The following is a 1,153,433-nucleotide window of genomic DNA, read 5'->3' as shown; positions in this document are numbered from 1 at the left end:
ATGTGTCTTGGGAGGACAGGTGTCCCCATATAAAATTAACGGCAGTACGAAGTTGAAGGTACGGTCCCGAATACCGTGTGGTCCCGACCAATATAAAGCAGATCTTAGTGGTTCATAACGGGATTTAACATATGTGACTAAATTCTAAAGAGTGGAAATTAAAATATCATCTTTCCATTTTTAATAATAATAATAACAATAATCATACTCCAAGTGAATCTTGTCTTAAATCGAGTGCTTAGTGCCAAGATACATCGAAATTGTAAAAGGGGTTATGCGTTAAACATATTAAGAGTGAACTACCGTGTAACAGGCGAAATTAAGTTTTTTTAAAAATAATAATAATAATAAATAAAAACTAAGCTACTTTTTTTTGTTGTTTTTGAAGAATTTACTTTTTTTATATTTTGGACATAATAATGATGTTGGGAGATGAAATGAAAGATTTGAGATTTTTAACTAATAATAATAATAAATAAAATATTTGAAAAAGGAGAAGAAGAATAACCAATGAAGGTACTTTTTTTTATTTTATTTTTTTGATGAAAATAATAAGAGCGAGAAGTTGAAGTATTATAGAAAGGATGATTACGGGTTACGATAATCACGATTTCCACTATTAACACTAATAATAATAATAATAATAATAATAATAATAATAATAATAATAATAATAATATTTATGAGGAAGCTGATCATTATATTGTGCGGATAATTTAGGAGGAAGAACTAACCTTCGTTTGAAACGTCGGCAAGGGTTGGCATATAATCATCCCGGATGACAAATGATAATAATCAAATACCGGATTATAATCGAAATTAATGATATAATAAAATTAATTGATGGTAGTCAAAGTTTATGCTAATGATCAGATAAAGAATGGTAATGATATTATTTGATAATCATAGGAGGGTATGCTAGGGACAGTCATCCTGTGTCGAACTGCTCCGAACCACATGTTGGGTTTTCACGGGGAGATAGCGGTAGATACGTAAATAACCCACGGACGGCACATGTTTGCAGGGTCAGAGCAGAGTAAAGGTCGATTCACACATCTCCGGGACGTGACGGCGCTCTCCGTTTCCGTATCCGTCCTTTCCGACATGAATATTTCACGTCTGTTCTCACACTTCAGTTCCGTGCAGTTATAAGTCGGCAATCAAGTGTTCCATGATGAGTTTTCTTAGTGATGATGAACTGTTAATGATAGCTATAATCTTGGATGAAGAGGAGAAAGAGAGGAAGGAACAAGTGATTCCACAAACCAAGAGTTTGTCAATCCACAGCTCCAAAACTTACCCCCTCGTGGTGGGAATTCGACCAGAGAAGCTTTCTGCATAAGGGATAAGTTAAAAGATTATTTCTGCTCAGAAGCTGGTTCAGTACCGTGGCAAGAACACATATGAAAGATGTCGATAACGTCACTCAGTGAGTGGCTGATGACCTTTCCGATATGCTAGTATATTAAGTTCTGAGAATGTCAATTTTTAGTAACATAATTTGTATATTATGATTATTATATTATTTTATATAGGCCTACTGTATATGATTATACTCGTATAATTGTTATAACAATTGTTTATAATGTTATGTTTATAACTATATTAAATTTGGATTGAAATTCACATTGTCACAGGTACATAGGCGTCGACTTGTTAAACATTTAGAAGGTGGTGGTGGTGGTGGGGTTGTGCAATAAAGTGATGTATTAGTAAATTATTTACTACAACTACTAGAGAAGAAGGTATTAATGGTATTAGTACACTACATTTGCTTTTAATTACTTGAAAAATTAAATAAATGAAATTGTTGATTAATTTTTAATGCCTCTGACTTTGTAGCAGAAAAAATTGGTTACCTACCTTCAGCTTCCATTTTCTCGCCAATTTCCTCCCATACACGCTTCTTCAAACCACTATCCATATATTTCGAATCAGCTAAATTATATAGAAAAGAGTGTGCCTTCACTAATTCAATCAGCAGTTCGTCCTTCATTTTGGGAGATAAAGTTCAAACGTACACAGATAACCTCAGTACTCTACGAAAGCAGAGAAGCAGGAAGGCGCGATGAGAGAAATCACGTCCGTGAAAACAAGAAAATATCGTTGGCGAGCGAATACGTATTGCCGGCACGGATCACGGAGAAGCACTGAAGGTCACGGCGAATGACGTCAACGGAAGTGTATGAACTCATCCCTTCGTTTACATGGCGACGATATTTTATTTTCACGGAAGATGCCGTCACGGCACGGAAAGCGCCGTCACGTCCCGGAGATGTGTGAATCGACCTTAATGAACCTTTCCGTACGTCTTGTCGTATTGACAAGTGTAAATATTAAAGTAGCTTTTGAGTTAATGAACTCTACCTGGTGTGTTTGTGAATCTGGAAATAATAGGCTAGAGTTTGTCCGTATTATAAATTCCCGTTTTTTCGAGGCGATAACATTTTCTACGGTGGGTGTCCGGCTCACCAGAATGTATATACCGGAAGTGTCTCATGTCCAAACGGAACGAGGAGACGACAGTAAAAAGTTACTGTCGTGCCTTCGTCGCCGAAAGAATATCTCCAGCGGTGAAACGTCCAATCATACGGATGTGAATTCGATCCCCAGTAACCAATTGGGACGAATTCACCAGATGTTTTACACTACCAGAGTGGTGAGGTAAAATCCAAATATTATGTCATTTATTTTTCAGGATTAAAAGTGTCCCAATGTAAATTTGTCATCATGTGTAGTATGCAAAATAAGTGAATAAATTGCTCCTCATTGCAATTTCAATAGGAAACAGCTTCCATATCTTTTCATTGTAGTTAGTCCAGTATGCCCATGGAATTTAAGTTGTCACTTCCCAGTCCTATTGTGGAGTCAGAATTTTGTATCCATGAATGAGTCGTCCCCCGTAACCTTAAATTTTCATGCCCCGTTCATCCCTGTGTTCATTTGATGCGCCGATATATATATTTTTTTGATATAAAATTTTTTTTTAATTCGTTTTCGAACTGATCACCCCTGAGATAAATGCTAGTCTGGGACTCAGGAGGTGGGCGGGTGCAATACATACATACTTACTTACTCACTTACATACATACATACATACATACATGCATACATACATTATCATTATATATTATGCCTTTCAGCGTTCAGTCTGCAAGACACTGTGAATTTACTAAACGTCGCCACATTCCTCTATTTGCAGCTAGTGCTGTGGCCTCATTTAGTTCTATAACTCTTATCTTTAAATCGTCAGAAACTGAGCCTAACCTCCGTCGTCTTGATCTCCCTCTAATTCTCTTACCCTCCATAACAGTGTCCATTATTCTTCTAGGTAACCTAGCACCTTCCATTCGCCTCACATGACCGCACCACCGACGAAGTTTTATGCGTACAGCTGCACCCTTCGGGTTCATTCCTAACTTAGCCTTTACCTCCTCATTCTCAATACCCTCCTGCAATTGTTCCCACCTGTTTGTACCAGCATTATTTATTTACGTATTTAAATGTATGCTTAACTTCATCCTCTCATTTATCAATAGTATTTTACTACTTAAATACATTTTCTTAAGTTTGTTATCAGGTAACATATATTTCTTTGTTTTGCAAATGTATATCTTTTACTAATAATTTTTTCATAACCCAGACTTGTAAAATGTTGAAGGTTTCATATTCTCGAAGCATTTATAGACGATGATATCTTATTTCAGCTTACTAATTTATATGGATTTTGCTTAACGAAAACAAGACCAACAATAATAATTTACTTAAAGTTATTGTCCCCGAAAATTAATGGTGATCTTATGAAATATATCTCATTTACTATAGTTTATTATCGACTAAGAATGTTATTTAGAAAACGAAGAAATAAAGACGTAATATTTAATAAAAACTAGCAGAGACAAACCAATATGTACACAGGAACACACATTGGTGAAGGTCGAGAGCACAAGCAGTGAGTGAGCCAAGCGAAACAAACTCGGGTAGACCCCATCTATCCGAGAGGTACAATGATCTCTGCAGAACAAATACGGCAGGTTAACGACCACGAAAGCAGGTAACGGGCACGATTGAACTCATTTCTAACAAACGGCAGAAGTAGTCGGTGTTAACCATCAATGGAAATGTGTTGTCAAATGGGTAAAGGATCATCAGTTGTGAACTTAAACAATTAAGCTCCTATCTTAAGAAATAAAACTATAAACTTGTTCCTACCCTTCAAATTTTCCCTTCGTAGTTCGTTTTTGTCCTGGAGTAGTTATACAGAACTCGAAAGTAGGCTGACTTCAAGTTTTTCTCTCTTGTGTTCCTTTGTTTGTTACGAAGTCTAGGGAAAACGAGTCAATGTAATTTCTGGAAACTTGGTATTTAATTTTAGTGACGGCTGGTTTGTGCACTAGGCCATACATCACACCGCTGCAAGAAGGCTGCCTCAAGTAAAAAACAATGATGTTTCAGGCTAAGCTCTCAAAGTTTTGAATCAATGCAGGAAAATATTGAATACTATTTTAGGATAATGATACTTGTATACAATAGTCCTCTGATATTCGACATTAGAATAGCACAATGCGCTATGAACATGCATGGAATTCGATAAGGAATATCCACATTTTAAAACAGTACTGCATTAAGGATCATCAACGTATTGAGGCGATTATGGTCTTAAACTGAAGAGGAAAGATATGGTATATATATTAACAAAATTTTTATATGTGCCCCATTAGTGAGATGGCAGACATCGAATTGATAATCCGTTTCTTGCCACGTACGCTGGAGTATGTCTGGTGTTAGTTGCGATGGTTGCAGTGTTCCTTTCTCTGAAATGCACTAAGTCATAAATAATAGTATTCATGTATCCAAAGTAGAAGTCCATTGGAATAAGAATGGGGCTTCTAAGCGGCCAGGGTATAGGGTCACATCTACTCATCCAACCATTCGGAAAATGAACATTCAAAGCGTAGCGTAATTTAATTTTAAAATAAGATGGCGTCAAATGTTAAATGAAAATAGCATGGACACCGGTTTCTTGTTTTATTTATTCTATCTGAGAAAAACAAACTTAGCTTTCTGATGGATGGTCCACATCCAAGTGCCCCGGCTACACAGCACAAATGCCGACGCCCTGTTCATAGGGAGGGTTACATTAACCCGTCAAGGACAGACAACGTTTACTAGCAGCGGTTTCATAAAACACTTCTTTCCTCTTCAGATTGAGACCACAATCGCCTCCACCATGGGTATCCAACTTGAAGTAGTAAGTTTTAAAAATATGAGTATTCATTTTCGATGACCCCCTGTTATAGTAGAAGTTCACAAATTTTAAGTCATACGTGGAAAATTCCACTAAAGGCAGTTTCCTAGTAAGTGGTCATAGGAATGCCAACACTTACGCTTAAAGCCATAATTTTAATCAATAATTTAAGTACATTTGTATTTGAACGATCTATTCCACAGCTCTAGCAATACCCTGGTACAGGCAATAATGTTTACAAATTACTTTTACAGAATTTGTCACAGCTGCATTGTTAATATTCTGATAATAACATTGATTCTACCTAGTTTATTTGAAAGAGATGTATTGGGCCTTGTAATAAAGATTATAGTCCAATTTATTAGGAACAGCACTTAATGTAAATCTGCCACAGCTTTACGGTCGTATGCCCTTTCTGATGTTAACTCAATAAATATTCACTTATTAATGGTGGTGATTATTGTTCTAAGAGGAAGAACAACTGGGTAACCATCCTCTATTTCACTTATTGAGCTTTTGTGTGATGATTTATAGTGTGGAGTGTTTTAGAGCTGTGTATTACGAAGAACACGAAAACTCAATCCCAGAACTACAGGAAAAAAAACATACACAGTTAAAATTCTCTGTCCGTACAGAATTCGAACCTGGGGCCCTTTGAAGCGAAGACCAATACGCTGACCATTCAGCCTATCAGCTAGATTATAAGCAGACCTTAGAAAGTTGATCATAATTATCAGCCTTTCATACAATGGTCTCAAAAGAAAACTGCCATTAGTGGAATATGGTAGTCTTCTAGCAGTTAATTTGTAACTCTCCTGTGATCATAAAACTGAACCATAGGCTGTAAGAACGTTAGAGACACATTTCCCGCGACAGAGAATGTTCTAAGCAGATAAAACTAATCAAAAATGACTTTACATTTATTGACTATTTTTGATGAAGTGTATCCTTTCCCTGCTATTGCTACTCATCTATGATCGATGGAAAAACACGGTAACTGCAAACATTAACCCCTCAACGACGGATACAAAACCTCTAGTAATCATTTCAAATGCAAAATCGTGTGTTATACTCTTATTCTAAGAAGTTTGGTTAACGTAGGATATACCTCTCTATGGACACTGAAAGATTCACGAATTTCATACACGTCATTTTCAGTACACTACGCAGCTGTAAGCAACAAACGACTGATTCTAAGGTGAATGGTGCATTACGTTCGCTCATATATAATGTACATATCTTGCCTCCCTATATATGAGACAATTCGAAGTAGTTCTTTCGTTACTCGAACTTGAATTTGTCCTCAAGGAGCCTGTTGCGAAAATAGCAGAGATGGTATGGGTTTCGTTTTAATGAGCCATCCGGTTTCCACTTGCACTTGAGTCAAAGTTTTCCTCCATAACCATTATAAACACGAACAAGGAGAAGAATATGTGTGCAACCACCAGTAAAGTGCTAAGTTTTGTTCTGTTTTTACTTCAGAAATCTGTATTCTTAATGCTAATGAAATCTGTAAAGTTGTTAAGTTAGTACATGTGCGTGTATTTGTGATTAATTGGGATTGTAAATGGCCCAAGTAGTCTAATTATTCTTTTTACATTGCATGGACGCCGAGCCAATGTCATCCAATCGTTTAGAGATCCAATGAAGGGGGAATGAGAGTGTGATTAACGCACTGGCCTACCTGCTAGATTTCTACCTGGACGGCTTAAGTTCGAATTTAGGTCGATACCGGATTAGAATTTTCACCTGGAGGTGATCTTCAGGGCCCATTGATCAGGAAAAAACGAGGATGACTATCGAAATCAGAAAGCTAATTACGCGAATAATTGCACGAACACGAGGGGAACGAATCATAAATGGGATAGGGTGTGTGTTGAAAGTCCTAAACCTGGGCCAAAACCGAAAGTAAGCTCGAGTGTCTTCAGCGACTCGAGAAATGTCTGGGATAAGATGAAGAAAGTTCTGTGCAGCTTCTTGGTTAAATGGTCAGCGTTGTTGTCTCGGTTTTGATGGTTCCGAATTTGATTCTCGGCCGGGTTGAGAATTTTAGCCTCGTCTGGTTAATTCCCCTGCTCAGGGTTTTCGGCGTTACTATTTGTCTCAATACACACCTCTTAATTTACATACAGAACATCACACTATCAAGTACCATACGAACACACAATAGTGAATAATTCCCTCTACATCCACAAGGTCATCGCTCTGCAAAACAAGGTCAAGTCCACATGTGTGACAGAGGTCGCGCCCACAAAACCACAACAGTGTGGGCAAATTGACCGGAGATTGTCACGATTCGTTGAAACAATTTTCAGCATACGGAGGGTATCGAAATTCGATCATCCCTGCAATGAATATGGAAAGATTGGGCAATTATTATCACAAATAGTTATTAGCTGGTATCTCTGACTGAATTAATGTGTACAATGAGTTGGTAATGGTAATTAGAATTCTTTTGCCTTATGGATGCAGCTGTCGGCAAGGATAACATACTCTTTGTTTACAATGGAAGTAATAATAATAAAAATATAATAATATTTGTGACATCGATAAGGACACTCCTTATTGCTAGGCAACACTTCGAATATCTGAATATGGTGAAGCCTTGTGTAGACACGCAGAATATTAAGAACTATACGTAATTCTGAAGCTTGTCAACATATATCACAATTTTCGTTTGGGGTACCACCTAGGGAATTGAAATGAACTCTCTTCGATAGAGAATTGTAGTGGTTATGAGTTGGCACTGCCTGGTTTATCACTCCAGTTTTTGAAATGCACCTAAAGAACCTTCAAATTTAAATCAGCCAATCATAGCCCAGCTTGCCATTATAGGTAAGTTAAATCTTGGCCTCTCAGAATCTACAGTATCTTGACTGGTGCATCGATGCATTAGGGCCTCCCTCACTCAAGGGGCCAGGGAAGTGTGCAACTCTCATAAATGTATACCTTTGTTCAACATTAAATTTCTCTAGAATTTATGAATGTATTAGATTAAATTTAACCTGTTGTTTATCGGAAACTGACAGATAAGCACACAATGTATCGATGATCTAGTTCAATTTTCTTCTTAGCTATTAAGTTACAAATATTAGTCGGATTTACAAATTCACAGAAAAAAGTTTCAAATTCATGCTCCTTTTTCTCAGAATGTATACACGTTCCTAATTTTAATTTTCTTTCACTTAATTGTGACAGTATTATTTAGCTATGGTTGTAGAATAGTTGCTTCAATTGTAACGGATGTTTTTTTTAAGTTTGTATACTTGCCCATGGTATTTTATTACCAAAAATAGGCTTCAAACTCAATAAGAAAAAAATATTTTCCAAACTACTTAACTTACATTCTCAATTCTACTTCAGTACATAAAGTAGCATGTATGCAGTATGTGAGTTAAGTTTCCGTGTGTTATCTTTAACAGGTTCTGAGGAAAAGGAACATTTGATGATAAAAATATTATACTGAGAAAAATGCATTTAATGAAAACTCCTTCATTTTACAACTTACATTAGTGCATTCCTGGAGAATAATCATCATCATCTGCTTCTAGCGCCTCCTAGGTCTTGATTCTCTTCCTTTTTTCCACTCTTTGGTCATTTGACACACGTTCCTTGTCAACTTTTCGCAAGGCAGTTGTGGTGTTGAAACCAGATTTTATGCCCATCCCTTCCAGAAGTTTTAGCCTACCAACTGCTCCTTAATTAAAATTCACCACAGCATCACAGACACCTATTACCACGATGTCATCCTCTACAAACACAGTTTTTGGCAGTATTTTCGAAATGCAGTAATTAAAACTTTCATTCAAATTCTATGTGGCTCCATGTGAACATCTTTTCAACAGTTTGTTATCTGTCAAGTCCCTTTATACTGGTCTGATAGCTTCTGTTACTGTATCTGGTAGTGAATGTTTGTGTTGATACGTTGCTCCTAATAATAAAGCTTTCTGAAATCCACATCAAGAATCTGCACCTTTGGGGCACAGCACATGCAGCGGATGGGTGTCAGTTGATGCCTTATGTAAGAATGATGCCCATATTGCAGTCTTCATTGCTTTCAAAGAGTGTGTATTACGCCTAATAGCTGGACCTTAATACCTCTATAGCAAATCTATTTCACCAACTGTCAATCTGCCTGCACCACCTACAACCTACACTTGGAAAGAAAACACCACCAGCAATGTAAGTTACAAAAGTAAAACCAAAAAACTGTTGCTGTTTATAAACAAGCATTTCCGCTAAACAAAACTGAGACAAAAGAAAAGCAAAATGCGGACAAAGGACACGTCGCCAACATAACTACGTGTGTTAACAAAACTTCCCAAGGAGTTTCAACACCACACTTTCAGAGAAAAGCAAAGACTGTAAGGAGGGGCGTGGCACTACTGAACGGAATGGAGCATGCTCTCTTTAAATATTTTTATACAGCGTAAATGATGCAGCAATATACTTGATATATATATATACCATTTTATTCAGGAAACTCCCAGAAATATTTTGCAATTAAAAAAATTGCAATTTTTTACATTTTCACACTTCCCAGGCCCCTTAAGGCAGTGAGCGGGCTGGAGCAACATGTAAGGTAGGTGGCTTTCTTGATCATGATCATGTGAAATTACTTATTTACCGTACTTACTTACTTGCATGTGGCGACTGAGATTTACGACCTTTCGCCTGTAAATTATGACGGTTAATGCTGTGCCGCGTTTACTAAATTTTAATGTCTGGTTTTCTAAATTAATTTAGCTTTGTCAAATGTAAGCTTTCTAGGTACGAATGTAACCACCCTAGTGGATAATGACTTAACGAAGCGCGAGTGCAGACACTCGTTTCCCTTGTTCATTTTGATTTCGAAATTAGAAATTTCCCTTCTAGCATTTTCGATTGCTAATCTTCCTGCCTTGTCATACAATTTATCCACTGTGTCACTGGGCCTTCTGCACCGCTAGATTTTATTTTGTAATTATGTTTTGGGGTCGCTTGAGTGGGATAAGCATCCCTTTTTTCTTATGTTTGACCTATTTTCTCATTGAACGTTTAGCTAAGTGACTTTAGGCCTGCTCCTACATGTTTCACATTTTTCTGATCCAAATTTAGATTTTGTTGCGTCCCTAAGAAGTAAGGTTAGCACGCGACAAGGGTGTAAAAGCTTGTGTGCTACGAAGATTTATTTTTCCCTTTTGGAATAAATTAAATATGTGCCTTAAATTTAATGTCAGACTCTTAATATCTGGAATGCTGGGATTTCGTTTTCCCTGTGATGTGTTAATTTTACTATGTATGTCAAATAGGAAGCTGACTCTTCTTGGTTGTGCAATATACCAAAGATTGGTCTTAACTTGGTAAAGGCTAATAAGCCTTGAGAACTGGGAGCTAATTCTCATCAGTTGTTAATGGAGCGCTGTAAACTAAGTTCGAAAAATTGCAGCTAGTTGCCGTTGTTATAAAAACTTTCAAAAATATTTTGTTATTCGTTGTTGTTGTTGTTATCGTTGTATAAGAAAGCGTTGAGTTATTATTCAAATAATAATAATAATAATAATAATAATAATAATAATAATAATAATAATAATAATAATAATAATAATAATAATGAAGTGCATCCTCCGGAGAGGCCTGGTGAAGATATTCCGAAGCGACGTCCTATAGGCGACCTGAGCGTCTGTGAGGATGGGCCCAACCTAAGATGAATTCTAATGTTGAAGACGGAACAAGCACCTATACTCCAAGCCAGAGAAATTAACCAATGAAGTTGTTTTCAACGGCCCGGATGGGAAATGAACTCGGGACCCATTGAACCAAACGTATTGGAGCCAGAAACTATTCAAATTGACGTGAACTTTTATTTTACCTATGTACAGTACTACCAAGCATATTTTTGACAAAGGGTGTGGGTATGTAAACAATTCAAAATTCTGCTCAACAACACATGCGTTGGGAGGCTTCAATACTTCCACAATCCATACATTCTCGGTTTTGTATTTCACTGAGTTGTTCTTCATTTTTACGAAGATAAGACTGAGAGAGGACATATTTCCAGTCCTGGAGGACATTGTCTCCAGCAAATGTACTTTTACTTCCTCTCAGACTCTAACACTACGCTGATTATTAGTTTATGAAACTATCCAGTGCCTGTGCATATTAACTTTATCTTATCCGTCGAAATATGTATTCAGTTAACCTGCCGTAAATGTTTGGTTATATGACAACATCAATGTGTAATTCAAGGTGATTTCGTTTGACGACTACAAATCGTCTTCATTGTAATTCAATGAAGTTTTAGAGTATTTTCTTGTTCTTAATCTCTCGGCTTCGGAGAATTTTCAGTTCTCTCTTCCGAGGTCCCCAAAATCCTATTCTTTACTTCACATTTAAATTACTTGACATGTAAAATACATTAATAAGAACAATTGAACAATAGGGTTTCAGCGCGAATAAACTCAAAAGAGACGTCTGAACAGCATCAATCGTTCTAAATCCCTCTTGCCACCCCACTTGATCCTCACCAGCCATTGAAACCGCTTTCCGTGGCGGTTGACAATTATTTCGAGAGTTGTATAGGGCAGAATGGAGAGGAGTGAAAAGCAGTGGAGTTGGAAGCTATGATAAGTGGTGTGTAAAGAATGGAAGGGCAGTGCTTAAGCATTGGGGGAGGGAGAATAAGGAAAGGTAATGTAACTCGATACCACATTGTGCTGGTGTATACACGAACGATTTTATTTACTCCATAGAGTTGGAGAGGGTTCACCTCCTATTCATACCAAGAAGAATGGAGGATTTGCAAAACTTCAGAAGTTACGCTTTAGCTGAAGGACTCCTTCATCTCAAGAGTACTTCATTAAATGTTCAGACATGAAATCTTAAAAGCAATTCGGAATGAAGTTAAGTAATACTTGTAATAAAACGTACTTAAAGAACCATTTTCTGCCATCAATCCAAGTGGCCGTTCTGAAAATCTAGAAAACGGTACCTAAATACAATAATACAATAATTCAAAACTGAACATTCATCATGAAAATATAACGTGATTTTGTTTGAAAGTATAATTCCAAGTTTAGTGAAGAATGTGGACGTTCTCTCGAAGACGCACTGAAAGAAATGGTTAAGGCTTTAACATTCTCTCGAAGTTATCAACATAATCCGAAATCGTATGAAATACATGAGATGATATCAAATAATGCGATTCTCAGCCTTTCAGAGACCATATCGTGGGCAATTCTGTGTTTATAAGACTAGTGCCCGGTACTAGCAAATTTACTCATAAACACGATTCCATTATTATTATTATTATTATTATTACTATTATTTGATTTCAGACGTTTAACTCAAGTATAAAGAACTAAATCTGTAACGATTGTGAAAAACCGGGTAAGTTACAATGAACTTCCTAACAATTACTTTCCTTAAGATTGATCATGCCTCTCAGCCACGTACGGATATGCAGACTATCAGAACAATTGTCGCTGTGTTCATTTTCATATGCTTATGTGTACAGGAAAATGAACCGTACATACATTGTAGCATGGAGCTGCTGCAGAAATGTACGCATGATTTCCTTCTACAGTACAATGCAAGTAAGTTTCATATTCCTGTACACATAGGCATAGGAATATGAACACAAGGACAATTGTTCTGATGGACAGCATATCCGTACGTGGGTGAGACGCGTGACCAGTCTTAAGGAAAATAATGGTTAGGAGGTACATTGACATTTACCCGGTTTTCCACAATCGTTACAGAAATATGGCGTATTATTATGTGTGAGGTAGTTTTCAACTCGTTTTGATTATGTTGGAGATAATTTCGTGGGAATTAGGTCGATGCATCACTAGTTGATTCGTCACAAACACGCTCACTACGGCATTTATTCATACCATAATTAATAACAATCGTCTGTCTTTTATTCATATTAATATTTATGCTTGTACGTTGACTACTTAAAAAGTATGACACTCACGTTTTTAAACTAGCACATAAACACTGCAGTATGAACCTGTGGAATGACTATTCTGTATTGAGAACCAAATACGAACTACTTAATTTTAACTAGCAAGATACCCCTGCTTCGCTACGGTATTATACTGAAATTTATAATTGAATGCTTATTTTTTTAGATATATAATCCGCCGAAATTCACGATCTGACTCGTTTTCTGCGAGAATCCACCAAAATTCCCGATCCGACTCGTTTTCTATTAGATTACGGCACGTTTCCTTCCATTTTCAATCTTCCTTTCCAGCAATCGATTTCGTACTTCCCGGGCTAGGCTCGGGTATTCCTCCCGGTCAGTAGGGTCCGTAAATCTTCGCCATCTTTTCCTATAATCATTTTTAATATGGATAAAATCCTTCAGGAGATCCGGCGTGGTGTCATATTGGGTGCCTTGGTAGCACCAAACCCCCGGCCGGACTGCATTCATAGTTATTACCCGTCCAGGAGCCGTTTCCAGAGCGGACCGCACATTTGACGACGGTCCGGAACATTATTATTATTATTATTATTATTATTATTATTATTATTATTATTATTATTATTACTATTATTATTATTATTATTATTATTATTATGTTTTGCTGGAATGGCTGATGACCGGGAAAACCGGAGTATCCGGAGAAAAACCTGTCCCGCCTCCATTTTGTCCAGCACGAATGTCACATGGACTGACCGAAATTTGAACCACGGAACCCAGCTGTGAGAGGCCGGCGCGCTGCCGCCTGAGCAACGGAGGATCCTTATAAGTACATTAAGAACAGTAAAATCAATTGGTCTAACCTCCTTCTACACCCCAACGCCGTTAAGTTTACTTACCGCCACGCCCCCCCCCAAAAAAAAATTAAAGGAAGGCTTGTTTCTTTACGTTTAAAGGAGATTCCAAACACCAATGTCCACGTCTATTACCTTCAGTTTTTAGATATAAGTATCACCATAAAAATAATTTATTTTTATTCACTTCATTTCACACTACTCCCTCCCCCTTCCCCTGAGTGAACTTTCCCCACAAAAAATACTTGTTTCTTTAATAGTAAAGGATCTTCTTAATACCAAGTATCACGACTCTAACTTCCTGAGTTTTCGATTTATGTGTCCACATGAAAGGAATTCAACTCCTTTACACTCCCGCCCTTCAAGATGGTTTCCCCCCAAAAACGCGTTTTCCTTTGTTTTTAAAGGAGATCCAAATACGAATTTTCACGTCTGGAACAACTTTAGTTTTTATTAGATGTATGTATTCTCATACAATTAAGTCAATTAATTTTTCAATTCTTTCACCCCCCGCCCTTCATTGGATTTTCCGAGAATACGTGTTTCATTACTTTTAAAGCAGATTGCAAATATCAAATTTCACGTCTGTAACATCTTCATTTTTGAGATATCATTAGCCTAATTAAAAGAATTCAACACCATTTTCAGTCACTTTTACCCCCCACCACCACCGCCCAAGTGGTATTTGCGAAAACTAAAAATATACGCTTCTTTATGTTTAATAGAGATAACAAATACCATTTTTCACTTCTGTAACTAGTTAAGTTTTTTAGATATACTGTAAAAATTCTCATTTTAAAATTTCACCCCTTTTGAGTTCCCCTTAAGTGGAGTTTCCAAAAGCAAATCACCTATGTTTCTTTACATTTACAGGAGATTCCAAACACCCGCTTTTTACGTCTGTAACCTTTTTGCGTTTCCAAGATATTCTGTAGATATAGTCTTTCAAAAAATTCACCCCAATTTGTCACTCCTGTTTGACCGCCATTAATTGGATTTTCCAAAAAATAAAAAAATACGTGTTTCTTTATTTTTAAAGGAGATTCCATGTACAAATTTTCAGTTCTGTAACATCTTTCGTTTCTGAGATATGTGTATTCTCATTAAAGGTATTCAACTCATTTTTCACCCTTTTACACCCTTCCTATTATGATTTACAGGAAACAAAAAAATACGTGTGTTCCTTTATTTTTAGAGGAGATTCTAACTACCAATTTTTATATCTGTAAATTTTAAAGTTTTAAGATGTAGATACACTCATTTTAAAAAATTCACCCCTTTTTTAACCCCCCAATATTTGGATTTTCCAAAAAAGGAAAAAATACGTGTTTCTTTACTTTTAAAGTAGATCCAAAATGCCAATTTTCAGGTCTGTAATATCTTCAGGTTCTGAAATATAAGTATCCTCATTAAAGGCATTCAACCCATTTTTCACCCTTTTACACCCTTCCTATTGGGATTTTCCGAAAACAAATAATAGATGTTTCTTTATTTTTAAAGGAGATTCTAAATACCAATTTTTACATCTATAAACTTTAAAAGTTTTGAGATATAGATACACTCATTTTAAAAAATCACCCCATTTCCCCTCCCCCATTAATTGGATTTTCCACAAAAAAAATACGTGTTTCTTTATTTTTAAAGGAGATCCCAAGCACCAATTTTCAGGTCTGTAATATCTTCGGGTTCAGAAATATAAGTAGACTCATGTAATGCATTCGACCCATTTTTCAACCTTTTCCACCCTTCCTATTAGGATTTTCCGAAAACGAAACATACGTGTTTCTTTATTTTTAAAGGTGATTCTAAGTACCAATTTTTACATCTATAACCTTTAAACGTTTTGAGATATAGATACACTCATTTTAAAATATTACCCCCTTTTCACCCCCCCTTAATTGGGTTTTCCAGAAACAAAAATTACGCGTTTCTTTATTTTTAAAGGAAATCCCAAACACCAATTTTCAGGTCTGTAATATCTTCAGTTTCTGAGATATAAGTAGCCTCTTTAACGGCATTCCACCCCTTTTTCACCCCTTTTCACTCCTCCTATTGCGATTTTCCGAAAACAAAAAATACACGTTTCTTTATTTTTAATGAAGATTCTAAATACCAACTTTTACATCTGCAAACTTTAAAAGTTTGGAGATATAGATTCACTCATTTTAAAAATTCACCCCCTTTTCACCCTCCCATTAACTGGATATTCCAAAAACAAAAAATACGTGTTTCTTTATTTTTAAGAGATCAAAAGTACCAATTTTCAGGTCTGTAATATCTTCAGTTTCTGAGATATAAGTACCGGTATCCTGATTAAAGGCATTCAACCCATTTTCTCCCATTTTCACCCTTTTTCACCCCTCCTATTGGGATTTTCTGAAAACAAAAAAAATACGTGTTTCCTTATTTTTAAAGAAGATTCTAAATACCAATTTTTACATCTGTAAACGTTTAAAGTTTTGAGATATAGATACACTCATTTTAAAATTTCACCCCCCTTTTTCACCCCCTTAGCGACGGAATATCCAAAAATCCTCTCTTAGCGAGCACCTACATCTAAATATAAATGTATCTCCAAAGTTTCATTTCTTTATGTCCAGTAGTTTTGGCTCGGCGATGATGAATCAGTCAGTCAGTCAGTCAGGACAAGTTATTTTATACTAGCAAGATACCCGTGCTTCGCTACGGTATTATACTGAAATTTATAATTGAATGCTTATTGTTTTAGATATATAATCCGCCGAAATCCGCGATCTGACTCGTTTTCTGCGAGAATCCACCAAAATTCCCGATCTGACTGGTTTTCTATTATTTTACGGCACGTTTCCTCCCACTTTTCAATCTTCCTTTCCAGCAATCGATATCGTACTTCCCGGGCTAGTCTCAGGTATTCCTCCCGGTCAGTTGGGTCCGTAAATCTTTGCCATCTTTTCCTATAATCATTTTTAATATGGATAAAATCCTTCAGGAGATCCGGCGTGGTGTCATATTGGGTGCTTTGGCGGCACTGAATCCGCGGCCGGACTACATTCTTAGTCATTACCCGTCCAGGAGCCGTTTCCAGCGCGGTCAGCACATTTGACGACGGTCCGGATTGTTATTATTAGCCTATTATTATTATTGTTATTATTATTATGATTATTATTATTATTATTATTATTATGTGTTGCTGGAATGGCTGATGACAGGGAAAACCGGACTATCCGGAGAAAAACCTGTCCCGCCTCCGTTTTGTCCAGCACGAATGTCACATGGAGTGACCGGGATTTGAACCACGGAACTCAGCTTTGAGAGGCCGGCGTGCTGCCGCCTGAGCAACGGAGGATCCTTATTAGTATATTAATAACAGTAAAATCAATTGGTCTCACCTCCTTCAACACCCCACCGCCGTTAAGTTTATTTACCGCCACCCCGCGCCGCCAAAACAATTAAAAGAAGGCTTGTTTCTTAATGTTTAAAGGAGATTCCAAACATCAATGTTCACGTCTATTACCTTTAGTTTTGAGATATAAGTATCCCCATAAAAATAATTTACTTTTTTCACTTCATTTCACAATACTCCCCCCCACCCCCCACTAAGTGAATTTTCCCGCAAAACATACTTGTTTCTTTAATAGTAAAGGATCTTCTAAATACCAATTTTATCACGACTCTAACTTCTTCAGATTTTGATTTATGTGTCCTCATGAAAGGAATTCAACTCCTTTACACTCCCGCCCTCCAAGATAGTTTCCCCACCAAAACGCGTTTTTTTGTTTTTGTTTTTAAAGGAGATCCAAAAACGAATTTTCACATCAGTAACAACTTTAGTTTTTATTAGATGTATGTATTCACATACAATTAAGTCAATTAATTTTTCAATTCTTTCACCCCCCTCCCCCCTTCATTGGATTTTCCGAGAATACGTGTTTCTTTACTTTTAAAGCAGATTGCAAATATCAAATTTCACGTCTGTAACATCTTCATTTTTGAGATATCAGTAGCCTAATTAAAAGAATTCAACACCATTTTCAGTCACTTTAACCCCCCCCCCTTCCGAGTGGTATATCCGAAAACTAAAAATACACGTTTCTTTATGTTTAATAGAGAAAAAATACCATTTTTCACTTCTGTAACATGTTACGCTTTTTAGATATACTGTAAACATTCTCATTTTAAAATTTCACCCCTTTTGAGTTCCCCTTAAGTGGAATTTCCAAAAACAAACCACCTATGTTTCTTTACATTTACAGGAGATTCCAAACACCCACTTTTTACGTCTGTAACATTTTACGTTTCCAAGATATTCTGTAGATATAGTCTTTCAAAAAATTCACCCCAGTTTTTCACTCCTGTTTAACCGCCATTAATTGGATTTTCCAAAAACTAAAAAATACGTGTTTCTTTATTTTTAAAGGAGATCCCATATGCAAATTTTCAGTTCTGTAATATCTTCCGTTCCTGAGATATATGTATCCTCATTAAAGGCATTCAACCCATATTTCACCCTTTTACACCCCTCCTATTGGGATTTACAGGAAACAAAAAAATACGTGTTCCTTTATTTTTAGAGGAGTTTCTAACTACCAATTTTTATATCTGTAAATTTTAAAGTTTTAAGATGTAGACACACTCATTTCAAAAAATTCACCCCCCTTTTCACCCCCCAATATTTGGATTTCCAAAAACGAAAAAATATGTGTTTCTTTATTTTTAACGGCATTCCACCCCTTTTTCACCCCTTTTCACTCCTCCTATTGCGATTTTCCGAAAACAAAAAATACACGTTTCTTTATTTTTAATGAAGATTCTAAATACCAACTTTTACATCTGCAAACTTTAAAAGTTTGGAGATATAGATTCACTCATTTTAAAATTCACCCCCTTTTCACCCTCCCATTAACTGGATATTCCAAAAACAAAAAATACGTGTTTCTTTATTTTTAAGAGATCAAAAGTACCAATTTTCAGGTCTGTAATATCTTCAGTTTCTGAGATATAAGTACCGGTATCCTGATTAAAGGCATTCAACCCATTTTTCCCCCATTTTCACCCTTTTTCACCCCTCCTATTGGGATTTTCTAAAAACAAAAAATACGTGTTTCCTTATTTTTAAAGAAGATTCTAAATACCAATTTTTACATCTGTAAACTTTTAAAGTTTTGAGATATAGAAACACTCATTTTAAAATTTCATCCCTCCTTTTCACCCCCTTAGCGAAGGAATATCCAAAAATCCTCTCTTAGCGAGCACCTACATCTTAATATCAATATATCCCCAAAATTTTATTTCTTTATGTCCGGTAGTTTTGGCTCGGCGATGATGAATCAGTGAGTCATTCAGTCAGTCAGTCAGTCAGGACAAGTTATTGTATATATATAGATATATAGATTGTAAATAAAATAGAATCTTTTTATTCTTCCCTACAATAGTAATTAGTCTCTAACATCTGCAGCACAAATATTGTTTCTTTCAGTTTCCAGAACAGCGGTTTGCCACACAAATTTGTAATCTGCTTGAATCAATTTTTATTCCGGTCATAAACTGTGGTAATCTCTTTCCAATTTTTTGAAAGGTTTCTATGCACAGTACGCAAATTTGCAGATCATTAGAAATACGACGATTAATCACTGAAAAGTGATACGCAGATGTTATCCACGTAGATATTAGAAATTAAGATCTGCGCTTTACGGCAAAACTAGAAAATTATTCTCCTAAGAATATTTCCACTATAATATTTGGTCGTAAAAATGCTTAGAAAATTAAAATGAAACATCGTCGCTGCCGGGCCAAAACCTCCTACGTAAAATATTTTAGCTTATAACTTTGGCCCGTAAGGTTCTGTCATCTAAGGTGCAATATTGTGTGAATATTTTCAAGGCATTCTCGCTCTTCATAATGTATGTGCTGCGGGTCAGTATACCTCCAAAAATATCATCACATAGGAGGTTTTGTTCCGGCAACGACGATATACTAAGGGAAGATATCGCGGCCCTGAATAATTAATAGAAGGGCCTGGTGGTTGAGAAACACTGAGCTAATATGTGATGTTTTGACGTAACGTTGATATTTCACTGAAATTCCACCACCGTGAGACCGCAAGGATGGTTTGTGTTGTGGATTACTGAGGCCTTGTCCTGGTTCGTCAACTAAGGACAACGACTGACTGGCCTAGTAAGCGATAGTAAGTGGTCTTGAGAGAGACGCTATAGCTTTCCACGGAATGGAACTGGATACCTCGAATATGTTCTGACTCACGGAGAAATTCTCACAGGTACTAGGCCTACGTGTAAGCACTGTAGCATCTCACTTCACAAACATTTACAAAACTCAGAATGTTTAAAGCTAGCCTTGGATCCATAGGAGTCTCGAAGTCCCATTTCTATTTGACAGATCAGGGATTCCGTGGTAACAACTTGCTGAATGAAATGGAATTCTACAGGGGGCTGTGCATGTTAATGGTAATAATGAAATAAGGAAATGTGAACTGATTGAGTCAGAATGTACGTTTCTTCTAGAAGTGTTAGTAAATAATGAATTTTGGGTAGGGACATACCTAGAAAGAGAGGAGATTAAAAAATATTCTTAACTGGTGTTTAAAGGGGATGAGCAGAGTGAGGGATAAGACTTTTCCTCAGGAGAATATGAAGGTGACAAGTTTTATGACGCACAGACTGACATCGTGGCCAGGATCAAGAGCAACGAGAAGGTGGTGTTAATGGGCGATTTCAATGCAAGGAATGGGAATAAAACGGAAGGATATTAGAAGATGGTGGGTACATCAGTGGAAGATATGAAAGGAAAAAGAGATTTGAACCATATGCCGAAATTTTGTTCTCGTGTGGTATTAAGACTTACGAAATAATTAATTAAGCGTTAGGCTAAAATTTACTGTTATACGTGGGAGGGTAGAAGATCGAAACAATAATCTCTCTATATAAAATAACATGTCCTGACTGACTGACTGACTGACTGACTGACTGACTGACTGACTGACTGACTGACTGACTGACTGACTGATTCATCATCGCCGAGCCTAAACTACTGGACGTAAAGAAATGAAATTTTCAAGATACATTGATATCACAATGTACTGTAGGTGCTCGCTAAGGGAGGATTTTTGGATATTCCGTCCGTATGGAGCTGAAAATGGGGCTGAATTTTTAAAATGTGTGTATATCTCAAAACTTTAAAAGATTACAGATGTAAAATTGGTATTTGGGGTCTTCTTTAAAGTTAAAGAAACATGATTTTTATTTTATTTTGGGGAAATCCCATTAATGGGAGTTAAACAGGAGTGACAATTGGGGCTAATTTTTAGAAATGTTTAAAATTAGTGTATACAGTATCTATATATATAAAGTAGCTTGTCCTGACTGACTGACTGACTGACTGATTCATCATCGCCGAGCCAAAACTACTGGACATAAAGAAATGAAATTTTGGGCATAGATTCATATTAAGATGTAGGTGCTCGCTAAGAGAGGATTTTTGGATATTCCGTCGCTAAGGGGGTGAAAAGGGGGGTGAAATTTTAAAATGAGTGTGTCTATATCTCAAAACTTTAAAAGTTTACAGATGTGAAAATTGGTATATAGAATCTTCTTTAAAAATAAGGAAACACGTATTTTTTTGTTTTCAGACAATCCCAATAGGAGGGGTGAAAAACGGTGAAAAAGGGGTTGAATGCCTTTAATCCGGATACGCTACTTATATCTCAGAAACTGAAGATATTACAGACCTCAAAATTGGTACTTTTGATCGCTTTCAAAAATAAAGAAACACATATTTTTTTTGTTTTTGGAAAATGCAATTAATGCGAGGGTGAAAAGCGGGGGTGAATTTTTAAAATGAGTGCATCTATATCTCAAAAGTTTTAAAGTTTAGAGATGTAAAAATTGGTATTTAGAATCTTCATTAAAAATAAAGGAACACGTATTTTTTTGTTTTCGGGAAATCCCAATAGGAGGGGTGAAAAGGGGTGAAAAATGGATTGAATGCCTTTAAAGAGAATACATATATCTCAGAAACTGAAGATATTACAGACCTGAAAATTGGTACCTTTGATCTCTTTTAAAAAGAAAGAAACACGTATTTTTTTGTTTTTGGAAAATCCAAATAATGGGGGTGAAAAGGGGGGTGAATTTTTAAAATTAGTGTATCTATATCTCAAAACGTTTAAAGTTTATAGATGTAAAATATGGTATTTAGAATCTCCTTTAAAAATAAAGAAACACGTTTTTTTGGTTTCGGAAAATCCCGATAAGAAGGGTGGAAAAGCGTGAAAAAGAGGTTGAATGCCTTTAACGAGCCTACTTATATTTCAGAACCTGAAGATATTACAGACCTGAAAATTGGTATTGGGGATCCACTTTAAAAATAAGGAAACACGTACATTTTCGTTTTAGAAAAATCCGGATAATGGGGGGTGAAAAAGGGGGTGAATTTTTAAAATGAATGTGTCTATATCTTAAAACTTTAAAAGTTTACAGATGTAAAAATTGGTATTTAGAATCTCCTTTAAAAGTAAAGGAATAAGTATTTTTTCGTTTTCTGTAAATCCCAATAGGAGGGGTGTAAAAGGGTGAATAGTGGGTTGAATGCCTTTAATGAGGATACATATATCTCAGAAACTGAATATATTACAGAACTAAAAATTTGTATACGGGATCTCCTTTAAAAATAAAGAAACGCGTATTCTCGGAAAATCCAATGAAAGGGGGTGGGGGGAAAGAATTCTAAAATTAATTGACTTAATTGTATGAGAATACATACATCTAATAAAAACTAAAGTTGTTACGGACGTGAAAATTGGTATTTTGATCTCCTTTAAAAACAAAGAAATACGCGTTTTATGGGGGAAACCATCTTGGGGGGGGGGCGGGAGTGGAAAGGAGTTGAATTCCTTTCATGAGGACACATAAATAAAAAACTGAAGAAGTTAGAGTCGTGATAATTGCTATTTAGAAGATCCTTTACTATTAAAGAAACAAGTATTTTTTGCCGGAAAATTCACTAAAAGGGGGGGGGGGAGAAGTGTGAAAGGAAGTAAAAAAAGCGAATTATTTTTATGGGGATACTTATATCTCAAAACTCAAGGTAATAGACGTGAACACTGGGGTTTGGAATCTCCTTTAAACATAAAGAAACACTCCTTCTTTTAATTTTTTTTTTGGGGGGGGGGGGTAAATAAACTTAACGGCGGTGGGGTGTAAAAGGAGGTGAGACCAATTGATTTTGCTGTTCATAATGTACTTATAAGGAGCCTCCGTTGCTCAGGCGGCAGCGCGCCGGCCTCTCACAGCTGGGTTCCGTGGTTCAAATCCCGGTCACTCCATGTGACATTCGTGCTGGACAAAACGGAGGCGGGACAGGTTTTTCTCGGGATACTTCGCTTTTCCCTGTCATCATTCATTCCAGCAACACTGTCCAATATTTCATTTCATTTGTCATTCATCGATCATTGCCCCAGAGGAGTGCTTCGGCAGCCGGCACAATTCCTACTGTCGCCGCTAGATGGGGCTTTATTCATTCCATTCCTGACCCTGTCGAATGACTGGAAACAGGCTGTATATTTTCGATGTACTTATTCTGATCATAAACCGATCTTTTTAATCTTTCCTGGGTTCGTTTTCAACAGCCAACTTTTCCTTCGGAGAACGTTCTTATATTACAGTAGATTCTCCTGGCATATGAATAAAAATTTAAACACATTTGAAATAAACGATAGGAATGAGATTGACCGTCCAATTGTTCACCTCTATAATAAGGTCAATAATGCACGGAAGTATGTCATTCGTATCGCCAGAAATCCCGCACACTTGCCTACGCGCGACATTGGTGCTGATCACATTCTCAACAATAACAATGGCAGCAGATGTAATTTACCGCCAAGTAGCGGTCTTGCATCTTGCTGTGGGGTCCAGAACATCTATAATAATAATAATAATAATAATAATAATAATAATAATAATAATAATAATAATAATAATAATAATAATAATAATAATAATAATGTTCTGGACCGTCGTCAAATGTGCGGACCGCGGTGGAAACGGGTCCTGGACGGGTAATGACTAAGAATCCAGTCGGGCCGCGGGTTCAGTACCGCCAAGGCACCCAAGACGACACCACGCCGGATCTCCTGAAGGATTTGTTCCATATTACAAATGCTTATAAGAAAAGATGGCAAAGATTTAGGGACCCAACTGACAGGGTGGAATACCTGGACCTAGCCTGGGAAGTACGAAATCGATTGCTGGAAATAAAGATTGAAAAATGGGAGGAAACTTGCCATAATCTATTAGAAAACGAGTCAGATCGCGAATTTTGACGGATTCCCGCAGAAAACGATTCAGATCGCGAATTTCGGCTGATTATATATCTAAAACAATAAGCATTCAATTATAAATTTCAGTATAATACCGTAGCGAAGCACGGGTATCTTGCTAGTATATATATATATATATATATATCTCAAAACTTTGAAAGTTTAGAGATGTAAAACTTGGTACTTAGATACTCGCTTAAAATAAAGAAAGGCGTATTTTTGGTTGCGAAGGGGGTGTAAAGGGGTATGAAATTTTTAAATGAACATTTCTATATCTCAAAACTTAAAAGTTTACAGATGTAAAACTTGGTATTTGGAATCTCATTTAAACACGTGGGGATTGGAATTTCATAAAGAAATGCATATTTTTTGTTTTCGGAAAATATACTTATTTAGGGGTGAAAAAATTGAAAAGTTAGCTAAATTATTGTTGTGAGTTTACTTATATCTTAAAAACTATAGATTTTGCAGACATGAAAATTGGTATCTGGAATCCCCGTTAAAAGTAAAGTAACATATCGACGGCTTACTTCTAAAACCTCGTGTGTTCCATTGCTCTTCCTATCCATTATATTCCTTAAGACTGGTCACGCCTCCCAGCCACATATGGATATGCAGCCCATCAGAACAATGTTCGTTGTGTTCATTTTGGTATTGGTGTGTGTAAAGGAAAATGAACCTTCAATATATTATGCTGTAGGAGTGCACAAATTCGCTTGCAGACAACATCTCTACAATACGGTATAGTAAGATCTAGTTTCCTTTACACATCAGCAGAGGAAAATGAACACTACGAAAATTATTCTGATGGACTGCATACAAATGAGAGGTTGGTAGGCGTGACCAGTCTTAAGGAATATAGTGGGTAGGAAGAGCATAGGGACATACGAGGTTTTAGAAGTAAGCCGTCGATATATTCCTTTGATTGCGGAAAACCCAACTAAGGGGGATGAAAGAACTGAAAAGTTTATTGAGTTATTTCTATGAGGATACTTATACCTTATGAAAACTGAAGCTGATGCAGACTTCAATATCGGTATTTGGAATCTCCTTTAAATTAAATAAACGGGCATTTTAAGGGGAAAATATACTTGGGACGATGGGGTAAAAAGGAATTGAATTCCTGCCATAGGACACATATCCCTAAAACTGAAGATGTTACAGTTATGATAATGGTATTTAGAATCTCCTTTATAATTTGTTTTCGGAATATTCACTTAAGGAGGGAGTGTGAAAGGAAGTGGAAAAATTGGATTGTTTTTATGTGGATACTTATATCTCAAAAACTGATGGTTACAGCCGTGAAAATTGGTGTGTAGAATCTTCTTTAAAAATAAAGAAACACGCATTTGGGGGAGGTGGGAATCTATATAACGGGGATGGGGTGAAGAAAGGAGTTGAATTATTTTTGTGAAGATAGTTATAGCTCAAAGAAAAGAGGCTACAATAGTGACAATTGCTAACTGGAATCTCCTTTAAAAATAAATAAGCACGTCTTCTTTTGTTTTCGAAAATCCACGTATGGGCGGAAAGAATTGAAATATACGTTCAAGTATTTGTATGAAGATACTTATACCTCTAAAAGATAAGATGTTACAGACGTGAAACTTGGTATTTGGAATCCTCTTTAAAAACAAACACGTACTTCTTTGTTTCCGGAAAATCGACTTGGAGGGGGAGGGGTGAAAGTAAGTAAAGAAGGAGTTGAATTCTGTTTAAGAGAATATTTATATCTCAGAAACTGAAGATGTTACAGACGTGAAAGTTGGTATACTGCATCGCCTTAAAAAAGATACATATTTTTTGTTTTCGGAAAGTCCACTTAAAGGGAGAGGGATTGGAAAAAAGGAACAAAGAAATTGAATTCATTTTATGAGGATACTTATATCTCAAAAACTGAAGATATTATTGACGTGAAAGTTGGTAATGTATTTTGAATCGCCTTAAAAATAAAGAAACACGTACTTTCTTGGTTTCCTAAAATGTAATTAAGGGGTTGGAAAGAAAGTGGGTGAATTTTGAGAATGAGTACCGGTATATCTATAGTATATGTCAAAAATTTAACATGTTACATACATGAAACAAGGTATTTGAAAAATATTTTAAAAATATAGGAACACGTATTTTAGTTTTCGGGAAAGGCACCTAACGGGGGATGAGTAGAAGTGAAAAAAAGAAGTGAATAATTTTTAAGATGATGCTTATATCTCACAAACTGATGACGTTGCAGACCCGAAAGTTAGTATTTGGAATCTCCTTTAAAATGAAAGGAACTTGTATTTCTTTTTCTTTTCGGATAATGGGAAGGACTGATGAAGGGGTTGAGTTCTTTTGATGGGGATTGTTATTGCCTATCTCAAAACTGGAAAATGTTACGACTTGGGGATAGATATTTGGAATCTCCTTTAAATATAAATATTTCTTTTTCGATTTGATAGAAGACTGTTTCTCATAGGTGCAGTTCTATTTTGCACAGTCACCATAGCAAAAAAGGCAATAACACAAACATGGTTTACAAAGAGTTTCCGGGTTAAATGAAACACAATTTGTCGGTGAATGTTTATCCTTTATGTATTTTCAGATAGTGTCTTAGTACATTACCAAGGAATGATTTCTTTTATTATTTTACGAAATCCACGCGAGCGAAGCCGTGGGTAGCTGCTAAAAACAGTATATAAAAGATCATGTCCTGAGTGACTGATTGACTGACTGACTCATTCATCATCGCCGAGCAAAACTACTGGACTTAAAGAAATGAAATGTTGAAGATTAATTTATATTACAATGTAAGTGCTCGCTAAGGTAGGATTTTTGGATATTCCGTCGTTAAGGGGGGGGGGGGTGAATTTTTGAAACGTGTGTATCAATATCTCAAAACTTTAAAATTTTTCAGATGTAAAATTGGTTCATAAAATCTCCATTAAAATCAATGAAAGACGTATACATTTTTTCCGGAAAATCCCACTAGGAGGAGTGAAAAGGGGCTGAATGCTGAATCTCCTCTAAAAGTAAAAAACACCTATTTTGTTGTTTTTGGAAAATCAATTTAATAGGGGTTAAACAAGAGTGATAAATGGGGGTGAATTTTACAAACTTTTAAAATGAGTGTATTTATGTCTCAAGCTTAAAAAGTTAACAGATGTAAAAATTTCTATTTAGAATCTCCTTTGAGAATGAAGAAACACGTATATTTTGTTTTAGGAAGATTCCACTAGGAGGGGTGGAAAAGGGTGAAAAATTGATTGAATGCCTTTGATGAGGATACTCATATTTCAGAAAGTGAACATATTGCAGACCTGAAAATTGGTATTTGGAATCTCCTATAAAAATGAAGAAACACGTATTTGATTGTTTTTGGAAAATCCAATCAATTGGGGTTACACAAGAGTGACAAGTGGGGTGATTTTTTAGAAATATTTTTACAGTGTATCTGTGAAAAGTAAAACGTTACAGACGTAAAAAGTTGATATTTGGAATCTCCTGTAAAAGGAAAGAAGCATGGGTGATTTGTTTCCGGAAACTCCGGTTAAGGGGACTAAAAAAGAGGTGAAATTTTAAAATGAGCATGTCTACAGATATCTCAAAAAGTTAAAATGTTACAGAAGTTTAAAATGGTATTTTTAATCTCTATTAAAAATAAACGTGCATTTTTTGTTTTCGGAAAAACCTCTTACGTGTGGGTAAATATGAATGGGGTTGGATTCCTTCTACTTGTATACTGTTATCTCAAAAACTGAAGATGTTACAGACGAGAAAATTTGTATTCGGAATCTCCTTTAAAAATAAAGAAATGTGTATTTTTTTCGGAAATCCACTTAGGGTAGGGGGAGACCTGAAATTTTGTTGAATTATTTGTATGACGATACTATCATCTCAAAAACGAAAGATGTTGCAGACGTGAAAATTGGTATTTGGAATCTGCTTTAAAAGTAAAGAAACACATATTCCTTCGATTTCAGAAAATCCAATGAAGAGGGGGGTGAAAGAATTGAAAAATTAACTGAATTAATTGTATGAGGATACTTACATCTAATAAAAACTAAACATTTTACAGACGTGAAACTTGGTACTTGGATCTTCTTTAATAAGAAAGAAAAATCCATTTTTGGGAGATAATCATCTTGGAGGGTGGGGTGAAAAAGAGTTGATTACCTTTTATGATGACACATATCTCAAAAACAGAAGATGTTTCAGTCGTGATAATCGGTATATAGAAGATCCTTTACTAATAAAGAAAAAATACTTTTTACCGGAAAATTCAAGATGTGAAAGGAAGTGAAAGAAAGTGAATTTTTTTATGGGGATACTTATATCTCAAAACTGAAGGTAACAGACGTGAACATTGGTATTCGGAATCCCATTTCAACATAAAGAAACACCCCTTTATTTTTAGAGGGGGTGGGGGTAAATCAACTTAACGACGGTGGGGAGAAAAAGGAGTTGAGACCAATTTATTTTACTGTTCATGATGTACTTGATTCTGATCATAAACAGATCACTTTTTATCTTTCCTAGGTTCGTTTTCAAGAGCCATCTTTTCCTTTGGAGAACTTAAAGTTAGATTGCAGTAAATTCTAGTGGCATATAAAAAAAAATTTAAACACATTTGAATAATAATAATTTCGTGTGGCTATTTCTAGCCGAGTGCAGCCCTTGTAAGGCAGACCCTCCGATGAGGGTGGGCGGCATCTGCCATGTGTAGGTAACTGCGTGTTATTGTGGTGGAGGATAGTGTTAAGTGTGGTGTGTGAGTTGCAGGAATGTTGGGGACAGCACAAACACCCAGTCCCCGGGCCATTGGAGTGAACCAATTAAGGTTAAAATCCCCGACCCGGCCGGGAATCGAACCCGGGACCCTCTGAACCGAAGGCCAGTACGCTGACCATTCAGCCAACGAGTCGGACAACACATTTGAATTAAACAATAGGAATGGTATTGACCGTTAAATTGTTCACCTCTATAATAAGGCCAATAATGCACGCAAGTACACCCGCATCGATAGAAATCCCGCTCACTTGCCCACGCGCGACAATGGTGCTGGTCACACTGTCAGTAATGACAATGGGAGCAGATGTAATTTACCGCCAAGTAGCGACCTTGCATCTTGCTACGGGGTCCAGAACATCACTAATAATAATAATAATAATAATAATAATAATAATAATAATAATAATAATAATAATAATAATAATAATAATAATAATAATAATAATAATAATAATAATAATCATAGTAATAAAATTATAATAATAATAATAATAATAATAATAATAATAATAATAATAATAATAATAATCGTTTGTACCGTCGTCAAAATATGCGGACACGCTGGAAACGGGTCCTGGCCGGGTAATTATTAAGAATGCATTCCGGCCGCGGGTTCAGTACTGCCAAGGCACCCAAGACGACACCACGCCGGATCTCCTCAAGGATTTGATCCATATTAAAAATGCTTATAGCAAAAGATGGCAGTGATTTAGGGACCAAACTGACCGGGCGGAATACCTGGATCTAGCCCGGGAAGTACGAAATTGGTTGCAGGAAAGAAAGATTGAAAAATAGGAGGAATTTCGCCGTGATCTCTCATAAAACGAGTCAAATGGCAAATTTTTGGCGGATTCTCTCAGACAATGAGTAAGATCACGAATTTGGGCGGATTATATATAAAACGTTAAGCATTCAGTTACAAATTTTAGTATAATACTGTAGACAAACACGGGTATCTTGCTAGTAGACTATAAATAATGACTGACTTCGCATTCAGATGGTCTATTAGGAATGTACGGATATTCTAGGGATCTGATAAGCGTTGTGTTAAGTATCGCTAGGTTTAGGTTAGGGAAAGTGAAGTCTGTCTGCTGCCGGATAAGTGTAGAAAATCTCCAGGAAGAGCAATTAGACCGAAGTACTTGGATATGTTTATTGAAGTGTTCCAAATGGTTCAATACACGGAAAGAGAATAGAGCATAATGGGACTATAGATGATACACCATTATATCATTGTTAAATTGTCTTATCTAAAGCTTGCACGATCACGAAGGGAAAATGAGAAATTTATTTTGCATTTGTGAATTCATAAGGAACAGTTTTCCTCCACAATGTATGACGTTTTAAGACAGAAAGTATTGCTTTCAATTAAAACTGAAATGTAGTCATTCTGTCGTGTACGATGATTTCACGTAAGCTACTAAATCTGAAAATGAATAGACTGTATCGACAACATGTTATTATACACTGAATGACAGAGCAAATGCAACACCAAGAAGGAGTGGTCAGAACTTTATGCCAATTGCAGGGTAGACTGACGTCACTGAGGTATGCTCATGATGTGAAATGCGCCGCCGTGCTGCGCACGTAGCGAACGATAAATGGGACACGGCGTTGACGAATGGCCCACTTCGTACCGTGATTTCTCAGCCGACAGTCATTGTAGAACGTGTTGTCGTGTGCCACAGGACACGTGTATAGCTAAGAATGCCAGGCCGCCGTCAACGGAGGTATTTCCAGCAGACAGACGACTTTACGAGGGGTATGGTAATCGGGCTGAGAAGGGCAGGTTGGTCGCTTCGTCAAATCGCAGCCGATACCCATAGGGATGTGTCCACGGTGCAGCGCCTGTGGCGAAGATGGTTGGCGCAGGGACATGTGGCACGTGCGAGGGCTCCAGGCGCAGCCCGAGTGACGTCAGCACGCGAGGATCGGCGCATCCGCCGCCAAGCGGTGGCAGCCCCGCACGCCAAGTCAACCGCCATTCTTCAGCATGTGCAAGACACCCTGGCTGTTCCAATATCGACCAGAACAATTTCCCGTCGATTGGTTGAAGGAGGCCTGCACTCCCGGCGCCCGCTCAGAAGACTACCATTGACTCCACAGCATAGACGTGCACGCCTGGCATGGTGCCGGGCTAGAGCGACTTGGATGAGGGAATGGCGGAACGTCGTGTTCTCCGATGAGTCACGCTTCTGTTCTGTCAGTGATAGTCACCGCAGACGGCAGTAACTGTGGAGCGCCCTACCGCTAAACAACGCGGCATCATGGTTTGGGGCGCTATTGCGTATGATTCCACGTCACCTCTAGTGCGTATTCAAGGCACGTTAAATGCCCACCGCTACGTGCAGCATGTGCTGCGGCCGGTGGCACTCCCGTACCTTCAGGGGCTGCCCAATGCTCTGTTTCAGCAGGATAATGCCCGCCCACACACTGCTCGCATCTCCCAACAGGCTCTACGAGGTGTACAGATGCTTCCGTGGCCAGCGTACTCTCCGGATCTCTCACCAATCGAACACGTGTGGGATCTCATTGGACGCCGTTTGCAAACTCTGCCCCAGCCTCGTACGGACGACCAACTGTGGCAAATGGTTGACAGAGAATGGAGAACCATCCCTCAGGACACCATCCGCACTCTTATTGACTCTGTATCTCGACGTGTTTCTGCGTGCATCGCCGCTCGCGGTGGTCCTACATCCTACTGAGTCGATGCCGTGCGCATTGTGTAACCTGCATATCGGTTTGAAATAAACATCACTTATTCGTCCGTGCCGTCTCTGTTTTTTCCCCAACTTTCATCCGTTTCGAACCACTCCTTCTTGGTGTTGCATTTGCTCTGTCAGTCAGTGTAGAACGAATGTTGTTGGAGTTGATGTTCTTCTTATATTGATCTTCCAATTCTTTGAACAATGCTCCACTATTTATCGCGGTATTTTACTGCGTGCATTATTTTTAACGTGGCAGATTCATCAAATACTTTATGTAATCAACGTACTTGTTTGAAGCATGTCCCCTCTGTTGATTTTCATCAACATTGCCCGGCATGAGATGTTTCTCAATGTCATCTCGAAGTATAGCATGGACAATATATGTCAAGATTTACCTTAGGATGTTTGGAAGTAGGTGAGCGTTATGGGCAATCCTTGGGTCCTTCAAAATGGAGTCTTGGATTTTCTTGCTGTAAATGATATTCGTAGATTTCTTAGATAGCACGATATCTCAAAGGTCTCGATTCTCCAACGGCATGCCACATTGGTAGTCTAGGACTCGAAGCCTTGCCCAGCAGTAGAAGTTACCAAGGCTTGAACCAGTCACTTCTTTGTTTTATTGATAACTTGTTGTTAATTACATATTTATGTCCGACCAGACAGTGCATTCTCAACTATTCTTCTATTAATTTCACCTAAACTATTTCCTCTACTGGAAATATGAACTTCTGGGTAGAGAATTTCTTGTTCTAGAACTTGCATAAAGATTTTGGGGCACTTGTTGAGAAATCTAGGAATTTGAACTGCAGCTACCACACTACTACGCCCATAGATGGCCTATGAAAATTTCCTAGACAATTCTTGGTGCCACCGATGCAGGTTGGTACTGCGTGCTTTGTTCAAATCATATCCAATCACATTAACTTCCCAACGACTGTGGGTTACGCTCTCGTAAAACAACACATGAAGAAAGGGGTACTGTTTCCCACATTTTAATGAAATCTTTGAGGCTTAATGGACGGATTTCTTGGAACACGAGCACCAGTGACATCATTTACATTTTTATTGGCTTCTGCTGGCATATCAAAAAGGAAATAAAAATTCTCAGTATTCAAGCTCTAAGGACAAGAATGCTTACCGAATATTTCAGACATGTTATCTCTGCTAGCAATGTGGTTCTGAAAACTACAGAGATCATTTCCGTAATAAGTACTGTCCCCTTTGCTGGGGTCGCTCAGTCGGCGGAGCGAGAGTCCCACGGGTGGAACGTTCGCAGGGCTGATTTTGCTATATCAGGACAGTTCTTCTAAAATTTATTTTTCGCAGGGCATAGGTGATTGGATAGGTAGCACTGGTACAATGAAATGCATACAAAACAACAACGAATATTTATTAACAACAACAGTCTGGACATCAAGAAAAAATACACAATATGAGTAAACCTCTGGACTCATTCCAATGGATATTGAAACTTATTTAAAAATGTGCTTTTGATTTCCTTAAATTACATTTGAATATCTCTGGTATTAATTATTCTTAAATGCTTCTTCTGGTATCAATTTCGATTCAATATGACTGTAAACAAATTAAACTGACATTATTGTAAATGCGTATCACATTTGATAATAGGGTATCCAAATAATATCTATTTGCCCATAACACATCACATTGGAACTGAGCATTCAACCTTTCTGGTAGTTCATTTCACCAAGTATAATCTCCTCTCAATCACTGTGCTGTTAATTAATTTATTCAAATTTAGTAATTTGTTTATTTAATTGAATTTGTTGAATTACTCTCTTAATTTCTATTACAATCTATGCTGATGATTATTATTAGTGTACAGTATTACAAAATTTGTTAACTCAGCAGGATTTAATATTTAGAGTTCATGTAAGCTTCTTAATTATGCTCATTCTTATATACTAGCTTAGCCTCTCTCTTGTTCCTGGTTAGTTGTTGGTAACATTTTGCCCCTATTCTCATATTTACGTTACAATTTAACCCTACTCTGTATTCTGTTAAATGGTTTACGAAAATGTCATTTTTTTCATTTCAATAAATTAAGATTGTAATTCATTATTCTTAGAGCTCCATTTATATAAAGATGGGCTCAAAAACGAACTCTTGTATTCTATATTTTACTCATGAATTAATAATTATTCATTTAGGTTTCTTAATAGCTCTTCGATTCCTCCGTCTCCAGGTCGTTATATTTACTTTAATTTTAATGGACAAATCCTTATATAACAAGTTGGCCTAATTTTGCTTTCACTCAAATTCTTTCATATAAGGTTTTTATAAATAAATTTTGTTCAAAATCATACAGATAAGGTTTCTATAAATTATAAATTTATTCTCATTTTTTGGCTTATTCTCCTCCATCTTAGAACTCGGTTGATTGTATTTCTCGATTTAAATACCAATAGTCTTTCCATTAACTGAATTGATCATTAACTGAGAAATAGAGTATAAACATAATCAACCAAAAATCCTAAATTCTTCCATATCAGAATCATTACAGTGCGAATATGCATAGAATTCAACCGAAAGGAATCATAAAAACATAGAGTACACTGGTGCAAAATATCTCACGCGTCCATACAATCCCCTCATGTTTACGGAAATAGATTTATCACCTTATGGGTTTATACGATTATTCTTATTATTATTTGACTATATCGAACCCCAGGATCCTGTTGAAGACCCTACAGTAATAACATACACGACTCATAGCAATAGAATGCGAACACAAATGACCACAATAAGATGAACTTTAACCATGACAACCACCTACCATCACGTATACTTCGGAGAATACATATACTCAAACTCACAGAATCAGTTCTATATCATAACAAATTATATTTGTTGTTGAGATATCAGATTATTATTATTATCATCCCCTAAAGATAATAACTATGGCTATAACCATGACTATCACCGAGACCAACGTGTACCCCAGCGGTCACTACACTGTCAATACTCCCATTATTATAATAAACCATCATGCAACTATCACTCACACCAAATTTATGTCTCAACAGAATTATTAAATCCTCCGTCCTAATTATTATTTTTACTTCCATGATTATTATTCTCAATTACAACATTCCCAAGGAATAAACGGCGTGGCTAATAAATGAATGAGATACACTTATGGTCAGATTTTATATTCAGAATACATCTCAATCTCTACAAATCTTCTAGTTAGATCATTGCTTTAAGGTCGGCTACTAAAATTTATTATTATCATCTTCATTATTAACAAGATACTTCATTAATATTTTTTTGGTTATTATTATGGCCTCAATATACCATTGATAAATCTTCGAAGATCTTAAACAATTCATGTACACCATCAGTGAATCAATGAAATACAGGCTTTACTCTACCAATACCATAATGAAATAAATACAACTCTAAATAATATCATAAATTAATTATTCAAGAATACAATCTTACGAAGACTCTACAGAAAGGAAGCATATTGTTAAATGGATAGTTATGGTTTCGATGTAGACCAATGCGTCTGGAACGTAGACGTAAATACAGGTCCCCTCTCGATTACGTGGGATCGTAGACGTACAGGTTCATTGTGCTGGCTCACACAGTTTTGGCTTAGAAGTTCATGACGTGGGTGCAGTCAGATGATATGGAGTTGCGGCGATAATCCCTTGAAGTTTCCTTGGAAATTCTCTCTCGTTGATCCATGACTAAAGGTTGGGCTCTTGTAGTCGGGCTGAAATTAAAATGTATATTAGACATTTGCTCCACATACTGTGTATATTTCAATAATTTGTGCACTATCATACTTAACTGGTGCAACGATGTACAACATTTGCTGTCCTAATTCTCTCGTAGTATTAAATAATGTACTGCATCTATTTCTTGTCGACCTTAGCTTAGGTGGTCACCAGTGGCTCAACACTTTGTTAAATACTCGAAGTGCCACTCGCTCACACCATGTTGTAAACTCTAGCATACGTCTTTACACTCTCACTTGAAGAAATATTCCCTTCTCGACGACTTAACTGTTGCGTAGTAGAAATCAGTGTTTACCAGTAGATTTCATTTCTTACGTTTGGTAAAATTATAGAGTAAGTGGATACTGCATATTCCTCTGGTATTCGTACACTTCTGAAGCTTCTACCAAATGACTCTAAAATTGTCTCAAAAACTTGGCGTGGATAAATAAGCTTCAAATGAGATTTTTAAAAGGATATAGGATACCAATTTCACAAACCAAATCTCAATAGCTGAAACGTCATTCAGTTCTAAGAATGAAACATTTTATCAATCAAGCTCATCACATTTTTAAATGATTGCTCGTTCGTATAGTACTAGTCACATCGTATATACTGCATAAATCCTATCAAGTGAGAGTTTGTGTTCTTTCGTCCAGAATGCTATTAGTTATTGATCAAATTTTATATATTTATTGCCGGGCTCATGAGAGACGTATTTCACTTCACAAGATGTATAAACCAAACTTAAATCAACATTCTCTGTGACAGCACGTTATACAAAACAGTGGGATTCAATTAACGAGACCTTCAACTCAGGTCTGGAAATGACGTCCACATCGTATTCTGCGACTACCTGTGGAGGGAATATCATGGGGTGGTTCATTATTTAGTCTTTTGAATTTCACTGCGGTTTATTCCAGAGCATATCATTTGGTAGAATGCTCCTCTTCAGGGCATATGAAAGGTTTCTATTTGACAGGTAATTCGAATCTTGTAAAAAGGACGTTATATTAATCGATATTTTTTTACGATGCTGAGAAGCGAAATGTGTAACAGAATACCGCTGAGAAGAAAATGAACATGTAAACTATGTAATCATCGGATAACGTGGCTATTTTTATGAACATTCCTCCATCAATTGCCTTTTTTCGTTCTCTATATCTACAAAACGACTTGATATACAATGTCCCAGATACATCAAGAGTTTGTAACAGTTGTAATTACTGCGTTAATGTTTGTTGGATTTATTTAGGGCACGTCAAAAGATTGTATCATTGTATGATTGAAACAACCACTCACTGTAGTTAAACTCTTGTTCTGTTTCTTCTTTGTAGTCTTATTCCCAGTCGACAAGCAAATATAATTCACTTAAAATGATAAAATGTAGAGCTCCTTAATGTTATACTATGGTTGAAATTGTATGTTCTTTTATATTACTCCTCATAATCATTGTTTGGAGTTGATGTTGCTGCATGTAAGATCATGGAACGTAGTGGTCAACAGACCTGTTCAGATTCAACAGTGGAAGAAAGTTGTCGAGGCATTGATTCAGGTATTATCTCGGCAATTTTGTTTGAGGAGATGCGGAGAATCCTGAGAAGTAATTTCTAAAATTTTCGATTCAAACTGACTCTTCCGGCCATTAATGCTCTGGATTCTTGAGTGGACCACATTCTAGATCCTCAAATCAGCCTTAAACTCGGAAAGAAACCTGTAAACGAATCTGGGAGAACTGTATAAGCAGCCAAAATGCCTAGCCCCAGACAACGTCATGTTTTCAAGAATAGCTGCAATACGGTATTGTAATCGATCAGGAACATGAATCACTTCTACGATGGGTAAATGATCAAAGGTACGCTTGAACACTACTGACAGATTTTCTCAGCGAAAAAAGCCCCGATATTTGCTGAATGAGCTATTTCAGTAACTCGCAATATTAGGAGACTATTTAGTAATCGGAAGACGGATACATGGTAGAGTATGGGAAGTTAAAATTGTTTACGAGGGTTACGAATGCTATGATCAGCCCTTCGGTCGAGGAATAGTGAGCTCGCATATTATCAGGGACCAGGATTCGGTTCCCGTGAAAGTAGTGAATTCTTACCTGAATCTGTGCACTGGTTCGATGTCCACGCAACCTACGTGTGAGAACCTGAGGAGCTATCTGACGTTGAGATGGCGATCCCGGTCTAGAAAGTCAAGAATAATGACCGGAAGGATTCATCACTCTGACCACGCATCATCTCGTAATCTGAAGGTTTTCGGGACGTAGAGCATTCGCTTGGTAGACCAAACCCTGTATTGATTCTTACGCCACTGGCTTTGTTTATTTATTGAAAATGAAAATGAAAACCTACAACCTGTTTTCCAGTCATTGACGGGTCAGGGATGTGATGAATGAAGCAGATATAGGCCATTAGTACGATGGGGTCACCACTCCTAAAGTGATTTATTAGTGACTGATAAATGCTATGAAATGAGAATGGAGAGTGTTGCTGGAATGAAAGATGACAGGGAAAACCGGAGTACCCGGAGACAAACCTGTCACGACTCCGCTTTGTCCAGCACAAATCTCACATGGGGTGACCGGGATTTGAACCACGGTATCCAGCGGTGAGAGGCCGACGCGCTGACGTCTGAGCCACGGAGTTTTTTGTTTATTATGATAATGAAATCGAACTACAAATCGGTATTTAATAACATTTCAGGTATGAACATCTAACCGGATTAGGGGACTGGCGAGTAACGTTTGAAAGTCGTCCTTAAATTTGTTCATTTACGACAATTCCTACACAGGAGGAAGCACAATAAAGACAGGAAAATAAAGTTAAATTTTTGGCTTACGATATAGTGTACTCACTATTTGGTGTGACCCATAAATCTTGAAGGGGTAAAAGAAAATATGGTTCACCACTAACATTCGGTGATCGAGTACGAACTCCGGCCACCTTAGTGGGAAACCAACGACAGTGCCACTCGACTCTTAAGCTACATAAACAAGTAACAAAACCTGGATACAAGTAAGAACGAAAGCTTGCAGTGATGGGGAGGGACCAATTACCAGATGAAGATGAAACAATCCTTATCACAGCCAGGATAACATTTGTGAAGAACACAACAGTATAAAGCGAACTGAATCACGAAAGAAATGAACAAATATCTGAAGGAATTAAATGAGCTTCGATAAGAGACCCCATACAACAGAAACAGAGAACGGGCTATAATTTCCTTGTCAAATAGAAGAGCTCAGTTAACCAAGCCAGATCTTTTGCTACATACTACGAAAAAAGTGATCCATGGGAAGATCTAAGAAGATATGCAAGAGCCCACCGACCTAATACCACTGATGAGGATCCTGCGTAATTAATAATTTTTTGAATACATCAGGTGACTGAACGGAGGATGTACGCGCTAACAGTAGTAGAAAACTATAAAAACACTCGAACATAATGACACGAAGACATCTCAAAAGCTTCCAGGATAAACATTGACGATTATGGGAACCATTCATGGATATGTTATTATTATTATTATTATTTTTATTATTATTCTCTCTCTTTGCGTTTAGGCCATCTGTGGACCACGGTGCTTATGTTCTAGCTGTGTTTTTGTCTTCGTCTGCCCCTTTTAGCATTGTGTTCTTAGTGGCCTCTTGAGTCTTCCTGTTGGCCCAGTATTCCTTCATTTTCTCGCTGAATTCTTTCCTGCGCTCCTCTGACCAATTCCCGGCTCCTTTGTGGCTAGCTGATGTAAGGGATGTTAGGAAAGGTTTAGTTTTGACCATTAAACGGTATGCATTTCTGTCAGTAATGGAGGCTTGATTAATATTAAGCTCTGCAAGATCTTTGTCCACTTGTTTGGTCCAGGGGAATCCAGTAGCTTTGCCTTTGTTAGCAACCTTGAAGATCTTATGGGATAATCTATTAGGATCCATTCTGTATATGTGTCCATAGAAAGTCAGACGTTTTCTCCTGATGGCATCTATGAGGTTTTCTTGATGCTGGTAGAGCTCATTGTTGGGTTTGTACCATCGCCTTCCATCTGGTAGGATCCTTGGCCCTATTATTCTTCTCAGGAATTCCCGTTCTTGCACTTCCAGGGCTCTCAGTGGGGTTTTTTAGTTAGGAATAGGCATTCTGCTGCATAGAGGACTGATGGTCTGACTACTGCATTATAGTGTCTCAGTTTTACATACTTTGATAAATGCTTTGAGGCATACAGTTTTCTGCAGGCATGGTAGGCCTTGTCTAATTTGACTCTCCTTTGTTCAAGAGCCATCGTTTCACTTAGGTCCTCCGATACCCACTCTCCGAGGTACTTCACATTTTTGGCTCTCTTGATGTGTTTTGTATCACTGACTCCCATTGTTGTAGGGGCATCTTTGATGTTGGTCATAAACTTGGTCTTTCCATTGTTGATCATGAGGCCCGCTTTAGCTGCAATAGAGTGCAGTGTTTGAAGCTGCACAGTGGCCTCATGCATGTCGTTTGCTAATAAAGTAAGGTCATCAGCAAAGGCCAGGCATGGAATCCTCAGGTTGTCTGCTTTAAACCCCATTCTTAATCCGGTGTACTCGGGTAATGACCTGGTCCATTCTCTTATGATCTTTTCCAGAACACAGTTAAATAATATGCATGAGATACCATCTCCTTGCCTCACCCCTGTTTTGATTGTGAAGCTCTCTGATAATTGACCTCTAAACTTAACTTTGGAAGTGGTGCTGTGCAGGGTGGCTTGCACCAACCTATTATTTTTTTCGTTTAGTCCCAGTTCTCTTAAGGTGTTGAAGAGTGTGATCCTGTCCACGGAGTCGTATGCCTTCTGGAAGTCGACAAAGATAGCTACCCACTGTCGGCATCTTTTCTTGCTATATTGAAGGATGGTCTTCAGATTTTGTATCTGTTCAGCACAAGACCTTGCAGTTCTGAACCCTGCTTGATATTCTCCTAATTCTTTATCCAGTTGTCTTGTTATGTGCTGTTCCAGAACCTTGGAAAAGACTTTATACGATACTGAAAGGAGTGATATTCCTCTATAGTTGCTGGGATCTGTTTTGCTTCCCTTCTTGTGGATTGGATGGATAACAGCTGATGTCCAATCATCTGGGAGCCTTTCCTTAGACCATATGTACATGATTACTTTGTGTATGTGCCTGAATGTTTGCTCACCAGCTTGTTTCAACATTTCTGCCACTATTCCGTCTTCTCCAGGAGCTTTGTTGTTCTTGAGAAGTTGAATGGTCTCTCTTACTTCTTCATAGGTGGGAGGAGGGATGTCTTTGGTGTCCGGGTTAGCTGGTTCTCTAACTGGGAGGCGCTGCGAAGGTTCTTCAGCATTCAAAAGTCCTTGGAAATAATCAGCTAGGGTCTTGATGCAGTCATCATCATTGAGGCACAATGATCCGTCTGTTCTCTGGAAGTGTAAAGTTTGGGGTGTGAACTGGGTCGTCTGTTGTTTTAGACCTTTGTATAAGTCTCTGGAGTTGTTTTTTCCAAAATCCTCCTCGGCTTGCTTAATCAGTTCTTTGTTGTATTTTCTTTTCGTCCCTCTTATGATGCTGGAGGTGTTCTTTCTTTGTGTAATAAAGGCTCGTAGGTTGGTTTCGTTTTTATGATGGTTCCATTTGAGCCATGCTAGTCGCCTGGATTCTATAGCCTCATCGCATTCGTTTGACCACCATAGGTGCTTGTTTCCTTTAGGTCTGTTGGGGATCGTCTTCTGAGCCGCGTCTGTTATAGCATCCCGAAGTGGGTCCCAATTTGTAGTGGTGGTAATCCTATTGATGTGTTGGTTCAGACTCTCTTGGTAACTTGCATTGTCTTCTTTAAGTTTGGTGATATCAAACCTAGGAATCTTCTTCTTCTTCTTTATTTTTATTATTATTATTATTATTATTATTATCATTATCATTATTATTATTATTATTTGCATTTCTTTCTTCTCTCATTGCCAAGTGTGGAGTATGAGAAGAAACTTTATGATTTTCTTCTTTCTCCTGGAACCCTCCAAATTCCTTAAACCTTTTTATGAAAATGGCCCTAACTTATCTCGTTTCCCGTGATACCGAGCTCAGCCGTATCCCCTTTAAAACTTCGATGAAGGATCGGATCTGAGTTTTGGGGTTATTATTATTAATATTATAAGAATATTATCGAACAATTTTTCTTCAGAGTGTTGCTGTAGAGCCAGTTATGGTTGATATTTCTATGATCGGCTCGAGAGACAACACCCCAACGGCCATCCTCGAAATGGTTCTCCGACATATTCGATTTCAACTCGTTTCTCAAGGCCACAGCTGCTTCCACAATTACACGTACACACACACATCACACACTCTCACAGCGTATAAGTATTTAGCCCCCGTGAGGTGTACTGGGAAAAGCAGCTAGGACACTCCCGGCATAAAAGGAAATCAAACGCCGCCAGAATTGCACAGTGCCTTTGCTTTGGCTGTGTTGTTGTCGATGCCACTTCTGGTGTTCTTAAAGGTGGGTTTGGCTGATGCTTTCTACATGGTACGTTGAGCTTTCCTGTTGGCATAGTAATATTTCACTTCCTTGCTGAACTATATCTTGTGTTCCTCGGACCATTTCCTGGTCTCATTGTGGTTTGCTTCTGTAAGGGACGTTAGGAAGGGTCTGGTTTTGATAGTTGAACGGTAGCTTCATCTGTTCATTATTATGGCATGGTTAATATTATTCTCTCCGAGATACTTCTCATCCTGCTTGATCCATAGGGATCCAGTAGTTTTACCATTGGTGGCTATTTTGGAGATATTATAGGACAGCCTGTGGGAGTCCATTCTATAAAATGTCCATAGAAATCCAGCCTCCTTCTTCTGATGGCATCTGTGAACGTTCCTTGGTGTTGGTAGGTTTCACGGGTTGGTGTGTATAATCGCCTACCATCTCATAGGATACTTGGTCCTATCATCCTCCTCAGAAATTTCCTTTCTTATACTTCGATGGCTCTTAGTGGGGTATTCTTAGTCAGAGATTAGTACTCTGCTGCACGGAGGATTGACGGTGTGACTATTGAATTGTAGTGTCGTAGACTGACATTCATTGATAGATCTTTTGAGACGTACAGTTGCCTATAGGCATTGTATTCCATGTCTAATTTTATTCTCATTTGCTCGAGAGCAACCACTTTACCTTGATCTTCTGACATTCACTCTCCAAGGTACTTTACAGTTTTAGCTCTCTTGATATGCTTGGTATCACTAACTCTCATCGTTATAGGACCATCTTTGATATTGGTAATAATCTCGGTGTTTCTGGTGCTGATCAGGAGACCTGTTTGAGCCGCTATTGAGTGTAGAATTCCCTAGCAACCTCTTGCCTGTAGTTTGCTAATAAGGTCAGATCATCGACAAAGGCCAGGAATGGGATCCTCATGTAGTCTGCTTTCATTTGCATTCTTAATCCTGTGTTCACTGGTAGGAATCGGGTCCATTCCAAGACGTATTTTTCCAGGGCACAGATAAATAAAATGTATGAGATCCCGTCTCCTTGCCTCAGCCCTGGTTTGTCTGTGAAGATGCCTGAGAGCTGTCCTCTAAACTTTACCTTGGATGTGGTGTTTCGCAGGGGATCTTACAAAAAACATATTGATTTTGTCATCCAGTCCTAGCTCCAATGGGGTTTTGAAGGGTGTTGTTCTATCCACGGAGTCGTATCCATTATGGAAGTCGACGGAGGTAACTACCCACTGTCTGGCTCGTTTCTTGTTGTAATGGAGGATGGTCTTGCTGTTTTGTAACTTTTCGGTTCTGGATCTCGATGCTGTGAACCCCTGCTTGGTATTCCCTCAATTCATTTTTTTTCAACTTTCTTTACATCGCACCGACACAGATAGTTCTTTTGGTGAGGATAGGGCAGAAAAAGCCTAGGAGTGGGAAGGAATTGGCCGTGGAGTTAATTGAGGTACAGCCCCAACATTTACCTGGTGTGAAAATGGGAAAACACGGAACACCATCTTAAGGGCTGCCGACAATGGGGCTCGAAACCACTATCTACCGAATGCGAGCTCACATCTACGTGCCCAAAAACGCACGGCAAACATGCCTGGTCCCCTAATTCGCAGTCCAGCTGCCCCGTTACATGCCGTTCTAGCGTCTTGGAAAAGATTTTATATGTGACCGCAAGGAATGATATTCCTCAATAGTTTCCGGAGTGTTTTGTTGACTTTCTTGTGGACGGGTTTATTACGGATGAAGTTCCCTCACCTGGGAGCCTCTCACTAGCCCACTCTGTGCACGTGCCTGAAGGAGTGTTCTGCAGCCTTTTTCAACATTTCTGGTACTATCCCGTCTTTTTCATGGGCTTTGTTCTTCTTGAGATGTTTTGTGATCTCTATAAATTCCTCGTATGTTGGAGGAGTGATGTGCTCGGTATTTTTATTAGTAGGTTATCTAATTGGAAGTCGTTCTGCAGGTTCTTCGGCATTTTGGAGCGCTTCAAATTTGTCAAGTAGTGTTTTAGTGCATTCATTGTCCTTGAGGCACAGTGATCCGTCTACTACATGGAGATGTAAAGTATGGTGAACACACTGATTTTTCTGTTGTATGAGGCCCTTGTATAGGTCTCTCTAGCTGCCTCTGTGGATCGGCCTCCGAATCCCAAGACAGCGGGTTCAAACCCGGCAGAGGTAGTCGGATTTTTGAAGGGCGGAAAAAAGTCCATTCGACACTCCATGTCGTTCGATGGCGGCATGTTAAAGATCTCTGGTGACACATTTGGTGTTAACCCGACAAAATTCATTAAATCTCAGCCATAGACGCCCAAGAGAGTTTCGGTATACTCGGTCTGCCATCTAGTGGGAGCCTAGAGTAAAACGGAACGTCGAAATTGACGAGCAGACAGCCAGATGGCGTCAAATTGAAATGTCTGCACACGGTAGCTGAGGCCATACGATTATTATTATTATTATTATTATTATTATTATAGGTCTCTCTCTATAGTTGTTCCTCCAAAATCATTCCTCTGCTTGGTTTATCAGTTTTTTTGTGCTTCCCCTTTGCCCCTCTAATGATACTGGAATTAGTCTTCGTTCGTGTAACAAAGGCTTATATTTTGGCTTCTTGTTGGTTCCATTTGATCCATGCCAGTCACCTGGCCTCTATAGCCTCATCGCATTCCCTGGACCACGTGGGTGCTTATTTCCCATAGGTCTATAGGGGATCATCTCCTGAGTCGCTGCGATTATGGCATCCCTAAGTGGGTTCAACGTTGTAGTGGTGTTAATCCTCCTATCATTATGGTTCAGTCTCGCTTGGTAACCTGTGCTGCAATTTTCAAGTTTGGTGATATCAAATCTAGGGATCTTCTTATTTTTAACCACAGGATATTACTTTATATGTTTCAGGTTCGTTTTTACCAGGGACTCCTCAGAGTCGATGTTGACTCCTTTCAGCACCTTGACGTTCATAATGTCGTAGCGGTCCAACCTGTGCATTGCTACAAGGTGAATTGGGTATTCGCTCATCATGATATTTCGACTGCGCCATGCCATGAACTTCCTGCATATGTGTTCAAAGGCTATAGACATCAAGAGTATTCCATACTTAGTGCAGAGGCTGATTAAGCGTTACCCGTTCTTTTTGGTTCTCGTATGGGCAAGGATCTTCTAACAATATGTTGTTATTTCCCTTACACTCCGACCTGGGCGTACAGTATTAGTAATGTGGTGACGTGGGACTTCGTCTAAGGCTTCCTCGAGTTTGACCCAGTACTGATCAGTGGTCTCAGGGTTTTTATTGCTGGAGTCATTGGTAAGAGCACGGATAACCTCTATAATTGTATCTGAAGGGTAGTGTGTGATGTCCTGTTTATGGTTTCCTTTAGTTCCAACTGAGTCACATGAAGTGGTAGATCCCCCAGTATCCGACGACTTAGCTACCGCATCATGAGTGGAGGTAGATTGATTACCTCCTAAGGTTGTAACTTTACTAAGTCTATACTTCATGCTGGACACAGTCTATAACACAAGTGTGTAGATTTTGGTCACCGGAAGGTAACGAGTTTTAACTATCAGGGAAATAAACCTTGAATCACCCAGCGCTAATCGTTTCACTGACCGGATTCTCACTGGAATTGGTCACCCAACCTTCCACTAGATTCTTCGGCTTACCACGGGCACCACTTGCATGTTATGTGTTCGAGCTGGAGTGAAAGAAGCTAGTAGAACTCTTGACGAAACCAGCATTTTCATGTTGCAGATGAATAGTGACAACGCATTTTACTCCAATTTGCCAGGGTCTTAAATACTCCTCCCAGGTGATTCCCAGAACATTATATTATTATTATTATTATTATTATTATTATTATTATTATTATTATTATTATTGCCATCGATTAGTGCAGAGGTGGCCAGGACTTCAGAACAGACCTTCCGTGCTAACACGTCTCAGGAACGTGACCACGTCTGGTCGGCGCTCCTCAATCTTCCACTACTACAATTTTCGGTGAAAATATCTGAAAGAGTCGGATTTGTGCTTACAGTCGCGGCAGGTGGAGGTAATGGAATGGAATGGAACGGAATTGAATGGGTATGTGGGAAATGTGGAGTGAGATTTGTAGATCCTAATAGGTGGGTAGGAGGTAAAGATCTACGCTCAGATGGCTTTCACTTGAACCGCAATGGTACATATAAGTTAGGAGTTTTGTTTGGAAGAGTTCTAGGGAGGTACATTCAGAGAACTGGGTGGGGGAGGGAGCGGTGATGACAGTGTAGGAAGCGTGAATTCGAGTAAGTTAGTGTCAAACTCTAGAAGTGTTCTAAAGAAAGGAATATAATTACGTAATTTCATAGATACATATTTACCAGATATTGTAATAGGAAAAATCATGGCTGAAAGGTGATTTTATGTATGCGGATATTTACTTACGAAACTGGAGTGTTTATCGTAGAGACAGGCCACGAACGATCGGAGGGGGGAGTGTTTATACTGGCGAAAGAAGAATTTGTAAGCTACAAAAACGTTAAGGATGAGGAACGTGAAATTCTAGGTGTAACACTCATCTCTAAAGACAATAGGCAATTTGATGTGTTTGGGTTGTACAGGCTTGGCAATAATGGCACTGAGCCTGATGCAAGATTATTTGATAAGGTAATCAGATATGTGAGGAATGATGCAGAGAAGAAAGTTATTGTAGCGGGTGACTGAACTTGCCAAGTGTTCACTGGGAAGGGAATGCAAATAACAGAAAGCATGACAACAAATAGTGAATAAGTTATTATGGGAAGGACAACTGAATCAGAAAGTGATGGAACCAACGAGAGGGAAATTATTCTGGACGTGGTACTGATAAAACCAGATGAGCTCTATAGGAAAACTGAAGTGATCGAAGGTGTAACTGATCATGAAGCTGTTTTTGTCAAAGTTAAAAACAAATGTGTTAGAATTTTGAAAAGTAGGAGCATTATGCAATACCATGTGGGTGATAAAAGGGGACTGGGGACATAAAAATAATTACGATCAATGGGAAATGGTAAATAAAAATGGAAACACTCTATGGGGTAGCATTAAACCAATTGTTGAGGAGTGTGAAAACAGATATGTACCTCTCAAAGTGGTAAGGAATAGTAACGACCCATTATGCTATAATAATGATACATACACACATACATTATCATTATAGACTGTTATGCCTTTCAGCGTTCAGTCTGCAAGCCTCTGAGAATTTACTAAACGTCGCCACAATCCTCGATTTGCAACTAGTGTTGTGGCCTCATTTAGTTCTATACCTCTTATCTTTAAATCGTTAGAAACCGAGTCCAACCATCGTCGTCTTGGTATACCTCTACTTCTCTTACCCTCCATAACAGAGTCCATTATTCTCCTAGGCAACCTATCCTCCTCAATTCGCCTCACATGACCCCACTACCGAAGCCGGTTTATGCGTACAGCTTCATCCATCGAGTTCATTCCTAAATTAGCCTTTATCTCCTCATTCCGAGTACCCTCCTGCCATTGTTCCCACCTGTTCGTACCAACAATCATTCTTGCTACTTTCATGTCTGTTACTTCTAACTTATGAATAAGATATCCTGAGTCCACACAGCTTTCGCTCCCGTAAAGCAAAGTTGGTCTGAAAACAGACCGATGTAAAGATAGTTTCGTCTGGGAGCTGACCTCCGTCTTACAGAATACCGCTGATCGCAACTGCGAGCTCACTGCATTAGCTTTACTACACCTTGATTCAATCTCACTTACTGTATTACCATCCTGGGAGAACACACAACCTAAATACTAGAAATTATCGACCTGTACTAGCTTTGTATCACCAATCTGACATTCAATTCTGTAGAATTTCTTACCTACTGACATCAATTTAGTCTTCGAGAGGCTAATTTTCATACCATACTCATTGAACCTATTTTCAATTTCCAAGATATTAGACTGCAGGCTTTCGGCACAGTCTGCCATTAAAACCAAGTCGTCAGCATAGGCCAAACTGCTTACTACATTTCCACCTAACTGAATCCCTCCCTGCCATTTTATACCTTTCAGCAGATGATCCATGTAAACTACGAACAGCAAAGGTGACAGATTACAGCCTTGTCTAACTCCTGTAAGTACCCTGAATCAAGAACTCATTCTACCATCAATTCTCACTGAAGCCCAATTGTCAACACAAATGCCTTTGATTGATTTTAATAATCTACTTTTAATTCCATAGTCCCCCAGTATGGCGAACATCTTTTCCCTCGGTACCCTGTCATATGCTTTCTCTAGATCTACGAAACATAAACACAACTGCCTATTCCTCTCGTAGCATTTTTCAATTACCTGGCGCATACTGAAAATCTGATCCTGACAGCCTCTCTGTGGTCTGAAACCACACTGCTTTTCATCCAACTTCCTCTCAACGACTGATCGCACCCTCCCTTCCAAGATGCCAGTGAATACTTTGCCTGGTATACTAATCAATGAGATACCTCGATAGTTGTTGCAATCCTCCCTGTTCCCTTGCTTATAGATAGGTGCAATTACTGCTTTTGTCCAATCTGAAGGTACCTTACCAACGCTCCACGCTAATTTTACTACTCTATGAAGCCATTTCATCCCTGCCTTCCCACTACACTTCACCATTTCAGGTCTAATTTCATCTATTCCTGCTGCCTTATGACAATGGAGTTTATTTACTATCCTTTCCACTTCCTCAAGCATAATTTCACCAACAACATTTTCCTCCTCCCAATGAGCTTGGCTGTTTGCAACACCACCATGATGATTTCCTTTTACATTGAGAATTTGTTCAAAATATTCCCTTAACCTCTCCAGTGATTCCCTAGGATCTATTATGAGTTCACCTGAATTACTCAAAACACTGTTCATTTCCTTTTTCCCTCCCTTCCTAAGATTCTTTATTACTGTCCAGAAAGGTTTCCCTGCTGCTTGACCTAGCCTTTCCAGGTTATTACCAAAATCTTCCCATGACTTCTTTTTGGATTCAACAACTATTTGTTTCGCTCTGTTTCTTTCATCTACGTACAAATCCCTGTCTGCCTCGGCCCTTGTTTGGAGCCATTTCTGATAAGCCTTCTTTTTACGTTTACAGGCTGCTCTCACTTCATCATTCCACCAAGATGTTCGCCTTTTCCCATCTTTACACACAGTTGTTCCTAGGCATTCCCTTGCTGTTTCTACTACAGCATCCCTGTATGCCACCCATTCACTTTCTATATCCTGAACCTGCTTACTGTCTACTGTTCGAAACTTCTCACTAATCATATCCATGTACATCTGTCTAATTTCCTCGTCCTGGAGATTTTCTACCCTTATTCGTTTACAGATAGATTTCACTTTCTCTACCCTAGGCCTGGAGTTACTTAGTTCACTACAGATCAGATAGTGGTCTGTATCATAGAAAAATCCGCGAAAAACTCGTACATTCCTAACAGACTTCCTGAATTCAAAGTCTATTAAGATATAGTCTATTATGGATCTGGTACCTCTAGCCTCCCATGTGTAGCGGTGAATAGCGTTTTGCTTGAAGGATGTATTCGTAACAGCTAAACCCATACTAGCACAGAAGTCCAGCAAACGCTTCCCATTCCCATTAGCTTCCATATCTTCCCCCATTTTCCAATCACCCTTTCGTATCCTTCAGTTCTATTCCCAACTCTCGCATTGAAATCGCCCAATAGCACTATTCTATCCTTGGTGTTGACCCTGACCACGATGTCACTCAATGCTTCATAAAACTTGTGAACTTCATCTTCATCTGCACCCTCACATGGTGAATACACGGACACAATTCTTGTCCTAATTCCTTTCACTGACAAATCTACCCACGTCATTCGCTCATTTATGCGCCTAACAGAAACTATGTTGCGTGCAATCGTATTCCTGATAAAGAGCCCTACCCCAGACTCTGCCCTTCCCTTTCTAACGCCCGTCAAGTACACTTTATAATCTCCTATCTCTTCCTCATTTTCTCCCCTTACCCGAATATCGCTTACTCCTAGCACATCCAGATGCATCCTCTCTGCTGACTCAGCCAGTTCTACCTTCTTTCTTCCATAAGCCCCATTAATATTGATAGCTCCCCATCGAATTCCATTTCGTTCGCCAAGTTGTTTCCAAGGAGTCCCTCGCCTGTCAAATGGGAGTGGGACTCCATTACTCCCATAGGTCCGAGGCTTGCTTAAAGTGTTCTGAGCTCGGTAAATTCATGAAGCAGGATGCTTCCCTTCCTGCACAGAGTCCAAGTGAGGATCTCTCCTCTAACGGGTTATGGACCACCGGTGAATTGTATAGTCCTAGCCGCCTGAGCACAAGGAGGGCCACGACTCAGAATATGTCCAAGATGCCCACTCCCATTCCATAGCAACTGGTATCCCGACTCTCAGGACCACTTACTAGGCCACTCAGCCGTTGCCCATGGTTCACGAACTAGAACTTGGCTACAGTAACCCACAAACATGAACCATAATAATGATATATAGAGATTAATTAGGAAGTACAGATTAGAACGAAATAGAGTTAGGAATGGTTGCGGGAGTAAGGAGAGACTGAAGGAGTTGGCTAGGAAATTGAATTTAGTGAAAAAATCAGCGAAGGGTAACATGACGTCAAACATTATTTGAAGCCAGAGGAATTTTTGGGATCAATAGGACACGTATAGATACTTTCAGACAGAAAACGATTCAAGAAAGAACATTCCTGTAATCATTAATTAACGAGGGGAGAGTACAGGCGAGGACTTAGAGAAGGCAGAAGTATTCAGTTAGCAATATGTAAAGGTAAAGTTAAAGGTAGTTGGATATAGAGGAGGTGACTAATAATGGAGAAATACTGAGATTTACCTGTGATACTGTAATAAAGACATTTATAGAAAGATGCAAAAAACTGAAAGTAGAAAAACAGCTGGAGATAGCAAGATTTCTGGGGATATATTAAAGGCTATGTGTTGGGATATAGTGCCATACCTGAAATATTTATTTGGTTACTCTTTTCATGAAGGAGCTATACCAAATAAATGGAGAGTTGCAATAGTAACTCCAGTGTACAACGGAAAGGGCGACAAACATAAATCGGAAAATTACAGGCCAGTCAGCTTGGCATGTGTAGTTTGTAAGCTCTGAGAAAGCATTCTTCCTGATTATATTAGACACGTTTGCGAGATTACTATCTGTTTTGAGAGAAGGCAGTTCGTGTTTAGGAAAGATTATTTCAGTGAAGGTTACTTTGTAGGATTTCAGCAAGATAGGACAGATATTTTAAATTCAGGAGGTCAAATGTACTGTATCGCCATTGACCTATCCAAGAGATTTGACAAGGTTTATCTTAAAAGATTACTGAAAAAAATTCGGGCAATTCGACTAGACAAAGGAGTGGTTGAATGGGTTGCTAAATTTCTAGAAAATATGACTCAGATAATTAGAATAGGTAGAGCTTTCTTAATCATGTAATGATTAAGTGGGGGGGTCCAAAAGGGCAGTATTATAGGACCTTTATTTTTCTTATATATATATGATATGAGTAAAGATGTGGAATAACATATAGGAATATTTTCGGATGATGATGTACTGTATAGAGAAGCAAATGAGTTACACGATTTTGAGCACAAGTAGGGAGGCTTAAGCAATATAATGAGATGGTCAGCAGACAATATTATGATTGTAAATGTGATGAAAAGTCAAGTTGTAAGTTTCACCAAGAGGAAAAGTCCTGTCACTTTGCCAAAATATTCTTTTTTTTTGCTAGGGGCTTTACGTCGCACCGACACAGATAGGTCTTATGGCGACGATGGGATAGAAAAGGCCTAGGAGTTGGAAGGAAGCGGCCGTGGCCTTAATTAAGGTACAGCCCCAGCATTTGCCTGGTGTGAAAATGGGAAACCACGGAAAACCATCTTCAGGGCTGCCGATAGTGGGATTCGAACCTACTATCTCCCGGATGCAAGCTCACAGCCGCGCGCCTCTACGCGCACGGCCAACTCGCCCGGTCAAAATATTCTAATCTTCATCTTACTATCCATTTGAAAAATGTAGTTAAGAACACCTAAAACAAGTGGCCAAATTTCTTTCTGAAGAGTGTAGTACACCGAGAATCATTGGACAGATGGAAGGAATATTTTTATTTTCTTCTCAATGAGGAAGGAAATATTTCTCTTGAAGTCAAACGAATGAAGTTTCGTAGGCAGAACTACAACGATGGCATAGAAATTATGCTCCAGGAAGTGAAGTGGTAGGCAAATAAACTACATTGCCATAAAGCAGTAGGAATAGATTAGATCCGAAATTGTGAGATGTACTGGAAAGCATGGTTTCATGGAATAATAGGATGAGCATGGATTTTCACCTTCTTGTTGAACAATGACAGTAAGTGCACTTATTTATAAGCAAGGACACAGATCACATTTCAACATTTATTGAGGTATTTAACTGATCAGTACACCAGGCAAGCTGCTTACAAGCATTTTTAAAGAGGGTGCGGTGTGTGGTAGAGGGTAAGTTGGTTGAAATCTAGTGTGGTTTCAGACAACAGAGTGGTTGTCACGGCCAGAATTTCATTATGCTTGAAGTAACTGAGAAGTGCTATGGGATTTAGAGACAGCTATATTTATGATTCGCACACCTACAGAAGGCATATAACACACTACGAAGGTAAAATACGTTATTCCTAATTGAGGATTATGGTATGAGGTGTTGGTTATTACAACCAATCGTAGGCATTTATATTGGCACGTAGCTATCAGGTTGCATCCCGAAAAGAGTGGATTCCCACTGTCTGAAACCATGAGGATGGTTTTCCGTGGTTTCCCGTTTTCACACCAGATAAACAATGGGGCTGTACCTTCCCACTCCTAGCCCTTTCCTATACTATCGTAGAAATAAGACCTTTCTGTGTCGTTGCGACGTAAAGCAGACTGTAATATATATACACTACCGCTCATTAATTTCAATACACCCTGGTATTTCAAATTTACAACACAAATCAAACGTTATTTCTCACAAAAGATAATTATATTAACTTACACATATATAATACAATCACAATAATTATAATTTACTTTCATCAAAGTATCGTCCTTTGGGTTTAATGAGGGCCTCACAAACTCGAGGCATGCGGTCAATCAGTTTTTGTAGGTATCGTGAATCTGTGTGATTCCACACATCCTTAACAATATTCCAGAGATGTTCCTTGCTGGATATATTGACTTCCCTGATACGTCTGTCCACTTAATCCCAGGCCATTTCAATGGGATTACAATTGCGTCTCTGGGACGACCATACCATATATTTCAGTATTTTCTGTTTTTCCTTTAATTCAATGTAGTTCGTACAGTATGCCGACCGATCTTTTGTAAGGTGAACCCATTCCCTATTAAGCGCAATCCACTTGGTACTGCATTATACTGAAGTACGCGGTAGTACTGCTTCTGATCCGTACACTCTTCTATTTTCACAATGTCGCCAACTCTATCTCCGGCAAAACATCCCCAAACCATCATAGAACCTCCACCGTGTTTAACTGTTTTTAGAACACACTGCTGGGCTACCCTTTCCCCTACAAATCGGCGAAAAAATATTCTCCTTCTAGTTCCAAAAATTCTCGATCTTTGACCCATCGGTGAATAACACCTTCCTCCACTGTTCCGATGTCCAATTACGATGTTTTCTAGCCAATTCAAGTCTCTTCTGTTTATTTATCGGCCTTATAAGGGGTTTTTCTTGCTGTGATACATCCTTTCAAGCCGGCTTCAATCAGTCTCCTTTTCACCGTTGCAACAGATATTGTTTTCGTGTTCATTTCTACCAATTCTGCAAAAATTTAGGGCGCTATTTTGAATCTATTTCTCTTACTGGTAATTCTGATATATTTATCATCACTTTTAGTTGCTTTACGTGGTCGTCCTGGTCGTGGTATGTCCCCATTGCAACCTGTTATCTTCTGGCGGTGAAGGGTGTATTAAACTCCCACTATAGACACACTACTACACTGTTGGCGAGTAGGTAAACCTTCTTGGCTAAGTGCTACAACTGCAGCACGTTTATCTATGGATATCTCCACTCGTGGGAGTCATACTAGCGATGTGCACACTTCAACTGTCACGACGGAACTGACACGCAGGAACATCTTAGCAATGCTTGCCGTTCGCTGCAGATATCATATCACTACAGGGAACAACACAGGTGCACCAATTGCGGCGTTCGGCGGCAAATAGGTAAACAAACATATCCGATAGGTACATAACGTTTATCTACACAACATTGTTTGTTGGATGGTAACCATCTCAGTCTGAGTCTCAGAACTCACGAGTCTCAAAACTCATGTAACAAATAGTATCAAAACTCACGACTACACACTGGTAGCTAAAGTAAACATTCTAATGAGTCTCAAAATTCACGAATCCTGACAGCAGGTGCTTGCGATGACTGCAGGAGGGATGAGGTGCGCGGTGACTCACGCTTTCCTTCAACCCATGTTTTTCCATCGACTTAGGGTAGTCACCCTGGTAGCAGATTGCCTATCAGTTGTTTATCTAGTCTTTTCTTAAATAATTTAAGAGCCCCTAGGGTCCCTTTTTAGTCGCTTCTCACGACAGGCAGGGTATACTGTGAATGTTATTCTGCCACCCCAACCCAGGGGGAAAAATAATGGTTAGAGAATGAAAGAGACCGAGGTGTATTATTATCATTATTTTAAAAATATTTTGCTGTTGTCTTAATGTTAATATAATGCATTTCTTGCCTTTCACATTAATTTATAATACTGGCATGTGGCCTCCGGGGTGGTCTGGTGTAGGTCTTTAGAGTTGACGCTGTATAGGTGACCTGCACGTCTGTGAGGTTGAGGCCCTACCTAAGATGAAGTCTAATGCTGAAGACGGCACGAAAACCAGTCCCCGAGCCATAGGAATTAACTGATGAAAGTTAAAATCTCCCACCCGACCGGAAACCGAACTCGGGACCACCTGGACCCCTTGGACCAAACGCCAGCATGCTAACCATTTATGCATGCAGCTGGACGACGTAAAATTAAAGAAGGTATATTTCCCGCTACTATTTAAAAGAAACTGTCAGTTGTTAGTACAGGGGCTTCGCTCCATAATGCTCCAGAAGGCGGCATTTACTTGAATACGGAATTTTATTTAGAGATATTAGATGTCAAGCCAGTTAATTCACTCATTTAGTTTCAACATTTGGAGATCCGTTTGGAAAAAGGCGTATTTCTAATTTTCGTAAGCGTTCATCTACTCGCTTACTTCAGTCGGTTATCTACCAGACACATTTAAACCGAAAAAATATCCGTGTCGCATCCTATTATTCCGCGCGCTATAACTGAATGATATTTGAAACTCGTTCGATTATTTGATTATTTATTCGATTATTTAAATAATCGGGTGGAAGTTATTTGATTATTAAAAGTATTCGATTAACCCATCACTAATAGGGTGGACATTTAACCATTCAAAGAAGGATTGGCCTTGCTTGTGAGTTTTGAGACTGGCCTAGGTAGAGAAACTTGTTCTCACTAATCCTCTTCCTCGAATTCGTGAGTTTTGAGACGACACGTGTTGGGTGCTATTGTATCTCGATGACCACAAACAAAAATCCTGACATGTGTACAACTGTTGTACTATTCCTTTACTTCCTCAATCGTACCCACGGTATTAGACCTTATCTACAGAGAACGAGATGTCAGTTATTCGGTGTATTGAAATTAATGAGCGGTAGTGTATATAATGACAACCGGGCCACAGTGAGTACTTAAAGTGGAATAAGTTCTTGGTTCAAAATACTTACATGGAATAGAAAAGCCTGCACTATTTCACGCTGGGCGTTCATTGCATACATGGATGATTTACTGAAACGTGGAAAATGGCAGGGAGTGATTGACTTAGTTGGGGGGAAGTGCGGTAAGCAGATTGGCCTATGCGGATAACAGCCTGAAAGACAGCCTCTGTACAAGTTAATACCTTTCAGCATGAAAATTGGTGTAGTTAATATTAAACGAAAGTTATCATTTATAAATGCTAGCCTCCGTGACTCAGGCGGCAGCTCGCCGGCCTCTTAACGCTGGTTTCCGTGGTTCAAATCCCCATCACTCCATTTGAGATTTGTACTGGAAAAGGAGGAGGCGGGACTGATTTCTCTTCGGGTACTGCTGTTTTACCTGCCATCTCTCATTGCAGAAAAATTCTCCAATATCATCTCATTCCATCTCTCAGTTATTAATCATTGTCCCAGGGGAGTGCTAGAGGCTTCGGCAGCCAGCACAATTCCTACACTCGCCGCTAGATTGTGGCTTCATTCATTCAATTCCTGACCCGGTTGAATGACTTGAACGAGGCTGTGCATTTTCAGTATTTATAAATATGAAGTGATATCAGTAACAAAGGCACCTAGGAGGATTAGATGCCATGTAGAAAAAGTGAAATTGGACAGGGGGATCATTTCAAGTACTTACGATGTGTGTTCTTCCACGAGTAAAGCTTTTTAAGTGGAACTGAATTAAATAGCAGAAATGCTACATCTGTGAGTTCACATCCGAGCGAGTTGGCCGTGCTGCTAGGGGCGCGCAACTATGACCTTGCTTTCGGGAGGTAGTGGGTTCGAACCCCACTGAAGATGATTTTCCGTGGTTTCCGTTTTCACACCACGTAAATGCTGGGGATGGACTTTAATTAAGGCCACTGCCATTTCCTTTCCACTTCTAGCCTTTTCTTTTCCCATCGTCGCCATAACACCAATCTGTGCCGGTTCGACGTTCAGGAAAGTTGAAAAAAATTGTGAGTTCACAATTTGTTATCAGCGGTATTATTCAACACTTATGTGTCCAACTCGTTGGCTGAATGGTCAGCGTACTGGCCTTGGTTCAGAGGGCTCGGTGGCTGGATGTTTGTGTTGTCCCCAACATCACTGCAACTCACACTCCACACATAACACTATCCTTCACCACAATAACACGCAGTTACCTACACATTGGAGATGCCGCGCACCCTCATCGGACGGTCTGCCGTTCAACGGCTGCACGCGGCTAGAAAAAAAACAACACAAAATTATTATTAACATTGAAATAATCTCCTTAACGGAACTATAATTGCATCGATCAGTTTTAAGACTGATTTTGCAGTACGAATGTGGATACTGGGCGGACTCACCTTATCTTATTCGTACTTTGGAATTGACGGACATGAAAATAGTGAGAATTACTTGGAGTACAGACGGGTTGGAAACATGGCAAGTGGCTTCTCGGAATGAGGAAATGATGGCTGAGTTAGGAATAAACTAGTTGATGAACCTTAACGTATAAATTGTCATTGAGTTGGGGAGGGGTCAGGGCCATGTGAGGTGAATGGTGTACTTGGTATGCGGGGTAACAGAAAATAAGGGAGACAAATGTGACGATGGTTAGAGTAACTTTTTAATTACTTGAAACTGAAAGGTACATAACTACACGAGGCCACGGAGATACTTTTAAATAAATTATTACGAAGGTGGTTTGTTAAGTAACAGTCGCTTGCAGACTGAGAGCTAACAGACGATGACATCTATTCTCCTTGTGCTTCCCTGTACGCTGTTTCCTCCTAACGTGCTAACTTTTGCAAAGTTTCGCAAAGCGCTGAAGCTTCGAAGAAGTCATAATTTAGAAAAGAGGATAATATTCTGAGTCTGTATATTTTGATGTGAAGTTTCGAATTATCGAAACGTCCGTACCAGCGGCCGGACTTCATCCTCCGAGTCAAGTGGGAAATTTATTATGAACACCAGGATTCAAGAGGCTTTTGCCACATCACACTGTGTTTTATACGAAATTATGCTCTAAAGAATCTTAATGGAATTGACGAAAGATTGCGATTTTTTTCTTGTCGATGCACTGTATTCCTGAAAAACTGCATACAAAATGTTGCAGCAATGTTTCTCCACGTACGTGCTCTTGTACTAATTTGCTTAAAGATTTGCGAAATGTGCTCTGAGATTTACGGAACCCTATCCATATATTATTCCCAACACGTGTGAAACCTGGGTTAACACTGACTTTCCAGTGCTGTTGTAGTGATTAAAGAAGACAGTCTCAGTAAATCTTCATACTGTAAAAGTTGATGTAACATAATTCATCCTTTGACGTGTCTTTTGAAGGACAAAGTATCTCTGTCCTCTGACGAATAACATCAACGTGAAAGTAATAACAATAATGTTAGTGAATACTGCCAGTTTCCTGCTCATGAATATCATCTTCACATTTTTAAAGAGCGTAGACTAATTTTCGTCTTATATTTCACCAGTTGTATGTAGCCAAGAATTCGATGTCTGAAAGGCGGGTTTGTAACGAAATAACTCTGTGTAGGTAATAAGGAGCTCTTGTGTACGGTTTTTTGCTAAGTTCACCTTTCACTTAATGGTCTATATTAGTGAGGAGTTTCGAATTAAATTGGATGAATATGAGTTTATGTATTTCCAGGGCTACCTAATATAAAAATGATAATCATCAGGAATTATCGTCAGTTATCCTCAAGGAATGGAATTATATGTCTTACGAAATCATGAGCTCCTCATCAGTTGCCTGTTTTAACATATCAACCCATGTCTAACAATATACCACTGAACTCGGTACCAGTAGTTGCTTAATTGCTGCCAGTATCAATTATTCGGGAGACAGTGGGTTAGAACCCCACTGCCAGCAGCCCTGAAGGTGGTTTACCGTAGTTTCACATTTTCACACCAGGCAAAATCCAATGAAGTGGGGGGAGGGGGGTTGTGTGAAAGGATTGAAAAAATTGACTTAATTGTATGAGAATAAAAACTAAAGTTGTTACAGTCGTGATAATTGGTATTTTGATCTACTTTAAAAACAAAGAAAAGCGCGTTTTGGCGGGGAAAACATCTTGGGGGCGGGAGTGAAAAGAAGTTGAATTCCTTTCATGAGGACACATAAATCAAAAACTGAAGAAGTTAGAGCCGTGATAATTGGTATTTAGAAGATCCTTTACTATTAAAGGATCAAGTACTTTTTGCTGGAAAATTTACTTGGGGGTGGGGGGAGGAGTGTGAAAGGAAGTGAAAAAAGTTAATTATTTTTATGGGGATACTTATATCTCAAAACTGAAGGTAATAGACGTGAACATTGGTGTTTGTAATTCCTTTAAACATAAAGAAACGCCCTCTTGTAATTTTTTTGGGAGGGGAGATAGATAAACTTAACAGTGGTGGGGTGTAAAAAGAGGTGAGACCAGTTGATTTTACTGTTCATAATGTACTTATAGGGAGAAACCGTTGCTCAGGTGCCAGCGCGCCGGCCTCTCACAGCTGGGTTCCGTGGTTCAAATCCCGGTCACTCCATGTGACATTCGTGCTGGACAAAACGCAGGCGGGACAGGCCTTTGTCCGGATACTCCGCTTTTCCCTGTCATAATTCATTCCAGCAACACTGTCCAATATTTCATTTCATTTGTCGTTCGTCGATCATTGCCCCAGAGGTGTGCTTTGGCAGCCGGAAAAATTCTTATTGTCGCCGCTAGATGGGGCTTTATTCGGTCCATTCCTAACCCTATCGAATGACTGGAAACAGGCTGTAGATTTTCGATGTACTTATCCTGATCATAAACCGATCATTTTTAATCCTTCCTTGGTTCGTTATCAAGAGCCATCTTTTCCTTCGGAGAACGTTCTTAGATTACAGTAGATTTTCCTGGCATATAAATAAAAATGTAAACACATTTGAAATACATGATATGAATGAGATTGACCGTCATATTGTTCACCTCTATAATAAGGTCAATAATGCACGGAAGTATGTCATTCTTATCGCCAGAAATCCCGCACACTTGCCTACGCGCGACAATGGTGCTGGTCACATTGTCAACAATGACAATGCCAGCAGATGAAATTTACCGCCAAGTAGCGGACTTGCATCTTGCTGTGGGGTCCAGACCATCTCATAATAATAATAATAATAATAATAATAATAATAATAATAATAATAATAATAATAATAATAATAATAATAATAATAATAATAATGTTCTGGACCGTCGTGAAATATGCGACTGCGCTGGAAACGGGTCCTGGAAGGGTAATGACTACTATTGCAGTCCGGCCGCGGGTTCAGTACCGCCAAGGCACCCAAGATATCCTCAAGGATTTGATCCATATTAAAAATGCTTATAGGAAAAGATGGCAAAGATTTAGGGAGCCAACTGACTGGTGGAATATCTCGACCTAGCCCGGGAAGTATGAAATGGATTGCTGGAAATAAAAATTGAATATGGGTGGAACTTGGCCGTAATCTCTCAGAAAACGATTCAGATCGTGAATTTCGGCGGATTATATATAAAACGTTAAGGATTCAATTATAAATTTCAGTATAATACCGTAGCGAAGCACGGGTATCTTGCTAGTTTCATATATACTGTAGCTTCGTGAATACCAGTTATGTTCGTGTGAGCATAGACCTGCAAATCATCAGCGTATAGATGATATTCCAACTTTTCAATACATGATGAAATATCGTTAATATAACGGAAAAAGAGAAGAGTATATTTTATAAAACCTAGAAGCGAACGTGCCTCAACCTGCTTCTATGTGGATGTTCTTTCCGCCTTTATTTTCGTACTTCTGAGTCTGGGAATGGCCTTTTGTAAATAGGCTGACTTAGGTAAGGGTTTTACAAGTACAATTCCTCTAAGAACATTTCGAAATGATGAAATATTTTTCGAAATACTGACTGATATTTTTGACTAAATTGTTCTTATCTACGTACGTCATAATCTGCTTATCAACAATTTTTAAGGAATATTTGTTCATAAAAACTAATCGCTTATTCGAATTCTTTACTATCGACTGTGGAAAATGGTATATTTTGTTTACAAAACTTAATCATTTATTTGAATTCTTTGCTAACGGCTATTCAAAATGTTTTAAGTCCACCTCCTTGGCTGAATTGTCAGTGTAGTGGGCTTACATTCATAGGGCCCCGAGTTCAATTTTTGGCCGGGCCTCCAGCTCGACGAGCGGGTATTTGTGACCGCCTTAATTCGTCACCTGCTCACAAAATACCATGCTGCTAACAACTACATAAACACGCAATCGTGAATACCGGCACAGCTCTCGACATAGGGCTGCTATTATGTAGAGCATCCTAGCATAAAACAGGCCTTAACCCACCGCCGACTCGAGGTATATCCGGAACCATGGAACCATTTTGATCTTCTTGTTTTTGTTGTTATACTTGCTGTCAACGTTGACATATCCTTTAGCTGTTGGGGGTTAAGCCCATGTTACACTGTATATATGGGTGGTATTTCTCTCAGCGGAGAAAGTCAGTGACATTACTAGAAGCAAGACAGTGCTCGTGAAAATGAACTTATCGCATGGGGACGGTTAGACCATTGTTGCAACAATCACCTCAAGTAATTCAACAGAAGACAAAATGGCGATCTGTATGTTTGGGAACCCATTCCAATGGTTATTTTCTTCAAATAACTCCTACTTTAGCTGAGAAATTTCGGAAACATAACAATTATAAGTGACAAATTTACATCTCATCAAACTGTTATAATATTTTCACCCAGGCATGAAGTTTTTTCTACGTAAAAGAAAAGTTAAGAATATTTCGTACACAAATGACGGCAGGCAACTCAACTCTCAAGATTACTTATTGGGAGCTTAACATCTACGGGGAGGGCTAACTCAGTGTCGTAGGCCTAGTGAGTCTGTCTCTAATTGAGGCAAAGATCAAGGTCCTTGTGAGGCCGAGATCTTTCATGAACTGTACATGCATGGACAAATGGAAATCTCTGATCCCGTTTAGGGACAAAGATACAATGACGCAAGACAGACATATTCCAGATGATCTCTGTGCAACTAAGCAATCTGTTTAAATATGTACTAGTCGTGCAGGCATAGATGTAGTGTGTACAACATGCCCCTAATATTTTTTCCTTTCTACTATCTGCTTTTACGTCGCGGCGAAACATATAGGGCTATAGGTTAATAAAGGGCTAGGAAAGGGAAGTATGCTACCGTGGCCTTAATTAAGGTACAGCCCCAGCATTTGCCTGGTGTAAAAATGAGAATACCCAAATATCATCTTCAGGGCTGCCGACAGCGTGGTTCTAACCCACTATCTTCCGAATGCAAGCTGATAGCTACGTGACCCAAACCTCACACCCACTTGCTCCGTGTTCGTCTTATTGAATAGTAGTGAAGAATGGGGTATATCGTAGGTATATTTCTATCAGTGGCTAATACTAGGTCTTTAGGGGTAATTAATTTACATTTTGCAGGCATTCCAATAATTGGGAAAACTTTCTATAAATAATTCCATTATAATTTCTAAATAATGTATTGATTAAAGTTTTGTAACCTCTACGTTCAATGATAATTTAAGTAAAAATTTATTAGCCAGTATACCTTAAAAGGTATGTAATTTGACATAGATAGGCGTCCTCATAGTTCGCAAGCGAAAAGGTGAAATTCTGTACAGAAATCTTTCAAATCTTTGAAAGTAGTACTTTTCACATGTATGCTGATGACTTACAAGCTTACTTCCACTTCAGTCCCACTAACGCACCTTCTTGTATAATGCATTTCAACCATGATATCTCTCCATTGATCGAATGGAGCGAAAATCATAACCTCGAATTAAATGTGGCCAAGACCCAGTTTATTTGCATAGGTTATTCAAAACTCCTGAAAACTGTTGACCTCAAATCCCTCCCAGCAATAAAAATTCTAGATTCAGATATCCATTATAGTGACACCGTTAACAATCTAGGACTCATTTTCGACAGAAACCTATCCTGGTCTGATCATACGTCAAATGTGATCAGAAAAGTTGTGTCATCCATGCATATTTTGAAACGTAACGTGTCATGTACACCACCTTTTATGCGGAAACTACTTGTTCAAAGTCTTATATTCCCCATAATTGACCACAGATCAGTCGTATACAACGACTTACCTGAAACTTTGAACATACAACTACAGAGGGTGCAAAACGCATGTGTTCGTTACGTGACAAATGCCAGGCGTGATGAACACATAACTTCCTATTACACACAGCTGCAATGGTTGAAACTCCATGAACGACGAGAAATCTCAGTAGCCGTTGCTACGCACAAAATTCTCAAACTGAAGACCCCACCCTACCTATGTAATGCATTTAAATCTATGGAGTCAGTACATAACAGAGATAATAGGTTTACAAAAGCTACCCTTCAAATTCCCCTTCATCGTACCACTAAATTTAACAAATCTTTTGTTTGCACTGCATCCCGTATCTTCAATGTCTTTAATCTTCACCGCTTCGCAAATGACAGAAACTGCACCCAGCTAAAGCAGTCCTTAACATCTATCTTCCTGGAGGAGTACGCAAGGGGCTGAGATCAGGTATTCTTGTGTCTAATAATAAGAAATATGCATATTTCTAAGAAAATTGTTTCTGTTTTTATATTCCTGAGATTCTTGTAGCCTAAAATATTAAAAAATCGAATGATATACTTTATTACTTCTTATATGATTTATGTTTTAATTTTATTGTAATTGGTAACTGTATTTTAACTTTTAAGTTTAATGTTTAATTTAATATTTTAATATTATAAAATGTAGTTAGTATATTCATAAACTTGTAGTGTGTTATAAGTAGACGCTACATAAAGTGGCTTTTCAGCCTGAGTGGCATGTATATCATCATTATCAATAAATTCAATAAATTCAATTCAATGAATTGGGAATAATTTCTATAAACATTTTCATAACCATATCTTAGTATTCTGTTGATTACAGTGAGGTAACCTTCACGTCCAAAGTTATGTTTCGTGTTGTAAGCTAAACAGCAATGCATCTAACACAATACGCAACACCACTCATATCTCTCACACTCACATGCGCAGTTTTATATGGATCTGATAAGCAAACATGTTCCAAGCCCCAGCGATTGAGGCGTTGACGTGCGAAAAGTAGCTTTAAAAATCGAAATTTTAGTTTTTTTCCTGGGTAACGTGGAAAACCCTCATGCCAGTGGCGTGGAGAGGTCCCAAGTCAACTGGTACCTTGTTCACTGGTTCACCCGGCTAGCACTTCTCAGCTGCTGAACTGGCGAGCAACAACTTGCTCCGGGCCGCCTGCGACGTCATGTCACCACGTCACACCTGCCAATCTACACCTCGTGATACTTCCAGTATTTTCCACACGCCAACTCTCTCTGATATATGAACTCGCATTTTTTCCCTACTCATCAGTCCCGAGTCGACTGTGCTGGTGTGTGGAGGGCCCTAATTGCTTTCTTCGCAGCGTGCTGGTCACGCTGGCTTTAACTGGAACTCTTTCTACAAGACAGATGGTGAGCTAAGAATGTTACTCAAATTTTAATATCTTCTGGGCAGCCCTTTAGGCAATTTTCGTATTTTTTTCCTGGCCATTTAGAAACTTTGTATTCATTCCCCTGTGCCATGGCAACAGTGTTTAATCATGAAGAATTTGAGTGGATGAAAACACAGTGACTGACTCGGTGGAACGCTCTATCCGCCCTTAGTGTTTCCCCCTTAGTTACTTCTTTGTGATTTATTCTCTTCCCTTTTCTTTTGCCGGTTGAGATGCTTGTCCCTTTTTCGCCCTCCTAATCCCTATCCGTTTCCAGTCCGGGTTCACTTTCTTTTTTGGTTATTAATCTCTATTTTGGTGTCATTTGTAGTCGATGTTGCATTTATCTTCTGAATCCATGTTCAAAACATAACTTTGGTGGCTCTAAACAAAAGAAAACATAACTAGTTGTGTACTGACTTCTCTTTTATTGGTGTTTCAACCTCTTCTTTTTTGGTCATACTTCTTTGTAAGTGATTTTTGAAATATTACAATATATTCATTTATTAAAACTTGACAAATGTTTTTTCTTGGTTTGTAACTTCCACGATTCTATGATTTCTTTCACACACGTCTCTGGCATCTTTTAGTAAGATTAAGATCCTTTATAATCACAAATATCAAATTATATCAACAGTTTATATGATTGGCGCAAGACGGTACCTGTAATAAGTCCGCGACGTTTGGCATGGAGGAGGTAGTAATTCAGCCCGTGCCTCTGGTGGAATTATGTACAACCTTTGCCATCGTTAAGGTCGACAGCGTGTAAACCTTGTTCAAAGCAATTATAGTTAGTCATACTGATACTTAAGTTGCCAGAATGTCTCCGAAATCTATTCCATTCAAAATGGTAAGTCGTTATTGCCAGCATCTTGACGTGACGTTCATACTAGTTCTGTGTTATAAAAAATTTGTATTATATGTGGCCAACAATGGTTCCAGATGCTCAAGGCATTAATATTAGCACTGTGAGCGGGGCCGATGACCTTCGATGTTAGGCCCCTTAAAACAACAAGCATCATCATCAGCAGCACTGTGAGCTTGATACGGATTTCATAAGCCGAACTTCCCTCTGTCAAGGCAAGGCAATCATTCAACTAGTTAGAACGGTGGAAGGAGCACAGTATTCTCTAAAGAGGGCGGTATAATTACGAGATCAGCATCATACAAGCCTTACAACCACTTAGAAGTAGACTAACCATCAGTGAACCGTAAGAAAAAAAGACTTACTGGCTATGCTGGATTTCTTGGATGAAAAATATCCTTAGTTTTCTCGTGAAATTTTCGCTTCAAACATATACCTCAGCTGACAAACTGATTACACAATGATTTTACAAAGTATTTTATCGCACAATTTGTACCTGAATCATAATTAGCATAACTTTGTGTGTTCAACTGATAAATTTATTACTCCTTGATTTTACATTATATATTTTCAGTAACATTTGCTTTAGAATGTTGGGAAAACTATTGTCTTCTTCTCACGTAAAATTCACGTTTTATGACTTACTACCTTTCCCATGATAATGCCTCAATTCATCACCGACCTACTCATTTCTGTACTAAAATTTATTCAATTTCGATAAGGAGTATTGCAGTTTACGACCGGGTAAAGGGTATTATTTTCACTTCACAAAATTGTTTAGTATTTCGTCCACATGCATTGCAGTAGTTGAATACTATCGAATGTCTTGAGCAATCCAGACCATAATGATTCAGTTCTTTGAAGAAAGTTCCATACGCAATCATGGATACGTTCCTATTACAGAACAACTAACAACGACGTAATCGCCAGTAAACTTTCAGGATTAAAGTAATAGTCAACGCATACTCTGTGATTTAATTTTCGATCAAATTTATCACAAATAACAAACATTTGGGAAAGTCTATATTATTTTGGCGTTAGTTAATTCGTATCAACGTGCAGACTTCGTCATGTTGGAGTGTTAGTACAACAGGAGCTAAGTAATTATGCTGTCTTAGGCCACAATTCCACATTATTGCAGTAACTGTATTATAGCAGTTGACACCCCGTTCGTCACAGGGTAAGTACCACCCTCATGTTTGTTTTCAAATACCTGTAGTTTCAACAGTCATCGAGGTAATAAATAGAACCCCTCCCTGCCTTCCCATTGCACCTTTGTGAGCTAACAGATAGAGATACTCAGGGAACAAATGCGGAACAATGGCTTCCGACAGCCGCTTTCAGTGTTATATCCTTTGGAACATCGCATCCTCATCCACGACGAAATGCGTTTTTAACGCGAACGCGACCAATGATGGACAGTCTATAGTGCAGTAATTGAGGAGAGTCTGTTCAAAAGGTTCTATTTCCACTTCACAAAAATTTCTTTCATATGCATTACAGTAGTTGCATACTATCGAATGTCATGACCAATTCAGACCATAAAGATGTTATTCTTTAAAGAGGTTTTCATACCCGATCGTGGATACGTTCCATATACCTATGATTATACGTCTCTTTGCAGTTCTCCAAAAACTTTTTACGGTGAAAATAGCCCCTGAATTATAGTAACAGTGAAGCATGTATTGACAAATTATGAAGTATTTCAAACGATAACTACACGATTGTAGCGCTAAGTATTAATCGAATTTTGAGAAGTGAAATAGGACTAATTTACATGTGTCTAGGTGGGTAAAGAAACATTACAGTCAAAGGAACCATATACAATTTTAAGGATTTATTTTTATGATGAGCTCGCTATCGCACCTCTCTTTGACTGGTCGTCCATATGGGTGGTTGAGGTAAATGGAGAAAGCAATATGATTTTCAGCTGGAGGAAAAGCAGTAATATGGCAGTATATCCGTAAAAGGAGAAACTATTTAGTGCGTAAGCTATTAACCTAAAAGTGAGAGTAATTTTGAAGGGGCAAAATGCATTATGGATGCTAAGAATAACTTTAAGATACTCGTTCTGTTAGCGAAAAACTGCCATTCTATTAGAGAGCCTAGGTATAAACGACGCTTTAGGTCGTACTGCCGAGCGCATATATATGAATGGTTGGAGAACCTGAATCGAGAACAAGCAATGTACAGTAGCCGTTCGCGAAATATTCTGGACTTCCAAGCAATGAGCGTTTAGCCAAGCGACTCATTTATATACATGACAAAGAAGTTCATTCTTTTGATTAAATGAAGTCGTTATTTGGAAGGGATAATTGCTAAGAATTGGAGGAATGAGTGGTATGAACACAGTTTCATCCCTTCCAGTATCCCTTAAAAAATCGACATTAATGATATTTCTGTCTCATGTTCTCGCTCTTAGGTGAGCACTGTCTCACTATTTTGGTGCATTTAGGTACCTCTAAAGCGTTGTCAGATGCATAATGAACCTCATAGTTTCTCACGACTGAGTTTAATGGCACGTATTTTACTTCTTCACCCGGAATTCGCACAATGATATCCCCGTATCTCTCTACGACGCCTCGGAGCCGAAATTGCTCGTTCATAAAGCCACATATTTCGAACACCATGGAAATTGTGAACGCCTTGGAAGACATTAAGACTGAATGATGTTAACCAATGGTGCTGGAATAGTAGTATTATCAAGTGACATATTAATTTTCTGTTGCAAATTTGCAATTCCTCTTCTCTCTCACCACCAAGAAGCGGATTGTACAAAATGCTGGTGACTACTTTGAAGGACTGTAAAACTTGGTAACATGCATCTTTTTGTATCAGTTATAATTAAATAGTTGCCACTATTAAAGTTCTAACCCTCGTATTTGAGAATAATTACTGAAGTAACAATCTCTTCTGAATTAATCATGTGCAGAAAAAAAAAATAGCGACTAATTCTTGTTTTGAGCTGAACAGTTGTCAAAGCCGGGAGTAATGTGCTTCGTGTCTCCCTTTGACTACAAGAACTGGTACAAAGTGCGTATTAACACTAGAACCGCCGCAGCGGTCAATTTGACCGACGGGGAACTTTAATACTTTGCCATGGCCATGATTTTTATTCCTGTGATCGGAGGTTTACGAAATGCTCATGTGGTGAGCTGTTCTTCTCGTTAACGTTTTATTTAGACTGAAAACTTCATGCAGTGGCGTAAAAATCATCGACCTACCTAGAACGGCCGGAGCGGTCAAACTGACCGGGAATATTTTATAGATCGATGGATTCGTGTTTGAGCTACGATATTGTTATAGAGTAATACAGATTTATACACAATAATGGAGCACTGCACTTTGTTAGAACTGTACAAATAAATAAGTCTGTTACGACAATGGTCTTGATCCTGCTCAAGATAAACAAATCCAACCCATTCTTTTCGCGCACTGGTGGTTGTGTACTGGGAGTTGTATGTCTCGCCGTTCACGTGGGCTCAGTGAGCAGGAGATACTCCGTAGACTGCAAAATATTGCAGAAAATGAGTCTGGTCCTGAAGAATCTGATGATTCAGCAGACAGTGATGATCTGGAATACATTCCACGTACAGTTTACGGTGATTCTGAGAGTGAAAGTGCGGATAGTGATGATGTCATGGAGTGTGATAATGAATGAAATTTATGCACCCCAAAATACAGGAAAATCAGGTTAGTAAAAATCATGATGTAATATGACGTGATTTATTGTTAGTGCACTTATATGATTATTTTGTTCTAGTTGTAGGGTTTCACATACGGCTTTCGTTGTTCTGTTAGTTATAGAACCTTACTTTCAGTAATATCAGGGAATTATCAAATTGCTAAAATAGTTATTTCCCTTTTTCCAGTTGAAAGTGCACTTCAGCAGTTGTCAGCTCTTTCTGAAGCTAATAGTGCACTCCCTGTGAACATTGTCAACAATCAGTTGATTGCTCGCGATGGTTCACCATGGGATGTTGTTGAAGTTGGTGCTTCTTCAACATCAAAACGTACAGAGCAGAACATCTTACGTGAAGCTAGTGGTCCAACCGCATTTGCTAAACGCAGTGTTCGTGATAATGTAGCGAGTGCTTTTCGGCTGTTGATTGACGAATCAATTCTTCGTCATATAAAAATATGTACTGAGGCAGAGGCTAAGAGGAGACTTCAAGAGAATATCTGGACCATTTCACTGGAAGAGTTGGATGCATTTATTGCATTACTTTACGCTCGTGGTGTATATCGTGTGAAGGGAAAATCTGTCGACTTTCTTTGGTCGAAAGACTGGGGCCCAGCTTTATTTAGTGAGACAATGTCACGGCAGAAGTTCAAAAGTATTATGCGTTACCTGCGTTTCGACATGAAATCTACAAGGTCAGAGCGTCTGCAGTATGATAAGTTTGGGCTTATGTCAGAGGTCTGGAATAAGTTCATAGATAACTGTCAACTATGCTAAAAGCCAGATGCAAACATGTGCATTGATGAACAACTATTTCCTACGAAAAGCAGATGTAGATTCATACAATTCATGGCAAAGAAACCTGACACGTTTGGCATCAAATTCTGGGTCAACGTGGATGTAAATTCGAAATATATCTTGAATGCGTTTCCTTACCTCGGAAAGGACGAATTACTACCAGTTGGCCAGACATTATCTGAGAATGTAGTTCTACGTCTTGTTGCCCCATTCATGGACAAGGGAAGAAATGTAATAACTGACAGTTTTTTTCCATCGGTGAGTCTTGCGGAAAAACTGAAGGAGAGGAGAACAAGTATTGTGGGTACAGTGAATAAATCGCGGCGAGAAGTTCCTGAGGCAGTGCGAAATTCGAATGCAGATTTATATAGCACCTTAGTGTTGAAGAGTGGCGACACTACACTCACTGTGTATCAGGGGAAGAAACGAAAGAATGTTATCATTTTGAGTACGGTGCATCCAAATGTAAGTATAGACAGCAGTCACAAAAAAGAAATTGACTGAAACAAATAATATTACAATGCAACAAAATACGGAGTGGACGTAGTAGATCAAATGGCGCGCTTTTACACAACGAAAGCACTATCCCGACGTTGGCCGGTTCAGGTTATCTACAATATGCTAGATTTTGCAGGGATAAATGCCCGAGCAATCCACACTTGGGAAGAATTGAGAGAAAGAAGAAGAGCTGCTCGACTAAGTGGTATGTTCCGAGCTGTCAGCGGAGAGATGGCGTGGAATGACATTAGTAGACGAATAGGTTTGAATGGCGTTTATAAAAGTAGGAAAGATCACGATATGAAGATAAAGTTGGAATTCAAGAGGACAAACTGGGGCAAATATTCATTTATAGGAAGGGGAGTTAGGGATTGGAATAACTTACCAAGGGAGATGTTCAATAAATTTCCAATTTCTTTGAAATCATTTCGGAAAAGGCTAGGAAAGCAACAGATAGGGAATCTGCCACCTGGGCGACTGCCCTAAATGCAGATCAGTATTGATTGATTGATTGATTGATTGATTGATTGATTGATTGATTGATTGGTTGATTGATTGATTGATTGATTGATTGATTGATTGATTGGTGTCACTGGAAAGAAAATTAGTCGAAGAACATTTTTGCTTCAGTTGGCTCAGAAACTAAGAGACTTGTACGTAAGGAAGAAACCACAAAAGGCAGCAATCCATGATCCAGAAATGTCACGAGGCAACACAGAAGAACCTACTACAATGAAAAGGCGTCAGTGTCAAATAGCACGTTGTAATGGCACCAAAACAATGGATGTGTGCTCATTGTGTAACAAAGCTGTGTGCGGAAAATGCACAGACAAGGTCAAGAAAGAGTTTTGCGTGAATTATAATGTCAAGTAGCTAATCACAGCAAGAAAGACGTGTAGGTCTACCCTGTAGAATGAAAGGATTAATTCATACCAATAATGTTAAGTTATATATTGTTGTATAATAACAGTAGACAAAGCATAGTGATGACATAGTTTGGAAATATATACTGAGAAATTGTGCTATTAAGATATGCCGTATAATCTTTCCAAACACTAAATTTCAATACAGCGGTCAAATTGACCGCCGCGGCCGTTTTAGGAGTGCCAGAGTGTCGGCCGTTCTAGTGTTAACCCGTCTTTGTCTCTGCCAGAAATACCCTCACGATATAAAGCAGAAAAGCTCGAAGAATACTACTGTTTCTTTCCTACCGGATCATCATACGCAGGTAACAATGTGATGGGCAAATATTGCTGTTTTGAACATATCAAAACGTGGTAATATAACTATTTTCTCCGCATGTGTACAAATATTACATCTTTGTTTACCTCTTTATCTTTGTCTGCCAAATACATAACACGAGACTTATATGCCCTCCCTTTTTGATTTATCCATAATTTAATTACTTCACACGAGTCATCAATGGTTTAGAATATAAAACAATCAAATACAACACTTCATAAGTAACAAACTTTCACAATGAAAACAACCATTAGGTGGCGAGAAACAGCTGGGTTTCCTTAGAATAGTAACCACACATTTTAGTTACGGACTTTTTGCTTACGTAGAAGACATTCCCTCTGTTATTCGGTGTAAGCTGAGTTCTGATATTTTGGTCAAGGAAACAGAGATACAGCCAAATTCCTTACGATATTAACAGTTTGTGATATACATCTAACTTCTTAAGCAATTTTCTACCATACGCCTTTTAGGCTTCGGAGGGCAGTATACCACCTGTTAAGTCGTTACATAATTTATCACAGTACATGGACATTAGTACAGGACTCTTCCATCCAGCGCCACGCGCAAGTGCCGAGCTGCAAAGAGCTGCCTTGTGAGCTGGCAGTCTAAGTGAGTGGGGCCACTATGGTTTCGAAAGGGGAACAGTAGGGCCTATGGAAAAATAAATATTGAAGGGTGTGTTAATTACTGGTCCCAACGAAAATCAATAGTTAACCAAAACGACAGCAGTGTGAAGAAGATGTTGATCCGGATGTGTGACTGTGGTGGCATTATCATAATGCGCATCATACCCCAAGGGCAGACCATGAATGTGCAGTATTACTCTTCATTGTTTGAATATAACCTGTGATCAGCGTTGTGAAAGATGGAGTGACGTTCCCGCAAACACCTCTCATAAAAGTCCAGAATAATGTTCGGGCCCAAGTCGCGATAGTGTTTGCCGAATTATACGCACGATCTTGTTGGGAAATGCTCTACCATCTCGCATACTGCCCGGATTCAAGATCCTGTGGTTTTGATTAGATTCCGACTAGCAACGAATCTCATCGTGTCATCCACTTTCGAGCTATTCTTGACATTCTTGAGGTGGTAGACCTCTCCATTCGCATCAACCGCTAGGAATACTACTGCATATCGAGGAGAGCAACGGATTGCACACAATACTGGTGACTACATCGACTGACTGCAGTAGATTCACGGAGGTATCCCTGTCGTATCGGTTGTAACATAATAGTTGAAGCTATGTTATACATATACAAGTTTTGAAAAGTTCAAAGCACGGAGTGTTCTCTCAAACGCAAGGAAAAACGTTACATTTATCCTAGGTATATCTACATACTGCAGATTTTGAAGCTTAAAATAATGTTTAGTTTCAGCACAAACTTTTGCAATGGATGGATCTTATCAAAGCTAATTATTGTATCTATACATGTGTCTAACAGTCAACAAGGGAAAATTTAATCCTTCGTATCCATAGATTGTTCTTTAGGAATGCGTGAAATGCTTACAGAAGTGTGAAACGTTCATTTGTAGGGAGACATTGTTTAAAATGAAAGCCAGGCCGTTTTCAGTATTTTAGTAGATGTCGAAGAATGACTTCTACCAGTATGTTGTTAAAACTGCGGTCACTATTTATGTTATTACCACCATGATACGCATAGATTTAACAATGAGCAACTAGGGATCCATTGAAAATGATCAGAGGATTGGTTTTTGTGCCTGGCCACACCACAATAGATTCACCTCCATAAGCAACGCTGGATTTTACACGTGTCGGTTTAAATCGTTCCCCGTTCTTCTACAGGCTCGCAAACGATCATATGAACTATTGAACACTAAACAGCATTCATGTTAGAAGATTACAGGACGCATGTGCTTTAGCTGCCAGTGCAGATGACTTCTAGCAAACTGCCACGATGTCGCATATCTGGTGCAAGTACATGTACGTGTTATCAGAATCTTAAATTGGCCGCTAGAAGTCTGTTTATGACTGTTTGGTTATTAAACCGACCCCAGAAGCCCGCTGTAGGTCCTCCTGTAGTACCCGTGCTCTAATGTGACGGTTTTTGAGAGCCTGTTTACACACAAATCGGCCCGTGCTAAGCCACCTGGCGACCCTATCAGTATCGTTTCCAGAGATACCAAAAAATATTCTAAGCAACTCTTAACATTCTGGCAACGCATCTCTGCGAGTAGTTTCCTTGAAGCAGTGTTAGAGGACGAGTACTTCAATCGACAACAACTGCTTCCCCCGTTACCTACCTCCGTCTACAGGAGCAGGTAGTCTATGACTTGTAAACAGTACACTCGACGCAGACCAACTTTTCCATTCTCTTCGATTTAAGGAACTAGTACCATTTTACTTACAGTGACACCTCCCAATCATACAGTTGCCTGTGCATTCGTCGGTTACGTAAACAAGACATATTATTGCTGCAGTAGGCCAAATCGCATCCCACTACTACAGTGTAGTTGGGAACATCTGAGGACTTGATCAAAGTTATTTTGTCAGCAGTGTAGTTATTATTGCTATTACTAAGAGTAACAACAATTATATAAATGTTAATTATCCAATAATTGCGAATGTCTGTAGAAACATTATTAAGGATTTGGTTCTTCCATTAAAGAGTGAAATTACTTTTAAATTGGTTTCTTGTTCTGCCAATATCACCTGCGTAAACTGAATATGTATGTCTGTAATGATACAGCTCAACCACAAATGCAGACTTTCCATGTGTTCAACAGATTATTTTAACAGTTCTTGCCAATTCAAAATTGACAACAGCTTGTAAGCTGGTTCATTATTGATGAAGTCGTTAAATAACAGCATTTTTTCTCACTAGTGTTACTTTGAAATAAAAAATGGGCTTAAGTTTTGTGAGGAGGATAGTTTTACATTTATCGTATTTCATACCATCTATATGACATAGTTTAAAAATACGCCTTCTCATCGTTGATAACTTTGATAAAATAGTTGAAAACATTTTTAGAACCAATCGTAGAAAACAATTTTCCTTGATAAATCTGTACATGCATGATTTAACAATGATCAATTCAGTGCTCAAGAAGTCACATACCTGACTGCTATGTTGTAAGAATTGTACCATGGTTAAAGAATGGCACAATTCATGAAAGCTTGTGTGGACCAAATATGAAAACTCCAAAAAGTACAGATGAGATGTAAGGCTTTTCAGGCGTTTGCTCTATTAACCAGCGTTTCGTCTTAGATCTGACACTAGACTCATCAGAGTGGGATGTGTCAGACCCTACCCGCTGTCGCTGGGGTGTATGCAGGGTAACTTATCAGAAGCTCTATATAAGAGGCACAGTCTGATAACTTCATACGGGAGATAAATCTCCACAATGGAATGATTTTCCGCCTAGCAATTCCGAATGGAAATTCTAAGTTCCTAAGGAGGGAACTAGATATTTTTCACCAATAGAGCATGTCAAAAAACAGATCAGATGTAAGGCTTTTCAGGCGTTCGTTTGCTCTATTAACCAGCGTTTCATCAGAGTATTTATCTAACTTCGACCCAGCAAACGAACCTGTAGTTTTGCTTGAATGATGAAATCGTAATCATAGTTAAGGGACATAGCTGTGTACAGTACATGGAATTTTAACCATATTAGCTTAAATACCCGCTTCAGATATCTCACGTGCTTTGGCCAGAATTCGAACCGCGGCTGCAGCAGTGAGAAGCCTGTGACGATCTCAATAGGATATCGCTATTTCCATACCGAACTTTGTTATTATTTACGGTAAAATTGAGCATTATGACAATGCTGAAGTACGTAATGCACTTCAAGAGGTTCACCGACGGTTCAAATAACCTGCAATGTGAGGTATAAATAGAGTGGGTGAACAAATTTATATGTAATTCCTTGTTCCTTATTGGATTCCACGTATCTTCTTACACATTTGTGAAACTGTTTTATTATCATTGTTATTACTATTATAAAGACACCCTTTCTGGAGAAGACTAGGTAGCGTATTGGCCTGGAGGTAAATTTCAGTGAAATGTTTATTTATGTTTGTGAATAAGTTATGTCTTGGAAAAGGAAATCATGATGGTGTGCGTAATTTCTTGATTAAAAACTTTGGATGAGTTATGCAGTTCTCAAAGTAATATCAAGGTGAACCTGAACATTTCTATCCCATTACACAATGTGTTGATTGGGCACTGTTCTTATGTAAGTTCTATAACAGTAACGAATATTAATGTGCGCTGTAATAATTGTTAAGAAAAAAATCAGTTCGCATTTCTTGGAGATTCCTTAAATTATTCGTTTTTCACTTGATTCCACAGTACCCCTCTGCATAACTGAGTAATTTAGAAGGTATGCCGTCGATGTGTCAGAAAGGTTCTGACGAGTACAGTAAAATTTATGGGAAGCGTTTACATTTATTATGTACAATAATAAATAACTATCCTATGGAAACACAGAAGATTATTTCAATAACTACTATGGCTGTTATGTTCCGTAGAATAAGTTCCCAACATATACTCCATAATTCTTTCTGTTTTAAAGTAAAATATTCAACTTTATATAATATATAATTTATAATGTTCTTAGCCTTGGATGATGACATTCGTTGTCTACTCTCGTGATATAAATTATTCGTCAGCAGAAAGTGAGACTCCCCAAGTGATAATAAAAGCTTACATACAGAAACTTGAATAATATACCTGCAGACAAATCTTCGGATATTAATCAAGAATCTTCATAATTGTCTACTCTCTTGCCTTGCCATGCCTCCACCTTCTACACCTCTTATGTAAAAAACGCTAAATATCGGGTCGAACTATCGTCTCTTATATCTCCCTTTCTTTCTGTTATCCTCTATGGACAAGTCCATTACTCCTTCAAGTAACTGACACTACAGAATATTCTCCATATTATCCCACCACCGAAGCCAGTTCACACACAAATTTTATGCAGTGTATTCAATCCTAATATGGATTTACATAATAATTATGATTACCCTCCTACTACTTTCCACACCTGTATCCACCAGAAATATTTATCCTTACATAAATATCTACTACTTCCCGCATATGCGTTGGATTTCCTAATACCACCCAACTGTCGCGACCATGTATCGAATCCAAACTGTAAGCAAAACGATGTATTGAACCCATCATTCACAGTCATCCACGGGACGCCTAAATCTACCAGCCACTTTAGCCAAGAGCTACGTCTTTGGAAACCGTACTTCCATAACTGTACAATCACTTGAGGAACACCCTGTGTCTTCTTCATATTTTATCTCCACCCGATGAGAGCTTTGAGACCGTATTACAATCTCGTCCAGATTTGCGAGGTTCTAGGGGAAAGTATTCGGAAGGACTTGAGGATACCAGTGGACATTTTCAAATTATGATGACGATTCAGACCGCAATTAGAACTTCAGTCGGGAAAGTGGAATATCTAATCATTTATAAGTAATTAGAAAGTAGTCATGATCCTCAGGTTCAAGGCAGAATGATATAGTGTTTCCGTGGGAAAGTTTCAAGCAGAGAAAGAAATGTTTAGATATCTATCAGGAGTGTTAGATATTTATTCAACCCACCAATTAGCATTTTACCGGGCGTGTTAGCCGTGCGGTTAGGAGCGCGCAGCTGTGAGCTTGCATCCGGGAGAAAGTGGGTTCAAACCCTAGGCCTTTCCTATCCCATTGTCGCCATAAGACCTATCTCTGTCGGTGCGACGTAAAGCAAAATAGCAATAAAAATAGCATTTAAGATATCAATCAATCAATCAATCAATCAATCAATCAATCAATCAATCAATCAATCAATCAATCAATCAATCAATCAATCAATCAATCAATCAATCAATCAATCAATCAATCAATCAATCAATCAATCAATCAATCAATCAATCAATCAATCAATCAATCAATCAATCAATCAATCAATCAATCAATCAATCAATCAATCAATCAATCAATCAATCAATCAATCAATCAATCAATCAATCAATCAGGCGAATGTAACTGATTTCAACTATATTATACATGATTTGGTTTGTTTTACATAACGAGAGAGTATGTTCGCTTTATTAATGGACTAGCAAGATACCCGTGCTTCGCTACGGTATTATACTGAATTTATAATTGAATGCTTATTGTTTTAGATATATAATCCGCCTAAATTCGCGGTCTGACTCGTTTTCTGCGAGAACCCACCAAAATTCCCGATCTCACTCGTTTTCTATTAGATTACGGCATGTTTCCTCCCATTTTTCAATCTTCTTTTCCAGCAATCGATTTCGTACTTCCCGGGCTAGGCTCAGGTATTCCTCCCGGTCAGTTGGGTCCGTAAATCTTTGCCATCTTTTCCTATAATCATTTTTAATATGGATAAAATCCTTCAGGAGATCCGGCGTGGTGTCATATTGGGTGCCGAGAAGGCACTGAACCCGCGGCCGGACTGCATTCTTAGTCATTACCCGTCCAGGAGCCGTTTCCAGCGCGGTCCGCACATTTGACGACGGTCCGGAACATTATTATTATTATTATTATTATTATTATTATTATTATTATTATTATTATTATTATTATTATTATTATTATTATTATTATTATTATTATTATGTGTTGCTGGAATGGATGATGACAGGAAAACCGGAGTATCCGGAGAAAAACCTGTCCCGCCTCCGTTTTGTCCAGCACGAATGTCACATGGAGTGAACGGGATTTGAACCACGGAACCCAGCTGTGAGAGGCCGGCGCGCTGCCGAGGATCCTTATAAGTACATTAAGAACAGTAAAATAAATTGGTCTCACCTCCTTCTACACCCCACCGCCGTTAAGTTTATTTACCGGCACCCCCCCCCCCCCCCCGCAAAAAAATTAAAAGAAGGCTTGTTTCTTATGTTTAAAGAAGATTTCAAACACCAATGTTCACGTCTATTACCTTCAGTTTTGAGATATAAGTATCCCCATAAAAATAATTTACTTTTTTCACTTCATTTCACACTACTCCCCCCCCCCCCCCCTAAGTGAATTTTCCCGCAAAAAATACTTGTTTCTTTAATAGTAAAGGATCTTCAAAATACCAATTTTCACGACTCTAACTTCTTCAGTTTTTGATTTATGTGTCCTCATGAAAGGAATTCAACTCCTTTACACTCCCGCCCTCCAAGATAGTTTCCCCCCAAAACGCGTTTTTCTTTGTTTTTAAAGGAGATCCAAATACGAATTTTCACGTCTGTAACAACTTTAGTTTTTATTAGATGTATGTATTCTCATTCAATTAATTCAATTAATTTTTTGAATTCTTTCACCCCCCCCCTTCATTGGATTTTCCGAGAATACGTGTTTCTTTATTTTTAAAGCAGATTGCAAATATCAAATTTCACGTCTGTAACATCTTCATTTTTGAGATATCAGTAGCCTAATTAAAAGAATTCAACACCATTTTCAGTCACTTTTACCCCCCCCCCCTCCACCCAAGTTTTATTTCCGAAAGCTAAAAATGCACGTTTCTTTATGTTTAATAGAGATAAAAAACCATTTTTCACTTCTGTAACATGTTAAGTTTTTGAGATAAACTGTAAAAATTCTCATTTTAAAATTTCACCCTTTTTGAGTTCCCCTTAAGTGGAGTTTCCAAACACAAATCACCGATGTTTCTTTAGATTTACAGGAGATTACAAACACCCACTTTTTACGTCTGTAACATTTAACGTTTCCAAGATATTCTGTAGATATAGTCTTTCAAAAATTCACCGAATTTGTCACTCCTGTTTAACCGCCATTAATTGGATTTTCCAAAACTAAAAAATACGTGTTTCTTTATTTTTAAAGGAGATCCCATATACAAATTTTCAGTTCTGTAATATCTTTCGTTTCTGAGATATATGTATCCTCATTAAAGGCATTCAACCCATTTTTCACCCTTTTACACCCCTCCTATTGGGATTTACAGGAAACAAAAAATACGTTTTCCTTTATTTTTAGAGGACATTCTAACTACCAATTTTTACATCTGTAAATTTTAAAGTTTTAGGATGTATACACACTCATTTTAAAAAATTTACCCACCCCCTTTTTACCCCCCAATATTTGGATTTTCCAAAAACGAAAAAATACGTGTGTTTATTTATTTTTAAAGGAGATTCTAAATACCAATTTTCACATATATAACCTTTAAACATTTTGAGATAGATACACTCATTTTAAAATATTACTCCCTTTTCACCCCCCCCTAAATTGGATTTTCCAGAAACAAAAAAAATACGTGTTTCTTTATTTTTAACGGAGATCCCAAACACCAATTTTCAGGTCTGTAATATCTTCAGTTTCTGATATATAAGTAGCCTCATTAAAGGCATTCAACCACTTTTTAGCCCCTTTTCACTCCTCCTATTGCGATTTTCCGAAAACAAAAAAATACGTGTTCCTTTATTTTTAATGAAGGTTCTAAATACCAATTTTTACATCTGTAAACTTTAAAGGTTTGGAGATATAGATTCACTCATTTTAAAAATTCACCCCCTTTTCACCCTCCCATTAATTGGATTTTCCAAAAACAAAAAAATACGTGTTTCTTTATTTTTAAAAGAGGTCAAAAGTACCAATTTTCAGGTCTGTAATATCTTCAGTTTCTGAGATATAGGTACCGGTATCCTGATTAAAGGCATTCAACCCATTTTTCCCCATTTTCACCCTTTTTCACCCCTCCTATTGGGATTTTCTGAAAACAAAAAAATACGTGTTTCCTTATTTTTAAAGAAGATTCTAAATACCAATTTTTACATCTGTAAACTTTTAAAGTTTTGAGATATAGAGCAACTCATTTTAAAATTTCACCCCCGTTTTCACCCCCTTATCGAAGGAATATCCAAAAATCCTCTCTTAGCGAGCACCTACGTCATAATATGAATATATCCCCAAAATTTCATCTCTTTATGTCCAGTAGTTTAAGCTCGGCGATGATGAATCAGTCAGTCAGTCAGGACAAGCTACTTTATATATATACTAGCAAGATACCCGTGCTTCGCTACGGTATTATACTGAAATTTATAATTGAATGCTTATTGTTTTAGATTTATAATCCGCCGAAATTCGCGATCTGACTCGTTTTCTGCGAGAATCCACCAAAATTCCCGATCTGACTCGTTTTCTATTAGATTACGGCACTTTTCCTCCCATTTTGCAATCTTCCTTTCCAGGAATCGATTTCGTACTTCCCGGGCTAGGCTCAGGTATTCCTCCCGGTCAGTTGGGTCCGTAAATCTTTGCCATCTTTTCCTATAATCATTTTAATATGTATAAAATCCTTCAGAAGATCCGGCGTGGTGTCATATTGGGTGCTTTGGCGGAACTGAACCCGCGGCCGGACTGCATTCTTAGTCATTACACGTCCAGGAGCCGTTTCCAGCGCGGTCCGCACATTTGACGACGGTCCGGAACATTATTATTATTATTATTATTACTATTATGTGTTGCTGGAATGGCTGATGACAGGGAAAACCGGAGTATCCGGAGAAAAAACCTGTCCCGCCTCCGTTTTTTCCAGCACGAATGTCACATGGAGTGACCGGGATTTGAACCACGGAACCCAGCTGTGAAAGGCCGGCGCGCTGCCGCCTGAGCAACGGAGGATACTTATAAGTACATTAAGAACAGTAAAATCAATAGGTCTCACCTCCTTCTACACACCCACCGCCGTTAAGTTTATTTACCGCCCCCCCCCAAAAAAAAATTAAAAGAAGGCTTGTTTCTTTATGTTTAAAGGTGATTCCAAACACCAATGTTCACGTCTATTGCCTTCAGTTTTGAGATATAAGTATCCCCATAAAAATAATTTACTTTTTTCACTTCATTTCACACTACCCCCCCCCCAAGTGAATTTTCCCGCAAAAAATACTTGTTTCTTTAATAGTAAAAGATCTTCTAAATACCAATTATCACGACTCTAACTTCTTCAGTTTTTGACTTATGTGTCCTCATGAAAGGAATTCAACTCCTTTACACTCCCACCCTCCAAGATGGTTTCCCCACCAAAACGCGTTTTTCTTTGTTTTTAAAGGAGATAGAAATACGAATTTTCACATCTGTAACAACTTTAGTTTTTATTAGATGTATGCATTCTCATACAATTAAGTCAATTAAATTTTCAATTCTTTCACCCCCCACCCCCCATCCCTTTCATTGGATTTTCCGAGAATACGCCTTTCTTTACTTTTAAAGCAGATTGCAAATATCAAATTTCACGTCTGTAATATCTTCATTTTTGAGATATCAGTAGAATAATTAAAAGAATTCAACACCATTTTCAGTCACTTTTACCCACCCCCCACCACCCAAGTGGTATTTCCGAAAACTAAAAATACACGATTCGTTATGTTTAATAGGGATAAAAAAATACCATTTTTCACTTCTGTAACATGTTAAGTTTTTTTAGATATACTGTAAAAATTCTCATTTTAAAATTTCACCCCTTTTGAGTTCCCCTTAAGTGGAGTTTCCAAAAACAAATCACCTATGTTTCCTTACATTTACAGGAGATTCCAAACATCCACTTTTTACGTCTGTAACATTTTACGTTTCCAAGATATTCTGTAGATATAGTCTTTCAAAAAATTCACCCCAACTTGTCACTCCTGTTTAACAGCCATTAATTGGATTTTCCAAAAACTAAAAAATACGTGTTTTTTTATTTTTAAAGGAGGTCCCATATACAAATTTTCAGTTCTGTAATATCTTCAGGTTCTGAAATATAAGTATCCTCATTAAAGGCATTCAACCCATATTTTACCCTTTTACACCCCTCCTATTAGGATTTACAGGAAACAAAAAAATACGTGTTCCTTTATTTTTAGAGGAGATTCTAACTACCAATTTTTACATCTGTAAATTTCAAAGTTTTAAGATGTAGACACACTCATTTTAAAAAATTCACCCCCCTTTTCACCCCCCAATATTTGGATTTTACAAAAACGAAAAAATACGTGTTTCTTTACTTTTAAAGTAGATACAAAATACCAATTTTCAGGTCTGTAATATCTTCAGGTTCTGAAATATAAGTAGCCTCATTAAAGCCATTCAACCCATTATTTACCCTTTTACACCCTTCCTATTGGGATTTTCGGAAAACAAAAGAATACGTGTTTCTTTATTTTTAAAGGAGATTCTAAATACCAATTTTTACATCCATACATTTTAAAAGTTTTGAGATATAGATACACTCATTTTAAAAAAATCACCCCCTTTTCACCCCCCATTAATTGGATTTTCCAAAAACAAAAAAACACGTGTTTCTTTATTTTTAAAAGAGATCAAAAGTACCAATTTTCAGGTCTGTAATATCTTCAGTTTCTGAGATATAAGTACCGGTATCCTGATTAAAGGCATTCAACCCATTTTTCCCCATTTTCACCCTTTTTCACCCCTCCAATTGGGATTTTCTGAAAACAAAAAAATACGTGTTTCCTTATTTTTAAAGAAGATTCTAAATACCAATTTTCACATCTGTAAACGTTTAAAGTTTTGAGATATAGATACACTCATTTTAAAATTTCACCCCCCTTTTCACCCCCTTAGCGAAGGAATATCCAAAAATCCTCTCTTAGCGAGCACCTACATCTCAATATGAATATATCCCCAAAATTTCATTTCTTTATGTCCAGTAGTTTTGGCTCGGCGATGATGAATCAGTCAGTCAGTCAGGACAAGTTATTTTATATATATAGATAGATTATGTTATGAGGTTTTACAATAAAATTTCCTTGGTTGTGGCATGATCACTAATGTGCTGAGACACATTGTTTAAAAATGTTATTGAGGGAAATTAGTCATTATGTAATCAAAAATTCCTCTATATATTGTTGAAGTATTTCAAACTCAAAATACGCGCTGCGCTCTACCAGAGCAGTCAGCTACTGCAACTATGTTGCGAGTGACGTAGGGCGAGTGACGTAGGAGCCAGCTCCAGCTCGCCAAGGCTAAGTTGAGTCATCCATAGAACCTTCCAAACATTTTACCATAAATAACTCATATATGAGTTATGGTACTAATATAAGAATAACATCACCGTACACACCACTTTAATATCGCCAATACCAACAAGTTTTTTTAAAATCCACCACGGATTAGGGAAAATATTGATAGAAATGAAATAGCTTCAATCTCCGCGACTTAAGTATATAAGAGAAGATTTCGACACCACGCAGCCTTGTCCTACAGTCGAACCACGACGGTTGGCTGATGGAAATTGGCGCTGTGATGTGACATTACGAAGTCTACAGTCAACTCTACAAAATTATGGTGAGAAAAACTTCGGAACAAATTTCAATAGTCTTGCGAACTTAGTGTTAGGATCTTAAACAGTCCATTACTACTTCTATTTTCCCAAATGTTAAATATCTCAATGTGATTGAAATATTTCTGCAGGTAGCGAACTTAGAATCTTGAACAGTGCATTAAGGACTTTTATTTTTTCAAGCGGAATTGAATGTTAGGAAATCATTAAAACTTCACGTATGAATTAACTTGTAGATTCAAGATATATTTAAGGGAACTTCGAACCATCAATGAACGGAACTAAATTTCAGAGATTATTACAAAATCTTACCAGTATTATTATTCGTGCTTGAACATAAACAGGATAGTGTTGAGTCAATGGGACTAATATTTCACTCCTGCATTAATAGTCTGAGAGTGCTACTTCTTGTCATATTCCTACAAACCAGTGAGTGTGAACGAAACTATTTTCACATGTAAGGCATTTGATTTCTTGTACGAAAGTGAAGTGTTGAGTAATGTGTGTAAATACATGTCAACAATCGTAAAGTAGTAGAACTCTACAAATCCTTGCGTTACCTTGTTCGAACATTAAAAGCACAATTAAACTATTTGTTTCGTGTGAACAATATCATAAACTGTGTCAAGTGTTCCTTATGATCAGAAGAATGCCGGTTAGATTCTATTGACATTCGGATGCATGAAAGTTAACTTTTTCATTTTCTCAAGTGACTGGTTTATTTGCCTTAAAGAAATATTTATTTTCGATTTCACTGACGGTCGACAAGGCAACTTTGCATTTATTTCTTTACCCTTTCATGGGAATGATTAAAGTGAGATGGGAAATTACATCTGAGACTAATACGTCCAAAAAGTCCAAGAGCTTAAATGCATGTGTTCGCACTACCCTCCCGTGTGAATGATCTCGGTGAACCAAACTCTCAGACCTTCAAGATCTTCAAGAACTTCAAGAATTTATGGAATTCAAGAATTTCTAACGCTTTCCTCGTGGTCCCATGGTGCCGAGAGCTGATCCATGGTAAGGACAAGAGGAATAGCAGAGCAACGCGGGATATCGCCAGCCGCAGGTCGGAGAAAGGTCGCGCCCAATCCATCTTCTACTCTACTGAGCTAATTCACAATAAAACAAACAGTTTAAAAAATTCAGAACTTCATTCAAAGCAGTCCTCTCACTCACAGTATACACTCCAATTTAATGTCCCGTATACGCCCTGCGTACCTACTCAAGCTCTTCAAGCTTAAAGTACGGGCATTTGCTGGTACAATATCTGATCGTGATACAATTTAGAATTACATTTTGAATTACTACTTCTCTGACGATTCGGGCGAAGCTTTGAAGAAGAATGGTAGGCGGTAACATATTATTTCCAAAGAAAGAGTGCTCCAGATCTTCTGCAGTCTCAGATGTAATAACAATAACATCAGCAAATCTCATGGTTTTGATTTATTGTCATTTTATTCTGGCTCCCTTCCCGAATTCCTTTTTGATTTCTCTTACCGTCTGTTGTGTAAAACCATAGAAAAGGATGTAGGACAAACTACATTTTTAAAAGCCAAACTACCTTATATTGGTAATTCTATACCAGTAGGAAATTGCAGCAATGATTATAATACTTGTTGTTGTTTGAGTCATCAGTCCATAGACTGGTTTGATCCAGCCTTCCATGCCACCCTATCCTATGTTAACCTTTTCATTTCTAACCTTCAACTATACCTTGCCTGATACTGGGTCGCACCATAAGTTCTTGGTCCTTAGTGCCTCATAAATCGTTCATACATCATTCCCTTTCCTACTTCCCACGTGAATACACACGGACAACTGTAGGCTCATTCCCAAAATCTTCATATATATATATTGGACCATTCGCAAGACTGAAGATAATTATGTTATTCTGCACACTCTATTTTCGTGGTGGGTTTTCGTACTCTATATTATTCTCTCAACATGTTTTGATACCCTTTAGAAACAACTGCAATTCTCCACACGTCGTTCCAATTAACGTCTCTCTTTCCCTTAACAATCAGTCCAAACCTCAATAAATAATTTTTCATTCAATGATTTGCCAATAATGATATTTAGAAGGAGATTGGTAATAAGAAGGAACAGAAGAAAAACAATTTACAACTAACGTCGTTTTTTTATGGATGATTTTGGTAAACATCATACTGATGGAATTAGAACAACTGATTGTTTAATATATTTATCGTTAGAGTGTCTGACTTTTCATCATTCCATAAATGTTAGTCTGTTATGCTAAATTCATTCCCGATCATTTTCGCACTCACGATAAGCACTGAAAGAATAGCAACGCAGAGAACCACTAAATTCAAGAGCACACATATTACTCTAAAACTACGCTTGACAAATATATACTGTATAATTCTGTGAAATATGTCCGACATTATCAGCATTTCCAGCTGGTGACTTTTAATGTCATTTTAGTTTAATGAGAAGCTAAACTATCAGTACTTGTGATGTTTTAACCTTGTGTGAAGTTAGCAACCAATGTAGCACCAGTTACTCAAGAAATTTTCGTACAAGACGGATTACAGTAAAAAATCATGTAACAATATATTTTGCGTTGCTATGAATCCTCATGCCTGATTCTATGATTAGGCCTGGGAATACTCAGTTTTCTTTCTTGAAAACTAGTTACGCGAATGTTGTGGAAGTGTCCTCGACCCGAGATAAGGCAACTTCTTTCCAGGCACACCCCCAGTGGAGGTGAGTTGCGTGTACCAATTTAGCCGCATACCAGCTCTCCTGCCATTCTTACATATCTTGCAGTACTGGGAATCGAACCAGCGACCCTCTCTGGCACCCATTACTGCTAACTGTTACGCTACGGGGACGGGTATTGTGGAAGTGTAAGACACTACAGTCATTAGTATTTCTACTAAATATAGAGCTGGGCTTGGTAAAGTTAACACGCTCCTTACGATAAAAGTCAGAACTAATAAGCAAAAGTAAGTTAGAATGGAAAATATTATCATGTGTCTTTTTGTTCGCACGAGAGTGCATGACTTTAGAAGTAACGAGAAATTTAAAGAACTTACTAGGAAACTGAATCTAGCAAAGAAGTCAGCTAAGGAAAACATGACGGCAAGCATAATTGGCATTCATACACATGTTAGTCCGTGCAACCAGCGGAGGGTGAGGTCGTGTGTAATAGTGCTGCGTCTTACATCCGCCTATACAGAAAACCTTTGATCTTCTTTCGTAGCTTCTGAGGATTATTTGTGGCTTATTTTGGGTGCTGTGTTTGTGTTAGTGTTGTCCAAAGAATATATTCTATTTAATAGTGCTTTAGCAGTAATTGTCAGCCATCTTGTTAACTGCTACAATATTTCCATAGATAGCACTCCCTAGATAGCCACTCGTTATGTTCGGCTAACATCTTTGCCCTCACTTTCACACATATTGTTTCTTTTGCCTTTACTCAAATAAGCACCCGCGGATCAAATGAGGCTAGAAAGAAAATGGTCAACAGTCTCTAAGGCTGAAGAGGAAGTCTCCCAATGGCTTGCAGTACGGAAGAACTAACTCCAAGTCTTACCAAGTTGGTTTTATTCTTGGATAGAAGATATGGACCGAATACCCCCCTGGATAAGGAGGCCCCCTTTACCAAGTTCCAACGGCCTCCAAGGAGGGCGGATGAGCGAGTATAGAGCAGGGCACTCTCTTGCCCTTGGAGTGGGAAGCTGCTCCTAAAGAAGGATGAACCGGTATGGTAAACGGCACAGGATGGAGAAGGCCAGAGGGAAACCACTCCATTAAAAATCCACCGGATATCCCTTGTTATGCAGCAATGATGGTGGGCTTTGGAACTAAATGTAATCCCGGAGGAAAAATAGTCCCCAATTCGGATTTCCGGCTGGGGCCAGGGACAAAGCGTGGAAGAAACACAAGAAATATTACCTTAGGAACTTGGAATATACGATCTCTCAACATTTGTGGTAAACTATAGAACTTAAAAAAGGAGATGTCTAAACATGACATGGACATATTAGGAGTGAGTGAAATAAAGTGGCCTGAGAAGGGGGACTTTTGGAGTGATAACTTTAGAGTTATATACTCTGGGGAAAGAGAAAGCCATGTAGGTGTAGGAATAGTATTAATTAAAAACGTAGGTGTACGAGCTCAGAGCTATGTACAATACAGTGATAGAATAATTATGGTGAGAATAGAAAATGAACCAGTTGACATGATAATAATACATGTGTACATGCCAACAACGAATCATTGAGATGAAGAAGTAGACCAGGTACATGATCAGTTAGAGGAGTTGATGGATACGATTGAGGACAACGAGAACATCATTCTTCTTGGAGACTGGAACGCTTCTGTTGGTGAAGGAGAATACGGAAGACTGTAGGTCATTAAGGTCTTGGAGTAAGAAATGACAGATGGCAACAACTAATAAACTTTTGTAAAGCAAAAGAACTAATAATTACAAACACCTCGTTCAAACAGCCCAAGAGAGGAAGGTACACCTGGACTGCACCTGGAGATAAAGCGAAGCGAGATATCAAATAGATTATATTATGGTAAGGGAAAGGTACCGTAACCAAGTCAAACAATGCCAAAATTATCCAGGGGCTGATGTAGCGAGTGACCACAACCTAGTATTGTTAAAATCTGATTTTAGACTAAGAAAGAAGAGGAAGAACGTGGAAAATATTGCAGATATAATGTCAAGAAACTAAAACAAGACAGAATCAAGGAAAACTATCAAACACTGGTAAAACGTAATGTCGCAGAAATACCCAATGTTACAATAAATGAGAAATGGATGGGCCTTAAACACTCTATCATAGAAGCTGCAAATCAGGTAATAGGGAAAAAGACGAAACAAGCACGAGAACCATGGGTTACAGATTACGTGCTTGAACTTAGAGAGGAAAGGAGGAAATTAAAAAACTCGAAGAGTGAAGAAGGAATCAGAAACTACCGGTATAAAAGACTCCGAAACCTAGTCAACAGAGAAGCAAAGAATGCTAAGGAAGACTGTATAATGAGACAATGCAAAGAAATAGAAGGAAGAATGGAGAAAGGAAACATGGAAACTGTTCATGAATTGATCAAGAAACAATTCAGAACAGTCACTGGCCGTAGTAACAGCATATTAAGTCAAAATGGGGAACTGTTGTCTGAGAGCAAAGAAGTGGGAGAAAGATGGAAGCATATAGAAACATTATATGAAGATCCTACTGACATTAATGACCTTGAAAATGAAGACAGCATTACAAATGATCAACTGGGACCCTCTTTAACAAAAGAAGAATACCTTAGGGCTGTGAAAGAACTGAAACCTAATAAAGCGCCAGGATGCGATGAACTAACTGGAGAAATGATACAGAGACTGGATGGGGAAACACACGGCTATATTTTTAAACTGATCACGGAAATATATGAAACCGGAGAAATTCCAGAAGATTTTAAAAAGTCTCTCATAATCCCTTTACCAGAGAAACCTGGAACTCTAAAATGTGAAGAAAATCGCACCTTGAGTCTGTTGTCGCACATGTCAAAAATATTGACAAGAATAATATATAACTGAATAAGCAATAAAATGGAACCACATTTGGTTGAAGATCAGTTTGGATTCAGACGAAATAGAGGCACACGAGAAGCTATTCTAACATTACGACAGGTTATAGACAAAATGCTAGACGTAAGAAAACCTTTCTTTATTGCATTCGTGGAGTTAGAAAATGCTTTTAATAATGTGAACTGGAATATGTTAATGAAGATTACGACTAGTGTTGGTCTAAATTTTAGAGATAGACGAATAGTGTATGAACTCTGTAACAAACAAAGAGGCATCAGAAACATAAATGGTGAAGTGTGGGAGGCTTATATAAAGAAAAGGTACGACAGGGATGTAAGTTGTCAGCAGTGCTGTTCAACCTGTATATTGAGAAAGGCATTTGGGAATGTAAAGAGGATATGGAAGGGATAAAGATAAATGGAGTAGAAATTAAAATGATAAGATTTTCTTATGACATATCTGTCATAGAGGAGAACGAAGAGAAACTACAAAGCGCATTAATAAAAATGAATAAGATATTGAGAGTTAAATATAACATGAAAATTAATACAAAAAGACCGAAATTATGGTATGTAACTGCCAACATATTGCAGTCGATATCAGAATTAGTGATATACCACTACTTAGGAAGTAAAGTCACTCCAGATGGCACACGTTCAGTCGACATAAAGGGCAGAATTGCCCAATCAAAGATTGCTTATTGCAAGGAAAGGATACTACTTATATCAAGGAATTTACAAGAGTAGACTAAGAAGACAATTGTTAAGTGCTATGTCTGGAGTGTGTCCTTGTATGGCTCAGAAACGTGGACTATTAGTGCATGTGATAAGAAACGTCTGGAAGCATTTGAGATGCGGTGCTGGAGGAAGATTGAAAAGATCTCATGGACAGCAAAACTCACAAATAAAGAAGTTCTTCGACGAATAGGTGAAAAAAGATCCTTTTTGCAACAATAAGAAAGAGAAGGGGCCAATTAATTGGCCATCTCTATAGGCACAATGGTTTCAGAGTTAATGTCATGGAAGGAATGATTCAAGGCAAAAGAGGAAGACTTAGACTGCAATATTCAAGACAGATCAGAGATGACGTAGGAACAGGCTGATGTGTGGAAAATTAAGAGATTAGCGGTTTACAGAGAAGAGTGCAGAAGGTGAGTTGCTGCCAACCAATCTTAGGATTGAGAATTAAGAAGAGACACATTGTAGTGAACAGTGGGAGGGTATATTCGCAAAAAAATGGCGTAGATACTGTATTTTGAGTACGACGTATTGTGACTACTACCATTTATACACCTGTTCTTACACAATTACAGAGACCGGGCGAGTTGGCCGTGCGCGTAGAGGCGCGCGGCTGTGAGCTTGCATCCGGGAGATACTAGGTTCGAATCCCACTATCGGCAGCCCTGAAGATGGTTTTCCGTGGTTTCCCATTTTCACACCAGACAAATGCTGGGGCTGTACCTTAATTAAGGCCACGGCCGCTTCCTTCCAACTCCTAGGCCTTTCCTCTCCCATCGTCGCCATAAGACCTATCTGTGTCGGTGCGACGTAAAGCCCCTAGCAAAAAATAAAATAAAAATAAAAAGACAATTACAGAGCGAACCCCAGGATACCGGAAATACAGATTTATTGCATGGAATTCCTGATCCCACTGCGGCTATAGGTAATTCACCGAAATTTACCATTAAAATGGACTATTCAGAAATGAAGGGAAAAGTGGTTGGATTTATTACATTAAAATCGTAACGTAGTGCCTAATAATGTATTTATTGATGACGATGCTTGTTTTTAAAAATGGGCCAAACATACAAGCCATAGGCCCCAAATTATTTCATTATTATTGTCTTCCCGTACATGGTGTTGTTCAGGCTATGAAGACTGCTATTATGCCAAACCATGTAACTATACGCATATATAAACTAAATATAATATTTTCCTCTACATTGGCGCGTCACAAGGGCTACCATTGAGCTGTGCGGTAAATACAAGGATAGTGTCTAAATTCAGACCCCCATCTGCTCCCCAAATAATGCTTCCCTGCTTCTTATCCGAAACTGAACCTTTGTAACATTGCAAGTTTGACGGATTTAAAGATCATCAGTGAAAAATTCCATCGTTCCTAAAAATGTTGTACTGACAATACATCCATTACAGGAAGCAACAGTGTGGAATCTGTTACTTAAATTGCTAGCTGCTGTTTTTGTCGTAGCTGAAAATAAATGTGATAGTAAGGAAGGCCTTAAAAGTAGGACTCTTAATGCAGTATCATATGGCTGACAAAACAGGCATGAAGGAGTTTTTAAAACGTAGCTCTGACCGGTAAAAATCGGTAAATAAAACTGTAAACAGACTCTGGATCGGTTTAAAGCAACTGTTGAGAAATTTGAAGACAGGTTTGTACATTTCAAATTGCTAAGGAATGGTAAAGGCCCACTATATTATACCAGAGACGTAAAGAGATTAAGAACGTGGTGCAGGTTTGAAAGAAAGTGATTTGAAATGACTGTAGAATTAAGGCTAAACTGAAGGAAGTTACTAGGAAATTAAATCTAGAAAAGAAGTCACTTAACGATAACATGATGGCAAGTATAATTATTGGGATTCATACAAATTTTAGTGAACAATGTGAGGGTATGTATAGGTATTTTTAGGAAGAATCAGGTTCCAAGAAGGACATTCCAGGAACCATTTATGAACAAGGATTATGTGTACGCGAGGAACTTCGTAAGGAAGAAGTACTCAGTCAGCAGTATGTAAAGATTGTTAATTACAAGGATAATGTACAGATAAAGGAGGTGACTAATTATAAAGTAGTACTAAAACTTACCTGTGATAACAATGACATTTTAATAAGAACCAGAAGTTGAAAAATAGCGTAGCATCTGGAATTGACAAGATATTCAGAGATATACTAAAGACAATGGACTGGGATATTGTACCATATCTGAAGTACTTATTTAATTATTGTTTGAATGAAGGAGCTATAACAAATTAATGGAGTGTTGCTCTAGTGGCCGCTGTGTATAAAGGAAAGGGCGATAGACGTAAAGCTTAAAATTACAGGCCTGTCGGTTTGGCATTCATTGAATATAAGTTTTTGGAAATCATTCTTTTTGATTATATTATATATGTTGGCAAAACTAATAACTGATTCCGTAGGAAGCAGTTCGGGTTTAAAGAAATGTTATTCCGTTCAAGCTCAACTTATAGGATTACAGCAAGATATAGCAGATATCTTGGATTCAGTAGGTCAAATGGACCGTATCGCGATTGACCTACCTGAGGCATTTGATACGGTAGATCATGAGAGACTACTGACAAAAATGGGTGCAATTGGACCTGACAAACGAGTGACTGAATGGGTGGCTATGTTTCTAGAAAAAGTTCTCAAAATATTAGTGTAGGCGAAACCGTATCTTACCCTGTAATAATTAACAGGGGAATTATTCAAGACAGTATTATGTTTTCTTATATATCTATGAATGATATGAGTAAAGAAGTGGAATTAGATAAAAGGCCTTTTGCGGATGGTGTAATTCTTTATAGAGTAATAAATCAATCACAAGATTGTGAGAAACTGCATAGTGACTTCTATAATGTTGTGAGATGGACAGAAGGCTATGGTATGATGACAAACGGTGTTGAAGGCCTGGTTGTGAGTTTCACAAATAGGAAAAGTCCTCTCAGTTTTAATTACTGCGTTGATGGGGTGAACGTTCCTTTTGGTGATCACTGTAAATACCAAACCAAAACCAAACCAAACCAAACCACATGGCACTACAGCCCTTGAAGGGACTTGGCCTACCAAGCGACCGCTGCTCAGCCCGAAGGCCTGCAGATTACGAGGTGTCGTGTGGTCAGCACGACGAATCCTCTCGGCCGGTATTGTTGGCTTTCTAGACCAGGACCGCTATCTCACCGTCAGTTAGCTCCTCAATTCTAATCACGTAAGCTGAGTGGACCTCGAACCAGCCCTCAGGTCCAGGTAAAAATCCCTGGAGTGGCTGGAAATCGAACCCGGGGCCTCCGCGAAAGAGGAGCGCATGCTACCCCTACACCGCGGGGCCGGCACGGTCACTGTAAATACCTAGTAGTTAATATGAGGATATATCTCCATTCTGCTAATCACATAAATGGGATTTTAAGTAAAGGGTACAGATCTCTACACATGGTTATGAGGGTCTTTAGGGATTGTAGTAAGGATGTAAAGGAGAGGGCATATAACTAGAGTATCGTTCCAGTGTAAGGGACTCTCACCAGGATTTCCTGATTGAAAACGGGAAAAAATTGAAAGGAAAGCAGCTCGGTTAGTTCTGGGTGATTTCCGACAAAAGATTAGCGTTACAAAAATGTTGCAAAGTTTGGGCTGGGGAAACTTGGGAGAAAGGAGACGAGATGCTCCACTAAGTGGTATGTTCCGAGCTGTCAGTGGAGATATGACGTGGAATGACATTAGTAGACGAATCAATTTGCGTGATGTCTTTAAAAGTAGGAAAGATCACAATATGAAGAAAAATTTGTAATTCAAGGGGAAAAATTGGGGCAAATATTCGTTTATATGAAGGGGAGTAAGGGATTGTAATACTTTACCAAGTGAGATGTTCAATAAATTTCCTATTTCTTTGTAATTATTTAAGAAAAGGCTAGGAAAACAACATATGCCGAATCTGCCACCTGGGTGATTGCCCTAAATGCACTCTCTTTCTCCTTCGTGATCTACACCACCAGTATATATAAATTTTCAGGCAAATTTACACGATGTTTACATGACCATTTATTCCTATTTTCGAAATCACTGTTCGATGAATCGCATTCTGAGTATGACCACACAGGACGTCTCTTGCACTGGATTTCGTTTGTTATTGCACATATGTTACCACTGAGTCCGACTCCATAGCTAAACGGTTAGCGTGCTGGCCTTTAGTCACAGGGATCCCGGGTTCGAGTCCCGGCAGGATAGGGAATTTTAACCATCAACGGTAAATTTCGCTGGCACGGGGACTGGGTGTAAGTGTCGTCTTCATCGTCATTTCATCCTCATCGCGACGCGCAGGTCGCCTACGAGAGTCAAATCTAAAGACCTGCATCTGGCGAGCCAAACTTGTCATCGGAAACTCCCAGCACTAAAAGTCATACGCCATTTCATTTTATTACCACTGAATTTGCAAGAGAAAACTCAAACATTGTTCTATACGTGCCACTTCATATGCCTCCGTCCTTCTTCAGTGTCTCCCATCCAATGAGATATTTTATATTGGTTCATACATACTATCATATCTTCTCTATTCGTACAATCTTTCAATTTTACTTTCACCTGATAAACGGATGTTGGCCGGTAATATTGCGGTATGATTGGGATTGTCGTCTGTCTTGACAAAATAAGTCCATTCACTATGAGTTCTTGTATATTAACAAGCGTGTATCCCTCGAATACCTCGGGCTAGTTTTTCGGTTTGAAATGGAGTTTCTAATCGCCGACTTCTAATTTGGGGCAGGTTTGTCAGTCTATGCTTCCTAATTTTAGCATCTGTATGAATTGTAGTCCTTCGATTTGTCACAGTAAACTTCAGATCATTATTGCTCCCTTTAAATTAGTAATACCTTTGTACTTCCATTTTACAAGTTTTTCTCGTCTGTGATATTTAGGTCCTCCGATTGCAATAGGCAACGTTTGTTGCTGTGAAATGCAGTTTCTTAAAGCGAACTTATAACTGTTTATACTATTTTGTATCTCTCTTTGTATGTACGCGTCTAAATAATAAGCTATAGTTGCGTCCTCTGACATTTTGGAAACTGAACATATCGTCGTTGCCGGGACAAAACCTCCTATGTGATAATACCTTTGGAGAAATACTGACCCTCAGTACGTACATTATGAAGAGCGAGAAACAATATTGCACCTTAGATGACAGAACATTACTGACCAAAGTTCTAAGCTAAAATATTTCACATAGGAAGTTTTGTCCCGGCAGCGACGATATAATGGAACGGAATTTATGTTGTGACGAGAATTTATTTGCGTACACAAATCTCGTTTCAACGAAATATGTCGATCGCTAATTGATTTTTGTGTTAATTCGCTTTTGTGTAGAGTATTTATACACCAAGTGTGTATTAATTAAAGGAAGTAATAGAGCTACGGTATTCATGAACGTATTCTTTTAGTTGTATACTTACCGAGCTCGATAGCAGCAATCGCTTAAGTATGGCCAGTATCCGGTATTCGGGAGACAGTTGGTTCGAACCCCATTCTCGGCAGCCCTGAAGATGGTTTTCCGTAGTTTTACATTTTTACACAAGGCAAATGCTGGGGCTGTACCTTAATTAAGGCCACGGCCGCTCTCTTCCCATTCCTAGCTCTTTCCCGTCCCATCGTCGCCATAAGACCTATCTGTGTCGGAGCAACGTAAAGAAAATAGTAAAAAAAGTAGTTGTATACTTTGAACTGTGATTAGTTAACAAACTGATGAATTCCAAATTCATTGAAATTTATCTTACATTCTTGATGGCGATCATAATCAAATATTTTAAAATGATGAAGTGTATGAACAATTGAATTGCTCTGACATGATTCGTAGTATATATCAGATTTCTTCTGCAAACTGACACAAAACGTATCGTGGACAGCCGATAGGTGTTCCTCAATCGCATGTTTCTATGTATACACAATTTTCTTGGTATTAATAACACAACGAAATATTCAAATGTACTTGTCGAGTTATATTCCACTCCCACTGACTGAGGTTATCAGACGTTAATTTTTCACTCAAAGTCTTTATAAAATAATTAATATCAATCAATTATAATTAGCAATACTCTCATTTGATTTAGTTTCTTAATGAATGAATGAATGAATAGCGCAACAAATATAATTTTCTTCCCTCCCAGTCCTTGGGAATGAGTATTAAATTATTGTAATCATTATTAATACTTGTAACTAATCGTTCAAATAAGGAATATTTTGATCCTTGGCTGAATGGTCAGAGTAGTGGCCTTCGGTTCCGAGGAACCCCAATTAGATTCCCGATAAGGTCGGGAATTGTAGCCAGTTTTGGTTAATTTCTCTAACTTGTGTTAAGGATAATCGCAATTTTCATAATGCACACCTTCCTTGACATGCAAGACACCACACTGCCAAACACTAAGAAACATACCATAGCGAATAGATCCCTCCACACCTGGTTTGAGTCAGGAAAGGCATTCGGCTGTATAATTGGACTAAATCCACATTAGTGTTGATTCCAGATACTTTAGAAATCTGTCAGTAGAAGGAAGAAGAAAATGTAGAATTTGTTAATAATATAAAATACTCTTTTAAAGATATTGCAAATATCAAGAAAATAGTAAACTGTGATTTACTTACCTTACTTATGTCATCGTGAATTTGGCAAATATCTGTATATGCATAATAAGCAGTTAGTTTTAAAAAGTAACCGACATAAGAGGTTAATATTATAAAAGATGTTCAATTAATTGATTTTACCGTTTATTTTACATAATATCCAAACCCATTTGACTGAAGAAGTAACTTATGATACTGATGAAGCACGGCATTATTATTACGACTTGTGAAATTAAAAAATGCGAAACTTTATTCAATAATGAATACTGTTAAACAAACAACCTTATACTATATAAAATATGACAAACTACCATGATATTTCGAATTACAGAGTAACTCATGCCTCTTGAATCCACAATTTCTCGAAATACATTTTTTCCTTTTTTCTCTTGATCTCTTGACTTGACAGCCTGTGACTGATGTTTTCGTGACATACTCACGAATATGCACAATAACGTCTAGAAATTCCCCTTCCGAAAAAGAAGTCTCTTCACAAATGAAAAATTAGTTCCTTGAGTAATTGTGGGCCAATTGTCGTTCCTGAGTGCCAGTCACATGCAGTTCGCCATCAACGTCCAACTCCAGAATGATCCCAAGATTGGTCTTGGAGTCACCTCTATTTTTCTGGACATCAGAAACTCGTACTTTTATTGTATCTCTTGGAAATGTTGATTCAGACATTAGTCTAGCTTTCTTTGACTGACGCTGCAATGCACTTGCAGATTCTTCTTAATATTGTCAATTTTATCATAAAAAACCTCTACTACACTTTCTTCATTCCCTGTTGTCCATTTTCCCCTCTGCGTTTCCGATGACAACCGTAGAAATTGATGCTATTATAACATAAATTATAATAATATTTGAAGTCGAAACATATGTATCGTCTTTGATAATTACTTAATTTCAAGTCATCAATGAACCATTTCCCATAGACTAGTTGTGTTGTAATGAAATAACCTTCGCTAGCAAATTTGAAAAGAATAATCTGGAAGAGGTTCATAGAAAACGCCTTTTCCATTCATTTCTTATGAGTACGCTTGAAGAAAGGAGGTAGCGAACAAAAAATTGAAATGAAGGAAGCATAACAAAAGGTCGCTTAATTAGTTTCGCTCAGGTGGGCCTGTGGGATTGTTTCCCCAACCCCATGCAACATACCGTTTAGGAGATATAATTAAACACTACGTAAATTGGGTTTGTTTTGTTAACGTTAGGGTTGCGATATGCAGTTTAATGAAAGAGCCCCTCAAGCTTCATGAGTGTCTAGAGGGGTAGGAAGGGGAGAGTGGTTTGCACTTTTCTTTATCAAGTAGATGTCATTTTCAGTTGTGAATATAAGTATTCATATTCAACGCTCGTCTGCTGTCGTCTCAATCTTCATTCTTCGCCCCATTCTCATATTCAGCACCCCCAAACACTGATTCTAAACAAAGAACAAACAGGATCATTTAATGCATATTTTCATTTCTATCAAGGCAATTCAGATATTAATTTGAAACTAACGAAGCATAATACTGTTTTACTCATTGGAATGCTGTACTCCGACATTCATAAAATTTACTTGTAGACAAATAAATGTATTTTAGTGAATTCCTTTATAGTTAGTCATTAAATGTTGTTAAACTAATAATACAGAGAGCCTGTTTTGTGAAGATTCCCGAATACAAGTATGTACGGTACTAAATACTCTGAATATTTATGTATGAAAATTGAAGGAAGAAAATACAGCGGGAGAACGAAATGAATAAGTAGCATGATTTCCAAGAACAAATTGAACTGTCGGAACCGAAATTATGTTTCCATAATACGACATGCTATTCCCTATGTTTGCTTAGATAATAGCTAACATTATGTTATTTATAACTAGCAGTTGTAAGTACACTACTGATAGACCAACAGTTTTCGCTTACTGTTATTTTGTGACTGAGATTTGAATATAGATGTTTGAACTGAGAGAAAGTGATAGGAGAAATCACTTGGCATGGACGTTACGGAATAAAGGATTGCAATTCTGGCTTCTAGAATACTTACCCACTTGGACTCTCTGTCATATCCACATAGTGAAGCCTACTTATTGAGATATAACCAGGCAGCTGCATGCGTTTCCTAATATGAGTACTTCACCGAATATTGATATAAGTTTTCATATTCATACTTCTGTAGAATAGAATAGAATAGAATAGAATAGAATAGAATAGAATAGAATAAAGTTAACTCAAGAAATGAGGAAAGTATCCTTCCGCGTGTGATCACTTCCCCCTTTTACCCTTCATAATTTCCATTCTGCCCATCACAACCAGCTTATTTTTTGACGTCGAATAATAATGCTTCATTCCCAAATCGTGCAGCATCAAGAGCAATTTCTTCCTTTCAGATCGCTGCACTTTGATAACGTAACGTATACATTCATTCTTTTATTGCTTGTACCAATTAAAAGTCAATATCATGTAATCAACAAATTACTGACAAATACCGAGGCGTCGAGATTAAGAAATATAAGTATTATTTCCACAAGAGAAGCAAGGTTTTTCCCTATTTCATAATGAGTTTTGTGTGGGACGCACGGGAACTTACAGCGAAAAGTACGATGACATTGTAAGATGCCGTTCTCGAGAAACAACGGTCAGTGGCATTATCTCACCGTTCAACAAGTTGTAAATCCACATGCGAGTGCTATTGCATAATACAGTGCGTTTCCAGGAAAGTTATAAATTGTAGTCTCGTCGTTTGAATGTGAAAACGAACACAAAATGACAAATGTTCAGCACGTAGAGGGCTGCTATGAATATTAAGTAAATTAAATTGTATTTTATTATTATTATTATTATTATTATTATTATTATTATTATTATTATTATTATTATTATTATTATTATTATTATTATATGGCAAAAAACCCATTAAGACTACGCAAAGTACATAGAGGCGTGCAACTGCCTTCCTCTGTGAACATATTTCTTTCAATCATTCACTGTGTGCTTCCTTTCCTTTATCAGACCAGGTTGTTCCAGTCTTCTTCTTTGGTCTTTCCTCGTGGTCAACTTGACATTTATGAATTTTGAATCTGTAGATTACCCTGTTTTGGACATCCGCTGGTGTAATTCCTGCCTGTTTCGAAGGGCTTTTTATTTCGCCGATCCTTTTCATTGTGTCTGTTTTAGCTTTACTCCTGTTTTCATAGAATTCGACTATTTGTTTGGTAAGTCTGTCTTCATGCATTATTTAATATTACCATATCATCTTACCCTAAGTTTTCTAATTTAACAGTGAATATTTGTGTATTGTTTTATTTCCTGTCTACCTCTAAGTTGGTATTGTCCGTTGATGAGTTTTGGGCCTACGATATTTCTTATGATTTTGCGTTCTTCTCACAGTTTCCAATGTCTGCCTTTCTGTTAAAAATTAGCGTCTCTGATCCATAAGAACATTCTGGTTTCATGACTGTATTGTAATGTCTCAGTTTTGTATGCTTGGAGATACATTGTTGTTAGCTAATTTCATTAGCTTTAATTTCGAGTACATTCTCCTGAATTGTTTCACCAAGGTACACCGGGCGAGTTGGCCGTGCGTGTAGAGGCGCGCGGCTGTGAGCTTGCATCCGGGAGATAGTAGGTTCGAATCCTATTATCGGCAGCCCTGAAAATGGTTTTCCGTGGTTTCCCATTTTCACACCAGGCAAATGTTAGGGCTGTACCTTAATTAAGGTCACGGCCGCTTCCTTCCAACTTCTAGGCTTTTCCTATCCCATCGTCGACATAAGACCTATCTGTGTCGGTGCGACGTAAAGCCCATAGCAAAGAAAAAAATCACCAAGGTACTTAAATTGTGATACTGGTTTAATTTTGCCATATTCTGTTTTCATGAATTTTGGTGAATGATTGTTTTAGGTCTGTACTCTGTCTTTTAAGAATATATTTCAAGGCCGGCTTTTTCCGAAATTTCTTTAGGAGTTCAATCTGACTTGGGGCCGTACAAATTTCTCGGGTTAATATTGCTAGGTCGTCTGCAAATGCTAAGCAATTAAAGAAATTAAATTAAATAACAATCTATCGCTAGTTTTCCTCTGCCTAAAGGGATTGGTTGGAGAATTTCGAGGACCACTTTCGGTTGGCGCCATTCTCGTATCGCATTTGCAAGGACTCAGTTGAAGAGTAAAGGTGAGACTCCATCTCCTTGTCTTACTCCCATTTGGACTTCAAAGGGATTTGAGGTTTCCCACATGAATTTAACCTTGGACTTCTTATTCTTATTCTTATTCTTATTCTTATTCTTATTCTTATTCTTATTCTTATTCTTATTCTTATTCTTATTCTTATTCTTATTCTTATTCTTATTCTTATTCTTATTCTTATTCTTATTCTTATTCTTATTCTTATTCTTATTCTTATTCTTATTCTTATTCTTATTCTTATTCTTATTCTTATTCTTATTCTTATTCTTATTATTAGTATTAGTATTAGTATTATTATAACATTTTTCGTACAACGCTAAAGATTTTTGTCAAGCGGGTGCGTCCTATACCCATACCGTGATAAGGCACCCCTGTGTTATTTACGGCGAGTGCGTAGTTCCTATTGAACTGGCACATATTGACGAGAAGATAAAACTTTTAGTTTCATTTTCCTTATCGCTTTTATTGCTTCTTTACATAATTTAGGCACTTTCGTAAAACTAAAACTAAAGTTTTTGTGACTTTTAGGGGGCGTTATCTGAAACACTCACGACACATACGGTATATATAAACAGCAACTCCGCTATTGTACTGTACTAAATCCAGAATGAGAAAGGAGTAGGGTGAACTGGTCAGGCACCCAGCTGTAAAACTGCTAACAACGACTGTTTGGCGGCTATAAATAACCTGACTCCCTAATGGGACCAACTGCTTCGGGTGACGAGCTCCCTTAGGCGAGGTGGTGGTCCTCTCAGTGGAGGAAATGATATTGGAATCCATCACTTGAAGACCCAACGGCAAACAAGCGGACGAGGAACCTCTCACTACGGTTCCCAACGGTTTTGGAAGCGGATGAGGTCATGCTGGACGGACTGGCTGTGAAGGCGCTACTCAATAGCTGGTAGCGGTTAGGGCAATCTATCCTGCCCTTTGGGTGGGAAACATTTGTCCAAAAGGTGGATGAACCACACGTGGTCAACGGCACAGTCCTCAACGGCGGACCAGTCGTTCAGACAGGGGGTCCTTACTTGACTTAAATGGCAGATGAAGGCTGCAGTGATTAGGAATCCCTCAATCGTCATGAATCTGCTTGCCATTGAACATACTTCCTAGTCATCAAGTAAGGTACGTTTGTTGATGTGCAGCAACATTCTCACTCTAAAAATATTCACGCAGAGCAGTCTTCCAACAACGTATGACTTCTTCCAAAGGTCCTGCGGTGATCAAGAAGTTGGGACGGGGGCAGGATTGTGATGCCTGGAAGCCTCTAGTGATAACATGCCACGTAGGTGGTTAGATGCGTGAACGGTCGTCTAGCATAGGACTGTGGCCGTAGAGCAATTCGGTTGCTGCATCTATGTCTGAGCAGTCCTATTTAGGGTCCACTCTTCTCAATGCGCATGGACAAGGGGCTATGAAAGTTACCCTATACATGGTCAGCCACTAATATTACCGATCGGATAGCTACGTCCGATGGTAACAGCTGTATGAGGTCGAACAAATAAGAAATTATATTTTGCAACATGTAATGTCAGAACACTCAATGATGACCCCGCAACTGAGAGAACCGAAAGGATAACAGCTATACTGAGTAGGGAATTAAGAAGATATAACATCGAAATAGCAGTACTCCAGGAAAACCGTCTTGCTGATGAAGGTCAGTTAAATGAAGAAGGTGCAGGTTAAAGCAACTTTTGGAAGGGGAAAGCTAGTAGTGAGCACCAATCACGTGGAGTAGGCTTTGCTATCAAGAATAATCTTCTCAAGGAATTGTCAGAACATCCCACTGGACATAATGAACGCCTTATGACACTAAGTCTTCGGATAAACAACAACCAACATGCCACGGTGATCTACGCATATGCCCTAACACTACATTCTGATGATCACACCAATGAATAATTTTATTCAGAACTGGATGGTATACTGTCAAACGTTAATCAACAGACAAAGTAATCTTACTAGGCGATTTTAATGCCAGAGTGGGCAAGGACAACGTGAATTGGCAGTGAAAACTCTAACGGTATTCGACTCCTCTCAAAATGTGCTGAACATGATTTAACAATCATTAACGCCATTTTTCGCCAAAGGAATCGCATTAAAACTGCATGGCAGCATCCTACATCGAAGTACTGGTACCTCATTGATTATATAATTGTCCGCAGTAAAGATCTTCGAGACAATTTTATCACCAAAGCAATGACAGGAGCAGATGGCTGTTGGACAAATCACCGACTTATCAGATCAGTTATTAATTTGTCACTATCCCCTCAGAGGAGAAACAACGGAAGAGCTGCAATCACGCGTTTTATACCGTGAAATTTTGGACTTCAGAATATGCCTCATAATATAGAGCACTGCTTCATCAGACACTGTCGGAGGAGTATCATCAGGATGTAACACAACACTGGCAGAGCCTGAATACCACTATTCGGGATACTTGCAAAGAAACCATGGGTTTTAGGACCAAGAAACGTCAAGATTGGTTTGATGAAAATGATGAAGAGAATGAAGTATTGATATCAGAGAAGAGCATTGCAAACATGGTGAAAGTGCATGAACTGCCTCGCAAGAAAAACTCCTTTGGTCTTGCCAAGGAAAACGTCCAAAGAAGAACCCGTGTTCTCAAGAATGTGTGGTGGACAGCCAAGGCAAAAGTGCTGCAATAACTAGCAGACAAAGATACGCTACAATTCTTCCAAGCCACGAAAACAGTTTATGGTCCCACCATCTTTGGCAGAAATCCACTCTGGTCCAAAGATATGAGTACACTTCTAAGAGAAGAGTTCTCTATTATTAATAGATTGAAAGATCATTTTGAATCTCTCCTGAATCAGGAACCAACTGTTGATAAATAGGTGTGTGACTCAATAGAACAAACACCCATCAGATAAGTACTTGGCTCCCTACAACACTGAATGAAGTTAATCGTGCTGTTAATCAAGCAAGGAAACACAAGTCCACCGATCTTGATGGTATACCTGCGGAAGCTCACATAGAAGGTGTTGAGGAACTCATAAGACACTTACTCGAACTGATTGTTAAAATTTGGAACACTGAAGAAATGCCTCCAGATTCCAGAGATAGTCTTATAGTTCCAATATTTAAGAAAGGTGATCGGACAGTCTGTAATAACTATCGGGGAGTATCATTACTGTCTTCCCTGGGAAAGCTTATCGCTCGAATTTTAGGAAATCGTATACTGCCCTTAGTGGAGGAAATATTACCAGAGAAACAGTATGGATTCAGGCCTCGTAAAGGAACTACGGATATGATATTCGCAGCTCGTCAGCTTCAGGAAAAATGCATAAAACAAAATAGACCTCTTTATATTGCCTTCATTGATCTCACAAAGGCATTTGATTCTGTAAACCGTGATGCATTGTGAAAGATCTTTGATTAGTATGGTTTTCCATAGAAATTTATTTCCATCTTGAAAATGCCCTACACTGATATGATGGCAGCTGTTATCGGTACCAGCTCAGTTGGAGTGCCATTTGTTATCAGTACCGGTATTAAGAAAGGCTGTGTGATTGCCCCCACTTTGTTCTCATTAGATATAGCCGCTATTATGCAGCTAGTTGAGGACGTTCTTCCTCCAGGAATACAGAAAAATCATAGACTGGATGGGAAACAGTTTAATTTGAGCCGTTTAAGGGCGAAGACTCGTACACTTTCTACAAAATTACTCGAGTTACAGTATGCTGATGATAATGCAGTTGTAAGTCAGTCTGAAGAAGAACTAGTGTTAATCCTGAATGCCTCTTTAACTGCATACAGAAAGGTTGGTATCAGACTGAATATCAGTAATACACAGAATTTATATCAACCAAATCCTGGAGAAAGACGTAGAGAGATCAATATCTCGAAGACGGAGTGAGCATTCAAGTATTAAACTCCTCCTCTTAGTTTGGCAGCATCTTCTCATCAAGCTCAAATATAGATTCTGAAATCCAATTTATAATCAAACGTGCCGGAGCATCTTTTGCCAAACTACGACCCCGAGTATTTGGCAATCATGATGTCAATGTTGCAATAAATATCCTCGTATATAATTCAGTTGTAGTTCCCAGCTTACTATATGATCTGAATCCCGGACATGCTACAGGCGGCATATTAATAAGTTGGAACAATATCACAGCGCGATATGTAAGATAATTTTGAGTATAACCTTGCAAGATAGACGCACAAATGTAAGCGTACTTGAAGAGGCACAGAACACCAGTATAGAAGCCATGATTTTAAGACATCAGCTACGATGGACAGGGCATTTAATACGCATGCTCGAAAAACGCATTCCGAAGCAAGTGTTATACATTGAGATAACAGTGCCTAAACGTTGTTTGGATGGGCAAAGGAAGCGATTTAAGCATGTAATTAAGGCTAACATAAAGATGTGGCACATTTATGTCAACAACTGGGAGACCTTAGCCCTCAACCGTTCGTCCTAGAGATCTTTAGTTCATCCCGGTACACTACTTTTCGAAGAAAACCGTAGGTGAATAGCGAACGATAAGAGGCAACGAAGAAAGGAAAGAGAACGAAAAAGGATAACAATGGCTGCTCCACCTGGGACCATCTGCCATATCTGCGGAAAATACGAGTGCCGCCGCTAATATCCAAACATTTCTTCTATTCCACTTAAACTACCGCTCGCCCACTTTACTGAATGTTGGAAGTTCGTTCCTAAGGACATAGATATTAACGTTCCTACGAAAACCACTTAGAATGAAATCGAAGTATTTTGACACACGAACACACTTCTCTTTGTACGCCGTTCGATAATTCACTGGAGCCTTGGTTTTAACGCGGAGTTTAAATTCTTGTCGAGCCGTGTAAACACTCTACGAAGAAAAGCCGGTCAGGTGCGCGATCTTTTTACCAATTCCTCCACCGTCCACTCCTGATTCCCTTCCCGCAAGCTACTGTACACTTTCAAAATAATATCTTACAACTTTCTACTTAATGCAACCCCACTTTTATTTGGTTTAAAGTAGTTTACAGGTGATTCAATCATTACAGTTACCACATGTTACTCAGAACTGGCAACCATTGTGAATACTAATAGGCTACAGCCGCATTGCCATACGTCTGAGAACAATAATAATTCGCAGCCATCTGCGTATGAACAGTAAGAATTGGTAAGGAACCCGATTAAATTGAAACTTGTTCAGTACTTCCCACATTATTACAGATGAATATTTTTAATTGGTCAATTCAATACACAAGAATATCTAACGAAACTGAGTAACGCTCCCGAGTTCAAAAACATGTAACAAACACATGAACACTTTACCCATGCGGAAGCCTCATTACTGACCAGCAGCTCCCCTATTTCTATCCTCTTAATTCTCTCTAACATGTCGTCTGAGCTAATTACTATGTCTATAACACATCCACCCTGTGATGTAATATACATCAGCTTCTCTTCCCCATCCCCTTCCCACCAGCCATTCAAAATATAAACTTTGCCTGCCACAGATAATTCTAAGAGTTTTGACCCATAATTATTCCTTTCTTTACCTTCGCTACATCTTCCTCTCATCATTAGCTTATCCCCTTTACTGTATGTTAGACAAAGATCACCTATCCTAGCGTTACAATCACCGAATAGCAACATCCCATATTCTTCATATTTCCCCGCCCTATGACACTTATTTCTAATAATAACTCCTGAAAAAAATTCATTGGTGTATGTGGAGCCCTTGGGGTGACAATATAGAAAAGACAAGCAAACCTTCTTTTCTCTCCCTTTTTCATTCCCCATATTGAACCTGACCCAGACCACCTCCTCCATATCATTTTCAATGTCCAATTATTTAACTAATTCATTCCTTTATTGAAACAACTATACCCCCTGGCGTCCTGCCCTTGCTCCGCTCCTTTCTTTTTTATTTTTTCTTGACCACAAACCCCCTCCAAGTTAACACCTCCTCTACTTCTAATCACGTCTCTAGAAGTGACACAATATCGAAGCTTTCTACTACTATAATGTCATTACTTCTTCATTACCAACCTTACATAACAATCCTATCGTCGCCATAAGACCTGTCTGTGTCGGTGCGACGTGCAAATAGCAACTACACTTAACAATCCTTCAATATTTAAAAATCTTATCTTCCAATCTAGGTATAACCTATCCTCCCCTGCATCACCACTTCCTCTATAATTTTTACTCCCCTCTGCCACATTATTTTATTTACTTCTCGTTATTATGGCTCTCTCATTTTCCACTTCCATTCCACCTTTTTTGGACATTTTGAGACTCATTTTGCCCGTCTTATCCTCTACACCTTGAGTTTTCTTTCCCCGCAGGCCCCTTAAACAGAGTCTTCTCCCTTTGCTCAAAGCCTATGTTCCTTTTGTTTCTTCTCGCGAACCTTCACCTTTTCCATGCACGGGCACACTCTTGACGGAACTTGCAGATCCTTCAGTTTCTCTCTCCACCAACACCTGCTGAATTCTCGTTTCCATTCCGAAGCTGCACTGGACACTGACCTCTGCCAAGCGTGCACCTCTTGCCTCGTCGTGTCCCTCCGTTCGCTCTGAGACCTTTCTATCACCTTGCCTCGTCACCATGCACTCTTCCTGATTAAGATTCTCATACATTTCCTGAAGCTTAGCAACCGACTACGTTGTCACCCATCTACCATTTGCCGCACCAGCTGTTGGCCAGTGATATGCGCTTTCAGTCCTTGGTGCTAGGCTTTCACTAGATGTCTGCTTCAACTTTACAATCTTTGCTACCTTCACTTCTCTAGTCCCTTTTCCCCCCATACTTTCTCGCCTTGTAAATTCTCGGCGTTATATACCACAATATCGGCCATTAAGGTAGATAACAACCTGACCTTAATTGGCCGATGCCCTCTCACTTTGCCTACACTTTCTACATCGTCAATGTCAACTTCACTGAAGTTAACCTCCATTTCGTTTTGTATCACTTTCACCATTTTGTATACTATGTCTACTTTATTCTCCTTCGCTCCTTCCTGGACTCCATATATAAATATACATTTCCTCGCACGTTCCTGGCTACTGATTGCTTCCTCTTTCTTCAATTTAACCACATCCTCTTCCCGATTTTTTACCTTCTTCCTTAATAGAACGATTTCTTTCTCATTACTTCCCACCTTGGATATTGTCTCACCCATTTTTTCTTGGATCCACCTCTTCATGTCATCAAACTCTTTTGATTGATACTGTATCATTTCTTTGATTTGGTCCATTTGACACGCTTCTTTAACGTCCTCCTTAATTACCTCCTTAATGACTTCGATGTCATCTCAACTGATATTTCCACTTGTATTCTGGCTGGGATTCAATTCCACGCCTACAATAACTAGTAACGCTGCCACCACAACTGCCACCAAAACACCTTCTCTCCTACTTCATAAATCATCCTTCCATTCCATTCTCCTTGTTGCTTTTCTGTTCAAACTACTCTGCCATCTTCCAATTGCGTTTCGATATTGCTCCACTGAAATCATATCTCGGCACTCACCACTCAGCACCTCCGTCTTCATTGCTTGCTTAAGCTAGACTGATATCATGGACTATCCCTGTTACACTAATATCCATAAGGCGGATATCAGTCCTGATAAATTCGACACCGTGGGTACCAAGAAGTGGAGTGAATCCTAAGTCTGAATTGTCGGAATTCTTCCGAAGGAAACATATAGACTTCGAGATATAGAGCTGTAACTAAACAGGATTAAGACTGAATAAGTCTTCTGTCCATTGTGGACAGGAATAATTGACTACGAGTAGATTGAAGATGTAACTCGACATGAATTAAAATATGAATTAGCAATAGCCTTGTGGCTCTGACTTAAAGTGGAAGTAATTCAGCTCTGCCGCTGTATTACTCCGAGTGATGTCAACCACCAATCTAATAAGAGTGGAGTGAGAAGCCTTCGTCTATCGTATACATCTAGCATCTACTTTCTTATTTAGATACATTGCATAATTACAACGTTAGGCGTTTTATAGGCTTTTGAAGTAATCACCACCTTTGTGTAGCACTTGTTTTCAGCGATACGGATGCCATTGAGAGCGCCTGATGCCTGGAGGACGCGGACGGAGCGGTCATTGGCATGGAAAATGTCATCCACTGAGCGGAAGCAGACCCCTCTAAGGGGTACTTTCACTTTAGGACTGAGATCGTAGTCGCAGGGTCTGAGATCGGGAAAAAAGTGGTAAAACACTTCCCAGCCCCAGCGATTGAACAATTCAATCACAGCTTCTGCTGCATGCGGCCTTGCATTGTCATGCAAAAGGATGGGTGGGTTATTCAGGCAGTGTCCTATTTTTCTCATTCTGCACACGTTTGCAAATATGCACAGTAACACTCCGCATCAATGGTGAGTCCTCGGAGAATGGTATTCTTTATGAAAACACCATCCCAGCCGTAAGCAATGATCAGCGTGTCCTTCACATTGGTTTTGGTCAGCCGAACCGTTACTTTTTGGGGTCCTGTCATGACGCCGCTCACTTAATTGCCGTTTCAGTTGCAGTTCATAAGCTCTGGCTCAGGTCTTGTATAGTGATTATATCCTCCGTAAGAAGGCCTCAGCTTCGTGTTCATAGCATCGCAGCCATTTTTGATGTTCGGTCAAATAATGCGGAAACCATTTGGAGGCTCTTTTCCGCATTCCCAGCCGCTTAATAAGGATTTCCAGCACAGTCGAAGGCGCAAGCCCTGTGTGGTTGGCCAATTCATGAATTGAGGTGTTCCGATCCTTCGCACTAACTCGTTCACATTGTGCACATTGTCATCACTTACTTCAGGATGACCAGGCCTTGGCAAGTATGTCATGTTTTGTCGTTCGTCTCTGAAGGCCTTGACGCACCGTTCTACAGTAATCTTCACCGCAAGCTTCTTGCGGTTCTTCATAACACTGCCTTGGATTGAGTCTTCCAGCGCATTCAACTTTCAACAAGTTCTTATGCTCTTGCTTCCAAATCGTTACAGCAGTACTCCACGAGCGCGCGCTCAAAACTGCGTTCTTGTTGTCGCTGCACACGTGCATGCTGTATGGAGGACGAGTTCATTTACGCTGAGAGAAGATGGGTATCCAAGCTACCTCAGGTATACATTATAATTCCTGACAACGTTTCACGGTGTAATTTATCTGAATACCAATAATAATTCATAATTATTAATATGAATACAATAATCAAATATGAATAAAATAAAATAATCGCCTCACGCTTGAGCGTAAATTGTAACCTGATTCAAAATATATGAATAAATAACTGGATAAATTACTAACATAATTAAAATAAAATAAATTATTAAACATAATTAATCGAAATATCCGTCGTGTGGCCGCCAGAGTTCACCAGAATGGATTATTCGAATTTTGATAGAGCAGGATAAATCTTTCTTTTCCAGGGCATGTACGTAATGCTGCGTACTGGTACATCAGCTTCAGGCCTTATCTAACCTTCTTAAAACGAATAATAGGTAGGAACTGCCCCAAAGTTCATCAATAACTCCACTGATTGGAAAATAACTAACTATATTCTAAATAACATCCGTGCATGAGCACCTCATTAACACACAAAAATAGACATAAAGTAACTCACCAACTACCGCTGGAAGACTGCATATTTTCAACAACAATAACAACAGAGCGAAATCAAAAGCGAGGGCCAAACTACCATTTGTAGTTAGTCCGTTGAACAATGCACATGTATGGAGATAAGTTCCCTTCATTGTCTTTGTGTATAAACACTACTTGCAGATTCTCATAATTGGCACTTATTATATCACATCGATACTGTACCTTATAATACAGTGTTTACTGACTCTAACACTTGGCTTAGAGATACATTCACCTGAGCAACACACGTTTGTCGTTCTAAAACGTATGTTCTGGAAAGTCTGAGATATAGCATCCCACACCTTTCAGCGGCGGCGACCTGGGGAGAGTTCCCATTCTTTCCATGTTTCGGAGACGCACAGCGGTGTTACTCCTGGTCGAATTGCTAGGCTTTCAATAACTCCATTGTGGAGATTTATCTCCCATATGCAGTTATCAGACTGTGCCTCTTATATAGGGCTTCTGATAAGTTCATCTGCATACACCCCAGCGTCAGTGGGTAGGGTCTGACACATCCCACTCTGATGAGTCTAGTGTCAGACCTAAGACGAAACGCTGGTTAATAGAGCAAACGCCTGAAAAGCCTTACATCTGATCACATACCTTATCAACATGTGAACTCTCATTTCATTTCCTCCTCCCCTTCTTGGTGATTCATTTTCTTTTTCAGGCTGTGTAATAATGATTATAGTAATAACGTTTGTAATATTCTAGTGATTATGCGGCTCATTTAGAGCGGAATAGGAGAGAAGCATGCTTAAACATATTACTCTATGCTTGCCATTGGCCTATGTAAAGGTTCTTGCTCTTAATTGGTACTGATAGTGAGTCCACAAGTTGCGACATATTAGGTTCAGTTACGTGGCTCTTTTTATAGTGTTGAAGCATGACGGCACCCTTTGCATTTTTCTTATTTCATCTATGAAATACACACGTGTAATCCAAATACTTAACAGGATCAAATCAAGCTCGAAAGTGTTTAGAAATATTCTTATCATATTTTCTCTACGTCAAAATTTGATGAGTTAAGAAGTGCCATCATCACTGTGAAATCATTGCTGTAATTGTTAGGCCATCAGCCATGGTGAAGTTAAGGCTATTCCAGAAAATACAACATCAAGCAGGAAGTGGAAGGATATTAATGATTAATTCAGTGCTGTTATTTATTTTTACAATGATTTTACAATGTTTTTGCTTAATTAATGTCAATTAGGTTATGAGAACAGCCGCACATATGACCAATGGAAACTGATTTCTTTCAAATAACTTAGAACCTATTGTTAACTTATACCTTCTTTATTTCAATTTTCTTTTATTTTTTACCCATTTCATCACCCTAAAATTAACTTCATTCGAATAGGCCACCTCTTCGGCATGACATGTAAGGACGTAATGCTCAGCGATTTGCAACTAGCTGGTAAGTACCGCCACATGGGTATAGTATGTCTTATTTTACATATGAATGTATGAAAGTAATTACTGAAACACATCCATTTTCATTCTGTGTTTCTCTGGAATGGTTTCTCTTCCTCCAGAGAAACACGGAATGGCCCGTCCACCGCATCGTAAATGTTCATTAAGAAACGTGGAAATCTTGATTAGGTGATGAGAGGACAGGATATCATTAATCCTAATCATTTCACACTCTTAAGTAGCGCCAGTAATATAACATATCACACGACAGGGCAGTGGTTTCGAATCGTAGGTCACGGTGACTCAAAAGAATTTTCAATCTCAGGAAAACTACTTACAACGCCGAGTCTTGGTTTGATTTCTACATTTGGATCTCAAAAGAATTTTCAGTCTCAGGAAAACTTCTTACAACGCCGAGTCTTGGTTTTTATTTCTACATTTGGATCTCTTCTTGATTTTAGGTAGCATTATCGGTAATTAAATATATTCACTTCCATGCTGATAACAATATAGTTGATTAATTCAAGAATATCCGTCTGCGTGGATTTTGTGACATTTAAGAGCCTATTCCCTTCTAAATGACTAAGACCTGTACTTTCCCAGATAATGTTTCTCTTCGCTTAGTAAACACAAGAGGAGGGAACAACATAATTACTCGTAATTATTCTCGACAAAAGGTACATATCATAACGTTGAGAATTTCAATACTTTCCAGAGATGGATTTTCTACTCTTAATAAACACGAGAGGAGGGGAATACAACCAAAATTACTCGTGATTCTTTTCGGTTACACCTACGTATCGTAACATTGAGTATTTTAGAGAGACACGATGAAAATGTTAAAAGGTGGAAACGTATATACAGTATATGTATTAGTGTCGGTTCTTTAAGAATCAGGGCCAACACTTCCTTCAGTCAATAATGGAGGCGTTCAGCTATAGTGATGTATATATCTCTTTATGATTTTCCCTTTCAACAGTGTAGCGAATATGTAAGTGAAGAGCCGTGTATGAATCATATTTCAATAAAAACCCATACTTCAAAATATAAATACATTTTCTGAACAATCATTGAAGTAGATCAGCAAACAAATACATACCATAGTAAGGAAAATATGGTTATTCTTCGCACATCATCAAAAGAAATTCGGAGGGGCGTGACTATCTAAATGTTACAACTACAGTCCAAAAACTGGAAAACTAAAATTGTACTCAGTCTGAAAGAGATTTTTATGTATGCACGCAGAGTATGTTTCTGCTGTGGTGTTTTCGTTCAGCTAATAAAGTATTTTATTACCCTATCAAACATCTAATTTCCGAATGCAGCTGACTGACAGAGGCGCTTGAATACATAAACCTATCACAGGTTTTACGACTTGTCCGCCACTTACTTCACACGGCATCAACTATATTCTGCAATAAATGAGGCTGATGGTATGCGTCATTCCAGCATTGACAGCTAAAATAATGGATGTTGAAAACACGCACAAAACAAGAAATTTAGTACACATCGTAACTACCGAAGTAAGTGGTAATAGCGTTATATTGACTTCATTCTTCCTCCAGGTGATATCCGAAAACCCGGTCTTTATGTTACAAATTGACATAATATAACGAAACCACGTAAATAAAAATCACGTTTTATAATTGTACACGTTTGTATGACTATTCGAAGATATGGGTAGAACAGTAACATCAGTTCAACTCACTCTTACAAGCATTGCAAGAGTTGCAATGCTATCCACATGAATCAAATTCTTACATCAAATTTACATTTAAGTTTGGTCAATAATAAGCTTAAACATTTTTCACTATTATTTACGATTTATAACTATCTTGGAAGTTCGGAAACGTACGTATTCATCAAATAATTGACAGAAATAATGTCGCAAATACCACCCATAGTTGATACCGTAGTATAAATGGCTATATACATCAATCTACAAATGTAATAAGTTTATGTTCTTCAAGCTGTAAGAGTGTTGAATCTAGAAACTGGCGTATAACGTCAGAATAAAACGCATAATTTTCAATTTCATTGTCTTTTTTAGAGTTTAAGCTTCCATAGCCTGTTTAACATATTTTACGTTTTTGGTTCAGATTGGATCGTGCCATTGCTTTTTGCATAGGTTGCCGACTTTCAGAACAATTTATCAAGATGACTGTTATGGGTATCTCTGCTATATTCAATGTCCACAATCATTTCACATGGCTGAAGTCATAAATTGAAACTGATCCTTACGCCGCACCTAATGATATATTTTCCTCCCTTGGCTTACGTGAATTTCGATTATGTCTTTGGAACACATAAAATATGTGGCTTCAGATGGGAATTAGCGGTGATTATGTTGCACGCAACAGAGTCTACCTTCGGAACGAAAATGAGCGAACGATGTGGGTAGATTCAGCAGTTAGGGAAATTAGGACGAGAATTGTCTTACCCTATTCACCATGCGAGGGTGAAAATGAGGATGAAGTTGACAAGTTACATGCAGTATATACTGACATCGTTGTTAGGGTACACATCAAGGACAGAATAGTGAAAATGGGCGATATCAATGCAGGGGTTGGAAAGAGAACTGAAGGATATGACAAGGTGATGGGTAAATGTGGGGAAGATGTGGAAGCTAATGGAAATGGGAACCGTTTACTGGAATTTTGCGCCAGTATGAGATTAGCAGTAGTTACAAAATTAATCACCCAAACAAATGGGAGGGTAGGAGCACCGGATCCAAAAGCGACTATATCACAATTCAAGATATCTGTTAGAAATGTGCGGGATTTTCGGAGATGTTTTCTGTTGTGAACCAATTGTCTCCAAATCTGGGAAATCTGTCTGCAGACGAATAAGGGAAGATAACATCCAGGACGAGAAAACCACATAAAAGTACATAGTTATGATTAGTGAAAAGTTCCAAAAAATAGACCGAAAGCAGGTTCAGGAAATAGAAACAGAATGGGTGGCATACAGGGATACCGTAGTATAGATAGCAAGGCAATGCCTTGTGTGTTACTGTGGGTAAATCGAAAATCATAGCGGAATGATGAAGTTAGGCTAGTTTGTAAATGCAAAAGGAAGGCGTATCTGAGAAGGCTCTACAGAAATGCAAGGAAATGTACGTAGATGAAAGACAGAGAGCTAAATATATGATTGTGGAATCCAAGGAGGAGTCATGAGAAGATTTCAGTAATAACCGAAAAGGCTTGGTCAATCGACAGGGATAACTTTCTGGACAGTAAAAATGAATGAATGGAAAAAGGAAATGAACAGTGTATTGGGTAAATCAGACGAACTCATAGTCGATCCCAGGAAATCACTGGGCAGACGGAAGGAATATTTTCAAAATATTCTTAACGTGAAGATATATTTTTCTGTTGAAGTCACCAACAACCGAGCTCACGGGAAGAAAAAAATGATGCCAATGAAATTACTGTTGAGGTAGTAAAAAATATGGAAAATATACTCAGTTTTCATAAAGCAGCAAGATAGGTGAAATTAGACCATTAATTGTGAAATATACTGATTGGACGACAATAGTAATTGCATCTATCTATAAGAACAGGAATTATTACAACATCTATCGTGGTATTTCATTGATCACTTTACCAGGCACAGACATAGATTTAGACTGGCAATGAGCAGCAGGATTCTGAAGCCGGAAGCGTGCAGCCGCCTCCATCTTACGTGACTACACTTACTCGATGCATTAATGTAAAATAGTAGCCGTTACGGGAATATTGGGTAGGAGATAATTAAAATAATTAAAAGCACGTCGAAATAATAACAATAACATTGAATAATGAGACCTATTAACAAAAGAAAGACTGGTATATCAATTTACCAATGCTTGAAAATAACCAACCTCTTTCAGACCGATGTTTGGTCAAATCTGTTTCCATTGAACTCTCTTACAGCAAGATTCATACGCATTTCAAGTTTTTTTGTCCAATCCTCGTCCCGTTTCTTTATGGGGTTGGGTATGAGGTGAGTTTTATGACCGGATGCCCTTCCTGACATCAATGTCATCGGAGAAGGTCATGAGATGTAACGAATGATGTGATATATGATACCAGGAAACGATAGGGCGAAACCCCGTGCTGGCACATAGACCACTACTGTCGAATAGCACGTGCATGCTAAAGGCTTAATGTCACCATCCGATGGACGAACCTCCATCAACAACGTCATATGCCCTCATTCCATATGAGTACTGCGGAAAGATTTGGAATTTAACCCAGGCTTTTGGCACGCAATCTAATGATTAGAAATTGTATACCGCCACCTCCCATACCCTGCCGGCAAACATTCTGATGGTGAAATTTTTTCGACCAACGGGACTCGAATCGAATAACCACAGTGTCAAACCGTTTAGACTTCAACGCCTTAGCGATCATCGCTACCAGAAGAGCTCCCCAGGTATATTCATGTACAGTGATGAAATTACACTCATAAGGCGATAAAAATGCCAGTGCTTTGAGTTTAGATCTAAAGCATGTGAGATTTAACATGAAAAAGAAAGTTACGTACAACTGAATTGTGACTTCATTAGATATGTTCCCTTTCATGACTGAGCTTAAACCATTACATGTATTCTCTCCGAAATACATCTCAGGAAGTTTGCACACATGGACAACATCTATCGTACGAACCTACAGATTATTTCTGTTCTGGAAAGAAATGAATGGATAAGGATTTTCTAATAATAATGTTTAATGTTCAGTACTTTAAGTCCCACTAACTACTTTTACGGTTTTCGGAGACGCCGAGGCACCGGAACTACTCCCGCAGGAGATTTGCGCGACAGTAAATCTACCGACACGAGACTACCGTACATATTTGAATACCGGTACCTTTAACTACCACACCTGCTAAGATGGGTCCAGATGTCAGCGCTTCAACTGTCGGAGCCACTCAGCCCTGCTAATGATATTCTTTTGTACAGCAGCTTCCCTATAAGTATTACATTCTATAGAATCATCTACTGTTGTATTGAAACTCCTATTCCTTCCTTATTCTTTCTTTGTGAATAGGAAAAACGACTCCCAAACGCTACACGGATATTCATCATCATTCATCATTCTGTCACACAGCAGTTTTCCGAGGAATTAATGTGAAATGTGCATAAAAACAACATAAAACCAAACTGCACGTAACACAGTAATATGCAGTAATGTTCGCAGAGAATCTGTAGTGATGTAAAATGGCGGCGGCCGCATGTTTCGGGCTTCACTAGCGCCAATGCTACGAGATACGGCTCTGCCAGTCTACTTACTATATGCCTGTCGTACCAGGTAAGGTGTTCACTGGCATTTTGGAAGGGAGAATGCGATGAGTGGTTGAGAGTAATTTGAATGAAAACCAGTACGGATTAAGACCACAGACGAAATGTCAGAATCAGATTGTCAGTATGCGCCAAGTAATTGAAAAATGCTGCAAGAAGAATAAACGTTTGTTATTTATGTTTCCTAAATCTACGAAAGTCAATGATAGAGTACCGAGGGAAAAGATGATCACTGTACTGGGAGAATGTGGAATTAAGCATAGATTATTAAAATAATTACAAGGCATTTTTGTTGCCAATCGGGATGCAGTGAGAGATGATGGCAGAGCTAGTTCTTGGTTCAAGGACCTTGCAGGGGTTATAGAAGGCTGCAATCTTTCACCTCCGCTGCTCATATATTGCACTGATCATATGCTGAAATGTATAAAGTGGCAGGGAGGGATTTTTTAATCGAAATGTAGTAAGCTAAGGCAGGTTCTGGAACGCAAGTCAGAATTTTTTCTGTTAACTTAGCACCCGAGGTCATTGACCTCTAGTAGTCTAACTATGCAGGTTGTGGACCATGGTCATTGGCCCCTAGTGTACTAATTGTACAATGCTGATTTGCGAATTTTGCGTAAGAGAGGAAGCGTAACCTCACAGACGCCATTTTGGAAGGGCCTAACCTCACTTTTACGGCCAGATGCCCATACTAACGCGGATTTTGCTCAAGAGAGCAAGGCTAAACTCTCAGTCGCAACTTCGAGGAGCCTAACCTGACAGGGCATTGTTTTTCGCGCAGATACCCTTCCCCACATGGACAGTCGCCATCCTGGATGGGCCTAAACTCACCTAAAGAGCAGGATGCCCTTCCTGACGCCATTTTGAGTAGTAGGGTAATGGGTATTTTCACGTCGCCATTTTGAGTACTAAGGCAATCTAGATTCGCATAAGAGAGCAAGCCTAAACTCATGGAGGAGAGTAACCTCACATTAAGGGCTAGATGCCCTCCCCGACGCCATCTTGATTAGTAACGCAATGGGAATTCTCGCGACGCTATCTTAAGTATCAGGACTATGTGGATTCGCGTAGGAGAGCAAGCCTAGCCTCATGGAGGAGCCTAACCCCACTTCTATGGCTGAGCCGGCCTAGCGGCGATTGCGCAAGATGGCGGGTATACACAGACTCTTATAGAGAAAGCTAGCCCAGAGGCTACTGCGCAAGATGGCGGCTAAATATAGGCTCTTATGGAGAAAGTTGCCTCAGGGGAGACATAGGACTTAAGGAGCCGGCTAAGTGGCGATTGCGCAAGATGGCGCCTATACACAGGCTGTTATGGAGAAAGCTAGCCCACCGGGCTACTGCGCAAGATGGCGGCTATACATAGGCTCTTATGGAGAATGCTGGATCAGGGCAGACATAGGAATTAAGGAGACAGCCTAAGGGCGATTGAGCAAGATGGGAGCCGCGTACAATTTCCTAGTGCTAGGGCCTCCGAGTCAAGATGGATGCTATACATTTTTGTATGAGAATAAAATTAAGGAGATGGACCACGACCTAATCGCGGTACAGTGTTCACATAGGCCTATCTCTACAGACCTGGCTCAGGGACTTACAAATTGTATTAGCATGATCAGCCTGACATTCGAGAACTGAGGCAAGGGTTACCATGCAAGATGACTGCTATACTGTATTCGTATATACCTTAAATAGAGGGCTACCTCAATGGATCACAACTTGTAACTTATGACCCATTAGTTGTATTATCTAACTTTGGGGAAATGAGGCAGGTGCTACTAGGCGAGGTAGCCGCTGTACACTGGTTATGTTAGGCTAACTTTAAGGAACTGGGCTGTCGCTCATCCTTCTCAAAAGCTGCCCTTCATAACTTGAGTCTAGCAGTGGAGATAGTGGTAATGCATGAGCTTTATGGCACTAATTTGGGTAGAGCTGTCCTGGAGCTTTTCGAGTATTGGTCCGATGCGGGGGTATCATATTCCTAACCGAATACCCTCCCGTACATCAGTCTAGCGCAGGGAGTCTTGCGTATACATAGGCTGTTATGGGACTAATCATCGTTGAGAGCTGCACTAGGGTTCTCGAGGAAGGATAGTCGCTTAAAGCTAAAAGCATAATCAGAATGATGAGATGTAGATAAACATAGAATGTTGTTATAACCTAACTTTGTAATCTGTTAGAAGTGACAAAGTTCATTGAGTGTAGGGTTGGAAAGTGCTGAACCGAAAAATATTCGTGCTACACACATGATAGGGAATGGAAGCTAGTGGCCACGTCTTATCAAAAGGGCAAAAGGACGAAAAGACTCTTCTTCCTACTCCTCACCGCGTCCTCCTCCCCCGCCTTGGGATAATATGCTAATGCGCAAAAGGGCTAATGAGTTGAAGGAATAAAGGGTTAAAGGGCTAAAGTGCAAATGGGCAAATGGGCTAATGGGCTAAAGGATAACATGGCAAAAAGGCTAAAAGGAAAAGGGGCTCACATATTTGTGGTATTTAGGGTGCCGCTCCTCTCTTTATCCGGGCTTGAGACTGGATCTACATCTAGAGGCGACGTTAACACCGTAAGGATGGGAGAATGTTGCAAAATGATCTGTACGAATATAGCTACTCGTTCCACTATATACTACAGAAGATGACTTAGGTGAGGGTAAGCGCTGGTATTGTAGGAAGGTGTTTAGGCTGTTGTACTGTCGAGAGAGAGCTTACAGGTAATGTTGTCACATTGAAGAGCTCTTACTCAATAATACCCACACGACGTATTTCTTGCTCTATTTCAAAAATATCTGCTTTATACTCTGTGTAAACAGCATCTTGAAAGGCTCTTAGCAGTTGTAAGCGTCTTACAAGGACGTTGGGGTCTTTACAGTTTCTTACGTCTACAGTGGGTAACAGGGGCTTGTTGTGAACATTGACCCTATATGCAGCCAGTTGATGTGTAGTCACTCACTTGTTTTGATGTAATACGTGGTTCCGCAGTGGCGTTCTTAGGTACAAACCTAACTTGTTTCGATAGCAAGGAAGCGTTGAAATCTTCTTCTACTTCATCTTGCATCTCTTCTTGAGATGTTTTCACGACGATAGAACGTGTAATAGGCTTAGAAAATGAAGTATAATCATAAAGCTCTAATAGCAAAGAAACATTGAGATCTTCTTTCTCTTCTACTTCTCCTGTTCCTTTATTATCACTGTTATTATCAGCATCCTGATCATCATCATCATCATCATCATCATCTTGCTTCTCTCCATCTCGAAATTTGTGCTTAGTAACGTGTAGCAGGTCTAGAGAACAAGGGAGAATAGAAAATCTCTCGCGGAGGTGCACGTTTTAAAAATAAATCAGTATTTGCTTGAAAACGGTTGAGCTCGTTGTATTTTCTTCTCGATGAATGTATATTACCCACAGCTTCGTGACGTTGAGCGTTGTAAGCGTTCTTGAACTCTCTTCTACAATGTTTGCATTGAAAAATTGTCCTACAAGATCTCATGACGTCTCTTGTAATAGCCCGGGAAAATGTTTTTCCGCACTCTTTGCAAATATAGCTAGAAATTGGTTATTCCATGACGGACTTTATCTTCTGCTAACCGGTTCTTCTTTAAAAGATATGAGTTAAATCTACTAGAGAGTTGCTACTTGCTACTTCCACGATGTGAACAGCTTAACGATTTAAAGTAAGATAACACAAAAGCGTATAACCTATCTCTTACACCTTAGGCCGGGTAGGTGTGGAGAAGGGATAGTTAGGGAAGAATGAAGGAAGCGGCCGAAGCTTGATTCATATGATCAATGTGCTGACAAGATGGCAGCTGTCATCTTGATAGCTGTCTAAATTACGCGCGCTCTACCTCGACAAGATGGCAGCAGTGAGGTTAGGTCCTGCCAAGGTTCCAGCAGTGAAGTTAGCGACGTTCTCTAGTCCAAAAATATGAGATTGGGGTCCGACAAGTTATCCGCTCTCATCTTGTCAGTTTTCAAAAGCACATCTTGACAGACTCTAACCTAACTGCTACCATTATAACTACGTGGGTGCGGAATTTAAGCAGCTCTTGAGATGACATGAAATAAAATGGCGTGTCAATTTTAGTGCCGGGATCCCTTTATATATAATTTTTCTATTTGTACCAATGCACCAAGTCCAAAGATTAATTAATGTTTGGCACCGCTGAAGAAGAGAGTAGTTGGCTCTCAAAACATGTACGGTAATTACATGTAATAAAATATGTAAGGTATTGACAAGGCGGGAAAGTGTTCTATAGAGAGCTGTCATATTGACAGGTCCCAACCACGTGGGCGTGGAATTTAAACAGTGAACATAGCCAACCACGCTGCTACCATCTTAACAGCGCCTAACCTCGCTGCTGCAAACTTAACGACGTAGAGGGCGCGGAATTTTAACAGCTCTTAAGATGACAGCGGATATATTGTCGGATCCTAACCACATTTTTCGGACAAGAGAACGTCGCTAACCTCACTGCTGGCATCTTGACAGGGCCTAACCTCACTATTGCCATCTTAACGACGTGGAGCACGCGGAATTTAAACAGCTGTCAAGATGACAACTGCCATCTTGTCAGCACATAGTTCATATGAACCATGCCTCGGCCGCTTCGTTCCCTCTTCTAATCTCCACATCTACCCTGCACAAGGTGTATAAGATAGGTTATAAGCTTTTGTGTTAGTTCACTGTAAATCTTTATGCTGTTCACATCGTGGAAGTAGAGAGTAGCAACTGTCTAGTTGATTTAACTTGTATCATTTAAAGAAAAATCTTTAGCAGAGGAAAGAGTCCGTCATGGAACCACCCCTTTCTAGCTATATTTACAAAGAGTGCAGAAAACACTTTCCCGACGCTATCAATAGAGATGTAATAAGATATCTTGTAGGACACATTTTTAATGCAAACATTGTTGAAGAGAGTTCAAGTACGCTTACAACGCTCAACGTCACGAAGCCGCCTGTAATTTAGCTTCATTGAAAAGGAAATACAAAGAGCTCAACCGTATTCAAGCAAATACGGATTTATTTTTAAAGAGTACACCTCCGAGGGATATTCTTAATTCTCCCTTGTTGTCTAGGCCTGCTACAAGTTCTGTTACTAAGCAAAAATTTCGAGATAAAGAGAAGTAAGATGATGATGAGGATGATGATGTTGATGATAAGGATCAGGATGCTCATAATAGTGACAATAAAGGATAAAGAGAAGAAGAAGAAGAAGAAAAACAAGATCTCAATGCTCGTTTTCCATTAAACCTACTACACGTTCTGTCGCCGTGTAAACATCTCAAGAAGAGATGCAAGATGAAGTAGAAGAAGATTTCACGCTTCATTCCTATCGAAACAAGTTAAGTTTGTACATAGAAACGCTACTGGGAAAGCACGTATTACATCAAAACAAGTCCCTACACTTCAACTGTCTGCATATAGGGTCAAGGTTCACAACACGCCTCTGTTACCCCCTGTAGACGTAAAATACTGTAAAGGCGCCAACGTACCCGTAATACGTTTTCAACTGCTAAAAGCCTATCAAGATGCTGGCTACACGGAGTATAAAGCAGATATTTCTGAACTAGAGCAAGAATTACGTCAGCTGAGTATTATTGAGTAATATCTCGTCAAAGTGAAGACCTTACCTGTCAGCTCCCTCTCGGCAGTACAACAGCCTATACACCTTCCTACATTCCAAGCCCTCACCCTCAACGTTCCCTAAGTCTTCCCTCTGTAGTAGTATACAGTGGATCGAGTATATTTGTACAGATAATTTTTCCAATATTCCCGCTTCCATAGGGTTTTAACTCCGCCTCTAGAAGCAGAGCCGGTCTCATGCTCGGATAAAGAGAGGATAGGCACCCTAAATACAACAAAAATGCAAGCCCTTTTGCCATTTAGAGCTTTTGCTCCTCCAACCTTTAGCCCATATTCCCTTTAGCCCTTTATCCCTTTAACCCATTACACCTTTAGCCATTTAGCCCATTATCCTTTTATCCCTAGGAGGAGTAGGAGGGCACGATGAGGAGGAGGAGAAAGGGTCCTATCCTTTTTCCCTTTTGATAAGACGTGACCACTGGCTTCCATTCCCTATCATGTGTGTAGCGCGAATATTTTTCGGTTCAGCATTTTATAATCCGACACTTAATGAACTTTATCACTTCTAACAGATTACAAATTTAGGTTATAACAACATTCTATGCTTATGTACATCTCATCATTCTGATTATGCTTTTAGCTTTAAGCGACTATCCTTCCTCGAGAGCCCTAGTTGAGCTCTCCCCCAGGATTAGTCCCATAAGAGCCTATGTATACGCAAGAGTCCCTGCGCTAGACTGATGTTAGGATGGGTATCCTGTTGGCAGGATGAAACCCCCCGCATAGCCCAATACTCCAAAAGCTCTAGCAAGCTCTCCCCAAGTTAGTGCCATAATGCTCATGTATCACCACTATCTCCTGTGCTAAAGTTATGAAGTGCGGCTGGTGAGAGGAACGAGCGATAGTCCAGCTCCTGAATGTTATCCTAATAAAACTAATGTACAGCAACTGTCCTGCCTAGCAGCCCCTGCCTCATTTCCCCAAAGTAAGGTGTTAAAACCAATGAGTCATAACTTGCAAGTTGTGATCCCTGAGGTAGTTCTGTAGTTAGGTCTACACGAATAGAGTATGCTAGCTATCTTGCATGGCGGCCCTTGCCTCAGTTCTCTAATGTTAGGCTGATAAATCTAATAGGTCTTAAGTTAGCTGTTGTGAGCCCCTAAGGCGTCCCTCTATTTAATTACTATACGAATACAGTATAGCAGTCATCTTGCACAGTAGCCCTTACCTCAGTTCTCGTATGTCGGTCTGATCAAAATAATAGGTCTTAAGTTACAAGTTATATGCCCCTGAGGCAGCTCTGTAGAGATAGGCCTATAAAAAGAATGTATCGCAATTAGCTCCTGGTCCATCTCCTTAAAGTGAGTCTCATATAAATAATGTATAGCCCCCATCTTGTCTCGGCGGCCCTAGCACTAGGAAGTTATACGCAACCACCATCTTGAGCAATTACCCCTAGGCTGTCTCCTTAATCCTATGTCTGCCTTGAGCCAACTGTCTTCATAAGAGCCTATGTAAAGCCGCCATTTTGTGCGGTGGCCTCTGGGCTACCTTTCTCCGTAAGAGCGTGTGTATTGCTGCCATCTTGTGCAACCGCTCCTACGCCGTCTCCTTAAATCCTACGTATCCCCTAGACCAGCTTTCTCCATAAGAGCCTATGTATAGCCGCCATCTTGCGCAGCAGCCTCTGGGGCACATTTTCTCCATACGAGCCCGTGTATAGCCGTCATCTCCCGGAATCGCCCTTAGGCCATCTCCTTATGTCCTATGTCTCCCCTGAGCCAGCTTTCTAATAAAAGAGCGTATGTATAGCAGCCATCTTGCGCAGTAGCCTCTGGGCTAGCTTTCTCCGTAAGGGCCCATCAAGAGCCTCCATCTTGCGCAATCGCCCCTAGGCCGGCTCCTTAAGTCCTATGTCTCCCCTGAGGCAGCTTTCTCCACACGAGCCTATATATAGCCGCCATCTTCCGCTGTAGCCTCAGGGATTCCTTTCTCCATAAGAGCCTGTGTATAGCCGCCATCTTGCGCACAATCGCCCCTAGGCTGACTCAGCCGTAAAAGTGAGGTTAGCCTCCACCATGTGGTTAGGCTTGCTCTCTTACGCGAATCCACATTCCCTACTACTTAAGATAGGTTCGCGAGAATCCGCAATGCCCTACTACTCAAAATGGCGTCGGGAAGGGCATCTAGCCATAAAAGCGAGTTTAGGCTCCTCTATGGAGTTATGCTTACTCTCTTACGCGAATCCACATCGCCCTAGTACTCAAAATGGTGACGTGAGAATACCCAATGCCGTACTACTCAAGATGGCGTCGGGAAGGGCATCTTGCTGTTAAGTTGAGGCTAGGCCATCCAACATGTTTACTGTCCACGTCGGGAAGGGTATCTGTCCGTACAATTACGCCCTGTAAGGTTACGCCACTCCAAGGTGGCGACTGCCCTCGTCGGGAAGGGCATCTTCCCGTAAAACTATATCCTGTGGTGTTAGGCCTCTCCAAGATGGCGACTGCCCACGTCGGAAAGTACATCTGCCCGTAAAAATTAGGTTAGGCCCCTCCAAGTTGGCCACTGTGGTTTTAAGCTTGCTCTGTTATGAAAACTCCGCGAATCGGCATTTTACAACTATTATACTAGGGGTCAATGACCTTGGTCCACAACCGGCATAGTTACTCAACTAGGGGTCCATGAGCTCGGGTGCTGACTCAGTAGATAAATGCTAGCTAATGATCCAGAAGCGGCCTTGCTTTCCTGCTATTTTGACCTACGCCGACGATTTGGTCTTAATGGCAGACTATACTCAAAGCCTGCAATCTAATATCATGGAACTTGATAATATGTGCAATGAATTTGACAGCCTTCCCAGAACTAAAGTGATGTCGGAGGGAAGAGACTTGAGAGCATTCTATGTCCTTTTCTTAATTAGAATTTGTTTTACGTCGCACCGACACGGAGAGTTCTTATCGCTACGATGGGACAGGGAAGGGCTAGATGTGGGAAGGAAGCGTCCGTGGCCTCAATAAGGTACAGCCCCAGCATTTACCTGGTGTGAAACTAGGAAACCACGGAAATCCACCTTCAGGACAGCCGACTTTGGGGTTCGAACCCGCTGTCTCTCAGATGGAGTCTCACACCTGCTTGCCCCTAACCACACTGCCAAATCGCCCGGTCGAAGTATTTGTCAGATTGGCAAAAGACATATATAGCAGGTAGACCATTTCAACTATTTAGGATTTGTCTTCTCGCAGGATGGTAGTATAGTAAGTGAGATTGGATGAAGGTGGAGAAAAGCTAATCAGAAAGGTCTTAGTTGCAATCAACGGTATTGTGTAAGAAAATAGTCACCTCTCGGACGAAATTACCTTTACGCTGCTTTGTTTTCAGACCAACGGGAGTGAAAGCTGGGTGGTCTCCGGGAATCTTATTCACAAGTTAGAAGTAACTGACATGAGAGTAGCGAGAACTTTCGCTTGTGCAAACAGGTGGAAACAATGACAGAAGGCTACTCGAAATGAGGAGATAAAAGCTAAGTTAAGAACGGACCCGAATGATGGTGCTATGAGCATAAAACGGCTTCAATGTTTGGGTCATGTGAGCGAATGGAGGAATAGAGGTTACCTAGGATAATAATGGACTTGGACCTGGAGGGTAAAGGAAGTAGAGTGAGACGAAGACGAGACGGTTTGTCTCAGTTTCTAATGATTTAGAGGTGGGATATTATGGAACGAAACGTGGCGATCCGGCTAGTTAAGAATACAGAATTGAGGAGGCATTTAGTGAACGTACAGAGGCCTTCAGACTGAACGCCGCTGTATGTATTGCACCCATATCCTAAATAGGCGAATCAAAAATTGAATCAATGTGTTCTTATGTAAATCATATACGTTATTCGGAATGTCTTCCAGTGTGGAACAAATCCAATAAAATCACTCTCAGACACGATATGTTTGTTGTTCTTGCTGATAAGTGTTTTCGCAAATGCAGGGACAAAGAACCAAGGACGCAGTAAGTGTGGCAGAGAATTGAAAGTATTCGTGAGAGGAAGACGTACAGATTCCCCAGCAGAAGCATGAAGTGTTCCAGAAAATTCGAATGTTAACCAGTCAGAACATTTCGATACTCTCTCCTCTAATGGCAAAGTCTTATGTTATATATTTTAACTACTGACAACAGTTAATGGTAAATTCGAATTCTCTAGAGGCGCTTCTAATTATGAGAAATCCTACACCACGCAGGAAGGCTACTAATAATATGCTTAGGTTAATTTCAACAAGTGAAATGTACTATACTTTTGTGCCTCAGCTACGACCACGTGAAATTTAATGATGGAAATATGGCGTTTCTCCGTCGGAAGATATAGCACTAGGGACTAAGATTTTTTGCTATAGTAATTGGATGAAGATAGAAAATGTAATTAACTGTGATGTTTGTGTGGATATTTAGGATGTGAAACATGCCTAAACGTAGACCTCGAACCAATTCTCTGCCAATAAGGACGCCTTGGAGCCTCTCCCCTTGCGAAAAAGAGTAATTCTAGCCAAAATGCTTAAATACAAGAGGTACGTCTATTCAGTGTTTATTTCCAGGGTGATCCTTAAGTGATATTCACGGGACGACTGTTCGCGCAAGGTTGTGTTAAAAACCTGTAACGAAGGAGCTCCAGTGAATAGCACAGTGTAGTCTCCATAAACATTTTTCCCCTGCTTCGGTGGAGTAGAGAAGTAAGCTATTGTAATAATTCAACGTGTGGAACAATATTTACAGCCGCTTATATGTATGTTTCGTTAGGAAGCAGAAGGTGATAACGAGCACGTTAATTCGTGATGCTTAAAGAATGAGTAACGGGGTGTAGAACGCATCAAATATTGAAAAGTGCGACGTAAATACACAGTTAGGTGGACTTAGACACGAAATATTTAAGTACCCGACACAGTTGAGTGTTATAAATGCACATGCCCAGTGACCTACTGGCAGGAACAGAACAGAATACGATCGGTAAATTAAAAAGCAGCCGCAATTCTGACTTCCAGCCGGTCGACTTGTAGATTATGAGAGACGAGTGCTGCAGTGAATTGATTGATTATATCGTGTGCAAATTAGTATAGGTATAATATATTGATCTGTGTTACATTTATATTTTCATCTACTGTGAGGGTTTCTAGTGTGTTGTGCATGTGCCCATTTGATTATCCTGAGGATGGCCTCTGTTGAAATGGACTAAGTTCCATCTGAGTGCAGCGATGAGTGAATGATAGCTGACAATGGACGCCATCATCAATATACAAGTCCAGTATTGTAAGATGCACTTTTAAATATCGAAGAATATAATTGTCATCTGTTTGGGAATAATAATAATAATAATAATAATAATAATAATAATAATAATAATAATAATAATAATAATAATGATAATAATAATAACAATAATAATAATAATAATAATAATAAGAAGAAGAAGAAGAAGAAGAAGAAGAAGAATAACGTTTCTTTGTAGAAATACAGTCAAGATACACAATATTAGAGGATTTCACATCAATTTGATTTGTCATTTGATCTGTTCAAATATATGATAGAAATGAGTCAATAACATTATAATTAAAATTTAATTCAGATGAGTTCCATTATCTTTATGGTCAGTTCCATTTCTTTGTTTCATGATTCAACAGTGATGTCAAGTATCCAACGTTGTTAGATATTTAATAATAATAATAATAATAATAATAATAATAATAATAATAATAATAATGATAATAATAATAATAATAATAATAATAATAATAATTTTTGCTGTGCCCGAATAATAATCGTGATTTTCCCGTGGTAACGGATGCATAGAATTTGGTACTGGTAATAGTAACGATGTGTTTACTAAAATAATTAAGAAATTGATTGGGGTCGAATTTTAAGTTAGGAAATATTTGTGAGCTATTGTAAATAGCGAATTTGGGACAGAATTTGCGGATGTTGTATATTAGAATATTCTTATGGAGATAGAATGATCTAATTATTGGAGAAGGAGTTTCAGAAGAGTGATGTGAGTCCCCAGATGATAATAAGAGATGACGAGTCGTATGATAGACTTCCAGCGACGATATGTGTCCCTGTATGTAAGAGTGGATTGATATGTATTTTCCTCCAGAAGAGAGTGTGATATTCTACCTGTATTAATTATAGAGAGAGACAAGAATTCCTCAGTATAGAGTTGATTTTTAGAGCGACAAATGCATGGAAACAATGACAGAAAAAATGTCACTGTTCTAAAGTAAAAATGCTCTCCGTTAGAATGAACTTACGTTGTATGATGGTCGTCACAACATGTGCACAATTTCCATTCGCAAGACAACGATATTTACTCGGCTCTGTTAATAACATGTGCTCATTATGATAGCAGGAATTATATCAGGATAGTTTAATGCATAATTTTAATTCCAGGGAAATTTAAGTGAATATTTAGGGAATAACTTGGATATGCTTGCGTACTTATGACTTAGAATGATGTTTAAATATTTATGGAAATATCAGTTAATGAGGAGTAGGAATCAGTTTATTACTAGTATTCATGATATTGTGCTTCGCCGAGCTAATTCAATTAATTCCCGGAAACTTCGTTGAATGCGGAATTTAAATGAAAATTCAAATTTTGACTCTGACCATAACAACAGCATGCTACGCCACTGTCAATGGATGCTTTGTGTGAAACGATTTCACAGTCATCGAGGCTTGTTGAAAATATAATTCAAGGGATAGTAATCATAGTTTTAGTGAGCATATTTCTATGTACATTCTTATAGGGTTCGCGGATATTGCACGTGATTTATGGGTTTCCCGTCTTTTGTATGTGAGTGTATTTTAATCGCGCGTTGATATATAAATTTTTTGCTGCTCTTGCGTTAAGGAAAAATTGTGCACAGTTTACATAACTGATCAACAATGCTCGTTCGACAGTGAAAGAATAGGAATAGGATGACCACTAATGTAGGTTAAGTATAGACAACATTATTAAAATAAGAGCCTATTCGAAAAGGTAATCGGTGAAAATAACGCGCATTTTATTGTGATTATTTTATTATGTGCGATCATACTTTCAGGTAGCAAATTTGAATGAAAATACATGTTTAAATTAATGCGTGATTGATGGTTCATTAATAAACTGACTAAGCATAAATTGCGCTAACGTCTGTTCAGTTTAATAGCACCTTTTAATAAAAGAACGTAAATGGCCTAAGAACACTCTAAGTATGTGTAATTACTACAAAAACGTAAAATTCATGAATTAGGATGATAAAGGAACGTATACTCATAGCCAAAGTTTATAAGTTCATTGGTATCTAAGAATAATAACTCCTGAGGAGAATTTAAAGTCATAAGAGTCCAAAAGGGACCAATTTAGTATTCAGTATCCAAAGCGACATAAGAGTGTACTTCTAATCTCGCAGATTATGAAGAATATGTGCGCTTCATTAGGAGAGTTTGACATTTCACATTTAGGTATTTAATAACTATAGTGGTTATTAAGTCCAAGCAATGTTATTCTGATTAAAACAATCAAAGCTTAATTGAATGTAATTCATTACTAATTCAAAAAATTCCAGTCTAAATTCAATTCTGAGTTAATAGGTTAATATGAGTGTAATTAAATCAACTAACTGTTTCTACTAAGATTTTTTGCTAGTGACTTTACGTCGCACCGACACAGATAGGTCTTATGGGGACGATGAGATAGGAAAGAGCTAGGAGTTGAATGGAAGTTGCCGTGGCCTTAATTAAGGTACAGCCCCAGTATTTGCCTGGTGTGAAAATGGGAAACCACGGAAAACCATGTTCAGGACTGCCGACAGTGGGATTCGAACCCACTATCTCCCGGATGCAAGTTCACAGGTGCGGGCCTTTAACCGCACAACCAACTCGTCCGTGTACTATGATTAAAGTAAGATATTTTTTGATTCAAGTTCAGTGTCATGTAACGATAATCAAATTGACACAATAAATGTAATTTTAGGTTAATGTTCTGATTCACATTTTTATGAAATTTTATACTTAGTTCAAGTTTTAATTCCGTTTATTTCATTATAATTTCATTTTATTCAGCTACATGGTTAACATTATTTTATTTGCTGAAATTTCGCATGATATTTTTAACTATTATAGTTGCATAGAATTCAGTTCAAATTTAATTTATTTAAACTTTTATTTTATTAATAAATTCATATTAAGTAGAATCAGTGTCATCTCCTTATTTAATAATTCAAACAATAAATAGGTTCCTTTTTGTAACCCAAGCGAAGACGAAGTGACGGGCGGTCACTGGGATAGAGAAAAGATGGTAAGTATCTGAGGAGAGCCGAGAATAAACCCACAAGACAACCAACTCATGCATGATCAGGATCGTTATCAGAGTACAGTATGTATGTATGTATGTATGTATGCATGCATGTATGTATGTATGTATGTATGTATGAATGTATGTATGCATGCATGTTGTATTTAGTAACAAGTTAATTTGTAAATAAAAGGTATTTATGGACTTCAAATATGTAACTGTACTCTGTATTCAAAATGTTCAGCAATTACTTAATTTTTGTGGCCCAGTGGATTTTTCTTTCTTGCGATTCTAAGACAGAGTTACTAAAATGTTTGTCTGTAAAGAATAAATTTCTAGACTGCACACAGAGGTATGCTTACCGTGGTTGAAATTTCTGGGTCTTGGTTGCTGGTGTAATCAATGTGTTATTTTTGTTTGCTGGAATTCAGCAAGTAGTTTCACCTATGTAACTTGTACCGCAGCTACATTCAGTCTGGTGGACTTCAGAAGGATATTATACAATGATGTATTTAAATGGATGTAGATAGCGAATATCTTCTTGAATGGCTTAAAAATTATGCTTGTGTTATATTTACTTAGTATCTTCTGAGTCTTCAGGATATTATCAAAGTATTCGGACAGTACTTCGCATCCGAGTTTCTTCCCCCCTGGGTGGTGCTAGTAGAGAACAAGTTATAACATGTGATCGAAATGTGTGAAAGGCCTCCCGGTTACTAATTGCACAGGAATTATAAAACACGTCATTTTAAGAACCCTGAATTTCAAGTCATAGGGCCCAATACTCATATCTTCCAACTCAACATTGAAGGCATCAGCAGGGCACAATTGTTTACCCGCCGAGAATTCAGCAAGGTCGTAAGTTGATGTCGCTGAACCATCAGAGACCCATGTAGAAGATAAAGAACAAATGCTGGCCAAAGACAAGGTCCAAGCTTTAAATTAACGACATATAACAACTCCGAGAAACGTGGATACCAACTTACGTGGGATGAATAGCAATATTAGTCATCCTGAAGCAGTTTAACTCAAATCATTTGGTGGTATATTTGCCCCCACAATTGAAGTCAACGATCTGACAATTCTAATTTAATTCATGAAATCCGTGAAGGGTTTACAAGTTTATATATGGAAGACTATTATAGGCATTAAATGGTTTGTGGATGTCAATAAAATAGTCTGGGGTGAAGTGATCTCCGACTGGATGGCCATTGAAGGTTTAAAGTTAATGTATTGAATTTGGAGATGGCTGTCTGGGATGAATTTGCATGAAAAATTGACGCAAGTATAACTGGTTCAAATGAATGACAAGTTTATTGGAGTTATAGAAGGTGCTGCTGAAACAGTATATTCCGGAGGCTACCATACAGTATATGCACCAGGTTGGAACGCAGACATTAGGAGAGTCCTTAAAATTTCGGGAAAACGGCAACATAAATTCTGCCACCACTGAACAACGGGGAGATAATTAGACAATGTATGGTGAAATCTCTTTATTCAATTGGCCAGAAAGTCTTGGTCTGTCATAAGGAAAGTTGATTCTGCGAAATCCACCAACTGACAGAAAACAGTCATAAATTTCGATGAAATAGGAAATAATATGAAATTTTTGCCAAAAAAGGTAGAGATTTAAGGGAATTTCCAACAGAACTGGACTGAAAAAGCGCTCAGTGCAATATTCTCAACATTTTTCCTGTGCATTGTCACGAGAATAAACCTTTCCAAGTGTCAGCAGCATGAACTCTGGGAAGGCTGATGGTATGAATAACGTCCAACCGGATTTTCCAACTTGATACGGTTAGTTGCTCATTTATTTATTCTATAACAACTTGGTGACCGGCATTCTGGCTTATTTACTCAACAAAACCAAGATAATATTAGTTCTGGAACTTAACAAACATTCTTTGAAAATAGAAAACTAACGTTCATTCATATAGCACTCCTAAGTGTCACATTCATGCAGGGAAAGCTAATGTACAGTAGAATCCCAGAAACAGTTAGCAGTCATCTCCCCATGGAACAGCTTGGTTTTAGTCCATAATGAGCCGGTGATAAATGTTTTTTACCCTGGTCACTCACATAGAAAATGTATCAGTGATTACATAATATGCTAGTAAATTTTTAGATCTCGCAAATGGCTATGTGCCTTTTCGACGAGAAACAACTCTGCTGGAAGTCATCAACGTAATTCTCTGCCTCAAACTCGCAAGCCATATTAGCGATATGCTTAACAACAAATACTTCCATTTCTCCTCGGAAGATGCAAAACGTGGAACACCGAAACGAACTGTTGGACATCCAGAGTGTTCTGTATTTTCTCTTCTAATCTCGTGTATCTATGAGAAGTGTTTTAAAATCTGAAGCCATACTTACATCAGATCTGAAAGCCCTTGATGCGTATATTCAATGTAGGTCTCTTCATCTAAATCCCGGAAGGACTGTAGTGCGTGGTTTTCATGTCAGACAAAAAAATATGCTCGTTGCAGACATTGAATAAGTTCGGAAATCGGGCATTAAAATACTGCGGTTTTCCTAAGTGTATAGGAGTGACTATAGCTACTCATCTAATGGGCTGACTAGTGCTCACTCCACCAAGATCGATGATCACTTAACACATTGCTGTCCGGCCCATCTGACCTATAACTGGCCCCTGTGGCCGGAAGGTTATGGCAGAGACATGGAGTTATTGCAGGGTATCATAATTTAATAATTTTAAGTTCATTCACAGTTATATCTGTCCACTTTAAAGTTTTGGTGAGATTTTATATTTCGGTTCATTCTAGTATTGATATCCGTTTGATTCCTCCACCATATACGCCAACAAATCATTACAAATGAACAACTTGACATCACAGCCTATATTTTCAGGTTCACTCGGCGAAATTTTAACTCCAGGCGTCCACGAGAAAGACTCCAAAAACAGTATAATATCCTGTTAGGCCATTCACTGCCAGAAATAGGGAGAATATTATCAACAGTACTTACATATAGACCATCTTTGCTATCTGAAGCATCAGGTCATTGCTCACATGGTGCAATAAACGTGTCATTCAACGCATCACTTTCACATAAATGCATGACACTAGCACTAGAATTATCATTAGACAATTCATCTTCACTCTCCTGACAATCACGGGAAACATATGACAAATTATCAGCGTATAATTCATGTATAATATCACCAGGAGTCAGTCCACTGTTTTTGTTTACCGGGGCTGCCATTTTTGTTTACTAGCATTGATGGATACATGGAAGATATTCGAAGGCAAAAACAAATGCAACTGACGCACTAAAACGGGCAAAACCAGTACTAAAAGAAGCGTAGTTTTTCTACCATTTAGGCACATCAACGATAATCTCCAAATAGTTCCTCAATAACCGTTAGATGGCATCAGAAGACAGACTTGCACAAACACGTATTTATACGTGATCGGCTGCAGAGCACCGTGCTTGGAAACACGTATTGATACGTGAGGGGACAGCATTGTGTTAAGCCAAGAAATTCAGTACACTTCACTACTGGGTGTATTCTCTCCGCTAACACATCTTGGCTGTCTTGCAATAAGCAATATAGGCGTACCACCAATAATTATTTCATTAAGAAATTTTGCGCAATTCTGAAGTTCTGGAGGAAAGTATGTCAGAACTCTATTTAGTCAGTCCATTCAGATATTTTTGAACCTGCAATGCAGCGACATCTGGTAAAACGACAATCATGACGCATTGTTGCTGTGCTGGAGAAGTCCCACTTTCATCTCGGACGCTTGAATGGCTCACTGATATCACCTTCTCTCACATAATAAACACCATTTTATGATACATCGTGAAAGATCAGCATCATTCCAAGTAACCAGACGCCAGTGATGGATCTTGAACCGTATAATAACTGACAAAAGAAGATGTGTTTTATTATTTATCAATGGGGATGGCTGATATCACCAAACTTTGACTGTGCGGCTAGACTACAAGCCAATCAACACGTTGTCGCTGACTGAATGTCCTAATCAAGCTTTTTAAGTTCCTTAGTGAACATTCATGATGTGGTGGATGGGGCATAGGAGTAAGTTGCTAGAATTGACGATTAAAAATTATCAATCCAGTCTTCCATTAAGGCCAAATTCCAGGTATAAATAAAACAGCGTAATGCATTTTCTCCCAAATCGATCCCATTATACCACGGTATGCCGTTCAGGAAGTGGCCCGTATCCGTTCATACTCCACCTAAAAGTACTTGGATATAAAAGCAGTTAACAGTCTTACAAGAATGAAATTGTACATCGGAAGATTCTGAAACAACTGATTGACTTAAATACCAGAATGTAATTGTACATCGGAAGATTCTCAAATAACTGATTGACTTAAAGCTTCAAAGGACTCGACGACCATCCTTTAAAAGGTTTCGATCATCAACGAACTGGTCAGAATTTACGGCTTCGAGGATATGGACTAGATACTCACTACCTTGTCGTTCATCTTTCTCGTTAAATAGCAACATCAAAAACAGATCTCTTATTTTTTTGAATAATAATTTTTGTTTAAAAACGTGGATGTGTAATTATATTCTTCCATGTCTACATATGTTATGTACTGATAAAAATTTACGATAGTATACCGGACTTCACTCTTTTTACGAAAGAAAATAAATTTATCACTCGTTGAGGTGTTTCGACCAGTTATGCCACATTTTAAAACCAATATAAATTACGAAAGAAGGCACATACGAGGTTTGTCCGGAAAATACGTATAAATCCGTCGGGGTGACGTATCACGTATCGTGGAGGCGCCGCCAGGTGGCACTGCTGTTGTCGCCAATCTTCTCAACGCTCAGTTCGAGTCGGAGAGCTCTGCGTGTCAGTAGCAGTGTGCGGCTGCTTGTTGAAAGTTACCCGTTTTCACCTGCCGTCGGTATGGAGCTCTCTCTGATTGAGGAACAGCGCATCAACATCAAGTTTCTTGCCAAACTAGGTAAGAATGGCCGTGAGATTTTTGAGTGTTTGCAACAAGTTTACGGAGACAATCCTTCATCACGACAATGCGCCCGCTCACACGTCGCTCGTTGTGCGTGAGTTTTTGGCCCGAAGCTCAATCACCGTGACAGACCACCCGCCTTATTCACCCGATTTAGCCCCTTGTGACTTCTTCCTGTTCCCGAAATGCAAAATGGTGCTTCGGGGGCGGCACTAGGGTGATGTGGAAGCCATCAAGGGAGAAACGACACGGCAACTGAACAGCATCACAACTGAAGACTTTCAACAATGTTATCAACAGTGGAAACGGCGTTGGCAGAAGTGCATCATGTCTCAGGGAGAGTACTTTGAAGGAGACCATATTGTAATACCTGAATAACTGTCAAATAAAGTTATTATTCAACTTTTATACGTATTTTCTGGACAAACCTCGTACAGCACATGAGAGACCCAAATATTACGCATAATCTGAATTGAGCAACCAATTCACAGGTACAGGTCACAGATACGTAGACGTCACCAAGCGTGGTGATTCTAAACATCAGGCCAAGATGACACTATAGTATAGAACTGTAGAAAAGTATAAAATGTACACTCTCGCTATACCTCAATTCCCAGGTTCCCCCCTTTCATTAGAGGCAAATGCTGGAGCTGTACCTTAATTAAGGCCACTGCCGCTTACTTCCCACTCCTCTCACTTTCCTGTCCCATCGTCGCTAAAGACCTACCTGTGTCGGTGCGACGTAAAGCAATTTTGAAACAATAAAAAACTATACCTTAAAGAACCAACATATCTCACCGATGAGACCCAACTCAAATCGCATACACTTTACGATTACATCATGAAACATTGCCTTTAAAGTACATTTTGGTAATGGGGAGATAATATTACATATTCCTATATCGGAAGTTTATTGCTGAAGACAACCATGTGCCGAGTGGATAGAGTTTTGCTACAAAGTTAATAATGAAAGTCGTTTTAATTCCGTTTATAAATAGTTTACACTTTTTAAAAATCTTACATACAATGCTTTGAACCTCTTGATTAGAGACATTACATACACTTTCAAAGAGAATTTGTAAACATGTATTTTAATAAAATCGTAATTTAGAGCTTTTCATAGCTGTTCCATATTCAGCTCATCTAATCAGAATCGTGCATTACCCGCTGCGCTCACAACGCTTCGAAATACAGGTGATAATTAAGGAAAGGAAGGAAGTTCTTGTAGTTTTACGTGACTCTTAACATCTTGATCATAGCCAAGGGATCTCCATTTCTATGAGGAATCCGGAACACAGGTTCAAAGTACCCAAACGCTTTGGGTGAAATTCGAACCACGACCTCCTTTGTTGGAAGTCAATGACGATTTCACACGGTTATCATGCCTATAGATAATATTATGATGTATCCAATTGTACCTAAGCTTTATATGCGTGCAAAATTTAAGGTTGAAGTGTAAAATAACATAACGACGTTGATGACACTTTCAAAAGAACTGAAGTTCGTGTGTGGACTTGTCAGGGGAGGGGTTAAAATCATATAAAATTGAACTTATTTTTATGGCATGATGGCCTGTATGAGCTGTACATTTCGAATCCGTTGCAAATATATCACTTCAAGGGATTTCTCAGGTGGAGGTCATCCTTGATGAGGGAGTTTCACCTCTTTTCATCGTGATTAAATGGCTCACAGGGAACATCAGGATAGCCTTATTTATATAAAGTACACAGCGAAATCCACATCGAATGCTGACTGCTACGTGCTCCTAACGTGCAAGAGATACGGACGGCAGACAATGAGTAACATTGCACAACAGGTGCAAAGGCGCACAGGACTCAGATTGCTGCGATTATCCATAGACAGAAAATTACACAGAGATGGAGTGTTTGCTTGACGTGCAGTATGGTATGTGCCATTAAAATTTACCCGTCAGATGAGCCATTTAAGTGGTATTTGGCACACAAGGATTAGACAGCAGAACGATGGGGTGAAATTTTCTTTACCTACGAGCGCTGATTTTTACCTCTGCAGTAATTCTGGACGATAGCTCAATCTGGTAAGAGGATGGAACACGGTACTGCGTCGCAAACTTTTCTGAACCGGATGGATATGGTGGTACAAGATTTATCGTTTAGGGAGGCTTGTTAGATCGACGTATGGAGGTTCTGCTTTTGTAACGCGGTACTGTAACTAGCAAACGCTACTTAAATTTAATTATTCATCCCCACATATTCAGAGGTGCTGTTGGCCCCGAGTACGTTTCTTGTACGAAAATACTTGGCAAAACCGCAATGTAGCTACTGGAAAGCGGATATATGCGAAAAATTGTTTGGCCTGATTGATTTGCTCGTGGAAATATGCCTTACGGCACCCGAAAATTTACAACAGCTGAAGACGGCGTTGAAGGAATAGCCGTTACAGATGTTAATGTCGCCTATGGATGATCACGACCACAACTGCCTTTCATTGCATATTTTCTATATAGGGGTTGTATTATGTTAGTCGATGGTTTACAATAACGCGATCGGCTTTTACGTCCCAATAACCATTTTTACGGTTTTCGGAGAGTCAGTGTCTTGTACACATCTCCGAATTAAATATTAATGTATACTATTCTATGTACTACTATTTTGTATTCATTATTGTTTACCAATTCAGAAAATTATGACGAATGTCCATTGTTGGTTGATCACAGATATACGCTTACTATCAAGTACTATATAAGAAATCCAGTTTCGCCTCTAAGTTTTGTGCTCCAGTGTGTTAATGAATACTTATTCTGCGGAGCAGATGATATGGTGGAGCGGAATAATCTATATAATGTACTACAGCGTCACGTATGTTGCATCATTCCAATTATAGTATACGCAATGTCAAAGTGCAGTTAAAAATACAGCACTACACAGCATAGCATTCCCATTAATGAACGATGAAGTTAAAGTAAAGGGGCCATATTGTAAATACAGGAAAATAAAAAAGACCTTAGTGTATAATCTACGGTAAGGTATAGATGATCTTTCCACACATTCTGGTAGCTAGGTGAACAGAAGAAAAGAGGTACTAGTAAGAGATTTTTATGCCAATACGACATCGTAGACGGGGACAGAAGAACATGTAATCTATTGGGTCAAACTCATCTTTAGCATCAAGGGAGCGTGGTATCTAAAGAGCATAGTCCCTTATTTCTCACAAGCCATCTGCGTTGGGATTTTTGATTTTAATATCCGCCTCCCTGTGATTTCGATTATATATAAAAGGGGATTTCAGCTGCACATTAACATAACATCAATAACAAAAGTAAATATAATGGAATCCATCTTTTCAATACATAACTGTTGCTCATAGATTATGTTACAACATTTTAATTATAATGGTACCGGTTTCGACACGTATACAATGTCATCATCAGCCATATATATAAAACCAAGCAAGTGAATAGATTTACATGTACCAACAAGACACATAGAATATAACTTTAGATAACATCAATAGTCACATAAAACTAGAAGCCTGATTTTACATTTAGTAAAAGCCAGTCCCGCGGAATCATACCCGGTGTCTCCGGGTTCGATTCCCGGCCAGGAAAGGGTTATTACCTGGATCTGAGATCTGGTTAGAGGTCCACTCAGCTTACAATTGAGGACCTACCTGACGGTGAGATGGCGATGCGGTCTAGAAAGCTAAGAATAACGGCCGATAGGATACGTTGTGACTGCACGACACATCATTATCTGCTGGCCTTCGGGTTGAACAGTAGTTGCTTGGTAGGCCATGGCCCTTCGGGGCTTGTGCGCCACGGGATTTGTTTCTTTGGCTTTGGTTCATACCATTTCCCAATCTCACAACATTATCGAAGTCATTTTGTAGTTGCTCACAATCTTGTAACTTATTTATTACGCTGTATAGAATAACATCATCTGCAAAAGTATTGTCCCTACCTAAATTAAATTTGCGAATGAGAATGGAAGTTGAAATCATGTCTGCTTTTGTGAGTATTACCGAAATTCCGTATTCCTCTAAGAATGTGCTAACTGGTTTCACTTGATAGGTCATCTAACGGGGAAATAATTGGATCAACTCTCTGATATTTAGTAGCTCCTCACAGAGTAATGTTCAGAACAAGTTCTCGTACCAAGGATATCTGTATTCCCACATACAAATGAAACAATAGTAACGACTTAAAAATCATGCAGATTTGGAAGGAATTCATTTCACGTTTGAGTCAGAATTACAAAGTATTTCAAATAACAATCTGCTGAACACAGGAGCATGTTTAATGGTAGATACTGAAATGTTCATTGTCACCCAACAATTATCATATTTACTGACCTAGTAACAATAAACAGGGGAGTATTCTCTCATATTTCATTGCTTGTCCGTTGTAACAGTTTAAGCACTCCTATTCGTAAATTGCTAACGAAATCGTGAACTTAAGTAGTGTTCCTAGTAATTTAGAAAAATAAGCTATTGACAAAAACAGTAGTTTATTTCCCGTCGGGGAAGTAAATGAAACGTAAAATTGATTTTATACGGGGAGCTGTCGTCTACCATAGTACTCTTCATATTGAATTGAACTTATGTGTCGTAAATGTCATGAACAATATCAATATTGAATGGTATACCTACTCTTCGGCTACTGAGCGATTGCCTCTCAAATAAATGGCGTGGAAATAAATGAAGCTATGAGACTGTACTTAACCTAATACTGTTTGTCATATAACGAACAAAATACTGTACTAATGAGTACGGTATACCAGGTTCGATATGAAACTAGTGTTTAAGAGGATATCACTTTATTAAAATTCTAATAGTTTTACCATTCATAAAAATTTACAGTGCAATCCATTTTCGTAACAAAGTGCAACGACAAAAATAAACCGCACCATTGTATAACAGGAGAATTAAAATTGATTAATGATGAAACTTCATTTCATGAAGATGTAATTAAAAATCCAATTTCAATAAATCATTGGATAAATGAAAGAGTTAAGTACCAGATAAAATGTATACCACATGGCTAACAGCGTTTGTTATTGTGTTTTAAAACGTAATTAAACGTGGTAAACCATTTTATCATGGACATGTCTTCGTATCTTTCGTCGGTGGCAAAATGTCCAAATTCTCATCATGAAATGAGAAATATAGTTTCTTCTCTCCTACATTTTTTTTTGTGATGACATGGATATAATTTGCTGCAGCAATATATGCTTCCAAGCATTACCCTGAGTAAGTTTAGCATTCACTTACATGAAATTTACTCGGAATGAAATAGATCCAGATCATTATTGACCTCAGGATATTACGCTAAAGTAAGTTTTGAACCAACTAGTGATTACGACGTAATGTATTTGTTGCCAAGTATTTGACAATCGAAGTCCGACTTAATAAAATTAATTTAAATAAACGGATATGGTTACATACGAGGGCTGTAAATAAAATAGTTGGTTGTAAGGTAGTTCACACACTCTCAGGTGATCGGGCATGCGCAAATAGGATATGGGAGTGGTCAGTTGGCGCTGTTACCGATGTGTAGTGCGCATTTGACGGGCATCGACTTGGAAATGTTGTTGCTGTGTGGTTGAAATGAAGAGTGTCGGTAGAGTAGGTTTTCAAAAGATGATCAGCGTTCGTGGATAAAAAACGAGGTTTCCGTGGCAAGAATGCATCAGAATGTTATCGAGGATTACATGAAGCCTGTGGCGAGAATGTATGACCGTATAGGGCGGTTGAACAATGGGTAAAGGCGTTTCGTGCGGGTCGGAATGAGTCTGTGGATTTGCACCACACAGGTGGGCCTTATACTCCTCAAGATAATATTGACATCATGAGTAGTCTCGTTTCCGTAGACCATCCATGGATTGTTCGCGAATTATCCGTAGAGTTTGGTGTTAGGCATCACACGGTATGGACCATACTGACGAAATGTCTTAAAATGAGGAAAATTTTCGTCCCCTTGGGTTCCACACTAACTGACCGCATACAGAGGTGGCACTGCTATGCATTCTGCTGGCATCCAACTGGACAGGTACCGCACCGAATGAGACACATTTCTGCAGAGCATTGTCTCCACTGATGAGACGTAGGCACGAGCCTACCGGTTTCACTAAGAGATGGCGCCAGCGAACATTACACAGCGTGTGAATTTGACACATACGTCAGTTTGTTCGTCTGACATTAACTTACCACAACACGCTTAGGTTGAGTCCGCCAAACACTAGAGTCTGTGTTGTATAGTTCAGTGATCATGTCGACGTTTGTGCCTGAAAAAGGACATTTTCTGCACGCATTGCTTTTCTCATTTAATCAAAAGGAAAAAGCTGTGCAAAGTCATCGTTTGTTGGTAGGAATATATTGTGAACTCGCTCCATTGGTTAGAACATGTGAGGTATGGTTTCGACAATTTCAACGTGGTGATTTAAATGTGAAAGACAGTGAGCGCTCTGGAGGATAACACAACACAAACTTAACAGCACTTGGCACAAGCATTAAATGTGTCACAAGAAACAGTCAGCAGACGTTTGCGAGCAATGGTGAAGATCAATAAACTCGGCAAATGGGTCCCACACGACTTGAATGAACTGCAAAGGGAAAATCGCAAAGTCACTTGTGAAATGCTGCTTCAACGCCATGAAAGAAAATCATTTCTGCACCAAATTGTGACGGGTGACGAAAAATGGATTTATTTTGAAACCTCGCAGTGGAGGAGATCGTGGCTGTCACCCCACGAAGCCGTTCCTTCAAACCAAGGCCAAATCGCTTCGGGAAACAGACTATGCTTTGCGTCTGGTGGGACCAGAACGCTTTTGTATTATGAACTCTTGAAGCCCGGCGAAACCGTTAAAGCACAACGCCTTAGCTAAAAAAAATGATTAACTATAATCAGGCATTGATCGAAAGACGATCTAAGTGGGCCAGAAGACATGGTAAAGTGATTTTGTTATATGACAATGCGCCGTCTCTCTCAGCAAAACCAGTGAAAGACACCTTCAAATCGCTTGGAAGATACATCCATCCACACCCGCCGTATTACCCTGACCTGGTACCATCTGACTATCACGCCGTGGTCTTAATTAAGGTAGAGCCCCAGCATTTGCTTGGTGTGGAAATAGAAAACCACAGAAAAACATCTTCAGGGCTGCCGACAGTGGGGATCGAACCCGCTATCCCCCGGATGTCAATGCACAGCTGTGCGACCCTAACCGCATGGTCAACTCGCCCGGTTATTGCGGTATTACGTTCAACGATATTTATTGACGGCGACAGCACAACCAGAGGAATATTTAGCATTTCCAGAGTGTGGCTTATTGATGCTTCTGTATGACAGTAGTGTGGAGACTGCACTCCTCACTACCAGACAGCGCGACCAGGAAAACTGCACTGTCACCGTCAATATATATTCTTGAAGGAAATATGTCAGTATATTAATATGATACTACTCCATTGATTGGGCATATGAAATTACACTTTCAACCATATTCAGTTCGCTATGAGTATCTAAACGTCGTTTTCCTTTAATACTGTACGTCGCAAGACGTACAGCGTGTGTAGTTCTAGCCTTGTCTAACTCTACATATACATTAAAAAACGAAATATAAAATATCTTTCAAAACACCGGAGAAAAGGCATCTCGCGACTTTAGGTGAATCACCATGTATAAGCAAGGAAACAGCGTCGACTTTCGAGGTATTTCAATAATCGGTATAGTTCAATGGCATTTTGGGAGGGGCGGTGCTATCAGGGGTTGAGAATATGTTTTGACGAAACAGACCACAGGGGGGCTGTCAGGATCAAGTTTTAGGTACGCATCACGTAATTGAATAGTGCTACGTAGATCGAGAGAAGGCATTTGACAGAGTATCGAGGGTAAAGATTTTAGGCAAACTGGTGGATATGCGATTAAAAGGGTAGGTTACTGAAAAGCAATCACATGTATTTATGGTGAAAATAGGACTGCAGTGAGAACAGCTGGTTAACAACCGAGCCTCGCTCAGAGGCTATAGAGAGTTTCACAAAATTTGATGACCTCGCCTTTTTTAAAAGGAATATTCATAATATTTAAGCCATGAATATGGTAGTCATGCAGCGCTGATCTTTGCCCTTACGACAGGCTAACTCAAAAGGCTTCAGATTTCTTCTAACAGAATAGCTTAATTTAGAAAAAAATTTCCATACGAGTTAAAGTTTTTAAATGTTCTGTTGCGGATTTGGTCCCAATCCTTTTCCGAGGCCAGACTTTCAATCTCTCAGTCAACTCACTGAAACTACCAGATACCAACACTGCTTGTAACATTTTCAAGTAAGGTCGTTCAAATTGAACATTGAAGAAAGATTGTTTGCAAGAAATGTTAAACTACTTTATTAAACAATGTGTATATTTTGTCTTTAGCATTTTCTCAACCTTTTATAAAGGTATTACTAGACAGCACAATGCACATTGCATTCCGTTACGAGAGGTTATGGCTGGCATGTCGTATTTCAAGTTATATTTCAAATTTTAATATAGAAGATAACACATTCTTTTTGAAGTGAGGACAATTTTGTGTAAATAATGTGTATATATTTAGCGTATCTCAAATAGTTCTGAAAATGCCCTGTGTTCTTCCATTCTTTCAATTTATGAATAAAGAGTTTTGTATTCTACCACGTGATTTTATGACTGAAGAAGTCTCAAATAGAGACGAAACACTGCAGCAGCTGCAATGAGTATGATATCAAAATTAGCACTTTCAGCACATAATTAATACCAGTGGGGAAGGAACTTAAGGAACTTAGTGTCACGTTAGGAACACAAAACCGGAACACGTAGATCATTTCCAGTGCTTAGGATGTGTATTCACTCACGATGCTGGTATTGAGATTGAATCAATGTGCAGCACAGCTAATCAGTGAGCTCGCGGTTGCGATCAATAGTTGTCAGCTACCGGTCGAAACTGCACTTCCTTCACACCTGTCTGTCTTGTCTTCAGACCAGTTTTGCTTTGAGGGAGTGAAAGCTAGGTGGACTCAGAATATCGTATTCATTAATTTAGAGGTAACAGACATGAATGTAGCGAGAATGATCATTGGTACAAGCAGGAGGGAGCAATGACAGGATGATACTTTGCAATGAGGAGATAAGTCTAAGAGATAAATGACTCAGTTGATGAATCTGTACGCTTGAGTGGTGGGGTCATTTGAGCCGAATGGATGATAGGTTACCTAGGAGAATTACAGATTCGGCCATGGAGGGTCAGAGAAATAGAGGGAGACTAAGGAGAGGATGATTAGACTGAGTTTCTAATAGTTTAATGACAGGAGTTAGAGTACTAAAGGAGGCCACAGGGCTAGTTTGTAATAGAGGATTGTGGCGTCATTTAGTACCAGGGGCGTACTATATTGTTTTACACTTTATTTTTTGTACGTCCGGGTATGGTTCATATTTCACTTTTGAAGGTGGAGACTTGAAACTAGTGTCATGTTTCACCGTTTGGTAGCAGCACACGTACAGGGGCCAAGTAATACACTCGTCATACCCATTTCATAACTGCACTGTCAGCGTAGGAGCAGATAACATGAAAAGCAGCAGTCAAGGACAGCGCTATACGACTTGGCTCCTATGGAAAGAAGGCGTGACCACTTCAGAAATTCATCGGCGCTTGGTGGTAGTCTGTGGAGAACATGCCCCGTCAGGGAAAACAGTTTAAAACTGGGTGGAAGTTTGGGAAAAAAAGCGCACACCGATGGACAATGGAACCATTTCTGAAAGGATCGTGACAGTGTCAACACCAGCCAACATTGCCTGGGTCGAAACAATTGCATAACCTTTACGGAAATGGAGACAGCCACGGCAATTAGCCGAAGCACCCTGCAGTGGATCGTGCAAGACCACTTACAGCTAGGGAAAGTGGCAAGCACGTGGGTGTCTAGACTCTTGTCTGCACACGAAAAGCAGAGGGGTGATGGCGCCATGATCAAGATCCAGCCGACTTCATGACTAGGCTTGTGAATGGTGATGAGACATGGCTCCATTACCATGAGCCACAAACGAAACAACAATCGATGCAATGAAAGCATAGAGGCAGTCCACCACCAAAGAAATGTCGAACAGTGTTTATCACCTGTGTGGAAACATGAAGAAGCATCTGCGTGGTCTCCGTTTTGCGGATTTTTCAGAACTGGACACAGCTGTCAAGGCACGGGTACGCAGCACTCGAAAGAATGATTTTAGGAAGGTCTGGAAAGACTGACACATCGATGGCAAAATGCATACAATCACAAGGAGATTATGTTGAGAAGTTGGACGTAACAAGTGAGATGTGTAATGTACATCATTGGGACAAAACAATAAAGTGAAAAAATATAGTACACCCTAAGTATATTCGTAGAAAATTTCAGACTGCACGTTGAAAGATATAACAGTCTATAATGAAGATGTACTACCATATATGTATGTATGTATGTATGTATGTATGTATGTATGTATGTATGTATGTATGTATGTATGTATGTATGTATGTATGTATGTATGTATGTATGTATGTATTGAAACCGTACAGTGTCCTGTACAGCTCATTGGAATCATAGGTGCCTTTCTACCTTATTAAAATCACTTCTAAAGATCGCGTCATTGGTAGGATCATGGGCGATGGGGATCGAGCAGCGTCCGGCCAGAACGGAACCCGCGAAAGAGCGCCTGGAAAACAAAGGGAAGGTTGAAGAGGAGCCAAGCCCCTGCGAAAAGGCCCTCTCAACTCGCAGACAGAGTTGGAGATATAACGCGACGCTGCCGTGGTCAAACACGCCCCGAGGTGTGGCCTGTTTCCCAGGGATCCAAACTAACAGAAGGAACTTCCGGTTTGATATGCACGTTTCACGGGTGCCAACGTAGAATTTTGGCGTGTAAAAGTTATAGGATATTTTGATCCAGACGTGGGAAAATTATGGGAGGCACACCAATGAATAGAGCTGAATTTTCTGCGTATCCCAGACTAAAAATACGGAATACTTTATTCAGGGGACGAAAGGAGGTCACAAGATGTCCAGATTTAACAGATGGCAAACACGTGTGGATATGAGGCGTCCCCCAAGCTAAGAATCACGCTCAAAGATGACTCCACCCCCCCAGATGACGCTAATGGAATAATTAAAAGCGGGAAGCCAATTACGTGAAAACTGCCGATCGTTGGTAGACCACACCTGGTTCAAATAAGATAGGAGAGAGGGGGTTACAATATGCACCATTTAAATGTTTTGAATTCCTGGGATGAAAGGAGCTGCTGTCCTTAATGAACTGTGAATCGTTTACGCCCATTATCTTCCGGTGTGTAGACCATAAAAGCTGAGCTGGCCCCCCGCTGGACACAGTTCTTGGCGGGTCGCTGAGAAGGGACAGTGTGTCCCGTTGTGCTCCAGTTTTACAGTCCGAAACCTATTGACCGCATATACTAAGACAGTGTTATTGTTTCCATCGCGGCCGTGAAATACGAAGCACTTGTGAAATGTAGACGGGAAGCCATGCGAGCCTTGACGAATGTCTCTGTGCCGCATGTCAATTAAATAAGCTGCGAGCATAATTTATGAACGAGTAGCGGTATTCGGCTATGGACAATGCCGACCTAAATGAGTCCGTGATATTAATAAATTGGTATCACCCGAATTGCTACTCTAAGTCAGGGTTCTCAAATGTCGTGAGCCACCCTATTCCTGCTGTGAACGCGCCCGCTGTGATTAGAATGATCTGCTTATTCATGCTATATACTCTGTGAGTGTGTCGCGGTAAACAGAGGACCGTGTGACGAGTGGTGGAGTGTTACCCCTTTGGATTAGTCTAAGATTTCAGCAGTGGACCAGCTATCCAGGATGTCGGACTTGTGTGAATCAGGGTTGAAGGACAGCACGCCGGTTTCCAGCGCCGAGGCCATGCAGTCGTAAGCACCGCCATGGGTCTCCCGTGGAAGGAAAAACCACGACCACCAAACAGATGAGTGATGTCAAATACAATTTTCTTAGCACGGTAATGTAGAGCCGGTTGTAGGATGAGCTTTCCTTTGTAATACCAAAATTTTGTAAAATAATGCATGTCCTAATATGGAAACTTTATTGTTCTTTATCATGTTAACGTAATATTCAAGGGGGCTAATTCCCCGGACGACCCATTTGTTTTTTCTTAATGATTGGTTTATCGTGACGGGTTATTCTTAGTAATATGTAGAATATCCTAGCATGTAAGGGAAACAAGGATAGGAGAATATTTGAGTTCGCAAGGTGTGGCTGGAACAATAGTGGAAGAGCAGGGAAAACCATGTCCAAAGGTTGTTCGTTAATGTCCAAGATGGCTAACGTATACGCTGCGGAAACTCATGGGTTAGTCAGACGATGCATGCGTAACTTACTCATATAACAATTGCATGTGCAACAAGAGAGAAGAGATCCTGACCGAGAGAGGTACATAAAGGTCTTATTTAGGTATAATTGTGAGAGACAGTTCGCGAGTTCCCCGTAATTCTCGGTTATTTTATCCAGAAATGTATGGAGATTTTGTTTGTCTGCAACCGGCTGAGATGCAGAGAAGCCAGAGTCTTATGTATGGTAAAAATATGAATATATGCATAACCTTGAGCGGTGAGCGAAGAGGAAGCGTGGAATTAAGGAATCATGGGAGTCCTATGCCTAAGGAAAGAAGATACGCGATATGAGACGTAATGAGAGGGCCGAATGCTCAGATAGTTTTGCGATGAGATGATTTGGAAGTGATGGTGCCCACAGCCGGTGCTCTACGAGAAGAATGAGAAGGTATAGCATAAATGAGTATTTCTTGGGAATTCTGCGGTAAGATGAATAAACGAATGAAGTGGGCCATAGATATGTGTCTCCGAGAAAGGAGGGCTGGACGTTGTGAGTGAGAGAAGAATCCGGCGTGGCCAATGAATGAGGAATGGTAGTACGATGCGAATGACCTTCCCTTTTTTGTGAGTGTTTGCTCCTCGCCCTTCGCGACAGAGCGGTCCCGCTGTGCTATTATAGTTAGGGCTTGAGGCTCTGGATCTCCACCGTGACTGCTTCGTTGTTTTGAATGGTTCAGCTAAGACACTTCTGTCAAAGATAATATCACGGTGATTTATAAGGTAATTCTTAAATGATTATGGATCTCCCCCAATATCTGGTAATATGAGACCGTACCTAGTATAGGGATTTTCAGGAATGTACTTCTCAGTCGGGATTCGTCCAGCTCGGGCCCCGTGGTCAGAATGGGCCGCTTCCATTAAGCTTGAGCAGGGGGCAGAAGACAGTGATAACCATTTTTTTCTTACAGGAAGGGCCCCTTTTATGCATGATGTTTATATACGTGTGTATTTAGTATTTAATGTGCATTTATTTTGAGTACAAACAGAACCGATGTTCAACGTTGTTTGTCTTGGTGACAGGTAAGGGAAGTCCGGGGGTTTTATCTAAATGGTATGTGTAGTTTGTCTATGTATTATGTAAATATCTCTTTTAATATGGTAATAAGGTAGTGCGGGAACAGGTTAATTACGTGCTAAGAACAGTAGGTACTATGTAGAGGGACATCAGCTCATCTCACGGTGTGATCGACTGAATATTAAAATGTAATGAAACGGTTTGAACTAATGAGGGAAAGATGGACGAGAGTGGTCGCAAAACCTCAGTTATACCGTTGTGCAGACGACGCCCTTAGGCGAGTCATATTCAGAGTGTTAATTAATTTCTACTCCTCCCGTATGCGGAGAATTCATTGTATGGGGTTGTATATTTTTTATTATGTCATATTTTGAATAAATTAGTCTTCGTTACCCCCATTATATGATTCTTGTCATTTGCAGCAGTGCTAAGCAGTATCCAGTAGACAATTGAACCCAGAGAATCCTACTTTCAGATTTCATAAGGCTCCATCCTAAATATTTGTTTTTTTTCTTTCTTTCGAACGCACCACCCCCAAAGTGCTCGAGCTGCCGAGGCCAGCACAGAAAGTAGGAGGGGAACGGTTCGAAGCTCGTTAGGCAATTCGAGCCGCTCTTCACTCTAGTCTCATCCGTGGGTGATTACCCTGTTATGAGGAGGCATTCTATGCGCGGGTCATCCATTCGAGGCCCGGAAGGGTGTATACTTGGCGTGCACCGTGGCAGGCATTGTTTATATTTAACGCTGCAGCATTTTTGGTAAGAGGTAGGCCGCCTACGGGAAGGATAGTGTGCTATGATGGAGTCAAACTGCCAGGTTCGTGCCACTATCTGATTAATTTGGTATCGAACGGGTTGGAAGTTATTTGAAGTGGAGTACAAGCTACGTAACCGAACGGATGGAGGCGTTAAGCACATGTCCGAAGTGCTAAGATTCATAATAATAGATTGGATACTGCAGTAGTTGTTCAGATTGTGTGATACTCAGCATGACTGTCAAGGTTATCGTACGGGTGTGCGAAAGTCAACACTCGTGATGATAATTCACACAAGATGAGCCATGAAAGGGAGCGACGTGAATAATAAATAGGATAGGAAAATGACAAGAACAACAAAAGCATGTGTCCAGTTTAAGTGGAAAACCACATGAGTGTCGCTCATAAATTAAATTTGATACCTGGGACAGACTATGAAGTTGTCAGTTCGTTGGGGTACAATGTTATGATTCTCTCATTGTGAGGTCAGAACGGCCGGCAAAATTCTTCAAATTTCGCCAGCTACGGGTATCAGCCAAAGATTGTGCCCTGAGGTGCAAAATTTGGCAGAAGTAAATATTTCTTTCGAGAGGGCTTTAGATGCCGCGTACGAAAGACGGTTACCTCAACCCATGCACTAACTTTTGCGCAGTGACGGATGCGATCTTGCCTGTTTGAGATGGGTAATTATCTGCTAACGTTATATTATCAATCTCAAGGTGATAACATCCATTTGTGACTTGAGTAGGCCCTGTTTCCGGCATTCGTAGGATCCAGCCCACGGTAGGTCGCGCGCGAGACCGGAAAATTTATTCCAGGTTAAGGGCTAAAGTAGAATTATTATTATTATTATTATCATCATTATTATTGCCGTGTGATATGATGAAATTTTCCGTACAATGAATTGTGACGTTTATGTGATAGGGGGCGTGACATCAGCCGTTTGTAGGCTCAGTTTGGATTGATTTGTTGAAATTTCAAGTAAAGATAGGTCACGCTGGAAATTATATTAAATCGTATATGTATCTACGCTTTCTGTAGATCACCGGTGGTGACATTTCTGCCCACGGGAGATCCGGTTTCTCCAAGATTGAATTTAATATGGACGTGGAGGCCATGAAGGAGACGATGCGTCAATTATTGGCGGAACAATTAGACCGGCAAGCAGCAGACGTTAAAGCGCACTTCGAGAAGCAGGCAGAGCAGGGGAAACTTTTAAGGGAACAATTCGACCGGCAGGCGACGGATGTTAAAGCGCAGCTAGACAGGCAGGCAGAGCTTAGCCAGGCTTAGGCGGCTATGAATAAGGCTTCTTTACACGAGCTCGCAGAGGATATGAGGTTAGGTCGAGAACGTAGCGACGAGAACGCCGCGAGATTAGAGGCAAAATTTACCGAGGCGTTAGAGGGGAAGTTAGAAGACGTCATCCAGCAATTAAAGCAAGTGGAGATTAGGGTGACAAATAGAATCGACCTGACGGACAGCAGGGTGGGCGCGTGCGAGGAAGAGATGGAGAAGGTGAGCACCCGTGTAGAAGACGTTGCGAGAGACGTGCAGGAGGCCAAAGCGGAGGTCCGAGAACAAAGGACGCAGACGACGGAGTCCCTCCACAAGGTGGCGAATGAGTTCAGTGACCGCCTGACCCATGTGCAGGATATTGCGACCGCCAAGCTCAATCAAGTCAAGACTCAGGCCCATGTGGAAGTCATGGAGCGCCGGAAGGAGGTGACCGAAGAGATGGAAGCGGAACAAGAAGAAATCCGAGGGAAGATCCAAGGCCTGAACCGGCAAGTGGAAGAGTGGGGCAATAAGACTCACAAGGCTGCCGTCCAAGTAGAAGTCCACAGGGAGCTTATTAAGGAAATCCGATAGGAGGTCGAGTTGTTAAAGTTCCAAGAGGCGAGAGGTGAGATCGTGATGCGATCGATCCTCAAGAAGCAGGATAGCGTTGACAGAGTGAGTCCGCCCAGTAGTATTGGCCACAAGGCGAACGCTGACATTTCGCAGGGAAATGAAAATGCACCATTGCATAATGCACCTCGGGGAAGTTCGACCCCGCAAAAGAGTGGAGCAATTCCCGTATATAATCTCATCCGGATGACGAATGGCGAGCCGAAAAAGTTCGGGTCAAACACCCATCTTACCCCGAAAGTTTTCCCTGCTGAGGTAGACAAATACTTCAATGATCATCGAGATCCAGCGGACCGGAAACTCAGAGTAGTCGAACGGCACCTAACGGATCAGCCTTTGGTCTGGTACCGGGCGTTCAAATATTGTTTCGATGGGTATGAGGAGTTCCTAGAGAAGTATTGGGCGATTGAGACGCAACAAAATTGGAGACTGGAATTGTATTCGCGAAGGTACTCTGGCGCAGGGCAGACCCGTTTCTGCGAGTACTTCATGGGCATGTTGTTAAAGTTTAAGGAGTTGGATATTCCTCCCTCAGAGTTAGAATTGATTTCCGCCATCGCTAAGCAGCTCCCACCGGTAGTACAGAAGGTGCTCATAGCGGGGAATGTCCGAAATGCGGTCGATGATGAACAAATATTGAGGCAGCTCGATCAAACGAGTGGATTACAGTCTCGACAGCGCCATAGCGAAGCGGTCCACGTTGTCGACTTAGCCGAAGATGAGAGTCCACCTAAAAGGAAGAGTCAGGGGACCAGTACGAATGCAGTTCGGGAGAATCAGGAATGTTTGGGGACCTCCGACATGGAATGGACCGAAACGAGATTACCAGCATAGTTGGAACGCCCGCGATCCAGGACCCCGGGAGAGGATGTATCAGGGGCCAAGACTCCGGTATCGCCAGTATGGACAGCGGAGGAGACCGTACCAGATTTGGGGACCGAGCGGACAACGGACAACGGGTCAGCGACCAGGAAGGAGAGAAGAGTATATACGGGACCGCCGTAATGAGTCACGACAGTACGTAGAACAACTGCGAAACATGCCGCCCGGGATTGACAAGGGGCAGAGACCCATACAGGACATGGCCGGCACGGGTCTATGCGAAGGGGCAGAAAGCCTACAACTGCAAGCCCACAGGAAAGAAGGGCGTGGAAGAGAATTGAACCCCCAGGCTCCGGAGTATGCCAGTAGCTCCGCGGCGCAAAAATATTTCGCATGACCGGTGAGGAGATAGCCTGCGGTTCGGGGAGCAACCATTTTCGAGTCGCAGTGGACGTCAGTTACCAAAGCTGCGTGGGTGATCCAACCCGAAGATTTGATCGAAGACGCACACCTACAGCGTGTTAAAATGTAATGAAGCGGTTTGAACTAATGAGGGAAAGATGGACAAGAGTGGTCGCAAAACCTCAATTATACCGTTGTGCAGACGACGCCCTTAGGCGAGTCATATTCAGAGTGTCCATTAATTTCTTCTCCTCCCGTATGCGGAGAATTCAATGTATAGGGTTGTATATTATTTATTATGTCATATTTTGAATAAATTAGTCTTCGTAACCCCCATTATATGATTCTTGTCATTTGTAGCAGTGCTAAGCAGTATCCAGTAGACAATTGGACCCAGAGAATCCTACTTTCAGATTACATAAGGCTCCATCTTAAATTTTTGTTTTTTTCTTTCGTACGTACCCCCCCGCCAAAGTGCTCGAGCTGCCGAGGCCAGCACAGAAAGTAGGAGGGGAGCGGTTCGAAGCTCGTTAGGCAATTCGAGCCGCTCTTCACACCGGTCTCATACGTGGGTGTTTACCCTGTTATGCGGAGGCATTCTTATGCCCGGGTCATCCACCCGGAAGGGTGTAGTATGTATGTATGTATGTATGTATGTATGTATGTATGTATGTATGTATGTATGTATGTATGCATGTATGTATGCATACATATATACGTGTATGTATGTAGGTATTGCACCCATAACGCGAATGGGCTCATGGGAAAAAATAATCAATTTAATAGATTTGGATACGTGAATACTACATACAGTGAATTCAGAACAGGCATTTCATTGGAAGGAAAAAGGAGGCCTCCCATTGCTCAAGAAAATCCCCTGTACTTGGTTACAGTCACATTTCGGTTATAAATTTAAGCCATAAAAGCCTCCGATAAAAATTGATGAGCCGACTGGTGACATCTCCCAATTGAAAGGTTCCCACGGAAATCGGAACCAAAGGGCCACACCTAGGAGAAAGGCGAGGATAGAAGATTGCAAACAAGGATAGAAAGACACCCTAGGTCCCTTGCTACAGTGGTATGGTCCACCTTGCACTACGTCAAAATGACCGTAGGCAATATCCAACCAATCATAACATCGAGAATTGCTACCGCCAAACGGAAGCAATAATATCAGTTAGTTCGTTTTCGCGACTTGGAGGTGAATGAAAGACGACGTACAGTTAATTCTCTTGTCTTCATATAATAATTTTTGTGATGATTTAAGTGCAAAATTATAAGCCGGACAATTAATTATAAGCAACTACGTTGTAAACAAGTGTGAAATGGGTTCGCCCAAGAGGAAGAGGCGATCTTCGGTTAAGTCGTTACAAATCTGCTAGGAGAAATTACACCAGTGACGCTTATAATTTTATTTAAATGTTCACGATCGATTTTCATAATTCTTCGCAGTAATGCATTATAACGTATATTTGGAGTCTTAGACAACATTTAGTTGATTAATTTATCCACAGACGTCAGAGATATCAACGTGTATTAAGTGTTTCAATCCGTCACCCCCATCAAAAACTAGTTCAGGGGAGTGGTCTGGAAAACTTTACAAAACAAGCCGAAGACGCCGTGAAGCTCTGAGTCTTACGTCTTACAGTCAGTCTTACGGTATATTCTTAAAGTCACTCAGTTACGATCTTTCTATCAGCGGGACTTGTCCGTCATTTAGTATCAGCCGCGTGGTTGTGATGTTAACTTTTGTGTATCAAGAGAGTTAGAAATATGTCAAGATTTCCGCGGAGCATTGCCGTACGACGTGTCCGACTCAACAAATACTTGTAAGTTGCAATTCAAAAACTTTGATCAGACTTGCAACGTTAGAAATGTAAAGTGGGATGAAGTCGTATAATTACATTCACAAGCTTAAATGCTGAACATTTTAGGTAGCTTATTATCAGGGAAGAGGCTAATAATCCAGCGATTGATGAAAATAAGTAGAGGAGGAGGAAAATGTAAAGAGAGTAGATGTAAGAGACTCGTTAAAACCATAGTTTGTACAAGCAGGAGGGCAGACGGTACGCAGCAATTCACGTAGATGAAAGGGAAGATGGTCAAGGGCACATTCCTAAAGATATTCCAGTTCGGGAAAAAGGGGTAATGACTACTAAACTCTGTTTACACACAGTTAACGGGATCTGGTATATGCAGAATTAGACAAGTTCTGAACAGCTGATCAGTAAATGATTATTTCGGTTATTTGAATCGTCTATTCCAAATACAAACGTGGTTTATAATCTAATTGTAAAAATTTTGTGTAATTAGTGTGTAATATAGAATAACCTTCTAGAATAACGTGTGATAAATTGATGCTTGTGATCAGTGAAATAAAGATGCATTCTATCGGTGTATTCTACGGTTCCTATACCATAATTACGGCCTTTGTCATGGAGTATCTTTGTCATGGATACGGGGACTGACTGAATGCAGTAATCAACAACTGATCCAGTAAAGAGGCAAAGAAAATGTTGAATTTACGTTTTTGTAGTTAAAATGACGATGAGCAAAGCTTTGTCCATGTAGGTTAGAATAACATAGGATCGCCACATGGAGGATTATGTGATTAGTTACAAGTAGTATAAATTTAAGTCACGTACCTAATAATAATAATAAAAATAATAATAATAATAATAGGATCCCCACATGGAGGATTTATGTGATTAGTTAGAAGTAGTATAAATTTAAGTCACGTACCTAATAATAATAATAATAATAATAATAATAATAATAATAATAATAATAATAATAATAATAATAATAGTCCGTATGGGAGTTCGGAGTAGTCAGGTTTAACGAACGGGATTTTAATGTTTTTTTGCTAGGGGCTTTACGTCGCACCGACACAGATAGGTCTTATGGCGACGATGGGATAGGAAAGGCCTAGGAGTTGGAAGGAAGCGGCCGTGGCCTTAATTAAGGTACAGCCCCAGCATTTGCCTGGTGTGAAAATGGGAAACCACGGAAAACCATTTTCAGGGCTGCCGATAGTGGGATTCGAACCTACTATCTCCCGGATGCAAGCTCACAGCCGCGCGCCTCTACACGCACGGCCAACTCGCCCGGTTTTTAATGTTTTATTCTGGCATGATGGATAAGATAAGTTTCAGTGTAACAGTGTGATTTTTATATTTGTTCTAATAATCTGAGATATCCGACGAATATCGGAGTAAATATGACGGTCACTGTATCTGAAGGAGAGTTACCACCGTGATAATAGTAAAAACAACAATAATATATTAATGATAAGAAGAAGAAGAAGAAGAAGATTACACGTAAAGTTTGTCAAAAATAGAAATATTTGCAGTTGGTAATAATTGGCAATAACTAGTCACCCTGATAATTTATGTCCATATTAAATAAATAACAGACTAGTAGTGCAAAATAATAATAATGAAAAATTTATCATGAAGGTATAATAACAGTAGCTGTGGTAGCGTATGATTGTCGAGTAGTAAAAGTATCAAACAGTGAAATGAATGTAAATGAAGTGAGAATAATAATAATAATAATCCTATGTCAGTATTTATAGGGAAAGGTTTGTAATTATCCGCGAGTTATAGAGGCAGAAGCAAAAACCTATTGTTTAGGCAATCATAGTTTGATTATAGAAATAGTAATGCCGTAGTGGTAAATATGGACTCCATTGCTAACATGCAAGGAACGAAATCATTGACATGTATACCATAAAGAGTTCCAAGTGAGAGATGGCAAATACGATCATGATTATAAAATGATATCCCTAGTGTAATTAATAGGTGAGAAGAGGCCGGAAGGGCCATGTAGTGAAGAAAATAAGCGATAATCCTCTTTAAGAGAGTAGAAGACATGTTCAAAAAAATTAGCGCGATGATTCGGACCTGAAATCTGCGTGAATAAATATGAAATAAAATAATAAGAGGTGCTGAATACGCCAGTAACTAACGGACATAACAAGACATAATAAGAAATGACAGAGACTACGGTATTCGTCGACATCGTGGAAACAAATGGACAAATGAGGTTATGAGATCAATAAGCAAGATAACAAAGAGACAGGAATAATAGGATGTTGATTAAATGATTACATTCTGAGACGAATATAGTAATATTATAGGGGCAAAATAATGCATGGTTTGATTGCTGACTGTAGAACCTCAGTGTGAATAAATATGTAAAAGTAAATTGTAACCAGGCGAGTGACAACATTACAAGCTGCGATTTAATTCGTGTTGTATTTGACAGAGTAAATTGTGCTATTTATCATTGACCATAGAGTAAATATTCAATTAGGCGACCGAGTTTAAAATACTTATGAAATAATGGTGGAGAAATGAGATACTGGCTTTGTACCGGGAAACGATCAGGGATCTGGACAGGAGAATCTTCACGTGGGGGTGGACGGCTCTTATGGAGCAAACAGAGAGGCGCACGCAGAGCAAAATAATAGTTGGGTTTAAAACTCAATTTATTCACCACCATGTATTTATGGACAATGTTTCCTACTGTATTATTCCTGCTCCTTTTCACGGAATATTTGTTTCGTTGGCAAATTATTTGAACATTAAAGCAAGTTATTTTACGAAAAAGGTTACCTTTACCTTGATGTTTTGAAAATAATTTGTTTTTGCGTAAGTCACCATAAATTAATTGAAATGAATGTCTTTCGCCAGAAGATCAAACTCAAAATTCCAAATACTGAATTGTTTTCCCTACAGTCTTTTTAAATAATAAATTTCACTTGTTTCCTACAGTCTTTTTAAATAATAAATTTCACTTGTTCCCTACAGTCTTTTTAAATAATAATAAATATTCCTTCACTCTAAAATAAATACTCTTTCACTTTCAAAGTTTGTGAAGTTCTCCCTAAAAGTTTTTATACATATAAAAAATGTAATACTTCGAAAATAACGCTAACCAGAATTTAGTAAAAGTCTAGTTTACAATGAGCGTTGTAATAATTGTTCGTAAAGCTGCTAAACAATGTCACTGATTTTACTATTCCACTTGGCAAGAAAAATGTTAGTTTTTCTAGAGTTTTATGCACTTGTTTTAAAAGTGGTTTAAAATGCACTTCATATCACCTGGTTTTATTGGAACTAAGGACTGGAATGTAGACAGCTGCTGCTCAGCGAACAGCAAGTTGTTACCATAGGCAGAATATGTCGTGAAGTCATCACCATAGCACCACGCTCCATATCCCATGTTGATACCGCAGTTCCATTCCCTTGTTGACACGTCCCACGTCGATTCGAGATTCAGCTTGTGTAGCGGCAGGCATATCATGATTACGAGAAATAGGCTCGTGTCACGATTTCACGCGTCACTGTGTAGTGTTAGCGAACACGTGAAAGTTCAACTGACTATGATTGCTTAGTAGTGTCCTATTCAAATAACTCTTATTTGCACTTCATAAATGTATGCACAGTATTTTATAATGCGCACTTGTTCACTGTTCTTAACACTCCAGTGGTCGCGCGAAGAAAAGTCACGTCAGTGTTCGCGCGGATCACAATTGTGATCCAGTTTTCTTTGTGATATAAGACTATTCTGTACCATTTATTCAATGAATATGATTATGCATTCTGAAAAGAACTTTATCTTCTGTACAATATAATATAATTATGCATGCATTTATAAATAACCTGAAAATTAAAGGACATTTTGTTTTGTCTCACTTACTCCCTCCATAATGTTTTTGAGGTACCTCACTGTCTGGTTCATTCCGCCATCGATTTATATACTCTTAGTCATCCATTTTGTACTTATACACCAATAATTAAAATAAGCTCATAAAACGGAGCAGATATATGCACATGAACTGAGATTAGACACCGTAATTAGAAAACAAAGTCAAAATAAGTCACGCTAGTGGTCGCACGGATCACAGTTGTGATCCACAAGAAATAAATTGTTCTATAACGCAATAACCACCAGTCAAGGTTAGCAGATTACTGCATTATCAGAGAGGGGATGGGGCACGAGGAAGGTACACAGATGCTCAAGGTCAACAATCATACCGAAAAACATAAGCGAAAGGAACTAAACGGCTGGATCACTATTGTGATCCGCGCGACCACTGGAGTGTTAACACTGGCAGCAAAATTATGAAAGCTCATTTATCGGAAGGACTGTTCAGAGGAAAAACACAGTTCCAATATAATCATTGGTATGACACAAGAAGGAAAGTTCTATTTACAACAGTAGAAGTGTTTTAAACTCATGAATGCTTGTACGTTAAAATATATTGGAGTGTTACAAAGAAGAGATCGTCTAATGCGGCACTGCCTTGTTCACCCGCGACGAATGTTTTGATGCTGTTTAGAGTTAATCACACATTAATTAAATACCAATCTTTAAGCACTTTTATTGTGTTATTGTTTTCAACAGACTAAGTATTTAAGTATTCCACTGGACAATTGCGTTAATAAATATGCACACGCCTTTAAATTACAAATGTTTCAAGTTAAAAATAAATCTGGTGTGAGTACATGTTCTGCAGAATCGCTTTCAACTGAATTGAAGTTCAAAGGCATTATTCCACAGTTTAAGTTATTGTCACACATTCTCGAAATAGTCCTACTAGTACGTGAAAACTAAGTCCGTATTTTAATTTTCGAAAAATTGTAAGTCCATAAGTAGCACTTTGAATACAAGTCTTTTGACGACAATTACGGCAGAGTTCCTACCGGCGAACCTCACTCATGGCGGCTATGTTCAAACTTTGGCGCAGTCACTCGCGTACAACATTGTGTTGTTCCTTCAGCTGCTAGTTATGAACTGACTTTTACTTGGCGAATGCCTGTCCTTTTATGTCATTCTGCCGAGGCAGGATTGATCTCCTTGGAGCTGGAAATACTCATTAATCCGTGGGACGATTCACTTGAAATTTAGTTATGTTTGCTTTCAAATGATGGGCTACAATTACATATTCCATTATTTGATAGCGTATCCGGATCAAGATATCGTAAAGAGAAGTTCCATTCCTTTCCATGCAATTACGCGCTGTACACGTGATCGGCGCGTCACAGCAATATCACTTCCTTGCGTGGAGCTAGTGACGTAGTTACTCGCTCTCTCACTAAAAGTTCCAGCTGTGACTTTGTTTACTTCGCTGTACCTTGCGCTGAAATAAATTACGTTCCCGACCGCTGGCGGTTCCTGGTACAGTATATTAAGTGAGACAAAGGACAGAGTCAATAAAGATGCAGTTAACAAACCGACATGATTGTATCTGACAAGGTGATAGTAAAGTTATGGCACTGATATTTGTGCTTGAATCAATGTAGGAAGGTGCTTGGATGACAAAATATGTTGTACATTCAGTGCAGATATTGTATTTCAGGATTATGTGCCTTTGTTTAATCTCTTTTTATGAACACTAAGTTTGACAGTGTTGTGTATATTTGTATATAACATTTTAAGGGGTATTTGATCCTTTAATTTACCAATAGTAAGGAAGGACAACGCGGCAGTCATCGTTATTAAATTGCAATATTTCTCTTTATCTTAGTGAAAAATCGCAAAATGAATCATAACAATCATTAAAACTAACTGAGGAATTATGTTATGCCAATGAATCAACCTTGATAAATTAACTTAATGTCAAAATACATGGCGCAAAGTTGTTGATTAAGAGTGCGGAGACCTGCCGCAACAGTACATAATGTAATAGGTTGTATTGAACCCATAATACTACGATGATAAATATTGGAGGTAAATATTCCAGCTGCAAGTAACTTTTGTGCGCAGCCATGCTTTTATTGCATGATTACCTCACCCCTTACGACCGTGGGACAGAAATCACCGTAGCAATCAAGCCACCCGCTCGTGAAATGCAGTGATACTTCGGTTGATTGCAAGTACTGACTAATTTACCAATTTATAGAAAACCTTCATAACGAGAGATTTTGGCAACGTAGTTAATCCAGGAGTAAAGAATTGAAATTATTAAGATATATTAAATGAAGGTAGAATCCACAGGATGAAAATGAATGTAATTAAGTCTGGAGAGAAGTTGGCGTCCGTATGGGCAGATTACCGACACGTGCGAAGGTCAAATCCTAATAAACGCGCGAAGTTACATGTCAGAAATTAATTTAATACGCCCGCTGCAAGTATGGGTAAAACACCAAAACAACACCATTGTGAATTGAAATTATGGCGCAATTTTTGGAAGAAATTTCAGGAAGATCGGTCCAGAGGTTGTGAAATTAGAGAATTGCACCATAAGATTTCATGACCCGGGGCAGCGTCACCTCAGACATTATAAGTAGACTCCCCATCAATATTCACTCACTCGATCTGAAAATTTGGGCGGCGGAACCCAGGTCGCTTGTCTCCGAGAAAAGTGCGGTAGTTGTTTTCTCAGAATAACTTGTGTTATACATTCATGTAGGTAGCTCGAATTAGAGTATTTAGTTGAAAGTAATATAAAATTTCCTGAACTTCCGCCGACGAAAACCGTGAAGGCATAGATATTGAACTAAAATACGTAGCTGGTTTCATCTATTCTATTGTGCGTTGGAAACTATCAAAAGAAGTTTGGAGACTATTCAGAGACAGGACGAGTCTGATATCTCTAGAACACCTGGCCTAACAGGGTGGGTGAGAATAGAACTGCCGTAAACTGTTTGCTGCCCTATAGCACGGAGAAGATACGTTTGCTTGATAACGGGCGAGAATAGTGCATCATTTGTGTTTTTTTAATAAAGAGTGTGGAAGAAAATGTATTCTTCAGTCATGTGCCGCTGAATCTGAGGCAAGCTGGCTAATATGTAACCAGGACTCCAAGACGACTCCATCAACAGGTCTGTCTATTTTTTATTAATGTTTAGATATAATGTAATTTGATTGTGCCAATGATATTTTCACTGCGTGTGCCGAATAACTATTTTTAAAATGTGCAAGCGAAATGTCTCTTGTTCTTTTCGGCGTGCGAAACTCTTCAGTGCGGCAAAAATCACGTTAAGAAACTGTGAAAATGCGAAGTTCAAAAATCGTGCTAAAATCGAAGAAACATTGTTCGAACTGATAACAGTTAGAAATGTGATAACGCTTATACAGTCGTGGTGTACATGATAAATTCAAATATCTGATGAGTTAAAAATTTAAATAATAATAATAATAATAATAATAATAATAATGATAATATTAGTAATAATAATAATAATAATAACATTTACATCAAGACTATTTTTTATGTTAAAACATATATTTAATATTAATGTCGAGTGAGATTTGCGCTTTTACCGAAATCCAGTGAAGTCTGATAAAGTTATATTTATTTGTGGGAAGCATAAGTTTTGTAACACCGTGTGGTTTGTGATACAGAAAATCACGGTATGTTATCTTTGTTTTTGAGGTCGGAAAGGTGTAACTAAGTAAGTTAAAAGATTCTTTAACATTGTTCTTCATGGGAATATTCGTATTTGAAAGTGTTGGACAGGAAGAAAGGGATTGTTTTGGAAATGAAATGTTATGAGTATAGTTATGAGAATGTTGAAGGCAGAGGAAGCCTGTATTTTGTGAGTAATGAATGCATAGCCCCTATGACGGCTATGATATATCGATGGAGAAGAATTTTTCGAGACAGGCTGTATGTAAAAAATGTCGTATATCATGTCCTGTTAGCATAACGGTACCGCTGACTGATTTATTGGTGGAGAGATTCTGAGTGAGCGCGTCGTAACGCCTATCATGATTTAAGTCGAGAATTTCCCATGGCAAACAATTTCTGTACAAGATCGTAGCTCTTGGCAGTTAAGCCCAAATGACGATTCAATGTAAAACCAGCATAGTACATTTTACGATAAGAGACCTCACGAGAAAATGACATTCTGAAACAAGGTCGAGATATTGTTTAATTATTAAAGCAAAATTCCATTCAGTATATTTTTTATTACGAGTCGAAATTATCATTTAACTGAAAACATTGGGGGATGGAATATTGGACGTCATAAAAGTGATAGTTTTGCTGTGTTGATAGATGAAAATTCGATTCAAGGGGTAGTTTCGTGGATATGAATGTTTTAAAGGTTGAGAATGGTAGACCTTTCGGAAATCTCATGTCTGGATTGCACTGAACGTCGATACTTTATTTTCCCGACTTCATGGCGTGTGTTGAGATTGTGTTTTTGAGTCATAGATTAAAGTAGCCGCGCGTTATTTTCAATTTCACCTTTTTATTGGAAGGAATGGACCTAGTTATATTTCCAGACTTGAGTTAATTCTGTGGCAAGATTCATTTCATTCTGCTATAGTTTCGACATGGTTCAAAGGTGAAATATCAGCGATTGTGTTTGAAGCTACGATTTCGCCAGACATTGTAGAGGATGAGTAGACATCCCAGTTACCGCTCAACCAACGATAGATTTAGGACGTTGCGCGTATCATAGGAATACACGGATGAGTAGAAGTCACAGTTTCCGCTCAACGATAGATTTAGGATGCTGCGTGTGTTATAGAATTTATTGTTGGGGTGTGTAGACACTGCGTAGGCTCGACGACAGGATTAGGGTGTCGTCTGTATACAGTCAAGTCTTAGGTTAGGTGTTTTGCAAATTAACTTGAACGATGGTAGTGTCTGCAGTAGTGAATGTAAATGCGAAGAGTGTTAGCAAAGTATTATTGAGACCATGTTTCGGCTCAATCCGTACTAGCCAGAAGGTGTTTACATAGTAGCATGGAACCACTAGCGGCATAGATGTGAGGTTTGTCCAACTTGGATACTGAGCTAACGGAGTTTGATTATCGCTGTTTGCCACGCACGTTCCGGTTCAACGAACTTTAGTTTTTTATTTTATTTCTCGAATTACTTATTTTATCATTCAGACGTCCGATATACGTTGATAAGGCTCTGTTTTGACACTTATCTGATTTATGTACGACTTGCTCTACGAATGCGGTTTCGATTCGTCAGCTATTAATATGTTTTATTTTCAACTTTCGTTCTTCACTTTATGTTATGTGAGACGTTGGTCTACCAACTACTTGTAGTTAGTTTATTGGGACAAACATAGGTAGACAGATTTGTAATGGTAGTCATAGATGAAAATAGAAAGATTTCCTCTTATTTTTTATTGTTTATAACCTGAAAGTTGGTTTCATAAGAATATTTTCAAGTGAAATACCACTTTTATTTTATTTCAGTGGTTAGCATTTCTTCTAAATGCGTAACGAATAAGTGTTTTCTGTATTTCGCAGTTTTGTTCCTTCAGAACGACGTACCATAAGATCTTCTCGGATCGAGTTGTTGTTGGTTCCTTCTGAACAGCTGTTTGGGTGATGCATATTTCAGCGTCGGGATTATTCTGTAACTTAAGGGTGTCACGAGATGACAATACATGGTGGAATTTTATTTTTAATTCTGGCTATTGCTGTTAACTTGTAGTGAACACCATGCTTTCCAGTAATATTTCGCAAACTATCCATAGCAACTGATAGTCAGTTTGGTTCGATTAAGGTCCTATTCGGCGGTGTTCCCATATCCGAGAGGGTATTAGAGTGGTGGATAACCTTAATTAAATGTAAATCTGGAATTCTACATGTTGAAGGTCAGATTTTCCACGGATCGTGTGGATTAATTCTCAGTTATAGCTTGGATCAAATGGTGCTAGATTTTCAGGATCTATTTTCGTTTTTCTAGTTTTTGCTGTCCACTAATTCTATGATACACTGAATGACAGAGCAATTGCAACACCAAGGCGGAGTGGTTCGAAAGGGATGAAAGTTGGGGAAAAACAGAGACGGCACGGACGAATAATTGATGTTTATTTCAAACCGATATGCAGGTTACACAATGCGCACGGCATCGACTCAGTAGGATGTAGGACCACCGCGAGCGGCGATGCACGCAGAAACACGTCGAGGTACAGAGTCAATAAGAGTGCGGATGGTGTCCTGAGGGATGGTTCTCCATTCTCTGTCAACCATTTGCCACAGTTGGTCGTCCTTACGAGGCTGGAGCAGAGTTTGCAAACGGCGTCCAATGAGATCCCACACGTGTTCGATTGGTGAGAGATCCGGAGAGTATGCTGGCCACGGAAGCATCTGTACACCTCGTAGAGCCTGTTGGGAGATGCGAGCAGTGTGTGGGCGGGCATTATCCTGCTGAAACAGAGCATTGGGCAGCCCCTGTGGGTACGGGAGTGCCACCGGCCGCAGCACATGCTGCACGTAGCGGTGGGCATTTAACGTGCCTTGAATACGCACTAGAGGTGACGTGGAATCATACGCAATAGCGCCCCAAACCATGATGCCGCGTTGTCTAGCGGTAGGGCGCTCCACAGCTACTGCCGGATTTGACCTTTCTCCACGCCGACGCCACACTCGTCTGCGGTGACTATCACTGACAGAACAGAAGCGTGACTCATCGGAGAACACGACGTTCCGCCATTCCCTCATCCAAGTCGCTCTAGCCCGGCACCATGCCAGGCGTGCACGTCTATGCTGTGGAGTCAATGGTAGTCTTCTGAGCGGACGCCGGCCGGGAGTGCAGGCCTCCTTCAACCAATCGACGGGAAATTGTTCTGGTCGATATTGGAACAGCCAGGGTGTCTTGCACATGCTGAAGAATGGCGGTTGACGTGGCATGCGGGGCTGCCACCGCTTGGCGGCGGATGCGCCGATCCTCGCGTGCTGACGTCACTCGGGCTGCGCCTGGACCCCTCGCACGTGCCACATGTCCCTGCGCCAACCTTCTTCGCCACAGGCGCTGCACCGTGGACACATCCCTATGGGTATCGGCTGCGATTTGACGAAGCGACCAACCTGCCCTTCTTAGCCCGATCACCATACCCCTCGTAAAGTCGTCTGTCTGCTGGAAATGCCTCCGTTGACGGCGGCCTGGCATTCTTAGCTATACACGTGTCCTGTGGCACACGACAACACCTTCTACAATGACTGTCGGCTGAGAAATCACGGTACGAATTGGGCCGTTCCCCAACGCCGTGTCCCATTTATCGTTCGCTACGTGCGCAGCACAGCGGCGCATTTCACATCATGAGCATACCTCAGTGACGTCAGTCTACCCTGCAATTGGCATAAAGTTCTGACCACTCCTTCTTGGTGTTGCATTTGCTCTGTCAGTCGGTGTATTTTACTTTCCTCTGAAAAAAGTCTCAAACAATAATCAAAAGCTAACATTCACGCATTGCAATGTGACTGCCTTCAAATATTAAATAATGAAATTATTTGATGGATGATTTTTATAAACATTTTTTGCATTGATAGTTTAATAAAATTTATTAAGCACATTTTGGCTCCTCATTTAAAGTAGTTAGGCTCTCTCCTGGACCCCATCGTTTGGTCAATATCGTGACCGAAATATACCCCATACCACTCCAAGATCTAAGAGTACGATATTGCTCTATTGCAGCAGCTGTGGCCGACGAATGATGGAACGGTAAGTTCGAGGGTTCAGTATATCAAAAGGGTTGCTAAGAGTAACAGCAGTATAATTTCTGTACGTGTAGCAAGGCGAGTTCAATTGATCAATGGCATAAAAATATGTACCTGTAAATTCCAAAGTATCCAATGACTGTCACAATGAGTAACTTTATGTTTTCATGGATGATAAATTGTATTAATTTCTCATTGTATTACTGTAAATTTAAAGGCAGCCACGAAAGTGAACAACAAGCCATTTGATAATAGTGTTAGTAAAATAACACTAAAGTTAATTACGTGTAAAGGTAAGAGTGTGTGATCATGGGCGAAATGGTTTCGCACAGTTAACAGTCTGAAATGGTAGGTTACCTAACTATTTCGAATAAGTCTATTGTCGCTGTATTGAACTAATTTCATTGATGATGTTTGGACTTATGAATTAATGGTGCTGGACTCTTGTGACAGCTTAATATCATCTTTTTATCATATTTTTCAGTATATTTAATTAGATAATTTAAGTTGATTTTGAGTCATTCTTGAATACAGTTAGGTGATGGATTTTGGTTCAGATTTCAGGATACTTTTTATTTCAGAATCGTTATTATTCTGTAGTACTTGCGCTTTTTGAGCGGGAGTAAATTTATTCCAATATTTTCCAAATTTTTAAAAGTTAATGTTGTTTCATTTCACTTCTTTATTGACATTAAATTGTATTATTTGGTTTTAAATCAGTCTGGGATACGTTATTGTAGATTAACTTGAACAATTGTAGTTGTTTGGATCCCCCATTGGCCCTATAATTTGAGGAACATGGACGTACCATCCGTGAGGTATGTTTATACGTGTGAGTGAGTGTGGTGAGTACTATTCCTTTTCTGCAGCCGAGGCAAATCTACAGGACGACCACCGCCACACATGCCACCAAAAGGATGCAGTATGTATGTATGTATGTATGTATGTATGTATGTATGTATGTATGTATGTATGTATGTATGTATGTATGTATGTATGTATGTATGTATGTATGTATGTATGTATGTATTGAACCCATGACCTTTGTGCCCTAAGAACATTATGCATAAATCGACAATCATTTAAAAGTTGGGTTCTTGATAGCATGGATTTGACACGTGACGAGGAGGTGATTACCTTCGGTCCCACGCTCTGGGGTACGTGACGTCAGCCACACGTGTCAACGGCGGAAGAATCTCAAGTCATTTTTGTGAACTATTTCAAAGCGCGTGTACATGGCGTGACCCAAGCCAAGTCAAAAAAATATAGTGCCTATCAAAGGGGGTCAATCATCTCGCAAATCGAACCCGTGAAAATTTTAAATGTCCATGAACACTACCGCCAGAAATGTAGCAAGCATGTAGTCACTTTCAAAACTCTTGAAATTACAGTTTAGGTAAGTCAGAAAATTTATAGAAATTTTCTTGGCGTCAAAGGGAGAGATCCGAAGAGAGGGGGTAACTGCTATAAATACGAAGGCACGCCATGACGAAGTCTCCTTCTCCGGCATTTGTGATACAAAGCGGACGAAAAATTGTTGAGCTGCTCTGCGAAATCAAACAACGAAAGTAGACTGAGTTCAACTGCAGATTTCAGCCAGTGTGGCTAGGTCTTGACTCCGTGAGTGAAATAATTGTACCAGATAGGACGGTCAAAGTACTGAATGAATTCTAATGTGATTAAGTAATTCGTGTGCGGAAATAATTATAATCCATCGTGTGCACTCAGCAAACAAGTGAAGGGTATTTTCTTTTTTTTTTATGCTTTATTGCAGGAAACCTGAAGAAACATAATGGTTTGTAAAGCCATGAATGTAAAAATGGCTAAATAAAATGCCAGGGTCGCAGATGAGCCCTATGACTACATGAGGTAGGTGACTTTCCATCCTACTGCCTCTTATATCTTGTCTCATGATCTCAAAAGGTGTATTTGAATGGGGATATACGACGCAGTGGTCACCCTACTAAGTTTTGTAAATATGAGAGTACGACTAAAGGAGTCATTTGTTTTATTTTCCACTTGGATAAATTTTTGAAGTCTTGCGAGTGCCGTATAATGTTGTAAAAAGTTATTGAATAGGGTTCCGAAGTGATATCACGTCCAATGTGGATCGTCATCCGTGTGAAGTGTACTGCCTGTATTTTGTGATGTCAAATTAAGATGTTCATTCGACGTAAAATTTTCTGTCTGCAATTTGACGTTAATAATAATAATCCATGGTCACTCATTTTCAATCGAGTGGAAGCGCGCTGTCGGGTGAGAACCTAGGGTGATGAATTTGGTCTCGGAGAGAAACGTTTTTCTAGGCTCATTTTAAACTGTGTCTGACTGACAATAAAAAGATCTAGTAGAATGTTTCAGTCATTTTGTTCATAAAAATCAAGTTATTAAATACGATCTCATTTATGCGAATTTATTCATGAGTAATGCATTGTGCCATATTAGACGTCGAGATTTCTAGTAAGGATTTTATTCCAGTTCTTTGTCGATGATAATTGTGGAGTTGGGAAACAGAGGTTAGTTTTGTTGATATGAGATTTGCGAATCAGGTTGGACCTGTCATTGAAGCCGGGACATTGAGGCCCGAGGAATGTTTTATATGAATTGAGATGAGATGTGCGAATCAGGTTAGAGTCCTGTCATTGAAGCCGGGACATGATAGCCCGAGGAATATTTTATAATGTTGAGAATAAAAAGAAATTCATAGAAATCCATAGCGGTATCAATTGGCGAAGCATATAATTAGTGTGGGCATCTTGAAGCATAATCTGTGCATTTTGTTGGTTAGAATATCGTATGTGTTTAATTATGTCGGCAGAGTTTAAAGGGAGCATTTTGAGAAGTCAGTCAGATAGAACGAACCGGGTGTTTCATGTAACTGCCAAGCGAACTTGGGGGGTGAGAGGCCTCAACTGTGATAACGGGACAGGCGTGGAATTGAGATTGTACTGTATTCTCGGCCAGGGAAACGTTAAAATGCTGGATTTAGTTGAAATTCATAGCCGGTAATGATCTGAGTATTGTGAAATACTGTAATTGGGGACGTAATGAACATTTGAAAACACGAACTTTGAGTATAAGGAGCAGAGTAACCAAAGTCAGGGTTGTCCAAAATATAGAGCGATGGTTGTGATGATCGGTTTGTCTGTGAGGGGTGTGCAAATTTCATAATGGTATGACGAGATATGACATCGTAATTATATGGCGGGTTGTTTGGTTTGTACGTAGATTATTAGGATATCCAAGTGTTAATAACGGTTAGGACTAGATTAGATTTTAAAAGTGTGAGATCACGAGACAAGATATATATCTGGACATGAATTATATAACAATTCTTTTCCAGCCAGATAAACATCGCAATATTGAATTCACATCACAGCTGCGCAGAAATTTGTGAAGAAACCAGAGTCCGCGGAGATAAAATTTGTTGTTCGTTAATATTTCATCAAATCATTCAAAATGTATTTAATTCTTAAATCCAGTGAAACCGCATTTTGAAATAGCTTTAATCAAGCGAATAACTTGGAGATGCATTCTGAAAAAATTTTAGATTGTTTTTCTGGGGGAATATTAAAATATAAAGTAACGTTTAAGGGGACATATCCGAAGGAAATGGATTGTACTGCCACAAAGTTTGTGTATGCATTGCTATTGTTGTAATTATTGAACTTTGATTGATTGAGCAGTGAATGTGCTGGGGATAGTAAAGTGGAACTTCGGTCATCAACCGATGTAACTTAATTGTGTTTAGCCTTCAGCCTAGAAACTTGGATGGTCATGGGGTCATCAACCTCAGTGACTTAGATTAGGGCCATATGCCATTGTAGCATCATTTTCCTTGCGGTCATCATCCACAATGACTTTAAAGTAACTTAGGAAATTAGATGTCGTTCCATGACATAGACGCAGGTCACATCGATTCAATTAAGGGTCCATGCCGTAGAACCACTGTGTGGCACACACCGATTGGACGGCCTTAATTATACCCAGAGTCCAGAGTTCGTGTTACGAGGGCTGGACCATAACGAATCACTATGATGGTACATGTGGTCTCACATGGAAGCCGAATTTAAGGATTTCCAAACTTTCCTTTCTTAAATGATTAATAATTGAGACAATGGTTTCTAGTATGAATGCCCGTCAGGCAGTTACGTTAAAGTCTCACACCAGTGTTCTGACGTTTATGTAAAAATGATTGTGGTGTCCAGTGGACACAATTGACTTCTATGATACCATTGACATATCAAATGCTTCAAAATTTCCTGAATAAATAGGAATCTTTTAAACAGACCTTTCATTCCAGTAGATAGATTAGAATTACTGAACCCTACCTTTACCTCAGCAAGTGACGAAGAACCCGATACGACCCAAGATACATATCTCATGAGCTTTGCTGATAGGTAAGAAAGGTAGGTATCCCTCATTATGGACCTAAAGGGTTCAGTATGTATGTATGTATGTATGTATGTATGTATGTATGTATGTATGTATGTATGTATGTATGTATGTATGTGTGTATGTATATATGTATGTATGTATTCCAAATATCTAGCGGACTGCGCGGTGCTTACTGTGGGGAAATCATTTACAATTTTGGGAAAAGCAGGAAGGTATGTCCACGGTGATAAGAAGAAGTAAAACAAAGGTCAGGATTTCACTGAGAGCTCCGCCTCTCAGGCATAAAACTGCATCTCTCCTTGGGGCTGAACATGAGTTGTACATTATTAAGATTTGCCCATTCAACAAGCTGCTCATACGATGGAAGATTTACATTCAGCGTTGTAGCTCTTAACGCCTCCAGCCTATATTGTAAGATGAAAGGACTCTGGCAGTAAAATGTTTGTCAGCTTGTAGACGTTAATTAGGCCTATCGTGATAGAGTAATCTTGTAGTTGAACGAAATGAACATTTTAAATGGATGTCCGGATATAACTTCTAATAGCATACACCTGATGAAAATTAACACCCAGTATATTGTAAGAAGGAAAATTTCCTCTTGAATGTAATTGGGACCAATCAATACGTGCTTCTTGTAAAAATAATTGATCAACATTGCTTAAAGGCATTCGCTCTTAGTTGAGTTTATTTCCTCAATATAATTTGTAAATGTCTGAGGACAGGTCGTAATATCCTCGATGCTTGGTTCTGAGAATATGTGTTTTTCGGATGCATCAATGTGTGTAATATCCACCAGGAGATTTCACGACAGAATAATGCAACCTCTACTGTTACACACTGACAACAACCTGTTGTCAAGTTTAGGGTACTTTAATGCTAAACTTACGGACGTGAAGCATCGTTGATCCGTTCTGCACTACAATTATAAGATCATTTACAAATATACAGCCATAGGAACTTTTTTATCGAATTGCACGAGGCTTCAGCTCAGAATTCGATTATCGTCAGGACACTGCACCCAGCATCAAATGATTGCTACACCAATCCTCTTTTCAGGTAAAATAAATTGTTTACTAGAAGCATTATCTGCCATCTTCTCCAATGGAAAGTGTAGTTGTTTAATTTAGGGTTAATATCGACAAAATTAACAGCTGATTGTGCTAGCATGCAATAAATGAACCATACATTGTGGCATTTGATTGCGTTAACACAGGTAGATTTATTGGCATGTTAAGAGTTCCAAGACCCTAAATTATACACTATGTTAGATGTACCTTTGCCTCTCAGTTCTCCAGCAGTTTTATTCAGCAAGGCACAACACCTGTTCATGCCATTGTCTTGAAGACAATGCACAGCATGAAACAGTGCTTGGACCCGTTCAATTCCCTTCAACGTAAAATTAGGTTTGCTAATGAATAAACACCCGAGTTGATATGATCATATTTTTCATGCATGGTGAAGGTTATTTTTTCCTTACATTCGACGGAAAATACTCAGAGAATAATTTTCTGAGATTATAATAGATCTCCTCTTGTAAAGTGTAATAACTCTCACTTTGATAGTTGTGAGGCCATTTAAAATAGCCATAACACGTCATTTTCCTCTTAGCTCAATGAACCTGTATTAAATGTGTTGAATTTATTCTTCATGCACTCACGTTTGATCATAGTTTTCCTCCTTTCTTGACATTCACTTGACTCCATTTAAATTAATGTTTAAATCTACACTGCACACTGAACCCAAACATTCTAAATTACTCGTCTGTTAGGTCTATTACCTGCCATCCTCTACTGACCTGCCAATGAAATTTTTATGTAGTTTTGTACTACGGTACCTGTAATTATACCCATTTACTTATTTAGTGCCAACATTGATTTATTTGGTTTAATTCCCAATGTTCCTGCATTTTGCTTAACCGATGAAATTAGGAGCATATTTAACACTTAATTTTAATAAGAAGCCTCACTGACGTATTGCGCCCTGGTGGGGGTGGGATAAGCGTCATGCAATTGTAATTATTTATGGAGGAATATATATTTCATTTTCAGAAGCGAGAAGATCGTACTTTGTATATTATAAGTATAGACCAGGTCGAGAGGATGTTGTGAAACCTAAACAGACTATTGTCTCCATTGATATTAACAAACACAATGAACGGCAGAATTAGAATTCTCAGAAATTGTGACGACGAGGAAAGAGAGAGGATAATTTGTTGCCAAAGTGTTCATAGCCCCAGGCAGAATTGGTAGCGGCAACAACGCATCGAGGCGAGCGGAAAATTCCGAGAAATGACATAGAGGTATCTCCATGTACTAGCGGGAGTTGAACGCGGGGTTGGCACTGGAAGAAAAATTATGAGCTTTCCCGGTCCCGTGGTTTATGTGGACCAATAGAAAATTTCATCGACCAGTCGCAGGTACGCCAACTTCGTATTGTAAGAAGCACTAGCGAGGCTAACTCCGCGGATTAAATTGATAGAAGGAGGTGAGATATCAATTTAGAATAAGGTGGAATTTAGGAGCCTTACTATATTATAAAACTTTTAAAAAGTTAATAATTGCGGGAGATTGCATGGTGTAATTCTGAGAATTAATGAATGCTATCCGATGATTGGCTGGAGGCAAAGGACGCCACAATATAGAGCGAAACCCCGAGCTGGGATACGGCAGCTAAATTCGCAAATATAACGATTACCAGCGAACGATAATAGTTGAGAATTGGTATATAGCATTTGAGAACATAATTACATCATTGGATCATATATTAAAGCCACGGGCCAAACCGCAAAGTGTCGCATGAAGAGATCGGGACTGCGCGTCCCAAGATGACCTCCTCTGAACTCGGAAGAGCGGGGATACAAGTATAAATATGAGGTCGTGGACAAGGACTGACAACTACTTCTGACAAAGTGCTCGGGCTGATACCACGCCTGGGGTGCGTGACAACTTCTGATATTTTGTTCGAGCCGTGATTACGCTAGGGTGCATGTGTATATGTACTCGTGGAGAAGTGTTCGAAGTATTAGAATGTTACGTAGCACAGTAATTCGTGACGTGTAGTGGTTCATATTACAGTCTTGAACAGTCTACTAGCAGGTAGTGTTCCAATATTCAGAACTCGTTAAATTAAAACCTACGAATAGGAGTGTGAGATTCTACAAAATAAATTAGGGAGTACGTGGTGTGAGAACGATCACGAGTGTTTGATGTACTTCACCTAGTAAACAGTCGATTCTAAACTGATACCTGGTCAGCTGTGTGAACGCGTGACGGAAATTCAAGTGGGCGCACGGGCCGTTGTAAAGGGGATCCCGAGGTATTCCATGTTCCTAGTGTCCGGGAAAGAAATGAAGAATGTATATCTACATTAAGTGGGCTAGATACAAGGCCGAGAGTGTAAAATGTGTGAGTAGAATCTAGCGTGGAAATTATTCCAGAGTGCAACAGTTAATTTATTTGTTTTTATTCAAAATGTGTAAAGTTGAAAAGGGTCAAGGATTAACTCTTAAGCTGGCATGAATACCAGTGGAATGCAGTGCTAAAAACCGGAGGGGCTAGGCTCCATGTCCGGTTTTAGCAGACTACAAGGGCAGAGATGAGTAACCTTTTAAAATATTTGTAGATTGCTATCGTTAGGGGGAGGAAATCATATAAATTTATCATGTAACTTAATTGTGAAACGAGCCGTTTCCGGCTCGTATAAATTCAAACATAGATAGACAAAGGGACAAATTAATATGTACATAATTAGATCAAGAACTCATCATAATTTTGATTATTAAATAGAGTAGTGTTTATTTGTTCATTCAAGTGCTTGAGTTGTTTGATATGATATGGAGCACGTTTCACGTATAAAGATAATGTTAATATTCATTTAGAAGTGCTTCCAAAGTGTTTTTCCGTTATCGGAAATTTAATAGATATTAAGGCATGTTGTTAAGATAATCCAGAGGTAGGGTTGCCAAGTGATATAAATTGTTGTGGGACGGAATGAAGTCCATTGATTTGTTTGTAAATATCGCGAAGTTCGCCAGTGGACAAAATAATAATAATCGGTAGAAGCGTCGGAGTACTAAATTAATATTGGGTAATGCGTAAAGGCGTGTTTAATAATAATAATCTTTGAGAATAAAGGCACGGGCCTAGTTGGATAGAATGACTGCAAGTTAAAGTAATTTAAATGTGGAGATAATACGTGGCATGAATATTAATTTGGTCATTGAATCCGATTTTAACACTAATTGTTGATTTAACGTTTTTGGGCTCCATAATAATCATAAAATTTGGTAGAAACGATATAGGTATTTTGATAATATGGTCACGCTATGTTTGAGGCATAGAGTGATTTGAGCCAAAAGTTGGGATTTGGAGTTTGTGGGACAGAAATCTGGCCCGAAATGAAAGTGAATTGTACTGATGTTGATGAAGAAATAGATGGATCTTAAGGCCTACATAGACGTTGTATTTCTATACCGGTGTATTGAGTGGCAGAATAGTGTCCACCACCGAGGGTTAATTAGTGAAAATGTTTTGAAGACTTCCGATGGATAAATGGACTTCAAAATGGAAAAGGAAGGAATAATTTAACACTTGCAGAGATTGGAGGTATTTGCCCAACTGCGAGGTGTTATGGGATTTGAGAATTGTCTTAGGAGCATATGGTATCCATGAATTAACGACAGTACGAAAGTAAGGGTACGGGTTCGAATACTATTATGTCCCGACCGATGTGAATTCGGATCTTGGTGATTTCTGTTTGGGAGAGAACGTATGTGACTAAATTATAAAGATGGGAAATAAAAATAAAGATTCTCAAAAAAATAATAATATTAATAATAATAATAGTCCAAGTAAATCATGTCTGGATTTATTAGTGCCAAAATAAATCAAAATTGTAAAAGGGGTTATGCGTTAAACATATATAGAGTGGACTACCGTGTAACAAGCGAAATTAATTTTTAAAAATTAATAATAGTAATAATAATAATAATAATAATAATAATAATAATAATAATAATAATAATAAATATTTGAAAAAGAAGAAGAATTTACTTTTTTATATTTTGGACATAATAATGATGTTGGGAGTTGAAATGAAAAATTTGAGATTTTTAACTAATAATAGTAATAATGAGAATATTTGAAGAAGGAGAAGAAGAATAAAAAAGGAAGCTACTTTTTTATTTTTATTTTTTATGAGAATAATAAGAGCGAGAAGTTGAAGTATTATAGCGAGGATGATTACGGGTGACGATAATCACGATTTCCACTATTAATAATAATGTTGATAATAATAATAATACTAATAATAATATTTTTATAATTTTTTATTTTATTTTATTATTTCGGATGCTGATGATGAATGATACTAGGGAAGTCAGCTGGCGAATTAACGTAATAATGTCAAGTGTTGTGAATAATAAGTTAAGATAATAGTTGTAAAATGAAGGCAAATCCCTACATCTGGACCATTAGGTTATAGTCGCTTTGTCGTTTCCTTCAACTAACGATTAGCATATCTTGGTTAGGAACCCGGGGAGAGTTTGTAGTTTCCCGGGTTGGTCTCATCTCAATCAAAGTGGAGGCGATAACATAGTTAATGTGATCGCGCCCACTTAGCCAACAGGTAATTGGTCCATGACCAATTATGGTCATGGTGTTAACGAAGGTAAATCTGATACCTTCAGATATCAACGGTTCCACCACCCAAATGGAAGGGTGGTCAAGAGTGATAAATATTATGTAATCATTTTTCAGGAATAATTTGACAAATTACCAGCAAATCAAGGGTCAACAGATTTTGATTTTGTGTAAAAATTAATTTGTTTACTTAAATAAAATGCTCCTTTAGCATTTGCAAGGAAACAGTTCCAGGTTCTTGTTCTTGTAGAATAGTAAACCCTTGGTGACCGTTTAAATATCCGTCCCCGTCCCTAGGATGGAGCCTTCATAATTTCTAGTTTATCTTAATATATATATTTGTGTGTTTTATGATGTCCTGTTCAACCCTGTAGTACTGATTGGATGGCGCCCTTACATATAGTTTGAGATCTTATGTCTCCAAATATAATTTTTTATTGTTTATTAGTTGCGATAGATTCGGACCGTAACACTCCCTGAGATAAATGCTGGTTGGGACTCAGGCTTTGAGCGGGTACAGTATGTTTCAATATTTATTTTGAAGCAAAGATGAAATGAAATGGCTTATGGCTTTTAGAGTCGGGAGTGTCCGAGGACAAGTTCGCCTCGCCAGATGCAGGTCTTTCGGTTTGACACCCGTAGGCGACCTGCACGTCATGGGATAGGAACGGCGTAGGAATTGGAAGGAAGCGGCCGTTGCCTTAATTAAGGTACAGCCCCAGCATTTACCCGGTGTGAAAATGGGAAACTACGGAAAAACATCTTCAGGGCTGCCGACAGTGGGGCTCGAACCCACTATATCCCGATTTCTGGTTACTGGCCGCACTTAAGAGACTGCAGCTATCGAGCTCCGTATTTTTGAAAACAGTAGTCTCGTCCTTGTGATTCGGATTCGATAAGAAATTCAAGGTTTCGTTGTTGTGATAGTGATTTCAACTTGAAGGTAAAACAACATGACTTCTCCTCTTCAGAACTTCCACGGTCATCTGCGCACACTGATGAATTAGAGAATTATAAGCCTTTCCTGCCTCAACATCCTTCAATGTGTACTTATTTAATGAAATCTTGCAGCTAAAGTGTCATAAATTCCCTCTTCAAGTACATACGAAAATCAGTGGGGAGCATGCAGCCAGTGGATGCCCTTGGAGGAGTAGGCGTAAAATGCTTTCAATATTTCTAACCTCGCCACTAATTGAATTAGAGTGTTGAGCTCCATACCCGGCCTATTTTTCTCCAAATAATTAACATGGTACTCATTTGTGATGTAGGATGAATGAACTAAACCTTTGTGAACCTCTTCAGAAGTGGAAAATGCATTTATAAATTAGTTGAATTCCTTTTTTTTTGGCTAGCGGCTATACGTCGCACCGACACAGATAGGTCTTATGGCGACGATGGGATAGGAAAGGCCTAGGAGTTGGAAGGAAGCGGCCGTGGCCTTAAATAAGGTACAGCCCCAGCATTTGCCTGGTGTGAAAATGGGAAACCACGGAAAACCATCTTCAGGGCTGCCGACAGTGGGATTCGAACCTACTATCTCCCGGATGCAAGCTCACAGTCGCGTGCCTCTACGTGCACGGCCAACTCGCCCGGTAGTTGAATTCCTGACAAGGCTTCGATTTAATGCCTCTCTAGGCGAACTGGGAGTACGCCTTTACCAGTGCATATTATTATTATTATTATTATTATTATTATTATTATTATTATTATTATTATTATTATTATTATTATTAAGGATAATCATCATGGCGGTTAGATGAGCACTCGTGTGTCGAAGGTCCCGAAAACACTGAAAGTGAATGTGTTACAGGTGATAAATGACTAGTTTACATACTTAGGAAGTGCCTGTTAACACTAGAGAAGAAATGTGATGGAAGGAAACAACCGAAATATCCCGTAAGAGTGGGCAAATCGAGAAGATAATTACTCGTAAGACTGGCGGAATTCTAACCTCAAGAAGGTAAGTGGCACTTTGGAGCTACATGCCGGCCTGTCAAACAGCGAAACAACGCACGCAACGGAGAAGAGAAACTCTCAGTTCATGCTACAAGTGCGACAAGACATTCTAGCACCACAAAGAAGGGAAAATATCCATGCATACTACAAGTGAGTCAAGACTTTCTAGCACCACTGTAGCCAGTCTTTCTAGCAACATACAGTAAAGGGAGGAAACACAAATATCATGAATGCAACAAGACGTTTAATTAAATGTGTAGACCTGACATACACCTGTTAATTCATTCGGGTGAAAGGCCATACTTGTGCAATCAATGCTTTAGAACATTGAAGTATGTATTAGTCCGCAATTACAGTATTACTGCCATTTGTTTACTTTTTCTCCCTCTGGCTTTCTGTAGCAGCTAGAACGGAAGTAACACTCAAGATAAATCACGACGGAAAATTTATATACATTTTCTTCCTCTCCTCTTATTTTAGTTAGTGATTATTCTTATGTCGAATGTGTTGGTTCCCAGGAAAGTTACGTCCGTCTGTATATTTGCCGACGAAGGTACTTTAATTCTCTGCAATAAGTACGTCTATTAAACAGAGCTGAGCTGATGACATTCAAACTCTTTACTATATAATATTTGGTGGATCTTTAAGTGGTACTTCTTCTTCTTCTTCTTCTTCTTATTATTATTATTACGGGGATACCTGTAGAGAAGAAATAAGTTAAAGAAGGTGCCGGGGTGAATGAGTCTATTTACAATATCAAAATTAATTTAAAACTTGAACTAAAATTTATATTTCATTCAGAACTTCAAACATAACAATTTTTCATAACAATTAAACATCAGGTACAATGACAATTTCATAAATTGGAAAATTCAAGATTCAGACTTTGACAATTCTGGGCTACAAGCCCCTAGGTTACAAATTTACAATTGGAAGTGGTATAATTTATTTAAGGGCAGAAATCCCCTAATTCAAGAGCACCTGCCCCCAAAATCACAATATCTAGCCTCCCAAAGGCACACTTTACTGTTACAAAACTTTGAAAACGTGCTAACAGGCTCTCAGTTTTCCCAGCCTACTCAAGGCAACATTACGTGAAAATCAGACAATCTCTGGCCTCTCACGGCACTATTTACAAAATGAAATATAATTACACAGAGGTATCTCGTACCCAACCTACAGGTACTTTGTGAAAAAAGAACAAGATAAATAAACGGCTCGAACACAAACTGAATGGAGGTGAGCACTGCGCTCCAGGTAATGAAATATTAAAAACTATGGGGATCTCGGCCGATGAAACAGGGGCTATTCCCAAACTACTGAGGTGGCTCGCGTGGAAATTACTTTAGCACATTACAGGAGAACACAGTTACGAAAACGTAGTCTCCTCAAACCAAGATGAAGCGGAGCTCGAGAGGGTAACTCACTCTCTATCCCCGATTTACAGATAAAGACTTTATGAAGTTTTACAGTAGCCGAAAGAAAATTTGCATTTTAGAAAAGTAGGTTACATAGTTAAAGACTCGTACCTTCCCCTGGAATAAATCTGCGGAGGTAGCAAGAAAGATATACACTGACTGACAGAGCAAATGCAACACCAAGAAGGAGTGGTCAGAACTTTATGCCAATTGCAGGGTAGACTGACGTCACTGAGGTATGCTCATGATGTGAAATGCGCCGCTGTGCTGCGCACGTAGCGAACGATAAATGGGACACGGCGTTGGTGAATGGCCCACTTCGTACCGTGATTTCTCAGCCGACAGTCATTGTAGAACGTGTTGTCGTGTGCCACAGGACACGTGTAAAGCTAAGAATGCCAGGCCGCCGTCAACGGAGGCATTTCCAGCAGACAAACGACTTTACGAGGGGTATGGTGATCGGGCTGAGAAGGGCAGGTTGGTCGCTTCGTCAAATCGCAGCCGATACCCATAGGGACGTGTCCACGGTGCAGCGCCTGTGGCGAAGATGGTTGGCGCAGGGACATGTGGCACGTGCGAGGGGTCCAGGCGCAGCCCGAGTGACGTCAGCACGCGAGGATCGGCGCATCCGCCGCCAAGTGGTGGCAGCCCCGCACGCCACGTCAACCGCCATTCTTCAGCATGTGCAAGACACCCTGGCTGTTCCAATATCGACCAGAACAATTTCCCGTCGATTGGTTGAAGGAGGCCTGCACTCCCGGCCGGCGTCCGCTCAGAAGACTACCATTGACTCCACAGCATAGACGTGCACGCCTGGCATGGTGCTGAGCTAGAGCTACTTGGATGAGGGAATGACGGAACGTCGTGTTCTCCGATGAGTCACGCTTCTGTTCTGTCAATGATAGTCACCGCAGGCGAGTGTGGCGTCGGCGTGGAGAAAGGTCAAATCCGGCAGTAACTGTGGAGCGCCCTACCGCTAGACAACGCGGCATCATGGTTTGGGGCGCTATTGCGTATGATTCCACGTCACCTCTAGTGCGTATTCAAGGCACGTTAAATGCCCACCGCTACGTGCAGCATGTGCTGCGGCCGGTGGCACTCCCGTACCTTCAGGGGCTGCCCAATGCTCTGTTTCAGCAGGATAATGCCCGCCCACACACTGCTCGCATCTCCCAACAGGCTCTACGAGGGTACAGATGCTTCCGTGGCCAGCGTACTCTCCGGATCTCTCACCAATCGAACACGTGTGGGATCGCATTGGATGCCGTTTGCAAACTCTGCCCCAGCCTCGTACGGACGACCAACTGTGGCAAATGGTTGACAGAGAATGGAGAACCATCCCTCAGGACACCATCCGCACTCTTATTGACTCTGTACCTCGACGTGTTTCTGCGTGCATCGCCGCTCGCGGTGGTCCTACATCCTACTGAGTCGATGCCGTGCGCATTGTGTAACCTGCACATCGGTTTGAAATAAACATCAATTATTCGTCCGTGCCGTCTCTGTTTTTTCCCCAACTTTCATCCCTTTCGAACCATTCCTTCTTGGTGTTGCATTTGCTCTGTCAGTCAGTGTATATTCCGTGGCCATTACCTTATAGATGTTCTGCTGACCGAAGAAAAAGTCGGCCTCGCCTCCTGTCTTAACGCGCACACAGAAAGACGATCACCAATTGACAAGGAAACATGAAAAGCCGCAGTTTATTTAACCTCAGGGAAGGTTCGATAGGATTCTGGGAGTATTTAGAAGTCGTCCAGAAGCAGTACATATAAAGCCTAGGAATGGTAAGACCTACTCGGATGTTTTGAAAGAAATCCGGAGTGTGGAAATGCCGGCCGTTAGTGGGACGGGCAATCGATCATTTCGGAAAGCTGCAGCTCGAGCTGATTTTGGAGATGACGGTGATGTGGAGGCTTTAATTTCTCATACTGCACTAGAAATTCGGGATATGGGCTGTATCACCACAGTAATTAATGTAGAGGAAGCTGTACGGCGAGATCTTGGGAATGCTAACGTAGAATTGAATGTCTCAATATTAAACCCAAACAGCAGGATGCAGGAACTTGCCATTGTAGATATAGCAGACAGAGATGCTCGGAAAATCTTGGACGTAGGACGTAATAAAGTAGGATGTCTACACTCTAGATTGCGGAGAAGAAATGTAGTTTCCCGTTGTTTTCGAAATTTATCATATAGAAATTATGCGCGAACTTTTAAAGGTGCGGACAGAAGTAAGCTTTGCTTTAGGTGTGGAGAAGCTGGACACAAGGCAGTAGGCTGTGAAGTAAATCCACGATGCATACCTTGTGCAGACATGGAGGCTGAATAAGCGAAACGAAAACATTCCCCTGGCTTGGGCGAGTGCATTGTGTTTCGTGAAGCTCTTGAAGAGGTCAAAAACATCAGTAAACCATGAATATCATTCAGGCAAATGTGCACAGGGGTCAAACTGCCAATGACCTAATGACGCAGATGACCTACGAGTTGAAAACAGATATTCGTCTGATCAGGGAACAGTATCATGATAAAGATCACGTGGGTAGTTTGTGACAATTTTCGGACAGCTAAAATTTGCATAATATATCTGAGAAAATGTCCAGTTATAGATCAAGCATGTGGAGGTCGATTTGTTTGGGTTAAGATTGGTAAGGTCATCTTTGTGAGCTGTTACATTACCCCGGATGAAACCATATTTGACTTTCAATGAAATAACTTAGTTGCTGCTGACGATTTGAACGCTCAGGCAGTGGAATGAGGCATGCCTCGACCAAACTCCAGAGGGCAGCGTATAGTGGAGATGGCTGTCAGGCTGGGTTTAATTGCAATGCACATTGGCATTGTGCCAAATTTTCGACGACCATGCTGCTGTTGAACTATACCTGATGTTAATTTTGACACAGATGGCATTGCGTCCAGATTTACTGCATGGCATGTGGTTGAAAATTATACTGGAAGTGCCCATCAATATTATTGTTTTCCGTGCGTGTAGGGAAACAGCAATGAAGGATCACATCGTGCAAGCCAGTCAGGTGGAGCACTGCCCGTACGGACACAGATACCTTCCTTGATGTTTTGCGAAATGGTACGCAGAGCATTGGTACAAGGGAAAAATAGCAGCTAACAAGAGTTTTGAACTCACTATGTGGCTAATTCAGCAGGCATGGGATGCGTCCATGACTAGACATGAACAGCGACACAATAAGCGTCCAGCATATAGGTGCACTGAAGAAATTGCTGAGCTGAGAAGACAGTGTCTGCGACCTAGACGAAGTGCACGAAGAGCACGAGACAGTAGAAAAAATAACTCACTTTTAGCGGAATACAAGCCTACGAAGAAAGAACTTCGAAATGTAATTAAAAGTAATAAAATTCATAAGCGGTAGGAATTATCTAATGAAGTTGATGACGACCCAGGTGGATTTGGTTATAAGATAGTCATGAAGAAATTAGGAACACTCTCGAGTCCGATGATGAAGTCACAAACTATCAAAGAAATAGTGGGTAAGTTATTTCCTGATAATTCAGAAAGGATTGATGGTGATGATGGAGAAAAGTATCCAGAAAATATGCCACTCTTTACATCCGAAGAAGTGATGTCAGCTGTTAACACTCTTAGAAACAGGAAGGCTCCTACACTAGATGGTATCCCAACAGAAATACTAAAGGTGATATCTGAATTCTGCCCTGATCTCCTGCTGAGATTGTGCAATCACTGCATGAAAGCGGGTGCTTTCTGTAATCGCTGGAAAACAGACCGATTGGTTTTGATCAGCTAAGGTAAAACTGGGAGTTATAGACCTCTTTGTATGTTGGATACTGCTGGGAACGGACTAGAGAAGTTTCTACTACACAGAATACTTTCAGCAGTTCACTTAGCTAGGGATGTATCTGATAGTCAGCATGGATTTTGCAAGGGTCACTCAACGATTGATGCGGTCAGAGAAGTAGTGAACACAGAAGAAAGAGCACAATCGGGCAGTAATTGTTGTAGAAAAGTCACGCTTCTTGTGACCTCAGATGTAGAAAAACGCGTTCAATTCGGGAAGATCGAGTGATATGTCTGAAACGCTCCAAGAAACTTTTAATTTGCCAGAGTATCTTATGTACGTATTGAAAGATTATTTCAAAGATCATACCGTAGTATATGATAGGGAAAATGGTCCGAAAAGAAAACGGCTCACAGCTGGGGTAGCGCAAGTGTCTGATCTTCGTTCAAATATTAGAATATTATGTATGGTGGACTATTACGACTGAAGATGACAGAATATGCCGGACTTGTGGGCTATGCTGATGATGTGGCTGCTCTGATACTAGCCCGCAAATTGGAGATGGCTCAACTTAAACTGAACCAGGTAATGCGGCGGATAAAAGAAAGGATGATGTATCACAGTTAGAAATTAGCAGAGCATAAAACGGAAAGAGTTCTTCTAACAAGGAAAAGGATTAATACTCTTGTGCGTATGCAAGTTGGGCAGACAGTCATTGAAACATCTAGAAGTAAAAAGTACTTTGGTGTAATGCTTGATACCAGCTCATTTTCTGGGACCATATTCAGCTGGTAACGGATATGGCAGGGAAATCAACGACTGCGCTGAGTAGATTGATAATATTAAAGGTCCGAAATCTAGCAATCAGCTTCTTCTTATGTTGACTGTACAATCTATTATTTTATATGGCTCAGAAATGTGGGATGAATCTTTGAAGTATCGGAAAATAATGGCGGCAGTGCATCGGTGAGCGGCTTTACGAATTGCATGTGCATATGGTCCGGTGTCCGAACCTTCAGTTATCACAGTAGCAGCAGTAGCTCCTATTGATTTATTAGCCTTAGAACGGAACGACTGGAGGTTTGGCGTACTCAATGAGAGCTGGGAAGGAAGCTAGTTCTTAGTCACAGAATGGAGTGGTGGCTTCAGTGATGGGGAGGCGATTTACGAGGCAAATGAACCAAACAGCTGATATCACCCTTGGTTGAATGGGTCGACAGGAATCTCGGTGTAGTAAATTATTACTTTACACAATTCTTGATAGGACACGGATACATTCGGAGTTTCCTTCGCAGAATAGGGCGAGTGCGTAGCTCAGTGTGTATTTTCTGTGGTGACATTGATGATGTATTACATAATTTTTCTGTATGTGACCGTTGGTTATCACAACGAAGATGTTTGGATGGTAAGCAGGAATATCTGACACCAGGTAACATTGTAAATGTTATCCTGCAAAATCAGGAATCTTGGAATCAAGCAGCAGTATATATGGAAAGTATATTGTGTCAAAAGAAGAGAGATTTAGATGATTATGAGCTACATTAAAGGAGTGATGAAGATAGAGGAAGAAGAAGCATAAGAGGTTTCATACACGACACAGTCTTGAAGTAATGCGAGAGCGGTTCCGAGTCGGAGATATACGTCGTGAGGGAAGGGTGTGTGGTTTTTAGCGGGTAAGAGTCCCACATACCTGCGAAATTGGAACCATAACAAGCGTCTTATTGAATGTTTTCCACATTCCCTCGTAAAGAAAGAAAAAGTAAATATATTATTATTATTATTATTATTATTATTATTATTATTATTATATTCATTATCATCAGTTAACGCATGCACCAATTTCAATATTCCACCTGCATACATGTGTTGACATGCAGAGTGGTATCGTCATTTTTTTCTCACTAATTTGGCTGCGGTTCCAATCCCGGACAATTTTTAAATCAAAAGTCTCGTCATCATGCTTTGGATTCCGCGGGAAATAGAAGGTCCCACGGTGATGATCATGATATCAGGAGTAATGTAAAACAACATGCTTTCCCCACTTTGTATGTATTCACACACTAAGTACCTCCACGCCTATCATTTCCTATAGATGAATTAGAGCATTATGAGCGTTCCATTTCTCAACGTCTTAACCCCGAATCACTTCACATGCCAACAAATATGTACATACCTATATCTATGTACATCATCACCCGCTGCCACGCTTTTCAGCGTTCAGTCTTCAGGAATTAACTAAGTGCCTCCACAATCTTCTATTTTGAATAAGCATTGTGTCTCCGTTTAATTCTACATCTTTTTTCTAGAGAACAATCAAAACCGAGTCTAACCAGCGTCGCCTTAGTCTCCCTGTACTTCTTTTATCTTCAATAGCCGAGTTCTTCATTCATCTAGGTAGCCTGTCCTCCTCTGTTCACCTCATATGACTCCACAAGTAGGCAAGTTGACGTGTACAGCTTCATTCGTTGTGTTACTCTCTAACTTAATCTTACTCGCCTCATACCGAAAACCCTACTGTCATTGTTCCCATTTATATTTACTAACAATTATCATCGCGGCTTTCATGTACTTTACTTTCAACTTATGAATAAGGCATCCTGAGTTCACCTAGTTTTCATTCTCGCGCAAAAACGTCGGTCATATAACAGTCATATAACAATTAACAGTCATCCTAACTTATAAAGGTTATTTCTGTACATACTTTAACTTGTGAGTGTGACGGGAAAACGACATACAAATAGAAACATCATTTGAAACATGATTTCATTATCAGAGTTCTTGAGATGGTGTCCGAGTATATTGTTGAACGGCTACCAGGGCAGAGTTCTTAGTATAGGAGCTTGATTCTTTGCAGCTTTACATCTTATTATGTATCGGAATCTGCTAGTAGAATACCAGTCGCTGAAATGTATCTTCATTGTCTTCGTACATGGCCTTCCCACAGAAACCGTTTTATTTTCAAGCTCTTCCCATTATTCTTGTTTTATTGATGAGGCAAAGAAACCTATCCTTAAATAAATACTGGGACTTGCAAACCCAGACAAATTTATCTTACGACATGTCGTGTAGGTAGAATTACGTAGCTACAATCTTAGTCTGAATGAAAATGTACGATATTTTAAATGAGGTTCCCTTTGCTTTCTCGAATGAATGTCATGCTTACTGTACAAGCATAGGCAGTTTAACTGTGACAGCACGACCTTCTTCAATACTTCCGTTTCAAACGTCCCAATGATTGCTTTGTGAATTGATGAAGATAATGATGGTGGTTCAGATGTTCAAACGAAGAGTGGGAAAGAGAACATCACTGAACTTCTAAAAACCCAAGATCAGTCGAAGCGAAAAGAATATTATTGTACCTTAAATATATATATAGTCAGGTACATTCAGGGAAACGTGGTCTCCTAGGGAGCGGTGTTAAGCGAACAGGGAACTGGAAATCAAGTAGGGACAACATAAAAATGTTAGTGCTCAATTGTAGAAGCATTATAAACAAAGGAATCGAATTAAGTAATTGAATATATATATATACACTTACCAGATATTGTAATAGGAGATGAATCATGACTGAGAAATGATATAATGGATGCAGAAATATTCTCACGGAACTGGAGTGTGTATCGTAGAGATAGGATAGGAATGGTAGGACGGGGAGTGTTCATTCTGGTGAAAGAAGAATGTGTAAGCTACGAAAACGTTAAGGATGAAAAACATGAAATTCTGGGTGTAAGACTCATCTCTAAAGATAATAGGCAACTTGATATCTTTGGAGTGTACACACCGGGAAAGGGTAGCGCTGACGCTGATTCAGAATTATTTCATAAGATAATAAGCTATGTGGGAAACGACAAGGAAATGAACGTGATTGTAGCGGGTGATCTCAATTAACCAAATGTTATTGGGAAGGAAATGCGAACGACAGGAAGCATGAACAACAAATGGCAAATACGTTAATATGAGAAGGGAACCTGATTCAGACAGTGATGGAACCAACCAGAGGGAAGAATATTTTGGACGTGGTGCTGATAAAACCAGATGAGCTCTATAGAGAAACCGAAGTAATACATGGTATTAGTGATCACGAAGCTGTTTTTGTGGTACTTAAAAGTAAATGTGAAAGAAAGGAAGGTATTAAAATTAGGACTATTAGGCAGTACCATATGGCTGATGAAACAGGCATGAGGGAGGTTTTAAAAAGTAACTATGATCGCTGGAAAATGGTAAATAAAAATGAAAACAGACTCTGGGATTGACTTAAATCAATTGTTGAGGAATGTGAAAATAGGTTTGTACCTTTAAATTTTTTTTTTTTTCTACTTGTTTTACGTCGCACCGACACAGATAGGTCTTATGGCGACGATGGGATGGGAAAGGCCTAGGAGTTGGAAGGAAGCGGCCGTGGCCTTAATTAAGGTACAGCCCCAGCATTTGCCTGGTGTGAAAATGGGAAACCACGGAAAACCATTTCAGGGCTGCCGACAGTGGGGCTCGAACCCACGATCTCCCGGATGCAAGCTCACTGCCGCGCGCCTCTACGCGCACGGCCAACTCGCCCGGTGTGTACCTTTAAAGGTGGTAAGGAATGGTAAAGATTCACTACATTATAACAGAGAAGTAAAGAGGCTAAGAAGGAGGTGCAGGTTGGAACGAAATAGAGTTAGAAATAGTTATGCTTGAGGAGTCACATGAGGTGAACACAGGAGGACAGGCTACCTAGATGAATCTAGCAAAGAAGTCAGCTAAGGATAACATGATGGCATGCATAATTGGTGGTCATATAAATTTTTGTGAAAAATGGAAGGGTATGTATAGATACTTTAAGGCAGAAACAGGTTCAAAGACTGACATTCCAGGAACCATTAATGAACAAGGGGAGTGTATATGCAAGGATCTTCAAAAGGCAGAAGTATTCAGTCAGCAGTACAGTATGTAAAGATTGTTGGTTACAAGGATAATGTCCAGATAGGGGATGTGAGTAATACTAAAGAAGTATTAAAATTTACCTATGATAACAATGACATTGACAGTAAGATACAAAAGTTGAAAACTAGAAAAGCAGCTGAAATTGTTAAGATTTCTGGGGATATACTAAAGGCAATGGGTTGGGATATAACACCATATCTGAAATACTTATTTGATTATTGTTTGGTTGAAGGATCTATACCAAATGATTGGAGAGTTGTTATAGCAGCCCATGTGTATAAAGGAAAGGGTGATAGATATAACGCTGAAAATTACGGGCCAGTCAGTTTGACATGCATTGCATGTAAGCTTTGGGAAAGCATTCTTTCTGATTATATTAGACATGTTTGCGAAATTAATAACTGGTTTGACAGAAGGCAGTTTGGGTTTAGAAAAGGTTATTCCACTGAAGCTCAGCTTGTTGGATTTCAGCAAGATATATCAGATATCCTGGATTCAGGAGGCCAAATGGACTATATTGCGATTGACCTATTAAGGCATTTGATAGGGTATCATGGAAGACTACTGGCAAAAATGAGTGCTATTGGACTAAAAAAAGAGTGACTGAATAGGTGGCTATATTTCTATAAAATAGAACTCTGAGAATTTGAGTGGGCGAAGCTTTATCTGTCCCTGTAATAATTAAGAGGGGAATTCCCCAAGGCAGTTTATTGGACCTTTTGTTTTCTTATGTTTATCAATGATATGTGTAAAGAAGTGGAATCAGAGATAAGGCTGTTTGCAGATGATGTTATTTTGTACAGAGTAATAAATAAATTACAAGATTGTGAGCGGCTGCAGGGTGACCTCGATAGCGTTGTGAGATGGACGGTGGGCAATGCTATGATGATAAACGGGGTTAAAAGTCAGGTTGTGAGTTTCACAAAGAGGAAAGATCCTATCAGTTTTAATTACTGAGTTGATGAGGTGAAAGTTCCTTTTGGGGATCATTGTAAGTACCTAGGTGTTAATATAAGAAAAGATCTTCTTTGGGGTAATCACATAAATATGATTAATAAAGGGTACATATCTCTTCAAATGGCTATGCGGGTATTTAGGAGTTGTAGTAAGGAAGTAAAGGAGAGGGTATATAAGTCGCTGGTAAGACCCCAACTAGAGTATGGTTCCAGTGTATGGGACCCTCACCAGGATTACTTGATTAAAGACCTGGAAAAAATCCAAAGAAAAGCTGCTCGATTTGTTCTGGGTGATTTTCGACAAAAGAGTAGCTTTACAAGAATTTTGCAAAGTTTGGGCTGGGAAGACTTGGGAGAAAGGAGACGCTGCTCGAGTAAGAGGTATGTTCCGAGCTGTCAGCGGAGAGATGGCGTGGAATGACATTAGTAGAGGAATAAGTTTGAGTGGCGTTTATAAAAGCAGGAAATATCACAATATGAAGATAAAGTTGGAATTCAAGAGGACAAATTTAGGCAAATATTCGTTTATAGGAAGAGGAGTTAGGGATTGGAATAAATTACCAAGGGAAATGTTCATTCCAATTTCTTTGCGATCATTTAAGAAAAGGCTAGGAAACAACAGATAGGGAATCTGCCTCCTGGGCGACTGCCCTAAATGCAGATAGTAGTGATTGATTGATCACAACACACGGTAGTCTAAATAACTCAGTTTTAGCATTAGAAACGGCATTCACTTAAAAGAAACATTATAGCCTAATATATGTTTCCAAATACGTGTGCTGCAATATCTACGCTGAATTTCAGTATTTTAGGTTGTATTATTGAAGCAATTGTGTGATGTACTCAAGCATCAAGGAGGAAGATATGAAAATTATATTTACAGGTCAACAACAAAAACAAGGAACAAGGACCACTAAAATATAAACTCATGGTAGCACATTTTGTGTCTGTCCGCTATCTTGTTCATACTGTTTTCCTTCCAGCATGGGCTTTCTGTGGTGTGAGGCACCACTGCTGTAAATTTCACGAATCTAGAAGTTCGCACATGTGCTCTTGTTGTCATAATCGACGTAACATAGTTAGTTACTCCATAAATAACTGCACATGTGCGTACATGGGGATTGAGTAACTTAACTACTGAGGCCTATTAAAAACACTAGAACTTCTGCAAAGACGTATATAGGACGAAACTGGAGGCATAATAGTATAATACAATACATTGGACAAATATTTAGGGAAGTCTGAATGTCCTATCTTTTCAGTGTTAGAATGAAGGGAAATCGTAAGGTTCAAATCGTAACATTTAGATTTTTTCACTTTTTTAGAATTATTTATTAATGCTTGAATATTCTGTTTAATCTGGCATTTATCTCAGTCAAATATTCGACTATTTACTATTTTAAACAATTTATTTAACATATTGGTGCAATTCTCTTTCAGGACATGTTTTGTGTAATATATCACTGATTTACACATATCTCGGGGACTATTCACTCTAGACGGCTGTGGTTTGGCGTGTTTTGAAGATAAATACCGTGCTTGAGCTAAAATCGCAAGATGCAGTGTTGTTTTGTCAGAGGATTTTAAAGCTTCTATTCTGCAGCAGGTGAGCTTTAACGAAACATTTACTTTCAAATGAAATTTACTCAAAATCGGGTGTTTTTTCGAAACAAATGCTCCCTTTTCTCAGAAAATACTAGGTGCATTTCCATGAAATGTTTGTGAATTGATAGTGAAACTGCTGTGGTTATACGGATCTACTTTGGTTGACATTTATTGTATAGTTTATATTTTATAATAAAATATTTAAAAAATGAAAAATTCGGGAATATTAAAAAATCATAACTTTTCGTAGCACATATTTTAAATCTATTCTAGATCAGTGTATGAATACGACATGAATTAACCTAATATTTTTTTCTAGTGGGTTTGCGTCGCATCGACACAGATATGTTTTATGGTGACGATGGGATAGGAAAGGCCTAGGAGTTGCAAGGAAGCGGCCATGGCCTTAATTAAGGTACAGCCCCAGCATTTGCCTGGTGTGAAAATGGGAAACCACCGAAAACCATCTTCAGGGCTGTCGAAAGTGGGATTCGAGCCCATTATCTCCCGGATGCAAGTTCACAGCCTCGCTCCCCCAACCGCACGGCAAACTCGCCCGTAACATAATATTAAAAATCATCTTTCTACATTCAATGGCTACTGAGAAAAATGTTCATATATTCAGCTATTTTAAAATTGACGAGATACAGCATTAATAAACTATATCCTTGTGTCATTGGCAGCACCGAAGTTGGAATATGTTAATTTGTAGAGCTGGTTTTAGAAACTCTTGAGAGTTCACTGCACTAGAATTAAGTAATATTCTTGTAGAATGAAAGGAAGTCATTTTTTAAGGAAACAAATATTCACTACGATTTTCGTTCAGTGGCTGTTCATAACTGTTTGAAGAATTTTATGAAAATTTGAATAGTATAATTCCTGAGGTTTGTATGATAGAGGTAAAAATTACATTGGAAACATGAAATAAATGAAAGAGCCTTTTAAGGTATGTGTCATGAAAACTCACATAATGGAGCTTTTATTTACTAGCCAATTACTGCATTACAGATTGTCATATCCGTTATAATTAAATAGCCGAGATGGATAATTAAGTTTTCTCCGCAAATTCGTAGAAATCAAAGCCTTCTGCATTAGGCGGTTTAATAAATGGATAAATTTCAATAGAGATACGTGAAGGTGGACTAGATTTTACTATAAATTAATAAACGTCAGGAAATGGTATTGAGTTTCTTAACAAGTGATACCCCAAATTTACAATAAAAATTAATTTTAATTTATAGGCAAAGAATTGTATAATTGTCTAAATTTCCCATTCATTTAGGGTTCCGTCTCGCCTTAACGAAACAACCGTTCATTAACGTACCCTTAGATGCAATGTTATTAATGTTACCTAGAATCAGAAATTGAAATAAAAGTTGTGCCTAAGTATAAGAGTACAAACTATCTTTAATGTAATCGATAGTTGGCAGCTCAATACGGGACATAAAGCTGCAAGCTTCCAAAAAGTCGATGGTGTGTTCGGATTTCCTTAATGTTCTGTATTATCAAATTTTCACAACAGGAAGTTTCCAGGCTCCAGCTGGTTATATCCCTTTCTTATACCACCATCGTCGAAGTAGTGTCTTGCTGCAATGTTAAACCACTACCAAATACTACATCTTTGATGTCCAAGTAACGGTCTCGTTTTATCGAGCGCGATACCTGCAGTCGCTTAAGTGCGGCCAGTATCCAGTATTCGGCAGATAGTAGGTTCGAATCCCACTGTCGGCAGCCCTGAACATGCTTTCCCGTAGTTTCCCATTTTCACACCAGGCAAATGTACCTTAATTAAGGCCACGGCCGTTTCCTTTCCAGTCCTAGCCCTTTCCTGTTATATCGTCGCCATAAGACATATCTGTGTCGGTGCGACGTAAAGCCAATAGCAAAAATACGGTCTGGTTTTAAGGTACATTTATTTTTAATTTTAGTGAATATTTATAGCGACTTTCGTGGGAAATGTCAGAATTAGCTTCCTACTACGCAAGATCTGAATAAACAATTTTACTTTGAATCAAAATTGCTTCACTTGTACCTAGTGATTGTTTGGAATGTATTCCGAAAATTGATTAAGTTAGAAATCAGATATATCTTAGGTACACTACAAGACATCTGTGTTTCTTCACATTCGCTCCCAGTAAGAAGAAAGAAGTTTTTATAAAACTGGAATACAGTTAATGTTTTCAAAATAATGTTAACTTTAATTATGGTCGAATGGTAAATAAACCTGATTTTTTCTTGCATTTCTAGACCACTTATCACAAATCTTGCATGCGAGTTAGTGTGTGAATCATGTCTAAACTTATTTCTACTGAATATTTTTTTGTTTGCTAGTTGCTTTACGTCGCACCGACGCAGATAGGTCTTTAGGCGACGATGGGACAGGGAAGGGCTAGGAGTGCGAAGGAAGCAGACGTGACCTTAATTAAGGTACAGCCACAGCATTTGCCTGGTGTGAAAATGGGAAACCACGGAAAACCCTTTTCAGGGCTGCCGACAGTGGGGTTCGAACCTGCTATCTCCCGAATACTGGATTCTGGCCGCACTTAAGCGACTGCAGCTATCGAGCTCGGTCTACTGAAGATTATTTATAACTGAGAAGTAATTCATTTTAAATTTACTTACATTCATACCCTCTACATCGTCATAAGTTTGCTTCCAAAACTTCGCACGTCCATACCAAATTTGCTGTAATTTTTAATTTTGTCTTAGAAACATTCTTCTTACTTACGTTTCATTACTGTCCATTATGTCTTGATGACTGGCCCGTATTTATTATGAGGGTTGTAAATTACTTCATATTATTATAAGGAAACTACTGAAATTTGAACATTGTCAAGGGTTATAAAGTATCAGTTTTGTCAATAGTATAGGCCTATGTCAAGTTATGTTCATTACGCCAGAAATACTGGAACTGCGAAAGAATAGCTGAGGGGGAAGAGGGGAATTAAGAAAGAAAATGGAAGAAATAGCGAGTTTGATGGGGATAATTAGTCTTGAAAATAAAGACAGGAATATAGGTAGGTCTCCCTCACTCAATGTAAAGGATACGGCAGGTAGGCAAGAGGGAGGGGAAGGAAGGGAATACGTTGTGGAAGACAGGTGGGCTAATGGGAGCTAGATGAATTTAAGGGAACAATGGAGGGATATGTATAGGTACTTTAAGGCAGAAGCAGATTCAAGGAAAGGCATTCCAGGGATCATTAATGAACAATGCAAGTGAATATACGTCAGCATTATGTAAAAGTTTGGTGTAAGGATAATGTTAGCGTAGTGGAGGCGACGAATACTGGCGAACTACTAACATTTACCAATAGTGATAAAGACATTTACAAAAATACGAGTATTGAAAGCTGGAAAAGCCGCTGGGATTGATAACATTTCCAGCGATAATCAATCAATCAATCAATCAATCAATCAATCAATCAATCAATCAATCAATCAATCAATCAATCAATCAATCAATCAATCAATCAATCAATCAATCAATCAATCAATCAATCAATCAATCAATCAATCAATCAATCAATCAATCAATCAATCAATCAAACAAACAATAAATCAATCAATCAATCAATCAATCAATCAATCTATCAATCAATCAATCAATACTGATCTGCACTTAGCGCAGTCGCCGAGGTAGCAGACTCCCTATCTGTTGCTTCCTAACTTTTCTTAAATGATTGCAAAGAAATTGGGAATTTATTGAACATTTTCCTTGGTAAATTATTCCAATCCCTTATTCCCCTTCCTATAAACGAATATTTGCCCCAATTTGTCCTCTTGAACTCCAACTTTATCTTCATATTGCGGTCTTTCCTACTTTTAAAGACACCACTCAAAATTTTTCTTCTACTGATGACATTCCACCCCATATCTCCGCTGACAGCTCGGAACATACCACTTAGTCGATCAGCTCGTCTTCTTGCTCCCAATTCTTCCCAGCCAAAACTCTGCAACATTTTTGTAACGCTACTCTTTTGTCTGAAATCACGCAGAAAATATCGAGCTGTTTTCTTTGCATTTTTTCCAGTTCTTGAATCAAGTAATCCTGGTGAGGGTCCCATACACTGGAACCATACTTTAGTTGGGGTCTTACAAGAGACTTACAGTATATGCCCTCTGCTTTACATCCATACTACAACCCCTAAATACCCTCATAACCATGTGAAGAGGTATGTACCCTTTATTAACAATCATATTTATGTGATTACCCAAATGAAGGTCTTTTCTTATATTAACACATATGTACTTACAATGATCCTCAAAAGGAACTTTCACCCCATCAACACAATAATTAAAAGTGAGAGAACTTTTCTTATTTGTGAAACCTACAAACTGACTTTTAACCCCGTTTATCATCATACCATTGCCCACCGTATATCTCACAACACTATCGAGGTCACCCTGCAGCCGCTCATAATCTTGTAACTTATTTATTACTTTGTACAAAATAACATCATCTGCAAAGAGCCTTATCTCTGATTACACTTCTTTACATATATCATTGATATATATAAGAAAACATAAAGGTCAAATAATACTACCTTCAGGAATTCCCCTCTTATTTATTACAGGGTCAGATAAAGCTTCACCTACTCTAATTGTCTGAGATCTATTTTCTAGAAATATAGCCACCCATTCAGTCACTCTTTTGTCTAGTCCAATTGCACTCATTTTTGCCAGTAGTCTCCCATGATCCACCCTATCAAATGCTTTAGACAGGTCAATCGCGATACAGTCCATTTGACCTCCAGAATCCAAGATATCTGCTATATCTTGCTGGAATCCTACAAGTTGAGCTTCAGTGGAATAACCTTTCCTAAAACCGAATTGCCTTCTATCGAACCAGTTATTAATTTCACAAACATGTCTAATATAATCAGAAAGAATGCCTTCCCAAAGCTTACATACAATGCATGTCAAACTTACTGGCCTGTAATTTTCAGCTTTATATCTATCACCCTTTCCTTTATACACAGGGGCTACTATAGCAACTCTCCGTTCATCTGGTATAGCTCCTCCGACCAAACAATAATCAAATAAGTACTTCAGATATGGTATTATATCCCAACCCATTGCTTTTATTATATCCCCAGAAATCTTATCAATTCCAGCTGCTTTTCTAGCTTTCAAATTTTGTATCTTACTGTAAATGTGATTGTTGTCATAGGTAAATTTTAGCAGTTCTTTTGTATTAGTCACCTCCTCTGTCTTGACGTTATCCATATAACCAACAATCTTTACATACTTCTGACTGAATACTTCTGCCTTTTTAAGATCCTCGCATACATACTCCCCTTGTTCATTAATGATTCCTGGAATGTCCTTCTTAGAACCATTTTCTGCCTTAAAGTAACTATACATACTCTATACCTATACATAACTATACATACTAAAGGCTTGGGTTGGGATATAGTGCCTTATCTGAAATACTTATTTGATTACTGTTTACCGAGCAATTGGGCGCGCGGTTTGGTCACGTAACCATCACCTTGCATTCAGGAGATTGTGAAATCGAGTCTGAAGATGGTTTTCCATGGTTTAACATTTCCACACCAGGCTGTACTTTAATTAAGGCCTCGGCCACTTCCTTCAACTCCTGGCCCTTTCCTATCCCATCGTCACCATAAGACCTAAATATGTGGGTGCGAATTAAAGGAAATTGTATAAAGCCAGGATTGCTGTTTGCATGGAGGAGTGTTACCAAGTGAATGGAGCATTGTAATAGAAGCCCCTCTGTACAATGTAAATGTTCATGAAGATTAAGCGTATAATTACATGCCAGTCAGGTTGGCATATGTTGTTTGTAGGCTCTGGTAAGGCATTATTTCTGATTATATTACACGCGTTAGCGAAATTACACACTGGTTTGATAGAAGTTAGTTCGGGTTTAGGAATGATCAATCCAGTGACCTTTAAGTGAAGGATTCCATAATTGATTAACGTCATACCGATTCCGTATTGATTTTGGACAGTAAGAAAGTAATTCCTTTAAAATAAAAAGTGCATACCGTAGCTAAGCCTCAAAATACCGCTATGTGACAATAATGAGAAGAAAAATATTGATGCGCAGCGCATGTGCCAAATATAACGATAATTAGTTGATACAGTTCATGAAATACTGAATCTAAGATGACAGAAAATTTCTGGTCAGAGTTCTCTCAAATATTAATATTTAGGAGATTTTCTGGACGCAATTGCGATATTTTCCACCTTTCAATATTTAATAAGTTATAAGTGATTCATCAGATTAAAACCTACTAACTATTGAAAGGTGGACTACTCCATGTTAAGGAATAATTAATTTATTGCAGGATTCCATCAGTATATAGCAGGTGTTTTATATTCAGAAGTTGAAATTATCTGTATGGCTATTGACTCACCTAATGCATTTGATAGTGTTGATTATAGGAGACTCCAGATGAAAATGAGGGCTATTGGGTTAGACAAAAGAGTGGTTGAATGGGTGGCTAAATTTCTAGAAGTCGCCATAAGACCTATCTGTGTCGGTGCGACGTAAAGCCACTAACAAAAGAAATCTAGAAAATATAACCCAGAAAATTAGAGTAGGTAAAGCTTAATCTAATCCTGAAGTGATTAGGTGTGGGTCACACAGTGCAGAATTACTGGACCTTGATGTTTCCTTATATACAAATTGTATGAGTAAAGACCTGGAATGACAGATAAGGCTATTTGCGATGATGGTTTACCCAGTATGGAGTAATAAATAGATTACAGGATTGTGAGGGCCTACAAAATTACCTCAACAACGTCGTGAGGTGGAGCAGACAAAAGTATGATGATAAACGGGGTGAGAAGTCATGTTGTAAATTCCACCAAGGGGGAAATGTCCTGAATTACTACTTAATTACTGTGCTGATGGGGTATAGTGCCTCATGGTGAATACTGTAAGTACCTAGGTGTTAACATTAGGAATGATCTTCGTTTGGGTAATCATATTAACGTGATTGTAAAGAAAGGATGCAGATATTTTCGCATGGTTACGAGGATATGAGAATAATCGGCACCACGTACAAATACACCGGGGCTTTCAGTCAGTGTCGACGTAGCGTACTTGATATGGCGTGATCCTTTCGACACGACCGTCCGAGATCAAATCTCTAGTCTGGAGAAGTTTATTACTTCAATTAGTCCTTAGAAGTCGGTCTTAAACCAGTTGCAGATTCAGCAACATCGCCTCGCAAAGCCCATTGTAATACGCCCGCGAAGCGATCTGATTGGCTAAATTCAGCAACTGACAAAATGACAAGAGCGCGAGATATCTAACTATTTCCTTAATGTTATTTATCAGTATGACCAACCCTCTAATACTCACTAATATACACGGTTCACGTTGTTTCAGACCACCCTGTATGAATTTCCTCAAGAGCTCATATTTAACACATTATTAATTGTGAAACCGCATGCAGGACATATAATAAATGACTGACGTAGACGAGTGGGATATCTTACATCGTTAAAGTGTAAATGAATGACATGTGGTGAAGTGGAACATCTTCCGCTATAAAATTTTGTAACTGACTGGAGGGTGATCTCACACCCAGAGACCGTATTACTACAGAAAATATTGGTAAAATACCGATATTATTTCGGTATTTGACAGTACCTCTAGGGGAAACCGTACATCGTTAATAAGGGTAGGGGAAGTCCTTGTAATTTTGAGCTGCGTGTAATTTGTACAGATAATATTTTGGTATTTGGAAGTTTGGACACTCCCTGTCTGATGTGAGGTCAGTAAGACAGCCGAGGGTAGCTTTCTTCCTGGAAATTGTTTGCTAATGGAAGGGGGAAGAGGAAAACTATCAATATACTCACATTCCTCGTAAACGTACATGGTGACAAAATAAGTTTACTATGAACTAGTTATTTCAGCCAAGAGGGTGTTTATGTTTTACAAGTACATACGAAATACATAGGTTAGTTTCAATATAGTACCATTCATACATTACAAGTATTTTGCACATTATTGTTTTTTATCAGATCGTTGCATGTCGTGTAATTTGGACTGCCCGAATCTAATTTGGACTGCTGAAACAATTGTAATAATTACGTTCCTTCCTAGATTCGTTGGTGATTCTAAGAAGATTTGTCCCATAATATGAGGACGGCCATGCGGTGTACGGGTGGCGTGAATGCCTCATACCAGGAGGACTATGGTTCAAATCTCGGCCAGATTAGGGATTCTTACCCGGATCTGAGGACTGGTTCGATGACCTCTCAGCCTATATGATTATAATCGAGGAGCTATCTGACTATGAGATGGCGGCCGTGACGATTCGTTCTGACCACACGACACCTCGCAACCTGCAGGCATCCAGAAATCTGCGGTAGAGGAACGGTTCACTACAGGCGCAATAAAATGTAAAAAAAAAGCAGTATGTGACAAGTATTATGATGATGATTGGATTCAGTGCAATAGTTGCAAAAATTAGGCTCATGAAAACTACGCCAAAATTCAGGATGAGTTGTTTTATCATTCCCCCGTATGCCCAAAGTGACAATCACAATTCATAGTGTCATATTTTATTGCTTAGAAATTAATAATAAATAAATTAAATAACTTTATACTTACCAGTCAAATGGCACGACTACCTGATCCAAGTTACACGCTATCGGTCCAAATTACACGATAACAAATTTTAAAATTAATGTTACTATTGAAAAGTCTTAAATATAACATTAATATTTATTTTCACCAAATCATTTGCACATTGTACCAATTATCGCGTATAAAATTAGATAAATTTTCATTAGAGCCAATAATGGCTAAGGAGCGCGAGTGTACTTACTGTGGGCGTGGCGAGGCATTGAGGGGTATGCGGGAGGAGTTGGAAAGTTTGAGGGAGATAATTAGGATTCTCATAGAAGACAGGAAGGAAGATAGGACTCCCTCAAACAATGTACAGGTTACAGTAGGTTTACAAGAGGGAGGGGAAGGAAAGGGAAGAGTTGTAGAAGACAGGTGGTCTAATGTTCTAAGGGGAAGGAGATTGCAGGCTAAGGGCTCTATTCAGGATCAGAATTCAGGACAGGTGTCTGTGCGAAATCGGTACGAGTCACTCCAGGTAGAACAACAGAGGGAAGATGAGGGACAGGGAAATGTTGCTGAGATGTGTGGAAGTAGGAGGAATGGAAAAGGTAGGAAAGGGAAATGTAGAGTAGAGGATAGGAAAAGACAGGTGGAACAGGGTCATGGGAAGGAGAAAAGGGAGGAGGAAGTAGCTTCTGCAGCTATCAGGAAAGATATGGCTGACACGGAGGGGAGGGGATAAAATGAGGTGGGTAGGGATGCGGCTCTGGTCATGGGGGATTCCATCGTTAGACACGTGGGGAAAGTGTGTGGAGGAAAGGGAACCAGGGTAGAATGTTATCCAGGAATTAGGTTGAGGCAGATGTTGAGGAAAGTAGAAGAGAGGGGGGAGGAGGGGAAGGATAAGGTGGTAGTGTTTCACGTTGGTGCCAACAACGTAAGGCAAGCTGATATAAGTACCAACATAGTTGGAGATGTGTGGGATCTGGTAAATGCAGCACGGGTGAAGTTTAAGAAAGCGGAGATTGTTAATAGTGGAATACTGTGTAGGAGAGATACTGACTGGAGGGTGATTGGGGATTTAAATGAGACTATGGAGGGGGTATGTGGGAAACTTGGAGTGAAATTTCTAGATCCCTAAGGGGTGGGTAGGAGATAGGGATCTGCGCTCGGATGGCCTTCATTTAAACCGCAGTGGTACGTATAAGTTAGGAAATTTGTTTGGAAGAGTAATAGGGAGGTATATTCAAGGAAACGGGATGGCCTAGGGAGCGGTGATAAAGGAACAGGGAAATAAAAATCAAGTAGGGATGACATAAAATTGTTAGTGTTGAACTGTAGAAGTATTGTAAAGAAAGGAATAGAATTAAGTAATTTAATAGATATATATTTACCAGATATTGTAATAGGAGTTGAATCATGCCTGAGAAATAATATAATGGATGCAGAAATTTTCTCAAGGCACTGGAGTGTGTATCGTAGAGATAGGATAGGAATGGTGGGAGGGGGAGTGTTCATTCTGGTGAAAGATGAATTTGTAAGCTACGAAAAAGTTAAAGATGAGACACATGAAATTCTAGGTGTAAGGCTCATTTCTAAAGATAATAGGCAACTTGATATATTTGGAGTGTATAGATCGGGAAACGGTAACACTGACGCGGATTCGGAATTATTTGATAGGATAGTCAGCTATGTGGGAAACGACATGGAGAGAAATGTGATTGTAGCGGGAGATCTGAATTTGCCAGATGTCAATTGGGAAGGAAATGCGAACGGCAGGAAGCATGTCCAACAAATGGCAAATAAGTTAATATGGGAAGGACAGCTGATTCATAAAGTGATGGAATCAACCAGAGGGAAAAATATCCTGGATGTCGTGCTGATAAATCCAGATGAGCTCTGTAGGGAAACTGAAGTAATAGATGGTATTCGTGATCATGAAGCTGCTTTTGTCGTAGTTCAAAATAAATGTGATAGAAAGGAAGGTCTTAAAAGTAGGACTGTTGGGCAGTACCATATGGCTGATAAAGCAGGAATGAGGCAGTTTCTAAAAAGTAACTGTGATGGGTGGAAAACGGTAAATAAAAATGTAAACAGACTCTGGGATGGGTTTAAAGAAATTGTTGAGGAATGCGAAAACAGGTTTCTACCTTTAAGGGTGGTAAGGAATGGTAAAGACCCACCTTATTATAATAGAGAAATAAAGAGACTAAGAAGGAGGTGCAGACTGGAAAGAAATATAGTTAGAAATGGCTGTGGAAGTAAGGTGAAATTGAAGGAACTTACTAGAAAATTGAATCTAGCAAAGAAGGCAGCTAAGGATGACATGATGGCAAGCATAATTGGCAGTCATACACATTTTAGTGAAAAATGGAAGGGTATGTATAGGTATTTCAAGGCAGAAACAGGTTCCAAGAAGGACATTCCAGGAATAATTAATGAACAAGGGGAGTGTGTATGTGAGGATCTTCAAAAGTCAGAAGTATTCAGTCAGCAGTATGTAAATAATGTTGCTTACAAGGATGATGTCGAGATAGAGGAGGAGACTAAGGCCAAAGAATTAATAAAATTTATATATGATAACAATGACATTTACAATAAGATACAAAAGTTAAAAACTAGAAAAGCGGCTGGAATTGATCAGATTTCTGGGGATATACTAATGACAATGAGTTGGGATATAGTACCATATCTGAAGTACTTATTTGATTATTGTTTGGTCGGAGGAGCTATACCAGATGAATGGAGAGTTGTTATAGTAGCCCCTGTGTATAAAGGAAAGGGTGATAGACATAAAGCTGAAAATTACTGGCCAGTAAGTTTGACATGCATTGTATGTAAGCGTTGGGAAGGCATTCTTTCTGATTATATTAGACATGCTTGTGAAATTAATAACTGGTTCGATAGAAGGCAATTCGGTTTTAGGAAAGGTTACCACTGAAGCTCAACTTGTAGGATTCCAGCAAGATATAGCAGATATCCTGGATTCTGGAGGTCAAATGGACTGTATCGCGATTGACCTGTCTAAAGCATTTGATAGGGTTGATCATGGGAGACTACTGGCAAAAATGAGTGCAATTGGACTAGACAAAAGGGTGACTGAATGGGTTGCTATATTTCTAGAAAATAGATCTCAGAGAATTAGAGTAGGTGAAGCTTTATCTGACCCTGTATTAATTAAGAGGGGAATTCCTCAAAGCAGTATTATCGGACTTTTATGTTTTCTTATATATATAAATGATATGAGTAAAAGAGTGGAATCGGAGGTAAGGCTTTTTGCGGATGATGTTATTCTCTATAGAGTGATAAATAAGTTACAAGATTGTGAGCAACTGCAACGTGACCTCGAAAATATTGTGAGATGGACGGCAGGCAATTGTATGTTGATAAACGGGGTTAAAGGTCAGGTTGTGAGTTTCACAAATAGGAAAAGTCCTCTCAGTTTTAATTACTGCGTTGATGGGGTGAAAGTACCTTTTGGGGATCATTGTAAGTATCTAGGTGTTAATATAGGGAAAGATCTTCATTGGGGTAGTCACATAAATGGGATTGTAAATAAAAGGTACAGATCTCTGCACATGGTTATGAGGGTGTTTAGGGGTTGTAGTAAGGATGTAAAGCAGAGGGCATATAAGTCTCTGGTAAGACCCCAACTAGAGTATGGTTCCAGTGCATGGGACCCTCACCAGGATTACGTGATTCAAGAACTGGAAAAAATGCAAAGAAAAGCAGCTCGATTTGTTCTGGGTGATTTTCGACAAAAGGGTAGCGTTACAAAAATGTTGCAATGTTTGGGTTGGGAAGAATTGAGAGAAAGAAGAAGAGCTGCTCGAGTAAGTGGTATGTTCCGAGCTGTCAGCGGAGAGATGGAGTGGAATGACATTAGTAGACGAATAAGTTTGAATGGCGGTTATAAAAGTAGGAAAGATCACAATATGAAGATAAAGTTGGAATTCAAGAGGACAAACTGGGGCAATTATTCATTTATAGGAAGGGGAGTTAGGGATTGGAATAACTTACCAAGGAAAATGTTCAATAAATTTCCAATTTCTTTGAAATCATTTAGGAAAAGGCTAGGAAAGCAACAGATAGGGAATCTGCCACCTTGGCGACTGTCCTAAATGCAGATCAGTATTGATTGATTGATTGATTGATTGATTGATTGATTGATTGATTGATTGATTGATTGATTGATTGATTGATTGATTGATTGATTGATTGATTGATTGATTGATTGATTGATTGATTGAGTCATGGATGTTTCAAGTTAAGTGGTTCAAATTATACGAACTTCCACACTTACTGTATGTCGTAAGGGGAAGTGTATACCGGTACAGATGTACATCAACGATTTACCAGTATAATACCGGTAAAAGCATCCTAGCATCCTAGAGAAAAACCTGAACACTTAAGAACGGATTGTTCTGATAGTCTAATTCATTACTTTTAAATGGCAAAGAAGTAACCCTCCTGATCGTATGCATTTTGTTTCCTTGAGGTAAGCACTGCTGTTTAGTTACGTAGTGGGAGCATGCAGCAACCGTTAGTTGAGCTGCAGTCGTAACACCTGTTGTGTTGTCTGCAAGTTAAAATGGGTAGAAAACAAAATAATCCCCTACACAAGTATTTTGAATGTCACCGAATATCGAACTTACCCCAAATGCATGATAAATAGTTGCATGCATGTTGTGAAAGTTTGTACGTTACATTATTACTACTACTGCTACTACTACTACTACTACTACTACTACTACTACTACTACTACTACTACTACTACTACTACTACTAATAATAATAATAATAATAATAATAATAATAATAATAATAATAATAATAATAATAATAATAATTGAATTCGTGCACATCGCAGGATTACTGTGCTATACTTTAGGCGAATCTAGGCTCTGTTGTATCTACAATGGATAATGGCTGAAAATGATTAATTTAATTCCAGGGTAATCGTAGGAGAAATTTGGAGGCACATTTGTGCAACATTCATACAGGCCAGTTCCCGACAATTCCAGCTACTGAAGCAAGTGTTGAAAAAGTTTCGTCATTATAGTACATAATTTCTCCTCATCGTTGCAATTTACGCAGTGATATAATAATTATAAGAGCTTTTGTTAATCGGAACTAACCACAGTAAGCGTTGTTGTCTGATTATCATTGCACTACAGAATACATGCACACGACACGTCCTGGCCTCAGTTGAAAGTAGGGCGCTGTAACAATCGAATTTCTGGGCGAGAATAACTGGCTTATGGACAGTGTTGCTGTTATGTTTGGCGGTTTGGAGGCAGGAGCAGTAATGGCAGAAAGGAAAAGAAATTATTGAAGGGAAGGTTTTCAAATAAATTACTTGAACAAAAATTGAAATTAGCAATAACTTAAATACCTACAGTTTTTACAACCCACAGGGGCAGAAGGCCGCCTTATTAAAACTTGCTTACCCAAAACTGAAGCTAATAAGATGCTAAGGAAAGAAATTCAATTAAATCGCCAAAGCCATCACTTGGTGCCCTATAATGAAAGACAACAATGTTTACACAGGCTCTAGTTGAAACAAATGAACACGAAAAATTCGTTCTGTTTCAGGGTTGTTCACCAAGAAAGTGAAAGGAGTAAGGAAATCAAGTATAATACAAGGTCGATAAAATTTGAGGGCGAGCTTGCCTGCTGGAACAAAATTTTAAACCATGACTTGATATCCGACTTTTAAATTGGTGGGTCTCCGTCCACGATTACACCTCCTTTTTACTTTCACACGAGATGCTTTAAGATTATTTTTGGCTTTTTCCACAGATCCCTGAAATTATCTGGGTCTACTTTTTTCTGGTAAAAGCTCATTGATTGACAACAAATTGGAGAATGGAGTATTGCGAACAAACTTAAACATAAAAGATGTGGGGAAAAACTTGTGTGACTCTTGAGCGGCCGAGTTAAAGGATAACTCTAAGCAGTGTAAGGAAGTGTCTCAACGAGAATGATCTTCGTAGTGGAACGCAATCAGGACAGATCGAAGATTACGAGTAACCCTCTCAGCGAGAGATGGTTGTGGGTAGTATGCTGACGTCGTGACATATTAGATAGAGAGGTCAAAACAGCATTTACGAAATACATTAAATGTGAACGCCTTAGAGCTATCAGAAACAATATAATGGCAGGGTCCAAAAGATGCAAAAATAGTATAGAGACAAGAAATATTTGACTGAGCCATGAGAACCGTGTGAAACCATCCACACACACACAAGAATGAATTTGTCCCCATTTCCTTTAGATTGAGGGCTGCCGCGACATAATCCATGCAAAATCGCTTCATAGGGCGAGATTCTTGGTGTGATGATAATAGTCCTAACTTAGTAGACAATGTGGCCTTGCTAACCAAACAAGATTTACATGCTTTAATCAGCTCTCTAATCTCGCCGTCCATATTTTTCCAGGTAAACATTTCTCTTATCTTCTCTCTTGTTCTGGAAATGCCCAAATCTCCCCCAATGGGGTCTCATGGTAATACTTGAAAACCATACGCACTAGAACAGCTAGAACCACAATTTTCATCTTCTGGTCGTGCCTCGAAGGGAAACACAAAAACCCATTCCTCAAAACATAAGGGACAGCATGTTCCCCAGAAGACAGGGTTTCCATAACAGAAGCTAGCACCGGATCTTCTCGTTGATATTTCGCTATATCATGAAATAGCATAGGGGCATCACTCAAAATGGGATTTATACTGGGAGGTACGTAAATAGGGCTTGCCTCCGGGTCAACGGAATTGAAATCTCCAGGAAACATTCGGCTTAATCAATGTGCTACCACATTCTCGAATCCCCGAATGTCTCGTACGTCAAACTGAAATGCAGAAATTCGAATAGCCGAATGGGCGATTTGCCCTGTACGACGGGACCTGGACAAAACCCAGCTCAGAGCCTGATTGCTGGTCTCTAATTCAAATTTAAAATCTTCAAGATAAAGACGGGTTTTTTCCAAAGCAAATAGCAAGCCCAGTCCTTCTAATTCGTATATAAGATACTTTGCTTCTTAACATGATAAGGTCCTAGACGCATAGGTAATTGGCCGCCTTCCGAATTCAGATTCCTGGAGATTAACCGCAGCGTTCCCAGGTGACAGGCGTCTGTCTGTACAATGAACTTCTTGGAGAAATCGGGCATTGCCCATACTGGGGCGTTACAGAGCGGTAATTTGAAATCGTCGGACGCAGCTTGCTGCGACTGCCCCCATTCAAACTTGACACCTTTACTATGGAGGAGGTTTAAGGGTGCCGCCCTATTAGCAATGATGGGGATGAATTTCCTAAATTCACCATGCCCATGTATCTATCAGACGCTTTAACATCTTTGGGAGGCTTAACGTTACGGATTGCATGCGTTCTGGAATGATGGACTAAAATTCCTTCAGGCGACACAATATACTACAAAAGCGACGCATGGTTTGGCAAGCGATAACTTTGACAACTTGACCGTCAATCCTCTTTTACGAAGGCGTTTTTGAGTTTCCTCTAGGTGAGCTAATTGTTCCTTAAATGTCTCAGAGGAAATAACAACATAATCCAGTTAGATGTAAATTTTCGAATTTAATATCGAATAAGACCGTATCTAGCAGCCTAGTAAGAACCGCCACGCCCGTAGGGAGTCCCACAGGCACGCGGTTGTATTCATACAAATTCCAGTCGGTAGCGAAATAAGTCAGGTGTTTTGATTCTTCCGCCAGAGGTATCTGATTATAGGCTTGGTTAAGATCTAAGATGGTGAAGAACTTAGCCTTCCGAAACCAAGAAAAGCATGAATGCAAGTCGGGAAGGGGTACTGATTGTAATGCAAACTTACGATTTAATGCCCTATAATCGTTTGCTGACCTTAAGCCGCCCTGAGTCTCGACACCAGAAAAATGTTATATAATTCCCTTGAGGGCCTTCATTTTATTTGGAGATAACCTGTATGGAAGAAATGTTACGGGAGTCGAACCCGATATATTGTATTCAATTTATTCAGTCATACCATGATTTTATGAAAACATCGGAAAATGACTGATGTAATTTACGAATCTAACAGGGCCGTAAACGGTTCGTTATTTATTTCAATTTTGAGGAAGGGAACGAATCCTGGAATCCCGGAGGCAATTTTGTGACAGTCTTCAGGACCGTCAAAATATGTTTTAGAGGGTCTTCACTCCTCAAAAAATACGATGCCAGAGTTAAAGTGGGCTGAGCCTCGAGAAGCTGATAGTAGTTACTCAGCCGGGCACGCTAGCGATATCCTATTGCTTGAGTTAGTAGAGGTAGATCCAGCAGTTCAACACGAATGTGTACCATTTTATGAGTTACAGTTTTTAGCGAGGTGTGTGAACGACCCGCATTCAAAACATCCCTGAGAAGACGCTACCCCGTTTCTAGGTCCATTAGTTTTCGATAGGGGACACTTATTCCTTAGATGGTCCGCTGAATTTCACGCATGACATTTGCTGGGAGAGAAGGTTTGGCGAGGTGGAGGCCGAGAAATATTAGAAGACCGTGGTGGTTTCCAAGCGACTTGCAGGCTATCTGCATATCTTAATCCGTCCGCTTACACGGACATAGCCTCAAGTTCAGCAAACGTTTGCAACACTATACGATGGCGAAATCCCTTCAATGATGGCTTGTACTATTTTACATTCAGAATAATGCAAGGAAAACACTCTGGTGTAATATTTGACGCATTGTATGAAGTCCGCTAGATTTTCGTCTGGCCTTTAGACTCGGAGGTCATATTTTTGAATCTAAGATAACAACGGTTTGCAGAGATAAAATTCGCCAACAAGTGAGCATGGAGAGTTTCGATGGAACTACTTTCTGATATTGCCGTAGCGATCTTATCTGAGGGAACACCAAGAGAGGAGGGGCAAATAATCTGTAAGATTTGTGAATGCGAGGGAGCAAACACTAAGGCATGGTCCTGAAACTCGACTAGAAATATTAAGAATGCTATTACATAATTACTTTAATTAACTGAGAATTTCAAAATCCCCTTAAGCAACATAGCTAGAGGATGTGGTAAGCAACTAAAGCCCGTTGATATGACCAGAGATGGCATCGGAGGTTGAGGAGGTTCGAAAGCGGCGTTAGTGATAAAAAAGAAGGATGATGTGGATTATCAGTGGGGTTGACAACTTGATATGGAGCAGAAGCTTGTTGTGATTCAACCGATTCCTCACTATCACAAGACTTATTAGGGTCCACTTATGTATGGACATCTAATAGGGCAGCGTAGTCACTCTTCCCACTCGCACACCCGGGCAACAATTGATTTATTATATAACTCAGAAATGTGTTGAGGCAGGGAGTCAGCCATACTAGAATGCTCATCATTGAAGTTGAGAGAAAATGTATCCCCGAATTTATTTTAAAAGCGAAATAACCTAGCTTGAACCCGCTTAAGTTGGTTACCGGAGTGTTCATCTCCTTCAAGAAACTTAGAACAGAAGCAAGTTCAGTAATGTTAGTTGTGATCGTGGACAAAGCCTCCCCAATTTCTTTCTCTCCATACACCGGAATACCAATAGGCAACTCCAAAGAATCTTTAAGTCTAGATGCGTCTGTTGCAAACGTGCCGCCTGACTCGACTTCGCTATTAATGGTTCATAAAAAAGTCCTTCCTTGCGCATATACCAATGGGCAAGAACCTCTCTAGGACCAGACATAATGAACGAAAATTCTCACAAACTTTAGAAAAATCAGAAAACAGAAAAATCTAGTGCTCAATTTCAAATTTTAAGTAAAGCCGTCAAAAGGTGCTTTGTAGAGGCCCATTCAACCACGCTCTGCTACCACTTGTTCCAGCGATTTCATGGACCGCAAGGTGTAAGAATGTGCCGGGGTGAATGGGTGGACGGGGAAAAATGACCAGAGCGTAAGTTGAAGCTTGGAATTTTGAAATTTCTTTCTTTCCTTCTTTCCTTTTTGATTTTAAAATGTGATAGATAATCTGAATGAGCAACAACAATACAATGATGAGCTCGTCAGATCCCATAACAGCAATGACTTTAAATCAAAAATCAGATACAAAACTAGAGAGAATTATCCATGTGATAATTTACAACGGATGAGCAATATAGCTCTAAATAGGTACACTTTTACAAGAGCACGTTTGCTCCACTCATTTTCATTCTAGGAGACTAAGCTCCAAAATGTTACTGTAGTCTAGCCTCGGAGAGTCACAAGCTTCTTACTTAAAATTTCAACATGCTGTGTTAACAGTCACTTCTGCTCAACAGTCTGTTACACACTCGTCTACAGACCATTACCAAATAAACAGGTGCAATGAGTGTCCATTCTTAACGCCTTAAAGTAGAAATAAATAATTAACACGAACATCCATGGGAAAAATGCTAGGAGGTGAAACACTTGCACTCCGTTTAGAAAATATCTTAAAACCCTAAATGGGCTAATGGCCCGAAGTTGCAGAGGCTAGCCTATACTATAAAGGGCGACTAAACGAGAAATATTAAATATCAGAAATATGTTAAGAATTTAAATGTTTAGAAAATTTTAATCACCCCATACCAAATTGAATGGGAATCAACGGAGGGTGAACACTATTTGTTCCCTTAATTTACATGTTTCCCAGCAGGGATTTGAAAGAGTCCTCATATTTGCAGAAAACTTACATGTAAACAATGACTTGAGAACTTTACATTAATAAAAGAACTTTGGAACCCTCCCCTCAAGTTATCTGCTGAAGCTATCACATGTTAAGAAATTTCTGTCATTACCTTGAGTAGTTGGATTTTCCGAACAACGGCAGGCAGCCCCTGCCCCCTAATCGCGCTGTACTCACTAGACCAGAGCGATGAAGATGACAATACGGCACAAGAAGTGCCCACCTTTTATAGCAACTCGGAGGAAAAAGTTCTGGAACTCCTTATAGATAGGCTGGATGCCTGTACACACCCCCAATTTAATTGGCTAGAGAAATATACACAACATTCCTGATTGGTTAATAACTTAGGAAGAAGCCATAGGAGTGTTGACAACGTAGACACATAAAACGAAACAATCTACAAAGACTTAGGTTAACAAACTTTGAAAATAGAAATTTCTTCAAGAATTAATTGTCCTTAATCTCGTCAGAGGGGGCACGTAGGTCGATGGTAGGTACATCTAATAGTTGAATGTCCAAGTATCTTGAGTTACATTAGTTCGAGATGGCCTTCTACAAGGCGTGCCTTTGAACGTAACGGAGAAGGTGTACCCCCGGTACAAATATTATTGAAGTTATACTGTGTTGAGTACCATCGAGCCAATTCTCATTCGTTATTATTATCACTATTATTATTATTATTATTATTATTATTATTATTATTATTATTATTATTATTATTATTCCTCTTTTCTTTCTTTCTTTCTTTCTTTCTTTCTTTCTTTCTTTCGTTCTTTCTTCCTTTCTTTCTTAATCCGCTTACACTCCAGGGTTGGTTTTTCCCTGGGACTCAGCGAGAGATCTCACTCCTCTACTCAGTTTACCTCCGGAGCCTGAGCGGACCCTGTTCCAGCCCTAGAAACACTTTTCAAATTTCGTGGCAGAGCCGAGAATCGAATCCAGGCCTCCGGAGTGGCAGCTAGTCACACTAACCACTACACCACAGAGGCGGACATTATTACACATATATACATTATCATTATAAACCTTTATGCCTTTCAGCGTTCAGTCTGCAATCTTCTGTGAATTTACTAAACGTCGCCACAATCCTATATTTGCAAGTAGTGCTGTGGCCTCATTTAGTTCTATACTGCAACCATGCCACCCACACCACTGCTCCATAGAACCACACGACAGCATCATTGTCCCAAAAATTTCGGGCTACCGCCATTTAGCACCATACGCCAAGGCGTTCGATGGTATAGGACCTTTTAATTCTAGAGTGAAATACCACGTCATTTAGAAAGCGAAAAAAATAAACTTCAAAGTGATGGGTGACCAAAAGTTCTTTCGACCGTGCAAGAATCAACTATACTCCTCCGTTCCATAGAATCAAACCAACGGCCTCGCAGGGCCACGGTGCTTTCGCGGCATAAGATCTAAATACAACACTAAACTAACTTAAAAGCATTGATAAACGGAGGTAAATTTAGGATGTACTTTTACGGCAAATGGATAAGCAAAGAAAAGCTTCAAAAAACCTATTTATTATACCTTGATAAAACCAAGCTTAATTGAAAGCAACCCTGAATAATTCTACCATAACGAAAACAAAATATACACTGTCCGATGTACTAAATATAAATTAGGAGATGTCACTCCTTTCATTGAGAATTTAACAGTTCATTATATTTTATCGTTTATATAGTTTATTATCCTTTCCTTTTTGACATGACAATTAGCACGCCAATATCATTATTGATTTGAATCCATGTTAAGAACATAAATCTATATATATAAAATAACTTGTCCTGACTGACTGACTGACTGACTGACTGACTGACTGACTGACTGACTGACTGACTGACTGATTCATCATCGCCGAGCCCAAACTACTGGACATAAAGAAATGAAATTTTGGGGATACATTCATATTAACATGTAGGTGCTCACGAAGGGAGGATTTTTGGATATTCCATTGTTAAAGGGATTTCTATATCTCAAAAACTTAAAAAATACAGATAGAAGGTATTTGGAATCTCCTTTAAAAATAATAAAGACTTTTTTTTTGTTTTCGGAAAATCCAATTAAGGGGGTGAAAATTGGGGAAAAGTGGTTGAACACCTTTTATGAAGACACTTATATCTCAAAAACTGAAGAGGTTACAGACGTGGAAATTGAAATTTGTAATCTCCTTTGAAAATAAAGGGACAAGTATTTTTTGTTTTCTGATAATCCCATTAAGGGGGGTGAAAAATGGGGGGAAAATGGGTTGAACACCTTTTATGAGGAGACATATCTAAAAAACTGAAGATGTTGCATACGTGAAAATTTGAAATCTCTTTTAAAACTAAGGAAACACGTATTCTTTGTTTTCGGATAAAACTTTAGCGGGGAGGGGGTGAAAGAATTGAAAAATTACTTGAATTAGGCTATTTGTATGAAGAGATAGGTATATAAAATATCTAAATATGTTACAAACGCGAAAACTGGTATTTGGAATCTCCTTTAAAAATAAGGAAACACGCATTTGTTTGGTCGGTGGCCTGGAATCAACTTGGTAGGGGGACGAGAAAGGAGGTGAGTTCCTTTTACGAGGATACATATATCTCAAAACTGAAGATGTTACAGAAGTGATACAGTAATTCGTATTTGGGAGTTCTTTTAAGGAAATGAGTACTTTTTGTTTTTTGAAAATTCACTTGAGTGGGGAGTGTGAAAGGAAGTAAAAAAAATGAATACTTGTTCTGAGAAACTTACACCTCAAAACCGAAGGTTACAGACGTGGAAATAGGTATTTGGAATCTCCTTTAAAATAAAGAAACATGAATTTTTTGGGTGGGGGTAACCAACTTAACCGGCGGGGGTGGAGTGTTAAAGGAGATGAATTCTTTGCATGAGGGTACTTATATCTCAAAAATTGAAGATGTTACAGACATGAAAATTTGCATTTGGAGTTTTCTTTCAAACTAAAGAAGTCCGTAATATTTTGTCTTTGGAAAATCTACTTAAGGGGGTGAATTAATTGAAAAATTTGTGGAATACTTTGTACGAGGATACTTATATCTCAAAAACTAAAGATGGTGTGGACGTGAAAATTAGTAATTGGAATCTCCTTTAAAAATGAAGGAATACGCATTTGGGGGGGGGGGGACGGAATCAACCTGGGGGCAGGGGCGTTGAAAAAGGAGTTTAATTCCTTTTTCTGAGGACAAAAATATCTCAAAACTGAAGATGTTACAGTCGTGATAACTGGATTTGGATGCTCCTTTATAAACTAAGAAACTTAATTCACTTAAGGGGAAGGGTGAAAGGAAGTGAAAAAATTTAATTATTTTTATGGTGGAACTTACATCTCAAGAACTTAAGGTTGCACACTTGAACATTTTTACTTGAAATCACCTTAAAAATAAAGTAACACGTATGTTTGGAGAGGGGGGAATCAACTTAACGGGCTGGGGTGAAAAAGGAGTTGAATTACTTTTATGAGGATACTTATACCTCAAAAATTTTAGCCGCCTGGTGGCCATGATCGTTAAGGCGCTGAAGTCTAAACGGTCTGACACCGAGGTTAGCCGGTTCGAGTCCCATTGGTTGAGAAAATTTTCACCTTCAGAATGTTGGCCGGCAGGGTAGGGGAGTTGGTGGTATACAATTTCTAATCACTAGATTGCGTGCCAAAAGCCTGGATTAAATTACAAACCTCTCAGCAGTGCTCATATGGAGTGAGGGAATATGAGGCTGTTGATGGTGATGCATCCGTCGGATGGAGACTTTAAGCCTTGAGCAGACCCCTTGGTGTTCTTCGACAGGAGTAGTCTATGTGCCGGCACCGGGTTTCACCCTCTCCCTACTATCATATATCACGTCATTCATTACATCTCATTAACTCCTCTGATGAGGTTGACGTCAGTAAGGGCATCCGGTCATAAAAACCCGCCACGACAGATTCATCTCACCTCATACCCGACCCCGCAGGGAAACGGGGCAAGGGTTGGACAAACAACAACAAATTATATCTCAAAAACTGAAGATGTTAGACGCACGAACATTTATATTTGGAATCTTCTTTCAAAGTAAAGAAACACGCGTTCTTTTGTCTATGGAAAATACACTTAAGGGGGTGAATAAATTTAAAAATTGGTTGAATTCTTTGTGCGAGGATACTTATATCTCAAAAAATTAAGAAAGTTTTCCGGTTCCCTGGCTAAATAGTTAGCGTGCTGGCCTTTGGTCACAGCGGTCCGGGGTTCGATTCCCAGCAGCGTCTGGAATTTTAACCATCATTGGTTAATTTCCCTAACACGGGGGCTGGGTGTATGTGTTATCTTCATCATTTCATCCTTATCACGACATGCAAGTCGCCTACGGGCGCCAAATCAAAAGACCTGCACGTGGCGAGCCGAACCCGTCCTGGGATCTCCCGGCACTAAAAGCCATACGCCATTTCATTTTACATTACATATCCAAAACTTAACATGCTAGAGACAAGAAACTTGGTATTTGGAAAGTCCTTTAAAAATACAGGAACCTGTACCTTTTTGTTTTCGGAGAGTGCACTTAGCAGTGGTGAAGGGTAGTGAAAAATAGTTGAATAATTTTTTATGAGGATACTCATATGTTACAAACTGAAAATGATACAGACGTGTAAATTGATATTTGGAATCGCCTTTAAAAATAAGGAAACGTGTACTTTTGTTTTCGGAAAATACACTTAGATGGGGGTAGGGGAAGGACTGATCAAGGGGCTGAATTCTTTTTAGGGGGATACTTATATATATCTCAAAAAGTGGATATGTTACAGGCGTGGGAATCGGTATTTGGAATCACCTTTAAAAATATAGAAACATGTATTTATTTTTGGCTTCAGAGGAGACTGTTTCTCGCATGTAAAGTTCTGTGTCGCATGGTCTTCTTAACCCCAGAAGGTAATAGCACAAACATTGTTTACAAAGAATTTCTGGGGTAAATGAAACTCAATTTTCGGGTGTGTTTTTATACCTTAGGAATTTTCACATAATGTCCTAGTACAATGCCGAGGAACGATTACTCTGATCAAATTACGAAATCGACGTGAGCGAAGCCGCAGGTAATTGCTAGTATCCTTGCAAGTGCGACGGTTCCCATTACAAGCTCTCTTCACTATTACAAGTAACACATTATCTATGCTATAATCGGAGACAACTTGGAGCGAGCGCCTAACTAATTAACAATACTACTAATTAATAAACAAAAGAATAAATTAACACTAGTGGGCAAAATCACAACCACCAAATAAAATTAGACAGATATCGGGTCCAGAATAAAACCCACATCGCAATAACCCGATGACAAAATGACGAGACAGAACCCGTTTTCGGGTTCAAACAAATAAATTAAGCACATCTCAAGGAGCATATTCAAAATTATGTACGCATATTATAAACAGAAGTATAAACAATAAACACATACAACTGGCTGTACAACCAAAAAATATTAACTTCTATGTGACGAAAATTCCTTTTAACTCGTAATTGATTTGTCAATGTTCATGATTTTGAAGAAAGGAAAAAAATCGTTCATAGTAGTTAACTCTTCTGCAAACTATATATAAATATCGCAATGAAAATCAAATGGCGTATGGTTCTTAGTCCTGGGAGTGTCCGAGGACAAATTCGGCTCGCCAGGTGCAGGTCTCTTTCGATTTGACTCCCGTAGGCGCCCTGCGCGTCGTGATGAGGATGAAGTGATGATGAAGACGACATATACACTCATACCCCATGCCAGCGAAATTAACCAATAATGGTTAAAATTCCCGACCCTGCCGAGAATCGAACCCTGGACTCCTGTGACCAAAGGTCAGCACGCTAACTATGTAGCCATGAAGGCGTACAATATCGCAAAAACTTGCATTAATACTGCATTAAGCAGTGCTATATTATAATTGCAGCCTGTATGGATGCAACTCCCTCTTCTTCTTTGCTACTTGTTTACATCTTCTCAGCATTAATTCTCGATGTGTTACTTTTATATATTAATTCTATATTCATTCCGTATTTTGCGTCAGTACTAATTACCAGTTCCGTTTGATATGGTGATTAAACTTTAGAACTAAAAAAATATCAGTGATAGAAGTATGGGAAGTGACGTAATTAACAAAGGCTTGAAGAAGATGCGAATCCAGTGCATTTGAAATTAAGGTACGAAGAAGCTTCTCTGAACTCCTCCATACTTTACGGTTTATAACGAACGCTTGAAAAATGAAACGCTAAATTCGAGAGAATTTACAATTAAGCATTGATTTTGTACAAACCTCGCGGAAACTGGTCATAATCGGTGTCCGCCACTTTATAGACTGCCACTGTTAGTTCCGAAATTCCGCGCAACATACACTTAGAAGCATAGTGTGTAGCAATGCACGGCGCAAACTAGTGAGCTTCGAGTGAGTCACCATAACTGGAGCGACAAGCGTGTGTGAGCAGCTGAGTATTTCAGTACAGAGTAAGATGCAGGCCAAGGCTAGGACTGTAAAGGAAGCGATCGCGGACTGAATTAAGATGCAGTTTGGTGTGAAAATTGAAAGCCAATTAAAAGAATTTTCAGGGCTAATCAAAAAGAGGTTCAAACCTACTATCTCCAGAAAGCAAGCTCAAAGTTCCTGGACCGAAACCGCGTGGTCAAGTCGCTCTGTTTATTGCTCATTTTCCGTAACTTTCTTTTTTACACATAGTTAACATCACAACTCAGTGTATTTTATACATTTCACTGAAATATTGCATAGTATTGTATTTTATTTACATAAACAACGTGCTTTGGGTTTATATTTTTACAGAAGTAGTTACAATCATTAGTAGAGGAAATATTAGAAAAATGCATACAAAAGGTAATAATTATTGGAGAACATAAATATTTTCTTAATGAATATATTATACAGTGTAGAATATGGTACTGATTTCAGAAAAATCTATTGATTATAGTATTTATACCGCAAACGATGTTTAGCTGGGAAATATATGCAAATTTTTTTTTTAATTACAAGTTATTATTAAGCTTCTTATAAAATTGTCCGTATTTAGTGAATTATAAAATATACCCGGTCCCTCGTCTGAATGATCAGCACAGTGACCTTTTGGTTCAGAGTGGTCTGTTTTGGAGATTTTAATTATAATGTTTAAATCCCTTGCCTTTGAGGCTGATTGTTTGTGCTGTTCCCAACAATCTGCAACTCAAACACCTTACTCAATACTACTCTCCACCACAATGACAGGCAATTTGCCACATACGGCAGATGCCGTCCAATCTGTTTGGAGGGCTGCACCAGGCTAGCAGGATGGTAATAGCTATAAGGTTTTCTAAAATAAATGACTTGTGTACATAAATAATGAAAAATATATTTAATCACCACTCGTATTTGTTTACCTACAAAGCAAAGAATTTTAGAAAATTCAACGTAGAGGTCGGTGTACCCTCCCATTTATGCAGAAGAACAACGACAAACGTATTGAATTTTATCATAATACCAATTTTGTGCAGTTGCTTACTATGTTTGTCTTTATTTCTTTCTCTGATTATCATTTGTTTACCTAGTGAATAAAACGCTGCTCTAGTAATATATTACCCTAATTTAATTACTATTATTAATTACTCAAGGTACTTTCACAGTCGTTACAGAGTATTTAGGTAGTAGTAAAGATAGTTGCGAGTGAGGTTAATATTCATGTAGAGGAGGTAACAAATTCTTACGCAGTTCTTAAATGTACGTATGTTGAACATATTTACAAAAAGAGGTATACGAGTTGAAAACATGAAAGGGAGCAGGAATTAATGTTATTTATGGGGTTATATAAAAGGCTATGGGTTGGGATAAAATACAATGCCTGAAGTACATATTTGATGACTGTTTGCATGAAGGAGCTATACCACCCCAATGGGGAGTTGCTATAGTAGCTTCAGTGAACAAAAGAAGCGGTGATAACCACAAAGCGGATACTTACAGGCCAGTCAGGCTTTACCAGTGTTACATGTAAGCTCTGGGAGACGATTATTTCCGATTATATTAGACACGATTACTAATTATTGGTTTGATAGATGTTGGTTCGGTTTTATGAAAGTTTATTCCTGTGAGGTTCAACTGGTAGGATTATAGGCAAGCTAAAGCATATATTTTAATTCCAAGGGGTCAAATGGACAGCATTGGTTTCGACCTTTCCAAGGCTTTGCCAGGGTACATCGTGGAAGTTTATTGACGGAAATGAGTGCTTTTGAATATATGAAAATGTGACTGAAAGGGTGACTTAATTTCAAAAAAATAGAACTCAGAAATTTAGAGTAAGTAAAGCCTTATCTGATCCTTCTCATAATTAAGTGGAATGTCTCGCAAGGTCTCTGCGTTTTATCTATTTTTATAAAATAGCCTGTCCTGACTGAATGATTCATCATCGCCGAGCCGAAATTACTGGACATAAAAATTTTGGGGATACAATTATTTCAGAGTGTAGGTGCTCACTAAGGGAGGACTTTTGGATATTTCATCGTTAAGGGGGTGAAAAGGGGCGTGAATTGTTTAAACGAGTATATCCATATCTCAAAACTTAAAAGTATACAGACATATAAATTGGTATTTGGTATCTCCTTTAAAAATAAATAGACACGTAATTCCTTTGTTTCAGCAAAATCCCCTTAAGGAGATGATAAAATGTGAAAAAGTGAAGATGTTACAGACATGAAAATTGGTGTTTGGAATCTCCTTTAAAAATAAAGACTCACTCATTTTTATTGTTTTTGGTAACTGAAATTAATTGAGGGTGAACAGGAGTGAGAAATGGGGTGAATTTAAAAAAGAATATATCCACAAAATATCTCAGAAACGTAACATATTACAGATGTGAAAATTGATATTTGGAATCTCCCGTAAAAATAAGAACAACACACATGATTTTTTTCGGAATATCCACTGAAGGGGAAATGAAAAGGGGGTGAATTTTTACAATGAGCATATCTGCAGTACATCTCAAAGAACTTAATATGTTACAGACGTAAACATTATTGTATTTTAATCTCTTTGATAAATAAAGAAGCATGCATATTTTGTGTTTGGAAGATCCACTTAAGAGGGGGTGAAGGAATTGAAAAAAAATAGTTGAATTCTTTGTATGAGCATAGGCCTACTTATATCTCAAAAAGTGAAGATGTTATGGACGTCAAAATTGGTATTTGGAGTCTCCTTTAAAAATAAAGAAATACGATTATTTTGTTTTCGGCAAATCCACTGAACGCGGGAGACAGAATTGAAAACTCGCTCTGTGAGGAAACTTATAACCAAAAAAGGAAGATTGTTACGGACGTGAACGTTGGTATTTGGAATCTCCTTTAAAAATAAAGAAACACGTATTGTTACAGGCAAATCAACTTGGTTATGGGGATGAAAAAGTCGAATTCATGTTGTGAGGGTACATACAATTAAAAAACTGAATATATTATTACATTCGTGATAATTGGTATTTCTAAGCTCCCTTAGGATATACAAATGTGTATTTTTTGTTTTCGGAAAATTCACTTAAAATGGGAATGTGAAAGGAAGTGAAAAACGTTGAATTCTTTTTATGGGGATACTTATTTCTCATAAACTAAAGGTTAAGGACGTGATAGCTGACATTTGGAACCTTCCTTGAAAATAAAGAAACACGGTTTTTTGGGGGGAGGGGAATCAACTTACCGTTGGGGGCGGTGAAAAGGAGTTAAATTATTTGTATGAGAATAGTTATTTCTCAAAACTGAAGATGTTAGAGACATGAACATTTGTAGTTGAAATCTCCTATAAAATGAAGAAGCACGTATATTTTGTTTTCGAAAAATCCATTTAGGAGGAGAGGGGGGGGGGCTGATAAAGGAGTTGGTATTTTTTTATGTCACTACTTATATCTCATAAACTGAAGATGTTACAGACGTAGAAATATGTATTTGGAATCTCCTTTAAAAATGAAGGAACATGTTTCTTTTTGTTGTTTTTCGGCTTGAGTAAAGACTGTTTCTCACATGTACAGTTCTATGTCGCATGGCCATTTTAGCTCCAAAAGGCAATACCACAATACCACAAAGAATTTCTGGGGTATATGAAACTGAATTTTGAGAAATAAGTATCCCCATGTCTTAGTACAGTAGGTACTGAGGAATGATTACTTTTCTCAAATTACGAAATCCACGCGAGCGAAGCCGCGAGTAACTTCTAGTTATATTTATAAATCAAATGATGTTATACTGTATGGAGTAATGAAACAATACTGGGCAAGTTGGGCGTGCGGTTAGGCGCGCAGCCGTGAACTTGCATCCGGGAGATAGTGGGTTCGAACCCCACTGTCGACAGCCCTGAAGATGGTTTTCCGTGGTTTCCCACTTTCACACCAGACAAATGCTGGGTTTGTACCTTAATAAAGGACACGGCTGATTCCTTTCCACTCCTAGGCCTTTCATATCCCATCGTCGCGTTAAGATCTATCTGTGTCGGTGCGACGTAAAGCAAATAGCTATTGGTTTTACGTCGCACCGACACAGATAGGTCTTATGGCGATTATGGGATAGTAAAGGGCTAGGAGTGAGAAGGAAGCGGCCGTGGCCTTAATTGAGGTACAGCCCCAGCATTTACCTGGTGTGAAAATGGGAAACAACGGAAAACCATCTTCAAGGCAGCCGACAGTGGGGCTCGAACCCACTATCTCCCGGATGCAAGCTCACAGCTGCTCTCCCCTAACCGCACGGCAAACTCTCCCGGTAAAGCAAATAGCAAAAAAATCCAGTTATATTATATATTTTCATGTTATTAGGTTTACATCCTTCTACCTAATTTTACGGTTTTTGGAGACGCTGAGGTGCCGGAATTTCGTACCTCAGTAGTTCTTCTAGGTGCCAGTAAATCTATCAACACGAGGCTGGCGTATTTGTGCACCTTCAAATAACACCGGACTGACCCAGGATCGAACCTGCCAAGTTAGAGTCAGAAAGCCAGCGCCTCAACCGCCTGAGAGACACAGCTCGGCAGTAAAATTGTAACAGGATTATGAATGACAAAAAAATTCCTCGACAAAGTTGTGAGATGGTATGATGGTAAACGTGGTTGAAAATCAGGTTATATGTATCATAAAGAGGAGAAGTCCTTCAAATACCACCGGACTGAGCCAGGATAAAACTTGTCAATTTGTCGTCAGAAGGCCAGCGGCTCAACCGTCTGAGCCACTCAGCTCGGCTGAAAGATCTTCACTGGGGTAGTAATATAAACGGGACGGTAAAGAAAGGTTATAGATCTCTTCATAAAATTTTGAGGGTATTTAAGTTTCGAAGTAAACATGTAAAGGAGAGGGCGTATAAGTCACTGGCAAGACCCCAGTTAGAATGTGGTTCTACTTGATACGAGAACTGAAAAAAATGATTCGCAGGAAAGGAGCACACTTTGTTCTGGGCGATTTCCGACGAAAGAAAAGTGTTACGAAAAAGTTGCAAACTTTGAACCGGGAAGACTTGGAAGGAAGGAGACAAACAGCTCGGCTAAATGGAATGTTTCTAGCTGTCAGTGAGGGATGGCTTGGAATGACGTTAGTAGACGATTAATATTGAATGGAGTTTTAAGAGTAGAAATGATAACAAGAAAGTAAAGGTTGAATTCGAGAGGACATTTTTGGACAAACACTCGTTCATAGAAAGATACATTAAGAACTGGAATAATTTGTCAACGGCGATGTTTTATATATTTCCAAAAGCAAAGTCACCTCCGTACAGACAATGAAGGCCCTGGGAGGGGTGGAAGGAAAAGGCTTCCACTATCCGTAGCCTCGGCACTTGCATGTGTTTGGTGGGGTAGAGTGGTTAGCCCGGCCGTCTTTGCCCCAAGGAATTAACCCGGTATTAATTTTTCGGTAAAGGCTAAGTGAACCTCAGGCCATGCACACCTCCTGAAGAGGAAATCTCGTTTCTTAAATTTTTCGACTTCGTGACGGCGAATCGAACCCACGTCCTTCCGGGTGAATTGAGCACGCCTTTACTGTCTCGGCCACGCACTGATAAATTTCCGACTTCTTTGAAATATAGGAAACGACTAGGTAAGCAATTGGTAAGGAATCTGCCACTTGCCCTACAGCCGCCTTAAATGGAATACAGTGGTGATTGATTGACCCTCCGTTGTTGGATACTGTCCCTTCATCTTCTAGTGTATTTGATTTCTTTATCGGAAGCTATCGTCTTCAAATCACTTGAGATGCAGAACTCTCTACTGGATATAAATGTAAAGTGAGCACTTGAGCTCCAGTCTGTGTCCTGCTGACACCACAGCACCTGCCGTCATGACCGTGTAACATGTGATAGCACAAACCTGTTTTTCTACACCATAACATGCTACCACAACACAAACCAACCATTGTGTCTTCTCTCTCTCTCAGGGGTCTTTCCAATAACCCGACCTTCATCCCCTATTGCCATTAATGTCACGTACCCTCAATATCACATGAAATACAGCGCAATACGAGTTGTGACGCCAATCTTGCCCCCCTACTTTATTTCTATTTCAGCCAACCCCGCCCCCTTACACCCCCGCACCTATTCCTCATCCTGGTATACCAGCTGTGACCTCTCAAGGAAGGGATTTTTCCCTCCTGCTGCTGTGCACTACCCTACATGACCAAGATTTTGATTTATATCCCCAAGTAAAAGAATTTGTGGAACATTCTCATGAAAGAAGACCGATGCTCTCAGGAAATAATTTCATTTAATTTGCTAGAATACCTGATGGTTTTCGTAATAGAGCAAATTTAAGTAGGTAAGCGAACAGAAATAATTTACTATTATACGTGTTTGAGAGGTATATTAGCCCAGTAGCATAGTCATTTTCTCACCAAGGAGGCCTCGGTTCAAATCCCCGCCAAGGCGCATGAGAATTTAATGTTGAAAACGTTGCATAGCAAAGTACCAAAAACTCTTTACTAGAAAAAAACGTAAAATAAAGCAATTTCCTAAGTTGCGTCTAAAGTTGAAGGGCTAAAGGGCACAGAAAGGTTTCAAATTGTGAATCATTAATATACCTGTCCTACTCCATGGCTAAATGGTTAGCGTGCTGGCCTTTGGCCACAGGGGTCCCGGGTTCGATTCCCGGCAGGGTCGGGAATTTTAACCTTAATTGGTTAATTTCGCTGACACGGGGGCTGGGTGTATGTGTCGTCTTCATCATCATTTCATCCTCAGGTCGCCTACGGGTGTCAAATCAAAAGACCTGCATCTGGCGAGCAGAACTTGTCCTCGGACACTCCCGGCACTAAAAGCCATACGCCATGAATATACCTATCAAACTAAGAATAAAATTAGGTAAATCTCTTCCGGCCTAAGTGCAGCTACGGAAAAAAAGACCTAAAATCGCTTGTATCTTTAATCGTTTTTTTTTAAATTCAGATCCTAGCCAAAATAAGTAATTTACATAAATCTTTCTGTAATATGTTCCTTGGTTCATTACCCTCAGGTATTTTACGATTTTCTGAAAAATGTCCACACCGGATGTAGTTACAAGGGCTTATGTGAAACTCTGCATTGACTCACATTAGCGCTCGTAGTGGTAGAAAAAGGCAAACAGCTAATTTAATCGACCAGATAACGTTGATTAGGAAAAGGACTGTAATTTTTATGAATAAATAAATTATTTATTCTCAAACTTTATTACATTTTATATACCTAAAATTCATAGCTCATATCCCTAGGGTGTTTTCAATATTGAGTTGCTTGCCTTAATAACTAGAACTGTGGATTTTTGAAACGAGAAATCATGTGGCTAAGATTCCTCGTAAAACTGGAGATTGCGTGACTATGATCGCATTTTAGCTTACACGTGGACCTACAAGCTTGCTTCCTTTTGATTTCGTATTTAACATTCACTGATGAAGAGCATCTGAGCTGCACTTTGAAGAAGCTGAAAATATATACTGCAATTGGTTGTCTTAGTGGCTTGCTGCTATTCTGGCTGCAAGATTTCTGGTTCGATTGCGAGTAAGATCGATGGCATTTAAGGGTGTTTAAGCCCTACGTCTACATGTAATAGGTTGATGCCACGTTGATAAATTTGCGCAGGATAAAATTCCAGTACCTGGGCGTCCTCTAAAACTGTCAGTAGTTAATATAGAATATATTTAAATTATTATTATTATTATTATTATTATTATTATTATTATTATTATTATTATTATTATTATTATTATTATTATTATTATTATTATTATTATTACCGAGTGAATTCCTCGTTTGGTTAGGGTCGCTTAGCTGTGAGCTTTCATTCCGGATATACAGGGTTCGAAACCTACTGTGGTCAGCCCTGAATGTTTTTCCGCGGTTTCCCATTTTTTCACACCATGCAAATGCTGGGGCTGTATCTTAAGTAAGGCCATGGTTGATTTCCACCTACCCCTAGGCCAGTCCCATTTCATCGTAAAGAAAAATTGTAAAACAATATATTATTATTAGGTCGCTAGCGGTCTGTCTCTTACCCACGGACTCCAAATTTCTGGACTGAGTGCTGGAATGTGGTTCAGTCGCCCTCCTGACATCAACTGAGTGGCTGAGTGGTAAGAGACAGTCAAGAAAGGCAAGTAATACGACTGAAAATGTTGCCACGCTAACCGTAGGACATCCGAGCAGCAGTCGCCTTCTCAAGGTAATTCCATAAATGGACTGTAGGGAGAGAGTAATTCATTAAATTCTGTGCCCGGCTAAGTCACTTAGACAGTAGAGCGAAGTTAGCGGGTTCGTTCCTGGCTCTTTCAGGCAGTATTAGAAGGTGTTCATACAGGCAAGCCTCGGTCAGTAGATCCACATGCACATAAAGAACTCCTCCGGAACAAAATTTCGTCACCTTGGGTTCGCCAAAATCCGGAAACCTAGTTAGTAGGACGTAAAACCAGTACCATCTTTATTATTAACGTTCGCGATTTTTATAAGAGAACTATGAGATGAAGTGGCGTATGGCTTTTAGTGCCGGGAGATCCCAGGACGGGTTGGGCTCGCCGGGTCCATGTCTCTTGATTTGACTCCCGTAGGCGACTTGCGCATCGTGATGAGGATGCAATGATGATGAAGACAACACACACACCCAGCCCCCGTGCCAGGGAAATTAACCAATGATGGTTAAAATTCCCGACCCTGCCTGGAATCGAACCCTGGACCCCTGTAACCAAAGGCCACCACACTAACCATTTAGCCATGGAGCCGGACAGAGGAATATGAACCATTATCGCAGGCATTTTGAGTTTAATGTATTTTTAAGTAGGTGATTCAGGGGTGGCAACCTTGATAATGATGTTCTTATTTCTGCTGCTTCTTTCAGTGTGTATTAACACCGGGTTTCTTAACTCTATATTTACTGTTAGTGAAATTATGTCACGTGTGCAATTGAAATACATGTGCGATTTGAGTTACACCTACCGACTTCGAAATTGTAACCCCATAAGACATCAGTCATCTTTGTCATCATAAGCAATTTTCACCACTCACAAATTTGTCTTGAATTAAAGTGATATCCTCAGTTAAGACGGTATCTGATTGACAGAAAGCCGCGAATTGTGTTAGGGCTGGTGTATTCTGGTTAATAATGAACGTACAGCAGGCTCATCTTCTCATCTGCCTTCCCATTATGAACAATGAGCTCTCGAATGATACCGAGCAAGAGTGTTCGTACTACCTCATTATCCTTCAAGTATCAATTAGTGGGACCTCTACAAAGTCATCACCTTTATGTTGAGCAGAGCCTCACCGGAACAAGAAACTACACTTCACAATCCATCGTGCCTCCAGAGTCATACGGTGCTAATTCTGATACGATCTACATTTTATCCTTCAAAAACAGTTGTATGAATGATATTCATGAACACCAAATACAAGGTAATTGTTTTTTATTTTGTTGAATAATTTTACTTAGATTCTCTTTTTCTTCTACCAAAATATATGATAGGTCCGGTTATATATAATTAGCATTACTTAACACTCAAACCGAGACCAAATCTGAAGGAACAATGAAAGAAGTATGTTCAGAGCTTCAATACAGTTGTCCAAAAAATGAGAAAAGTCCAACATCTTCAATCATCTGTATTGAGGAGTGTAGATATTTTAATAATATATATGTAGGGGATCTTTTGTTCACACTAAGATACCTAGTTATTTATTAACAAAGTAACGAACGTTTGTACTAGGACTTTTAGGGAGGAGATAACGTGTGTATCTGTAATTCGTATTACCCATTTTTGATACCCGCCTCATCCACAATTCTTTATCCTGGAATGGGTTTCACTCAGGAGTCGCGAGGTCAACTAAGGAGCTGTTTGAATGAAAGACAGCAAACCCCGTCAAGAAAGACAAACAAGACGGTTATGAAGCTAGACGTGCAATCAAGAAACAAAAAAATATTATGAACATTTTGAAAATATTCGGCACCGTCTCCACAAAATTAAAGTCTCGTTAGATGTTCTGAAAAATTATTTCGCAATAACATACAAATATTTGCATACTCGCCAGGCTGAGTGGCTCAGATGATTGAGGCGCTGGCCTTTTGACCCCAGCTTCTCTTGTTCGATTTTGGCTCAGTCCAGTGGTATTTGAAGGTGATCAAATACGCCAGCCTCTTGTCGGTACATATACTGGCATGTATAAGATCTCCTGTGGGACAATTCCGGCACCTCGGCGCCTCCAAAGACCGTAAAAGTAGTTAGTGGTACATAAAGCAATAACGTTATTATTATTATTATTATTATTATTATTATTATTATTATTATTATTATTATTATTATTATTATTATTATTAGTATTATTATTATTATTATTATTTGCATAAACTTTGGTGATGAAATCCTCCGAAAAGCATAGTTCTTAGGCGGTACGGCACCACACTTGTATACGCTTTTTTCAGACTTATTCTCTCTCCTTGACCTATTTTCCCTTTGTGAAGATTTTTAATTCATCTTAATTGATCGTAATCTCTACCTCAACAGTAAATCTCGGCCAAGGGTATGAGTCCCTTCCTAGTATTTCTCCAGTTGTATCAGATAAAAATATTACAAAAATGATGTGAGATTTGAACAGGTGGTAGCAAAGACAGAGGAGTAGTTCTATTCATAAGAAGAGATAAATTATCTTAGAACTCAGCACTGGATGCATAAATTAGGAGTAAGTAAAGGATGATTTAATCAGAATTATTAATAAACTGTGGCGTGGAGGTTAAAAACACTTAGACGATTGTTAGACATAGTAATTAACTTTTAAAATTAAGAAGCCTGTAGAGAGTAAAGACCTCACCATCAGTTCCTTCATCCTCATGGGTGGCTGGCCATAACCGTTCATCTCTTCGTTTTGCTAGCCTCACTGTTCATTATTTTTACACGCACTCTCGCCTTGGAATGCCCTGAAGTCTCCCCCTGTTAAACATCCCTCAGGAATAGTCAGAATGATAGATTCAAGTCCATTATACAGTATATCTTTATTACCTTCCACAGCAACTGCGTGTGATTAATTCATCCAGCTCGGGGACTGGTGTTTACGTTCGTGTCAATACACTTCTTTTCATTTACACACTGCTCACTATATAACTCATCACTACAAAAACACGCAATAGTGAACATATCCCACGGCGCCTGGCCATAAAACTGCTACAAATCAACCTCAAATTCCTGCTACAATAAATTGAGAAAATTCATCAGAAAAAGAAGAAGATAGGAGAATATTCTGATCCTAAACAAAATCACATTCTTATTTCCAAAAATTGATTTCGGTTATTTGTGTCCTACCGTAGATGTCTCATTTCGGTAACTTGACTGTTAATGTTTTACCTCCTCTATCCTTCCTATTACTTAATTCTCAGTTTTTATTCTCCCTTTACCTTTACATCTTTATCTATAGCATGGATGTATGCTTTCCCACCCTCCCCATCGTCGACTTTCCAGATGTTTTCTATTATTTATCATTCTCACACCAGGCCTTGTCTGTACTTAAATAAAAGCGAAGGTCGGCACCTTTCCATTATTACCACTTTCACGTCCCATCATTGTCCAAAATATACCTGTGTTAGAGTGACGTTCAGCAGTTTGTAAATAGCAAGGTTGCTGGAAATGAATCCATTAGGTCTTAATTTGTATATTACTATTCCAAGATATTATCAGTTAAATACTCCTAAAGCAATCAGCCTGTGCCAAATGTGTGTAAATGACTAACTCTCGACAATTTCGACACATTGGCTAAACACAATATTCCTTGACATCTATGTGGAAACACGCCGCAAAGAATACAAACCCTGATTTTGAGATAAATAGACACAATGTTGGATTGATATTTCGTTCATATTAGACGAAAAACTGTACTGGAGGAAGCTTTATAAATTCGATCGAAAGGAAACCTTTTCCTGGCATCTCAGAATTAACAGATTGACAAGAAACTTATTGACACCTTAAATCGCGATTGTTGCAAATATTTAGAACATTAACATTGCAAGTGTGTTCATAAGCGAAAGTGTTAATTTCTCATTCTGTGGTAGATGTTGAAGGTAATGTGATCTTTAGAGTGATGTGTTGTTATTAACCCATTTCCTTGTATGAGTTTTCAGTCTTTTTGATTGCCTGCTCAGGCCGAGGGTACTAATTCGCTTATTAGTCAGCTGGTGAGTGAGTTACGGTTAATTTTAATTAAATATTTACGAGGCTATATGCGCTAATGTATTCTGTCGAATTAAACAGCGCGAGTGGCGTTAATATGCGGATATGAGCTTACCCAGCTACTGATCAACGAAATGGTGGCATTATTTATTCATGTTTGAGTCAAGAACAATGAAATTCTACAGGGACTGCACTTCAAAAATAAAAACACGATATGCTTGAGGCTTTCAGGGTGCGGTTACCGTGCATGATTGTTCTCGTTACATTGCACGGTCGTCGTACGCCCGCCCTCCCTTGCCCTATTTAATTATGGATAGGAGCTCCCTAAATATCTGTATGCATGCGTACATATGATAAATAACGTTGAATGGGAAGTACGATTGGTTGGGAGCTGGAGCAGAAGGGGAGGTTGTGACGATGTTTGGAAACTCAGGACGTTGATTATTACACGGTATAGAAAGCATAGTACTAGTATTGTGATGTTAGTACAAGGTATGCCGAGACCTAACGTATTTACGCTACCTTGAGTACAGTTCGGTGGCGTATGGTATCTTGGTGTTCAGAATAATATCATAATCACTTCAAGGACTGGAATGTGTTTCCCATTACGAGCTATAAGGTACCAAATTCCAGCATTTAACTTAATAGAAAAATTAGTAACTTAGGAATATTAAACACGCTTTCATATCTGAAAATCACGATAGTCTGGGATCGGGCCACTCAAAATCAACATTTCTCCACTGACAAACGCACAGTAAGTTAATACAGATGTGACTTGTGAAATTAAGATGCTACTGATATAATGACACTCTAGTTTCTGAAATACCTTTTTAATATAGGGCCTAGTAATGGTAACTGAAATTTGATCCATGCTTAACATAGCCATGTTAACTGAGGTTAGACTGCACCTTCCGTAAATGCAGCCGTGGTTACTATAAGTAACATACATATTGTGTAATATAGTCATGGTTACTGAAATTAACTACATCCCGTTTTAATTTAGCCATGATTACCAAATCTAGGGTACACTTTAGTTGATGTAATCATGGTCACTGAAATTGCTTAGAAATTTGTTAACGTGGTCATGATTACAGAAACAGCGATACAACTTAGAAATTGCACCAATGGTTAATATATCTGGCATACGTCTTAGTGAATATATCCTTAATTTATGAAGTATGGATGCAATGAAACGTGCACACATATTTGTTAATGATTCCATTATTCCTGAAAATAGGGCACACCCTCCTTTACACATTTGGTAAAACAGCCATGGTTAATGAAATTAACTAAATTTTCTTTTAGTTTATGCACGATAAAAGAATTTGGAATACAAGTTTTTTAATATAGTCAACGTTACTGAAATTGGTCAGAATTTTTTTAAAAGTAGACATGATTACAGAAAGATAGAAATATAGGTTACTGAAACTGGCATAAAAGTAAATTTTCCACAATTGCTACAAGTAGAATACACACTTGTTAACACACCCAGGATTTGTGAAAGTAGCAAACACGTTTCTTACTACAGCTAGGGTAACTGGACGTACGTTTATTTGGTAAAGTGGTCATCCTTAATGAAAATGACAACACATTAGTATGACCACGAAAATTGAAAGAAGCGAACACATTTTTAATGTAGTCATGGTTACTGAAATTCGCAAACCGTTGCCACTAGACCAATCTGTGTCGGTGGGACGTACAGGGTGAACAAAAAATGCCGCACTTGGTGGTTTCCTCATCCCATTGCTAGACAAAAGTTTCTATAGCCAAATCGGACCTGGTGTTGTTGGAAAACAAGTCCAAAACTAGAAGCTGGGAACACTGTCACATCCTGCAGCGTATCGGAATGTAATAGAGAAACGTGCATCATCCCGCTCTACCGTACCTGCCGTCGCAGCTCCCAGAGTAGACTGCTGGGTTATCAAACCCACATGCACCATGGAACTACGGCTTGAATCTACGTCAGTTTTTTTCTTTTGTGTGTGTGACGTCAAGTCCCCAGTTCTCGTCGTGTAACTCCGTTTGTAAGCATGTCATCCTGTTTTCAAATGACAATAGTCGAACACATGACATTGCGATCCATTCAACTGAATGTATGAGTCGACTAACCACGCAGTGCACAACCATAACTGTTCGTGTGAAGTGCATGTAGGGCGGCTTCCTGATGGAGTAAACAAACGGCGAATACGTCGACATGCTTTTATTGTTGGGTGCCTAGAAGAATTATAAATACTGTGATATGGGGTGACGAATGTAGCTTCACTAGGGAAGGTATTTTCAACCATTACAATAGCCATTATTGGTGTGACCACACTCCACATGTCACCCATGAACGTGGCTTTCAGGCACGCTTTGGCATAAACCTGTGGGCTGGAATCGTGAGAGGAATTATTTTAGGCCCTTACCTATTGCCGGATAAGTTGAATGCGCCCCGCTATCGTACGTTTCTGGGAAATACATTGCCTGACGCTTTAGAAAACGTTCCACTTGGTGTTAAGCGATAGCTATGGTTTCAGCATAATGGTGCACCGCCACACTTTGGAATGCCTGTGCGTAACTGATTAATTGAAGCGTCTCCAGTGAAATGGATTGGTCGTGGAGGTCCAATGTTCTGGCCTCCACGTTTCCCGGAACTTAATCCACTAGATTTTTATTTGTGGGATCACTTAAAAGAACATGTTTATAGTACTCCACTCATGGACTTACAAGCCCTAATAGCTTGCATGCATGCTGCATCGGCAATGGTGGATGCAGGTGTGTTGCGTAGGGTCCGGCAAAGTATGCTCCAGCGAGTGCCGAAGTGTTTGCAAATGCAAGGTGATCGCTTTCAATATCAGCTGTGAGGTGAACGTTGCTCGTAAGTGTACGTACCGGCTCTGTGAAGATAGGACTGGAGTCACACTACACTATGGAATTATTGTGCGTAGCATAATGGGCAATCCAGTGGAGGTGTACATTGGATACAATTTGATACATGAACTGAATTAAATGGACGCGAACGCGACTCGAACATCGGCGCGTTCGCTTAACCGGCATTTGTAGCATTACCTCGTCTCACTGAGCTAATGAGACAGCTCAGGCGGAGCGGCGACTTCGTGCGAACTGTGCTTGGCCGCGCTGCACGCCGTTACAGCGTTGCCAACGCCTCGTTTATTAACTCGCATTTCTATTAAACCTGTTAGTGGGACCAGGTTTTGCAAGATAAACCTTTGTCGTGAATTTTGACGAGGAACCGAATGCCGAACTCCACGTGCGGCGTTTTTTATTCATCCTGTATAGCAGATTAGAAAAGAAAACTCCCATATAACTTTGTTAATGTATTCCTATTTGCTGAAAGTAGAATGCACATTTGTTGATGCAGCCATAATTACCAAAACTGCCCATACATATGTAAAAATAACAATATCACTGAAATTGCCATACACCTTCCTTTATGTATCCATTATTATCGAATGTAGTGCCATCAGCTGCTAGGATTTTTAGTCGCGCTGAATCAGCTGATGATGAGCACGCCATGCTATACCCGTACGCATGCTATGGTGACAGCGTGATAGCGTCCATATCGAAAATATTGCCTACGATGACCAGGAGCGTTAGTACTCTGAAATTACAAGTTTGTATCATATATATTTTACTATAGTGTACACAGGACCGTACCCAATACATGAGATTCTACGAGACTTCCAATATAGAGTGGATAATATAATAGATTAGATTTTTTTCTTGCAAGGCCATTTGGCCTTCTCTTCCATCTAACCAGATTACGAGATACAATCTGCGATAATAATTACATATAAAAATTACTTACATGTAAAAACTTTATGGAATACCAAAACAGGTAATAATAATAATTTCGTGTGGCTGTTTCTAGCCGAGTGCAGTCCTTGTAAGGCAGACCCTCCGATGAGGGTGGGCGGCACCTCTCGTGAGTAGGTAACTGTGTGTTATTGTGGTTGAGGATAGTGTTATGTGTGGTGTCTGAGTTGCAGGGATGTTCGGGACAGCACAAACACCCAGACTCCGGGCCATTGGATTTAACCAAGGAAGATTAAAATCCCCGACCCGGCCGGGAATCGAACCCGGGACCCTCTGAACCGAAGGCAGTACGCTGACCATTCAGCCAACGAGTCGGACACTAATACAGGTAACGATAGTAATGAAGTGATGGACGATAGCGATGACACTGAAGTAGTAAAACTACAAAATGTAATAGTACATGATCAACAAATATATCAAAGTATACAATATTTAATCCTTACTCTTTAATAGCAATAAACAATCAAATAACGACTTAGAATCGTTACTGCTAACAACTTAGAATTATTTAGGATATTCAGTCGTTATTAACGAGATATTGTTGGCACTTCTTTCTGAATCTAGCACGGGTGGCTTCTCTGACAGAACTGACAGTTGTGCTGTAGAAACAACGAAAGAGTTTATGTATCAAGTTTTACGATGAGCTGTTTTTGATAAGGGTATGCCTACTTTTGACCGCGATACAATATTGTGGTCGGATGATAACTCGTTAAACTGCGAATTAGTATAAGGTGGATATCAAATAGAGAGAATTCGGTGAAGAAGCCATAGGGCATGAAGGTTGATATTGTGTTAGTCTTAACCGTGAAAGTTTCGTCGTAGGTCAAGGTGACACGGTCATAATACTAAAAGTCAGTTTTGTAGCGCACACACAAGCGTCTTGAGTGCGTAGTAGCACGTAGAAGCACGTGGCAGAATATCAACTGCACATTTGACGATACAAGCGGTACTGTTATGGATAAAAGAAACTCTACAGGACAATAACAATTCTATATGACGTAATCCAACCCTGCCGTCTGCCGTAACGTACTGTATGGCTTCATTTGTCACATCAAGTAATTTCGCAGGTGAAAATTCTGCTGTTACGTCGTGTTCTCAAATCACATGTTGGCTGTCCTTATCCGGGCAGAATATAATCTCTCATGAAAATTTCCTCTTTCGTTTATTTTTAGGAGAGTATTTGATGATACAGGTCATTCTTCCACATGTCTCATTAGAGTGGGAACCTTTGATATCTAGCCACGTAATTATCTCCTTCTTCAGTGAAGAGCGTGTTGGTGGTTTTGTCGAGTTGGATACAGTGTACGGAGCATTGCTTAAACAAATGAAGGGCCATGAAGGTAGAAAGGGTGGAGATTTTCGTCAGCCATTTCTAAAAAGAAAATGGCCGCTGATTTCACCATGGTAATCAGCTGTTGCCCATCCAGCCTTGTAGATAAGTTCAGCTTCTGAATGGAAACAGTTTTACGTCACTCCAAGAAGTATTCTGAGTATGTTGGCAGAGTTAACATTTTCCTGGACTCCCATAACGTCATTACTTTGCCAGAATTTCCAGGATGTGAGACTGCTGCCTACCAACGTGTCCGTCTCATCAGTGTAAATAATACATCATCTGTATTTACGATGCTGCTTTATTTGAACAAAATACTTACTCCGTCACTTCACAATGCCCGGCCTTTCGATTAATATCTTGCGTTCTGACTGGAATTGTCGCCATGAAACTCGCATTCTTTTGATAGCCTCTTGCAAAGACTTTTAATCTTAATTATTGCCAAAAGCGTGGGATTAGTGGACACTCTCTTCACCCTATACATATAGAGAAGAACGTGGCAAAATGATTCCCCGGGGCAAAACGATCATCGTTAATATCTGCTCCATTGGTGGTGCCAGGATGTGCAGAATTTGAAGGATAAGTCTTCAGTATAGGTAACATCTGTGCTGTGAGTTAGATTTGATCACCTCTATTTTTGAAAATTTGTTTCAAGTCTTATTGATCGTAGGTAAGTAATTATTTTGTACTTTGTATGTCCCACAGGGTATAATTGAATTTATTCACGAGTATGTAAGTGTCTTGAACATTAAATGCAGCTGCCTCCTGACGCTTCATTCCATCCATATGAGATGGCATTTAGGCGTTTCATTGTGTTTTCTGAGATAGGAGCAAATGGGTCAGAACGAACAGTGCGAGGGATCATTATACCCCGGAGGGATCATAATGCCCCATTATTATTATTATTATTATTATTATTATTATTATTATTATTATTATTATTATTATTATTGCTATGGATTTTCCGTGGTTTCCAGAGTTATAAGAAGGGGAATGAATGGGGGATGAGAAAAGATCAAATCTTAATTTAAAACTCTGAAAAGTTTTGAAATTTTATATATTTCATTTAATCTTTTAAGATTTTAAACTTTGTTAAACAACAAAAAAGTAACAGTTAGATAGACAGAAGGGGAGCTCTTCAGATCTTATAACAATACTTATTTGAAACCTAAAAACGATCAGGTACAATAGACATAATGATTTTTAAAGAGATGAGTTAGATAGCTCAAACGTTAAGCTATTACAAAGAACACTACTGCTCCAATCAATTACAAGTAAGGAGACGGAGCTCTAGAATTTACCACATTCTATAGAGCGTCTTTACTCCGCACAATTAACTAGGAGACTACTCTCAAAATTTACAAGATTCAAGCCCCTCCAAGGCACTATCTAACTTTTACGTTATATCAAATACAAACGATTTCCACTGTCTTATTCGCTCGACAGTGTAAGTTAATTTTAAATAAGAATAGTTAAACATTTACCAGGGGTAATAAGTGCCCATTTTACATGGCCTTAGTGGAAAAAGAAAAGGATTAAATATCGGCCGTAAACCAAAATATTAAGAGTCGAACATTTGTACTCCTTTGAAATTCACTTGAAAACCTATGTGGGCTCATGGCCCGAAGTTACAGAGGCTAAGCCTATACTACAGAGGTGAATAGACTGATAGAAAATTTTAAATTACAAAAGGAAGAGATAAATTTAAAGTTTACCAAATCATAGTCACCCCAATACCAAGTTGAATGGGAATTGAAAGAGGGTTCACACTATTTATTCCCTAATTAAGACTTGTTTGAAAATTTACATTGATAGGCTGATAGATTTACATTATGAAATAAGTTTGTAATCTTCACTTCAAGCTAGCTTTCTGAGGCTATTACAAGATTACAAGATGTCTGCCATTACCTTGAGCTGGTGGACCTTCCTACGATGGGCGCGGATTGCCTCCTGCCTCCGACCCACTCTAAACATCTTGACTGGATCGATGTAAAAGACAACAAGGTCCTAAAGATCCTAGCTTTTATAGCGGAGGGGAAGGTTCCAGAACTCTCTGGGCCGTAGCCCTGTACACACCCACAATGTACACTGACTGACAGAGCAAATGCAACACCAAGAAGGAGTGGTCAGAACTTTATGCCAATTGCAGGGTAGACTGACGTCACTGAGGTATGCTCATGATGTAAAATGCGCCGCTGTGCTGCGCACGTAGCGAGCGATAAATGGGACACGGCGTTGGCGAATGGCCCACTTCGTACCGTGATTTCTCAGCCGACAGTCATTGTAGAACGTGTTGTCGTGTGCCACAGGACACGTGTATAGCTAAGAATGCCAGGCCGCCGTCAACAGAGGCATTTCCAGCAGACAGACGACTTTACGAGGGGTATGGTGATCGGGCTGAGAAGGGCAGGTTGGTCGCTTCGTCAAATCGCAGCCGATACCCATAGGGATGTGTCCACGGTGCAGCGCCTGTGGCGAAGATGGTTGGCGCAGGGACATGTGGCACGTGCGAGGGGTCCAGGCGCAGCCCGAGTGACGTCAGCACGCGAGGATCGGCGCATCCGCCGCCAAGCGGTGGCAGCCCCGCACGCCACGTCAACCGCCATTCTTCAGCATGTGCAAGACACCCTGGCTGTTCCAATATCGACCAGAACAATTTCCCGTCGATTGGTTGAAGGAGGCCTGCACTCCCGGCGTCCGCTCAGAAGACTACCATTGACTCCACAACATAGACGTGCACGCCTGGCATGGTGCCGGGCTAGAGCGACTTGGATGAGGGAATGGCGGAACGTCGTGTTCTCCGATGAGTCACGCTTCTGTTCTGTCAGTGATAGTCACCGCAGACGAGTGTGGCGTCGGCGTGGAGAAAGGTCAAATCCGGCAGTAACTGTGGAGCGCCCTACCGCTAGACAACGCGGCATCATGGTTTAGGGCGCTATTGAGTATGATTCCACGTCACCTCTAGTGCGTATTCAAGGCACGTTAAATGCCCACCGCTACGTGCAGCATGTGCTGCGGCCGGTGGCACTCCCGAACCTTCAGGGGCTGCCCAATGCTCTGTTTCAGCAGGATAATGCCCGCCCACACACTGCTCGCATCTCCCAACAGGCTCTACGAGGTGTACAGATGCTTCCGTGGCCAGCGTACTCTCCGGATCCCTCACCAATCGAACACGTGTGGGATCTCATTGGACGCCGTTTGCAAACTCTTCCCTAGCCTCGTACGGACGACCAACTGTGGCAAATGGTTGACAGAGAATGGAGAACCATCCCTCAGGACACCATCCGCACTCTTATTGACTCTGTACCTCGACGTGTTTCTGCGTGCATCGCCGCTCGCGGTGGTCCTACATCCTACTGAGTCGATGCCGTGCGCATTGTGTAACCTGCATATCGGTTTGAAATAAACATCAATTATTCGTCCGTGCCGTCTCTGTTTTTTCCCCAACTTTCATCCTTTTCGAACCACTCCTTCTTGGTGTTGCATTTGCTCTGTCAGTCAGTGTATATTGGTTGATTTCATAAATGAAAAAAATTCTGATTGGTCGAAAATTTTGTAGAAGGACGAGATGGCAGTGCTGGTAAGCTAAGAACACATAAAAGAATCTACAAATATCACAGTTTTGCAAACTTAGAAACTACAAATTTCCTTGAAAATTAATTGTTCAACTGCGCAGCAGAGGGGCACATAAGTCGATAGTAGAGACATCTGAAGGCAAAGTTTCAACCTTCTTCGGAAATAAGTTTCACGGTTCATATAACAGATGGCTCTTATAAGGCGTTCACTTTAAATGAACGGAGTAGGTGTACCTCCGGTACAGTTATGATTATTATTATTATTATTATTATTATTATTATTATTATTATTATTATTATTATTATTATTTGAGTAGATTCCAGGAACATGGCCTGATGGCACAGCGCTGAGGCTGCTTTGCCTCTCACCAAGACGGATCGGGTTCGATTCCCGATTAATTCATTTGAGATTGTCGACGTAAATGTCACGTCTGTTAGTTCGGTTTGCACTTAAGGGATAAGTACAGTTGATTATAATGGCCCGATTAACAGTCACGTAAAACTGCAAGCTTCCTCCTTTCCACATTCAGCACCGGATACTCGACCTAACGAAGTCAGGTGAGGGGCTGTCGGGTTATGAAAATGAGTTTTACGGACTCACTTCTGGTTTCATTCCCATAGTAACATTGTTTTGTTTCCACGATCAGATTAATTAAAAGAAATTCGTGCAGGTAGTGCATGTCATTCGTTCTTGGCAGTCTATCCTCTGTAGAAAAAACACGCCATGTGGTGTGATGACCGGGAGCAACAGACAGATAAGCAGCGTGCGACGCGTAATTGGCGCCAACTGTGTCAGTTTCAAAACGTCACCTGCGGGACAGGTAGAAATTTCCCCGTACACGTAACTTTTTACCATCTAGCGTGCGAAGTTTGGATTATGTGTCAAATTTGCAAACAATGGGCTCATGAACAATGTACTGGAGTGGATGATGATGATTACATTTTTGAAAGGTCTAATTGTAGGTATAACAGAAAAGGATACCCTCTAAGCCGTAGGAAGTTAAAATGTCCAAAATGATTCATCAGTTTTTATTATTTTATATGTACTTGAAAACAATATTTTAACATTATATTTTCGCACTTTGTATGAATAAACAAACTGAACAAACAATTTCTGAATCATTTCATACATACATTATCATTATAGACTGTTATGCCTTTCAGCGTTCAGTCTGCAAGCTTCTATGAATTTACTAAACGTCGCCACAATCCTCGATTTGCAACTAGTGTTGTGGCCTCATTTAGTTCTATACCTCTTATCTTTAAATAGTTAGAAACTGAGTCTAACCATCGTCACCTTGGTCTACCTCCACTTCTCTTACCCTCCATAGCAGAGTCTATTATTCTCCTAGGTAACCTATCCTCCTCCATCCGCCTCACATGACCCCACAACCGAAGCCGGTTTATGCGTACAGCTTCATCAATCGAGTTCATTCCTAAATTAGCCTTTATCTCCTAATTCCGAGTACCCTCCTGTCATTGTTCCCACCTGTTTGCACCAGCAATTATTCTTGCTACTTTCATGTCTATTACTTCTAACTTATGAATAAGATATCCTGAGTCCACACAGCTTTCTCTCCCGTAAAGCAAAACACACCGATGTAAATATAGTTTCGTCTGGGAGCTGACTTCCATCTTACAGAATACTGTTGATCGCAACTGCGAGCACACTGCATTAGCTTTACGATAACTTGATTCATTCTCACTTAATATGTTACAATCCTGGGAGAACACACAACCTAAATACTTGAAATTAACGACCGGTTCTAGCTTTGTGTTACCAATCTGACGTTCAATTCTGTTGAATTTCTTACCTACTGACACCAATTTAGTCTTCGAGAGGCTAATTTTCATACCATACTCATTGCACCTATTTTCAAGTTCCACGATATTAGACTGCAGGCTTTCGGCACAATCTGCCATTAAGACCAGGTCGTCAGCATAGGCCAGACTGTTTACTACATTTCCACCTAACTGAATCCCTCCCTGCCATTTTGTACCTTTTAGCAGATGATCCATGTAAAATACGAACAGCAAAGGTGAAAGATTACAGCCTTGTCTAACCCCTGTAACTACCCTGAACCAAGAACTCATTCTACCCTCAATTCTCACCGAAGCACAATTATCAACATAAATGCCTTTGATAGATTTTAATAATCTACATTTAAGTCCATAGTCCCACAGTATAGCGAACATCTTTTCCCTAGGTACCCTGGCATATGCTTTCTCTAGATCTACGAAACATAAACACAACTGCCTATTCCTCTCGTAGCATTTTTCAATTATCTGGCGCGTACTGAAAATCTGATCCTGACAGCCTCTGTGTGGTCTGAAACCCCACTGGTTTTCATCCAACTTCCTCACAACGACTGATCGCACCCTCCCTTCTAAAATGCCAATGAATACTTTGCCTGGTATACTAATCAACGAGATACTTCGGTAGTAGTTGCAATCCCTCCTGTTCCCTTGCTTATAGATAGGTGCAATTACTGCTATTGTCCTATCTGAAGGTTCCTTACCAACACTCCATGCTAATCTTACTACTCTATGAAGCCATTTCATCCCTGCCTTCCCATTATTCTTCACCATTTCAGGTCTAATTTCATCTATTCCTGCTGCTTTATGACAATGGAGTTTATTTACCATCCTTTCCACTTCCACAAGCTTAATTTCACCAACATCATTTCCTCCTCCTTATGAGCTGGGCTGTTCGCAACACCACCAGGATGATTTCCTTTTACATTGAGAGGATGTTCAAAATATTCCCTCCACCTCTCCCGTGATTCCCTGGGATCTATTATGAGTTCATCTGAATTACTCAAAACACCGTTCATTTCCTCCCCCCCCCCACCTTCCTAAGATTCTTTATTACTGTCCAGAAAGTTTTCCCTGCTGCTTGACTTAGCCTTTCCAGGTTATTTCCAAAATCTTCCCATGACTTCTTTTTGGATTCAACAACTATTTGTTTCGCTCTGTTTCATTTATTTACGTACAAATCCCTGTCTGCCTCGGCACTTGTTTGGAGCCATTTCTGATAAGCCTTCTTTTTACGTTTACAAGCTGCTCTCACTTCATCATTCCACCAAGATGTTCGCCTTTTCCCATCTTTACACACAGGCACTCCCTTGCTGTTTCTACTACAGCATCCCTGTAAGCCTGCCAATCACTTTCTACATCCTGAACTTGCTTAATGTCTACTGTTCGAAATTTCTCGCTAATCATATCCATGTACTTCTGTCTAATTTCCTCGTCCTGGAGATTTTCTACCCTTATTCGTATACAGACAGATTACACTTTCTCTACCCTAGGCCTAGGTATACTTAGTTCACTACAGATCACATAGTGGTCTGTATCATCGAAAAATCCCCGGAAAACTCGTACATTCCTAACAAATTTCCTGAATTCGAAGTCGTTAAGACATAGTCTATTATGGATCTGGTACCTCTAGCCTCCCATGTGTAGCGGTGAATGGCCTTATGCTTGAAGAATGTATTCGTAACTGCTAAACCCATACTAGCACAGAAGTCCAGCAAACGCTTCCCAATCCCATTAGCTTCCATATATTCCCCACACTTACCAATCACCCTTTCGTATCCTTCCGTCCTATTCCCAACTCTCGCATTGAAATTGCCCATTAGCACTATTCTATCTTTGATGTTGACCTTGACCACGATGTCACTCAATGCTTCATAAAGCTTGTCAACTCTATCCTCATCTGCACCCTCACATGGTGAATACACGTAGACAATTCTAGTCCTAATTCCCCCAAATGACAAATCTCCCCCCATCATTCGCTCATTTACGTGCCTAACAGAAACTCTGTTGCGTGCAATGTTATTCTTGATAAAGAGCCCTACCCCAGACTCTGCCCTTCCCTTTCTAACACCCGTCAAGTACACTTTATAATGTCCTGTCTCTTCCTCCTTATCTCCGCTTACCCGAATATCACTTACTCCTAGCACATCCAGTTGCATCCTCTTTGCAGACTCAGGCAGTTCCACTTACTTTCTTCCATCATATAATTTTATGATCCTCTCCTACTCCCATATATTTAGTAAATTGTTCCAAACATATGGCAAACATATGTAGTAATTATTGTTATTGAACTATCTAAGAATAAGAGGGATCATACTGCCCCAGAACCCGGGACAAAATGATCCTCTGGACTACATTTGTATGTGGGTATATTCTGTGTTGTATTTACGTTATAAGATTCAAAAAATTGCAATCTCGCTAATATGTGGACTTAAACATATATAATTGACATTAACGTACTGTGATGTACATGCATTATACGCACACACTTGCCTTGGAGGGATAGTTTTGTCCTGGTCTCCCCCAAAATTTCCTATCGCATTTACAGAAATCGTCTACTATCAAAATATAGAAAGAAATACATCTTACATTCTTGTCTGGGAACTGTAGACAGTTATTGGGATCGATTTCCAATTGTTTCGTCCTCTTTTCACACAGTAGCGTAGCGTAAGATACCCTAGCATATACAGGAGCAAGTTCCGAAATTTTCGGAAGCGGCACTAACAAGTAATTACATCGCTTCCCAATAATATCATTGGCTGACTTCTCTAGCCTCACTATGAATCCTTCCGAGCGATTTTCGGTGAGCCAAGACACATCACACGCATGAGAGCACTGTACGAATAAAAATAATAATTTCGTATGGATATTCCTAGCCTGGTGCAGCCCTTATAAAGCAGACACAGCGTGTTATTGTAGTGGCAGATAGTACTGTGTTTGGAGTGTGAATTTCAGAAATGTTGGGGATAATACAAAAACACTCTGTCTCCGATCCCGGGGAATTAACCATTTAACGTTAAAATGTCCGACCGGGACATGAATCGAACCCGGGGCCCTCCGAACCGAAGGTGACTACGTTGATCATTCAGAAAAGGTGCCGGACACTGCACGAATAACCATACTTAACACAACCTCTACGAGAGAGTATTCTCAAGCAACACAGCACGATGACTTTCGAACTGAGCATATCGATGGCCTAGAATGAAAACCTCGTATCTCACAAAGTCCTTCCTATCCATTACTTCCCTTAAGACTGGTTACGCCTCCCAGCCACACATGAATACGCAGTCCATCAGAACAATGTTCGTTGTGTTCTTTATTCCTATGCCAAAGTGTGAAGGAAAATGAACCTTATCGTACCGTACTATAGGAAAGTATGTCTGCGTGACGTATTTACTGACTCCTACAGTATAATTTTACAAGGTTCATTTTCCTTTACGCACCAACATAGGAAAATAAACCCAATGAACATTGTTCTGATGGATTGCATATTCATGTGTGGCTGGGAGGCGTGACCAGTCTTAAGGGAAATAATGAATAGGAAGAACGTTTTTAGATACGAGGTATTCAATCTAGGCCATCGATATTTCCTGAGCGTAACCGATACCGGCGCGCTCCTGGCGTTTCTCTGTCGGTCTGTAAATGAATTAATGTCGTTTTTGGATTTTGAACAAATGAATAATTTAAGTTTATGTGGAGAATGCTAGTTTAATATTTAGTTTATTATAACAAGGTTAAGTTAATGAAGAATTACCAGGAATCCGACCTGTTATCTAATTCGATACAGGGCCTAGACAGATATTCTTTGGAATACGGCATGTGGTTGGACCTGTATGATCAACAACCCAAGTACCAACCATGTCGGTTGTTGCTTTTGGGAGTGCAATGGCTCATGCCGTATAAAAAGCTCTAATTTATACACGGATACATTTTATGCTGATGTTAGGTGTTTTCGAAATGAGCAACTTGGCTTTCGGCTTCTAGTTGGCGCAAGCATGCAGATTTACCCTGGTTTTCCGCGCGAGATGGCGCTACCCCACTAGCATGGCTGCGGAAAGCAGCAACTGAGAGCACTTATTTTTGTTAATGTAGCCATTGCTACAGACATTTGGACTCACCTATGGTGATATAGCCATTGTTACAAAGAATGACATACACCTGTGTTCATGTATCCATGATCACTGAAAATTTGATGCGCTATTGCTTATGTAACTGTTGACGCTGAATTTGGGATTCACCAATGCTGATGTAGCCTAGTCATAGTTACCGAAACAGGGTGCGCCCTCCTTAGCATAGCCGCTCTTTTAGAATTCACCTCCTCAGCGATATTTATAGTGTTATATGATTACCCCTTTAAATATATTTTTTATATTTTTATTTAAAAATGCTATTTATTCGGGGCGTCGACCTAGAAAGATCTTTTGCCCTACTTTGCACCATGTGTTATGAACCTGCTTGTATATGGAAATTGCGGAAGTGTAAAGTGTTGAATGTGAGGAAAGGAACACATTAAGGACGACACAAACAACCAGTGTCCAGGCTAAAGGTGTTAATCGTTTAAAATTAAAAATCCCTGACCCGGCCGGGAATCGAACCAGCGGCCGTCGGGTGACAGGCGGACTCGTCGCCTCCTACACCGCTGGGCCGAACTCCTTAAATATATAGACATCAACTAAAATGTAGCCTGGTTTAATCAGCTACGAAGGAGGATTTGTGAGTATATCATCTGCCTGCTTACACAGGCTACACCACAAGAGATTATCTGTGTAATAATGCGTACGTCACTTAATATAACATAATTTATAGCGGAATATAAAACAGGGTCCGCCTCTGTGGTGTAGTGGTTTGTATGATTAGCTGCCACGCCCGGAAGCCCTTGTTCGATTCCCGGCTCTGCCACGAAATTTGAAAAGAGGCACGAGGGCTGGAACGGGGTCCACTCAGCCTCGGGAGGTCAACTGAGTAGAGGTGGGTTCGATTCCCACATCATCCATCCTGGAAGTGGTTTACCGTGGTTTCCCACTTCTCCTCCAGGCAAATACCGAAATGGTACCTAACGTAAGGCCACGGCCGCTTCCTTCCCACTTCCTTGTCTATCCCTCCCAATTTTCCCATCCCCCGCAAGGCCCCTGTTCAGCTTAGCTTGTGAGGCCGCCTGAGCGAGGTACTGGTCACCCTCCTCAGTTGTATCCCCCGACCCAGAGTCTGAAGCTCCAGGAGACTTCCCTTGAGGCGGTAGAGGTGGGATCCCTCGCTGAGTCCGAGGTAAAAGCCAACCCAGGATGGTAAGCAGATTAAGAAAGAAAGAAAGAAAGAAAGAAAGAAAGAAAGATATAAAACAGGAATGAGTGGACTATTTCAAGTACTTTGGACGTGTATTCTTTTGTTTCTTATTCGTTTCACGTCGCACTAACACATCGAAGGCTTTGGGCAAGGAAAGGGTTAGAAAGGGCTAGGATTGGGAAGCCGACGGTGTAATTCATTTTTGTTATTTGCTTTACGTCGCACCGGCAAAGATAGGTCTTATGGCGACGAAAGCGAATGGTGTAATTCAAACCCACCATATTCCAAAAGCAAGCTCACTGCTGCGCGACTCTAACCGCACGGCCAACTCGCTCGGTGATGTGTATTCTCCAAGGATGGTAGTACACTAAGAGAAACTTAGTCAAGGAGCTGCACAGCTAATGTAAAAACTTGCAGATTACATCAGCGGTATTCTGTGGGAAGTGACTTCTCGAAGGAAATCGTGTTCATATCGGGCGTTTTCCGGCCAACTTTGATTTACAGGAGTGAAAGCTGCGTGGGTTAAACATATTCTATTTATGAGTGACAACTAACATACATGAAAAGGTGAGATTGACACATTTAAAAACAGTATGGCGCAATGAAATGGCGTATGGCTTTTAGTAACGGGATGTGTCCGAGGACTACGGCGCGCAAGGTGCAGGTCTTTTGATTTGACTCCCTTAGGCGACCTGCGCGCCGTGATCAGGATGAAATGATGATGAATACGATACATACACCCAGTCCCCGTGCCAGAGGAATTAACCATTTATGGTGAGAATTCCTGACCTTGCCGGGAATCGAGCCAGGGACCCCTGTGACCAAAGGCCAGCACTCTAACCATTAAGCCATGGAGCAGGACATATGGCGCAATGGCAGAAGGATAGTCGAAATAAGGATGTAAAAGCTAAGTTAGGAGTAAACTCTATGGATAAAGCTATACGCATAAACTGGTTTCGGTGATGGCGTCATGTCAGGCAAATGGAGGATAGATTACCTAGGATAATAATAGACTCGTCACTAGAGGTAAGAAAATTAGTGGGAGATCAGATCGAGGTTTGTTTGACTCAATTTTTAAGGATTTAATGATATGACGTATAGAGCTAAAAAAGGCCACAGAGCTAGTTACAAATGGAGGCTGGTGTAGCGTTTAGTGAATTCACATTGGACTGCAGTCTGAACGCGAAAGGCATAACAGTCTATAATGCAGACGTATGTGCAGTGTATTTATTTGCTTTTCTTTCTTACTTCGGATATATTTGAATGTTTATTTCTAATTTTCAGTGTATGGATGTTATTGTGACCTGAACAAGTCCTTTGTATAACAGTGCTCAATTATGAAAGGTTTTCTGGTAGAGAAGTAAGTTTCTGAACCTGAGGTGGACTGCGGCTTGAACGGACTGACCTTACGTTTAAAATACAGATTAAGATTAGGTTAGCTGACCATGTAACACTTATAATCTCATATTTTTTGAACGTTTAACTACTACAAAATTAATATACACTGACTGACAGAGCAAATGCAACACCAAGAAGGAGTGGTCAGAACTCTATGCCAATTGCAGGGTAGACTGACGTCACTGAGGTATGCTCATGATGTGAAATGCGCCGCTGTGCTGCGCACGTAGCGAACGATAAATGGGACACGGCGTTGGCGAATGGCCCACTTCGTACCGTGATTTCTCATCCGACAGTCATTGTAGAACGTGTTGTCGTGTGCCACAGGACACGTGTATAGCTAAGAATGCCAGGCCGCCGTCAACGGAGGCATTTCCAGCAGACAGACGACTTTACGAGGGGTATGGTGATCGGACTGAGAAGGGCAGGTTGGTCGCTTCGTCAAATCGCAGCCGATACCCATAGGGATGTGTCCACGGTGCAGCGCCTGTGGCGAAGATGGTTGGCGCAGGGACATGTGGCACGTGCGAGGGGTCCAGGCGCAGCCCGAGTGATGTCAGCACGCCACGTCAACCGCCATTCTTCAGCATGTGCAAGACACCCTGGCTGTTCCAATATCGACCAGAACAATTTCCCGTCGATTGGTTGAAGGAGGCCTGCACTCCCGGCGTCCGCTCAGAAGACTACCATTGACTCCACAGCATAGACGTGCACGCCTGGCATGGTGCCGGGCTAGAGCGACTTGGATGAGGGAATGGCGGAACGTCGTGTTCTCCGATGAGTCACGCTTCTGTTCTGTCAGTGATAGTCACCGCAGACGAGTGTGGCGTCGGCGTGGAGAAAGGTCAAATCCGGCAGTAACTGTGGAGCGCCCTACCGCTAGACAATGCGGCATCATGGTTTGGGGCGCTATTGCGTATGATTCCACGTCACCTCTAGTGCGTATTCAAGGCACGTTAAATGCCCACCGCTACGTGCAGCATGTGCTGCGGCCGGTGGCACTCCCGTACCTTCAGGGGCTGCCCAATACTCTGTTTCAGCAGGATAATGCCCGCCCACACACTGCTCGCATCTCCCAACAGGCTCTACGAGGTGTACAGATGCTTCCGTGGCCAGCGTACTCTCCGGATCTCTCACCAATCGAACACGTGTGGGATCTCATTGGACGCCGTTTGCAAACTCTGCCCCAGCCTCGTACGGACGACCAACTGTGGCAAATGGTTGACAGAGAATGGAGAACCATCCTTCAGGACACCATCCGCACTATTATTGACTCTGTACCTCGACGTGTTTCTGCGTGCATCGCCGCTCGCGGTGGTCCTACATCCTACTGAGTCGATGCCGTGCGCATTGTGTAACCTGCATATCGGTTTGAAATAAACATCAATTATTCGTCCTTGCCGTCTCTGTTTTTTCCCCAACTTTCATCCCTTTCGAACCACTCCTTCTTGGTGTTGCATTTGCTCTGTCAGTCAGTGTATATTGAACCCTACAAATTCGTCACAAAATTTACAGGACACGGTGGCATAATGAAACTAATATTTTATGAAAGGGGTAAGTCACATTATCTTGTGTACACATCAGAATCAATCGCCGAGTTAGTCATCAGCGTTCTCTATGCCTTAGCCGGCCATCATAAACACATTTCTTGATTTGTTATCCATTTTTATTCCCGTATTTGGGATTTACCTCTTGGCACAAGGGGTTATACATTTTTCTGAACTTGTAAGTAATTACACAAAAAAAATAACCTCACACCAAAATTGGCATTTACAAATACGCCCTGTTTTCTAGGAATGTTTTCTCGCACACGCTTTAATTGTACGTACAAGAACACCTTCTATTAGAATTCAATTCGGAACTCCAGCGTAAATACGGCCGTCTATTTTACCGTCCATGAATTTTAACATTATTCCACATATGGAATACCGGGAATACATTTAATTGTTATAACTGACAATCTGATTTGCCATTCGAAGTGTTTAACGAATTCCTTTGCTACTGTCAAATGCAATCTGACTAACTAGCAATTATCGATGACAAGTACGGCTCCACGGCTAAATGGTCAGCGTGTTGGCCTTTGGCCACAGGGGTCCCGGGTTCGATTCCCGGCAGGGTCGGGAATATTAACCATAATTGGTTAATTCCCCTGGCACTGGGACTGGGTGTCTGTGTCGACTTCATCATCATTTCATCCTCATCACGACGCGTCATTAACAATCAGTTACATAAACTTGTAGTCCTTGAAACTTTTCCTTCGTCAATTTCGTTCCAGTTTCTCTGTAGATTTGAAAACGGCTAGCATAAACCCTCGCAGACATCCTGTATTCTTACACCCTGTCCACATATGGGAATAACGTCATTTCTTCATTAGTGGGAAACAAAACACTTCCTTTCCTTTCCACGTGTTAGGCTGACAATAGAAAAATATGAGTGAGCTAATCACGCTGTTTGCCCGCCTGATTCAAACTTCTCGAACTTCTCACTTACGGACTCTAGTTCACCCCCCGGGTTCAAGACTCTGGTTCTACCTAGCTCTAAGGTTATGGGGTCAATACATACTATAACTACGACTTTAATTTCAAACCTTAGTTCAGGATCCATTTCGCCTCTTCACTCTAATGGCACCCCTGACCCTCATCAGAAAATGGTATTTTCAGCGGAGTGAATGCTCGAAGGAACGCCCTTGTTGAATAACGAAAACACATTGAACGTTTTCGTACGAAATCGTCTTATGAATACACAGTGAAGATCCGGATGGAAATAAGCATGGAAAACTTATCAATTGCGGATTCTGAAATCACAACTGAGGGACAGTGTACCCCAAGGAGCCACACGGATAAGATTTTTTCCTCCTTTCTGTAAAACTTACTGAAGGTACACTTGCCCCCGATTAAACTAGCACTTCTCGTTTTATATCCCTATGTAATCATCTGCAGCGTTAAATTCATATCTGGTTTCCCCATTTTCACACCATGCAAAATGCTGGAACTGTACCTAAATTAAGGCCACGGCCGCTTCCTTCCAATTCCTAGGACTTTCTTGTCCTATCGTCGCCATAAGACTTATCTGCGTCGGTGCGACGTAAAGCAAATAACATTCATATCTCACTATATCATATCGTTTGGCTGGAGCTCTTAACCTTATATTATGACATATCGATGTATGATTTAACTACCAAATCATTAAAACTGTCTTGCTGTTGAGAAGCGACCTGTTGCAAGGTACTATTTTGTTCTGGAAGGTACACATGCAAGGCCTTGGTACAATATCAGGGGCAAAGGACTATCGTTAGTGATGTTCTTGGCATTAGAAGCGAGGCCAAACATATAGAAAAGTAACTAATAGGAGACTCACGCTATATACATTTTTGATGTGCACACACAAGCTCATTAAATAATGTGGACTATGAAAGGGTCGCACGAGTACAACGTAAGTTGCCACACGTTATCTTCATAGGCTGACAAGTGCCCCAGTTGCATTTATTGCTGATTGCTTGCGTAGAAATGCCACCACGGTGCCCGCACGTCTACCATAACAACCTGAGCATCGCCGAGCACGTTTGAAATTCTGCAGGAACGGGCAACATGGCGGATTACGGATTGACAACGAGTGATATTTAGTGACGAATTATGGATCTGTATGGACACGGACGACCACCGAACTCGAGTGTGGAGACTTCTTCACCAGTCAGAGATCTGTGCTTCATAGTAGCGTGGCACACCACCCCAACATCAGATGGCAGTTTGTGTAGTGCCGCTTCCTACGCTTCCTGCTCCCAACCAGTGGTGACTGAAAGAAACGTGATTGCGTGGCGTGATGTTCAGGAAATTCTGTGACCGTATGTACTTTCCTATCTGGCGCAAACTGATAACTCAATTTTCCAGCAAGTAGAGAGTATTTCTGGCACTTTTCTTCTCGACTGCAGTAAGCAACTTTTTATATGACCAACATTATCAGTGGAAACAATTCCCTATCATCTCTGAAAATATTATTTTAATAGGGAGGCATTCTTCCAATGCAAATGCGCGTCATTGAATCATACCTTATTGAAACCGAAGCTGCATATTTCAGCATTAATGCATTGCTGTTCTGTCAAAAGGTATATCTCACAATGCTCTTCCTATCCATTGTTTTATTCAAGAACGGTCGCACCTCACAACCATATATTGAAGCCCCATTCCATTGTGATGAGGAGCTTGAACATTTCTTGATATCACGGGAGTGACACATGGCAAGGAGGTGGCTACCTTCGTTCCCACGCGATGATACGTGACGTCATCCGGACGTTCGGCAGTGGAAGGATACAGAAGAAAGTTTATGTTGAATAAATATAATTAAATAAAAGTAATTAGTGGTGAACGCAATATAATGAGAGTCCTGTATTTATCTACAAGACAATTGGTCTTTAGTAAGACGGATTTGAGACTGCTAAGCCATTTCTGGGGATTATTTCAGATGGACGCGCGTGTCTAGCTTACCCACGCTATGTCGACAAAAATAGTGCCTATCAAACGATGTCATTAAATCAGTTAATTTAATAAGTATAAAATTTAAATGTTCAGGAACACTACCGCTAGCAACGTAGCAAGTATGTGGTTACATCCAGAACTCTTTTAAATACAGCTCATTTAAGTCAAAAATGTTACTCAAATTTTCTTGGCGGCAAAGGGAAAGTGCCTGGAGAGCGGGGGTAATGTCTATAAATATAGAAGGGACGCCATGTTGAAACCCCTGCAGTTGCATCGTTGAGGCTGAAGACAGAGGGTTGAACTGTTCTAAAATCGATCGACAAAGGTAGACTAAGTTCAACCAACAGACTCCATGTGGAGATAGTTTTTCTTTGAGCAGAAGTAATTGTGTAAAAAAGGACGGTCAAGGTTCCGAAGAAGTATTTATAAATTTGTGTGTGGTAAGGAATAAATTCCTGTGCGGGTAATAAATACTATCAGTCGTGTGCGATCAACAAAAACGACAAGTGAAGGGCATTTCTCTTTTTTATGATTTATTTCCAGGAAACAGAAATAATAAAAATGCTATGGAGAGCCAAAAATGTAAAAATGGCTAAATAAATGACAGAGGGTCGCCAGTGAGACCCAAAGATGAACGCTGACGTGACCTAAGGTAGGTGACATGCCTTCTTACCGCCTACTATATCTTGTTTCATGATGTCAAACTAATATGTAATTGAAGTGGGTATTTATGACGCAGTTGGTCACCTATATGTTTTATTTTCTGCTTGGATAAATTCTTAAAGTGTTGCGAGTGCCGTGAAATGTTCTAAAAAGTTATTAATGAGGGTTTCGAAGTGATATCACGTCCAAAGTAGATCGTCATTTCCGGATGTTTATTGCCTATACTTTGTGATGTCAAATTAAGATGCATATTCGTCGTAAAATTTTCAGTTGGAATATTGTTGGAATTGGTGCAAAAGGGATCCGTGGTAACCCACTTTCAATCGGATGGAAGCGCTGTACGTAATGTTGAGTAATGCAGATCGGTGAATTTGTCACGAAGTGTAACGTATTCTATGTCCGTTTAAACCGTGTCAGAGTGACAATAATAACAGTAAAATTTGTCAGTCATTTTCGTGAAAATCCAGTTTTAAAAATACGAGATAATTTTATGTGAATTTGTTCATTATTAAAGTATTGTGCGTTATTAGGCGTCGTAGATTCTGCAAAATATCGATAGATGATAAACATTAAACATGAAATGAATATAACTGCATCAAACGTTGAGTAGGGACTTGTGAAAGAAACCATTCGTCCGTGGAGATAGAATTTGTTGTTCATTAAGATTTCATTAAATCATTTTTAATTTATGTAATTATTAAATTCAGTTGAACCGTATTTGTGAGATAACTTTAAAAGAAAGCGAATAACTTGGAGGTGCATTCTGGAAATCTTAGTTTATTTTTCTGGGAATATTTAAGTGTTAACGCAACGATTAAGGGAACATATCCGAAGGTAATGGATTTTACTGCCACAAAGTATTGTGAGCGTTGGTGTTGTTGCATTATTTGACTTTGATTGATTGAGCAGTAAATGTGCTGGGGTTAGTAAAGTGGAACCTTTGGTCATCAACCGATGTAACTTAATTGTGCTTAGCCTTCAGCTTAGAAACTTGGATGGTCATGGGGTCATCAACATCAGGGACTTGGATTAGGGTCATATACCACTGTAGCATCATTTTCCTTGCGGTCATCATCCACAATGACTTTAAAGTAACTTAGAAGTTTAGAGGTCGGTCCATGACATAGTCGCAGGTCACATCGATTCAATTAAGGGTCCATGCCGTATAACGACTGTGTGGCACACACCGATTGGACAGCCTTAATTATACCCAGAGTCCAGAGTTCGTGTTACGAGGGCTGGACCATCAAGAATCATCATGATGGTACATGTAGTCTCACATGGAAGCCGAATTTAAGGATTTCCAGACTTTCTTTCTTTACTGTATTTAACCCGCCATCGGTATCGTTGTTAGGTAGCCCCTAACAAAAACATTCCTTATTAAGAAAAGTTTTTTGGTTTAAGACTCAAACTTTTCAAACTCCAGGTATTCTCAAATGAGTTTATGAGTCACATGTTTTCCTTCGTTACTCGATGATTCAAACCAAAAAACTTTTCTTAATAAGGAATGTTTTTGTTAGGGGCTACCTAACAACGATACCGATGGCGGGTTAATAATTGAGACAATGGTTTCTAGTAACGATGCCCATCAGGCAGTTAAGTCAAAGGCTCAAACCAGCGTTCGGCCCCTCTGTGTACAAATTATTGTGGTGGAGTGGAGAAGATATAAGTCCGAATTATACCTGGATTACAAATTATTAAATTCTTCAGAAAAATTTTCCAAATTAAAATACAAATGTTTCATGAATAGAACTTTCATTTGAGTAGATAGATTAGGATTACTGAACCCTACCTTTACCTCAGCAAGTGACCAAGCACCCGAAACAACCCAAGAGACAGATCTCATGAAAATTGCTGACAGGTAAGGAAGGTAGGTATCCTTCATCGTGGACCAAAGGGTACAATATGGATACTTAGTCCACCTGAGCAATATTCGTTGTGTTCCTTTTCCTACTGCAACGAATAAAGGAAATTGACCTTACCGTTCCGCACTCTAGGAATGTACGTTTGCATATTTTATTTACGCACTCCTACAGTATAATGTACTTAAGGTTAATTTTCCCTTACACGCTCGCATTCGGAAATGAATACAACGAAAATTGTTCTGACGGACTAAATATTCATATATGCCAGGGAGGCGTGGCAAGTCTTAAGGAAAATAATTGATGGGAAGAGCACTGTGAGATATAATCTTTTGCCCGAACAGCGACGAATTTTTCTTTCCTTCTGGTACTGAACAAATGCTCTTTGCAGCTATCTTGGTCCTGACTGACTTGGCCAGACTTTTGACGGATATCCCGTAGATATACAGCTCGTCTGGGATGTACTGGAATTCTGATATCGCTCCTTAGTCTTCAGGAAGAGTATGCTTTCGATCTTCTAGGGGTGTTCAAAAACCTGTTAGAAAGAATCCTCAGGAAATTTAAGTTAGAGTTCTCGTAAAGGGCATTCATGGATCCCCTCCAAATTACTCATTAAATACTGGGACGTTTGTAACAGACATACTAATAATAATAATAATAATAATAATAATAATAATAATAATAATAATAATAATAATAATAATAATATCAACTATAATAGCTCCCTCTGAGGGTCAGTGATAGAGTGCCTGCCTGCTAATTCCAAGATGGCAAGTTCAAATCCAGTAGAGGGAAACGGATTTTTGAAGGGCGAGAAAATGTCCATTCAACATTCCACGTCGATGTACGCATGAACATTTCTCTGGTGATACATGTTGTGTTTACTTAGCAAAATTAATTAAAACTCAGCCTTAGATCACTCATCAGAGACCTGCCATCCGCTTAGGAAAATCGGGCAGTCGAAGTTGATGCGCAGGCAATTTAAATGCTGGCAAAGGGATATGAAAGCTGCTACATTAAGGTACTAAAACAACTACTACTAATAATAACAATAATATTCCATTAGACTGTCAGGTACTAAAGGAAGGGAAGTTGAATCCTTCACGGTGAACTGGTACGGATTACTAAACTCTAACAATTAATTGCTTTAAATGTCTCGAAATTCATCGGCATTACAAATTATTTACAGGCTATATAGGCCTATTTCGGAAATGATATCAATATACTATAGATGTGCATCATAGAATGTTTATGTCGTAATTTCAAGAGAGAGAATATAAACACGATTTTTATTGCCTTCCTTCAAGCAATAAGAACGCCGTATTTTATCTAAGGAAGTGCATCTTGTTAGTATGATTTTAAATCGAAGTTCGTGAAGGAGTATGAGTTTAACGTAAACATCTAAATAAAATATATTTAAGTTACCACTTAACCAATGTGGATATTTCAAATGCGTTTCAGTGCGAATGAATAATTTGAAGCATACGGCTTGTATTGTGGATTGAAAATAAAGAATGCTAACTATCTCCAACCTGTCAATATTTTTGTTTACTATTTACTCTGTTTTATCATCGAAACTCCCCGAAATCATATCAGTTCAGACGAAATACTCACGCGTTTCATTGCATAACCACGCTGTATTGCTTTTGAATACGGCTGTGCGCCCGAGGCAACAGAAATTAATCGTTTCGAACATTAATTTAACACATCTGATGAATGGAAATGATAGCATTGGAGCCAAACCTACACGATGAAGTGGAACAGTGTGCGTTATTAGGACACCCATATGGGTTTCGTGGAGTTTGTGACAGTTAATTCCTTGTTTTCTCAACTCTTGCAGGATTCACATAAATTCAATCGTGCCGTGCCCGTCACCGCGGTGTACGGGGAAACGCGTCCGCCTGTTACTCGGTGGCCCAGGGTTCGATTCCCAGCTGGGTCAGGGTTTTAAAATTGTAAATGATTAATATCCCTGGCCTGGGGACTGGATGTTTCTGTCGTCCTTAACGTTCCTTTACTCACACTCAACACTTTCAACACTTTACTCACTCTCCACTTCCTCCATTCCAATTACACGCAGGTTTTTATCACATGATGCAAGTAGGGGCAGGAGATCTCTATAGGTCGACGCCACGAACAAATAGCATTAATTAAAATATATATATATATAATTTCATTTACAGGCTTGTGGTTTTTTCTGATTATTTAGTTCCATTAAAAAGAAACAGGAAAGTAAACATTCGTAGTAGTAGTTATACTAATACTAATACTAATACTAATACTAATACTAATAATAATAATAATAATAATAATAATAATAATAATAATAATAATAATAATAATAATAATAATAATAATAATAATAATAATAATAATATCAAACATTAACCTATGGCACAAAAGCCCTGATGGGCTTCGGCCCACCAGGTAACCGCTGCTCAGATCGAAGCCTGAAGATTACGAGATTACGTGTGGTCAACGTGATGAATCATCCGGCTGTTATTCTTGGCTTTGTCGACCGGACTGCTATACCACCCTCAGATAGCTCGTGAATACTATTGTTCAATACTGTCACGTTGGCTGAGTAGACGTCATATGCACCTAGATTCAGATAATAACTGGCCTGGCTGGGAATTGCACTCGAGGTCTGTGGCTAAATAATAATAATAATAATAATAATAATAATAATAATAATAATAATAATAATAATAATAATAATAATAATAATAATAATAATAATAACAGAACCCTTGTAAGGTAGAAATTCCTACGAAAGTGTGTGGCATCTGCAGAAAATATAAAACAGGGTGTTAGTTTTGGGGAGGGAAGTGTTGCGTTTGAATTGTTATTGTTATGTTATTAGCAGCACAAGCGCTCAGTTTCGGAGGCATGGGAATGAACCGATCACGAATAAAAGCCCGCGACCCAGCCGGATATCTGTCCCCGGACACAGAGGACGGAAGACAAAGATTCTGACATGATAACACGGAGCGAGACATTTAATCAGATAAGAAATTAATTATAAGTAGACACTTAAGACAAAATTTTAATCAATATCGATCGCTTATTTCTATAACCTCATATGTCCCAATGCTCTTCCTATCCATTATTTTGCTTAAGACTGTTCACGCCTCCCAGTCACATAAAGATATGCAGCCCATCAGAACAATGTTCATTGTGTTGATTTTTCTATGATCGTGTGTAAAGGAAGATGGACTTTAAACACATTATACTGTAGGAGTGCGCAAATTCGCTGGCAAAAAACATATCTACAATACGGTATGGTAAGGTCTAGTTTCACTTATGCCTTAGCACAGGAAAATGAAGACTACGAAAATTATTCTGATGAACTGCGTATAAAGGTGTGCTTGGTAGGCATGACCAGTCTTAAGGAATATAATGTGTAGGAAGAGCGTTGGGACGTACGAGGTCTTAGAAGCACCGAGCTCGATAGCTGCAGTCGCTTAAGTGCGGCCAGTATCCAGTATTCGGGAGATAGTAGGTTCAAATCCCGCTATCGGCAGCCCTGAAGATGGTTTTCCGTGGTTTCCCATTTTCATACCAGGCAAATGCTGGGACTGTACCTTAATTAAGGCCACGGCCGCTTCCTTCCAACTCCTAGGCCTTTCCTATCCCATCGTCGCCATAAGACCTATCTGTGTCGGTGCGACGTAAAACTCCTAGCAAAAAAATGGTTTTCCGTGGTTTCCCATTTTCACACCAGGCAAATGCTGGGGCTGTACTTTAATTAAGGCCACGGCCGCTTCCTTCCCACTCCTAGCCCTTTCCTGTCCCATCGTCGCCATAAGACCTATCTGTGTCGGTGCGACGTAAAGCAACTAGCAAAAAAAAAGGTCTTAGAAGTAAGCCATCGATGTATTGACTTACATTCTCCATTTGTATTCACAGTCACTCTGCGAAATGCAGGCGTGAATGTTAATTTTAATCTTGCAGTTACTTAGCAACTTACCCAATAATTAGTGAAAATGAAAACCTACAACCTGTTTTCCAGTCTTTGACCGGGTCAGGGATGTAATGAATGAACCATATAGGCTGTTATTACAATGGGGTCGCCACTCCCAAGGTGATATTAATGAGTGATAAATGCTATGAAATGATAATGGAGAGTTTCGCTGGAATGAATGATGACAGAGAAAACCGGAGTACCAGGAGAAAAACCTGTCCCGCCTCCCTTTGGTCCAGCACAAATCTCACATGGAGTGACCGGGATTTCAACCACGGTATCCAGCGGTGAGAGGCCGACGCGCTGCCGTCTGAGCCATGGAGGCTCTCCAAAATGTAGTATGCTGTAAAAATCTGAAAGACTTTGTATCATGCTAAGGAAATGGATCTGCATCTCAGGCTAATTGGTAGTTATATTTTGAATATAAACGCGTAATCAATACACACCGGATTTTTCACATCAGAAACATACTGTCGTTGCCAGGACGAAACCTCCTATGTAATAATATTTTTGGAGATACACTGACCCGAAGCACATACATTATGAAGAGCGAGAATGCCTGGACAATATTCACACAATATTGCACCTTAGATGACAGAACCTTACCGGCCAATGTTCTAAGCTAAAATATTTCACATAGGAGGTTTTGTCCCGGCAACGACGATACATTAATTTCATTGATCAATGCACATACGTTACCCCTATTAATTCTTCAGTTGTGAACACAACTGAATGTTAGCAAAAAATGATATCATCCTTATACTCAAATACTACCGTATTATCCACCAGGGCTGAATGGCGCGGACGGTTGATGCACTGCCCTTCTAACCCCAAAATGGCATTCTCTACCGTAGATCAGTCTGGTGTCATTTGAAGGTGCTCAAATACGTCAGCCTCATGTCGGCAGATTATCTGTCACTCAAAAGAACTAATGGAGGACTCAATTCCGGCAAATAGGCATCTCAGAAAATCGTAAAAGTAGTTAGTGGGGTGTAAAAACTTTCCATTCACTGGAATCTGCACGTTATTAAAATATATACCGTGAATTAGTTCTTTTCACCGGGCGAGTTGGCCGTGCTGTTAGGAGCGCGCAGCTGTGAGCTCGCATCCGGGAGATAGTGGGTTCGAACCCCACTGTCGGCAGTCCTGAAGATGGTTTTCCGTGGTTTCCCATTTTCACACAGGGCCACGGCCGCTTTCTTCCCATTCCTAGGCCTTTCCTATCCCATCGTCGCCGTAACCTATCTGTTTCGGTGCGACGTAAAGCAAATAGCAAGAGAAAACTTCTTTTCAATCCTGTATATCAATGTTGATGGCCATGTTTGAAGTATAAGAAATGCCAGGACATTCAGCACTAAAATATTCTCCTTGCCTGTTAGAAATGAGAACTATCGTAAACGTAATTTGACGAAAACGCGATTTAGTTCCTTTACGCAGTGACCTATTCAAATACTTATCAAAATAAGTGTCTTAATTACGCTATATTTATGTTTTACTTTTTTGTTGTATTATCGTCATTAACTCTATACGTCTCGTCGAAGTAATTAGATGACATATTTGACAGGGAGACACCACGGTTAAATGGTTAGTGTGCTGGCCTTTGGTCACATGGGTCCCGGGTTCGATTCCCTGCAGGGTCGGGAATTTTAACCATTATTAGTTAATTTCGCTTTCATGGGGACTGGGTGTATGTGCCGTGTTCATCATCATTTCATCCTCATCACGACACGCAGGTCGCCTACGGGCTTTAAATCGAAAGACCTGCATCTGGCGATCCGAACTTGTCCTCGGACACTCGCGGCACTAAAAGCCATACGCCATTTCATTTCATTTACAGGGAGACTGACTAGAAATGAGAAGTTAGTTAGAAACCTACGTTGTGAGACTCCCCATAAAATCGATGGTGTCGAACCCAGGACACTTATCTTGGGAAACATTCATTACCTACTTCCTTTCAATGCCATTGCCTGTGAGGAAATGTTTAATGTTATTTCTGAGAACACTTTTTATTTAGTTTCTGAAGCTATAAGTGACTTTATCTGAATCTTAAAAAGTATCCTCTTAATTATTCTTACATGGTCACCAGGCAAATGCTGGGGCTGTACCTTAATTAAGGCCACGGTCGCTTCCTTTCCAGTCCTAGTTCCTTCCTGTCCCATCGTCGCCATAAGACCTATCTGTGTCAGTGCGACGTAAAGCCGCTAGCAAAAAAATAAAAAATAAAAAAACGTACATGGTCATGTAAGCAGTATGGTGGAATGGCACTTACAAATTGAGTTTGTTGAAAAACTAGAGGCATTTATATAATCTTAATACACTTCACTGGCACTGTAGATGGATGTTCTAATCGGGATTGAAATTCTTCAGTAGTTCATAAGGTATTTAAATGTGGCAGGGAAATTACATGGTAAAGAATATAATCCTAACTAGAGAGCATTTCCCTTGACTGTAGAAGAAGACGAGATTAAATTTTGTTGAATTATACAAAATATTAAGGGGCGGACCAACACTTTTCACAGACCAAAAATGCGACTTTTCAATTAATTTTCTTAATTTAAAATTGAACTTTTATCTTTAAATAGTGCCATTTTTTGTTAATATCTCCAATACTTTCGGAGTTATGACCAAAAATGTGAAGCCCTGTCACCTAATCAAGCCCTTCATTGGTAAGTTTGTGGCCCGTTTCCCGTAGCTTTTCTTTTTCAGAATCGTTTCCCTGATAAATATGAAAGTTTCAAGATAATAAGATAAAATTCTGCACGCATATATATTTCTTAGAGAAGCAGAGGCAATACTAGAATTATTGACATAGAGTCGTTGGTTAAGTTAAAAAATCAAGTGAAAATAATGAAAAATTGACTACTTGAAAATAACTTTATGAAATAATGTATAATTTACGGGCTTAACTGATTCTAGTACATGTTTTAGCTAAAATATTACTAATTATAATAAAAAAAGAATCATAGAGCAGCATTCATTTGTTTGGAAATTATCAGGGAAACGGCAAAATACTGGGCATAATACTCCGCCATTTTAAACAATTAATTATATAACATATAATGGCATATATATATAGGATTTCTAAATATGTAGGCATATTATTAAGGAATAATGTGTTTATGAAACTAAGTTTCCTTTTAGTAATCATTTCCATTGCTGCGGGAAAAAATTAACACACTCCATTTTTTCTATGTTCATTGGTGTTGGTGCCCCTTTAAGTCCAGCTCCCTGGCTTAATAGTCAGCGTCGAGACTTCCAGTTCAGATGGTACCAGATTCTATTTCCGTTTTTTTGAGTCTGGAATTATAACTGCGTGTGGTTAACGCTTCTGACTCGGGGTCAAGGTGTTTGTGTTTGTTCCAATGCATTTCCTTTCATATACATACAAAACACCTTGCTACCCTATCGATCACTACAGAAATAAGCAATAGAGGATACTCCCCTCCACACACATTTTGGGTTCGCAGCATGAAGGGTATACGCCCATAACACAGTGCTAAATCCAGATGTACGACACAGCTTGCTCCCGCAACACCATTATGGTGTAGAAAAGACGGTGGAACAAGTAAAACAGGAAGAGGGCGAAGGAGAAGAATAATTGTAACATTAGTTTGGTTGCTATTTATTTTATATTGCAGCGGCACAGATAGGTCTTGTGGCGACTATGGCGCAGGAAAGCTCTAGGAGTGGGAATGAAGCGGGCATGGCCTTAATTAAGGTACATCCCCAGCATTTGCCTGCTATGAAAATGTAAAACTATGGAAAACCGTCTTCAGGGCTGCCGACAATGGGGCTCGAACCCAATATCTCCCGGATGCAAGCTCGCAGCTGCGCGCCACTAACCGCACGCCCAACTTGCCGGGTATGTAAAAATGGGAATGGACGGGAAAAGATCTTCAGCGCTGCAAACAGTGGGTTTCGAATCCACCATCTCCCGAATGCAAGCCAATAGCTACGTGAACTGACCGCATAGCCAGCTCACTTGGTACTTTAGAAAATATACTGCACAAATACTTCATGATATAAGGTAATTCCGGTAGAGTTGCCGCACTTTTTATGTCTTTTGTTATATCTCGGTATATTTACTTTAAAAATTGTTGCAAATTCATCGAGCATAATTTGAAAACATGTACATTTGATCAGAGATGAACAAAATATTGGTAATTGAAAGTAAGTGGGAGAAAGGAGGGAACAAAGGTATTGTTGCATCAGCGGCGTCTCTCCCTGGATCCCGGTATAGATGCCGATTTTGCTCGGGAGAGATGCCGCAAGTAAAATAATTAATGAAAAATCAAATTTAAGCCAATTTCTTCAACTTTAATATAACCGAACACTAGAACGTACTACAAGACAATTATATCCATATAATATAATCATTCATTGGTAAAAGAATCTATCTGATAATTTACAACATTAAATTAATCATATTTTAATTTCGATTTACTATGAATGTGCATGTGCAATGGATTCTTCACTGTATAAAACCCCACGGCACTTAACACCCTTGAAAGGGCTCTGGCCTGCCCAGCGCCCGCTGCTCAGCCCGAAGGCCTGCAGATTACGAGGGGCCGTGTGGTCAGCACGACGCATCCTCTCAGCCGTTATTCTGGGCTTCCGAGACCGGGGCCGCCATCTCACCGTCAGATAGCTCCTCAATTCTAATCACATAGGCTGAGTGGACCTCGAACTAGCCCTCAGGTCGAGAGAAAAATCCCGCACATTGCCATCAAGCTGTAACGATAGGAACCTTCAGCTATAGTGTATGCGGCATCTTTACCGGAGCGGCATCTGTCCCGGATTTACCTTATGTGAAATGTAGAGTCGAAAAGCTAATAGAGCTAATTGGAAAAATTTAAGGAAATTAGTTACACCTGGCTAACTAAGTTCTGTTCCAAAGCCAGTTGGCAGCTACTCACTTTAAGTGACTCCTTCAGTCCTGATACGTTTTACAGCTGGCAAAATATAGCACTGGATGTATGTTCCAGCAACTGTTACAATGTTAATAGAGCTAAGTTCCTGCTTGATGTTACCGCGCCATTTCTGTTGCTTTGTGCGTCATCTCTATTTCGTTCTGTTTGTAATAATGGATATGGAAATAAGTAATGAAAACACTAGTGCCTTTGCTAATGAAAGTACATCTACATCTTTTAGAGGAAAGCAACATCACCATGGACATGCAAAAAGGTGCTCCACATCCCGAAGATAACCCACTCTGCTACTGTATATACTATTCTCGGCAATTAGAATGTTATATCTTGGACATTGACATTTCTGATACATCTCATGCAATAACCTGTCTATAGAACGAAGTTCAATCGTCACGTGAAGGTAATCAAATGAATTCTTCTCTCATTCATGTTATTAAGAATATCTCTGTATATATTTGGAGTGCTAATTGCTGCGGCGGGATGAAGAACAAGATGCTCCTGTTTTTGTACATTTTTCATGTTTCTACTAGATTCTTTGAAAGAATAGAACACAATTTCCTTATGGTGGGACATAGTTTTACACTATCTTACAGGGATTTCGCACTAATTGAAAAAGGTAGAAGGGTGCAAATATTCAGGTGCTCCAAGATGTAAAGAAGGTGATAACAACTGCAAAACCTTCAAAACCATTGCATGGAAAGTCTCATGACATTGAAAAGTCAACAAGCAAAACCGTAGACACCATAGACAAGAAATCACAAACATCATGGCTAAGGGCGACAAATACAATCCTGGTGTTACGTTCAAAAAAACCTTCAGTGAACTTCTGGGGTTGGAAACATGCAGTTTTTCAAAAGTGGTACTACACTGGAAAATATTTCATCAAGAAAACTGAAAGCCTTGCCAGACACCGTTCAACTTCCGAAGGAAAAAGAAACCCTGCGGCCTGTGGTTAACTTTGCCGATCATGAAAATCAATACTTTTACCACATAATCAGAGCTTGATTAAACTGATCCAGAATGTACTGCACTTAGCTCAATGAATAAGTTCACTTTCACTTTTTCATACTTTGCGAAAGTGTAAATTTCCTTCCTCAGATATAGTCAGATATCGAAATTCAGGCATATAATACTTATGTAAAGCAAATCAAACTTTATGTATACTTATTTTTGGAACAAAATATCTCTTTAGTTTTAAGTTTATACAGTTTTTGTTGAATAGAACTATATACAAGCTACTTTTGTGGCACTTAAATCCATTAGCTTTTCCACTCTACAAATAATAGCACTTAAAATCGGTGTATTGTGCCCTATAATGCCATAAACGGAACGGTTCAGTATAACAGTTTACATTAATGACTTAAATGCCCCGTTTCATGACTAAATAATTAGCGTGTTGGCGTTTGGCCCAGAGGGTACCGGATTCGATTCCCGACCGTGTTGGGGATTTAAACCTTCATCGGTTAAATTCATAGGTAGGGCTCCATCCTTCATGGCGTCAATTCGAAAAACCTGCAGCAGTTCTCTTTGGAGGCCATACGCCATTACAAAGAAAAATAAATTCACTTATCGGAAATATGGCTGATGAGTTTAAGATATTCTCTACAATCTAAAACATCGTGATAGAACTATATCATAGACAAATATCTTCTCATTAAAATTGAATTAATATAATAGAATGACTATTATATCAATCGTACGGTGGAGTGGGAGATTAATTCAGTGGCTTTCTATCGAATCTTCGTCCAGAGGACTGAGGTTTGAATCCTGGTCAATCCTGGGTTGATATATTTACTGAAAAATCATGTGGCACAGGAAAGGCATCCGGTGAAAATCAAATTGAATCGCGGTAGCTCCGTACAGGGGGTGATTACTTTCTTTTGTCGGGGTAAACATCCATGTCGTGGGTCATAAAGAGTCAAATACAGTGGCATCAGTTACACGTAATTGAACGTAATGATGATCACAATAACAGGTAAATTCTGTTCTCCTCTTTTAGTTCGTCTCCACCATCAACGAAATTAGTTTTGTGAAAAAATAGGAATTCTTTTATGTTGAAATTTTTTATAGTCTTCCTCTTTGTTTCCTACATTATATCTAAGTCATCCAATACCATTCTTCAGATTGTACGAACATCTATGAACGAAATTTTAGAATTTAGTGATTAAAATTTCAGTCTTGTCAGTGGATAGTAGATGTTCTTCTTTCGTTTGAAATCTCAACCTCAGTAATTTTTCAAAAAAACCTTGTGCATCATAAAAATACATCTCGATAGCACAGTCTCACCCGATATGTAGCATTTCGTAAATGAATTTCACTCTTGACTACGTTCTTTCTTTCGTATGTGGCGCTGCGAGTTAGGAACAATGAATATCGTTTTTAAGGAGCGATATAACAGTGAGTTTATTCTCAAATCAGATTAATATAATTTAGAATAGTACTTTAGCCGACATAGGCTGGCATCCTGTCGATAAGACACACCTACGTTCTCATTCGTTCCATGTTATTAGAGTGGGGAAATTGGATTTCGAACCGAGTTTATCACATTTTTCCGGGATATGTTTTCTCTATTCTGAAGAACCATTATCCACTCATATTTTAAATTTCCAGTCGATTGCTAAGCTCACCATTTTTAGGGTATCCGAGGTACATGTGATGCTACACAGTTAAATGCATGTCAGAAGAAATGGAACGTGAAGATGTGTGTTAACTACACAAATCATTAATTTATGGAATACTACAGGCTTAATTCTAAATGAAAGGATCAGGTTTATTATTTAATGAAGTGTACGATAGGGTGGAGAATATTTGTGAGTTTGAGCGCCGGCTAAACGCCTGGATGTTTCGCATTCCTGACCACTATAGTTGGCGTTTATCCCCCACGCTGTGGCTCACCCCTCAACCCTCCTTGCCGCCTCGCCGAAGGAACCATCCATCACCTAGTGAGTGTGAGGGAAGGGTATTCAAAGTTGCCGAGCACGACGATAAAAGTAATTTCAGGGTAAGAATTAGGAGTGAGTCACGCAGATGAGACTTGTGCAATAAGGTGCAACTATAACGCCCCTTGATTCAGTCAGGAAGAAGAAGGGGAGATTGAATTCCAGTACTAAAACACGTCCCTAATGGGATGTTTTGTCTATACTCATTGCAGGCCTTATTAGGGAAAGGAGAGAGGGATGTTCGGATAACATACGCCTTTAGATCTGCCAGCTATTTTGGCTACTGATTAAACAGTTCATGTTTTATGAAAGGAAGCACTGCGGGCTTTCCTGAACAGAAAATAAGAAATCTTAGCAAAGACTGTGTTACTAATACATTGCATAGGAAGTTTGTTTCGCAGGCAAGGCGCTCAGTTTAAGTTTTCTTACTCTACTGTATGTTTCAGAGATTTTTCATCCTACCAGTTCATTGATGGACGTTCGAACTATACAGACGAGAACATACCTGCAGTAGCAACTCCTATGCTGAAGTGAGCTCTGCAGACTTGCAAATTTTCCTGTATGAACTTAAGTGCCGAAATCAAACATTAAGGAAACCAGGGTGGCTTTAGTTGACCATTCTACGGTAAAGATTTTCGGTCATTCCACAAATACTGCACTCGTGAAAAGCTGGCTTTGTTCACATACCGTTTCCTAGTGCAGTTTCATATTATTACCTGTCATAAATAATAAATAATATAGTATGGCTACTTCTAGCCAAGTGCAGCTCTTGTATGGCAGACCCTCCGACGAGGTGGGCGACATCTGCCATATGTAGATAAGTGCGCGTTATTATGGTGGAGGATAGTGTTATGTGTGGTGTGTGAGTAGCAGGGATATTGGAGACGACACAAACACCCAGCCCCTGTGCCATTGGAATTAACCAATAAATGTTAAAATCCCCCACCTCTCCGGGAATAGAACCCGGGACCTTCTGAACCGAAGGCCACTACGCTGACAATTCAGCCAACGAGTCGGACAAACTCGTATCCCCATACCGAGGTAGTGCAGCTGTTTTCACGCACACCCCCATTGGAGGTGAGCTGTATGAATCATTTGAACCACATACCAGCCCTCCATTCGTAAATTCCTGGAAGTCTCGGGAATGTTTTTTTTTTTTTTTGCTAGGGGCTTTACGTCGCACCGACACAGATAGGTCTTATGGCGACGAGTCGGGAATCGTACCTGGGCCTCCGAGGATGGCAGCTAATAACACTAACCGTTACGATAGGGAAGCTGACACCTGCCATAAATGATAACACATATATTAACTGTTACCTATATCTATATCCGCCTCTGTGGTGTAGTGGTTAGTGTGATTACCTACCACCCCTGGAGGCCAGGGTTCGATTCCCGGCTCTGCCACGAAATTTGAAAAGTGGTACGAGGGCTGGAACGGGGTCAACTCAGCCTCGGGAGGTCAACTGAGTAGAGATGGGTTCGATTCCCATTTCAGCCATCCTGGAAGTGGTTTTCCGTGGTTTTCGCACTTCTCCTCCAGGAAAATGCCGGAAGGGTACCAAACTTAAGGCCAGGGCCGCATCCTTCCCTCTTCCTTGTCTATCCCTTCCAGTCTTCCCACCCCACCGCAAGACCGCCTGGGCGAGGCACTGGTCGTCCTCCGCAGTTGTATACCCCGACCCGGAGTCTGAAGCTCCAGGACACTGCCCTTGAGGCGGTAGAGGTGGGATCCCTCGCTGGGTCCGAGCGAAAAGCCAAACCTGGAGGGTAAACAGATTAAGAAAGAAAGAAGAAGAAGACCTATATCTATTGTCATATTAATGTCTGGGTCCATGTGTGTTGTGCCTGCATCCCGGTCTTTGCATTTCGGGGTCCCAGCTTCGACTCCTGGCCGGATTATGCTATTTTAATCCCTTACCTCTTTGACTGGGTGTTTATGCTCTCCCCAGTATTCTTGAAACTCACACACCTCATAACTACTTCTTCCTCCATCAAAGTAAAACGTAGTTTCCTACACACAACAGAAGCCGCCCACTCTAGCCAGATGGTTTACCTTACAAGTGATAGCCCCTCGATATTTATTTTGCATGTATATGTACATTTTATATGCATTAGTCCATTTCATGGCGTTACTTACATGATGAAAAGTAAGAATGCATTACTGTGTACACCTTTATAATTTCGAGATTTAAAAACAAATGCTTAATAATTTATTAGGGATATTTCTCTTGATATTATGCATGTATATTGATAAGTTGTATATCTCATGTACAATTTGTGACATTTTCTTAATTAGCACCCCGCGTTTATTCTTGCATTTTTGGTCTCTTCTCTATATTTCACATTTTTTAAAATATTCAATTCAGTGACATAAACATTTCCTAAAATGTCATTGATTTTGACCAGAATAATGTTGGTAAGAGACTGTAAGTATGAAATTATAAGCCATTTGGAGACGTCTTATAAACTACACACAATGGGTTTTCCTTACAAATGAGTCATTTTTGAGTGGATTATTAGTTATCATTGCGAAATTCCCTGAAAATTAAAGAATAGGTGGTTGGTAACGATAATAAGAAAATGACTAAAAAAAGGGGTGTGAGATTTATTTAATCAATTGAATGAAAACAAAAACATGACCCAGTCGTCAATATCACAATTTATAAAGTAGTACAATTGCACGAGAAGTGTGAAGAATATGACAAAATCCGGCAGACTAAAGTAGGCTATGACTGAAACGAATGTCCCCGATATGTTCTTTCCAGTCAAAGAAAATGATTACACATCCACGAGGCAATCAGCAAGAGATTATGGCAACAGCCACTTATTTGTTTGTAATTTAATTAAACCAATGAAACGGTATCCATATAAGACACAACTGTTACAGGAGTTAAACCAAAATCCAGAATTTGTAAGGCACATAATATTATCAGACCAGGCCAGTTTTTCTCTTAATAGCACATGGTAACGTCATAATTGTCCTTAATGGGAGACATGGCATGATACAATAACATATCAGGACCATTTTTAGTACGGAAAATGTACGTCCTGATACATATCTACATGTTGCAAAGCAGTATCATTCCACCTAGCCAAATTTTGCTTCATGGTGGGGATACCTAACTTTAAGACGTAATCTGATATGCCGCTCTTGCACGTTTTGGAAGATGCGCCGCTGTCTTCCTAAATACAACATTCCCTGGTAGATGAATTAGGAGAAGAGGATATATTGAGTCAAATGTCAAATCGGAAGCGTTTTATCCTTGCAAGTTTACTCATAATTGTCCAACGCAACGGATGATATGTTGTCGCGTTATCACATCCATTGATGCGTTGCTTTCCGCAGAAAATTTCACTGCGTTAAATATAATTTGAGCCAGGCCGAACTACTTTTACTTCACAAACAAGACTGCAGTATACTGTTTCCAATTTTTTTCTAGTAGCTCTACGTCGCACCGACTTAGATAGGTCTTATGGCGACGATGGGAGAGGAAAGGGCTAGGAGTTGGAAGGAAACGGCTGTGGCCTTAATGAATGTACAGGCCCAGCTTTTGCCTGGTGTGAAAATGGGAAACCACGGAAAACTATCTTCAGAGCTATATATTTCTAGATCTGAGTAGATTAGATTACTATTTGAGGAGCTACATGAAATTCAGTGTGTACTGCAATAAACCTAAGATTCTATATGACTGAAATCAAAGGACCAGAACTGAAATGTACCTGAGCAGCCCAAGTACTAAGCGAAAGGCAATACTACATTTCTATGACAGACTTGGTCATTGGTTGGCAGTAAATGGTCCTCCCTCAGGCCATTTGTTGTAAAACTAAGAGTACAAATAAGTAGATAATTTCCGAATATTAAATTCTGTTGGTTGTCTAATACACAGTTTAATGAAACAATCAAAGCAGAGTTGAACAATGTAAGAATCAAGACTGCTTTCCATTTAAGAAAGCTGTATTTTGCGTCACACCTCTATACGTGAAGACACATTTTAACAAAACTTCATGCAAAAATAACCAAAGGAATATCTCCTATACTGTAATGTATTTATTGAATAAGGAAAACGTTATATACAATATTCCTTACTTATTATTTACTTTAACCAACATTGTCGTCTATTAAATAAAGACAAAAACACAGTCATCGTTGTACAGGCTATGAAGGCCCTTGGAGGGGTTAGAGGTAATGTACTCCGTTCCCACTCCTAGCCCTTTCGTATCCCATCGTCGTCAAAAGACCTTTCTTTCCTTCTTAAAATATTTACCCTCCAGGGTCGGCTTTTCCCTCGGACTCAGCGAGGGATCCCACCTCTACCGCCTCAAGGGCAGTGTTCTGGAGCTTCAGACGCTGGTTCGGGGGATACAACTGGTGAGAATGACCATTACCTCGCCCAGGCAGCCTCACCTGATATGCTGAACAAGGGCCTTTGGAGGGGGGGATGGGAAGATTGGAAGGGATAGACAAGGAAGAGGGAAGGAAGCGGTCGTGGCCTTAAGTTAGGTACCATCCCGGCATTTGCCTGGAGGAGAAGTGGGTAACCACAAAGAAACACTTCCAGGATAGCTGATGAGGGAATCGAATTCCCCTTTTACTCCGTTGACCTCCCGAGGCTGAGTGGACCCGTTCCAGCCCTCGTACCACTTTTCTAATTTCGTGGCAGAGCCGGGAATCAAACCTGGGCCTCCGGGGGTGACAGCTAATCACACTAACCTCTACACAACAGACGCAGACGCCATAAGTCTTATCAGACATAAATATGTGAAATGTAGAAGAATTCCTAAAAATTTGCATAACGTCAGGAAATCGAGTAGAACAATAAAAAATTAATATTTTGAGAAAATATCATACCTCTGGGTGCAACATGTGGAACATTTCAGAATGAGATAATAATTTGTCAGTGTTTTTTTTAAAATTTATTTAGCGTCTGCCTGACTGGTAAAGGCGCGCTCAGTTCACTTGGAAGAACGTGTTTTCGAAGCCCCGTCAGGAAGTCGAAAAATTGAAGAAACGGGATTTCCATTTCCAAACGTACTCAGTACTATGCATGACCTCGGCGCTTGGTGAGATAAAGTGCCTAGCTCTACGCCCGGCCACATTTGCCATCAGCAGTTAACCTAGTACCCATTTTTGGTGTAGGCTGAGTGAACCGCAGGACAATATGCATGTTTGGAAATGGAAATCCCGTTTCTTCAATTTTTCGACTTCTTGATGGGGCTTCGAAAACACGTACTTCCAAGTGAACTGAGCGCGCCTTTACCACGCAGGCAGACGCTAAATAAATTAAAAAACACTGACAAATTATTATCTCATTCTGAAATTCTCTACATGTTGCACCCAGAGGTATGATATTTTCTCAAAATATTAATTTTTTATTGTTCCACTCGATTTCCTGACGTTATGCAAATTTTTAGGAATTCTTCTACATTTCACATATTTATGTCTGATAGGACTTATGGCGTCTGCGTCTGTTGTGTAGAGGTTAGTGTGATTAGCTGTCACCCCCGGAGGCCCAGGTTCGATTCCCGGCTCTGCCACGAAATTTGAAAAGTGGTACGAGGGCTGGAACGGGTCCACTCAGCCTCGGGAGGTCAACGGAGTAAAAGTGGAATTCGATTCCCTCTTCAGCTATCCTCGAAGTGTTTTTTTGTGGTTACCCACTTCTCCTCCAGGCAAATGCCGGGATGGTACCTAACTGAAGGCCACGACCGCTTCCTTCCCTCTTCCTTGTCTATCCCTTCCAATCTTCCCATCCCCCCCTCCAAAGGCCCTTGTTCAGCATATCAGGTGAGGCTGCCTGGGCGAGGTAATGGTTATTCTCACCAGTTGTATCCCCCGAACCAGCGTCTGAAGCTCCAGAACACTGCCCTTGAGGCGGTAGAGGTGGGATCCCTCGCTGAGTCCGAGGGAAAAACCGACCCTGGAGGGTAAATAGTTTAAGGAGGAAAGAAAGGTCTTTTGACGACGATGGGATACGAAAGGGCTAGGAGTGGGAACGGAGCGGCCTTAATTAAGGTACAGCCTCAGAGTCTGCCCGGTATGAAAATGGGAAATCACACAAAAACCATCTTCAGGGCTGCTGACAATGGGGTTCGAACCCACAATCTCCCAAACTCAAGGTCACAGCTGTGCGCCCCTGACCACACGGCTAACTCGCTCGGTCTTCTTAGCTTCGACGTGATGCAGCCCTTATCATGCATGCTGTTGTTTGAGTCATCAGTCCATAGACTGGTTTGATACAGCCCTCCATGCTACCCTACCCAGTGCTAAACTTGTCATTTCTGCATAATTACTACGTCCTATATCTGCTCTAATCTGCTTGTCATATTCGTACCTTGCCGTTCTTACCACCTACACTTCCCTCCAAAACCAACTGAACAAGACTTGGGTGTCTTAAGACATGTCCTATCATTCCATCCCTTCTTCTCGTCAAATTTAGCCAAATCGATCTCCTTTCACCTCTTCGATTCACTATACCTTTATTCGTGATTCTATCTACCCATCTCAACTTCTGCATTCTTCTGAAACATCACCTTCGAAAAGCTTCTATTCTCTTTCTTTCTGAGCTAGTTATTGTCCAAGTTTCACTTCCATACAATGTCACGCTCCAGACGAAAGTCTTCAAAAACATTTTTCTAATTCCTATATCAATGTTCGAGGTGAACAAATTTATTTTCTTAAGAAGGGCCTTCCTTGCTTGTGCTAGTCTGCATTTTATGTCCTCTTTACTTCTGCCATCATTAGTTATTTTGCTACCCAAGTAACAATAGTCATCTACTTCCTTTAGTACACCATTTCTTTATGTAATATTTCCTGCATCAGCTGACTTTGTTCCAACGCACTGCGGTACTTTTATTTTGGCCTTATTTATTTTCATCTTGTGTTCCTTCCCCAACGCTGTCCGTACCATTCGGCAATTTTTCCAGAGCTTTTGCAGAATCAGATAAAATATCAGTATCGTCGTCAAATCTCAGGGTTTTGATTTCCTCTCCTTGAACTTGGATACCATTTCCAAATTCCTGTTTGATTATCTTTAATGCCTGTTCTATGTAAACGTTGAAAAGGACAAGGGATAAATCGCAACTTTGCCTCACTCCTTTCTGGATTGCTGCCTCTCTTTCATAGCCCTCAAATCTTATCACTGCAGACACTGATTTTGGTATAACTAATAGATAATCCTCTTTCTCGGTATCTGATCTAGATCACCTTCAGAATCTCAGACAGCTTGGTCCAATCAACATTATCGAATGCCTTTTATAGTTCAATGTGGGCTTGTCTTTCTTAATTCAGTCCTCTAAGATCAGACATAAAGTCAGAATTGCTTCACGTGCTCCCACATTTCTTCTAAGGGGCCGATGACCTAGATGTTAGGCCCCTATCAACAACAAGCATCATCATCATCATCATCATCATCATCATCATCATCATCATCATCATCTTGCTATATACTTGCTATTTTCGTTACGTCGCACCGACACAGATAGGTCTTATGGCGACGATGAGACAGGAAAGGGCTAGGACTGGGAAGGAAGCGGCCGTGGCCTTAATTAAGGTACAGCCCCAGCATTTGCCTGGTGTGAAAACGGGAAACCACGGAAAACCATCTTCAGGGCTGCCGACAGTGGGGTTCGAACCCACTATCTCCCGAATACCGGATACTGGCCGCAATTAACCAACTGCAGCTATCGAGCTCGGTATCATCACCATCATCATCATCAGCAGCAGCAGCAGCAGCATCATCATCATCATCATCATCATCACATTTCTTCTGAATCCCAACTGATCTTCTCCGAACTCAGTTTCAGCTTGTCTTTCCATTCTTCTGTGAATAATACGTGTTAAAAGTTTGCTGGCGTGAGATACTAAACTAATGGTGTGGTAGTTTTCACACTTTCAGCACCAGCTTTCTTGGGAATAGGTATAGCAACATTCTGCCAAAATCAGATACTACTTCTCCTGTATCATATATCTTACACACTAAACGGAACAACCTCTCCATGCTGGTTTCTCCTGAGGCAGTCAGTAATTCTGAGGGTATGTCATCAGTTCCCGGGTGCTTTTTTTCCTAGTTAGGTCTCTCAAAGCTCTGTCGAATTCTGACCTCAAAATTGGGTCTCCCACGTCATCAGCAACAACAGCTGCTTCTTGTTCCAGAACACTGTCATATACTTCCTTACGTTGATACAACTGTTCATATGTTCCTGCCACCTTCCTGTCTTGTCTTCTTTCCCTAGAAGTGCTTTTCCCTACTTTTCCTTTCTCCAAATTTTCATCATCATCATCATCATCATCTGTTTACCCTCCAGGTTCGGTTTTTCCCTCGGACTGAGCGAGGGATCCCACCTCTACCGCCTCAAGGGCAGTGTCCTGGAGCTTCAGACTCGTGGTCGGGGGATACAACTGGGGAGTATGACCAGTACCTCGCCCAGGCGGCCTCACCTGCAATGCTGAACAGGGGCCTTGTGGAGGGATGGGAAGATTGGAAGGGATAGGCAAGGAAGAGGGAAGGAAGCGGCCGTGGCCTTAAGTTAGGTACCATCCCGGCATTCGCCTGGAGGAGAAGTGGGAAACCACGGAAAACCACTTCCAGGATGGCTGAGGTGGGAATCGAACCCACCTCTACTCAGTTGACCTCCCGAGGCTGAGTGGACCCCGTTCCAGCCCTCGTACCACTTTTCAAATTTCGTGGCAGAGCCGGGAATCGAACCCGGACCTCCGGGGGTGGCAGCTAATCACGCTAACCACTACACCACAGAGGCGGACTCTCCAAATTTTCATTAAAATAAATTCCCGGTACTGCCAGGAATTTAAGAATGGCAGAAGGGCTGGTATGTGGTTGAAATGGTACATGCAGCTCACCTCCAGTGGGGGTGTGCCTGAAAAGAGCTGCACCACCTCGGGATGAGGACACGAGTTTTTTTTACATTAAAATAAATGGCACGTAGCCTCCGGATAGGCCTGGTGCAGGTCTTTTTCTAGTAGACGGCCTATTAGGCGACCTGCATGTCTGTGAAAATGGGGGCCCTATCTAGGATGATATCTAATGTGAATACGCCACATATACCCAGCCCCCAAGCCATTGGAATTAACCAATTGAGGTTAAAATCTCCTACCCGGCCGGGAATCGAACCCGGAACCCTCTGAACCGAAGGCCAGTACTCTGACCATTCAGCCAACAAGTCGGACAAAGGTTTCATTGGTCTTCCTGTATGCAGGATCTATCTTTCCTAGGCGCACACAGCCTTCAACATCCTTGTAATCCTCTTTCAGCCATTCTTCCTTAGCTGTCCTGCACTTCCTATCCACTTCATGTCCGACTCGTTGGCTGAACGGTCAGCGTACTGGCCTTCGGTTCAGAAAGTTCCGGGTTCGATTCCCGACCGGGTCGGGGTTTTTAACTTTAATTGGTTAATTCCTACGGCACGGGGGCTGGGTGTATGTGTTGTATTCATCATCATTTCATTGTCATCACGACGCGCAGGTCGCCTACGGGAGTTAAATAGAAAGACCTGCAGCTGGCGAGCCGCACCCGTCCTGGGATATCCCGGCACTAAAAGCCATACGACATCTCATTTTATCCATTTCATTATTTAATCGCCTGTATTTTCTGCCCTCCTCATTTATCGCATTCTTGTACTTTCTTCGTTCGTCAGTCAGGTCTATTATCTCTTCCATTATCCATTGTTTCTTAGTGATTTTTCCTTTCTTCCTAGCTTTTCTTCAGCATTCTTACTGATCTCATTCTTCATGACTGTCCATTCTTCCAGTACTGTCCATCTCCGGCAATTTCTTTCTTTAATTTCTTCAACTTCAGATGGCATTTGATGACCATCAGGTTGTGGTCAGAGTCAACGTCTGCTCCTGGGAAATGTTTGCAATCCGACATCTGGATTCTAAATCTCTGCCTAATCATAATGCAGTCTATTTGACACCTTCCAGTGTCTTCAGGTCCCATCCTTGTATACAGCCTCATTTGTGGTTTTTGAACCAAGTGTTAGCCAGGACTAAATTGTGATCGGTGGAAAATCAACCAGCCGGCTTCCTCTTTAATTCCTTTGTCCCTATCCGAATTCTCCTACTGTATTACCTTCTCTTCCTGGTCCTACCACTGAATTCCAGTCTCTCATCACAATTAGATCCTCACCACCTGCTGCATATTGTATTAAATCTTCCATCTCTTCATATATTCTTTCGTTTTCTTCATCATCCGCTGAACTAGTAGGCATAATGACCAGCGCTATTGTGGTGGGCATATGATTGGTGTCTATCTTGACCACAATAATCCTTTCACTATGCTGGTCGTAGTAGCTTGGTCGCTGCCCTATTTTCTTATTCATTATTAAACATACTCCTGCATTTCCCCTGTTTGGTTTTGTGTTGAAAATTCTGTAATCCCCTGACCAGAAACGTAGCTCTTCCTGCCAACGTATTTCACTTATACCAACTACATCTAACTCGATTCTATCCATCTCCCTTTTTTAGATTCTCTAACCTACAACAGGGATTCAAACCTCTAACATTCCACGCTCCAGCTCCGGAATATTTTACCATGTGACCTTGCCTTGGTGGGGAGGCTTGCGTGTCCCAATGAAGCAGGTAGCCGAGCCGAAGGGGCAACCATATCGGATGGGTATCTGTCGTGAGACTAGACTAACGAATGGTTCGTCGAAACAGGGGTAGCAGCCCTTCGGAATCTGCAAGGGCGGCAGTCTAGATGATTGGCTGAGATGGTCTCGTAATAATACTTAAATGGCTTAGCTGTGTCGATACTGCTACAATCATCCATTATAGGTTAGTTTAGGCAAGCATCATTCATTACTTGATAATAAACGTACCTGTTTACCTAAGGTACCATTAATTGCTATAGATGTTCAGAAGACTCTATGTTGTCATAATTTCCCGTCCAGGCGTTCCTCAGTTTGTTGGAAGCCAACGAAACGAAAACGTCGCCTGTGTGCAAAAGAGCTTAATAACTAAATATTTCACTGTTACGGTAGATCATTTGAAAAAAAAAAAGTATTGTTTCATGTTATCTTAGAGGTGAAGCTTCCACGGTGTGGAGAATTATTTAGTTTGATTTCCGGGTTGAACCGTGTTGTATTTGTCTATACATCACATACAGTTTGCCGACGTTTCGAATACATTGCAGTATTGTTTGTCAAGGCGACTGAAATACCCCTGCTCGATCCGAGGTAATCAGTCTCCCAGGCAGCATACCTTCCAGAACGCTCACGAGACAGCCAGGGCTTACGTCAGCCAGAAAGACTAGGATATTGTCCCCGACTAGGCCTGCCAGCGAGCTAGAGACACCCCAGGGGTGCTCAGTTCGATGGCCGTAGGCTCAGAAAAATATATGAAAAGTGGCAGGATTTACATAGGGTTCAGAAAATAAGCATGTTCAAAATGTAGAACAAATATTACACATTTATTGATGAAAATGAAATATCAGCCATCTTGACAGCTACGATAATGGAAATGATCGCTACTTTACGTAATTACTGTGGCTCTTGATGTAACAAAGAAAAATCAAACAAATGGAATGGTACACGTAACTTATATTCCCTACCATTCTAACAGAGTGTTTTAACATAACATTGTATTTCTTAGTGTAAAAATTATTAATTTAGTAATTTAAAGTCGAATTAAATTTTTAATGAAAATTTAAAAAATGAGGTCTTCACTATCATTCCACGAACAATCTGAAAAATGGAATTAATTTTAATAAAATGTATGATAAGGTTAATTAATTTTACTACCATGACAATAAGAATGAAATTCTGTCTATCAAACATTTTGTTGACATAAAAAATGAAAAGTTGAATTTGCCTTTATTTTCTACAAGTTAACTCGAGACGTCTGATATATCTGTTCACGTCTTCCCACATATCTCCTCGTGAGAACTAATAATAAACTTATAATCAATTGGTCATTAACTGGACAAAAATAATTAACATCATGACCTACGAAAATCGACAAATGGAGCAAATATCCTCAACGTGGACATCCCGTCCGCAATCAATCAACACTATCAAAGTGTCGCATATCAGCACACAATAAATACATAGAAAATAAGTGTCTCACAACTAGAAAATCTCCACATCTACTACTAGCTACTGAAAATATCAAAGAAGAAATATCTACAATATTTACACATCATAAAGTGTCAATCAAACTTTCCACTCTCTTATAACACGTTCCACCGGGCGAGTTGGCCGTGCTCGTAGAGGCGCGCGGCTGTGAGCTTGCATCCGGGAGATAGTAGGTTCGAATCCCACTATCGGCAGCCCTGAAGATGGTTTTCCGTGGTTTCCCATTTTCACACCAGGCAAATGCTGGGGCTGTACCTTAATTAAGGCCACGGCCGCTTCCTTCCAACTCCTAGGCCTTTCCTCTCCCATCGTCGCCATAAGACCTATCTGTGTCGGTGCGACGTAAAGCCCCTAGCAAAAAAAAAAAAAAAATAATAACACGTTCCATTGTGTTCAGAAGATAAAGTCACCACGTGAGTACGAAATAATGCCTTGAAGAATGAGCATGCCTGGTTTCGAACTGAATATTACTGTATTAGAATATTTAACTGAGGATCTGTTCGCAAGACCTAAGGTCTTCCAATAAATTTCCACGTACCTTAACTCGGAATTATTGACTTTCACGAACACTATTAGGATATTATCTCGAAATATGGAGTACATCGATTAACATGGACTTGTCTTTATCATCAGAAGACACTATCATATTAACTAACCCTCATAACGTCTCGAAGATTCCATATTTTCCTCATATCCTGATCAACATCAGGTATAACAATATTACAACATTAACATGTGAAAAACTCAGTTTCACGAAGATTCATATCGTACGTATAAGATCCTCATAAATTACACGCACATGTGAGTTACGTCCAGTTTATAAAAAAAAGATACTAGGAGCCTACCCAGCTTTCACTACTGTACTACAAAATCGACCTCAATCTATTCGTTTTTGGGAAGAGGATTTAGGGATTGGAATAATTTACCAAGGGAGTTGTTCAATGAGTTTCTAAAAAATCTTTGCAATTATGTAAGAAAAGACTAAGTAAACAACAGATAGGGAATCTGCCACCTGGGCGACTGCCCTAAATTCATATCAGTGGTGATTGATTGATAATAAAGCATGTTTCGTTATTTAACTTGCTTAATTTTTCAGCGAGATACTTTCGATCGAATCTGAGGACTTTTTCTAGTAGCTTCAATTTGAATTCACCTGCTATATTACCATCGGAAGAGAATATTTATTTTCCTGAGAGGAACGTGAAATGGAACAACAGATTTCTGAAAAAGAAATGTCCTAACTACTCTATGACACGGACATGTTTCGCGTGTATTTTTCGAGATTTGAACCCGTGTTGACGCGGTGAAGGGACGAGTGAAGACAGCCAGGTCGAGGTAGGGGTTTGCCAGACAATGAGTAATATAGTCATTTATATTGAATATGGTTCTTGTTCAGTTTCCCTCTCATTCCTTCAAGTCTACAGCCCAATAGTGGCGCCGTACGTCAAGTTTGACACGCTGGATTACATTGCTGTGTTATTACACCACAACACCGGAGTACGTGGCATGAACTAAGCCAGAAAATCCCCATGTATAGGCGCGGTATTGAAGTAAACCCCGTTGTCAGACTGCATTTTGATGAACGAGGGAAGGGGAAGGGAAAGAGGGGGGGAGGCGTTCGTTATTGCCCGCATACGGGGAGTAACATGTGTTAGAATCCAAGACGCCGTGATGTCCTCCTCACAAACATTATTGTATCTTGGTATTGGACTTGCTACTTTACATGCAGCGGCCTAAATCGGCCTTCCTTGTATTGGAGATGTGTATGGTGATTTGAACGATTTTCAATGAAATCTTGGAATGGAGTTGTGTTTCTTTAATACCTATAAGTCGAGTCGTTATTACCAAGAAATATAATAGGAAATAACTTTCTTTTAAATACTCGTCACAGTACGCTCGACAACAAGCTTTTATCTTAACGTTATAGCCATATCCTCCGAGAAGGAGAGTTCTAATTTTACTTAAATGCTCACATACCGACCACAGTCACGTGACCTCCAGTTTTACGTGGATTCTGAACCACAGAGACATGACTAACTATTTCGAACTTCGCACATGTATTGTGTGTGAGTCAAACCCCTTCCGTCTTGAAGTGAATCCAGCGACAATGCCATTTGGCTATCACGCCATCAATCCCGGCTTCTGACAGCTAATGTCCAATGTGGTATTCCTCAAACCCACCCTCAACATCACATAATACTTCCCGTTCGGCCGTTCTGAGTAGTTCAGAAATCAGAACGCTGACTTTCTAAGCCCATATTCGCGGGTTCCATTCCGACGCAATCCAGTTATTCTTGAGGAAGCACAAATACGTCAGCCGTGTTTCAGTAGATTTACTGGCTGTTAAAAGAACTCATCTAGGATTATTATTATTATTATTATTATTATTATTATTATTATTATTATTATTATTATTATTATTATTATTATTATTGTAGCACATACGCTCCAGGAAAGTACAGCGGTAGTACCTGTTTTAAGACCTGGAGCGTCAGGCTCAATACTGGCTCTACGTAATTGTCCCTACATTCATCATCAAGGATCCTATAGTAACAGATATATTCAAGAACTTTTCGACTGGCTAATGAACAGGACCTATGATTATAGATTCCCAAGGTGAAAATTGATTTATAAATAATTCAATAAGAAACAAGGAAAAATGCATTAAATGAATTAAATGTAGTTAAATTAATTCTTCGTCCTAGCTCTGTTCCCGCGTTGTAGAAATATTATTATAATAATCTGCCTAAGTATTAAGTACGCCTATTTAAGTTTAACTTCAGTTCTATTGGTTCAGTTTGCCTGCAGTTAGGATAGGCCTAAGTGCAGTTATGACATCTAGTGTAGTTATTTTCTTGCGTACTATCTTGTTCGTTTGTTTGTTTGTTTTTTGTTTGTTTGTTTGCTGTCGTGTAATCCTTGTGTAGTATAGAGTATTTGTTTTCTTTGGATCTCATTCACAGAGCACGTCATTTTATTTTTATTGACTTTTCATATTTCATCATTCCGTGAAGAAAATGAAATAATGGCTGATCAATGTAGGTGTACAGACTGCGGATATGAGCGGGCGTTAAGGAGTACGGGGTAACATGAGAGAGTTTGAGGGCGATAATTATATACATAACAGTGGACAGGAATGAAGGTAGGTCACCCGATGTCTGTAGGGGCCATACATCTGAACGCATATTTAATGCAGGTGAGACTGGATTCTTTTAGGGTACCGGATATTGCCACTTAAATTTTGGTGAAAAAAGTGAATAAAAATATAAAGGGGTAAAGCGTTCGAAGGAAAGACTTAGCGTGGTTTTGTCTTGCACTATGTCTGGTTAGTTATTTATGCCCTGGTTTTGGGCAATGTTGCTCGACCTTTGTGTCTAGAAATGTTGAGCCTTTTCCGATAGAGTTAAAATTAACTAGGAAAGTTTGGATGACTCTTCTTTTATTTGAGGAGTGGGTTAATAACGTGAATCTGTCCATGCAGAAACAAAATGAAAATTTTTATCAAATAACTTATCTTATTGTTCGTAGACAATGAAATAAGTCACAACATAGGCAACAAAATGTTAAACAATGGGTAAATAGAATTTAGCCTCTTGATCAGGGAATTATTCTTACGATGAAATCACTTTATCACCAGCATTTACTGCAGTTTATTATTTCAGTTGGGGAGAGCAGTGCCTTCTTGCAAAATTTCTCGATATATGAGACGGTGCTTCATGCGGTACCGTAGCTTAGTAATGCCTATTACCCGGTGTCAAAAGAAATCGCCGTAAGATATTTTCGGAAGGAAGGATTTCAACGAAGTGGTAATTCTAACAATGAGAATGCCACGGACGATGCCTCTCACAGTGAAGTTACTGATAATCTTCCCGATAGCCTTATGGGAGACTATGGGAGACTTACCATCTGTGTCAGAACTGATAACATTGGACGATTAATGTACACTTTATGAAGATGTGTTCTTTGCTCTGGATGAAGTTCTGAAAAACGTTCTTGGCAAAAGTGAAGAGAAGGAAGAATCTGCAGATAACACTGAAATCTCTGATTCAGAATAAAAATTAAAAAACAGAGAATTCGACTGCAACACACAATCAAAACAGTGGATCGGTTATTTAAATATTGTAGTATAAATAGACAAAATGTTCTTGAAGACCTATTTCAATTATATACGGGTACTGAAACGAGAATGCTTAAATCCAAAATGATGATGTTGGATTTTTCTCCAAGTGAGGAGTAAATTGTCAAATTTTGTGTTCTACAGTGCTGTTTCTTAGTTCAAGCTGTGACAGAAACTGGCATGCCCATAAAGTCCGAATTGGACTGTGATAAGATAATAAAAACACGCACATGATATAGGTAAGGTAAGGGTTATTCTGCCCGAAGGCAGGTCCTAACCTCCGCGGAGGTGTTCCTGAGCCGGAGTTTACGTGCGGTAGGGTGCCCAGTTCCTTTCCGCTCCTTCATTTCCTTACCCCCCCACCAACAGCGCGTGACAACCCATCCAACTCCTGACCACGCCTAATGTTGCTTAACTTCGGAGATCTCACGGGATTCGGTGTTTCAACACGGCTACGGCCGTTGGCACATGATGTAGTACAAATATATTATTATTATTATTATTATTATTATTATTATTATTATTATTATTATTATTATTATTATTATTATATCCTAATTTGCTATCAAATATACTATACATTATTGTAGTGCAACATGGCCGCCTCTATATCTTGGCCACATTTGACCGGAACCGAACGCAGTCAACTTACACAGGTTTTAGGTAGAGTGACAGTTTACAGACCACCTGGGTGGACAAGAGTTGTCTTGGCAGGCTTTAGGTCCTTTATAAACCGTATAGGCAACAAGTTACTTTTATAGGACCTTATTAGGTAGATTTAAGAATATGTTTTTCTTTTATCTGCGGAAGATAATCTCCATGGGCGTCGACCGTGTGGTTCGAACGCTCCATATCCCTAAGCCAAATTTACAGCTAATGATTCCTCACGTGTAAGTCATGTAATGACATTCAAGAGTATTAAATGACAACTAACTTCATCCCGTTTTGATGTCGCAATCTTGAACATACAAATGAAGCGTTTAACAACCGTAATTACATTACATAGTCGGTGTTTCATGAAGGAAACTCGCAGATTGTTTCATAAGGTTGTGTACAACATTATCTTTGTTGAAGGCATGCATAAAAATGTTTAGAGATAATTACAAATAAATTAATATTGGTTAACTCGTTGTGCAATATAATACTGTGAATATAGATTTCGGGATGACAAAATAGGAATACATGAACATTGACGTCAGTTTTTACGAAAGTTGCGATGTGAGTAAATCGGGCATCACGAGGTTGCGATCAGATATGCTGTAAGAAGAATTATCATCGTTGTATGCCATGAAAACTGCATATTTGCTCCATATATATTACACGTTTTGGTGAACTGTGGATGTGTTCTTGAGTATGGAAATTTTCTTAAGTAAAATAATCACAAATGAACGTGAGGCAAGTTGGTCTACTTTTCATGTTTCGAAATTACTTCTTCCTTAGATTATATTTACAGTTCTGTCAGCTTAATGACAGGAAAACCGTAACTGAGTTTCCGTATTAGCATTTCCAACACCTACTATGTAAATTTGTTTTGTCAGTAGATTGATGCACCATAGGTGATGCTTAGCCTTATTAATGTCCAAAACTGAAGTATAAAAAGTGTAGCCAATCTGTATGCCAACACGAAGATATAAATATACGAAAGAGGAGTGATTTGAATGGTAAAGATTACACAAATATCTTACATATGACTGATGTAAAATATTAGTTTTGCGATAGTGAAGTAGGGCCTATCTGTGCGTAACGATCCTTCAATCGCTAGCGATGTGGGAATTCCAGAAGTTTTGTCCGGACGGTGGATTCCTCACTGTGTAAGTCAATATAATGACATTCAAGAGTCCTAAATGACAACCAACTACACCCGGCTTTGATGTGATCCTAAACATACAAATGAAGCGTTTAACTACTTTAATTACATAGGCGGTGTTTCATTAAGGAAACTCGGAGATTGTTTCAGAAGGCTGTATACAACGTTACCTTCCTTGAAGGCATGCGTACAAATGTTTAGAGACAATTACAAGTAAATTAGTACTGAAGATTCATTAATGTTCATTTCTTTCACCGTGGAAGGCTTAGTTCTTCCCTGAATATATTTGTTCTTTCATCAATACAGGAGGTATTTTTTTATTTACTTGGAATACACATAAAGAGTATGAAAAATATGGTTTTCCTCAGTAGTGATAGAAATTGTACACGTATATTTCCAATTTACGGTTTAGAGATAACTTTTCAAGCTGAAAATAACTAGTATCTATTTTTCTTCACTTATATAACGCATTTGAAGTTATAATACCACAACAATAAGTCACTGTTCATATCCATGAGGTAACTCTTCTTCAAATTCCTCTAGCAGGCATATTCCCACTTATTTGATACAAATTCTATATTTTAATATACAAATGTATGCAAATTAAAGGGTGACTTTGGGTGACAATATTTCGGATTGTTTATTCTCCTGAAGCATATAACTTATGTTCAGCTCCTTCACCTGTGCCAGATACTCAACAGGTAAATTTGAGAGCGTCCTTTTAATTTATCAACAAGTACAGCGAGCTTATTTGGATGCGAGGTGGTTCGTTGACTCACTGTTCCCTGCCTTTCGACAAGACATTCGGCTAGCGTTCCTCACTGTTTGTGTCTCATCCCACCTGCTGTCTGGCAAAATAATCCCTTGTTTTCCTGGGCTGTGGTAGCTGAGTGACGGGCGAGTGGTTCTTTCTAAGCTGGGTGTCTGTGGCCATATCACATCCAGTTGCTCATCCTATCTGCTTCCACAGCGGTACTGCACCCGTCCACCTCCCGAGTCCCAGACTAGCATTTATCTCAGGGGTGTCGGTTCATTATTTAAATCATCAAATATAAATATAACGGCATAATAGAACACGGGGATGAACGGAGCAACTTAAAATTAAAAGGGGGAAGGCTCGACTGTAAACTGAATTTAAGGACTCCATGATAGGACTAGGAAGTGACTATTAACTTTAAAAAGGGCATAATCTAACTACAATAAAAAGATTATGAGAGTGGTTTCCTTTGAAATAATTTGCCAGAAGGAGCGGTTTATTACGCCATTTGACGTATAAAACTTTGATACACGTGGCAACAATATTTGAATTTACACACATGTTACATATATAAATCACTTGCCATACCGCAAGTGGTATCAATATCTTGCTGTGTTGCTTCTGAAATAAAATGACATTTTGGAGGTATAATTTACGGATCGATTCCATTTGAATCGAACCGTTGTTCAAAGATATAGCTTCCTTCTATCGGGAGCCCGAGCATAACCCATGTTACGGTCGGCTTCCCGATTTAACTAAGATGACGTACTCCGGCTATGTACATTTTTCCGAGACCGGTACTCGGACTGGGTAATGTTTCTCGTGAAGTGCGAAAACTGGATTCCACGGACAGTTCCTATCTTACGATATCCAGCTGATGCCATACCAATGAATTAGCATTTACATATTATTTACATGTGATCTGAATTGTTTCCAGTTAGCCTCAGTAGACTACTGCCACAGATGAGATAACGAGAAGCGGTGGGAAAATACCGTGGCCATGGCCCCCCCTCGCATCGCGAGCGAAGTAAACAAACACGCAAGTATGACATCGTCCCATACGGAAACCGTACAATAACGCGGTAAAAAAAAATGATTCTAATATTATCATTCTCATTGTTCAAACATACGAATAGAGGGATGTTGTCACCAAACAATTTAATCCACGAAATTATCATCCTCGAAATTATTATTATTATTATTATTATTATTATTATTATTATTATTCAACGGTTCCTGGCACTGTCACGTTTGATTAATATCATCATTATTATGCGGGATGCAAACACAAATGGTTATTACTGTTATTATTATTATATCCCTCTCGTGATTATTATTATTATTAATGAATAGGTGACTCAAGATATTATTATTATTCACGTCACTTAAAAGGTTATTATTATTAATGGACCGGTCACTTCCGCCAAATATATATTAAGATATCGGTCGCAATTACAAATTAATTCACTGATCAACCAACGACATCATTACAGTTATTATTATGACAATTATTATTAATCCGACCGCGGTGATTTAACATCGTCCTTACATTGTTATTATTATCGGTTGCATATTCTCAATTAGATTCCCGTTTAACATCCTTATCAACGCTCATTTAATTAAGGCGGTCCAATCCTTTATCTGCAATATTTATTATTATTATTATCACGACATCATGATTGTCCTCACTCGTTATTACAATGAATACAATATACGACCATTTCTGTGGAATCTGAACTCTCATTATCCTTAGATCCGTTGTATCTCAACGAATAGCTGTGCAGTCTATTTATTTCGTACATGCTGTCACGGGTTCGAATTCTACCCGCTGCGTAACTCAGTATTTCTCTGTGACACTGCCCGTACATTTTACACTCATATCAATATCCTAAGTGTCTCTCGTACGGAATTTATTTTCCTCTCTATCTCAATATTCCTCGATTCATTTATTTATTCCTCACAGAATTATCAACTGACTTATTTATTCATTTCGGACATCGTACGACCTTTTATTATCTGACTGCAAATTCTTTCACATTTTCTATCTCATTTGGATCTATGCCTTAGTTCATTCTCCACAAATAATCGTAACATCTTGAAATTATATTTACCAAAATTTGACAATCATGGTCTCGTAATATTAGCACTACATGTTCCGGCTAATGAATCGCAACTTCAAAACGCGACATTTATACGTAAAAAAAATTGGACCGTAATTTAAACCACACGTTCATTAACATGTACGGATTATTAACACCGATCTACATTTCAATATTATTAATCGATCAAATTAAATTATCACGCACTTTAATTCCAAATTAAAACGACCTCCCGTCATTAAATGATTCCCAATAAACTCAACACTTGATCACATGAATTACATGAATTATTATTATCTCCAAATCGTATTAAAAAAAATATCTTCACAATAAAAGTAGTTATATTATTTATTTATTATTATTATTATTTTAAAAAAATAATATTTTCGCCTGTAACTCGGTAGTCCCCTCGTAATATGTTTAACGCATAACCCCTTTTACAAATTCAATTTATTCTGGCACTAATCACTCCAGATATGATTTACTTGGAAATTATTATATTAATCGAATCTCACAAATTTAACAACTTCACTTTGAAAATATGACCATATTAATTTCAACCAAAACACACTTGGTATGGCGAAGCTGGATTTTCCTTCCATGTCATTAAATGGCTCGTTAAAATGACAAAACATAAAAGCACATATCGGGTCTTATTTAACTAGCATAATCAAAATCAAATGTAAAGAAAATTATCGACTACAAAGAAAATATGAATGCATGCATGACTTAACGTACTACACTATATATACAAATTTACATCTCCAACAAACTGAATACATAAAAGACCCGATTATTTACATTATTATGATTTACTACTGTCCGTGCTACAAATTTAGGATGGGGTCGTTAAGCGACCCATCTTGTTACAGAAGGTAACCAAGTATAATCAAGTTATTCCCATTTTTCCCATCACGATAACATTTCCCAAATATATTTTACAGTTTAGTACTCATCTTAGTTATCGGTATTCCATTGCAGCTTTGCAGACGAGAGGCTTCATCCAGCCCCTCTCTGCGTTTTACTCCTCCATCCTTGATGGCGTAGTTTCACAAAAGATTTCCTGGCACATTATTATTTTACACTCATATCTTGATTACCACAAACCTTCACCATTTACTACGTTAACACTGTATACTTTAATTTGGATACAACAAATTTCTATCCTAGACCCAAGAATTTAATATATTTACACTATTTAATCTTCGTCCACCTACCGCACAATGGACCTGGACACGTACGACGAGGTGTCAACTATTTCGCCCGTCGCGATACGCCCGATTTATACGGCATTCTTGACGTGTTCATTACATCGGTTCGGTATAGCTAAGTACAGGCTACTACTTCCTTAAAGTACTGTTCGTCACACAGTCTATTATGTACGTACTTATGGTGATATATTTTATACTACTCTCTTGCAGGATAATTACTTTACGTCACTGATTATTCATAAATAAAAAAAACACTATCCTGCGTTAACTATTTCCAGATTTAACATGTTGCTTGAGCGCGATCACACTTTACAAACACTGGCGGATGCTCGCGCCATTAAATGACTGTACGTCCGTAGAATTCTAAGTTACCGGCGACCAACAGTTCAACTCCCGATATTCAATTCACGTGTGCTGGCGACCGTCAATTCAGCTCCAACGATTCAAGACAAGTGTGCTGGCGACCGTCAATTCAGCTCCGTATATATGGATGAAGCCTTTTTCCCGCGGATTCGTTGACGTCATGCCCCTTAGGGAGGGGGTGGATTTTTAATATCGGTACTTGCACTCCGAATTGGAAGTTAAAATTTACATCAAATTAATCCACTCCGCTAGCATATCTGCTGGATAAAATATGAACTCCAGGTGATCACAGATTTAGGAGATATGGATGGATTTAGCTCCTCACATTTCGCGCCTTTGTAAGCGTCCCTGACAACGTGGTCTTCTTTCAGCCAATGAGATTCAAGCTGTCCGGTTTCCAAGAAATCCAGCCTTCAATTTAATTAATTTGCCAATAAGTATTGATTATTTTTCCATGCGTGACATCTAATAAATTCATTACATCCATCCGCGTACTCATATTAATTTATTACTGAATACTTTTGTAATTACGAAAATATCTCATCCATCATTCCTTAAGATGGTATCACTGAGTCTCCCATCAAATTTTTACTATTGGCCGGCAAGCGGTCACGTGATTTAAATCTCCACCTGCTCGAACTTAGGCTAGCGAACGTACACTCAGCCGCTGTAATTTTCCATGAGGTCATGGAATTTCCGTCCTACCAAAAATATCCCAAGGTCTTACTTATGTGGTGAGTTTTCTTTGTATGATTCTCCCCCTTCCTCTTTCTGACCAAGACTTATTTGTGGACTCTGTATTTCCTTGTACGCCAACTAATGATATTCCCTGCTGTGAAGTAGCTAAAAGTTGACGGGTTGAGCTAATCCGTCATGCTCCAGTCTGTCGTCCTTCCTTCGCTCTGATTTCAACATTACATAAACGAAATATTTTCAAATACACTCCTCTGTATTTCAATAAATGTCTCATATTATTTTACCGATCAAATCATGATTGATTATGGGCCTAAGTCACTCGGGTTCATCTTCCTCTTGCCCAGGTAAAAAAAAAATCTAGTGAGTATCATGAGATTTTTTTTATGATGTGTCCATATCATCACTATCATGATTTGACATCGGATCCTCTGTTCTGCGACGGCTATTGATTTCGTCTCTCAACATCTGGTTCCTGACCCTTAACTCCTCGTTCTGTCTTTCGATATCATGGATCGCATTGACAAATTCCTGCACGTCTCTGTCTATCTCTCCACACTCTGGACATGGCCTTGCTTCAATTGGTGTATGGATTACTTGGACTTCTTCTTCCCTTCCGTCATCTTCTTCATCCTCTTCTTCGACATCATCTTCTTCCGGGTCGTCATCTGCTTCCTCTCGTTCATCCTCTGCTTCTAGTCACATCTCTTTGTTTCCTTGTCCCGAATCGAACGTCGGTGCATTTGGGTTCAAGTTGCTGCCCCCTTTCCTTGCTCTTTGGAACTGCAAGCTCTCCGCTCCTGTCGCTTCCTCATCACGGCCCCGATCATGGATCGCCTCCTTCCATTTTCTCTTGTTCAGCTCTTCTATATACCGCCTAGACTCTTGGTATCTGTCATCCTTCTCCTGACGAGATCCTCCCGGGTAATATCTCGGGTTCCCTTGATTCCTAGCTGGATACGGCCTATAATTACTTCTCTGGAATCCACGGTATCCCCTGTCAGCTCGAAAGTTCCCTTGGTTGGTTTGCCGGTTGCCTTCCGCAAAATTCCTTGGTCTCGTCCATTGTCGCGGCTTCCACTCCGTATTATATGCTCGACGAGGTTCCGGATCAGTACTAGTTCCCTGGTTCTTCGTACTAGTGGTCTTCGGTTCGATTGTCCGTTCGATATTATTCACCTGTTGGTCCCTGCTCCTAATTTGTCTTGGGTTCGAATGATGCGTTGTGAGGTCTAATTGACGTAATAAAGCCTCCGCATCGACAGCTGTCTGGACATTTGACGCTATCATCATTCGTTGGACCTCGAATGGCAATTGCTTTCCAATGGCGCTAATCAATTCTGTTTCGCTCATTGGATTATCAAGCTCCCGTAGCTTGTGAAATTGTGCCACAAAGTAATCAGAGAATTTCGTGGGTGAAGATGTCGAATATCGTCTGGAGTATACTTCCAGCCTTAACTCCTGCTGTTCCTGAATACTCCAGAACTTTTGGAGAAAAGCCCGCCGAAATCCTTCAAAATCTTCAAAAGTATACAAGAAAGCCCTGAACCATACCGCTGGTGCTCCGTCTAGGAATTTCTCGACTGTTCGCAGTTGTCGCTCTACTGGTATTTTATTCTCATTTATATAACCGGCGATTTCCCGGATGAAACCTTTCGGGGTGACATGCCCACGGGCATCGAACTTTGGTGGCTTGTCATCAGACATCTTAATGACGTGTACCACCGATGTCGGGATAGCATTTGATGACGTAGATGACCCATCTCTGTTTTCAAACTTGAAACCGTGTGTATCAGCATGGGATAGGCCTCCTTTCTTATGAATCCCCTGGTTATCATGGGGTTCGTATTCGCGATATTGGAGGTTAAAATCTTGGCTAGACGCTGATGGTTCCAACCTAGCCTTCAACATATCCAAGTCTTTTCGCATGTCATCCATTCCGTCGGGATTACAACTTGACATTTCTTTTGTGCCGGAATTTTGCCCATTATACGCCTTGCATTGTTCTAACAAGCGAACTTCCGTGTCGGCGAATGATTGGCCCTGTTCAATTAAGTCTTCCGTCCGCTGGAATAACGCTAGGTTTGCGTCTTCGCACTTGGTTATTCTCTGGCTACGGTCTTCTAAATTTATAGTTAGTTCTTCGACTTTGTTTTTCAGTCCTGCTACGATGACAAGTGTACGTGCGGCTTCCCCACGTAACTCGTTCATGCCCTTGTCATGCTTGTCCAAGGTGCCAGCTATCTGCGCGCATTTTTCTTCTACTTGTCCCCGGACGATGTCATTCTCCTTCCTACACTCATCCCGAATTTCCTCTATGTGTGATTCTATGTCTTTTTTATCAGTTAATCGCAGAGCGGCGAGTTCCTTGACACTAGCGTTCAGTTTTTCCTTAATTTCTGCGCGTTCCATTTGAGCCTCATCTCTAACGCGGTCAACCTTTTCATTAACGATGGTAATGTACGCATCCATGTGCACTTTTAATTCGTCTTTCGCGAAGTGACATGCTTCCTGGACTTGAGTTAATTGGTCCCTAAGTTCCTGTCCCATCGCTACGCTCGCGGCCTGAATTGCATCTATTTGTGCCTTGAGTTCTGATTTATTTATTTCACACGCAGCCTGTACTCGGTCGATCTTATTCTCTAGTGAAACACTCGCAGCCTGTACTTGATCTATTTTGTTTTCTAATGAAACACTATTAGCCTGTACTTGATCTATTTTGTTTTCTAATGAAACACTATTAGCCTGTACTTGATCAACTTTATTTATGATTTTGTCATTTGTCTGCTTAAATGACACGCTATCGGCCTGTAATTGATCTAACCTACGTTCCATTGCAACATTATTCAAAGCCAACGCTTGCATTAAGTCCTCTAACGTGAGAGCTTTCACCTCTCCCTGTCCTTCTACCAATATGTCCTGGGATTGCTCCCCACCGTCGTCAGACATTATAACTTTTCTTGAGAAAGCAAAAGGGCCGATCGGCCTCTCGCCTTGCTGCACACGAAGGAATACGCTATTGGGTCTAGGCCCTATCCTATGACATTATACCCCTACACTAACTTTCATTTAACAAAAAAAAAATTTGACTATAAAACTTGTTTACATTTGCAGGTCATTCAACTTGAATGCTGGCTTGCGCCTAAGATTTCACAATAAACCGCTCCAATATAACAACAACAACAACATAAAAAAACGATGAAGTTGGAAATCTCCTGCCCTGAAATACGTTAATTTTAATTTATACCATCTCAACCTCTTTTTAACTAATAACTTGAACTGGTGCTCAGTAATATTTTTACCATTTCAAGCCTTCCTAAACAGCTGTTTATAATATTCATCTCATGTCCAATGACATTTAAATGGAGTCCTGAATTACCAAAATAATATTAAATTTCATATGGGAAAAGGAGAAACATCAAATCTTCGAGCTTATTGAATTTTGAATCATTGCCAAACTTGAAGAGATTAGCAATGGATTATATTAATAAACTAGTCAAATCTAGCTCCGTTCGAAACTAACCTTACTCTAGCATGATACTACGTTACAAGTGAACACACACTTGACCGTGATGCGGTCATCAATTAATAAAAATCAAAAATTTAAAAATATAAAATTTGGAAAAAAAAGTATAAAAATATAAAAATTTTACAATTGATTAGCAATGATATTGGCCTCTCTGCCGTTCTTAAAGCAACACGTTGCCGTTCTTAAAGCCCCACTTTGGGCCAGCCATTTTGCACCCGTCCACCTCCCGAGTCCCAGACTAGCATTTATCTCAGGGGTGTCGGTTCATTATTTAAATCATCAAATATAAATATAACGGCATAATAGAACACGGGGATGAACGGAGCAACTTAAAATTAAAAGGGGGAAGGCTCGACTGTAAACTGAATTTAAGGACTCCATGATAGGACTAGGAAGTGACTATTAACTTTAAAAAGGGCATAATCTAACTACAATAAAAAGATTATGAGAGTGGTTTCCTTTGAAATAATTTGCCAGAAGGAGCGGTTTATTACGCCATTTGACGTATAAAACTTTGATACACGTGGCAACAATATTTGAATTTACACACATGTTACATATATAAATCACTTGCCATACCGCAAGTGGTATCAATATCTTGCTGTGTTGCTTCTGAAATAAAATGACATTTTGGAGGTATAATTTACGGATCGATTCCATTTGAATCGAACCGTTGTTCAAAGATATAGCTTCCTTCTATCGGGAGCCCGAGCATAACCCATGTTACGGTCGGCTTCCCGATTTAACTAAGATGACGTACTCCGGCTATGTACATTTTTCCGAGACCGGTACTCGGACTGGGTAATGTTTCTCGTGAAGTGCGAAAACTGGATTCCACGGACAGTTCCTATCTTACGATATCCAGCTGATGCCATACCAATGAATTAGCATTTACATATTATTTACATGTGATCTGAATTGTTTCCAGTTAGCCTCAGTAGACTACTGCCACAGATGAGATAACGAGAAGCGGTGGGAAAATACCGTGGCCATGGCCCCCCCTCGCATCGCGAGCGAAGTAAACAAACACGCAAGTATGACATCGTCCCATACGGAAACCGTACAATAAAGCGGTAAAAAAAAATGATTCTAATATTATCATTCTCATTGTTCAAACATACGAATAGAGGGATGTTGTCACCAAACAATTTAATCCACGAAATTATCATCCTCGAAATTATTATTATTATTATTATTATTATTATTATTATTATTATTCAACGGTTCCTGGCACTGTCACGTTTGATTAATATCATCATTATTATGCGGGATGCAAACACAAATGGTTATTACTGTTATTATTATTATATCCCTCTCGTGATTATTATTATTATTAATGAATAGGTGACTCAAGATATTATTATTATTCACGTCACTTAAAAGGTTATTATTATTAATGGACCGGTCACTTCCGCCAAATATATATTAAGATATCGGTCGCAATTACAAATTAATTCACTGATCAACCAACGACATCATTACAGTTATTATTATGACAATTATTATTAATCCGACCGCGGTGATTTAACATCGTCCTTACATTGTTATTATTATCGGTTGCATATTCTCAATTAGATTCCCGTTTAACATCCTTATCAACGCTCATTTAATTAAGGCGGTCCAATCCTTTATCTGCAATATTTATTATTATTATTATCACGACATCATGATTGTCCTCACTCGTTATTACAATGAATACAATATACGACCATTTCTGTGGAATCTGAACTCTCATTATCCTTAGATCCGTTGTATCTCAACGAATAGCTGTGCAGTCTATTTATTTCGTACATGCTGTCACGGGTTCGAATTCTACCCGCTGCGTAACTCAGTATTTCTCTGTGACACTGCCCGTACATTTTACACTCATATCAATATCCTAAGTGTCTCTCGTACGGAATTTATTTTCCTCTCTATCTCAATATTCCTCGATTCATTTATTTATTCCTCACAGAATTATCAACTGACTTATTTATTCATTTCGGACATCGTACGACCTTTTATTATCTGACTGCAAATTCTTTCACATTTTCTATCTCATTTGGATCTATGCCTTAGTTCATTCTCCACAAATAATCGTAACATCTTGAAATTATATTTACCAAAATTTGACAATCATGGTCTCGTAATATTAGCACTACATGTTCCGGCTAATGAATCGCAACTTCAAAACGCGACATTTATACGTAAAAAAAATTGGACCGTAATTTAAACCACACGTTCATTAACATGTACGGATTATTAACACCGATCTACATTTCAATATTATTAATCGATCAAATTAAATTATCACGCACTTTAATTCCAAATTAAAACGACCTCCCGTCATTAAATGATTCCCAATAAACTCAACACTTGATCACATGAATTACATGAATTATTATTATCTCCAAATCGTATTAAAAAAAATATCTTCACAATAAAAGTAGTTATATTATTTATTTATTATTATTATTATTTAAAAAAATAATATTTTCGCCTGTAACTCGGTAGTCCCCTCGTAATATGTTTAACGCATAACCCCTTTTACAAATTCAATTTATTCTGGCACTAATCACTCCAGATATGATTTACTTGGAAATTATTATATTAATCGAATCTCACAAATTTAACAACTTCACTTTGAAAATATGACCATATTAATTTCAACCAAAACACACTTGGTATGGCGAAGCTGGATTTTCCTTCCATGTCATTAAATGGCTCGTTAAAATGACAAAACATAAAAGCACATATCGGGTCTTATTTAACTAGCATAATCAAAATCAAATGTAAAGAAAATTATCGACTACAAAGAAAATATGAATGCATGCATGACTTAACGTACTACACTATATATACAAATTTACATCTCCAACAAACTGAATACATAAAAGACCCGATTATTTACATTATTATGATTTACTACTGTCCGTGCTACAAATTTAGGATGGGGTCGTTAAGCGACCCATCTTGTTACAGAAGGTAACCAAGTATAATCAAGTTATTCCCATTTTTCCCATCACGATAACATTTCCCAAATATATTTTACAGTTTAGTACTCATCTTAGTTATCGGTATTCCATTGCAGCTTTGCAGACGAGAGGCTTCATCCAGCCCCTCTCTGCGTTTTACTCCTCCATCCTTGATGGCGTAGTTTCACAAAAGATTTCCTGGCACATTATTATTTTACACTCATATCTTGATTACCACAAACCTTCACCATTTACTACGTTAACACTGTATACTTTAATTTGGATACAACAAATTTCTACCCTAGACCCAAGAATTTAATATATTTACACTATTTAATCTTCGTCCACCTACCGCACAATGGACCTGGACACGTACGACGAGGTGTCAACTATTTCGCCCGTCGCGATACGCCCGATTTATACGGCATTCTTGACGTGTTCATTACATCGGTTCGGTATAGCTAAGTACAGGCTACTACTTCCTTAAAGTACTGTTCGTCACACAGTCTATTATGTACGTACTTATGGTGATATATTTTATACTACTCTCTTGCAGGATAATTACTTTACGTCACTGATTATTCATAAATAAAAAAACACTATCCTGCGTTAACTATTTCCAGATTTAACATGTTGCTTGAGCGCGATCACACTTTACAAACACTGGCGGATGCTCGCGCCATTAAATGACTGTACGTCCGTAGAATTCTAAGTTACCGGCGACCAACAGTTCAACTCCCGATATTCAATTCACGTGTGCTGGCGACCGTCAATTCAGCTCCAACGATTCAAGACAAGTGTGCTGGCGACCGTCAATTCAGCTCCGTATATATGGATGAAGCCTTTTTCCCGCGGATTCGTTGACGTCATGCCCCTTAGGGAGGGGGTGGATTTTTAATATCGGTACTTGCACTCCGAATTGGAAGTTAAAATTTACATCAAATTAATCCACTCCGCTAGCATATCTGCTGGATAAAATATGAACTCCAGGTGATCACAGATTTAGGAGATATGGATGGATTTAGCTCCTCACATTTCGCGCCTTTGTAAGCGTCCCTGACAACGTGGTCTTCTTTCAGCCAATGAGATTCAAGCTGTCCGGTTTCCAAGAAATCCAGCCTTCAATTTAATTAATTTGCCAATAAGTATTGATTATTTTTCCATGCGTGACATCTAATAAATTCATTACATCCATCCGCGTACTCATATTAATTTATTACTGAATACTTTTGTAATTACGAAAATATCTCATCCATCATTCCTTAAGATGGTATCACTGAGTCTCCCATCAAATTTTTACTATTGGCCGGCAAGCGGTCACGTGATTTAAATCTCCACCTGCTCGAACTTAGGCTAGCGAACGTACACTCAGCCGCTGTAATTTTCCATGAGGTCATGGAATTTCCGTCCTACCAAAAATATCCCAAGGTCTTACTTATGTGGTGAGTTTTCTTTGTATGATTCTCCCCCTTCCTCTTTCTGACCAAGACTTATTTGTGGACTCTGTATTTCCTTGTACGCCAACTAATGATATTCCCTGCTGTGAAGTAGCTAAAAGTTGACGGGTTGAGCTAATCCGTCAGGCTCCAGTCTGTCGTCCTTCCTTCGCTCTGATTTCAACATTACATAAACGAAATATTTTCAAATACACTCCTCTGTATTTCAATAAATGTCTCATATTATTTTACCGATCAAATCATGATTGATTATGGGCCTAAGTCACTCGGGTTCATCTATTATTATTATTATTATTATTATTATTATTATTATTATTATTATTAATCTTATGTGCAACAAGGTATTAATAGAATGAATATCACCATTATAAGAATAACGTTATTGCGTTTTATGAACTAGATTCTCAATGAACCACGACATAAAAACATATTACATATGCCTTAATTGGATTATAAATATGAATAGCCATTTCTTCACATACCTCACAAAAATCTTCAAAAAGATAATAACAAGAATATGCCTCTGTACCGCTGTGGAAGCAGATAGGATGAGCAACTGGATGTGATATGGCCACAGACACCCAGCTTAGAAAGAACCACTCGCCCGTCACTCAGCTACCACAGCCCAGGAAAACAAGGGATTATTTTGCCAGACAGCAGGTGGGATGAGACACAAACAGTGAGGAACGCTAGCCGAATGTCTTGTCGAAAGGCAGGGAACAGTGAGTCAACGAACCACCTCGCATCCAAATAAGCTCGCTGTACTTGTTGATAAATTAAAAGGACGCTCTCAAATTTACCTGTTGAGTATCTGGCACAGGTGAAGGAGCTGAACATAAGTTATATGCTTCAGGAGAATAAACAATCCGAAATATTGTCACCCAAAGTCACCCTTTAATTTGCATACATTTGTATATTAAAATATAGAATTTGTATCAAATAAGTGGGAATATGCCTGCTAGAGGAATTTGAAGAAGAGTTACCTCATGGATATGAACAGTGACTTATTGTTGTGGTATTATAACTTCAAATGCGTTATATAAGTGAAGAAAAATAGATACTAGTTATTTTCAGCTTGAAAAGTTATCTCTAAACCGTAAATTGGAAATATACGTGTACAATTTCTATCACTACTGAGGAAAACCATATTTTTCATACTCTTTATGTGTATTCCAAGTAAATAAAAAAATACCTCCTGTATTGATGAAAGAACAAATATATTCAGGGAAGAACTAAGCCTTCCACGGTGAAAGAAATGAACATTAATGAATCTTCAGTACTAATTTACTTGTAATTGTCTCTAAATCACGAGGTTGCGATCAGATATGCTGTAAGAAGAATTATCATCGTTGTATGCCATGAAAACTGCATATTTGCTCCATATATATTACACGTTTTGGTGAACTGTGGATGTGTTCTTGAGTATGGAAATTTTCTTAAGTAAAATAATCACAAATGAACGTGAGGCAAGTTGGTCTACTTTTCATGTTTCGAAATTACTTCTTCCTTAGATTATATTTACAGTTCTGTCAGCTTAATGACAGGAAAACCGTAACTGAGTTTCCGTATTAGCATTTCCAACACCTACTATGTAAATTTGTTTTGTCAGTAGATTGATGCACCATAGGTGATGCTTAGCCTTATTAATGTCCAAAACTGAAGTATAAAAAGTGTAGCCAATCTGTATGCCAACACGAAGATATAAATATACGAAAGAGGAGTGATTTGAATGGTAAAGATTACACAAATATCTTACATATGACTGATGTAAAATATTAGTTTTGCGATAGTGAAGTAGGGCCTATCTGTGCGTAACGATCCTTCAATCGCTAGCGATGTGGGAATTCCAGAAGTTTTGTCCGGACGGTGGATTCCTCACTGTGTAAGTCAATATAATGACATTCAAGAGTCCTAAATGACAACCAACTACACCCGGCTTTGATGTGATCCTAAACATACAAATGAAGCGTTTAACTACTTTAATTACATAGGCGGTGTTTCATTAAGGAAACTCGGAGATTGTTTCAGAAGGCTGTATACAACGTTACCTTCCTTGAAGGCATGCGTACAAATGTTTAGAGACAATTACAAGTAAATTAGTACTGAAGATTCATTAATGTTCATTTCTTTCACCGTGGAAGGCTTAGTTCTTCCCTGAATATATTTGTTCTTTCATCAATACAGGAGGTATTTTTTTATTTACTTGGAATACACATAAAGAGTATGAAAAATATGGTTTTCCTCAGTAGTGATAGAAATTGTACACGTATATTTCCAATTTACGGTTTAGAGATAACTTTTCAAGCTGAAAATAACTAGTATCTATTTTTCTTCACTTATATAACGCATTTGAAGTTATAATACCACAACAATAAGTCACTGTTCATATCCATGAGGTAACTCTTCTTCAAATTCCTCTAGCAGGCATATTCCCACTTATTTGATACAAATTCTATATTTTAATATACAAATGTATGCAAATTAAAGGGTGACTTTGGGTGACAATATTTCGGATTGTTTATTCTCCTGAAGCATATAACTTATGTTCAGCTCCTTCACCTGTGCCAGATACTCAACAGGTAAATTTGAGAGCGTCCTTTTAATTTATCAACAAGTACAGCGAGCTTATTTGGATGCGAGGTGGTTCGTTGACTCACTGTTCCCTGCCTTTCGACAAGACATTCGGCTAGCGTTCCTCACTGTTTGTGTCTCATCCCACCTGCTGTCTGGCAAAATAATCCCTTGTTTTCCTGGGCTGTGGTAGCTGAGTGACGGGCGAGTGGTTCTTTCTAAGCTGGGTGTCTGTGGCCATATCACATCCAGTTGCTCATCCTATCTGCTTCCACAGCGGTACAGAGGCATATTCTTGTTATTATCTTTTTGAAGATTTTTGTGAGGTATGTGAAGAAATGGCTATTCATATTTATAATCCAATTAAGGCATATGTAATATGTTTTTATGTCGTGGTTCATTGAGAATCTAGTTCATAAAACGCAATAACGTTATTCTTATAATGGTGATATTCATTCTATTAATACCTTGTTGCACATAAGATTAATAATAATAATAATAATAATAATAATAATAATAATAATAATAATAATAATAATAATAATAATAATAATAATAATAATAATAATAATAATAATAATACGAGTATTTTATATTTTATATTATTATTATTATTATTATTATTATTATTATTATTATTATTATTATTATTATTATTATACTATGGTGTATGTTATTGATCTAATTCGTAACCATTAACATCAGAATTGGCCCGAAAATTATCCTGAGAATCCGGATTCCAGTTACAATAGAACATAGGCTAACTAAGAATCCTAGACAGCCGGGCTGAGTGGCTCGGACGGTTGAGGCGCTGGCCTTCGTAACTTAACTTGGCAGGTTCGATCCTGGCTCAATCCAGTGGTACTTGAAGGTTCTCAAATACGTCGGCCTTGTTTCGGTAGATATACTGTCAAGTAAAAAAAAACTCATGCGGAACTTTATTCCGGCACCTCAGCGTCTCCGGAAACCGTAAAAGTAGTTAGTGGGACGTAAAGCCAATAGCGTTATTAGTAACTTATTATTTTATTATTATTATTGTCCTAGGCACGCTGTACGGTACGAATTAGCTCTTCATATGCTCTGGTAGCTCGAGATATTCGTTCCACCACTGACTCCTAACAAATCTGAGTTAAACGTACTCTGGGCCTATGAGAAAGTTGCTTACAATGTTTCAAACAAATATCGGATGTAGATGTGACGAAATCCCAGTCCCACTGAAAATATCAGTGCCTAATTGGAATAAGTCAGTAAAGGTCAGGATACATAATGCACTAAAAGTTAGTAAAATGATGGCGAGGAGTGAATAGGAAGAGCATTTAGATTATTAGTTATCTGCAGAATTGTGCAAAGGGATATGAAACTGTGCTAAGCGAAGATATTTATTACAGAAACGATAACACATATTCCAGTTTGTAATAGACACGCGAATTATCGACTGACACGGATAGATTTGAAGTATGGTCTAGGATTCTCTCAGTAATTCGACCATATCAAGGAGTAAATAACGTTGAAGTAGATAAATTTTATGAATATGCGTACATACATAAATACGTACAACGCATAAGAATATTCTAGGTATTTTTTGCTTAGTATACCAGTGACAGTTTTAAAAAAGAATTTGGATTGACAATGTAAATGCATGGACCCTGATGCTGCGGCAAAAGCACATCTCGGTATTGAAACGAATTCAGCGTAGTTCTCCCCTGATACTGGCAAAGAATGTATTCAAGCTGCTTGGGTTTCTCCTCTTATCAGCCATCTCCATCCGCTTTTGCCGCAGTCCGGCTCCTCGCTGCATCCTCTCCGGAATATGGTGCGTGGCTCCAAGCATTAGCTTCACATTCTCCTGTTCTCCACCTTTCAAATGAATCTTTCCCTATTGCTGTCTTTTTACGTTTGGGAGCGGCCTTCTGCGAGCCCCACCGATGCTCGGCTTGCAGAGCTTACGTTGATCGATGTGGCCTCCATGTAAAACGTAAAGGCAGATACATCCATCACTCCAATACTAATGATGTCATCTTTAGGGCTCTCGCTTCGGCAGAAGTTTCATCTACACGAAAGCCACCTGACTGTTGCCACTCGGACGGTAAAAGGCCAGTCGGAATGAAACTTGTGCCATGGAGAACGGCGAGACGCCTGCTGTGGGATTTTACCTGTGCCGGCACTGTCGCCAAGTCCAGTCTTCCACTTTCATCAATGTGTGCTCGAGGTAAAGCCAACAGTAGGTAAAATGTTAAAAGAATAAAATGCAGTAGACTGTTGGACGAATTCTTCTTTGTACAAAAAGCCGCTGAATCCAGTGGTACACGGGATAATGATAGCCTCAATTTTATCGAAGTGGTTGGTCAAAGGATTACTGTTTTCTTCTTCGGTGAAGCAAGGTCAACAATGTTCCTTATTAATCACATCTGCGTATCTTTACAGCGTGGACATGTCACATCTATTCCCGAGACACTACCACATGGAGGAGAGCTGGGTGAAATTTTCCTTCTCTAAGACATGAAATCAAATTTCATGTAAATTGTATTTCTTGTAACAAAATATTTAAATAAATATTTAAAAATCTCGAATTTATGATATGGAAAGGACAAAGGTACACACACTTCTTAAAAATTCCCCAGATGAAAAAGCATACAACTCTTAATCTTCTGGAAACTATTTTCCAATTAACTGCATAATATTTTACTTGTAATGTTTCTTTACAAGTAATTTAAAATAATCATTTTGAATAATAAATGCACAGGATACGGTTGATCAATTCGGTACTTTTAAGCCCATTGGAGGTCCCTCTCAATGTTTTCAAGCACATATTTTAGAAACCAAAACAATTATGCCTTGTACACTCGTAGTTTTCTCAAATACAACGAGGAGTGTTCCGGTTCCTACAAAAAAGTTTCATGAGCATATATCGCAGCATGCAACGAACTATCTATCGTGTATGACATCTCAAATCACTCATGAAATTAAACTTTAATTCCCTCTCTCGACTTTGATTACCAAGCTTCCAAACGAATGTAATTAGCACAGTTCACCCATTGAAATTCACAACTGAAATTAGTTCTTAATTTCATTGCCTGTGAGTCACTGTGCTCTACTCTCATGGTAGACTATATTTGATTTTGCAATTAACGCATTTGAATTTCAAGTTTTTTGACGTGTTATCAGGTAACATAAAGGACAAAGTAATTAAAACTAATAATTGCATCTCATTCTGACATTGACAGTGTTTGTCCCCTATAGATCCGGTCTGTAATCATCACTCCTATAACTCTGTGAGGAATATTGAGCCAGGAAAGGCCATATTACGGATATTAGTTTGAAATATAAGTTTTAGTTATATATGTAAATATTTTATTCAACAGTTGTTGCGTATGCAATGTTCGTTTCTAAGAGGTGCAAATCAAGTTCATCAGGTTAAGGGTTCAGTGATATTATACGCATCACTTCATTCATCGTATACAAAGAACATCGCTCTTCGATCGAGTTCCTAAGGGGTTTGATTAATTAGCAAGGATGTGGGTTCGAATCGCCAGCAGGAAGTCGTAAAATTTAAGAATCGAGATTTCCACTACGGAGGTGCACATGGCCCTGAGGTTCACTCAGCCTACACCAAAAATGAGTACCAGGTAAATTCCTTGAGGCAAAGGCGGTCGGGCGAAGAGCTAACCACTCTACCTCACCAAGTGCTGATGTTACGATTAGTGGAAGCATTCCGCCCCTCCAAGGGTTTTCATAGCCTGTGCGGAGATGACTTTGCTATTTTTTGTTTAATTAGCATATGGTTTTAAGTGCCGGGAGTTTCTGAGGACATGCTTGGCTTATCTGGTACAGATTTGTCTATTTGACACTTGTGGGCGACCTTCGCGTCTAGGTGTGTGACTATGATTGCGAAGTAGGGGAGAAAATTTCAGGGTGATAGAAAAGAAATAAGACAAGCGCTCGGCGGAGAGCTACACACATAGCATATCGATGGCTTTCTTTAAAAACCTCGTAAGTCCGAATACTCTTCCTATCCATTATATTCCTTAAGACTGGTCACGCCTCCCAAACCATATTTATATGCAGTCCAAAAGAATAATTTTCGTTATGGTCATTTTCCTCTGCCAACCTGTAAAGGAAAATGAACCTTAAATACATTATACTGTAGGAGTGTGTAAATTCGCCGTGCAATCAACGTCCGTACAATACGGTACGGTAAGGTCCATTTTCCTTTAGACGTTGGCAAAGGAACATGAACACAGGGAAAATTATTCTGATGGACTGCATACAAATATATGACCGGGAGGCGTGACCAGTCTTAAGGAATATAATGGGTAGGAAGAACATTTGGACATACGAGGTTTTAAAAGAAAGCCATCGATATATGTATCAGTGCCGGTCCCGATTTCTCAAAATTAGAATAGCCATTTTCTCACTTAAGAGTAGTAACTACCATTTAAGCAAAAGTAAGTAGTTTTCTATGTAAACGTAAATGGCAAACAAATATACTTCTTTCAAAATTAAACCAAGTTACAATGTACGTATTACTACCTCTGTTATGTTGATCATCGTCAAAGTGGTTAGGGTTCAGAGCACCTGACAAAAGGTAAGAAAGAAAGGCCTGGGCGAAGTCAAGGGTAAGTTATAGTCGTCAACAGGACCTGCTGGATGTGCCTTGTTGATGCGCAATGTCTCACAAGGGAAACCAACATTAAGTCAACTAAGTCAATTATACTTTCTTGATCTTCACCTAACACTGCAACAATATTGAAGTCAACAGTGTCCCTTTGAATCGTTTTTTTTTTTCCAAAGGAACGATCCCATGCTCATGTAAGCAGTTAAGAATGCCTTTATTTCAGGCAGTTGGAAAATATCACCTTCTGTTCTTTGCCCGATTATTTATAGATTTTCTTCAAATTAGCATCTACTCCCCTACTTCCTTGTGGATGAAACAATAAACTGGTCAGAATGTCTTAGAATGTACAACGCTGGTTTTCCACGAAAAAGGAATTCCAGTTCTTCTTTGCCATGTCCCAGCTCAGTCCAGTAGTATCCGATGGTGCTCAAATTAGTCAGCTTCGAAGCGGTGGGTTTACTCCTGTGGTAGTAAATTTTTGCATCTCCATATCTCCCAAACACCGAAAAAGTAAATGGTAAAATCTATACCATTAGTATTATGAAACATCACTTCGCAAGCTCATCCATGTAAAGTGGCACATAGCCTTCAACTGAAAACACATATTACCTGAACGTTGATTATATTTCGTCGCCTCACCGGTAAAAGGTTGTAATCCACAAAGCTCGTCCTATCCATTATTCTCCTTAAGACTGGTCACGCCTCCCAGCCACATATGGATATGCAGTCCATCAGAACAATGTCCGTTGTGTTCGTTTTCCTATGCCGGCGAGTAACCGAAAATGAACCTAACATGCATTATACAATAGGAGTGCGTAAATGCGTAATGCAAGCATACATTCGTATAGTACGGTACAGTAAGGTTAATTTTCCCTTACACAACAAAATTTGTTCTGATGGACTGCATAACCATATGTGGCAGGGAGGCGTGACCAGTCTTAAGGAGAATAATCGATAGGAAGAGCTTTGTGGATTACAACCTTTTACCGGTGAAGCGACGATTTATCCTGAACCCTCGATGCTATAAGATGAACTGTTATGTCGCTGTTTGTCCTGAGGTTTTGAATTCATTTTCTTAAAACCAATATTTTAAATAATTTGTCCTTTTTATCCGAAGGGAGACAGAAATGCTATTATGTCGAGTGTTCTGGAAAGCTCAAGTATTTTTCAGAGTTGTAATACAATTTCTGGCATCTCGATGTCTCCCAAAAACCGTAAAAACAGTTGGTGGGACGTAAAACCAGTAACATTAATTTCATAATACAAATAACTTCCGTGAAATATGTTATCACCTTCAGAAAATGTGAATGATTTATTAGTAAAATGCAAGATAAAAGTAGACGATTAATTTAGCTAATTCAAGTTTCAGGTTGCAAAGGATTTTCTCACTGACTGAAGCGAAGAAGTATTGTAGAGAATAAATTTGGAACGAACACTGTCAGTGTGGGGACTCATTATTTCGATTTTGATATTATGCAACTTAAATTAATCTTCGAAGTGTGGAAATGGAGAATGATCTTGGAATCAACTCTGTGAGTGTGGGAATTAAATATATCGATTTTGATATTATGCAACTTCCTACTCCGTAGGCTTCAATGTAAATGTTAGTGTGCATGTATAGATACATGGCCTCATACATATTTAAATTAAAACATGCTTCTGCAAATTACAACTAACCATATCTGAAAAAAAAAACCAGCTAAAATGAAAAATGGTTGCCTATATACAAATACTGCACTATTGTGAGGCGTTGGACATTGGCTTTAATGTGAATGTGTGTATATACGCGTATGTGTGTGTGTTTATAAAAACGTGATATGTAAATTCATACATGTTCATTCAAATTAAAATTAGCCAAATCTGAAAGAAAGAGACTGAAATAAAATATAGCCGTCTTTCCACAAATATTGCGCAGTATAAGAATACGAAGTGATCGACGGAACATATGTACATTATAACTTGGTTTAAATTTGAAAGATGAATATTTATTTGTCATTTATGTTTACCAAAAAAAACTACTTACCTGTGTTTAGATAGTAGTTACCACTCTTGAAGTGAAAAATTTCAATGGGAATTTTGAGAAATCGGGACCGGCACTGATAAAAGCCTGTGGTGCCTGTAGTGCGTTTCTAATCAGCTTTCGCCGAGAACTTGCCTTATCCCTTTTCAATTACCCTGAACTTTTCCAATATCGTGGACAGCTTATTTGTTGTGGTCCATCTGTGCTGTTAAATGCAGTCTCAATATTGATGTTATTTTCAGTACTTAACGGTTCACAGTAGAAGAGACTCCTGATATTTTAAGGGAAATGCTTCAGGTACTGTCCACTTTTTAACATCTAACCATGTAACGTAAGCTACATGTGACAGTTGTCAATGATACATATTGTGGGTTTTCCCAGATATGAATAAAGAGCACAGGAAAAGTTTAACTCCACGATCATTCATTACATTCCTCAATTGACGAAATAATATAATTTGTAAGCTAATACGAAGGAAAGTACCTTTTCTACAATTTCTATAAAATTGGGATTATTGACTTTAATTAAAAACCATATGTCCATTGATGCATGAGCTTAGATGTAATGTGAATCAATAGAGAAATCACTTCTTCTGTGGAAAAGTAGTTAACATAAAATTTGATGAAAATGAACATCCACAGCATGTTCCCAGTCATTCGACCGGGTCAGAAATGGAATGAATGAAGCCCCCATCTAGCGGCGAGGATAGGAAATGTGCCGGCTGCCGAAGTCTGTCGCACACCTCTTGGGCAATGATTAATGAATGACAGATGAAATGAAAGGTTAGTGGAGAGTGGTGCTGGAATGAAAGATGACAGGCAAACCGGAGTACCCGGAGAAATGCCTGTCCCCCCTCCGCTTTGTCCAGCACAATTCTCAAAGGGAGTGACCGGGATTTGAAACACGGTATCCAGCGGTGAGAGGCCGGCGCGCTGCCGCCTGAGCCACGGAGGTTCTACATGGAATTTGATATTCACACATATTTATTGTACTGTACTGTGTAATTTACCGAGCCAGTGTCAGGATTCTAAAATTAACAGTACCGGGCAAGTTGGCCGTGCTGTTAGAGGCGCAGCTGTGAGTTTGCATCCGGAAGATAGTGGCTTCGAACCCCACTGTCGGCGGCCCTGAAGATGGTTTTCCGTGGTTTCCCATTTTCACACCAGGCAAATGCTGGGGCTGAACCTAATTAAGGCCACGGCCGCTTCCTTCCCACTCCTAGCCCTTTCCTATCCCATCGTCGCAATAAGACCTGTCTGTGTCGGTGCGACGTAGAGCAAGTAGCAAACAAAAAAAAATTAACAGTGCGTGTTACCGGTAAGCGAAAGGAAGAAAATGGTAATGTGTTCACAGCTGTACAGCTCACACGAAAATCTAAGATACGCAACAGATGGTCCTGAATTCGATTCCCGGTAGAGTCGGGGATCTTTTTACAATTTGCTTTACGTAGCACCAACACAGATACGTCTTACAGCGACGAGGGTACAGGAAAGGGCCAATAGTGGGAGAGAAGCGAGAGTGACCTCATCTTCAGGACTGCCGACGGTGAAGTTCGAACACACTATCTCCCGAACGTAAGGTGATAGCTAGGTAGCCATAATCACGATTGGTTAATGTCACTGCCTCGGGCACTGGGTGCTTGTGGTTGTCTATTCACACAACACACCACACTATATTAGCCATCACAGATACGTGCAATTGTGAATGCATCGCTCCGTAAAATTATGTCAGAGCACAATTGATTGGGAAAGGGACAGATAGAGTAAGAAGCAGATAATGGAGATTTGCCAATACAAGGGCAGGCAGGCGACTTTTTACTATCAAGTAAGTTGTGGAGAACAACATTTATGGCATCTTGTAGCGATCGTTCTCAAAGTCACTTAAAAAATTAGTTTTGAAGGGAATCAACCAATAATTTTTAAAATGCGGTTGTTCGAACAACTCTGCTGTACCGTCCTCTCAATTGTCTACAGGGAAAAATGAAGTAACTAAAAACGTCGTACCATCATCTCATAAATCACTGAATAGTTTGTAAGAAAAGGCCTTTTTCCAAACGAGCTTTCAACATAGGATGTGAATGAAAACTACGATGCTTTCTTTCCTTCTTTCTTTCTTTCTTTCTTTCTTTCTTTCTTTCTTTCTTTGTTTCTTTTTGACAATACTACCAAGAGCAGCAGGAGACACTCTTCTGCCTGATAACTTATTATGAAAGCTGGCACTAGGCTGGGGAAGGCGGCAAGACGGAATTCACCTGAGTTACTCAGCAGCCGATTCCGGCCGCCGATTCCTGTTGCCCAGTGTGAAGCGGCTCTAGGGTACCTGGAAGTAAGCTGTTAGGTTTTTTATGACGGCTAATATCGTAGTCGTAGCCACGGAACTCCTTGGCTTACATGGAATAAAAGCCGTAATTTTGTGACTTATTCATCTCAAGAATCCCACGAGCATTGGACCCGATTCGAACAGTGATTGCCTTCATGAGAATCCTGTGACGATACCCTTCGATTATCACAACCCATAGGACCTGGAATGCCTTCCGAAAGGACTAAAATTGAAGAGGCCACTGATGCAGAACTCTCCAGAAGTTGAAATCCAGTTGCGTAAGTAGATGTCAGTGTTGGTGCAATTTAGTAGAGCTCAGTAAAATATAACGGGCGTTGCTCGTGAGAAGCTCCCCACTGAGTGAAGTTATGATGAGTGCAAAACGTTCTCACGAGAAACATTCTTCTAATTGAACATGTGGTATCACTCTATGATCATCACTTGTCTTGTTGTGGGAAATGAATTTTAGTGTAAAGTATATCTTAATCGACTAACCTAGGTTGACACGCGCCTCAGTGAATGGCCTTAGTAACGCGTATGTTCTGAATGTTTGTAATTGGTGCTGCTATTAAATTGTGACGAAGCATCGGATTGTGACATCCGATTCGTTTTCGATGGGCAGAGGTTATGTGCACACCATTAATACGAACATATCCCCCTAAAAAGTAAAGAAATATATACCGTATTTTTATCTCATTCAAATAACTCTGTAGTTTACTTATATACGTTGCTATCACAATGACGGGGAAATTGTTACGTAAAGATCTACACACTATTTTTTCCACCAACACAATATAATAATTACATTCTTTGTGAGCCTTCAGACTGACACAGGTATTTTGACCGCAGAGTCTTAACTGAGCTCAGTCTGGCATGATTACAACTTGCATCTCAAAAGCTTCCTCTTTCACTTATTCTGTTCAGCCTAATTTTGTCTGTTATTATATTCTTCCGACAGCCGTCATAATAAATATGCAATGTCCATTGAACCTTAAATGGTTATTTAATTTTGTTTTCCTCACAACTCACTGATAAACAAGGTGTTTCGCAAAGAACTACTCGGGGATGGTGGGTTTGCATCCAACGTCGGCAGCCATGAAGATTTCTTCATTATCATAGTTCTTCCTTATCTCACCTTCGCCGAAAATCTACCTGGGTTAATGCAATGTGAATTTACTCTTAAAGTGTTAAATAATACTAACAACCAAAAACTTTCAACTTCGCAGGTTTCGATCTCTTCATCTTACTCTTCCCTCCAAATATGGTTAACACATGTCCTCCAACTTGACACAGTATCATGTTGTTGAATGACAGACTTATGTTAATGACAACTGCTGGAGTACTGTGATTTTTCAAGTATAACCATATACAATAGAAAATATTTAACTAAAACCAGACAAGAGGCAAGCATGTCACGAAAAACTCAAGAAATATTCCAAGGTTTTTCAATTTGTGATTACAAAATCACTTTCTGTGTACGTTCATCTTCTGATAAATCAGCATCACCATTTTTAACAGTTCTTGGTCAGTTAAAACCATATTGCCTGAAAGAAAACACATAACTTATAAATAAAACACAATCGCAATTGAGACCTGAGGTCCACATATGCAGTCAGTGGGCCATATATTTTTGATGTTGTACTGAACACAGTGCAACAATAATAATACTACATACATTATCACAGCTATCCTTCAAGCTTTCTTTGCAAATAAAAAAATTCTGAATCCAAGTACTAAGCCATAACTAAATTTATTTCCACTTACTTGAAAGGCAGCCACCTATCGGTGCCATTTTACCATTTTTGCACAGCACGAGTGGGCAAAGAATAACACAACTTGATATAGATTCACAGTGGTGCCTTCTGGAGCTGAAAATAGATACTAGGAAGTCCACATAAGAGGACTCTGGGTCTCAATTGTTGAAATCTTGCGCCAAGGAAGTAAAACATCATTATAAAATGTGGTCCTCATATGTGGACCCAGGGAATGAGGAGGATAATGTACATTGTGCTGTGTTAGGAATCGTGGCGGTGGTACCCGTTGCTAGCTGATCACTGATATCTAAATAAATAAATAAATAAATAAATAAACCTATATAAATAAAGTTGTAGGGGGTCCGCTGTCTGTAATTTCGTTTGTTTTGCCTTCTTTCCAGATATTTATCCGTTTTAGGTCAACTCAAGACCGAATCGGTGGTTTTTATTTTCCGTGTCTGTTTGTTTGTCTGTCTGTTCCACCATCACGGCGAAACGGCTGGATAGATCTCAACCAAACTTCATATTTAGATTATACTCATCCCGAGGAAGGTTTTGATATGCATATCATGTTATAATCTTTGAAGAGACGGGAGTTTTATAGGTTTTCCTGCATTTTCTCTTATACTATTATCCATTTTCTTTTACACTATTGATTTTCTGTAAACTCCGTGGACCGTATGTGAAACGCATCTTCATTATAAACCACTTTCGTTATGTTCATAATTTACCTTACTCTTCAAATGGCGGAGAAATTTACTATTTTCTGCGGGTCTCATGCTCTGCGTTGAGTGACCGACAGACCGACAACGAACCTACAGGTTACCGTGGCTACGTCTCTGACTGCATGCCAGCAGGGAAGTAACGTATTGCCATTTTCCTCATCATGCCTTTAAATTCGTGGTTGTTCCTTGGGTAGAAGGCAAGAGAGGCGTCAATCGGCCATTCTGCGGGATATTGGTGGAATATCGTTGAAGGTTATAACCGTCCTCCAATAGCTCAAGTAATACTTACCTTCTTATCTGTTTACCTAAGTATCCCTGCGCCTAAATTTCTCCTCTGTTACCGTTTTCTTATATCCATAACTCACACCAGCATAATTTATTGAGGGGCATTTGATTTTCCAATACATTCACTTGGTATTTACATATTTGTCGTCATCCGGCTATCCTCAGTTATAATCCATTTTCTATTAATGTCAGCTTTCTTAGATGAATTATTTTGCTTCATTAATTACTCCATATGTATGCGAGTGCTAATCCCGAAAGCTGGACACTCTCTTCTTTGAAGAAATATTCTAGCTATGCAAATGTATAACTTTTGGCCCCGGAAAATATCGAAATATGGATGCAATTTTAACAACGGTGCAGACCTTCCTTTCGGAATAATTGGTGGCTAAACCGTAAGTTGTATCAAAAAAGATCGCGTTTCAATTTGGAGAGATCTACAACTTTCGGCCTATGACATTTTGTCGTATCTCTATCCCAGCATTTCTTGAGTTCAAGGTAATGTTGTACTTTTTACACGTGTATTTTATTGTTTGGCACACTCATAGGAAGGATGCAATCATGACATTGGGCAGGCACATTGACATGACCAGTGGCCATATGTTCGCAAACTTTTGTGATTCCAGGTTCACATGAGTGTCAAAAAAATAAAGTAGTATGTGAAAACTGTATCAAATTTTACCCCATTCAATGAAAAACTAAATCAAACCGATAAATATAGGAGATACGGGAAAATGTCACAGGACCAACCATGTAGAACACTGAACGAGTCGTCTGATGGTGAAGTCCGTTTGTGGGTGCAATTTAATATAGTCTTACTAACTGCATTTACAGTAATTTACGGAGAAATCCGTATACACTGTAGAATACCGTAGCGAAGCACGGGTACATTTGCTAGTAAAAATAAATAAATAAATAAATAAATAAATAATTTTTTTGCTAGTTGCTTTACGTCGCACCGACACAGATAGGTCTTATGGCGACGATGGGACAGGGAAGGCCTAGGAGTGGGAAGGAAGCGGCTGTGACCTTCATTAAGGTACAGCCCCAGTATTTGCCTGGTGTGAAAATGGAAAACCACGGAAAACCATTTTCAGGGCTGCTGACAGTGGGGTTCGAACCTACTATCTCCCGAATACTGGATACTAAATAAATAAATAAATAAATAAATACATAAATAAATAAATAAATAAATAAATAAATAAATAAATAAATAAATAAGCATATCGCGTTATCTGCGTACAAGGTAAATAGGTTTAAAAGGAATTAAATGTGCATTCTAAACATTCTCCGTTGCTTCGAAAGAGTATTGAATCCAAAATATATCATATAGACTAGTGAAGGAGCATACTTTGATATTCTTGTTACGGAAAGCACAATAAACATATCTTCCCGGAGTTAAAATTTTGTGTAGTTTTCAAATTTGTTATATTTGATTTTTGTAAATACACTGAAAGCGTGAGACTGCAGAAGATGAGAACAATCGGAACTATACTTGTCGTACAGAGTCTTACGGTACAAACGTGAAAATATTTCGCTAAACAGAAGAGTTCGACGTGCGTACCGAACCTAGATCTGTATTTCGCAGCGCCGCCATGAGTGACAAAAGAATGCGGAGAAGTATGGAGTGTGTCTAGGATTTTCCACTTAATGTGGATTATAAAGTTTCCATCACTAATCTACTATGCCAAGGGGGGGTTGTTGTGTGCAATCCTTTTCCTAAAATCCAGCACACCCAATTTTGGGTGAATTTTTGTGATATGACTAATAGCCATAATAGCACAGACAACATCTGTCCACTCATTCGGTGGTTTGACGCGGTCGTTGGGATCCCTTTCGTCAGCATATTTGTACCTTCACAATCCACATCGCATTTTTATTTCTGTGACCAAATCAAATTGGGAAGACTAATGATATGGTAGACTCTATTCGTATGTGAAGAAAATGGTGAGGAAGCACATTGTTGTATGCAGAAGTAGGTCTGGTTTTGTCCTTAACCCTTGTATTACTTCCCATCTATGTCCCCCTCTAATCCATTCATTCCGCACATTTCAAGTCGATTCGATGCATCTTTCCTGTTGTATTAAATTAAATATTAGCTGTGTACTTAACTAGTTTGGATCACAATAGCCTAGTTAACCAGTGTAACTGAGGAGGCAACGTCATTTTTGTTGGTTTTATTGACCAGGACCACTTTTTTCCAGATCAAATGCGACTGAATGTGTCCCTTAAACACGGTCGTATATCATAACTATGGGAGGAGTCCAATAGATTAATTAATACTGGCTTCCAAGTACATTGTAGCCTTCTGTAATAACATACCCTTGACACATAAGGCACTGCACATAGAACACGCTAGTAAAGAAAATTAGTCGAGATAATATTTTTTTTGCTAGTTGTTTTACGTCGCACTGACACAGATAGGTCCTATGGCGACGATGGGACAGGAAAGGGCTAGGAGTGGGAAGGAAGCGGCCGTGGCCTTAATTAAGGTACAGCCCCAGCATTTGCCTGGTGTGAAAATGGGAAACCACGGAAAATCATCTTCGGGGCTGCCGACAGTGGGGTTCGAACCTACTATCTCCCGAATACTGGATACTGGCGAGATAATATTATCCAACACAATTTTTCCTTTTGAATAAATTCTCTGACAAAAATAAAATTAATAAATCAGTTTTCTACTTAGTTACATAGTTCATTAACTCTTGCAGTAAGTAATATACTTTCATCTCGCTCTTTCATTCATGGTAATTTTATCACTGGAGGAAAGCTATCGTCCAGTGAGTGATAACTGGAACAACAAATTTAGAAGCAAAAGAACGGACGAGCTAATTTAAAACGTTGGGAAGATATATTCATTGTGACTAGGGAGATACGCAGCTCAGCATTAATTTCCCCCTATGACAAGGACATGTTTTTGTGTCTTGATACAAGAGCCCCCGGAGATAGATTAATTAATACTAGCTTCCAAGTACATTGTAGTACTTGAATGATAAGAATATTTCAACATTAAACTTGTTATTTGTTAATGGTACCGGCGTTTACTTTCCGGACGAAAAAAAAGGATGTGTCACGTGTAAAAGTATACCAATCACGACAATTTATACGTATAAGTTAATTCATTCGTGAAAAAGTAAATCAGGAATGTAAATTGGTTCCAACAGTTGTTGGTTCTTTCTGCTATTTAATTAAGAGTAAAGAGTGAAAGATGGTGGGGCGGGACAGGTACACAGATACGGTCTTGACTACACTATTTCAGGAAAAAATATTCTTTAGTTTACCGAACTCTTATACTACCGAGCAATTAATTTTAAGACTTTGTTCAATTAAAGTAAAGGCTATATCCAAGATAATATAATAACCTTTCGATTCCCATATGTCAACTTATGGACATATCCTCCCAAGGGTTGGGGGAGGTATCCTGCTTGACATATTAAGTTAGTATTTACTCACAGAGTACAGCGAAATTCTGGAATGATACCTTAAACGCTCTGTTCTGGGACACCTATCCCAGTTGTTCCAGACAGTTACAGAAAAGGCATTGCATGATAGCTGAGTGGTGCAGTCACTAGATTCTCTCCAAGGTGGCTGCGGTTCGAACCCAGATCAACTCATGTGGAATTTCTGCTATGAAATTTCATGTACGTGTGGTTTGGATTCCAAGTAAAATTGTAAATCCCGAGGAATGCTGGCGAAACCACAATCTTACATTTATATGTGCATCAACCCGTCAACTGAAATTAAGTGTGCTTAGTATAAATTCCTCATTAATAATATCTTTAAGAGAAAGTACTAAATATTTCGTAGTGTTCTTTTACATTTTTCTATAAAAGTGAGTTGGAAGTAGGTTTATGAGTTCACTTCACCTGTGTAATGTTTGTCATTCCTCATTACATTCCACAAGATTAGTTAATTTGGACCTTATCGGGTGAAACTGATGAAGCACTCTCATGCACTTTGAACTTTTAATTTGCTACAGCACTGCCAACAGCAGAGGATAAATTATGGAATTACTTCAGTACACTTATAAAGGAAGCGGCCGTGGCCTTAATAAGGCACAGCCCCATAATTTTTCTGGTGTGATAATGGGAAACCACGGAAACCCATCTTCACTATCTCCCGAAGGCAACAGTACGTTAGTTAAGCTTCAGCGTAGAATTTGTAAAAATAATGAGTACTCAGGTTTGCAACTCTCCTAACCTTTAGGATAGACAGCAGACTTTAAAGATCGTAACAGAATGAAACCCACCACTCTTACAAATTAGCTTCGAACTGCAATCAAGCATTCATTGAATCCTCTCATACTTGTTGTAAAAATTGTTACGGATTGAATTGCCTTAATAGTAGTTAATATATACTTAATATCAATCGTTCACTTTCAAAATCGATATGACAAAGAGTTTCTCATACATACATACATACATACATACATACATACATACATTCACATATGTTAACTCATACACATATCCTCCCAAGGGCTGGGAGGACGTATCCTGCTTGAGATATTAAGCTGGCGTTTACTCACAGAATACGGTGAAATTATGGAATGATGCCTTACTCGCTCTGTTTTTGAACTGTTAAGAATTCCAGAGTTCAGTCTGCAAGCCTTTGTGAATTTACAAACAGCCGCCACAATCCTCTGTTTATAAACTAGTCCTCTGGCATCGTTTACTTGTACATGTTTTGCAAGTTGCTTTACGTCGCACCGACACAGACAGGTCTTATGGCGACGATGGGACAGGAAGGAGCTAGGAGTGGGGCGGAAGCGGCCGTGGTCTTAATTGGGTACAGCCCCATAATTTGCCTGGTGTGAATATGGGAAACCACGCAAAACATCTTCAGGGCTGCTGACAGTGGGGCTCGAACCCACTATCTCACGAATACTGGATACTGGCCGCAATTAAGCGACTGCTGCTATCGAGCTCGGTTTTAGTTGCATATCTCTTACCATTATATCGTTAGAAACTTTGTATAACCATTGTCCTCTCGGTCACACTCTACTTCTCTTACCCTCCATAACAGAGTCAATTCGTTTCCTAGGTAACCTGTCCTTATTCATTTGCCTAACATTACCCCAACACCGGAGCCGATTTATGCGTGCAGCTTAGTCCATCGAGTTAGTATCCTACTTTGCCTTTATCTTCTTATTCTGAGTACCTTGATGCCGTTGATCCCAGCTATTGATACCAGCAATCCTTCTTCCTACCTTCATTTCTCTTACCTCTAACTTATTAATATGATATCTTGAGTCTATCCAGCTTTCACGCCAGTAAAACAAAGTTAATCTGAAAACACACCGATGAAAACATAGTTCCGTCAGGGAACTGACTTCCTTCTTACAGAACACTATTCAATGCAACTGCGAGCTCACTGCATTAACTTTGTTGCACCTTGATTCATTCTCATTTACTATACTACCAACCTGGAAGAATATACATCGTAAATACCTGAAATAATCTACCTGTTCCAGATCTGGATTCCCAAAGTGACATTCAGTTCTCTTAGATTTCCTACCTATTGACGTCAATTTAGTCTTGGAAATGATAATTTTTGTTCTGTACTCATTGCAACTATTTTCAAGTTTTAAGATTAGTCTGCAGACTTTCGTCCCAATCTGCCATAAAGACCAAGTCGTCGCACAGGACAAGCTGCTTACTACATTTTCACCTAACTGAATCCCACCCTGGCACTTAATACCTTTCAGCAGATGAACCACATAAACTATGAACGTACTGTATAAAGGTGAAAGATTATAACCTTGTATAAACCTTGTAAATACCTTGAAAAGAGGAATTCATTCTAACATCAATTCTCACTGCAGCCGAATTTTCAACATAACGATGGCTTTCTTTTAAAACCTCGTATGTCCAAATGTTCTTCCTACCCATTATATTCCTTAAGAATGGTCACGCCTCCCGGTCATATATTTGTATGCAGTCCGTCAGAATAATTTTCGCTGTGTTCATTTTCCTTTGCCAATGTCTAAAGGAAAATGGACCTTACCGTACCGTATTTTAGGGATGTTGATTGCACGACGAATTTACACACTCCTACAGTATAATGTATTTAAGGTTCATTTTCCTTTATAGATTGGCAGAGGAAATTGATCATAACGAAAATTATTCTTTTGGACTGCATATAAATATGAGACTGGGAGGCGTGATCAGTCTTAAGGAATATAGTGGAAGAGTATTCGGACTTACGAGGTTTTTAAGGAAAGCCATCGATAAATACCATTCATTGATTTTTACAATGTAGCCTTAATCCCATAGGCCCCAAAACGACGAACATATTTTTCCTTGGAACTCTGTCATATATCTTCTCTAGATCTACTAAAAATAAACGTAACTGTTTATTTCTCTTGCAGAAGTTTTCCATTACCTCGTGCAAAGTGAACAGCTGGTCTTGACAGCCCCTCTGTGGTCTGAAATCACATTGGTTTTCATCCAACTTACTCTCAACCACTGATCGCACTCTAAATTTCAGTGAACACCTTGCCTAGTATACTGATCAGTTAGGCACCTCGGTAGTTGTTACAATCCTTCATGTTCCCTTGCTTATAGACAAGTGCAATTGCTGCTTTTTTCCAATCAGAATGTACCTTTCTAACACTCCATGTTAATCTAATTACTCTATGAAGCCATATTATCCCTGTTTTACCACTATCCCACCTATTTCACCATTTAACGTATAATTCATCTGTTTTTCCTGTTTTGTGAAAATTGAATTTAATAACCATTCTTTCCACTTCCTCAAGAGTATGATTGCCGCAGTTTGTCCTCTTGAATTACAAACTTACCTTCATATTGTGATCCTTTGCATTTTAAAATCTAAATTCATATTTATTCGCCTACTAATATCATTCTAGGCAATACCTCCACTAACAACTCAGAATATACCGATTAGTCGAGAAGCTCATATTCATAATCCTAAGTCTTCCCAGCCTATGCTTTACAACATTTTCCTAATACAATTTGTTTTCGCAAATAGTCCAGAAAAAAAGGTGCTGCTTTCCCTTCAATATTTTCCAGTTCTCGAATCAAGTACGGTTATCATGGTGAGGGTCCGCCGGGCTGAGTGGCTCAGACGGTTGAGGAGTTGGCCTTCTGATCCCAACTTGGCAGGTTCGATCCTGGCTCAGTCCGGTGGTATTTGAATGTGCTCAAATACGTCAGCCTCGTGTCGGTAGATTTACTGGCACGTAAAAGAACTCCTGCGGGACAAAATTCCGGCACCTCGGAGTCTCCGAAAACCGTAAAAGTAGTTAGTGAGACATAAAGCAAATAGCATTATTATTATTATCCTGGTGAGGGTCCAATGCTCAGGAACCATACGGTAATTGGGATCTTATCATTGACATACGGCATTAATCATCAGTCAAATGATCATCATTTATCTGCTTGCTGTCGCCCAAGAGAAAGATTCCCTAATCACTTGTTTACTTATATATTTTAAAACGATTTCAAAGAACTTGGAACTTTAGCAAACATCTTTCTTAATAAATTTTTCCAATCCCGTATCCCTCTTCCTCTAATTGAATAATTTGTCCTCTTGAATGTCAACTTCATCTTCATTTTATCATGAACTGTCTTGCCTTTAAAAGTCGCAGTCAAGTATATAGAAGGTCGTTCGGGATTTCTGGGGACCATGTTTGAAGGGTAATTAGCTTATGAAAAACCATGTCTCCACCAACGATCATGCTCAGTTGGAATCCAGCATTTCTTACTATAGCCCGACAGCGTAACTTCCATTACAGCTGACATTTTCACCGGGCTAGCATGTCTATCTTATCACACTCCTCCTGACAGGCTTTCCAGAGACCATTCATAGTGCGTGGACATCTATAACCTAAGGCCCGTTTTAGGAGTCCAAATGCACAGAAGTCCATGGGTGACCCATTGAATGGATTCCAGTTTCCATCTCAATTCACCCTAAGAAGAGACGAGTCGAACGAGAGGTATGGCTGGATGCTTGATCTTGATATCGCCATGCCTGATTTTTCGCTCTCTCATACAGTGCTGGGTTAGCCTACACCAAAAATGAGTACCAGGATAATTCCTGGGGGCAAAGGCGGCCGGGCGTAGAGCTAACCACTCTACCCCATCAAGTGCCGCGGTTACGAATAGTGGAAGCCTTTACCTTCCACCACTCCAAGGGGCTTCATGGCTTGTACGGAGAAGACTTTGCTTTGCTTTTAAAGTGCTGGGTTATGTGAGTTGTAAATGGGTATTAAAACTTCTGGCCGAGAGTATGTAGAGTTCATCTTCACATTATTAGAGAATGGTTAACTTGCCATTGTAGGAGTATCCAGTGGTGATCATGAAACCCCTTGGAAAATATTCCTGGCACTATTTATACAATGTTTGATCATTTTTGTGTGTCTAGGATGGTAGTAAATCGAGCAGTGTTTATTACGTTCACTAAGGTACACATATGGGTCGTCTAAAGTCACCACATTTTTCCCTCTCTCCCCTGCCAGAGAGCCCTCACACAGCTTCCTCACGTTAGTGCGACGTTCCGAAATGCGACAAGTCAACAGCTTGTGTACTCATGCCGCTTTTCTAATTGTATGTCCTTGTTGATTGTGGTGTTGACTCTTGAATGAGACATCCCCAACTTAGTTCTTGGGGGTGAGGGTTGGTGGGCAGGGTTACCACCTGGGACAAGGGCCTTCACTTTCCTCAGCACATCTGGTGTATGGCTGGTGGCTGGTCGAGGATTTGCGTGATTTTTCCCCCTCTGGAATTAAGCTCAGTCGGCCTTTGCGTTTCTATTCAATACAAAAATATTCTCGTTCTTTGATACCAAGAAAGCACGCTTTTTGCGCAATCCTTCGGCATCGTTGCAGCTAATGTCACGACAATCTACACACACGTTCTTAGTAGTAACGTGAATCATGTATCCCCGTTTCGATGTCCTCAAGTTGATAACAGCGCGGCCACGGGCCTTCAATTTCGTCACCAGAGGTCCAGAACGACCTTCTGTATTCGTCTATGTATGTCATTCCACGCCATCTCTCTAATGACAGCTAGGAAGCTACCGCTTAGGCGAGCAACTTGTCTCCTTATTCACAAGTCTTCCCAGAACAGGGTTTCCAAGATTTTCCTTACACTATCGTCTTGTCGGAAATCACTCAGCACAAATTGTGCTGCTTTCCTTAGGATCTTTACCAGTTTCCGTATCAAGCAATCCTGGTGCCATTCCCAAACACTTAAACCATACTCTATCTGGCGTCTTACCAGAGATGGATAATCCTCTCATTTACATTTTTACTATAACAGCTAAATAATCTCCTGGACATATCTATGAACTCTATTGACAGCCTCGTTATTGTGAATAACCCAATGAATATCTTTCCTAATATTAAAACCTAAAGACTTACACTGATGCTCGTGAGATACTTTCAGTCTGTCAACATTGTCTGTGATTCAAGTTTATTAATTATATCATTTATTTGCATAATAAAATATACAGTTTTAATAAAACTGCCTTGCGGGATGGCCCACTCAATCGACACAGGATCAGATAAAGCTTCGCCTACACCAATTCTCTATTTTCTAGAAATTAAGCCACCTATTCAACATCACATCTGAGTAGTCCAGTCTCATAACATCGACCATATGTTAGGCCTTGAAATTTGCAATAGTGAAACATTCCATTTGACCCCTTAAACCAATAATATGCTCTCTATGTTGCTGGAGTCCTACCAGTTGAACCTGAGTGGAATGATCTTCAAGTAAAACTAGAAAGTATCTTCGCAAGAGCTTCTGATACAGTCTAATCAGAAAGAATCCTTTCCCACAACTTACAAACAACACGCCATATAAAGCTGACTGGCCTGTATTTTCCGCTTTATGTACAAGACTTCCTTTGTAAACTGAGCCTACTATAGCAACTCTTTAGTATATCCTCCGAGAATCTTATCAATCCCATCAGCATTTCTAGCTTTAATTGTGTAACTATTTATATATGTCTATATTATTAACGATAATTTTCAGTAATTCAATGGTATTAACCATCTCCTCTACCTGGACGTTTTATTTATATCCAAATACCTTTACATATTGCTGATTGAATACTTATGCCTTCTGTAAGCCCCCACATATATCCTCCCAATTTTCAGTAATGATCCCCGGAATTTCATTTCTGGAAGCTGTTTTGCCTTTAGGTTCCACGCCATCTCTCTAATGATAGGTCGGAAGGTGCCGCTTAGGCGAGCAACTTGTCTCCTTAATCACTACTCTTCCTAGAACAAGGTTTCCAAGATTTTTCTTACACTATCCTTTTGCCGGACATCACTCAGCACAAACTGTGCTGACTATTTCTTTTTAACCTCCACCTCCTTCGTAATACTTTTATTTCTCTGTTGTAGGATTCAGGTGCTTTGCGCTTACCACCACGTAAATTTGTTCACACTCCTTAACAATAGCTATCACCCCATAACATAGGCTTCTTACACTTCTATTTATCATTTTGCACTGAGCATAATTACATATTAAGAACTCCTCCATGCCCCTATTATCAACTATATGGTATTGCCAAACAGTACTACACTTACAACTTTCCTATCACATTTTTTCAACTACGAGAAAATCAGCTTCATGATTACTTAGACCACCTATCACTTCAGTTCCTCTGTATAGCTCCTCTGGTGTTATCAGCACCACGTCCAGATTGTTCTTCTCTGTAGTTTGTTCCACCACACTTTGATTCAACAGTCCTTCCCAGATTAACTAATTTACAATCTGTTGGTCATGCTTCCTGTCATTCGCATTGAAATCGTCCGCTGCAATAACGTTTCTTCCTGCCTCGTTCCCCACATATCTGATTATCTTAAAAAACAATTCTGAATCGGTATAAGTGCCTCCCTTTCTATGTGTGTATAACCCAAAAACATGAAGTCGCCTATTATCTGAGCCTTACGCATAGAATTGCACGTTTCTCGTCCTTAAAATGTTCGTAACTTTTACATTCATTGTTCACTAGTATGAATACTCATTCTCTTGCCTTTTCTGTTCTGTCACTATGATAAACTCTCACGTTCCGGGAGAAAATTTCCGCATCCATGTTATCACATCCCATACGTGATTCAACTCCAATTACATTGCTGGTATATACATATTTATTCCGGAAAGCAGTTCTATTGGACCTTTATATATGTAACTGCTGTGAAAGAAAAGGAATACAGTAACACATAAGGACTTTTGTGGATGACGTTTTATACAAAGTAATAAATTAGCCACAGGATCGTGAGTGACTACTGAAAGACCTAGATAAAGTTGTGATGGAAATGCCGTTATATGCTGAAATACTAAATGGATTATACAACTATTACATAACAATAAGAAACCAAGTTACTTTCTATCAAAATAACTATACCACTATTTCAAAATGCACTTAGACGGAACCTAACTACAAATTAATGGGAATAACAGGTTATGATTCTAATTAAATCAAAACTTTCTAAGCTTACAGAGTACAGTGTCAAGGTTATGAAAAAATGGAGTCTTTGAACGGTCATCTAAACTTGTGCCAAAAGAGAAAACGTTTTATATTTAAATGTAACAACCTCATAAATGACAAAACTGATACTTCACATGTGGTGTAATTATAATAATATGCGGACGTCAATGGTGCAACGCACAGTGACAACTGTTTGAAAATTCACGTCTGGTCGTTGTATTATAACCTGGAAACCATTACAGAGAAACATAACAAATGCACAGTTGTTTTTGCTACTACATTTTGAAGCGGAGTGCTATCATCCACTTTAAAAATGGCCTTTGCTGTGGACTGTCCCCAACGACGTAATTTATTTATTGTAAGAACAATAATGTAGTCGACCTGAATGTGTGTTTAGTTTTATCACGTCTACGTAATTGAAGAAATTAAAACTATACCTTAATTCGACGGTGCTTCTGATTCCCCACCGACCGACCCCAACCCGGTTATCTAGATGCAATTCCCCTTAAAACAATAATCACCACCTCCCCCAACCAACGAATTGAAAGCAACGAGAGAATAAAGTGCAGAGAAACATTTGCAGTATTTCTCGGACTACACACAACTGAAATCAGTTTGGATGGCGTGTTATTAAACCAAATGCAAACAAACTTCATATTCATAATATCCATAAATTTGTTACTGTACGTGAAGAAAACCGAGATTTGTCAAATACTGAGAGAAATAGCAATATCTTCTATAAACTAATGTCAACGTCATTTGCTGAATTTTGCTATAAATACATTGCTGTTTCATATTACAAACAAAACAGAACAAAATGAACAGTACGACATTTACTGTCATTTATTATATTCAATATTCAATATTCAGAATATATTATATTCTTTTATAGTTTGTAATTACAAACTGAAATTGAATGCAACATGCACAAATAAGAAATAGGAAATGTAGACGTAAAGAAATTTGTGTTAATGTGGATTGTGGGGGATTAAACATTTCGCGGCGAGGGAAGCGGAAAGAGGTACGCTACGCTAAGTTGTGACTGGTAGATGTTAAAATGAGTGGAAATTAATGTACAGTAGGCTTTTTCATGGGATGTCCACACCACACAACATCGTTTTCTTGTGTATATAAATCAATGTGTGGTGTGAGAGTATGTTACGGATTAAAAATATGATTGGTGTCTGTGTAGTCAGCATGTGATTAAACAGATGACGATAGGTATACAATTTATAAGGTACGTTGACTGATGTAGTCTTAAAGTGGAGATATTGTTATAGTGACTTGAATGCAAAAGTTGTAAATGAACGAAGGAGTATGAGGAAGTGAAATATTTGTGGCTAGGTGCGGATGCTTATGGGAATGGAATCTGTAGATTTCAATGAATTTATACGATAAGAATAGATTGGCCGATTTCGTAATTAGAAAAAAAAAAGAATGTGGATATATCAGAAGGACATTCTAACAGTAACGACTACTATCTTTGCTTCACTGAACTAAGTGTTTCTAGACTTAAGATACAGAAATAGAGGGGCGTGCACAAGCAGTTAAGAATGGAAATGTTTTAAATTAATGTATATTGTCAGAATTATACTGATGTGGTCAGAAAATATTAATTCCATAAGCTTCTAGTAACAGTAATAGTTTTCTGCAATAAGCTAACATCAAGGCTAAAGTCGTCCATATCCAGTTTAACGCGATTCTGAAAACCCTGTTTTGGTGCGTGATTTTCATGACAATGTGTATATATTAAACGTACCACCAAAACTGCATGGAGTTTCCTCCTGGAGACTTAATAAAGTCAGCGTAAGTCGCTATTATGTTCAAAGACAGAACACCGAAATTCACATCACATATTATATCCTAAATATATCGGGAGTCACTGCTGATAAAAAATGCGCTATTATCGTGAAGAAGCCACACAAGCAAAATGAAATGCCCTCTACATGTACGTCCCCGTACTCAGTTCCATTTACGAAAGTAGAGGTCGGCAGGGCTCTACAAGATATGGAATTAAAAGAAGTAGCAGGCTTTCCACCAAACTAGAGACTCTAACACAAGTAAGTGGCTGGCAAGATTATATTCTGACATCATAAACATGAATAATTTTCCATCTAAACTTCAGGAATCAGCAGTCAGTGTCATGCCAAGCTTGACAAACTTGACCGTCCAATTGACTTTCCGTGAATTTTCTCCAAACTGCGTGAGGGAATCACACAAGAGAATAAACAATTAATGACAAGATTCTTTTGAGAAAGTAGGTAATTTTGTTGATCAAGTCTTATTTATCACTACATACGGCATGTCGGCGGAGGTTTCCTCGCACACCCAAGAATGTCTGCAGCATCTCTACGTCTCGCTGCAGTATACAGTACGTTATCTTGTGCTGATAAAAATTATTATTTACTCTTTTGTAGGACGTAACGTGTCTTGCTCTAGTCAATCTAAAAAACTATATGCTGGCAAATAGGAATACGCAGTGGTGCCCTTTCCAACATAGGCGTGTGTATAGGCGTTATGATACTTGATTGCATTCTCTCATATAGAATTTACCTTAGAAAGTAGCAGTCAAAGTAAGCGTTAGAAAAACACTTTCTATATTTTTACCCAGTTTTTTCTGAGGTCTATGGAGTCATCCAGGCACATTCCGGTTTTGACCGGAGTTAACGAACGGATGCCCTTCCCGACGCCACATGATTTTGAGACGAAAATTTCGATCCATGATTGACTGAGTTTCGAACCTCCGGGTGAGAAGCCAGCAGTTAAGGCAGTGAACTAATCACGCCCAACAGGTTGCGTTCAGGAGTTGGAAGAACAAATACTAACATGAGAAAGTGGGGTTTTGTCTGTGACTCCACTCCATGTGAATGTGGTGAAGAACAAACAATGAGCCATCTTCTTGTCTGTAACTTGTGTCCAACTACTTGCTCTCTCCAGAATTTGATTGACGCTACCAAAGAAGCATGTGAATTAGCCGCATATTGGTCACACCACATACAATTAAATTTATGTTTATGTAGAGCTTATTCACATCGTTTTCTGCCATCATCAGAAATAATTAATGGTTATAGTACCAGATTTACTATTGTCCTGATATTATTGTAAGATATAATGCATGTTTCTGACACGATTAAATAAAATTAAACACCAGAAACTGTATGTACAAGAACTGAGCGAAATTCCGTGAGATGCTTTTATTGCCTGAGTGAGATATTCTTGGAGTTTTATGTTCAACAACCGGGTTCTGCTCAACCACATTCTTAATGATGCGCAAAAGAAGGGCGTATAACATGTATACTTAAACTCCATGCGGATTATACTTACTCCAAGGTACTGGCTGCCATTCCTTTCGCAATTTGGCCCTACAGATTTGCCCTGATATTACGCACTATTTCCAAGGGATAGTTGAGGCACTCTCCTAACAATCTACAACCATGTGAAGGACCTTTCAATGGAAGGAAGTAAATTTGTTCTTCCCTGAATACGAAAAGCAATAGAGCTCACAGAGACCGGCTTCAACCTGAGTGTGAATGAAAACATCGCTGGCCTCAGGCGGCTCCAGGGTGATATAGCCTGTCCAATCCTAATTATATTCCAGGAGGTTTTAATCTCCCACGTTGGACACGGACATCATGTTCTAACAAGACGAGTGCTGACGGTAGTGAAGTTGCCGAGAACTCCTTCGTGCACGATCATACCGGAATATTTCAAGTTTTGGCCAAGTTAGAAAGGATGTTGTAATATCTGGCATTCATTAGGGTTTCAGTGAGAGTGCGTTGACCTAAGATGTGCGGGATTGTTTCAGTCCCGTTGTGAACATGTCGAAAACGGTTATAGTTATGTGTCCTACCAAGAATACCCTCTACCGGGCGAGTTGGCCGTGCGCGTAGAGGCGCGCGGCTGTGAGCTTGCATCCGGGAGATAGTAGGTTCGAATCCCACTATCGGCAGCCCTGAAAATGGTTTTGCCGTGGTTTCCCATTTTCACACCAGGCAAATGCTGGGGCTGTACCTTAATTAAGGCCACGGCCGCTTCCTTCCAACTCCTAGGCCTTTCCTATCCCATCGTCGCCATAAGACCTATCCGTGTCGGTGCGACGTAAAGCCCCTAGAAAAAAAAGAAAAAAATACCCTCGTCTGTTGCTAATGTTTCAATCTTGGTAGGCCATCATGCCATTCGCTGCTAGTGAGACATTGGTGGTTCGAACTCGGAATTTGGATATATTCCTGGAAAACGGATAACCTATGAGGGAGATGACACTATTTGCCTACATCTCTCAGAGCTTTGTGTAAATTCCAAGCATTGGGAAAGCTTAATTTTCTATGGTAGGAAATTTCGTAGTGTTGCACATTCAGTACTTGAAGAGTATGATTAAATTCCTGGTGAAGATGTTTTGATCTATTGATGTACAGGTTGTTGGGTGTATTTAAAATCCCGAGCGAATTGATTTGCTGTATAGAAGATTCCCGCGAAAGTCGGAAAATTCCAAGACATTTGAATAGTCTCACTGTAGAACATTACGTTACCATGCGAGTGTTTCTGATGGTATGCGAAGAATTCCTTTCCGCGTACCTTTAATATATGCTCTCTATGTATTTTGGTGGTGTTGTTTTGGCTGGGTAATATTTATAAGAACCCTCGGTGAATCAATTTCATATGTTATCATATTTTTCTTGAATTTTATAACAGTCACCAGCCTACATCTATTTATGTCGTGTGGTAAATAAATAAATAAAGAAAGAAAGAATGAAAGAAAAAAGAAAGAAAGAACAGGTGAAATATTTAAAGTATTAAGTACTTCTCCCGAAATCAAACTGCAGGTAGAGAAATGGATCAATTTGGAAAATTGATATTTAATTAGTTTTCTATTCATACAATTGGTATTACAAATAAAGGAAGTCATTTCTCACACAATATCGTCCCTGTTCTTCCGAAAAGACCAATGTGACAATGCTCTTCCTATCGATTATTTCCCTTAAGACTGGTCACGCCTTCCAGCCACATATTGATATGAGGTCCATCAGAACAATTTCCGTTGAGTTTATTTTCTTATGAGGGGGTGTAAAGGAAAATGAACCTTACTGTACCATACTGAAGGAATGTATGTTTGCATGACATTTACCCACTCCTAGAGTGTGATGTATTTAAGGTCCATTTTCCTGTACACACGTGCATAGGAAAATGAACTCAACGCAAATTGTTCTGATGTACCGCATATCAATATGTGGCCTGAAGGCGTGGCCAGTCTTAAGGGAAATAATGAATAAGAAGATCACTGTCATGTTCGCCGTTTTGGCAGAACAGGGACGATATTATCTTTACATTGATGTGATATCTCTTCAGTTAACTCCGAATGAAAAGGACAAACCTGAAAGGTACGCATGTTATTCTGGGAGGTGAAAGCAATAATCAATCTTCACATCTCTGTCTGTGTGATCAAGCCGAATTTCATGTACGACAGTGAATGTACACTTATATATCCTACATAACTTCTCAGGCTTTGAACAGGTCGATCAAAATCAAAAATGATTGATAAGAGAGATACAATGCTTTAGAATTGACTAAATTTAATAAACTACTAATTAAATTCATTCACAAGTTCACTCGCGTTTTAGTTTTTCTAATCTCATAGTTTGTAATCACGAAGTTAGTCGAGCAGGCATCCCTCCGGTACATCACACTCCTGCTCTCCAACACAGCCTCTCTCAGTGTGATATCGTCCTCAGAGTAGCTCACTGCACAACTCTACTCTCACACCACACTTCGTGTAATAGAGAAAAGCTTACTCCTCGCTAACTCACTCCTGAATGCTCGTGACTCGCTGAGATTCTCGTGACTGCCTCACGCAAATTCGTGACTGATTCAAGACTGACTGTCACTCTCTACCTTTGCGGAAGTTTCTCAGAGTTTCATTTCAGATCATTTCTGGATCCTTCACTGATTTGTACCACTCCACCGGCATAGTAGGCTTCAACCTGCCCCCGGACAGTCAGCCTTAATGGTCCAAATATCAATCACGGTGTGGATTCCTTAAGGCACGTCAAGCAATAATTCGTGATTCAACAATTAGAGCAAACCATACACCATACTTCAGTCAAATTGTAAGATTTATTTTCATTCACCTGAAGCTAGCTGGCATAGAAAACGAGCAGCAGCAGTTGGGGGAGGGAGACTATTCTCGCACACCCACTACTCCTTGCTACGGTTTACTATAATTTGATAGGACTTAACTGGATGATTATTTACGCACATAAATAAAATTAAATATGACGTAATTAGAGCCTCCGTGGCTCAGGCCACAGCGCACCGGCCTCTCGCCGCTGGGTTCCGTGGTTCAAATCCCGATCACTCCAAGTGATATTTGTGCTGGACATCCGGAGGCGAGACAGGTTTTTCTCCGGGTACTCCGGTTTTTCCTGTCATATTTCGTTCCAGCAACACTCTCCAATATCATTTCATTTCATCTGTCATTCACTAATCATTGCCTCTGAGGAGTGCGACAGGCTTCGGTGGCCGGCACAATTCCTATCCTCGCCACTAGATGGGGGCTACATTTATTTCATTCCTGACCCGGTCAAATGACTGGAAACAGGATGTGGATTTTCATTTTCATGACGTAATAATTGCAGCTATGATAAAGGAAACATTGATTTCACAAAATAGCAGTAAAATAATGTGGAAAATGTGATGTTAAAATTTTACACAGTTCAAATGTTGATTATATAATTTGATATTTCCACAATCTACTGAATCAATAGGACGTTATTTCTTGGTTTATTTAATCACTAGGGATGTATACTGGAATATAACTGTGACTGTGAAACATACATGGTGATGCCATCTGTAATAATGGCTATAACATCAGGAAACTGGCTAACTTCACTGTGGACAGGTATCAAACAGGAACATCAGTTTCCTAATTTTCTTAACGCAAACGTGTATGCATTCGTGTTTTTCTGGGGTTTTATTCAATTTAGACAAGTTTCTTTCACCAGTGAACTGATCGGACGAACCAATCGTGTATGCGTGCGTCTGTGTCTATCTGGAAAGGGCTGACGAATGATTTTACATAAGTACGGTAAAGCACTTTGTCCCCTCGTGCTGCCGTGTATTTCACAAACATGCAACAGCTGCCCTCGCACAATTTAATATGGATAACTGTGTGTACTCAGCGGAAAGAGAGGTATAATTGTAAATGTTGTTACATTCTGCGAGGAAGAGGAGGAGGTGCAGGAGAGGGTAGAACGTTTGATGGAACGCAGGAACAAGTTGTTTGACAGAGCAAGCCAAAATTGTTATGATCGATCGATACGGATTGAATGTGGATAGGAACACTGTCGTAAGCATAGACAGCTTACCAGGAAAGTCTTCACAGCACAGAAGCTCGACTTCCATAATTTCTCACCGGATATTAATGTTGTAGAAGGAAGATATTATAGGCTAAATACGACCTACGATTTATGGTATACAAAGAAACATTGATGCATACTTTAGACAAGAGGTAGATAATAAAATAATATGCACGTCATGTAAGCCGTACCATTCTGAAATAACAGGGCAGGGTAATTCCCCCAAGTACGAAAGTCTGTTGGAGTCTCTCATAACAAAAAAATCTGTTCCAATCATTTATGAAGTAGTCATACTTAATAAAAGAAGTCTATTTAGTTTTAGTCTTTATTCCTATTCCTATTTTAGCTTGTGCGATAATATCGCTCCGTAATTTTGAAATTTCAGCTTAACCCTCATGACGACATTCTGAAGGTAAATTAAAGAACTGACTACCGAGTATTATGTGTATGAACATTATTTCGAAAACTGTACAGTGAAGTTTTCAGATATGGGTGTTGTAACGGTTCAAATCCCGTTACAGGCTTTCATCTGTTATCTTCTTCTTCTTCTTCTTCTTCTTCTTCTTCTTCTTCTTCTATTTGTATTACTATTATCGTTATTTGTATTATTATTATTTTATCTTTGTTTTTATTATTATTATTATTATTATTATTATTATTATTATTATTATTATTATTGTGTCTGTAATATTATTATTACTACTATTATTATTGTAACTATTATTATTATCATTTGATTCTATTCTGTAATCTGATTTCACTATGTATTAATTAATTATCACTTGCTTCATTGTAGTTAATTTATTGTGTATATATGTGTGTATGTATATTAGCATTAAATCATGTGGAGTGAGAGTTGCTGCCCAATATCAGATATGGATATGTTTTGTGAAACCTTTTGACATTGCAACATATGGTGTAACACTGTTACAGTAACTGTCGAGTCATCGCTGTGTCATTGTATGCTTTTAGCGATGAGATAATACTTAGGGAGTTCCTTACTTGCCTGAGGCTATTTCATCACAGTCTGTAACATTTGAAGCTGGCTGGGAGTGATGTCATATACTCTTTGAGAGATGACGTGGGTGTGGAAACTTGTGTTTATATGTAGGGCTGTATCCTATAGCGGGAGTTCAGTTGGATGATTCAGTTGTTTGGAAGGAGTTGAATGGAAATACTTGTCATGAAGTCAATTGGAAGGAGACGGATGGCGAACAGTGATATGGGTACGTAATCATCAGTGACCCAATGGGTTATATGTTCGGAGTGTGTTTCGTGTATGTGTTCGGTCGAGTTCCTGTGTCAGTTCGGTGACAGCCTAATACTGAGTCATCGTAATACAGACTAACAGTTATCAGTGAATTACTTTATAATTTGATTGTGAAGTGTGAATAGAATTTCAAGTCATGCTATATCTCGCTTGTGAAACTGAAAGGATACATCACTAAATTAGGTTTGAAATACCTACAGCTGATACCAACTCAAAGGAATACGTCGTACGAAGTAATAACACTCAGAGTGTTTAAGGTACTGTTACGTGAACCAGTGAGGGATAAAATTTCTTGTACAACTTTTAAATGTCCGGTCAGGTGGATTTCAAATTTAATGCCTAGAGTTTCTTACAGTTGTAATTTCAGAATTTTATATCATATCTATATTATCGCAACACGTTTTGACATTTCAATTATCAATTTAGAGAATACATGTTTAGTATAAAATATAATTTATGGTTTTATTTCAATCGTAGAATGTGCTAACCTCAAATTTTAATGGGGAAACCATGCTTCACTGTCCTTTACCCAGAACCTATACGTTGTGCTGTGAAAGTAAGCTTATTTTTTATTTTTTTATTTTTGCTAGGGGCTTTACGTCGCACCGACACAGATAGGTCTTATAGCGACGATGGGATAGGAGAGGCCTAGGAGTTGGAAGGAAGCGGCCGTGGCCTTAATTAAGGTACAGCCCCCAGCATTTGCCTGGTGTGAAAATGGGAAACCACGGAAAACCATTTTCAGGGCTGCCGATAGTGGGATTCGAACCTACTATCTCCCAGATGTAAGCTCACAGCCGCGGGCCTTATTACCTTATTACCTCACACCCTAGAGATATTCAAGACTCTTGATCTACTATCGTTTCATTTATTTGTAGCTGGCGCCCATCAACAATTGTATGTGTAAGTAATCAGGTAAGTACTAAGTGTGAGTACACAGTCCGACGATTGAGTATTTTATTTCATGAATATTTTAATACGTTTTCGTTTTGAAATCAATCAGTAATCACGGTGTCTCACACAAATTAACGGAACATCAGAGATAACGGTGGTTGGGTACCTTACACCCCCTAACTACACGGAATTAAATCATTATGTAGTGAGCCTTTAACTTATAAGCTTGTTGGAAAATGTTTAATGCCAGATATCTTGCATCATTTAGTGTGAATTAGTCAGCGGATTACCCGGTTAAATTCTAGGTGCGTTTCTGGGTGAGTGATTCCTTACAGAATGACAGTGAATTTGTAAACCACTGAGAGAAGCTTGTTGCTGGGGAAAGTATGAACTGACCGGGCGAGTTGGCCGTGCGCGTAGAGGCGTGCGGCTGTGAGCTTGCATCCGGGAGATAGTAGGTTCGAATCCCACTATCGGCAGCCCTGAAGATGGTTTTCCGTAGTTTCCCATTTTCACACCAGGCAAATGCTGGGGCTGTACCCTAATTAAGGCCACGGCCGCTTCCTTCCAACTCCTAGGCCTTTCCTATCCCATCGTCGCCATAAGAAGTATCAGTGTCGGTGCGACGTAAAGCCCCTAGCAAAAAAAAAGTATGAACTGCGAATGAAGCACCGATATGTATAATACTGTGTAACCCACACTTGTTTAATCACCAAATCAGTCATTGTGATCTTACAACCATTTTAGGTTAATATTTAAATAGAAGAGTCTCTGTGGCTCAGACGGTAGCGCGTCGGCCTCTCACCGCTGGATACCGTGGTTCAAATCCCGGTCACTCCATGTGAGATTTGTCTGGACAAATCGGAGGCGGTACAGGATTTCTCCGAGTACTCCGGTTTTCCCTGTCACCTTTCATTCCAGCAACACTCTACATTATCATTTCATAGCACCTATCAGTCGTTAATAAATCACTTTGGGAGTGGCGACCCCATCGTACTAATAGCCCATATCTGCTTCATTCATTACATCCCTGACCCGGTCAATGACTGGAAAACAGGTTGTAGGTTTTCATTAAAAGAGAATTTCTGAGCAATATTATCAATATACGTATTTATTAGGGATTGTCATTTAGCATCGTATGATGGTATGTGTTTGAACGTGCTGTCTGCTCTGAATAAATGCAATATTTTTCCCATTTTCACTGGAATATCTGGAATATTCTGAGTGTTCTTTGAGCAGCAGTTGATTTTAAACACTTGAGAGGAGATTGTTCACTGCGTCTCCCAGTGAAGTCAGGTGTTTTATTTGGATTCGTTAATGAAAAATTGAATATTACATTTTTGAGTATATTCTGAAATTCTTAAACGTGAAGAAGGAATATGGAATGCAGTCTTCTGAAAACATTCGTAAGTTATGCGGAGGACATGTTGATCAACTGATGATTCGATGATTATTTGCCTCTATGTTCCTTACTAATATCTACACACAAGCCACCACGATGTTGTTTATGACGTCCTTTTAGATCATTTAGAAAACTAACGACAATCAATTACATATCGTCGTTGCCGGGACAAAACCTCCTGTGTGTTAATATTTTTGGAGATATACCGACCCGCAGCACATACATTATGAAGAGCAAGAATGCCTTGACCACATTCACACAATATTGCACCTTAGAAGACAGAACCTTACCGGCCAAAGTTCTGAGCTAAAATATTTCACATAGGAGGTTTTGTCCCGGCAGCGACGATATATAATGCTAGAGCTATCACTTAGGTATTTTGCTGTGTTCAAGTAACGATTTGTTGATAGTTATTCTACGATCAGTACGTTAACTGAACATTGAGCTAATCGATTTGCTATTAGTTGACTGTTGAAGTAGTGACCCTCAGTTACAGTAGAATCCAAATAACAGGGATGTGACTTTTCATTTCAAAAATCTCCCGTGCTTTGGCTGGGATTAGAAACACAGTCGCCTTTATGAGAAGGCACAGGCGATGTTTCTCGGCTATATACTTCCTTCGACATTCCTCCCCTTCCGTCTGCTGCAGAGTTATTTAATTAAGAAATCATGACGTGACGATATAAATATGTCTAAATGTGGACGGATGAAACATTTTCTTTTATATCGAACAAGACTATAGAAAAAGGATTGATGAATAGGGATTTCTTCTTAGGTGTTCATTAGTAGGTAACCAAATGTGCGACCCCATTGTAATAAGTAAATATATTTCTAGGGTTATAGATAATTCACTCATTTTGCAATAGTCCGGAAAACCTGTTGGTGCATCGACGTGGACAGAAGATGGATACTATTTGAGTTACAAGCCGAAGCAGGCATCGGAAAACGAACCGTCTACAGAAAAGCACAGAGTCAACTTGAGCGGTGGTGGGTAGAAAACATTTCGACAACCTCCATACTCACCGGACCTGTCTCCGTGCGGTTTTAACCTCATCCTCAAACTGAAATAACCATGGCGGGTGGGGTATTGGACATGAGAGGACATTGCCAACGCTGTAAAATATGAGATGCAAAAGTCACACATTTTGAGCTGAGTGGTATCTGACGTCTCCAGGCAACGTCTTGTCGACAACCTAGGGGACTATTTTGATGGTTTAATATAAAGGTTACGGTATTCGCAATATACAGTCCCTTAATGCTAACACACACACATACATACATACATACGGTACATAACAAATGAAATAAAATGGAACTAGCGGTAATAACTAATAAACAGCGAAATTAGATGATAGAATTGAATACAAAAAATAGTGAAAATGATGACAATAAATAATAATAATAATAATAATAATAATAATAATAATAATAATAATAATAATAATAATAATAATAAATACAGAGTAATATTTGTAACGGGATTTCAACCGTTACAACTTGTACCTTTCCGACCCCGACGGCATTAGGTTTGCGAAGCCGATACGTTCATTCTTCGAGGCATCGGTTACCTTTACCTCCATTACTAAATAGCTCTATTCAAGACCAATTAAATATAAACAATTCCTTCACAGACAGAATATGCTTCAACTGTTCCTGGAATTTGAAAGCTCTTAGTCTAGACGGTATAAATATAGAACCCTTCATATGCAGACGAGCAACTCTCTCAACAAGATTACACGTGTTCTTCAGCAGTTACTGGAAAGCATTTTCAATTCCTAAATTATAGAACAGCGCACGTACTAATCCTCTTGAAGAAAATCGATGGAAATGACTGAATCAATGACAAGGGAATTAGTAACCTGAATAGTGAGCCCAGGATGTTTTTAACTGACTCAATTCCCTTGGAAAGAGAATGAGGTATTAGAAGTGAAACACCAAAACACTGAACATGCAATTGTCATGACGGAAACAAGAGCAGAATATTACGAATTCCATCTTGAAACATGTTTAGCATTTAGTATTGTGAAAACGCACTTAAGATAGAACCAGTATTTAAATTGTCGAAATTCACTTCGGGTGATATTTTCAATCTTCGGTTACATACAGACAACTGCTGAAGAGATAGTTTACAAGAATGAGAATGCCACCTCCAAACTGTTGTATATGCACTCGAAAACCGCGCAAAAAAGGCATTCAGAAGAATTCAGAAATGTAAACTAAATGATACTGAAAGGTAGACATTTCATCCTTAAGAAAACTGTGGGTAATAAAAGATGATTGACCACGTATTTATTTCTTCTACTGAAGTTCCATTGCCATTTACTATATAGAGCAACATATTAAATCATATCTGTGACGGTAAGAGGATCTACACATCTTAGGATGAATTTCAATTGTAAAACTTATGAGATTCTATCTATTTCACTACTGAGTGGCTTATATTGACTAACATGAACTTATCCGTAATTGTCGGTACTAAATATAAACAACTCATGGATAAATTTTAAACAGTTCAAAATTGAAACTGATTTCATAACGACTGCATTTATTTCTGTACGTCAATGACATTTCACGGGCGAAAATTCGGTATGACCTTTAAATACTATTACAAGGTAATATAATTTCAAGGAAATACATATTTCATCGTGATACTGATTCAATACAAGCACCGTTATTTTTTTACTTGAAAATAAAAACTAGCGTAACCAGCAAACCAACCGATCAACCAGCCAACAAACCAACCACCCAGCCAACCAACCATCCACCAAACCCACCAGCACACCTACCCACCCACCAATCCATCAAACATCCAAACCCCCTACGCACTCACCAATCAATCAATCAATCAATCAATCAATCAATCAATCAATCAATCAATCAATCAATCAATCAATCAATCAATCAATCAATCAATCAATCAATCAATCAATCAATCAATCAATCAATCAATCAATCAATCAATCAATCAATCAATCAATCAATCAATCAATCAATCAATCAATCAATCAATCAATCAATCAATCAATCAATCAATCAATCAATCAATCAATCCCTCTTGTGGTTTTATAGGTAGATTTGCAACGTGCGTGCTTTTGTATTCGTTTTCCGGTCCCCAATTTCACTTCTTCATTTCCTTTCTTCAATCTCCTCTGACAATTTTTTGTTCTGTTAGGACCAGTACTCTATCAGCATATAATCTCAAGCAATTGATCGTTTTCCCAACTTTAAGGCTTTTCTCCTTGTACAGAATGTATTCCACCGGACGAGGTGGCTGTACGGTCAGGGGCACGCGGCTGTGAGCTTGCAACCGAGAGATAGTGGGTTCGAATCCCACTGTCGGCAGCCCTGAAGATGGTTTTGCGTGGTTTCCCATTTTCACACCCGGCAAATGCTGGGGCTGTACCTTAATTAAGGCCACGGCCGCTTCCTTCCAACTCCTATGCCTTTCCTATCCCATCGTCGCCATAAGACCTATCTGTGTCGGTGCGATGTAAAGTAACTAGCAAAAAAAAAAGAATGTATTCCCATAACTATATTAAATTTTGCTTTTTCCTCAGTGAGACATGATATGGGCTGAAGTGTTTCTGAATTTGGGAGGTATGTACGGCATTCACAGGGACTCAGCGTCCATCTCCTTGATGATCGATCAGATCAGAGCAGTTTGGATTCAGAGGACAACGGGTTCGTTTCCCGATCACGCCGGGAATTTTAATTGTAAGTAATTAATTCCCTTGGCTGAGGGACTGCGAATTTGCCTTCTTTCCAACATCCCCAACTCATACACCACACGCAACAGTATCCTCCACCAGAATAACACTCAGGTTTCCATACACGACGGATGTCTCCCATCCTCATCGGAGGGTCTGTCTTACAAGGGATACTCCAGACTTGTGATATCTACAGGCAATTATATTATAAAATTATTCGGCATAGTCTGTTACAATTTAATTTCTTTGCGTAAGCCTTCTCCTATCATGTGTCCCGTAGAGTTTCTTAGTTTGTCTCGCTTCCAGCAACATTCTGCTTCCGAGTAATAAAGCACGGAAGAAAAATATACACGCTGCACGTGTAGGACGTACGGATCGTGTGTCTACTAAGACGGCTGCTGCGAACTGACCTACAGGTTTGTTGGGGTTTGATGTGGTCTGCATGATGAATTCCTGAATCATAACACTTGGTCATTCCTGCCCAGGATCGTTTGCTCTCATATCAAGCAGATCGCCGCATTTCATCTAAAGACTAATTAAAGCCTATCCTGACCTTAGACCTGGATTAACATCACTGAAAGATCTCAGAATCGAATTCGGAATCCGCATGTGTAGGAGATTAAGGTATAACCCTTACATTACGGGACTGGCTGTTAGGGACAAAAAAGCAGTTTTACTACTCACGGCGCATTTAGTACTTGCTCTACGAATGGTTGTGTGCACTCTTTTCATTCTTGAATCATTGACTTGTTGATCTTCAGGGGTGATGTTTCTGAAGTTGAATCACCGTTTAAGAGACATGACCTCAGACCTGTTATATATTCATGATTAGCCAGTCTGCGCTACAAAAGATATTTTGGTATTGTAACCTGTGAAATAGAAGCACGGCATTGGTTAGTGTTATCTCTAAATACATGAAATTTTCATGTAAAGTGTTGCACGTTATGAACTAAAATTATGGCACTCATTTCAGTAACTGACAACAACAGCATACGGTGCTAAACATCCTTTATAAATACAATATTTGTGATATTAACTAGATACGCAGTGCATTATTACAACACAGTGCATGTCTGCATAGCCTTTGTAGTGTTAATTTGTGTAGTGTTAACAATATACTAAAGTAATAGCTAGACATTTCTTCAACGACTTCACAAGACGTCGAAGTATCAGGACGTTCCAAAAACTAGGTTCTTTAACTGACTAGAAACACATGTCTTCCACATATAAGCAGTTTTGAATGTCATCTTATAAAAGGATACCTAATTAATATACGCGATACCGTCCCCTATTCCCTTATTTTGGATTAACACTCCCTTAAGCGAACACTACTAGATGCTCTGCTACTATTGTATTGTTAAAAGTATATAATACACAACAATATTCGAATGAATATAAATGTAATCAATAATGCAATCGATGAGATGTTATTATTTAAAAAAGGAAAAATGACTGTTTCTTAATGAACTTGATTTCTCTCATTCAGCATGAAATAAATTTTGAACATTGCATTATTTACTTCACTTTAATATAATAATATATTCACAGCAAGATCACTCATCAAATCTAAATGCAACAAAATGTACACATATCGATTGGCGATAATTTTGTTACAATGCTTGGAATTTAATAGTGCTGTAAATAACTTTCCTACTGAAGTATAATATAATCATTAGTCACTTGCACTGATATTTAATAATACTACCGAAGAATGTTACGACTTTCAAGAGACTTTGTTAAACGAACGACGCATAAGTAAATGTAACCATATTTATGTCACTCTGTGTGCGAGTGGCTTTCCATATCCGTCATAGATCGACGTTTCGCTATAAACCATTGACTTCCTGGACATATCAGAGCGTGTAAGTAAACGCTCGTTAATGCCTGAGGTGACAGTAGCGAATTATAGAAGATTGTCTGTGATAAGAGGACTTCGCTGAGATCACAGGAAATCTCAGCCATCAAAGTACGCTGTGATTGATGTCTAATTATGACGTTCAAAGCGAGGACGGATGAAGTTACTAAGTGTCTTCCATAAGGCAGTGATTCGTATGGGAGTGACATGCCGTAACGAGGTCTAGACGCAGTACATATGGCTCTGTGTTTGGCAAGTCACACCTAATGGCCCTTTTGGGCTTGGTTAATGGATTGCGGTTGTCTACACAGCCACACTGAATCAGCGGAGTTCGGCAGCACATGTTCTCCTAGAATCGTGTAGGTTCTTATGTCACTCAGGAGCACCACGATCAATCTTGGGAGAGTCTTGATTGCTTTGAGTGTTGGTTTAATCCTAATGGTGAGTAAGTTTTCATAAGTAAAGTAAATACGTTAACAGATTCTTAATATCAGCTTGAAGTTACTGGTTCCGTATCACACGTTGCTCATCGCGTAATAATAGGGAGTAAATTTCTTCTTCCCACTTCCTCTTCACTTTTTCTCAATTACTTCGGAGAGGAACTGCATGTGTATAAAGCCCAGTTACAGGGACGAATTCCGTTTCCGTAGCCAAACACATTTGGAGGGATTTCTTATAACGTACAGTACCTAAAAAGAATTTAAGACCACTAGCAAAATCCAGTTAATGAACTCCTATTGCTACATTTATGGTGTAAAGTCACGAAGATAAAATATCACAGTGTCCTTTTTCTGGATTTTTGCGTCACACACTTTGCAGTTCAGACGGTGACTGTAACCTCAAAGATAAGACGCCAGTCAGCGATAATTCTCCATCTGAAATATGTATCGACCTCTGCGATCTGTAGAGCGAAGCCTGTGCAAGTCTGTGACGGTAGCTCATTCCAAATATTTTTCTAGCATTTCTAAACACACTGTTAGTTTATATTATTTAAATGCAAAATTTCAAAAAGAACAGCATCACGAAAACACCCTGTGATACCTTGATCTTTCAGCTTTTATGCCAATATACACTCTATTGGACAGTTATTTAGAATAAATAAGGTAGCCATATACCCTCTGTAGCTTAGTAAAAAAGACGGTCTTTACACCCAAAAGTGGGGTACTTTTATAGGTTTTCAAAATGTTTGGAAAATTATAACTCTTAAACCGTATTCGATGTTTCATTTATTGTTTTCTATAACGTGCATATGACCTGAAATAAGACACAAAGTATTTTTCAGACCAATTCATACAATAAATGTTGGACCAGGAGTTCATTAACTGATTAACGCTGGTGGTCTTAAAATTTGTTAGGTTCTGTATTTCTGACGTGGTTTGTGGTATTCTGCGCAGCCTGTAGGTGAAAAACCTGTATTAAAACGAGTACAGACATCCAGCCTAGAGCTTGGATAATTAACCAAGCTTGCCGTAAATAGATGGGAAGACCACTACTCTGATTATATGGCCATCAAGCCGGTCATGAGGATAATTGACTATACACTTAAAGTAAAAGAAGAGAGTATTTACTTCATTATTTGACAATAATTTAACAATTTTATATTATTTAATAATTCAGTACTGGTATACCACGAGAGTAAAGTAAACTCGTGTCCTCAACCCGAGGTGGTGAAGATATTTTCAGCACTTCGCCAATGGAGGTGAGCTGCATGTACCATTTCAACCACATACCAGCCCTCCTGTTATTCTTAAATTTCAGGCAGTACCGGGAATCAAACCCGGGCCCCCGAGAATGGCAGCTAATAACACTAAACCCTATGGAGTAGGACGATATAACAACTGAACCTATTTCATTATTATATGCGGATATCTTCTGAGGCCTATATTACCTAATACCATACACGTGAGGTCCTCTAGCGGTTGCGTTTACCTAAGGTGCAGTGATTAACTAACTTATTTCCATCTTACACCTCATAGTGAAGAGAACCATTATGAGCAGAGATTGATAGTTCAGCCCGCCTCCGTCGTATAGTGGTTAGTGTGATTAGCTGCCATACCCGGATGTACGGGTTCGATTCCCTACTCAACCACGAAATTTAAAAATCTGTACGAGGGCTGGAACGGGGTCCACTCAGCCTTCGGAGATCAACTGAGTAGAGGGGAATTGGATTTCCACTTCAGCAATAATCGAAATGGTTTTTCGTGGTTTCTGACTTCTCCTCCGAGGAAATGCCAGGATGTTACAGACCTTAAGGACACGGACGATTCCTTGTCTATGTGTTCCAATCTATTATTATTATTATTATTATTATTATTATTATTATTATTATTTTATCGATTTTGGCCAGCTGTGGACCACATAAATAAGTCCTCATGATTTAAATTTTCTTTGGCGCCAGTACTCCTTCATCTTCCTGCTTCCTGCTTCTTTTCTTTCAGCTGTCCATTGTTGTTTCTTCTTGGTCGCTGTTTCTGGCTCTAGGAAACCCTTAAATAGTGTAACTTTTTCTGAAGGTGGTTCTATTGTGGATGTATTTATGTGTGATGTTCATTTCTTGCAAATTTTTCTTCGTGTTAACAAACCATTTTTCCTAAGAGCTGCCTTTCTATTGGGCTTATTGAAGTTGTTAAAGATTTTCTTGGCATGTCTGTCATCAGGCATTCTTGAAATATGTCCAAAGAGTTTAACTCTTCGCTTTCGAATGACATCTGAAATCCTACCGCATGTTTTATATATTTATTTCTTACTGCGTAATCGATGTGTGTCTGTACATTTCTTTGGACCGATGATTTTTCTTACAATCATTCTTTCCTTCTTCTCAATTTCTTCAATGTCTTTCCTGGTTGTTAATCCCAGGCATTCTGAAGCATGCAAGCACTCTGGTTGAATTACTGCCTGATAGTGGCGTAGTTTTGTCCTAATAGATATCGCTTTCTTGTTGTATGTGTTTTTTGTAAGGTGAAATGCAAGCTCCATTTTTCTGGCTCTCTCGCGGTTTGCTTCTTTATCAAGCCCATTAGGTTTATAATCTCACCAAGGTATTTGAATTTAACAAGTTTATCTGTCGTATGATTGTTTGTTGTTACTACGTATCTTGGGGCTTCTTTAATGTTGGTCATGAAATGTGTCTTTTCAAATCGTCGCTGGAAAGGTAAAAGGTTGTATTCCACAAAGCTCTTCCTATCAATTATTCTCCTTAAGACTGGTCACGCCTCCAAGCCACGTATGGATATGCAGTCCATCAGAACAAATTTTGTTGTGTTCATTTTCCTATGCCCATGTGTAAAGGAAAATGAACCTTACAGTACCGTACTGTAGGAATGTACGTTTGCATTACGTATTTACGCACTCCTAGTGTACAATGCATGTAAGGTTCATTTTCGTTTAATCGTTGACATAGGAAAACGAACACAACGGACATTGTTCTGATGGACTGCGTATCCATATGTAGCTGGGAGGCGTGACCAGCCTTAAGGAGAATAATTGATAGGAAGAGCTTTGTGGAATACAACCTTTTACCTTTCAAGCGACGAAATGATATCTGCAGGCTAGTTTCCATTGCTACCTCTTTTAAAGTGTTAACTTTTATAATCGCCGATTCAATATTTTCTGATAACAGTACAAGATCGTCATCAAATGCTAAGCAGTTGATAGTGATGTTCTCTTTCTTGTATCCTATCCTTATTTGGTCTTTAATGCCTTTTTCTGTGAGTTCTTTTTCCCATTCTTTGATGACTTTATCCAGGACACAATTGAACAGCAGTGGACACAGGCAATCTCCTTGCCTTACGCCTGTCTTGATTCCAAAGGGTTCAGATATCTCTCCCATAAACTTAACCTTTGAGTATTTGTTTATTAAGGTCTCCTTTATTATCTGTAAAGTCTTGTTATCTGTACCCATTTCTCTAAGGATGTTCAACAATTTGCTCCTATCAACTGAATCATATGATTTTCGAAAGTTAACAAAAACTGCTACATACTTCTGGCCCCTGGCAACTCTGTCCTTCAGTATTGTCTTGAGGTTCCAAATTTGTTCCACACATGATCGTCCCTTACGAAAGCCTCCCTGGTATTCGCCGATTTTGTGTTCAACTTGTTCTTCTAATCTTGATAGCAATGCCATAGATAGTAAGTATCTTGTATGTCTCTTGAAGGAGTGAGATGCCTCTGTAATTGCTGACATCTGTTCTGTCCCCTTTCTTGTGTAGTGGGTATATTAAGTATAATTTCCAATCATCATGAATCTTACAAGTGTTCCAGATTTCTTGCATTAACTGGCACAGGTTCTTGATCATTTGGGGGCTCACATGTTTCCATAGTTTACTCGTTATTGAGTCTTCACCAGCTGCTTTGTTGTTCTTAAGCTTCTTCATTAGATTTGTGATTTCTGCTTCATCTGGCGGTGTTGAGTCAGGATTCTGTTGCGTATGTTCTGTGGCGAGTTTCTCCTATTATTATTATTATTATTATTATTATTATTATTATTATTATTATTATTATTATTATGCCGGTCTCGGAAGCCAAGAACAACAGCCGAGAGGATTCGTCGTGCTGACCACACGAAACCTCGCAACCTGCAGGCCTTAGGCTGAGCAGCGGTCACTTGGTAGACCAAGGCCCTTCAAGGGATATACTGCCATGGGGTTTGGTTGTTTGATTATTATTATTATTATTATTATTATTATTATTATTATTATTATTATTATTATTATTATTATTATTATTATTATTATTATTATTATTATTGTTACGGAGTTATCCGTGGAAGTCAGAGGTGACAGAAGGTGTGGGCTGGAATGGGTCTAACTACAAGTTCGAAAGATGAATTAAAATTTCAACAAAGGTTATATTTTCAAAACTTAACAATGGTGACATACAATTTAGAGCGTACAACAAATAACAACCAGTTAAATCAGGTACAAGGCAACTTTACACATTCTGGGCTACGAGCCCCAAAGTCTGAGCTCACAGCTCCCACCCACAAATTACCAAAGGGCAGAAAACCCCTTCATTACATGGAGCTCTTGCTCCCGCTTAGTAATACCAAGCCTCCTAGAGGCACCTTCCAAAATACCAGAAAGAGCTGGCCTGCTCTCAATTTTACAAGCCTATCAAAGGCCACAACAAACTTTACTTCTAACTGCCCTCAAAGCACACAAAGAAACAGGGGTATTTAATACCCAACCTACAGGGCCTTCGCATGAAGAAAACAAAACATCAGGTTAAGTTACTGGCCCAAAGGACAGAAAGGACTGGAGGCGTGAGCTTGCACTCCTAAATACACATTTTAAAACCTAAGTGGCTCTAGGCCGATACACGGGGGCTAATCCCAAGCTAGGGAGGTGACTCGTATGAGAAAACTTTAATACATTAAGGAAGAGAAGAAACGGTTGCGAAAGCGTAGTCACCTCAATTTCAAATGAAGGGGAGCTCGAGAGGGTAAGGCACTTTCTATCCCCGAATTAAATTTCAAGAAAACTGAAGTTTACCAGGAAAAGGGTTTACATTGTTTAATAGTTTACATATGAAAGGTTTCGAACCCTCCCCGAAACTTAAACTGCTGAGCTAGCACGAAATAAAGATGTTAAAAGGCCATTACCTTCCTGGAGATCTGTTGCCCGAAGAAGGAGGCGCTTCCCGCCCCCTGCTACATATCCACACACTATGCTAGATGTTACTGAAGTGGCCCGGAGACAACAAAATCAGCAGTTTTTATACCCTCGTGGAAAGTTCGAGACCTTTCATGAATGATAACAACCCGCCCGTAAACTTTTATTGGCTACAGTACACGGTTACATACAAAATTGGAGAAGAAAGCCCCGATTGGCCGAAAATTAATTACAGAAATTCCTGATTGGCTACATTCAAAACTGGCGGAAAGAAAGGATTAATATTGCCAACCCACAAATGACAGAACAAAATTTAGTAAAGAGAAAACTTATGAATACAAAATTTCTCAAATAAGGTTCATTCCTTCACACCAGAGCGCATTATCATAGTTTTTGGTCGAGACATCTGTTAGAGAATGTCCACACTTCTTGATCAATGAAAAACAAAAGCAAATCAAAAACACACAGTGACATCTTCTGATAACCAGTAGAGTTAGTTCAGTTTTTACAGTTCAGAGCTTCTCCTGTAGAGGAGTTTCAATTGGCGCAAGATTTGAACTTGCCTCGTAGAGGTGTACCGCCCGGTACAATTATTATTATTATTATTATTATTATTATTATTATTATTATTATTATTATTATGGGTACTTGGTTGTATATTTCTTGCTTTACTTTATTATCCTTTATTGTTCATTTTATATTGTGTCTTAATATTATGTGAGTTGTCCATGTGAACATGTATCGGAGCAAATTTGCCTGTTATGTTCAATATCTATCTCTCTATCTATCTATCTATCTATCTATCTATCTATCTATCTATCTATCTATCTATCTATCTATCTATCTATCTATCTATCTATCTAATCTACGCATCCCGTCATAAGGCTTCTGTTCAGCATAGCAGGTGAGGACACCTGGGCGAGGTACTGGTCCTCCTTTCCAGTTGTATCCCCGACCCAAATTGTCAAGCTCCGGGACACTGCCATTCAGACGATAGTGGTGGTGTCCCTCCCTGAGTACGAGGGAAAGGTCAACCCTGGATGGTGAACGGATTAAGAAAGAAAGAACGAGAAAGAAAGGCTGATTGTTCAGTGCCGTCGTCAATTGGATCTCATGAAGGCGGTCATGGCTTGATATAAGATCATGCACATTGAAATTTCTAACGAAAATTCTCGTCCCCGGTATTGAAATTAAACTGTATAGTCCTCGTCAGTGATAAATGCGCGTTGTCTAAGAATATGTACAAGGTGGTCGGAAATAATGTGATCGGGGTATATGAGCTTTAGAGGGTTGGCCATACTGATAAATAAGTGGAATAACATAATTAAATATATCACGCCGTTATCATTTTATCAGCTGCTGAAATTACCCAATCAGATCGCTTCGCGGGTGACTTCAGATGAGCTTTGCGAGGCGATGTTCCTAAATCTGCACGTGGCTTATGACCGGCTTGAGAGTACCATTATAAGAATTAAATTTTTCCATGGGAAGGACTTGAACAAGGACTTCTCTGCTGATTGGCTCAGCCCACAGCAAGCACGCTACGGTGGCATTGGCTGAAACGCACGGTCCATGAGCTTTGATGCTCATTTCTCGGCTTGACTTTCAAGCTCGACCGAGCCACGTGCAGAATTAGCAACACTGTCCGGCTCCATGGCTAAATGGTTAGTGTCCTGGCCTTTGGCCACAGGGGGCCCGGGTTTGATTCCCGGCAGGGTCGGAAAATTTAACCATAAGTGGTTAATTCCGCTGGCTCGGGGGCTGGGGGTATGTGTCGTCTTCATCATCATTTCATCCTCATTACGACGCGCAGGTCGCCTACGGGTGTCAAATCGAAAGACCTGCATCTGGCGAGCCGAACTTGTCCTCGGACACTCCCAGCACTAAAAGCCATACGCTATTTCATTTCAATTAACAACACTGCCTCGTACAGGCCATTGAAATTCGCCCGCGAAGTCATCTGTTTGTCTAACTTCAGCAGCTGATAAAATGCCACGGCGCGAGATAACGACGTAATTTTTTTCAAATTAGATGTAATTAAAACCGACGCTGTAACGTCCATATACTCGGTTCACGTTGTTTCCGACCAACCTATATATAGGCTACAAGTGCCCTTGAAGTCATCTCGTGTAAGGTAACATTGACACTAATCGACAGTACATTGAATATAACTTTGCAGGATTAGTCACAAAGACAGGCGAGACTGGGTGTTATTATGTAATTCAAATTATTTACTGAGTATACTACTTCTCTGTTGCTTACTGCAACAACTCTTACTCTATACACGCACGGAACTACATCGCACTGCCCTTTACAAGGTGAACAAGGTGATAATACAGGACGGTATTGTACCAGTAAAGCATAGGCCCTGGCACATACATTGCATAACAGTCTTGTTTGTACACACCACTTAGCAGATATAATGTCTTTATAATTTCTAAATAACCGAGCTCGATAGCTGCAGTCGCTTAAGTGCGGCCAGTATCCAGTATTCGGGAGATAGTAGGTTCGAATCCCACTGTCGGCAGCCCTGAAAATGGTTTTCCGTGGTTTCCCATTTTCACACCAGCAAATGCTGGGGCTATACCTTAATTAAGGCCACGGCCGCTTCCTTCCCACTCCTAGCCCTTCCTTGTCCCATCGTCGCCATAAGACCTATCTGTGTCGGTGCGACGTAAAGGAACTAGCAAAAAAAAAAACTAAATAGTACATAACCAATGCACGAGACTTGCATAAGTTATTGCATAAGGTGTTGATAACTTGATGTTAGCTATCAAAAGTCTCGGTACACCATTTTAAAAGAATATGGGTGATATATCTTGTGTAGGGGCCCATTTGCTTGCAACAGTCTTGCTTGCACGTGAACTGCCTAGTATTCGCTCGGGAACACTGCTAGTTAGCTAGTGTGTATCTGTGCAGTGCTAGTGTGTATAGTTTCGCAGTTAGTGCACCAGGCTGTGTGTTACATAATAGGTAAAAGAACGGAGTTAAGTGACGAACTAAAAAAGTGTAGTTGTATCTCACAGATTGCTAGTGTTATTCTTTGTGTGAAGTTGGACGCAAAATAAATAAACCGCATTCCACAATACACTATGTGTTTAACAAATTCAGATATAGAGGAACCACAAATAATTTGCCAAGAAAAGCAAAAGAAAACATACTGAATAGGAAAGATGAACGTTTTATTGTGAAACAAGTAAAAGAGAATCCACAATTGAGTGCGCCTAAGATTCGCGTAATGCTGGAAGGAAGTACGAAGAAGAAAATGTCAAGTCAGACTATTCATAGGGTATTGTGGAAATATGATTATCACGGCAGACGACCACGGAAAAGGTTGTTTGTTACAAAAGGAAATTCGACAAGACAGAATGAAATTTTGCAGAGAGTATGAAAACATGAATTGTACGTTCTGTAACAAAGTTATTTGGTCCGATGAGACCAAAATATCTCTATACGGTTCGGTTGGAAACAGTTTATGCATGGAGAAAAGTAAAGACAGGCAATAAACCTGCAAATACGCTACCCACCATAAAACATGAAGGTAGATCAATTATGAATTGGAGGTGCATGTCGCCTTGTGGAGTGGGAAATGTCGAAATCGTCAATGACATCAAGGGCAGATGAGGTTATTTAAACATTTTAAAGAACAATGTCAAACAGAGTGCAGTAAAAATGGGGTTGGGATTTCGCCGCACCTTTCAGCAAGACAATGACCCCAAGCTCACAGCTGATATTTGCAAGCAGTGGCAACTGCGAACTCCTGCCCAATACCCTTACTTGAGCCCCATAAAGCATTTGTGCGTCGATCTAAAAATAAGGGTTTATGCAAGGAAACCTCAATCACTAGAACAGTTAAGAAGTATAGTCAACGAAGAATGCGGTAAAACCGACCCAAAAACTGGCTCATTCCATTATCGAAGGTGCAAGGCAGTTCTCAAGGCCAGAGAATACTCATAGGGTTATTAAATCCAAGCTAACAAGTGTTTTTCAGTGAACTTTTCATTTTCTTCTGTAAGTGTATAAACTAGATTGTTGCACGATGAAACACCCGGTTTTGGTACATTGTTTGTATTTGTGTTAAATTGTAAGTTCACAGATCTGTTATTTATTACTTACATTGTTTATTAGTGTATATATTACGATATGAGCCATAAAAGACAACACAATAATTGTATACAAAAGTTGAACCGTTATTTCGATGCTCTAAGTTGGTATACAAACAAGACCGTTATGCACTGTATGAGTTGTAAAACCTTTATTCATGAGAGAACGGCTATGTTACGATGTCCGAACAGCTGTACGAGAGAACTTTCTCTTCCATACTGCTCTGCGTGAGGAAGATAGCATGAGAGGGGCAAGGTCGTGTGACGTCAGCACCGCATGCATCTCACCTCCCCGCAGAAACGTCTCGTTACAATTTTTAAACTTCTCAACATCTTGACCAATAAATATGGTACTAACACCAAATTGTTGCTTATATTTTAAAAGGACAATTTTTCAAATTTGAGATTAATCCGCCTAGTGGTTTCAAAGATATAACGAGTTGAAATTTGGCAAGTATATCCACCCCTCTGTCACCCGACTCAGAGAGCTGCTTCCAGCCGGATATAAATAGGTCGACGACCCGAGTGTATAATCAGTGTATCTTAAACTCTACGACTCATGACTAGATGTCACTATGCTCCGTCTTGCTTCGCGAGAGACATGAAAGTTTGGAATTGTGCGAGGTCGTCGCAGGTGAAGTTTCAACCGCATCGTGACATGTAAAATATTGTAAAATTTTCTCAGACTGAATCTTCATTGTATAAAATGTACGAGTGTCTTAACCAAGTGAATTTTTGATAAAGACTGTGCATTGAAGTATAATTGAGAATTCAAGTGTTTAATTTACCAGTTGACGGTATTGTGGACTTTGTCAATCTCTCTTAATTTTGAACTTTGTCATTGACAGTGTCAGCATACAAGGACATTGTGCGTGCTAAATTTAACTTTCAATTTATGACAATTTAATTAATTCTGAGACGCATTTGTCGTATACTATTACGATTGTGAACTGTTTGAAATACCATTCCACTAGAATATTCAATAATTGACAGGACTAAATGTGACTACTTTCCACGCATTTTCTCGAAAGTTCAATTATTACTATGAGAAACTAACTAAATGTTAATGACATTTTATGGCAATATTAGGTCGTACGAACTCGTGTGATGCAAATTCAGTCATAAAAACCTCTTAATCTATGAACATTAATATTCAAGAGACTGTTCTAGGAACGATATTAATTGCATTTTCTCGAGGGTTTCGTGGACTGTGATGGTTACTCTACGAGTGAATTTAAGACATAATCAGTGACTGTTATGAACTATGACAGTGTTCAATTCATGTTTTATAAACTGTGAGTGAAAGACTGTGCTTTCCATTTTGAAAACGACTGTGGGTCATTACTGCATTAACTTGACTTTTGGATCACACTGTAGTATAGAATGTGATATTCTGAGTCACGTATTCAACATCGTAAAACAAAAGTGAGAATACTAACTGTGCATTAAGACTTATGTCAGTGTATAATACAATTCTTTAACGATAATTAAGAGTTCTACAACCCATTATATTGTGTCAATTGAACTTTCCATGTTTCAACATTTTCCTTTAAAAGAACATCGGAAATCTTGGCGAAGTGTCGTGATATTACACTGCGTAGAACGTCATCCCCAGCGTGGGATTAATCGTGGTTTCATCGAGCGTGTTTTCGACGAGGGATTGGTTATGATTTCGACGAGGGATAATAACGTGGTGTCTTCACTGGATGAAACGTGTCACGCTGCTGGTGTCGAGTTCGAGTCTTGGCTGTACGCTGCAGAAAGTTCCAGTCGCCAAGCCGCAGGACAGTACTTAATCAATTTTCATTTATTTTTTTGAGTGAGTAATTCCACTTAGATACTAACTGACTTTTAACAAAGCACTCAATCATTCATTGTGCTACATTCGTCAAAAGAAAAGTGCTTCGTTTGGATTCAAATCCTACTGTTCCTAATAATTGTAGGAGCCTATTCAAGAAGACTTCAGGTCCTATTTTGCACTATAGGTTTTTCTTTAAAATTAGTGTAAATTGAAGCAATTTCACTTAGATGAACTATAGGGCTTGCCATAAAACACGTGCACTATATTATTTATGTTAAAAAATCTTAGAAAAGCTGTATGTATCACAACTGATGGACTTAATTTCTACGCAATCTAGAAATTTGGTTGACTGGTTCTATGTGCAAAGTGTTATTTTGGAATTTAAATCTATATAAGAGATCCTAGATGAACTGTAGTGTGTTTAAGATCTCGAAAAATTGATATTAATTTTGATATACATTCTTAACATCAAGTGGATGTCTCAGAATATAACAGCACCTATATTTCATTTTTGCATTCTGGAGAGGTTGATTGAAAATTTAATCTTGATTAATAAACCGCAGGGTGATTTACGTGAAAATATCAATAAATATTGTCAGAAAAATTAGTTACCATCTATTATTCGGCCTGAGAAAATATCCTTCTCTGTACATGCTCCAATAAGTAACCGCACACTACCTGAGATCCTTCCCATGCTCTGGCCACATAATATTTTCCTGGTACAGTGCACTAAGATTATTTCATTCTTTAAGCAATGGCCAATGAGGCATCATAATAAGAACTTTCTGTAACGATACAGGTAAGTGCATAGTGATATTTCTTGGAAATTGTGAGCACTGTTCTAAATAAATTCCGGGAGACAGCGTGAAGGTAAATTATCGCTCATTAAATGCAATGATGTCTTATCCAAAAAATCAGTCATTTACAGTTGTTCAAAAGGGTTCGTTTGTTGTATTGTGTTCTTTGAGCTGCAGGAACGTCACAATATAAGGTCCAGAGGTCTGCATTATCTCTGATTTTTACCGGCGAGTACCGCTCGCCTCTCTGGCTCTCGGGAGTATGCGGCCGAGCGTCCTGTGCAGCCGGTTGCGGGCTACCGATCATCAGCGACTGGCCGAGTGCGCCAAGCGCTCGGTCGGTCGCCAGTAACCGGCGGATTCAGTGCTAGCCAGCCAGCGAGCTGCGCTTCGCCGGACTCGAGATCATAGGCCACTACTTTACATCAACCCTCACCTATTTCTTTTACAAATGTCTTTCGTTTTTTACTATCAGTTCTATAACCTAAATATTACACTTGAATACCGGTATGTTACATTTGAAGTGTGTTAATATGTTGCAGACTATTGTATTTTCGTCTTTGAGGTGATCATGTATTCCAACAATTATAATGTTATGAACTGTAATGTCTTCATATTGTAACAGTAAATGTGGTACTTCGGTAGAGATGAAACGCAGGGCGTGTACCATTCGTTGAAGTGCATACAGAGAGAGAGGGTTTGTTTAAATAAATCTTAAAATTTTTTTTCCAGAGTTTATTAAGAAATTGAAAGTAATTTCACCTCTGTACAGCGGATACAGTAGAAAATGTTCCTCGTCCTATGGCTGGCGATGTCCTTGGATTCCGGCAGCTCCATTTTCCATATCAGCGAACCACCATTCGTCCCCCGATGGAAGTTCTAGAAAATCCATTCGATGTCTTGAAGATCCATGCGACGTTAATGAATGGCGTTGAGATAGTCCTTGTGAATGGTGAACATGAATGAACATCGTTAAGCCCTGGGGCGAGTTAATGTAAAGGCTGCTTCTGCACAGATGAGAGGAACGTTTATAAATGGTTTTAACAAAGTTCAAACACAAAATGTATCTTTATCACACGGTGAAATGTCACTCAATTTTGTCCCGTGTTAAGTGAAAGAATGCCACTAGACTCGAATAAGCATGTGAGTTAATACTCATAAAATAAAAGTCCACTAGAAACTTATCGTCGAGTTTAACAGAGTCACTTAAAGTTTGTGGCACCTGGTACAACGTAAGGTAATGCCGCATGACTTAGTTCTTTGAAGCACTGTTCAACATAATTAATTGAAAATAAAGATGTTCCACTCGTAAATTAGAACTCATTCACGTATTGAAAATAACATGAAATCAAAAGACGAAATTAATTGAGTATTGACAGTCCATGGTTCGACTGTTCGTAAACTGAATGTTCGTAAAATTGAAATGTGTTGTTTATTAGAATTGAGATGCACTGTTCACACATGCACAGTTCACAGTTCATGACCTAAAATCTTAACACAGTTCATGGAATGGTAAATTAAATTTGGATTCAAGCACAGTCTTATAACTCGAAGTATTTAGTACTCGGTAAGGAGCAATCAGTTCTAAGTCCTGTCCATAACATAAAACTTCAATTTCGAGCACTCGAAAACGTTTACGAGTCTTAGACACTCGTATAGAGTAACAGTCAATAGATAATGTCCAGACGATACACAATTCATCTCACGTCCTATCGGAGTAAAAAGTTGTCACAGTATAAAGAAATCTGCATAAGTCCATATTCAACACGATTAGGTTAAAGTCCACGGACTTGAAACTTAATAGCGGCTTCACGCTCGATCACGGTGCCCGCGAACCGACTGTGCGAACACTACAGTCTAACGTGCACATAGATACTCCGGCCACACACTGGCATCACACTCTAGCAACATGCTGTAACACACTACAGCGCACTGCAGCACACTCTAACATGCTGGAACACACCCTGGTCTGCTGAGCGAAGCAGTACGTATTTATATCTGATCCGGGCCTCCACCCCTTGTTCCATAAATTAATCGTCCCAAGTCAGATTCACGTGAAATTCGGCAGGAACATAGCTAAGGGATCAAGTTATATGGTGATGTTGTTCAATTTGTTCAATTATTATCGTGGGAAAAGTTATTACCTGTAGAACCTCGAAGAACATTCTACATCAGTCTAGGCTCTGTAGTGCGGCGAGGCATGCTGTGACGTCACCCGCTCACTACGTCACACGCGCACAGCTGTTGCTCGCCGTCCAGTCAGTCCTTCGTAAGCGGCCTGGAGCGTAACACGTTAAGTTTTAAAATTTCTATGACGGGGACTTAGTTTGTACCACCGTTACCGGTACAATATAGTATTTTGTTCCGTTCGCTAGATAAACGGGGACTCAGTAATAGTGGGCTATGTGAAGCCTATCTCCAGACTCGGCCACATATACACTGTACTAATATCAAATCCAGGATCAAGAAGGAATGCAGGATTGTTTTTAAACAAATAGTAATCAATTTTCTTTTTACAAGCGTTAATTTATAAACAAATTCTGACCTGTAAATAAAATTACATGTGAATCATAACTATACAATTCGTTTTTCGTCATTGGTGCTGCCTGATGCACAGGAGTCATTTGTGTTCCTGGAGCTATTACTACAGTTGGCGGTTTACACTTCTTCCTGTGAAGTAAATGAAAGCGGAATCATACATTTATATAGCTTGAGGAATGTTTCCTTTCTTGTGATTACGTGCTATGTTCAGAATACTTACGAAATGTTGATGGATCAATAAGAGATCATCCACCTTGTCTGATTCCAAGCACGACCTTTTCCTGGACAGCAGGTGACCGGCCTGGCTAAAATTTCTCTCGCTGGCAGCATTAGTGGCAGGACTGCAGAGAACTCTTCTGGCTACTACTGACAGCCTTGGAAATAACTCCGCATGCGTTTTCCACGACTTCAAAATGTGTCCTTTGGCACAGCTACAGTCGGATATGTAGAGCGAAAGGTACCTATCGAGAACATTAGTAGAATTTGTGTGTCCATCTTCGTCGTCCTCATCCGAACTCCAGTCCACCTTGGAAATTTTCATGGGAAGAACTTGGTCACTGTTTGCTTGAATGGGCTATAAAAATGAACAAAAACATCCGTAATGCATTCCTGCCACCTTGAAATATGTATAAACTTAGTTAGGATTACTGGCTACTAAAAAGCTGTATTTCCAGTGAATTCTATATATATCGTAAAAATTACATCTAAGTGCATTGTGGAATTTTTAGGCCGCGAAACCCTTCCCAAATATTGTACGTTTTAGACGGCATAATTGTTGATCTAACAAAAGGTGGAAGATTAGATAAACAAACATTCGTTTACTAATTTGTTTCAGTGATTCATCCTTACCATTTACATGCAGTTCCGAGCACAATCGTCGAATTTCGGCATACGCGACTTGCTTTTCTTCTGGTGGGACTTTCTTCAAATGACGTCGTGATGACCATAGAACCGTTGCAACGTAATGGACAGCCTCCAATTTTTCACTTCTCTCTGATGAAGTATGCTGCTCTCGTTTTTATTTTCGTCATGCACTGAAAAGGATAAACAATATATACATAATTACATTCCGATAGTTCAACAGGTTTATAAACGATCGTAACTTATAAAAATATTTCTTACTTCGTTGTCACTCTCTTCTGGTTCACAATGATGTAACAGACGAATGTACCAAGGCAGCACACGTTCCAGCGTTGTTACTTTTCCACTTTCCAAATCCAAACTCGCTTCTTTATAGGGGGTTAAAAAGCGATAACTTCTCGTACGCACTCTTCATGGAAAGTTTCTAAGAGTTTTGATTCTAGTAGATCTCGAATATCGTCAATTTGACTTAGGATGGAATTGAGCATTAACAGTATACTGTTCCACCGCGTTACAGCTTCTTGCTTCACAGAATGCTGCAGACGCCCCGAGTGACAAGATCTCTTCAAATAGCCTACTATAGCTCTTGCTGATAACAAGCACTACAGGATTTCAGGAGCTTCGTCTTCTAAAAACGTCTCTTGAAATGTGTGACGAAGCGCAGTCATCAGGCAGTGATCAAAGCAAGGCAAACGGTCGTAAGATTCAAGTGCGTTCTTCATATTAGCTACTTGGTCGGTGACAAAGTAACATTTTTTTTTGCTAGTTGCTTTACGTCGCACCGACACAGATAGGTCTTATGGCGACGATGGGACAGGGAATGGCTAGGAGTGGGAAGGAAGCGGCCGTGGCCTTAATTAAGGTACAGCCCCAGCATTTGCCTGGTGTGAACATGGGAAACCACGGAAAACCATTTTCAGGGCTGCCGATAGTGGGGTTCGAACCTACTATCTCCCGAATACTGGATACTGGCCGCACTTAAGCGACTGCAAAAGTAACATTTTGTAAGATCATTCTTGTTAATTGCTACCTCAAGCAACCGCTCTTCGATTTCGTAACGAATGTTCTCTGCTGTCTTAGGTATGTCCGGAAATGAAATGAAATGGCGTATGGCTTTTAGTGCCGGGAGTGTCGGAGGACAAGTTCTGCTCGCCAGATGCAGGTCTTTTTGATTTGACTACCGTAGGCGACCTGCGCGTCATGATGAGGATGAAATGATGATGAAGACGACACATACACCCAGCCCCCGTGTCAGCGAAATTAACCAATTAAGGTTAAAATTCCCGACCATGCCGGGAATCGAACCCGGGACCCCTGTGGGCAAAGGCCAGCATGCTAGCCATTTAGCCATGGAGCCGGACGGTATGTCCGGAAACTCAGTTGTTAGCAAAACAAGCGTTTCTAGCTGCCACTCATCGTTAACATAATGCGATGTCACAGTCAAAACATTTCTCTTCTTGTAGTTATCAGACCACAGATCAGCATCTAAAGCGCACATTTTGTTCTTTAGGGCACATATTAGCTTGGGCACCATTGTCACCCGTATTTTGTCGGCCTTTTCTTTAACATGCCGTGATACAGTGGTAGGGTGCGGAAGAACATCTTCTATATTGACTTTGTCATAAGTCGCGCCAACATTGATGAGCTCCTGCGAATAGTTCTTGAAGCCAACCTTACTACAAGTATTTAACGGTAGCAAATCTATTCCGCTCATATCGACCAACTTATCAACAACAACTTTCTTGACGCTGCTTGGTACTGCACGTGTTCGGTGGAATTCTGATCCGCAGTTACTTTTGCAGCGCCGAATCATACCTGTTGTGCTTGACTGGTAAGAAAGTACAGTATCATATGTGGTACACTGCACGAACCCAGAAGAAGCCTGCGTGACAGGATCCACTACAAGTGCAAACGATTTCCATGCTTCACTCTTCGCCTCCTCTTCCGACATATCTTTCTTCTTCAGGACTAACGAGCCGCTCCTAATTCTCTCCAGAATACTTCTCTTCGTTTCTTGAACGCAGCGTTTACGACCTATACTTGGTTGATCCATAACGCTGTCTGCACTGCTCAAATCCCAGTCACCAACTGATTTTATACACGATTTCTGATGGAAATCCGTACCGTTGAGCGCGCGGCGGGTTTACTATCACCGGCCGGAATTATGATTTCGCTCGAGCGCCCGGCAGTGCTCGACACTTCCACTGATCACCGAGAGGTGAAGGACGACCGGCCACATGGTCCATTAGATGGCCACAGCCTTATCGCAGCGTGGGCTTTTCCCAGCCGTCGAGCAGCGGCACAAAATGGGCAATGCTCGAGCGGTTGTTTTCTTCCAAATGCAGAGCTCTAATAAGGACACCGGACAAAAACATTTTCACCTCTGCAGAAATCATTACAAGCACCATTTAATGCCGTGTAACTCCGCCTCTGTACTTGATAACCGCCTGGATTCGATTAAGAAGTGAGTCCACGAGGTTGTGCATTTGCATCGCATCTAGGTTAAGCTATTCGCTGAGGATTTGATCGCGTAATTTCACCAAATTGCTGGGATGCTGATGTAGGCGTTTTACCCGCTGTTGCAAATTTTATTATCATTATGATAAACATATGCATCGCAATTGGGAAATATCCCAGTGGCGGTGATCACTTACAGTAGAGTGATAATAAAGTACAATTAAAAACAACAACAACAAGAGTGCAAAAAGAAATTCTATGGAAAGAATATATTACAATAAATACTAATAGTTTAACATTAATAATAATGTTACTGGCTCTATGTCGCACTAACTACTTTTACGGTTTTCGGAGGCGCCGAGGTGCCGGAATTTAGCCCCGCAGGAGTTCTGCGTGGCAATAAATCTACCGGCATGAGGCTGGCATATTTGAGCACCTTGAGATACCACCGAACTGAGCCAGGATCGAACCTGTCATGTTGTGGCCAGATGGCCAGCGCCTCAACTGTCTGAGCCACTCAGCTCGACAAGTTTAACATTCTAAATGCAGCATCATCATATACAAATGCACACACTACTTAATTATTCCCAGTGCTTAACACTAGGCCTTACAGTACTATAGGTTGAGCTTACTACTAGCTTAACATTACAACACCGTCATATACAAATTCACACGTACCTTAAGTATTTCAAAATGTTACACTATGACTTACAGTAAATTGAGCGGTCCAGTTACTACCTATTGTCGTAGCGTTTTAAATACAGCACTTAATATAAAAATTCACAGATGTTTTAATACTACAATTTACAGTCGGTTGAGCATTGCATTAAAATATGACGTACCGGGCGAGTTAGCCGTGCGGTTAGGGCCGCGCATCCGGGAGATAGTGGTTTCAAACTCCACTGTCGGCGGCCCTGAAGATGGTTTTCAGTTGTTTCCCATTTTCACACCAGGCAAATGCTGGGGCTGTAGCTTAGTTAAGGGCATGGCAGCTTCTTTCCCATCCCCAAGCCTTTCCTCTCCCATCGTCGCCATAAGACCTATCTGCGTCGGTGCGACGTAAAGCAAATAGCGAAAAAAAAAAAGATGGATATATGATGCCTTCACACAGAAATGTACACACAGTTTACAGAATGCTGAAGCATATTACAGTTTTGGGAAAATACACTAATTCAGTTGCAGGTAATGCATTTCAATCATCAATTCCTCGATTTGAAAACGAATATTTACCATAGTTAGTTTTCTGCGATCTACCTTTTACTTTATATGGATGATCTGTCCTGCTTATGTAACAGGACTTTTCTAATGAACTGTTCTGCTCTACCCAAGCTGGCTTATTCGTGTTAGCATTATACATGGCGCACAACCGTGTTCGTTTCCTCCTAGATTCTAGTGATTCCCACCCAAGTTTTTCTATCTTCCTTGTCGCACTACTTCTAGGATTGAAATAGTTAAGCACGAATCTTGCAGACTTTCGCTGTGCCATCTCAAGATCCTCAATGTGTCATGTTTGGTCTGGATCCCATACGGCTGCTCCATATTCTATGACTCGCCTTATGAGTGATATATAGCCCTGAGTCTTCACTTGGGAACTGTTTCCCTTTAGCACCGGCATCACGAAGTGTAAGGCCTTGTACGTTTTAGTACTTACACTTCCTACTTGGCTCTCTCTTTACAGTGCATTCCTAGGCATTTGCATGAGTCACTCTGTACAAGAGCGTCGAACCAAGACAATACTGGAAGTCCCCTTGCCTATGTTTCTTTGCCATTCTTGTGAGACTGCATTTCGAGAATTTACCATTTTGTAACCAAGTGCCCACTTATGGAGCATATTTATATCGGGCACAATCCATGATAATAAAAGCACCCCCAGAACATCATAGACGAACCTCCGGCTTGAACCTGACCTTGCACACATCCAGGATGAAATGCTTCATTTCTGGGCGAGTTGGCTGCGCGGTTAGGGGCGTACAGCTGTAAGCATTCATCCGAAAGATAGTGGGTTCGAACCCCCACTGTCGGCAGCCCTGAAGATGGTTTTCAATGGTTTCCTACTTTCACACTAGGCAAATGCTGGGACTGTACCTTAATGAAGGCCACGGGTGCTTCCTTTCCACTCCTAGACCTAATTCTTTGTCCGGCGAGAATACGTTTCAGTAAATAAAGTCCCAAAAATTAAATCGTGAAAGATTACCTTGTTTCGCTCTAATGTGGGCTCATCAGTTAGATACCGCACTTTCCTAAGACACTCGAGGCTAGAATCCCGGTAGCGACACTACTACTACTATTAATATTACCGAAAAGTTTCAGGGACGGCAGGCCTTCTAAAGGGTAACACTGAAACTCACGCCAAGGAGGTTTTATACGGTGAAGGAGATGCACGGAGAAGGTGAGGGGTTGGCGGCCATGACTTATCCTAGGAACTGTCCCGGCATTCCCCTTAGTTCAGGAGAATGGAAAACCATGGGAAACCATTCTCAGGACAGCCGACGGTCGGGACCAGTCCCATCCCGTCTCCCGAATTGCTAAGCGTATAGCTACGGCGTAGCCTTGGCCACGAATCTTCTGCCAGGTTAGTGGGTGGGAATGTAGAGTTGTCGGACCACTGACCTGCCTTGCCCACTTGTACGCCGAAACCTACTCTGTAACCGCCGATGGACTACTACTACTATTATTACTACTACTACTCCTAAACAAAATTTCGCTCCGTACGTGAAGGGGACGGTGGGCCTCCTAGTGGGTAACGCCCTCTCTAGCACCAGGGAGATTTGCTACGGATTAGGAGATGTGCTGAGAAGGTAGGTGTCCGTGGCCTGTACCAGGAACTGCCTCTGCATTCGGCTTTGTGCAGGAGAATGGAAAACCACGGAAAACCATTCTCACGGCAGCCGACGGTGGAGACCAGCCCCGGAGGTCACCACTTTCCTTTTGTTCTTCGGAGGGGGCCAGGAGAAGACCGCTCCCCTTGCGTGGCGATCAGCACAATCTACATGACCTCCGACATGCTGTTAATCCTAAGAAGAGAAAGAGGTAGCCGGAAGTATTGAGAGTAATTGATGTTAAAATAGGGATCTGCCTGTCCCTTATGCCCTGAATTCTAACAGGCCAGATGAGGTGATGAGGTATCATAGCGGTGTAATCTGGTAGTACCACGAGGTAGAAATAGAAAGATGCCTACATGTAAAATCTGACAAACTGTAAATAACACATGCAAGGATGAGGGCTGGTAAAGCCCAGGTGATATTCTTAATCTGGAAAAGGTAATGGACACCACTGTAAACATGTGATAACATGTGATAAGCGCAAATGCAGTGCCGACGTACAAGGTGAGAATTAAATCTCCACTTGCTATGAATGTCCTCCCGTGCAAACATGACCAAAAGTATGGCTTCCGATTGAGATAGCTAAATAAAGTTCAGGAAACTCACTGACCCCAATCCCCACTGAATTACTTCATTTGAATTGTAATTATCTGCAAAACGTACCGCAATGAAAATTATAACTTCTGATTGAGTTTCCTGAACTTAATTTAGCTACCTCTATCGGAAACCGTATTTTTCGTCATACGTTTCATTATTTCCCCGTACGAGATCTGCAGTGATGTTACTGTTTTACGAGAGATCTCTTCACTTCTTATGCAGCATCACTGAATTTTCTGAGTTGTGCATAGGATACAGTACAAGAACACGGTGGTTTCGAAATTTAAAATTCACATAGTATGCAGTATCTACTTGAAAGAAGCAAATATGTGATTTATACAGGAATAATGCATTAATAAAACTTATGAGTCAAATATAGGCTATGTACCTAACATACGATGCTATTACCTAGGTATTTATAAACATGATATTAATGATCTATGTTTCGTATTTGATCTTACGATACTTTTGAGGAAATCCCACTGTATACTACACCCGTTATTCTTAATCGCGAAGTACTACGTCGCACGGAAACTGAGCGTCCATTAACGTCACAACTTGACAAACACCCTGTTGTCAGCCGATCGATAAAGATCCATTTCTTTTTCATTTGATGTCCACTAGGTGAGAAATGAGGCAATATGATAATCTCCTTGGGTAATGATTGGCTCCCAATTTGCAAGATCCTAGGACAGAGTTCGGGAAAGTTTCAATCGTGCCCGGAATTATTATTGAAATTAATCTCACATAAAGAAAAATTAGCAAAGTTAGAGGCCTAATATTTCATAAATGATTGTCAAGACAAGAAATTACTTTAAATACAAGGGGATAAATTTTCAGTAAGGCCGTGGGAATCTTGCCGGGAAACTTGTCACAAGCATTGCATCAGGGAAGAGTGAGGATCTTTTCATCAAAAGGACGCTTAGACATTTAGAACCTATAGAGTGGTAGCAAAATTATGAGACCAGGATATTCCTGTTGTCCGAATCTTTCTAAACAATGTACACCTCAAGAATTTTTGCAAAACCAGTCATAGGGTATTTTTGGCACTTTTTGTACGATCCATCCCTAGCGTGTTCACGCCAAAGCAAAGGTTTTATCAGAGCGAACCGGCAGGGGATGTTTCAATTTTTCATACTCGAGACGCGAATTTGGACTTGTGTCACTCGTGGACCAGAATTTGTGTGTGCGTTTGGTGATACTCTGAAATATTCAGCAAGAGACGTTAAAGTATTAACCTGGATTTGGGCTAAGGATTCGTTAGAGTTGTAAATCAAATTATGTTGGATTGTGTGTGTAACGGTGGGCTAGCATAATTCTGCATATCGGAGGAAAAACACGTAATAATTAGGTATATCTCAGACAACGAGCAGAATCGTATTTTGTCTGTCTGAATTGTGTTCTTGTGTTCTTCGGAGACCAGGCATACAATTATACGGGTGAAGGCTGTAAGCTTCATTTCCGGCGAAAAAAGAAGTTATATTGGACGCAAGTGCAAACTTGCAAGAGATTACATATATAATTTGTGTTTGTAAGAAATAAGAATTCCACTGTTAAATTAATATTAAGCAGTGTATAAGTGTAATTCAGGTTGTATTAGGAAATATGTAAAGAGCAAAAGGATTCATCTGATTAATCACGCAGAATTAACTTGTTAACCATGCTCTGAAAATTGGAGGACTAAAACCATGAGATGTTCGGCGCGATGCTACGCCCCAAAGCATCACTACCATCACCTACGAACAGTGTCTGCTTATGAGTTTCATCATTATTTGAGGGTATATTACATTGCCGTTTTAATTTTCACATATCGGCTCAAATTTCTTCCGTAGATTTTTATGTGAAAATCTAACAGTTTTTGTAGGTAGGTCTAGATGTTGCCTGTGGGCGTCCAGTAAATGTTTACGTTTAATAATAAATAATAACAAAGTATAACATGAATGTCATGAAATCTCCTGTGGGTAGCTTTCAAGTCAAAGTTTTAGTCGTTAGAAAAGTAGTAGGCTAAATTCCGCGCCGAATAATAGTACAAAATTATAAAATTTAATATCATAATTTTTTGAGGGTATGGGTAAATTTCCGTTATGCCTATGTCTAAACCGAGACCAGTGTAGCAATTAAAAATTTCGAATTATTGAGATTTAATAATACTAATTTTTGTACTTTACCCGTTAAAACACAAGATATTTGAGACTTTTCAACAAGTCATGAGATTTAAATAACATTTTGGAAATACAACAATTTGTTTCACGACGCACCGACACAGGTAGGTCTTATGGCGACGATGGGATAGGAAGGGCCACAGAGTGGGAAGGAAGCAGCCGTGGCCTTAATTGAGGTACAACCCCAGCATTTGTCTGGTGTTAAAATGGGAAACCAAAGAAAACCATCTCTAGGGCTGCCGACAGTTGGGTTCGAACCCACTATCCCCAGAATGCAAGCTGACAGCTGCGCGCCCCTAACCGCAAAGCCAACTCATCTGGTATTTTGGAAATAAAAAAGGCCATTGTAATACCTTCTGCAAAATATTTTCGTATAAGATAGTAGATAATTTTCAGTCAACAGAAGTGAATTATGATGCGAGAACGAACCATGAAATATGGGAAGTCATGCGGAGTCATACTAAAGTACTTATCCAGGAAGTGCGATGATTAGACCTCTGGGAAGCTGTTGGTGGTTGAATATGTGTCCAGGAAGTCCTGTAATGCACCGTCTATTTCGCGAATTAATTATCCGGGAAGTGCGAAGGACGCTGGGATTATAAAAGTTGTGTACGGGAAGAGATGTAATGCCCCGTGGATTTAGTTAAAAGCCTGAGACGCCATTTTTAAAATGGGTCCGTAACTACAATAGCACTTCAATCAATCAATCAATCAATCAATCAATCAATCAATCAATCAATCAATCAATCAATCAATCAATCAATCAATCAATCAATCAATCAATCAATCAATCAATCAATCAATCAATCAATCAATCAATCAATCAATCAATCAATCAATCAATCAATCAATCAATCAATCCTGATCGGCATTTAGGGCAGTCACCCAGGTGGCAGATTCCCTATCTGTTGTTTTCCTAGCCTTTTCTTAAATGATTTCAAAGAAATTGGAAATTTACTGAACATCTCCCTTGGTAAGCTATTCCAATCCCGAACTCCCCTTCGTATAAATGAATATTTGCCCCAATTTGTCCTCTTGAATTCCAACTTTATCTTCATATTGTGATCTTTCCTACTTTTAAAGACGCCACTCAAACTAATTTGTCTACTAATGTCATTCCACGCCATCTCTCCGCTGACAGCTCGGAACATACCACTTAGTCGAGCAGCTCGTCTTCTTTCTCCCAATTCTTCCCAGTCCAAACTTTTCAACATTTTTGTACCGCTACTCTTTTGTCGGAAATCAACCAGAACAAATCGAACTGCTTTTCTTTGGATTTTTTTCCAGTTCTTGAATCGGGTAATCCTGGTGAGTGTCCCATACACTGGAACCATACTCTAGTTGGGGTCTTACCAGAGACTTATATGCCCTCTCCTTTACATCCATATTATAACTCCTAAACACCCTCATAACGATGTGCAGAGATCTGTACCCTTTATTTACAATCACATTTATGTGATTACCCCAACGAAGATCTTTCAGTCAAAGCTCTCCGAGTCCAGAATAATATGTGATCTCAAGCAATTTGATATTGTGAATCCTCTGTGAATAAGGACGTTGCAAGTGTCAATGTAGAAATCATGCTTAAATAATCTCCACGTATAATTTACTACTCCAAGTAGCGAAGTAGGTGGCTTATATGACGTGTCTCCAGAGAGCGAGTGAACATTAATATCATCGTTGCCGGGACAAAACCTCGTATGTGATAACATTTTTGGAGATATAGTGACCCGCAGCACATACATTATGAAGAGCGAGAATGCTTAGACTATAATCACACGATATTGCATCTTACAAGGAAACATCGGCAATGGTTAAATCGCCGATCGCGATGAAACTTGGAAAACACATTGAGGTGCACGTAAAGACGATGTCGGCATCAATTTTGGGTGCCAACATTTATTAGGGCGTTAACTACGGAGCATAAAAGTTGCAACATTTCAAATTCCGCGCGATCAGCGATGAATACCTGCTGGCCAATGCTAAGCCTGCACACTGCATGCTTGGAGACACGCCTCTGTACCTCCTCCCCTCCACTCTCCAATTGGTTCGCCACCGCACGTTTCCCTTCAACTCTCGCCAGTCCTTTTTCTTAGTTGTCGAAGAGAACCGGTGCTACACTTTGGGTAATCTGTCAGCCTTCCTCATATCTCTCCTTTGTAATTTCCACATTGTATTAGTTTATGTTTTCTGAAATGTTTATGAAAACGTTTGCACCTGGCGAGTTGGCCGTGCGGTTAGAGGCGCACGACTGTGAGCTTGCATCCGGGAGATTGTGGATTCGAATCCCACTGTCGGCAGCCCTGAAGATGGTTTTGTGTGGTTTACCATTTTCACACCAGGCAAAAGCTGGGGTTGTACCTTAATTAAGGCCACGGCCGCTTCCTTCCGACTCCTAGGCCATTCCTATCCCATCGTCGCCATAAAACATATCTGTGTCGGTGCGACGTAAAGCAAATAGCAAAAAAAAATGTATGGTGCCTGTTGTGTTTTGTTTCGGTTTCCTCTTCACTATTTTTTAATGTTTCGAATAGACCAAAGATTGTTTTTGTTTACTATCAGTTACTGGCGGGGAGTTTGTCGGATGTAATGTATACGGAGTCATTTATTGTGTTGCCTTGTAATTGTTTGTTTTTGTACCAGTTCGTACAATAGCCATTTAACTTTTTGCGTATATAACTGCCATTATACCCAGAAGACTGTAGTGTGATACTTTAATATCGATACTTGTTGAATACATAGGCCTTCGTCAGCTATAACGCAAAAATCCCGATACAGTAGGACTACAGGCTTGTCTGTGATTACTGTATATCTACTGCATATATAAATGCACGTCTTTTTTTTTTTTTTTTTCAAGGCTTTTCTTATTACGTCAAACTTTACTACATTCCATGTCATACTCATATCGAAGTTGCCTATGCATTAAATTTATTTGTATTCGACAATCATTGCCGCAATTGAAATGTGTTGTGCCTGTCACTGCAAAACATACATAAATCGTTCAGTACAAGCACAAATGAAAACATTCTACTTATAGGCCTATTCCTTATACCAAAGTACGCAATACGGAAAGTACCAGTAGTTTCAAACTCGGAGTTTATAATTGTTATTGTTGTCGTCCGCGATGTCGTTTCGTTATGACACAACTGATAGCGTACACAAAATGGGTGGGGGGGGGAGGGGACATAAAAAGAAGATCAGGACTTATAACCAAGTTTTGATATCCCGAAGTACCGAATCTCATTACATTCAATGAGATCCTCTACCCGGGCATGTAATTTATTTACATAAAAAGGTATTTAACGTTGATTAAATGTGGGAGATTTATTTAGTGGTGGGCGATTTAATTTAATTAATTCCATATGTATGTCAAATCTAAAGGACACTACCGACAGCTTTAAGGCGTTTTAGAAGTAAATAATAATTTAAGCGTAGGTAGGACGCATTACCCCATCCCACGTTTGACCACGCCGGTGGTACTTAACTCGAAGTCGTACCCACGAATGTGACAACTCACCGGAAATAGCAGGAATGAAAATATTGCTTTTGAATAAAATACGGGTATATCAGTGTAGGTTATTTATTATCATCATGTGTGAAACGGAACGTTATTGAAAGGATTTCAATAATATTATAGTACGAAAAGAAGCAAAGTATAGAGCCGGTCCCATTGAACAGCTAAGCAGCCGGCAAGCGCGAGGAAAAAGGGAAACGTACGGTGGCGAACCAATTGGAGCGTGGAGGGGAGGAGGTGCAGAGGCGTGTCTCCAAGCATGCAGTGTGCAGGCTTAGCATTGGCCAGCAGGTATTCATCGCTGATCGCGCGGAATTTGAAATGTTACAAATTTAGGTCCCGTAGTTAACGCCGTAATGAATGTTGGCACCCAAAATTGATGCCGACATCGTTTTTACATGTACCTCAATGTGTTTTCCAAGTTTCATCGCGATCGGCGACTTGACCATTGCCGATGTTACCTTGTTAGATGACAGATACCTTACCGGCCAATGTTCTAAGCTAAAATATTTCGCATAGGAGGTTTTGTCCCGGCGGCGACGATATACAACCCTGAGGGGTGATGCATTTGTAGACTGCATTCAAAGAAACTGTTGTCATTTCATAGTCTGGGTTTTGTTAATAATCATGATTTTTAATCTTCATTAGTAACCATGAACTTGAAAGTATTTGGAAGCCCCGAACTTAGGTCTGTTTAAGATGCAGATGGACTTGTTTATGGTGATTGTTAAATAACTTTCTTTTTTAAATTAGATGTCTTTAAACTTAGTTTTGTTTCATATTTACAGGACCCACGATAAGAAACTGACGGTACCTCGTGCGTTGTTAATGATTAGGGATTGTCATTTGAGTTAGATAAAAGGGATCATAAAGTGATTTGCTTTTAATTGGTATTTAGTAGGGTCTGTGATAAGATTATTGTAGTTTTTGTTTTATAAAAATGGTATGGATTTGATAATTTATATTTGTCTAGTTTGGGATATTAAGGGTAGTGTGTTAGAAATGAGTCTCTGGCGATAATGTAGGCCATGGTGGTACGCTTTATAGAGTCGACTATGGCATGCTTTCGTTATTTAGTACTGCGTTATCAAGTCAGATTAAGACGACATCCCATGAAAGCTCAGATGATGGTGTCTAGTTCAACAACTATTCTATTACTTCGGAGTTGATAGTTTTCTGTTTAGTAATTAAATGTTATGATTGCTTTCGTTTTCCACTGCTTTACTTTATTAGTGTGATGGTAGAACATTGGTCATATTAGTGGCGTTGTTTATCGTGCGTTATCGTGAGTGCGGTTAGACTCATTTTTGCTATGATGATGTTCATTAAAATTAGGGACCACAGGTGGTTTTTCATTTAACTGTGCATTGCATCATTATAGGTTTCATGAACACGACAATGTATATATTTTATATGCCATTTTATGTCAGACTTTGCGAGTTGCTGATTATTAATATTTAGCATACAAAAGAAAGGAGACATCGTTAGTTCGTTCTTATTAAATGCATTTACATTTTATCTTGCCTTAAATGATGGTAATGTTTACTAAAGTCAGTTACATTTTATTTTACCGTAGTAATGGTAATGATTACTAAGGTCAGTTACATTTTATTTTACCATAAGTGAGGCAATGCTTAGTAAAATCAGTTAAATTTTATTTTACCATGAGTGCAGGTAACGGTTACTATTCAGTTATGTTTTATTTCACCATAGCTGATGGTAATAATTACTAAAATCAATTACATTTTATTATTCCATAGTGATGATAATGATTAGTATATTCACTTCGTTATATTTTACCACGACGATGGTAATGATAATTAAATTCCTTTTACGTTATTTGCTACCATCCACAGATGGTTGAGTTTGTTTAATTCATTACATTTATCGACACCGTTCAAAAAAGATTGGGTTGAATTAATTTAGTTACTACTCGGAGAGATGACAATGATTACATGAAATTTAAGTGCTTATTGGATTAGCAATTCAAGATTTTATTTTCAACATGACCTGAAAATTATCTGCCATTGATGCTTTCATGGCAAGTACTTATAGTAGACATGATACAGGCTTTTGGGCTTATGCCTTGTCAAGAATATAAGCACTGTACTGCGTCCGGGGGGCATCTAGTGACGAATGAACATACCATTTTCACTTCTATTACCTGTATAACGTCTAAATTCAAAGTTCATTGTTAAATTTTTCTTTCCTTTCCTTTCCTGTCCAGCAATGGCACTTCAGTTCAAATAATATAGGAAATGAGATAAACATTGATTATAAGGAATTCCAAGATTTAATTCACATTTCAGGCTACTTAATTGCCATCTGCCCTGTACATTTTTCGTTTTGATCTTTAATGTTTCACATCATTCATTATCTTCACTAGTCCATTTTCATGTTAATGAATTTAATCCTTCCTCGAGGACAGTCGAGATTTTTCTTCTGATGATGCAGAGCAAAGTTCTCTGCGAAACGTAAGGAATTTCACCTTATTTTCTTGACACGGCATAAGCCCCAAAACCTATATCATGTCTATATGAATATTCACATATAAACATTTTGGTGCATATTATTTATTTTCTAGGTCGATGACTTTGTTGTTCTGTTCTTCTAAACGTATTTTAGAAAAATATTATTTCATATTTCATATGATGTGATCGTCGTAGGTAATAACATAAGACCATTTGTCACAGTTAAGGTCTACAGTATTCTGATTTTAGATCAAACAAACTGTGTAAGAATAACCTACTAATAGTTAAAAAGGGTTTCTTTTAATTATACCGACCGAGCTCGATAGCTGCAGTCGCTTAAGTGCGGGAAGTATCCAGTATTCGGGAGATAGTAGGTTTGAACCCCACTGTCGGCAGCCCTGAAAATGGTTTTCCGTGGTTTCCCATTTTCACACCAGGCAAATGCTGGGGCTGTACCTTAATTAAGGCCACGGCCGCTTCCTTCCAACTCCTAGCCCTTTCCCGTCCCATCGTCGCCATAAGACCTATCTGTGTCGGTGCGACGAAAAGCAACTAGCAAAGAAAATTATACCCAAGAATACTGCAAACAAACATGCCAAAACAACATCTCATAGGACGAAAATTATGCGCATTTTTAGCCCCGGATGTTACTACAGTGCGCGACTAGTAACGTAATAACGACTAAAGAATGGTAAATCTTCCTTCGTTTATTTTAATGTTAATGAATTAATCTTGGCCTACTTGTTGGATTTTATTTCACGTAATACAGATTCCCTTCCATAACCCGTCTCTCTATGTCACCAAATGACATAAGAGCCCACGATCCCCTGAGACCAAAATAATCTACTACTACAAAAGCCGAGGATATCAGCTGACCATCGACAACCAACGGTTCAGTACCTTCACCAGGAGTAATGATTTAAATGCATCGTAGTTTAAGAGTGTAAAGAGGCTATAGCACTGTTGTCAGAAAATTATTGGGAATGTTTCACTATGTTTCCTCACGGTACTCAGTCCCCACTGAATTACTTCCTCCCTCTTATCTAGGTGATGCCGTTTTCTTGAGGAAAAGTGTTAGTTTCATTATTTGTGGCAGAAAAACAACGAGATGTTAGAAATACGATTATCATGGTTTCATCTACGTCAAGTTTTTTGGGAAATGACTGTATGGACCATGTTCCCTTGCACAAAGGGACAAAATTTTCCATTTCTCTCACGCAAGACATTAAGAGCTAGAAAAGGAATTTTATCTTCCAGGGATACAATGGGCTAAATTGTATAGGAATATGATATTTCAGACCCTGATGTCACTCCGACAATTATGTCTCTTTCACCGATGTTACATATTTTGCGGTCTCTGTGAATATAATTAAATCCGTGCTGGTAGGTATTCATAATATCTGCTGATAAATATCCTGAAACGTTCTTGTCAGTATATTCAATACCAAATACAGTCGTAGAAATCTCGTTCTCTCCTTGCGATTGAGCATGTTTGTAAGTTACAAAATGCGTATCTTTGGGACAACAAATACAGTAGATTGTTCGTTCCCACCTACTTTGTTTTCTTTTCACCAGCGGTCGTTCTCACGAATTTCATCTCTGGCATTTCCAACAAATGAATATATTATACTGATTTTTTATAGCGGACGCCATTTATTTTAGCTTTGACTCAGTTAATTTGTAATTGTTACACTATTTATTCTGTTCAATACATTGTATGAATAAATATTTAGAAATTACATGAGAAACAAAATGTATAATAACGGATTACAACTGAAAAAGAACTCTCTGATACCGGGGTTAGCCTCTGTGGGTCCCCTTCGTCGAAAAATATTTCACCATCGGAATATTTGCCGGCATGCATTTCAAAAGCCCGAATTCAATTCCAAACCTCTCCGCACGGTTCGTATAGAGTAAGCGTATAAGGCTTTGTTGATGATGATTCATCTATCGGAAGAGGACGTTTTGCCTTGAACAGACTCCTTGATGCAATTCGACAAGAGAAAGCTATGTGTCGTCACCGGGTTTCACACTCCCCCTTCCTACCATAATATATCACATTGTTCATTTTATCTCATTAACTCATGTGATGAGGTTGATGTCAGGAAGAACATCCGATCATTAATAATGGCTAAGAAATTTCATCTCACTTCATACCGAATCCCGTTGAGAAACGGGACAAGTGATGCAGACACACACACACACACACACACACACACACACACACACACACACACACCATTAATAGCAACTTCGAACTCACTGCGTTACAATATCTGAACCTTGATTCAGTTTCATTTATTATACCACCATCCTGGGATAATACACGTCCTAAATAATTGAAACGATCTAGCTGATCCAATTTTGTTATCCTGAAATGATATTCAACCCTCTAGGGTTTCTTCGCTACCATATCATTTCGGTTTTGGAAATAAATATTTTGGTGCATCTAGCTCCAGGCTCCAAGATAAAAGATTTCTGGCTTTCAGTACAGTCTGCCATTAATACCACATCGTGGGCATAGGCCAAACTACTTACTTAATTTCGACCCGACTGAATCCCTCCCAGTCATTTTATACCTTTCAGTAAATGCATGTAAACCATTATCAACTAAGGCGAGAGATTACAGCCTTATTTAACCCCTGAAAGAAAACTGAATCAAGAACTCATTTTTTCTTCAGTTCTTATGGCTCCCGAATTTTCTAATGAAATATCTTTTATTGCTTGTAATAACTAACCTCTAATCCTGCAACTCCTCGGTACGACTAACACCTTTCCCTGGGTACTCTGCCATACGCCTTTCCTAGACAACCGCTCTGTAGTCTGAAACCACAGTGGGTACAATTATTGCTTTCGTACAATCAGAAGGTACCTTAATAATATTCCATGCTCACATTATTATTCAGTGCAGCTATTCCATTACTGAATTCCTGCTATCGTTCACCATTTTAGGCCTAATTTCATCTATTCCTGCTCCTTTATGACACTGTAGTTTAATTTACCATACTTTACACTTCCTTGAGCGTAATTTCACCAACATCCTTTTTCTCCGCATTAACTCGTCTGTTCGTGAATTCAATAGAACTTCCTTTTACGATGAGAAGATTTCCTCTCATATGTCCAGTGGTTCCCTGGGATCTTCTATTAGTTCTTCACATTTACCCAAAACACTAACCATTTCATTTGTCTCCCCCTTTCTAGGATTCCGTTTTACCGTCCAGACAGGATTCCAAGCTGCTTGACCAAATCTTTATTGGTTATTACCGAAATCTTCTCATAATTTGTTCTTCGATTCTAAAAGGATTTGATTCACTTTGTTTCATTCGTATGCATAGAATTCCTTATCTGGAACACTTCTTGTTTCGTGCCATTTTTGAATGGCCAACTTTTTACGTTAGCTTCTATGGCTTGGCCAATCCAACAAAATATTAACTGTTTAACATCTTTACACACAGTTGTTCCTAGATACTCTGTGTATCATCGAAAAATCCCCGGAATACCCGCGCATTTACACTGAAGCATTCCAGTATATCACCTACTCCCTTTCCCTATTCTGAACCTGCTGACTGTCAGTTCATCGGAACGTTTCATTGCTCATATCCATGTCTTCTCTCTATCTGTACGCTTATCGTCCTGTTCCATGGCTAAATGGATAGCGTGCTGGCCTTTGATCACAGGGGTCCCGGGTTTTATTCCCGGCAGGGTCGGGAATTTTAACCGTAATTGGTTAATTTCGCTGGCACGGGGGCTGGGTGTATGTGCCGTTTTATCATCATTTGATCCTCATCACAACACGCAGGTCGCCTACGTTCGTCAAATCAGAAGACCTGCATCTGGCGAGCCGAACTTGTCCTCGGACACTCCCAGCACTAAAAATAGCCATACGCCATTTCATGTACGCTTATCCATATTCAAGCTGATGTCACTTTCTTTTCGTAGGCCTAGTGACACAAATTTGATAGTGGTCTGTATCATGGAAACATTACCGGAATGCCCGCATATTCCTAACACATTCTCTGAATTGAAAGTCAGTTATGATATAGTCTATAATTTATCTGGTGCCGCTCCCTTTCTCTTTGTCATGATGAATACCCTGATGCTCGAGGAATGAATTCGGAACTGTTCATTCAATACTAGCACTGAAGTCCAGAAAATGTTTCCTAATAGCATCCTCATCTCTCCGACATTTACTCATCATTGCCTCATACCCTGCAGTTCTATTTTAAGTTATCTCAATGAAATCACCTTTTAGCACTATCATATCTTTGCTGCTGGTGCTGACTTGGATGTCACTCATTTCTTCGTAAAACTTGCCCACCTCATTCTCATCTGCACCCTCGCATCGTGAATACATTGAAGTAATTTCCGTCCAAATTCCTCCAACTGCTAAATCTAACACAACATTCGCTTATTTACGTGCCTAACAGAAAATATGTTGCACAGTTTCGTGTTCCCGATCATATATTCTATCTCAAATTCTAAGGTTCCTCATTTCAAATCTGTTAAGAACACATCATAACGACCTATCTTTTCCTCGGTATCCCCTTACCCAAATACCATTAACTTCAGCACATCCAGACGCATCCCCTTTACTGATTCATCCAGTTCTCTCTTTCCTTCTTCCGTAACTCCCGTTAATATTGATAGCCCACCATCGAATTCCATTTGGTTCACTTTTTGTTTCTAAGTACTCCCTGGGCTGTCAAATGCAAGTGGGATTCCGTCCGTCTCATAGGTCGTGCTTAAAATATTATGAGATTTATTTATCAGGAAATTATTAGAAAGTCATAGTATGTGAAATAACTTTGAAAAATACTCTATGCACTACTGATTAACCATTCCGGACTGTCAGAACAACTGGCACTGTAGCTGAAACTCTCGATCCAGCTGTAGGTGAAGTGATTCTAAAGCAAGTGGAATCGATTTCAAAATAGTGTCCTTATTCTCAAGCACATACGAACGGAACTATTAATTGATTTTAGTTAGTTGTAACTGGCATACACGTGTACTACAACGCTTTCCATGAACCTAAAGTAAAGTAAACTCATGTCCTCATCCTGAGGTGGTGCACGTCTTTTCAGGCACACTTTTTTTTTGCTAGGGGCTTTACGTCGCACCGACACAGACAGGTCTTATGGCGACGATGGGATAGGAAAGGCCTAGGAGTTGGAAGGAATCGGCCGTGGCCTTAATTAAGGTACAGCCCCAGCATTTGCCTGGTGTGAAAATGGGAAACCACGGAAAACCATCTTCAGGGCTGCCGATAGTGGGATTCGAACCTACTATCTCCCGGATGCAAGCTCACAGCCGCACGCCTCTACGCGCACAGCCAACTCGCCCGGTCAGGCACACTTCGGATGGAGGTGAGCTGCATGTACCTTTTCAAGCACATACCAGCCGTCCTGCCATTCTTAAATTTCTGGCAGTACCGGGAATCAAACCCTGGCCCCTAATAGGCTAACCGTTGCGCTAAGGAGGCGGACTCCATGAACATAGTACGGAACCACACGCAAGCTGAATGATACTTATAGGAACGTATGATGCTTATAGGAAAGTACGATATTTCAATTTTTACTCCTATGAAATTTACGTGTGTAACTTTAGTAACTTTAGTAGCCTATATAAAATGCAAGCGAGGTCTAAATGGATCTCCTGAAAATGAAATACGATGAACATTTGCAGATTATTCATCATAAAGTGTTAATATAATTGAAAACTTCACAGATGTATTGACAGAATATGACCAACAGGCTGTAATGCGAATGCTAAAACCGTATATTTCCCACTTTTACTATGCATAGTTGTCTTGTTTGCATGTGTTCAATGTCACACCAGTTTTGTAAGGATTTTGGACTATGGTATGGAAGGAAGCAGCCGTAGCCTTAATTAAGGTTAAGCCCAAGCGTTTCACTAGTCCGAAAACGGACACAGCTGAAAACCATACACAGAGCCATCGTCCGATGATGTTCAAACCCACTTTCTCCAGAATTTTAACTCACGGCTACATGTCTCGAACTCCGTAGCCAACTCACTCGGTATATGCATAGTTCTGGTTAGCTTTCCAGTATTATTTGAAGGTTTACTCCAATCTTGTACATTAGTATTTTCTTTCTCTTTTAATCTGTTTACCCTCCAGGGTTGGATTTCTCTCGGACTCAGCGAGGGATCCCACCTCTACCGCGTCAAGGGCATTGTCCTGAAACGTGAGATATTGGGTCTGGGATACAACTGGGGAGAATTACTAGTACCCCGCCCAGGCGGCCTAACCTGCTATGCTGAACAGGGGCCTTTTGGGGGATAGGAAGATTTGAAGTGATAAACAAGGAAGAGGGAAGGAAGCGGCCGTGGTCTTAAGTTAGTTACCATCTCGGCATGTCCGACTCGTTGGCTGAACGGTCAGCGTACTGGCCTTCGGTTCAAAGGGTCACGGGTTCGATTCCCGGCCGGGTCGGGGATTTTAACCTTATTTGGTTAATTCCAATGGCACGGAATCTGGGTGTATGTGTTGTCTTCATCATAATTTCATTCTCATCACGACGCGCAGGTCGCCTACGGGTGTCAAATTGAAAGACCTGCACCTGGCGAGCCGAACCCGTCCTGGGATATCCCGGCACTAAAAGCCATACGACATTTCATTTTATTTCATCCCGGCATTTGCCTGGAGGATAAGTCGTAAACCACGGAAAACCACATTCAGGATGGCTGAGGAGGGAATCGAACCCACCTCTACTCATTTGACCTCCAGAGGCTGAGTGGACCCCGTTCCACCCCTCGTGCCACTTTCCAAATTTCATGGCAGAGCCAGGAATCGTACCCGGGCCTCCCGGGGTGGCAGCTAATCATACTAACCACTATACCACAGAGGCGGACTACATGAGGGTTTTACTTTGCCTTAATTGTCCACTGGTTGTTTAATTTTCTTATTTATTCTGAAGTAAAGAAATGTTTTATAGCCCATCTGTAACTGAGTACCACCTCTCTAATCACTGATAAGACATAGGTACATACGTTCAATTATATCACAAATTTAATTATTAAACATGTCTTGTTTTTATTGCAAGAATGTCATAATTGAAGTTACGCAGCTGTGTGAAATAACTAGTGTCTTACAAGTTGAAACTTTAATGAATGGATGTCCCTAAATATGGCTTAATTTAAACACTGGATCCTATATTACTATTTTCAGGACTATAAGTATCTTCGCCATAATATATGGAGGTCACATTTTCAAATACTCCTTATTGGACTAACAGAAAAGTACATCTCAAATTTAATTCCTGCAAAGAAAGTGTTTTTGTAATATAATCCTGTTGTTTTATTCAGAGATATTCTATATTATACAAAAGTTCGTAGCGTAATTTGTTCACAATCTCCTCCATATTGCTCTGCTCAAACGGAGCTTATTTCTGCTCTCGGAAGAATTACTGCTGATTGGAGGCTGAAATCAATTCGCTAAGAGTTTGGTTGGTATACAGTCGATGTAGTTTAATACCACATGTCCAGATCAACTAATTCGTACTCAATTTCGTCGCTATAAACTCTTTGAAACAGTATGCTTCACTTGAAGTATGCATGGGATGTACCAAAACTGAGAAAGCGTTGTCTATATTACTGTGAAATCACTACTGAAATTACGTGAAGGGGAAAAAAACAACACCCCTCTTTTGAATATCTATGAATGAAGAGATCATTTTCGTGAGGAGAATAAATTTTCCGTCAATAAAGCCGTATTTGAAGGAATGAGTGTAATTACAATATATTAACGTAGGATATCCTGCTCCATGGCTAAATGGTTGACGTGCTGCTCTTGGTCCGAAGGGTACCGGGTTCGATTCCCAGCTGGGACGGTGATTTTAATCTTAATTGGTAGGTTCCTCTGGCTCGAAGACTGGGTATGAGCTCCGTCCTGAATATTAGAAATCATCATAGGTAAGGCCTCATCCTCTACATGGAGCAGGTTTCTCCGGAGGCCATACTCAGTTAATATTATAATCTAAGATCCAACATATTGACTGTGCATTATCATTTATATTCGGGCAGCTCTTTTAACCTGGCAGCTGGGATAACAATGATTTCTTAATTAGGAGATGTGGATTACATTTCCATCTAGCAGAGTTACTTTGGATTCTTTAGTGTCTTTCGTGATTTACTTTCCTACACCCTGAAATATCCATTAACGTCATTATTACACTTCAAAAAAACATTGTCTCAAAAGTAAAATAGTCTCACACGAATTGCCGCCCAAATTTGTCTGCGTCATTAATGAGATAAATCAGTCAAGATTAAGTGAATAATAATTGTTCGAAAAATGTTGTGAATGTCACGCATTAAGACTCCTTAATCATTGCAAGAACTTTCTTGGATAGAACTGTCAATTCTTATACTTGCTGTGAAACAAAAAGGTGATACACTGCCCAACTACTGTGCAACAATATACATCCTAGAGGAAGTGCTGACAATATATTGCTTATTTGTGGGCCGAGCCTAACGTTAATCCTTATTCACGAACTCCTGAAAGGAAATATTTAAATCTATGCAGTCATTTTACGGAATTATGACCAAGGAATACACTCCTTATCTCTCCCTTTCAACGTATGAATCTGAGAATGGCACTCTGGAAGCTGTGATGAAATTATAACGCTCACCAATGGGGTAGTTCACCCTAAGCAGTAAAAATGAAAAGGGGGCATCTTTCCGAGATTGCCACTACCAGTACTAAGGAGGACTTATGTGCTTGTTGCACGCTACGATTCTTCATGTATAACAGAAACCTTTGTCATTCTGTCAGCCAGCGCTAAGTGTTAGTAAACATTCTCCGGCCTCCTACATAGGGAAGGGAATAGCGGGAAAGAGGAAGTGAACGGATAAAGTAGCTACAGTGTGTTATTAACAAGTGCAATGTAATCAAAAGGCTGGGGTTGTGTTTAGAGACAATGTAAATACTAAGGAACGTAATTAGTTCTTATTTCAGGTAAAATGAACACTGTGTTACTTGGGAAATACTTGAAGACCCACCTCAAGGCAAAATGAGCAACAAAGTCTTAGTAAACTTATGTGGACAGGTCAGATAGCGCAATCTCTTGACAATCATTTCCCTATAATCGGATTCATTAATTTTTAGAAATAAAGAAGCTCGTACTGAGATTCACGCCTCTCTGTGTTTAAATATTACTAATATTAAATTAATAAACTCAACTGCAAATCTATTGACTAACGATCTAGATCTATACGGCAAGAAAAGGGACAATATAATACAATCTAAAAATAACAGAGTAGATGATATAGAATTTCACTATAAATTCCGTTGTTGTTGCGCCTCTCTTATAACCTATATACCTATCAAGTATATTCAAGTAGGCCCTACATATATTCTTCAGAGAACAGCCTAAGATGTAGGCTTACAGCAGCGAGTACAGAAAAACCCCATCGCATGTACGAAATTTTACATGACTAACGGATCTGTGTATGGTGCGCAGTGAATAGATACATAATTAGAGGAGCTATCTTTTTTTCAGGTCACAATTAGTGCAGAAAGGTACAGAGATAATATACTCGAACCACTTTTTAACTAACTGACTGACACTGATTGTAGAAATTGATATTTTCAGCAGGACTCTGCCACCGCGCATACAGCTAATGACACCTTAAACTTATTTGAGGAATTTTTTAAGACGGATTTATGGACGTCACCATCCCCAAATTTAAATGTCTGTGAATTTTATTTATGGGGAGCTTAAAAAGGAAGTGTATGCAAGAAACCCTCACACGACAGACGGACTGAATGAACAAATTCGGAGAAAAATAGCCTCAGTTCATAAGACAATGCCAGAAAAGTGTGGGTGCAGGAGGAGAACATTTCCAACATCTCCTGTCATGAAGTACGATCTTATTTTGTTAATTCTTATTTTCTTGATTTTAATTGTTATCTCGTGTTGCACAGATAAAGTGAGCGAAGTGCTGTCCTTTTTGCTACGCCGTGGAGCAGGGAGTGATGAGTCAAAGGTAGGCAGATAAGTTGGGCGCGCCTGCCGGCCAACCGGTGAGAGAAACACGCTGTAAATGCTGAAGTGTACAAACACATTTTTATCACTTACGTTCTGTCCACAGAAGACAAGTTCGGTAATGACAATTGCCTTCATTAGCATGCTAATGTTTCCTACTTAAGTCTATAACGCTCCAGAAATGGACTGTCCTACCCTGACCCCTCACCTGAATCTCATGGAACACATTTGAAATGTGCTATCATGAGAGCATCGCTCCAGTTCTCTATGATTAAAATGCTTAACTGTTCTGGTTACAGATGTAAGGATGAGTACGTCAATATTTTCTATAGAGTTCTTAGCACTACATAGAAAGATCCTCGGATGATTTTTTTGCTAGAGGATTTACGTCGCACGGACACAGATAAGTCTTATGGCGACGATGGGATAGAAAAGGACTAGGAGTTCGCAGGAAGTGGCCGTCGCCTTAATTAAGGTACAGCCTCAGCATTTGCCTGGTGTGAAAATCGGAAACCACGGAAAATCATCTTCAGGGCTGCCGACAGTGGGATTCGAACCCACAATCTCCCGGATGCAAGCTCACAGCCGCGCGCCCCCTCGGAAGATTTATACCTGCCATGAATGTAAACGATGTGTCCACCTAGTATTAAGGCGGAATGCTGGATTGGGTACTAAAAACAGAGCCTAATTCGATTGACATGCCCAGTATCTGTCAAGATACTTTCTGCAGATATAAATCGCTAAAATAAACCATAATTTCTGACAAATACTGGAAAACTTTATTTTATCATCATTGGAATGGCGCGAGGTTTGGAGAAATATACTCACTATATATATATATATATATAAAACTAGCAAGATACCCGTGCTTCGCTACGGTAATATACTGAAATTTATAATTGAATGCTTATCGTTTTATATACAACCCGCCGATATTCGTGATCTGACTCGTTTACTGAGAGTCTAATCTAAGAACGTTCTCCGAAGGAAAATATGGCTGTTGAAAAAGAACCCAGGAAAGATTAAAAATGATCGGTTTATGATCAGAATAAGTACATCGCAAGTCTACAGCCTGTTTCCTATCATTCGACAGGATCAGGGATGGAATGAATAAAGCCCCATCTAGCGGCGACAATAGGAATTGTGCCGGCTGCCAAAGCTCCCCTCTGGGGCAATGATCGATGAGTGACAAATTAAATGAAATATTGGACAGTATTGCTGGAATGAATGATGACAGGGGAAGCCGGAGTATCCGGAGAAAAACCTGTCCCGCCTCCATTTTGTCCAGCACGAATGTTACATGGAGTGGCCGGGATTTGAAACACGGAACCCAGCTCTGAGAGGCCGGCACGCTGCCGACTGAGCAACGGAGGCTCCTTATAAGTACATTACGAACAGTAAAATCAATTGGTCTCACCTCCTTTTACACCCCACCGCCGTTAAGTTTATTTACCCCCACCCTCCAAAAAATTAAAAGAAGGCGTGTTTCTTTATGTTTAAAGGAGATTCCAAATACCAATGTTCACGTTTATAACCTTCAGTTTTGAGATATAAGTATCCCCTTAAAAGTAATTCACGTTTTTAACTTCCTTCCACACTCCCTCCCCCCCTCCCGCACAAAGTGATATTAAAACAAAAAATACTTGCTCCTTTAATAGTAAAGGATCTTCTAAATACCAATTATCACCACTCTAACCTCTTCAGGTTTTATGTGTCCTCATGAAAGGAATTCAACTCCTTTTCACTCCCGCCACCCCCCCCCCCCAAGATTTCCCCCCCCCCCAAAACGCGCTGTTCTTTGTTTTTAAAGGAGATCAAAATACCAATTTTCACGTCTGTAACAACTTTAGTTTTTATTAGATGTATGTATTCTCATACAATTAAGTCAATTAATTGTTTCTATCCTTTAACACTCCAAATCCCCTTCATTGGATTTTCCGAGAATACAGGTACATGTTTGTTTACTTTTAAAGCAGATTCCAAAAATAAAATTTCACGTGTGTAACATCTTCATTCTTGAGATATCAGTAGCCTAATTAAAAGAATTCAGCACCATTTTCAGTCACTTTTACTCCCCACCCCCCACTACCCAAGTTGTATTTCCGAAAACTAAAAATACACTTTTCTTTATTTTTAATAGGATAAAAAAATGACCATTTTTCACTTCTGTACATGTTAAGTTTTTTGAGATATACTGTAGAAATTCTCATTTTAAAATTTCACCCCATTTTAGTTCCCCTTAAGTGGAGTTTCCAAAGACAAATCACCTATGTTTCTTTACACTTACAGGAGATTCCAAATACCCACCATTTACGTCTGTAACATTTTACGCTTCTCAGATATTCTGTAGATATAGTCTTCCAAAAAATTCACCCCAATTTGCCACTCCTGTTTAACCGACATTAATTGAATTTTCCAAAAGCAAAAATATACGTGTTTCTATATTTTTAAAGGAGATCCCATTTACAAATTTTCAGTTCTGTAATATCTTCAGTTTCTGGGATATATGTATCCTCATTAAAGGCATTCAACCCATTATTCACCCTTTTACACCCCTCCTATTGGGATTTAGAGAAAACAAAGAAATACGTGTTCCTTTATTTTTAAGGGAGATTCTAAACACCAATTTTTACGTCTGTAAACGTTTAAAGTTTTAAGATGTAGACACACTCATTTTAAAAATTCACCCCCCTTTTCACCCTCCATTATTTGGATTTTCCAAAAACGAAAAAATACCTGTTTCTTTATTTTTAAAGTAGATCCCAAATACCAATTTTCAGGTCTGTAATATCTTCAGGTTCTGAAATATAAGTAGCCTCATTAAAGGCATTCAACCTGTTTTTCACCCTTTTTCACCCTTCCTATTAAGATTTTCCGAAAACAAAAAAGTACGTGTTTCTTTATTTTAAAGGAGATTTCTAAATACCAAATTTTACATCTATAAACTTTAAAAGTTTTGAGATATAGATACACTCATTTTAAAATTTTCATCCCCCTTTTCACCCCCCATTATTTGGATTTTCCCAAAACGAAAAAATACCGGTTTCTTTATTTTTAAAGTAGATCCCAAATACCAATTTTCAGGTCTGTAATGTATTCAGTTTCTAAGATATAAGTATTCTCTTTAAAGGCATCCGAACCCATTTTTCACCCCTTTTCACCCCTCCTATTGGGATTGTCCGAAAACAAAAAAATACGTGTTCCTTTATTTTTAATGAAGATTCTAAATACTAATTTTTACACCTCTAAACTTTAAAACTTTTGAGATATAGATGCACTCATTTTAAAAATTCATCCCCCCTTCCACTCTCGCATTAATTGGATTTTCCAAAAACAAAAAAATATGTGTTTCTTTATTTTTCACAGCGATCAAAAGTACCAATTTTGAGGTCTGTAATATCTTCAGTTTCTGAGATATGAGTAGCGTATCCGGATTAAAGGCATTCAACCACTTTTTCACCCTTTTCACCCCTCCTATTGGGATTGCCTGAAAACAAAAAAAATACGTGTTTCCTTATTTTTAAAGAAGATTCTAAATACCAATTTTCACATCTGTAAACTTTGAAAGTTTTGAGATATAGACACACTCATTTTAAAATGTCACCCCCCTTTTCACCCCCTTAGCGACGGAATATCCAAAAATCCTCTCTTAGCGAGCACCTACATCTTAATATGAATCTATGCCCAAAATTTCATTTCTTTATGTCCAGTAGTTTTGGCTCGGCGATGATGAATCAGTCAGTCAGTCAGTCAGGACAAGCTACTTTATATATATACTAGCAAGATACCCGTGCTTCGCTACGGTATTATACTGAAATTTATAATTGAATGCTTATTGTTTTAGATATATAATCCGCCGAAATTCGCGATCTGACTCATTCTCTGCGAGAATCCACCAAAATTCCCGATCTATTATTTTACGGCACGTTTCCTCCCATTTTTAAATCTTCCTTTCCAGCAATCGATTTCGTACTTCCCGGGTTAGGCTCAGGTATTCCTCCAGGTCAGTTGGGTCCGTAAATCTTTGCCATCTTTTCCTATAATATTTTTAATACGGATATAATCCTTCAGGAGATCCGGCGTGCTGTCATACTGGGTGCCTTGGCGGCACTGAACCCGCGACCGGACTGCATTCTTAGTCATTACCCGTCCAGGAGCCGTTTCCATCGCGGTCCGCAATTTGACGACGGTCCGGAATATTATTATTATTATTATTATTACTATTATGTGTTGCTGGAATGGCTGATGACAGGGAAAACCGGAGTATCCGGAGAAAAACCTGTCCCGCCTCCGTTTTGTCCACCACGAATGCCACATGGAGTGACCGGGATTTGAACCACGGAACCCAGCTGTGAGAGGCCGGCGCGCTGCCGCCTGAGCAACGGAGGATCCTTATAAGTACACTAATAACAGTAAAATCAATTGGTCTCACCTCCTTCTACACCCCACCCCTGTTAAGTTTATTTACAGCCCGCCCCCCCCGAAAAAGAATTAAAAGGATGCTTGTTTCTTTATGTTTAAGGGAGATTCTAAACACCAATGTTCACGTCTATTACCTTCAGTTTTGAGATATAAGTATCCACATAAAAATAATTTACTTTTTTTCACTTCATTTCACAATAATCTCTCCTCCCCCTAAATGAATCTTCCAGCAAAAAAATACTTGTTTCTTTAATAGTAAAGGATCTTCTAAATACCAATTATCACGACTCTAACTTCTTCAGTTTTTGATTTATGTGTCCTCATGAAAGGAATTCAACTCCTTTACACTCCCGCCCTCCAAGATGGTTTCCCCACCAAAACGCCTTTTTCTTTGTTTTTAAAGGAGATCCAAATACGAATTTTCACGTCTGTAACAACTTTAGTATTAGATGTATGTATTCTCATACAATTGTCAACTAATGTTTCAATTCTTTCACCCCCCCCCCCCTTCATTGGATTTTCCGTGAATACGTGTTTCTTTACTTTTAAAGCAGATTGCAAATATCAAATTTCACGTCTGTAACATCTTCATTTTTGAGATATCAGTAGCCTAATTAAAAGAATTCATCACCATTTTCAGTCACTTTACCCCCCCCCCCCCCGCCTTTCACCCAAGTGGTATTTCCAAAAACTAAAAATACACTTTTCTTTATGTTTAATAGAGATAAAAAATACTATTTTTCACTTCTGTAACATGTTAAGTTTTTTAGATATCCGTAAAAATTATCATTTTAAAATTTCACCCCTTTTGGGTTCCCCTTAAGTAGAGTTTCCAAAAACAAATAACCTATATTTCTTTACATTTACAGGAGATTTACACCCACTGTTTACGTCTGTAACATTTTACGATTCCAAGATATTCTGTAGATATAGTCTTTCAAAAAATTCACCCCAATTTGTCACTCCTGTTTAACCGCCATTAATTGGCTTTTCCAAAAACTAAAAAATACGTCTTTCTTTATTTTTAAAGGAGATCCCGTATGCGAATTATCAGTTCTGTAATATCTTTCGTTTCTGAGATATGTGTATCCTCATTAAAGGCATTCAACCCATTTTTCACCCTTTTACACCCCTCCTATTAGGACTTACTGGAAACAAAAAAATACGTGTTCCTTTATTTTTAGAGGAGATTCTAACCACCAATTTTTACATCTGTAAATTTTAAAGTTTTAAGATGTAGACACACTCATTTTAAAAAATTCACCCCCGTTTTCACCCCCCAATATTTGGATTTTCCAAAAACGAAAAAAATACCTGTTTCTTTACTTTTAAAGTAGATCCAAAATACCAATTTTCAGGTCTGTAATATCTTCAGGTTCTGAAATATAAGTATCCTCATGAAAGGCATTCAACCCATTATTCACCCTTTTACACCCTTCCTATTGGGATTTTCCGAAAACAAAAGAATACGTGTTTCTTTATTTTTAAAGGAGATTCTAAATACCAATTTTTACATCTATAAACTTAAAAAGTTTTGAGATATAGATACACTCATTTTAAAAAATCACCCCCTTTTCACCCCCCCCCCATTAATTGTATTTTCCACAAACAAAAAATACGTGTTTATTTATTTTTAAAGGAGATCCCAAACACCAATTTTCAGGTCTGTAATATCTTCAGGTTCTGAAATATAAGTAGACTCATGAAATGCATTCGACCCCTTTTTCAACCTTTTCCACCCCTCCTATTAGGATTTTCCGAAAACAAAATATACGTGTTTCTTTATCTTTAATGGAGATTCTAAATACCTATTTTTACACCTATAACCTTTAAAAGTTTTGAGATATAGATACACTCATTTTAAAATATTACCCCTTTTTTACCCCCTTAATTGGGTTTTCCAGAAACAAAAAAATACGTGTTTCTTTATTTTTAAAGGAGATCCCAAACACCAATTTTCAGGTCTATAATATCTTCAGTTTCTGAGATATAAGTAGCCTCATTAAAGGCATTCAACCCCTTTTTCACCCCTTTTCACACCTCCTATTGCGATTTTCCGAAAACAAAAAAATACGTGTTTCTTTATTTTTAATGAAGATTCTAAATACCAATTTTTACATCTGCAAACTTTAAAAGTTTGGAGATATAGATTCACTAATTTTAAAAATTCACCCCCTTTTCACCCTCCCATTAATTAGATTTTCCAAAAACAAAAAAATACGTGTTTCTTTATTTTTAAAAGAGATCAAAAGTACCAATTTTCAGGTCTGTAATATCTTCAGTTTCTGAGATATAAGTACCGGTATCCTGATTAAAGGCATTCAACACATTTTCCCCCATTTTCACCCTTTTTCACCCCTCCTATTGGGATTTTCTGAAAACAATTTTTACATCTATAAACTTAAAAAGTTTTGAGATATAGATACACTCATTTTAAAAAATCACCCCCTTTTCACCCCCCCCCCATTAATTGTATTTTCCACAAACAAAAAATACGTGTTTATTTATTTTTAAAGGAGATCCCAAACACCAATTTTCAGGTCTGTAATATCTTCAGGTTCTGAAATATAAGTAGACTCATGAAATGCATTCGACCCCTTTTTCAACCTTTTCCACCCCTCCTATTAGGATTTTCCGAAAACAAAATATACGTGTTTCCTTATTTTCAAAGAAGATTCTAAATACCAATTTTTACATTTGTAAACTTTTAAAGTTTTGAGATATAGGTGCACTCATTTTAAAACTTCACCCCCCCTTTTCACCCCCTTAGCAACGGAATATCCAAAAATCCTCTCTTAGCGAGCACCTACATCTTAATATGAATGTATCCCCAAAATTTCATTTCATTGTGTCTAGTAGTTTTGGCTCGGCGATGATGAATCAGTCAGTCAGTCAGGACAAGCTATTTTATATATATACTAGCAAGATACCCGTGCTTCGCTACGGTATTATACTGAAATGTATAATTGAATGCTTATTGTTTTAGATATATAATTTACCGGGCGAGTTGGCCGTGCGCGTAGAGGCGTGCGGCTGTGAGCTTGCATCCGGGAGATAGTAGGTTCGAATCCCACTATCGGCAGCCCTGAAGATGGTTTTCCGTGGTTTCCCATTTTCACACCAGGCAAATGCTGGGGCTGTACCTTAATTAAGGCCACGGCCGATTCCTTCCAACTCCTAGGCCTTTCCTATCCCATCGTCGCCATAAGACCTATCTGTGTCGGTGCGACGTAAAGCCCCTAGCAAAAAAAAAAAAAAAAGATATATAATCCGACGAAATTCGCGATCTGACTCGTTTTCTGCGAGAATCCACCAAAATTCCCGATCTAACTGGTTTTCTATTATTTTACGGCACGTTTCCTCCCATTTCTCAATCTTCCTTTCCAGCAATCGATTTCGTACTTCCCCGGCTAGGCTCAGATATTCCTCCCGGTCAGATGGGTCCGTAAATCTTTGCCATCTTTCCTTATAATCATTTTTAATATCGATAAAATCCTTCAGGAGATCCGGCGTGGTGTCATATTGGGTGCCTTGGCGGCACTGAACCCGCGGCCGGACTGCATTCTTAGTCATTTCCCGTCCAGGAGCCGTTTCCAGTGCGGTCCGCACATTTGACGACGGTCCGGAATATTATTATTATTATTATTATTATTATTATTATTATTATTATTATTATTATTATTATTATTATTATTATTATTATTATTATTATGTGTTGCTGGAATGGCTGATGACAGGGAAAACCGGAGTATCCGGAGATAAACCTGTCACGCCACCGTTTTGTCCAGCACGAATGTCACATGGAGTGACCGGGATTTGAACCACCCCAGCTGTGAGAGGCCGGCGCGCTGCCGCCTGAGCAACGGAGGATCCTTATAAGTACATTAATAACATCTAAAATCAATTGGTCTCACCTACTTCTACACCCCACCGCCGTTAAGTTTATTTACCACCACCCCCCACCCCCAAAATTAAAAGAATGCTTGTTTCTTTATGTTTAAGGGAGATTCCAAACAACAATGTTCACGTCTATTACCTTCAGTTTTGAGATATAAGTATCCCAATAAAAATAATTTACTTTCTGCACTTCATATCACAACACTCCCCCCCCCCCCCCCCAAGTGAATTTTCCCGCAAAAAATACTTGTTTCTTTAATAGTAAAGGATCTTCTTAAATACCAATGATCACGACTCGAACTTCTTCAGTTTTTGTTTTATGTGTCCTCATGAAAGGAATTCAACTCCTTTACACTCCCGCCCTCCGAGATGGTTTCCCCACCAAAACGCGCTTTTCTTTGTTTTTAAAGGGGATCCAAATACGAATGTTCACGTCTGTAACAACTTTAGTTTTTATTAGATGTATGTATTCTCATACAATTAAGCCAATTAATTTTTCAATTCTTCTCCCCCTCCCCCTTCATTGGATTTTCCTAGAATACGTGTTTCTTTACTTTTAAAGCAGATTGCAAATATCAAATTTCACGTCTGTAACGTCTTCATTTTTGTGATATCAGTAGCCTAATTAAAAGAATTCAACACCATTTACAGTCACTTTTACCACCCCCCTCCACCCAAGTGGTATTTCCGAAAACTAAATCACACGTTTCTTTATGTTTAATGGAGATAAAAAATACCTTCACTTCTGTAACATGTTAAGTTTTTTTTAGATATACTGTAAAAATTCTCATTTTAAAATTTCACCCCTTTTGAGTTCCCCTTAAGTGGAGTTTCCAAAAACAAATCACCTCTGTTTCTTTACATTTACAGGAGATTCCAAACACCCACTTTTTACGTCTGTAACATTTTACGTTTCCAGGATATTCTGTAGATATAGTCTTTCAAAAAATTCACCCCAATTTGTCACTCCTGTTTAACCGCCATTAATTGGATTTCCCAAAAACTAAGAATTACGTGTTTCTTTTTTTTTAAAGGAGATCCCATATACAAATTTTCAGTTCTGTAATATCTTTCGTTTCTGAGATATATGTATCCCCATTAAAGGCATTCAACCCATTTTTCACCCCTTTTACACCCGTCCTATTAGGATTTACAGGAAACAAAAAATACCTGTTCCTTTATTTTTAGAGGAGATTCTAACTACCAGTGTTTACATCTGTAAATTTTACAGTTTTAAGATGTAGACGCACTCATTTTAGAAAATTCACCCCACCTTTTCACCCCCCAATATTTGGATTTTCCAAAAACGAAAATATAGTGTTTCTTTACTTTTAAAGTAGATCCAAAATACCAATTTTCAGGTCTGTAGTATCTTCAGGTTCTGAAATATAAGTAGCCTCATTAAAGGCATTCAACCCATTATTCACCCTTTTACACCCTTCCTATTGGGATTTTCCGAAAACTAAAGAATACGTGTTTCTTTATTTTTAAAGGAGATTCTAAATACCAATGTTTACATCTATAAACTTTAAAAGTTTTGAGATATAGACACTAATTTTAAAAAAATCATCCCCTTTTCACCCCCCCCCCCCATTAATTGGATTTTCCACAAACAAAAAAATACGTGTTTCTTTATTTTTAAAGGAGATCCCAAACACCAATTTTCAGGTCTGTAATATCTTCAGGTTCTGAAATATAAGTAGCCTCATTAATGGCATTCAACCCATTTTTCACCACTTTTCACTCCTCCTATTGCGATTTTCCGAAAACAAAAAATACGTGTTTCTTTATTTTTAATGAAGATTCTAAATACCAATTTTTACATCTATAACCTTTAAAAGTTTTGAGATATAGATACACTCATTTTAAAATATTACCCCCCTTTTCACCCCCCCTTAATTGGGTTTTCCAGAAACAAAAAAATAAGTGCTTCTTTATTTTTAACGGAGATCCCAAACACCAATTTTCAGGTCTGTAATATCTTCATTTTCTGAGATATAAGTAGCCTCATTAAAGGCATTCAACCCATTTTCACCCCCCTTTTCACTCCTCCTATTGCGATTTTCCGAAAACAAAAAAATACGTGTTTCTTTATTTTTAATGAAGATTCTAAATACCAATTTTTACATCAGCAAACTTTAATAGTTTCGAGATATAGATTCACTCATTTTAAAAATTCACCCCCTTTTTTCCCTCCCATTAATTGGATTTTCCAAAAACAAAAAAATACGTGTATCTTTATTTTTAAAAGAGATCAAAAGTACCAATTTTGAGGTCTGTAATATCTTCAGTTTCTGATATATAAGTACCGGTATCCTGATTAAAGGTATTCAACCCATTTTTCCCCATTTTCACCCTTTTTCACCCCTCCTATTGGGATTTGCTGAAAACAAAAAAATACGTGTTTCCTTATTTTTAAAGAAGATTCTAAATACCAATTTTCACATCTATAAACGTTTAAAGTTTTGAGATATAGGTACACTCATTTTAAAATTTCACCCCCCCTTTTCACCCCCTTACCGAAGGAATATCCAAAAATCCTCTCTTAGCGAGCACCTACATCATAATGTGAATTTATCCCCAAAATTTCATTTCTTTATGTCCAGTAGTTTTGGCTCGGCGATGATGAATCAGTCAGTCAGTCAGTCAGTCAGTCAGGACAAGCTATTTTATATATATATATAGATAGATAAGAGTTTTGTTTGTACATTACTCAGAATTAGAAAAGAATGGTATTTCTGTATCGGTCATGTCCACAGTAACAACGAAATCCATTTTTTACTTTTCCGTAATTTCTGTCTGTCTGTCTGTCTGTCTGTCTGTCTGTCTGTCTGTCTGTCTGTCTGTCTGTCCGTCTGTACACGCATCACGAGAAAGCGGCTGAAGAGGATTTAATTAAAATCGGAATGTAAAGTCGGGTGATGAACCACTACAATCTAGGCTATAAAGTATTTTATTCACGCTGAGTGAAATGGTAGTTTAGGGGAAGGCCTAAAATTTAATTTTCAAATATTTATTATATTAGTGGTCTATCTTCACGAAAATTGGTATGAAAAGTCGGGGAATAAGTCGCTATAATCTAGGCCTTCAATATTTTTATTCACACTGAGTGAAACTGTAGTTTAGGGGAAGGCCTGAAATGTGTAATCTATGTATAAAATAAGAGTTTTGTCTGCACATTACTCAGAATTTTAAAAGAATGGTATTTCTGTATTGGTCATGTCCACAGTAACAAGGAAATGAATTTTTTACTTTTCTGTAATTTCTGTCTGTCTGTCTGTCTGTATGTACACGCATCACGAGAAAACGGTTGAAGATAATTTAATGAAAATCGGTATGTAAAGTCGGGTGATGAACCACTACAATCTAGGCTATAAATTATTTTATTCACGCTGAGTGAAATTGTAGTTTAGGGGAAGGCCTGAAATGTAATTCTCAAATAAGTTATTTATTTCATTAGTGGTCATATAGATAAATACTACATAACTAACATAACTTTAGTGAAGTTGTAAGTTAGTAGTAGTTATATAAGAAATTAAATTTCCGATCACTTATGTCTTATACATTGTTTCCATACCGCATAAAACCACAGAGATATTCATGAATTTATATTTTTGTTACTAAGTCGAAAGAAAACTAATGTGAAGGCCTGTAATATAGAAAGCTCATAAACTTTATCAACAATAACATTACATTGATCATTGCTTGTTGTGATGTGCTTTTTGTTTTCTGTTTCCACTCATCCCCGATAGATAGGATTACTGCAGCGTACCGAGGTTTTTTTAATTTGTTTTACGTCGCACCGACACAGGTCCTATGGCGACGATGGGATAGGAAAGGAATAGGGGTGTGAAGGAAGCGGCCTAGGCTTTATTTAATTAAGGTACAGTCTGGTGTGACTGCTGTGAAAATGGGAAACCACGGAATACCATCTTGAGGGATGCCGGCAGTGGCGTTCGAATCCACTATCTCCCGGATGCAAGCTCACAGCTGCGCGCCTCTAACCACACGGCCACCTCGCCTGGTCGTACCGAGTGCAACAGCCTGCCTGTATATTGGCAGGAAGTAGCTGGAGAGTTAGATAACTTTCTTCTTTAGTATGCCATTCCTCTGGTTCATACATCTTCTGATATTACTGGTAAGTAACACACTGGTTCATCATAGCATTCGAGCTATTCAATCCCTACTCTGAGGCACTGATTGGAATGAGTAGTGTGAATATTTAACGGAATAATGACAGAGGAGTGTTCACGGCAGTCTGCGACCTGGTTATTCCAGCTCTGGAACTTTAGACATTTAGATCGGCACCGTAGTACTGTTCGTTGAAAGTGAGAAAGTGTTCGGTTTTTCATTTGATCGAGTATTTTATATGATAACTTTGCTTTCAATCGCTACATTCCTACTGACGTTTTTGTAATGACCTATGTTGAATTCAGTTAGAAAAACCACCAAATTAATCTTTCTGAGAATCCCGTAGCTAAGCACGGTTACATCAGCTAGTATACTATATAGCCGTTCAAGAAAGAAATCATGGGAGCATGGAACGTGATTCAGTTGATCAGGATATATCTGAGGAGGAGTACCAATACCATGCCCAGGCGGTCTCACCTGCAATACTGAACAATGGTAAGCTTGGAAGGGACAAACAAGGAAGAGGGAATGAAGCGGCCGTGGCCGTAAGTTAGGTACCATTTGCCTGGAGAAGAAGTGGAAAACGATGGAAAACCACTTCGAGGATATCTGAGGCGTTGAAATGAAATGGCGTATGGCTTTTAGTGCCGGGAGTGTCCGAGGACAAGTTAGGCTCGCCAGATGCAGGTCTTTCGATTTGACACCCGTAGGTGACCTGCGCGTCGTGATGAGAATGAAATGATGATGAAGACAACACATACACCCAGCCCCCGGGCCAGCGAAATTAACCAATTAAGGTTAAAATTCCCGACCCTGCCGGGAATCGAACCCGGGACCCCTATGACCAAAGGTCAGCGCGCTAACCATTTAGCCATGGAGCCGGACATCTGAGGCGTTGCAGAGCCGGGAAGCGAACTCGGGCCTGACGTACAGATCAAGACTTCCTGCTGCATGATACCAACTCAAATTAGTCACAATTTCCCGTACAGCCGCCAGAACGGGAAATATCCCATGAATTGAGTATTTTGACCTGTTTATTATGAGTCTCAATTGATTTGCATGCAGTAACAAATGTTTCAACTATTTTCTGCGTGATTAAACGACGACCTACAGCACATACCTTTAGGAATTAGAAAACGTTTGGTTTGAATAATTTACATAATAGGCCTATTCACAAGACCTGTTCAAAATTCAAGTAATTCGACTCACACACTCACACACACACACATACTTGAATTCCCACATAAACATCAGCTTGAGCGGCTCATTCATACTCACATACAGTCTCACTCACTGGGGATCACACACTTTCTTCCGTCCTCCCACGCGTACTGAACATTCACCGAGTAGAAAATTATATTATGTACAGAAGGTTTCGTCATTAAAATATTATTTTTACCTCATTACAAAGTATTTCAGCGTATAATTCTCTTGTCTGTTGTGAGAGTTCATTCCATAGCCGAGGAGAACGAATAAAAAGCCACATTCTTCTTCTTTCTCGCGTTCCCAGCGTAGCGGATTCGATTCCATGTTAGTTCGGTTTCACTGAAGTTCTTAATGTAACAACTTCGTGTATCGACATTGAACAGGATAAAGAATTCCTGGGAGGACATACATCTAACAACGCCCCGTCTTCGTCTGATTTCGAGAAGTGAGCTTCAGAAATATTTCTGAATGAGGAACTGCTTACTTATTACGTCACCGGTAAGAGGCAGGCACGCTACCCGTAAACCGCGGAGCCGGTCATGTAAATAATACCTCTATACAAATATGGTAACTGTATATAAGCACATTCTGTATACTATAATTGTATTTTTAAAATTGTAATTTTAATTGGGGATTGAAGCACATTCATATACTGTATGTGGGGCTATGCCCTTTCTCCATTCACCATCCCTGAATTTTATCTACAATTTGTGGAAAATAAATAAATAAATAAATAAATAAATAAATAAATAATAATCACTGCGAGAAATGAGGAATGAAGTAAACAGACATGTCCAAATCCGGCACAGGATCATTAGAATCAAACACTTATAATGCATCCATCAGCCACGAAGAAAAATCACATTGAAAAGTTACCAAATTCAGCATTCGAAGTACAATTTTTCAGAACACGGAGTTTATGACATAAGCTCATTAAATTTCTACGTTTGTACATAAGAATGTAAAACAGTCCTTTCCGATGATCAATAACAATTGCATTAAAGACATTAATTTCGAAACTAGTAGCAATATACTAAAATACTATATATGAAGTTATATGTCGTTCTAAATTAATTGTGAGTGCTTTCTCCCTTTTTCCGGTTGCATGGTCTAGTGGTAGCCTGTTTGTCTTTCACTCGGTGGTCCCGGATTTGATTCCCGGCCAAATTAGGTTTTTTAACCTGCATCTGAGGGCTGGTTCGAGGTCTGCACAGCCTTCGTAATTACAATTGAACGGATACATTACGATGAAATTGCGACCCTTGTCTAGAGAGTCTAGACAAACGTCGTAATCTGTAGGCCTTCAGGCTGAGCAGTGGTTACTTGTAAGTTCCTGCTGCATGTCACTAACTCCAATTAGTCACAATTCTCCGTACAGTCGCTGCAACCAGAAATATACCCATGAGTTAAGTATATTGACTTGTTTATCATGAGTCTCAAATGATGTGCAAGCAGGAACAAAAATATTTGAACTACTTTCTGCGTGATTAAACGACGACCTGCAACATACAGGTGAAACTATATTTCAACGACGAAGTTAATGAATGCATAATTGTAAGTGGAAACCTGTGGTGTAAGGGTAGTGAGTCTATCTCTTACCTAGAGGCTGCATGTTCGATTTCTGGCTCATGAAAGAAATTTAGTTCGAAGCTAAGGGCTAAACAGAAATCTCGTGAGTTCCGCTGAATGAGATTCTGCGGGCTGAGGAAGTGATGACGTCATACCTAATATCTCCAAATTATCATGCTGCGAAGCAGGTATCTTCTTAGAACAATGCCCCTTAGCAGCTGTATGTACCGTACATGAATTTAAAACATATCATACAACATATGCATCCTCATATGTGTCAATGTACAGAAAATCATACCGAAAGTGGTTATTTGCGATTTTATAAGACAGAGAAAAGAAGAGATTTTTGTAAGTATTATCAATGTTTGGTTTCAGGGAAATGTGTTAGCTAGGTTTTTGAAGCTGGTTGTAGATGTGACGGAAAATTTACTCGCGTACAGCAAAACCATGGAAAACTTTGTGGAAAGGATGGCAGTGTATAAATTACAGATTGCATCTAAAATAGGCCTAAGCATAAAAATGTATTTTTAATCGAGGTCTTGATTTCTGTCTCTGTTTAGTCAGAGTGATTTGTTTCATCTCTAATTCCGTGCTAAGAGGAAGGAAATATATCTGCATTTCCAACTTTTGATATAGTTTCTTGTGCACGGACATATCGATGGCCCGATTAGAAAACCTCGTACTTCCAATGTTTCTCCTATCCATTATTTCCCTTAAGATTGGTCACGCCTGATATAGACATATGGAATATGTAGTCCATCAGAATGTTTTTCGTTGTGTTCATTTTCCTATGCTAATGTGTACTGATTAGTGATTACGTTTTTCATTAAGGTTATGGCTGTTGTCAATGTGTCTCGCTGTCAGTCATATTTATGAAGTTTGTGAAAAGTGTTAGTACACATTATTTCATTGTGCCAGTAGCTACGAACTGTTGTAAGAAAGTCATGTTGCCAGTGTGTTTATCCATGGGATAAGTGGAGGCTGGACTGCGGTAAATAGGTCGCAGTACTGACATTATCATACACGAACTATTGTCAGTTCATTGGGACTGTGAGTGCATATGGCTATTTGATATTATCCTCACAAGAATCATCAAGTGCTTGAAGTTGAACGGCACTTTACTTCAGCAATTACATCAGGCATGGGAAGTTGGTACCCTCCACTAAACATGACAGGATTGTGATATACGCACTAGCTTAACCCAGTACGAGTCTGGGACATCTTCACAAGGATGACGCGCCAAGGATAGCTACGGAGTTTCAGTACATGACATCCAAAGCCGTCCGCCTCTGTGGTGTAGTGGTTAGTGTGATTAGCTGCCACGCACAGAGGCCTGCGTTCGATTCCCGGCTCTGACACGAAACTTGAAAAGTGGTACTAGGACTGGAACGGGGTCCACTCAGCCTCGGGAGGTCAACTGACTAGAGAAGGGTCCAATTCCCACTTCACACATCCTCAAAGTGCTTTTCCGTGGTTTCCCACTTCCTCTGCATGCAAAAGTTTGTGGCAGCTAAACAAACTATCCACTACTCCACACAGGCGAACCCTGGCAGAATATTAATGGTCATATCAGTTGTAAGCAAATCCATATGACTAATTATAACAATAGGGGCAAAAGTACTTCTTAGGTTGACGCCCTCAATAAATTGCATTTAAAAAAATTATAACAATTTTAATGAACATTTATAGTAATTAGTTTGTGTAAGACGTGGTTACGAGACTGTATGGAATGAATATTACCTGAAGTACCTAGAAACTATATAAATTAAAAACGGGGTGCTAGGGAAATATAGAAGTAAGTGGGAATATTGTGAGAAAATCATCAGCCATTGAAGCGGAGGAAGTAATATTGTTAGTTTTATCTAAGTAGTATGAGAACGTTAGTGTACCTTTCTATATAGTCGTATCTTCCTCCAATCTGCTGTTGGTTTCTTACATTCATCAACAGTACCTACTTAACTTGAGCTACCGATAGTAATAGGTCTACGATAATAAATACTTTAGGGTCACCATGGCCATAAGGATGATGTTTGAATTCAAACCTCGTTTTCATATTTGATGTGTCTTTATTCCTATTTTCAAATTTGCCCCGTAATCAAAATAAAATAAATTCATACTCCATACTCTTCACTAGCATGGCTAAACGCTGAGCGTGCTGGGCTTTGGTTGATGGTGCCCTGGGTTTGATGCCCGGCCGAGTCATGGATTTTAACATTAATTCGTTCGTTTCTCTGGCTCGGGGACTGAGGGTGTGTGTCGTCTTCGATATTAGACTTCATCATAGGTGTGACCAAATTCTTGCAGATGCGCAGATCGCCTATGAGAGTCAATTAGAACGAACTAGGCCAGATAACTCCGGATATCGTACGCCATTATTATTTGTACTACCATATGCAATATAAGACTCGTTTCACAAATACATAGCAAAAATGAAGGATGAAGTCCACTTCCCCGAGCTCGGTGTGATACAACAGTAAAGAGTAAATTACGCTTGGTTTTACTACTACTACTACTACTACTACTACTACTAATTTCAATAGTTTTACGTTCCGCTAGATATTTTCTTACGCAGACGGCGAGGTGCAAGAATTTCGTCCCGCAGCGCAGTAGTTCTTGTATGTAACACCAATCCGAAACATTTCAGTACCTGGAAACCAAGGGATTGAGATGGTACTGAACGGGCCATCTTCAGCTCAGAAGGCCAGCGCTCTTCCTGTTACGATAGTAATATATCTTTCTACGCAAAATAATTGAATCTTATCGTGCAAGTGGCTATGTGGTTTGCGTTACGTAGCTATCAGCTTGCATTCTGGAGATAGTGGGTTAGAACCCCACTGTCGCCAGACCTGAAGGTGGTTTTCCATGGTTAACCATTTTCACAGCAGGCAAATGTTGGGGATGTACCTTAATTAAGGTTACGATCGCCTCCTTTCCACTCCTAAATCGTTCCTATTCCATCTCCCCAAAACATCCATCTGCGTCTGTGTGATATAGGAAGATTAATTGAGTCTTTTGGTTGTTTCACGTCATCTTGCCCTTTATTTGATCAAAAGTTTCCCGTTTGGAATGTGTATATATGAATCGAAATTTTGAAGGGGTGTGTGCCCTATCCTTTTGGAAAATGCATAAACTCACAATGTATGTATTTTCGTATTTTTATCTGATTGCTAAATTACAAAAGTAATGTTATATCAAACAAATTTCCTCCTTCAAGTAAACATCCTATTTCTTAGTTAATTATAAATTTTACTGTCCTACGACCTAAAAAAGAATACAAGTTCTACCTTGAGAAATTGGATTAGAAGTAACTGGAATTAAACGAATTTAATTTATTTTATGTAATTTCATATGAGGAGTATTGTCAAAAAGGAGCTATTTCCAGCCTAAGACAGTTGTGAAAAAACACAAGGAACGTACAATAAAAGACACATGGAACGTTCCCATGATCGGGTATAGTAGGCCTACTACTTTTAAGAAATTAAATTTTTCAGGTCTGGAACGATCATAGCATTCGATAATATTCAGGTATTATAATGCATGAAAGTTGTTTGAAGTGGAAATAGCACCTTTTGAACAGACACTCTGTGATAATTACTCATATCCCATTAAAATGTACATGAAATATAATACTTAATCATCGCAATATGTGGTCACACTTTTTACTTACCTTCGGGTTTTCACATAAAATGTGCCCTGAACTTGGGCCTTCACCTTGTAATTACCTGATTAATTACACATACAGTAAACAGAAATACTCACGTTAATTGATGATGGGCGCCAGCTACGAATAAATGTAACAAAAAGTAGAATGAGCGTCTTGAATATCTCTAGGGTGTAGGGTAATAAGCTTACTTTGACAGAATAACATATAGTTTCTGGGAAAAGGATATTGATGTTTGGATTCCCAACTAAAATTTGAGGTTACCTGATCTACCATGAAGTAAAACAATTAACTGTACTTGATACTAAACAAAATATATATTTAAATTTTGAAACTCAAATAGCGAGATTTGCAGCGATAATGAAATTACAATAAATTAAAGTGGAATGAAGCTCTAGGCATTAAATTTAAAATACTCTTGACCGGATATTTGAAATCTGTACAGGAAATGTTCCCATTACAGTATCTTGGACAATTTGAGTGTTATTGTGACGTATTCCTTGGAATAGGCAACAGCTGCAGGTATATCAAACCTAATTTGGTGACTTATTATTTTAGCTTAACAAACGAGATACCATGGCCGAAAAATATAACCACACAGCACAATCAACTTTACACGAACTGTTAGTCCCCATAACGAAGATACAATCTTCGGCTCTCACCAAAGCGACACAAGAACTCGGCCAAACACATACACGGAATCCACTCCGAGCATCCAATATATCTGATAACTGAAGAGTCCGCTTCCAACTGACAGATTCTTCACCATCCAACTGAGCGAACGGCTGAGACTTCATCATCCAAATGACTCACTGCTATAGGGTACCAGCCCTTTTATAGATGCTAATTGTCACATGGTTTACGCCTATGTCATGGTTGAAACAGACCATGACGTGTCTCAAACCAAGCTTCAAAGTATTACACATTGTGTGGAAATCGCCTTAGGCAGGCTAAAATTCCCTCCGAGCACTTCCTGTTTCTGAATGAACGCAGAGACGTATGGGGTAGAACCATGACTCGACACTAAATGTGACAGTATTACACCACCTAATGCAACTTCTTAAACGTAGGTTCGCATAATTAATTAATATCTTATGTTAAGCAGCAAATCTCACAGTATATACATACCCTTAATGCTAACGCACACACATACATATAGTACATAACAGATGAAATAAAATGGAGCGAGCGATAAATAATTAATAAATAGTGAAATCAGATGATAGACTTGAATACAAAATAATAATAATAATAATATTAATAATAATAATAATAATAATAATAACAATAAATACAGAGGAATGTTTGTAAAGGAATTTGAATCGTTACAACTTCTCATATGATAATTACTCTAACTAATACATACATATTATTCACCCTCATATTTCATTACTTAGGAATATACATTTTTTGGTCAGAAAATTTCTGAAAAGTTGTCTCAATTATATTTCAGTTCAGCAAACAAAAACGAATACAGTACTTTGATATCATTGCTGCTTCTTACTGTATAGATTAAATTAGACAAGCAAATTAAAGTCATTAATATCAATAATTTTATCCAAATTGCTCTTTTTAGTGTTCTTATTCTGTGTCATTTTCATGTTCAGTTGGCCAAAAAGAAAGGTTCCTCGATATAATCCTTCTGCTCATAAGGAATATAGGTCCGGATTTTCATCAGGTCTTGTACCTTTGCTGTTTAATGCGAACGTTCCCAGTTGGTATAAAGGGGATGATGGTGGTAGTTGTGTCCTTGAACTGAGACCTATGAAGAATATTTTGTTGATGATACGGCTTAGTGTAGGATACCGCTGGATGTAACCTGTTCATTCATGGGAGTAAGTAAATGGTAACTGAGAAGTTAACTCTTTCGTTCTTGAGTTTTTGTTTTGTGTCAGTGAGATACGCCCGTTTAAAACCAACTGCCATCGTTGATCCCGAGTCCTCACTCAACCTGAGGTATGAGAAATGCCCATTTAAAAGTTATGGATCGGGCCTATGTTTAAAGTTTACGAAATGCGAAAATCAGAAAATAGAATAAATAGGGAGATACGCTCGTTTAAAAATGATAAATCCAGTGTCGTTGCTGCCTACAGTACCAGCGCAAAAAAGAGAAACATATTATATATACAACCAATACATCACTGAGTCTATGGGACGTATTATGGCACTAAAAACGATTATAGGGTCGTAATGGGTAACACAGTGTACCGTAGTTAGAAGAGATGGAACCGTTTAGAAAGCCTAGACTGGACTTGAAACTGGCGTTATATGGTCCAATAAGTCTCCAAGAAAACATAACTCGTATGCTAGGCGAAGACCGAACCACTGGAAACAGGAAAAAATTATGACCATCCAATGGAGCACGTACATGGCGTGCCATATCCAGTGTCTGGTAGAAGGCTGATGTGATATTTTTTTAAAATATCTAAGAATGGATTCGTGAGCTAAATAGACTCTGTGTAATAATCTTTAGGGCTGAAACTACGAATTAACTGGTATTACTCCCAATGTGTTAACATGACTGTAACAAGCATATTTCAGGTATTTTTATAAAATTTTGATAAAAATCCTTCTGTAGATGTAAATGTTTTCGCAGGAATTCCGAGGTAATTGACGGGAACATTATTCTCTGTAGTGATAATGCTTGCATACACGTATGAACACACGCACTTACGTACCTATATACACATATACAGTACAGCAAACAGATGTTCCTGCATATGTACCAAACATATTATTTATATTAATTCGTATTTAGGCTTAAGATGTTTACGGAAGAGACATAACTAATGCGAAAATTCATGCTATTCATTTCAAATCAATTACGAATACACTACTTCCCTAATTTCAGGAGGAATTATTATTTATAAATATTTTAGTATTCATTAAATATCCGGAAGTATTATCTGTCCATCTATGATATATCAGCTCTTCGAGTATTGTATTGATTTTGTTATCCTTGTATTCATTGTTCCATGAGAACGTAACTTGCGCACGCGGAACTTTTCTAAAAGATAGTGTGTCCTGATAGGTAATCACTGGAATAAGATAGTCTCCTTGTATTGTCCCTCAGCGTTAGATAAGAGAGTAAGGCAGACTGTCCGAGTTGTTACGTCATCGAGATAGGTGATAATAGAATTTGCCTGTGGAGTATACCGTGGATAGCATATCATAATTATGATACAAACTTTGCATTAGGATCAGTCCTTTCACAACCTCCATACAATTGTACATGAGCTAATGGCATTGTGATTTACAATCCTGTGTTACTGTGATGTGATGTGAATTCTGGAAAAAATATCAGTTAGTGCTACGTTTGGGCTGTAAATGCAAATGTTATTAATAAAAAACGTACGGAAAAATCTCACAAGGAGAATAAATTTTACCGGGCGAGTTGGCCGTGCGCGTAGAGGCGCGCGGCTGTGAGCTTGCATCCGGGAGATAGTAGGTTCGAATCCCACTATCGGCAGCCCTGCAGAGGGTTTTCCGTGGTTTCCCATTTTCACACCAGGCAAATGCTGGGGCTGTACCTTAATTAAGGCCACGGCCGCTTCCTTTCAACTCCTAGGCTTTCCTATCCCATCGTCGCCATAAGACCTATCTGTGTCGGTGCGACGTAAAGCCCCTAGCAAGAAAAAAAGAGAATAAATTTGAATCGAAGCAAGAATTTCCCATGGAAGGTCCAACGTTGAATTGAAGCAAACTTTTTTCCTGCATCTTTGGCACTTGTGACTGTGGCCAATATTTAAATACCACACGCTGTTGGGCCCGGAGAAAAGCTGATCTCGCGTAACCTTTAGAGTGCCAGGAATGATATATCGCTGCTTAAACAGTGCTCCTTACTGCATGCTTCTCGCGTGGTTATATACAATGTATGGCAGCATCTTGCGTGTCGTTTCCGTAGAGAAGTGAATCTAGTTTTTAACTGTGTTACCAGGGTGCACATTCATTCCCTCATTTCCACGCAAGGAGTTTTTCAATTTCGTGTTGTATTGACGTTCAACGTTCAGTAACCTCTTAACTGGTAAACATTTGTGCGTGATACCGTATTTACGCGAATAATACCCACATATTTTAAAATTTGAGGCACGAAATTGGGTTGTGGGTTTTATTTGCATCAATGTTGGCATTTTTTTCAAAATCAGCCTTACTAAAGTTAGGGTGCGGGTGGTATTCGGTGGTATTCGCGTAAATACGGTACTCTCCATGTTTACCCCTTGAATCATCAGCATTGCAGAGAATCTGGAATATCTCATAGAGAAATTGAATATTGATATAAATTCTTTGTTTATTTTTGAAATTGCCTATGACCTTATATGTTAAGCCCATTTAAACAACAAGCACTATTTTTGAAATTACGTTTCTCATGTCGTCTGTTGTCATACCTGAGTGTGCAGGGTCTTGACCATCTGTACTTGCAGCGCTGGGTTGGCTACATGTTTGGGTCGAGATATTTTAATCTCAAGATGGTAAATTCCCTTGCTCAGATAGTAGGCAATAATTCAGCCCCAACATTGCACCGCACACAACATTTTCCCGCAGCACAAAACACGTCGTTTTTCAGTATACGACAGATGCCTTACGCTCTCGTCGGTAGGTGTCTCTTACATGTCTATCAGACTTTCAAAAACCACACGAATATTTTGTATGAATATTTCTTATGTCAACTAATGGTTGTGAATATTTGGGAGTGTCCCTGTACATAAATTTATATCAGTAGTAAATTCATACTTTTATTAACTTGTGGAGAATGTTACAGATCAATGTACTGCTCATTTTACACAATATCGTCTTTCAAATTGGAAACTGGATAGCGTTGCAAATTGGTCTGGCATTATCGGCATATTATGAGGATCTGAGCCTGGTACCGAGACGGTTTATCGCTTAGGAGCATATGTATGTATCTAACAAGTGACATATTGTAGCGTGCGTTCACTACTCATTCTAGAACATGAGATTATTTACGTACGGGTGGTCTAGCAGTCAATGCGCGCTGGACATTTTACGCGACCCTGGTATCAGTGATGAGAAATATCATAGATCTAAAGAAACGAAGCTAAACGCACATGGGATTTGATTTGCTCATACTAATAAAGTCAGCCTACAACACAATGCGGTCAGATAATATTATATGTTATATCAATTGTACAAGAGGGTAAACCATTGTCAAATAAATATTAAATTAGCCCTCATGGGCGGTCAAATGTATATTTAGTTGAGAAATATCCCCTCCGTAAATGTGAGAGTGTACAGTGTCCAATAATACCGTTTTTTGGGACCTACTCTTAAACACTAGAGGATAAAATAATTCTTCATCTACCCTATTTTTCTGATTTTAGTTCCTAAAAATTTAGTTAGCCATTAAATCACTCCTTTGCCTAGAACAATAGCCCTCATTTTCGTTAGCAGTTTCCCATGATTTGACTCTCAAAAGCCTCGGATAGGTCAACAGAATTGCACAAAAATCGGTAAAATAACACCAAGACAACTTACATTTTGAGTGATCAGTTTTAAATATGGTATTAATACCAACAATTCACATTTGAACAATATCCGAACGAGGTTCATTATGAGTATTCAAGTATTTCAACCTTGTGATATTTATAAAGCTGTGTGAAGAGTACAGTAGAATCATGAGATGGAATGTATGCGAGTAACACGAAAAGGTTATAAATATCAGGGCAGTAAAGGAGCACTGTGCCTTCTCACATATATATCCCAGGCTACCAAGAGAGGAAAAATTCACACGCAACTAAGGAACAATTATTCAGGGTGCCATGTATCACCTCACACGGAACGTGCTACATTGTCTCGAAGCATGAGATCATGTTAATGGTACTGCCAAAATTCTTTCACTGTGTACGCACTTTTTCATCTCGAGTTCCTAAAGGAAACTGAGCATGCTATTGTATCACCAACGAGGACCTTCAAAAGGGGTAGATTGATATGGTGAAATTATGTGCAGAGTTCCGTGTGAAATATAGCTATGTTTCTAAAAAATATATCAACCAATTCCAGATGAGAACTTGTCGGAAAGGCTCTCTAAACTGTAAATTGATATACTGTTATTAAACTAACACATTTGTACCAGAACCAGAGAACAATATATGAGCTAAATATTCGTTCGAAAATTTTGGATCGATAATTACAATTATCGGCATTCTTAGAGCCTTTTCAAGAAACATTGAATGTTTCAAGGAAAGACTCCAGTATCCAGTGAACCTCATGTAAAATTCTATGTTTAAGGTGGTGAAAATATAATATAAAGCTAGTAGTTACTAACTGTACCATTCTACGAGACCTGTAAATAAAGTAGTGGCAATGTTGAACTATTTAATGAACTAACAAGAACACTTGCATTTCATTGCTTCAATGCGGTTCACCCGCGAAGTCTATTGTTGTTGTTGTTCGAGTCATCAGTCCATAGACTGGTTTGATGCCGCCCTATCCTGTGCTAACTTTTTCATTCCTGCGTAACTATTGCATCCTATATCTGTTTGAATCTGCTTATCATATTCATACTTTGGTCTACTCCTATCGCCTATACCGCCAACATTTCTTTCAAAAACCAACTAAACAAGTCCTGGGTGTCTTAAGATGTTTCCTATCATTCTATCTCTTCCTCTCGTCAAATTTAGCTAAATCGATCCCCTCTCACCAATTCGATTCGGTATCTCTTCATTCGTGACTCGATCTGTCCATCTCACCTTCAGCATTCTTCTGTAACACCACATTTCCAAAGCTTCTATTCTCTTTATTTCTGAGCTAGTTATCGTCCATGTTTCACTTCTATACAATGCCACGCTCGAGATGAAAGTCTCCAGAAACACCTTTCCAATTCCTATATCAATGTTTAAAGTGAGCAAATTCCTTTTCTTAAGAAAGCTCTTCCTTGCTTGTGCTAGTCTGCATTTCATGTCCTCCTTACATCTGCCATCGTTAGTTATTTTACTACCCAAGTAACAATGTACATCTACTTCCTTTAAGACTTCATTTGCTAATCTAATATTTCCTGCATCACCTGCCTTCATTCGACTGCACTCCATTACTTTTGTTTTCGACATATTTATTTTCATCTTGTACTCCTACACAAGACTTCGTCCATATCATTCAGCAGCTTCTTGAGATCTTCTGCAGTCTCAAATAAAATAACAATATCATCGGCAAACCTAAAGGTCTTGATTTCCTCTCCTTGAATTGCGATTCCCTTTCCAAATTCCTCTTTGATTTCCTTTACTGCCAGTTCTATATAAACATTGAAAAGGGAGGGGGAACTGCATCTTTGCCTCACTCCTTTGTGGATTGCTGCTTCTTTTTCAAAGCCCTCGATTCTTATCACTGCAGACTGATTTTTGTACAGATTGTAGATAATTCTTCGTTCTCCGTATCTGATCGCAATCACCTTCAGAATGTTAAACAGCTTGGTTCAATCAACATTATGCTTTTTCTAGATCTACGCCATATACGTGGACTTGTCCTTCTTAATTCGATCCTCTAGGATCACACACAAAGTTAGGATTGCTTCACGTGTTCCTACATTTCTTCTGAAGCCAAATTGATCTTCTCCCAACTCAGCTTCAACTTGTGTTTCCATTATTCTGTAAATAACACGTGTTAAAATCTTGTAGGCATGAGATACTAAAGTAATGGTGCGGTAGTTTTCACACTTGTCACCACCGGCTTTCTTGGGAATAGGTTTAACAACATTCTGCCTAAAATCGTATGGCACTTCTCCTGTCCCATACATCTTACACACTAAATGGAATAACTTTGCCATGCTGGTTTCTCCTAAGGCAGTCAGTAATTCAGAGGGAATGTCATCAATTCCAGGTGCCTTGTTTCTATTTAGGTCTCTCACAGCTCTGTCAAACTCTGACCTCAAAATTGGGTCTCGCATTTCATCAGCATCATAAGCCTCTTCTTGTTCCAGAACCAAATCTAGAACCAAGAAGCATGAACTAGAACCAAGTCTATTACATATGTCAAAAGTCGGGAAGCCGTCGGGAACCATTGGAAATAACTTTTCTCTTGATATGACAGCGAAAGAGTACCCTACTGCCCGGAGTACAGATACCACGTCAGTAAATCGGCGACCTCGGCAGGGTTACTTCAACTTTGGAAACAGATCGAAGTCACAAGCACTCTTGTCTAGTGAGTATGAAGGGTGTTCCACGACCTCCCAGTACCGCCGTTGCAATAAAAGCTTGACATTGTTTGCGACATGACTACATGCGCTAACGTGCAACACTATAGGGCGATCGTGTCGCAATAAACACGGGCGTTTGCTCCGCAAAAATCGGCAATAATAGTCATTGTTGATGGTTTGTCCCTCAGGATGTCCCTCAGCATGCGTAACAATAACACTCTCGTATTTGTATGACGAAATCAGCATAACCTTAACCCGACTGGGTTCCGAGGCGAACCTGGGTGACGCCTTTCATTCGAGTAACGCTTTAATTCAGGCTTGTAGCTGCAGTCGCTTACGTGCGGCCAGTGTCCAGTATTCGGGAGATAGTGGGTTCGATCCCCACTGTCGGCAGCCTGAAGATGGTTTCCGTGGTTTCCCATCTTCACACCAGGCAAATGCTGGGGCTGTAACTTAAATAAGGCCACGGCCGCTTACTTTCCACTCCTAGACCCTTCCTCTCCCATCGTCGCCGTAAGACCTATCTGTGTCAGTGCGACGTAAAGCAACTGGCATCTCCTTCGTTGGGTATCTGTCGAGATGGATGCCAGCCGGTACATGCCGGTGCCATTTCCGTACGTCGGAGAGTTGATGTGGAATCCAACGAGACGCATGTTAATACATTTAGTGAGTATGTGCCACACCGTTTGATGACTGAGAACAAACCTCTACGCATATATCCCGGAGAGTCCATCGATGGTCTGCGGAAACGAGACAATTCACGATGTCAATTTGACCTTGAGGAATGGACGGCCAATCTGAGCAGTGTAAATCTGCATTCTCATTCAAACCCGCACGAAACGCCTTGACCCATCCTGCAACCATCCTATACACCACAGTCTTCACGTAATCCTCGATAACACTCTTGTGCATTTTTGCCACGGGCAACCTCGATTTTTATCCACGAACGCTGATCACCTTTTGAAAACATGCTTTAGAGCGCTGAAATCGATACTCTTCACTTCAATACCACACAGCAATAATACTCCCAACTGGATTCCCGTCAAATATACACAATACAGCGACAACTGCGCCTCCTGGTCGCTCCCATATCCTATTTGCGCATGCCCTATCTCCTTCGAGTGTGTAGACTTTATTCACAGACCTCGTGTCTAAGATAACAAGTACTGTTACAGTACAGTAAATGCCTCCCCATGTGGATCAGTGGTAGAACTTTGACGTCTGCATTCCGAGAATACGGGTTCAAATCTTCAAACATCGTAGAGTTCTTCGGATTTTTGATGGTAGAAAGAAAGTCCGTTCTACACTCTCTCTCGTAAGATGTCGGTATATGAAAGATATCTAGTGACGTTTGACGTTCAACCGACAGTATTAATTGAAAATGACGCCAACCATTGATTCGGTTTACTCTGCAATCAAGTATGTAGAGTAATATATATTCTCTTGCTAGTGGCTTTACGTCGCGCCGACACAGACAGGTTTATGGCGGCGATCTGATTGGAAAAGCCTAGGAGTTGGAGGGAAGTGGCCGTAGCCTTAATTAGCGTACAGTGCCAGCATTTGCCTGGTGTGAAAATGGGAAACCACAGAAAACTATCTTCCGAGCTGCCGACAGTGAGATTCGAACCCACTATTAGTATACTAAAAAGCGTCATTATATCCGAGTAGGCAGCCGAAATGATATCATATTAAAATGCCGGCATATGACATCTGAGAGAATAAGATTTTTATTAGTATAGAAATTTTTTAACAATTCAGTGGATTTAATAAGTAGCACTACATGTAATGATCACTGCAACTTAGAATCATTGTGTGAATTGTTCAGTAGCCGCGTTGTGATTATTAAGTTTTAAAGGAATAACTTATGTTATATTTCGTACTTTTCAGTTAATACCTTGGTTATGTAACCCTATTTTTTAAGAAATTCTTCATTTTCTTGAGTTTAAAAAATTAATCCATAGTACTTTAATTTTAAATTCTTTATCTAATATTTATGTTTTTAAAGTTTTGATTTAATTTCATATTTGGTTTCATGAAACAGAATCATGAATCAGATATCGCCACCAGCATATCTCTGAAATGCAATGTATTTGTTAACAATAATGATAATGATAATCATAACAATGAAGATGACATAAGACAAGATGTTTCACTCATCCTGGCAAAGTTAGGGACGTATTGCCTTTCTTGTACCACGACATTTGCGAATATCACTGATCTATGCTAGTAGGGAAGTATAAAATAGGCCCCATCTAGTAGCGGGCGTTCATTTTAATCGGTCAGTAGAATGTACAAAAATTTCACAAGAATGCATCCCATGCGTCCTGTTTTTAATTTTTTTCATTTTATTATATGTTCTGTGTTTTAGGGTTTGCATATCACGTCACTCTATTTTCGTGCTCATCAATTAGCTTTATCAGGCACACCTAACTTCAATTAATTACGAATATAAATACCGAATCGAAAATAAGACTAACGCTCACTGCCGATGACTGTGCGTTGTCCTTTTTTGTGGAACAAACAAGGAAACTCCTTCAACTGTAAGTTTCCGATGTGACTGAGATTTGGTTCAACGACTTCAGTGGGCATGCTTTATTCAGCTATATCAAAATTAAATGCCCAGCCGCAAATATTTAGCTCCTGTTTTGGGGTCACTCTTTGCTCATTTAAGCACTGCGTAGGCAGCGGGAAGCAGACAGAGGTGGGTAGGTAATGAGCGTGCGAGAGAGAAGGAATGAGAGCGTAACACATGAACTGGCAAGTCTCTACGTGCTTTCCGCCGCTCACTCCTGCCTATACGAAGCTTAAATGAGCAAATTTTGTCACCCTAAATCAGATGCTAAATTTCCGACTGGACATCTAATGTTGATATGGCCGAAAAAAGCATTCCTACTGAAGTCGTTGTACCAAACCTCAGTTTATTGCAGACATAGAGATGGAAGGGTTTCCTTGTGAGTAGCAACGGTGTGATGCAACGCGTGCATGTCCAGAGTAACACGTAAGCACTGCGTGTGTCCCATTGACGCGTAAAACGGCCAAATAAGCGAATAAGCCGTTGCACATCGCCGTATCAACATATTGCAACGGAATTATGACACGGTGAACCGTCCGCACTGACCCGCAATGAGGATACAATCCAACAGGTCTTGACCCGCCTTTTGTGTAGGTTGTGTTTCTGTATGTGGGAAGGGAAAACTCAAGGTGCTGCAGCATATAGAGCTTTTGTTATGGTCTGTGGAGAGGGGCATGAGGCTTTCATGGATACAGGCTTGCTGAGTTGTTTTAGAACATATCTTAATGCAAAAAGCGAACAGCGTGAAACATACGGTGTTCCTGCAAGCGAAGCCAAACAAACCGTTTATACGATGGTGTAACATGGTCGGCGTAGAGTAAGTAGGCTACATAGGCTGGAAAAATGATAATAGAATCAGAAATCATTAGCACTGATAATCACTACTACTGATCTGCATTTAGGGCAATCGCCCAGGTGGCAGATTCCCTTTCTGTTGTTTTCCTCGCTTTTTCTTAAAGGATTGCAAAGAAATTGGAAATTTATTGAACAGCTCCCTTGGTAAGTTATTCCAATCCCTAACTCCCCTTCCTATAAACGAATATTTGCCCCAATTTCTCCTCTTGAATTCCAACTTTATCTTCATATTGTGATCTTTCCTATTTTAAAAGACACCATCCAAACTTATTTGTCTACTGATATCCTCCCACGCCATCTCTCCACTCACAGCTCGGAACATACCACTTAGTCGAGCAGCTCGTCTCCTTTCTCCCAAGTTTTCCCAGCCCAAACTTTGTAACATATTTGTAACGCTACTCTTTTGTCGGAAATCGCCCAGAACAAATCGAGCTGCTTTTCTTTGGATTTTTTCCAGTTCCTGATTCAAGTAATCCTGGTAAGGGTCCCATACACTGGAACCATACTCAAGTTGAGGTCTCACCAGAGACAAATATGCTCTCTCCTTTACATCCTTACTACAACCCCTAAATACTCTCATAACAATGTGCAGAGATCTGTACCCTTTATTTACAATCATGTTTATGTGATTACCCCAATGAAGATCTTTCCTTATATTTATACCTAGGTATTTACAATGATCCCCAACGGGAACTTTCACCCCATCAACGCAGTAATTAAAACTGAGAGGACTTTTCCTATTTGTGAAACTCACAACCTGACTTTTATCCCCGTTTATCATTATACCATTGCCTACTGCCCATCTCACAACATTATCGAGGTCATTTTGCAGTTGCTCACAATCTTGTAATCTATTTATTACTCTGTACAGAATAACATCATCTGCAAAAAGCCTTATCTCTGATTCCACTTCTTTACACATATTGGTATACACTGACTGACAGAGCAAATGCAACACCAAGAAGGAGTGGTTCGAAAGAGATGAAAGTTGGGGAAAAAACAGCGACGGCACGGACGAATAATTGATGTTTATTTCAAACCGATATGCAGGTTACACAATGCGCACGGCATCGACTCAGTAGGATGTAGGACCACCGCGAGCGGCGATGCACGCAGAAACACGTCGAGGTACAGAGTCAATAAGAGTGCGGATGGTGTCTTGAGGGATAGTTCTCCATTCTCTCTCAACCATTTGCCACAGTTGGTCGTCCGTACGAGGCTGGGGCAGAGTTTGCAAACGGCGTCCAATGAGATCCCACACGTGTTCGATTGGTGAGAGATCTGGAGAGCACGCTGGCCACGGAAGCATATGTACACCTCGTAGAGCTTGTTGGGAGATGCGAGCAGTGTGTGGGCGGGCATTATGCTGCTGAAACAGAGCATTGGGCAGCCCCTGAAGGTACGGGAGTGCCACCGGCCGCAGCACATGCTGCACGTAGCGGTGGGCATTTAACGTGCCTTGAATACGCACTAGAGGTGACGTGGAATCATACGCAATAGCGCCCCAAACCATGATGCCGCGTTGTCTAGCGGTAGGGCGCTCCACAGTTACTGCCGGATTTGACCTTTCTCCACGCCGACGCCACACTCGTCTGCGGTGACTATCACTGACAGAACAGAAGTGTGACTCATCGGAGAACACGACGTTCCGCCATTCCCTCATCCAAGTCGCTCTAGGCCGGCACCATGCCAGGCGTGCACGTCTATGCTGTGGAGTCAATGGTAGTCTTCTGAGCGGACGCCGGAAGTGCAGGCCTCCTTCAACCAATCGACGGGAAATTGTTCTGGTCGATATTGGAACAGCCAGGGTGTCTTGCACATGCTGAAGAATGGCGGTTGACGTGGCGTGCGGGGCTGCCACCGCTTGGCGGCGGATGCGCCGATCCTCGCGTGCTGACGTCACTCGGGCTGCGCCTGGACCCCTCGCACGTGCCACATGTCCCTGCGCCAACCATCTTCGCCACAGGCGCTGCACCGTGGACACATCCCTATGGGTATCGGCTGCGATTTGACGAAGCGACCAACCTGCCCTTCTCAGCCCGATCACCATACCCCTCGTAAAGTCGTCTGTCTACTGGAAATGCCTCCGTTGACGGCAGCCTGGCATTCCTAGCTATACACGTGTCCTGTGGCACACGACAACACGTTCTACAATGACTGTCGGCTGAGACATCACGGTACGAAGTGGGCCATTCGCCAACGCCGTGTCCCATTTATCGTTCGCTACGTGCGCAGCACAACGGCGCATTTCACATCATGAGCATACCTCAGTGACGTCAGTCTACCCTGCAATTGGCATAAAGTTCTGACCACTCCTTCTTGGTGTTGCATTTGCCCTGTCAGTCAGTGTATATAAAAAACATAAACGTCCAATAATACTGCCTTGAAGAATTCCCCTCTTAATTTTTGCAGGGACAGATAAAGCTTCACCTACTCCAATTCTCTGAGTTCTATTTTCTAGAAACAGAGCCACCCATTCAGTCACTCTTTTGTCAAGTCCAATTGCACTCATTTTTGCCAGTAGTCTCCCATGATCTACCCTATCAAATGCCTTAGATAAGTCAATCGCAATACAGTCCAATTGACCTCCTAAATCCAGGATATCTGCTATATATCTTGCTGGAATCCTACAAGTTGGGCTTCAGTGGAATAACCTTTCCTAAACACAAACTGCCTTCTGTCAAACCAGTTATTAATATATATTGCACAGATACTGTATTAACAGGAATAATTACATAGCAAACAAAATATTAAGAGTCACATTAATGTTTTCATTAGTTTACGTCTTACTAACTACTATTTAAGTTTTGGCTGACATAGATGTGCCAGAATTTAGTCCTTTATTTCACTGTAAATCTACATATTAGATCTTGACAGGGGTGAGTGGCATTTCGGGGTGTATAAATGCGACTATTTTGTGTCTTTCACTTCCAGCAATTTAAGGGACTGACTTGGAACAAAATTCAGACATGCTGACGTCTGCTATTCTGTGGTAATTCCAGGGGCACTAAGCAAGGAGGGCCCCAACTCACTTGTGAACCAAGAGCTCAGTACATATTAAGTGTAGAAAATGCTTATGAACCTGTGTTATTTTGGGGTATACGGTTCTGAACCTAATTACTGGACAATAAGTTTGAGAGAGCGTCCTGAACAGTCGATAAGTTACTTTTTCATTCACCTCTAGGTGGATAAAAACAGTACACCAAACGAGCTGCAATCACGCCACGATTGGAAGGTGCGAAAGGAGTTTTCCGTACCTGCATGGCTGTAGATGACAGGTATTAAGGATGAAAAGATTGTTTGTTTCTCGGCACATGCACTATAAATGCTCTTGGAATATACTGGAGTCCAAACTGCGCTATATAATTATTGAGTCAACGATTAAGAATGAGATTTTATGAATTTCGATTTCGGTTGACGTCTCCTGAATTATTTTTCTGTTTAATTTAGAGTTGGTGTTCAACCTAACCATTCGCACACCATGGTTAATAAATTGGAGAGTGTCGCTATTTATGCACGTTCCCGATTTAGTTACTAACAATATAACGAATTGAAAGTTTGAAAGCTTTCTTTTTAGATTCGCCAGTTTGTAGTAATCTTATTGATTTTCCGTCACAATAACTACTTTCATAGTTTTCGGAGGTGCCGTGGTGCCAGAGTTTTGTTCCGTAGGACTTCGTTTACCTGCAGATAAATCTACCAACACGAGGCTCGATTATTCGAGCTCCTTCAAGTACGTTTGTTAGCCTGAATCGAAACTGCCAACTTGGAGTCAGAAGGCAGCAATTCTACCGTTTGAGCCATCAGACTGACGTTTCATCAATTCGCAGGATGATCAGAATAAACTGATGTGGGATAGGCGTACTGAGCAACATTTAGAGACCAGCATGAAATCAATATAACTAATTTGGCCAAAATTTTCACCGAAATAAGTTTCTTAATTGTTCCTTTTCTTCATACACTGAATCTCCTCTATGACCATCATGCAGTTCTCAACCAAGGATCATTGAGAAAGTGATTAATGTTCCGTATTATCTACGTGAAATTTGATCCGAATCTTTATTTCCTAGTGAGTAAGTGTGGTCGATTCCAACAACTCTGTACACTATGCGGTTTAGGATTAGCATCTCTACCTTCAACTTTAATTTCAGTACTAGCCTAATTGAAGGGATGGAATTGACTCAGCCTTGCGACATCTAATGAGGAAGATTCTAACTTGAGAAGCAGCATACCCGACCAATGTTAGTCAATTACTTTCGCGAAACTAATCAAGCTGACCACGTGGCAGTCCAATATCTGCTGGCCATCTGTCTAGGCAACAATTGTCATTGTAAGCTTAGGCTATTAAGTTCCTTTATACACCATGAGATTTGCATCAGAGGCTTTATTAAGAGAAATATCAATGATTGCGTTAAGACAGGCATTGCTTCGATTACGATTATTTCCTTTATTTACTTCAATACCTTTTATTGTTATTAAATAATTTCCCAATTATATTTGATAAAAAATTATTTATGCACATTATTTCATTATCTGTTTGTGATTACTTACATTTTAATGTTTGGGCTATAACCCATTCTATTCAAAGTAATTTTTATAAAACACTTCAACTAGCTAAATTATTATTTTTAATGATATTAAGATTGAAACTGAAAAAAAATAAATGAAAATGAAAGTAATATATTTACATTCTTCTTTTCCTAGCATTTTTCCAGTTTCCTGGTGTTGTCACTTTGTATGGATTCAGCAGAATTTCACGGCTGGATGCCGTTGATGACGACAGTCCTGTGTGTGAAGGGATGAATTCACTATTGCGTGTTTCTTAGTGGTTTGCAGTGTGACATGTTGTGTGTAATGAAGGTATGTGTTGTCACAAACAAAAGTACCCAGTCCCCGTAGTAGAGGATTTAACTAAACGTATTTAAAGACCCCGACCCGGCCGGGAATCAAACCCATTGCCCTCTTAACCCAAGGTAAGCACACAGATCGTTCCGTCAAGGAGCCGGAGAAAGTGAAAATAATATATCCCTTTTATAAATTTAATGTTTATTCTGTTTAATAATAGTTCTTCATGGTTCAGTGTATCGTTATATCTTTGTTGATAGCAGAATGGTTTGCCACAATCAAGAATGCGTAATAACGCAATTGCATCATGATGCCATTGGTATATGCCATTCTTGAGAGTCACATGAAGGTGCACATAACACTGCCAACAGCTAGGACGTGACTATCAGTGCTAGGCCTTTCGTCTAATGGATGACTGTGAAGGGAAACCACATACTACGAACCATTTTAATAGAGACAATATGGTTTTGACCAGGAGTGCAACGGGAAGTTAATGCAGAAATACAAAACTTTTCATATCACCTCACCATATGTTATGTCCGACTCGTTGGCTGAACGGTCAGCGTACTGGCCTTCGGTTTAGAGGGTCCCGGGTTCGATTCCCGGCCGGGTCGGGGATTCTAACCTTAATTGGTTAATTCCAATGGCACGGGGGCTGGGTGTATGTGTTGTCTTGATCATCATTTCATCCTCATCACGACGCGCAGGTCACCTACGGGTGTCAAATAGAAAGACCTGCACCTGGCGAGCCGAACCCGTCTTGGGATATCCCGGCACTAAAAGCCATACGACATTTCATACCATATGTTATCTAGTATTCCTAAGAATTGTATAAGATATATATGAAAAATTACTCCCAATAATCACTGGCAGTAAATGAAACGTAAATTCCTGTCATCGTTCCGAGGTGGTGCAACTCTTCCAAGGCATATCCCGAATGGAGACGAGCTGCGTGTACCATTTTAATCACATGTCAGCGCTCATGCCACTGTTAAATTATTAGCAGTACCAAGAATGCAACCCCAGTCTCAGAGGACGGCAGCTAATAATGCTCACTAATATATTAGGGAGTTGGACAATGGTGGTGATGAACGGGATCAGAAAAAATGAAATGAGGAGAGGGTCCATTGCTCTAATTCGCAATTTTCATCGAGAGAAAACTGGAGGAACTAAGATAATGCAGCACTTAACATTTTTTTATGAGGTGGAAGTCTTCGCGATCGTTATGCTCGGCCTCAGTTCGATTTTTTCTTTCACATTACAGGGTGAGTGAGGGGAGTAAAATATTGACTTCGTGCGAAAAATGGACTTCGGTTCTGTGAGGGCTAGAGAATTTGCATGGCCACTAAACACGGAAAAAGAGAGTTTCGCAACATGTCTGTGGCTGGGAATATCATGGAGGGACATCTTTCGAGGCATATTTTGTTTCCACAGATCTCGCCTAAAGCGACAATAATTTGCTTGCCCTCCTTCAGTCTGGGTAAAAATTGTAAGCCAGAGGGTTTGTTGCTATCCACATTTTGGTTGTCCAAATTTCCTTTTTCACGGCCTGTTATTATTGGATAGCACTTTTTCTTACAGCCTGTAAAACTAGAGCATACCTTTCCTGCAGTTTGACCTTTCCGAGAGGGAGAATCTTACGCCGATGCACGTAACAAAGACTCCTATTTCCCAGCACAGCGAACATTTCAATTGATAAGCAATAACAGAAACGTTAACCGACAGGACAATCGTTACTCGTAGATATATTTTCGCAATTGAACCTGATTGCCTATGGATTCTTTCAGAACAGGTTGTCCATGTAACAATGCATTACAGCAAGAGTGGACAAATTACTTCATCAAAAAATAATCATGATGTCCTGCTTTGTAGTTTATTATGAGCGACCATAACATCATAATATAATGAGCTTTTCCTTATATAAGATTCCTGCAGAACATTTGCCACCTAAGAACGTTAATCATCTCCGGAACTGCCTGAAGATGGACTCAAACACTTTTTTCTTCTTCTTTCATTACTTTGCTACCATTCCGTAGAAGTGGTTCGTGAAATCGTTACGAAGGACTAGCCATGTAGTCGTTAACATCGAGCGAGTGCAGAAGGGTGGGGCCTCCAACAAGGTGGCCAGGTGTATACATAGGTCGAGCGGCTGATTCTTCTGGCTACAGGCATCACAGTAACCATGGTAACGAGCAGGGAAAGGTTACCCTTGCGCACGCGCTCGCACGCAACTTTCCTTCCATCTACGTCGTTTATTACCTTTTTATGTAATACACTCTCACGGAATTTGAAAGTTAGGTTGATTCCCATAAAGGCCTGTTTCTGGTCCACTCTGGTACATTCGGTATATCTTTCTGATATTTCACAAAACGGAGAAGATCCGTCTGTCGTTCAGAAAAATAACCCCGTATTGCTGTGTGTGACATGTTTTTCATGGAAGTTATTGTAATTTTCAGGTGGCCTAAATCATGACGTTGTCTTCCTACCCACTATGATACATTTCTCGCAGAGGTTTTACACTAAAGGGAAGCAAGTGACATTGGCATGATTTCCAGAAAAAAACGTAGACTTTTTTGAGATATTCCTATAATTTATACACTGAGTTTGTATCTGTTGCACGGCTTTACATGTAGCAAAACGAATTACTTTCTTTTGCACACAACAGAACTTATAGAGTGCTTTTCTAATTAGTTTAAAATATTGTTAGATTTTTATGATTTTTTGAATAATCTTGAACTTTAGCATTTTACACCTTATTATACAACAAGGTAAGATAACATGTACGACACTTCTCAGTAGACAATGTGCATTAGAATGTCCATATTTGAATGGGTGAAAACCATAACGGTATAAGTAACATTTTGGTCATTCAGAGAAAAAGACATTTAAACATCTTCAACACTCATATAAAGCATGGTATTTGTAGTTACACCACCCATCACTAGAGCGCAGAATATTGCCGCTATCACTTGTATTTCCTGGTTGGTGAAAGGATACATCCTCCTGGAGTTACATCCTGCACTTAACTCATTTTTTAAAGAAATGTCACTTATACCGTTATGGTTTTCACCCATTCATTTGCCATCATCGCAAAGATTGCGTATGCGGCCCCGCAATCTAGGAGTAGCGTGCATGTCTCTTATTCGGAGGCTCCGGGTTCATATCCCGGCCAGGTCAGGGAATTTTTTCCTGGATATAAAGGCTGGGTTGAGGTCAACTTAACTTAGGCGAGAAAAATTAATTGAGTAACAGTCTGAAAATGACATATTGGCCCTATTGTAGAAAGCCGTGAATAACGGCCGAGAGGATTCGTCGCATTGACCACGCGTCACCTCGCTATCTACAGGACTTCGGTCTGAGCAGCGGTCACTTACTAGGCCAATTCCCATCGGGGATGTAGCGCCATAAATGTTTCATTCTTTTGTATGAGTTAAATATTGATACGTAGTAGTATGAATGGGGGGGGGGTAATAACTCAAATACTGATCAAACAGGGAAAAAAAATGAAACGATTTACAAGAACAATGAATTCAATTTTGTAATGTCCCTGAACACTGTGAACGAAATTTTATTACGCCACTGAATCTTAGCTTTATCTATATTTGCGTCATAATAATCTTCTCTCTGTGATTAACTTCTTTCTGATCTTACATTTAATTCCTTATACAACGAGTGCTGCGCAGGTTGAGGAAAATATTTGCAGAATTTCGAGATCCTTCAATTTTACTGGAATGATACTACGCCCCGAAAATACAACACTGGCAAAAATAAAAAGGAGAAGCCATCGTTACATAGCTTACATTAGAATGTGAAAAAATGATGTTACCAACGTTATGCCACAAAAAAAAACATCAAGTTAGCAAAAGTAGAAATACCGCATGGTTCTCTCTGGCATAAGAAAAAGCGTAATTTAAGCTTTCGTTTGGTGTAATTAATTTCGTTTACTTAAAGTATAATAACATCAGCAAATTATAAACAGTTTCTTGTGAAAATTATATAAATCTGATCAGAGTAATTCGCTCCTAATTTCTTGATTTATATGTTGCATTTGATGCGAATAGTTTGGTATCTCTGAGAATTAGATATTGTTTGAAAATGCACCTGAATAGATAATTGAAAAGATTACATTTATACAATTAAAGCGTAAGCTCTGTACGGGCCATGGAGGGCTCTTGGAGGACTGAAACGTAAAAGCTTTCGCATTTCAGGGCTGCCGATAGTGGGATTCGAACCTGCTATCTCCTGGATGCAAGCTCACAGTGAAGATTTTTGTTCGATTTGGTGCTCTCAGGCTGATCATAAGCCACACGCAGGTTTAGCAACCCCACCCCGCAAGAACTCAACAGATTTCGCCCGCAAAAGGGTCTGATTGGCTAACTTCAGCAGCAGATAAAGTGACAATTCTGCGGGGTGTAGAATAATGTTCTCAAATTATTTACCAGCATGACTAACCCTCTAATGGCTATATAACCGGTTCACGTTGTTTCTGACAACCCTGGATAGAATCATAAAATGGGGAATACAATTCAAGAAGTTTAAATTGAGCGTAAACGAGTATGCTTCTAGTCGGTAGCAGTCATGATAAAAATAGTTTTGACAAACCATAACTATTTTGGGCATTATGGGAATAGACGTACAGTGCTTGTACAGTTGCTGCTTAATGCTTTAATACTTTACTCTGCTTTAAATGCTGGATGTATGAAAATATCTCTCCGTTTGTAGTCTTTGAACTTTCGGCCAATACTTCATATTTATCACCAGTTAATACCACGTTCAGTTGAAATTTTGTACCTAAATGTTTGCCTATGAAAGTACAGTATCACATCAGTTCTAGGGGATTTATTTGCATGAAAGCTAATATTTGAAAGACACGTTATTACGACGTTCGTAAGCAGATAGAGACTTAAGGAAGGCTCCTATTTGACGTAGACCTAAGTGCGCAGAATAGTAACAGTTATTTCTTCCAAAGAAAAGTTTTAGGGAAATATATCTTGAACATATTTACTCATTTTCTAGTGAGACGAGAGATTAATGGTAAATGTTACTTTAATAGTAATAATAATAAATTTTATTTTAACAGTGGTTCATGCTGTATGTTACTCTAGTAGTCGGGATTAGCAGTTGGTATGGAATGGGAGTGGGATTCTCGGACATATTCTTGTGCTCAGGGGCCTAGGGCTATAAAATCCAAAATCCAGCGGTGGTCTCTAACGAGCTAAGGGAGAGATCCTCACTGGGACTAGATATAGGTAAGGGTAGCATCCTGCTTCACAGAATTTTCACCGAGCACGCTCAGAACGTTGTAAGCAAGCCTCGGACTTACGGGTGAAAAGGAGTCCCACTCACATTTGAGAGGCGATGGACTGCTTGGAAACAACTTAGCGAACGAAGTGGAATTCTTTATTAATGGGACTAATGGACGAAATATGGTAGAACTGGCTGAGTCAGCAGATAGAATGAGTCTGGATACGTTGGGAGTTGATGATATTCGCGTAAGGGGAAATAACGAAGACGAGATAGCAGATTATAAAATGTTCTTCACGTGTGTCAAAATGGAAAGTGTAGAATGTGGGGAAGGACTGTTGAACAGGAATAATATTGTACGGAGCATAGTTCCCGTTAGGAATGTAAATGAGCGAATTATGAGGGTAGATTTGAAAGTTTGAGGAATTAGGAGGAGAATTGTCTCAGTGTGAGGGTGCAGATGATTATGAAGTTAACAGGTCTTATCAACAGCAAGGGTAGGATAATGCTGACGGATGATTTCAGCGCAAGAAAAGGAAATATAACTTTTTTTACAGTTTGCTTTACCTCGCACCAACATAGATAAGTTTTATGGAGACGATGGGATAGGAAAGGGATAGCAGTGGGAAGGAAGCGACCGTGGATTTATTAGAGATATAGCTCTCGATTTTGCTTGATGTAAAAATGGGTAACCACGACAAACAATCTGCAGATCTATCGACAGTGGTGTTAGAAACCACTATCTCCCGAATGCAAGCTAATAGCTACGTGACCAAAGCGTACAGCCCCTTGCTCGGCAATAGAAATGAAGGATACGAAAGGTGATGGGTAATGTGGTAAATATATGGAAGCTGACAGGAATGGAAAGTGTTTGCTGGACTTCAGTTCTAGTACAGGATTAGCAGTTACAAATAAATTATTCAGACATAAGGAGTAAAGGGGCACCCTGTCGACAATAGACTATATGCTAACCGACTTTGGATTCAGGAAATCAGTTAGGAACGTGCGGATTTTCCGGGGAGATTTCGATTATACAGACCACAGTCTGATCTGTAGTGAACTCGGTACATCTAGGTCTAGGATACAGAAAGTGAAATCTAACTGCAGACGAATAAGTGTAATAATCACCAGGACGAGGAAAATAGACAGAAGTATTACATGGACGTGATTAGTTTATAGTTCCAATCAACGGACAGTAAGCAGGTTCAGTATATAGAAAGGGAATGGGTGTATATAGTGTACCAGTAAAAGAGCCCGACTCTCAGATTAAATTTTAAAGTAGCATGACTATAGTTCTCAGGGCGAAAAACTGGATTAATTGTAGCTAGGGCTCGGTACAGGAGGTAGGGTCCTATCTACAGAAAACTTTGACTCTGATTGCACAGGAGTTTATGCAAATAAGTCATGAATTTGCACATCACCTCTAAGTAGAAATGGATTGTCTTCCTCGTATTCCAATAGTATGGCTAGGGTTCTCCAGCTCACCAAGCCAAGCTGGTTGAAACACGTTCCAGAAGACTCCAAGGATTCTAGGGACTCCAGATACTCCAGACAGAGGCAGCTGGACTGTCTGGATTGACGGCAAGTAGAGATGTCTCTAACTCTGAGGCCCGGGTTGAACCCCGGTGATCCAGGCGATGTTGTAGATAGTCATGTACAACCTCAGCCCAATGAGACTGAGAGGATTGATGTTCCCAAGGTCACTAGTAGCACTGAGTCCATGAAAACCTTGGATGTTCAACTTATAAGCAGAGTTCTTGATAATTGTACATCAAGACTTCCAACACTCCTAAAACGATATGAGTGGTATTAATAATTTAGAGTTCATCACTAGGAAAATCCTCGTCCCTGAATAACTTTTGGCAACGGAAAATACAAGTCCCTTCTTGTGAAATTATAGTTAAACTCAAAGTTCATTACTGGCGAAGGTGCAAGTCTTTGCCTAAACTCGAATGAAAACACAAGTCCATTCACTTGGAAGTTTGAATATATTTAAAGTTAATCACTGGTGAAATTCATAAAGTCTTTGAGTGACCACTGACGAAAACACAAGTCCTTCCACATAAATAAATTCACTGACGAAATTTATAAGTCTTTTAAACCAACACTGGCAAATGTACAAGTCTTTGAGTAAATGTAAGTGAAATACTAACTTCGTTTAAAGCCGTTGGAAAGTTAAAGTTCATACCTAGCAATGTTAATCAATCACTGTCTATTCGAAGGATGAGTTCCTCAACAGTCGCAAATATTCCCGTAAATAATACAAGTCCATTTCACGAACACTTAGAAAAATTCCAATCTCGAATACTCGTAAATAATACAAGTCCATTCAATGATCACGTAGAAAAGTTCTGGTCTCGAACACATGAAAATAATACAAGTCCATTCAGTGAACACGTACAAAAATTCCAGCTTCGAAGACGCGTAAATAATACAAGTCCATTTAGTGAACACTTAGAAAAGTTTCAGTCTCGAAGGCACGTAAATAATACAAGTCCATTCAATGAACACTTAGAAGAATTCTGGTCTCGAACCCATGTAAATAATACAAGTCCATTTCACGAACACTTAGAAGAATTCCAATCTCGAAGGCACGTAAATAATACAAGTCCAAACACTTAGAAAAGTTTCAGTCTCGAAGGCACGTAAATACTACAAGTCCATTTAATTTACACTTAGAAGAATTCTGGTCTCGAACCCATGTAAATAATACAAGTCCATTTCACGAACACTTGGAAAAATTCCAGCTTCGAAGGCACGTAAATAATACAAGTCCATTCAATGAACACTTGAAAAATTCCAATCTCGAAGGCACGTAAATAATACAAGTCCATTTATTTAACACTTGTAAATATTCTAAGTTCAATTACGAAGACTTAGAAAATTTTCTACAACACTCGAAGTCTTATGAGTCCACTTTATAGTACTTGGAAGAATCGTCTTCCCACACTTGTATAATGACAGAGTTCCACGATGATAGTAGCAGCAAGAGTGTCCCCGCTGACTACTCTGCTGAGACTGTGTGAATAGGCTACAGTAGGTCCTCCTTTTATTCAATCCGGGATGTCTACGTCATATTACGGTTTGATTGAATATCTCCCAAATTCCTCGATGGATTTGCTTGAAACTCGAGCATTGGGACGTTTAGGTGATCCCAAACAAGATGACATATCGCTCGATTCGCTAGCATCATTATTATCGAAATTTCTAAATTTTCTCCATCGAACTCTCTAGAACAAGTGACGTGGAATCCAGAAAATACCAGTCAAGGTTGGTAACACGTGTTCAGACGAGCGGGCGGTCTAGCTAGCCCCTGTGGCTACGTCACAGCTCACAGTCGTCATACACTCGCTAGCTGGTCCTCGCTGCTGGTAAACAAACCAGGCGCGCTCGGAACATTACGCGTGGTAAATAAACGTAACTTATGCTCAAAAAATACTTATGTACAGGTCGTAACCGGTACTATAGGGATGCTGTAGTAGAAACAGCAAAGGAATGCTTAAGAACAACTGTGCGTAAAGATTTAAATAAGCGAACATTTGGTGGGCTGATGAAGTGGGGGCAGCTTGTAAACTTATAAAGACTGCATGTCAGCAATGGCTCCAAGCAAGGACTGATGCAGACAGGGAATTGTACATACATAAAGGAAACAGAGTGAAACAAAATAGTGATTCAATCAAAGAAGAAGTCTTGGAAAAGTTGTTGGTAATAACCTAGAAAGGCTAGTTCAAGCAGCAGGGAAACCTTTCTGGACAGTAAGGTAGTAAGGTAGGGAAAAGGAAATTAATAGTGTTTTAGATAAATCTTGTTAACTCATAATAGATCCCAGGGAATAACCGGACAGGTGGAAGGAATATTTTGAAAATCTTCTCAACGTAAAAGGTTACATTCCCGGTGACGTCGCCATGTCGGTTAAATTATGCTTGAAGCCCTGGAAGGATGTAAACAAAATCCGTTGTCATAAAGCGGAATTAATAGATTACGTTAATCCTGAAATATTGAAACATTGTGGGAAGGTAGGGCTGTAAAGGCTTCATAGGGTATAAAGATTAGCATGGAGTGTTAGTAAGGTACCTTGTGATTGTTCAGAAACGGTATCTATAAGCAAAAGAGGAAGGATTGCAACAAATATCGAGATATCGAGATATATTCACTGGTGTTTTGGAAGGAGTGATTGAGAAGAAGGTGGATGAAAACCATTGCGATTTCAGACCACACAGGAACTGTTATGATCAGATTTTAAGTATGTCCTAGATAATTAAGAAATGTTACGAGAGGAATAGAGAGTTATATTTTTGTTTCGTGAATCTAGAGAAGGGAAATGAAAAAGATGTTCGACGTACTGGGGAACTATTGGATTAATATGGACCATCTGATGAACGGTATTAAGTGACAGCGAGGGATTCAGTCAGATGTAAATGTAGTGAGAGCTTTGGCCCCTTTTCACGACTTGGTCTTAATGGCAGATCTTGCCGAAAGCCTGCAGTCTAATATCTTGGAACTTGAAAATTCGTGCAATGAGTATGGTATGAAAATTAGCCTTTTTAAGACTAAACTGATGTCAACAGGTAGGAAATCCAAGAGAAATGAATGTCAGATTAGGGATACGAATCTGGAACTGGTAGATGATTTCATGTATTTAGAATGTGTGTTCTCCCAGAATGGTAGTATGGTAATAGAGCTTAAAACAAATTGCAGTGAGCTCGCAGTTGCGATCAACAGTATTCTGTAAGAAGGAATTCAGCTCTCGGAAAAAACTATCTTCACATCGCTCTGTTCTCAGACCAACTTTGCTTTACGCGAGTGAAAGTTGGATCTCTCTGGTGACCGTCACCATCTTCAGTGGCTTAACGTTAGGACCTGCAAGGCCTTCAATGGTAGTGGGCCTGAGGGTAAAGGGGCCCCCAGACTTCCCCAGAAGAAAATTAAATATATGAATAAATAAATCTACCCGAATGCCACTCTGAACGAAAAAGGTGACATCGTCATGTGTTTGTAGAAGGGACGGAAAAGTGTTTTCAATGCGTATAGAGTAATAGTCAGATGGTTGCATCTGTCTACAAATTTTAGTGTTGAGTCTAAGAGAGCTGTCTCTCGTAATACGCTCTCTCATAAATATCTGCGCCAAGTTATGTTAAGGAAACAGTGACAATTCTTACCAAATATATAATTTTAGACTTAATTATTCGTGTTGCTCTTTCTTCCGCAAAACGATCATTTTAGAAACTGAAACTTATGAACAACTACCTGCGAAACGTTATAATCCAAGACAGACTGTGAACTTATCCTCCTCATTATCGAATGTGCCATCCATGGATATCAATGAAATGTTGTTCCCCTCCTGGTGGCCACGATCCTTAAGGTGCCTGACCCATGGTTTACCGAATCTAGTCCCATTGATCGTAAAAATGTTCACCATCAGAATGTTGGCCGGCAGAGTAGGATAGATGGTGGTATATAATTTATAATCACTAGATTGCTTGCCAAAAGCCCGGATTAAATTCCAAAACCTCTCCGCAGAGCGCATGTAGTGTGAGGGCATATAACGCTGCTGGTAGTGATTCGTCCATTTGATGGACACGTAAAGCTTTGATCAGACCCCTTCATGTTATTGGATAGGATTAGGCCACGTGCAAATACCGGGTTTCGCCCTCTCCCTACCTCATCATTATCTTCCCACATTCAGGCGCGCAGGTTGCCTATGGGAGAAGTAAGAAGACGTGTATCAGGCGGGACGAACATGTCCTCCGATACTCCGGGCACTAAAAGACTTGACTTAATTCCTGTATCTCGTAAGTGGAGCACAGGGCATCAATGAACATCCACCACCGGACTCTGTTCTGCGTCATCGTCCTGATCTCTATCAATGTCTTCCCTCCTTTCTCCATCACTTCCGCTACTACACTCCTTCTCCATGTGTTCATTAGTCTACCTCTTATCATGCTACCTAGTGGGTTCCATTGCAGGGCTTATTTTGCTGTGTTGTCTTTATCTTACCGCTATGTATGTCGAACCCACTTCCATTTCGTACACGCGTCTCAGTGTCAGTGGTTCTTTGATGTATTCTTCTCCACATCCCTTCATTGGAGATTACTCGTTGCCACCATATCTTCAGGATATTCCTAGAATTTCTATTCACAAATATTTGGAATCTGCTAATCAATTGTTCGTTAGTCTTCCAAATTTCACACCCACAGAGCAGTACTGACTTGTCATTTGTATTGAAGATGCGTCGGCACTAAAAGCCGTAAGATAAATAAATAAAATAAATGAGAACATCGATGACTTTGCACCCAAGAAAGTTCGTTGCATGGTCCAGTTTCTTTCATTCAAATGTGAATATAATAAAGTTTTAAAAATATTAAGACATACGAAAGAAACATGCATTTACTTACGTTGCATTTCAATCCCTACAAAATATTTAACTTTCAATACAAAGTATATTAATAAATTCATTAGATTTTCTATATTGTACCAAATCCTTTGTACACAGTATATTAAATGAGTACAGATTGTATTAAAGTATCGGCCGTAGTTAAATTTATATCTGTTATTGATAGATAACGGGGCCAAAATTTGTTTCGTGCAGGCAGACACGTATCATAGGCCTATTCGTTACGACCCTGACCATCTTCCTCATATTAATGACGGTATTCACGAACCGCTGTAATTGCTTTCGACTGCCGGTTGAGACGTGCGAATTGAGCCTTGCGTACTGCGGGACGCTGGAGAACTTCCTTCACAAGCGTCGATTAGAAGTTCCCACCCCGGTAACTACCAAGCTATCTCAGGACATCTAAGTAAGAAATGAAATTCTTCGCCACGGAATTCCCTACATTGGATGCTTCGTGATTGAAGATGACGTGTATCTCAGACCACTTGGTAAAATAGTCAATGGCTGGAAGCAAGTAATTAATTTCCTGCTTTCGTTTCCGAAAATGGTCCTTCGGTATCTATGTCTATATTCTCGAAGGCCCCTACGACGTTTTACTGCTGCATCTGGCTCCTAATCTGGGTGCCAGGGACTCGTCTGTGTCACACATTTGGAAGTATGGTTTGAAGTCCATCTTCGGGTGTACAGAGTTCTGTCTTTACCGGATCCTATCTAAGTTCACATTGACTCCATGTTTGCCTGATGTAGTGCCTTCGTGTGGCCCAACAACTATTTGCAGCCTTTTTTCCTGAGAAATACCAGCTGGATGACCTTTTTTCTTGCTGTCAGCATACCCCCATTAGCGCGACAAGTGACCATTGTTGACCTATAGGGACTTCCACTGATCCAATTATGCCATATACGTTGGGCTAGTTTCGAAGATACCTGTCCATGGTGGTCACGCTCCCGACTCGGCTTCCCACAGAATCTGTCCAACTTCTCAATTCACGAATTTCTACCTCTTCATGCTAGTCATATCCAAGATTTCCGCTGCCACTGTTCTCATGACTCAGACATCCACTGCCAGTGAGTGCATTTCTCAGGGCACGGCCTCCTAGGGACGGCATCAAATTTTAGTGTTTCCTTCCCTGTCGGTGTTCGGCGGGGAAGTTGTATTCCTGTAAGCATTGCACCCTACAAATGTCTGTCACTTGAAATTTTAATATTCAGGAGCAACTTTAAAGCACAATGGACAGTGCTTAGAAGGAACTACTGACCATATCGACTTCCTGTGGAAGTGCTCCAGCTTCTTCACGATGGCCAGCAGTTCATACCGTGTGACGCAGTAGTTCCTCTCGGACTTGGATAACGTCTTGCTGTAGCACGCTATCACCTTTCTGTGTCCACCCTGGATCTGTGGGGGCACCCAACCAATCACCCCTTTGCTGGAGCTGATGTTAATAAAACATTTCTACTCAGGATTGGGATAAAACAAAACGGGAGCTGAGCACAGGGACTCCTTGAGTTACTGGCATGGGGCGTCTGTATCTGGTGACCACTGGAACAGTTTCTTCTCATCTGTTAGCTGTAGGATTGGCTTCGAATTATTGGCAAAGCGGCAATGAAATTTCTCTAATAGGAACGCAGGCCTGGAAAACACCTCAACTGTGGTTTTACGTTCGGCACAGGCCAGTCTCTAACAGCTTCTGGATATTCCTGGACGGTGGCTAGAGTGTGACCTAGGTAAGCGTACCACTTGCTGGATTTTCTGGCATTTACCAGAGTTCAGTTATAGACGATCACCTTATAGTCTCCGAAACAGTTTACGGAGGTTGACAGGTGTTCCTACAACATGCGTCCTACATCAAACCTGTCATCTTGGTAGACTACACAGGCCTCTCATATACGAGCCCATTCTTAATAGACTCCAGCAGTCTTGCAAAAGTCGCACGTGCGTAAAATATTCAGAAGGGCATATATATGAAGATATAACATTTCTGGCGGTATAGAACGCAGTTTTATCCTTATCCACCAAATGCGACGCCACCTAACAATTTCCTGACTTCTGGCCCAGAGTTGAGGACCAATTGGCTACAGATAAGTTGTCCAAATTTTCGTCAATCTGATATGAAGGAAATCAGTCTTCCATTGCGATGTCATTCAGTTCCCATAATCGACACTCACTCTTCTTCATCTCTATAGTCACTGGAAGGGAAGACCATGGTTTGTCAGGCTTTTCGATCACTCCACGCTGTTTCGTTTCACTCAAATCTGATCAATCTCTATCTTTTCAACCAGAGGTACCCGATGGGGTGACTGAAGGATGGAGATTGTGCCGCCGGTGTTAATGCTATGAAATATCTTATCGTTTATCGTGTAGTAACCAATTTTTGTCGTGAAGATGTTCCGAAACTGCGTGATCAGCGTCTTGAGCTACTCAAACTTGTCTGCTCCTAGGTGTCTTCCGGCGTAAGATATCAATCTCTTGAGCTTACCATCCCCCTTATAGTTTCAGAAACGTGTCTCTCCTCGTCATCTGCTGGTACCATGCAATTGTCCGAGATCTCCACATTGACAAGGAGATCCCACCACTCATGCTACAACCACAATCTTACTACGGAAAGGTATAACTCCATTGTTGTGTAGCGCTACACTCGCTAGGCCGGGTTGTGTTTTGGAGCCTCGGAACGTAAAATCTTGACGACTCACCCAGGAGGTCGTAAAATTTGTGAAACGAGATTTTCACTTACAGAGGTGCATATGGACCTGAGGTTCACTCAGCCTACACCAAAGATGAGTACCACTTTAATTCTTGGGGGCAAAGACGCCCGAGCGTAGAGCTAACCACTCCATCCCATCAAGTGCCGAGGTTACGGAAATTGGAAGCCTTTTCCTTCCACCACTCCAAGGGCCTTCATGGCCTGTGCGGAGATGACTGACTTTTTGATACCCAAAACACACTTCGTCTCACGGCAACAGTATCTTCGTAGGCCTGAAATGCGTGAAGCCCCAGGCTGATAGCATCTGTGACGTCCACGACGAAAGCTCAAGCACGTAGAATTCTCCGTCCTATCGTCAAGTCCAGTAGTACCTCCTATAGGACAGGAATCGCTTCCCCTGAATTCATTCGTGGCACGTTGTGCTTCAGGTCCCGCTCTATGTTCCCGTTGGCGATATTAGGCTCAGAGACACCCCTGTGTCTACCTTGGAGCGGTATGGCCTATCACTGTCGTCGCTCCTCGCGGTGATTACTATCAGTGTAAAGTGAGGGGAAGGCCAAGACGTCGCAGAAGATTCATTAAGTAAGTTTAGAATGTATGTCTTAGGTAACAAATTCGAGATATGGACTGACCATCAGGCCTTGGTATTCTTAAATACTTGCAAACTAACTAGTAATCGTATGACTCGTTGGATTTTAGCCATAAGTGAATATGTTTTTAAGATACGTCATATGAAAGGTAAAGATAATGTTATGGCTGACTTTCTCAGCAGGTGTCTCCCTAACGAGGAAAATACTATCTCCTTAGATTTGAAAGAAGGTATTTTGATTTGTGTCGGCTGTATGACTGAAAACACAGCAGAAAGGGATAGACTTCGTTATCTGTTGGCCGAGCAGGAAGGAGAAGAAGAGTTGGCGGGACTGTTGACCTCGCTTAGAGATAAGGAACTAGGTACAGTTCTAGAGAACGGTAAACTTACGTATACGTTATATAACGGTTTACTCACTAGGGAATGTTATTCCGGCCAGTTTAAAGTCTGTGTACCCAAAGCCCTGCAAGAGGATATGATTTGGTTTTATCATTTTGGAGCAAATAAGGCCTCATATGCTATTCAGGGTAACTTTGTGTGGAGAAATATTGGAAAGCACGTGAGGAAAATACTCGTTACGTGTGATCTCTGCCAACGCTCTAAGCAGCCGACTAGAATTTTAGAGGGGCCAAGGCAGGCTGTTATTGCTGAGAGACCTGGGAAGCTTATTAGTGCTGATCTGCTTGGACCTTTAGTTAAGTCCCAATATGGTTACCAATTTGTATTTGTCTTGATTGATGTCTTCAGCAAATATGTCAAGATGTACTCATTGAGGAAAGCTACAGGGAGGGGTTGTCTCAAACAGGTCGTGGACAGATATATTCCTGAGTTCGGATGTCCCCTCAGAATATTATCTCATCATGGCAGCAAGTTTATTTCGAAGATCTGGAATACCAAACTAAATGAACCGGGGATTAAACCTATATTTTCATCGGTACGTTGCCCGCAAAGCAATATGGTTGAAAGAACGATGCGTGAAATAGGACGTATATTTAAGGCACATGTGCATGACAAACACAACTCGTGGTTTTCACAGTTGTGTTATGTCGAACGTTGGTGAAACATCACGTTGCACGATTCCATTGGATTTAGGCCCTATGAAATTCATAACGGCAGGAAACCTAATGATGAAACTGCGAGTGTGTTAGGCTTGGACTTGGGAGAGGAGAAAACTAAGGATTTTATATCCAGCTGGCTAGGGAGAATTTAACGAAAGGAGATAAACGAATTCGCCATCAGAAGAAGACTGAAATTGGATAAATTTGAGCTTGGTGACAAGGTTTTACTCAGAGTGCCACTCCCGTCATCAGCAGAAGCTGGTCAATTTTTTAAGTTTTTCTTGTTATATCAGGGATACTTCACCGTAGTGAAATGGATTGCGAAATGTGCTTTTTCATTAGAAGACAAAGAAGGAAAGATCGTAGGCACGTACAATATAACAAATCTTAAGAAATATATCATGTGAGTTTGTTGATTAAATCTCATTACTATGTTAATTCGCCTTGTTGTATGAAGCTGGCATTGCGAGCAGGACTTCAGTGAAATTAGCGTGTGTTGTGATATTAAGTGAAGCACGGCAGTGCAATAAACTCCAGTATTTGGAAAAAGTTTATATAATGAAATGTCTACGAGAATTACTATTGGTCACTAAATGAACGTTTGGAATGACTAAAGTTAGAAAGGAATGTAATCTCTATATGTAAATAATACTGTATAATCAAAGTGAAAATGATGTTTGATCTATGTTTTATATGTGTTATAATGAATATCCAGATGGATGATATTATGTATCCAATTTGTAAAGGGAGTTTTTATACATGTATTAAGAGTATGTACCCGATTTCAGGTGAGAAAGAAAATATTTCATGAATCAATCGATTCATTTAATCAATTATTTCATGAGAGAGGCGTTCTGTAACTGGACAACAGAGTTACAGATTTCATTCATCATTTATTATTATTATTATTATTATTATTATTAGTAATTGACCCGATTCATTAGATTTGATATTCTATTTATCATCATTTAGACTGTAATAATTAGGTATCATACATATTATATTATTTAATCACTGGATAAGCGAATTTTATTTGTAATTATTCTGTATATTAATAAGTGAGATTTGTTGATTTCAAATAGTCATACTGTAACTTGCAACTCTGGCCAAGATGAGCTGGCATATTATTTTGCAATCGAGGCTATGTTTAACCGAGACTGTATTGAGCTAGTAGGTTTTCCTCTGATACATGCAGATTAGTCATCCGTAGTCCGCGTGGGCAAGCTAATACGACACATAACTGATGACATCAGTGCGTGGGCACGTGATTTCGACCGGGTGTCTGTATTCGCCAGCTACCGTATGTTGAGGTGGAAGGGATGACCAGATAGTAGGAAGATGTGTGGTCATTACTAGTTAATAAGAGTGGTGGTCGGTGGTCGAAGAGTGTTGATCACATGGAATAGTGATGGTCGGTGGTCTAAGAGTGATGGTCTGTGGTCTGAGAGTGGTGGTCAGAGCTAAGAAGTGGTCTAAGTGTTCTAAGGGGTGTTTGAGGAGGTCTTAGAATCATCGAAGAAGTCTACGAGTGGTGGTTTGACCTGAGTAGAGACAGGTACTGTGCTGACAGTGAACATCATTTACTTGTGAGGATGGACTTCTCAATGTGTTTCAATAAAACTTTCCAATTTTCTACAATCTATTGAGTGGACGTAACTACTTTGGAGCTTACGACACTCGTACAGGGAATGTAGGTCAACTCTAGGTTACATAAGAAGATAACAGCAGACTGCTCCCGACTTCAGCTCCTTGGTTTTTCCAGGAATTTCAAGTTCAACAGCGGTGTGTACAGACATCAGGTAATTACAGCATCAGACATGTTATGCATTAATAACATGAAGAAGAATGTAATCAGCGGCGATATCATATTTCATTTCAAGTTCATGCCAATAGTTTTTTTAGATTAAATTTTCTGCTTTTGTAACAGCAAATCTCACAAGGTATATTTTTTGTGTTAAATTAAAGTAAGGTAATGCTAGTTCATTGGGACGTAAGGTATAGTCATAAATTCAGTTTTCCGTTCATAATAATAAGTTATTCTTTTCCAAATACAATCCTCAATTGTGGAAATGCAACCGTAATCTACTATTGTCCTGATCCATATTCCTGTATATTGCCAGATGTGTGAGTTTTCACCTCACCCTTGGGATAATTGAGATAATAGGCATGCTCTCCGAATTTTTGATGTTTTCCTACAGAAAATGGTGCTCAACGAATGTAATGTATATTGTGTCAAAGAGATTATGATGTGAGAGTTGTGGTAGGAGTAGACACAATGCAGACCACAACATTAACGCGCAGCCCGAACCTTCAATTACGTAACAGCGCGGGCAAGCCCCACTGCCTGGCTGTGACACATACCTTCCAGAATTCTCACGAGACAGCTGGGGGCTTACGCCAGCCGAAAAGTCTAGGATATAAAAGACCAAGGTCAGGAACCACCGTTATAGTGTGATTGCTACCTGGGAACTGATTACCTCGGATTGAGTAGGGGTATTTCAGTCGCCTTGAAAAAGAATACTGCAATGTATTATAAATGTCGGTAAACTGTACGTAATGTAGAAATAACAACAACACGGTTCAGCCCGGAAAAGAAACTGAATAATTCTACACACCATGGAAGCTTCACCTCTAAGAATCTCAATGCAGAACTTAGATCATCAGCCTGTATTGGCCATAATTCAAATGCAAATTTGAGTAAGTAACCAAAGCTTCATTGAACGTGAATACATGAAACTTAAATTATTCTGCTGCTAATTGCTCCGATGTAATAGTAACCCAATTCACTTTGGGTCATTGACTTCCAAAATAAGCCAAGTTGTAATCTTCTTGAACATCTCATCCACTGGACTGTGTAATGTAAACATGAATTCAATGTGTTTGCTTATTGAGCGTGTGAAGGGATTATGAAATGTTTACAGGCTTGTTGAAGATCTGCTTTCGCTTTGAATGCTTTGGTAGAATGCTAACTCGTCCTTTTAAAGGATGAGTTCTAAAGGATGGCAAATTCAAAACGTACAATACATTTATAATGAGGTGAGAGAGTTATTTTTCATACTTCCCTTTCTGGGAAATGGTAGAATGTATTAAATTCCCTTAAAGTGTTCAGTATGTTCCTCAGAGGGATGAGTAAAATTATCTATGATCAAAATAGTTAAGAATGGAGGAAAGTGTTTCTAGATTACTTCCCAATATGCCTACCAAAATTATGGATTAGATATGGAGTACAATTGAAATATACATTAAGGTAAACTGGATAAATTTGAGCGTTTCACGTAATAACCGCATACTATTCACAAATACTAAAGTAAATGGTAAATATGGTTACTGTATTTCATCATATTTCATCATATGTGATGAATAATACGACAAATCGTCACCTGTTGATTTTAAAAATATTATTGACTATTCCTAGATGTTGACAACGGAAAGGTGTCACGCTCAGCAACGAGTCAGGTGAAGAACAGCTCATTTAATTTCTCTTAGTGAGTGTGAAAATAAACCTTCCATTTCAGGTGGTCAACAGTATTAGGGGCTGCACGCACTAAGGAAAATTCAGTTCTAACAAAATGTAAAGGAAATGACAAACTGTGTAATTTGAGGTGCCATGATAGCCTTCCATGAGTAAATAAGACTTAGAATTTTGTAAACATATATATTGTAAGTTAATCATTTAGTTTTTGCTAAATGATTTGTAAGAATATACATTTATATGTTTTAAGTGTTAGTTAAACTAAAGCCTTAAACATCCATTTCCTAACGTACATTTTAGGTATTACAAGGATAATTCATATGATATAATCCTTCTCTGTAATTCGGACAATTTTAGATTTCTTTCACATTTATTCTATCCGAAAGAGTAGAATGTACCAACCTACTTTGAAAATGATAAAACATGACCGGTAAAATGAAATATATATCTGCATTTATCAAATTCAGAAATAGAATTGGTGGTTATACGTAACAAAACCTTAAAACGTGCAATTGCCCATTGAGTATATTTATTACAACATATATACTATTACACTAAAAATTTGTTTGTTCCGCTATAGCAGATTGGGACATCCTGATTATCTTCTAATCAGTAATAATTCATGTATGATTGATAGCTGCTTTCGTTCTGTATCGTGGAAACAGAAAGTAAAAAGAAGCATCTGAAAAACAATGAAATATGTATGTTATAAAAAGCGCACTTTTCTAAGTAAGAAAAGGAATATCTCAGGTTCTTAGTATTGTTTCATCAGAGCTAATGATTCTACGAAAAAATAAATTGAACTTTACTCTTACAAAATATTATTAACCAACGTTTTGATAACCACTTTCCGCTAGAATGCACAGGAATCGTTATATTTGGACAAATACTCATTCTTGGCGTAATTTACAAAGATAGCAGAGGACACGAAAATCTGACTGGGTTGTAAAATTAGTATAACCCTGGAATCATCCGTAAGTACATTTCCAAGCTTTTGAATCTACCTTGCTTAATGCAAGCAGCATGCACACTTGTCATGCTATTGACTAGACTTGTTAGGTGGAATTAAAACACAGAGTTAAAACAAAAATATATAAGAGGATATCCAACGTAATTTTAACTCACAAATTACTTTTTAACATAAGATTTCAGTGTACATCATCCAATATAAAACTCACTCGCTCTCATTTTCTGGCAGTTGTTTAACTTTTCCCATCCTTTTCATTCATGTCAAATCACTGTTCTACGCAAATGATACTACTATTTTTTTAAATTAAGTTTATTTATTGTCGCTTTAACCTAGAAAGTCATATCGCGACATTCACAATTGTACATACAGGATTATTACATTGATTACATACAGTTACAATTGTAAAAAAAAACAGTACATATTGATCAGATAGTAATTATATGTCATTGAATAGATTTGTTTGTCTAAAAAACTTAATTATGTTTTTACACTGAGTATCTCTGTTGAAGATGTCACATACTCTATTATTCTGGTTTAAATTACACAACTGTCTTTGTTGATCGTATAGATGACATTCTAGTAAAATGTGGTCAACAGTCTTTCTTTTTTGACAGGTGTCACATATTGGTGGAGGTTTCTTAGAGAAGATATGAGCATGAGTCAGTTTGCTATGGCCTATACGTATTCTAGTAATGAGCACTTGTTCTCGACGCTGAAGGAATGAAACATCAAATTTGTCTGTAGATCCACGCCTGATATCATGGAGTCTTGTGGGTTGTTCCCTTGTCCACTCAGTTAACCACTGTTTTCGGATCTTTGTAGTAAGAAAAGGAGCAACGTCGGTGTAGGGGATTAGAAAGTTTTGATCATGTACAGGAAGACGAGTTGCTTCTTTAGCTGATATATCAGCTTGTTCATTGCCTTTTATTCCCTTATGTGAGGGAATCCATATTATGGTAACTTGCTGTCCTTTATTTTTCACGATATTGTAAGTTTGCAGTATGTCTTGTGCTAATGTATTTGAGGATGATGCATTTTGAATGAGTTTTACTGTTGATAAAGAATCACGAAGGATTAGAAAAGGTTCTTTTTTGGGGGAACTCTTTATGGATTCCATAGCTTTTAGGATAGCATACAGTTCACATGTGAATATGGAGCATGTAGCTGGTAGTGCATACTTCATTGTATGATCGGGGTGGACAACAGCACAGCCGCTACCATATTCGGTTTTTGAGCCATCAATGTATATAGGAGTGTGTCTGGGCAGACTTTCACACTTTTCAGATAACATATGTTTAAATACGGTACTATCTGTTGTTTCTTTATTGAATTCACTTAAATCTAATATTGTTGGTGGTGGTTCAGCTTTCCATGGGGGGAATGTGATGTCTTTTTTAGTTCTTGAAGCAATCGGGGGAACTGAAGAATTAATTTCCTGTAAGTATTGCGTAAACCTAACGTGGAAGGGTAAATGTCTCTTTTGTTGCAAGGAATAGCGTTGAGGCTGATAGCGTGGGAAAACATACTCGTGTGCTCTGGAGTGAGGAGAGGCCGCTATCTTCACTGCGTAGTTGATAGTCAGTTGTTTTCTACGAGTCCGAAGCGGGGGTTCATTAGCTTCTATTAATAAACTTGAGATCGGGCTAGTTTTGAATGCTCCCAGGACAATCCTGAGAGACGTGTTTTGAATCGGGTCAAGCATTTTCAATGAGGATGCTGTAGCTGAATTATATATAATAGAACCATAATCCAGTTTGGTGCGAATTATAGATTTGTAAGTGCACATTAATACATGAAGATCTGCTCCCCAGTTGTTAGCTGCCAATGATTTTAGTACATTAATTCGATGTAGGCAATCTTTTTTTACAGTTTTTAGATGGGAGTTCCATGTTAATTTTCTGTCAAAGGTCATTCCTAGTATTTTAATTTCATTTACTATCTCAATTTTATTTCCCTTGAGGTACAATTCTGGGCAGTTACTATCACTCTTTTGTTCGGAAAATAAGATGCATTTGGTTTTGGTTGAAGAAAAGGTAAAGCCTGTGTGTTTTCCCCATTTGGCAACATCTTCAAGGAAATTCTGTATTATTGTTTGGGTGGTTGACAAGTTGCGACCTCTGCAAAAAATAGTCATGTCATCAGCAAAGAGGCAAGTTTTTACAGGAGGGTTAACGCATGACGTGATGCCATTTATAGCTACTAAGAATAGTGTTACACTCAGAACTGAGCCTTGTGGGACACCATTTTCTAAACTGACTTCTTGGGACAGGACACCATTAGCTCGAACTTGAATGCGTCGGTCTTGCAGGAAGTTATAGATAAAACTGATCATATTTCCCTTAATATTATGTTGCAGTAGAGTTTTAATAACGTGAGTTTTGCACACCATATCATATGCTTTATGAATATCCAGGCAGACAGCAAGGAGATGTTGTCCATAATGAAAGGCATCCAGGATTTCTGACTCTAATACTACTAAGGTGTCAGCTGTTGAGTGAAACTGTCGGAAGCCACACTGTTCTGCAGTGAAGAAATTCTGTTGTTCTAGAACCCATTTTAGCCTTTTATTTATTATTTTTTCCATTAATTTGCACATAGTGCAGGTTAGAGCTATTGGTCGATAGTTATCGGGTAACATGTGGTCGCAGCCAGGTTTAGGTATTGGAATTACTATAGCTTTCCTCCAAGCTACAGGAAAGACTTTCTGTGCCCAAATGAAATTAAATATTTCAGTGAGGAATGCTAGGCCTTCAGGAGGAAGTTCTTTCAAGAAGTCATATATAATATCGTCAGGACCTGGGCTTGTAGTTCGGCAGCTACTAAGTTCAAATGGTACTTCATTAATACTGATATTATCGTTGTAGCATTGGTCAGCACTTAAGTGGATGTGTGACTGTAAATCAGGACAATCTTCACGAGAGGATAAAAATTCTTGTTCATAGTTGGAATCACTTGAAATTTTTGCAAAGTTCTCTGCTAATGCATTTGCAATATCGTGATGTGTAGTTGTAACTGGTCCAGTCGTTTTATTGAGGGCTATGATACGTGAGGGGTTTTTTAAGCCCTCTTATTTTTCGTAGGTGTTCCCAAATTGTGTTTTGTGGGGTCTGATGAGAAAGAGATGACACATACTTCAGCCAAGATGCTCGTTTACTCTCTTTTATGACTTTTCGGGCTGCAGCGCGACTTTCTTGGAACCGTAATTTGTTTTGTAAAGTGGGATGGCGTTTATACTTGTAGAATGCTTGGTTTTTCTTTTTAATTGCAACTTTACAGGAATCATTCCACCAAGGAACTGATTTTCTGTAAGTTGTATTGTTGGTCCTTGGAACAGAATTTTCTGCGGCTTTAAGTATGATATTTTTTTTTTTTGCTAGGGGCTTTACGTCGCACCGACACAGATAGGTCTTATGGCGACGATGGGATAGGAAAGGCCTAGGAGTTGGAAGGAAGCGGCCGTGGCCTTAATTAAGGTACAGCCCCAGCATTTGCCTGGTGTGAAAATGGGAAACCACGGAAAACCATTTTCAGGGCTGCCGATAGTGGGATTCGAACCTACTATCTCCCGGATGCAAGCTCACAGCCGCGCGCCTCTACGCGCACGGCCAACTCGCCCGGTGAGTATGATATTGGTGAATTCTCTTACTATATAGTCAATCTTGTAATTTTTGAAATGGGTAGGTGGTGGTAATCTATATAACTCTGCCTTAATATTTTCTTTATATTCTTGCCAATTAGCATGTTTAGTATTCCATTTATTTGGGTATACACTTGGGTGGGGCTTGTTGTTTCCATTTATTATGATAGGAAAGTGATCACTTCCAAAAAGGGTTTTGCTCGCTGATGATGTATATATCGTTGCTGCATCTGGAGTGCTCAGACACAGATCTATAGTACTAAAAGTACCGTGCTGGATATCATAATGTGTAGGAACATTCGAGTCTATTAGAATCAAATTTTCAGAATCTAGCAACGATTCAATTGTTCTTCCTCGTGTGTTAGTGTAGAGACAGTTCCATAGGGTGTTATGGGAGTTGAAGTCTCCTAAGAGGAGGAATGGTTTAGGAAGTTGATTTATCAGATCTACTAATTCATTTAAATCCATTTTCTGGCTGCTGGGCAAATAAATATTACAGATGCATAGGGAAAATGTTAGAACGACTGTAACTGCTACTGCTTCCAAATGGGTTTTTAGTGGTATTTCTTTTTGAGGAACATTGTCACGGATGTAAGTGGCAACCCCTCCACTTGCATGAATGGGATTGTTGCGGTTTTTGTGATATGCTGTGAATTGTCTCATATTAGCTACGTAGTTATCTCGAAAATTGGTTTCTTGTAAACAAATGATTTCGGGTTGGTGTTCATTAATAAGTTGTTGTAGATATTCGTATTGAGAGTAAAATCCGTTCATATTCCACTGCAGTATCCAAGAATTCATGATGGCTTTTTAAAGATGTATTTACTAGATTTGATCCTTATCAGTTATTGGGATTGTCTGATCTGGGGCAGGCCTATTGCTTTCTCCGTTTATGGCTGTAGGTAGTTTATTAACAAGTCTGGTACTCTGGTTTTTAATTTTTTTGTCCTGATAGTAGGGGTATAGTTTATTCAGGGTCTCTATGAGATCTTCAACATGGGAAGTGTAAGATAATGCAATAGGTACGATATTAGTTGCTGATGTTCCTTTAGTATTTTCAAATAAACTTTTGAGTTGTATGAAATTAAGAATAAAATTTGAGGGATTAGCTTCTATTACTTCCTTAACAGGAAGTAGTTGTTCTTCAAGACTGAGGGGATTTAATACCATTAGTTTCTTCTTAGGCTGTTTAATGTCTTGGGTTTAATGAGACCCTAGAACAGGAAATTCATCATCTGTTTTATCATCTCCCGAGATAGAAGAATTATCTAAGAGGGAATTATCAGCCTTGGAAGTGTTATTAGAAGAGTCACTTGAAAGGAAGGGTCGTTTTATTCCTTGAGGCTTAGTTATGAGTGATTCTTTATTTACTTCATATATTGGGACTGAAGTGTTCAATTTCAAGGAGATGTCCTGTTCAGAGAGGTTTTTAGAGGAAGATGATGTGTCATTAGAATATTCAATGATTTGCTGAGGGTCAGTAGTTGGCTCAGGATTCATAGTGGCATTTGCTGGGTTGGAGGTGTCCTCCTTGGAAGAAATTGAATGTTGATCAGGTGGCTGGTTGTTTTCTTCTAGAGTCTCAGGTAGTGAGGGACATGCTCGGGCCAGGTGGCCTTCTTCTTTGCAAATAAAGCAGGTGGGAACGTCTGACGAAGTGTAGATCCAATAACTGGTTCCTTCGAAACATATTTGTAGTGCATTCGGTAGTTTATTGAAATCGTCGGGTTTAACATATAGTTGTCGGCGGAAGCTAAGAATGTGTGTGAATCCCGGAATATTAATTCCAGCCTTTAAGTTGGATATAGATGACATTGGTTTAATACCCAGTTGTTGTAAATGTTCTTCAATGACTGTGTTTGGTAAAATAGGACATACATTGGATAATATCACTCTCTTGTTTGCTACAATTAACGGTCTGAGAGTGAGATCAATATTATTGATTTTAATTACGGGGTGACTGAGTGACAATTCCTGAACAATTTTTGTGTTCGATAGGAATATGCAAATTCTTGAGTTTGAAATAAGAGATATATAACATATGTTAGCTGGATCTGTTATTTTTCCTACAGCAAGGACGTAGTCTCTTATTGGGATTCCGTCGTGAGCATCAATAATAATAGCCTGTTCTTTTTTTGGTGTTAACTGCATTACAGAAGCATAACTTTTTTGAGATTGTTTTGGAACATTATGGGTAGAGCTGTCGGTAAGGTTATGTACGGTCTGATTTCCTTGGTAAGAAGCCATTTCTTTGAGGGTGGAAGGCTTTGAAGCCTCCCTGAGTTACGATGTTCAACTGTTGGTTATTGATATCCTAACGGTTTTCTACACGTAGAACAGAAAAGAATCAATTTCACTCTAATTAAATAAGATTATGTCGAGTCCAGTCCTCGAAGTTTACACTGAGTCGTAATACTCACATTTAGTCCAGTATTTGCATTGAGAAAGAACTTGAAGTATGTTTATTTACGTAAAAACTGGCACACATCAATAACACGTTTGTACACATTCACTGCCACCTCGATCATCACTACTATTTTGTTATTATAGTTTAAGCTAAACTAAATTGCCCACACGCTCAATTATTATACAAATTAGCAAATTCACCAAATTAATATTATTTAGCAAATTCATCCTAAAGGCAGAATGTATCTTTAATATTTTAAGGCCCGACAATAATTGTCCGGTGAAATTATCATCCAAGAGGAAATTGCACAAGTACACACCGCACGCTTTTCCGAGTAATACCTTGCATGATCCTCAGTCCTGCTCCCCCATCAAGTACATAACCCTGGAATCATCGGAAGGTACACTTCCAAGCTTTTAAATCTACCGTGCTTAATGTAAACAGCATGCAAACTTTTCATGGTATTGACTAGACTTCTTAGGTGGAAATAAGGCACAGAATTATTTTTTTCATATAACCCTATGAATATTTTAATGATAGAATATTTCTAATAAAATAGATGTCACTCATATTTAATGAGTCAAAATAAATCAGACGACGACATAATGGCCTTCAGACAACAGAAGCAACTTTCAACGCGTCCTCAGCTCAAATGTGCCTGAATCCGATAACTTCCATGAGCTCTCAGTTTGTTGCCAGACTTCTGCCAGATATTTTACTATATTTTCATAAAGTTACATGGAGTAATTTAATCATAATAACAACGCTGGTATTTTTGAACAGGATTGTTGTTCTCTATCAAACTTTCAATGAATACAATTGATCATTTTCCGTGTTGTAGTAGAAATTTTTTGTAATTCATATGTTTTATTGTTATGAATTTATAAGGTCTATTGTACATTTTTACTACAGTGTGCTTATTTATCTTGCTTAAGAAGTGGGACACATTCAATTGCTGGTCCATTATTGAATTTATCCATACATTACTCAGTGATGGATTCCATGTATCATAGCCAATGAGATGAAGTGAACGCACCTTTCGTGGATAAAAGAGAATGTTAGTTGTTAATTAAGTAGACAGAGTGATTTTTCGACAAATACCATATGAATATATCATGAATATTTTAATGACGGGACATTTCTAATAAAATATATGTCACACATCTTTAATGAAGAAATTTAAGCCTCTCAGCCTTCAGTTTGCAAGCCTCCGTGAATTAACTTTAGGTCTCCACAGTCCTCTATTGTGACTAGCCCTGTGACTTAGTTTATAAGTCTAATATTTAAACCACTACAAACTGAAATTATCCACCGACGTCTTCGATATCCTCTACTTCTTTTACCCTTTATGACCGAGTCCCGAACCCTCCCTGCCATCCTTTATCTTTCAGCAAGTGACCCATGTAAATAATTAACAACAAGAGTAAAAGATTTTGGCCTATTCTATCCCCTGTATATCCCTTGAACCAAGAAATTATTGCAACATTGAATCTCATTGTGGCCCAATTGTCAACGTGCATGCCTGTAGTAAACGACTGTAGTGCATGTAACAATCTAACTTAACCCCGTAAGCCTTCATTACGGCTAATATACACTCCCCTGGCATTCTCACTCTACTAAACATAAATATGAATGTCTATACCATCACTTGCGTTCTTCAATTACTTAGTGTACACTGAAAATGTAGTCTGTGGTCTAAAACAACACATTTCCTTCAACGTACTCTCCACCACTGAACGCACTCACCAAAATATCAATGAAATACCTCGGTAGTTTTTACAATCCTTCCTCTACCCTTGCTTATAGATAGGTGTAAATACCACAAACCCTCAAACAGAAGAAAACTTACTAACATTCCATGCAAATTTTATAAATGTATGAGGCTATTTCATTCACTCATTTCCACTATATTTCACGTTCGTCTCATTGGCTGAATGGTCAGCGTACTGGCCTTCGGTTCACAGGGTCCCGGGTTCGATTCCCTGCCGGGTCAGGGATTTTAACCTTCATTAGTTAATTCCAATGGCCCGGGGGCTGGGTGTTAGTGCTGTCCCCAACATCCCTGCAACTCACACACCACACATAACACTATTCTCCACCACAATAACACGCAGTTACCTACACATGGCAGATGCCGCCCACCCTCATCGGAGGGTCTGCCTTACAAGGGCTGCACTCGGCTAGAAATAGCCATAAGAAATTATTTATTTATACTATATTTCTCCATTTCGTGTCTACTCTCATTCATTCCTGCATCTTTATGAGAGTACAATTTATTTACCTTCCTTTCCACTCCCACAAGCGTAATTTCACTGTCATCATTGTTTCCCCCTACGAACACGGTTGCTTGCGAATTCAAGAGAAAGATTTCTTTCCACGCTGAGATGATTTTGAAAACATTCTTTCCATCTGTCCATTGATACCCAGATCTATTACGAGTTCAACTGATTTACCCAATATAACTTTAAAAAGTCTTCCCAGGTTACTACATACATTTTTCATGACTTCTTGCATTATACAATGATCTTTTTCTCTGTTACATTCATCTACGAACAGTTTCTCATAGGGATCACATCTCGATTGGAGCCATTTATAATATGGCACTATCTCCTTTTTACATGTACCAGCTGCCCTCTTTCACCCATATTTACACATAGTTGTCCCTAGTCATTCCCTTGCTGTTTCTACTACAGCTTCCAAATATGCATTCCATTCTTTTCCTACATCGTGAACCTGCTGACTGTCCATTCCTTGGAACTTTACGATAATCATATCCACAAACTTCTGTTTAATTTCCTCGTTCTGGGGATCTTCTATCTTTATTAGTCTGCGGACAAAATTTTAATTTTTCGGCCTAGTCGTAGTTCACTGCAGATCACGTACAGGTCTGTATCATCGAAAAACTCCCAGAACACCCGCGAAATATTAACAGATTTCCTGAACTGAAAATCGGTCAAGATATAGTCTATTATGATCTGGTCCTCCAACCCTCTTACGTATGCTAATGAATTGTCTTACGCGTTAAGATTATATTCGTAACTGCTAATCCAATAATAGAACAGAAGTTCAGTAAATGCTTCTCATACCTATTAGCTGCAAATCCTTCCCCACGTTTACCCATTATCTTGTCATTTCCTTCAGTTATATTATCGATTATCACATTAACATCGCCCAACATTTTCCTTATCCACGTCCCTATCCTTGCTGTTCATCCTAACTGCGATGCCACTCAGTGCTTCATAAAACTTGTCAACATTTTTCTCATCCACGTCCTCTGGTCGTGGATACACTGAGACGATTCTTTTAAATTTTCCAAATGGCAAATATGCCCACAGTACTCACTCATGTACGTACCCGCCGGAAATTACTTTGCGTGCTATGAAGTTCCTGATGAAATTACCTCCTATATCTTTCTTCTTCCCTTACCTGAAAATTATTAACACTTAATACACTTTACTGACTAAGCCAGGTCTACATTAATTCTTCCGTAAGACAGTTTAATATGGATAGCTACACAGTTAATTCATTTTGTTCGCAAGACATTTTTCCAAGGAGTCCCTGGCCTGCCAAATTCAATGGGGACCCCCTTACTCCTATAGTTCCGAAGTGTGCTTAAAACATAAAAGATGTCAGAGAACATAACTACCTGCATGTGTGTATAGTTATAAAATGTAAACTAATCTACTGTATGCTGCACTTATTCGTAGGTATAATCAGTAAATATTTTATTCAAGAACTTCATCACCATAGTAATACTGTGTTTCTAAGGAAATGTATATATTACCGGTAATGTTAAAAAAATGAGTGCTATATGCAAGGACTAGAAGTTTAGAATACAAAATAACGAACGGGAACGTAATAAATAAAAATTCTTCAACACATTTCGGAAGGATTTTATTTAACGACAGAATCAAAACAGGTTACGGGTTAAAAACGTTCTCGCTTCCGTAAAAAATAGACCAGTCCTGTATTTCACTTCTATTCCAAACAACCACCACTCCTCAAAATAGAAGAAATCAGTGAATTTCGCTTCATTTGTTCGTGTTTTCAAAGTCGATTTTTTAAAATATGGGATTTTTATGGATTTAATCGCTTTCCTATACAAGTGAATACATATTTTAAATATGCTTTCAAGTTAGTTAGTACACCGAATGTTTTTATCATCTATCCAGAGTGAAGATTGTATCTCCTTAATATACTTCTTTCACTTTTATATTTTACAGTAACAGCCTTGGAAATTCTTTATAGCGCCTGGGAAAAGTATTAAACACACAGAAGGGAAAACGAATTATTCACGTCACCATTCATCGCCATATATTCCATACATTTGCAGTAACTCTCCCGTTTTCGTATTTTGCTGGCAACATTCTCGCTATGAATCTGTAAAGACTTTGCATGTGGAAATAAAGGTCATAGTATTCGATATTGATGAAATACTTATGTGTTCCATAAACGGTGCTGCTCGTTCAAGGATTAATACGGCCAATATTTGATTATGGTGATGTAGTCTATAAAAGCATAAGTTGTTCACTAGGTTCTAAACTTCAACAGGCGCATAATGCCTGCTTTCAATTCATTCTAAATGTTCCGCTCCATTCCCACATCAGCCCATTCCTCCTTCAGCTGTCCTGATTAAGATTATTTGATAGACGTAAGTACAATGCTCAAAATACTACGAACAGGCAAACCAGATTACCTCAGAAGAGATTTCATCTACCCCTCTCCTTCAGGTAGAACACCCTCAAGGTCATCAATACGATCCCTGCTGTCCATCCCCACTCACCACAATAGTACGTATAACAACTCATCAGGATGCTTGTGCTGTCCCCAACATCTTGTAACTCACACACCACACATAACACTATTCTCCACCACAATAACACGCACTTACCTACACATGGCAAATGCCGCCCACCAGCATCGGAGGGTCTGCCCTACAAGGACTGCACTCGGCTAGAAATGGCCACACAAAATTATTATTAGCAAATGATCCATATAAACAATGAACGAGAATGGTGAAAATTTACAGCCATGTCTAACCCCTGTAAGTATTTTGTACCAAGAACTCATTCTACTGGTAAAAATTGTCCCACAAAATAATTCGAATGTGAAAAATTTAAGGGTATTGAAGTTATTGGCCTCTTAAACGAAATCAAAGTTTGTTTTCTACCCATGAGCGGGGCAACCTCAATTTTGAACGCATTGCCAGTCACTACCGCTACCGTTCTACGGTCCTTCAGTACGCTTCGAAGAGTGGAGGACTGTCTGAGTGTCACTGTAGGAGAGGACAGAATAACTGGATTATGCCTGATGATAGTGCATCGAGATTTTGTTCAAAATGTCGGGAGAAAGTGAAGTCTTAGGAAACATTTAAGAAACGCGAGACAAATATTATTATCATAAGAATAAAACTCTGTTTGGACAAGAAATAAAAAGAAAATAATAGCGTTTGTGGACACTGATAAGGGGTATTTTCAATCGTTTTATCTCTTCTTAAGTGATTATTTTGTAAGAAAAAAATTTCGTCGTGTTACACCTTTCCGCAACCTATCCCCCACGCACGATACGGTATAAGCTGCAACCCTATCCCCAAATTTGAGATCCTCTGTATACCCTTGACTGAAGAAAATTCTAAACTCACATGGTAACGCAGGTAGTTGAAGCAATTACTAAGCGGACTTAATATGCACGATAATGAACGGTTCTCGGTATCAGTTATATTAGGAACGGTCGTAACTACGATCAGGGAATAAGAGGGGATAATTTTACAAACTAAAGTTTCAACTAAACTATATAAAATGCAAATTTACATCACAGACTGGAATTTGACATTAATATATTATTTATCTAAACTGCACAAATTTGAAGGATATCAACTTTCCTATACCAGAAAATAGTGCACAGCCACGGGTGATAATTCCATTCAATAACATATCACCCGGCTATGAAATTTATGACCATGTTCCGCGAAAATCTTTGTGAGCTGAACTTTAATAAATCATCTCTTGACAGAAATTGTTATACAATTGTAAGATAATAAAACAAATCTATAAATTAATGATGATGATGATGCTTGTTGTTTAAAGGGGCATAACATCGAAGGTCATCGGCCCCTAAATCTATAAATTAAATTTAAATGTTTTGTTGAGAAAATACATATAATACGATTTTCATGACCGCATAGTTTTCAGTTAATGGTAAAATATTCTTCAACTAGTAATTCGCCTGATATAGACCGTCGCCATACCATCATTGAAGTGCTTTCCGTTCAATTTATTTTACAAACGTTGCGATGTTATCGATCTAACAACCGGTTATTTAGAAATTTCTGGTATAATTTGTTACAAATTCCTTCCAATATGGACTTCACAATAATACAGGTAATCATGTACATTACATTCAGGTATAAAGAATAAGAGGGTAATGACCACCATAGTACAAGAGAAGCCTATAAATGAAGAAACAACAGTAAACATAAAGAACGAATACGAGGATTTCTACAGCAAAATCTGGAGGTGTACATGCAACAATAGCTGGCAATTTAGCTTTGACACCAAAATGCACTCTCCGTAATTGGAAGGGATGAAGTCATTGTGGCGTGAAGCACTTACACATGCCAACTGTTTCACGCTCTTTTGATGAATATAACTTCTTATGTAAATGATCTTCATTCCTTCCGTGTCACACATCCTCTCTGTTTTTGTTTCCAAATGAAAGGTTAATGAATTCGGGGACGGTGATGCCATAATATATTCGTTTACCTTCAAACAATTGAACGGGGTATGGATAACTGGAATCAAAAGTGTGCTCTAAGGGATGGATTATTGTTCTAGAGACAATGGATTAAATTATTCAATCTATAGCATTTGGAATTTCGTTCTTACCAGGGGTTATTATAGAGGTGTCACATGATCCTTTCCAGGATGAGAATCCCGGATCTTTCATGGGGTATTTTTTATCTTGATATGAAATTTTAATGAGTCCTTCCGATGGCAACCAACTAGACGTGTGAACTGAAAGCCTAGCTGTTAGTAACTGTAGAAATAGGATTTTAATTCATGGTGAAATCTAGGGTGTAACCATATATTTATTTCCATACACCAGCCCCAGATGATACAGCTACACCAGGTATCAGGCATGGGTCATACTTATCACATTAACAGGAATGTTGTGTATGATTACCTACGGCCATAAAACAAGAACGTAACCCATTTTTACTTGTAACATTCTGATTACAGGGAGTTAGAATAAATCGCATTATCTCCAGCGTTGTTTATTTCTCCACTATCAAGATTTAATTTTCTCGTACTCCAAATAAGAGGTGTGCAAATAACATTATCTCCTATTATGAGGCATGATATGTTTCATTCTTAAACTAATGTATGTCGCAATTTAGGGCATAATACTCCGAGAGGGTTTTGATTTTAATTTGACGTTTCTATGAGTATTCCCACGAAAGTAATATTTGTCATGAAAGTAATAAATTATTAGTTATAAACCATTATGTATTATTAGTTCACTTTCTAAATGATTTGCAGGATGACTCAACAGTCCGGTACCACAGTATAACTCTGCTTCTAGAGCAGGCAGCTAAACTTAGAAACAAGGGAATTTGTTGGAAGTATGTGGTTATTCGTTCTGCTAATGTACTTGAAAACACGCTGAAAGTAAAATCTGGCTACGTCCGCAGGTCCCCAATTCAATCCCACAAAAAGCAAAATGCCAACGAAAGAAAATATGGGTACATTACAGGGCGTACACTTTACCACGTAGGTGGGTGTGTTAAAAACCTGCTTCTGTACCACAGGGAAATAGAAAAGTTAATGAGTTCATGATGCGGTGCAGTGTGTATGTTTTGGGAAACTGTTAGGGTCACCTGTTAATTGGGCTGCTATACAAAATCTACCCAATTTGGGGAAATTTACGTATAGTTCTCATCCACGTGGAAAGCATGAGTCAACGGGAAGTGGCAGAAGAGTACCACATGGAACATGCAGATGAACTTAAGGTAAAATGCGCGAATATTGACGTTTACCGAGAGGTTTAAAGGCCCACAGACCGCTTTCAAGGCAGCCAAATGCAGCAGCAGAGGATTCAAAATCCACTGACGTACTTTCGAAACTGGAAGCCAGTCCATCACAATCAACAAGAAAGATCGCAGAGCAGGGTGGCATCAGTCCAGCTTCCATCTCCATGACACTACCTTCCAATGCTTCCCATGTATTTTCAGGAAGAGCTTGCTTGCTTGTGCTCGTTGTTTAAAGGGGCCTAACATCGAAGGTCATCGTCCCAAGAAGAACTTAACATTGATGATATTAATAGACTGATGCAAAAATGTGAGTGGTTTGAAGAACGGCATTGACACCAGCGGATCTGTGGAGCTGCTATTGTGTTCAAGGACGAACCCGTTTCCCATTGAAACTGACAGTGAACAGAAATTACGCTGTGTATTTTGAGACAGAAACCTCCATATAACTATGGAGGCACATCAAGGAAGGATCCGACTTTGAATGTTTAGTGAGGCACGTACAGGATGTTCTCATGATCTCCGTATTTCTGACTACCAGGCTCATTGCTAAGATACCAACAGCGTCTCGAAGTTTCACTTTGGTCCCATTTGGAATTCATGACGCTGTCATTCATTTCAGGAGGATGAAGTTTGCCTGTACTTCGTACGGACAGTCCACCAGTGGCAGGATGAGGTTATTCCTGGGCATTGAACTGGTCTACGAGGTCCAATGAAATGGACGCTTAGATCGTCAGATCTAACGCCACAACGTTACTTCCTCTGGAGTCACCTTATGTATACTGAGTGCAGAAAGAGGCCGCCGGACTAAAGACACTGCAGGAAAACAGTTTGGAGAGCCTGTGAAGAAATAAGAGCTGTGATGTTTAGGTAAGTTCACCGCAGTTTTCTTCACCGCGTTCGGGTGTGCCTTTCGTAGGGAGGAAGCCAATGTGATCACCTTCCCTTTAGTGAGCTTGCTGTACAAATTTTGGGGCATGGCCGGTGGAATATTGTATGTGTTTCAGTTCACCATTTTACGCATATCCGTACTGCTAACTAGTGCTTTTTCAGTGCTACATGAGGTATGCTTGTCGTTCTCTGCGATATATGCCAGTGACCGGTACGTTGATACAGTCTCATTTGAGCGAGTTTTCAATGACATTAGAGTACCATAAATAATCATTTTTCCAACAAATTTACTAGCTTTACATTTTTCAGTGATAGCAACGGAGTAGTATTTTAATGCGTAACTTTTGAATCATCCTGTATAATGTCTTACAGAAATGGCTAAAGCATTAGCAGATTTTGGCCAATCAGAGTCAACTCAAAACGAAGGGTTTCTTCATTCTAAATGTTCATGAAATTACTTTAAATTAGTGAGAATTCAAATTATTGGTAACCTGTAAATATTACTTGTAAATATATTTGTTACTGGAAATTCAGTACGTGAGGTTACAAATCGAGCACTGAACTTTATCTTAATGTTATTTGAAGAACATCTCAAAAATGACATGGATGGGATAATTCCATGTCATGTGCATCATATCACTCGAAGACTTATAAATCAGTCTTTACGGTCCCATAACATTGCATCGTAGCACTACCATATTATCTGGTATGAATGCAATAGCTACTGCGGGGAGATATTAACGTGATTATTGGAAGTACTCTTAATAGTTTTGCTTCTTTATGGCGTTTAATAAATGACAGGAAACTGTGATTAAACCACAACATATTCCCACACCCAACAATATTATTATACGAGGGGCATGATAGACAAAAGGCATCATCACTGGCTTCACAGCAAGGGGACCACTAATCGAATCCCGACCGATGCACGTGGGATTTTTGAAGCGAACATCCGAATCCTTGCGATTCAGATTCCACGGAAGTACTGGAGGTCTCGTGGCTACGAGCACGATATCATCGGTCACGTAAAACTGCAGACTTCCTTATTTTATTATTATTACCGAGCGAATTGGCTACGCGGTAGCTCTCTGCGTACATAGGAGAACAGTATATTCAAACGCCACTGGGTTTGTTTCTTTCCAACTACTAGCCATTCCTTACTTCATTTTCGCCGTAATACCTGTCTGCATCGGTGCGACACAGAAAAGTATATTTTTAACCGATGGCCTGTAATAGGAATATAATTTTTTAAATTGTATTCTTCCGTTGTCTGTGTTAAAAACTTTCGATTACTTGTTATTCAATGGTTTGATCCATCTATCTCTAAAATACTCCTCAACACCTTTATTAATAACGAGTTCACCATACAAGAAAAAATCACCAAAGTACGGAATATTCTCTTTGGGAATCATATAGCAAGCTTTGGGTTGAGGTCAGGAGAACATGGATAATCTCTTAATACATTTCACGCTCCATGTCGTGAGTGTTCCCAAACATCATTTTCTGTGTGAGCTGTGGTGCGATAGTCATTACTGGACACATACCTAAATAGAAAAACTGGTACTTATAAAGTCTTTCTCCACATGGTGAGGTGTGGAGGAAATGTTTAACCTTACGTTATAATATCATATATCATATAATATCATATCAGATCATTCATTTAAGTGTTCACTAAGCTCACGTTAGTATTCTCATGGTAGTCTGGCTCATTTAGGTTGGTTTATCAGTTAATAACCGTGGCAAATTAAAACTCATTACTTCCCGTTATATTAATTCTTAAAGTTGGTTTATTTAGACTTCAACTTCTTCTGTCAAATTGATCAGGATATTCCGATCTCATTTTGTACAGAGCTATGTTTGACTATAAAGAGAATTTGTAAAAGAAAAATTAAAATTAGTCATTTTACTTCACATGTTCACATGGCGACCATCCGTTATATTCGGACACAGAATGGTTCAAGGAAGTATAATGACATGATAGGACAATTAACATGTCCCATATGTTTATATTATCTTGGCTTAAGACAGTTAAGATCGCAACAACCTGAAGGGCGTAGGCCAGTACATCCAGATTGATTGGACAGAATACTCATCACACACAGGTGAGATAATTACTCTCAAAAATCGGTGCGACGTCCAGGGTAATGGGATATCAGTACGTTGTGGACCCATCACGACAGGCAATAACAGCTACACGACGTGGCATTGTGAGTATGAACTCACCCGATACCTGTCCCCATGATCTTTGGTCTGACTAGGCCGTTGGTTTCCTGCACGTCGCTCAACCAGTTCCTCCGTGACCAAGCGATCACATATCCGCTTCACTAAAGTTGCATTTCTTCAAATACGAGAACCAATTTCACGACAGGATAATCCAAATGCCCGATAGGCCACGATTTTCATGCGTTCAAATGCGGAAGCCTGTTCGTATCGTTGATGTGTTCTTCGAAGCGACATGCTACCTCCGTTCGTGATGACGAACACTATGTTACTATTTCAGGGTGACTTTCCAACAACCTCCTACACACCACTTATCAGTACTGTTACTGATTCAGGGCTGCACCACTCGGCTTTACAATTAATCACGTTATTGTCCTTACCTGCTTTAAGAATTGCCCTAATGTGCGATTCGTCCAGCACGTCTCTCATGGTGTTGCACTTTTAACGGCAAAGGATTTTCATTCCTGAAAATCGAATATTTGTTATATTATATTATTTTAATTTTCGTTAAAATGTAGTGAAGTTCATTAGCCAGATACCTTGCTAAGGATAAAGAAGGAATTATAAACTAAAAGCAACCTCATGGTTTTGAATATAGCTCCTTTCCGGAAGTATACTTTAAGCTGATTAGGTTGAGTCGAGTACAATAAAAACGTTCAAGCATTTCAAATTTCATTTAATACTTTCCTTATGCTTTGGCGCCATTTTTAACTTTATTTCTAAGTTCGCTGATGGTGTTTTGCCTACAAAGTGAAATGAATACATAATTTTTTTTACTGAAATGTAATAATTTGGGCGCCAGATTACATCAAAACGGATCCGTCGAATTTAGATTGAGCACGATAAGTTTCTCTTGTCTCCAGGCATCTATATTAGGCTGCATATTGGTACACCCACTGTGGGCCGTGCCTAACCCTCTCAAAACGATTAAACGTGTTGGAACTGCACCTATGTTCTCCAATAAGTTTTCCATCGATTAACTTAGCTGATCCACTTTAGCTGATTGTCGTGGCATTGAAGATTATTATCACTGTTTTCTAACTGATGTCTATCACCGAGCTCGATAGCTGCAGTCGCTTAAGTGCGGCCAGTATCCAGTAATCGGGAGATAGTTGGTTCGAGCCCCACTGTCGGCAGCCCTGAAGATGGTTTTCCGTGGTTTCCCATTTTCACACCAGGCAAATGCCGGGGCTGTACCTTAATTAAGGCCACGGCCGCTTCCTTCCTATTCCTACGTAATTCCTATCCCATCGTCCCAAAAGTCCTATCTGTGTCGGTAAAATGTTAAGCAAAAAGAAAAAAAAACTGATGTCTTATCACCAGAGCTTCCTCACTACCCGTAGAAGCGTTGAAAGCTATCGCATTCCGGTGGAACGTGTTCAATAGTCATTTTAATTGTTTTACATACCTACTGATATCGTGAAGCATTTGTTGTTGTTGCTTGATTATTTTCTCCCTAATGTGGGATAGTTAGAATACCTTAGACGCGTTTCCTTTTCATCTTCACCAAAAAAATAATAATAATAAAAAATAATAATTGTAAACTCTGAACGTTCTCTTCTGAATCCTGCAGCAAGCTTCCATGCAAATTATAAACCTCACCTTATTTCAATAGTTGGCACCAAACCGTCTGCTACAATCAGATTAGAACCTAAAGTTGTCATCTGGAAACTGTCGTTGTATTGTCGAATCGGATTGTTTTACTGGTGATGCTCTGGATGGTCTATCAGCAAATTATATAAATAGGTTTGGGCGGAGGTCGCATAGGAGTGGGCTGTTCTTTGCCAGTAGCACATATCAGGCGTATCGGCCTTCCATTTCAGGGCATTTGAGTGCATTTAAGTACTGACCCAATGCAGTCTTTGTTAGGCACATCACAATCGTATGCCAATCCTGGAAGAGACATTCCATCCATGAACGTAAGTAATGCTCTATCTCGCTTCAGGTTAATTTCTCTCGTATTATTGCTGCTCAGGATGGTTTCGTTGATAAGCATTTTCTGCTGCTCGGTGATCTTGAATGACTGTGCTGGTAAGCGGCTGATGCAATTTGATGTACACCGTCTTCCCGTATTTATCAGTATATGATCTGCTCACATCAAGATGTTTCTGTTGATATCAAATCATTAATGTTCGATTAACCGTAAGATTATTTTGAGCGTAAGTTTTCGAAACTTATTGAAGTAGTTATTTGCGCGTATAATCGTTGTATCAATCACGGCTGTTTTTTTAGCATTTCTTTTGCTGATGGATGGTGCGTACTGTCGCGATACATTGACTTCCTGGAAAGAAAAATACACGTTAAAATGTTCCTTGTAAAGATCCCCAGTAAACTTAATGGTTTTAACTGAAAAGTCACAGTACCGAATTTAGCGTTACAGCACATTGTTGCGATAAACTTCGAATTAAGAAAGAAAACAGTTCCGCCGTGGCCATTAATTCTCAAGATTCAACATAAATTGAAGGACGGGACATATCCCGGATATACTGATTGGAACTTGGAGAGTTATCGCAATTTGCACCATTATACATATAAAGGCAGTTTTCAGTGAAGTACTTTACTGCTCTTTCGTGTATCTCTCTCTGCACAGTACTTAAGTAGCGTATATCAGATAAGAGAGTGGCCTAAATTGTCAGGCCCCATCACCGATGTTCGGCGTACCATAATCCCACCAACGTTAACGCTCTCCACCGATATTTGGGTTATTACGAGCATAACGCCATTAAGGTTAACGTTCTTGACCGACATTATTAACGTACCAAATATAAACGTTCATGGAATTAAAATTCCGTTAATTTTATTTGCTGCGGTATTAAATCTCCTTTGAACATTCTGGGTGCAGCGTCAAAAATGTCATTTATTTCCACATTCAATATTTAAATCAGACCTTCACTTTCGAAAACACATTTTTTATTTAATAAGTTCATGAAATTATTTACCAACATAGACCATTTTTATCATCGACCTTTACAATCAACTATGCATGTCGACTTGCCATTAGGCCACATTTCTCCAAAACCATATATGTCCACTTAAAAATTCTGTAACGATTGTGAAAAACCAGCTAAGTCAAAATGCACTTCCTAACCATTATTTTCCTTAAGATTGGTCACGCCTATCAGCTATGTACGGATATACAGTCCATCAGAACAATTGCCGTTGTGTTCATTTTCATATGCTGAAGTGTACAGGAAAATGAGCCTTACATACCTTGTAGCATAGGCCTGCTGCAGAAATGTATGCATGATTCCCTCCTACAATGTAATGCATGTAAGTTTCATTTTCCTGTACACATAGGCATAGGAATATGAACACAAGGACAATTGTTCTGATGGACTGCATATCCGTACGTGCCTGAGAGGCGTGGCCAGTCTTAAGGAAAATCATGTTTAGGAGGTACATGGACAGTTACCCAGTTTTTCGCAATCGTTACAGAATTAAGGCACATTTCCCCAAATACAAACTTTTCACATGGCATTATTTAAAGATTAACGACCAAGCAGCGTCATAATGGTATGCAAATTTCATTATCCAATATTCGGCCATTAAATTGTATACCCATTTCCATTTTACACAGATAGAATGTGGTTCCCGTTTTTTCATCTTGCCTAGTACGCCTCATTTTGCTGCTACCATTGGTTTTTGCGATTTCCTTATAACAGCATAACCGTTGGTGTTGCTGTTTGAGGATCCAACCAGTCTCTGGGCTGATGACGTAAAAGATTGTTCACATTACCCTCTTGCAATTATATCGATTAAGTCGCCTTTTAAGAGATTGTCCTACGTACAAATACCAATTTCTTTGCAATAATGATGTAGATATATCATTCCTTTTTGAATTATTTGCTACATTTCTGATTTTGTGATAAAAATTCTTGTTTAACCTTTAGTACATATTTTTATTCGAATTTCAAAAACTGCAGAAATTTGATTTTACGCTTTTGTATGAATAACGTTTTAGCTCAAAAACGAAGTTGCATTTTACTACGCAGCCGAGAAAATCTTTTAAAAAATTAGGAATGTTTCCCGTTTTAACCTTTCAAATACAAAATTTTGCAAAACAGTTTCTTAACCTTCTTCTACACACTACACGAACACATCGTTTAAATATAATGACTCTAAATTCAACAGTTTCAGCTGGGCATTGATAAGTGAATGGATTAGTCAGTATATTTCGTACCAGGGAGTAAGAGTATATGCCATGTTATATCCTTATAGTTCAAGTTACTGATTTAATCTGCAGCAGCACAAGCAAACAATTATTGAAAAATGAAAATACAGTATTCTAAAATCTGTTAATATTATTGTTGTTATTTGAGTCATCAGTCCATAGACTGGTTTGATGCAGCCCTCCATGCCACCCTATCCTCTGCTAACCTTTTCATTTCTACGTAGCTATTGCATCCTACATCTGCTCTAATCTACACTTCCTACAAAAACCAACTGAACAAGTTCTGGGTGTCTTAAGATGTGTCCTATCATTCTATCTCTTCTTCTCTTCAAATTTAGCCAAATCGATCTTCTCTCACCAATTCGATTCAGTAACTCTTCATTCGTGATTCGATCTATCCATATCACCTTCAGCATTCTTCTGTAATACCATATTTCAAAAGCTTCTATTATCCTTTTTTCTGAGCTAGTTATCGTCCATGTTTCACTTCCATACAATGCCACGCTCCACACGAAAGCCTTCAAAAAATTTTCTAATTCCGATATCAATGTTTGAAGTTAACAAATTCCTTTTCTTAAGAAAGCTCTTCCTTGCTTGTGCTAGTCTGCATTTTACGTCCTCCTTACTTCTGCCATTGTTAGTTATTTTACTACCCAAGTAACAATATTCTACAGACGTCAGTTCCTAATGTAATATTTCCTACATCACCTGCCTTCGTTCGACTGCACTCCATTACTTTTGTTTTGGACTTATTTATTTCCATCTTGTACTCCTTACCCAAGACTTCATCCATACCATTCAGCAACTTCTCGAGATCTACAGTCTCAGATAAAATAACAATATCATCGGCAAATCTCAATGTTTTGATTTCCTCTCCTTGGACTGTGATTCCCTTTCCAAATTTCTCTTTGATTTTCTTTACGGCCTATTCTATGTAAACATTGAAAAGGAGAGAGGACAAACTGCAGCCTTGCCTCACTCCTTTCTGGAATGCTGCTTCTTTTTCAAGCCCTCGATCCTTATCACTGCAGATTGATTTTTTTTGCTAGGGGCTTTACGTCGCACCTACACAGATAGGTCTTATGGCGACGATGGGATAGGAAAGGCCTAGGAGTTGGAAGGAAGCGGCCGTGGCCTTAATTAAGGTACAGCCCCAGCATTTGCCTGGTGTGAAAATGGGAAACCACGGAAAACCATCTTCAGGGCTGCCGATAGTGGGATTCGAACCTACTATCTCCCGGATGCAAGCTCACAGCCGCGCGCCTCTACGCCCACGGCCAACTCGCCCGGTAGTTTGATTTTTATACAGATTGTAGATAATTCTCCGTTCTCGGTATCTGAACCATATCATCTTCAGAATCATAAATAGCTTGGTCCAATCAACATTATCGAATGCCTTTTCTAGATCTACGAATGCCATGTAAGTGGGCTTGTCCTTCTTGATTCGATCCTCTAAGATCAGACGTAAAGTCAGGATTGCTTCACGTGTTCCTACATTTCTTCTGAAGCCAAATTGATCTTCTCCCAACTCAGCTTCAACTTGTTTTTCCGTCCTTCTGTAAATAATACGTGTTAAAATTTTGCAGGCATGAGATACTAAACTAATGATGCGGTAGTTTTCACACCTGTCAGCACCGGCTTTCTTGGGAATAGGTATAACAACATTCTTCCGAAAATCGGATGGGACTTCTCCTCTCTCATACATCTTGCACACTAAATGAAATAACCTTGCCATGCTGGTTTCTCCTAAGGCAGTCAGGAATTAAGAGGGAATGTCATCAATTCCAGGTACCTTGTTCCTATTTAGGTCACTCACAGCTCTGTCAAACTCTGACTTCAAAATTGGGCCTCCCATTTCGTCAGAACAAACAGCCTCTTCATGTTCCAGATCCAAATTATCTAAATCCTTACCTTGATACAACTGTTGGATATTCTCCTGCCATTTTTCTGCCTTGTCTTCTTTACCTAGAAGTGGCTTTCCATCTGAGCTCTTAATATTCATACACCTAGATTCCCTTTCTCCAAAGGTTTCCTTGATTTTCCTGTAAGCAGCATCTACCTTTCCTACAACCATACAACCTTCGACATCCTTGCACTTCTCCTTCAGCAATTCTTCCTTAGCTACCTCGCACTTTCTATCCACTTGATTCTTTAATCGCCTGTATTCTTTTCTGCCCTCTTCATTTCTAGCATTCTTGTACTTTCGTCGTTCATCAATCAGGTCTAGTATCTCCTGAGTTATCCACTGATTCTTAGTTGATCTTTTCTTCCTTCCTAACATTTCTTCAGCAGCCCTACTGACTTCATTTTTCATGTCTTTCCACTCTTCCTCTATAGTGTTTCTTTCAGCCTTTTCATTTAGTCCTTGTGTAACATGTTCCTTGAAATAATCCCTCACACTCTTTTCTTTCAACTTGTCTATATCCCATCTTTTTGCATTCTTTCCTTTCTTCAATTTCTTCAACTTCAGATGGCATTTCATGACCAACAAGTTGTAGTCAGAGTCCACTCTGCTCCTGGGAAAGTTTTGCAATCCAACACCTGGTTTCTGAATCTCTGCCTACTGTCGGATTTTTTATTATGGACACTCGAGTTTAGGCTTTAATTACAAACGAACCAATAGGCCTATTGCAATGCGAGTTATACCGATGTTTTCCTTGTTTAATTCTACATTAGCGTATATAAGACACATTGTTTTCGACGTTCATTAAATATTTTTTATTTGTGGTTATAATAAATATTGCCCGGGTTTTTGGCTTCTCCTCTAGGAAGCGCTCACTTAGGAATATATACAAGGAAAACTACTTGTCTGATGGTAATGAAATTTTTATATGTTATAACCACATGTATTTGTAGTGTAATACTCCAGTTGCAATTTTTTTCAACCACCCCGAAAAAAGTTCTTATCATTTTTCTAAAACAACTCTTTCTCAGCCCCGGATAAACGTACAACAGCAAACATGGACTTGTTTTGAAGCACTCAGTCATGGTTATCAGAAACTACAACAACTGTAACCGTACAGTTTGGTACCGAATTTATGAAGAGTAATATTGGAAGGAGGTTTTGTGTACGCCGAACCGTGCGATTAAAACAGCAGGCCGGGTGGTGAAAACGGGCGCAGTGTTGCCGCGTTCAGTAGTAATCACGCGCGCAACGAACACAGCTTTTCGTTTACTTTCAACCTTTAATTTTATTTCCTCTTATAAATTCCACTTCCCATCACCTTTTCTCATAAGGGCTTTGGACCTTCAAAGGCAGGTTTAAAAATGGTTGACTTATTTAGAAATATCACACTGTACAATTTTTACAAGAGTTATTTGCATTATTATTTACATATATTTACAATATTTAATTCTATCAATTTTCTTCGTCTGAAAAATCACTGTATTCCAATGAATCGGTGCTGCTGTCATTCATGTTGATTATGACTGGCTCGAAATAAGGGACGTTTTCAGACAGTCCATCTTTTTCCCAGTAGTGGTCTTCAATTTCCTTAGCGTGTTTAATGCATTGTTTCCAGAGTTCAGGGGTGACGGTACGTAAGAAGCCAAAAACCCGGGCAATATTTATTACAACCACAAATAAAAAATATTTAATGAACGTCGAAAACAATGTGTCTTATATACGCTAATGTAGAATTAAACAAGGAAAATATTGGTATAACTCGCATTGCAATAGGCCTATTGGTTCGTTTGTAATTAAAGCCTAAACTCGAGTGTCCATAATAAAAAATCCGACAGTAATCATAATGAAGTCTATTTGATACCTTCCAGTGTCTCCAGGTCTCGTCCACGTATACAGCCGTCGTTTGTGGTGTTTGAACCAAGTATTGGCAAGGACTAAATTATGATCAGTGCAGAATTCTACCAGCCGACTTCCTGTTTCGTTCCTTTGTCCCAATCCAAATTCTCCTACTGTACTACCTTCTCTGCCTTGGCCTACCACTGCATTCCAATCTCCCATGACAATTAGATTCTAGTCACCTTTTACATATTGTATTGAATCTTCTATCTCCTCATATATTCTTTCGATTCCTTCATCATCCGCTGAACTAGTAGGCATATAGACCTTCACTATTGTGGTGGGCATTGGTTTGGTGTCTATCTTGACGACAATAATTCTTTCACTATGCTGGTCGTAGTTGCTTACCCTCTGCCCTATTTTCTTATTCATTATTAAACCAACTCTTGCATTTCCCATGTTTGATTTTGTGTTGATAATTCGGTAGTCGCCTGACCAAAAATCTTGTTCTTCCTGCCAACGTACTTCACTTGTACCAACTACATCTAACTTTAGCCTATCCATCTCCCTCTTCAGATTCTCTATTCTACCACAACGATTCAAACTTCTAACATTCCACGCTCCGACTCGCAGAATATCAGTATCCATCTTCCTGATGATCGCCCCCTCTCGTGCAGTCCCCACCCGGAGATCCGAATGGGGTCTAGTTTACCTCTGGAATATTTTACCCGGGAGGAAGCCATCATCAGTACATCATTCATACAGAGAGAGCTGCATGTCCTCGGGAGTTAGTTACGGCTGTAGTTTCCCGTTGCTTTCATCCGTGTAGCAGTATCAACACAGCTAAGCTATGCTGAGTATGATTACAAGGCCGTGTCAGTCACTCATCTAGACTGCCGCCCTTGCAACTACCGAAAGTCTGTTACGCCCCTTTCGATGAACCATTCGTTAGTCTGGTCTCTCAACAGATACCCATCCGATATGGTTTCACCTGCGGCTCGGCTATCTGCATCATTGGGACACGCAAGCCTCCCCACCGCGGCAAGGTCACATGGTTCGCAGAGGAGGTATGTTAATATAGACCTATTAATTTATATCTTCTGTTTCTGTTTTTAAAAATGTAAACTTATGTCCGGAATTGAAGTTACTTTTTACTTACACTCTTTATCCCTGGCACGAAATATGTAGGTGACCATGACAACAGAATACATTGGTACTTTGCAATCGTTATGATAAACCCTGTTATGGAATCTTCAGTAGCTGTCATGCATCTATAACAACTAATGACATGTTATCATAATCAGCAATCATTTAATCTCTGCTTTACTGACGATAGGACAGATGTACACAATGGATTTGAATAGCTTTCAAAAATATTACTAATATAACATCCTATGTAAATGAGTAGTAAAAGAGGGTCAAAAAATTAAATATATTTACTGGAGTTTGTGTTCTGTTTAACGGAGACTGCATAGGACTGTAAGTACACAGTCATCTCCTCCGTACTCGTGTAACGAGAGAACATTACAACTTAGCATCCCCGCATTATACCAAGTTCCGCTGCTTATAGAGGAAGTAATAAAACCACTATAGATAATACTGTTAATGATTTACCAACTATCTGCATAATACCCATTCGAAGAGGTAGAAAGTTGCATGTACAAGCACTAGTTTCAGGAGACCATTGACGATTGACTTCTGGTCCACATCGGCCTTCGTATCTCGATAACGTATGTTAACAAGTTTCCACGGTACGAAGGCCAGACTGTACTGAAAATAGGGAGTTAATACGAAAACCAATAAAGGGAAAAATATGAATAACATTCAAATTATAGTAACATAGGGACCAATAATTTTGATATCTAGACCACTGAAGCAAAAATCATAACCATTATCATCATATAGTCAACTATCCAAAATAATGCTATAAATATATTTCTTTGTAAGATTTCACATAATTATCTTTCCATGTGAATCGATTGCACTGAATCCAGTATTTAGTTGGCTTACTTCTAAAACCTCGTATGTCCCAATGCTCTTCCTATCCATTACCTTCCTTAAGACTGGTCACGCCTTCCAGCCACGTATGGATATACAGCCCATCAGAACAATGTTCGTTGTGTTCATTTTCCTATGGCTGTTAGTAAAGGAAAATGAACCTTAAATACATTATACTCTAGGAGTGCACAAATTCGCTTGCAAACAACATCTCTACAGTACGGTATGTTAAGGTCTAGTTTCCTTTACTCTGTCGCACAGAAAAATGGACACTACTAAATTCTGATAGACTGCATATAAATGTGTGGTTGATAGGCGTGACCAGTCTTAAGAAATATAACGATTAAGAAGACCGTTGGGACATACGATGTCTTAGAAGTAAGCCGTCTGTATTATAGTATAGAAAAACATGTTCTAATACATAAATAAACAGCCATACTGAGTAGGCATGACACTTGTTTTATCCGCCCCCTAGTATTATGTTAAAGACGAGAAAGCAAAAAGCTTGTAGGCTGGCCACCTACCAGGTTTCTCTTCAAAATTTGGACGCGTCCTCCATCAGCTGCATCCTGTGACTCTGTGAGAGTGATTTATCAATTGAAATTGTAATCGTCCTATAAATGAATATTTGCCCCAATTTGTCCTATTGAATTCCAACTTTAAGCTTCATATTAGCATCTTTCCCACATTTTAAAGCTCCGTTCAACTTATTCATCTCTTAATATCAGTACACGCCATCTTTCCACTGACAGCTCGGCACGTATTACTTAGTCGAACATTTCGTCTTCTTACTCACTAGTCTTCCCAGCCCAAAGTCTGCAACATTTTGGTAACAGTACTCCTTTGTCAGAAATCATCCTGAACAAATTGTGTTTTTCTTCCCTTGGGTCTTTATCAGTTCTCGTATCATGTAGTCCTCGTGTGGGTCGCATACACTGAAACCATACTCTAATTCGTGGCTAGCAGAGACTTAAACGCTCTCTCCTTTACGTCCTTACTACAACCCCTAAAATCCCTGAAAACCATGTGAAGAGATATGTAACTTTACTTTACAACCTCCTAAATGTCTTTACCCCACTTAAGAGCATTCCTTATATTAAAATAACACCTAGGTACTTATAGTAACCCCCATGACGTACTATCACCCCATCAATATAGTAATTAAAGCGATGAGGACTTTTCTTCTTGGTGAAACTTACAACCCGTTTACCAACATACAATTGCCTGCTTTCCATCTCGCAACATAGTCTACGTCATTTTTCAGACTTCCCATCAATGGCCTCTTAAAACACGCTTTGCGCTTGCAGCTAGAAGGAAATGAGCTGTTTATCGATAGAAAAATCTTATGAAACAAACAAATCCTAAAATAGGGATAAAATTAAGGAACTAAGGCCTCTATAGGTGCACATTCCTGAATAATTAAAATATCCTCTGCATCGGAATTCTGGCATGCCCAACTGTTCATGCTAATAAAGACTCTGAATGAATATCATTGTCTTAATGGTGATTTGTATTTTATTGCAATTTGTTTCAAAAGGCGTTGTGTAATGAGTCTGCATTGAGTGGAATTTTATTGTGTTGCAAAGTGGCACTCCTCTTACACACTGATCAAAGCTTCTTTTTTAGAAAGGACAAATGTCTAATTTATTTATTTATCGTATGATGAAAGGAGGAATATCAGCTATTTACAAAATATGTACAAAAATACACACATATACACACACTCTCAAGTTCATAAAATTATTCACAATACTATGTCCAGATGGTTAATCCACTCAACGGCTCCTTGTGTTAGGTTGTGGAGATCCTTCAGTGAGCCTCTAAACGCTCTGAGGGGACATTCGAGCACTATGTGATCCATGGTTTGCTGTTCTTCACCTCAGTCGCAGTGAGGAGAGGACTTCCATCCCCACCTGTACAGTATTGCTCCGCATCTTCCTTGGCCAGTCCTAATCCTATTCAGTACACACCACTGTCCTCGAGGTGAATGAAAGCCTGCGGGCTGCTCCCAAGGAGTTTTAATAAAGTAATGATGCGTCAGGGAATTTTGGCTCTGCCACTAATTGTTCCATGCATCTAGTATTTTGAAGTTATTGTCTTGCAGGTTGATTGCTGTTCGCCACGATTGTTGTCTGGACTTTAATCGCTGCGGTAATGATACTGGACAATCTGAATGTATTGGTAGCAGTGGGTTGTTTTCAATTTTCTTCCATGTGTTCAGCAATGACCGAGATCTTCTTAGGGGTGGGGGTGGAATGTTACTTAGAACCGATAGCCAGTGCGTGTTAGTAGATTGAATACATCCTGTGATGAGGCGCATTGCTTGATTGAGCTGCGTGTCAATAATTTTGGTGTGAGCACTGTTTAACTATGTAGAACAGCAGTATTCTGCAAATGAGTACGAAAGAGCCAGAGCTGTGGATCTAAGGACTGATGCATTGGCACCCCAGGTGGTCCCTGTTAACTTGTGTAATATGTTGTTCCGGGTTTTAATTTTAGCTGCTACATTCTTGAGATGCATTTTGTATGTCAGTGATCTGTCCAGGGTCACCCCTAGGTATTTAGGCTTACTGCAGTATTAGAGAATCTCATCTCTGAAACTGACTGTAGGATTGTAATTTGCATGTTGGTTCCGCAGATGGAAAGTTGATACAACTCTCTTTTGAGGATTCGGTCGAGGAGAATTATGTTTGAAGTATTCATCCAATATCCTCAGATCTGCTGTTAATGTTACTTCAGCTTCGGGGAAGCTTTGATCCTGGGCTATCAAGGCAATATCATCAGCGTAAATAAATTTCTTGGACTTGGTATTTGGAAGATCGAATGTGTACAAATTAAAAAGGAGTGGAGCCCTTCATTTATTTCGTGCACCTTACTTGTAGTTTTTTCTGAAAACACTTGGAAATACCTATTGCTTAGCATATTGCCTATTAGAGTGGTTAGTTTCCGACAAGGGATCACACTAATGAATTTGAGCAGCAGTTTGTCATGCCAAACGGTATCATAAGCAGCAGTTAGATCTAAGAAGACACCCATGCTTATCAGCTTCTTCTCAAAGCCATTTTCGATATGAGTTGCTACTGCTAGCACCTGTTCCTCACATCCTCTTCCTGGTCTAAATCCAGCTTGTTCTATAGGGACAACCTTGTTGATGTCCGAGGAGATTCTATTGTAGAATTCTAGAATTCTAGCAGCTTGAATGTGACAGTAAGGAGTGCAATACGGCGGTGGTTTTCAACTTTTGAAGGGTCTTTGTTTGTCTTTAGTATAGCTATGATATTGGTTTTCTTGAATAGTGGAGGCAGATGACCTGTTTCTACAATGTTGGAAAAGAAGGTGTTCAACCATCTGACAGTAGCTGGACCACAGTGTAACAGAAATTCGTGGTAAATGCCATCAACACCTTTTGCCTTTCCTGGTTACATGCATTTTATAGCTTCTATAGTCTCTTCTGGTTTAAATGGGGCAGAGAACTCAGATTATTGTGGAACTGAACTTTTCCTTTTATACAATTGATGACTGACTTCTCTTATGATATGTTTCTCCTTTCTTGACTAGGAGGTAGTGATCATGTGTTTGGCCATATCATCTAAGTTTATGTTACATTTTTGCCTGATAGTATTTTTTGCTGTATCCAGTTTCCGGATTAAGGACCAGGCCTTTCTGCTGGAGTGAGTATGGTCCAAGGATTCTACAGTTTGTTGCCATTTATTTCGTCTGTTTTCATTTAGTGATTTTTGAAGGACAGAGGCAGTTGCAGGATCACCATTGTCTTCATATTCCTTGAGAAGCTTTTCGCTGTCTTCATTCCATCCAGGGATGTACTCCTTGCGGTAACCTCTTGGTATGCATCGTTTTGCTGCACCTTTTAGTATACCAATAAATCTGCTGTGGTTGTTGAAGGTGGGTTTTATCCATCTTATATTAGAGTCAGTCAGCTTTGAAAATTCTGTCCAATTTGCTTTGTTTAAGTTCCATCGTGGTCTTGGGTAGGACAGGATAATGGGTATGAACAGACCTGTCTGGAGAATTACTGGCCGGTGCTGGCTGTGAGGGATCCTGACTAGTACTGTGCGATGTACCTCATTGTGAACGTTTAGAGACTGTGTAGTGAGAGATAAAAGTTGCCTTGTTTTTAGCATCATAAACGAGTTTGAGGTTTTCTGTATCCATCCAATCAACAAGCTTTTGTCCTTCTCATCACACTCCTGGTATCCCCAGAGAGTGTGATGGCTATTGAAGTCTCCAGCGATGATGCTTGGATGTTGCAGCGAGGGTAGGGGTGGAGAAGGCCAGATGAATCCTGGCGGTTTGTATCAGTTGATTATCGTCAGCTTACCCACCTTAACTGTTGCTGTAAAGACATTGTCATCTGAAGTTGATGGCAGGACTTCGTAGTTGCTGATGTTATTTCTTATATAGGTTGCTAATCCATATTTGGGATAATTGTTCGTAGCCACAAGCTTAAACCCTGGAATCCATCCTCTGCTGTAAAGCTGTAAGTCATCTTTAGCATGGGTTTCTTGGAGTAAGATGACGTCAATTTGATGATTCTTCAAGCTTTTGGATAAATACTCACATTTTGCTCTGTTTATACCCTCTACGTTGAGTTGGTAAATTTGTATTGATGGTTCAATCTTACGAACTTGAGGGTCCTGAGAAGGACCTATTCGGGTATTTTTTCTCCTTATTCCTTGACCGAGAGGTCGTTTAAGACAGTTCGGTCTCATCGTGATTATTGTTGCTCGCTTAGCACCACCCCGGGGACACGTGCAGATTAATGAAGAGGTAAATTCTGCGGACGTGAGCAACAGTGGACCCCCCAATGTCTAATTACATTACAAGTTGGTTATATTAGGATCTTCGATAATCCGTCCTCACTCTAACCTCTAAGAAGTTACCTAATTAAAGTCACTTGAACTAATAATTTCAATGAGGTAATTCCAGCTTAAGAATAATTTTAACTTTGTTCCTGAAAAGTTTAACATTTGTACAAGTACCCTTAAATGACTGAATCATCTACATTCAAAATCAAACTATTGAAGGGAACAGGGAACTGTAAATCAAGTAGGGATGACATAAAACTGTTAGTGCTCAACTGTAGAAGTATTGTAAGAAAAGAAATATAATTAAGTAATTTAACAGATATATACTTACCAGATACTGTAATAGGAGTTGAATCACGGCTGAGAAATGCTATAATGAATGCAGAAATTTTCTCGCGGTACTGGAGGGTGTATCATAGAGATAGGATAGGAATGGTAGGAGGAGGAGTATTAATTCTGGTGAAAGAAGAATTTCTAAGCTACGAAAAAGTTAAAGATGACAAACACGAAATTCTAGGGGTAAGGCTCATCTCTAAAGAGAATAGGCAACTTGATGTCTTTGGAGTGTACAGACCAGGAAAGGGTAGCACAGATGCTGATTCAGAATTATTTGGTAAGATAATCAGCTATGTGGGAAACGATAAGGAAAGGAACGTGATTGTAGCGGGTGATCCCAATTTACCAAATGTCAATTGGGAAGGAAATGCGAACGAAAGGAAGCATGACCAACAAATGGCAAATACGTTAATATGGGAAGGGCACCTGATTCATAAAGTGATGGCACCACCTAGAGGGAAGACTATTCTGTATGTGGTGCTGATAAAACCAGATGAGCTCTATAGAGAAACCGAAGTAATAGATGATATTAGTGATCACGAAGCTGTTTTTTGTCGTAGTTAAAAAAATGTGAAAGAAAGGAAGGTATTAAAATTAGGAGAATGAGGCAGTACCATATGGCTGATAAAACAGGCACGAGGGAGGTTTTAATTAGTAACTATGATCGGTGGAAAACGGTAAATAAAAATGTAAACAGACTCTGGGCTGGGTTTAAATCAATTGTTGAGGAATGTGAAAATAGGGTTGTACCTTTAAAGGTGGTAAGGAATGGTAAAGATCCACTATGTTATAACAGGGAAGTAAAGAGACTAAGAAGGAGGTACTGGTTGGAAAGAAATAGAGATAGAAATGGCTGTGGAAGTAAGGAGAAATTGAAGGAACTTACTAGGAAATTGAATCTAGCGAAGAAGTCAACTGAGGATAACACGATGGCAAGCATAATTGGTGGCCATACTAAGTATTCAGCCAGCAGTATGTAAAGATTGTTGGTTACATGGATAATGTACAGATAGGGGAGGTGACTAATACTAAAGAAGTATTAAAATTTACCTATGTCAGCAATGACATTTACAGTAAGATACGAAAGTTGAAAACTAGAAAAGCAGCTGGGATTGATAAGGTTTAGGGGGATATACTAAAGACAATGGGTTGGGATATAGTGCCATATCTGAAGTACTTACTTGGTTATTGTTTGCATGAAGGAACTTTACCAAATGAATGGAGCGTTGCTATAGTAGACCCTGTATATAAAGGAAAGGGTGATAGACATAAAGCTGAAAATTACAGGCCAGTCAGTTTGACATGCATTGTATGTAAGCTTTGGGAAAGCATTCTTTCTGATTATATTAGACATGTTTGCAAAATTAATAACTGGTATGATAAAAGGCAGTTTATGTTTAGGAAAGGTTATTCCACTGAAGCCCTACTTGTAGGATTCCAGCACGATATAGCAGATATCCTGGATTAAGGAGGTCAAATGGACTGTATCGCGATTGACCTGTCTAAGGCATTTTGTAGAGTAGATCATGGGAGACTACTGGCAAAAAAGAGTGCAATTGGACTTTACAAAAGTGTGACTGAATGGGTTGCTCTGTTTCTAGAAAATAGAACTCAGAGAATTATCGTAGGTGAAGCTTTATCTGTCCCTGTAAAAATTAAGAGGGGAATTTCTCAAGGCAGTATATTGGACCTTTATGTTTTCTTATATATATCAATGATATGTGTAAAGAAGTGGAATCAGAGATAAGGCTTTTCGCAAATGATGTTATTCTGTACAGAGTAATAAATAAGTTACAAAATTGTGAGCAACTGCAAAATGACCTCGATATTGTTGTGAGATGGACAGTAGGCAATGGTATGATGATACACGCGGATAAAAGTCAGGTAGTGAGTTTCACAAATAGGAAAAGTCCTCTCAGTTCTAATTACTGCGTTGATGGGGTTAAAGTTCCCTTTGGGGATCATATTAAATACCTAGGTATTAATATAAGGAAAGATCTTCCTTGGGGTAATCACGTAAATGGAAATGTAAATAAAAGTTACAGATCTCTGCACATGGTTATGGGAATATTTAGGGGTTGTAGTAAGGATGTAAAGGAGAGAGCATATTTGTCTCTGGTGAGACCCCAACTAGAGTATGGTTCCAGTGTATGGGACCCTTACCAGGATTACTGTACAACTCGTTGGCTGAATGGTCAGCGTACTGGCCTTCGGTTCAGAGGGTCCCGGGTTCGATTCCCGGCCGACTCGGGGATTTTAACCTTCATTGGTTAATGCCAATGGCTCGGGGGCTGGGTGTTTGTGCTGTCCCAAAGATCCCTGCAACTCACACACCACACAAAACACTATCCTCCACCACAAGAACACGCAGTTACCTACACATGGCAGATGCCGCCCACCCTCATCGGAGGGTCTGCCTTACAAGGGCTGCACTCAACTGGAAATAGCCACACGAAATTATTATACCAGGATTACTTGATTCAGGAACTTGAAAAAATCCAAAGAAAAGCAGCTCGATTTATTCTGGGCGATTTTCGACCAAAAAGTTGCGTTACGAAAATTTTGCAAAGTTTGGGCTGGGAAGACTTGGGAGACAGGTGGCGAGCTGCTAGACTAAGTGGTATGTTCCGAGCTGTCAGTGGAGAGATGGCGTGGGAGGACATCAGTAGACGAATAAGTTTGGATGGTGTCTTTAAAAGTTGGAAAGATCACAATATGAAGATAAAGTTGGAATTCAAGAGGACAAATTGGAGCAAATATTCGTTTATAGGAAGGGGAGTTAGGGAGTGGAATAACTTACCAAGGGAAATGTTCAATAATTTTCCAATTTCTTTGCAATCATTTAAGAAAAGGCTAGGAAAACAACAGATAGGGAATCTGCCACCTGGGCGACTGCCCTAAATGCAGATCAGTAGTGACTGATGATGATGATGATTATGAATAAAAACACATGTCTTGAAATGCTTGTTTTGTAATTTAGCTTTTTAATTACTATGTGTTTCTTAAATGCAATAGTAATGCTGCGTAGAATTTAACATAAAATAATAATAATAATAATAATAATAATAATAATAATAATAATAATAATAATAATAATAATAATAATAATAATAACCTTGATGATAACCATGTCTGTCAGTCTGTTAGGTCATCAGCCCAAAGGCTGGTTGGATCCTCAAATAGCACCACCAAAGATTATGCAGTTATAAGGAAACCCCAAAAACCAATGGCAGCACCAAAATGAGGCTTACTAGGCAAGATGAGGAGTGAGGTAGTTTGCCATTGTTTTCCTCACTGGGTCAGAAAGTGCTATTGCAGCACGACGGACCCTATGTGCAGCACCTTTCATAACACTTAGATGCACTGGTCTGAATGTCATTACTCAGCACTACCCATACCCCAGCAGCTTCCATATTGTCACAGCCATGGATGTTGACTGGGACTTCGGTGGAAGCTACACTTTACTCTGGCCTAAGCCAAGAGATGGATGCAAAAGTACTGTATCCATCAAGAAACGACCGCAGGCAGATGATAACCATAACCGTAGTATAATATTATCATCTAATGTTAAAAACTTGGGATAAGGATTACTTAATTGGGTAATCACATATGTATAGCACTGTGCTCGTATATTTGGGCATATTACAAATCAAACCAAAACCAAACTCCATGGCAGAAGAGCACCGAAGGGCCATGGCCTATCAAGCGACCACTGCTCAGCAGGAAGGCCTGCAGATTACGAGGTGTCGAGTGGTCAGCACGACGGATCCTCTCGGTCGTTATTCTTGGCTTTCTAACCCTAGGCCGCCATCTCACAGTCAGATAGCTCCTCAATTGTAATCACGTAGGCTGAGTGTACCTCAAACCAGCCCTCAGATGCAAGTAAAATCCCTGATCTGACCGGGAATCGAACCCAGGGCCTCCGGGTAAGAGGCAGGCAGGCACGCTAACCGTACACCGTGGGGCCGGCTTGGGTATATTATGGCATATTTTGTTTATTTCCTGCTCGGCGAGATAAATTTATGTGTTACTGAATCGATCTAGTCAGCTGGGTTGCTAGTGGGGAGATAACCTTGAAGCTTGTCTTTAACACGTTGGCATTGCTTGCAGCAAATAGATGTTCGTCAATGAGCGCTATCGATCAAGTCCATGTCAGGTGACTCGCTATGCTTTTGAGTGTATAAAAAATTATAATCTACAGTCAGGATTCGAACCAATAAAGGAAAATTTTAGGCCAGGAAGTATGTCACGATTGGTCGATATCTCATCCAACCAGTGAAACGCGAGGATGAAATAATCCTGTAATTATTGCACTCACTCCGATTATGATTCCTTAAAAGTGGGGTCGACAAGTAAAGACACTTCTTCATGTATGTTCTGTCATGGAGAATTAGTCGCAATTCTGATACTCATGTCGCCGAGACAAGAGTTAAATTATTTTCATTCCGTCGAGGGAAATAGCAGCATTCGATTCAAACTATCAAGTGGCTTGTGATCATGGTATTTCAAGAACTCTACTGAAGTGAAGTGAGCCATCAAGAAGTTCAAGTGGTAAGTCAAGATAATTTAACTGTGGAAACTGTCCATATTCAAGGCAATTATTAATGTCCTAATAGTCCGGCGGCGATGTTTATATTCAGGGATTTTTAGTCTTAATTTCTAAAATTCAGCTCAAGGCCCAATATTTGACAAATAAGGGCCGAATTTGGATTTTCGTTATCTGAAATGAAATGTCGTATGGCTTTTAGTGTCGGGATATCCCAGGACGAGTTCGGCTCGCCAGGTGCAGTTCTTTCTATTTGACCCCCGTAGGCGACCTGCGCGTCGTGCTGAGGATGAAATGTTGAAGAAGACAACACATACACCCAGCCCCCGTGCCATTTGAATTAACCAATTATGGTTAAAATCCCCGACCCGGCCGGGAATCGAACCCGGGACCCTCTGAAGCGAAGGCCAGTACGCTGACCGTTCAGCCAACGAGTCGGACTTTCGTTATCTCATAATTAGGTATTGCTCTCGAGTCGAACTGTAGCCATAATTTGGTTCGAGTGAACACTAATATACTTCTTAATAATAATGTTATTGGCTTTACGTCCCACTAACTACATTCTAGGTTTTTGGAGACGCCGAGGTGCCGGAATTTAGTCCCGCGGGAGTTCTTTTACGTGCCAGTAAATCTACCGACACGAGGCTAACGTATTTGAGCACCTTCAAGTCCATGTTCGGGTCAGAAGGCCAGCGCCTCAACTGTCTGAGCCACTGTGTGTGTAAGAGGAATATCGGGATCTGCAGTCCGATGCCTTGGCTAAATGGTTAGCGGGCTGGCCTTTGGTCACAAGGGTCCCGGATTCGATTCCCGACCGGGCAGGGAATTTTAACCCTCATTGATTAAATTCTCTGGCACGGGGGTTGGGTGTGTGTTGCCATCATCATCATTTCATCCTCATCACGACGCGCAGGTCGCCTACGGGCGTCAAATCTAAAAGACCGTCACCTGGCGAGACGAACATGACCTCAGACTCTCCCGGCACTAAAAGCCATAATGCTATTTCATTTCATCAGGATCTGCACCTTTAATACCTACCAGGAAGAGGATCAGTGGAATCCACATCGGTATAGCCCACGCGGGACTTCGTCACCAAAATGTTCCTCTACTAAAACCCACCATGAGGCCGCCCGACTTAAAGGGGAAACAAATATGACCTGACCGTCAGCCAGCGATATCCAGATTCATCGCGGCAAATTTAAGTTGTTGTATTCCTATCCAATTTCCAGTAGTGTTTAATATGAAACCCTTCTTTGATATGGAATTCCGATTAGCTTAATGTGTTTTTGGATATCTTTTCATCTTCACCCTTTAATGGTGTTGGTCAAATGATAGTGTGTGAGAATTTGAACTATCCTTTGAATTTGAGCGAATTTGTATATTTAAAGTTTCTTTAAGGTTTAATTACTGTGTTTGGAATAATAATCGCCATGTTAAATTTGAATGTCCGCTATGTTAAAAGGTTCTGATAATGTATTTCATATTTAAAGGTTTTCTAACTGTATACTCGAGTTTCTGAAGTGATCGTACAAGTGGTAGGTGATCATCCAGATTCCTTTTTTGAGTTTAGGGTTAAATGATTATAATCAAAATGATAATAATAAATGTACTCCCACGGGATCTTAAAGGTCTGTTGTAAACATGATTGTGTGTTAATTCGGCTGCTAATTATTTACAGCGAAGTGTGCTCAGAGATTCAATCTAATTCTAGTAAATAATAATTCCGTGTGGCTATTCCTATTCCTAGCCGAGTGCAGACCCTCCGATGTGGGTGGGCTACATCTGCCATGTATAGGTAACTGCGTGTTATTGTGGTGGAGAATAGTGTTATGAGTGGTGTGTGAGTTACAGGGATGTTGGGGACAGCACAAACACCCAGCCCTCGGCCATTGGAATTAACCAATGAAGGTTAAAATCCCCGACCCGGCTGGGAATCGAACCCGGAATCCTCTGAACCGAAGGCCAGTACGCTGACCATTCAGCTAGCGAGTCGGACATCTAATTCTTGTTAGCGTGTGCAACATACGTTCTCCCGTGACGGTGGTGATTAGAGAATTGATATTGAGATAGTGAAATGGGTGAAATTTTTTATGTGAGCACGCATTCTTTGCGGTGAAGTAACAAGTGCAATTATATATTAATTAGCAGCATCATCATCATCATGAAATACATACCCATTCAGTATAAAATAATGCCCAAATGTGATAAATTTTGTGAATCTGGTAAATCACGTGTTGGTGCGAAGAACTAGATAAATAGGTATCATTAAATATAACCCATGCTGCAACTCACAGGAATATTTTCTTTGTAATTGAATGATATCCTCTATTCCGATCAGTGAGCTGATAGCTTTGGACATTAGTGGAATAATATTAGAAATATAGCCTTCTAATTTCAGAAACCGCCGTAGATTTAAACCTGAATTTGAACATAATGAAACCCGACAACGTGTTAAATTTTTACCTAAATTCTCCGTACTTGTATTCATGTGGCTGTGTGTAAATGCAGTGTAGTTTGTTGTATTACGGTTTATTCTTACTAATTTTGCGATATGTATTGGACAGATTTTTCATGTTCTGCCATGATTGATTACTATGCTTCTTTGGATAGGAATTATTTTGGAAAGATACCTGTAATTAATATTTGAGTGGAATCTAAATTCGGTTTATTAAAAGTTAATGAATGTGAGATAGGAATTTCATATTGGACTTACTGGAAGAAGCGAAACCAATGGATTCCCGAATTGAATTTGATAAATTATGTGAAGTAACTGTCAATTTAAAAGCTGTTAAAGGCTGGAATTTTGTTATAATGGTGTATTACAATGATTTGAATTCCCAAACCCCATGCCAAATGAAAGTAGTAAAGTTCATGAATGAAGAGGAAGTAAATAACTAAATGAATGCATTTGATAATTTCTTGTAAATAGCTAGTGTTGATATTTGAATTAAATTTTGTCTTAGTTAAGTGTGTAATTTATAACAGTGTAAACAGCAGTGAATTTAAATGTGTGTAATGAAGATAACTCATATCGTTGGCTTACCTCGTATGTCCTAATGCACTTCCTATCTATTATAGGCCCTATTCCTTAAGACTGGTCACGCCTCCCAGCTACATATGAATATGCAGCCCATCAGAACAATGTTCTTAGTTTTCATTTTCCTATGGTTGTTTGTGAAGGAAAATGAACCTCAAATACATTATACTGTAGGAGTGCGCATATTCGCTTGCAAACAATATATCTACAAGGTCTAGTTTCCTTTACACCTTCGCACAGGAAAATGGGCACTATGAAAATTATTCTGATGGACTGCATATAAATGTGTGGTTGAGAGGCGTGACCAGCCTTAAGAAATATAATTGGTAGGAAGAGCGTTGGGACATACGATGCCTTAGAAGTAAACCGTCGATATAATAGCTGTGAAGAATCGCAAAACGATTTATATACAGTAAGCTGTTAAGAAGCTAAAGCATATCTTCGTGTGTGAGAATTTGAGTTTCAAGAATTATTAAGTTAATGTACTGCACCCATCAGATGAGTCTGATTGGCTAAATTTTAATAGTTGTATTTAATAAATAATAGTAATAGTCCGGCAGGTTGAAACAAAGGACAGCATTAGAAATTTCTAGTAGCCAATGCGTGAGAACGAAGTCTTGACAGAAGCCCACGCTTCTTTTCTCTGCTAAAAATAAATTGATATCTCTGGAACACCTGTTATTGCGTCATCTTTCGGAATTACGCAGCAGTAGTGGAAAAGTACTGGAGTGAGTGAGTGAGATAGAGAATCGAGGTCTTAGCTACCTAAATTCCCTTAATTTGGAATGGACTAGTCCATACAGATGAATTACGGAGTGTGTGCTCCAATCTGATCACTGCATTCAAATATTTTCAAAATTAGCGCGACAAAATGGTATGTGGCTCATAATTAATCCCGGTCAGTAATTAATGAAGATTATGTCAAGAGGAGATGTCAATAATTATTGTAATAATTCTTGACCAACTTACTGGTTTGTTGGAAACGGATTGAAGTATTTGTGTACCCAGGTGTTCGATAGCAACAGCAGTAGAAATCCCTTGCCAGCGCGGAGAGTGGTTCAGCAGCGCAGGACGAGATATAGTCCAACTGACGCCTACTATATTGTGAGAGAAATTATGAACAGTTCAATAATCACGATGCACCATGGTGGTAACATGCAATTATGGAAATTTTGTGTGCAAGACATTTCATTTTTTTAGTAACTTTATTTTGGAGCTACCAAGCACTATTTTAATTGGGATTTTAGGTGTCAAAAATTAGTGTTCTTACGCCGATAAGTGCGCCAAACATCCCCGAGCAGTAGCTTCCCACTGGCCTGTCATCACCCAGAGTCTCCTTGCGTTCAGACGTGTTTTAATTTCGCTCCGTTCTCAAGTACAATTGTATTGAGTTATGTGTTTTACTATTATATTGGAGGTGGAATCAAGTTTTATAAACATAAACTGAGTTGGTAAATTGTTTGAAGCCACATTAGTGAGTGGATTAACAGATTAACAGATTTTATAAGTGTTCAATCCACGCAGGGTTGAAATGAAACTTTGAATTGTGCAATAGTTGCGTCTTATATGACACAGTTTGGATATGTAGCCCGCAGAAGAACTTAGACATTCTAACATGTATTGTAAGCCGTAGTTGAGTGGAGAATATTTTGCTTGCTACTCTGAGCTGTTAGTTGATATTTGGAATGTTGAGCGGAGAAGGCACTTTCACTATCTACAGATATTTAGGTCGAGGGAGGCTAGACCCTTCCCCAGCTGCTTTGTGTATACAAAGGGGAGTGCAGATACCACGAAAGACTTCGCTACATTAGAAGCAAATGTGAGCTAGAGCATAGTACGTTAATTCATGCTTAAGTTACAAGATATCTGAGTACTGCGTGTGTTGTATATATATTATAGTGTTTAATGTTGAGTGTTATAACAAGTTGTCAAATTTAATATTATGAGCAAGAAAAAAACGTGTGTAAAAGTGTTAACACGGGTGAAAATTAGTATGTAAGCCAATGTCGGATACAGGAAGAATGATCAATGGTATTAATATGTTTGTCATGAGTCTGTAAAACAACATGGCTGCCTCAAGTCCTGGTGATCCCGAAATGTCATCAATGTGAGTACAAATCTCATATTTCTAATAGAATCTAAAGTTTTTCTTTGATAATGATATCTTGATGTAAATATGTATGCGAGTGACGGTGGTATAACTAGAAAACCCGAGTACAGATAATTAGGATAATTCAGTTCATGATTAGTGTAAATATTTATTATTATTATTAATCGGGTGTGATATAGTTTTGAAGTATAATTTTATCTGTCAATATCGACTAAATTATATTTTTTTGAGGCAATTATAATAAGCTATTTTTGTACACTTGCGCTATTATTATTATTATTATTATTATTATTATTATTATTATTATTATTATTATTATTATTATTATTATTATTATTATTGTCAGTACTTCATTTATGCAGATATTTTATTTGTTTGACGCAAACATAGACACCGTGGTAGATGAGTGATGAAGTGAATTAACGATGAAACCACATATGTATGATAGTTACTGTCGAAAATTCTGGTTGGGCGACAGTAACACAGATACATCCATATTTTGTTGCTATGGCAAGTACCATAATTAAACAGTTGGGTGGACAGTGCTAAAAAAAAAAAAATTTGTTCAGGTAAATCCAAGTGTTGTTGAGCAATAAGAACGATATTGAGTGACGGTAATAATGTTTGAGATGTTTGGAGGTCCATAGTTATGAGCATATAGTAATACATGATGCTATTTGATGAAGAAAAGTATATAGAACAAAGAGTAAGGTGAACATATTCTCTAATATGACTGGAAATGAAGGTATCCAGCGTGATAGCTGAGACGTAATAGAATTTATGGAGAATGAAATGGAAATGACTCCGTAAATGAAAAATGTAGTGGGAAAATAAGCCAGTCAAAGATGATGTATGATTTAGAAGGACCAAATGATACTTATGATATTTCAACTGTGACACAATATCGCTTACTCAGAGAAAAGTTATCGTACGCATTTGAGTGCCATTTTAATATTATGTTGGCAACATTGAACACCCAACTGAGCTGTTGTGAATGCTCGCTAGTAGGAACTACTTTCGTTGGTTACAACAGATGATTATTATTATATATATTGCGAATGAGCCCATTAGGACTACGCAAAGTACTTAGAGGCAGGCATTTGCCTTTCTTTGTGCCCACACTTCCTTCATTCGTTTGCTGTGTGCTTCTTTTCTCTCTTGAGACCATGTTGTTCCGGTCTTCTTCTTTGGTTTTCCCTCTTGGTCAACTTCCCACTTATGAACTTTGGTTCTGAAGATAACCCGGCTTTGGATGTCTTCAGGTGTAATTCCTGCCAGTTTGAGATCTGTTTTAATTCGCCAATCCATTTTATTGTGTCCGTTTTAGCTTTACTTCGGTTTTCATAAAATTCAACTATTTGCTTGGTAAGTCTATCTGGGTTCATCCTTTTTATATGTCCAAAGAATCTTAATCTGCGTTTTCTGATGTCGCTGTGAATGTTAGAAAATTGTTTGATTTCCTGTTTCCCTCTAAGGCGGTACTGTTCATCTGCGAGTTTCGGGCCTAAAATTTTTCTAATGATCTTGCGTTCCTTTTTCTGAATATTTTCTAGATCAGTTTTCCTGTTCAAAATTAGTGTTTCTGATCCATAGAGGCATTCTGGTTTTATAACTGTATTATAGTGTCTTAGTTTAGCATGCTTGGAGAGACACTTTTTGTTATAGATATTTTGGGTGAGTCTATACGCAGTTTCCATTTTTTGGCATCTAACTTCATTGGCTTTTGTTTCCATTCCATTCTCCTGAATTATTTCACCGAGATATTTGAATTGCTGGACCCGTTTTATTTTGCCATATTTTGTCTCCATGAATTTAGGGGCTTCTTTGCTGCAGGTCATGTATTCAGTTTTTTTAAACGATAATCGGAGGCCGACTTGTTCCGCTGTTTCTTTCAGGAGTTCGATCTGGTTTATGGCTGTTGAAACGTCACGAGTTAAGATTGCCAGATCGTCCGCAAATGCCAGGCAGTCTACTGCTAATTTGCCCCTACCAAGAGTGATTGGTTGGTCAATCTTGAGGGCAGACTTCTGTTTGCGCCATTCCTGTATTACCTTTTCAAGGACGCAGTTGAAGAGTAGTGGAGAGAGCCCATCTCCCTGTCTTACTCCTGTTTTGATCAGAAAAGTGTCTGAGATTTCCCCCATGAATTTAACCTTAGATTTTGTGTCTGTCAGATGATTATTATTATTATTATTATTATTATTATTATTATTATTATTATTATGTATATACATATTTTTTATTTTTATTTGCCTCTTATTAGCAATATTTAGGTGCATTCTTTTTATTGTCTTTACATTGTCAGTGTATTCTATTGTGTGGGGACCACAGTAATTTTGTACTGGGTTGTGGTCAGGTTTCAGCGAATTCAAATATACTTGGACGCTGAAATAAACCAATAATTTGATATGAGCATATGTCAATGTACATTTATGTATATATTAGCGCAAATTTAGGCATTAGGTTATGGTTTCTGGCTGTGTTATCTCGCTTGGTGTATATAGTAGAATAATTTAGAGTATATTTTATTTTTAAGTGGGAGAATATGTCTTCTCCGGATTAATTTATGGTATCTAAGAAAGGGACACTCGCATATATGAAAAGCAAAGTTTTAGATTCTTATACAGCAACAACCAAGGTCCATTATGTGAGTCAAAGGTTACTGAATTCTCAGGTTAAAAAATTTTTGTTTAGTGTACCTGGAAAGAGGATATTTAAAATTATAAATTCCACATGGGAAGTCAGTAACAGTTTTATTCAGAGAAATGTTACTATTATTATTATTATTATTAATATTGTAAAATCTATTATGAGAAATTTACGTTTACCCCTTTACACAGTGAATCAGGTATTTCATTGAATTATAATCTATCCTGGCAAATATTGTTTTATAGATAAAGAAAATTCAGTAAGCACTGTTAATAAAGTTTATATTTCAATGGTATTAATTATGGTAAATGAATGTTCTAGGTAACAGACACAAACACGTTATGGTTTATCAGGATGGTGGATCAATAGTACCGTAATTCCAGGTCAGGTTAAAATTATTATTATTATTATTATTATTATTATTATTATTATTATTATTATTATTATTAATATTGGTTCTTATTATTTAATATTTTACCAGTGCAATTCACAGGCTATTAGGGAGTCCTGATGTGTATAATATTAATCACTTGAGTCAGTCAATTGTGGATTTATTAACTAATTTAATATTAACATTTTATATATTTTTTAAAAATCCAATTTATCTACGATTTGGTTATCAATAGTATTGGATTTTGGTATGCAAATATTAATTCTTAAGGATTTATTTAATTATATCCAATATAGAAATAATATTCATTAAATATTATTATTATTATTATTATTATTATTATTATTATTATTATTATTATTATTATTATTTCAATGCATTGCTAATTCATTTGATATCACTATATTGGAAGATTTGAGTCATAAGATAAAATGGTTTACAGTGGACAGCTAGGTAATTAATTAATTAATAAAAATTTGATTGCAATTTAATTAGTAAAAATTAATTAATATTTTTTTCAGTAACTTCTTGTATGTTTGTTTGTAAACTTATTTTACATATTTGAAGAGTTATTAATATTATTTATGGACTATAATTTACGCAGAATCTTCGTATTATTTCAGTTATTATTATTATTATTATTATTATTATTATTATTATTATTATTATTATTATTATTATTATTATTACTATTGTATTACATTTTCAGGTTGGTTTCCCAAACTTTATATACGCATTTATGATGCATTGTGGAGACATTTCTGAATTTCTTTTAAATAGTTTGCAATGCATTTCAGTGATAGCAAAATAAATTTTATTAATTAATTAGTATCAACATTTTATTTATTTTAATATCTTAGAAGTATCTATTATTATTATTATTCTGACTGATGGCAAATAGTATTCCGACGATTAACTTGGGTTAGCCACATTAAATTTTATTCACATTGATATTATTATTATTATTGTTATTATTATTATTATTATTATTATTATTATTATTAAATATTCTTATTATTATTATTACTGTCATTTATTGATCCACATGTTATATAAACGCTACTATCCTAGTAAATGTGTACAGTTACACTGATATCAAGTAATTGGACGAACAAATATGGAAATTATTATTTGATATAAAAATTAATAATTAATTATAAATATTTTTCATTGATAAACGAGGTGGTCATGTGTGTTATTATGAGAATTTTAGTTTGTACAGTCTCATAAGGTAATGATATAATATTAACAAAATTTTATTTCACATTTTATAACAATTATCTTCACTTTTTTTTTACCAATAAAATTTTCATATACACATTTTAAATTGAAATCAGTCTATGTCATAAATTATTATAGTGAGTAGTTTTCCAAATGCACTATCCCTATGCATCCCGATTCGACGACGGGGACTGATCGCGAATGAGAAGAGGATCTCACAGACCTTCGGTAAGTATTTTTTTTTAGGGCAGCCGAGGCAACATTTTGACATCCATTCAATACCGAAGGAGCTCTGCAAGGGTGCAGTACGAATAATTAATTAACGGTTTCTCGTAAACGAGACTGGTAGGAGTGCATATTACCTTGTGGGTAATCTGATGGATGATTATTACCTTGTGGGTAATCTGATCGATGAGTTTAACTGTTATTCGTGAAATAAATTTATTCGGATTGACAACAATTAGGAGTTCAAATCACTGTAGGAATTAGCCGTGAAGCGTGGGGCTAACCAGATGGAAGTGTACTAGGACATGTAGATGTCGAAGAGTTCTGTAAATAAGTGTATTAATATTATAAAGAAGAATTGGACTCTAGACCTGTTAATTTTTAAATAAAGTGGTAGGATTTGTCTAGAATTAATTTTGACAGGTTAACAGGGGCGTGATTTTTCTGGCAGAAGCGTGGAAATTTTTATTTACATTTATTTATATCTATTGGCAGTTGGCAAATATAATTTTGTTCTATTTTTGAGCATTTTTACAATTCTACCATCCTCATCATGACTGAAAATAAAAACCTACAGCGTGTTTTCCAGTCAGTGACCGGGTCAGGGATGTAATGAATGAATCATATATATAGGCTATTATTACGATGGGGCCGCCACTCCCAAAGTGATATATTAAAGAATGATAGATGCTACGAAATGAGAATGGAGAATGTTGCTGGAATGAAAGATGACAGGGAAAACCGGAGTACCCGGAAAAGACTTGTCCCGCCTCCACTTTGTCCAGCACAAATCTCAAATGGAATGGCCGGAATTTGAACCACGGTATCCAGCGGTGAGAGGCCGACGCGCTGCCGTCTGAGCCACGGAGGCTGACCCTCATCATGACTCTCAAATAAAATTCATACATAATATTCTTGTATAAATTTTAAAGTGAGTGGAAGAACTATAATTAAACTGAATATTTATAAACATTCTATCAAGAAAATTGACCAATTTTGTGAATGTGATTTTATTTCGATTTATATTAATAAATGTTTATTTTTTCCTGTAATTCCTTGTCATTTTTCTGACAATTTTCGAATCCCGCCATATCCTTAAATGCCCTAATTTGTTTATATGCTGCTGACGTCACTGTAGTCGAATATTGCAAGAACGAGGTTTCGACTAGTTTGTTCTTTAGACTGAGCGGAAAATTGAATATGTAATAACTGAACGTATATAACGTGGCAACAGCTTATCTGCAGACAAGGATTGTCTGCTTCGACCAACGTAGGTACTGGTCAAAGATTAACCCAGATCTTTTACGCTCTGGCGGAAAAGGCACAATTTGTATTTGAAGTTGTCAGAGAAAGACACGCGGTCATTATTAAGAATTCGACTTAGAAGTTGGTTGGCAATTACTATGACGCTTTTATACCACATGGCTATTTCATAAACGAATGTGTCCTTTTTATTGCGAACTGAATCCTGTATCCGTGCCTACATTCTAGTGAATGGCTCTACACAAAAGCTTGAGAAGATCGTGTTAGAGGCGCATGGCACGGTAGATACTCAAATGACTTAATGATGTTAAGTACGCCAGACCGTGAAATTCTCAATCAGATCACCAGGTTGTTTGGATATTAATGGCTGATTTTGCGTGTAAACATGAAAGGGAAATACGGCGGAATACACAACACAGTTTAATTGGAGCTCGAATTTCATCTAGGTTCTATACAACGTGACCGGCGGTTGACAAGGCTGGCGTATCTGAGCACTTTCAGCTATCATCGGACCGAGCCTGCTTCAAACCCGCAATCATTTGCTTATGCCATCTGAGCCAGTCATCCCGACAGTATGGTTCTATCATTAAAGATATTACGCAGTTAATATCCCTTGTCGAATGCACTTTGGTCTTTAACATTTCAACTCTGTGGAAGAACTAGTAGCACGATTCATGATGTGTATTGTCGCCACTACAGCTAGGTCCTCACCCCTGTTTTTAATGAACATATCGACGGCTTACTTCTAAGACCTCGTAGGTCCCAACGCTCTTCCTACCCATTATATTACACCAAACACACAGTTATATGCAGTCCATCAGAATAATTTTCGTAGTGTTCATTTTCCTGTGTTGTTGTGTAAAGGAAACTAGACCTTACCATACCGCATTGTAGAGATGCTCTTTGCAAGCGAATTTGCGCAATCCTACTGTTGGTATAATATATGTAAGGTTCGTATTCCTTTACACACAACCATAGGAATATGAACACAATGAACATTGTTCTGATGGGCTGCATATCGATATGTCCCTGGAAGGCGTGATACGTCTTAAGGTATACAATGGATAGAAAGAGCATTGGGACTTACAAAGTTTTAGAAGTAAGACATCGATATACAATAGATTGTATGAAAAAGCTTCAGAATTAATTTTCAGTTTCAAAAGTGGCCATATTAATTTTTATTCGAAGAAAACATGCATACACACTTATATATTCATTAGACATTTATGCCTTTTATCATTAGGTCTGCAGGTGTCTATGTAAAAGAAACATTAATCGGAAAAATAATAACATAACGATGGCCTAGAATGAAAACCTCGTATCTCACAAAGTTCTTTCCATCCATTACTTCCCTTAAGACCAGTTACGCCTCCCATCCACACATGATACGCAGTCCATCAGAACAATGTTCGTTGTGTTCTTTATTCCTATGCCGTCGTGTGAAGGAAAATGAACCTTATGGTACAGTACTATAGAAAAGTCTGTCTGTGAGACGTATTTACTGCCTCCTACAGTATAATTCTATAAGGTTCATTTTCCTTTACGCATCCGCATAGGAAAATAAATCCAATGAACATCGTTCAGATGGACTGCATATTCATGTGTGGCTGGGAGGCGTGACCAGTCTTAAGGGAAATAATGGATAGGAAGAACTTTTCGAGATGCGAGGTATTCAATGTAGGCCATCGATAAGTATTTTAGTCATCCTTTAACCCCATTTTAGAATGGCATGAACAGCACAATATGACCTACAATTAAATGCAAAATGTCTAAATATGATGTATGGCTGAAATATCATCATCAACTTTGGGTTCTGAGAATTCTATTATTATTATTATTATTATTATTATTATTATTATTATTATTATTCTTGAATTACTATCGCCTGAAATAGGTAAACAAATATTATGTTGAAATAATTCACATTTATTTACATTGACGTAATTAAGAGCACTTCCAAGCAGAAAGGAAGTGGACGTTGTAGTTTCACACGGTATATCTTGTACGTCCTTTTACTGTGACATTCTGAACTCGCGCTCCATGAGGCTCGTACATGATTTACATTGTACTTTATGTCCGACTCGTTGGCTGAATGGTCAGTGTCCTGGTCTTCGGTTCAGAGGGTCCCGGCTTCGATTCCCTGCCGGGTCGGGGATTTTAACCTTCATTGGTTTATTCCAAAGGCCCGGGGACTTGTGTTTGTGCTGTCCCCAACATCCCTGCAACTCACACACCACACATAACACTATCCTCCACCACAATTAACACGGCAGATGCCGCCCACCTTAACCGAAGGGTCTGCCTTACAAGGGCTGCACTCGGCTAAGGAATGGCCACACGAAATCATTATTATTATTGTACTTTGGAAAGTCAGATGAAGTATTAATTAAGAGTGTCAACGCAATCAACAGTTACTTCGTGAAACGACGCTATGCACCTTTCGTTTATTGAACATTCACCATTGTAGTAGAATAATATTGTCTCGAGATGTAGAATTACATATTCAGTTACGTCTAATAAAGAATATAATGATTATAATTGGCACTACGCATGTGACTCACCATAAATGTTGTTGGAGGTTTGGTGGGAGCTGTAAAGTTGCACTTAACACTTAGTTGCTGCGGCTTATGAACCACCTGCGTGACAGTACAGTTAATTACGTGTGTTTAGGTAGATCTAGATGTAGGTCCAACTGTTTATCTAAGACAAATAGGGACCAGGCAGCAATCAATAGTACACAATCGAACACAATATACCGTAGCATGCCAGATACAGCTTCTGTTAACAAGGGTACAAGGATATCCGTTTCACAGAATAGACGACAAGTCTGTCACTATTTACATATACGTATTTTCCCAAACGTCTGTTGAATGTTAAAACAATGTGGCATATAACATTACATATCAAGGGATACATAGCACGAAACTGTGCGTAACCGAATTTTCTGAAGTAAACGGGGCATCAATTCCCACGTATATTGTACATATAATTCATAATTCTCGGCAATCTAAAGGACTGCTGTAACTGCTCTACAGTTCGCCTCCGTAGCGTAACGGTTAGTGTTATTAGCTGCCGTACTGGGAGTCCCGGGTTCCATTCCTGGTACTGCAAGAAATTTAAGAATGCCAGGAGGGCTGGCATGTTGTTGAAATGGTACGCGCAGTTTACCTCCACTGGGAGTGTGCCTGAAAAAAGCAGCACCAACTCGCGATAAAGATACGAGTTTACTTTTTACTGCTCTACAATAATTGAATCTACAAATTTATATCAGCTTCAATATAAAATATTGATCAGAGAAGGAACGGTGTAAATGAAAGCGGAAAAATTCCAGAATTGACACAGAAATTACAATGACCAGTAATCACAATAATCACATACTATTCATATCATTTCGTCTTTAGGAATTCCTTCGTGGAGGGGAGTAGTGTAAAATGGACTGTTCAGCCGCCTCCTCACTCCTTGCGCTCAGGAGGAGGCCTTCTCCTCACGAAATGCGCTAAGAGTGCATGATTAACCTTACATGACCTCTCTAGGCGGGCGATATGAAAAGTGGAGATGCTGAATACGTGTGCAAGCTTAACTTAACAGGCTTAGATTCGGTCCCAGGGTTAACGTAGCTGCTATGCTAGGCTAGATGGCAACTATACCCGTGGTACCGGACTACCTCAGGGTCCTGGATTTGAGCTACTGCTCTTGAGCAAGATGTCCGCTTCACATTGTTCTTATGGGACTAGGGGTGTGGTGTAGGGGCTAATACGTATTCATTGCTTATATAGGACTAACTCCGGAGGGTTATCACGGTGTCTTCGAACTGATCTACTACTTCTGATCAAGATGGCGGCCACACATTGTTCTTCTGGGACTAGGGAGGGGGGTGTAAGTAGACCGCAGATTCAATTGTGCTAGCATCTGAGCTGATGCGTAACTTTCGGTTCGTTAGCGTCTTAAGCATTCAATTTCTGTTTTAACTATTCGAGCTTGCAGATTCGAAATCTTAAGACTTCTAGTAGCCTACCATATTGCATACTTCACATAGAAATTTACAATTCTTGTTTAAAACCGAAAATTGTCCGCGCTAGAACTGTACGGGCTGTAGATTTTTGACTCATGATCTATCTTCTACTGCTGAGCTGAGTGGCTTAGACGGTATAGCGCTTGTCTGGCCTGTAGCCTATGGAGAGACCTTGTGCTGGTCTCTTGAGCTGAAGCTGTATATGCGACCTGCGCCTTTGGAGATCGTACATAAGATGCAATCTAATTCTAACGCCCAACACTCTTCCGAGTTTGAAAGCGGCCTAGTTGACGGGTCAACCTCTTGACATCTGCACGGTAACATAAAGACAGGCAGAGGTGACGTTGAAACCAAGCAGCATATCAAGTCTATATAGACTAGGCTGTGTAGCCCCGGCGGCAAAGCCGCACCTCAGTCCGGCGGTATTAGAAAGCGCCAGCGTCGTGTCGGTTAATCCACAGAAGGAGACTCTTGCCGGACAAAATTCATGCACCTCGGGAGCTTAAGTGCAATTCAAAAACCCAACCCCCGAGCTAGAGGAATTAAAATGTAAAATTTCCGACACGACCTGGAATCGAACACTGGATTCCTTTAGACCGAAGACTAGCGTAAGCTAAGAGCTCAAACCGAGTTAACTTGCTACGGAACGGGACTGTTGCAAGTGCTATGTACTTCAAGTTAAGTCTTAAGTCCTACAGGGTGAAACATGGAAGCTGTGTTTTTGGAACGTTGTGACAGTACGTATTACTTCTTAGCAAAATCCTCTTACTTTAAACTTCCCTATTCGAAGTAACGTACGTACGCGCGCGCGCGCGCGTGTGCGTGTGTGTGTGTGACATGCGTATGCATGAGAGAGAGAGAAAGAAAGAGAGCCTGATAACAGGCAACGTTAAACATGCTACACGCTATAAGGAATCAGTTTACTCTTGCATACTACAGCTGGTTGGAAGTCAGTGAAGACGGGGCTGGCTGTGCATGCAGAATAAGTAGTATTACGTTGTTATTTAGACATCGATTTTTACTTACTGTATCGAAGCAAGGTTCGGCAGTTCTGCATCAGCATTTTTAGTTCGATTATGAGTAACAGGTTAGGATAGGAGAGGGTAAATAAGGGTAACTATAAAAAGTAAGTAAACAAGTGTAGATTAGACATGTCTTTAAATCAGCGTCAGCTACAAGGTACATTGCTCTAGATTAATATTTACGTACATAATTTACCCAAAAATGCACTATATTTACAAAAAAGTATTAAACATTTCACACTAAGATCAACAGGCTGCACACTATATTAATAAACGTCTATTGCAAAGTACATAACACTAACTTAATGTTTACAAAGATCGTTTATACGAGTACAATATCACGGTATATTTACAAAAATTCGGCAGTACACACTAAGATAACCTGACTCTTGTTAAGTATTAAATATTTTTACGGATAAAACAATAACGTCTACTACAAAGTACATAGACCAAGTTTTATTCTTACAAAGATCATTAACACATATAATACATGCTTTATATATACACCTCACTCACTATTATTAACTGACTTATGCGAAGTAATATCTATCAGTACTGCTGTTTCCCCAAACTGAAGTGCCGGTAGAATTCAGAATGACTAAACATTTATAATATTTATTCCTTAGAGCTATTTTATTCAATAATATATATACAGCTGCTGTCTCATACTTACAATAACAGCCATTTGCTTATGTGAAATGTGCGAATAATCAAATACAATTTTATTGTATACTAGCAAGATACCCGTGCTTCGCCACGGTATTATAATGAAGTTTAAAATTGAATGCTTAACGTTTTATACATAATCCGCCGAAATTCGAGATCTAACTCGTTTTCTGAGAGAATCCGCTAAAATTCGTAATCTGACTCGCTTTCTGAGAGATTACGGCAAAGTTCCTCCCGTTTTTCAATCTTTCTTTCCAGCAACCGATTTCGTACTTCCCGGGCTAGGTCCAGGTACTCCACCCGGTCAGTTGGGTCCCTAAATCTTTGCCATATTTTCCTATAAGCATTTTTAATATGGATCAAATCCTTCAAGAGATCCTGCGTGGTGTCGTCTTGGGTGCCTTGGCGGCATTGAACCCGCGGCCGGACTGCATTCTTAGTCATTACTCGGCCAGGACCCGTCTCAAGCGCGGTCCGCACATTTGACGACGGTCCAGAACAATATTATTATTATTATTATTATTATTATTATTATTATTATTATTATTATTATTATTATTATTATTGATGGGCTGGAACCCACAGCAAAATGCAAGACGGCTACTTGGCGGTAAATTACATCTGCATTACATGTGAACAGCACCATCGTCACGCGTAGGCAAGTGCACGAATGATATACTTCAGCGCATTATTGACCTTAATTACAGAGCTGAACAATTGCACGGTCAATTTCATTCCTATCGCTTATTTCAAATGTGTATAAATTTTTATTTATATGCCAGGAGAATCTACTCTAATCTAACTTTAAGTTCTCCAAACGAAATGATATTTCTTGGAAACGAACCCAGGAAAGATTAATGACCAGAATAAGTACATTATGAACAGTAAAATCAATTGGTATCAACTCCCTTTTTCACCCCACTGCCGTAAATACATTTACCCCCACAAAAAATGAAGGCGTGTTTCATTATGTTCCTTTCACACTCCCCCCCTTAAGTGAATTTCCTGTTAAAATACTTATTTCTTTAATAGTAAAGGAATCTTATAAATACCAATTATCACGACTCTAACATCTTCAGTTTTGAGATATGTGTCATCACAAAAGGAATTCATCCCATTTTCACCCCCGCCCCCCAAGATGATTTCGCCCAAAAAGCTTTTTTCTTTGATTATAAAGGAGATCCAAATACCAGTTTTCACATCTGTAACATCTTTAGTTTTTAATAGAGGGAAGTATCCTCACACAATTAATTCAATTAATTGTTCAATTCTTTCACCTCCCCACCCCTCTTCATTGGTATTTCCGAAAACACGTCTTTCTTCAATTTTAAACTAGATTCCAAATACCAATTTTCACGTCTGAAAGATCCTTCATTTCTGAGATAATAGTAACCTCATACAAATAATTCAACTAATTTTTCAATTTCCCTCCCCGCCTTTAGGTGGATTTCCGAAAACCAAAAAATACACTGACTGACAGAGCAAATGCAACACCAAGAAGGAGTGGTCAGAACTTTATGCCAATTGCAGGGTAGACTGACGTCACTGAGGTATGCTCATGATGTGAAATGCGCCGCTGTGCTGCGCACGTAGCGAACGATAAATGGGACACGGCGTTGGCGAATGGCCCACTTCGTAAAGTGATTTCTCAGCCGACAGTCATTGTAGAACGTGTTGTCGTGTGCCACAGGACACGTGTATAGCTAAGAATGCCAGGCCTCCGTCAACGGAGGCATTTCCAGCAGACAGACGACTTTACGAGGGGTATGGTGATCGGGCTGAGAAGGGCAGGTTGGTCGCTTCGTCAAATCGCAGCTGATACCCATAGGGATGTGTCCACGGTGCAGCGCCTGTGGCGAAGGTGGTTGGCGCAGGGACATGTGGCACGTGCGAGGGGTCCAGGCGCAGCCCGAGTGACGTCAGCACGCGAGGATCGGTGCATCCGCCGCCATGCGGTGGCAGCCCCGCACGCCACGTCAACCGCCATTCTTCAGCATGTGCAAGACACCCTGGCTGTTCCAATATCGACCAGAACAATTTCCCGTCGATTGGTTGAAGGAGGCCTGCTCTCCCGGCGTCCGCTCAGAAGACTACCATTGACTCCACAGCATAGACGTGAACGCCTGGCATGGTGCCGGGCTAGAGCGACTTGGATGAGGGAATGGCGGAACGTCGTGTTCTCCGATGAGTCACGCTTCTGTTCTGTCAGTGATAGTCACCGCAGACGAGTGTGGCGTCGGCGTGGAGAAAGGTCAAATCCGGCAGTAACTGTGGAGCGCCCTACCGCTAGACAACGCGGCATCATGGTTTTGGGCGCTATTGCGTATGATTCCACGTCACCTCTAGTGCGTATTAAAGGCACGTTAAATGCCCACCGCTACGTGCAGCATGTGCTGCGGCCGGTGGCTCTCCCGTACCTTCAGGGGCTGCCCAATGCTCTGTTTCAGCAGGATAATGCCCGCCCACACACTGCTCGCATCTCCCAACAGGCTCTACGAGGTGTACAGATGCTTCCGTGGCCAGCGTACTCTCCGGATCTCTCACCAATCGAACACGTGTGGGATCTCATTGGACGCCGTTTGCAAACTCTGTCCCAGCCTCGTACGGACGACCAACTGTGGCAAATGGTTGACAGAGAATGGAGAACCACCCCTCAGGACACCATCCGCACTCTTATTGACTCTGTACCTCGACGTGTTTCTGCGTGCATCGCCGCTCGCGGTGGTCCTACATCCTACTGAGTCGATGCCGTGCGCATTGTGTAACCTGCATATCGGTTTGAAATAAACATCAATTATTCGTCCGTGCCGACTCTGTTTTTTCCCCAACTTTCATCCCTTTCGAACCACTCCTCCTTGGTGTTGCATTTGCTCTGTCAGTCAGTGTACGTATTCCTTTGTTTTTAAATTTTTAAAATGGGTGTATCTATATCTCAAAACTTATAAATTTTACACATGTAAAAATTGGTATTTAGAATCTCCTTGAAAAATAAAGACACACGTATTTTTTTGTTTTTTGGACAATCCCAATAGGAAGGGTAAAAAGGGTGAAAAAGTGTTGAATGCCTTTAATGAGGATACTTTTATCTCAGAAACTGAAGATGTTACAGACCTGAAAATTGGTATTTGGGATCCCCTTTAAAAATAAAGAAACACCTATTTTTTGTTTTTTTAAAGTCCAATTAATGGGGGATGACAACCGGGGGGGGGGGGTGAATTTGCAAAACGAGTGTATCTATATCTCAAAACTTTTAAAGTGTACCGATGTAAAAATTGGTATTTAGAGCCCATTTAAAATATAGAAACACATATTTTTTGTTTTCGGAAAATCCCAATAGGTGGGGTTAACAAAGGAGTGAAAAGGGGTTGAATACCTTAAATGGGGAAACGTATATCTCAGAAACAGAGTATATTATAGACCTGAAAGTTGGTATTTGGGATCTCCTTTAAAAATAAAGGAATACGTATTTTTTGGTTTTCGGAAATCCACCTAAAGGCGGGGAGGGAAATTGAAAAATTAGTTGAATTATTTGTATGAGGTTACTATTATCTCAAAAATGAAAGATTTTTCAGACGTGAAAATTGGTATTTGGAATCTGGTTTAAAATTGAAGAAACACGTATTCTCGGAAATACCAATGAAGAGGGGTGGAGAGGTGAAAGAATTGAAAAATTAATTGAATTCATTGTATGGGGATACATACCTCTAATAAAAACTAAAGATGTTACAGACGTGAAAATTGGTATTTGGATCTCCTTTATAAAAAAAAAAAAGCGTTTTGGGGAAATCATCTTGGGGGCGGGGGTGAAAATGAGTTGAATTCCTTTTATGAGGACACATATCTCAAAAACTGAAGATGTTAGAGTCGTGATAACTGGTATTTATAAGATCCCTTTACTATTAAAGAAATACGTATTTTAACAGGAAATTCACTTAAGGGGGGGGGGGGGGAGTGTGAAAGGAACATAATGAAACACGCCTTCATTTTTTGTGGGGATAAGTGTATTTACGGCGGTGGGGTGAAAAAAGGAGTTGATACCAATTGATTTTACTGTTCATAATGTACTTATTCTGGTCATTAATCTTTCCTGGGTTCGTTTTCAAGAAATATATTTTCCTTTGGAGAACATAAAGTTAGATTACAGTAGATTCTCCTGGCATATAAATAAAAATTTATACACATCAGAAATAAACGACAGGAATGAAATTGACCGTGAAGTTGTTCACCTGTGTAATAAGGTCAATAATGCGCGGAAGTATATCATTCGTGCACTTGCCTATGCGTGACGATGGTGCTGGTCACACGTAATGCAGATGTAATTTACCGCCAAGTAGCGGTCTTGTATTTTGCTGTGGGTTCCAGCCCATCAATAATAATAATAATAATAATAATAATAATAATAATAATAATAATAATAATAATAATAATGTCTGCACCGTCGTCAAAATGTGCGGACCGCGCTGGAAACGGGTCCTGGCCGTGTGATGCAGTCCGGCCGCGGGTTCAGTACCGCCAAGGCACCCAAGACGACACCACGCCGGATCTCCTCAAGGATTTGATCCATATTAAAAATGCTTATCGGAAAAGATGGCAAAGATTTAATTACCCATCTGACCGGGTGGAGTACCTGGACCTAGCCCGCGAAGGACGAAATCCATTGCTGGAAGGAAAGATTGAAAAATGGGAGAAACTTTGCCGTAATCTCTCAGAAAGCGAGTCAGATTACGAATTTTAGCGGATTCTCTCAGAAAACGACTTAGATCTCGAATTTCGGCGGATTATGTATAAAAGGTTAAGCATTCAAATACAAGCTTCATTATAATACCGTGGCGAAGCACGGGTACCTTGCTAGTCCGTTATAAAAGCCTTATGTAACTATCAGTCATTATGAGGCAACCCTGAAAAGGATGACTTCAAAAGAATAGACAGATATCAAACTAATATCCCTTGAAAGAGTAAAGGTGTACTTTCTCAGCGGATCAGATGATTATGGATGTATTGAAAGAATGCATGAAGGGACAGGCCTATAACACAATATGTCAAAGGATATAAAGACTTACATGTGATGAGGTAAAGAATGCAGAGGTAGATTAAGAAAGCAAAGAATTTCTACCAGGGTGAGATAACCTGAGGCAGGCAGAGGAATGGAACAATTGGTTGACAGAATTCGGGACTGTTCACAATACTGGTCCTCACCAACGCTCGGTAAGGTCACCACGTGGATAGCTGAAGTCAGGTTCTACTTCGTGAACATGGGCAACTATTTAATGAGCTAGGAGGTAGTCCTGCGAGAAGAGATACCAGTTATTGTAGAATTATTAAGCACGTGTGCTACAGATACTGCGTTGTGACCCGCTTTATTCTCAGCACATGGCTACGTCCCTCTAATCTACCGATGACCTCAGAACCGAGCGTGAGATAAGGTTTAAGTAGGAACTAAGATTGTGAGTGACGCTCACAATACTTCTTAGAAATTTCACGATTATGTTCGCAATATTTGACCAATCCTCGGACGAATGGCCGTGTCGTAGCTCAACTTCCCCTTCACATGTCAGACTACCCTTAGAGGCAACTCCGTGAAGATTAAATTTGATGGGGAGCTAGAAATATCAATCTTGTTAATAGAAGAAAGACAGAAAGAAAGAAAGATAGATAGAAAGAAAGAAAGAAAGAAAGAAAGAAAGAAAGAAAGAAAGAAAGTAGAATTTGCTAATTTGACAAACCTGATGCTTCTGGACATGTTGGTAGTAAGCGTTGCTAGGATTTTCTTAACATGTGATAAAGGAGGAGAGGCAGTGTGTGGTGGGTAATTTATAATTAGGAAAACTACAACATGAATAAGAGTTTCTGGCAGAATTGTTAATTATTGGCAAGAGGAACATTGGATTTGGTGGCTCTAGAAATTAGATCTGGGAATGCCTGAGTGTAGGCTTCTTAAACTTTATCAGACGATCGGTTCTGAGGTCATCGGTGGATTAGCGGGACGTAGCTTACTTGAAAGAACCGATTCGTTTTAGGTGAATAAATTTTATGAAGCATTAAATTGTGTTATGGCGTCGTAGTGAATGTAATCATGAAATATAGTGCGGCGCTCATTGGTTAACAAAATGTAAGACGTAAATTTAAAATGAAGAACAAGAGAAAAAATGAGGGAATGTTGGATAGTTACGTAGATAGGAGTGCAAAGGGATAAAGTAGTAGACCTTCAGAAGGATAATAGGATCGAGGGAAGTTTATTACTGGCAATCAGTCAAAATTATTTATATTAAGTGTCCGGCCGCTATGAGAATTGTTTGTAGAATGAGTTCTGTTTTGGAAATGGGATCAAGGACTGGACAGGGCTGTGATCTTTCCCTCTTTTTGTTCATAATTTACAGGTATTACGCCTATTTACTGAAAGCTGTGCACAAGGAGTATTCGTTTGTTTGGAAATATTATGAGAAGTTTAGTCTACGAGTAAAACACGTTGTCTGTATGGCAAACTGTCTTAAAATATCATAGTCTAAAATCATGAAAAATAAAAATAAATGCAACTACTTTAACATTAAGAATACGATTTCCAAGACTAAAGCTATGACGAGCAGAAAAAGAAAACAATGAGAGTGTATTATCATGTACTGGAACAAGAGAATCATTTGAAGCACTTACAGTGTGTATCCCTTATTCCTTTTCGCTGTTTTAACTATGCACTAACAATTGGAAAGTTTCGGTGACACAAGGATAATAATAATAATAATAATAATAATAATAATAATAATAATAATAATAATAATAATAATAATAATAATAATAATAATAATTACAATAATAATAAGTATATTGTTCCTCTTTCTAGCCTGGTTCAGCCTTTATAAGGCAGACCCTCCAATGAGGGATTGCGACGCCTGCTGTTTATGAGGAACTGCGTATTAGTGAGGTGCAGACTATTGTTTAGAGAGGTTTTTGAGTTGCTGGAATGTTGGAGACAGCACAAATACCCAGCATACGAACCAAGGGAATCATCCGTTTACAAATAAATTCCTCGACTCAGGCGGTAATCCAACCCACAGCACCGGGGAACAAATGCCGAGACAGTGATCACTCAGCCATACAACCGGACTACACGAGTAAGGAAAAGGGCTGAATATAGGAGGGTTGCGAGTGTGCACTTAATTAAGGTACTGCCTGGTGTGAAAATGGGAAACAACTGAAAAATACTTTCAGGAACACCGACGATCGGATTCGAACCAACCATCTTCCGAATGCAAAGTTAAAAAAACATACGATCCTAACCCCATAGCCAACTCGCTCGGTGTATAAAAATCCGGTTAGTTGTGCTACGGTTAATACCTTTTCTTAAATTCATATATGATTTGACCTTCGTTGAACAACTTACACATTTTCCGGTGCTTTCCTAATATTTAGGACTGCGGCCGATGACCTATATGTTAGACCCCATTAAACAACAAGCATCAACATCATCATCATTATTTATGATCACCCCGATCTTTAGAATCCCAGAAGCTTCTTTCATCTCTCTTGTACATCCAAACTGTAGCTCTCCCATCTAGCTACATAAAATGGACTATTGTCAATTGAGTCAAAATATAATCTTTAGTTAAACTGGAACCTGCGATAAAGCTTCGAGGTCAAGATATGACGGCCCAGGAAGTCATAATTTGAAATCCTAACACTATGCAGAGGAAACTGCATTTTAAGGCTTCAAAACTGATTTTGAAAACAGATTAAAACAAAGGCTTATTTTAATGACAAGATACGGATTAAAAGAGGAGATTATACAATTTTCCTGAAGAATATGGAGAGATCGATTATTACCTTAGTTTATACATTCAGGATCCAAAATATTCCTGACCTGTCAATTTATTCACAATTATGTACTCTAATGTCTTGCTCCATGGCTAAATGGTTAGCCTGCTAGCCTTTTGGTCACAAGGGGTCCCGGTTTCGATTCCCGGCAGGGTCGGAAATGTTAACCACAATTGGTTAATTTCGCTGATACGGGGGCTGGATGTATGTGTCGTCTTCATCATCAATTCATCCTCATCACAATGCGCCGGTCACCTAACTGCATCTGGCGAGCCAAACTTGTCCTCGGACACTCCCGGCACTAAAAGCCATACGCCATTTCATTTTTATGTACTTGAATTAACACATTTCTGACTTTCTGCACATGGCCGTACATGATGTACATAGGAGATCAAGTAGGCCTGATCTTTATTATACGACAGTTAATGTTCAGGCTTCCATAGATAAGAATTAGCAGCAAAATTATATCTTAGAGTTCGTATGATAGTAATATGGAAATATCATCTGTGAGGAAACATATTGTTGATTACTTGCTTAATGTCACACTAACATCCTAAAATTTTAGGCGATGTTGCAAAAGAGTACGGTCAGCACTGAGAATATAGCAGTCGTGCCCATAATAATGGTACAGCGCCAGTCTTTGGATAGTATTAGGATAAGGAACCACGGTAAATTTTGTTCAGGGCTGATGATTACAGGTCTGGATGTTGTTTTTGATTACTGAAATGAAACAAGAGTCGAATCTATAGAAACACTTAGAAATTTCGAGTTACTGCCTGTGCCCAGAACTTGATCCCAGCGATGTTTCCGGTTGATGAGAATTAATTCTCATACATTGTTTTCAAACTGGAAAAACGGTAACTGCTGCATTCCACGAAGAAGTTCCTTCCATGGAGCAAAGACATTCAGGAAATCTGCAGGTGCACTTTTCAGTTCAAACAATATTCCTGCCCCTCAGGCGGCCTTTCTTTCAGGTTACCTTACGGAAATATCTTCAATTCCTTACGATCGTCAATCACTTGAACTTGCACCTGGATATTTTTAGCTGTTTCCAATGCTGAACGACTTTGTTCGACCTTTTCAGTAGTATTGATACTCATGTTCAATATTGCGGTGAACAAACAGACCCCCAAAAGAAGCATTCGTTGCTGACATGCGATCATGGTATCGTTGCGAAAAATGAGTCTCGCCGAAAGGGAGACTACGTAAGGAAGTGACCGAAGTTTCATACCTTTGGGGCAAGTACCCCTTTTTAAGAAAATAAGAGACAATGGAAATTGATTATACCTTGTAATCTCGTAATGTCCAAGGCTTCAGTATATAAATAAATTGTCGTGGCACATAAATATGATATCAGAATGGAGCACCTTTGATGAAAGCTTCGAACTCAGCCCGGCGTCGAAGTCCCATCTCCCCTACATGAGTAACATCTGAGCTGATTCGTAGAGCATACGGGTCAATGGTGCGTTTGCTGGACAAATACTTATTATCTCTATAGTAGGGGAATCTTAATTGTGAGAGGAATTCATCCTGGACTAAGAAATTAGAAGAATGAATCTAATTTTGTGAACACAAGTTTAATAGACAAAGGAGACACACATTAATCTCTGCACCGATATGCCATTTCACTATGAATTTCAAAAATACACATATACTCAAATTTATCTCGAGTGTTTTAAATGTTCATGAGTCCATTTCTCAATTTCTTTTTACCTCGGTAACCTTTAAATCTCGAGAAGGCGTCCCTTCACTGATCATTTAATTATTGAATAAATAGTTGTCACACAAAGCACAATAATACTATACACAGGTATTATTAAATATGGACATATCCTACGGCGGTTCATTCTATTATGACTTTAATTAACACATTCCAAATAACAAGTTACGATGTCTAATATAATGTGAAATGAGGTAAACTTTTAAGTTATGTTGAATACACTTTCAAACACATGAAGGTCGTATCACGTCATTTACCTAGCAAGCTAATTTAATCATCCATGAATCTACTGTATCATCGGGAATTTACTAACACAAACAACACGACATGATTTAAACAACGTTGATTCCTATAAACAGCACATATAGCGACCTAAATATCCAATACATCAAGTAACATAACATTTTAGCACTCTCTGAAATAAAAGGACAACGAAAGATGCACTTCTCATTCACAAGATGAAACACTGGTGGCACAACCAATCTGCAGTTGGCAACAATGAGAAATAGGCTCTCACTGTCTTCTGGGAATGAACCCAAGGTCTTCGGGCACATGAGGTATATTTTACCTGAAATTTTTTACGCGATTTAAATAATTATGAAAAGGAAATTTGTGGGATTCTTCCTCTAATGAATACTGGAATCTATGCGACGGCGGTAGTATTTAAATTGTGGCATGTGATCGTTGTATCGAGAATAAAATAGGCTAGCTGCCTGCATTCTGTTACCAGTACGGGGGAGTAAATTTTGCCCAGGTCCTACCTTCTCGGAGGCCATAAATCAAGGATCAGCTGCTAGCCATTCTTGCTTTCACTCTCTCTGGGCGTAACGGAACACCTCGCTCACTCTTAGTATTCATACTCTCGCGGCAAATCATTTCATCCCTCTGTTTCTCCTGCTACTATCAATAGCAATATCTCATGTCGGCTCAAATCTACCCTTAATCATGACATTTATAACGCAGTATTCCACTTCGCGTTTGCCAATTAAACACTGGGAAAAATTCACATTTCATCTCCCAGTACAATCTCAGGACTACAGCCTGCATAATAAGCTTCGCCTTTCCCCTCGGTACCATGAACAGGTGCCATATCTTCATCCTTTGGTCCAGCAGGTAGGGGGACATTCCTACCTCATGTGTGAAGTGCACAAATAAACTAATGGAGAATCCTTGATGACTCGTATTAATTTATGAAACGGTGATGATTGGAGTCACTTAATGAATATTTAAAACCCCTTTACTGTACAGCACTTCACACTTAATTAATCTAAGGCCGTTAAAATTACGTCATGCACTACAAAATCGTATTTCAATGGAAATAACACTGGTTATCACAAACCACGAAGAAAATATCCCAAAAAAACCCATTAAATAAAATACTATCATCCCTCCGAAACAGCGTATTAACAATCTATATTCTGAACTACTTACATGCATAATTACTGATTTATGTGATACTTGTTTTATGCCAAGAATATATTAAAGTGTACTCAACGCTTGTGCATCACGATACAGCTCCTCAGGTGGGCACAAGCATGGATTTACACCGACATCATGATGGCTTCAGTGGCGTGGAATCCCCAGTTTATCTGCTGGTGAGTCACCTGCGTGGTGGCTGGATCCTCGTTCGATGTTCGACATTCGGCAGTCTGGAAGTTCTCCGCCGTGCACGATGAATGTCAGGCAAACAGCTCGATGTCTCGTTGAACACGACGTCCTCGCTGGTTCAATTTATGCAGATGAGAAGATTTGATTTGGGGAAAATAAGATAGTCTAATGCAACCTTTTCACCCCGCGCCATTTGCCGCATAGAACCAAATGACTGAATGATAATCCCAAAAAAATCGGGATATCGCCATATAACACCATACGCCAAAGCGCCTGATGGAAAGGGACCTTTTTAGTCTATAGTCAAATGTCACCTCATCAGGAAGGAACAAAAAAATTCAGAATGATGGGTGAGCAAATGCTCTACCGACCGTGCAAGGGTCTACTGCACCCTTCCGTTCCAAGGAATCAAACCACCGACCTCCCAAGGCCATGGTACGTTCGCGGCAGAAGATCAAAGAAAATAACACATAACTAGCTTAAAGGCATAAATGAACGGAAGGAAACCTGGGATACAATGTTATTCGGCAAAATGACAGGCAAACAAAAGTTTAAATACCTATTTATTGAGCCTTGATAAATCAAATTAATTAAAAGGTGATCCTGAATATTTATAGTATATCAATGTTGAATATGCAATGTCCAATGGACTAAATACAAATTGTAAAGTGTCAAAAAAAATTTATTTCTCCTTTACTTCTATCTTCTTCCCGACATGATGATAAATATTACATCATAATTTGTATAACATACTTTTCAAATAAAAAAAATCAGAAATATCCTTATAAATGCGACGGTTATCATTACGAACTTTCTTCACTATCAGAAGAAGCAATTATTTATACAACAAAATAAATTGAAGATAACTTGAAGTGGTCACCTAGCTAAATTAATTATATTACAAAAATAAACAAAGAATAAATGAATGCTAGTCGCTATAATCCTAATCAAAATAAAATGACTGATGTCGGGTTCAGAAATCGAACCCACATCCCAATGGATCCAATGACAATAATTACGAAAATAAAACTCGATTTGTCATCCACATAAAGAGTGAAACACGACTAAAAGAATGTATAAAAAAGGAAAATATGTACACAATATGAAAAATAATCAATAACAATATACACATGCAATTGGCTGTATATAAAAAAAAATGTGACAACAAAAATCCATGGTTGCCTCAAAACTCGAACCAATGATATCGAAGATGGCGTCGACAAACGGGACTAATAAAACTGCCTTTCTTAATTAATCATATGGTCAACAAATAAATGATAATACTGGCGTTCCAGTTAGTTAAATATTATTATAAGATCATACATGAAAAAGTCAAAGAACCCTTTAAACAATAATCGGTGTTGTACAGCTTTCATTCTAAGTGGAATAGCTCGAACAATACAGCATACGGTAACCCTCTACAAGAGCCAAACCCTTTTCACTCTCCCCTCATCGTAAATCTCTGGACGTCAAAGCGCTCGCTAATAATGGCCCAGTGTGGCAGAAATATCCTTTCAACATCTCAAGGTGAAAGCAAATCGTTTCCCTTGGAACACATATTTGTTAAATAATCTTATTTCATTATATATTCTCATATCATATTTCCAAAGCTCCACTGGCTTATAAATTCACTGTCCTGCCACAATTATATAATACAATATCAATTCACTGTTCATTGTCTCATATTCACATCCATCATCTCAGAATGACCAGCTTCGATTCCATCCGATTACAGAATACAGCCTAGGTTTTTCCTACATTTTAAAATCAAATCAATAAAATCAAATATGGATTTTAAACATATCCATAAGGATATTCTCATATTCAGAAAGGGAAATTATTCGACATTAAAGGAAAACGCTAATCTCAATAGGAAGGCGTCTGTTCGATGTCTAAGCATGTCACAAGTTACGCATATAATTAATACAGCCATCTACAAATATATCATCATGCGAATTACATGAAAATAAGAGTGCCTTGCTATCCTAATGTTAACAGTCGATAGTCCATTTTTACAAGCATAATCACCATGCATTATCATAATAAGCTTGGATATCACGTAAATAAATTATACAAAATTACGGCTCGGCTCAGTGCCAAAAACAAATCCACTATCTATTACATTTACCTAATCTAAGCACTCTGACTAACTAATATTTTATCATCACATGCATTACGTTAATTATATATATATTTAAGCCCATGGAGTAGACTATTAATTCCATGAAATGAACATAAATGAATATGAAGACCACTCACAAGTTCTCTTACTAATTAAAAAAAATACATGCAATTTACATGTCTAACCTAATTTACGTGATCTGCATAATGAATAACCGCGCATTTATTAAAAAAATTATTTCATTTTAGTACTTATCATCATGTCGTAACAATCCAAGGTTCGGGTCCCGGGTAAGACCCTAATTCTTTCCTTTTAAGCTTCCATGGTGTTGACGTTGGTCACGGGTTCATGTCCGTTGCTACTCCCGCTGAGCACGTTCATATTCCAATGGTTATCTTCTACACTTATATAACAGTTTTATGAGATTAAGACTTGTTGCGTCACTTTAACACACACAATACAATTAATAGCACTATAATGAAATTAATACTTGTTGCATCACTTAAAAAGTTACAATTATACCGTTCTTGCGATCACATTATTTCAACCTGTTTTTAAATACTATTGTTTGTAGACAATTACAATATTCTCGAAGATATAAACTGTACATTTACAGTCTGAAACACTGAATAAATCAGAACACCATCAAACCGTGGTTCTGCTTTGGATCCTTCGCGTAAAGTGGATGGGTTGTCATCATCGCGGTTCCTTTTATAAACTTTCCCCCTTCCATGCAAGAGACAATGGATAGTCCCCACTACTTTTTTTTAATTAATAGTTCCACGTGTCGTATGACATCGGTAATACACTCAAACGTGTGACTCAGATTCTTAAGTAGTCTGGTTATGTGCGGAACCTGAAATGTTCGGCCATTTATTTAAAATTAATTATCAAAATAATGCCCCTACAATGTCTTCCATGAGGGTGCTGCGTACAAGGGACGCTTAGCTTGTTATATAATGCAACGATTGCGTATTCTTCCACACGTTAATATATTATAAAGAATTAGAATTTTGGCAGATGTCTATAATTAAATCATATAACATCCCGAGGTTTCTCATATTAAATACTATGCATGTCTCGAAATCTCATCATAATAATGCGATTCGCGAGCTGGCAACATCGTGTTCGGCCATTTTTTCAACGGGTGACGGTATCATTATCGATTTTTCTGGCTTGAGATTTTCTTCCCTCTCTCTCTATCTGTGTATCCTTTTAGTTAAGACGGAGTGGTGTTTAGCAGGTTACAAAGGTTGTGTAAGCATGTGCAACCAAATGCAACTTTTTGTAACAAGTACGAGGGAGCTTTACAAAGGTTTTTCACTGCCAAATAATTAATAAATAAATATGTACATGACCGATAAGGTCACACTATGTTATTCATTTTAAATCACCTTGATCATAACTACTCATTAGTTCGAGTATTCTAACCTAGCAACGGTATTGTCCAGTCGCCCCTTACCAAACCATATCATTTGCCTATCTTCTTTCTTTCACATCAGATTTAGGCCCTGAAGCTCCACTCGTTCGTCCGGTTAACGTCACAGGATATACACTGTAGATAATTTCAGCACTTCGCATGTCAATAACAGTAACTTGGCCTACATCACTGCACTAGTCATCGGCAAGACAATCAATTCACTGCGTTTTGGCATTACGTAGCAGACGCTGCCCATTTATGATACCGACAATAAGCCGTCCAGTATTTCGCCAGGTCTACCTCCTGACTAATATTGATTCACAGTTAATAATTTCATAAATCACTCCCTTACCGTCTTTGTCTGCGCAATAAGTTAGACGATATGCATAATTCATGGTAATTAAGCGCACTCGTTTCGGTTATTTACGAGGTCTCTTATGACCTCTTATGACACAGACAACTGTCCTCAAAATTTCGTGCCATTTTATGAATTCTTTAGCCGCAAACTTTAGATGCACTGTATATGCAAATTACTTCCTTATACTGTGATCGATTTCACAGGAAACCATTAATAATCATTATATCACGGTCCTACACTATCCACAATTAGAATTTCAACTTTAACAAAGAACTCGGTCAACGCGCATAACCAGTAGCAAATGGACGTAGGCACAGGGAATAGAGAGAAGAGTGAGGTCTGTTTCAAGTCTCTTTCATATATGGAGAAGGAGACTTGGTGCGAAACATTGCTCCGCTAATCCTGGGCCCTCGACATTAATTTATGTATCAAATTAAAGCTTATGTGCTCCCATTTTCACCCATCGAATTTAATTACGATCACATAGTGGGTTTTCGCCTAATCTTAAAAACATTATCAGGCATTTTCCAGTAGGCGGTGATAATCTCGTGGGATTCCTTGAGCTTGCTCGCGATGTCAGAATCCAACATCTGTTTTTTATTAAGTCACCCTCTTGTTTACTGCGTATTTATTGATAATTCAATTATGTATCGCGCATCATCTGAACTTTGTCGCACCAGAGAGAGAAGTTTTTCAATTGCAGGCTGTTGTACTTGCTCTCCCCTCTAATTACGCGTAATGAGCCTCCGGTCGCGCGAGCCAGCAGAGAGTCACTCGTGTCCCGGAATGGGTGAAAAGTGCTAGTTTGGACACTATTTGTCGTAGAACCGCGCGGTAAACGGCATATTTCATTTCCTGAACATCATGACATGTTCTTGGTGATGTTGTGAACGGTCAAAATACGTACAACTATGAAACATGTAGCAGACATAGACCTACTCTTCGTTTATTATCTGAACGACTGATTTTTTCTCCATACCCTTATTCACTTTGAAAAGTCCAAAATAAAATAAAAACAACATTTGTAATTTAAAGTCACTGAATTGCTGTGAATGAATTAACGAAGCAATAGGGGAAGTTAATGGACTTTAGTTAACACATCGATAACCAACTATGTAGTGTTGTTGGTTAATGCAGCAGTCTTCTATGCCAAGGGTTGCGAGACATCGTATCTGGGATGCCGTTGTAACCGTGAGAGCTGACGTCGAGGTGTTTAGGTGGATGAGGGAGGGATTCATGCTTGTCACATCATCGAGGTTTGGCGTCGAGCTAACGGACGATATATTCAGCTCTTCCTATAAAGTAACAGGTCAGTAACTTAGAGCCTTCAAGTACATGTTGCAGTTATTTCGAAAACACATACAGAGTTATCAGGTTAATAATTCGGACTTGGTGACAGTTCATTATTTTCTTTTCGCGAATTCCGATAGACAAAATGCTGCATATTATGTGGTATTATAGCGTAATTATTCGAGCGTAGGTTTGGATAGGCACTCCACGATGTAACGCTTAAGTTTTATAATAATAATAATAATAATAACAATAATAATAATAATAATAATAATAATAATAATAATAATAATAATATCCTTTTACATCCCACTAACTTCTATACGGTTTCCGGAGACGCCGAGAAGCCTGAGTTTTGTCCCGCAGGTGTTCTTTAAAGTGTCAGTAAATCTAACGATATCACCTCCAAATAGACCGGACTGAGCCAGTATCGAGCCTACATAGTCGGTTCCAAGAGGCAATTACTTTAACCGTCTGAACCATTCAGTCCGGAAATATTTATTTCGATACGTTTAATAAGTGCTGTAAATACAGAAGTAAGTTATAATGCCTTATTTTCACGGACGCGTCGCTCCCTCACACGCAATCTTACTAGGAATGGCGGCGTATCACTGAGCAGCATCTGACCATCATGCCCGGATATTTTAGCTTCTTTATCCTTTAATTACATTTAATTTATTTAATTTTATAACATGTCCATTATTCATTTGAAACACAACGTTCGAAGTGCTTCGACAATTCGCTTCCGATACCATACATTTGGACATCCTGTCTGATGTATTCTTTCGTTGACGTAAGGAATTTGTTCGCATAAAAGTAAACACGACTTTGCCTTGTTCCTTTGCCCTTCGTGCAATGCAAAATATTGATGGTAGCATATTTCACATCCCAGAGACCCCATCAAACCCTGCGCTCGAATAATGTTAATACCGCATACTCGCACAGACGCGGCATCGACACAAAATTTTAGGCCATTACCTACTCACTAGATCATGGGTCTGATGATCATAGTTGTCCCAAACGCATAAAGGACGTAACAACTAAAGAACAAGAATCAATACAGTCTGTTGATACATCACCAGTACCCGAGACAAATAGTCGATGGCCAAGCGTGTCTGAACCTCATAGAATTCAAATCTGCAAATCAAAATACTAACGAACACAAAACAAGTCCGTGAAGAATATTACGTAACATGTCGTGGCCTAGTGTCCACAGCCTTCAGCTGTTAACCTAGTACAGATGCCCTTAAATATAAATAACACCGGTTTGGCTAGAACTGTGCGTAATATGGCTGTTATCGAACATAGCTGCCCATTCAAAACAATAAGGCGTACAACCTACTCTAAAATTATCGTATTCCTTCGCTCACGAAAGTAACTTCCGAGGATTGCAAAATGGTTTATATATATTGGTTCGTCACAATGTTCTCGATGCTACATTGTATATCTGCACTCATACCCGCAAAACCCTACATATCTCATCCTCTCTACATTCCATTTTAATTGATTGTGCCTAAGCTTCATATCATATCATATCATATCATATCATATCATATCATATCATATCATATCATATCATATCATATCATATCATATCATATCATATCATATCATATCATATCATATCATATCATATCATATCATATCATATCATATCATATCATATCATATCATATCATATCATATCATATCATATCATATCATATCATATCATATCATATCATATCATATCATATCATATCATATCATATCATATCATATCATATCATATCATATCATATCATATCATATATCATATATCATATCATATCATATCATATCATATCATATCATATCATATCATATCATATCATATCATATCATATCATATCATATCATATCATATCATATCACATCGATAGAAGGCAATTCGGTTTTAGGAAAGGTTATTCCACTGAAGCTCAACTTGTAGGATTTCAGCAAGATATAGCAGATATCTTGGATTGAGGAGGTCAAATGGACTGTACCGCGATTGACCTGTCTAAAGCATTTGATAGGGTGGATCATGGGAGACTACCGGCAAAAATGAGTGCAATTGGACTAGACAAAAGAGTGACTGAATGGGTTGCTATATTTCTAGAAAATAGATCTCAGAGGACTAGAGTAGGTGAAGCTTTATCTGACCCTGTAATAATTAAGAGGGGAATTCCTCAAGGCAGTATTATCGGACCTTTATGTTTTCTCATATATATAAATGATATGAGGAAAGGAGTGGAATCGGAGGTAAGGCTTTTTGCGGATGATGTTATTCTCTATAGAGTGATAAATAAGTTACAAGATTGTGAGCAACTGCAACGTGACCTCGAAAATGTTGTGAGATGGACAGCAGGCAATGGTATGTTGATAAACGGGGTTAAAAGTCAGGTTGTGAGTTTCACAAGTAGGAAAAGTCCTCTCAGTTTTAATTACTGCGTTGATGGGGTGAAAGTTCCTTTTGGGGATCATTGTAAGTATCTAGGTGTTAATATAAGGAAAGATCCTCATTGGGGTAATCACATAAATGGGATTGTAAATAAAGGGTACAGATTTCTGCACATGGTTATGAGGGTGTTTAGGGGTTGTAGTAAGGATGTAAATCAGAGTGCATATATGTCTCTGGTAAGACCCCAACTAGAGTATGGTTCCAGTGTATGGGACCCTCACCAGGATTAGGCCTACCTGATTCAAGAACTGGAAAAAATCCAAAGAAAAGCAGCTCGATTTGTTCTGGGTGATTTCCGACAAAAGAGTAGCGTTACAAAAATGTTGCAATGTTTGGGTTGGGAAGAATTGAGAGAAAGAAGAAGAGCTGCTCGACTAAGTGGTATGTTCCGAGCTGTCAGCGGAGAGATGGCGTGGAATGACATTAGTAGACGAATAAGTTTGAATGGCGTTTATAAAAGTAGGAAAGATCACAATATGAAGATAAAGTTGGAATTCAAGAGGACAAACTGGGACAAATATTCATTTATAGGAAGGTGAGTTAGGGATTGGAATAACTTACCAAGGGAGATGTTCAGTAAATTCCAATTTCTTTGAAATCATTTAGGAAAAGGCTAGGAAAGCAACAGATAGGGAATCTGCCACCTGGGCGACTGCCCTAAATGCAGATCAGTATTGATTGATTGATTAATTGGTTGATCATATCATATCATATCATATCATATCATATCATATCATATCATATCATATCATATCATATCATATCATATCATATCATATCATATCATATCATATCTGGTTGTTTCTAATAGTTTCAATTACACAATTATTGACAGCCTAGTGCCTAAAATAAGAAACAAGTGACGTAGTGTAATGAAGAGGAACATTTGCAAGAGACATATATCTCACTAACATATTCCGCTGCAAGCACACTTAAAACTGCCCCCAAAATTCAATTCCTTAAAATAATCTCAAGCGAATTCCACCCAGTAATCAGAATACTTACCTGGCGTTTCAAACTCAAATGTAGTGATATCCTCTAATTCTGTATCGGAAATGAAATGTATAACTTACTGCATATTGAAATATTGAATAGTGGTGCACAGAAAACACAGAACACCTAATTTTAAACCGGAAACATGGGAATTTTTCACATAAATCTTAATGCAGACGTCCATAACCCTCAACGAAATACGACAAATACACTCCTACAATACATCTCAATGTATCAGAATTATCTATGAACATAAGAAATCAAATCCCATACACTATGCAAAAAATCGATTCAACAAAATCGCTCTAACCATCATGTTGGCAACTAAATTAAGTCAAAATGTCTTCCTGTCCCCTAATCGAATTATCAAAGGTGACCATTCCCAAATATCTGAAAGCACTACATTTAGGTATTGTGTTTACCGTTTAGACAGTAGGGAGGTGGACATAATTGGCTCCAAAAGAATTGCTTTATGCAACATTCAACCTGAAAGGAATGAAGGAGGGATATAAGAGAAACCGGTTTCTGCTTTGGTCAAATTGTCACCTCGTATCTTCTTAACAACCAAAGATAACAGAACATAAACCCATGGTTGAGTCACTGAGAATTCCAAGGAACATATTGACCGGCGCATCGAATAATCGACCGACAGACTGGTATGTGAACTGTATGGGGATATATTAAATATTCAAAAACTATTGCACTTGGGTGATGTGGAGTTAGGGTTTGTTTATTTCAGTTCGTATAAGTCAGCGAGAGAGAAGTGGACACATCAGTGGACCGAGTATAGTCATCATATATATCTCGCATTACCGACCAAACATGACGAATTTTAAATAAGTATATGCTATTAAAAATGTAAAACTAACAGGGTGAATTCGGAATGGAATTAGTGTTGATCGTTCGGGGGCTGATGACGACGGAGTGAATGGAACCACTGCTTCACCAAAGACTGGCCGACTAACTAACCAGTCATAGATTTAAAGTCTATTGTAGGTACTTGTGACATGACCGGATGATTGAGCACCGAGAGATGGCCAAGGCAAGTGTACAGCAAAGTGAAGACATTTTAAAATCACAGAATACAATTCCATTCATATTAAAACAAAGGTGAGAATGTGGAATATATTTCATTAGGTCTGACACAATTTAAATGTACTTTATAGGAAAATTTAATATATAGAACAGGAGACGGAAACTTAATTATGCCGTTGACAACGTTGTGTATCGGTTAAGGAGCAGTCACCAACAGGGTCAATAAGCATTAAACATAAAATTACTTATAAAATGAGTTGGCAAATTCTCATTTATTTATTTATTTATTTATTTATTTATTTATTTATTTATTTATTTATTTATTTATTTATTTATTTATTTATTTATTTATTTATTTATTTATTTGAATTTAGCAATGGCGAATTAAGGCCTCGTGGCCCTGTCTTACACTTAATCACGTGAATTACAATTTAATATATATATAAGAGATGTACTATTCAATTCTAAAATGAAGGATAACTAACCTAAATAACACATATGGAGAACATATAAAGAAGAAGGAAAGCAAAGCTCAGCAAATTAAACAAGATAACGAGTAATCGGGAGCATTAAAGAAAGAAAGAGTGAGGTATGTCATAATGAAAAGTTACATTCTAACTGAAAATCAAAAGCAGTGCATGAACAGAACACAATGATTAACAAATTAACATAAATATAAGTGTGGCAATAAACAGCGATCTATGTACACAAGTTAAAAGCTAAATATCACGTAGATTAACTCTATAACTATAGAAACATAATAACTACCTAATAATAATTAGAAAAACAACAGTGTTATTCAGCTGTACAATAAAATGCCAATGTTACTAACCTACGTAGCAGAATCACACAACCTACCAGACGTCACCAATCACACGAAACAATCAGCGGTATTGAACAGGAAAGCTCTGCATGCTATCTTCAATTTTGTTGTTGAGTTAGAGCTTCCAAAATCGTGATCCACCCACAACGAAGCATCTAGTGTTACAATTATGGAAGAGGATAATAAATGGAATTTTAAGAAACGTATTTGGGTAGATTTTCCTTCAGAATTCGATAAATCAACGTAAGTATGTGAACCGTCGCTTTTCGGGTTTCAGCCAGGAAAGTTCTGTATACCTAGGGGTTATGTGAGCATCATAACTTAAGTTAAAGGCAAATCGAAGACCAGAGTTCAATGCTCGTTTAAGTTCCGCAACTTTGTTCACGTATCGCATCTATGAGGACAATGTCGCAATAGTCAAGTATTGGTAGCATCAATGCTTGGAGAAGTTTTTTCTTTACGTCTTAAGGCAAAATGTTCTTATGTCATTTCAGAGGGTCAGCGTCGCGTAGAACTTTCTACATGTATTTCTTACGTGTGCAAACCAGTCAAGTGGGATTACTGTTGCATGTAATGTCACCGGAGGAATGGTGTAATATGTATACATGGCGTTGAATAAATTCTGAGAACTGATTATCATTGTTTGAGTTTTTTATTAAGGAGGAGAGAGTTTTCACTGGCGTACACACTGGGTTGTTGAAGGTCGGAGTTAATATCTCTTATTTCGTGCGAAATATATTTTGTATTAACGTGGCAGTATATTTTGCAGGTCGTTGGCAAAGAGGTCATATCTCTTATGCATTATTTTAGAGGATATGTCATTAATATAGAGGGCAAACAGGAGCGAATCAAGGACAGATCCCTGTGTAGCTCCAGCCTTCCTGACCCGCCACTGTGAAGTAATATCGTGAGCTATAACACGTTCCTTAAGATCTGTAAGGTAAGAGAGGAAATATTTTGAAGTTTAAGTACCAAAAATTGATTGAAGTTTTTATAAGAATATCTGAATATTGATCGTGTCACAAGCACTGCTGAAGTCGAGGAGTGTGAGTATTCCATTGCTTGTCTGATGTCGTCGGTTACTTTCAGTAAGGCAGTTGTTGTATTATGGCCCTTCTTGAATCCAGACTGCAGCGGATCCAGAAGGGAGTAAGCGTGCTGGCATTCCTGTATTTGAACATGTACCAGGGCAGGAAGAATAGAAATTTGACGGTAATCGGGTAAAAGTTTCGAACCTGGGTTCTTATCGCCATAATGTGCCAACTGATAAACCATATACCTTTCTTTCTTTAACGCATAAACAAACATACAATATTACAATATTATGAACCTGTATGTGATAGGCAATTTGCCAACCTCACTGACATTTATCGAAGTCACGTGAAAACCGTCTAATGATTGACAGATTTCTTCCATTCTCCAGTTTTATATCGAAAACAACATTCTGCATTTCACCGCCATACTAAATACATCTACTTGATTTTTTCAGCCAGTCTTTGAAATATTTGCCCTTTGTCATCTAATTTATTTCCAGCGCCAATCGCCATATCCATTTTAACGTCCTATTTTTCAGTTTGATTTTTCAGTACCCATTTCCTCCAAAAATAACACCAAGATACTTTGTTTGATTTATTTTCTGATTATGTTTTCCTTGAATCATAAACATTGTTTCTGAGTAGATAGCTATTTTTCTTACGAACCGCCGTTTATAAATATCAGAAAAAGTCAGATTTCACACCACTGATTTTATGCTAACTTCAATTAAATGTTCCCAACCAGTACTCGGGCCGATGACCTTCGATGTTAGGCCCCTTAAAACAACAAGCATCATCAGCATCATCAAGCCACCAGTACTTCCCCTCGTATTACTTATGATCAAAAGGCATCTGGATATATTTCTTCAAGAGTAAATTGCAATTTGTTTTTAATTCCCCTGTAATAAATCGCTAGGCCATGTCATTTTCTACCACTCTACCGAAACCTTTTATAAGTCAATAGCTAATATGTATCATACTTGTGTATTTCTTGCCTATTTGCTTTTTTAATGTTGAATTACTCTCCTAGTCGGACGGATTCAACTTAGAAGGTACGAAGAAGGAATCCAAAACGAAATGTGTTATTTCTGAACAGCCAATAAATACTTCTATATACAAGTGTGTTTACAAATTACTTTTATTTGATCTGATTTCAAGAAATCTAAACAGGCCTACACATGATTAGACTAAGCATTTTATTATGTGTTAAATATTGATAACGTGTTTGCTTCTGATTGTGTACATTTGCATTTATTTAATTCTTAAATTGTGTACCACCAATTGGAGTACTCTTCCCGAATTTTCACTGTTAAGAATTGGACATTGGAAGGCATGGATCATGTCCATTTATTTCCTGGGCAAGGGACCTGTACAGATATTTGCTCAAATAGTCCATGAATGTTGCAATATATGTCAGGACGAATTTTATCCACCTTTGACGTTTGTATCAGAGAGATTACTTCTGTCTGCCATGTGCTTCGAGACTCATCCTTATTTTTTTTTCTTTTTCCCCTCTTATTTGTTTTATGTTACACCGGCACGAACAGGTCTTACGGTGAAGATGGGATAGATCAGGGCTAGGATTAAGGATGAAGTGAAAGTTGCAATAATTAAGGTACAGCCTAGTGTGAAAATAGGAAACTAAGGAAAACCATCTGCAGGCCTAATGACAGTTGGTTTCGAACTCACAATATCCCCGATGCAAGCTAACAGCCAAGTGACAAGAACCGTAGGAAAGGGAAATGTAGAGTAGAGGATAGGAAAAGACAGGTGGAACGGGGTTGTGGGAAAGAGAGCAGGGAGGGGGAAGTAGCTTCTGCAGCTGTCAGGAAAGACAGGGCATACCAGGAAGGGAGACTCTGGTCACTGGGGATTCCATCGTTAGACATGTGGGGAAAGTGTGTGGAGAAAAGGGAAACAAGGTAGAGTGTTATCCAGGAATTAGGTTGAGGCAGAAGTTGAGGAAAGTAGGAGAGAGGGAGGAGGGAAAGGAGAAGGTGGTAGTGTTTCACGTTTGCACCAACAACGTAAGGCAAGCAACATAGTTGGGGATGTGAGGGATCTGGTAAATGCAGCACGGGTGTAGTTTAAAGAAGCGGAGAATTTTATCAGTGGAATACTGTGTAGGAGGGATAGTGACTGGAGGGTGATTGCGGATTTAAATGAGACTATGGAGTGGGTTTGTGGGAAACTGGGAGTGAAATTTCTAGATCCTAATGGGTGGGTAGGAGATAGGGGCCTGCCGTCAGATGGCCTTCATTTAAACTGCAGTCGTACGTATAAGTTATGAAATGTGTTTGGAAGGGTAATACGGAGGTGCATTCAGGGAAGACGAGGTTTTCTAGGGAGCGGTGATAAGGGTACAGAGATCTGGAAGTCAAGTAGGAATGGCATAAGAATGTTAGTGTTGAACTGTAGAAGTATTATAAATAAAGGAATAAAATTAATTTAATAGATATATATTTACCAGATATGGTAATAACAGTTGAATCGGCTGAGAAATGATATAATTAATGCAGAAATTTTCTCACGGAACTTGAGAGTGTATCGTAGATACAGGATAGGAATGGTGGGAGGGGGAGTATTCATTCTGGTGATAGAAGAATTCGTAAGCTACGAAAAAGCTAAAGATGAGAAACATGAAATTCTATGTGCAAGGCTCATTTCTAAGGATAATAGGCAACTTGATGTCTTTGGACTATACAGACCTGGAAAGGGTAGTGCTGACACGGATTCAGAATTATTTGATAAGATAATCAGCTATGTGGGAAACGACATTGAAAGAAATGTGATTTTAGCGGGAGATCTGAATTTACCAAATGTCAAATGGGAAGGAAATGCGAACGACAGGAAGCGTGACCAACAAGTGGCAAATTAGCTCATGTGGGAAGGACAGCTCATTCAGAATGTGGTGGAACCAACTAGAGGTAAAAATATCCTGGATGTGGTGCTGGTAGAACCAGATGAGGTCTAAAGAGAAATCGAAGTATATAGATGGCATTAGTGACCATGAAGCTGTTTTCGTCGTAGTTAAAAATAAATGTAGTAGAAAGGAAGATCTTAAAATTGGGACTATTAGGCAGTACCATATGGGTGATAAAGTAGGAATGAGGCAGTTTCTAAAAAGTAACCCTGATCGGTGGAAAACAGTAAATAAAAATGTAAACAGACTCTGGGGTGGGTTTAATGCAATTATTGAGGAATGTGAAAACAGGTTTGTACCTTTAAAGGTGGTAAGGAATGGTAAAGACCCACCTAATTATAGTAGATAAATAACGAGACTAAGATGGAGGTGCAGATTGGAAAGAAATAGAGTTAGAAATGGCTGTGGAAGTAAGGAGAAATTGGAGGAACTTACTAGGAAATTGAATCTAGCAAAGGAGGTAGCAAAGGATAACATGACGCAAAGCATATTTGGCAGTCATACACTTATTAGTGAAAAATGGAAGGGTATGTATAGGTATTTTAAGGCAGAAACAGGTTCCAAGAAGGACATTCCAGGTATAATTAATGAACAAGGGGAGTGTGTATGTGAGGATCTTCAAAAGGCAGAAGTATTCAGTCAGCAGTATGTAAAGATTGTTTGTTACAAGGATAATGTCCAGATAGAGGAGGAGACTAATGTTAAAGGAGTACTAAAATTTGCATATAATAACTATGATATTTACAATAAGGTACAAATTTGAAAACTTGGAAAGCGGCTGGAATTGGTAAGATTTCTGGGTATATACTAAAGACAATGGTTTGGGATATAGTACCATATCAGAAGAACTTATTTGATTATTGTTTGGTTTAAGGAGCTATGCCAAATTAATGGAGAGTTACTATAGTAGCCCCTGTGTATAAAGGAAAGGGTGATAGACATAAAGCCGAAAATTACAGGGCAGTAAGTATGACATGCGTTTCATGTAAGCTTTGGGAAGGCATTCTTTTTGTTTATATTAGAAATGTTTGCGAAATTAATAACTGGTTCGATGGAAGGCAGTTCGGTTTTAGGAAAGGTCACTCCACTGAAGCTCAAGTTGTAGGATTCCAGCAAGCTATAGCAGATATCTTGAATTCAGGAGGTCGAATGGGCTGTATCGCGATTGACTTGTCTAAAGCATTTGATAGGGTTGATCGAGAGAGACTACTGGCAAAAATGAGGACAATTATACTAGACAAAAGAGTGACTGAATGGGTTGCTGTATTTCTAGAAAGTAGATGTCAGAGAATTCGAGTAGGCGAAGCTTTATCTGGCCCTATAATAATTAAGAGGGGAATTCCTCTAGGCAGTATTATTGGACCTTTATGCTTTCTTACATATGTAGATGATATGAGTAAACAAGTGGAATCGAAGGTAAGGCTTTTTGCGGATGATGTTATTCTGTACAGAGTAACAAATAAGTTACAAGATTGTGAGCAACTACAACCTGACCTCGATAATGTTGTGAGATGGACAGCAGGCAATGGTATTTTAATAAACCAGGTTAAAAACGTCAGGTTGTGAGTTTCACAAATAGGAAAAGTACTCTCAGTTTTAATTACTGCGTTGATGGGTTGAAAGTTCCTTTTGGGAATCATTGTAAGTACTTAGGTGTTAATATCAGGAATGATTTACATTGGGGAAATCACATAAATGGGATTGTAAATAAAGGGTACAGATCTCTGCACATGGTTATGAGGGTGTTTAGGGTTTGTAGTAAGGATGTAAAAGAAAGGGCATATAAGTCTCTGGTAGGACCCCAACTAGAGTATAGTTCCAGTGTATTGGACCCTCACCAGGATCACTTGATTCAAGAACTGGAAAACATCCAAAGGAATGCAGCTGGATTTGTTCTGGGTGATTTCCTACAAAAGAGTAGCGTTGCAAAAATGTTGCAAAGTTTGGGCTGGGAAGAACTGAGAGAAAGAAGTGTGCTGCTCGAGTAATTGGGTATGTTCCGAGCTGTCAGCGTAAAGATGGCGTGGAATGACATTAGTAGACGAATACGTTTGAGTGGTGTCTTTCAATGTAGGGAAGATCACAATATGAAGGTAAAGTTTGAATTGAAGAGGACAAATTGGGGCAAACATTCATTTATAAGAAGGGGACTTAGGGACTGTAGTAACTTACGAAGGGAGATGCTCAGTAAATTTCAAATTTCTTTGAAATCAATTAAGAAAAGGCTAGGAAAACAACAGATAGATAATCTGCCACATGGGCGACAGCCGTAAATGCAGATCTGTACTGACTGATTGACCGTACTCTCAAATTGCTCGGTCTCAGCCTTACTGAATATTTTATTAATTTAGCAGTTATAGCTAATATCTCAGGTTACTTTACTGCGTCTTAACAATACTCAATTCATTATATTCGAAAAAAATATCATCAAATTTTCCTAGCGTGAAGAGAGGCATCCGGCTGACGTGACCACCCGGATGATTAAAATAAGGCAACTAACCTTACCGTCCATTCGACTCGTATAAGTTTCTTTGCTTATTTTAAACAATGTGTGCAATTTTTCTTGTTTTGTTAATTATGTCTCACTTCCAGTTAAGTAATTAGAAATATTTTTATTATTATGATTATGATTATTATTATTATCATAACGGTGGTTGATTACTAAGGTACATAAGTGTTTTATCACATTATAGTTATGATCAATTGCTTTCACCGGTGCCTGACTATGGAATTCCATGTCAGATCATGTCAGAGAAACTAGCCCTTTGTCACGATTTAAGTCACCTAGACTACCTGCTAAGGACAGCTGACTGAATGGTTTAAGTATGAATGTGTGCGTGCCTGAGGATTAGTAACTTTGAAGAGTTTTTAATATTAATTAGTTTTGATATTAATTTAGTAAATAATTTATTTAGTAATTTATTTAATTCATTTCTATTTACATTATATTTTTAGTTTTAACTATATTAAATATCTTAAAGTTTTCGTAAGATTTTCAGTAGAATGTAGTTAAGTGTAAGAGAGGGCCTCGAGACCTAACTTTGCTACTGTAAAAAGGCACTAAAAATAAATAAATAATTTAATTAATTATTTTTCATTATTTACGCATTAAGTTGGAGAAACTACGGATGACTATCTAGAGGGCTGCTGATGGTGTGGCTCCGACCCACAATATGCAAGCTTATTGCCACTCGAACCGTACAGCTTAGCCAATTCACTCGGCTCAGTCATGACAAACCGATATCGTTTATAATTAACCAACGTCGTTTTCTTCAGTGTGTGCTACACGTTTATCGCAATAGCTGAATTGTTCAAATGTGTTCATTGAAATGGGCAAATGTTACTTACATATTTCACTTTTTACATTTGTTATTTATGTGGTTGCTTTTACTTCAAAGATTATTTATAGTTTTCAGATTAGAGTTATCATCGTGGACCAGTTTATGGTATCCAGCACGTCTCCCAACAATTCCATTATTTATGGAACTTAATATTAAAAACTGTCACCGTAGCCTAGACTTTAATGTCCAGCGTCAAAATGAATATGGGAGAACTTTTCTGGAATTGTACGCCATGGTTTACTAGCTAGTTCGGATAACGTATTACAGTATATACACAACAGAAAATTGGATTTTATAAAGTGAATTCATGCTTTATATTGTTATGATCCAAAACGGTAGTCACAGAATCATCACATGAATCAGGAGCCTCTATATTCCCAAGCTCATTAACCAAGAGGTGTGTTTGCAATATTAGGCGCGAACGTAATTGTATGAAATGGGTGATAGTTAGACATACATTTGTATGACCACCAACCACCACTTATACTTTTATGAATAGTCCTACGTCGAAAAAATCGGAGGAGAGACATATCCTTGCGATTCTACAGTTCATTAATTTCCTTCAAAAGTATTCGATAGTGATGGGCTTTTCATATCCAGATTACCGTAAAACATTACTGCTCTGTATTCTTTGTCCAATAAATGATTTACCGCATCTCTAAGCTAAGGACTTTCAGTAAAATCATAGAGGAGCGCAACAAGAAGTGTGCGGATTAAATTTAACTCTGCCCCTTTTCATTTAAATATTTGTAATATTTATGGAGTAACCTAATGGTGCGGAGACATTTCTATCTGCCCCATTAACTGAATTAAAAGTATTGAAAGAAGGCAGATTCTTAAGTATTAAATTTAAAAGCATTAGACGACACTCAGATTTGAGCAGTGCAATTTCGCTTCCTTTAACTAATACGAATACATTTCTTGCAGCACCTCAACGAATTGCACTGTTTTATTGTTAGTTTATAATACGTTTTATTCTTTCGCCGAGCTTTTCCGAACTGTAGTTGTTATTTACTGGCCATTCATCCTTTTTAGTGCCACGTAGATTGGGCTCCATCGCTCTTCCAAACAGTGCTTAAATGGCCAGTAATAATAGTTAACCACCCAGCATGATAACACTGTACGGTTTCTACATGATCAGTTTCAGATATTCACATTTGAGGTCCACTACCATACTCAACTCCCGCACCATTCACATCACTCCCCCTGAGTTGCGTTTTTATGGTCGTCGTGTATTTCAATTTCAACACGGACCACGTATATGCAGATCTAATTAGAGTGACACCCTTTTATGATAGAGAGGGGTGAGGGAGAGAAACAGAGTGTGAGAGTGAGCTAGCTAGAGGGGCGGTACCAAAATCTCCAGGGCGTGTATGGTGCGTTATTGTGTCCTATGTCATTTGCTAGAACATAAAATTTGATGTTTTGTGTCTATGTTCCATGAAGCAATAGCTGATATACAATGTAGAGGGGATAACGAACAAGTGCAGTTGTTAAACAATTCAATGCACGACTATAAAAGAGGTATAATGTAACTGAACAAACTTGATATTCAAGAAAGTGTTGTAATATTTCGAAAGAATATGTTTTTTTATGCTTCACTGACCAAAGGATTTCTTTACTTTGTCAAGAATCATGTCTGGAATATCTGTAGATAATTTCAAGACATATTTATTGTATAGAGAAACATCACATGACCTCATTTCTAACCTAACTTTAATCGTATGTTTCACGTAAGTTACGCAAGGTGAGTTTCCTTTCTCTTGCCGTACTGATTTCCTGTACTGCGGTTATTATTACCTAATCCTGGTGGTACTTGAAGGAAATGGTCAATGTTTTATTAGCTGCGTTTTCTGCTTTTTAAACATGGTTCACAAATCATGCTCACAAAGAAGAAACATGATGCAACTTAGTTTTGAGATTCTCAGAAAGACTTCAGGATATTTTAAAAGCGAAGTGGTAAATAACTTCTGACATAACAAAGGTATAATAAAATGTGATAAATAATTTCTAGAATGATATCCTTAAATGTTGAGACGACATAACTTATGACAAGGGTCCGGAAATGCTTAATTAACGAATTCTCTGTCTTTCGGGTGTGATCCAAGTGAATATCAATTCTGTAACTTTCTAGAATTATAACAAAATTTATTGCTAAGTAATAGGTCCTAAGACCCACTCTCCCCACGTATTGTCTGCATACAGGCCTTAGTTCGTTCCCTCACTCGGTACTAGGCATCGCCAGCATTCTTGCATGATCGGCTGCATAGTTAATTAAAGAACCGTTCTGTAGTTACATACAAGTTGAAATTAAACAATGTATCGAATTTATCTTTTAAGAATTAAATCATTTGTCGTACATTAAGCCATTCCTTGGTAAGTGTGATGACTCAGAAATGTTAAGATAAACTACGTAAGTGAGGAAACTAATCCGAAAACTTTGCTCTAAATTTTGTTACACATCGTGTGGTTTGAAACGTAAAATTGGATTCAGTCACGGTACATTTATCACAGAGAAATATGAAGGTTATCAATTCTGACTCTTCGAAAATCCTAATAGAGTAATGAAGGAAATGTATACAGCTAATCTTAATGATACTGTAATGTTCTCTAAAGGTGAAAATCTCTCGAGTAAGCATTTTTACAACTGATGTAATTGATTCAATAGGCAATTAGTTGCCCAGGCGAAATTTTCCTCGTTTCCCTGAAACATTAAAAATCATCAAATTTTATCTGGAAATTACCTGCTTGTTTTGATGTTAGCTACCGTACTTCTGGAGATACGTTTTAGGTGTCTGCTACAGATAATCACGCCACTCGATTGACAAAAATATAGTGCACGCAAATTAATTTATTAATTTTATTTAATTTGACATATTTTGCTATGCGGCATTTCACCTTTTTGCTTATCCATTTTAAATATGGTTGTATGCTTGAATTCCACAGCACGTTCCAGGCTCTTAAATCCTTTTGACAGGCTCTTCATTCCTTTTGAAGATTGGATCATTGTATTTACCAGCATGTTGCAGTTCACTTTTCATTTCGAATGAAGAAAGCTCAAAACATCTTAAGATAAGATAATTTATGATATTGTTGATAAAAATCATAATCATCATAAAATTTAGGTGCATGCTTTATCTTTATTTCCCTAACAAGATCTTTGACGAGCAAGCAACGCTGGTCTGGAAACAGACCGGTGTAAAGATAGTTTCGTCTGGGAAAGGATTCTTTCTTACAGACTAATGTTGATCGCAACTGCAAGCTCAATGCATCAGCTTTGCTGCACATTGATTCAATCTCACTTACTATGCTGGCATCTCGGGAGAATACAAAACCCAAATAGTTGAAATGATCTACTCGTTCTAGTTTAGTATTCCCAACCTGACATTCAATTATCGCAGGTTTCATTACGTCTTTGTCTAACCCTACAAATATCTTGAATCAAAAACTATTCTAGCATCAGTTCACACTGCAGCCCAATTGCCAAATTGTCAACATATTCGACTGCTACCGCTTGTGAATTTAAACATTCTGATCATTGCACAATATTCAAATAGTGATTTCTCACATTTTAGGCCTGCTGAATCTGGATCTAAAGTCAACTTTTCTTCAACACGTCAAGTTTCTTTACGTTTTTGCTAATGGTTTAACGTCGCACGAATACATCGAATGATTTCGGTGACGCAAATATGGAAAAGGACTGGAATTGGGAAGGTAGCGGCCGTTTACGGCACAGCCACAGCGTTTGCATGGTGTTAAAACGTGCTGCCAACGGTGGGATTCGAACCCACAATCTCCCGACTGCAAGCTGACAAGCTACGCGACCCTTATAGCACGGCCAATTCGTTTCTTCAAAATGAATATAGAAGACCCTAACGTATATTTAGGATTAATACTCTGTATTATCACATGCAAGGAATGATTTTCCTTGTTATTTTCATTCATCTGAACACTCCATGCTGTTACATTCATGAAATGAACATAAAAATAAGTAATGTATTGTGTAAATAGGTTTGAGGAAAAACACTGATTGAGAGCATTTGTAAACACCGCTTTACCCTTGCTGTTTTATTGGTAACATGTTCTAGAATTACGATGTACTAGTTCAGTTTTGTGATATCTTGATTTATTAAAAAAATCTTTGCGTTGCTTTTCGTTTGTGAGCTGTTGTTGGATTTTCACCCTTCAGTAGCAAGCAGCAGTCTGCCCTCATGATCTTGTTCCATTTCTTTTGCTCCCTGAGTTCCATTTCCCTCAGATCCCGGTGGAACCTTTTCCCTTGCTCTTCCCTCAGTCTTAATCCAGATATGATTGAACGTGGGCACCTTTAAGATCTTACTGCGGCCGAAATCTTGGATGGGAAGAAAACATTCTCTTCAACATTTGCTTGTAATCTTGATCCTTTTTATTGGCAAGAAAGTTGTTTTTACTGCATCCTGAAATGCTTTCCCTGCCGATCGTTCTGCTGCGCATATAAAGATTTCAGAATTAACATTAGAAGTATTTTTTCTGATATCTGTACATGTGAGGAAACCCTCGTTCATTTTAGCAATACTGATGCCTGAAAATAGACGACACAGGTACTGCAAGTATCCACCTTTATTGCTTACAGCCTTAACGAATTGTCTTACAAGCCCTAGTTTGATATGAAGCGGACGTAACAGTATGATAATAGACTCGTCAACATGACTTCCTTGTTTTGTTTATTGAGTCTTCACTTTTCTGTCTACGTGGCCATTTCTCCTGGGTCCAATTATGTCACCTTGCTGGACTGTCCCACTCACAAAGAAAGCAGGGGTTCTTTATGTAACGCGCTTGTAGACCTAAAAGTATACCTATCACTTTAAAGTCACCAAATACTTGCCATTTGTATTACTGGTGATTTATTTTATACAATATCGTCTCAAAATCCCCGCATGTTTTCTCGCATAATAACTGAGAGTTAAACGGAAACTGCTGGAAGTTTGTTTTCGTTTTGAAGATGGACGCACTTCAGACTACGATTGAAGGCAGCAATAAAAAGTCTCCAGAGGTTAGAGTCATACTGTAGTACTCCTACTTTCAGTATGAACTCCGCAAAGCTGTTGCAGTAAACCAAATTTCCCATTTTATAAATGAAGGGTGCAAATTCTTCTTCGCGTTATCTGCAAGAATAGTACGCCGTCCGTGGTGCCAACATGTTCCTCTCACGGAATCTAGACCCAAGTATCTCAGCAGATTCCTTTGTAAGACCGAGATCTCTTACAAAGTTATTTAACGAACTTCTCTCGAAATTGTTGGGTTGATTTTAAATCGTTTTTGGAGAGAAGTCAGTCAGAGGTACCGCTGGATATTGGGATATCCCAATTGTATCGTCCTATGATATAGCTAACATAAACTATGTTGAATGCAATAGCAATCCTACCCACACTCTGCCCTACTCTTCATAACACCTGCTAAAAACACTTTATAATCGCCTATTTTTTCGTTGTTATCTTCCCATACCCGAACATCATTAACTCCAAACTTATCCAGAATCATCATTTTTATTTTCTTTCCTTGCAATTTTCGCTACGTCGCACCGACATATATCGGTCTTGCGGTGACGATGGGTTAGGTAAAGTTTAGGATTGGGAAGGAAGCTACCGTGACTTGATTGAAGATATAGCCCCAGCATTTGCCTGATGTGAAAATGGAAAACTACTTCTTCAGGTCTGCTGACAGCTGGGATGGAACACACTGTCTCCCGAATGCAAGCTGTTAGCTACGTGACCCAAACAGCTCAGCCACTTGTTCCGTGCATCCCCTTTGTTGAGTCAACAACTGCTATTTCCTTCCGTAAGCCACATTAGTATTGATAGCTCCCTTTCGAATTCCATTTCGTTCGCAAAGTTGTTTCCAAGGAGTCGCTATCCTGTCAAATGGAAGTGGGACTCTGTTACTCCCATAGGTCCGAGGCTTGCTTACAACTTTCCCAGCGTTTTCTGTAAAAGTTCTGTGAAGCAGGATGCTATCCTACTGAAATGTCGTATGACTTTTAGTGCCGGGATATCCCAGGACGGGTTCGGCTCGCCAGGTGCAGGTCTTTCTATTTGACTCCCATAGGCGACCTGCGCGTCGTGATGAGGATGAAATGATGATGAAGACAACACATACACCCAGCCCCCGTGCCATTTGAATTAACCAATTAAGGTTAAAATCCCCGACCCGGCCGGGAATCGAACCCGGGACCCTCTGAACCGAAGGCCAGTACGCTGACCGTTCAGCCAACGAGTCGGACGCTATCCTACTTACACGTAGTCTCAGTGAGAATCTCTCCTAGACCCAGCTTCCTAAGCCCAAGGAAGGCCATGACTCAGAATGTAGAATGCTATCCTACTTACACGTAGTCTCAGTGAGAATCTCTCCTAGACCCAGCTTCCTAAGCCCAAGGAAGGCCATGACTCAGAATATGATCTATATGGCCAGTCCTGTTCCATAGCAACTGGTACCCCAAATCTCAGGACTTACTAGGCCACACAACCGTTGCTCATGTTTCACGACCTAGGACGTTACTACAGTACTTCACGCCACGAACACTCACAAAACGAGGAAATTTCATATTTCGCCATGAATATTAGAATTATTGAAACAATTGAATTAGCGGTGTCGGGTAAAATATTTCCTCCTATCGTTTATGTTTTATGCACTTGTAACTTGTAAACAGCAACGGAGATAATAATATTATTAGCTCATTTTTCACGTATTTCCAAAAACCTGCGACAATTTTAATACTACCTAAACAAAGTAACTTACAGAGCAACAAGTACAGAAATCTATTTCTCACTCTTTTGTGTTTTACTTTTACCGTCCAAGCTAAAATGATGGAGATTTTAATTATTTCATATTTAATTCAAGGCCGTCAATAGCGGGCATCACTGATTTGGAAATGTTATCAATCGGCGTATTAAAGTACTAGCCGGCGATAGTGTTGCTGTGATTGTATTTTATAAGCTGCACACTGCGATGTTATTATCCCTTAGTAATCTTGAAGGTAACGATGAGAAAAACATGAAGGTACGATCAGCCGAGGAATCAGAGGGGAGAAAAGGAATAATATGGACGGGGTTAGAAGTCTAGGCCTTAAATGCTTTAAATATCACTGAAACACCAATCCATACTGCACGGCAGCTCCGAAGGTTACGCCGTCATTCTTGGCTTTCTAGAGCGGGCCCACTATCCCCACTGTTAATTAGCTCCTCAGTGCAATCACTCAGGCTCAATGGACCTCGAAACAGCACTCAGATCAATAACAGTTCATCAGAAGAATAATGGAGATATTCGTGATTATTATATTTTTCGCAAACTTCCAAATATCCCGGAAATATTTGTTTCATCCAATTATTTTTTCTCAAACATATGTTCTGCTGTGATAACAGAGGTATTCACGAATTTTGAATTTCAGTGCGAAGTCTGTCAATGGCAAACATAACTGACATGAAAATGTTCTTCAATCAATCAATCAATCAATCAATCAATCAATCAATCAATCAATCAATCAATCAATCAATCAATCAATCAATCAATCAATCAATCAATCAATCAATCAATCAATCACAACGGATCTGCATGTACGGCAGTCACCTAGGAGGCAGATTCCGTGTCAGTTGTTTGCCTAATCTTTCCTTTCAGAGAAGTTGGAAATCTATCCTCGCAGATCTGTACAATCCTTAATTTCCCTTCCTATAACGGAATATGGAATATTTTTCCCTATTTTTGCTCGTCAGTTCCAAATATAAGTTCATGTTATGACCCTTCCTGCATTTTAAAACTCCGTTGAAGCTTATTCGTCTACTAATATTCTACGCTATTTCTCCTCTGACTGCTGGAAGATACCTCTGAGTCGATCAGCTCATCTGCTTACCCTCAAGTCTGCCCACCCCAAAGTTAGAATTATTTTCGTAAAATTCCTTCTTTGTAGAAATATAAATCGTGCTGCTTTCCTATGGCATTTTTACTTCTTGAATCAAGTAATCCTGGTAAATGAATAAGTTAAATGATGATGATGGTCGTTATTGTCGTACTTTCTTTTATAAGTGTGTGATTATCAGATCGTATTGTCCTTCTTTTGGACACAAATAGTGCACTGGATTTTCATCAGTGGACAATTTATGAAAATAAATTGACCATACAATTCGTTTCATTGCCTTTAATTTGTTAGTATTTTCTCTTATGGCTTTCCCATAATACAGTTGAATAGTATATTTTTTAGTGTAAGTCTGCTTCTTCATCCTCAAGATTTTCCATCCACTTACCCTTCTTTCTGGATGTGACCAAGACATTCCAACTTTTCAACTCCAACTTCATACGGTTTGCTATCTACAACAGTTTTGAAAGCAGAAACGTTCCCATCTCCAAGATACTTTGTATATCTCACTCCATATTTGCTCTACAGATCTGCCAAACACCTTCACTACAGCTGCAGACTCCATAGCCCCACTTGAGCCAGTGTAATTGTTAGAACAATATGCTGCATGCTTTTCTTGCCACAATCTTTCATCTATTTCATTTTCACATTTCACTCTAGTTGCACAACTGTGGCAGTACTTAGGCATTATATTTACATCCATAACTTTACAAGAATCAACGCTGATTATTGATGCATCACCATATAAAGAGGTGTGTCCCCTCTTCATCCAAGTCCCATCTACAGAAACGCATATATCAGTGGCCATTTCAGTACGGTACTTGTACCAGCCTGCATTTCCATTCCAGCATCAATTTCCATCTGCCTTTCTTCTACAACTTGTTCTACTGCTTTAGCCATTGATTCTTTAGCAATGTCACACACAGAATCTGAAAGTTCTTGGTTTAACTTATCAAACCTTACACATCTTTGTGGCATATTGAGGAAACCACACAAGAGATTACGTCCTTCCCTACCCTGTCCTATGCTTCTCAGACCATATGCATATCTAAAATTACTTTCATAAGAACCAGAATCAGTTTTCTTTGAAGATAAAACTGAAAATTCATAGTCGCATAACCTACAAACAAATTTGAACTTACTGGCTATACCCACTTGTGTATCTTCCAACATATCTAAACACTCAATGTTTTTACATTTAGAACATGCACATGAACACTTTATAGCATAACACAAAAGTTCTAAGTCAATAAGGAGCATTTTTTGTATTTATTGTTCTGTATTTAATGTACAATTGTCTATACTCTTCTCCATAAGATCCAAGTCCCGTCCGATTTTTGATGCAGAGGCAGAGAAGTTAGATTCTTCAACCATTGCTGCTTGCCCTTCATTCTTCTTAAAACGATTTCCATGAATTTTTCGTTGCTTAAAAGCACGTTTACTACCACCCATGACATATTTCTGCTCATTTACACAACTTTCTTACTATTACACAGAAATCCTTCAGAAGGCCTACTAAATTAAAAGCAAGTGAGTTTGACTGACACCTAGCGGATTTTAGAGCAGTTAGTAGCATGGAGGAAGAAAAAATGACTACCACATTCATGGAGATAACAAGAAAGAATTAGTTCTAATCACAGAAATTCAATTGAGAAAATGCCAGAAAAAGGGGCGTGGTGAAATAGGTGAAAAATTTAACATTTAATATTTTAATGAGTGTCCATGCCTCCGATAACTATAAAAGTTATATAAAATGTGAATTACTCTATGTAGATTACAAATAACACATTTCCAAAAATCGATTTTTGACACAAAATTCATTTCATCCCCCCTTAAAGCTACAGAAACTCTCCTAGAAAACTGTTCCTCCAGTACAGCATCAGTTTATTGAAATGACTGTACGCTTTTGGTCGTGGAGAAGGCTTCAAAAGTTCCATATTATTTTTGTACGAATGTCCAACAGTATTAACAATTTTAACCTAATTTTGAGCTAAGGATTTCAAATAAAACCTACCTTTGTTTTTTAGATTTACGGTATTCAGTACTATAAGCTTAGACTGAAAAATTAGTTTAACTTTTAGTGGCTTTCTCTAAATACTTTCGAATGGTAATATTTTAAGTTCCTATCTTTTTCTCCACCGATCCCGTGGTCTAATGGTAGTGAGGCCGCCTCTTTCTCGGAGGCCCCGGGATTGATTTACGACCACGCCTGCCAAGCGACCACTGCTGAGCCCTATGATATGCAGATTACGAGGTGATCCGTACTCAGCTCAACGAATCATCTTGCTTTTACAGACCAGAACAGCTATCTCACCGTCAGATAGCTCCTCAGTTGTTCTGTCGTGGTCTAAGTTGACATCAATGCAGCGCTCTGATCAATGGTCTTGATCTACTTCTATTTCTCTTACTCTCCATGATCGAGCCCTTTATTTTCCTAGGTAAACTATCCTCCTCCATTCGTCGCACATATCCCCACCACCGAAGCCAGTTTATGCGTACAGATTCGTCAATCGAGTTCTACCCTACATTAGCCTTTATCTCCTCATTCTGCGTACCCTGCTGCTGTGTTATGCAGTTTAAAAATCATAAATATTGTTAAAATGATGACACTAGGAATCTTAGTGCTAGATATGGTGAAAGAGAAGTTCAGTAATTACATTAATTCTGAAGATTGACGAATCAAACAGCGGTACTACCACATTAAAGTCTGCGTAGTCTAAGACTGAGTTACAGAGTTACACACCTTTAGACCCCCATCCTATACTGGAGCTTGTTTCAGCATACTGATAATTAATTATTCTACTTTATCTCCAGGTCTTCCATATAATATGCTTAGCAAGGATAATACACTGACTGACAGAGAAAATGCAACACCAAGAAGGAGTGGTCAGAACTTTATGCCAATTGCAGGGTAGACTGACGTCACTGAGGTATGCTCATGATGTGAAATGCCCCGCTGTGCTGCGCACGTAGCGAACGATAAATGGGACACGGCGTTGGCGAATGGCCCACTTCGTACCGTGATTTCTCAGTCGACAGTCATTGTAGAACGTGTTGTCGTGTGCCGCAGGACACGTGTATAGCTAAGAATGCCAGGCCGCCGTCAACGGAGGCATTTCCAGCAGACAGACGACTTTACGAGGGGTATGGTGATCGGGCTGAGAAGGGCAGGTTGGTCGCTTCGTCAAATCGCAGCCGATAGTCATAGGGATGTGTCCACGGTGCAGCGCCTGTGGCGAAGATGGTTGGCGCAGGGACATGTGGCACGTGCGAGGGGTCCAGGCGCAGCCCGAGTGACGTCAGCACGCGAGGATCGGCGCATCCGCCGCCAAGCGGTGGCAGCCCCGCACGCCACGTCAACCGCCATTCTTCAGCATGTGCAAGACACCCTGGCTGTTCCAATATCGACCAGAACAATTTCCCGTCGATTGGTTGAAGGAGGCCTGCACTCCCGGCGTCCGCTCAGAAGACTACCATTGACTCCACAGCATAGACGTGCACGCCTGGCATGGTGCCGGGCTAGAGCGACTTGGATGAGGGAATGGCGGAACGTCGTGTTCTCCGATGAGTCACGCTTCTGTTCTGTCAGTGATAGTCACCGCAGACGAGTGTGGCGTCGGCGTGGGGAAAGGTCAAATCCGGCAGTAACTGTGGAGCGCCCTACCGCTAGACAACGCGGCATCATGGTTTGGGGCGCTATTGCGTATGATTCCACGTCACCTCTAGTGCGTATTCAAGGCACGTTAAATGCCCACCGCGACGTGCAGCATGTGCTGCGGCCGGTGGCACTCCCGTACCTTCAGGGGTTGCCCAATGCTCTGTTTCAGCAGGATAACGCCCGCCCACACACTGCTCGCATCTCCCAACAGGCTCTACGAGGTGTACAGATGCTTCCGTGGCCAGCGTACTCTCCGGATCTCTCACCAATCGAACACGTGTGGGATCTCATTGGACGCCGTTTGCAAACTCTGCCCCAGCCTCGTACGGACGACCAACTGTGGCAAATGGTTGACAGAGAATGGAGAACCATCCCTCAGGACACCATCAGCACTCTTATTGACTCTGTACCTCGACGTGTTTCTGCGTGCATCGCCGCTCGCGGTGGTCCTACATCCTACTGAGTCGATGCCGTGCGCATTGTGTAACCTGCATATCGGTTTGAAATAAACATCAATTATTCATCCGTGCCGTCTCTGTTTTTTCCCCAACTTTCATCCCTTTCGAACCACTCCTCCGTGGTGTTGCATTGTCACTGTCAGTCAGTGTATTTCCACTAAATGTTGCTTCCTTACACAATTCTCTGCTCAGTTCAGCTGCTTTACGTCATCGTATATGTCGAGGAAAGATCCTAGAAACTTCGGTTTCCTTTTGAACCGACGGGCTTTGTTACTCATAGTTACGGTGTGATAAGCGTTCTTACGAGTTTGTTCTTGTAATTAATTTTCTTTGTTATGCTCGAAAATGCTTGTTCTATTGTTCATTTATCCACTCCACTGATAACTCTTCAATATTCCACACGATGACACTCTACAGTGAAGGTCTTGAAACATCGCAAACTATCTTTCTGTGTTTCTGATAAACATTGAAGTGTTATGTAGGTGTCATTGATGCTTTCACGGCCCGTACTCATAGACATGATATAGTCTTTTGGGATTATGCCGTGTCCATAAAATAAGGTGAAATTTCTATTATGTAGGTGATTTTTATTGTTAAAAGTTATATGACCTGTGATTTATCCCAAAGTTGAAGCAAGGATCAAATCTTAATAGTGAAAGTTAATTTTGAATTCTCAACATATTTTCTTGTATCTCATAGTAAGAATATACTTTGATAAGTTGAGTTCCGTTGTATAGCATAGTTCAATGTTGTGGTATCGAAGCCCAGCACAGTCCGATGGTATTTGAGGGGACTTAAATTGGGATACATAAGCAAATAAATACCTATGTCTTAATTTCGCTTTTGAGCGTTGAGTCTGCAAAACCCCCGTGAATTAACATTGCACCTCTAGAAACCTCTATGTGCAACTAGCTCCGAGGCCTAAACCTCATCACTTAATCACTAAAAACTGAATTTAACTATCATAGTCTTGATGTTCTCTCTTACCCTCCATAGTTCAGTTCTCTTTTCCCGTAGGTAACCTAAATTCCTCCGGTCGTCTGGCATGACCTTACCAGTGAAAACGATGTATAAGTACAGCTTCATTCAAAGAATTCTTCATAATCCAGCCAAGAACAATCCTACCATTGTTTCCACCTGTTGACGTCAGTAATTACTTTCACTACCTTCACTCCTATTACCTGGAGATTATCAGTGAGGTATGTCGAGTCCATCAAGTTTTCCTTTCCATGCAACATAATCAGTCCGAAAACAGGCTGATGTAAAGATAATGTCATCCAAGAGCGCACTTCTTTCTTACAGAAAACTGTTGACCGCAACTGCGAATGCACTCTACTGCCTTTATTAATACTTTTTTTCGATTTTACTCACTACACTGTATTCATGGGAGAACGTAGACGGTAAATACCTCGAGTGATGCACCGTCCTTTACTGATTTTTTAAGGAATTTATTGTCAGGGAAAATTTTTGGCCGTATAATTAAACGACACCAAACTGTAAAATCGTTGTTTGAAGAGGGTGAAAGCTTTCAAAATTTACTGAGAACTTCTTCAAAAGAATGGCACGAACACTTTAAAAATTACAGTGATTTATATTCATGGTAATGAAGGATTCGTTAGCAATAGCACACAGCCCAGGCTAAATTTTTATCTGGTTAAGTACATGACTGTATACAGTATTTACAGTGAACTTTGTCCACTAATATTTCCGGAACAGGTCGACCTCAGTTGGTTTTTGATAACATGAAAGTGACTGAGGTATGAGCAGTAATTTTAAAACCATTTCCAATGATATCAGAAACTGTGTCGAAGAGTCTGAAGGTATAACTTCTATGACCGATTGTCGCGATAACTCTTAATGTTCATTGTAAGCTGATACGTACCAGCATCTATGTTGGAACTAGCTCATTCATTCACTTCTCTGGTCCAGCCCTTTAGTATATCCAGGCTTTCTATGACTGATGATCCTGGCACTGCTGCGAAAGGATCTGCCTTCGAGTTCAGAATTAATAATAATAATGTTATTTGCATTACTTCCCACTAACTACTTTAACGGTTTTTGGAGACGCCTAGGTGCCAGAATTTAGTCCCGAAGGTGTTCTTTAACCTACCAGTAGATCTACCGACACGAGGCTGACATATGTGATCACCTTCAAGTACCACTGGACTGAGCCAGGATCGAAACGGCCGACTTGGGATGAGGAGGCCAGCGCCTCAAGAGTCTGACTCACTCAGCCCGGCAGGTTGAGAATTCGAAGTACTGTAAGCACACATACAATGCACAACCATGTGCACAATTTTTCTGCACTAATAACTCGAGCTACAGTATGTGAATGAGCATAAGGAATGTATTCGTCTTTGCTAACAACGTCTACAGTTTTGCCAGAAAGTTTAGGGACACGCTATAATTTGTAACATAGGTAACTCTGCCGCTGTATTGTTAGGTTAAATAACAATGTTTTTAGCAGTTAATTAACAACGGGAAACGAGTATTTATTTTTCCCGAACTAGAAATTTCTACGACATTGGGTACTCCTTCTAGAAAATGTTATATATTTGTAAGCAAGCACAATTTTTCACGTCTTTGACAATAAAATTCAAAATTATTGAATAATTAATTGTGATTAAATTTTGATTTACTGATGGATTGTTTCTAACACAATGTATTTTAAAATATGATGGATGAAATATGCCTTGAAAAATGATTTTGCAAATGGCCGAGCATTTTCTGTGTTTTGTTTTTTATAGGCAAGGGTGGGGTATATCATGGTTGTTGTTTGATATAACGTTTGAATGGAAGCATCTAGCGCGCTGTGGTTTACACAGTAGTGTTTCTTGACATCCGCTCTGTAGGAGAGACATATTCTACGTGCGCTAGGTGCTTCCATTCGAAAGTTATGTCAAACAACTTACACCATGGTTTCCCCCATTCTTGTCTGGAAAAACAAAACTGAGAAAATGCTTTGCTTTTTGCGAAATAATTTTTCAAGGCATATTTCATACTTCATATTTCATCCATAGTGTGTTAGAAATAATCCAACAATAAATCAAAATTGCATCACAAATAGTTATTCAGTTATTTTGCGTCTTATTGAGAAAATGTCAAAATTTTTCGCTTGTTTAAAAGTCTATAAACTTTTTAGGTGTAACCATCGTCATAGAAACACCTTGTTTAGGTGAAACAAATACTCGGTTCCCTTTGTTAATTACCTGCTAAAACATTGTTACTTAACCTAACAACACAGCGACAGGGTCACTTATGTTCAAATTATACCGTGTCCCTAAACTTTCTGGCAAAACTGTACTAGGCCTTAGAGATAGGGATACATCTTTTGCTCAATCTAGTCAAATTATTTATCTGCCTCGCAATACACAGCTGCTTTAGTAAACATTTTTTGGAACAGAGAGGGAAGTTGTACAAAGAGAACCTAGAGGTCTAGAAACTCAACACTTTCGTAAGAAATTAGTTTCATAGATGATAATGTAAAGCAAACCATAAAAACTGAATGCATTTTATCAATCGTCTTCCATGCCATTGCCTTTATTAAATTCAGAGAAATAACATTCAATGTGCCGTACTGCATTAGAGGCTGCCTAGCTGAGAATGTGAAGATCCACTCGGTTCAAGAGAAAGAGTCAGGAAATCGAAAAAAGTACAAAACTCTCGCAGGGCATGTATTGTAGCCCCTAGGTTCATTCACGATACACCAAAACGAGTATCGTGTTAATTCAAGTTATAAAGATAGCCGGACGTATCACACTTAGAGCCGAGGTTACGAAAAGTCGAAACCTTTACTTTCAGCTCCTCCATGGACCGTCGTAGCATGGCTAGAGACAGCTTTGCTTTCTTCCTACTACACTATTTTAAAATGTTCTTAGGTAACAAATCAAGTGGATGTAAAGTTATTTGCAGATCTTTGTTTTGCAGTCGTGAGGGAAAGAGTACTTCTGGAAACTGATGGAGTCTACTGAAGAACTGAGATTGAGGATTGATTTAGTTCCGGATGATATTAAAAACACCTTCTGTACCCAGGGAAGTGAGCTCGTCGCACTAAACTTCCCTCGTGGAGCACGTAACATTTTGGTGAAGACAAGAACATTTGCAGAATTATCTCCTTTGCCGTAGATGTGGCTTACTAGGGAACGAAGACCTGCATGCTATTGATAAGCTTGTAATTGGCCTACCAGTTCATCCCTTTCGTATCCTGCCTTCCGTCGAAACAGCACCCGTTAGTAGTTACTGTTTTGAGGACAAAATTATAATGCCCCCTGTTTATGCAAGTTTACCTCCCTTGTTTGACTTAAGCTGTGTAGTTAGACTGTTAGTATTAGGATTATACCAGCTCCTGTCAAAATTCAAATCCCCTTACTCTGGGGTCTTGACTGACAAAACGAAGAGAATGGATAAACTCAGTCGACCAATTTTAGATGGATCAATCTGCATACAGAGAAGACGTAGCACGGGAGGGGAGCGTTATTGAATCATTTAAAATTACGTAGAGCGCAAGGTTTCAATCACATTTACTACCTGCTCCCACAACTCGTAATGAGATTAGAAAGTGAAACACAAGTTCCAATATACAACTTGTTATCTCTCAAACGTTGTGGGGTATGTTGTGTGTTAGAATATCATACATGAAAAACGTATATTAAGTCGTAAGTATACTGTAATATACACTCATTTCAACTGCAGTAATTGAAAATTTAATTTAGGTTTTTCATGATTTAGAACATAAAGGTCATATCAAAATAATACATTATCTATATATCTTGGTGTCGGCCCCCCGCTGTTGGAATAGCCTGTCTGCCTCTTACCCGGAGGCCCCGGGTTGGATTCTAGGCCAATTCAGGGATTTTTAACTGGATCTGAGGGTGGTTCGAGGTCGAATCAGTCTACGTGATTGCAATTGAGGAGACATCCGGCGATGAGATGGCGACGCCGGTCTAGAGAGCCAAGTATAACTGCTGAGACGACACAAAGATCAGACCACACGACATCCTATAACCGAGATCGATAGCTGTAGTCGCTTAAGTGCGGCCCGTATCCATTATTCGGGAGATAGTAGGTTCGAACCCCACTGTCGGCACCTCTGAAAATGGTTTTCCGTGGTTTCCCATTTTCACACCAGGCAAATGCTGGAGCTGTACCTTCATTAAGGCCACGGCCGCTTCCTTCCCACTCCTAGCCCTTCCCTGTCCCACCGTCGCCATAAGACCTATCAGTGTCGGTGCGACGTAAAGCAACTAGCAAAAAAAGAGACATCCTATAATCTTCAGGTCCTCGGGCTGAGCAGCGGTGGCTTGGTAGGCCATGGCCCTTCGGGTCTATTGCTCCATGTGGTTGTTTGTGGTTATTTATGTCATACTAACCAATTTTACGGTTTGCTGAAACGCGGTGTACAGAAATCGTTTCCCTTAGAAGTGCCGGTAAATTCATAGACAGGAAGCTGATGTATTTGAGCCCCTTTAAATACCACCGGACTGAACCGGGTTCGAATTTGCAAGCCTGAGCTCAAAAGGCCAATGCTCTACCATCTGAGCTACTCAGTACAACACAATAAAATTAACAATCCTATGTACAATGGTAACTTGCACTGCTGTCCGAGCTTTAAAATTATGTGTATTTGTGATTAACTGCAGCTGGAACTGGTAAAGGAGGGGCCCTGATTGATACATTAGAAACATTCCCAACATTCGTCTGGAGATTGTATATTGATGGCTTCCTTTCGAATCGTCGTATGTTTCAATGTTCTTAATATCCATTATATTTCTCAAGACTGGTTACGCCTCCCAGCGACAACTTTATACCGATGGTTTACTTCTATAACTTCGTATCTCCCAATGCACTTCCTATCCATTTTTTTCCTTAAGACTGGTCACGCCTCCCAGCCACATATGGATGTACACTCCATCGAAACAATTTTCGTTGTCTTCATTTTCCTATGGTTATGTGTAAGGGAAAATGAACATTAAATACATTAAACTGTAGGAGTGCTTAAATTCGCCATGAAAACAACATGCCTACGATACTGTATGGTAAGGTTCATTTTCCAACACTTTAGCATGGGAAAATGAACAGTACCAAAAAGGATCTGATGGATTGCATATAAATATGTGGCTGGGAGGCGTGACCAGTGTTAAGGAATATAATGGGTAAGAAGAACATTGTCACATACGAGGTATTAGAAGTAAACCGACGATATGCCGTCCATCAGAATAATTATTGTTGTATTCATGTTCCTATGCTAATGTGTAAAGGAAAATGAAACTTAAAAACGTTATGCTGTAGGAGTGGGTAAATTCACCATGAAAACAACATCCCTACAATACGATATTGCGCCGTTCCTGCGTCCAGGTAAGGACGCACAAGATCCAGGCTAGCTCAAATTATTATAATAATAATTGTCATTTCATCTTTTACGGACTATGAGTTCCGACTGAGAGGAAAGAACACCGATTTATACTCGTGGAAATGTCTAACTCACGCAGAAGGACGTCTCCTACTCGTTTTCTTAGCTAGAATTCCCTATACCTTATCAGATCGCCAAACATATAAGTGCCTACAGCTAAGGAAACACTTTAAAAGCCATTAAAAGAAGGGTTGATTTTTTACATATTTCATTTGTTATAAACTAAGTTCAATCAGTAGTAAGATCATCATAGTCTCTTTTTGGAATAAAAGGTAACGAGTGTCGAACTATGCATTTATCTTAGAGTTCATTTCTGGTAACATTAAGTTAAAGTCTTTAAAAAGAAATGAAATATCTAATTAGGATGCTCGAAAAACAAATAATCATGAACTTAAAAGATCTTAATTGAAGAATTATTTGTCTGGAAAATATCTAGTTGAAAAGAAAAGAAATAAGTTAAATAAAGGTATCAGATAATAAAAGTATTGGATAATAACAATATCAGATAATTAGAATATTAGATAACTAGAATATTAGATAATTAGATTATTAGATGCATCTAATGAAAGAAAATGAAAATTTGCATCACAACATACTATGTACAGTATTGTAGATTGAGGATTGTCCTAGAAAATTGTAGAACGCAGTTTCATATTTGGTAATAAATCTATTTTAAAAAATTGGAATCAAATCTTTCCTAACGGAAATCTCAAAACATTAAATTCAAATGTTCTGTTTCTCTCGTCTCATTTACGTTAATTTATGGACATGCTTTAACTTCTCTTGACCCACAATCTTTGTGTCACGATACACAACCAAATTAACCTGGGAAAATATCCTCATAACATTAATAATATTTGACAGATGTCGTATTTTCAAGTTATGCTCATGTTTCTTCACGCTTCTTCTTGCATCAGCATCGATAACCCCCTCTAAGCCAATGTATACTCTTGAAAAGATCATGATCAAACATTACATCTAGAAAATTAGGCAAATTATTCTCTTAACTTGAGATCATTCATAAATTCAAGTGCGTATCCGTGCTATGACACTGTATTATCAAGTGTATGTAATCATAATTCCATCAAAATATACGATAATTATGTGGTCTACCTTGTGAAAAGACTCTACTTCAAATTAATGACTCCTATTTGTGCAGTTAAGTCACCAGTGATATTGGGTACTGCCTTAGAATAAACTTCAAAGTCTGCCTAACATGTGAGAAAAATCTCATAATTAGAAGATATACACGGATGTCAGCTAATTTAATTTCATCCTCCTCATTGTGAATCATTTGGTGATCTTTAATATATAAATGTCAACATACGGACGGCATTTAGATCGCATTCTATCCTACTCATAGCTTACTCGTGGATAAATAGTCGACTGAAGACAGAATAAATTCACTAATTACTTCAAAAATACATAACTTGGAACATTATTTCCATAACAACACAACCATGACCATATTCACGAAGAACAATACCTATCACCAACATTAATTACCATATCTCATATCATTACTCACATTAAATAACCCTCACTTCAAATTTCAAATCAATATCACATTTCACTTTACAGTATATGCATTATCACATTCTAACTCGACGTATTTCTTACCGTCATCATGGTTCGTGAACTTATCTATTCCAAAAGATCTTACCACATCCTTATATATAGTAAGCACTTCCTACATACGATCTCCTTTCTACGATCATTCGGTAACATAAGTTCTCACGTATGCCTAACTTCTATCTCACCGTCGTATGAAACTCACCAATAAATTAAAAATTAACCTCCTCTCACATTACACTGACTGCGTTACGAACGAAGGCTTTATTATCACTGCACCCTATATGTGGATTTGACGTCTAGGCTCAATGAATACCTAACATCCTTCAACCTAACTTTGGTAACTATCTACTCGTATATAATTATCGCACTGACACTAACTAGAATAGCACTTTAATAAAAAGAGAATGAATAAATTCTTACTTGTACATTGGACTTAAAGTGAACTTATCTTTGCTCTGCAACTCCCATAGTCGTCTCATGTCCGGGTGGCTGGACATGCGGACATAGCTCCTTGCATTTCCCTTAGGTGTTTTGGAACATTCGGGCCGTCTCATCTGGTTACTGGTCATCATGGGCCGGCAACGTCATCCTGCGCTACTTTCATCTGGGCAGTCTCGCCTTCATCTTCTTACTGCATCATGGTAGTAGCTTGAGCAATTGGAACCGAATAATACATCGTTTCAGTCAATGTCGTCATCTTATGGCTATTTTCTGTTACTATTTGCCTATGATAAATAAACGTCCTTCTTCTATCAAAAATATTTTAACAGCCTGGGATAGGCAAAGGTAATTATTCCACTCAGAATGTGAGGATTGCTTCTTTATATATATTTCCTTTTCTCAATGTTCTTGCCGATTATACAATCCTTTAGCCGTTCTAAATTGGTGATATCGGCTAAAATACGTCGTCTAAGGAGTGTAGCGTGACGTATCACGGTGGAATCTTTTATATTTTCCAGAGCAATTTAATTTCGCGGAGTGAAATAATTTATACCGCTAATACTGTGGAGAACAGCCGCGAACAAATATTTCTTTCGGTCTTGGGAATAGAATTCCTACGTGATGATAATTTCTCCTTCTGGTAGTCGACTGTGACGTTCTTCTTATAAGCAAGTTCAGTGAATGTTAAAAATTTTCTATAATAATAACTCGTAACAATCTTCATACGTCATTCTTTTTATCACCGCCTTCCATGTTCCGTTCTTTCGCCGAGCGCTTGACAAAAATATTACTACCTCAGTTTGTGATAGTGTCAGACGTTTAAAAAAAATCGTCGTTTTGATAATTTAGACTCCATTTTTGTTCCGGTTGTATCTTTTGGAGAACAGTGAAATGGCACAATATGGGAAGGTCCATATTCACTTACACATTAGCATAGGAAAATGTACACCGGGCTCGATAGCTGCACTCGCTTAAGTGCGGCCAGTATCCAGTATTCGGGGGATAGTGGGTTCGAACCCCAATGTTGGCAGCCCTGAAGATGGTTTTCCGTGGTTTCCCACATACAGAACCAAACCAAACCAAACCCCTTGGCACGACAGCCCGTGAAGGGCCTTAGCCTGCCAAGCGACCGCTGCTCAGCCAGAAGGCCTGCAGATTACGCGGTAACGTGTGGTTAGCACGACGAATCCTCTCGGCCGTTATTCTTGGCTTTCTAGACCGGGGCCGCTATCTCACCATCAGATAGCTCCTCAATTATAATCACGTAGGCTGAGTGGACCTCGAACCAGCCCTCAGGTCCAGGTAAAAATCCCTGACCTGGCCGGGAATCGAACCCAGGGCCTCCGGGTAAGAGGCAGGCACGCTACCCCTACAGCCCGGTGCCGGCTCCCACATACAGAACGTTAAGGTATTACGAGGAGCCAACATAGACTCTGATCACTACCTTTCACTTGTCAAGATTAATATGCAACCCTTTAGGAAAGCACCAAATCTCCAAAGTAGTCATAAGATACCCAGGTTCAACACTCTGCGACTGCGCGATGAGGATTGTGATTTTCAGGATACCCTCAGGAAGAATACAGAGAAAGAAGGATGGCCTGCCTTACAAAAGGCCTTGCTGGATGCCGCTCAAGAAACTATCCCTGCCTCATCAACTAAAGGCAAACGTCCATGGTGTGATCAGGTTATAGAGGAAAAGCGTAAAGCCTGGACTAGGTGGAACCAACATAAAATTGAAGCCAATTATGAAGCCTTCCTCATGCAAAGAAAAGCTACAGCTAACACCATCCGCAGTGCCAAGAGAAATTACCTCAGGAGCCTAATGCAACAGACAGAAAATAATGTTCAGTGAAACAACTCAAGATACCTGTACAAAGGACTAAAGAAGCATACGACCCAGTACACAGCTCCTACCCTCATCCTCCACGGACCAGGTGGAAAACTTCGACTGAACACTAAAGACTGCATCAAAACTCTTGCAGATTATTTCCAGAAACTACTAAACGCGGAGGAACGTAAAGAAAAGATTATTTTCCACGAGCCTTCACACAGGAATCCTGATTCTCAACCACCTACGAGAGGAGAAATAATGGACATCATCGGTGGTCTCAAGAACAACAAGGCTCTAGGTGAAGACGGTATAGTTGCCAAGATGTGGAAACATGCGGATGATCAGTCCTTGCAGAGCATCCATCAAATCATAAAGGACATATGGATAACAGAGTGCCTATCCGAAGGATGGACGTCTGCCATAATTCATCCCCTCCACAAGAAGGGAAGTAAGACAGACCTCAAAAATTATATAGATATTTCCTTGTTACAAATTACCTACAAAATCCTCTCTGTAGCCCTACTCAATGGAGTCACCACACAGCTGAACAGATACACAATCTTAAGACAGTTCTCAATTACAAAAGCCGAGGTGGACATCTCTGGGTGGTGGTTCTAGTAGATTTTCAGAAAGCTTATGACTCCCTTTTCTCCATACTGTGGGACCTTGGTATGGATGAGAAGACCCTACGATTAGTTCAAGCCACTCTGAGGAACACGACGTCCAAGGTCAGGTTCAGAGGTGAACTGTCCGAAAACTTTCCAATCAGAACAGGAGTTAGACAGGGTCAACTCTGTCCTGGAAAGGATCATTAGGGAATGGAGAACGATGCTACCACCGGGAGCTGGACTGAAGCTTGACTACAAGAGAGACAACCTCATTGTCCCGTGCCTAGCCTTCGCCGATGACCTTATTCTACTGGCAAAGAATATAGAAGGGGCCTTCTACAACTTACAGAGTGTTTATAGCGTAGCGGTAAAGACTCTTCTGAAGAACAGCATCCAGAAGACTGAATTTACGACCAATATCAAGGAGGCCCCTTCTACAATTCCTCTCACAGACGCCACCATACGAAAAGTACCTGCAGTTAAGTACTTGGGAGAATGGATCTCTGCGAATCAGAGCGAGAACCTAGTCATAAGTGCCGGATGTACAAAGTTTGAAAGGGCTTCTCACTCGTGTCGTGGTATCTATTCATCTAAGTGTCTCTCCAAGAACCTCAAACTCAGACACTACAATTCGGTCGTCAAACAATCTGTTCTGTATGCTTCCGAGTGCCTTGTAATGGCCAGGAAGGGCCCACTCAGAAAGCTGGAGTTAAAAGAAAGGAAGATCCTGAGGAGGATATTAGGACCAATCGGAGAGGAAGGAGGCATTTACAGAATCCGCCATATTGATGAACTGTATGAACACCAGGAGGACATCGTCACGTCGATAAGGAAAAAGCCCATGACCTTTTAAGGACACATGGCCCGTCTGGATTCCGAAAGACTCACCAACACAATATTCACAGTAACAGGAAGAGGCAAGGCTTCTAAGAACAAATGGATCATGTCAGTTAAGTCGGATATGGAACAACTAGATATCCCACTGGGACAAACCCATGACCGAATACTGTTCCGTCAAGCCATCGGACACGGAGTTTTCCCAACGTCCCTTACAAGTAGGAAGACTACTGGAACTAAGTGGACAGAGGAGAGAAAGCTGGCTCATAGTCAGCAAATGAAAGGGTATTGGAAGAAGAAGAAAGCAACAACTTTACTAAAGTATAGATACGAGCCACGTGGTCCTCCGTAGGCCTAAACGACAAAGAAGAAGAAGAATTAAGGCCACGGCCGCTTCCTTCCCACCCCTACCCATCTCCTGTCCCATCGTCGTCATAAGACCTATCTGTGTCGGTGCGACGTAAAGCAACTTGTAAAGGAAGAAATGATCACAATGAAAATTATTCTGATATACTGCATATAAATATTTGGCTAAGAGGCGTGACCAGTCTTGAGAAATGTAATGGGTAGGAAGAGCAATGGTATTAAAGAAATCCATCGAAATGGAAATCACGAAAAAACACTTGTGGAAGGGTCTCAATTGTACTCCGAAGACTGAGTTAACCTCATTCAAGATCCTCAGTTGATTCTTAATTTATAACAAACATGATATGAATGTAGGAAATATCCCTCCTGATCCACATATAATTTTGCAATATCTTTTGAGGTAATGGTTTCTGCTTTCATGTGACAGTAAGTATCATTTGTGAGTATCCACAGCATTTCAGAACATAAGATTTATTCAGTAGGATAATGTGCTAATTATTGCTTAAATGTAAAACGCCAGGATACTCAATTGTACAAGTACTAGATCTTCGCCCCACAGAGTCCTCGGACTCAGTTCGAATATTACACGTCTCCAAGAGAGTGACTGCCTACTAAACCTTTGTGATACCAATGCAAGCCATCCTGTGATAAGCACAATGCAGTATGGAAGTATCTCCCCTTGCTATGTATGCTCTCCGTGGCTTTCATTATATATATTGTGTGGGGTACTTCAAAGACCATAATTCCAACCGTCATTCTTGAGCTATTTCTCCTTCTTTCTCACATCCCAATCTTAAACGTGAACTCCTCCGGGACAAAAATGACACCAGTCACTCATTTCGTACACATTTTCAAGAAAAATATAATGAAACACATTTGTGATGTCCAGTCTGACTTGCATAATTTGTTGCATGCAATACGTTATGGAACTAGCAACAATGGTGTCTATGTATTATCCCGTCCGTACACAGTTATCGTAGAACCTGAAGAGAGTCTTTCGAAAAGGTTTGATTAATTATATGAAAGCAGAAACCATTACCCCAAAATGTATTGTAAAATTATCTGTGGATCAGGAGAGTTATTACCTACATTCATATCATGGTTTGTTATAAATTAAGAATCAACTAAGGATCTTTTAATGCTTCGTTCTGGCGTTAATGACATTAGTAGACGAATAAGTTTGAGTGGCGCCTTTAGAAGTAGGAAATATCACAATGTGAAGATAAAGTTGGAATACAAGAAGACAAATTGGGGCAAACATTAATTTATGGGAAGGGGAGTTAGGGACTGGAATAACTTACCAAGGGAGATGTTCAATAAATTTCCAATATCATTTTAGAAAAGGCTAGAAAACAACAGATAGGGAATCTGCCACCTGGGCGACAGACCTAAATGCAGATCAGTATTGATTGATTGATTGATTGATTGATTGATTGATTGATTGATTGATTGATTGATTGATTGATTGATTGATTGATTGATTGATTGATTGATTGATTGATTGATTGATTGATTGATAATAAATAACAGTTCTTTACAGAATTTTAATAGCTGCAAAGGTACCGCCCACAGGAAGCGCAGTAGTAGTGTTCACGCGTGCATTTCGTGCATATGGCCTTGTCGTGCAGCAATACGAAGCCTGTTGAGAAAAGTCCACATCGTTTTCCGTGAATTTTTACTCGCAAAAATTTCTATGTATCAGAGTAACTGCCAGCATTAACTGTCGCTCACCTGATGATGAAATCAGCCATCTAGACTATACTCCATACAGCCACGACCAGGCACTCAAGTGATTTAAATCTCTTCGAAGCGTTGAAGAATCGCCTGGCTGGTAAGCGATTCAACGACAATACGGCCGTTCAGCATATCGCCATGACGTTGATTCAAGGACTGGACGCAGATTTATGCTACGCCTTGGTGTACCATCGGAACACTAATGTATAACAGTTCTTCACTGCCGCGTTCCCACATTTATGCCTGTAAAATAAAATTTACCCGTGTGAGCTCTACTTATCTTATATCTTGGAGGGCATTTTTATATTTCTGACATTCTACTACGACGATGGGAATGTAAGACGGCATATAAATTAATTGAATTCAGTAGATTAGAGATCTATATAATAATTTTCTTGTCCTTACAATTTTATGTTCTCTGGAGTAACATCTACATTAATTTCGTCATTCAAAACATACGTACATACATACTTACATACATACATACATACATACATACATACATACATACATACATACATACATACATACATACATACATACATACATACATACATACATACGTACATACATACATACATACATACTGCAACCATACCACCCACGCCATTTACCCGTAGAACCACATGACAGCATCATAGTCCTCACAATTTCTGGCTACCGCCGTATAGCACCATACGCTAAGGCGTTCGATGGTATGGGACCTTTTTAGTCTAGAGTTAAATACCACCTCATCTAGGAAAACGAAGAAAAAACTTCAAAGTGATGGGTGAGCAAACGCTCTTTCGACCGTGCAAGGATGAACTGCACTCCTCCGCTCCATAGAACCAAACTCACGGCCTCCCAGGGCCATGGTGCGTTCGCGACAAAAGATCATAATATAACACTTAACTAAGATAAAGGCATAAATAAACGGAGGGAAACTTAGGATGCAATGTTTTCCGGCAAAATGACAAGCAAAGGAAAGTTTAAAAACCAATTTATTATTCCTTGATAAAATCACGATTAATTGAAATTAAGCCAGAAAAATTCTACTATAATGAAAATAAAATATACAACGTCCAATGGACTAAATACAAATTTAGAGATGTCACTCCTTTCATAACAAAATTTTAATAATTCATATTGGTTAATATTTATCGATTAAATGTCGAAGTTGTTTGTTCCATTCCCTTTTTGACATGACAATAAGTATTGCATTAAATAATCGGTATAAAATCGTTTTTAAGAACAGAAATATCCTTATAAATGCGACGGTTCTCATTACACGGCTTCTTCACTATTAGAAGAAAAATTATCTATGCGAAAAATAGGAGAAAACTTGGAGCGGTCGCCTAATTAATTATACTACTAAATAAATAAAAAATAAGCGAACACTAGTGCATAAAATCATAATCATCAAAATAATATTTGACTGATGTTCGGTCAAGAAATCGAACCCACAACACAATGAATCCGATGACGAATAACGAGACGGAACCCGTTTTGGAATCCAAGAAATATTAAACACAACTCAAGGAACATATTTAAAAATATGTACACGTATTTTAAAACAACCTATAAACAAATATACGCATGCAACTGGCTGTGTAACGTAAAAGAAATATTTTGTGACACAGGAAATCCATGGTCTGCCTTGGAGTTCTAACCGATGATCAGCAAGATGCCATCGACAAACGGGTCTCCAAAAACTGCCTATCTCAATTATTCATCAGGTCAACAAATCAATAATAATACTGGCGTTCCAGTCATTTAATTTCCTTATAGAAATAAAGATGAACGAGTTAAAAGAATCCTTTAAATGTAATCGGGTGTATGTGAAACTCCTAGCATTCAGTCTTAGTAGACCGGCTTGAACAATAATATTGGCAGTGACCTTACTCACAAGGGAAGTGCTAACGCACGCTTTCTAAAATCATAAATCATACAACGTATAACCACACCAAATAACGGTCGGTCGCAGAATATTTCTTGCCAACAACTCAAGGTGAGACCAATCGTCTCCCTGAAAATACATCATGGTAAATAATATCATTTCAACTGATATCCTCATATCATATTCCAAAGCTCCACGGGCTTATTAATTCTCTGCCCTGTTACATTTCTTTAATTCAATATCAAGCCACTATTTATCTTTTCAATATCACATCCATGGGCTTAGAATGTCCAGGTTCCCATCCATCCGACTACATAGAATATCTCAGCCTACGTTTTCCAACAGTCTTAACTCAGACAAAAATCAAATATGGATTGAAACGTATCCATAATGTTATTCTCGTATTACAGAAAAGCAAATAGGCTATTTGATATAAAAGGAAAACATTTATCTAAAATGGTAGGACGTTTATTCATTGTCCAGGCTTCTCACAAGTTGCGCATATAATTAATACAGCCATATACATATTCTTATCATGCAAAATTACATTAAAACAAGAGTGTCTTCCTATCTTCATGATTATTATGCCGATAGTGCATTTTGAAGACACTGTCACAATGCATTACCAAAATAGGCTTGAATATTCCATAAAATAAAGTATACATATCAAAATGCAAAGCCAGGCCATGAAGACCCTTGGAGGAGTGGAAGGTAAATGCTTCCACCATTGTTAACCTCAGCACGTGATGGGGTAGAGTGGTTAGCTCTACGCCCGGCCACCTTTACCCCCAGGAATTAACCTGGTACTCATTTTTGGTGTAGGCTGAGTGAACCTCAGGGCCATATGCACCTCCGGAAGTGGAAATCTCGTTTCCTAAATTTTACGACTTCGTGACGGGGATTCGTACCCTCGTCCTTCCGGGCGAATCGAGCACAACTTTACCGCCTCGGCCAGGCAGCCCCTAAAAATATCCATATCACGGTTTGAAATCATCAATAATACAAATCTACGTTTTTCCCATCTAATCCAAAGCACTCTCAGACATATTTTTCCATTAAATCACGTACATGCATTACATTAAAATTATATTTTTCAGGCCCGAAATTTTAGCCCATATAATAGAATTTCAATTCCCATCTAGATGAATACATAAACAATATGAAGACCACGCACAAGTTCTCTCTCTCTCTAATTCAAGAATACATGCCATTTACATTACTAACCTAATTTATGTGATCGACATATTACATAACCATGCATCTATTTAGATAAATATTAATATTTTTAGTACTTATCATCATGTCGTGAAATCCATGGTTTTGGCCCAGAAAAAGGACTTTATCGTCGCTTAGCCTCTCATGGCGCTGACGTGGATCACAGGTTTGAATCCACTTCTATTCCTGCTGAGCACGATCATAATCCTAGGGTCCTCTTCTTAACTGTAACAACTCTAATGACGTTGGAATAAGTTGCGTCACTCAAAACACAATGTTTCAAAACTGGAACACAGTTCTCGCGGTCACGTTACTCAAATACTTTCAATACTATCACTTGGGCAAGGTTTTTCACACCGCGTATTTGAGAACTGTATATTATCACCCCTGAATATAGGTAAGGTCAGAACATCAGCGGACCGTGGTTCTCCCGTCAATCTTTCGCGTCAAGTGGATCTTGTGTCATCATGGCTGCCCCTTTTATAGCATTACCCCTACACACACAATAGACGGTGGTCAGTCACCAATTTATTTTTTTAAATTAGTGGCTCTACGTGTTGTATGACATCGGTAATGAGCTCAAATGTGTAACTCGGACTCTTAAGTACTCTTGTTATGTGCGGAAGACGCATCGATCGGTGGTTTATTTAAAATTTATTATCAAAATGTTGCCTTAACGGGGATCCTCCATACGGAGTCTGCGTACGCTACTAGTGGTTATATAATCAGATGGTAGCGTATATTTCCACATGTTAACATTTTATAAACAACTCGAATTTTGGCAGAGGTCCATTAAGAAACCATATGACATGCCGTCGTTTCCCTTACTAATTGTTATGCATATCTCGAAATCTTACCATACAAATCAAGCTTGCACGTTGGCATTGCCGTGTTTCGGCCATTTTTACTGGGCGGAGTTATTAGTATTGTTTTTCCTTCGTTGTCATTTTTCATATCTCTCTCTCTTTCTCTCTCTATCTGGAGATTCCTCGAGCTATGACGGACTCGTGTTTACCAAGTTAGAGGCGTTTTGCGAACAAATCCAACCTAGTGCAACTTTCTGTAATATGTACAAGGGAGTTTAACAAAAGTTTTCACCGCCTAAAATATCTATTAAATAAATATGTACATAACCGATACGGTCACAATACACTCCTTTGTTTTTTGCTAGTTGCTTTACGTCGCACCGACACATATAGGTCTTATGGCGACCATGGGACAGGGAAGGGCTAGGAGTGGGAAGGAAGCGGCCGTGGCCTTAATTAAGGTACAGCCCCAGCATTTGCCTGGTGTGAAAATGGGAAACCACGGAAAACCATTTTCAGGGCTGCCGACAGTGGGGTTCGAACCTACTATCTCCCGAATACTGGATACTGGCCGCACTTAAGCGACTGCAGCTATCGAGCTCGGTCAATACACTCTTATACTTTTCAGCATTTAATCTGCAAGCCTCCGTGAATTAGCTAAGTGCCTCCAAAACCCTATATTTGTAACTATTGTAGCTTAATGCCCTCGTTTATTTCAAAATCTCTTAACTTTACATCACTAAACATGGTGTCTATCTTGGCCTTAATCTCTCTCTGCTTATGTTACCTTGTGCGTCCAAGTCCACTATTATCCATTCATTTCACAAGACTCCACCACTGAATCCCCTTCAAATGCACTGCTTCACACGACAATTTTATACCTAACATGGACTTTATACCCTTAATCTGACTTTCGTCCTTCCATTGTTCCCATCTGTTTCTACCAGCAATCAATTTTGCTATCCTCATATCCTGCCTTGCTGGCCAGACCTAGTGTTTAGAGTGAACGCGTGAACTGTGTCTTCTAGTATGGGCCAGAATAAGTTTGTTGCTTTCATTGTCGTGTGCCATTCTCATATCTGGCTTTGACAATATGAAAGTGACCGAGGTATGAGCTATTCTAGTAATGTAATTCCTTACGCAGTCAGTTCCAGTAACAAACGGTGTGAGAGCGTTACTCGTATAGTCAGTTAGTGCATGCTTTTCAGTGGACTAGGCAGACTGATAAGTAATAGCAACTGCTGGCTTGGTGAGGAAACAAAAGAAACTACCTCGCCTGTCATTTCCCTTGCAGGAATATTCAGTGACTCCAAAGTTATCTGTAACAGCTGATGATGCAGTCGTTGAGGACAAAACCAGCCTTCGGGCTGAATACTTGGCAACTTTGTGTCTGTTATTTCCAGTTAATGAATAAGATGTCCTGAACCTTCCTGGTTATAACTCATAGCAAATATTATACGAAATGGGTTCAATGGGTTCCTTCGAGGTGGTCATCATTTTATATTTTTAAATGGTAATTTTGATGTCATAATCAAGTTAACCCTTTCATTTTCTAAGATATTTGTTTGCATGTTTCCAGCAAAATCTGGCATAAAGGACAAGTCGCTGGCAGAGGCCAATCTGATTATTACGTTTCCACCAAACTGAAATCATCCTCGCAATTGTATATCTCAGTAAATGCTCCAGATATACTATTACTCTATAGAGCCGTAAACGTTCAACGAAATAAGTGATGGCTGACAGTTGAGTGGTTAACGTGCTAGCTTCTGGCCTCATTGTACGCAAGATCGTCGGCCAGTTCTTGATCAGAATAATGGTTGATGGAAGATGAGACATTTCATACCATACTTAGATTTTCATGTCGTCCTGCAAAGGAACCCTGACTGTACCTCATAGCGAAAAGGGAATGATGAATTGGACACCCAGGCCACCTAGATTTTCTCAATCAAATTAACTGAGTTTCGGAAGTCGAGAACTTTAAAAATAATCCCGATAATTTTAAATATTTTTATATTGGTACTACAAGATAATTATTAGAAAAATGTTGTCACGTGCCCATGCAACTGCCAGCCCCCTTGAATCCCACTATGGTATTTCCGGGAAGGGTACCGATTAGGTCTCGAATCACAAGTGGCTACGACTGGTCCGTAGTCCGACAGCTCTTCATTCTGACTGGCCAAACCAGCAGAGGGCGTGGAGGGGGGCGGCTGGCCAGGGCCCAACCGTAGCTCTACGCCTCTGAATTTGTGAGAAGGTGAGGGGCTTGTCCGTATCCTTGGCTGTCCTGAGAATGATTTTCTGTAGTTTTCTATTTTCCTGTTCTAAGGACAGTTCCTAGCATAGGCCACGGCCGCCAAACCTCTCACTTTCTCCGTACATCTCCTTCTCCAATATGAATCACCTAGACTGAGAGACGAAGTCGCCGTCTAGGAGACCCGTCCCCCTTTCAGTGGAGGAGTGAAAACATATAACTTAGTAATAGTAGTAGTGGTCGTAGTAGGAATGAGTGAGGCCAGAGAACTCCCAGCGGGTCCGAGGGCATGTCATGGCCTCTCCGTGTATTGTGCCTTTCACCTGGTGTCTCCGTGGACTTTGTGGAAGGCGAAATTAAAATGTTAGTCTTTCGGCCGCACTTCGAACCTTCTAGTTCTTCATCACCAGGGATATAAAATCAGGTACGCCTCGAATGGGAGTAGTGTTGTTGGAGCAGAGCTGTGAGCGTTGAGATAGTGTCGTCATGTTGAAGTGTTGCAGAATTTGTGGTTGTTGTTGTTGTTGTTGAGTGTGTCGTAGTGTTGTTGAAGAGTAGTATTGGAGAGTAGCTGAACTGGTGTCTTGTTTTTGTCGAGTGATACGCATTGTGTAGAGCAGTTGTCGGACTGGTCTGGAGTCGAGCCAAGTGTACAGCCGTCATTTTCAACAGACTTGTGTTCGAACCTATGTGCATGTAGTTGCGGTGCGTGCCAAATAAAAGATGAGAGCTGTCACTGAAGATTGCGGAAGGTCGCCGTTCCAGTTACATATCAGCAACCTATGGAATTACTGTGAGGACTATACACTTTGCAAATAGCAACGAATTAAAGAACTGCTGTCATTCGTTCTTCAAGTGCAATTGCGTGCCTTTATACGTGTGTGCGTTGATTGGGTAATACCGAAATAAATTTGATCACGAAATCAGTAAGTGTTTTATTCTTAATAAGACTGTATAAGGAAATTAAGAGGAAATTGGGCTTGATACTGTGTGAAACTTTCATTGGCTTCTAACCAAAGTGGCCAAAATTCTTCAGTTCATCGAAGTTCTTCCCTACGTTCGGGTTCGACGAAGAAGAGCAAACTCGTGGCTAATGATCAAAAGATTGTTAACTTATAGCATGACATTTCAACCTTACTTGCTTCTATGATTATACCTCTCTATTATTTCAGTTTTGATTGAAATATAATGGTGTAGAGGAGCATGGCTCTCTCTTACCTCGAAAATTCGGATTCTATTCCCAGCCAGTCAGAGCATTTTAATTATAGATTGATGTCTGAAATGGGGTTCTATCATCATATTAGACCAACTTAGGAGCTGTTTGATACAGCAAGCAGCGGACTCAGTCATGAAATCCAAGCAATACGGCTGAGGACGTCGTCACACTGAACAGCGGTACTCCCGTATCTGAAGGTCAAATTGTTGTGCAACAGTCGTTTTGGCAGGCTTGGCCCTGATGGGCTATTGCAACACGGCTTTTTGTTTTTTATATGAAAGTGTAAAGAAGCATGGTCGATAATTATGTCGAAATTTTAATTACAGTCATACACTTCAGCGCACCCAATCTTGCTTAACTCGGACATCTCAATGCATCCGTGTTTCTACATGCCGTTGGCCACATGTCAATACGGATAAATTTGTCACTGGTCATCACACGGAAAACACAGGTGTAATATTCAAACGAGATTGTGGATTCTACATTGAAACAACAACGCAGGGGATAAAATGCTTCATCTGCTCATGTCTCTGTTCGAAATGGCTTAATCAGACCTCATATAAATTTTCAAGGCAGATTTATACTAGTGCAGCGTGCAGAATAGTTTATGTTTTGTTGCTGAAATTGTCAGATACTCAAGAAAATATCGTGGTTTACAATATAATCCATAGTTTGATACCATATAGACGTGATTTTTAAAATTGTGAATGAGTTTTGTTTTCTAAAATGAGTAATTTCCGGTCTTGGATCATGTGCCAAGCGAGAACTACAAAGTCTTCAAAATTTCATATTAATGTAGACAAACTTGTAGTTTAACGTGACGCTTCATATCATGATCAGGATGTTCCATTGTATGTGGATTTTGAAACACAAGGACGTGGCATTATTTGTATGATATCCCAACTGAATTGAACGGGATTAGAACCACTGCCAAATTGGTAAAAGACCAGTGTTTGTGCCATTCACATATTGTACTTCACAAATTTCCTATTTATGTTAATTAAATGTTCATGATAATGTTACGTTTCTCTAGGTCTGTACACCCTTTCCTCCGTTCTGAAGCCTTGCTGTTATAGGAAGTTCGTGAACAGAGTACAAAATATGTAAACGTACATTTTGTTTGAAATTGCAAGGATGATGACATAGAAGGACTACTGAACCGCAGATTACGTTTATAGACGAATTTTCACTTAGAATACCGCTCCTTGTACATAAACTGTTTAAAGTGACGGGAGATTTTAAACTCACAAAAGCCATTCAACATCTTTTGCAGAATAAAACATTCCAGGTGATATTTAAAGATAAAGAGATTCGTTGGAAGGTCAGACATGTAGCCTCCCGCAGGGCAGTGTCCTTGCATCAATCCTTATCAATCGTTTTCAAAGTGTACATGAACGACCAATCCAACGGTGAGGACAAAAAACAATTTTTGCATGCTGATGATCTTTGTGTTGGAGCACAGTTCAAGTAATTTCAGGAAATAGAATCCATGCTACAGACCTGCCTCAGCGATCTGTTCAAGTAAGACAAGGACACATTTGTAAAACGAATCCTAACAAAGCACAGGTCACATTGTTCCATCTTTGCAGTCGTGCTCTAAATCATAACATGTTGGAAGGAAGACAACTTGAGTTCTCCTCAGCCATCAAGTACCTTGCAGGTCATCTTGATCGTTCGCTCACATATTAAGAAGACTGCCATTCTGTTAGGATGAAGGTTTTTTGTTTTTTCAATTATGCATTACGTCGCACCGACACAGATAGGTCTTATGGCGACGCTTGGATAGGAGATGCCTAAGATTGGGGAAAAGTGGCCGTGGCCTTAATTGAGGTACAGCCCTAGCATTTACCTGGTGTGAAAATGGGAAACCACGGAAAACTATCTTCAGGGCTTCAAGCTCACAGTTGCGCGCCCCTAACCGCACGACCAACTCTCCCGGTGATTAAGGTTGGAGCAAGGATGTTAGGATGTTAACAGGGTCTACTTAGGGAACACATCCAGCAAGTATGAGAGATACATCTTTGACACTCTGTTTATGTGCAGCTGAGTATGATTTTTATGTACAGGCCAACTCTGTGCATCCCAAGAAAGTTGATCCTGCCTTACGTGAAGCGTGTCATATCGTATCTGGATGCCTCAGACCAATAATATCGGTATAGCACTACTCCGTGTTCGACGGCAAGTAGCTGCTGAAACTGAGAAACTGAAAGTGGAGGTGGGCAATCGCCCCCTCTTCACGGTCACCTAGCAGTAAAACGTCTCAGACATCTCATGAACAGCATCAAGGCTGTAACAGATTAACCAAGCTCTCTGAGAAACCAGTAACAGTCGACACTAGCGGACTCGAACAATGCAACAGAGGATATGCCAACGTTTGCCCTACAACCATGGCTGGTAAATGGCCGGGAATGGTCAATCGTCGTTGCCGGGACAAAACCTCGTTTGTGATAATATTTATGGAGTTATACTGACCCTCAGCACCAACATAATGAAGAGCGAGAATGCCTTGCCTACATCCACAAAATATTGCACCTTACCGGCCAAAGTCCTAAGTTGAATTATTTCACATAGGAGGCCTTGTCCCGGCAGCGACGAAATGCCAAATGCTATTTGACACCCCATACCTTTCTATGCCAGAATATAAAAGATCTCTGGTGACACATTTGGCATTTAACAAAAAAGAAAAGCAAACAAATATGGCTTAGATCGCCCAAAAGAGATCCGCTTCTTAGTCATCTCGTAGAGTAAAACGGATCGTCAAAATTAACGTGAAGGTAGCATATATGGTGCCAAATCATAATGCTCGCACGCGGCAGTAGTAGTATTAGTAGAAGTGGTAACAATGCAAGATAATGCCATTATGTAACTGTCGTATCCGCTTGAAGAAACATTCAGTGGATGATTTCTCGATCTTGTTCTTACTTTCTTTGAAGCCATACTCTTCAGGTTCTTATAGAAGATGGAAGGTGTTCGTTACACCATTATATTATTGTACAGTATGCATAATTCTAATGTCAGTCCGGTGGTATTTGAGGGTGCTCAAATACGTTAGTCTCCTGTCGGTAGACGTACTGGCAGGTTAATGAACTACTGTGGGACTAAATTTCGGCACTCCAGGCTCTCCGGGAGCCGTAAAAGTAGTTAGTGGAACGTAATAATTTTTTTTTGCTATTTGGTTTACGTCGCACCGACACAGATATGTCCTATGGCGACGATGGGATGGGAAAGGCCTAGGAAGTGGAAGGAAGTGGCCGTGGCCTTAATTAAGGTACAGCCCCGGCATTTGCCTGGTGTGAAAAATTATTATTATTATTATTATTATTATTATTATTATTATTCCAATGTATAGTGATTTCAAACTGGATAAATAGTTCACGGAAAAAGAGTCAAGGTGAAATTTAAGCATTTTTTCTGGAAATAGAATATACCGAATACATTTGCAATTGCTTGCATTTGGCGTACATTGTTCGTTTTTGTACATTTAACCAGTTCGTTTCAGTCAGGGAATAGCTGGTATGACAAAGGACAGATTGTGGTAGAAGAGTTAATTTAAACGCTGTTCGTTTTGTTTCTATTCAGGCAGGTATTAAAGTAGTAAAATAATAGGCTAATGTGGAGTTGAAAATGATTGCACCGAAAATCATGCAATGATAGGCAGCTTAGTTATATTTTACAAGCGCATCAATTAAATCCTAACCATTCACTCCACTCAGGATATCCTATCCTAGTATTGTAATTTTTAGGAAAACTTGGTAAAACGTGAAATTTATTATAAGATTGAATGATTACGTTCGTAAGGAAAGTAGTTTCTCCCTGATTCAAGTATGGAGAAAGAACGTGAGATTGAGTGCAAGTATGGGTGGTCTTATTATGATAAGTTTAAGAGAATCTCTACCTCAACCGAGTACGTGGCTGCGTGGTTTGGGTCACGTACCTGTCAGCTTGCATTCGGGAGATAGTGGTTCCGAACCCCACTGTCGGCAGCTATGAAAACGCTTTTCCGTGGTTTCCCATTTTCACAACAGGCAAATGCGGGGCTATACCTCAGTTAAGGCCGGAGTCGCTTCCTTTAAACTCTAAACAATTTCCTTCCCCATCGTTTCTATGAAATCTTATCCGTATAAAAATAGTATGTATCCATTTTTACAATACTGTTTTGTAGCTGCGTTAATAATATCACTTTAAGCAATTACAACTCTGAAAATTTGTTGTGTGGTGAAATGAAAACGCGAAGGCACATACGTGACTTCTATGTGCAGCTTATACTTGTCCATTGCATATAAACGTACAATGTCACATATAACACTAAAACAATGCAGGGTTCTGGAGAATTGAAAGATAATGGCTTCACTAATCTCAATCCTCGGCACTACGTAGGAATATTGATTAGCGCTGCGGTAAGTCACTATTGTCCCTAAGATTTAATTTGATAAGGACCGTATGCCTCCTAAGGTTTTGTAGATTTGTTCATACATTTCTTGAATTCGAAGTAAGGATTTGTATTCACATTCCCCTAGGTAAATCAAGTCCTTATTGCCTGCCTCGACAATAAACAATCTCATGTGCAGTATTTCTGACTGATAAATGTTTGTTTTGATGTGTCAAGTCATGAAGATTCAATTTTTACATAATTAATTAATTCTAGTTTATATCGGCTTCCAGAATGTAATTTCCCTTTGAAATTTTCAAAATTGTTCAAAAAGAGAATTTTAATACAGCAGTACTGCGTGTCACGGTACCATTGACAATTAATGTCAGTGCACAAATAAGTTTAAATTCAGAATCATTGAGATTAAGTTTTCCTTCACTCATATCGTCGTTGCCGGGACAAAACCTCCTATGTGAAATATTTTAGCTTAGAACTTTGTCCGGGAAGGTTCTGTCATTTAAGGGCCAATATTGTGTGACAATTGTCAAGGCATTCTCGCTCTTCACAATGTATGTGCTGCGGGTCAGTATATCTCCAAAAATATTAACACATAGGATGTTTCGTCCCGGCAACGACGATATGCAGAAAGTGCCAGAGATGATTACATTAGATGGCAGAGGTAATTTTAACTACTCAGGATATATTACATCAATGAACTCTTTTGCTTTCGAATCGCAGTACACGGTCAGTTGCGCTGTAAAACTTCATTACTCATACTGTAAACAACGTACCCGTATACCGTGCTGTTTACTGTACAAAATCCACGACAAGCGTTCGCCCTCTAATGGAAAAATGTGCTTAGTTTGTTCTTGGCTGGGTAAAGCAGCGGGAGAGTGTGCATAGGCACGGTTCTCTAATAAAATCACTTTCCCGTTGCCATGCATCTCATTTAGAAAGTAAATAATACAAACTTTTTTAACAACCACACTTACACGTTTTCAAACATTTTTGTACAAATTGTAAATAAACCAAGAAAATATGTTTGAAAAATTTGAGTGTCCTGATGAATAGTTGTTTATCTTGCACAAGATAGAGTAGCTCCGCTCGCCCCAGCTTCCGAACCTAATTAACGTAATTAATTAAGCGAAAGTAACCCAAAATGCCGATTTAGTGAGCATGTTGATTGGATAACTTGGAAGCTCGGTAAACACTCATTTATAATTTTTCTCCATTTGCCTGTGCGTGCGTACGCGTGTGATGGGCTGTATAGTTCATAAAACAGTGGTAATTACTACACCAATTAAAAAGGCTTCTATAACATCACCATAGTGATATATGCCACATACGAAAAGTTCCAAAAACCTCCATGTCGGTTTAGTTTCACGCTAGACGTGCAGGAAATCATCATCACAGGAAGTTACGGACGCCTGCAAAGCGTCCCCCCAAAATGTATATACATCCGCGATGACTTTTTATTGGTCTGATTCACATGCACGGATATGTCCAATGTACCATAATAATGCCGCAATACGTGGATAGTAATTCAGATTATCCGTCAGAGCATTAAACCTCGGTGGCTTACCTCACTCGTTCCAAGTGAATATTGAAGCGATCTCCGGCGCAAAGGCAATGCAGAGGGTGGCACAGGATTCGGTTTGAAAAACTTCGTGAGGTACAGTAGGATGGATCTATATTTCATGTCTTGAAAAATAGGCTACTTCACAGAAAAATGCGTACATATGTTCAATCACTTATTTTGAAATTTAAGTTTCCTTTAATGCGTTTCTTACATCTTCTCTAAAAATTTTGAAAATCCACTGAAATTATTTAAATGAGTGTAGTATTTAAGTGCCAACTACCCAGATATTTCACCAAGACGACCACAGTTCGAACCCTAGGCAAAACATGTGGGACTTTTGAGATGAAATATCGCGTAGCAGTCGTTAGAATGCTACGTAAATCTGAAGTTTTCGTGGTCATAATTTCAACAGTAACGTAAAGTACGAGCTAACCTGCTTTTTATATATTAGTTTACTTGTAGTTTATTCATGAGTAGACAGTGGACTTGTATGCAAATATATATTTTGTTTGCCGATTTGTAGACCTCCGAAACAGGCAAGAAAGTGCGTTGAAAGTTAAACTGGACGAATTATTAGGTTTGATAGTGCATATATATCTGCATGTATTTGAGATTATTGCATACATATCAAATTTATGATTTACTAGCTGACGTGTCCGTGCTTCGCTACGAAATGAGCAGGCCGCAGACAGCCGTGAACACTCCTCTGCCGTATTCAGTTATGTTTGCACACTGCTCATTCCAATCAGCGTCTCAGGGTGTGGAAAAATAGCTGGAATACTCTGATGAACCCGTGTGTTACGTAGGGGTATTTAACAGACAATTAATGAACCAGAGGAATGGCATGCTAGAATAAAACCAAAAAAAATATCTAACTCCCCAGCTACTTCCCGCCAAACCGGGCGAGTTTAGCCATGCGGTTAGGAGCGTGCAGCTATGAGTTTGCATCCGAGAGATAGTGCGTTCGAGCCCCACTCTCGGAAGCCCTGAAAATGGTATTCCGTGGTTTCCCATTTTCACACCAGACAAATGCTAGGGATGTACCTTAATTGAGGCCACGGCCGCTTCCTTCCCATTGCTAGGCCTCTCCTACCCCTCGTCACCACAAGACCTATCTGTGTCGGTGCGACGTAAAGCCAATTAAGAAAACTTCCCGCCAATATTCAGGCAGGCTGTTTTACTCGGCACGCAGCAGTAACCCCATCTATCGGAGATGATTGGCAGCGGAAGAGACAAAGCTCATCACAACATATAATGGTCAATGCAATGTTATTTTTGATTAATTTTAAGAGCTTTCCATATTGTACGTCTTCATATTTAGCTTTCCTCCGACTCTGATATTAGAGTATTTAATGTAAAGAGATTTCTTCCTTATTTCATGACTCCCTCTTGTGTTATTATCCAAGCGATCGTTATTCTTACAGCTTTACAACTTTTTCTCATTTTTAGAAATCATCTTCACAATTTTTCTTGTCGATGTGGACCAATGACCACGCAGTTCTACAACTCAAGACAATCATGACATAAATCACCGCCAGTTAACACAATTGGACAATTATTTCCATTTTAGCTATGCTCGGCATTGATATGGATTAAGCAACAAAAGTGTAAATTTATGAATTTTCTTATCAAAGTAGGTACGGTAAAATGACCGGAAGTTGTGTTCTTTATAACTTTCCTTATGTCGTGCTTTTCGATAGGACCTATGTTAGGTATTTAAAATTAAAGTTTAGGCCTCTTCCCCTAAACTACCATTTATGCAGCTTGTATAAAATTATTCATAACCTAGGCTGTAGAGCCTTATTCCCCGACTTATATAGATTTTCATTAAATTCTGTTCACCCATTTCTTCGTGCCTGGGCGGTGATAAGGACTTAGCAACTGGCATTGAAATGTATGAATTTCTCAGTTACCATAGCCTCTGCGGTAAAATGTATAAGGCATAAATGATCGGAAATTTAATTATATATAACTTTCGTTATGTTTCAATTTTCAATAGGACCACTAATCATATAGATAGACCTATTTGATAATAAACTTTAAGGCCTTCCCCTAAACTACAGTTTCACTGAGTGGGAATACAATTATTTATAGCCTAGATTGTAGTGGCTTCACATACCGATTTTCATAAAATTCTGTTCGGTAATTTTTTCTTGATGCCCGTACATCAATACATAACAGACAGAGACACAGAAATTACGGAAGATTAAAAAGTGCATTTCCCTGTTACCGTGGGCACGACCGATACAAAAATACCACCTTTTTTAAATTCTGGGCAATGTACAGACAAAGCTCTTATTATATACATAGAGAGAGGGAGAGAGGGAGAGAGAGCTTTTGCAAGTTTTCGACTTTCATTATGCATACTTTTATATATTTCTAGATCAATCTTTAACAACGTTTTTAGCAATTAATGCCGTGAACACTTTCGGCAATGAAACGGTTGAAAGGAGAGTGGCATATGTTAAAACACACCTCCAATCATAACAAAAAACTTTCAGAGAACTGTTGTAGTGCACTGAAAAGCAAATTATGGACAGGAAAAGAAGGGTCTGCAGTGAAAAATGACAGAGGAATGTGTATTAAAATGTGTATCTTCACGTTTATGGTTTTGAAACGGTTTTCATGTAAGCTTATTAAGTGATTTATCACTGTGTCTTATCTAGGAGACGTGTGCATATTGTTTTACAATGGACACTGATAGATTGATAAGTCACACAAACTATGCACGGATTGTTAGTACTAGTGAAACAGCAGTAGTTATAAGTACGGTGATTTTTTTGTTTTCATTCACTTGTTCATTCATGATCACGACTTTATGTATTGGTGTTGGTGAATCGCGTGTCTCTAGTAAAGGAATGTTACGTTTGCATTCCATACACATAATTTAATAGCATGAAAAGAAGAGCATACTTAAATGCATATTTCACTACAATATGCAGCATAGTTTCATGCTTTTATTGGTGGTTTATACATCATGTGTATGTGGTGTCTATTCCTGAGTATTATTTTAAGGCTCCCATACAGAATATGGCTCATGGATAGCAACGACAAAGGAAGCGTACTAATTATACTTAGTGGTACGATCTTCCCAATCATTAATGAGACTCATTTTACAATTTCATTCACAACTATTTTACTATCTTCATCCTCCAGATATAACCTCCTAGAATCAGTACTTCCATTACATCGATGGGTTACTTCTAAAACCTGGTATGTCCCAATGCTCTTCCCATGCATTACATTCCTTAAGACTGGTCACGCCTCCCAGCCACGTATGGATATGCAGCCTATCAGATCGTTGTTCGTTGTGATCATTTGCCTATGGATACGTGTAAAGGAAAATGCACCTTAAATACATTAAACTTCAGGAGTGCGCAAATTCACTTGCAAACATGATCTCTACAATACTGTACGGTAAGGTCTAGTTTCCTTTACACACTAGCACAGGCAAAGTAACACTACGAAAATTATTCTGAATGACTGCATATGAATATGTGGCTGGCAGGTGTGACCAGACTTAAGGAATATAATGGGTAGGAAGAGCACTCCGACATGCGAGGTCTTAGAAGTAAGCCGTCGATATTGAATTGGCTGAAGCCTGTTCAGAGCAATGTTTATATTCGAAATAAGATCAGTAGCTTGAGCATTGGCAAAATGAGGCCTTATCAGCCGTCAAGAGGAACGCCATTATTTTATCAGGAATATATTAAAACAGTTACTAAATTTTGAGCCTGCAAATACTTGATCAGGTGATACAGAAAATTCTTTACTTTGAGATAACAATGGCGCCCATGTTTATGAACTAAAACAGGTAAAAATATCAATCACTTACTGTGTGATCTCGTATAGTGTGGACATATTACGATAATATGGCCTAACAACTGATTTATCTGAAACATATTTCCTTGAAAGTTGTAAACTTGTTCAAAGGTTCCCCTTCATTTAAAATGAAAATCTGTTCAATAATTAATATTTAAATTTACAGTTATTGAAAATAGCTGTTTGATGCATACAGGGATGAAATGAAGTATGTTGACTTCGAAATCATGCAGAAAAAAGAAGGCTCAAATACGTAAAATAGTACAATTGAGCATATAGACACATCAATAGGTACTTACAATGTATTTTTCCAAGTATAAAAAAATAGTGAGGGAAACATAATTAAATAGTGTACAAGATATACACAGTGAATCACCAATGGTGATTTGTAAGAACACATCGTTCTTGAGGATCAAATCAGAGTCCCTATATGGGTCAAAGTTTATTTGACATGGATGGCTAGGTTCTTCTCACTACTCCAGCAGCCAATAGCATGTGGTTTTATATCCAAGTATTACCCTATCTAATATCCCTTAATGTATAAATTCAGCGTTAAGGCAAATGCAGTTAGGCTAGAAACAAATGGTAATATCCAATGAACTTATTTGCAATAATCATGTCAACTCATTGTACTGCAAATCTCGGAGGAGTGCTGGATAGATCTAGACGATAAGTTCGAAACATCACTTATCAACGCCAGCAGTGAAAAGGATTTTTTTTAAATTATTGATATGAATATGGCGCCAATGTTCTTGATCTAAAAAGTTAGAAAAGTCAAGCACATACTGTACGGCCTCAAATACTGTTGAAATATAACCATAATATGGCCTAAAAATAATTTTTCTGAAACGCTTTCGTTTATAGCCCTTCACTTTAAAATTAAATTTTACTCAATACTTAAGGTTTTTAAAGTTAATCTGCACATTTAATGTGCAGATATCTAACTCACGATATAACAGGTAAAAAAAAATCGCTGTACAAATTAAAGAAATGTCGCAGATAATTGCAGCGGCAAATTACATAAATTTCAAGGTTTTCAAATAAAATAATATTCTATTCTTACTCTTCATAGCTTCATAACTTTAAAAGATTAGCTCAACATTGCAGGATGTTATTAGGACATACTTGAAAATAGTCAAATCATTGATGATGAATTCAGACTCACCTTCATTATTTCGGTAATTTTTATTACATAAAGTGACTAATATTAATTTTCATTTAACATTTTAAACGTATTCAGTTATTAAATGAACGCTCATTACAAAGTTAGCTCTGGGTAATTTATACAACACAAAATTCGTACAAATTTAAAGTCATATCGATACAAATTAAGAAAAGATTCGTTAAAGTATGTATTACAATCATCGTAGACTTTTTAAGTATCAAAACATTTATTCACCTCTTTATGCACTCACATTTGTGTCAAAGTTCTTAACGGTGTTTTTCTTTTCTTAACTTAAAAGTCAACACTTTAAATAACTGGAAGCTATCTAAGTGCCACACAATTTACATTCCAGAAAATGTGAACTGAACATGCTTGATTATGTTGAAAGAACTTCCATATATATTAACAGAAATGTAAAAAGAAAAAAAGAACATCGGCGTGATCCATATTAGTACTAATAAATTGTCCAAAATAAACAGCCGTGAGCTAGTGGGGTCGTTCCTGGTCAACACCATGTTGCTTCCTTCACTCGTTTCACACGCTTAAGAGCTCGTGAAGATCAAAACATTGACAGCCATGTCTGTACAATGCCCCTTAGCTTTTAATTCATTTACCGGAAGGGAATGCACTGCGAATGCCTTTAGGATTGCTGTAGAAGTTTGCACGCTGCATATGGATATTTCACGTATTTTCGTGCAGGTTGTATATCTGTTGTGCTGCATACCACTCTTCCACATATCGTCCATAGGGCTGATTGCAAGATGTCGTGGAGACGTTTCTTTTGTTCTGTCACCATTATCTCGTTGACTAATATATAGGCACTTACTTTCCATTCCATAAGTGCGAATGGTGTCTTCAACAGATTCCTAATGTTATTACAGTTTCTATTCGGAAACCTTGCCATTTTATAGAATATACATGGATTTCTTTCTTTTAGTATATCCTACTACATATGGCTTTGGTTGCTTGCTGAGACTGTGGGCCTGAATAATGGATCTGATCGACTGAATGAAGTGGTACCACCCCCTACTGCGAAAGTTGCTCCAGATGAAAGTGCCTTGTTCGTCAATTAATCCGTTTAAGGCCAATAGGATTGACTTGATGAGAAGGTCTTTACACTTTTCGGATACTACGATTAGACCTAGCTCTCCTTGTTCCTGCGGTCCATGGACTACATTCTTTATGACACGCTGTGCAATGACGTTGTGTATTGAGGGTCCAAACAACGTTTTCCGTTTCCATTCGTATTTGTAGCAAAGAAGAAACGTCGTTTTCGTTGCGTGTTTTTAATTGAATATGTAGGCGCATCATAGAGGAATAAGGCTATTGTGGTGGGTTCCACCATTTTATCGTAGGACCGTGGAAGGAGCAAGTCATCCTAGATTTGGCTGCGAGTGACATAACTGAGTTAGAGCCTGGCCACTCACCACACAGCGAACCAAACAGGTGAGAGAGCTGGGCTAAAAAGGCCAGACTTTCAGCCGTGACTGTGGTCGTCGCCTTGTTAGCCATTGGAGGTCTCCCGGCCTCCTGAGAGGGATCTGGACGGTGCACCCGAGCATTCACTTTCAAGAGGATTTTGGGGGCTTCTTCTTTCTCGAAGAATCTGAAAAGATTGGCCCACTGTGTAAAGGCAGGTCGGACTGGCTTCAGCAGTTACGAGGAGCAAGTTAGCAGAGATAGCGGACGGAGGGATGTGCTTTCCGCTTAGTCACTCTCCTCACCAGGCTTTCCCGTACTTCTGTACTGTACTTACCAGTACTTTTCCAAAAGAGCTCTTGTTAGCGAAGATCGGCGTGGACGGCGACATCCCCGAGCGTCGAGCCGGAGCGACACAGGTCGTTCTGCCCTGCTTCTCGAAGTGGACGCAGACACCCAAGCCTCAAGGCGTGATCGCCAGCATCCAACGCGCGTCAGCCAGGGCTGGCCCACCACCAGGTCGTAAACCATGAACGCGCCCAGGCTGCGGACAGCAGAACGGCAGTGGAGAACGAAGCCCCCTGGCGTTCCAAGGCTGCTACCCAGGCTTTACGGCCCGAAAGCACCCGCTTTACGATGCGAACATCCTTGTGTGCCCCACAGGACAGGGCAAATATTAAAGTGCCAGCATCCACCGAAGCTGAAGCTGCCGACAACCAGGAAGGAGAAGCCGGCATTGCAGCTTGGCCACTAGCTACACCACGGTCCACAGCCAGAACGAGGTCTCCTCCCCCACCGAGAAGAGACCGACGCCGGCCATGAAGTATAGGGCCAAAGAGCTGTAACCCACGACTGCACGCCGATTGCACCTTCTTCCATATCTTCCGGACCCATATTCTCCCTACTGTCTCTTTTTGTTCTTAGAATTAATAGCATGTTGGTGGAGCCATTGCCTAGAAGGACTGACCCCCTAAATAACTGGATAGCGTGTAACGGGATAAGGAATTGAGTATGTTACCTGTTCCCAAGTGACAATATCTGGATCTTTCAGGACGACATCCTTGCACCCTGACATCCTGCAATTTGTCAGGTTATACATGTAAGCATTTTTCTATTTCTGCCTATGTGGTTTTGTCCTGACCATTATTACCCGGTTACACCGCTATTACACCTTATCACCATATAGGGCCTGGTAGCATGCAGAGCAGATACTTCCTTTAGTACCACTTACTCCGTATTATCCCTACTGTCTCTTTCTCTTCTTAGAATTAATAGCAAGTTGGAGGCGATGTAGATTGTGCTGATCACCACGGACGGGTAGCGTACTACACCCTACCAATTTCGCCCGAAGAAGTAATACTTCATCAGCTCAATTGGAGCTGTTGTCGCTGTCGCCGGAGTTGTCGAGCTTCTAGTTCCACCTTCTATCAAGAAACAACGTGTCTGATGCAGAGTGGAAGAGTTCTGCGTAGGGACAGCAAGGATCAGTAAACGGAGACTGTTGAAGTGAGGCGAGAATAATTGTAAACAGATTTAGACTCTCAGTGCCAGTTCTGGAAGAGTGAATTAGTGTGACCGAACAGTGAAAACCGAGAGAGAGGGAGAGAGAGAGAGAGTATTGTGTAATTGTGCGTACTGTGTAATCCTGATGTACCTGTGTAGTTGTATAAGAATTAGTATTAGTTAATCCGTCTTATCCGCCAACACGTTACTATATAAAGCAGTGACCAAACTTCGTCGTTAAGCAGTAAACGTGTATGATGATGGTATGAGTTTTCATTGCAATGGACAACATCTCCACGTAATGGACTTAACATTTAAAGTAACAGATCACTGAGTACAATGTCTGGACCTTCCTCCATATCTTCCGGACCCATATTCTCCCTACTGTATCTTTCTGTTCTTAGAATTAATAGCATGTTGGGGCGATGTAGCTTGTGCTGATCTCCACGCTGTCGCTGTACTTCAGAGGCATCTCTAAAACGGAGCAAGCAATGAGACAATGAGTCATGTATTAAATTTTTTCTATTGTTCATCATTTGTAAAACAACAGTTCAAACTTTATCAGAGGTGAAATAGTTAAGTGAGCCTTCTTATTCATACAGTGGAAGTTACTAGGTCCATGACCTTTGTGCCTTAAGAATTTTAAGTATGAAAGTAACTACTTGAGGCCCCATGTCAATTGTGATGAAGACCTTGAACATTTCTTGATATCACGGAAGTGACACGTGGCAAGGAGATGGCTACCTTCATTCCCACGCTATGATACTTGACGTCACCCGCACGTGTCGAACGTGGAAGGATACAGAAGGTTTATGTTGAATAAATATATTTAAATGAAAGAATTAGTGGTGAACGCAGTATAATGAGGGTCCTGTGTTTATCTATAAGACAATTGGTCTTTAGTAAGACGGATTTGAGACTGCTAAGCCGTTTTTGTGGATCATTTCAGAGGGACGCGCGTGTCTATTTCACCCACGCTAAGTCGACAGAAAGTAGTGCCTATCAAATGAAGTCATTTAACCGGTTAATTTAATGAGAATAAATTTTAAATGTTCTTGAATACTACCGAAAGCAAGTTAATAAGTATATGGTTACATCAAAAACTCTTTTAAATACAGTTCATTTAAGTCGGAAAAGTGGCGCAAGTTTTCTTGGCGGCAAAGGAAAAATGCCTGGAGAGAGGGGGTGGCGTCTATAAATAAGGGACGCCGTGTTGAAATCCCGGCATTTGCATCATTGAGGCTTGAGACAGAGGGTTGAACTGTTCTGTAAAACGATCTACAAAAAATTGACTAAGTCCAACAAACAGATTTTTGGCCGATGTGGCTGGGGACTTGAATCCATGTGGCGATAGTATTGTTCGACCGGAAGTAATTTTATAAAAAGGACGGTCAAGATACCGAACAAGTATTTATAAAGTTGTTTTATGTTGTAAAGAAAGTAATTCGTGTGCGGATAATAAATACAATCAGTCGAGTGCGATCAACGAAGACGCCGAGTGAAAGGGTATATCTTTTTTATGCTTTATTTCCAGGAAATATGAAGAAAAATCTATGTACAGCCAGAAATGTAAAAAAAGGCTAAATAAATGGCAGAGGGTCAGAGGTGAACCCAAAGATGGACGCTGACGTAACATAAGGTAGGTGACATGCCATATTACCGCCAACTATATCTTGTTTTATGATGTCAAACTTATATGTGTTTGAATAGGTATTTTTGACACAGTAGGTCACCCATACGTTTTTGTGAGTGTTAGAAATATGACGAAAGGAAATTTGTTTAATTTTCTGCTTGGATAAATTTTTATAGTATTGCGAGTGGCGTGTAATGTTGTAAAAAATCATTAGTGAGGGTTTCGAAGTGATATCACGTCCAGAGTAGATCGTCCTTTCCGTGAATTTATTGCCTATATTTTATAATGACAAATTAAGATGTTTTATCTGACGTAAAACTTTCTGTTGGAATTTTGATGGAATTGGTGCAAAAAGGATCCGTGGTTACCCATTTCCAATCGGATGGAAGCGCTGTATGTAGTGTTCAGTAATGCAGATCGGTGAATTTTGTCACGAAGTGTAACGTTATTTTACGTTCGTTTAAACTGGGTCTATGTGACAATAAATAACAGTAAATTTTGCCATTTTTCTGAAAATCCAAGTTTTAAAATACGAGATCATTTAATTTGAAGTTGTTCATTATGAAAGTATTTGTGCGTTATTATGCGTCGTGGATTCTAGTAAGGGTTTTTATTCCAGTTCTTTTGTCAGTGAGAGTCATCGAGTTGAAGACAAGAGGTTAGATTTGTCGTATGAGTTGAGATGGGATTTGTCAATCAGGTGATTGGAAGCCTGTTACTTGTGCCGGGATTTGTGTGAGCCTAAGGAAGATTTGTATAATATTTGGGATAGAAAGTAGAGTGAGAGAATCCGCGCAAGTATTAATTGGCGACGTGCACAATTATTGTAGGATATTTAAAAGTAAAATCTATATGCATATTTGTTGGTCAGAAAAATCGTATTTTATTCTATTTTGCGAAGTCAAAGGTTTCATTCTTAGAGGCCATTCGAGCCTGACGAAAGACATGTGTTTCATGTCGAAACTGACGGCAGGAGGGTCGTCTGTTTCAATGCCTCCAGCTGATGGTTAGGGGACAGTTTAAAATAACGGAAGTTATGTAGTGTGTTACGTATTGAAGTGAGATGGCATTCTTCGCAACGGAGATCATTATTTGCGAGAACTAATTGAAAATATTATCCGGAAATAACTCGTAGGTTATTAGATACTGTGAATTTGTTTAATTGTGATCGTAATGTATATCTGAAACCCTGAAGTTAGAGTATAATGAGTGACGTTAGCCAATTTAGGGTTGTCCAAAATATAGAGTGATGGTAATGAAGATTGATTTGTTTGTGAGGTGTGCACAAAGCTTTATGGAATGTTATGACACGATATGACATCGTAAAAGGCTTACATTGTACGGCGAGTTATTTATGGTTTTGTACTTAATTGTTAGGGTTATCCAAGTATTAATAATGGTTAGTATCAGATTAGATTAAAGTGTGGTGTCATGAAACAAGATATAATACTGGGAATAAATGATGTAATTTTTTTCCAGCTGCACGATGAAATAAAATGTCGTATGGCTTTTAGTGTCGGGATATCCCAGGAAGGGTTCGGCTCGCCAGGTGCAGGTCTTTCTATTTGACTCCCGTAGGCGACCTGCGCATCGTAATGAGGATGAAATGATGATGAAGACAACACATACACATGCACCCAGCCCCAGCCACGGTTAATATTCCCGACCCGGCCGGGAATCGAACCCGGGACCCTCTGAACCGAAGACCAGTACGCTGACCGTTCAGCCAACGAGTCGAACAGCTGCACGATAACAACAGATGATAAACATGAGTGAATTAAAGTTTAATTCCATCAAAATTTGAGTAGGGACTTGTGAAAGGAACCATTCGTCCGTGGAGATAGAATTTGTTGTTCATTAAGATTTCATTAAATCATTAAAATTTATTTATTTATTAAATTCAGTGGAAACTGTATTTGTGCAATAACTTTAAACTAAGCGAAGAACTTGAAGATGCATTCTGGAAAACTTGCTTATTTTTCTGGGAATATTTAAATGCTAACGTAACGATCCGAAGTTAACGGATTTTAGTGCCACAAAGTATTGTGAGCGTTGTTGTTGTTGTTGCTGCATTATTTGACTTTGATTGATTGAGCAGTAAATGTGCTGGGGTTAGTAAAGTGGAAACTTTGGTCATCAACCGATGTAGCTAAATTATGTTTAGCCTTCAGCTTACAAACTTGGATGGTCATGGGGTCATCAACTCCAGGGACTTAGATTAGGGACATATGCCGCTGTAGTATGATTTTACTTGCGGTCATCATCCACAATGACTTTAAAGTAACTTAAGTTTAAAGGTCGGTCCATGACATAGTCGCAGGTCACATCGATTCAATTAAGGGTCCATGCCGTATAACCACTGTGTGGCACACACCGACTGGACTGCCTTAATTATACCTAGAGTCCAGAGTTCGTGTTTTGAGTGCTGGACCATCAAGAATCTTTATGATGGTACATGTAGTCTCACATGGAAGCCGAATTGAAGGATTTCCAGACTTTCTTTCTTTATTTAATAATTGAGACAATGGTTTCTAGTAAGGATGCCCATCAGGCAGTTAAGTCAAAGGCTCAAACCAGCGTTCGGCTCATCTCTGTAAAAATGATTGTGGTATCAAGTGGACAATATTTGAGTCCAAAATATATTGACTATAAATTATTATTCCTTCAGAAGTTACATGAATAAATATGAACATTTTTAAACATACCTTTCATTTGAGAAGATTAAGATTACAGAACCCTACCTTTTACCTCAGTAAGTGATGAAGAACCCTAAAAGACCCAAGAGACAGATCTCATGAAATTTGCTGATAGGTAAGGAAGTTAGGTATCCTTCAAGAGGGACGCAAGGGTTAAGTAAATTGTTCTGAATGTTTTTGCTTTTTTACAGTTTGTTTTGGACTGCACCGACACAGATAGGTCTTATGGCGACGCAGGGACAGGAAAGCCATAGGAGTAGGAATGAAGCGGGCGTGGCCTTAATTAACGTACAGTCCCAGCATTTGCTTGGTGTGAAAATAGGAAAATATTGGAAGCCATCTTCAAGGCTGCCAACAGTGGGGCTAGAACCCACTATCTCCCGGATGCAAACTCACAGCTGCCCTCTCCTAAATGCACGGCCAACTCGCCCGGTGTTCTGAATGTATGTGGCCAAAGACGCATATTACGTGTGCGCTACATGGCAGCATTTAAAATTAAAACCTTATTGGTCAATGTACAATTTCGGGAAGTATGTGGTATATTTCCTTCACGCACCCTCAATTTTAGTCAATCCACTACGCTAAGATTATCACGTACATATGCTGAGTGTTCCCGAAGATGTGGGGATTAATTGGGCGTGGAAAGCACACATCAAAACCATATATAATGTCCCTATGAACATGCGATCTACAATCGATAATTTACGACTTATACCTGTTTGACTTATCAGCTGTAATGGAAGGGCTATTTCGTATTAAGTATGAATTCTGTCTTAAGGTTTCGTATCTTTTAATTTACCATCTATCACTGCGAGTTCAATGAATTCTTTACTTTCTCCATGGCCAAATTAAAGTGAGATTCTTTCATCGATAACGTAATGTAAGATTCCGTACAGCATTCATAAAACGCTATTGAGCACAGAAATGTTGAGTGTTTCTTGTAGAGTGACATATCGCTGTTGATACATGAACATGGGAATGCTGGATGTGTAAGGTAGGGCTATTGCCAAAAAATCCAGCAACATTTTGGAATGTATGCAACTCGTAAACGATAGGCCACGTGGCGTATGTACTTTGAGAAATATTGGGTTGTTTAGGATGTACTACTCATACCCCGATTACTTCCCATATATTTGGGAATATTCTGTATAACATACTTGTGCCTTCAGAATCTCTCCAGCATGAAGCTTGAATGGCTATATACATATCTACTTTAAAGTTAACTTTCCATTATTATTGTTTACGTTCAATTGGACTTTTAAACGAAGGTTTAACACCTCCTTAGCTATTTACAGTTTTTAATGGACTCCTGATTTTCGGAATTTTGCCCTCAGAAGAAGTAGTTTAAGGCACTTGTAAACGTATTGAAATGTAACTCTAACATATGGACACGCTAACATGAACCCGCAAATTAACCCCACCAATCGTGGGTGAACGAAATAATCATTGTTAATATGCACGTTGAGAAGACTGCATAAGTATTCCCCTTTTCGCCGTATTTAGGTTGAATGAGAAATACCCATCGCAATTGCAGTTCCGTTGAAATAACAGATGAAATTGAATTACTGTAGACTCTTCTATACCATTTGGAATACTCTTTGAAGGTTTGATAAAAGTAGATGCTTACAGACTTCGTAAATTTACATTTTTGTTGGTATGATCTGTTCTGCTACTCATGAATATCAACTATATAAAATGTTATTTTCATATCATTTAATGAGGTAATCTGTTTCAGTCCATCTCAGTGCAGTCATCATATGGGTGTGTTGAAGTCAAGAAATTGTTGATCAGTAACTTTTGATTCCGCAATATATCTGGAAAATCAATTCAATTTCAAAACTTTCTTTAAAAATCGAGGAATTATTTAATAATTACTTATAGGCAATGGGATCTGGAGTTGATTTTGCAGTAAAATAGGAGCCATTTTACCAACATTTGTAATTCTACACGACAACAGAGAGAAATGTTACTAAAGAGAAATTAATTTCCATCAGTTATAAATCGATCAGATAAATTTTGAATTTTTGGGTGAGTCAATACATCTAGTGTACCAAAACTACTCCTGGTGTCAGTATTACAGTTGCACATTATTCCTTTAATAACGGCTATCCTAATAAGCTATTTATTCAATATTTCATTCGTCTTCCATTCGATATTGCTTAGGACCAATTTTGATACATTTTGTAGGCCTTTGCCTGGATGTACCCACTTCGATTGTTTTATTTTACTTTTGATTAATATTGAAGTTACATTTGCCTGAAGTTTTTACAAATATTTTGAGCATTCTATACAATTTCAGAGGATAAGAATTGTTATACAGAGAGAAGCGTGTAGAGTTTTTTTACTGAATGCAAAGGAGCTAAAAATGGCAAATATATTCTATTATAAGCAGCCTTGTCATCGCAGCAATTGTTATCTATTTCGAAGTAAATTTTCTAACTCAGCGAAGGGACTGAAGTTCAATCTCAGAAGCAGTTTCTTGGAGTCAGACACTCTGGGTCGTTTCCTTCCTTTTTTCCCCTCGATCTTCTTTCCATGTTATTTTACAGAATTCATCTTCTCTCAGAATTTTATCAATACCCTCCGTAGAGCGAGTAAAAATATGAAGACATTTTTACCAAAATGTGAAATAAAATGTGTGAAAATGTGAAAAATATGAAGTTTAAAATGACGAAATATGGAATTATGTGAAGATGTTCGTCCTCGGTTTAATTTGGATACTTGGTAGTAATTCATTCAAAAATTCAATATAATAAAAGTATTATATTGAATTTTTACTTTAAAATTATTAAATAATAAATTTCTTTTAAGACTGTGTTTATTTAATTAGCTCCCAGTAATTTACAATTTTCAATACGACATAGCATATAAAGCTGTTTTTACTTGTACACAAAATCATGTTATTCTCAAGTTAATACGAAATCAAGGAAAACACTGACGTTACATTAATTTTAATACGTTCATTTAAAAAAATGGATACTAAAGCGTATTAAATTTTCAGTATGCTGTAATACGCTTTCAGCTGCTGGAATCTGTATTGAAATAGGGTAGGCTATTTTTATGTATACTATGTCATACGATTTTATACGCGAAATTATTTTCAGAACAGATAACATGAATATTTAATTGTGACGTAAGTTTTAATATGACATGGCATATAACATTTTATTGACATATGTACGAAATTGTGTTATCCGTGTTAACAGATATAATAAGTATTCCTTCAATTCTATATTTCGTAAATAATTAATTTCATTGGATTTATTACTGAATTAATACAAATTAACTTCGTTTTGTAATTTATTTTCGTATTTATTGCTTATAAAATCGCGAGTGAAAGGAAATGCCTTTTCTGTTTCTAATTTGTTTGAATAACTACTTAATTTATAATTATACATAGTTGCATAAATGCCAGAATATGAATAAATATGAAAATGTTCTTAAAATATGAAGATTTTATCAAAACATTGTGAAATATCAAATTTTTTATTGGTAGATTTTTATTGCTGACTATAAAACGTACAGATATCTGGTTCCGACTTGAATATTATTTATAGTTTGGAATATGAAATTTCATATATTTACTCGCTCTAGTGATCAATAGCCAACGGCCGTAGCCGTGTTGAAACACCGGATCCCGTGAGATCTCCGAAGTTAAACAACATTGGGCGCGGTCAGGAGTTGGATGGGTTGCCACGCGCGGTTGGTGGGGGGTAAGGGAATGGAGGAGCGGAAGGGAACTGGCCACCCTACCGCACGTAAACTCCGGCTCAGGAACACCTCTGCGGAGGTTCGGACCTGCCTTCGGACGGAACAACCCTTACCTTACTTTAGTGATCAATATACCTTATTTTCCTTTTTTTCGATTTCAGGGACCAGGCACCTTTCTTCTCATGTCTCCCTGAGGACTTCGGTTTTGCCCTTCATTTCAGTCCTATTATCCCCTGCATTCTTTTCCAGGTCCATAGTTCAACTGCCTCTAACCACTTTGTTTCATATCTTCCTAAAGTCGAGATTTCACAACTGTCCAGAAGTAAGCGCCACAAAAATTATTATCTGAATTTGAATACTGTATCTACGCGTTTCTTGCCCATCAGGTGCATTATTTCTTGGGAGCCTTTCTTCTCAACTGCTGTCCTTTTTCTGACTTCTGGTGGACACCGGCACGTGATGAGGGTTCTAGGGGAGCAAAATCAAGTTTCAATTTAAATTAAGACCAATTTGGATGCATTTTGTAGGCCTTTGACTGGATTTACAAACTTAGGTAGCTTGATTTTCGGTTTGATTAATATTCAGGTTCTATTTGTATGAAGTTTTTGCAAGTATGTTGAGCATTCTATACTTTTTCATTGGATAAGAATTGTTATTTAATTACTTGGGAAATGGCAAATAACTTGATTATTTCGAATACCTTAACACTACTATTCAGAGTATCTACATTGATAAAATAAAATTTAAAAAATCCACAGTTTCGATTCAACCTTAGTTCAAAACGACATAATTTATTGTATACATGAGCCGAAGAACCCATCATCGTATCCAAATAATTAAATAATATCTGCAACGGGGAACTTACAGTGCTTTCAGGTTTTTGAATCATGGCGTGACAGCATCAAGTTTGTGTGCTCCTTTAATCAGAAATTTTCCACATGTTCCCCGAGAAATGCGCAAAATATCCATGACATACATGAATTACACTTTACAGCGTACATCGGACAATAGGAGACGTTCTCGTTAACATTCTACATACACACACATTCTTGGCTAATGACTTCTTGGCAAGTTGATGGTCTCCTTCAAGAGAAAATGTCGACATCCCAATTTAAATGAAATATATTGGTAGTTAATCGGAATTAAACGCATTAGTAGTAGTATTCGTAGTAGTAGTAGTAGTAGTAGTAGTAGCAGTAGTAGTAGTAGTATTAGTAGTATCGTTATTAGTTCAATGCCACTTCAAATGCAATAAATGTTAAGAAACACCAGACTGGTGGAGTTTTGTTCCATAGGAGTTCTCACACGTTCCGTAAGCCGACGGCACAGAATTGTTGTACGTTAACACCCCAGCTGCCTACAACCTGAAACCAAATCTATGCTACTAATTTATGAACGGAATGACAACGGCTAACTCACCTCGACAATCACATCACCTAGCCTATTATTATTATTATTATTATTATTATTATTATTATTATTATTATTATTATTATTATTATTATTATTATCATCACTGGCATTTGTACCCGTTCTTCGCACGGGAATTTACAGTGGATTACATGTTGCCTTCAGGAATTTATGAGGCTGCTCTACTCACACGTTTAATGAGACGTGTTAAAATTATATTTTTTAAAGGAAGCGGGTGGCGGTATCGTGAAATATGATGAAGCTGAACAAAGTTGAGATAGAATGATGGCGATTACCGAATTTATTGGACGGTGCAGTTCCTGGTCCGATGTTGTGCGATTCTCTCTATGGTTCTCAGGTTATGTAGTGTATCTCTACCACCGGCGTGGCGCTCTAACAACGTTATTAAATCCCTTAATATACTATCGAAAAGAGTAAAATGGCTCTTTAGTTTTCCCGTTGCCCATCTTGAAGTGACATGCACGACATTTCCCACGGGACTTGGAGTAAAAATCCATTTTTCGTAACCATCCGCGTTATTATCCACCGTACGATAAGTACGTACATGACATACAAGAACGGAAACAACACATTCTTAAACGTTTGTTGTATACAGCCTTTTGATTAACGAAAATATTTGAGAAAAATCTTCCTATGAATACCAACTCCATGTGATTACCATGACATCATATGCACCTGATTGCACAATGCTGAGTGAGTAGAATCCAAATACGTAATTTGGTTGAAATATGTCCAGCAGTTTTGCACTTTTAGGGATATACAAACTGTTAGATAATCAGACAGACAAGCAGACGGACAGACAGACAGACAGACGGATACACAGACACCAAAGGGAAAACTTCTACCTCATGTTACCTCGGTGTTCAGATATATTAAAACCGAGAGAAGTATTATGCCTCTTCTGATTTTCTCCTGTTATTGATCCTTCAAATAACTGTAGGTCTACGAGGGTGTCCGTCACTGGCTGAGGAGCAGGACGCCTGTAGAAAATAGTAACTTTCTCCATAATTTGAAGAGTAAGCAAAATTATGCAAATAACAAAATATATTTCAAATGAAGGAGCGATTCACATATAGTCTACAGATTTTACATTTAATCAATAGTGTAAGAGACCATTGAAAAATCTCTTCTGGTCTTCTTAAAAACGCCCAATATATTCAATCATTTTAAAATGATATGCAAATCGAAAACTGCTCCTGGATGAGTAGACTCTCGACATAGAGTTTGGCCAAGATAAGAGTGTAAGAGAAAATTGAAAAAAAACTTTTCTGGTCTTCTTTGAACCCCCAAACCATTCAGTGATTTTTAAATGATACCCAAAATCTGCTCCTGGATGTGTAGACTCTAAATTTGAAGTTTTGTTGAGATCAATTGAGCCGTTTACCCGTGATGGTGGAACAAACAAGAAAACAGACAACAAACATGTAAACAGACACCGAAGCTAAAACGTATTGATACTATCTTGAATTGACCTTGTTACTTTCCTAACTCACTTACTAATTTTACAAATATTATAAAACTGCATTTTACTTGAAAAATCTGAAATATCTGCATTTAAAATTGAAAATCTGAAAATTAATATTCATTAAATAAAATACACACCCGTCGGACCTTATACTCACACTTACTTGTTACCTGCTTACTTACACATACGTTATTTGAAGGGCGCCAGCTACCACTCAGTGCAGCAATAATAGAATGAGACTCTTGACTATCTCTAGGGTGTGGGGTAATAAGCTTACTTTTGACAACATACCATATAAGTTCTGGGAAAAGGAGATTGGCGTTCGGTTTCCCGATTAATTTTGAGGTTAAGATATTTTACTGTCAATGAAATAAAACTATGAATTCGTTTGATAGAACAATATATATTCTTTAAATAATATATCAAAAAATAGTGAGTCTTGTTGCGATAACACAGATGAGAATATGAAATTATGATATTGCAACTGAAAGAAACTAGGCATGAATGTGAATTCTTCTTGACCGGACATTTAACAATTTATACGAAATATTTCCCTCACTGATTCACTTGACTGTACCTTCAACACTTTTAGTGTAATTACGACGTATTCCTTTGATCTGGTGTTTACTGTAGATGTGTCACGCCTGACTTGGTGATACATCCTTGTGACTGCTTCTTCTCCATATTATCTGACTTCTTTGTAAGTCAATATGGTATTACCTCTTGGCAGGTCCAGGGTTGCCCTCTCTGACGCCATGGTAAGCCCTTGCGTCCCTGTCTTCCACTAAGTGACGGACCAACTTTGGCCTCACTCTCTCAATGACCAATAATTAATGGCTCACTGAGTCTTCTCCATCTCTCGTTCACACTCGTTGACTGACCGACTGAGGCCTCTTCATCTAGTAGACTTGTTCACTGTACTGCTTCCGTTTAAATAATGACTGACGCTACAATATGCACCCACCTTTTATAGACGTTGGTTGACACAGCTACGTAATCTCCAGAAATAACAATGACATACTCCCACAACGCGGCAAATATTACATACAGTTGTGAAACCGCCGCCGGCTCGTTGGGTTTCTCAAAGAAAGTGACCTCAGTGCTAACTAAATACGATGACGTAGCCATGGCGTAGCAATGACTTGGCAGAATCGCCAGTAGTATAACAATGTACCAACGTCACATCCAATCTCTGATATATACAACAATTCTCACTGTACAGGTATTGAGTGTTATTCTACACATACGTATATATGCATACATCTAATTACAATCTTGCAAGCAACAGGCATTGCAAAATCGAATTGAATAAGACTGATGATTGCAATAATAATAACAATATCACAGATAACATAATAATAATAATACTGACATAATAATAAAAATAATAATAATAATATTAATAATAATAATAATAATAATAATAAAATACAGATAAAATCATACAATAATAAAAATACAGATATCATCTTGTAATGGGATTTGAACCGTTACAACCTGAAACGGATAAATATATCGAAATTTGGCGCATAAAATGATGTTACGGACAACGGACTCCCTAGAATTTTATTCATAAAAGTACAATTTATTATAATATAGAAACATGTATCACTCATTTTGAGCTTGAATATCTTGTGATATTAACATTTTACGTTTTATTCTCAATAGTTATTTAAAAAATCCACAGCCTAATTCAGGTCATTTGACCGGTTCAGGAATGCCGACAGGGAAAACCGGACTACACGAAAAGAAAATCCTGTCCCATCTCCGCTTTGTCCAGCACAAATCTCACACTGAGTGACCGGGATTTGAACCGCGGAAACCAGCGGTGAGAGACCGGCGCATTGCCACCTGAGTCACGGAGGCTCTCTTCTCACTAATTAATATCACCATAGTTTCACATCCACTGTAAATTTGAAATTTCAAACTGTTCTTCCAGCTCTTGTGTATGGCTCATTAACATGCAGTTACAATAGACAAGTATCCTTCGAGATGTTCTTTAGGCTTGTGAAATCTGCGAACTGTGTAACAGTTTAGACACGATATTGCATTTTTATTGGGAAGAAAAGCGTTAATGAGGAACGAAATGATGAAATGAACTGAATGAAAGAGATTTATTGAAATGATAACGAGGTTAGGGGAATATGCAGTACTGTTTTCGAGTGGCGTAGCACGAGCTCAGGTCTATGCTCACCAAGGCTTCCGTTCCCCTACAGTTCTATCGGAAGATAAGTGGACAGTGGTAATAATTTGTAACGCGAATCCAGGAATTGTGCATCAGCGCTCTTTGAGGGATATATTGGCTATTCCTCTTGTTCATTTCATCAATTGTACCCACTTGGGATGGTCATTAGCATGAGTAACATCTGCCCGTCACTCTGTGTGTGTTTACCGTTCCCTTTTTGGATTAGCGTGAATAATACAACCTCTGAACTCGCCCTCAACTAACATTTATACTGAATAATTATGTATTAAAATATTCACCAATATCCCTGAAGGGGAGTACAAATATTGACGATTCCCCAACAATCTGCTCAGCACAAAGAGTGGAAATCAAGCTACTTGGCGCATAATCGCTGATTACGGTAACCATGTGAGTGTTTTCAACACCATATGGTAGTTCTGATTTACGGAATAACGTGAACACAACTTTTAGCAAGATTAGATTTCAACCCCCACCAATGTGGCACACTCTCTTCACCCCTACCCCCACTTGCTCCCTGTCTCTCTCCCCTTTACTTCCCAGACAGGAATCTGTTTCCACATCCCTCCGCCCCTTCACCCCCACCTTCCACCGATCGCTTTGTGGATGTAGCACTCTCTATTTGTTTACTTGGTTGGAATAGGAAGAGTAATAGGAAAGTTCAGTTGAAATGCACCCACCAAGGGAAATCACGCCAAGTGTAAAATAGCACATCGAGTTAATGATCCGTGGTATGCAGATGCGAATTATAGGTTACACTTTGAGAAAAGATTGAAACGAGAATCGTTTCTTCGCCTATTAAGTAAAAGCCTTCTGCATGCTGTCCTTAACCCCCAACTCACCCCATAGCAAGCTCTCTTTCGGTCCTCACCCCTCTCTTTTTCATCAGATGACTGGGTCCAAGAGCTTTCTGATTTCTTCTCCGGATATTAAAGTCCCCTACAGGCCTAGATTGGCAATGGGCGTGGTCAGACGAGCACAAAGGGAGAAAAATGGACAAACAGTAAAAAGATTAGCTGCTGACAAGTGCAAAAAGAGTATACAACGCAGGAGTCTATTTCGAATAAGTAACTTCCGCCTAGCGGCAAATATAATGTCAGTGCGCTCGATTTCCGTTTATTATTTATAACAAGAAATGCGTGATTAATGTTCAGGAAATTTTAAATCCCCAGAGTCACGAATTAATACGGTTGATGTAATTGTGTGACTTCAGGAGAACAAAGAAATCTAAATTAAAATAGTGAAAATACCAGTAAAATAATTTAAAACTAGAACACTCCAGTGTCCAGTTCAAAGCCGTAGACAAGCTAATTATAAAATGAAGCAGTACAAATTTTTTTTATAATTCATTATAATTACTGTGAATACAGATAATTGTAAAACAGTTATAAATAATTAAAATATTTTCAGTCGAAATATTCATTTCAATTAAGGCAACACGTTCGCCGTACATTGTATATAGTACCTATCTTTTGGTTTTCATTGCGGAGTGAGATACAAATGAATTTTAGATATTGATGCGGAGGATCAAGCCAAGACAGCTTCATAACACCGAGGTGCTGAAAGTCACTGTATATCTTTGTAATCACAAGTGTGGTCCTTATAACACGGACACAAAAATCATCACGATAACAAGTAGATTCGACTAGGGAATAGAAGATCATTGGAGAGGTTTCAAGCCATGACTTTTGGATAGCTTCTCACAGTTCTCTGACATTTTTTGAGTAAGTATGGGTCTCCTGACAATGCATCTTAAATGTTCGAATGCCGGGCTGAGTGGCTCAGACGGTTGAGGCGCTGGCTTTCTGACCCCAGCTTGGCAGGTTCGATCCTGGCTCAGTCCGGTGGTATTTGAAGGTGCTCAAATACGTCAGCCTCGTGTCGGTAGATTTACTGGCACGTAAAAGAACTCCCGTGGGACTAAATTCCGGCACCTCGGCGTCTCCGAAGAGCTTAAAATAGTAGTTAGTGGGACGTAAAGCAAATATTATTATTATTATTATTATTATTATTATTATTATTATTATTATTATTATTATTATTATTATTATTATTATTATTATTATTAAATGTTCGACTGCATTCATATCGAGCAAATGTTTCGGCCCTACAATTTCTGTAATTTTTCAGCATCTTTAACTAGCGAATGTGTAAAAGAGATAAATTATTTTAAATTTTTGGCATGATTTCAATCCCTGTGGGTCACACATCTCAAGGCAAATTTTCAAATTTGTAGGTGTTAGTGAAGGGCTGCAATGAACCCTTGCACTTTGACGAATATATTCTTCTTTCTCAAGTGGCTATTATATTTGAGCGAATATGCTATATTCGTTAATTTGTGTTTCTATTCTAATTCTACTCTGCACTTACGACGTGTGAAATAGTAACGAATACGCCATGTTCGCGTGTCTTCCATACCTGATTTGCTTCTGATTACGATGGTCTTAAGGAAAACCAATCAAGATGCAACATTCGACACTTTGCGATGAGAGCAATTAGCCAATTGGTGCTCCTTACTGAAAACTAGCGAACGTTTCATTGGATGTCTTGCAAATTTTACCTGCTGGTGAATCTTATTTTCTAAATCTCTACAATAAATGTTCAGTGGATTGTTTATTGAAAATCCTCGGGAATTATCGAAGAATAATTCATACAGAAGAAATCAGATTCACGAATTCCTTTCGTTATATTTGGCAATGTGAACATTTCAATCTGTCGACATCAGGCATATCTCTTTAAAGAGAGCAAAGGGTCTTCATGTACTGAATATTTCTTGAAATATCCAATTAAATATATCAGTATATACAGTAACAGCTCAGAGAGCAGAAGAGTATTACGGTACGGTACTGGAATTTAATGAAAATGAAATGGCGTATGGCTTTTAGTGCCGGGAGTGTCTAAGGACAAGTTCGGCTCGCCAGATGCAGGTCATTGGATTTGACCCCCGTAGACGACCTGCGCGTCGTGATGAGGATGAAATGATGAAGACGACGTATACACTCAGCCCCCGTGGCAGAGAAATTAACCAATTATGGTTAAAATTCCCGACCCTTCCGGGAATCGAACCCGGGACCCCTGTGACCAAAGGGCAGCATGTTAACCATTTACCTATGGAGACGGAAACTGGAATTTAATGAAAAGTTAACATAGAAAATTTTATAGAATTGAAAACAGTTTTTCAAAAAGGCCACTAGAAAATTAAAGCTTACAAAATTAAACATCTAACCAAACCTGTAACTGTCCCACACCATCCAATAGAAAACATACTTGAAATGAAAAGGGAAGGTGACTGGATAAGAAACCGATATATTAGCATTAATTTTTATATTTCACCATGTGAAGAGAATTAATTGTGATGGTAATTATTGTTTAAAGGGACAGAACTAGAGAATTACCAGAGACCCAAAGAAACTCAAATTATAAAAACCCACGTCGCCCATTAGTAACAACTCAGAGTTTGAAATTTTGCAGGCGGGACTTTTGATCTCCCAAGTTTATCTTAGAGTGAAAATCATACGTTTCGGCATTCGCTAGAAACTACGTGCGAGTCACTCTCCGAGCTATGTTCAAGCCTCTGGACTGTTCTCGAAGTTGTTTAGGTGACTCTAAGTCATACCTCTTATACATTGCCTGTGTGAGTTCAAGTGCCTTTTATTGGCGTATGCCTCTCTGATTGATACCGACCTTTTGACACGCTCAAAATCTTACGCACATAATAAGGTCACGATCTCACTGATTTACTGTCGCCTTACGACGAACTACGAGACAGTGGTAGAGATATAGGCACAATTCTTCATTGCTAAGGTAAGCATTATTCATTTTACGTCCTTCTGTGTGACTCAAATTTATCTGCTTGGACTCGGGACAATATCTACTACTACTAGAAATGTCTTCATTCTGTACCCTGAAGTGATACGGCGGGCCTCCCAAAGGGTTACGCCCTCTCCCAGGCCAACGAGATTGAAGCGGAGATTTTAGGTGAGTAGAAGGTGAGGGGGTGGGTGCTGTGGCCTATAAAACGACCTGTATAGGAATTTTCCTTAGACCAGGGGTACTGAAAACCACAGAAAACCATTGTAAGGACAGTCGACGGTGGGGACCAGCCCTTCCGCCTCCATGCAGAACTTCAAGGCTAGGAAAGCGTACCGCTGTGAGCCGAAGCCACCTCTGCTAGGTAGGAGTGTTTTTGTCAACAAGCATTCACTCAGTAGACTGAGCAGATCCGTCTTCGAAAATCCCATTACCTATACGGGGTTTGAATCCGTTGTCTAGGGATATGGACGCCGTCACTCTACGACTGATCCAGAGAGGCAGCTTGATTCGGTGATGTAATTTGCGCATTACTTCATACCTTTCCACTTTGTTAAATATTTTAATCTACATCTGAGGAGTTTCTGTTCAAAAAGCGCTATTTCCACCCTAAGAAACCCTGGAAAAACGCAAGGAAACGTATAGTAAAAGGCACATGGAACGCTATCTGCTTGCTGCTTTTTTGTTTTGTTTTTTTACATTTGGATTTACGTCCCCCGAAACAGATAGATCTTATAACGAGGATGGGATAGGAAAGGGCTAGGAGTGGGAAGGAAGCAGCCGTGGCCTTAACTAAGGTGCAGCACCAGCAACTGTCTCGTGGGAAAATGGGAAACCACGCAAAACCATCTTCAGGGCTGCCGACAGTGGGGTTTGAGCCCAATGTCTCCCGAATACAAGCTCACAAAAACGCGATTATAACCGCACGGCCACTTGCTCGGTCACATGGAACGTACCCATGACCTGGTGTTGTACAGCTTTTAAGAAATTAAATCTTTCTGGTCTAGGTTGCTCATGATATACGATAATATTCAACTAGAACAATGCATGAAGACGAAATTCTAAACATTACTTTGAAGTTAAAACAACGCCTTTGAAAAGTACACTCCTTGTTTATCTGACTGTGGTTGTTCAATTTTTCTATCTCACCTTGCATTTTTGCCGTTGTTCGTTTATGTATTCCTCCTATAATTTCTTTAGACTTCTAAATATTTCCACCGAGCTCGATAGCTGTAGTCGCTGAAGTGCGGCCAGTATCCAGTATTCGGGATATAGCCCTTCCCTGCCACATCGTCGCCATAAGACCTATATGTGTCGGTGCGACGTAAAGCCAATAGCAAAAAAAACATATTTCCAGCGCCATTTTTCCTCATTACCTTTATGTTTCTCTCTGTTTTATGGACTCTTCAACATCTCCGTATCCCTTCCAGTCAAACTGGAATCACATTTCTTTCAGGATGGTGTACTAGATGTTGATACATGATCGATGACGTTAGCACCAGTATCGTCGACGCGTGGTTTACGTTACTGTCCGATGAACTGTCCTCTTGCGATATATGTGTGGAATCACCAATTAAATTTTCAGTTTTCAGATGTTCATTCACTGCAGTTACTATTACTGCCTAAAGTCGTAGACATGGATGATAATGATGTTGACGTTCAGGAGGTGGAGGATGGAAGGAAATGACACTACCTGACGTCAGAAAATTTTTAGACACCCATAAGCCGAATTTCTCTATTTCCATGATGAATTATGTCATCATAATTTCCTGGCGAAAATCTGCAAAATTTGCCAAAATTGTGTGAAATTCAATTGCAATACGTACAACATACACTGTCCGGCTCCATGGCAAAATGTTCAGCGTGCTGGCCTTTGGTCACAGGGGTCCCGGGTTCGATTCCCGGCAGGGTCGGGAATTTTAACCATCATTTCATCCTCATAATGACGCGCAGGTAACCGACGGGAGTCAAATCAAAAGACCTGCACCTGGCGAGCCGAACATGTCCTCGGACACTCCCGGCACTAAAAGCCATACGCCATTTCATTTCAACATACACTGATCAGCCAGAACATTATGACCACCTATCTAATAGCTGGTATGTCCACTTTTGGCACGGATAACAGCGGTGACGCGTCTTGGCATGGAAGCAAAGAGGCCGTGTGTCTTACTAGCAGTCATTCCTCTCCAGGTGACACTAATATCGCCTGGTCCGGTTTATATCGATAGTAGGCAGGTGGTCATTATATTCTGGCCGATCAGTGTACATCCTACACACTAAGTGGAATAAACTTACCATCATGGTTGTTTCGAAGACGGTCAGTAATTCTTAGGACATGTCATTCCAGGTGCCTTGCACCTCTTTACGTCCCTGAAATGCCTTTCGAATTCTGACCTAAAAATTGGGTCTGTCATTTCATCAGCACAAACAGTTCCTTCTTGTTCCAGGACCATACCGTCTTCTTCTTTCCTTTGAATGCAATTGTTAGATATGTTCCTGCCATCTTTCTACTTTCTCTTCTTTCCGTACAAGTGGCTTCCCCCCTGAGCTCTTAATATTAGGATACCTACTTTTCAGCCTCCAAAGGTTTCCTTGATTTTCCCGTATGCAGCATCTACCTTTCCCACAAATATACAAACTTCAGCATATTTGGACTTCTCTTTCAGCCATTCTTCCTTAGCTGTCCTGCAATTTTACCTACTTTATTCTTAAATCACCTATTTTCTTTCTTTGCCCTCCCACTTTGTTTGCATCTCACTGTTCATCAATCTGGTCTAGTATCACCCGAGTTATCCACCGACCTTACTTGATGTTACCATTCTTCCTAACGTTTCTTTACCAGACCTAGTTATCTCAGTCTTTAAGACAGACCACTCTCCATCTACTGTGTTTCCTTCAGCCTTCTCATTAATTTCTTGGGGAATATGTTCTTTGAAACAATCCCTTACCTACTTTTCCCAACTTATCTACTTTCCATTCCATTTGCATTCTTTTCCTTTCTTCAATTTCTTCAACTTCAGATGTCATTTCGTGACCAACAATTTGTGGTCAGACTCCACGTCCGCACCTCGGAAGGTCTTCAAATCCAAAACCTGAATCTCCGCCTAATCATAATGAAGGTTAATTCATACATCTCAATGTCTCCAGGTCTGCTGCACGTATACAGCCGTCATTTGTACTGAATGAACGGAGTATTAGCAAGGAATAATGCATTATTATTGCTGAAATCAACCAGCCGACTTACAATGTCTTTCCTTTGTCCAAGCTCACAGCCGCGCGCCTCTAGCCGCACGGCCAACTTGCCAGGTTCTCCACTTATTATCCTGTCTTTATTATGTCCCTATTTTAGTATTGTATCAGGGAAAAGTAAAGGGAATTAAGTCCATTATCACGTACAACCAATTTTAAGATTATAAGATAATATGAAAGACAGAAGAAAACAAATGAGATGTTCCTCGTAATGGACACGAGGTATGGATGAGTTAATTTCTTGGTTCAAACCAAAGCTTTACCCCTTATCCCAGACCATAGAACTGGACCAATGAAGACTTGTCACGTGGTGTTCACACCTGCCTGAACGTACGTGATACTTGAATCAAAGGCCACAGCATTCGGAAAGGCTTGGACATATGCTAACGCGCGCGTGTCACCAAACATGAGAATAACAATTCCGTCTTAATTTGAAGTCAAGTTTATATTTTATTAACACTTGTATTATAGGGTATAAGTTCAGTTCACCGATTTACAAGATAAATGTGTTAAAAAATTACGTGTGTTGAGCTTAATATTCGTCATTTTTAAGACAACGTAATTGTCAAGTTGAAGAACAACAACAACAACCGTTCCGTGTGTCAAACTGATTTCTATTGGAACTGCAGGCATTATCATTTAAAAAATCAAGTTAAATTTCCTTCTATCGCGATTCTATACAGGCCAAATTTGAGAGAAATACCATTAATTACAAATATACTGAAAACATTGATATCAATTCACAATAATCCTAGTGGCGCATAAGCTACGTAAACCCATTTAATTAAGGGCTACACGTTCCATTTATATTACCTTTTTAAAAAGTACATTCAATATTTCTGTTCTTTAAAATAATTCCATCCATCCATCCATCCATCCATCCATCCATCCATCCATCCATCCATCCATCCATCCATCCATCTCAAGTATAGACTTTTACTCCTTTCAGCGTTCAGTCTGCAAGCCTCTGTGAATTTACTTATCGCCGCCACAATCCTCTATTTGTAACCAGTTCTGGGGCCTCGTTTACTTCTATATCTCACATATTTAAGTCTTTGGAATCTGAGTCTAACCATCTTCGTCATGGTCTCCCTCTACATCTTTTATCCTTCATAACAGAGTACATTTTCTCCTAGGTAACCCAACCTAATCCATTCACCCTACATGACCCCACCCCTGAAAACGGTTTGTGCGTACAGCTTCATCCAGTGAGTTTTCTCCTAACTTATCCTTTCAGTCTTTATACCGAGTACCCTCCTGCCATTGCTTCCACCTGTTTTTTCCAGCAATCATTCACGCTACTTTTATATCTGTTACTTCTAGCTTATGAACAAGATACATATCCTGAGTCCACCCAGCTTTCACTGCCATAAAGCAAAGTTGGTCTGAAAACAAAAGTCAGGGAGCTGACTTCATTCTTACAGAATACTGTTGATAGTAACTGCGAACTTAATTCAATCTGACTTACTACGCAACCATCCGGGGATTCATTTTCTGATGTAACTTTGATTGACCGTGAGAGATTCAGGATCTAGTTCGGTCGCCTACTTGTGTAGACTATCAGCCGTCCTGCATAAACAGTCCGTTGCCCATGGTACACCACAAGGGGGTTATCTACACGTCGCACCCCGTTGTCATCAGTGTAGCTAAGTGAAACATCCCCCGGGGATTCAGGAAGCAGTATATTCCATGCTTGGATATAACTACCCAAAGACTGTATGAAAGTTATCAGAAAACTGGTGATCCTGAAAGGGGAAAAAGGATATTATAATATCTGAGTAAAGGAAGAAAAGGGAAATGGAGAGATCTAACCTCTCAGCTGAGCTTCACTCACTCCAGCAGAAAAGCATGGACCCTCCTTAGGAAACGTGGCGCTGCCGCAAACATACGCAAAGGGGAGCCAGGAATAGCACCAAATGAAATGACACTGCATATGAAATAAATAGCTGACAAAATTCCAATGGACCCCATTACGATAAAACAGATAGATAGACAGAAAGATGAAGAAATTGGACAACAGCCTCCGAAAAGACTCTACTCTTGCTAATTCTTTCAGCCAAGAAGAAATTGAGAAATCCACCAACATGCTAAAAATGAGAAAGGTCGCAGGTTCAGATGGTATTTTCCCTGAATTCATAAGAAGTCTTGGGAAGCATGGGAAAACATGGCTCAAGAACTTCTTCAGTGACGTATTAAAGAATGGAATCGTTCCTGCGGAGTTCAAGACCGTTCACACCATGGCAATCCTCAAACCAGGAAAACCAGCAGATGATCCTCAAGCTACCGTCCTATTGCACTACTGAGTGTTTGCTATACATTTTTGGAGCGCCTCATCCTCACCCGAATCTAGGAAATAATAAATAACATAACACCAACATACCAGGCAGGTTTCAGAATCAAACGAAGATGCTGTGAACATGTATTAGCATTAACATCATATAATGAGGCCGGATTCCAGAAAGAGCTAAAGACATCCGTCGCATTTGTTGACCTGACAGCGGCATATGATACAGTTTGGCTGGATGGACTACTACTCAAAATTGAAAAGCATACACGCTGCCGAAAACTTACAGCCCTTCTGATGAACATGCTGACAAATCGGTACTTCAAGGTCACCATAGGGCAAAAGACAAGCAAGTTTTTTACAGTAAAAATGGAATACCATAATGATCTCTGTTAGTCCCACTACCTTTCAACTTGCACACCAGTGACATGCCTGACACCATCAGCAAGAAATTCTGCTGTGCTAACGACTTAGCCATCGCTGTCCAAACTGTCACTTTAGAAGAGGGGGAAAGCATTCTCTCCAATGACTTTTAAACCTTCAATGCATACTACACAATGTGGAGACTTTGCTAAGACAGAAGTATGCCCATTCCATCTGTGTAACCAAACAGCTCACTAAAAGCTCAATGTTGTGTTCTGTCAACAAATAATTAAACATAATATCAACCCCAAGTACCTTGGTATCACCTTAGACCGTTCTTTAACATACAAAACACACCTGGAAAATACAAGTCAGAAACTTAAGTCATGAATTAACATCATGAAGAAACTAGCTAGTACGACATGGGGGGCTGGTGCATTCTCACTGCGCACTACTGCCCTCACCATGGTTGGTCCAGTGGCTCAATAGTGTGCTCCGGTATGGCAACGTAGCGGTCATACCAGGAAGATCAACGGTCATATGAACGAATGTGTGAGAACCAAAACAGGCACACTAAAATCCACCCAAATACCGTGGCTACGTACTATCAGTAACATACCACCTCCGTAACTGAGACGACAGGAAGAAACTATACACGAGTGGAAAAAATTACACCACCCTGATCATCCACAGAATCTCCCAATCCACGAGGTCCTAACTGGCCTATCTGCTTCTCGTCTTAAGTAGAGGATCCCAATGTGACATGACGTAACTGGCTTCAATATCCAGGAAAAATGGCGTCAAAGCTCGAGCATTGCACATGTGAAACACCAAGGCATTCATGACCCCACAACTGGACTCCCAGGGTTTCTCCTGAAGAGGCGCCAATGGTCAAAACTCAACCGTTTAAGAACAGGGCACGCTAGATGTAATGCCATGATACATACCTGGGGACTTCGAGAATCCCCTGCCTGTGACTGCGGAGCCCCTTTCCAGTCAGCGAATCACATTATTGAGGAGTGCCCTCTGAGGAACTATGATGGACCAGCCCGAGATGTCATCAGTGTTACACCTCCCTTATTAGAATGGCTACAGCAACTGGACATTTATTTGTAAATGTGAACGCTACCAACATTCTTGTCCTTTTATATATAGTAAATTGTATTTTTCTTTTGTATACTTGCCATACGATAAATAAATATATAACCATACTGGGAGAACACACATTCTAAATACCTGAAATTATCTACCTGTTCCATCTTTGTATTCCCAATCTGATTTTCATTTATCTTGGATTTCTTACCTACTGACAACCACTTAGACTAAGAAAGACTAATTTTCAAGGCTAATTTCCAAGATATTAGACTACAGGTTTTCGGCACAATCTGCCATTAAGACCAGGTCGTGAGCATAGGTCAGACTACTTACTAAATTTTCAACTAACTGAATCCCTCTCTGCCACTTAATACATTTCAACAGATGATCCATATACTATGAACAATAAAGCTGACACATTACAGACTTGTATAACCACTGTAAGTACCTTGAACCAAAAACTCATTCTGCTATTAATTATCACCGCATCCCAATTGTCAACATAAATGCTTTTCATTGATTTTAATAATCTGCCCTTAATTCCATAGTCCCCCTGTACAGCGAACATCTTTTCCCTTGCTACTCTACCATATGCCTTCTCTAGTTCTACGAAACATAAACATGACTGTCTATTGTTTTCATAGCAATTTCAGTAACCCGCCCCATACTGAAAATCTGATCCTGACGGCCCCTCTGTGGTCTGAAACCACACTGGTTTTCATCCAACTTCCTCTCATCCACTGATAGTTGTTGCAATCCTTCTTGTTCCCTTGCTTATAGATTGCTGCAAGTACTGCTTTTGTCCAATATGAAGGTACGTTACTAAATCTCCACGCAAATCTTATGAATCTCTGAAGCCATTTTATCCTTGCCTTCCCACTCTAGTTCACCATTTCAGGCCTAATTTCATCTATCCCTTCTTCTTTATGACAATGGAATTCATTTACTGCCCTTTCCACTTAATCAAGTGTAATTTCACCAACATAATTTTCCTCCTCCCCATGGACTCGGTTGGTTGCGACAGCACTAGGCAGACACCCATTTACGTTGAGAGGACTTTCAAAATATCCCTTCCACTCCTCCAGCTATTCCCTGTGATCTATTATGAGTTCACCTGAATTATCCAAAACATTAATCATTTCCTTTTTCCCTCCCTTCCTAAGATTATTTATTACTGTCCAGAAAGGTTTCCCTGCTGCTTGACCTAGATTTTCCAAGTTACATCAAAACTCTTTCCACGACTTCTTCTTGGATTCAACAACTATTTGTTTCGCTCTGTTTTCTCCTCTACATACAGCTCGCTGTTCTGCATTATTCCTTGTCTGAAGCCATTTTAGTCATGCCTTCTTTTCACGTTTACAAGCTGCTCTTACTTTATGATTCCACAAAGATGTTCGTTTCTTCCTATACTTACGCACAGTTTCGTATCCTTCAGTTCGATTTCCAACTCTGGCATTGACATCACCTATTAGCACTATTCTATCTCTGCTGTTGATCCGGACTAGGATATCACTCAATACTTCATAACACTTGTCAACTTCAGTCTCATGTGCACCCTCACATGGTGAATTCACTGACATAAATATCGTCCTAATTTCTCCAACCACCAAATCTACCCACATCATTCGCTCATTTATGTGCCTAATAAAAACTAAGCTGTGTGCAATAGTATTATTGATTAACAGTCCTACCCCACACTCTGCCCTTCACGTTTTAACATCCATCAAGTTTATTTTATAATCTCCTATCTCATCCACCTTTTCTCCACTTACCCGAATATCATTAACTAATAACACATCCAGACGCATCCTCTTAGCGGACTCAGACAGTTCTATTGTATTTATTCCACAAGCCCTATTAATGTTGATACCTCAGTATCGAATTCCATTGCGTTCGCCAAGTTGTTTTGAAGGAGTCCCACGCCTGTCAAATGGGAGTGGGACTCCGTTACTCTCATAGGTTCGAGGCTTGCTTAAAACTTTCTGAGCGTGCTCGATGAAAAATTCTGTGAAGCAAGATGCTACCATTACTTACACATTGTCCAAGTGAGGTGACTTCCATTTTGAATTTAATTTGGATGTTCACGTGCTTGGCACAAACCATCTGCATTATAGTTTCGTAAGGGCAAATGCTGGAGTGTATTATACCTTAAAAACACATAGATATCGTTCCTTGCGGATGAGTTATTGTTATACTTTTCTTGTACCCCTGGAAGACCGATTCCTCGAACCACATTATGTTTTAAATAGCAGTGTCATTTAAATGACTGAGTGAGCAGACACAATATAATACACAGGTCATCAAAACCATCCGTGTATTATCAAAGTGTGCCTTTCCATGAAAAGGAAATTGGTGCTTAGTGTGCAGTATTAATACTATGATGATGATGATGATGATGGGTTCCGAACGCATTCAATTAATTAATGTAATGGAAACATGCCTCTAGTCTAATTAGTAAGCCTCATATATCCCAATGCTCTTCCTGTCCACTATTTCCCTTAAGGTTAGTCACGCCTCGAAGCCACATATTTTTATGTAGTCGACCAGAATAATTTCCGTTAGGTTAATTTCCCTATGCCGATGTGTAAAGAAAAAATGAACTTAGCAATACTGTACTAAAGGAATGTATGTTTGCATGACGTATTTACGCATCCCTACAGTATAATGTATTTAAGGTTCTTTTTCCTTTACATGTTAACATAGTAAAATGAACACGACGAAAACTGTTCTGGTGGACTATATATCCGTGTGTGGCTGGGAGGAGTGACTAGACGCAAGGAATAGTGGAAAGGAAGAGCATTGCGAGATACGAGGTTTTCTCATTAGGCCATCGATATTGATATTAATTTTGACTTACTTCTCAAAATACTAACAGGTCAACAAAATCAGTTTGATCTGTTGCAAAAATACCTTTCTACGTTAAATACAGCTACTGAATCACTTAAATACAATGAATTATGGCTCCTAAGACAGAGTTTTACTAGTTCGTTTCTGATCTCGTCCTTCACCCTTTTATGAGTTTACAATAATTCTTTGTGGAGTCTTAGAAAAACTCATCCTAACAGTTTGTAGGAACTGGTATTACGCCCACGTGTCGGCACGAGCACTCTACACTCATGGTCTTTGACAGGTTCTTCTCGTTATGGGGCTACTTCCATTAATTACGACGCCACAGCTAGCTAGGGTGATTGGTTAGTGTATAATTATGTTTGTTTACACCCCCAATATTGAATAATGATGAAACACATCGATTAGGAGATTTTGAGCTCGGAATCCATTTGGGCGATCAAAGTTTCAGGTCGAAAATATGTTAAATCAATTAAAGAAATTGCTTATGTTATACGGCTTCAAGTCCATCGATATACTATTAATATTCCCTATAACTTCAAATCATCTGATATTTTCGGTGAAGTTTATCATGTTACTAAAATTGGCATTACCTTATAACTTACTTTGAAACTAAGGTTGGAACGAATTCACAAATATGGTTAATTATATCTAAATAATATTCATAAGAACTGAGATATTCTGGTTTGGAACACGTTTATTCAAAATGACGTCCCTAACGAAATTAAGACGAAACCTACGCGTATCTTGACATCCCAAATATACAAATGTTGAAATCTCAACCAGTCATTTATCGAAATTCAAATCAATGTAACGCAGTGATAGCGTTGCGTAATTTTCATATTTCAAGAGACTAATCGTTGATACGAACACCAGTTCACACTGATAATTAATATTATCCTAAATAATGTTAAAAATATTATGCGGCTTCATTGAGTATAATCTGCCTGAGTACAATGACCTGCGTTATAATAATCATTGTCTGTTTGCATTATCGTTCAACTGTATATATCGGACTTAATATTCCTTATGTCACATATTTTGATGATTTACGTTCATTTTCGTAGATCTCGTCCTGACAATAATGCTTTTCCATGGTTCAAATGAAGTAAAATGAAATCAAATATTGACGACTATGCCCTAAATAAACTAAATTGTCCTGAAGACGCTCGCATAAACACGAAAATAAACATATAACAATCCTCAGACACACGGTACCTTCGACGATCTGTCTAACCAAACAAAACGATGGGTGATATGAATGATGAAATGACATGACACACTATCAACATAACATAATCACATTCAAATAGCAAAGTCAAAATATCACATGATATCTAATCTACATACTGAATAACTACTATGTCCATGAAGTGCTACTCTTAACCAATATAAGATATCATGGTCCACATCCTCGTAGCTATGTGCGTGGTGAATAACACAAATATCGCAAGTATACCGCTTCAAGATTAGTCATAAAGCATAAAAGAAAAGTGGTGTGGACCTCAGATACGGTAATCATGACGTCGTGATAGTAAATCATTCCAAAATAGCTGACGTTTCTTCGTAAACCATAATCATCATCATTATAAACCGATATTAACGCCTACATATGTGACATATATACTTTAGGCCCGCCTGACGTCTAAGGCACGCACAACAAACATGAACACTAAATATTTCGTGGTGGACTATTTTGTGAAATGCCATCAAACCTCAAGCGAATTTCAATAATCTTAATGCACAGCACGTCTCAATACCAGTACCAATTAGTTACACTCAAACTCATCAGAAGTTTCGGTCGCATATCACAGTGTAATTCAACACCGTCCTATCATCTACCACAACTGATGCCAACATCACCATCACTTAATATTCACTCATCACACATATTACCATTGTACATTAAATCATACAACATCGTTTCACATATCCATTATCAATCAAAAATTCACATCAAGTACATTACTTACCGGCGTTTTATCCTTTTGTAACACCACAATATGCCATATTTGCCTAACTATCATTAGAAACCATGCCGTGATCAATACTCAACCGATAATTCAACATTCGTTTCGCAACGTTCATCTACGACATTACTCATAGCAAACCACATCACCATTTCCTGTGTGTAGTTAACATTCCCTTAGCAGTACCGATTTGCATCATTTATAAGCCGATATATGTCACACATATTCACATCGCATTATTAACCAAGCAGTAATAACGATATAGATTGACATAAACATCATCGAGGTAGACTTGCTTCAATAAATGATCACACACTCACATATTACCGTACAAATTTCAATATTTCATCTTCAAACGTATATATATGGATCGCAAAATACCAAAATAATCCAATACACCAAATTAATTATTATGTGCATAACCCACGTTCCAGCGAATTACTTCAGGACATCAATTACTACCACAAAATTACATCTTACTACTAAGAAAAGAAATAAAATCTGCTAGAAAAAGCATTATCATCAATAATTAATTTACTGACTTGGGGACCAGGGTTTGGGGAAGCGCATGGTCCCGAAATTCCTCCCCGCAACTGCGCTATTACCGCGGCCAGAGCTCACTCTCACACCTTAGCCTCTCATATCGTTAGTGCAATACATGTTCCAAACCGTCATATATTCTTTTCAAGCAGATCAAACCTGAAACAGACTAGTGTTGGATTAACAAGTTCACACAGTGACATATTACACTGAACAACAACATATACTCCTTGCTATAAATAACTCTTTACAAGATACCGACTTGGAATCCTTATACTCGTAGTTGATTTCAATATAATGGCTTGGATTCCATACAACTTTCAATATCTTCACAACATTGGTCAGCAATAATACAGTTTTGAGAGACCTGTCGTGTGTTACAATTCCTTCTCGAGACTATACCAGTGTCCTCTCAATTCCCTCCTAATACTTTCGTGATAACTTCTCAAGTCAATTACAATCTTCACAAGATTCACACAACAACAATAATCTGCATTCTGATTTCTCATTATAACAAAGACATGTAACGGAATATTCTAAATTACATATAAAATTTCGTCTTAAAGAGTATACCACTGATAATCGACACACAGGTGTCGTCACTGTTATACTTATAAATTATCGATATTTCATCCTACGTAATACTAATCTATTTGCATTTACCTTTGGTTTCGTCTTATACAATACATGTTATAAACTACAGAATACTTAAAATTAATCTTATGTGACTGGAATTATACATTCTCAATTCTAAAATGTGCGTAAAGTCCATTTCTTCACTTTCACCATTTTACACTCGCGATATGTATAGATGAACATATGTCTAGACCACACCGGCGCCATGTTCTCGGGTCGCGACAAGCCTCAATTACTGCATCGGCACACGTGCTGTCGCCCTCATACCATATGGAAACGGCACAGTATATAACGCAGAGTAAGTAATGAGAAAAAATGTCGTTGTTGAAGGCAGATGTGTAAGTAAGAATGTACACTCACAATAAGTTGATTGCTTAAGAAAGGAAAGCCGAGACATCCAGCAGTTTCTTTGCGGTAGTTATCTAAATTCAACTTCAATATCTATTAATTTTACCGGGCTACATTTATATAAGCTACAGTGCTTTTGTGTCGTCATTTCTCTGGCTGCCCGTAAATAGTGACTCACTTTGCTGGTTGGGCCGTTGACCTAGATGTTAGGTCCCTTAAGACAACACTCATCAAAAATCAAATAATTACTTTCCTGGCAGTAGATGACTGTCACACTAAGCTGCCGGTGACTACACTGCTAAAGATGAACACGCTAGGAAGAAGGATAATGCATTGAATGAGGTCCCAAATAATACCAGAGCTTAATGCTCTTAAGTATTGCAAATTCGTATATTGTTATAATAATTTCCCCTTCATGATTAGGATTTCTGAATTTGGTGTTTAACATGTGTTTTAACATTCTTCCACTGGCATATGAAGAATCACTTTATAAGTACGAGAATTAAATTAATAATATATAAAATAACACTTCCTGAATGATTGATTCACCACCGCCGAGCCAAATATACTGGACATACATAAACGAAACTTTGGGGAAACATATATATTACAGTGTAGGTGCCCACTAAGGGTGGATTTTTGGATATTCCGTCACTACGGGATAAAAGGAGGGTGAATTTTAAAACTGAGTATATACCTCAAAAACTTAGCATTTTAAGGACGTGAAAATTGGTACCTAGAATCTCTTTTAAAAATAAATAATCCCATATTTTTTGTTTTCTTCTTTGGACTGTTTCCAGCATGAACATTTCCGTGTCGCATATTCCGGAGTTAGGTCTGCCACAAGCCTGGTCATATTAGCAGCAAAAGGCAATACCACAAACGTGTTGTACAAAGGGGTTCTGGGGTAAATTAAACTGAAAATTCCGGTGAGTTTTTATAATGTCTCATTGCAGTACCGGGGAACGATTACTTCTATCAAATTACGAAATCAACGCAAGCGAAGCCATGGGTAACAGCTAGTAATAATATATATAAGGTGTATAGCCTCAGCTTTTCAGTATCCTTTCAGAGAGCTACTCTTCATTGGGTCTAAAATTTACTGGTTTAATTTTACCGAAGTCAAAGTGGACTTAATTATGCTGGTAAATAATGGAATATTTTAACAGATTTTCAATGAACATTTTATAAATTCCTACGCATTTGATAGTAATTTTCATGTTACATTAGTAGTAGGTAGTTTTGAAATCTCGTGTGATTTTTAATTTTCTTATTTTAAGTGTTTATTTTTCATTCTTCTTTAATTATCATCAGATTTCTAGTATTTTATGAGATGTCTTCTGATGTCTTTTTTCTTACGACTGTTTTCTGTAATGCAATTTGGGTGTTCATTTAATTTTCGTGATTCTTTACTATAGAAGGCTGATATTTCCACTCGGATATCTCCCTATCGCAATGTATCTGTTAACCAAAACGCGAAACATATATTCTTCATTTTTGCTTTACCCATTCGTGGAAGAATTGAGTGAATTATGAGTTTCCAGTTTAAAAAATCTCAAAATAATGAGAATGGAATTAACATATTCTACCAATCAGCCACCGCTTACTGGAAGGTTATTGATATATGATTCACTCACGGCAACTGCCGTAGTACTGAACCCTTAAACTTACCGTTCCATCGCTGGTCGTCTGCCACAGCTGCTGCAATAGAGGAATATCGAACTCTTAGATCTTGGGGTCGTAGCGGGTATATTTCGGTCACGATATTGACCAAACGATGGGGTCTCAGAAGAGAGCCTAATTACTTTAAATGTATCGTCGCCGTAAGACCTATCTGTGTCGGTGCGACGTAAAGCCCCTAGCAAAAAAATTACTTTAAGTGAGGAGCAAATATGTGCTTACTAAATTTTATTAAACTGCCAATCCAAAAAATATGTTTATAAAAATCATCCATCAAATAGTTTAATTTTTTAAAATATTTAAACGCAGTCACATTGTAATGCGCGAATATTATCTTCTGATTATTGTTTAAGACTTTCTTCAGAGGAAAGTAAGAATATCATAAAATTAGTGGACTGAAAAATCTAGGAAACGAAAATAAACTTTAAAATCGGGCACCATTTGATCCAAATGATAACTGAGAATTAATCCACACGATCCGTGGGAAATCTTACCTTCAACAAGTAGAATACCAGATTTACATTTAATTAAGGTTATCCACCAGTCTGATACCCTATAGGATATGGGAACACCCGCCGAACGGACCCTTAATCGAACCAAATTGACTATCAGTTGCTTCGGATATTTGTGAAATATTACTGGAAAGCATGGTTTTTCACTACAAGTTAACAGCAATAGCCACAATAAAAAATAAAATTCCACCACGTATTGTCATCTCGTGACACCCTTAAGTTACTGAATAATCCCGATGCTGAAATATACATCTACCAAACAGCTGTTCAGAACGAACCAACAACAACTCGAACCGAGAGGATCTTACGTTACGTCGTTGTGAAGGAACAAAACTGCGAAATGCAGGCAACACTTATTCAGCATGCATTTTTGAAGAAATGCTAAACACTGAAGTTAAAGAAAACGTGGTAAGTCACTTGAAAATATTCTTATAAAATCAGCTTTCAGGTTATAAACGTTTATGTTAAGTTTAATAAATTTACAAGTCCACACGATTAAACAAAATTCAAAGGAATTCTTTCCATTCTCAAGTTTCGACTACCATTACAATCTGTCTACCTATGTTTGTCCCAATAAACTAACTACATGTTATTGGTAGACCAATGTCTCACCTAATATAAAGTCAAAAAACCAAAACTGAAAATAAAATGCATTAACAGCTAACGAATCGAAACCGCATTCGTAGCGTAAGTCATACATGAATCAGCTACGTGTCAACCTACGGCACTATCAAGGTATATCTGATATCTGAACGATAAAATAATTAAGTCGAGAAAAAAAATTAAAAATAAAGTTCATTGAACCCGAACGTGCGTGGCAAACACCAGTAATCAAACTCCGTTAGCTAAGTATCCACGCTGGACAATCCTCACATTCATGCCACTAGTGGTTACATGCTCTTATGCAAACACCTTCTGGCCAGTAAGGATTAAGCCGAAACGTGGCCTGGATAATACTTTGCTAACAATCTCCGCATTTACATTCATTACTGCAGACACTAACATCGTCCAGTCAATTCGCAAAACACCTAACCTAAGACTTGAATATATACAGACGACACTCTAATCCTGTCGTCGAGCCTACGTAGTGTCTACACATTCTAACAATAAATTCTATAACACACGCAGCATCCAAATTCTACCGTTGAGCGGGAACTGAGACGTCTACTCATCCGTATATTCGTATGATACGCGCAACGTACTAAATCTATCGCTGAGCGGAAATGTCATGCGAAATCCTAACTTCAAACACAATCGCAGACATTACGTTTGAACCTTGTCGAAACTCTAGCAAAATAAATTGAAGCTTGTCACAGAATGAACTCAAGTCTGAAAATATAAGTATGTCCAACCCTGCCAATAAAAACGTGAAATTGAAATTAACAACGCGTGGCTACTTTAATCTATGACTTAAACACGATCTCAACACACGCAGTGAAGTTCGGAAAATTAAGTATAAATTCAACACTCGTTTAACTTCACGTAAATATTGCCAAAAGTAATTACCATCATTACGACATTCAATGTAATCCAGGCATGAGATATCCGAACGGCCTACCATTTTCAACATTCGAAAAATTCTATCCATGAAGTATCCAGTGAAGCAAATTTTCCATCGATCTACACAGCCAAACTATCACTTTAATAACGTCCAATATTCCATCCCACAATGTTTCCAATTAAATGATAATTTCGTCTCGTAATAAATAAATGTACTGAATGGAAATTTGTTAAATAATTAAATAACACCACAACAGTGTTTCAGAATGCCCTTTGTTCCTGAGGTCACATCATAAAATGCACTATGCTGGCTTTACATAGAATTGTCCTTTGGACTTAAGTGCCAAGAAATACAATCTTCCATAGAAATTGTTTATCATGGGAAATTCTCGACTTGAAATCATAATAGGCGTTACAACACGCTCACTTACAATCTGACCACCATTAAATCAGTCAGCTGTTCCGGACTGCTAACAGCCTATCTCAGAAATATCACATTTTTTAACATACAGCCTGTCTCAAAAATTATTCTCCAACGAAAAAACATAGCCTACATCGCGGCTACGCCTTCATTACTCATAAAATACAGGCTTCCTCTGCCTTCAACATTCTCATAACTATACTCATAACATTTCATTTCCAACACAATCCCTTTCTTCCTGTCCAAAACTTTGAAATAGTAATATTCCCATGACGAACAACGTTACGAGAACATTTTAACTTACTTCATCACAACTTTCCGACCTCAAAAACAAAGATAACATACCGTGATTTTCTGTATCACAAAATACACTGTGTTACAAAATTTATGCTTCCCAAAATAAATGTCACTTCATCAGACTTCACTGGATTTCGGTAAAAACGCAAACCTCATTCGACATTGCTGTTAAATACATGTTTTAAAATAGAAAATTTTATCCTGATATTATTATTATTATTATTATTATTATTATTATTATTATTATTATTATTATTATTATTATCTGAACTCATGTGATTTTTGAAATTATCATGTTGAGCATGACTATATTATCGTTATCACATTTTTGACTTTTATCAGCTTGAAAAATATTTCACAAATTCTCAGCACAATATTTAAACTTCGTATTTTTACAGTTTCTCAACGTGATTTTTACCACACTGAGGAGTTTCGCACACCAGCAAGAACAATAAACACTTCGCCTGAACATTTAAAATACTTATTCGACACATGCATTGGAAAATTTAATTATGACAAACAAATTACACTCTATCTACAACATTAATACAAAATAGACAGACCTGCTATTGGAGTTATCTTGGAGTCCTGGTTACATATTAGTTTGCCTCAGATTTAGCCGCACATGACTGGAGAATACATTTTTTTCTCATAAATTATAATTACACAGATTTTACACTCTTTATTAATAAAAAAGCACAAATGATGCACTATTCTCGCCCGTTATCGCGCGTACGTATCTTCTCTCCGCTGGACAACAGCAAACTGTTTGCGGGAGCTATATTCTCAAACCCCGGTTAGGCAAAGTGTTCAAGAGATATCAGACTCGACCCTGTTTCTTGCTAGTCTCCAAACTTCCTTTGATAATTTCCCACACACAATACAATAAATGAATCTAGGTACTTATTTTAGTTAAATACCTATGCCTTCACGGATTTTGTCGGCGGAAATTCAGGAAATTTTATATCACTTTCAACTAAAGACTCTAACTAGAGCCACCTATATGAATGTATAACACAAGTTATTCTGAGGAATCAAATACCGCACTTTTCTCGGAGACAAGCAACGTGGATTCCTCCGTCCTAACTTCCAGGTCGAGAGTGTGTGAGTATTCAAGGGGGGCCTATATAAAAGCTCCGAGATGACGCTACCCTGATCATGAAGTCTTGTGGTGCAATCCTCTGATTTCATAACCGCTGGACCCATCTTCCTGAAATTTACTCCGAAATTTCAAACAAAATTACAATTCACAATGGTGTTGTTTTTATATTTTCCCATATTTGCAACGGGCGTAATTTATTAATTTCTAACATATAACTTCCCGCGCTTTATAAGGGTTCGACCTTCGCACGTGTCGTTAATCTGCCGATACATTAATTCTCACGCTGTCGATTCTGTCTTTATTTAATATTTATTACTAATTTCAATTCTTTGTTCCTGGATTAACTATATTGCCAAAATCTCTCGCTGTGAAGGTTATCTATAGATTGTTAAATTAGTCAGTGCTCGAAATCAGCCGAAGTGTCCCGGCATTTCACGAGCGGGTGGCTCACTCGCCACGGGGAGTTCTGTCCGACGGTCTTGGAGGGTGAGATAATCTCGCAAAAAAAACATGGCTGCGTCAAAAGTTATTTGTTGCTGCAATATTTATCTGGAATATATATCATCGTAGAATTATGGATTCGGTACTAGTAGAGCGAAAGCGGTTCAGAAACAATAGGTGCAGAATCAACACTTTCACACGAGATCATTGACCCATAGTAGTGAACCAATGCGGTTCCTGACCCGAGGTCATTGATCCGTAGTATAGTAGCAGTGCTATGACGATTCCGGGATTTTGCATAAGAGAGCATGCCTCACCTCACAGGCGCCATCTTGGAGGCGCCTAAGCTCACTGCCACGGCCAGATGCGCTTCTCACGTGGACTTTGCATAAGAGAGCAAGCGTAAACTCACAGCCTCCAACTTGGCGGAGACTCAACCTCACAGGGCATAGTTTTACCAGCAGATGTCCTTCCCGACGGCAACAGTCGCAACCCTAGAGGGACCTAACCTCACATTTGCCGCTAGATGCCCTTCCCGACGCCATCAGTAGTAGTAGGGAAATGGGGATTCTCGCGACGCCATCTTGAGTAGTAAGGCAATGTGGATTAGTGTAAGAGAGCCATCCTAACCTCATGAAGGGCCTAACCTCACTTTTACGGTTACATGCCCATCCCAACGCAATCTTGTGTAGTAGGGCAATGAGGATTCGCGGATTTTGCCGACGCCACCTTGAGTAGTGGGTCAATGGGGAATTCGCATAACAGAGCATGCTTAACCTCATGGAGGGACCCAACTACACAGGGCCAAGTTTTACGGTCAGATGCCCTTATCTCCTCACAGAGGACATTTCGGTGGTAAATACACCGTTGCCATCTTGGGCGCATTTTTACGGATAGATGCCCTTCTCGTTGCCATTTTTGGAGGGCCTAACTACACAGTCGCCATTTTGCCCACTTTTAGATAAATATGCCTTTCCCTCCTTACGGATGTCATTTTGGAGGGGCCTAACTAACTATCCTTCTCATCTGGAACACGACCACGTGCTCTTGTTTGACTGGCGTGAGGCACGGAATTTGAATAAGGGTGCGCATCATAAGCATGTGTAAAGCAGGGATTTTTTTAATAAGAGAACAAGTCTAACCTCACAGGGTGTAACCTCACTCCACGTATTTTTGTTAACTATCAAGACAACGTTAACTTGTTTGACAGGCGTGAGGCGCGGAATTTGAATAAGAGAACAAACCTAACCTCACAGACATCACCTTGGAGGAGGTGTGTACCTCACTCCACGTGCTTTTTGTTTACTAACAAGACCACGTGCTCTAGTTTTACTAACATAAGTACGTGTCAAACGTAGATATTGAATAAAAGAGCAAGCCTAACCACACAGTCACTATCAATTAAAACAGACAGCTCCCGAGCCAGGAGAAATAATCACATACGAATAAAATCCCTCTCTACTATCTAAACCGGTATCCAACCCGAGATTGTCTAAACCTAAGGCTTAAACGTTCACCAATCAGATAATGCGATGAACAGTAATTGACATCTACTTTTACGGTTATCGAACAAGCGAAATCATAATTTTACTATTAATTATCAATACAATTGAAGAGATATCTAGTGTCGATCTCGGTCTAGATTGCAAAGGATAACGGTTGAGAGGAACTGCCGACTACACGTCAGCACGTAATTTGTCGACATGGTTATGCATGTTTAGACTTGTTCATTATCAAGGTCACACTCTAGTAAAATCAAGCCTTTATAGATGATATGAGTGTAAATAATTTCGACAGGTCTGAGGAGGCAAAGGTCTTGCAATAAGTAGAACATTTTCAACTTAATGAAATATTCGTTGTGTAATTATTTTCAAAATTAAACAACCTACTACCGATTATACAAGAGTCTTGGTTCTGCTGCCAACAAATTTGCTGTACTACTTATCAGCTTACTGCGAAGAGGTAGCATGCTTCCAGAATTGTAATGCCTCCCTGCAACATTCAAATTAAACAAACCATTTATTGATTATGAATTTTTGAAATATGCTTTACAAAGAAGTAAATGCAGTTATTGCCTTGTTGTTATTCATGTGTTTTGTTCCTTTCGGAATTATTAACTGGTACTGTAATAAATAGAAAAAATTCATCCATACACTGTGTAAAGTTTAAAATCTTCGGATTAAGTCCATCCCAATCTTCCGAAACATTTTTACCTCGTTGCTTGTAATGTCGTCGACAGGGTCTGCATAAAGCTACATCGATTGACATCTTACTGTGTAGAGGAAGGATGTCCCAGAACGCATCTACGAAAGGAGCAGCGAACGTAGATAAAACTCCTGGCGGTAAACATTGAATCAGATGTTTTGGCATCTGATTTAAGGTTCTATGTTTATACAACATCTGAATAGCCACAACTGTGTGAGGAAAATAAGATGTTGCGTGTTAGTTACGCGGAGGGGGGGGGGGGGCGTGAACAGGATGCACATAAACAGTACTGTTTGTTATCAAGACTATTGTCTCTAACAGTGTAGTTTTTTCTTCTTTCTGTTCCATAGTGTACGATGTAGAAGCACACACAAATGTTGATGATAAAGGGCTATCAATATTTTTAGTCTTGTATCAATATTCGTTAGCAGGTGGTAAGTGACATCACTCGTATGAATAATAAGACAATAGGCTGTTGTGTTAGCAGGAATATTTTCAGATGTTTCAAATTCTGAACGAATATCGACAGGAGAATCTTCTATAGATTCTTCATGATAAGAGCAGTCTATAAATACAAACGGTGCTTTAATTTTAAAATTCTTCAGGCGAAAATAGTAGACCATCATCTTTCCGATAATTAGATGATTGGAATTTACAAAATATGTCATAGAGTAACCCAAATTTATTTTTCTGAAAATTAATATCTATGTTTACGTATGGATACGTAGTTCCGTTGAGATATAGGTTAATATTTATTAACTTACAGTGACCAAACTGTGAGCTATCTTTATCATGGTTGAATTTACAATGGGTTTGAAATCCAAAAATTATACAAAGGCTTTTCAGTAAAGCGTGACATTTTAGCAGCCCAGCTATGCTTGTTTGTAGGTTGTAGCAATGTATATTCATGCAGCTCCCAACTTCGAAAACGTATAGGTAATGATGTATCATTTTTTACAATCTTGAGCAATCGAAGTTTTTATCCAGCAGATAATGTTACACGTGGAATCCTTCACAGTGCACGATGAAGTGTAATTTTCGAGTCTACTGGTGTTTCTTCTGCTTTAAGAGAATTGTAATCACTTCGATCACGGATCAAAATTAGCTCTTGTTTGCGTTGATTATAATGCTTCTAAAGTCTTCTGTGAAGCCAAGAATATGTTTCATTGGTAACATACCTGTAAAATCTCGGTCCTCATTAATCATCCAGTTGTTAGTGGCTTTTGGACACCATCTTGCCATGCGTAAATATTACTTTCTTCAACACTAGAAGACGGGTAGAATTTCATTGCACTTGTAAGACCAACACTCTTCGATCTATTTATTTCCACATTATTTACTTGATATCACGATTCGGAAGAGAGAAAAGCTAGACCGTGGTTGCTTATTTGAGATGTGTGCGGTCCACTTCCATCTGACTTATCCAGTCGTCCCTCACTACAGAAGTAGCATTCGTGTGGTAGGGTGTATACATCTTGCTGATTAATGATAAGGCGAATTTCATCATTGTTATTCTGTCCAAAATATGAAAGGTTGATACGAATGAAGCTCACTTCGTACTACACCTTCATGAGTTTTTTACTGTGTTCAAAATGTCTAGCACTTCTTCCATTTTTTGTAGTAGCACGTAACTTGAATCTTGGAGTATGTCGTTGTTAACCCGTTGAGTCTTCGCCAATATGTAGTGTGTCTCCGGAATGTACACCGTGTTTTATAGATTATTTTCATTCTAGTTTTAGTTGAAGTTTGTAAGCTACGTACGTGTGCCGATCTAAATCAATAAGCTGATTATGTTTATTTACAAGCCTAAGAGTGATGTTACTGTTGAGTTTTACAGACACAGGATGATAAAGAACTACCGAGGGTTTCTCACGAATAGTATACCACTTTCCTCTGTAGTAAGAAAGTCGTGCAGGACGTGGGAATGTTTTTGAGTACTATTCGAGTCTGTAATAATATTACAGGCAATGTTTACATGATGATCATCCAAGAGTGTTATAGGTTGATCAGACTCGTAACGTACGCTCGGTATGAGCTCTCTTGGTAAACATCCAAGCAATGGTCCAATCGATTCGGACTGTAATTTGAAATCAATCTTTAATAATGACTCAATAACACTTTGTATGTGTGATGTTGCTCACAGTAATTGAGAACTTGTAATTATGGTTACTAAAACTCACTTTCCTAAAATATTCAATTAACGTACATTTAACGTAGTAATAAATATTGTCTACTGAATAACTTCCTGACGGTAGCGTTAGTACATACTCATCGTAATAGAACTTCACTTGCTTACGCCATCACGCACATTATAGATTTTATTGTAGCTCTCAAACGACACAAGTCCAAGACTATGTAGCTGTTGACGGAGTTCGATCGGTGGATTAAAGTAGACGGTTGTTTCAGGTACAGCGAACGTTGTTTCACCGTTAGTCATCACGTGCACACTGTTGCTATTTATCTACTGTCTGGGTTTTGTGTAAGAACGTATTACGTAATGGCTCGCACATGCGTGTGTTGATATTTTCCACACGATTTTTATTTTAAACAATGTCTGCACTGTTTCCGAAATAACGTATTAGCTCGAATGGAGGAGGTAAGTCTCCATAGCTATCGAAATACCATACTTTAGATTTAAGTTTTACATAGGCAATGTAATGAGTTCCAGGACCGCGACTGATGTCCAAGTTAATCACAGCGCTCTCACGTTCACGTGGACATGCTGGTAGTTGATCGCGCATGTACACATCTCGAAAATAATAAATTCCTATTTGTTTAGCAAACGCAAAAACTTCGTGGGTTAGAGGTCAATATCGCAGTGCATTCAATAGACGTTTTTTGGAGATATATAGTTGCCAAGCCCATCTTTGTATGGCGCTAGCTTCATCTGTACGCCTTTGCCTTGTAATGCAATTGTCTCCATTGTCTTGTTATGACGTTCACTCTTTTCCAACTGTTGCTTAGCTTCTTCTACAGCCTTAACAGATCTTGCTAAAGCACTAGCACCACCCAGCAAAGACCATAAACTGCTAGTCCAGCAATGAGCGCAGGAAGAAATCCTCCTCGTTTTAGTACAGAGATAATTCGTGCACGTTTGCAAAACATTGCTCTGCACTTTGGAGGAATTCTCGCTCTTGCTGCGCGTAGTGCCTTAGTATTGTATTGTACTCCCCACGAGTAGATTCATGTGCAGCCTTTACAACATCTTTCCATCCAACAGTTTTAGTTTTCTTCTTCATACCGTTTGGATATCGTTGTTTCACCATTCTGTAAACGACTTTACTCGTGAAGAGCAAATTATGAACTGACAGTTATCTGTTGTTCTTTGATATACATATTACTATTGCCTAATTTATTATTCAGTTACCATGAAGATTATGAAGCAACAATACGCACTACCTGTTAATGACATAATGCCATTTCTCTTACCTACTTCTAGTACAACTACAAAACGAGGACATGGAACGTTGTTTCCTTTTACTATTCCATGTATTATATTTGGCACATCGGGATGTGGGAAGACAAATCATTTACACACACTCATTACCCCTTTGAATGGCATAAGTTTCCAGAATATTTAAGTTTTCGCAAAGTCACTCTATCAACCACTATAGACTATTCTGCAAAGTGTAATGCACGATCTCGTTCCAAGATGGATTGAAATATTTTGAATTTAATTCACATGAGCAAGTACCATCATCGGATTATGTCCTTCCCAATTCTCTTATGATCTTTGACGATGTCGCCTCATAACGGCGAAAAGTTATTCGTGCATACTTTAGTATGGGGTAACAAATATGTAGATTGCATCTATTTATGTCAAACCTATTTTCGGATGCCTAAGTAGTTGATACGCGACAGCACGAAATATTTTTGTGCTTTTTCGGCTAGATGAGCGCAACATGCGGAATGTGTATGATGATCATGTTAACACTGATATGACATTCAATGATTTTAAACGTATGTGTGTTACATGTTGGTCATCACATCGTTAAGGCTTTTTAGTTATTGATAAAGAAAGTGATGTTCAGTATGGACGATATCGCATGGGTTTTGACCATTTTATGTGCATCAACACGGAGTTACAGTAACCACTTGATTAAAAACCACCATCATGTCAACATCAAGCAAAGAGTTTACAAAACATATAATCCGTGTTCGGAACAACATTCGACGGAAATTTAAAGAGCTCAAACGTATTCAAGCAGACACTGATTTATTTTTGAAAACGCAAGTACGTACATCACTGAAATAAATTTTTAATTCTACTTCATTGCCCCAGTTTACTACAATTACGTTTTCTATGCAAACACCATATGATAAAGAAAAGCATGAACAAGAAAAACATACAGAAGAAGAGAATCATGTACAAGAAAAGGATAAAGAAGAAGAGAAGCGGAATGTGGAATAGGAGAAGCAGGATAGGGATGACGAAGAAGATAATGAAGAAGAGGGTGAGGAAGAAGAACTTAACGATACTTCAACATCTAAGCGCGTTAAGTTTTTTAATACAGATGTTATTGCTGAAACACATACTACATCATCACATGATCTACCTCCTTTGACTGAGTTTATGATCACGCCAGAGTATCGTAATCAGTTTAAGAATTTTATTCGAAATAAATATGGATCTCTCTTTGCTCCTGATATAGAAAGACTCTTTACAGGACTAACTGACACAACCGACGGTATTCGCTGTGAGGACGACGGTTTCTGGATAGGTAATGCAAATGTTAAGATTAATAGCAACAGACTTATAAACATACGAAAGGACTCTTAGAACTCTTAGAACTTCTTTTCACACGAATACCTGGCAAGGATATAATGTTACAAGATGATCTCAAAATATATATAGCAATCCTTTTTCCTGCTGACGCAACACGACGTAATTGCATGAAGACGGAAGCTGTAAATGCATAAAAGATTCAGAAGTATCGAGAGTTTTGTTTCTAAGCTGTTCCCGTCAGATCAAACAATTGCACGTAGACTTAATATTATCTACAAGCCTTTTTGACGAAAGTAGATGTAAGATATTGGAATGACCCTAACTTACTCGTTGAACGATTACAACTTCCAAGAGCTTCGAAAGATGTTGGTCACACAGGTCAGGAATTGAAATTCTAGAAATAGAGGGAGAAGTACGACATGCGGGTATTATTCAGAAATGGCTCGTCAAGGTAAGACCTCGCCTGTAAAGATAAGCATTGCACAAGTGTTACATAAACCAGCACGTTGCACCTAATATAGCAGACGCGTTATTACACGCGGAAAAGGTGATCTCTGGCAATCAGACTTAGTAGAAAAGATTTAATATGCCTCTAGCAATATGGAGTATAAGTATCTACTTACGATGTGTACTCTATGTTTGCTTTTGCACAACATGTGCGTTCTAAGACAACAGCTCAAGTCAAAGATGCACTTAGATGTATTGTTGGACAATCGAAACGCTGCCCAAGGCTTCTTCGGACAGATCAAGGTAAAGAGTTTTACAACAAGGAATTTTTTTCTTACCTCAAGTTACTTGGCATTCATCACTACTCTACGTACAGCAATCTCAAGGCAAGTGTTGTAGAACGCTTTAATCGGACACTCAAAACAATGATGTGGGGTGAACGTACAGCTCAATGTTCATATCGTTGGTCGGAACTCCTAGGTAGATTCGTGTCTGCCTACAACGATACACCTCTCCGCACTATCGGGACAAAGCCACGTCTTGTTACAAAGAATGCAACCCGCTTAGATTCTATTCATATTGTATTCAAAATGACTGATTCGCACCGCCAAAGCTTTAAATGGGGGATTTAGATCGCATCAGCAAACACAAGGCTATATTTGCAAAAGGATACACCTCTAACTGGAGCACATAAAAGTTTTAAAATCCGCAGTGTTAACCTTACTACTCCAGTTACATTTTTCTTCGCGATCTCAGAGGACAGCCTATTGAAGGAGGATTATACATCGAAGAACTGCACAATAAATATCCTGATCACTATTTAATCGAACGTGTTATTCGACGTTGGGGAAATAAACTGTATGCCAAATGGCTTGGTTTTAATATCATCTTCAATTCATGGATTAAGAAAGAAGATATACTTTATTCTTGTGTTTACCTCTACCTCTCCTTTCTTCTACGTCATAAGACCAGATTACTCTTGCAATTCAACAATTTTACACTAGTTAATTTGCGGCATGCTATAGGGTAGGATTAATATTAAAAAATACGCAACACCTGCAATAATTTTCAGAAATCGTATTTATTTTTGAAAATATACATTTTTCTTTCTTCAATAAATCTGTTCTGTTCTCTCTTACACAAGTTATTTCGACTTTCTTCGCTGTTTAATGCCACTACCTAGTAACAATTTTCCTTTAATTGCCCGGCAACGAAAAGTGTTGCTATCTTCTCAGCAATTGAAGCATTAGGTGACGACACACGCTGCATAGCTTTACGAAGCAGATTTTCATCAGCTACACGTCTTAGTTCAGGATTGTTTTGATGATTAGCAATGTCACCCTCTTTGCAGGTGGCATCTAACTTATTAATATCAGGATCACCACGTGCCGAGCGGACATCAATTCGTGTTCGAGGTTCGCAGTACTGGTACCTAGGAAGATGAAGCTCAAAAGAAAGAATATCAATCATCTTATTGATGAGCCCATGCCCAACATGCTTCGTCACCTTTCTCCCAGTACGTTTCTTCACCTTTATCTTCGACAACTTGCTTACTCTTTTCACAGCAATGATAAGTGTTTATAAGCGAAGACAACTCGTATGTTGTAGGTGCGTGATACAGTTTAATGAGTTGACATGTACGGCACTGTCTCACTAAAGGTCTCCTAGCCAAACTCATTTGTTCATGATGTAAACTACACGTTTGAAGCTCTGACAAAGCAGGATCTTGTGTCCACTCGCGAGGCACCTTATCCCAGATCTTCTTTACAGCATTCGCATCTACATTGACTAAAAATGCCTTTGGTAATGATTTCAATACTTCTTCCGTGAGAGTGTTCATTTTTTGCAAGCATAAAATTTTACGATTGCCTTTTCAACTGTGTTACACTTATTATCAGATAGAAATGACATGATATCTTGATGTCTGATGGCCATGCAGGCACAAATTGTTGGTAATCTCACAAAGCCTCTCATGGTGCATTGGCACTGCCGGTGGATCCAAGTAGCCTACGCAGTTGCCTCCACGGCATGCAATTGCCATGCTTCTTGGTGGGTGTGCTCGGTACCAACTGATGAGCCCAACTTAGCACACGGGGACGAAACGCTGGCAACCAGGATTGAGTTAGCTGGAAAATTTATAATGTCAAATAACGGACCATTTACATTAGTATTATATCTTTACTCTACAAATGTTTCTTTCACACTGACGTCATTTCCACACTGTAATTTACATATGTTGTCCACCTCCCGGCTTGCACTGCAACACAGCCAATCAAGGAGCATGCACACATGTCGTAAAGACTGTTTGATTGTTTCTCCAATATGCTCCATTGTGAAGAGTTTTAAATGATGGACATCCTAATTCAGGCATGCCGATAATTTCACACGTTGATGGTAGATACTCAGGCAACCATTCCTTCTTTTCACAACCTTTAAAAAAAAAAAAGATATGCTCTTGACAAATGAGCGTTCATGATCATAGATAGAAAGCGATAAGGAATTCCTTTTCCATTCCACTGTAGAACTATTCTTTTTCTGTCTATTGTGTCTGCGTTTTGTCTTCATCTGTTTGAAAACAGTAAGAGAAAGGTGGTCTGAACGCTAAACTAAGAAGTTTTGGCACCCACAACACACTGCAATTCAACGCAGCCACCTCCTTGAACACAAATTTGTTGCCGTTTACTTTAAAGCCTTGTACATCAACTATTAATGTTTTTGTCATGGTGAAATAAAGCGCTCCACTCTCTATGACCGTATCTCAGAGACTAAAGAAAAACTCACATTTATACAATCTATGAAAGCTTGAGTTTACTAGAGAGTACCATTGATAACGAACAAGTCTAATCATAAATGACCATGTCGACATAATCGCTCCATGTTAAAACGGAATTTTTATATCGCCCGCGCTTAGTAAGTTACAGCTCTATTACTACTCCAAGGGGGAACAGGCCAGATGAGGAGCAAGAGAGAAAGACACCTGACCGTAAAACTGTAGTTAGGCCCCCAAACTGGCATCTGTAAGGAGCCAAGGGCATCTGTCCATAAAACTGGCTCAAAGATGGCGACTTTGTAGTTAAGCCCCTCCTAAAATGGTGATAGGGAAGGGTATATATCCGGAAAACTGCGCCCAAGATGGCGACAGTGTAGTTAAGCCTTCCAAACTGTAGTCTGTGAGGAGAGAAATGCATCTGGTCGGAAAACTGAGCCCAAGATGGCGACTGTGTAGTCATGCTCCTCCAAAATGGCTACGAGAATGGCATCTGTCCGTAAAAGTGAGCCAAGGTGGCGACGGTGTAGTCAGGCCCCTCCAAAATTGTGACGGGAAGGGCATTTTTCAGTAAAACTGGGCCCTGTGTAGTTATATCCCTCCAAGATGACGTCGGGAACGGCATCTGCCCTTATAACTAGGTTGGGCCATATGTGTCCCTCTGTTGGGAAAATCAAAATGGTGACGGGAAGGTCATCTGACCGTAAAACTGTGCCCTGTGTAGTTAAGTCCCTCCAAAGTTGCGACGGGAAGGGCATCTGATCGTAAAACTAGGCCGCGTGTAGTTAGGACTCTTCATGAGGTTAGGCATGATCTGTTAAGCGAATCCCTCATGCTCCTACTACTCAAGATGGCGTCGGAAAAATCCGCGAATCCCCATTGCCCTACCACAGAAGATGGCGTCGGAAAGAGCATCTAGTCGTAAAGTGAGGTTAGGCCCCTGCAAATTGGCGAATGTTGCCGTCGGGAAGGGAATCTTCTCGTAAAACTAGGCTCTGTGAGTTTAAGCCCCTCCAAGATGGCGCTTATGAGTTTACGCTTGCTCTCTTTTCCAAAATCCTTGACAGGAAGGGCATCTGCCCGTAAAAGTGAAGTTAGGCCCTCCAAGATGGAGACTGTGAGGTTAGGCATGCTCTCTTATGCAGAATGCGCGAATCGGCATTTTACTACTGCTATACTATAGGTCAATGACCTCGGTGATAACCCGCATAGGTACATTACTAGGGGTCAGTGGCATCGTGGGAAAATGCTGATTCAGCACCCATTGTCTCTGCACCGCTGTTGCTATACTGCTCATAGTTATTACGAGGTAGTGACTTACATATCTCAAAACTTCGGAGTTTTTGATGATACTATTTTCGTATATAAGGCCTCAGTATGATATACTTGGTTTCTTAAGTAGACACTGAACCAGCCAACAAGCTAACAAGAGAAGATGGCATGTATGTAAGTACTGCATGGGGAAATTAAGATTTAATAGCATAGGCAACATACTGCAAGCACTTGCAAACTTTCACACTTAAGACCGCTCTATAGAGTTTTGGAACACACTCGCTCTTCGCTTTATCTACACAGGCGGTACATGTGTGCGTTAATGCATCACATTATGAATAAAGCTCTCACTTGACGTCACTTAATTGATTGGTCCTATGCAACAGAAAGACGTGTTCCATCTGTTCGGAGCAATACGAGATGAGGGCAGGTTCAGAGAGAAGGGTGAATATTAAATTGGAACACGTAGGAAGGAGTGACTGGAGGATATTTTGCAGATCTACTTTGTATGTGAGCCTATCGTAAAAGTCCATGATACCAATAATAAATCAGTCAAGATATTCTAAAGTTTGTGTTTGTAAAAGACTTTGTCGTATTTCATTTCACAGGGACTACAAGGCAAATATTCAATTATGAATGTGAAACGATTATTCAATCCAGTCTTGTATTTTCCAAATTGTAAGTATTTTCTAATAGTCGATCTTCCAGTGATTTAAGTAATCATGAAGTATGAAGAAGAGGAGTAAATTAAAGCTTCTTATTAACATAATAATGACCGTTATATACACAATCTACCAGCGCACGAGCAATGTTTCTTTTTTTCTAGCAATGACACTCGTACGAAAGTCACAGTACCAGTTATGAAGTGTTTGACATATTCTCGGAAGATACGAAATATTTCCTTAACAACTTGTGTAATATGAACTCAAATAGACTGTATAAAAGTGTGCTGTTAAATAGGGGACCTGAAGCCGACTTCCTGACTGGCATCTCTTCCCCTGCTAGATTCTGTAACTCCCTCAGATTGCATGTTGTGTGACCTAATATATACAAATGGTTTCTGTTGACGTAACATTACTATTTGATGCTCAAAGCTTATTTCTAATTGCAGTAGGTACCGTTCATTTCGCCGCATACTCTAGGCTATTAAACTACCTCATCCATTCCAATTTTCCATTTCCCTAATTTAAAGGAATACGTTTCGTAAGTTGATTTCCTGCGGTTTCCATTAAACTTGAGGCAAATCTTTGGAAGAGTTTGCTGATTAATTAATCCTTCAGGCCTGCAATAAGAGTCGGAATGTATGATGCAGATCAAAGAGTTCTCATTATCAGGGGACGAGTGTGATATATTTCAACGGGCTTTTATTCCTAGAAGTATATCCGCTGACAGAGGAGATAACAGGCTCGGTTACTTACCTCAAGCATACAGCACTTGTTTCAGCCACGATGTTCAATTTCACGAACGAAACTAAAAGTCATACAAAATCATAAAAGACATGGAAAAATATTGATGAAAATTGTTTTCGACAACTACTATTTTTACATAAAGCATGCGAAATTCTCCTTTACGTTTTCTTTAGAATTTTGTGCAACGAAAACCGTCAATGGATCCGAATTTTGATTTCCTTTTCACCTTCATGCCAAAAATTAGTGTTATTTTTATTGAACTGTTTGCTGAAAGAAGCTGTGGCGTGTTTTTGTGAAAACGGCTTATGCCACACTGGAGGATGGAGCGTGCCAGCTTAGATCGACACGTCACGACTAACATGAATAGGAGGGTTAATCATCAAAGTACGGCACATATAACCTAAAATGCACTTACTTCGACCAGGGCCCCGTGAGAAGTGGTAATTTAGTAAGCTGATGCCTTACAACTTAGAAATTCCCTCGACTTTAGAAAATATAGGAAGCGAAATAAAGGATTTGAATCATTGCTTGTGTGTGCTTCTGCAGATTTCTTCGTAAACAATCAGGTTCTTTAAATATTGTTGAGCAATTAGTTAAGCCTCCGTTCTGTATAAACTGCCGCCTATTTGCTACTGTGCTGTTATCTATTCAGAACGTACTGAACTATCACATTGCAGAAGTTTCATCCGTTGGGACCAGATGAACCTAGTATAATTTTCTAAAGCTACTTAGTGTTCAGAAACCTTAACTACCATCGAGAATGTTTGTATTTTGAATTTTGGTATTTAGTCAACATTCAGTAATTAATTTGGAATTTTGGAGTTTCCATCACTGTAATTTCATCGATTCCACAATGTTATCACTTAATATGAAGATCATATTTACCTATCAAAATTGGCTTTATTAAATTCCTTCTGGAAATCTCTACCAGTCTCCTATAAAACAAGTGAATCTTTTGAGTCTAGTGTTTTGCTACAGTAGTATAAAGAGTGTGCTACGTGACTGAAAGATCTCCTTGCAGGAGATTCTGGGGGCGAGACCCGGCAGACAGGCATGAAAAGGCGGCCATAGGAAGGTATGACAGAATTTTAAACATATGTAATCTCTGCTAGGGCTGGGCATACCGGAAGAGTTAGTTGTTCCGGAACATTAGGAGCTTCAGGTGGAGTGTTTCGGTACAGTGTGCCGGTTCACGGCACACGGGACTGTAATTGCGCAGTTGAGAGAACTTCGTGAGACAACAAGACATGCTCCGCGTCAGCGCTAAAGTGCTGCTTTACCGGACGTGCTGTGTGTAGTTTTGGCTGGCATAAAGTTGCACGGAACGTGAAGGAACAGTCGGAACACTGAAATTGGTGTCCATTAATAACATTTAAATGATGCTTTTAGGTTAAGATTTTTTCCGTCAATATGAAATACACATAACAGGTCACAATGGCAGTACAGGTGTTTAAAAGTAACTAATCCAACGATATTTTCACCTGTTGTATGTACCGGCCTGTATTGTGAGTAATTAGAGCCAGGATAATACTTCACCGCACGTGGAAAAGCAGTCGGATATCTGAAATACGCACCCAGAAAATCATGTCGAAAAGCTTTTAGGATGAGAATGTTTTCATTCATTCCGAAATACACTGCCACAATTGCACTGGCAGTAGATGTATTTACAAATGACATAATGTTATTTTCACCAATTAAAAGTATACTGGCACAGTTGAAGAAACATTCGTCAGTACTCTATTTACGTACAAAATATACAAGCGGAACATGAAAATAAAAATTAACCCATACAAGGAAAACAAGAAGATAAAAATTAACACTATATACAAGCGGAACAGGAGATTAAAAGTAAAACTGTACAAGCAGAACATGAAAAATCTTAAACACAATATACAAGCAGAACACGAAAATAACACGAAAATAAGTGTGAAATGTCTTGTCATTGTGCCGGTTGAAGATCCCTTTTGCAGACAAAATATAAGAACATAAATTGCATTTCACTCTGTCCGGTTTTACTCTAGTAAGAAAGTCCTAAGCAGGACTCCGATGCGACATTATGCAAAGTTTACACTCCTTCGTACGGTTATATTAATAGGCTCCAATGAAAACATTGTTACAAAACAGTTGTAAACAAAACAGGACATATTTCGTTATTCGCATATACTGAAGGCCAGTTGCCGGTGCAACGGAACTCACAAAACTAAGAGGATGTGACAGAACACGGAACGCGGAAAACTCCAGCCAGTGGCGCCACACAGCCGGTATCGACAGTAAGTTAGTAGGCGAAGGGAAGTGCATTGTGGCGCTTCTGACGGGACAGTGATTCACTGTCTCGGTGTCGCTTGAGAATATTTCGGAACAGTTGACACTCGGTGTTCCGGAACAGCGGAACATAAGCGTGCGCTGGCACAATGTGCAGAAACAGGGACATACTGCGCATGAAAATAGAGTAGATTCCAGCGTTCCCCTTTAGCACGTAACTTTTAGGTCGTCCGTCTTTTTCTCACGTTACATATAGGGTTTTCGCTTTCAACTTAAATTTAATGTAGGTTCCTCTAGCCAGTCTTAGGAATTCAATGTTTATCCCCTTACGGGGACTTAATGAAATGTAACGAAGCACGAGTTTCCTTTCTTCCAATTTCATGTCAGGTGCCTCCGTTTTTCAGTTTTTAATTTATGATAATCTTTTCGGCTTGTAACTTTTTCTCACTTAGTCACCTTGCAGCACGGGTTAGGCTCTGTGTAAACGGGCCTTATGCACAGTTAAGTGTCAACGGTTGAACTTTAACTTTGGAGCGCTTGGTGTTTCAATCTCCATCCTCATTTTGTTCTCGGCCTTTTTTCGCGTCCGTGTATTGTGGACCTTCTTTCGCTATTTACTTCTGGATTTTTCCTTAATAAAGACAAAAATATAAAAATTAACAGGAATTTACTGTTCGAGACTCGTGTAATGTAATGTTGGATGTTACGACATTCTTTATCAATTTTGTATTGTCTATACATTTTGAAATAATATACAGGAAAGACTTTCCTCCAAGTGTAATGTTTTACGGGTCAGAATGTATGAGTAAATATTCCGAAAACCGAATTCTCCTCCCCAAAATTGTAAGGTTTCTGAGTATACGAGCTCCTCTCATGCAAGGTTTTCTGAGCTTAAGAGCTCCTTGGTTTTTACTTTCCGGGCTTCTAAGGTCTTTTGTTGAAGCGTTCCTTGTAATTCTGTTGATTTTACGGTTGTTGTTGTTTAAAGAATCCTAATACAAGAAAATAAATAATGGAAACATTTTCACGCATTTTGTTTGCAATAACTAAACTTTGGTTTAACTTTGTCCAACCATACACACCTCATGCTTCTTTCCCTCTGTGGTCCACTAGAAACATCCTAAAAATTATGTTAATAATTACTGAGACACAATCACACATATATGAATTGTTCTATCAAACACCGTATTTTAACTCACTTTATAAGCCTATAGAATGAAGTTGTTTAAATCGTGGAGCAGAGGTAGGCTATGTAACTATGTTGTTACTAGCGAGCCAACCGCACGTTGGCCTTGAAATATCGAAATATATGTATTTTGAGCCAACCGGCCGCAGCCGTGTCGACACAGCGGATCACATTAAATCTTCGAAGTTAAGCAACATTTGGCGTGGTAAAGATGTAGATGGGTTGCCACGCGCTGTTGGTGGGGGTTAAGGGAATGTAGGAACGAGAGAAACTGGCGACCCTACCGTTCGTACTCAGGCACACCTCTGCGGAGGTTCGGACCTGCCTTCGGGCAGGATACAACCTTACATGAAATATTTTGTAGGTGCTTGTATTATGGCAGCATGTGCCAGATGAGTAGGATATTTCGTTCTTGAAGTTGCGAAGGCATTCACTATTCTTTAATCCACGGTATGTTGAGTAATTCGAAATTATCTCAATCAAGGCATTAAAATCCATTATGATTAGAACAGTGGCCAACTATTGTTGGTTAATACTTATGACCAGGAGTATTATGGCTGGAATTGGTCGCGCTAACAGAGTAGCAGCACTGGTTCAAGTAACACGTTTGATCAATGCAGGAGGCATCAGAGGAATACCCAGCAGAGCAGCGCAGTGTTTCTATCCTTCTATGGCTCATCAAAGTGGCAGAAACACCCGAATGCTCTCAAAAATAGAGGGAAATCTGATAAAGTACCCCTCCTGGTCTGAAAGTATTTGAAATAATCAGATAGGTGAAGACATAGGTTGATTTGAACTCATAGTAGAATTCGTGTTTCACAGAGACTCATGAGGTCACGTTTCCCAGTCATCTACAAAACACCGTGCAGGCTGTTAGTGGTTCCACACTGGTGTGGGGTGCGTTGACGTGCAGGGAACTGGTTCCACTGCTCTATCGAACTATGTCAGTCAGTGGTTCCCTCTAGAAGGCCCTACATTGGGACCATCTGCATCAAAGTACGGAATTTCATATTTCCTACCAAAGAAAATGTGGCTGGACACTGTTGCGTCCTACAACGGCACAGTTGTCCAGTACGTCTTCACCATGTTAATAAATGTGAAATTCCCAACTGTTCAGAAGTACAAATAACAGTTTCAGTGCGATATTATAAATCTGCCCTTCTCAGCAGTGTCCTCCGTAAAAGTTATTTCGACTAACCCTGGCTTATATTTTAGCCGTTAGTCCTACAATTATCATACTAGTTTAATCAATTTAGAATGAAGAAATTGAAGCTCTTTAGACATTTTCAAACTTGAAATTACCAGCGTTTCTCCTCAGTGCAGCAGTGAACTCATCAGTTGGATTGCTACATCTTACCAAGACGGTGGCTAGTGAGCTTTTCAGACACCAATACAAGCTCTTTATGTAGTTCCACTTGGTGACGGTGCACTAGGGGAAGCATGTGCCTCCACTTGTAAGCCCTTTCAGTCCGTGTACGCACAATTGTGCGGATTCGTATTTTATTTTTGTCTTAGCTTATTTGACGTTTTTTTGGTGCTAGACCGGACTGCAGTGCTTGTGCGGGACACATCGTTCGTAATACCATGAGCTTTTGAATGTTGATACGCACAAGTGTGCGGACTAGGTTTCCCTGCAGGCAATGCATGCGAGAGTGCTGGGTGCTGCCACCAAAGGGACTGTGAAAGCAGAACTCATACTCTACGTGAGAAATGTAATGTAATATAAGATTTTAATTGTTTAAAATGCATTGTTCCGCACTGTAAAATAGAACATTTGATCATGTACATGTTTATATTCACATGTACTGAGCTGAATTTTTTTATTTTTTATTTTTTGTAAGTAGTGAAGTAAGTCCTGACACGCACAATTGTGCGGGTGCTTTTTCTCAGATGTTAATTTTTATTTTGTAGAATAAACTAAAAATATATGTATTTAAGATGATTTTAGTCAGTTTTTTACGTACAAACAAAAATTCACATCGCCAATTTTCTTTCAGGTCTGAAAGGGATAAATGCCTGCCTTTGGCCTTTATGTCAAAAAATACTTTCCCAGAACGAAACCACAATTTATTCACATCGATTGCAAATGTTAAAAACATTTTAGCTTTTTAGTTCTTTTCAATCGCGAAATTACCAGCGTTTTACAATAAGTTTTGAAATATTCGCTACTTTATACTCCACACTGATTTTCAGCTAGCTACCAATGGCGAAGTGGCAAACTCGCTAATATGCAATTGTTGCTTTCTTTGTTTCAAAGAAGTCACATTCAACAGGTTATTCTCATTTAATTTCATGGGCAAGTGGTAGTAACTGATGATTAAATTCACAAGACTTGAAACAAGCACAATATAGCTAATTCCTTACTTTCCTGTTATTAACAAATACAGTAAGATTCAGGAGAAGTGCCATCCGACTTTAGACAGAATGTTATTGTACATGTTCCCAAGAAAGTAGGTCCTCACAACTGCGAAAACTGTTGCACAATTAGTTTAGTATTTCACGCTTGCTAAATGTTAACACGCGTTATTTACAGAAAAATGGAAAGACAGTTTGCAGTTGAGTTGGTGAATGGCCAGTTTGGTTTCAGAGGGAATGTAGGAACACGTGAAGGAATCCAAAATTTACGTCTGAATTTAAATATACTAGAAAATGCAGCTTTGTAGTGATTAAACAGTAAAAAAAAAGTTTTTAAATATCATGGATGTATTTTTCCATTAGTTAAATTCGTAAGCTTATTTATTTATCGCCAGTATACATAAAACTTGTTATTTCTTTTCCACTCACTTTTTCAATTTTAGACAAAGCTGACTGAAGAATATTGCATACCACCCATTGTTTTTATTAAATCTTGTGGTTTTATTGTTTTTATAAGAAACTTTGTTTTCAAAATCTGAATTTCAGAAATTTATTTTGTAAAAAATAATTTCTCATTGTAAGTTTTATCACAAGTTTTCAAATACCGAAGCCTGTGAATTCTATAGCGGCAGGTGGGGGGGGGGTAGGGTCGTGCTTTATGGTTGAAAATGGGGGGGGGGGAAATGTGTCGGTATGCGTTTCGGCACGTAACATTTTTGAAATGCACTGTTCACAGGCACTTGCAGACTGAACGCTGAAAGGCAAAGCATTCAGTAATGAAGATACATGTTACCTGTCTGTGTTGCAATACAAAGATTAAAGAGTTTTTCTCTGAGGTATTCTTAATATATCCCATGAGATTCGTCCCATTTACGTACAATAGTCCTGTTCTTATCATTTTGCCAAAGAACCTTTTCTTGTAAAACAAATATTTTCTGTATTTTGCCAATATTTGCTTTGCCTGTAAATTTATATCCAAACACCGAACATGATCTTCTATGAACTACACTATATTTCTTCGTCATTGTATACAGGATGGTTGGAAACAACGTGAACTGAGTTAATAAACGTTACAACGTTGGTCATACTGAGAAGTAATTTGGAAAAAAATTACGTCGATATCTCTCACCATTTTCATGATATCAGCTGCTGAATTTAGCCAATCTGATCGTTTTGCGGGGGAATACAAATGGGCTGTGCGAGGCGGTGTTGTTAAATCTGCACGTGGCTTTGTCGGGCTTGAGAGCCATGACGAGAAATGAGCATCAAACACTAACACACCGTGGGTTTCAGCCAGTACCATCGCAGAGGGCCTTGTTAAGACCCCCCCCCCCTCCCAGAGAAGTTTCTTTCTTCATTTGGCGTTATCAAGCCGGTCATAAGCCATGTGCAGTTTTAGCAACACTACCCCGCATAGTCCATCGGAAGTTTCCCGCGAAGCTATCTGACTGGCTAAATTCAGCAGCTGATAGAATGACAATGGGGAGAGATGTCTAATTATTTATTCCAATTACTGTATTTATCAGTATGACCAGTCCTCTAACGCTCGTACAAGCGGTTCACGTTGTTTTGCACCACCTTGAATTTAGTCTCTGTAAGTCACGCAACTTGGTTTTCTCTTTGGGATGTAAAATGTTATTGGAACCTGATACTCCAAAACATGCTTTTTGACGTAATATTTTGTTTCAGTCCAGCAGTGAGTTTATAAACGTAACGTTCGGTGTGGTGGCGAGCAAAACCGTTAGAATGTAGGATACGTTAATTCATACAGCCTTATTTCATCTGTCTATGTACGTAGGAGATAACGGTGGAGGTATTCATCCCTAATAACATGACCCAAACTTCCGCTCACTCGTTGGGAAGGATGCCTTTTCACTTTAAACGAGTGAATAGAAATTAATATGCCTCTTCGTCACCCTTTTCCACACAGTCATTTCTCAATAGACAATAACAGAGTAATTCAAGGTTCTGTAAAATAATGTTATGTAACTCAAGTGCCTAAAAAATCACCTTTAATTCAAGCTTGGAATATTTTAAAAGTGTACCATATAGAAGATACAAGCTTTGACCGTTCTTTAACGCTGACCACAGAATTGATGTCGTTAACAAAATGACCAATGTGGTAATAGAGTGGCAAGTAACTAGCTTCTTTCTTTTGACTGGGACAGAACGACGTATTGGGAAATTACTTGATTTGCTCTTAATGATCACATATTGGAGAATTACGACAACGAAATCACCAAGAACTCATGAAGTATTATAATGTGGATTTGAATACATAGTAAGTACTAGTCAAGCTATATGAATCGGGACAAATTTTATCAAAAATACAAATAAGTATCAGGGACAAGTAAACAGAAAAATATACGGAGCAAATAGACAAAGGCATTACTGTGTGCTATTTACAAAAGTGCAATAGGTGACATTTACTTTAATTTTGGGATATGGAGGTATATATATAAATAGAGAATCAGTTAGTTCACAGAATGATAAAATGATGGGTAAATAGGTAGAGAAAAAGGTAGATAATAACGTGTTAATTCCATTACTGGTTTAGGAGGGCATTAAAGGAATGGAATTATTATTATTATTATTATTATTATTATTATTATTATTATTATTATTATTATTATTATTATTATTATTATTATTATTATTATTATTATTATTATTATTATTATTATTATTATTATTATTATTATTATTATTATTATTATTATTCCTAGATGGTAGATGCCAGGACCAACGCACATAAAGATAAGGAAAATAAACGTATTTGATACGGATAATTGGTAGATAACTTTTAATTTGGCATTACTACTGGGGTTGTTCGTAGCCGAAACAAAAAAGTCAAGTCCCAGGAAACATCCGTGTATTGTGCATTTGTGAACTGTACGATTTTTTGTTAAGTCCAATTCTAACTCCATCGGGCTTCCTAACCAAGATAACCGGATAACCTGAGAATCTGCTAAATTTGAACAACTGTACTGGTAGCTTATCCCCACACAAACTTCCAAGGAGCGTAAAATTTATTTACTGTCAGTGGAAACTAATGTTGTCAAACCAATTAACACAGTAGTTGAGCGCTCCATTATATAGTTCGCCGAATATTACACCAGTTAAGACCCTTAAACTTACAGGTGTATCAGTTCTTGTAACAAAACTTTCGATTGTAAATCTGAATGAATGTCCAGCGGGCGAATATGGAGATAAATACATTCAAAAGTATCTGAGTTTGTATCATAAAAACATGAACCTAATGTTACACCTTCTATGAGTTACTATGACGAAGTAATCACTACTGTGTACGTAAAAGAAACTCTTCCAGAGAAGAACACACATATATTTTTTAATTTATTACCGAAAATACTTCAAATTACAGTTAGTAATAATTCCAAAGGATTATTATTTTTACGGTGATATCACTGTTTCATGTACATACAAAGATACGAATTCTTGTCAATCAGCCTTTGCCGGGCTGAGTGGCTAAGACGGTTAAGGCGCTGGTCTTCTAACCCCAACTTGGTAGGTTCGATCCTGGCTCAGTCCGGTGGTATTTGAAGGTGCTCAAGTACGACAGCCTCGTGTCGGTAGATTTACTGGCACGTAAACGAACTCCTGCGGGACTAAATTCCGGCACCTCGGCGTCTCCGAAGACCGTAAAAGTAGTTATTGGGACGTAAAGCAAATTACATTAATTAATAACAATCAGCCTTTCATTCTTGAATCAGATTGAGTGAAGAAAAGTATACAGCAAATATCAATATGTGACCGCCTCTGTGGTGTAGTGGCTAGCATCAGAAGCTGCCATTCCCGGAGGCTCGGGTTCAATTCCCGGCTCTGCCACGAAATTTGAAAAGTAGTACGAGGGCTGGACAGGGTCCCCTCAGCCTCTGCAGGTCAACTGAGTACAGGGTGTATTGGATTCCCACCTCAGCCATCTTCGAAGCAGATATTCATGGTTTCCCGCTTCTCCTCCAGGCAAATGCCGGGATGGCACCTATGTTAAGGCCACGGCCACTTCCTTCCCTCTTCCTTGTCTATCCCTTACAATATTCCCATCCCCCTATAAGGCCGTTTTCAGCATAGCGGGTGAGGCCACCTGGGCGAGGTACTGGTCATTCTTCCCAGTTGTATCCCCGACCAAACGTCTCACGCTCCAAGGCACTGCCCTTGAGGCGGTAGAGGTGCTATCCCTCGCTGAGACCGAGGTAAAAATCAACCCTAGATGGTAAACAGATTGAGAAAGAAAGAAAGAAAGAAAGAAAGAAAGAAAGAAAGAAAGAAAGAAAGAAAGCAATATGAATATGCATATATTCAAAAGTACTTGAGAGTAGTTCATAAAGAGAGCAACCCAAATTTACAATTCTATTATAATTGCATGGAGATTTAAGCACTTCTGAGTGTCGTAGGGGGTATATTGAAAATTCTATGCCAGAAAGTAGAAAAGTTTTCGTAGCTTAAATAAGGAATATACGAATATGAGTACCAAACAAAATGATTAGCGTATTTTTGTCCAACCACGGAAATTACAAGGACTGATATCAACATTACCCAGAATCAATTGACGCAGATATGTTATGTACTATTTTCTTGATAACAAAATATTTCTTTTATTATATACGTAACTGAGAATATTAAGTGAAATTCTCAGCAGATTCCAGCAAATTAGAGATATTTACAAGTGTAAAGCTGTAGGATCTACCTTATTCCTTGTTCTACATTCAAAATCGAATGTTATTATATTTGTTAGTGTGAAGGCCTAGCTCAAACACAAGTCAGTAGCCATATACGTAAGTTGCACTAGGACTGAAATGAATTAACTAAGTTCGAGGATGTCCCTCTGTCCACGCACACGACATGGTTTGGACCCGGATCACTCAACATCTGTGACCACACCACATCATCTTGTTCGTGGGGTTAGCTCGCAGTTTTTCTCGTCTCCCCTTCTGCCCTAACTCCTCTCGCAGACAAAACAATACATCCCCCAACAGATGTTACGTCACACACTCGCAATTTGGCAAGTCATTGTTCTACAATTAATCAATCCGTTAATCGGCAGCAAATTGGAGGACGAACGAGATGGTTATGTTATTGTATTGTTGAGTAATCGCTGCTGAAACCATATTTTTCTGGTTGTTTTTAGGGCATTCAAATGATCCTTTCATTATTTCGCCATTTCGCTCTCTGCTGGCACAGTTGTCGTACTTCTTTCCTCAAATGAGGGGACTGAAAACACAATTCATTAAAGTGGTCAAGGCCTAATGTCCAGTCTGTGTCTCCCACTCATTTCAAATTACTCATGCCTTCATGATGGATGATATATTACAACTTTATATGGAAGTAGCTGGAACGATACTCGGTTTCCGATGTAATATTATTCAAACTAGCCGTTACTTACGTTGTGATCTTGTCTGCAAAATTGCGTTATCTAGTGAAAATTTTAAACATGCAGTTTGATACATAAGTCCATAACTGATCACAAACATCACTACACCATGATATACCATGAACTAAGATTACAGTGAACCAGGGCGGGGTCAGTTTGTGACCTGTATAATTATCCATATAATTAGCCCGTCATTAATTTACTGTACAATATAATGTTCAGTTTTCCACTGTGTGTTGACAGTTTTATAAACCAGTAAGGCAGGTTCTGGAATATTATAACTTTCTGCCAAGTCGCTCACCTTGTCACATGGTTTGCAGTACGTCGGAATTTCAGAGTGAAAGTTTACTATTCAGTATCAATGACGCTGAGCGCCCACTGGTCCAACTATTATGGCTCAAGTATGAAATTGTGCTCTCATTGACCCAGGTACTGTCCTATGGCTCAACACCTATCGGATAGTGCAGCACCTAATTTATCAAGACAGATTTCGAATCATGGTCATTATACACGAAATTTTAGAAGTTGGCTGTCAGTATTTCACAGTTCGTATTCCATGTAAAGGTATAGTCCTTTCACTTGTTATTAACATGCCTACAGTCCACAAAATGTCAAGCTTCTTATATTGTTTAGAAGATGTTAATTAACTCACTGAGATCACCGTTTCCAACAACGCAGTTAATTGCAGGAAGCATTTCTCATTCATTGCTTCTGAAGCATATTAGCTTCCCCAGGGCTCTCAAGTTGGGTACGTAGATTGGTTATCATGGTATCTAGCTGCGTCCGACATCATACCTCCACTTACCTTTCGTATATGACCATATCTGGCCATTTATTGTTCTGTTTAGATTAGGTTGGTGAGGCCTAGAGAGTTGTTAATCTCGTACTCCATGGCCTTTCCGTTCTTTCCCCGTAACCTCCATTCACTGAAGTGCCATGTCTCCTTCTCTTTCTTTTAAGACTAGCTTTCTGAGAAGACAATCGTCGCGTTGCACTTGTCCTTCATTAAAGTAATAATCACAACCACCAAAGTTAATTCAAATGAGACGTTAAAGGTGGGGTTTACTTTACACATACCTTGTGGAGAACGCAAGTTACACCTTTGGCGACTAATCGATTTCAAGCATAAGAAAGACAGTCTTTTGTTCTATGTTGTTATGTAGTTTCCTTGCATATAGTTTTGAAGATGGTGTTGAATTGTATGAATAAATTGTGTTAAAGTAAATTATTTGTTATTGCATAGAACATTTGGCGACCGTGACAGGACAAGAGGCAATTTCAACATCAATATAAATTAGAAGAACGATGATCGAACGACGAGTATTACGCGGCGTGTTTACTCGCGAAGTGAATCAGCTTGAAGAACTACTGAATCTTGCTGATTGTGACCACATAGAAATTCGTAGCAGGTATGCTTCACTTGTGGAAAGATACGAGAATTTAAAACGTATTGATGATGAAGTCTACAATGAACTGCTGCAAAGAGAAAATCTAGAAGACATCGTGCTTGAAACAGAGATCGACAATTGCAGTGAGTACGAACTGAAATGTTTTAAGGTTATAGAGAAGGTACAGGCCTTACAAGTTGCAGATCAAGCTGTTTCGGGAGTCAATAGTAACTGTTCACGTTCTTCCAAACAGAGATTATTAAGACTACCAAAACTAGAGCTCAAAAGGTTTGATGGGGATGTGAAAGGTTGGATTGGGTTTTGGACGCAATTTACTAAAATACATGAAGATAGTGGCCTTAAAGATGAAAACAAATTTGTTTATTTGATTCAGTGTATGGAACCTGGTTCACCTGCTCAGAAACTGGTAGAAAATTTTCCTCCTTCCAAGGAAAATTATAAAAAGGCTATAGATTTTTTGAAGTCTAGGTATGGGAAGGATGAGTTACTTATTGAATACTATGTTAGGGAACTTTTATCCTTGGTGTTAAAGAAAGACAGCTTAAGATCCATAGCACAACTGTATGACAGTCTGGAAGGACAGTTGAGGGCGCTTGACTCATTAGGAGTGACAAAGGAGAAATACGCAGCAATGTTATTTCCCCTTGTGGAGAGTGCCTTACCAGAGGTTATGTTTAAAACCTGGGACAGGTACCGTGTATCGAAAGAAACGTCTACCAATGAACCTGACTGTTGCTTGACAGAACTGTTAGCCTTCTTAAAGACTGAGGTTGAAGGGGATGAACGACTTAAGCTAAGACAAGGATCTTTTGAAGCTAATAAGAGGGTAGATCGTGTTAAGCAAGATGATAAAATCAAGATTAAGAAGAAGGAAATGCCTTCAGCAGCTGCTTTAGTTTCAGTAGAGGATGTTTCCGTTAGTAAGGGAAGTAAGAACAACAAAGAACTAGCATGCGTGTTTTGTAGCAGAACCACACATCCCTCCCAAGACTGTGCTGTAGCTATCGATTGTTCTCAAGAGGAACGCCAAGGGACGTTAAAGAAAAAGGAAGCTTGTTTTAGGTGTCTACGGCAGGGACATGTCAGTGCTAAATGTAAAATGTTCGTGAAGTGCCCGTTTTGCAGAGGGAAACATTACGCTTTGATGTGTGCGAAGACAGCCTCAGATGAACCTAAAGATGATTCATTTTCAAATACAGTTAGCATGATAGCAGGTAGTAACGAAAGACAAGTGACCTATCTGCAGACTTTAGTTGCTAAGGTAGTTGTTGGTGGGTCCACTCACAGAGTGAGAGTTCTTTGCGACAGTGGATCGCAGAAAAGCTACATTAAGAAGTCTTGTGCTAAGAAATTAGAGTTCAAACAAACCGGAAAGGTAACCCTAAGTCAAGAATTATTTGGAGGTAGGAAAACAACACCTGTTAGCTTCGAATCCTATCAGATAACCCTGTTGGGTATGAACGAGGAAAGGAGATGTGAGGCTACTGTGTTAGGTTCTGATTGTATTTGTGATAGTGCTCCCCTAGTTGACTCTGACATGTTTAATTTACTGAAGGATAAGGGAGTTGAACTTACTGATGTTAGACAGTGTGATGATAACAATGCTAGTGAAATACAGGTATTGTTAGGAGCTGATGTCTGGGCTCAGATAATCACGCCAGACTTTGTGCACGTATACAATAATCTGGTGGCTGTGAGAACTTGTTTGGGGTGGACACTTATGGGCCCTTCTGAGACCACCTCACCAACTGCCTCGTCTTACACTTTACTTACACTGACTCAATCAACAAGACTAGCGGATTTGTGGTAAATTGAAGCTATGGGTATAAAATATCCTGGCGAGCAGATCAAAAAAGGAGAGAGGGAACAACAGGTCAAGGTGTTCTTCGATAAGACTGTGAAGAGAGAAGAAGCATCTGGACGCTACATTGTTAAACTGCCTTGGATTGACGGTTGTGCTTCTCTGGAATCAAATCGTGAAGTTACTGAGAAACGATTGTTGAACACTTCAAGAAAGTTACGACGAATGCAGAAATTTCAGGATTATGATGAAATGCTTCAAGAATGGGAAAGTAAGGGGATCATTGAAGGCGTTGCAAACGAGGTTTCGAATGGACCTAAGCATTATCTGCCTCACCGAGCTGTGCTCAAAGACAGTGGTACTACAAAGATTAGGCCAGTGTTTGATGCTTCCAACAAGGACAGAAATGGTAATTCTTTAAATAAGTGCCTCGAACCCGGACCAAACCTCATTGACCTTGTTCCATACGTACTCACCAATTTCCGATCCTACCCTATAGGTCTAATTGCTGATATAGAGAAGGCCTTCCTGCAGATTATAATTGATCCTGAAGATAGAGATATGCTTCGTTTTCTTTGGTGGGATAAGGGAAAGGTCGCCACCTTTAGACATTGTAGGGTGGTTTTTGGGGTCTGTTCCAGTCCCTTTTTATTGGTTTCAGTACTGAACCACCTTCTGGATGGTGCCCCAACTCATTTAGCTAATACACTGAAACATGCATTTTATGTGGACAACTGTCTTACTGGAGTTGTTTCAAAAGAAGAGATTGGACCATTTATTTTAAAGGCACAAGAGTTGATGTCCTCTGCAGGTTTCAATTTGAGGGGATGGGTGAATTCCTCAGATTGTAATGTTGGCACAACTGAAAATGTCCTAGGACAACGATGGTATTGTGACGTAGATGAACTTGGATGCAACTTCAAGCCAACTACAGGTTTGGTAACCCGAAGGGTGGTACTCTCCAGTGTGCAGAAAATATTTGATCCGGTTGGATTTTTGGCCCCAGTAACCCTTATTTCCAAACTCATTGTACAGAAGACGTGGCAAAAGAAGATGGGATGGGATGAGGTTTTACCAGAAGATATTTGTGAAGAATTCCATCAATTGAACCAACAGCTACAATACCTACATGACTGCCGGATACCTAGAAGGATTTTCCTGCATGACAAATGCTCATTGCATGTATTTGTTGACGCCAGCAAACGGGCGTTTGGTTGTTGTATATTTCTGAGGACAGAAGATGAAAATGAAATCAAACTGAGCCTTCTGATGGCTAAATCGAGAGTGGCACCTCTCAAGGAACTAACACTACCTCGTCTCGAACTGATGGGAGTTAGGATGTCTCGGTTGAGCCTGCGATGCCTACATAGGGATAGTATACACACAGTGTTTTGGTCCGATTCAACAGTAGTCTTATCCTGGATAGAAAACAAAGGACATTGGTCTGTGTTTGTAGAGAATCGGGTAAAGGAGATTCACGAGTACAGTAAGGCTGATTCATGGAGGCACGTTCCGGGCGGTCTCAACCCAGCAGACCTGCTGTCTAAAGGATGTTCACCTGCACAACTTTGGAGATCCCGATGGTGGGAGGGCCCCTCTTAGCTTAAAAGTAAAGAGGAAGAATGGGTCTCTAACCGTCCTGAACCAGTATGGGAAGAAGTCAACAGGGAAAGAAGAAAAACAGTTGTAACTGCCAAGATCACTGTTGTGAGAACGATCTTACTGCAACTAAGCTCACGATTCTCTGGATACACTAAAATCGTTAGAACTATTGCTTGGATTTTGAGATTCAGGCAGTGTAATCAAAGGGATCATGTATGTAAAGAAATTGGTAGTGAAGAATTTCTCTATGCTGAGAAGAAGCTGTTCTTCCTTATCCAGAATGAAACTCTTTATGAAGAAGAAAGAAAGGAGCAATTGAAGAATCTGCAGGTGTTCACAGATAACGAAGGAATTCTTCACATGAAATAAAGAGTTGTTGATTCTGACGACACTCCAGAATATACCTATCCAATTGTACTTCCATCAAGACATGTAATGGTTGAAAGGATGATTGGACAGTTTCATTATTTTCATAATCATGCTGGCACACATACGCTACTTGTTTTGTTGCGCCAAAGGTTTTGGATTCTTAGAGGAAGAAGAACGGTGGCAACAGTTGTACGGAGATGTGTGATCTGTCGTCGTAACTCTGCTAAAGCTTTGGAAGTACCTTTTCCTCCATTACCAGAGGATCGAATTAAAGCATCGAGTACTTTCCAGATCACTGGTACAGACCTAGCAGGCCCTTTATTTCTACGAGGTGCAGAAAAGGGATGGATTGTTATTTTCACTTGTGCGGTTTATCGGGCTGTGCATCTAGAGTTGATCACTTCACTTAGTACGGTAGCTTATGTCCAAGCTCTATGCAGATTTGTGGCAAGAAGAGGAAGAGTGAATACCATTTATTCTGACAATGGGACGAATTTCACAGGACTGCGTAAGGCGCTGGAACAATTGGACTGGACTGAAATAGAGAAGACATGTGGTCTTCTGAAAATTACCTGGAAGCTGAATCCTCCCACGGCAGCCTGGTGGGGAGGATTCTGGGAAAAACTTATTCGGATTTTAAAGGATTTGCTACGCCGTAATTTGGGCAAGGCTTGTCTAAATTATGAAGAAATGTGCACTCTTTTGTGCGATTGTGAGAATTTGATGAACAACCGACCTCTAACTTATGTTTCTGAAAAAGATGAATTGAAGCCACTACGCCCTTCCATGTTCCTACAGAATCTAGAGGGTAATGATGAAACCGACTTGGACCAAGTTCAATCTTGCAGTTTGAATGACAGATGGCGTTATCTACAAGCTGTTCGGGAGAGCCTTAGAAAGCGCTTCAAAAACGAATACTTGGAATTTCTTCAATCACGGAGCCAAAAGCAACGGGGATCCCTCCAAGTTGGAGACATCGTGTTGGTGGAGAGCAACGACAAGAAGCGAATCAACTGGTCCTTAGGAAGAGTGGTGGAGCTGTTACCTGGAAGAGACAATGTGACTCGTCTGGGCAGGATTAAGACAGTAACTGGTGTCTTGCTTCGTCCAGTACAAAGACTTCATCTTCTAGAGATAAATTGTCTTGAGAAGAAAGATTTTACCAATGCTTCACAATACCGAACAGGAGAAACAGTAAACAACGATGATGTTGCCAGTAGTGACTCCAGGAGTGAAAACAGGAGTGAATTCAAGACTCGCTGTGGTAGAGCTGTTCGACCACTCATTAAACTAGACTTATAGTGGTTCACATCTATGAGTGAAGTGTAAGAGTATAAATTTTTAGTTGTCGATGTGTTGCAAAACTGCTTTTGCAAGGTGGGAGAATGTGGACAACGCAAGTTACACCTTTGGCGACTAATCGATTTCAAGCATAAGAAAGACAGTCTTTTGTTCTATGTTGTTATGTAGTTTCCTTGCATATAGTTTTGAAGATGGTGTTGAATTGTATGAATAAATTGTGTAAAAGTAAATTATTTGTTATTGCATAGAACATACCTCTGTCAGATCCTGCCCACATGTATAAGTAGGTCAGGAGCATACTTCTTTCTGGCCTTGTATTTAGTGCATGACATCATCAACATTTATGACACTTCGTTTAGTCTGCAATGTTTCTGTTTCACATAATTAAAACAATCGCCAAGGAGCTGCTGCAATTCATTGTGAAATATTGGTGTGCATCTGTCCCTATCCATGGATCCAAATATTTTGGAAAGTTTTCATCAAATGGAGTATCCAATATAGCATGCAACTGTCGAGAAACTATATAATTAGAGTGTATTTGAGCGTAATAATAATAATAATAATAATAATAATAATAATAATAATAATAATAATAATAATATGTGTGTTGATTATTCAGCCCGAATCAATCAATCAATCAATCAATCAATCAATCAATCAATCAATCAATCAATCAATCAATCAATCAATCAATCAATCAATCAATCAATCAATCAATCAATCAATCAATCAATCAATCAATCAATCAATCCCCACCAGATCCACCATCAACTGTCATGGATGGCCTAGGCATCACTGAAGAAGCGTAATAGGGAAATGAGGAGCGAGATCGTTTCTCGTTGCTTTCCTCACCGAGCCAGAAGTTGTTCTTACATATCAGTCTGCCAAGCCCAGTGAAATGCATACAACAACCGACCTTATGAGCAACATTTTCACACAATTCATAACAGGGACTGGCTGCATAAGGAGTGGCATTTCTAGCATCTCTCATACCTCAGTCACTTTCGCATTGTAAAAGCCAAGGTTAAGACTTACAGATCAATGAAAGTAACAAAATTGCTCTAGCCTATCCCAGAGGACTCTGTGCACTGTAAACACTAGGTCGCACCAGAAAAAGCCAATAATAATAATAATAATAATAATAATAATAATAATAATAATAATAATAATAATGGCGTGCGGCCTCCAGAGAGGCCTTGTGCAGGTCTTTTGAGTTGAAGCCTGAAAGGCTGACTGCGCTTCTGTGAGAATGAGGCCCTACCGATGACGAATTCTAATGCTGAAGACGGGACACACACCCATGAGCAATGAGATATAATATCCCCGATCCAGCCGGGAATCGAGCCCGGGAGCCTTTGGAATATAGGCCAGCATGCCAACCATTTAGCCATGGAGCTGGATATTATAGTAAAAATGAAAACTGTTTGGAAAGTCTCATGAAATCAATCAATCAATCAATCAATCAATCAATCAATCAATCAATCAATCAATCAATCAATCAATCAATCAATCAATCAATCAATCAATCAATCAATCAATCAATCAATCAATCAATCAATCAATCAATCAATGATCTGCATTTAAGGTAGTCGCCCAAGTGGCATAGTCCCTACTCTTTTCTTACATAATTGCAAAGAATTCTGAAATATATTGAACATTTGTATGTTCAGTCCGTCAGCGATGCCGCTGGTTTGCTGGCAGGACCTAGTGTTTTCAGTGCATTATGTCTTCTTGTATGGGCTAGAGCAATTTTGTTACTTTCATTGATCTGTCTCAGCTTTATCCTTGGTTTTGACAAAATGAAAGTGACTGAGGTATAAGTGATGCTAGTAATGCCATTCCTTCTGCAGCCAGTCCCTGTTATGAATGGTGTGAAAATATTGCTCATAGGGTCAGTTGGTGCATGCATTTCAGTAGGCTTGGCAGACTGATATGTAATAGCAACTTCTGGCTCGGTGAGGAAAGCAACGGGAAACTACCTCACTCCTCATTTCCCTAGTACGCCTCTTCAGTGATGCCTAGGCTGTCTATGACTGCTGATGGCGGAACTGTTGAGGATCCAACCAGCCTTCTGGCTGAGGACTAAACAACATTGAACATTTCCCTTGGTAAATTATTCCAATCTCTAACTCCTCGTCAATTTGAATGGAGCGCCCGGAAGTAAAAAAGTAACCTCGCAAAGGAAACTTTTCTCCACCAATTCGATTGACCCATCGTTCTTAACATAACACAAAGAGCATCCCCGATCATTTTCTAAGGTATTGTTATGATACACCCTGTATATATATAAGATAACAGAAGGGACCAATAATACTGCCTTGAGGTATTATCCTCTTGTTGGTTACAGGATCAAATAGCACTTCACCTATTCTAATTCTCTGAGTTCTAGTTTTCTAGAAATACAGCCACCCATTCAATCACAGTTTTGTCTAGTCCAGTTACACTCACTTTTGCCAGTAGTCTCCCATGATCTATCATTTCAAACGGAGAAAATGACGTGTCTGAAATAGAAACTGTAATTAAATCTGAATGTTCTGGGTGTTAAAAAATAAGCTTTGTATAATAATTCATTTCTAAATATCAATATTCAAATATAATTATTTTCAGGACGGTTTCTATGCAAGTACAGCATTGCTCAGAAATCTGATAAGTGTCTTAGGTCTCTTAACACAGAGGTTACTCGTATTTTAGATATGGATTACATCAGATTTTGTTTCTGAATTTATATTAAATCAGCTTTCAATAAATGTTCCAGTAACTTACGCAATACACTGACTGACAGAGCAAATGCAACACCAAGAAGGAGTGGTCAGAACTTTATGCCAATTGCAGGGTAGACTGACGTCACTGAGGTATGCTCATGATGTGAAATGCGCCGCTGTGCTGCGCACGTACCGAACGATAAATGGGACACGGCGTTGGCGAATGGCCCAATTCGTACCGTGATTTCTCAGCCGACAGTCATTGTAGAACGTGTTGTCGTGTGCCACAGGACACGTGTATAGCTAAGAATGCCAGGTTGCCGTCAACGGAGGCATTTCCAGCAGACAGACGATTTTACGAGGGGTATGGTGATCGGGCTGAGAAGGGCAGGTTGGTCGCTTCGTCAAATCGCAGCCGATACCCATAGGGATGTGTCCACGGTGCAGCGCCTGTGGCGAAGATGGTTGGCGCAGGGACATGTGGCACGTGCGAGGGGTCCAGGCGCAGCCCGAGTGACGTCAGCAAGCGAGGATCGGCGCATCCGCCGCCAAGCGGTGGCAGCCCCGCACGCCACGTCAACCGCCATTCTTCAGCATGTGCAAGACACCCTGGCTGTTCCAATATCGACCAGAACAAATTCCCGTCGATTGGTTGAAGAAGGCGTGCACTCCCGGCGTCCGCTCAGAAGACTACCATTGACTCCACAGCATAGACGTGCACGCCAGGCATGGTGCCGGGCTAGAGCGACTTGGATGAGGGAATGGCGGAACGTCGTGTTCTCCGATGAGTCACGCTTCTGTTCTGTCAGTGATAGTCACCGCAGATGAGTGTGGCGTCGGCGTGGAGAAAGGTCAAATCCAGCGGTAACTGTGGAGCGCCCTACCGCTAGACAACGCGGCATCATGGTTTGGGGCGCTATTGCGTATGATTCCACGTCACCTCTAGTGCGTATTCAAGGCACGTTAAATGCCCACCGCTACGTGCAGCATGTGCTGCGGCCGGTGGCACTCCCGTACCTTCAGGGGCTGCCCAATGCTCTGTTTCAGCAGGATAATGCCCGCCCATACACTGCTCGCATCTCCCAACAGGCTCTACGAGGTGTACAGATGCTTCCGTGGCCAGCGTACTCTCCGGATCTCTCACCAAACGAACACGTGTGCGATCTCATTGGACGCCGTTAGCAAACTCTGCCCCAGCCTCGTACGGACGACCAACTGTGGCAAATGGTTGACAGAGAATGGAGAACCATCCCTCAGGACACCATCCGCACTCTTATTGACTCTGTACCTCGACGTGTTTCTGCGTGCATCGCCGCTCGCGGTGGTCCTACATCCTACTGAGTCGATGCCGTGCGCATTGTGTAACCTGCATATCGGTTTGAAATAAACATCAATTATTCGTCCGTGCCGTCTCTGTTTTCTCCCCAACTTTCATCCCTTTCGAACCACTCCTTCTTGGTGTTGCATTTGCTCTGTCAGTCAGTGTATTTCATTTCAAAACTTCAGACTCTGTTTCCTCAAAACTTATTTTCAGCTATAACACTGGTATTGCACCCAGCCCCTCAACTATTAAGTAGCACTGACATGATAATCAGTCGCTAACGTGTCACTCGAAGATAAAATTTCACTTTTAGCAGTTTTCTCTTCCGACATCACGACTGTCTTCAACCATTGCTTAGGGGCCACATACTACCAGTGCGATTGCAGGTGCTAAGAACAAACTGATGGAGCAGCATCAGCCCGGCCAGCGCCCATTTTTATATGGAAAAATTCAAGAAGTCTGCACTGGAGGTGGCGATAATCAAGCCCACCAAGTGGTACCAAAATGTTGACGACACTTTCGTCTTATAGCCCAGAGTGAAAATAAACTACTCGAGTTTCTCTAGCATCTCAACAGTGTCCAAGCAAAAAAAGGAATAGTTCACGATGGAGAGAGGATACGAAGGAGAAATCTACTATTTGAACGTACTTGAGAAGAGGGAAGGCCGCCATGTAACCCACACAGCGTACAGAAATCCTACACATACCAACCGCTATCCCAATAAGAACTCCAACCATCATCCTAAATCTAACTGGGCAATGCTGAGGATGCTGTTTGAGTGAGCCAAGAGATTGTGCCAACCAGATCTCTACCAAAGCGAAGTGAAGCACCTTTCCTTGGCTTTACAAACTAACGGATACAGTAAAACTGAGATCAAGAGGGCTATTTAGACTCTTACTCAATCTAAAGTGGAACAAGAAGAGAGAAAGGCATTTGTTCTTTACATCCCAGTGATTGGTAATAGTACTGGCTAGGTTTTAAAGTATCACATCAAGACTGTCTGTACAACTACAAAGAAAACATCCCAGCAGTTTGCTCAGCTAAGGACCCTCACGAACCTCTATCCAGCGCAGGCATGTACCATATTCCCTGTCCATGCAAGAAGGTTTGTATCGGTAAGACTGAACGCAGGATGAAGGAACATACGCGTTTTCTTGTCGTCCCATCCAACCTGAAAGGTCTGCAGTGGCGGCGCATGCTCTGCTTTCCCACATCCTGAAATGAAATTTGAGGACCCAAGGTTCTGGCTATTACCTATCAGTATTATTCTCGTCCCTTCTGAGAAGCTGTGGAGGTAATGAAGTATGACGACTCTCTCAACAAGAAAGAATAGGGCCAAGGATTTGAAACCAATACTTCCTGCCAGACAGGAGTTTATACGCATTGGGAAAGACTGCGCAAGCCTTAGTAATAACAATAAGAGACAGAGGAGAGTTGATAGTGGTGCCACCACATAGCGTTAAGGTACCATAAAGGACGGGTGCACACAGGCTGTGCCATTTCATCCTGAAAAAGGTGACCGCAGTAAAGCTGAAATCCCGGCATTCCAAAGTGTCTACACTGCCCAGTGTCATGAAAAGCAAAATAAGCTTGTCGATATAATGCGGCTGTTGGTGGGTAGTTAGTGTGCAATAGGGCAATCAAATTTATGCATTACGCGGCTGTAAATTGGATGGTCTTATGCAACACCTGACCAAACAACAAATATAGATTTCGAGATATTTACGCAAACGCAAAGTCCTTTGTATTAATTCATCTTTCCTGAGAAATGTAAAGTATTATATAGACGGCTTACTTATAAGACCTCGTATGTCCCAACGCTCTTCCTACCCATTATATTCCTTAAAACTGGTCACGCCTACCACCCCACGTTTGCATGCAGTCCATCAGAATAATTTTCGTAGTGTTCATTTCCATGTGCTGAGGTGTAAAGAAAACTAGACCTTACAATACCGTACTGTAGGGATGTTGTTTGCAAACGAATATCCGCACTCCTGCAGTATAAGGCATTTAAGGCTCATTTTCCTTTACACTTCACAATAGGAAAATGAACACAACGAACATTGTTCTGATAGGCAGCATATCCATATGGGGGCTTGTCATGTCTTAACGAATAGGAAGAGCATTGGGACATACGAGGTTTTAGAAGTAAGCCGTCGATATACCAAAAGAAAGATAAAAACGTGAATTTTCGAGTTAATATATCACTATTAGTGATATCTTATATATATTGTTGTGATGATTTTTTTGCGGTCATATTCTGTTTTGCATCACCTGACTTAACGAACAAAATTGTCATTTAGTGATTTGACATGACTTTTAAAATTCAGTTCATTGTACAGGATGCTACGTTATACGACATAATATTGCTTATTTATGTACAGGATTGTATTATCTCAAATACCATATCGCGTGTTTCATTGATCACATTCTACATATCTCTTTCACAAATGCCTGCAATTTTACAACTAAATGGAACGGAAGGGTGAAAGGATTAGAAGTACGCCATACATTTCTCACATTAGATATTTCAAAACTATACTCTATACAATTACAGCATGCAACATGAAATACCAAAATCAAGAATTATAGAAATTCGTATTTATGGTATCATATAGGCGTAGAATCTCTAAGTGTAATATAACTCAGGATGTTAAGAATTATCTAGTTCAAAATCTATATTTTTCCACAATAAAACGAATCAATACCATCGTCTATTCCAGGACCACTAAACAAACTTTAGTCAAACTGAGTTTTGATGAAAATGTTGCATGGTTCATCTTTGTTCAACTTTATTTCTCTCACATGCAGCCAGATTACCTGCTCACTGTTCGTGCCTGTCTTCCTATTTACAATATGCTTCTCCGTAGTAACTGTACTGTGAAAATCTGCTCCAAAATTCTGTGAACAAAGTGGTTTCTTCCTTCGGCATATTTTCATTATATTTTTGTAGTCTTCGGCGGTATAGACGCACTGCTGAAATTTTAAAGCAGGTTCTATATACAGGCTATAAGAACTCGTTGTTATTAAGGAATAAACTATGCCCTGAAAAATGGATCTTTGTATAATCATTCAAATGGCAGGGCGTTGTTCCAAAACTGTTTCGAGAAGTAAAACAATCTAAATATTACAATTCTGGCCTCCACAAGTATATGACCACAGTATGACTTCTTTGGATTTGTGCCCATTTAACATCAGATGCTTGTGCAAACAGGACACAACCTCCTGAGCCCCCCGTCCAGCTTTTCCTTCCAACCGGACATAATAACGACCTTCATCATCCTTCCCGGTATGAATCCCTAAGTTGTATTACGATACCTGGTGCTTGTAAAAAACATTTGTGCGAATACGAGGCAATAGCAATATTTTTTCAAGGTAGAAACAGAAAGTTTCCAGATATTCCTTCAACGAATCTTTTCATGTCAGAGGATTTTAGGTTCTGGGCGTATGTTGCATCTATGAAATGCTTTTTTCATCTGTCCTCAAAGGTTTGATTTTCGCTGCCAGAGGAATTAGTAACCGAAAGCTTTAAAATATCACAGAGCTTGCACGTATCCTTCTTGACGCTCTTTTCTTGCAAATTGAATTTAGTCCCGAATATCATTTTAAGTCCGCCTCAGTGGTGTAGTGCTGGGTGTGATTAGCTGCCACTCCCGCAGCCCCAAGTTCGATTCCCGGCTTGGCCACGAAATTTGAAAAGTGGTACGATGGAAGGGGGTCCACGCAGCCTCGGGACGTCAACTGAATGTTCGATTCCCTCCTCAGCCATCCTCGACGAGGTTTTCCGTGGTTTACTATATCTTCTCCAGACAAATGCCTGGGTGGTACCTTACTTAAAGTCACGGCCGCTTCCTTCTCTCTTCCTTGTCTATTCCTTCCAATCGTCCTCCTCCCTCCACAAGGCCAATGTTCAGCATAGCAAGTGAGGCCGTCTGGGCGAGGTATTGGTAGTCGTGCGCAGTTGTATCTCCGACCCAATGTCTCATTCTCCAGGACACTCGCCCTGAGGTTATAGAGGTGGGATAACTCGCTGAGTCCAAGGGAGAAACCAACCCTGGAGTATAAACAGATTCAAAAGGAAAGAAAGGAAAGAAAGATACCCTTTTGCACAAAGAAGGTGACACAGGATTTTCATACTCCTTCTTATATAAGTCGTACATCGCATCCATTATAGAATCTGCTGACAGAAATTCTCTCTGTGTTTGTTCTCTGGTATAATGCGATTTGTGTTTTGGAAATCTTTTTACGTGGTCAACTACTTCTTGAAGCTTATTCTTCGGATATTTATTCTTTCCACCAGCGATTCCTCGTTGATCCCCTTAAGCCCTTCGTGGATTTTATCTCCTTTACAGGCAGATGAACTGTGCCAGTAGAAATCATAAAAGTCTGCAGAAAGAAAGTCTTGCAAACCTGAATTCCACATACGGCGTATCTCCTTTTCACTGTTTTTCTATTTGACTCATTCACTCGTTTCCTTTCTCCCTCGTGCTCGGTCACCATGGCGCAAATGAGCGTCCTGCGAATCTGTGTCATAGAGTTTTTGAAATCCCTTTCGAGCATTTTCAGTGTCTAAATTGGAGAGACATTTGCAAGGGCACACATATTCGTGAAACTCATTAGATACCTTCCGTTTCCATCTCTGAGTAATATTTTTCATTTCTTATATATTTAATTTTTATTGCCTCCCTATTTTTGTTGGGGTACTTCCCTTTCCGTCCTTCACTTGATCAGCCACAACACAGCTCACTTTCATCATGCGTTTCTGTCCCACGATCTCTAATGGAATTCATTTACATACTCCTTTCTTAACATATTTCAAAGAATTTGGAAATGTATCGAAGACTAGAACATTTTTTTTCAATTTTCTCTTACGCCACTGAAGTTGAAAAAAATAAGGGTTATGACGCACATCACACAAAGCGAACGTCGTAAACGTGTGTGAAATAATAATGTTAAACATTTATTTTTATCCTGTAAATTGTCGTACTTTTCCAGCAAGAAAGTAATGTAGAACCATTTTTTAATGTAATAATTGAAGAGAACTCGAAATGCGTACGAGGTCTTTGCAGGTCGTAAAAGTCAACACTGAAATGCACCCAGCGGTTTCTAGAGGTATACTTGAAATCCATCCATTGAGTCATTAGACATCTTTAACTATCGCGACTGAAGATGTCTATGAAACACATTCTTTACATTCGTCAACAACCATCTACTTCGTCATTTTAAATAAACTTATTAGATTTAAGTACCTAAGGAAACGTATTGTAATTAGGTGCATTCAACCAATGGTCGACTGAATAAGGGAATCAGCTTTAACTACCACGATGAGTGAGAAAACAGGAAACTACGTTCTTGCCTTTGATCCTTTTAAATTGTAATTCCAAAGGACACTATCTAATAATAAGAAAAAGGTTGGTGTGCTACAAGAGATTCCCTAAATCGTGTATGAAATTTAATAAACAATGTGTTGTAATAGAGCGAATGTTGAACCACAATCGTGAAAAGAACGAGGAGCACCTAACACACATGCAGATAATGAACCGTACCATATCACGGTCCAACTGAACTGATTTAACACTGTGGACTATTCAGAATTTAGCGCCAAATAAGCAGCTTAGGAACGCTGAGTGTTCGTGAGTATAAACGTATCGAAAATGTAGCAAGTAGGGTGCGACATTCTCCCTCAAATGAACCAAGGCAGGATGCCATAATAATTACACTGGTGTAGACCCCGTCATCGGCGTGAGCACGCTGGCGGCCGGCAAAGAGAGCAAGGAATTTGAAATCGGGGGACCACCTGCGGATGACCCCAAACATGAGAAAACCAGGCCTGGAATCACCTGCATATGATCCATTATTTAAAGCGTGGGATCATTTCCTTAAATTATACAACCACAACAATTCCTGTTGATATTTTTGGAGTAGAACGAGCCATTCAAACTATGTAACGGTACCTGCTTTGTTTATTCCCAACTTATTTTAAACTAGCATTTGTACCCATTCTGCGCACGGGTACTTGCAGTGAAATACTTGTTTCCTTCAGGAATTTATGCGAAGTAACATGGATCTATTCACACGTTTTATGCGACATGTTAAAATGGTATTTTCGCAGGAAAGCGCGTGTTAGTAACGTAAAATATGATGAAGCTGAACAAAGTCGAGAGAGAATGATGACGATCCGAAGTTGTGCGAAATTCTCCATGGTTCTCAGGTTGTATATTGCACCTCTGACGACTGGCGTCGCGCTCTGACAATGATGGTACCTCCCTTAATATCTGCCCTATCGAAAAGAGCTAAATGGCTCTTTAGATTTTTCCCGTTACCCACCTTGAAGTGACATGCACGACGTGTCCCACGGAATTAGGAATAAAAGTCCATTTTTCGTAATTATCTGCGTTATTATCCGTCGTACGAAAAATACGTACATGTCGGGCTGAGCGGCTCAAACGTCTGACCCCATCTTGGCAGGTTGGATCCTGGCTCAGTCCGGTGATATTTGAAGGTACTCAAATATGCCAGACTCGTGTCGGTAGTTTTACTGGGAAGTGAAGGAATTACTGCGGGACTAAATTCCGGCACCTCGGCGTCTCCGAAAACCGTAAAGAGTAGTTATTGGGACGTAAAGCAAATAATATTATTATTATTACTAAATACGTACATGATATAAATGAACGGAAAAGACATATTCATAAGCATTTATTGTATACAGTCTTTTGATGGGCTTAATGTTAACGAAAATATTTGCTATAAACACCAAATCCGTGTGATTACCCTGACATCATATGCTCTTGATAACACAATTCTGAGTGAGTAGAATCCAAATACTTAATTTGGTTGAAATACGTCCAGCAATTATTCGCTTTTAGGAATATACAAACAAATAGAAAACTAGACAGACAGACAGACAGACAGACAGACAGACAGACAGACAGACAGACAGACACCAAACGAAAAAGTTCTACCTCATGTTACCTCGGTGTCGTCCACTGGCTGCAGAGCATGAAGCTCGCAGAAAGTAGCAATTTACTACGTCATTTGAAGAGTAAACGCAATGATGTACCTAACAAAATTATTTGGAATGAAGGGGCGTTTCACATATAGTCTACATATTTTATATATAATCATTAGTGTAAGAGACGATTGAAAAGAACTCTTCTGGTGTTGCTATAATCTTCGAGTCTATTCAGCGATTTTTAAATGATATGCATATCGAAACCTGCTCTTGGATGAGTGGACTCTAGATATGAAGTTTGGCCGAGATATAATCAATTGTGTAAGAGAAAATGGAAAATTATCTTCAGGTCTTCGTACAATCCCCCAGGCCATCTGAATAATCAATCTCAACAAAGAATAAAACAGTCTATATAAAAGCTGTGGTCGACATGCGCGCTTTCTACTGGGATAAAACAGTCTCCCATGCTTATTTTGAAGAAGAGAATTTGGTGATCATTTATGTAACATAGTGATTAAGGTACTGCGGTGGATGGCGTGTCCTACCTGGCCGACAGGTTAGGTTTGCGGGTGGAGGTCCGTTTTCTTCTGCCTCAAGTCTTCGATTTCGCATGTCTTCTGCCTCGAGTCCTTGATTACTCCCAGGGATTGGCTCATTCATCCGGTCAGTGAAGATGAAAGGTTGTTTATATTCAGGACGTTCTTCTTGTTGACTTGGGGCTAGTTTCTGATCAGTCTTCTTCGGAACCTCCATCCTAAGTATTTGGTCAATATGTCTAGCTGAATCTGGTAATGTAAATGACCAAACTTTTCAATGACTACTCCATACTTCCATGACATTTTATTCCCTTCAGAGAATTTCACCTGGACTCTGTCCCCCACTCTTAGATTGCGATGTCCATGAGTCTCCTCTTGATTTCTTTCCTGTTTGATTGGTCTGATAACGTCTAATTTGATCCGAAATGGTGTGTTCAGTTACAATTCAGCTGGCGATTTTCCACAATCTAGAAGGGTGGCACGATATTTCAGAAGGATCTCTTGCACTTTTCTGGATATAGACAAGGGCTTATTCGACGTAGCTTTTAGTCGACGTTTTAGCGTCTCGATGTTTCGTTCAGCCATTCCGTTAGTTGCTGGATGTCCAGGAGCTGTGAAGTTTTGGAATATACCGTGTTCCCTACAGAAGGATTTGAATAGGTCACTTACAAATGTTGTAACGTTATCAGAGACTATCACTATTGGGAATCCATGAAATGAAAATATTTCTCTTAATAGCTCAATTGTCTTCGCAGATGTCGGAGCTTCTCGAATCACTTTGATTTCTGCACACCTGGATTTTGCATCAACAATTAGAAGGAAGTAGAAACCTTGAAATGGACCTGCATAATCCATGTGGACGCGGCTCCAGTTTTCTGTAGGGACTTCCCAATGGTGAATCGGTGCCTTCGCTGGAATGGATCGAATGTCAGCGCAGGCCTGACAAGATTTTACCATTTTCTCAATATCTTTATGGATATTCTTCCAGTAGCAATACCGCCTTGCTAATTGTTTCATTTTTGTAAACCCTATGTGTGTGCTATATAATTGCTTCCGGACTAATGGCTGGAGCTCTGAAGGAATGATGACTCTTTGACCCTTGAATAAGATTCCATCATCTAGTGTGAATTCATTGTCTATGGATTCAGAGGGCATGAGCTCTGCTTTGATTTTTTATAACAATTCATCGTTTTCAGTTGAAATTCGAATACTGTCAGGATTTAATTCCGTGGTTGCTATTTCAGCGAGAGTTGAATAACAGAGTTTATGAACTTCTTCATTGAACACTGTATCTTTTTAAATGTGTGACTGATTGATCGCTGCTCTTGACAAGCAGTCAACGTTGGTATGTTCTGAACCTTTCTTATACTCAAATTCATAGTCAAATCCCGAAAGAAATGATGCATATCTTAGCAATCTAGCAGTTGTCATAGCTGGTAATTTTGAATTCTGATCGAAGATTATGGTAAGTGGGCTATTGTCTGTTATCAACTTAAACTTACGTCCAAATAGATACATATAAAAATGGTTGACAGAGAACACAATTGCTAGGGCCTCACGATTCAGCTGGCTGTAGTTACGTTCGGCTGAAGACAATGACCCTGAAGCAAATGCGATAGGTTTTTCAACATCATCAACAATGTGTGACAGGACTCCGGCAATAACTGTAGGACTGGAGTCACAAGCTAGAACCAGTTGTAGATCTGCATTACAAGGTGTCAGCACTCGATCATTTGCAATCTCGAGACAATCATCTAGCGAAAGGCTGTAGGACTGATTTTAACAATCTGAAATGCACTTCATGTGGAAAACTGGGCCACATTAAGAAAGTGTGCATACGTACTTTGTTAGCAACGAGAAGGAATTCCAAAATCGACTCTCATTTTCTTCAGGAAGAAGTTTGAACATTTGGCGTTAGCCATATAATAGACATCCTTCAATATCACGACTATCCACATGCGAAGAAATTTTACGCTACAGTTCTTACAGAAGGAATACCCCAGAGATATGAGGTAGATTCTGGGTCGGGTTTTACCTTGCTATCACGTTCTAGGTTCAAAGCTCCTGACTTACGTGTACAACTCCAGAAATCAGAGGTTGCATTTCGTTCTTATACTAAGAATGTGTTTTTACCTGATGGCAAGGTTAACGTTACTGTTTCTTATCAGAATAGAACTTCATCTGAAGAGTTATATCTAGTACCACTTCTGGGGCGTGTATGGATCCGTCACCTTGGTATTAATCTTCAAGAAATTGACCGTGAAGTGGAAACAAATGCTAGTCATATAGATATCCAGTCAGTCAGTAGTATTACGGAGATAATCAAGATATTTCCAGAAATTTTCGACCCTAGCTTTTCGCACATGTTTGTGCTATTTTATGCTTATTGTGATAATTCTATATACACGCATCATGTTTTGAAACAGTACCACCAGAGGAAATTCGGATATTTTGAAGGTCGTCCAGGTAGCTTTTAAAATCTCGTCACGAATTCGAATAATTTGAGATCCGGATGTTTTGTGACTCGGATATTTTAAGACGACACGAACTGTCCTTATCTATGACCCCTCCACCGAAACTGCTTTCCGCGTGCCGCTTCATCCCTCGAGGTCATTCCTATCTTAGCCTCTATCTCATTATTAAGGAAACTACTGCTACTGCTACTGTCCCCTTCTGCTTGATTTTGCGATTATTCTCACAGCTTTCATGACTGTTACTTCTAACTTATGAAAAATATATGTCAAGTCCACCCAGATTTTACTCTCCTACAGCAAGGTCGGCCTGAAAACTACCAAGAACTGACTTCTTTCTTTCATAATTCTGTTGATAGCAGCTGCGAACACATTGCATTTACTGTACCTTGATTCATTCTCATTTACTATATACCATACTATCATACTATACTATAGAAGAACCTCATTTAACAGAAACAATTTTGGAGGTGTGGAGTGGAACAGGGTTTCGGAAAATCAAAATTTCGGATAATAATTGAGTGTAATTTTGAGAGGTTAAGAATCATTTTTTGAGGGTTTAGACGAAAGTCAATGAAGACAAATAGGCTGCATATACAGTACATTTTTACAAAGTATTTTGATACTGGAAACTCGAACTACTCAACTGTATTTACAAAACAAAACGGTGTTCAATAGTGCAAATATACAATATGCCCTACTGTTTTCTTCCAAAAAATTTCTATTTTATTTTGTTCGTTTCTTTTCTCATCGTTTGCTAGCCTCCATGGCATGCTACCTTCTCATTAGCAGAACGTCAGAATGACATCACGAATTCTGTTTCATTAATTCGTTTTTTGTAATTTAAGCAACATATTTTCCGATCGTTTCGGTGAAATGGTATTTCGGTTAAACGTTTATCTACCTGTTGCTGTTTTGTATTCCCGACCCAAAATTCAGTTCTATTGTGTTTCTTCCCTACTGAGATCAATTTAGTCTTGGTAATTATTATTCTCATATCATACTCACTACACGTATTTTTAAGTTCGAGGACATTATATTTCATGATTTCAGCACAGTGTGCCACTAATGCCATAGCCCACCTAACTTCATCACTCTCTGCCACTTCATACATGTCAGTTGATGAAACAACGTCAACTAAGTCCAGGAATGGTGAGTGATTATAGCCTTATTTAACCCCTGTAAGCACCTTGAACCAAGAACTCATTCTACCATCAATTCAAACAGCAACCCAATTGGCAACAGAAATACCTTTGATTGCTTTTAATAAGCTATTCTTAATCGCATTACCCATTAGTACGGCTAAAATCCTTCCCTCAATACTGTGTCATATGCTCTCTAGATCTACGAAACGTATGCGTAAGTGTCTATTATTCTCGTAAAATGTTTCAGTTAATTATCGCACATTACCTTTGTAACATCTATTTCTGACAGACCCTCTGTGTTCTACAACCACAGTGGTTTTCATCCAAAAAACCCGCAACCTTCCAAATTGCTAGTGAACACCTCGCCCGGTATATGTATCAAATGATGTACCTCGATGGTTATTGGGATACTTCCTGTTGCTTGCTTATAAATAAGTGTTATTCCTGATTTCGTGCAATAAGAATGTACCTTGCTAGCATCCCTTGCTAATATTGTTACTCTCTGAAGCCATTTCAACACTGCCTTTCCATTATTCTTGACTATTTCAGGTCTAATTTAATCTGCTTATTTATCCTAAATTCAAATTCATCAAGCGTAATTACACTAGCACCATTGTCCTCCACTCCATAAGATTGGTTGTTCGCGAGGTCAACAGAAAGATTTCCTTTTTTTCCATGAGAAAATGTTCAAACTACTCCTACCCTCCAGTGACTCTCTAATATTATTTCACCTGTTTTTACTCAAGAAGACTGTTCATTTTCCTCCTCTTCTCCCATTCTAGTGTTATTTATTATTGCACAAGAAAGATTTCCCTACCGCATGACCAAGTTATTGCCGAAATCCCTCCATGACTTCTTCTTGGATTCAACTAGTATTAGTTTTGCTCCGTTTAGTTTTCCTACGTATAATTGCATGCCTGAAACAGTCCTTGATTGGAGACATTTTTGATACACTTTCTCTTTACGTTTACAAGCCATCCTCATTTTACCATCTGCATGCGACCCTTCAACTCACAAGCACAGTATTGTTTGTGTTTTTCCCTTGGGCACAGCCAGACGTATTCAGTAGATCTACGGAACAAAGGAGCAAACGTTCAATCCCCTCAAAGTATATGTCGTTGGGTGCGGTACTTCATTACCAAATATCGTCGCTCCTATGCCGAAACCGTGAATGTGACAATGCCCTACCTGTTCATTATTTCCCTTGAGACTGGTCACGCCTCCAGCCACATAATGATATGCAGTCCATCAAAACAATTTTCGTATAGTTAATTTTTCTATACGGGTGTGTAAAGGAGAATTAACCTTAAATACTGTACATCATACTCAAGGAATGGGTAAATATCCACGGTTGATCGTAATCTGCTTTACGGAAATCCCCGTAAATACTTTGTCTGGACTAATAATCAAATAATAAATCTTCTCATAAATTTACATTGGTGAAATTCCTTCATTCACCCACTGAGAAGGTGCCATACCGAAATCCCTGCAATGTGATTACTCTATGAAGCCATTTTGTTTCTAACTTGCCACAATATTACACCATATTTGATCGAATATCGTACACTTTTGGTGCTGTACGATGCTGCTGCGTATTCATCTGTCTCTACACGTCCAAAGAGTGACTTTTTAAACATCTTCATTCTTCTTACAATGACCATTTTGGATCTGCGCTGTGTTTTCCTCTCTTTTCTAATTTGCTGCTCGTTTTCCATTTTCATTCCTCACCAGGACTATTAAACTCCAGGAACGCTTCCCCTCAGTCTGGCGCATTTTCTCCTTTTTATTCCCGCAATTCTCCTATAATTTCGCCTTGGGCTTTTCAGTTATTTGTTCGACGTTTTATCCTTATTGATCCTACCCATCAATAAGAGTTCCATTTGTCAGCCATTTTTGATATATCTCCTTTTTTAATAAGCAGCCTTGACTGCAGCATTATATCAATATGCCTCCTTTCTTCCGTCTGTACACACTCTAGTTCCAAGACGTTTCCTTGTCACTCTTAGTATATCATGGGTGTAGTATTAAGGAAGCGGTAACTCATAAATCTAAGGCAGAAACTACACGATTGTGACTACGTTCACGAGATTCGAGAAAAATGTCACGAAATGCCACTGAACTTTTATTTCAAGTTCTTCGATTATTGATCACCTTAATAAGGATTTACTGAAACGGCTTCAAAATGCTTGCACCTGCTTCCCTTAAGCGAGCAATTAATCGATTCCTAACCAGACTAGCTCGTATAATCTTACACAAACACGACTGGGTATTACCGGCAACATTTCCCCTCGCCAAGCAAAGTGAATAATCCAGCCATTAATAACCCGGGCTCACTAGTGATTGACGACCACAAAAAACTGACAAGAAAACAATTACCCACTCTAACACCACCACCCTCATCCGCTTTATGGAATTGGCAGCATGTATGTAAACGAAGTAGGATGGGACGAAACAAAAAACCCTCAGTGGTCAGTTCTTGCTCTGCCATGACTTCACGTTCTCGTTCTGGGTCAAAGATCATATAGATGAAGCGTAGGGTAAAAGTTGGTTCTAAAGAAAGTTTTGATGAACCATCAGAAACATTGCTTATTATGGTCGCAAATAATGCTCCTGGAATATTCTTCAAGAAAGAAGACAAAACATTATGTAATGAATCATTCTATAACAAATTTCCAAAACAGTTCACTTATTCACTTGAGAGGTACAAATGCTGTAAATGATATGTTTAACCATAAAATGTATACATAGTTTAATTAAAGCAAAGCAATGTAGTCTTTGTAAAGGCCATGATAGCACTTAGAGGTAAGGAAAGTAAAGGCTTCCACTAATTCAAACCTCGGCACCTGTTGTGGTAGAGTGGTTAGGCTTGCACCCAGCCGCCTTTGCTTCCACGAGTCAACCTGGCAGTCATTTTTAGTGTAGGTTGATTGAACCCCAGGGCCATGTTTACCTACGGGATTGGGAATCTCGTTTCCTTCATTTTTCGAACTCCTGACGGGGAATCGAACCCACGTCCTTCCGGGTGAACCTAGAACGCTTTTACCGCCTCGGCCAGGCAAACCCTAGTTCAATTAAATGATTTACTGTATTCACATATTCGTCATTAATGCTAGAAAAACGGACTATATATTTACAAATACAATTTTAAATATTTACAACTGCGGGATGTATATTTATATTAACATTATCTTCAGTTATAGGCTGTGTGCCAGTCTCATCCTATTGCATCGTTATCTTCTATTATTATTTACACATTTTATGGTTGAGTATTCTATTAAACTAGAAGCTTCTTATGAATTGTGTAAGAAAGCGTGTGTCCACACATTTCAGCCCAGAACAATACGGTGAGTATCCGAGTTCCCTTGATATAAGTAGAATTATTCTGTACTTGAAGAGAATCCCAAATCATCGAGCTCAATGTAAATACTCCCACGATACCGCAATAACGATAATCCTCGATAGGTGCTAACACACGTAGTGACTAAAGCATACATCATTGTTATAAAACTAAATTAAGAATGTTTGACATTCGGTGGGCCATTGATCAAACTACTGAAAGCCACTAACTGATGCAACAACTATTCACGTTATGATTCGGCATCCTGAATATAAATAAAGTTTGTATCACAGTACAGAAACAAGCACAGTTTCAAATATGTTCCACACATTGATTGCTTAAGCGATTCTTCAGTAGAAAAGAAACAATCAATACGTAATACGGTGCACTTCAGTAGTTCATGTATCCGCACACAATAAGACAGTTATGATGACTGTAGGATTTTTTCAATATTACTTTATTACACACTATTAAAATAATTAACACAACACGGTCATACACATAAGATGTGCAGAGTATATCAGTAAGGAATGTATGTCCCTCCACACTCCCTGCTTTTTCTATCTGCCAGACTCATCTGAGTACTCAATAGAATAACTTTACTTTTATTTTTCCCTGAGAAAGAGAGTCCAAAAAACGGTTCACCGGTACTAAAAGGTCATTAAAATGAGCTCTCAACTGTTGTAGCACAGCATCCGTTATTTGATTCATTCTGGATAACTTCTAAGGGTGTCAAATATAGCGATCTGACTGTCCGCAGTAGAAGTAGGATGTTGTCCCTTGAAGGTGCATAGTTGTCACTGATTCATGTAGCATAACACTGCTTTTATGAAATATAACCTCGGATTAGACTAGGAGTAACGGAAGCCTTACTGATCGCAGATTCACACAAGACACTCCACATCAATGTACGATCTTATACACCATGGAGTTTTGAAAAAATATACCCATGATGGCCATTGATGTGAGCAACATCTTCGGCCAAAATACTGGTAAATGGTATGTTGAGAAGGATACAAGGATGTATAACAGAAAGAGAACGAGTTACTGGACAATGATGTTGCTAATGTTGAAGTGTACAGTACAAAATGGCAAGCTAACCCTCTGTTATTGAAAAATATTCGTTTATTTCTCTGTTGCTGGGAATAACTTATTTTGGGAATGGCATATTTATATATCTCACGCTCAATTTTTTGTTGAATATCATGAACTATTTTGTACATATGGAGTGAAAAATGTGCTCCGTCGACAAATTATATTACAGCACGTCATTTTCTTATTCATAGAGTTTAATTTTGTAAAAATAGCAGTATGTTTTGGACATTCAAATGGATATTATAGTAATTGTCTTTTAAGAAATTTATTTCCGGTAGATTTTTTCCATACCATACAGAAATAATATTTATAACAACATGTAGTACAAAATACTCGAGAATATAAATAAAATACTACCTTTTCCTACGTCCATTGTTATTCAAACAGATGCCAGTTCTTCAGCTAAACATTTGAATAAAATGAACCATAGCACCAGTCCTAGTAATTTGTGGAGTAACTTTCAGCTTTAATGTCACGTTGACACCTACGCTGCATGCAATTTACTAGCCTCGCACACGTTTCATGGCTGTTCTTGGGTCACCACTCGTTTCAACTCATCATTGGATGAAACGTTTCTACTGTGAAACCTAGACTTAAAAAACGCCCGTAAATGTGTTATAGGGTTTAAGTCCGCAGACTGGGGAGGTACTTCTACTGTATTTGGTTTGGAATGTTACAAATTAACCACTCTTTGTTCAGAGCAGCGGTATTTTTGGGGTCATTATCCTGTTGAAACACGTAGGTCGGCAGCATTCCCAATTTTTCACAACTTGGTTTAAAATTGTTCTTCAAAATATTATTGTACACTACTTTGTCCATCGTGCCTTCAAAAAACTGAATATTCAGTACACCTTGTGCCGATATACACCCCCACATCATAACCTTTCCACCTCCGTGTTTCACTGTGGGAATTGTATTGGCCACATCGTTGTCCGCATTGGTCTTCCTCAACACCCTGCGGGAACCATCGGAACCAAACATTCGATTTTAGTTTCATCGGACCAGATGACATTATTCCAAAACTCGTGGCCCTTGTATACGTGTTCCTTCGCAAATAGCAGTCTTGCAGCACGGTTCTTCTCACTAAGATAGGGCCTTTTCCATGCTATACGGCCATGGTAACCGTGTCGTTATAAAACTCGCTGGACCGTCCGAGTACACATTTTCTTCCCAGTAGCAGCTTCCAGCTCTGTCAACAGCTTCGGAGCACTTATTAGAGGGTTGAATTTCCCTCGCCTCACAATAAATCTTTCTGCTTGTGGAATTGGTTTATTTTGTTTGGGTTTTCTTGGCACATTCTTCACTGACTCTTCGTACTTCAACTGACTCACAACATATTGGACAGTGGCATGACTTTCCTTCACCATGAGTCCTAATTTTCGCAGGGAGTACCCTCTAAGTGCTAGATTGACAATTATCTGTTTCAGCTCATTGCCAAGCTCTTTACCCTTGCCCATTTCTACCAGCACTTTCACAGGTCTAGGACGAACACAACGAGCAACACCTCTCCTCGCAACTCACCTACTTAGTATGCCCCGTTCAGTGTTGTCGTATGACGTTATCTATACTAGTGTATGAATAAAAAAGTGACTAGAAGTATTGGAGTGTATGCAGTTTTTATTTGTGTAAACACTAATTAATATTTTGCACTCACAAACCATTGTGCATTGACTTGTTATTACATTCACGACACACAACTCTAAATCAATAATTTCCATAATTATACAGGCACATAGAACTCTTTGGAACGAAATGGGCTGTGTATGAATAGGATAGTGGCATACTGTACATTGTTGGTAAACGGAGTCACTTTTGCTGAGCCCGATTGAGCTGATTGCAACTGAATTATTTGTTACACATACCTTTGGTCATTTCCTTCTACACTACAAGTAATATGGCGAAATTGGCCAGTGAAGGCCCACGTTATTTTGACCCAACCAGAAATAATGGAAAGTGGATCAGTCACCCTTATCATGATGCATGAAGTGAAATGGCGTATGGCTTTAATGCTGGGAGTGCCCGAGGACAAGTTCGACTCGCCAGATGCAGGTCTTTTGATTTGACACCCGTACGCGACCTGCGCGTCGTGATGAGGGTGAAATGATGGTATAGACGACACATAAACCCAGCCCCAGTGTCAGCGAAATTAACCAATTATGGTTAAAATTCCCGACCCCGCAGGGAATCGAACCCGGGACTCCTGTGACCAAAGGCCAGCACGCTAACCATATATCCATGGAGCCGGACATCATGATGCGTAAGGTCATGAAATGTATTCTGTTCAAATATCGACAACAATGGCATCCTAAAACTGGAATAGAGAGTTGAGGAAATCTCCACGCGATTAATTATGTTGGAAGAAGGAAAAGATAAAGGCGTAATATTCCTGTGATAATTCTAGGTATAGTAACATAATTTCTGATAATATTGCTGCTGATGAAGAATTAAATATTTAATATCGTAATCTGTTTAGTAATGTGAGCATTGTGGTGAAACCTGACAGTACAGATCACACCCACTTGCAAGCATACCGTTTAGAAACTCAGGATATAATGATAATTATACAGCTGATTTGGGAGTTCCTTACAATATTATTATAAATGTACTGAAATTGGGACTTATAACTATTATGAGATAAGAGCGCTAGATTTTGCCAATTTTAAATGTGCAAGAGGCTGCAAATTAAATACTATAGGCTCATTACTATAACATCCATTGTGTGTATGCGGGTATTTGACCTTGCACGTGCGGAAAATATGGTACACATCACTACGGATTAATTGAAAACAACATTATTTTAGGAAAGATTTCTTGTACGAGATTCGTACGTTGCCGTTCCTTCATATAATTAGATGTTAGACAGAGGAGGTCATATTGTCACATGGTCTACTGATGTCTCTCTTTATAATATATCGGCCGTAAAAATTACTAAAATCCAAAACAAAGTGAATAGACTTTGTGAAGGTAATCGACTTTGTGGGATCAAGAGTTCTTGGTCGGTTGCATAAAGAGTGCAAATGTAACCAATAATAGTCCGATGAAGTTGCTATAATGTTGGGTGTCATTGTAAGTGGAGTCGTCGCTCCAGTTTTGTCTGTAACAAACGAAATCTTACATAACTGAATATAAACGTGTAATATACAGAAAGAACATAGCCCTGCATAGTAAGATATTACAGGACGATTTATATATGTATACTGCATAAGTGTGAGACAATTAAGTAGAAATAAATAATATAAATATATTTTTGTTGGGCTGAGTGGCTCAGACGGTTGAGGCGCTGGCCTTCTGACCCCACCTTGGCAGGTTCCATCCTGGCTCAGTCCGGTAGTATTTGAATGTGCTCGAATACGTCAGCCTCGTGTCGGCAGATTTACTGACAATTAACTCCTGTGGGTTAAATTCCGGCATCTCAGAGTCTCCGAAAACCGAAAAAGAGTTAGTGGGATGTAAAGTCAATAACATTTTTAATGAATTGTAAGCATTAAAAGATTGTTACCAGAACTGGAAGAGCTGCACTTGTGGAGAATCGCTCGTGAAAATTACCACAAAATTCAAATCAAAATTATCTAAAGTGCGGCACCCGTGTAGGAACTTTCGTTTCTACACTGTACAAACCATTTTAATTTGATGTGAAGTTCTAGTAGAACCAAAGCGAGAGAACTGGGTTATCTATTAGCTCGTTTGCACGCAAGATTCAAATCGATTTGAGTACACATTCCGTACTGGAAACGGTATGTATACGAGGACTCAGTTCGGATTGAGTCTCAAGGTCGATACGGTAATATATGGGATCGTATCGTACTCAGTTCCAATTGAGTTCCGTATAAACGTCTTGATATCGTATCATAAACGAATGTGAGAACACTCCATGTTTTTTCTGTCGAAAATTATTTTCAACATCGAATCTGTGCTCTTCATCTTTATTCACAATCGGCCGATTGAATACTTACAGGTAACAGATTCACGAGAAAATGAATTATTACCCACACAGATACTTTTAATACATCCATAACTAACATACTAAGCTACTTCACTTCACTAGGCTATTTTTAGAAACGCGTATGAATAATCATTACAGTTCATTACGTCGCGATAGGTTATAGGTTGATAAAAGAATATAAGTGATATTCATATTACCGCGATCCTGAATATTTATTTATGTCGATACTGCTTGTCGTATTCAATCCGACACTCAGCACATGCAAACGGCGATCGTATTCAATACGGTAAATGTACTCAGTTCGATTTCAATCCCCATGTAAACCTAGTCTATGTCTAGCGAAGCCAGTTCTAGATTAAGGGTCACAAGTAACAAATTAAATGCTTAATGATTTCAATTTCATAATTACATTGATACGAATGACTAGAATTACGGAATCACGTCAGTGTTTCATGTACAATCCCTTTCGGAACATAACATCATGATACGAGCAAAGTGGTTGGCTGTATAGGCTTTGTAATAGGTAGGGCTGATTATTCATACAAACTAAACGGAAGACTATTGACACTTAACAGCGGAATATGTTCAGGAATTAAGATTAGGAATTCATTACTACTGCTCATACCGAGCGAGATGGCCGGGCGGTTAGAGACACTCAGCAGTGACCTTGTATTCGGGATATAATGGGGTTCGAACCCCACTGTCGGCAGCCCTGAATATGATTTTCCGTGGTTTCCCATTTACAGCAGGTAAATACTGGAGCGTCCGCCTCTATGGTGCAGTGGTTAGTATGATGAGCTGCCACCCCCGGATCCCCGGGTACGATTTCCGGCTCTGCCAAGAAATTTGAAAAGTGGTACAAGGGCTGGCACGGGGTCAACTGAGTAGAGGGGCTTCGATTCCCATCTCGACCATCCTCGAAGTGGTTTTCAGTGGTTTCCCACTTCTCCTCCAGGAAAATGCCGGCTTGATATATAACTTAAGGTCATGGCCGCTTCCTTCCCTCTTCCTTGTCTGTCCCTTCTAAACTTCCCATCCCCAACAAGGCCTCTGTTGAGCATAGCAGGTGAGGCCAAGTGGGCGAAGTACTGGTCCTCATCTCCAATTGTACCCCACGTTCCCAAAGTCTTACACTCCAGGACACGGCCCTTGAGGCGGTAGAGATGGGATTCGCCGCAGTGTCCGAGGGAAAAACCAAATCTGGACGGTAAACGGATTAATGATAATTTCGTGTGGCTATTTCTAGCCGGGTGCAGTCCTTGAAAGGCAGACCCACCGATGAGGGTGGGCGGTATCTGCCATGCGTATGCAACTGTGTGTTATTGCGGGGGAGGATAGTGTTATGTGTTGTGTGAGAGTTGCAGGGATGTTGGGGACAGCACAAACTCCAGCCCCTGAGCCATAGGAATTAACCAATGAATGTTAAAATCCCCGACCCGGCCGGGAATCGAACCCGGGACCCTCTGAACCGAAGGCCAGTACGCTGACCATTCAGCCAACAAGTCGGACGGTAAACGGATTAAGAAATGAAGAAAGAAAGAAACATACTGGGGCTGTACCTTAATTAAGCCCATTCATTCCCATTCCTATTCCATCGTTGCCATAAGACCTAGCCTTCCTGCAGTGGTGCGACGTAATGGAACAAAAAAATACTATTGCTGATTTTGATCTCTTTTGCTGATAATCAAGTAGGCTAGTTCAGGAACAGACTACAATATTCTATGTAGGACCTATAGGGTTATTCAACATGATATCGATGCTTTCAATTGATTGTAAATATATATCTGTACTGGCGTCAAGTACTATATCAGAATATGAATGGGAACAGTAATTGAAGAAGTTTTTTTTGTGTCATGTTCACAAATGTGCAATATGTGTACTGGTAGTCATAGGGCACGCATCCAGTCTACAGTCCAATTCGCCTGACACTCACCCGTAATTGTCTGCATCGATATCAGATTGAGCAGCCCTGTTACGTCCACGCAAGTCAGCGATGTTGTGAGGAGGTGGAGGTATGAAAACAGTCTCTTTGATGTAAACCCAATGGTAAAAATCACACGGTGTCTAGTCCGGTGAACGTGGTGGCCACGTACTGCAGATTGCCAGCTGATGTACGACCGTTTTGTCGTCTTAAGGAAATAAATGTGCTCACTTCGAAAATTAATATGGCAATTAGAAAAAAAAGTTTTTGAATTCTTACGTCTAGAGCGTGACATTGTATGCAAGTGAAACATGGACAATCACGAGCTCAGAAAGAAAGGGCAGCATTTTAAATAAAGCGTTACAGATTTATTTCCGAAGGTGAGATGGGTAGATCGAATCCCTAATGATGATATACTGAATCAAATTGATGAAAGGAGGACGAGTTGGTGAAATTTGACCAGAAGAAGAGGTAGTTAGCGCACGTCGGACAGTGATATAACAATCTTAAGACGCCCGGTACTAGAGAAGTAAGCGGTAAGAACGGTAGGAGTAGACTAAGGCATAAATATGACACAGATTAGTGTAGATGTAGTATTTACGTAGAAATGAAAAGTTTAGTACATGAAATAGTAGCATGGAGCGCTGCATCAAACAACTGTATGGATTGATGACCGAAACAATATCCGGCTAAACCTCGTTTAGATATATCAGAGGCTGCCGTATGAGAACGACAAAACTCAAGTTTAGATGCAACGTTTCGGAATGTAATCGGGACTGCTGTGAGTAAAATATTTGTAAATCTTCAAGCATTGCTGAAAGTGATGACTTCGAAGTTGTATAGAGGTCATATGTACCGGGGCTTCCTCTTAGAGTAATGAATAGGATGTTCATTTAATCGATTCCCGGTAATCAGGAATCGATTCCATCCGGGAGGATTTTGTTTTAGAATACTCCGTAAAATTGTTCCATAAAATAATAGAATAACCTTCAAAATAAAATAGCGATTTAAAACTATTTCTGATTAGTAATGTCAAGAAAGTCACAATTTACACATTATGAGGAAGAACCTATAGGTATGAAGACGATCATAATGCGTGTGAATAAATTTTATTTAATTTTGTAATCCGAAAGTTGCTGTAAAAGGTATAGTCGTTTGTCATGTTATTTTAATTCCGATTTTAGAACAAGCAAACTCGAAATGACGTGGTACTGATTATACTCACTGAATAATGCCTTAAAATACCTCCTGTAAATTTCAAACAAATTTCCGTTTGTTGATTGAACAAATGAACACTTGCGTCGACTTTGGTGATGATTTCGGTTCAATTACATTTGTATTATGTTTGAATCAAGAAGAATACTATCTTAAACAACTTAAAATTAGTGAGCATTTCGTGGAGCAGATTATTATTAATGTATCTATAATACAGCATAACGTCGGTAACTCAAGTAACTCAAGCCGATATGCATTTAGTACTGAAGGAGGTTTTCATTCCTCTTGAATTTACTTATACAAAAGCACAGCTAATACCTTGAGAGAAGATACAGAATCTGCGAATGTTTGTAGCCATACATGTCTTGTATGTAGACATGGTACAGTAAGTAAACTGGAGAATGTGAAATAATGTTTGCTGGAAATTTACTCCAAGAGGAAGAGACAATCCTCAAGTGATTGTTGCCCCTTGCTAAAGATTGCCATCAGGTACATCCAAATATTTAGTTCCAGGGTAAACTGAAAGTTTTGGTAATTTTGAGCGAGATATACAAAGGCAATTATCAAGTGGATATTGTGCTTTGGCTTTTTCGAAGGAACTCTACAGATGATGTTTGAGAAAGTTTTGAACTCAGTTCACTGCGTGAATTTATTGTATAAATTAATCTTACAGTGTTACTGTGTAATGATCTTGAATTAGCATATAGATTTTTCAAATCTCGCTGCACGATATGGCCTAACAACGATATCGTACCATAGAAAAGTGATCTTTCATCCTCATTTGTACCAGCCACCACTATCATGATCCCTATGGATATTCTTCACAAGATATATAAATGATATTGTCATTGCGGAGTAAGCATTTGATCAAAGAGAGAAACAGTACGACTCGTTAACTGAACGGTCAGCGTACTGGCTTTCGGTTCAGAGGGTCCCAGGTTCGATTCCCGGCCGGGTCGGGGATTTTAACCTTAATTGGTTAATTCCAATGGCACGGGGGCTGGGTGAATGTGTTGTGATCATCATCATTTCATCCTCATCACGACGCGCAGGTCGCTTACGGGAGTCAAATAGAAAGACCTGCACCTGGCGAGCCGAACCCGTCCTTGGATATTCCGGCACTAAGAGCCATACGACATTTCAAAGAGAGAAACAAAGTTAAAGCTACGTATTCAATGAAGGATAGTGGGTGAACCACCCTCCGTTGTATAGCCAAATAAACATATACTAGTCCACATTACGTTCGTCAACATGCATGATCCCCTTTGTTAATATGCATCTCTCCTCTTCTATAAATAACACAATTGCTGCATCAATTTTCCACCTGTGCACGACCCATCGATCCACTGCTGTACGGTGCGTTCTACCTTACACTGAATTGAAACCACATGCTCTCCCGTTCATTGGAAACATTAACCTGTGACCTATTGTGTGTTTAGCTGCATCCTATTCAAACATTTACTATTTTTTACTAGTTGATATCGAAACCCTCCGCAGCGATTATGGAGCGAATTTCCCCAGTGTTCAAATCTTAGACTAACTAACTACCGTAGAAATAATTTCTTCTTTGTGGCTAAGCTTATTGGAGCACGTACATATGCATTATACACCTCACGTTTCGTGATGTACACAGTAACCACTTCATTATGAAGGGTAAGTAAAGTTAAGCAGCGAAATAAATGACAGGGGCAATATTATAATTTTCACCAATGCAGAATGAAAAGTGTCTTCCTACAAGATTCTTATATTCTAGTATATTCACAGAGCGGCAAATATGTGTTCTATTCACCCTAAAGGACATGGGTTAAATTCACCGAAAGGTAGTTGCAAAATTTATAGACGGGCCTTGAATATAAACACATGAGCTCGGGATTCAATCAGCCTATAGAACAAATGAGTACAATTTTAAATCGTGTGTGCGAAAGTGACCGGACTTTATCTAGATTTTCTGTGAAAGTATTAATCGCACGAACGTAAATTTATGTTACTTCTCAGTCTCTAGGCATCCTTAAAGGCATTCTGCACGTTAGCCGCTATCCCTTTCATACTTTCCAGTATAATATTACCATAGAATCACTTGTTGAGTTCTGTCCTGTATTCTCGTCAATAAACTGTTGCCATGAAAGTTTGTTACAGAACTGCTATTTCTTAGAGCCGCCTCGAAGTATTTTTTTATCTTCCTCAAGTGTACTACGAGTAATTGTTATCCGTCTTTCAACGATAGATGAAATTAGACCTCAAATGGTGAAAAATAGACGGAAGGCAGGGATGAAATGGCTTCATAAAGTAATGAAGTTAGCATGTGGGGTTGGTAAGGTATCACTTGATTGGAGGGAATCATTAATTGCACTTACCCATAAGCAAGTGAACGAGAAGGATTGCAACAACTATCGAGGTATTTCATTTACCAGTATACGAGGCAAGGTGTTCACTGACATCCTGGAGGGAAGGGTGCGATCAGTGGTTGAGACGAAGTTGGATGAAATACAGTGTGGTTTTAGAGCACAGAAGTGCTGTCAGGATCAGATGTTCATTATATGCCACGTCATTGAAAAATACTGCAAGAGGAATAGACAGTTATGCTAATTTCGTAGATCTAGAGAAGGCATATCCCAGAGTATCGAGGGAAAAGATGTTAGCCTACTACAAGATTATGAGATTAAGTGTTGATTATTAAAAAACAATCAAAGGCATTTATATTGACAGTTGGTCAGTAGTGAGAATTTATGGTAGAAAGAGTTCTTAATTCAGAGTACTCACAGGCTGTAATCTTTTACCTTTCATTTTCGCATTTTACAGGATCAACTACTGAAAGGTACAAAATGGAAGGGAGGGATTCAGGTAGATGCAAATGTGGTAAGCAGTCTGGCCTATGCCGACGACTTAGTCTTAATGACAGACTGTGCAGAAAGCCTGCAGTATAATGTCTTGGAACATGAAAATAGGTGCAATGAGTATGATAAGAAAATTAGCCTCTCCAAGACTAAAGTGATGTCGGTAGGTAAGAAACCTAAGAGAACTGAATTTCAAGTTAGGAATACAGAACAGGTTGATCATTTCAAGTATTTACAATGAGTATTCTCCAAGGATGGTAGTATAATAATTGAGATTGAATCAAGGTGCAACACAGCTAATGCAGTTAGTTTGCAGTTACGATCGATAGTATTCTGCAAGATGGAAAACAACTCCCGGACGAAACTGTAATTTTACCAGTCTGTTTTTACACCAAATTTTCTTTACGGGTGTGAAAACTGGGTGGACTCATGATATGATAAGTTAGATGTAAGAGATATGAGAGTATCGAGAATGATCGCTGGTACAAGCAGGTGAGAACTATGACAGGAGGGTACTCAGATAAAAGCTATGTTAAGAATGATCTCTGTCGATGAAGCTGTACGCACAAACCGGTTTTGGTGATGGGGTCATGGGAGACGAACTGATTAGGTTATCTAGGATAATGATGGACTCTGCCATGGAGAGTAAAGGAAAGGAAGGGGCCCAAAAATGGCGAAGTTTAGACTCAGTTTCCAGTGATTTAAAGATAAGGGGTATGGAAATGAACGAAGTTTAGTAAAGTCCCAGTGACCTGCAGACTGAACTCTGAAATGGACCTTAAATACATCATACTCTAAGAGTGGTTAAATACGTCGTGTAAACATACATTCCTACGGGAGGATACAGTAAGTTTCATTTTTCTTTATATGCGCGCATAGGAAAATGAACTAAACTAACATTGATCTGATGGACTGAATATCAATTTGTATGTGTCTGGGAGGCTTGACCTGTCTTAAGGGAAACAATGGGTGGGAAGAGCATAATCACATTCACGGTTTTGGCACAGCAGCGACAATGTAGGAGCCACGAAACTTCAAATACAGTAAAACACCATCGCAGCCTTTTAGTGGAGGGAGAGGACGAAGTTAGTTGACAGGAATTACGCTAAGATAAACTGACGTAAATAAGCCTATTATAGATTCATCGCTAACATTTGGATTCCCTTGTCCTCTGATGGCATATTTTGTAGTTACAACGGTTAACATACAGGTGAAATGTCGCATGGCTTTTAGTGCCGGGATATCCCAGGACGGGTTCGGCTCGCCAGGTGCAGGTCTTTCTATTTGACACCTGTAGGCGACCTGCGCGTCGTGATGAGGATGGAATGACGATGAAGAAAACACATACACCCAGCCCCCGTGCCATTGGAATTAACCAATTAAGTTTAAAATCGTCGACCCGGCCGGGAATCGAACCCGGAACCCTCTGAACCGAAGGCCAGTACGCTGACCGTTCAGCCAGCGAGTCGGACAACATGCAGGTAATTTAACGTTATGAACTTCATCACTATCAGCATCATCATAACGGCATCGTGTGATTTGATTTGAACCTATGAATTGGGTCTTCAGACTCATAATATGTCAGGAATGAATAATTCTTTTTTTTTTTTGCTAGTGGCTTTAAGTCGGACCGACACCGATTGGTCTTATGGCGACGATGGTATAGGGAAGGCCTAGGAGTTGGAAGGAAGCGGCCGTGGCCTTAATTAAGGTACATCCCCAGCATTTGCCTGGTGTGAAAATGGGAAACAACGGAAAACCACCTTCAGGGCTGCCGACATTGGGATTCGAACCCACTATCTCCCGGATGCAAGCTCATAGCCGCGCGCCCCTAAGCGCATGGCGAATTAATCTTTAATTCGATGACAAATAGTGCACTGTTTCCTTATAACTTTTCAGAGAAAGCATTATTATGTGTATTTTAGGATGGAGGAAAAGTATGGGTACAATTCCTCAAGGTATCTTCTCGATAACCCGCCAGAGGTGATTGGTAATAATTAATTGTTGCTCGCTGAAACAAAATATAACTACTACAGGACATGCTCATTTATTTGTGAGGATATTACCATTAATCAGCTTACCAAATATTATTAATTATTTTAATATTCATTTCCGTCATGATTCAGATGATATTGATCATGATTTCTTCTTCTTTGAAAAAGCTGCAGGTAAGACTGCCGGAGTAACTGACGGGGCAGAATCAATTTCACGCGTTGCCGCAGCGGTGTTAAGGAAAGGTCAAAAGAAAGAAACAAGCACTCCCTCAGGGAGATTCTCTCACAGCAGTGAAAAAAAAAAAAAAAAAAAAAACACAAGTGAAGAAAATGACATCACCAAATTACACCTGAGCAAATAAATGAGTAGAAACCATTTTGTAATGCTATAAATACTCCCGATATTCTTCTTCTTGTAGGAACACGTCGTGTTGTGGTATTGCAGCTTATAATCAAGTTATCAAATAGAAGTATTGAATTAGTTGTAATGGTGTCAAGTCGAGTCATACGGCGATACATATTACAAATCAAAAAGTAATTTTGAATTGAAAATAGTTGGTTTCATAATTTCACAAAAAGGTAAAATTAAATAATTTAAAGATAATTTAGCATAATGAGTGGAAAGTGCTGTGACCTAAAGCCACGATCACATGATCAAACATTAATAATCGTCGCTGCCGGGACAAAACCTCCTATGTGAAATATTTTAGCTTAGAAATTTGGCCGGCAAGGTTCTGTCATCTAAGGTGCAATATTGTGCGCATATTGTCAAGGCATTCTCGCTCTTCATAATGTATGTGCTGCGGGTTAGTATATCTCCAAAAATATTATCACATAGGAGGTTTTGTCCCGGCAACGACATAATATCGTCCCTTCGGTGCCATACCGTGGATTTGACAAAGCTCTTTCTATCAATTAGTTACCTTAAAACTGGCCACGCCTCCCATCCACATGTTGATATGCAGTCCATCAGAACAATTTTCGTTGAGTTCATTTTCCTATGGCCGTGTGTAAAGGAAAATTAACCTACATCTATCATACGTGCAGTGGGTAAATACGCCAAATGGTTCGAACCCCACTGTACGCAGCCCTGAAGATGATTTTCCGTGGTGTCCCATTTTCACACCAGGCAAATGCTGGGGTTGTACCTTAATTAAGGCCACGGCCACTTCCTTAACATTCCTAGGCCTTTCATGTCCCATCGTCGCCATAAGACCTATCTGTGTTAGTGTGACGTAAAGCAAATAGCAAAAAAAAAATGACATACACACATGCATTCCTACAGTACGGTACAGTAAGGTTAATTTACCTTTACACTTACACATAGTGTAACGGTTCAAATCCCGTTACAAGATGATATCTGTATTTTTATTATTTTATCTGTATTATTATTATTATTATTATTATTATTATTATTATTATTATTATTATTATTATTATTATTATTATTATTATTATGATTATTAATATTGTTATTATTATGTCCATATTATTATTATTTTATCTGTGATATTACTATTATTTTGTTATAATTATTATTCAATTCCAGTACGCAAAGCTTGTCGCATGCGTATTTGTAATTGAGTGTATGCATGTATACGTATATGTAGATTACATTAAATACCTGTACAGTGAGAGTTTCGATATATCAGATGTTGAGTGTGACATCCTTACATTGTGCAATATGGCTGGCATTTCTGCCAAGTCATTGCCAAGTCATGGCTACATCATCGTATTCAGTGAGCACTGAGCTCACTTTCTTTGAGAAACCCAGCGAGCCGGAGGGCATTTCACCATTACATGCAACGGTTTGAGGCGTTGCGGGAGTATGTCATTGTTATTTCTGGAGATTACGTAGCTGTGTCAACCAACGTCTATAAAAGGTGGATGCATATTGTAGCGTCAGTCATTACTTAAACGGAAGCAGTACAGTGAAGAAATCTACGGGAAGGAGAGGCCTCAGTCGGTCATAAGTCATTATTTAAACGGAAGCAGTACAGTGAACAAGTCTACTAGATGAAGAGGCCTCAGTCGGTCAGTCAACCAGTGTGAACGAGAGATGGAGAAGACTCAGTTAGCCATTAATTATTGGTCATTGAGAGAGTGAGGCCAAAGTTGGTCCGTCACTTAGTGGAAGACACGGACGCAAGGGCTTACCATGGAGTCAGAGAGGGCAACCCTGGACCTGCCAAGAGGTAATACCATATTGACTTACAAAGAAGTCAGATGATATGGAGAAGAAGCAGTCACAAGGATGTATCACCAAGTTAGGCGTGACACATCGACAGTAAACACCAGATCAAAGGAATACGTCGTAATTACACTCAAAGTGTTGAAGGTACAGTCAAGTGAATCAGTGAGGGAAATATTTCGTATAAATTGTTAAATGTCCGGTCAAGAAGAATTGAAATTCATGCCTAGTTTCTCTCAGTTGCAATGTCATAATTTCATATTCTCATCTGTTTTATCGCAACAAGACTCACTATTTTTGATATATTATTTAAAGAATATATATTGTTCTATCAAACGAATTCATAGTTTCATTTCATTGACAGTAAAATATCTTAACCTCAAAATTAATGGGGAAACCGAACGCCAATCTCCTTTTCCCAGAACTTATATGGCATGTTGTCAAAAGTAAGCTTATTACCCCACACCCTAGAGATAGTCAAGAGTCTCATTCTATTATTGCTGCACTGAGTGGCAGCTGGCGCCCTTCAAATAACAGGTAACAAGTAAGTGTGAGTACAAGGTTCGACGATTGTGTATTTTATTTAATGGATGTTAATTTTCATAATTTTCATTTTAAATGCAGATATTCAGATTTTTCAAGTTAAATGCAGATTTAAATGTTTGTAAAATTAGTCAGCAATTTAGGAAAGTTTCAATAGGAAAATTTAACACAACGAAGGAAATTGTTCTAATAGACTGCATATCCATATGTGACTGGGAGGCGTGAGCATTCTTAAAAAAACCATTGATAGGAAGTGCATTGTAAGATACACGTTATTGCTCGGTCAAGGACGAAATGATGTCCAAATTTGTGATTGTCCGAACGTGTTATCTAAAGACAGCAGGTGTGTTTTTTTGTTGAGAGATCCAGTTCAGTTCTCGAGGGGACGGAGAATTCCAGTTGTAGGTATTTGTGTGTAAATATGTTGTGTCTAGTACTGATTCAGTATGCTAACAGAAAATTATTTTTGTGTGTTTACATTCGCGAGTCCTCAGTTCAGCGTTATATTTAAAGAGATGCAGCGTTGTTAATGAACGTTCATTATGTACTACAGGCTTCTGTTGTATTTATAACTTCAAGCGATCCCATAATTATTATCACTTTGCGTACCTTACAGATGGGATCTCAGTTCGATACCAGATGGTAACAGTGCGTCTTGTATTCTAAATTGTAACATGTCGTCACTTTTATCAGTTTATTGGTGATAATTGAAGAAGTATAGATTTTCAATGATAGGGATATTGAGGTATTTCGAACATAGAAAATGCCCTCGGTGGTGTCTGCAGGAACATCGGAAGGTATCAGTTATATTCAGGGTAGAATTATTCAGGGAATTTATGTCTAAATTCGTGATTTACAAGCGTGAGGTAGGATCGTTCCTATACGTGTTTTTGTTATGGTAAATCGAAGTTTTCCTTGATATATTCGATATATTGAGGTATGGGTTACTGTAGTCACGTCCTAGTTCGTGAAGCATGGGCAATGTTTGAGTGGCCTAGTAAGTCGTCCTGAGTGTCGGAATACCACTCGCTTTGGAATGGGATTGGGCATCTGGGACATATTCTGAGCCATGGCCCTCCTTGTGCTGGGGCGGCTAGGGCTATATAATCCACCGATGGTCTCTACGCGTTACGGGAAAGATCTTTTCCTACAATGTACTTTGCGTCGCACCGACAATGACAGATCTTGTGGTGACGATGGGATAGGAAAGGGCTAGGATTGGGAAAGGAGCGACCGGGACCTTAATTAAGGTAGAGCCTAGAATTTCACTGGTGTGAAAATGGGAAACCACGGAAACCCATATTTAGGGCTGGAGACAGTGGCGTTCGAACCCACTATCTCCCGAATACGAGCTGAGAACTGGGCGCACCTAACCGCATGGCGAACTCTCTCGGAAGACAGGGACAAGGTGTAAGCAAGGGTAGAATCCTGCTTCACAGAATTTTCACCGACCACTCTCAGAACTATTTAAGCAAGTCTCGGACCTATGGCAATAACGGATTCCCACTCCTATTTGACAATCGTGGGACTTCCTCGAAACAACTCGGCGAACGAAATGAAATTCGATGGGAAGCTATCAATTTAACGGAGCCTATGGAAGAAATAAAGAATAACTGGCTGAGTCAACAATGAGGATGCATCTGGAAGTGTTAGGAGTTAATGATATTCGGGTAAGGTGAGATAACGAGAAAGATATTATAAAGAGAACTTGACGGGTGTTGAAAATGGAAGCACAGGCTATGGGGTAGGACTCTTCATCGGCAACGCTATAGCACGCAACGGAGTTTCTGTTAGGCACGTAAATGAGCGAACAATGTGGGTAGATTTGGCAGTTGAAGGAATTACGGTACAGATGAGGATAAAGTTGATAAGTTTTATGAAGCACTGGGCGAGATCCAAAACAGGATCAAAAAGAAGAATAGGAGAGTGCAAGTGGGCGATTTCAATGCGAGGTTTACCGGGCAAGTTGGTCGTGCAGTTAGGGACACTCGGCTGTGAGCTTGCATCCGGGAGATGGAGGGTTCGAATTCCGCCTTCGGCAACCCTGAAAATGGTTTTCCATGGATTCACATTTTCGCACCAGGCAAATGCTGGCGCTGTACCCTAATTAAGGCTACGGCCGCTTCTTTCCAACTCCTTGGCCTTTCCTATCCCATCGTTGCCATAAGACCTATATGTCTCGGTGCGAAGTAAAGCCACCTAGCAAAAAAAAAAAAAGAAAACAATGCGTGGTTTGGAAGTATAACTGAAGGACACGAAAGGTTGGTTGGTAAATGTGTGGAAGACAAATAAGATAACAGTATGAGATTGGCAGTTACGAATGCATTCTTCAAGCATAGTGCTATTCATCACTACACATGAGAGGGTAAATCACCGGATCCATTATAGACTATATCTTAACCGAATTTTAATTCAGAAAATCTGTTAGGAATGTGCGGGTTCTCTCGGGGATTTTTCCGATGATACGGATCATTATCTGATCTGCAGTGAACTAAGTATCTCTAGGCATACGATAGAAAAAGTGTAATTTTCCTGCAGGCGAATAAGAGTAGAAAATCTCTAGGACGACGAAATTATGCAGAAGTACATGGATATGATTAGTGAAAACTACCAAAGAATGGACAATAAGCCGGTTCAGGATATAAAAGGGGGAATGTGTGTCATACAGGGATGCCATAGTTGAAACAGCAAGGGAATGGCTACAAGCGACTGTGTGTAAGGATGGGAATGAACGAACATCTTGGTGGAATGATAAAGTAAGAGCAGCTTTTAAACGTAGAAAGGTGGCGTACCAGAAATGGCTCCAAACGAGGACTGATGCAGACAGGGAATTGTATGCAGATATTAGAAGCAGAGCAAAACAAATAGTTGTTGACTCGAAGAATAAGTCCTGGGAAGATTTTGGTAATAACATGGAAAGACTACGGCATGCAGCAGGAAAATCTTCCTGGCAGTAATAAAATATCTTTGGAAGGGTGGGAAAACAAAGTGAATAGTGTTTTGGGTAAATCAGGTGAACTCAGATCTCAGGGAATCACTGGACAAGTAGAAGGATTATTTTGAAATATTTTTGAAAATATCAAAAATCTTCTTGGTGACGTTGTGAGCAACCCAGCTCATGGGAAGGGGGCCAATGGTAATGGTGGAATTACGCTTGAGGTAGTGGACACGGTAAATAAACTTCATTATCTTAAGGCAGCAGGAATACATTAATTTAGACCTGAAATGGTGAACTATAGAGGGAAAGCTGGGATGATATGGCTTCATAGAGTAATAAAGTTAGCATGAAGAGTTTGTAAGGTACCTTCTGATTGGACAAAAACTAGTAACTGCACCCAACGGTAAGAAGTGACTATGACTAATTACAACAACTATCGAGATATCTCATTGATCAGGTCTAAATCTAGTAGAACTAGGGAAGGCATATGACAGTGTACCGAGAGAGAGGTCATTCGCCGTACTGTGGGATTTTGGTACTAAGTGTAGATTACAAAAATCAATCAAAGGCATTTATACTAACAATGGACAGTGAGAATTGATCGTAGAATGACTTCTTGTTTCATGATACATAGAGGAGTTTGCCAGGGCTGTAATATTTCACCTTAGTTTTTCCTAGTTTACATTGATGATGTGGTGAAAGGTATTAGGTAGCATGGAGGGATTCAGTTAGGTGAAAATATAGCATGCAGTCTGGCCTATTCTGACGATTTGGTCTTATTGGCAGATTGTGCCGAACACCTGCAGTCCAATAACTCGGAACATGAAAAGAGTTTCAATGGGTATTGTGCGAAAATTAGCACTTTCAAGACTAAATTAACGGCAGTATGTTAGAAATCCTAGAAAATTGAATGTCAGAATAGTCAGAATGAGGATGCAAATTTGCAACTGGTAGATAATGTCATGTATTTAGGATGTGTGTCCTCCCATAATAGTGGTATAGTGAGTGAGATTAAATCAAGGAGCATCAAGCAGCAAAGCTCATGCAGTGGACTCGTAGTTGCGATCAACAGTATTTTGGTGTACGAGAAGGAAGTCAGTTCCCGGTCGAAATTGTCTCTTCATTGGTATGTTTTCAGGCCAATATTTTTTTTACGGGACTGTAAGATGGGTGGACTTAGGATATCTTATTCAAAAGTTAGAAGTAACGGACGTGAAATTAGCAAAAATGATTGCTGATACAAACATGTGAGAACAATGGCAGGAGGGTACTCGGAATTAGGAGAAAAATGCTAAGTTAAAAAGTAACACGATGGATGAATCTGTACTTATAAACCGGCTTCTGTGGTGGAGTCATTTGAGACTAATGGAAGAGGATTTTTGACCTAGGAATAATGGATTCTATTATGGAGGGTAAGAGAAGTAGGGTTATAAAATACGACGAAGGTTAGAATCAGTTACTAATAATAATAATAATAATAATAATAATAATAATAATAATAATATGTTTCATTTATTCTGCTAAAATTAGGGATGTACTCCCTTTCTTACACTTCACCAGTCTTAACCTAGAACACAGTTAATAATAACTACTGATGACAATAATATGATAACAATATTAACAATAATAACAGTAATGGTATTAATAAAAGTAATCACACGTAAAAAGCAAATCATACCATTTATATAATATACATCGTACGTAGAGTACATTAAAACATAATTATGAATAATGAGTACAATAACTACTACTTAAGGAAAAGTTCAGAAATGACATACATTTCTACAGTATACCGAGACATCCCCTTCAATTGAGAGGTGGGGGGAAGGATTAGGAAGAAGAAGAAGAAGAAGAAGAAGAATAGCAATAGGAGAAGACGAAGATCTGTGAAAGGAATAGGGAAGTAATGATGAAGAGGCGGTAGGAGGAGGTGTTTTCTGGTCATAACTTGATGAATCATGCATGTTTACCTAGTATTTCGACACAGACATGTTTAAAAGCTGAGTTGATGGACATGCTTCTGACGTTCACTGGTAAGATATTCCATTATCGGGCTGCAGTAACGGTGAATACATCCATGTAGATCGCTGTTCTGTGTACAGGAAGGTATAAACGCTCGGTGCTGCAGGATCGGGTACTTTTTATGGTCTGTGGAGAGGAACTTGATGCGATCACGGGGATGGTTGAGAAGTTTTACGAATATTATGCTAAAAGCAAAGAGTATGAAGTGTGCGTCGTTCTTGCAGGCGAAGCTACGCGAGCCGTGTGTACAACGGTGTGACATGGTCAGCGTAACGAAGTCCACGCATAAATCTTACACTAGCATTCTGAGTACACTCTAATTTCCTTCCCCAGTATACTCCTATGTTGTTGTGAACTATATAACAAAAATCAAAATGAGGTAATGGGAGTGATTCAACAAGAATTTTCTTTACTTTAAAAGGGAAAGTGAATTAGAATTTACTGAGACAGTGAAGCGTTCCGTATATGTTACTACACACAGATATAGCTTTCTCTGAACAGGACAGATGGTCGTCAAATATTATACCAATATTTTCTACATATTGGCTATACTGTATGGGAGTACCACTTATGGACAACTGTGGTTGTAAAGTGTGCAAAGTAATTTAGGGTAACCAAAAATTATTGCCTGAGATTTTAATGGGTTTAATTTTAATTCGTGTTTCTGGACCATACATCTATGGCCATCAAATCTTCATTCAGGTGAAGTCTTTCTGAGTGTAGGTTTTCGGGTTTGCTGTGTATATTGAACCATACTATTCATGATGAATACGGTGATATTTAACGCAATTATAATGTTGCGCAATAGGACGCTATGATAATTGGCGCTTGGGCACTGTCCTCTACTACGGGTGTGTGTGAGACAGAAGATGTATCAGAGTAAGATAGATATGTATGTGGAGATTGTTTGGGGAACCACCATGCCACATTAACAAACCTTAAAGCTTCAAGAAACAGGCTTATCACTTCGCAAGAATAGAGTGATATCTACTCTCCCTGAAGACTTTTAGAGGAAATAAAAGATGACAAAAATCCTCAGAATTTTAGGAACATTATGATGTGTCTCATGCCATTAACTCATTGTGGACTCTGGACTGCGTAAGACGTTTCAGCTTGCTCCTATGCTGCGGACCGTGAACGGCGTAAGACGTTTAATGTTCCGCGCGAAGCAATGCTGTTTATATTCATCATCTATGCATTCTTACACCTTAGTCAGCGTTACTGGTTGTAGCAAGAAGTTGGATGACGTTTTTGAGATAACTATCGCGTTGAGTGGGCTTATGTTTATCTTAACTGTTTTAGCGGGAATATCTCAGCACTTCCTCGCGCGTCAAGTCGGTACTTGAGATTCCAATGCATTGCGTGTTATTCTTACCGAATGTAGTATAATGGCTTATAAAACGGAGTTTCTTACGGAAGACAAAGTATTAAGTATTGTTCACAATGATGATTCTGGTGATAAACTTATTCCTGACATAGACTCAGATAGTGAAAGTGAGAGTGACGAGGAAATTCAGATTCCCGAATCCTATAGGTCAATAGAAGAAAGAGAAGTGCCTGGTACATATCATTCACAGAGAATTCAAGTACAGTATAAACATTCAAATAGAAAGTGAGCAGGATATTTTGGGTTACGTGAGTATTTTGATGAATGACAAATTTTATCAGTATAGTATGTGTGAGCAGACCAATCTATACGCGAGTCAAGTGATAAGTGCGGCGCCGCGGCCTTTCACAAAGAATTCGATCATGCAATCGTGGAAACCGATTAGTCCAAAATCCTGATATAAAAATGTACTGGACCGAAGACCCTGTTTTTCATACTCCGATATTTTATAAAACAATGTCCCGAGTACGCTTCCTTCATATTCTTTAATTTCTTCACTTCGGTTACAGTAATCATTATGCCGAAAATACAGATAGGCTGTATAAAATTAGACGAAATTTGGAATCTGTGACACCAGGTATCACACCCTAAATATTGATTAGAGGTAAGCACAAATTATTAGGTTTATAACATTTTTGGTTCAGGAGTAATGGTAAATTTTATTAAGTGATGCACGTTAAGAGGGCCGGGCATGTAAATTGCTGGTCCAGGGATTCAAGTGTCCCGCTCAGAAGCAGGTACTGAACGTGTTAATATGCAACGAATTCGACAATTCTGAATTACCGCGCGCCACCGTGTGAACCTTTCAAGTATCTGCATACCAATATGAAGAGTGTATCACGGGTTGACCCCTAGCGTGGCTTGGCTAGAGGCTCCCTATAAGTACTGGCTGATTTGGGGGTAGGTATGGTATTCTGCAGCAAGATTTTCTCCTGTGCGTTTCGTAAGTACGTCCGTCAGTTTAGTAATTGCGCCAACAACTTTGCTTAGGGCAAAGACTATGATTACTCTAGTGCGGGTGCGCTAATACTTATTCAGCGGATCGGTAATCTATGAAATTTATTGTAACTGTTCACTCTTATGATTGTATTTAGATGCTTTACAGTGCGGTCGCGAGTGTCTAATTATCCGACCGTAGACAATGCCGTACAAATAGACTTCTTCACGAAGCGGTACGGGTAACCGCATAAATAGATGATTAAGTGCGGAGGAAGTGCAAGTATAAACTAAAGCCATTTGTGTTATTCCCACCAGACTTACGTGTCTAAATCAATTGAGCATGTGATGATGACAATTTGTTCGACAGATTAGGCTGCTGATTTCAGGTCGCAGATAATATTAGCCTACACACATTCGTGCGCGGTAAAACTGTTAAAGGAGAACAATGCTTTTTTACGTTGCAGGTCGCCAGTAAAAGATTTATGCCTGTGGAAGTAAATAGAAGTGACGGTAGTGCCGTGCTGTTAAATAATTGGGCATTTCAATCCAGTGAAGACCTGCACCGTGTTTCTAGAGCCGTGTGGCAAGAGATATTCCGACCATAACCTGAAGAAAATGGCCTCATGAACGAGCCATACCTCAAGAAGACGACCTCATGAATGAGTCATATCCCAAAAGGACGGCCTCGTGAAAGAGCCACCCATGGAGACTGGACCAAGAGGATCGACCCAGGACAAACAGCTTCACGATGATGGTCTAAGAAGGAGTAGCCGTAGTCCGAAGGCGGAAACGAAGGGGTCAACAGTAATGAGCTAAGTCGACAAGTGTTTTGGCATGTGTTAATGATAGTAATGTTTTCGCAGATAGTTATTTATTTGATTATGTATATAAGATTCAGTTTTGCCCTTTTGGCAATAGTGTAATAAAGTTAAGATGATAGTTAATCCCTTCAGGCAGCTGTGTAATACAGTTAGGATGTTAAGTAAGCCCATCAGGCAACCTGATGATATAATCATGAGTTTGAGTAAGCCCTTAAGGCAAGTAAGTAATTTCCGCGGGACATTTGCATGGTTAGTTATAATTTATGGGAACTGTGGGAGCTAGTTTTAACATAGGTTTTTTTCTAGTGATATCTTCCAGTTATACTTTATGCATGTTACACAATCTGTTGCAATGTAAATGTCTTCAGAAGGAAAGATCTGATAATCTAAGACGGTGCCGGGGAAGATAGTAATGTGTTAGTTAAATTTATGTCAGAATCTTCATGTTTTATCTGCATGATTTTCAGTGATTTGTGTGAGGCTATGTATGAGCTGCAGCAACATCGTAACAGTAAGATTATCTAAATTTCCGACAGAGTTTCTTTCACTATGGACTTGACTTTAATGTGGGACTCAAGGATGAGATGTTGCGCCATATGAAAGATGCGTACTAGCGTTTGTGATGAATTAGTACATGATAGTACTCATATTAAATGAAGTAGACCCACGATGTGGTCAGGCGAGTGAGCCTTTTGTATTTGCGAAAGGAAATGATCCCCTGTATTTGTCAGGGAATGGCCGAAAGAGCCTATGTGCCTGCTTTGTAAGAGCGTAAGACTAAGAATCCTTGTCCCGTCAAATTTGCATCAGCTGAGAGGAAACTAGGTTGAGGAGGCGTGTTTGTTTACGATTCTTTCTGCTAGTATGAGTGAGATACTCACACCACCCTGCAGGTCAACGACATAACCAACACCCATTCAAGGGAACATTTCGTCTTGGGTGTCTGCATGTGAATTCTTATTTTGGTTCTATTTCTGTTGTGTTTTATTCCAGGTGTTTAATTTGATGTCTATTGTTGCATCCGTGTCTATGTTTATTCGGGTTGTTCATGTGTGTCAGATTGTCCTATACTTAAAGTTAAGAAGTGATGTTACACCCAAGTTACGAGAGGTCGAGAGTTCGTTACTTTTACGTGTTTCTGGAACTGCGTCCACATTAATTTCTGTGTTTTGGTAGGTGTAAACTAGTCCTGTGTTTTTGTACAGCAGTATATCATTCCCGTATGTAAGGGAAATTTCTAGTATTAATCATTGATCTTCGAAGCGTTACTAGTGCTAAAACTACAATTTCTATTTTCTATGCCATGGTCTTGTACATCAAGTGCTTTTCTACGATCAGCTTAAATTGAAATGAGGTAGTAACATTATGAAGACTCATTGTTTTGTATAATCAAAGATTCTACGTTTTGTTTAATCACAAAGAATTATGTTTTGTTGAATATAAAGAAGATTCAATGCTTTGTTTATGTCTTTGCCACTTCGTGGCGTTTATTCGCACTGGCTTTTAGTGCATTTTGTTATATTCTATTGAGACTTTAATATTTCCATTGTGCTTTCGTTCATTAAAATGATTGATTTTATGTTGTTCCTCATTTACGCAAATACAACGCAGAATTCCTGTCTATTTAGATCTATAAGGTCGTTTTAGTTATTCATTGGAGGCCACCGAACCATTCCCCAAGTTCTACGGCAGCTAGGCCGTGCATTCTAGACAGGAATAACCGGTACGTTATGAAACCCCTTATATTTATTCGACTTATCCATTCACTTACGCCCTTATAGGGCATAATATATATCTCTAAGTCATCTGCCTGTATTTACAGTGTTTTAATTCGGTAGCTATGCCATTTACATATAAAGAGAAATATATGGGACCCAGTACAGATCCTTGTTGTATTACTTCGTCAACCGTACGCCAATTTGAATATTCATTGTTGTTCTTAAGTACACACTGCCGACAACCGGTAAGATAGGAACTGATCCACTGGAGTGCATTCACGGAGAAATTTCAACTTTTAATTTGGATATAAGTATGTCTATGTCAACAGCGTCGAAAGCCTTACTAAAGCCCAATAACGCTAGAACTGCCAGTTGTTTGTTGTCCATAGCTTGCCTTATGTCATCAGTCTCATGTGTTATTGCACTGAAAGTGCTGTGTCTCGGCCTAAATCAGGACTGGTGGATATCGAGGAGATTGCTTTGAATAAGATAGTTGGTAATCTGCTTGACAACTATGAATTCTAAAGGTTTTGACAATATGCATAGTATGCTAATCGGCCGATTGTCACTGACGTCCTTTGCCAGCCTTATTTTCGGAATCAGGCAAACTATAGCCACTTTCCATATTTCGAGATAAGTCCCCTGTTGCAGTGAATAATTAAAGATATTCACCAACGGATAAATGATGTGTTGGAGAATTTTCATGAGTATTTCTTGGCCTAAATTATTTACTCCCCTAACGTTGGTCTTGATGCGTTTTGTTGAGTCAATCACTTCTTGCGGTGTGACGTGACTGAAGTAAAATGGTGCATTATCATATGTATTAATTGTTTCCTCTTTCACGACCAGATTAATCCCCGTTGGCGAGGTGAGATGGTAGTTTAAAGATAAGAGGTATAGTACTACAGTAAACTAGGCCACATAACTATTTACAAATAGAGGATTGGAGCGGTTGTTATTAAATTCACAGAAGATTTCAGATAGAAGTTGAAAGGCCTAAGAGTCTATAATGAAAATATTGAAATATTGTTGTAGGAATTGTTTAATTTGTCGACGAAACTTTGTAGATGATTTAGGAATTAGCAGGCTACTAATGACCCATTGTCAAATTAGGACATAGGGTTGAATAGACCACTGTTTTATCTATATTTTAGTGACGCAGTTATGGAGGAGCGTGAGGTCTCCCTATATTGAGTTTCTCTGTCGAGGTGTTTCCCAACGTGTAGTGCTGGCAAGTAGTGTCGCATTGTTATCATCCGCGTCCATAACTATTATTTGTGTATGTACGATTTTCATCTTAAAACATCCCTACTGCAATGGAATGATTCTTTTCATATATAAGTGTGTGACATTTTCTTGTAGTCAGGTTTACAGAGGAGAGATAACGTATTGTAATTTTAGATTTTCATAATTTGGATTGTAATCACAATGTTGATAGCAGTTTTAATTTTAGAGTTATGTTAGGGTTAGAGTTGGGTTTCAAAAAATCATCCAAGAGTGTTTGTTATTATCCAGAAGGCTTACATTTATATTTTAGGGTTTGATATCGAGATCATGTTCCTTGATTTGATATCATTTTAACAGCTATCAACCGTTCTGATATCTCTTTATTCTCAGCATAAAGTGTACCTATTTTGTTACATGTTCCAGCAATTGTTTTTGTTTAAGGATTTAAGGGTTTTCAGATGTGTTTCAATTAAAGTTTAAAATGAGTATTTCGAATCCATCCGTGCTATATTTGAATGTTAATTAGGTGATTCATCACTTGTAGTGTGTTAAATTTGATACGAAGCATAGTAGTAGGTAATCCCCTAGGTGTGTAAGCACGCATGGTTAGTATCGCACTGTTACGTTAAACGGAAATTGGATGGAATAATCCTCCGATTTAACTTAGAATAACCACCAATTCGGCAGTTAGCTGAATATCGTATCACTTGCATACTTTCTTTTCTAGTTCAAGGTGCTTACCTTAGATCAATAAATGTTTATGTGTTAAATCTTTGGGTCAGAGTTTATTTGTAGCTGTTATTTCTCACCATGCTCTTTTGCCGTTTCTTTAGTTACATTTTCCCTAATTTCTGCATGTTAATTTGAGCATGACTGAGTTCTGAGCTAGACCGGATCAATATTGGCTCTTAGAGATAAACGGGGTCAGCACAAAAATGTACGAGTGTCAACACATTCATTAACGAATTGTGGCAAATTATTTTTTAATAATTAAGAGTAAAATCTATTCTAAATGTAACCATATGAAAAGAAAAACTTTGAAAGGGAAAATTTTTTAATAAGTAATATAGCCCTGATAAATAATTCAATAAACTGTGCCAATGTCAAATAACACAGGTAAATTTTATTGTCAACAAAATAAGGAAATCAGTGAAGTTCATTCTCTCAATCTGATCTATTATATTATTGCACCTGTTAACTTTCTCATCGAGTGTAGTTATATACTTACATATTACACCCTACCGGGCTTCGAATGGATGACCCACGCATAAAAATGCCTCCACGTAACGGGGTAAACACCCACGGATGAGATTTGGATTGAAGAGCGGGTCGAATTGCTTAACGAGCTTCGAACCGCTCCCCTTCCTACTTTCTGTGCCGGCCCGGCAGCCTGAGCACTTGGGGAAGTGGTACGTTCAAGAAAAACAAAAAAACAACAACTACTTAAGATGGAGTCTTAGGTCTATAATATGAAAGTAGGACCTCTGGGTTCAAATGCCTATTGGATACTGCTTGACACTGCTACAAATGACAAGAATCATAAAATAGGGGTACGAATGCAAATTTATTCAAAAATGACAATTTTAAAAAGGGTTGATACAGCTCTATACAATGACTCCCCACATATGGGAGGAAAAGAAAATAATAATCATTTTAAAATACGAATCGCCCATGGGCGTCGTCTGCATAACGGTATGATTGAGGTTTTGCGACTTGCTATCGTTCATTTTTTTTCTCATTAATTCATACCGTTCATGACATTTGTACATTATTCTGTCTATCACACCGTGGGATGACCTGATGTCCTTATACACAAATATTACTAGCTGTTCTAAGCACGAACATAACCGGGGCCTACACTACCTAATATCATATTAAAAGACACATTTGCATAATGCACAGACAAACACAAATACCCTTTTGCTAAACCCCGGACTCCTCATCTATTACCAAAACCAAACAACGTGCACATAGGTTCTGTTTGAACTCAAAAATATGTGCACATCATTACGAAACCTACACAAAACATATGGATATATACACTTCATGCACTCAGGAGAACCATTCCTAGAAAGAAACAACATGGTTATCACTGTCTCCGGCCCAAAGCGCAAGCGTGAATCAGCTCGCTCATGGGCGCCACCATAATCCGGCGTCGAACTGGCAGACTCCCGACCGAGAGGTACTGTGGGTTTCTGTAGATACCGAGAATAGCGACAATCTCATCTCGCCGGATATCTGGGGGAATCCCCATTCATTTATTAAATACCTTTTAAAAGAAGTTACCGTGATATTATCATTATACAAGTATTCTTAGCTAAGCCATATAACCCAAACAAAAGAACGTGAGCAGACCAGGCTCCAAGCCCTAACACAATGCGAGACGGGACCCTTTTGTCCCGATGGCGAGAGCTAGACCTTCACAAAAAATAAAGGAGGCCGGTCATTCACTTCGCACGGCCATTCAGATTCTTCTCTCCCTCAAACGTCACCTTCTCGTCTCAGGGACACATCCACGGCCCATTTTATTTGTTTATTCATATTATTGTGGAATTCCCATGAAATACTCTTTTATTCTCTCTCATTATTATCGCTGAGCGCCGGCTATGGGCACAATCATTTCTAACTCATTTCATCGTAAATTACTCGGGCATTCAGCCGTCCCACTATGTCTCATATCGCGTATCTTATTCCCTTGGGCCTAGGGCTCTCATGGCTCCTCGTTCATACCACATAAATACACTTATATTTAAACCTTCTGACCAAAGATTAGGGATGGGCCTCACCCCGGCTATAGATTAAAAGAAAACTCTCCAAACCATTATGGCCAATTAATCAAAATCACGGGAGACTTGCACATGGTCCCTCACACCTATCTAGATCACACAGTATGTACCTCTCCCGGTCGGGATTTTCTTCATTCTTGATGTACATGCACGGATTATATCTGTAAGCTAGGCATGCATTATCTGACTGACCCATGAGTTTCCCTGGCATATTTGACAACCTCGTGGGACAGTGACTACCAATATTTCGACATGTTTCCCTGCTTGCCAACACTATTTTTCCAACCGCCCCTACGGGAAACTCGAATATTCTCCTAACCTTGTTCCCATATTTGCTAGGACATTCTACATCTTACTAAAAATATAACCCTCACGATAAGCTAATCATTAAGAAAGAAATATGAGTCGTCCGGGAATTTAGCCCCTTGAATTTTACTTCAACATTATAAAAATCAATAAAAATTCCATATAGGACATGCATTAACTTACAACATTTGATATTTACAAAAGAACGCTAATCCTATCCCCGGGTTATGTCATGCTTAGAAATTAAATTTGGACATCACTCATCTGTTTGGTGGCCGTTGTCTCTTCCGCCACGGGAGACCCATGGTGAAGTTCTTAGTACTCCATGACCACTCGGCAGGTGGCGGGCGTGCAGTCCTTCATCCCTGGTCCATTCAAGTCCGACATCCTGGGGAACTCGTCACAGCTGAAATCTTACAGTAATCCAATTGGGTAACACTTTTACACTCGTCACACGTCCTCTATTTCAGAGCTTACACCCGCGTTCACAGTAAGAATCGGGTAGCTCACGAGACTCGAGCCCCTGATTCGAAGTAACACTTTGGGTGACACCTAATTATGAATTTCACTGACTCATTAAACCGGCAGTTTCTCAGCCGAATTCTAATACTTGTTCGAAAATTATGCTCGCGGTTTTTACTAGTTTGACACGCAGCACAGAAACGATTCACCTAGGCTCGTTTGGCCTCCCGTTCACTACACAAAGGCTTTTGTACACGGGTTTCTGACTGTAACTGGAGCACCGCGGGACGCAGTGTCCGTCTCACGACCCGTGAAAGAACAACTGTCTCTACAATGGCCTGCCCGGCTTATATTATCTTACCCGCCGGAAGCTCGGGGGCGTCAACGTTCACGGTTCATTAAGAACAAGAGCTCCTTTCGTACCAAGAATTGACGATATTTGAATAGTGCATCTTGTAGCCCTCTGTCTCCTCTTTCATTTGAGCCAGGCGTGCCGGATCTCCGATCAGCAGTTTTTATGTAATTTGCTTCCCGCCTTTGATTAATTCATAGCGTCCTCTGGGGGGTGGAGCTATCTCCTAAGCGCGATTCTTGGCGTGGGTGACGCCGCTATGTCCACATGTGTTAGCGATATGTTACATCTTGACAGCTGGTGACCTCATTTCTTCCCCTGCATAAGTTATTACATATTTTTAGTCTGGAGAACGCAGAAAATTCCGCTCTATTCAATGGTGTGTCTCACATAATTTTCCTATGTCTGGATTAAAATATCGCCCCGTTTTACGCGACGTTGGCACCCGTGACATGTGCATAAAAAACCGGAAGTTCCTTATGTTCGTTTGGAACTCTGGGAAGCTAGGCCCCACCTCGGGGCGTATCTGACTACTCCAGCATCGCGTCCCCTTTCTATCTCTCTCTGCACGTTGAGAGCGTATTTCCGCGAGGGCTTGGCTGTTCCTTTGTCTTTCCATTGTCTGGCAAGTGCTCTTTTCGCGGGTTCCATTCTGGCATTCCGCCGCTCGATGCCCTTCGCCCATACTGCTACCTATGACGCGACCTTTAGGAGTAATTTTAATGGAGTAGAAAAGCCCATATCATTCCCATGGAGCTGTACAGGACACTGTACGGTTTCATTCTCCTCCTACTTCATCAAAGAAAAATCACGAACTCGGGATTTTTCTTTCCCTTTAAACTGTCTCGGAAAATAGTCACTGGTGATGGTCGCGTAACTTGCGGACCCTCTCGGTCAACTCTGTGTTCTCCAGTTGTATCTGGTAGCATAGATTAATTAAAGCGTTCCTAAGACCGGTCCTCTCAGAACATTCTGGACAATCTTCACAGGCCGATGCCTCGGAATCGCTCCCTTCTTCCAAAACAATGTGATTCACGGCATCATCTTCTTCATCGGCTTCCATTTCTTCCATTGGATCCGGGTTGTCCTCGTCATCCTCGGCTTCTCCTGGTTCTTCTTCCTCCGGACCTTCTTCAGGGTGTTGTCCTGGGGCGTGGTAAAATTTGGTTATCTGCGGCGTTGTAAGTGGTCTCTGTTCTTCCGTCCATTAGCTGTACTTCATAAGTGTCATGCTCTTCTCGGCTTATGCCTGGACATCTTGCACCGTTGTCTTCACACAAGTCCAGTTTGATCTTCCTGGGCTCCCGCTGATTCCACCTTGGTCTCATCTGATGCATAATTAATAATATATTCGTGCCCCCTAAAAAAAATATGTGGCGAGAAAAAAAAATTGCCACATCTATGGTGAAATTTATTTACATAATATACAGTTTCTCATGCGACCACAATTCGCTATCAATCCTGCAGATCCTCTCTTCGCCCTCCGGGATCGTAATCTGAGACGTGGGGGTCTAATTGGATGCCCCTGCCTCTGTATTTCTTAGGATGGGGTTCACAACTCTTCCTTTCTTTCTCCTTTCTTGCGCTAACGCTCCCGTGGCTGCACCGGTCCTCCTTCTTCCGAGCTCTGTTATTACGTAAGGTACGCTGCACGGGTCGCGATCTCATGGTCCTTCCGTAGCGTCGCTCCTCTCTTCCTGACAGCAACTTCCTCCGTCTAGTGAACCATCCGTACTTGTAGCGGTATCGTCTTTTACGTCGACCTAATACATTCTTCTTCCTTCTTCTGGGCTGAGATACCCAGTTCGATTCTCCAGCTGGTTGAAACTGTTTGTTCTCCATCACCTGTTCACTTAGCTCCGTACGAGAATTAGCGCTCGTACTTACTTCTCCCATTACATTTACATTAGCGACCTTTCTTTCATTATAAGCTAGGGACACGCCTGTCGCCTCTTGTCCACTCACAATGGCCTGGGCACTTAAAAATAGCTCGCCCCCTTCTTTCAGCTCTGCTCCCCGATGACCCAATGTCTTCCTTTCTTCTCGGGAGTTCACTACCTGCTCCCAGCCGTTTGTGTCCCTCTGTTCCGCGGCTACCGCTATGTCCATTAACGAGTCACACTCCCTGGCTCCATTCTTTGACCTTTCCATCTCGCACTCCCCTTCGACATCTGGGGCCGCATCTCTTTCCACTAAGTCTTCTGGTTTGAGTTCGATATCTGCCTGATGTAGACGTGACTCCATATCTTCTAGTCCTGAGTTCGACTCCCCAGTACCTTCAACGGACGCTTCTATGTCCTTAGCCATTCTCGCTGTTCCTGCTCCTACCAATTCAGTTTCTACTTCTTCTCTCGCCTCCATACGGCTTATCGCGACGTCATCTTTTATCTCCATTATCTCTTCCACTCTTGAGTACACTCCGCCAGCCGTGTCACTCATCTCCAAGCCTGGTGGTCGCCCTATGTCAGTTTCATCCATCTCGGCGTCACATTGGGTCTCGGATGCATTTATTTCGGTATCCCTTTTAGTGGCCACCTTCTCTACTCCGTCGTTCCCATCTGCTTTCACTCTATGTTCTGTAGAAACTTTACAAATTCGCCTGACTCCCATTTCTTCGGTCATCTCCTTCCGTAGCTTCTCGACCTCATCGTACATCTGCGTCTGGACCTCCTTGAATTGGGTTGTCGCAATATCCTGCACTCGGGCTATGCTGTTCCTGAGTTCATTTGCCACTTTGTTGAGGGACTCCGTCGTCTGCGTCCTTAGTTCTCGGACTTCCGCTTTTGTATCCTGCACGTCTCTTGCAACATCCTCTACGCGGGTGCTCACCTTCTCCATCTCTTCCTCGCACGCGCTTACCCTGGTGTCCGTCAGGTCGATCTTCTTTGTCACCCGAATCTCCACTTGCTTCATTTGCTGGATGACGTCCTCTAACTTCCCCTCTATCGCCTCGGTCATCTTTGCCTCCAGCCTCGCGGCGTTCTCGTCGCTACGTTCACGACCTAGTCTCATATCCTCTGCGAGCTCGTCTAACGAAGCCTTATTCGTAGCCGCCTGAGCCTGGCAAAGCTCTGCTTGCGTGTCAAACTGCGCCTTAAAGCCTGCTGCCTGTTTGCCTAATTGTTCTGCGAAATGTTCCTTTAAAGTTTCTCCCTGCTTCTCGAACTGTGCCTTAAAGTCCACTGCCTGCTTGCCTAGCTGATTTAATTGTTCCGTCATTACCTCTAACTGTCCCTTTAAAAGTTCCCTGTCTTCCTTGCGTTCTGCCAATAACTGGCACATCATTTCCCTCATGGCCTCCATGTCCATATTAAATTCAATTTTGGAGAAAGCGGATCTCCCGTGGGCAGAAAATTGACCACCGGTGATCGACAGAAAGCATAGATCCATTTAAATATTGAATACAAATTTCAGCGTGACCTAACTTTACTCGAAATTCCAACAAATCAATCCAAACTGGGCCTACAAACGGCTTGTGTCACGCCCCCTACCATATTAATGTCATAATTCATTGTATAGGAAATTTCGTCATATCATTTGACAATAATAATAACAATAATAATACTGATTCTACGTTAGCCCTGTTATCCTGGAATAAGTTTTCCAACCTCGCGCGCGGCCTACCGTGGGCTCGATTTTACGTATGCCGGAAACATGGCATACCCCAGTCACAAATGAATGTTATCACCTTCAGATTGGTAAGATGACGTTAGCAGACAATTACCCGTCTCAAACTGGCAACATCGCATCCGTCACTGCGCAAAAATTAGAGCCTGGGTTGAGGTACCCTGCTCTATCCGCGGCGTCTAAGGCCCTCTCGAAAAAATATTTATATTTGCCAAATTCCGTTACCTCAGCGCACAATCTTTGGCCGATACCCGTAACTGGCGAAATTTGAAGAATTTTGCCGGCCGTTTTAACCTCACACTGAGAGAACCATAACGTTGTCTCCCAAAGAAATGACAGCTTCATAGTCTGTCCCGGGTATCCATTTTGAATTAATGAGCGACACTCATGCGGATTTCCACTTAAACTGGACACATGATTTTTCTGTTCTTGTCATTTTCCTATCCCATTTATTATTCACGTCGCTCCCTTTCATGGCTGATCTTGTGTGAGTTATCATCACGAGTTGTGACTTACGCACACCCGTACGATGACCATGACCGTCCTGCTGAGTATCACACCATCTGAACAACCCTTGCAGTATCCAATTTATAATTATGAATCTTAGCACTTCGGACATGTGCTTAACGTCTCCATCCGTTCGGTTACGTGGCGGGTACTCCATTTCAAATAATTGCCAACCCGTTCGATACCAAATGTAATCAGATTGTGGCACGAACCTGGCAATTTGACTCCATCATAGCACACTATCCTCCCTGTGGGCGGCCTATCTCTTACTCAAAATGCTCCAGCGTAAACTATAAACAATGCCCATCCACGAAGGGCGCCAAGTATACACCCTACCGGGCTTCGAATGGATGACCCACGCATAAAAATGCCTCCACGTAACGGGGTAAACACCCACGGATGAGATTTGGATTGAAGAGCGGGTCGAATTGCTTAACGAGCTTCGAACCGCTCCCCTTCCTACTTTCTGTGCCGGCCCGGCAGCCTGAGCACTTGGGGAAGTGGTACGTTCAAGAAAAACAAAAAAACAACAACTACTTAAGATGGAGTCTTAGGTCTATAATATGAAAGTAGGACCTCTGGGTTCAAATGCCTATTGGATACTGCTTGACACTGCTACAAATGACAAGAATCATAAAATAGGGGTACGAATGCAAATTTATTCAAAAATGACAATTTTAAAAAGGGTTGATACAGCTCTATACAATGACTCCCCACATATGGGAGGAAAAGAAAATAATAATCATTTTAAAATACGAATCGCCCATGGGCGTCGTCTGCATAACGGTATGATTGAGGTTTTGCGACTTGCTATCGTTCATTTTTTTTCTCATTAGTTCATACCGTTCATGACATTTGTACATTATTCTGTCTATCACACCGTGGGATGACCTGATGTCCTTATACACAAATATTACTAGCTGTTCTAAGCACGAACATAACCGGGGCCTACACTACCTAATATCATATTAAAAGACACATTTGCATAATGCACAGACAAACACAAATACCCTTTTGCTAAACCCCGGACTCCTCATCTATTACCAAAACCAAACAACGTGCACATAGGTTCTGTTTGAACTCAAAAATATGTGCACATCATTACGAAACCTACACAAAACATATGGATATATACACTTCATGCACTCAGGAGAACCATTCCTAGAAAGAAACAACATGGTTATCACTGTCTCCGGCCCAAAGCGCAAGCGTGAATCAGCTCGCTCATGGGCGCCACCATAATCCGGCGTCGAACTGGCAGACTCCCGACCGAGAGGTACTGTGGGTTTCTGTAGATACCGAGAATAGCGACAATCTCATCTCGCCGGATATCTGGGGGAATCCCCATTCATTTATTAAATACCTTTTAAAAGAAGTTACCGTGATATTATCATTATACAAGTATTCTTAGCTAAGCCATATAACCCAAACAAAAGAACGTGAGCAGACCAGGCTCCAAGCCCTAACACAATGCGAGACGGGACCCTTTTGTCCCGATGGCGAGAGCTAGACCTTCACAAAAAATAAAGGAGGCCGGTCATTCACTTCGCACGGCCATTCAGATTCTTCTCTCCCTCAAACGTCACCTTCTCGTCTCAGGGACACATCCACGGCCCATTTTATTTGTTTATTCATATTATTGTGGAATTCCCATGAAATACTCTTTTATTCTCTCTCATTATTATCGCTGAGCGCCGGCTATGGGCACAATCATTTCTAACTCATTTCATCGTAAATTACTCGGGCATTCAGCCGTCCCACTATGTCTCATATCGCGTATCTTATTCCCTTGGGCCTAGGGCTCTCATGGCTCCTCGTTCATACCACATAAATACACTTATATTTAAACCTTCTGACCAAAGATTAGGGATGGGCCTCACCCCGGCTATAGATTAAAAGAAAACTCTCCAAACCATTATGGCCAATTAATCAAAATCACGGGAGACTTGCACATGGTCCCTCACACCTATCTAGATCACACAGTATGTACCTCTCCCGGTCGGGATTTTCTTCATTCTTGATGTACATGCACGGATTATATCTGTAAGCTAGGCATGCATTATCTGACTGACCCATGAGTTTCCCTGGCATATTTGACAACCTCGTGGGACAGTGACTACCAATATTTCGACATGTTTCCCTGCTTGCCAACACTATTTTTCCAACCGCCCCTACGGGAAACTCGAATATTCTCCTAACCTTGTTCCCATATTTGCTAGGACATTCTACATCTTACTAAAAATATAACCCTCACGATAAGCTAATCATTAAGAAAGAAATATGAGTCGTCCGGGAATTTAGCCCCTTGAATTTTACTTCAACATTATAAAAATCAATAAAAATTCCATATAGGACATGCATTAACTTACAACATTTGATATTTACAAAAGAACGCTAATCCTATCCCCGGGTTATGTCATGCTTAGAAATTAAATTTGGACATCACTCATCTGTTTGGTGGCCGTTGTCTCTTCCGCCACGGGAGACCCATGGTGAAGTTCTTAGTACTCCATGACCACTCGGCAGGTGGCGGGCGTGCAGTCCTTCATCCCTGGTCCATTCAAGTCCGACATCCTGGGGAACTCGTCACAGCTGAAATCTTACAGTAATCCAATTGGGTAACACTTTTACACTCGTCACACGTCCTCTATTTCAGAGCTTACACCCGCGTTCACAGTAAGAATCGGGTAGCTCACGAGACTCGAGCCCCTGATTCGAAGTAACACTTTGGGTGACACCTAATTATGAATTTCACTGACTCATTAAACCGGCAGTTTCTCAGCCGAATTCTAATACTTGTTCGAAAATTATGCTCGCGGTTTTTACTAGTTTGACACGCAGCACAGAAACGATTCACCTAGGCTCGTTTGGCCTCCCGTTCACTACACAAAGGCTTTTGTACACGGGTTTCTGACTGTAACTGGAGCACCGCGGGACGCAGTGTCCGTCTCACGACCCGTGAAAGAACAACTGTCTCTACAATGGCCTGCCCGGCTTATATTATCTTACCCGCCGGAAGCTCGGGGGCGTCAACGTTCACGGTTCATTAAGAACAAGAGCTCCTTTCGTACCAAGAATTGACGATATTTGAATAGTGCATCTTGTAGCCCTCTGTCTCCTCTTTCATTTGAGCCAGGCGTGCCGGATCTCCGATCAGCAGTTTTTATGTAATTTGCTTCCCGCCTTTGATTAATTCATAGCGTCCTCTGGGGGGTGGAGCTATCTCCTAAGCGCGATTCTTGGCGTGGGTGACGCCGCTATGTCCACATGTGTTAGCGATATGTTACATCTTGACAGCTGGTGACCTCATTTCTTCCCCTGCATAAGTTATTACATATTTTTAGTCTGGAGAACGCAGAAAATTCCGCTCTATTCAATGGTGTGTCTCACATAATTTTCCTATGTCTGGATTAAAATATCGCCCCGTTTTACGCGACGTTGGCACCCGTGACATGTGCATAAAAAACCGGAAGTTCCTTATGTTCGTTTGGAACTCTGGGAAGCTAGGCCCCACCTCGGGGCGTATCTGACTACTCCAGCATCGCGTCCCCTTTCTATCTCTCTCTGCACGTTGAGAGCGTATTTCCGCGAGGGCTTGGCTGTTCCTTTGTCTTTCCATTGTCTGGCAAGTGCTCTTTTCGCGGGTTCCATTCTGGCATGCCGCCGCTCGATGCCCTTCGCCCATACTGCTACCTATGACGCGACCTTTAGGAGTAATTTTAATGGAGTAGAAAAGCCCATATCATTCCCATGGAGCTGTACAGGACACTGTACGGTTTCAATATCTTCCAGTGATTCTCATACTTACTCTATTCTGCGCTATATCCTGCGTAACGTAATTAAATCTACTTGGCTCCACCATCGAGGAAGATGTACACGAATATATTTATGTAGCTCGTTTATCCCACCCATCTCATTTCTTATTTCTTGGTAATAAAACTAGGGGAATATTTTCAGGTGCTGCATAAAAGTGACATAAGGTTAAGAAATTAATTTGCGGGTGGGCTATCAACAAAAATTTCTCTTACATCACAAGAAGAAAATTATTTGGCAGAGCATTCAATTAACAATTCAAGCGACATGTGGTTAAGGAATGGATTTGTTGGACGGCATAATATTGAACTTATCAGACATTAAAAGCTTAACAGATCTAATTTTACAATTGTACATTTTTAACGTAAAACCATTTTTGATGTTATTGATATTATAATTTCGAGTTTTGATTTTAATAGTTATAAATTAAAACATAACCATTTACACTGACTGACAGAGCAAATGCAACACCAAGAAGGAGTGGTCAGAACTTTATGCCAATTGCAGGGTAGACTGACGTCACTGAGGTATGCTCATGATGTGAAATGCGCCGCTGTGCTGCGCACGTAGCGAACGATAAATGGGACACGGCGTTGGCGAATGGCCCACTTCGTACCGTGATTTCTCAGCCGACAGTCAGTGTAGAACGTGTTATCGTGTGCCACAGGACACGTGTATAGCTAAGAATGCCAGGCCGCCGTCAACGGAGGCATTTCCAGCAGACAGACGACTTTACGAGGCGTATGGTGATCGGGCTGAGAAGGGCAGGTTGGTCGCTTCGTCAAATCGCAGCCGATACCCATAGGGATGTGTCCACGGTGCAGCGCCTGTGGCGAAGATGGTTGGCGCAGGGACATGTGGCACGTGCGAGGGGTCCAGGCGCAGCCCGAGTGACGTCAGCAAGCGAGGATCGGCGCATCCGCCGCCAAGCGGTGGCAGCCCCGCACGCCACGTCAACCGCCATTCTTCAGCATGTGCAAGACACCCTGGCTGTTCCAAAATCGACAAGAACAATTTCCCGTCGATTGGTTGAAGGAGGCCTGCACTCCCGGCGTCCGCTCAGAAGACTACCAATGACTCCACAGCATAGACGTGCACGCCTGGCATGGTGCCGGGCTAGATCGACTTGGATGAGGGAATGGCGGAACGTCGTGTTCTCCGATGAGTCCCGCTTCTGTTCTGTCAGTGATAGTCACCGCAGACGACTGTGGCGTCGGCGTGGAGAAAGGTCAAATCCGGCAGTAACTGTGGAGCGCCCTACCGCTAGACAACGCGTCATCATGGTTTGGGGAGCTATTGCGTATGATTCCACGTCACCTCTAGTGCGTATTCAAGGCACGTTAAATGCCCACCGCTACGTGCAGCATGTGCTGCGGCCGGTGGCACTCCCGTACCTTCAGGGGCTGACCAATGCTCTGTTTAAGCAGGATAATGCCCGCCCACACACTGCTCGCATCTCCCAACAGGCTCTACGAGGTGTACAGATGCTTCCGTGGCCAGCGTACTCTCCAGATCTCTCACCAATCGAACACGTGTGGGATCTCATTGGACGCCGTTTGCAAACTCTGCCCCAGCCTCGTACGGACGACCAACTGTGGCAAATGGTTGACAGAGAATGGAGAACCATCCCACAGGACACCATCCGTACTCTTATTGACTCTGTACCTCGACGTGTTTCTGCGTGCATCGCCGCTCGCGGTGGTCCTACATCCTACTGAGTCGATGCCGTGCGCGTTGTGTAACCTGCATATCGGTTTGAAATAAACATCAATTATTCTTCCGTGCCGTCTCTGTTTTTCCCCAACTTTCATCCCTTTCGAACCACTCCTTCTTGGTGTTGCATTTGCTCTGTCAGTCAGTGTATCATATTCTCATCTGTTTTGATCGCAGCAGTTCCTACTATTTTATTGAAATTATTTAAAAAATATATCTTCGTCTATCAAATGCATTCGTAGCATTATTTCAGTGACAGTAAAATATCTTAACCTCAAAGTTAATGGGGAAACCGAACGCCAAACTCCTTTTCCCAGATCTTATATGGTACGTTGTCAAAAGTAAGCTTATTACCCCACACCCTAGAGATAGTCAAGATTCTCATTCTATTATTGCTGCACTGAGTGGTAGATGGCGCCTTTCAAATAACGTATGTGTAAGTAAGCAGGTAAGAAGTAAGTGTGAGTACAGGGTTCGACTATTGTGTATTTTATTTAATGATTATTAATTTTCACATTTTCCATGTTAAATGTAGATATATTTTATTTTTCAAGTTAAAAGCACTTTTATATGTTTGTAAAAACAGTAAAGTAATAAGGAACTTCTCAATTTTTATTTCAATAATTGAAATTACTTGTGTTTCATTTGTAAACTATATACTGTCCTTTGTAGTTGGAACTAAGTTCCGTGATATAAATAAATCATTTAATTTACTCCGATATATTGTGATACTGCTTCCATGACTTCTCCAATTTGGATGAGGAACATGCAACCCGTGACTTCACGAATAAACTCTGTGTGATGCCACTGCCAAGTTACTGAATTGACACGTTAAATATTCTATCGAAATTATAGATAACTCATGAAAATTCACGAATAAGCCACGTTATGAAACCAAATGCAATGCAATTAGCATCTTCAGCAAAGTTTTCGACTTGAATAAGTAACAGAAATTTTCTGATTGGCCACTCAGGACTTTCTTGAGTCACTCAATATTCTGAATCCTGAAGGCGTGAAAAATGTAAAGTGAAATATATTAAAAGAAGTGAGGACTGGATTTCCCTCTCGAACAACGATTCTATATTTTATGATTATTCTGATATACTGTAGTATAATTGGGAGGTAGTCGCGTCAAAACACTCTTTATTCGCTCAAGAGAGAGCAATATTCCTTATCATGGAAACCTATAAATCGTATCGTGACGTGTAAACGACAACATTTTTGATAGCCTTCCAAATAAAAATTGAAAACTGGAGCAAAGGAATTGTACAGAAAATACTTCAGTTAAGTGACAATTAGTTCTTGGAAATAGTTAAGTGATCATTAAAACATATTCGACACATAGGTGTTTCACTAACGGGTGCCACTGCGATATGCTTACATATACAAGGAGTGGAGTACTACAATACTTTCCTACACATTACCCAAGATCAGAACCCTAATAAGAGCGTAACCAGATTTTCCCGGGGAAGAAAAAGTATAGCCCCCAATATTGTACTTCTATATTGTAGAATAAAGTGTACATTATTCAGTCAATTCTAGACTTATCCAGTTTTGTGTTCTACCGTTGACATACAGCATTGGCTTAAGAGAAATGTCATTTCAACATCTTCTAGTGAAAATTTGGAATCAAAGTGAAAGAAATCGGTTATCATTATGACAGGAATCAAAGCCATCCTTCTCTGGAATCTAGGTTAATAGCCATTATAGTGGTTGCTAAAATCCATTAAAACAAGAAGTAGAAGTCAAATATTTCTGGATGGTTTAATAAAACGGAGAGATATTTTACCCTCAAAATAAAACCGCAACGTTTTGGACAGAAATGTCCAACTACGTTCCTCGTGTAAAATGAAATTTTCTTCGACACGACGCCCAGTAAGAAACTTCAGATTCATCTCCAAGGCATAAGTAGAATATTCTCTTAGACAAGCTCTAATCCATAACCATTCCGACACTTATTACTAGGAGAGTCTTAGTTCCTCCCGATGATTGTAGTCGACGTTAAGAATGAATTTAGAAGTAATAATTATGATAACAATAAAGATAAAATTCTAGGGAGTCCGTTGTCTGTAATGTCATTTATTTCGCCAAATTTTGATATATTGATTCGTTTCAGTTCAACTCAAAATCGTATCTGTACTTTTCAGTTTTCGTGTCTGTTTGTTTGTTTCTTCCAGCATCACGGGTAAACGGCTGAATAGATCTCGAACAAACTTCATATAATGGATTCTACTCATCAGGAGCAGTTTTCGATATGCATGTCATTTAAAAACACTGAATGGACTGGAGGTTCATAGAAAGACTAGAATAGCTTTTTTTCAATTTTATCTTATACTATTAAATATACTTCAACCAAACTTTATATTTATAGTCTACTCATCCAGGAGAAAGTTTAAATATGCATAACATTTAAGAATATAAGAAAACCATAATAGTTATATTCCTTTATTTTCATTTTTCTCTTACACTGTGGATTACATCTCGACCAAACTTCATACATAGAGTCTACACATCCAGGAGCAGGTATCGATATGCTTATCATTTAATAATTACTGAACAGACTGGGGGATTGTAGGAAGAAAAGTGTTTTTCAATTATATGTAAAATCTGCAGACTATATATGAAACGCGACTTCATTTTATGTAATTGTACATAATTTCTAGTACTCATCAAATGATGGAAGAAATTGCTGTTTCCTACGTGCTTCATGCTCTGCAGCCAGCGACGAGCACCGTCGCAGATCTACAGTTATTTGAAGGATCCATAACAGGAGATAATCAGAGAATGTGTCATATTTCTCTCGGATTTAAAATTGCCCCCAACCTAATGTATGTAAACATCGATATGACATGAGATATAAGTTTTTCCATTTGGTGTCTGTCTGTCTGTCTGTCTGTCTGTCTGTCTGTCTGTCTGTCTGTCTGTCTGTCTGTCTGTCTGTCTGTCTGTCTGTCTGTCTACTGTCTGGTTACCTATCTGTTTATATATTCCTAAAAGCGGAAAACTGCTGGATTTATTTCAACCAAACTACTTATTTATATTCTCCCCACTTAGTACTGTGTTATCAGCAGCATATGATGCCATGTTAATCACATGGTACTGGTATTCATAAGAAGATTATTCTCAAATGTTTTCGTTAACAATAGGTCCATCAAAAGACTGTATACAACAATCGTTTATGAATACGTTATTTCCGTTGATTCATGCCATGTAGGTATTTATCGTATGACGGATGATAAACAGATAATGACGAATAACTGGATTTTTAGTCCAAATCCCGTGGGGCATGTTGTGCATGTCACTTGAAGGTGGGCAACGAGAAAAACTAAAGAGCTGTTTCCTTTTCTGAGAGGACAGATATTAAGGGAGGTATCATCAATGTCAGAGTGCCACGACAGTGGTCATAGATACAATGTTCAACCTGAGAACCACGGAGAATTGCTCACAACATCGGACCATAATGTCTATCGTATAATAAATTCGGAAATCGTCCTCATTATCTCTCGATTTTGTTCAGCTTAATCATATTTCACGTTACTGTCAAGCGCTGTCGTACGAAAGTAACATTTTAAAATGTTGTATTAAACTTGTGAACAGTTCCATATTACTTCGCATATATTTCTGAATGTAATATGTAATCCAACCCAAATTCCAGTGCGAAGAGTGGGTACAGATGCCAGTCATTAAAATATGTTTGTCTCCCTCTGGTCAGTTCACCTTTCACGACCGAGTCTATCATTCTCCTTGTAATAATAATAATAATAATAATAATAATAATAATAATAATAATAATAATAATAATAATAATAATAATAATAATAATAATAATAGTGTGGCCCCAGTTACCGTGTTTGTCATTTTAATCTGACCACATTTACGTGGCCCGTGAGAATTTCGACCTTCCAGTATATTCTGTCATCTGACAAAGTAAACCGGATATCAGATGGGTGCTTTTTATGTCTGTTTCACTTCATTTTGTCAGATAAACACCAAACGTGTCAGCAGAGATATTTTGTATCCTGACATCATACAACACGGGGTGCTAAACTGAATTTATTGTGCCCTTAAAAATCCCGTTACCTCTGCAGTGTTTGAACCTGGGATCTTTGGGATCCGAAGGCCAACACTGTATCCCTGATACTTAGAAGGAGATAAGGAAGAGATGATTATTTTTGTCCGTGGAGAAACAAAGAGTGTCTAACTGAAGATGTAAGAGGAAAAGGGCCGACTTATTGAAGGATTGGATTATCCGATAAGAAACGGAAAGTGCTGAGAAAACCAGGCAAATGAGGACTCCCAAGGCCTAGGTAACTGTTAAATGTGAGGAAGAATTAAACAATAACAAATTACTTATGTCAGAAAGTTTGATGATGGCGATGATGATGATGATTGCTGTTTAAAGGGGCCTAACAGCTAATCATCGGCCCCTGGCAGAAAGTTTGAAGAAGAGCTGTGGGAGCTCTGGTAGCCTCACACACGTCACATATGGCTTTGGTAGTGCAGAGAGGATAAGCTTATGGAAATATGTACCGGCTGAGTCAGCTAAGATGTGCACTTCGGAAAAAATCGAAACAATATTTTCACTCTTAGCAGTTTTACCAAGGGGCGACGTCACCGATTTTAAAAAATTAAACTGAACTGTATTTATTCGGTGATGACGTAATACGAATAATCAATTAGGTTACGGGAGTCGGGAAGGGCAATTGCGGAATATTTAGCATATTATTATGGCGTATGGTAGCAAGGTAGGTACATATACACAAGAATATAATATTTACAAATATACACAGGCAAGAAACAATGTTTATAGCATAATGTCCAGGTGGGTGATCCAGTGTTTGGCTTCCGCTGTTGGTTTCAAAAAGTCACTCGGGCTACCTGTGTAGGGACGTCGTGTACGTTCACTTACAATCTGGGGATCGTCTGCCGAGATGCACCACAGTCACACTCTGGTGATGAAATATGTTTGCACTTATAACGGACATCCTTGCATTGTCCATGATTTGTTCTTACCCGATTCAGAGTGGTCCAAATCTTAAGCGGTAGATGATGTCCTTAAGGAAGATGTTCATCAGAAAAGATGTTGTGTGGCAACTTTCCAGCGACTTCTCCATTCTTCTAAAGGGTGAAAATTCCCATCAGCCAATGTGACAGCAGCACGCAAAGATAGATGACGTGACTTGAGCCTCGTTATCTTGAGAACAGGAATATCATCCAAAACAGGCAATTGAGGGTTCATTTATATCTTCATGAAATCTCGAATGAGAGCTATTGATCTTCTTAAATCAGGTGGCATTATACCAGACAGAATTGGGAGCCAATAAAGGGGTGTGAACTGGATAGTACCAGATATTAACCGCATGCCAGCATTCAGTTGAGTATCAATGAGTCTTGTATATGGGCTATTCAGCCAAACAGGTGCACAGTCCTCAGCACACGAGAAAAACAGTCCAAAAACAGAAGATCTTTGCTGATGAACCCCAACTTGAGGCACACAAATTCTGAAGGATATTATTACGTGTTTTGAGCTTTTCGGAGAGATTCGTAAGATGTTGTTTGTAAGATAGTGTGCGATCAAGTGTAATGCCCAAATATTTTGGATACCAGCTGTGCTGAAGTTCACGATCACAAAAACGTAGTGAAGTTAAGTGACAGGTTGGCGATTATTCAGGTGAAATCTTAACACGTCTGTTTTTATAGGGTTAGGATTCAGTCACCATTCCTTGAAGTACGTTTCAAGTGAAATCAGGTCTCTTTGTAGCACTTCTTCTGTCACACTAAGGTCTCCATGTTGAGTGGCTAGTGTTATATCATCAGCATAACAGAATTTTCGTGATGATGTTTGTGGGAGATCCTAGATATACAAACTGAACAGTAGGGAAGAGAGTAGCGATCCTTGTGCTAATCCATTTTTAAGCTTCCTTTCTCTACTCACACTGTTCAATCCATCAATCAATACTGATCTGCATTTAGGGCAGTCGCCCTGGTGGCAGATTCCCTATCTGTTGTTTTCCTAGCCTTTTCCTAAATGATTTCTAAGAAATTGGAAATTTATTGAACATCTCCCTTGGTAAGTTATTCCAATCCCTAACTCCCCTTCCTATAAATGAATATTTGCCCCAGTTTGTCCTCTTGAATTCCAACTTTATCTTCATATTGTGATCTTTCCTACCTTTATAGACGCCACTCAAACTTATTCGTCTACTAACGTCATTCCACGCCATCTCTCCGCTGACAGCTCGGAACACACCACTTAGTCGAGCAGCTCTTCTTCTTTCTCTTAATTCTTCCCAGCCCAAATTTTGGAACATATTTGTAACACTACTCTTTTGTCCGAAATCAACCAGAAAAAATCGATCTGCTTTTCTTTCGATATTTTTCCTGTTCTTGAATCAGGTAATCCTGGTGAGGGTCCCATACACTGGAACCATACTCTAGTTGGGGTCTTACCAGAGACTTATATGCCCTCTCCTTTACATCCTTACTACAACCCCTAAACACCCTCATAACCATGTGCAGAGATCTGTACCGTTTATTTACAATCATATTTATGTGATTTCCTTATATTAACACCTAGATACTTACAATGATCCCCAAAAGGAACTTTCACCCCATCAACGCAGTAATTAAAACTGAGAGGATTTTTCCTATTTGTGAAACTCACAACCTGACTTTTAACCCCGTTTATCAACATACCATTGGCTGCTGTCCATCTCACAACATTTTCGAGGTCACGTTGCAGTTGCTTACAATTTTGTAACTTATTTATTACTCTATAGAGAATAACATCATCCGCAAAAAGCCTTACCTCTGATTCCACTCCTTTACGCATTTCATTTATATACACTGACTGACAGAGCAAATGCAACACCAAGAAGGAGTGGTCAGAACTTTATGCCAATTGCAGGGTAGACTGACGTCACTGAGGTATGCTCATGATGTGAAATGCGCCGCTGTACTGCGCACGTAGCGAACGATAAATGGGACACGGCGTTGGCGAATGGCCCACTTCGTACCGTGATTTCTCAGCCGACAGTCATTATAGAACGTGTTGTCGTGTGCCACAGGACACGTGTAGAGCTAAGAATGCCAGGCCGCCGTCAACGGAGGCATTTCCAGCAGACAGACGACTTTACGAGGGGTATGGTGATCGGGCTGAGAAGGGCAGGTTGGTCGCTTCGTCAAATCGCAGCCGATACCCATAGGGATGTGTCCACGGTGCAGCGCCTGTGGCGAAGATGGTTGGCGCAGGGACATGTGGCACGTGCGAGGGGTCCAGGCGCAGCCCGAGTGACGTCAGCACGCGAGGATCGGCGCATCCACCGCCAAGCGGTGGCAGCCCCGCACGCCACGTCAACCGCCATTCTTCAGCATGTGCAAGACACCCTGGCTGTTCCAATATCGACCAGAACAATTTCCCGTCGATTGGTTGAAGGAGGCCTGCACTCCCGGCTCCCGCTCAGAAGACTACCATTGACTCCACAACATAGACGTGCACGCCTGGCATGGTGCCGGGCTAGATCGACTTGGATGAGGGAATGGCGGAACGTCGTGTTCTCCGGTGAGTCACGCTTCTGTTCTGTCAGTGATAGTCACCGCAGACGACTGTGGCGTCGGCGTGGAGAAAGGACAAATCCGGCAGTAACTGTGGAGCGCCCTACCGCTAGACAACGCGGCATCATGGTTTGGGGCGCTATTGCGTATGATTCCACGTCACCTCTAGTGCGTATTCCAGGCACGTTAAATGCCCACCGCTACGTGCAGCATGTGCTGCGGCCGGTGGCACTCCCGTACCTTCAAGGGCTGCCCAATGCTCTGTTTCAGCAGGATAATGCCCGCCCACACACTGCTTGCATCTCCCAATAGGCTGTACGAGGTGTACAGATGCTTCCGTGGCCAGCGTATTCTCCGGATCTCTCACCAATCGAACACGTGTGGGATCTCATTGGACGCCGTTTGCAAACTCTGCCCCAGCCTCGTACGGACGACCAACTGTGGCAAATGGTTGACAGAGAATGGAGAACCATCCCTCAGGACACCATCCCCACTCTTATTGACTCTGTACCTCGACGTGTTTCTGCGTGCATCGCCGCTCGCGGTGGTCCTACATCCTACTGAGTCGATGCCGTGCGCATTGTGTAACCTGCATATCGGTTTGAAATAAACATCAATTATTCGTCCGTGCCGTCCCTGTTTTTTCCCCAACATTCATCCCTTTCGAACCACTCCTTCTTGGTGTTGCATTTGCGCTGTCAGTCAGTGTATAAGAAAATATAAAGGTCCGAAAATACTGCCTTGAGGAATTCCCCTCTTAATTATTACAGGGTCAGATAAAGCTTCACCTATTCAAATTCTCTGAGATCTATTTTCTAGAAATATAGCAACCCATTCAGTTACTCTTTTGTCTAGTCCAATTGCACTCATTTTTGCCAGTTGTCTCCCATGATCCACCCTATCAAATGGTTTAGGCAGGTCAATCGCGATACAGTCCATTTGACCTCCTGAATCCAAGATATCTGCTATATCTTGCTGTTTCCCATACATACTCGAAATCTTCTGTGATTGAACATATTATTTATAAACTGCACGATGGTCCAACGGGGTGTAATTCGGAGAATCTTGTAAATTAATCCTTCCCTCCAGACTGTGTCAAATGCTGCTGTAGGATCAATGAATGCAGCTGAGGTCTTGAGATGTTTCTGGAAACCTGCTTCTATGTGGGATGTCAGTGAAAGCACTTGATCGCAGCAGCTGCGATTTGGCCTAAGTCCGGCTTGATCAACTGAAATATGCTGAAAAATAGTTAAGGTGATTCTGTTGTAGTTTAGCCTCTCAAGAAGCTTACAACAGGAACTAAGATGGGAAATTTTCTGTAACTGCTTGGGGCAATGGCAGGATTACCTGGTTTCAAGATGGAAATCACTTTCTTTAGTTTGAATTCTGCCACGGGTTGTCCATTCTGTAGGAGGTCGGTATTAAACCTTGCGAGGCAACTTCCTGCATTCTTCCCTAAATTAATGAGAAAATTATGGATGAATGTCATCAAAACCTGGAGTTTTATTTGGTTTAACGTCCTTGAGAGCAGCACTGATGTCTTGCACTGTAAACAGTTGTGAATACCTTGATGTGGGTGGTGTTCTTGACTGCAGAGTTTGTTGCTGGCGCCGTAGGTATTTGGTATGTTTCTTATCTGATGGAGTTTGGAAAGCTGTGACGATGTGAGACGCTACTACATCCAGAGTATTTACAGGCTGCTGTTTCACCAAAGGTGTGTTTCCTGAAAGTTTTCAGAGGAGCCCCCAAGCTCTTCTACTGGAATGAGTAAGGTCGATATTCTCCACTGTTTCAATCCACCGTTCTCTCCGGGTAGTATCCATGCTGGAAAGAAGTTCATCAGGTATGTCTTCAACACCGCTCTGCAGATATTCGTTATAGAGTGCATCAGTCTCAACATTCCAACCAGGAATGTATTATTTTCTATGGCCTCTAGGCGTACTCTTCTTAGCCGCCATCATAAGTGCACATGCGAAACGCTTATAATTGTTATGCTTGGGAGCAATCCACCGAACGAATTTATTCAGTTCAGTGGTGAAAGTTGACCAATTTGCTTTTTTGAAGTTCCACCGACCATGTGGTATTGACCGTACAACACGAATTTTTATGTCAATATCCCCTATAATGGGGCGATATTGGCTGTGGGGAAAATGTCTTAACACTTTACGACATGTATGTAAGGGCTGTCCCCCCTCATTGCAGCTAACAAAACACAGGTCAGGATTGGAATCCCTGTTCCATACAGCTGATTGGAAAGTACCAAGATCTTTTGGCTCAAAAATCAGATGGAGATTGTTCATTTTTGTCCATTCTACGAGTCTCGTTCCACATTCATTGTTATTTGAGTACTTCCATAGTTCGTGATGGCTGTTGAAGTACTGCAGGGTGTTGAGCAGTAGGTAGAACGGTACTTGGCCACTGTGCGTTTGGGGGTTTATAAATGTTAAAAATAGTAACATCTGCCACTCGCACAGCAACACAATGGATGTCTTTGCCTTCGTTTTGAAAGAGCAGTGAGGCATCTTGGATATTATTACGAACATAAGTAGCTATACCATGTACACTGTGATATGTTGCACCAAGAGCTGTGTATCCATTAAAGCGGCCCCTTTTCCGAAACTCTTCTTCATTGGCTGCATGGGTTTCCTGTATAGCCACAACATCTATGTTATTATCCAGGAGAACTTTGGATAGGTAGTCACATTTGCTCTGCTGATAGGTAGTCACATTTTGCTCTGCTGTTGCTTTCTACGTTAAGCTGGAAGACATGGATGAAAGGTCCAATGTTCCTTGTCTGGTAGATCAGAGAAGAGCTATTTCCATGCAATACTGTCGTCAATGCTGTGAAATCTTTAAAAATATAGGTCCAGCAGCCACAGTTATTGCTTTCTTATCACCACCCTGGGGTCACGTGTAGGGCACTTTGAGGTTAAACCTACGGACGTGAAGCAATAATGTACCCCATACTTAACATAACATACCAGGAAAACATATTGTCCCTGAAGAGCCGTCGAATACCCACGATTCATTTACCAGTTACCTACGAAAATACTGACAATTTTAAATCGAACAATGTTACCATGTCCTATTTACTTGCGTATTAGAGAAAATACCTACCTGTCAAAAGGTGAAAATGAAAGGTCGTTTAATACAGAATGACATGATCTCTCAAACAACGATTCTATATTTTATGATTATTCTTGTACATTAGTATAACTGGGAGGTAGTAGAGTCAAAACACTCCTTATTCCCCTAAGATAGAATAACATTCTATAATACAGAAGCCTACAAATAGTACCATGAGGTGATAATGAAACTTTTATTTACAGACTTTGAAATGTAAGGGTAAAAAGCAAAATTCATTTTCGAGACCTGCATAGTCCTTTATATAAATGTACTGGCATATTGTAACCTCGTCATATTCCTCTATGAGAAGAAGGGATTAGACTGTAAAAATCCATCTTTTGTATGATTTGATGAATCTGACGGTGAAGACTTTAGAGAACGAAACATACGTTTCTGTGATAATTAGCATTCAAGTTTCAGTTTATTTTTTTCATAAACGTTGCATTCCAAAATCGTGTTCAACCTGCTGGAATTGTTTTTCACATTCTCATTGTTACCAAAATGCTTTCAGTACATTACATCGACTGCGCACAGTTTCCAACATAATATTAGTACCACGTAGCATCACAATATATGCACAGTTATGAGGTAAAATATGAGTGAATTATTTCGTCTTTATTGTGAAATATACATTTAAATTAAAGGAGTCAAATTACGAATCCATGGGCTAACGATCTTAATCGCAATATGCGATTGTGAACTTGTTCAATTAGTACATCAAACACAGCGTTCATATATTGCACAAAATAAGGTACGCGCGACGGTGGAAGGTGAATGAATGAAAACAGTACAATTTCAGACAAGGGAAAGAACATTGGCCATACTTAGAAATTATGGGATCAGATGTAAGTTATAAGAGGCAAACAAGGGCATTTTTGTTAACAATCAGCCCTCTTATTTTTGATTACTTTCTTCGTTCTATTAATAACAGGGTTTAAACAGGGCTAGGAATATTATATTTCATTTTCATTGTTGATAGATTGCGTGGATCACTTACTGAAAGTTATGAAATGGGTGAAAGGGATTCAGTTGGGTGGAAATGTAGAAATCAATTTGCCCCATGCTGACGATTTGGTCTTAATGGGAGACTCTACTGAAAGTTGTCAGTGTAATATCGGAAATTTGAAATCAGGTTCAAAGTTCATGATATGAAAATTAACAAAATTAGCATTTGGAAAACTACAGTCCTAATAATAATAATAATAATAATAATAATAATAATAATAATAATAATAATAATAATAATAATAATAATAATAATTTCGTGCGAATATAGCTAACCTCATGCACTAATCCTAAGGCTCACACCCCCTGACGAGTGTGGGTGTTGCTTGCTGTGTACAGGAAGCTACGTATTTGTGAGGCCGAGGATCGAGTTTCGTGTGGTCTATGAGTTGAAGAAATGTTGAGGACAGCACAAGCATCCAATCCTTGAGCCTAAGGAATTAACCGTTTAATACGACATTCACTCGTCCCAGCTGGTAAACGAACCCGGGGTCCATTGGCCCGATAGCCAGGACGCTAACCACTCGGCTATGGAGCCGGACGACTGAAGTGATGCCAGTTGGGAAGAAACATAGGACGATTGCGTGTGAGTTCGGAAATAAAGAATTGCAAGAGGTGGATAATTTAAAGTATTTAGGATGAGCATTGTCCTATAGGCCTACTAACGTAAGTGAAATCGATGCAACGTCTAGCTAATACAGTGAGCTTCAGTTACCATCAACACTATTCCACAGTACGGAAGTTAGATCTGAAATGAAGTTATCTCTGCATAATCCAGTTTACAGACAGACTGCAATAAAGGAGTGAATGCACGTTGATCTCAGGCTATCGTATTCATAAACTGGAAGTAAGAGGTATGAAAGCGGCGAGGATGGCTGCTGGTATCGAACTAACAGGTGGGAATATTGGCAGGAGGACAATAGGAGTTAGGATATAAAAGGCAAAATGAAACTGTTTTGGTATGGGGGTCATGTTAAGTGAATGGGGGACGATAGGTTAACTAGGAGAACAATGATCTCGACCATGGAGGGTAAAAGAAGTAGAGGTAGACCAACCTGACGACGGTTAGCCTTTTTTATAATAATTTACAGACTACAGGTGTGTAACGAGACGAGTTATCGGTGGTAGTTTTAAATGGAGGATTGCGGATATGCTTAGTTAATGCACAGATGCTTGTAGATTGAACGCTAAAGGCATAACTGTTTATAATTAAGATATATGCATTAGTTTAAGTATGTTTTGTATTTACGATGAATCTACACACTAACTATGAGATAAATTCAGCAGTCGTTATCCTCCTGATTCTTGATTATGCGAACGGCTCCCGAATCACAAATTAAAGAAGAGTTTAATTTGTGCTAGGAACTCTGTGAATACATGCAGCGGGCATTTCTAGCAAATACATATTTCTTACCATTAAGTGGTGATTTTGATTGTAGCTACGTCGTAGATGAATTGCCCAAGAAATGTAAATATGATGTCATATTGGCTTGCGCATTGCTACTTCCATGTAAGCCTAACATGGCCATGAGGAGCTAGTATTATATATGCCGATGTCGGCTACACTGACTTTCAACAAATTATCGTTTTGGTTTGGGACTGTCTCTAACATTATAAGTATGAAACTTCTTTGTACCGCCTAATTTACAATGTTTTAATGGATCTCGTTCGAACATCACCAGCCCGACAGCATTATCTAGGATCACATAAAACCTACAATTAAAACACTCAACTTAAGAAAACGAATTTAATAAAGTATTGTTAACAATTTCGCTAATAACATTATATTCGTAAAATATAAGACTGTAAATCGTTGGCGTACTACTAAAACCCAGTACGTCCCAATGCTCTTCCTGTACATTATATTCCTTAAGTCCGGTCACGCCTCCCAGCTACATATGGATATGCAGCCCATCGGAACAATGTTCGTTGTGTTCATTTTCCTATCGTTGTTTGTAAAGGAAAATCCACCTTAAATACATTATGTTGTAGAAGTGCGCAAATTCTCTTGCAAACATCTCTACAATACGGTACGATGAGGTCTAGTTTCCTTTACACTTCCGCACAGAAAAATGAACACAACGAAAATTATTCTGACGGACTGCATATAAATGTGTGGTTGGTAGGCGTGACCAGTCTTAAGGAATATAATGGGTAGGAAGAGCTTTGGGACATACGAAGTCTTAGAAGTAAGCCGTCGAAATAGTAATTGAACAATATGACTATTCGTAATTTTGACTGCATATTGGGAAATAGGGAACAATCAATTCCGACATAATTATTTCAAGACCAGGCACAAGATTTTTTTCAATGCCTATTATTATCTGCTTAAACTTCAGATAAAGAATGTCAGAAATAATTGTCAAAGTATCTTGATATTCCTTAAAGTTTATGCATATACCGAAGGGAAGTAAACTACTACAGTAGGCTAAAACATTTTCTTTTAAAGTCCTAAAAAATATGAATAGATACCAGTCTAAAGAACTTACCAAAGAAGATTATTTGAATTTTGTTTGGGAATGAGAGGAGTGAAGGCCGTTCGAAACAACCTAGTGTACCGAATATTGTGAAAATTAAGACTAAGTAATACACCAGAATTATTGGCACTGTTTGTCTCTAATACGTGAACGAATATAAGTAAAGATAACCTTCAGGAGTGAGTGTAAATTAATTAATTAATTAATTTCGTTGGTCTTTTTCTAGCCCGGTACAGCCCTTGTAAGGCAGACCCCCCTATGAGGGTGGGCGGCATCTGCTATGTGTAGGTAACTGCGTGTTATTGTGGTGGAGGATAGTGTTATGTGTGGTGTGTGGGTTGCATGAATGTTGGGGACGGCACAAACACACAACCACCCAGTCACTGGAATTGAGCAATGAAGGTTAAATTCCCCGACCCGGCCGGGAATCGAATCCGGCGCCCTCTGAATAGAAGGCCAGTACGCTGACCGTTCAGCCAACGAGTCGGACGGAGTGGTAGATGGAAATGCTGGACTGTGGAGTCTAACAGATTGAACAGTAAACTGTAAACTTGGGAGGTGTGACAGCCTTTTCATGAAAATACAGATAAATTCGTCCAACGTTCGTCATAGGCATATCAGCAAGTATAAATTGATCAAATAAAATGAAAAGGCTCCCTACAAAATTTAGGTTTATAGGTCCTGTGCCAATCGCCAAAATCGTGGTTTGCTCACGCAGCGACGATGTGATATTGCATATGCGAGTTGCTTTAGGATACCTTTGTAATGTTTTCAGACTGCATACATAACATGATGTTCAAGTGTTTTAATTTAATTATATACTTCCTTTGCTCTTATTACAGCTTATTCCATCTCATCATCCATCTTTCTTTCCTATATTATGCTACAAGAACACCGCAAAAAAGCTTAAAAGTCTATTTCGTATCGTTTCCGAAGACTGAGTGTCAAAACTTTTTAATACCTCGTTATGTTAGTGATCATCTCGTGTCGCTATATTGCAGCACTACGCCCTACCTCTGCTACTCCGAGTGGCAAGTGGGGTGAGTTTCCACTCTTCTCATATTAAGCTATTTGGTTTATAGTCCTCCAACGACGACTGGATGTTTGGGCGCCGACAGTGGGTATCGTGAGATTGAGTGAGAACTTATGTGGACCCAGTTCAAGTGTTGAAAGTATGCCACTGTACCACAAAATAAATAATTTTTTGGAATATACAGATATTGGCTAAAAGTGGACCCAATATTTGAAAAATGAATTGCATAGCGTGGCGATCTTCATTGACTTTGTCTCCTGAATGAGTGAGATTTAACATGTACGGTAAATATAGCTACATTGCTAATACAAAATAAAGACCACTCGATAAATTACGGGAAAAAAACGTTACTTTAATTTGAATGTTGTACCATGTATGGTACGTGAAAAATGTACTTAGCATGTTTCTTAACGCTTTGCAGTCCAGTGATAGTGAATGAGTACCGAGCTCGATAGCTGCAGTCGCTTAAGTGCGGCCAGTATCCAGTATTTGGGAGATAGTAGGTGCGAACCCCACTGTCGGCAGCCCTGAAAATGGCTTTACGTGGTTTCCCATTTTTCACACCAGGAAAATGCTGGGGCTGTACCTTGATTAAGGCCACGGCCGCTTCATTCCCACTCCTAGCCCTTCCCTGTCCCATCGTCGTCATAAGACGTATCTGTGTCGGTGCGACGTAAAGCAACCAGCAAAAAAAAAAAAAAAAAAAAAAAAAAAAGAAGATGAATGAAAGCACGATATTTCTGAATACCTACTGTATACTACATTCAACAATCACTTTAAAATCCTGTTATGGCACGATAACTTGCCTTATGGTGGTAGGAGTCCAAAACATGTAGGCCTAAATATTGTCAGTACTTACGGGATATCAAGGGACGCATCATTTATAATCTATGTTTGATATCATGTATAGTTTAAAATTACAAGTAATTTCACCACAAATTTCACCAGAATGGAGAGATGATATTACGTAGAAGTACAGTGATTTTCATCGTAGCACCTATAAAAACCGCTATGAGACAATATATCAGGTTAGGACTCTGGCCCGAAAGGTTCTGTCATCTATGATTCAATATTGTACGAACTGTGTCAACGAATACCTGTGCAGCTGCCCAGTAAACATCATCACATGGCGGCATTTCGAGGCACAACAACGTTTTATTTTCAGTTAGTCTTATCCTCACTAAGAATAGAAATGTTTATATGACATTGAGGACAATTTCTACTTAAATTTTCAGACCCTTTATTTTCTACAGGGGATGGTTGCCCATTTGTACATCGTCTTAAATCAGTAATCAGTGCCACCTCTATGATTTGAGCTTCTGTGAGCCAGTTCTGAGAATTTTAAGGTTTCGCGTTTCGTTTCATGTAAATTCAGGCGAAAGATAAAGTGGTACAAATCAAGAGTTGTACCACTCTTCCGATAAATGTTTTGGCGAAGTTGAGTAAAATGAAATGTATAGGTTGTGTTTTAACCTCTAATATGGGAACGTATTTATAAAATAATTGTTAACAAAACATAACGTTTTACAGTAGATGTGAAACTGCACGTACGGCTTCCATTACAACCTTTTATCTCAGAGATTAAGTTATAACAATTGCTGTTTTGTTAAATGCTAGCTACGCAATCTGGTCTAATAGTTCAGCAGTACGGACACTCATGAATTATACATAAATTGTTTTGCCCAAATGTCAACATTTCTGAAAATTAAATTATCATGCTGAAATTTAAACATACATTATAATGGAAGATACCAGTTTACTCAATTTCACAGTCTACGTCATCTTCCTCTTGTAATGGGTCGACATAATCATGTCCATACTCTACAGCCGAATTTACAGTTGTCAGTTGATTGAAGAAAAGTGTGGTGTACCGGAGGGGTGTGTGGGAGAAAGGTCATTTTAGCCTCGGTGACAGGTCGCACAGCGTTGTTGAGAGGGATGAGTTGAACACCAAACAAACGAGGACGGCCACGAACACGATGTAAAGGAGTAATGTCCAAAGTTTTGAAAGGGATTTTCATCGAGAGATTCCTTGTAGAGAAAGAGATGAGGAGAGTCTTTCTGAAAACGGAGCCGTCGAACATGAAGCCAACTGAACTTTTCATTTTGCGTGTTCATCTTTCTAAATGTTATTCTCTGTCTTTATTGATGAACTTTTCATTTTGCGTGGTCATCTTTCTAAATATTATTATCTGCCTTTATTGAGACAAAGTCATTCAGAGTCATTCTATAAACGCCAAAGGGTTGTTTTCTCCTTGAGGTTTGAATAGTATTACACCAATCATCCGGAGTGAAAATTTGAGCAGTTCTTGATTTTCTCTCGATAACTCCGAAATCATGATCGTTTGACAGTGTCCTGTTAGCATAAACTATGAGCGAATTTCCTTTATAAAGACTATTTTTAGTTTAATAACACTTGAATATTAAAAATCAAATTAAAGAAAACAATACCGATACTTACTAGCACAGTTACAAGAAATTTTGATTTTAGAAAGTAAATAACCACGATAATGAACACAGAACAACTCTACGACGTGGCCGCGACGCTTGACATATACCACTATTCCTGTAAATGCGCTCCACTCTGGCGTGATGGGATGAATGCATCTAGCTCTCTCAAGCGTCTCCCATGGGAGTTATCGTTATACCACTTCTTCACAACAAATTTTCATGCGTTATATGTGCACAGAGTGGTATAACTCAAAAACTGACGTTTCTTGACTTACACCACTTTGGCTCTCAGCGGCTCATTTATTTCTGATTTACATGGACCTAATATTCATCACGTGTGTTTTCAAATGTATCATATTACACTCCTTCACCAATTTCCTCTGCATCTGCATGTATTCTTTGGCCAAGAATCCATAGGACATTTCAATTAATGGATTGAAAATTACACTGACTGACAGAGCAAATGCAACACCAAGAAGGAGTGGTCAGAACTTTATGCCAATTGCAGGGTAGACTGACGTCACTGAGGTATGCTAATGATGTGAAATGCGCCGCTGTGCTGCGCACGTAGCGAACGATAAATGGAACACGGCGTTGGCGAATGGCCCACTTCGTACCGTGATTTCTCAGCCGACAGTCATTGTAGAACGTGTTGTCGTGTGCCACAGGACACGTGTATAGCTAAGAATGCCAGGCCGCCGTCAACGGAGGCATTTCCAGCAGACAGACGACTTTACGAGGGGTATGGTGATCGGGTTGAGAAGGGCAGGTTGGTCGCTTCGTCAAATCGCAGCCGATACCCATAGGGATGTGTCCACGGTGCAGCGCCTGTAGCGAAGATGGTTGGCGCAGGGACATGTGGCACGTGCGAGGGGTCCAGGCGCAGCCCGAGTGACGTCAGCACGCGAGGATCGGCGCATCCGCCGCCAAGCGATGGCAGCCCCGCACGCCACGTCAACCGCCATTCTTCAGCATGTGCAAGACACCCTGGCTGTTCCAATATCGACCAGAACAATTTCCCGTCGATTGGTTGAAGGAGGCCTGCACTCCCGGCGTCCGCTCAGAAGACTACCATTGACTCCACAGCATAGACGTGCACGCCTGGCACGGTGCCGGGCTAGAGCTACTTGGATGAGGGAATGGCGGAACGTCGTGTTCTCCGATGAGTCACGCTTCTGTTCTGTCAGTGATAGTCACCGCAGACGAGTGTGGCGTCGGCGTGGAGAAAGGTCAAATCCGGCAGTAACTGTGGAGCGCCCTACCGCTAGACAACGCGGCATCATGGTTTGGGGCGCTATTGCGTATGATTCCACGTCACCTCTAGTGCGTATTCAAGGCACGTTAAATGCCCACCGCTACGTGCAGCATGTGCTGCGGCCGGTGGCACTCCCCTACCTTCAGGGGCTGCCCAATGCTCTGTTTCAGCAGGATAATGCCCGCCCACACACTGCTTGCATCTCCCAACTGGCTCTACGAGCTGTACAGATGCTTCCGTGGCCAGCGTACTCTCCGGATCTCTCACCAATTGAACACGTGTGGGATCTCATTGGACGCCGTTTGCAAACTCTGCCCCAGCCTCGTACGGACGACCAACTGTGGCAAATGGTTGACAGAGAATGGAGAACCATCCCTCAGGACACCATCCGCACTCTTATTGACTCTGTACCTCGACGTGTTTCTGCGTGCATCGCCGCTCGCGGTGCTCCTACATCCTACTGAGTCGATGCCGTGCGCATTGTGTAACCTGCATATCGGTTTGAAATAAACATCAATTATTCGTCCGTGCCGTCTCTGTTTTTTCCCCAACTTTCATCCCTTTCGAACCACTCCTCCTTGGTGTTGCATTTGCTCTGTCAGTCAGTGTATATTCCTGTTTTACACAATTAATGTACTTTCATTAGGGTTTAGGTTGAATCTGCTAAACGTTATCGTATATCTTTACTGATATTTCAATGTAGGGAAGTGTTATTATAATGAATACTTCTAGCACCATATTCGGGCCGCTGCTTTTAGTTATTATTTATCGTATTAGTTATTTACCGTATGATGTAGGAATGCTAAAAGCGAACATAATTACAACATATTTCTTAGCACTCTTCAACCGGGAGGTCCTTTCAAACAATTCGGTCTCACCGTATAGTTACCTGCTTAGGAATGTCCGGGAGTCAAGTGCTGGGCACTGTAAGGCAAATCCTTCGGACGTAGGGCAACAGCAACCCCCTCAAATTTTAAAGTAGTAGTAATTTTGCACAAAAGTGTATTTGACATTTATATGGCTGGAAAGGCTTGTGTATTCAAGCCAAATTTATAACAAACCGATTTTTTTTGCTATTTGTTCGAGGCGTCGACCTATAGAGAACTTTTTCCCCTACTTGCACCATGTGATATGAACCTGCGTGTAATTGGAATGGTGGAAATGTAGAGTGTTGAATGTGAGGAAAGGAACATTCAGGACGACACACAACCGGGCGAGTTGGCCGTGCGCGTAGAGGCGCGCGGCTGTGAGCTTGCATCCGGGAGATAGTAGGTTCGAATCCCACTATCGGCAGCCCTGAAGATGGTTTTCCGTGGTTTCCCATTTTCACACCAGGCAAATGCTGGGGCTGTACCTTAATAAGGGCCACGGCCGCTTCCTTCCAACTCCTAGGCCTTCCCTATCCCATCGTCGCCATAAGACCTATCTGTGTCGGTGCGACGTAAAGCCCCTAGCAAAAAAAAAGGACGACACAAACACCCAGTCCCCAGGCCAGGGATATTGATCACTTACAATTAAAACCCACTGTCACAGCCGGGAATCGAACCCGGGGCCGCCGGGGGACAGGCGGACGCGTTGTCCCCTACACCGCGGGCCGGAGAACCGTTTTATACAGACATGCAGTGAATACATTAATGCGTGCTACTGACAAAATTTAAACTTGGTTTGGGGAAATATCTATCTGATTTTGATTTCTGTAGCGGTTAGGACTCAGGGTTAAACGTTATATTTAATTTTTGTCCTATGTTTCTCTCTCTCAGTGTGTGTGCGCGCGCTTGCGTGTGTGTGGGTGATCCGGAAAAATACGGCGGTTTTTAGGTGTCGAAGAATATGTTATATGTGAAATTATGTGCGCGGGTCTAGAAAACCAAGAATAACGACCGAGTAGATTCTTTGCACCGACCATCGTCACCTCATAATCTTCAAGATGAGCGGCGGTCACTTGGTAGGCCAAGGACCGTCATTTCCGTAGTGCCATGGGATTCTTGTTTGAAATAATGTGGGATACAGAAAATAAGTAAATCCACAATTGTGGTAAATAAGATGTAAGTCTACAAGGTTCAGTCAATTTATAAGAACGTTTTGCAGTAGATAAAATCCTATTTATCCATATTGAAATCGACATTATGTGGATTTCAACAATACTTGCTTATTTATGGCATCCGATAATTGCTCAATTTCTAACTATTAATAGTTCGCATGATAACTGCTGACCGCATCTGTTTCGGAACAATTAATATTCTAGAATATTGCCGTGCTCTTTCGTCAATTTCTCGTCCTTAAATTTCATTCGTTGCCCGTTAAGGCCGTGGAAATGGAGAATATTCACAGCTTGGCCATTCACGGATAGCGTACAGACTCGGACTTCATGAATCTTGAAGGTAACGGATGTAGGTCGCAAACCTCTCCGCTATGGAGAATGAACATTTCACCAGGAATGTCTGTTTGTTACACTTTAGCCGGAAAGGAGGAAGAGATGGAGTGTTTTATGATGCAGGGTCTCGCTAGTGGAAAGCCAGCCGCAATACAAGGCTATTCTAGTCAGAGTCAGTACTGCAGATGCTCAGCGTTCTATATATCAGCCCGTTACTCAATTATCTAAGAGGTCGGTACCAGGAGTACTTGCTTCTATATTTTATTCCCGCAATTTGTATTTATTATGCATGAGACTTTTACACACTTCGCAGGTACAATAGTGGAGCACGGAAGGAGATATATACCTGAGCGGTGGGCAGCCCACTGTAAATCTTGCAGGGCACGCGGTGGAGGGTGAGAGGTTACAGTTTCGAGGCCCCTTGCAATTGCCCAACAACATTCATAGCCTGGGTTTTACTCTTTAATGATCACGCCAATTAATTACAAACCAGTAAACGTCGACCATGTGCCCCTAAATTACTGACAAGTTCTGTCTTGTCAATACTCACTAGTGTAAGCTCACATTTATTATTTACACAATTGTATGCCACAAGCTGCGTGTCTGAAACCCTTGGCAATAAAATTATTACTTCTACTTTAAATAAACTAGCAACAAATGTTGGAGTTCCTAAGCTTTACATTCTTGCTGGTTCTTAAACAATTGTCATAATATTAATACTCTACGCCAACATTTCAAATAAGTCAGTTTTCAGCAAAAAATAATTTGTAAAAACTGATGATCCATAGGTCTCTTGATGTGATTTACACTGCACATTTAGTGCGTCAAATCCTTGTTGAATGGGGAATTCCAATGATAAATTGTCTAACGTGCGTACGTCTGTTGTGACATGGCGTATCCTTTAAAATTTTAACTGCAAAAGATGTGTCTTCCGGATTGTGAGTGTTTCTTCAAAATATTCATGTGAGACAGCTGATATACACTGTTCCCTTCAGCCGACGCAACAGATCCATCACATGATGTATTAGACCAAATATGGTCAAAATCATAGGTTACCGACAAGGAGCTGAAGACTATCAATTTCTATAGAACGTCTCACTTTAGGTGCTAGTGGTAGATCGCAGGAAACATAAAAATAAGTAACGACATCGTGTTCAATATATGGGCAAATCACAGCACATATTTTCGAACATCAGTGGCCGAGAACGGAAGGGTTACAATTCAAAATCCATGATTTTTGAGAAGAGTTAATTGTTTTAGCAGTTTATATCATTGCCCCTCAAAAACACACTTGTTACACAATTTTTATGAAAATTGGTGTGTACGTAGTTCCTACGTCGTTTATTATAATCTGAAATAGACTTACAACTCCAAATGACACTTTCGAATTAAGCAAAGCGACTAATGTCAGAACATTAAAAAACCGTTTAAAGTCCTTCCCGTCATGAATAAATTAGGTTTCCGTTGTAACACGTTGGAAGGTTGTAGAGGTCGAGATAAAATTTCGGTAGTAAAATCTCAAAAATGCGTTTTTTTTGAGTTATAACCCTTTCGTTATCATCCATCTATAACGTGTTACGCATGATGTAGAGTATGGATTGCGTACCCCTTACTCGAAGACCCCAGGATCTTATGTAATAACTTAAGTTCTTCAATTGTTCAACGCATGATGAACTGGCAAGTAGGCCAATGTAAAAGCACACGAAAAGCGGAATAAAAAGAAAATCAATCACAATAAATTATTTATAACCCTAATATATAGCAGAGAAACATTATTATTAAATCAACCACCCAGAAATTAATTTGAAACTTAATCACTTGACGGCCAACTGAAACACAGAAGTTAACACACACCTAAAAAAAAAAACGTTTTGCACCACCTGTATTTTTGTGTTCGAGAATGATGTTCGCTTTAACAATTGTTGTTTGACAGACGTACGAGTAACGTGTAACGCTGCCTGTTAATGGACGCTGTCTCAAAACAGTCCAGAAAAGAAGAGAATATTCACAGCTTGGCCATTCACAGGTAGAGTACAGACTCGGACGTCATGAATCTTGAAGGTAACGGATGTAGGTCGCCAAACCTCTCCGCTATGGAGAATGAACATTTCACCAGGAATGTCTGCTTGTTACACTATAGCCGGAAAGGAGGAAGAGATAGATTGTTTTATGATGCAGAGTCTCGCTAGTGGAAACCCAGCCGCAATACAAGGCTATTCTAGCCACCTATGGACACAACTTGACAAGAGCACATTTGTGTTCTGTTCAGTATGCAATCATGCCTCGACAAGTCATTACCGCCCTTGACCGTACGCGCATGGCGACATTGCGTCAGCAAGGTCTCTCTGTGAGGACTATTACCGGCCTAGTTGGTGTACACCACAGCGAAGTTGTCAGGACATACAGCCGCTATAGTGTGCCCCAAAATGTTGAAGATTATTCTCGTACTGATCGTCTACGGTCAAGAAAAGCAGCTGACGACCGTTACGTGCGAATCCTGGTTCCCAAGAAACCGGCAGTCACCGCAACACAACTGCGTAATGCCTTACGTCAGGCAACCGATTGAGCTCTGTCTATGCAGACAACCAGAAATCGTCTCCAAAGGGACCACCTAAGGAGTTCTTTGGCGAGCACCTGTACGTTCACACCAGCACCGTGGAGCCAGGTATAGATGGGAAAAGGAACTCTTGAACTGGACTCTACAAGAATGGTTGAGGGTCCCCTTCACGGATGAGTGCCGAACCATCGCCGGCTAATCATCGGAGCAGGGTTTGGGAAGATCGAGGTAACGCTAGACGAGTCTTGTACGGAATTCCACAAGCCCATCAGAAATGTAGATGCCTCATGTTTTCGGGCGGTATATGGTATTGACGTCAGACGTCACTCATCGTCATAGAGGGCAATATGACTGGTACACAATACCGGAACAAAATCCTGAGGCATATTGTTCAACCATACTGAAAATATTTCGGCGATATATTTGTTCTGAAAAATGACAACGCGCGCTCACACCATTTTAGCATTGTGAGCACTCGTTGGCTGAATGGTCAGCGTACTGGCCTTCGTTTCAGAGGGTCCCAGTTTCGATTCCCGGATGTGTCGGGGATTTTAACTTTCATTGGTTAATTCCAATGGCCCGGGGGCTGGGTGTTTTTGCTCTCCTCAACATCCCTGCAACTCACACACATAACATTAACCTCCACCACAATAACACGCAGTTACTTAGACATGGGAGATGCCGCCCACCCTAATCGGAGGGTCTGCCTTACAAGGGCTGAACTCGGCTAGCAATTATTAGCATTGTGAACCTCTTCCTCAGAGAGGCCCACATCCATCCGATAGACTCTCATGTTGTGTCTCAGGACATGAATCATTTGAGGGTGTCTGGTACGCTGAAACAGGCAGTGCGACGATGAACGTATCCACCTCTCATCCTGGCCGACCTCCGGAGGGTTACTGCCCAAGAATAGGCCAGGATCGACTAGGACAGCCTCAACTGCCTTGTACACCACATGCCCAGCATGCCACGACGGGTCTGATCATACTTCACTGCATGGGGAAAGTTTAGCACCATGCTGAGGGGCAGAATCAGATTTTCATGTTTGATAGGCTGATGCACGTTGCCGAAAACTAATGTTCGTGTTGAGCCATCCGTTGCTTTTTATTTACATCAATTGTGTCATGTTTGACATAAAGTGTTTATTTGCATCACATACATTCTCTGAGATCATCAGCACCCTCCACACACGGAACTCCATGTGGTTCTATACATTTTGAAGTGTGTATTATTACTAAGATAGGTTTTTACGAGTTCTATGGCTTCCGAATATACCAACTCCAATACTGCTTCTACATCACTTGATTTTTCTATACCGGGTGAGTTTTATGAATTCCGCCACTTTTAAAACAGTTCTGAAATACAAGGGCCCCTCTTCCTAAACCAGATTAATATAACGAGATGTTTGGTTGTGGGCTAATAGATAGCAGGAATCATGGGCACCACTTTTAATTCATTATGGGTACATTGAATGAACACCTAAAACGTGTACAGATACGAAGAACACGTCCTACGCACGCAGAGCAGGAGCAAGTACGTATTATATAGGTTGGGAACTGCGCGCTGCACGTCAAGGCTCGCAGTAGCGAACATGGTAAGGGCGCTGTGGGAGATGTGATAGTGGACACTGTTCGAAGGTTCGAATCCCACGCATTTCTTACCCGCCAATTGTATGGGATGCGGTAAGGTTGCCATGCCATAAGGTATGTAGCTGGGATGGACGAGGATGAAGATGTGATAGTCTGTGGCTAGGACACAAGAAACCATTAAGGTACGTCGAACATGTACCGAGCGTCGTAGACCACATGCGATGTCAGGTAGGTATGTAGCTCCACCGTCTCCCCTCCTTCGAGGCAAGTCACAACACAATAAAAAACTTATTCACTGCCACATAATGTATTCCAGAAATATTTTACTCATCTATGGAGAAGCTAGACAGAATGCATACCAGGCACAAAACCTATATCTAAAACGCTATCCGGATAGACGACAATCGATAGGCATGATACTTCGGAGTGTGGAAAAATGTCTGCGGGCTACCGCGTCCCTTGGAAGTACACGGCCTCTTCGAGTGTATCCCGTTACGTCTGCTCTCAATGAAGTTGTCGTGGACGCTATCCGGCATAACCCACACACTAGCACGCGAGTCATTGCACAGAAGACGAAGACCAGCCGGGCGTCTGTTATCTGCATATTACATGCCCAGTGGTTTCACCCGTACCATCTGCACTTACACCAGGAGCTTCATGGTCATGATTTGGAAGCCCGGGTGGCGTCCTGTCAATGGACCTCACAACATATGGAGATTGATCCTGATTTTTATGCGACCGCCTTATTTATTGACGAAGCCCAGTTCAACAACAATTGAACCGTTAACCAGAACAATATGCATAAGTGGACTATGGATAACACCCATTAAATACGACAGGCAGCTGTATAGGTACAGTGGGGCGTGAACGTATGGTGTGTCATGGTGGATGATCGACTCATTGGTCCCCATTACTTTGAAGAACCCTGACTGGAGAACGCTATCTGCTGTTTTTTGAAGATAAACTACCACCGTTCTTGGAACATGCGCTACTCCTTGACCACTGCATCATGTTGTATCAACATGACGGAGTTCCACTGCACACGGTGGTGATCGTCCATGACCATCTCCATGCGACGTACCCTGATAAATTTATAGGAAGGTGAGGATCTGTCCCCGTGGCCCGCTAGATCACCTGAAATTACCCCTTTGGATTTATTTCTGTGGGGCCACGTAAAACAATTAGTACATTCACAGGAGCCGGCCAGTCTTGATCATCTTAGAGAGTTCATCACCGAGGCATCCCGATCCTTTACGCCGGAGATGTAGCAAAGTGCCAGACGGTCCTTACAACGTCGCGCGCAGCTTTGTATCGACCACGGAGGCCGTCGGTTCTAGCAGCTCCTAGGTTAAACGACGCAGGTAACTGAAATCCTGTCACATGCTTCCTAGCCTCTCGCAACCCAGCTCCATACCACATGCGACCATACCAGCGGAACTTTTCAAAGTCAAATAAACAAATCAGTCAGTGGAGACTACTGAGTAGGCAACCTCCTAACCCTCGAACACTTTATACTTTCAGATCCCTGATCACGACCGGGCCAAGTGAGCAAATGCGAGGCTTGACTTGCAGTGGGCAGTTCCCATCCTACACACTACCTGTTCGTGGTCTGTCTGTGCACCTCCAGTAGTTCTTCATATCTGTGCTAGTTTTCCGGGCTCATTCGCGGTACTCCTGATGAATTAATAATGACACTCAGGATTTCTGTTCGTTTCTAGCCCGTATCCACACACCTCGTTATTACTGCGGTTTAGGGAGAGGAACCGATGTATTTACGAATTGTAGTTAATGCGACGTGTTGTATAAAACCAAACCGCAAGGGGCGGATGAACCACCCGGTATGCAAACCAAGGTTATTGTGTAAATACTCCACAGTCGTTAAAAAGATCCATATTTGGTATGTTAGAATTTGTATAGATATATGAATTCACGTTCCAAACACAAATCTGTCAATACGAGGGCCAACCAAAAAGTAAGTTTCACTATCTCGCCGAGAGAGCACGCTGTGTGTCGTAACCGTGGCCAATGCGGAGCAAGCTATATTAACTGCCGACACGTCCGCGAGGAAGGCTCGTATGGTATATTGTGCGTTTCGAGAGGGCTAGACTCAATGGTGCGTCAAATAGATGTTAGATGTTCACTCCAAATTGGAGGTGTGTGCAACGCTCAGAGTTCTGCGGGCTAAACAGCTCATTTACAAGGGCATTCATCGTGAAATCACTGCTGTATATGGTGAGTATGTAATTCCTCGCCCAGGCATTGTAAACTGGTGAAAGCAACTTGACGCCGGGCACACGGATCTCGCGGACGATATCGCGAAGGCAGGCCCGAAACGTTCAGTACCGTTGCAAATGTTGACCGTGTGGATGGGATCAACAGAGGGAATCGGTGCATAACACTGAATGAAATGCCCAGCATTCTGAACACATTTCGTATGACAGTGTGTTCATTGTTCGTTCACCAGCACCATGGATTTCGTAAACAGTATCAAAGATAGGTCACACGTCTGCTCACGGATGTTCACAAGGGAAAAGGTTTCCAATCGTCACTGGCGTTTTTAGCAACGGTATTCTGTAGAGGGCAACGAGTTTCTGCTGGGTATCATCACAGGGGATGAAACGCGGGTCCACCACTTCATCCTCGAAACAGAGAGAACATCGATGGAATGGGTGCACACCACACCACCACCACGAATGAAGGCTAAGTCCAACCTTCAGCAGGAAAGGTAATGGCATGGGTATTCATCGACATGGACGGTGTGGTGCACGTGGAATTTATGCCGAAAGGCACGACAATCAACTCGTCTTCGTATTGTCAAGTGTTGAACCAACTGCTTAACGCAATTAAAGAAAAGCGGCGGGGAAAATTGAGAGCCGGTGTGATTTTGTTCCACGGTAACCCAACATCTCACACGGCCTGCCAAACGTCCGAACTGCTGCAGCGATTAAGGTGGGAGATATGGCAACATCCTCCATAGAGTCCACATTTAACGCCATGCGATTTTCATGTGTTCAGTAGCTGAGAAAGGATCTCGGTGGACGACGATTCCGAAACAATGAGCAAGTGAAATGAGCTCTCTCCAGGTGGTTACATATCGCTGGAGGTGATTTCTACGCATCCGGAATAGAAAAGTTGGTTGACCGTTCCGAGAAATGCTTACAGTCTCTTGGGAGCTATGTGGAAATATGAACTTACATTGTACATTGCCATAGCCGTGTTTCTTATGTGTAAGTATTTTCATAAATGGCCATAACTTGGAAGTGTACCTTACTTTTTGATTCGCCTTCGTAATTTGCTAGATTGTTCTGAATTACTTCGGTTGTCACGACTTCATATCCTTTCCCGTAACACCAGACAAAATGCCAACCTTCACCTACCGAAGTGCAAAACGGAAACAAGCAGGGACTCCTTATTTACGCAGGCACGGGGAATATACTGTATTCCACTTGTCAGCGAGTGAAATTTGTAGACACCATAAGGACTTTTCATTGACTATGTACTCCCGGTCTCCTGTGGATTTCGTAAATGGAAATGGTATGTACTTCTTTTATACATCAGCCATTTGAAATGTAAATATATTTCTGTTTTTCTGTCTATACGTTATATTGATTATTATTAGCATTGCTGTTACTGGTGTTTATAATGTCACCAGTAATTACAGTAGTGTTGACCCTGTTGAATGTATATAAACAAATCAAATAAATTAACGGTCTAGATATAATCGATCAAGATTTGTATGATATAAAACTTGGTTCATTATATTTCTCCGCAAAGTGAGAAAATCGACTCAGTGTGGGGTAGGGTACCCCAAGTTAAACATCTAACCCAATAAGTGCAGACCTTGCAATAAGTCCTCGCACAAAAATAGAATTCAAAATTTACACCTTCGAGAATTAGAAATTTTGTACGTCTACAGACGCGAACACTCGTACTTTCCTTGAACACAAGTACCGTCGGCAGTCTGCTGAACAGAGTAACGATCTCTGGCCGATATCTTCCACACCGTGGCAGCTGGGAATACACACAGATACGGATTTAAGCTAACTCAATGAAAAATGAAATGCCGTATGGATTTTAGTGCCGGGATATCCCAGGCCGGGTTCGGCTCGCCAGGTGCAGGCCTTTCTATTTGATTCCCGTAGGCGACCTGCGCGTCGTGATGAGGATGAAATAATGTTGAAGACAACACATACACCCAGGCCCCGTACCATTGGAATTAACCAATTACGGTTAAAATCCCCGTCCCGGCCGGGAATTGAACTCGGGACCCTCTGAACCGCAGGCCAGTACGCTGACAGTTCAGCCAACGAGTCGGACAGCTAACTCAATTAGCTCCTTTTATACCAGTAGTCCGAGCATCGTGGCTTCTGATTCGTCAATCCTATTTCATCAATTTCTCGGTTATCCCACCGCCGATTTAACGAAATTTGGTATTCTGCCCTCTATTGTTATGGGCTACGCGATGATGTAACTGAAATCTTTGTATCACATTCGGTTCTGGAAATCATGAGATGGAAGTAATCGAACGTTCGATGGCTACGTCATATCGATGGCTTACATCTAAAACCTCGTATGTCCTAATGCTCTTCCTACCCATTATATTCCTTAAGACTGGACACGCCTCCCAGCCACATATGGATATGACGCCCATCAGAACAATGTTCGTTGTGTTCATTTTCCTACGGTTATGTGTAAAGGAAAATGAACCTTAAATATATTATACCCTAGGAGTGCGTAAATTCGCTTGCAAACATCATCTCTACAATACGGTATGGTAAGGTCTAGTTTCCCTTACATATTATCACGGGGAAATGAACACTACGACAATTATTCTGATGGACTGCACATAAAGGCTTGACCAGCTTTAAGGAATATAAAACGTAAGAAGAGCGTTGGGACATACGAGGTCATAGAATTAAGCCGTCGATATGTCCATGGCTGGCTTTCCAACAGCGAACAGGTTGCGTGCATAGGTGCTGCATCGGTCACCTGCGCGCACAGCGGTCTTTTCAAACCTCTCGTACAGCTGTTGTTACGAGTCGCGCTCGTATGCACCAGGAATACCTTGATAATGAAAGTCGCTCTGACATCCCCGTTTCAATACCTATGCAAAGAATTGACATATATATTGCACCCGTCATGCCGGGCTCAACTCGGCCGGTGAGCGAGGATCTCCTGGGGTAGATCGTTCGCTTATCGGCTGTGCGGAAAATTTTAAGTGCAGGGATAGATGATGAACTAGTGGCAAATGAAAGAAAGCTAAATAGGTTTCACACATTTATTGTAACTACTGCTCTTCTCAAATTCTACAAATAATTTACAAAATCTAGGAACTTTTCGTATGATTCATCTTCTTTTATGTCGTTACTAACATGGACACTCCATCGATAAATGGAACAGCAAATGCCTGAGTCTGTAAATATAATATTTAGATTTTAGTTAAAAATTAATTAAATGACTAATAATAATTAATTTGAAATTATCCCTTCTATTAATAATTAAATGATTTGAAAATAAAATTTCCTTCCTCAATGGACTTCATTTAAATCGGGTTTGAAAATGATCATTTTCACTCCTTCCTAGAATTTAAATAAAAAAATTCTCCCATGAAATTATGGTTGAATCGTCTTTCTTAGCCTTTAAACTAGTCAATAAATTCCTTTTCATAATTATTCAGTAGTTGATCTTCACACAATAACTTGGAATTTGACATCATGTCAACCTACGTTTACTCATTGATTGATAATAATTGGTTATGTCATGCTTATAAATTCTATTTTTGTGAATTCAATCCACTGACATGGCCTATACTTATTTATATGCATTCGCTAATTAAGACCCTATTCTTCCTTAAAAACGAATAAAATTCATTAAAGGTTTATATTCAGTTAAATAGTGAACCACTGAAGTTGGCATAAAATTGGCCAAAAATCCACGAAAACAGCGAAGAGCATCGTCACAAATATGGGCCGTAAAATTACAATGAGCAAAACATAGACAAATCACACACACTACATTCACACAAAGGTACACGGAAATATTATACACATATTTACACGAATGTTAGCCCTTGATTATTATTTTTCAAGTTTATTCAAATTCGGGGAAATATTCTCATGATGACAATATCGTGGGAAATTCCTCTCATCAACTTGAGATGTGATAGAGCAATGATTATCACTTTATTGAAGAATTCAGTCATACGACGATGTTCAGGGAAAATTTACGAGCAGAAAACACCCGAAAATTATCGACAAAATTGCCTAAACACAGGTCAGAATTAACATTACGCGCACGCGGTTCATGAGCTGCGATATTTATTTTTATCCTTCCACCATAATTATGGCTCTCAATTAATCTGGGCTCACAACGAAGAAATCACGTCAGGTAACACATTTTCTTCTTAAATTGACTCAATAATGGATGCACAAGTTATCCGCTAAATTCTATAATATCCATCTACCAGTCAAATAATTATAACAGCACAGCAAATATATATAGATGTATCGGTCAGATACTGCCATTTCCCAAACCTAAATTAATACAAAATGAGCAGACATCAATCTTATTCAACAATAATTAGTATTATGCTCATGACCTTAGGTGTTCCTTTACGCGATGATTTGGTTAATTTATTTTTATTATTATTATTCCTGGCCGCGCAAGATCACACTTTCGAAAGCCACTGCACGACAATATCTCAGATGACTCTATCGCGCTCGAAATCCAACCATACGTCGTATAATCGAGGAATGAACTCTGATATAATGGAATTCACGAAATTACTGTCCCATCTGATCTCAATTCAAGTACAAAAATTATTCAAATAATCCTAGTTTAACGTTGAGGTCATATTACTTTTATATCACCTGCCACAATGAACTCGGGACAGTTGAAACATTTCTTGATGACATTCACTCAAAACAAGCTAATAGGTTCAAAATACACACACTCATCATCCCAAACTACCTTCACCAAGAAAGAAGAGATGGAAAATTTCTAACTAATAGAAATTCTTCTAAGCAAATAAGTAGAGGCTATATCATTACATTTTACATTTTACAAATAGAAAGAAAGAATAACAATGTTTAAATATTACTTGGTGGTGACTGTCGATCGTAGAACTCGGGCTGATGACCTAGTGCATTACCACGTTACGAACCATCGATCCTGGTCTCGCCCGTCTGAGCTGCTTCACATTCTACTCGTTCATTGAGGACACGCTGGCACTCTGGAAACCACACCATTCATATTGTAGGAATACAGGCATCTTGACTTGCGCTCGAACCAATAATCTCCTCTGTAGAAGTTCTTGCGAAAGCTGAAACTGAAAATTAAGTCTGAGACAAGTCCAACACACACACCGATGTTTGACGAGATGGAAAAGCAACTTATCTTTTGATCTCTTCAGTTAATTGTAAATAGAATCTGTGAATGTCTGAACTGCTATCTGTAACATGCTGGAAGCTCTAAATAAGGCGAAGTTCTCCAGTGAGCAAAGTGCGTCTTTTCACGTATGTAGTTGAAGTCAGAATAAAACCCCACTCGTCGCGTTCAGAGGTAGAAATTCCAGGGTAAAGTTTCCCTAGGAAATTCCATAATTCACCATCTTAAGACAGGGGTGCGTCTTCTCATTATACACGATTGGCAACTTCATTAACTTCACACGAAATTTATGACCTGATTGGCTGCCATAGTCAGACGTCATACAACCATGCTAGTATTGATCGACTGTTAGACACATATTTCGCCTGATCACGTGGTGTTCACGGCTGTTTTGAAGGTCGACTGGCTAGCGGTATCTGCTTGTTTCCTCTCGCTCGCCCTCAGCTAGGATTTCCATGCACCTGGTAACTGGTTCTAGTCGACTCAACGTACTAAAACTCCCTTCCTGGTTCACGAAATAATGTTCCAATTCACAGTAGAAATAAAATATTCTCCCTTAAATGATTTTTACCACTTTTGAAGGGGACTATATATATATACTAATATTTTACAATACAACTACGTTTCTCCATCACATCTGATAAAAAATAGACAGTATGTAGACATTTGCTCTCACAGATCACCAGAACACATCAAACACTCATCTCATCAAAGAAACCCCGCTTTGTTGCAAATACACTTTTAACTATTCCCGGCATTCTCAGAACAAGTTTTTCTAACACTAATGCAAGTATAATTTGCCAGGCATTCTCAAGAAACCCACGGCCTTTCCGATGAAGAAGGACACTCTTTTCGGATTTGCCGATGCAACTCCTCCCACAACAGCTCAACTGGATTAAATTCCGGGGATTTGCGGGAGTCCATTCCATTATATACAATTCCCCAGAGTTTTGCTTTTTTTGCAGATAATCCATGAAATAGCGCGACGTGTGGTGGTCATTGTATTGTTGGAGGACAAACCCACGTTGCTGCCCAGACAGAATAGCATAAAGAGATAGGCTGGAATGGTAGTGGGTTTTGTCCTGTGTTCCTTGAATTTGGTGCAGTTCACCAACTCCACTGAATGTGAAACAACCCCAAACCATCACAAAGGCCCTCCATGTTTCACTAATAATAATTTCGTGTGGCTATTTCTAGCCGAGTGCAGCCCTTGTAAGGCAGACCCTCGGATGAGGGTGGGCGGCATTTGCAGTGTAGGTATCTGCGTGTTATTGTGGTGTAGGATAGTGTTATGTGGGGTGTGTGAGTTGCAGGGACGTTGGGGACAGCATAAACATCCAGTCCCCGAGCCGTTCGAATTAACCAATGAAGGTTAAAATCCCCGACCCAGCCAGGAATCGAATCCGAAACCCTCTGAACCGAAGGCCAGTACGCTGACTATTCAGCCAACGAGTCGGACCATGTTTGACTTTAGGTGTTAAACAGTACGATGCATTTTTCCGATGCAGACCGTCGAACATAAACTCGTCGCCGTTTTCCGAAAACCTTCGAATCTTGGTTACATTAATATATTCTGTCATTAAAAAATCATTAAATATTTTCGTGCGGGTTCATATGTTATGTCCGGAAACTTTTGGCCGGCAGTGTAAATCTATAATCTCTGCCGTGTTTTAAAATATCATTGTTTTAGTATAGACAGTATAAACGGCCAATTAAAAGAAAAGAATTGATATCTGTTCGTGGTGTCGACCTCTGTAGATCTTTTGTCACTACTTTCCCCATATGACAGGAACCTGCGTGTAAATGTAATTGCGGAAGTGTAGAGCGTTGAATATGAGGAAAGGGACGTTAAGGACAACACAAACACCCAGTCACCAGGGGAAGGATATTAATCATTTACAATTAAATACCATTGACCCGGCCGGGAATCGAATCCCCGGGGCCGGGTGACAGGCGGACGCGTTGCCCCCTAAACCGCGGTGCTAGGCAACGGGGAATTAACTCTCTGGTGATACTGTAGAGTAATCATTTCTGGGTATAAATTAAAATTAAGGACAATGAATCCGAAACTGATTGTACACTTGTATCGAAAAGTCTATTAATACTTTTTTTCCGAAGTTACGAGAAAGGAAGTACTTAGGGCAGTTTTCTCCAAATGAGTTTTAAACTAGGTTTATTTTATCTGGCTTAAGTCTGAGTTTAAACTAACATCCACTTTCCCCACATTGGTTTAAACTTTGTATCAAATTTTAAATTGGTGCCAAGTTAAACCTTCTATATTGTAAGTTTAAACTGCTGTTTGTATTAACCTCTTTCACATTATAATAACGTATCTGAGATATTAGTAGTAGAACGGTTAGTTTTTACTACCGGTACTGTAGTATTTTCTTAAACAATAAACTTACTTAAATTAGAATATACTGTAGTATTAGCATTAGAAAAATTGAAGAATTTATTGAAGTCTTTGGTTAAATAGGAAATAATTTCTATGTGCAAGTGAGGTTAAGGTATATCTCTGTGGTGTAGTGGTTAGTGTGACTAGCTGCCACCCCCGGAGACCCGGGTTTGATTCCACGAAGTTTGAAAAGTGGTAAGAGGGCTGGAGCGGGGTCCAGTCGGCCTCGGGAGGTCAGATGAGTAAAGGTGGGTTCGATTCCCACTTCAGCTACTTTGACAGTGGTTTTCCATGGTTTACAACTTCTCCTCCATGCAAATGCCGGGATGGTACCTAATTTAAGGCGACGGCCACTTCCTTCCCTCATCCTCGCCTATTCCTTCCAATATTCGCATCCCCCCCACAAGGCCCCTGTTCAGCATAGGCGGTGAGGCCACCTGGGCGAGGTTCTGGTCATTCTCCCCAGTTGTATCCTCCGACCCAATGTCTCACGGTCGAGGACACTGCCCTTGAGGCGATAGAGGTGGTATCTCTCACTGAGTCCGAGGGAGAAACCAACCCTGGAGGGTAAACAGATTACGAAAGGAAGAAAGAAAGTGAGGTTAAGAAGACGCATTCCAACGAAAGTTCACAATTTTGGAAAATCGGATGTAACGGATTTTTCTTATGAATTTATGGTTCATAAGCGGACAGGAAGAATTGTCTTGCATCAAAGAAAAATTCGTTTTAGCGTCAATTGCACGATATAATGCTATATCGCCAAAAGCAATGATTCTGGGTGTTTTAAGACATGCAGCAGAGACCACAGGCTTTAAATTGCAGTCATCTTATAATATTATATAAAATACTCTTGGTGGCATAAATACTGTAATGTGAAGCATAAAAATATTCTTACAGGAATGGTGTAATAGAACCGACTTTTATGCCGTGGATGGTGGCTGTGATCGTTAGAACGTCAGGTCTGTATCGTCCGAGACCGAGATTAGTCGGTTCGAATCTCGTTTTACCATGAAAATTTTGGTCGACACGGTAGGAAAAGAGCTGGTATTCAATTTCTATTCACTAGACTGCGTGCCAAAGGCCTAGATTCAATCTTAAACCTCTCTGCCGTGTTTTTATTGAGTGGGGTCATTGACGCTGTTCATGGTGATTCGTCCGTCGGATGCCGACGCTAAACCGTGAGTAGACCCCTTGGTGCTATTCGGATAGCAGTAGGCTTTGTCGATACCGTGCTTTACCCTCCACTAACTACTTTTCACCGTTATCGGTGACGCCGAGGTGCCGGAATTTTCCCACAGGAGGTTTTTACGTTCCAATAAATCTACCGACACGAGGCTGAAGTATTTTAGTACATTCAAATACCACCGGACTGAGCCAGGATCGAACCAACCAAGTTGAGGTCTGAAGGCCAGCGCCACAACCGTCTGAGCCACTCAGCACGGCGCCCCCTTCTTACTATCATATATCCCGTCACTCATTTCATCTTACTATCTCCCCTGATGTGGTTGACGTCAGAAAGGATGTACAGTCATAAGTCATCCAGGTTCAGGAACAAGTCCACTAGCAAAGATATTGAAATCCAGATCACATATACATCCTGCTTATCTTCTTGTGCTAGTGATACCACTTTACAATGTTTACTTAAGCATCAAGATCGGGCAGCTTTACGGTATTTGTCAAGAAAATATGCCTTTCTCTTGAGTAAGTTCCTTTCATTTAAAATATACTTATCTTGCATGGTAAGACTCATTTTGTCGTCGTCAAGAATAGGTTGACAATTATACTCAGAAAATGTCGAATAACTGCGATGCTGTGGAATGAAGGATTTCGTCACAACGTAGAAATACTGAAATTACGAAAATTGCATTGCTTGAGGTCAAGTACAGTACCACCGCTTTATTATCGAGTGATCAAAATTTTTCGGAATCTGATAAAATCTTACACGACTTATATAATGTGCTTGTATTGCCATATTTAAGGAAACTGCTCTTAGGAAAATAAACTAAAATCTTTATGGGATCACAAAAATAATGAAATGTTCCATGCTTGCTAGTAAACTAGTAATAAAACAAGTCATGTTGTTTGAGTCATCAGTCCATAGACTGGTTTGATGCAGCTGTCCATGCCACCCTATCCTGAGCTAACATTTTCATTTCTATATAACTATTGCATCCTACATCTGCTCTAATCTGCTTGTCATATGCATACCTTGGTCTACCCCTACCGTTCTTGCCACCAACACTTCCTTCAAAAACCAACTGAACAAGACCTGGGTGTCTTAAGATGTGTCCTATCATTCTATCTCTTCTTCTCGTCAAATTTAGCCAAATCGATCTCCTCTCACCAATTCGATTCAGTATCTCTTCATTCGTGATTCGATCTATCCATCTCACCTTCAGCATTCTTCTGTAACTCCACATTTCAAAAGCTTCTATTCTCTTTCTTTCTGAGCTAGTTATTGTCCATGTTTCACTTCCATACAATGCCACGCTCCACACAAAAGTCTTCAAAAACATCTTTCTAATTCCGATATAAATGTTTGAAGTGAGCAAATTTCTTTTCTTAAGAAAGCTCTTCCTTGCTCGTGCTAATCTTCATTTTATGTCCTCCTTACTTCTGCCATCGTTGGTTATTTTACTACCCAAGTAAAAATATTCATCTACTTCCTTTAAGACTTCGTTTCCTAATCTAATATTTCCTACATCACCTGACTTCGTTCGACTGCACTCCATTACTTTTGTTTTGGACTTATTTATTTTCATCTTGTACTCCTTACCTAAGACTTCATCCATACCATTCAGCAACTTCTCGAGATCTTCTGCAGTATCAGATAAAATAACAATATCATCCGCAAATCTCAAGGTTTTGATTTCCTCTCCTTGGACTGTGATTCCATTTCCAAATTTCTCTTTCATTTCCTTTACTGCCTGTTCTATGTAAACATTGAAAAGGAGAGGGGACAAACTGCAGCTTTGCCTCACTCCTTTCTGGATTGCTGCTTCTTTTTCAAAGCCCTCGATTCTTGTCACTGCAGACTGATTTTTATACAGACTGTAGATAATTCTTCGTTCTCGGTATCTGATCCCTATCATCTTCAGAATCATAAATAGCTTGGTCCAATCAACATTATCGAATGCCTTTTCTAGATCTACGAATGCCATGTACGTGGGCTTGTCCTTCTTGATTCGATCCCCTAAGATCAGACGTAAAGTCAGGATTGCTTCACGTGTTCCTACATTTCTTCTGAAGCCAAATTGATCTTCCCCCAACTCAGCTTCAACTTGTTTTTCCATTCTTCTGTAAATAATACGTGTTAAAATTTTGCAGGCATGAGATACTAAACTAATAGTGCGGTAGTTTTCACACCTGTCAGCACCGGCTTTCTTGGGAATAGGTATAACAACATTCTGCCGAAAATCGGATGGGACTTCTCCTGTCTCATACATCTTGCACACTAAATGAAATAACCTTACCATGCTGGTTTCTCCTAAGGCAGTCAGTAATTCAGAGGGAATATCATCAATTCCAGGTGCCCTGTTCCTATTTAGGTAACTCACAGCTCTGTCAAACTCTGACCTCAAAATTGGGTCTCCCATTTCATCAGCATCAACAGCCCCTTCATGTTCCAGAACGAAATTATCTACATCGTTACCTTGATACAACTGTTGGATATGCTCCTGCCATCTTTCTGCTTTGTCTTCTTTCCCTAGAAGTGGCTTTCCATCTGAGCTCTTAATATTCATGCACCTAGATTTCCTTTCTCCAAAGGTTTCCTTGATTTTCCTGTATGCAGCATCTACCTTTCCCAGGACCATACAGCCTTCGACATCCTTGCACTTCTCCTTCAGCCATTCTTCCTTAGCTACCTTGCACTTTCTATCCACTTCATTCTTTAATCGCCTGTATTCTTTTCTGCCCTCTTCATTTCTAGCATTCTTGTATTTTCGTCGTTCATCAATCAGGTCTAGTATCTCCTGAGTTATCCACTGATTCTTAGTTGATCTTTTCTTCCTTCCTAACATTTCTTCAGCAGCCCTACTGACTTCATTTTTCATGACTCTCCACTCTTCCTCTACTGTGTTTCCTTCGGCCTCTTCATTTAGTCCTTGTGCAACATGTTCCTTGAAACAATCCATCACACTCTTTTCTTTCAACTTGTCTAGATCCCATCTTTTTGCATTCTTTCCTTTCTTCAATTTCTTCAACTTCAGATGGCATTTCATGACCAACAAGTTGTGGTCAGTGTCCACGTCTGCTCCTGGGAAAGTTTTGCAATCCAACACCTGGTTTCTGAATCTCTGCCTAATCATAATGAAGTCTATTTGATACCTTCCAGTGTCTCCAGGTCTCGTCCACGTATACAGCCGTCGTTTGTGGTGTTTGAACCAAGTATTGGCGAGGACAAAATTATGCTCAGTGCAGAATTCAACCAGCCGACTTCCTCTTTCGTTCCTTTGTCCCAATCCAAATTCTCCTACTGTGCTACCTTATCTTCCTTGGCCTACCACTGCGTTCCAGTCTCCCATCACAATTAGATTCTCGTCACCTTTGACATATTGTATTAAATCTTCTATCTCCTCATATATTCTTTCAAAGTCTTCATCATCCGCTGAACTAGTAGGCATATAGACCTGCACTATTGTGGTGGGCATTGGTTTGGTGTCTATCTTGGCGACAATAATTCTTTCACTATGCTGGTCGTAGTAGCTTATCCGCTGCCCTATTTTCTTATTCATTATTAAACCAACTCCTGCATTACCCCTGTTTGATTTCGTGTTGATAATTCGGTAGTCGCCTGACCAAATATCTTGTTCTTCCTGCCAACGTACTTCACTTATACCAACTACATCTAACTTTAGCCTATCCATCTCCCTTTTCAGATTCTCTAACCTACCACAACGATTCAAACTTCTAACATTCCACGCTCCGACTCGCAGAATGTCAGTATCCATCTTCCTGATGATCACCCCCTCTCGTGTAGTCCCCACCCGGAGATCCGAATTGGGGACTAGTTTACCTCCGGATTATTTTACCCGGGAGGAAGCCATCATCAGTACATCATTCATACAGAGAGAGCTGCATGTCCTCGGGAAGTGGTTACGGCTGTAGTTTCCCGTTGCTTTCAGCCGTGTAGCAGTATCAACACAGCTAAGCCATGTTGAGTATTATTACAAGGCCGTGTCAGTCAATCATCTAGACTGCCGCCCTTGCACCTACCGAAAGGCTGCTACCCCCCTTTCGGTGAACCATTCGTTAGTCTGGTCTCTCAACAGATACCCATCCGATATGGTTGCGCCTGCGGCTCGGCTATCTGCATCATTGGGACACGCAAGCCTCCCCACCGCGGCAAGGTCACATGGTTCGTAGAGGAAATAGAAATATTAATGATATAGAGAGAAGAGTATTATGCATACATTACTACATACCGCGAACTAGGTTTTGTTATAAACGAATATAGAGTCAAATAATACAAATAATCCGAGCTTTGTTAGATTGATACAGGGCGATGGGTTTTATTAGGATATGGATCCCAAGCATGCTTGGAATTTGTTTACTTGAAATTCACATAAGTGTTGATTTTCTGAGGAAAGTTATGTTGCTAAAAGACCTTCCATTATGCTCCTTAAGATAATGCAGAAATCAAGGAACACGCATTAGGACCACGGTACTTGTTTATGGTAAAGCATATTAGGGAAAATGAGAAATATAAGTCCTTTTCTAGAAATTGTAGACAACACTGGTTAAATTATACCACACAACACTTCGCACAAATGTAAGCAACTTATTTATCAGCAAAGCCACTGTCCCTCTGAATTTCTTATTTATTCACTACGTACGATCACATTAATTCTCCACAAAAAAAAATGTCTGTCAGTTTGGCTCTGATTGGCCAATTCCAATCGACCATGCCTTAGGCTATTCTTCCAGTGCAGTCAACACTGGCGGAGACTTGACATCATTAGTTTAAACGGGCGGGATGTCGTTTAAATCTAACGAGTGTCAGAAATTGATGGAGAAAGTGGACACAGGATCTTGAAAATCTCCACAGAATTCACTGTATACAATAGTGTGCATTGATGTAGTCTTACTGGATAATGGATAATCTCTCTCTCTTTCAAGAACACTGAACTGCATTTTGTTAATAAGTAGAACTTCCCTCCTTCGGGTATAGTAAGGTCAGGTTAATATTGTATTGTATCCTGCACTAATTTCAGCCTGACTCAGGGGTAGAATAGCGTGGTGCATCCGATGAAGGTAAAAAAGCAAATCAGAAAAATATATCTAACTATAAAATACACCATTGTATATGGACAGGTAATAAGTACATATAAATGTAGTGAATGAATACTCGAGTAATCGGGTAAAATGTATTTATTAAACTAAAAGCATAAAAGGAAATCATGTTAAGCAAAAATTAAATCAAATAACCAACCGACCACCGGTTGTGTCAATCCAAGAAGAATCACACGAATTTTCACATAAATTACCATTATTAAACGAAACGTTTACAAACAAAGAGGGTAACGAACCCGAGATATTAAGGATAATTTCTTTTTGGATGGAATAATTTGAGTTTATATTATTTTAGTTGCGCTCTTTCTTAAGTCCCCAGTCCTTTGGCAGAGGGCTCGATTTCTAAACCGTTCATGATGTGCGATATTGATACCCGATCCAATAGTAATGGCTTAAGTTACATACATATTCCGATCACTCGGATACAAACATATAAAACACTTGTTCAGGACTGCGTTTGAATCACCCTCCCGAAATGGTCACAGATTCTACTTATATGGGTCCGAACCCATGATCACAGATTAGGTCAGAACCTTTCTCCTTAAATGTAGCCATAGGGCAATTTCTACCCATTATCGAACAAATGACAACACCAAAGCAAGGAAATAAACACACTGGACACAAGAATAAAAATCGAAAATGAAATAACCGAAACCTCTAAGTAAAGCACACAGAATATGCACACTGAAGTTGATAGAGCTGTCGGGTCAAGAACCCCACATATCCGGGCACTAGACATCACGTATCTCATGCAGATGCAGCATAGCAGTAGCATATGACACGGCGTGGAAATCGGCTGACTGGCAACATATACAAAAACTAACAAGGTCCTTGCGAACAGGCGATTCACGAGCATAACGAGCTGAGTCAAGGGGCGACTACTCGTGACAAGAACAAATGGAGCACCCGGCCTTGACAACAGTCCCTGTGCTACAGATAAGCACACAATTCAGGCCAGCAAATATACAGCTCACGGCCTGACATAATCTCATTTATAACAGGCCGGATCATTAACTCAGCATTATCACAGCTCCAAATATAACATCATGGCTTTCATAGCCTATTTCTTAACATCTCATCCCCGTAAATATCGATAGAAAATTCTCTAGCCTCGCACATACATAATACTCGGTTCGACTACCGGCACATTTCTATGAATTTGCCTGCCCTATTCTACTTTCGACATTGAAAGGTCTCCCGTTGCGTCTTCTCACAGCTGAAATTTATTCATCATGCAATAAAACATCCTAGCACATACAGTCTCTAGTCTAATCCTCTCTAACGGTTCAACACTGATGGCGTACAGCTCATTAGATTTTTCAAGGAGAATCTACCCATACAGCTCTAATTCAACATAAACTGCAATAAAATATAAATAATAAGACACCTATACCTAACCTAATATTTCTCTTATTTTCCATATAAATATTTACAACATAGACTCGGGAACTTCGAATGCAAGCAGCTTTGAACGTATTTAAATTTACTGAAATGAGCAATACAAATGCCACTCTGGATTACATTCAAAGAATAGTTTACTTATTTTTAACGGCCTATACTAGTGAATCTAGATATTACTTCACATGCTAAAAGAACAAAAGGACTTTACTTGGCGCCAACCTCTCCATCAGCCGCGAATCACATCCCGCTATGTCATGCGGGCTCAGCCCATGACTACGACAGACAGCACAGGGATGATGGTCCTTTTGTTGACTCCTGGATAGTTCACGGCTGCTGTCTCCTTCATTCCGGCTGTATCTAGAACTTTTGAATTAAATTAGAACCATCTACTTCTCCGCTTAATCTGCTCGAATGAACGATCGCTAAACTTAGTACTGGCTTGGCTTGACTATAGCCGTCCCTTAGATTTGAGTCCGATGTACACGGCACTAAATTAAAGGGAAATGGGCCCGGTTGTTTTCTGTCCTTGTCAGCGGTTATATATTAACGAATCAAAAACCTTAATTTCACACTTTGCGTTCGCGCCTGATGTTGCTTATAAGTGCAGACCCTCACATGCTCTTGTGAGCTAAATCACAACGATTTTAGTTCTAGTCTAACGGAAACTTCACGAAGTTATTGCCTTATATGTCCACGGTCACGACACAACACACTTGGCGCTCAAAATGCAATAGGAAAGCGCTTTCCTGGTCTTCCCAGCGTTTATAGTCTCACAAGGTCTCCAGCTCAAAGAGGAAGTACGAACAAACAAACCCTCTTCCTGTGTGAGAGCTCACCAGACGCTAACGGCTGCTCAGGTCAATACGCATATATCTCTTCTTAGCACAAGTAAATAGCTTTATCAGCTACTGATACTCAATAATTATCCTCTTAAGTGCGTGTGGTGCCCGATGTCTAGCATTTAGCTTATTGGCGGATTAACTGATTAAAATTCAGGTGATTCCAGCCCTGGAAAAGAGAAGATTGCCAACCTGTGAAATGTTCGGTGCATCCCCTCGTTCAAATCTAACCCCCTCGAAAGTTTGCTGTTCACGTGAGTACGCAGCTGTTGGGGTCTACATGATCGAAATCATGGCTTGCGGCTCACGTCCAACTAGAGGAATTCATTCCGTCCGGAGGGCTACGGGGTTCTTACAACCTATGGCACGGTCATCCAGGGTTTCTTCGTTCCCCGCGACTACATTGAGCGCTTGAATAAAATTATGCCACAGTGTTGTAATAAATAAATTGAAGCATAATATATTATATGGCTCAATATTGCGTTTAAATAAGATTCATTGACCCACGATGTAATAAACTCCAATTTTAGCAAATAATTTGATTGAAGTGTATTAGCGTTTTTCCCTGACATGTAATATTATACATATCAAGAAGAAACATATCCGAAAACCCTTCATAATGGAAAAAATGTTAAGTGATTGAAGGTTATTCGGAGGAAGTTAGGAAACGTTTTTTCCTTTTGCTATTTCCTATACGTCGCACCGACAAAGATCGGTCTTATGGCGACGATGGGACAGGAAATGACTAGGAGTAGGAAGGAAGCAGCCGTGGCCTTAATGGAGGTACACGCCCAGCATCTGCCTACAGTGAAAATGGGAAACTATGGAAAGCCTTCTTCAGGGCTGCCGACAGTGGGGTTTGAACCCACTATCTCCCGGATGCAAGCTCACAGATGCGCGACCCTAACCGCATGGCCAATTCGCCCGATGTTAGGAAATACAACAACTAACATTACTGTCCCCCTATCACCTATGGAGACCATCACATGCCTGTTCAGCGGGGTAAGCGACCTTCGTCAGTTTATTACAAATTGCTTCTCCGCATTGGACGACATATTGTGTATGAGGACATTTATGGCCTTGAATCAATCCCATATCAACCATATGACATAGAGGATAAAGGTTATTGCCCACCCTGAAAATATCTACTAATCAACATGACTGAGGCACGTGGACATCGATTAGAAGCCGGATACTCAATCCAAACAGTTTTGCAAAGGATAAAACAGAGCCTGTTGAGCTCTGTTTCCTCTGAATCGAAATAAATCAAATAAAACAATAAAATGAAGTAAGTAAACACGTGTCCTCATCCCGAGGTGGTGCAACTTTTTCAGGCACACCCCCAATTGAGGTGAGCTGCCTGTACCATTTCAACCACATAACGGCCCTTCCGCCTTTCTTAAATTTCTGACAGTACCGGGTACCGAACCCGGGCCTCCGAGGACGGGGCTAATAGTAATAACCGTTACACTACGCTGGCAGCCATGAAGTACGTGTGATAGAGACAAGAACCCAGAGAGAAAAACGTGCATTTCACTTAATCACGAGCCGTGCACGGTTTGGAAAGTGTACATTTTTCATTGTGGTGGGCGTAAAAAGAATCCCTGAAGCATTCTTTCAGATGAGTAGCAATTATATATTAATTAATAACAGTTTTAGAAAGCTCGATGTCACCGCATTTTCTTTCTCATTATGACGATTTGGATTTTCGACATTGAAACATTCTGGTAATGGGGTCACCAAAATTGCTAGTGAAGAAAGAATGTCGTCGCTTAAGAAACAAAACCTCGTATCCCGCAATACTCTTCCTCTTTTTAGGACTGATCAGGCCTCCCAGTTATGTATAGATATGCAGTCCATTAAAACAATTTTCGTTGCGTTCTTTTCCCTTTGTCAATGTGTGAAGGACATTTAATTTTACGGTACCGTGCTGTAGGAATGTATGTTTGTAAGAATTATTTACGCACTACAGCAGTATAATATATTGAACGTTAATTTTTCTTTGCACACAAGCATAGGAAACTTAACGAAAATTGCTGCGATGGACAGCATATCCAGATGTGGCTGGGGGGCGTAACCAGCCTTAAGGAAAATAATAGATAGGAAGACCATTGTCGGATACGCGGATTTGTTTTTAAAGGACGATATCCTTTCCATTTTCTGCGCAATAGCTTTTGAAAGTGCACGTTCAGTGCAGAGAGAAAGAAGATTGGACATTGAAGTTTCAAATATTTAGTTGTAAATCATGAAACATTTCGATCCTACAACAACTTTGCTAAGTATATCAAAGCATACTATTTTATTAGACAGCCTTCTCCGCTACCAACGACTATAAATGTCCTTTCTATTTATTTATTTATTTATTTATTTATTGACTTGTTTTATGTGGATTGGCTCAGCCTATGAAGCCTGCTGTCATGCCAAACCGTCTCATACGTACTACATTTTACAAACTACAGAGTATTAATATTTCTAATTACATATAATTAATTATAAAATTGAACTTAAATAATAGTTATAAAGAAAAGGTAAATTTCTGAGAGTCACTATTAAAAAAATATTAAATACTAATTTCTTAAGTCTATGTACCATTTATAACATACTTTTTGAAATACATTTCTACTATGTATGTCTCTAATTGCAGCCGGAAGGGAATTCCAAGAGCGTATGGTTGCAGGTATGAATGGGTCGTGCGGTAAATTGGGAAGCTCAGCAGGGAAGAGGTTTCTGACCTTGTAGGTATACTGTTTGGAGATGACAAGTATTTAAGATCCATTCTCAGATAACTTGGTGTGTCTGTACGGAGAATGTTGTGAACAAGCGAAATAGAGTGAAGGTTTCTTCTCTCCGCCAAATATTACCACGACACCTGTTCAAGACAAGGCGATATATGACAATACCTGCGCATATTTAATACAAAACGGATGCATGTATTATAAGCCCGCTGAAGTTTAGCGTTAAATGTGGTGTTTAGGTTGTTGTATATTAAGTCACCATAATCGAAGATGGGTAGAATTAAGCTTTGAACAAGTAACTTTCTCGTATTTAGAGGAAATGAAATGAAATGGCGTATGGCTTTTAGTGCCGGGAGTGTCCGAGGACATGTTCGGCTCGCCAGGTGCAGGTCTTTGGATTTGACTCCCTTAAGTGACCTGCGCCTCATGATGAGGATGGAATAATGATGAAGACGACACATACACCCAAGCCCCCGTGCCAGAGAAATTAACCAATGATGGTTAAATTTCCCGACCTTGCCGGGAATCGAACCCGGGACCCCAGTGACCAAAGGCCAGCACGCTAATCATTTAGCCATGGAGACGGACGTAGTTAGAGGAAGGAGATCCCGTAAATGTTTAAGAGAGTGCAAAGGAAAGAATACTCGTTGGCATATTTTCGTCGTGTGCTCCGTCCAATTTAAGTACGTACCAAAATGAGGCCAAGGTTTTTTACAGTTTCCTTTATTTGTACTGGTATTGCGTGGAATAGGATTGGGGGAATTTTAACACTTTTCAGTTTGGTATGATTACTTTTGGATCCAATTATGATTGCTTGGGATTTGAATGGATTGACTTTAAGATAATTATTTTTAGTCCAGTCATTTATATTTTCCAGGTCAACGTTTAGTTTGTTAATGTCTAGTTGGATGTCTTTCGGGTTTGTTTGTATATAAAGTTGAATGTCGTCTTCGTAGAAATGGTGTTTACACGTTTTTATATGTTCTGGTAGGTCATTTAAGTACAGTGAAAATAGCAGTGGCGCTAGAACTCTGCCCTGAACTACGCCAACTTCAGTTTGTTGCCAGTGTGATACTTTCGTACCTGCTGACTCGCACTGCTGCCGCCCTATTAAATAAGAGTGCAGCCACGTCAGTGCGCTTGAAGAAAATTGTTGTGCTTGTAGCTTAGCTAATAATTTTTCCCTGTCCACACAGTCAAATGCTTTACTTAGGTCTAAAACTACAAGGATAGTCATTTGTCCGTTGTCCATGCATGCTTGAATGTCATTTGTAACTTTTAGTAGTGCTTTGGTTGTGCTGTGGTTAGGTCGAAATCCTGACTGGTATTTGTCGAGTAAATTGTGTTTGTTAAGGTAATTTATTATCTGCTTGTGAACGACCTTTTCTAATATTTTTCTAAGACAAGGAAGTATGCAAATTGGTCGAAAGTCTTCGGGTTTTGTTAGATTATCGCGCAGGAACATAATCAATGCTTTAGAATTATTTCAAAATGTCGAGTGTGAACTCACACTCCAGGTCGCGTGTAACGAGTATAATATTTGGATATGGTTTACCAGAATAAGTCCCTTTAAAGTGGTCATAATCCAAAGCAAAATTTCTAAAATAACCATGTTTCTAACTCAAACCCGCACCCTCACTCTCCTGACGAGTTCATTAATTGTTAGCTCTAGAAGTCGGTACCTGAGAGAGTTACATTGAGTTCACTGAGCCTAATGTAGGATCGAGCTTTACCCAAGTAGCCTTCTTAACTGTTATTCGTAACCGAGATATTTTCGAAACATATTAGATAAATACTTCCTGCGTTGTACCCAATATGATGACCTCTACTGCTTTGGGGTATTTTCTGGAGGACGTGATGTGGAAAAAGCTAATTCAGTTCGGTATTTACTTCTTTCCTTCCGTTCATTTCATTTTTGGTAAGCAGAAACGACCACAGGCTGCTCTTTTGGCTACGATGAAGTGAATGAGCCCTGTAGTAGCGCCGTGTCCTCTGCAGGAGACCAGGTGACACGTAGCAGAAGGCAAATTTATAGGTAAAGTTTGTGTCGCGCCGCTACTAGCGTTGTGTCTCTACTTTATGGTTACTACCGGACCACCTGAGCTCGACCCGAGGGAAGACGAGCTTGCTTTACACAAATATGAAGTCGGCCCGTGTTTCATATCATCTTAGAACAAGCCGGCTCACTAATATTCGTCACCCCCTGCTGTGAATAATTTTGAAGTCGCGTGTTTCCACGTTCTGTTACTAACGAAGTGTTGAAGCTTTAAATTTAAGATGATTTTGGTTCCCTGGAAACTTTCGCAATATCTTCTAACAAATCTTAATCTGCATAATGATATAAGCCTTAAATAATATTTAACTGGAATTTTGAACACAAACTTACTGGAACAATGAATCTCCATTTTGTCTTTGGCAGGTAATTCTACCTTTGGTTAACAGATTACTACAAGAGCTGTTAAATAATGGCCGATAGCAAGGCCAATCGATCGGCGTTTGTTGTAAACAAAAGCATTTTAATATTCACACTAAGAGAAGAAGGTGAATTAACTGAGTTCAGAGTACCCAATTTTCTTTCAAGATTTTGTGTTAGACAGCGGTCTACTTCCCACTTAAGGCTTGATGATAAAACCGGCAGCTCCATCATAAATACAAGGGGGTTGATCATGTGAGGCGAGCTGAATGACTCACACGGTGGTCTGGTGGCGTTCTGAGCCCAAATTGCCCTCATCGATTACAGTTTACTGTCACTCTGACGCTATTTGAAGGTGCTCAGATATACCAGTCTAGTGTCGGAGAATTTTTCGGCAATTAAAAGAAATTCTGCGAGACAAACTTCTTGCACCTTGGTGTTTCAGAAATCCATAGAGGTAGTTTGTTGGACGAAAAATAACAATACTTATGTTATCGTCATTCAAAGTATTGTGTACAATTCGGCAAGTGCATACTTCTATAGTAATACTGTATGCGTACATTGCGTGATTATTAACAAGTTCGCGTTACTGACGTCATGTTTCAGAAAGTTCAAGATAATTAAATAACAACATTTCATTAGAAATAAATATAACCACCACCAAAGAACGCTCGAAAGTTTAAAATAGTATGTCCTCCGTTCGGAATACCATTTACACGACAGAACTGCTACAATTAAGAGATCCATGTTCGGTAAATACTGATACATCGTTGCTGCGCGAACAATAACGCGTACCGGTATCTGACATTATCCATTATTTTGCATAAGAGCAGTCACGCCTCCCAACCACATATTGACATGCAGTCCATCAGAACAATTTTCGTTGTGTTCATTTACCTAAGCGGATGTGTAAATGAAAATGAACTTTAGGGTATCGCACTGTAGGAATGTACGTTTACATGATGTGTTTACTTACTCTTACTGTATAAAGTGTTTAATGTTTATTTCCCTTCACACATTGACAATAATAATTTCATTTCCATAATAATAATAAGAAGAAGAAGAAGAAGAAGAAGAAGAAGGATAAGAATAGGAATATTTAATGTGTACATACAGTATATACATACACACGTGCAAATACCTTCATTATAGATAGATTGTCACGCCCTTCAGTGTTCAGTTTGCAAGCAAATGTGAATGAACTGTGTACATTCACAATGCAATTTTTACAACTTCACTGGAAGATCGTCTGGTTCTATACTACCTAGCTTGAAATCATTAAAAACCGAGTCTAACCACTGTCACCTATGTTCCCCTTTGTTTATCTTATCCTTCATGACAGAGTTCTTTGTTCTCCTAGGCTGATACACCAACATTCTAGCACTGTGAAATCTCCTAAAATGCATTGCAATCTTTAATTTATATTAAACCTGTATTATTATTATTATTATTATTATTATTATTATTATTATTATTATTATTATTATTATTATTATTATTATTATTATTATTGTTATTATTCTTATTATTATTATTAATATTATTATTATTATCATCATCATCATCATGAACATAAAAGGAAGCTAAAACTACCTGCAGTGAAGGGACAATAAGCTTTACTGTGAAGATAGTTTTTCTTCGTCTGGTGAAATTAAGATTTCTCCCTTGATTTCACTAAAACTCATGTACCGAATGTTCAAATATTTATTTTATTATAGTAGTGGGAGTACGTTTTAATAAATCTACCCTCGGATCCATGGAAATGACTTTATCTCCCGTTAAAATTAGTCATTCGTGAGAAAAATATAAATGATGTATTTCCTAATGGCAGTGCTGAGCGTTTCCAAAACTTTCAGTCGCTCTTAAGAACACAAAATCAGAGTTGCGGAGATATTCACAAAAAAACCTTGGTGTAATAGTTTCCCTGAAGTGTTATTTTAGAAGTAATGTGAGAAATTATACGTGAGTACTGCTTATATGCATGCTTCGCGGAAAGTGTAAGCTATACGGACTGTCTAGGGGTACATAACTCAAGCGGAATTAGAAACTGCGGTTGGAGAAAGTTTCAAGTAGGGTGAGATAGAATTGTGGGTCTTTCCTAATGCAACTAAGTTAGTGTAGTATGGTGTGCTACTACACAGTAAATAATGTTGAGTCAGAACTTGCAGCGTACCCTCCCTAAAAATGGTAAAATGTACAGTATTTCCTTGGCAAGTTTCCGCTTCAAATCTCACATTCTATTACATATGAAAGAAAACAGTTTATTCCAATTTTCCTTATTTCCACAAAACTGTTTTCGAGTTCCCTAACTGGAATCTGTATCTGGTTACTGTTATAATCTTACGTTAAAGGACGTTGATGTGCACTGACTGAGCAAATGTCATGAGATAGCGGAGCACTGATGCGCAGGTGTGTTGTCTGCTCACCACACGCCCCTTGTGACAGCGGCAGTTGTTTAGGAAACCTTGTGAGCAGTGGCTGTGCATGTGACAGTTGTAACATGGATCGTCGTGGTGAGCTGACACCGTTCGAACGGGGTATGGTGGTCGGTGCCCGACGGATGAGAAGTGCGATTTCGGAAGTGGTGCGGGAATTCGGCTTCACACGATCAACCGTGTCCAGTGTGAATCGTGAATGGTTGAATGCGGGTGTCACCGTCCACAACAGACGAACGACCGGCCGTCCAGCCACCCTCGATGTCCGTGAACGGTGACATCTGAGACGGATTGTCAATAGTGACAGACGGGCAACCGTGCAACAAATCACGGCTCAATTCAACACAGGCCGTGCTAGACACGTCTCCCAGTCGACAATCCGTAGGAACATGGGTTCTATGGGGTATGGGAGCCGGCGCCGCACACGGGTGCCACTGTTAACCCAACGTCATCGGGCACAACGACGCGCATTTGTCGCCAGTCACCAGGGATGGACACTGGAACAATGTCGTATCGTGATATGGTCAGACGAATCACGATTTCAACTGCACCATGCCGATGGGAGGCACCGTGTATGGCGCAGACCACATGAAGCGATGGATTCCGCCTGCCTCGAAGGTGTGGTCCAGGGCGCTGGTGTCTCTGTTATGGTCTGGGGTGCATTTTCCTGGTATGGAATGGGCCCGCTAGTTGTTCTGGAAGAGACATTGAATAGTTCGCGGTATGCTGAGCTGCTCGGAGACCATCTCCACATATTCTTGGCCTTAAAGCGCCCAGACGGCTCTGCACTGTTTCAAGATGATAACGTGCCGCCACATCGCTCCCACATCACCCGAGAATGGTTCCAGGAATATGCAGCGGAGGTCCAACGACTGCAGTGGCCTACCAGGAGCCCCGATATGAACCCCATCGAGCATTTCTGGGATGTCCTGGAACGCAGGCTCCGTGCCATGGATCCTGCACCCACGAACAGACCAGCATTGGCGGCCGCTCTGCAAACGATTTGGTGTCAGCTGCGTCCAGAAGACTACCAGGGACTTGTCGACTTACTTCAATGGCATCTCACTGCAGTTTGCAGGGCCAGAGGAGGCCCGCACGCTATCAGGCGACTATCCCATGACATTTGCTAAGTCAGTGTATATCCACAAACTCCATTTCGTTTTCTTTTGTTCGTTTAACCTGACTTTAGCGTGATTTTCAGGTCGCGCTTTCGATTTGAAACATTTCGCTGAAAATATATTATCTAAATATCTAAAAAGTAGGAATAATTCCAAGAAGATATAATTAAAATTTTCTGTGAAATTAAAAAAGAACTATCACATACAGCTTAGTAAACGACGTCAGATTACCGGGCTGAGCGGCCCAAACGGTTGGAATACTGGCTTTCCGTGCCTAGGTCTGTAAGCACGACACTCGCTTAGCCCGGTGGTGCTTAAATACGTTAGCTTCATGCCCGTATATCTACGGACATATCCAACAATTCGTATGGGACATGGTACTGGCACCAGGGCATTTCCAGAAAGTTGTTAGAGAGATTATTATTATTATTATTATTATTATTATTATTATTATTATTATTATTATTATTATTATTATTATTATTATTATTATTAATACAACTGCAGATTAGCCGCTGTTAGTCGTCGCCATAAGACCTACCTGTGTCGGTGCGACGTAAAGCCAATTTTCAAAAATAGTCGCTTTTAGTGCTAGGATTTTTACCTCAAACATAAGAGACGCTTAGAATCCTAATTCCATGATGCAGCTTGAGTTAGCATTCTCTCTTGGGATGAAAGTTCACCCAGATTATCCTAACGTCCTTCCAGAATAATGAGAAACGTCGGAGGGGAAATTCATAAAGTATCCCGATGGCCTAGATTGAATACCTCGCATCTCACACAGTTCTTGCTATCCATTATTTCCCTTAAGACTGGTTACGCCTCCCAGCCACACATGGATATGCAGTCCATCAGAACAATGTTCGTTGTGTTCTTTTATCCTATGCATGTGTGAAGGAAACTAAACCTCACCGTACCGTACTATAGGAAAGTGTGTTTGCGTGACGTATTTACTAACTCCTAGAGTATAATTTTTATAAGGCTCATTTTCCTTTACTCACGACCATAGGAAAATAAACCCAATGAACAGTGTTCTGATGGACTCCATACCCAAATGTGGCTGGAAGGCGTGACCAGGCTTAAGGGAATTAATGGGTAGGTAGAACTTTGTGAGATACGAAGTATTCAATCTAGGCCATCGATTGAAGATATACTTGCCAAGTGTTGGTGCATTTAATGTTACAATTCTGTTCGTTTCGAGAATATAATAGTAATTAGCCTTTCCCAACTAATGCATGAGGAATACAGTGGCTACCTTTTCCATCGTCGTTGCCGGGACAAAACCTCCTATGTAATAATATTTTTGGAGATATACTGACCCGCAACACTTACATTATGAAGAGCGAGAATGCCTTGACATTATTCACACAATATTGCACCTTAGATGACAGAACCTTATCAGCAAAACTTCTAAGCTAAAATATTTCACATAGGAGGTTTTGTCCCGGCAGCGACAATATGTAAAGTTAATTCAGAATGATCTGGTTAACGTGTCATGGAAGGCTATGAGCTACTTTTTGTAGACAACGCTTATGAACTGTCCAATATATCGTCGCTGAAGGAACCAAACCTCGTGCTTCACAATGCCCTCCATTATTTTGCGTAAGACTGGTCGCGCCTCCCAACCATATATGCAGTTCTTCCGAACAATTTTACCTGTGTTCAATTTTCTATGCGCATGTGCAAAGGAAAATGAATCTTACCGTACCGTGCTACAGGAATGCGTGTTTGCGCGACAAATTTCCTCACACCCTACAATACACTATATTTAAGGTTCATTTTCCTTTACATCGTCGCATAGAAAATTGAACACAACGAACACTGTCCTGATGTCTGCATATCCATATTAAGCTGGGAGACTTCAAAAGTCTTAAGGGACATAGCGAAGAGGAAGAGAATTGTGACATACGAGCTTTGATTTCTTCACCAACAATATATTTCCCCTTATTTGATAATAAAACACATTTTAACACATTCGTACAGATTTTGAGGACAGTAAGAGTACGGCATATTCTTGCATGACATACTGTATTGTTATCATTGTCAGAAACCAGTAAGAGACTGGGAGGTATTCAAAGCAAAGCAGAAATCACATTGAACACCTGTAATGAGTCAGGAATATAAAACCACCCATATTTTCATTTTCAAGGATAATCCTCAGTTGATCATCTCAGAAACAAGTTTCCTTTCCCAGAAGTCTACTTGTCCGCTTGTAATTACCCTCAAACAAACAAGCAAGGAGGCAAGCAAGAGGGCCGGCAAAGCCAAGCAAGATTCGCGCTGCACACGGCTTACAGCCTGCCATTAATCAATTAGTTGGGCCTCATGTCCATGACTAAGTAATTACAAACGGGAGACGTTGCTCAGTAGGTTGGCAAGCAACGTGTTTGGTGAGAGAGTATACAGGCTCATAGGAGACTAGGACAGTTACTTATAATTATGCCTTCCTTTTACTGTCGGTGAGGTTGAACTTCATTTGGTGTACCATTTATTCTCTTTTCTGTATTGGCAAGTTTACTGACAAGTACTTGAATAATCAATTGAATATGTGACGTATTTCGATGAAGAAATTTACGTTTCTCTTGCAAGTTCGTAATATCATGATCACCATTATTAGAGAGACCCTAATGATAATGTGTGTAATTGAAACGCGGGTCATAACAACGTTTTTTTAAACGACAGAATTGTGCGATTTGAGTTTTCACCGAAAACATTTTGCCTACGTACCTATCCTTCTCTGGAAATTATCATGATGATCATATCCTCGCTGCGTGAGCAATAATGCGTATCTGGCAATGTACTGTATTATTTTCCTTAAGACTGGTCACGCCTCCCAACCACATATGGATATGCCTTTCATCAGAGCGATTTTCAATATGTTCATTTTCCTATGCCATTATAGTGTAAAGGAAAATGACCCTTAAATGCATGCTAGAGTAGGAATGCCTAAATACGTCATTCAAACGTATATTCCTACTGTACGGTAGAGTAATGTTCATTCCGTGGAACATAGTAACACGCTAATATTCGGGAGATAGTAGGTTCGAACCCCACTGTCGGCAGCCCTGAAAATGGTTTTCCGTGGTTTCCAATTTTCACACCAGGCAAATGCTGGGGCTGTACCTTAATTAAGGCCTCGGCCGCTTCCTTCCCACTCCTAGCCATTTCCTGTCCCATCGTCGCCGTAAGACCTATATGTGCCAGTGCGACGTAAAACAACTAGCAAAAAAAAAAGTAACACGTTAGAGAAAATGGGGGATTATACACTAATGACGTTGTTACCTGCTTCTGAGAAACATGAAAATTGTTGCAGAAAACCAGAAAGAAGTGTGGCTGAGTGGAAACAAAACATTCGTATGGAATGCAGAGATAAAGAGGATGAACATATCGACTCCTGGAACGTTGTAAAACCTGCTGTATCAGAACCAAGTGAGGCATGTACAGTAAGACAACGGGGTCTACACTATACAGTAGGAAACATGTTTTGTTAAGGTCAGAACTTCTGTAGATAATAACAAGTCAATGAACTGTTTTGAAATGGTAGCTTACCGTATTTACTCTAATCTAATGCGCAATCGAATGTAAGGTGCACCACAATTTTAAGACATACATACATACATACATACATACATACATACATACATACATACATACATACATACATTATCATTATAGACTGTTATGCCTTTCAGCGTTCAGTCTGCAAGCCTCTGAGAATTTACTAAACGTCGCCACAATCCTCGATTTGCAACTAGTGTTGTGGCCTCATTTAGTTCTATACCTCTTATCTTTAAATCGTTAGAAACCGAGTCTAACCATCGTCGTCTTGGTCTCCCTCTACTTCTCTTACCCTCCATAACAGAGTCCATTATTCTCCTAGGTAACCTATCCACCTCAATTCGCCTCACATGACCCCACCACCGAAGCCGGTTTATGCGTACAGCTTCATCCATCGAGTTCATTCCTAAATTAGCCTTTATCTCCTCATTCCGAGTACCCTCCCGCCATTGTTCCCACCTGTTTGTACCAGCAATCATTCTCGCTACTTTCATGTCTGTTACTTCTAACTTATTAATAAGATATCCTGAGTCCACCCAGCTTTCGCTCCCGTAAAGCAAAGTTGGTCTGAAAACAGACCGATGTAAAGATAGTTTCGTCTGGAAGCTGACTTCCTTCTTACAGAATACTGCTGATAGCAACTGCGAGCTCACTGCATTAGCTTTACTACACCTTGATTCAATCTCACTTACTATATTGAACCATTCTGTTCATGGAAGCAATCGTATTAATTTGAGTATTGGATATTGGAATCATACTAGGCCACCCACGAAGCCGATGTCATACAGTATATGTCATAAAGGGGTCCAGAAGAAGCGTTCTTATGTGAAGTGAGCGCAGGCGTCATTATGAGAAATCTCCAGAACTCATTAAAAGAAGTTATGTCCCAAGCCAAGCCTCTTGATGAAGTTTGGGGACGCTTTCCAGTTCGCGGCTAAACTTATTCTAGGAGGGAAGAATGAAATAAATTAATATCTTTGGTTACAGAAGAGTTGCATTGGATTTGAGACAAGAATTGCAACCGGTATTATTTCCGCTTTATTTTGATAGGCATTAGGGCTGCATTAATTAATGCATTCGCTAATTTGAGCCCATGATATAATTAATGCGGGAAAGTTTCCCGGGCACGCTAAGATTGCACGCAGCCAAGCGGCTTGATGACGCGACCCGGAATTATAAATTAAGGCCGCCAGGGCATATCAGAGTCATTCTTGGACCGAGAAGCTGCGGGAACGAGTCGTCATACTGCGTGTTGGTGCTGAGAACAACGCTTTGTCTTCAAGCTACAACGACTACCTGTACTGCTATTTCTGCAAAGATTTACCCCAGCAACAAGTCAGAACGAGTGTTTGACAGCATCATTGCACAGAAGCCACAACCAGGAGCTGAAGCCAACACAACAACAGGCATCGATCCAGGGACGTTGGGAGCACCTGACCAGCACAACATCGAAGAGGACACCTTCCGACTACAGAGGGAGCTGTACGAAGACGCCACACCAGCAAGAATGTATCCAAGTGGTCAACAGTCTCTGATGACAGCTCTGCAGTATATCAGAATGTGGTAGATCCATTGGTCCACAGGGATGGCCGCTCCGCTATGTTCTCAAATTTAAGGTCAGAGCTTTCCAATTCTGTTTCAAGCATGTCATTTAAATTTAGATAGGAATATGGGGGCCGTCAGTCAACTAATTTGTGGTAATAGGAAAAGTTCCCTTGTAATATAGAGCTAGGCCTCAAACTCGAACCCCGTACTTTAAGGTAGATGTTATTTGTAAAGTCCTTGTTAGTGAAGTTATGGTTCATTGTAATTGCGTTATTTGATTGTACGTGTTTTTGTAAGGGTCTGATTGAACTCATTTGGGCATAGGAGGTTAGTCTACAGATAGGTATTTTTTTTGTGAGATCACATTCAGGCATTTGTTTCTGCAGACGTAGAAGTGTATAGTTATGACCAAATGGTGACCAAGTCGTGACCAGGAATTCACCCAGATTCACTGATAGTGTGCGCGAGTCCAATATTTAAGAGGTTTGAGCCCATAAGAGGCAGAAGTAGAATTTGCAGTTGGTATGAGAGAGCCCAACCATTGAGAGTTTATTGAAGATATTTTGGAAATGCCTAGTATGGCAATGTGACGATCGCTTAATGATTAGTGTTTTGTAGCACCAGGATTTAGCCCATGAGAGGCCTAAGTAAGATGAGCAAGATTGCTAAATGTATCGAGACGAGGGCAGATCGCCCAGGTATATTTAAATGATGGCTTTAACAGCTGACTACGTGAAATGTTCTTTTGAAAGGCAAGACTTTAGCCTGTCTCCTCGGTGGAGCTCATAAATTAGGGGGACTGCTGCACTTGGAGGGGTGAGAATGGAGGTCATTGAGCTTGACGTCACAGGCTGGTGTGTTGGTCGTCTGCAGTATTTCAAGTATGCTAGGAGGGGAAGAAACGACCTTCTTGTTTGAAAGCAGAGAGAGAGATTTGTTTTATGCCCCATTTGTTTTACGTAATATTTTAACACTGGCCCGTTTTATACTGACACCCTTGTATGTGTTGATTGGATTCTTTCATATTGTTTATATAGGTATCTTGGACACCTTACCTGTTATAGGACTAGGGTTCGTGACCAAGTCAGGTCATTGTAAATTTTTGCGGTGATTTTGTTGGCACCGGGGTTCGACGACGCGAGGCATTGTAAATTTTTATGGGAATCATTGTTTTTGTGTAATTAAGCAGATATCCATCTTCCAAAACCTCGTTACTTACACCATTGTTACATGCTTGTTGCAGCTCACGAGTTTTTATGAAGGCAGTGAACTGATAGTCATCGGCTCAGCATCAATTTTCCATCTCATATTGAAATGATCTTTTATTTGTAAATAATTCAATTTTATGTAATAAATCCCTATTTGTTAAACTTGGAATGCAGCGGTGTTTTCTGTTAGATATTTTATTTTAATTTTTTTTATTTAGTCGAATTCTTACCTGAGTCGGCACATGTCCTAGTGTTTTATCTTTATGTTGCCCCGTTATACCCATGTTATCCCTGAGAAGAGCGTTCTACCGGTTGATTGAAGAGGACAGTGTTCAGGTAAGACTATGTGCACCAGCTCACGTCTGTGAGAGTTCGTTCACTACTGTACTCTAGGTTCGAGACCGGTCTTCGCCTGGATGGAACTTTATAGTGCAGTAGGGCACATAGTATTTATGGCGCCGAGCAACGTGGTGGCCGAAATTCCGTAAAGGGGCCATAGCACCATAGTATAAATGGCAATAGCCATCGTGTTGGCCGAATTTTCGTAAAGGGCTAACCATAGCGCCACGGTATTAATTACGACGAGTAACGAATGGCCCGATATTTCAGTAAAAGGGACCATAGCGCCTTTGTCTTCATTGTGAACTTGGTGTGGATAACGGAGGACCCGATATTGCAGTAAGGAGGGTCATACAGCTTATTTTATTATGCCATCAGGTGATGCTTGATATTTGTGTAAACGAGCTCACATAACCAAGTGTTATTCTGCTGTTTTTCCCCATAAAATAGGGCTATAGGTCATAATGTGTGTCTATAAAGGCAGGACCTGATATTTTGGTAAATAAAGGTCGTGCAAGGCGTGATTTCAGGCATATGTTATGACAGCTGCATTCGATTAGGTGTTATGCAGGTATACCAAGTTTGGTCGGTGATTTGTACTGTTAGCTTGGTGATATATTTGGAGTAGGTTGTTAAACTTGTGAGGTTGAATGACTGCCAGTTCAGAGAGGTATTTTGTGAGGTTCTGTCTTTGATCTTACCATTTGTTTATGAAATTGCTGGTGATGGTGTTTAGCGAGGATGTGCTGATTTTGTGGTTTCATTGAAGTGATGGAGGATATTCGTGCGGGGATTTGACCTGTAAGGTGTTATGTTTTACAGGTGTATAATCGGATAGCTTGGATTTTTGCATGTGGTAGTTTTAGCTGTTTTTTATGTCATGTGTTGGAGAATTTTATATTTGTGTTGTATATATGTTTTGTATCATAGTGTTGTACTGACGGTTACCCTATGTTTGAATGACATGATATTAGATTGAGGTAGCCAATTTAGGCTTTGAAAGTTCGAGAGTTTAGCAGTAGGAACATTTTGATAAATTAGAAAGTGTAGGAAATTTAGAGTATTTGAAATTTAATCGAGAACATACGGAGCGGTTTTCCCGCCGGACTTTATGACAAGTGAGTGGAATGTCGGTAGACATAGTTGAGGGGCTGTGGCGCCTGAGCGATCAGCTCAACGAAATTATAAAGGAGGTACGAGCTATGAAAGGACAACTGACTAGGAATAGTGAGCTATTGGTTCAGAACGGGGAGCGTTTGAACGACCAAGTCAGTACAAAATTTAGAGAACCGGAAGTTAAGAACTCGGGACAAGTGAAAGGACTGAAGGAACACTCGACCGAGCAACTCAGAGATCCATTCGCGGGGTTCAAAGAATACATGACCGAACGATTAAGACTCACAGAGACACGAATAACGAGCCAAACAACTGAGTTTAAGGAACATCCTAGCATGCGTTTGAAGCCATTGGCCTCTAGAAATGAAGCGACTAGGGAAACCGTAGCCAAGGTAGAAACGAAGATAGAGACAGACAATAGACAATGTGTTACCCCTACAGAGGAATTGAATCGACAGGTGGAAGAGTCACAAAGGACAGTAGATGAACAGATTTGTGAAGAAAAGGGTAGTATCGGAGGAATAGAACAGCGCATGGAAGAAAAAGATAAGGAGACCCAGTCCGAAATGAGAGCCGTGAAAGAAGACCTGGTAGCATCAATAGATCGCATAGATTATACCCAAGAGAGGCTAGAAAAAGTAGAGCAGAAAGTAGAAGACAGTATGGAGGCGTGGACTCGAGAAGGAGTTGGGAGGAAAGAGCAAACCACGGAAGAGAATAAGGAAGGTAAAGTCGGCGATAAGGTGCCCGAGGAGGAAATTATCACAGAAGTTCAGCAGTCTGATTCACCGGTTGAACCGCCCGAAAATGAAGTGATGCGAATGGAGCAATCGGATACAAACAGTCCAATGGTTCAGGAGGCAGAAGCAGAAAGGGAAGATACACCAGGAAACGAGAATATTACTGTAGCCTCAGAAGAAGGATTGAATGACACAACAAGCAAGGAAGCTAGGGAAACGGCAACTTTGGTTTGGCTACAGGAAGGAGAAGAGGAGCAGTTCAAGAATCACATTGTGCAGAGATCTGGCAACATAGCCATAGTCCTGTCAGAAGGGGCTGAGCTCAAGTACTACGCGGCGACATCTGAGGGCGAAGACCTCGTAAATTCTGCGGTAGAAGAAGAGAGTCTGGAATGTGTGACAGCATCCAAGGTCGAGGCCGATGATATAGGAAGGAAATTAGCGAACAACGTTAATGGGATTTCCGGACAGATAGAAATGGGAGACCCGACTGGGAACGCACAAAATAATCAAAGGGAAACGGTTGGAAAGTATCTTCAAGAAATAGCAGCCGGTAATGAAAGAGATGATCAATGGTATAACCAGCATTCGAAGCGAAATGAAGGAAAGAGAACTAAGTCATACAAGAGACGCAAGAAGAACCAAAAATACCGATACCAGTTTGGTTGGTTCGGGAAACAAGTGAGAATACGTCGTAGGTGGAAGATTGGAACCATCAAGAGAAAGAAGAAGCGGCGAAAAGAAGATATGAAAGAGGGACGAATGCTTGAACCGAGAAGCTACGTGGAACAGATGAGGAGAAAACGTGCTGTTGCGAAGAGGTGGCTTTCCGCATGTCGTGAAATAAGGCGGAAGAAAAGTGACGGGAAAACCGAGAGAAAGGAATGTCTCTTACTCCACAAAGGAAAGAGTGGAACAGAGAGAGGGAACCTCTCTAACTACAGAAGGAAGCAAACACGGAGTGCCAGGAACCTCTGCAGGCTAGAAGGCCGCATGAATGAGACAGGGTGTGAAGAAAGTTGCGAAATGGACGTGAGACAGGGAACTTCTGTAAGTTTGGCAAATAGAAGAGCCCTTTAGATAAACACCACTGTATATAAGTAGGAATGTAAATAGAAAACTGATGATAACCAGTAGTTATAAATTTATTTTATGAATTATATTAATTGAACATCATGACGAATGAAGAGAATTTAAGATGAATTTAACAGGGATCCGCAACTAGATCACGAGTTAGTGTTAGTTAAGACACCCACTGTCTCTAACCCTACGGAGAGATACTACCATAAGTTCGCTGAGCTATACACTGGACCGTATAGAATAATTCCTAGTGATGAAAATAACTCATACAAGGTACAAAGCTTGGACGCTACAGTGACTAAGGTCTTTAACTCATCAAACCTTAAGCCCTTTTTCCAACCCGGCCAATATCAATTAGATAATCTGGAAGAAGAAGAAGAAGAAGGAGGAGGCGAAGAAGAGGAAGAAGAACCTGAGGACGAAGAGACCGAAAATCTTGCCAGAGAGGAGGTTATCATTCCGGAAGAAGATGAAAATGACAGCGAAGAAGAGCAACCAGAGGTACCCAATGGAGAAGAAGAAGAAGAAGAAGAAGAAGAAGTGAATATGATTTCTCCAGGCGACCAGAAACAGCGAGCTGAGCAGCGCAAAGAAACGGAGTGTCAAGACTGCGAGAGTAACCACCGGAGATTTCTAGCTCTGCTGGATGCCTATTACCAAGTTAGGAAGGATAGGGAGGCTATCATGTCTGTCGCTGAAGATAGTCCCATGCCCTGAAGTTTGGAATATTGACAGCAGATATAATTGCAATGAGAAAATGATCTTGGAATTTGGGAAAATAAAATTCTTCACAAAATTTTATTTTGTCGTTCACGGGGGGCTATGAACCATTCTGTTCATGGAAGCAATCGTATTAATTTGAGTATTGGATATTGGAATCATACTAGGCCACCCACGAAGCCGATGTCATACAGTATATGTCATAAAGGGGTCCAGAAGAAGCGTTCTTATGTGAAGTGAGCGCGAGCGTCATTATGTGAAATCTCCAGAACTCATTAAAAGAAGTTATGTCCCAAGCCAAGCCTCTTGATGAAGTTTGGGGACGCTTTCCAGTTCGCGGCTAAACTTATTCTAGGAGGGAAGAATGAAATAAATTAATATCTTTGGTTACAGAAGAGTTGCATTGGATTTGAGACAAGAATTGCAACCGGTATTACTTCCGCTTTATTTTGATAGGCATTAGGGCTGCATTAATTAATGCATTCGCTAATTTGAGCCCATGATATAATTAATGCGGGAAAGTTTCCCGGGCACGCTAAGATTGCACGCAGCCAAGCGGCTTGATGACGCGACCCGGAATTATAAATTAAGGCCGCCAGGGCATATCAGAGTCATTCTTGGACCGAGAAGCTGCGGGAACGAGTCGTCATACTGCGTGTTGGTGCTGAGAACAACGCTTTGTCTTCAAGCTACAACGACTACCTGTACTGCTATTTCTGCAAAGATTTACCCCAGCAACAAGTCAGAACGAGTGTTTGACAGCATCATTGCACAGAAGCCACAACCAGGAGCTGAAGCCAACACAACAACAGGCATCGATCCAGGGACGTTGGGAGCACCTGACCAGCACAACATCGAAGAGGACACCTTCCGACTACAGAGGGAGCTGTACGAAGACGCCACACCAGCAAGAATGTATCCAAGTGGTCAACAGTCTCTGATGACAGCTCTGCAGTATATCAGAATGTGGTAGATCCAGTGGTCCACAGGGATGGCCGCTCCGCTATGTTCTCAAATTTAAGGTCAGAGCTTTCCAATTCTGTTTCAAGCATGTCATTTAAATTTAGATAGGAATATGGGGGCCGTCAGTCAACTAATTTGTGGTAATAGGAAAAGTTCCCTTGTAATATAGAGCTAGGCCTCAAACTCGAACCCCGTACTTTAAGGTAGATGTTATTTGTAAAGTCCTTGTTAGTGAAGTTATGGTTCATTGTAATTGCGTTATTTGATTGTACGTGTTTTTGTAAGGGTCTGATTGAACTCATTTGGGCATAGGAGGTTAGTCTACAGATAGGTATTTTTTTTGTGAGATCACATTCAGGCATTTGTTTCTGCAGACGTAGAAGTGTATAGTTATGACCAAATGGTGACCAAGTCGTGACCAGGAATTCACCCAGATTCACTGATAGTGTGCGCGAGTCCAATATTTAAGAGGTTTGAGCCCATAAGAGGCAGAAGTAGAATTTGCAGTTGGTATGAGAGAGCCCAACCATTGAGAGTTTATTGAAGATATTTTGGAAATGCCTAGTATGGCAATGTGACGATCGCTTAATGATTAGTGTTTTGTAGCACCAGGATTTAGCCCATGAGAGGCCTAAGTAAGATGAGCAAGATTGCTAAATGTATCGAGACGAGGGCAGATCGCCCAGGTATATTTAAATGATGGCTTTAACAGCTGACTACGTGAAATGTTCTTTTGAAAGGCAAGACTTTAGCCTGTCTCCTCGGTGGAGCTCATAAATTAGGGGGACTGCTGCACTTGGAGGGGTGAGAATGGAGGTCATTGAGCTTGACGTCACAGGCTGGTGTGTTGGTCGTCTGCAGTATTTCAAGTATGCTAGGAGGGGAAGAAACGACCTTCTTGTTTGAAAGCAGAGAGAGAGATTTGTTTTATGCCCCATTTGTTTTACGTAATATTTTAACACTGGCCCGTTTTATACTGACACCCTTGTATGTGTTGATTGGATTCTTTCATATTGTTTATATAGGTATCTTGGACACCTTACCTGTTATAGGACTAGGGTTCGTGACCAAGTCAGGTCATTGTAAATTTTTGCGGTGATTTTGTTGGCACCGGGGTTCGACGACGCGAGGCATTGTAAATTTTTATGGGAATCATTGTTTTTGTGTAATTAAGCAGATATCCATCTTCCAAAACCTCGTTACTTACACCATTGTTACATGCTTGTTGCAGCTCACGAGTTTTTATGAAGGCAGTGAACTGATAGTCATCGGCTCAGCATCAATTTTCCATCTCATATTGAAATGATCTTTTATTTGTAAATAATTCAATTTTATGTAATAAATCCCTATTTGTTAAACTTGGAATGCAGCGGTGTTTTCTGTTAGATATTTTATTTTAATTTTTTTTATTTAGTCGAATTCTTACCTGAGTCGGCACATGTCCTAGTGTTTTATCTTTATGTTGCCCCGTTATACCCATGTTATCCCTGAGAAGAGCGTTCTACCGGTTGATTGAAGAGGACAGTGTTCAGGTAAGACTATGTGCACCAGCTCACGTCTGTGAGAGTTCGTTCACTACTGTACTCTAGGTTCGAGACCGGTCTTCGCCTGGATGGAACTTTATAGTGCAGTAGGGCACATAGTATTTATGGCGCCGAGCAACGTGGTGGCCGAAATTCCGTAAAGGGGCCATAGCACCATAGTATAAATGGCAATAGCCATCGTGTTGGCCGAATTTTCGTAAAGGGCTAACCATAGCGCCACGGTATTAATTACGACGAGTAACGAATGGCCCGATATTTCAGTAAAAGGGACCATAGCGCCTTTGTCTTCATTGTGAACTTGGTGTGGATAACGGAGGACCCGATATTGCAGTAAGGAGGGTCATACAGCTTATTTTATTATGCCATCAGGTGATGCTTGATATTTGTGTAAACGAGCTCACATAACCAAGTGTTATTCTGCTGTTTTTCCCCATAAAATAGGGCTATAGGTCATAATGTGTGTCTATAAAGGCAGGACCTGATATTTTGGTAAATAAAGGTCGTGCAAGGCGTGATTTCAGGCATATGTTATGACAGCTGCATTCGATTAGGTGTTATGCAGGTATACCAAGTTTGGTCGGTGATTTGTACTGTTAGCTTGGTGATATATTTGGAGTAGGTTGTTAAACTTGTGAGGTTGAATGACTGCCAGTTCAGAGAGGTATTTTGTGAGGTTCTGTCTTTGATCTTACCATTTGTTTATGAAATTGCTGGTGATGGTGTTTAGCGAGGATGTGCTGATTTTGTGGTTTCATTGAAGTGATGGAGGATATTCGTGCGGGGATTTGACCTGTAAGGTGTTATGTTTTACAGGTGTATAATCGGATAGCTTGGATTTTTGCATGTGGTAGTTTTAGCTGTTTTTTATGTCATGTGTTGGAGAATTTTATATTTGTGTTGTATATATGTTTTGTATCATAGTGTTGTACTGACGGTTACCCTATGTTTGAATGACATGATATTAGATTGAGGTAGCCAATTTAGGCTTTGAAAGTTCGAGAGTTTAGCAGTAGGAACATTTTGATAAATTAGAAAGTGTAGGAAATTTAGAGTATTTGAAATTTAATCGAGAACATACGGAGCGGTTTTCCCGCCGGACTTTATGACAAGTGAGTGGAATGTCGGTAGACATAGTTGAGGGGCTGTGGCGCCTGAGCGATCAGCTCAACGAAATTATAAAGGAGGTACGAGCTATGAAAGGACAACTGACTAGGAATAGTGAGCTATTGGTTCAGAACGGGGAGCGTTTGAACGACCAAGTCAGTACAAAATTTAGAGAACCGGAAGTTAAGAACTCGGGACAAGTGAAAGGACTGAAGGAACACTCGACCGAGCAACTCAGAGATCCATTCGCGGGGTTCAAAGAATACATGACCGAACGATTAAGACTCACAGAGACACGAATAACGAGCCAAACAACTGAGTTTAAGGAACATCCTAGCATGCGTTTGAAGCCATTGGCCTCTAGAAATGAAGCGACTAGGGAAACCGTAGCCAAGGTAGAAACGAAGATAGAGACAGACAATAGACAATGTGTTACCCCTACAGAGGAATTGAATCGACAGGTGGAAGAGTCACAAAGGACAGTAGATGAACAGATTTGTGAAGAAAAGGGTAGTATCGGAGGAATAGAACAGCGCATGGAAGAAAAAGATAAGGAGACCCAGTCCGAAATGAGAGCCGTGAAAGAAGACCTGGTAGCATCAATAGATCGCATAGATTATACCCAAGAGAGGCTAGAAAAAGTAGAGCAGAAAGTAGAAGACAGTATGGAGGCGTGGACTCGAGAAGGAGTTGGGAGGAAAGAGCAAACCACGGAAGAGAATAAGGAAGGTAAAGTCGGCGATAAGGTGCCCGAGGAGGAAATTATCACAGAAGTTCAGCAGTCTGATTCACCGGTTGAACCGCCCGAAAATGAAGTGATGCGAATGGAGCAATCGGATACAAACAGTCCAATGGTTCAGGAGGCAGAAGCAGAAAGGGAAGATACACCAGGAAACGAGAATATTACTGTAGCCTCAGAAGAAGGATTGAATGACACAACAAGCAAGGAAGCTAGGGAAACGGCAACTTTGGTTTGGCTACAGGAAGGAGAAGAGGAGCAGTTCAAGAATCACATTGTGCAGAGATCTGGCAACATAGCCATAGTCCTGTCAGAAGGGGCTGAGCTCAAGTACTACGCGGCGACATCTGAGGGCGAAGACCTCGTAAATTCTGCGGTAGAAGAAGAGAGTCTGGAATGTGTGACAGCATCCAAGGTCGAGGCCGATGATATAGGAAGGAAATTAGCGAACAACGTTAATGGGATTTCCGGACAGATAGAAATGGGAGACCCGACTGGGAACGCACAAAATAATCAAAGGGAAACGGTTGGAAAGTATCTTCAAGAAATAGCAGCCGGTAATGAAAGAGATGATCAATGGTATAACCAGCATTCGAAGCGAAATGAAGGAAAGAGAACTAAGTCATACAAGAGACGCAAGAAGAACCAAAAATACCGATACCAGTTTGGTTGGTTCGGGAAACAAGTGAGAATACGTCGTAGGTGGAAGATTGGAACCATCAAGAGAAAGAAGAAGCGGCGAAAAGAAGATATGAAAGAGGGACGAATGCTTGAACCGAGAAGCTACGTGGAACAGATGAGGAGAAAACGTGCTGTTGCGAAGAGGTGGCTTTCCGCATGTCGTGAAATAAGGCGGAAGAAAAGTGACGGGAAAACCGAGAGAAAGGAATGTCTCTTACTCCACAAAGGAAAGAGTGGAACAGAGAGAGGGAACCTCTCTAACTACAGAAGGAAGCAAACACGGAGTGCCAGGAACCTCTGCAGGCTAGAAGGCCGCATGAATGAGACAGGGTGTGAAGAAAGTTGCGAAATGGACGTGAGACAGGGAACTTCTGTAAGTTTGGCAAATAGAAGAGCCCTTTAGATAAACACCACTGTATATAAGTAGGAATGTAAATAGAAAACTGATGATAACCAGTAGTTATAAATTTATTTTATGAATTATATTAATTGAACATCATGACGAATGAAGAGAATTTAAGATGAATTTAACAGGGATCCGCAACTAGATCACGAGTTAGTGTTAGTTAAGACACCCACTGTCTCTAACCCTACGGAGAGATACTACCATAAGTTCGCTGAGCTATACACTGGACCGTATAGAATAATTCCTAGTGATGAAAATAACTCATACAAGGTACAAAGCTTGGACGCTACAGTGACTAAGGTCTTTAACTCATCAAACCTTAAGCCCTTTTTCCAACCCGGCCAATATCAATTAGATAATCTGGAAGAAGAAGAAGAAGAAGGAGGAGGCGAAGAAGAGGAAGAAGAACCTGAGGACGAAGAGACCGAAAATCTTGCCAGAGAGGAGGTTATCATTCCGGAAGAAGATGAAAATGACAGCGAAGAAGAGCAACCAGAGGTACCCAATGGAGAAGAAGAAGAAGAAGAAGAAGAAGAAGTGAATATGATTTCTCCAGGCGACCAGAAACAGCGAGCTGAGCAGCGCAAAGAAACGGAGTGTCAAGACTGCGAGAGTAACCACCGGAGATTTCTAGCTCTGCTGGATGCCTATTACCAAGTTAGGAAGGATAGGGAGGCTATCATGTCTGTCGCTGAAGATAGTCCCATGCCCTGAAGTTTGGAATATTGACAGCAGATATAATTGCAATGAGAAAATGATCTTGGAATTTGGGAAAATAAAATTCTTCACAAAATTTTATTTTGTCGTTCACGGGGGGCTATGAACCATTCTGTTCATGGAAGCAATCGTATTAATTTGAGTATTGGATATTGGAATCATACTAGGCCACCCACGAAGCCGATGTCATACAGTATATGTCATAAAGGGGTCCAGAAGAAGCGTTCTTATGTGAAGTGAGCGCGAGCGTCATTATGTGAAATCTCCAGAACTCATTAAAAGAAGTTATGTCCCAAGCCAAGCCTCTTGATGAAGTTTGGGGACGCTTTCCAGTTCGCGGCTAAACTTATTCTAGGAGGGAAGAATGAAATAAATTAATATCTTTGGTTACAGAAGAGTTGCATTGGATTTGAGACAAGAATTGCAACCGGTATTACTTCCGCTTTATTTTGATAGGCATTAGGGCTGCATTAATTAATGCATTCGCTAATTTGAGCCCATGATATAATTAATGCGGGAAAGTTTCCCGGGCACGCTAAGATTGCACGCAGCCAAGCGGCTTGATGACGCGACCCGGAATTATAAATTAAGGCCGCCAGGGCATATCAGAGTCATTCTTGGACCGAGAAGCTGCGGGAACGAGTCGTCATACTGCGTGTTGGTGCTGAGAACAACGCTTTGTCTTCAAGCTACAACGACTACCTGTACTGCTATTTCTGCAAAGATTTACCCCAGCAACAAGTCAGAACGAGTGTTTGACAGCATCATTGCACAGAAGCCACAACCAGGAGCTGAAGCCAACACAACAACAGGCATCGATCCAGGGACGTTGGGAGCACCTGACCAGCACAACATCGAAGAGGACACCTTCCGACTACAGAGGGAGCTGTACGAAGACGCCACACCAGCAAGAATGTATCCAAGTGGTCAACAGTCTCTGATGACAGCTCTGCAGTATATCAGAATGTGGTAGATCCAGTGGTCCACAGGGATGGCCGCTCCGCTATGTTCTCAAATTTAAGGTCAGAGCTTTCCAATTCTGTTTCAAGCATGTCATTTAAATTTAGATAGGAATATGGGGGCCGTCAGTCAACTAATTTGTGGTAATAGGAAAAGTTCCCTTGTAATATAGAGCTAGGCCTCAAACTCGAACCCCGTACTTTAAGGTAGATGTTATTTGTAAAGTCCTTGTTAGTGAAGTTATGGTTCATTGTAATTGCGTTATTTGATTGTACGTGTTTTTGTAAGGGTCTGATTGAACTCATTTGGGCATAGGAGGTTAGTCTACAGATAGGTATTTTTTTTGTGAGATCACATTCAGGCATTTGTTTCTGCAGACGTAGAAGTGTATAGTTATGACCAAATGGTGACCAAGTCGTGACCAGGAATTCACCCAGATTCACTGATAGTGTGCGCGAGTCCAATATTTAAGAGGTTTGAGCCCATAAGAGGCAGAAGTAGAATTTGCAGTTGGTATGAGAGAGCCCAACCATTGAGAGTTTATTGAAGATATTTTGGAAATGCCTAGTATGGCAATGTGACGATCGCTTAATGATTAGTGTTTTGTAGCACCAGGATTTAGCCCATGAGAGGCCTAAGTAAGATGAGCAAGATTGCTAAATGTATCGAGACGAGGGCAGATCGCCCAGGTATATTTAAATGATGGCTTTAACAGCTGACTACGTGAAATGTTCTTTTGAAAGGCAAGACTTTAGCCTGTCTCCTCGGTGGAGCTCATAAATTAGGGGGACTGCTGCACTTGGAGGGGTGAGAATGGAGGTCATTGAGCTTGACGTCACAGGCTGGTGTGTTGGTCGTCTGCAGTATTTCAAGTATGCTAGGAGGGGAAGAAACGACCTTCTTGTTTGAAAGCAGAGAGAGAGATTTGTTTTATGCCCCATTTGTTTTACGTAATATTTTAACACTGGCCCGTTTTATACTGACACCCTTGTATGTGTTGATTGGATTCTTTCATATTGTTTATATAGGTATCTTGGACACCTTACCTGTTATAGGACTAGGGTTCGTGACCAAGTCAGGTCATTGTAAATTTTTGCGGTGATTTTGTTGGCACCGGGGTTCGACGACGCGAGGCATTGTAAATTTTTATGGGAATCATTGTTTTTGTGTAATTAAGCAGATATCCATCTTCCAAAACCTCGTTACTTACACCATTGTTACATGCTTGTTGCAGCTCACGAGTTTTTATGAAGGCAGTGAACTGATAGTCATCGGCTCAGCATCAATTTTCCATCTCATATTGAAATGATCTTTTATTTGTAAATAATTCAATTTTATGTAATAAATCCCTATTTGTTAAACTTGGAATGCAGCGGTGTTTTCTGTTAGATATTTTATTTTAATTTTTTTTATTTAGTCGAATTCTTACCTGAGTCGGCACATGTCCTAGTGTTTTATCTTTATGTTGCCCCGTTATACCCATGTTATCCCTGAGAAGAGCGTTCTACCGGTTGATTGAAGAGGACAGTGTTCAGGTAAGACTATGTGCACCAGCTCACGTCTGTGAGAGTTCGTTCACTACTGTACTCTAGGTTCGAGACCGGCCTTCGCCTGGATGGAACTTTATAGTGCAGTAGGGCACAATATTACCATCCTGGGAGAACACACAACCTAAATACTTGAAATTATCGACCTGTTCTAGCTTTGTATTACCAATCTGACATTCAATTCTGTTGAATTTCTTACCTACTGACATGCATTTAGTCTTCGAGAGGCTAATTTTCGTACCATACTCATTGCACCTATTTTCAAGTTCCAAGATATTAGACTGCAGACTTTCGGCACAGTCTGCCATTAAGACCGAGTCGTCAGCATAGGCCAAACTGCTTACTACATTTCCACCTAACTGAATCCCTCCCTGCCATTTTATACCTTTCAGCAGATGATCCATGTAAACTACGAACAGCAAAGGTGAAAGATTACAGCCTTGTCTAACTCCTGTAAGTAAACTGAACCAAGAACTCATTCTACCATCAATTCTCACTCAAGCCCAATTGTCAACATAAATGGATTTGATTGATTCTAATAATCTACCTTTAATTCCATAGTCCCCCAGTATGGCGAACATCTTTTCCCTCGGTACCCTGTCATATGCTTTCTCTAGATCTACGAAACATAAACACAACTGCCTATTCTTCTCGTAGCATTTTTCAATTACCTGGCGCATACTGAAAATCTGATCCTGACAGCCTCTCTGTGGTCTGAAACCACACTGGTTTTCATCCAACTTTCTCTCAATTTTAAGAGACTTGATATAATAGAATATTCGTTCGTTCGTTCGCATTAGATTCCAGTAAATGCGATAGCTTTGCTAGTACCTATGTAACCGCACTTGTATCCGCTGTTAGATAATACTAAATAGCTTCGATACATTGCGCTAGTTTCAAGTCATAGCATGTGCTTGTAACAAGGATTGGTTCGCCAATATCGTCAGTGTGCAAGATTCTATGGGATCTTACGTACAATGGACTACAATGTTCAGCCGTCATGCTTAGCATACAATGTCCTTGAAGTTGGAGAACCCAACAGGCGACGGGTAGTGGGAGCTGTGTCTTGAAGACAAGGCACTGTAATCTACTGTCTGGAACGCGATACGCGCAAAGTGAGTTTGTGGAAGAAAACAGCGTTTGGCACATTTAAATTTACTTCCATGCCTTAGAGAAAAAATCAAGCACAACGTTCAGTTGCAGGATATGAGATATTCATTATAATCAACCTCGAAGTCTAGGATTTTACAGTGAATTACAAAGAACATTTTAGAACAGCAAAAATTGTTTGAATGAAATAAAATTCACTAACGCCTTCTAGCAAGAATGACTCACTGAAATTTTCAACTTCATTATCATGTCAAGTTATCATCGTATACATGTTTGGAGAATAGTATTCCCGTTCATTGGTAGCTGAGCGGCTAGTGCGTCACATTATTTTTCCAATACACATGACTTCAGATGGAATTTTCCTCTCACGCTATAAATTCCATGAGATTGTATAAGAAAACTGTGGTTAAATTACTAGGATTACAATCAGCAAGAAAATCTCGATTTCCGTATATTTTTGTATTGAGTTCGGTTTCACAACTAATGCCTATAATAATTAATAACAATAATAATAATAATAATGTTATTTGTTTTACGTCCCACTAACTACTTTTTAAGGTCTTCGGAGACGCCGAGGTGCCGGAATTTAGTCCCGCAGGAGTTCTTTTACGTGCCAGTAAATCTACCGACACGAGGCTGTCGTATTTGAGCTTCTTCAAATACCACCGGACTGAGCCAGGATCGAACCTGCCAAGTTGGGGGTTGAAGGCCAGCGCCTTAACCGTCTGAGCCACACAGCCCAGCCTATAATAATTAACTACAATGACGCAACCTGTTATGGAGAATGGGAGAATAAAACTGCTGTCTACGTTATCCAAGTGACCTGAACCCAGTGGGCTAGCCGTTTGAAAACCATAATCATACGGTATTAATATTATTCTTATTCATAATATTTCTATTGTCAAGCTCGTTCTCGTTCGCATTCTCATTCTTATTCTAATTCTTTCCCTTATTCTTATTCCTAATCTTAACAGGTCAACTTTTCATTTTACGTTCTATCACCTAAATAATACTTGTCTGAAACCAGCTTGCATATGTGGGTGCCAATATTGTTGCTAATTACATTAAATTTCTGTCCCCGTTAAATGTAGAAAAGAAGAACCAGAAAACTAAACAAGGGTTTCCTTCGGTGTGCAGATATATTTTCGGAACTCTAGTTGTAAATGAAAAAAATGAAAATCCACAACCTGTTTCCAATCATTCGACCAGGTCAGGAATGTAATGAATGAAGCCCCATCCAGTGGCGAGGATAGGAATTGTGCCTGCTGCCGAAGCCTGTCGCACATCTCTGGGAGGAATTTACAGGCGAAATGAAATGACATTGGATAGTGTTGCTGGAATAAAAGATGACAGGGAAAACCGGAGTATCCAGAGCAAAACCTGACCCACCTCTGCTCTGTCTCACACAGAGTGACAGAAATCTGAACCACGCAACCCACCGGTGAGACGCCGGCGCGCTGACGCCAAGGAGGCTCGTGGTCGTAAATATTACATTCAATCAAACTTACATAATTTTGCGCAGTATCAAATCCAGGAAGAACATTAATCTGTACCCCTGTGTTCAATGAAGGAATTTTTTATATTACTCTTGTTAATACGTTCTTGTTTACATAGACCTACTTTATAGGTATGGGAATTTAATTTGATTTGATTTGATTTGATATGATTTGATTTGATTTGATTTGATTTGATTTGATTTGATTTGATTTGATTTGATTTGATTTGATTTGATTTGATTTGATTTGATTTGATTTGATTTGATTCGATTCGATTCGATTTGATTCGATTTGATTTGATTTGATTTGATTTGATTTGATTTGATTTGATTTGATTTGATTTGATTTGATTTGATTTGATTTGATTTGATTTGATTTGATTTGATTTGATTTGATTTGATTTGATTTGATTTGATTTGATTTGATTTGATTTGATTTGATTTGATTTGATTTGATTTGATTTGATTTGATTTGATTTGATTTGATTTGATTTGATTTGATTTGATTTGATTTGATTTGATTTGATTTGATTTGATTTGATTTGATTCGTAATTCCCAACTATCTGCACAACGACAGGATTCGCATATTGTGTCTTGTAGAAGCACCCTTGAACTTTCATCGTCTCTTAGAAAATAGGGCCGATGACCTAGATATTGCGCTGCTTTAAAGAACACGCACAAGCAACTTAGAAAATGGCCTTTCTATTAAAATTAAGGAATCTGCTAGACCAGCCCAAATGGAAAACAGTTTGATTCCCTGACAGTTTGAGAAGCGCTGTTGTCCGAAAAATAGTTCGTTGTCCTGTGAAATGTGTGAACCAGTTCACACTGATGGCAAACTGTCATATTACATTCCTGTGAAAAACGTAATGGTAACTAACCGATTCTGCTTGGTGATTATTATTGGTGAAATACTTCGATATGTTCTTCAGATATCAGAAAGTTTAGAGGATACTAGCGATGTTTTAACTCAGGCAAAATTCCATCAATCCAGGGGGCGATGGAATGCCTAAATGTGTTTTCTTGTTTGTTTACTCGTGTTTTAGGTAATTGTATATTTACATCTTGAACATCGGCCAGCATTTCGGACAAAAGTGTTGTGTATTATTCGAATTGGAATGGTATTAAATTTGGAGACATTCAAACTTTCTTGTTCCATCCAGTCATGTGTGTACTGAGAATACGTCATTGAAATACTACAGTCCAATTTGCACAGTGAGGTTACTGACTACGACTGTTAAATGATCAAACCAGGGTTTTCCTGACTTGAATTGCCCGCGGAGAGTGTGCAACAATACTAGTCCAACCCATAACCGCATATAATGCACGAGGTACGGGATGGATATCAAAAGGACTTGCTCGGTGCTCATTAGCCTCCATAGGTAATTAGGGCAGGAGACTTACCAGGCTGCTCCTGTTAAAAGCCCTACTTGGGACACAGAACTTTACCTCGGCTTTTGAAGTCGCTCACTAAAGTCTTAAGGACTTGAGGTATGCGGCATGCTACGACGAGTCATGACGCAAGTCGTTGAAAGGTGATGCGAGAGTCCGGGTTTGGTGTAAACCCGAAGAAGCCATTGATTTAATTTGTCAAACAAATCACTGTATAGGTTGGTGATGTTTCCGTAATGTGTTGAAATGACATGCATTTACACCACTGGTCGGCATAACCACGTCCTTGATCATTGATCACTGCAAAATCATCCTTGATGTCATTTTGCACTCATCATTGAATTCCATGCATCCTGGCAATAATGGGTTATTCCAAAAGGGTAATTCATCATTTCTTTGAACTCAGGTACATCAATACCGGTGCATGAACCATTATGGAGGGTTCTAAATAAAGTGTAGTCACCACATTAGCTCAATATTTAGCAAATTATGCATTATTGTATGTGATGTATTGCTTAACTTGCATTCGAGACCCTACAATTACAGGTACCAGAGAAATTTTGGTAGGCAAACCAGACAACATGTCTTACCATCTCCCTGGAGATCATCCGTTCACCCCTGCAGAATATATGTCATGTCGAGTTACAGCACTTCTTCGAGCCAGAATGGAGCCCTACACTAGAATAGATAGGTAGGTATCTTCAAGACTTTTGGATTGTCAGCGCAGAAATTACAGAAAAACTCAGTTTAAATGTAAAGATCAGTATGGTTAGAACATACGAAAGTAGGATAATCGCAAGTGGATAGCTGAAAAAATCAATTTCTTAATTATGCCCGAACTTCAGCGTTGATCGGAACGATTTACGTTTGCGTTTCAAGGGCGTACAACCAATAAAATACAATAAAAATCGTAGAATTAATAAACTGACTTCCAACTCAAATCTTCTTCCTTAAGGACCCAAATACACATAGACCATTAAGACCTTGGATGAAAACCTCGGAACATAGTAGGTTGGAGATGTAAGCTTTGTTGTCTGCACATTTGTCCACTGCAAATGACCAAAAACTCATTTCCGCTGCAAGTTGAAGAAAACGTAGGGTTATATGCCTCTGAAAAAGTGAAAGTTTCATTTCTAAATCTCTCGACTTCCTGAAATGGAGTCGAACCCACGCACTTCAGAGTGAACCAAACAGTCCTTTACCGCCTTGTCTAGTCGGCCTCAGCTTTCTGCATTATTTCGAATCACTAATCTACGTTGAATAATGATATACTTTGTCAACCCATTAAACTGTGCTTTGCGTCAATTAATATGTTCGTCATGTGTCTCCAGAAACAAAAAACTTATCTTTCTCATTAGCTTTAGAAACTTAAACTTCCTAGTTGAATAGCACATAAAATGAAGGAAAGTGTTAAGCTACTGACGCAATCTGGTAGTATTATCTTAAAACCGTTTACTTTACTAACTGTGTACTCATAAAGAAATTTCTAATCTATAGCGGGCCTTCATAGCGTGCTGGGCAATTCCTGCAGGAAACCTTGTCGTCATAACGAATTAATATCTTTCTTCTTACAGTTAAAGATGGTAACACGAGGAAGACAACACAACCATCAGCCTTGTTAACTTGGTTATCCTAGAAAATTTGTGAAGTATGGAGAGGGCGTGGCATTTAACCAGAATGCGGTATAAATGCGAAAAATTAACTAAATGTATGAAGGAAAGCAGCAACAATAAGGAAAATAATACTAGCTGATAAAAGGAATTGATTTCTGGAGGCAGTAAACTCACCAGAAGAAGGTCATGTTACAGCGTTAGATATGACTGTGTCCGGCTGCATGGCTAAAAGAGTTAGCATGCTGGCCTTTGGCTCACGGGATCTCGGGTTCGATTCCCAATCGGGTAGGGGATTTTGACTTTCATTAGTTAATTTCTAGGACTCGGGGACTGTACGTGTGTACCTTCTTCAAGATAGCTTAGCAGACGCGTAAATCTACTCTACGGTGTGAACACGAAAGTCCTGCAGCAGGCCTCCCCGGAGGCCACACGCCATTATAAATATTTGATAAAATATACGGAAACTCACATGGAGATAAACGTAAGTAAAAGAGAACTGACATCATTAAAATTAATATTCTGAGTCTATTGTGGGGTAGTTAGCAACATCGTTGTTTTACTTGAAAAGCAATAATCACGTATTACAATAGGGTGTGTTAAATAGTTCCTTCAATTTAGTTTACTGAGTGAAGGCCGTACAAAATCGTATCTCCGTAACATGCAGTGAAAAGCCTCCTGCGTTTACAAAGTGCATAGGTTCATTTAGAAGAAATATGGTTGTCAGCCTTGTCAGCCCAACCCCTCGCATACCACCTTTATTTTTCATATTTACCTGAACGGAACGTATTTCCTACCAATGCCTTCTTCAGTGGCCTAAACGTGTGGTGATCATCAGGGGCGGAGTTTGGTGAATAGGGCGAATGTAATAGACACTCAAGTTCAGGTCTTGGATGGTCGGAACTATTTTATGGCCACCACGGGGCCAAGCATCGTTATGTTGCTGCTGTCACTAGCATGTTTCAGCAAACTGAATCGTCATTCGTCGATGAATTTTCGTAGATTTCCCTTTCACTGCTCTAAAAACGAATACAAAGTAGGTATTATTTCGTAGATACCTGAAGAATGGGAGCTACTGTTATTCGCTGGTACTCTGGTGGAGTTCGCATGTCTTCAACGTCCACCCACTTATAGGATACTTGGTAAAGTCTTTGTACCAGTATTGCAGGTGGACAGAACCTCTTTAAGATATCCCTACCACTTTTTCTAAATCCATTTACCGTACAGGGTTAGTTTTCCTGCGGACTCAGAGAGGGATCCTACCTCTACCCCTCAATGGCAGTATTCTGGAGAGTGAGATTGTGGGTGTGGTAAACAACTGGGGAGGACAATACCTCGCCCAAGGGGCCTCACCTGCTATGCTGAACAGGGGCCTTGTGTGGGATGGAAAGATCGGAAGGGATAGACAAGGAGGGGGAACGAATCGAATCGGCCGTGAAGTTCGGTTAGGTATCATCCCGGAATATGCCTGGAGGAGAAGTGGGAAACCACTCAAAACCACGACGAGGATGACTGAGGTGGGAAGAGAACTCCCCTCTACTCAGTTGACCTCCGGAGGCTGAATGGATCCCGTTTCAAATTTCGCGGCAGAGCTGGAATCGAAACCGTGCCTCCGGGTGTGGCAGCTAATCACACGAACCGCTACATCACAGAGAGACGGACACACTCTTATCTCAATTTTAATATATTCATTTGATTCGCACTCGTGAAAATAATTGGCAGGAACGCACTTGCTCTGTTAATGAATCATCTTTTTCAGTAAGATAATACACGAGAATAAAGCTTCTATTCAGCGCCTTCTTCATATCGTCGCTTCACTGGTAAAAGGTTCTAATCCACAAAGCTCTTCCTATCGATTATTCTCGTTAAGACTGGTCACGCCTCCCTGCCACATATGCTTATGCAGTCCATCAGAACAAATTTTGTTGTGTTCCTTTTCCTATGCCCATGTGTAAAGGAAAATTGATCTTACTGTAATGTACTATACGAATGTATGCTTACATTACGCATTTACGCACTCCTATTGTATAATGCATGTTAGGTTCATTTTCGGTTACTCGTCGGCACAGGAAAACGAACACAACGGACATTGTTCTGATGGACTGCATATCCATATGTGGCTCGGAGGCGTGACCAGTCTTAAGGAGAATAATGGATAGGAAGAGCTTTGTGGATTACAACCTTTTACCGGGGAAGCGACGATATTCATGTGCATTCGCTTAGCAAAGGTTAGGGTATTTTATAGTTGTACTACTGTATTAAATCATTTACAATTGGTACCTAGAAATACAGAAATGTAATATCAACTAGCACGTTGCGTATGCATGCCCTAATAAATTCTGAACCTGCCCCTATAGTTCGGAAGGACGTGGGTCCGAATCCCCGCCAGGAAGTCATAAAATTTAAGAAACGAGATTTCCACTTCCAGAGGTGCATATGGCCCTGAGGTTCACGCAGCCAACACCAAAAATGAGTACCAGGTTAATTCCTGGGGGCAACGGCGGCCGCGCGTAGAGCTAACCACTCTACCCCATCACGTGCCGAGATTAACAATGGTGGAAGCCTTTACCTTCCACTCCTCTAAGGGCCTTCATGGCCTGTACGGAGGTGACTTTGCTTTGCTTTTCACCTATAGTTATCTCGCTCATGGTTAACGATTCCTTCCGTCACACATACATTCGTCGAACATAGTTTTGTGAAAGGGATATAAGTTATAAAACGTAATTAGATCATTACAATTTGAATGAGTGTTTTAATTGTAATTGCTGAAAATCTCAGGTTTACCAATCGAAGAGCTCTCGCTGTTGAAACAAACTCACTATAGAAGGAAGTGAAATGAGTTATGAACAGTAATATAATGATACGCCCGGCCCCGAGGTGTAGGGGGAAACGCGTCCGCGTGTCACCTGGCTGCCCCGGGTTCGATACCCGACCGTGTCAGGGGATTTTAAGAGTAATAATTAATATCCCTGGCCTGGGGACTGCGTGTTTGTGTCATCCTTAATGTTCCTCTCCTCACAGAAAACACTTCATACTTCCGCCATTCCAATAACATGCAGGTTCATACAATATTGTGCCAGTAGGGGCGAAAGATCCACAAGGGTCGACCCCCCGAACAAATATTTTAAAAATTAATCTATATATATAAAATAACTTGTCCTGACTGACTGACTGACGGATTCATCATGGCCGAGCCAAAACTACTGGATATAAAGAAATAAAACTTTGGGGATACATTTATATTAAGACGTAGGTGCTCGTTAAGAGAGGATTTTTGGATATACCGTCGCTAAGGGGCTGAAACTGGGGGGTGAAATTTTAAAATGAGTGTATCTATATCTCAAAACCTTAAAAGTTTACAGATGTAAAAATTGGCATTAAGAATCTTCTTTAAAAATAAGGAAACACGTATTTTTTTGTTTTCGGTAAATCCCAATATGAGGGGTGAAAAAGGGTGAAAAATTGGTTAAATGCCTTTAATCGAGATACCGGTACTTATGTCTCAGAAACTGAAGATATTACAGACCTAAAAATAGGTACTTTTGATCTCTTTTAAAAATAAAAAAACACGTATTTTTTTGTTCTTGGAAAATCGAATTAATGGGAGGGTGAAAAGGGGGGGTGAATTTTTAAAATGAGTGCATCTATATCTCAAAACTTTTAAAGTTTACAGATGTAAAAATTGGTATTTAGAATCTTCATTAAAAATAAAGAATCACGTATTTTTTGTTTTCGGAAAATCCCAATAGGAGGGGTGAAAATGGGTGAAAAATGGGTTGAATGCCTTTAGTGAGGATACTTATATCTCAGAAACTGAAGATATTACAGACCTGAATTTTGGTGATTGGGATCTCCTTCAAAAATATAGAAACACGTATTTTTTGGTTCTTGAATTTTTAAAATGAGTGTATCTATATCTCAAAACTATTAATGTTTATGGATGTAAACTATGGTACCTATAAGCTCCTTTAAAAATAAAGAAACACGTATTTTGTTGTTTTCGGAAAATCCCGATAGGAAGGGTGGAAAAGGGTGAAAAAGTGGTTGAATGCCTTTAATCAGGATACCGGTACATATATCTCAGAAACTGAAGATGTTACAGACCTGAAAATAGGTACTTTTGATCTCTTTTAAAAATAGAGAAACACGTATTTTTTTGTTTTTGGAAAATGCAATTAATGGAAGGGTGAAAAGGGGGGTAAATTTTTAAAATGAGTGCATCTATATCTCAAAACTTTTAAAATACCTTTAATGAGGATACATATATCTCGGAAACCGAATTTATTACAGAACTTAAAAATAAAGAAACGCGTATTCTCGGAAAATCCAATGAGACCGGGGGGGGGGGGGTGATAGAATTCAAAAATTAATTGACTTAATTGTATGAGAATACATACATCTAATAAAAACTAAAGTTGTTACGGACGTGAAAATTGGTAATTTGAAATCCTTTAAAAACAAAGAAAAACGCGTTTTGTGGGGGAAAACATGTTGGGGTTCAGGAGTGGAAAGGAGTTGAATTCCTTTCATGAGGACACATAAATAAAAAAACTAAGGAAGTTAGAGTCGTGATAATTGCTATTTAGAAGATCCTTTACTATTGAGGAAACAAGTAATTTTTGCCGGAAATTTCACTTAAGTGGTGTGGGGGGAGTAGTGTGAAAGGAAGTGAAAAAAGTGAATTATTATTATGGGGATACTTATATCTCAAAACTGAAGGGAATAGACGTGAAAATTGGGGTTTGGAATCTCCTTTAAACATAAAGAAACACGCCATCTTTTAATTTTTTTGCTGGGAGGGGGGGTGTTAATAAACTTAACTGCGGTAGGGTGTAAAAGGAGGTGAGACCAATTGATTTTGCTGTTCATAATGTACTTATAAGGTGCCTCCGTTGCTCAGGCGGCCTCTCACAGCTGGGTTCCGTGGTTCAAATCGCGGTCACTACATGTGACATTCGTGCTGGACAAAACGGAGGCAGGACAAGTTTTTCTCCGGATACTTCTGTTTTCCCTGTCATCATTCATTCCAGCAACACTGTCCAATATTTCATTTTATTTTTCATTCATCGATCATTGCCCCAGAGGAGTGCTTCGGCAGCCGGCACAAATCCTACTGTCGCCGCTAGATGGGGCTTTATTCATTCCATGCCTGACCCTGTCGAATCACTGGAAACGGGCTGTATATTTTCGATGTACTTATTCTGATCATAAACAGATCTTTTTTAATCTTTCCTGGGTTCGTCTTCAACAGCCATCTTTTCCTTCGAAGAACGTTCTTATATTACAGTAGATTCTCCTGGCATATGAATAAAAATTTAAACACATTTGAAATAAGCGATAGGAATGAGATTGACGGTCAAATTGTCCACCTATACAATAAGGTCAATAATGCACGGAAGTATGTCATTCGTATCGCTAGAAATCCCTCACACTTGATTACGTGCGACAATGGTGCTGGTCACATTCTCAACAATGACAATGGCAGCAGATGTAATTTACCGCATCTTGCATCTTGCTGTTGGGTCCAGAACATCTATAATAATAATAATAATAATAATAATAATAATAATAATAATAATAATAATAATAATAATAATAACAATAATAATAATGTTCTGGACCGTCGTCAAATGTGCGGACCGCGCTGGAGACGGGTCCTGGACGGGTAATGACTAAGAATGCAGTCCGGCCGCGGGTTCAGTGCCGCCAAGGCACCCAAGACGACACCACGCCGGAACGCCTGATGGATTTGATCCATATTATAAATGCTTATAAGAAAAGATGGTAAAGATTTAGGGACCCAACTGACCGGGTGGAATACCTGGACCTAGCCCGGGAAGTACGAAATCGATTGCTGGAAAAAAACATGGAAACATGAGAGGAAACCTGCCGTAATCTATTAGAAAACGAGTCAGATCGCGAATTTTGGCGGATTCTCGCAGAAAACGAATCAGATCGCGAATTTCGGCTGATTATATATCTAAAACAACATTCAGTTATACATTTCAGTAATACCTTAGCGAAGCACGGGTATCTTGCTAGTATATAATAATAAGATGAAATCAAGCGCCACATTGCCCGTCTCAAAAATAACAAAGCGCCGGCGGAAGACTCAGTAGTAGCAGAACTATGGAAATATGAACCAGAGGAATCACTTGATATCTTGCAAAAACAAATAGAAGAAATTTGGAACAAGGAGACCCTACCCGAAGATTAGGAAATAGCTTTGATCCATCCATTACACAAAAAAGGCAGCATGAAGAACATCAACAACTACAGAGGAATATCTTTGCTACCCGTGACTTACAAAATTCTATCACTTGCCATCCTGGAGCGTTTGGAAGCACAAGTCGAACATCAAATAAGTGAATACCAAGGAGGGTTCAGAAAAGGTCGCTCAACAGGTGAACAAATACAAAGTCTCAAAACGATCACCAGATATTGTACACTAAGGTCCAAGCAGTATGTGTCTGTCTTTGTGGACTTTAAGAAAGCGTACGACTCCATTGACCGGGAAGTCCTGCTAAACATCTTAAATGAATTTGGAGTTGATTTGAAACTGCTGGCATTAATTAGAGCCACCCTGACCGACACAAAATCCAAGGTGAAATTCCACGGATGTCTCTCGCATTCCTTTGACATCAAAACAGGAGTCCGACAAGGTGATGGGCTATCCCCGATACTCTTCAACTGTGTTCTTGAAAAGATCATCAGAACCTGGCGGATGAGATTACAGGAAACCAACTACAGTCCATTGAGAATAGGAACCAAATCTAAGGGGATCGCAACAGACTGCTTAGCATTTGCCGATGATATTGCTGTTCTCTCAAACGACATAGAAACCGCTAGAGCTCAAGTTGAAATTTTAAAGGAAATTGACGAACCAACTGGTTTGCAGATATCGTTTGAGAAAACAGAAGTTATGACTAACATCAAAGAGGCTCCACCAAAAGTCCATACAAAATTCTGGGACATCACCCGAGTAGACAAATTCAAATACCTGGGTGAGATCATCATGAAAAATGGACTGGACAAAGAAGCACTTCAGGAGCGAGTACGCAAACTGGAAATAGCCTACCAAACATCCCGTACAATCTACAACAAAAAATGCCTTTCCCAAAACACCAAGATACGTCACTATGAAACAGTTCTGAAGCCAGTAGTTCTATATGCAGCCGAAACCCTGTCTCTAAATGCCAACAAAGGACTCCTTGAAGAACTGGAGAAAAGAGAACGCAAAATTGTGAGAGGAATCTTGTGATCAAAGTACAGAAATGGTGTCCATCAAAAGAGATCCAACAAGGAAGTTTACAGCAAAATAGAGAAAATTACCGACACAGTCAGAAAAAGACGGGCACGATTTTACGGTCATTTGAAAAGAATGGACGGAAGAAAGTTAACTAAAGAAATATTTCACTTTTTTGATTCAAACCCCAAAACCACAATTCACTGGTTTATAAATACCAAAGAAGACCTTCAAATGCTGCATATCTCAGCTGAAGACGCCCTTAACAGAGATCTCTTCCGCAAGAAAATATTGACGAACGGGCTAAACCGAGACGAGCAACCGAAGAGAAGACACGGTGCTCCTTGGACAGAGAAGCGTAAGCAGGCCCACTCACAAAGAATGAGGGAAATTTGGGCTCTAAAGAAGGCCAAGTTCAGTGTCAAATGCAACAAGACTTAACGTGGTCCTTGATGGCCCCAGCGAATTATATATATATAATAATATTATGAGACTTACACGTGAAGCGCTTGAAAAATATCTCTTTGAATGCTAGGTGAGTGTAGCCTCACTTTCATCTGTAATGCGCCCTGGTGGGGGTGTGATAGGCGTCATTCAGTTGTAATTAATTATTGAGGAATATATATTTCATTTTCAGAAGCAAGAATATCTTACTTTATATATTGTAAGTATGGGCCAGTTCAAGATATGTTGAAACCTACCACAGACTGATGTCTCCTCTAAGATTAAGAAATACAATGGCCAGCAGAATTAGTTTTCTCAGAAACTGTGTCGTGTTGGGAAAGATGAAGGGAGGGTTATTTCCGAGTCAGTGGAAAGTTTCATAGCCGCGGGCGAAGTTATATTTGGAACAACGGATGGGCCGAGTGCAGAATTTCTAGAAATGACGTCAGGGGATCTCCAATGTACTAACGAGAGATGGGCGCACGGTTGGTACTTGAAGTAAAATATATGAAACTTCTCAGTCCCGCGTAAGCTTGGACCAATCGTAAAATTCGCAGGGCAGAAGCAGTCACTACAACTTCGTATTGTAAGAAGCACTATCAACGTTAACTCTACGGATTAAATTTATGGAAGGAAGTGATTTGTAAATTCGAGATAAGGTGAAATTTAGAAGCCTAACCATATAATAAAAATTATTAAAAGTTATTAATTGAGGGAGATTAACTGGCGTAATTCTGAGAATTCATGGACGCTATCCGCTGATTGGCTGCTGGCAAAAGGCGTTACAAACGGCGCGAAATACCCCGCCTGGGAACGGGAGCTAAATTTACGATTATATTAATTACCAGCGAACGATAGTATTTGAGAATTGGCAATGAGGCTAAAATAGTATAATTACATCATGGGATCCCAAGTTTAAGCCACTGACAGGGCCGCAAATAGTCGTATGAGGATATTGGAACTGCGCGTCCTAAGATGACCTCTCGTGAACTCGGAGGAGGGGTTAGAGGGATAAATATATATGGTCGTGGCGACGGAAGTACTTACTTGAAAAGTATTATCCGAGCCGTTACTACGCCAGGGTGCGTACTTACTTGAAATTTTTATCCGAGCCGTTACTACGCCAGGGTGCGTACTTTCTTGAAAGATATTGTTCGAGCCGTTACTACGCAAATATGTGTGTGTATTCACTCGTGGAGTATTGTTTGAGGTGTTATAATGTCACGCAGCACAGTGATCCATGATGTGAAGTAGTTCGTATTACAGTATTGAACAGTATACTAGCAGGTGTTCGAATATTTACAGAACTCATTAAATTGAAACCTACGTATAGGAGTGTGAGGGTCTATATCAAGAATAGGAAGTATGTTACGTGAGAACGGTCGCGTGTGTTCGACGTATTTTGCCAAGCGAAGAGCCTATTACTGATACCTGGTTAGCCACGCGAACGTGAGACGGGAGAATCGAGTCCGCGCCAGGCAGTTGAAGGAGATACCGAGGTGTCACATGTTCCTAGTGTCCGGGGAAGGAACGAAGAATGTATATTTACATTAAGTGGGCTAGATAAAAAGACAAGAGTGTAAAATGTATGTGTTAAATTTAGAGTGGAAATTATTCCAAGTGCAAGAAGTTATTGGTTTTCATAAGATATAAAATGTGTAATATTGAAAAGTGTCAAGGATTAACTCTTCAAGCTGGCGTGAATACCAGTAGGATGCAGTGCTAAAAAACTGGATGGGGCGATAATCCTCGCCCAATTTAGCAAACTACAAGGCTGAGATGAGTACCCCTTAATATATATTTGTAGATTGCTATCGTTAGCAGGAGGAAATCATATTCTTTCATTATGGTAACTTGATTGTGAAAAGAGCCGTTTAGGGCTCATAAATTCAGAGATAGATAGACAAAGGGACAAATTAATATGTACGTAATTAGATCAAGCACTTATCATAATTTTGATTATTTAATAGAGTGGAGTAGGGTTGATTTGTTTATTCAAATGCTTGAATGGTTTGTGATAATATAGGAGCTCGTTTCATGTGAAGATAAGATTAATATTCATTTTAGAAGTGCTCAAATGTGTTTTTCAGTTATCGAAAACGTTATAGATATTAAGGCATGTTGTAGTATTATCCAGAGATAGCGGGTTGCCAAGTGATTTTAATTGTTGTGGGACGGAATGAAGTCCATTGAATTGTCTGTAAATATCGATGATTATTTGTGCCGCGAAGTTTCGCCAGCGGACGGATGTTTCGGAGTAATAAATGAACATGGGTAATGTGTAAATGCATGTTTAATGATGATGCTTTCTGATTATAGGCACGGGCCTAGTTTGATAGAATGATTGCAAGTTAAAGTAATTTAAATGTGGAGATAACATGTGGCGTGAATACTTTAATTCGGGCAGTAAATTTGAATTTTACATTAATTGTTGATTTAACGCTTTTGGACTCCATAGTAATCATAAATATTTGTTTAGAAGCGATAGGGGCGCTTGTATATGATAGTCGCGCTATGTTGAAAGCCCAGAGTGATTTGAGCCAAATTTTGATATTGGAGTTCGTGCGGGACAAAAATGCGGCACGAGATGAAATTGAATTGTACTGATGTTGATGAAGAAATAGATGTACCCTGAGGCCTATGTCGATATAATATGCCGATTCCGGTGTTATGAGTGGCAGAACAGAGTCCACGCACCGAGGATTAATTAGTGAATTTAATTTTTTGAAGAATTCCAGTGGAATAAATGGACTTCAAAATGAAGAGGAAGGAATAATATAGCACTTGCAGAGATTGGATGTATTTGCCCAACTGCGAGGGGCCATGGGAGTTGAGATTGGTCTTGGGAGGACAGGGAGGACAGGGTGTTCCCATAAATTACCGGCGGTACGAACATAAGGTTGCGGCTTCAAATACCATTAGTGTGTCCCGAACGATTTGAAATCGGACCTTGGTGGTTCATTTTGGAAGTTAACATAAGTGATTAAGTTCTAAATATGGAAAATTAAAATATAAAATATCTAAAGAAAAATAGTAATAATAATATTCCAAATAAATCATGTCTTAATTGATTAAGTGACAAACTATACCATAATTGTAAAGGGTTATGCGTTAAATATAATAATAGTTAACTGCCGTGTAGCAAGTGTAATTAATTCCTAATAATAAAATAATGTGAAGAAGAATAAGAAGAATTTATTATATTATTTCTGAGAATAATAATAATGGTGGGAATTGAAATTAAAATATAAAATTTTCGGAGTAATATTATTAATAATAATAATAATAATAATAATAATAATAATAATAATAATAATAATAATAATAATAAAATATAAAATATTTTTTATTATTATTTCGAATGATGATGTAGAAGGGATGATGATAGGGAAGTCAGCTGGCGAACTAACGTAATAATGTCAAGTTGTTGTAAATAATAAGTTAAGTTTGTTATTTGTAAAGTGATGGCAAATCCCTACATCTGGATCATTAGGTTAGAGCCCCTTTGTCGTTTCCTTCAGTTAACGATTAGCTAGGATTGGTTAGGATTGGTTAGGAACCCGGGGAGAGTTTTGTAGTATCCCGGGTTGGTCTCATCTCAATAAAAGTGGAGGCGATGACATGATTCATGTGATCGTGCCCACTTGGCCAACAGGAGAATGGGTCCATGACCATAAATGGTCCTTGTGTTCACGATGGTCGAATTGAAACCCTCAGAAATCAATGGTTCCACCACCCGAGTGGATGGGTGGTCAAGAGTGTAAAATATCCTGTGAAATTTTCAGGAAGGATTTGCCAAATTACCGGCAAATTCAGGGTCAACGAATTTTGTTGTGTGTAAAATTTTTCAACTTAAATAAAATGCTCCTTTGGCATTTGCAAGGAAACAGCTCCAGGTTCTTGTTCTTGTAGCACAGTAAACGCTTGGTGACCGTTTATATATCCGTCCCCATTCCTAGGACGGAGCCTTCCAATTTTTCCCTTTGATCTGATTGAATATATTTTTGTGTTTTTACGATGTGCCTTAAGGATAATGATTAGAATGTCCCGTTCAACCCTGTAGGACTGATTGGTTGGCGCCCATATATTTAATTGTAGAGTTATATCTTCATATGTTTTTAATTAGTTGCGATAGATTCGGACCGTAACACCCCCTGAGATAAATGCTGGTTGGGACTCAGGCTTTGAGCTGGTACAGTAAATAAGCTACACCATAGATTATTTTCCTGTTAGTAGGGGAGACAACCAGCCGGCTTGCATTATCGGCCATTTCTGGTTCTCGTTTTCGGTGCTAAATGCCAGTAGCTTGCAGGTGGCATATGAAGGATGCTACATTGTCGCATGTCATACTTTGGGCATTCCGTTTAGCATTCATTCTTGTGTGAGATGTGAGTGTTGTACGGTGGTCAATGCACAAACAAATCGTGTGGAGCTAAGATAATCTTACATTATAAACTGAACGCCGAGCAAGTGGCGACGTGGTTTTGGTCACGCAGCTGTCAGCTCCATTCGGGAGATAGTGCGCTCGAACCCCAATGTAAGCAGCCATGAAGATAGTTTTCCGTGTTTCCCTATTTTCACGCCAGGCAATAGCCGGCACTTGTACCTTAACTAATGCCAACGACAGCTTCCTTCCCACTCCTAGAACTTTCCTATCCCATCGTCGCCATAGGACCTATCTGTGTCGGTTCGACGTAAAGCAAATTGAGAAAAAAAGAAAAAACTGATGATGGAGTCCACAATTAAGAAAGTGCTGAAAGAAATTTGATATGCTATAGCAAGGCCTCTCAAACGCCCAAAATCTCACGCGTGCAAACTGAGGCCCAGAGTTCTTGTACACAGTGCATCGGTACCACTCGGCTCGGCTCGGACCAACGTTTCGTCTCTGGGCTACTCGGCTAAGCTCGGCTCAACTCGGCTAGAATTTGGAGCGCTACGGAGCAAGACAAGCGGAGCGCGTGAGACAGGCGTCGGGGAAGACAGAGACAGCGCTGTTGCTCCAAATCGAGGAGTGGGGTTCTGCACTGTGGTCAATCAAGCGAAGCCGTCTTTTGATCCGTGCACAGTGCACGCTCCCTGAGAGGCCCTGTGCTATAGAGTCCGTGCCTACTTTAAACCTAACGTGGTGAGTGTCTTACATGAAGAGGCTGTTAAAATCAGGCACTCAATGAAGACAAACTCGCGCGTGCAGGAATATAAAATTTTTGACAACAAGGAAAGTTTGCGAGAACTTAAATACACATCCTTACGGTACGTAAATGTCACTATACATTTCTTTAATCCGTTTTAATGCATTTAACGTACAAACTCAGCATAATCATAGCAACAAACGAAAAGACTACGGAGGCAAGGTTCAGTCCGCGAATCACGAGCTTATGAGGTAAGGAGCTTGCTTGTTGCGCTGCACGTTCAGTGTGGGAATGCGTGGAGTGCTGATCTTGTGAAGCACTCTCCAAATATACGCATTACATTTGCTTAGAAATGGGTGGAAGTTGCATCTTACGAACTAAGTTTCAAAAATCTCAAACTCACTTTTATCCCAGTTGAGAATTTGCCTTACCATCAAATGTTATCCATTAGCATTATGATCGTTCCACTCACTTTCACTTATTAAGTACCAACAAATTATACATTATTTCAATTCTCATGCAGTCATGTTCTTGAGGACAACTGTCTTAGTATTTTCTACTGTAAAATCGACACAGCTGAATTTAGTAACTCGCAATTTTATAATAAATTGAGAACGTTGTGGCTGAGTGACACGGTCACTGGCTCCTCAGGAAGAAGGTTGTGGTCAGAATCCCAGCCAATGCTACCGGAATATTTTATGAAATGGAAAATTCATATCCAAACTGTTTGTATTCCACAGATAAGTTTCTGCGGCTTTAATCACGATGACAAATGTCACGAAAAATTCAAGCTTCTTTCTGTCATTCTTGTCAATGTTAGAGAATTTTTGGCTAATATATTTCTAGGAGAAATATGTTGGTTAGTAGATATCTTTTACTACTTAGGATTATCCACAAGAAAAATTAAGACTATTCAACTGTTTTAGAAACATTTTTTTTCATAAATGAAACTCATATCTTTAAAATCTAAGATCGTACTTTATAATCATTATTTGACCCACGATGTTATGAGTTCAGGATGGTTTATAAGGCACAGGCAATAATCTTCAATGGATGGAATAGTTTCACTGAATTTCACTTACGTGAAGAACGAAATATTATAACTGGAGGTTCAAAAGACCTTCTGTATCAAACAGTACGGTGTCAAATTTTTGTGAGTATCGGAGGTGTTTTTGTTGAGAATTTAATTTTTTTGAATTGTGTAGTATTTTGGCTCTCTTTTTTTGGGGGGGGTGGTTGTGTACCATGGCGACTCATGGACCAGTGAAGTGAATTAGTGTTGTTGTCTAAGTCTGTAATATATCACGATTATGTGTTGTATTGAGTTTAAACGGTAAATATATTGAATCTATGGAGTCAGATCGAGTTTATTACAACATAATGGTGACCCAGACGTGATTGATGCTGTGAGTTTATTCCTGTCCTAGAAGAGAAGGAATCTGAAGTACAAAAGCACGTGGTTCCAAGTTACTATTTCTTCCAAGCCGAGAAGGAATAAATATGGAGAATCTGAAGAAAGGTAGGATACTTGTGAGAAAATACTTCACAAAGAAGATAAACGTCATAAAGGGAATTCTCGCAACAGGCACGTCTCCCTATTTTAACGATGCACTTACTTCAAATTTCAGTCCTTTAGAGGAATTAATGTCGGAGCTTCGTGAATTAGACAGCAAAATAATGGATGCACTTTTAGATAGCAGTGATGATATTACTGCAATTGTATGAGAAAAAGAAACTTCCGAGAAGTGTAACGACGAATTTGAGGTTATACTGTACAGGTGAATAATGTTTTGACGGACCGTAGATCAGATATTCTTTAAGTGAGACACATGAAGAGGCCTCATGTCATAGTCAGGATAGGAAAAGAACTTATAAACTTCCTAAGATTGAAATTAAGAAATTTAATTGTGATTTACGGGAATGGTAAAGTTTTGGTCGCAATTTCGGAAGATTCACGAAGATGATGGTTTGCACGGTAGTGAAAAATTTCAGTATTTACTGCAAGTTATGGAAGTAGGAACTGAACCTCATGAAATTGTGCTTTGTTATCCACAGGCGTCAGAAAATTACCCGAAGATCATTCAAACTCTACAAGAACGGTTTGGAAGAGCGGATCGTCTATTACAAGTGTATGTCAGGGAATTACAGAAGTTAGTGATTTCAAATGCGACGCAAGAGGACAAGGTTCCATTACCCACCTTGTTATTCAAGCTAGATTCTCACCTTCGATCCCTCAGTAGTTTGAATCTAGCATCTGCAGACCCAAATACATGGCTCTTTCCATTAGTCGAATCTAGCCTCCCAGAAGAGACTGGCAAAGAAGTCGGTTCTCGAAACAAGAAGGTAGTACAAATGGAGAAATTGGGTCTCGACTTGAGTGCCTCACGGAATTTCTGCGTACTGAAGTCGAAAACGAGCAGCAGATTCTCTTAGCACAAGCAGGATTTAGTAATTTGTCAGTGAAAAGTAAGAATGAGAAGAGGTTAGGTTCTACCAGGACGGAGAAGAAACATAATAAAGACCCTGTAGATAGACCTGTTCCTACTGTTGCTGCACTTTACAACAACAGTCCTCCAGTGTCATGCATTTTCTGCAGTAAATCTTATGAAAGTGATAAATGTTAATTTACTAGGAAAATGAGTATAGAAGACCGTAGGTCAAAAATGAAAAAAAGGTCGTTGCTGTTTGTGTACAAAACCTAACCACTTAGCTAAGAACTGCAAGTCTTCCGTTAACTGCTTACTTTTTGGAAATAAGCACATTACTGTTATGTGTCCTGATTTATCACGAGCCAAGAAGAGTGAATCTAAGATTGAGAAGGAAACGCATCCATCTCAAGTTACATCCGACGTAGCTAACCATACTTGTATAAAACAAGTTGTCCTACAAACACTGATAGTTAAATTACAAGGGAATGGTAAACAGAAAAAAGTACGAGCATTCTTAGACTATGGCTCACAACGAAGTTACCTCCTTCTGAGTACAGTTAAAGAGTTAAGGTTAGAACTTTGTGCAGAATAAATAGTAACCCATGTTTTGTTCGGCGGAGATCAAACTTCTAGCATTAAACACAAAAGAAGCAAATTCAACATAGGAAGAAATGATGGACAATTCAATTCTGAAAGAGAATTACGGGATGATCCTAGAATTTGTCAGTCGATTCCACGAGTGTCACAATTTTAGGACTTGTTGCAAAAGTTGAAAATGAAGAATATGTGGATCAGTGACCTAGGTGATGTTTTCCCCGAGATTGAGCTCCTCATAGGAATGGATGTATACGCCAAGATTCTCACAGGAAAGGCAGTTCAATTGAAGAGTGGGCTGCTAGCCGTGGAAACGAAACTCGGATGGACTTTGGCTAGTGAGAGGCAAGACCAATTTGTTGATGTTAATCTGAGTAACCTCACCATCTCAATGGCTTGTGACGATATGCGAACCATGTCTGAACTTTGAAACATGGAGACTATTGGTATCTGTGATCAAGTAGAAGACACAACGACTGAAGAGGTCAAACAGAATCCCCTTAGAACTTTGAAAAGAGATGGCAATGGTCGCTATATAATAAACCTCCCTTGGAGAAAAGAACACCCCGAGATCAGTTGCAATAAGCATATTGCAGAGAAGAGGCTTTAATCTACAACTGACAAGCTGAGGAAGGCAAACCTATTCGCCAGTTACTATCAGATTTTCACCGAGTGGATGAAAGAAGGATTCATAGAAGAGGTACCGAATAAAGAATTAGAAAGATGCCGTTATTATCTTCCTCATCGGCCTGTAATTAAATTAACAAGCTTGACAAATCCTGTTCGTCCAGTCTTCGACGCATCCTGCAAGACAGAAGGTGTTTCACTGAATGACTGTCTAGAGAAAGGGCCCAATCATGTTCAGTTAATTCCAGAGGTACTCCTCAGATTTCGGAAGAACGTAATTGGAGTTACTTCAGACATCCGAAAAGCCTTCCAATTGATTGAGGATGCGACAGAAGAGCGTGATTACCTGCGTTTCCTATGGTGGGAGAATTGCGATATGAAGAAAATCAAACTTTACGGACACTCACGAGTGTTTTTTTTGGAACTACCTGCAGTCCATTCATACTAGGCGCTGTAATAGAACACCATATTACCAACGTAGGTAAGGACGAAAAATCAACAGCATATAAATTTATGGAGTCAATGTATGCCGACAACTGTGTGACATCGGTAGCTTCGAAGGAAGAATTTGATATATTTCGTACTGAGAGCGTTAAACTGCTGAATGATGCAAAAATGGAAATTAGGAATTGGGAATATTAAACAGAAGGAATCACAGCGATGGAGGACAGTAAAATTGAGAAGGGATACATCACAAAGGTTCACCGACTATAGTGGAACAGAAGATCGGACACAGTGAGTGTTGAATTTAATACAGAATGTTTAGCTCTCCCAGAAGTATTGACAAAGAGAAACTTACTTTCCTTAATATCATTGAGTTTCTCACTCCAGCACTTCTCCCATTCAAGCTGCTGTTGCAGAAGGCATGGTGCGTAGAAAATGAAACTAAGAAGGTCAAACAGAAGTGGGACACACCATTACCTGAGAGTATCGCTGATGAATTTCGTAAGCGTTATCAGGAAATAAACTGCTTAAGGGAAGTGGAAGTTCCTCGACTAATTTCGGGCGGTGTGAAAGAAAGGAATCGATGGTCGCTTCATACCTTCGGAGATGCTAGCCAACACGCTTATGCTGCTGTGATCTTTTTACGACCTGAAAGAGACCAGGAAGTTTCAGTGCAGCTGCTGTTAGCTAAAGCCAGGGTAGCCCAACTTAAAACCATCACTATTCCCAGGCTGGAATTATTAGGCTGCATAGTTGGAAGTAGACTCGCATCAACCGTTAAGTCTGCTTTACATCTTCAAATTGTGAGAGAACATTTCTGGAGTGATTCTTCAACCGCATTAACCTGGGTAAGAAGAGACGAACCATGGGCTACATTTGTTGGCAACAGAGTTAAAGAGATCAGGTTTTTAACAAGTCCAGAGGACTGAAAACATTTTCCAGGAATACACAATCCGGCTGATCTCATATCAAGAGGATGTTATCCGACTCAGCTGAAGAAATCGTCGTAGTGGAAAGGTCCGGAACGGTTAAAACGACCAGAAGAAGAGTGGCCATTTAATCAGCTGGAAGACATTGAGGATGAAAGCACAATCCTAGCAGAAAGGAAGAGGAAGTTGGACTGCACTATGACAATGCTAAGTCTAGAAATGACAAGAAATTTGAGTTTTTCTCAACGAGTTAGGGTTGTGGCATGGATTCTTAGATTTTGTAGTAATGCAAGGAAGATTAACTGCCATGCAGGTCCCCAACACTTTTCAGAAATAAAGGCAGCCGAGCTGATTGCCATCAAAGGTATTCAATCAGATTCATTCGCAGCTGAAGGTGATAAAGTCAATGGAATAAATGTTGTCAGAGACGAGGAAGGTCTCATCCGAGTGAAGACCAAGATTGTGATGAGAGAGGATCTAATGAACTTCAGATACCCATTGTTGCTACCTAAGGAACATAAAATAGTTGAGGCACTGATTATGGAGCAACATCGACTTTATTGTCACGCCAGTTTGCAGTTTTTAATGGCTTATTTGAGGAAAAGGTATTTGATAGTGCAACCTAGGAGGACTGTAAAGAAAGTGATAGCAAGTTGTCTGCATCGTAAACATCATAAACTAAAGAATGCTGAAACAGAGTCTACCCCTCTACCTAATGATCGAGTAAAGGATGTCGATGTTTTTGAAGTGGTTGGCACTCACATGGCAGGACCATTAATTCTAAGAGGTAATTCTAAGGAACGGATTGTTCTCTACACCTGTGCCATCTTCCGGGCAGTCCGTTTAGAACTAGTTTCGTCATTAAGTACCGAATCTTTATTCTTTCATTGAGAAGATTTATCGCTAGAAGGGGCCGTCCATCCATTATCTATTCTGACAATGGTACTAATTTTGTTGCGGCTTCTAATGCATTAAAAGGCCTTAATCTCCAAGAACTTCAGCAACAATCTAGGTTTAAAGAAATAGAGTGGAGGTTCAATCCCCCTACTGCAAGTTGGTGGGGAGGATGGTGGGAACGTCTGGTCCGTTCCATTAAAGAATTGTTGAGACGAATACTCGGAAGGTCTGTACTCACTTATGAAGAATTACTGACTTCTCTTTGTGATGTAGATGCCGTTATTAATGGACGCCCACTGACGTATATATCAGAGGATCCTTAGGATTTAAATCTTTTGACACCATCAACGTTTCTTAACGATGTTGGAGAGGGTTTTGTGCCAGATATTGATCATCTTGAGAAGGAGAAGTTCGAGGCACGCCTGCGCTACCGACAACACCTGATGCAAGAACTGAAACAACGGTTTAGAAAGGAATATCTGTCCCAGCTGATCCGGCGCCCCAAAGGAAAAGGAACGTCGACTCTGAAGGAAGGTGATATGGTTCTGGTTGGTTGCGAGCAACAAAAGAGAGTGGAGTGGCCACTAGCAAGAATAGTGTCTGTCTTTCCTGGCAAGGATGGTGTATCACGGTTAGCCAAGTTAAGACTGAAAGATGGAACACTGATAAGACCTATTGAACGACTGTACCCTCTGGAGATAGACACTCGTGAGGACCCCTTAGTTTCCAAAGCCTCTTCACCTGATAACATTCCCCATCGGCGCGGAACCCGTAGTGGTCGCAGAGTGGTCCCCAAACCAAAATACTCCTCTTGAGTTATAGACTATGGAACTGTGCTGAAGAAAGAGTCCTGTGATATTCGCAGGCATAAGTTATTTTTGTTATTGAAGTGACTGAAATTATTTCCACAATTTCATGGTGGGAGAAATGTTGAGAATTTAAATTGTTTTGAATTGTGTAGTATTTTTACTCTCTTTTTTTGGGGGGGGGGGGTGTATCGTGGCGACTCTTGCACCAGTGAAGTGAATTAGTGTTGATGTCTAAGTCTATAATATATCACGATTATGTGTTGTTATTGAGTTTAAACAGTAAATATATTGAATCTATGGAGTCAGATTGTGTTTATTGCAACAGTTTTAGAGGAACGTTGCAAAGGAAAATATACTTGAACTATATTTAGAAGATTCTTCAGGACATTATATATCCGCTATTAACTGGACATTATTCCAGCCTGAAGAGTGTTGTCGAAAAAACGAGGAAGTACTCTGCGGCCTGCTGACCATCTATCTACTTATAATGATGCTGGCCCGTTCCCATGATCTCTGCCATAGGCCATGTCCAGTGATTTATTCTGTAATAGCTCAGTGAGCTTATAGAAGAGTGATTAACGTGCTGCACCCTGATCTTGCAACCAGTCAATTAATCTTGACACGATCCTACCTCTCTCCTTTTGTTCCATTTTGTAGGTCATGGGATGTAATTATCTGCAGGGTGTCTCGTGGTTATATTGTTAACCTCACACTAGCTCGCTTCCTATTAACACAGTGAAGATTCAACTCATTTGCATATAGCTATACGTGATATTACGAGAGTGATTTTTACAAATATATATATTGAACAAATTTTATCGATTAGAAGTACCGGTATGTTTGTCTGAATTGCAATTGCGTTCAATCTGCGATGCGATTTGTTGCATGTTCTTTTATTCTCACTATATACGGTATTTCAATTTAATTTCCAGTTTAATCACCAGTTAGAATCATAAATGCTTTGAAACAGTAATGTGGGTTGTCTCCTTCTGCTTCATAGCAAAGTACAGTAATGATTTATGCAACACTTTGTTCTATTCAAAATATAATTAAGAGATAAACTGATTTGGCTCAACGTCCCTCTCACGTGTTTAAGTGTGGTAGAGTAGCACAATTTTTTGTCTTGGCCAGGTTCTTAATAATAATAATGTTATTTGTTTTACGTCCCACTAACTACTTTTTAAGGTCTTCTGAGACGCCGAGGTGCCGGAATTTAGTCCCGCAGGAGTTCTTTTACGTGCCAGTAAATCTACTGACACGGGGCTGTCGTATTTGAGCACCTTCAAATACCACCGGACTGAGCCAGGATCGAACCTGCCAAGTTGGGGTTAGAAGGCCAGCGCCTTAACCGTCTGAGCCACTCAGCCCGGCGGCCAGGTTCTTAAGGTAGTACGGATACTCTTTCTGTCGCCATGTGCTTATATAGAAAATCCCACTGAAATTGCCCGTACTCAAACTCGGGACCCTCTAGTTGGGGGTAGAGTGGCAACAGCCACGGTCATTTCTGCGGTGGATGGAGTCACCTTGTGTTGCTTTGATTGTACATTAGTGGGATTCGAGGCCATGCACCATTCCTGACGCAATGTGGTTTTCAGGTGAAAATTCGAATCTTATATTACCCAGATTCAAACCTTCACCATATGATGGACAGACAGTAGATAAAATACGAAGTTAATCCATGCCTTCGTCGCTTCCCTCCCTGGATTGCACACTGAAAATTTCTGCAATGGAAATGGACTCTATGTTGTAATTTCTAAATAAATCTTCACGAATTCTCCGGCATAAGAATGCATTGTACGCGAAGTTGCCACACGATGTCATTTGATTTATAAAACTTTAATCTCATTAATAGTAATAAAAATAACTCAGCAATAAATTAGAAAATGGGTGCTAATCGTCGAACACCAATTCTACATAGGCGATCCATAGATTGGCGTTTATGGTCAAAGACGTGTATGCGCAGTACTTCACTCACTGTATGGATTTATGCTACCAGGTCTTTTTGTTGTTGTTGTTGATGATGATAAAGACTTTTCACCCCGTTTACCATCACACCATTTTTTGTCCATTATTCACATTGTCGAGATCGGATTACAGCCACTCACTATCTTGTAACTTATTTATTACTCTATACAATATATATTCCGAAAATAGCCTTATCTCTGATTCCATTTCTTTACCCATATCGTGTGTTGAGTGTTTAGAGCAGAGACTGGTTTGGACCTCTACAGCTCAGCCATAAGCTATTAGATGGTCCATGCGTCACTGAAGAGACGTACTAGGAAACTGGGGAATGAAGTAGTTTCCTGTTACTTTCCTCACTGAGCCAGAAGTTGCTATTAAATCTCAGTCTGCCATGCCCACTAAAATGCCCACATCCACCGACCCTAAGAGCAACGTCTCCGCACCATTCATAACAGGTTGTTGATGATGTTGATGCTTGTTTTTAAGGGGCTTAATATCTAGGTCATCGGACCCTAATGGTTCGAAATGAGACGTTGTGTAATAACGAATTCAAAGTCCATAATCCTCCACTGACCCGAATTCAAAACTTGAGGACGAAGAATGAATGGATGGATACGAATTTAAAGCAATCTGTGGATCCGACCCGCAATGTCTCGCATTCACAGAAACTGACGTGAAATATTTAGTCTAAAGGGGTCCAATATCCAAGTTATCGGCCCCTCAGAATGGCACTTATCCCTAGGAAAGTAGAAACATGGTATTTGTCATGTTGCGGTACTAATCAAACGTAGCGTAGACTCGAGGTATTCCACACAGTATGTTACTACTCACAGGTAATAAAATTCGCAGATGGAATACAGACCGCCGGGTTGAGCAGTTCGTGCGCAACCTCGGCCAAGGTAACACGGCAAGCGGCGGAGCGGTGACAGTGAGCTAGTGCGAAAGTCATTGCGACTTGTTAAGTGTTCTCGTTACAACCTTGGAACTAGTATCAGTACTAATATGGCAAGAATACGGAAAAATACTATTAAATGTGTGTTTGAGCATAGGAATAATAGGCCTACTCCACTGGAAATTCATCGCTGGATAGGAACAGAACTCAAACTTAGCAAGGACCAAATTATAGCCATTCAACTTCATAATGGGGAAAATGCAGTCTATATTAAATTAGTCTCTGTTATACTATATGAAAACTTATTATCCCGACATGAAGGTGTGAAACTTTTCCGTCTTTCTACTGGTCTTTCAACTAATGTGACAATTACTGCTGCGGACACCTCTACTAAGTGAGTGCGTGTATTCAACTTACCACCTGAAGTAAACAACGAACGGCTTGCCCGCGCGCTGTCAACTTACGGACTGGTCAAGGACATTCGGGACGAGAAGTGGAGTGACCCCTACGAATTTTCTGACGTGAGTAACGGCATTCGTGTTGTCAATATTGAACTCAAGTACCCTATACCCACTCAACTAACTGTTAATGACTGTAGAATTCTCCTAACGTATGAGGGCCAAATGAAATCATGTTTTTACTGTAAGGAAACGACACATTTACAAGTAGATTGTCCGCATCGTAGAAGCCGACCGGCTTTGAACGTCAGGCAGCCGACATACAGCACTGTTTTGACTGCTTCTGACGGAACTGGCAATATAAATAACATTACTGACGTTACTTCACCACCACGTCCTGGCTTAGAAGACCTTAATACTTCACATGCAGATCTCACAGACATAGAAAACACCATGGAACCAGCCGTACAGCACATTAACACAGATGAACCAGCTTCACATACACAGGATATTGAATAAGTAGTACTAGAACCTTCCGCTGAGGGACACACACACATAGTGACAGGCCAGACTGTTGAACGGGGACAAGAGGATAGCAAACTTAATGTTAATGCGGCTACCGTAGTGAATTCCCCCTCATGGGCGGAACAGATGGACGTACTAGAAGACAATGAGCCCCAGTTACATAAACTCCTTCCAGTGGACATTCATCATGAGCCTGCCAACCATATGATGCCGTCACACCGACACCAATTAGTGCCTCTAGATGTCACGAAAGACACTGAATTCGTACCTACTAATATTGACATCGTACAGCAACTTGAGTCTACACTAACACCTGACCTGAGGACGGACTTAGTAGCCGTAGAACAACGAATATTACCTACTGGAAACCTGGATAATAATACACCCACGCCTATAGTTCCTAAAGATTCCTACACTCTAACAACGAAAGCTGCCAATAAAAATAGTGCTCGAGAGGGAGCTAAGCCGTATCGTACACAACCCCGCACTTCCAATTCCCTGACACAGTGATCGATTACATTCGAATGATAAACTGCCACTCTATATATCGAATCCTTGTTAACGGATTCCTCTCGACGCATATACCGATAGAAAGATCAGTAAGACAGGGATGCCTCCTCTCCATGTTACTCTTTGTCATAGGCCTGGAACCATTTATTAGGACACTTCAACCAAAGTTACAAGGATACAGAGTGAATATACATACGTTTTCAATGTGTGTTTACGCAGATGATATATCGATATTAGTCAGAGGTGAACAGGACATTCAACATATCTCTCAAGCTCTCAGCACATACAGCGCCGGTTCAGGGGCGAAAGCCAATCCCAGGAAAACTACTTTACTGAACTTAAACGATGGGCCCGACATCGTACAGAAGGACTGGTTTAACATTGTTGATGAAGTGAAGATCCTTGGTATTAAATGGACAAAGACTGTGATCGGTACTTTTGAATACAACTGGGCTACTGTTATTGCTAATGTTAGGGGTGTGATGATGAACTCTCGTACACGAAATTTGAATATAACTCAAAGGATTGTGGTAACAAACATCTATGTACTCTCAAAGGTTTGGTACTTAGCTCAAGTGTTCCCGCTACCCAACAACTTTGAAAGCCAGCTCTCAAAATATATTGGCTGGTTCATCTGGCAAGGCTGTTTATTTAGGGTACAACGGGAACAGCTGTATCACCCATGTAAAGTTGGTGGATTAGGACTCATCTCACACGGAACGAAATGCCGAGCTCTACTTATTAAAACTGATATTTCTACATTATAACAGTCGGACAATTTCTCGAAGGCTCTGTACAAATACACTTGGAGCCCAGATAACTGTGACTCTACTTCCGTGCCGAAAATATTTAGAGATCACCAACTGAAACTCCAAAAATACGTTAGTGAACTCCCGTCTGGAACGACTGCTGCTACCAAGACCATCTACACTATGTTACGACGAGCTGTGCACTTCACCCCGCGGATTGAGTCCACGGCACTCTACACCCACTGGCAAACGGTGTGGGTCAACTTTAGCAGTATGAAACTCTCGTCACACGCACGTTCCCAAATATTCATTTTCCTAAACAATCTGGTACCAACAGCACAACGTCGCTACCAAATACATCTGGAACAATCACCCTGGTGTACGGTGTGTGGTCAGATGGACACAGTGATACATCGTTTGACAACATGCAAACATGCCGTGCTCACATGGAGCTGGTGTAAACGACAGGTGTCTCTTGCCTCATGAACCTTCCTCTTGGAGACATCGATGACAGGAAACGGATTCGACTGTCTGTAACGGCCTTTCCTCAGATAAAACAGCAAGCAATTGTATGGCTACTAGGTCACTACATTACATACAGTTTGGACAGTGTTGATGGTGTCATACTACCGGCTCTCTTGTACCACCTAAGGAAAGAGAGATGTAAACTGAGTGCAAGTGGACAGCTAGAAGATAGATATGCCCATTACTTGAACTGTCTTGACATATAATGTGTCTTTGTGTTTTTACGTTTTAGTTTTGAATGAACACCTTGAATGTATCAGTGATTTTTTAATACCTGACAGTGAATGAATAAATGAAATATTTCAACACTATTTCATCAATACCTGGCAAGTGCAGATTTATTTCATGTGTGAATGTAAATATTGAAGTGTAGAATAAAAGAAAAAGGTGGCTCAGACGGTTGAGGCGCTGGTCTTCTGACCCCAACATGGCAGGTTCTATCTTGGCTCATTCCGGTGGTATTTAAAGGTGCTCAAATACGACAGCCCTATGTCGGTAGATTTACTGGCACGTTAAAGAACACCCGCGGAAATACATTCCGGCACCTCGGCGTCTCTGAAAACCGTAAAAGTAGTTAGTGGGACGTAAAGCGAATAACATTATTATTATTGTAATACAGACCTATGGTGTTCGCACATTGCGGCGCCATTTACAGGCAACGAAAACCTATGGTGTTCATCACATAAGTGTACTAACCGCAGGGACTCGCGCTATCCCGTGGTGTTCCTCATAAAGTGGGTATTAATCATAGGAAAGCCAGGATCATGGTGTCGCTCATAAAGTGTTACTAATCACAGGCACTGTAAAAGCCGGCACCGTACCCTTTTGCTCCTATTCACAAACCTATTTGGTACCTAACAAAGCGGTACTACGCGCAAGTAAATGCGACCCATTGTGTTCCCCGCGTGGTGGTACAAGTAGTTTCATGATTCTAATTCAATCATCACTTGCTCGTCCCTTTTAGTCACCTCTTACGACAGGCAGGGGATACCGTGTGTGTATTCTACGTCTGCATCCCCCACCCACATGAGGTTGTGTGTTGGTTCGCGAGAGGTATTTTATTTCCCTCAAGTCCGCCGGCAAGCCGGTTAGCACACCCCTATCCGCCACCTGGGACGCGCCATGTGGGAATATCACCACTCCCCCAGCTACGCCAGCGTAATTTGTAACAGGAACTGGCCGCGTTAGGAATGGCATTACTAGCATCACTGATACCTCGCTCATTTTCATGTTGTCCAAGCCAAGGATGAGACTGAGGCAGGTCAATGAAGAAACAATTTTGTCTAGCCTACACCAGAAGACATAGTGCACTGTAAACGATAAATCATACCATCAAAGGCAGTCCCATATCGCATATATCACAAAATATAAAGCTCCAACAATACGTACTGCCTTCAAGAACTCCCCTGTTAATTACTACAGGATCAGATAATGTTTCAGCTACTATGTTGTCAAGATACTGCAAAGAACAGTCCAGGAAATAATTGGTTTGCACATGACTACCCAAGTAGCATGTTGTACTGAACCCTTGAACTTACCGTCCCATCTTGGTGGCCTCCCTCGGCTACTTCTGTAGACCAATATCGTACTCTTGGATCTTGGGTTCGTTTGAGAGTTGTTTTCCTGTCACTTCACCGACCAACGATAGGGTTCAGAGGTGAGCATGACTACTTCAAATAAGGAGCGAAAATGTGCTACTAAAATATCTATTCAATGTAAATCAAGATAATTTGTTTATTGAATATGCAAAAAAGGTCAGTTAATTTTTTCACTAGCAAAAAAAAAAAAAAAAAAAAAAAAATTCACAACATGCTATCACTCAGTCGCAAAGCATAACTTGAGTGTTAAAGTTATATTGAAATTGCATATAATTGTCTTCCAAAGAATCAATCAATCAATCAATCAATCAATCAATCAATCAATCAATCAATCAATCAATCAATCAATCAATCAATCAATCAATCAATCAATCAATCAATCAATCAATCAATCAATCAATACTGATCTGCATTTAGGGCAGTCGCCCAGGTGGCAGATTCCCTATCTGTTGCTTTCCTAGCCTTTTCCGAAATGATTTCAAAGAAATTGGAAATTTATTGATCATCTCGCTTGGTAAGTTATTCCAATCCCTAACTCCCCAACATATAAATGAATATTTGCCCCAGTTTGTCCTCTTGAATTCCAAATTTATCTTCATATTGTGATCTTTCCTACTTTTATAAACGCCATTCAAACTTATTCGTCTACTAATGTCATTCCACGCCATCTCTCCGCTGACAGCTCGGAACATACCACTTAGTCGAGCAGCTCTTCTTCTTTCTCTCAATTCTTCCCAACCCAAACATTGCAACATTTTTGTAACGCTACTCTTTTGTCGGAAATCACTCAGAACAAATCGAGCTGCTTTTCTTTGGATTTTTTCCAGTTCTTGAATCAGGTAATCCTGGTAAGGGCCCATACACTGGAACCATACTCTACTTGGGTTCTTACCAGAGGCTTATATGCCCTCTCCTTTACATCCTTACTACAACCCCTAAACACCCTCATAACCATGTGCAGAGATCGGTACCCTTTATTTACAATCCCATTTATGTGATTACCCCAATGTGGATCTTTCCTTATATTAACACCTAGATAGTTACAATGATCCCCAAAAGGAACTTTCAACCCATCAAGGCAGTAATTAAAACTGAGAGGACTTTTCCTATTTGTGAAACTCACAACCTGACATTTAATCCCGTTTATCAACATACCATTGCCTGCTGTCCATCTCACAATATTTTCGAGGTCACGTTGCAGTTGCTCACAATCGTGTAACTTATTTATCACTCTATAGAGAATAACATCATCCGCAAAAAGCCTTACCTCCGATTCCACTCCTTTATTAATATCATTTATATATATAAGAAAACATAAAGGTCCGATAACACTGCCCTGAGGAACTCCCCTCTCAACTATTACAGGGTCAGAAAAAACTTCACCTACTCTAAGTCTCTGAGATCTATTTTCTAGAAATATAGCAACCCATTCAGTCACCCTTTTGTCTAGTCCAATTGCACCCATTTTTGCCAGTAGTCTCCCATGATCCACCCTATCAAATGCTTTAGACAGGTTAATCGCGGTACAGTCCATTTGACCTCCAGAATCCAAGATATCTGCTATATCTTGCTGGAATCCTACACGTTGAGCTTCAGTGGAATAATCTTTCCTAAAACCGAATTGCCTTCTATCGAACCAGTTATTAATTTCACAAACATGTCTAATATAATCAGAAAGAATGCCTTCCCAAAGCTTACATACAATGCATGTCAAACTTACTGGCCTGTAATTTTCAGCTTTATGTCTATCACCCTTTCCTTTATACACAGGGGCTACTATAGCAACTCTCCATTCATCTGGTATAGCTCCTCCGACCAAACAATAATCAAATGAGTACTTCAGATATGGTACTATATCCCAACCCATTGTCTTTAGTATATCCCCAGAAATCTGATCAATTCCAGCCGCTTTTCTAGTTTTCAACTTTTGTATCGTATTGTAAATGTCATTGTTATCATATGTAAATTTTATTACTTCTTTGGCCTTAGTCTCCTCCTCTATCTCGACGTTATCCTTGAAACCAACAATATTTACATACTGCTGACTGAATACTTCTGCCTTTTGAAGATCTTCACATACACACTCCCCTTGTTCATTAATTATTCCTGGAATGTCCTTCTTGGAACCTGTTTCTGCCTTAAAATACCTATACATACCCTTCCATTTTTCACTAAAATTTGTATGACCGCCAATTATGCTTGCCATCATGTTATCCTTAGCTGCCTTCTTTGCTAGATTCAATTTTCTAGTAAGTAATGAAAACGCAATGTAAAATTCGTGGAGAGCAAAAAACTGGAAAGAAGAATAGAATCCTGAAAATATGGCACGATTGATCCAAACGATAACTGAGATTTAACCAGCACGCTCCCTGGAAAATCTCACATTCAAAAAGTAGAATTCCAGATTTACATTTAATTAAGGTTATCCGCCAGTCGACTATCCTATCGGATATTGGAACATGCCCGAATGTATCCTTAATCGAACCAAATCAACTATCAGTTGCCTTGGATAGGTTGCGAAACGTTACTTGAAAGCATGCTGCTCATTACACGTTAACAGCATTCGTCACATTCAAAAATAAAATTCCACCATGTATTGTCATCTAGTGACAACCTTACTGTAGTTACAGAGCAATCCCGATGAAGAAACATGCACCAAACCGACATATGTTCAGAAGGAACCAACAACACTTGATCCGATGGGATCTTACGTTATGTCGTTCTGAAGGAACTAAACTGCAATATGCAGAAAAACATTAATTCAGTATGCATTTAGAAGAAACAGCAAACACTGAAGTTAAATAAAAGTGATAAATCACTTTTAAATGTTCTTAATAAACCAAATTTGAGGTTGTGTAACAATTACGTCGTTAAATTTGTTAAAATATAAGTCCACAATATAAAACAAACAACAGGGAATCTTTCCAATTATCTATAACTACAACTACAATTAAAAATCCGTCTACCTACACTTGTCCCATTAATCCAAACTACAAGTGATCGGTAAATCAACGTCCCACATAAATAATATGAATAATGAAAAATGGAAATAAAATACACTAATCAGCTGACGAATCGAAACCGTATTCGTAGTGTAAATCCTACATAAATCAATTAAGTGTCAACACATGGCACTATCATAATAAAACGTAAAGTAAAAGAAAGAAAACATATAAAGGAAAGATCATTGAATATGAACACACGTGGTAAAGTAGTAGAGGTCAATCTCCATCAGCCAGGTTTCCATCTGGAACAACCCTTATATTCATACCGCCACTAATAATTTCGTGTGGCTATTTCTAGCCGAGTGCAGCCCTTGTAAGGCAGACCCTCCGATGAGGGTGGGCGGCATCTGCCATGTGTAGGTAACTGCGTGTTATTGTGGTGGAGGATAGTGTTATGTGTGGTGTGTGAGTTGCAGGAATGTTGGGGACAGCACAAACACCCAGCCCCCGGGCCATTGGAATTAACCAATTAAGGTTAAAATCCCCGACCCGGCCGGGAATCGAACCCGGGACCCTCTGAACCGAAGGCCAGTACGCTGACCATTCAGCCAACGAGTCGGACTTACCGCCACTAATGCAACGCTATTATGGGAGCACCTTCCGGCTAGTAAGATTTATGCGAAACGTGGTCTAAAATGTAAGTTACCTGCTAATATTTTTCACACTCGAATCCACTACTGCATAAACTAACATCGTTCAAGCCGAATCGAAAAAATGCCTAACCAGTGACTTGGCTATGTACAGATGATGCCCTAATCCTGCCTTTGAGTCAACGTTATAGTCTCTACTCTTCCTTAAGTTATATAATACACGCGGCATTCTAAATCGTTATAGTATCTACACATCATTCATACTGCCAGGCGCAATCGAAACTTTAACACAATGTCCGCACATTACAATCTGATCCTCGTCGAAACTGTAAAACATGAAATGAAATCATATACAAAAATGAGCTCGAATCAGGAAATACGAATGTATCTATATCCTACAAGAAGAATGAGTGAAATCGAAATTAAACGTGTTCGAATAGTTTAATCTATTCCTCATTACAATTTTTTTCTAGTGGATTTTACGTCGTACCGACACAGATAGGTTTAATGGCGACGATGGGATAGGAAAGGCCTAAGAGTTGGAAAGAAATTGCCGTGGCCACAATTAAGGCACATCCCCAGCATTTGTCTGGTGTGAAAATGGGAAAACACAGAAAACCACCTTCAGGGCTGCCGACAGTGGGACTCGAACCCACTATCTCCTGATGCAAGTTCAAAGCGGCGCGCTCCTAACCACACGGCCAACTCGCCTGGATCATTACACTTTAAACACATGCGGTGATATTCGATAAATGACGATAATTTCAAATCTCGTTTGATATTACGTAATATCACTGAAATCAATAGTCGCTACCATCACGATATTCACGGCATAACTCGAGTGTGAGGCTCCAAATGACCTGCCATGTCAACACTCCAAACAGGTATCACCGTGAACTGTCCAGTGAAGTAACTTATCAGCAAGCTAATCAAGCTAAACTGTCATTCTGATAAAATTCATTTTTCATATCCGCAATGCTTCCAGGCCGAGATATATTCATCACGTAAAGAAACAGATTGGAAATCGATTTACGATAATTAAGTATTACCTTGACCGTGTGTCAGAATGTATTTTGTTCGTTAGGTCAGCTATCACAAAATTCACTTTGCTGGTATCAAATAGAATCGTAACCTAGACTCAATTGCTGTTACCCACGGTCTTATATAAAATAGTAAACACAGGAGAACATAAACGTGTACTTATAACAGGCGTTGCGACGCACTCTCTTGGATTTGACAACCCTTACATTCTTTAATCGATCTGGACTGGTACAAGACGTTGCTCCTCTTACACCCTTAGTCAGAAATATTACCTATGACTTATACACCATATCATAAAAATTCTACTCCGTCGAACTAGAGGGTCTCTTATCCTCGGCGTACTCCTTATTCCACATCACTCGTAAAACGCAGGCTGAATCTGCCTTTAACATCTTCCTAATTGTTCTCATGATATTTCATATCCATGACATTCCATTTCTTCTTGCTTGAAACTTTTAAACACAAGCGATCCAACGCCCAAACAAATTTATAATGATCTCACAAATAACTTCTCGAAATTTTTTCCGTACCTCGGGAGCAAAATAGCATGCCGTTAATTTATATATCACAAATACACGATATAAAATGCAAATCCCGCATACCTAACTGCTGAACACATTGTTATCTCAAATTTATCGTGACGTGAATATTATTATTATTATTATTATTATTATTATTATTATTATTATTATTATTATTATTATTATTATTGAATATTTCGTTATTTGATTTTGTCACACTCATAACGGTTATCTTTATCGTTATGGGCCCGTGTTTTATTTTACTTTTAAAGAAATTAAAACACAGCTTAATGTCTAGCGCGCTGAACTAAATAATAAACTATTCGCGTCTACAATGGAATAACGACAAGACACATCATCATTATCGCACCATACTTAACTTTACACACGCCATATATACAACGCGATATTATGATTTTTTAATTAATTAATTTAATGGAACAAGCATTTGCATCTCTAACTACAAAATATAATATTAGACAGACCTGTAATTTTCGCGTTTTAGTGACATTACCTCAGCATCATTTCTCTCCAGCCACCTCTGGACTTAGCCCCTCATAAATTCGGGACACATCAATCACTTAAATACTACGTTATAAATACACTGATTCTGCACTCGTCTTGAAGCAACACACATTAATTTGATTTACGAAACTTTACAATACATTTTATTCCCTACACACATGCAACAATTAAACCCCCTAGACTCGTCTCGAGAATTCAACTGATGCAGTTCGCGGAATGTTTCAATATCTAACTTGTCTTCGCTCGCCAACTTGCTTCAGAGATTCTTCAAGTCTACTTCGCCCACTTTAAGTCTTCTTCTTAATGTCGCCTGATGTAGTTTCACCTCTCGGACAATTGAATGATGACTGATTCTCTTAGTTGATGAGGGGGTATTTATGCATCCTCTAGGAATGCTTTTCTTGGCGTTATCTGCCCTGTTGTGCAATCATTCCGTTTGATGACCTCTGGCTGATTTCTTTGAGACTCACGCCAGGTGTTCCACCTAATTTTCCAGCGTTGATGGTGTTATTCGCTGATTTATCCTGTCTCTTTAACGGGCGTAATTAATTAATTAATTAATTAATTAATTTCATGCACAGTGGTTCCAGCGCATTTTTGACCGCATGTCCTTGACTCGCGTTTTCCACTCTGCTAGGATGGATGCTACCTTCTCTCCAAGCCTAACTAAACACATTTCCACCCTGTGAAATTAAACTTCATTAAATATTTTCCAAAGTTTTTAAGTACTTATTTCTTTGTTAATGACAGTGACGAAATCTCTCACAAAGAGTGCTATTAGCCGGAATTTCGTTATTAAAGCCACTGTAATTGGGACACTACGTCCTGTAGTGTGCAATAAATAAATAAACAAATAAATAAATAAATTGCCCGAGATCTTCCGAAATGTTCCGATCTCGTTCGATTGTTCTGTTGGGTCGCCTCCCACTGTGAGTTGACACGCCACGGAACGCGAGATGAGCTTGAAATGAAAATATGGTTGCACTCCATCTTGTAGTTGACTTTTCAACAATACAGAATTATGGGCTCATGATCCATCTACGACGACGAAATATTTACATATAAAGTGGAGACGTTTAAAATCACATCCAAATTGAAAGGTATAGAATAATATTGATAAAAAATGAACCGTACTTCTACAGCGATACTCTCGCGCATCTTCCACTTTTCCTCTGTCACCAACAAGATCTCGCTGCAAATGTCATCGACAAAATCTCCTATTAAAACATGCATTCTCGACATTCTTGGTCTTTTCCGGACTACTTTATATTCTTACAGTTCCTCGGATTGGCTCTTCGGCCTGTTCTTCTCCTGTTAAAGTAGCAAGTTTGACGGACTGTAGGACCTCTTCTTCTCCGTAGGTCATTTCCCCTGTTGGTATGGCGACGTCATCGGGTTATGGAATACTGCCTTTTGGGTCCTGGTGTCCCTTAAGGTTTTCGGTATTAAATATGGCCTGCATGCTACCGTCCAAACTTTGAATTTTGTAGGATTTGCTCCTGAATCTTTAAAATAATTGTAAATTGTTCAACGTAAGAAGGAGCAAAGTTTGCGTAGACATTTTCCTGTGGGTTAGACATAATGGGTCTCCTTACGAGCATTAGTTCATTTTCCTCTAATGGACGATGAAATCTTACGTTTCTCACTCTACGCAACCAACGATCTGCCTGCCGACGTAGGTGTTCAGCCGTATTTTGTATACTGTGCCAGTAAAGTATAGCCCTGATTTACTATTTAATTTATAATCGCACGAGTTATGTCTCTGGGCAGTTCCAAGTAAATTATAGCTAGGACTTGGTACAGGAAGAAAGGTCCTATCTACAAGAAAACTTGAAAGTTCTTTTAAAGAGTGAAGTTTATTCAAATAAATGCATGTTGAATTGGACATCACCTTGGTGTAGATTTTCGTCGTCGCCAATATCGCCTATCAGGTAACCCGTACTCACAGGTCACTTTGTTGAACTGAGCTAGAACTGCAGGCCTCGTTCGTCACCATACAATGGAGTTGGAACATCCAGTTTGGTCCGACATGCAATCGAACTCGTACCTCTGAAGTTCTGGACGGTCTCCGACGATCTCCGACGATCTAGCGGGGTAATCACTCGTTTTATTACTCACATGATTGTCCACAATTGCAAAGTACCCGACACTTATTTGACACCAACCCTTAATTAAATATTGACTTAATATGACATCGATCTTCACTAGTCCTTTGTAGATAGGATGTAAATATTATTTAAAGATGAAAATGCGGATAGCATCGGATTCAGAAATAAATACATCACAGTTCATGAACATAAGTTTAGACATAACGAAACTGAAGACTATTCATATATTATGCACTCTTCGTGGTTGCTTTCACTGACATATGGTCGCACTTGACAATATAATAAATATACGACTGCGCAAGAGTTTATCCAACGGACGCTGCTTTCAGTAACGCATGAATAAGTTATTAATCACTTTGAAGAAGAAATAACACTATCAATTATTATGTACAGTTCAAAATTCGACTCAGTTTGAATTAGGTATCGTTCACTTCAACCCAAAATTTGGAGAAATAATAAGGTTTGCAATTATTATACGAAGTCGTAAACTCGCTTCATTTTGAAATGAGTATCGTTCATTTCTACTGCGAGTTAATCCCTTGTGTCGAAGCACAGGAGTATAAATTGTGTAATAGGTAATCACTCGCATTTAGGGTAGTGGAAAAGTTTAAACACTTCCATGATCACTTCTACTCAATAAAGAAAATAAGCTGACTGAGGTTTAAGATATTCCACAATTAGTAATATAATGCAGTAGTGTGTCACATTGAAATTCACAACACTTGTTCGTAAGAAACTAAGTTTCACAATTGCAGAGTGGTCAGAAACTAAGTTTCACAAATATAAAGACTTGTCACATGCCGAACTTCCTATACGAGCACAATTTACAAGTTCCAATCAACTATCAGGACCTAAGTCCACTGTAAGACTTGCAGAATTGGAAGTTACTATACACGCACGTTATCTAAGTTTCAGTCGACTGACAGAATCTAAGTCCACTGTAAAGACTTATCACATACCGGAGTTTCCACTCGCGCACAGATTCTAAGTTCCAATTAATTGACAGAATCTAAGTCTACTATGAAGACTTGTAGATTTCGAAGATAAATTTTGACAGCACTTTGTCTCGACGAACAGAGTAATGGTACAGCGTAGTGAGTCAGACTGGACTCCCAGGTATGACTGACTGACTTGGTTGGGTTGAGCTTGTCTTATATACGATTTGTGCTTCTACGTCATCAAATATCATGATTTCCATGAAGTTGAATTCCTCGAGAATGTCTCGATAGATTTACCTGAAATTTAATATTGGAAACGTTTACATTATTCTATACAAAATGACATATCTCCCGAGTTGATACCATCACAATTACAGGAGTTTTGAAAATTTCCTATTCGAATATTCGGGAAGGTGTGGCGTTTCTTCTAAAACACGCCAGTCCATGCCGAGTAGCACGTGGCAGAACAGGCGGACAGCCTATTTTGCTCCTGCGTCCACATCACTCCTACAGCTGTAGCTGCCTCAGGCGCGCTCGCTTCACCGAGCGTAGACAGACCAAGCTCGCAGTAAATGTCTTGCTTGATGATTAAATATTATTTATCTTCAAAGAATACGGCATGTACCACGCATAACTTGTACAATACACAATTCCTGTGATGGTCGAGGTTCACTGGGACACTGAACCACACCAAGCCAGGGTCTCAGAGGGTATTGGTTAAAATGAAGGTTTTATGGAATCCTCCCTATAAATTTGTGTACGGTGTTATTGACACAATTGACTATCATGTGTAACACCTAAACCCACTTAAACTGTTCTTGGGCGCAGTAAGTTCTGCAGGATTTTGCACTTACCTGCATTACCTTCTCGGAAGTATTTCCCTCACGATGTCCAACACTACCGAGAAGGTGATGAATTTCCAAGTTCTGAATGGCCGCCTTAAACTGTGCGGAAGTAAAATGGGGAATGAATTTCGGCTTGCCCATATCTGGAATGATGTTACGGGAAGTACATCTCAAAACAAACTTGGAGTTCGCTTTCTGCATAGGAAACAGGGTCGTAAGTTTGGGAAGGACGTCAATGGTTACTAAGATAAACTTGTTGCCATACTTTTCATTCACGAGTGGCCCATATGTGTCCATAGTGACTAGCTCCTTTGTTCATAAAGACAAGAGCGGAATAGGTGCCTGTCGAATGAAGTAAGGGTTTGCCTTATGTGCTGGCATGTGTCGCACGTAATAACTATATCCGTTACACTCTCCCTTAAATTCACCCAGGTAATGGTCTCTTCAATGGTTCACAGGATCTTATCGATCACTCCACGACCGATAAATCTATGCACGTGCCACATTAATCCCTTTCGTAGCTGCGGTCGTACCAAAATCCGGGGTTTTATATGATCACCATCTACAAATTTCACAAGTGTATTATCTACAAACAAGTAATTGTCAGCGGGTTTTGTATATCAAGGTATCGTGGATCCTCAGCTGGTAGTGTCCCTCGAAGGTATGAAATCATTTTCCCGAAAAAAGTGACTCTCGATTGAAGATATCCTAGTTGTCCCAACTCCATCAGGAAATCTCGATCTTCCTGGATTAGATCTAGATGATTTACCACATTCTATTTATCGTTGGGGTTCCTGGTTAGTATGTCCTCCAACACATTTGACTTCCCTGAACAATGCTCAATCTTAAAGATAAGTTTTTGGATAAACAGAGTCCACCCGGCCACTCTTTCACTCGCAACAGCGGTCTTCATTATAAAAGTGAGTGCCATGTGGTCTGTCTTAATTATGATATGAAAACAACAATTTTTTTTCCAGTGCTGCAATGCCTGAACAATAGCCAACATTTCGAGTTCCGTCACGCTGTACCTGATCTCATGCGATCTTATTTTCCGACTCCATAATGACAAATAATTCCTATATGCGGGCTGATCTGAACTCTCCTGATAAAAATGTGCCCCGATTCCCACGGTGGATGCATCCATTTGTAAGATAACTGATTTCCCAAAATCGGGATGACCTAGCTGGACGCTGTTTAGCAGTAGCTCTTTGTTCTCTCTGAATACTTCCTCAAATTCTGGACTCCGCCTCCACTTATTGTTTTTATGAAGCGTGCTCTGAAGTGGGGCCACAACTTCTGTATAGTTTGAGCAGTGGTCCACGAATAATTACCACATTCCAATAGTTGCCTGACTTATTGAATTTTGAGTGGACTCGGAAACTTGTCTATGGCCTGGAGTTTCACAGGATTCGGGCGAACGGCCTCGGCATCAATAACATGTTCAAGGAAAAACTTTCCTCTGACAAAAATTGGACACCTTTACATTTACTTTGAAGCCTGATGCCTTTTGTCTTATGTTCCAGCCCGACGTGGTGGTATGAGGACGTTATCTACGCTGATGAAACGTGATTTTCCTCTAAAACGTCTGATAACATCAACCTTTTATTGAGGACATGAGTGTTCAGACACACTCGCAGTGTCCCACCAGGTTTTTGAACTCCCACTAACGGATTTTAATATGGTGTGGGGTGCTTGGAAATGATCCCATTCTACTCCATTTCCTTTATGATTTTAGCACTTGGGTGTAGTATTTATGTGGCATAGGATACGATTTCCTCTTAAAAGGCGTCCAAACCGTAACAGCTAGAGCATAAATGAAGTTAGGGATTAGACCTGGTTCTTAATTGAACACTGATATATATTCCATCAAGAGATTCCTAAGTTGATCCTTTTCCTCCGCAGTCCCAGGACATTCGGCTACCATTAATCCTACCAAGGCTTCATAATTGGTGTCAACATCAACTTCAAAATGTCACATAACTCCTTACGATGATTCCATTCATCCTCTAAAACCTCACCTTCACCAGAATTTAGCTCTACTGAATTTACAGGTTTGAACCTTGGACATCCTCTTCGCCATATTCAAATGTTTTGTCTTCCGCAGATTCCTCAATTTATGAAACAAAATCCGATCCCCCCACTCTTCCTGAATTCAATTTGATTTCTACTTAGGTTAATCACAGTATTAGTTCCTCGAATGAAATCGGCTCCTAGAATCACATTATAGTACATCTTGGACATGATCACAAATGGATGAGCGAACGTGTCAATTCCAATATGGAGATGTAAAATAGTCTGCACCTTACAAACAGCAATTTTGTCAGTAATGACCCCTCGTTTTTTTATATTCGACACGGGAATGACTAGCAAATTGTTGCGTTGTCTCAAATCGTCAAAAAGGAGCTTGAGAGATGATTCTGATAGTGGCACCAGTATCCACGACAGATTTGACCTGGAAATTACATATTCGGACATTGATTAGGAGTAGTCTCTTTACTCTGTTAATTTCCTGTTCCAAATGGTCTTCAACAAGATCATCGGATTTAATGATCCAAGAATCAGTTTGTACAATCGCCCAGCATCTGACGCTTCGTATTGAAAACAGGGGTTGTTGACTCAAATTTTACCTATTGGGATTTTGAAGATTTTATCTGTCAGGTGACGACTGTGAATCATGTTCGAAACTTGGCGCAAAAGTATTTAAGTTGGAATGCCGTTGATCCTGGCGATTTGCTCTCTGGTACTCTAAACCTTCAACCCCAAAACATTCTTTCTTTGCTTACTGGTGTTTAATGGCACCCTTCCAATTCTTTCTCCTGAGCTCTTCTCAACCCATCAGTATATCGAACCCGCTCTCGATAACTCTCTTCGTCGTTATGCCGCGAATTCTGCGATCCGTTATTTCCCCTATCCCTTCGGTTTCTGTAGTTATTCCGAAAATGACTGGGGTTACCTCCGTTTCAATCATACCGTCTCCAGTTAGGATTACTTTCCTGGTGATTGTTCCCGGTCTCCCTACGCCTATTCCAATCCTCATTTCTAGGACGTGTGTGTTTCCAATTGTTTCTAAGCTCTCGTCTTACTTCGGTCGATTGTGGTTTTCCCTTGTCTGATGTTTCCTGACCTCCTTCGGGATCCTGACGTGGTAATCACGTGGTGTTCGTGGCATCGTCCTCCTCTTTGTCGTGTTTGGTTATGCGTGTGGTCTAACTGTTGAAGGATCATCTCCGCTAGTATGGGCAACTGTACTTTTGAGACAATGAGCATTATTTGAACCTCCGGAGGAAATTGCTTTTAGATAGCTTGAACTAATACTTGTTCCGACGGTGGTCATTCAATTTTGCGAAATTCAACAAGCACAGCTGTAAAATACTCTGATTAGTTCGTTGGGACGTTTGCTGTATACTTACGTGAGTATAGTTTAAGTCTCAGAATATGCTGAACCTCTGTGCTCCAAAATATATTCAGAAACGCCCGTGAAAGGTGTCTAAATTGTAAGGAAACTTTTTAAATCATAACAACCGCATTCCTTCAAGGTATCTTTCAGCCACCCCTGATTGCCGCTCTTCAACAATCTTACCACCACGGATATATTCCCTATGACCCTTAAGGAATCCATTCGGAGTTAGATGTGGGCCCCCATTAAATTTCCTATGCTGGTCCTCATGTAGCCTAATCGCGTTTATGACATTCGTAAGCCCTGAGACTTGAGAGCGACTGGTACCAACGTTCGGACTCTGACCACTAACGTTGGTATGACTGCCACTTGGCAATTCACAACCAAAATCTATAATAGGAACTGTCGTGGATTGATTTAGAATTTTAACCACCTTGGATTGCATATCAACCACACTACCGATCCAAATATTGACGTAATTCTTAACGAATCCGACCTTCTTATCTATTACCTCTTGGGCTAAAGTAATTTATTTCAAACCCTCCTCAGTGCTACTGTTCCTATCGTTGGACTCTCTGGAGTGCCCGGTCATGTTCTGCCTAGGGTCGCTCAAGTTATTTCTCATTTCCACTAATTCTTCTTGAATTTCTTTAAAGGTGGTTTATGAATCCTCACTAGACACTTGGAGTTTACCAATTGCTTCCTCGTAAAGTTTCATTTGTCTCTTCTCCACTGTTAAATTTTCAGCGTTCAAGTGCTTACAATCTAATATTTAATATCAGCTGATAAAGTATCGCACTGCTCCTCCACTATCGTTAAAGATTTCTCCTTATCATGATCCATGGACTTCCGCATCTCTATAATCTCTTGATTAACGTCGGCTTTAAGTTCCACGTGGCAATCGGTCAGCTGTTTACTTGCTACCTGGCTATCAAATAAATGTTTGTCAAGTTACTACTTTATACCATCTTGACTATCACTTAATTTACAATATATTTCGTAGCTTTCATCGAACCGTTTATCAATGTATGTTTTAAAAATATCATGAATTTTGGAAAAAACAGTCTATAAACATCATCGTTTAGATAGACCTGATCCTCAGAAAGTTGTTTGTCAATTTCTTTCATAATTTCAACCTGGCTAACATCGAAACGCTGATTTAGTTTACCTATCTCAAACTTAACTTCCTCTTCGAGTACTAGGCAACTGGAATGTGTTTCTTGAATCTCAATCTCAACTTTCTCTAGTTGAACTACCGTGTCCTTTAATTCAAGCTTCAAATGATCACTATTATCTTCAATCCAAGACATTAAATCATTGGACTCTTTACCACTAGTTTGTGTATGATGAATGCTAGCCTCTAACTTATCCACCAAACGCTCACTCTGAGCTTTTATATCTTCCATCATCTGCTGCGGCAGATCCAACGTCACCTGACATTCCATCACAAAATCTAGAAGTACAGAAACGAGTAAGCTAGCTGTTCAATGCCGTCAAGATAACCCACACCACTATGGAAGAATTCACTACTGCATTTCACATACAAACGCTATTAACTTTAGTAAAATGAAACTCACCAATTTGCAACAGTTGCCCTATTTACATTTAATTACTTTGGCTTGTATCACAAATTATTTAGTTAAAGAAAATTATGAAGTCATAAAAAGTAATAAAGGTAAATATTCAAACATTGTTTTGCTTCCATGTAATTAATTAAATTTTCAACATGCTAAAGCATAAATCCTGAATGTAATTCAACAGTATCACTTCCAAAATTTATGACTGTGATATGGATTAAAATTTAACAAAGATTTAACTATCGGCTTCCGTAAATGCAATGTGACTGTTGCTACTATTAACTAAGTTGATATGCTCCTCCTTAAGAGAAATATATTTGAGCAATCTCACTGGGCATAATTTGTTTAACAGTGGCTCAGCACTAGTCCCCACCTGGCTTGTATTATTTATAATGCGGCTTAGGCCTCAACATTATTCCCTGTTATCGTTAAATATTATTTACCGTGACATATGCTCCCACATCGTTATCGTGACCTAGGCCTCACGTTGGGTGCAATTTCACTGAACCCACCGTTCCATCGTTGGTCGTCTGCGTTGGCTGCAAGGGTAGAGCAAAATCATACTCTTTGATCTTGGGGTCGTTGCAAGTTTTTTCTGTCACTTCACCGACCAACGATAGGGTTCAGAGGAGAGCATAACTACTTCAGATGAGGAGCGAAAATATGCTTACTAGAATATTTATTCAATATAAATCACAGTAACTTGTTTATCAAATACTCAGGAAAGGTCAGTTACATTTTTCACAAAATGTTATCACGCAGACACAGTGCATAACGTGAGTGATGAAGTTATATTGAATTTCTTATAATTGTCTTCCAAAGAATGAAAACGCTATGTAAAATTCGTGCACTGCAAAAACCAGGAAACGTAAATAAAAACCTCAGAATCTGGCACCATTAATCCAAACGATAAGGTGAGAGTTAACGCACAATATCCGGGGAAAGTCTGATCTTCAAAAAAGTAATTTCAGGTTTACATTTAATTAATGTTATCCACCAGTCGACTATCCTATCGGATATGGGAACATCCACCGAATGGATCGTTAATAGAACCAAATCGACTATCTATGGCTTTCGATAGGTTGTGAAATATTACTTGAAATCATGGTGTTCATTATAAGTTAATAGCAATTTTCGCAATCAAAAATAAAATTCCACCATGTCTTGTAATCTCGTGACACACTAAACGTACAGAGGAATCCCGATGCTGAAACATGAATCACTCCAAACAGATCTTCAGAAGGAACCAACAACACTTGATCCAATGATATCTAATGTTACATCGTTCTGAAGGAACTGAACTGCGAAATACAGGAGCACCTTCATTCATTATGCATTTACAAGAAACGCCTAACACTGAAGTAAAAGAAAAGTGATAAATCACTTGAAAATGTTCTTAATAAATCAAATTTCAGGTTGTGAACAGCTGCGTCGAATAAAGTCGTTAAAGTCCACACTATATAAAAAACAACAGGAAGTCTTTCCAATTTTCTGTAACTACGACTAAAATTACAAATCTCTCTACCTACACTTATCCTATTAAACCAAACAACAAGTGATCAGTAGATCAACGTCTCACATAAATAATGTGAATAACGAAAAATGAAAAAAAAATATACCAATCATCTGGCGAATCGAAATCGCATTCGTAGAGTAAATCCTCCATCAATCAACCTAAGTGTCAACACACGACGCTATCATAATATGCAGGACACCTGACCAATAAATATTAAACTAAATGAAAGAAACAAATATAAAGGAAAGTTCATGAAACTTGAACACGCGTGGCTAAGAAGAAAGAGTCAATCTCCGTTAGCCAAGTTTCCATGCGGGACAAACCTTACATTCATGCAGCTACTGATGCAAAGCCACTATGGGAGATCCTTCCGGCCAGTAAGAATTATGTGGAAACATGGCCTAAATTGTACCTGCTAATATTTTCCACGCCCGTATCCATTATCGCAAACACTAACATCGTTCAAGTCGATTCGCAAAAATGCCTAACCTAAGACTTGGCTATGTACAGACAACGTCCTAATCCCGTCGTTGATTCAACGTTACAGTCTCTACTCATTCTAAATCTATCATTGAGCCAACGTTATGGTATCTAAATAACATTCATACTGCCAGGCGAAATCGAAATTTAACACATTTTCCGGATATTTAAATCTGATCTCCTTTGAAACTCTAACACATGAAGTGAAATTCGCTACAAACATGAACTCTAATCTGGAAATATGACTGTGTCTATTTCCTCCAAGAAAGCGTGAAATTAAAATTAAACAACCTGTTCGAACAGTTTAATCTGTTCCTCATTACAATTTAAACACATACGGTGAAGTTCGCTAATTGAATATAAACTCAAACCACGATTAGTATTACGTAATATCACTGAACACAATAATCACTACCATCACGATATTCACGGCATAACTCGAGTGTGAGGCTCCAACTGACCTGCCATGTCAACACTCCAAACAGGTATCACCGTGATCTGTCCAGTGAGGTAAATTCTCAGCTAGCTAGTCAAGCTAAACTGTCATTTTGATAAAATTAATATTTCATACAAGCAATGCTTCCAGTCAGCGATATTTTAGTCTCGTACAGATACGGCATAGAATTCAATATACGATAATTAAGTATTATCTTTACCGAGTGTCAGAATGTATTTTGTTAGTGAGGTCCCCTATCACAAAATTCACTTTAATGGTTTCAAATATAATCGTCACCTAGACTTAACTGCCGTTACCTACGGTCTTACACACAATAGTAATCTTGGGAAGAATTAAACTTGTACTTAAAATAGACCTTAGACGCACTCACTTGGATTTGACAACCCGTACATTCTTCAATCGTTCTGGATTGCTACAGGATATGGTTCCTCTTTTACAGCCTGTCTAAGAAATATTACACATCACTTACATACACTGTCACAAAAATTCCTCTATGTCGAATTACAGGGCCTCTTGTCCTAGGCGTCCTGCTTATTTTATATCACTCATAAAATGCAGGCTTACTCTGCCTTTAACATCTTCGTAAATCTTATCATAAAATTTAAATTTCCAATAAATTCCTTTTTCTGCTTTTTTGAAACTTTTAAACACAAGCGATCCCATGACCAATCAACTTTATAATGATCTCATAATTGTCTTCTCACAATTTTTCCGGACCTGAGGAGGAAAGTAGCATGCCGTTATTTTCTATGTCACGAATACACGTTGCCACAACATGTAAATTTCCCAAAAATGCCAAAGTTTATCATACTTCACTGGATTGAGATATAAGCCGCAAATCCCGCTTACCTAACTCTTGAACGCATTATTATCTCAATTTTATCGTGACGTGAATATTATTATTATTTTTCGATATTTAGTTATTGGACTTTATCACACTCATAAGGGTAATTTTTTCGTTATAATTATAGTAAATTTTATCGCCCCTTATTTGATTTCATTGTTTAAGAAATTTAAACAGAGTTTAGTGACTGGCGCACTTACCTAAATAACAAACAATTCGGGCCCACAATGGAATAACGACAAGACACATCACCATTATCACGCCGTACTCAACTTTACACACGCCACATATAAAACGCAATGTTGTGATGTTTTAATTAATTTAAATGGACAAGCATTTACATCTCTAACTACAAAACATAATATTTAAATTAGACAGATCTGTAAAACTGCCGTTTTAGTGGCATTATCCCGGCTTCATCTTACGCCAGCCACCTCTGGACTTAGACCCTCATAATTGCGGGACACATTCTTTGCTTAAATACTACCTTATAAATTCACTGATTCTGCACCCGTCTTGAAGCAAAACACATTAATGTATTTTATTAAACTTTACAATATATTTTATTATGTACACATATACAAAAATTAACCTGCCTAGGCTCGTGTCGAGAATTCAACTGATGCAATTCGCGTAAATTTCCAACTGCTTTCCTCCAGCTGTTCCACAGATGTGAGTTACCTTGAGACAAAAGCATATCTCTGCCTAAAAACAAACGTCCTCACTTACCGTTTGTCAAAATAATCTTGTCCGCAATCACTGAAAGAGCTATCTATGAATCTACTGCCTCCCAATGCAGATATTCAGGAATCCTACAATTATATAGCTTGTGATTTTCTTCCGACCAGGTTAGATGTCGTAACCACTATGTTTCAGTATCTAAGTTGCCTTCGCTCACCATTACCACTTGGTAAAATATTCATCCCTGAAGCCAACTGGCTTTATAGATTCTTCAAGTCTACTTCGCTCACTTTAAGTCTTCTTCTCAGCGTCGCCTGGCGTAGGTTCACCCTCTCGGACAATTGAATGATGACTGACTCTTGGTTGAGGAAGGGGTATTTATGTATACTCTGCGGACCCTTGGCTTGGCGTTATCTACTGTTGTGCAATCACTCCATTTGATGATATCTGGACCGAATTCTTTGAGACTCACTCCAGATATTACACCTAACATTCCAGTCATGATGGTGTTGTTCGCTGATTTTTCCTGTCTCTGTAACGAGTGTAATTAATTAATTTCATCCGCAGTGTTTCCCGCGCATTTTTGATCGTATTTTCTTAACACGTGTATTCCACTCAGCTAGGATGGATGCTACTTGCTCTTTAAGCCTAATTAAACACATTTCCACACAGCGAAATTTAGCTTCATCAAATATTTCCCAAAATTCTTAAGTACATATTTTTTTTGTTAATGACAGTGCCGAAATCTTTCACAATGAGGGTTATTATCCAGAATTTCGTTATTAATTCCCCGAGGTCTTCCGATAAGTTCCGACCTCGTTCGAATGTTTTGGTGGGTTGCCTCACGCTGTGAATTGGCACGCCACGGAAGGCGAGATGAGCTTGTAATAAAAATATGGATGCACTCCATCCTGTAGTCGATATTTCAGCAATGTAGAATTATGTTCTCATTATGTCCCCATGAAATTACGTGGGCTTCGAAAGATGAAAGCAGGTTGGGAAACTTACATTCAACACTATAACGTACGTTGGGAATTAGCACAGAGTGAAGACGATCACCTTCATTAGATTCGTAACAGTGAAACAGAGAGGCATGCTACGATAAAGGCATCCAACGATGGAGACAATTTAACTGGCCGTCAACTGAGGAATATGCTTAGAAACCGAGAGTATGAATTTGGTCCTCGCGCAAGCTTTCAGGTAATGTTCTCGAAGTTTGCGCTGAACATCCAAAACTAATAGTTGGGTGAGCACAACCGAAGGACTTTCCTCGTTACAATGGACGAAGTCTCTGAAGATGTGCAACATAACAGCTGTCCGAGAAGTCACAGTCGGTCGGAAACGCTGTCGCCATGAAGGTCGTAGTGAGATTGAAAACTTTGGTAATGTACAGGGATTCTGCTCCAAAGGTTAACTTCAGAGTGATAGCAGACATCACAGTGTACGAGCAGCACTAGCATCCACTCTGCGCTCTAGAAAGTGGAAAGTTTTTGAAGAGGTTTACTGGGTGTCATCTTGTGGTTCCAACAGAATAGCAGACATCATGGCAATGAACCCAAAGCTGCGTGTGGTCCATGTGGTTGACCGAACTGTCAAGTTCGATAACTCCATCCATCAGGCAAGATATATACTGAACCCTTTAGGTCCATATTGAGGGATACCTACCTTCCTTACCTATCAGCAAAGTTCATGAGATCTGTCTCTTGGGTCGTTTCGGGTTCTTCGTCACTTGCTGAGGTAAAGGTAGGGTTCATTAATTCTAATCTATCTACCGGAATGAAAGGTCTGTTTAAAAGATTCCTATTTATTCAGGAAAATTCTGAAGCATGTCAATGGTATCATAGAAGTCAATTGTGTCCACTGGACACCACAATCAATTTACATAAATATCAGAACACTGGTGTGAGGCTTTAACGTAATCGCCTGATGGGCATTCTTACTAGAAACCATTGTCTCAATTATTAATCATTTAAGAAAGGAAAGTCTGGAAATCCTTAAATTCGGCTTCCATGTGAGACCACATGTACCATCATAGTGATTCGTTATGGTCCAGCCCTCGTAACACGAACTCTGGACTCTGAGTATAATTAAGGCCGTCCAATCGGTGTGTGCCATACAGTGGTTCTACGGCATGGACCCTTAATTGAATCGATGTGACCTGCGTCTATGTCATGGACCGACATCTAATCTTTTAAGTTACTTTAAAGTCATTGTGGATGCTGACCGCAAGGAAATGATGCTACGATGGCATATGGCCCTAATCTAAGTCACTGAGGTTGATGACCCCCTGACCATCCAAGTTTCTAAGCTGAAGGCTAAACACAATTAAGTTACATCGGTTGATGACCAAAGTTCCACTTTACTATCCCCAGCACATTCACTGCTCAATCAATCAAAGTTCAATAATTACAACAACAGCAATGCTCACAAACTTTGTGGCAGAAAAATCCATTTCCTTCGGATATGTCCCTTTTATCTTTACTTTATTTTTTAATATTCCCCAGACAACAAATTAAAATTTCCAGAATGCATCTCCAAGTTATTCGCTTGATTAAAGTTATTTCAAAATGTGGTTTCACTGAATTTAATAATTTAATAAATTTAAATGATTTATCGAAATGTTAAAGAACAGTAAATTTTATTTCCGCGGACTCTGGTTTCTTCACAACTTTCTACGCAGCTGTGATGTGAATTCAATATTGCGATGTTTATCTGACTGGAAAAGAATTTGTTACATCATTCATGTCCAGCTATATATCTCGTCTCGTGATATCACACTTTAAAATTCTAATCTAGTCCTAACCGTTATTAACACTTGGATATCCTAATAATCTACGTACAAACCAAACAACTCGCCATATAATTACGATGTCATATCTCGTCATTACCATTATGAATTTTGCACTCCCCTCACAGACAAACCGACCGTCACGACCATCGCTCTATATTTTGGACAACCCTAAATTTGGTTACTCTGTTCCTTATACTCAAAGTTCATGGTTTCAAATGTTCATTACGTCCTCAATTACAGTATTTCAGAATACTTAGATCATTACCGGCTATGAAATTTCAACTAAATCCAGCATTTTAACGTATCCCCTGGCCGAGAATTACAGTACAATCTCATGTCCACTCCTTTCCCGCTATCATAGCTGAGGTCCCTCACCCCATGCTCGCTTGGCAGTTACATAAACCACCCGGTTCGTTCTACCTGACTGACTTCTCAAAATGCTCCCTTTAAACTCTGCCGACATAATTAAACAAATACGATATTCTAACCAACAAAATGCACAGATATGCTTCAAGATGCCCACACTAATTATACGCGTCGGCAATTGATACCGCTATGGATTTCTATGAATTTCTTTCCATTCCCAACATTATAAAATATTCCTCGGGCTATCATATCCCGGCTTCAATGACAGGACTCTAACCTGATTCGCACATCTCATCTCAACTCATATAAAACATTCCTCGGGCTTCCGTGTCCCGGCTTCAATGACAGGTCCGACCTGATCCACAAAACTAACCTCTGTTTCCCAGCTCCACAATTATCATCGACAAAGAACTGGATTAAAATCCTCACTAGAAATCCCGACGTCTAATATCGCACAATGCATTAATCATGAATAACTTCGCATAAATGATATCGTATTTAATAACTTGATTTTTACGAGAAATGACCGAAACATTCTACTAGATCCTTTTTATTGCCAGTCAGACACAGTTTAAAATGGGCATTAAAAAAGAACGTTTCTCTCCGTGACCAAATTCATCACCCTTGGCTCTCACCCGACAGCGCGCTTCCACTCGATTGAAAATGAGTGACCATGGATTATTATTATTAACGTCAAATTACAGACAGAAGAATATTACATCGAATGAACATCTTACTTCGACATCACAAAATACAGGAAGTACACTCACACGGATGACGATCTACATTGGACGTGATATCACTTCAGAACCCTATTCAATAACTTTTAGAACATTATACGACACTCGCAAGACTTCAAAAATTTATCCAAGTGGGAAATAAAACAAATGACTCTTTTAGTCGTACTCTCACATTTACAAAACTTAGTAGGGCGACCACTGCGTCGTATATCCCCATGCAAATACACTTTTAGAAATCACGAGACGAGATATAAGAGGTAGTAAGATGGAAAGCCACCTACCTCATGTCGTCACGCCAGTATTCGTCTTAGGGCTCACCTGTGACCCTGGCATTTTATTTAGCCATCTTTACATTCATGGCTGTACATCTCATTATGTTTCTTCAGGTTTCCTGGAATAAAGCATAAAAAAAAGAAATACCCTTCACTTGTTTGCGGAGCGCACACGATGGATTATAATTATTTCCACACACGAATTACTTAATCACATTAGAATTTATTCAGTACTTTGACCGTCCTATCTGGTACAGTTATTTCACTCAAGAAAACTATCTCCTCATGGAGTCAACACTTAGCCGCAATGGCTAAAATCTGCAGTTGAACTCAGTCTACTTTCGTTGGTTTGATTTCGCAGAGCAGCTCAACAATTTTTCGTCCGCTTTGTATCACAAATGCCGGAGAAGGAAGCTTCGTCATGGCGTCCCTTCATATTTATAGCAGTTACCCCCTCTCTTCGGATCTCTCCCTTTGCCGCCAAGAAAAATTTTATAAATTTTCTGACTTACCTAAACTGTAATTTCAAGAGTTTTGAAAGTGACTACATGCTTGCTACATTTCTGGCGGTAGTGTTCATGGACATTTAAAAATTTTACGGGTTCGATTTGTGAGATGATTGACCTCCTTTGATAGCCACTATATTTTTTTGACTTGGCGTGGTCACGCCGTGTACACGCGCTTTGAAATAGTTCATAAAAATGACTTGAGATTCTTCCGCCGTCGACACGTGTGGTTGACGTCACATACCCCAGAGCGTGGGACCGAAGGTAATCACCCCCTCGTCACGTGTCAAATCCATGCTATCAAGAATCCAACTTTTAATTTAATTGTTACATTATGCATAATGTTCTTAGGGCACAAAGGTCATGGGTTCATATTTCCCCCAAGACACGAATTCCTTTCGCGCAGTGACAAGGAATTTCCTTCAAATACTCCAGATGGCGAAATTTCTAATTTTGACGTCTGATGAAACATGACCTTTGAATGTAAATTCCTTTCCTCTCTCTTATGCAGTTGGTCATCTTCTGGTGTACGGATATTAGTTGATGCCTTCACCTTCCTGGTAGTTCTTGGTTACTCGGGGAGTTCGGGGTTGCGGGTAGATCTCCAGTGAATTGTAGTTGACTTATTGGAAGTTAGGTGGTTTGTCCTTCCAACTTCTTGACGAACTTGCATTCACCTCAAAATGCGAAGTTTCTGGGTTCAAATCCCTGTCCTCATTACTATCGTTGTCACTGACTTTCTTCATTTTTGCAGGTGGTTTACCGTTCTTCTTCCTCATCATTCTCCTCATCTTCTTCATTTTAGCAGCTGGCTGACCCTTCCTCTTCATCATCATCCTCATCTTCATTTTAGCAGCTGGTTTACCCTTCTTCTTCATCACCATCCTCATCTTCTTCATTTTAGCAGCTGGCTTACACTTCTTCGCATTTGCTTTAGCCTTTCTTGACGGACTATAATCCTCATCACTGGCATCCTCGTCTGAACGTTCATCAATTCTACTTATCTTAGGCCTCTTCTTCTTATTGGTACCAAATCGTTTAGGTTTTGCTTTTTCCTCTTCAGACCCATGCCATAGATCAGAATGTCTGGATTTGTAATTATTCCACCTTCTATCGGCTTCATTTCCACGATGGCGTCGGCGTCTTTGGTAAGAATTTTCCCGATATCGACTCTGGTTCCTCCTACATGGATCACGGCGTCTATTCCACTTTCCGTACAGGTAGCTAGGTTGTTCCACGTTCTTACTATCCTGGTTTAGTATGGTTTCAAACCGTTGCTCATTATTCTCTTGTATGACTGCCTGCGAGACATCCCTATCCGGTCTACTCTCTTGGATATGGTTTACGACATTCACTTGGTTTTCCACATGCGTAACTACTTGTGACGCTGATTTAGGAGACTTCACGTTAGTGAAATATTCAAGTAGACGGGCCAGTATAACCTCCACCGTTTCTAACTTCTTGTTCGAGTCTTTCGCATCCGCCTTTATATTTTCACTTGGTTCCTTCAAGTCTGCCTGTACCTCCTCAATACTCCTAGGCGTTTCTTCCCGAGTCATACCTAAATTTCTTATATCCTCTTTATTCGTCTGGATTAATTTCAAGTCAATGGCCTCAATACGCTGGTCTACAGTTGCCTTGACGTCTTCGGCTACCTGGTCTACTTTGTCATTTACGACGGCTATCTCTTTACACAACATTTCCTTATGTTCATTCATTGCTGTGAAGACCTTTGACTTATCGTCTTCACGCATGATGTTGAACTTCTCTACCTCTGTCTTCAAATCGGCCTTAAGCTCAGCTTGATCTGACATCAACTGCTGATGTAGTTCCCTACTTCCGTTGACGTGCCTATCGAGGTCTCCTCTAATCATGTCCTGATTTTCACAAAGAACACGATGTAGCTCGCGAGTTTCTATAAACTGCTGATTTATTTCATGTTTAAAGTCACCAATGTCCTTCCTAATATCAACGCTAGCTTCCTTACAACTATCCTGCGTGTCCTGTACGACCTCCTTCATACCTTTTAAGTCTACATCTGCACTATCTAATTTATTGTCAACTGTTTCCAACCTTACACTCATAGATTTAATATTCTCACTTAAGTCCTTCCTATCGGCTTCCGCAACCTTCCTATCGGCCTCCATTTTCTCCATAAAGTCCTTCATCATTTGGAACACCTGCCCTTGGGCCAATTCTCCCTCCTGCATAAACATACTGTATTTAACAGAAAACGATAGGTCATCGGTGAGCCCGAGACTTCAACGGCGTATAATAAGACTACAACGATAAACATCACAACATCCTCCTATCTAACACATCACACTGTTAATGCAACATTCTCTAAAAATTTTATTTAATAAAACGTGAACTGCAATGTTCACTCGATCAAAGTGATCAGCCAAAACACTCAAACCAGTGTTCAAAAATTTGGTAAATTACACTAACAAACTTAAATTATACCTTTCATTCAGTAGATAAATTATTCTCATAGTGGTATCTCCTAGCCTTACTCATCGGGCGTTTATCTATTTCTTCGAGTTCACTACCAACTCTGGCGCACGATTTTATCATCCATAATGTGGCATAGCCTCAACATTATTTCTCATTTCCTCTAGTACACGATGTTTCCAAAATATCCTTATCGTTATCGTGACTTAGGTACCCTCATCGTTATCGTGACTTATGCCCCATCGTTAAGTGACTGATGCCACCACGTTGGAAGCCATTTTAATGAACCCTTCAGGTCCATATCGAGGGATACCTACCTTCCTTACCTATCAGCAAAGTTCATGAGATCTGTCTCTTGGGTCGTTTCGGGTTCTTCGTCACTTGCTGAGGTAAAGGTAGGGTTCATTAATTCTAATCTATCTACCGGAATGAAAGGTCTGTTTAAAAGATTCCTATTTATTCAGGAAAATTCTGAAGCATGTCAATGGTATCATAGAAGTCAATTGTGTCCACTGGACACCACAATCAATTTACATAAATATCAGAACACTGGTGTGAGGCTTTAACGTAATCGCCTGATGGGCATTCTTACTAGAAACCATTGTCTCAATTATTAATCATTTAAGAAAGGAAAGTCTGGAAATCCTTAAATTCGGCTTCCATGTGAGACCACATGTACCATCATAGTGATTCGTTATGGTCCAGCCCTCGTAACACGAACTCTGGACTCTGAGTATAATTAAGGCCGTCCAGTCGGTGTGTGCCATACAGTGGTTCTACGGCATGGACCCTTAATTGAATCGATGTGACCTGCGTCTATGTCATGGACCGACATCTAATCTTTTAAGTTACTTTAAAGTCATTGTGGATGCTGACCGCAAGGAAATGATGCTACGATGGCATATGGCCCTAATCTAAGTCACTGAGGTTGATGACCCCCTGACCATCCAAGTTTCTAAGCTGAAGGCTAAACACAATTAAGTTACATCGGTTGATGACCAAAGTTCCACTTTACTATCCCCAGCACATTCACTGCTCAATCAATCAAAGTTCAATAATTACAACAACAGCAATGCTCACAAACTTAGTGGCAGAAAAATCCATTTCTTTCGGATATGTCCCTTTTATCTTTACTTTATTTTTTAATATTCCCCAGACAACAAATTAAAATTTCCAGAATGCATCTCCAAGTTATTCGCTTGATTAAAGTTATTTCAAAATGTGGTTTCACTGAATTTAATAATTTAATAAATTTAAATGATTTATCGAAATGTTAAAGAACAGTAAATTTTATTTCCGCGGACTCTGGTTTCTTCACAACTTTCTACGCAGCTGTGATGTGAATTCAATATTGCGATGTTTATCTGGCTGGAAAAGAATTTGTTACATCATTCATGTCCAGCTATATATCTCGTCTCGTGATATCACACTTTAAAATTCTAATCTAGTCCTAACCGTTATTAACACTTGGATATCCTAATAATCTACGTACAAACCAAACAACTCGCCATATAATTACGATGTCATATCTCGTCATTACCATTATGAATTTTGCACTCCCCTCACAGACAAACCGACCGTCACGACCATCGCTCTATATTTTGGACAACCCTAAATTTGGTTACTCTGTTCCTTATACTCAAAGTTCATGGTTTCAAATGTTCATTACGTCCTCAATTACAGTATTTCAGAATACTTAGATCATTACCGGCTATGAAATTTCAACTAAATCCAGCATTTTAACGTATCCCCTGGCCGAGAATTACAGTACAATCTCATGTCCACTCCTTTCCCGCTATCATAGCTGAGGTCCCTCACCCCATGCTCGCTTGGCAGTTACATAAACCACCCGGTTCTTTCTACCTGACTGACTTCTCAAAATGCTCCCTTTAAACTCTGCCGACATAATTAAACAAATACGATATTCTAACCAACAAAATGCACAGATATGCTTCAAGATGCCCACACTAATTATACGGGTCGGCAATTGATACCGCTATGGATTTCTATGAATTTCTTTCCATTCCCAACATTATAAAATATTCCTCGGGCTATCACATCCCGGCTTCAATGACAGGACTCTAACCTGATTCGCACATCTCATCTCAACTCATAGAAAACATTCCTCGGGCTTCCGTGTCCCGGCTTCAATGACAGGTCCGACCTGATCCACAAAACTAACCTCTGTTTCCCAGCTCCACAATTATCATCGACAAAGAACTGGATTAAAATCCTCACTAGAAATCCCGACGTCTAATATCGCACAATGCATTAATCATGAATAACTTCGCATAAATGATATCGTATTTAATAACTTGATTTTTACGAGAAATGACCGAAACATTCTACTAGATCCTTTTTATTGCCAGTCAGACACAGTTTAAAATGGGCATTAAAAAAGAACGTTTCTCTCCGTGACCAAATTCATCACCCTTGGCTCTCACCCGACAGCGCGCTTCCACTCGATTGAAAATGAGTGACCATGGATTATTATTATTAACGTCAAATTACAGACAGAAGAATATTACATCGAATGAACATCTTAATTCGACATCACAAAATACAGGCAGTACACTCACACGGATGACGATCTACATTGGACGTGATATCACTTCAGAACCCTATTCAATAACTTTTAGAACATTATACGACACTCGCAAGACTTCAAAAATTTATCCAAGTGGGAAATAAAACAAATGACTCTTTTAGTCGTACTCTCACATTTACAAAACTTAGTAGGGCGACCACTGCGTCGTATATCCCCATGCAAATACACTTTTAGAAATCACGAGACGAGATATAAGAGGTAGTAAGATGGAAAGCCACCTACCTCATGTCGTCACGCCAGTATTCGTCTTAGGGCTCACCTGTGACCCTGGCATTTTATTTAGCCATCTTTATATTCATGGCTGTACATCTCATTATGTTTCTTCAGGTTTCCTGGAATAAAGCATAAAAAAAAGAAATACCCTTCACTTGTTTGCGGAGCGCACACGATGGATTATAATTATTTCCACACACGAATTACTTAATCACATTAGAATTTATTCAGTACTTTGACCGTCCTATCTGGTACAGTTATTTCACTCAAGAAAACTATCTCCTCATGGAGTCAACACTTAGCCGCAATGGCTAAAATCTGCAGTTGAACTCAGTCTACTTTCGTTGGTTTGATTTCGCAGAGCAGCTCAACAATTTTTCGTCCGCTTTGTATCACAAATGCCGGAGAAGGAAGCTTCGTCATGGCGTCCCTTCATATTTATAGCAGTTACCCCCTCTCTTCGGATCTCTCCCTTTGCCGCCAAGAAAAATTTTATAAATTTTCTGACTTACCTAAACTGTAATTTCAAGAGTTTTGAAAGTGACTACATGCTTGCTACATTTCTGGCGGTAGTGTTCATGGACATTTAAAAATTTTACGGGTTCGATTTGTGAGATGATTGACCTCCTTTGATAGCCACTATATTTTTTTGACTTGGCGTGGTCACGCCGTGTACACGCGCTTTGAAATAGTTCATAAAAATGACTTGAGATTCTTCCGCCGTCGACACGTGTGGTTGACGTCACATACCCCAGAGCGTGGGACCGAAGGTAATCACCCCCTCGTCACGTGTCAAATCCATGCTATCAAGAATCCAACTTTTAATTTAATTGTTACATTATGCATAATGTTCTTAGGGCACAAAGGTCATGGGTTCAATACATATATGTAACGAAGAGGGGAATCAATGCACATAACTAGGTAACAGTGCAGTAGTCCGCCTCTGTGGTGTAGTGGTTAGCGTGATTAGCTGCCACCCCCGAACGCCCGGGTTCGATTCCCGGCTCTGCCACAAAATTAGAAGAGTAGTACGAGAACTGGAACGGGGCCCACTCAGCCTCGGGAGGTCAACTGAGTAGAGGTGGGTTCGATTCCCACCTTAGCCATCCTCGAAGTGGTTTTCTGTGGTTTCCCACTTCCTCTCCAGGCAAATGCCGAGATGGTACCTAACTTAAGGCCACGGCCGCTTCCTTCCCTCTCCCTTGTCCAACCCTTCCAAACTTCCCATCCCCCACAAGGCCCCTGCTCCGCATAGCAGATTAGGCCGCCTGGGCCAGATACTGGTCTTTCTCCCAAGTTGTACCCCCGACCCAAAGCCCGAAGCCACAGGACACTGCCCCTCAGGCGATAGAGGTGAGATCCCTCGTTCAGTCCGAGGGAGAAACCGACCCTGGAGAGTAAGCAGATTAAGAAAGAAAGTACAGTGCAGTAATTAATGTATTAAACACAAAACCCGACAGCGTATGTACCCTTCTCTCGTCGTACTCCCAGCCGCTTTCCAGCAGTATAGCGTAGCGGATATGGTTGCGCGTTCCCTTAGCAATCAGTGGAATGTCCCAGTGGCGGTTGGAATCCTGCATCATTCAAATATTTTTGCATCAGTATGATGTTCGAATACATAAACACAGGCCCATCCTTGACACATTCAAAGAGAAGAATGACGCTATTTTTCATCTAGAGCTATGCGCGTAATCTGCTGCTTAGGGCCAGAATGTACTGTAATCTCTGCTGTCATTCGGCATGTTTTCTACGAAGGAATACGTTGAATTGCTCCTCATTTACGGGGAAGCAAAACAAAACGATTGCGAGGCACTACGTCTGCACAAGGAATGGTATCATGACAGGCTACATCCGGCTGCTACGACATTCCTCCGTGTTGAATAACACCTAAGGATATCAAGCGTAATTTCCATCCAGCAACCCGTCCGCGATAGGCCCGTACATCGGATGAAACTGAAGAGGCCGTTCTGGATGTAGCTCGTAATAATCTACACATCAGTACAAGGGCGATTGCACGACAGATGAAAACCAGCCAGCCGTCCGTCTGGTGTTTACAGCATGATTATAAATTTTACCTATAACATCTTGAACTGCACCAAGAGCTCAATGGACGGGATTTCGAAGCTCGAATGGAGTTCTGTCGGTGGCTATTAGGCAGGCTGGACAATGATGCAGCATTCGTACCTCATATCTTGTTCTCAGACGAGTCGTGCTTCCACAATAATGGGAACGTCAATCGCCACAACATGCACTATTTGAGTCCGGAAAATCCTCACTGGTTGCTACAGGCGGCCCATCAACTTCGATGGGGAGTGAATGTTTAGGGTGGAATCTTGGAGGAACGCCTGATTAGACCTTAGTTCTTTGAGGGCTATTCGACGGACTCACGCTACATGCACTTTCTGCGTCAGATACTCCCACTGCTGCTGAAGGATGTACCCTTGCACGATCGTTTGACGATGTGGCTGCAACAGGATGGAGCTCCATCACATTCAACTTCACCCGTTCGTAACCACGTGAACGAGGAACTGTCAGGGAAATGGATAGGACGAGGAAGCCATATTTCTTGTTCCGCCAGTTCACTGAACTTAACGCCGTTAGACTTCTTTTGAGGGGACTTTTGAAGAACGTCATTTGCACTCAAGCACCGTAAAACGCCGACCAGCTCCGGCAACTCATCTCGGACGCCTGCCGGGCAATAACACCTGGAATGCTTCAGCGCGCAAGACGATCTATTGGACACAGGTCTCGAATGTGCATAAACCGAAACGGTCATCACATCGAGCATTTGCTGCGAATGGGCAGTTTTGTTCCTATTATTTCCGGTCTGTATGTGTCCGGCCTGCTTACTAATGGGCTCTTCATAGGGCCACAAACACATTTACTCACACACAATTTGCATGATTTTGGATATTGAACTTATATTGCCTACGGTACGTATTAAACAAATATTTCAAAAATTTGTAATCTTCGCCTCAGACTTGAACCACCCAAGTGAAATGAAAACCTTCTCCACGACGCCTTTATTAACTACACTACGGTTCCGTACAACCAACTGTCAGCTTATACCAAGTAATAGTGTAGGTATACTGCGGTCATAATATCAATTTAGTGTTTCGCCGGCGTGTCAGGTTCATATGATCTACAAGGCACACGCATGACTTCCTGTGTTTAATACGAGTACAAAATTACCTCGTCCTGTCATGGTGAGGCGGTAAATACCAAGATAACTGGTTGTTTTGTCTGAGCATTCAGCCAGGGCAGATGTTTTCATGACAGAAGGAATATTGTGGGTTGCATAAAAGTACATTGGAAGGTGCGTCTGAATCACGCTGTATATGAGCCGAGTTTTCCGTACCTAAGTGATCGTTGCAACATCATACGATCACAATGGATTATAAAGGGTGCTGGAGGCGGCTTAGTAAAATTTGAATGTGGCATCGTATCTAATCTGGATTTCTCTGCAGACTTCCTGCGTTATGTCGTCGTGTCTGTGATAAGAGACTCCTAAACGTTTTGCATCAAAATTTGTAATTTTAATAGTAGAGAAAGTTATACTTACTTAGAGTTGACTTGTTGGTATTATGATGTAATAATATTTTATTAAAATTTAATGCTTTTGTATTGACTATAATACTTAGGGATGAGCCCTACACCCATATAAACACTCAGACGAATTGTTTCATCTAATTAGAAATAACCGGCGTAGATAGCGAAGAATAACGGCCGAGAATATTCGTCGTACTGACCACATGAAACCTCACAATCTGCGGGCATTCGGGCTGGGCAGTGGTCGCTTAGTAGCCAAGGCCCTTCAGGGCTGTTGCGCCATGTGATTTGGGGTAATAAGAAAGAAAATTTCCCCAGAACTTACATGCACCACGTATGAAGATGACGCCTACATTTTTCGGCTTTGTGTTTATCCCACTTTCTTTGTACACAGGGTTTGCAATAGCTAATCTCCATTCGTTTGTACAGCTCCTTCATCCAAACAATAATCAAATAAACACTTCAGGTATGGTACTCTTTCCCAAGCAATTTCTTTTCGTAGAAATCTTATCGTCGCTTCACCGGTAAAACGTTGTATTCCACAAAGCTCCTCCTATCGACTATTCTCCTTAAGACTGGTCACGCCTCCGAGCCACGTATGGATATGCAGTCCATTAGAACAAATTTTTGTTAGGCCCCTTTAAACATCAAACATCAATCATCAATTAATCAGAACAAATTTGGTTGTGTTCATTTTCCTATGCCCATGTGTGAAGGAAAATTAACCTGACTGTACCGTAATGTAGGAAAGTATGTTTGTATTACGTATTTACGCACTCCTAGTATATAATGCATGTAAGCTTCATTTTCGTTTACTCATCTGCATAGGGCAACGAACACATCGGACATTTTTCGGATGGACTGCGTATCCATATGTGGCTGGGAGGCGTGACCAGTCTTAACCCTATAATTCCCGGTGTGACAAATTTGTCACACGAATTTCAGATGCTATCAGAAGCTATAATACATCCCTTTTATTCTTCCCGGACCACAGTTGAAGAAATATCCACCAGAGTGGGTTCACGACTGTGTGAAAAATGTGCTACACTGGGCATTAAGAATAAAAGAGATGTATTATAGCTTCTGATAGCATCTGAAAGTCGTGTGACAAATTTGTCACGCCGGGCATTATAGGGTTAAGGAGAATAATGGATAGGAAGAGCTTTGTGGAACACAAAGTTTTACCGGTGGAGCGACGTTATCACTTACAGGTACGTTTCGAGTTTTAAAATGGTGTATCTTATTGTGAACATCTTTGCTATCATAGTCAAATTTCAGCACTTCGTTAGCATTAGTCATATTCGTTCGCGCTCTCTCTGCTCTTATTGTTCAGTCATACTGATTGTTCACACTATCGCGTTTAAACTAATAGAAATCACACTCACTCTTCCTCACCTGACAGTTAAAGTCTAAATCAGTTATACAGTTACTTTTGCTGTCGCTATTACAGCCACCCCAGTCCACAGATCGCGCACAATCGTCACACTATCCCGTACGGTGTACGCTGCCCTTTCACTCGGAACAGTTTCCGTTCACTGTCCCTTGCCGATTCCACGTTGAACTTAAAAGTCCGATCTTCTGTATCCGTTTGCTGCTGTGGATATTGTCGTGATTTGTCTGTAGAAAATGTCAACGAAAGATACATTTTTATTTTTCTCAACATTTTCCTGGATTAGTGGGAGAGAAGAATTTTAAATTATTTTAATCTCACTCTTCCAAGATGATGGGTGACTTCTTGTTCATAGTATTCCCAAGAGTACACAAATCTTGCTATTAATCGTAATAAAATATTTGACAGATATTGTTCAAATCAACTTGCTATTGATATTTATTTTTAACATAATTTAACCCTTGTTCTTTCCAAGTCGGTTAACAAGTTTACTATTCGTAAATGTATTTTTACATGATACTTGTATTACGATGCCTTGGAAGAGGGCCGACAACACGTAAAACACATAAATTTATAATAAAGGGCATTTGAAATTGGTGTACATTAAACTCTAAATAACCCAAAGTTGTAACGTTCAATGGTCTAAGAAAATTGATGCGTTACTTTAGGTATTATCCTTAATAATAAGATATAATAGTTTTGTACCTGTTCTTGTGCATTACCCTTAAATAACTCCTAGTTCCTATTTTTGACAATCTTTCCGAACAATATTTATTCTTTCTGCAGGTATATTTCGGAACAAAAACTCACCAGGAAACAGTAATAATAAGCGTATTGCATTAAATGTGAATCACAGGAATAATAAATGTAACAGAAACACGCCTTAATAACCACAAAACAACAATACACATTTTAAAAATTTCCTAGGTTCTTTAAATGGGGGAGGTACACATTTCACATGACAATTTCTACTGAAATAAAAACATGTGTATCTCATTAACTACACATGGCAAAGAAATAACAATTTGCAAGATTACTAAAAACAATTCACTCATTATTATGCACAAAACACATTTTATAATAATATGCTCGCAGTCATGCATTGTTATACCGCAAAACCTTCAACTGATTTTTGTACGGTTGGACAGTGTTTACATGATAAGTAGCCCACGATTTAAAATATTTGCATTAATGTTCTTTTGAGCTGTTGGTAATATTAACGTTTACAACATAAACAAAAATAATTTAGAAACATGCTCAGGAATTTTTTTCATATTCTAACTCTAAATGTATATATTTTTACTTTTCCTGGGTAAAAAGAATTCTCCTAAATGGGAACTATTCATGATATACAAAATATTTTGGTGTATGTTGTTCAAATGAGTACAATACACAATCATGAAAAATTTTATTTAAATATATTGAATAGTATTTGAGTTATCATGTAAACGCTGTGTGAAAATAAAGTTTTTGAGAAATGAGCTTCAAATTTACCTAAGGGTAGAATTTAGATCAAAAAGCTCCTGCTGCATAAACTAAGCCCGCCTTCTGGCTGTTATTGCTGCTTCTTCTAGTTTAAGTCTTCTTCTGTATTTTCTTTCCTCTCTTGTGGCTTCATGTGCACGTTTGTCGTCCATTTCATGAAGCATCTTAACACAAAATTTTCCAATCTTTAGCCATAGATTCTCCATCACTTGAAATCTAGACCTCATCCCATCATTGAAGGTCATTATGGCATCATTAACTGCTACCTCAACAGTTTTTCTCCCAGGAAATCCAGTTTTGGACATATCTTCCAAATTTTGTAATTGAGTGATTCATTATTATTTTAGGTGTAACCACCGACAGACCTCCTTAGCAACTCTGTATGAACAAAATTTTTTAATACTGGCTTCATTGCATCCATTATAGCAGGGTCGATAATGTTTTTGTGAGTGTAGTGCTGTACAGATCCCTCAGCCACAGCTTTCTGATATGGACGCCATGATTCACCACCCTTTGGGCAAAAACAATGCATTGGTTCTTTATCAATGGACCGCTTAAGGTACCAAATTTCCCAAATTGCTTGTCTCATATCATCTACAGACGAACAATTGGCTCTTACGGAATTCCCATAGTAAACTGTGAGGGTATTTAACACAGAATCTATCAATTTGATTTCACCACCTAGAAGTTTCCCAACACTAATTTATTCCCCTCATGGTCTCCTTCAACTTGCGCAACTGGGCATCCATCCTATTTTGGATATAATCAACACATTCCCTTTTCACAGTATAAGTCACTGGTCCATATGGTTGGTCTTATGCAACAGCTTTGTATGTCTTTGTATCCCGATCACCAATATAGTTTAGGTATCGCAAATTGTGCTTATCGACACTGCGCCTGAATATCACTCTCATGCCTTCCGCCTCCATGTTACCTGCTTTTCCCTCAAGATTTATATCACAAAATTCTTTTTGAGATTCTAACCACTCAGAATGCTCTATCGTATTAGCCTTTCCCTTCCTCTGATCACACCCCTTGCGCATTTTTGACAATACCTGTGTGTCTATTACTTTACCAGTCTTAGCACGAATTACGGTACATAACCCATGTTGTGAACTATGTCCTCTGTTCAACCAAGATCCATCACAACTCACAGATATGTCCCTGCTTCCTGCGAGGCTTGCTTCCACTTCAGCTGCCTTTAGCTACTTGAGATGTTGCAGTGATAATATGTTTGTTTACAATACAGTTGGTAGATTTTTTGGCAGGTGGGGGCATAATCATCAGCCCAAAAAACACTGTTAAACCTGCCAAATATTGTCCCAAACACATCAAAGCGTAATAGCTTGTCTGTTTATGAAATAAATATGATATTTTTCTCCTAATTGACTACAATTGTCAAGAGAAGCAATTTCTTTGCAGTTGTTATACAATATTTTAACATTACAACATAACCCTACTATCCAGTCTGCATTAATATTTACATTAGCACCAAACACACAAAGCAAGAATTCTTCAAGTTTAATAAACATTATATTGAAATTAAAAACCGTATTTACATCACTGGCACAATCTCTAGCACAACTGGTGGTACTGGAAAGCTTTCTTGCTGAAACACTAATGCAAACTTCGTTAGGTATACCATATGCTTGTGCTTTGTTTCCAAAGTTTTTGTATTGGTTTCCATGGCAGACTGCCTTTTTAGGCCTACATATAACCTTACGTTTTGCTATTTATATTCTTCTAATAATAACTACATTTACAATTAATTATACACGAGCAAATATCACTGCTTTCACAACAAAACAATTTAAATCCTTGTACTCACGGTAACCACATTTCTCAAGTAAACAAAGATAAACAATAGAAAATCAAAAGTCCAGTTACGGGGAGAGTAAAAGAAATTCAGTGTATTGCATGGAAACGGAGAACAAGTGAGAGTACGCATACTTTTAGGGTAGTAGATGATAAATTAATATGGGCATGGTAATCTGAAATTTAAAGAGACAACTTAAGCGGCAATGACTAACTTTTAGGGCCATACCTCCGGAATTATTGAAGGTATTTTCACCTTATTTTCACCAAATGAAAGATAGAAAATTAGTCATTGAAACAATTAATTTTAAGAAATTAAAAATTGTTTGATCCTTTAAGGAAACTAATCCCCTTCCTGTTTGGTCTCTGTAATACTTGTTTTAATTCTGTGAGATTTATTGAGTTTTAAAAAGGTTAAATTATTTTTCTGGCATCTTAAAACAGGGCATAAATTCTAGATAGCAAGCTGTGGGTCAAGAAATGAACACTTCTGCCACTCCACATGTTACGGAAAAGCGGTTCAGCTATGATGATATATAAAATTAAGCATGATTTGGTTCATTCAAATACTATCTGTATCCTATATTCTGAAATACACTCATAACACCTGAGGTGCTGAGAGAGTCAATACAGAATTTGTAAAAAGTAGTAAGTAAGGTAGTAACTCCTTATGACACTACTCTGTGAAGGTGTACGATGCTCTCCCTAAACATATACAGCAAGCAGCAACAATCTAAAAATTGAAATAAAAAAGAATTAATCAATTGATAAATGAAAATGGACAGTAAATTGTACATACCAAGTAATGTACAGAGGTATTATAATTGTAAGGGTATTCTCATCTCTCAGACTGTGCCGTATTTAGGAATAACGTATATTTTTTAAACTCTGACAATATTTTATCCTTGTACTGTACTGTATTGCACCGTTAAAAGCCTTACTTCAGGTGCCCTTTCTTGAGTAAATCAAAATTCAAAAAGATGATTAAGGTGAAGGAAACACTTCTGGCTCGTCTCCTTTAGGAAAAGGTCACATGCTGCTCTGGCACAAAGATAAGTACAGATATTTCTTACGTCTTTCAATAATTCACAGGTCTCTGTCAGCTTTATTCTGAATGTGTGTACTTTGATTAGTAGAGACCGGATGTTAGACAAAATGCCTATGGCTTTTTGCTTTACATACATAATAAGCTTTAACGAAACCACATGAAACTGACAACGTGATTCTGGTATTAACGAACAGGCTCTCGATTTTGTGCGCATACTTCCAACCAGACCTGATAAAATTGGGTATTTTAGACGATTTGCGCACAGCAATGACTAAGGCATCCACCAATACTGATGGTTGGATACTCCAACTGCAGCACTGACGTCTCGCGCAGGAAAACAAACGCGATTTTCGTGTGCCTAGAGGAAGAGGGCCTAACCCTAACGATCAGACGCGACTAGAAGACATACATTGTCTTCAACGGCCCCAGCACCATAGACCTCCTCCTCAAAAGAAACGTCATAAGAGCATCACATCAAGAAGTGATATGCAAGGTTGTAGCAAGAAAATACCACCCATTAGAAAACACCCTCTTGGTTAACACCAATATAAACATTCAAATAACCTCCAGAAACCCTGTATCAAGGAAACTAGACGTCGACAAATTACACAACGTAGACAAGGAAGGAATAATGAACATTATCAAACACACACAGCACTACAAGTGTATACCAAGAAAAGACGACAATATAAGGAGGTAGTAAAGAGAGCAAAGGAAAACTACCAGCAACTGAAAGAAGCTCCATTAATCCAGGAGGCCAGTTCATAGCCCTGAATGCCACGCAACCCAAAATTCAGAAGGACATCCCAATGACAACGTGGGTTCAGCACTTTAACGCAATCCTGCAAGCACGAGACACCAGGCCTACTCAGGATAACTATCCTTCCCAAACGCCAGTATCGATCATGCAGAAGAAGTCCTAATTGAGATCAACCACTGTAAGGAAAAGAGAGAATGTGGACCAGACACTATTCACTATCAGTACCTGAAAAGAAAAGCAGCTTCACTGTTGAAGGCAATATGGGCAGAATTCATGAATGAATGCCTAATTCAAGGCCGCATACTGTCAAACTGGAGGAAATCTGCTTTGAAGATGCTATACAATGGAAAGTGTAATACAGGAGACCGGAATTCTTACCGGAGTATTACTTTAGGTAACACCACGGTCAAGGTTTTGATGAAGATACTCACTAGAAGACTCATTGAACTAGTTGACAACAAGATCCCCGAATAGCAGTCCGGCTTTCGGAAAGAAAGAAACACTCTAAAAGCCATCCACTGCCTACTAACCGCTGTAGAAGGCGCGCTGAGACAAGGCAGGTGAAAGCCTCATGCAGTGTTCGACGAATGCACCGAGGCTTTTGATCTAGTAAGCAGAAATACTTTGATCAGGAAACTTGAAACCATGATCGGAAATGAGCAGTGCCTTATAAAGATAAGAAGGAACATGCTCCACAAGAACAAACATAGACTAAATTATAGTTTAATCGGAACCAATAGAACAAACAAATGGTGTATTTCAGGAAGACTCCTTGAGCTCGCTACTGTTCAGCATCGCTACAGCAGATGTCATCGAAGCCATTCACCCCGAGGGAGTGAAGACTTATATCTATGCGGACGATATGGTTGTGGCATCACCATCAAAGGAAACCCAACGGTCTTCCATTAATAAACTTGCCACATGGGCTAGGCAGAGCGAGATGATGATGGATTGTCCACTACAATACATCATTTTCTTAAAAGGAAATAGATTCCCTAGGACTGTCGTCAGATTCAGGGATATGTTCCCCATTTAAATCATGGGATGTTTTACGCATTTGAAGTTGAACACTTTCTTTGCTGTAGAATTGTGCACAATCTATTACCTTCGTAGGTAAATTTAGAAAATAGATTATAATCAATTCATTTGCACAATTATGTTAAACCAATAGAACAACCACAGCCAGACACTTTGAGGTAGCAATAGTAAAATAATTGTCGTACCTTTATAGAAGTATCGTCAGTAGTTTGAAACTCACAAAGACAAACAAAATGGTCTCTCAATAAAAATCGTTAAAAAACAGTTCTTATTTAATGTTTCTATGGAACATGATCTAATAAATACGAGTACAAGCAACAAAAATGAATATGAGGATGATGTACAGTACATAGTAAAACGTTGGTTGAATACGAACACACACACATATCGTGTTACTCGGCAAACAATGTTTCATTTACATATGAGAACACTTTATATTAGGGACACTCTGATTAAGGACAAGAACGAACCTTCTTAGGACTGTATACTTCACAGTGACTATTAAAGGTATCGAATGTTACCTAGTTACATCCCATGGTGCAGAAAATCTAATTGATCCGTGCTTTGATGAATTCACCGTTGTCTCAGATGAACTGATTTGTCATCACCTCTTGCTTGGTGGATTGAGCCATAAGTCCGATAGCTCTTCACCCTTTGAAGGTCAGCATGTCCGAAACTTAAAGCATGCAACCGCAAATGATAAAGCTATTGACAAGTGCAATACCAAAGAGACCCCAAAATAATCAGTCACTATTTCTTCGGCTTCCTGTACTCAATGTACGGCCCACTCAGCCGGTCTCCACGATACACTCTTCCCATGAATTTATTTTACTGTGAAACTACTGTAAGTCACATCACTTCCTGCCTTGAATCATGTCTGGACGTACGAAGAACTGATATATGCCCCTTTGAAACGGGATACAAAATAAACCGCTCTGTTGCCCATTCCTTGAAGTATCCAATATCAGAACTAGGAAATCGAAACTCAAAATAATCCATCTTGAAAGTCTTATCTTGTGCCAAATGTATGGACGCACCTTTCTCGGTAGCTCTAATTGTCCCTACATGCCATACGTTTTTTCATCTTGAGGCGTTCCACTAGACGTAGTGTTGAAACAATTGTCAAAAATATTTTCTTTCTTGTCCTCATAAACATTTCGTTAACTGATGTACAACTTTTTCTGTCAAACCACACCTTACAAACTCTTCTTCTAGCACTTCATATTTTCCTCCATATACAGCAAACTCCGCGTCTATCCCTTTTGATCACAAGTACACCAGAAATTCTCTTTTGAGAGCCTTCAATGTGTTATTACGTTTCATTTGGATACGCCATGGATTTTTATGATGGACTCGTCTACACTTATTTCCAGGGTGCCATTTTATGAGAATTTGAGCTGTTTTTAGGAGAATGAATCAATGGTTGCTATTTATACAGTTTCTCTTTAAAACCTGCAGGAATGGCGGGCAAGGAATGGTACCTCATCATGAAGATAATTCCTAAGGAACTAAGTAAATCGTGTTCTGCTCAATTGGAAGCAAGAAATTGTCCTTATCAGGAAATTGATTACCAATTAACAGGATAATTCATACTGTTTCCAGTTCAAAGTCTTCTGTGTAGGAAACCAATGTGAAGAACACATAATTTGAGGTTTCACATTGTCCATATTCCTTATGAATGACGCCGGTAACAAACACAAAATAGCCCAGATGAGCTTTCCTGTAAGTGCAATGTGGAGGAGGTATCCAGGCAGCAGGAATAGAAGAATCGACAGAGGAGGAATCAGACATTATGATAACAGACGTGGAATCGGCAGTTAATAATATGAAGATGGGAAATGTATGAGAATATGTGAAGTAGCCATAGAAATGATCAAGGCTGCAGGACCAGTGGGAATCCACTGGACTTATATAATACTCAAGTGGGTATGGAGAGAGAAGAACGTGCCCGGGGATTGGTATAAGGGGGTTATAATACCAATATTTAAGAGTGGAGAAAAGAAGATGTGTAGTAACTGCACAAGGAATCACCATCCTCTCCTATATTGCCAAAATAATGGAAAGTGTATTGGGAAGAAGAATTATAGGAAAGGTTTAATGTCAGTTACAAGGTGAACGATTTGGTTTCAGAAGTGGAACCCATTTTCTTTCCGAGACAGATCATAGAAAACAGCTGGGAATATGGGAAGGAAACCGTAATGACTTTTACAGACTTAGAAAAGGAATACGACAGAATATCCAGATCAAATGTTTGGGTAAACCTGACGTGCAGAGATGCTGACAAGGAACTGGTATTAATGAATGATATTGAAATTAATGGTAAAACCGGTATGAGATAATTGTTAAAGCTGTGTGAAGCAGTAGTGGGTAGATAGAATGATTTGGAATTGAAAATAAGCTAAATAAGGGATTTTATTGCCCCTTTTACTATTCATAGTGATGGCAGTCATCGCAAAGGCACCAATGGAAGATTGATGCTTCTTGTTTAATGGTGTCTAACATCTAGGTCATCGGCCCACAATGGAAGATTATATAGGGTAAGGAATGAGTGTAATGGTAGTCGCTTATGATGTTGTATCCCCCGACCCAAGTCTCACACTCCGGGACACCGCTGTTTAGGCGGTAGAGGTGGGATCCCCAGGTGATCCGAGGGGAAAACCGACCCTGGAGGATAAACGGATTAAGGTAGAAGAAAGAAAATAATTCTTACTGTTACGGAGATTCCGTGGTGGACAGAGGTGAAAGAAGTTGCGGGCATGTATGGGTCGATATAAGACAGTCAGAGGATTAATTTAAAACTTTAAAATTAGAGCTATGCTTTTTACTCTGCTATCTTTTGTTTTCTTTACAAAATCAAAACTTTAAAAGTTCAGGTACAAAGGTTCTTAAGATTGGGTAAAAATTTTAGAAAATTGAATAATAATCAGTTAACAAGTTCGAGCTGGAAGCTCCCTAATTATAAATGCTCCGTGAGCCCTAGGGATCTTTTCAACTAACAGTCAAGGAGACGGATCTCCCAATTTCTTTTACATCAATAGTAAGAACATAGTACCCAAAATATACAATCTTAAAAGAGCACCTTTGCTCCGCAAAATTATCTAGGAGACCACTCTTCGAACATTATAACATTACAGCCTTCCAAAGGCACCATTCAACTTTTACATTAATAGAAAGAGCGTCTTTTCTCTATAAATGTACACTTACGAACCTATTTCCAGAAATGTCCAGGCTTATCAAAGGCACAACCCACATTTTACAAGGTCAAAGTTTTCACTATCTTCAATGCCCTACAATCTGATATCTTTAACATGAAAAGGAATGACATTGATTGTAACAGGGGTAGCACGTACCCATACTTCAAGGCCTTTGGTAAAAGCAAAAGTTTAACACACTGGATCGAAAACCAAAATGGAAAGGGGGCGATCTCTTGCACTTCTAGACATTTAAAATAGAATACATTAAATCATATTTGGGCTTGTGGCCCCATGTTACAGAGGCTTAGTACTACTGAGGTGACTAGATGGAGACAATATTTATGTTACGGAATTTACAATATACAGTAGAAAAGATTACAAAATCATAGTCACCTCAAAAGGTAGTTGAAAGGGAATTCGAGAGGGTATCTCACTCTCTATTATCTGATTTCGGCTAAGTTCTTTCGACTTGTTTGAAATTTTCATTTAGAATTTGAAATTTACATTCAAGAAAAATGAAGTTACATTACTAAAGGTCTGAAAAATTCACCTCGAGCTAACTTTAAAAGACTGTAAGGTTTTAGACTGGATCTGCTATTACCTCGATCAGGTGGACCTCCTGAAGATGGACGAGGCACCCCCGCCTCCTTTTACGAACACACACAAAGACTGGAACGATCAAAAAGACAACCTGGTCCGAAAATATGCCAGCTTTATACCCGAGGGAAAGTTCCAGAAATCTCTGGGCTAAGGCCCGACACACCCCAAATACTTATTGGGTAATTAATTAAATACTAGACAATGCTGACAGGATGAAACTTAAATACACAAAGTTTTCTATTGACCAACATCTGAAGTAGGCGGGAAGAGATAGAAGTGTTTTAAACTTTAACACACAAAAAACAAAGAGTAAACAGTTCAGTTTAGGAAACCTTTACATACAAAATTACTTTAGAATTTTAATACTTCATCTTCACACCAAAGGGCATAACATAAGCTTATAGTTGCGGCATCAGTCGAGAAATATTCGAACTTCTTGCTAGTCGTTGCGAGTTTTAGATTTTAGATGACATTCTCCAAGGCGCTTCATTTAAATGTACGGGGCGGGGGTACCTCCGGTACAATTATAACAATAGCTGTTGGCCTTGTGTGGGGATAGTCATGGAAGAGGGAAGGAATCGGCCATGGCCTTAATTTAGGTATCTGCCTGGCCTTTACCTGTAGGTGAAGTGGGGAAACCATGTAAAAGCACTTCGAGCATAGCTAAGGTGGGAATCGACCCCCACCCCCAATTCCTCTACTGAGTTGACTTCCAGAGGTTGAGTGGACCCCGTTTCAGACCGCTTTTTAAATTTCGTGGCAGAGCAGGGAATCGAACCCGGAACTCCGGTTGGGGCAGCTAATCACACTAACCGCTACACCAGAGAAGTGGGCATATTAATAATAAAAATAACAATCATAATAATATTAATAATAATAATATTAATGTTCATGTTCTTTAAGTTCCTCGAACTGCATTTGGCAGTTTCGTGGCGACGCTGAAGTGTCGAAATTTTGTCCTGCAAGAGTTATTTTAAGCGCCAGTAAATCTACCTACGTGAGGCTGACGTATTTGTGCACTTTCAAATACCATCGCATTGTGCCAGGAGCGAACTGCCAAGTTGGAGTCAGAAGTCTAGCGCCTAATCGTGTAAGGCACTCAACCCGGCAGCGGAATAAGAATAACAATAAGAATAACAGAAACTATAACCACATCATCTACTTCGCATGTAACTGAAACATTTAGACAAATGCCAACACCTTCATTATTATTATTATTATTATTATTATTATTATTATTATTATTATTATTATTATTATTATTATTATTATATTATATGGCGAGAAGACTGACCTCCGACTTTGGGCATGAACACCTAAGAGCGCAGGGTTGATTCAAAATCAGAGGAAAATCACCAGTATGTCTTTTTTTCTTTTGACAACGCTGCGTTAGCCGATTCCGCTAGGACAGTCAACCCACGAAAGAAATCAACTTTCCTTTGATATTGAGTCGTTGTCTGCTGAATTATCTGCTAGAGTAGCACCTAATTACCATGAATCCTTTCGGACGATACACGCACGTGCTCGAACAAACAAGGGACAATCTAAAATGTTTTTTTTTAATTACAGTATTGCAAATAGGTTCTGTCAAATTAGCTTTAACTAAATGTGAACACGCCTGAAAGATGGACTTAAATCGCTTGTTCTCCGGATGGATACGTCATTAAACTCCGTATTTTTTTTACAAGTTGCTTTACGTCGAACCGACACATATAGGTCATACGGCGACGATGGGACGTGAAGGGGCTAGGAGTGGGAAGGAAGCGGCCCTGGCCTTAATTAAGGTACAGCTCCCGAATTTTCCTGGTGTGAAAATGGCCAACCATGGAAAAACATCATCAAGACATCATCGAATCCACTATCTCCCGAATACTGGATACTGGTCACACTTAAGCGACTGCAGCTATCGAGCTCGGTTAGAATATCTTTTAGGCCCGTTGCCGCGGGTATGATTAACTTTTTTACTCTTGTCAGTGATCGCTACTTGGAAATGAAGTTACCTGCATTGCCAGTACTAATATTTGAAGCGTAGAACACCAGGATATAGACATAAACCCTTTTTCCTTCGAACTCTATTGCATTACTTTATCTGAACACTAGCAGATTTACCCGTGCTTCGCAACGGAATTCTACATTGTATACAGAATTCTAGGTTAGGTAGTATACACGTTGTGAGCAAGATTTTATGATTTTGCATAGCTCCTAACTTTACCCTAGAAATGCGACGAGGAAGTCACCAAACATCTTTTCTCATATGAAGACTGAGTTAGGGATTTTTCACTGTAATGGTAGACCCATTTGCATACCATCAGTCACAATCAGGCTGGGAAGCTTTCATTATAATTGTAGACACTCACGCTCCACCTACCTTTTTACATCCTCAGAAAGACTGTCTTAGTGGTTTTCCCAACTGAAATGAACATATATTACAATGACGTCAACAGGAATGGGGCGATAAAAACCAATGCTTTCATATGAAATACTCAATCAAATGATAAACCACACATTATCTCACTTTTAACGAACAGACCTAAGCTGCCGATCTAACAGTCCAATGTTCCAGAGCTGGAATGACCAAGCCGCAGACTGCCGTGAACCGTGAACACTCTTCGTCCCTTTTCGTCGGGGAGAGGCTCGAGTAGTGGTGACTCCCAGGGCAAAAACTACGTCATTTTACTAATATGTTTCCTAGGAGTGCCCGATGAGTCGGAAAGTATCAATTCATTACATTGGCAGCGGAAAAATCAGACTTGGAGGCAAATTTTTCCTCCAAGCCAGAAGAGAAACCCCCTATTCACTGTTAATTTGGAATAAAATGAATGTAGAATTTAATAAAAATGAAGAGGAAGAAGCCCTTCTTAAGAAACGGCTCTTTTCAGGGTTGAATTTTGAGTTATTTAGTGAATTGTGATGCTATAATTTGGAATAGCCCTAATTGTTATTCTAGACCAGGCCATATTACTACTACTACTCTTCTAAGTGAGCCTCTGCTTTAAGTATGCCCACTGCTCATTCAAAACAGCGCGTCAGATTAGGGATCGAATAGCTGAAATACTATGATGAACCAGTGTGTTAGGTACCAGCCGTATCAGAAAATATATGAACCAGTGGAATGGCATCCTAAAAATGAAAGTTATCTAACTCCCCGGCTATTTCCCGCCAGTATTCAGTTAGGCTATTATACCCGGTATGCAGCAGTAATCCCATCTATGGGAATTGAGAGGCAGCATAAAGTCAAAAAACATCACAAAAAACAATGGTCAATGTAATGTTATTGCTGATCAATTTTATGCGCTTTCGATATTAAAGTCCTTCACATCTAGTTTTCTTCCGACTCTGAAATACCACTCTTATCATAGTCGGTACGTAAAAACTGAGTAAAACATAAATGACCGGAAACTGTATTCTCTATAACTTTTGTTATTTAGTACTTTTTGATAGGACCAATAACATAGGTATTTAAAAATTACATTTTAGGCGCCTTCCCCTAAACTACAATTTCATCCAGGGTGAATAAAATTGTTTATAGCTTAGACTGTAGTTTCTTATTCCCCGATTCTATATACCGATTTTCATTAAATTCTGTTAAACCACTTTCTCGTGGCTCGGAGTTGATACGGACTCGGCAAAAAAAATACAAATATCTGTGTTATTATGGCCGGTACGGTAAAATGTATAAGACATAAATGGTCGTAAATTAAATTCTATATAACTTTGGTTATGTAGTATTTATGGATACGACCACTAATAATATAAATATTTGAGAATTACATTTTAGGCCGTCCACTAAACTACCATTTCACTCGGCGTGAATTAAATTATTTGTAGCCTAGATTTTATTGGCTCATTCTCCGACTTCGCACACCAATTTTTAATAAGACAGGACTACTAATAACATAAATATTTGAAAATTAAATTTTAGGCCTTCCCCTAACTACCATTTCAATCAGCTTGAATAAAATAATTTATGGTCTAGATTGTAGCGACTTATTCCCCGACTTTGCATACCGATTTTCATTAAGTTCCCTATAGCCGGTTTTTAGTGATGCGTGTCCAGACAGACAGACAGACAGACAGACAGACAGACAGACAGACAGACAGACAGACAGACAGACAGACAGACAGACAGACAGACAGAAAGACAGACAGACACTACGGAGAAGTATTAGTATTAGTATTAGTATTTGAGGGAATTTCCGAAGGTCTGCACCATCATTAAAATTGCCTGCATATTTCGATATTCTTCGGGGATAAAAAAGTGAAAAATGTAATGATCTAGGATGTTTTCCGTTCGTTACAGGCTAAAACGTATAATTTTGTCAAATTTCAATTATCTTCTTTTTCTTCTGGCAGATTATGCCGCAATCTGGATTTTGGGCGAGGCGGATAAAAATTAGGACTTTCAGGAAACTAAACCAAAAATTATGCAGATGGTCATTATTACCCCTTAAACGGAAAGCTGTACGAAAATTTCGCCAAAATAGTCAGTGTAGAGGCACACAGTCGTTACGATTTGATTTATATAGATAAGGAATCTGCTCCATGAAAACACCTTTTGGGCTATGTCCGCTGGACTGAACCTGCAAAAGTGACCATTCATGATATCTCCCCTATTAAACCTCCTGACGAAAAAATGCATATGAAAAAAAAAGTTTAGAGGTGGAATTCCATCGCGTTCGGTCGATTTCCAGGCAGGTTGGTCTTGTTCTGTATATATTGTGGAAGAGTAAAATCACTATTTGTGTTCCCTATAAACCGCCAGTCCAATCCGGAACATGAAATGTTATTTACGTTTAAAACCTACCTTTGGACAGGTGGATGCTAAATATAAATTTTGTTTCGAATGTCTTCAGTAGTTTTCAAGTTGTAAGGAATACGCTTTACACGCACCCGCTCGTGAGTCAAGTCCGATTTGACTTGTACATAAAAACGGTCCGTTAATGATATCTCCCTTATTAATCCTCGTATCGAAATGATGCACATGAGCAAAAAGGTTTAGAAATTAATTTCTACCAAGGTAGGTAGTTTTCCATTAAGTTTGGTTGTGTATATTTTGTGGAAGTGCAAAATCACTATTTCGGTTTCGTATAAACCCCCAGTCAGTTCAGGGATTTAGAAACAATATTTGTCCTAAAACCTATCAAGGACAGGTGTATTCTAAATATGAGTCTTGGTGGAAATACATCCAGTAGTCTGTAGCACTCGCGTACATACGGCGTAATTAAGGAAGAAAGTAATACAGTTAAGAAAGTTGAAAGTAATAGAAAATGGATTATAAATGAGGACAGCCGGATAATGACAAATATGTAAATGCCAAGTGAATGTATTGGAAAATCAAATGCCCCTCAATAAATTATGCTAGTGTGAGTTATGGATACAATAAAGCGGTAACAGAGGAGAAATTTAGGTCCATTGATTCCTAGGTAAACAAATAATAAGAAGATGACTAATGGTGTTATTACTTAATCTATTCGAGGGCGGTTATAACATCCAACGATATTCCGCCAATGTCCCGCAGATAGGCCGAATGACGCCTCTCTTGCCTTCTACCCAAGGAACAACCTCGAATTTAAAAGCATGATGAGAAAAATGGCAATACGTTTCTTCCCTACTGGCATGCAGTCAGAGACGTTGCCATGGTAACCTGTAGGTTCGTTGTCGGTCTGTCGGTCACTCAATGCAGAGAATGATACCAGCGGAAAATTGTAAATTTCTCCGTCATGTGAAGAGTAAGGTAAATTATGAACATTACGAAAGTTGTTTATAATGAAGAGACGTTGCACATACGGTAAACGAAGTTTACAGAAAATCAATAGTATAAGAGAAAATGGAGGAAAACCATTCTGGTTTTCCTATAAACCCCCGTCTATTGAAAGATTTTAAAATGATATGCATATCGAAACCTTCCCCGGGATGAGTATACTCTAAATATGAAATTTGGTTGAGATCTTTCCAGCTGTTTCGACGTGATGGTGGAAAAACCATTCAGGTTTTCCTATAAACCGCCGTCTATTGAAAGATTTTAAAATGATATGCATATCGAAACCTTCCCCGGGATGAGTATACTCTAAATATGAAATTTGGTTGAGATCTTTCCAGCTGTTTCGACGTGATGGTGGAAAAACCATTCAGGTTTTCCTATAAACCCCCGTCTATTGAAAGATTTTAAAATGATATGCATATCGAAACCTTCCCCGGAATGAGTATACTCTAAATATGAAGTTTGGTTGTGATCTATCCAGCCGTTTCGACGTGATGGTGGAAAACCCATTCTGGTTTTCCTATAAACCCCCCGAGTATTAAGAGATTTTGAAATGATATGCATATCGAAACCTTCCCCGGGATGAGTATACTCTAAATATGAAGTTTGGTTGAGATCTATCCAGCCGTTTCGACGTGATGGCGGAACAGACAAACAGACAAACAAACAGACACGAAACGTAAAAACCACAGATTCGGTCTTGAGTTGTCCTAAAACGGATAAATATCTGAAAAATTGGCAAAACAAAAGACATTACAGACAGCGGACCCCCTACAATTTTATTTATATAGATATTCTTTATCCTGAAGGTAATAATAATAATAATAATAATAATAATAATAATAATAATAATAATAATAATAACAATTAATGAAAATCCGCAGCCTGTTTCTAGTCATTCGACCGGGTCAGGAATGGAACAAATGAAGCCCCCAACTAGTGGCGAGGATTGGATTTGTGCCGGTGCCGAAGCCTGACGCACTGCTCTGGGGCAGTGATTAATGACTAACAGATAAAATGAATTGATATTGGAGAGTGTTACTGGAATGAAAGATGACAACGAAAATAAGAGTACCCGGAGGAAAACCTGTCCCGCCTTCGCTTTTTCCAGCACGAATCTCAGATGGAGTGGCCGGGATTTGATCCACAGGACCCAGAGGTGAGTGGCCGGCGCGCTTCCGCCTGAGCCACGTTTCCTGTGGTTTCCCAATTTCACACCAGACACCAGTGCGCCTCCGTAGCGTAACGGTTAGTGTTATTAGCTGCCGTCCTCGGGGGAACGGGTTCGATTCCTGGTACTGCCAGAAATTCAAGAACGGCAGGAGGGCTGGTATGTGGTTAAAGTGGTACATGCAGCTCACCTCCATTGGGGGTGTGCCTGAAAAGAGCTGCACCACCTCGGGATGAGGACACGAGTTCACTTTTACCACACACCAGGCTGTACTTGAGAAAGGACAGTGGTAGCTTCCTTCCCAGTCCTAGTCCTGTCTTATACAATTGTCACCAACCTTACTGAATCGGTGCGAAGTAAAACTACTAAAGAAATAATAATAATAATAATAATAATAATAATTATTATTATTATTATTATTATTATAAGTTAGTTTATTTGATATTGTTTGCAGTGGTTATCGACAGGGCAATTCTTGACGAGTCAACAGGCATGCCTGCTGTATTAGTTGAACCTCTCACTACTCAATGATGTTCGTGAAATTTGTTGGTCTGGGGCAGAATTCAACGGCTCCCTAAATGCATGAAACCCTTGAATGTCAACCTTGTATTTGTACCGTTGTCAAAATTATCCCCACACGAGCCATGAAAATACCTAGGTCTCATGGGTAAAATTTTGCTTATGAAATGAACGGTTATGCGGTAATCGATTGAATGGTAAATTTATGTAGGTTGGCACACATACAGGAATTCATTAATCCTACTGCCCCCGAGTACTATAATAATGCATGTTTTGCGAAGGATGCCAAACATCCAGTGGTATGTTAAAGGCTAGAGATCGTGGTGGCACTAAGCTTCAACAAATGTAACAATGCATGGAATGAATCGACCGTTTCTCAGTTAAGCTCCTGAACAGGAGTGCGTTACATTTCCAACGTTCTCAATTCAGTTTATTTCTGAAATAATAATGATAATAATATAATTAGCTGCCACCCCCGGAGGCCCTGGTTCAATTCCCGGTTCTGCCACGAAATTTGTAAACTGGTACGAGGTCTGTAACGGGTTCAACTTAGCCTCGGAAGGTCAACTGAGTAGAGAGGGGTTCAATTCCCACCTCAGCCATCCTCGAAGTGGTTTTCCGAGGTTTCCCACTTCTCCTCCAAGCAAATGCCGGGTTAGTACCTAAATTAAGGCCACGGCCGCTTCTTTACCTCCTCCTTGTCTTTCCCTTTCAATCTTTCCATCTACCACAAGGCCCCTGTTCAGCATAACAGGTGAGGCTGCCTAAACGAGGTACTGGTACTTCTTCCCCAGTTGTAACCCCCGAAACCAAATTCTCACGCTCCAGGACACTGCCCTTGAGGCGGTAGAGGCGAGATCCCCCGTTCAGTCCGAGGAAAAAACCAACACTGGAGGGTAAACGTATTATGAAAGAACCAAACAAAGTAATAATAATAATAATAATAATAATAATAATAATAATAATAATAATAATGACAATAATAATAATAATTGTACCGGGCGGTACACCTCCACGCCGCGAATTCAAATATTGCACCAGTTGAAACCTCTCTACAGGAGAAACTCGGAACTTTAAAATCTCTATTAAATCAAAGGTTTCTTGGAATGTCACTACTGTAAATTTTGAAGTGTTCTGAACTATGTCTATTTCGATTTGTGTTTGTTTGCTCTGTAGCAAGAAGTGTGGACATTCTCTTCTAGATGTCACTACTTAAAAACTATAACTGTGCACCCTGGTGCGAAGTGAACGAACTGTTTTGTATCTATAAGTTTGTTCTTTGTTAAATTTCTTTCTTTCATTTTTTGGGTTGGCAATATTGATCTTTGTTTCCGCCAGTTTTAAATTTAGCCAATCCTACATTTTCTAAAATAATTTTCCACCATTTCTTCTTCAGTTTTGACTTGTAATCTTTAGGCGACCAATAAAAGTTTGTGGGCGGGTTGTTATCATTCATGAAAGGTCTCGAATGTTCCACGAGGTTATATAAACTGCTGATTTTCTTGTCTCGAGGCCACTTCAGTAACATCTTTCTCAGTGTGTGAATATATAGCAGGGGGCGGGAAGCGCCTCTTTCTTCGATGATGATGATGATGCTTGTTGTTTTAAGGGACCTAACAGCGAAGGTCATCGGCCCCCTAATGGTACGAAATGAAAGAACAAAAATTACAAAGGCATCCACTGACCAAAATAAAAATAAAAAATGTCATGAGGAATGAATGGATGGACAGGAACCCAACAAAACACAAAACAAACAAAAACAAAAACCAGTGGATCCGATTCAATAGAGAACGAAAATAACAGTATTACCGACCAAGGTACCACTTATAAAGCACAATGATGCTTGGTGTCTAAAGGGGGTGCAAAATCCACGTCTAAGGCCCCACAGAATGGTACATGTCGCGAGTATAATAGAACCATGGTATGTGTCATGTTGGGGTATTAATCAGAAGTAGCGAAGACTCACGGTGTTCCACAAAACTTGGTACTACTCACAAGTACTGTACTTCGTACAGGTAACGCAGACCTATGGTGTTTCGCACACAATGGCGCCACTTACAGCCAACGCAAACCGATGAGTTTCCTCACCTAGGGTACTAGTCACGGGTGCCGGTCCCAAGGGCCCCGTGGTGTTCCGCACATAGTGAGTACTAATCACAGGCAACGCAGACCCACGGTGTCGCTCATATAGTGGTACAACTCACAGGCTACGCCCAGACCCGCGGTGTTGCCCACATGGGTACAACGCACGGGTACTGGAATCCACCAGGCCAGGCTTTTTACTGCAACGAATCACAAACATATTTCGTACCATATTAGTGATACTACTCGCAAGTACATGCAACCCATGGTGTTCCCCGCATGATGGTACGAATCAAGAGTAGTTTCATGGTTCTAATTCATTCATCCCTTGGTCGCCCCTTTTAGTCGCCTCGCACGACAGGCAGGGGATACCGTGGGTGTATTATTCGTCAGCCTCCCCCACCCACAGGGAGTGTGTGTTTGGTCCGCGAGAGGTATTTTATTTCCCTCAAGTCCGCCGGCAAGCCGGTTAGGACCCCCCTATCCGCCACCTGGGACGCGCCACGTGGGAGTATCACCTCTCCCCCTGCTACGCCTGCGTAGCAGGTTCGTGGCCTCTTTCTTCAAGCAGCAGTTCATCTACAAGGTAATGGCCTGTTAACATCTTCATTTCGTGCTAGCTCAGCAGTTTAACTCTCGGGGAGGGTTCGAAACCTTCAGTATGTAACCTACCTTTTTAAAAATGTAAATTCTTTTCTGTCTATCTATAAATTACAAATCTGGAAAGCGGGATAGAAGTGCTTCACCCTCTCGAACTCCCCTTCATATCTGAAAAAGGAAGTGACTACGTTTTCATAACCGTTCTTCTATTCTTTAGTACAGTAAGCTTTCTCATACGTGTCACCTTCCTAGATTGGGATTAGCCCCTGTATTATCGGCCTAGCGCCACATAGGTTTTTTGACACTAACGTTGTGTTGGAGTGCGAGTCATCGCCTCCATTCTATTTTGCACTATGGGCCAGTAACTTAACTTGATGTTTGTTTTCCTCATGTAAAGGCCCTGTAGGTTGGGTATCTAATACCCCTGTTTCTTGGTGTGCCTTGAGAGCAGTCTGAAGTGAAGGTTTGTTGTAGCCTTCGATAGGCTTGTAAAATTGAGAGCGGGTTTGCTCTTTTTCTTAACATTGTAATTAGGAGCAAGTGCTCCTCATACTTAGGGGTTTTCTGCCCTTTAGCAATTGTGGTGGTGAGCTGAGAGCTCAGAAATTAATCTTGGGGCTCGAAGCCCAAATCTTGTAACAACTGTAATTTCTTAAACTTGTTTTCCTGCTACTTGGTACCTGCTACTCTGTTGTTGTTATCTGTTGATTTTGAAAAGAAAATATAACCTTTGTTAAAGTTTTAAATTAACTTTAATTTTGTAGTTGAGACCTATTCCAGCCCGCACCTTCGTTCACGTCTGCTGTTCCACAGATACCTCGGAAAATAATAATAATAATAATAATAATAATAATAATAATAATAATAATAATAATAATAATAATAATAATAATAATAATAAACTGCTACCAGTGACAAACGAGATGTTGATTCTGATTACTGGTAGGGTAATAATATTACGGAGGATTGGTTAATAACCCTTCTATTTGTATATATTTCTGAGGTATGACAGTGTGCTCGAATACTGTTCAGCAGTAGCTCTTTGACGAACCGAAAACCAGCGTGGCAAAGCAGTTATATTTGAGCACTCTCGAATGCTACTGCCGTCAACAGGGCCAAAGTCAATCAATCAATCAATCAATCAATCAATCAATCAATCAATCAATCAATCAATCAATCAATCAATCAATCAATCAATCAATCAATCAATCAATCAATCAATCAATCAATCAACATTGATCTACATTGACGGCAGTAGCCCCCAGGTAGCAGTTTCGCTATCTGTTGTTTTCCTACCCTTTTCTTAAATGCTTGCAAAGAATTTTGAAATTTATTGAATATCTCCCTTGGTAAGTTATTCCAATCTCTTACTCCCCTACCTATAAACGAATATTTACCCCCCTTTTTTCTCCTCAATTCCAACTTTATCATCATATTATGATCATTCCTATTTTTCAAGACGTCCCTCAAACTTATTCGTCTACTAATATCATCCCACGCCATCTCTCCACTCACAGCTCGGAACATACCACTTAGACGAAAAGCTCGTCTTCTCTCTCCCAAGTAACGCTACTCTTTTGTCAGAAATCACCCAGAAGAAATCGGTATTTTTGGGGCCAGTAGGGCAGCAACTAATCGACTGTGCCACTGAAGTCTTCCTTACAACTACTGTGTAAAATAAGTCAAGTATATTTGCCGCTCAAGGCCATGCAGTGCGGTCTCGCACACCAAATTCGCCACTTGCCTCTCGCGTACCCTTGCGTACGGCACAGTAGTAATCTCCCAATCACAGAGACAACAGACAGAAACCAGGGAAAGCAGATGAAAGTGTGGCTGAGGACGAGGACCGTAGTGGAGGCGACAAAGGCTATTTCTAGCTGAGTGCAGCCCTTGTAAGGCAGAACCTCCGATGAGTGTGGGCGGCATGTGCCATGTGTAGGTAACTGCGTGTTAATGTGGTGGAGGATAGTGTTATGAGTGGTGTGTGAGTTGCAGGGATGTTGGGGACAGCACAAACACCCAGCCCCCGGGCCATTGGAATTAACCAATGAAGGTTAAAATTCCCGACCAGGCCTGGAATCGAACCCGGGACCCGTTGAACCGAAAGTCAGTACGCTGACCATTCAGCCAACGAGTCAGGCAAAGGAGTAGTTGACCTGACTGGAACAGGATTTGGTTTCAGCTCTAACTAGGTGAACTACATGTCACCGACGGATTATTGAGCAGCTCACAACATAGAGTCAGGGGAAGAATTTCTCAAAACTCTGAGAGCCACGAATGTTTCCGTTATAATTCATCGTACGGTGAAAATGCAGTATAAGCAAAGGTGGAAGAAAGGAAATTATATTTTGCACAACTTTTGTTACCTACAACGTTTCATTACAACTGACATTGACGGAGAAATGTGAAATGTCCTTCCGTTTAGCCCACTTAATGTTCCTACGCCACTGTGTTGTAATCCAATAACATTGTACATAGGATGATTGTCTTTGGTAGTAGCAACTATATATTTTCTAGATACATAGCATTCATACAAGGTTCTAGGTTTTAAAGGCTTTGGGTACAACGTGTTCCCAGCAACGCGCAAGCCCTAATTTCTGCATGGAGTGAAGAAAGTGATCGGTCACCTGTAGAACGTTTTCAATTGTTCGGAAGCGAATCCTACGCAGGGGTTCCTTCATCTTAGGGATTAGGTTGAAGTTGTATGGACTTAAATTCGGAGAGTATGGGTAGATGATAGAGCACTTCCCAGGTTCAGAAATTGATTAATCAGACACCAATCCTGCTGCATTGGCATGCTCATTGTCGTGAATAATAGTATTCCACCTTAACGGTCTGGATTGAGGAAGGGGATGCTTTATGATAACACCATCCCAATCGTTACCAGGACTCACAATAACTTTTATGTTGCTGGGGGTCTGTCGAACTGTTGTTTTTCACAGTGCAGGTACACCGCAATCGTCTTGAAGTTCTTGGTGACACTGTTGTGCATTGCGACCTCTATACTCGAAGTCAACTCAAGTCCTGAGCGGTCGCTTTGATGTTAAGTGTGTTATAAACGCCGCTTACATTACCCGCGACGTCCAGGACGAGAACCGATATTAAGAGGGGGAAAATAGGGAAAGTGTTCACACGGGCGGAAGGATATTTTCCTTAGTTCTTCAGTTGACTACCGGTATAACATCAAAGGCGGTACTTAAGACTTAAATTGACGCTGACTATAGCACATTCAATCTTTATCCAGCTCCTCTGCTGTTGCTACGAAAAACGGCTGTATTCCATGGCCGTTCGTTCACAGCTTCTCTGTTCCTTTTATCACTGCGCAAGCGCATGGAGGGAAGGGCGTGTTCATTTGCTTGAAGGGAGCGTAGTCATTTAGCCGGCCTGTGGTATAAGCAACATTGCTTGGCTCCGTTTCATGGCGATGCTACAACACTGTTGCTACTATAAACAAATCAACCTATGTAAATAGCATTATGTACACTGCGGCTATCCCTGACAGTAAAAAAACGAGTTTCGTGAAATTATGCAAAGTCGTTGTCCTGTGATGCAACAAATAGACAAACAGACAGTGAGACAAAAGTTAAACCGAACCCACTATCGACTACTGATTTTACACTTCTAATCCGAGATTAAAACGAAGTGTAAAGCAAGAATGTAATGACAATATTATAATTGTATCTAGGTACTGTTCAAAATTAGTAAACAAAACAAGTAACTAAACTGGCAGTATTACGTGCCTGCCTATATCGTGATCATAGACACAGGTCATCCAGTTTGATGTGGAATTCGAACCACTGGGACGTGGCAACCATTACAAAAATCCCACATGTATTGACCATGATTCGAACCACAGACGCCTTGGTTAGACACCAGTGGTCATCGTACCGCTTCCTTACAACTACTGTGAAAAATAAGTCAAGTATAATTGCTGCTCAAGGCCACGCAGTATGGTCTCGCACACCAAATTCGCCACTTGCCTCCCGCGTACCCTTGCGTACGGCAGTACTATAGCGTCCAGCTCCTGGAATGAATGGTCAGCACACTTCCCTTTATTTCGCAGGACCGGGCAAGTTGGCCGTGCGGTTAGGGGCAGGCGGTGGTTAGCCTGCACCCTGAGATAGTGGGTTCGAATCCCACTGTCGGCAGCCCTGAAGATAGTTTTCCGTGGTTCCCCATTTTCACACCAGGCAAATGCTGGGGCTGTGCCTTAATTAAGGCCACGGCCACTTCCTTCCAACTCCTAGGCCTTTCCTATCCTACCGTCGCCATAAGACCTATCTGTGTTGGTGCGACGTAAAGCCACTAGAAAAACATTCGGAGGGGCCTGGATTCGATTCCCGGCTGGGCTAAGGATTTTAACCTAGTATATTTAATTCATCTGGTTTTATGAATGGGTATTTTTGATCGTCCTTATGCACATCTACATAAAACATGTCACACTACCGACCACCAGATATACACGCAACGGCGAATGTATTCCCCACATGCAGTCGGCGTCAGAAATGGCATCCGACCGTAAAACTGGGCTTAAATCACAGTAGCACTGACTCCAGATGATTGGGAAAGGGCCAAGAAAGAAATAACATTATTATCATAAGTAATAGTTGTAGAGTGTGTGATATAGTATCATAAAAATGTGTGGTTCCTTAGAACGTGGGCCGTTTCGTTTCCTAGGCTACCATCTTGGCTTTAATTGGCTCCACATCATGGTGCTTGCGTGTTCAGTGCAACGGCTTCCTCGTATGTTGCCGTATGCACTTCTAGACTAGTTTCTCGAGATATATCATGCCTGACCCTTACACTTTCTAATTCTGAACCCTGATCTAGAGTGGAACCCAAACCCTGGATCAATTGAATGGATGAAAACCATAACGGTATAAGTAGCATTTTGTTCATTCAGAGAAAAAGGCATTTTAACATCTTAACACTATGCTATTTGTAGTTATACCACCCATCACTAGAGCGCAGAATATTACCGCTATCACTTGTATCTCTTTGCTGGTGAAAAGATACACCCTCCCGGAGTTACATCCTGCACTTAACTCTTTTTTTTAATGTCACTTATACCGTTATGGTTTTCATCCATTCAATTTGAACAAGTATCTTTTTTTCTAGTTGCTTTACGTCCACCGTCACATATTGGTCTTATTGCGACGATGGGAGAGGAAAGGGCTAGGAATGGGAAGGAAGCGACCGTGGCCTTAATCAAGGTACAGCCCCAGCATTTGCCTGGTGTGAAAATGGGAACCACGGAAAACCATCTTCAGGGCTGCCGACAGTGGGGTTCGAACCCCCTATCTCCCGAATACTAGATACTGGCAGCACTTAAGCGACTGCAGCTATCGAGCTAGGCGAATAAGTATCAGAGTATTTATAGCTTGTATTAGCATGCAGAGTAACATAGAAAAACATGGTGTCTGTACCAGTATAAAGGAGAATACTGCATATCGAATTTACACTAACTTTCCTACTGTAAACTGTGAACACGTAACTTAAAGAGGCACTTGTTACTAGACGAAGCCAAGATTGATTTGCATAATATTATTCACAATGCTCGCGATCTGTTCTCTTTTAAATGAACAGTAAATTAGTTAGGCATCCATTGCGTTCTATTCTAGGGGACAAATAATTTCCAAAGGAGTGCCCGAAATATCAATCCCTTTTCATAACATCGGTATATTTATTGCTACTCTAAAAATAAATCACTTCGAAATATTTCCAAGGGCCATTTAAACATATACACGCTTGAAAGAACACACAGTTAAATTAAATATTTTAATGGAAATTCTCTGCATTCTGTTGAAGTCAGATATGAACGATACAAAATATAGCCTGCAGCTCCTAATCCTTCATTTCTACACTAACGAAACTGTATAAGCATGTTTATTTCGTCAAATATTCCATAAATTGAAATACGAGTTTCATAGAGAATTGGTAAGCATGCGTCGCATCCATACTATTCCATTTTGCTGTTTCGCCGTAGCACTCTTTCCTGGAGCAATCTTTGTCGATGAATATTGGAAGCTGACGTCCACTTTCGTTGAAGGATGAATACTCATCCTGGATAGTCTGAAGCTATTAGATTTCCTCGAACCATATTTATCTTTCAATAAAACAACTGTATTGCTATGCCAGTACCTGCCTAGTTTTATCCAGTCACTAACCCAGAGAATACATTTTTATTACTAATATCTTTCCATATGAATATTTTGCTGTCTATTATTTTTAACAAATACAATAATTAAGTTTCCTTGAGCAAAACATTCCATGGAAGAGGTATTAACTGGCAGAACATAGTATTACCGGTAGGTTTAATTTTATTTCATTCAATTTTAATTTCGTGTGGCTATTTCTAGCCGATTGCAGCCCTTGTCAGGCAGACCCTCCGATGAGGGTGGGCGGCATCTGCCGTGTGTATGTATCTGCGTGTTATTGTGGTGGAGTATAGTGTTATGTGTTGTGTGGGAGTTACAGGGATGTTGGGGACAGCACAAACACCCAGCCCCCGGGCCTTTGGAATTAACCAATCAAGGTTAAAATCCCCGACCCGGCCGGGAATCGAACCCGGGACCCTCTGTACCGAAGGCCAGTACGCTGACCATTCAGCCAACGAGTCGGACACTGGTAGGTTACACTGCTTCTATACTTCCGAAAATACATATTGTGACAGTTATTTTGACGTTGAATTATTTTCAGGCATGACTGGTGTGTCATATTTTTTTGATATAACATAGAGAGAACTATATTACACTTCCGACAAATTGTTCCTCCCATATGAAAATGGAAATGATGACAGTGATGCGTGTCAACAAACCTCAGATCTGACGAAATAGATCTTGGAGGACTGAATTTTCCGGGACACATGATTCTTTACTCCCGAGAATATTAAGAACTACTGAACTTCATGCTGATAGAAAATAGTGGGCGCTAATGGGTTTTAAATCATTTTATTATCAAAAACAAGGAAGCAAATGATCAAATAATCTTGTAGTTCTCCTCCGTCAATTATCGGCAGTACGTGCATGTGGATGGATGTAAGGATAATGTCCAGATAGTGAAGACTAAGTGATGATTTTCGGGTGTACATATACTATATGGCAAGGCTGGTGCTGATATTGATACGAAATGATTTGATCAGGTAATTTTTGAACGGCACAGATAGAAACGTTATTGTAGTGGATGATATGAACTTACCAACTGGTAACTGGGAACGGAATGCGAACGACAGAAAGCACGACCAACAAATGGTGAGTAAGTTAATATGAAAATGACTGCTGAATCCGAAAGTGATGGAACTAACTAGAGGGTATAATGTTATAGACGTGGTGCTGATGAAACCAGGTGACCTCAATAGATAAAGTGAAGTAATAGATGGTATAGGTGATCATAAAGCTGTCTTTTCCGTAGTTAAAAATCCATGTGATTGAAAGGAATGCCGTAAAAATGAATGTATCAATATCAGGGAACGTTATGTGGTTGATAAGAGAAGCATGGGTGAAATTTTTAGAAAGCAATTCTGAACAATGGGAAATAGTAAATAAAACTGTGAGCAGCGTGCGGTATGTGTTTAAAGAAATTGTTGAGGAGTGTGAAAACAGTTATGTACCACTAAAACTAGTAACCAGGGAAATAAACATATTAAAAAGGAAGTGCAGATTAGAAAGAAATGGAGTTATGAATGGTTGGAGAGATTAATGGAGCTTACTAATAAATTCCAATTTAGTGCAAAAGTCGGCTGAGGATAACATGATGGCAAACGTAATTGACAACTGTACAAATTTTAGGGACAATGGAAGGATGTGTATAGATACTTTAAGGAAGAAACAGGATCCGAAAAGGGCATTCCAAGAATAATTTATCAGCAAGAGGAGTGTATATGTGAGGAGTGAGGACGTATATAAGGTAGAAGTATTCAATCAACAGTACGTAAGTTATAAGTAGTTTGATTTAATGTCCGAAGAGAGGAGGTGACTAATACTGGCCAATTACGGAAATTTAATTATGATAATAAAATATATTTACAAAGAGATACATAACCTGAAAAAAAAAAACAGCTGGGATTGACAAGATTTCTGGGGATGTACTGAAGGATTTCAGTTGGGATAGAGTGCCATATCTGAAATACTCATTTGATTACTGTTTCCATGAAGGAGCGTTACCAAATGAGTGGAGAGTTGCGACAGTAGCCCCAGTGTACAAGGGAAAATGTGATTAACATAAAACTACCAGCCAGTCAGCTGCATATACGTTGTGTGTAAGCTCTGGGAAAGCATTCCTTTTGGTTATATTAGACACGTTGGCGAAATTACTAACTGGTTAGATAGAAGGCAGTTCGGGTTCCCGGAACGTTATTCCAGTGAAGCTCAACTTGTAGTATTCCAGCATGGTCTAGCGGGTATTTTCGAATCACGAGGTCCAATGTACTGTATCGCTATTGACCTATCCAAAGCTTTTAATAGTGTAGATAATGGGAGATAACTAACAAAAATGTTTATTACTGGTTTAGACAAAAGGGTGCTTGCACGTGTGACTAAATTTCTAGAAAATATAACTAATGGAATTAGAGAAGGTGAAGTGTTATATGATCATTTAATGATTAAGAGGGGTGTTTCCGCAGGGCGTATTATTTTACAATTATGTTTTCTTATATATACTGTGTATAAATTACAGGAGTAAAGAACACGGGACCCTCTGAACCGAAGGCCAGTACGCTGATCGTTCAGCCAACGAGTCGGACATGTTGTGAGATGGACAGCGATGATGGTGAACGGGATGAAATGTAGGTTGTAAGTTTTACCTAGAGGAAAAGTCCTCTTATTTGTATATACTGTGTTGATGGGGTGATAGAACATCATGGGAATCACGGTATGTACTTACGTACTAATATAAGGAATAATTTTCGTTGGACTAGCCTAATCGTATTAACGAGGTTGTAACGAAAGTTTACAGATCTCTTCACATTGTTATAAGAGTATTTAGGAGTTGTATTATGGATGTAAAGGAGAGGGCGTATAAGTCTCTGGTGAGACTTTATGAGCACATGTTGCACATGGCTCTAAACCCTAGCGAAATGTTATATCATCTGTTCGCAAAACATGACGTCTTGAAATCCTTTAGAAACGTCCTTTTACCATGTAACTCTGTTAATGTGTCGTGCCCCGTGACAGGGTGTAACGAAGAGGGGAATCAATGCATAAAACTAGGTAACAGTGCAGTACTCGGCCTATGTGGTGTAGTGGTCAGTGTGATTAGTTGCCACTCCCGGAGGCACGGGTTCGATTCCCGGCTCTGCCACGAAATTTGAACAGTGGTACGGGGGCTGGAACGGGTTCCAGTCAGCCTCGGGAGGTCAAATGAATAGAGGTGGGTTTGATTCCCACCTCAGCCATCCTGGAAGTGGTTTTCTGCGGTTTCCCCCACTTCTCCTCCATGCAAATGCTGGGATGGTACCTAACTTAAGGCCACGTTCTCTAACTTCCCTCTTCCTTGACTATCCCTTCCAATATTCGCATCCCACATCAAGGCCCCTGTTCCTCATAGCAGGTGAGGTCAACTGGGAGAGGTACTGATCATTTTCCCCAGTAGTATTCCCCTACCCAATGTCTCACGCTCCAGGACACTGCCCTTAAGGCGGTAGAGGTGGGATCCTTCGCTGAGACCGAGGTAAAAAACCCTGGAGGTTAAGCAGATTAAGAATAAGAAGTAGAAGGAGAAAAGTGCAGTAATCAATGTCTTAAACCCCGGACCGGATTATGTAAGTACTCCGCTCTCGTCGTACTACGAGAATTTTTCCGGCGGTGAAGCGTAGCGGATGTGGCTAGGCGTTCGCCTAGCAATCGACGAAATGTGTCTGCGGCGGTTGGAATCCTGAATGTTTCAAGTATTTTTGCACCGGTATGATGTTTGAATACGTAAACACAGGCCCACGTTTGCCACATTCAAACAATAGAATGGAGCTTATTATTGATTTTGTGCCCTGCACATACTCCGCTGGTTAGGACCTGAATATACTGTAATCTCTGCTGTCATTCTACATGTTTTCCACAGAGGAATACGTTGACATGCTCCTCATGCATGGGGAAGCAAGAAAATGCGCGTGCGAGGCACTACGTCTGTACCAGGAACGGTATCCCGACAGGCGACACCGTCTCCAAAGACGCCTAAGGACAACAGCAGTGATTTCCAACCAGCCACCAGTACGCGATAGGCCCGTTACATCGGGTGAAACTGAAGAGGACGTTCTCGAGGCAGCTCGTAATAATCCACACATCAGTACAAGGGCGATTGCACGACAGGTGAACACCAGCCAGCCGTCCGTCTGGCGAATACTGCATGAACATAAATTTCACCCATACCATCTTGAGCTACACCAAGAGTTCCATGGGCGGGATTTCGAAGCTCGAATGGAGTTCTGTTGGTTGTTATTATGCAGGCTGGACAACGATGCAGCATACGTATCGCATATCTTGTTCTCGGACGAATGACGCTTCCACAATAAGGGAAACGTCAATCGCCACAACATGCACTATTGGAGTCCGGACAATCCTCACTGGGTGCGAAAGGCGGCCCATCAAGTACGATGGGGAGAGCATGTTTGGTGTGGAATCTTGGGAGATCGCCTGATTGTTCCTTATTTATTTGAAGGCCATTGTACGGGCCCACGCTACTTGCACTTTCTGCATCAGGAACTCCCACTGTTGCTAGAGGATGTGCCCTTGCACAATCGTTTGACGATGTGGTTGCAACAGGATGGAGCTCCACAATATTCCCCTTTGCCCGTTCGTAACTATCTGAAACCAGGGAAATGGATAGGACGAGGAGGTAATTTTTCTTGTTCCGTCAGATCACCGGATTTAACGCCATTAGACTTCTTGTGGGGACATTTGAAGAACGGCATTTACACTCAAACGCCGGAAAACCTCGATCAGATCCGGCAACTCATCACGGACACCTGCCGAGTAATTACACCAGGAATGCTTCAGTGCGCAAGGCGATCTATTGGACACCGGGCTCGAATGTGCGTAAACCAAAACGGTCATCACATCGAGCATTTGCTGCGATAAAACTTTGTCAGGGCAGTTGTATTCCTATTATTTCCGGTCTGTATGTGTCCGGCCTGCTAACTAATCGGCCCTTCTTAGGTTCACAAACACATTCATTCACACACAATTTGCCTGAAAGCGGATACTGAACTTTCACTGCGTGCGGAACCTGTTAAATAAATATTTCAAAAATGTATAGTCTTCGCCCCGGACTCTAACCTGCAACCGGACATACACGCCCGCTCCACCACGCCTTTACCAAATACTCTACGGTTCTACACGGTATACTACGCAGCTTATAGCGAGTATTAGGTTTACTGCGGTCACAATATCAATTTAGTGTTTCGCCGGTGTGTAGGGTTCATATGATCTAGAAGACACACGCATGTCTTCCAGTGTTTAATACGAGTATAACATTACGGCGTCTTATCATGGTGAGGCGGTAAATACCAAGATATCCGGTTGTGATTTCTGAGCATACCGGCAGGCAGATGTTTTCTAGACCGAATGAATATTGTGGGCTGGATGAAACTACACGCCATATATCCTTGTGTGAACCTTCAATAAATATATTTTCAGGAACTAATTGGACTTGGAAAGATGATCAATGGCCACTCAGAACTTCAAATCGAAGCTACTCAATTATAAATACTGAACGTCAATTAAGTACCGTACCAACTTAATTTAAATTGAAGGAAGAGAGGACCGTTTGTGACGGGAAACTGTCAACATAATATATTCTAGAGAAGAAAGTGCCCTCGTCCGCCTGTGTAGTGTGGTGGTTAGTGTGATTAGCTGCCACCTGCGGAGGCCCGGGTCCGTTTCCTGGCTCTGCCACGAAATTTGAAATTGGTACGAGGGCTGGGATGGGTTCCATTCAGCCTCGGGAGGTGAACTGAGTAGAGGTGGGTTCGATTCCCTCCACAGCCGTGCTCGAAGTGGTTTTCCCACTTCTCCTCCAGGCAAATCCAGGTTGGTACCTACCTTTAAGCCACGGCCGCCTCCTTCCCTCTTCCTTGCCTATGCTTTCCAATCTTCCCATCCCCCACAAGGACCCTGTTCAGAATAGCAGATGAGGCCGCCTGGGAGAGGTGATGGTCCTCCTCCCCAGTCGTATCCCCGACCCAACGTCTCGCGCTCTAGGACACAGCCCTTGAGGCGGTAGAGGTGGGATCCCTCGTTGAGTCCGAGGGAAGAACTGACTCTGTACGGTAAACGGATTAAGAAAGAAAGAATGTGCCCTCAGTATTGAAATTTAACTTTTTCAACAGAACACTGACCTGAGAATGAATAGGCAATGAATACATGGACAAGTAGTGTGAGTGACGTGAATAGAAATTTAGGTTATGACATAACGTTGCCCCATGGATAAAAAAAAATCAAGAATTTTTGTGGTTATACGCAGAGAACTTAATTTACACTACCCCCCCCCCTAAATTTTAACCGATACATTGGCTTAAACGTGGTATAAATGACTTAGTTACTTTGTTTCGTAAGATATTCCCCTTGGGATTGACGTTCAATGTCATTAAATATTAATAACATTTCAATAACAAAATGGTATATGTCTTGCCGAATTAGCTTATTAATACGATCATGAATGAAAAAGGCCCATTTAAGTTTCGCGTAATGGGATTAGGATCAATGTATTGTTTGAGTTTAATGTTAGGCAATGGTTAATCAATGACGCAGGGAGAAAATGTCAGCGATATCATGGTGGTATAATTTGATAAAATTAAGAGTAGGCACCGTACAATTGTTGATTTTCGTTCCTAGAGGGTCACTTATGAAAGCATGCAACCGTCCTGACAGTTTTTAAAGGTCTTTCAAAATTTATATTTCAATGATTAAACCAAAATTTACCAAAACGTACTCAATGTAAAATCGCCCAATGAAAGTTTGATACGTAATATTGCACTAGTTTCGTCAATGCTGTATTACGGAAGAACAATCTTTCATTTTGTTTCCGATTGTAAGTGGTTTGAAATCTTTAACTGGATTCAGGCAAATTTACTTCTTCAGATTCATGAAATATCCTTTGGAATATTTTCTCCTTATCGTGTAAAGATTGAATGCATGCAAATCACCGTATTAAGGATTCGAGTTGAGGGAATCAATTCACCGAATGCGATCAATTTATTTGAATAGTACATTAAAAGTACCACAGACTTCAGTTTCTGGAGAATGAATGACTAGAAGATGAAGTGGTCACGTGCTGGACCCTACTAGTCAACGTATTTGACACTTCGACCCTCCATTTTCCTAGCCTCTACATTTATTCGCTTAAAGCTAGGGTGAAACATATAGACCACTTCTGTTTCGCAGGCAAAATTGAGCATTAGTTTGTCAGCAAAGGTGTAGAGGGGACTTCTATTGACAGCTCCCCTCGTCCTACTTAGAAAGCAAGTTAGTGTCGAGTCCCTTTCGGTCATGGGCACGCGGTCGTAAAAGCACGTTAGGCTCCTTGTGCACGTCCAGCCAGAGCGCCCAACTTTTCCACTACATGGCTGGCTGGTTCTGCATTCAGAACTTAGTACAACACACTCGCCGACGTATACAGCGAAATACTCACGTTAAAAGCAAGCTTGTGTTCCGTTCCACATGAAACACATATTTCATGGCGTTGACCTCTCGCCAAACTTAATGTGATGATGTCATTGTGTCCTTGTTTGCGAACTCGTACTTAGGAACACCTCCATTTACCTGTGGTGGGCTGGATGGATAAATTCACTTAAACAAGGCCTTGAATAATCCTCACGCCGAATATTTCCATTTTTAGTTCTCCTCAATTATTAAGATATGCAAAATATCTTAAACCATATTAAACAAAGAGTACGTGTAAACACCGCGAGATTTAAGTTCATTGCTATATTACTGTAAGCACACGTTCCCAGCCGTACCTCCCAATTCCAATGTATAGTATCTGTTGTTGTTAATAATAATAATATTAAAAATGGTCTAAACGTAAAACGAAATCTTCCTTGTGGCGACGCGAACAGCCGAGCTCATGGGGAGGAGGAAAAATATCTTGCTGAAATTACACTTGAGAAAGTGGAAAGGATGGTAAATAAACTCCATTCTCATAAACGAGCAGAAATAGATGAAATTAGACCTGAAATTGTGAAATTTAGTGGGAAGGCAGGCATGAAGTGGCTTCATAGAGTAATAGGATTAGCATGGATTATTGGTAAGGTACATTCAGAATGGACAAAAGCAGTAATTGCACATATCTATAAGCAAGGGAAGAGGAAGGATTACATCAACTATCAAGGTATCTCATTGATTACTATACCAGGCACCTTGGAAGGGAGGGTGCTATCAGTGGTTGAGAGTAAGTTGGATGAAAACCATTGTGGTTTCAGACCACAGAGGGGCTGTCAGGTTCAGACATTAATTATGCGCCAGGTAATTGAAAAATGTTACGAGAGGAATAGCGAGTTTTATTTGTGTTTCGTAGATCTAGAGAAAGCATATGACGGGAAAAAGATATTCGCCATACAGAGGGACTATATGATTAAGGGTAGATTATTAAAATCAAGCAAAAGCATTTATGTCGACAATTGGGCTGCAGAGAGAAATGATGGTAGAATGAGTTCTTGGTCCAGGGTACTTACAGGGGTTAGGCAAGGCTGTAATCTTTCATCTTTGTTGTTCGTAGTGTACATGGATCATCTGCACAAAGGAATAAATTGGCAGGGAAGGATTCAGGTAGGTGGAAATGTAGTAAGCAATGTGGCCTATGTTGACGGCTTGACCATTTTGTTGAAAAAAATCATAATTTTTGTATTTTATGGCAAAATATTATTTGGAATTTGCTGATTAATTTGGTGTATGATTTATTAAATTTGCTTGATTAGAAGTATATTTAGTTTAATTTAATGTATCCATGACCTTATATGTTAGGCCCCTTTAAACAACAAGCATCAATTTAATTTAATTTGTCGCACAGGGCACTTTCAGGATTTCATAAACCATTTTCCTGTAAACACTTAATATCTCAAGATCCGTAACGTCTAGGAGGCTGTGATTTGATTAAATTCTAGCGGAAACCTTCCGGCATAAGTTGCTGGGACAGGCATGACAGTTGTGTCTGTTGTTTACGATGTGAGCGTGATATTCTTGGTATAAAGTGCATATTTTTTTCGTTCTTTGTGCTGTTGTGCTAATGTGTTATTGATCATGAGTACATTTGATCATGACAAGAGCAAAAGGTGTGTTCAAGAAAGTAAAAATCAAAGGAAATCGGTACTACAGAACTTATCCGGGTGTATGAGAGGTTGTGAGTGAGGTTAGGAATGTAACTTCACCTAGTACTTGAGCTCAACACATTGCTACACCTTCAAGTTCCTCCATGAAAATGTAACTTGTGAAATGTGATGAATTGTATTCGACTGAAGCAAGTGAAAATGATAAAGGCATCAACGAAATTATAGATTTGAGTATTCTCGGTTCTGTGTTCTGTGAATTTATAAACGGGCGAGTTGGCCGTGCGGTCAGGGGAACGCGGCTGTGAGCTAGCATCCGGGAGATAGTGGGTTCGAATCCCACTGCCGGCAGCACTGTAGAGGGTTTTCCGTGGTTTCCCACTTTCACACCAGGCAAATGCTGGGGCTGTGCCTTAATTAAGGCCACGGCCGCTTCCTTCCAACTCCTGGGCCTTTCCTATCCCATCGTCGCAATAAGACATATCTGTGTCGGTGCGACGTAAAGCAACTAGCAAAAAAATATGAATTTACAAGTTGTAGTTTATGTGGAGAGAAAATGAAAATCATTGAAGATTCGTCTAAAAGATATGGGCTAGTTTGTAGCCTGACAGTTCCATTTGAAGGTTGTAAAAGCCAGAAACATTTTTTTACTCCAGAAACGTGCGAAGATAATGAAATATTTGAGTCAAATATAAGGTACTTTAAGGGCTCAGGTGAATTGGGAAAGCGCCTACTGCTGGGAAAATCATATTTGTTATAATGAATCTGCCATTCCCCACTACAAGCATATCAAAACACAGGGATATTTTACTAGACAAACTGGAAAAGGAAGGAGAAGAAAACTGCATCACAGGAGCCACTTGAGGAAAATAGAGACATTTAGACACCTGCAGACATTACAATTGCATTTCATACTACTTGTCAGAAGAGGAGGCCATCAGTCTTTGAACTCCTGTGCTGCTGCCACAAGTATTGGCACAGGTAAGGTCCTGGATGTAGAAATTTTATTCAAACATTGCCATGGATTCAATATTGTTCTACCGGGCGAGTTGGCCGTGCGGTTAAGGGCGTGCAGATGTGAGCTTGCCGCTACGAGATAGTGGGTTCTAACCCCACTGTCGGCAGCCCTGAAGATGGTTTTCGGTGATTTCGAGTTTTCACACCAGTCAAATGCTGGGGCTGTACCTTACTGAAGGCTAAGCCCGTATCTTTTCCATTCCTAGGCCTTTATTATCACATCGTCGCCATGAGAGCTATCTTTGTCGGTACGACGTAACCCAAATAGAAAAAAAGCGACATTGCTAAATCAGATGCAGACGAAAAGGCACGGCATGAACCAAAGTGCACAAAATTATACGAGCTCCAGTATAGAAATAGAAAGCACCTCAGCCGTACACGTTTTTCAAGAACGAGGGGTTCGCTGTATATAATTCATTGGGGTATGGTGACTCTAGCTCATTCAAATCTGTGGTTGATAGCAGATCTTACGGCAACAAGATACCAGAAAAGTTGGAGTATGTCAACCATGTACAAAAAAGAATGGGCACACGACTTCGACGGAGGAAGCAGGAACTTTGGAAGACACCGCCGTGTGATGGCAAGTCTATTAGGGGTCGTCTGCTAGACAATACCATCAATCAACTATCAGAATGCTATAGTCAAGCCATCAGAAGCAATGAAAATAACTTAGATGATATGGAAAAAGCTATGTGGGCAAGCTTTTCCCATTAAATATCAGCAGATGACAAGCCAATCCACAACCTTCGTTCTGGCGAGTGGTGTAAATACAAAGGAGCTGAAGTGGTTGGAACATTGGATAAGTTTACCCACAATAACTCTATTACTGAGGCTGTTATGTTGGCTATAAAACTAGTTTATAGAGATTTGACAAATCCATGTCTACTGAAGAAATGTCTCACAGATAAAACGCAAAACGAGAATGAGTCATTCAACAATGTAGTGTGAACAAGAGTACCTAAAAATGTTTTTGTGGGGTACCATAGATTGAAGCTCGGTGTGTATGAGGTAGTCATAACATTTAATGATGGCAATAGTGGAAGATATGGGAGTGAAGACTGGTTGGAATTCACGAGCCATACTGAAGGAACTCGACAAGTAGCGAGTCGATAAGGCACAGCTACAGGTCCAAGAAGTGTCCGAGGAGGCAAGACCTCTGAGGAGGAAAACGAGAATACACTCGGACAATGTAGGAGATGATAAATACTACACGGCCGGCGCGTTTTAACTGTTGTTTCCACTGAAAGGTGAGATACAACCTAAATTAGTTTTTAATTGCAATTTGTGAAAAACTATTTTCTTCAGCCAAACGACCCGTTATCTACGGATCTCTAGAAGATAGATTCTTGATCATTTTTCACTGTGCACATATTGCACCGGGAACGCCGCTACGAGAGAAGTCCGAAGTATGTTTGTTGAACTTCGCGCGAGGTGGAAGGTAGGCAGCCCGCCGAACGCAGTGACGTACCCAGCGAGTGACGTGGCCGCCGTAAGCCAGCTATACGCGACCATATATGGGAATGTTCCAGCTTACCCTCAAAAGTACATTTTGCGCTACTTTATCGCTATTTCGACACTGCCATCTTAAAAACCATTACAATAGACGTAATCTGTCAAGATTTCGAGAAAATCCACCGAGTATTATAGGAGTTATAAGGGTAGATAATACCCGGGTTCTGGACACATCCACGCGAACGGGCATAAAAGGAGGACCACCCGACCTACGAATTCAGTATCTGTCACTCCGCCGTCTCTGTGACACGGGTGACAGGAGGAGTATTGTGTGTGTCAAACTTCTAGTTGACAGTCTTCGAAATCCAAGTATTGAAACTTCGGTATTTTCTCTAAGTGTTGTGTCGGGAATTTATCATATTCTTGAAGAGCCTGATTGGGACTTTGTTATTTTCTGCGAGCATCGTGTTGGAACTTCGTTATATTGACGCATTGGAACTTTGTTATTTTTCGTGTGTCGTGATTGGACTTTGATATTTTCTTAAAGTGCCATATAGGAACTTCGTTATTTTCGCCAAGTGTCGCGGTAAGACTTTATTATTTTCTTAAGGTGACATACTGAAACATTGTCATTGGAACTTTATTTTCTTCGAATGTCGTGTTGGGACTTTAATATTTTGACACATTGGAACTTTGTTACTTCTACACATTGGAACTTTGTTATGTTTTTGAAGTGCCACATAGGGACATAGTTATTCGACGACGATTGAAAGGACTTTGAATTTTCACGAGTGTTGTGTACCACATTGAACTTACGTTTCGAACTTGTATTTTGTGAATCAATTTCTGGAACATTGAAATTTTCCGAGCGTGTAGGATGAACTTGTGCCCTACCAATATAAACTTTCGTGTGAACGATATGACTTGTTTTCCCAAGTGCCTCATTGAATTTACGTCTTGTAAAAACTGTGAAACTCAGGGGACGTTCAACATTACGTTTAATTATGAAATATGCAATACTTTCCAAGTGCTGCACTGGGACTTGTGTTTTGATTCCTATCCTCATTAAAGACTGTGACAATTCAGAATACGCATGTCGCGTTCCCAGAAAGCCTAGAACTTTCCAGTAGTTTGAGTGAATCCATAATTTATGAAGTCAGACTTTTTCTTTCAAATATAATTTTCTTTAATGGCTATTCACTTCGCCTATTGACGGAACAAGACAGTTTCCGAGTGCTATTTATTCAGTTCATTGCCAATGTGTTTTAAATCTTCAGAAACTATGCATTAAGAACTGTGGTGACTATAATCCTCTAGAACATTTCAATTTACAGTAAGCTTGCGTTATGAACTTCCATTTCTACCGGTACAAAGTCAAAATCATCTTGTTCTTCGAGTGATTATTCCACAACGTTTTGATTTAATATCTAGAGTGCAGTAACCATAATTAAAAGGTCTTATCTGTTCAGACAGTGCCATGAATGTGTGGAGTGCCGTGCAGAAAACTCAAGTGTGAATTACGTCTCAAATCGAACCCAGGAACGTGTGCCAATCTTCGAGACATTCCAGAACGTCGAGACATTCCAAAACCTCGAGACATTCCAGAACTCCTCATCCGAGCAGGTGTGGTCCCTGCCGAGGCGATGTCCAGTGCCATCCTAGGACTCAGAGGTACCAAACAGCCACGACACTTCCATGCTGCTGTACGAAGGTGATATGAACTTGCTTTTGATGATCAATAAACTCAATTTATCAAAAGTATCTCAAAAATTGATAACTATACACCTCTCTGTACCAACTCCAATGATAAAGCCACTCCCTAGGATAAGATCCATGCTCGTTAATTTAATAGCAAGCGCCTTAAAGATATGAACACTTTTTACGGGTACAATATAATACAATCGTATTACCACACCTCTATAATGGGAGAGATAGCTTGTAAATTTGAAGACAAATGCACAAACATTTGACAAAAAAGTGTAAAAAAGTTCTATCCTAACTCCTAGAATACCGTACTTCAATGAAACTAGAAGAATAAAGCATGTATACATAATGTGCAAGAGTTTCTTCACCTTGCATGAAGTAGTTCTTGAGAAAATGGGTCATAATATTAGCAAATTTAACATTTGCGGGATAGGGCAGTACACTCCCCTTAATTACGGATTGAATCGAAAGCTTGCGGTCTAAGATATTGGAACATGAAAATAGGTGCAATGTGTATGCTATAAAATTAGCCTTTCGAAGACTAAACTGATGTCAGTAGGTAAGAAATCTAAGAGAAATGAATGTCAGATTGGTGATACAAAGCTGGAAAAAGTAGATAATTTCAAGTATTTAAGACGTGCATTCTCACAGGATGGTAGTATAGCAAGTGAGATTGATTCAAGGTGCAGTAAAGCAAACACAGTGCGCTCATAGTTGCGTTCAACAGTGTTCTGTAAGAAGGAAGTCAGCTCCCGGACGAAAGTATCTTTGCATCGATCTGTCTTCACGCCAAATTTCCTTTACGGAAGTGAAAGCTGGGTGGACCCAGGATGTCTTATTCATAATTTAGAAGTAACAGTCATGAAAGTAGCGAGAATGATTGCTGGTACAAACAGCTGTGAACTATGGCAGGAGGGTACCCGGAATGAGGAGATAATGGTTAAGTTAGGAATGAACTCTATGGTTGAAGCTGTACGCATAAACCGGCTTCCTTGGTGGAGTCATGTGAGGCAAATATAGGAGGATAATTTAACTGCGAGAATAATGGACTCTGCTATGGAGGGTAAGAGAAGTAGAGGGAGACCATGACGACAGATTTAAAGATAAGAGGTATAGAACTAAATGAGGCCCCAGCACTAGTTGCAAAGAGAGGATTGTGGCGACGTTTAGTAAATGCACATAGGCTTGCTGACTGAACGCTGAAAGGCATAAAGGTCTCTAATGATGATGGATGATGTATTTATGATGTAATAATAATAATAACAATGTGTATGTAGGGTATTCATACCGAAGGCTAGTTTTATCCACAACGTCTCTGCCATCAGATGTCACAGATGACCTAGTCATCACTGAAGAGGCATTCTAGGAATATGAGGAGTGATTTAGTTTCCCTCTGCTTTCCTCACCGAGCCAGAATTTATTACTCCTCAGTCTGCCAAACCCATTGAGATGCACCCACCACCAGAACATATCTCCACCATTCATAACAGGAAATGGCTGCAAAAAGAAGGGCATTACTAGCATCGCTTATACCACAGCCACTTTCATACGTTAAAGCCAAGGATGTCAACAAAAGTAACAAATTTGATTTATCCCGTACCAAGGAACAAAGTGCACGGTAAAATCTAAGCCTCATCAGCAAAGATAATAATAATAATAATAATAATAATAATAATAATAATAATAATAATAATAATAATAATAATAATAATAATAATAATAATAATAATAATAATAATAGTAATAAACATCATCATCATCATCATCATCATCATCCAAGGAACCAAGAACCATAGCAGTTTTAAGGGTAAACCAGCAATCTAAATTATGAAAGGAATGCCTCTACTAGGTACTGCTTTTTATGTTCATAAAGATGTAATAGATAATGTAACATAATTCAAATCTACAACTTAGTTCTGAAAGATATCACATCTCACAATTAAATGAAAAGTAAACAGTATAGTTTTCTTAATTGCCATGAACCAATAAATGAAGGTAACACGAAAAAACCCAGTAAAGTAGCAGAATTCTGGGAACTTCTGAAAGAGGAAGTATCCAAAATCCCAAAATTAAATGATGTAATACTACTGGGGGATCTTAATGCACAAGTAGGACAGAAAAAGCTTTTTCGGAAAATATCGAGCCTATAAAAGAACGAACAAAAATGGAATGATATTAATTGATCTCTGTAACACCTTTCAATAGAAATGAACGTCGACTCTCCTCAGGAAATTGCCAAGAAGAGGTACAATATGGATATCTCCGAATCCAATGTTAGGGGAATTCCAGTTGGATCATCTGGCTGTTTCTAGAAGGAGTATTAAAAAATTATGAATATAAAAGTAATACGAAGTAGAGAATTTAACTCTCTGTACTTAAAACCAAACTTCTCCCTCATAAAAATCAAAGAAGATAAAAAATCATTAGATATAACACAGACAGACTCATCACACAGAAAACACCAAAATATTCTCAAGAAGAAATTCAAGTAACTCAACATGGTAACTGGCAAGAATTATCCAAGGAAATCAACAGTGCACAAAAGAACGTATTCGAGTCATCATAAACTAAAAAGTAGGTTTTGTGGAATGAAACATGTGGTGAGGCGCTAACAGAAAGAGCAAAATTATGGAAAGATTGGAAATTCTCTGGAAAGAAAAAAAACGTTGAGCAATTGAAATGAAATGGCGTATGCCTTTCAGTGCCGGGATTGTCCGAGGAGATGTTCGGCTCGCCGGGTGCAGGTCATTCGATTTGACTCCCGTAGGCGACCTGTCATATCCTAAGGATATGGCAACCAGGGGACTGGAAAGGGTTCCAAAATGCACTATACTCTACAATGATAACAACAAGTTAAGGTGGCTTAATGCCAAGAATTAATATATATTAAATTGAACAAATAAATTTTCTGTAGCGGCTGTGAGCTTGCATCCGGGAGATAGTAGGTTCGAATCCCACTATCGGCAGCCCTGAAAATGGTTTTCCGTGGTTTCCCATTTTCACACCAGGCAAATGCTGGGGCTGTACCTTAATTAAGGCCACGGCCGCTTCCTTCCAACTCCTAGGCCTTTCCTATCCCATCATCGCCATAAGACCTATCTGTGTCGGTGCGACGTAAAGCCCCTAGCAAAAAAAAAAAAACACTGTACAATTATATACAACTCTTGAATGTTACTTTGATCTTGAGTTTAGGGAACTACCTATTCTACTCAACAATCTCGTCTAGCTAATAGTCCTTGGTTCCCTAATTAGTTCATTTATTACCAGGTAATACTTATCTTCAGAGAGGATGAAGTCTTCCACGACGTCTTCTCTCTTGAAGCCTGAATTTCACTTTCACAAATTATCACACGCAGGTATCTGGTTCCCTTCACAATACCCAAGAGATGCAGTTCTGAAAAGTCTTTGTGTTACTGTCCTTGTGACTCCCTAGTGTTGACCTCACCGCGTATATTGGAACCTGCCGCTCCGTGGTTACCTCTTCCAACTATGTGGTCCAAATCTCGTACAGTTCGTTTCCCTGCTCGACTCTATGGTGGGCTCCTCTGAGCCTCCAGAATTATGATTTCCCTTGAATTCCTCCGAGTGGTTGAGTGACTATTAACTGGGCTCCTCCAGAGACCTTCACCCGTAATAATGAACAGTCAGTAGCTTTTACCACTCTCCCTGTAATTTAAGTCCTTTCTAGCGGTAAAGCTTAAATGTTTCAATTGCCGATCAATATACCTGTACGTTTCCCTGGTCGCATATATACTTAATGACTTCCCCTTTGATTTAGCTGAATTATAAGTTTGCTGGTGTGTTCCTTTGCCCTAACACTCTATTACTGGAGTGTTTAAACTTATTGGCACAACGCCTACAATCCCTATTACCAATGCTGGTAATTCTGAGTTGAACTTTTCTAAAGTTCTATTCGCGACCTGATCGGCTTATTGTCCCCACCAGACTTCCAGCTTAACTTCCCAACTACCTCTTCTGACTGTGAGCTATGAACCAACTGACCACCTCTCTCAGTTCTCCCATAAGTTAATTCTGTATTTCGCTGTTGCTATGCTCAGCCGAACTTTGAACCCTGTATACTTCTGATTTGTCTTATTCTCATTGGCTGGCAGCATCCCTTCCCTGAGGGAATTCTCAACCTTCTCAATTGTTCCAGAAGGTCAAACCTCGGAATTTTCCCTGTACTACGTGCGGTTCAAGCTGTGCTCTGTCATTCCTTTGATCATTTACATACTGTGATAAGGAATGACCAATATCCTGTGTTTGTTCAAACATTTCACCACTGCCTGAAAGCTTCTACTGCTCAGAACTGCATCTCCTTTAGTAATTCCCAATGTATATTTCATCTCATTTTCTTACATATAAAATGATTTTACTTTCCTATCATTGAAGTTGCACTTGCTTTCTGACTCGAATTTTATTATATTCACTCTTAACCCTGAATTCTGAGGGCGCTGTTCGAATTGATCTTCGAACCGCTCGCTCGCCTGGTCAGCGATACGACAGACCTGCGCGTCATGATGAGGATGAAATGATGACGAAAACGACACATAAACCCAGCCTCTGTGCCAGAGAAATTAACCAATGATGGTTAAAACTCCCGACGCTGCCGGAAAACGAACCCGAGACCCCTGTGACCAAATTCCAGCACGCTAACAATTTAGCTATGGAGTCGGACGTAGAGCAATTAAAGCAGCAAAAACAGCAAGAATAATAAGGAGTACTAAATGAACTTTTGAAAAATCACAACTTGTTGAAATACTGGATAACTTTGCAAAAAAAATAACTGACGGAATTTCTATCAAATATTTTAAGATTACCCGAAAGGTTATCAAGCTTGGCAGATTGGGCCTAACTAATACCGAAAACTGTGAAATACTAGCAAAACACTTCTATCAACTTCTGAACTGTGAAGAACCGAACCACAAGTCAGAATTTCGAGAGATTCATGAAAACTTACAAGCATATCCACCAACTACTGTTGAAGAAATTGAAAAAGCAATTAAAACCCTAAAAGCCAACAAAGCTAGTGGAGAAGACTCCATTACAGCTGAAATTATAAAATGGTCCCAACGAAAATTCATATATGTTCTTCAAATCATATTTGAATAAATACGGAAAACGGAGAAGGTTTCTGAAGGAAGGGAAGTGGCTCTTATACGTATTTTGCATGAGAAATGCAACAAGCAAGATATTAACAATTACAGAGGCATTTCGTTTTGAATACTATGTTGTAGTGTTGCTATTGTAGTTGTACCACCAGTGGTTTTTAATATATTTTCAACAATATTACTGAACATGGTAGAATCAGCTCTTGACAGTCATTCGGGCGAATATCAGAGTTGATTTAGAAAAGGCAGATCTTGCTCGGAACAGTTATTCAACCTGAAGTGCATACTCCGTCACAGATTAATGAACTCCGAAGTCATACTCGTAGTAGTAACATTCACGATTTTAAAAAGGCTTTTGACTCTGTTAATAGGGAAACTCTAGTTAAAATAATCCGAGAGTTCTTAGTTAAGGACAAATCGGCAAACCTAATAAGGAAAACCCTCACACATACTGTATCAAGAGTAAAATTTATGGATGAAATATCTAAACCATAAACACAGGTGTAAGGCAAGGTGATGGTTTATCTCCATTCCTATGCAACTGCGTCCTGGAGAAATTAGTAAGAATTTGGAATGAAAAACTGAATGAACACAAACTATCACCAATGACACTGAGAAGAAAGAACAAAAGTTTTGAAATAAACTGTCCAGCATTTGCAGATGATTTTACCATACTTTCAGGAAAATTCAAAAATGCAGCAATACAAGTCAGTGTCTTGCATCAAATAGCCAACAGAAAAGGTTTAAGAATTTCTGTATAAAATGCAAAATTTATGACAAAAAATGCTCCAAAATTTCTAATAACAGAAATTGGCCGAATAAGGAAGGTAAAAAAAATCAATTTTGGAGAAACAATTCAAGAAAATGGTTTGGAATAGTCTGCTGTATAAGGAGGGATACACAACATGATGATGATGAGGAGGAGGATGCTTGTTGTTTAAAGCGGCGGGTCATCGGCCCCATGCACAAGATTGAAAGATTATACAGTACAACAGCAATAGGGACACTGCAACACAGTACTCAAACCGAAATGCCTATAAGCGAGTGAATGTCTATTACTGAATTACAAGCTGAATAAATTTGAAGTAATGGAGAGAAAATTTATGTGGAAAATAGTCGGTTCGCTAAGAACTACAGAACTCTGGAAATCAAGAAATAATAATGGATTATACCGGAAGATCGAAAAAATAACAGGAGAAATGCGGAAGAAGCGATTGATATTTTTTAGACATTTACACAGAGTGAGTGACAACAGGTTAACCAAACATATCTTCAAATATATTTGGAACAAGCAGGTCAACAACAACCTTGATTCATGAAGTCAACAAAGATTTGGAAGGAAACAAAATAAGGGAGGTAGAAGAAGCGACATACAGAGAGATCTTTAAGAAGAAAGTGTTAAAACTGGAAGGATTTCAAAGTCCGCAGGGAAGGAAAACAGGTTCAACATGGTCCAAGGAGAGGAGAAGAACACATAATGAGCAGATGAAGGAGTACTGGAGGAAAAACAAGGAACAAGAGAGGAAGAAGGATTGAAATTATCAACTGGTCCTTATAAGATCCTAACGAAAAATAAATAATGATGATAATAGTAATAATAATAATAATAATAATAATAATAATAATAATAATAATAATAATAATAATAATTAAAAGTGTGCACAACTCTTATTTATCCTCTAAAGAAGTCGCTAATCTTCATTACACAATGCCAATAACGTACACACGCAGTGCGAAGATAGTTTTCTTTCAATAATATCCATAATTACCCTAAACATTTTAACGCTTTTAGGAGCAAGGTTCACCTGAACGAAAAGATAAATAAAATACTTCTTATATAACATAATGCAGTAATGTGAAATTATGCCATTTCGTTATTCATCCATTTTTTCAATGGGGGATGTCAGAAATGTAACCCAAAATAAACAAACTGAGATGTGCCAATCAGTGAATCACCACAGATTATAATTTAAGGCTGTCACCCACGTGGCAGATTTCCTATCAGTTGTTAGCTAACATTTTATCAAGGAATTGGAAAATGTATCTAATAATATTAGATATTATCTTCCTTGGTAAATTATTCCAATCCCTAATTTCCCTTCCTTTAAACGAAGTTTTGCCACAAGTTGTCCTCTTGAATTCCAACTATGTCGTCGTATTATGACATTTTCTACATTTGAAAATTTAATTCAAGCTTATTCGTGTACCAAAATCATTCTACGCCATCTCCCCGCTCACAGCTCTGAACATACCACTTATCGAGCAGCTCGCTTCCTTTCTCCCAAGTCTTTCCACCTCAAAGTTAACAACTCTTTCGTAACACTACTCGTTTGTCCGGAACAAAACCTGGTGCCTGCCTTTTAATACTTACTACGCCTTGTGCATATATCAGTAAAGCAAACACGCAATACTCACTTTCTGGCTCCTTAACTAAGTGATTAGTATAGACGCTTAATTTTGATCGGGCCTCCGTATTCGATTCCAGGCCGACTGAGGATTTTATCCATGTTTGATTAATCACTCAATCTCGGGGTAGGGTGTTTTTGATTTGTCTGAATACTCCTCTTCATTTACATACAACACGTTACACTACTAACAACACATAAACAACATTAGTGAATGCATTTCTGTACGTTAAGAAGAAAAAATCTAATGGTAAATTAATTGTTAAGAATTCACCGTAAAGTGAAAGGTTCAAATCCCGTTTACTGCGGATGAATAACATCAGTTGCAACGTTGAACGCTGTCTGCCACCGAATCAATTCTTTTAAATCCAAGATCAGAAATCAGAGGAGCTAAAGTTGAGAGAAGCACTGCCAAAACAAGGTCTTTATTTTCTTGATCTTGAATTAATAGCTCAGGTAAACGAAGTACCTACCAGTAAGTGAGAAAGAATTGCAGTAGAATGTTAACCTTAAATACTTCGTACAAGTTTCCGTGTTAGCCTGTGGCGGTTCGTGAACTTTCATATCGGAGTGTCGAGTTGTGGCACGGATTTTAAAAAAAAGTCGAAACTACTCACATATATTTACACATGCAAGTATTAGGATTAAAACGCAATATGTCAAAACACACAAAAGCTTACCTTATCACACTAATACTTATCACAGATCAACCCTTTTTTTCTTTCTATAGCTGTACCTCTCACTTGCGATTACACTTCTCAGGAATGTTTTTATTCTAGTTGAGGTAAAGATACGGCTTTCCTTTTCCACAATAGTCATTGGCTTGGAAGTCCGGCTCAGTGGCTAAATGGTTAGAGTGCTGGCCTTTAGTCACAAAGGACCCGGGTTCGATTCCCGGCAGGGTCGGGAATTTTAACCACCTTTAGTTAATTTCTCTGGCACGGGGGCTGGGTGTATGTGCCGTCTTCATCATCATCATTTTATCCTCATCAAGAAGGTGCAGGTCGCCTACGAGCATCCAATCAAAAGACCTGCATCTGGCGACCCGAACTTGTCCTCGGACACTCCCGGCACTAAAAGCCATACGCCATTTCATTGGTTTGGAAAAAACAACATTCGCCCTAGTAGGAGCAAAAAAGTAAACTCGTGTCCTCATACCGATGTGGTGCAGCTCTTTTCAGGCACGTTCCGGTTTGAGGTGAGATGTACGTACCATTTTAACCACACACCAGCCCTCCTGCCATTTTAAAATCTCTGGCAGTACTGGAATCGAACCCAGGCCTCCGAGGACGGCAGCTAATAGCGCTACCCGTTAAGCTACGGAGACGGACATTGGTTTGCATATAGTAGACTATTATTTTCAACAATAGTTCTTTCGTTCGTAATCCGTTTACCCTCCAGGCTCGGTTTTTCCCTCGGACTCAGCGAGGGAATCCACCTCTACCACCTCAAGGGCAATGTCCTGGAGCTTCAGACTCTGGGTCGGGGGATACAACAGGGGAGGATGACGAGTACCACGCCCCTAGGCGGCCTCACCTGCTATGCTGAACAGGGGCCCTGTGTGGGATGGGAAGTTTGGAAGGGATAGACAAGGAAGAGAGAAGGAAGCGTCCGTGGCCTTAAGTTAGGTACCATCCCGGCATTTGCTTGGAGGAGAAGTGGCAAACCACGGAAAACCACTTTGAGGATGGCTGAAGAGGGAATCAATCTCCCCTCTACTCAGTTGACCTCACTGGGCTGAGAGGACCCCGTTCCAGCCCTCGTATCACTTTTCGAATTTCGTGGCAGAGCCCGGAATCGAACCCGGACCTTTGGGGGTGGCAGCTAATCACATTAACCACTACACCACAGAGGTGGACTTCAACAATAGTACATTCGGAAATTCAAGTCAATGAACTGTGTAGCTTTCCTTTTCTCCAGAGAAATACCTGCTACCCTTCTGGGCCTCAATTTGCCTGTGACCGCGGTACTTTCGTAACGGCAGGCCTCTTCTCCAAGAAACATAGCCAACGGCAACGTTTGGAGATTATGCACCTTAAACGTCTGCTCTACGATCACATGTGGGTTGTGACCGGAAGCTGATATATACGATTTTACGTTCTATCCTGAAGCTAGATTTCGCATTTTAGAAATACTAGTAACCTTCGTTATGAGGTTACAATCTCCGTCCTGTGTATACTATACTGAGAGGTAAAAATTTAAGTATTAATGTCTATTGGGAGGGCACGGACACTGTGACCTTATGGGCCGGTCGCCACTGGTGTTAACGCATGAGTAATTGACCACATAATTAAGCATGGGTAACAGAGAAGTTACACATTGGATGCAGATAACAACCATCTTCCTTTCTTACGCAGGTAATAGGTGTCTCTAAGCTCACGGCCCTGTGAACTGAAACCCTCCACTTCCCACGAATATATTGGTCATATAAATCCCATTAATTGCGGCGGTAAACTGATCCTCCCTGCTCCAATAGATGATAAAAGGCCCTATTAAGGCTCAGGTCAATAACAATTAGACCTCATATCTCATACATATACAAGACAACGACCTTTAATTCCACATTTTAAATGCATTGCCCCTTAACAAGCCAAACAACTCATAGGAATATCTGTGAGCATTTATTATAAGTTAATGTACATTTTGTAATTATTAAGAGACATTTATAGCCCACGCGTTCATGAGAAGTGACTGTGACTTCTGCCGTGTAAATTTAAAATTTTAGTTTTTCTCAATGTGTAGTAAACTTTCCATAAGGCAGAAATATCATGAATTCCGTCTTGTGGCAGTAATTAAGATCAGACCAAAAAGGTGGTAAGAAGCCGCATTGTGACGTGGTAGCAGTTAAAACAAGAAACGTGAATACTCACAAACGTACAAATGCATTATATTCCACCCTGTTTCTCTGCAAGCAACTTGGTTTTCTGAATGAGAATACATTTTTTACTGGCAATGCTGCTGTTAATGCGTACTACTCATTCTTCAATTTATCTCCTGTAATTAGGTCTGCCGAAATATTTCCCATTTTGATGATCTCCGTGCATTCTGCTCTGCCCACGGGTTATATATCTCTTAGATTGTTATTTTCAGTGACAGTAATAGAGTGCGTTTTATATCCCAATGTATTCATTAAGTGTAACACGTGTTTTGTAAATATAACGTTTTAAAATACGGGACATTTGTTAATGAGAGGGTTTCAACTGCTCCCTGTTAATGAAGGTACGAGGACATTTTTGTGTATCCAAACTTGTTTAGCAAATAATTAACACAATACATACTTACATACACACATACATACAAAGGGCTATGTGAACGAATTAAGCACCTCAAGATGTCTTTACTAGAGCCAAAGTTTACTAAAAAAATAAAATAATAAGAAAAATAATAGGGAGAAGTGGTTTGTCTCGAGGCCTTCGATTATGAGTGTCCCGGTTCGATTTACGGCAGTGTAGGGGATTTCAATCGTGTTGGTTAATTCCTGCAACTCGGGATTTGCGTGATTGTGTATGTCCGGACACATTCCTCTTCATACACGCACCACACCATCATCCACCAAAAAAAAATATTCAGTAGTGAATACACCATCCCTTCACATAGTTTAAGCGTCAGGAAGGGTATCTGGAGGTAAAACTGGGTCAGATGTAATTATGTTTTGACCCCTTTCAACACGGGTGGAACCCAACAACACGAAGTCATTTTTTTTAAACAAACTCAAATATCACCGCCCAGACCAAAGTTCAAACCAGTTTTCTTGGGAAAAGAGACGCAAAGACCAGACAAGTGCATCATTCAGGGAACTCTATGTCCGTGATATGTAATAGACTATATCATAACCGAAAGTAAGAAATCTCATAGGCTTAAGATAGAGCCTACAAAGAATGAGAGGATAGAGAGGTTAGACAGAAGAGCGTGAATATGATCAGCGATATTTTACGGGGAATAAATTGTAAGCCCACCCTGGATATTGAACGGGAATGTGTGGAATATAGAGACGATATTCTGGAAATGGAAAGTGAGTGAGTGATTTAGCATAACAATAATGCTGTATTTTAAACACTCCCTTGACTACTCTTGGACTTAATAGTCGCCTTGCACCCGAAGGTTTGTCCTGAAAATATCAACTTAAATGTTAATTATCAATAGAGGGGTGAGAGATCCTAACGTACAGCACGGGAACCGCTGGACCAAATCCTCTCAGTTGGATTGAACTGAGAACCAATGAGTGTAGAACGTCGGTGGCAGTTACTAGTATTCGGATTTGTGTATTTACGGGGAGAATTGCTCGATTGTCAACATGTAGAAGGAGACATTCATTTTAAATCTAGTTTTGTCAATCGATGTAGCTACTTGCCTTACAAGCTATGTACGGTACACCTTGCTATTCCCTCGAATTTAGGATACTCGGACATTTAGGGATAGAGATTCCGTCAGAGTCAGTTTTGTAATCCTAACACAAGTTCCTGATATTCCAATCAATCCATGAATGGAAAAATGTACAGGAACATTACATCATTCAGAGCCGGGCTGAGTGGCTCAGATGCTGTATGCGATGATCTGAAAGGCCCACGTTTTCGGATTCGATCCTGGCTCAGTCTCGTGGAATTTGAGGATGCTCAGATATACCAGCCTCGTACTGACAGATTTACGAGGGCGTAAGATAAATCTTGCGGGACAAAATTGCGGTACCACCCCAACTGAGAAAGCATTAAAAGTAGTTAGTGGGACACAAAACCAGTAACATTATTATTAACTCATTCAAACGTTGTGTATACCTGTAACGATTGTGAAAATCCGGGTAACTAACAATGCACTTCCTAACCATTATTTTCCTTAAGACTGGTCACGCCTTTCAGCCACGTACGCATATGCAGTCCATCAGAACAATAGCCGTTGTGTTCATTTTCATATGCGTATGTGTACAGGAAAATGAACCTTACATACCTTGTAGCATAGGCCTGCTGCAGAAATATATGCATGACTCCCTCCTACAGTATAATGCATGTAAGGTTCATTTTCCTATACACGTAGGCATATAATATGAACACAAGGACAATTGTTCTGATGGACTGCATATCCGTACGTGGCTGAGAGGCGTGACCAGTCTTAAGGATAATAATGGTTAGGAGATACATTGACAGTTACCCGGTTTTTCACAAACGTTACAGATATTACAACGTACAAAAATGTTGAAATTTCCCTTATGTTTCATTTCAGTTAACAACATTTGAAATGGCTTGTACGTGTTCAGAAACTTCACTGCTTCTACTTTTACAGAAAGTATATACTGTATCATACATGAGGGTTTGATTAAAGCGCAAGCTTAGAAGCAAGGTTGAACACGTACCACGTAAGGCATTCAATTACTTTTCGATGTATTAAATGGATTATTTTATATTCATGAAGAAAATTCAGATCAGAAATGGCTAAATGGTGTAATATTACAGCACATGCTTGCAGTATAACGGGACAAAATGTAATAGAATTATATCGAGAATGGCTGGTATCAGCGTTGGTACGTGAATCCCCCTACGTGATTACTCACTGGTTTGTCGCATTGTTTCACCAGAGTCTGTAATGTACTTAATTTTATAAGCTTCATGAATTGTGGCTTAAGATTTTACTATGCATATCGAATGGAATTTCGTCTACGTGCTTTAGCTAAATAAATGAATAAACATACTTTGAAAACAAATGAAGTAATATTCATAGTCACCCTAACTGGATATACAGTCGAAATTTAAGGGGATAGTTACATAAGTATATTGCACCCACTCACGCCGGCGTCTACCCAGCATTTGTCTCAGGAGTGTGTTTTTCATTATTATCGGTTTTATGTCACACTAACCACTTTTATGGCTTTCGGAGAAGCCGAGGTGCCGAAATTTAAACCCGCAGGTGTTCTTTAACGTGCTAGTAAATCTGTCAACAAGAGGCAGACGTATCTGAGCACTTCAAATACCACCGGACTTAGCCAGGATCGAACCTGCCAATTTGGGGTCGAAAGGCTAGCACCTCAACCATCTGAGCCACTCAGCCCGGCTCTTGGGAGTGTAATGATAATGTCTAGCTTATAAAATGTTCAACCATAACAAAATCAAATATCTATTCTAATAAGTTGCCCATGTGTTACTATGGGGGTGAACGAGGTATTCAGCAATGTATAAGGGTAAGGGCTCATACATATGAAGTCAGAGGGCAACTGAGATGGGAGGCTCCACAATAGGACTAGATGGATCACTTAATCGGTCATAATGGGCAGGAGGAACTAGCTACAGGAACAAGATATTGGAACTCTTTCCTTCACAAATGCAGAAGGAGAGATTTATTCAATTTACCTCGTAAATAACTCAGTTTGTTGTTGCTCTGAGATGACATAATTCGCAATTCACTTACACAGTAACCCAAATAACACTGAAAATAACCACAAGAATCCATGCAGTATCCATCATACCATTCTGATGTTTGAAACATTGAACAATTGGGCTCGAAAAGCGACCCGCATGTTACGACCTAATGACCAATAGCGGCCGAACCACTGACAATTCGGGGGTTGTGGGCGCGAATACACAGAAACCTTTCGGTAACCTCCACGTTCCCCGACATGAGTTACCCCCAGAGCTGTTCACAATACAGCCTGGGACCAGATGTACCCGCATGTCAGCAACAGTTCGCTTGAGTGTCTAACTTTATTATTGATAATATTATTTAGGTCCTTCGAAAGTGACTATGAAACATCCCACAAATATCACATTCGCCGCCCGTATTTATTATTATTATTATTATTATTATTATTATTATTATTATTATTATTATTATTATTATTATTATTATTATTATTATTATTTACCCTGTATAAACCTGCCCTCACGAATGCCGACCTCTATCCTCTCCTGGGTCGTGAAATTACATAGGTAACCAACCAACAGCCATCTCATATCAGCACGAACTGCTCTAGTGTGAAATGCACCCGGCACTTCATCATTCAATCTTAATTCTCCCGATGTCTCGCGAACCTGGATATTCCTTACTCCAGTCTGCCCAGACGTTTATAGATTCATTGTTTTGACAGAGGATTGCAGACTGAACGCTGAAAGGCTTAACGGTCTATAATGATGATGTATGTACTCGTATGTCTGTCTGTCTGTCTGTCTGTCTGCTGTCTGTCTGTCTGTCTGTCTGTCTGTCTGTCTGTATATAATGTCACAGAACAAGGTCAGCAGCGAGCAAGAGACACCTCAGGGGTGCTCAGTAAGGACTAGCGTGAAATAACTATAGTAGGCGCAGGTGACAGGGAAAAAATGAAGATAGGTTTCGGCAATGAAAACGGCCACATAAATAGCAAATTATTCGTGATTTATTCAGATTAAAAAGGACAATTGCCATCCTGGCTAACCAATGACGATGTGAATGATCACTACGTTAATTTTAATTGTAATTATGCTCTTGAGGTCATATAAAAATAGTTCGAAAAATGGGATGGTACAGGCAAAATTCATTCTAACAATTCTGATCGAATTGAATTGTGACATTAATTTCGTTCTTGCAGAATCTGAATAATTAAATTATTTCTTGAGAAACTAGGCTGTCGAAATAAAATACCCAAACACATCTGAAAAATGCATAGAATAATCATAAGAGATTTGAAATATTTTAAAAATATTATTAAAAAATAAACATTCAAAGTACTAAATTTTCTCGTAATTAAAAATTTGACTTGAAATTACGTCGTGGGAATTTACAAATTCATATTGATAAGTAATTTAGTTTTATTTGTATATGCTTTCGAAGTAGTCCAAGTTAAATCGAGACGTCAAACATATATCTGTTCAGAATTGATTATCAATTAATTAATTGAACATTTAAAGTTATGTGGCCACTCCAAGTAAACTGAAATAAAATAAATATTTCTTCTAATGACCAAAATTAATTATCAACGCTGGAACATGGATAACAATGTAGATCACAGTACCTACATATTGGAACGCAAATAAATTGGCCCAAAGTGCACATACATGTCTGAAATAAATCACTTTTCCTAATTACACCTCCAACAACTACAAATGTACCACATTTCTACAATTCAACTACTAAGAATAATGTATAGAGAAAATAGACTAAAATATCTACAAGTCATGAAATCACTACTCACACTCTATAATCAATTTACTGCGTAAGGGGCAGGTACAAATTTTGAACATGAAATTTAGCACGTGGTCCCTGGTTGGAGCGATTATGAATTGAATTTCGCTTTACATTGAACTAAAACATATTCCGACTTATTAATATGAAGAATCTGTGCCATAATCCAAATAATTATTGGTATATAGCCAACAAATACTCGTATACTTGACAACTGTCGGTAACTTCACATCAGGACAATTTCATTCTCACAATGACAAATTCTATACCCAGGAGTACAACTATAAGTCTTATTGATATCAGAAGATTCTGATAATGTGACCACGATCACGTATACGCGAAGACACTGCTATTAATCACCTCTGACATTCAAGTGCGCATATTCATCTAATATATCACCACATCGCTAAAATCGCGTCAGAATTCAATTATCTGATAACTACGAGTAATTATAACACTTACATTAAATAATCAATTAATCCAAGAATTCCTCTCAAAAATACTCACAATAAAAATTACTGTAATCCATTATAGTATCTTACAGAATACACTTGGTCAGAAATAACGCAGAATATCACACACATGTAATAAACCATAATTTGTTGAAATAGATATCGAAGATCCAATCTAATAACCATTGTCACACACTTTTACTAAAGCACTCCAAAACTGAATGATTACCCGATATCTGAATTAACATCTCGATGACACTGAGTTCGATCACCACAAGGCGTGAATGTAAGCTCCAAATACTACCGAAACATTATTCGGAAAGGAAAATATTACCATATTAGAATCAGATTACTCATATCAGTTCTCAAATAACACAACATTCTTTAAACTATCAATGACTCACCACTGTCATAATAACGTAACACGTGGTTAGGAAAAACTACTGTTCCGCGTGACTAAAGTATCCAATTTTGGAAATCCACATTTCGACAAAATTCAGATGGAGAAGTAATTAATAGAAGTATAAGGAAAACGAAAGCAATTGTTTAACTACAAGAACACACCACAAAAAATTGGAAAATACAACTACATAGAACAGATATCTAGTATTAGATGTAATAGAATTAACATACATTGCAGACTTCAGGTTGAACGATGAAAAGTCGTCCTGAATTGATATGTTTATGGCGGATGCCCCTGCATTTCTCCTCCGTTGGCGCCGGTCTGATAATTTAGCGACTCATAGTGGAATGAATGTTTAATGCTGCTGTGAAATCCACCTTCGTATTCCGATGACTGTAGACGTCCTCTTCACACGGCAGCAGTTCCGTATTAATGCACTGAAACTTGTACAAGAAAATTAGAAATAATCCTGGAGACATTCTCTCTTCAATATCATGCAATGATACGAACTTTCTCACAAGTGACTGATAACATTCGACTTCTGTTGGTTTAGTAAATTTATACTCTTAAATAATTCAATCATATATGCGAGCACACTTCCATAAGAACTGTTTGACTAAAATGTGAATAGCTCCAGTTGGACGTCGAATATGTCGTTCACTCTTCACTACAGCAGCAAAAATTAGAGTGGGAGTTCCTTGCGACGGTCGAAACTAGAATGAGTGAGTGAGTGCTTGCACTATCCTCGGCTAAGTAGAGCACATTCCACAGATTTCCGGAAGTACATGCTCGATTCAGATACTGAATTCCTATATTATCCTCTGATTTGTTTAACACTAAATGCACTCGTAAATCATCATAAAATTAGGCAGAAATTCTCTTCTACGTGTTGTAATTGAGACATGACTTCATTACCACTTATGTAACCTAATTACACATTGACACATGCACTCGTATTTACTGCAGATAGCACTGTTAACTTCTTCCGATGATAGAATGTTCCATCGCCTTTTCATTCACATTCATCAGGCAAGCGATAAAAATAGCTGCACAAGTAAAACAAATAAAACATCACTTGTCAAGGTCAATACACACGTGTTCCGCCGACTAAAGACAAATCAGATGTTACACGCTCGAATAAATCAATAAATTACCTTCTCATAGGAAGCATACTGCCAAAGTATGCATCTCTCTCTTCACTTTATCTGTATTTGTCACTAACTTCTTGTATTCGGAGTGCGGGAATGCTTCCCGCTGTAACACTGGATTGTTATATTTAATTATTATTGTTATTATTAGTGTACGCGTAGTTCTGGGATTGATTCCACATTTCTTGACGATTGCAATACTTAGGCACTCAGGTAAACTTGAGCGGTAATACGTTTTCTATCTACAGCATCCACCATTAATTAGGAAATAGATCAAACCGCACTTCAATGGTGTTGTAACATTGAACACTATGAACGAAGGAAATAAATTCGAATTGTCTGGCACTTCAATCACATTACCTCATCACTCTACAAATACTTTTCATTTAATATCACTTGATTAAGTCCTTCGAGTGATGAACTTCATCCTCTTCCGTTCTCTTTTGCTTCCGGTTGATATTCGTCCTTTACATTAGTCAAGAATGCATGAGTAGGTGATGAACGTCTCACTCATCAATCAATGGTCCGACTCGTTGGCTGAATGGTCAGCGTACTGGCCTTCGGTTCAGAGGGTCCCGGGTTCGATTCCCGGCCGGGTCGGGGATTTTAACCTTCATTGGTTAATTCCAATGGCTCGGGGGCTGGGTGCTTGTCCTGTCCCCAATATCCCTGCAACCCCCACACCACACATAACACTATCCTCCACCACAATAACACGCAGTTACCTACATATGGCAGATGCCGCCCACCCTCATCGGAGAGTCTGCCTTACTCGGCTAGAAATAGCCACACGAAATTATTATTTACGTCTCAATCATGGGATATTAGGATGTAGCTCACTGGTGATCACTGTCTCTATCCAGAGTTGGTAAGGTGTAGTAGTATAGTTAGTAAGTCCTGGTTCTCTCAAGGTGACCGTCTCTATCCTGGGATGATGAAGTGTATTTATGTAATACAGACCATCTCACTTCTGGGGTAGTGAGGCGTGGCTCTCTAGTGGTGTCCGTCTCTATCCTGAGATAGTAAGTTGTGGCTCTGTGTTAGGAATCATCTCTGTCCAGAAGTTATAAGGTGGGACTCTCTAGTGATTACCTTCTCTATCCTGAGACAGTAAGCTGTGACCATCTAGTGGTGATCATCTCTATCCTGAGCTAGTAAGGAATGGCTCTTTAAAATTAAGGTGTGGCCTCTTGTGTTGAGCACCTCTATCCTTAGTTAATAAGGCAGTGTGAACTAGTGATGAAAATTTCCATCCTAACAGAGTTAAGTGCGTGAAGTGGCTCTCTAGTGACAACTCGTCCTGTGCTAAATTAGTAAGGTGTGTCTAGTCAGTTAAGACCTCCTCTTTTATGAATTAGTGGAGTGTGACTTCCTAGTTATGATCATTTCTGATGATTGATGTTCGTTGTTTAAAGGGGCCTAACAGCAAGGCCATCGGCCCTGATCATTTCTATCCTGAGTTAGTGATGATCACCTCTTTCGTAAGTTGGTGAGCCACAACGAGCTTAATTTTTGTTCACAAATTAAAATTATATTCAACAGATTATCTGAAAAGTGTGTGTATCACACAGGCTAGTCTCGAAATTACTTAGGACACTTTTGCCCATAAGGAAGTTTAGTGCTCCATAATACATGAAAGTTGTAACATCATTATAAAGTGTCGTTTCCCTGCTATCATCTGCTCTCATCAAGCAGCAAATAAAAATGTAATGGGAAAGCTCAAAGTGTAGCGGAAATGCGCATGTGGACACAGGTATGTGGGAGCGATAAATCAATAATGAACAGTACAGGTAACACGGCAAACTCATTCATTACATGTGATTGTACGTGTTAACGACGGTCTTTAATATCCAGTCAGCTATGGAATATTCTTAACTTAAGTCACCTTCCTTCAATTTTAAGGGATGCAATCCTTTATATATTAGAAAGCAATTATACTTCGAATGCATAACGCCTGCTTATTGACAATCATCATCGTATGCGTTGTTACTTGTTTTTACACAACATATTCATCGTATATTTGTACTTTATAGCAACTTTCTGATATTCATAATGCACTAGGCAATAATTTCCTTTTTCGAAGAAACATCTTTTTTTTAAATTTTAGGATATAAATGGATATATTTCCAAAGCATATAGTTTCTCAGTAATTTGTTATTATCATATGAAAAAGTGCTCTACAAACAACTTTTGCGTATTTGTCTTCATAGCCAATTATTTAGGTCACACTTCAATACCGAAACACAGAATGACACTATTCGGACCGGGCGAGTTGGCCGTGCGGTTAGGGGCGAGCGGACGCGAATTTCTATCCTGGAGATAGTGGACCCACTGCCGGCAGTCAAGAAACTGGTTTTCCGTAATTTCCCATTTTCACACCAGGCAAATATTAAGGCTAAATATTAAGATCACGGTCGCTTCCTTCCCACTCCTAGGCCTTTTCCTATCCCATCGTCACTGTAAGACCTATCCGTGTCGGTGCGACGTGAAACAAAATTGGATGAAAAGGAAAGAACATTATTCGGACATTTTAGAACCGAGACCTAGTGCATACAGTTATGTCCTAAGTACACCCTTGGAAATATTAACACCTTACGTATGGTTGCATTGTATAGTACATCACCTCCTAGTGCCCGTCAAGCTAGGATTGTGGAGTGACCAACACGGGGTTCCGGCCTGCGTCCTGAAATATTTCCGCTAACACACCCCAGGCTCCTCACTTTCATCTTTACTATTCAACCTCGTTCGGTCAACTCTTGCTTTCTTCTGACTCGGACGTTATTAGATTTGCGAAGCTAGGGATGTACTTTCCGTCCACACACTTTTTGACCAATTTCTCGATTTTTCGAAGGTTCAGAACTTCTCCATTTTTTTCTCGTTAGTGATAATTGTTATTGCACGTTTTCATAAAGTCGAAGGTTTTCTGAGTTGAAACGTAGACTGGTGTCTGGAAAAGAATACAGCATGTATCCGATTTCATACCCTGCAGTATATTACAACGTCCGCATATTCAGTGATGGCAGTTCGAGAAATTAACAGAAAATACCCCCCCTCCGTTCAGGCACCTATCCAAACACTGAACGAATTTCTCTATGCCTTCTAAAATTAACAGCGGTGGTTTTTGGTTTAACCACTATTCCACTGCATCACAAATCGCTTGATCGGTAGTAAACTGCTTGATCTCCAGTGCCCTCTTCCATGCTACAAAGATGTCATAATTTTAGGTGGAGAGATCAAGGCAGTAATATGGTTGATTAATAAAACTACAGTGAAAATGGCATCGGGAGTACATTATTTCACTGGCTGTGTGTTAGGGTGCATTATCGTGGAACATGAGCACAAACTTTGACAGATTTAGCTGTTCAATCCTCGTCTTTGCACTAGAATTGAGTCATGCCAATGTGCATTCGTTTGGAAACTACCAATGAACACGATTGTTGCTTCACTATCTTCCTCTAATTAGCGGACGCGTATTCCGGACTGACCATGTTCTGAACTGCCACTGGCAATTGGTTATAATAAACACCACCGTCACGACCGCCAGTATTGTATATCACATACCCCAGTCCCAGTCTCTAATACTAAAACAAACAAGTTCTGCAAATTTACAAAACTATTACTTTCAATACAAAAAAAGAGATCAAGAATTTATTTTGCATTGAACATTATCTGAACCAAATTTACCTTGATTTGAAAAGGGTGAAAGGTCACCTAGTAATTACGTTCGTTTCCAGTCTAGAAAAATTGCATTGCCATCCATCCATCCATCCATCCATCCATCCATCCATCCATCCATCCATCCATCCATCCATCCATCCATCCATCCATCCATCCATCCATCCATCCATCCATCCATTCCAACACCAAGCCAATGACCAACACAATAGTGCAGATCAATATGCGTGCCAGTTCAGATGATGATGAAGAAATCAGAATATATGAAGAGATTTATTACTATATGTAAAACTAGACGAGAATCTAATTGCGGTGGAAATCTGGAATACAATGGTAGGCCAAAGAAGAGATGATGGTACAGCAGGAGAATTCGGATTTGGACAAAAGAAAGAATGAGGTGGTCGGCTTGTTGTATTCTGCACAGATCGTAATTTAGTCCTCGCTTATACTTGGTCCAAACAATACAAACGACGCCTGTATACATGCATGAGTCATGAAGACACTGGAGGTATTAAATAAAGAATCACGGTGTTGGATTTCAAGACATACCCAGGACCAGACGTGGACAATGTGGACAATGACCACAACACGTTGGTCATGAAATGTCATTTGAAGTTGAAATTATTGAAGAAATTGAAGAAGGGATTTGAAGGAAATGGGATCTAGTCAAGTTGAAAGAAAAGATTTTTAGGGAATTTTATAAGGAATACATTGAAAAAGGACTAAAAGGAAAGCCTGAAGGAAACGCAATAGACAAAGATTGGACAGTTGTGAAGATTGAGGTCGGTAGTGCTGCTGAAGAAAGTTTAAGAAGAAAGGAATATCAAATAAGAATCAATGGATAACTCAGGATATACTAGAACTGAGTGACGAACGAAGAAAGTACGAGAATGCAAAATGAGGAAGACTGAAAGAACTCAGGCGATTAAGGAATGGAGTAGAGAGAATGTGTAGAACAGCTAAGGAATAATGTCTGAAAGAGAACTGCATGGATGTTGAAAGTTGTGTTGCTGTAGGAAATGTAGACGCTATATATAGGGAAATCAAGCAAATATTTGGAGAATGGATAACTATGTGTATGCATATTAAGATGGAAAACTACTTCTAGTGATGGAAGACAGGCAGAAAAATGGCAGAAACTTATGCAACATCTGTATCAAGGTAAAGAATTAAATGATATGGTTCTGGAATAAGAAGAAGCTGTTAATGTTGATGAAATCGGAGACCCAGTTATGAGGTCAGAATTCAACATAACTTTGAGAGAACTAAATAGAAACAAGTCACCTTGTATTAATGACAAACCCTCAGAATTATTGCTGACTGCCTAAGTGAAATAGGCTTGGGGATGTTATTCCGTTAGTGTGTAAGATGAACGATAAAGGAGAAGTGCTGTACGATTTTTGTCAGAATGTTGTTATACCTATTCCTAAGAAGGCTGATGCAGACAAGTGTGGAAACTACCACATCATTAGTTTAGTATCTCACGCCCACTATATTTTAACACGTATTATTTGCAGAAGAATGGAATGAAAAGTTGAAACCGTGTTGGGAGAAGATCACTTTGGCTTCAGAAGATATTTAGGACCACGAGAAGCAACCTGAATTTTAAGTGTGATCTTAGGGGACCGAATTAACAAACTTTCGTAGATCCAGAAAATATATTCGATAATATTGAATGGACCAAGTTCTTTGAGATATTGTAGGTGATCGGGATCGGATACCAACAGTCTGGACATAAATCAGTCTATAGTGACAAGAATCGAGAACTTTCAAAAAAGCAACGATCCAGCAATTGAGGCAAGGTAGAATTTTCTCCCACTGGTTTTAGATATTTATATAGAACACGCAGTGAAATAAAACAAAGAAGATTTTGGAACGGGGATACTATTCAAGGATAGGAAATCCAAAGCCTGAGCTTTGCCGGTGATATTGTTATTTAGCTAAGTCTGCAGATTATCATCAGAAATTGCTGAATGGTATTGAGCCTTTATTGAAGTACTTGATAGCTGCAGTCGCTTAAGTGCGGCCAGTATCCAGTATTCGGGAGATAGTAGGTTCGAACACCACTCTCGGCACACCTGAAGATGGTTTTCCGTGGTTTTCCATTTTCACACCAGGCAAATGCCGGGGATGGACCTTAATTAAGGACACGGCCGCTTCCTTCCCAGTCCTGGCCATTTCCTGTCCCATCGTCGCCGTAAGACATACCTGTGTCGGTGCGACGTAAAGCCAATAGCATTGTAGAAGTTCTCATTCACTTAATCAGCCATTTAAGTAAATGTTGAGAGATTATTTCGTTTTTATTAAGTCTTGTTAACTGACAGAGAACATCTACATTCATCAGTACATGTCGCAACTTCTGCAGGAAGCTTGGATCCCAGGTCTATTTGCTCGCTAGCTATATTTAGAAGGAGGGATTTCGATATGACATACGCAACTCAAAACAAGGAACAATGGAACTCCAACGGCCAAGACAATCGGGAAACATTTCGGAAGCCCTGCCAGAGGTTGCAGAAATTTGCAAGATACGTTTGAAGTAAGCGTCAGGTACGCGATATTTGAACCAGCGTCACAGTCATTTTGGCTAGATATTGGTCTAAGTAAGTGATGGCCCAAAACGAGCATACAACGGCGTCTGAGAGGACGAAATAATGAAAGCGACTAGCGCGTGGGCTAGCTAACCCCTTTATTCAGCAAGATTCTGCGCAGTTTAAGTCGCGAGAAGAAGTAATATTTACGCCAGTGCGGGTCAGGACTTTTGTATCTTGATCGTATGGGGACTTGAACTTTTGTTTAAGACGCTCAATCGGAATTTAATCTATTCAAGATTTTAAACTTTGCGAGAATGGCATTCATCTTTCGAATTGCAGTGGGAGAAAACAGTTGAAGATAATCACTTCAGTGCATAGTAACCCGCCTGTCTAGATAGATTTTTCGAAGATATAAACTTCACTATTTCCAGTCCAGCATTTAAGTGGGGAATATTTGACCTAGTTTTGGTGTTAGATGAGAAGAGTTGTTCCGTGGCTGAATGGGAACTGGTTTATCACGGTCACAGGAAATTATCCCGGCGGTAGTGTTCTAGTAACTGGGAGGTTAATCTTGACCCAGTTTTCTACACCGTGAATGCGGGGATATTTTTAACTACCTCCAGAAGCAGAGGCAGCGACGAAGACTACGATACCACATTTCGACGCCAGGATGGAGACCCAAGGACTGACCCAGTTCTATTCCGAAAGCATCACGTTCGATATGGCTGGATATGACGATGGGGAGCCGGCTGTCCCGAGGGCGGGCGGCAAAAGTCGACGAAATAGATGAGTACAAATTTTCAATGTAATTATATATGTGTGCACGTGTTTTAATATAGCAAAACGTGATAGGTTAGTTGTAATATTTAATTTCAGTAGATTTAACTCTTGTTCGGAAGGCCTACGTCCTATTAAAGTAAATGTTTAGAATCTTGTAAATGTAAGTATTATTATAACGTAAATGTGGATTGCATGAGATCACAGCTTGCTTTCTTTTCATTTTATTCAGATTTTAGCTGAATGGTTAATGTCTTCCTTTTTAAGAGCCAATTTTCTTGTTTTAGCCTCGTATAATTTTGATTTGATTTGCTTCGATGATTGAGACGCAGTATACATCTCGGGACTTAAAGGTCACTGTAAGTAAAGATTCAAATTAAAGTCAGGAAGGACTAGAATTTATTGTCAATGAGAGTTTCTAAGTGTACGGAAACATACCGTCACGTATTCTGGAATTTATTGCAAGATGTGTGAATGAGAATATGTGAGATGGTGGAGTTTTGCATTCACAATGTTTGGTAGCGTCATCTTCATGATTAGCTGAATATCAAGATAGTGTAAATTAGTGATTGATTCACGAGTTCCTCGAACGCAGTTTCGTATTCCATGTTCCGAATATGTAGAATCAATTTTCCGTAAATTTATTATTATTATTATTATTATTATTATTATTATTAGTAGTCGTAGTAGTAGTAGTAGTAGTAGTAGTAGTAGTAGTAGTAGTAGTAGTAGTAGTAGTGTGATCTTCTCGAGTTGTAAGGACGAGATATTTCAGTAACTTTCAGATGTTCAGACATGATCAATTGTCTATGGGGCAATTTCTTAGTTTCAAGTTAGGGTATTATTACAGAGTTGGCCACTTTATTACTCAAGCTTAACTTTAAGAGTGCGAGTGCTTTGATTTGTGACCAACGCGCTCTTTTTTATTTTCATGTGAGTGAATGTTAGACGACTTCATTTACATTTGTATCAGTTTTTGACAACTATAAGTCATGTGATATACATTGTGATTATGAGTAAGAGGACACATTCCTCAACGAAAGGCTTGCATTTTCATGATTGTGTGACTTGCCTCGGGTAGACACGAGAGCAGCGTGTGTTAAGGGTTGGACCCTGTGTGTTTTGATATTTGCTGCATTATTTGGGGAGACTCAATCTCAACCTTTGAGTCATTCCACCGTGTTGCTGTCGAGGGTGTTATGTGTGTCTACCGAGGAGAGCGTTATTATAGCGGCCTATACTTCCTGACGATTTTTTTTGTTTTCGTCCATGTCACTACGGTTCTTGCAGTAGACGAGATTTTTTATGTCGCGACGTTAGTTTGGAATTTCTTTTATGATATAAACCACGCTGAGGAATATTTGTGTCATGTAATCTCTTTCAGTAACCAACGTTGAATGTTTGTGTTGAAAGTTAAAGCAACTCTGTTATGTTTATGAATTTGTGTCATGTAATTTACTTCAGGAATCCACGTTGAATTGTGCGTGTCGTTATAAAGTCCACCAGTGGATTGATTTTGTGTCACGTAATTCACTTCAGGAACCTACGTTAAATAGTAAGTGTTGCTTACAGTGTAGATATATTTCCTTGTACATTTCCATCGAGACTTTGAGTAAGTGAGAATTGCGTAAATGCAGCATGCTTTCTTGGTGAGCCCTGGAAAACAAGACACGTTTTTGTTTCTTTGATTGTGCATATTTGCCATTTATGTGATTTCATTGTGTGTGGTTCCGATACACAGCGTTTTGTTGTACTCATGAGGTCGCTCATGATTGAGGTGTATATATTTGTGCGTAGGATGTTTTACCACTCGGCGTGTTGTATGTTGTACAGTTAGATTCGCTTTGTCTCCACTTTACGCATTAAATCACGTCTTTTCTTAAGGTTAGGGACCCCACTGCAATGTCAAGAGTGCATAAGAGGGGAATGTACTCATCTACAGTTGAAAGTGTTAAAAAAACAAAGCCAGGCGTGTTGTGCGAGCACGCTAGCCAATGGGTTAAAATTAATTAAATTCAGGATTTGCTTTGTAATGTTAAGCATGTGTGTTGGCATGAACTTGAAAATTTTGTATGATATTTTTTAATCTCCAGATGGACTTTATCAAGCTGAGAGAATAATTCTGAGTCTTGTAAATTTGATCATTTTGATAAATTTTTGCTAATTTACATATTTGCTTATTTTGAATAAACACATGTTTTTCCTGTGAACTGACGTCAGGCTTCACCTTGCTTTATTTATAGCTTTTAGTTGACCTCACCGCTTCTATATTAGTTATATGTTCCCAACAAAATGCAGGGTGTATATTTTTAAGGTATTATTTATCCTAATTCGAACTGAGCACGCCTGGGTGTGGCTGACTATTCTGGGGCAAATTTCCCTAATGGTAGAAATGGGTACAGTATGGACAGGATGGAAAGATCGAATTATGAATGAAGAGATACTGAATTATTTGGTGAGGAGAGATCGAATTGGCTACATTTGAAGAGTAGAATGTACAGAATGATAGGACACATCTAGGCAGCCAGAACTTGTTCAGTTGGTTTCTGAGAGAAATGTTGGTGGTATGAACGGTAGGGTTATGAATACGGCAAGAAAATTAGAGCTGATTTAGGATGCAGTAGTTACGTAGAAGTCAAAAGATTTGCACAGGACTGAGTGGCATGGAGAGCTTCATCAAAATAATCTATGGACTGATGACTCAAACAAGAACAACAACAACAACAACAACACCATTTTTACCAAGAGCCCGAGGAGGTTGGCCGCTCTCACAACATTGCCTACTTTATACCTGAAGGGCGAACCCCAGGTTGCGTCATGAAGGGAGAAGATTATTCCGTATTTACCTATCTGTTCATATATCATCCGGGTTGGAACCTCCTTCGGCGTGTTAAATATGCGGACAAATTGAGTTCCGAGACCTGTATAGTCTACTGTGACTTTACTACAGTACCGATTGTAATGCGTGCATAATTTCTCACGTGTCGGTTGTCACCTGACTCTTGCACTAGATGAACACTTGTTTTGATATGCTAATGAGCAGTCACGTTCAGTGAAGCTTGCCACTATTGTATTTGTACGTTCAAATATAATTTTGTCGGTTTATTTTAAATGTGGGAAATACTAAAAGCACTTGTATCATTATTCGGTCCTGTTGTCACCTTTGCACGCGAAGTATATTACTAAACTACCGGTAGTAACCGTTAACTGTAGGCATGAACTTTCTCGGCACCGGTTTACGTCTCATAGACATATAACAATTATTCATACTTCCTCTTCCCACACTTTATACGTTCTACTCAATTATTCATTCTAATTCTATTCTTTTTATTACTCTTGATATTCACTTTCCACGGAATGTTTCCATTCTTTTTATTAGTAATGTGCTCTTGTTGTTCCCTTGTTTTCTAATTTCAGATCGAGAAAACATCCGAACTGGTACGAAAATGGGGGCTTGTATTCCTCCACCGAATAAAATACATCAAAGTGAGTCATCTGGGTGTTAAGAAGGGTACATTTCCTTAACAGTGCAAGTATCAATGGTACAAAATTCGTCGGCATTTTTAGAACTGCCATGGTTGGTAGCCTGCTGGTTCGCTTCTAAGGAAGTGCAACAAAATCTTCGCGAAATGTCGATTTTCCATTTACACTGACTGACAGTGACAATGTAACATCAAGGAGGAGTGGTTCGAAAGGGATGAAAGTTGGGGAAAAAACAGAGACGGCACGGATGAATAATTGATGTTTATTTCAAACCGATATGCAGGTTACACAATGCGCATGGCATCGACTCAGTAGGATGTAGGACCACCGCGAGCGGCGATGCACGCAGAAACACGTCGAGGTACAGGGTCAATAAGAGTGCGGATGGTGTCCTGAGGGATGGTTCTCCATTCTCTGTCAACCATTTGCCACAGTTGGTCGTCCGTACGAGGCTGGGGCAGAGTTTGCAAACGGCGTCCAATGAGATCCCACACGTGTTCGATTGGTGAGAGATCCGGAGAGTACGCTGGCCACGGAAGCATCTGTACACCTCGTAGAGCCTGTTGGGAGATGCGAGCAGTGTGTGGCCGGGCATTATCCTGCTAAAACAGAGCATTGGGCAGCCCCTGAAGGTACGGAAGTGCCACCGGCCGCAGCACATGCTGCACGTAGCGGTGGGCATTTAACGTGCCTTGAATACGCACTAGAGGTGACGTGGAATCATACGCAATAGCGCCCCAAACCATGATGCCGCGTTGTCTAGCGCTAGGGCGCTCCACAGTTACTGCCGGATTTGACCTTTCTCCACGCCGACGCCACACTCGTCTGCGGTGACTATCACTGACAGAACAGAAGCGTGACTCATCGGAGAAGACGACGTTCCGCCATTCCCTCATCCAAGTCGCTCTAGCCCGGCACCATGCCAGGCGTGCACGTCTATGCTGTGGAGTCAATGGTGGTCTTCTGAGCGGACGCCGGGAGTGCAGGCCTCCTTCAACCAATCGACGGGAAATTGTTCTGGTCGATATTGGAACAGCCAGGGTGTCTTGCACATGCTGAAGAATGGCGGTTGACGTGGCGTGCGGGGCTGCCACCGCTTGGCGGCGGATGCGCCGATCCTCGCGTGCTGACGTCACTCGGGCTGCGCCTGGACCCCTCGCACGTGCCACATGTCCCTGCGCCAACCATCTTCGCCACAGGCGCTGCACCGTGGACACATCCCTATGGGTATCGGCTGCGATTTGATGAAGCGACCAACCTGCCCTTCTCAGCCCGATCACCATACCCCTCGTAAAGTCGTCTGTCTGCTGGAAATGCCTCCGTTGACGGCGGCCTGGCATTCTTAGCTATACACGTGTCCTGTGGCACACGACAACACGTTCTACAATGACTGTCGGCTGAGAAATCACGGTACGAAGTGGGCCATTCGCCAACGCCGTGTCCCATTTATCGTTCGCTACGTGCGCAGCACAGCGGCGCATTTCACATCATGAGCATACCTCAGTGACGTCATTCTACCCTGCAATTGGCATAAAGTTCTGACCACTCCTTCTTGGTGTTGCATTTGCTCTGTCAGTCAGTGTAGTTTTACTCTTTCAGTACGAAATAACCGAAAATAATTTCCTTCTCGTAACATTCAAAATACTTTTAAATTAAAAATCGCACATACAATTTTATCTTATTACTGTGAGGTTCTTCAGTATGCAGAAACAAATATCGAATGAATACATTCATAAACTACCTGATAAAGAAAATATGTGGTAACAGAATGAAACCTGAAAAAGGAGCAACTTGATTAATACATGTATTTCTTCAAAATCGGTCTCGGCACTTTGAATAACAAAACACTTATAAATTAACTGCGTCTAAACTGAAATGAGATTGACTCAGGTATCAAAAACCAATCAACATTAGATTAAATGTTCAGGTTGAGTATAAGAGCTGTGAAATGGAACATGGATTGGTTTCTAGAAACTTATATTAAACAAGATTTGCGATGCCACAACAACAGCATATTTAGGGCAGTTCGAGCGAGCCTTATTGATAATCACCCCTACCGTGAAGGCAACTCTTCCAGCACGGGAGACATTTCTCTATACCCTCTTCAATGAAGAACACGGGCTTCTGGTGGAACCACTCATCTACAGCGTCACGAGCCGCTGGTCCAGTAGTGAAACACTTGTCTTTCAGAGTCTCCTTCAAATAACCAAAGACGTGATAGTACCAAGGGAAGATATATTGGCTGTCAGGCTGATGATTCATAAGACCCCGGTGAAACGGCGCAGTATGGTCATTTTTGCGTTGGCAGCGTGTGGTTGTGCATCGTCGTGAAGGATAAGCACACTTCGGTTACCGTTTCCCCGACCATCTGTTTTTGATGGCCCTTCGGAATTTATTCATGGTGTCTTAGTAGCATTCAGCTTGGACTTGACTTCTAATTTCTCCCAACGCAGAGGCCCCCTGGTATCGAAAAACGTTGTGAGAAATGACCTTGCAAGCCGCATCCGATGACTATGGCTTTTCGTGTCTTGTTGGTGAAGATGATGGCACCAGGTCTCATCACCCGTCATAATTGTTTTTCGAAGAAACTCTGTCCATCCGTATGGTATCGGCTGAGAGGCCCTAGGTATTTCCCCGCTGAATCGACGCAGGATGGCCATTGTTGCGTTGGCAGCGTCTGGATGTCAATTAGTGGTCGAAATGCTGAGTTTCCCATCCGGAACACACATTCCGATACCGGTATCCCGTTTCCCTATATACGGTCCTGTGTATAGATCCGACTAAGTTGCCAGCCGTTGCCAGCTAACGTGTGCTGAGACGGTTAATCTCCTTCATCATGTCCAGAGCGACAATTTACTCTGCGTCTGTAGAGTTGCACATCTAGGTCGTGGGATGTCCACCGTTCTCTCCTGCCCACCCTGCAACTCGGCATACCATTCGAACTCAGTGCTTCCTTTCAACACGTGTCTTCCTATACTATTTGCTTTCAATGAAAGCTTTTAACTGCTGTAGCATCTTCTTCGCACAAGAAGCAAATCACGCTTCGTTTTACCAGGTGTATGCATAAGTATTTTCAGATTTTACTAAGAGATGGCGCCAGCGAAGAGTACGCAGCGTATGAATTTGACTCATACGTCAGTTTGCTCGTCTGATATTAACCTACCAACACACACAACACACACTAGCGTCTGTGTTGAATTGTTCAGTGATCATGTCGACGTTCGTGTCTGAAAAAGAAAATTTGCGGCACGCGTTGCTTTTCTTATTTAACCAAAGGAAAAAGGCTGTGAAAAGTCATCGTTTGCCGGTAGAAACATATGGTGAACACGCTTCGTCGATTAGAACATGAGAGACATGCTTTCGACAATTTAAACGTGGTGATTGCAATGTGAAAGAGAGTGCGTGCTCTGGTAGACCACAAAAGTGCGAAGACGAACAATTGCTCTTGAAGCCCGGCGAATACCTCAGTGCACAACAAAATGATTAATTTGAATCACGCATGGATCGAAAGACGACCAGAATGGGCCAAAAGACATGGCAAAGTGACTTGGTTACACGACAATGCTCCGTCCCACACAGAAAAATCAGTGAAAGACACCTTGAAGTCGCTTGGATGGGATATCCTTCCGCACCTGCCGTGCTGCCCCGAACTGTCGCCATCTGATTATCACCCCTTCGCATCAATGGGGCACGCGTTCGCACAGCAGCACTTCAGCAATTTCGAAGAAGTTGGAAAATGGCTCGACGAATGGTTTGCCGCAAAATACAAGCAGTTTTTCTGGCATGGCATCCATAACTTACCTGAAAGATGGGTGAAGTGTGCAGAAGCCGACGGCCAATATTTTGAAAAAAAAAAAAAAGAAACAATAAATAACTTTTCCTTGAAAACAATGTGTTTTCTATACAACAAAAACGATAAAACTTCTGCATACATCTGGTACGCGACAAAACGAATCCATTAGACAGCACTATATCAGCTGTCCCGTCTGGTCAGCGGGTTGGTCACATCTTGTGCGTTACAACAAATATCAAGCCGTGCAATGTTTTCACCTTTTGGTAATCTTTTCCACCTCTTGATATCTTTGTCTTTCCTTCGTTGGATCAACTGTACTAATAACAGTATTATCTATAATTTCTCTCGATTTAAGGTGATTGCTTTAGAATATAAACACGTAATACCCACATTAAAGGCAAGACTTGAACGGATACTGTACAAGCTAATCAATCAATCAATCAATCAATCAATCAATCAATCAATCAATCAATCAATCAATCAATCAATCAATCAATCAATCAATCAATCAATCAATCAATCAATCAATCAATCAATCAATCAATCAATCAATCAATCAATCAATCAATCAATCAATCAATCAATCACCACTGATTTGGGCTTAGGGCGGCTGCGCTAATGGTAGATTTCCTATCAGTTGATTATCTAAATATTTTAAAAATAATTTCAAAGGAGTTGGAAATTTATTGAACATTTCCCTCGGTAAATTACCACAAAACCTAACTTCTCTTCCTGTAAACGAATATGTGCAGCAATATGGCCTCTTAAATTCCAACTTTATTATCAGACTGTGATCTTTCCTACATTTCACACCTTATTCGTCTACTAATGTAAATCCACCTCATCTCTCCACTGACAGCTCGGAACACACTGCTTAGCCAATCAACTCGTCTCCTTTCTCCCAAGTCTTACCAGCGCAAAGTTTGCAATTCGTTACACTACTAGTTTGTCGGAAATCTAAGATACGTACCTGGGTATATCACTTTAAGGTGTTTATAATTTAGCATTACTTAGTTATCATTTACGCTCAATTATGTCTTCAATTTCTGTTTCATCACTTAGACTATATCCTACGTTCCCTGTTTTATTTATATCTCATAAGTGCTCTTTAGGATTATTTAATTTTACGAAGGTCAAAATTAATGAGGAATTGTCACATCGTGTTGACTAAATGAAGGGCTTAAAATATTAACTTCGTTCTAGGTGAAAGGGGTTGTCAGCAGCGATTCCTGAAGTACCATTCATGAAACTAAAAACTATATGAACGTGCAAAAACACAACTATCTGTTACAGGAAGTTTTTTTACAGGATGTTATTGTTTGAGTCATCAGACCATAGACTGGTTTAATGCAGTGCTCCATGCAATCCTATCCTGTGCTAAACTTTTCATTTCTACGTAACTACTGCTTTCTTCATCTGCTCTAATCTGCTTGTCATATTGATATATTGGTCTAGCCCTACTGTTCTTACCGCCTATACTTCCCTCAAAAACAACTGAACAAGTCCTGGATGTCTTAAAAGTTCCCATCGTTCTATCTCTTCTTCTGGTCATGTTTCACCTAGTCGATCTCCTCACATCAATTCGATTCAGTACCTATTCATTCGTGATTCGATTTACCAATCTCAGCTTCATAATTCTTCTGAAACAAGACATTTCAAAAGCTTTTATTCTCTTCGTTTCTGAGCTATTTATCGTTCATGGTTCATTTCCATGCAGTGCTACGCTCCAGATGTAAGTCTTGAAAACCATCTCCCTAATTCCCATATAAATGCCCGAAGTGAGCTTAAATCTAGCACTCCTTCCCCAAGACTGTGTATGTGCCATCCAGCAGTTTCTCCAGATCTTCTGCAAACGCAGATAAAATAACATCATCGGCAAAAGTCGGGGTTTTGATTTCTACTCCTTGAATTGTGATTTCCAATGTACATTACCAAATCCGAAATGCGTCATTAAATTGTTGTCGTGAGTTCGCCCCATACAAGAACATTCATAAGACTTCATTCTTTAAATAGTACATCCGATTCATTTATAATTTCGTCGTTAGAGGGACGACTAAGAGGTATGACATATTATAAATCAACTATTGACAACCACAGCAGTGCCTAGTGAAAATGAAAGTAGAGAAGTATATTATTTGAGATGTGGAAATATATCTCCTCGCCATCTAGCCAATGTCCATGATTCCACAAAGCTACTTGGAACTTCGAGTTCAGTAAATCATATAATAGCACTTGATATTCGATCGGGGTTGTAATTAGTAATTGCATTGGATTATTACATGTTTCCATCTTCAGTTTAAAACTTCTTAAAAGTTTTTAGCATTGGTGTTCCCATGCTAATATTCACCTCACTCAAGCCGATATAAGTTAAATATGAGACTACCGTTCAGTAGCCTATCTTCATTCACGCAGTTCCCTCCAAGGTACACATAGGCCTACGCTGTTAGGAAATTGAGGAAATAAATCAATTTACGGACAAATTGCTTAACCGTCATTATTGTTCTTGTGTACTCCTCGTTTAACATCGCACTAACAGGGTTAGGCCTTTCCCATCCCATCGTCAGCATAAAACCCATCTGTATCGGTGTCTCGTAAAATAAATTGTAAGAAGAACGTTAGAATTCCTGCTTTTTTTCCAACAACTATGCGATAGGAAAAGTGTAGGTTTGAGAAAGTACAAACCGTGGCCTAAAGTTACAATGACCGGGCGTGTTGGTTGTGCGGTTAGGGGCACGAAGCTGTGAGAATGCATCCGGGAGATAGTGCGTTCGAACCCCACTGTCGGCAACCCTGAAGATGGTTTTCCGTGCTTCTCCATTTTCACACCAGGCAAATGTTGGGTCTGTACCTTAATTAATTCCACGACTACTTACTTCCCACTCCTAGGCCTTTCCCATTCCATCGTCACCATAAAACCTATCTGTGCCGGTGTGTCGTAAAATAAATTGTAAGAAAAACGTTAGAATCCCTTCTTTTGTTTGGCTTGAAGGCGGAAAAACCACTCGAAAACAACTTCAGGATAACTGAACGAAGGATTCAAAACCACTCTATCTATACCATCAGCTTACTGCACGATCCGCACACGATGGCCACTGAGTCATCGTGAATTGACCAAAAATGTGGATGTTACGATTGATAGAACTCTGTGTGTTTGGAGAAAAAATTGCCCTAAAACTGAGAAAAATTATTCACCTAGAAATTATGCAGAGCTAAAACTACCACACTTCGATGTTCTTGACTAGAACTAGTTTAATCCGCTGGTGAATACTCTGCACCGGTACGGCTCAACAGCTTGCATGTCAGGAAGATTGATGTCCAAGTAAATGCATGGCTTTATAACAAGGTGCATTAGATCGATGCCTCTCTACAGGGTCTAGCATTAAGTGTTATTTCACAACCTAACCATGGTATATGAAATGAAGTTTTTGAGGTAATATCCGGAGGCAAGTCTTAGCCCAAATTAACGATAAAGTCTGACGTCACTAAACATCTTGACCTCCCGCAATCGCTGGGACAAAATTACTGTACGTGTGTTCAGTCCTCAGCCCAAAGGCTGGTTAGATACTCAACAGCTCCACAATCAGCTTTCATAGATAGCCTAAGCACCACTGAAGAGGCGTACTAGGGAAATGAGGAGTGGGGTATTTTCCCGTTTCATTCCTCACTGAACTAGAAGTTGCTATTTCATATCAATCTGCCAAGCCCACTGAAGTGCGTGCACTAACTGACCTTATGAGCAAGATTGTAGCACCATTCATAGCAGGACTGGCTGCATATGGAACGGCAGTACTGCCATCTTTCATACCTCAGTAACTTCCATATCGTCAAAGCGAAGGATAAGACGAAGAAAGGTCAATGAAAGTATCAAAATTGTTCTAGTCCGCACCAGAAGACATAGTGCACTGTAAATAAAGATCTCGCGAGCAAAGGCATGCAATTACCGAAACGCTGATAAATTAAACTGCTTTCCGGACTCTTAGGAAGATTTCTGATCCTATCTAAAACGGAATTCGTAAGGAACTGTCACAACATGTTTGAAAATCTCTCCACAAGGTTCACATACAAAACAGGGTGCGTGCGGCCTCATGTGATAACACTTGCTAACCCAGGTATGACGCTGTCCTGAGATTAAGCTCTCCGAGGATATTGTGAGGAAATGTGAAATGAGATCTTATTACGGCACTCACAATGACTTCTTTGATAGCCGGGCCTGAGTTGCTCAGACTGTTAAGGTGCTGGCCTACTGACCCCAACCTAGCAGGTTGGATCCCTGCCCAGTCCCGTGATATTTGAAGGTTCTCAGATAAGTCAGCCACGTGTCGGTAGAATTACTAGCACCTAAAATACCTCCTGTGGGATGAAATTTCGGTCCCATGGCGTCTCCGATAACTGTCAGAGTAGTTACTGGGACGTAAAAATCAATATTATTAAATTTTTTTGCTGGTTGCTTTACGTCGCACCGACACAAATAGGTCTTATGACGACAATGGGAGAGGAAAGGAATAGGAATTGGAAGGAAGCGGCCATGGCCTTAATAAAGGTACAGCCGCAGCATTTGACTGGTATGAAAATGGGAAAACACGGAAAACCATCTTCAGGGCTGCCGACAGTGGGGTTCGAACCCACTATCTCCCGAATACTGGATACATTATCAGCATATTAGCCACTAGATTATTTGGGACTGTAGTGTTACTATTGCACAATACGTCCTCCAGCAACACCGGTTCGAGCTCTAGTACGGCATATCTAGGACTCAATTTGACTGTTGTGTGAGAACGAACGAATTTCCCACATTAGCATTTTTTTGAGAGGAGCACTTATCCCAGATATTCAGGAACTCTGTGTTTTCATAAAATGTTTTCTGTGTTTTCTTCAGAAAGAAATGACTTTATGAAACTGCTTGTTATTCAATAACTTCACATCACTTTTCCAATATATTCAAAAACTTTCACATAAACGTCTGAATTCACTTAGTTTTAAATCAGTTTGCATTTACTGTTACTTCAATTAAATCTATTCGCTTTGCTTCAAGTGTAGTTTGTAGCATTATCCTAAAAACTGAATGGTCATAAATCATTCTTATATAAAACGAAGGGTTTGTTACGTCGGTTACTTTAAATACATTTCGAGGTTCTACTTATATATTTCGGGACCAAACTTACGGACCGTAAGAGCACGGATCCTTTATGGCATAATAAAGTAGGACTTAATAATCTCTCTCAAACTATTTACTTCAATATAATTAGTCTTGTGTTCGGTACTCTTTGCCATCACGGCAAGCTGTAAACGTTGCAGGAAAGTTCTGAAATAAGAATGGGCCATTTATAGTACATCATTAAAACATTATACTTATACGATTATTGAATCCGATGGTAGAACGTATGAAGTCAAATGCTTTGTCATCATCGCGTAGGCAACATCCAAAATTTGAGACGTTTGTATTTCCGCATATCCTTTCTCCAATACAGTATTCTGTTCTGATAAAATAAAAATCTTAAATGTTAAAGAAGGGAAATATTCTCCGTCTTGTATACTTTCTTACCAGATAGATTTAAATTCTGAATACTACAGACAACATAAGGTTTCTGTATTATTTCCCTTATTATGCTGAGGTCAAAATGGCACCCTATATAGTATTAGAAAAGTTATTATAATCCACTGCTCTCTCAGTAGGCTATTTTACCCTTCATTTAAAATTCTAAGTTACGCGATGTTCCTATCCTGTCTCAATTCTTTCATTTACGTCTATTTGATATATGTAAGTTAGAGCGATGTACTGCAGATGAGTCCAGCCTGTGTTATTGCGTTCTTCAAACAGACAGGGAATTAATTTAAGAGGGAAAAATACACTGTATAACAAAAAACGACGCACCAGGTAGGAATTTTTCGATGGCGATAAAAAATCGGTGGATATGAGGAACAAACGTAGAAAAAAAACGATCAAATGTGCAGAACAATCGAATGATTTATTACAGAGTTTGAGCATTACAAAGTGAAGACGTCAGTATGGTGTTGGTCCACCCCTGGCCTGGATGCAAGCTTTCACTCGACGTGGCATAGACTGATAAAGTTCCCGGATGGTGTCCTGCGGAATTTCGTGCCAAATGGTCTCCAACTGTTGGCCTATATCAGCGGCATTCCGGGATGTTCGCAATTGCCTTCCCATGACGTCCCAAATGTGCTCTATGGGGGAGAGATCCGGCGACCGTGCTGGCCAAGGAAGGATAGGGCAAGCTTGAAGACAGTTCATAGCAGTATGCGGCCGAGCATTATCCTGTTGGAAATTAAGGCCTGGATGTCGCTGAAAGAACGGTAATACAACCTGCCGTAGAATGTCATCAACATACCGCTGTGCTGTCAGTAATCCAGGAATGACTACCAAAGGGGTCCGGCTATCAAAAGAGACGACACCCCAGACCATCACCTCCTGTTGTGGGGCTGTGTGACATGCGATAGTCAAGGAAGGATCTCCACGCTTACCTGGACGTCTCCAAACACGTCTGCGGTTGTCGTCAGGGCACCGGTGGAAACGGGACTCGTCCCTAAAGACTATACGTCCCCAGTAGGCGCAGTTCCACGTTACTCGAGCACGGCACCATTGCAGTCTGGCTTGATGGTGAACAGGCGTGAGTGGTAAGCGGCGTAACGGGCAGTGCGAGCGCAAATTCCTCTCACTCAGGCATCTATTGATGGTCATTGTGGACACATGTGTACGGTTCACACGCTGGATCGTTGATAACGACGACTCCGGTGCTGTGACAGCTGTTCTCACAATCGCTCTGTTTGCCCGTGCTGTTGTGGTCCTCGGTCGACCACTGCCATCCTGACGCTGATGCCTGCCGTTGATGAACCACGCTTGCCAGCATCGTCTGATCGCCGCATCACTTCGACCCATATGTCCAGCGACAGCTCGATTCGACCAACCAGCTTCTTTCAATCCGATCGCACGACTTCTTTCAAACTCTGACATCTGCTCGTAATGAGCACGAATCCTACGGCATGGCATTCTTACAGCTGATGTTACGATAGCGCAGTCGAACACAACAGCTACTTTGAGCATACGCTTCAGAATCGAGCATTATATACACCTGATGCATGCGCAGTTCCGATGCGCGGGAGCTCCCGCTATTCATTCATTGGACACGAAACTTTAATCATTTGAATGTTCGGTCCGAATGTCTATGCATACGTAATTTCCCTGCAATCGGACAACACTTTCCCGGTGCGTCGTTTTTTGTTTGTTATAGAGAGCACCATAATATCAACTTTTCAATAAAAGAAGAATTAAAGGTGAATATGACAATGCAGATACATCTGGAAACTTAGCCATATTATTCGAATGACAGCAGTGTGTACCTGACATTTTTGCAGCTAGTACCTAGCATGTGCCTCTGCCATGATATGAATTCGTGGTACATAAAATGCTACGAAAATCATCTTACGTAAGTGAATCCGTCAATACTTATTTGTAAAGTAACATCGCCAAGACAGTGAGTATGCTAATCTAAACTAATCGACATATTTAATGGTGTGTGGAAATTGCAATATATCAGAACAAGACAGTTATCTTGCCATTTGGAAACATATTTTGCCAGCACATGCTTCCACGCTATGTAAACGGGCGTCAGGCACGCACCTCACTCTTTCTATTCGAATACAGCCTTGAGTCGTTAGCATATTGTTACACTTCTGGGAACATCACCAACACTCAGGAAATGATTATTGTGTGCTAGATTGTATGTGGTCACATATGAGACCTAGCTTATACAAGATTTTAAGTTTCAGGTTAATTGTATGGAACGAGACTTAAGTTGCTACCTAGAACCTGTACTACCCCAATCAAGCCGGCAACCGCATTAATCCGTGAGCCACGAGGAGGAGAAGTTGTATATCGTTTGCAACATAGTGGTAAAATGGAGTGAGCAGCCAGTAAAACGTTCGCCATGTTACCATCGCCATCAGGAGATTACAAGGAAGCTATTAGCTAGACGAATTTAATGTTCATTAATACGCCAACTGGCTGAGTAACTCCTTTCCTCTTAGTAGCAGTCTAGCTACCTTCGATATTGCAGCTTTGATCTTCAGAATTTTTCTGTTGAAATTCTTATTTGAATTTTTGTGCAGAATATTTGAGTGCTTCGTTTTTGTAGCGATGTTCGAGATTTTAATATTTATGTTTACATTAAGAGAGTGGAACTTCGTATGTTAGTTTTTCTTCAAGGTTAGACAAGTCATCGACTAATTTCCATAATTTTTGTCGCTCAAATAATAATTATAAAGATTTATTAACCATATCTCCATTCTTTTAAATTATGGGTTAAATGTTACTGTTGGCGATTCTTTTCTGTAAATTAATGAAGACAAGTGTTAAAATTTGTACAAGGTCTTATCCAAGGTCACGTTACAACGCGAACCATTTGTGTATGTTATCTTCCAGAAAAATATACTTATTTCTCTAAATTATGGGAAAGCACAGGATTAAATGCAGAAAAAAGAAATATCAGTAGTTAACAGGCTGTCGTAGTGAAAGTAGTAATAATCTTAAGACTTACTTTGAGTGTTAAGAAATTTGAAGTTATACTTTCATTGGTATGTAATTTGTGGTGTTATTTTGCTATATATGCTCATTTATTTATGGTTCATACTCAACGGTAATGCCCAACGTTAAACAGAAAACAGCCAACCCATTTAATACTTACGGTATTTGTAAATATCATCTGTATCATCATTTTCTATTAAATCCTGTTAATACGAATCCGAGGACTCAAAAGTCCTGTGCAATAATAGTAAATTTTCTAGATTGCAAATATATTGTGAATCCTAGTGTTGACGTAATGTGTATTCCATCATTTGGCTTTTGTGGATTACTTCGTAAAGGCTTTTAATTTTCGGCTTATCGATGGCCTAGTTAGAATACCTCGTATCTCTCAAAGTTCTTGCTATCCATTACTTCCCTTAAGACTGGTTACGCCTCCCAGCCACACATATATATGCAGTCCATCACAACAATGTTCGTTGTGTTCTTTCTTCCTATGCCGTTGTGTGAAGGAAAATGAACCTTACCCTACCGTACTATAGGAATGTATATTTGCGTGACGTATTTGTTAACTCCTACAGTATAATTTTTATAAGGTTAATTTTCCTTTACTCGTAAGCATACGAAAAGGAACCAAATGAACATTGTTCTGATGGACTGCATACCCAAATGTGGCCGGAAGGCTTGACCAATCTTAAGGGAAATAATGGATAGGACTGATTTTAGGAGATACGAGGTATTCTAACTAGGCCTTCGTTATTTATTACTGTGATTATTATCAGGAAGATATTTTTTGTAATTTTGTTTATCAGCGTTGATAAAGGTTTTCTTTTGGATAAGTAGTGTTGTTGACCGCTGTTCGCGTCCTTTCGGGATTAATTTTGATATGCTATTTTGATGCTGACTATATATTTTCTTATTTGAAGCTAAAATTTGAGTTATATCAGATTTTTTCGAAGAAATTACGAATTGATACCTTATAGAATATATTTTTTCCGCAATATGCCGGTAAAATAATTGTATGCAACTAATGTCAATTTGCATTCTTTTAAAGTCGAATTGCAGGAATTTTAAAAGTTGTTAAATTAATTCAATGATTCATTTTTATTTGTTGTGAACTGAAAAGTCCATAAAGGAGCCCACATAAACCATTCTTCGCTGAATTAAATTATTAGACATATGTTACAATTCAAGGAGATTTACTTTGCAAATAAATTGTTAATCTACATTTAAGGAAATTTTAATGTATCACCCCATTCGATTGCCGATATTATATACCGGTAGTAAAATATTTTAGGCCTTTCATTTCACTGTTTTGACTTTAATTCAGGAATTTGCACAGCGAACTTTATCATAAACATGGTTAGGTCTTCTTAGGTTAATGAATAATATTTTATGGTTTTAGCCATCTTTTGTGTGCCACTTTTTCTCCTTTTTTATGACAGACCTTCTCATGTCTCATCGTATCATTATTGAAAAAAACCGTACACACCCTCTACCGACTGACCTATGCCGAAGCTGTGTACGGGGATAAGATGTATCCGCACCCTACTGCTCGTCTCGTGCAATCGAAAGAAGAATTGACATGAGTCAGGCAAGTGTACGACGCATTCTCCAACGCCAAATGTTCCATCCGTATCGTGTCTCCCTCCATCAAGAGCTGCATGGAAACATGTGTGCATTTAAATTTGGAGAAGTAAGAGGCTTATTATATATTTTTAGTGCTGAATCAAAATTAATAAATCAAGGCCAAGTAAATCTACGGAACATGCACTATTGGTTCGTAAACAATCCCCATCGGCGTCGTCGGTTGCAACGTCAGCGTCCTTGGAGATTAAATGTGTGGTGTTCAATATTGAACCATCAGCTCATATACAATTTTTTAAATAGAAGGAACACTATTTTCTTAACAGCATCTCAGCAGTCTAACAGACCAAATTCCACTGTTGTAAGAGGATTTTCTATTGCACATTAGGAGCAACATGTGTTATTATGAAAGTTGTCCAGTGCATTGTGCACGACGTACTACAGCTTGCCATCACTAATTGCTTCCAAAACGTTGGATTGGAATTAAGAGGACCTGTACCTTAGTCGGCCCGTGCACCAGATATGACCCCTTTACTTTTTCGGAGGTTGAGGTTGGGGTAAAGCTAAAAGGCACTGTTTACAAGGACATACCGAATACTCCAGGTGTTACAAAACGAAGTATTACTGCTGAAAAAACCGACGTGCATTTATCATGCAAGGATCAGTTATCTCTCTTGGCATGTATGTTCAAACCTTCGTGATAATCATTACTGATTGTATTGAAGATTGTAGTCATAATTTTGAGCGAAACCTTTGAACGGCAATCTCCTCCTTCATCAGAGTCTAAAGAATTCGTTTATTCACTTTTTTTTACTATTTTAATGCTGACACTTGGAACAGACAGCTGCCGGTATTTACAATTTTCAAACTACGATAGCGTAAATTACTTGTACGAGAATCCTGAAAAAGACACCATTGACACTGCAATTTACTCCAGTTTTATTTCTTACTGTAAATAAAAATTATTCCATTTAAAAATGTAACTTTCTAGAAGTAAATACACATTATAAGACTTATTCCATTATGTGTATGAGCACTCAATTATGACTTCTTAGTTACACTTCATTTCTATGCAAATAGCACATCAACGCATTTTCCATTTAAGAAGTGTTTTGGGGTGCAAGTTTTAGGTGATTTGCCCTGTAAATGACATCCTTTAGAAATTCGGTCCTTTGGTTACTTAAAAGCTGAAGAAACCGACGTGCATTTAGCATGCAAGGATCAGTGATCTCTCTTGGCATGTATGTTTAAACATACGTGATACGCATACATATAGAAATGAAAACAGACACGCAATGAACACAAGTCTTATCCTTTCGAACCATTACGAACTGAAATGGAAACGGTTCTTTGGACACTCAGAACACGATGTCATTGCCCTACTTGTCGTAAACAAATGGTCCCTTATCAATTAGCAAAATTACTCTGTGGTAATAGAGCGGCTTTATAAGAAGTATTGCCACATCCCAAATGGCTTCAGAAACAGCTTCACAAACACTTTTCATGCTTCTGGCAAGTCGCCGCACGTTCAGTTGAGGCAGAATTACCTACTCTTTCAAAAGGGTGTTTTCAAGGCATTTTAAAAATTTGGGGTGGTGGACTTGTACCCCGGATGGATACTTGGTCGCACATTTATTCAATTGGATTCAAGTCGGTATGTTTGGACGGCCACTCCAATATTTGTACGTGGTGCTCTTGCAGGAATCTCCGAACGATGTTAGCCCCTTATTGTCTACCATTGCCATGCATGAATACTGCCTTTTGTTCGAGTTGCCTTACGTGAATAATCAAATATGGGTCTAAGATCTCGTCAATGCACCTTCCAGCAGTTAAGGATCCATTGCTGAGTTTTCTTATCTATATTTACGCCCACCTACACCAAAACTTACCCACCTACGGATGCAACGGTAGATTGTACAGCGGGTGGATGAAATCGCTCCCCACGTTTTATTCAGACTCGCAAACGACCATCCGAACGATATAACGTGAAACGGGATTCTCCGAGAAGAGAACAGGATGCCAATTTCATACATGTCGGTGCAGTTGATCCCTACGAAAATGCAGTCTCCTGTGTGCGGTGCCGTCTGTCCAGTGCAGTTAATATAACGAGTCGTAGGAACCATAATCTGGCCTCCCGAAGCCTGTTTCTGGCTGTATGATCATTAAAGCGTACTCCAGAAGGCCGCTGTAGGTGCAATTGCAGTGCTTGTGCTTTAAGTTGGTGGTTTTAAATATCTTGTAGAGGAAAAAAGCGATCCTGCCCTAGGGTTGTTTTCCTTTAGCTGCCCATGCCGGGGATATGAATCATTTCCAGTCTCCTGGAATCATTTCCACAGATGTTATATCGTATTCTGAGAAACTCCTGGCTTAATTCAAGAACTGATTGCCGCGTTGCCTACCTCTGTTTACACAATCAGTCATGTCTAATCTTTGCACACACTTTGAATTGAGGTACTCGTACGTTTCAACTAACACTGACACCTTCCAAACATTCGGATGGCAGTAAAGCCCTCTGTTGGGTAAGCAAATTATTTCCGTAATAGTCCATTCCCCCACTGTACACTAGTACCATGGAGTTAGGGCCATCTGAAGACGTGGTCAATTTTCCTTCCTTGAGCAGTGTAGTAAACTACCTCTGTGATTAATTCGAACTTCGTATGGAAACGTTTACGTATCCCTGGCACCTGGCACGTTGTGAACGGTCTCAGTTAAAAAGTAATCATGTCATGATTGCAGGCAAATCACATTTCTTAAAACATTCGGACTATCGGTTAATTCAAAGCTAAAGAAACTGACATATATTATTGCTCGCATGTATCAGTATTCTATCTTTCAGCTTAGCGATAGACGCGGCGGGCAGGATGCTCCTCCTAGTGTCAACCGAGTCTTGCTCTGACGGTTACCTTTTAAGTTCCAATATCTTCATTTTCCCCCATTTTTTGTATTAAATTTAAACTCCGTATGAAAATTTGGTGGGAAATCTAATATATGTGTATATATTTTTATGATGAGTGCATCTGACAGTCCAAGGAAACGTGGAGGAACTTGCAGAAATGTTAGCATTTTAAGACGTAGAGGACGCTTATGGCCCTCGAGAAGTTTGGTAACTTGAACAACGCATCAACACAAAAAACTGTAAACGAAAATGGTATAATATATTACGATGTAGGCCAAATAAATGAGAAATATGGTCATTGTCAAGCATTTCATTTTAAACGAAATATCGTCGCTGATGTACCAAAACCGCGATTTTGTTAATGCTCTTCGTATATATTATTTCCCTTAATAATGTTCACGCGTCTCGGCCACATATTTATTTATTTATTTATTTATTTATTTATTTATTTATTTATTTATTTATGTATTTATTTATTTATTTATTTATTTATTTATTCTGCACCACTAACAGAGATCGCTCTCCAATTTACAGGTGGTTTACATAGTATGTATGACACGAAACAATAGAAAACTGTGTACCGTAGTACAGATATGAAAACTTCTTTTCTGCTAGTTGCTTAACGTCGCACCGACACAGATAGGTCTTATGGCGACGATGGGACAGGGAAGGGCTGGGAGTGGGAAGGAAGCGGCCGTGGCCTTAATTAAGGTACAGCCCCAGCATTTGCCTGGTGTGAAAACGGGAAACTACGGAAAACCATTTTCAGGGCTGCCGACAGTGGGGTTCGAACCTACTATCTCCCGAATACTGGATACTGGCCGCACTTAAGCGACTGCAGCTATCGAGCTCGGTAGATATGAAAACAAACAATAACTAATACATTGACACTGGGAAACTGTTTGTAACAATTACAGAGTGCAGGCAAACAGAGTTACAAGAGCAGTGAGTCTTATCATAATTTTAGGATGTAATATTAAGGACATAAATGATTCGTGACTTTAAAGAAACTACCGTGCACTTTTTGTATAATCTGCCATGTTGCAGGCAAATATAAATATAAAAGGAAAACTGACCACGAAATAAATATAAACATAGTACATAGATACACCTATAGAGTATAACTTTTGAAATAGTGCTTTAACAGAACTGAAGGTGGCTATCAGAGTGCGACCAATATTTTAACTGTGTGCCTTTTTCAAAAATTCTGCATAATGACTGTATAATGATAATGTCGTATGGCTTCTAGTGCTGGGATATCCTACGACGTGTTCGGCTCGACAGGTGCAGGTCTTTCTACTTAACTCCTGTAGGCGACCTGCGCGTCGTAATGAGGATGAAATGATGATGAAGACAACACACACACCCAGCCCCGTGTCATTGGAATTAACCAATTAAGGTTAAAATCCCCGACCCGGCCGGGAATCGAACCCGGACCCTCTGATCCGAAGGCCAGTACGATGACCGTTCAGCCAACGAGTCGGACATAATAACTGTAACACGAGAGCAAAGTCTAAATCAAGATCAGGAACATTATGAACTGTGATGTTATAGGTAGTGCACATTCTAAACAGTGATAGGCTTCTATAAAATATTGTTTTAGTAATCCGAAGAAACAATAGATGTATGTCTCTTAAACCTCCTTTCCGTGTATTGAACGAGACATTTTATAGAAAGTAATTGCTATCTACCACATTATTGATAACTCTATGGAGATATGTTTGATCATTTATTACACGTATATTCAATAATGAATTGAAGTGGTATTCCTTCAGGAGATTGTTTTAGTGAATTATGCTTCTAGGGACAAATCTGTTATATGTTTTCACGTACAGATAAGACCTATAGAGGAGAGACAAATTTACCGACGCGTACTCAAGATTGGATTTCACCAGTGTACTGAACAGAAGTTTGAGGGCTTGGATACCTTTTAGGCCTCTGGTGTGTCGGATTAAGAAGCCCAGTTTTTCGTAGGCATCATTAATTGTGTCATAAATTTCTGAGATAAACGACAAGTTGTTTGTGATGCGTACTCCGAGATCATTAATTTAATTAACCTGCGTCGGTATTTCATTGTTGATAGAGTACACGTGATCTGCATTAGATCTTCCATGTGTAATTTTCAAGAAGCGAGATTTCTTTATATTGACATATAAATGATTTTCTATACTTCATTCTTATAATTGATTTAAGTCGGTTTGTAGTTTGCCTATTTCTCCATCTCATTTTATTTCTTTATAAATCATTACAGCATACGCATACAAAAGACAATTTTAATAGGAGGTCGTTTAAACAGCAAACAGCAAAAGACCCAGGTTTGAACCCCATGGAACACCAGAATATACAGAAAAAGCCTGAAGTACAATTGCGATATGATACATGCTGTTTTCTGTCGCTAAGGTAAGATGAAATCAATGTTGGCATTGCGAAAGTCATTCAAAATTCAGAGAAATGTTTCAATAAAATGTAGCACATTAAAAGAATACTGCGTAAATTTAATGAGAATACTTACTGACGAATGGTTCATGTTTGTGGGTTACTGTAGTCACGTCCTAGTTCGTGAACCATGGGCAACGGCTGAGTGGCCTAGTAAGTGGTCCTGAGAGTCGGGATACCAGTTGCTATGGAATGGGAGTGGGCATCTCGGACATATTCTGAGTCCTGGCCCTCCTTGTGCTCAGGCGGCTAGGACTATACAATCCACCAGTGGTCCATAACCCGTTAGAGGAGAGATCCTCACTTGGACTATGTGCAAGTAGGGTAGCATCCTGCTTCATGAATCGACCGAGCTCAGAACATTTTAAGAAAGCCTCGGACCTATGGGAGTAACGGAGTCCCACTCCCATTTGACAGGCGAGGGACTCCTTGGAAACAACTTGGCGAACGAAATGGAATTCGATGGGGAGCTATCAATATTAATGGGGCTTATGGAAGAAAGAAAGTAGAACTGGCTGAGTCAGCAAAGAGGATGCATCTGGATGTGCTAGGAGTAAGTGATATTCGGGTAAGGGGAGATAACGAGGAAGAGATAGGAGATTATAAAGTGTACTTGACGGGGGTTAGAAAGGGAAGGGCAGAGTCTGGGGTTGGGCTCTTTATCAGGAATACCATTGCACGGAACATAGTTTCTGTTAGGCACGTAAATGAGCGAATGATGTGGGTAGATTTGTCAGTTGGAGGCATTAGGACTAGAATTGTGTCCGTGTATTCACCATGTGAGGGTGCAGATGAGGATGAAGTTGACAAGTTTTATGAAGCATTGAGTGACATCGTGGTCAGGGTCAACAGCAAGGATAGAATAGTGCTAATGGGCGATTTCAATGCGAGATTTGGGAATAGAACTGAAGGATACGAAAGGGTAATTGGTAAATGTGGGGAAGATATGGAAGCTAATGGGAATGGGAAGCGTTTGCTGGACTTCTGTGCTAGTATGGGTTTAGCTGTTACGAATACATTCTTCAAGCATAAGGCTATTCACCGCTACACATGGAAGGCTAGGGGTACCAGATCCATAATAGACTATATCTTAACAGACTTCGAATTCAGGAAATCTGTTAGGAATGTACGAGTTTTCCGGGGATTTTTCGATGATACAGACCACTATCTGATCTGTAGTGAACTAAGTATCTCTAGGCCTAAGGTAGAGAAAGTGAAATCTGTCTGCAAACGAATAAGGGTAGAAAATCTCCAGGATGAGGAAATTAGACAGAAGTACATGGATATGATTAGTGAGAAGTTTCGAACAGTAGACAGTAAGCAGGTTCAGGATATAGAAATTGAATGGGTGGCATACAGGGATGCTGTAGTAGAAACAGCAAGGTAATGCCTAGGAACAACTGTGTGTAAAGATGGGAAAAGGCGAACATCTTGGTCGAATGATGAAGTGAGAGCAGCTTGTAAACGTAGAAAGAAGGCTTATCAGAAATGGCTCCAAACAAGGGCCGAGGCAGACAGGGAGTTGTATGTAGATGAAAGAAACAGAGCGAAAAAAGTAGTTGTTGAATCCAAAAGGAAGTCATGGGAATATTTTGTTAACAACCTGGAAAGGCTAGGTAAAGCAGCAGGGAAACCTTTCTGGACAGTAATAAAGAATCTTAGGAAGGGAGGGAAAAAAGAAATGAACAGTGTTTTGAGTAATTCATGTGAACTCATAATAGATCCCAGGGAATCACTGGAGAGGTGGAGGGAATATTTTGAACATCTTCTCAATGTAAAAGGAAATCATCATGGTGGTGATGCAAACAGCCAAGCTCATGGGGAGGAGGAATATGATGATGGTGAAATTATGCTTGAGGAAGTGGAAAGGATGGTAAATAAACTCCATTGTCATCAGGCAGCAGGAATAGATGAAATTAGACCTGAAATGGTGAAGTATAGTGGGAAGGCAGGGATGAAATGGCTTCATAGAATAGTAATATTAGCATGGAGTGTTGGTAAGGTACCTTCAGATTGGGCAAAAGCAGTAATCGCACCTATCTATAAGCAAGGGAACAGGAAGGATTGCAACAACTATCGAGGTATCTCACTGATTAGTATACCAGGCAAAGTATTCACTGGCATCCTGGAAGGGAGGGTGCGATCAGTCGTTGAGAGGAAGCTGGATGAAAACCAGTGTGGTATCAGACCACAGAGAGGCTGTCAGGATCAGATTTTTAGTATGCGCCAGGTAATTGAAAAATGCTACGAGAGGAATAGGCAGTTGTGTTTATGTTTCGTAGATCTAGAGAAAGCATATGACAGGGTACCGAGGGAAAAGATGTTCGCCATACTGGGGGACTATGGAATTAAAGGCAGATTATTAAAAGCAATCGAAGGCATTTATGTTGACAATTGGGCTTCTCTGAGAATTGATGGTAGAATGAGTTCTTGGTTCAGGGTACTTACAGGGGTTAGACAAGGCTGTAATCTTTCACCTTTGCTGTTTGTAGTTTACATGGATCATCTGCTGAAAGGTATAAAATGGCAGGGAGGGATTCAGTTATTTGGAAATGTAGTAAGCAGTCTGGCCTATGCTGACGACTTGGTCTTAATGGCAGATTGTGCCGAAAGCCTACAGTCTAATATCGTGGAACTTGAAAATATGTGCAATGAGTATGGTATGAAAATTAGCCTCTCGAAGACTAAATTGATGTCAGTAGGTAAGAAATTCAACAGAATTGAATGTCAGATTGGTGATACAAAGCTAGAACAGGTCGATAATTTCAAGTATTTAGGTTGTGTGTTCTCCCAGGATGGTAATATAGTGAGTGATATTGAATCAAGGTGTCGTAAAGCTAATGCAGTGAGCTCGCAGTTGCGATCAACAGTATTCTGTAAGAAAGAAGTCAGCTCCCAGACGAAACTATCGTTACATCGGTCTGTTTTCAGACCAACTTTGCTTTACGGGAGCGAAAGCTGGGTGGACTCAGGATATCTTATTCATAAGTTAGAAGTAACAGACATTAAAGTAGCAAGAATGATTGCTGGTACAAACAGGTGGGAACAATGGCAGGAGGGCACTCGGAATGAAGAGATAAAGGCTAATTTAGGAATGAACTCGATGGATGAAGCTGTACGCATAAACCGGCTTCGGTGGTGAGGTCATGTGAGGCGAATGGAGGGGGATAGGTTACCTAGGAGAATAATGGACTCTGCTATGGAGGGTAAGAGAAGTAGAGGTAGACCAAGACGACGATGGTTAGACTCGGTTTCTAACGATTTAAAGATAAGAGGTATAGAACTAAATGAGGCCACAACGCTAGTTGCAAATCGAGGATTGTGGCGACGTTTAGTAAATTCACAGAGGCTTGCAGACTGAACGCTGAAAGGCATAACAGTCTATAATGATAATGTATGTATGTATGTATGTATGTATGTATGTATGTATGTATGTATGTATGTATGTATGTACTTACTGACGATCCACCAGGCATAAGCCCATAGAGATATTCTCTTTTTGCCCTTTTTACATTAGCGAAAATTCCACAATACAGTATCTATTCTAGGATTTTGCATTGAGGGAATAAAATACAGACAGGTCGGTAATTTTCAGTCATCTTACTTTATCCAAATTTAAAGATTGGACAAACTCTCGATATATTCCAGATTTTGGGAGCTGTCTGCTTCTTATGTATCAAATTATACACTCTCAAAAGAGGAATGCGTAACACTTCAGAACATGCTCTTAGGACGTGCGGACGTATCCCATCAGGACCACATGATTTTTGAACTTTAGTTTCATAATAGCTGCTTCATATTCACTTGTGGTTATAAATTCTACTTCTAGGGAATCGCATACCAGTAATTGCGGCGTGTCCGGAACAGCTTAAGACGGTGCAGAAGGAGAATATCGATGGCTTACTTCTAAAATCTCGTATATCCCAATGCCCTTCCTATCCATTATATTCCTTAAAACTGGTCACGCCTCCCAGCCACATGTGGATATGCAGCCCATCAGAACGATGTTCGTTGTGTTCATTTTCCTATCGTTATGAGTGAAGGAAAATAAACGTAAAATACTGTAGGAGTGCGCAAATTCGCTTGCAAACAACATCCCTGCAATACGGTATGGTGAGGTCTAGTTTCCTTTACACCTCTGCGCAGGAAAACGAACACTAAGAAAATTATTCAGATGGACTGCATATAAATGTGTGGCTGGCAGGCGTGACCAGTCTTAAGGAATATAATGGGTAGTGAGAGCATTGGGACATACGACGTCTTAGAAGTAAGCCGTCGATATACACTTTTATAAACGTTGCAAAACCACTAGAAATACTCTGACTGTGATCTAATGTATTATTATCAAACGTCATACTCTGGAACTGTAGATTTTTTGAGTTCGCTTAATTTTTATATAATTCGAGAATGATTTAGTACCATTCGAGATGTTGTCTTGAATTTCAGAGATATAACAGTTGCACGCGTTGTTGATTAAGGTTTTAACATATTTCCTGAGTTGTTTATACACATGTTTACTGTGATCAGAAAATGTTGACATCGCCTATGTAATTCTTTCAACTTAATATTATGGATTACTTCCTAAGAAAAACAAACCAGGTATTTGGTGCTCGAAAAGATTCCCCTTTGGGGACCGCGGCTTTAAAGACAGAGTTTTATTTTACGTTAAAATGTTTCACTGTTTCATCTACATCTTCAATATTTCCCAACTCAGACCAATCAGTTCCTTGAAACGTATATAACAGAAATGTTAGCTTTCTGCGAATCATTCACTTAGTACGAATTTATTGTATTCGATCGCGTTCTCCTTTATATGCAGTCCATCAGAACAATTTTCGTTGAGTTAATTTTCCTATGAGCGTGTGTAAAGGAAAAACTACCTTACTGTACCGTACTGTAGGGATATATGTTTTCATGGCATACAAAGTATTTATCAATTCCTAGAGTATGATGTAGGCCGATTTCAGATTAATTTTCCTATGCGCGCCCGTATAGGAAAATTAACTCAATGAAAATTGTTCTGGTGGACTGCATAAATCAATGTATGGCTGGGAAGTGTGGCCAGTCTTAAGGGAAATAATCGATAGGAAGAGCATTGTCACATTCGCGGTTTTGGCATTGGAGCGACGATATCGTAAATGGGCATTTCATTTTATATTGTCGTAGATGTTTAATTCCAATCCTGAGACCCTTTTACATGTTATATAGTACAGTTTAACTTACAGCGTAAGGAAGTACAGTAATACAACGCCATCTGCGTCAATCTCAGCAAATCGAACTCAAGTTCCAGGACTCGGTCACTATTACTTTATAATCCAAAAGCAAATTCACTGTTATGATATAGTACCCAATGAAAATTGCGCGCCCTCTTATGGTCAGTTGCACGTGATTGATTGAGACCCTGCTAACTGCATCGGGAGTGAACTTCGCAGCAATTTGTATCTCAAAATCGAAACATCACAAGAACATTCTGTCAATTTAGGTACTAACCCATTCGATGTATCTCATAATACCTGTGAAGGTATAATCTACCAGAGATTATCCTCCAATAGTCCACAGACTGTTGATTTACCGTTTGTTAAAAAAATTTCACAGGACCAACGTCGGTATAATAGGAATACAGGGATGAAAATGCAAGTAGGTAACGTTTCTGAGGCTAGTGAACCGCATTCTCATCACTACATTTTTGTCCATAGTAACGAATGAGGCTCTAGATTATTGTCTATTGACAGTCCACGCTACTATCCGACAATGGACCCGTTAAAGTTTCCATTTGACGATGCAGTCTCGGATAAGGAATGTAAATATGATGGCAATAGACTTCATAAGAACAGAACTATTTTAACTACGCTTCAGTTCGTTGGATTCAGATTTGAAGTTAGGGAATAATTTACAAACTTACGTCAATAAAATAAATCTGGAGTATTTAGTGGACCAGTATAAAAGAGTGGAGGCACAAATACTTCAATACTTCAGCCGAAATCAGAAAAACTCACGAGCTGAACAGTTTCGAGGCAGCAAGACTTCGTTATTAATCGTGCTCATCATGAAGACTTAATGGTAGCAAACATTGCAGCAGTTTTATCAGGATAGAAGCATTGGTGAAATTTCTGGCGAAAACTTTCGAGTTATTAACTCAATTTGACTATGGTCTACAAATCCGGAAATAAACTATTCTAATACACAGAGACGCCAGCAGTGAAAGTCTAAGCTGTTATATTTCACCAACATCAGGATTCCAAACCTGAATATCACCAGCCATACCATTCAGTGTGAGCGACTGGCCCAAAGAACGAAGGTAGAGATTTATGTATCAGAGACTAATATGTGTATCTTGAAAATGCCCGGTAAAAATGGAACAAAAATAAAATATGTTCACAATTTTGAAATCTGCGTGATTTTAAGATACCTCTATACGCCGATTATTGGTACTGTCATTATCCTATTTTTAGCCATCCTTCCATCCGTTTATCCATCTATTCATCCATACATCCACAATCATTCTCACCGAGTGGAACTTATTGTTCACGTTTCGTATAGTATTCACCAGAATTTTTCATTCTATGTTTACGTCAAGATCAATGCCATCAAGACAGTCACATTAAAAATACCTTCATTAACTAATATTCAGCCGGTTGTCTTTGCTCAGATCAAATTCAGTAGTGGGAGTAACCATAAATTTATTGCTCTTAGAGCAATGCTAATCGTAAAATTCCATGTTCAATCTCGCGACTGCGTTCGTAGTTTAATCCTTAGGAGACTAAAGCGCAATAATTCAACATGCGGATTAAAAACTCACCCTAGGCTTTCCATTAAGTAACTGGCGTTCAATTAACACAATATGGGCTAATGGAGCAATATGCACAGTGATATGTATCACGGGTGTCAACGAAGCTGGATTAAAAGAGTTGTTTGGAATGAAAGATATCGCGTAATAAATCCTAATTTATTGCAACATTATATTAGTTCTTCGTGTCTATGTACAGAAATAATTTTCCACGCTCTATCTACACTTGTTACTGTATTTACACACTACAATGTTCTTGTAATACCGCTCAATAATTCATTGCCTGTTTTCACTTGCGTTTTTGTGATACTTTTCGAAAATTCATTGCCTGTATTCCACTTGTGCTCTACTTGAATGCATTTTAGATCTTAGATTTAAGATCATCAAACACAATCGCTCGACTACCTGTGAATAAATTTTGCTCATACAAAACATGTAACAAATATTTTTTTATTCTTGCTTCAGAACACTTGTGATTCCTACTTATAATAAAATGGCGTACGGCTTTCAGTGCCGGGAGTGTCCGAGGACAAATTCGGCTCGCCAGGTGCAGGTCTTTTGATTTGACAGCCGTAGGCAACCTGCGCGTCATGATGAGGAAGAAATGATTATGAAGACGACACATACACCCAGCCCCGTGTCAGCGAAATTTACCAATTATGGTTAAAATTCTTGACCCTGCCTGGAATCAAACCCGGGACCCCTGTGACCAAAGGCCAGCACGCTATCCATTTAGCCATGAAGCCGGACTCCTACTCATTATTTATGCATTATGGATTTTCATATTCCATACCACCTGTGAAGTTTAGTCACATCCTCATCGCGTACATACGTAATGGGGAAATGGATTTCTATCCTGAGATCAGATCGTTTGAGGAAAACCGAAAACTAGAAACTGGAAACGACTACGCGCATAGGCGATCATATCCGTACAAAAAGAGTGAAATGGCGTATGACTTTTAGTGCCGGGAGTGTCCGAGGACATGTTCGGCTCGCTAGGTGCAGGTCTTTTGATTTGACTCGCGTCGTGATGAGGAGGAAATGATGATGAAGACGACACATACCTCTAGCCCCGGTGCCAGCAAAATTTACCAATGATGTTTGAAATTCCCGACCCTGCCGGGAATCGAGCCCGCCCCTGTGACCAAAGGCCAGCACGCTAACCATTTAGTCATGGAGCCGGACATATCCGTATAAATTACAAATTAATCAAAATAAGTTCTTAAAGGAAGCTCTTCAATACAATGTTTGATTTTAAACTTTCTTCAGCTTATCCAAGGTTCACTACCGCTCATTAATTTCAGTACATCCTGGTATTTCAGATTTAAAACACAAATCAAACGTTATTTCTCACAAAAAATAATTATATTAACTTACACATATATAATACAATCACAAACATTATATTTTACTTTCATCAAAGTCCCCTTCTTTGGATTTAATGACTGCCTCACAAACTCGAGGCATGCGGTCAATCAGTTTTTGTAGGTATCGTGAATCTATATGATTCCACACATCCTTAACAATATTCCAGAGATGTTCCTTGCTGGATATATTAGCTTCCCTTGTACATCTGTACACTTCATCCCAGACCATTTCAATGGGATTGCAGTCGGCCTTTGGGACGGCCATACCATATATTTCAGTACTTTCTGTTTTTCCTTTGATGCAATGTAGTTCGTACAGTATTCTGACCGATGTTTTGTTTCATTATCCTGTTGTCAGGTGAACCCTTTTCCTATTAAGCTCAATCCACTTGGTACTGCATGATACTGAAGTGTGCGGTGGTACTGCTTCTGATCCATGCATCCTTCTATTTTCAAAATTTCGCCAACTCTATCTCCGAAAAACATCCCCAAACCATCATAGAACCTCCGCCGTGTTTAACTGTAGGTAGAACACACTGCTGGGATACCCTTTCCCCTACAAATCGGCGAACAAATATTCTCCTTCTGATTCAAAAAAGCTCGAACTTCGATTAATCGGTGAATAACACCTTCGTCCACTTTTACGATGTCCAATTACGATGTTTTCTAGCCCACTGAAGTCTCTTCTGTTTATTTATGGGCCTTAGATGGGGTTTTCTTGCTATGACACATCCTTTCAAGCCGGCTACAATCAGTCTCCTTTTTACTGTTGTAACATATATTTTTGTCGTATTCATTTCTACCAATTCTGCACGAATTTGGGGCGCTGTTTGGAATCTATTCCTGTTAATGGTAATTCTGATATATTTATCATCACTTTTAGTTGTTTTACGAGGTCGTCCTGATCGCGGTATGTCCTTATTGCTACCTGTTGTCTTCTGGCGGTGAAGGGTGTGTAGGGTGTATTGCACTCTCCTATAGACGCACTACACTGTTTCGCAATTTGGCGAATAGATAAACCTGCTTGGTTAATTGCTACAATTGTAGCACGTTTTTCTATGGATATATCCACTCGTGGAGCCATACTAGCGATGTGCACACTTCAACTGTCACGAAGGAACTGACATGTAGGAACCACATATTATGTATCGTAGCAATGTTTGCCGTTCGCTGCAGATATCACATCACTACAGGGAACAACGCAGATGCACCAAATGCGGCGTCCGTCGGCAAATAGGTCAACAAATATATCCGATAGGTACACAACGTTTATGTACACAACATTGGTTGTTGGGTACTATTGTATCTCGAAGACCACAAACAAAAATCATATCATGTGTACAAGTGTTGTACTATTCCTTTGCTTCCTCAACCGCACCCACGGTATTAGACCTTATCTACAGAGCGAGATGTCAATTATTGGGTGTATTGAAATTAATGAGCGGTAGTGCACATTATTTCAAGGGTCATTGAGCTGAATAGCTAAGACGGTAGGAACGCTGGTCTTCCGAGCCCAACTTGGTAGGTTCAATTCTGGCTCAGTCCCGTTACATTTGAAGGTACTCTAATACGACAGCCTCGTGTCTGCAGATTCACAGTAACAATCCCGCAAAAGCACTCCTGCGGGACAAATTTCTTGAACATTGGCGTCTCGGCACCAACAACATCACTTCCTGTACATTTTATTTTACAATTTTCTATACGTTGGACAGACACAGGCAGATATTATGGCGAAGATGGATCAGGAAAATACTAGGAGTGGGAAGGAAGTGACCGTGGCCTTCACTAAGGTACAGCCCCAGCATTTGCCAGGTGGGGAAATGAGAAACCAGGGGACAACCATTTTCAGGGCTGCTGACGGTGTGGTTCAAACCCACTATGTCAAACCCACGTGCCACAAAGCACGCAGCCACTTGTTCGGTATCAATACTACTACTACTACTACTACTACTACTACTACTACTACTACTACTACTACTACTACTACTACTACTACTACTACTACTAATAATAATAATAATAATAATAATAATAATAATAATAATAATTAGGGTTTTTGGTGTTGGTGAAGCCACCCTACCACATTTTGGGTGTAAATGATAATAATTTAAACTATTTTAATTCCCTAGTATATTACTTTCGGAAACGCCAACGTGCCGCATTTATTTCCCGTAGGATTTTTTTACGTGCCAGTAAATCTACCGACATGAGGCTGGGGCACTTGAGCACCTTCGAATGCCCTTGGATTGAGCCGAGGTAGAACCTGCCAACTTGGGTTCAGAATACCAGCGTTTCTGATACATTGATTCCTTACGGAGACTGTGATGAGGAAATAACTTGAATCAGTCATGTTGTGTGATATGAAAATAAAATACGTCACAAGCACCGATTCTGTACTTCAATGGTGATTGCTTCTGCGTTCTTAAAAAGAAAGTCTCTTTCGTCAGATATTACTAATTAAAATACATTTTCATAATCGTCATTTCGCTCGTGACACTGAATTTTGCATAGACGTTTGAATATCATTAACCAATGATCTGAATTCATTGTCACACCTACGAGAAAAGAATCGAACTAAAATAGAGTTACATGAATTTAGCGAACTATCTACACGCTCAACTCCCTAGAATATACCTTAAACGTGTGTTCAGGGATACAGATTGCCTTTTAAATGCGATAATCTTTAATAATTATAATTATATTTTAAAACTTACAAATGTAAGTACATTGAAATTCCCGACCCTGCCGGGAATCGAACCCGGGACCCCTGTGACCAAAGGTCAGCTCGCTAACTACTTAGTCATGGAGCCGGACATATCCGTACAAATTACGAATTAATCAAAATAAGTTCTTAAAGGAAGCTCTTCAATATAATGAAGAATAATATTCGATATTTGAATCCTCCTCCAATCATCATCAATGACATTGCTGTACCGTACCTTAAAAATGTAATTATTTTACATGTAATCTCCCTTTGACATTCACAGGTCATGAAGATTACTGTACCGTACAGCAGGAATGTATGCTTATATAACATATTTACCCACTCCTAGAGTATGACGTATTTAAGTTTCCTATTGTTCGTTTTGCTTATTAATGAGATATCCTCCACACATCAGTATTGTAACAACTACTTATATGCTTATGATATGCAGATATCCGAACACACCACTGTCAACAATTTACATGAAACAGTTCAGCATATTAATTCAGATATTGAAAGGCTTACCGCCTATTCTACAAATGACAACTTAATCCTAAATCTTCGTAAAACACAAAGTACCGTACTATTACAGGAAACTCTAAATTATTACATGTAATAAGATATATCAAACCTCCTCCAATCATCATCAATGACATTACTGTACCATACCTTAAAAATGTAATCAACTTTGAAATCTAAATCAATGAGAATCAGACCTGAAATGGACACGTGACTAATGTATGTAGAAAGGTTCATGCAGCTATATATCCTGTTAAAAGTCACAAGACCGAGCTCGATAGCTGCAGTCGCTTAAGTGCGGCCAGTATCCAGTATTCGGGAGATAGTAGGTTCGAACCCCACTGTCGCCAGCCCTGAAAATGGTTTTCCGCGGTTTCCCATTTTCACACCCGGCAAATGCTGGGGCTGTACCTTAATTAAGGCCATGGCCTCTTCCTTCCCACTCCTAGCCCTTTCCTGCCCATCGTCGCCATAAGACCTATCTGTGTCGGTGCGACGTAAAGCAACTAGCAAAAAAAAAAAAGTCACAAGAATGCTTTTCCTCAAAACCTTAAATTAAAATTAATCCAAGCACTACTATTCCCAATTTTTGACTACTGTGATACGGTACTAATCAATCTAAATGCTGAACAAGCTTTGAGACTTCAACGAGCACAAAACTCATGCCTAAGATATGCTTTCCATCTGAGACATGACGCCCATGTTACACCATATTTCAAAATATTGGAACGGCTTCGCATAAATGAATGAAGGGATTTTCACCTAATGACACTGCTTTACCAAGCACTCTCAACGAACACTCCTACTTACCTATCTTCTAATTTGCGTTCCCTTTCCTCATTCCAAGAAATTAGTATCCGTTCTGGTTCCCTACTTGAAATTCCACTCAATCGAACAAATTCCTACAATAATTCCTTTTGCATCGAGACTCTGGAATACACTCCCAATGGACATTCGGCACTTTAATTCATCTCAAAAGTTCAATTCTGCCTACCGAAAGTTTCTTCTGGGAACTTATAACTGAGTTGTGTGAGTTATTGTGTGAATGTTTTTTAAAATCTATTATGCACTCCAGTCATTATTATTGTTGTTATTGCTCTTCTTATAATTAATATTATTATGTTTCCTCATCATATTACTATTTCCACACTAATTTCCGTACTGATTTGTAACTTAATCTCAGTTGATCTCTCCGTAATAATATTTCTTTTTAGAATTTCGGTATCTTACTTTTTTTGCAAATTTAAATTTTATTTTTTAAAGTGTCGAAGTGTAAGAGAGGACCATGAGCTTAAAACTTTGCAACAAATGTAAGTAAATGTAAAGAAATGTAAATGTAAATATATAAAATGGGAGAATGAAGTAAATGAAACTTGTTCTGATGGACTGCATATCAATATGTGCCTGAGGGGAGTGATCAGTCTTAAGAGAAATAATGGATAGAAAGAGCATTGTCACATTCTTGGTTTCGGCACAGAAGCGACGATATCTACACTATATTAATATACTGTAACATTATATAACGCTGAAGTTAATGAAATATTAATATTCAGCAGTGTAGTATTTCACAGTGGGAAGGGAAAATACGTATAAGTTAACAATGAACTTCTTGCCATAACTGAACCATGCTAGAAGCACTGTGTTAGTAAGGAGGTGTGGACAACTTTGGATCTTGTAAGAAAGTGGACAATTTCATTGATTATAAATAAAGAGCTAAATTGTGTGTAGGCCACAAAATCTGCATAACAAAAGGTTCGCCATTGGTCAATATCAAATAAATTGGAGATGGGTTAGAATTAATAAATGATGTATAAAAAACTCTTGTAATTTCTGTTGTTACTACTTGAAGTGTACTCTGGCTCTCCTGCCACACATCTCCGCCAGATATTCCTTCTGCTGAAATTACAAAACCGCAAGGCCCATGGTATATTATGTTCTTCCTTTCGATGTTATCATTTCGTAAGGAAAATGACGTATTTCTTTGCATGGCTATTTCATTTTCCCGAACTACGTCCACTGACATACATTCTTCCATTTCTTCAAAATTGCCATGAATTCGTTCACTCAGTGAATGACAACGAACAGTTTTGTACTTTTCTTGGGTACGTATTCTAAGTCAAACCAAAATTTATTAAGGCTTCTCGTGTGCGTTTCCAAAGGCGAACGAGTTCGTTTTCCTTCAAGTTACAGGAAAATGATAATAATGTACAATCCTGTGAACAAAGGTGTAACAGTCGAGGCTTCTCCAGCCCTACTAATTTAATATAATTTCATTTTACGCGATATCATTTGATATCAAGTTTATCCGCCATCGGCAATTATTTGTAATAACATATTTATTCAACGTCAAACATTTGTAATCAAGGCATTTTGGAATCATATTGTATATATGATAACATCGTTTTATTATTTAAACTATTATACTATGTAGGATAAGAATTCATTATGTTGTTAATACGGTCAACATGTTGAGACATAGTTGTTTTCATTTCATTTCATATTTGTGTATACGGAGGGTTATTCTTGAAGCTTGGGATTTTGCGTGAGTCATGGGTTTATGACCAAGGCTAGTAAACAGCGACCCGTGCGCGAGGCTTGCAAGCTGGTCAGCTATATCATCGCCACGCCTTCTGGACTTGTCGAGGAAGAAGAGAAGGGGAGTTGATGCTTCGATCTATCGAATCAGATACTTCGTTTTATATGAGTTTTGAGATTGAACTGTTACCAAGAGTGGGGGTGAGCCCGGATATATACTGATTCTCAACACGAGAATGGGAGCTTACAACCTTACAACCTTAAAACCTTACAACTTAACTACGGGTACTCCATCACAACTACTTCTACTGTGAACATCTATTTTGAACGACGTTATTTGATTTTTGAAACAGTGTGTGGTCGCTCCTCGACATAGTTATTTTGTACAATGTGTTGTCGCTTCGATACAGTACGTAGTTGCGGTAATGTTATCGGATCTGCGTGAAACGAAACAAGCTTACGGCTTGTGTTATTTTCAGTAAATATTCTGGACGAAGAACTATGTTTAGTTCAAGTCTACGGAATTTTGGTACAAGTCTGTACCGTATAAATAGTATAGCTCAGTTGGTTTGAGATTTCTACTAATATGGAAAAATTCATATCTCTGAATTTTCTCCTCATACGATCAACGCTGATCAGTTATTACAAGTATAGGGCCAATGTCACTTAAAGACTAGGCAAGTAGGGAGTGCTAGTCCAGATAGCCCGTATCATATCAGAGAAGGAAGGAAGGATGTCCATGGGGCAAAGTCTACATCGAGAAGAAGAGAACGAGTAACCACGGAAACCAGATGACGTCAACGAAAGTTGCAATTGGTGAGCTTCAATTAGATAAAGCAAGCAATAGTAAATTCAGTAAATTATAAATTCCTCCACGCTTTAAGGAAACTTTTCCGATTCATCTCATTTTTTGTATAATAAATTCATTTGTATTTTATATTGCGTTAATTTTCCTTCTTAAGCGATACTTAATGGTTAATTATTTAAAATCCTACCCCTGTGATTTAAGTATAAGTCTCTATGCTAGTAAATATAAATTTTGGTTTACAGTTTTATTTAAAACTGTAACCATGGCGCCCAAACATTATATAGAGAAATGGAGATCCATGGAATTTTAATTGTTTCTATTTGCGTGGCAATTTGCGGGCAAGCCACAAATATTTTATTTAATATTCATGTGTCCCAAGATAATAACTTTCATCTCCTCTTGTGTTTTGACGAGAGGAAACAGTTACATTTGTCGCACCAACGTGGAGCTCGAAAACCATTAAGTATTCGTGGAAGGAAAGCAGTAAAAGTAGAATCTGTGTTTGTGGGGGTTAAGTGAGTGTCCATATAATTTGTATGTGTGATTTTGGGGGAATCATGGCTGCACAAGGTGAAAAGGACATGAAATTACGTAGCGGAAACTTAGTAAAGGGAGGCGAGACACTGAATTCTATTAATGTTGTAAATGAAAGTATTGAAGTAGATAAATCGGTAGAGAGTGGTGGGCACATGGAAAATAGTACAGAATCTGATGTAGCTAGGATGGAAGGCGAGAAAGGTAATACGAATAGTGAAATGAATATTCGACAACTGTTTTAATGATGCAAGGGATATTAGAGCAAACGAAAGGGATAGATGAGATTATGAAGGAATTGGAAGGGATAGATAAAATTAAGAAGGATGTAGAGAGAACGAAAACCGAAATTAGCAGAGAAATAGAACAGACGAAAACCGAAATTAGCAGAGAAGTGAATGCTAGGATGGATGTTTTAGATCACAGATTAGATGAAGCACTAGAGCAGCAGAAACTTTTTGAGAATCAGTTAGCGGAACAGGAGATGAGACGTAGCCAACATGAGAAAGAGGTAGAAAGAAAGTTAACTGAACATAGAAGCGAAGTCTTGGAGTTGGTAGAGAAAGAAAATTGTAAAGTTAGGAGCGAAGTAGACCATCAGATCACAGCAATTAATTGTAAAATGCAGGAACAAGTAGGAGAAGTTACTAAAGTTGGAGAACAAGTACAACAACAATACGATGGTCTGTGTGGTAAGGTAGAGACTAATGCTAAGATATGTAAGGAAATGTTGGTGAATGACGTAGAAACTAGAGAGAAACGAATTAATGAACGAATTGCTAGGTCGGAGGCACAAATACGTAAAGAAATCAGAGAAAAGCAAGGTAATATAGGAAGTCAGTGCCATGGTACAAATTTCATAAATGAAACTGAACTACCTAAATTTAATGGGAGGCAGACAAACCCTTTAGATTTCTTAAACACTGTTAAGAAACGATTTGAAAAGCGAATCGAAGAAGGAATCATTGAATGGGAAGAAGCGTTAGAGATAATTGGTAAAGCTTTTATTGGGGAAACGAAATCATGGTTTGCGGTGTATAAGAGCAGCATGACCAGTATGGTGGAATTCCAGAAATATTTCACGGAAAAATTTTGGAGTAAAGCTATACAAAGCAGGGAAGGAGAAGGCATTGTCTTTGGGAAATTTAGGCCACACGAGGGAGTTTCTATGACCGAATATTTTTTAGCCCACGTTATGATTTGTAAAAAACGTAGACGGGATGTCAGCGGAGAGAGATATTGTGAAGTTATTACTCAGACATTTTCCCAACAAAATTCGTGAAGCTAGCTGTATGCAACAGATAGAGTCTATTCAGGGAATGGAAAGATTGCTAGCAAGTTTCGATACGTTAGAAAATAGTAATAGTACACGTGAGCACATACTATCAGACACCACCCAATCACCGTGGTCAGTTTCAACCGAGACAACAACCTGTAGGTAATCAGTCACACCAGCAAAATAGGAATGTTCAGAGGGAACGCAATGTAGAGGAAGGTACAAGCCGAAATCAGGATACAAGGAGACAAAGTAATTTAAACTGATAGTAGATGGTAATGAGAGATCAGATTATCAGTCTTCAGAACATGTTGCGAGAAATTGTGTAATGACGCACATGGATTATGATCTCGATGTTAGAGATGAGTTATTACGGGAGGTGGAAGTGAATCAAGTCGATGTTGACAGTAAAAGTGATAACCCTGTTGTTACGATCGTTGTATGGAGGGCGCAGTATCAGACTTTATTGGATTCAGGCAGTCAAAGATCATGTGTAAGTTCGAAGTGGTATGAGGACAGAAAGAAGGAGAATATTGAGATTGAAGAAATGCCTGTGAAATCCACATATATCGTCACTGCTGTAGGTAAACGATCCAAGCAAATATGTAAACAAGTTGCCATACCTATTTGTATTAACGGGAAGTCGAAAATTCAGATCTGTCTTGTTATTCCGAACCTTATATTTGAGGTTATCTTGGGATCTGACTGGCTAAGTTTATACTCAGCTCGGTTAAATTACAATGAGGCGATAGTGTATTTAAGGTGGGATGATGAGGATATTAAGGTCACGTGGGATGCCGAAGTTCAGACGAAAGTGGAGGTTTGTAACATGTGGTGTGTTAATGAGGTTTCAAAAGGTGAAGAAGAGAGAGCGGATTTTAAGTTGCGTGAAGTGTAGTTAGAGGAGAACCACGATGATGCTTTGAGAGAAGCGGTAGATAGTAGCAATTTGGAAGAAGGTCAGAGGGACCGATTGTAGTATGTGTTGAGAGAACACAAGGAAGTATTTTCATCGAAGCCTAGCAAAACACATGTGTATGAACACTAATTTTCAGTGCTGGATAAAAGTATATTCGCTGGACCGAGATATCCGATACCACATAAATATGCTAAAGCAGTAGACAGTCAAATTGAAGCCATGTTAGAGGATGGTTTTATTGAAGTTTCGAGTAGTCTGTTAGTCAGATTGTATCCGATGAGAAAAGCGACAAGTCTTAGTTGTAGTAAGATTATTAGTGACAAGTATGTTCAGGAATTAGGTACGCCTAGGAGGTTATTATCTGATCGCGGATCTCAATTTACTCGAAGAAGTGGAAGGCTGTGATGACAGAGTTAGGTATCACACATGTTTTTTCCTCAATTAGGAATCCGCAAGGGAATATGTGTGAACGCTCGATGAAGGAATTAGGTAGGATGTTTCGATCTTTAGTTCATGACAAGCACACTGCGTGGGTTGGTTCTTTAGCGTTGATTGAGAAATGGATTAACATGGTTCAGCATGATAGTACGAAATTCACCCCATTAGAGGTTCATTTTGGCAGCAATCCAAGGAATGAGCTGACAAAAGTACTAGGTATTACACAGGAACCTCAGCGGGACTCTCAGATATATGTCAGGTTAGCGAGAGAGAATTCGATTAAAGCGGCTGAGAAGCGTAGCAGACAGCAGAAACGTCAGGTGTTAGACGAATTTCAGGTAGGAGATTCTGTTCTGTTACGTGTTCCCATGCTCTCGCCCAGTGAAGGGAAGGTGACGAAGAAATTCTTTTTGTTGTATCAGGGTCCATTCCAGATTCACTGTCGGGTTGGTCCTTGTGCATACAGATTGAAAGATGGTAATCGTGTCATGTTGGGCACTTATAATATTCGTTCTCTGAGAAGATATATTTCTGTGAATTAAGTGTAAAGTTTCCCCGATGTTGTTTTGACAACATTAAATGTACTTGAGTTGGAAAACGTGAATTCATGTATAGGTTGTGAACCTAGACCTGACACCATTGTAGAAGCCATGAGTAACTTGGGAATTTTTTGAAACTGCAGAAGGAAATTAATGCAATAATTTTCTAAGTATATATTTTTTTGCAATGAAAACAAGAAATTGCTTGCGGCATCTATGAGAGGTAAGCCACGTGTGATTACGTGTGTGTGTGGTGTATATATTAGGATAATCTGGAACTGCCGAACACTTTCATGGTGAAGTGCAAAGATAGAGTTATTTACCTGTTGTTTTGTTGTATATATGAGTGTTGCTGACAATCGTTCGCAAGAAAATCGGCAGGAGTTACTACTAATGTTATCTGGTATCGTTGAAACAGACACTCTACAGTGAGATACAAGATTTGGTTATGTATGTTTGTTATTAAGTGTTTGTAAGATGTAATTAGGTATATATCAGCCATTTTGTTGTAGTGTGTTATTTTCATATATGTTATATCTGTAAATAACAGGAGCGCGTATGTAACCGTCCAGGCTTCTCCAGCCCTACTAATTTAATATAATATCATTTTACGCGATATCATTTGATATCAAGTTTATCCGCCATCGGCAATTATTTGTAATAGCATATTTATTCAACGTCAATCATTTGTAATCAAGGCATTTTGGAATCATATTGTATATATGATAACATCGTTTTATTATTTAAACTATTATATTATGTAGGATAAGAATTCATTATGTTGTTAATACGGTCAATATGTTGAGACATAGTTGTTTTCATTTCATCTCATATTTGTGTATACGGAGGGTTATTCTTGAAGCTTGGGATTTTGCGTGAGTCATGGGTTTATGACCAAGGCTAGTAAACAGCGACCCGTGCGTGAGGCTTGCAAGTTGGTCAGCTATATCATCGCCACGCCTTCTGGACTTGTCGAGGAAGAAGAGAAGGGGAGTTGATGCTTCGATCTATCGAATCAGATACTTCGTTTTATATGAGTTTTGAGATTGAACTGTTACCAGGAGGGGGGGGGGTGAGCCCGGATATATACTGATTCTCAACACGAGAACGGGAGCTTACAACCTTACAACCTTAAAACCTTACAACCTAACTACGGGTACTCCATCACAACTACTTCTACTGTGAACATCTACTTTGAACGACGTTATTTGATTTTTGAAACAGTGTGTGGTCGCTCCGCGACATAGTTATTTTGTACAATGTGTTGTCGCTTCGATACAGTACTTAGTTGCGGTAATGTTATCGGATCTGCGTGAAAGGAAACAAGCTTACGGCTTGTGTTATTTTCAGTAAATATTCTGGACGAAGAACTATGTTTAGTTCAAGTCTACGGAAATTTGGTACAAGTCTGTACCGTATAAATAGTATAGCTCAGTTGGTTTGAGATTTCTACTAATATGGAAAAATTCATATCTCTGAATTTTCTCCTCATACGATCAACGCTGATCATTTATTACAAGTATAGGGCCAATGTCTAATTTAAAGACTAGGCAAGTAGGGAGTGCTAGTCCAGATAGCCCGTATCATATCAGAGAAAGAAGGAAGGATGTCCATGGAGAAAAGTCTACATCGAGAAGAAGAAAACGAGTAATCACGGAAACCAGATGACGTCAACGAAAGCTGCAATTGGTGAGCTTCAATTAGATAAAGCAAGCAATAGTAAATTCAGTAAATTATAAATTCCTCCACGCTTTAAGGAAACTTTTCCGATTCATCTATTTTTTTGTATAATAAATTCATTTGTATTTTATATTACGTTAATTTTCTTTCTTAAGCGATACTTAATGGTTAATTATTTAAAATCCTACCCCTGTGATTTAAGTATAAGTCTCTATTCTAGTAAATATAAATTTTGGTTTACAGTTTTATTTAAAACTGTAACCATGGCGCCCAAACATTACATAGAGAAATGGGGAACCATGGAATGTTAATTGTTTCTATTTGCGTGGCAATTTGCGGGCAAGCCACAAATAGTTTATTTTATATTCATGTGTCCCAAGATAATAACTTTCATCTCCTCTTGTGTTTTGACGAGAGGGAACAGTTACAAAGGAAAACTTGATAATCATAAAGACGATAATTACAGGCCAGTCAGCTTGACATGTGTTCCATGTAAGCAGTGGGGAATTATGCTTTCAGACAATATTGAGTATAATACCAATATATATTGGTATTATAAATTTGCTCATTCAGGACAAATATTTCAGATTCCCTATGGGAATCAACATCTATATCAATATCGAGTATGTTTGTGTATTTAGGAGCGATCTGATAGAAGGCATTTCAAGTTTATGAAATGTTATTCCGCTGAAGCTAAGCTTGTAAGACTCCAGCAAGTTATAAGAGTTATTTTAGATTGAGGACGTCAAACGGACTCTATCGCTATTGACATGTACAAGACATTTAATAGACTACTGACAAAAATGGGGGAAACTGTGTCAGACAAAAGAGTGACCGAATGCATGGCTACATTCCTAGCAAGTAGAACTAAGACAGTTGGAGTAAGTGAAGCATTAGCTGATCCTGTAATGATTAGAGGAATGGGAGTTCGTCAAGGCGATATTATTGCACCTTTATATTCTTATATATATACACATGATATGAGTAAAGTACTGGAATCTGAGATAGGTTTTTTGTGGGTGATAGTATACTGTACAGAGTAATAAATAAGTTACATGATTGTGAGCGTTTGCAAAATAGACCTCGACAATGTGCTGATATGGACAGCAGGCAATGATATGATGGTAAACGTGCTGAAAAGTCAGGTTATGAGTTTCACTAAGAAGAATAGTCTTTTCAGTTTTATTTACTCTATTGATGGGGTGAAAGTACCACACGAGGAACACTGTATGTACCTAGGTCTTAATATACGGAAACATCTTCATAGGGGTAATCACTTAAACGGAATTGTAAATAATGGTTACAGATCTCTTCGTATGGTTATGAGAGTATTTACGGGTTGTAGCAATGATGAGAGGGCGTTTAAGTCACTAGTAAGACCACAATTAAAGTATGGTTGCAGTATATGGGCCCCAACCAGGATTACTTAATACGAGAACTGGAAAAAATCCAAATCAATCCAACACGATTTGTTCTTTGTGATTCTTGTCATCTTTGGACTGGGAAGACTTGGGAGTGTGGAGACGAGCCGCTTGACTAAGCAGTAGGTTCTGAGCTGTCAGTGGAGAAATGGCGTGAATGCCATTTGTGGAATAATAAGTTTGAGTGGAGCCTTTCAAAAGTAGCAAAGAGCACGCATGAAGACCAAGTTGGAATTTAAGACGACAAATTATGTAAAATATTCGTTTAGGTATAGGAAGAGGGGTTAGTTATTGGAATAATTTATCAAGGGAGATGTTCGATAAATTTCCAACTTCTTAGAAATTATTTATGAAAAGCCTACATAAACAACTGATATGTAATCTGCCCGGGCGACAGTGTCCAAAGAGAATTGATTGATTGATTGATTGATTGATTGATTGATTGATTGATTGATTGATTGATTGATTGATTGATTGATTGATTGATTGATTGATTGATTGATTGATTGATTGATTGATTGATTGATTGATTGATTGATTGATTGATTGATTGATTGATTGATTGATTGATTGATTGATTGATTGATTGATTGATCGACAATTGGAAGTATCAGGAAAACTCAGCAGTATGTCAAGATACACTTCCTTTGGAACTCAATACCATCAGATTTAGCATTACCGAGCAAGTGCTATGCGATTTGAGTCACGTAGCTGTCAACTTACGTTCAGAGGATAGTGGGCTTGAATCCCCCTGTCAGCAGCTCTGAAGATGCTTCTCCGTGGTTTCCCGTTTTCACATCAGGCAAATGCTCGAGCTATTCTGTAATTAAGATCACTGTAGCTATCTTCCCACTCCTAGCTTTTCCTATCACATCGACACCACCACACCTATCTTTGTCGGTGCCACGTCAAGCAAATTGTAAAAAAATAAAAACAGCATTTATTCTGGTAGATATTCTTGGAAATCCGAGAGTATTTGGCATTACTTTACTTCAGCCTCAACTCAAAGTAGCAAGCTTCGCAGTTTTACACGGCTGTTGATATGGTGATCAAACCGCTATGTCAAGCTTACTTCATTTGGTGGTAAATAAAATCGGGGCTCTAAATATTTTAGTTCATTTTCTTTCAAAAATTGCATAAAGCTTGTTTTTATTGTGTGCCAGCAGCTGTATACAAGTCGTTGATGGGTTAGTTTTTGTACTTTCAGCGGAAGTGCCATCTGGCGGAAATGAGTACGGTAGCAGTGGAGACAGAGCACACCTCAACTAAGAACAATTGCATGTCAGTGTAACATCAATACTGATAACTTTTAAGGGCATAAAGCATTTTTGGCCATAATTTTCTGCTGTCTCCTGGCTCGGCGATAAGTATTACAGCATTCGAGGCCTATATTTTCAAGCATCCCTTCAGGATTCTGTTTCCCTCTTTCTGTGAGTGAAAGTTCCTTCACGATTTCCTCCTCACATTGATAGTGATATGTTTTCCTGATTAACATGGACTAAAACCCACGTGGTTTTGCAGATATCGACCACCAACATCCCCAGTCAGTAAGTTACCATGACGACTTGAACCATATTTCCTAGTCAGCGATGCTCTCCGAAGATGGATGTATACATGAAAACCTAGATTTATGGGTATATCCGTCATTACTGACTCCACGGTAAACGAAATGTCAAGTATAAAATGTTGAAAATAGGATTTGCATTATTGTTACGTATGTACATTTTTGGATAGTATTTACAGAGATTTTTGTATATCTTTGATAAATGGAATGACTGTGAATATGAATTATTATTTTTTTTTTTTGCTAGTTGCTTTACGGCGCATCCACACAGATAGGTCTTATGGCGACGATGGGACAGGGAAGGGTTAGGAGTGGGAAGGAAGTGGCCGTTGCCTTAATTAAGGTACACTCCCAGCATTTGCGTGGTGTGAAAATGGAAAACCATTTTCAGGGCTGCCGACAGTGGGGTTCGAACCTACTATCTCCCGAATACTAATATGAAAATCTACAGCCTGTTTCCAGTCATTCGGCCGGGTCAGGAATGGTATGAATGAAGCCCCCATCTAGCGGCGAGGATGAAAACTGTGCCGGCTGCCGAAGCCTGTCGCACTCCTCTGCGCCAATGCTTAATGAATGATTATTGAAATGAAATGATATTGGAGAGTGTTGCTGGAATAAAAGATGACAGCGAAAACCTGAGTCCCCGGAGAAAAACCTGTTCTGCCTCCGCATTGTCCAGCACAAATCTCACATTGAGTGACCGGGATTTCACCCACGGTATCCAGTGCTGAGAGATCGGCGCGCTGCCGCCTGAACCACGAGTTTTCTGTGAATATATCCATTACTAATTTTCTCCCCACGGTAAAAATGCAAGAGACGTAAGAATTGGAAATTATATATTCGCACTACGTTTCTTATGTAGAGATTTTCGATGAAGCTAATATTAGCAGGTAAATTGGACATTTCCTATTTGTCCTCCTTATCATTGCTACGCCACTCTATGCTAACTAAATAATGTATTTCCTAATGAACGACTCCGCTAGTCTTGTACTTCAGTTATGAGTTTCAAAACAATCCTTTAAACCGGTTTCCAGTCATGTAACAAACGAACAGATAAAAAACAAGTGAACATGAAACAGGAAAACACAGTATTAATACAGGGCAACAATCAAAGAGAAAAGGTAAAATAAATAAGTTCCTTAACTAACAGACTACTACAGATATTCACAATGAAGCTATAAATGTAACGTGTCGAGAGAAGAAAAGACAGCAAATAGAAATGGGATAAGGAAGTAATTTAACTGCTCTGAAGATAACTATCGGTTGTGTATAACCAGTGCTCTTTTTCTAGGAGAACAGGGCGGGACTGAGTTGAGAAGACCGTTGAATCTCTGGCCTGCTGAACTCAACTTGGCCGGTTCGATCCTGGCTCCAACCGGTGGTATTTGAAGTTGCTCAAATGTCATTCTCGTGTCGGTAGATTCACTGGAAAGTAAAATAACTCCTCCGGGATTAAATTTCATCTCTTCGAATTTTCGAAAAACCGTAAAGGCGGCCGTACATGAGCGGGATTTCCTCAAGGTTGAGGAATTTCCCAACGTGTGTGGCGACGTACTTGAGGCCGCGCTGGGTGCGAGAGATCCAAAAATCCCGAACAAAATTCAATTCTTTCCCGCCTTGAGGCCAAGCAGGTCGGATTTTCCCAGTCTTTTGTTGCGTGTATGTGTTGACGGCAGTAGGCCTTGAGGATTTGTGAAGTGAAGTGATTGTCGGGAGTATCCTATTTCGTCATGTCTCGACAATTTTAACAGAATTTATACAAATATACCAGAATGAACCTTGCTTGTGGCAAGCGAGTTCAAAACATTACCATGATATATCCTCAAATAAATCCTCTCCGTGTGTGGGCGAGGGTTCGATTGAAGAAATCCCCAAGGAAATCCCAGAGGCTTTTTCCTTGAGGATTTCCTGTACGTGTATGCTAGCTTAAAAGTATATAGCAGGACGTAAGGCCAATGACAATATTATTTATTGTCACCAAATAAGTGCTTTTATACCTTGATTTTTTATCATCATGATCATATTCACAAACCGTAGTTTTGTGTTTCACAGGATCACATGTAGAAGTGACAATATATTCTTCTACAGTCTTTCTTATTTTACTCATTTTGAACAATAGTTGCACTGATTTAACTTACAGCTGATTAATTTAAAAGAAAACGTGAACGCCTGCATTTTTAATAGCGGATATAGAACTGATTATGACCTTGGAAACATTCGGAAATGAACACAACTTCCTGTTTCTGGTTGTGTTACCAACCTATGAAGCCTATGAAACATGAGCGCATGGCACCAGCTTACGAGAAACAAAAGTGACAATTCTATTCGTATACATAGTAGGGCCCCATGTTGGTAGATTTATTTAAAAAAAGAACTCTTGCAGGACTACATTCCTCCCACGTCGGATTCTCCGAAGACCATAAAAGTAGTTAGAATTGGAATATTCATAATAAATTTCACTGTCAATAAATGACAATTTCTTTCTTAACTTGAGAATAAGGGCTGGTACAGCGTACCGTTGCGTACAGGCATTAAAAAAGCACTGTCTATAACTAATTAGGCCTACAGTCATTTTTGTATTGAAAGTGGTCACAGGCTAATGCCTAGATTTTAGAATATAGGCCAGTCAGTTGTTCATGTACTTGCCATCAAAAGCTCAGGTGGGTCACAAGAAAATGATCTGACGGGGCAAAATTGAACTATACAAGGTGTAACAATAAGGTAAGGCCAAACATTCAGGACACATTCCTCAAACGTAGAAGAAGAAAATATGTTTTAGGGACATGAGTTCGGAAGCTCCTTATTTATTTCTATGTAAGAACTCATTTTCTACAACATTAAATAGTACATTAATTATGGGAAATACACAAGGAGAGAACGAAGCGGGCGTGATTGGCTCACTGGCTCGTCCGGCTCCATGGCTAAATGATTAAAATTGCTGGCGTTCGTTCCAAGGGGTCACGGGTTCGATTCCCGGCCGGGTCGGGGATTTTTAACTTTAATTGGTTATTTCCACTGGACCGGGGACTTGTGTGTGTGTGTGTGTGTGTGTTGTCCTTGAAAGAGGAAATACAATGAAAGCAAACAAAGAATTAGAAAAAAGAAAAAGCGTAAGTAAAAAAGTCTAAAAATAAAAATAAAAAGTGGCTTAGTTGCTGGCTTCCGATCCGCAATGCTGAGGTTCGAATTCCGGCAATTCAGGGCCGTGATTTTTATCTCAGGAATCACGTGACGTCAGGAAGGGAATCCGAAGTTAAACCCCTGGCCAAAACCAACATTAGCCTGGGTGGCTCCGACCCCAGAAATATCTGGAATAAGCTGAAGAATGTTTCCTTTACACAAGAAAAGTGTCAGCATACCACATGACACTCTTTTCTTTACGTGAAAAGCAATTATATGTCCACCCTTCATCAGTGCATGCGTGATTCAATGCAACGGCGAATCTCACTTCACTTCACTTCATTATTGAACATCTTGTTTTAAGGTGAAATGTACATATCTTAGTCTTGGAGGTACTTGCGTGTAACCTCCACTTCTGGAAAAATAAGCCAGCCTGCAAGTGTCGAAATAGACTCTGTGACTTCTAAATCTTCATGACTTACAGTGAGCGCCCAGTCGACAGCATATCCGAACATCCTTCAAGTGATTTCAGACTTGGCCACTATCTAGAAGTCGAACATTACTGGAGCCAGTACAGATTCTTGTGGGTAGGGGAGCAGTGGGAGTTCTAAATCACTGGCTTCAGCATTTTTTTTGCTGAGTCAGCACCCAAGGTCATTGACCCCGACCAACGTCATTGATCACGTGACCGTGACGTCACTACCGCGTGCTTTTGTTTGTAAACAAAGCCACGTGCTCCTGTTTGTAAAAAAAAGCCACGTGACTTTTTGACAGCCACGTGCTTTTTGACAGCTCTCAAGCGGCCATCTTGCATCGCTAACCTCAGTGCTGCCCTCTTTACAGCACTAAACATCACGGGCGGGAAATTTGAAAAATTCCGTATGGTTTTTTGACAGCTGTTAAGCTGACAGCTGCCACCTTTAAACAACAACGCATCGCTAACCTCAGTGCTGCTACCTTGATGGAGCAAAATCCTCATGGATGTCACCTTAGGCACGTGGGCACGCGAAATTTGAAATTCCACGGCTCTTATCTTAGGCTGACCTAAGTAGATGGTTATGCTTTATTGACTTCGGGGAGTATAGGGGGGTTTAAAGAGGTAGTCCTCTTTCCCCTATCTCCCCTCACTAAAATAAGGGACGGGTGAGTGAGAGATGTGCTCTCTCTCCCTCTCCCTAGAAGACCACCGCCGTAGCGATGTCTCCTCTACAAAAAAGATTGCCCTGGAATCAGGGCACGTCCGCCTCTTACGAAGCAAGCAAGGACATATTGTCTTACACTCGTATTTAAACTAAGGGAATGCTTAGATCAGTCTGTGCGCGCGCACATTCTGCTATCTACTGCTCATCGATCTGCGCACACATGTGATCGTTAAACGCTCTATCGGAAGAATTTCAGTACGATAGTCGATACATGCAGGTGCGCGCGCACATGCGATCGTTGCACGCTCTGTCGGTAGTGGCGAGTAATTTGAAAAATTCCACGTGCTTTTTCAATAGCTGTTATCCGCCATTTTGCATCACTTACCTCAGTGCTGCTATTTTTACGACACTAAACCTCATCCTTAGGCATGTAGTGGGGGGCAATTTGAAATTCCACGTGCTTTTTTGACAGCTGTTATCCACCATCTTGCATAGCTAACTTTAGTGCTGCGCTCCTTACGGCACTAAACCTTCCGGGCGGGCAATTTAAATTCCACGTGCTCTTGTTTGTAAACAAATCCATGTGCTATTTTGACAGCTGTCATCCGCCATCTTTAATCAACAGAGCATCGTGCTGCCATCTTAACAACACTGAACCTTACGGCTACTACTTTAGGCACGTGGTGGCTGGCAATTAAAAAAATTCCACGTGCTCTTGTTTGCAAACAAAGCCACATGCTTTTTGACAGCTGCCGTCTTCAATCAACAAAGCATCGTGCTGCCATCTTTACGACACTAAACCTCATCGTTTGACATGTGGTGGAGGGCAATTTAAAAAATTGCACGCGCTCTTGTTTGGGATCAAGCGTACATGCTCTTTGACAGCTGACAAGCTAACAGCTGCCAAAAATTTCCGTCATGATTAAACAACAAAACTTCAGAGCATTCGCGAACCTAACCTCTCATCTACCATCTTGAAGGAGACTATCCTTAGTTTACGACAAGATGTCCTTCCCGTTTCTAATTACACAAGATGGCAGCTGCTAGCTTAGAGGCTACTGCATAAGATGGCGGCAGCTGTTATGGCCTCCTCCTCCTCCTCCTTCTCTTCTTCTTGCTCCTCCTCCTTCTCTGTCAATGCATAGCTTTATCGAGCAAGTTTAAACATGCATCGCGAATGCAAGAGTGTGCACGTGTTGCAGCGATGCATGTTAAGACTTGTACATATACTTACATCGAAATACATCGGATAAGAATCTTCCTTCTCTGAGTTATAGTTGTCGATGTAGGGATTACTCGCTATGGCATGCCTTTTGACAAGGGAAACGAGTCCGCCTTGAATGCTGCGTTCAAAAAACAAAAGCATGTCAACATCCGTTAGAAGATCAAGTTGAACACCGGTACACCTGAGCATCGCATCCCATGACAGACCAGGTGTTACGTAGTAATAGCAAGGGTCTAGTCCGTAAATAGGTAAACACATTTTACGAAACTTCTCAAAAACATCACATAGTAAAGGGGTATCTACTTACAAATACAAGTCAGCATATTCACCTAAGGTCTGTAGCTGAAACGTTGACCACACCTGACAGGCATGCAAATAGCCTTCATCATAAATAGATACCGTATGCTCATCGTATGACGATGAGCTGAGTGACGGCGCGGTACATTCACTTAACATACTTGTAAATGCAGACTGAGGAAGTAATTGTGTTTCTTCTAATGTTTGAAAGCTCTGACTGTAGTCATAGGGCAGAACACCTTTCCTTATACAAAGTTTAAATTCATAGGAATCTAGAAAGCGAATGCTAATATCGCATACACGATGACTCAATGAAATAAAGCGTTCATGATTTTGCGAAATCGCGGTGAACTTTGTACAATTTAATTGTGCAAATTCCCGAACAATGACTATCGTAGCCTGACAAGTTACGAAAAAAGCATGGAATTAATTTAGGTACACGATATGAGAGATTGCATGAATCATGTGCAGGTCCGCGATATTTCCCAATAAAGTGACAGCGATCTCTAATATTAATCTGTGGTAAATAATCGGCTGTTTACAGATGTGACATTTATCAGTTTCATCATGCAAAATCATTTCATCCAGTGTCATTTCAATAGGCACTGGTTGTGAAATAAGCGAATGAACACGTTCCACTAACTGCTGTAATTCATTCAACAGCCATGCCGCACTGTCTTGACCTCGATACATCTTTAAAAGAAGATAGTGATGCATCGTACGAACAAACGATTTTGTAAGCTACTGAAAACGGAGTGTGGTTTTTCACATAATCCATGTAGGGTTCGCTCATGTTTGGTTGGCAACTAACAAAAGGAACAGCAAAACATTCAAAATCTTCAAGAACCGTGAAGGGAACAGGTTCCTGTCGATAATAATTCACACACTTCATTTATGCATTTTCCGTGGTTAGCAGAACAAGTTTTAGGGCAGGATGTGTTGTACAATCATTGACGTGTTGCTAACAGGCTTTCTGTCGTAAAGTATTGCAAACATCGGTCACATATAAATTTTTTCCATTCCTTGTTGAAAGCTGAGAACTTAACAAACGGCAAATATTATAAATCAAGCATTAGTGGCATGTGTTTTAATTGCAAACATATAAAGGATGAAGATGGTATTGTTTTTGAGAAGAAGCGGAGTAAATCGGCCCTACAATACGATCTCTGTCAACACCGTATACAGAAAAGGAAAACTTCGGATTGTTGTTTTCAAACGTAGAAATGTTTGCTAAATCCATAGGAAAAGAAACACCTTCAAAATGTAATTACTGTTGTAACTCGATAAACATATCCTTATACTGAGAAGTTCCTGAATGATTACGTGTTGCTGGTTTCAACGCCATGGCGATGCACCATAAAAACAATAGTCATCGTTATTCTGAATATTGATGACTGCTTTCTTATTTACAATCGCTTGAGGTAGTTCAATGTGTCGCCCACCTGAATTGAATAGATCGAATTTGCATACATTAATTTGAAGATGCAAAATACTTTCAAGTGCCTTAATACTCGCTCCTTCCTCAAAGTTTTGAAATTTATCTAGCAATGTATCAACGGTGTGTTTGGGAAACCATTCTGAAATATTGTCTGAACATAAGAGTTTCGTCATTTTACAAGAAATGTAAAATATCTCATGAATTTCCTGATTATCTTTGAAAAGAATGATGGAACATGCAAGACTAGCGTTAAGTTTAAGCGCTGTATGCATAGTCAGCAACGAATTGACTTTTTCTTCAGAAACATTATAGCAAGAGAGTAAGAAAGAATTTGGATCTAAAATATTTGATGAATTTCGTATAATGTCGCTTACAATACGCGATGAAAAACGTGTATGTAAAGTTTCCCAATTCTTAGACATAATTATGCACCAACAAAGCTAATAACACATGATTTTGTTCTTCTAAATCAGTTAGCACACTAGGTAGAAAAACTGGAAGTCTTTCCAGACACGCAAAATTCTTTCACAAAATTTTTTATCGCTGATTTAGTGGTAGACTCGTCAGCGGCCTGTTTAATGAGTCCGATTTTTCTACAAAAATGCGAAATACTATTTGGTAGAATTAAAAAACTAAAATATATGAGATCGATAAAAAAGATCGAAACATACCTTACGATGTTCACGTTCCAATATTGCGACTCAGATGAATGATGATTGAGGACTGCAAACTGCAACTCCGATGAATAACAACGATGATTCTTGATGTACCTAGAAAAATACATGTATGTCTGTAGCTTGAAATAAAGCCTAGAAAAGTTAGCACTTGCACATAGTGATGAAAGTGTATGAAAGGGCAATGAGTCGGCGACTAGAAGGTTAGTCGGTTCGCTAAGAGCTAGCCTAGGTAAAATACATGCAGCTTGCAGATCTTTATCAGATAGTGTAGAAGTTGTTTTCTAAAAAAGTAACCAACAGATTAGGCTTACCTTAAGATAAAGAATGCTCACTGGAATAATGATGTTAGCAGACGATGATTTTCTAAAAAACAAAGAAAGAGAAATTATAAAAAGAGATACCACTAGCCGGCAGACGATGATGAGCTTGAATCAAAGTACGGGAATTGAGCACGTTACAAACACACGGAGCCCTGCTACTGTTATGCATCCGCTGCGACTGTGGGCTTGCTCGTAAGCAGGAAGTAGCGTACATTTGTAACAAAAGTTTATGCACTACTTCTTTTAGCATAGGCCTTTAGAGTGTGCAGGGTACCTTTCTAGTGCAAACAAAACTGCCAAACCCTTAAGTTTATAGATTGAATGTTTAGATGATAAGTCGCCTTCCGCGTTCTGTTTCCTGAAGAAGGACAGCGGCAACCGCTGATGACGAGGCGCATGTTAAGAGGGGGTGATCCTCAGGCTCTAAACATAAGGAGCGTAAACGGCGCACTGAGCTGAGTCCTTTGTGTTAAGGGGAGTAATCCTCGGGCACTGAGCTGAGGGAAAAGAGAGGGAGTCAACATCTATGGTATCCTCTGCCTGTTATCTTTGAACTTAGGGAGCGTAGACGGGGCGCTGTGCTGAGTTTTATGTGTTGAGGAAAAAGCAATCCTCGGGCACTGAGCTGAGCAAAAAGAGAGGGATCCAACATACACAGTATCCCCTGCCTGTTAACTTAGAACTTGGGCGGCGTAGACGGGGCGCTATGCTGATTTTTATGTGTTGAAGTAAAAGCGATCCTCGGGCACTGAGCTGAGCAAGAAGAGCGGGAGCCAACATCTACAGTATCCCCTGCATGTTATCCTTGAACTTGGGGAGCGTAGACGGGGCGCTGAGATGAGCAAAAAGAGAGAGAGAGCCAACATCTACAACATCCCCTGCCTGTACTTGGGGAAGTAGACGGGGCCTGTTATCTTATTGCGACCTCTTAGAGATTTTGAGCTGGGGTAAGAACAACACAAGACGCCGAGGTGTCGGAATTTATTCCCTCAGGAGTTCTTTATACATCTACCGAGCACCTTCAAGTACCACCGGACTGAGCGAGGATCGAACTTGCTGTTTCGGAGACGCCGAGGTGGAGGAATTTTTTTCCTCAATAGTTCTTTGTAAATCTACCGAGCACCTTCAAATACCACCGGACCAAGCCAGGATCGAACCTGCTATGTTAGAAGGCCAGCGCCTCAACCGTCTGAGCTACTCAGCCCCGCCCGGCAAGAGAGAACAACATTTTCGGGCCCAAAAGTCTCTCTAAGACTCTAAAGAAAGTCTGCTGCTGCTGCTGTGTAATTACTTATTGTACAGTTTGCGAGCGAGCGATAGACTTTGTACCGGGCGAAACTTGCTGATACATCGCATTCCTGCGAGTGTGCACTCGCACTGGCCGACTCTTGCAGCATTTGTGTGTGTTTGCTTGAATCTCACTCCAAAAAATATTCATACAACGTTTTTTGTAAAACACATCTCTACCCCCAGGATATTTCTTGCCCGGGGACTTACGCATCTCAGACTCGGTGCATTCAATAGATATGCCCTTACAGCTTCGCAGCATTTAGCTAACTAAATGTGCCGGCACATAGACTACTCCTGCAAGGCTTGCAGGCCTTTTTACACGCAGATTTCCAGCTGTAAAGAACCACAGTCCACCACATAGCCTGCTCAAGGCTTCAAGATGTTGCAAGCAGGCTCTGAGCTGAGTCCTGGTTAAATTCCTTAAGAGCAGCAACCTTCAAGATTTGAGTTGTGTCCTAGCTAACATTCTCGACCAACAGGACTCGAACCGGCTAAACTCAGTGTATGCCCGATACATAAAATCACGATCAACAGCGGTATGCAGTGCTAAGTGGCGGGGTTCGAACCCTATTGTCGTCAGCTCCGAAGATAGCAAATGCTAGGTGGCGGCTAGCCACTTCCCGCTCCTAGCCTTGTCTTCCTAACAAGTTTTACGGACGAATGCCCTTCCTGACGCTAACAAGTAACAGGTCTGGATTTTAAATTGCAAGAATCTGTTTTACGGTCGGATGCCCTTCCTGGCGTCAACAAGTATTGTCTATTTTGCTAATTCACTTCCGTTTTGCAAGCAGAGATGTTACATGCTTTGACTCTGAGTTCGTAGGTCTGTTCATACAGGTGTTGCATAAGAATAGTTAAAACATGTCGTGATGAGCAGCAGTCGCCCAAGGCTGTAGTTTTTCTGCTTGGTTCTCTTGTCGTGCACGCTTTAACTCGAATCCTGACCAGGTCCGTCGGATGAGGACCGTCAACAAGGGCATCCGGTCGTTCTCTATAGCAGACCTTTGCTAGCAGCTTGCTTGTCCTGCTAGCAGTAAGCCATGTGCATGTAGTTAAATATGGCGCCTGACAATGTTGCAGGCATGTGGATTTAGCCAGCACTTCGTTGATGATCGCTGTGGAATTGCCCGCTACTACGAGCGCTGTAAAGTTAGCAGCACGGTGCTCTCTTGGTTAAAGACGGCATCTTGTCAATAAAGCACATATAATTTCAAGTTGCCTCCACCACATGACAAAGGTATGTGAATTTGTGTTGTAAAGATGGCAGCACGATGCTTTGATGATTATAGATGTGGTTAGTGATGCAAGATGGCGGATGACAGGTAAAGAGGGCAGCACTGAGGTTAGCGATGCAAGATGGCAGATGACAGGTAACGAAAGCAGCACTGATATTAGCGATGCAAGATGGCGGATGACAGGTAAAGAGGGCAGCACTGGGGTTAGCGGTGCTAGATGGCGGGTGACATGTTGAGAGGAAAGCACTGAGGTTAGCGATGCAAGATGGCGGATGACAGGTAATGAGGGCAGCACTGAGGTTTGCTGTGCAAGATGGCGGATAACAAGTAAAAAGGGCAGCAATGAGTTTAGCGATGCAAGATGGCCGCTGACAGCTATCAAAATGCACGTGGGATTTCAAATTGCTCACCACCACGTGCGTAAGGATGAGGTTTAGCCCCGTCAAGATATCTGCAGGATGCTCTGTTAATTAAAAATGGCGGATGACATCTGTGAAGAAACACGTGGATTTTTTAAATTGCCCGCTACCACATGTCAACGGATGAGGTTTAATGCCGTAAAGAGGGCAGCATTAAAAGTTTGCGATGCAAGATGGCGGATGACAGCTGTCAAACGAAGCACGTGGAATTTCAAATTACCCGCCCGTAAGGTTTAGTGTCGTAAAGATAGCATCTCAATGCTCTGTTGATTAAAATGGAGGATGACAGCTGCCAAAAAAGCACGTGGAAATTTTCAAATTGGCCGCCACCAAGTGCTTAATGTAGTAGCCTTAAAGATAGCAGCACGGTGCTCTGTTGATTAAAGATGGCGGATGACAGCTGTCAAAAAACTTGGAATTTCACATGCTTAGGGATGAGGTTTAGTGCCGTAAAGATTGCAGCACGGTGCTTTGTTGATTAAAGATGGCAGCTTGTCAGCTGTCAAGAAAGCACGTGGGTTTGTTTCCAAACAAGAGCACGTGGAATTTAAAATTGCCCGCTACCACATGCCTATGGATGAGGTTTAGTGCCGTAAATATAGCTGCACTGGGGTTAGCGATGCAGGATGGTCGCTGTCAAAAAATGACGTGGCTTTAAGGAGCACGTGGCTTGGTTTCAAGATGGCCGTTAACAGCTGTCAACAAAGCATGTGGAATTTCAAATTGCCCGCTGCTACGTAGCTAAGCCATAAGTTTTAGCCCCGTTAAGATGGTTGCGCTGAGGTTAGCGATGCCTTGTTGCTTAAAGATGGACGATGATAGCTTTCTAAAAGCAACGTAGAAATTCAAATTTCGCGCTAAGATTCAAATTTCCCACCCGTGAGGTTTAGTACTGTATAGAGGGCAGCACTGAGGTTTGCGATGCAAGATGGCCGCTTGACAGCTGTCAAAGAGCACGTGGCTTTGTTTACAAATTCAAATTTCACGCTAAGATTAAAATTCCCCTTCCCCCGTAAGGTTCAGTTCCGTAAAGATGTCAGCACTGAGGTTTAGCCCCGTCAAGGTGGTGCACTGAGGTTAGCGATGCGTTGTTGTTTAAAGAAATCAGATGACAGCTGTTAAAAATCACGTGGCTTTCTTTAGAAGCAAAGCACGTGGGCATCACATCATGGTCACGTGACCGGGGTCAATGACCTCGGGTGCTGCCTGAGCAAAAAAAATGCTGACGCCAGTGATTTAGAACAACCACTGCTCCCCTACACTTGTGGTAAGAAAAAATACCGACAGACAAAAGTGAACCAAACTCACTTTCGAGCTTCGCGTACATAATAAGTTACGAAACCGAAGAACGTGAACACATTTTGAAGTCTACGGAAATAAACAGTAATTTGATTTCAATTAATATTGGACAGTTTTCAAACCAGAGTGCCTGTTTCCTTAAGAATGCCTACGATTTACAACCAGAAAAGACGTTGAACAAAAATAGAAGAAGTAAAGGCAGATTGTGAGAAAAATTTTCGGAACAAAATATTGTACTGACACATACTGATTATGCGGTAACAAATGAGTAAATAAAATATGCAGCAGTATTTCATAATTATATAATACGCCAAATAAGGGTTAAATTCTTATGAGATATTTCAAGAATTCCCGACGACACACTCGTAGGAAAATGTTTAACCATTTTAACAAACCCAATAGGAAACGCAACTCTTATGACAAATGGTTAGTTAACACTAAGAAGGATCTGCAAGATTTAAACATCATGTATAGAGACGTCCACAACATAACTACATTCAGGTACAAGATACACACATTACAGGATTTCTTAGAGATAGAAACAGCGACCAGGAAGAAACAACATTGGATTGCTGAAAAGAAAGAAGTTGTAAGCAAGAGAATGAAGAAATCCTCGCACCATAGAAAACTACAATTATGGAAAATTATTTACATGGTCCACAGTTGGCCAAAATCGCTTCTGAATGAAAATATTGGACAATTGGCCAGTGGGCCCTCCACTGAATAAAACATTAACAGATACGAGTGATGTAATCCTAATTACCGCCACGGATTCCCGAAAATGAAATTTATTTGGAAGAAAATGATGGTTACCTACGATGCAGGTCAGGTTTCTATTATGGTGGTATAGTGAACTGAAAAATGGTTTAAAGGCTCCGTGTAAAATTTCTGTTCAAATAACTTTAGTTGGTATAATAGGGGTCTCCAATCCAGCTGAAGACAATACATGATTTACCATATACTTTAGAAATTGAGGAGCACACAACGACTGCTGCATATCCTCCTGGTCAGTTCTCCTTGTTGACCATACATCACCAAACTACCATTAATCTACAGTTATTTTTGATGTGTGAACAAAATTGTGAGACGATAATTTATGTTGTTGATTTCTCGATAAATTTTTGCTGTTGTAGCCTTATCTGAGGGCTTTAGACATCATGGCATTCATTGTGGCGACTCTCCAGGCGGAGCCCTTGTGACAGCCTGTGTGATTGTGGTCAGTAGTGCTGATTAAGGCAGTATCCCTCCCCCTCCCCACTTTGTGGAGAAAACGTTATATTTTATTCCATTTTAGCCAGGTGTATCTAGGAATTATAAAAACATAAGCAATGTGTACAAGCCTTGTGGTCTGATCAGGTAATTCTTTCGTTTAATTTCTTTAGTTATTAACAAAATTATTAGTGGAAATAGCCACAAAATACCGTCATTGCGGATAACTGATCTGCATAGCACCACAGCAAATAGCGGAGAATCGCGCGCAGCAGCGTACCACTGCAGCTAGGTTTCACCCGCTTCCCGCGAGCATTCGTCAGTCTGGCAGTTTCTTAGTGTGTAGTCAATTACTCAATGATTTTTAATTATATAATCACACTTTAAGTCTATTTAATTGTAATACATGTGTAATATTGTTCCTTTGGTGAAAGTTTCACTGTATGGTATTAATACCGCACTTAAGTTGGTGAACTGTCAACCTTACCAGTCTGTCGAAATTCGCTCAGAGAAAGTCAGAAAGCTTACAATTTTGTAGCTTCTTTTTGTAAACTATATATACCTCCCCGCGCACCACAGTGTGTCGAATCACAGTTCTAGGTGGAAAAAATTAATAACGTCGTTAATAGTGCCGGGGTCCTATTAATAGTTGGCAATATACAGTTTGCGAGGTCGCTGAATACATGTCCGGCATCGTCTAAATTGTACAATGTTCAAGGGTAAATATATAACGTTGAGGGGCAAGGGGAGGTTTAAAAAATGACCGAAAGCAACAAAAGAATCGTCCATTTATGGGAATAAAAGCACGATTTGGATGTGTATATTACAGTTTATAAAGTGGTAAGCAAATACTATTTAAAACTGGATAAAATATGAATAACAGTGAGAATATTAAGTCCAGTATTCTTGTTACACCTTATATGAGGGAATAGACGAAGGCACTGTATGTAAATTCTTCCAGACTGAAAATGTATTTTAAATTGGTATTAAACACAGAACAATGAAATATGAACAAAGAATAACAATTATCTTTTTAATAAGAATATACTCGTCAAAATCATAACAATATTTCTTTATAACAAAAATTTCATTTTCTAATCCTGTTAATGACGTACCTTTAGTAAACACACCGTGCACACGAAAACAACATTATTATTATATTGTATTTCCATATAAAAAGTATGGATTACACTCAGAAACATTTCATAAAAGACGGGAAAGGATCATATTACAGCATTTACAAGTAATAGTGTTATCAATCTCATCCCGTTCATAATAACATGTCCAATGTTTATTCGTCCACTGATTCGTCTGTAGAGTCTAGAGAATCGTAGTCATTGCTATACTGGTCTTCCTCATTTGATGTGAAAGGATCTTGGAAGTCAGTAAGTAAGCAACTCAATAGCTTCCATAGGTAGATTACCAGGATTTTTACGTGGCACTGTTCGGAACTTGTTTATTAAGGGATTCGTTGTAATCAACATGTTAAGCAAGTCTCTATCCGTTGAATCCCTGCTACATTTTCGAGTATGAAGTTCACGAAACCTCCGACAGTCTTTATTTCTAGCTTCTTGAGTTTCTTCAGATAAAGTTCATATTGGCACAAGAATGTGTTTAATTACTTGAGTACTGTGTACTAAAATTTTATGCACAGTTACGTGCATATAATCGATAGTTTAACATAGTTTAACATACAAAGCCGCAGTTTGCGCAACAAATTCTTTGAATTTATTCACATTTATTTCAGATCCAGAAGAGCAGCTAGTAATACATGAAATATTTTTATTAGGCCTTCATCTTTTCCCGCTTCAACGAAAAGAATCTTCTGCAGCAAACGCGACTTACTCCAAACTACGCTATTCGGTAATATCACAAACGTTTTGCTTCTTCGTCTTTTCGGAAGAGTCCTTCAATTAATTAGAATGACGGCCGGCTTCGTTAGGGAAACAACTGGTTTTCGGATCATACGCTGGATCAATATCGTCTTGTTCACTAAACTCGATGAAATCCGTCCCATTTAACCAATCACTGAATTTTCCCCGGAATCGTTGTTCTCTTCTTCTTGCACTCTTCAATTTTTTGTTAATATTACAGGATATCAACTTAATTTTGTTTCTTGGCTCCTGAAAATTAGTGTCAGTAACAGTTGTAGGCTCTAATTCATTCATAACATATTGAAATAAGACTTTTGAACGCCCTTCTTTACGGCACGACCGCCACGCGTTGAAAAATTCTTCTCGCGGTAACGCCCACATATTCACTGAAATAAGAAAATAAAACATCATGCACAGTCGTGCGTAACCAAACCACTACAGATCCTGAATCTACATTAAATTTCCCATCGAATGATGTTTAAAACTAAGTGGCACTATGAGACACTCATAAAGTTTCTTTTTCGAGCAAATCCTAAAAACAATCTAATTTTCTACAACTGCTTCCTTTTACAACGCGTTGTAACTAATTTATTTAGTGCATAACGCTTGCATTATGCATAAAAGAGAGAACACATACCTCTTTTCACTATTCCATGAGCCACAGAATACAACACCTCGTTGAAATCACTAGAAACACAACGTTCGGTTCACTCCGACATCTCCAATCAACTGAGCTAATAACTGCCAGGAAGACGCTGCAGCACCTGTCCCCTCCCTCGTATGCACCAGAAAGTGGAAAGGAAGACCGAAGGTCACTGTCTAGTTTGTCCACTATCGAATGAATCAGGTTTCACTTTGATTTGCGGCAGTGAATTTTTTCCACCTAGACATGGGATTCGACACACTGTGCACCCTCGCCTCCGTCTGTAAATTTTTTGGCCCCCCACTTCGAATTCCCAATCACCGCTTCTGATTGTGGTGAATCCACTCGTGAGTATTTGTAACTAATCGAGAACTGTAATAGGAGTGAGATATATTTTGCACTATACGGACATTCGACTACAGTTGATATGAAGAAAACAAACTTATATTTGTGAGTGAAGAATTATAGTCCGCTTCTTTTTTATTGAGGTTGAGTATACCCAAATCTAGACCCTGAATCCGGCAATCAAATCAGACCTATGGCACTCGGGAAGAGAGCTACTATGAGTACCCATATAATACGGCATAGCCCCTGTGGGTGGGGGACGCAGATGAAGAATACACCCACCGGTATTCGCTGCCTGTCGTAAGAGGCGACTAAAAGGGTCACAAGGACTCTCAACTTGGGAGCGTGGGTTGGGACCACGGGACCCTTTGCTGTGTTCTGGCATGGCTTTCACTTGCTTGTGCCAGGCTCCTCATATTCATCTATCCTGTTCGGCCTCCCTAGGTCAACTCTTGTCCTTTTCCGATCCCGACGGTATTAGAACAATCGAGGTCTAGGAAGTCTTTCATTTTCACGCCCTCCGTGGCCCTCGCCTTTCTTGGTCCGTTACTTCATTTTTCGAAGTGACGGATCCCTTCTTCATTTTCTTTTTTCTCTCAGTCTACCCCTATCAGCGGGGGACGCAGACGAAGAATACACCCACGATATCCTCTGCCTGTCGTAAGAGGCGACTATAAGGGGTGACCATGGGATGATTGTATTAGAACCATGACAATACTTAATATTACACTGATTAGTACCATCACGCGGGGAACACTATGGGTCGCCTTTACTTGCGAGTAGTACCACTATATTTGGTACACAATAGGTTTGTGATTAGTAGCAAAAAATAGGAGTCTGTATGCGGTTCTCAGCACCGGTGATTAGTACTATTGTGAGAAACAGCACGGGTCTGGGCGTTGCCTGTGATTAATGTCACTGTATCAGCGACACCGTGGGTGTGCGTTACCTGCTATTAGTATGCACTGTATGAGGAACACGACGGGAATACCGGCACCCGTGATTAGTAGGCCCTTCACCTAGGTGAGGAACACCATGGGTTTGCGTTGTCTATGAGTGGCGCCACTATGTGAGGAAAACCAAAGATCTGCGTTATCTGTGCGAAGTACAACACTTGTGAGTAGTACCATAATGTGTGGAACACCGTGAGTCTACGCTACTTTTGATTCGCACCGCAATATGACAAATGCCATGGTTCTACTTTACTAGCGATACGAGGGGCCGTTGACCTGCATTTTGGACCCTCTTAGTTAACAAGCATCCTCGATTCAGGTTTGTGCTTTAGAAGCAGTCCCTTGGTCAGGAATATTATTTTTATGATAGTTTCTGTGTCGGATCCATTAATTGTTTTAAAATCATATACATCCATTCATTCCTCATCGTCGCGCTTTTTAGTCTCGTCAGTGGATTATTTTGATGTTTTTAATTGTCATTACATTTCGTCTCATTTCTTACCATTAGAGGCCGATGTCCTAGATGTAAAGCCCCTTTAAACAGCAATCATCATCATCAACATCATCATCATCATCATCATCAGACTACGGCAACGTGGCATGAATTGGTGGCACGCCCAGTGCTGCATAATGTAATAATACTTAGTTATTTTAAAAGACAATGACTTGATAGCGATGGAACAGTGTGCTTTTTACATTGTGAACTTCCATAAGTTGCCTACTTCATCCCCCGGACTTTTACACTTGAAAAGTAATAGAGAGCAGTTGGCATTAATTAATAAAGTGGATGTTTACCCAATGAGCGGCGTGCCTCTTTAAACGAAGTTCTATAATGCAAGTGGCCGTAATGAACAGCCAATCAAGAGTGGTCTATTGATCACACGGCAGCTTGTTTGCTTGTGGCGGGCTTCGCTTGCCACATGCCACACGCTACATGCATATTGCATGGCCACATACGGTTCTGTTGACTCCTGCTACGGCTCAGACTTATTCATCGCCACGGACGTGCTCTTTGCAGCCTTTCATTCCACTTGCTACTCACCTATTGTATCGCAGCTGACTCGCCACAGAACACTACGCTCCGCCCCAAGCGAACACATGTTACGCTGTATTACCAAGGGGACCGATGCACGTGGTCTCCACTAAATGCCGTGTATCAATGTTTACCGTAACTAGATATACACCATGATACCCCTCACATGCCTAGCCAACAATGGTACGTTATATTTTGATTCCAAACACTGGAGGGTTCATTTTAACTACCATTCCGGTCGAGTCTCATTGGCTGCTCATCATCAGATTCTTGACTCAACATTCTGCACAAACTCGTTGTTAATGTAAGAACAGGAGGAGGTTACCTCTCAGAGAAATCCTCAAGTCTGTCTGATCAGAATGTTCTTCTTCCTGCCTTAATCTCAATATATTACTGTTGGCATTCGATATGGATTTGGCACAGTTTTACGACTGGATGCTCTTCTGATGCCAACAGTATGTAGAGGGACGCATTCATTTTTACATCTTCTGTGGTGGTCGGTAATGCAGTGAGTTGTGTATATCTGAAGAGAAGTGTATTGAGACGAACGAAAGCACCCAGTCTTCGAAGAGGAGAAATTACCCATGCATAGTTCCTGGCCTGGGGTCTTCTGAACCGAAGAACATTAAGCTGACCATTCATCCAAGGAGCCATTCTCTGATCAGAATGGAGGTGAATATACACAGACCAAAACATTAGGGGAACATGTTTCTGAACGTATGCCATGCTCCACAAAGCAATACCTCACAGCCAGGTATAGTACCAACTAAGTTTTTATTCTTTACTGTTGAAGTGTACAAAAGAACATCGATGGATTCGCGTTCATTTTCAGAACACAAACGGATATGTCGAAATAGGGGCGAAAACAAAGTGATAACAGCCATCCAGGGTGGATTTTTATCGCAGTTGGAGAGCTTAAGTATGCTGTATGTCCTGCACGAGCATTTATCACAGTTCGGCACCTACGTGGAATGCTCCGTATAAGTCGACGGAGGTCACGTTGCGGTATCTGATCCCATTCTGCAATGAGAGCCTGTTCGAGGTCTTGGAGAGTCTGTGGTGGAACAGGACACCGACGAACACTTCTGTCAAGCCTATCCCACACATGCTCGATGGGTTAAGGTCGAGACTCACTGCCAACCATTCCATCTCTTGACGGTACAGTTCTCACAAGACAGGCTCTGGTGATGCGCGCTACATGAGCCCTGGCATTGTCGTGCATGAGTACGAATTCAGGGCCAACACCGTACGCAGCAACCAACACATGCTGTAACAGTATCTGATCGATGTACCCCTCAGCTGTAGGATTACAGCGGAGGCCGACAAGATCCGTACGGCCATCAATATTGATGCAACCCACACCATCACAGAACCTTGTCCAAATCGGTCGCCTTCCTGGACAACATTTTGCATGTACATCCCACTACGGCGTCTCCATACACGCTGACGTCCATCACGCTGTGTCAGGGGAAATCTGGACTCGGCTGTGAACAACACAGGTCTCCATCGACGAAGTTGTTGACGTGGGTATGGGCAAACATAACTCGAGCTGCGCCATGTTGCTGCGTTAAACGGGGCACTCGAACAGGACATCTGGGTCGTAAGGACACATCTCTTAACCTGTTCCTTACTCTCTGGTCAGACATCGTGACTCCAGTTACCCTCCTAAGAACGTTTGCAGTTCTCTGGCAGTTGCTGAACGACGCCGCAAGGCATAGATGGTCAGATATCGGTCACCCTGTGGAGTTATCATGCGTCCACGACCTTCTCCAACCGTCCTTGTGAACTGGCCTGTCTCATTGTAGCGACTCCAAAAGCAGTGAATTACTGACTGAGAGACATTGAGATCCACACGATCACAAAGAAAAGAAAGTGACGGCCCTTGCGACTTGAACCTCGTTAAGATGTCTCATGGGATGTACAGGTTGACGTACAACGTGCTCAAATGACCGCAGTAGTCTGTGTACCTCACAACGACATACGGGCGCACGGTTATTCACTTAGTTTTGATGGGTCATCTGACAGTTGTATGCATGGCTACGCCTACAGATGGAGTATAACTTCGATTTGACATACCCTGAGTAGCTACGATCTCAAGGTATGCTGTACTACCATTGTAACCCCATCTACCAGATTAACGTTCACATAACAGACGTTCAACGATGTGCAAAGCAATGGGAGTGGGTCTGGATGCCATGAACTCTTAGAGTACGCTGTGCTGCGATAACACTAACGCATTGCTCATATTCCCTGTACGCCTCAGTAAAGAGCAATAACCAGTTTATGCGGTTTTCCAATAACCGGATATCATTCAGTGATCCAACAGTGTACAGACAAATTATTTAACAGGCATGAGCAATAATTGCGTTCTTGGCTCCATAATCTAGAAGTAATGTTCCCCCAGCTTAAATTCCCAGCTTTTCTAAGGAACTCAAACCTTCATTGAGAGCTCGAACGGCGCTCGCTCGGACTCTTGAAATCGACTGAAGTTTTCTCTATTATGAGGGTGGAATTAGGAGGGGGAGGGAGTGATCCTGGTGAAAACGCTAAGCAGTGTGTGCAAGGATGTTATTACACAGAACACTGACACTGCAATATGTAATGGCCATCTGGATGTACAGCAGACGTCTTCAGCGGCCAAACCTCCTAATAAGCTGTGCGTGCCACAGAATTTGGAGATTTTCTTTTATAACCTAAGAGCATTATTTCAACGGCTTGCTTCTAAGACCTCGTATGTCCCAATATTCTTCCTACCCATTATATTCCTTAAGACTGGTCACGCCTGCCAACCACGCATTTATATGCAGTCCATCAGAATAATTTTCGTAGTGTTCATTTTGCAGTGTTAACGTGTAAATGAAACTAGACCTTACCATATCGTATTGTAGGGATGTTGTTTACAAGCGAAATTGCGCACTCCTACAGTATACTGCATTTAAGGTCCATTTTCCTTTACACACAACCATAGGAAATTGAGCACATCGATCATCGTTCTGATGAGCTGCATATCCACATATGGCTGGGAGAAGTGACCAGTCTTAAAGAATATAATGAATGGGAAGAGCATTGGGATATGCGAGGTTTTAGAAGTAAGCCATAGATATGTTATTTCCACATATTACGCAACGCATAACTGAAAACGTGTTAGTGTACTGTGCACTTGTCTTATGCGTCACAGATAAAAGCAGGGGATCATTTCAAGTTTGTTGACGGGATTTGTCGTACGATAGACCCCTTAGACCGCAGACATCGTTGGTCAGGTACTGGCGAACCGTAGTTCTAATGTAACTCACGCGCAAGGACCTCTTCTATATTCAAACAATACAATACCGATCTACTACCAGTGGTGCAATAGCTCATACAGAGATCTGATAACATGAGCAGTGCTGTCATTCATCGTGGTGATGGTTGTTTCAAGAGGAAGTACAACTTAGCAATTACCATCATACATTCCCGAACAGGTGTGTTCTTCGATATGTTCCTTGTCCTGGCAGGATCAAATCATCATGTCCCCGTCTTTACCAATCACCTCGTACGCACAGTCAGTTTAAAATATCCGGTGTCAACATTCGTGGCATTTGCACTAGAAAATTCTCTGTGTGATGTTTGTGATACCAAAATAAATGACATTATGGTAAGAAGTGATCAATTCATAAAATGTATTAACACTACGTTGGTCGAAGGGAGAGAGTGGCGTTCTCCCATTATTTGCATTCTGTGTAAAATTATATTTTAATTGACCTAAACTGTTGAATCTTAGTATAGCTGCTTGCTGGGGTTTCAGGAGTGGGGTAAGGTTATCCAGTCAAGAATTGTGGCCTTTACTTGCTTTGTGATAATGTTTCTATGATCTGTGCCATTGCACCAAGTAGAGCGCTCTCCCTTGACTACTGGTTTTACGGAATAAGGTTCGACCAACGGAGGTTTAAATATCCGCGGAAAGTAAGCCGTATGCACAATGAAACAGCCATCCAATCCAATTTCAATCCTAGCATGTCTTTCTAAAGATCAACCCAAAACTGCAGTTGGAGGACACCCATGATTGGAATAGTGTGATGAATCTTCAATCAGTCACCACTGATCTACATTTAGGGCAGTCGCCTAGGTGGCAGATTCCCTATCTGTTGTTTACCTAGTCATTTCTAAAATAATTGCAAAGTAATGTAAATTTATTGATCATGTCCTTTGGTAAATTATTCCATTCCCCAACTCCTCTTCCTATAAAAGAACATTCGCCCCAATTTGTCCTCTTGAATTCCAAATTTATCTTCATATTGTCATATTTCCTATTTTTAAAACCACCACTGTAACTTATTCATCTACCGATGTCATTCCACTGAATGCTCTGAACATACCACGAAGTCGAGCAACTCATCCCCTTTCTCGCAAGTCTTCCTAGCCCAAACTTTGCAGTATTTCCGTAAGGCTATTTTTTGTGTGTCGGAAATGACCCAGAAAATGTATGAGAAATAAACATGTTCATTAACACTTAAGAATTCGTTTCCAGCAAAATGCTGGATGAAGCAGTGGACATTTCGGCTTGTGCGGCTTGTTACACACTTTCTGGTAATCGCCAGTAAAAAGATTTTAAGTCCGACTCGTTGTCTAAATGGTCAGCGTGCTGGCCTTCGGTTCAGAGGGTCCGTGGTTGGATTCCCGGCCGGGTCGAGGATTTTAATCGCTTCTGATTAATTCTTCTGACTCGGGGACTGGGTGTTTGTGTCCGTCCCAACACTCTCCTCTTCATATTCAAACAGCATACCACACTGCCAACCACCACAGAAACACGCAATAGTGATCATATCCCTCCATATCTGGTTGGCGTCAGGAGGGGCATCCGGCCGTAAAACAGGGCCAAATGCACATGTGCGTACGCGACCCCGCAGGTGTGTGAAAAAACGGTAGGAAAAGAAGAAGATCGAAAGGATATTAAGGTGCAGCACCTTTCCAAGAATATAGTTATTTTCATATAGATTGGTCAGTATAAGTATTTGGGGACATCAAATGAAGTGAAATCAACACAATTTGTTGCACCTTTTTGTGATATGACAGCATTTTGCCACCTTTTCCATTCTTTTTCATGCTTCATCACTTCCTCTCCCACTTCTGTCTGCTTTTAAAAATAATCTACAGAATATTTTCTCTTCCTCAACGTATTTTTTAAAATTTTGTTTATTCAGAAGTCAACAATACTTAAAGAATACATATTAAAGTATAGTTTTTGGAAAACAACAGTAATTCATATCCCAGCAACAATGATCAACCTCAACAAGATGTCCAACCTGTAGCTGTGAAATCAAATTAAAATTTGAACAGTTTAAACTAAGTTCAGTTAGTACTGGCGTGAACTTAAAGGTTCCAACTATCGACTGTGTATTCTCCTGTTGGGTTGTGTTAGTGTTTTACCAGTCCGTGCTAGAACGTATTTAACACAACACAAATGCATGACGAAGGTTAAGATGGATAAGTTATATGAACTTTCAGGAGCAATGATGCCATCATTCTTAAATATAGCAATATAGCAATCGATGACAAGCATCAAAGAAACAGCATATCCAGTACACTTAACATGTAAAGGACATTGACATTCGCAAATCAAAACCTAAGCAAACTACCCTGATACACGCCTTCAGTTCGAGATATGAAAAGCAGCGGTCATTGCATGAGTTCAATGCGGATCATGCCATGGCTTTATCCAGTCAGATATTCCAGTCCACATAATAAACAACGCTGAATTCAAAACATTCCTTGAGAAGTTCAAGCAAAGGACTGTACTGGATGACAGCCTCTTGAGGAACAATAACATACAGCCGACTCGTAAGAACGTCTTCGAGAAAATAAAAGCGGTGGTCGGCAGTCACGAAGTGAAATTAATTTTAGGTAAAACTATGATGAACTGCAAAGATATAGTTTGATTGTGTTGCTATTTCCATTATCTGGTGAACGGATGAAACCAATGCTTTTCGAAAAGTATCAACTCAAGAAGGCAAATACCTGCACAATAATGCAATCATTCAATGACACATGTATGAACCTGTGGCCAGGGGGCATACAATACTAAACAGTCTGACTTGTGGCGATTGATCAATCACGCTACATGCTTTCGGCTTTCCATCAACTGAAGGGCATGTATCCATACCTCAGCCATGTGACATGTATTGTACATTGACTACACCGTGCTTGGGAAAGCATCAGGGGGAAGAAGGTTGGATGAATGCTTGCTGCTCTGAAGAAAATTCTAGTAAAGGCTCTCAGTCGACAAATTTTGTACCGAGAAGTGATGGGGCTCCACAATCCACGATTTCCTGTCACCACAAGGTGGGGTACTTGTATAAGATGCGCAGTTTCCTTGTGCAATATTTTGATGAAATCAAATGTTTCGTATCTGCCCTAGACTCAACGGATGCAGCAGCCATCAAGCAGGCCCCACAATTACTCAACCACAAACAACTAGAGTTGAAACTTTTTGCAGTGAATGGCTACATGTATTTGACTCAAGTTATTCAGAGTTTGGAAGAAGAAACTATGGAGAAGTGGGAGCAGTGGAAGAAGTTTCTGTGTGTTGGTGATGACCTTGAAGGATATTCTAAAGAAAAATTCGAAGTAAATTTGAAGAACAATTCAAATGTGGAAATCTTTGCAACATCGACTTAACTCCCGTTAAGAGTGCTGACAAGATATGCTCCATTGTTTCCTGTAGATGTCGAGCAGCATTTTTCTATAAACAAGGATGTACTGGGCTGATAAAGTAGGCGAATTATCTTCAAAAAATGAAATATTTTGTGTAATCCAATGTAAAAAGCCAGTGATTATTAGAACCCAGTAAATAGGGTAAAGAACGTTCATGGAACTTTTTTAACCTTAATAACGTGATTTTATGGGTACCTATTTTGCACCTTTTCTATGTATTTACAGAACCTTTTCCCTCCCTTTTTGACCATGCTTTCCACCTTCAAATCCTTTTCATAGGAATCACAAGTGAATGATTATACCGCGATGCTAGAATGAAGTACATAAAGGAATCGTAGTTCCTGGAGGAAGGCTAACCGCGCTCCTATTTGTCTAGTACGAATTTCCCTTGGACTCACCGGGTTACGAAATAAGGGGCACATTCAAAGTCGTTGTCGAACTACAAAGTAAATGCACAATTTTACGTCTCGGACGTAGCATCCTGGCACTAACAAAGATGCGTGCGAAACGAGCAAGACCAGCAGGGAACAAGAAGAGTGGGGGGGGGGGTGGTATACATCAGAGTAATGCCAGAGATAGAGTGAGGTAGCAAATTTGCATTCTACAGCAAAGTTACCAAATGGACAGCTTTCTACGGACTGAACTGACACCCTTTCGTGGTGACTTTTACGTACCAGCCCATGCTCCAGACCGAAACTAAGCCCGTGAGAAAGTGTCCGACTTCCCTGCTGAACTCTATCCACCATTAATCCTTCCTTGAAACTAAAAGATATGCGTTAGTATACCGTATCTGATTAATCTTAACTATTCAAAAATAATCCACCACAATAGCACCTGTAAATTAACAACATTTTAAAAACAAAGCAACGAACTCTTATACGAACTCTTATACAGTGTATTCTGTCAGTAAAAGTAAAAGAATGAACAGTATAATAATAATAATAATAATAATAATAATAATAATAATAATAATAATAATAATGTAGGGTATTCAGTCCGAAGGCTGGTTTGATCCTCCACAGTTCCGCCAACAGCTGACTTAGATAGTATAAGCGTCACTGAAAAGGCATACTAGGGAAATGAGGAGTGAAATAGTTTCCCATTGATTTCCTCACTGAGCCAGAAGTTGCTATTTGAACCCATGACCTTTGTGCCCTAAGAACATTATGCATAATGTAACAAAATAATTAAAAGTTGGATTCTTGATAGCATGGATTTGACACGTGACGAGGGGATGATTACCTTCGGTCCCACGCTCTGGGGTACGTGACGTCAACCACACGTGTCGACGGCGGAAGAATCTCGAGTCATTTTTATGAACTATTTCAAAGCGCGTGTACACGGCGTGACCACGCCAAGTCAAAAAAATATAGTGCCTATCAAAGGAGGTCAATCATCTCACAAATCGAACCCGTAAAATTTTTAAATGTCCATGAACACTACCATCAGAAATGTAGCAAGCATGTAGTCACTTTCAAAACTCTTGAAATTACAGTTTAGGTAAGTCAGAAAATTTATAAACATTTTCTTGGCGGCAAAGGGAGAGACCTGAAGAGAGGGGGTAACTGCTATAAATATGAAGGGACGCCATGACGAAGTTTCCTTCTCCGGCATTTGTGATACAAAGCGGACGAAATTGTTGAGCTGCTCTGCGAAATCAAATCAACGAAAGTAGACTGAGTTCGACTGCAGATTTTAGCCATTGCGGCTAAGTCTTGACTCCATGGGGAGATAGTTTTCTTGAGAGAAATAAGTGTATCAGATAGGACGGTCAAAGTACTGAAATATTCTAATGTGATTAAGTAATTCGTGTGCCGAAATAATTATAGTCCATCGTGAGCGCCCAGCACACAAGTGAAGGGTATTTTCTTTTTTTTATGCTTTATTCCAGGAAACCTGAAGAAACACAATGATATGTACAGCCATGAATGTAAAAATGGCTAAATTAAATGCCAGGGTCGCAGGTGAGCCCTATGACGAACAATGGTGTGACTACATAAGGTAATGTGACTTTCCATCTTACTGCCTCTTATATCTCGTCTCGTGATTTCTAAAAGTGTATTTGAATGGGGATATACGACGCAGTGGTCGCCCTACTAAGTTTTGTAAGTGTGAGAGTACGACTAAAAGAGTCATTTGTTTTATTTTCCACTTGGATAAAATTTTGAAGTCTTGCGAGTGCCATATAATGTTGTAAAAAGTTATTGAATAGGGTTCGGAAGTGATATCAGGTCCAATGTAGATCGTCATCCGTGTGAGTGTACGGCCTGTATTTTGTGATGTCAAAGTAAGATGTTCATTCGACGTAAAATTCTTCTGACTGCAATTTGACGTTAATAATAATAATCCATGGTCACTCATTTTCAATCGAGTGGAAGCGCGCTGTCGGGTGAGAGCCAAGGGTGATGAATTTGGTCACGGAGAGAAACGTTTTTTTTAATGCCCATTTTAAACTGTGTCTGACTGACAATAAAGGGATCTAGTAGAATGTTTCAGTCATTTCTCGTAAAAATCAAGTTATTAAATACGATATCATTTATGCGAAGTTATTCATGATTAATGCATTGTGCGATATTAGACGTCGGTATTTCTAGTGAGGATTTTATTCCAGTTCTTTGTCGATGATAATTGTGGAGCTGGGAAACAGAGGTTAGTTTTGTGAATCAGGTTGGACCTGTCATTGAAGCCGGGACCCTGAAGCCCGAGGAGTGTTTTATATGAGTTGAGATGAGATGTGCGAATCAGGTTAGAGTCCTGTCATTGAAGCCGGGATATGATAGCCCGAGGAATATTTTATAATGTTGAGAATGGAAAGAAATTCATAGAAATCCATAGCGGTATAATTGGCGACGCGTATAATTAGTGTGGGCATCTTGAAGCATATCTGTGCATTTTGTTGGTTAGAATATCGTATTTGTTGAATCATGTCGGCAGAGTTTAAAGGAAGCATTTTGAGAAGTCAGTCATCTGTGAATAAACCAGGTGGTTCCTGTAACTGCCAAGCGAGCTTGGGGTGAGAGACCTAAGCGGACAGCGGGGATAATAACGGGAATAGGAGTGGAGTCGAGATTGTACTGCAATTCTCGACCAGGGAAAACGTTAAAATGCTGGATTTAGTTGAAAATTCATAGCCGGTAATGATCTTAGTATTGTGAAATACTGTAATTGGGGACGTAATGAACATTTGAAACCATGAACTTTGAGTATAAGGAACAGAGTAACCCAATTTCAGGGTTGTCCAAAATATAGAGCGATGGTCGTGATGATCGATTTGTCTGTGAGGGGTGTGCAAAATTCATAATGGTAATGACGAGATATGACATCGTAATTATATGGCGAGTTGTTTGGTTTGTACGTAGATTTTTAGGATATCCAAGTGTTAAACGGTTAGGATTAGATTAGATTTTTAAGCATGATATCACGAGATGAGATATATAGCTGGACATGAATGATGTAACAAATTCTTTTCCAGCCAGATAAACATCGCAATATTGAATTCACATCACAGCTGCGTAGAAAGTTGTGAAGAAACCAGAGTCCGCGGAGATAAAATTTACTGTTCTTTAACATTTCGATAAATCATTTAAATTTATTAAATTATTAAATTCAGTGAAACCGCATTTTGAAATAACTTTAATCAAGCGAATAACTTGGAGATGCATTCTGGAAATTTTTAATTTGTTGTCTGGGGAATATTAAAAAATAAAGTAAAGATAAAGGGGACATATCCGAAGGAAATGGATTTTTCTGCCACAAAGTTTGTGAGCATTGTTGTTGTTGTAATTATTGAACTTTGATTGATTGAGCAGTGAATGTGCTGGGGATAGTAAAGTGGAAACTTTGGTCATCAACCGATGTAACTTGGATGGTCAGGGGGTCATCAACCTCAGTGACTTAGATTAGGGCCATATGCCATTGTAGCATCATTTCCTTGCGGTCATCATCCACAATGACTTTAAAGTAACTTAGATGATTAGAGGTCGGTCCATGACACAGACGCAGGTCACATCGATTCAATTAAGGGTCCATGCCGTAGAACCACTGTGTGGCACACACCGATTGGACGGCCTTAATTATACTCAGAGTCCAGAATTCGTGTTACGAGGGCTGGACCATAACGAATCACTATGATGGTACATGTGGTCTCACATGGAAGCCGAATTTAAGGATTTCCAGACTTTCCTTTCTGAAATGATTAATAATTGAGACAATGGTTTCTAGTAAGAATGCCCATCAGGCAATTACGTTAAAGTCTCACACCAGTGTTCTGACCATTATGTAAAAATGATTGTGGTGTCCAGTGGATACAGTTGACTTCTATGATACCAGTGACAGATTGCTTCAGAATTTCCTGAATAAATAGGAATCTTTTAAACAGACCTTTCATTCCAGTAGATAGATTAGAATTAATGAACCCTACCTTTACCTCAGCAAGTGACGAAGAACCCGAAACGACCCAAGAGATAGATCTCATGAACTTTGCTGATAGGTAAGGAAGGTAGGTATCCCTCAATAAGGACCTAAAGGGTTCATTAAAATGGCTTCCAACGTGGTGGCATCAGTCACTTAACGATGGGGCATAAGTCACGATAACGATGAGGGAACCTAAGTCAAGATAACGATAAGGATAGTTTGGAAAAATCGTGTACTAGAGGAAATGAGAAATAATGTTGAGGCTATGCCACATTATGGATGATAAAATCGTGCGCCAGAGTTGATAGTGAACTCGAAGAAATAGATAAACGCCCGATGAGTAAGGCTAGGAGATACCACTATGAGAATAATTTATCTGCTGAATGAAAGGTATAATTTAAGTGTGTTAGAGTAATTTCCCAAATTTTTGAATACTGGTTTGAGTGTTTTGGCTGATCACTTTGATCGAGTGAACATTGAATTTCACATTTTATTAAATAAAATTTTAGAGAATGTTGCATTAACAGTGTGATGTGTTAGATAGGAGGATGTTGTGATGTTTATCGTTATAGTCCCATTATACGCCGTTGAAGTCTCGGGCTCACCGATGACATATCGTTTTCTGTTAAATACAGTATGTTTATGCAGGAGGGAGAATTGGCCCAAGGGCAGTTGGTCCAAATGATCAAGGACTTAAGTGAGAGTATAAAATCTATCAGTGAAAAATTAGATAGTGCAGACGTAGAATTAAAAGGTATGAAGGAAGTTGTTCAAAATGTTGACATTAAAGTGCAGGACACTCAGGATAGTTGTAAGGAAGCTAGCGTTGATATTAGGAAGGACATTGGTGACTTAAATGTGAAGGTGGAGCAGAAAACTAAAGCACAGGTTGACTTTAAACATGAAATAAATCAGCAGTTCATGGAAACTCGCGAGCTACATCGTGTTCTCAGTGAAAATCAGGACATAATTAGAGGGGACCTCGATAGGCACGTCAACGAAAGTAGGGAACTACATCAGCAGTTGATGTCAGATCAAGCTGAGCTTAAGGCCGATCTGAAGACAGAGGTAGAGAAGTTCAACATCATGCGTGAAGACGATAAGTCAAAAGTCTTCACAGCAATGAATGAACATAAGGAAATGTTGGGTAAAGAGATAGCCGTCGTAAATGACAAAGTAGACCAGGTAGCCGAAGACGTCAAGGCAACTGTAGACCAGCGTCTTGAGGCCATTGACTTTAAATTAATCCAGATGAATACAGAGGATATGAGAAAATTAGGTACAACTCAGGAAGAAACGGCTAGGAGTATTGATTAGGTACAAGCAGATATTGAGGAACTAGGAAAGGATCTAGGCGATACAAGGGTAGACCTATCGAAACAACTTAAAGATACCCAAGATAAGGTCATAACACTGAGCGACGAGTTGACATCTGTTCATGAGGCTCTTAAGGGGGAAGTTAGTGCCCGGAAATTGGAACTGGATGGGTTAATGAACAATATCGTAGGAGTCCAGGCCAAGATAGAGGAAGTGGTTAGTAAATCTCGCCGCACCTCAGATATGTCGTTCAGTTGCCCTAACAACGCTAGTAGTCCCATACATCCTGCAGGGAACGGACACTTTGACAATTCTACCCATTCTCAGGGGCAAAACGTCACTAATGTTATAAACATGATTCGTCTTAAGGAAGATCAGCCTAAGAAATTCGATGGCAGTGGTACCCAGACGCCAAAGGGTTTTCTTAGAGAACTTAGGGAGTATATTCGCGATAATAGGATACCTGAAGAGAGGCAACTAAGGACTGTGGAACGGTACCTAGACGGAGTTGCGTCGCTGTGGTTCAAAGGTTTCCGATATAGCTTTGACACGTTCGAGGAATTTCAGACCGCGTTTTTGGGCAAATTTTGGAATTCTGAGATTCAGCAGAACCTAAGGCTAGAGTTATATAGTCGCCGGTATAACACAGCAGGACCGCCGAAATTTTCGCTTTACTTTACCGAACAATTAGTTAAGTTCAAGGAACTGGAATCAGCCCCAAGTCAGCAAGAACTGGTTCAGGCTATCCAGAAACAGTTCCCACCGGATATCCAGAGAATATTAATTGCTGCGAAGGTCGAAACCCCGATGCAGGCAGAATTGATATTGCGACAGCTGGACCAGACCCATTCGCATCAATCAGCCCCGCGAATAGTCAGGCATTCAGAGCCCCAGGTGAATGTCGTAAATCACAGCCAGGAGAGCGCGCCAGATAGGGAAGTTTCACGAGCACCGAGATATGAGAATGAGGGGCGGCGGTTCGACACCAGGCCATACCAAGGTAGGAAGAACTGGGAACAGCCCAGATACCATCACGAAGAGTGGGACAGACGCCGAGAACAATGGAGAAGAAACCAGGGTCGATACCAGGGGAACTCAGATTTTAGACGAAGGAACCCACGCGGGAATGAAGGCAACAGAAGAGGGGACGGTTACGAAAATTCCAGGCGTTCTGACCGTTGGCACGGGCCTGAAGAGAGAAGGAGAGAAGGGGACCAGTATTTGAGAGAGCTGAGGTCAGGTACCGGACAGGACAAGTGGAAGGACAGCATCCAACGAAGGGAAGTCAACACTGACTGTATAGGAGCTCAAGACATGTCCCATACTGGAGCTATCCGAAAGACCTACCACCAGGATAGGGAATTAAACCCTAACGCGCCTCATTTCGACGAAAGTCTGAACTCGTCAAATGAGCGGAAAAAAAACTCCAAATTTCCAGTAGTGGTTACGAGACAGGATTCCCACACACAGCCTGAATATATTTCTCGCGACGGCTGGATAGTAGCCCAGATTGACTCCTGGATTATACAACCAGATGAATTAGTGGAAGACCACCTCAGACAGGAGGTTAGGAAAATAAGAGAGCTACCAATCATTAATGTCAGGATATGCAACTTTAAGGTGAGCTGTTTATTGGATACAGGCGCCAGCATCAGCTTAATTTCACAAAATTTCTTTAACGAATTGTCTACTCGGAAGAAATTGCCAGAAATTCCTGTAGCAAATATCAAAATTAGAGGAGTCATTCCCGACAAAACTGCCATTTGTAAAACGCAGACGTTTTTGGATTTGCAGATAGGAGACATGACATTTTCGCATCCTTTTGTCGTAATTTCAAAGCTGCACTATAATGTTATTCTTGGAGCAGACTTCATTTGTGAAAGTAATGCCGTCATCGATTTAGGAAGGAGAGAGGTGAAGTTTAGGAAGGATGACGGACCGGAATTAGTAGCTCTAAACGAAGAATCATTGGATCAGACTGGGAGAAGAATGTGTGAGGAAGAAGTCCATTTCACTACCGTTTCTAAGGCGGCAGAAGAGGAGATAGAACATGGAACAGAAGAGGTCAACCAGGAAGAGTGGGATGTCCTCGAGACTGAATTGGGAAAGGCTGTAGAAGATTTAATAAATCAGAAAGTATCAGAATGCCCAGGGACGGCGGAAGAGAAGATGAAGTTGAGGGAACTACTTCTCAAATATCAGGATGTATTCGATTCAAAGCCAGGATGCATTCCAAATTTCAAATATATGTTGGCTGTAAACAGTTGGGAGCCGTTCAAACGTAGGCCGTATCCCATTCCGGAGAAACATCGCCAGGAGGCTGGAAAAATTATTAAGGAGATGGAAGAAAGTGGGTTGATTTCCAAGGCAAATACACCATTCGTTAATTCCTTAGTTACCGTTCAGAAACCCGACGGGTCCCTGAGGGTATGCTTGGATGCAAGGGTCGTAAATGACAGACTAATCCCTGAAAATGATAGAGCTCCTCCCATCAAAGAAGTTATTAGGAGGTTCAGGGGCAAGCGCCTCTTCACTAATATTGATCTGACCTCGTCGTATCATCATATAATGCTCGATGAGAAGTCAAGATTGTTTACTGGATTCCTGTATGACCAGCACACGTATGTTTTTAACCGTCTCGCGTTTGGAATAAAAAACGCCGGTGCAGCTCTCATACGCGCCCTAAATCGCAACCTCACCGAACAAGTTAAGGCCATAACTACGCGATATGTCGATGACATATTGCTTTCGTCGAAGGATTTCGAGGAAAATCTTCATCATCTCGAGTTGCTACTCGAAAATCTCAGGGTGGCTGGTTTTAAGGTCAACTTGAAAAAATCAAATTTCGGACAGGAGGAAGTTCTCTTCTTAGGACACATCATTGATGGTGAAGGAGTACGCCCTAACCCAGTGAAATTGCAGGCAATTGACAACTTTCCAAGGCCTATCAAGGTAAAGAACGTCCGACAGTTCTTGGGTATGAGTCAATTTTTCAGTGATCACTGTCCAAATTATACGGAGGTTGTGGCTCCATTGCAAGATTTGCTAGTAAAGAACAATCGATGGAAATGGTCTAGGGAACATGAGATTTCTTTTCGGGATACTAAGGAGATGTTAGCTAGAAGTGTGAAGCTAGGGTACCCGAATTTCGATAAGGCCTTTATCTTGCAAACTGATGCTTCCACCGTAGGGATTGGTGCAGTTTTATACCAAGAGGAAGGAGAAGAACCCAAGAAGAAGAACTACTTGGCATTCTTTAGCCGTAAACTTAGGAAACACGAGCTAAAATACAGTGTCACTGAATTAGAAATGCTTGCAATTGTTCAATCACTACAGCACTGGAGAAAGATGATTTTTGGATTCCCTATAACCATTAGGACGGATCACAAGGCCTTGACCTTTGTGATGAAGACGGTAGTTGCTAGCGAGAGAGTAGCTAGGTGGGCACTATTTATCCAGCAGTTTGATCTGACCATCGAGCACTGTTCAAGAATGTCAAATGTCCTGGCGGATGCCCTAAGTCGAAACCCAAACGATAACGAACATGAAGTGAACTTCGTGGAGTTAACTGACGAAGATAGAACCTTTCTAAATGAGCTGACACGATTACCAGAATGTCAACGACAGGACCAGTTCTGTGGCAGGTTAATTTCGTTGTTGAAGGGAGAACTTCCACATGACGACCCAGGACGTGGAGAAGTTGAGAAGCTAGCTGAGAGCTATTTGTTTGTCGACAACACCTTGTTGAAATTCATAGACAAGGATCACACTAAATCTCGAATTGTGGTACCACCACCACTTAGGAAGGGTCTTATATGGCATGCCCATAGGATAACCGGTCATGGTGGGATTGACAAGGTCACCGCCACCCTTCAGGAAACGTTCACTTGGGTTCATCTACGAGAAGACGTGAGAAGCCTTGTAATTACATGTGACACATGCCAGAGAGTTAAGGCGAACCCGTACCTCATTCGACAGGCACCGATACCTCTCTTACCAGCTAAACCTCGTGAATTGTTCGCGATGGATATTTACGGAGTCCTTCCCAAGTCACGTAGAGGGAATAGATACGTCTTGGTAACCGTGGACGTATTCTCTAAGTTCACATCGTTATGTCCATTACAGAAAGCAAACACTAAATTGGTATTAAGAGCTATAAATAGGACCATAATTCCAACTATGGGGAAGCCCATGTTTTTATTAACGGACCACGGTACACAATTTACCTCAGCTCAATTTAAACAGGAGTTGCAAAGGCTTGAAATTCGACATATTCTTAGTTCAGTTCGCCATCCGGAGGGAAACCCGTCAGAGCGAATTATGCAGGTCATCGCGAAGTTCTGTCGGATCTTCTGTGCTCAAGAGCATTGGAGATGGATGGATGTGTTACCTATCATAGAAGATTGCGTGAATAACACAATCCACGAATCTATAGGGTGCGTCCCAAATGTGGTTCATTCCAATATTTATCCTCTGAGACCATGGCACGCAGTGGTGAAGTGTCCGAGCGACCCACGGCCGACTCAAGCGATGCGCATTGAAGAGACAGCTAGGCATCTTCGTCAGCAAGCTGACCGACGTTTGAGACGCGTCAAAAATAAAAGATTTCATCGGCCCTTGAAAGAAGGCGAATATGTGCTTGTTCGTAAACCCGCTCTTTCAAAACCTGAGGACAAGTATTACGCGAAGTTTGCACCGTTGTATATGGGTCCATTTAAAGTCATCCAGAGTTTCCGAAATAATTCCTATAAAATCCAGTCGTTAGATGGACGCTCTGAGGCTATTTTCAATGCAGCCAATTTGAAGGTTTATCGCAAACCTGAAGATATGGCGGACCAGGAAGTTAACCTCATTGAATCAGTGGTGGATCAAGATGTGGAACCGCTCGAAGAAAAGCAGGATGACCCACTGAAACGATGTAGGGAATGCAGGCAAGTCCCAGACTCTGTGATATTCAGAGCATTTGAGGAGTATTGGAATCTTACAGAGAAAATCTCGATAGAACAGGGAGAATTTGAGGAAGGTTCTGAGGAGGAAGACTTTGACAGCGAGGAAGACTTTGACGGCGAGGAAGCGATAAATAGCTCAGTCGAAAATTCAGTGGAGAACTACCAGGAAGCTGAAGGCATCAACCAGTATCCGCACACCAGAAGATGACCAACTGCATAAGAGAGAGGAAAGGAATTTACATTCAAAGGTCATGTTTCATCAGACGTCAAAATTAGAAATTTCGCCATCTGGAGTATTTAAAGGAAATTCCTTGTCACTGCGCGAAAGGAATTCGTGTCTTGGGGGAAATATGAACCCATGACCTTTGTGCCCTAAGAACATTATGCATAATGTAACAAAATAATTAAAAGTTGGATTCTTGATAGCATGGATTTGACACGTGACGAGGGGATGATTACCTTCGGTCCCACGCTCTGGGGTACGTGACGTCAACCACACGTGTCGACGGCGGAAGAATCTCGAGTCATTTTTATGAACTATTTCAAAGCGCGTGTACACGGCGTGACCACGCCAAGTCAAAAAAATATAGTGCCTATCAAAGGAGGTCAATCATCTCACAAATCGAACCCGTAAAATTTTTAAATGTCCATGAACACTACCATCAGAAATGTAGCAAGCATGTAGTCACTTTCAAAACTCTTGAAATTACAGTTTAGGTAAGTCAGAAAATTTATAAACATTTTCTTGGCGGCAAAGGGAGAGACCTGAAGAGAGGGGGTAACTGCTATAAATATGAAGGGACGCCATGACGAAGTTTCCTTCTCCGGCATTTGTGATACAAAGCGGACGAAATTGTTGAGCTGCTCTGCGAAATCAAATCAACGAAAGTAGACTGAGTTCGACTGCAGATTTTAGCCATTGCGGCTAAGTCTTGACTCCATGGGGAGATAGTTTTCTTGAGAGAAATAAGTGTATCAGATAGGACGGTCAAAGTACTGAAATATTCTAATGTGATTAAGTAATTCGTGTGCCGAAATAATTATAGTCCATCGTGAGCGCCCAGCAAACAAGTGAAGGGTATTTTCTTTTTTTTATGCTTTATTCCAGGAAACCTGAAGAAACACAATGATATGTACAGCCATGAATGTAAAAATGGCTAAATTAAATGCCAGGGTCGCAGGTGAGCCCTATGACGAACAATGGTGTGACTACATAAGGTAATGTGACTTTCCATCTTACTGCCTCTTATATCTCGTCTCGTGATTTCTAAAAGTGTATTTGAATGGGGATATACGACGCAGTGGTCGCCCTACTAAGTTTTGTAAGTGTGAGAGTACGACTAAAAGAGTCATTTGTTTTATTTTCCACTTGGATAAAATTTTGAAGTCTTGCGAGTGCCATATAATGTTGTAAAAAGTTATTGAATAGGGTTCGGAAGTGATATCACGTCCAATGTAGATCGGCATCCGTGTGAGTGTACGGCCTGTATTTTGTGATGTCAAAGTAAGATGTTCATTCGACGTAAAATTCTTCTGACTGCAATTTGACGTTAATAATAATAATCCATGGTCACTCATTTTCAATTGAGTGGAAGCGCGCTGTCGGGTGAGAGCCAAGGGTGATGAATTTGGTCACGGAGAGAAACGTTTTTTTTAATGCCCATTTTAAACTGTGTCTGACTGACAATAAAGGGATCTAGTAGAATGTTTCAGTCATTTCTCGTAAAAATCAAGTTATTAAATACGATATCATTTATGCGAAGTTATTCATGATTAATGCATTGTGCGATATTAGACGTCGGTATTTCTAGTGAGGATTTTATTCCAGTTCTTTGTCGATGATAATTGTGGAGCTGGGAAACAGAGGTTAGTTTTGTGAATTAGGTTGGACCTGTCATTGAAGCCGGGACCCTGAAGCCCGAGGAGTGTTTTATATGAGTTGAGATGAGATGTGCGAATCAGGTTAGAGTCCTGTCATTGAAGCCGGGATATGATAGCCCGAGGAATATTTTATAATGTTGAGAATGGAAAGAAATTCATAGAAATCCATAGCGGTATAATTGGCGACGCGTATAATTAGTGTGGGCATCTTGAAGCATATCTGTGCATTTTGTTGGTTAGAATATCGTATTTGTTGAATCATGTCGGCAGAGTTTAAAGGAAGCATTTTGAGAAGTCAGTCATCTGTGAATAAACCAGGTGGTTCCTGTAACTGCCAAGCGAGCTTGGGGTGAGAGACCTAAGCGGACAGCGGGGATAATAACGGGAATAGGAGTGGAGTCGAGATTGTACTGCAATTCTCGACCAGGGAAAACGTTAAAATGCTGGATTTAGTTGAAAATTCATAGCCGGTAATGATCTTAGTATTGTGAAATACTGTAATTGGGGACGTAATGAACATTTGAAACCATGAACTTTGAGTATAAGGAACAGAGTAACCCAATTTCAGGGTTGTCCAAAATATAGAGCGATGGTCGTGATGATCGATTTGTCTGTGAGGGGTGTGCAAAATTCATAATGGTAATGACGAGATATGACATCGTAATTATATGGCGAGTTGTTTGGTTTGTACGTAGATTTTTAGGATATCCAAGTGTTAAACGGTTAGGATTAGATTAGATTTTTAAGCATGATATCACGAGATGAGATATATAGCTGGACATGAATGATGTAACAAATTCTTTTCCAGCCAGATAAACATCGCAATATTGAATTCACATCACAGCTGCGTAGAAAGTTGTGAAGAAACCAGAGTCCGCGGAGATAAAATTTACTGTTCTTTAACATTTCGATAAATCATTTAAATTTATTAAATTATTAAATTCAGTGAAACCGCATTTTGAAATAACTTTAATCAAGCGAATAACTTGGAGATGCATTCTGGAAATTTTTAATTTGTTGTCTGGGGAATATTAAAAAATAAAGTAAAGATAAAGGGGACATATCCGAAGGAAATGGATTTTTCTGCCACAAAGTTTGTGAGCATTGTTGTTGTTGTAATTATTGAACTTTGATTGATTGAGCAGTGAATGTGCTGGGGATAGTAAAGTGGAAACTTTGGTCATCAACCGATGTAACTTGGATGGTCAGGGGGTCATCAACCTCAGTGACTTAGATTAGGGCCATATGCCATTGTAGCATCATTTCCTTGCGGTCATCATCCACAATGACTTTAAAGTAACTTAGATGATTAGAGGTCGGTCCATGACACAGACGCAGGTCACATCGATTCAATTAAGGGTCCATGCCGTAGAACCACTGTGTGGCACACACCGATTGGACGGCCTTAATTATACTCAGAGTCCAGAATTCGTGTTACGAGGGCTGGACCATAACGAATCACTATGATGGTACATGTGGTCTCACATGGAAGCCGAATTTAAGGATTTCCAGACTTTCCTTTCTTAAATGATTAATAATTGAGACAATGGTTTCTAGTAAGAATGCCCATCAGGCAATTACGTTAAAGTCTCACACCAGTGTTCTGACCATTATGTAAAAATGATTGTGGTGTCCAGTGGATACAGTTGACTTCTATGATACCAGTGACAGATTGCTTCAGAATTTCCTGAATAAATAGGAATCTTTTAAACAGACCTTTCATTCCAGTAGATAGATTAGAATTAATGAACCCTACCTTTACCTCAGCAAGTGACGAAGAACCCGAAACGACCCAAGAGATAGATCTCATGAACTTTGCTGATAGGTAAGGAAGGTAGGTATCCCTCAATAAGGACCTAAAGGGTTCACTATTACATATCAGTCTGCCAAGCCCACTGAAATGCATGCACCAACCGACCCTATGAGTGATATTTTTACACCATTCATAACAGGGACTGGCTGCATATGGAATGGTATTACTAGGATTGCTCATACCTCAGTCACCTTCATTTTGTCAAAGCCAAGGATGAGACTGAGACAGGTCAATGAAAGTAAGAAATTTATTCCAGCTCATACCAAAATGCATAGTGAACTGTAAACACTACATCTCATACATCTCACCAGCAAAGGCATGATAACAATAATAATAATAATAATAATAATAATAATAATAATAATAATAATAATAATAATAATAATAATAATAATAATAATAATAATAAACCGTATGGCCTCAGCAACCACGTGCAACCATTTCGATTTCGATTCGACTTCATGTATGCTGCCTGCTTGTCACTTTCGACGTTTTGCTCTAGAAAATTGCAGAATAAATCGGATCTCCCTTGGACGATACATGTCCGAGTTTTAATTCATTTTGTCGGGTAAAGAGCACATGTGTAACCTGAGATTATTCTTTTTATCCTGTTTGTTTCTTCTTTTTGTACTAGTGCGTTAACTTCATACTATCACATGGCAGGTTTTCGGCGAAGCAAATATATGAAATGTTTAGGATTAGGAAGGAAGCGGCCGTGGCCTTCGTTGAGGTACCGCCCCAGCATTTGCCCTGTGTTTAAGTGGGAAACTACAGAAAAACATATTCAGGGCTGCCAACAGTGCGATTCGAACCCTTCGATCATAGTTGCATGCCTGGATTGTAGTTATGGAAATTCACAGAATCTGTGAACTTACCTTCTGGAGATGGCGTTAGTACACTTTTGCATTGACCAACTATTTTACTTAGTTCTCCGTTTAGTTCTCTGACAAAAAATTGAAGCACCCAGAAGAAATGGTCGGATGTCAATGTGACTTCGTGCACTTACACTCCATAAGAGGGTATGTAAATTATTATAGAGTTGCAATTCTCTGTGGCAGGTAGAACGGTCACCAGAGTTCGTTCGTGTTGTTCGAGTGTAGTGATGTTACCACTTTTGGTAGAGTACATAAGGGGCGTGAATAACTTCAGATGTTGAGTAATCAACGTAAAGGACACGGAGATGCTGCGTACTCGTGAGAGACAGCGTTATCAGCACCAGTCAGAGTTTGAAACTGGCCTCATTTAGGATCACCATTTCGCCTGCTGGCCGAATCGTGCAATATCCAGATCTGTAGGGCATTCGGATGAGACAGTAGGTCGATGTTGGAATGCATGGGAAGGTGAGGGCAGGCATAATCGTCGCCAAGTTTCCGGTCGACCACGTCTGACCACCACAATGGTGGATTGCCGTATTGTGCACCATACTCATCGCTATCACTATCATCTGTGCCTGCCATCCGAGAACAAGTAATTGACAACCTGCAACATTGTGCACCATTTTGCACCATAAGTCGGAGACTAGCAGCAGCCGGACAAGGGAACGACCGCCCCGTGACTAGGCAGTCGTTAATACCACAACGCAAGAGCTGCCGTGACCGGGAAGCATGGACTGCTGACGAATGGCGTTGCACTGTGTTCAGCGATGAATCGCAGCTCTGCTCTAACTCGGCTGACTATCGTCTGCGAGTATGGCGGCGACCTGGGGAGAAGTCCCTCTCTTCTAATGTATTGGGGAGGCACAGCTGTGTTACTCCCGGCGTCGTGGTGTGGGGATCCGTCGGGCATGACTTCAGGTCATAGACAATAGTGATTGAAGGAGTTATGCCGACACAACGGTACGTCACGGACATCCTGCGTCCTCATGTGTTACGTATCATGCGACAGTATGGTGATGTTATTTCTCTTCAGGACTATGCTCGTCCACACATAGCACGCGTCTCTATGAACTGTCAGCGTGATGTCGAGGTCCTCCCGTGGCCAGCGAGATCGTCAGATCTGTCCCCGATGGAACTTGTGTGGGACCATCTCGAACGTCACCTTCGTTCCCGTGCCAGTAACCAGGATATCAAGAACCACATACAACAGTTAAGGGCCAACTTGCCTTAGGAGAATACAACGGGTTTATGACACCCTTCTAAACAGAATCAGTGCATGCGTCCAGGCCAGACGTTGTGCAACGCCATACTGATAAGTGGGCTCGCACTGCCAAGTTCTTTGAAAATGCGACTCGATTTTGTTATAACTGAAATAGCATCACGTACCTCTCAACATGTGAAGTTCCATTTCGTTTCCTCCTCCCCTTCTGAGTGACAAATTTGCTTTGTCACCCACTTGTGCTGCTCCGTCCATTTTCCGTCTATTGCCAGTATTAGTGCTGTTTGTAGTGATTATTTTGGTTTGGATTGAATCCTTTAACGTGAGTGAAAAACCTTTGTACATCATCGATAAATGTGAGTGTGTGGTGCTTTGCAAAACGTGAATTACTATTTTTGTGCTTGAAGCTTCTGCTCGACCAACTTACCCCGTTCCAGCCCGAGATAAGCGCTACCATGCCTTCACCACTTCTTCATTCCTTACACTTGTACTATTAGCTGGTGGCACACATTTTAACACTGGGCCACTGAACATCTGTTACCAGAACGTTCAGAGTTTTTAAAACAGGTTATCTGACATTCATACGCTTGCACCTGAGCTATGTAACTTCGATTTTCTGCTGTTCAAGCAATCATGGTTGAACAACACAATATTGATCCCAGAAATATACTTCGGTGTAAAGGTTCAAATATTTCGCCGGACCAGACCACAACATGGCAGACAAAAGCGTGGGGGTGGTATAGTATTCGCCAATATCAACAGGTTAAAAGCCGAACATAGGACAGATCTCGAAACATAGAGATAGCCGCTAGCCCTAAAAATATACGTTTTGGCTGTTTTTATAAACCTCCTGAATGTATTCCTAAAATTTATTGAGAATCCAAAACGACGTTTTACCATCTCAGCTTCAACTAGCTTTTCCGCTTTACTTTAGGACAATAATAATAACTTCGTGTGGCTATTTCTAGCCGAGTGAAGTCCTTGTAAGGCAGACCCTCCGATGAGGGTGGGCGGCATCTGCCATGTGTAAGTAACTGCGTGTAATTGTGGTGGAGGATAGTGTTCTGTGTGGTGGGTGAGTTACAGGGTCTTATGAGAGTCTTATGAGTCATCACAAAATGTTACACAAGTTTATTAGAAACAGATTGTAATTAAGAAATGATGACCTAGAGATCAAGAAGAGGCCTACTGCTAATTCGGTACATATTAAAACAGGGTCATCAGAAGTATGAATGATAATTCGTGATATTTTGAACGTTCAAGTAACTTATAATGCGATATAAATTACTGTAAACCACACGGATATGTTGTAAACCTACGATTACATCTGAATAATAATAATAATAATAATAATAATAATAATAATAATAATAATAATAATAATAATAATAATAATAATAATAATAATAATAATAGTAATAAATTTAACTGCAAATTATATTTAACATTATACCCAACAGTTCTTACATTAATACATTATTCTAACTTAAAAATTAATGCTGAAGCCAATTAAAAATAACACAGGGTGCAAAAACTCTACCAATTGTTTTAGACTGATCCTGGGTACTTTCAGAGAAATTATTATACGTGTGATGATTTTCATAATTTGATATAATTATTACCGGTATATATAGTCTCGAAAGTTACTCTATTCTAGAATTTCGATTTCTAGAACTATTTATGATCCACATATTCTTGAGTAATTTGCTCAGGTAAAGATGCTGTACATCTGTAATCTTGAATGGCTATGTCAGTGTTGATGAATATGATGATGACGACGATCACATGTGTATAAAAGGCGCTGATACCGAGGTAATAGACCCGATCCCTGCGCTAACTTACATTCCTATTTTTTGTTCATACTCCTTTGTTTGTCCTTTCAAAGCTTCCATTTTATTGTGTGTTTTCCTCAACTTGCTTCATGTGTGACTCGTACGGTAAAATATTCCATGACCGATATAATGGATACAAAGAAACAAATGTTGCGCAAGAAGTCCATTCGGGTAGATAGGATAGGGTTGAAGTCAAGTTATTTATCTTCCCATTCATGGAGTAAATAAACCGAACGTGCTACTTTATAGGCAAAAACGAATTTCTCCTATCATATTGAGTACCCTTATAATGCTGAATATTACCTGCTTGAAACATGTAAACAACGGTGACCTTTAGATGATGATGGACGATTGATTATCGAGGTAGGTGGTTGAGCTCAGAGTTTAAATATATTTAACGACTAGCAAGATACCCGTGCTTCGCTACGGTATTATACAGAAATTTATAATTGAATGCTTATTGTCTTAGATATATAATCCGCTGAAATTCGCGATCTGACTCGTTTTCTGCGAAAATCCACCAAAATTCCCGATCTGACCCGTTTTCTATTAGATTACGGCAGGTTTCCTCCCATTTTTCAATTTTCCTTTCCAGCAATCGATTTCGTACTTCCCGGGCTAGGCTCAGGTATTCCTCCCGGTCAGTTGGGTCCGTAAATCTTTGCCATCTTTTCCTATAACATTTTTAATATGGATAAAATCCTTCAGGAGATCCGGCGTGGTGTCATATTATTACTATTACTATTATGTGTTCCTGGAATGGCTGATGGCAGGGAAAACCGGAGTATCCGGAGAAAAACCTGTCCCGCCTCCGTTTTGTCCAGCACGAATGTCACATGGAGTGACCGGGATTTGAACCACGGAACCCAGCTGTGAGAGGCCGGCGCACTGCCGCCTGAGCAACGGAGGATCCTTATAAAAACATTAAGAACAGTAAAATCAATTGGTCTCACCTCCTTCTACACCCCACCGCCGTTAAGTTTATTTACCGCCACCCTCCTCAAAACAAAAAATATTAAAAGAAGGCTTGTTTCTTTATGTTTAAGGGAGATTCTAAACACCAATGTTCACGTCTATTACCTTCAGTTTTGAGATATAAGTATCCCCATAAAAATAATTTACTTTTTTCACTTCATTTCATACTACCCTTCCCCCCTAAGTGAATTTTCCCGCAAAAAATAGTTGTTTCTTTAATAGTAAAGGATCTTCTAAATACCAATTATCACGACTCTAACTTCTTCAGTTTTCGATTTAAGTGTCCTCATGAAAGGAATTCAACTCCTTTACACTCCCGCCCTCCAAGATGGTTTCCCCACAAAACGCGTTTTTTTGTTTTTAAAAGAGATCCAAATACGAATTTTCACGTCTGTAACAACTTCAGTTTTTATTAGATGTATGTATTCTCATGCAATTAAGTCAATTTTTCAATTCTTTCACCCCCTCCCCACCTTCGTTGGATTTTCCGTGAATGAGTGTTTCTTTACTTTTAAAGCAGATTGCAAATATCAAATTTCACGTCTGTAACATCTTCATTTTTGAGACATCAGTAGCGTAATTAAAAGAATTCAACACCATTTTCAGTCACTTTTAAACCCCCCCCCCCCGCTCCACCCAAGTGGTATTTCAGAAAACTAAAAATACACGTTTCTTTATGTTTAATACAGAAAAAAATACCATTTTCCACTTCTGTAACATGTTAAGTTTTTTAGATATACTGTAAAATTCTCATTTTAAAATTTCACCCCTTTGGAGTTCCCCTTAAGTGGAGTTTCCAAAAACAAATCACCTGTGTTTCTTTATATTTACAGGAGATTTCAAACACCCACTTTTTATGCCTGTAACATTTTACGTTTCAACATATTCTGTAGATATAGTCTTTCAAACAATTCACCCCAAATTGTCACTCCTGTTTAACCACCATTAATTGGATTTTCCAAAAACTAAAAAATACGTGTTTCTTCATTTTTAAAGGAGATCCCATATACAAATTTTCAGTTCTGTAATATCTTTCGTTTCTGAGATATATGCATCCTCATTAAAGGCATTCAACACATTTTTCACCCTTTTACACTCCTCCCATTGTGATTTAGAGGAAACAAAAAAATACGTGTGTTCCTTTGTTTTTAGAGGAGATTCTAACTACCAATTTTTACATCTGTAAATTTTAAAGTTTTAAGATGTAGACACACTCATTTTTAAAAATTCACCCCCCCCCTCCTTTTCACCCCCCAATATTTGCATTTTCCAAAAACGAAAAAATAAGTGTTTCTTTACTTTTAAAGTAGATCCCAAATACCAATTTTCAGGTCTGTAATATCTTCAGGTTCTGAAATATAGGTAGCCTCATTAAAGGCATTCAACCCATTATTCACCCTTTTACACCCTTCCTATTGTGATTTTCCGAAAACAAAAGAATACGTGTTTCTTTATTTTTAAAGAAGATTCTAAATACCAATTTTTACGTCTAAAAACTTTAAAAGTTTTGAGATATAGATACACACATTTTAAAAAATCACCCCCTTTTCAACCCCCCCCCCCATTAATGGGATTTTCCAAAAACAAAAAATACATGTTTCTTTATTTTTAAAGGACATCCCAAACACAAATTTTCAGGTCTGTAATATCTTCAGGTTCTGAAATATAAGTAGACTCATGAAAGGCATTCGACCACTTTTTCACCTTTTCCACCCTTCCTATTAGGATTTTCCGAAAACAAAATACACGTGTTTCTTTTTTTTTTAAGGAGATGCCAAATAACAATTTTCACATCTATAACCTTTAAAGGTTTTGAGATATAGATACACTCATTTTAAAATATTACCCCCTGTTTACCCCCCTTAATTGGATTTTCCAGAAAAAGAAAACACGTGTTTCTTTATTTTTAAAGGAGATCCCAAACACCAATTTTCACGTCTGTAAAATCTTCAGTTTCTGAGATATAAGTAGCCTCATTAAAGGCATTCAACCCCTTTTTCACCCCTTTCCACTCCTCCTATTGCGATTTTCCGGAAACAAAAAAGACGTGTTTCTTTATTTTTAATGAAGATTCTAAATACCAATTTTCACATCTGCAAACTTTAAAAGTTTGGAAATACAGATTCACTCATTTTAAAAATTCACCCCCTTTTCACCCTCCCATTAATTGGATTTTCCAAAAAAAAAGTGTTTCTTTATTTTTAAAAGAGATCAAAAGTACAAATTTTCAGGTATGTAATATCTTCAGTTTCTGAGATATAAGTACCGGTATCCTGAAAAAGGCATTCAACCCATTTTTCCCCATTTTCACCCTTTTTCACCCCTCCTATTGGGATTTTCTGAAAACAAAAAATTACGTATTTCCTTATTTTTAAAGAAGATTCTAAATACCAAATTTTACATCTGTAAACTTTTAAAGTTTTGAGATATCGATACGCTCATTTAAAATTTCACCCCCCCTTTTTCACCCCCTTAAGCGACGGAATATCCAAAAATCATCTCTTAGCGAGCACCTACATCTTAATATGAATATATCCCCAAAATTTCATTTCTTTATGTCCAGTAGGTTTGGCTCGGCGATGATGAATCTGTCAGTCAGTCAGTCAGGACAAGTTATTTTATATATATACTAGCAAGATACCCGTGCTTCGCTACGGTATTATACTGAAATTTATAATTGAATGCTTATTGTTATAGATATATAATCCGCCGAAATTCGCGATCTGACTCGTTTTCTGCGAGAAACCACCAAAATTCCCGATCTGACTCGTTTTCTCTTATTTTACGGCACGTTTCCTCCCATTTTTCAATCTTCCTTTCCAGCAATCGAGTTCATACTTCCCGGGCTAGGCTCAGGTAGTCTTCCCGGTCAATTGTGTACGTAAATCTTTGCCATCTTTTCCTATAATCATTTTTTATATGGATAAAATCCTTCAGGAGATCCGGCGTGGTGTTATATTGGGTGCCTTGGCGGCACTGAACCGGCGGCCGGACTGCATTCTTAGTCATTACGCGTCCAGTAGCCGTTTCCAGGGCGATCCGCACATTTGATGACGGTCCGGAACATTATTATTATTATTATTATTATGATTATTATTATTATTATTATTATTATTATTATTATTATGTGTTGCTGGAAGTGCTGATGACAGGGAAAACCGGAGTATCCGGAGAAAAACCTGTCCCGCCTCCGTTTTTTCCAGCACGAATTTCACATTGAGTGACCGGGATTTGAACCACGGAACCCAGCTGTGAGAGGCCGGCGCGCTGCCGCCTGAGCAACGGAGGATACTTATAAGTACATTAATAACAGTAAAATCAATTGCTCTCATCTCCTTCTACACCCCACCGCCGTTAAGTGTATTTACCGCCACCCCCCGCCCCCCCCCCAAATTAAAAGAAGGCTTGTTTCTTTATGTTTAAAGGAGATTCCAAACACCAATGTTCACGTCTATTGCCTTCAGTTTCGAGATATAAGTATCCCCATAAAAGAATTTTTTTTTCACTTCATTTCACACTACTCGTCTCCCCCCCCCCCCAAGTGAATTTTCCCGCAAAAAATACTTGTTTCTTTAATAGTAAAAGATCTTCTAAATACCAACTATCACGACTCTAACTTCTTCAGTTTTTGATTTATGTGTCCCCATGAAAGGAATTCAACTCCTTTACACTCCCACCCTCTAAGATGGTTTCCCCACCAAAACGCGTTTTTCTTTGTTTTAAAGGAGATCTAAATACGAATTTTCACGTCTATAACAACTTTAGTTTTTATTAGATGTATGCATTCTCACACAATTAAGTCAATTAAATTTTCAATTCATTCACCCCCCCCCACTTCTTTGGATTTTCCAAGAATACGTGTTCCTTTACTTTTAAAGCAGATTGCAAATATCAAATTTAACGTCTCTAACATCTTCATTTTTGAGATATCAGTAGCCTATTTAAAAGAATTCAACACCATTCTCAGTCACTTTTACCCACCCCCCCACCTCCCAAGTGGTATTTCCGAAAACTAAAAATACACGATTCGTTATGTTTAATGGAGATATAAAACTACCATTTTTCACTTCTGTAACATGTTAAGTTTTTTTAGATATACTGTAAAAAAGATTGGAGATATAGATTCACTCATTTTTAAAATTCACCCCCTTTTCACCCTCACATTAATTGGATTTTCCAAAAAAAAAAGTGTTTCTTTATTTTTAAAAGAGATCAAAAGTACCAATTTTCAGGTCTGTAATATCTTCAGTTTCTGAGATATAAGCACCGGTATCCTGATTAGGCATTCAACCGCTTTTTCACCCTTTTCAACCCTCCTATTGGGATTGTCTAGAAACAAAAAAATACGTGTATCCTTATTTTTAAAGAAGATTCTAAATACCAATTTTCACATCTCTAAAACTTTTAAAATTTTGAGATATAAACACACTCATTTTAAAATTTCACCCCCCATTTTCACCCCCTTAGCGACGGAATATCCAAAAATCCTCTCTTAGCGAGCACCTACATCTCAATATGAATATATCCCCAAAATTTCATTTCTATATGTCCAGTAGTTTTGGCTCGGCGATGTTGAGTCCGTCAGTCAGTCAGTCAGTCAGTCAGTCAGGACAAGCTACTTTATATATATAGACTAGCAAGATACCCCGTGCTTCGCTACGGTGTTATACTGAAATTTATAATTGAATGCTTATTGTTATAGATATATAATCCGCCGAAATTCGCGATCTGACTCGTTTTCTGCGAGAAACCACCAAAATTCCCGATCTGACTCGTTTTCTCTTATTTTACGGCACGTTTCCTCCCATTTTTCAATCTTCCTTTCCAGCAATCGAGTTCGTACTTCCCGGGCTAGGCTCAGGTATTCTTCCCGGTCAATTATGTACGTAAATCTTTGCCATCTTGTCCTATAATCATTTTTAATATGGATAAAATCCTTCAGGAGATCCTGCGTGGTGTTATATTGGGTGCCTTGGCGGCACTGAACCGGCGGCCGGACTGCATTCTTAGTCATTACCCGTCCAGTAGCCGTTTCGAGGGCGATCCGCACATTTGATGACGGTCCGGAACATTATTATTATTATTATTATTATTATTATTATTATTATTATGTGTTGCTGGAATGGCTGATGACAGGGAAAACCGGAGTATCCGGAGAAAAACCTGTCCCGCCTCCGTTTTGTCCAGCACGAATGTGACATGGAGTGACCGGGATTTGAACCACGGAACCGAGTTGTGAGAGGCCGGCGCGCTGCTGCCTGAGCAACGGAGGATCCTTATAAGTATATTAATAACTGTAAAATCAATTGGTCTCACCTCCTTCTACACCCTACCGCCGTTAAGTTTATTTACCAACCCTCCCACCCCCCCAAAAAAAATTAAAAGAAGGCTTGTTTCTATATGTTTAAGGGAGATTCCAAACACCAATGTTCACGTCTAATACCTTCAGTTTTGAGATATAAGTATCCCCATAAAAATAATTTACTTTCTTCACTTCATTTCACACTACTCCCCCCCCCCCAAATTGAATTTTCCCGCAAAAAATTCTTGTTTCTTTAATAGTAAAGGATCCTCTAAATACCAATTATCACGACTCTAACTTCTTCAGTTTTTGATTTATGTGTCCTCGTGAAAGGAATTCAACTCCTTTACACTCCCGCCCTCCAAGATTGTTTCCTCCCAAAACGCGTTTTTCTTTGTTTTTAAAGGAGATCCAAATACGAATTTTCACGTCTGTAACAACTTTAGTTTTATTAGATGTATGTATTCTCATACAATTAAGTCAATTAATTTTTCAATTTTTTCCCCCCCCCCCAACCCTTCATTGGATTTTCTGAGAATACGTGTTTCTTTACTTTACTTTTAAAGCAGATTGCAAATATCAAATTTCACGTCTGTAACATCTTCATTTTTGAGATATCAGTAGCCTAATTAAAAGAATTCAACACAATTTTCAGTCACTTTAACCCCTCCCTCTACCCAAGTGGTATTTCCGAAAACTAAAAATACACGTTTCTTTATGTTTAATAGAGATAAAAAATACCATTTTTCACTTCTGTAACACGTTAAGTTTTTTTTAGATATACTGTAAAAATTCTCATTTTAAAATTTCACCCCTTTGGAGTTCCCCTTAAGTGGAGTTTCCAAAAAAAATCACCTCTGTTTCTTTACATTTACAGGAGATTCCAAACACCCACTTTTTACGTCTGTAGCATTTTACGTTTCCAAGATAATCTGTAGATACAGTCTTTCAAAAAATTCACCCCAATTTGTCACTCCTGTTTAACCGCCATTAGTTGGATTTTCCAAAAACTAAAAAACGCGTTTCTTTATTTTTAAAGGAGATCCCATATACAAATTTTCAGTTCTGTAATATCCTTCGTTTCTGAGATATATGTATCCTCATTAAAGGCATTCAACCCATTTTTCACCCTTTTACACCCCTCCTATTAGGATTTACAGGAAACAAAAAAATACGTGTGTTCCTTTATTTTTAGAGGAGATTCTAACTACCAAATTTACATCTGTAAATTTTAAAGTTTTAAGTTGTAGACACACTCATTTTAAAAATTCACCCCCCTTTGGACCCCCCATTATTTGGATTTTCAAAGAACGAAAATACATGTTTCTTTACTTTTAAAGTAGATCCAAAATACAAATGTTCAGGTCTGTAATATCTACAGGTTCTGAAATATAAGTAGCCTCAATAAAGGCATTCAACCCATTATTCACCCTTTTCCACCCTTCCTATTGGGATTTTCCGAAAACAAAATAATATGTTTCTTTATTATTAAAGGAGATTCTAAATACCAATTTTTACATCTATAAACTTTAAAATTTTTGAGATATAGATACATTCATTTTAAAAAATCACCCCCTTTTCAACCCCCCCCCATTAATTGGATTTTCCACAAACAAAAAATACGTGTTTCTTTATTTTTAAAGAAGATACCAAACACCAATTTTCAGTTCTGTAATATCTTCAGGTTCTGAAATATAAGTACTGACTCATGAAATGCATTCGACCCATTTTTCAACCTTTTCCACCCTTCCTATTAGGATTTTCCGAAAACAAAATATACGTGTTTCTTTATTTTTAAAGGAGATGCTAAATACCAATTTTCACATCTATAACCTTTAAAAGTTTTGAGATATAGATACACTCATTTTAAAATATTACCCCCCTTTTCACCCCTCTTAATTGGATTTTCCACAAACAAAAAAATTCGTGTTTCTTTATTTTTAAAGGAGATCCGAAACACAAATTTTCAAGTCTGTAATATCTTCAGTTTCTGAGATATAAGTAGCCTCATTAAAGGCACTCAACCCCTTTTTCACCCTTTTCACTCCTCCTATTGCGATTTACCGAAAACAAAAAATACGTGTTTCTTTATTTTTAAAGGAGATTCTAAATACCAACTTTTACATCTGTAAACTTTAAAAGTTTTGAGATATAGATACACTCATTTTAAAAATTTCATCCCCCTTTTCACCCCCCATTATTTGGATTTTCCCAAAACGAAAGATACCTGTTTCTTTATTTTTAAAGTAGATCCCAAATACCAATTTTCAGGTCTGTAATATATTAAGTTTCTAAGATATAAGTATTCTCTTTAAAGGCATTCAACCCAATTATCACCCCCTTTTCACCCCTCCTATTGGGATTTTCCGAAAACAAAAAACTACTTGTTCCTTGATTTATAATGAAGATTCAAAATACCAATTTTTACATCTCTAAACTTTAAATCTTTTGAGATATAGATGCACACAATCTAAAAATTCACCCCCCTTTTCACCCTCGCATTAATTGGATTTTCCAAAAAACAAAAAAGTATGTGTTACTTTATTTTTGAAAGCGATCAAAAGTACCAATTTTGAGGTCTGTAATATCTTCAGTTTCTGAGATATAAGTATTCTCTTTAAAGGCATTCAACCCATTTTTCACCCCTTTTTACCCGTCCTATTGGGATTTTCCGAAAACAAAAAAATACGTGTTCCTTTATTTTTAACTAGCAAGATACCCGTGCTTCGCTACGGTATTATACTGAAATTTATAATTGAATGCTTATTGTTATAGATATATAATCCGCCGAAATTCGCGATCTGACTCGTTTTCTGCGAGAAACCACCAAAATTCCCGATCTGACTCGTTTTCTCATATTTTACGGCACGTTTCCTCCCATTTTTCAATCTTCCTTTCCAGCAATCGAGTTCGTACTTCCCGGGCTAGGCTCAGGTATTGTTCCCGGTCAATTGTGTACGTAAATCTTTGCCATCTTTTCCTATAATCATTTTTAATATGGATAAAATCCTTCAGGAGATCCGGCGTGGTGTTATATTGGGTGCCTTGGCGGCACTGAACCGGCGGCCGGACTGCATTCTTAGTCATTACGCGTCCAGTAGCCGTTTCCAGGGTGATCCGCACATTTGATGACGGTCCGGAACATTATTATTATTATTATTATTATTATTATTATTATTATTATTATTATTATGATTATTATTATTATTATTATTATTATTATTATTATTATGTGTTGCTGGAATGGCTGATGACAGGGAAAACCGGAGTATCCGGAGAAAAACCTGTCCCGCCTCCGTTTTGTCCAGCACGAATGTGACATGGAGTGACCGGGATTTGAACCACGGAACCGAGTTGTGAGAGGCCGGCGCACTGCTGCCTGAGCAACGGAGGATGCTTATAAATATATTAATAACTGTAAAATCAATTGGTCTCACCTCCTTCTACACCCTACCGCCGTTAAGTTTATTTACCAACCCTCCCCCCCCCAAAAAAAAATTAAAGAAGGCTTGTTTCTATATGATTAAGGGAGATTCCAAACACCAATGTTCACGTCTATTACCTTTAGTTTTGAGATATAAGTATCCCCATAAAAATAATTTACTTTCTTCACTTCATTTCACACCACTCCCCCCCCCCCCCCCTAAGTGAATTTTCCCGCAAAAAATAGTTGTTTCTTTAATAGTAAAGGATCCTATAAATACCAATTATCACGACTCTAACTTCTTCAGTTTTTGATTTATGTGTCCTCGTGAAAGGAATTCAACTCCTTTACACTCCCGCCCTCCAAGATGGTTTCCTCCCAAAACGCGTTTTTCTTTGTTTTTAAAGGAGATCCAAATACGAATTTTCACGTCTGTAACAACTTTAGTTTTATTAGATGTATGTATTCTCATACAATTAAGCCAATTAATTTTTCAATTCTTTCACTCCCCCCCCCCCCCCCATCCCTTCATTGGATTTTCTGAGAATACGTGTTTCTTTACTTTACTTTTAAAGCAGATTGCAAATATCAAATTTCACGTCTGTAACATCTTCATTTTTGAGATATCAGTAGCCTAATTAAAAGAATTCAACACCATTTTCAGTCACTTTAACCCCTCCCTCCACCCAAGTGGTATTTCCGAAAACTAAAAATACACGTTTCTTTATGTTTAATAGAGATAAAAAATACCATTTTTCACTTCTGTAACATGTTAAGTTTTTTTTGATATACTGTAAAAATTCTCATTTTAAAATTTCACCCCTTTTGAGTTCCCCTTAAGTTGAGTTTCCAAAAACATATCACCTCTGTTTCTTTACATTTACAGGAGATTCCAAACACCCACTTTTTACGTCTGTAACATTTTACGTTTCCAAGATAATCTGTAGATATAGTCTTTCAAAAAATTCACCCCAATTTGTCACTCCTGTTTAACCGCCATTAGTTGGATTTTCCAAAAACTAATAAACGCGTTCCTTTATTTTTAAAGGAGATCCCATATTCAAATTTTCAGTTCTGTAATATCCTTCGTTTCTGAGATATATGTATCCTCATTAAAGGCATACAACCCATTTTTCACCCTTTTACACCCCTCCTATTCGGATGTACAGGAAACAAAAAATACGTGTGTTCCTTTATTTTTAGAGGAGATTCTAACTACCAATTTTTACATCTGTAAATTTTAAAGTTTTAAGTTGTAGACACACTCATTTTAAAAATTCACCCCCCTTTTGACCCCCCCATTATTTGGATTTTCAACAAAATACGTGTTTCTTTATTTTTAAAGGAGATTCTAAATACCAATTTTCACATCTATAACGTTTTGAGATATAGATACACCCATTTTAAAAATTTCATCCCCCTTTTCACTCCCCATTATTTGGATTTCCCCAAACAAAAAAATTCCTGTTTCTTTATTTTTAAAGTAGATCCCAAATACCAATTTTCTGGTCTGTAATATATTAAGTTTCTGAGATATAAGTATTCTCTCTAAAGGCATTCAACCCAATTATCACCCCCTTTTCACCCCTCCTATTGGGACTTTCCGAAAACAAAAAACTACGTGTTCCTTGATTTATAATGAAGATTCAAAATACCAATTTCTACATCTCTAAACTTTAAATCTTTTGAGATATAGATGCACTCATTCTAAAAATTCACCCCCCTTTTCACCCTCGCATTAATTGGATTTTCCAAAAAACAAAAAAATATGTGTTACTTTATTTTTGAAAGCGATCAAAAGTACCAATTTTGAGGTCTGTAATATCTTCAGTTTCTGAGATATAAGTATTCTCTTTAAAGGCATTCAACCCATTTTTCACCCCTTTTACCCCTCCTATTGGGATTTTCCGAAAACAAAAAATACATTTTCCTTTATTTTTAATGAATATTCTAAATACCAATTTTTACATCACTAAACTTTAAAACTTATCAGATATAGATGCACTCATTTTAAAAATTCACCGCCCTTTCACCCTCGCATTAATTGGATTTTCCGAAAACAAAAAAATATGTGTTTCTTTATTTTTGACAGCGATTGAAAGTACCAATTTTGAGGTCTGTAATATCTTCAGTTTCTGAGATATAAGTAGCGGTATCCTGATTAAAGGCATTCAACCCATTTTTCAACCTTTTTCACAACTCCTATTGGGATTGTCTGAAAACAAAAAAATACATGTTTCCTTATATTTAAAGAAGATTCTAAATACCAATTTTCACATCTGTAAACTTTTAAAGTTTGGAGATATAGACACACTCATTTTAAAATTTCACCCCCCTTTTCACCCCCTTAGCGACGGAATATCCAAATATCCTCTCTTAGCGAGCACCTACATTATAATATGAATATATCCCCAAAATTTCTTTTCTTTATGTCCAGTAGTTTTGGCTCGGCGATGATGAATCAGTCAGTCAGTCTGTCAGTCAGTCAGTCAGTCAGTCAGTCAGGACAAGCTACTTTATATATATAGATGAAGATTCTAAATACCAATTTTTACATCTCTAAACTTTTAAAGTTTTGAGATATAGACACACTCATTTTAAAATTTCACCCCCCTTTTCACCCCCTTAGCGACGGAATATCCAAAAATCCTCTCTTAGCGAGCACCTACATCTTAATATGAATATATCCCCAAAATTTCATTTCTTTATGTCCAGTAGTTTCGGCTCGGCGATGATGAATCCGTCAGTCAGTCAGTAAGTCAGTCAGGACAAGCTACTTTATATATATAGATAGACTAGCAAGATACCCGTGTTTCGCTACGGTATTATACTGAAATTTATGATTGAATGCTTATTGTTTTAGATATATAATCCTCCGAAATTCGCTATCTGACTCGTTTTCTGCGAGAATCCACCAAAATTCCCGATCTGACTCGTTTTCTATTATTTTACGGCACGTTTCCTCCCATTTTTCAATCTTCCTTTTCAGCAATCGATTTCGTACTTCCCGGGTTAGTCTCAGGTATTCCTCCCGGTCAGTTGGGTCCGTAAATCTGTGCCATCTTTTTATATAATCATTTTTAATATTGATAAAATCCTTCTGGAGATCCGGCGTGGTGTCATATTGGGTGCCTTGGCGGCACTGAACCCGCGGCCGGGCTGCATTCTTAGCCATTACCCGTCCAGGAGCCCTTTCCAGCGCGGTCCGCACATTTGACGACAGTCGGGAACATTATTATTATTATTATTATTATTATTATTATTATTATTATTATTATTATTATTATTATTATTATTATTATTATTATTATGTGTTGCTGGAATGGCTGATGAAGGGGAAAACCGGAGTATCCGGAGAGAAACCTGTCCCACCTCCGTTTTGTCCAGCACGAATCACACATGGAGTGACCGGGATTTGAACCACGGAACCCAGCTGTGAGAGGCCGGCGCGCTGCCGCCTGAGCAACGGAGGATCCTTATAAGTACATGAATAACAGTAAAATCAATTGGTCTCACCTCCTTCTACACCCCACCGCCGTTAAGTTTATTTACCGCCACCTCCCCCCACCTTCAAGAGAAATTAAACGTAGGCTTGTTTCTTTATGTTTAAGGGAGATTCCGAACACCAATGCTCACGTCTATTACCTTCAGCTTTGAGATATAAGTATCCCCATAAAAATAATTTACTTTTTGCACTTCATTTCACACCACTCCCCCCCTCCCCAAGTGAATTTTCCCGCAAAAAAATACTTGTTCCTTTAATAGTAAAGGATCTTCTAAATATCAATTATCACGACTCAAAATTCTTCAGTTTTGATTTATGTGTCCTCATGAAAGGAATTCAACTCCTTTACTCCCCCGCACTCCAAGATGGCTCCCCCCCCCTAAAAAACGCGTTTTTCTTTGTTTTTAAAGGAGATCCAAATACGAATTATCACGTCTCTAACAACTTTAGTTTTATTAGATGTATGTATTCTCATACAATTAAGTCAATTAATTTTTCAATTATTTCACCCCCCCCTTTCATTGGATTTTCCGACAATACGTGTTTTTTTACTTTTAAAGCAGATTCCAAATATCAAATTTCACGTCTGTAACATCTTCATTTTTGAGATATCAGTAGCCTAATTAAAATAATTCAACACCATTATCAGTCACTTTTACCCCCCTCCCCCCACCCCCGGCTCCACCCAAGTGGTATTTCCGAAAACTAAAAATACACGTTTCCTTATGTAGATATTCTGTATATATAGTCTTTCAAAAAATTCACCCCATTTTGTCACTCCTGTTTAACCGCCATTAATTGGATTTTCCAAAAACTAAAATATACGTGTTTCTTTATTTTTAAAGGAGATCCCATATACAAATTTTCAGATCTGTAATATCTTTCATTTCTGAGATATATGTATCTTCATTAAAGGCATTCCACCCATTTTTCACCCTTTTAAATCCTTCCTATTGGGATTTAAGGAAAAAAAATACGTGTTCCTTTATTTTTAGAGGAGATTCTAAGTACCAATTTTACATCTGTAAATTTTAAAGGTTTAAGATGTAGACACACTCATTTTAAAAAATTCACCCCCCCCTTTCTACCCCCCAATATTTGGATTTTCCAAGAAACGAAAAAATACGTGTTTCATTACTTTTAAAGTAGATCCCAAATACCAATTTTCAGGTCTGTAATATCTTCAGGCTCTGAAATATAAGTAGCCTCATTAAAGGCATTCAACCCATTACTCACCCTTTTACACCCTTCTTATTGGGATTTTCCGAAAACAAAAGACTACGTGTTTCTTTATTTTTAAAGTAGATTCTAAATACCAATTTTTACGTCTATAAACTATAAAGTTTTGAGATAGAGATACACTCATTTTAAAAAATCACCCCTTTTCACCCCCCCGCATTAATTGGATTTTCCGAAAACAAAACATACGTGTTTCTTTATTTTTAAAAGAGATCCCATACACCAATTTTCAGGTCTGTAATATCTTCAGGTTTTGAAATATAAGTAGACTCATGAAAGGCATCCGACCACTTTTTCAACCTTTTCCACCCTTCCTATTAGGATTTTCTGAAAACAAAATATATGTGTTTCTTTATTTTTAAAGGAGACACTAAATTCCAATTTTCACATCTATAACCTTTAAAAGTTTTGAGATATGGATACACTCATTTTAAAATGTTACCCACTTTTCGCCCCCTCTTAATTGGATTTTCCAGAAACAAAAAATACGTGTTACTTTACTTTTAAAGGAGATCCCAAACACCAATTTTCAGGTCTGTAATATCTTCAGTTTCTGAGATATAAGTAGCCTCATTAAAGGCATTCAACCGCTTTTTCACCCCTTTTCACTCCTATTGCGATTTTCCGAAAACAAAAAAATACGTGTTACTTTATTTTTAATGAAGATTCTAAATACCAATTTTTTCATCTGCAAACTTTAAAAGTTTGGAGATATAGATACACTCATTTTAAAAATTCACCCCCTTTTTACCCTCCGATTAATTGGATTTTCCAAAAACAAAAAATGCGTGTTTCTTTATTTTTAAAGGACATTCGAAATACCAATGTTTACATCTATAAACTTTAAAAGTTTTGCGGTATAGATACACTCATATTAAAAAATCATCCCCCTTTAACCCCCCACCATTCATTGGATTTTTTAAAAACAAAAAAAATACGCGTTTCTTTATTTTTAAAGGAGATCCCAAACACCAATTTTCAGGTCTGTAATATCATCAGTTTCTAAGATATAAGTATTCACTTTAAAGGCATTCTACCCCACTTTTCACCCCTTTTCTCCCCTCTTATTGGGATTTTCTGAAAACAAAAAATTACGTGTTCCTTTATTATTAATGAAGATTCTAAATACCAATTTTTACATCTCTAAAGTTTAAAACTTTTGAGATATAGATGCACTCATTTTAAAAATTCACCCCCTTTTCACCCTCGCATGAATTGGATTTTCCAAAAACAAAAAAATATGTGTTTCTTTATTTTTAAAAGAGATCAAAAGTACCAATTTTGAGGTCAGTAATATCCTCAGTTTCTGAGATATAAGCACCGATATCCTGATTAAAGGCATTCAACCCCTTTTTCACCCTTTTTCACCCCTCCTATTGGGATTTTCTGAAAACAAAAAATACGTGTTTCCTTATTTTTAAAGAAGATTCTAAATACCAATTTTCACATCTGTAAACTTTTAAAGATTTGAGAAATAGACACACTCATTTTAAAATTTCACCCCCCTTTTCACCCCCTTAGCGACGGAATATCCAAAAATCCTCTCTTAGCGAGCACCTGCATCTTAATATGAATCTATCCCCAAAATTTCGTTTCTTTATATCCAGTAGTTTTGGCTCGGCGATGATGAATCCGTCAGTCAGTCAGTCAGTCAGTCAGTCAGTCAAGACAAGCTACTTTATATATATAGATAGATGAAAACTTTCATCACTCACTCTGTCGGTCAGCTTACTTCATAAGTGAACATTTATATACACGTATGATGTTAACGTGGCAGAATTCCATCTCTCCATGTTCTAACTCTTCCATGTACAGTTCTATGACTTAGTACTGAGAGCTTTGACTGTAAGAATTGTTACGGTGACGACCTGGAAGAGAGACCAAAAGACCTAGTTATCAAAAGATCTACTCAATAGATGTAAATTTCTATGATCTTCAATAAAATCGTGTGGTGGTTGAACTTGAAAAACTGCTTAATATTATAATGTGTTAGACATTCAAGATTTTAAAAATAAAATAATGACAAACACAAGCAGATTTTTAACTTTCCGGTTCTAAAAGATAAAAATTAACTGAGTCGAAACTCTAGAGAGATGACTTCAGAAACTACAATTAAAAAAATTTTAAAAAAAAGAAGTACAGTTATGAAATACGGTGGTGAACGGGAGTGTTAACTGTCTACATAGCATTACACATTATTTTCAATAAGTATCATTTAACCGGGCCTGGTCCCTCGTGTTCGGGTGGCGTATCTGTCCTTTACCCGCAGGTCCCGCCTTCCTATCCCCAGATTGTCTGGACTGAGGGCTGGAACGGAGTTCGCTCAGTCTTGCGACGTCTACTGAGGAGCTGTATGATATAGGAGGTTGTGGCCCAGTCGTAAAGCCAAGCAATACTTTAGAGGATACCGTTATGCTGAATACAGAACACTGTAAAATCTGCAGGACATCTAGTAGACCAATGTACATAATCAGCAGTTGTGCAGCAATTTTTGTTTTTTCGGTCAACGGGACGTCCGAAGATAAAATGTCAACAGGAAGTTCATTAAACATTATTCCAAGAATAATGTCCCTGTACATAAACTTGATTTATATTTGAAAGTATTTTTCTTCTTCTCCTTCTTCGTTCTTTTCCACCACTTTTCCCACACTCTGGTGCGAATGGTGCCCTGGACTTGGCCCAGTTTTAGAGCCAGTAACAATTTACTAAACGTAACACTCTCGTTAGAAGATTCCTACGTTGTGAACAACGCATGTGAATCTTGCTCGAGTTATAAGGCGTGATTAGCTAAAGCAGGGCCTCTCAGGGTGCATGCGCGTGGTGCATGCACTGTGCACGGTGCAAAAGACGACTTGGCTTGGTTGACCAGAGTGCAGACCCCCCACTCCTCGATTTGGAGCAATAGCGCTTACTCTCTCTTTCCTCACGCCTCTCTCGCTCGCTCCGCCTGTCTCCCTCTGCCCCACTTGCGCCGTAGCGCTCCAAATCTGGGCTGAGTTGAGCCGAGTATAGCCGAGTAGAGCCGAGCTTAGCCGAGTAGCCAAGAGACGAAGCGTTGATCCGAGCTATACCGAGCGGCACCGATGCACAGTGCACGGAGCTCTTGCGCCTCGCTCTGCACGCGTGAGATTTTGGGCGTTTGAGAGGCCCTGAGCTAAAGTGTCCGTTGTGGGCATTGCAACGTAGTGCGACTCCGATGCTGGTATATAAGCACGGACATTTAGGCAAAGGGATTAGTGTGGCAGTCGTGTCGTGCGTTAAATCCGGCCACGTGAATTATGGTGATCTTATGACCAAATGCGTCCAAACAGGACCAAGTGCTATTATTCTGTTCTTGGCTGCCGAAGGACAAACACCGGTGGACATCCATGCAGACTGTGTATGGGGCAGCTTATCCGCCGGAAACCACCGTTGTGAAATGGTGCACCAAGTTCCGTGCGGGTCGCGAAGGACACAAGACGCCGGTCGATCTGGGAGGTAAGACTCATTCATTACGGACAACAAGCGGGTTGTGGATGAGGCGAGTACCTGCCCTAAAATCCCGATTTTTCCCTCAAAAAGGCCTTGAAGGTTCGACGCTTCCTGTCGGAGGAGGACACGGTGTTTTACCACACAGGAATGTCGGTGGGATGAGTGCCTCCATGCTCACGGCATTTCTGCCTGATTGAAATCCTGATTAAGGCCGTCGAACGGAAACTTTTTGATCTCCCCTTATACATATGAAAGCTCGCTGAAGAAATAGCATCTTCTATAGGTATATGCATGAAACTTCAAAATTTGATGGATGTGACGTGGAATGACATAGTTCTCATTGCCATCACTGGACAGTATGGATTACCTAACATTAAAGCATCCCTACCACATAATTCCAAAACAAAGTGAGGAACAGATCGTTAACGACACCTGCGCTTTCATATCAACCACTTACGATATGAGAGTAGAGCAATGGCTGCCGTCACTCTTTCCGGGCTGATCATCGCCCTAATATATATTGCAATATGAAAGTGCTTGTGTGTTTGCGTGTTTGTGACTAAACCGAGATGGATCAACGGGCCGGAAATAAAAGTACGTTTGGCAATCTGTCCTTATCAGGGTATGCACTTTGCAAATTGAAATAAAAACATACAGTAAAAGTCTGTTGCTTTATTTAGTACATGAGTTCTTGCAAAGGAAGTAGCAGAAACGTTTTAGTGATAAATTAATGCCATTGATCACTTACATCACAGTATTAAAATGAAATCGACTAGAATAATAATCTTCAAGTGTGCTAATTCTCACTTTCAAATGGCTTTTGATATACCGTGCTACCGTGTGTTATCTACATGCCAGAATTACTTACTCTGTTATTTATGGCTTTAATGACGGAATGGGAAATAATTACACTCGTTGTTGTTTGGGTATTCAGTCCATAGACTGGTTTTATGCAGCTCTCTGTGCCAGCGTATTCTGCGCTAAACTTTTCATTTATACGTGACTATTATATCTTCTCTAATCTGCATGTCATATATATAATTTGGTCTACCAATACCGCTATTACCACCTAACACTTCCCTCAGAAGCCAACTGAACAAGTCCTGGGTGTCTTAAGATGTGACCTATCATTTTACATCTTCTTGTCAGATTTCACCATAATGCAAATTCAAGTAACTCCCGGCTGATTCCAAGTTTATTAACGTACCACGGGATATTCTGAAAACCCAGCTTCTTGGCCTGGTGCTGAAGACCATTATATATTTGGACGGAGGAAATACACCGTATGGAGGCACAGGATCGAAACCCTGCCTGCTACAGTGAATTTTATATTTCACAGTATTAAACTGAATTCACTCCAGCAAAGGCTTACTTGAATACCGTAAAGCATGACATTTAAACAATCAGAAGAATGCTACTGACATAAAAAGTACTTACGAAATTGAGGAAGAATGTGGTCTGCTATCTCCACAACCTCAAATTAAAGCTCCTGGTTCTACAGAATGAAGGGTAGAAAATCTTATGTTATTGCTTGGGTCTACTAGGCATGTATTATGTAACATTGCAATGAGTCTTCAGCTTCGAAGATCTGGTTATTCAATAAAGTATTAATTTATAAACCGAGGGACAGATTATAACGATCACATCACAGATGTGAAGTTCTTTTATCCTTACTCCAGACACCAGAAACTCCTTGTGGAAGTTTATAGTGAATGAGGCATACGAGAGGAAAGTTAAATACTTCACTGCCCTGTACTACAGCAAACACTACTATAACTGTGAACTACCAGAGATAGTGTGGGAAATCCCTTAAAAATTAAGGCTCATGTGTATTTATGATTATAAGGACAAAGTTGAAGGAAAACAAATAAGCAAACGGGATAGTAAATTAACCGTAACTATTTGCTCTTTGTTTGTTTCAATATATTTATGTCCATCTGTTATTCAACAGCATGTATTGTATTGTAACGATTATTGGAATGTTTCATCGCTTCCCAAAGAATTCATCATATAATTTTTTACTGCTCATTCTCCAGAACTTACTTATTTCGAATTCATTTGCTCTTTTCTTGGAAACTAACGTGTAACGTTTGTTTTAAATACCATTATTAATCTTAAAATAACTAAATGTCTTCTCCAGCAAGCGAAAATTTTATGCTATAAACTCACAACAGACCATGTTATACAGTACTTGAAGGGCTAACACAAGCAACCTTCAGATACAATCTCCATACGAGAATGATCTAACGGTGATAGGTTTCGCTGATGCCATCATAATAGCCAAAAGCAAAGAATCAGCGTTGTAACTGTTGAAAGTGGCTATCTAAAGCTTTACAGAAATTTGGCTTGCCGTAAATCCGAGCAAGTCGATCGAATTTACCGTCTCCAAATATAAATTTAAATAAGATCCCATAGCTATGCATGATTCATGCACCATTCCATTGTTAAAGCATGAAGATCAGATTCGCTATTTTGGAGTAACTTTTTCTGATTAAACGAAATATAATTAATCTTCTGTAATAATCAAGCTGAGTTCAAACCGTGAATAATCACTTTATTTACCCTTGCTACAATCTGATCAGAAATTTTTGTTTCTTAAACTACACAATAACACCCACTCTCGTCTAACCTTTTCAAACACCACCACCTGAAAAGTCCTAGAACTATTCCCAAATGACGCAGACAAACTTGTGATGTTTGGGACATCACTGAATGTTTTTAATTATTGAACTATATAGTTAATTGATAATATGTATATATTTAATCACTGATAGGTCATTTTAAATTAATATGTATATATATATAGGGCTTTTATCATCCATTTCAATCATCATTTCATTTCTTTGTATCGCGGCTATAAGGTATTCTGAACGAACAAATTATTGGGTAAAGTATTTCAACATCACGCATATTTATAACTTGCAGTAAATTTTCCAATAGCCGTTGTGAGGTGACCAGAGTCAGCAGGCTAATTTCAGCCCAGTTCCAGGAAAAGTACGTCATCGAGGTTACGAGAGATATTACCCTCTCCACCTCATGAAAAGACAGTTGATACATTATTAACACCCACTTTTCAAACTCAGCTTCGAGACGCTTTATTTCAGCGGGAAAGTTCAGCCTATGTGAATGAACGTAATGAAGCAACGTGATGGATGCACAGCTATACAAGGGAGAAGGGATGAGACCTCGAATCTTACTGGACCATGTGATAGGGCTGATGGAAGGAGACTTTTGAACCAATATATACCACCGACAAGGGCTGGAGAGGACACTAACATTCTCATTCAGACTCACATTCAGATTCAGATTCGGAGATTCGGACATTCTGATTCTGATTCTCACGCTTGGAAGATACTCTTACTACGATTCTACGTCTACACATCGGAGAAGATTTTAACTTAGTTCACTTCGCATCTGAGTATATTCTACTCAAAAGTTACTCTCATTGGGACTTGTTATCTCAATGACGAGAGGTAGTCAACGGGAGACCGGTTTCTGACTGGTATAGGGAAGGAGAGCTTTTATTATGAATTTAGCTACGCTACTGTTCCGTAATACGGAAGAATATGAATGTATTCTCTCGATGAACATAACCCATGGTGGTTTTGCACTTAAAATTAGGACTCATTACGACTTTATGTAAGGAGTACAATAGGAAGTGTTAAAGACAGGAAATGTGGATGTAGGACTGGAATCCAACAATAGATGAGGCAGCCTGTACGAGAAATCCACCCATCTTCAGCTTCAAGACAACAGAGTCTACATTTGGTGAGCTTATGGCATAAGTTACTGCAAGTCTTCGCGCAACAGTTCATTTTCTTAAAGTTAATTTCATTCACTTTTTCTTTTGCTTCCGTAAGTTCAGATTTCGTTAATACGCCGTTACGTCACGTTTTCATCTTAATAAATAGCTGTTTTAATTTGTATTTTATGAAATGATTATTAATGATCCTTAAATTCCAAGTTAGTGTACTTAATGATTTGTGTTCCGTTCACCCCACCCCTGGGAGTTTTTTGAGTCTCATTACGTATTTTTATTTATTATTATTATTATTATTATTAATTATCTACTTTTGTTTTCAAGCCATAAGCTTGAAGACTGGCGCCCTTGGGATACTGTTTCTGGAGAAACCATGACATATCATTTATTTATTTTAATATTAAAGTGACTCGCCACGTTATAAATTGGTCATACATCTATGGGCTAAGTGGGTACGTCACAAACTCATCTGAAGTGCAAGTAAATGCAATTCCCCATCTGTTCTTCGAAGTTCCATACTCAACGTTATACTTGGAGAAAATATTTGAGGGTCATGGTCTTTTCTTTTCGACAGGGAAGCCCGTCCCCAGCATATTAACACTTGTATAACACTTCAAATCTTCGGAATACCCAATACTGTATCCTCTTTAGATTGTCTATCAGGCCTTGCTATTGAAGAAGATGGAAATCTCAAGATTAACACACTCTCCGGTAAAATGTTTCCGTCAAAACTCGGAAACAGCGAATTGTTTAAATGGAGCATTGTACCTCACAAAGTAAAATGGATAACGCTCTTGAAGGAAAGCACATCAGTGAAGAGTCGGCTAGGAATTCATGCAATGAATGGTGAAATGTCATTGAAGTGACCGCCAGTTTCTCTGCCGCTCGAACTATTCCGGGGAGGTGCCATGACGGCAACCTGTATAGAGAGGAAGCAACCTTTCCACACGTTCTGGGATCATGCCCGCATGGAGAACTTCTACAGAATTTTAGATACCATAATATCCGGTCAAGAATGATTGAAGCACTAAGAGGGAAAAGCTTCAAAGTGTATGAAGAAGTGCATGGCTAGGAGACAAATGGCAGTAGCTGGAAAACCGATAAGTTATACTTGCCATAAAAATTAATTCTTCATTAGACTAAATAACAAACTCAACGGTTTTGTACAGTGGACAACCTGCTAACGTTGATAAGAACAATTTTAAATTTATAAGACTACCATCCTATACTACGTTCTAGAAGAGATCTCAGTCATCGGTCTAATGGTGGGAGCACGTACAGCAATCCCTCGTCTCCTCGCAGATTTATGGCGAACTATTTCTATACAGACTGACGTCTTAAAGAAGATCACCGTGTTGGCCCTGAATGGATCGGTCTCCGTCTTCAGAATCATTTGCTAATCAGAAGCAACAACAAAAGAAATAAACCATAACGAACACTTAAAATTATAACCAACTATAGATTTGTTAGTCAACACAGAAATCTATGCAATGCAGGGTGCATAAACCCTAGTTTTATATACTGTATATCGTCGTTTCCGGGACAAAACCTCCTATGTGAAATATTTTATCTTAGAACTTTGGCTAGTAAGGTTCTGTCATCTAAGGTGCAATATTGTGTGCATGTTGTCAAGGCATTCTCGCTTTTCATAATGTATGTGCCGCGGGTCAGTATATATCCAAAAATATTATCAGATAGGAGGTTTTGTCCCGGCAACGACGATATGACATTTTAAATGATACAGTATATTCCTGTACAACATGCATATCAGCATAAAAAGGAATTCCTGACTTTGACAAGCCCAGAAAGCTCTGTCCAGCAATAAATACATTCACGTATGGACGTACTGAATGTAATGAAACGTTTTACTTCAAGTTCCTGATTGAAGAGCAATGCCGCAAAAATATAGTTAGTAAACAATCAAATCAATGGACACAATTAAGTAGAGATTTTATCTCGAAACCAAAATCAGTTGAAGATACTATATAAATAAGTATTGTGGGAGTATTGACTTGGTGTAGGTGTAGGTATGTGATGAACTTAAGTTTTAACGACCGTACCTCAACGATTAAACAACTGATGCTGAACGGAGGAAATAATATTAGAACGGAAAATAGAAGGGAGTGCTTCAACAGCAATTCATCTTAAAGGCAGTTTACAGAGCGAGTTGGCTGGATGGATTTTGTCACGTAGCTCTTAGCTTGCATTCTGAAGATAGTGGGATTCAACACCATTGTCGGCAGCTCTGAAGATGGTTTTCCGTGGTTTCCCATTCCCAAACCAGGCAAATGTACCTCAATGAAGGCCACGGTCGCTTCCCTCACAGTTCTAGCCTTTCCCTAACACGTCGTTGCCATAATATCTGTCTGTATCTGTAAGACGTTAAACAAATAGCAATAAAAGTAAGGTAGTTTACTTGCAACTAACTAATAAACTTATATACTCTTTTATTTCATAATATTAGCAATGGTTTGATTTAGTAGGGGAAGAGGTGAAGCGTTCCAGATAGATAGTTCTTCAGGATTACTGAGAACGGGGGAAATCGTTAGTCAACGTTTGGCTAACAGCACCTTGTAATGTTCACATAAGTCTCACCTGCCGAAGAAATATAATCCATGGAAATGTTCTTTTTAATCATTGCTTTTCTACAAGGGGATGCATCGTAACGTACATAATAATTTACAACTTAACATTTGGTACGACGGTGAAGCTGAAGCTGGGGTACTTTTTTCGAAATACCATAAACTGTGCTTCAAAATGAGTCTATTGACATAAATGTTTTAAGCAAAGAAGTGCACTTATAAAATCATAGTACAATACATTTGCGCTGAACTATAAACTTATATTAAAAATCGTGAGAACTTCCAATGAGTATTTTTTAACCAGAAAGGAAGCACCATTAAACCAACGTTTCCATAGAATCACGAATTCGGAGTAACAAAATTGACAGAATGTAAGATGTTCGTAAATCGATTATATAAGTATTGTGAGAAATCATTTGACCATTGAGTTTTAATACTGAATAGTATTAATGAGAGAGATAAGATATTGTCGGATGAAGTAGTAAATCGATGGAATCATATCGTACAATTGTACCTCTCAGGCATGCAGATATATATCGTATATGGATGTGAAATTAAGGGTAATTAAGGGTACGTGCGACACATTGGTTAAATGGTCAGCGTTGAGGCCTTCGGTTCAGAGGGTCGCAAGTTCGTTCCCAGGCTGGGTAGGAGATTTTAATCGCGTCTAATTCTTCTGACCCGGGGACTGGGTGTTTGTGTTTGTCCCAACGCCTTCTACTTCATACTCAGACAAAACACTACACTACCAACCACCACAAAACATCCCTTCATATAGGGTTGGCGTCAGGAAGTAAAACAGGTCTAAATACACATGTGGGACACAGTTCGTACCCGCGACCCCACAGATGTGGGAAAGTTGGTAGAAGAAGAAGAACATAGAATCGTACTAAGTAGACGGAATTAAATTGGATTGCAACAGTTATGCTACCAGTCACTGAGGGAAGTGACACAGAGCAAGACCCTACAATAAACACTGTTTCACAAATTCATAGGGTAAGGTTCATCAGTAGAGTAATCTTTATTCCTACACGAGGAAGATAAAAAAAAGAATATTTTCGAAGAGCACAAATTGCGTAATATATACGTACATCAGGAGACATAGGAGATAATGAGTGGAGAAGTGTTAAGTTATCATATGACTTCGAAGTATTGAGAGCGCATGGCAGTCATAAGGAAACTGAATAACTTAATACGCTTGTAACATGTAGTCTCTTCGTTATTTCGTAAATTTTCAATATTCTGCTATATCAAGTTGTCTCCTTTACTATAACCTCTGGAAATGACAGTCAGTCACTGAGAAGGTTGCTCTAAAATGGAGGCGGTCGTTTCGGGCCCCCGGCGCTGAGACAATAGCACGCCGGCATATCCGTCCCATACCACAGCAGGGCACTGATGGTACAGAAGTGACCAAGCAGAATTTCTTCTCTTCAATTCCAGTGCAACAATGCAGTGTTTATCAATACTAATTAGTTGTAGGGTAACATGTGGCGTCTCAAGTGTTGGTGACATTCAGTGTACTTTAGTGAATCTATCCGTGAATATTCTGTAGTTAATTGAACCTGAATATGATCCTGTTTCGACATTTAGATACACTATAAAAATATATATGTACATATTGAACCCTTTAGGTCCATATCGAAGGATACCTACCTATATTACCAATCAGCAAAGTTCATGAGATCTGTCTCTTGGGTCGTATCGGGTTCTTCGTCACTTGCTGAGGTAAAGGTAGGGTTCAGTATTTCTAATCTATCTACTCAAATGAAAGGTTGGTTTAAAATGTTCCTATTTATTCAATTCCTTCATGTAGCATTTCTGCTATATCCACGGTATCATTTAACTCAATTGTGTCCACTGGACACCACAATTACTTTACATAGAGGGTCAGAACACTGGTGTGAGCCTTTGACGTAACTGCCTGATGGGCATTCTGACTAGAAACCATTGTCTCAATTATTAATTAAAGAAAGGAAAGTCTGGAAATCCTTATATTCGGCTTCCATGTGAGACTACATGTACCATCAATGTGATTCTTTATGGTCCAGCCCTCGTAACACGAACTCTGGACTCTGGGTATAATTAAGGCAGTCCAATCGGTGTGTGCCACACAGTGGTTATACGGCATGGACCCTTAATTGAATCGATGTGACCTGCGACTATGTCATGGACCGACATCTAGACTTCTAAGTTCCTTTAAAGTCATTGTGGATGATGACCGCAAGGAAAATGATGCCACAGTGGCATATGGCCCTAATCTAAGTCACTGAGGTTGATGACCCCCTGACCATCCATGTTTCTAATCTGAAGGCTAAACACAATTAAGTTACATCGGTTGATGACCAAAGTTTCCACTTTACTATCCCCAGCATATTTCTGCTCAATCAAACAAACTCAAATAATACAACAATAGCAATGCTCACAATACTTTGTGGCAGTAAAATCCATTACCTTCGGATATGTCCCCTTCGTCGTTACGTTAACATTTACACATTCCCCAGAAACAAACTAAGATTTCCAGAATGCATCTCCAAGTCATTCGCTTGATTTAAAGTTATTTCAAAATGCGGTTTCACTGAATTTAATAATGAAATTTAAATGATTTAATGAAGTCTTAAAGAACAACAAATTCTATCTCCGCGGACTAATGGTTTCTTCACAAATCCCTCCGCAATTGTGATATAAAAATTTTGATACTGTGATGTTTATCTGTTGATTCCGATGGCTGGAAAAAGAACTGTTACATCATTCATGTCCAGTTTATGTCTTGTTTCATGACCTCACACTTTAAGTTTAATCTAATCCTAGCCATTATTAACACTTGGATAATCCTAATAATTATGTACAAACCAAAAGCAACTTGCCATATAATTACGATGTCATATCTCGTCATAACATTTTATAAAGTTTGCGCATCCCTCACACACAAACAATCATCACTACCATCGCTCTATATTTTGGACAACCCTGAATTTGGCTAATCTCGTTCATTATACTCTAAGTCTACGGCATCAAATGCACATTACGTTCCAAATTAAACAAATTTTACAGTATCTAATAACACACACGTTATTCCCGGATGGAAATTTCAACTAAATCCAACATTTAACGTTATCTCCTGCCGAGGAATGCAATCTCAATTCCATGCGTAACACACTTTGCATGTCCCGTTATCCCAGCGGTGAACCCCTATCAGCTGACGGCATATCGCCCCAGTCTTCTTGGCAGTGACATGAGACATCTGTCGTTCTACCTAACTGGCCTCGCAGAATGCAACCTTTAAACTCTACCGAAATAATTAAACAAATACGATATTTCTAACCAACAAAATGCACATAGATTATACTTCAAAATGCCCACAATAATTATACACGTCCAAATTGATACCGGCGCGGATCCTTGTATACTGCTTTCCATTCCCAACATTATAAAATCTTCCTCGGGCTTCCACAAGTCCCGGCTTTATTGACAGGTCTCCAACCTGATTCACAATTCTCATCTCGACTCACACGACAAAACTAACCTCTGTTTCCCAACTCACGACTATCACTGGCAAAAGAACTGGAATAAAATCCTTGCTAGTATCCATGACCTCTAGTAACGCACAACGCTTTAATAATGAAAAACTTCGTATAAAATGATATCGTATTTTAATAACTGGATTTTCACACAAATGACTGTAAAATTCTACTAAATCCTTTTTCTATTTTCAGTCAGACACAGTTTAAATGGGCCTAGGAAACGTTTCACCCCGTGACCAAATTCATCACAATATACTCTCACCCGACAGCGCGCTTCCACTCGATTGAAAATGGTTAACTATGGATTTCTTATATTATTTACGTCAAAATTTCAGACAGAAAAATTTTACGTCAAATGAACATCTTAATTTGATGTCACAAAATATAGGTACTAAACATACGGAAATGACGATCCACATTGGACGTGATATCATTTCGAAACCCTATTTAATAACTTTTTACAACATCATGTGGCACTCGCAAGACTTCAAAATTTTATCCAAGTGGAAAATAAAACAAATGACCCTTTTTTCGTCGTATTCTGACATTTACAAAAACCACATAGGGGCGACCAACTGCGTCGTGTATACCCCATTCAAATACACGTAATTTAGACATCATGAAACAAGATATAATAGGTAGTAAGATGGTAAGTCACATACCTTAGGTGGTCACGCCAGTATTCATCATAGGGCTCACCTGCGACCCTGGCATTTTTATTTATCCATTTTTACATTTCTGGCTTTACGATCATTTTATTCTTCCGGTTTCCTGGAAATAAAGCATAAAAAAAGAAAATGCCCTTCAGTTGTTATTGTTGAGCGCACACGATGGACTGTAACTATTTCCGCACACGAATTACTTTCTTTATCACATAAAAATTTACTCGGTACTTTGACCGTCCTATCTGGTACAATAATTTCCACTCAAGAAAACTATCTCCACATGGAGTCAAGACCCCAGCCATAATGCCTAAAATCTGTGGGTTGGACTTAGTCAACTTTTGTTGTTCGATTTCACAGAGCAGCTCAACCCTCTGTCGTCACCCTCGTAACACAAAATGCAGGGGCTTCGTCATGGCGTCAATTCTTATTTATAGCAGCTACCCCCACTCTCCGGGCATCTCCCCTTGCCGCCAAGAAAATTTCTATAACTTTTTCTGACTTAACTAAACTGTAATTGGATGGTGTTATGCATCACTTGACCAAGCGCCAAAAGTAGATTTTGAGATATTGACACAAACGCAAAATCCTTTGTATTAATTCACATTTCCTGTTAAATGTGAGGCATTCTATACCAAAATGAAGACAGAAACATAAATTTTCTTCTTAATGTATAAAATTTAGGGATATTGGAAGTATATTGACGTAATCTGAGATAATGGCGCTTGGTCACTTGATGCTTTATTGCGGTTACCTTAGTTTTTTGTTTTGCATCACTTGACCAACAAATAAAATTGTCATTTAGTAATCGAATGGACTTTTAAAAATTCAGTGCAGTGTAAAATATGATACTTGTTAACTAATGTTATTGCTTATTTAAGTTCAGGATTAAGTTAGGCATAACAGAATACAACATGACATAGAAAAACATGAATTTTAGAATATAGTATAGAAATTACACTGGTGTAACTTAATGCAGGATTTTAAGAATTTTCGAGTTCAAAATCCATATTTCCACAATCAGACCCATCTATATCATCGTCTATTCCAGGATCACTAAACAGGTCCTTATAGAAAGGCTTAGCATCGTTGGGAATTAGCTTCATGAGGGAGCGCAGGTCGTTCAGCTTCGCTTCTGAAACTGGTTTTCCATTGGGCCATAACAGAGTGAACAGACCATGTAGAGCTGATCCATTTTCATTCTGAAGTCGGCGACGAACTTAAATAGATCAATGAAAATTTAAGTACATTTAGTAACGCGTTTAACATACCTGAAATTCGTTTACTGCAGTCAAGTGTTGTTGGTTAACTTTTGCTGGAGAGAATGTTGTGGGATCTACACCTTCAGTTGCATGTTTCTTATCAGATTCTTCCAAACCAATTGGAACAGCTTCCTCTGTTGTATTATTTTCCTTGAATAGTGGTTCATCGATTACAAAAAAACATATTTTAGGGAAAGCTAGCAAACGTGCATACACATTTTGAATTCCTTATTTACAAGTGTGTTTAACAGGATATTGTATCGTGACATATGATATCTAATAGGTGTAACGGTAACGGACAGCACCAACTTACCACAAATTCGCATAATGTAACCAAAGAATTTCGGTCATCTGTCAATGAACTCAGCGTTATGAAGCTGTTCGTCGACTGCCAGTGATCTGCGTTTATTGAAATGGGCGTAGCGTTTGCAGGTGTGATGGAACCCCCTAAAATATCCTTGGATTCCTAAGATAGGGACGTATTTTAAATACATAAAACAATACCTATAAGCTCTGATTTGTGAATTAACAGAAGATTATTGAAGCATCTGATTCTTCGCTAACAAGAGAATTCGCTTAGACCGAGATATATGATGATGATGTTCCATTGCTATGTTCTTAGACTTAAGCACTTATTACCAAAATGAGGGATTTCAGTGAATAAAGAAATGACACATTGCAGAGAAACAATGCAAATTCGAAAGCTGTGTAACAAGGAAGAAAACCTGCGCGTGAGACTGCAACACGGGAATCCACAGTTAGCATCATACGACCAAGTGACTGCACGTGTGTCGTGTGGTCATTTGATGCGTAATTCAGACTCAGAAATGGTGGTTGGTCACTTGATGCAAAACTTCTATTTAATGATTGAGAGGTTGGCGTTTGGTCAAAATGCATTTCCTGCGAAATCATATTGAGAATAAAAGTCCGAACTATAACCTATATAAAGTTTACACCTTTAGCTACCAGATGGTGCAATAATCTAAAAAAATCCATTTTGGCGCTTGGTCAGTTGATGCATAACACCATCCAATTACAAGAGTTCTGAAGGTGACTACATACTCGCTACATTTCTGGGGGTAGTGTTCATGGACATTTAAAATTTATACATGTTTAATTAGCTGGATAAATGACCTCATTTGATAGGCACTATATATTCTACTTGGCTTGAGTACGCCATATACACGAGCTCCTTCTGAAATAGTTCACAAAATGACTTCAGATTCTTCCGCCGTTGACACATGCGAATGACGTCACGTATCCCAGAGCGTGGGATAGAAGGTAATCACTCCCTCGCCACGTGTCAATTCCATGCTATCAAGATTCGAATTTCTTATCCAATTGACAATTTAATACATAATATTCTTAGGGCACAAAGGTCATGGGTTAATATTGTACCAGTAAAAGAGCCCGACTTTACGATTTATTTTTAACGCAAGAATGGAATAGTTCTCAGGGCTAAACTGGATGAACAATAGCTAGGGCTTGGTACAGGAGGCAGGGTCCTATCTACAAGAAAAATTTGAATCTGATTTGATAAGAGTTTATTCATGTAATGCATGATAAATTGCACATCACCTCATGGTAGATAGGGGTTGTCTTCCACATTGTCCTTTAAATGGCCCGGGTCTCCAGCTCACCAGGCCGCACCGGCTAGAACACGTTCCAGAAGATGCCCAAATACTCCATCAAGATGCGGACGGACCATCCAGGTTGGTTGCATGGAATATGCCTCAAGTTCCCGATGCTCGTGATGACCTCCGCTGGTTCCTGACGATGTTGAGGGTAATTACATTACCCAAGTACAATGAGGTTGGTAGAATCAATGCAAACTCCGTAAATGTGCTCTTCGTCACTAGCAGAATAAATCAAATTTCATGAAAACCTTGAGTAATGAGTTTTCTCACCACTAATAAAATCACGAGACAAAGTTCATAAAGACTTTCAAGAATCCACTCTTTAACACTCATTGAAATGACGAGTCCGTGGTCATGAAGACTTTCAATAATGTTATAGTTCATCAATGAAAAATAATTACAAGTCTTTAAGTGATCACTGGCAAAGATCACAAGTCTATGCTCATGGAACCTTCGAATAAATTTAGAGTTCATCACTCGTGAATATTACACGTCTTTGAATAATCACTGGCGAAAAGTTAAAGTCCAACACTGGTAAAGATTACAAGTCTTTGAATAATCACTGGCGAAGAGTTAAAGTCCCACACTGGTAAATATGATAAGTCTTTGAATAATCACTGGCGAAAAGTTAAAGTCCATCACTGGTAAATATTACAAGTCTTTGAATAATCACTGGCAAAGAGTTAAAGTCCCACACTGGTAAATATGATAAGTCTTTGAATAATCACTGGCTAAAAGTTAGAGTCCAACACTGGTAAATATTACAAGTCTTTGAATAATCACTGGCGAAAAGTTAGACTCCACACTCGTAAATATTGCAAGTCTTACTGGCGAAAAATTAGAGTCCTCAACACTCGTAAATATTGCAAGTCCCATTTATAAAGACTTAGAAAAATTCAGAGTTATTCAACACTCGTAAATAGTACAAGTCCCATTTATAAAGACTTAGAAAAATTCAGAGATCCTCAGTGAGACTGTAACCACACGAAGATAGCTTCCGACGATAATGGCAGCGAGTAGGGCCACGTTGACTACTCGACTGTCACTGACTGACTGAGATATCAGGCTATATTGAGCCCTGCTTATATTTGGTTTGGGGACATTACGTCACATATGCCATGAAGCTGGTTATCTCCTGAATCCCTCGACGGATTTTCTTGAAATTCAAGCATTGCGACGTTTATGTAATTCCCTTTAAGATGACATGTTGATCACGTCGCTACCACAATTATTATGGGAGTTGTAATTTTTTCTTCTTCGAATGTTCCGGAAGGTGTGACGCTTGAATCTGGAACATACGAGTTCAGGCTAGCTGCACGTGGCATGACAGGCGGGTGTTCTAACTAGCCCCTGCGGCTACGTCACGCATACAGCTGTTCTCAGCTTGCTCGCTCATCCTGCTGAATGTAAACAAACCAAGCTTGCACGGAGTAATACGCGTGGTGATAAAATACGATCAACTCTCAAAAAATATGCATGTACAGGTCGTAACCGGTACAATATATATATATATATATATAAGAACATGTCCTGACTGACTGACTGACTGACTGACTGACTGACTGACTGACTGACTGACTGACTGACTGACTGACTGACTGACTGACTGACTGACTGACTGACTGACTGACTGACTGATTCATCATCGCCGAGCCAAAACTAATGGACATAAAGAAATGAAATTTTGAGAATACATTTATAGTACAATGTAGGTGCTCGCTAAGGGAGGATTTTTGGATATACCGTCGCTAAAGGAGTGAAAAGTGGGAGAATTTTTAAATTTGTGTATCTATATCTCAAAACTTTAAAAGTTTACACAAGCAAAAATCGGTATTTAAAATACTCTTTAAAAATAAAGAAACAAGTATTTTTTGTTTTCCCAAAATCCCACTAGGAGGGGTGAGAAACGGTGAAAATGGATTGAATATCTTTAATGAGGATACTTATATCTCAGAAACTGATGTTATTACAAATCTGAAAATTTGTATTTGGATCTCCTTTAAAAATGAAGTAACACGTATTTTTTGTTTTTGAAAATCCAGTTTATGGGGGTTAAACAGGAGTGACAAATGGGGTGAATTTTTAGAAAAAATGAGAATATCTACGAGGTATATCTCAAAAATTTAAACATTTACAAACGTAAAAATTGGTATTTAGAATCTCCTTTAAAAATAAGAAACACGTATTGTTTTGTTTTCGGAAAACCCCAATAGGAGGGGTGAAAATGTGATTGAATGCCTTTAATGAGGATAGTTGTATATCCGAAACTGAAGATACTACACACCTGAAAATTAGTATTTAGAAACTCCTAATGAAATAGGGAAACACGTATTTCTTTTGGAAAATTCAATTAATCGGGGTTAAACAGGAGTGAAAAATGGGGTGAATTTTTGGAAAGACTATGTCTCCAGTATATCTCAGAAACAGAATGTTATAGGCGTAACAAATTTGTATTTGGAATCTCCCGTAAAAGTAAAGAAACACAGGTGATTTCTTTCCGGAAACTCCACTTAAAAGGTACTAAAATGGGGGTTAAAATTTAAAATGAGCATATCTATAATATAACTCAAAAACTTTACATGTTACAGAAGTGAAAAATGGTATTTCCATTCCCTATTAAAAATAAAGAAACATGTATTTTTGGGGAAACACCACTTTGGGGGTAAAAATGACTGAAAATGGGGTTGATTTTTTTATTAGGATACTGATATCTCAAAAACTGAAGATGTTAAACACGTGAAAACTGATTTCGGAATCTCCTTAAAAAATAAATATTTTTTTTTGCTTTCGGAAATCCAGTTAAAGGTTTGAGGGGTGGAGAATTGAAAAATTAGTTGAATTATTTGCATGAAGATGCTATTATCTCTAAAACGAAATGTGTTTCAGACGTGAAAATTGGTATTTGGAATCTGATTTAAAAGTAAAGAACCACTTATTCCCTTAATTTCGGAAAATCCAATGAAGGGGGAGTGTAAAGGAATTGAAAAATTAATTGAGTGAATTGTATGAGGATACACACATCTAATAAAAATTAAAGTTGTTACTGACGTGAAAATTGGTATTTTTATCTCCTTTAAAAACAAAGAAAAACGCATTTTGGGTGAAAATCATCTTGCGGGCGTGGGTGAAAAGGATTTGAATTCCTTTATGACACATATCTCAAAAACTGAAGATGTTACAGTCGTGATAATTGATATTTAGAAGATCCTTTACTAATAGAAAAACAAGTATTTTTCGGAAAATTCACTGAACTGCGGCGGGGGGGGGGGGGGAGAGGAGTGAAAGGAAGTGAAAAAAGTGAATTATTTTTATGGGGATACCTATATCTCAAAACTGAAGGTACCAGACGTGAACATTGGTATTTTGAATCTTCTTTAAACATAAAGAAACACGCCTTCTTTTTGGGGGGGGGGGGGTTGTAAATCATCTTAACGGTCTTGGGGTGAAAAGGGAGTTGAGACCGATTGATTTCACTGTTCATAATTTACGTGATTCTGATCATAAAACGATCATTTTTAATCTTTCCTGGGTTCGTTTCCAAGAGCCATATTTTCCTTTGGAGAACTTAAAGTTAGATTATAGTAGAATTGCCTGGCAGATAAATAAAAATTTAAACACATTTAAAATAAACGATAGGAATGAAATGACCGTGCAATTGTTCAGCTCTATAATAAGGTCAGTAATGCACGGAAGTATATCATTCGTGTCGCCAGAAATCCCGCGCAATTGCCAACGCGCGACATTGGTGCTGACCACATTGTCAGCAATGACAATGGCAGCAGATGTAATTTACTGCCAGGCAGCTGTCTTGCATCTTGCTGCGGGGTCCAGAATAATAATAATAATAATAATAATAATAATAATAATAATAATAATAATAATAATAATAATAATAATAATAATAATAATAATAATGATCGGGACCCTCGTCCAAATGTGCGGACCGCGCTGGAAACGGGTCCTGGCCGGATAATGACTACGAATGCAGTCCGGTCACTCATTGGATGGGTGGCCAACATCCGCATTTTTTACTGATCACAATTTTGCAAATTCATTAATATTTATATAACCAATCTCTAATAACTCACTATATTATTATACTTTTTCCAACTATTTACAAAATTCCACTAAACTGATGGGTAAGGAGCATTAAATTGCACCGGTACCAGCAACCGTAATCAAACCCCTCCTCCCGGCGGGAGGGAGGGTTTAAATTTCTAATGGACGCAGGTTCAGTACCGCCAATGCACCCAAGGCGACACCACGAAGGATCTCCTCAAGGATTTCATCCATATTAAAAATGCTTATAGGTAAAGATGGCAAAGATTTAGGGACCCAACTGACCGAGAGGTAAACCTGGTCCTAGTCCGGGAAAGAAAGATTGAAAAATGGGAGAAACTTTGCCGTAATCTCTCAGAAAACGAGTCAGTTCGCGAGTTTTGGCGGATTTCTCAGAAAACGAGTCAGATCGCTGGATCGGTGGATTATATATAAAACGTTAAGCATTTAATTATAAATTTCTGCATAATACCGTAGCGAAGCATTTCTTCATTTATAAAAGGAATAGAGTATATATATCCAAGAATTTAGATATTTTTCTACTCATCTGTGAAAAGGAACTGTTATAGTTGACCTGTGTCTCGGTTCATTACATCAATTTTGAGACTCTCTGAATTTGATGTGCTGGATTCGATGCACCAGTATGGCAGACGACTTTATATGGTTTAGAACTGCTATCATGATATGCGTTTCGGTCTTCAAATTTTCTATTCCCTGTGTTTCTGTTGATTGAAGAGATGTGTTAGTGTAGTAGTACAAATATTCCAGAGAGTGCCGTTTTAGGAATTAGACGATCGTCGCAATAAGACCTATGTGTGTCGGTGCGACATACAACCAAATGCAATAAATAAATAAATAAATAAATAAATAAATAAATAAATAAATAAATAAATAAAAGGAATTCTCCGGGGAACAGAGAACATGTAACTTACATGAAATCTACTGCGTTCTTTTGCTGGTGAGGAACACGGAAACACTGTACTTAATGATCACTACTTAGCTCTCTGTAGTCATCCAATCATCCTCTGCAAATGGAAGAGAATACCTTGAGTGCTGAGTAATAAGGGATTAAATACTGTTACTGTATTCAACTTGTACGATATGCTATATAACATGAGGTGGTTCTGTGCTAAAAGAAATGGCCATTTTGTTCTTTTAAACACGCTGGACCAAGAGAGAATATTATAACATCTGTACGTATTAGTTACGCACAAATGAAATACTGTGCACCTTCACCTCATCTCTTCAGCTCTGATATCCACATTAAAAATATCATCCCCGCCTGGTGTGAGGCAGGGGATTACACGCATTTCTCCATACATTCACTGCATTAAACGAAAAGAGAAAAGATAACAAAACAATGCCATTAAGCCCATTTGGGTAGGAGACGCTAAAAGCATCCCCAATCCTTAACATAGGGACTAAGTAGCCATATCCATGCCCAACCTTCTTTGTCCGTAGAAATTATCCAAGTGTTCCGTTTCTTTGTAGGCTGGGTGAACCTCAGGATCATGTGCCTGTCCAGAAGTTGATAACTCGTTTCTAAATGTTTCGGTGTGGAATGGAAGCCTCGCGACTACGCTGTTCCTCATCATATAAATGATCTCCTAAAATGTATAGTAATTGAATTGACGTGGAAGTTCTTTATAGGTATGTCGGCCTACAGTATAATGAGGACAGCATGCAGAAATTTATAACCTTGTTCTAAAAGTGTAAGAGCACAATTTCATTGAAAGCCATAGAAAATATACAACATTCACACAGGCTTACTATGTTTCGTTTATTTCTTTATTTTCATCCTTTTGTATGGGGAGGTTAGGGCTCAACGCCTTCTCTCACACTCAACCCCTTTACGGCTGACCTAATTTGAAAATTATTGCATCGACTGTGTACAGTATCTACAAAATACCTGAAGTAATGGAATAGAAAAATATTATAGGCACTAAGAGTTATATTGTTGATACTTAATATTTTATATCTACATTATAACATAACGATAGCTCTAAATCCTACCTGCTCTCATTCACTCTAACAGTCATACAAAATGTTCACTTATTTATAATGAAAGCTGGATAAGACCGCTTAAATGAGAACGAGTTTCGAGAGGGGAGTGTTAATTCTATTTTTATTTATCACCTTGTGTCTCCTCTCAAGGAGCCTGCTTAATGAATACCTGCATAATTAAAATTAGTGTTTAGTCTAAAACAATTTTACTCTCATAAAAACAAACCCCATGGCGCAACAACTCCAAAGGGCCTTGGCCTACCAAGCGACCACTGGTTAGGCCGTAGGCTTTCAGAGTACACGGTGTCGTGTGGTCTGCACGATGAATCCTCTTGGCCGTTATTCTTGGGTTTCTAGACCGGGTCCGCTATCTCACCGTCACTCAATTGTAATCATTTAGGCTGTATGGACCTCGAACAAGCCCTCAGATACAGGTAAAATCCCTGGAAAGGCCGGGAATCGAACTCTGGGTCCCCGAGTAAGAGGCAGGTATTCTACTCCTACACTGCGGGGCCGGCTTTTATTCTTTCATAGTTATACTGTTTTATTTGTCTGGGATTAGCTATACGAAAATCGATAAGAGATTAATTTAAGTTTTTGTCTGCTGTCTATCTGTTTGTGTTCATTTCTTGTTACAACATCATGGGAAAAAGATCTTAACACGATCAGACATATACATAGTACGATGAAAGCTCTACCGGCATATCTTGAGCAGGGAATGGAAGCCACGTGTTCCAAACGTTTTGCTGTCACTAGTTTAGAGTATTTACAGTTAGCATGCCAACTAAAAGTGAGCAAATTAAGTGAATAGAGTTTAATTGTGACATATCGCTGTCTAGTAAACGTATTGCTTCTCCTATCTCAGGTGTCGTGTCTTCAATTTGTTGGCATAAATACAATGGATTTCAGTGCAAATTTAAACGGTCGATGATTACATTACATGAATATTGATACATAAATGTAAGTACGTATATTAATATTTAGTTACATTTTTCAAAAATTCTGCATTTCAAATCAAATATTTTATTTCATCGCCACAGTACTTGAATTGTTTAGTTATCAGTATATTTTAAATCATACATTATAAGATGTAGTAGACTTAAGGGAGATTTAGTTAATATTATATGTCTGGTACGGTATTTCGGTTTCTGACACAGCCTTTCTTCGTTAATATAATATTATTTCCTTCATAATTTCACTCACTTAATCTATGTCAATGAAATACATTTTTGTCCGCTCATCGGCCAGAATTTTGAAAGAAAATATGCATTTGCATGTCAGTCATGACCATAATAAGAACAAAATACTATTTTTAAAGTTCCAACCCGTCTAATTTTCTGTGTGCATGTATGTAAACACATCACGAGACAATTACATGTAGTAATTTTTTGAAAATCGGTAGTTAAGGTCAGGGTAAAATGCGCTACAATCTAGGCTATACAAAATATTTTCACTCTGGGTGATATTGTAATTTAGGGAAAATTTTAAACAATAATTCTCAAAAATTCGCTTAATACTGGTCCTTTCAGTAAATGTTATATAACGAAAGTTCTATACAATAAAATATCATATATTATATCCAATACAATGAAATCCTACGAAGAATAGATACTAACAGAAATATACGAAAAATAATACATTTCCCTTTACTTCCTATATCCTACCGTTGTTAACATTAATATCACCGCAGAATCGTCCGACTCTATGGTTAAAAGGTTAGCGTGCTGGCCTTTAGTCACAAGGATCCGGGTTCCATTCCCGGCGGGGTCGGGAATTTTAAGCATAATTGGTTGATTCCGCTGGCACGGGGGCTGAGTGTATATGTCGTCTTCATCATCATTTCATCCTCATCTCGACGCCCAAATTTCTTATGGGTGTCAAATCAAAAGACTTGCACCTGGTAAGCCGAACATGTCCTCGGCAACTCCCGGCGCTAAAAGCCATCAGCGATTTTTTACCGAAGAATCCTTTGCATCAAATGGACGAGGAACAGAAAATTTTGCTCTTGCATGCAGCATATATTTTTTATCTTAGCAAAAAAGGTAACGTTCCGTTACTTGAAGGTATAGCTGTCTGTACCGGGAGGTACACCTCAACTCCACACATTCAAAAGATGCGCCTTAAGGAACTCTATATATCTAACCAAACATTAAACTGCTACTACATGAAGTTGGAACTTTAATCAGAAGATGTTACTACTGAAGTATTAAGTAATTGCGTTATTGTGAAGGTGCCTTAACTGACTGGATTTATTTGCTTTGTGTTCGTTTACTTCAAGAAGTTTGGACATTTCTCCATAGATGTCACTACCAAAACTATGGTCATGCACTCTGGTTCAAGGTAAAAGAAGCTGTTATGGGGAGAAATTTTGTGTTCATGTGTTTTCTCTAGTAAATCGACTTTCATTTGTCTTTTGAATATATTTCAAAGTTTGCAACACTTCTTTCTCATTCCGCCAATGAGAATTTTCTGTAATTATTTTTCAGCCTATCACAGGCTTCTTCTTGGTTTTTTTGGGTGTAACTTTTAAATTTACCAATAAAAGTGAGAGGGTGTGTCCGGACTAATCCAGAATCCTCTCGAAATTCCCCTTCGGGTATATAAGCTGATGCTTTTCTGGCTACCTTGTCTCATTGATCGTCGCCTTTCTGAGTGTGTATGTTAAGGCAGGAGGCGGGGCAACTCATTCTTCTGCAGGAATAACAACAGCCAGGTAATGGCCACATAAATTCTATCTTTATTGCTTTCTCCACAAATTTATCCGAGGGAAAGGTCCGAATTTCTAACTATGTAACCAGCCTTTTCTAAAATGTAAATTTTTACATAGCTTTAACTGTAATCCGGGGATAGAGAGTGCGTTACCCTCTCGAGCTCCCCTTCAACTTAGTTTCAGGTGACTACGATTTAGTACTGTTTTTCTTTCTTGTAATGTATTAATATAACTTCTTTCATTCGAGTCACCTCAGTAGCTTGGGATTAGCCCCTGTATTTCTGGCTCGAGAGCTCCGTTAGGATTTTACTGTTCATTTAGGAGTGCAAGTATACACCTCCAATCATTTTGTGTTCGGACCATTAATTCAACCTGTTATTACTTTTCCACGAAGGCCCAGTAGGTTGGGTACTAGACACCCCTGTGTTAAACTATTTCCATTGTAAATCGTGCCTTGAGAGGCCAGAAATCTTAAAAATTTGTGTAATGTTGTCTTGAGTAGGCTGTAAGAAATTGAGAGCATGTAAGCTCTTTTCTGGGTTTTGTTATGGTGAGGGGTGCCTCGGGAATGCTAAACATCGTAAATTTGTAGCAAGTGCTCTTAAATGGGGACATTTTCGTCCTTATCTAAACATTGAGATTTCACAAGTTTGTAAACTGGATCCGGTACCTCAGAATTTGTAAACTAAGGGCTTAAAGCCCCAAATTTGTAAAAATTCACTAATGTTGGGTTTTTCAAGTCTTGTTTCATGATTGCTATTTGTATCTGTAACATCATTATTTCACTGAGTGAAATATTAGTTAAGTTCGTCATTTAAAGAGAAATATAAACTTTCTTAAAGTTTTAATTCAATTTCTGATATCGTAGTTAGACCCATTCAACACCCGCACCCTTATTCACCTCTTTCTGCTCCACGGATATCACCGTAACACTATCGAAAGATGGGAAGACGAATGCATTTGTGGCTTTGCCTCACCAGGTAGAAGCCATTGTGTGAATATTGGCTGTGAGGAGTTGGAGAATAATGAAACATCACTTTCTTATCTAGACATTCGTCTGGATCACTCATATTATGATACTACTGGTACTTGACACACTGCTCTTTCGTAGTATACGTGCTATGGAGACATTGGTACGAATGGGGAGCAGGAGAACACTCCTCACCGCTGTCTAGATCTAGAATATCATAGCAGTGGAACACTGCAACTCAAATATAGTAGTGGTCGTGAAATGTGATGATCAGTGCCACTTTTCACTTGATTTATCAGTTTACCTGAACCAACTACGTGGCTGGCTTGTCAAAGACAGATATGATACTGTTGCGAATAAAACATCGTCTGTTTTACCACTATAATATATTTCTATTCAACCATGAGTGATCACTCACTAATTGCTGCCTATATACAAGCCTCTCAAAGGAAGTCACCAGCTAGACTGCCTTTAAGTTAACGAGGCTGTAATCTTTCTTTAGAGGCCTTCACACACGCAGCTATATGCAGAGGTTTAAACACACGGCTGTTGACTCCCACAGAACCTAATGACTCTTACTTGATTTGACTCCAGAGAAAGTCCAGTAATTCATACAGCCAAACACAGTGATCGAATTAACGCTGACACACGGCTCAACAGTACTGAACAGCTGGGCAATACTCCTCACAACTCTGCTTCAATTACATTCACGACAACTTCCCTTCTCGATGACACCATTTCAGTCCACAATACACGGCAACACACACACACACACACAGAGAGAGAGAGTACTCCAAGGTAGTACACAGCTAGTACTCTGACTCCGGTGGGACACAAACGACATCCAGTACTTCTGCCGTCTAGCTCCAGTCGCTCAGCCCACACCGCTACACATACAGTACTCAAAGGCAGTACACACACCGCACTCCACTCAGATACTCTGACACCTGTGGGAACCCGGCCGCAACCAACACTACTGTCACCCCAGTCTGAGTTCCGAACTCCAACTCTGACTGGTGGAAAACCCAGTACACACTTGACATTCCAACACTACTACCAACCCTCGTTCGCAGTGGCCTTGTATTTATATCTGGATGATGGATTACTAGAATATACTTAGATCGATTTGCAACAAAATAAAAACGCATTTCACCTCCCACAAAGTGCGCTGGAAAACCAGATGAAGAGAGCAATACACGGAAAAACAGGGGCTAGGACAGGCCTGGCATGTAGAAATATCTAGTTTGCAATGTAATTCAGAGCTCAGAGTTGTTGAAAAAACATAAATTACTCTACTCTATTTGCTTTATTTTGAATTTCTGATCGCAATATGCGCACGGCCCTACAAAGTCGCAAGTAATCTTTCTTAGCTATCACAATCGAATGGCTACTATAAATACTTATATCAAAAGAACTAAATATGTTACATGCGTGAAAATTGGTACTTGGAATCTCCTATAAAAGTACAGAAACACACTTTTTGGTGGTAAAAGCAACTTGGGGTGATGAAAACGGAGTTGAATTTGCGCAGAGGAATCGTTCAAGATGTTCAATTCCTTACTCGGCCTTATCATGGGCGAGAGCATGACTTGGTTTGCACATGCCTAACATATCGGCATTCTTCTACATTCTTTATATAAATTTAACGTACCTTTCCAATAAAACTTAAAGGAGAAGTAAATCGAAGGTAGTATACAGCTAGTACTTCCAAATATCGCTGCTTTTAAAGGTGATTCCAAATACCAGTTCTCACGTCTTCAACGTCTCTAGTCTTTGACATATAAGTGCTCATACAAAGAATTCAAGTAATTTTTTAATTTTTTCGCCCCCGTAAGCGGTTTTCGTAAAAACAAAAAATACATATTACTTTATTTAGTTTCAAAAGTTGAGGTTACATACACCCGTAAGTGGATTTGGAAGAATACTGCCCAAATGGATAGCTGAAGCTACGACGAAACTCGCGAAAAAGTAAGGAAAAGTTTAGAGAAACATCAGTCAGTGTACAATGAGTACAAGATTGTGGTGAATAATTTATTACCTTTTAAACAGAAACAATACCCGATACCTGAAAAACTATCTTCCGAGGTCAAATAAATTATCGAGGAGGTGTAGCGGAATGAAATTACTGCCAAATCACCTACCTCATTCGTAAATCCTTTTCTAGCTCTGACTAAACCAAATGGATATATCATAGTATGCCTAGATGCGATAGCCATTACTAAATGCATAGTACCAGAGTATCACCAAGCGCCTGCCATTAAGGACGTGTTGAAGATGTTTGGAGGCATGGAATTCTTTGGGATTGTGGGCTTAACCTCATCATTTCACCATATACCATTACATTCTGGGTCAAGCATGCTAATAAGGCTCGTGTTCGATAACCAGACATACATTTTTCATAGACTTCCATTCGGTTTGATGAGCTTGGCGCTCATCCGAGCATTGGAACGAAACCTCAGTCAGGAAGTAAAGGACTTCACGATACGCTATATCGACATCATTCTTTGCTCTAAGACATTTGAAGAACACCTCAGGAAAATCGATTTACTGTTGTCAGGTCTGAACAGATGCAACTTTTAAGTAAACTTGGAGAAATCCCACTTTTGTCAAAGTACCACGTTATTTCTTGGACATGTGATCGATGGAAAAGGAATTATGCCTAACCCAGTTAAAATTGCAGCTATAGAAAATTTTCCTAAACCAACCCAAGTGAAGCATATCAGACAGTTCTTAGGCTTTTGCCAGTTTTTTTGTAGATCATTGTATTGCCTACACAGAGACCGCAGCACCATTAGAAGAACCCTTGAAAGCGAATAATAGATTGAGATGGATCAATGATCATGATGAGGCATTGAAGAAGACCAAAGAAATGTTGGCAAATTGTGTCAAACTGGGATACCCGTTTTACGACCGGAGATATATTATCCAAACGGATGCCTCTAACGTAGGAATTGTGCCGTTCTTTTCCAAGAAACACTTCAATCCGAAAACAAGTTCACTTACATTGCTTTCATAAGTAGAATATTCAGATCTCATGAGCTGAAATGGACAACCACGGTGCTGCAAATGCTATCTATTGTTCTGGCATTAAGTCAATGGAAGAAATATATTTATGGATTTCCTATTACCATAAGGACGGGCCATAAAGCACTGACTTTCATACTGAAATCCGATGTAGGGAGCAACCGTATTTGCCGCTGATCACAATTTTTATAGCAGGTCGATCTAACTCTAGAGCACTGTCCTGGAAAGCTGAACATCGTAGCAGATGCTCTTAGTGGACACCCTAACCCAGCAGAAGCTACTTCTTCCTCTTCTTCATTCGAATAACCCATTGGGAGTGTACGATGAATCAACTTTGGTTACTTTTCATTGTGTTCGATTTCCTTTGCTTCCAAATTTCCTTCAGCTACTATTTAACTAGCGTTCCTAGTTGATGAAGACCAGAACATCATTGATAGATTACGAGATATCAGTCAAGAACCGGTTAACCACCCACCTAATAGTCTTCCGATTGATTACTTCAAGAAGGAACTCGAACCTGTAACTCCAAGATTCAATCAGGCTTAGAAGAATGCCACATCCTTTCATTACTTCAATAACCTTCTACATAAGTTCATTGACGATGTTCATACTAAATTTGGATTTGTTGTCCCACCCGTGCTCCAGATTCATCTAATTTGTTTTGGACACCACACAACTGGTCAAGCTGGTATTGACAAAGTGACAGCCGCACTGCAGGATACATTCATTTGGCCTCGTATGAGAAAAATGTTACAGCAAGTTTTTAGGACATGCGATTTTTAATGCCATTTGCTCGGGACGTCGACCTATACAGATATTTTGCCCCTAGGACATGCGATACCTGCCAACGTATTAAACGGAACACATTCCTACTTAAGCAAGCACCTAAAGCATTATTGCCTAGCAAGCCTGGAGAGCTATTCGGAATAGACTACCATGGTGGACTTCCCGACGGCCACCCTTGGATAAAATTCATTCTCGTCTGTATGGCCGACTTCTCTAAATTCTTCACAATGTGTCCAGTACAGAAAGCTAACACCATAATGGCGCTGAACCAAATTCAAAACAAAATCATGCCTAGGATAGGTAAACCAGAATGTATACTAAGCGATCATGGACCACAATTCTCCTCTCCGATATTCAAGAGCGAGCTTGAGAAGTTAGAATTCAAACATTTTTGAGATCTGTCCGTCACCCAGAATAGTACCCTAGTGAACGCATAATGCGAGAAGTGACAAATTATTACCGGAGTTTCATCCCCAAGGAACGCTGGAAGTTAGATGTCATTCCAATTATCACTGAAAGCATTAATTCTACTCTTCATGAATCAACCGAACATATACCCTCGGTGGTACATTGCAACGAGTATCTGGCTGGACCATGGCATGGAGTGATACCTTACCAAGTGACCCTAGACCGTCTTAAGAAATGTGCACTAAAACACGGCGGAACGAGTAAAAGCATAAGCTGAACGTCGCTTAAGCAGGAAGAGAAACAAGAGATTCTGTCGCCCGTTACGGATTAATGAATTAGTATTGGTAAAGAGACCCGCTACGTCAAATGCCATTGCTCGTTTTTACCACAAATTTGCAGAGTTATACATTGGTCCACTTCGAATTGTTCATGTTTATGACAATAACTCATACAAAGTTAGAAGCACGAACGATTCGATACAGAAAACTGTCAATGGAGCGAATCTAAAGCTCTATTACCAACCAGGCCAGATTAGAATCGACGATATAAAAGATGGAGAAGATATGGATGACGAAATGAGGATGGTGAAGAAAAAGATGACATCAAGGACGAGGAAGATCCGGAACAGGAGCCCGTGACCACGGAGGAAGAAGAAGAGGAATCTTTAGATGATGTGAACATGGTTGGTGCTGAAGATCCAGTCACGCCTAGTGAAGACTCGTGCGCTGAATGTAATAGCATTCAAAGGAAGTTCCATGGTATGCTAGATATACACTGACTGACAGAGCAAATGCAACACCAAGAAGGAGTGGTCAGAACTTTATGCCAATTACAGGGTAGACTGATGTCACTGAGGTATGCTCATGATGTGAAATGCGCCGCTGTGCTGCGCACGTAGCGAACGATAACTGGGACACGGCGTTGGCGAATGGCCCACTTCGTACCGTGATTTCTCAGCCGACAGTCATTGTAGAACGTGTTGTCGTGTGCCATAGGACACGTGTATAGCTAAGAATGCCAGGCCGCCGTGAACGGAGGCTTTTCCAGCAGACAGGCGACTTTACGAGGGGTATGGTGATCGGGCTGAGAAGGGCAGGTTGGTCGCTTCGTCAAATCGCAGCCGATACCCATAGGGATGTGTCCACGGTGCAGCGCCTGTGGCGAAGATGGTTGGCGCAGGGATATGTGGCACGTGCGAGGGGTCCAGGCGCAGCCCGAGTGACGTCAGCACGCGAGGATCGGCGCATCCGCCGCCAAGCGGTGGCAGCCCCGCACGCCACGTCAACCGTCATTCTTCAGCATGTGCAATACACCCTGGCTGTTCCAATATCGACCAGAACAATTTCCCGTCGATTGGTTGAAGGAGGCCTGCACTCCCGGCGTCCGCTCAGAAGACTACCATTGACTCCACAGCATAGATGTGCACGCCTGGCATGGTGCCGGGCTAGAGCGACTTGGATAAGGGAATGGCGGAACGTCGTGTTCTCCGATGAGTCACGCTTCTGTTCTGTCAGTGATAGTCACCGCAGACGAGTGTGGCGTCGGCGTGGAGAAAGGTCAAATCCGGCAGTAACTGTGGAGCGCCCTAGCGCTAGACAACGCGGCATCATGGTTTGGGGCGCTATTGCGTATGATTCCACGTCACCTCTAGTGCGTATTCAAGGCACGTTAAATGCCCACCGCTACGTGCAGCATGTGCTGCGGCCGGTGGCACTCCCGTACCTTCAGGGGCTGCCCAATGCTCTGTTTCAGCAGGATAATGCCCGCCCACACACTGCTCGCATCTCCCAACAGGCTCTACGACGTGTACAGATGCTTCCGTGGCCAGCGTACTCTCCGGATCTCTCACCAATCGAACACGTGTGGGATCTCATTGGACGCCGTTTGCAAACTCTGCCCCAGCCTCGTACGGACGACCAACTGTGGCAAATGGTTCACAGAGAATGGAGAACCATCCCTCAGGACACCATCCGCACTCTCATTGACTCTGTACCTCGACGTGTTTCTGCGTGCATCGCCGCTCGCGGTGGTCCTACATCCTACTGAGTCGATGCCGTGCGCATTCTGTAACCTGCATATCGGTTTGAAATAAACATCAATTATTCGTCCGTGCCGTCGCTGTTTTTTTCCCAACTTTAATCCCTTTCGAACCACTCCTTCTTGGTGTTGCATTTGCTCTGTCAGTCAGTGTATTTTACCAGGCAAGGAAATATAATGCGCACCTGCTGGAAGACGCGCAGCAACTGAGAGTCGAGAGAAGAGAAAGCGTGGGTAATGAACCACAGTGTTGAAAAATTCAAGTTTTCCATATATAAGAAAAGAACCTGTTCATATTTTTTTCTTCCCTGTTTGGTAGGAAGATGAGCCATATCATAATATGCTTCAGTTTATTTGTAATATTACTGTGGCATAATGCTAGTTAGCGCGCCGTATAGTCGCGGAGATTGAAGGCAGGAACCGTGGATGGCAATGTCATAGGCCGTGAGAGCCCCGTAGTGCTCCAGAAGGAACGATTACACCGTGTTGTAAATGGACTGTAAGCCGTGATTTCAATCATGTAGACCCCTACGATGTCGGCTTTCCCAAGTGCAGCAACCTGGAGGGGGTGATATTTAAACGAGGGTATGTATATAACAGTTGTCACAGGTTGATAAACATATTGCCCAGGGCTGGAATCATTTGAATTTTAAATAATTAATCCACCACTATGCAAAATTCCACAGATCTGACACCGCACACAATTAAGATCAGAATTATCGAGTGCCAGGTGTCGTTAATATTATTACTTGTGCTGAATTGAGGGATGTGCGTATTTAAAGGAGCGGCCGTTGACGTCTGGCTGTATCTTACAAAGGAAAACGGTTTATATACGGGGCTTACCTTCGAAGCTAGCGTCCTGTAGATGCTATAAATGCTGCGGCAAGAAAGGAAACGCTCTCAGTCGATACTCAGTAGACGCCTACTTGATTCTCACTTGACTCTTACTTGACACTCACATGATATTCGCTCATTGAATCTCACACATTCGTGCACTTACTGTCTCATTGTCTTATTAACGCGCTTCTTTCAATCGCCAAGTGCGGCGTGGCGTAATTCACGAGCCAACTAGGCATATTTATTTGTGAAACTTTTGTTAGATTAATGTGCAATCGCCCTAAGTTGCCTCACAAATGTTAGTGACGATATACAATATTATAAGTATTATTAACTCGTACGCGAATTGTGAAAATAACGTGTGCGAATCGTTCAAAATATAACCGCTGTCCAGGACTGATTCCCTTAATTTAGTGAAGCACAGATTGAACTCATTTCTGCTCGGAGGCTATAGTCAATAGTAGCCTAATTCTAAGGTTTTAATCATGTGTACGAACACGCTAAGCGGCCAGGTAGATGTTTCTGACGTAACTCTATAGTTCCAGATACGTCCGACTTCAAGCAGACGACAACAATGAAGAATTCTGGAGTCTAGCAGGGAACCTTCTTCCTTTCATCCCTGTGCTGTACAACGTCATCATGGGCTAGGCACGCATGACTTAGCGGTCATGTCAGTCGTCGCTGGTGGAGAAGTTGCTGCTAAGTTAAGTCCTTTTAGTTCTATAAGTATGTGAAGTAATATTTTGATGCACTAGTTAGGTTAAAATTAAACAAGTAAATTCATCTTTAAATGTAAGCCAGAGTGGCAGTTGCTTTGCTCATTTTAAGTAAAATTAAATACGTTCGGCGTCTATGAAATTCAAGGATCTGATCTAAGTGTTGTATATATATTATATGTGAACACGGGTCAGAAGAGATTAGATATACTGTAGCTGTATGTGTTAGGTATTCTATTTTATTCATGTGTGAATTGATTTTTAGATAGAATTTTTGGGTAGAATCTTCGTAATACCTAATGGGCTGAACGCCATCAGCCTCGCAATATTAAACGTATTAGACTAGAGACAGCATATGTTAGGATGATTCTGTGCATGACCCATTAATTTCAGCTGCGAAGAAATGCAACGGGAGATCTGTCAACCTTGGCAATAGACTAGGGACTTTGTGTACGGTGGCAGAGAAATTCATGAATGTAGCGATCGTCGAACCGAGGATCATTCATTTGTAAGGCTAGAGCCTTGCGAGTGGATATTCAAGGGGCTGAGATGGCAAGAGATTCGCGAGGAATGCCGCATTGTCATATTTGGAACTATGATTATATGAATTGGTAAGCCAGCCTGTTTTATGCGAGAGAATGTGTAAGGCTGGGAGCTATATTTTGTCACTGAGAATCTCGTGCCATTATGTAGCACTAGGAATGTCGGCCAGGTCCCGAAGTGATATTGCTCGGCCAGGTAGTAAGGGTCCCTTGAATCAGCTGTAGGCTGAGGGCTGAGCGCAGAGAGTTAAAGTGTTACAAACGATATCGGGACCTGCTTGAGATGCTGGTCCACAGAGCCCAATTATTTGGATACTTGTTGCTATCCGCTGATCTGTCCTGTCGTGTCAAGTTTTGCTAAAATGTTGGGATCGATACGCGGTGCCTCTATCAACTTCAGTGTATATTCTGAGTGGCTTAATTTTGCATAGGTGATTTATATATATTTATCTTGTGCTCCTTTTTGTTGTGTTCACTGTATTCATTTCTGTGCTGTGAAGTCTTTTGTTGATTAATGAGGAGCCATAGCCCGATTGTTAACTTTGGGAAGTAAGGTTCTGTCCTTATCCATTGCTCGTGGGTACGGACCCATATGATTAGAATCTGTGTTATTTTGGACGGGTAATTTAGACGCAATTCTGAACAAGTGTTTTATATATTTAAGTCCGAGTGATCGGAATGTACATATGTAAATTATCTAAATTGCTAGTGTATCGGATATTACTATCGCACTTAATGAACGGTTTTATATCGAACCTTCGGGCAAAGACCTAGGAACTTACCGAGAAAGTCACCAGAACAAATATAAATGTAATTCAAACATATTCCATATAAACATGTTTATCTCTTTTCTCTGGTTCGTTACCCGCTTTCTTATTTGTAGACTACTGTTAATAATGTTAATTCATGTAAATGTGCATGCCACTTTCTTTGACCAACAAAATGGCCGGTTCTTCGTTTTGTTTGCTATTTTTTTACTATCTAGTATGATGTTAATTCATGTTTTTCATATTTTACCCGATTACCTGCGTTTTCGTTCACTAGATGCATGTGTACTTATTTCCTGTCCGTATACTTTAGTATATTTTATTAATTAGAGATTTTATTGCCCACATTTGCACGTACCACGAGCTTTTCCCTTGAACTAGGCCGAAAATAAAACAGGATATGGTACAGGGGTTAGAGGAGTCAGATGGGGCTGTAATCTTTTACCTTTATTGCTGGCAGTTTACATGGATCATCTGCTGAAAAGGAAGATTGTGTCAAAACCCAGCAGTCTAATATCTTGGGTCTTGAAAATAGGTGTAATGTGCATGGTATGAAAATTATTCTTTTGGAGACTAAATTGCTGTCAGTAGGTAAGATATACAAGAGAATTAAATTCAGATTGGGGATACAAAACTGGAACAGACAGAAAATTTCAAGTATTTAGTATGCGTGTTCTCCCAGGATGGTAGTATATTAAGTGAGATTAAATCAAGGTGCAGTAAAGCTAATGCAGTCGACTCGCAGTTGCGATCAACAGTAGTCCGTCAAGAAGGAAGTCAGCTCCCGACGAAAGTATATTTACATCGGTTTGTCTTCAGGCCAACTTTGCTTTACGTGTGTGAAAGCAGGGTGGATTCAGGATAGCTTATTCATAAGTTAGATGTAACAGACATGGAGGTGGCGCGAATGATTGCTGTACAAACAGGTGGGAAAAATGGCAGGAGTGTACTAGGAATGAGGTGATGAAGGCTAAGTTACGAATGAACTCTATGGATGAAGCTGTACGCATAAACTGTATTCGATATTGGAGTCATGTGAGGCAAATGTAGGAGAAAGGGTTACCTAGGAGAATAATGGACTCTGTTATGAAGAGTAAGAGCTCGCGAGACGATCTATTGGAGACCGAGCCCGAATGTGCACAAACCAGAACGGTCATCACATCGAGCATTTGCTGCGATAAAACGTTGCCAGGGCAGTTGTGTTCCTATTTTTGTCTGATCTGTATGTGTCCGGCCTGATAACTAATCTGCCCTTCTTAGTGCCACAAACAACATCATTCACACACAGTTTGCATGAAGGCGGGTATTGAACTTACATTGCGTGCGGTATGTCTTAAACAAATATATCAAAAGTTTGTACTCTTCGCCGCTGACTCGAATCTCCCACCTGACATGCAAGCCCGCTCCGCCACCTCTTTACCAACTACCGTACAGTTCCGTACTGCACATTCGGCAGCTTATAACAAGTATTAGTTTTACTGCTGTCGCAATATCAAGTGTGTGTTTAGCCGGCTTCAGGTTCATATGATCTAGAATGAACACGCATGTCTTCCAGTGTTTAATACGAGTATAACATTACGGCGTCCTATCAGTGTGAGGCGGTAAACACCAAGATCACCAAGATATTTGGTTGTGTTGTCTGAACATACCAGCAGGGCAGATGTTTACAGGACGGAATGAATATTGTGGGTTGTATAAAAACTACATTGAATGGTGCGACTGAATCATGCTCTATATGACCTTGTAACGTTGTTTAATTATATCTGTATCTAGGAGGGTTAGTTCCTAAGTCATAGCTACTATTTTTATTGGCACACATACAGGATCTGCCTGACAAATGGAAATATACAGATGGGAGTGGGGAAACTGCTGTCGCAATATCAATTGTGTGTTTAGTCGGCTTCAGGTTCATATGATCTAGAATGAACACGCATGTCTTCCAGTGTTTAATACGAGTATAACATTACGGCGTCCTATCAGTGTGAGGCGGTAAACACCAAGATCACCAAGATATTTGGTTGTGTTGTCTGAACATACCAGCAGGGCAGATGTTTACAGGACGGAATGAATATTGTGGGTTGTATAAAAACTACATTGAATGGTGCGACTGAATCATGCTCTATATGACCTTGTAACGTTGTTTAATTATATCTGTATCTAGGAGGGTTAGTTCCTAAGTCATAGCTACTATTTATATTGGCACACATACAGGATCTGCCTGACAAATGGAAATATACAGATGGGAGTGGGGAAACTGCTGTCACAATATCAATTGTGTGTTTAGCCGGCTTCAGGTTCATATGATCTAGAATGAACACGCATGTCTTCCAGTGTTTAATACGAGTATAACATTACGGCGTCCTATCAGTGTGAGGCGGTAAACACCAAGATCACCAAGATATTTGGTTGTGTTGTCTGAACATACCAGCAGGGCAGATGTTTACAGGACGGAATGAATATTGTGGGTTGTATAAAAACTACATTGAATGGTGCGACTGAATCATGCTCTATATGACCTTGTAACGTTGTTTAATTATATCTGTATCTAGGAGGGTTAGTTCCTAAGTCATAGCTACTATTTTTATTGGCACACATACAGGATCTGCCTGACAAATGGAAATATACAGATGGGAGTGGGGAACGTAAAATGCAGGAGATTGTATGAGAAATGCCTAGTATGTTTACCAGGTGTAGGATATAAAGCAACGAAACTGTTAGCCAGGAAATCGTTGTGCTACGTAATATTCATTTTCAGAGATTACAATAACCTTTAAGGTGAACCCTCAGAGTAGTACCCTAGATTATTCACAACTCTTTGTCTATGATGCGGGAGACGTCGGATACCAGCCACCTCACCATATGTGAACTTTGCAGTCTCATGTTTCATAGCGTTGTCAGTATCCCCTCGTGCCACATACTTCTCCAATGCAATGGTTCTATCACTTTGGGAATAAGAACAAAATCGCACGGAGACAAGTACGGTTAGCACAGCGGTTGTTCCAGTGCTTCCCACGCTGCCCTTGCCTCGTGACATCCATTCTGCACGGATCCTGACTTACTACTGCAGTCCCATCGCCCTGTGCGTGGTACCTGTCCAATACACCGCCATCTCATGCTGTGCCATGTACTATGAGTGCCATGCTCTCCAGGATATATGGACATTGTATGGTAGCACCGTAAAAACGTGATGCAAAACTCTCCTATGTATTGCATTGCCCTGGTGGGCCATGTAGATGGCGACGCTCTATATCATGCCAAGGAGACGTGGAGAGGTGATTTTTGGTGCGGAGAAGGGTGAGACGAGAGCGGCCGTGGAGTATAAAAGGAACTGTTTCGGTATTCGCCTTAATGAGGAGAATGGAAAGCCACTTTCAGGACAGCCGGAACAGTCCACCGCCTCCGGAAGTCTACTCTACTCGGTGTACAATATTGAGGGTTGGCGATTAAAGTTTCCATTCCGTACCAGGACTGGGTACTGCAGGCCTTTTTTATGGTCACGTCCTCTCTCAAGCCATTGGGTTTTGTGTCAGCGATGCAATTTGCGAAGAAGGTAAAGAAAGTGGGTTCTCGCCCGTGGCCTAAAATTTGTCTCGGCATTCACTTTAGTGAAGGAGTATGTAAAATGCTGCAAAACCATTCTCGGGGCTGCCGACGATGGGGTCTAGACACTATGATAAATTTAATGACTTCATTTGTGGCTCTGTTATATTCAGGAAAATATTATTAGCATCATCTGGGCTTTGAAGATTATCTACATCTATTTCAAAATTGTCGTAACTTTTTGAAATCCAAAGTTCTAATCTGCAAATTTTTTTGTCCGACTTTGCGTTGAATTTCCATACATTTGTCAATGAAATTATGTCCTATTTCTGTGCGTTTTGAGGAACATTCCTGTCGGATATAACAGTTTTGGTTCTTTCGTACGAGAGAGTCCCTCATCAGCAACTTAACGAAGATGTGTTACCCACACAATACATAGTTAGTGTAACAGAACTCGTAAATACACCATCCCAGAAACCTCCTCAATGAGACCCGGGTAAGTAGCTTTACCGCGACGCACTGAAAATGAGACAAAATCCTGGATGGATGCAACTTTCCAAAAGGATTAATTATTACGAGATAACCGCAACACATCCGAATGATAACGGTTAAACAACACTGGTGGATTGGTATCCGCTTCATTTCACAAGAGTTTTGAGAGAAATTCTACCTACATCAGTAACAGGGTACGGAGAGTACGCCACTAATTGACAACAACAATGGTACAACTAGAAATTAATAATTACACACAGTTACACACAGTTAAGCAACATTAGGCGTGATCACTCTTCGATAGTAGCCCGTACACACGCACACGCACACGCACGAGGGAGCACTGTGAGTGCCTCTCCCTTACGACAATAATACGTACAAATTAAACTTAATTTATCATTCCGATACTAAAAAATGTAAACCTCACAATTTACTGACTATTAAAAGCCGAAAATTAAGATGCGTCCTGTGTCAATACTGTCTGGATCAGGAGTGACTTCTCTCCTAAGCCCTAAATACCTTTAGTGCGTACTCTGAAATGGTCGGCTGTAGGAAACCACAAATTCAAAAACACCGTAGGAGGAGCACACTAGTGCACGTGTTCGAGAAACCAGCTTCCTCCTATTGTCCACCCGATAGGAGAAAGCCAAAGGATGGGAAATATACATCACAGGTGAGAGATGTTCCATTATCCCTGATACAAGACCCGAGTGCAAGAAGAATCTAGGATATCATTAGCAAGGAAGAACATCTTCTTGTACCTGGATTTCATGTTTTGAATATTAAGAATTAGAATAAAAAATAATCGTACTGGATGTGACATTGGCAATTTCATTTAATGCCCCGATACTATTAAAAAGTCTGCATTGCCTTAGCGTACACCACATTCACAGAATTTTAACATACTTTCATTAGTCGTATTCAAGATCATCACAATTAAATCTGACGAGCACACGTAACTACATCTAAAGAGTTACTACTTTTAATTGAATACTATTTTTACCGCCCCTGAAAGCCTTGTGACATGCAACCAACATTATGGGTGCAATATGCACGAGTACAAGATATAAGTTCGGGAAGTGGGCGTGATTTACGGACACTGTGTATCATGTAGAATTGATCCAGTTTTAAGTGCGAATTGCCTTGATTGTATTTACCCTCTTCATACTTGATAAAGAGTAAAATCTCCCACGTATTTCCCCACACCACGCAGAATTAAGGACATTAGTTGACTGGTGATAGTGTATTTCTGGTTTGTACATGCGTTGTGGCGAGAACAATGTACTGCTAAACAGGTGATCGTATGTTTTAGGACATAATTAGAACTTCTACACTCACCGAATACTATGAATTCGGTAGAATAAAATTCTACCTGGAAAACTTTTCCCTTTTCTCCTGCAATATAGCTTCACAATACGCAGAGAGTGTAAGATTTCAATTACCGAATCTACCCCACACTTTCTAATCTTTAACATAAAAAATAGGATTTCTTTCTCAAATGCGTTATATGTTCCCCATTCAGATTGGTTCATTGTAAAAGAAGGGAGACTCTTCATTGGGCCATGAGAGTTAAGAGAAAGTCTGGCGAACAAACGTTAATGCATAAAACCTTAAAAGTCAAACTAATTAAACATTAGATTTCTCTTATGCTCATCATTTTTTCCAGACCGTATTCAGTTTTACGAATTGGCAATACATATAGATTTTTTGTAGTTTTACTGTCGGATGCTCCTTCCGATGCCAACCATATGTACAGAGACTTATTCGCTGGAAGTGGGGAGTGTTACATGTTTTATAAATATCCAGTCTCCGAGCTAGAGGAATTAATCAGACGCATTAAAAATACCTGACAAGACGGGAAACTGAACCTTGAGCCGAAGGTCGCAATGCGTATCATTCCGCTGAAGAGTCGGATAAATGCAGATTAAGATTGCATTTTGTAATTTCTCTGATGCCGGACGCTCTGCTGGAAACATATATGAATCGCTGACAAGCGAACAAACAAAGCCCGAGGTGACACGGCTTGCCAAGATGCCGCGTTTTCAGCATAATTACGTCCTCAGCTGCATTGCGTGACTTTCTTGACCATGAGACTGCTCCTTAGTCCTCCTCAGCGTGCCCAGTTCCAGCCCTAAGTCTAGAATTAAAATCCCTCGACTGACCAGGGATCGAACTAAAACCTCCGGGTAAGAAAGAGATAGGCTAACTTTACACAAGGGCAGGCCTCTGATCACGAATGTTACCTTCATTCAGATGTTTACGAGGAAGTTTGTGAAATGTGAACTTACATGGGGTATGAGGGACCGAGGCAACTGTTAGGATGAGAATTATATTTTGTAACAATGAAGGACCGAGCAAGTGGCTCTGTGGTTCTGGTCAATCAGCTATCAGCTTGTATTCGGGAGATAGTGGGTTCGAACTCCACTGTCGGCAGCCATGAATATGGTCTTCCGTGATTTCCCTATTTCACACCAGGTAAATGATGGGGCTGTACCTTAATTAATGCCACAGCTACATCCTTCTCACTCCCAGCCCTTCCCTATCCCTATATGTGTCGGGGCGACGTAAAGCAAAATTTAAAAATAAAGGAAGAACAATCAAAGAGTCTAACTGTGGATTAATCCAACCGGTAATCTGTTATATCACGCAGGGAAACAATCGCCATAGTAAAACCGCCCGAGTATTCTACCAACTACTGCACTTCCTCAAAATAGTGCAAAATACATTGATATAATCTTGTGTGATTTATTTTAAATTCACTGAAAGCAATATCAAAACACTCAAGAAGAATTTTCTAGTTCTCTCATGCTATGTGAGTCTCTGCACATTAAATATTAAATATTTATGTTCGTTTATTTTTTTTCGAACATTGCATTAAAAGAGTTATTTCAATCAGTTATATGTTGTACCGTAATTCAAAAAGAAGCTCGATTACTTAGTAAACATTTTGCTTTTACCGATCCATTTACTGCCAATTATGTTGGGAAGTCATGGAATTAAGCGAAGAGCTCCGAGGCCTGGGACGCCTGTTAGTGTGGGATTCGAAAAGACATTCACTTCATATCAACACTAGCTTCTGTGCTCGGGTTGAATAAGCAACGCAGGTTACCTCCACAAGGTAATAACTAAACTTGAGATGGAGATTGTTGTAATACAATTAAGCCCTTTGTGTGTATAATTTGAAATGGCTGACCGTCTAGTTGGTTTATTTAGCTGTTTGAGAAACAGAATTGTATTACCTGGATGATAATTTGGTTTTCGACTGAGGAAGGTGCACTGCTTCACGTACAGACGTTATGTGTTCCACATCACTGTTTAAGAGCATATTCTACATTTACAGGTTATTAAATAGAAACTGTCCGTGTTGACAACTTGACCACTGAGATTCATATTGACGTGAGCGTTTTCAAAGCATATTTGTCTCTGGTGAGACCCCAACTAGAGTATGGTTCCAGTGTATGGGACCCTTACCAGGATTACTTGATTCAGGAACTGGAAAAAATCCAAAGAAATGCAGCTCTATTTGTTCTGGGCGATTTCCGACAAAAGAGTAGCGTTACAAAAATGTTGCAAATTTGGGCTGGTAAGACTTGGGAGAAAGGAGACGAGCTGCTCGACTAAGTGGTATGTTCCGAGCTGTCAGTGGAGAGATGGCGTGGGAGGACATCAGTAGACGAATAAGTTTGGATGGTGTCTTTAAAAGTAGGAAAGATCACAATATGAAGATAAAGTTGGAATTCAAGAGGACAAATTGGGGTAAATATTCGTTTATAGGAAGGGGAGTTAGGGATTGGAATAACTTACGAATGGAGATGTTCAATAAATTTCCAATTTCTTTGCAACCATTTAAGAAAAGGCCTGGAAAACAACAGATAGGGGATCTGCCACCTGGGCGACTGCTCTAAATGCAGATCAGTAATGATATATTGATGATTGATGATGGAAGTAATATATATTCAACATTTGCAATGGCAGTGGTCAATACCTCACTGTGAAGATGAAGGAACAGGGCCACAAAATGTGACCTCGGTATGATGTCATCGGTTGGTGCAATATTGCCGCCATCTTGAGGTACTAATATCGCCGTGCAGCATAGATGACAGCGTTCCATTGGCCTCCGTTGTTGTGGAACGTCGAGTTAGTTCCCGTTTGATTCTTCTCAGTGATTTGTACAAGTTTACGGCGTAAAAGTTAAAGAAAAAAAATTGAGACACGTTTCTTTGCCCCAGCCAAGCACATGTACTGCTACAGTGTAGAAAGTGATTTGTAACTCATGGATGTGCATACTGACCACACTGGTAGTGAATAAATGGCTTCGGTGCGTCCAACGAAACTTCCACGATTATGCGTGATTCAAATAGAGATTTAACTTTAGGCCCTAATGTTGACGTCGTTCTCTTTCTGTATGTAAGTTACTTCTTATATCCACTTATACCCACTGTACACTACATACACTTGACCTCGAAAATATTTAATATTTAATTTGTGATACTTACAGTTTGTGCAAATATATTTTACTTAAATGACTGTATGTGTCATTCATTTCATAGTTGTGGTCTTTTCTTTCCTCAACGATAACGGTACATACGATCGCATGACATTTCCTGATTGTGACGTTGTGGCATTTCTTGTGATCGAGAAGTTGCATGTACCTCATGTTTCCAAAGGTAATGTCAATAGAACTTGCACCATTTGAATTGAAGTGACTCTTCCTCTGTGCGTGCTTAAATGGTGATAATTCCTCACCTTCTCGGTAGTCTGTGAATTGAAGTGTCTTATGATGTATCTAATCCAGTGTGCACTTCAGGTTACCTACTAATAAAACCGGTTCATATCTTGATATGATTCCAATGACAAAGATTACCTCGTCTACGATTTCGTCACCAGTGAATTCGGGCTGAACAAATGCATATGTCACAGTAAGGACGTTAATTTAGGACTAAAATTAATCTAAACCCGCCTTTTGGTCTACCTATAGAACTCTGATACGCAATGATAACCATAACTTACAGATTAGGTGTTGAAACGTGATGGCGAGTAGCTCGACTGGTATCTGCACTACACTAAAATGTATTGCTTAATTTTAAAAGACACTAACACAAAGGTACACAGTTACTCAGGTCAGTACGTGGTACAGAGTTCGCACACCGTTACTACACAGTAGTTAACGCACTCTCTCTCTTTCGATGTTCAGTCACACAGCTTATTACACTACGGTCCCTACTGCAACTGTCCCTTGCACTCTAGGGCAGTTCACTCTCCACTCTACAATAATAGCGGCTACAAACCTCAGAGTTCGCGCACGAATACACACAGTCTGACATTCACACAAGGATAATCTTCGTTCTTCACAGTCCCATGTCGCAAAGCTGCACTGATTCGCCTTCCCCGTCAGTCCACGCTGTAGCACGCTAATCTGATAGTTACACCATATCACGCACTTTACAGCACCGTCCTCAGCTGCACTTTCCCGTCACGATCCCTGGCTATTGCTCACTCTGAGCTCAAACTGAACCATCTCGCACTTGTCCGCCATCTTTATATAAGGAAACTGACACTTTGAGATACTTCGGACGAGGAGAAGTTGCAGGAAACTATCTAGGTTACAATTCGCGTAGCTTCCACACTGCCAGGGCAAAAGAGTTCGCACTAATACCTAGACCATCTCGTATCCGATGGATTGTCCGTAGTTTCGTGAGGATGGTGAACTCAACGCGGTGATTCGCCCACCGTTGGTGCCAGGCGGACTTGCTCCACACAGGATCGTTCCACAAGATTGAGTCGCAGAGGCCTTCCGTAAAATAGTACAGTATATTACAATATTTTCTTTAAGAAGGTTCCGACAAGTACAATCACGTCATGTTTGTCGCTTAAGAAATGTTTCTATAATATTTGAAGCTTCAGCTAAAGCTTCCACGTTCCATGCTCGATACTTCAGTACTTCTTCATTATCTGATACATTCTTGTTTGATAAAGTGTCCTCAGTGGGAGGATTTTCCCAGTTCTAAGTTCTCTACTATGAAATCTTTAGGCCAGATTATATATTGTTTTATCCAGTGTCTCGGTTAGTGGGAACCCAATTTTTAATTCCCCAAAACGTATCTCCTTATCAACACTGCCTTTTTATGCATGATACCAATTCGTCTTCTCTTGGTTTTCCTACATGTTAGTCTACATAACGCTAGGCCACTTTTGTACCGACTTGTAGTCTTATGTTTTTATCGGCAAACTCGTCCTTTGTTCCCGTGAACACTTGATGGATTGAAGGACGGTTCAACATCTTTGTATCCTGATTCTTCATTAGTTTAACATCATTGTAACTATTGCAAATTGATTGCGATTGAGAGTGACTACTTTTCTTTTGTGCGCCACTTCTTCCTACTGATTATCTTGAAGATAGCATCGGTTGTTTGTATGTGTACTACTAATTCATCATCTTTGATATCCAGGTTTTTCATTTCCTCATCCTTTCTTCCGCATTCTGTTATTTCATCCTTGTTAGTCATTTGTGGCCATAGTGACCTTTGTACAATTGAAATAAAATGCATTAGTTAAAAGTTACTTTTTCACAAATGACATCGACATTATTCGTAGATTTTCCTATTGAGGCAAACATGCCTGAATGTAAAGGTTCGTGAAATTCTCATCATCTTGTTCATGTATGTATTTCGCTCGAATTTATTGTATTTTTGTACGATCGTGGGTTACTTCGTTAAGTATATTAAGGAGACAAACTTGGTTTCCCAGATCTGTAGTTTTATAATTTTAAAAGGAAAGAGTTTCGCATATTTGATTTGCTTTTCGATAAGCCGTGCGCTTGTATGAAATATATTTCATTGATATTAACAGTACATAACCTGAAAGTTGATTAATTAATCATTGCTATTAAGTTAGTAACTCTTTTCTTTAACTTCGTGTTTTTTTGCGTTCCTTCCGAACGTGTTGTTAGTTAAATATTTGTTTTAGCTTCATTTTGTTCAGACTACTGAATATGTTAAGTAAAATAATTTCTTGATCATTGGTTAGTTCCTTCTGAACATATTTCTTAATAATGCGTATTTGAACATTCGTTTAACAGTAGCATAAGGGTGCCCTGTGGTGGCATCAGATGGTCCGATTTTCTTACAATTCCTTAGCTGTTGCAACTTAATTCATAAAAGAACCATGGTTTCCAACAAGCAATTCATAACCGGTCCGAAGTAACTGGAGGATACTTTGGTTCGATTAAGTGTCCATTCGATGGATGTATGGTAACGTGCGTTGGTATTTGTAATTGATGGACAATCTTAATTAAATGTAAGTTTGGATTTCACCTGTGAAAGCCAGATTTTTCAAGGATAGTGTAGATTAATCCTCAGTTTCTGATTTGGAATCAAAGTTTCCTATTTTCACGATTTCAAGTTTCATTTATGGTTTTGCCGTCCCCAAATTTCAATCCTATATTTAAGAAAGGTTGTAACGATTAAAGTATGTGTTTCCAGCTAGTAGAAAATACCATTTTATCAAATGTTACTGTTATATGTTCCTTTTAATATCAGATTTAATATACTGCATATTAACCTAAAATGAAAACTTTTCAGTTCAATAAATTAAAAGAAGCTTATTTTGGCCTTTCATTTGAAGTAATTATGCCCTCCTTTAACCCTGTTAACTGGTCGGTGAAGTGAAAGAAAAGATCCGTTACGAACCCAAGATCTCAAGGTTTCAATATTACTACCGGAGCAGCTGTGGAAAATGGCCGTCGACCGACGGAGGTGATCCAGAGGTTCAATAAGGAACTATAAAACTAACAAAGTAATTTTGTACACGTGTTCGTTAAATGTAATAATTACATAACAGTGGGATGTATTACGTGGGTGACATCATGATCGTTCGATACGTTCCATTTCTTCACGATGTATCGGAATATGCTTTTGCAAAACTTATGGAAATCGTTCTTACACGGTGATAGCCTTGTCACTGGCTTCTCACCAAGGTGGCAACGATTTGAATATCAGACAATGCATGTTAAACTTTTGAAATGGAATATCACATCCGCATGAGTGAATCGAATTCCCGATAATATCAGGACTGCGCTAACCACAAATGCAATGAAAGCAGCTGTCACGGAGTTCTTATGTGTTTAAATCAGTCTGAGGTTTTGAATTGTTTTTAGACGTTAAAGCATTTAATTTTGCAGAAAGTCAGATTGTTACTCACTGACTCACATTAAAAGCACACACACAAATTCGTATTGCATATGCTTTATTTTAAACATGTACCTTAATTGTTCCATGTTCCGTGACTTTCAATTCATTTTCTTGCTTCGTTATTGTTCTTCATTTGAATACTTTATATTCAAAAGCCTACGAAGACGATTCTGCATATTTAACATGGATTTTACTATATTATATACACACACACACACATATATATATATAGCTATGTATATTGTATTACAATTGCTTCTGGATCCCCCATGCATATTCTGATAATGTTCATTGTACAATACCTTTTAATTAAAACCCTGTACAAGAAAAAGTGTCTTCCTCACTAGTTTTAGAAAGTGGATATATGCGATGTCGATTGTAGAGGATTATTTTGCATGTCATCAGTTAGGATATTAAGTTCATCGCATGTAACACTCAGTATATGTTTAAACGGTATAATTATAACTTGTATGTTACTTTAACCTATATGAAAATTTCTTATTTGCTATTAATTCCTTTTCCGCTACCTTAGTTTTCAGATGTACCTACTTAACTCAAAACATTCCAATTATGTCGCTAAAGATATTTTACATTATACAACGTACTGGTCTGGTTAGGTGAAAGAGAAGGAAATTTGGCCTTAATCTAGCAAGATATAATTCTATCAATCAATCAATCAATCAATCAATCAATCAATCAATCAATCAATCAATCAATCAATCAATCAATCAATCAATCAATCAATCAATCAATCTGTTTTGGACTGTTGCTATGATCTACACGCTATCTATCAGTAGTCACGTAAAACTACAACCTTTCTATGCTTGCAAGTTCTCATGAGGAAAGTAATACTGGTGACTATTTCTTACAGCCTAAAACTGATGGAAACAGAAATGTTGTGTAATACCTTAGGGACTTTCGTTGACGGCAAGGCCCTCGCTGTCCTTTCAGTGACGTTTCATTAACTGTCTATTGTTGAATGGCTTCCACGAATCAATGTCAAGTTGCCTTTTAAACTCATATATTTATGATACCTGTCCCGCTTGAGTGATTGCACAAATAGTAGTAGTAAATCTTAAACAACCGACAGAGTTGCTGTGTAGCTGCAAGCTCGCATTCAGTGACGGCAGTTTCGAACCCAATCTTCGATAAACTTGAAGATGGGTTCGCTTGGTCCCCCATTATTGTCTTAGTACGGCACGCCACCGTAAAGAAAGTAAAATGCTTATGGTCGTTGCGCGTCGTTCATCTGCAGAATTTGATTACTGATAGCTTCATTGACTATTCATAATTGGTTTATATTGAATGTGAGATAACAGAATTGCCACAGTGTTAAACAACATTTTGGCAACAAATCGGATAACAACAGATGGAGGAACAAACCTGTCCGCTCTCATTGCATAAACAAACGGAGTCTTATAACGAGAACCAGTGAGTCCACTGCTCATTGTGGCCAGATCATATTTAGTGGAAATTTGCATAGCAGACGTAGAAAGGGGAGTATTTTTGTTTATTTGCTATTTGTTTTCCGCCACACCGGCATAGAAAGGTCTTACGGTGACCATTGGATAGGAAAGGCCTAGGACTGGGAAGGAAGTGACTGTGGCCTTATTTAGGGTACAGACTCAACATTTGCGTGCAGTGAAAAGGGGAAACCACGGAATGCCATCCTCGGGGCTGCCGACAGTGGGGTTCGAATCTAGCCTTTCTCGTCGTGGCTATGTGACTCAAAGCACGCGCTATCTCGCTCGGTGACTCGGTAATAATCTCCATGTAAGCCGACGGTATTGTTCTTCGCTCGAGGAGCGAAGTTGATCCCCAATTGCCATTGAACAAATGTGTGACCTGGGGCATAAATGATGGCTTCACTATAAACAGAGATAAAACTGTGGAAACGGTATTAAGGAAGGGAGGTAGATTAGCATGAACGGATCCAAATAATATGTCGAAAAGAGGAATTCGCGGTAATTTACCATTTCAACTACCTCGGAATACGACTACAGAACTTCCTTCGAAATTCATATTAGAGAGAATGTAAATATGAGCCATGCAAGGATTTTAGGATATCCACAAGCTCCTTGAGTTTCAAACAGCTCTCTGCTTGTTTTGTTGAAATGCACTCCCCAGTCTTGTATTGGGCGTATTGTGAAATGTGTGGCCAAAAGTGCAACGGATACCATTTGCATTTGTACATTTTGGGCGAGACATCCGAGTCTTTTATTGTATGTTAGTTGCAGTGCCATCCGTAGATTAACTCATCTGAATATTCCGCGTAAAAAAATGATCCCACAGTAATCCGCCACTTACTATATTTTGACTTGGGTTCGAGACCCCTATTGCGACTCCCTCTCGTGACGTCGAGTTTTTATTATGTAAATTTGTAATCTTGTTTTGTTTTGAATTTTATTTTCATGGTTACCGTATTTCTCATGCATTTTTTGTTATTAAATTGGTTCCACCCTTTATTTCTAGACTTCTCATTTACTAAAATATGTAGTCTTGATCCAGTCCTATTCGATTTAAGATCATTTTAGTTAGATTTATAGACGCACTTTTCAACCGAACATTCCACACAGCTTCTCCGCTGAGCCAGGCCAAAACTTAGAGGGCAGGGTAAGATACATTAGACCACCCCGTTTTCCTGAATGTGCCTCCCTATAACACTTCCAAACAAATTTACTTACTTATACGTTCCACGGCGATTTAAGTGAAGGCCATCTGAGCACAGATCCGTATCTCCTATCCATCCATTAGGATCTAGTAATATCTCTCCCAGTTTTCCAAATACCCACTTTATAGTCTCATTTAAATTCCCAATCACCCTCAAGTCAGTATCCCTCCTGCACAGTACTCCACTGATAACAATTTCAGCTTCCTCGAGTAAAGATATTTGTAAGTTAAGGGGAAGGAGAACAGGATTGAAAGATCAAAATCTTCAAGTAATGAATTACATTGTGCACGGAGACTCATTGCCGTTTTTCAAAGACATCATACTGGGCGATATTTCCGACGCTATCAGATGATTCTCGCGGCCTGCTGGCGAAAATAAGTGGGGACTTCCGATGATTCCTGTCGAAAACACGCACAACCGATGAAATTCCGACTCAGCTTGTCTGCAGTCAGTCTGAACTGATTTATTTGATTTCTGAGGCCCCATTTCATATTGTGGAAGCATAAGCAATACCATTTCAGAACAATATAATACTTCAAATCACAGACTCTAGAAAGTGACAACATAATTCCTTGTTCTGGAAGATCACCAAAATTCTCCCAATCAGAGCGCTTTTGAGTTTGATTGAACCATGTTCTCTCTACAACCGACCACTTGCACTAACATTGGGCATTCTAATTACGTAGTTGCGCAAAATTTATGTAATATACCTCGGAACGTTATTCTAAACCTCTATAAATACATGCCTTGCCCTTTGCTCCTGTAGTGCTGTGCAGTCCCTGCAGATGCTAAACTATGCACCTCAAAAGTATTTTGGAATGTCGTGGGATTAGCCACGTTGTGTATTAGGGTGTGTGTAATCCTATTGTAAGTGGTAGAGACCACTCGATACATCAATCGCTTGTTTGCAATACAGCGGATGTCGCTGTCTATGGTCTGTATTATACATCGGGTGAACTATGCCATTTCAGGTGAAGACTGCTCATAGAAGATACAGTGCAGTACGAGCTTTGTTAGTGTTCACGTTTCGTTTGCAAGGAATATTTCCCAGTTTGACAGAGCCAGAATTGTGGCACTGATTCAGGGTGGACATACACAAGCAATTTTATCGCGCAGCGTGTGATTTACAGTGAGGTACAGTGAGGCCAATGATGTGACTGGCAGACCGACGGAAGGTCGACCGAGTGTGAGAACGCAACGCCAAAATCGGTATATCGCATAACAGCGCAGAGGAGACCAACTTCGACTGCTCAACAATTAAGAGATGATGTCTTGACTGCAATCGGGGTCCACGAATCTGCACTAACTGTAAGCAATCGGCAGCTTAGTGCCCAGTTAAGGTCATGTAGACCGACTCGATATGTTCTACCAGTGAATCGTTATCGTGTTGAGAGGAGAGGATGAGCCATCCAACATCTTAATAAGGGGTCGAATGAATGGCCTAATATCTTAAATGCAGATGAAATACAGATATCAAGTAGGTCACATACATGACAAAATCGTGTGGAGGCGTAAGGAACGCGGTGAAAAGTACCAGAAGGTTCTAGGGATTCGAGAATTATGAGGAGGTGGTGTAATATAATCTGCTGGGATTATGCATGGCCATCGTACACCTATGATAACAATGCGAGGAATTTTAACTTCCCAGCGGCATACTGATGAAATTCTTCGACCATTTGTACAGCCCTTTAGTGATGAATGTGGTGCTGAATTCATTTCTGTCGACGACAATGCTTGATCTCATCGAAGGGCATCAGACATGATAAATGTGGGCATAACATAAATTGGTCAGCTAATTCATCGATCATGAACTACATTGAGCATGCAAGGGACAAGTTTAGAAGGGCTGCGTTCTATGGTCCACAACTTACACAGGCACCTACAGACCTACGTTTGCCCAGATGCAGTGGGGCCTTCTTCCTCAATGTGAATGTACTGATGGCAAGCTTGCCTCAGCGTGTCAGAGATCTGAAGAATGCCAGAGGAGACCACACGCATTACTAAGAAGGAGCGAAGAAGGAACTTCACTAAAGAACAAAAACATACTGTAAAGTTTTTATTATTATTATCGTTTAATTTGGTTAGATACCGGAAGAAAAGCACATGAGTTTGTGAACATTTTTCATTTCCAGGTTGTGTGTGTCAGCGATAAAATAAACAACATTCTGTAACTTTATTATTGCCTTGTATCCTTGTTGCCCAAACATTTTTTGCAGTGTATAGTTTTCAAGATTCCGAGCAGCGTTAATTTAGACATAGCCGGGCTGAGTGGCTCAGACGGTTGAGGCGCAGGCCTTCCGACTCCAACTTGGCAGATTCGATCCTGGCTCAGTCCGGTGGTATTTGAAGGTGCTCAAATACGTCAGCCCCGCGTCGGTAGATTTACTGGCACGTAAAAGAACTCCTGCGGGACAAAATTCCGGCACCTCGGCGTCTCCGAAGACCGTAAAGGTAGTCAGCGGGACGTAAAGCAAGTAGCATTATAATTATTATTAATTTTAGACATTGTAAAATCTCACGAAAATGGCCCCGCGGTATAGGGGTAGTATGCTAGCCTATTATCCGGAAACCCCAGGTTCGATTTCCATTCAGGACAGGTTTTTAGCTAAATCTGAGAGCTAGTTCGAGGTCCACTCCGCCTTCTTGATTAGAATTGAGGAGAAATCTGACGATGAGTTTTCGCCCCAGCTCTATACAGCCAGGAATAACGGCCGAGATGATTCCCTGCGATGATCACGCACCGTCTGGTAATCTGCAGGTCTTCGGGCTGAGCAGCAGTCTCTTTATATGCCAAGGCCCGTCCGGGATTTCGTGCCATGGAGCTTATTTGTTTGAACCCTATGATAATATAAAAGGTTATTGCTGGTGCCTCCAACAGAATTACAGAAGTTTATCTTTACGTAATGAGTTTCTTTACATAGTGACACAAAATAATGAAAATAATGACTGTTTATCATTGTAATCCCGCAAAGAGCGATGTTTGTTACACATCTAGGACATCGGCCCAGGTACTGAAATACTTTTTACGACCTTAGGCAATGTCTGTCAAGTATCGGTGCCAGTCCTGCAGGAGACACTCCTCAGGATCTGAATTGCTATAAGAGCAATGCTCCAATGCACATCCGAACCCACTAAGATGTGCTGCTTAATGCTTGCGCGGTCAGTGGCTAATGCATGCGTGACTGTTCATAATGGGTTATTAGGCAAGTGATTACTGACCAGATAGTGTGGTCCGATATAGAATCAGCCTCTAATGGTTACCGGTTGATGAAAACTATTGAAAGTAGAAATGAAAATGGAATTGTTTCTTTTTACCATGTAGACGTCTCAGTTTTATACCGTTTAAATGGAGGATAATAATCAAATTTTCGGTGAATTGCCAAACAAAGTATGTCTTTCCTTTCACTCAGCAATTATGACTGTGTTAGTTGTCTTTAGATGCTAATACACGATCTCTCAGTTTCAAAATCTTATAGCAAAGCAAAGCGAAGTCATCTCCGTACAAGTCATGAAGGTCCTTCGAAGGATGGAAGGTAAAGGCTTCCACTATCCGTAACCTCGGCACTTAGCGGGGTATAGGTTCTCTACGCCTGTCCGTATTTGTACCCCGAAATTAACCCAATACACAGTTTGGGTGTATGCTGAGAGAACCTCAGGGCCATGTGTACCTTGTTCTCGTGTTCTAAACAACAGAGCACACTATTCATCAGTTTAGTTCAGTTCAAGTCGAAATATTTAAAATTAACTTTTGCAATGTAGTGTACGTACTGATTGATGAATTTGTTACCAAATGAAGTTACAATTACAAAGAAAGGGATTGTACGCTGAAGAATAAGTCCCGTACGAATATTTTTCTGGGTTAGAAATGGAAAAACATGGGATAGAATTTCGAGTGGAAACATTCAAAATTCTTACTTCGATCTGACGAATTAATTTTGGATTATATTTATTAATCGATTGTGTTTATTTCCATTTAAGAGCTCCTCGATTTTTACATTTCTGTATCAATTCAATAGTTTGTTTAAGTGTGTGTTTTAGGTGGCTGTGAAAGGGTGACCGCGACAAATTAAAATAAATCGGTATTGAACGGTTCGTAACATTGTCTGAGTACAATATCAGATGAACAAAGATATTGCGAAGGAATTCAGCTCCCATTTTGCCTGGTCCAACCTTCCAGTCACTCACCCGATTAGACTAGGTTTAACTATTCGTATCAGGTACTGTATGGGAAAAAGTGCATTTGAGACCAAGTGGACTGTTAAGTTGTAGAAACGGGCTTTTCCAATCATTTATGACTCATTCATTTTCACTGTATGAAATATCATGGCGGATACCTATATTCTCAAATACAAGTCTTCATTACTGCTCATATCTTAAAGGATCAGGTTATACGTGCCAGCTAGCATCAAGTAGGGTTTTGTCATACATTTTAATGATAATAAGAATAACAATGTATTGGTACAAACCGATAGTAACAAATACAATGTTTAAAACACAGCGGATGTCTACCAGTACTAATCGAACCAATGCACAAAAATTAGTCGCACATCACCGCAGGTGGTTGATAACCGAGTCCTGAATATAAGTACCCGGGGAGAAGGACACTTGCTTGATTTCAATACTTAATTACTCATTACGGTGATCAAACAACTAACAGAGTACAGAGTCATTAACAGAGTACCAAACACAACTATCTGGGGACCAAGACAATTGCTTGTTTTCACAAATAAAGAGTAGCTGTTTATTGTTATTACTTATATTAATAACATGAGTAGAATGATACAGCATATCATTCTATGTTAATATATAAAAAAAGCTACGTAATATAAATTTGTCTAACCATCGCTTAATAACAGGCCTAACTCGTTATAATTATTATCTATGATCATAATATGGTAACATTCCATACGTACCGATAATTCATACATAGAGAGGTAAATTTCTATGTATAGTTTGATGATATGGCATTGTATATCGTTGGCTTACTTCTAAAACCTCGTATGTCCCAATGCTCTTCCTATCCATTATATTCCTCAAGACTGGTCACGCCTCCCAGCCACATGTCCATATGTAACCTACAGAGTAGTCAAAAAGTACAGCCTTTTTTATTTTCTTTCGCCTTCCTCCAAAGACTTTTTAAACGTGTAAATATCAACGATATATTTTAGTTCTTCGACATACATATTTGATTGCTTCAATAGCTCCTGCGTCGAAATCAATGTTCACCGTTTCAGGAACCCATTCCAGTACTATTTGATGGATAGCTAATAGGCGAATATAGGTAACGTTTTCCTAGTCAGTAAGTAACGTATAATCATCTGGCGTAGTATTTGCCTCTTCTGTTGTGCTTCCTAAATCTACGTGAACTGTGTGCAGCTGATCGAACTGCTTGCTAAGACTCTCAAATGTTCCATGCAGGAAAATATGCTTTATTGTATTAATATTTCGTTTCCTGTGTAAATTGCAAATACTAATATCCTCTCACCTTCGTAGTTGGCATCAGTTCGCACGTAGGTGATCCAAGTTTCAAAAGAAATCTATTCGCGCCATTGCCTGCATCCCCCCACCCACCCTTTATTCTCACTGTAAACCCCTATTCATTGAGCTGTCTATCCTAACAGTAATCAATTTCTACGTATAAAATATTCTTATATATATGAACAGTAATCCCAGTAATGATTTAACAGGATATCGGAACATCATACATACCTATAATATCAGGTCATCGTATCATCCCGATATGTAGTGGTGTAGGTTAAAGGAAACTCATAAATGTCATACTGTGTTATGTTAAACTCTAAATAATAAATTTGGTCAAGAATTCCTTCAGCTATTGAACATTTTCATACGACTTCTTTATAGATGGTTTTTGGTAAGTCCATAGTACTCCATTGCCGTGTGAACTGAAGAGGGTTGGAGCGGTCTAAACAATTTTCGTGTAGGCCTATTATTTAATAGATATCCATGCTATATATCTGCAGAAGGGGTAATGTCTTCCATTGTATTTGCTTAAATATATATCGAGTTACTCAAATGTACTATGTCTAAATGTATTCATTGACGATATCTTTAACTATTATTACGATTTCATTTGAATGACTACCACGCATTGAATTCAATGAGAGTCATCGGCCCTACGTTACCAGGATTCAAAGCCGAGCTGGACTGACTGGAAACATGGATGGAAAACAGCAACACAGCACCGTCGATGGATAATTTTATATTTTTAAGTAATGTAATTATTATTTCGTTACTCTCATATCAGTCAGTTGAGTATACTTACGTAGTTTTACAGAACGTAAATTTAGATTGATAATTAGAAGTATATCCATTGGCAAGTAAGGTATTTTGAAGTGTGTACAGTTTTATTATTAGAGTATGCTGGTTTTGTTTATGTGGAGAATATCTACGTCTGTATATATTAAGGTAGTATGACAAAGGCTATTGCCAAACAAATGACGTAATGATTTAAAAAGTAACTGAGTAGAAAATGTTGTCATCTGCCAGGACTAAAGAGCAGATACTTAGCAAAATCCCATGACAACAGCATACTATTTGCAGTCATTTGATAAGCGCCATATTCCTATTATCTAATTAAGCGACCTACAATACGATTATCCACAAGACATTCAATGCATTATTTTATTCAAATGTATCTTAATGTCCGATATAGTCTCGTAATGCCTTTGCTGGCGGGACCTAGTGTTTACAGTGCACTATGCCTTCTGGTATGGGCTAGAGCAATCTTGTTATTTTCATTGATCTGTCTCAGCTTTAGCCTTGGCTTTGACAAAATGAAAGTGACTGAGGTATGAGTGATGCTAGTAATGCCATTCCTTCTGCAGCCAGTCCCTGCTATGATTAGTGTGAAAATATTGCTCATAGGGTCGGTTGGTGCATGCATTTCAGTGGGCTTGGTAGACTGATATGTAATAGCAACTTCTGGCTCGGTGAGGAAAGCAACGGGAAACTACCTCACTCCTCATTTCCCTAGTACGCCTCTTCAGTGATGCCTAGGCCATCTATGACAGCTGATGGTGGAGCTGTTGAGGATCCAACCAGCCTTCGGTCTGAGGACTAAACATACACATAGTCTCGTAGTAAATCGTATTTCATTTTAATAGTTGATGAGAAATGGCGGGGTGATGGAACGCTACAATTAAATCGTGTATTAAAAAATTCCTTAATTCATGTTAATGACAGTTCATCTGAATATATTTCTGCGTTCTTCAGTAATATCAGGTGAGTTTACTTTAGACTCATATTATAATGTTTTCTATCGGTGTACTCCACCTTGCTATGAATTACGGAGCCTGTAGAACTGTTAAGTCTTAGCTGGTGTAGTTGCCATAGCAGCAAAACCCCGTATCTTAGGTTTTAATTCCTCGCCGGCAGCGAGGGGGAAACAAAACCGACGTGTAACGTATATAAATTCTCGTTAAACCTGGTTTCGTTAATCCTGTGTTAACTCCATCTGTTGCTGTTTGTTTATCATGACTAACTGGGTACCATATAAATCAAGCTGGCTATAGATCCCCCTAAATATGTATATTTAAATATAAACGGGTGGGATAGAATAAAGGCCTTCCTTGTTAGGAACATAAAAATAAAAAGAACAAGATTATCTCACAGTTTATGATACACGAGGATGAGCTTGTACAAATATTGCCAAGGAACTAATAACTTTCTCTCAGGATATTTTCATCACAATTCTATTAAGGGCACCTGAATGTGAAATATGCTAATTTAGGGCCCATTTTGTAGGTGAATATCTAAGAAACTAGCAGTTTCAAGACTACTAAATATTGCTCTCACGTTAACACTAACTAGTGGAAATTATATTCATTATATCAACTATATATCTCACTTAGTTTATTAACAGGGAGCCAAAAAGCAAATAAACATGTTTTAAATTCATAGTCTGCCGTAACGAAAGATATTACATTATGTGTCACAGTTCTAAACAACTATTTAAAAGCAAAAAAAAAAAAAAAAAAAATAAGAGTATTTTCCGGGATAGGCCTATTGACGTAGAAGATGGACTTCCAAGAATGTGAACATGGTTATAAGTAGCTGTTCATTGAATAAAATGTATTTTTCATTTTCTATGCGTTCATGATTATTGTATTGCTTTTCCTTCAATATGAAATAACCTTTGCAGCACATAGTATTGTTAAACGTTTTGTTTCTTTAGGAACAACGCTTTAGAACGCTTTCATTTTAATAAATCTCTTTTTCATCGAACATCCAGTAATCCAACAGAATTCTACAATCCGATAAGGCTCGCTGCCATATGTGTCGGACTTCAGAGGCTCCATTTTACCAAAATACTACGAAAAAGAAGCACATTTTGAAAGTCTTCCTTGTAATAATTAGGAAACTGCAGATTGCAGTAGATTGAATGTGCTTTGGAACTTTGCATATATTTTAAATCCCACCATTAGATGTGATGTCAACTCCAGTCAGCCAGCAGAGGTAGACGCGGAGAAGCTAGCCATCTATGTTCATACCATCAACTACATCAAAGAATCATACACCAACTCCTGCATAAGGGTTGTAGGATTTTTCGTCGCAGCAAGATGAATCATATAAAAATTCATAGTAGTATTTTACAAAAGTGTGGGCATTCTCAAGGATATATTATGCTGTGTTTTGGCCGTCTTGGCCATTAAAGTCTCCGTCCAAATTGCTACAAATCAGCTCTGTATTACTGCATACGTGAAGGACTAACTCCAGTGTCATTGTGGGAAGTATAAGTAAGTTAAAATAAAGGCGTGTACTTCAATTGCTCTAGCTCGTGTGTTTCATGAAGTATGTGTGCATAAAGGTTTAAAATGTCACTTTCGTAAATGTAATGCTAGCTAACAGCTGTCAGCTGACAGCTGAGGGGAATGATGGTGGTGTAGCCACACTTAAGCAGGAATGTGAAATGCACGTGAATTGGAGAAATTTACGAATACTATATAATTTTTGAATTCACTAAAGCTTATTCTGTTCAAATAAGTGAAAACCAAATCCACATGTACGACTTAGTTCGCACCTACGACCCCACAGGTGTGGAGGGAAAAGCAGAAGAAGAATCAAAGGGGAAGTTCAGAATACAACCTGATCTCTTTCACCATAACGTCCGGTAAAAAGCTGGTCATTTTGTTTGCACTCTCCTTAAACATACCTCGTCCTGAAAGGGTTAATGAGGTTAATAACCATTCAACTTAAAATCCATAAACTGTACATGTAAGGTTCAGAATTTAAAATTAAGAATGAATGATGTAATAGAGTATACAATATTATCAGTCTTCACTTCAAGTGTTCGGTATGATATTCGAGGGAAAATCTTTGTTAGTGTCCAACAAAATGAAACTATATATTTTTAGATCATATTGATCATTGGTTTCATACAGGACGTAGAACGGATCCCAATGCGTCGTTAAGGGTAACTAGAAAAGTTAACATTGCACCGTACATTCTCTGACTGTTAAAATTACTCCGTTTAAATGAGAACCAGTATCCATGAATAGGGCCAATTTGGAATGTATCTTAACTGCTAAACCTTTGCGAAATGGGGAGACTGATGGTGTATCGCAAGTGACTGCACAAGCTATGAAGACCATCTAGCGATATGTTTAAGCTATAATCTGGAATTAACCCAACACTTCTGTATAAACAGTCCCTCAATTTACAATATCTACTTTTAATGTTTCCTACGGAATCAGAATGCTCCCTCAATATTTTGAAGAAAATCCTATCGATATCTTAGTTACAATATTTATACGGATTGATGGAAGGGGAACTTCAGTCCGGCTCCTTGGCTGAATGGTCAACGTACTGGCCATCGGTTCAGAAGTTTCCGAGTTCAATTCTCGGAGGGGTTGGGTATTTTAACCGCATCTCATTATTTTTTTCTGGCTCGGGCTTTGACCTACCACTTTCCTTCCCATATTCAGACAACACACGACACTAATAACCCCAACTAACAACTTACTAACAACAACAAGCAGTATTGATTAAAACCCTTCACATAGGGGTGGCCCTCTTCTTAAACATGCCTCGTTCTGAAAGGGTTAATGAAATCAATAACCATTCAACTAGCCTATATCAACAATGGTATTATTGGTATTACCTTCTAGAGAATGTCATTACCTCTTCACAACTATCTTAGGATTGCACAGTACGTCCACTCTGTTTTATTCTATGTTCAGGTCCTGAATTCCTCCTACCATTTATGTCATCCGCTCCTTTAAGAATGAATTCATTAATTCTATATCACCTGAATAGGATTTCTAGTACATCTCGGTGCTTACCAGTGGCTCCTACTCGTCACCTACATATAACACTATCTTCCCCAAAAGTTACTGTCGGTACTACAGGAGTTGATCGGTACCGTTTTCTACGCACTACACTACAGAAACATTCCCACCGGACTGTCACAATGTACAGCGAGGCTCACTACTCCGGATCACACACTTCCAGTTTTCTACTTCTTAATCCATTTTAGGCTTAATGTCCACAGTATAACTTATTTATAGACAGCTGCTATACCAGAAAGCTCCAGTCTTATTAAAGCCCTACAGACGACCTGATTTGTCGGTCCGACATTCATCCTGGCCAAATCAGGTGTTGTCTTCGCCACGGCCTGACGAAGCGGTGGATCTCATCTGTTAGCTTTAGCTCCTGAATGGAACACACACATCATGCCTCCCGTTTTATAGAAGTGCAAAAAGGTTGGAATCCCGCTTCTGGCATCGTTAACCAATGTGAGAAAACGAAAAATGTTGGCTAGGAAATGGCTAGCCGAACGATACTTGGCAACAAGAAGAGATTATTCTTTCTTTCTTTCTGAATCTGTTTAACCTCCTCTACCTGAAGTGTGACATTTTGGATTGAGGTTTCAACTGGATAGGGGGACCAGTGCCCCACCCAGGCGGCCTTACCTGTCATGATGTACAGGGGCCTTTTGGGGGATGTGAAGATCGCAAAGGATAGACATGGAAGAGGGACGGAAGCGGCCCTGGCAAAACATTTGGCTGGAGAAGAAGTGGAAAACCACTGAAAACCACTTCGAGGATGGCTGAGGTGGGAATCGAATCCTCCCCCTCCTCAGTTTTCCTCGAAAGGCTGAGTGGACCCGTTCCAGCCATCTTACCACTTTTCAAATTTCGTGGCAGAGCCGGGAATCGAACCCAAACCTCCTGAGGTGGCAGGTAATCACACAAACCACTTCACCACAGAGGTGGAGCTCAGCCCGGTGGTGTTTGAAGGGGCTCAATTACGTCAGCCTCGTGTGGGTAGATTTACCGGCACGTGCGGTGCTAAGGGACTAAATTCCTGCACCTCGTCGCCTCAGAAATCCGTAAGGTTAGTTAGTGGGACATATAAAGTAAAACATTATTATTATTATTATTATTATTATTATTATTATTATTATTATTATTATTATTATTAGTATTATTATTGTTATTGTTATTATGAGAGCCTCCGTGGCTCAGGCGGCAGGGCGCCGGCCTCTCACCGCTGGGTTCCGTGATTCAAATCCCGGTCACTCCATGTGAGGTTTGTGCTAGAAAAAGCGGAGGGGGGACAGGTTTTTCTCCGGGTACTCCGGTTTTCCCTGTCATATTTCATTCTAGCAACATTCTCCAATATCATTTCATTTCATCTGTCATTCATTAATCATTGCCCCAAAGGAGTGCGGCAGGCTTCGGCAGCCGACACAATTCCTATCCTCGCCGCTAGATGAGGCTTCATTCATTCCATTCCTGACCCGGTCGAATGACTGGAAACAGGCTGTGGATTTTCATTTTCATTATTATTATTATTATTATTATTATTATTATTATTATTATTATTATTATTATTATGCCATTATTTCATAAAGTAATAATTTACTGTCGTAAATTAATATTCACTTTAATGAATAGTTATTTTAAAATCTTCCGTTCTCTTCTGTATGCTGCCCTCATGTTTTCTATTTTCTTCTTGACTGTCGCAATCGTTGCGTCGCTTTCTACAAGTTTTAATTTCTCCGGCCGGATCTCAAGAGCCTTATTTTTGGCACCCTTCTTACTATACTGCTTAGTCGGCGTATCCCATAGACAAGTAAATTTTGTGTACAGCTCCAAAAACGCTGCAGTAACTTCCAGCTCAGTATCCATTGCTGTCATTATGACGTTCTGTATGTAGGTCCGTCCGTATCGAAGTTTGCTCATGAATCGAAGAACCGACACGCCTGAAACGCTCCAGATGATCTGATTTGGTAAGGTGGTCAGGCGATGAGGTGGAGTAGCCAACTGACTTCACCCGACCACCCGACCACCCGACAAGAGTTTCGTCGGACGATACAACTACACAGACACTGATTTAGTACCTGATCACAAGAAATCATCCTGACTGCCTGACCAAAACAGGTCTTGTGTAGGGCCTTTTAATCCTGTGATGGTCGACCCTAATTTCTTAAAATCCAGTTTTGGAAGATGAGCGTAGCGCTCACTTGAACCGTTTACGAAAGAAACCCGCCAAGTGAAAAACCAGTTTTTCCAGAAACCTCGCTCAGCGAAAGAGGGGCAGAAATAAGCGAACATATGTTTCGGCTTATCCATAGACACTCGACCGATTCCGAGAAAAATTTACGGTTGAAGTTTCTGACGTGCTTTACGCATTTGAGAGCGTAATATGTTCAACTGACACGGCGGATAATACCGCTGCTTTATACTTCTGTGCCCCGTGTTCAAAACCCGATAGCTTTTAATTTTGTCATTTATCAACTTATGTCCATTGACGATTACTACACGAATGTTACTTTTCAAGTTATAGGAAACAGGGGCTTAATGTTGATTGTACAATTACAACTGGGTTTCACAATATGCCTTAGCTTCTTATTGTATTTTTGCCCGTCTCTGTGGTGTAGTGGTTAGTGTAATAATAATAATCGTATGGCCTCAGCTAGCGTGTGCAGACATTTCGATTTGACGCCATCTGGCTGTCTGCTCGTCAATTTCGACGTTCCGTTTTATTCTAGGTCCGTTAGATGGCAGGCAGAGTAAACCGGATCTCTCTTGGGCATCTATGGCTGAGATTTAATTAATTTTGTCGGGTAAATACCAAATGTATCACCAGAGATCTTTTACATGCCGACATCGTACGACATGGAGTGTGGAATGGACTTTTTTCCACCCTTAAAAAATCCGACTCCCTCTGCCGGGTTTGAACCCGCTATCTTGGAATCCGGAGGCCGACACTCTACCACGGATCCACAGTGGCAGTTAGTGGTTAGTGTGATTAGCTGCCACCGCCGGGGGGCCAGGTTCACTTACCGGCTCTGCCATGAAATTTAAAAAGTGATCGGGAGCTGGAACGTTTTCCATTCAGCCTCGGGAGGCCAAGGAGTGTTCAATTACCACCTCAGCCATCCTCAAAGTGGTTTTCCGTGTATTCCATCTTCTCCTGCAGGAAAATGCTGGGATGTTACCTAACTTAAGGCCACGGCCGCTTCCTTCCCTCTTCCTTGTCTACATCTTCCGATGTTCCCATTGCGCCGCAAGGACCTTGTTCATCATATCAGGTGGGGCCGTCTGGGCGAGGTACAGGTCCTTCTCCCCCGTTGTATTCCCCTATCCAAAGTCTCACTTTCCAGGACACTTCCCCTGAGGCGGTAGAGGTGGGATCCCTCTTTAAGTCTGCGGGAAACTAACCCTGGAATGTAAACGGATTATGAAGGAAAGGAAATAATATTGTATTTTTGTGGGATTACAACGTTTTGTACGTTCATTCATACCTTAACCCTTTAGGAAATTTTGTTGTGTTCATTTTCCTATGCCTATGTGTAAAGGAAAATGAACCTTACAGTACCGTACTGCAGGAATGTACGTTTGCATTAAGTATTTATGCACTCCTAGTGTACAATGCATGTAGGGTTCATTTTCGTTTAATCGTCGACATAGGAAAACGAACACAACGGACATTGTCCTGATGGACTGCGTATCCATATGTGGCTGGGAGGCGTGACCCGTCTTAAGGAGAATAATGGATACGAAGAGTATTTTGGGATACAACCTTTTACCGCTGAAGCGACGATATTAACATACCCAAGATTAGAGTATATTTAACCCCCTTGACGAAACCGGGCCTTTCACGGAATCGTGAATCGTAGAAACATTCAAAACGTAGAAATTTCGCAAACCACTAGCATCGCGCCGAGGCAGGATTGTCACAGTTATATTTCTGGATGGAAATATTACTCGGGAAGTAAACGCCTTAAACATTACTGAAAATTTCACGTGTAGAAATACGTTTGCAACAAACCACGCGTAACGGATATGTTTTTAAAAAAACTGGCGCTTGCGAGTGATTATGAATCAATGCGTGGATTTTTATTGCATCGCGTCTAGTCGTAATATCTCTATGTTTTGCAATGAGTGTAGAACAATTGCTGTTTTACAATTCATTTTCCACACAGGACATTACTAAACGAAAGAGGACAACTGTGTTTTAAGATACTGTACACTGAAAAAATACTACTCTTGTAGCAATCGCCAATGGTCATAATTAGATAAATGAAACCAAAAACGTAAAAAGAGCCGCCGGGATGTGAACAGGAAGCGCAAAGTTCCCAAACCACGGCACCAACACAACGTTGAACTTAGTACGTTCTTACAGACAGTAAAGGTACTTCGCAGATTTCAACCGTCGTTTTCTGGCAAGTTGGGTTGTTACATTTGGTGGGTTCCCCTTGTTAGTTCACGGAAACAGGTTTTGACTACGGCTGACTGACACGTATCCACACTCCACAAAATTCACCCACTTTTGAAATCCCAACATAAATTCTAATCTTCAATTCAGCTCATTTTATACACAATAGAAGTAAAACGTGATCGAAACACCAACCGCTAAATCAATAGCAGACGCACGATCATGCTGTACAGTTAGAAGCGCTGCGGAACTCATGGATGATTGTCTCTCTCAATGTCGTGAAAGGTAAAGGAATCACCTCCTCGACGTGGTTCCTCTCTTTGCTTAAATTGGGCCAATCCAGTCCATGTTTAGTTGACGTTGTACCGTTACGCTTCTCCTCCGCAATCAGGTCATGTGTACACTACTTATTTCTGACATTGCAACCAATAACGAGTGTACGTTTGCAGCCAGAATGTTCTTTGACCTACTCGTTCTACTAGAATTTCTCATTAATTAAAAAACACAGAACTCTGCCTCCTTGTGTACCGGTAGGAACTGTTGAAGAGATATACAGGTTTCAATTTACTCTGTCGTATGCTAGTCCTGCCAAGTACAAGTACATGAAACATAATTTCTTTTGTTGTCAATACATACGTCCGCCTCTGTTGTGTAGCGGTTAGTGTAATTAGCAGCCACCCCCGGAGGCCTGGGTTTGATTCCAGGCTCTGCCAAGAAATTTGAAAAGTGGTACGAGGGCTAGAACGGGGTCCACTCAGCATCGGGAGGTCAACTGAGTAGAGGTGGGTTCGATTCCCATCTCAGCCATCCTCGAAGTGGTTTTCCGTGGTTTCCCACTTCTCCTCCAGGCGAATGCCGGGATGGTACCTAACTTAAAGCCACAGCCGCTTCCTTCCCTCTGTCTTGTCTATCATTTTCAATCTTCCCGACCGCCCGCAAGGCCCCTGTTCAGCATAGCAGGTAAGGCTGCCTGGGTGAGATATAGGTCCTACTCCACAGTTGTATTCCCCGGTCCAAAGTCTTGCGCTACAGGACACTGTCCTTGAGGCGGTAGAGGTGCGATTCCTCGCTGAGTCCGACGGAAAACCAACCCCGGAGGGTAAACAGATTAAGAAGAAAAATAAATAAATAAATAAACAAATAAATAAATAAATAAATAAATAAATAAATAAATAAATAAATCACTAAATAAATAAATAAATTAATTAATTAGTTAATTAATTAATAACATTGGTGTTCAACTCTTGTTCTCTCCCGACTCCAACGGTATTAGATCATTCAAGGCCTAGAGAGTCTTCCATTTTTATGTCCTTCATGGCCCTTGTCTTACTTTAGCCGATACCTTCATTTATCTAAGTGTTGGATCCCTTCCATTTCTTCCCTCTGAGTGTTGTTAATAGAGGATGGTTCAGCAGTTGTAATAATAATAATAGGCCTGAATAATAATAATAATAATAATAATAATAATAATAATAATAATAATAATAATAATCATAGTGCCGGAATTTAGCCCCGTAGAAGTTCTTTTACGTGCCAGAAAATCTGCCGACGCGAGGCTGACGTATTTGAGCATCTTCAAATACCACTGGACTGAGCCAGTACCGAACCTGTGAAGTTGGGGTCAGAAGACCAGCGCCTAAACCGTCTGCGCCAACAGCCCGACTTGCCCAGTTATACTTCCTCTTGAAACTGCAATCACCACCCCTGATAAACATTCCCGGAATTCGAATCCAAGTCGAATATAAGCGTGCAAACGTTTACATCAAACAGAACACCAGATAATAACGTTGACTAAAATCCGGAAAGTGATTTCTTCTTGCCGATCAATCGTGCCTCGATTTGGTGGCATACTCAACTACTGTAGGTGAATTGTGGCTCTCATTTCAAAAGATAACAGATATTCAAGAGATAAGGATATGACTAACAATGTAATTCAAGCTACAAATGAAGGAACAAAGGTCCCATTACTCAATAAAATTATGCTTTTACCTATGAATTAAATACCAATACTTGTTGTTGCACGGGATTATGCTCATTGGTCTGTCTACTGGCCTTGGGTTCAGAGGGCCCCGCGTTCGATTATCGGCGGAGCCGAATATTTGAACTGAGTATAATTAAAAATTACGGCTCTGGGACTGGATTTTTTGTATTTGTCACAACACATTCCTCTTTATATTTACACTTCAGACAACGTTACCAACTACCACAGAAGCACGTAATAGTAAATACATCACTCCACATGGGTTTGGCATCAGGAAGGGCAACCTGCAGAGCCAGATACATTTAGATAAAAAGAAATACCAAATTTAAATTTTATTATCTCCTATGAAAGTCCTTGTAAAATAAAGTCATACATGAAATAAAAATACATTTTTCTTCAGTATCACAATATTACAAGTATTCAGTTACATAGGCAAATAGCGTAACAATGTATTTAAAATATTACAATTGAAATGATTTACTAACGGCTTTAAACCTGAATTAGTACTGTAATTATACATGATGGTAGTGATGTCATCGAAGATATTAATGATAATGAGGTAGATGGTATTATTAGCAACTAGAAAGTGAACTGAAGTTTTGAGCTTAACAATAAGAGTCTGCAAAGTGGGATTTTAACTTATAAAAGAAAACAATTAAGTTATTTGTTTACATTGTTTTACTATGGAAGAGTATGTAGTTGTAAATATATCTGGTCTGTACTCATTGCTATATTTAATAACTATTTTCATTGAGTTTAATACTGGTGAATTACTATGTTGTAGGGTTCTTGATCTAGAGCAGTAGAAGGTAATGTGTTTAGGGCGTTTAGATGATTAGGGACAGACAAGTTGAACAGAGAGAGCAAGTTAGAGCTACCAATGAGATTGTTTAATAATTTGTATACAAAGAGAAGAACTGCAATTACTCGTCTTTTTGCTAAGTATGGCCAAGTTATTTCATTAAGTCATCATAATAATCAAATTTAGGGTAATTATTAGTTATTTTGTACGTAAGGTATCTATGAAATTAGTTCTGCACCACCTCAACTTTTTTTTCATATAGTTTAAAGCTGGGATTTCAAATGAGAGAAGCATATTCTAGCCGACTTCTTACTAATGAGGTTTTTCGGAAGAATTTACGGTCTTCTTGTGACCAAATGGTTTTGAAAATTTTTACATCGTCTGCGAATAGCAATATGTTTGAATACTGTACGCATTTAGAAATATCATTAATAAGTCGTAAGAATAGGAATGGTCCAAGACTTGAACCCTGTGGGACACCAGATCGAGTATTGTAATACACAGAGTCAAATCTTTTATAATACACAAATTGTTGTCCACCGGATAGATATGATGAAAATAATTTGATTAAGCTGTGAGAGAGTCCATAATAAGGTAATTTATTTAAACGTACATCGTGATCATCTTTATCGAATGCTTTTCTAAAATTTGTGAAAACTACATCAACATGGCCTCCTGCATCCATGGTTGCCGATTCTTCACAAGTGAACTCAAACAGATTTTTCGTTGTCGATTTCCCCGGTCTGAAGTCATGTTGAGTGTCACTGATGATAATTTCGACGTGTTCGAACACATTCCGATAGAGGGTTTGTTTGTAAACTTTTACTAACGCGGAAGAAATTGCAACACGTCTGTAGTTATTAATTACTGGCCTATATCGGATTTGTGAAGCGGGCTAACTCGCGTTATCTTTCACTTTGTAGGGAAAGTTCCAGTTTTTAGCGAAAATAATTGAGAAGGGGTATAATAAAATATCTCTACAGCCATTTATTATATACGGAGGGATTAGATCTGGGCCTGTGGCATTTTTAGGTTTCATCTTGCGTATTGCGTTTTGAATTTCCGTAGTACTAATTTCATTAATATTTAGTACATTCACCAATGGATCCATTTCCGTAATCTCATATTTCGATAAGTCATACCGCGCCCGTTTCTCTGAGTTTACAGGTGAGAAGTTGCCTGCAGAACTCTCAGCAAGAGATTTCCGCTTAATAGTTCTTTTCCATTGTATTTCGTTCCACTGATATATGGATTCCATTCCTTACTTTTAACGAATGACGAAAAGTTCTTCGTATCTACTCCCTTTTTCATTCTCTACCTGCCCGATATAAGATTCATACGTGATGCTTATATCTTTCTGAACACTTCTTCTCAATTCAATGAATTTCATGAAATGGAAAGCCTGATTTCTCTGCCCATTGCTCATTTTCCTGCGAAGGTATGTTTCTGCCTAATATTTCTTATTATATCTTGCGTAAACCGACAGGGGTATCGTTTCTTTTTCCTGACGGTTGCAGGAACACAAGAATTTATAACAGAATAAAATTTAGAATAAAATATACCTAATGCCTGGTTAACATCAGTATAATTTTCCAGAAAGCTCCAATCTACGTAAAAAAGTCGTCTGCACTAACAATTCTAAGTCTGCCTTGTTATTATTGTATACCGTTTTATTTCCCGCATAATTACAACTTGCTCCCATTTGCTGGTAACAGAAAGTACTGTTTAAGGCAGGGTGATGTTTGCCCGCTGGTACGAGAGGATGGAAGATTTTGTCGACAGTAATGGGAGTGATATTTGACAGTACTAGGTCAAGCATTCTGCCATTGTTATTAACAACTCCGTTAACATTTCTTAACCCCATGAATTGTAAGAAATTATGTAAGTGTACGGATGTACACGTTATATCGTTTTCTGCAGTAATCTGTGGTAAATTAAAGTCTCCTAAAATTACTGTTTCCTGTTTAAAATAGGGCTAGCTTCAACACCTTCGCAAAATTCTTTAAATGCAGCCAGTTTACTACTAGGCGGAAAGTATACCGCACAAATAAAGATACAATCAATATTTTCCCTCAGAAGTTTAACACATTCATGTCCAGTTGGAACATCTGTGTTATATTTGTGGCTGACAGCCAGTACAACACCTCCTTACCTGTAGTTGTGCTCCGTCTGGAATCTACGAGCGAGTTATAACAGCTTCCTCTTCTCCGGCGCCACGCTTTCGTTCACATAAATGATGCTGTCGTCCGGAAGTCCTAGTGTCGTGTAGAAAAGTTGTGTTTAACTCGCTTTCTCTGCATGAAGTTCTCCTAGTCGGAACGTCGAACAGACCTCACTATGATCCCAATGTGAGACTGGCCGGGTAATCTGTAACCGGTGACGGGCATATATCATATTTTTTCTACTTGGAGGTCCAGATCTCTCCCTATGGCCTTTAAACTTTCCAGCACGTCTTCGTTGGCTTTCTCTGAAACACAAAATATTTCAAATGTGTTCCTGCGAGAATATTGCTCAGACAATGTTAATCGAGTGCCGAGACTTTACAATGAGCTCTGAGATTAGAGTACTCGACTCAGATTGCTTCTACCTATTCACTAATGTTTCTTACAAGCTCTTCTTGCTCAGCAATGGGTTTAGTGTAGCTGTCTCTCTTTTCGTTGTATAGATATATAGATTTCGCTAGCTCACACTCTCTCTTCATTTGCTCAGATTTTAGTTCCCTTATTTCACGTTGCTGCTCTAGGAACAACTTTACCACGTCCTCAGTAGAATAGCACTGCTTTTGATTCCTACTTGCCCCACAAAACTTGCCATAGTTCATTTCACTACATTTACCGCGAGTCCATATTTCACGTACTTTCTTCTTCTTGCCCAGCTCCTTGTCACACACTGCGCAGGTTGCCATATTCCTCTGTTTCGTTGGCTCCGCAAAGAAATTATCCTTAATAATAAATAAAGATATAATGCTTAAACAGTTCTAATTACGTTTATACGTTCACGCTTGCAGTATTTCGCATTTACACTGATTGCATAGGATATGTATCTTTATATTACACACGATATTACACAATGTTCGGGAGCCGATCATAACTCCACTCTCACTCTGCCACCATTTATGTCCCACTAACTACTTTTGACTGTTTTCGGAGATGCCAAGGTGGAGGAATTTAGTCCCGCAGGATTTTTTTTTGCGTGCCCGTAAATATTTCGACACGAAGCTGACGTATTTGAGCATCTTTAAATACCACCGGACTTAGCCATGATCGAACATGTTAAGTTGGGGTTAGAAGCCCAGCGCCTGAACCATCTGAGCCACTCAACCCGGCAGAACAACAGTTGACGAAGCGAGATCGGATAGGATAGATGAAAGTGAGGAGCCTGATACTAGTAAATATAAGCAATGCTAGGATTCAGGTAAGGGCCCCGTGTTAGCCAACCCACGCTCCCAAGTAAGTGCCCCTGGGGCCCTTATTAGTCGCCTTTTACGGCAGGCAGGGATACCGCAGGTGTTATTCTACAACCCCCAACCAAGGGCTAAATTTCGTAATTTTATTTTACTTCAAAGTGGTCAGTACTTGCGTCAGTATTTATTTACCGATACACACTTATAATTATATGTTCATGCATGGAAGGATTTATAAACATTTTATCTACGTTCACGGTCAAGATAGGTGTAAAACGACAGCCTACATTGTCTCACAATTTCACACTCATCTACAGTTTCACACCTGCCACACACTTTAATGCTTTATATGATCGACTTCGAACATTAAACATGAATGGTTAAAAGATGAATTAAATAGCAGTTCTTTCCAAAACTTGAGTTCATCTGAAGCTTACTAAGTTGATACCTGTAATTGAATAATACAAATGTACAATAGAAACCAGAAAAGAATACGTGGATATTACATTCTTTTTCTCATCGGCTCAATAACAGAACATACTATTGATGTATTATTGACAATCATCGACAATGAAGCAGTTAGCATTCTGTATCCTGTCTGTGAGTCAATCAGATCAACTGTTCTCTCATGCTGCTGGTGGTATTGGGATAGGAAGCTTACATTACGTTTCGCTTTGTGGACCAGACTCATTAGCTAATGGGCTACTACCAATATCTGAAAGTGCAACGCTCACACAGACATAGAAACCAATATGGTTCAGTTCACCTTCATAAATCTTGGAGCAATTATTTTATTTTACTTCCGCGAATTCGTAGCCATTGGAAATAATTTTAGACGTGGAAAACACACACGCAAGGTACGTATATTTGATATGTAATTGATATTTATACTCGGCTATAAATCAATGAAACATACTTTACCGTATATCGGATCATCATTTTTTCTTTGTGAAATGATTTGTGGCGCAATGTGTGTGATGGTAATAATAGTACCTTACGTATTTTAGTATGCTAAAAATGAATGGTTTTGGGAATGGCAATCTATTTCTCCTTCCAAATTAATATTTCAAAGAGGCAATAAGCGTATAGATACATTGACTCAAAGCTCAGTTATTAATTATACACAACATATAAATGCACGTCCAATTCAGCATTCAGAGAAAATGCATAATACTAATTCAGAATTGGTTACATCCGTACAATTTTAAAATATGAAACACATACAACCAACGCTTTTATTAATACCAGAACAGAAGCCATTTTGTACAACGTGAGATAGAGTAAAAATAATTGAGATGTAACCTACACTACAGCTCTGGTCAGATGGTGGTGGTGGTGATTATTGTTTTAAGAGGAAGTACAACTAGGCAACCACAGAATACGTACAGAAATCGATTCTCATATAGGATTATATAGATAAAAGACTTGAAGCTTCAATAGACAAATAGATAGATAGATGGATAGATAGATAGATAGATAGATAGATAGATAGATAGATAGATAGATAGATAGATAGATAGATAAAAAAGCCTTTATTTTCTGTGGCGAAGTTAGGGCTCTTGGCCTTTCTTACACTTAACCACACACATATTATTGTTTGTTAACGATGATACTGATTAACTTAAAATACTAAGAACTACAAAAAACACTAATTTTTAAGACAAAAATTTTTAAGACAAGAATGTGAATATATACAAGCAAGAAGAAAGAAAGAAAGAAAAGGAACTGCCAAGATAATACATATATGAAGAAATACTCATTTCCATACTGGGACCTTTCCCACCATCCCCCATAGCTCATGGTACTATGTGCCAACAGAGAGGTGACCCTGTCGGGTCATGAACACATGGCACCACGCTCCACGGAAGGCGATGGTCAAGGGACCTTTTTCGGCCTGTGACGATTCCCTCTCATTGGGATTGAATAAGTAATCCACTCACATGAGAGGTCAACGCCCTGCGGCCTAGCAAGGTCACTGCTAACTCTCCCGTTCCTAAGATCTGAACCCCGGCTACTCAGAGTCGCAGACCGTCCGCGGCGATAAAAAAAATAAAATATCTTACAACTAACTTAAAGGCATAACATGAACGGAAGAGGTTCTGGATGCTAACTATCGGCAAGAAACATAGGCACGAATAAATTTTCTGATTATTTAATTCACTCCCGTTGAACATATTTACAATCTATAACCTTGAACTTCAACGTTAAATTACATCATAGAATTTTAATACCAACCACGGACAACCTTGTCCGGGCTGCCACCCAAGTGAAGTTTTTATCCCCATCATTATAAGATTCATAATGTGGTCTATTGACATACACTGTTGAAATTTATAACACAAAAAACAATCACCTATTCGGATCAAGCACATGGGTGTTCACATTTAACTTCAAACAACTCGGAGAAATTTGAGTTGCGTTTATTACGCTCTTGGTTGATCAACTTGGTTTCGAGTTTGCGGACACGATTATTTTACCTGCTGAGTACGGTAAACACTATTATAATGAACCAAACTTTTTACAAAATTTTATAAGGAAACTATGATGTTACGGATATAAATATTCCCGGGATTAATTCCCAAATTACATATTCAAAACACAGCAAGTTACACTAATTTACTCTAAGATTAGAGTGGCCACCTACATCGAACATAACACGAGAAATATAATATTTAAAGACATTAAAAAAAATCATAAAATGATAAACGACTTCACGGCGTCGCAACCTCTCGCAAAAACATGAAATGCACATAATTCTTGTTACTGCTAATCACCTCATTTGAGGACTAACTATACACATTCTAGGGCCTGAACCCTCCACTCAAACGAACTACCAAAGGATTTTTCACGAAGCCTCAATTAAACAAATCAATTAGCATCAAAACAACATCCTATTTACACTATTATCACACCTGGAAGAGAAAACACAAATATAACATTTTCCATACATGGTAACTGCATCTGGATTACCATTAGCCGTCGTTTGTGTGACTGACTCCCTTTTGTCATGTCCGAGGTACGAACGGGAGACCAACAGGTCTCTCGAGTCGGGGAACCTGAAAAATCAAGACCCTATCTATCGCTTCTCCATGTGTATGAACTAAGTGTTACTGCATTCATTCTTTCTTAGCCGTATTAGATTGTGGTAATCGATTAACAAAAAAAAACAAAACCTTTACTAGCAGAGCGAAACAGGGATTGAGGAAAAACACTTCCTTGAGACGGACGGCCATACATTTGCCTTTTCAGCAGTTCTGGTTTGACCCGTCAAGCGAGCTCGACCCTCCCGGGGAAAGCTGCCATAAATTCCCTTGTCAACCGCCCTTATGCCGGCCACATACTTCTTTCTTTAAAAACCCAACATTAGTGCGTTTACAAAAGCCTATTCAGTGGGCCAATTTATTCACGCGAACAAAATAACCAATACAAACAGGTGCATAGAATTATGCTCAAACCCGCTCAGGTATTCTTCATCAGACCAATCTCTCAACCTTTGGGCCGTGACATGATTTTACTCTCTCTCTCTCTCTCTCTCATATGAGTCCGGAGTTCCATCTTCGTGCCTCCCATAGTAAAACTACCACAATCCACGGGCTAGCAAACTAGAGTTTAATAACCTCACAGAATTTACTAATAACCATAGTCGTAATAATCACAATAATGATACTAATAATAATAATAATAATAATAATAATAATAATAATAATAATAATAATAATAATAATAATAATACGGACTATGTACCTGACATGAAGTTATAATTCTTTAATAGATCGGCATAAGATTATCCGACCAAACTGATTAATTTAAATGAAATCAAATGGACTACCAAAAAGGTATTTAAGCAATCACACAAAAAAAAATATTTTCTTTAACGGGGCACTAGCTAGAGTTGGTAGGGTGGACATTTGTACCTCGGTGCCATGACTCTTCACACACATATTGGACAGCAACGCCTTACATTATCATGCATAAAATCCAACTACTTTACATTAAAACGAGTACTTCATCTATCCAACTTTATCTGGTTCACAGGATATATGGCAATGATTCTTACGTCATCTTAACCTGTCTTCTTCCACATATCTCTCCCAGAATGAAGGCTCCTTTGTTACCTCAACGAAATTAATTAACCTTTTCCCCCCGTCTCCTCTGACAGTACTCATAAAACAAGGATATAATCATGCTCGTGCAATACAGACAACTAGATGGGAAATTCATACTCTATTCCTAATTTGTTTCCTTCCCAAACAACTTTAAAAGGTTAAACTAAAATGAAAATACCGACCACTCTAATCTTCCTATAATTATTCAATTTAACATCATCCCATGCTATTCCTATATTCTGACATGATTTATCTACAGGGAATATCAATATCATAAGATCATAATTTTGTACTCAACATGTTGGTCCGTTGTCCATCGTCCGTCTCTCGAGCCCCGAGGAGGGCTGCCTTGTAGGTCTTAACCCATCCTGCTGAAGTGGGAGATCGCTGGTTCAAGACGTTCCATGATGCTCCTGGAATAATCCATAGCGTTGGGGTTTGACCACTGAAATGACACTGTTTACACTTTTCTTTACAAAACTTCCTCCACTCGCGTTACAGGCAAATTTTTCCCTTTTATTGGTATGATTGCGATCTTTTGCGGAATGAAAGTTGCATATTTATTAATTTGATGCCGGACGCAGCTATACTACCTCAGTCCGACAAAGAAAGTACAGAAATCACGGTTCCGTCACTGCAATAGTTTATTAAACTGAATTAACGTGACATTGGGTTCCTATATTTATTTCAAAACCCTGTCTCGTACGTCTGTTTCTCTGTACTTCTACAATTACGCCGTCATTCAGCACGATAACTTGGTACTTGTTTTCTGTTTATATCATATTACACGGAATTTCGTGCTACCTTTTTTTTATATGTCTACCTTCACAAAATTCAAATTATTCCTCACACACCACGGACTCTCTTTACCACGGGAGATGAATTGAAGAATTGTTTTCTCCGTCCGAGATTCGGCACATCACGGCGTCACAGTTTCGCGATGCGAACATACGACGTAATTCACGTAATTTTGTGGCGCGTTGCGAACAATCTGTAATTCATACAGCACTATCGCTCCGTTAAGTTCTCTACCGACAATTCGTATGAGAAATTATACATATTTGCACTCCCGTTTATATCAACATTTCTATACAAAGAAAAGGCAAGCCCGACCACAAATCGGCCGTGTGGTCACCTCGTAGACTCCTCAAAGACTGGCCTTCACCCTCATATGTGCAGGCAAATATAAAGGCTCTCTAGGGTGGGGAAAGCTTGGGGAGACATCTTCCTCCTACACATTTTAGTTTTCCAGATCCACAAGGCTTACGAATCCCAGCGGTGCGGCAATTTGTGTGGCCAATTACTCCGAAATACACGCTGTTATGCGGAACTCGGGATGATCGGTGGATTTGTCGTAATTAATTCCAATACAATCGGGGTGGGGGTAGTATTCGCTAAGAGTATTTGGCGACCCTGTAGGCGTGGGGACGCCGAGGAAATTACGTAACCATTTGAAGATGCATATTCGTAGGTGAGATTATTCTACCTTGATTTTTAATTTTTCCATTCATCCAATAATCCTCTTATTACTCTGCCGTATGTTTTCTGGTTAGTTTAGCCTTTATTGAGCAGAAAATACCCCTGAAATCGCCCCATCGCTTTGGCATCGCTGGACGTTAGCTTTTGTTTTCAATATGGAGTCAGCAAAATTGTATTCTTCTTCCCCTTTTTCCATGATACGCGCGCAGTTCGGGAGTTTTTCTAAGCCACCCCCTGGGAGATCTAGGCGCCTCTCTGTCGCGAAGTGTTATGCAATATGACGCTACTGCCAGCATCCAAACAAAGGAAGCTACAAGCCTACTAATTCCTTAAATATATAATTCTGAATAATTATTCATGTGACTATACGGTCACATCTGCCCCTCCATTGGTTTCAAGAAATTTGGAACGGAGTTACGAATTTCTTGGTTTAAATCTTGCTTTAAGGAACGTCTCCTCTGACAGTACTTAATCTTTGAGACTCAAATTTCAGCCAGGCATTTTCTCTTTCGAGAAGGAAACATATCCGTCCCAAGGCTTCACGCTTCTGATACAATCCTAGGCATTCTTCACAACACTGGTCATCTTGGTTCTCCTGCTCGACCGTTGACATCACGTGGACCATTGCATCCTCTTGAACGTCCTCTTCCTCGTCCAATGGATCCTCATCTTCTTCTCTCTCCAGATCCTCTTCCTCTTCTTCGGTGTTCTCATCCACCTGATTTGCGTCTATTCTGCCGCTTCCTGGAGGATGGTATACTTTCAAATTTGCGGCGTTGTATACTGTCTCAGTTGTGCCGTCCATACTCTGGACCTTGTACGAGTTATTATCGAGATTTTCGATGACCCTATACGGCCCAATGTATAGCTCCGCAAATTTGTGATAGATTTTATTTGCGGGATCGGAGATCGCTGGTCGTTTAACAAGGACGAGTTCACCAACTCGTAGCGGCCGATGGTACCTTTTCCCACGCAGACGTCGTAATCTCTTTTCCGCCTGTCCCTTCAAGTATTCTGCCGTCGTTTGGATGCAGAGTTCCGCGGATAAACGGGGGTCTTGGGGACATTGGATCACGTTCACCCAGGGTCTCTTGGGCACTTCATCGAAATGAACGACGCTTGGGATCATCCCAGTTGATTCGTGGACTGTCCCATTAACACACTCCTCAATGATAGGGAGGACGTCCACCCATCGCCAATGTTGACGGGAACAGTAGATTCGGCAGAATTTGCCTATTTCCCGCATGATCCGCTCAGCTGGATTAGATTCGGGATGGCGAATCGAACTCAAATGATGCTTCACCCCTAGCCGTTCAATATCCCTTCTAAAAGCTCCGGAGGTAAATTGGGAACCGTGGTCTGTTAAAATACACTCCGGTTTACCCATCCTCGGAATGATTTTATTCTTTATCTGATTTATGACAGCTCTGGTATTTGCTTTTTGTACAGGGCAAAGTTGGATGAACTTCGAAAAAACATCGACGCACACCAAAATATGCTGCATTCCGCGTCGTGCCTTGGGCAAAGGACCATAAAAATCTAGCGCGAAGAGCTCTTTGGGCTCCTTCGGCAACAAAGGTCGTGGCAGTTGTTTGAGCAAAAAGGTGTTGTGTTTCACCCGCTGGCATATATCGCACGTCATCAATACACGGCGGACAATCTTCCTCAAATTTTGCCAAATGAAGGTTTCCTTTAACGTAGATACAACCTTGTCGATCCCGGCGTGACCAATGGCTCGGTGGGCCAACCAGATTAAGTCTTCATGTAATACGGGCGGCACTACAATCCTGTATCGAGTGTGGTTATCATCGACAAATTTGTGTAGAATCCCATTGAAGTAATTGTATCGTTCTGCCCTCTTCTCTATTTCTGAGTACTCGGCGGTACCTGGTTGTATCTTCCGCTTGAAGAACTTGATCAATTTCCCTGTTTCCGGATCTCTTTCTTGCTCCTCCCCTATAGTCCTCAACTTCTCTAGCGTGGCCTGGTCTTCATCTTCTAGTTGGATGTGGAAAATGGAAGTTTCGCTGGGGTCCGGGTTTCGACTCAATGCATCTGCGATAATGTTGTTTTTCCCAGCACAATGCTCTACTGTTAAGTCATACTGCTGGACGAAAAGACACCAACGATTGACCCTTTCGCTCGTCATTGTCGACTTGAGCATGAACGTTAACGCTTTATGGTCCGTCCGTAAAACAATGGGGAAGCCGTAGATATACTTCCGCCAATGACCTAGGGCTGTGACGATGGCCAACATCTCGAGTTCAGTCACTGTGTATTTGAGCTCGTGAGTTCTCAATTTTCGGCTCATAAATGCCAGATATGTGATCTTTGGTCGTGCCTCCGGGTCTTCTTGGTACAACACGGCACCGACCCCAATTTTCGATGCGTCCGTTTGCACGATGAATTTCTTTGAATAATCTGGGTAACCTAATTTGACGCTGTTGGCGAGGAGTTCCTTCGTCTTATCGAAAGCAGTTTCGCATTCCTCGTTCCACTTCCAACGGTTATTTTTCTTTAGCAAATTTTGGAGGGGTGCTACGACTTCGGTATACCCAGGACAATGATCAGAAAAGAAGTTACAGATCCCTAGAAATTGCCGAACATGCTTGACCCTAGTTGGTCTTGGAAAGTTTTGGATTGCTTGAATTTTTACGGGGTTTGGGATCACGCCATCGGCATCAATCACGTGTCCCAAAAATAAAATACTCCTTTGACAAAACTGTGACTTTGACAGGTTGACTTTAAAGTTGTTTCGATCCAGATCGAGCAAGAGTTTCCTGATCTTCTCGAGATGATCCTCGACTGTCTCAGACGCCACCAGAATGTCATCAATGTACCTTACAGTGAATGCTTTTACCTCGTCGCTAAGGTTTCTATCAAGAGCTCGGATAAGAGCGGATCCCGCGTTCATAATGCCGAACGGAAGACGATTGAAGACGTACGTCGTTTGGTCAAACATGAACCCAGTCAAAATTTTGGTCTTCGGGTCTAACTCTACGTGATGAAAAGAGGAAGTTAAGTCGACCCCAGAAAACAATTTCATATGCCGAAATTTCTTCAGGATGTCCTTGATACAGGGGGCTTGATCATACTCGGGGACTAAGCGCTTATTAATGGCCCTCGCGTCAAGGCAAACGCGAAGGGACCCATTCGCTTTCTCCACGATTACGAGTGGGTTCAGAAAAGGTGTTGGTGACTTCATAATCAAACCACTAGCCTCCATCTCGCTAATTATTTGACTGACTTTGTCATGATACTTTTCTGGTACCGGATACGGGCGTTGCTTAAATGGTTCCCAACTGTTTACTACCAAGGTATACTGGAAATTTGGGATCTTCCCCGGTCTTGAACCGAAAACTTCTTTGCATTGCTCTAAAATTTTGAGTAATTGATCCTTCTCATTTTCCCCAATTTTGGCTTCATGAATTTTTCCTTGAATGGTTGAATCCAACGATGGTTCCTCTTCTGTTTCCAATGCGGCGATTGTCATTCCAGATTCCTCAAAAACGTTGTGGCACATTCCGTCCACTCCTATCCAGTTTTCCTCTCCCTCCGTGTTTCCTGAACAGAGCTGCGTCATCCAAATCCTTTCCTCGGTTTCTAAGTCTTCACAATCATTTAACTTTATCTCAGTTTGGGCCGAATCCAACTTTAAACAAATTTCGTCTGTTTCCATATTGATATGGGCTTTATATTCCCTTAGGAAATCTGAACCGATGATAACATTATATTCCATTTTGGACAAAACAATGAACGGGTGGGAAATAATATCCTTCCCAATCTCCAGATCCAAATACGCTTGACTATTGCAGATCGTGGTCCTGTCAGGGATTACCCCACGAACTTTGACATTTGATATTGGGATAACCGGGATTTCATTCTTGGATTGAAGTTCTTGTAATAGTATTCTAGAAACGACGCTCACGCTGGCTCCCGTATCCACAAGACAACGAACTCGGACCCCATGAACTCTGATATAAATCACAGGCAATTCCCTCACGACCTTGATGTCGGTTTGAAACTTATCTTCCAATAACTCATCAGATTGTACAACCCACGTGTCGATCGTGATCACTATCCATGACAATGTTTGAGGGTCGATAGCCTTCGAAAATTCGGCTATCTCCTCATCTAGTACTTCGGCTTTTTTTTTAGACGATCTCCCTCAGCTGCCTCATATTCTGGCGCACGGGGATCTAATCTACTTTGACTTGCATTGTGTTGTTGCAATGCAAGGCTTTCAGCCCCTTTACATTCGGTCGTCTGAGTTAATCGCCTAATGGGCTGCTCCCATATGTCCTTAACATTTTGTGATGCATTTAGCTCCCGGACGTACTGTTGTGACTCCCTTTTTCTGTCCTGAAGGTCGCCCTGGTAGTATTCCCTACGCTGTTGGGAATTTCCGTCATTGCGCGGTTGCCATTTTGGATATGGTCGACGCTCTCTATTATTACCATTTTGCTTATAAGCCGGTCTATCATATTTACGTCTGGACTCTTCCCATGGTCGAGACCTCCACCTCGCATCTCTTGGGTTTCGGTTCCCAACGTACAGCTCCCGTGTACTTGTTCCCTGATCTTTCTGGCTGGTTGGATTAGCACTCCCTTGGCAATCCAAAACGTTGACCATCTCTGTCTGCCTAGTTCGTATATGCTGCCCACTGGACGTTTGGTCAAGGTGCCGCAACACCTGTTCCATTTCCACCGCCGTCTTTACGTTCGCGGCTATTAACATGCGTTGAACGTCGGCGGGAAATTGCTTACTAATGGCTGCCATTAGCTCAATTTCTGCCGGGGGATTGTCTAGTTCTCTCATCTTGACTAGCTGCCCAGTGAAGTACTCACAGAAGCGCGTTGGGCCAGTCATGGAGTACCGACGAGAGTACAACTCCAATCGCAACCCCTGTTGAGTCTGCATTCCCCAATACTTATCCAGAAATGCCCTTTTAAAACTCTCATATCCATCAAAGCAGTACCGAAACGCTTGGAACCAAACGAGGGCCTGGTCTTCCAAAAACCTTTCCACAACCCTCAATTTTCGCTCTGGCGTTATCCGATTATCGGCCATATATCCGTCCATTTCGAGCAAGAATTTCTTTGGAGTCATGTTTCCCCCAGGTTTAAACCGTTTCGGCTTATCTTCCGCCATCTTCATCATATTGTAAATGGGTATTGGTTCAATGGGAATTGACGTCGAATTGTGCATTTGCGTTCCAGATAACTGTTCCTGACTGGTATTAATCCTAGCAAAAAGACCTGTTCCTTCCGGCTCCACCTTCATTTCGAAAGGGTTAACGGGGCTCGATTTTATCGGACTGAACTCCTTTCCCTTTCCGTGAAAATCCTCCCGTACTTTCAATTTTCCTACCTCTTCTCTCAACTCTTGGATGAGGTTTTCATGGGTATCTACCCTAATTTTCGCCTTCTGGATTTTATGGGACCAATCCTCGATTCTATCTGATATTTGGTCGTCCCTCTTATGAACCTCTTCTCGGATCGAAATTATTTCTTCGGTCGTTATTTCTTTGACTTTGGATACCTGCTTCTCTATTGACTCAGCAAATTCCTTACGCACCGCCACGGCTTGATGTTGCACATCACATAGTTTGCTCTGAGCCTGACATATCTCCCCCTTAGTTGCTTCAATCTCCCTACTGGTAGTTTCCTGATATGCCACTGTCGCTCTAATGTGTTCCTCGAGTTGCTCCGCCATACTGATAGTTTGGGCCTCAATACAACCTACACGCTCAACCGCTGTGTTGATCATCTTGCCAAAAATTTCCTGTTTTTCCTCTACACCGTCTACTCGCGCTCCTAATTTCTCGGTAACCTTCTTACAACGTTCTCGATCGACTTTAAGTTGGTCAACTAGTTCGTTCTGACGTTCAGTCATTCGCTCGAACCGCTCCTCAAAGTCACCTAGCCGTTTATTGATCTCCTCTCTCCCTTCCTTGCATTCCTCCTGTACCTTCTCTATCATTTCTTTAATGTTTACCTGAATATCCTCACTAGTCTCATTTAGTTTCGCCTGCATGTCTTCGTTATTTTCACGCATCAGTTCCTTCATACCCTGCATGTCCTCGTTATTCTGATTAATTTTCGCCAAAATGCTTTCGCTATTACCGCGAATCATCTCCTGCATCCATTCTTTCATCTGTTCTAATTCCATTACGAACACAATTTTCATTAAATGAGCCCCCCTTTAGACTCGAACTTAGGACCTGGGTCAATTAACCCGAAACCAAGTTTTCTTCAAGGTTGTTTCCCCACTCAACTTCGAAAATTTCTACAATTTAATAGAATGAAGTCCAAAACGTAGCCACAAAACGGAAACGCTAACTCGAAGTTGCCTAACATTTACACCCCTGTTGCACCGGGAGCATAATCAAAATTAAAGAATGTAGCCATAATACTTAACGATAAAATTTTGAATACATTAGCTATCCGAAATAAAATACCAACACAGGTGGTATATGCCAATAAATTAGGTCATCCTTCCAGCATTGAGGCAGATACACCTGATACAATGGGTAATACCGTCCCAAGACTTTCCGTCTGAAGCCTAATCTACTGCATCTTCAGAATCAGCTCAAAGGCCTGAGGTCACCTTGGCTACTCCACGGAGAATCTAACTCGTCACATGAATTAACACTCACTATTAGCAATGAGGCCTATTGCAAGTAGTACCTCCTGACTAATACCCATGAATATGGTTACCTGAAGTGTATCGATATTCGTTTTCCTCAGATTCGGGAAAATCATTCCATTGTTTCCCGGATTCAATAGAATCCTTTATTAATTTCTGGGTACGTCAATTGCTATGAATGACCGTCATGGTTATTGCCGTAGTAATAATAATAATAATAATAATAATAATAATAATAATAATAATAATAATAATAATAATAATAATGATAATAACCATGACATACGACAATCTTCGCCGTACACGTACAAATTAAATTTTACTGTCACTCGTCATTCATTTTCACCTATTGGTCCAATCATGTGCATCCAGTAATATGAACTAAATCAGTTCTTTATCATAATTGGCCATTCCTACAAATTTTTAATTCTGGCATTACCATGCCATGCGCCCATTTTTCAGAAAATTTAAAATCCGAAAATGCCTACCGAAAAAACCGAAAAATCCTACTGGAAATGCCGAAAATGCCCCACGTTGGGCGCCATATGGGACCTTTCCCACCATCCCCCATAGCTCATGGTACTATGTGCCAACAGAGAGGTGACCCTGTCGGGTCATGAACACATGGCACCACGCTCCACGGAAGGCGATGGTCAAGGGACCTTTTTCGGCCTGTGACGATTCCCTCTCATTGGGATTGAATAAGTAATCCACTCACATGAGAGGTCAACGCCCTGCGGCCTAGCAAGGTCACTGCTAACTCTCCCGTTCCTAAGATCTGAACCCCGGCTACTCAGAGTCGCAGACCGTCCGCGGCGATAAAAAAAATAAAATATCTTACAACTAACTTAAAGGCATAACATGAACGGAAGAGGTTCTGGATGCTAACTATCGGCAAGAAACATAGGCACGAATAAATTTTCTGATTATTTAATTCACTCCCGTTGAACATATTTACAATCTATAACCTTGAACTTCAACGTTAAATTACATCATAGAATTTTAATACCAACCACGGACAACCTTGTCCGGGCTGCCACCCAAGTGAAGTTTTTATCCCCATCATTATAAGATTCATAATGTGGTCTATTGACATACACTGTTGAAATTTATAACACAAAAAACAATCACCTATTCGGATCAAGCACATGGGTGTTCACATTTAACTTCAAACAACTCGGAGAAATTTGAGTTGCGTTTATTACGCTCTTGGTTGATCAACTTGGTTTCGAGTTTGCGGACACGATTATTTTACCTGCTGAGTACGGTAAACACTATTATAATGAACCAAACTTTTTACAAAATTTTATAAGGAAACTATGATGTTACGGATATAAATATTCCCGGGATTAATTCCCAAATTACATATTCAAAACACAGCAAGTTACACTAATTTACTCTAAGATTAGAGTGGCCACCTACATCGAACATAACACGAGAAATATAATATTTAAAGACATTAAAAAAAATCATAAAATGATAAACGACTTCACGGCGTCGCAACCTCTCGCAAAAACATGAAATGCACATAATTCTTGTTACTGCTAATCACCTCATTTGAGGACTAACTATACACATTCTAGGGCCTGAACCCTCCACTCAAACGAACTACCAAAGGATTTTTCACGAAGCCTCAATTAAACAAATCAATTAGCATCAAAACAACATCCTATTTACACTATTATCACACCTGGAAGAGAAAACACAAATATAACATTTTCCATACATGGTAACTGCATCTGGATTACCATTAGCCGTCGTTTGTGTGACTGACTCCCTTTTGTCATGTCCGAGGTACGAACGGGAGACCAACAGGTCTCTCGAGTCGGGGAACCTGAAAAATCAAGACCCTATCTATCGCTTCTCCATGTGTATGAACTAAGTGTTACTGCATTCATTCTTTCTTAGCCGTATTAGATTGTGGTAATCGATTAACAAAAAAAAACAAAACCTTTACTAGCAGAGCGAAACAGGGATTGAGGAAAAACACTTCCTTGAGACGGACGGCCATACATTTGCCTTTTCAGCAGTTCTGGTTTGACCCGTCAAGCGAGCTCGACCCTCCCGGGGAAAGCTGCCATAAATTCCCTTGTCAACCGCCCTTATGCCGGCCACATACTTCTTTCTTTAAAAACCCAACATTAGTGCGTTTACAAAAGCCTATTCAGTGGGCCAATTTATTCACGCGAACAAAATAACCAATACAAACAGGTGCATAGAATTATGCTCAAACCCGCTCAGGTATTCTTCATCAGACCAATCTCTCAACCTTTGGGCCGTGACATGATTTTACTCTCTCTCTCTCTCTCTCTCATATGAGTCCGGAGTTCCATCTTCGTGCCTCCCATAGTAAAACTACCACAATCCACGGGCTAGCAAACTAGAGTTTAATAACCTCACAGAATTTACTAATAACCATAGTCGTAATAATCACAATAATGATACTAATAATAATAATAATAATAATAATAATAATAATAATAATAATAATAATAATAATAATAATAATAATAATAATACGGACTATGTACCTGACATGAAGTTATAATTCTTTAATAGATCGGCATAAGATTATCCGACCAAACTGATTAATTTAAATGAAATCAAATGGACTACCAAAAAGGTATTTAAGCAATCACACAAAAAAAAATATTTTCTTTAACGGGGCACTAGCTAGAGTTGGTAGGGTGGACATTTGTACCTCGGTGCCATGACTCTTCACACACATATTGGACAGCAACGCCTTACATTATCATGCATAAAATCCAACTACTTTACATTAAAACGAGTACTTCATCTATCCAACTTTATCTGGTTCACAGGATATATGGCAATGATTCTTACGTCATCTTAACCTGTCTTCTTCCACATATCTCTCCCAGAATGAAGGCTCCTTTGTTACCTCAACGAAATTAATTAACCTTTTCCCCCCGTCTCCTCTGACAGTACTCATAAAACAAGGATATAATCATGCTCGTGCAATACAGACAACTAGATGGGAAATTCATACTCTATTCCTAATTTGTTTCCTTCCCAAACAACTTTAAAAGGTTAAACTAAAATGAAAATACCGACCACTCTAATCTTCCTATAATTATTCAATTTAACATCATCCCATGCTATTCCTATATTCTGACATGATTTATCTACAGGGAATATCAATATCATAAGATCATAATTTTGTACTCAACATGTTGGTCCGTTGTCCATCGTCCGTCTCTCGAGCCCCGAGGAGGGCTGCCTTGTAGGTCTTAACCCATCCTGCTGAAGTGGGAGATCGCTGGTTCAAGACGTTCCATGATGCTCCTGGAATAATCCATAGCGTTGGGGTTTGACCACTGAAATGACACTGTTTACACTTTTCTTTACAAAACTTCCTCCACTCGCGTTACAGGCAAATTTTTCCCTTTTATTGGTATGATTGCGATCTTTTGCGGAATGAAAGTTGCATATTTATTAATTTGATGCCGGACGCAGCTATACTACCTCAGTCCGACAAAGAAAGTACAGAAATCACGGTTCCGTCACTGCAATAGTTTATTAAACTGAATTAACGTGACATTGGGTTCCTATATTTATTTCAAAACCCTGTCTCGTACGTCTGTTTCTCTGTACTTCTACAATTACGCCGTCATTCAGCACGATAACTTGGTACTTGTTTTCTGTTTATATCATATTACACGGAATTTCGTGCTACCTTTTTTTTATATGTCTACCTTCACAAAATTCAAATTATTCCTCACACACCACGGACTCTCTTTACCACGGGAGATGAATTGAAGAATTGTTTTCTCCGTCCGAGATTCGGCACATCACGGCGTCACAGTTTCGCGATGCGAACATACGACGTAATTCACGTAATTTTGTGGCGCGTTGCGAACAATCTGTAATTCATACAGCACTATCGCTCCGTTAAGTTCTCTACCGACAATTCGTATGAGAAATTATACATATTTGCACTCCCGTTTATATCAACATTTCTATACAAAGAAAAGGCAAGCCCGACCACAAATCGGCCGTGTGGTCACCTCGTAGACTCCTCAAAGACTGGCCTTCACCCTCATATGTGCAGGCAAATATAAAGGCTCTCTAGGGTGGGGAAAGCTTGGGGAGACATCTTCCTCCTACACATTTTAGTTTTCCAGATCCACAAGGCTTACGAATCCCAGCGGTGCGGCAATTTGTGTGGCCAATTACTCCGAAATACACGCTGTTATGCGGAACTCGGGATGATCGGTGGATTTGTCGTAATTAATTCCAATACAATCGGGGTGGGGGTAGTATTCGCTAAGAGTATTTGGCGACCCTGTAGGCGTGGGGACGCCGAGGAAATTACGTAACCATTTGAAGATGCATATTCGTAGGTGAGATTATTCTACCTTGATTTTTAATTTTTCCATTCATCCAATAATCCTCTTATTACTCTGCCGTATGTTTTCTGGTTAGTTTAGCCTTTATTGAGCAGAAAATACCCCTGAAATCGCCCCATCGCTTTGGCATCGCTGGACGTTAGCTTTTGTTTTCAATATGGAGTCAGCAAAATTGTATTCTTCTTCCCCTTTTTCCATGATACGCGCGCAGTTCGGGAGTTTTTCTAAGCCACCCCCTGGGAGATCTAGGCGCCTCTCTGTCGCGAAGTGTTATGCAATATGACGCTACTGCCAGCATCCAAACAAAGGAAGCTACAAGCCTACTAATTCCTTAAATATATAATTCTGAATAATTATTCATGTGACTATACGGTCACAATACACATCGAAAGAAATGCTAACGTAAAAATACTAGTAAGCTTAATAAAAATATTAAATGATATATTTAACTAATTGTATCCTTGCAATACTAGATCTAAGTTAAATACTCTAGTTACTACTAGCTATGTTTAGGCTACTTCTACTTCGTAAATACAGTACGGATGCTTTTAATTTATTTTAAATTATCATATTAACCTCATATTTAAGTGTACAATAATCTCATATCATTTTCACACACAATCACTCGTTCCACTCATACAGGTACATTGCAGGAAGCACTTTACGAGGAACTGCTGGTAAGAGGTTTAAATATGCTTTTTGATGCAGCATCCTTGATGTATTTGGGAAGAGCATTCCACCAACCCGAAGCGGTGATAGTAAATGATCGATGGTAAGTGGTTGTTCGGTGGACAGGTATTTTTAGGAGGGACACTGAGTGAGTATCATGGACATGAAAAGAACCAAGGTGACGAAAGTACCTGGTACACAAGAGTATTTGAATGTAGTTTACACCAGTCGTCTAGTCGTAACCAATATAATTGTTTATGGTAAGGAGAAACTCGAGCGTCATACCGTAAATCCATAGCATATATAAGACAAGCATTTTGAGTGCGTTGAAGTTTCAAGCTTAATTCATTTGTTATATCCGTAAAAATTACATCACAGTAGTCAAAAATGGCAAATAATAATGACTGAACAAGTTGAATTTTTAGTGATTGAGCGAATACATTTCTGAACCGTTTTAAGGGTTGCAAACTGCAATAAACCTTTTTCCAGATATTCTTAACTTGCGCTGACCAGTTTTGAGTTTCCGTTATAATAACTCCAAGGTTAGAAACTGATTCAGAATAAGGTGTAATAATATTATTTAAAGTTATGGGAGAAATGCAATTTTGTTTTAAAATGTGAAGGTTCTTTGATGTACCGATGATAATGGCTTGCGTTTTGTGGGGGTTTAATTTAAGGTTTTTTTAATTGCATAGCCATTAATTTGCTCAAGGTTAGCATTTACATTACATATTGCTTGTTGTATATTATTAGTTATAGTGTGGTAGTAAATTTGCAGATCATCAGCATAAAGATGGTACTTGCAGTGCTTAATTTATCTGGTGAAATCCTTTATATATAATGTGAACGGGAGGGGGTCAAGGACTGACCCTTGTGGGACGCCGATAGTTTTGTTCGCCTCGTTGATTTATTATTATTAGCAACCAAACACTGCCTGCGGTTTGTGAGGTTAGAATAGAAAAATTGCAGCACCTTCTGGCTAAAGTTTAAGGACTGTAATTTGGGAAGAAGCAAACTAGGATCGACAGTATCAAATGCGCTACTGTAATCTAAAAGAGTAATATTGTCACTTGTTTGTTGTACACTGCATATCTAATGTCATCTGTCACTTTCAGCAGTGCTGTCATGGTTGTTATGTTTTTTCTTAAACCCTGATTGGTAAGAGTCGAGTAATGCATATTTATGTAAGTACGTAAGGATTTGCTCATGTACCAGGCGTTCCAGCACTTTGGACAGGGGTGGTAGGATAGAAACTGGTTGGTAATCTGAAGGAATACTGGGTCCATCCTTTTTCGGGATTGGGATGACGAGGGCATCCTTCCACGCCGTAGGGAAAATTCCTTGGGTTAAACAGTAGTTAATAGTGTGTGTTACATAGACACTATACACACTATTATTTTAAAAATGGGATATTTATAAGTTTCTATGGGACCGTTTGTTTACGAGCATGATATCCCTGTACAGGAATACATTAAATCACAGGTCACAAATGTCTACATGATTTGAGTTTCATAATTTCCAAGAATTCTCGTTGAACATGTGCCTGAAATTAGCCCAGTTTGCTTTAAGATTATTCATAGTAACTTATTGTCTGAAAAATAAGCCAGTGTGTTTAAATGATGTGAAGATAGTGAGATAATGTATGATTATCAACGAAATTATTACATACCTTCTTTGAGCCAAATAGATTCTTTCCTGTCTCGTTTATCACAATTTGGGCTTTGGCTTTCCAAAACGACTGCTACTTAGAGAGATGGCCTGCAGATACTGGAGGGCCGTGTGGTCAGCATTTTGATATCTTGAACCGCATTGCCCCCCGTTTCAATAAATCCTCACTTAGGGGCATGAGGCTGAACTACCCCGCATGTCAATCTCGGCCGAGAATTGAAATACATGGACTGGCCAGTAATCGAACAAAGGTCTTCTAATTGTGACTAGGCATTCTACATCTACACCACCAATAAAAATAGGTAGTATGAAATGTTCAGGCCACTTTCTTAGGTAGAATTTTAAAACAATTAATTTAATTAAAGATATTAACGAATGTTGCCTAAAGTATGCCATGTTAGCTTAGAAACCTGAGCTGCGCCTTGGAGGTAAGTGGTGCATTTCCTGTACAATCACTGCAAACAGATGTCCTGAACACTATAATAACATTGAACTTAGTCCAATTCTCCTTCAAGGCTTTTGTAGCGTTTACGACACTCCAGCGTTTCCAGGTAAATTCTATTATTTCCCCTACCATCCATATTCCTTTACTCTCGTTTCATCAAGCATGTTCTATTGTAACTGAATATATTCTAATAGATGGCACTAACGCCTTAAGAAGCGACGATCATTACTACAATTACGGGATAATTTCCCCTTTATCACTCTTTCTCCTGACTTAAGGAAATTCTGAGGAAAATTGGAAGGAAAATACATTTCATTTTTATCATAAGTTTTGTACACGGAGGACGTATCGAGTCATCACATCTGATTGGAGCTCAATTGACTTACAGTAGGTACTGGTAAAATCTTACTTCAGATAACATACCCCGTGTGTGACTAACATAATTAGCCTATGTACTTCATCAAACGTGTCCCGTATAGGCAGCGTACTGGCCTTCAATTCAGAAGGATCCGAATTCAATTAATGACCGGGTCGGGGATTTTAAAGGCGTCTGGTTAATTATTCTGCCTCAGGGGCTTGGTGTTAATGTTCATATTAATATACATCTTCATTTACGCAGAATATATTACACTACCATAATTTAACATATATATTGTACCTTTCCCTGTCCTCCATTTTGCCTATCTCAGCGGAGACGCTGCGTGGTACGTTCGGACATAAAATTATGGGTCGAAAGGTCCATCTAAAATTAACTTAAAATCATAGGACAGGTTCCAGAGTACATTATTCGAAAATGAGAACTCGAAGAAATAAATGGGTGAAAGGGTTTTTTAACAATAAGCTTGAGTAAGGAATGATAATCTTCCCAAATAAAATTAAATTGCAAAAGTATTTCATAGGATTACCTCGTCTGTCAAATAGGAGTGGACTCCGTTATTCCCATAGGTCCAAGGTTTGCTTAAAATGTTCTGAGCTCAGTAACTTCATGAAGCAGGACGCAACCCTACTTACGTATAATCCAATTGAGGATCTCTCCTCTAACGAGTTAGGGACCACCGGTGGATTGTATAGTCCTAGCCGCCTGAGCACATGGAGGGCCATGACTCGGAATATGTCCGAGATGCCCACTTCCATTCCACAGCAGCTGGTATCCTGACTCTCAGGACCACTTACTAGGCCAATCTGCCGTTGCCCATGGTTCATGAACTAGGGCGTGACTACAGTAACCCACACCATGATGAATTCACAAAGCCTTTCAGAATGGACGCTGAAAGGCATAACGGTCTATAATGATAATGTATGTTTGTACAAAAATATTAGAATAAAATTTGCCTTCACAATTTTAAATCGACACCTGGTCCTCGAACCAAAATTACAATTATTGATGTGGAATACGGTGGTAATATTGGGTTTTGGACTGCGCATGGTACGTAGCCTCGATCTGAATAGTCACTTTATATGAAATATTATTATAGATTCCCACATCTCGGCCTAATTAAACAAATCCGAACTAGTCGGTAAACAAATATAAGAAACACTTGCTTGGGACCGGCATGTACCCCCAAAAGGACACCGAATTCACAATCACGGGATCCGCCCGGAACAATGTGGAGAGGGAATAGAACCTCACAACGACAAAATCAGCACGTTCCATAAATCCCTTGGTCAGCGATGCATACAATAACAATGGACAAAAACACATCGGACAAACACACACAAGGTCAAAATAAACACATCCTTAAAAAAGGAAATCAGATATATACATTAGACGTCATCCTCTGGGGTCTCAAACGCAAGACCTCTAGGGCTGGATGTCATCTGCCATGTATTACACATGGCGACTAATTGCCGGCTAACGTATGAACCCCTGGTCAGCTGTGTAGAGAAAGTGAACGGAGAAAATTTCTTGCATGCAAACAGAACTAATCTGCCTCGGTCTGCAAAACGGGTTTATGTGTACACCCATTTCATTCATTGCGGCTCAGTCGGCCAACATCGAGCCTTTACCTGCGTTTGGGACAACAGACCTTTCTCCTCTCGGATTTCAACAGCAGTCTCGTCTTTCAACACATTGTCGGAGAGGCGGGTCGCAGAGCTGAAGTTGCATCTCATTATAACACATCAAACTGTGTCCCAATATTATGCCGCAATCAGGCCTCACATTAGCCTGTACTCAAATAAAGAATTCGTATCTCTCATGATGATAGCCTGTTCTCTTTACGGTTTTTCGCGTTTCTCATCTAGAATACACAGGTTCGAATCTAGGCTCTCCCTTAGCCTAGTATTGCATCTAAGCGCCTCGGACTCACACTTAACTCACTGCGGTGTCACACACACACACACACACACACACACACACACACACACACACACATGTCTTGGCTGTTTCTGGACACGCATCTATCCTCTCTAGGTTCTCATACCACACACGATTACGCCTTAGTCTGATGCGTTATGATATAAAAGGCCCTTTCTGAATCACTACGATGTAAATATCTCTCTGTTCTCGCCCCAAGCTGAAAAACATGCCCGATTCGTAATCATGCACATACTAAAGATGTGAACTATGTCGCCTTCGATACCGGGTTCCTCGTTCGAATCTCTAGAGGTAAGTTGACCTCCAACATTTTTTGAAGACTTTGACATCAATATAAACCTCGCGTCCATACATGGCGCATAAGGAAACTACATACAAAATCATATAATAACCACTAAACTATCATTACCCTCGTACCATCTCAAGCAAAGGTAATTAAAACACATGACCGGTGCCTGCCGTCAGCCCAAAGAAAATTACAATATATTAATCTACACTTGAAATAAACATGCCTATGACATTAAAAGATATATTTTTTAATATTTAAATTACGTAAAAGGCCCCGAGTCGAATTTATAGCTACAAGTCATATTTAAATGCAGTTAAACTCATCTGGATCCTGTAGCCTGGCACTTGAATCCTGAAAACGCCATTACAGATGCCTTCTTCTTTTTTGGCGATCCTCGGCAAATCCTGGAAAGTGGATGATGAAGTATGACACTCCTCTTCACTGCCTTGTATGTATTCGCTTACAATGCCACGACCTAGGCCAGAAGTTAATAACTTAATCTGCTACTTACGATATTAGTCCGCCCATGAATAGAGCCTAGTACGGGTATGATATACGGTCACAACAAATCAACTTACGCATACAGCACTAAATTGAAGAACTTGAACTTGATCTAGTTACGGTACTTATTTATTCACAGTAAATGCTGGGGTGATCTAGTCTACTCCCTCGAGGTTTGATACGAGCGACACGCACTATACACCGGTCTTTCAGCAACTAGTCCCCAGCTTAATACACGGCTCTCTGTGCTTTATAGCACCTTCCACTTTTCGTTGGATTGGGTACATTCCCGCTTTCACAAAATAGTGGCTTTGTGTACCAGCCGTTCCTTACCAATGGCTGCTTGAATTTAAGTAAGAAGACCTTTAACATGCCTACTTGTCAGCGCTATGGTGCATATAGTGCTCCATAATTCCAATGGATATTTTCCAGTGTTTTACATTCGCTGAAACTTGCACTCGTGTGGATATAACATCTCAAATTAGCATGCTAATAGGCCTGGACTGCTCAGATTTGGCTGTGTTGTTGGCACTACTGGCAAATTCTTACATCTCTGTCTCTTCTTCTTTCTCTTACTCTGACTCGCTTGAGAACGCTATCTGCACTATCTTCACGAGTAGGTGAAATATAAATCTTGCTTCCCGTTGGGGTTTCCAAGAGTAACCGCAAGGACTGCAGTTTGCACTACGGGGTTCGACTCCCACTAAAGCAAGGAGTTCGTGCTCTGCAATAATTATATATTCCAATATTTCATTGACTTAAAATGAAGATATTTGGACCGTAATACAGTGATACGGTACGATAAGAAACAGTGAATATATCCACATCGGTTTGGTGTCAGGAAATACATCCGGCCGTAAAACTGGCTGAATCTACAGATAATGCCGATCCTAGTTAACTGGGGAAAAACTAGGATGAAGACGAGTTAATTATACGTCTAGATGTACTAAATATTCCTTTTACTTCATATAAATTGAAAATGTGCCTCTAAAAACCCTTCGTGATATTAACGGGCAATGCACTTTATGCATCATATTTTACACCAGTGAGAGCACTATTTTCTCAAGAATGACTGTAACATCAATAACTACGACACTGTTAAGAAGAAGAATAATTTAATTGTGAAAAATCTCCCAGTCTTCTAACTTGTGAAATTTTACGGTAACTATTCAATCAATCACTACCGCCCACCCTCGCCGGAGGGTCTGTCTTACAAGGGCTGCACTCGGCTAGAAATAGCCACACAAAATTATTATTCCATGCCCTGATGGGGTATGGTGGGCATCCTAGAGGATGACTTCCTCTCTCATGCCAGGAGATGTGTTCCGGTGATTTGAAGTGTGGAGAATGTGAGAGAGGAGTGCCCATAGCATATACTGTAAAAGGAACTGTCCCACCATTTGTCTTAGTGAGGAAAATATAAAACCACGGAGAACCATTCTTAGGACAACCGGCGGTCCGCTAATAAGATGGCACCATACCCGATTTACATCTGTATCTTATTGCTAGCAGTTACTCTCGGCTTCGCTCGTGTGGATTTCGTAATTTCATAAAAATAATCGTTCTTCGGTACTGTACTAAGACATTATCTGAAAATTCCTGAAGTATAAGAAATCACCGAAAAGTTGAGTTTCATTTACGCTAGGATCTACGTTAGTGGTATTACCTTCTGTGGCTAAGATGACCATGCGACATATAACTGGGCATGTGAGAAACAGTCTTCTCTGAAGTCCAAAACAAAAATAAACAATGCATGGTTCTTTATTGTTAAAGGAGATTCCAAATACCTATTTCAAGTGCTGTAACATCGTCACTTTTTGAGACATAAGTATCCGCATAAAAATAATTCAACACTTTTATCAGTCCTTCCTCCACCGCCACCTAATTAGATTTTCCGAAAATCAAAGAATACATATCTCTTTATTTTTAAAGCAGATTCCCAATACCAATTGCCACGTATATGACATGTTCAGTTATTGAGTTATATGTATCCACATAAAATAAATTAAATCCTTTTTCACTTCTTTTCACCCCTGTTAAGTGCTTTTCCGCAAACAAAAGTATGTTCATGTACTTTTAGAGGACTTTCCAAATACCAACTTGCATGTCAGTAACATGCATCTTAGTTTTTGGTGTATACTGTAGATATACCGGTACTCATTTTGAACATTCACCCGATTTTTCAATACTTTTCAGCCCCTTAAGTGGATTTTACGAAAACACAAAATACATGGTTCTTTATTCTTAAATTAGATTCCAAATACCAGTTTTCACGTTAGTAACATCGTCAGTTCTTGAGGTACAAGAATCCTCATAAAAATACTTCAACATCTTCTTCACTTCCTTCCACCACTTCCCACTTAAGTGGACTTTCCGATAATAAAAAAGTACATGTTCATTTCAAAATTATATTCGAAATATCAATTTTCACGTCTGCAACACCTTAAGTTTCCTTAGATATTAGAATCTCATACAAATAATTCAACAAATTTTTCAATACTTTCACCCAACACAAGTGGATATTCAAAAGCAAAAGAAGACTTCTTTCTTTACTTTTAAAGGAGATTCCAAATACCAATTTTCTCGTCTGCAACATCTTTAGTTTTCGAGATTAAAGTATCCTCACACAAGGAATTCAACTATATTTTCGATTCTATCACCCCACTCCTAAGTGGATTTTCCGAAAACAAAAAATACGTATACTTAATTTTTGAAGGGGACTCCAAAACCAATTTTCACGTCTGTAACATCTTCAGTTTTTGAGATATTGGTATCCTAATAAAAGGAATTCATCCCCATTTCCAGTCCTTTTTAAGAACACCCAATGTGGTTTTTCCGAAAACAAAAAGTACATGTTCCTGTATCTTTAAAGGAGAGTAGAAAGACAAATTTTCACGTCTGTAACAGGTTAGATTTTTGAGATATGCTGCAGGTATACTCATTTTAAAAATTCACCTCAACCCTATTTTCAGTCTTTTTAACCCCTCTTAAGTGTTTTTCTGAAAGCAAAAATATGTATATTTTTAAAGAGATAAAAAATACCAATTTTCTCGTCTGTAAAATAGATTATGCTAATTTTAAAAATTCACCCCTTTTTTCGGTTCTCCTTAAGTGGAGATTCAAAAAAAAATTACTTCCTTCCTTTAACATGAGATATCAAATACTAATTTTCACGTTTGTGACTTGGTACGTTTCTGAGATATACTGCAGCACAGATTTTTTAAATTCACCCCTTGTGTCACTCGTGTTCAACCCCTATTAATTGGATTTTTCAGAAGTAAATAATATGTGTTTCTTTACTTTTAAAGGATATTGCAAGTACTAGCATTCATGCCTGTAAAATCTGAAGTTTTTGTGATAAAAAGTATCCTCATAAAATATATTCAACAGATTTTTCACCTTTATTACCCCCCTTAATGGTATTTTCCGGAAACAATACATGCGTATTTCTTTATTTCCAAAGTAGAATCCAAATACTAATTTCCACGTCCGTATGATTTTACGTTTTTGAGGTATAGATGTACTCACATAAATAATTTACCCCCCTTTTCACCCTCTTAGCAACGAAATATCCAAAAATCCTCCCTTAGTGAGCACCTACAACCTAATATCAACGTACCTCCAAAATTTCGTTTCTTTATGTGCAGTAGTTGTGGCTCGACGATGATGTTCTGTCAGTCAGTCAGTCAGTCAGTCAGTCTGGACCTGTTATTTTATATATATATATAGACTAGCAAGATACCCGTGCTTCGCTACGGTGTTATACTGAAATTTATAATTGAATGCTCAACGATTTATATATAATCCACCGAAATTCGCGATCTAACTCGTTTTCTGAGAGAATCCGCCAAAATTCGCGATCTGACCGATTTTCTAATAGATTACAACAAGTTTGCTCCCATTTTTCAATCTTTCTTTCCAGCAATCGATTTCGTACTTCCCGGGCTAGGTACAGGTATTTCACCCGGTCAATTGGGTCTCTAAATCTTTGCCACCTTTCTCTATAAGCATTTTTAATATGGATCAAATCCTTCAGGAGATCCAGCGTGGTGTCTTCTTGGGTGCCTTGGCAGTATTGAAGCCGCGGCCGGACAGTATTCTTAGTCATTACCCGTCCAGGACACGTTTTCAGCGCGGTCCGCACATTTGACAACGGTCCAGAACATTATTATTATTATTATTATTATTATTATTATTATTATTATTATTATTATTATTATTATTATTATTATTACATGTTCTGGACCCTACAGCAAGATGCAAGACCGTTACTTAGCGGTAAATCACATCTGGTGCCATTGTCATTGTTGACAATGTGACCAGCACCATTGTCGCGCGTAGGCAAGTGTGCGGGATTTCTGGCGATACGAATGACATACTTCCGTGCATTACTGACCTTATTATAGAGGTGAACAATTTGACGGTCAATCGCATTCCTATCGTTTATTTCAAATGTGTTTAATTTGTATTTATATGCCAGGAGTATCTACTGTAATCTAAGAACGTTCTGCGAAGGAAAAGATGGCTGTTGAAAACGAACCCAGGAATAAAAATGTTCGGTTTATTATCAGAATAAGTACATCGAAAATCTACAGCCTGTTTCCAGTCATTCGACAGGGTCAGGAATGGAATGAATAAAGCCCCATCTAGCGGCGACAATAGGAACGGTGCCGGCTGAAGAAGCACACCTCCGGGGCAATGATCGGTGAATGACAAAAGAAATGTAATTTTGGACAGTGTTGCTGGAATGAATGATGCCAGGGAAAACCGGAGTATCCAGAGAAAAACCTGCCCTGTCTCCGTTTTGTCCAGCACGAATATCACATGGAGATATCGGGATTTGAACCACGGAACCCAGTTGTGAGAGGCCGGCGCGCTGCTGCCTGAGCAACGGAGACTCCTAATAAATACATTATGAAGAGTAAAATCAATTGGTCTCACCTCCTTTTGCACCCCAAAGGCGTTAAGTTTATTTAATCCCCCCCAAAAAAGATTAAAAGGAGGAGTGTTTCTTTATGTTTAAAGGAGATTCCAAACACCAATGCTCACGTCTATTACCTTCGGTTTTGAGACATAATTATCCCCATAAAAATAATTCACTTTACTTCACTTCCTTTCACACTTCTTACCCCGCCCCCCCCCCCCCAGTGAATTTTCCGGCAAGAAATACGTGTTTCTTTAATAGTAAAGGATCTTATAAATACCAATTATCACGACTCTAACCTCTTCAGTTTTTTTTTATGTGTCCTCACGAAAGAAATTCAATACCTTTTCACTCCCGCCCACCAAGATTGTTTCCCCCCCCCCCCCCCTAAACGCGTTTCTCTTTGTTTTTAAAGGAGATCCAAATACCAATTTTCACGTCTGTAACAACTTAGGTTTTTATTAGATGTATGTATTCTCATACTGTTAAGTCCATATATTTTCAATCCTTTCACCCCCCCCCCCCTCATAGGATTTTGAGAGAATACATGTTTGTTTACTTTTGAAGCATATTCGAAATATCAGATTTCACGTCTGTAACATTTTCATTTTTGAGATATCAGTAGCCTAATTAAAAGAAATCAACACCATTTTCAGTCACTTTTACACCCCCTCCACCCAAGTGGTATTTCCGAAAACTAAAAATACACGTTTCTTTATATTTAATAGAGATGAAAATACCATTGTTCACTTCTGTGACATGTTAAGTTTTTGATATATATTGTAGAAATACTCATTTTAAATTTCACCCCTTTTTATTTCCCCTTAAGTGGAGTTTCCAAAAACAATCACCTATGCTTCTTTACATTTACAGGAAATTCCAAGTAACCACTTTTTACGTCTGTAACATTTTACGTTTCTCAGATATTCTGTAGATATAGTCTTTCGAAAAATTCATCCAATTTTTCTCTCACCCCCCCAATATTTGGTTTTTCCAAAAACGAAAAAATACCTGTTCCTTTATTTTTAAATCAGATCCCAAATACAAAATTTCAGGTCTGTAATATCATCAGGTTCTGAAAGATAAGTATCCTCATTAAAGGCATTCAAACAGTTTTTCACCTTTTTCCACCCTTCCCATTGGGATTTTCCGAAAACTAAAAAATGCATGTTTCTTTATTTTATAGGAGATTCTAAATACCAATTTTTACAACTATAAACTTTAAAAGTTTTGAGATATAGATACACTCATTTTAAAAATTCACCCCCCTTTTCACCCCCCTATTAATTGTATTTTCCAAAAACAAATTTATGTGTTTCTTTATTCTTAAAGGAGATCCCAAACACCAATTTTCAGGTCTGTAATGTCTTCAGTTTCTGAGATATAAGTATCCTCATTAAAGGCATTCAACCCATTTTTCACCCCTTTTCACCCCTCCTATTGGGATTTTCCGAAAACAAAAAAATACATGTTTCTTTATGTTTAGTGAAGATTCTAAATACCAATTTTTACATCTGTAAACTTTAAACGTTTTGAGATATAGATGCACTCATTTTTAAAATTTACCCCCCTTTTCACCCTCCCATTAATTGGATTTTCCGAAAACAAAAAGGACGGGTTTCTTTTTTAAAAAGTCAAAAATACCAATTTTCAGATCTGTCATCAGTTTCTGAGATATAAGTACCGGTATCCTGATTAAAAGCATTCAACCCATTTTTCACCCTTTTCCACCCCTCCTATTGGGATTTTCTGAAAACAACAAATGCGTGTTTCCTCATTTTTATAGAAGATTCGAAATACCAATTTTTACATCTGTAAACTTTTAAAGTTTTGAGATATAGATACACTCATTTTAAAATTTCACCCCGCTTTTCACCCCCTTTGCGACGGAATATCCAAAAATCCTCTCAGCGAGCACCTACATCTTAATATGAATATATCTCCAAAATTTCATTTCTTTATGTCCAGTAGTTCTGGCTCGGCGATGATGAATCAGTCAGTCAGTCAGGACAAGTAATTTTATACATATAGATTAGAAGTTACCCGCGGCTTTGCTCGCGTGGATTTCGAAATTTGTTAAACTTTGTTAAAATTTGTTCCTCGGTACTGTACTGAAACATTATCTGAAAATCCGTATACTATAACAACTCACCGAAAAATCGAATTTCATTTAACCAATAAACTCTTTGTAATCCACGTTTGTGGTATTGCCATTTGGGGCTAAGATGACCACGCGACATAGAACTGTACATGTGGGAATCAGTTTTCTCTCAAGTCGAAAGAAAACGAAGTCAACATGTTCCTTTATTTTTAAGTGGTTCGAAATACCTATTTCCAAGTTTGTAACTTCTTCAGTTTTTGAGATATTAGTGTCCCCATAAAAAGAATTCAACTCAATTATAAGTCCTTCCCCCACCACCACCTCCACCTCCACCCCCACCCAAGTGGATTTTCCGAAAATAACAAAATATATGTTTATTTTTAAAGGAGATTCCACATACCAACTTTCACGTCTGTAACATATTCAGTTTTGTGATATAAGTACATTCACAAAAAATTCAACTCTTTTTTCACTCTTCTCACTCCCGTCAAGTGCCTTTTCAGAAAAAATCCCGTTCGTGTGTTCTAAAGGACTTTACAAACACCAAGTTTCACGTGTGTAACATGTTACGTTTTTTTATATATACTGTTCATATACCGGTACACATTTTCAAAACTCACCCGATTTTACAATTATTTTCACCCCCTTAAATGTATTTTCCAAAGACAAAAATATACGCGTTCCTTTATTTTTAAAGGACATTCCATATACCTGTTTTCACGCCTGTAACATCTCCATTTTTTGAGATGTAGGTATCCTCGTAAAAATAATTCAACTTCCTCTCCACTTCTTTCCACCCCTCTCCCCCCTTAAGTGGACTTTCTGAAAACAATACATATATGTTCCTTTCTTTTTGAAAGGAGATTCGAAATACCAACTTCCACGTCTGTAACATCTTCAGTTTCTGAGATATAAGTATCCTCATAAACAAATTCAACTCCTTATTTTCTTATTTTCACCAGTTTTCACGTCTGTTTTATCTTTAGTTTTTTAGATATAAGAATACTCACAAAAATAATTCAACTATTTTTAATTCATTCACCCCCCTTGAGTGGGTTTTAAAATGCGTTTCTTTACCTTGAAAGAAGATTTCAGATACATATTTTCAGGTCTGAAACATCTTCATCTTTTGATGTAGATGTTGATTTCCATAGGGAACCTAAAATATTTGTCCTGAATGAGTAAATTTATAATACCAATATAATGGTCCGTTAATAAATTTATAATGTCCAATAACAGACAATTATATTGGTATTATCTTCATCTTTTGAGATATGTCTCCTCATAAAAAGGTCTTAACTCTTTTTTCACCTCCACTACGTTAATTTTATACCCTCCCAAAAAGCGAGTGTTTCTTTATTTATAATGGAGCTTCCAAATACCGATTATCTTGACTGTAACATCTTCAGTTTTTGATATATACAGGGTATGTATCCTCATAAAGAAAATTTACATACTTTTCACCCCCACCTCCAATTGACTTTCTCCCCAAAATCCGTGTTTCTTTGTATGTAAAGGATATTCCAAATACCAGTTTTCACGTCTATAACATCTTTAGTTTTGTAGATATAAGTATCCTCATCAAATAATTCAACTAATTTTTCAAAAAATTCACGCCCTCTTAAGTGGATTTTCCGAAAACGAAAGAATACATATTTCTTTATTTTTGAATGAGGGTTCAAAATACCAAATTACTCGTCTGCAACATCCTTAGTTTTGAGGTATAAGAATTCGAATAATTTTTCAATTCGTTCACAACCCCCCACCCCTAAGCTGATTTTCCAAAAACACAGAAATACGTATTTCTTCTAACATCTTTAATTTTTGGGGTATAAGTGTCCACATGCAAACAATTCAACTAATTTTTCAATTAGTTCACACCTCCCTCCTTAAGTGGATTTTCCGAAAACAAAGGAATACGTATTTATTTATTTTTAAAGGACTAAAAAATATAAATTTTCACCTCCGTAACTTCTTCAGGTTTTCAGATATCACTATCGAAATAGAAAGATTTCACCCCCCCCCCTTTCTCGGAAAGAAAAAGTACATGCTTCTTTATGATTAAAATAGATTAAAGATACAAATTTTCACGTCTGTAACAATTTTTGTTTCTGAGATATAGTGTAGATATACGTAGTCTGTTAAAAAATTCACCCCTTTTGTCAATCCTGTTCATCCCGCATTAAGCGGATAATCCAAAAACAAAAAAAATGTATTTCTTTATTTTTAAAAGAGATTCCAATTACCAATTCCCATGTCTGTAACATCTTCAGCTTTTGAGATATATGTATCCTCATAAAAGGTGTTCCAACACTTTTTCACTTTTTTCATCGCCGTTAAGAGGATTTTTCGCAAGCAAAAAAATTACATTTTCTTTATTTTTAAAGGAGATTATAAGTACTAATGTTTACGTCTGTAAACTGTAAGTTTTTGAGATACAGATATGTTTATATAAAAGTTCACGTCCACCCCCCTCTTTTCAACCTCTTAGCGATGGAATATCCAAGAATCTTCCCTTAGTCAGCCCCTACACTCTAATATAAATGTACCCCCAAAATGTAATTCCTTTATGTCCAGTAGTTTTGGCTGGGCGATGATGAATCTGTCAGTCAATCAGTCAGTCAGTCAGTCAGTCAGTCAGTCAGTCAGTCAGTCAGTCAGTCAATCAGTCAGTCAGTCAGTCAGTCAGGCATGTTATTTTATATGTATATAGATATACCGGAATGTTACACTTTTTCTGATTGATTTACGTGTCACCGACTGAAGTCAGACAAGTATTGGAGAGACGATGTGATAAAACAGGGCTAGGAATGGGATGGAAATGAAAACATGAACCGCGGAAAACCATCATCAAGGCTACGGAGTGAGGGTTGAAACCCACACTTCCCGAATGCAAAATAAGAGATATATATGATTCGATCCACGCAGCCAATTCATTCGGTGCATGTAACCATTGCATTGTCATTGTCACTTGTTCGGTTGAACGACATAAATTCTGTATTTTGTGCCAGTGTAGTTGATTGACTGCCCCACTAATTCCTTAATCATTATTCTATTTTCATCGGGATGCTCATTCAGTAAAATGATATTAGTGGGTAGAATTCTACCTCAAATGTCTACAACCAATCGTTGAATGTACAGCTTCAACAACACTTATATTGGGTAAACTAGTAAACTAGTGCCATTTATCGTCACGTATCAGTTTTCCACACATCAATATAGGATCCTAAATCACATACATTGCTTCTAACATTAGATATACTCATCTTATTTTCTTAGAGAACTCACTCCCATTTATTATTTCGCTTGCTTTTATTCCATACCTTGAAGGGCCTCCTAGTGGGTGACGCCTACTCTTAAACTACCGAGATTTGTAGAGGCGATTTCAGTTTCGAAGGAGGTAAGTGTCTAGCGGCCGTGGCCTATAAAATGATCTGTCCCGGCATTCATCTTGGTGTACTAGAATATAAAACTACGAAAAACCATTCTCAACCGACAGTGGAGACCAGCCCCTCCACTTCCCGAATGGAAAATGAAAGGCTAGCCAAAACTAGCCACCGGGCGAGTTGGCCGTGCGGTTAGGTGCGCGCAGCTGTGAGCTCGCATCTAGGAGATAGTGGGTTCAAACCCCACTGTCGGCAGCCCTTAAGATGGTTTTCCGTGGTTTCCCATTTTCACACCAGGCAAATGCTGCGGCTGTACCTTAATGAAGGCCACGGCCGCTTCCTTACTATTCCTAGACCTTTCCTTTCCCATCGTCGCCATAAGACCTATCTGTGTCTGTGCGACGTAAAGCAACTAGCAAAACTAGCCGCTTTTAAGTCGAAGTCCACTCTACTCGGCATCCTGATCTGACGAATGCAATATTTAATCAGCGCGTGCTGCACTTAGGCCATGAGATATTAAGCAGAAACCAGTAATGACGCAATGTTCTCATGGTCAAATATTTATCGAAGGTTGACAGGCGTCAATTTGATATCCATTAATGTTGTTTGAATTCATAGTAAAGAAATAATTTTTTTTAATGTTAAGAAATCTCACTCACTGGCCTCATACCAGGTGATTGTTGCAGGTGGACAAAAGAATTAAAGTATGTTTAAAGCTTGATAATAAGGAACGCTTAACGACAGTCCCACTTCTAATAACATTTAGAGGTACGTCTCTGAACTTCGTTTTGGGCATTTAATATACACTACTGGGAAGTAGCCAGTACTCATGGACTGGGTATAGTTGAGTACCTGGTGTGATAATCTTAGTGACCAAGTAACAGGAACTCACTTCAAAATTAATGTAGTAATGGAATAATCTAATGCAGAATGTAATGAAATTGATATAATAATTGTGGAATAATCTAATCCACAATATGTATATTGACACATAGGCCTACTATGAATCGTCCATCACACACCGCTAATAATATTGTTCATTGTTTCGTGTCGCACTCACTACATTTCGAAGGATTTTGGTGACTCCGAGAAGACAGAATTTTGCCCCATAGGAGTTTTGTACATGCCATTAAATCTACCGACACGTGAGTATTGTATTTGAGCACCTCTAAATACCTCCAGACGGAGCCTGGATCAAACCTTCCAAGCTGGACTCAGAAGGCCAGCCCTCTTCCACCTGAGCAACTCAGCCCATTCTAATTGTGGTCATTTAGAATTGAAAGTAGAGATGTGCGTTTACGTTGTTGAGCACGGACCGGACCGGCTCTTCGCCGCGCGAGCTTTTCAAGCTCAACTCACTTTGTCGCATGGACCGAAAGACCGGGACCGCCTGAAGTACAACCTGAGCTTCAAACATCACGGACTGGCTCGTTAAATCCTAGCGCCCGTCTGTACCGTAACTGAAGAAAACGAAGAACTTCTGAAGATAGATAGATGGATAAGAAATGGGTGAGCCCTGTCTTCGCAGAGCTCCACACGTAGGTCTATGAAGACCCTTTGTGCCCCTTAAACAGGTTTGCCTAGTCCAGCCCTAGTGCTCCTATAAAGGATACTAGTGTCCGGATATTGGCATTCCTGATGTCTTCCAGGCTCACAATATGTGAGCCAAGGTATCGATGTCTGGTGCTTGCAAGAGCTTCGCACTGACATAACACATGCGCGGAGGTCTCCTCCTTACCACATCTTCTACACATCGGATCCTGGGTGATTTTCATGATGTGTAGGTGTCTCTGTAAGGTATTGTGGCCTGTTAACAGTCCAACTACCATTCTCATTCTGGTCCTATTCAAATTCATTACGACCCTTTTATAACTTTGGCTAGGCCCTTTGATAAGTTCACGTGCCTGACTTGCTATAGTTAAGCTCTTCCAAATATCTAAGTGAGACTGGTTTGTCCTCAGGGATATTACCAGTCTCACACTTCGGAGTGACACTCCCAGGAAGGGCTCTGGTCCTGTGAAAGAACCTTTTGAGCCTTGTTTCGCTAGTTTGTCAGCTTCTTCATTTCCACTGATACCTGTGTGCCCAGGGACCCATAATAGGGTAACTGAGATAAATTCACACAGCTGATCTAACATCCTTTGGCATTCCCATACCAGTTTTGATGTTGTTTTAACTGCACATAGTGCTTTTAGTGCTGCCTGGCTATCACTGCAAATAGTGATGCATCTGCTGTGTCCAGCCATATTCCATACTAGCACATTTGCCTTTAAAGCACCGAAGTGAGAAAGTTTGTAGCCCCTAATGTGGAAGAATAATGAACTCAAGGATTCCAGATCTATGCTACTAATTGTGCCTACGACAACAGATCATGCTGACATGCAGATCAAAATCAAGATAAATAATGTGTTCTTCAAGCGGACTCAGTTAAAAACTTATGCATTCGATAGTAGCGAGTTGCAAATAAATCACATACCACGTAAATGCTCGACAATTCAGGGAGCGATAGGCAACGTCATAGGCGAGTTAAAATTTCGGAATTTACGGTGATTAAACTTGATTTCTTGTGTATTACGTATGATATCGGCAGGAGGGCTGGTATGTGGTTAAAATCGAACATGAAGTTCTCCTCTATAGGGCGTGTGCCTGGAAAGGGCTGTTCCAAATCGGGTTGAGGACACGAATGTACATTACTTATCAGACGCTTGTACATTTCTCCTGCATAAAACTCGGTGGCACCGGCGAGTTGGCCGTGCGGTTAGGGTCGCGCAGCCGTGAGCTTGCATCCGCGAGATAGTGGACTGGAACCCCACTGTTGGCAGCCCTGAAAATGGTCTTCTGTGGTCTCCCATTTTCACACCACACCCTACGCCACGGCCCCTTCCATCCCACTGCTAGGCCTCTCCTATCCTATCGTAGCCATAAGACTTACCTGTGTCGGTGCGACTTAAAGCAAATTGAAAAAAGGAACCTCAGTGGTACTAGGAGGAAATCCACTTTCGACTTTCTAATTAGGTTATTTTAGAAGTGTATTAAACGGAGTGTGAGCCTCCGTGGCTCAGACGGCAGTGCGTCGGCCTCTCACCGCTGGATACCGTGGTTCAAATCCCGGTCACTCCATGTGAGATTTGTGCTGGACAAAGCGGAGGCGTTACAGGTTTTTCTCCGGGTACTCCGGTTTTCCGTGTCATCTTTCATTCCAGCAACACTCTCCATTCTCATTTCATAGCATCTATCAGTCATTAATAAAATGGTGACCCCATCGTACTAATAAACATATATATGATTCATTCATTCCATACCTGACCCGGTCAATGACTGGAAAATAGGTTGTAGGTTTTTTCATTAAACGGAGTATTGAGTACTTAAAATACACTGTTTATTTCACATCTGAATTTACAATTTTTTTTACGAAAACTAGTTTCTTGCTTATAAACAAATGCAGATCAAATAAATAAATAAATAAATAAATAAATAAATAAATAAATAAATAAATAAATAAATAAATAAATAAATCAGTTAATCAGCACTGATCGGGACTACTTTAGGGCTATCATCAGGTGGCAGATTTCCTATCACGTGTTTACTTCGTCTTTTTAAAATGATTTCAGAGAAGGTGGAAGTTTTTTCGAACATATCCATAGCTAAATTATTCCAGTCACTAAATCCTCTTTCGATAAAAGAATATTTGCAACAATTTGTCCTCTTGAATTCCAATTTTATCTTCATTTTTTATCTTTCGTACTTAAAAAACTCAGTTCAAACGTCTTCTTCTATGAATGTGATTACATGCCATCTCTCGACTGGCAGCTCGAAACATAGTGTACAGCTTAGTCAGTTCTGAACAGTTCATCTTTTCAGGTACAATACTTCCTTTTTAAGACATACTAGCCACCGAAATCCCACCTCAAGAAACTGATTCAAGAATCTGCGTGATCCTGATCATGACTGCTATAACGGACATGCGGACATGAATTTACTTTAACCGGTCAGGCATGCAGTCTGCATGACATAAACATTCCCTACATGGTGTCTACAAGACACAGCCTTACTTTGCACTCCACGATCTGAGCCTTCTGGTCTCTGTTCGGTAGAATAATGAATTATTGTATCATAATAATAATAATAATAATAATAATAATAATAATAATAATAATAATAATAATAACCGGGTGAGTTGGCTTTGCGGTTAGGCGCGCGGAGCTGTGAGCTCGCATCTGGGAGATAGTGGGTTCGAATCCCACTGACGGCAGTTCTGACGATGGTTTTTCTGTGGTTTCCCATTTTCTCACCAGTCAAATGATGGGGCTGCACCTTAATTAAGGCCACGGCCGCTTCCTTCCCATTCCGAGGCCGTTCCTGTACCATCGTCGCCATAAGACCTATCTGTGTCAGCGCGACGTAAAGCAAATAGCATAATAATAATAATAATAATAATAATAATAATAATAATAATAATAATAATAATAATAATAATAATAATAATAATAATAATAATAATAATATACTAGCGAATGTACCCGTGCTTCGCTACGGTATTCTACATTGTATTCGAATATCGAAGTAAATAGTGTGCATGCAGTCAATAAGATTGTTTTAAAATTGCATGTCTCTTAGCGTTATCCGAGGAAGAGCATGGGGAGGTCCCCGTACGTTGTTTCCAATGTAAAGTGTTTGTTATGGATTTGTGATATAACGGCAGGCTCACTGGCCTACTGCCATTCACAATCGAGTTGGGAAGTTTACATTATAATTTCAGGCCCCATTGCCTACTATGAGGACAGAATCGATTTGGAGAGTTTTCGTTAAAATGGCAGCCCCCCTTTCCTACTTCCAGACAGATTACAGTTTTTATTATAATGGCAGGCAATTATCCTACTATCACTCGAAATTGAGTTGTGCAGTTATCATTATAATGCCAGGCCCATTTTCCTACTTTCAGCCAGCTTACTGCCAGTCACACCAAGTTGGTGAGTTTCCATCAAAATAGCAGGCCACTATGCCTAATGCCAGTCACATTTTAGATGAGGACATTTCTTTATAATGGCGGGCACCCTTGCCTACTGCCAAACACAATCGGGTAGGGGAGTTTTAAACAAAACTGCATGCTCACTTGCCTTCTGCAAGTCAAATCGAGAAGTGAACTATTCATTACAATTGTAGACCTTCCTTACTAATGACAGTTACACAGGAGTTGGAGAAGGAACCCTTTCATACTGCCAGTCAAAGTCGGTGTGGGGAGTACTGATTACAATAGCAGACCCACCCTTTCTCTATCGCTAAAAATCGACATCAGTGAATATATATAGATCGACATACGAAAGTATATGCGTGTTTACAATATTGAAGACCTTCATTTACAGATTAACTGCTGCTAAACGTACGTCATATCGACAAAGGATTATACCATAAGACACGCCGGATTTAGTGGCCTAAATGGCTGGTCCTATGATATGTAATCTATTCTTGGGTCAGATTCAGTTAGAAACGTGGAACAGGGTAACGTTCTTGTAAGATTATCTCACATTACATTAATTTTCGAATAATTATGTGACGGCTACATACATAGCATTTGGCTCATATATGGCTACCGGGTGGGCCAATTTTCGTGAAGAGTTTGATGATTCTGTATTTCATAGACGTAATCGAAGGTATGAATTATGCATGTGAAAATTCCAAATTGACTTAACATCCATTAATAGAGAAAAATCAAACGTAAAAGTGATACAGATACGGCAAAAAGTCATAAGACCAAGGTTGTAGATCATTCCAAATTGAACGGAGATTGTGCAATCCGTTATGTGATAGGAATTTCCGAAGGTCTGCACCATCATAAAAATTGCCTGCATATTTCGATATTCTTCGGGGATAAAAAGTGAAAAATTTAATGATCTTGGATGTTTTCCGTTCGTTACAGTCTAAAACGTATAATTTTGTCAAATTTCAATTATCTTCTTTTTCTTCTGGCAGATTATGCCGCAATCTGGATTTTGGGCGAGGCGGGTAAAAATTAGGACTTTCAGGAAACTAAACCAAAAATTATGCAGATGGTCATTATTAGCCCTTAAACGGAAAGCTGTACGAAAATTTCGCCAAAATAGTCATTGTAGAGGCACACAGTCGTTACGATTTGATTTATGTAGATAAGGAATCTGCTCCATGTAAAACACCTTTTTGGCTATGTCCGCTGGACTTAACCTGCAAAACTGACCATTCATGATATCTCCCTTATTAATCCTCCTGACGAAAAAATGCACATGAAAAAAGGTTTAGAGGTGGAATTCCATCACGTTTGGTCGATTTCCAGACAGGTTGGTCTTGTTCTCTATATATTGTGGAAGAGTAAAATCACCATTTCGGTTCCCTATAAACCGCCAGTACATTCCGGAACATGAAATGTTATTTACTTTTATAACCTACCTTTGGACAGGTGGATGCTAAATATGAATTTTGGTTCGAATATCTTCAGTAGTTTTCAAGTTGTAAGGAATACGCTTTACACGTACCCGCTCGTGAGTTAAGTCCGATGGGACTTGTACAGAAAAACGGTCCGTTAATGATATCTCCCTTATTAATCCTCGTATCGAAACGATGCACATGAGAAAAAAGGTTTAGAAATTAATTTCTACCGAGGCAGGTAGATTTAAATTAACGTTGGTTGTGTATATTTTGTGGAAGTGCAAAATCACTGTTTCGGTTTCGTATAAACCCCCAGTCAGTTCAGGGATTTAGAAACAATATTTGCCCTAAAACCTATCAAGGACAGGTGTATTCTAAATATGAGTATTGGTGGAAATACATCCAGTAGTTTTTAGCACTCGCGTACATACGGCGTAATTAAGGAAGAAATAATACAGTTAAGAAAGTTGAAAGTAATAGAAAATGGATTATAATTGAGGGCAGCCGGAAAACGACAAATATGTAGATGCCAAGTTAATGTATTGGAAAATCAAATGCCCCTCAATAAATTATGCTAGTGTGAGTTATGGGTATAATAAAGCGGTAACAGAGGAGAAATTTAGGTCCATTGATTCCTAGGTAAACAAATAATAAGAAGATGACTAATGGTGTTATTACTTAATCTATTCGAAGGCGGTTATAACATCCAACGATATTCCGCCAATATCCCGCAGATAGGCCGATTGACGCCTCTCTTGCCTTCTACCTAAGGAACAACCACGAATTTAAAAGCATGATGAGGAAAATGGCAATACGTTACTTCCCTGCTGACATGCAGTCAGAGACGTTGCCATGGTAACCTGTAGGTTCGTTGTCGGTCTGTCGGTCACTCAATGCAGAGCATGGTACCAGCAGAAAATTGTAAATTTCTCCGTCATGTAAAGAGTAAGGTAAATTATGAACATAACGAAAGTTGTTTATAATTAAGAGACGTTTTACGTACGGTAAACGAAGTTTACAGAAAATCAATAGTATAAGAGAAAATGGAGGAAAACCATTCTGGTTTTCTTATAAACCCCCGTCTATTCAAAGATTTTAAAATGATATGCATATTGAAACCTTCCCCGGGATGAGTATACTCTAAATATGAAGTTTAGTTGAGATCTATCGAGCCGTTTCGACGTGATGGTGGAAAGACCATTCTGCTTTTCGTATAAACCCCCGTCTATTCAAAGATTTTAAAATGATATGCATATCGAAACCGTCCCCGGGATGAGTATACTCTAAATATGAAGTTTGGCTGAGATCTATCCAGCCGTTTCGACGTGATGGTGGAAAAACCATTCTGGTTTTCCTATAAACCCCCCGTGTATTCAAAGTTTCTAAAATGATATGCATATCGAAACCTTCCCCGGGAGGAGTATACTCTAAATATGAAGTTTGGTTGTGATCTATCCAGCCGTTTCGACGTGATGGTGGAAAAAACATTCGGGTTTTCCTATAAACCCCCGTGTATTCGAAGATTTTAAAATGATATGCATATCAAAACCTTCCCCGGGAGGAGTATACTCTAAATACGAAGTTTAGTTGAGATCTATCGAGCCGTTTCGACGTGATGGTGGAAAAACCATTCTTGTCTTCCTATAAACCCCCGTCTATTCAAAGATTTTAAAATGATATGCATGTCGAAACCGTCCCCGGGAGGAGTATACTCTAAATATGAAATTTGGTTGAGATCTATCCAGCCGTTTCGACGTGATGGTGGAAAAACCATTCTGGTTTTCCTATAAACCCCCCTTGTATTCAAACATTTTAAATTGATATGCATATCGAAACCTTCCCCGGGATGAGTATACTCTAAATATGAAATTTGGTTGAGATCTATCCAGCCGTTTCGACGTGATGGTGGAAAATACCATTCTGGTTTTCCTACAAACCCCCGTCTATTCAAAGATTTTAAAATGATATGCATGTCGAAACCGTCCCCGGGAGGAGTATACTCTAAATATGAAATTTGGTTGAGATCTATCCAGCCGTTTCGACGTGATGGTGGAAAAACCATTCTGGTTTTCCTATAAACCCCCCTTGTATTCAAACATTTTAAATTGATATGCATATCGAAACCTTCCCCGGGATGAGTATACTCTAAATATGAAATTTTGGTTGAGATCTATCCAGCCGTTTCGACGTGATGGTGGAAAATACCATTCTGGTTTTCCTACAAACCGCCCGTGTATTCAAAGATTTTAAAATGATATGCATATCAAAACCTTCCCCGGGAGGAGTATACTCTAAATACGAAGTTTAGTTGAGATCTATCGAGCCGTTTCGACGTGATGGTGGAAAAACCATTCTTGTCTTCCTATAAACCCCCGTCTATTCAATGATTTTAAAATGATATGAATATCGAAACCGTCCCCGGGATGAGTATACTCTAAATATGAAATTTGGTTGAGATCTATCCAAGCGTTTCGACGTGATGGTGGAAAAACCATTCTTGTCTTCCTATAAACCCCCCTTGTATTCAAACATTTTGAATTGATATGCATATCGAAACCTTCCCCGGGATGAGTATACTCTAAATATGATATTTGGTTGAGATCTATCCAGCCGTTTCGACGTTATGGTGGATAAAACCATTCTGGTTTTCCTATAAACCCCCCGTGTATTCAAAGATTTTAAAATGATATGCATATCGAAACCTTCCCCGGGAGGAGTATACTCTAAATATGAAGTTTGGTTGAGATCTATCCAGCCGTTTCGACGTGATGCTGGAAAAAACCATTCTGGTTTTCCTATAAACCCCGGTGTATTCAAAGATTCCAGAATGATATGCATATCGAAACCTTCCCCGGGAGGAGTATACTCTAAATAAGAAGTTTGGTTGAGATCTATCCAGCCGTTTCGACGTGATGGTGGAAGAACCATTCTGGTTTTCCTATAAACCCCCCGTGTATTCAAGGATTTTAAAATGATATGCATATGTAAGCCTTCCCCGGGAGGAGTATACTCTAAATATGAAGTTTGGTTGAGATCTATCCAGCCGTTTCGACGTGATGGTGGATAAACCATTCTGGTTTTCCTATAAACCCCCCGTGTATTCAAATATTTTAAAATGATATGCATATCGAAACCTTCCCCGGGAGGAGTATACTCTAAGTATGAAGTTTGGTTGAGATCTATCCAACCGTTTCGACGTGATGGTGGAAAAACCATTCTGGTTTTCTTATAAACCCCCCGTGTATTCAAAGATTTTAAAATTATGTGCATATCTAAACCTTCCCCGGGATGAGTATACTCTAAATATGAAGTTTGGTTGAGATCTATCCAGCCGTTTCGACGTGATGGTGGAACAGACAAACAGACAAACAGACAAACAGATACAATTTTATTTATATAGACTAGCAAATGTACCCGTGCTTCGCTACGGTGTTCAACATTGTATTCGAATATCGAAGTAAACAGTGTACATGCAGTAAATAAGATTGTTTTAAAATTGCATGTCTCTTAGCGTTATCCGAGAAAGAGCATGGGGATGTCCCCATACGTTGTTTCCAATGTAAAGTGTTTGTTACGGATTTGTGATATAACGGCAGGCTCACTTGTCTACTGCCATTCACAATCGAGTTGGGAAGTTTACATTATAATTGGAGGCCCCATTGCCTACTGCGCGGTCACAATCAAGTTGGGAGTGTTCGTTACAATGGCAGGCCCCATTTCCTACTCCCAAACAGATTACAGTCGAGGAGATTTTCTTATAATGGCAGGCAAATTCCCTACCACCATTAAAAATTGAGTTGTGCCGTTATCATTATAATGTCAGGCCGATTTTCCTACTGCCAGCCAGCTTACTGCCAGTCACACCAAGTTGGTGAGTTTCCATCAAAATAGCAGGCCACTATGCCTAATGCCAGTCACATTTTAGATGAGGACATTTCTTTATAATGGCGGGCACCCTTGCCTACTGCCAAACACAATCGGGTAGGGGAGTTTTAAAGAAAACTGCATGGCCACTTGCCTTCTGCAAGTCAAATCGAGAAGGGAACTATCCATTATAATTGTAGGCCTTCCTTACTAATGACAGTTACACAGGAGTTGGGGAAGGAACCCTTTCCTACTGCCAGTCAAAGTCGGTGTTGGGAGTACTGATTACAATAGCAGACCCACCCTCTCTCTATCGCTAAAAATCGACATCAGTGAATATATATAGATCGACACACGAAAGTATATGCGTGTCTACAATACTGAAGACCTTCATTTACAGATTAACTGCTACTAAACGTACGTCATATCGACAAAGGATTATACCATAAGACACGCCGGATTTAGTGGCCTAAATGCCTGGTCCTATGATATGTCATCTATTCTTGCGTCAGATTGAGATAGAAACGTGGAACAGGGTAAAGGTTTTGCAATATTATCTCACATTGCATTACTTTTCGGATTATTATGTGACAGCTACATACATAGCATTTGGCTCACATATGGCTACTGGGTGGGCCAATTTTCGTGAAGAGTTTGATGATTCTGTATTTCATAGAAGTAATCGAAGGTATGAATTATGCATGTGAAAATTCCAAATTGACTTAACATCCATTAATAGAGAAAAATCAAACGTAAAAGTGATACAGATACGGCAAAAAGTCATAAGACCAAGGTTGTAGATCATTCCAAATTGAACGGAGATTGTGCAATCTGTTATGTGATAGGAATTTCCGAAGGTCTGCACCATCATAAAAATTGCCTGCATATTTCGATATTCTTCGGGGATAAAAAGTGAAAATTTAATGATCTTGGATGTTTTCCGTTCGTTACAGTCTAAAACGTATAATTTTGTCAAGTTTCAATTATCTTCTTTTTCTTCTGGCAGATTATGCCGCAATCTGGGTTTTGGGCGAGGCGGGTAAAAATTAGGACTTTCAGGAAACTAAACCAAAAATTATGCAGATGGTCATTATTACCCCTTAAACGGAAAGCTGTACGAAAATTTCGCCAAAATAGTCATTGTAGAGGCACACAGTCGTTACGATTTGGTTTATGTAGATAAGGAATCTGCTCCATGTAAAACACCTTTTTGGCTATGTCCGCTGGACGTAACCTGCAAAACTGACCATTCATGATACCTCCCTTATTAATCCTCCTGACGAAAAAATGCACATGAAAAAAAGGTTTAGAGGTGGAATTCCATCACGTTTGGTCGATTTCCAGTCAGGTTGGTCTTGTTCTGTATATATTGTGGAAGAGTAAAATCACCATTTCGGTTCCCTATAAACCGCCAGTCCATTCCGGAACATGAAATGTTATTTACGTTTAAAACCTACCTTTGGACAGGTGGATGCTAAATATGAATTTTGGTTCGAATATCTTCAGTAGTTTTCAAGTTGTAAGGAATACGCTTTACTCGCACCCGCTCGTGTGTTAAGTCCGATGGGACTTGTACAAAAAAACGGTCCGTTAATGATATCTCCCTTATTAATCCTCGTATCGAAATGATGCACATGAGAAAAAAGGTTTAGAAATTAATTTCTACCGAGGCAGGTAGATTTAAATTAACGTTGGTTGTGTATATTTTGTGGAAGTGCAAAATCACACTTTCGGTTTCGTATAAACCCCCAGTCAGTTCAGGGATTTAGAAACAATATTTGCCCTAAAACCTATCAAGGACAGGTGTATTCTAAATATGAGTATTGGTGGAAATACATCCAGTAGTTTGTAGCACTCGCGTACATACGGCGTAATTAAGGAAGAAATAATACAGTTAAGAAAGTTGAAAGTAATAGAAAATGGATTATAATTGAGGGCAGCCGGAAAACGACAAATATGTAAATGCCAAGTTAATGTATTGGAAAATCAAATGCCCCTCAATAAATTATGCTAGTGTGAGTTATGGATATAATAAAGCGGTAACAGAGGAGAAATTTAGGTCCATTGATTCCTAGGTAAACAAATAATAAGAAGATGACTAATGGTGTTATTACTTAATCTATTCGAAGGCGGTTATAACATCCAACGATATTCCGCCAATATCCCGCAGATAGGCCGATTGACGCCTCTCTTGCCTTCTACCTAAGGAACAACCACGAATTTAAAAGCATGATGAGGAAAATGGCAATACGTTACTTCCTTGCTGACATGCAGTCAGAGACGTTGCCATGGTAACCTGTAGGTTCGTTGTCGGTCTGTCGGTCACTCAATGCAGAGCATGGTACCAGCAGAAAATTGTAAATTTCTCCGTCATGTAAAGAGTAAGGTAAATTACGAACATAACGAAAGTTGTTTATAATTAAGAGACGTTTCACGTACGGTAAACGAAGTTTACAGAAAATCAATAGTATAAGAGAAAATGGAGGAAAACCATTCTGGTTTTCTTATAAACCCCCGTCTATTTAAGGATTTTAAAATGATATGCATATTGAAACCTTCCCCGGGATGAGTATACTCTAAATATGAAGTTTAGTTGAGATCTATCGAGCCGTTTCCACGTGATGGTGGAAAAACCATTCTGCTTTTCGTATAAACCCCCGTCTATTCAAAGATTTTAAAATGATATGCATATCGAAACCGTCCCCGGGATGAGTATACTCTAAATATGAAATTTGGTTGAGATGTATCCAGCCGTTTCGACGTGATGGTGGAAAAACCATTCTGGTTTTCCTATAAACCCCCCGTGTATTCAAAGTTTCTAAAATGATATGCATATCGAAACCTTCCCCGGGAGGAGTATACTCTAAATATGAAGTTTGGTTGTGATCTGTCCAGCCGTTTCGACGTGATGGTGGAAAAAAACATTCTGGTTTTCCTATAAACCCCCGTGTATTCAAAGATTATAAAATGATGTGCATATCGAAACCTTCCCCGGGAGGAGTATACTCTAAATATGAAGTTTAGTTGAGATCTATCGAGCCGTTTCGACGTGATGGTGGAAAAACATTCGGGTTTTCCTATAAACCCCCGTCTATTCGAAGATTTTAAAATGATATGCATATCGAAACCTTCCCCGAAATGAGTATATTCTAAATATGAAATCTGGTTGAGATCTATCCAGCCGTTTCGACGTGATGGTGGAAAAACTATTCCGGTTTTCCTATAAATCCCCCGTGTATTGAAATATTTTAAAATGATATGCATATCGAAACCTTCCCCGGGAGGAGTATACTCTAAATATGAAGTTTGGTTGAGATCTATCCAGCCGTTTCGACGTGATGGTGGAAAAACCATTCTGGTTTCCCTATAACCCCCCGTGTATTCAAAGATTTTAAAATGATATGCATATCAAAACCTTCCCCGGGAGGAGTATACTCTAAATATGAAGTTTGGTTGTGATCTATCCAGCCGTTTCGACGTGATGGTGGAAAAAAACATTCTGGTTTTCCTATAAACCCCCCGTGTATTCAAAGATTATAAAATGATGTGCATATCGAAACCTTCCCCGGGAGGAGTATACTCTAAATATGAAGTTTAGTTGAGATCTATCGAGCCGTTTCGACGTGATGGTGGAAAAAACATTCGGGTTTTCCTATAAACCCCCGTCTATTCGAAGATTATAAAATGATATGCATATCGAAACCTTCCCCGAAATGAGTATATTCTAAATATGAAATCTGGTTGAGATCTATCCAGCCGTTTCGACGTGATGGTGGAAAAACCATTCTGGTTTCCCTATAACCCCCCGTGTATTCAAAGATTTTAAAATGATATGCATATCAAAACCTTCCCCGGGAGGAGTATACTGTAAATACGAAGTTTAGTTGAGATCTATCGAGCCGTTTCGACTCTTGTCTTCCTATAAACCCCCGTCTATTCAAAGATTTTAAAATGATATGCAAATCGGAACCTTCCCCGGGACAAGTATACTCTAAATATGAAGTTTGGTTGAGATCTATCCAGCCGTTTCGACGTGATGGTGGAAAAACCTTTCTGGTTTTCCTATAAACCCCCTGTGTATTCAAAGATTTTAAAATGATATGCATATCGAAAGCATCCTCGGGAGGAGTATACTCTAAATATATAGTTTGGTTGAGATCTATCCAGCCGTTTCGACGTGATGGTGGAAAAAACCATTCTGGTTTTCCTACAAACCGCCCGTGTATTCAAAGATTTTAAAATGATATGCATATCGAAACCTTCCCCGGGAGGAGTATACTCTAAATATGAAGTTTTGTTGAGATCTATCCAGCCGTTTCGACGTGATGGTGGAACAGACAAACAGACAGACAAACAGAAACAATTTTATTTATATAGAAGATACAGCACAGGCTAGTATTGCGTATACTTCGGCCTGGAAAACAGTAGCATATTTACCCGTAGGAAGGGAGAGCCTTGTCTCAGGCCCCCAGACCCCGGCGCCTGTGCTCGTCCCCGTCCGCGAGCCATCTGTGTACCATGTACAGCCCCCAGACTTAAGATGGGCCCCAGCATCCGCGGCCCACTCCTCCCTTGTGGGTATCACCACTGTAAATTTATAATTCAAACTAGCGAATGTACCCGTGCTTCGCTACGGTATTCTACATTGTATTCGAATATCGAAGTAAATAGAGTACATGCAGTAAATAAGATTGTTTTAAAATTGCATGTCTCTTAGTGTTATCCGAGAAAGAGCATGGGGAGGTCCCCGTATGTTGTTTCCAATGTAAAGTGTTTGTTACGGAATTGTGATATAACGGCAGGCTCACTTGCCTACTGCCATTCACAATCGAGTTGAGAAGTTTATATTATAATTGCAGGCCCCATTGCCTACTACGCGGACAGAGTCGATTTTGGGAGTTTTCGTTAAAATGGCAGCCCCCTTTCCTACTTCCAGACAGATTACAGTTGAGGAGTTTCTATTATAATGGTAAGCAATTACCCTACTATCACTCGAAATTGAGTTGTGCAGTTATCATTATAATGCCAGGCCCATTTTCCTACTGCCAGCCAGCTTACTGCTAGTCACACCAAGTTGGTGAGTTTCCATCAATATAGCAGGCCACTATGCCTAATGCCAGTCACATTTTAGATGAGGACATTTGTTTCTAATTGCGGGCACCCTTGCCTACTGCCAAACACAATCGGGTAGGGGAGTTTTAAACAAAACTGCATGCTCACTTGCCTTCTTCAAGTCAAATCGAGAAGGGAACTATTCATTACAATTGTAGGCGTTCCTTACACAGGAGTTGGAGAAGGAACCCTTTCGTACTGCCAGTCAAAGTCGGTGTGGGGAGTACTGATTACAATATCAGACCCACCCTTTCTCGATCGCTAAATATCGACATCAGTGAATATATATAGATCGACATACGAAAGTATATGCGTGTTTACAATATTGAAGACCTTCATTTACAGATAAACTGCTACTAAACGTACGTCATATCGACAAAAGATCATACCATAAGACACGCCGGATTTAGTGGCCTAAATGGCTGGTCCTATGATATGTCATCTATTCTTGGGTCAGATTGAGTTAGAAACGTGGAACAGGGTAAAGGTTTTGTAAGATTATCTCACATTACATTACTTTTCGGATAATTATGTGACAGCTACATACATAGCATTTGGCTCACATATGCCTACTGGGTGGGACAATTTTCGTGAAGAGTATGATGATTCTGTATTTCATATAAGTAATTGAAAGTATGAATTATGCATGTGAAAATTCGAAATTGATTTAACATCGATTAATAGAGAAAAATCAAACGTAAAAGGGATACAGATACGGCAAAAAGTCATAAGACCAAGGTTGTAGATCATTCCAAATTGAACGGAGATTGTGCAATCCGTTATGTGATAGGAATTTCCGAAGGTGTGCACCATCATTAAAATTGCCTGCATATTTCGATATTCTTCGGGGATAAAAAGTGAAAAATTTAATGATCTAGGATGTTTTCCGTTCGTTACAGGCTAAAACGTATAATTTTGTCAAATTTCAATTATCTTCTTTTTCTTCTGGCAGATTATGCCGCAATCTGGATTTTGGGTGAGGCGGGTAAAAATTAGGACTTTCTGGAAACTAAACCAAAAATTATGGAGATGGTCATTATTACCCCTTAAACGGAAAGCTGTACGAAAACATCGCCAAAATAGTCAGTGTTTAGGCACACAGTCGTTACGATTTCATTTATATAGTTAAGGAATCTGCTCCATGTAAACCACCTTTTGGGCTATGTCCGCTGGACTTAACCTGCAAACCTGACCATTCATGATATCTCCCTTATTAATCCTCCTGACGAAAAAATGCACATGAAAAGAAAGGTTTAGAGGTGGAATTCCATCACGTTTGTTCGATTTCCAGTCAGGTTGATCTTGTTCTGTATATATTGTGGAAGAGTAAAATCACCATTTCGGTTCCCTATAAACCGCCAGTCCATTCCGGAACATGAAATGTTATTTACGTGTAAAACCTACCCTTGGACAGGGGGATGCTAAATATAAATTTTGATTCGAATGTCTTCAGTAGTTTTCAAGTTGTAAGGAATACGCTTTACACGCACCCGCTCGTGAGTCAAGTCCGATGGGACTTGTACAGAAAAACGGTCCGTTAATGATATCTCCCTTATTAATCCTCGTATGGAAATGATGCACATGAGAAAAAAGATTTAGAAATTAATTTCTAGCAAGGTAGGTAGATTTCCATTAAGTTTGGTTGTGTATATTTTGTGGAAGTGCAAAATCACTGTTTCGGTTTCATATAAACCCCTAGTCAGTTCAGGGATTTAGAAACAATATTTCCCCTAAAACCTATCAAGGACAGGTGTATTCTAAATATGAGTATTGGTGGAAATACATCCAGTAGTTTGTAGCACTCGCGTACATACGGCGTAATTAAGGAAGAAAATAATACAGTTAAGAAAGTTGAAAGTAATGGAAAATGGGTTATAACTGAGGACAGCCGGATAACGACAAATATGTAAATGCCAAGTGAATATACTGGAATATCAAATGCCTCTCAATAAATTATGCTAGTGCGAGTTATGGATATAATAAAGCGGTAACAGAGGACAAATTTAGGTCCAGTGATTCTTAGGTAAACAAATAATAAGAAGATGACTAATGGTGTTATTACTTAATCTATTCGAGGGCGGTTATAACCTCCAACGATATTCCGCCAATATCCCGCAGATGGGCCGATTGACGCCTCTCTTGCCATCTACCCAAGGAAAACCAGGAATTTAAAAGCATGATGAGGAAAATGGCAATACGTTACTTCCCTACTGGCATGCAGTCAGAGACGTTGCCATGGTAACCTGTAGATTCGTTGTCAGTCTGTCGGTCACTAAATGGAGAGCATGATACCAGCAGAAAATTGTAAATTTCTCCGTCATGTGAAGAGTAAGGCAAATTATGAACATAACGAAAGTTATTTATAATGCAGAGACGTTTCACGTACGGTAAACGAAGTTTACAGAAAATCAATAGTATAAGAGAAAATGGAGGAAAACCATTCTGGTTTTCCTATAAACACCCCGTGTATTCAATGATTTTAAAATGATATGCATATCGATACCTTCCCGGGATGAGTATACTCTAAATATGAAGTTTGGCTGAGATCTATCCAGCCGTTTCGACGTGATGGTGGAAAAATCATTCTGGTTTTCCTATAAACCCCCCGTCTATTCGAAGATTTTAAAATGATATGCATATCGAAACCTTCCTCGGGATGAGTATACTCTAAATGTGAAGTTTGGCTGAGATTTATCCAGCCGTTTCGACGTGATGGTTGAAAAACCATTATGGTTTTCCTATAAATCCCCCGTCTATTCAAAGATTTTAAAATGATATGCATATCTAAACCTTTCGCGGGATGAGTATACTCTAAATATGAAGTTTGGTTGTGATCTATCCAGCCGTTTCGATGTGATGGTGGAAAAACCATTCTGGTTTTCCTATAAACACCCCATGTGTTCAAAGATTTTAAAATGATATGCATATAGAAACCTTCCCCGGGATGAGTATACCCTAAATATGAAGTTTGGTTGAGATCTATCCAGCCGTTTCGACGTGATGGTGGAACAGACAAACAGACAAACAGACAGACAAACAGACAAACAGACAAACAGACAAACAGACAAACAAACAGACACGAAACGTAAAAACCACCGATTCGGTCTTGAGTTGACCTAAAACGGATAAATATCTGAAAAATTGGCAAAACAAAAGAAATTACAGACAGCGGACCTCCTACAATCTTATTTATATAGATTAAAGCTAGGCTTCATCAGATCCCCGATCATCATTGTCATAGGGCAAGTCTGGTGGAGCCTTGTAAGAATAGAGGCATGACCTCTATTCGGGTTTTGGAAGGACCATCCTCCGAGTGACCAGAGGCGATAGGCACTCATTCCCGCTATTACCTTAACATATAAATGTAAGGGGGTAAAACCTAGGATGGCCTCCATTGCACATAATGGTGTAGTATCCAGTGCCCCTGTTATTCCTAGACACGCAAGTCTTTGGACACTGTTTAACTTGGTGATCACAGTTTTACTCTCCGAGCCTGGCCACCAGACTAAAGATGCATAGGTGATCGTGGGCCGTACAATAGAGATATAGAGCCACTGAACCACCTTAGGTCTTAGGCCCCAAGTCTTCCCGACGGCCCTGTGACAGGCCCACATAATCTTGCGAGCCTTATCCACTTTATGATCTATATGTTTCTTCCAACTCAGTCTTGCCTCAAGGATTACCCCTAGGTACATAACTGAGGTTGTCTTAGCTAATTTTTTCCGAAATAGGAAAGGCTCTGACAGTCCGTCTAGCCTCTTCCTCCTGGTAAATACCACGAGCTCCGTCTTATCGGGATTAACCGACAAGTCTGTCTCGTGGCACCATCCTTCCACCCTACGTAAAGAGCTCTGTACGAGCTCGGAAACGGTGATGGGGAAATTTCCTACCGCCATCAGGCTTATGTCATCTGCATAGCCTTGGGCGTATGTTCCTCCAACATTTAACCTGTAAGTAGTTCATCCACTACCAGACACAATAATGTTGGTGATAATACTCCTCCCTGTGGACACCCCCTGTCTATATTAGCTCTCAACATTACAGCGTTGAGGGTAAACAGAACTTGATGGCCCTGCAGTGAGGCCATAATCCATTTTATGAGCATACTGCTCACTCCTCTTCTCTCTAGACTACGTTCTATGGAGCCCAAAGATGTATAGTTAAAGGCCCCTTCAATATCTAGGAATACAACCATAGCAAGTTGTTGCTTATCCAAGGCACTCTCCAGCCTAGAAACTAACTGGTGTAGTGCCGTCTCAACCGACTTCCCTGGTTGATATGCATGTTGATGAGAATGCAGGGGAAAGCCCCTTAATACTTTCTCCCTGATATGTCTATCCACCAGTCTTTCGAAGGTCTTAAGTAGAAAAGACGTTAAACTAATGGGTCTATAATCCTTAGGTCTAGTATATGAAGACCTTCCGGGTTTAGGTATATACACCACCTTCGCCTGACGCCACAAGGAGTACACGTACCCCATAGTGAGACAGGCTCTAAAGATTCTGACCAGGTATGGTATAAGGACACCCCCCCGCGCTTCCTGAAGAAGTGCCGGGAAGATCCCGTCCACCCCTGGGCTTTTGTAAGGGGCAAAGGATTCTAATGCCCACTTAACCCTTCTTGGGGTAACAATCTCTGCGGCTTCCTTCCAGCCACTTTTATCGGGTCTGAACGATCCGCTCGATTCTACCTCACTATTCGTGACTACCGAACCTGGAAAGTGGGCATCAAGCAGTAAGTTCAGGGTCTCCCTCTCTGTGGATGTGTATCCGCCCGAAGGCGACTCCAGTGAACCCATCCTTGCCCTTTTATCCGAGGTTAAAATTTTATGAAGCCTTGCCGCTTCATGTTGAGTTTCAATGGATTCACAAAACTGTCTCCAAGATTTCCTAGAAGCCTTTTTGACTTCTGACTTGTACCTTCTTTGTGATTCTTTGTAAGAATCTAGGCTTTCTTGATCCTGAAGTTCCCTGTATTTATTCCAGAGCCTTCGTGTATTTCTCCTCAGGTGTTCAAGATAACTATTCCACTTGAAGCTTCCTGTTACTCTTTTTGCCTTAACAATAGGGCAGTTTAATTCACAAGAAATAACCAGTGTCCGTGTGATAAAACTCACACTGAGCTCCAGCTCCTCTTTGTTTTTAATTATATTTGAGTGTCCTCCCTCCAGTCCCCTCCTCACGTCCTCCCTAAAAGTCGTCCAATCGGTTCGTCTAGGATTTCTGTAAGACGGGATCTCGAGGGAGCCCTCTATATAAAACACAATGTGTCTATGATCTGATAAGGAAGGCTCCAAAGAAACCTTCCAGTCTTTAAATTCCTGTATGATTCCCATGGAACCCAGGGTAAGATATATGATCCCCTCACTCCTATTATTAATGAAGGTAGGGGTATCACCAAATGTCCATGATCCCCAGATCAGTTGTATATAGAAATTCTATGAGGTGCTCTTCCCTTCGGTTTGTATGTTTACTTTCCCAAATGCTGTGATGAGCATTGGCGTCACATCCTAATATCAGATTTAATCCTTGTTTCCTACAATATATCGCCAGTCTCTTGAACTCCTCCGGCGGGGGTGAAGTTTCAGAGTCTCCTGGGAAATATGCAGAGCAGACAACCAAGTCTTTTGGCTGTCCGCCCTCTTCATATCTCACTAGGACTGTTACCAGGTCTCTAGTAATGAAGCCTGGTACAGCCCAGGCGTTGTGATCTTTAACTAGTATACATGCTCTAGGCTTCTCCTCTGCTATTAAACTGAATAAAGTGAAACCTGCACATTTTAGTCCCATGATATGCCCCTGTCTAAGCCAGGGTTCTTGTATCAGGGCTACCGAAAACCTGCCCTTCTGGATACTTCTGATAAGTACCCTACAGTCCGCTATACAATGTTGTATATTTGCTTGTATGAAAGTAATCATTCTTACCTTCATGCGATACTTTACCTTATGCGGTCTCCGGAACGTGCTGCTCCGTCTCCCGCGATGAGGCTTGGCTGGCCCAGGTTCCTGTCCGGGCTCCTGCTCTTCGCCCCTGTTAGTCTCGGTATTTTCTGTGGTGGGGTTGGTCCTCTGCTTGTCACGCTTGCCCTCCACCAAGGTGAAGGTAGCCACATACACCCCGCAGAAGATCTTCTTCCCCACCACTTTCTCCACGTCTCTGGAGTCCATGCTAACCACAAGTCGGACACCCCTCTTCTCCTCCTTGCGGTCGCAGACCCTCCACCTGGTGAGATTTAAGCCATGGTTCTGGCGTGCCATTCTTCCCAAAAGGACGTTATTGTCCTTTGGTTGTCCTGGTATCCCGACCATGACTCTCTTATATGAAAGAAGTTTATCCATGCCCACAATTGTGAGCCTGGCTCCTTCCCACGGTTGTATACCTGTAACAAGACTGGAAAGCCATGCTACAGTCTCGTCGTTCTCGGCTATGATGACGGCCGCACCTCTCGACAGATTGCAGTCCACCAACTGAGGCTTAATGGGCCCCTGCTCCGGAAGCTCGTCTATCAGATTGGTGATAGCCTCTTCCACAGCTTCCACCTGTTTCTCGGTTAGCTGCTGGTCAGGATATCCTACAGGTACTATGGCCATCCTGATCCCAGCTTTAGCTATCCTGGCATATTCCACCTTGGGTTTTTTGCGGGTCTGCAGATCTTCTTCTGGGGTTGCCCCCGACAGAAGTCGTTTTCCCGCTGGCATCTTATTGGGTGGGGTCATCTGTGCCCTAGAAGCAGAGCCCTTTTCAGGGTCCCGCCTCTTGTGCCCATTGGATCCCCCCACAGTTGTTACTGTCGTGGTATTAGAAGGCCCCTCAGCTCCCGGAGTTAAGCCCTCTTTGGCCTGCTCCCGGGCCTTTAAGGCCTTATTATATCTCCTCTTCTCAGCGCCAGAGCGCTGTTTCTTCTTCTTCTTCTGGACCTGTAGATTGCCCACCTCTTGAGTGAGCCCCCTAACTGTCGAAGATGAACTATCCGAGGGTATCTCCGAAGAGTCCCCTTCGGTTGTTGTTGTAGTGTTTCTCTCGGAGGCCCCAGAAGAGCTCTCCGGTTTATGGATGGCTACCGTATTCATTCAAGTCCCACGAGTAGCTAGGGAAATATATGTCCGCCCAGGCAGAGCCCCGCATACCTGGGTAAGGCTACTTACTTCGAGAGGGCGCCAAGTATCTCGAAGGCTCCGTTCAAGACACTTCTCCCATGTGCCATGCACCCCATCGGCACGGGTCGCATTACACCTTGGGGTTGGGTGGTGCTTTAGCTTCCTCCTCCTTGTATAGCAAACGGTTACCCAATGGGGCTCCATTCGGCATCGCAAGAAAGGAGCTACTAGTCCCTCTCAACACGAAGAGGATATTCAATTGAAGAGGGTAACCAGGGTTAGCCCCCTACAATTGTAGAAGCACACACGAGGGGGAAGAACTTCTGAAAGCCTTCTTCACATCTGAAGCCTGATCAGTTACGAAGGTAACGTGATTCCATGGTTTGTTGTTCTGGATGAATTGTGCCTTGATAAGGTAGGCTACTAGTACTGGATGTCTTTAAAATACAGTACATCCCCCAATTTTGCATTTCACAAATTAATGGCGATATAAAATCGCTCCTACTCGTTGATTTCCGCCTTAAAGTTTATCCTCTATACCATACTGCTTGTTATTTAGTTTCTCCGTTACCTTACTTTCAGCCTCCATCTCTAATGAATCACAAAGTACTACAAAGACTGGACAGCTGCTTAATATTTTCCAATGTCTGTTCTCTATCGTATCAGACTTGGAGATCATTAGACCATGGACTTACTAAGCCGAGCTAGCTACCCCGACGGCCACGTAGAAGCGAGATTTATTTTTGCTTCTTCAGTACAAACGTACTTACATTTTCTTACTTTATAAACATATTGTTGAATTTGTCAGAAAATGTACTTACTAATATACAAAATATACGTTATTATTCTCGTTAAAACCATAATATAAATTATACATAAAAATGGAAGAATGTACACATCTTGAAAGTCTCTCCCCCTAGAATAACAAACATGATGGCAAGCATAATTGGCAGTCAAACAAATTTTAGTACAAAATGGAAGAGTATGTATCGCGATTGACCTATCTAAGGCATTTGATAGGGTAGATCATGGGAGACTACTGGAAGAAATTAGTACAATTGGACGAGGCAAAAGAGTGACTGAATGGGTGGCTATATTCCTTTATTTTTTTTTGCTATTTGCTTTACGTCGCACCGACAAAGATATGTCTTATGGCTACGATGGGATAGGAGAGACCTAGGAATTGGAAGGAGGCGGCCGTGACCTTAATTTGCCTGGTGTGAAAATGGGAAACCACGGAAAACCATCTTCAGGGCTGCCGACGGTGGGGCTCGAACCCACTATCTCCCGATTACTGGATACTGGCCGTACTTAAGCGTCTGCAGCTATCGAGCTCGGTAGGCTTTATTTCTAGAATATACATCTCAGAGAATTGGAGTAGGGGAACCTTTATCTGACCCTGTAATGATTAAGTGGGGAATTCCTCAATGCAGTATTATTGGACCTCTATTTTTTCTTGTATATTAAAACGATATGAGTAACGAAGTGGAAGCACTTCCGTACAGAGTAATAAATAAGTTACAAGATTGTGATAAACTGAAGAATGACCTCGATAATGTTCTGAGATGGACAGTATGCACTGTTATGATGATAATCGCTGTTAAAAGTCAGTTTGTGTGTTTCACAAATAGGAAAAGTCCTCTCAGTTTTAATTACTGCGCTGATGGTGTGAAAGTCTCTTTTGGGGGTCATTGTAGGTATCCAGGTGTTAATAAAAGATCTTCATTTGGGCAATCACAAGATTGGGACTCTAAATAAACAGTACAGATCTCTGCACATGATTACGAGGGTAATTAGGAATTGTAGTAAGAATGTAAAGGAGAGGGCATATAAGTCTCTAGAAAGACTCCTGCTAGAGTATACTTCCATTGTATGGAATCCTAACCTGGATTACTTGATTCAAGAACAGGAAAAATTCCAAAGAACAGCATATTGATTTGTTCTGGGTGATTTCCGACAAAAGAGTAGCGTTACAAAGTTACAAAATTTGGGCTGGGAAGCCTTGGGAGAAAGGAGACGAGATACTCGACTACGTGGTATGTTCCGACCTACCAGTGGAGAGATGGCGTGGAACAACATTAGTGGACGAATCAATTTGAGTGGTGTCTTTAAAAGTAGGAAAGATCACAATATGATGATAAAGTCGGAATTCACGAGGAGAAATAGGTCAAATATTGATTTATAGGAAGGGAAGCTTGGGACTGGAATAACTTTCCGAGGGAGATGTTCAGTAAATTTCTTTTTTTTTTTTTTGCTATCATTTTAGAAACAGGACAGGGAAATAACACATAGGGAATCTTCCATCTGGGCGACTGCCCTAAATGCAGATCAGTAATGATTGATTGACCCACTATTAATCACGTAACTCCGGAATATATCTGTCCACACAATACTGAATAATATACAAGCCATATACAGTTACATATCAACATATCAAACAAATTTTCGATGTTGTCAGAGTAGTGTTCGTGAGTTAACTATGTCACCAACAACGAGCGATATGAAAGCGACATAACACTAGCACTTTGAGTCACAATGTTACTACTTTGTTTTTTACCTTCGTACAAAAGAAAAATGAGAAAATCACAACATGCCCGATACTCCATAATTCTGAAACTTTTAAACATCTTGATGCACTACACAAATTAGTTTATATCAGTTCTTTTCGCCTCTGACTGTACAGCCATCATATTCAGTAATTGGAAATTATGTAATGTTCACACCCAATTGTCGCACAGTTTAAGTTGCTGGAAATGTAAAGTGAACTTGCATGATTACGCTGTAATATATTTTTAGTATACTAAAAAGAAAAGTATTTCATATTCGTTGAACTAAGCTACCAAAAATACGTAGCTGTGAGCAAGTGGGATCTTTCAGCTGGTCGACACTATACTGCTTTCCTCTACGATAGGATGAACTGTACTTGTTTCACACACAGTAGATATAGTGGCGAGCAAGAGAATTACAGATGGCATTGTTCATCTTTTAACATTTTTCGTAAACTCACAAGCAGGATTTCTCGTCCGTCTGAACATAGTTGAGAAAACCCATTGACAGCCACGCCTGTACAAAACAACTTCTCTTGTTATTTATGTCCAGGGTAAGGATGCATCTGTGGATGTCGCATGGTGTTGTAACAGTTCACAACCTGTCCACATGGTGCTGCGTATCCACTCTTCCACATATTATGCAAAGGTGTGAATGTACAGTGTCATGGAAAAATGTCTTTTGTTCTATTGCAATTACTTCCTTCAATGCTTGATGGGTACTTACTTTCAATTTCGTTGCCATGTAGCGTATCTTAAATTGCTCCCAAATGTTATTGCAGTTTCTATTTGGAAACTTTACCGTTATATGGCGTATGATTGGCTTGTTTTCCAATAGTCTCCTCTAGATGATTCTGGTAGCTGGCTGAGAATGTGGGTCCGAAATACTGATCTGTTTGTCTGCTAAGTCTAATATTTGTTTAAAAACTTGTGGGATTATGGGATAACCTCTTCTATAGCGAAGATTATTCTAGAAGAATCTCTCGTATACTTACCTAGTCCTTTCTTGGCCAACATTATTGACTTGATAAGGAGGGCTTTACACATTTCCGACACTGCTATGAGACCTAGTCCTCCTTGTTCTTGTTGTTTCAAAAGTTGCTGTCTTGCTATTCTTAAGAAGTGTCCTCGCCATAGGTAGTAGCTGATGCAAAGCTCTACTCTTTTGGCTAATTGGTGATATGTGCCACATCTTTGGAAGTGAAGACAGGTTAATGCGCCAGACTTTCTGAAAACGATTTAAACTATTTTTTTTAAATTAGGCGAAAATGTGTGTCTCATTTTGTTGATTACCTCGGTCCAGTTTAATTCAATCACTTGTTGAGCAGTCTTAGCAAATTTCAGGCCGAATAGTAGTAGTATAATTGGATGGTTCTGGCGCCACCGCCACCTCCGGCTCCCAGTGGCCGCCTCCACCTCAGCCAGTGGCCTCTTCCAGTACTGCCAACTTAACCTAACTAGCGCGACAGTACTGCCAACTTAACCTAACTAGCGCGAAATTTGAATTTGTAAACAAAGCCACGTGCTTTTTGACAGCTGTCATCGACAACAACGCATCGCTAACCTCAGTACTGCCATCTTGACGGGCCTAAACCTCACTAGTGCCAACTTAACCTAACTAGCTCGAGATAAACAAAGCCACGTGCTTTTTGACAACCACGTGCTTTTTGACAGATTTGTAAACAAAGCCACGTGCTTTTTGACAGACAACAACGCATCGCTAACCTCACTGCTGCCATCTTGACGGGCCTAAACCTCACTAGTGCCAACTTAACCTCACTAGCGTGAGGTAAACAAAGCCACGTGTTTTTTGAGAGCCACGTGCTTTTTGACAGATTTGTAAACAAAGCCACGTGCTTTTTGACAGACAACAACGCATCGCTAACCTCAGTACTGCTATCTTGACGGGAATAAACCTCGGTGGTACCAACTTAACCTAACTAGCGAGAGGTAAACAAAGCCACGTGCTTTTTGACAGCCACGTGCTGTTTTGACAGCTGCCATCCGCCATCTTTGAGCACCGTGCTGCCCTCTTTCGTCACCTGTCATCGGCAGTGCTGCCATCTTGACGGGTCTAAACCTTAGTGCTACCAACTTAACCTAACTAGCGCGAGGTAAACAAAGCCACGTGTTTTTTGACAGCCGTCATCCGCCATCTTTAATCCATAGAGCACAGTGCTGCCCTCTTTAGCTACTTACCTTTGAAATGTGGTGGCGGATAATTTGAAAAATGCTTTTTTTTGATAGCAGTCATATTGCATCGCAAACCTCAGTGCTGCCCTCTTTAGCTAGATACCTGTGGTAGCAGACAATTCCACGTGACAGCAGCCATCTTTAATCAAGAGAGCACCGTGCTGCCCTCTATGTGGTGACGGCAAATTCCACGTGCTCTTGTTTGGAAACAAACCCACGTGCTTTTTTTGACAGCTACCATCCACCATCTTTAATCAACAGAGCACAGTGCTGTACTCTTTAGCTAGATACCTTTGAAATGTGGTGGCGGCAATTTGAAAAATTCTATGTGCTCTTGTTGGGAAACAAAGCCGCGTGCTTTTTTTTGACAGCTGTCATCCGCCATCTTTAATCAATAGAGCACTGTTCTGCGGGCAATTTCGTTAGCTGTCATCCGCCATCTTTAATCCAGAGAGAACAGTGCTGCACTCTATGTGGTGGCGGTAAATTCCATGTGCTTTACAAACCTATGTGCTTTTCTGACAGCTGTCATCCACCATCTTTAATCACCGTGCTGCCATCTATGTGGTGGCGGTAAATTCCACATGCTTTACAAACCTATATGCTTTTCTGACAGCTGTCATCCGCCATCTTTAATCCAGAGAGAACAGTGCTGCACTCTATGTGGTGGCGGTAAATTCCATGTGCTTTATAAACCTATGTGCTTTTCTGACAGCTGTCATCCGCCATCTTTAATCTAGAGAGAACAGTGCTGCACTCTATGTGGTGGTAGCAAATTCCACGTGCTCTTGTTTGGAAACAAATTCACGTGCTTTTTTGACAGCTGTCATCCGCCATCTTTGAGCACCGTGCTGCTATCATGCGGGCAATTTCGTTAGTTGTCATCCGCCATCTTTAATCCAGAGAGAACAGTGCTGCACTCTATGTGGTGGCGGTAAATTCCATGTGCTTTACAAACCTATGTGCTTTTCTGACAGCTGTCATCCACCATCTTTAATCACCGTGCTGCCATCTATGTGGTGGCGGTAAATTCCACATGCTTTACAAACCTATATGCTTTTCTGACAGCTGTCATCCGCCATCTTTAATCCAGAAGAACAGTGCTGCCCTCTATGTGGTGGCGGCAAATTCCACGTGCTCTTGTTTGGAAACAAAGCCATGTGCAGCTGTCATCCGCCATCTTTGAGCACCGTGCTGCGAGCAATTTCGTCAGTTGTCATCCGCCATCTTTAATCTACAGAACACCGTGCTGCCCTCTTTATGGCTACTACCTTAAGCACGTAGTAGCGGGCAATTTGAAAAGTTCTGTTAGCTATCATCCGCCATCTTTAATCACCGTGCTGCCATCTTTAGCTAGATACCTTTGAAATGTGGCGGCGGATAATTTGAAAAATGCTTTTTGACAGCAGCTATCTTTGAGCACCGTGCTACCCTCTATGTGGTGGCGGCAAATTCTACATGCTTTACAAACCCACGCGCTTTTTTTTTTTGACAGCCATCTTTAAGCAACAGAGTACAGTGCTGCCCTCTTTGTTGTGGCGGCAAATTCCACGTGCTCTTGTTTGGAAACAAAGCCACATGCTCTTTTTGACGGCTGTCACCCGCCATCTTTAACCAACAGAGCACTATGCTGCGGGCAATTTCGTTAGCTGTCATCCGACATCTTTAATCAACAGAGCACCGTGCTGCCCTCATGCGGGGTAATTTCGTTAGCTGCCATCCGCCATCTTTAAACACCGTGCTGCCCTCTTTATGACTACTACCTTAAGCACGTAGTAGCGGGCAATTTCGTTAGCTGTCATAAGCTATCTTTGAGCACCGTGCTGCTCTCTGTAGTAGCGGGTAATTTGAAAAGTTTTGTTAGCTGTCATCCGCCATCTTTGAGCACCGTGCTGCCATCTATGTGGTGGCGGCAAATTCCACATGCTTTACAAACTCACGCGCAGCTGTCATCCACCATCTTACATCGCAAACCTCAGTGCTACACTCTATGTGGTAGCGGATAATTTTAAAAAGAAAAATTCTACAGCAGCCATCTCTCGACGCTAATTGCACAAGATGGCAGCTATACATGACTCCTTAAAGGTGCTCATGCAAGATGATCGCTATACATAGACGCCCTTGGGATGCTTGCGCAAGATGGCGGTTATACAAGGCTCCTTATGAGGGATGCTTGCGCGAGATGGTGGTTGCCCTTATGAGGCGGCTCAAGGATCCATGGCTAGAGACGCCCTAAGGATGCTTGCGCAAGATGGCGGATGCAAGATGGCGGCTATACATAGCTCCTTATGAGACAGCCAGTACAACATGTGATCAGAACATTGATTGATGTGTTCAGAACATAAAATAAGTAGAATCGAACACTGTACTCGATACAACATGTGATTAAAACATTGTGTGGTGTGTTCAGAACACTAATCGAACGCTGTATTAGGGGATACCTTTGTTTAGCTTGAAACATAACAAGACTAGAATTGAACATAAGTAGAATAAGTAAGTAGAATCGAACGCTGTACTCGATGTCGTTACATGTGACCCGATACAACATGTTAGGGGATACCTTTATTCTAAGAACCGAACACTGTACAACATGTTAGGGGATACCTTTGTTTAGATTGAAACTTTGTTTAGATTGAAACTAACATTGATTGATGTGTTCAGAACACAAAATAAGTAGAATCGAACACTGTACTCGATGTCGTTAACTTCAACATGTGATTAAAACATTGGCTGGTGTGTTCAGAACACTACATAAGTAGAATCGAACGCTGTATTAGGGGATACCTTTGTTTAGATTGAAACATAACAAGACTAGAATTGAACACTGTACTCGATGTCGGAAGATCAGATTGAAAACATAACAAGACTAGAATTGAACACTGTACATTGATTGATGTGTTCAGAACACAAAATAAGTAGAATCGAACACTGTACTCGATGTCGTTAACTTCAACATGTGATTAAAACATTGTCTGGTGTGTTCAGAACACTACATAAGTAGAATCGAAAGCTGTACTCGATGTCGTTACATGTGACCCGATACAACATGTTAGGGGATAACTTTATCCTAAGAACCGAACACTGTACAACATGTTAGGGGATACCTTTGTTTAGATTGAAACTAACAAGACTAGAATCGAACACTGCACTCGATGTCGTTACATGTGATCGGATACAACATGTTAGGGGATACCTTTGTTTAGATTGAAACATAGCAAGCCTAGAATCGAACATTGTTTGATGTGTTCAGTACAACTTCAATGATTAACATACACACTGTGCACATATCGCATAGCTAAAAACACACTGTGCACATATCGCATACCTAACACTTCAAATGATTTGCTTAGTACGAAAATAAAAATAAAAAATCTATACCGCGTAGCTAACTCGTTCATCACACTGCTAAGACGCTTAGTAATTGTGAATACACTCATACGAAAATCAAGAAAGCACACTGCGTAGCCAACTCGCTCGGCACGAAAAAAAAATCTATACCGCGTAGCTAACTCGTTCATCACACTGCTAAGACGCTTAGTAATTGTGAATACACTCATACGAAAATCAAGAAAGCACACTGCGTAGCCAACTCGCTCGGCTCACTCGCTTAGTAATTGCAACACACACGGATAAGAATGTTCCGAGATACTTACATGTTTTTTAAGGGGGGGTGAAAGATCATAAATTATATGTACACACATGTTGTCTCCTCCAAGTTGTAAGATGAAATAGACGCAGTACTGCGAGTTTCCACTCTAGCTGGCGAACGGAAGTAGCATGATATCTCAGCAAAAAATAAAAATACGCGTGAGCTTGCAAGTCAGACACAATGATGGATACCGCGATTCAAATCCTGGTAACTTATGCCGTCGGGAAGGGCATCCGGCTAGATCATGTAATGATGATCGCACAGGTCCCACGCCTAGCATTTACAGCTTCCAGTTCGAACCCGCTATCATCCGAAGTAGCGAGAATGATTGAAGAGTGTTTTAGTGTGATTCATTTGTTGGATGGAGGCGTTAAGCTGCCTTCTTCGGTAGGAGTAGGCTATGTCGGGATATCGATTTAAAATCCTAGTCAGGAAGGGCAGCCGGTCGTAAAACTATGGTGTGAGGCGGGGTGTGCAAAAAAGCTAGCAATAAGTAAGGGCTGTTGATGGGGACGTTAAACCTTGTGCAGACTCCTTCGAAAATTAATTTTTGAGTACAAGTGTGTTGATGCTGATTCATTTATCGGATGGAGGCAATAAGCCTTGTGCAGGCTTCTTCAGTGGAGTAGGCTATGTATCGGTACCGGGATATCTAGTTATAAAACCCGCTACAACAAATTTATCATGTATACTGCGATTTAAAATCCTAGTCAGGAAGGGCAGCCGGTCGTATAAAACTATGGTGTGAGGCGGGGTGTGCAAAAAAAAGCTAGCATTAAGTAAGGGCTGTTGATAGGAGGCGTTAAACTATGTGCAAGCTCCTTCACCAGGAGAAGCCTACATGCCGGTACCGTGCAGGTTCTTTCGATAGGAGTAGGCACTGTGTATGTTTTAACCTCTCCGTACAATCATGATAGTTTACGTTAGGAACTTACATAGGCTAAATGCTACACATTCCGTGGCAGAGCCGGGAATCGAACTCGGTCGAAAATTATTTTTTGAGTACAAGAGTGTTGATGCTGATTCATTTGTCGGATGGAGGCAATAAGCCTTGTGCAGGCTTCTTCAGTGGAGTAGGCTATGTATCGGTACCGGGATATCTAGTTATAAAACCCGCTACAACAAATTTATCGCGTATACTGCGATTTAAAATCCTAGTCAGGAAGGGCAGCCGGTCGTATGGTGTGAGGCGGGGTGTGCAAAAAAGCCAGCATTAAGTAAGGGCTGTTGATAGGAGGCGTTAAACTATGTGCAAGCTCCTTCACCAGGAGAAGCCTACATGCCGGTACCGTGCAGGTTCTTTCGATAGGAGTAGGCACTGTGTGTGTTTTAACCTCTCCGTACAATCATGATATTTTACGTTAGGAACTTACATAGGCTAAATGCTACACATTCCGTGGCAGAGCCAGGAATCGAACTCGGACCTCTGGGGGTAGCAGCTAACTACTACACCACAGAGGAGGACAATTTCAGAATATTTTACAACCTTAATTGGTACTGTGTTTTAAGAGCTTACACTCAGCTAAGAAGACGTTCGCGAGTTACAAGTAGCTTATCAGTGTCCTCGCTCAAGGTTGAGCCGGAAGATACGTGTACAATTTCAGCTAACACATGCATTCCACACAACTCGCTCAGAATGACTGTGCCGATACTTCAAGGACTGTAGAACAAACCTATAGCCTACAGTATGCATGCCTCTCACCCGGTAGTCTCGGGTTCGATTCTCTTGGGAATAAAATGTGTTTAAATCGCATGAATTTGTTGAGTTGTCCTTCCTAACGTAAAACTAGCAGTATCTAACCTCATACACTATAGTTTTTTAACCGGTTGCCCTTCCTGACAACTCGGATTAAGAATCTGTTTTGTTTTAAGACTAGTTGTCCTTCCTGACGCAAAACTGGTAGTATCTAAGCTCTTACATCATACGCTATTGTTGTTAACCGGCTGACCTTCCTGACGTCAAAGAACTCGGATTAAGAATCTGTCGAGAATCGGGGGGTTTTTCAGCTAGATGCTCTTCTTAGATTTTAAATCACGAACTATTGTTTTACTGCCGGATGCCCTTCCCGACTAAGATTTTAAATCGCAAGAATTTTGTTTTAAGACTCAAGTCTTGTTATGTTTCTTTCATAATCTGCAAGTCTAAACATGCATATCGCTGCACACTCCTGCCTTCGCGATGCGTGTTCGATAATTGTTGTTAACCGGCTGCCCTTCCTGACGTCAAAGAACTCGGATTAAGAATCTGTCGAGAATCGGGGGGTTTTTCAGCTAGATGCTCTTCTTAGATTTTAAATCACGAACTATTGTTTTACTGCCGGATGCCCTTCCCGACTAAGATTTTAAATCGCAAGAATTTTGTTTTAAGACTCAAGTCTTGTTATGTTTCTTTCATAATCTGCAAGTCTAAACATGCATATCGCTGCACACTCCTGCCTTCGCGATGCGTGTTCGATAATTGTTGTTAACCGGCTGCCCTTCCTGACGTCAAAGAACTCGGATTAAGAATCTGTCGAGAATCGGGGGGTTTTTCAGCTAGATGCTCTTCTTAGATTTTAAATCACGAACTATTGTTTTACTGCCGGATGCCCTTCCCGACTAAGATTTTAAATCGCAAGAATTTTGTTTTAAGACTCAAGTCTTGTTATGTTTCTTTCATAATCTGCAAGTCTAAACATGCATATCGCTGCACACTCCTGCCTTCGCGATGCGTGTTCGATAATTGTTGTTAACCGGCTGCCCTTCCTGACGTCAAAGAACTCGGATTAAGAATCTGTCGAGAATCGGGGGGTTTTTCAGCTAGATGCTCTTCTTAGATTTTAAATCACGAACTATTGTTTTACTGCCGGCTGCCCTTCCTGACTAAGATTTTAAATCGCAGTATACGCGATAAATTTGTTGTAGCGGGTTTTATAACTAGATATCCCGGTACCGATACATAGCCTACTCCACTGAAGAAGCCTGCACAAGGCTTATTGCCTCCATCCGACAAATGAATCAGCATCAACACTCTTGTACTCAAAAAATAATTTTCGACCGAGTTCGATTCCCGGCTCTGCCACGGAATGTGTAGCATTTAGCCTATGTAAGTTCCTAACGTAAACTATCATGATTGTACGGAGAGGTTAAAACACACACAGTGCCTACTCCTATCGAAAGAACCTGCACGGTACCGGCATGTAGGCTTCTCCTGGTGAAGGAGCTTGCACATGGTTTAACGCCTCCTATCGACAGCCCTTACTTAATGCTGGCTTTTTTGCACACCCCGCCTCACACCATAGTTTTATACGACCGGCTGCCCTTCCTGACTAGGATTTTAAATCGCAGTATACGCGATAAATTTGTTGTAGCGGGTTTTATAACTAGATATCCCGGTACCGATACATAGCCTACTCCACTGAAGAAGCCTGCACAAGGCTTATTGCCTCCATCCGACAAATGAATCAGCATCAACACACTTGTACTCAAAAAATAATTTTCGAAGGAGTCTGCACAAGGTTTAACGTCCCCATCAACAGCCCTTACTTATTGCTAGCTTTTTTGCACACCCCGCCTCACACCATAGTTTTACGACCGGCTGCCCTTCCTGACTAGGATTTTAAATCGATATCCCGACATAGCCTACTCCTACCGAAGAAGGCAGCTTAACGCCTCCATCCAACAAATGAATCACACTAAAACACTCTTCAATCATTCTCGCTACTTCGGATGATAGCGGGTTCGAACTGGAAGCTGTAAATGCTAGGCGTGGGACCTGTGCGATCATCATTACATGATCTAGCCGGATGCCCTTCCCGACGGCATAAGTTACCAGGATTTGAATCGCGGTATCCATCATTGTGTCTGACTTGCAAGCTCACGCGTATTTTTATTTTTTGCTGAGATATCATGCTACTTCCGTTCGCCAGCTAGAGTGGAAACTCGCAGTACTGCGTCTATTTCATCTTACAACTTGGAGGAGACAACATGTGTGTACATATAATTTATGATCTTTCACCCCCCCCCCTTAAAAAACATGTAAGTATCTCGGAACATTCTTATCCGTGTGTGTTGCAATTACTAAGCGAGTGAGCCGAGCGAGTTGGCTACGCAGTGTGCTTTCTTGATTTTCGTATGAGTGTATTCACAATTACTAAGCGTCTTAGCATTGTGATGAACGAGTTAGCTACGCGGTATAGATTTTTTTCGTGCCGAGCGAGTTGGCTACGCAGTGTGCTTTCTTGATTTTCGTATGAGTGTATTCACAATTACTAAGCGTCTTAGCAGTGTGATGAACGAGTTAGCTACGCGGTATAGATTTTTTATTTTTATTTTCGTACTAAGCAAATCATTTGAATTGTTAGGTATGCGATATGTGCACAGTGTGTTTTTAGCTATGCGATATGTGCACAGTGTGTATGTTAATCATTGAAGTTGTACTGAACACATCAAACAATGTTCGATTCTAGGCTTGCTATGTTTCAATCTAAACAAAGGTATCCCCTAACATGTTGTATCGGATCACATGTAACGACATCGAGTGCAGTGTTCGATTCTAGTCTTGTTAGTTTCAATCTAAACAAAGGTATCCCCTAACATGTTGTACAGTGTTCGGTTCTTAGGATAAAGGTATCCCCTAACATGTTGTATCGGGTCACATGTAACGACATCGAGTACAGCGTTCGATTCTACTTATGTAGTGTTCTGAACACACCAGACAATGTTTTAATCACATGTTGAAGTTAACGACATCGAGTACAGTGTTCGATTCTACTTATTTTGTGTTCTGAACACATCAATCAATGTACAGTGTTCAATTCTAGTCTTGTTATGTTTTCAATCTGATCTTCTGACATCGAGTGCAGTGTTCAATTCTAGTCTTGTTATGTTTCAATCTAAACAAAGGTATCCCCTAATACAGCGTTCGATTCTACTTATGTAGTGTTCTGAACACACCAGCCAATGTTTTAATCACATGTTGAAGTTAACGACATCGAGTACAGTGTTCGATTCTACTTATTTTGTGTTCTGAACACATCAATCAATGTGCAGTGTTCAATTCTAGTCTTGTTATGTTTCAATCTAAACAAAGGTATCCCCTAATACAGCGTTCGATTAGTGTTCTGAACACACCACACAATGTTTTAATCACATGTTGTATCGAGTACAGTGTTCGATTCTACTTATTTTGTGTTCTGAACACATCAATCAATGTTCTGATCACATGTTGTACTGGCTGTCTCATAAGGAGCTATGTATAGCCGCCATCTTGCATCCGCCATCTTGCGCAAGCATCCTTAGGGCGTCTCTAGCCATGGATCCTTGAGCCGCCTCATAAGAGCAACCACCATCTCGCGCAAGCATCCCACATAAGGAGCCTTGTATAACCGCCATCTTGCGCAAGCATCCCAAGGGCGTCTATGTATAGCGATCATCTTGCATGAGCACCTTTAAGGAGTCATGTATAGCTACCATCTTGTGCAATTAGCGTCGAGAGATGGCTGCTGTAGAATTTTTCTTTTTAAAATTATCCGCTACCACATAGAGTGTAGCACTGAGGTTTGCGATGTAAGATGGTGGATGACAGCTGCGCGTGAGTTTGTAAAGCATGTGGAATTTGCCGCCACCACATAGATGGCAGCACGGTGCTCAAAGATGGCGGATGACAGCTAACAAAACTTTTCAAATTACCCGCTACTACAGAGAGCAGCACGGTGCTCAAAGATAGCGGATGACAGCTAACGAAATTGCCCGCTACTACGTGCTTAAGGTAGTAGTCATAAAGAGGGCAGCACGGTGTTTAAAGATGGCGGATGGCAGCTAACGAAATTACCCCGCATGAGGGCAGCACGGTGCTCTGTTGATTAAAGATGTCGGATGACAGCTAACGAAATTGCCCGCAGCATAGTGCTCTGTTGGTTAAAGATGGCGGGTGACAGCCGTCAAAAAGAGCATGTGGCTTTGTTTCCAAACAAGAGCACGTGGAATTTGCCGCCACAACAAAGAGGGCAGCACTGTACTCTGTTGCTTAAAGATGGCTGTCAAAAAAAAAAAGCGCGTGGGTTTGTAAAGCATGTAGAATTTGCCGCCACCACATAGAGGGTAGCACGGTGCTCAAAGATAGCTGCTGTCAAAAAGCATTTTTCAAATTATCCGCCGCCACATTTCAAAGGTATCTAGCTAAAGATGGCAGCACGGTGATTAAAGATGGCGGATGATAGCTAACAGAACTTTTCAAATTGCCCGCTACTACGTGCTTAAGGTAGTAGCCATAAAGAGGGCAGCACGGTGTTCTGTAGATTAAAGATGGCGGATGACAACTGACGAAATTGCTCGCAGCACGGTGCTCAAAGATGGCGGATGACAGCTGCACATGGCTTTGTTTCCAAACAAGAGCACGTGGAATTTGCCGCCACCACATAGAGGGCAGCACTGTTCTCTCTGGATTAAAGATGGCGGATGACAGCTGTCAGAAAAGCATATAGGTTTGTAAAGCATGTGGAATTTACCGCCACCACATAGATGGCAGCACGGTGATTAAAGATGGTGGATGACAGCTGTCAGAAAAGCACATAGGTTTGTAAAGCACATGGAATTTACCGCCACCACATAGAGTGCAGCACTGTTCTCTCTGGATTAAAGATGGCGGATGACAGCTAACGAAATTGCCCGCAGAACAGTGCTCTATTGATTAAAGATGGCGGATGACAGCTGTCAAAAAAAAGCACGCGGCTTTGTTTCCCAACAAGAGCACATAGAATTTTTCAAATTGCCGCCACCACATTTCAAAGGTATCTAGCTAAAGAGTACAGCACTGTGCTCTGTTGATTAAAGATGGTGGATGGTAGCTGTCAAAAAAAGCACGTGGGTTTGTTTCCAAACAAGAGCACGTGGAATTTGCCGTCACCACATAGAGGGCAGCACGGTGCTCTCTTGATTAATGATGGCTGCTGTCACGTGGAATTGTCTGCTACCACAGGTATCTAGCTAAAGAGGGCAGCACTGAGGTTTGCGATGCAATATGACTGCTATCAAAAAGCATTTTTCAAATTATCCGCCACCACATTTCAAAGGTAAGTAGCTAAAGAGGGCAGCACTGTGCTCAAAGATGGCGGATGACAGCTGCACGTGGCTTTGTTTACCTCGCGCTAGTTAGGTTAAGTTGGTAGCACTAAGGTTTAGACCCGTCAAGATGGCAGCACTGTCGATGACAGGTGACGAATTTTGCAGCTACTGCGATATAGAGGGCAGCACAGTGCTTTGTGGTTTAAAGATGGCGGATGACAGCTGTCAAAACAGCACGTGGCTGTCAAAAAGCACGTGGCTTTGTTTACCTCGCGCTAGTGAGGTTAAGTTGGTACCACTAAGGTTTAGGTCCATCAAGATAGCAGTACTGAGGTTTGCGATGCGTTGTTGTCTGTCAAAAAGCACGTGGCTTTGTTTACAAATCTGTCAAAAAGCACGTGGCTGTCAAAAAACACGTGGCTTTGTTTACCTCACGCTAGTGAGGTTAAGTTGGCACTAGTGAGGTTTAGGCCCGTCAAGATGGCAGCAGTGAGGTTAGCGATGCGGTGTTGTCGATGACAGCTGTCAAAAAGCACGTGGCTTTGTTTACAAATTCAAATTTCGCGCTAGTTAGGTTAAGTTGGCAGTACTGTCGCGCTAGTTAGGTTAAGTTGGCAGTACTGGAAGAGGCCACTGGCTGAGGTGGAGGTGGCCACTGGGAGCCGGAGGTGGCGGTGGCGCCAGAACCATCCAATTATACTACTAATAGTAAAATTGCCTCTCGAACCGGAATATTGGCTATTGACATTGATGTGGGCGAGTTCACTTTTGCATTAGATGCCTTCTCATACGTTTGTAATGCTGTGACTAAACCGTTGCCTGCACCATGACTTTGTGGAAGGATGATGATGTCATCATGTGGGCACGTTTAATGAAGAGTTTAGGCGAATTCGGGACGTTGCTCAGCAATGTATGAATGGCACGGATTAAAGGCTCGAAACTTAGTGAAAGGAGGATCATTGATTGCGGGCAACCTTGACGGACAGACCTTCAGATTGGGGTTGGCTTTGAGAACCATCAGTCTATCATAATCCTCGAGTGGGCATACTCTACAGGTTTCGAAGGATACTTCGTATGCTTGCCGGCATACCAAAGTGGTCAATAACTGCAGATAAACACTAGTGGTTGACTTTATCAAAGGCCTTTTCGAAATCCAAGTTGATCAGTGCTCCTTTCAGATCATCGTTCATTTCAAATGCTACAATTGCATTTCTTACTGCTTGTAGGTTGTGCGTGATCTTTCGATTAGGGGATGCTACAAGTCTGACCTTGTTTGATTAATGTATTCATGAATAATCGCATCCTATTGGCTATGATTTTTATAAAGATTTTATAGTCCTTATTGAGTAGTGTGACGGGTCAAAAGACTGTCATGGATGTTGGTGATGTATTTTTGGGCATTAGGATAATAATACGTTTACTGAGGCCAGTCCAGTCATGACGGCTTTCCAATAGGATATTCATCAGTTCGACGAGCGTTGATTTGATCATTCTTCAGTATTCTTTTATAGAAAGTATGCGTGATTCCATCAGGGCCAGGCGAAGATCTACCACTTCTTGATCAAATGGCATCATATAGCTTATTTTCAGTCATCTCACAGTATAGTCCCTCTTGCTCCTGCTGGGATAGTTGACAGGAGAGTTTGTTGGTCAAAAATAAAATTCTGTTGTTTATCAAAACTCTTAGTGAAATACGATTCTGCTTCTGACAAGCAGTCTTTTGTTGTTTGTTGTTGTTGTTGTTGTTAATGTCCTGTTATCATCTTTGCGAAGAAAGGATAGCATTCTTTTATTTGCGACACTCTTCTCAGCAGCCACGTGATAATGTTGATCTTATCCAACCTAGAATAAAGAGAGGGATGGTGAGCGTACAATGCAACCCTGAACAATGTGTTCCTGAATAGATTTTATTCTTTTCTTAACTGCTACAATATGATTGTAGACGTTATGTCCTATCTGCTGGCAGGTCATAAGATCATTTAATATTACCTAATAGGAGTGTAAGGTCGTCTTCCTGGTCTGTGCCGTTTCTATTCCTACACTCTTAAAGAACGATTGGATTGCTGGTTTAACTTTGTTTTACCAACACTGAGTGTTAAAGGAACCTTCCAGTTGGACTCTTCGTAGGTTATTCTGCCACATCTGAGAGAAATCAATTCCAATTTCCTCGTCTAATAAAATTGAATTATTTAACTTCCAAAAACATTCCCCATACTGTTATCTTCATTGATACACTATCATGATCACTAATCGGTGGTATTTTAACTGCTACTTCGTGCACTTTCGAACCGACTTCTTGGTTAATGTAAACCTGTCGATACGCTAGGTGGCTGTCCCTCGGTGGAAGATAAACTGTACTGTAGTGCCGTATATCATTCCTCAGATATATTTCATGTGTAGACTTTGACAGAGCATATCTAGCTCAGGAGACGGGTTGTATTCACCAATCTGATATCATGTATAAAGAAGCCTTCCCGTTCGTGTCTACACTTTTCTCCGGAGTGAAGGCACACTTTTAAAACGAGTATATTGGCTTCTATTAATACCGAAGTGATCCTTCCGCTTGGATTAGTTTCAATTAGTTTAACTGATATTCCGTTCCTGTAGATGATGGGCGTTCCTCTCGTATCTTCCCCGGTGTTAACAACGTAACTGTATTGTGAGCCCAGAAAAGAAAGGTTCTCAGTGTTTACTTCTTTTAAGAATAGAAAGTGTAAGTCGTAATTCCGAATAAATTCGCGCAGAAGTACTAATTTAGGCCTGTTCGTGGGACAATTTACATTTAACGAACCATGTATAAGTAATAACACCACTTTTATACAAAGAACACCACAGCATTACCTGACGTCATTCTCATTACGATATTTTGAATTTTTCGTTATCTCCACATTTCTAATGGAGGTGAATATCGTGATCACTAGTAAATTTGTAAGTGCGAAGAAGTATTAAAGAAGAAATACCTTAACAACTGACGTTTTACTCACAATGTTTGACCTGGCCTCTAATTTTGCCTTGCTAGAATTTTTAAGCATTTTCCGTCCTCCCTTTGTACTAATGTTGTCAACCGAGAGTTTTAGTCTGGGGTCTCTCGAACTGGTGCTCGAAGATTTTATTATGCTTACATTCTTTTCGGTATCATCGTGTGAGTTGGTTGGGACACAAAGGGTTTTTACTTGACATGGGCCGTTATCCAATACATTTCCCAGCACTAGAAGATTTGGAACAGAAGGGTATTCCCCTGGATCACCTATCATTGATTCTTCGTCTTCCCCTCTATATTCTTGGTCGCTTATGGATTGAAGTTATTGGAGGTGTTGTTGTACTAGGCCATTTAAGAGCTGGAGAGAAGGATCTTGTTTCGTAGACTTATCAGCTGGTGTTGAGGTGAGGTTGTGATGGCAGTTATCTTGTCTGCTCTTGGCATATCTATCTCAAGTGTCTCAATGTTCGAATCAATATCGCTCAGCGGTTGCAGTGCACCTTGTTTAGAGTTCTCTTGGTCCTCATTCTCTGGTGGTATTAGCTCAGGTAATGTTTCAACTGTATGTGAGTTGCTGATATTATCCTCTAGTGTGAGTTGAGCAGCCGATGAGGGAACTCGTTTGGTGGGTAGCTTCCCTCTCGCCAGTGTTGCCCAGGTCGGGGCACCGACGTCGGCCTGCGTTTGAACTGGATGTTTTCTTTTGGGGCATTTTCCGCTCAGATGACCTGTTCCACTACATATCAATCGTGTTGGGAGTTGGTTTTTGTAGCTGATTGAAGCTCAGAGACCACCGATATCAATATGGGAATTGGTACGCTGTTTTAACATGATTTTAACTGTTCGGAAACCAGTATATTTTACTTGATATCGAAAGCTTGGACCCCAGGTTTCATCATTAATTGAAATCACAGTACCGAATTTACCGATATGATCTGAAATTAGAAATAACCATAAGAGAGAATATATGCAATGTTAATGGGACATGATCAAGTTGCAAAGAATATATAAAAAGATGTTAATTGCTACAATGTATGAATCTCACTAAAAGAACACTATTGCTTGCTGCTCTTTGATGTGAATAATAATAATAATAATAATAATAATAATAATAATAATAATAATAATAATAATAATAATAATAATAATGCTATTTGTTTTACGTCCCACTAACTACTCTTTTACGGTTTTCGGGGACGCCGAGGTGCCGTAATTTAGTCCCGCAGGAGTTATTTTAAGTGCCAGTAAATCTACCGACACGAGGCTAACGTATTTGAGCACCTTCAAATACCACCGGACTGAGCCAGGATCGAACCTGCCAAGTTGGGGTCAGAAGGCCAGCGCCTTAACCGTCTGAGCCACTCAGCCCGGCCTTTGATGTGAATGAACACTGTGTTGATTTGCGTTTGTGTTCCTCAGTAGTGTTACCTCGCACTAGACACCAACAATTATCTGACATCATGACGATGTCCCATCGCCCGTGATACCTTCTTCCATTTCTTTAGATCCTGATGGAACAGCTCGCCGTTTTCCTCGCTCACTGCTCCTAAATTTGCAGGGAAATAATCCAGATGACTGTGCAGAAAATGTAGTTTTATGCTCATGCTGCAGCCCAATTTCTGGAAGTTGTACAACATGGTTTCCAGAATCTGTTGGTAGTTGACATATTTAACATTGCCCAGAAATTTGCTACAAACATCCTTGAATGATTCCCATGCCTGAAGCTGTGTTTAGTTCACCGTCGTACTGAATGACTGATCCTTCATAAGCTTTCGAATTTTGGGGCCGTCAAAAGCACCTACCAAAATTTCGGCATCCGACAGTCCCGGAAATTTCGGTCAGAGGTATCGAAAGCAGGGACTGCCTCTATCCAAAACTCTTCACGCTCTGCTTCCTAATTCCCAATTTAGTATGTAAAGGGGGCAATAATACAATTTGATGATCAATTAACGGACGATTTACAATGTTTTGTCTGCGCAAACGAACTGTTTCCTCTTGGGCCACTCAAACACCAACCAGTGACGATCCCTGTCCCGAGAGTCCCACTCACACAGAAAACACGGGAACATTGTATATCCTCCTTGCTGACCTAATATGACACCGCACACTTTTAAATCACATCACAGTAACCATCTGTGTTCATTGGAATTCAGTTTCTGCAGTACCATAGATAAATTGTGATAGTTGTTGAATGAGATGTTGAATGGGCGACTTGTAGTGAAGCAAGTTTATTTCCATTCTACAGAAGATCACCTTTGAGACTTCTTTTACTGGTATTAATAAATAGACGCCAGTCCTTTTCTTGGTAAATAGATCGAAGACGACGAATCAAGCCAAGGATATCACAGCAAAACACAAGTTTGTCTTCGTGAACAAAAAACTGCCGGAAATCATCCTCCCGATTTCTGTAACAATATGAATTTGCCTATGAAGTAAAAAATTTCCGGCTTTTAATCTTGATCCTAAAAGGTCACTCTTTCCTTTAGTGAGGCCTATGTCACGCGCCAAATCATTTAAGTCACGCTGATTATAAAGATGTTCTCATATTCCCCTCTCAGACGGCGGAGAAGCGCGAACTACGCGTTTTGAACTTGTCTGACATTGCGCATGCGCGAAATGCAAATATTCTAATTGTTCTTCCTGTGTTTCTGTACGATTACCTACTCATCTCCAAAACAGAGTATATACAGCATTTTCTCTCAGACATGTCCATGCCTGCATTCCATACAACCAATCCAAACCTAATTTTTTAAAAAAATCTCAATTAGCATAAATATGAGACGGATTTGTGACAAATCTCTACGTGATATGAAACAACTGGTATTACGTTTTACATAAGGGCACTAAATGTAACGTATAACACATACAATTACTTTTGCCGGAAAATTTTCCCAGGCCGGTGTTATTTATCGAACATATCTCTTGGTAAATTATTCCAATGCCTAATTCCTCTTCCTATAAATGTCATCTTGAATTCAAACTTTATTTTCATATTGTGATCTTTCCAACCTTTAAATCTCCATTCGCGGTAATTGGTTCACTAGTATCATTCCATGCCATTTCTCCCTGACAGACTGGGAAATAAGCACACACATAAGTACATGGTGCTGATGCGCTTCGAACTACAATAAAAAATCCGGGCTGAGAGGCTCAGACGTAGGGGCCCAGCTTTCTGAACCCAAGTTCGTACCATGCATGGGTATTTGAACATACCCATATAAATGTACTTCTTGTTGGTAAATTTAACTATGAGACATTTTTTACGGTATAAAGCATCCAAATACCAACTTTTGAACGAGTTGTAGGAAGTCGAAGTTTGAATTTAACTCTAATACGTATACATATCATCCTTATATGCCTTTGCTGGCAGGACGTAGTGTTTACAGTGCAATATGTCTTCTGGTATGCGCTAGAGCAATATTGTTACTTTCATTGATCTGTCTCAGCTTTATCCTTGGCTTTGACAAGATGAAAGTGACTGAGGTATGAGTGATGCTAGTAATGCCATTCCTTATGCAGCCAGTCCCTGCTATGAATGGTGTGAAAATGTTGCTCATAGGGTCAGTTGATGCATGCATTTCAGTGGGCGTGGCAGACTGATATGTAATAGCAACTTCTGGCTCGGTGAGGAAAGCAACGGGAAACTACCTCACTCCTCATTTCCCTACTACACCTCTTCAGTGATTCCTAGGCCATTTATGACAGCTGATGGCAGAGCTGTTAAGGATCCAACCAGCCTTCGGGCTGAGGACTAAACATACAAACATGCATACATCATCCTTATGGAGTGCAATACCTCTTGGATTTTAGTATACAAGACTCAATGAATGCCTCCGCAAACCTCAATTTGCAACTATATTTTCGACTGGTTTTGTTCCACCTCTGCACATGTAAATCACTAAAATTACTCTCCTAGGTAACCCATCGTCCTCCATTGTCCTCAAAATACTCCACCATCCAAGTCAGTTCACAGGCACAACTTCATCCACTAAGTTAAATTCAAAATTTATCTCTTCATTCCCATTGCCCTCATGGTATTTATTGTCTCCACCTATTTTTACCAACAATAATTACCACTATGGCACAGCTGTTAATTGAAACTTATAAATAACTTGTCTGCGGCTTTCTCCCATGTACATCAAATTCAGTCAGAAAACAGACCCATGTGACGCTAATTTGCTCTGATAAGTTCATTCTTTTTCCCCAATTTCATACAAATTACGAAGTTTAACTGTATTAAGTTCCAAATAATAAGTCATATGTAAAGCATTTGCCTACCTTTTGAAGAGGATATGCTGGCAGGGGCTAGCGAAGAGCGAGCTTGTACACTGCGTTCTCCATTAGATCTGTTTATGCAACCTGGTTCATAATGCATCTCGCTTCCCTCTCGCATGGTTTCAAATGACGTAGCCATGAATTAAATTTTGAAGAAGCTCAGCAAATTTAATGGATGTTGTGGTCGTATAGCAGAATTAAAGTTAGGGTGCATTCCGGTCTATCCTGTTGCGGAGAGCTGTGGACGGCCAATGGGAGGGAGACAGCGAAACAAAGGGAAGGGAAAATTATAGGAGATAGCTGATGGAAACATAAAAACTTGATGAGTTGGAAAAACCATGTGGGAATTACTAATCTCCCCGGGCAAGGAAGATAGAATTATAACGGCTAAGACCATGTCGGGAGCTTACTATTGCAGGGGCGTACAGCGAGTGTGAGCGTTAACAGGAACGTAAAATACTGAGACTGGAATACTTTTCCCAGATGAAATGAAAAGTGTAAATTACTCTCACAATGAACTCCCCTATAATTATGGGAACCGTGTACGACAAGAGTTTAGTAGATTTTACAGCTGATTTTGTTACGCTGAGTTGTTGTAATGAATTCGTTAATTGTTAGTTTTGTTGCCAGGTAATGTGCCTGCTACATACTATCTTACATCGATACAACTCTTTTCCATAACAGAGATAATAATGATATTGCTTTTACAGTATGTGCTGCTAACCGCATGTAAGTTCTTCGGGGACACTTAGTTGCCGAAAACTTTTTCGCGCAGTAATTTACTAGCCGGTAAATTTATCTACCGGCACAAGACAGGCTTATTTTAATATATTGAAATACTGAGAACCATGTGACCTTGCCGCGGTGGGGAGGCTTATATGTCCCAATGAAGCAGACAGCCGAGCCGCAGGTGCAACCATATCGGATGGGTATCTGTTGAGAGACCAGACTAACGAATGGTTCATCTACAGGGGGGGTAGCAGCATTTCGGTAGTTGCAAGGGCGGCAGTCTAGATGATCGACTGATACGGCCTTGTAATAATACTCAACATGGCGTAGCTGTGTTGATACTGCTACACGGCTGAAAGCAACGGGAAACTACAGCCGTAACTACCTCCCGAGGACATGCAGCTTTCTCTGTATGAATGATGTACTGATGATGGCTTCCTCCCGAGTAAAATATTCCTGAGGTAAACTAGTCCCCCATTCGGATCTCCGGGTGGGGACAACACGAGAGGGGGCGATCATCAGGAAGATGGATACTGACATTCTGCGAGTCGGAGCGTGGAATGTTAGAAGTTTGAATCGTTGTGGTAGGTTAGAGAATCTGAAAAGGGCGATGGATGGACTAAAGTTAGATGTAGTTGGTATAAGTGAAGTACGTTGGCAGGAAGAACAGGATTTTTGGTCAGGCGACTACCGAATTATCAACACAAAATCAAACAGGGGAAATGCAGGAGTTGGTGTAATAATGAATAAGAAAATAGGTCAGCGGGTAAGCTACGACGACCAGCATAGTGAAAGAATTATTGTCGTCAAGATAGACACCAACCCAAAGCCCACCACAATAGTGCAGGTCTATATGCCTACTAGTTCAGCGGATGATGAGGAAATCGAAAGAATGTATGAAGAGATAGAAGATTTAATACAATATGTAAAAGGCGACGAGAATCTAATTGTGATGGAGACTAGAATGCAGTGGTAGGCCAAGGAAGAGAAGGTAATAAAGTAGGAGAATTTGGATTGGGACAACGGAACGAAAGAGGAAGTCGGCTGGTTGAATTCTGCACTGATCATAATTTAGTCCTTGCCAATACTTGGTTCAAACACCACAAATGACGGCTGTATACGTGGACGAGACCTGGAGACACTGGAAGGTATCAAATAGACATCATTATGATTGGGCAGAGGTTCAGAAACCAGGTGTTGGATTGCAAAACTTTCTCGGGAGCAGACGTGGACTCTGACCACAACTTGTTGGTCATGAAATGCCATCTGAAGTTGAAGAAATAGAAAATAGGAGAGAATGCAAAAAGATGGGATCTAGATAAGTTGAAAGAAAAGAGTGTGAGGGATTGTTTCAAGGAACATGTTGCACAAGGGCTAAATGAAAAGGCTGAAGGAAACACAATAGAGGAAGAGTGGATAGTCATGAAAAATGAAGTCAGTAGGGCTGCTGAAGAAATGTTAGGAAGGAAGAAAAGATCAATTAAGAATCAGTGGACAACTCAGGAGATACCAGACCTGAGTGATGAATGACGGAAATACGAGAATGCTAGAAATGAAGAGGAGAGAAAAGAATACAGGCGATTAAAGAATCAAGTGGATAGAAAGTGTAAGGTAGCTAAGGAAGAATGGCTGAAAGAGAAGTGCAAGGATGTCGAAGGTTGTATGGTCCTGGGAAAGGTAGATGCTGCATACAGGAAAATCAAGGGAACCTTTGGAGAAAGGAAATCTAGGTGTATGAATATTAAGAGCTCAGATGGAAAGCCACTTCTAGGGAAAGAAGACAAAGCAGAAAGATGGCAGGAGCATATCCAACAGGTGTATCAAGGTAAAGATGTAGATAATTTGGTTCTGGAACATGAAGAGGCTAATGATGCTGATGAAATGGGAGACCCAATTTTGAGGTGAAAGTTTGACAGAGCTGTGAGTGACCTAAATAGGAATAAGGCACCTGGAATTGATGACATTCCCTCTGAATTACTAGGAGAAACCAGCATGGCAAGGTTATTCCATTTAATGTGTAAGATGTCTGAGACAGGAGAAGTCCCATCCGATTTTCGGCAGAATGTTGTTATACCAATTCCCAAGAAAGGCAGTGCTGACAGGTGTGAAAACTACAGCACCATTAGTTTAGTATCTCATGCCTGCAAAATTTTAACACGTATTATTTACAAATGAATGGAATAAACAAGTTGAAGCTGAGTTGGGAGAAGATCAATTTGGCTTCAGAAGAAATGTTGGAACATGTGAAACAATCCTGTCTTTACGTCTGATCTTAGAGGATCGAACCAAGAAGGACAAGCCCACGTACATGGCACTCGCAGATCTAGAAAAGGCATTCGATAATGTTGAATGGACCAAGATATTTAAGATTCTGAAGATGATTGGGATCAGATACCGAGAACGAAGGATTATCTACAGTATCTATAAAAATCAGTCTGCAATGATAAGAGTCGAGGGCTTTGAAAAAGAAGCAGCAATCCATATAGGAGTGAGGCAAGGCTGCAGTTTGTCCCCTCTCCTTTTCAATGTGTACATAGAACAGGCAGTAAAGGAAATCAAGGAGAAATTTGGAAAGGGAATCACAGACCAAGGAGAGGAAATCAAAACCTTGAGATTTGCCGATGCTATTGTTATTTTATCTGAGACTGCAGATGATCTCGAGAAGTTGCTGAATGGTATGGATTAAGTCTTGGGTAAGGAGTACAAGATGAAAATAAATGCTTCCAAAACAAAAGTAATGGAGTGCAGTCGAATGAAGGCAGGTGATGCAGGAAATATTACATTAGGATATGAAGTTGTTTCTTCCTTTGCTTTACGTCGCACCGACACAGATATGTCTTATGGCGACGATGGGGTAGGCAAAGCCTAGGAATTGGAAGGAAGAGGACGTGGCCTTAATTAAGGTACAGCCCCGGCATTCGCCTGGTGTGAAAATCGGAAACCACGGAAAACCATCTTCAGGGCTGCCGACAGTGGGGCTCGAACCCACTATCACCCGATTACTGGATACTGGCCGCACTTAAGCGACTGCAGCTATCGAGCTCGGTAGGAAATAAAGTCTTAAAGGAAGTAGATTAATATTGCTACTTGGGTAGTAAAATAACTAACGATGGCAGAAGTAAGGAGGACGTAAAATGCAGACTAGCACAAGCAAGGAAGAGCTTTCTTATAAAAAGAAATTTGCTTACTTCAAACATTGATATAGGAATTAGAAAGATGTTTTTGAAGACTTTCGTTTGGAGCGTGGCATTGTATGGAAGTGAAACATGCACGATAACTAGCTCAGAAAGAAATAGAATAGAAACTTTTGAAATGTGGTGTTACAGAAGAATGCTGAAGGTGAGATGGATAGATCGAATCACGAATGAATATATACTGAATTTAAGTGGTGAGAGGAGATGGATTTGGCTAAATTTGACGAGAAGGAGAGATAGAATGATAGGACACATCTTAAGACACCCTGGACTTGTTCAGTTAGTTTTTGGAGGAAGTGTAGGTGGTAAGAACGGTAGGGGTAGACCAAGGTATGAATATGACAAGCAGATTAGAGCAGATGTAAGATGCAATAGTTACGTAGAAATGAAAAGGTTAGCACAGGATAGGGTGGCATGGACGGCTGCATCAAACCAGTCTATGGTCTGATGACTCAAACAACAACAACATTCAAATACTTCTCGTCCATGCAGGTTACAAACATGGCTTCACAATGTCAAGTCCCTACTCACTGAGCCACTCAGCCCGGATTTTTCATTGCAGTTCACAACACATCCATTGTATCATCTGGTTAATTCCGATATCAAAACTTGAATTCTTCTTATATTCCTTTCCAGAGTTCTTCAAACTATTCATGTCCTTAAATATATCTGTCTTAAAACTTTATTTGCTCATCTCACATTATCCTCTCCTCCTCTTGCTATGACACTTCTTCCTCTTTCCTACACACTGATTATCATTCTCCACTCCGTCAAGTTCTCATTTACTGTATCATGCTTGACATGAACTTCTTTCCCACCCCATCCTCAAACCAGAATAATACGTAGTAAGTGACATATGTTTTACGTTTCTCTACGCTCTTTTTTGGCTGTTGGGGACACAGATGTGCGGAATTTTTCCTCACAGACCATATTCAGCTGGAATCGAACCCACCATCTTGAGCTGAGATGGTCAGCACTGTGCTACTGAAATCACAATATCGTCAGCATTCATAATTTTGTTCATCATGATTTTTCATGCAGAATTTCATAATATCACCCTTTACAATTCTGTAACGATTATGCAAAACCGGGTAATTGACAATGTGCTGCCTAACCATTTTTATCCCTAAGACTGGTCACGCCTTTCAGCCACGTACGGATATGCGGTCCATCAAAACAATTGTCCTCATGTTCATATTCCTATGCCTACGTGTACAGGAAAATGAACCTTACATGCATTATACTGTAGGAGGGATTCATGCATATATTTCTGCAGCAGCCCTATGCTACAAGGTATGTAAGGTTCATTCTCCTGTACACGTACGCGTATGAAAATGAACACAACGACAATTGTTCTGATGGACTACATATCCGTACGTGGCTGAAAGGCGTGACCAGTCTTAAGGAAAATAATGGTTAGGAAGTGCATTGTCAGTTACCCGGTTTATCACAATCGTTACAGAATTATAAACCATAAAGATGACCTTACGTTTAACATCGTTAAGAATGAACTTGAAAGTCCACAGCCTGTTTCTAGTCATTCGACCGAGTCAGGAATGGAATGAATGAAGCCCCATCTAGCTGCGACGATAGAAAATGTGCCGGCTGCCGAAGCCTGTAGCACTCTTCTGAGACAATGATAAATGACTGAGAGATGAAATGAAATGTTAATGGAGGGTGTTGCTGGAATGAAATATGACAGGGAAAACCGGAGTACCCGGAGAAAAACCTGTCCTGCCTCCGCTTTGTACAGCACAAATCTCACAGGGAGTGACCGGGATTTGAACCACGGTATCAAGCGGTGAGATGCCAGCGCGCTGCCACCTGAGCCACGAAGGCTTCATCGTCAAGAATATTCAGTAAATTTTAATATGATTCATACAGAGAGAAATCACCTCGTTTAGTTTCATATAAGATGCTTGTTGTTTTAAGGGGCCTAACATCGAAGGTCATCGGCCCGAGTTTCATATAAGAAGATTCAAGAATTCAAGATTCAGTATTCAACTGTCCACTATGGTGAAATTTCTCCTTATCAGCCGTAAGGAATACAGCCTTAACGTTGTAGAAAAATATGAATTATGCACAGAACGTGGACAGATATAAATTCATATCACACGCATTACATGAACACGTCATATAGGACTGCCTCGTTAACTAAAATATAAAGTTAGTAACGGGCGTAAAAAATCAAGTGTCCCAGCTGAAGATGGCTGAGTCGAAAGCGCTCCATCGAGGTAAGATATTAACACATTTTTTATTATAGTCGTTTTCATTTATCATCACTTTAAAATAGGTGACAGCATTGAAAATATATTGAATCACCACAAAATATCCAGTGTTCTGGAATAATATAGATATATTGGTAGATGAGTTTTAGTTCAAATATTGAGCAAAGCCATTCTGTAACGTTTGTGAAAAACCGAATAACTGCCAATGTACCTCCTAACCATTATTTTCCTTAAGACTGGTCACGCCTCTCAGCCACGTACGGATATGCAGTCCATCAGAACAATTGTCCTTGTGTTCATATTCCTATGCCCATGCGTACAGGAAAATGAAACTTACATGCATTATACTGTAGGAGGGAATCATGCATACATTTCTGCAACAGGCCTATGCTACAAGGTATGCATCATTCTAATGACTGATTCTGGAATCTCGTAGTTAACAGTGACTATTCCTATTCACAAGTCGATGGCATCGTTCTAATACCACGAAAAGGATTTTTGTGGTGAAAATCATATTACGTCATGTACAGGTTTAGAATTGTATGCTCTACAAAACTATTGATAATAAATGCAGATAATGTAACACATGATGCAGTGCTTTAAAATTAGTTTTCTAATACTTCATAGCAGACTGAAGTAATGACTACGTGCTCATACCACGTAAGTTGATTCATTCTAACACCACGTATAGGTTTCACATTGCATGAAACTACGCAGATCTTTGCATTACTACTTAATTCCTTCTCCCTCCCACTATCAACAAGGAAGTATTCAAAAAATTAAAATTCCACTTGTTCACAATAATTTTTTTAGGTCAATGTTGTGTTTAGATGTGCAGATGAATTGTACTGTAGAGCTCTTTCAGTAATGTGTAAATCACGCGGAGAGAGGATGGGTGAGATAGTGACGAATAAGGAATATCTAAGGCCTATGCAGCATATCATGTTAATTCATTTTGTTCAAATAGCACTCACTTAAGTATCTAATACCATCCGAACCTTCTTCTACTTACGTGTACTACTTGAACATCTGGACGTAAAGAAGGTTGTATGAAAGAATTATTTTTTAAATCCAAGATTTGATTGCTCACGGAGACACATCTGCAAGGGAAGAGAATAATATACAATATCACCAAATCCATGCCAATATAGAAGTACGAGAATTCCAGAATTTTGAAGAAGAAGATACTGGAACAGCAAATAAGAAGAATAAGGTAAGAGGAAAGGGAAATAAGTGAGAAAGTCTAAGAAAGATTCCGGGCACAATACCACGAGAGTCCTTACATTACTGCAGGGTCTAAGAGTGGCAAAGAAAATATGACATAAATAGTCCGTCAAAATCTTTGTACAGCCAAACTTAGAATTATCGAGAAAATTGGTGTTTTCTTGATTATGTTAAATAAGTAATTTCAAAATACTTCCTTGACCATTACGACAATTTACCCAACTAAATTTATATTAAATGTTATCTTCTGTGAAATTAAATAATAAATTAATAATAAAAATTAATAAATAATAAATAGCATTACATGTCAATACATCATTCATGAAGATTCCTTAAGATAAGAAAATTGACATTAATGTGATTTATAGTGGAAATTTTAATCAATATAACACATATTTCCCTACAGGTTTCATTCTAAAATTAGGCTATGTATCTGCTAAACATCTATACTTATAAAACGCTTTTACAAAATTCAAATTCTTGGACTACAAGGATTTAAGATGTACGGTTTATATCAAGAATCTTCTAGGTCATCTCAACATCCCCATAAAGTTTCTTAATTTCTTAAAAATTCAGCAAAATTATTTTATTTTTATACATGTACTCCGTACTCATAGACAGATGACAGATTATATTCTCCAGCTTACATTCCACAGCCAAGGCTGCGGTGCCTTAGCGCACTAGCTCGGTTTGACAGTGCTGCGTCATGACTCCGTATAGCCTGAAGAATTCAGAAAAAGTTCTAAAATCATTGAAATATCACCGGAATAACTCTTACTTTTGATATCTCACTGCCGAGCTGAGTAGCTCAGACGGTTAAGGTGCTGGCCATCTAACCCCAACTAGGCAGGTTCGATCCTGGTTCAGTCCGTTGGTATTTCAAGGTGCTCAATTACGACAGCCTCGTGTCGGTAGATTTACTGGCACGTAAAAGAACTCCTGTGGGACTAAATTCCAGCACATCGGCGTCTTCGAAAACCGTAAAAGTAGTTAGTGGGACGTAAAGCATATAAAAATGTTATTATTATTATTATTATTATTATTATTATTATTATTATTATTATTATTATTATTATTATTATTATTATTATTATTATTATTATTATTATTATATCTCACTACTCTAAGATATATTACTCTTGTACAGCAAACTAAAATAGAAAGAAATTGTAGGGTAAGTGGATGACGTAGCGTACTCCCACGTAATGGTTCCTGGCTTGATCCGCTCCCACTGAAATTTTTTATCGTTGTGTTACTGTTTTCGCAGGGAATGTAAATAACTATTTGTATTTTCACAGTTACAGGAAGTGAATTAATGTGCGACGCTCTATATATTTATGCACACGTGAAATACCTGCAGTAAACAATAGAACATAATCAAACCATTCAAGCTTTTTAGGCTTTTCTTTTCTTAAAATTACCGTCTTTTCCGCAATGTGTAGCAGTGGGCTCGTCAGTAGAAGTGCAACATATTTCCAAGGCGCTGGCGGGTAGTGCGCCATTGAGACACCACTGAATGGCTGCTTTGTAGGACAATACGCTGTTCCTATTATAAGATTCTTTTGATAATAGAAGACAATCATCCACTAAATGGTTAATGATCATAAAATACAGATAATTGCACTTGTAACCTCACGTAAGCTGAATTTTAAATGAAATTCATGACTTCCAAGAGCTTGTAAACGAACCAGGAAGAGCAGTGCAGGTTTTCAAAACGAAGCAAACTGAAGTCATAAAGGATCTTCTTATCATGAATAAGTAATTGAATTCTACAAAGAAGGGCTCACAAATTGGGGCAAGAGTTGAATTCAGCAAATATTTAAGTGCCAAAATTCGTGATAATACTAAACCAAGGACTTTCAGCACCCAGTAAAATGTATGATAGATCATCTCCGAATTATAATCAATCGGCGTCAGCCGTGTATGACGGAAGTGGTTTAGAGAAATAGCCGAAGAACAAGTTCATGGATATCCTAATTACAGGAGAGGATACCCATCTTCTGTTAGAGATGGCCAGTTTAGTACTGACAATCGGCGCGTGGTTCCGTATAAATCGTGGTTACTAAAGAAATGGCAAGCTTGTTTCGATTGATTGATTGATTGATTGATTGATTGATTGATTGATTGATTGATTGATTGATTGATTGATTGATTGATTGATTGATTGATTGATTGATTGATTGATTGATTGATTGATTGATTGATTGATTGATTGATTGATTGATTGATTGATTGATTACAATATGCTTCATATCGCACCGACACAGACAGGTCTTATGGCGACGATGGGATAGGAAAGGCCTACGAATGGGAAGAAATCGGCCGTGGCCCCAATTAGAGTAAGTTATAGCCCCACCATTTTCCTAGTATGAAAATGGGATACCACGGAAAACCATCTTCAGGACTGCCGACGGTGGAGTTCGAACCCACTATCTCCCGGATACAAGCTCACAGCTGCGAACCCCCTAACCGCACGGCCAACTGGCCCGGTAAAGCTTATTTCAGTATAGATGTTTGCGCCTCCGAGAATAGTGCAAATACCTCCATAAAAATGTGTATCCTTTTAGCT

The sequence above is a fragment of the Anabrus simplex genome, chromosome 2 (assembly GCF_040414725.1).
Source record: "Anabrus simplex isolate iqAnaSimp1 chromosome 2, ASM4041472v1, whole genome shotgun sequence".
Taxonomy (NCBI): Eukaryota; Metazoa; Arthropoda; class Insecta; order Orthoptera; family Tettigoniidae; genus Anabrus; species Anabrus simplex.
This window is presented reverse-complemented; position numbering follows the sequence as displayed.